Consider the following 844722-nt stretch of genomic DNA (forward strand, 5'->3'; position numbering starts at 1 on the left):
GATCCAATTTCGTAAACACCGAAATGGCCATGAAGCGAGTGGTTCTCATACAATGAAAAAACAGCAATTATTTTCACGTTGTATGATAATTTCAAACCTGTTGGCACGTTACCTGTTGGTTTTTTATTGTTTAAAAACCTTCAACCAGATCCACCGTTATTCTTATTGGAAAAGAACTCCTATTATTGATTCTGCGTGTTTATTTGAACTTTACAAACATCGTAACATGTTTAATTTTCCCTAAATATTTGTACAATTTATATTCTTATTGGTTTCTAAATAAATCGTTAAATAAATACCAGGAATAGAAATGAGGAAGCAAAAAAGCTGTAATTGAAATCGATGACGTGACTCTGATAAGAGAGAATATAGGTCAAAATAGAATAATCAAGATTAAGTAATCAAACATCCGAAGGTCATTCATTGTAAAAGTAAGTTGGTTAAACAGTTGTAATTTAATTAGCGCCGCTTTTAATTGTTGGTCTGTTTATTCAATTCCCACAGGCAATTGAACACAGCCAATGAAATCTCTTTTATTTTTATCTCATTTTCACCCTCCAGATTGATAAATCATCAAGTAGGCGTGCGAAACGCACCACTTCCTCGTATTTCGGCAATTTTGCAATAAGTCACCGGAAGTCGCGTTGCACCGAAGGCCGTCCAGCTCTACCACCACGCCACCTTCGTCGATTCGAGCGCGTTTAGTGCCAGTCTGCGGAGGACACCGACCGGCTTAGCATCGCGAGGTTCAAGGATGTCTCTCCCCGAAAAAAACGAATTAATTGAATCAACAAGATAAGTTATCAATCCATTTTGGCGACCTTTTGAGTCAGTGCGAATGGTAGATTTAGTGAACGATGGGACGTAAATGGCCGGTGCACCATGGCGAGAAGGAGAAAACTGCTCAAAGTGATTTTCGGGATTTTAGTGGGTGTTTTAGTGTCGCAGTTTGCGAAGAAAGAGGCCGAAGTGTGCTGGAGAGAAGCGCGGCGACACGTGGAAGGTAACGGATGCATGCATACTTTGAGTAGATTAACTCGTTTGGGTGTTGCAGGAACGAAGCCGCCTCCTGACCAAAACTTGCTCTTCGTGGGGGTGTTGACCGCCGCCAGATATTTAAACACTCGCGCCGCCGCCGTGCATAACACATGGGCTCGGAAAATCCCCGGAAAAGTCGTCTTCTTCAGCTCCGAGACTTCGCACAGCCGCGATCTACCTCTAGTAGCACTACCAGACGTGGACGACTCTTATCCTCCCCAAAAGAAATCCTTCATGATGCTCAAATACATGCACGACCACTACATCGATCAGTATGAGTGGTTTTTACGCGCTGATGATGACGTCTACGTGCGCCCCGACCGCTTGGAGCTTCTCTTGCGTTCCATCGACAGCAAGAAGCCGTGGTTCATCGGCCAGACCGGCAGAGGCAACAACGAAGAATTCGGGATGTTGTCGTTGGAGAATGACGAGAATTTCTGCATGGGAGGACCTGGAGTGATTTTTAGTCGCGAAACGCTCAAGAGGATGGCGCCGTTTGTCGACGAGTGTCTGGGGAATTTGTACACGACTCATGAAGACGTGGAATTGGGGAGATGCGTGAGGAGGTTTGCCGGGATCTCGTGCACGTGGTCGTACGAGGCGAGTGGATGCGATTGTGAGGCAAGAAAGGTGGTGGTTTGGTGCGGGAGGTGGAGGGTGGCGAGGTTGCAGACCTTAAAATTGGGGCACTTTATGAAAATTTGGCCTCGAAGTATCTATAGACGAGGGTCTGACGTTCCTAACATCAATGGCCACGGAGAAACTAAACAATAATAAACGAAATTTCAATATTAATAGATCGAAGAGTGGGTCGAGGAAATTTGTTAAAAAGAGACTTGCGAAATTGAGTTTTTTTTTCCAATAATTGATGACGCTCACGTCGGTAAATATCTAATTGTTAACTCATAAAAAAAGACAAGAAAGATAGTTATTTGTGTACCAAGGCCAAAAAGTGTTTTTTTTTTAGCCGAGGCTATAAAGAAGGCGAGGGCAAAATAGCACTTTTGAGTCGTGATTCACACACGATTTTTTAGGCGACATCAATAAATTTACAAGTTAATTAATTTTTATTTATGATTCATTGATTTAATCATTTATAACAACTGAATAATTGTAAATATTTATGAATAATTCAGAAAAGTTCGTAATATGCAAAACTATGGATAGATGGTGCCACCATAGATCGGCCAAAAATGTTTGCGGGCAGAAAAGACTTACTCAGTTTAAGTCGCCTAAAAACAACATTTTCTTACGTCAACAGATTTTTGTTTGGGGAATTCCACAACTTATTGACTGAGTAACATAATGATTATCTTATCGGCTGATAAAATTCATTTTCGGCCCCCAAAACAGATTTTTTCGTTTCACGCCACCTTGACACAACTACCATTCGTAATAAAAACCGCCATGTAAACACTCATTTATTTACCATTCCAAAGATAACACTATTTGCAAATACAATTAACCATTTACGCAAATAACTCTGCAACTTCGTCACACAAATTGCAATCTTGTGCCCATGAAAACCTCAATTTCTTTCCCTCCAGCATCGATAAACACCTTTTCATTATTTCACAGGTGATGGTTTATAATTAGAAAGTCTGCGTAATGTAACAATGCAACTTGACACTTGGCCAAAAAAATCATGATTCGAAATTAGCCCAATACAATCCTCGAAAACGCTCGAGCATTTGGTTGAAGTTCAAGGCCGCATCACACATGGACCGGCATCTGTTTCTTATTATTACGCCAGCCACCCTTTCTACGACCATAAAATGCAGACAAATTATTCTAGTTTCAAGTGTGTTGAATTTCTTTTCTTCGCCAGATGCAAGTCATCTTGTACCACAACCAAAGCGGATCGGCGGCGTTCACCGGCGATCTCAAGCAGAAAGAAGTCCATCGTGCCATCACACTACACCCAGTCAAGCAACCTAGCAGCATGCATAGGCTGGACAAATACGTCAAGGTTGGCAGTGTGACGTAACAGTAGTTCTTTGATCTCTTAAAATGGTTCAAGAAGGCGCTTGGTAACTCGAGCACTTGCCGATTCGGCGTTTAATTCACTGCTGTTGTGTAAATACGGCTCTATCGGTTACCTAACAAATACAAACATCTTCTTTGTTTGAACAAGAGATTGATTTCAGAGGCTTGTTTCTCGATTTTTATAACATGTTGATGCAGTCTTTGGTGACTCGAAAACCGGAAGCAAAGTACGGCGCAAAAAACGTGCTTTGCTCCAGAAATTGACTTTCAAAGAGATGATTGATGTTTTATTGCTTCTTTTTGATTGGGTCATAAATCAAATCGACTTGAATTTTGAACGCGTTCTAAAATAGTCAATTTCAGGGTTTGAAGATTCAAGACCATCTTCAAGAAAGCATCGATCTCCACCGTGACATCGCCACTTTTATGTCAGAGTTAGGATTTCGCATCGACCGACTAGAAAATGCGAGTCTGGTGGATCAATTTCCACTTTTCCCGGCAAAAAGAGGCTCGCCGGCTTTCCTAGGAGACACTCGTATATTAGGTGATGCAAATCGTTGCCTTGCAAATCCACTTGCGTCACTCGGCTATTCCACGATTGTTTATCGCTTCAAGTGTTAATACGAAAATGATCATGTTGTAAACAGATGGAAATTGAGTTGGACAATGAAACGCAATTATTTTAGTAAAAGATCACGTTTCGTTGAACGATTAAAAAGTAATTTCATTCTATTTATAGAGTTAAAATTGTAATAAATCAGCATTTGACCCCGCCGCTGAACTTTGCCATCAACATAAAAATAAACGAATTAATTTCAGGTTTTCCGCAAACTCTAACTCGTCACAAATCGAGGAATCTGGACGACGTCCTCGACTGGGAATTTATATCGAAAACCCTCTACACTTCCAAGGATTTGAATCCGCGCAAACGCTACGGAACCTCACTTAAAGAAGGTTTCACCGACATCGTTCGTGACGTAATTGTTTTTTCTGCACTTTTGTTGAGTTTTTTGACCTTGTACTTCCAGATTATGGAGGTAATCAACTCGTATTCCAAGCAACGAGGACGCGTTATTGATTTCAAAGAGATTCTTTATGGTTACTGGAGGGTGGATCCCGTCCTAGGCGTCGACTTAATTTTAGATCTTTTATTGGTGTATCGAAAGTACAGGGGGCATAAGATGACGGTCCAAGTCCGACGCCACGCTTACGTCCAACAGACTTTCACAGGTTCGCATTTTATACCATCAACCAGAGCCTAATTCAATCTTGCAGGCGTGTTTGTTAAAGAAGTGGGAAACTACAACTTTCCTTTGATTTCCCAACGACCTTCCAGTACTTCTGGGGCTCGTGAGTTCGTAAAACATATCATTTCAACGTTTGATCAAATCCCTCCGTTTGTGGCCTCGCATTCGCCGAGACAAGAAGTGATTAATTTCATTCTGCCACTGAGTGGACGCTACGATATATTTCGGCGCTTCCTCAAGATGTACGAAGAGATTTGTTTGCACAATCGCGAAGAAACTCGTCTTTTCGTCGTTCTACACGACTCTGAAGATTCCTCGAGAACCATGACTTTAATTAGAGAGACTCAAATTCGGTACAAACACGCTGAAATCACTGTTTTGCCCTCCAACGACACGTTCTCACGTGCTAAAGCGCTGAACATGGGTGTCCAACACTTGGGAGACGATTCCTTGATGGTCTTCATGGACGTGGACATGGTTTTTCAGCCACAGAGTCTCTTCAGGATTCGGGAAAACACCGTCAAAGACAACAGTGTTTATTTTCCCATCGTCTACTCTCGTTACAACCCCAAACTTCTTGGAAATACAGAGCAGTCGTTGATCGTGGATGAAGACAGCGGATTCTGGCGCCAGTTCGGTTTTGGAATCGTCAGTTTGTACAAAAGCGACTACGTTAGTTTGGGGGGTTTGAATTTACACATATCTGGTTGGGGGTTTGAAGACGTAACATTTTACGACACCGCCGTGAAATCAAAATTGAAGATTGTAAGAGTCGTGGATCCGGATCTCCTCCACGTTTACCACTCCATCGATTGTGATATTAATTTAGACTCCGCTCAGAAAACGATGTGCTTAGGGACGAAAGCAAAAATGTTGGGATCGTTACAAACTTTACAAAAGCTTTACTTGCGATATAACGATTTATTTAGCTAGGAGAAATTTTTAATTGTCTGTGATCAAGATGTATTGTGAAAAGTTCCTGTACCAAGGCGATGAGATTGTGGAAAAGAAATTGCCAAAAACTGCCATAAACATTATTGGAGAGTGATATTTTGTGCCTTTGTGCTTATCAAGTGTGCATTTTGTAGCCCCATTTAACAAATAATTTATATTTTTATTGCCGAATTTCTTTCAACCTGGAAACTCCTTGTGTTATGCAACCAACAATACACCGCGTCAATCACGGTGGCGCACTTTGTCATCTGTCACTGTCAAAAATAGAAAATTTGTTTAATTCCATCAGTGCATTTTCGAGTTTTTTCAGGGAAAATGGCTCAAATTTCATCTTGCGAACAGCCGAACATGAAACAGGTCGATTTAACGACGCTAAATATCCAACAACTTTCAACTCTGAAGCAACAACTCGACCAGGTAATCATAACCTCAAATCCCCACATGATACTAAATTATGTTGAATTTTTAGGAGCTGACTCTCTTTCAGGACTCACTCACGTCTCTGAAGGTGGCCCAGACTAAATTTCAAAATTCCGGCGAAGCTTTGGAGAAAATCGGCCCTGAGAATGAAGAAAAGGACATTTTAGTTCCCTTAACTGGCTCTGTGAGTATTTGGATTATCTGGGGGTTGTTGGTAACAAGGGTTGTTTAGATGTACGTCCCTGGGAAGTTGTACGATACCAACAACGTTCTTATCGACATTGGCACGCGATACTATGCAGAAAAGGTAAAGAGTGTTGAAAAGCCGGCTTTTTTTTTTAAGAGTGTTTTAGGACGTGGGTGCTGCCAAGGACTACTTCAAGCGTAAAATTCAATTCGTGACTGAACAAATGGAGAAGATCCAGTTTTTGGGGTTGGAAAAGAGCAAGATTAGAGACACCATTGTGGAAATAATTGAAATGAAATTGGCGCAGCAACAAAACTGAGGTGTTTCTTAAGTCTTACTTTAGTCGTAAGGTTAATATAAGAAAGGCGTTTATATGAAACTTTATTGTGCACACTAGAATTTCATTTATGTACAAAGGGTCCTCGTCACAGTCTACAATTGAACGTTTCAAAAGAACAAACACAAATTTAATAAGTACATCGTGATTATCGTCGAAAGTGAGCCCTTTTTCACCTCTTTTAGGTAAATTGTTAGAATCTCGTGGGCTTTAGATATGTTAACGTTTTTAAGCTTTGTTTTATTGTCTTGGCGACAACTCTTATTCTATGTCTTTTAAAATTGCTTTATTTAATAACAAACGATAAGAAATTCTGTCTTGTTTGTAGTATACTCTAACAATTCTCAACAAAATCACCAAACGTGAATATTTTAGGTACGTTTTTTTATACAGCCTTTGGTTTTAAAACTTGGTTTTATGTAAAATTTATCCTAAAACCGTATTGCTTCTTAAAAAATTACTCTTGACGACTTTACCACCATGTTCTGATTAGAATTAGCACGAAAATGAACAGAAACATCTCGAGGGATTTACCTGAAAACAGAGACGTTATTTCATATTATTTTTACCTAACAATATTTGAACAGATTTTACCACTACTTCCGCTGGTTTTCTCCGTTCTGACGGTAAAAGTCTCCACTTGGTTTAAAAAGCGAAAAGTTGCATTGAAACCTGTACCATCGAGACGATCGTTGGATCTAAACGTTACTCTGAAGAATTTTCGATCAGATTCGACGTCGAACTCTTTCAACTGACCGCAATGTCTGGAGTATTTTCTATCACGTGTCATAAAGTTGGAGAATTCGACGTAGTCACTAGCGGAAATGGCTTCGCAACTAGAAAATAAAAACATGTTTTTTACAAAGGACGTTATTGTTTTGCTTTGCAGCTGAAGCGCACCGAAAAGCAATAATTGATTATAACGACGTCACAGTCTCGCAAATGTCCATTTGGCGCAGGCTTGGCACTTAAGATTTGTGAAATTTTAATGCATTTAGGCTCATTTGGTCGCAGTTACGACGCTGCTTGTTATGAATTCATATTTTAATTTCAAGCGTTTGCACACTTTGTATATTTTACAAGGACAAGTCGATAAAAAATCCAATAAAATGTTCGGACTGTGATGGGAAAGTGGGCAAATACTCACGGTAAAACTCCCTCAATGTCGAAGTAATTGAAATGCAGGTGTACTTTTTCTTTGTGATTCCCGTGAAAGAAGTAGTGACATTCCGTGTCTCTGGGGTAGAGCCCTGGATAATTGGGGCTGTAGAAAAATCCAGTTCTTGATTCGTTACTATTAAATACGAAGGCACATGGGTATTCCGGTAATTGCGTCCCGGTTCTAATTCCAAAATCTCAAAAAGAAACGTGTAATTTTTAACGACGTGTTTTTTTGTTGGCTTACTTTCTGTAAAACTGTAAGTCGCTTTGAAGCCTCTGGAGTATCGCGACGCGAATAGACTCTGGAATTCCAGTTTAAGTCTTGGACCGTTGGACATGACAGGTTTGGGCATTGTGCTCCCACAAAAACTGTCGATTTTTTCCATTCTACCGTCAATGTGAACGAAGGCCATCAGCGCGTCCTGGTTGTCGCATCTGAAAGAAACATTTTCATAATTCTATCTTGAAAAGTTATTTCCGTGATAATAGAATTCCGCAGGTTAATTCTATTGGAAACTTTCCGCTCGCTTGAACTAGATTGTTTCTCATTTCGTTTCAATTAAAAAGTGTGTTTGAATTTTTCCCCAAACTCACTCGGTAGGGTCGATTGTGGTGGGGTACAAATTGAAGTCTTGGAAAACGATTTGGACCCTTTCTTTTCCACGTCCTTGGAATTCGTATCTGCATGTTGTCCTTGAAGGGTAGGGAGCGGGATATGACGGACTCTGGATTGTGCCGTTTTTTGTCGTATCGCTATTTATCACTACGTCACAACTGGACCCTGCAACAAACAAATCGATCTTAAACCCAACGCTAATTGACCCCAAATGATTTTTTTTTATTCGTCACTTTGTTACAGTCTATAGTTTAGGGACACTTATGCATCCATTAAATATGTACATACAGAGGACCAATTAAATCTTGATCCTCGTCATTTTACCAATCGTTAATTATTGAAAGTAAACGGGGATTGACGTCCAAATTGGCATTGATTCGGGCAAACAAGTCCATTCTTTGAATTTTTCAACATCCTCTGTCAACAAATTGTCGGATTCGATTTCCTCTTAATTCGCAAAATCAACAGTGTGTCTCCAGATTTACGACAGTTGCGCTCCTCATAAATAAGCGAGTTTAAAAAAGGGCGCACTTACATCATCTGCATAAAATTGTTATAAATTCGAGCCGGTCTGAAGTATGGAAAATAATTTATAAAGACAGCGGCGCTTAATATTCATGATGTCCGTGTTTATAATCCTGCGCCCGAAAAATGTCGAAAAAAGCCTCTCGGAAAGAATTGGCCGTTTTGCTGTTTCGTCTTGGTAACGATTTGGTGTTGTTGGCGGAGGCACATCGTAAATCAAAGTTGTTATCAATTACGTTGGTGATTTCAAAGGAGGAGAAACTATTATTTATGTGGGGCATTAATATAATTGTTGTTCCGTTTCATACGCCTTTGTTGCCAGTACATTAGTGCACTTTGTCAAAAAGGTACAGCAAGATCTTCTCCAATTAATTTCGCGCGGAATTCTCCCATAAAAGCTCGAATTTTTGACTAAAAGCAACCAATCAAGTCATCTTTAGCCATTAGCTGTCTTGTAATAAACATTGGCCGTCTGAAACCTTTGATATTGACTGAGAAAGAGACAACGTTGCCAAGAGACGATAATCAAATTGCAGAATCGCCTCAGAGATACTGCGATTTGTGCCAACGCGATTACACCTGAAGCTCCTTAGGACTTTCTGAAAGCAGTCGACTTTCGCAGGTTCATATGCAACACGCGTCAATGAAAAGCTCGCCAATTACGCTCTCATTTTTCAGAAAGATAAATCGGGAAAAAAACACGTGTTTGACTGTGTTCAGTCGCCATAATTTGATGAATGAGCTTCAATTCGATCCTTCTTGGACAGCTCTTGGTTTTCATGTACAGGGTGAACCCGAATAAAGTCTTTTGCAGAAACCGCCGTGCCAAAACCTTTTAACTGTTATAAACGTATACAAGGTGATTTTGAAATAGGAGTGGAAAAAAATATCGTCCTCACGGAAATACGTAGAAGGCGTTTTCGGTGATTTTTATTAATTTTAAGGTAAATGTAAAAATTCCAAAATCCCGACCTTACTCGGCACCACTGATATGCACAAAATAATCTTAACAACAACGCAGCGCGTTTTGTTCCTTTATAATGTACCTATGCATAGTAACCTTAGTAATCATTGGCGTAGCATGAAAATTGGAATCAATTTCTTTTATTTTTATTTCATTCTTGAAAATGAGACAGCAATTTACAAAACGAAACCTGCCAAAATCCTTCATTTACAATAAGCTGTAATGGCGCTTTTTTGGGTCCACCCTGTAATTTGTAAATAAAGTCAATTCGTTTTTCAATAATTTAGCATCCGTTTTGGTGCACAAATTTCGTTATCATGCGAATGTTGCGAAACAAAACGACGAAATGGCTCTCGGTTATCTCCACACAATAAATTATACATCTTAGAGTAGTTGCAGCAGTGCGCACTTTACGTTACTCGGGGAGATATTAATCTTACCTTGAAATTTTCAGACGGTGGAGATGTATGAAACTCGAGATTGATTATTTTGTCTCGCTTAGATGAACCATAAACATTTTTGTGACATTGCTGATCTTATCGGATATTTATAGCCGCGAATGCAACATAATTACAGTTGAAATCTTCATTATCTGAGGAACTTGATTTCGACCAAAGACACTTTGTTTCCCCGGAATACAACTTAATCTCCCGTTAACATTTAAGTGTCTAATTAATTAAACCGTTGTGTTATTTATAATCCCACCTTACTCAAATAAATTGGATTTCCTACCAACTACTCCTATAATTTTCGAAAGATTTTATTGCCGCTTTGCGATCCAAAGTTTAAATCCAGATGTGTTATTATTAACAACATCGAAAAGTGGCGTTTATTTCCATGGACAAATAGTGGGTCATTTAATATTCTGCGACACAATGTAGTTTACATTTCATAAAATTACTGCCGGGTGGATTTTCAGGTTTTTTACGACAGGACGGAGCGACAATATGCCGTCAAAAATTGCCTCTATTATGGTCAAAATATTCAATTTTGATTAAGTTAAAAGTCGAAATGTTAATCTTAAAAACAAAAATAAACAAGTTTTGTTTTGAAAATGCGATTTTATTCATTCCACATTTTAGATAAACCCATCGGAATCTGATTATTGTTTTTGCTTCTATAGATTCAAAAAGCCAGTCGTCGACGATTGGCGCCGGAAATAAAAACATTGCGGAAATTAGAAATGAATCAAATTCGTGACATCCCCGTTTGCAAATCTTTTTTTTCTTTCATCAAAAGCATGCAAAAAATGTAAACATGCTGTAAACCTTTTCCTCTTTCCCTCATTTCGAACGCTTCGTCCTCTGCGAAGACGGCGAACAAAACTCCGATCAAAATCCCGTTAATAATTCTCAACATTGCGTCACTGTTTTCTTGAAAATGTTGAAAAACGCGGTTAAAGGACGACACGCATCCTTCGGAGGATAAGAACAGCGGCGGACTCAAAGAGTGGAGGATTCAGTGGTGCGAAGCATGCGCGCCATGGAGGGTCGTTGGAGGACGCCTTTATCACTTTTATTCTCTACACCAAAAATCGCTGATTGAAGTTATTGGTGATATAGATTGCCAGTTAACTAGATGAAAGGACAATTTGAGAGTGACCGCAGGAAATTGACGGCGACACCATCAGTCAGGCAGGTGCAAAATCGCAGCCTCCTGTAATATTTTCCAATAACTGACCCCGTATTAATTTATAATGGAGAGTAACGGTCCCATTGCGTATAATAAACAGGAGATTTTAAAATACGGTTTGTGCGGCGGGGAAGTAATCATAATTAATGACGGAATTAAATAATGTTTTTCGGTATGAATTTTCGTGCTTCCGTTTTAGTGTAGTCAATTTCGTTTTAATGAAGTCGAGTGTGACGCTGTCGAAATGGTCAAACATTGAACTAGAAGCGTCGGCACTTTTTCGACACGCTTTAATACAGGGTGGCTCATTGTCACGCCGCCGCCACTGCTCTTGAAAGATTAAGACGACAAAAAAACTCCTCGCTTGACGTTTTACAAAATCATACGTCTGTTATTCATAGCAGGTCGCGTTCTGTCATCAGACAAACGACTGCGTTACATCACACCCTTATAAATTAATCTCCGCTTTTACACTGTTCTCTGTAATGTTTTCTGCAATATGCATGACGCCGCCCACTACGTCCGACTCGTTTAGAGTTAGTAAACTCAAATGACTTTCATTGTGGCGCGCTAATCATTTTTTTCACAGAATTCGTTTTCTAAAACAAGTTTTCCGAGTTCAAGTTCTCAGTTTAATATCGTGCGGTGGTATCATCTGGAACAAAGTTTTAAATTAAACTTGTCATAAAGTTGCACTATTTGTCACTTAAGGTACGTTTAGGGTAAAGGCGAAGAGTGGGCTTACTTTGCTAATTACACTTTAATTACGACGACTTGATGTATATATGAAAACTACAACTCGTAAAACGCAACGAAAAAAATTCGCTTTGAAACGGCGGTTTTGCTCCAACTGATGGCTTCATGTATTTATTTCACTTCGTTTTTTTTTTCTGCCAGTGCGACTTTAAAAAAATGTATGTTGGCCCTCTAAGCTTCCGTAGGCGCAGACTTTTTGTCGTCATATTCGTCCGAGTTAAATTCCTCCTAATTTAGTTCTTCGCCAGTTCTAGACGCGACGGGTTGGTCTGAAAAGCTGTGGAACTGAATAATGCACACCGGAGCAGCACGAATGGCATTAAATATGCAAACTTGATTTACACAACCACGGTGCACAAGAGTAATTTACGATACTCGCTGTTACCATCAAGCCAGAAATAATGAAAGACGTATCTGTCAATAATTAACGGTATAATGAAGGGAATATTACAATAATTGAAATTATTACGGCGCACATTTTATGCTCGGAGCTCATTATTTTCGCCAAGTTGAAAATGAAATGAAATAAATATGTACAGAAATTAATTCCGGAACGAATGGGGTAGTCGAGTGTAAAAAATTAAATTATTGTTTCGGCTGATGTCGAGAAAAAATCCTGTAATAAAACTAATTAGATAGAGTTTTAAAAGTTAAAATCAGAAAAATTGCTCAAAATTTGGGTAAGTTTGAAAATTCTGTGCAAATCATTTTCGGTTTCTGTTGAAATTCGATTTATGTCCTTTCGCATCATTATCGTGTGAGATGTGCCGTTCCAGCATAAAAGCTATTAAATAATTAACACTCGATTGCATAAATTGAGTTTCTCAGCGACGATCCGCTTAAATATTCCCTCTTTGAATAGATTTCAGTCTTAATCTAATTATATTTATTAATTAGACTTGTTCTTTGAGTAAATAATTGCCACAAAAACCAAACAAGAGGGAAATAATTTCTCCTCGCATTTTTGAAGAAAACAATAAAAATACTCACGCGTTTCGCTAACATTTGGTTCAATTTCCGTCGGTACGGTCAGAGTCCCCGGACGATTGGATCGATTCGAATCTGCAACACAAGAGCGGTTAATAAATGATATCAACAAAGTGTAGAAACCTGTAGAGTCGGTAAAAGCGGCGCCTCCACCAAAATTCCACGTCGATACTTTTGGCGTTTATTTCTTCGTTAGCGGGGAATTTAAAATGCAATTTCCAAGACAGTAAGCCTTCGACGTTAATGAATTCTGTAATAACTTTTCAAACAATAACGACCCCGCTACATTTTTTATTCGCAATCTTGGCGAGAAATTTCCATAATTGCGAGGAATTAGATTAGTGGCTTGCATTTTCCCGGATTAAAATGCAAAAATTCATGAAAGTGAAATGTCGGATTAAAAAGTGAACGGTGGTGTTCGGCTCCCAGGTAATAGATGGCGCTGCGGCTGGAAAATTCCTGCGAGCCAATTGTTTCCAAAGTCTGGAGAAATATGGATTAGTTTTAATAGAGAGCGTATTTACCTATCGGGTTATCTTCCATTGGTTGAAACTGGAAACTGGCTTTGAAACCTTGTCCCGGCCAATCCGAATTGGCGACAAACTCGATGAAGAGGTCGGATCCTGTGGAAAGGACCTCTAATTCGGTGCCTTCGTTACATAGGACTCGGATGGCGGGATCGGAGGACGTTTTTCCGTCAAAGACGCGTATCAGGTCGGCCCTGTTTAGACAGCTGGGAACAAGACTAGAATTAATATTTCGAATTGCAAGTCGTTTTTATGAAGCTCCGCTACATTTATTTCGAGCTTGTTGAGAAAGTTTTTCCGCTTTTTCCGCTCGGTACAAATTTCGAGTTGATGGCTTCTTTTCAATTTCTTTGCGAATGTCGAGTAATCCGCAGAGTTACTCTACTTTTAAAGAGCAATCTGTCGACGATCGGATTTTTCTCGGATCAATGATGAAATTCCGTTATTTGTCGAAGAAATAAACGAGGATTAAAATGTCTACAGGGAAATTTCTCTTATTCGCTGTTAACGCCAACTCAAACAAATTTTAATCCCCACGGAATTTCAACTGTATAAATATGACTGTTCATGTTGGTAAGAATGTTAAGTTTTCATCATGAAATCATAATTAAACCGAGGAAAATTCATTAGTGAGAGCGAAAAACGAACGGCAACGCGAAAACGCACTTTTAATAAAAAATTTCGAGCACGTTTTATAGTTTCCACTCTTTTATTAATTAACAAATTTTTCTTCATTGTCCCTTCAACAATAAGACTTTTAATGCCTTTAAAGAAAGTCGGTTCTCTGCTTTACTCCTTCACTTTATTTAAAATTGTAATGGCTGTTGTAAATTTCGAGCGAACGGGGGATCTTTGTGAAAGTTTGCCTGCCTTCGTCATCTTTTTGTTAGCAAGCAGGGGGCGAAAGTTTTCGCTGGCTTTGAATAAAAATTAATTGCATTACTACACATGTTAATTTCACCCAATTTACCTGTTTAATAAAACTATCTGCGTAAATTTGAAATTTTCCTTCGTCATCTCTTCGGACGTCTCATTCTCCCGAAGCCAAGCGATTTCACTATAAATTATTATCGTTGAGGATCTGAACGTAATGGATCGCTTCGAATCAATTTACACACCACTTTTTCAAGTCCATTGCCTATCGCAATATTTCTTCCGTGTTTTGTGCGGAAACTGAAATTCGTTTGATGTTTGTTAGCACAAGAGCTTGAAACTGCATAAATAAACACCTGAAATTGGAGCAGACAGTCGTTTTAACCAACTAGACAAAGGCACTTATTGCTGTTGTTGCAAATAACTTTAGGTGGTTGTTACAGCGAACATACCTGTTTTCGCTCAAAGTTTAATTGAGTTGACTTTCTTAATTAATCTAATTAAATCAATCCGCCTAATACATCACTGTACAAAGTAATTTTGTTAGCGCGAGCTTATTACGAAAACTGACAAATTTGATTAGCCGTTAACTTTCGAATATTATGGATACGGCCGAAGAATAATTATGAATTTTGCTTTCCGGCCTTTCGGGGGTCGGATTTTTCACACGAATTTCTTCCTTCTAATGCAAGAAATTGGAAAATTGCCCTCTGTGGTCGTACGGGCTTTCCTTTTTCCCGCCGCAAACCGGACAAATGATGGAATAAAAAACACATCTTTGACTCAAAGCAAAGTGAAAACCAAACTCTGAGGATTTATAAATTTACAGAAAATGGTAAGACGAAGGATAAAGGCGGCGAGGTTAAACGAACTAAATTTAGTGTCTACTTCAAAAGGGTTTTCTTTTTTCGACGTAATGGGGAAATATCACTTGACGTTTTAATAGCCACAGTGGGGAAAAAAGCTTTTAAAGCCGATACTTGTAATGATTGAACTATTACGAAACGGAGTCGTAAAACCATCTATTAAAACGTAAAGATTATTTTATCGAGAATCGACGTGTTCGAGATAACATGCTAGGCATCATTTCGAAGCTAATCGGGATAAAAAAGGTTTCTTTATGGGAAGAATCTTGAAAGAGGAGCGGTTCGGGACGTTAAGATTTGCGATAGAGAATATTTTCGTGTATCGATGTGTGTCTGAATTTCAAAGGCTTTGCAAAGTCTACTAGCGGCGATGATAGATTTGTAGCATGTCATTGTTCGCGTCCAATTCTATTAAACAATTATCATAATCGATATGTGTATTTCAATCCACATCTGCGCATTGTTTGTTCGAAAATTTAGTTCGCAATGGCATTTTAATTCTTGAAATGATTGTAAGACAGCCCCTAAATTTGTTCAAGGAGTTGTGGTCCTCTTACAAAGTTTAATGTTGTCAAAAGACAGAAGATTGGCCTTTGTACAAAGGTCTCTAGACGCCACTAATCACATTGTCCTGTCATTTATCAACTATTGTAACTTGATAAAATGTACAAGTTACACTATGTAACAATAACATTTACAAATCTCAGTATCTGGAGAACTTCAAGATTTCAATTGTATTTTAAATTTTTAACGTAATCGCATTTTATTTTTATAGTTTATTGGTTTTTTGACACTTTTGTTTTATTTTATGAATACATATAATTGTTAATTTTTCAAAGGGAGAAACAAATGAATTTATAATTTTTCTTGAGGACAACTCCCACAAATGGTATTTATATTCTTTAAAAGAAAGCCAAATTGCAAGTATATTAACAAAAAAATTTAGATAAATATGACTTTTGTAAAATTTTGTTACACAGTGTTATTTTTGCGCGACCTTAAAAACGTTTAATTTAGCCCTCCGAGAATGATTAACTTGATGATGTCACATCTGTGCGTGAAAAAGGATAATGTAAAACAATTCGCACAAGCTGGCAGCAGTTTTATTAATCGCAGCAGACACAATCCTCGACGTCCAATCCGGGTCATGTCAAATGTATGTTTGTTCCTGTCATTTGAAATTCGGGCGGAAAGAGAAACAGACCCGAATCGAATTTTTCGTCCTTAATTATTACCAGTAAAATACGTCGCATTTTTCGTTTCGCTGCAAGCGCATAAAACTGCTTGTAAAACGCGTCCATTTGTTCAGCGCGTATCTTCCGTTTACTCATGAGGCCCTATCGCATTTTCCACTCTCGGAAAAGGACGTTCTTCAGTTGGTGCGTGATTTCCCGGACACTTTAAGTGTAGACAAACAGTCGCCGCCGCTTTCACCACCCTCCCCGACTCGGCGGCTAATCAATTATTTTGATCAAGCAAGTGGTCTTAAAAGGACAACGTTAAATCGTTTAATATAGGAGCAAAGTTTTGAAAACCGCAACGAAACATTTTCTAAGGCGTTTTGTCAACATTTGTGACCGTCGCAGATTTGGAAATGTCGAAAGCTCACTCACATTCGCAGCCTTGTCATAAAGCATTTTGTTGTTTATTTTGCGAGACGTGAAAAGCTCGCAGAGATGAAGTCACGGAGGGTTGAATAGAATGTCGGAAGGGCAACAATGCGTGAATTTACAGAAGATACGTGTCGATCCGCAATACCGCGGGCGGAAATTTTCGGCAGCGGCAGTAAAAACGACGTTTATTAACTGCCTCGTCGTAATTACGCAAAGTGGTTATAATCCTTACCTTAAATCTCCTTTCTGCAACGTAACTTCTTCAAACACGACTCGTATCCTCTCTTTATATCTGCAAACAATATAAATCAATTTTAGAGTCCATTAAGGCGTGTTATGAACTTTATAATACACCCAAGTCGATGATAAATCACACACTTGAGCGTAATCTCGGATTAATAATTTCCTATATTTAACGTTCTTCTGAGTAAACTTTCATAGGTGTTGAGCACACACAACAATTTGCTAAAATGCCCCGCCGACTAGAAACGTCTTTGTGTAAACACTTTTGTCTTATTTGTTCACTTTGTTTCGGAAAAACGTGTCTGAACGTCTTGTAATAAGTGTTTTCGTGTTCAAATCATTAACGAACCTCGCTCGGAAGCGGTAAGAGCAACGGATGTTCTTGGGGTACGTCGAGGGGTAGCGAGGTGAGTAAAATTTCCCGTAAGTCTGAGATTGCTCCGAACTCTGAAACTGATAGTCGCACATGCTGTTGGGGAGCTTCAAGCCGCCGGTCTTGAACACACCTACAACAGAAGAAAAGTACAATGAGCGTTCGATCACTTTTCCAGGACACATTATTAGTGACTAAAAAACGACACAAGGAAACAGCGCCGGGTGTTGGAAAGAAAAAACTAGCGCTTTTTTTGTGTTTCCCGAGATTAATAACATGACTAAAACTATGCCAAATTTCTGATATCGATATCTAGCTTATTTTTTGGAGTAAACTTGAGTTATTATACACAGATAAAGACAACAAATAACTGAGTTATGGCCGATCAAAGTTTCGGAATAATATATTAAAGAACGTGTTTTATAATGGCCAATTATAAAACAAGTCCTTTATACTACTTTTTCGAATTTGCACCCTTTTTTTAATAAAAAATTTAAATTTTCCAATTCTAAGAGTTTTCGTGTTACACGATTGGTAATGGTTTTGTAACCACAACTTGCCACTTGATTTTCAAATTCAATATAAAATTTGACATTTATTGAGTTTCACTATCACATAATTTTGACTTAACGTAACTTAACCTCACAGCCAGTATTCACATCTATTATATTTAGGTACATATATTGTTGGGCACAAAGGACAATTCAATTATATTGATACATTTTTTATTCACGCAACAATTTATTAAACACGAATCGTAAAATCCAAATTGACCAAGAACTTGACAGGAAACAGGGGACAGCCAGACTAATTAGTTCTGCCAATTCTTAAAAAACAAAATATCCTACTTTGAGTTTTCTTATAAGATACTCCTCATTTATTTTGAATACCGCATTTCAAGGTCATAATTTGTGAAAATTGTGGAGCTCTACGGCAAATTTGAGAAAATTTATCCATTGAATTGAACATAAACGAGTACTGGAACACCCAAAGACCTGTTCGTGATTGTTTTCAATACATAAATCCTCTTAAATTTGTCGTAAAGCTCCACAACTGTCACAAATTATGACCTTGAAATGCGGTATTCAAAATAAATTGAGGAGTACCTAAAGTCCGTTTTTTTATTAGAAAACCACCAACACCGCACTCTCCCACCACTTTACAACCGGCAACATCGTCGATAGTGACTTTTTGGTGATAAAATCAAATAGGTTAACTTCCTAATTGACAATTTGATTACACAAAACGGCTTTTCAGGCTGTGCCGAGTCTTTTCACTATTATAGTCAGAATTTTATAACTTTGGTTTAACTCCGCCTACCTTTTGAGCCAATTGAATTTTAGCTGGAAGTCTGATTTTCTCTGCAACATTTTGATAGTTCGTTGATATTTGTTAGAAGCCGGGATAGAAATGTCCACACATTTGAAGACGAAACACGATCAAAATCGACAAAGGTTTTAAGATTAATTGAATTCCCGCAAAACTGCAAATCTTTTTGACAAGTGTGACACTAGAGTTGTCAACTTTTTGATTATGCTGTGTAAAGGAGGCTAGCTATTCCCCGATTCGACAAATTCAAATCGTCATTTGTTCATGTGGGCGGAGTTAAACCAAAGTTACAAAATTCCGACTATAAATCATTTGATTTGCAATCTAACAAGCTGTAAAAGAAACATGTTTAACGGAAACACTGCCTACTTTTCAGAAATGTCAAAAATTTTGACAACTATTTTTTTACCAAAAATCTCCCTAAGCAACGTTGCCGGTTGTAATGGAGGGGAAGATTGCGGTGTTGGTGGTTTTTTTTTTAAAAAAAAACGGACTTTATAAACGACTTCAAATTGAGTACTCTAATGGACCTATTAAAGCGGCAAATTCGAAAAAGTTGATTCTCATTTATCCTAATTTTCCTAAAGTTAAATATCTCGGAAACTATTTCAGATATTGAGATGCGGTTTACGCCATCGTTTTTCTCGCGATTTTTTACATAAGAAATAGTTATTAGATTTTCCAAAAGTCGAAAGTTGCAGTTTTTCGCGAAAATTCATGAATAACAAAAATCTCTGAATCGCTTCACAAATTTGTGTTCAAACAAAGTAGATTTGTCCGAGGATCCGATTGTTTGTTGACATTTCGGACTTGTCCGGTTTGCAGACAATGATTAATAGCTTCGATCGGATCGATTTTATATGGGTATCTACAGATATCCATGCGTGCAGAGCTCTTTTACGTTTCTCAAATGAAATCCAAATTGGAAACAATGGCTGAAATGTACGTAAATGAAGAGTGGTTCTTTTGCATTTCGCGAGAAAGCCTCCCACAATAGTTAAACGTTATTAATGATCCTCGAGATTGATGCTACCAGCATGAAATCAAGCTGATTCATCTGCAAACTCCGACATAACAAATATACTTACGATCTTATACAATTTGTATTAATTATCTCCGTCACAATTAGCGCGGATGTGAAAAGGGCTTTATCAATTAATTTCGCAAGGTTGCTCCTTTTTTCATTAAATAAAGATAATCGTGGTCATGTCCCGTCGCTTTCCTTTTTTTCCTTGCCCAAAAAACCCTTTTTTCCTTGTAAACGTTTACGTTATGGAGCGGAAAAAGTAAAGTCCTAGTAATTGTTCGTACACTATGTGAGAGGAATGTAAATGTCAGCGTCCTGCATAAATTTCGCTGTGGGATTAGTTAAAGTGTATTTATCTTTGTAACACCGGCTCAACGTCATATAAGAATTACGAACCCAAAACAAAACATCCACTCCACAATATCACTGATTTATTTTTGTAGAAGCTGCGGTACAATAAAGCTGTCCATTCGGAATGTTCCATCGATGTTTTATGTCTCATTTTGATCACCCCAAAGCTCCACCTCTAAACGGATTTGCGCATAAAAAAATCATTTTTAATTCCACGCCAATAAATAGAAAAGACGTTTTCAACCGAATCTACATTTACATGCGACGTGTGCGAAAAGAAATGCGGAAAAAACAAGCGAGGATTAATTCGTAGCTGATATAAAATCGAGAAAATCGCTCCGAATTTCCATAGAATGACACTTTTCAGACCGAAAATACAAACAGCCACAATTCGGAGTTTGAAAGAGAAGGATAGTTTTCAATATTAAAAATTACTGTTCTGTAATTATCGTACTTTTTTGATCTTGAACGTAAATCCGGAATTACATTTGCCGAGCCCTGTATTCGACTCGTGCTGGAATTACAGGGCAAAAAAACTCATTACAGCTTTGTACGACATTTATCCCTTGAACTTTGGAATAAGCGAGAACCGAACGTGTAATTTATCGTAGCAAAAGTTGCTAATGTGAAATGTGCCGCTGTTGGCCATTTAAACGGTTGCTTTAATTTTTGAAAATAACCCCAAAGTCGCTTCCTGGAAAATCGGTGTATTAGTTTTAGGAAATCAATGGAAATCATTGGGAGATCAGAGGAAATCAATAGGGAAATCAGAGGAAGTTAGACGAAATCACAAGGAAATCAGGGGAAATTACACGAAACCGGAAAAAAATCCGGGGAGGTCAGGTGTATGCCATTTTTGAGAATCAACCCAAAGTGAAGAGAAAACGAAAAATCGACAATTCAAATGGAAGAGGTTTGAAATTTATTTCACTGTAAAAAACTTTTAGAATCAATGAATTGTTGTTTTCGTCATGGAAAAAACATAACTCCTTTCGACATAATTCGAATCTAATTACTTTAATAATTCATGCGCTTCGGGGTGCAGAGTCATTAATACAATTATACTGCGATGTCGACCTATCAGCGGCAATTTAATTTTGCGCTCAGAATGAATTACGCGATAAAGACGAAACAAACGCACAATACATTTATGGATGATCGAATGATAAAAGAGGGCCGTGAAATTTGCAAATTTCTATTTGAGGATATGAAAATGTCAAAACACTCGACCTTCTTGACAAAAAATCGGTTCAAATTAGTTAGCGCGCGAAATCTTGTCGTTTCATTTAATTCGCGTCTAACCCGAGCAAATACAATAATATCTCAAACGTCCACCTGAATTTATGTAGAGGTGCGGGAAACAAATTCACGGGGCTTAATGACAAAGCCCCAGCTCGCAGAATTTTATTATAATTTGTTCGAGTTTCGTCATCGGTTTTCAACGAAATTATGCATTTTTTTTTGTCGAATGCACCTTTCCGACTAGAATTCATAATTTGTTCGTTTCTGTTCGGCCACTCCCAAAATTAGTTCCATTCAATAAATCTTAATAAAAAGGAGGAAAAATCCCTCAAAATGCAGTCGTGCTTCCCAAAACAGTTTTTTCTCCAATCGTTAATCAAAGTGCCGCCGCCGAGAAAGCCGGCAGCCATTCAAACCATTCATCCATTGATGAAAATCCCGTTTTTTATTTGGTTTTTCGCATTTTATTTACGTGCAGTCGTCATAACGATTCTTGGCGAGAAATCGTCGACGCCAAAAACTGACAGTTTCCAGCAGGACATGAATTTACACTCCAGCAGTCACGATCAATCTCGCATGAACTGCCCCCGGAGGCGGCGGCGGCGGCAACGGCCAGAATCGTCTGCGTCCAATTCCTACTTCCGACTGTTGTTTTCTACTTTTTTTCACTCGACAATGAGCGAATATTTCGAAAATTTTCTTCAAACTTGTGCGAGAAATTTATTGTTTGGTATTGATGCAAATTCACACACGCGAATTTTGTTTATTTATAAAGCGTCTCTTTTACATAAAATTTTTATTTTCTTACACGGCATTGGAATTTTCACATCGAATCCTCCGGTGTGGGATTTATTCGCCGCCATTAAAAATTATACCAAGCTTTTCACGTTTATATTTATTTAAACTAAAACGATCATTTATTTTAATTCTAAACGTTCATTACATTATTATAACTAAACTTGTTTAACAAACTGCATTTTATCATCATTCGCTTGTATGAACCTATTCAGAGTGTTTATTTAAAAATGGCCATCATGTCAATTTTTATGGTAGCTTGAGAAATTCCATGCCAACTAAAATTTCATTTCTTTTTACGTATTCGTACATTTTGCATTTAAATCAATATTTAAGCTTAAAACTTTCCAAAGTTCACGCCTTTGGAATAATACCATCTGAAAAGCTCCGCGACGTGGCAAAAATATTACATCATCTTGATATTTTGAGTCATATTTTCAACAATGCGATTTCTTCAAGTTTATTATTTATGTAAATTATTCGTGCATTTGGGCCTCGATCAAGTCGTCCACGGACGAAACAAGGAACTTTTTCGTATTGTATAGACATGTAGAAATCGAATTTTGTTTGGGGTAACTTGGAGACATGATGAATATTTGACGTGTCCGAAATTCTCTTTGATTTCGTGCTGCGACACAGCCGCCTTGTCCGTTTAATTGATGTCTGGAGGCAAACAATGTGTGACATGTACTTGTTACCTCCGACGTGTATTTTACCGAGCTTCCGGCAATTGCGCTTAATGCATGAACGTCTTCTCTTTGCGGAGAGAAGGAGGAAACAGACACTTTATCGCAAGTCATTTATTAAATCGTCTTATGTTTTCGCGCCCTCTTCGTGTGGCTCAACTCTGTCTTAATTATCACATCTTTACATTTTTTGATGTTGTAAAATCAACATCTTCGCTTTGATGTTCATTTTGTTTTCACGTGGGTAAAATATCTAATAGTCTGTTAACATCGTGAAAGTGAACAAAGCTATTAAATCAAGATTTTGCCACTTAATTAATTTCTTAAAATTCACCTCCTCCTGATGTAAATCCTTTTTAATGAAAATCTCCGAGCTTAGAATCGCGCCACCGCCGTCAATAAACTCAAAATGAAAGTTCGAATAGACCTGTAAACAATTTTTGCTTTGTTATTATAAAAGTTGGCCAAGCCGCAGAGAGTTTATGTTTCCAGATTTCATTTAAAGATAAAGACCAAAAATAAATTAGCGTTTAAATGGCGCACAATAAATTTAATTTTTCCCTGAATGCGAGTTTTTGTGTGCGTTCACAGAAAATGCAGAAATTAGTGTTCACATGGATTCTCCACCACGTTTAACATTCATCGGAAGCGGATTAAAAAAAGGACTTTTTTTTTAGCATTTGCAGATAAAAATCAGTGACGCAGATAAATCTTCAGAATTACAAACCCTATCACGTCGTATACTGAAACTAATAAATTTTCACTTCACACCCCTTGCAGTAATAAAAACGGCCTCCAAGGACATGTGGCAAATATGGCAACACGTTCGATATAATATGCACATCACGGCAACGTCAATTTATCCTCGTGTGTTTTTAGCAACGTCGAAATGTGTTTATTTCGGTTTTGAAGAATTCGTTTTGACCCGAAAAAAAAACTCACGTTTGTCGATGAACCTAAAAGTTCCGGAGAATCCGGATGCGTTTGCCGTGTTGGCTCCGGAGTGGAATTCCAGGACGAGTCCAGAGCCGGACGAGTATAAAACAGTCGGAATGTCCGCGAGGCCACCGCACAACAACGTCTCCCAAGGGGTGTACTCGTTTACTTCGCCTTTTTCCAAGTGCAAAAAGACCTTCAAGTAGTCGCCGCGGACGCAACTGCAAAAGAAAAACGAATTAATGGTTGTTTTTTCACTCATAGATCAGGAACAACGATTTCGCGCATAGCAACCATCACCGGTAACTAAGGCTTTCGAGCACTAGTGCGGGAACATGCACGCAAAAATTTTGCTATAGAAGCCATATTAGATATTTAGATAACAAGTACGGAAAGTGATCAATTTCGAACGAGTGTAAAAGTATATGCACGAGGCGCCAGACGAGTGCAAGAAAGACACTTTCCGACGAGTTATGTACACTATTTTTCCTACGACCTTTCATCATCAGGAAGAAACCATAAGTTTCGACAATAGTTCATTTCTTATCTATTCTAAATGCCATTTTTCTACAACCTCATAAAAAAGTGACGTATTCCACATATTTAGATGGTTCATGTTTTTGTACATCCATTTCCGAAAGTAAAAGTCACTAGTGTGATATGAATATATCCGCACAGACCTGTCAAAACTGATTTGTCAAAAACGACCTAACCAATTCATTTTTACCATTATGCATGTTGTTTTACAGTGAATCGTCTAGATATTTGAGACAAAAATTCAGGAGTTACATTTGTATTTGAAAATAACTGTCAATTTTGACAGGTCTGTGCGGATATATTCATATCGCACTAGTGACTTTTACTTTCGGAAATGGATGTACGAAAACATCAACTTTCGGAGTCATTTAACCGTGTGGAAAATGTCACTTTCATATGGGGTCGTAGGAAAATAAAATTAAGCTTTTGTGAAACGTTTTATTTTACAAATACTCAAGTAATCGATGTTGGTCATCAAGTAAGTATTCTGAATACTTTTAATTTTTATTATTATAGATGTTTATGTTGAATGTGCAGTTGCTGCACGAAGCAAACGACACACCAGAAACTCCAGCAGTGTTTTCAGTTCTCACGGCGTTACTAATATTGTACGAATTGTTGGAATTGGATCTTACAGGTTCCGTGTCTGTCAAAGTGTCTGCTACTTCTATTTTATTTTTTAAAGAATCTTGGATATATCCCTCCGCTACTGCGAAAGATTTCCAACCACCATGTCTTCTTTTAACGGCTAGAAAGTCAAGTCCCTTGTTTGCTAATAAAGTAGCACTGCTCCTACGAAAACAATGGCCAGTATATTGATGAGGGTTTGGAAGTTCAAGATATTTGGCGATCAATGATGGAATTTTCTCAATGGTGTTTATACCAATAGGTAAATTTATATATTTTCCTGCACGATAAGTTAGAAATAGTCTCCTGTTGTCAGTCACAACTTGTAGTCTTAATTTCACAAATTGCTTTATTATTTCGATCCATTCCCTTTTGGTTATGGCAAGTTCCCGTTTAACCTTAGTTTTTGTTTCCGGAATAGAAACCAAAATTATGTCATCTTTAAAGATAACATCATAAAGACAAACCACTCACTTTCATCAAAAAATATTCTTTGTTAGGGGCCTCTGTCAAAAATTTTGTAATATGTTCTCCTTCAAGTATTTGGGACTTTTTTGGAATGTAATGTTCCGTTTTCCTTTTAAGAAGGGCAAGCAATTTTGGATATTTCGAGATATCCATACCCTTCTTAATATTCAAGCAAGATCGCATCATGCTATAAATTGACAATGTTTTTTTAGTAGAACCTATTTCTTCAAAATAGGCCACCAAGACGTTTTCAGAGTAATTTTTGATCTTTTTATCTTCGCACCATTTGACAAACTGAGAAAACGTACTCTCATAAGTATCTGGGGCGTGATTTTGTCGGCAATAAATTGTTTATTGCAGCAGTTGGCGCACTTTTCACTTCGGGTGGTGTACACTCGAATTCCAACTCTTCTTCCGAAGACATGGTACAAATCAATACAAATCTTTATTTTTGAACTTTTTGCTTGATAGAATTGACAACTGTCAACTGGAAAAGCAATTACCGACTTCAGCAACTTGATTTTTTATACCAACAAATGCGAACTAGATATGTAGGCGAAAATTTGTTACAAACTTCGTGCATAAAATGTTATACAAGAGACGTGCGGGAATAATTTTGCCTGATTCGTGCGACATTCCTTCACTCGTGCGCGGGGCGCACTCGTGTTGAAAGAGTCGCACTTATCTGCAAAAATTGTATTCCCGCACTAATCATGTAAAATACTCTTACAGACGCGTGCGGTTACTTACATTTTACAGCGCGAAATTTTGCAACTTTCGTCTTTTGGAAAATCTAAGAACGATTTTTTATTTAAAAATATAATTATTTAGGTAAATATCACTTTGGTGATCAATCTTCATTATGGTAGAGAGATTTTTATTTATAAACGGATCTGAAGAGCAGATTCCCGCTTAAAAATCGCTAAAAATTATATTTCTTAGGCGGCGCGACGCTAAACGGACCGTGATAAAAAACAAATTTGTAAACCAATAGCGTATGCACATTTGCATAATTTTTTCTTTCAAATTAAAGACGATTTTGGAGGTGGACACAAGTGTTTCCGAAGATACCATTTGAATGTTAGTTGGACGTTTACAATTCATGAAGCCAAAAAATTAAAACCAGTCTAGAGAAAATCAGTCGGGCGTTAATTCTCCCTCCACACTCTCCCAGTTCCATTTTGGTCGTGACAAAACGAAATTTGAAAAGAGCAACACCGTGCTCATATTTCGTCTCTGGAGATAAACTCGCGTCACCTCTTTAATCCTTGTCCGCATTCAAATCTTATTTCCACTCGAAACGTTTCATGTTTTCTCGGCGTCGTCGAATTAAAAGTCCTAAACGAAACGTTCGCGGGCGATTTTGCTCTCACACGAAGGCAGTACATGCTATATGCCCGACGGAAACGAATTTCAGTGTATTTATCATGATTTATTTCCATATAAGCGACATTTGTCTGAAAGATTGAATACGGAAAGAGCTCTGGGAACGAGGATTGGAGCTTCATTTCCTTTGGGGATGATCGATTTCACACCTGACGCTGAAAAGCTCACAATTCGGATAAAAGACATGTCATGTCGGGAAAAAAGATTTGACCGCGTAGTGTAAATGCAACACTCGGTGTGCTGGTGTTATTTATAGCCGAGATTACCTATTGCGATCGATTGCGTCTAGTTCAACACCAACAGATTAATTTCACGTAAACAAAGTCTTAAGTTGCGTTTGCTCCAAAGGTGAGCGAAATTGTTGTTAAACGTCTTCTCGCCGCAATCTAGATTGAATTTTAGTTGTAAGGCTTCAGTTTGCATTTAATTGAAACGTCGCCATCGAACCTTTGAACAAATACTAAAAATTCTCTGTTGGAAAGACTAATCAAGATCTGTCAATACTGACTTTTACTGACTGAAATTAGAATCACTCCATTTGTTCGAATCGATCCGATCTCACGTCTTCATAGTCGCTTTTAACGTAACATTTAAGAGAGCGAGATAAATTATTCCGTGCATTTAAGAGATCTCTGTAATTAATTTCCAAAGTTGCGTTGTCTTTAGCCGAGGCAACCCTTTGCAAGTGGCGACTTCTTGTTGCCGAAGAAAACTAATTCCACCTTGGAAGAGTTACAGTTTGACTTTTTTTCACAACGGAATGTTCAACGTTAATCGCGAATTAAGGGCTCTTTGGAACTTTGGAAATGTGGCCGAGAAACATAATCAATTTGGCAGCAGTTCATTTGGAATTCATTTACTTCGACGAGTTTTGCAAATTCGCATGTTACAAAGACTCCTGACGTAGTGCATTCATACATATTTACTTTGACTCGCGAAAAGTTAAAATTTAAGAAAAAACAAAAAATAACCCTATAAGAAAATCGAAATTTCGAGCATTCAAAGCAAGTAAATCCAAGTCACGTGATGTCGTGAACATCGCTTTATTATGTTGCTTTTCGAAGGACGATCTTGTGCATACGCGATGAGCGAACGATCTCTTTTAATGCACGTCAAGACGTGAAAATCATTTTTTATAATAACACTGATATCGTCGTAGAACATGAATCAAAAGAAGTGCGCCCCTTTTTATTAGCAATAAAAGTGTGCGGTCTAGTAAAGAGAAAATAGGAGAGTGTACGGTCCACTCGTGCTGATTTTTAGGTCCTGTTACGTGTCATATCGCATTCACGGCGAAATGAGCCCCGGCATAAAATGGTTTGATAGTCGACTATAAATGCACGCTTGCTGGAAATGGCTTCCAAGACGTGATCCAAATGCTTAAATTTGAATATTTTACGGGAGAAAACTGAAAAAATTGTTTTTTCTAATGATCGACGTGGTCAGTCGGAATCGAACTTTCCTTTGCGTCGAAATGAAAAGCGCAAAAAACGTCTCGTTCGTGAATGCAATTTTGCGAGCGAGAAATGTCCTCGAAAGAAAACAATTAATCAGATCAGCTTTCTTTTGAACTGCAAACGAAATAAATGCGAAAAACAAAAAAGTAAAATGAAAGACACGAGTTTTATTTTGAGACGAATAATTTTCACATTGTGTTCCGAGCAAATAAAGCAACTGAAATAAATGAAATTTGAGGTGGAGAGAGAAGACACGATGATAATCAAATTTGAAACGTAGAACATTTTCATTTATTATTTTTCAATTATCGTCGTCGGAAGTGAAGCGGAAATCGCAATTTTTACAACGGAATGGTATTTTATAATAAGGGAAGTTGTTATTTAGATGCTCCGCCTTTTATTGAGAAAATAATTACGCCCCAAGAAATACACCCTTTGAGGCCGTTTTATTAAACATTATAATATGTATGAATGCATATTTCAATTTTCATTTATAAGGGCTCGAGAATAAAACCTCTGCTGATTCGACCAAGAACTCTGACGCTTAAAAGAATTCAAAATTTGAAAATTGAAAATTACTAGTGAAAATTCACTCCTGTTCTACCTACAACTATCCTTCGACTTCTAGTACAAAAATTAATCCAAGGGCGCCACGAATTTAGACATCAGAGGAACCTTTGTCCTTTTGACTTAAATTCGAAAGTTTTAGTGAGTGTATTAAAATGAAATTTAACAAAAAAGGAAATAGAAAAGTGAAAGGTTATATGATTTACACTATTCAAATGCTGGGGTACTTTTCTTAAAAGATTAGTAAAACAAAAAAAAAGCAAAGGTCAAAATCTCTCTACAGATTGTCCCAGCACTTACGCCCCAGAGAAAAAGGGCTTATGGAGGCAACAATTCTGAACCAAAATTTTGAAACTAAAATGAGACGAAAAAACGGTAGCCAATCCTGAAGCTGAACAGAATTTGAAAATCGGTAACTATGGACACATACATTCCCATTGGTCAAATGAACATTACACTATCGTTGCCTAGGAAATTGGGATAAGGGTTAACCCGAATAAGCTTTCGGGATTGGTTGTTAATTTTTTATCCGTTCTCGAATAGGTACTACACTTGGGTGCATAGAAATCGGCCCACCTACCACTTTTGACTTAAACTGATTTTTGTCAGAAACTAGCTTGACAATTTGAAAAAAAAGATGCTGAGAAAGATGATTTAATACTGCTCAACAAAAGCCAGCATTTACTCAAATTATCGCTGTCTTAATTTAAAAACCATGTAATGAAATCAATGAAGCCAGTCACCACTTTATTACCGCAAGAAAAAAGATTTTTTTTTAAATCAAAGTGACATAACAACAATCACAACCTAAACTTATTAATAAGGCGTATGACCCCCTCTTGCCCTTATGACCGCTTGCATACGATTAGGCATAGACCTTATCAAATTTGAAATGGTTTCTGGTGGAATGTTTAGCCACTCTTCTTCTACGGCAATAATGAGCTCTGAAAGCGATGTTGGGACATGAATCCTAGAACGAATGCTTCTTTTCAGCTCATCCCATAGATGTTCTATAGGGTTTAAGTCTGGACTGCAAGCCGGCCACTCCATAACCCGACAATCCACTTCAGAAATGTAATCTTGGACAATTTTAGCAGCATGTGGTCTTGCATTGTCGTGCATAAAGATGAAATTGTTTCCAATAAAATCGACGTACCACATGAACTGCTAGGATCTCTTCAATGTACCTAGTGCTTGTTAAGCCACGGACAGGCCTGGTAATGAAAACAAGGTCTGTCCTTGCTTCTATAGATATGACACCCCAGATCATGCATGAACCACCTCCGTAGGCGACCCTCTCTTCAATGCAGCAGTCTGCAAATCGTTCTCCTGGTCTCCGGTAAATTTTCTTTCTTCGATCGCTGCCAAGAAGACATATCTTGGTCTCATCGGAAAAAAGAACAGACCCCCACTGTTCCAGTGTCCAATTCAGATGCTCCCGTGCAAAACGTAAGCGTGCTTGACGGTGGGCTGGGGTCAGTTTCGGACCAGTGGCATGGCTTTTAGGGGTCAGTTCTTTAGTCTTCGTCTTACTGTCCATCGACTAATATTTACTCCTCGTACCTCACGGAGCTGGTGTTGCAGTTGAACCGCATTAAGTCGACGATTTCTTAATGACGCTGATACAATAAAGCGATCATCGCGTTCTTCTGTACATCGCTTTCTGCCTGTTTCTTGTCGGCGATGAAAGGATCCAGTCTCCTCATATCGTCTGCTAGTCCTTCGAACCGCTCCACGTGTCAAATTCAGTCGTGTAGCAACATCTCGCTGGCTATGTCCCTTTTGGGTTAAAATAACCACTTGGGCGGCTTTTTTGGGTGTAATATATGCATTGATTCGACACAATTCGGAGGTGATCAAACCAAAACAACCAAATTATGTTTAAATTATTGCCGAAAAAACAATTTACCTTAGTCAAAATTTTCACATGACATTTACTAAATAGGCGTGTTTTTTTTGCTTTCGGTTGGCCCGCAACATTAAGAATAAGCACCCTTGATAAATTTATGTTCAACTCCAAGCATATTAAACGTATTTTTAAATACATATCATAAGTTCCTTTTTAAATTTGACTCGCATTTTCTACAAAAATTCAGTTGAACTCAGAACCCAAGTGTATTAAACTTAGACAATTTTAGTTGTGAAATTTACCATCTGTATTGCTGTCGGCACCCTTCCTTGATCTCTGGGGCGCGAATTCTGGGACACCCTGTATGTATGTCTTTTCAACGCAACAAAAATAAGAAGAAGAAGTTGAAGAACCTATACACCTAAAATGAAATTGAAAAGTGGACGCTAAATAAGTAAAGAAATTGTACTAAAGTATTTATTTTAGGAAGAAAATTGATGCAATTGGAGGTTCGGAAAAATGGAAATTCCTCCAGAGATAATTAAGGTAGTCGACCTACAAAAAAACAAAATAAAAAGAAAACACTAGGCACTGAATTTGCCCACATCTTCAGACACTGGTGATGCGAAAAGGAACGGGATGGAAGTGAAAAGCTCCATGAAGACTCGAAACGGATCACAATACGTGAGCCTTGTTGATATCAAACTCAGCTCATCAAGAGGAGGAGGTAAAAACACGACGATTCTGCGATGTTTTGTTCCATCGACGTTGTTATTGTCAGAAATAGAAAACTGTTTTCGATCAAGGACGCGACTTTGATAAATGTATTCAACAAACGAAAAATACCGACTCACAGAAATGAGGAATGAATCTAATTAGATTACGTCTCCAAATAATGAGAATAAAAGATGATACAGTCGAAAACAAAAGTTGCTTCGTTAATTGCCCAGATCTGAAAGAGATGATAAAAGAAAAACTCGCAAATGGGAGTCTTCTTTGAACTCGTTCTTGTTAATTAAACACTTGTTTACTTTCCTGCTGACACACACTCTTTTTAAGCGAAAACGCGATAGTTTTTATTTATTAGAGGAAAGCGATTGTTTGCGTCGCCGTGAGATACCTACTCTGGGTATTTTCGCTTTTATGAAATTATTATCGAGTTTCTTTGTGACACAAACACGAAAATCTCCACATGCGAAGGATTTTACGACATGAAAAAGGAGCGATTTTAAGTGGGAGTTTATGAAAAATAATGCAGATTTGGCGTGTGGGAACTAGTATGGAAATTTGGTGACGTGAACTTGATTATTACAACTTTATGAAGAACGAGTGAGGGACGCGAGAAATTGCTCAATTTTTCATCGACTTGGATTTAAAACATTCTTTCAATCTCATCCGTTTAAAAGCCACCCGTTAATAATAAATAGTAGGCTATTATGCGTGCGTACATTGTTTTATTTCCGGCCGGTGAACGATGGAACTGTGTTCACCCAAGATCAGTCAATTTGTTTCGTTTCCTTTTTTCAAAGATGGATAATCAGTCTGTGTCTTTCGCACCATCAACTTTTTGTGCTTCGTTCTCAACGTTCGACACAATTATAGGTGTTTTAAAATTATTAGCAAGTCTTAATGCCGGCTTAACGGAGTAAATCACATTTAAGTCGTTGTAGGTCGAGATAGTGACTTTCTCTCTTCGGTCGACGTCGAGGGCTTTGCAGTTAGTAATATAGAAGTTACAGGGAGAGCTTTTGTCGGTGAGAATCCGGTCGAAGCGGCTCAGACTCGTTTAGATACGTGGTAGGAGTGCCGTCTCTAATACTCTAACATGTTTAGGTCGAAAGGACTCCTCCGGCACAGTACACAGGAAATTGAATACGCTTCTACGTAAAAGCTTCAGTTTTAGAAGGATATGTTTAATAGAAAGCTCTCGACTTGATGCTGATCTTGGGAGGGGAGGCGTATCTATCGACTTTTCGTAGATTTTGTTTAGAATTTTACGTTTTTAAAAGTATTTTCAGGTCCCGTCAATTCTCGTTAATTACTTTTCAATTCCTCGAGAAAATCTCTACCTCAACTCCTTTTCGTCACGTCCGAACCACACACAACCATTCGATCTCGATATCTTGGCCAAACTTTTTCTTTTATTGACTTAGGAAACAAAGTTTTCACCAGAACAAAGCTACAAGAGTGTACTTTTCGCCCACGGGGGCGCTTTAAACGTTTCGGCTTTGCGTGCACAGCCAAGACCAATTAGTAGTTTCGGGTTGACCGGAGTTACATAGTTTGCGTACTATTTTTTTAAGGAAAACTTACTCGAGAGTGTTTTTGCGCACGTCGAACTCGGAAAAATTGATTTCGACGATTTGATCGATGCTTCCGATGAAGGTGTAGAGAATGCAGTCGATATTGGGCGGGTAAGGCTCTGGAAAATCCGGACTTTTGAAGCTTGCCTTCTCTTTGCCGTAAGTCGCAGAAAAGACGAGGCATTCACAACCTAAAACAAAATCGATATTAATCTTCAAGGGAAAGGCTTGACATGGAAAACTCAAAATTATGTGATCATTTTAACCAAGAAACTCGGATCGAAAAGCAGAGCGATTTCCACAGGGCCGCTATGGGTTAACAATTTTAAGTTTTCCCTTGTTAAAAAAAATGAAATCTTGCTTTTCCATCACACATGTAGACTTTCCGATGATTATCCTCGAGTTCGTAAAATAAACTCTCAAGTCTACATCAAACTTTATCAAGTTGAGTTTTATGACTCAACTTCCATGGTGCTCCGAATTAGTTTAGGCAATCAATTCTAGGCACAGGTGCTATCTATGGACCATGAACTGCTTAGAGTTGAAATTTTATGTTTTTAGTGGACTCTCATGACTTGTTTATTCGAAAGTGACCTTGCCCATTACACGGAAGGTTAAAAAACCAACTGTCATTTCAATGTTTGCAGGAATATGAAATGTGCATCTATTTTATGCCCGTAATTGGATTTTATACTCTGCCGAACATATCAGTTTATGGTTATAGAATTTGCAGGAAATAATAAGCTTTGATACGGGCTGTGAGCATTGAATCTGAAAAATGATACTCGTGTGTCGGCAAAACAATGAGAATTTGCACTCGTTTTTGGGCCACATTAACCAACTTTCCTCGCATATCTAGAGGAGGCGGTTGTGGTGAGAATATTGGCAGATGTATTCAAGCAATGTGTACGTAGATGCTGCGAGGCATGTTTAGGTTCTCAATTGAGGATGACGTTAAGAGACCCTTCAGCGAACAACGAAAAGCCTGTCAACACAATCATAAATGATGGACTTTGAAGGGAGACAGGGATTATGCAAGATCCACCACACTATACGAAGGTATAAACCCCGGAATTGCCATCAATTTGTTGAAAGAAGAATGAAGAGTTTCTTACCTGGGTGCGCTGCTTTGCTGACAATCGTAAACGTTAGCTCTAGCACCAGGACGAAAAACGACACCTGCAATGATAAAAGTGTGATTTAACTGAGTGATGGCCGATCAAAGTTTTGCATAAAGTCCGTTTTTTTATTAAAAAACCACCAACACCGCACTCTCCCAGCACTTTACAACCGGCAACACCGTCGATGGTGACTTTTTGGTGATAAAATCAAATAGGTTAGCTGCCTAATTGACAATTTGATTACACAAAATGGTCTTTCAGGCTGTGCCGAGTCTTTTCACTATTAAATCCTTTGATTTGCAATCCAACAGGCTGTAAAAGAAACGTTTTTAACGGAAACACTGCATAATTTTCAGAAATGTCAAAAATTTGACAACTATTTTCTCACCAAAAATTTCCCTAGGCAACGTTGCCGGTTGTAAGTTGTAATGCAGGGGAAGATTGCGGTGTTGGTGGTTTAAAAAAAAAAACGGACTTTAATTGATTGTCATTTTCCCTAATTTTTCCTAATTTTTAAAGTTAAATATTTCGGAAACTATTAGAGATATTGAGATGCGGTTTACGCCATCTATTTCCTCGGCTCATTCTACGTTAGAAAAAGTTCTCAAAAGCCCAAAATTCTATATTAAATGAAATCGCAGATAAGTTTGGCGGGAATCGCCAACCTGCATGCTATTTCATTCGGCGCCGAAGAGAGGTGAAGAGAAAGTGTAATTTCCTTACCTCCATTACATTATCTCTTCGCATTATTTTGCATCATTATTCGGTGGATGTTTGGTCATGATGCGTCCAAATAATAGTCGGCCATTGTTCGATCTGAAACAATAAGAACAATAATCCTGAATTCTATGGGAATTTGGAGAGTTTGTTGCGAATTAATAAGCAAAATGCACATAAACTGTTACAACAAACAGCGGTATAATCATCGAAACATTTCGCATAATTTGTTAACGTGTCCAGAAATGGACGTTCTTTGCCTTGATCTAATTTCCTTTCCGCGCTGTTTTGAGGATATTCGATCACAAAATTACTAGCATTATTCGACAAGGAAGTGTTATTTTGAATCGATTCTTCAAAGTCAAAGAGCCTTGACTTAGTTGGACAAGGCAAGGTTGAAGATTTGCCCTCTCGTTATGTACAAGGTGTTCCGGCGTTGGTGCTCCTTCTTATAACGCCAAACGTTGCTGCAGAACTCAGTCGTGTCGTTTGTTGAGTGGCAAAAACTCGAAAAGGAACAAAGTGGAAGAACGAGACAAAGTTAAACCAGTGAGTTTTGCATTTCCACAACTGCAAAGTGATTTCTTTGGATTGTTTTTCGTTACCAAAATTTGTCGCTTTTACGTTGTTGACCTTGCGTCTTTTCCTCTCACACTCGTTACAGTTCCTGCTAAAACATTCTTCATCTCTTAAGGCCAAGGTTGAAAGACCACTGATTTACAATGAGCTCCATTTATAACAGCTTGTCGTTTTTAGATCAAAATGCTCTTCGTCTTTGTCCTCGTGTGCCTGTCGGCCCCCTTAATCAACGCCGCCCCCGTTGTTTCTTACAACTTGGTGCCCCCCGTCTTTCACACAGGTGTCAGCCCGAGCATAATTGCCGCCCCGCAACCCGAAACGCCTCCAGCACATCCAGCCGTTGTGGAAAATGCCATCGCCGAGTCGCAACTTCCACAGGAACTGTTGAATCCTTTTTATAAAAATCCTGCGATTGCTGCGGGTTTGGCCAAAGAGTCGTGGTTCACCAATAAGGAATTCCCAGTTCATCATCGCGAAGCTGATAGAATTTCGAGGGAGCAGATATTTAAACTCGTTAACAATATCAGGAGTAGTGGATAAGAAATGTGATGTGTGACTGATGTGTGAATGTAATTTATTTTGTTAATAAAGCGAGAGTTTCTTTCGATTGATTCATGTAAATCATTACAGCTTCTCGGGTTTATGCGACAAAACAAGAACACGTAATTCAACATTACCTGCTACATAATAAATACAATAAATCAACGTGAATGCGCCGAATGGTGTGAGGATGCGTTAGTATTCATGCAATGTATCATGAGTTCCTCGTCGCAGAGTCGCCGAATGTAAAAATTTATGGAAACACCACTCATCATTTTTGTTAATATTAAAGCTGTGAATTGTAGTAACATTATGCCATTTCTCAAAAAAAATCAACAGACGCAATTTCCGAATGTTAGTTTTTAGAATCTGCGCTACTCAATTTTAGTGACAAAATCTCCATTAGTTTGTTATTCAAGCCTTCTTAAAATCCGTTTTCTCTCTTGAAAATTTTTTGATTTTTTTTCAAAAGCCACAAATGATTTCGTCAGATCTTTCAGTAAATGCGCAACTATCTACTTACAAAATCCGATGTCGATTAGGGAAAGACTAAAAGTGGTTTAATCCAGCATGTAAACACAAGCACAAAATTTGCCGGCGTGTTGCACTCGGAAAATAACGGAAGCTTATGGAACAAGCGGCGTCGCGTACATCAGCCAACTGATGTAGGCGTCGCGACGCTTTTACTTGTGGTCGAAACCCCATCCAGTTCATAACCTGCGCACGCTCGACCCTTGAAGAGCAAACAAATGCTTATGCTGTACGTCTTGGGTGGCGGAATCGTCGGGAGTTTGCTGAAATTATACAAAACTAAATTCGATAAGAAACTAGTACTCAATCGGGCGTAATTCTTAGTAATTTTTAATTTACAGTAAAGACATTTCCTTTTTAACATGTGAAAAAGATCAAATTTTAACAATGAAATATGAGACTGATGATTTTTCAAATTCTTAAAGTTAAATATGTCTGAAACTACTACAGATATTAAGAAACTGTCGTTTTTTTGGCAGATTTTCCTTTAGAATTTGCCCTCAAATACCCGATATTTGATGGTCGATTTTTTTGAGAAAAAAAAATTCGATTCAATCGATGAAAATTTTTGAATTTTTTGTTTTTTTTTCCAAAACTCGTAAACTATTTGTCTTAGCGATCTGAGATTTGTCTAGTTAGCTGCTCTTTTGATCGATGTATAACTCAAAGGTACTAAACGTTTTAGTCCCGAAACAGCGTCTTGAAAATGCCCCAAAATCACCTTCTGAAAATGTAATTCGGTCGATATTGAGATGCGGTTTGCGCCATCGTTTTTCTCGTGTTTTTTTACATAAGAATAGTGTTTCGATTTTCCAAAAGTCGAAAGTTTGAGTTTTTCGGGAAAATTCATTACTAAAACTAAGGCAAAGTTCTGCAATCGATGTCTCGATAATTTTCTGGAGTAAACTTGCGTTATTTTAGCTTATTTCGCAGATTTCAAATCAAGGCTCAAACTCAAAAAATTTTTTTTTTACTTTCTAAGCAAAATGTTACTATAGTCGGAATTTTGTAACTTTGGTTTAACCCCGCCCACATGGACAAATGACGATTTGAATTTGTCGAATCAAGGAATGGCTAGCCTCCTTTATCCAACATAATCAAAAATTTGACAACTCTAGTGTCACACTTGTCAAGAAGATTTGTAGTTTAGCGGAAATTCAATTAATCGTTAAATTTTCGTCAATTTAGATCGTATTTCGTTTTCTAATGTGTGGATATTTCTACCCCGGGTTCGGACAGATATCAATGAACTATCAAAATGTTGCAGAGTAAATCAGACTTTCAGCTAAAATTCAATTGGCTCAAAAGGTAGGCGGAGTTAAACCAAAGTTATATTTTTAGTGCTACAGCTATGACATTTTGGGAAGTTGCATTTGGGAAGTTGAGTCGTGTATTAACACCATTGCACTGCATTGCAACTTAATTACTTAAATTAGAATTTAACTCCAGAGCTATGACAGATAGAAAGATGCGGTTTTTACAAAAAAAAAGAAAAAAACGATTGTCCAAACCGAGATACATGTCATAGTTTCGGAGATATCGATTTTTATCCGGAATCCAACTATGACCAACTTCCCTGAATCACGAGAGAAAACGAAAATGAATGTTTCCAGTAAAAATATACTCCAGAGAATCATTTAATCACTCAAATCAACATTAGGCTTTATTTCTGAATTAAAATTGGTACATTTACAACATTAACAATATTTTTTAACATTTGAACTAGGCTACCAACAACATTCGGCTGTGTGCAACGGGCTTGATGGTGGGGGTTTAAGAAGCTGAGTTAGTGCGCTAACTTCACACAAGTCTGTCAAAATGACGTTTCATGACAGATCTGTCAAACTTTGTTTATTATAATTACAAACGTCAGCGACAAGTTTGTTTATAAAATAAAGTTCAGAAACGAGAAAGTGTCTCGTAGTGAGTAAAAATGAACGCAATCTTATAGAAACTAAATGATAAAATAACCACAATGTGGGACTCGACCATGTTTTTGAGTACTCTAACTCCAAAGTTCTACGTTGCATTGACTGGAACTTCGTCCTTAATCTCTGGTTTAATCCTGATTTTTGAATGGTGGTACTTTCGAAAATACGGGACAAGTTTCATCGAGCAAATCTCCCTCAACCACATCAGCCCCTGGATCAGTGGAGTCGAAAATCCAGAGAATGGGACTTCAAATGGTTCGTCGAGTTCCCAGAACAACGTCCCGGAGTGTAAAGTCTGGCGGAATCCTTTGAATTTATACAGAGGGGCAGAGTACCAACGGTTTTATTGGGCTACGAACAAAGAGCCTCTCACTTACTATGATATGAACTTGTCGGCTCAAGACCATCAGACGTTTTTCACCTGCGAGGCGGACGTAGGTAAAGCCGAGTACGAAATCATGCAAACTGCGTGGAGAGAACGCAATCCGTTGGTGCGGATCAAAGCCGCCCACAGCGCGCTGGAGAAAAGCACCGAATGCGCGCCCGCCTACATCCTCTTAGCTGAAGAAGAAGCCACCACCATCACCGAAGCTGAGAAGATCTTGAAAACGGCGCTGAAGGTGGCCGAGGCGAATTACAAAAAGTCACAGACGTTGCAGCACCAGGGGACGTTGAACGAGGCTCAACACCGGCGCGACACCAACGTTCTTATTTACATCAGGCGACGGTTGGCGATGTGTGCTCGGAGACTGGGGAAACTAAAAGAAGCAGTGAAGATGTTCCGCGATTTGACGAAGGAAGTGCCCCCGATTATGAACGTTTTGAACATCCATGAGAACTTAATTGAGGCGTTGTTAGAACTGCAAGCTTATCCAGACGTCCAGGCGGTGTTGGCTCGATACGACGACATCTCCTTACCAAAGTCTGCAACGATTTGCTACACCGCCGCGCTCCTGAAGGCCCGTTTAGTCGCTGATAAGTTCTCTCCAGATATTGCGAGTAAAAGGGGGCTAAACACCGCTGAAATGGCGGCTGTAGAAGCCATCCATAGAGCGGTGGAGTTCAACCCCCACGTCCCGAAATATTTACTAGAAATGAAGCCTCTGATTCTCCCTCCAGAGCACGTTTTGAAGAGAGGCGACTCGGAGGCTATAGCCTACACGTTCTTTCATTTAGCCCACTGGAAAGCCGTCGATGGGGCTCTAAACTTACTCCACTGCACATGGGAAGGAACGTTCCGAATGTTGCCATATCCATTAGAAAGAGGTCATTTATTCTATCCATATCCTACTTGTACCGAATGCGCGGACCGAGAATTATTACCGGCGTTCCACGAAGTTTCTGTTTACCCAAAGAAAGAATTACCGTTCTTCATTATTTTCACAGCGGGCTTGTGCTCTTTTACCGCGCTGTTAACGCTGTTGACTCATCAGTACCCGGAGCCCATGGGAGTCATTGCGAAGGCTGTCTTGAGTTGGCTGTCGACGCCCGTCTATTTTATTTACGATAAAATCGAAAGTATGTTACCAGCGAACCTGTTGCAGCAGCTGTCCAGGATTTAAGTGTTGTATTACATGTTTTGAACTTTTAATTGAATGTTGTCCGAAAATGTGTTGTATCAAGGTTATGATGATGTAATTAAATTACATGCAAACTGTGTGAGGGCGTTTTTGGGGCTCAATTTGACGCGGCGCATCCACCATTTTTCAGAGAATTTTAATTGCGTTTGAACCGCGGAAAAGTTGGGGAAATTTGGTCGGAATTTAAAAATCAACTTTTCCTGTCAATTTAGACCTCAGAACAAGAAGATTTGTTAAAAATTGTTCTTCAACTTTGAATTTTAGTTCAAACTCCAATTTGCAGATGTCGCCACAGACGAAAAAGTGAGGTTAAAAACCGGGGAATTTAACCTTGTTTACACCTCTGATAAACTTCTGATAAGGTACGTCACGGTAAAACTCCTCAAAACTCAAAAGTCCCTTTCCAGCCCGCTATGTCGCGCGTGTTAAACGGCTCCGCAAGCCCCGAAAAGAAGTTGGGCCAAAACTGCATCGTCCAGCCCCTCCTGACCGATTTGTACCAAATAACGATGGCCTACGCCTACTGGAAGTCGGGCAAAACCGAAGATCACGCAGTGTTTGACCTTTTCTTCCGCAAAAACCCGTTCCATGGCGAATTCACAATTTTCGCAGGCTTGGAGGAGTGTGTCAAGTTCGTCGATAAGTTCTCTTATTCAAAGAGCGACATCGACTACATCCGACAGATCCTCCCTGGACACATAGAAGAGGGCTTCTACGAGTACCTGTCGAGCCTCACCGCAACAGGCGTGTCTTTGTACGCTCTGAAAGAGGGCTGCGTCGCCTTTCCGCGCGTCCCAATGCTGCGAATCGAGGGCCCCCTCATCCTGGTGCAGCTCTTAGAAACCACGTTACTAAACCTCGTGAATTACGCGAGTTTGATCGCCACCAACGCCGCGAGGTTTCGCATGGCAGCCAACAAACACAAATTGTACGAATTCGGGCTGAGGAGGGCCCAAGGACCTGATGGGGCGCTCTCGGCTTCTAGATACGCGTACATTGGGGGCTTCGACGGGACTAGCAACGTCCTCGCGGGGAAGTTATTCAACATTCCTGTAAAAGGCACGCATGCTCATTCGTACGTGACTTCATTCTCGTCGTTTGAAGAGATCGTCGTCAGAAACTTGACCTGCAAGACCACAGGACAATCCGTCGATTTTGTTAATTTATGTATAACTTGGCGCAACAAACTCGTTTCTGTCTTCAGCGTGATGCTCTCTGAAGTGAACAACGGGGAGTTGGCAGCGTTTATTTCCTTCGCTGTGGCGTTTCCAGACGGTTTCCTGGCTCTTGTCGACACGTACGACGTCAAAAAAAGTGGTTTGATTAATTTCTGCGCGGTGGCTCTCGCCCTGTTTGAGTTAGGCTACGAACCAGTGGGCATCCGCTTGGATAGTGGGGACTTGGCGTATCTCTCAGTAGTCGCACGTGACTACTTTACTCGAATTAGTAAAGATTTCGACCGACCAGCATTCGCAAAGTTGTTGATTATGGCGTCCAACGACATCAACGAAGAAACTATTCTCAGTCTCAACGAACAAGGGCATGAAATCGACTCCTTCGGCATTGGTACCCACTTGGTGACGTGTCAAAGACAACCGGCCCTAGGAGCTGTCTTCAAAATGGTCGAACTCAATGGAACTGCAAGGATCAAACTAAGTCACGATGTTGGTAAAGTTACCATTCCTGGGAAGAAAGACGTGTATCGTTTATATGGGGAGAATGGCCACGCGTTGGTTGATTTGCTTCAGATTTCTTCAGAGCGAGCGCCGCAGGTTGGGGAGAAAGTCTTGTGTCGCCACCCTTTCCAGGAGTCAAAGAGGGCGTTTGTTACCCCCTCGCGCGTGGAGAATCTCTTAAACTTGTATTTTCATAATGGGAAGATCTGTCAGCCTCTGCCCAACATGCAGGAGATTAAAGAGAGAGTTGTCAGTAGTTTGAAGATACTCAGGTCGGATATCAGGAGGACTTTGAATCCCACGCCGTACAAGGTGGCCGTCAGTGATAATTTGTATCAGTATTTGCACAATTTGTGGCTGCAGAACGCGCCGATTGGGGAGTTATCGTAGTTATTTTTATAGATATTTTTACTTTTGTTGTTACATAGAACTTTTATTAATAAAAAGTAACGGGGGCTAATTAAGCGTCTATTTTATATACGATAAAATCGAGAGTGTTACTAGTTGTCCAGGATTTAAGTGTTGTATTACATGTTTTGAACTTTTAGTTAAATGTTGTTTGATTGGGGGCGTTTTTAGGGCTGAATCTGTCCCGGCGCATCCACCATTTTTGTGAGATTTTAATTATTTTAATCGCGTAATAGTTGGTGAAATTTGGTCTCTTTAAAACCAACTTTTCCCGTCAATTTAGATCTCAGAACAAGAAGATTTGTTGAAAATGTTTCAACTTTGAATTTTAGTTCGAACGTTTGATTGTAGATGTCGCCACAAACGAAAAAGTCGCATCCACCATTTTTGTGAGAAATTTAATTGGATTTATTAAAAGTAACGGGGGCTAATCAAAGCACAAATCAAACAATTTATTCCCCGCACGACCCATTTCACAAACTCTCTTTAAAAGACTGTTAAAGCTAAGGGCACGATTCAAATCTAGAAATCACAAACACTGAAAATATATTTCAAACAAACTACTTAACATTAAAAGGTTTCCTTTCTGTAAAGAAATTTTTCAACACAAAAACTTGCCCCACGGCTATTGTAATAACAGCGACACTCTCCATCACTGACCACCACAAAACTCGCTCATTTAGATCTTCGGCTCTTTTCCTCCCTTGTGCCTCCCTGAGTCTGTGGTGAGTCTGATAATCTAAGATTGTAGTTAACGACTTGTGGATCTCCTGCGCCGAAGTCTCCATCTGAAAATTCCGGTTAAAAGACACCTGGGGGCTGCTGGACGTACCTGAGTCAAAGCAGTGACGTGTTCGCCGAGCCCCGGTAAAGGCTGCTCCTCCCCCACTTGTAAATCCATGTACACTAATTTATGAGAAAAAGTTGAGAATTCGTTACTAAAACAAACGACGTAGACTCCTGTAGCTTCCGAAGTGAAGGTGTGCGAGTCAAACTGCATTTTAATCTGTTTGTATATTGTTTGACCCTTGGGGTCTTCCAGCGACACGTCCACGTCATACTGACCACCAGTCACGACCTACAAAACCAAGAGAATTAACCACAGAGCGAAATCCTCCTCTTACTTGAAACTCCAGCGTGACTGTCGTGTTCTTTTTGATTTCTTGATGAAAACATTCTTTGGCACTATCAGGTAGTTCAAACGTCAGCTCGGTGGCGTAAGCGGTGCAAAGTGTTAAAATTAGAAGAAAGAACTTGTTGAAATCCATGATGCTGACACGTTGACTCGGCGGATTATCAGAATTTATGGCCTTTAATTGCACTCACCATATCAACAGTCAGGATTTTAGACATAACCTAACGTGGCACCGAAAATTTGACGTTTGATTGCAACGCCTCCTACCATCACTGTTAGGGAATTTTCGTTTATTTGGTGGATTTTAGTGGTGGCCACGCCGAACGCTAACTTCATAGCGGTGTGTGAGGAGTGAGTTTCAGTTGTGGTTTGTGGTTTACACACATTATTTTGTAGTTTTTATCAGCGAAATGAACAGTGGGACAAAGTGGTAATAACAAATTGGTGCTGTTTTCCGCCTGTTTTTCACCATGGCGAATGACTCCCAAGCTCGGACCAACAAACGCTCAGCCCCAACCACAGAACCAGGTAAAATTACTTAAATCCGTTGCCGCAGTGTTCTGCAATTACAAATTAAGTTTGCCACTAGTAGGGTAATGTTGTTATTATTAATTACTACGAATTTAGAAGGGTTGAAACGCAATGGACGCCGCTCTAGAGAGCAAAACAATCGCTGCCCCCCTTTCAAATTGCGGTTTTCAATACACAATCACCCGTGATTGGTCGAAATGGTCAAATTACGCGTCACGTGATTAAAACAAACGATAATTTAATTAGACTGCTTGATGAAAATGTACCTAGAGCGTCTCGTCAAATAAAAACTCATCTTAAGTTGGCTTTGAAATTTCACGTCATGTCTTTGATTAAAGGAACAGGGCTGCGTTCATAAAAATCACTCTGTGTAAAGTTTGTGTAAAATGTCACTCGACTTTGAGCGTTCATAAATACCACTCTAAGAACGCACCGAGTGCTTGAGTGCTCCGCATGCGCAATGTCTTGGATTTCAAATGCACTCTAATCAAAGAACTATTTCTTATGTAAAAAATCGCGAGAAAAACGATGGCGTAAACCGCATTTCAATATCTGAAATAGTTTCCGAGATATCGAGCACAAATTGTTTCGAACCTTCAAAAAAAATTGGCTCTCTGGCGAAAACCCAAAAATTCAAACGGCCATAATTCAGTTATTTGTTGACGAAAATTGAGAATTCTCATGTTTTTGGATTCAGCGTGAAATTTTGCGTAAAATGAGACCCAAATTTGTTGAGTTTGCTTAATAAATAAACGAGGTATTGGCCAAAAACTGTTTTGAAAACATCATTTTAGGGTGATTTTCAATCAATGTTTTCAAAATGAAAACGCCGTTTAATAGCTTTGAATTATACGTCAGTCGAAAGAGGAGCTCGAAATCTATCTATTGGCTAAATTTGAGATCGATTGGACAAATAGTTTACAAGCTATGGCCAAAAATAAAAAAAATGAAAAATTTTCATCGTTGAGCCGGATTTTTTTTTCGCGAAAAATCGACTATCGAATTTTGGGCTTTTGAGAACATTTTCTAACGTAAAATGAGCCGAGAAAAGGAATGGCGCAAACAGCATCTCAATATCTCAAATAGTTTCCGAGATATTTAACTTTAAAAATTACGAAAAATGAGGAAAGATGAAAATCAACTTTCCGAAACTTTGATCGGCCATACCTATTTGTTGTCGGATTTGAATTTAAATTTCAGATTTTGAATCTACGGAAAATTCTGCATACACTGATGTATAATAACTTAAGTTTACTCTAAAAAATAAGCGAGATGTCGACATCAGAAGTTTGGTATAGTTTTAATCATGAATTTTCGCGAAAATTGCGTTTTGTATGTAGGTGATGTACCTATTTGTCGAACATTTAATTAACCATGGAAACCGTTCATAAACGCAACAACACTTTGGCGAATCTCAGAGTGTTAATCAGAACACTCTGACGTCACACGCTCCAACAGACGTCTCACTTTATGAACACACCCCAGTTTTTGTTTCTGTCAAGTAATTTGACGTCAAACTGGAAATTTTGTGAAAATTTTAATGAACGATTTAGACGACGCCGTCATGTTTGATTCATATTGCAAAAATTTCTCTTATGAAAAAATAACCATAACACGGACTTTTGCTTTCCATTTTTTGCATTTCAAGACGGTTTTCATCTTATAACCTCAAAATTGGCAGCCGTCAAAGTGATTCCAAAGGTAACTAAGGATGAGTTTTTTTTTATCTCTCATTAATTTGTAATTGAGATAAGCGCAGGAAACATAAACTAAAAAGATAACTGTCCCGGCGCCTCCACCAATTTTGGTGTTTCTATTTTAAGGTGAAGTGACTTCGTCCGAACCGAAAAAACTCAAACTAGACCCATCTGTTCTAAACAATAATAAGAACCCCGTTTCTATACTAAATGAGTTGAGATTCGGTCTCAAATACAATTGTATAGAACAATCGGGGCCTTCCCACGCTCCTATCTTCAAAGTGGCCGTTGAGGTCGACGGTCAAACTTACTATGGCGTTGGAGGTTCTAAAAAACTCGCTAAATGCAAGGCTGCGGAGGAAGCGTTAAAGTCTTTTATCCAGTTACCAAACAACACGAACATGGCGTACGCCACTGGCACGGATGTCACAAACATGGATTTTACCAGCGATGCGTTTGAAGGAATCCAGAAGAAGCAGGGACCAACTAAAAAGACGACTTCAAAGGGGCCGGTGATGCTACTAAACGAATTGTACCCTAATGTGGTTTACGAATGCAGTGAAAACAACGGTTGCGTGTATTCAAGGTTCAAAATCACTGCGGTTGTCGGGGATCAAAGGTTCATCGGGACTGGTAATTGGGGGCGTTGACAGGGAAGTTGTAATGATTAGTAGGTTCTAGCAAGAAATTGGCAAAAAATGCGGCGGCGACCTCAGCTCTAGCCAAGCTAAATATGAGGGAAGGCCATTTCGAAGGGGAGAAACAAAGCGTTTTTGGGAACGATCAGGAGAAGGCGGACTATATTGGAAGGTAAATTCTGTTGTTCACTGGTTGCTTGCATGTTTGTCGTGTTGCTTCAGTTGGTTTCGGTGACGCTAAGTGAATGCAAATGTGAAGTTGCGAATTGTTAAATGTGGCATGAAGATTGTTTTCCGGCCAAAGAAATTGTTTGGTGCACAGATTGAAATTGCCACAAGATCGGGATCCTCTAACCTGCATGTTTCTAAGTAAATCTTGGATTAGTTTGGAAAAAGGGCACTTGGGCGTGAAATTTTTGATCTGCACATTGCAATAAACTTTTTTTTCGCTCGAAACTACTGTCTCCTGTACTTATATTGCTTTCCTCGACTTTGCTTCTCAAGAGTTTTTCCTCATTATGTTGTCCAAACAGGATAGTTCAAGAGAAATTCGCGTCACTGATGGCCCAAGACCCCGTTCACATCAAACGCAAAGTCCTTTCCGGTATTGTGATGACTCGTGGAGCCAACTTATCAGATTCAGAGATAATCTGTGTGACAACTGGTACAAAATGTGTGTCTGGTGAACATATCAGTATGAATGGATGCTCATTAAATGATATGCATGCGGAAATCATGGCCAGAAGATGTCTAATAAACTATTTTTATGACCAGTTGGAGCTTCTTACGTCCAGACAAGAATCGATTTTCACACCTCGTGACGATGGGAGAGGTTACAGGTTGAAACAAGGCTTAGAATTCCATTTGTATATAAACACAGCGCCTTGTGGCGACGCGAGAGTGTTCAGTCCTCATGAAGACTATGAGGCGATTGACAAGCATCCAAACCGCTGCTCCAGAGGACAACTCAGGACGAAAATTGAGTCAGGAGAAGGAACCATCCCTGTGAAAGTCAACACGAGTTTGATCCAGACGTGGGATGGAATTTTACAAGGGGAACGTCTATTGACAATGTCGTGCTCGGATAAAGTGTGTCGCTGGAACATCGTGGGACTCCAAGGAGCGCTTTTATCACACTTCATCGAACCCGTTTACCTCAAATCTATCATTCTAGGGAGTTTAATGCGAGAGTCACACTTATACAGGTAGCGACCATAAATCAATGCGTTTAACCACACTACGTCGTTGCAGAGCTCTTTGCGGACGAATCGAAAACACGATTCAAGGGCTTCCACCCCCGTTTCGGCTGAACCGACCAGCCATGTATCTCTTAACATCGCAGGAAAGTCGACAACCTAGCAAAACTCCAAGCTTCGCCGTGGCGTGGGCTCTTGGGAACTCCCATCCTGAGATCATCAACACCACTATCGGCAAACCGGAAATGGGGATTTCAAAGTTTTGTAAACAGGAATTGATGAAGAGGTTTGTGGGGCTTGTGGGGAAAATCACCAGCATTACGGAAGTCGAGAAGAATCTACCGGCGCTTTACTCGGAGACCAAAGAGGCGGTTTTAGCATACATGGTAAAGATGTCTTGTGGGTGTTTTAAATTGATTCGTTGTTTTAGGGGGCTAAACAAAACCTGTACGAGGCGTTTATTAAAGCGGGACTAGGCAACTGGATTTCCAAACCAATGGAACAGGATATGTTTGATTTGATAGAAGGCAATTAATGCCTTTTAAGTTGATTTTTTTTAATACTTTTGACAATCTTACGATAATCAGTTTTATTTATACAGTAACCAGTTTAAAATGAACGTATTTTAGTTATTTCACTGTGATCTTAGAGTTAATAATCAATCAGAACAGTTAAGAATAAAGTTTCGGTTGGTATGCAACCAGTAATACATAACCGCACTTCCCATGACTTTGACAGTTACATAACCTAACTTTCCGGTGAAAACTACATTGCTATCCTTCCAAGTTCCCTAATAAATAGTCCGAATGTTGGGTTAACACCGCCACCATGCAAGCCCTCCGAAGAAGTCGTACGATTCTAACCACCTCAAGATGTGTGAGACAATTAGCACTTTGCAATTACATTAGAGCCCCCATGATGGTATCAGCCCCCTCAAACCACTGCACGTTAAGGTCTCGTTTCTCGACAAACCCAGACTCTGTGGACGTGTTGACTTTTGAGAAGGCCTGTGACGAAACGCTAGAGTCTCTGACTGAATATTTTGAACAGATTGTGGAGGAAGACGAGAATTTCAAGGCAGGGGACGTGTCTTATAGTGTGAGTTGGGTTGGTATGGGGGTACGTTAAGACGTTTTTTTTTCTAGAGTGGAGTGCTCACTGTTAATTTGGGACCTCAATATGGTACTTACGTGATCAACCGTCAGACTCCAAATAAGCAAATTTGGTTGAGTTCGCCCATTTCAGGGCCAAAGAGGTACGATTTTATACCTGGAGATCAGTGTTGGGTTTATAAACACGACGGGCAAACGCTGCATGGACTGTTGCAGAAAGAGATCTCGAGATTTGGTAGTATGAGTAGTGTGGATTTCGCTCAGTGTACTTACGCGAAGACATAGAAAGGAAATAAAGTTACATTTATATACATTTATTTTGGTATTTGCTTGGTACATTCTAATGATAGACTCGTGTGGGTGTGTTAGTTGACATTTACATTATTTACAACAGCGATATAAACGAGGGGTTGGCCTCCCTAGGAAATCGGGAAATCAGAGGAATTCACTAGAAAATCAAATGAAATCACAAAGACATCAATTACTAACCACAAAATCAAAGAAAATTTCTAAGATGTCACTGAAATTTTTCAGGGTATACAGTGTGTCTCAACAATCTGTGAACAGAGCGTTACTTTAATACTATTAGGAATCTTTCAAATCGAAGCCTGCACTGGTCTTCACAATTTAAACAAAAATTCACAAATTATTAGGTACAGTAGAACCCCGGTTTTCCGACCCTTCGCGTTATCCGAGCAGACTTCTCGAAAGTAGGCGTTGCAAGTAAAAATGTGTTTGCTTAATCCGAGTTTGGCTGTACATTTTTTTTGTTACAGCTTTTTATACGTTTATAAAACAAAGCAAAGTTGATGATTAATTTTTAGCTTAAGAAAATAAAAAGTATAAAATACGAGCTTATAAATTATACATTTATTTTACTTGTTAAGTAATACTCCGTATTATCCGTGTTACCTTTATTCTCGAGCAGCGATGATTAGTTCTACTGTATTACAGTGTAATGGAAAAATATACAATTGTTTAGTAGTGAAAAAACTTACATTTTTTAACGCTTTTTAAATCTGCATTAAAAATGTTTTTGAGAGTGTAAAAAAATGCTTGACTTTGCATTTGGCGACTCTTTATTAAATTAAATGAAATAAAAAACTCGACTTGACTCAGTTTGACTGAGTGTGTTTTATAACTACGATGTGGCGATTTTGTAAACTTGCGCATTTTTTACCATTCTTTTGCGGATAACTTAAAAACATTAAAAAAATTTTTACAAAGCCAATAAATTGTACTTTTTAAAGTTTAAGAAACTTGGTTTAGCACTTTTTTCTATTTTTCGCTAGAGAATTTTATTAATTGTAAAAAATCTAATCTCTAACAATGAAATTGTTATACATTTTTTAACGAAATAGAGTTCGATTGTTTAAAGAAGAAAGCTTCTATCTTATTCAAAAATGCACATGAGTTCTGGGACACCTGTATAAACGTAATTGTTAAAAATGCTGTCTCTATTGAATAGAAATTAGGATCAATTTTAATTTAATTTAAGAAATAATAACTTTAATGTGTGATTTCTATGATTTTACTTATGATTTCACAAACATTTCCAAGGAAATCAAGGGAAATTACTAGGAAATCAGGTGTATACGATTTTTGAGGCATATCAACCCCTCGAATATAAAGGGGGCTGCCCTTGATATTTACATAGAATCACATGTAGTACTAATATGCACTGGGAAAATAAGAGGATTTTGAGTTTTCTTTTATCACATATTTGGTCGCGAAGTGTAGGAACGCGAACGAGGAGATCTCGTCTGCGCAGACCCTGGAGGAAGTTCCCACTGTTTTGGCCACGGAAAAGAAACAGTTACATTAATATGTTTTAATGGCTTAAACTTCAAAGCGCTTGTGTTTTCCCAACAGATGATTAGCCACCTAAAAGGAGTCTTCATTTAAACTACTCTAACAATCTCTCTAAATGTTAAGCTAAGAAGTAGCACAATCAAAAGGATATGTAGTGTCGCTGAATACAAAATAAATACCCTGTCAGAGTGCTAACTTGAGTTTTAGGCCATTTACATTCTCGTTTCTACGCTCTTGTCGACTTCTTCAACGGTTTCCTCGCGTGTCCATGGCAGGCGCCGGCTGGACCGCGAGGTTTGGCACTAGATCCAAGTACGTCTTTGTCGAATGGAAGATTTGTCATTCTTATCTTCGGCTTGGTTGCCCACTTGTTTTTGTCAGGAAACCGAACGCATTTCCTCCGTCTTCCATCGACGAGAATAGCCCATTTCCTCTGGAAGATTTGAATAATAAGTGTTGGTTGAAGATGTGGGGCTGGGGCGAGTCATGTAGTTCATTCGCATTGTTCCTGAAAAGGACATGGGGTCACCATTTAGACTTTGGCAGAGATACAAAGCAAAGACTTTGTCCACTTGTTGGAGTCGCATTGAAGTCACTCAAAACTTTAAACTCGTAAATTTCCCAAATCGTTCGGTTAAACGATCTAAAGTAAGTAATTGCCCAATTTTGGAGTCCATTCCGGCCAACCAATGATTAAGCGAAAGATGCATTCGGAGTTAATTCCAAAGTGAAGTTGAGCGGAAAAGAATTTAAAGAATCCGGCGGCGCATTCACCATTTTTGTCTCTTGGGACTTGCGAGTTTCATAATTCATCCGCACCGGAACTTGTCCTGTTATTATAATTACGACACCGTCAAATTGAAAGACTGTAACGTGCGATTTTCTCCAAGCTTTTGCATATTTAAGGCCCGTAAAAGCAAGGAACCCAATAAAATAAGAAAAGCCAAGGCAGATAAAAAGGAAATAAATTATTTATAACCTGAAATGTCACTTCTTTTGTTGAGTTATACGAGTGACGTCACTGCTTTATATCTATCAATTTTCATCAATGAACCCTGTAGCTGTGGAGGTGAGATCTTAGTTCGTGACTGGAAATGTGGATTTCCCCTCGGTATTTCCCACATTTTTTCCCGATTCCGAACTAGAGTTTATTACTACGGCTATTTTACGGTACATAAATGAGCAAACTCTGCTTTACAGTTAGTAGGAGATAACACTTTTATTTACCTTCCTCAAATAAATCAAAGTTCTTTTTATTAACATTCCTGTAAACTCCTTTGATTTATTTCAGTTTCTTGCTAAATTATACATACAAGTGTTTATGTCCCGTGCTCTCGTCGTCCATCTAGTGCTATGATTAAGAATTTTTCCACCTAGAATTTTGATAGGAATTCGGTACAAGTGGGACTAGAGAATTTTACATCAAGTTACCAACCGTTTCGTATTATCCGGTTGTGGTCTGGAGATCCCGAATAAGAACGACGCCGACTGGTTAAAACCTCTCGTCTGGTCAAGGCTCCCGGACTTAAATGGATGAATGGTAGACAGGAGAAAAACTGTTTAAAGCCGCGACGGAATCTGAAATCAAATAAAACAAAGTGCTAAACTAGTTTAATTAAAGACGGTTTTATCTGCGGTATAAACATTTTACGCGGTTTTGACTTGGGAGGACGTAAAGATGCCATTAAAAGGTATCGATTTGGATTAAAAATGCATAATTGGCATTGAAAGTTTCATTATTGCAGTATTGATCCGAGAAAAGCTCATCGAAAGGACTAGACAAGTCGACAATTAAAACGTTTAAAAAAACAAAATAAACTTCAGGATCGATGGTTGTGTTCAATGTGGCAGAATTCTCCAATTTATTCTTTTTTTAATTTGTTAATGGTCCGTGTTATACAATTTCCTTTAGAATATCTACAGCTTCTGATCTCAGTGATGAGTCACAACAACTCAAAGAACTTGTGAGCGAAGATAATAAATTGGAAACAGTGCGATATAAAACTCGAGATACAAGTGTCGATTTTTTACCCCTTTAAATAACAGAGGTCAGTTTTTATTAATCATCGCATCGTATCAAATTGACCGCGTTTAAACAAAATGCTTCAATTTCCGGTAGTATTTCCACGTGCCTTACACTGTCCTCTAAATGTTCATCAGGTCGATAATTGTACGTTGATTGCGTCTGCAATACAACCGGAAATGAGAAGGGTCGCTTTTAATATTGCCATAATTGAGGTATTCTGAAAATGTGCGAAACCGAACCGTAGATATTAAACATTTCTACTTTTCAATTTGTCGTTGCCGGTAGCAATAACAGTGCAGTGGAATTAGAAAAGGGCAGACCGAGATTTCCGCTGCAATCGTTGTAATTAGTAGTAAATCAACCCAAGTCTAAATCCGTCCACGCGCTAAAATTGCGTTTATATTGAAAGAGTTGAATTAACAAATTAAATAAAATGTTTTCGTACTGAAATTTCGGAGTAAACACGTTTAATTTAAGTGTTTCTTTCACATCGAGATGAGCCCCCAAAGGAGCAAAAGATGGAAAAATAATAACCAGAAAGGGAGCTTCCGAGCTGCACTTTTTATCCCTGAAATTAATCCTCCGAGTTTCATTTTATATCACGCTGTTTCTTGGAAAAAGCGAGAAACTCGGAATCACGTAACTTCGATTGGAAGCTCTCATCTGAGCCCTTAAGTGGTTGTGATGACTTGGAACAACTAATTCTCTCCCTTTTCGAAATAAACTAGCGCCAACTGTTGACACGAATGTAGGCGCAAGTTCTAACTACACACCGGAGCCAAAGATAGTTCTTGACTAAATTACCATCCAAAAATACACAGTTTGTGAGCAAAGAACTCGATACCTTGCGTTCATCCAGCAGTAAATGATGGGGTTGTACATTGAATTGCTCATTGCTAACCAGTAAATTGCTAAATACGTCTCTTGGATGTAAGATGATCTGGTTATGTCGGGGAAGTACGAGATCACGATGAAGTAAAGGTGGTAGGGGAGCCAGCACACGGCGAAAATTATCACCACGACCATCATCATTTTGACCACCTGAAAAAGAAAACACGGTTTTATTCAATTCCCTTTTCATCCCATTTTTTCCATTATTAACAAAACTATTCAGCGTAAAATGCTCGCTCCAATAAAAATAGATTCACGTGATTGAGAGCCCAAATACAGGATAAAAGGATGGATCAACATTGAACATTCAAAAACGAATTTTTAATTTCTGTATTGTAGTAAAAACTGTTGACTGGCAGCGTTTTTTTCTTGTTGAAACAATTAGCTCACAAGTCTGTTGGCTCCAAGTCTCTAAACTTAAACCCTCTTCCTGTGTAGTTTAGCAGACGGGAATTACAGCTTATAGTTGGTCGCAAACTATTATTGACATTTGGTTGTTTCTGAACTTCCCTAATCCGTTACTTACCCTTCTTTTGCTTCTAATATTTTCCATTTGCCTTTGCGTGCACTCTCCTATACTTTGCGATCCCCAGAGTTCGACACCAATTCTTGCGTAGGTATACGTCATTGATCCTATTGGTACAACGTATGTCACGAAAAGGAATCCAACGTTGTACCTGCGATAACATAATACAAATCAATGCAGATATTGCTAACGTGCTTGCGTTTCAAACTATCGCAATTTGCTTGAAGCCATTTTGTTGAGTTTCATAAAACTATCAGATTACAGTCAAGAACATGGAAATTAATTATTCCAACGTGTCGACTGCAATATTTTCTCGTGTAAATAAAGCTGTACATTTTTGAGGTAATTTAATAAAATATGGTAATTTGGGACCCTTGTCACCGCCGCTTTAAACATTCGGCGAGGGGACTCTTTTCCGATTACAAGCACGTATACGTCTCTATCAGTTTGCTTTTATGTTTTTATCGCAGCCCCTAAAATGTTTATTAAAATTTTCAGTTTCTTTTTTACGCGCTCAAAACAAGCTGCTTCCATTTTTTACTTGCTGAAAGATGGAAATCGGAGGATTTGTAGAGAGGGTCTTGGAACATTTGTGTCCACCCAAAATCGTCTTTAATTTCAATGATAAAAATTATGTTTCTTGTTCTAAAATTTTGAAATTCGGTACAATTAATAAGTGAGTTTAAATGAGTAATTTCTTTAAATTTCATTGTTTTATACGAAAAACTGCTCAAGTTGCGTTTTTTTTAAGATACGGTGGAAATTTTTGGTTTGAATAAAGATTAAAATTTCTAAAAATTGTCTTGCTTGTTCTAAAATTTTGAAGTTGAGTAAAGTCAACAAGTGAGCCTAAACTAGCAACTCCCCCAAATTTCACTGTCTTGGAGTTAAAACTGCTCTAATTACGGTACTTTATTTGAACACGGGAAAACATTTGGGTTTGAATGTAGGTAAATGAAAATTTCTAAACAATTTTCTTTTTTGTTATTAATTATAAAATTTAGCATACTCATCAAGCGAGTCTAAAGTCGTAATTTCTCAAAGTTTTACTGTTTTGGAATTAAAATTACCCGAGTTACGGAACGTTATCAGGACACAGTGAAAATTTTGAATTTAAATGCAAAATACACATTTTTAAAAATTCTGTCTCTTGTTCGAAAATTTTAAAATTCAGTACAATTATTAAGTGAGTATAAAGTAGTAACTCTTTCAATTTTTATTCTTATAGACGAAAAACTGCCCAAGTTGCGTTTTTTTTAAGAGACGGTGGAAATTTTTGGTTTGAATAAAAATTAAAATTTCTAAAAATGGTCTTACTTGTTCTAAAATTTTGAAATTTAGTACAGACAACAAGTGGGCTTAAACTACCAACCCCTAAAAATTTTACTGTCTTGGAGTTAAAACTGCTCTAGTTACGGTACTTATTAGAACACGATAAAAATTTTGGGTTTGAATATAATTGAAAATTGCTAAACATTTTCTTTTTTGTTATAAATTTTTGAAATTTAGCATACTCATTCAAGCGAGTCTAAAGTCGTAATTTTTAAAAATTTCACTGTTTTGGAATTAAAATTACCCGATTTACGGAACATTATTAGGACACAGTGAAAATTTTGGATTTAAATGTGAATAAAAATTTTAAAAAATTCAAGTTCTTGTTCTAAAATTTTGAAATTTGGTACAATTATCAAGTGAGTTTAAAGTAGTAACTCCTCCAAATTTTATTGTTTTTGACTAAAAACTGCTCAAGTTGCGTTTTTTAAGACACGGTAAAAATTTTTGGTTTGAATAAAAATCAAAATTTCTAAAAATTGTTCTACTTATTACTAGCAACTCCTCCAAATTCCATTGTTTTGGAGTTAAAACTGCTCTAGTTACGGTACTGATTAGAGCACGCTAAAAATTTAGGGTTTGAATTGAAATGAAAATTTCTAAAAATTTTCTTTTTTGTTATAAATTTTTAATTTAGCATATTTATCGAGTGAGTCTAAAGTGGCAATTTCTCAAAATTTTACTGTTTTGGTATTAAAATTACCCGAGTTACGGAACGTTATTTGGGAACAGTAAAAATTTTGAATTTAAATGTGAAAAAATTTTTTTTAAAAAATCAGGTTCTTGTTCTAAAATTTTGAAATTCGGTACAATTATTAAGTGAGTTTAAAGTAGTAATTCCTCCAAATTTCATTGTTTTTGATTAAAAACTGCTCAAGTTGCGTTTTTTTTAAGACACGGTGAAAATTTTTGGTTTGAATAAAATCAAATTTTTTAAAAATTTTTCAACTTGTTTTAAAATTTTAAAATTTAGTACAGTCAACTAGTGGGCCTAATTTCACTGTCTTGGAATTAAAACTACCCAAGTTACGGTACTTTATTAGAACACGGTAAAAATTTTGGGTTTGAATGTAAATGAAAATTTCTAAACATTTTCTCTTTTGTTATAAATTTTTGAAATTTAGTATACTCAACAAGCGAATCTAAACTCGCAATTTACTGTTACTGAAACTTTAAAGTTACTGAACATTATTAGGACACAGTGAAAATTTTGGATTTATGTAAATATAGATAAAAATTTAAAAAAATTCTGTTTCTTGTTCTAAAATTCTGAAATTCGGTACAATTAATAAGTGAGTTTAAAGTAGTAACTCCTCCAAATTTCATTATTTTATCTTTAAAATTAAAGGCGATTTTGGGGGTGGACACAAGTGTTGCCGGACCCTATAGATATAACAGCTCAAGAACTCCCCTAATTACAATTTTTCCGCCGTTTTACCTCCCAATTCCCGACTATCGGCGAGCCTCTCCTAATCTCACCCAGACAATTACCTCATGTTCTTGCGGAAAAGTTTCCCCATAGCTCGCAGGCATTTTATCCGTCATTGACAGCGAACTTTAGTAAAAGTTTCTAGTGAAAATGCCCCAAGATCCTCTCGAACCGCGGAATTAATACTCTGGCATTAAACGAATTGTTGCAAAAGAACAGCGTTCATAAATTATAGCAAGAGACTTTGATGAGTTTTTCTCATCACAACTTTTAAGTACACTTACACGTATTCCATCATTGATTCGTTAGTAGTGCCATCCGGCCACTCTGGATAGCAAATGATGCGTTCTTCGCCGTCTTTATAAGGAAGAGTGTATGTCCGGAAGAACATTAAAGACGGGCTGCCGATTATAATGCCCAAGAGCCACGTCGTCACTGCGAGGAGTACGGTGACGGTTCGACCCATTCTGGGCTTTAATGGGGTCATTATAGCCATATACCTGTAAGAAAATTTAGTTTCTTTTCATATTAAATCCATCTCAGGCACGAGAAGAATTGATATTCCAGTCAGTTTTCATATCTACGTATCTGTGACTAGAGAACATGTCCGGAAATTTCCAATAAATTTATTCGCTCTTGCTGCAATACGAGATAATTACAATCTATCAAATTAATAATTTTTGTAGGCGTGATAACAGGCGTAATTTTAATGCGATCAGGTTTACTTTGTCTGAAACATGAATAGGTTGACATGACGAGCATATGGGGCTTTTGTGGCCGCCGCCTCTCCATAAGCTCCAACATATTAATTTTCGATACAAATTGTGTCATCATGGCGTTTTTTTATCTGGAGTGTTACTAACCTGTCGATTGAGATGGACATCAAAGAAAACACCGAAGCACATACAGACAATACGGCGATAAATTGCGAGATTTTGCAGTATAATTCCCCGAAGGGCCAGTGAGAGTTCAGCATGTATACGAAGTTGAAGGTGACGTTGAGTGTTGAGACCATAGTATCGGCGACGGAGAGGTTCACTGGAACGGAAAAAAAAATTAATCTCGCAGAGTAGTGAGAGCTAAAGACGTGTAAAAAATCAGTGAATCACAAAATTAAGTTTTCGTACAGTTAAAAATATTCTGTCCGAGTCGGATGAGATTTTTTGTTGTCTTTTCGCCAGGCTCCGAAACTTTCTTTGCCCGCACTGACCGGAATTCATTGAAATTTTGAGCTCGCTAAACACGCATTTGTAATTTAAGCCTAAGGAGTTTTTGTTGGATCAATACATGTATTTTTATAATTACGACGAGAAAGGACATTGCGGCACAATTTAGAGTACAATTTCCTGAATTTAAATAAGGCTACACGAGCCATTATCAGATTACGGTTTTTCTTTTCGGAGCGCGAGAGTATTACATGCAGCCGGCCTAATCTTAAATTATAATTTAGTCCGGGATATCCATAAACCAATTTTGTGGCACGTCGTTGCACTCTTTCGCCAAGATCGATAGCATGCGCATATCATAAACAGTACTCTTGGAATTGAAAAGAATCCTTACGTAGAAAATAATTTGTGACCGTCCGCATTCTTTTATGTGAAAAAACAATCCAGATAACAATCAGATTCCCTCCGGTTGCCACGATTACCATTCCGGCATAAAGAATGCTCCAAAGGACTTGTCGCCAGACGGGAAGAATAAATTGATTGCCATCTGCAACAAGTGAATCAGATCTCGCTGTTGTTTTTTTCTTTCAATCAATGCAATTACCTTCCACAGGTCCGTCTTCGTCGTAACTGACATTACCCAAGGTGCTGAATCCCACCGATGAGTTGTCGAAATACGAATTACTTGTCGTGTAGACGAATTCCTGTGTGAAATTCATTTTTCCACCGGCAGTTTTCCAACGAATTATTTTGCGTTACGGAATGCAGCAATTCCGGGAAAACATCTTGATCTTGGCGGCAGAGTCGGACGGTTGTTGCTGCTGTGATTCTTGAGGGACATCTTCTGGAAATCAGAGGAAAAAACTTAAGAGACACGAAACTTGGAAATTGGCAATTGGGTTTGTTTTTCCTATTCCTTAAACTGATTAAGACTTGGAGAAGGTACTAAAAGACTTTAGAGTTTCACTAGCCAAGTTGAGGCACTCTCGACCAGAGTATACACACCTTTTATGTCAGGAAATGAAAGGTAAACAGTGACCACAACCTACATTCAAGTCTTAACAGACGGAAACAGTCGCACCCTCGCGGTCGTGTTAATGCATTGCTAAACTATCGGGCGATTTTTAAGGAAATTGAGGGGAAACTGACTGAAAAACGCGTTTAATTAAAATTTTGTTGGCTTTGTGTTGTCGGAAAAATTTTCAATTGCGGTACAATTAATAAGTGAGTTTGTGAATGTAGATAAAAATTTCTAAATATTTTCTCTTTTGTTATAAATTTTTGAAATTAAGCGTACTTATCAAGCGAGTCTTAAGTCGCAATTTTTCAAAATTTCATTGTTTTAGAATTAAAAATTACCCGAGTTACGGAACATTATTAGGACACAGTGAAAATTTTGGATTTAAATGTGAATAAAAATTTTTGAAAATTCTGTTTATTGTTCTAAAATTTTGAAATTTGGTACAATTATCAAGTGAGTTTAAAGTAGTAACTTTTCCAAATTTTATTGTTTTTTATTAAAAACTGCTCAAGTTTCGTTTTTTTTAAGACACGGTGGAAATTTTTGGTTTGAATAAAATCAAATTTTCTAAAAATTGTCTTATTTGTTCTAAAATTTTGAAATTTAGTACAGTCAACAAGTGGGCCTAAACTAGCAAGTTCACTGTCTTGGAGTTAAAATTGCTCTAGTTACGGTACCTTATTAGAACACGTGAAAAATTTTGGGTTTGAGTGTAAATAAAAATTTCTAAACATTTTCTTTGTGCGCCTCCGTCATTTTTCATGAGATTTGTGATACTCATTTGCGGCAAGAAAATCACCTTTTGAATGTCTAGGCAGTCAAACGTGACATTTCGAACAGTTGGTTTTATTTTGCAAGTTGGCATCGCTGCATAAATGTCTATTGTGCCAATGACCTTCGAAAATAAAAAAAGTAAAATAATTAAGTAAAAATACCACAAAAATTTGCTGAAACACAATTGGATTTAAATTAATCTGCAATCGTTTGATTTGAATGGGGTGCTACCAACCTATTTTCCAGCTGATGAAATTCCCCTAAATGAGGGAATGACGTTTCAAATTCAAACCAAAAGTCAAAATAAATTTCTCTATTAATAATTGTCGGCGCACAAAATTTCGTGTTTGACACGGCTAGAAAATGTTTTGGAAATGCAAGGAAAGTATTGAAATCCGAGCCCGGAGGAGAGCATTTTCTAGCCTAGTGAAACAAATAACTATTTTTGTTGTAAATTTTTAAAATTTAGCATAATCATCAAGCGACTCTAAAGTCGCAGTTTCTCAAAATTTCACTGTTTTGGAATTAAAATTACCCGAGTTCCGGAACGTTATTAGGACGCAGTGAAAATTTTGGATTTAAATGTAAATAAAAAATTTTAAAAATTCATTTTCTTGTACTAAAATTTTGAAATTCGGTACAATTAATAAGCGAGTTTAAAGCAGTAACTCCTCTAAATTTTATTGTATTAGACTAAAAACTGCTCAAAACCGTTTTTTTTAAGACTCGGTGGAAATTTCTGGTTTGAATAAAAATCAAAATTTTTAAAAATTGTTTTACTTGTTTTAAAATTTTCAAATTCGGTACAATTAAAGTAAATCGCGACTTATTAATTTCACCGATTTAATACCGAATATCGGATAATTATTCCATGATGGACGTGTTAAATCAAGTTAAATTTAGTTACTCCGCAAGTAACGTAATTAGTTTGTAACTACCGTGCAACTCTCTAAAAGCATATCCTTTTACAAATTTCTAAAATTTTAAGCGATCTGCTAACAATATTAACATCACACTTTGAGTTTCAGATTTATGCCAGAAATGTAGTTCTTGGGAGGTATAAACCTAAATTTAATTATTTATTTAAGAAGCTACCAGTAATTTTAGTTCTATTTAGTGTTTAATTCGCTTAGAAAAGAATCCAATAGTCAATGCAAATAAAATTGAGCACATCTTCATATGTTAGCTTCTTCAGTTATTTTTTCCGAACAGAGGAAATCGATAATTGATGGCGATAAATACAATCTCTGTCTAAAATTACGAGCAGTGTGGGAGGCTAAACCAATATCTTTCGATGAATTAACAGTACCCTGTACATTCTTACAGTTAGTCTGTATATCCAGCGCAATGACGCAGTATTACTGATTGCAGATTGTTGTCTCGGATCCATTGAAGGGAAATCGCAGTTCTAATTACAAACAATCGGAAATGCATTTGGCAAATGATACGTATGAGAGCGTGCGATTTTTAATTGTGCTGAAGAAAAGCCTGGAATGTGATCAAAGATTGACCGAAATTGGGCCAATTCATCTTATCGACAGAAAGAGTAATTTAATTCTTTTGTGGTCGTTTCATCCTCCAGCTTTCGTTATTAATTCTCGAAAGAATTTCATATTTTTAGCCGGAATTCTCGTATCGAAAACAGTACGGAAGACGTGTCAACCGAGGCTGCAACTGCAATTAATTAATTAGCTGCTTTGAAACACTTTTTTTTAAACTCAAGTCAACCGTAGGCTCTTGCTAATTAAAGAATCACAAGTTTTTTGCTGTCGGTGTTTTGCCAACTTTACTTGAAACTGAGATCCAATTAGAAGGAAAGGAGATATGAAGTTCAAGTGGCTAATTGGGACGTATGTCATCATGTGACACGTAATTACGTGAAAACGTGAAAACGAAACAAATCGCCGGATAAATTAATAATAAAATTTTATGGTCCTCGAATTTTAAAATAAGAATTGATCACACTTTGAGTAGTTTTATGTGGCGGTCATAAATTTTTCCTTCGAGATCTTAAAAGTTAGTACCTTGTAAAAATAAATAAGTTTGCTCGCTTGAGTCAATAAGGCTTCAGTAATTACTTCAATGTGATCAACAACTTCATTTTAGAGCTAATCGAAAAACGTTTAACTCGAAATAAATTCAACTCTATTATTATCGCGCGAATGAAGGCTAACTATTACATACAATATCAATTAAAACGGCGATTATAACACTATTTTGTGTCGTTCCCTTCCGAAATAAAGTTAAATTGGATTTATTCCATCTATTGGACCCTTGGAGTCCGGATTTATCTAAACACGATAATTAACCCAAATCACGCATCGAAAAGCGCTTAGTTTGTGAAAAACCGCGACAATCGCTCACGTTGCGGTAATCCCGAAGAGTAGTTGGTGCTGATGACAATTTTTCCGTCTCTTAATCTCGATATGACAGCGGAAAGCTCACCACGCCAACACAACGTTGCTCAAGAAGCCGCCGTGACAGCGAAGACAAATCTTGGAAATAATGATCAGGAGGTTGCATTTAATTTATGACACTCTTCTTGTAGAATTTTGAAATTTGCTGCAATTATTAAGTGAGTTTAAAGTAGTAACTCCTCCAAATTTCATTGTTTTAGACTAAAAACTGCTCAAGACACGGTGGATATTTTTGGTTTGAATAAAAATCAAAATTTCTAAAAATTGTCTTACTTGTTCTAAAATTTTGAAATTTAGTACAGTCAACAAGTGTCAATCACTCATGTTGCGGTAATTCCAAAGAGTGTCGCTGATAATTTTTCCGTCTCTTAATCTCGATATGACAGCGGAAAGCTCATCACCTTGGAAATAATAATCGGGCATTCAAATTGTGATAGATACTAATCGATGAAATACCCACATGTGTTCCTTCTCCAATTAAGACCGCCACCCACATGAAAGATAAATTAAATTTAACAAGTTAGCCGATAAGACCTTTGGGTCCAAGATGGGATAAGTCCAACCCCCGTAAATAACCGACGGGTTCCGGTTTTTGTGATTTACTTTCGAGAAAGATTTATTAATCAAACACCATTTTCCGGCAAATATTGACCGGATCACACTGTATTATAGTTTCCATTTGCTCGGTTTCGGTGTTTAGATTGGCTTGAAATGAGGTACAACTCTATAAGTTTTACTTAATAGATTCCGTTTTGCCCGGCGCATCCACCATTTTTCTAATGAGCTTAACGATCCGCGCTTAATTTCTATTTATGTTCGAATGATGACAGTGGGTGTTATTGTGCCTCGGAGGACAAACAAATTCCGTTTTTAAGTCGGAATTTTATAGAGTCATACCTGGAAATAACTCATCCGAGATTTATTATTCGGACAATAAAAATTCACGAGCGAGCACCGCAAACTTTCTGTCATTCTATAAGCCACAAAAAATGAATAATCATATTAATTCCGCACTTAATAATTTCTACTTAATGGATTTTCTCGGTTATGGACGTCTGAAACTTATGATAAAATTTAGAGCTCTTAAAATTTCGACTTTATTGAAAAGTCTCCGTAACTCGAACAAAGACTCGTTAAAGCTAATGCAATTCTATTTGTATCTGCTTATCTCGAATCTAAATAGATTAAGTAGATTCTTGCATTTGGTGGGTTCTCGTTTCCAACGAATATTTCTTGACTTAGAGAATTGCATTCACATTCAAAAAGATGGAATTACTAGCGCAAACAAAGCAATTGGAAATATAATTTGCATTTCTGCACCACCCCGGAGATAAATTCTAGAAATATTTCCTAATTATCCAGTAATTTATCAAACAATGTGTTAAATTTATTACAAAAGGAAATGTCTCACTCTGTATTAAAACAATCGCGTCTCGTGCATTGTCTAACGTGACAAAGACTGGTAACATCATTTTGACGCCATTTATTATTGTAATTTATTCAAGCCAGTTACAATGAACAACTTTTGGATGTTAAGTTTAATTCATTGAATTTTGCGAAATTTGTAATCTGGGAAATACCGAGAAGTAAACTTATTTATAGAATCTAGAAGGATCAGCAGAGTCTCAAGCTTTTCAGAAAACATCTGCATTGTGTAAGGTCTGAATCAAGCTCAGACAATCTAATTGTCATATCGGGCGATCAATGCAAATTTATTCTCAGTTACCTGCTTGTTTTTTGACAACTGTCTATTTTGAGGTTATTACTACCATGTAAACAAATGGAAAGCAAGAGCATACGTGTTGGGATTAATTTTCTATAATTTTTAATTTGTCCAAATTTAATTTGGTCGATATCTCGCTTATTTTTTGAGCAAATTTGAGTTGTTTGGTTTCATTTTACGCAGAATTTCACTCAGATTTCAAAAATATAATATAATCGACGTACGACAAAAAATAATCGAATTATGGCCGTTTAAATATTGGATATTTGACTGTCAGTTTTCAAATGTTTAAAGTCTGATATCTTCGAAACTACAAAAAATAAATTCGCTTAGAAATGTGTCCAATAACCTCATTTTGGACAACTAGCCAATCACTTCCTCACTTATTTTTTTCCGGTTAGGCTATAGGGGAAATCGATAATTCATTTGGTCTGAGACAAGCAATCAAATGAAAATTTCTCAGTTACCTGCTTGTCGTTTGACAGCTGTCAATTTCGAGGTTATTAGATGGGAACTACCTCAAAATGTCAACAAATGGCAAGCAAGAGTACGTGTTGTGATTAATTTTCCATGGCAACACGGCTCTTCTTTTTGACAGAAATAAAAGACAGGTTCTTTAATCAGAGACATGCCTTCAATTTCATAGCCAACTTTCCGAAATCAAGTGCTGAGATCCAATTAAAGTGAACATTTAAATTTGAAGCGAGTCTTCCCGCCAGCTAATTAATCCTCTCTTAATCTCATTATTAGAAGACAATAGAAAGACTTGATGATGGCGTCCCAAATGTCAGATTTGTCAAATAGCGTGTACGTCGTACATGTCATAATTCCAGACTCCAATCACGATTTAAACCAATCCATTACTCTCTCATAAGATGAGGGTGCGAGTGTGGTGACTTATTATCAAAGATTCTCTCATAGAATAATTAATTTAGTTTGCTTAGTTTGGTTGTGACATTACCGTATTAATTAAATTCGAATGTAGGATTCTTGTAATTAATATCATTATGTGATACTGGGAATTAATCGTACAAAGCCCAAACATTAAAAAAAGTTTGAGGTGGAGTTCCGTACGTGCATAATTTAAGAAGCTTTTATTTAGACAAAAGGACTGTGTGATGCGAAATGAAAAGAAAAATAATTTTCAAAGCTCGCACAAATGTTTGCTGTCGTTCCGAGACAGCGCGTTTGGATTAGAAACAAATTTCATAATTTAAGTACATGAGAAACTCATCGAAAGCTTTAGGAAAATATTCAAAAACCGCCATCAAACAGTGAAGAGAGCTTTAATTAACAGCGTCCTATCAAAAGTTCAATCTGATTTTTTCATCAACTCATTCATTGCTCTTCGGATACGTTTAATTATTGGTTTCTTGCTACTACACCGATTTTAAATATCTGATCTGTACATCCGAGAGCCACATTAATTATCTTCTGATTATTATAGATGGTCTCACTTAATTAATGTCCTCATTTATTTAATCAGTGATTAATTAGATTTTATATGTGTTTACCACCAACTACACATTTTTAAATTTAACATGTTTGACTTTTGAATTTAATTTGTTCTAATTCGGTCGATTATCTCGCTTATTTTTAATGCAAACTTGCGTTATTTGGTCTCACTTTAAGCAGAATTTCACGCAGATTCCAAAAATTGGTTTAAAATCGAGACGTACGATAAAAAGTAACCGAGTTATGGTCGTTTATTTTTTGGATATTTGATTTTCACTTTTTTCAAATGTTTAAAGTCCGATATCTTTGAAACTAAAAGAGATGAATTGAAACGGTTTGCGCCATCGTCTTTCTCGCATCTTTAACTAAATAACTTTTTTGACCAATTGTAATATACCTTTGGATTTAATTTGTTCAAATCTAATTCTGTCGATATCTCGCTTATTTTTGGAGCAAATTTGAGCCTCATTTGACGCAGAATTTTACGGAGATTCTACAAAAATTAAATTTGCTTAGAAATGTATCCAATAACCCCCTTTTGGACAACTAGCCAATCACTTCTTCAGTTATTCTGTCCGGGTAGGCTACAGAGCCACATTAATTATCTTCGGATTATTATTGATGGCCTCACTTAATTAATGTTCTCATTTATTTAATCAGTAATTAATTAGATTTTACATGTGTTTACTACCAACACCACACTTTTGAATTTAGTTTGTGGTAAAATCTAAAAAAAAAACAAGGAAATTAACATGTTTGACTCCAGTAAACATCGTCACTTTGCCAATAATAAACGTAAATATTTTATTTCGTTACTTCACATCTGCCGGCTTTATTTGAGCTTCGTAACTTTCAACTTCCGACCCGGCGCGACGATTTTTCTTTCAGATCTAGCGAGAGTTTGTCGTTGATTAAATTGCCTAGGTTGCGATAGTGTCAAATATTTAAGCAAATTTCGCTGCTCGGATTGAATTGAAATCTTCAATTTAGAAGGGCGGGAAATTGGTTGACCACATTTATGTCTTCCGCTCAAAGGAAAATTCTCGGAGAAGAATGCGCGATTACCGGATATGTTAACATTCTTCTAAATTTGCCGGTATTTCTTTATTTTTTCTCGGAATTGTAATAATACGCGGAGCTAATAAAATGAAGAAATGCGTTATAAAAACAGTTCCGCCGGTGTGTTTGTAGTGTCCTAAATGAACGGAATTTATGACTATGCAAATATTGTAGATATTCGTTGTGTCTTCATTTACACCACCAACGCCGAATTTCCATAATCCTTTGAGAGTCGAATAACTATTTGGTCAATACGAAATTTGCCCTCAATTTGCGGTGTTGACACCACAACTTTTGCTCCCAAGACATTCGCTCTGCTTTTAATAAAGTTTCCGTAGTGCGAAAGACGTCAGTCATGGAAATATTGATAATTTCTGGTAGAGTTGCCATTGTCATAAAATACACATTTTGAGCTCTGGAGGATAAACCGCTGCAATCCCACAAGCGCGTTTCGATTATAGTCCTCCAGAGGACGTTGTTTTAAAGTCCGGGACCGCAGATTTTTGGAATGGCGGCATAAACACCACATTGGAGTTTTCACTTACACTGTACACTAATATTAATAAGTCTAATCGACTCCGGATCATCTAACACTTATATCTAATAAAAAGCCACTCCTTTCTTCCGGTGAATCGTTTTCCATGAAAACCAATAGCTAACTATATAAATACAGACGAGTTTTCAAGGGCTGCGCCGAGCTAAAACAGCCAGGAGCTGAAATAATAGAGCTAAATTTCTAATGTACACAGTTAACTACTCATATTAATGTTCTCTTCGTTGCCCGAGCACCACTAAAATTATTTTTAGACGACTTAAACTGAAATATCCATAGTATTGCATATTACATCAAGATACTGACATTACCCCCAATTTTGTAAATATTTGGGTAAAATCAAATCACTCTAAACTGCGGTAAAGTGCAACAAAGACGTGTTGAATTATTGAAAATGAACATGGATAACAGTGCTGCTGCAACAACATCTAAAAGCACATGAAACCTAATTCATACAAATTGTGAAGCTACACATGCCGAAACAAAAGTAAATAAAAAAAATATGAACTTTTCTGAAGGATTCATAAATATTTACAATTATTCAGTTGTTATAAATGATTAAATTAATAAATCATAAATCAAAATTAATTATCTTGTAAATTTAATGCAGTCGCATTAAAAAACTTGTGTGTATCACGGCCAAAAAGTGCCACTCGGCCAAAAAAGAAACACTTTTTGGTCTTAGTGCACAAAAAACTATTCTCGCTTAATTTTTCGGTGCACTTTTCTCTTATTTATTCAGTTCGAGATCCAATTCGGACTTCTCCGCAGTTAACAAGATTTATTTCCCCTGTCTTTGACAGATTGAGCGTCACAGCGCCCGATTGATACTTCTTTCAAGAAGGCAGTTTTCATCTTCATAAAAAACCTCGCCACGGACATCACGTTAATCCTCGCAGGCGTTCATAAAATTTTTCTAGCCTACAACGTGACGAAAATATTTCGTTGCCAAATAACTTAAATCAAAATCGATCTGTATCAATATCCACATTTGCGAGTGCTTCCAGGTTCGTGTTTTTGAAATAATTAGGGACATTCCGGGATTACAAAGACCCGAGATCCCTGAATAGAGCACGTCTGAGAGCGGGGTCCAGGAATTGGAAGGTTCGATTTCCAAGAGATTCTAATTTAATTTGAATGGGGAAAAAGTGGGGTATTTTTACTTTCCTTGATTTACATTGCTCGGCTAATAAGACTAAAATGATTATTTCGTTTAATTGCGAGCTCGGAAGTTTGAAACTTTGATATGAAATTAATGGATTGTCAGATTCACATGCTCCACTGTTCTTGATAGTGCAGTCAATCAATGTGATTTTAGTCTTGAAAGAACTAAACGTGTTATTACAGACAGACTGACATAAGGTCAAGTACGAAATTAAAACGTTGTAAGAGAGAATAGCGAAAATTTGTTCTCCCGGAAACATTATCGCATTTGTCGATCTGGGAGTTTGCTCAAAAAATTAACCATTTGAATTTTCTACTTTTGAGGGCGGATTAAAGTAAAATCTCTTCCAATTCCAATTTTCCAACTCAAAATTAAATATCCGAAACTTGGATCGCGCATAACTCAATTATCCATTTTGATTTGGAATCTGCGCGAAATTCTGCATAAAATGAGCTCCAGTAATGCAAGTTTGCTCCAAAAATAACCAAGAAATGGACTATTATTAAATATTAATTAATTTTCTTTTACTTATTTGTTTCTTTTGACTTGTGACTCTTTTTTATGATGGTGCAGATACGAGCCATTCCGCCCACGACCTCATTTCTTTTGCTCCTGACTGTACAATGGCAGAAAATGTAAAAAGAAAGCGGAATTAGAATATAAACTCGAATAAACTTCGCGGCTTTTATCAATAGTAGTTTCACGTTTGTGCAGCTTTATTTGATATTCCTCTACAAGATGAAAAATGCAGATCCTGTCAGAGCCTCTTCAACTTTGTTACTTAAACATGGTTGCAATCAAGCAAGTCGTACATTAAATTTCACAGTAAGCGGAAACAACATTTTCCGGGCACAATGTCAGCTTTTATGGTTTTACTATAAAAAGTCCACTTTAAAGCCGCTCTGAAAAAACGCTATTGAAAATCAATTTTCTTCGACTGAAATGCATTTGAGTATGTGCGCTTCTTTTGGATACTAAAAGAACTTTTAATTCCGCGCCTCGCGTAGAAAAATTTGCGTTTATCACCCCCGCAAACAGGTTGAAATAGATTGATCGTCATATTTTCACGGCACAATATTGGAGCCAATTTATCAGAAATTTCGCAGGATTTATGACACGCACGCTTGTAAATGTAATATTTGTCACAAAAGTGTCAGTGAGGAGCCTTCTAACATGGATAAAAGGAAAGAAAACGGAGTTTTGTCAGAAAAAATTTACAGTAGTTGGAATTAACTTTTTAAATCAGATTTGAAAACAAATAAGGAGGATTTCGACGAAATTGCCATCGCTTCTTGTCGACATGTGTCTTGGCAGATTATAGTCACCGAGTTGATATAAATTACGTTTCTTCTAAGTATATTTCAAATTCATTCTAAACAAATCGTTTGAGCGGCTCCTCAAAGCACAAAATTACTAAAAGCACGCAGACAAAAGCTCGAAACCTTCACAAGTAATTACATTTTATTACTCCTTCTACGAAACAATACCTCTCAATAGCAAAGATCAATTTAATAAAGGAATATGCCAAATTGTCTTCTTTGTTGGCTAAGAGGAATTGATTGATTTCAGGTATTATATATTCCGCAAATTTCCCGCCTTTCTTTTGATGGCGAGAATTGATTAAAATCAATAATGGCGATGGCGTCTGGTTCATTAACTCTTCAGAAAATTTACCATAAAAATTCTTCCGGAGGAGTGATCGGGAATCAGTCCGCTTAACAAAATTATGGTTTCCAATGAAAAGAAGACGGCTGAATCGGAAATATAAATCGATTGACTATCACATCCAATTTAATAGTTCTTTCGAGTTTATCCAATAGTTCCAAAATTGCATTCTTTTGGCTCGGGGAAACAGAGCGAAATTAATATTCCTACAAAAGCAAAAATGCGCTTTGTGCATTTAAATTGAAGCTAGTAATTAATTGGTTGGGTGTACTTTTATTATTATTGCATCAAAAATCTATTTTCTGAAACTAGATATTTTCCTGTAAGTATATTACATATTTTCCAAAGTTTCTTTAGCCTGACCTGTGTTGTTGTCATGAACTTTTATGAATATAATAGAAAGAGCGCTCTTCCAGGTCTGAGGAGACGCAAATACATCATTCTGTGCACAACTTTTCATGAAACTTCTTTTTAAAATTGAAAGATTTTCCCGGATTTTGTTCTGTTTATTTTTCACTTAATCTGCTAAATTTTTCCGATATCAGCACAGTCGTTAGCACTAATTATTCAAATATTAAAACAAAGCTGAAAATTCACCTCATTTCCGTTTCAATGAATATTACGCTCGTTGCACTAATGGTTTGTACGAAAATGAACTAATTTAGCAAACAATTTTGGTAGACAATAAATATTTTTTAAACTCTCGTAGCGAAAAATGCATGTTCATTTAAATTGCTGGAAAGCCGTCTCGCGTGTGTAGGTAGTTAACATGTTTGCAAACTGTTAGAATATTCAGAGATGTAACACGTTAGACGTGTAATCAAATATTTACAATGACTTAAACTACAAGTTACTAATAAATGAAGGGAGCCCGTGCAACTGAAGTACATAGAAATTCCCCTCAAGTCATGCACTCCCAGATCGACAAATGGGATAATGTTCCCGAGGGAATAAATAACTGGGTTAGAGGCGTTTGAAAATTTGGGTTGTCGACAGAGGGCATTTTCGAAATCGTTTTTCTTGCGATCTCTTAGCTTAGAAATCGATCTTTGATGGTTCGAATTCGAAGTTTTATTTTTAGTTTTCTGCTTTTCGGTCTCTGGGTGCGATTTTGGTTCTCCTAACGATAATTATCGGTACCGAGCATTTCGTTAGGTTACTTTTTCGGTTTTCACCAACCGTAAAAATTGAAGCGCTGTTGCCACATATTATTCGAGATGAGGATAATTTCACACTTGTTTTCCACCGATCCAAAATTTTTAAAAAACATGCAAAATGGTTTGAATTGATGTTGTCTAAGGGCACTACGAAGTAAATGAGTAAGTCCGCGTAGGACATTAACAAGTAGCCAAATGGGGCATCAAGCACTTGTATATACTTGCGAGCGGTTAGATTTCTGATCAAAAACATTGGTAATTTCTATATTACAGCTTGGGAAGGTGAGGCTCATCATAGATTACACCTAAATTGGTAATATGGTATTAAATTTTGTTTTTGAATTGATTTGTGAAAATATCTATAAATATTAATCTAGCCAAAAAATTCTTTAAAATTAGCACAACTATCTGAAGTGCAATTTAATTATTCTCCTATTAGAACGATTTTTAAGTTTATTATTAGAAACAATTTTAAATGTGGGCGATTGGGATTTCCAAATTTCTTTTTTGTGTCGTTCACAATGTATTTTTGACATGCTTCCTGGAATCTTTTTAAAAGCTAGGAGTAACCATTAGTTACCTCTTATGTAGAATACCACATTGGTTATAATTAAACCCATAGAACAGATTAAACCAGATAAAAGTCATCACCCGTCCTGCAGGAGTAGGTAAATTTAATATTACAAAAGATTGTACGACAGTTCGCGTGAATATCGCATGTAAAATGCGTGGTAAACAAATTTTTGCGTCAGCTTCCAGAGCTTTGTCAACTATAAGCGTATGCAAATTTTCAAAATTGTAACTTTAAAATTAAAGACGATTTTAGGGGTGGACACAAGTGTTGCCGGAGTCTGTATAACAAAAGTATAACAATAAATTCAGTATAATTTTAAATTTACCAGATACAAAAGTGGTGAGGCGCAGCCTAATTTGCCTCATATAGCGAGTCGCCACTGGTATGTGCGGAGTCAGGTCAGGTTCTCACATGGCATCAAGTTACTCATTGTGTCTTTAAAAAAATCACTAAACTGAAATAAAAATATTTAAAAATAAAAAAATTAAATGAATAAAATGAAATAAAAATTATGTCTTTTCTAAAATGAGATGTTTTTTTACCATTCGTAGGGAAGATTGAATGCATCAATTATTACAGAGTTGCCTTTTAAACGATTCCTGACTTAACCCTTCTATTCCTCGTTCTTGCGAAAGGAATAAAATCAAGCCAAATTGCACATGCTTTAAAAAGAGTAACACACTTGACCAAACTTGAACCGGAATCGGAAGATTGGCGATAAATCCTTGTTAAAATCAAACCTGAGGAGCGAAGTTTTCGTAAATGTTAAGTAACACCCAAGAGAAGTAACAATTCCGGCATATAACAGTTAAAAAACTATCGGGCCAACTTTTGTAACGGCGGACTTAAGAAATCGAAAAAAATACACTGCTTCGTGCGATTGTTCACAAAAACAAGTATTGTTATCATTATAAAAAGGCTTCTAAAAGGTTTAAACTGCAGGTTTACATGCTCTGCGACACTTGTTAGGTTTTCAAAATACACTTGAAGTTAGCGTTTAACAAAAATATGTGGCAATATGTGATGTGTTAGGGAGAATCAAATTACCAACCTCAATGAGATTTCTGATAAATTACTAACAAACATACATAAAGTGCAATGTGTTAAGGCAGACTTAAGTCATAGAATAGTGTCGCTCTTTTGGCAAAATTTCGTCCACGGGACCGATAAAACAGAGAAATAAAATGGTCACGTGATGTAAACAAACGAAATGCTCGGTACCGATAATTATCGTTAGGAGAACCAAAATCTGAGATTTGGCCAGTTGATAGATCTCGAGCTGTTCTTTTGATCTTCTTTTTACTAATTTTTTTGGTGTTGACTGTGCAAGTCTCTATTAATATCCTTGGAACTGCATCGTGTTATTAAAGTTGCTGATTGCAATACCTCCCGACAATTTAAAAGGAACTTCCTTTATTTCATCACATTACAGCTCCGAACTTGAAGGAGCTTTTGTGCATTGTAAGCTGCAAGTTTCAGATATAATTTAACTCATGTAAATTCCAGCTAACAACGAGGTACGCACAACTCCACGCCCCTGCAAAAATAGGCAGCCTGTTTACATTTTAATTATGGATTCTCTTGTTGGTTCAATTAACCCGTTTGAAATTTATTACCAAATGAAATTTATTCCATTAATGAACAAATAATTACTGGTATTAAATGTTTATAGAAGCGAATCTAAGCGTCTTGGCACTGCCGGTTTAGACTCAAATCAGCTTAGTTCAACGAACAACTTGAGTGAGGATAATGAGGCTTAGAGTCAACCTTGTGATGTATGAGGTTCCTAAGCTTGCAATTTTTTTTTCTGCAGATGCATCAAGTATTTTAAAACCACGCGAGCGAGTGGGATGTTGCTTAAATTATTTAAAATGCAATTAAGGTGTAAACCGCTCTCATGACGCACATGAAATAAAAGACGACAAACTCCTTCAAACTTAACTTCTAAGCTGACACCAAATTAAGAAGGTTGATGAAGTTATCGATAAGTTGAAGTAACTATTAAAGGCGAGGCGACATCGAGAAGTTTTATAATGATTTTGATTCTGTCGGGACTTTGAGATGGATTTAATATCGTGTTAAACGATCCGAATTTAATATTCGATTATGATCAAACTGATGGAATTTCAGACCGCGCTGCGGTTTTAATTTGCAGTAATTTCAGGGTATTGCTAAAAATATAATTTTCACCAATATTCTACAAGTAATTAAAACCGAAATTGAGAACACTTAATCCAGACAGATTACTTTGTTCACATCTAACAAAATGTAGGTAAAGCTTTCCAATCTAAATTTAATGTCCAATAAACGCGACAACTGTAAATCTCCAAAGATTTATTCTCAAGATATAAAACCCGATCAGATTTATATAAAAATAAAGTAGATAGATCAAATTGCGACGCCGAAATGACAGTAATTAAATAGACAGTTTGGGACGATTTCGCCACAGATCTAGTCTTCAACTAGGATAAAACTCCATTATTTTGATGAAACAATGGACAGGGGGACTTCGGAGGGACTTTTCACCATGAAAGCGCGGCCCGATCCGGGTAAATCCAGGACCAATCGAAAGAGCGCGGCGAAATCTATAAGTGTACCTAATTTCATTCCAATCTGTGTCGGATCGAGAGAGAATCTTTTGAGAAAATAATACCGACTCTTAATAATGTTTCTGTCAAAACCTGAAATTGCATGTAAAATTGACTAACGATTTAAAACAGAGTTTGGGACAGATAACAGATTTGTTGTGCTTTTTGCGTCTGTTGAAATTACGGACGTTTTCACTTTGAAAACTAGAGAAATTTGTAAACAGCGATTCGTATCGCGCTTGAATTTCTTTGTCTAGTCGGAAAACAACGCGAAAAATTATTATCGAACGAAGCGTGGAAGCGTAATAAACTGTGGACAATGAAAGATTCAGTATACAAAATATAATAGAAGGAGCTTAAAAATTAATCGGTGATAGATTACTCACTCGATCACTGTACGAGAAGATTCATTCCATTTTAAAGCTTTATTGAATTTTATGATGTGAAGATTACAACAAAATGGATCGTTGTCGTTCAAAATTTCCATTGCTACAAGTGAAACGCCATCAGATTAAATAAGTAATTAAACAATACGTTGTAATTAGATTTCCAACAAAATTCCGATCTTGATTTTCTATAAATTGTTTCGTTACAAATTGCGCGGAAATTAATAAGAGCTGACTTTTCACCAGGTGGATGTAGAACACATCTAATAATTGATAACACGCGCGGATATTAAAGTAGATATCTATAACCACATAAAAATGACCGTATTTCAGCCTCCACAACATGTAAAATTTTAATGTCTTTATGAAATATTGCAATAGCGCGCTGAAACGACGTTGTAACTTTGTAACCAAATATTACAAAATTAAGTGAAACACGCGGAATCTCGGAATGAAGTTTAATGTCCGTCATCTGAATCGTTTATTTTCATTTAAGACAGGTCCTAGTGTGAAGGCTTGTAAAAAGAGTTTTGGTTGTCGGATCCGGTGTAATCGGCAAAATGCAAATTCACGGTGGCTGTCGGGGCGGAAACATGTAATTTTCGGTGTAATTCCCCGTGGATATCAAAAATTGATGGGGTTTTTCCAATAGCATTAAACTATTGGTGGGTACAGTATGGAAATCGAGTGACCACAATATTTACCGACTTGGGCAATTATTGATCTTTTTAATTAACTTCCTCGTCTGAAATTTTTATCTTTATTAATACTTATGGGGCGTGACAGCTCCATCAATAGATTCGACTTCTAAAATAGTTTTAAGCGCCCGTGTTTGGAACAGATTTCACTGCTTATTCTTCTGCGGATTATTTAAAACTGTTTTCTCAAGCGCACATTTCTCAATACCTTTTATAGTGGGAACACAAAATGGAACAAGACAAGAAACAGATGGCAGCTAATGTAAACACACTTAACGAGTCTTTTAATTAAATGCTTCAACACTCAAATAATTAGAAATAAGTTTTTGTATTTATTTGTGCGATTGTCCGGGAATAAAGCAGTCAACTTGTTTTTTGTAATTTTTCAAGAAACATCTTGTCGTGTCGTTACCAACCTCGTTTATATTTCGCATTTGCCGCTGCACTGCGTGTATTGAAATAGTATTCTATTATTTATTTTTATTACAACAAGGCCACCAGAGTATCTAAATGCGGTCCGTTATGATTTACATGATTTTTTACTCTGATATAAAACATGAGAATCGATTTACATGTCACTTTTATGCTGGCTTGAAGGTCTTTTTATTTTAAATGCATACGTGAATTGTAGCGGGTGTTCCGCGGATGAGAGTTTGAATTTTATTTTTTTCCTGCTCTTCCGGAGCTTCGAATTAAATTTGGACAAGAGAATTCTTTTTCTGACAACTATTTTTAGAATTCTGTGTTATTACGACATTAGTAAAAATTTCAATTTAAAAATGCAAATTTTCAAATTTTGAGCGAGAAATTTTGTGTTTCTTTTGAATCTAAACGGTCATAACTCAGTTATTTGTTGTCGTACGTGGATTTTAAGCCCTGTGTGGAATCTGAAGAAAGTTCTGCCTAAAATAAGCCCTAATAACACAAGTTTACTCGAAAAAATAAGCGAGATATCGATATCAGAAGTTTGACATTGTTTTAGTCATGAATTTTTGCGAAAAATTGCAACAATCGACTTTTGGAAAATCTAAGAACAATTTCTTACGTAAAAAATTGCGAGAAAAACGGTGGCGCAAACCGCATCTCAAAGTCTGTAATAGTTTCCGAGATATTGGGCACGAATTTTTTCGAACCTTCAAAAATTTGGCTCTCCGGCGACAACCCAAAAATTCAAACGGCCATAACTCAGTTGTTTGTTGTCGGATTTGAATTTAAATTCCAGATTTGGATTCAGCGTGACATTCTGCGTGAGGGAAAATTTGTTGAGTTTGCCTAAGAACTGAACGAGGCATTGGCCAAAAACTGTTTTGAAGTCGTCATTTTGGGGTGATTTTCAATCACTGTTTTCAATATAAAAACGACGTTTAATGCCTTTGTCTTATAAATCATTCGAAATAGGAGCTCAAGATCTACCTACTCACCAAATTTGAGATCGATCGGACAAGTAGTTTACAAGTTATGGCCAAAAATAAAAAAAATGTAAAATTTTCATCGTTTGAGTCGGATTTTTTTTTCGCGAAAAATCGACTATCGAATTTTGGAGTTTTAAGCATTTTTTCTAACGTAAAATGAGCCGAGAAAAACGATGACGCAAACCGCATCTCAATATCTCAAATAGTTTCTGAGATATTTAACTTTAAAAATTAGAAAAAATGAGAAAAAATGAAAATCAACTTTTCAAAACTTTAATCAGCCATAACTCGGTTATTTGTAGTCGGATCTGAATTTAAACCCCAGATTTTGAATCTGCGTAAAATTCTGCGTTCACTGATGTAAATAACTCAAGTTTACTCTAAAAAATGAGCGAGATATCGGTATGAGAAGTTTGGCCATAGTTTTAGTCATGAATTTTTGCGAAAATTTGCAACTTTCGACTATTGGAAAATCTAAAAACTATTTCTTATGTAAAAATTCGCGAGAAAAACGATGCCGCAAACCGCATTCCAATATCTGAAATGGTTTTCGAGATATCGAGCATGAATTGTTTGGAACCTTCAGAAATTTGGCCTTCTGGTGACAACCCAAAAATTCAAACGGCCATAACTCAGTTATTTGTTGTCGGATCTGAATTTAAATTCCAGATTTGGATTCAACGTGACATTCTGCGTAAAATGAGTCGAAATTTATTGAGTTTACCTACGAAGTAAAGAAAGCTTTGACCAAAAACTGTTTGGAAGTGGTCATTTTGGGGTGATTTTCAATCACTATTTTTAATATAAAAACGACGTTTAATACCTTTGTATTTTATATCATTCGAAAGAGGAACTCGAAATCTATCTACTGGCCCAATTTGAGATCGATCAAACAAACGGTTTACGAGTTATGGTCAAAAATAAAAAAATTGAAAATTTTTCATCGATTGAGTCGGATTTTTTTTTCGCGAAAAATCGACTATCGAATTTTGGAGTTTTAAGCATTTTTTCCAACGTAAAATGAGCCGAGAAAAACGATGGCGCAAACCGCATCTCAATATCGCTAATAGTTTCGGAGATATTTAACTTTAAAAATTACGAAAAATGAGAAAAAATGAAAATCAACTTTCAGAAACTTTGATCGGCCATAACTCAGTTATCTGTTGTCGGATCTGAATTTAAATACCAGATTTGCAATGTGCGGAAAATTCTGCGTATCCTGATGTATAATAACTTAAGTTTACTGGAAAAAATAAGCGATATATCCATATCAGAAGTTTGGCATAGTCATGGAATTTTTTTGCGCGAAAAATCGACCGTCGAATTAGGGTATTTGAGGGCAAATTCTTAAGGAAAATGAGCCGCGAAAAACGATGGCGCAAAGGATTGTTTGAAATCTGCAGTACTTTCGGACATACAGGGTGTTTGGGGTTTTTTCTGCCATATTTAAAACTAGATAGATGTTGATAAACTGAGTCACATTTTTGGTTTTGAGCAATACTTTCAATTTTGGAGCTCACTGTTTGGGAATGACCAGCTTGTCTACATTTATTTATTCATAAATTGGTATTGATAACGAAATTTCACCGCTGCTTACAAAAAAAAGGTTTATTTCTGATAGGTTTTTTGCGCTCTGTTTGTTGAACTCATGCAAAAACACAATATATTCTTTAGTTTATTGTCGTTTTTTGTTCGGGAATATTATTAGAATGATTTTTATTATCGATTATCGCGTTTTCTGTTGCCGAAATGACTAATTTGTCTTGAGCTGTTCATGTGTAGTTTACTAATTTTTAGTGCGCGAAATAAAAATAAAATTAAAGTAAAATAAGTAAAATGAAAGTCGTGTGAGTGGTGTGTTATTTCTCGAGGGGGATGCAGTGGTAGGAGCGCGACGATACTTCTTCGGGATCAATTAATCCTAAAGGGTTAGTTAACTGCTCGCTTGAAATTGTTGGTTCAAATTTCTAATAAAAAAATTCTATTGCAGTTGGTTCATATAGGAAGACGATCGCGACCTTGGATCTAACAAGGTAGATTTTTTTCCTTCTTCTTCTTTCATAGTTGCGTTTATTTACTATATTTGGAGAGCAGGAAAAAAATAAAATTCCTCCAGCAATCCGCGGAACACCCAGTACAAGAATGAGAACCTTTGTTCACACGAGTAATAAAAGTTACGGTGATAATAAAGAATGTAAACGGACAAACTTTACAGCTTCTCATTGACTTATTCACGAGTTTTGGACAATCTAAAACCTGAAAAACACGACAATGTAGTCAAATCCATCGCAATAATATGTGTGCTAAAGGTGTTACTAGAATTAAGGATCCCGTTTGATTCGATTATCCTCTTCACTCTACCAGACTGTTCATTCCAACATGTAACAATTACACATTTAATCGAATCTGACCGGTAATTACACCGTGCATGAGTAGTAACATATAGTCCACCTTTTTTACCCTCTAATTCTGAAACTATCAGTGCTTTTATAATTTAATTAAACTAATAGAGGTGCGTGTTGCGAATTTCGTTGAGCAAACTTGCGACAAATTACAGTAAATAGGATTACAGGGTGACAAGCTATGGACGAAGTTTACGTTCACTTTTCCAATAGAAACGAGACTATTTTCATGATATAACTTCGAGTAAAGCTAATATTGATATTAAAAATTTACTTGAGAAACTCGATCTTGAATTGAATTGGAAATTTTATACATCATTTAGTTATTGTCAAACAATCATTGACGTAGCCACGGGTTTTGTTTCCAGGAGCAGAAATCGATAATTGAATTAAATCCGGTTTGAAAAAAGCGTGGAATTTCATGTGCAATAATTAAAATAGCGCGACGTTTTGCCGGGACGAAATTGAAGAAAAATGATGAAATATTAAATATAAATAGAGTGGAAACGATCCGGAAAAATTATAGTTTAATTTTATTGCTCTCTTCATTCTCTATCGAAGTCGGATGAAACAAGATCAACCAACAGCTCCTATCAATAAACGATTTTATTGATCGCACACATCTGCATAACACGCAAACATAAACGATTCCATTAAATTATAATTCCTCCGATCGAGTTTCTCACGGGGATTTCATAAACCATCTCCACAACTCGTCGTTTTTTCGTGCTGCGTCCCTCGACACCACTTTTAGTTCCTCACCTGCACCAGCATAAGTGCTCTATTTTGACTCCTCGACACTAATTTCGTGCTGAATATTCGTACGTTTTTTAGCTCGTTCGAAGCACATAAAGAACCGTATGAAAGGCACGGTTGGTCAAGCTTGTGACACACGTTCGCATTTATCTGTTTCAGATAAAGAAAAAACCTTTTTCGTGAAACGCAAGCTTAGTTGGGGACGTGGGGTGATCGTACAATAACTGTCGAAACAACGTGCAAGTTCATAGGTGTTGGTTAAACAAAAAAGTGCTTTTCTGGCTAACTTTCAGTAGCACAGCGAACACTGATGGACTTCCATGTCTACTTTGAATTTTGAGCTCAGCTGTTAGATGGATATGAGGGTTTTAGCTGCGCCATAAATCGTTAGCTTGAGTCGTGAAATATTTCAACCAAATTTACTTAGGCAGGCTAAGATGTATGAATATCTAAGGAATTGATGCATTATATTTAGAATAACTGTGCTAGTTGCAAAACTACGGAAAATACACATAAATCAAAGCTTCGACTGTTGCGGAATTTGTACAACAAAATGTTTACTTTGCTGCCGTTAATTAACCAACTGTGGCAAATTGTGGGAATGTGCCGAAATGAATGAAAAATCGTAATTTGGATTTAATTGATGGCGCTTTGTCATTGCGTTAATATGCAGATTTAGTGAAGATTTTTCTCGCGATTTAGACGTTGAATTTCGATTAAAACTGATGGTTTTGTAGATTTTGAACTTTTCTTTGCAAAACAAAGCTAGAAAACGGCGAGAATCTGTTAGAAATCGTCGTTTAGCATCGAAAGAAGCGAATTTATGTATGAATATTGCAGATTTCGTGAAGATTTTTGCTGTTTTTTCGCGATTAATTGGTTGAATCTTGATAAAAACTCGTAGTTTTCTGGATTTCGAGCTCTACTTTGCGAATCCAACGCAGAAAACCGCCATAATGTACCAAAAATCGTCTTTTAGCATCGAAATAAGCGGATTTTTCTATGAATTTTGCAGATTTTGTGAAGATTTTTGCTGTTTTTTCGCGATTAATTCGTTGAATCTGGATAAAAACTCGTTTTTTTTTTTATTTCGAACTTTACTGTGCGAATCTAACCCAGAAAACGGCCAAAATGGACGAAAAATCGTTCTTTAGCATCGAAATAAGCGGATTTTTTTACGAATTTTACAGAATTCGTGAAGATTTTTGCTGTTTTTTTGCGATTTAGTCGTTGAATCTTAATAAAATTCTGATCATCAAAAATTAAAACTTGTTATTAAATTTACGCAGTGCGGCTGCAAATTAGAATCCTGAAACCCAATGCTGACCAAAGTATATTTGCACACAACGCTCAAAACCCCCAAACTTCAAAGTAGATAAAATGAAGAGAAAGGCCATAGAAAATCCATACTCTGGAAAATGTGGTTTAGGAGGTTTAAATATCGGAGATTCAGGTTCGAACGTGTTGTGGGACACCGAATTTTAAAGCACTGACTATTTTGTTCCTTAAAAAATTGATCGATCGCCGCGTGTTCTTAGCCACTCTTTCGCTTGTGGTTCCTTTGGGACTGCAAGTTTTTTATTTTACTTTTCTGTCACCCAATTTTCTATTGCACACGCTTTGGTACTTCCGCCAAATCGTCTGTTTATTTAGTGCATTTGCGAATCAGTAAAACTTTTCGCCATTCTTTTCTAGTGCGAAAATTAAGAATGGTGGATGCGCCGGGCGAATTATTGACTTTGCGGCGACAACTTGCTTTCAAAGGATAAAACGGGTATTTGTCTTTAAGTATCTCTTCTTATTCTCGTCAAATATGTATAACTTAAAGGCCATAAAAAATTCACGATGAACGCTTTTAAAGGCTTAAGAACTTGCAGTAGTAAGAAAGTGTTCTTTTATCTAAACAATGCTTCATCTTTAGATTATTGAAAGTTCAGATCTAAACGTGCTGCATTAGTGTGAATATTTGTACCACATTTCGCTATTAAAACTTGGAGAATCAACGAAAAAATCCATTATTAATAACTTTGAGGAATTAATTTAATAAAATCGGAATGCCGTTTAGGTTCATAAAAATTTATGACCAAATCGAAGCGAGTTAAAGTATAAAAATTTCGATCAAACTCCATAAAATTTTTATTTGATTGAAACAGGTTTTAAATGTTTATGTAGCAAATGAGCCAACTACTTCTCTTTTTATTCAAATTGCGTTGTGTCCGAGTTCCAAACTCTTGATTTATTAATAAACCGAAATGCATTATCTCTGGGAGTTCATTCGGTTGTTTAATAGGAATTTAATTAGAATAGAGAAATTGCATTTCCCGGGAGGAATTTAGAATCTTCTATCTTCGTGTTCAATACTTGTTCGAACACCTAATTGACCATTGGAGGTATTAACTTTGAAAGAAGCGAGGAAATTCCATCTATTAGCTTGATGAAAATAACAAAAGTTTAGACAATTTTTAAAATTTTATCGTGTAATTCGTTCCTGTTGCAAATGCTGCAATGCCGGTGTTGTGTGAGTTGGGTTTTGGGGTACAAAAGACGATCGTCTACAATTTTTACGTTAAAATTGACAAATGTCAGAGTCTGGGGGAACAGTGACGCCAACCTTGGCTTCTTAAAATTTCTAACGTTAGTTCATCAAGATTCCAACTTTAAATAACGAAATTACTGTCAAAGTGGACAATTGTAACCTAAAGTGACTACACAGCAAATTTCATGTTAAATTCTGGGGGACAATAATGCCAACCTTGTCATCTCTAAGTATCCAAACTAATTTATCTAGATTCCAACTTTAAATAAAAAAATTACTGTCAAAGTATACATTTACAAGCTAAATCAACTATCTGGACAACAATTTTCATGTCAAATTCCAGGGGACAATGATGCCAACCTTGTCATCTTTAAATATCCAAACTCATTCATCAAGATTCCAACTTTAAATGAAAAAATAACTGTCAAAGTGGACAATTGCAACCTAAAATGACTACAGACATCAAATCTCATCTCAAATTCTGGAACAATGATGCCAACTTTGTCATCTAAAAAAATCTAAAAGTAATTCATTAAGATTTCAATTTTATATAAAAATATAACTGTCAAACGAGAATTTTTGCAAGCTAAATCGACTGTACGTACAACAATTTTCATGTCAAATTCTGGGGGATAACGTTGCCAACCTTATCATCTTAAAATTTCCAAAACTAATTCATCAAGATTCCAACTTTAAATAACGAAGTACCTGTCAAAATAGACAGTGTTGCAAACAATGTTCGAAATGTCAAAAGCTTCTTTCTGTTAAAGAAGACAGAAGCCGCCAAACACGTGAGCATGATGTGTATTTAAACTTGCTCTAATTATAAATAAGCGAGAATTTCAATTTAAATATTTCACTACTACCTTTCAACATGTTAAAAGCTTCTCAGGTAAAAATAAACCAAAAGTTATTATCTCCTCAATAAAACTCCACTCCGCCTATAAAACTGAGAACTGATGAAATCGCCGCTAAATTATTGCCATTTCCAATCGAACACGCTTTATACCAAATGTTACAAAAACTGACTTTCGGACAAATTAAAGCGAAATGTCACTAGAGTTGCAGGTAGTGCTGCATTCATAACGAACAAAAAAGTCATTTCCTAACTTTTATTATAAATGAACGCACAAAAAAGAGAACGTGCAGTCATTACAGTGAATAAGAAACAATGTGCTTCAACCAAAATATGCCGTCATTGTAGAATCATAAATCATAAGCGAAAAAAACTACAAAGACAAGTAAATGATGTGTTTATTCCCGCTCTTACTCGAGGTTATAATAGACACCTGTGGTGGAGGAAGTTTCTTCTTCATGTGTTTAAAAATTTAGAGGCTCGCGCTTCATCGATTGGTGACGTCATTTGTCTTGAGTTTGAATTTCGATGGATATTTTAAAATGGTAATTTGAAGACTTTCCGTTGAAACCAATATAGTCTTCAGGCAAAACATGTTTGTCGCAACATATGTGTCATTAAACAAATAAACGTTTCTGTTCCTGCTGCGAGCATAATATCACTTTTTCGACAATCTGCAATTAAATTCCAACGTTCCATGTAAGTTGTAATTTTGGAAGCACAGTTGTTTGGTTTCTTTCACAAAATCCGCAAAAGATTTATTTTTAAAAGCAACGATCATCACGATTATAATTAACTTTATAACAATAACGCTCGCGACTTCAAGGACACGAGATAAAATCGAGGAAATTTGAATTGAGAATAGGTAATTTTGACACGTGGAGGTAAAGCTGCGGCTTTGGCCTCCTGTAAATTTGTCATAATTCCACTTTATTGCTCCTGCAGCATCTGTTCAAAGGGAAACGTCAAGCTTTGTGTGAGAGAAAAAATTGAATTACTGGGCATGTCATCACGTTTTATATAAAAACGAAACAAAGAATGGCAGGTTGAGCCGAGAAAGTGGTAAACACATTTTTAGAGTCAAGAAAGTCAGAGAACAGAAATATTTATTTAAAATCTTAACAATTCTGTCGCTTCCGACGGTATTATGCTCGCGGTAAAAGCTTTCTGACCCTTCGTGGTTTATTTTTATTACGTGCATGGTCGAGGATACTACTGCTTTAATGCTGCAGTTTTACACCCCCACCTACATAACTTGCTTTTATAAATTGCTTCTGGTTGGCGATTCCTATCTCATAAACATTATTTACTTTAGAGGTTCCGCCACACGGACGTTTCACCGAATAGTTAACAAAATACTTGGCCAACAATTTTAAACTTGCAGTTTCTTGCCGGAATGGGCTGTTTATGTGCTTTCAAAATAAACGGGTTTACGGGGAATAGAAAAAACTTTTATTGTTGAGAAATGATTCAATCCGACCGTGAACTTGGAATTAGAGTTTCGGAGCACCTTTAAGATTTTAAGATTGCTCCATAAATGCTTCTACATTGAAAAATTTTTGAATTCGAACTATCGAAGATTTTTAGGCGAAAAGATTCCGGGTTTCTTAATATTTAGCTTAATTCCGGAGATATTGAGAAAAATCGTTTTCGAACCTCCAAAATTTTTGGGCTCTCTGGCGACTACCCTAAATTTCAATCGCCTCTAACTCGGTTATTTGTTGACGGACGAGAAAAATAATGGTATTTTTGGATTGAGCGCGAAATTCTGCGTAAAATGAGCTTATGTATCTTAAATTTCCTAAACGAATAAATGAGATATCGACCGAAATAGATTTTCAGAGGGTGATTTTAGGATAATTTTCAAGAGGCTATTTAGGGGTGAAAACTGCGTTTAGTGTTATTGAACTATATATCGATCGAAAGAGGAGGTCGAAATTTATAAGCGGGCCAAATCTCAGATTGATAGGGCAAATAGTTTACGAGGGGGGATCAAAAAACGAAAAATTGGAAAATTTTCATGTGCAAATTTTTTTTGCCCAAAAATTGACTATCGAATTTTTAACTTTTGATTTTGGATTCTAAAGTAAAATGAGCCGAGAAAAACGCTGGTGAAAACTGTTTTAAAAAATCTCTTGTATTTTCGGAGATATCAAGGTTTGAAAAATTTCCGACTCAAAATTCAATATCCGAAATTTTGATCGCGCATAACTCAGTTGTTTCTGGACCGATCTTAACGAATCTTACCTTTTTGGATTCTACGTGAAATTCTGCGTAAAATGAGCGCAAATACTTTAATATTGCTTTGTAAATACGTGAGATAGCGACCGTGTCTGAATTAGAGACCGCCTCTAATTTCCATACTAAAATAAGTAAAATTTTGAATTCGAACTAACGAAGATCGATTTCTAAGCTAAAAAATCGCGGAAAACACGATTCCGAAAAGAGTTTTCCAATATTTGGTTTAATTCCGGAGTTATCGAGAAAAATCGTTTCGAACCTCCAAAATTTTGGCTCTCTGGCGACTACCCTAAATTTCAATCGCCTCTAACTTGGATATTTATTGAACTAGGAGAAAAATAAGGATATGTTTGGATTCAGCGCGAAATTCTGCGTAAAATGAGCCCATGTAGCTCAAATTTCCTTAAGACATAAATGAGATATCGACCTAATTACATTTTAAGAGGGTGATTTTAGGGTCATTTTCAAGACGCTGTCTCAGGACGAAAACTCTAATATTATTGAATTACATATCAACCGAAAGAACAGCTCGAGACCCATCAACTGTCCAAATCGCAGATCGATATAGGGCAAATAGTTTATGAGGGACGATCGAAAAACGAAAATTTGAAAATTTTTCATCGATTGAGTCGCAAAAGTTTTTTGCCCAAAAAATTGACCATCGAATTTTTGACTTTTGAGGGCGGATTCTAAAGTAAAATGAGCCAAGAAAAACGATGGTGAAAACCGTTTCAAAAAATCTCTTGTAGTTTTGGAGATATCGAGCTTTGAAAATTTTCCAACTCAAAATTCTTAACGAATTTTACCTTTTTGGATTCTACGTGAAATTCTGCGTAAAATGAGCACCGATGTTTTAATCAGCTAATTTCCATACTGAAATAAATGAAATTTCGAATTTGAGCTATCAAAGAAAACTGAAAATATCAATTTATCCGAATTATCGCCAGAACTTGAAATTAGAATTACAAGAAAACGAAAACCATTCGAATTGGAACATTGAAACGGATTGCGAAGCCCTCCAACTATCACTACTATCAGCCCGAGAGCAATTTTCCTCGGAAAAATTCCAAATAAGACACTACTCTCTATTGTTTCCCGTCATTTTCCGAACAGTTTTCCTGTAAAACAAATTTAAATGCAGTGGCCGTACATCTCGGCTTTTATATCACTTCGCACTTGTTAATTAAGTCATTGCGGCAGTTTTAATAGGGTATGACACGTGATAAAGTAAGATTACAAACGTTACTCGTTGCGAACATGCATTAAGACAAGTTTGAGAGAAAATTACAATCTGAGCCCAGGTCAACTTAATTTAAACTTACCTATAAGAACTCAATGCGGTTACGCCCGGGCTATAAATAGAGGCGTCCTTAGTTGAAACTTGCAGATTAATTAAAATTGCAATAGAAAGATCCGTTTGGGGCACAAACTAACAAATTCCAGTTGAGGTTCATCGGTTCAACTATTCGGAATGAAATAAAACTGTGCTTTGAATATCGCCACAAAGACGTCAAGTTGATTAAAACCGGGACTTTCATTTTTCATCGTCTGAAAGCGTATTAATATGACATCCGTGTACATCCACAGCTGCATGTACGGTTCATTTTTCACAGACGCGTTTTCTTCTTTAAATAAATAACGAAACTAATGTCGAAATGGACAATACTGGCGTCCAGAGTATATTTTTCGGTTTACGATCTGGAGAGATCGATAAAATCCCCGACGAATATGGTATATTTTAGTCTCAGCACCTTCTCTCGTTATTTACAACATGGAATGTAATTATAAACTTTTTGACATTTATTGCTTGTTTTCGACAGATTTAAAACCGCGAGGATGCTCCAATATTTGCGTTGATTGTCGCGACATTGTCGCTCTGAAGACACTTTAAATATTCAGGAGCTGAATGAAAAGAATGTCTGATGTAATCACGACAGGTTTGGAATAATAGAGCGAGATGTTTCGCCTTTGGAGAGTTTAAGAGATGCAGGGGCTATAAATTTTCCGATGCACGAAAGGGGTAGTTAATATGGATGTTCAACGATAATTTTTTTATTTATTGGTTGGAAAATTTCTCTAGTTTTACGTTCGCAGACATTTTCTTTCTAACCCTCTTGTCCAGGTAGAATAGACACAAAAATTTCAGAAACTCGAAATAATTTCCATTGACGATAAAACTAGCAAAGTTACTGAATTCTATTGAAACTGTTGGAAATTTGGTTCGGTCCCAAAGTAAAAACTTCTAAAATTGCTTTTTTTGCTCTAAAGTTTTGAAACTTGGTGGAGTTGATAAGCGTACTGTATATTTTTAATTTAGATTTGGATTCAGTGTTTAAATTGTCAAAGTTACATAATTTTAGAGAAAATAGTGGCATTTTTTATTCTTTCAAACAACAAAAATTTCTAAAATTGTTCTTTTTGCTCTAATATTTTGGCATTTGGCACAATTAATAAACGTGTCGAAAGTAATAACTGCTCTAATTTTGATTGCTTTGGCGTTCAATTTACCAAATTTACGAAATTTTATAATAAATGGAGGGAAATTTGGTTTATCCTCTTAATAAAAATTTCTAAAATTGCTCCTTCTTGCTCTAAAATTTTGAGATTAGGTAAAGTTAATGAGTGTGTTGTGAGTTATAGTGTCGACAAATTTTATTGTTTTAGCGTTTAAACTGGCAAAGTTGGATAATTTTTTAGAAAAAGCTGATTTTCCTAAAAGTAAAAATTTCTAAATTTGCTCTTTCTTGTTCTAATCTTTTGGCATTTGGCACAGTTAATAAACATATCGAATGTAGTAATTAAACTGCCAAAGTTACAGAATTTAATAGACAAATTGATGGGGACTTTTGACAATTTGTTTCGAACAATAAAATGAAGGTCAACTCAAAAAATCAGCCTTATGCGAATTATTCCGAGATTCATGTTTATTTTGCCTGAACTACTCAGCTTGAAAGTATTCTGCGACGATTTCATACTTTGTCTTCTAAAGTGTTGCTTTATAATCAGCACTGAAGTGAAAGTTTAAGATTGTTGGCAACTTCCTTTTTTGTGATGTCGAGCTTGCAGCCCTAACTTCTCAAACAATTAACTTTCTATCTGAATAGTTCAGATGAAATTCGTCCAAAAAATAGACCACTTCTGGGACTTTGGCGAGAAAAATTCGCATCTCTCGAGAATCGCACAAAGGAAAGAATTGAATTGGAAACGAGTTCCATATAAATTCATCGTGTTTTAATTTCGGCAAACTCCAAGCAACAGCTTCTGTTTTTGAATGTTAATCTGGCGTGGAATTTTTTTTTCTATATAATTAAATGTCTACTGGCTTTCATTACAGCGCACACGAATAATTAATTTCATTAAATTTTCTTTTCTTTGGTCATAATCCGGAATGATTAAACGCCTGACTTCAATTAAAGTAACCGGGAAATTAAGATTTTTAGTTAATTTAACGCGATCCTAACGATAAAAATATCAAGATGGGAGAGATTAAAAGCGGGAAAACTGCCGGGGAAATATTTAGCATTTGCAAGTGGATGAGCATATGCACAATAGACGTCAATCTTTATGCATCAATTCTCCATGCACTGCTTTTGATAGCTTAGAGGTCTTACAATGCATGATTTGCATTATATGAACCGGATGTAGCTCACAAGCGTTCGTTAAATTTCCTCTGTAGGCTCTGGTACACAGTTAACCGGTAAACAGACCCTAAATTTAATTAAAACGTCATTTTGGATAAGATTACCTATGCATCAAAATATTAAAACTTTCGCCAAACTATTCAGCCCGAGCAAATATTTCTATTTTTGTAACAAAGCGACTGAATTAAAATCGTGGGTGTTAATTAAATTTGATTGTTTCACTGAGTTTCATGAGAACTTTAAAATCATTGTGAAAATATGGGATTTAAGAAACTCGGTCGGAGTGGAATGAATCAAACTGAAACAAAGGAGCGAATTTACCTAAAATGAAAAGCGGAATTTGGTCATTACACACTGAATGTTGTCCCCCGATTTACTAAAAATTCTGATGTTGAAGTGGAACTTTGCTGTGCACTAAAAACTTGCTAACAGCGAAACTGAAAAAGACAAATCGAATTATGTTCTACATAAAGACTTTGTACAATTGGCGCCGCCGGCAGAAGAATAATGCTTTGTTTCTTTGATTTGGTCGCGATTTCTTTGCCTGGAAAATTTATGAAAGTACGCAATAGGATATTTAGATCTCACAAGTAGTTTACGAGAGGCGATCAATAAAACTGAAAACTTGAAATTTTTTTTCGTAGTTTTGGAAATTTTGAGCTTTGAAAATTTTTCAACTCAAAATTCAATATCTGAAACTTGGATCGTTCATAACTCAGTTACTTTTTTGGATTCTGCGTGAAATTCTGCATCAAATGAGTACCATTAATTTGTTAAGTTTTCTCGACAAATAAGAGAGATATTGACGAAAAAATGTCTTCAGGCGGTTAAATTCAAAAAAATTTATTATTCGAATTGAAAAAATGTTTTGATTTCATTTCATTTAATTGGCATCGCAGTCAACACACATCACATGCAATTTTAATTTTTTTCTGAACTATTAGTTTGTTAGCTCAACAATACGAAGGCCCTCCCAACTCCGTCTTGTTTAGCGGAAATTAGTTCGCGTCGTCTCAGGACACACTAATTCATTCAAAGCGTAAATCTCGGATAAACTCTAGCATTGTAGGAGTAATAATATTTCCTATTTGCACATCTCGTCTTTTATTTTGACTAATTTCCAGCCCTCCGGACTTTGTAACAATATAATTTACATTTGCATTTTGCGTCCAAAGCAATGAAGAGCTCCCATCTGCTCGGGAATCCGAAACGGACGTATGGTAAACACAATTTCCATATTATATGTAATGAGTGAATTTTTATCAACACTTTGTTCCTCCGACTTTTTGCTTTTACTAAATTTTACTAAATAGAAGCGCGGACTTTGTTTTGTTAATTCTTTTTCCTGCAACGTTTTCTTACAAAGAGATTTGATGCAGCTTTGACATTACAAAAGTAATTGGTATTACTGCGGGACACAGAGGGGCCAATTTTTAATTATTCCAAACGAGCTGCATGCAACAATTTTGATGAAAAACTAATTGAATTAAAACAAGAAGTTTTTATGAATTTGATCCTGCTAGTTTGTTTCGGAAAAATGAAATAGAGTTTTTGCTACAATTTCACGGAATTAATTAAAACAGTAAATGTAATTTCCGTGTTTTCGTGCATTATTTTATTGATAAAACTGCGAATTTATGTCACTCATTCCCGTCCCACATAAAATTCTTAATTTTCTGAAAAATGCTGCGCATCGACCGTGAAAACATCCACTTCTTGAATAAGAACAACTTCACCCAGTTCCATCTGATTATCCAGCAAGAATCAGAAAACAAGAAGCGTCATCTTCAATTATAATTCCCCTAAATTGATTGATGTCACATGTAACTCGCTTAATGCAATAAACATCCATTGAGCAGATCTGCGCAAGGTTATTCTTAACACTTTCCGCTCCGAAATATTATGAAATTCTCGGCTAATCTAATTCTGAAGGAAAATTTAACCGCCTTTGTTGCTAACGAGAAGTTATCTTTGTACAAAATGAAAATTTCTTATTACGGCTCACTTACTAGCAAAACATCGATGGAATTTCCAGGAACTGATTTTTTCACTACACAAGAATTAAGTTTCTTATCTCATTTTTTGTCGTGTTGTCTCGAGAGTGCTAACCAACCGACCGAGTTGGAGCTTTTGCTTCGTGGAGAGCGCGCTTCCGACTGCTTTACTAGTAGCATTTAAACTTCGACTCTTGCTAATACGCACGCTTGTTTAGGGGAATTCTGTTCGAAAGATAACGGTCAAATTGGATACAGCACAAATTTCTGTCATTCAATTGAATCAATTTCTCAGACCTATAAGACCAATATTTGAGTGACAACACGAGAAAAATTTTGGATTCTGCGTGAAATTCTGCGTAAAATGAGCACAAATTTCTAGGATATTTCTCGAATGTTTTGTTTTTGTTGGATTTTTGTTTCTAAATTATTTCGACACTTTGTCGGTTCTGTGGAAACAGTGGTTCTAAATCCACCGGAAATAAAATTAATTGAGCACAATCAATCGATAAAATAATTAGACTTGTCACTCTTGCACCACCGAACTGAATTGTTTTTGATTCTCTAATTGATGTTAAATTCGTTTCCTCTGTTTTTGACAATGTTTTATATTCTATAAAAACACCAATCAATATTCCCAATCATACCATTTCAAAAAAACAACAAACGCTTCTAAATATTTATTACATCATTCCAATGCAAGAGTCCAATAGCATTAAAATTCAAAGTTGCAGTTATAGCCAATTACAGTCAATTAAATTATTAGCACATAATCTCGAAGCTGAATTACTCCAAGCAACGTCAAATGAAAAGAACGGCACGAACAAATACCAGTCTTGCCTCAACTTTATCTCTCCTTTATCCTCATAAAAAACAAATATTAAAAAACCTACAAAACATTATTAAAAGCGCCACGTGTAACATCGCTTACGTGCCAACATAAAAAAACGTCTTTTTTGTTCAAGACCCGTTCAATACAATTTACATTCCATTACGGTCGCAATAAAGACGGATAATGAACAATTCTCTTATTGAATTCCAGATCTCGGCTCTCATTAATAAACTACGATTTTATCTCTTACTCTTAAATTTATGACGGTTCCTCCAGGTCCCCAATCATTCTGAATAACTTAATTCTGCGTTGGAAATCGTCTGTTATGTTCATAACCCGTTTTGACGATAATAATAGACTTGAAATGAAATAGAAAGGGACGTAAATTATCAAAGGTCTTAACAGGATTAAGAATTTGTGCTGCGGGGGCGTGCAAAATATTGACTTTTTAATTAATAAAATCGTTTGATTCGATGGAAATTTATGGACGCGAAAATTTTATACGTTTTGATCTCGTTTTTTTATTTGGGTCGTAATATAGAAATATGTGGAATAATTAAATAAATTTTAGTTTTATCAATAAATCATTTGTAATAGCTTGATACTGTAATTATTAAGGCAATGTAAATGGCACAAGCTCTATTTCACGCGTTGCAGCTGAGAGAAATATGTGGGGATAAACTAATCAAAGTCGAGCGTTATTAATTTGATTGATTCGGGATGTCTGCATCATTCGCATAAAATCGTAAGAGAATTTGTAAGAAACTTGAGATTCAAGCATAACTATTTATTATTATTAATTCAAGAAGCTAGATTTTAAAGACAATAAAAGTGCGTTTTTGTGCTGAAATAAACTCGAAAGTGCAAATTACGCGAACGCGAATTAAGAAAATTCGCCCCGGCGCCTTCACCATTCTACAGCCAGTTGACCGCCACTGACATAATCGAATAGATTCCCTGAACAATCTAAAAGCAAATTTGTTTGATTGAATATTAGTAATTCTCGTCTTACAGCTCGTCCAAGCTCGTAGTTCACCGATTAGTTTTCAGAGAACTGAATTTTCCAAGGTTCCATCATATTCTGTAACATGATGCTAAATGTTGCTTTGTTGGGTTGTTTGAAATTGTACCACTCCACAGTGGTGGTGGATATGTAGGGCACATTTTGGGGTATTTACAAATAATCAGCCGGTAATTTTTATGTGGTACAAAAATTGTGGAATTATTACTTATTATGGGCTATTACACAATTCCTGAATTTATTGGGTTGGTACAATTTATCGATGGGATTTCCAATGTAACGCCGCTAATTAATTGCATTGAATGATGAGTGGTTTACAAACAACAACATGGATGCACCTCTTGCCCAACTGAATAAGATAATTGCTTGTAAAAACTGGACTCAACATTCATGTCAGTAAAGAGCCCGAATTAAAATTTTACAGTTTTTTTTATTTGAGTCGTAATAAAGAAATATGTGGAATAATTAAATAAATTTTAGCTTGCAGCTGCGAGAAATATCTGGTAAAAACTAACCAAAGCCGAGTGTTATTACTTTGATTAATTCGAGATGTCTGCATCATTTCTATCAAATTAGTAAAAAGTCGTTAGAATTAAGGGGCACAATCACTGTGAAAATTGGAAAAAAACGTTGTTTTAACATATTTCGATAGTCTATTCCTTTAAAAATAGCATACAAAAATTTCAAGCCTAAATATTTTAAATAGTTTTAGAGTTATAGTTATTAGTATACAAAACTATGGCAGCTATTAACATAACTACAAGGTGTTTATAAATGTTTCTAGCATCAAAGATGGCTCTGAAATTCCTGTCATGCATTACTTTGCCGCTTTGTTTTCATAGTGAATATAACTATCCTGAAAATGATTTATAATGTCACTTGCGCCAACGACGTTTCAGTTACGGTTTGGGGTCCACGTTTATGATTTTTAGGTTTCAAACCACAACTATAACAGTTTTTTTTTTTTCAAAACTCACTTTGCTCCATGATTAATGTTAACTACAAATGTCAGTTGAAAAATCTAAACCCACATTTGTAATAAGCGGCAAATTTCTTTGACATTTCATAGCCACCCTTGATGCTAGAAACATTTATAAACACCTTGTATGATAAAGTAATCTTTAAACGCGTTTTTTTCGAAACTACATTTTTCAATTTTGCTGCAGTTGTAACTCAAAGACAAAGCATCCGATCGTCTTGAATTTTTTTCATTTTATTGTGTACGATGAACCTCTAGTTTTTCGATCGTATAAAAAATGTAATTTTGGCGACCCAAAATTTATCAAATTTTCAAGCGAAATTTAGTTTTTTTTTCAAAAATTCGCCATTTTGTCAAATTTCAAAATTTTTGCACTATTGAAGTTTATCTCAGGGGAAATATCTTCTAGTTTAATAATCTTTTTGTTTTTTTTTATTTTAACAACAAAGGAGGGCCTTTTTTTCTACTGGCTTGGAAGATACTTAATAACTCGGGCGGAATTAAATATTTTCATTTGAAAATTTCAACTTTTTTTCATTATTTATGCAAAAATGTATCTTTCAAATTTGAAAACATTTCATGCAGTAGTTTTCTTTAAAAAAATTCTCAAAAATCACCTTTTTTTATGGAGTCACAGTGGTTGTGCCTCTTAAATACGTGGCCACCAAAATTGCAATAGTTTCGAAAAGAAATGGGACACAACAAAGACACTTATAAATGCATAATCATTTATTGTTTCGATCACATCCTATAATCTAATTTAACAAACTAGAATTTAAATATAAATAAAAGTGCGTTTCTGTGCTGAAATAAACTCGAAAGTGCAGATTAAGCGAAGGTGAATTAAGAAATGTTGCCCCGGCGCCTCCACCATTCTACAGCCAGTTGACCATCACCGACATAATCGAATAAATTCCCTGAACAATCTAAAAGCAAATCTGTTTGACTGAATTTTATTAATTCTCGTCTTACAGCTCGTCCAAGCTCGTAGTTCACCGAGTAGTTTTCAGAGAACTGAATTTTCCAAGGTTGCATCATATTCTGTAACATGATGCCAAATGTTGCTTTGTTGGGCTGATTAAAATTGTACCACTCCACAGTGTTAACTTTAATATAGACATCATCCGACTAGAAAAGATAATAGAAAACAGTTCGTTTTTTCTGTAGTTTTACCTGACTTTCGATGGACTGTCCCGCATAGATCATGGCATTGAAAGTGGAGCACGCAGTCAGGCAGCTGATGCCAACCCGCGGATAGTAGTCAACGGTGAATTGATCCTAAATTATTTCCTTGAGATTTGGACTAATTTAAGTTGTACTTACTGTTAAAATGTAGAAAACCAAACTAATTCCCAACATGCATCCAGAAATTGAGAAAGCAACGATGAGGTTTTTGAGCAGACTGATTTGAGCGGAGTGCACCTTCAAGAATTCTTGGTGTCTCATGACGCAAAATTTGAGCCGATCTTTGACTGTTTTTTGATAACTCTCATCGTAAAACATGTCGGCTTCTTTCAGGTTCTCCGACTCTGGTCGTGCGATATTTTCGACGTGTTGCCCATACAAAATTATCTGAAATCTCCCATGCTGGGTGGCATAAATGAACTGATAGGCATGGACAGTCATGGCGTACCCCAGAAAAACATAACTCATTCGATACAATACCTCCAAGACAAATTGATAATTCGGACAACGCGTCTTAAAGAAATACAACATGTAAAAGGTCGTTAAGTCTGCAGGAAGAGGCTGCGCGAATAGTCCACATGTCGCCATGGTCAGAATCATATTAAAAACAACAAATGCTTTTATAATTTTTACTTCAAACAGAAGCCTTTCTTTGATTTGAGGTCCTGCCGAGTCCAAACTCCACAAGTCAAGATTGTTACTAAAACTCTCTAATAAGTCGTTCTTGAAAAAAAGCGTCCACAGTCCGATGATTCCCTAAGTTCAAAAATGATTCAAACGTAAAGTTACAACGAAGACTTACTTGGAACGTTCCGAAGAACACAGGCGCGTAGTTTTTGAACTCGTTCAACGTAATTTCGAAGAGAACCGCATAAATTGTGAGAAAGGTAAAAGTAATTTGAGAAACGAGCAACAGTGATAAGACGAATTTTGCCGGTTTTGACTGGAAAATGTCACAACTGATGAATTTCAACATTTTCAGGCAGTCATCTAGAAAAGAATAAATGCAATTGTAAGGATTTTAAAGAACGCACCTCCCATCAGACGCTTTTCCGAGTAGTCCATTTTTTTTAGTTATATTTGTTCAAAAACCAGTGACGCAATGGTAAAAAAGATCTTTAAGGCGGATATGTAGGTCACATTTCGACGTATTTACAAATAATTAGCTTGAAGGTAATCAACCGGTTATTCTTACGTGGAACAAAAATTATGGAATTACTTATTACTGGCTATTACATAATTTACCGAATTTATTGCGTTGGTACAATTTATCGATGGGATTTCCAAAAATTGGACCATTGGTCTCAGCGAAGAGCGCAAATTAAAATTTTACAGTTTTTTTATTGGTGCACTTTATCACGAATAAACTTTATCGACTGCAAGCATAATAATTACACAGGACATTAACTTTTTCAAATTAGCTATAAAGCAAATTGCGTTAACTGAAACTTTGCATCTATCACGGCAATAACTATTTATTAATTATGAATATCGACCCCGTGCCATTGTACTGAAACCTTTATTCCTTTGACACCAAATCTGACGCCCTTGTTTCCAAGTCTAGCTACACCGTTATTAACACATCCGTTTGAACTTTATTTAATAGCAAAATTTCATACTCAAAGGAAAATTAAGTGAAATAATACACGAGATGTCCTTTAGCTGGCTTAAATTGGTTCATTAACTGCGAAGTGAAACTGATAACGCTGGAATTGTCGCGAAAAAAACGAATATATTATTTAACGGAATGATGGAAAAACAAACCACTCGCAGTGCTGACATTTAAATACAAACAAAACTAATTGAAGCATTTATTGTGACGTGAAAAGTCGTTTTTATTTCACCTAATTCGCTCCGGTAAAAGTGACATTTCGAAATGAGATTCCGGCAATTGTAGAACTCTCGTGATACTAATTGAGTTAAAGGCTGTTTTTGAAGAGTTAATAGCAATTATTGCAAGTCGGTAAAACTTGGATAATAACATTTAAAGTGAGTTCTTAGTGTTTTGATCAAATCCAAGTTTCAATTTGTCGCGTCAGTTGGTTTTTCGTTTCGCTTCATCTAATTCGACGATTTTCATGGAAATTGAAAGCAAAGTAGTTAAAAAAGCAAATACAAACGAACCTTTATGCTTTGTCTACAAGGCAATGACCAAAAAAGTATTTTTCTTTGGAAAGTCGTCGTCGAACACGTTATGCAGATTAACAAGATGCAAATACATTCACACAATTTTCCTATGCAAATTCGGGTTATTTTTCGCCTCATTCTTAACACAAACAAATTTGCATCATTACTCCGTGGATCAAAAGAATGCGTCTCTTTGATACTTTGATGACAAAAAATATTGACTAGGTCTCCACTATTGTAGCTCGACGAATTGAGAAATGCTTGAAAGCAAGGCACGTCTACGAAAAGCGGGGCATTATTGAAGGTAATATTCATGAGCCTCTCAAGGAATTCATCAATAAAATTCTCGACGAGTCAAGTGCATATTACATTATTTAAAATTCTCAAAGGAAGCAAAGGATGACAATTATCGTGTTTTTACGTTACTTCATAGCCTGAGGGAATTAAAACTCAAAAATCCAAAGTCATGTTTGTGTATTTTGATCGCTTTGCTCAAATCACCGAAACGTTATTATGCAAGTTATTTGAATTGCTTATTGGACGGTGCTGTCCAACAGAGTATGCATTAACTGGTTTGCTGGATAAAGCTGATGGTGTCGGCAGAATGCAACAGTTAGCCATTGTGGTTGAGAAGATTAGAGCGTTTCCCGGGAGATAAGATGACATTGGAGTATGAATATGGACAAAGGATCCTTTTCCACGCCACTTTAATTTTAAATGAAATGAAACCGAGATGAAAACACTTTTTTAAATCGCTTTAACGCAACAAACAGATCGGGATAAGAAATCAATTTTTCGGGCTCAAAGTGCACGGGCTAAAACTGGAATCAGCTTTAATCTGAATGATTAAAGAACCGAAAATGTTTACAGTTTGATCATTCTTTGAGATTCTTGCTACATGCCAATCTGAAGCCTTTCAGAATGAAAGGAATTTTTATACCGGCGCATCCACCATTTTTAACGAACTATTATGGAATGTTAATACTTTAGGCAAAATAGACATAAAAATTACAAAAGCTCGGAATTTCCATTGACGATAAAAATAGCAAAGTTACGGAATTTTATAGAAACTGGTGGAAATTTAGTTTAGCTCTAAAATAAAAAATTCTAATATGGCTTTTATTTGCTCTAAAATTTTAAAATTTGGTGGAGTTGATAAGCGTACCGTAGACTATAACGTTGATAAATTTCATTGGTTTAGTGTTTAAATTGTCAAAGTTACGTAATTTTAGAGAAAATAGTGGCTTTTTGTATTCTTCCGAAGAACAAAAATTTCTAAAATTGTTCTTTCTTCATCATTAATTGAATATTTTGGCATCTGGCACATTTAATAAACATATCGAATGCAGTGATTAGTCCAATTTTTATTAAATTAGCGTTAAAACTGCCAAAGTTACGGAATTCAATAGAAAAATCGATGGGAACTTTTAACAATTTGTTTAGAACAATAAAATGAAGGTCAACACAAAAAATCAGTATTATACGAATTATTCCGAGATTTATTTTGCTTGGACTATAAATGAATTTCTAAACTTCTAGACTTGAAAAATTAAGTGGTTTCAATGTGAGCACTGCGCCAATTTTCGTAAAATAAAACTCTCGATCCATCTCCATTTTTTATGTCCTTAACTTACACATACCAATTCATTTGACAAGAATTTATACAAACTCCAGCATTGTGTCACATAGTAGTAAAACACTTAACTTAAAATGGCACGTCGAATTAACAAGTTATCACACTAATCTTAAAATCTATCGATAAAATGTTATCCATAGAATCGTGACATAAAATCTAAATCGGCAGTCTATTTTTTATTACAAGTGTTATATAGCAATATACGAACAAGTGTCTATCAAGAATTACGAAGACATTTCACTAAGTACGAACAATTTAATAAATACTATAAACGGTCTAGTACCAAATGAAAATTGAGCAACTCTCATCACTCATCACAAAACATCGCCCTCTGCCTGAGAGTAGTGAAACCGCTCCAGTTGCCAGTTTACATTTCTTCCTCTTCGCTGAAAGAGTCTTCTACTGCTTCATAGACGATACTGAATCCTTTACTGACGAACGTGTCGTCCGAGCGAAAACGAACAAGAAGAGCGTCGAAAGGAGAGTCGATATCAAACGGCTTCTACAACAAACTGAATGAACTTCTTCGTTTCTATCTGACTCTACTTACCGTCGAACCGCAGAAGCGCCCATAAGACGGCCCGCTAGAGTCCATCCCGCTAAACACCTCCACATAGTCATACCCACAATCCTTCTCGTCCTCTAAATCGAACGTCAAAAAGGACAACCGCACGTTATACCCAGGATTCGCCTTAATAGTCCAATCACAATCAGCTTTGTTATCGTAATTCGCCGTCCCAAACCTCGCGTGCGAATAAATGTGCTTCTTCTTTGACGTCGCTTGGAGAATCCCTCCACAGACCGCGGCGTAAGTCGCCCAAAATCCCTTCCTTTGAACCGACGCGTCGGACTTAAAAGTCATGTAAAGCTCGTTTCCTGACGAGACGATAGGATGGGGGACTTTCGACCCGCAGAACTTCCCCAAAGTGTGGGCTTCTGGTGAGGGACCATCGTAAAAGTCCACGTGGTCGTAGTAACACTCTTGATGGGGCTCAACTTCGAAGAATAAGAACGAGATGCGAATTCGATGACCTGGAGTGGTGGTAAACTGCCAGACGCAGTCTTTTCGACTGGGATAATAATCGGGGTAGTTGGGGCTTCCGATGCTTCCGAAAGGCAGAGACATTTCGTACTTGCAATCGCCTTCTTGGCAGTCGCGTCCGTTCTCATGGAGGGTGAAGCCGTTGTGGCAGGAGCACTTGTACGACCCCACTGTGTTAATACACTCATGTTGACAATCGCCGTTGTTGATGGCGCACTCGTCCATGTCTACAAATCACCAATAAAGTCTGCAAGTGATCCTTCGATTTTACCTGTGAAGAAAACTGCAGCGAATCCGGTTTTCTGCACGCTGATATCCGAGCTGAAGATTATCCTCATGACGTTTCCTTCGGAGATGATGGGACCTGGGGGTTTGGAGCCGCAGTAGACGCCCTGTTTCTTCAGTTTGTCGTCGCTCAGTTTACTGTAGATTTCCAATCTGTCGTAGTCACACTGTTGTTGTTGCGACTGGTGCATGTTGTTGCCTTCGAGGTCGAAATGGGTGAAATTAAGAGTGATGCGGTACTGTGGTAACGAGATGATTTCCCAAACGCAGTTCTTGTTTAGGGGGTACAAATCGGGGAACGACGGCGAGGTGATGGTGCCATTCGGGGCGTCCAGGAGGCCCCCGCAAGCATCTACAACGCAAGTTTATTATTATAGTCCGGTCAAAACTGATATTTCAAATAATAAAAATTTTGACAGAGCTGTATGTTGGTAGAGACCTTGGGTACACCTGTGGAAATAAAGTGCCAAAAGTCCCCATAGATGTGCTAAAAAAGTTATTCAATGTCAACAGCCAAAATTTTCGGTTTTTCGGCTTTTTCTTGAAAATGGTAAGTTTTATCAAAAATATAGCTCTGATAAAACTTGTAAATCATAATATTATCTACGGGGTCCGGCAACACTTGTGTCGACCCCCAAAATCGTCTTTAATTTTAAAGACAAAATTTTGAAAATTTGCATACGCTCATAGTTGACAAAGCTCTAGAAGCTAACGCAAAAATTTGTTTTTTTATCACGGTTTGTTTGGCGTCGCGACGCTTAAGAAGTATAATTTTTAGCAATTTTTGAGTTTTTGCGGAAATATTCGCGAATTCAAATTTTTTTCAGCATAACTGTGTGACACAAATATTTGAGTTTTTATTTTAAATCTAATGCAATTTGTGTTTAAAATTTGCGAAAAAAACGTTGTTTTATCAAGTTAGTTTTTAAAATTATGCCAGGGCAGCGGCAAACTACGTTTACACCAACATTTCACAAGTCACTTCATTCACTCTTATAAAGGTTAATTTTGATTAACACAGGCATGTTGCACTTTATGGACACCAGAAATCGTTAATTAACATCGATAAAGCGACAATTTCACCAACTAAGACTTTTGTTACAATCCAAAGCGAGCCAAAGGATAGATGGCATTTGTGACACAAGATGTTGACAGATGGGTGTAAACGTAGTTCCCAATTTTGACGTAATGAAATTGGAAAGTAACTTGATAAAACAGCATTTTTTTCTCAAATTTTAAACACAATTTGCATTGAATCTAAAATAACAACTGGGATATTTTTAACATATTTATATTGAAAAAAAAAATTGGGGTTGATATCACAAACCCTCACAATTACCTAAAAATTAGATTTTTAAGGTGTTGGGACGCCAAAACTGCCAGTGATAAAAACAAATTTTTGCATCAGTTTCTAGAGCTTTGTCAACTTTGAGCGTATGCAAATTTTCAAAATTTTATCTTTAAAATTAAAGACGATATTGGGGGTGGACACAAGTGTTGCCGGACCCTGTACAAAAGGTTTTTATACTTTTTTCCTAAAAATCACCATTCCTAAGATGTCGCCGTTCTAAAAGTTGAAGAATTTACATTCTATTTGATTTCCATAAATAATACCCAGAAGCAGCAAGCAGATTTTGATGAAATCTATAGAAGTTTTTGTTATTTGATCACTATTTTAAGTCTATTTTGACCGGACTATTAAGTCTGTTTGTACGTCCGACATTACCTTCGCAGTTCTTCCCATCGGAATGCAGCTCAAATCCGAGTTTGCACGTGCATTCGTACGTCCCAAGAGTGTTGAGACACTCCTGAGCGCACCCATGGTCGGACATGGCGCACTCATCGTACTCCTTCATGATGGTGGCGGAAAAACCCCCTTTTTGCACAGACCCATCGGATACAAACTTCACTAAAAGATGATTCGAACTGGAGATGATATCCGAGGGTACTTTGTACCCACAATGCACCCCTAAGATGGTACTGTCCGGTGCTAACCCATCTCGGATTTCCACATAGTCGTAAACACACCCATCATGGTTCTCCACCTCAAACGACTGAAATCGCAACGCCACTTGGTAGTTTTCCGGAACGGTGATTTTCCAGAGACACTCCTTATTAGGTTGGTACTCCTCCGGGTAATTGGGGGATTCTAAATGTCCTTCGCTGTCGATGAAGAGTTCGCCACCACAAATCGCTTCGTAACTAGCAGTGAAACCTCGATGGCCATTTGGGTTTTTAGCCACGTAAGTTATTAGCATTCGACTTCCGGTTGAGGTGATTGAATCAACTTTGCCGGTGCCGCAGAATTTTGCCAGAAGAGGAGATTTGTACCAATAACCGTCGCGGATTTCCACGTAGTCTGTGCTGCAGTTGCGGGAGGATTGGTCGATGTCGAGGTCGGTGATGTTGAGGACGATTTTTTCGCCGTGCGTTGCCGTAATGCGCCATTCGCATTTTTCGCCTTCTTCGGGGGCGTTGTGGTTTAAGTAGGAAGGCGAAGAGAAAGTTGCGGAGTTCGCTTGGTACGTCCGACCGCAAGCTAGAAAAAATTGGAATCAATTCTAGAAATTGACGATAAAACTAGCAAGGTTACGGAGTTTTATAGAAACTGGTGGAAATTTGGTTCAGTCCCAAAATAAAAAATTCTAAAATTACTTTTTTTGCTCTTAATTTTGATTGTATTGACGTTCAAGTTACCAAATTTTTTTATTCTCTCAATAAAAATTTGTAAAATTATTCCTTGCTCTAAAATTTTGAAATTTGGTAAAGTTAACAGTGTGTTGTGAATTATAGTGTCGAGAAATTTTATTGTTTTTGTGTTTAAACTGGCAAAGTTACGTAATTTTTTAGAAAATGCTGATTTTTTTTTAATCTTCCTAAGAGCAAAAATTTCTAAATTTGCTCTTTTTTGTTCTATGTAATATTTTAGCACAGTAAATAAATATGCCAAAAATAGTAACTACTCCAATTTTGATTGTCTTAACGTTAAAATTACAGAATTTTATAGTAAATAGAGGGAAATTAATATAAAATTACTAAACATTTTTAAAATTGCTGTTTCTTGCTCAAATATGTTGGCATTTGGCACTGTTAATAAACGTGTTAAAAGTAGTAACTACTTCAATTTTGATTGTCTTGGCGTTAAAACTACCAAAATTACGGAAAAATGATAAATTGGAATAAAACGTTAAATTCTCATAGGTTAATAGTGTTAATAGTCTTACGAAAAATATTATAAAGTTTTTTTGTTGCAAATTTGATAAGCTAGAATTTTTATAATAAGTATTTTTGCCGTTGGAATCATCGCCTGGGGACTTTTGACAATATGTTTAGAACAATAAATTGAAGGTCCGCACAAAAAATCCGACTTATGCGAATGATTCCGGAGTTCATGTTTATTTTGCCTGGACTAGTCGTCAATAAAGCCGTCACGTAATAAACTAGAGCTATAAAAACACGATTATTTGTCTCTTCTAGTTACAACCGAAACAACGTTGCATTTATGCACACGTAACGCTTAATTTAATAGAATTAAATTGATTGTCCCCCTCTGTTCCACTTACTAATACACTTATAAAGAAGGTTCGTCTGTGCTATATCTCCTTCGCTCAAGCGAACTCTTTGTCCGATCTCCGGCCGCTTCCTATTTGGAACATCAATTGGTTGGATGGTATCCAAATACGTCCCTTTCGAAAACGTATTCCTCGCATAATGCATGATTGAATCATAATCATAAATGAGCCCCAGCGAGTTCACTTCTTCGTCATTCAACTTATTAAAATTGTACTCTTGGCCTAAAAACACCTAAGATCTGTTATGTTGCTAAGATCAAATTTCACCAACTTACCGCTCATTATATTCTCCCTGATAATATTGACGTGTTTATCGCGATCAGGCCTGGTGTGCTCGTGCCAGAAACCAACAACATGCCCCAATTCGTGGACCACGATGCCGAATTTATCGCAATTTTTCCCGATGCTGATGGCTTGGCCCCCATTGCCGCGCTTCCCAACAAACGAGCAACATCTGTGGGCAAAACTGTAGAATTGGGCCGAAAAAGTGACAATAGTCCGGTCAAAATAGACAAAAATAGTGATCAAATAACAATTTTGGGCTTTTGAGAACATTTTCTAACGTAAAGTGAGCCAAGAAAAAGCCAAAAAACGAAAAATTTAGACTTTGACATTGATTAACTTTTTTAGCACACATGTGATCTGTGGGGACTTTTGGCACTTTATTTCTACATTGTAATTTTTGTTATTTGATATGTCTATTTTGACCAGGCTACAACTCGTACCCGCAAGGTCTCTCAGTGAAGACGATATAATTCGGATGCTCGTCTCTGTTTCGTTCGACGAATTTAACACAAGTGAAATTCTCCCAATGCCTCATCGCTTGCTTGAACAAAGCTTTATGCCCTCCGCTGAAATTCCCGTCGATTTCGTACGGAATGACACCGTAATCCCACACGCGCTCCTTTCTTGCCGTCGCTGCTCTCGTCACCCTTCGATGGTACTCCTGCTCATTGTCGTTAAAAACAGTCTTTTTCCGTTTCATGTCGAAATTCGGCTCAAAGTCATGGACCGGCGTCTCCTCACTCTGTCTCCTCTTCGGACGTCGTCTTCTCCCATTAACGTGGCGTTTGTTGTGTCTGATTTTCTGTGGTAAATCATCGTTGGTTTTTAAGATCTGGCCGTTTTTCCGGATTGTACTTTCCGACCCTGATATGTTGTCGAAAGGATCATTGTAACTCCGCGGAGTCGGTATTGCCGCAGGTTGTTTCGACTTTTTGCGGAGTAAGTCGGTTAAGCCCTCTTCTTCGATTTGGAGGCCTTCGAGGACTTCTTGTTTGTACTTTTCGACTTCTTCTTGGAAGAGAACATCTTTTGGTTTGGGCTTGATTGGAATGGCGATGTCGCCCATGAAGCCCTCTGAAAATAAAAAAAGTGGTTTCAATATGATCAATGCGATTATAAAAAAAAATTGGAAAGAAAGTGCGGCAGTGATGGCGTCGCAACGCAGTTTCGAGCCAGTCAGTCTGTCTAGTTTTGGCGAATTGGAACGTAGTTCAGGCAAAAGCAACATGAATCTCGGAATAATTCGGTGTGCACCTCTAATATCCCTCTATTTACTATAAGATTCTGTAATTTTAGTAATTTTAACGTCAAGACAATCAAAATTGGGGTTTTTACTATTTTTGACGTGTTTATTTTTTGTGCTAAATGTCAAAATATTAGAGCAACAATTTTGGAAATTTTTATTGACAATACAGGGTCCGGCAACACTTGTGTCCACCCCTAAAATCGTCTTTAATTTTAAAGTTAAAATTTTGAAAATTTGCATACGCTCACAGTTAACAAAGCTCTAGAAGCTGACGCAAAAATTTGTTTTTTATCACGGTTTGGTTGGCGTCGCGACGTCTAAGAAATATAATTTTTAGCGATTTTCGATTTTTTGCGGAAACATTCGCGAATTCAATTTTTTTCCAACATAACTGTGATACAAATATCGGAGTTTTTATTTTAAATCTAATGCAAATTGTGTTTAAAATTTGCGAAAAAAACGCTGTTTTATCAAGTTAGTTTTCAAAATTCTGACAGCGCAGCGGCAAACTACGTTTACACCAAAATTTCACAAGTCACATTATTCACTCTTATAAAGGTTAATTTTGATTATCACGGGTATGTTGCACTTTATGGACACCAGAAATCGTTAATTAACATCGACAAATCGACAATTTCACCAATTAAGACTTTTGTTACAATCTAAAGCGAACCAAGAGATAGATGTCATTTGGACACAAGATGTTGACAGATGGGTGTAAACGTAGTTCCCAATTTTGACGTAATAAAATTGGAAACTAACTTGATAAAACTTTTTTTTTCAAATTTTGAAGACAATTTGCATTGAATCTAAAACGACAACTGAGATATTTTTAACACATTTATATTGAAAAAAAATTAAATTAGAGGTTGATATCACAAACCCTCACAATTAACTAAAAATTACATATTTAAGGCGTCGCGACGCCAAAATTATTAGTGATAAAAAACAAATCTTTGCGTCAGCTTCTAGAGCTTTGTCAACTATGAGCGTATGCAAATTTTCAAAATTTTATTTTTAAAATTAAAGACGATTTTGGGGTTGGACACAAGTGTTGCCGGACCCTGTATAGACCAAAATTTTTCTCTTTTTTTTTTATTGAATTCCGCAATTTTGGTAATTTTAACGTCAAAGCAATCAAAATTGGGGTAGATATAGTTTATCCGGTGAGAGATTGGGAGATTTCGACAGTTGACATATAAGTTGGTAGCAAATTATGCTACAAAATATACTAAAAACACTAAATTCCTACGCGAAAGGGGTTGACAGGGTTGTCAGTAACTGGGATTATTTTGTTATTTTAAATTTCGCGCGTATATTATTTTTATTGCGTAGATTTAGTGACTTTTCTGTCATTCAAACTCTCACTGTACAAACTATACTATTTTTGGCATGTTTATTTACATTTAAAATATTCGAGCAAGAAAGAGCAATTTTAGAAATATTTAATAAAAGGATAAATCAAAATTTCCCTCTCTTTACTATAAAATTCCGTAGTTTTGGTAATTTTAACGTCAAGACAATCAAAACTGGGGTAGATACTATTTTTTTTACTATTAATTTAGGAAGACTAAAAAAGTCAGCTTTTTCTAAAAAATTACGCAACTTTGCCAGTTTAAACGCCAAAATAATAAAATTTGTCGGCACTATAATTTACAACACACTTATTAACTTTACCAAATCTCAAAATTTTAGAGCAAGAGGAGCAATTTCAGAATTTTTTATTGAGAGGATAAACCAAAATTTCCTTCCATTTATTATAAAATTTAGTAAATTTGGTAATTTGAGCGCCAAGACAATCAAAATTAGAGCAGTTATTACTTTCGACACGTTTATTAATTTTGCCAAATGCCAAAATATTAGAGAAAGAAAGAACAATTTTAGAAATTTTTGTTATTAGGAAGAATAAAAAATGCCACTAATGTCTCTAAAATTACGTAATTTTGGCAATTTAAACACTAAATCAATGAAATTTGTCGGCGTTATAATTTACGGTACACTTATCAACTTCACCAAATTTCAAAATTTTAAAGCAAAAAAAAGCAATTTTAGAATTTTTTATTTTAGGACCGAACCAAATTTTCACCAATTTCACCAGTGACGAGATATTTGCCATCGCGAACTTCACTTAACAATAAAATGACGTCCACACCAAAAACAGCCTTATGGGAATTTTATTCCGAGCTTTTGAAATTTTGCTCGAACCAACAATTTCGCTCGACGTTTGAGTGTACATACTACAATTGTTGCATTTTTAATCTCGTTTATTTTTAGACAGATGCCAAGTGCTAATCATAGCTTTATCAGTTCTGAACTTTTGGAAGTTAATGACCCGAATTCTAAGAAGAGCGGGATTTGAAAGAAATTATCGCAATAGAGGACGTACGGTCCAAACTGATCCTTTTGATAGGGTTGACTAAGCATGCAATCCGATTATAGTCAGATGATAATGTCGTTATAATAACGGCGAATTAACGAAATTACACCGTTGTTGGGCGTTATTCTAATAGCATCAAAAGTGACGAGGGTTGAGGGATCAAAAGCTGTAATTTGAGCCATCTTTTTTCATATTCTAATTAGTTTCAGACTCTGGTTATTTCAGAGGTGAGAATCAGCATGTCCGCCCTTGATCTATCCGTTTATCTATATCTAGTGACCCGTAAAAAGTGATGTTCGTGTCAACGTCATAAATGGATAGATAAATGACATGTCAGTAGATAACATTTGTTGTTAAAATGAGACAACTTGTCTGCGCGGAGAGGAGAGTTTGCACATGTTGTTATTACAAATGGTCATAAAAAATATCTATAAAGACGAATGGAAAGTTTTATTTCTGGTCATCAAACTTTTGTGAAGGTTTCCAGACGAGCCCTTGTAATCCCAAAGGCTTCATTAACTATACAATCAATATCTTTAGCATGTAGAGGACAGGGCCGGACTGAAATTATGCAGCAGGTGCAAAAAATCAAGGACGAAAACCAACGAGCCGTTGAATTTGTCATCCACTGTCTGCAATAAACACCGGAGAATTTCTGCATAAAGCTATTAGTATTGTGTGAAGCACAGTAAAACGCCCGTAAAAACTTCCCCGTTTCTGTAATGAATGCCATGTCGTCGGCACGCTATTCGCCGTTGAGCTGCCAACATAAAAGAACTTTGATCATTATATCGACATACACAACTTCTCCGACGTTACCGGAGAATGATTACAGTTTACAGAAGTATGTTTGGCGAGTGTCTACCAACTTGCTTCCCCATTCAAATTTTAGCTTTGTGTTGTAAAACTGGATTGTACATTGTGTTGGATCAAGTTACTATTGTCCTGGAAACGTGTAACGTAGGGAAATCGGGACGGAGATAAACGCTAAAAGCACTAAATTCGATTTTCAGGTGCTATTTTTTACATTTCGGTTTGTTGGTCTTTTCAGCAGAAGAGTCAAATAATCGCGCCCCCACCTCGATCGGATCGCATTATCGAAAGCCATCACTGCTTTTGACAGTTGATGCTCCACTCGAATCAAGTGCACCCTTTTCCATCATCTTATGAATATCATAGCAAATCGAATCGGATGAAATTCACCAATAGTACTAAATCAACGTGAACCTCGGAATAATTCGCAATTTTGAGATTAAAAATTCCTAAAATTTGTCTTTTTGGGTGTATAATTTTGCAATTTAGCACAATTAATAAAATAGTTTTAATTAGTGACCTCCCCAAATTTAGTTAAAAGTTTTTATACATTTTTTGGTAATTTTCTGTTCATCTGCAGATTAAAAATTTTCAAAATTTGTATTGTTTGACCTACAATTTTGCAATTTAAATCAGTTAATAAGCAACTCTGAATGACCAACCTCCCTAAATTTTATTGCTATGGCCCTAAAATTACCAGAGTTACAGCCTTTAACATATTTTTTCAAAAAATTTTGGTTCATCCTAAAAATAAAAAATTCCTAAATTTGTCTTTTCGGTCTAAAATTTTGCAATATAGTACAATTAATAAAAAAATATAAATTAGTAACCTTCCTAAATTTAGTTGACGTGGCGTAAAAATTACTAGTTAGAAATTTTAATGTTTTTTGATAATTTTCTGTTCATCTTCAGATTAAAAATTTTCAAAATTTGTCTTGTTTGTCGTACAATTTTTCAATTTAAGGCAGTTACTAAGCTATTTCAAGTAAGTAACCTCCCCAAATTTGATTGCTGTGACGTTCAAGTTATTACAGTTACAGCCCTTAACAATGTTTTTCAAAAGTTTTTGGTTCTTCCCTAAAGTAAAAAATTCCAAAATTTGTCTTTTTAGGTCTATAATTTTGCAATATAGTACAATTAATAAAAAATTATAAACTAGTAACCTTTCAAAATTTACTTGACGTGGCATAAAAATTACCAGAGTTAGAGATTTTAATATTTGTTTTGATAATTTTCTGTTCATCTTCACATTAAAATTTTTCAAAATTTGTCTTGTTTAACCTACAATTTTGCAATTTAAGACAGTTAATAAGCAACTTTGAATGACTAACCTCCCCAAATTTGATTGCTGTGGCACTAAAATTACCAGTTACAGCCCTTAACATATTTTTTTTAAATTTTTTGGTTCATCCTAAAAAAAATCCAAAACTTGTCTTTTTTGGTTTACAATTTTGCAATTTGGCACAATTAATAAGGCAGTCTGAATTAGTGACCTCCACAAATTTAGTTGACGTGGCGTAGGAACTACCAGAATTGGAAGTTTTATTATTTTTTTTGGTAATTTATTTGTGTTCATTTTGATTTCTAAAATTTCTAAAATTTGTCTTGTTCGACCTACAATGCTGCAATTTAACACAGTTAATAATCAACCCTAAATGAGTAACCCCTCCAAATTTGATCAAAGTGGCGCTAAAATGACCAGAGTTACAGCCCTTAACATATACAACCCAAATAAATCCGAATTAGGAAAGTGTGTGTTGTCGCACATGCATGGCCGATCAAAGGGCCAATTATCGCAAACGTTTCGTTAAACATTGCCGATGCTAATGAGCTACTAATTGGGAATGTTAACGGAGTGGCATGCACGTGTGCTGCATCAATAGATGACCGGGATTAAAACCCGTGACGTCACAGCACACCTCCCGACACCGTTACCTAATCCCTTCTAAACAGGAACTTTCGTTCTTTAAAACTCTTTGTGCAGGGATTTAAAAGCCGAGTCAACTTAGTTCGATTGACTTCATTCCCGCAAAACTGTAATTTGCAAGATGCACAGTTTTACGACTAATGAAGAGTTAATTGAAAGTGGCAACAATTTGTAGGGCTCGGCGTTAATGCCACAAGTTTAATGACATGGGTGCGAGCTTAATTCCCGACGTGCTCCTGTTTAAACCCCCGAACTGCTCCATAAGTCAAGGGCTGAAAGGATTACGGGGCCCTCGTTAAAAAATAACGCGCAGAGTGTTGCCAGACAAGCGGTATGTATAGGGTGCATTATTCACGCGACGTCGGACTGCCCCCATTTGTTTGCTAAAAGGGCCAATCTTACGCTATTCTAAATTATCTCCTAGATAACTCACCGGCTTTACAAGGATCCAAATCCAAGTCGTCCGAAGTCTTCTTCGGGAAAGTCGTACTCAAGAGCTGTTGGATTGTAAAATGATTACTTCTAGTCCTTCGAGCACTATGATCGAGATTCGCGGCACTCAGCACACAAAACAAAGAGATGAAGGCCGTCACACACTGCATCTTCGCGTCTTGGAAGCACAGCACTGAGATAGGAAGAATTTACATCGTTTTTCGAACAGCACTGGTGTGTTTATGGCATTATCAGCGATGTTTGTTCATTTGGACAAAGATCACTTGCGGAGCTCGTGTCTGCATTGCTCTCCTAGTTCCCTACAACTGAATGTTAATGATGGCTGTAATTGATTTTATGGGTTTCATATTTCCACGATTTTCGAATAATTAAGGCGCATTTAGCGAGATTATTTTCTGACATCTTGTCTGCGAGATTAGAGCTTGGAGTTCGCAAGATTACGCCCGTCTTCGAGCAGTAAACAAATTTAAACATTTCAATATTGAAGTTACTTTAACTTCTTTAGAACTTGTTCCAATAGTTTAGTATTGAAAAAAAAAATCTATTTTGGAACTTTGAGTTAAAGGACCACTCGAATATCGCTTGATCTTAAAGAACCCCGAAACAGATCTTTAATTCTGACCTCAGCAACTATGTCAAGTTCACAATGGCGTAAATGGATCAAAGCCCAAAAACAATAAACAAGAGCGAACTTTACGACGATATAAAACAAATAAGAAAGTAAACAGTTATGTCATCCCGCCTTGATTATCAAAATAAATACGAATAAAAGAGTTTTTACCAATCCAAGCTCCCACACATCGAAACTTTCAGCGAAAGCACGATCATGAATCACTTTTTTCGGAAATTTATTATCGCGAGGCGCAGACAAGAAACAATAAAAATAGAGATAATCGCTTCTGTTGAAACCGACTCGTCTTAAAAAGTGTCCAAAACAAAACCAGCTAGTTGTACTTACATAAAAATACGAAAAACTAACCGCCAAGCGCGTGTTGTTGCGCGAAAATAAGAGAAGAAGACGTGTCTCTGACGCGAGTCGGAACAGAACTAATAGTAGCTGTAATGGCAATACAGAATGGAGGGTCTCCTGATACCTCCCTGCAAGAGGGGTGGGTGGTCGATGTCTCAGCCTCTGTTGATGTGGAGGTGAAATGCCAGGTAAGCGATTAGGCGATGCTAATGAAATTACGCTCGTTATCAATTACAACTGGGATTTTATTGTATGATCACATTCGAGCTACTATTTGTTTTTTCTTTCGAGACTAAAACTGGTCCTTTGATTTACATACGCAGGTAGACAGGTAGAAACCTGATTTTAAACTCCCCATTTTTTTTCTTTGACAGGAAGGGAACGGGTGGCGATGACGTGCTGGTAAAATTTCGCTGATAATTTCGGAGTTCTTTGTCTTCTGGGATCCGTGAAGTTGACTTGGAACAGTCCGAATTTCACTCTGAAATTTTTATATTAATGAGAGTTTATAAAAAGGTGAGAGTTACGTGTAGCCGCTCCTCCACTCCATATTATCCATGATGCTCCAAACAGTGTAGCCTTTCACATTGCACCCATCTTCCAGGATTGCCAAGAGGAGAGCCTTCATAAACTCCTAAAATATTAAGTTCTGGGATTTATACCCTGCGTTTAAAAAAATAATGAACCACCCTGAAGGAGTAGACTTAGAACGTTCAAATTTTGTAGAAAGAGTTGATGCATTGAGAAAAACAAATGATTAATTAAAACTGTAAATTTTACCTCTGACCAGGTCTTCTAACCCTCAACGCCAGAAGCAAAAGCTGGATTTGTCACTAAAGACGATATATTACCATTTCAGAGTCTAGTGCTGTCTCTTCGCCTGTTGCTCTTATCGAATTTGTTTACAGGTGGAAATAAAGGTAAAATTTCTTTTAGAGATGACGGATTGCCTTCAAATTTTAATCATTTATATCAACTCTTTGCGCTAAATTTGGACGTTCTATCTTTACTCCTTCAGGGTGGTTCTTTTTTTTAAACGCACTGTATAATCGAGAAAATTAATACGAACATATAAAAACACAACGCGCTCTTTGTCATTCTCGCCGCCCCCATCTCCATACCCGTTCTCAGTCACAATCACCAAAGGATTACCATACTGGTTCTTCACCCAATTCAACAGTTTCTGGAACCCCCAAGGAACAATCTGCGGAGAAGGTTTCCAATGTGGATCCTGCGTTCCCTTCGTCCCTTTATCCCTAACGTAAGAAGGAACATCACCTCCTTCATGGTCACTAATAAGCCACGTGTGGTAATGATTCAAACCAAGAAAATCGTAGCTTCCTTTAACAACCTCCACTTCTTCTCGACTAAACAACGGGAGCCTCGAATTGGTGAAATTCTCCACTTTGCTCTTCTCAGCAACCCGCGTCTTCATAACATCCGGATAGTCCCCTTCCTTGCTAAAAATAGGATGTGCCCACCACCCCAACCCAAACTGCATTTCTCTTTCTGCAGCCTCAATGTCTTCAGAAGAGTTGGTTTGAGGCTCGGCCCAGATCGAATCAATGGTAATTCCAACTTTACCCCCGAATCTAGATCGGTACTGCTCTTCATAAAGTCTGTAGACTTTTGCATGAGCTAGTAAAATCGTTTTTCCGCACAAATAGAGCCCAATTCCGGGACTCTTCACATCGGGGGCTCCGTTTCCGTCTTCGTACGTGCCAACACAGATACTGGAAGGTTCGTTGATCGTAATCCAGTACTTGACACGATCGCCGAAGTGCTCAAAAGCCACTCGGGCGAAATTTTTGAAGTAGTCAGCAGTGTCTGGGTTCGTCCATCCACCGAGGTCCTGCAGAGGTTGGGGGAGGTCCCAGTGGTAAAGAGTGACCATGGGGGCAATCCCTCGGGAGATTAGACCGTTAATTAGGTTGTTATAGTACTGGATTCCGTCAGGATTGACTTGGTTTGTGAAACCCGAAGGTAAAATCCGGGACCAGGATAATGAAAATCGATAATGATCGACTCCCAGTGATTTCAAGTTTTGGATATCGGTGTTCCAGAGGTGGTAGGAATCGCAGGCGACATCGCCAGTGGTGTGGTCAGTGATCAACTCTGGATGAGAGTGGGTTAGTCGGTCCCAGATATTCTCGCCTTTGCCTTGAAACTAGGAACGAAGAGAAATGAAAAAAATGAGGTGGAAGGACGAACCAGTGGCGTTCCATCCTCCCTCCACTTGATACGCCGCTGTTGCCACCCCCAGCTTAAATCCAGGTGGAAATTTCAGTTCTCCGGCTTTAACAACACAGAAACACCAAAACCAGATTATCTTTGACATTGTTTAAGTCGAATTTTATTGCGTTTTGTTAACGCGACAGTTGGAACAGGATAACAGAGGCGTTCTCTTGTATTTATGTGTTTACTGATACAATCCACTATCACACAGCGGCGAATAATTCAGAGATACGAGTTAACTGACCACGTGTGGAACTTTACAGAGCTGATTTATTATGACGATCAACAATCGGATTTATTTATTGAATTACGGGCTGTTATCTTTATGCAATTCGCGTTTGCATTGCGGGAAATTGTGGGTTTACAAAGTCGCGAAAAACGACTGAGGCTGCAAATGAATTGGAATTTTTTATTACTGCTATTACATTGCGGTCGTCGCCCCAAATTACTTCATAGTTTCAACTTATTCTGAAAACACTTTTCTAACTCAATTTTGTCTGATGTTTTAGTCCAATTGCTTCAGATTTAGTCGAATCCAGCCCTGTCCACTCAGCCCACAGGCAAAAAAGAACAATATTTTATTGAAAATTGATCAATCATAGTCAAAGATTTAAAATTCCCGCGTTGCCGGTAAAAGGGCGGGGCCTACCACCTTTTGACAAGTGACAACTTTGACATTTATCATGTTTTTACTTTTTCACACATTCCGGTGTAATTGGGTGTTTTCTAATTCAGTTTAGTCAAATTGGATCAGATTTAGTCGAATCCAGCCCTGTGTAGTGGTGTCCGCTTTGCCCCTGACTAAAAAGAACAATATTTTGTTGAAAATTGATCGATCACAGTCGAAGATTTAAAATTCCCGCATTGTTGGTAAAAGGGTTTTGACAAGTGACAACTTTGACATATGTCATGTTTTTACCTTTTTCATTTTCACACATTCCGCTGTAATTGAGTTTCGGTGAATCATCAGCCTCTTGTTTGTCCTGTGAATCACTTTTAACGGTGTTTTGGTATAAATGAAAGCCGCTGAGCTTCCAACTCTTTGTGTTTAACAGCGAGTTCTCCGCGTCGTCTCAAAAGTTGTTATGGCAGACCCCCGCATCAAAGTCTTGAAGATAAAAACAGGTGTGGTGAAACGCATCGCTAAAGAAAAAGTCACGTACGAGAAAGAAGCCGATCAACAAAGAAACCGAATTGAGAGACTGAAGAAAGAAGGTAAAGATGAGTATGATATTAGGAAGCAAGAGGAGGTTTTGCAGGAGTCTCTGATGATGGTGCCTGATTGCCAACGTCGCCTTGCTACCGCTTTTGAGGAGTTGAAGAAGATTTTGAGTACTGAAGACGATTTGAAGGAGATTGAGGAGTATCACGCGGCATTATCAGTTTTGGAGGAGGCAAAATTGCAGTTGCCGAATTTGGAGGCTTAGTTTTTAGTTCAGTGTAATGATGGATCAAGTTGGGGACAACCCCAGACCTAGTTTTCTTGATCCAAGACTTTATAATGTTATTAATTCACAAGTTACTCAAGTTACTCCCATGAAAATCGATGAAGATAAAGACAGGCAAATCATTGACAAGTGGCTCATTGAGAAAGGAAAATTCCAGTTGAATTCTTACTACCCTATTCGGAAACCTCGCTGCGACCTCACAGTCAGTGGGGCTAAACTAGCCCTAAATAACTGTTTTGAGATCATCACCAAGCTTAACAGCACCCAGGAAGATCTCAAGAACAACGTAGAAACCATGTCTTCACAAGAGTGGAAGCAAAAAACCCTTGAAATCGGGAATCTGAAAGACGAGTTTGATAAAGCAATGATGGCGTTTGAAGACAACACAATTCTGAAGAGTCTCAAAGGCGCCGTGGTCAAACGCTCCAAGAAACGCGCCAACAGAAAGAAGAACCAAACCCTGAAGAAGCAACAAGCTAAAATACACAAAGAGCGCCTGGTAGAGTTGCACAAAACCACCGATGGCTGGTTGGAAAACAAGAAAGAAGAAGTGGAGCGCGTCAAAATGGAAGAAAAAATGAAAAAGGACGCAGACTGCGTCTTGTACGAAGTCACGAAGAAGAAGTCCGAAGCCCGCAAACAACTGTCTTTGATTTCCGCCCTCGTTAAGTTAAGGACAGTCAGAGACAGTATGGCTGTGCAAAGGGGGGAGCAACCCTCGTTGGATGACAGGAAGGCCTTTGGGCTCGTCACCGGTAAATTTATAAGTAGGGTGGGCACCAATTTCATTCTTTATTTTGCAGAGAAATTGATAAGGATGTGGGAGAATTCCTACCAAAATTACTGCAAGGAAGAACAATGTCTTAAGGTGATGCTGGAGCACAACGCCACCGTGGACACGAAGGCGGCGCTCAGCGCCAGACAAACTCGCATCGTCGAAGATTGGGAGAATTTACTTTTTGGTTCAAAAGCTAACATTACTACTAACGCTACTTATTGGGCTCTAACCAGCGCTGATAGGGACTTGGAGTCCTTCATCGCCATTCGGAAGAGTTGGGATACTTTCCTGACAAGTCCTGATAATCCCGCAGGATCTCGAGTTCCTATCAGCTGGGTGATCCCTCCAGACACCCCTAATGAGGATTGGGCGTGTTATTTACACTAGTTTTTGTACTGTTATTTTCTTTAATAAAGTTAACTGGGTATAAAATTCAGAGAGCCTTCCTGTGATATTCAGGGGAAGCGTTTCCATAGTCCTGTAAGCTAAACAACTGTGCACTGTTCTTAACGAGATATTTCAGGAAGTCCTGGATGTTCTGCAACAGGAGTTGGATGCTGCGTTCATCGAGGGGAGTGTAAGCCAGCATGGCCCCCAGCTTGACGAATAAACGGAGGAGGTGAGTGGCGCCGTAGATTTCCGACATTGGTTTATCCACGTGATTTTGGAGAATATCGGCGTATTGGGGCCTCTCAAACTTGTACAATAACTGCGTCCCTAACATCACATTAAAATATTCTCTGATCCCCTTGACTATTTCAATGGTAGCGGATTCTTTACTTGAATTGTTAGATTTGATGGACTTCTTGTAAGTGAGGTAATTGTCTAAAATTTGATCTACAGTGACTTTCGCCGGTAAATTCGCCAACTTCCTTTGCCTTGTTATAATATCCCAGTCATCAACCAACCAGGGCTTCAATTCGTCGGGAATCTTCACTTTTATTTCAACTTTATTCAAAAACTGTTCTTCTGACTCCACTGAGGGATCCAAGCGCCCTCGTTTTTTCCTAGGGACGTCTGAACTTGAATCTTGACCACTTGAAGGAGTGCTAACTTTATTCTTCACTCCTTTCGCCAACTCGTTATTTGGAGTGCTGGACCGCGAGTCGATTTCTTTAGTTGCTTCGGTTTTCTTCTTCGCTTTCTTTGTCTTGCTTGGCTGGCTAGAATGCGCCTTTTGGACTTCTTTCTGCTTTGCTACATTCACTTCATTGTACTTTAAAACGCGACTTTCGGGGACCCACTCATCCCAACTGTTGAAACGCAAAAATTAACTCAAGAGGAGACGGAAAAGAACTCACTTTTTGTTCCAACCAGCATAATGAATGAAATATTTGATTTGTTTATCCTTGGTTATGGTGGACTTTAAGCATTTGGCTTCATAGATCAGGGGACCGTGGAAGCAGAGGACCTTTTCGCCTGAAAGAATCAAACTTAAAGGGGGAGAGTTGTCGTAGCGGCGTTTTACCTTCGCTGAATTTAAACTTAGGAGGCATTTTTACCGAACAAGCTACAGTTTGAGGTTGACGTTTGATCTGGTTAATCAAGTTTCAAACCAAAAGTTTGGTCCTCTGGTGAGAGAACGTGTGAACTAACAACTTCAGCAATATTCCGCTAGGTGGCTTTTATCAAAAAATTCGAATGTGTCAAGTTTTATTTGTAGCTAACTTCTTACATGTCGTAGTTTTGTTGGAGCTTTTGTGCCTTTATAAAGTGTTTAAAACTCGGTGACTTGTTAGATGTAACCAGTCAGTGGGTTTTTAACTCCACAGTCTGGTGTGGTGTGCAGCAAGTTGAAAATTGATCGACATTTGACATAACCTAGAACCTGTAACCTTTACGTGAATGGAAGTGATTTCAAAAATTATATATCGAAAAGAAGGCTAGCGTAAGATGCACAAAGTCGAGTCAGTGCCCTAAAGTGCTAAAGTTGGAAGAAAATGCGAGATGCCAAAGGGTGAGTTTCAAGAATAATTTTAATTGTTTCTATAAATTCCCAATTTCCATGTCCACTAGACATGAAGTTAGCCAAAACATGCTTATTTCTGATTGGTTGAATGAATAGTGCCTACTTGTCATAAACCTAAGTAAACAAAAGTTACTATACTACTATAAAAATTACTGAGATGTATTATTGGTTGCCTATGTGTTGCATGTTCAAGCGTTAAAATTTCGCATTAATTAAAGACTTGTTTTCAGAGTACTAATGATTAAAACCTATGGTGCTTGGACAAACAACCTACAAATTCTTCACTGGCGATTTTCTCATTATTTGAAGCTGTTTCAAGTCGATGTTGGTGATTTGGATTTGCAACAAGTTTATGGATCCTCATTGAAATTTTTTAAGGCAGGTAAGCTGAAAATTGTTTGAATCACAGCTTTAAAATGCTTTGTGGTATTTCAAGTTTAATCTTTATTTACAGAAAATCGGTCTTTTCAATAAGCTTAAGTGGATATTACCACGTTCTGCTTTAACATGAAGTAACTGAACATGTCCCAACAAAAACTAGTTTTTGTCAAATGGCTAGAATGGAATGAACCACCAGCGCAAGTTGCAAGTTAGATTGTACCACTAGCACCTGTTACTTCGTTTGCGGTAAATTTTTATTGAACATTGGAATTTTTGCTTATTTTTACCGTAGTTTCAGATGTTTGAAAAGCGCTTCTCGTCGCTCAACGTTAATAGAGTCTGCAAGTTGTTGTCAAAGTTGAAGAAATCACTTATTTGATGATGCTAGAGTGCAGTAAAGTGATCCAAGGTGCTGTTTTACTGCGACGTAGATGAACTGAAGAAGGTAAAATTCAAACTGGTTGGAGTCATTTTGTTCGATTTCTTTTTTCTCCATTCATGGTCTCATTTTTATCTGTTGTAGATGAAGAAGACAAGCAGGCGAACAATCAGCAACTGTAGAAAAAGACCGAGCTGGTTCTGCATGCAAAACAAGAATTTTTTTTAGGAAGGAGGAAGGAAAGAAGAAGAAGAAGATTGTAAGAATGTGGACGCAGAAACGTGATTTCAACGGCCTTATTGAAACTAAGCAAGACACGCGGTGATACTTTTAGGTACGAAGTTGTGATGGCTCATTGTACCAAGTTGAAGGTACATCTTGCTTTCTTAAAACTAACAAATTTAGCATTGTTTCCCAAGGTTGCTTTTATCCAAAAACTTTTCCCGTTGTTTACCGGTTTCAAATTGATTTGCTAGTTTTCTTGGGTCTCTTATGCGTTTAAAATGTGTCTTTATTAACTCCACGCTCTGGTATTGTGTATAGTAAGTGGAAGTTTTTTTTATGTTTTCTCAAGTCTTCAAAATACGATCGAGGTGATTTGATGTGACCTAATTTATTACGAAAATCTCTTTTTACGTGAAAGATTGTCGTATAACTTTGTTAAGAAAAACACTGCTTATAAACGTTGCGTAATGCTTTTTAGTCTAACTAATTTTCTGCTTTTAGGGACAAGAACAGGTGAATTCAAAAAGTTGTAGAAGTAAAAGGAGTGTAATCTGCCCAAAGTCGAGTCAGTGTCGCAAAGTGCCAAAGCTTGAAGTAAATGCGAGATGCCAATTCTTGTTATTTTGACTGGGTGAGTTTTAAGAATTATTTTAGGTTTCGTTGCCAAATTTGCACTTTAAACTTCCCTGATTTCTGTTCAGTTCCGTTCACATTCAGTTCAGTTGACATCAATTTCACGTTCCGTTCAGTTCAGTTGACATCAATCTAAAAAAAAAAACAGAAGTGACTATACACTGCGAAATCATTAAAGTTGGTACAAAGAGACCAACAGAATACTTGTTGACTTTCTCATTTTCCTGGGAATGGTACGACATAAATTGCACAAGTTAAGAACTTTATTTAAAGCTGTTTTAAATTGGAGTAGTGGAATGGATTTGCAGCAAGTTTCTGGTCCCTCATTCTGGGAGGAAAAGTGTCCAAAAGAGATGTTCCGACTGCCACATGGAGGATTAAGATGTGAATTTCCAAATTGCTTTTGCATTTGAAATTTAAAAATTTTCAACAATTGGAAATATTTTTTGAGAAATTAATCATTTGAACACTTTGGCTGCTGCGATCATGTTACGTTTCTTAAGATAGAAGGTAATTTAAGAACAAAAAGGTACTGTTAAACTATGAGCTCAGATTTCAAGATTGTTTATGTGGTTTTTTGTTCTTCGAGTACTATGGCGCTTGTGTAGTCAAATCTGTTTATAGTCCTGACTCTCTCTGTTCTTCTATACTTAAATATTGAAAGCATATTGTTTCAGCTAGAACATGCCGAGCAGGTGGTGTACAAAGGTATGCTTGTGTTTCTGGATTTGTGTTTTGGTGCTTTGTTGATGCGCTCCTCAGCTCACCAGGAAATTGCGAATTGTGGATGGTGTGCCTCCAAGAGATTTATCATCAAGACGTGTAACACTTCATGTGTATCTCTTCTGTCACAGGTAAAAGTTGTTTCATTGTTAAATGGTTTTATAGTGACTTTTCTCTGTTTAATGAGTTTTTAATTTTTACTTGTTAGTGAAAGTCCTGGTAAACTTCCAAAGGTCGCTTGAAACAAGAAATGGTGTCGAGAGTGCGTCTACAAGCAACAAAGTGCTGATGCAACAGCCAGGTTCTGACTGATGACTACATGCAATACAAGGTTTGTTTTAACCAATCTACTTGACTGTGGATTCATCTCATTTTTCAGATGTTAAAGGACTATGAAGTTGCAAATATGGAGATCTACTCCACCTAGAAATACTTGGCAGAGCGATTTTTACCGCAACGGAGGAGTGAGTGGATTTGAGCGCTAATATGACATTTCCATCAAAATTACCAGGTAAACAGGTCTTGCTATTAATTTTATGGATTCACAACGTCTCTAATAATTAGATAATGTACCATTTTACATCCAATTTCTACGATTGAATATAAATAAAGGATTTTTATTACAGGCAACCAACAATACATGATATTGTTTTTTTTTTCGTGCTTTACATTGGCGCGGCTAACTTCTTTTGCTTCATTTAAATTGCTTGCTTTTGATTGGTAGATTTGAACTTGGTAAATTCTTTGTTGTGATTGGCTGTGTATTGTTGGTTGCCTACATTTAGGCATTGCTCGAAATATTTTTCTTTCATTGGTGAAAATTCCAGACGAAAGTTAGGACAGCGGAGAATATCCAGATTCCCAAAGCCAGCGCCTCCACCATCCCACTATCACCGGCCTCCTGGATGAAGAGTTGCTCAGTTTCACTCTCTCATATGCCCGCCCAACTTCAGTGGATCAGAGGAGTCCAAGTCGGCATCTTCACAGTCACACGGAAACCATCTACAAGGCATCTAAGATGTTTGAAGCCATCCTCGCGAAGGTGGAGAAGCTCCCCAAGAAAGAAGCGGCTGCCTGTGCTACCCCGCCATGTAATAAATTGTTAAATTTGTTGTAGTTTTTTCTTACATGAATAAAAATTTCTTTAAATTATTTAATTTTTTTTATACAATTTTAAGTTATGATTCTGTAAAAATTTAGCAACAATTTGTGAAGTGACGCCATATACACGCGGGTAGCGAAAGTTAAAAATATTTATAGTAAATTGTCATTGACAAAAATTTTAGAATTCTTAAAAATTTTAATTTTTCAAAAATTACATTTCAACTTTTTAAAAATTAAAAACGGTGGCGCCATCTATCAATGAGTAGCAAAAGCTCAAAATTGTTATTAAAGAAAACTGTAAAACGTCAATAATATAATAGACACTTTCGTGTCTATTATATTATTAACATTATAAATAATAGACACTCTCTATTATTATATCTCTCATATTAACATCACAAAGAATAGACACTTTCTTATTGAAGCTTGTCGGATAGTGGAGGTTGGGGTCCGGTCCCCACCACCCTTTCCCCATTTTTTTTAGCACTCTTTTATAGTTTTGGAGGAGTCAAGTGTTCGGGAGAGGTAACAATTAGCGCCATCTATTATCGACTTTATTAATTAACCAGGTACAAAAATTAATTCAAATTTTAACAATTTTCAATAGTTTCTTGCCGCGGTTTTGAAGAAGAACACCAACTGCTGCGAACGACGAACTCCTCTACAGAGTGGCACACTCCAGGTCCAAGTTCTCAAAGCAAAAAACAAGTTTTTGAGACACTGAAACAAAATACATTAATTAGAATTAATTTATGGACTTTTTGGGAACATTTTTCAATTACTTGATTCAGTGGCTCGCGAGAGACAAATTGCGACACTTTTCAGATTAAAAAAATGTGACAAAAACGCGAATTTTGGCAATTTCAAATTGACAAAAGCGAAGTTAGCGATTGAAACTGAAAACAGCAATGGAGCGATGCGAAAAAAAGGGACAAGGGCGCGAATTTGAGGGTTTTAAGTTTAGAAACGCGAAGTTAGCAATTTAGACTAAAAACAGCGATAGAGCGATGCGAAAAAAAGGGACAAGGGCGCGAATTTGAGGTTTTTAAGTTTAGAAACGCAAAGTTAGCGATTTAGACAAAAAACAGCGATAGAGCGATGCGAAAAAAAGGGACAAGGGCGCGAATTCGAGGGTTTTAAGTTTAGAAACGCGAAGTTAGCGATTTAGACTAAAAACAGCGATAGAGCGATGCGAAAAAAAGGGACAAGGGCGCGAATTTGAGGTTTTAAGTTTAGAAACGCGAAGTTAGCGATTTAGACAAAAAACAGCGATAGAGCGATGCGAAAAAAAGGGACAAGGGCGCGAATTTGAGGTTTTTAAGTTTAGAAACGCGAAGTTAGCGATTTAGACTAAAAACAGCGATAGAGCGATGCGAAAAAAAGGGACAAGGGCGCGAATTTGAGGGTTTTAAGTTTAGAAACGCGAAGTTAGCAATTTAGACTAAAAACAGCGATAGAGCGATGCGAAAAAAAGGGACAAGGGCGCGAATTTGAGGTTTTTAAGTTTAGAAACGCGAAGTTAGCGATTTAGACTAAAAACAGCGATAGAGCGATGCGAAAAAAAGGGACAAGGGCGCGAATTTGAGGTTTTTAAGTTTAGAAACGCGAAGTTAGCAATTTAGACAAAAAACAGCGATAGAGCGATGCGAAAAAAAGGGACAAGGGCGCGAATTTGAGGTTTTTAAGTTTAGAAACGCGAAGTTAGCGATTTAGACAAAAAACAGCGATAGAGCGATGCGAAAAAAAGGGACAAGGGCGCGAATTTGAGGTTTTTAAGTTTAGAAACGCGAAGTTAGCGATTTAGACTAAAAACAGCGATAGAGCGATGCGAAAAAAAGGGACAAGGGCGCGAATTTGAGGTTTTTAAGTTTAGAAACGCGAAGTTAGCGATTTAGACTAAAAACAGCGATAGAGCGATGCGAAAAAAAGGGACAAGGGCGCGAATTTGAGGTTTTAAGTTTAGAAACGCGAAGTTAGCGATTTAGACAAAAAACAGCGATAGAGCGATGCGAAAAAAAGGGACAAGGGCGCGAATTTGAGGTTTTTAAGTTTAGAAACGCGAAGTTAGCGATTTAGACTAAAAACAGCGATAGAGCGATGCGAAAAAAAGGGACAAGGGCGCGAATTTGAGGGTTTTAAGTTTAGAAACGCGAAGTTAGCAATTTAGACTAAAAACAGCGATAGAGCGATGCGAAAAAAAGGGACAAGGGCGCGAATTTGAGGGTTTTAAGTTTAGAAACGCGAAGTTAGCAATTTAGACAAAAAACAGCGATAGAGCGATGCGAAAAAAAGGGACAAGGGCGCGAATTTGAGGTTTTTAAGTTTAGAAACGCGAAGTTAGCGATTTAGACTAAAAACAGCGATAGAGCGATGCGAAAAAAAGGGACAAGGGCGCGAATTTGAGGTTTTTAAGTTTAGAAACGCGAAGTTAGCGATTTAGACTAAAAACAGCGATAGAGCGATGCGAAAAAAAGGGACAAGGGCGCGAATTTGAGGTTTTTAAGTTTAGAAACGCGAAGTTAGCAATTTAGACTAAAAACAGCGATAGAGCGATGCGAAAAAAAGGGACAAGGGCGCGAATTTGAGGTTTTTAAGTTTAGAAACGCGAAGTTAGCAATTTAGACAAAAAACAGCGATAGAGCGATGCGAAAAAAAGGGACAAGGGCGCGAATTTGAGGTTTTTAAGTTTAGAAACGCGAAGTTAGCGATTTAGACTAAAAACAGCGATAGAGCGATGCGAAAAAAAGGGACAAGGGCGCGAATTTGAGGTTTTTAAGTTTAGAAACGCGAAGTTAGCGATTTAGACAAAAAACAGCGACAGAGCGATGCGAAAAAAAGGAAAAAGGGCGCGAATTCGAGGGTTTTAAGTTAAGAAACGCGAAGTTAGCGATTTAGACAAAAAACAGCGATAGAGCGATGCGAAAAAAAGGGACAAGGGCGCGAATTTGAGGTTTTTAAGTTTAGAAACGCGAAGTTAGCGATTTAGACTAAAAACAGCGATAGAGCGATGCGAAAAAAAGGGACAAGGGCGCGAATTTGAGGGTTTTAAGTTTGGAAACGCGAAGTTAGCAATTTAGACAAAAAACAGCGATAGAGCGATGCGAAAAAAAGGGACAAGGGCGCGAATTTGAGGTTTTTAAGTTTAGAAACGCGAAGTTAGCGATTTAGACTAAAAACAGCGATAGAGCGATGCGAAAAAAAGGGACAAGGGCGCGAATTTGAGGTTTTTAAGTTTAGAAACGCGAAGTTAGCGATTTAGACTAAAAACAGCGATAGAGCGATGCGAAAAAAAGGGACAAGGGCGCGAATTTGAGGTTTTTAAGTTTAGAAACGCGAAGTTAGCAATTTAGACTAAAAACAGCGATAGAGCGATGCGAAAAAAAGGGACAAGGGCGCGAATTTGAGGTTTTTAAGTTTAGAAACGCGAAGTTAGCAATTTAGACAAAAAACAGCGATAGAGCGATGCGAAAAAAAGGGACAAGGGCGCGAATTCGAGGGTTTTAAGTTTGGAAACGCGAAGTTAGCAATTTAGACAAAAAACAGCGATAAGTTTAGAAACGCGAAGTTAGCGATTTAGACTAAAAACAGCGATAGAGCGATGCGAAAAAAAGGGACAAGGGCGCGAATTTGAGGTTTTTAAGTTTAGAAACGCGAAGTTAGCAATTTAGACAAAAAACAGCGATAGAGCGATGCGAAAAAAAGGGACAAGGGCGCGAATTCGAGGGTTTTAAGTTTAGAAACGCGAAGTTAGCAATTTAGACAAAAAACAGCGATAGAGCGATGCGAAAAAAAGGGACAAGGGCGCGAATTTGAGGTTTTTAAGTTTAGAAACGCGAAGTTAGCGATTTAGACTAAAAACAGCGATAGAGCGATGCGAAAAAAAGGGACAAGGGCGCGAATTTGAGGTTTTTAAGTTTAGAAACGCGAAGTTAGCGATTTAGACTAAAAACAGCGATAGAGCGATGCGAAAAAAAGGGACAAGGGCGCGAATTTGAGGTTTTTAAGTTTAGAAACGCGAAGTTAGCGATTTAGACTAAAAACAGCGATAGAGCGATGCGAAAAAAAGGGACAAGGGCGCGAATTTGAGGTTTGTTTCGAAACGCGAAGTTAGCAATTTAGACAAAAAACAGCGATAGAACGATGCGAAAAAAAGGGACAAGGGCGCGAATTTGAGGTTTTTAAGTTTAGAAACGCGAAGTTAGCAATTTAGACTAAAAACAGCGATAGAGCGATGCGAAAAAAAGGGACAAGGGCGCGAATTCGAGGGTTTTAAGTTTGGAAACGCGAAGTTAGCAATTTAGACAAAAAACAGCGATAGAGCGATGCGAAAAAAAGGGACAAGGGCGCGAATTTGAGGTTTTTAAGTTTAGAAACGCGAAGTTAGCGATTTAGACTAAAAACAGCGATAGAGCGATGCGAAAAAAAGGGACAAGGGCGCGAATTTGAGGTTTTTAAGTTTAGAAACGCGAAGTTAGCGATTTAGACTAAAAACAGCGATAGAGCGATGCGAAAAAAAGGGACAAGGGCGCGAATTTGAGGTTTTTAAGTTTAGAAACGCGAAGTTAGCAATTTAGACTAAAAACAGCGATAGAGCGATGCGAAAAAAAGGGACAAGGGCGCGAATTTGAGGTTTTTAAGTTTAGAAACGCGAAGTTAGCAATTTAGACAAAAAACAGCGATAGAGCGATGCGAAAAAAAGGGACAAGGGCGCGAATTTGAGGTTTTTAAGTTTAGAAACGCGAAGTTAGCGATTTAGACTAAAAACAGCGATAGAGCGATGCGAAAAAAAGGGACAAGGGCGCGAATTTGAGGTTTTTAAGTTTAGAAACGCGAAGTTAGCAATTTAGACAAAAAACAGCGATAGAGCGATGCGAAAAAAAGGGACAAGGGCGCGAATTCGAGGGTTTTAAGTTTAGAAACGCGAAGTTAGCAATTTAGACTAAAAACAGCGATAGAGCGATGCGAAAAAAAGGGACAAGGGCGCGAATTTGAGGTTTTTAAGTTTAGAAACGCGAAGTTAGCAATTTAGACAAAAAACAGCGATAGAGCGATGCGAAAAAAAGGGACAAGGGCGCGAATTTGAGGTTTTTAAGTTTAGAAACGCGAAGTTAGCGATTTAGACTAAAAACAGCGATAGAGCGATGCGAAAAAAAGGGACAAGGGCGCGAATTTGAGGTTTTTAAGTTTAGAAACGCGAAGTTAGCGATTTAGACTAAAAACAGCGATAGAGCGATGCGAAAAAAAGGGACAAGGGCGCGAATTTGAGGTTTTTAAGTTTACAAACGCGAAGTTAGTGATTTAGACCAAAAACGGCAACAGAGCGAAGCAAAAAAAAGGGATGAGAGCGCGAATTTGAGAATTTTAAGTTTACAAACGCGAAGTTAGCAATTTAGACTAAAAACAGCGACAAGACGATACAAAAAAAAGAGACAAGGGCGTGAATTTCGGCAATTCATACAAGATCAAAGAGTTTAGCCAACCGGCTCACCTCAGTTTCACAGCTATCCATCATCCAGGCATTTTCAAGTGTTCGCCAGATCTAAAAAATTAAACTATGAACACACTAAACTTGCAAAAGCGAAACAAACCTTCTACCGACACAATTTCGAGCCTAGGAGTGCCACCGCTTCTTTCTTCTTCTTCTTCTTCTGTCCAAGTCAACTCATGAAGTTTCCAACACGTTGCACGGCATAATGAAGATGGATGAATAGAGAAATTCAATAGAAATGGTGGACAGAATGAATTTTAGTGTATCAAAGTCAACCCCCGCGAACACAAGCACCGTAGGAGATTTTGGTGAACCCAAAATTAACTCGGCCCTCGGTATTCAGACAAAGCCTATCCCGTGGGTGAGCATTTTGACCAAGGTATCCCGTAAAGTGCGTCTACACTCCTAGACAATGCTAACATAATTATTTTATAAATAAAAAGGTTTTAAACTTATACTGACTGCAACTATGTTAGTTTTGTGAAGAAGGGCAGTTGTGTTTCTACCGACAACTAACTTAAACTCCCGCTCCTAGCTCAGTGTCCTAAGCCCCCTACAGATAAAGTTCGAGCCTACTTTCTTAATTGTGTTGGTATAGCTAATACACTGTCTCAAGTTCTCAAGTCTAATTAAAATAAAAAAAAAGGGAAATTCAAAATTTGATAGAGATCTAATTTATAGAAAACATAGTAATTAAAGATTTCTGAAGCAATCTGAATCTGGAATAAAACTTCCGGTTATTGGGATCAGCAAATAGAAAGAAAACGCTTACCATTGTTTAGCATCTTTTATCTCTCCAACAACTGAACCCCTGCTACTTCCATCTTGAAAACAACTTTAGCTGAGGTTATCCACCCACCATCGATTAACTCTTGCCAATTTGTCCATCAATGCAGTTGGTCATTCCCACTCCACTCATCGAAGGTAATCTGAAACAAGACCGTTTGAATTATTAAATAATAAACTATAGTCGAAATTTTGTAATTTTGGTTTATCTCTAGTCACTTTTTTACCAATAGAGTTCTAATTGAAAGTCTAATTCACTTTGCTACATTTTTCTATTCTGTTAATGTTTTTCAGTAGTCAGACCAGAAACGTCCACACAAGTCCAAAGATTTACATTTACAGTTAAAACAAATGTTAATGATTACGTAATTATCCAAAATGAAAAAAAAATGAAATGTGTTCTTACAAATGTGTACTTAGCAATCACTGCTGTTTTATTTCCGAGAAATTGATGCAGAACCAACCATTTTCTAGAGCACTAAAATCACAAATGTCATTTTTTTTAAATGCATCAAAATGCCTAAAAGTCGATAGTAGGCACAATTTCTGGTAGGCACAAAAATACGTAATTCACTGAACCAATCAGAAGCAAGTATTTTTGCCGATTGTACAAGTCCAGTGGAAATTTATTTTGACAATTTGGAGGAAAATTCAAACTTTGTCATAGCAATAACTTGAAATTTCAAAGTTTAATGTCGTCCTTCGAGTTTAAAAACAAAAATTAAAAGAAATGTGCAAATTACCCAATCAAGAACGCTGAATTTTCACGATTTCCATCAACAACAACCAAAACGGCGGAAATCATATTTGTATCTGAAGAAACGCAACACAAAAGTTTCCAAATGATGAATTTCTCATTGCGAAAAAATCCTCCATGTGGCCGTTGAGACGTCTATTCTGTACTCTTCTCTTCCCTGAAAACATTCAAAAATCACAACCAAGAATACAAGAAAATCAGCGACTTCGAAACAACCAATCGGAAGAATAAATTTTTGGCCATATTTAAGTTTAGTAAAATTTGAATAACATGGAGTGGACAGTTTGACAAACAAAAAATCAAAGAAGTGCAAATTACTCTCATAACAAAAGATGAAATTTTCTATCCAAAAACGTTCTTGTATAAGAAGTGATGCTGTGGTCAAAAGGGCCCAACCTTCCGCGTGATTGTTGATCCCAGACTGCATCCAGGAAACGTCTGAACCACGAGACTTCACGAAAACCATAAAAGTTCTCAGATTAAGCTCATCCGCATTGGTAAACTGGAAAAATTAAAAAGTTACCCAAGTCTGCTGAACTCTAAGACCAGACCAGACATCCAAGATTTTGAGAGACGTTTTTATAATTCTTCAGTCCCTTTCTGCGTAGTTAGGGGTGCAATTGCATCTTAATGTTTTATCTTATGTTTTAAACACAGAAAGGGGCTGAAGAATTATAAAAACGTCACTCAAATCTTAGATGCCTGTCGGGTCTAGGCTAGAACACGCAAGTGGAATCGCGGCTTAAGCTTACATAACATGTTTATAATATATTTGGTAATTACCAGAGAGAACAAATAAATAATGTCTCACCCAGCCAGAAGCTGCAACTAGTTCTCATTTTCCTAAAGTTCTATAAATGTAATAAAAATCTATCTCTGTAGTGATGCCAGTTTTAATCAATCAAATCAAATAAGTCAAAAAATGCTCTACTGCAGTGCGATATCCTAAAAAAATTACTCGCTCAAAAATTTCTGCCGTTTGTTAAAAGTCATCTTGGCATTCTAATAGAGCAATGGACTGGTTAAAAGCGAAAATCGACAAACTCCAAAATTTAGATTTATAACAAATTGAACTAATTAAAATATGATTGCGGAAGTAAAAGTTGGCTCATTTCGGTTGGATGTAGCTAGTTTCAATTCTTGTTCATAGTTTGATTGTGTTTGTCTGTAAGACCACATCAAACCATCAATAGAGACAGTACAAGTAGCAACAAACTTTTCATTTTTAAAAACTCACCCTGTCTCTTCACTTTGCAGCTATGATGGTGATTCTTCACTTCTTGATAGAAAGTCAAAATCTCCTTGCTTAGTAAATAAAGAAGTTCGTTCGCTGCATGATTGGTTGCTTGCTGAACCGGTTGTAAAAGCCGGAACTTGTTTTTTTTTACTCCAAATAATTCCACAACTTCTCTTTCCTGAAAGATTTAAAAATTAGTTAAAAACCGTCTGCAATAAACATCAGATTTCCCTATACTTTTACCAATTACTTGTGTTTCATTTCCAGGAAGTTGATACTAGAAGACAACCGCAGCCCCTTTTACTCTCTTTGCTTTTCTCAGCCACTTTCCAGAAAACTAAAATCACAAATGTCAAATGTCATTTTTTTTAATTCATCAAAATGCCTAAAAGTCGACGAGTAGGCACAATTACTGGTAGGCACGAAAACACAAATTCACTCAACCAATCAAATGCAAGTATTTTTGTCCTTTGTACAAGTCCAGTGGAAATTTATTTTGACAACATGGAAAAAAACTCAAACAATTTCGCAGCAATTCTTTAAGTTGACAAATTTAATGTCTTCTTGCCAGTTTGGTAAACAAAAAATTAAGGACGTGCAAATTACCTAATCAAGGAATAGCAAAATCTCTAATAAAAAGATGGTCAAGAAAAGACCTCTACAAACCATAAAATATTTCTGTTGATTTCTTGAGGTGAACTCACAGTGATCGCAGTTATCATCCATCATTAAACGACTTCCAACAACTTCCTCCACAAATTATACTAAATATACGTTTCTGACAAGTATGTTGGCTATACCAAAGTTGTTTTTCGACCTCCACGTCACACGTCTTTGGATTTCTTCATGTCCTTGTAGTTATTCAACATCTCAACGACTATAAAGTCCTTTTGAGTTCAAATTCAAACTGGTGTACTTTAAGTGTTCGTTCTTCTCCTTCGTCTTCTACTTCATGAAATGCTCCTTGATTTGTTGTAAACAAATGCCTCCATGTTCTTCCTGAAACAGAGTTTTTTTCATTAATCACCTAATTCATGTTCAACGAGCAGTTTGAACAATACAAAAGAAAAGTGTTGGGTGCAATTAATCAACTTGACTACACAAGCGCCATAATACGCAAAGAACAAAAAAAAGCACAACAATCTTCAAATCTGAGCTCATAGTTTAACTTTACACTTTCGTTCTTAAATTAATAAACGAGACAAGATCGCAACAGCCAAAGTTTCCAAACGATGAATTTCTCAAAAAATATTTACAATTGTTAATATTTTCAACAGTGCTGTGAGATTTTGTTACAAAAACATGCAAAAGAAAAGATTATAGAATCCTCCACTTACTGACCTAATTTGGGAATTCACATCGTAATCCTTCATGTGGCAGTCAGGACATCTATTTTAGGACATCCTCCCAGAACGAGGAACCGAAAACTTGCTGCAAATCCATTCCACAACACCAACTTAAAACAGCTTCAAATAAAGTTGTTGACTTGCGTAATTTATGTCGTAGCATTCCAAGGAAAACGAGAAACTCAACAAGTATTCTGCTGGTCTCTTCATATTCTGAAAACATGTCTAAATTAATAGAAAATATAACGCTTGAACTGCAGCACATAGGCAACCAATAATACATCTTAGTGATTTCGCCGTGTATAGTAACTTTTGTTTTCTTAGGTTGATGTCAAATTTGCACATTTGTTTAACCAATCAAAAGTAAGCAGTTTTGTCCACTTCAAGTCTAGTGGAAACTGAACAAAGAGGAAAAAGTTGAAAGTGCAAATTTAGTAACAAAACCTAAAATGATTCTTAAAACTCACTCTATCAAAATAAAAAAAATTGGCAACTAGCATTTCCCTCAAACTTTAGCACTTTGCGACACTGACTCGGCTTTTTTGCAGGTTACGCTGGCCTCCTTTTACTTCTACAACTTTTTAAAATCACCTCTGTTCTTGTCCCTAAAAGCAGAAGATTAGTTAGACTGAAAACCATTACGCAACGTTTATAAGTACAAAGTTTTTCTTAACAAAGTCACGCGACAATCTTTCACGTAAAAATAGTTTTTTTGTAATAAATTAGGTCACATCAAATCACCTCAATTGCATTTTGAAGACTTGAGAAAACATGAAAAACTTCCACTTGCTACGCACAACACCAAACCGTGGAGTTAAACACTTTCGAAAAGCATAAAAGACAAAACTAATAACTAAACAACAACAAAACTAATAAATTTGAAACCGGTAAACATCGGGAGAAGTTTTTGGATGAAAGCAACCTTGCAGAAGAATGCTAAACTTGTGGTTTTAAGAAAGCAAAACGAACCTTTAACTTGTTGGTACAATGAGCCATCAGATCAGAACTTCGTACTTAAGAGTACCACCGCGTCTTGCTTAGTTTCAACAAGGCCGTTCAAATCACGTTTCTGCGTCCACATCCTTGCAATCTTCATTGTCCTTCTTTCCTTCCTCCTTCCTAAAAGGATTCCTGTTCTTCATGTAGAAGCAGCTCTGACTTTCTCTGCAGTTGCTAATTATTCACGTTAAGTGAAGCCGTCAATTGTCTTCTTCAACTGCAACCGACATAAAGATAAGACCATGAACAGAGAAAAGAAATTGAATAAACCTCCTATCCTTCCTAAACTAACAGCGATGCATTTTCAGTATTGTAGGATTTCACGGACGAGAATCGCTGTGTTATCTGTGTAGTTGGCTAACAATGTTCTCTAGGTCCTGGGTCCTGGATCTGCGGTGTAAACCAGGTCTGATTACTCCTGGAGAATTTGGTAAATTTCTACCGAAATCTTCAGTTCAGTTAGAGAAATTGAAAAAACTGTATAACTTACCTGAAATAAACAAGAGGTGAAATTTCCTATCAACAAAAGCAGCAGGAAGTGTCATCAAACAAGTTTTCTCGACAATGATGTTGTCAAACGTGTTCCCAATCAAGGATCCAGAATGCATGAACTTCCATTTTCAGAAGGCGATTTCACCACTGACTTCCAATGAAACTTTCAACTTGAATCATTTCTTTCGTACCATTTCCAGAGAATTGAACACGTCGATAGTAAAAATGTTTGTAGCTGTCTTGTTTAAGCAGCAGCATCATCATTAATCGTTTCAACTCTGAAACAAGCCTTAATTAGTAAAAATGTCTACGCCTGAACATGCATCGCATAGGCAACCAATAATACAAGCTAGTGACTTTGTCTAGTTTAGTAAATTTTGTTTTCTAAGGTTAATGACAGATGACCCTTCGTTTAACCAATCAGAAGAAAGCATTTTTGTCCGTTTCAAGTCTAGTGGAAATCGAACAAATGGAGGGAAATTCAAACAGTAACAAAACTTAAAATTATTCTTGAAACTCACCCTGTTAAAATAAATCGAATCTTCCGGAAAAATGCTGAACTTGTTAGTTTTAAGAAAGTAAAACAAACTTTCAATTTGTCGGTACAATGAGCCATCACAACTTTATACCAAAAGTACCACCACGTCTTGCTTAGTTTCAACAAGGCCGTTGAAATCACGTTTCCACGTCCACATCCACATCCTTACAATTTTCATTGTCCTTTTTTTTCTCCTTCCTAAAAAGATTTGTTTTTTCATGTAGAAGCAGCTCTGACTTTCTCTGCAGTTGCTGACTATTCACGTTAACTGAAGCCGTCAATTAATTGCGTCTGCTTGTTTGCTTTAGCCGCAACAGAGATAAAGATGAGACCATGAATGAAGAGAAAAGAAAATAAACAAACCTTCCATCTTTCCTAAACCAAAATCGATGCATTTTTAGCCTGTAGGAACTCGCATTTTCAAGAAACAAGTGAAAATTTTCTTTTTCCATGAGTTTCCATTTCCTGATCTTTTCTTAATTTCAAAAAATAGTTCAAAAGACAGCAGATATCCTCAACAGCCTTTGCAGTAGTTTCTTTCGTGACCACTGGTTCTTAATGACGCTCTGTTTGCGTTGGTCAAGTTCCTTTGGGTCTTTCTCTAGAGAACACTATGGTACTTTCGGGTTTTGGTGCGCGAACGCTTGAAGACTCATCATGTTTGAAACGTTGCAAACTTCGTGCTCTTGCAATGAAATCAGCAACATTTTGAACATCTCCCAGTCACCAAACGACATCAGCAACTAAGAAAAAAAAACATTCACCTTTGACTCCAACCAGTTTGAGTTTTACCTTTTTCAGCTCATCCACGTCGCAGTCAAACAGCACGTTTCCCGTGATGTGTTCTTGGATCACTTTACTGTGCCCAAGCAGCATCAAATGACTGATTTCTTCAGCTTTGACAACTTGCACGTTCTTTTCACGTTGAGCGACGATAAGCGCCTGAAACTACGGTAAAAATAAGCAAAAATTCCAATTTTAAATACAAATTTACCGCAAAGTAACGAAATGCTAGGGGGTAACCGCTAGTGGTACAATCTGATTTGTAGATTGCATTCCATTCTAACCATTTGACCATAACTTGGCTTTTGTTGGGGCATGGTCAGTTACTTCAGGTTAATGCAGAACGTGCTGACATCCACTCGAGCTTATTGGGATTCAACCAGGAGATGGGTGGTATAATCAAGGCTGTGAGGTGTGTGGTCATAAGAAAACCATAATCTTCTATAGACCAAGTTTTTGTAAATAATGTTGAACCTGAAATACCACAAAGCATGTTGAAGCTGTGATTCAAACAATTTTCAGCTTACCTGTGTTACAAAACTTCAGCGAGAATCCATAAACTTGTTGCAAATCAATTTCACCAACACCAACTGAAAACAAGTAGTCTTGATGAAGAAAAATTGACATTTGAATATGTAGCATATAGGCAACCAATAATACACCTTAAAGATTTCGTGGTGAATAGTAACTTTTGTTTCCTTAGGTTGAAAGCAAATAGCATATTCGTTCAACCAATCAAAAATAAGCATCTTTTGTCTAACTTCAAGTCTAATAGAAATTCAAATTGCGAATTTAGAAACATTTAAAATTGTTCTTGAAACTCACCCTTTCGCATCTCGCATTTCTCCTCTCGCATTTTGCGGACTTGACTCAATTTTCTGCAAGTTCCGTTAGCCTCCTTTTACTTCTACAACCATTTTGAAATCACTTCCATTCTTGTCCCTAAAAGCAGAAGATTTAAGAAATCCATGACGCAACGTCCATAAGTAGCACAGTTTATGTTTATTTATGTTTATGTCAACAGCAAATGCAACAATATATCACATAAAAATCATTTTTCGCATCATAAATTAGGTTACATCAAATTACCTCGTCGTATTTTGAAGACTTGGAAAAACATAAAAACGGTAACTTTCACTTACACATAACACCAGACTCGAGACCTGAATACTTTTTAAAGGTACAAAAGCCCTAACAAGACAAATTATCGATTTAAAATCGTAACCTGTTTTGTAAACATCGCGAGAAGTTTTTGCATAAAAGCCATCTAGCGAAATAACGTCAAAGTTGCCTCTCACCAGAGGGCTAAACTTTTGGATTGATTCTTTACTAACCGATTCAGCTGAAATTAGAACCACATTTTTGGTTTTTGAAAAACGAGAAAATAAACACAGTTAATTTTAAATAGGAAATCTTCTACTTGTCTACCAACACAACTTTTTTTCTTTAAGCGTACGTCATTTAATTCCAACCAATCAGACGCGAGCATTTTCGGTGTGATTTTAACTGTTGAAACTATAGGAAAATTTAAAATTAAAATTACTACTTCTGACAACTTCAGCCTGCAGCCATATTTGTCAAGACAGAGAGCGTAAAAAGACTTGAAATATAACAACGACAACAAAGTCAAAAAAGTACCAAAAAAGCAAATCTGAACTTGGTTTTAGTTTTATTTAATATTGTGATGACTGAAGATAGGTCTGGGCTTCGACGTGTGTCTTAGCTTTGCAGTACTAAGCGCGAGCGCAGGACGTTGGAGGTAAAACAAACTTTTCGCACTTTTCATAATAAATTTTGACCGCAAATATCTCCGAAACGGTACGTTTGTCGTATTTTGCATCTATGACGAAAAAGTTGCGCCTTCAAAAGATCTATCGATTCATCTAAAAACATTTACATTTACATGACATTACCCTTCAAAATGAACAATTTTTTTTTCAATCTTTAATAAAATCTAAACTATTGATAAAATACCAAACTATTTATGTAAATTTAGAATCTAAAACTCAATCTGCGACGTTTGATATGCAACATGTTAATTTCTAAAAATCTACTATTTCTTATGTAAAAAATCGCGAGAAAAACGATGCCGCAAACCGCATTCCAATATCTCAAATAGTTTTCGAGATATCGAGCATGAATTGTTTGGAACCTTCAAAAATTTGGCCATCTGGCGACAACCCAAAATTTCAAACGGCCATAACTCGGTTATTTATTGACAAATTTTAAAAAATTATCATATTTTTGGATTCAGCGTGAAATTCTGCGTAAAATGAGACCAAATTTGTTGAGTTTGCTTAATAAATAAACGAGGTATTGGCCAAAAACTGTTTTGAAAACATCATTTTAGGGTGATTTTCAATCAATGTTTTCCAAATGAAAATGACGTTTAATAGCATTGAATTATATATCAGTCGAAAGAGGAGCTTAAAATCTATCTACTGGCCAAATTTGAGATCTATAGGACAAATAGTTTGCGAGTTATGCCAAAAATTAAAAAAAATGAAAAATTTTCATCGTTTGAGTCGCAATTTTTTTTTGCGAAAAATCGACTATCAAATTTTGGGCTTTTAAGCACATTTTCTAACGTAAAATGAGCCGAGAAAAACGATGGCGCCAACCGCATGTCAATATCTCTAATAGTTTCCGAGATATTTAACTTTGAAAATTGGAAAAAATGAGAAAAAATGAAAATCAACTATCCGAAATTTTAATCGGCCATAACTCAGTTATTTGTTGTCGTATCTGAATTTAAATCCCAGATTTGAAATCTGCGTAAAATTCTGCGTTCACTGATGTATAATAACTCAAGTTTACTCAAAAAAATAAGCGAGATATCGGTATGAGAAGTTTGGCCATAGTTTTAGTCATGAATTTATGCGAAAATTTGCAAATTTCGACTTTTGGAAAATCTAAAAACTGTTTCTTATGTAAAAAATCGCGAGAAAAACGATGCCGCAAACCGCATTCCAATATCTCAAATAGTTTTCGAGATATCGAGCATGAATTGTTTGGAACCTTCAAAAATTTGGCCATCTGGCGACAACCCAAAATTTCAAACGGCCATAACTCGGTTATTTATTGACAAATTTTAAAAAATTATCATATTTTTGGATTCAGCGTGAAATTCTGCGTAAAATGAGACCAAATTTGTTGAGTTTGCTTAATAAATAAACGAGGTATTGGCCAAAAACTGTTTTGAAAACATCATTTTAGGGTGATTTTCAATCAATGTTTTCCAAATGAAAATGACGTTTAATAGCATTGAATTATATATCAGTCGAAAGAGGAGCTTAAAATCTATCTACTGGCCAAATTTGAGATCTATAGGACAAATAGTTTGCGAGTTATGCCAAAAATTAAAAAAAATGAAAAATTTTCATCGTTTGAGTCGCAATTTTTTTTTGCGAAAAATCGACTATCAAATTTTGGGCTTTTAAGCACATTTTCTAACGTAAAATGAGCCGAGAAAAACGATGGCGCCAACCGCATGTCAATATCTCTAATAGTTTCCGAGATATTTAACTTTGAAAATTGGAAAAAATGAGAAAAAATGAAAATCAACTATCCGAAATTTTAATCGGCCATAACTCAGTTATTTGTTGTCGTATCTGAATTTAAATCCCAGATTTGAAATCTGCGTAAAATTCTGCGTTCACTGATGTATAATAACTCAAGTTTACTCAAAAAAATAAGCGAGATATCGGTATGAGAAGTTTGGCCATAGTTTTAGTCATGAATTTATGCGAAAATTTGCAAATTTCGACTTTTGGAAAATCTAAAAACTGTTTCTTATGTAAAAAATCGCGAGAAAAACGATGCCGCAAACCGCATTCCAATATCTCAAATAGTTTTCGAGATATCTAGCATGAATTGTTTGGAACCTTCAAAAATTTGGCCATCTGGCGACAACCCAAAATTTCAAACGGCCATAACTCGGTTATTTATTGACAAATTTTAAAAAATTATCATATTTTTGGATTCAGCGTGAAATTCTGCGTAAAATGAGACCAAATTTGTTGAGTTTGCTTAATAAATAAACGAGGTATTGGCCAAAAACTGTTTTGAAAACATCATTTTAGGGTGATTTTCAATCAATGTTTTCCAAATGAAAATGACGTTTAATAGCATTGAATTATATATCAGTCGAAAGAGGAGCTTAAAATCTATCTACTGACCAAATTTGAGATCTATAGGACAAATAGTTTGCGAGTTATGCCAAAAATTAAAAAAAATAAAAAATTTTCATCGTTTGAGTCGCAATTTTTTTTTGCGAAAAATCGACTATCAAATTTTGGGCTTTTAAGCACATTTTCTAACGTAAAATGAGCCGAGAAAAACGATGGCGCAAACCGCATCTCAATATCTCTAATAGTTTCCGAGATATTTAACTTTGAAAATTGGGAAAAATGAGAAAAAATGAAAATCAACTATCCGAAACTTTAATCGGCCATAACTCAGTTATTTGTTGTCGTATCTGAATTTAAATCCCAGATTTGGAATCTGCGTAAAATTCTGCGTACATTGGTGTATAATAACTCAAGTTTACTCTAAAAAATAAGCGAGATATCGGTATGAGAAGTTTGGCCATAGTTTTAGTCATGAATTTTTGCAAAAATTTGCAACTTTCGACTATTGGAAAATCTAAAAACTATTTCTTATGTAAAAAATCGCGAGAAAAACGATGCCGCAAACCGCATTCCAATATCTCAAATAGTTTTCGAGATATCGAGCATGAATTGTTTGGAACCTTCAAAAATTTGGCCATCTGGCGACAACCCAAAATTTCAAACGGCCATAACTCGGTTATTTATTGACAAATTTTAAAAAATTATCATATTTTTGGATTCAGCGTGAAATTCTGCGTAAAATGAGACCAAATTTGTTGAGTTTGCTTAATAAATAAACGAGGTATTGGCCAAAAACTGTTTTGAAAACATCATTTTAGGGTGATTTTCAATCAATGTTTTCCAAATGAAAATGACGTTTAATAGCATTGAATTATATATCAGTCGAAAGAGGAGCTTAAAATCTATCTACTGGCCAAATTTGAGATCTATAGGACAAATAGTTTGCGAGTTATGCCAAAAATTAAAAAAAATGAAAAATTTTCATCGTTTGAGTCGCAATTTTTTTTTGCGAAAAATCGACTATCAAATTTTGGGCTTTTAAGCACATTTTCTAACGTAAAATGAGCCGAGAAAAACGATGGCGCCAACCGCATGTCAATATCTCTAATAGTTTCCGAGATATTTAACTTTGAAAATTGGAAAAAATGAGAAAAAATGAAAATCAACTATCCGAAATTTTAATCGGCCATAACTCAGTTATTTGTTGTCGTATCTGAATTTAAATCCCAGATTTGGAATCTGCGTAAAATTCTGCGTTCACTGATGTATAATAACTCAAGTTTACTCTAAAAAATAAGCGAGATATCGGTATGAGAAGTTTGGCCATAGTTTTAGTCATGAATTTATGCGAAAATTTGCAAATTTCGACTTTTGGAAAATCTAAAAACTGTTTCTTATGTAAAAAATCGCGAGAAAAACGATGCCGCAAACCGCAGTCCAATATCTCAAATAGTTTTCGAGATATCGAGCATGAATTGTTTGGAACCTTCAAAAATTTGGCCATCTGGCGACAACCCAAAATTTCAAACGGCCATAACTCTGTTATTTATTGACAAATTTTAAAAAATTATCATATTTTTGGATTCAGCGTGAAATTCTGCGTAAAATGAGACCAAATTTGTTGAGTTTGCTTAATAAATAAACGAGGTATTGGCCAAAAACTGTTTTGAAAACATCATTTTAGGGTGATTTTCAATCAATGTTTTCCAAATGAAAATGACGTTTAATAGCATTGAATTATATATCAGTCAAAAGAGGAGCTTAAAATCTATCTACTGGCCAAATTTGAGATCTATAGGACAAATAGTTTGCGAGTTATGCCAAAAATTAAAAAAAATGAAAAATTTTCATCGTTTGAGTCGCAATTTTTTTTTGCGAAAAATCGACTATCAAATTTTGGGCTTTTAAGCACATTTTCTAACGTAAAATGAGCCGAGAAAAACGATGGCGCCAACCGCATGTCAATATCTCTAATAGTTTCCGAGATATTTAACTTTGAAAATTGGAAAAAATGAGAAAAAATGAAAATCAACTATCCGAAATTTTAATCGGCCATAACTCAGTTATTTGTTGTCGTATCTGAATTTAAATCCCAGATTTGGAATCTGCGTAAAATTCTGCGTTCACTGATGTATAATAACTCAAGTTTACTCTAAAAAATAAGCGAGATATCGGTATGAGAAGTTTGGCCATAGTTTTAGTCATGAATTTATGCGAAAATTTGCAAATTTCGACTTTTGGAAAATCTAAAAACTGTTTCTTATGTAAAAAATCGCGAGAAAAACGATGCCGCAAACCGCAGTCCAATATCTCAAATAGTTTTCGAGATATCGAGCATGAATTGTTTGGAACCTTCAAAAATTTGGCCATCTGGCGACAACCCAAAATTTCAAACGGCCATAACTCTGTTATTTATTGACAAATTTTAAAAAATTATCATATTTTTGGATTCAGCGTGAAATTCTGCGTAAAATGAGACCAAATTTGTTGAGTTTGCTTAATAAATAAACGAGGTATTGGCCAAAAACTGTTTTGAAAACATCATTTTAGGGTGATTTTCAATCAATGTTTTCCAAATGAAAATGACGTTTAATAGCATTGAATTATATATCAGTCAAAAGAGGAGCTTAAAATCTATCTACTGGCCAAATTTGAGATCTATAGGACAAATAGTTTGCGAGTTATGCCAAAAATTAAAAAAAATGAAAAATTTTCATCGTTTGAGTCGCAATTTTTTTTTGCGAAAAATCGACTATCAAATTTTGGGCTTTTAAGCACATTTTCTAACGTAAAATGAGCCGAGAAAAACGATGGCGCCAACCGCATGTCAATATCTCTAATAGTTTCCGAGATATTTAACTTTGAAAATTGGAAAAAATGAGAAAAAATGAAAATCAACTATCCGAAATTTTAATCGGCCATAACTCAGTTCTTTGTTGTCGTATCTGAATTTAAATCCCAGATTTGGAATCTGCGTAAAATTCTGCGTTCACTGATGTATAATAACTTAAGTTTACTCTAAAAAATAAGCGAGATATCGGTATGAGAAGTTTGGCCATAGTTTTAGTCATGAATTTATGCGAAAATTTGCAAATTTCGACTTTTGGAAAATCTAAAAACTGTTTCTTATGTAAAAAATCGCGAGAAAAACGATGCCGCAAACCGCATTCCAATATCTCAAATAGTTATCGAGATATCGAGCATGAATTGTTTGGAACCTTCAAAAATTTGGCCATCTGGCGACAACCCAAAATTTCAAACGGCCATAACTCGGTTATTTATTGACAAATTTTAAAAAATTATCATATTTTTGGATTCAGCGTGAAATTCTGCGTAAAATGAGACCAAATTTGTTGAGTTTGCTTAATAAATAAACGAGGTATTGGCCAAAAACTGTTTTGAAAACATCATTTTAGGGTGATTTTCAATCAATGTTTTCCAAATGAAAATGACGTTTAATAGCATTGAATTATATATCAGTCGAAAGAGGAGCTTAAAATCTATCTACTGGCCAAATTTGAGATCTATTGGACAAATAGTTTGCGAGTTATGCCAAAAATTAAAAAAAATGAAAAATTTTCATCGTTTGAGTCGCAATTTTTTTTTGCGAAAAATCGACTATCAAATTTTGGGCTTTTAAGCACATTTTCTAACGTAAAATGAGCCGAGAAAAACGATGGCGCCAACCGCATGTCAATATCTCTAATAGTTTCCGAGATATTTAACTTTGAAAATTGGGAAAGATGAGAAAAAATGAAAATCAACTATCCGAAACTTTAATCGGCCATAACTCAGTTATTTGTTGTCGTATCTGAATTTAAATCCCAGATTTGGAATCTGCGTAAAATTCTGCGTTCACTGATGTATAATAACTCAAGTTTACTCTAAAAAATAAGCGAGATATCGGTATGAGAAGTTTGGCCATAGTTTTAGTCATGAATTTATGCGAAAATTTGCAAATTTCGACTTTTGGAAAATCTAAAAACTGTTTCTTATGTAAAAAATCGCGAGAAAAACGATGCCGCAAACCGCATTCCAATATCTCAAATAGTTTTCGAGATATCGAGCATGAATTGTTTGGAACCTTCAAAAATTTGGCCATCTGGCGACAACCCAAAATTTCAAACGGCCATAACTCGGTTATTTATTGACAAATTTTAAAAAATTACCGCAACTCGATTTGTAAACATCGCGAAAACTGGATCGAATTTTGGAAAACCGAAGAGGAAAAAGTTGTTTGTTTTATGGAGATCTACCACCACTTTAATAATGTACTTCTTTCTATTACACCTGTATACGACCTACCCATAATTTTGTTTTCCCATATTCCAAGAAAACGTATTTTTTTTGCCGACGAGGGCGCCACTGCTCGGGCGCTTTTGACCCTTTTGACATTGTTGACAAATTGAATTTTGGGGTTAGTACGTTTTTTGACTTTTGAAAACTACAAAAAACACAAAGGTAGCAGAAAATATACATACATATATATATTATGGAACATGGAAACATGGAAATTATGTACAATTTCAAAATGCCAACATCTCAAGAGTAAAGAAATCTAACCACACTTCTTTGACACATCTCCGGCGAATCTAAACAGAAACAACAGCCAGGAATGGGTTTGTACACATTGTTTACTCGTAGCAGTTTGACCATCATTGCTAATTTTTAGAGCCCCAAGACCCGCGAAAGTCTAAGAAAAATAAATCGAAAAAGCCAAAGCCTCCGGTCCCTGAAGACGACACTTCTGGAGATCTCCTAATAGTAGACGAATCGAGCAAGAACAAATCTCCAGTCAGTAAACTCCCCGTAGTGGCTTCAACGAGCAGCAAGAAACGGAAAAAACGGGACAGTGCCTCCAGCGATGAAGAACGATGGTTAACTGCTATAGAGTCAGGGAAACTTGAAGACGTGGATGATGAACTGAAGAAAATCAAACCTAAAGACCCCGCTTTGATGACGGCGAGACAACGAGCAATGTACGACCGAGGGGTCGATGGAAATGCTTCTGTAGCTACACCAACTCTTATGTCTTTACCAACTGGTTACAAAGTATGTTGCTGTTGCTGTTGCTATTGTTATGTTACCACAGAGGCGTTTTTTAGGAAAAGGTGATGACAGCGGAGGCCATCCAGAAAGCCGCTATTAAGTCACAGAAGCGGAAACAACTAGCTGACGAGAAACGGGAAAAAGACAAGAAGAAGACCATGGAGAGGCTGCTGAAAAAACAGGAATCTAAAGCGGCCAAAGCGGCGAAAATCAAGATCTCAAAGGCCAACACTCCAATGATTTTATATAGACAAAATGTTAATTTGACCACCATGTCTTTTCCACCAGGGATGGAAATTCCATTTGAGGACAAACTGGAAGAAAAAGAATATGTTAAACCCACGCTCTGCGTCATGGGTTGTGGGAATCTAAAGAAGTATTCCTGCTCCCAGACTCTTGTACCTTTGTGTAGTCTGGCGTGTTATAAAAAGAACATAGCAAACAGAATTCTTTGAGAATTTGGAGATTCTAACGTTGAAATAAGACACGAAATAGATCAACATTTGAATATTTATTTCCTAACATGCACATATCAGTAACAAAATTTGGCACGACTTTAAATGCAAACCGTTGTCCTCCAACCACCTCTAAACTCTTCAGACGTCTTTCATACACATGACAACTTTCAGCCACTTCTCGTACCGCCTCACCAACTCCTGCTCATAAAACGCCGCCGATTGATTAAGATTCTTCTTAATAAACTCGCTCTCACTTTTAACTAAATTTTGATAGAACAAAGAAGATTCCACTCTGTTCAGTGTCTTTAAGAGCTTTGGCTGCGTTTCACCGTCGCTAAAACCTGAGTCTACATTTACAATATTTGTACCATATAAGGCGATTTCTTCAGGTTTCCCGTCTGACCTAAACGGCAGTCCGTGGTATTCATAAGAGGTTTTAATTAAATGGTAGAGTAAGTAGCGCCGGTGGTACCAGACTGCTTCGTGATGAGGAAACACGGAGTTTAACGTCTCAACGGTGTTGTACAAATCGAAGAGGAGCAGACAAAGGTAGTTTACAAAGTTGGTGAGTTCCTCCAAAGGCGTGAGTAATTTGTCCTTTCCTAACATAAACGTGAGAATGTCTCTGGGATCGTTTTCATTAACCAATCTGAAGATTTCCAAGACTTGGTTGTAATAAAACTCGTAGATACAAGAGATTTTTTTGTTGTTCCTCACTGCATTTAGTAAGTACTGCCTATAATGAAAACCTGTGTATTCAGAGACGTGCTGAGACACCCACTGCTGGCTAAACTCAAGCTCTTGATAAACCAGACCACTGAAGCCACCAGTTTTGCTGCCGAGAGTCTCCATGCACCAAATTCTATGCGTCCAAGCGTGGTAATTATTTGCACTTTTTCCAGCAGCCACCTCACAGACATTTAGCTCAGTTTCCAGAAGATTCTGGATAAACTGGACATCACTTTGAAGAGGTACCTTGGTGAGAAGACGACCCAGCAACCACCTTCTGTACCCAAACGCCTCATTTGATTTACTTTTGTACGTCAAAACAATCTTTGAAAATAAGAGTTCGTTTGTGGCACTGATTACATCTCTCTCCACTAATTCACGCTTCATGTTCCAAAACGTGGTCACGTCGGGGTTGATGAGCAACACGCCGATCAATAAATGGTTCAGATTTTGCTCCTTATAAAAAGATAGTTTTCTTTTTGCCAAATGGCGTCTTATTTCGAAAAGCTCCAGATAAGCGTAACGGTAGATGTGTTTAACACACCACGATTCTAAACCAATGTTGTGCTCTTCGTATAGCACTGGGGATTTGTTTTTTGTATTCACATCAGCGGGGATTATCACAAATTCTTTTCTGCAAATAAAAGTTTACGAAAAAGTGAGGTTAGGTCGGTGACATACAATTCAGGGTCCCTTGTAAGAATGTTTTCCAATGTGCGTAAAATTCGCTCAGACATGGAGTTATCATCTTCCATTTTTTAAGGTTGCGGGATTAAACAGGAGGAAAATAAATTGTCTTCGGTTTAAACGTCAAAACATTCTGAAATTGACAGATGAATTGACAAATGAGGTAGTGACATCTATACAAATGTCACGCAAGCTTTAAATTTGTAAAATAGGCAACCAACAATACAGTAGGTTATACAAATTACAGTCGAATTTCAACACTACCTTCTCCAAGGGACGTCGCGACGCTTTAAAATAACTTCTGTCTCTTTCAGGGATTTTTAAGAAATTTTTAATGGTTTTTGTGTTTTAGATATTCGCAGAATTCGAAGTGGATGACAGGATTTCCTTCACGAACTGGATGGACACAGTGTGCATAGATCGGCGAGTGCATTGATGGTCTGGCAAGAACCCAATGCCACCTCCCAACTGATTTCTTGATTCTTTTTATTAATTTCTGTTTGTTTTAGATGTGGTCCGGGTCATTTTACAGGTTTCTTTTCACTACTTCACCGACGTACCGGTAGGTACCGCCACTTTGCATCATCCTGTAACAAAATAACGTCAATACCAGCGCCACCTTTCCCTAGAAAAATGTTTGTAGCTTGAGTAACAAGGTCAACAACACTAAAATCAGAAAGTGGCCAAGTTTTCCAAAATTGTGAATTTTCCCAGGAAATAATAATGTGATTGTGAGTGCCCAACACTTTTTCATCTGAAACCGACAATTCCTGGTAAGTTCAACATTACTAAAAGCGTGCAAATGGAAAAATCGAGACCGATCCGTTGGCGATATAAAAAACTTCTTTCACGGCCCCCATCAACTGTCATCAAATTAGAGCTTTGACAAAATTGATTGGTATTGATAAAATACGAGTCGGGTCGATTTAGTGGGCTAAATGTTCAAGAATCGCGATATGTGTTCTCTCCTGTCATTTGTGATTGTTTACGAGCGGACTACATACAAAATTTGCCGCCTCAATTCAAATCGACGGGGCGAAAACCGAGTTTTATCCGTTTTTTCGGCGCTTAATCGGACTTTTGAAGCGGAAATCCCATCCGCAGGGATTAGAGGAGGCTCTGGAATCCACTTGTCACTTGTGACACCTGTCAATAAATCGAATTTACAGGTTAGATAGTTGTCAAAATTTAGTGATTTTTTTTCAGTTTTTCGAGTGCGAAATGTGGTTACCGACTTAGTTCTTGGGGGATAAAAAATGTAACATCGCCATGTCGGGCGCCAATTGTTTTAACGACATGCCAACGGAGATCTTCTCGCCACTTCCAGAAGATGAACCAAGTGGCGACTTGATGGAACTCAATGGAGACGTTTATAACCATTTACCAAACAACAATGTTTGCCCAACGAAGACCTACCCTGATCCCGGCGCCCCCGATGGCCCCGTTCAAGACACCCAACTCGATCTAGGTAACTTGAATTGGTTTGGTTCCAGGGGGTTAATGCTTCTCGAAAATGGCCTACACTTGACTGCCCCTTATTTCCTTATGATTTCGTCCAACTTTTCCCTTATTTCCTTAAACTTTCCCCGAATTCCTTGTGATTTCGTCCAATTACCCCTTATTTCCTTGTGATTTTGCCCAATTTCCCCTTATTTCCTTGTGATTTCGTCCAACTTCCCCCTTATTTGCTTGTTATTTCGTAAAACTTCCCCTACATTCCTTATGATTTTGTGCAACCTCTACTTATTTCCTTGTAATTTCGTCTAAATTCCTCTTATTTCCTTGTGTTTTCGTCCAACTTCCCCTTAATTTCTGTGATTTCGTCCAACTTCCCCCTTATTTCCTTGTTATTTCGTTAAACTTCCCCTGAATTCCTTGTGATTTCGTCCAACCTCTACTTATTTCCTTGTAATTTCGTCTAAATTGCTCTTATTTCCTTGTGTTTTCGTCCAACTTCCCCTTATTTTCTGTGATTTCGTCCAACTTCCCCTTATTTTCTTGTGATATTGTTCAACTTCCCATTATTTCCTAGTGATTTCGTCCAACTTCCCCCTTATTTGCTTGTTATTTCGTAAAACTTCTCCTGAATTCCTTGTCATTTCGTCCAACTTTCCCTTATTTCCTGTGATTTTGTCCAACTTTCCCCTTATTTCCTTGTTATTTCGTAAATCTTCCCCTGAATTCCTTGTGATTTCGTACAACATCTTATTTCCTTGTGATTTCGTCCAAATTTCCAAACTACTTATTTCCTTGTAATTTCGTCTAGTTTTTGTGCAACTTCCCCTTATTTGCTTGTTATTTCGTAAAACTTCCCCTGATTTCCTATTGATCCCCCCTAATGTAATGATTTCCCAGGATTTTCTGTTGATTTCCCTGATTTAAAAACGACTTCCCCTGATTTCCTAAGCCTGCTACACCGATTTCCCAGGGAGGTTTCGTTCAATGACAGTAACTGTGGCTCTTCCAGGTCCTTCGCCCTCCCACACCCCGTCAGCTGCCTTCAAGTCCGACAGTGTCGAGTTAAACTCGTACAACGGCAACATAAAGAACCACAAAGTGTCGAAGAGGAAGAAAATGGGCACCGGCGTAGGGCGAGGCAGGCCTCGTAAAGCGCTGGTTGCCATGTACCACAGTCAAATCAGCGGCGATAAGAATACCATCAAAATCCGAATCAAAAAGAGTAACTTTACAGCACAAGTCCAACTCACACCAAATAAGAAGAAAAGTGGAAGACGGAAAAAGCAGAAAGTCACCTCCGACACTGACGTCAGCGACTACGAGTATCATAATGTTAAGAAGAGTAGAGTGAGCAGCGAGAATGACGTGGTGACGAGTACTCAGGATCAGGAACCTCAGGAACAGAGCGTGTGGGGTGAACATATCCCTGAGACAATTTTGTACAAAATATTTCAAAATGTGTGCGTTCAGGATGGATGTTTACCGAACTTAGTGAGGTAAATACCAACATCTCTTGTAAGATTCACTTCTTGTACGATTTTTCTTTGTCCCCAGATTGTGTAGAGTGTGTAAATTATGGCGCAACGTGGCTCTAACTCCTTCATTGTGGACTAAAGTCGATCTAAACTACGTGAAAGAACCATTCAGGACGGACCTGCAGCTCCACTGGCTCATCTACAACCGGTTGTCGTACTGCCAAGATCTGAATCTCGGCGAATGGAAGGTTCGTGACATTCAAATCGCTATTGAAGCTCTCTGCCAGCATTGTCCCAACTTGCAAGGCATCAATCTGAGTGGCTGGAAAGGACTCAATGCCGACAACTTGAAATACTTGACAAACGAGTGTAAGAAGTTGGAGCGATTAGATTTGTCGTCAATTAACGTAAGTTGGTGTCATTGTCACCACCCATCGCGCTAACGCTCTTTTTTTTAGTCTACTTCAGCAATTAACTCGCAGCCTCTGGTGGCAATGGGACAGACCATGAGCAGCCGGTTGACCCATTTGGTGTTGGCTCACAATAAAATCGCAGGATTCACCCAAATCATGGCGTCGATCGCTGTAAGTTGTCTTTGGCTTCAAAAGATTCCGAAAGGGGTTTCTTAATATTTGGTTAATTCCGGAGATATCGAGCAAAATCGTTTTCGAACCTCCAAAATTTTGGCCTCTGGCGACTATTCGACATTTTAAACGCTTCTAACTCGGTTATTTATTGATCGACAAGAAAAATAAGGATATTTTTAGGTTCAGCGCGAAATTCTGCGTAAAATGAGCTCATGTAGCTCAAATTTCCTTAGAGAATGAACGAGATATCGACCGAAATAGATTTTCAAACGGTGTTTTTATGGTCATTTTCAAGACGCCATTTCGGGGTTAAAAGTGGGTTTAGTATTATTGAATTACATATCGATCGAAAGATGAGCTTGAAATCTATCAACTGGCTAAATGTCAGACCGATTGAGCAAATAGTTTACGAGGGGCGATCGAAAAATGAAAAATTGCCCATCGAATTTTCGACTTTTGAGGGAGTTTTCTAATGTAAAATAAGCCCACTTTGTTGTTTTTTCCAGACACACTGTCCGAATCTCCAACTCTTGGACATTTCAAACATCCGAACGTTTGCTCACAACAGCGCCCTTCTTCATGTGGAGAAACTCCAAATCGGGTGCCCCAAACTGCGAGTGTTGCGCATCACCAACAGCCAGATTTGGTTAGCCTCCGCCAGTGTAACCGACCAGGTTTGGATATCTCGCTTTGTTTCCTTTGTTGTAATTTTTTATTTGAAGATGGCATCTCCTGGTTTTCCTCTTCTGGAAGAACTGTCATTGGCCGGCCTGGAGGAGGATCAAACTACGACTTCTCGGTCTGTGGACGACGACGGGATAGAAAGGATCCTAAAAAATAGTACAAAGCTTCGTTTATTAGACGTTAGAGGATGCATCCGTCTGACCGACTCAGGGCTGGTCAAGGTGCCAGCTTGGGACCTGGAGCATCTTTTTTTGAGTGGTAATACCATCATTACAACATTAGATTGCCCCCCCTGACCGCCCCCTTATTACAGCCTGTTACATAACGCGAACTCAGAACTCTGGCTTGGAACTGATTGTCCAAAAGTGGAGCCACAGCTTGTTGGAAGTAGACTTGGCCTGGTCCACCGCCACATCGTCCCTCGACGCCGCCGTCTTGGCCTTGGCCGAGAAAGGCTTCGAATCTAAACTAAGGTAGAGCTGAGCCCCCGTGTTTTCTTCTCCCCCCTGACTATCGTTGTTCCAGGATTGTGAATTTATGCGGTTCTTCGGTGAGTTTGGAGCCTGTGAAAGCCATTCTGGTGAATTGCCCCAATTTGCATTCCATTAACTTGCAATCGTGTCGAGGTTTACCCCGTGGGATAAAACGATTATATACAGGTGCAGCTGTTCAGGAACTGAAACAAAGTTTGCAAAACAGGCCAAAGAATGATGTCAGCGAGTCGGAGAATGAACAGTCACCAGCTCATCCTATTGCAGCTGTCGAATAGTTTGTTACATGCTTCTTGAGAGTTGTGAGACGAGTGTGATCAAAGAACCGGAAGCTGTCAATTAGTGGACATCGATTTATTTAATGGGACCAATAGTTTCCATTGCCAGGACCGTTTTCTTCACTCTTAATGATAAAAGAAACCAAACTAACAATAAACGTGGACGCTGTTCTTAAAGCAATAATGATTTGACGGCAGTTTTGTGAGACAAAGCCTATTGTAACGGGGATTTGATCACACTCGACTCTATAGATATAATATAAAATTTATAAATATTTATTATATACATTGTATAAAAATGTATAATATTTGTCTGAATATTTTAAAGTTGAATATCTTATTTTGAATAATTTAGATATGATGAATACTTTACTAATTTAATACAGGTTATCAAGTGTACAAAGTATTTTATTAAAATTCCTTGTTAGGTCTAAATTATTGTCTATGTAAAGGATTTAAAAAATTATTAGAGGAGAATCACGTGTTTGTTTACTGTTTTCCCCCACGAATTGACTGGTGAGTATCTCTGCCATTACATTAGTAAAGTATTTCACTCTCAGTTTTCCCCTCTCTATACGTAAAGTCAACTGAACACCAATCAAAGTGTACAACACCGATTTTAATGCACCATTGTATTTTTTGTTTTTCGGAATAATGCGCACATTGCGTGTGTTGGTAGGCGAAAAATGATTTTTTTTAGAGAGCTGTATTTTATTATAGTAGATTGTGTACCTAATGTGTAATTGTCTACGTTAGATCGAAACTTATATTGTAATTCTAATTATGTTAACTGTTTTATAACAATAAAAAGGTTTCTTTATTTTTACAATATTATTATGCAATGCTGTGCAAAACACGAGTAAACAACACTTGTTTTATTAAATATACATTAAAGATAACAAATTTATCTTATAGTTGTAGAATAAAATATATTTAACAATAAAACAGATACTTTTCATAGAAAACGGGGAGTTCCAGTACTGAATTCGTTGCTTGTCTAAATTGATAATTGACACATCAAAGTGTTCAGTCTACAAATCTGTTAAGAGAGCTTTGTCTATAAATTACGTAATAAGACACTAATGGGACGCTGAACTGGATGTGCTAGAAATTCAAATAATTTTGATTTAGCAGCTACTCCCCCAACGGAATGCTAAGACGAGCCGCTCCTGCTCCCCTTTGACACAGAGTAATACTAGAAGCGCCTCTACTAAACCGGCGCTCGATGATAAAATGGCACATAATACACTTGCCATACATCCATAAAAAAAAAACAGACTAATAAATGCAGGCCTTGAAAGCAACGTGGAATTAACACCGGCAAGTAACGCATCACTAAAGTAACTTAAATTACTGCGCGAAATGCCGACTAGGATTGAACCTGACTTCACCTTCAACTTGTACGTAACCACTCGGAAAAAACCCAACTTCGTTGTTTTCGCTACGCCCTTTCCACCACCCATCTCTGTATCCTTCCTTCCCGACGATGGTAATCTGTTGGCCTTCTTTCAACGCCAAGTGTTCGTGTTCGCCGGGGTCGAAATTCCTAATGGCTTTGGCGCGGAGTTGCCGGTACGGCCACAACAACTTCGTGTTCTCCTCCAATCTGCAAAACCAAACTAGACGAGTTCAACACTCTCGCGTCCTTACCGCTCGAAGTTTTCCCTCAAACTATTAATTTGATAGTTGCGCACCAATTCATCGACGTTACTAAAAAATTTCGTCAAGGATAAGTAGTACTTGCGCTCTTGTTCTTCGGTGTTGCAGATTTTCATGTGTTTAACAGTGTTGTTGGTCCTGCAACAAAACAGTTAAGTTGGAGTTGTCACTTCTTGTCACTCACTTGAGCGTGAGGGCGTATTTATCCTTCTCCTCGCTTTGCGGTCTTATTCTGACTAGAAACGTGCCGTTTTCGCGGTACTCCAACTCTGTTTGCGCCCTGTTTCTGTCCATCTCCCCCACGAACCACAACTTGTCTTTCAGAGTGGCATCAGCGCCGTTTTGCACCGACTCTAAAGACGACGTGGAGTGATGATGGCTGTTGGTACCACACCTCCCCGATTGCGCGATGCACTGCTTGTGCACCCCAATATTACAAGTCGTGCATTTATACCCTTGATAAATCAACCCTCTCAGATATTTTGAGCAATGGAAACACTGAACTGGCCCGTCGAACGTGGTCAATTCAAACGTGTGATTCGTGCGTTTGATCGCCTGCGGATGGATGTTGTCCCTAAAAAAACGAGTTAATACAACGAGGCGGAGAATGAAGACTTACAAGGCGTCGTTGATCGCTTTGATCATTTGTTGTTTCAACTCGATGGTTCGTACAAAAATTGTATAAACCATCACGTTGTCATTTTTGACTAAATGAAAACTGTAACAGAACCGCGCGTCTCGGCTTAAGACGGCCCTGTTGTGCGTCTCATCCACGTGGTACTCGCTGATGTTGATTATAGTCCGAAAGGCGAATTGTTGCCCCTTGAGCTGTTTGCATATGAAAATACATTTATCAAAAATAAAAACGTAACGATTGCGGATTTTTTGATCATCATGAGCTTTGATTTTCAATTCCCCGTCTTTGATGAGTCTTCCATAACTCGCTAATCGCAGATAAGGCGATCGTTCCCATTCAACAATATTCTCCTGCAGGTTGTTGATAACGGCAAGATGTTCACTGTCGCGCGCCGCTTCATTGATGAAACTCGCCACGTCTAGCATCGCTTCTTTTGCTCTTCTGAGATCGTTGCACTCTTCGTGGTTCTGCCAAAAGAGATGGTGAGGTTTGGAGGAGTACCTGGATAACTTACAGGATCCGTGTTTTCGATGAGCTTGTCCAGGAGGAGGTGGTACTTTAGGATTCTTTGCATTGGTACCGAGAGGACATCTCTTAGTTTGAATCGACCGTTATTGTCCTCTTTTTCGTAGGCCACCACAGTCGAGTTGAATGCCTCGTCATTGTCGCACAACTCTTGGAGCAGATTCGTGGCTTTGGTGAGATTGGCGCAGTAGCCACCATAGACCAGGAAGCGCTCCCGCCACTTCATGAAAGTTTGACTGAGTTTCAACTCGCGAAACTTCTTCAGTTCTTGGTAAAACAAAGAGTGGATATCATGCAGTTCCTACAAGAATCAGATAAAGTAATGATAGTGACAAGGAGGAGGAAGTACGTTAATTTTGTAGAAGACGATCTCATGGTCCTGTTGCTTCATCTGGTTCGCCAGCGGCTTAATAAAGTTCCTCCTGAGCTTAGAAAGAACTTCAACGTAGTTCTTTTCCGTATCCAACAGCTCCTTAATCACGAAATCGCGTTTTTCCAAAGTCGGTTGGAGCTAGAAATGTAAAGTGAGAATCTCCTCGGGAATTGGGAGGGTTTTTGCAAAAAGAAGCGAGTGGAAGCAACGTAAATACCTCAAAAGAAGTGTGAACCACGCACAAATCTTGATAGATCTCTTCGCTAGCGGTGTCATAAATCGGATCAGTTATTCCTCGAGTGTGGATTTTCAATTCGCTAAAGAAACGAACAAAAAAACAAAGCCATGCATTCAACTAACTTAAAGTGAGCGAAAATAAACAGTAAATCCACGCTTTTGGGTACTAAAATGCGAACCTCTGGCAGACAAGTCGAGAAGGTCACGTAACACAAATCGTCATAAACCTCCTCTTCTTTGTCTTCAGGGCGTGGGCAGGGGATCGTGAATTGCAACCAACTCGGCTCGCACACGTTAGAGCGGGCGTCTCTTTTTATGAAATAATTTAAACACAACCATTTGTAGTACCAACGAGGATTAAAGTTGCGTTTTCAAATTTCGCGCCGAGCTTGCTCGGCGCGAAATTTGAACACTGTTGCGGTTTTACTCAATTAATCTTTGTTTATGGAAGGATCAAAAGATAACGAGTGCACTTACACAGATTTAAGGCTCTGATAAGTGGCTTCCTCTTCCTTTGTTTTGACTTTATGAGCAGTAAATCCCCTAAAACAAACAAAGAAATTTCGTGGTTTTAATAGAGTCACTTCTATTTACACTATATTTCCTTGTTGAGCTTTGGGACATAAAGACAGTTTGGACAACGTACACAACACCTTGTGAAAATTTGTCAGCTCAAAAAGAACCAAAGGATCAAACAGGTCGCCCTCTTTCAGTCCAAATGAGATGATGCAAGTCCTCCGAAACAGTTCAATGTTGTGTAAGCTCAAGAACTAAAACGCGACTCATTACAAGCCCTCAGGGGGGTAAACCCAAGTACCTGAGCCATGGCAGGTTTCAAATTCACGTCCTTCATGTCGATACAGCCCGGATCCATTTTGTTGAGCAATTTACATATGAGGACCCCATCTCTGAGCATGTTGGCCAAGTCGGCAATACCAGCTTCAGCACAGTTGGTTTTGTGATCTGGTCGCAACAGACCGTGTCGCGTGAGCCATTTCGCACATTCTTTCCATAATTCGTCGGAGGTGTCCAGAGCTGTGGCCATCTACAACAAAAACAATGAGGAAAAACGACGGGAAAATTCGTACGAACTTTGTAAAAAAGCGACGTTGGGATTTTGGCTCATTGAAAAACTTGCACGTCTTGATCTGGGGTTTTATTCCTAAAAAGACCGATAATTTCGATTGTTAAATAAAGCAAATTTACTTTGATGTCAAAATGACATCTCAGAGTTGTCGGTTGCTATGGCGGAGTTGTAAATAACAACAGTGCTGCCATCTGAACAATTCGTCACTAAAATTCGTTGCAAGTCGCAGTTTCGGGTTCAATTCGGATTATTCGAAACGTATTCGCCGGTGATAGTGTCGTACGGCGTGTTCAAACAATTCCCTTAATAAAATTCTCCGTTTTTGTCGATTTTTTTCAAATAGTGTCACCAACCGCCAGTGACTTGCCCGCGAAATGTTCCTAGATTCCACTTGTCATTGCACAGTGAGTTACAAATGGCAGACACAATGGCCGCTAGCAGTGGCGGAGTAGAGTGGTCTTCGGTGTTAAAACCATTTTTATCGTTACATTATGATACCATAAACCGTACGGAATTAGTCGAATTGTGTTCTACGATTAATAAATGGTGAGTCTCACAGGGCTGCTTTGCTTGCTTTCACCCGGTCACCTGAGGTGGTAATACGCAATTTTGAGCAGCTTCCGACCGCATGAAGGTGATAATTGGCACGTTTCTCTCTGTTTCAGCGAGGGTGAAATACTACGCCACAAAGAACACAACAAGAAGTTCTATGACAATTTTGTTGTCTTGTCAGCAGATTGTCTCAGCTCTTGTATTAACAAATGTAAGTGGCGCTTTTGTTTAAGGGGGCTCTTTCATTTTTGCCTTTGTCCTTGTGATGGTTGGGTTTTTTCTACGCCTAAAAAGGGACCAAGGCAAAAAGAGATGTTTGTGCCCCCCAAACTAATTCTCGTTTTTCTGTTCAGTGCCTGTGAGCCAAATAGACGCTGTGAGTGCCGCATGCCGGGTTTTGCTCAAGTATTTAATAAATTGCCTTCAATCATTCGCCAGTGATTCTAACCAGAACAGTGCTCAAATCGAGATCTACCTAAATGCAGTGAAAGTGTTGTGCATAGGAACCAGCAGATTGTCCACAGCTGAAGTCTCTATCCTCGTCAACACCATGAAGGGGGAGAATTTACCACCAAACACCATCACGACGCCCCCAGGTGAGAGTTACCACTTTGGTAATCACTGATTGATTCTAACGGTTTTTACAGGCTCTGAGAAAGATGTTCCCAACAAACAAGAATCTCCCAAAACCCGCAGCGACATCTCCGCCGACATCTTCGAGCAACTAACTTTGCCAGTGAGAGACGGCGAGGCTTCTTTGGAGCACAACACTTCCACTCTATCAAATATCAATGAAGTTCCTTCAGGCAGTGATCCCTCTTCTGAAATTCACGTAATACTCCCCAGTTCCCTCAAACTATCTTATTTACTTTTCTTTCTAATAGAAATTGTTTTTAAAATCAAACACTGAAAACCTCCAAGCTTTAAGAGCCGGTGATACTCTCGTCGATTTATGTTTGAGCCTCCAGTCAATTAAAAAAGCGCGTACCAAAGTAGAAGAAGCTTTAGCCGGGAAATCGTTCAGTATCCCCGTGAACCAGTCAGAAGCGACTGTTTTAAAAAACAGGTACTGTCGCCCTCCAGCTTCTTCGTTTTATTCGCTTCTGTTTTAGTGTTGCAGCGAACATCTCTGAGATGAAATTGGCTCTCGCGGCGATCAATCTTCCCGTTCTTGAACCACTAACTTCTAGTAAATTAGATAAGTTGTCAACGCTGAGCATGGCTGTGTTACATTGTGCTGTGAGTCAAGCGGCGGCGTGTGCTATCTTATCGACGGCGGCCGCCATCTCTCCGAAGTGTTCAGCTCAGCAGTCCCAGACAGGCATCAAAGAGGATGATTTTGAGTCCCAAGCCGTCATCCTCGTAGAGGAGGCGTTAAACATGTACTCTTACATTGGTGGTGTTATTAAAAACTCGACACGCGCTGGAGGACACGTGTACCAAAACCATCTTCTCGCTGGTGCTTGGGTGTTGGTTTCTGGATTACAAGCGCATTTAACAGCCAGTACGGTCACTGATAAGAGTACGCATGTGAGAGACCGAGAAGAGAAAGGGCGAAGTCCATGCAAGTCGCGCGATTGCAGTTCGGCGAGATCTGGGCTGCAAAAGTTCCAGCAGACTTTTGGGGTGCTTTCAGTGGCGATCGCCACAAAAACATTGTCGCTATTGACTGAACTGTTCGAGGATTTACATCTGGAGGCGTGTGGGGGCTCCGGCAGCATCGGACAGGTAAAAAACACTTTGGTACGACTGTTGTTAACTTGGAGTTGTAGATCGAACCGGCGCCTTTGGCGATAATGGGGCAGTTCACCGCGCTGCAGCGAGTCGCGAGAGTGTTGAGCGCCGCTCCCTTGAACAACTTCCTCTTTTATCTCGCCATTGTGAGCTACGGGAAAGCCTGCACTTTAAAACGCTTGGATCCACCGGAAGGAGACACTTTCAGTCAGTCAGATTCCACCACTTATTACGAAGACATGATTCTAGTTTCGGATGAGAGCTCCATTGATGATGGTACTGAAGAAACGCTCTAAACTATTAATACTCAATTTTTTTGTTTTAGATGATGACAGCGAGCCGATTCTTGGCCAGTGGTTCGAGGAGACTCTCGCCCCTCCTGAGACCACCGAATCGAAGACACCCTCAACTTCAGATAACTTGGAAACGAAGTCTGCTCCAGCTGAGGGCTCCTCGATCGTACCAGAGAAAGGCGAAGCCCATGGATACATCATGTTGGCGACGAACATCTTCGTTTTTCTTAACAAGCACTTTCTGTGCACAAAGAGTGCCTACGTTGCGCGTTACGTCAAAAACGGCTTAACTGAGCAACAGATGATTATTTTAGCTGCCATTATTAGAGATTTAGATCGGGAGACTTCGCGGACGGAAGTTGGGGCCATTTCTGCGTACTTTGGGGCGACGCTGGGACAGTTGTACTCTGATTTTTCGGGGGCTTTGTCCAAGTTTACTCACAATTTGGTCACGAATAATAATTTGAATTCGTTGCAAGCGTGCTTGTTGAACCATCTGGGAGTGTCGCCGTGGAATACCGACGTTCCGCACGGGTGGCCTCTGCAAGTTTACCCGAGAACTCTCTCCGTGTTGGCGCAAGTCTTACTATTGCGCCCCCAAAACGAGAAGGAGGCTTCTGTTATTAGTATCTGGCACCGACTGGTGAATACCCTCATCGAAAACGTCTTGAACGCCTCCCAGAATACCGATCAGTACAACGAAGATTTGAACGTGGAGCACGCGCAAGTTCTTCTCTACCTCTTCCATTCCTTGAATTTGATGCAGAAAAAGTCAGTTCTTCTCCTGCTAGCCGGAGGGTTGTTGCGCACTTCGGAAGTAGCCCGAGGCGCTCTGAAAGACTCCCAATTATTACACCTTTCACGACTCCTCCTCTTATTCGATTACATCATGAAACATCTCTACGACGCCCCTGCGTGTCTCCTGGAGCAAATCCAATGGAACTTGTTCTACGCCACCAACCTCAATTCGGATAAAGACAAAGACAACATCAACCGGAAGTACACCGCTTGGCAAGACATTGAAGACAACTACCGAAAGGTGTCCACGATGAGCGAGTTCGCAATGAAGCCGCGTTTCTACGTCCTCACCTCTGTTGAAGTCACCACTTTAGACTCTCCGAAACTCGACGGTTTAGCGTGTAACTTCATCCTAGGAACTCCGGATAAACTCCGCTATCCTCTCCTTCTTGATGCCTTAATTGAGATTTTACACGTGACTCATTTCAACTCGGGGTCGAAGATGACGTTTCTCGGACTGTGCTCGATGCAGTATTGCTTCACGATTTGTTGGAAGCTCCTCCAGCTCTTACCCCCAGCTGCCACTTTCGTTGAAAGAATTGCAACAATCGAGCACTTGACGCCGGGGCCACTTATGCTCTACTCGCTGATTTGGGGCCCTCGAGTCGGCCACAAGAACTACAACCGGTGGCTAAAAGACGCTGTCGGTAAACAAGGCCTGTACCCACAGAACGCCGACAAATGCATAAAGTCGATTCAAGACAATTTCAACTGTTTAAAGTACGATGTGAGCAACGCCAAGAGCTGCATCCTAGCGCTGACTCCTGAAGTTAAAAAAGGAGTTGTGTTGAAAGAGAATCTGCCGCCGCTATGGCATCTGTGTCTTCTTGACTGTCTCCTGGCGAAGATACAGATTGGAGTTGAAGAGTCCGAGGGGACGGACGAGTCGGTTTCCACGCTCATCCAAGACTTGTTTCCGCACGTTCTTAAGCTGACGCAAGCAATCCTCCAGTGTGCTAGGTGGTCACTTTTACACACGGTGATGGAACAGTGCGAAGCCGGAAAAAACCATCAAAGCCACGAAGGGCTCCAAGACGTCCTCTCCATTGCTTCCAGTCGCAATTCTTTAACAAGCACGTTGTCTTCGGAGCTGATTTCTCTGTTACCACCTGCGGTTACCACCGTGCAGCAACAGTGGAATAACTCGACTCTGGACGAGTCTTCACCGGTGAGTTATTGTAACTTTAAGAGCAACATTGTGATGATGTTTTTCAGACTTTGAACCTCAACGATATGATTCCCTCCGAGAATTATCTCTACAAGATCATAGAGATCCACATGTCGACCCTCTCGATGAGTAGTCCTTTTACCATCAACCTCTCTCTGCGCAAATTCCTCCAAAGCTACGTGAAATTCATCTGTGATCACGCTCCCAAAATCGAAAACACCGACACGAAGAACAAGGCGATTGAAATGTTGGTTAGCATCACCTTAGATGTTCGCACCGAGTACCTCCACGACGCCGTCTCCAAAACTATTGATAAAATGATTGGGGATGCGGAGACCGACGAGCACCAGAAGCGCGTCTACCTGCAAGTCCTTCACCACACGTACAACCTCATTATTAACTACACCTCAGACACCGATTCCAGTTTAAACGAGCAAGTCCTCCACAACTGTTTAAAGTTCTACGAGAAGATCATCGAGAAATCTTCAGGGAGACAAGCCCTCGAGAGCTTCTTCACCAGTGATAAAGACCTGGTGAAAGTCCTCATGTCCGTGTCGAGTCCGCAGATGTCGCAACAGTACAGTACCCGTGTCCTGCAGTTTTTCAATAAACTCTTCTTGGCGGCGGAGAAGAGCTCCACTGATCCCAGTCTGAATTACCTCTGCAGCAGTATGAACAAGTTGGTTAATGTCGAGTCGAGCAAACTCCAAACGTGGCTAAGACAGATTATAATAGGCCCCAACAAAACCCCGCAGGCGACCACAGTGACGATTACAAAAGCTCAGAGCTCGAAAGACACCAAATGGAAGATTACCCAAGTCGAAGGGGAGGAGCAGCGGTGTCTGGTGCAGGAAAACAGTCAACTACTCCAAGCTCTCACTTCTTTCATTGTTAAACAGAACAGCAACGTCTCCGAGGAGGTTGCGTTGACGATCCTCAAAGCGTTGATTCCGCTAGGGTCTCAGATCTTGTCTACGTTAGAAGGGGCGGGTTTCAAAGACTTGATGGTGGTGATGACGATGTTGGCGGATGCCGGAAGTGGGAAAGGTCACACGTGTCTTTTTCCTGCGACCTCCGAGTGGGTGGAACTCTGCAATAAATACGTTTCACAAAAAGAAGTCGTTGAAAATACGAAGAACAACGTGATGTTGCAGGCGGCGTGTTGCATCCTCGACTATATCAGCGACGTGGTTAATGGTATCGTCAATCACAACTCTGCAAGTAGTTTCCGACCCTTGAGTCCTCCATGGGAGGGTGAAACCCCCTTGGATCTAGACTCAGAGTGGCAGGATGATAACAACGACGACGACGACAGCGGCGAGGATTCTGATGAGGACTCCTTAAGCAACAAGTTGTGTACTTTCACCGTCACCCAGAAGGAGTTCATGAACCAACATTGGTACCACTGCCACACTTGCCGCATGCTGGATGGCGTGGGCGTCTGCTCCGTCTGCGCCCGAGTCTGCCATAAAGGCCACGACCTCAGTTACGCCAAATATGGAAACTTCTTCTGCGACTGCGGCGCGAAAGAAGACAGTTCTTGTTTGGCTCTCGTGAAAAGATCCCAAACGAGCGACACCCAACCACCAGCCCAAGAAACGAACAACTTTAGCGAATTGACGAGTTCTTTGCGAAGACGCACCTCGAGTCCTGTTGTCGACAAGGTGAAATACCGCGAGCGCAAACACGTCAACGTGAAGCAACTCCAAGGGAGTAAAGACTGGTTGGTGACTTACATCAGCACCAGCAGTGTGACGAAAAATCTGATTGATTTGATCAACTCGCTGATGGGGTCAGTGGAAGTAACGTGCGGACAGAGTTCTCCTGTTGGTTGCTACTCCCGCGCCATTCAAGCACTTCAACTTTTGCATTCCGGCGACAAGAAGTATTTGCACACTGATCAAATCATGATGGCCAATAGTCAGATTCAAGAAGCGGCGTTCGAAAATGTTAGAATGAGCTACGCGGGGGAACAAGGGCAAACAATTCGGCAACTTCTTTCCGCTCATATTATTAGAAGAGTCGCGATGTGTTACATGACGTCCACTCATGGGCGAAGACAACACCTCGCAGTCTCGCACGAGAAGGGGAAGATTAGCATCCTTCAATTGAACTCGTTGTTGAAACAAAGCGAATCGGCGAAGAAGCTCCAGGTGTCGAAGTTGGGATCTGCACCTATTCCTTTCACGGTGCTCTCACTCGCCAGTAACTTGTGCAACGAAGACTTTTTAGCAGTTTGTGGGTTGAAGGATTGTCACGTGTTGACTTTCACTTCAGGGGGCTCAGTCGCCGAGCATTTAGTACTGCACCCGCAGCTGGAAACTGGGAATTTCATCATCAAAGCCGTGTGGTTACCAGGCTCTCAAACTCAATTGGCTCTTGTAACGGCGGATTTTGTTAAAATCTACGATTTGAGCAAAGACGCGCTGAGTCCTCAATACTACTTCTTGGTACCAAGCGGGAAAATCCGCGACTGTACTTTTATGTACGACGACGCCACTTACCACATTTTGTTAATGTCCTCACCCGGCCACATCTACACCGAGGTGCTCAACGAAGACAGCTCCGCCAAGCATGGGACTTTCTACGTCACCAACACGTTGGAGGTGTTTCATTTGGACGTCACCGACGTCAACGGACAGGTTGCTGGAGGAGGTGTCAGCATCTACTATTCGCACACTCTGGGGCTCCTCTTCTACAGCTACGTGCAAGGGCGCAGCTTTATCTCTCCCATCACCCCCAAAAATAACTGCCTCACTGTCGTCTTTCCCATTAACCTACCGACGACGACCACAAGCACTAAGAGCAATGGTTCAAGAAGCACCGCCGCGCAACCTTTGTGTCAATGGGCCGAGGTGCCGAACCATCCCGGCCTAATCTGTTGCGCACTTCAGTCGAGTAACATGCCGGTGATGTTGATGATCAAACCGGACACGATCCTCATACAAGAAGTGAAGAATATCCCGCCAAAAACGAAGATCATGGATATGGTAACAGTGAGGAACTACTCTGGAAGCGAGCCGAAGACCACTCTGATGATACTGTGTGAAGACGGGAGCTTGCGCTTGAACGCGGTGAACATGGAACAGACTTCTTTCTGGATGTCGCCGAGCATCCAACCGACCATCACCAACACGGTTTTGAAGACAAAGAAGAAGAAGATTGTAAAGTCGGGGAAAAGCTCGAGTTCCGTTACCTTCCCGGTGGACTTCTTCGAACACTGCCAAGTTATGAACGATGTGGAAGTCGGTGGGAACGACTTGCTGCAGATTTACAACGTGGCGCAGTTGAAACACCGTTTGAACGCCACGGGGCTCTACGTCGCTTGTAACAAACCTCTGGGATTCACTGTTGAAGTCACCAATCCTGACTCCAACATGGTCATGGTGGGCATCCGGGTCTTGGTCGGAAGTCAAGATGTTCAAAAAGCCCCATCTTTCGTGGAAGTCTTCGGGAGGATCATCTCTTTGTCCGTTACGAGGAGTCGATGGTACGACATTCCGTTCTCGCGGGACGAAAGTCTGCAGTCGGATAAGAAACTTACCATTATGTTTGGGCCTTCGCAAGACCCAGAGACGCTGACGATGGTGGATAGCATTAAAGTGTAAGTCTTGGAGGTGTACCACTAAAATGACCTCATTAGAGGTGTTGTAGGTACGGAAAATCAAAAGACGCTTTTGGTTGGCCGGAAGAAAGCGAAGAATCAGTTACTGCAGGAAGTAGCAGTGCGGCTCCCACTTTAAACACGGTGGCCAACGATCCAGAGACTCAACACGCCAACACTGTTCCTCTCACCAAACTAGAAAAGTAAGTCGAAGTTCTTAAGACATGATAACATCCTCGTTTCTTTCAGAGTGGTGGTTGGCATCTTGGAGGCTCTCGATGGCTCGTTCTCTTTATACCCCGTGGAAGACAAGTACAAACAACCAACTTTGAAGATTTCAACACAATTATTAACCCTCCCGACTCCTCCGTTGATCCAAATCCACTCAAAAGCGTTATTGTCGTCTCTTCATTCTTCTCGACAACTTTACCACAACTACAAAGACCAGGCGCTTCTTCAGCACGTGTTGGTCACTCTGAACTCGATGACCGACTCCGACGCCAAAGAAATCGACGCTGAGAGCTTCTACCGTTTGATTTTGATAGTTCGAGGGATTGCAGTGTCGCGTCCTCAGAATCTGGTGAAGTTCTCCGACTCACACACTGGAATCCAGGATGTGGTTCTTGATGACCCTCTAGACCCAAAACCCACGACGTCTAAACCCCAGAAATCCCAACATCTCCTGTTGAAACTAATGGACGTTCTTTGGATTCTCCATTCTTTGAACCCTGAGAACCCGAATCTCGCCCCCGTGGTGGTTCCTGGATTGAAACACACGGAGCAAGTCATCCATGCTTTGGTCGAGATTGTGCACGCCTTCAATAGTTGCGACACTTACAGTAACATTACCATGGCGGTTTATCTTCAGTTGTTGCTGTGTAAAGATCCAGCGATAGCCTTCAGTGCGAAACAAGCCCTCAGTAAAGTGTTAAAGCCGAAGATAAGGCGACGACGCGTCTTCATACCGAGCCCTCCGCATTGCTCCACGCCTCCGGCGACTAAAAGCGACAGCATGGAGAAGCCCCACGAGGACCCGCGCCAGTTTGAAGTAGGAGCGGCGGAAGCAATCGCGCTGCTCCAACAACCGATTCAAGGAAACGATAATCACAACGTAAACGCCTTGGAGGCACTGCTTGGAGGAGCTGGTGGTTACCAACCTCTGTTAGACATCCCACCAGACGCCGACGACGAAACCATGGTGGAGTTGGCCATCGCGTTGAGTTTACAAGAGCACGACATCGGCGGAGGCCTGCAGGTATTGAGCAACGAGGAGCTCGTGCAGGTGGCGCAGGTGGGACAAGCCGCCCAAGCCCAAGAAGCGGGTCACTTCAGCGACACCACCGCCAGCGCCGCTGGATCGGACGATGAAGGCAGTACTGCAGCAACGGACGGTTCCACGCTAAGAACATCGCCAGCGGAGCAAGGAGGAAGCGCCGCCGGCTCTGAAAGTGGAGGTAGTGGCGTGGAGAGCATCACCGGAGAGCACAACGTTTCGGGGCGCAGCTCTGCTTATGGTGACAACATTCCAGAGGCTCTTCCGATGGTGTCTCGCTCCGACACGAGCTCGGTGGCGATTCCTAACTTTCATGGGGGCGAAACTGAGAATTTACCACAAGAAGTTGATGGAGAAACAGATTCTGAGAATAGTAGTCGCTTGCATGTGCTGCGCTTGCAGCTGTTGGAGCGGTTGACTGAGTACTTGCCGAAGTTGAGGAATGTCGATGGAGTCCGCGCAATTCCCTTCCTCCAAGTGGTGCTGCAATTGACTAGTGATCTTGATGGACACTCTGAAAGAGACCGAGCTTGTTTTAATTCATTACTCGCGGCTATTATCATCGAGTTGCAGTTGGGGCGCCCCGTTGAAGAAGTCTGCAAAAGATCAAATCAGAAAGAAGTACAATTGGTGCTCATGAAACTGTTGAGTATCTTCATGAGTCGCTGCAAACCGTCGGGGATTTCCAGTGGGCCTTCCACCAGCAAAAGTGTGGGTGTTGACAACTCCTCCTTCGTGTCTCGGACGACAGCCACAGTCCTCCACAAAGCCAACATCATTGGTTACTGTAACATTATCGTGGAGTCATTGGTACCATATTGGGTCGCCTCGAAACCTGAGGAAGGCAAAACTGAACCTCCTAGCAACCTCCTGAAGGAACACTCGACGAGATCACCTCCAGACATGACTCCCTTCTTCATGAAACAGTTTGTTAAAGAAAACGGACCAGATTTCTTCAACACTTATCCGGAAATCCTCACAGAAATCATCTTGAAGTTGCCGTACCAAGTCCACAAGTACTCTGAGTTCGCAGAGCCCATCAGCGTCTCCTTCAACGAGTCTTGGTTTGAGTACTTGTGCGAATACATGATGATAACACAAGGGCCATCGGTCAGGCGCCAAGTCCGGAAGTTGCTGTTGTTTATTTGCGGAACCAAAGAGAAGTACCGGTATCATCGCGATCTTCATGCTCTCAACAAGCATCTGAAAGGAGTCACCGATTGTTGCATCAAAGGCGGCTACGAATCCGTCCAGGAGATCCAGCATTCGTTGTCTTTATCCTACGATGTTTTGGTTAGTTTGATGGAAAGTTTGAAGGGGTGTGTGGAGGTCGCTGTTGGTCGCACCGGAAATTGGCAGCGATTCTGCATGCAACAGGAAACAGTTATTCCGTTTTTGATCCAAATGAGCTGCTTTTTGGATGAAGGGGTCGCTCCTACCATCCTCCACTTGTTACAATGTGCGATAGCCAATGGCCCCAATAAGAAATCCGATTCCACCAAACAAATCACCTCAAGAAAAGACCGCGAGAAATCCGACGACAGCGCCGCGGAGGCGCTATTTGAAGAAGCCAACTGTTACGTGTTGGTGGAGCAAATCAACAAACAAGTCTCCAGAGAGGTGTTTGCACGCTTCATTAAGACCTTCATGTTGGAAACTAACATCACCAGCGTTCGCTGGCAAGCCCACACGTTAATTCTCGCGATTTACAAGAACTCGAAGGCATCCGAACAAGAATCGCTGATCGAGTTGCTGTGGCAATTGTGGCCTTTGATCCCCAATTTCGGCCGGAAAGCCTCACAGTTTGTCGATTTATTGGGATATTTTTCTTTGAAATTCTTCCAAACGAATTACGTGGTGCCTCAAGCGACCGATTATGTCGAAAAGGCGGTTAGTATCCTCACCGCGCAGAACGAACTCCTCGCGCATCATCCCAACGCGAATTTATACGCTCACATGAGCCAGTTTGTCGAGTTAGATGGGTACTACCTCGAATCGGAACCTTGCCTAGTCTGTAATAACCCAGAAGTGTCTTTTTCTACCATCAAGTTGAGTTCATTGAAAGTCGACTCCAAGTTCACCACTACCACGCAGATCGTCAAGCTCTTGAGTAGTCACGTCATTAGTAAAATCACAGTGCGCATCGGCGACTTGAAACGTAGCAAAATGGTGAGAACAATCAACATCTACTATAACAACCGCAGCGTTCAAGCTGTTGTTGAACTGAAAAACAAACCGGCGCTGTGGCACAAAGCGAAGAAAGTCTCCGTGCAATCCGGCCAAACCGAAGTGAAAATCGAGTTTCCTCTTCCTATAGTCGCTTGTAACTTGATGATTGAGTACGCGGACTTCTTCGAGAACATCCAGGCGTCGAGTGAGACGTTGCAGTGTCCTCGATGCAGCGCCGCTGTTCCTGCAAATCCGGGAGTCTGCGCGAATTGCGGAGAAAACGTCTTTCAGTGCCACAAATGCCGCGCGATTAACTACGACGAGAAGGATCCGTTCCTCTGCCACGCCTGTGGCTTCTGCAAGTACGCCAAATTCGACTTTACTCTTTTGGCCAAGCCATGTTGCGCCATCGAGCCTATTGAAAACGACGACGATAGGAAGAAGACTGTGGTTAACATCAACTCGCTTTTGGAGAAGGCCGATCGGGTCTACAAGCAGTTGATTGCGAATAAACCGAACTTGGAGGCTCTGGTGGTGAAGATCACCGAACACCGCACTGATAGGAAACAAGAGGATGGGGTTACCACCAGTGGGAATAGTGCAGCGGCTTCGGTACCTGCAGGGTCGCAAGTCAAAGTCAACAAGACCATTCAGATGTTGGCTCAACAGTACTGTAACGAATGTAAGACGTCGTTTGAGGAGCTCAGTAAGATAATCCAACGGGTTTTGGTGTCGCGAAAGGAGCTGGTGGCGTACGATCGAAAACACCGCGATATGGACTACCCTAAAACCACCCCTTTATTATTGGAACCCGGCGAAACGACTTCTTGCGTCAACACTCGCTGCTATGGGTGCTCGACCGCGGCAACCGAGCACTGTTTGACCCTCCTGAGGGCGCTAGCATCCAATCCAACCACTCGCGAGATCCTGTGTTCCAAAGGTTTGATCCAGGAGTTGGTCTGGAATAACTTGCGCAAAGGCAGCATCCAAATCCAGGAAGAAGTCAAACAGTTATTGTGTGTTTTGACGAGGGACAACCCGCGCGCCACCGAAGAACTCTGCAACTTGCTAATGAACCGCATCACGTTAAGTTTAAACGGCCACGTCAACAGCTGTGATCTTGGGACGAGCGTCCGCCATGAAATCTCTTTGTTGGCGGCGATGGTCCAGAAAGAAGACGAGTGCTGGGAGTTGAAACTTCGCTGCATGATGAGACTGTTCTTAAAAGCATGCGAGGACTCCAGAAGTCCTCTGGTGATGGAATCAATCATCTTACCCTGTCTTAAGATCCTCCAAAGCTTGATGAAGGTGCAAGAAGCCGGTGTTAAGAAGAAAGAGAAAACAAACGCGAAGGACTTGTCGGGCACCACCATCGACGTGTTCAAGTTCTTGGACAGGCAACCAGGTCACACTTTCGCGGATTGGAAAGCTCGCTTCCCGCAGAAGTCCGAAACGGCGAAGGAGCTCCCGACGAACCGCCAAGAGGTTAAAGCGTATTATTTAGCAGAGAAGTACGCGAGGAGGTGGAGGCGCAACATGAAGCAAAACTGTGGTCTCAGTCATTTGGATCTTGGAGATTCGACGTGGTTGAAATCGGTTCTTTTTAACACAAGCTCGCGGTTGGCGCGACAGGTCGCTTGCAGCATCGTGGAGTTGATGTGCAACAGTTCTGAGCGCAAGAAAGAGATTCTTATTCTTCTCACGTGCTTCTTGGAGGAGTTGGGGACGGCGGGTGAAAACTCCGCGGAGTTTCTTCACTTATATCAGAGTCTGATTCAGGAGGCGCCGTGGAAACAGTTCTTGACAATTCAAGGGGTGTTGGTCATTCTAGCTAGTTTGATTACGATGGAAATCGAACAACTGCATTATCTGGAGACAACCACATTGACTTCGGATTTGGCTCAGGGCTACGCCCTCAATCAATTGACTGAGCTTCTGGCGTCGTTCTTGGACGATACGGCGATCAGGAGACAATACAAGGGTCGATTAGTGGGGGCCGTCCTCAACGGATACCTGTCTCTAAGACGGCTGGTGGTGCAGCGCACGCGACTCATCGACGACACGCAGGAGAAGCTCTTAGAATTACTCGAAGAAATGACCACTGGAACTGAAGAAGAAACAAAATCGTTCATGGCCGTGTGCATTCAAACAGTCGAAACTCACAACATGCAGGATATCCTAACACCAGTCTTCATCTTTGAGAGATTGTGTTCGATCATCTACCCTGAAGAGAACGACGTGGACGAGTTCTTCTTAACACTGGAGAAAGACCCGCAACAGGAAGACTTCCTCCAAGGGCGAATGTTGGGAAATCCGTACTCCAGCTCTGAACCAGGTCTAGGCCCGTTGATGCGCGATGTGAAGAACAAAATCTGTCAAGACTGCGAGTTGGTGGCCCTGCTGGAAGACGACAACGGCATGGAACTCCTCGTCAACAACAAAATTATCAGTCTGGATCTCCCGGTGAAAGACGTCTTCAAAAAGGTACGATCCTCCTCTAGTGTATCATATTTTAATGAAATTTCTTCAGGTTTGGGTGGCTGAAGGTGGCGACCACGATGCCATGAGAGTCGTGTACCGGATGCGCGGCCTCCTCGGTGATGCCACGGAAGAGTTCATCGAAACCCTCAACAACAAATCGCAGAGTACTGTTGATAACGAAGAAGTGTACAAGATGGCGAACGTCCTGGCTGATTGTGGCGGCTTAGAAGTTATGGTGAAGAGACTGGGGGCGATTCAGAGTGTTTGGAGGGCGAAGCCGCTCCTCCAGGTTATCCTGAAGTTGTTTAGGTTGAGCATCAAGGTGAATAAGTGCCAGGAGGTGTTAATACAGCCAAAGTTGGGGGCTATGGAGGTGTTCCTGCGGACTCTGCAGTTGTGTTTGGAGAGCGAGCCGGATCCTAGTCAGGCGGCGGTTACCGAACAACTACTAGATGTAAGTTCTTAGGGGGGGTAATTGGTGGTTCTAATAAGAGTTTTGTTAGATTATGGAGACTGTCTTATCGAAAGCCACCAGCGAGTCCTTAGAAAATTTTACGAAGTTTAGTCAGACGTTTGGAGGGCCTGAATACGTCCAGTCTTTGCTTACCTGCACCACTCATCCTAGTGTTAGAAACAATCAAGGAGTTTTGATCCATTTAACAAGAGTTTTAGCGGCTTTAGTCTACGGCAATAACGATAAAATGCACATTTTAATGGATTATTTTAAGCCAGTTTTGGATTTGAATAAGTACGACTACGAACACACCACTGAAGACCAGCAGAAGTTGGAAATGCTGTGTGTTTTGACCAACGGAATCGAGCGCAACTCTATTGGTAACACCCTGAAAGACTACATTATCGGACTAGGAATCGCGAAAGACTACTTGGAGTACATAACAATGCACGCCCCCTGTGTTAAGCCAACGCTGCTCCGAACCGACAGCGACGAACTCAAAGACTTCATCTCGAAACCAGCCCTCAAGTACTGTCTTAGGTTCTTAACAGGACTCGCCCACAGTCATGAGAACACCCAGTTAGCTGTGGCGGCTGCAGAAACAATTCCCATCATTCATCGCCTAGAACAAGTCTCATCAGACGAGCACGTCGGTTCTTTGGCTGAAAACCTCCTGGAGGCCCTCTGCACCAATCCCAGCGTAGCCAAACAAATCGAACAAGTCCGCGAGTTCACTCGCAGCGAAAAGAAGCGCCTCGCGATGGCAATGAGAGAAAAACAGCTAGGGCAGTTGGGAATGCGCACCAACGACAAAGGCCAAGTGACCGCGAAGTCCGCCATCCTCCAACAAATGGAAGAACTCGGCGAAGAGACCGGATTAGTCTGTTGTATCTGCAGAGAAGGCTACAAGTACCAACCGACAAAAGTCTTGGGAATTTACACTTTCACCAAGCGTTGTAATGTTGATGACTTCGAAGCTAAACCAAGAAGAACCGCCGGTTACGCCACTGTGAGTCATTTTAACATCGTCCACATCGACTGCCACATGAGCGCGGTGAGATTAGCGCGCGCCAGAGACGAATGGGAGTCGGCGGCGTTACAAAACGCCAACACGAAGTGCAACGGGCTCTTGCCCCTCTGGGGGCCCCAAGTTCCAGAATCTGCATTCGCGAGTTGCCTGGCGAGACACAACACGTATTTGCAAGAAAGTACCAATCATAGAGACATCGGGCATAATTCCACCATCCACGACCTGAAGTTGTTGCTGTGGAGGTTCGCGCAAGAAAAGTCGTTCCATGAAGACACGGGAGGCGGGGGGCCGCAGAGCAACATGCATATGGTGCCGTACATTGTGCACATCGCTCTATATGTGATAAACACGTGAGTTTCATCGACTCTAAGAGGAGTTGTCTACAATGTTTTTTCTAGCACTCGCGTGAGTAAACGAGAGGAAAGCAGTCTGATGGGATACTTGAAGTGTTCCAACTCCGAGAAATGGGTAGAGTGCGCTTACGAAGCCGAAGGCCCGTTATTCTGGGCGACGATGTCAATCCTCCTTCATTCGCTCCAACAGTGGAATGCTAACAAAATGAGTCATTTGAAGAGGTTGATTGTCGTGGCGCAGACGAGGCAGTGTCATCCGTCCGGTCCTAATAAACTCTTGACTGATAAAACAGTCAAAGAGTACGCGGTGTATAAACCATATTTGGTCTTCTTCGGATTGATAGACGGCATCTACAACTATTTCTTTAAAGTAAGTTCGTTCGATGCGTTCGTTCGGTTCTTATGGGGTTTTTGTAGAACGTAGCGGGATCAGAAGAGCAGTGGTCGACGAACTTGGCTGATTATATCCGACACAACGACGAGGCTCTGATTAAGGCGTCGGAAAAACTGTTGGCTGCGTACACTGAAGAGCTCTTACCTTGCACTTCCTTTTCAGAATTCTGTGATGTAACAGGTGCGTTGTAAAGCAGGTCGTTACGAGTAGCGCTGATTGTTTTTTTTTGCAGGTTTATTGGATGTTATAACGAATCCTGACACCTATATAAGTGATCTTCTAAAGGAATTATCTTAATAATATAAAATAAAATAACGAGTTTTTAAAATATAAAAAGGCTGTATTTATTTGAGCTGTATGCTTACGATTAGTGTTAATTTGTGAGACCTTTAATTATTGCTTGAATGGAATTTTAGATTAACTAAATTATTGTACCTATTTCATTTAAATATAATAAAATAAATAGTAAACGTTTGTGTTGTTTTCATTCTCAAATCACAGTGTTGTCTTCAAATAGACTTGGATTGGTTTGGGTCCACAAATTCTTTGAAAATCAATTTTTTCGTCAAGTTGGACCTCAGAAATAAGAATCTGAAATCGGTTTTTCGATTTGACGCTCCGTTAATTTTTAATAATTTTTTTGACAAAAATGAAAGCAGATAAACACTTTCTCTATGAATTCGGATCTGAGAAACAAGAATCCGAGCTCTAATTTAACATTCTCGGCTTGGTTTATTCGTTTATTTAATATTTAAAGTTGTGTCAAAAGATCTAAAGATAGGACGGCTTCTCGACGTATGTCTTAGCTTGTCACAATTACTTGACGCGCTAAATGTCAAAGATTCAAATGTTGTTAATCTTTAATTTCGATTTTCGCGGAAAATATTGCAACTAGTGGGGAACTGATACCGGAAACGGATAGAGGAGGGCCAAATAATGCGGCGAGTAAAGTTTTGTGTTGATCTGAAAACTTTTATGTTTTTCGCCAAAAAAACATCAAAGGGGTTAGTTCATGGATTTTGAAATTAGGTCAAAAAATAAAATCTTTTTAAAACCAACGTTTTTCATCAATTTGGACCTCAGGAGCAAGAATCTGTTGAAGATTTTTAGCTCTGACGCTCCGTTAATTTTTTATTAATTTTTTAAAATTGACAATTGACGTACATTTTTTTCCAAAAATATAAGCGTAAAAATGCTCTGTTTATCAATTTGGGTCTCAGAAAAAGGAATCTGAGCTCTAATTCAACATTCTCGACTTCGTTATGGTTTTATTTAATCGTTATTTGACATTGCGTCTAAAGGTAGGACAGATCTTTAACGTATGTCCTAACTTAACAGCACGCACATTTTCTTGGAAATTTTAAAGTCAATTTTCTCGGAAAATCTAACAGATAGCAAAAAACTGACAACAGAAATGAATTTAGGAGTGCCAAAGGATGCTCTGAGCATAGTTTCATAATTAACCCTGGGAATTGGAGCCGGTTTCACACGAAAGAAATAAATACCTTTTTTAATCTTTTAAATAAAATTTAAAATGCCACGAGTTCAAATTTTAGTTAATTAATAACGCTGCATGTTGCTATTTTGTTCAAATGTAGCAAAATAAAAATTTGTTAAAAATTTTAGATAGGCAACCAATAATACACCATGAGATATTGTCTATAATTTTCATAATACGTTTTTATATTGACAGTTGAATAAAATTAAACAAGATGATTTTAACTGATTGTTTAAATAAATTCAAACTTAAGAAACAAGATTCTTTGCAGAAATTGCAAGTTTCAAGCTTTGTTATTTTTTTTTATTAATTTTTAAAAAGTTTATGTCATATGACGCACGTCACTTCCATCGCTCGTCACGTGCCTGTCAATTGAGATTTTCAAAATTAATTTTCTCAAAAACTGTTGCAGATAGCGAGGAACGAACGTTAGATATGGATTTAGAAGTGCCAAATTAAGCTGCTTAGAAAGTTTTGTGTTGATCTGAAAACTTTCATGTTTTTCGCCCAAGAAACATTAAAGGGGTTTTAATATTAATGGAATTTGAAATTGGGTCAAATTTTAAAATCTCTTTAAAACTGTTTTTTTTTTATCAATTTAGACCTCAGGAAGAAGAATCTGTCAACAATTTTTTGATTAGGCGTTTCGTTAATTTTTTATGGAATTTTAAAGTTTTTATTTCTTATGACGCACGACGCTTCTATCTCCTGACACGTGGTTGTCATTTGCGAGTTTAAAATTGTTTTTTCTCGTAAGGTATTGCAGATTGAGAGGAACTAAACTGCAGAAATGAATTTTGGAATGCCAAATTAAGTTGGAAACCAAGATTCGCGGCAATCTGAGTCTTACCCATTAATTTTGTGGTTTGAAACTTGGCTAAACAATTTAGCTTTTGAAAATTAACAAAGTAACGTTTTTTGGATTATCTGCATTACTTTATCAATTCGGCCAACAGGAACAAGAATCGAAACTCCAAGTCGGATTCAACACGTAATTATTTACGAATTTTCTTGAAAAACGAAGATAACAAAGAAACTGCCTTCAAATGGACTCAGGAGTGCCAAATTCAAATAACCTTCACTTTATTTTTTATTATGTGCAAACTACCTCATAAATCTTTGTAATCCGCGGAGTTAAATGCACAGCACGCGAACACAACGAACGCGAAATCTTTTTTACATTTTCTTTTCATGCTTGATATTTTCCCACTTGAAATCTTCTTTTGTGTTCTTTGTGCGTCTCCTCGTTAAAACAGTGTCGATGCCGTCATTTCATTAAGCACAAAAAGTAGGAAATTCAAAGAATTCGAGTCCGAAAAAATGGTGGATGCGCCGATATGTAAATTCATTGTTTTTTTTTTCCACAAAGTTTCGTTTTTTTTTTCTTTTACCAACATAATCCTATTGTTTTACCTTCCATTGTTCCGAAATTTTATTTCTTTTAGACGTCCGATCCGATCGTTTCAACGTAAACGGCAAAAGCATTGTCTACAAATTGAATTTATCAAGGACTTGTAATTCAGTGACAACGTGTCCATTGTCCATAAAATTACCAACGACCTTTTATGCAACATCTTTGGTGCTTGTCGTGCCCAACAATTTTAAGTGATTGCAAGTAAATCTTACCCAACTGATTGATTTACATAATCCAATACATTACCGATTTGAGTCCACCAAATTCCCCAAGTACTTATTCATATTAAAATTTGGATAATATAAGTGAAAAGCAGTTTTCCAGATCAATGCGAAGCAAGTGGTGGGGGCGAATTTTCAGAATCCCAACAGGTTACATTTTCAGCATTCAGTCAGTGAAGTTCGGGCGCGCATGACGTTGGTCTTCAGCGGTTCCGCCAAAGCACGACTCTTTCCTTCTTTTGGAAAAAAAACACTCAAAATTTATTTTATTTCTTACAAGACCAAAAATTACTAAATTCGCATCACCGCTCAGTGCTAGTGATATTAGTTACAAATTTTAAAATGTTTAGACAGTCGGAAAGGTTGGTACTTTGTCTAAAGAAAACTTGCGATTTGTGTTTATTTAGAAATTCAGGAGTTTGTTTTGGTGTTTAAACTAGCGATCGCAAGTTCATGCCGAGGTTTTAATTACGGGGCTGTAAATAAACAAACTGGGAAAATATCACCGATCGTTATTACTCATTAAATCAGTTTTTTTGCCGTTTAAACTCAGCTCAAAATAAACTAAATAAATATTTTACAATGTTTCGGTTGAATTCACATTTAATTTTATTAAAATGCGGTGTAACATTCTAGTCGTAAATTAATTATTAAGGGATTTTTATCTTTTTATCTCATTAGGTAAAGCGCAATCTTGCTCCGTAAATAAACGAGATATTGTACGAATTAGATTTAGAGTCTTTAAAATCATAAGATAGCTCAAATATTAAAAGTTTGAAAAATAAAAATTAACTTTCCGAAACTTTAATCGGCCATAACTCGGTTATTTGTTGTCGGATCTGAATTTAAATTTCAGATTTGGAATCTGCAGAAAATTCTGCGTACATTGATGTATAATAACTTAAGTTTACTTTAACAAATAAGCGAGATATCAATATGAGAAATTGGCATAGTTTCAATCATGAATTTTCGCAAAAAACTGCAACTTTCGACTATTGGAAAATCTAAAACTATTTCTTATATAAAAAATCGCGAGAAAAACGTTGCCGCAAACCGCATTAAAATATCTAGAATAGTTTCCAAGATATTGAGCAGGAATTGTTTGGAATCATTAAAAATTAGGCCCTCTGGCGACAACCCAAAACTTCAAACGGCCATAACTCAGTTATTTGTTGTCGGATCTGAATTTAAATTTTAGATTTGGATTCAACGTGACATTCTGCGTACAGTGAGTCAAAATTTGTTGAGTTTGCCTAAGAAATAAACAAAGCATTGGCCAAAAACTGTTTGGAAGTGGTCATTTTGAGGTGATTTTCAATCACTGTTTTCAATGTAAAAAACACGTTTAATACCTTTGTATTATATATCATTCGAAAGAGGAGCTCGAGATCTATCTACTGGTCTAATTTGAAAACGATCAGACAAACAGTTTACGAGTTATGGTCAAAAATAAAAAAATTGAAAAATTTTCATCGTTTGAGTCAGATTTTTTTCTTGCGAAAAATCGACTATCGAATTTTGGGCTTTTAAGCACATTTTCTAACGTAAAATGAGCCGAGAAAAACGATGGCGCAAACCGCATCTCAATATCTCTAATAATTTCCGAGATATTTAACATTGAAAATTGGGAAAAATGAGAAAAAATGAAAATCAACTATCCGAAACTTTGATCGGCCATAACTCAGTTATTTGTTGTCGGATCTAAAATTAAATCCCAGATTTAAAATCTGCGTAAAATTTTGCGTTACACTAATGTAAATAACTTAAGTTTACTCTAAAAAATAAGCGAGATATTAATATCAGAAATTTGGCATAGTTTTAGTCGTGAATTTTTGTGAAAAACTTCAACTTTTGACTTTTGGAAAATCTGAAAACGATTTCTAGGCTAAAAAATTGCGGGAAAAGCGATTTCGCAAAGAGTTTTTTAATATTTGACTTAATTCCGAAGATATCGAGCAAAATCGTTTTCGAACCTCCAAAATTTTGGCCCTCTGGCGACTACTCGAAATTTTAAACGCTTTTTCGCTCGGTTATTAATTAACCGACAAAAAAATAAAGACATTTTTGGATTCAACGCGAAATTCTGCGTAAAATGAGCCCATGTAGCTCAAATTTCCTTAACTAATAAACGAGATATCCACCGAAATAGTTTTTAAGGTAATTTTTAAGACGCTGTTTTAGGGTAAAAACTGCGTTTAGTATTTTTGAATTATATATAGATCGAAAGAGAAGCTCGAGATCTATCAACTGGCCAAATCTTAAATCGATAGGGCAAATAGCTTACGACGGGCGACCGAGAAACGAAAAATTAAAAAAAAAATTTTATTCATTGAGCCGCAACATTTTTTTACCCAAAAAATTGACCATTGAATTTTCGTTTTTTGAGGGCGAATTCTAAAGTGAAATGAGCAGAGAAAAACGGTGGTAAAAACCGTTTCAAAAAATCTTTCGTATTTTCGGAGATATAGAGCTTTGAAAATTTTCCAACCCAAAATTTAATTTTCAAAACTTTGATCGCTCATAACTCAGTTATTTTTGGACCGATCTTAACAAATCCTTTTTTTTAGTAAATTTCACGTAAAATTCTGCGCAAAATGAGCACCAACACTTTAATATTGCTTCATAACTAAGCGAGTAATCGAGCTTCACACCTTTTGAACACTAAGTTCATCACCCGCAACTTTAAACGCTTCTAATTCGGTTATTTATTGACGATTCTGCTTAAAATTTTGTCTAAAATGAGCACCAGTTATGATTCATAACGTTGATTTACGACAGCCGATGTGTTCCTAAAAAAAACTTCTAATTCAACGTTGAAATTACAGCGGAATCGAAACAATTTAACTATAAAAAGACAAACACGGTCATCACAAAATTTTCTCTGCCAAACTCAGAAATCCTATTGTCAGCTCTGCGGTATTGAAGTCTCTAATAAAGTGTTGGATATTACATTTTCCAGCTCATGTTTTCAAGTTTATGAAATTTTTTGTATTTTGATATTAAATGAAAGTTTAATAACAATATTTCACTAGATTCTCGCGTTCGTACAACGTCAAATCATCGTCAGCACCCGTTGAAAAACAGAAAACGAATTCCTTTGTGGCTTCACCCACTTCTCTTTGTTTCTTAAAATTAAATTCAAAGTTTAACAGCGCGTAATTAAAGTTTCGCGCTGCATTTAACATTGGACCAATTCAACTGAATCAACGTGTTTACTGGATGTGAGAAAATTATAAACTACTTTCCCGTTTATAGATTTGTGCAATTAGTCCAACTAATTAAAATCGTGTCGAGAAATCGGCAACTTGCAGCTTAATTCATTAGTTGGATGAAACAACTAGAATTAACTACGATCTAATTAAGATAGCTAAGTTGCTACAAGAAACCCAAACTGAGAGGTATGTTGATGTATCACCGATTTTATACCTGTCGCGGGGAATCAACAACCAATTTTTGCGCATTTCAGGAAAATTTGATGAATTTCGCAAATAGGGATGATGGAAATGGAAATCACCCCAGGCGGGCAAATAAAATCGCATTTTTTTATTAATCACAGAACTAAAGAGGGATTAGTTTATCGGTGTGGATATTTTCGTGGTTTCACAATGTTTGGAGTAATTAATTTCCGGGTGGCTACTTTTAGAAGTCTGTTCAAACCTGCAGAGTTTCACAATAGTGTAAACTGACATTGTCGTGGCTATTTTAGCTTGCTTTGTGATTAGTTTTTGGATGCAGGCAACCGCAGAAAACTTAAATATAGCGATAGTTTGCAATGAGTTCGAGATTCTAAAATCAGTCTGAGTTATACGAAGAAGCCTATCAATAAATTGTAAAAAAAGTCTTGTCTCTCTAGTCCAGGCAAAATAAACATGAGCCTCGGAATTATTCGCATAAGGCTGATTTTTTGTGTGGACGTTTATTTTATTATCAAACAAAATGTCAAATGTCCCTATATGTATATAGGTGTGCTGCTAAAAAAGTTACGCGGCGGTAAATGTCAATGAAAACAATTCTTTTGCCATTTTTCCGTAATTTTAGTAGTTTTAACGCCAAGACAATCAAAATTGAAATAGTTACTACTTTTGACACGTTTATTAACAGTGCCAAATGCCAAAATATTTGAGCAAGAAGGAGCAATTAAAAAAATATATATTAAGAGGAAAAGCCAAAATTTTCCTCTATTTACTATAAAATTTCGTAATTTTTGTAATTTTAACGTCAAGGCAATCATAATTGAAGTTGTTACTATTTTTGACATGTTTATTTACTGGGCGAAATGCTAAAATATTGGAGCAACAAAGAAAAATTTTAGAAATTTTTATTGATGATACACCAAATTTTTTCTTTATTTTTTCTGTTGAATTCCGTAACTTTGGCAGTTTTAACGCCAACTCAATAAAAATTGGACTAAATGCTACATTCGACATGTTTATTAACTGTGGTAAATGCCAAAATATTAAAGCAAGAAAGAGCAACATTAGAATTTTTTTTAAGAAAGTAAACCAAAATTTCCCTCTGTTTATTCTAAAATTCCGTAATTGTAATTGGTAATTTTAACGTCACAATAATCAAAATTGAGGTAGATATTCTTTTTGGCATGTTTATTTACTGTGCCAAATGTAAAAATATTAAAGCCAGAAAGAACAATTTTAGAATTTTTTTTGACATGATTTTTGAAAATTTTCCTTTTTTTGAATTTTTTGGTAGTTTTAACGCCAATACAATAAAAATTGGACTATTAACTACTTTTAACATGTTTATTAACTGTGTCAAATGCCAAAGTATTAGAACAAGAAAGAGCAAATTTAGAAAGTTTTACTCTTAGGAAGATTAAAAAAATGTCATCATTTTCGAAAAAATTATGTAACTTTGCCAGTTTAAACGCTAAAACAATAAAATTTCTCGACACTGTAATTTACAACACACTTATTAACTTTACTAAATGTCAAAATTTTAGAGCAAGAAAGAACAATTTTAGAATTTCTTTTGAGATGATAAAAACGAATTTTTTTTTTCTATTGAATTCCGTATTTTTGGAAGTTTTAACACCAATTCAATAAAAATTGGGCAAATTGCTACATTCGACATGTTTATTAAGTGTGCCAAATTTTAAAATATTGGAACAAGATAAAGCAATTTTTATTTTTTTTTAAAGAATAAACCAAATTCTCCCTCTATTTACTCTAAAATTCCGTAATTTTGGTAATTTTAATTTTAAGACAATCAAAATTAGGGTAGTTACTATTTTTGGTATTTTTATTTACTGTGTCACATGTCAAATTGTTAGAGCAAGACAAAGCAATTTTAGAATTTTTTTTAAAGAAAATTTTCTTCTTTATTCTATTGAATTTCGTATCTTTGTTAGTTTTAACGCTAATACAATAAAAATTAGACCATTTACTACTTTTAACATGTTTATTAACTGTGCCAAATGCCAAAATATTAAAACAAGAAACAGCAAATTTAGAAATTTTTACTATAAGGAAGATTAAAAAAGTCAGCATTTTCTAAAAAATTACGTAACATTGCCAGTTTAAAAGCTAAAACAATAAAATTTGTCGACACTATAATTTACAACACACTTATTAACTTTACTTAATGTCAAAATTTTAGAGCAAGAAGGAGCAATTTTAGAAATTTTTATGAGAGAATAAACCAAAATTTCCTTCCATTTATTATAAAATTTTGTAAATTTAGTAATTTGAAGCCAAGACAATCAAAGTTAGAGCAGTTATTACTTTTGACACGTTTATTAATTGTGCTAAATGCCAAAATATTAGAGAAAGAAAAACCAATTTTAGAAATTTTTGTTTTTCGGAACAATAAAAAACGCCACTATTTTCTTTAAAATTACGTAACTTTGACAATTTAAACACTAAATTAATAAAATTTGTCGATGTTATAATTTACTGTACGCTTATCAACTCCATAAAATTTCAAAATTTTAGAGCAAAAAAAAAGCAATTTTAAAATTTTTTATTTTGGGACCGAACTAAATTTCCACCAGTTTCTATAAAATTCCGTAACTTTGCTAGTTTTATCGTCAGTGGTCGAAAACCATTTTTGCTTTTAAGAACTCTAAAGGATTTTACAGTGACAAAATGGTTAAAAATGTTGTGCATTACCAATTTTAAATATTGGTAATGACCAACTTTATTATTGCTGATTGTTGCTGAAGACAGGCATAAATACTAAAATAAAGTTTTGAAGACAATTAAAACTGTGTCTTTATTTATTTCAAATAAACTAGTGAAAAGTAATTGTTTTAACAGGGAAAAGAGTTATAGTTTTAATTTTGAGTGAAAAAGTTAAGTTTTATTTCTCAACAGTATGTGGTAATTGCCGCGATTCATCTTACCTGAATCTTAGGTAAATGAGTCTAAATTGTGCGATTTCAACAAAGATACACATAAAATTTTTCTTGTTCTTTTGAGGAGTTTCAAAAACTAGAAGAAGTTCTTGAAGAAAATAAGTACCAAGCAAAAGAATTTGCAGAAGTTCACTCAATGCTTCCTCAATTTGCAAATATTTGTTTTCTTTGACATTTACCAGCGCGTAATTTTTTTAACAGCACACCTATAGGTAGGGACTTTTGTTATTTTGTTGGAAACAATAAAATGATCGTCCACACAAAAAAATCAGCCTTCTGAATTTTTTGTCTTACTCGAGAATTTGCAGTGGAATCCGAGATTTTAAATCAGCCTGAGTTATTCAAAGAAGCCTCTAAATAAATTGTAAAAGGAACCTCGTCTCTCCGCCATATTTTCTAAATAAAGATTATTAATTCCGGAGAGGCTTTTACACCAGCGTGCATAAATGAGCAACAATTCCCTCACCAAGCAAACTTTTTAATGTCCAAATCACATATGCACACCGTGGAACGCATTAATACCCGCATTGAAAATGTAAAAGTTAGATTAAAATTTCCAATTTTCATTCGAAAATTATTCAGTCTGCGATATTAAAAAGCTCGTTTCATCATTCCGCAATAAATCATCTGAAATTGACATGGCGTAACGTTTTAAAGCCGCCTTCTGTTAACGGGGTCGTTTTTCCGCAAATAATAAAAAATTAAGTGATTAAGTCCGCGGAGAGTACAAATTCGTTTACATTTTTTTCAATAAGTGCAAGCACTCCAAATGAAATTTAATTTCGTTTTTCCAGGTTCTGTGGCTACGCTCAAGGAATTTCATCGTCCTGAGAACAATTTCTGTTATTAAGTGAAGAAAACGGTGCTTTTTCTGCGGTTTTACTACGATGACTAACGAAGATTCGGCCGAAACGCCCGCCGCCACTGAGAGGTAATTAAAAACTAAAATCCACGTCTATAAGTAACGATGTTTCATTAAATGGAGGAGGTGCAAACACAATTTTTCAGACCCGGCGCCTCCACCATTTTCGTCATCAAAATTAAAAATAATGCGAGCGAATTTTTCTGGGAAATTCCGGCGAAATCAAGCGTCGCATTTCCGTCGTTCCGGAGATAAAATTAGGCCAAGAAATTCCATTGTAGCCATCTCTGGGATGATTTAGAATATTCCCGGCAACTTTCCATTGTCGTCTATTGCGTCTTCGATCGCTCCGAACGCAAATATTGTTGATGTCGCTGTCTTTTATTGCAATATCGGTCGTAAAGCACCCTCACCAGGGAATCATTCAATGTCCCCAAAGCAATATGATCGATCTAGTGCTTTTTTTCTGATGAGAAATACGCATGTTTACGACATGACCTCCTCTATTTATTCAGTCTTTAATATTGAGAGTAAAACTTAAATCTCTATGTGCGAAAATTGAATTTCCCAATCGTTTGATGTGTGTTTTTCTCTTTCGCAGTGGGAATCGAGCGGAACAAAGCGGAGACTCTCTGAGTTCACAAAGGTGAGATTTTTCTGTTTTTACCTCTTATTTATCGCCATATTTGTCTTATTGGGCTTTTAACTACAATAATAGCATATTACTGCTCTAAAAGCGTTATCACAACCATTTGCTGGAACAATTTTCTCGTTAACGTCGAACAAAAGGTTCAAACTTGGAACTAACATTACGAACTTTGCGTTTATTTGTGAAACTACACTTAGGCAAATTCGATAAATTCCCTTGAAACGTACCGGATTTTAACCCACAAGTTTTGTTGAGCCAACATTTTTTTAATAATCTCAATAAAGTTGTCATAAATTGTTTTATTATTATTCCGAAAGCGGTTAAAGCAACAATTTCTACAACTGTTCGGTTTAACTGGAATTTTAAGTCTTTGTTTTTGTTTTCTGAACAACTAGGTCACATGAATACATAGAAATTTTTATATTTAGATTGCAATCTTTGAATCTCTTTTTCTATTTTGTTTGTCGGCGAGTTTAGAGCGGCAATTTGTTTTGCGGATGATTTAAGGGATGTCATTAAGGGGAGCCATGTTAGAGCGGTTAGTCACTAAGCAAAAAAGGTCTTTTTTTCGCAAATAGTTTTGTAGGCGCCAAATTTCAAATAAAGATTTCATTTCTAGAGCCATCTATTAATCAAAATTGACATGTACCTTTTATAGGTATTTACCTTATCTGATTTAAATCCTATTGATACTTCATCGTAAATTGGTAAATTCGCTCCATGCAAAATAAAGTACACAGTTGGTTATTGTCGCAACTGTCCACTTTTATAGTTATTTCTTTGTTTAAGGTAGAATTCTTGATAAATTAACTTTGGAAATTTTAAGATGACAAGGTTGGCACCGTTTAATCCCCCAGAGCCCAGAGTTTGACATTTGCGAATTTTTATTTGCGTAATTTTATGTGCGTGTCCTTAAAAATGTTCCAAGTGAAGTGAAATTCCTCCCAAATGCGACTCCTGCTTAAAATGGTAACAAACACATTACATTGAAAATTTACAACAAAAATTTTAGAATTTGTGATTTTGGGTAAACATTGCAATCTAAACCACCTGTTTTTATCGGCTGAATCGCAAGAAAACAGCAGATCTGCAGCAAAATTCATAGAAAAATCCGCTTATTTCGATGTTAAACGACGATTTCTAGCAGATTCTCGACGTTTTCTTGCTCGGATTCGCAAAAAAGAGCTCGAAATCTACAAAATCACTAGTTTTTAAAGATTCAACGGCTGAATCGCGAGAAAACACCTGAAATCTGCAAAATTCTTAGAAAAATTTGCTTATTTCGATGCTAAATGATTATTTCTGGCAGATTCTTGCCGTTCTCTGGCTTGAATTTGCAAAGAAGAGCTCGAAATCTACAAAATCACCAATTTTTATCAAGATTCAACGGCTGAATGGCAATAAAACAGCAGAAATCTGAACGAAATCAGCAAAATTCTTAGAAAAATTCGCTTATTTCGATGCTAAACGACAAATTTTCGCAAATTCTCGCCGTTTTCTGGCTTAGATTCGCAAAGAACAGCTTGAAATCTACAAAAACACCAGTTTTATCAAGAGTCAACAGCTGAATGGCGAGAAAACAGCAGAAATCTGCACGAAATTAGCTAAATTTTTAGAGAAATTCGTTTATTTTAATGTAACTTATCTATGTAACAAATTGCAGCTTTGAAGAATCCTGAAATATCTGGAGAATGCTGCAAAATTGTAAGAAAATTCAAATAATCATGAAAAAAACTCTAAAGATCAAAGAATTTAAACTGGGACCTTAAGAAGTCGAAGAACTTTGCTCTGGTGTGGTTACGAATGCAACGATTTGATCCCAGCCCATAAAATCTTCCATTAAATGATAAACCCAATTTCGAAAACTGCACACATAATACAAGGTGTCACGATTTAACTCAAGTGTCCTACATTACCTTGAGTGCTTCTTAGAGTGATACAAGCGGATCGATGCTCACTCCACTTGTAATGAAAAGTCAACATATACATTTCCATCGAGTTTAACAGCACCAACTCAATTTATTCAACAAAACGCATTTTTCCCCCCTCATTTGCTTATATTTTTTTCAGGACCTAGTGTCATTAATTAAATATGCTCTTTAGCTCTTTGTGCTTCCCCAGAGATGTAACTTGGTTAAGTATAGAAAACAAGGCGCATAAAAGCTGGTTTTGTACAAAGTACGCTTCGACGTAAACACAATTTATAAAATGGAATTGCTTTTATCCCATGGCGGAATCGTTTAGTGGGAACATGTACGTTTAATTTTTGTTGATTTGCAAGGAAAGGAATCAGTCGTTTTTGGGAGAAAAAATAGACTCTTGGCTGACAGGGTGAAATTACACGAGAAAGCTTTGAGCGCTGGTTTAATTAATATTCAAATTATACAGAGGGGCATTAAATGTTATGTTTCAGCTTATCGGAAATGGTCTCATGTTTATTACGTTAGTTTACTTACAATTTAATATCCACTAAAGATGTAGAGCAACTCGTAAAACCAAACGATTTCTATTATTATTATTAAAAAATAAACTACTAATCTTCTCGTTGTCACTATTAATCTTTCAGTCTTTGTGTATTGTTAAACCTGATATATTGATCGGGTGCTCCCCATTTCAAAGTGCGTCTTTGTACGTTTATGTAACCACGAAGACTCGACTTGCTGATTACATGGTCTTTGCATATCTAATGAAATTTGGGCATATATAGGCGATCTATCAAATTTTATGAGTGACATAACGAGGCGGCGCATCCACCACTTTTAACTCTTGCAAAATTCGGCGCTACCACACACAAAAATGTTTTATAGATAAAGAAACTTGTAACAAACTGAAGCCCCAAGGAGCAAACTTTTCCGCCTTCGATGTTTAAAGCCAAACTTTCCTCCAAGGAGTTTTAAAATCCAACCCTCTTTAAACATTGAGATTATCAGACTGTAACTATTATCTTGGAAAGTGGAGGAACCGATAGAAACGATGTTGGTAAAAGTGAAGACATGACGTTACCTTGAAGGTAAAAATAAAGCAAATCCCAGCGCTATAAAAACCGCTATATTGTTCGCCCGTACAAGTCCAAATGAAAATTTAATGAAACCTCGATTCTAAATCATCTGGAGCTTCACATCATATCTCTGAAGTGGCATAAAATCATTTCTTTTTACCTTTATTTGCGCAACCATGGAAGCACTTAACTCGTCGTCATCTCACAACAAAAGTTTCTCGAGCGAGAAAATCCAATGTTAGGACACTCCGTTAATTAAGCGTAAAAAAATGTGATTAAATAACTCGCCTTCCGATTTAAGCAGCCTTGAATATTTCAAATTATTCGCTAATGTTTTATTCATAAATTATCTGATTCTATTCAAGCGCGCTCTTAAGTCTTAATTAAGTACGTCAGGAAATATTTCCAAAGAAAGCTAACAATCTCAATTAGAGGCAATTTTCCAGTTGACATGCCGCGGGGTAAATAATCGTAATTTCGCGGAAATTATTCGGGGCAGGCACTAGTTTTTTCGAAAGTAATTAGGCTTAGTTTCTAGGCCAGGCAAAACAGGATGGATTTTATGTATATCTTTGTTGAAATCGTACAATTTAGACTCATTTACCTATAATTCAGGTAAGATTAAAAGTACCAAAGATACAGAATTTAATAGAAAAAAAAGGAAAATTTTCGTTTATGTCAAAAAAAATTCTAAAATTGTTCGTTCAATTTTATAGTAAAGAGAGGGAAATTTTAGTTCTTAAATATTTCTAAATTTGCTCTTTTTTGCTCAAATATTTTGGCATTTGGCACTGCTAACAAACGTGTCAAAAGTACTAACTACTTCAATTTTAATTGTTTTGGTGTTAAAACTACCAAAATTACGGAAAAATTGTAAATTGGAATAAAATATTAAATTCTCATGGGTCTATTTCAGATAAACTACTCAATTTTATATTTTAAAATGGTAGTTAGATCTATATTTTTATTTAAACACATTGGATTCGTTGCTTGGTGGCTCTCATTACAAAAGAAAATGGTGGATGCGCCGGAATAAATTCTTTTTGTACACAAAGTATTAAGTCTTAATATTTATGTTGTTTCAAACTTTCAAACTTATTAAACTGGCTATTAAACTAACAATACTGACCATAAACCGCTTTCAAGACTGACAGCAGCAATTTTCCAGCAAAACCTGTTAAATTTAAGCTGTTGTTAAGATGAAATGCTCTGAAATTTTAGAGCTTGTTTCATTTTAATACGGCGCTTAGAGAATTAGGTGTCTACACGTGCTGCGAGCTTTCTATTAAATATTTATTTAGTAATCTACAAACTGCGCATGAAATCTGTAGTTATTGAAAGTAGCTGATATCTATTTATTTATTTACCAAAACCAGTGAATAAATCTAAATAAAGTCGAGCCAATGTCCAGTCTAGATCGATCCCGGCCTTGTTTTATTCACGACCTCAATTCCCCCTCAAAATTCTTTTGTTAAAGCCTTCCATAACTCCAAAACATAGCAGATTACTGCTAGATTACCTGTCACTCTAGGTCTGTTCAGTTGTAAGACCTTGTAATCCGGGACGAAAGAATAAAGATTAACAAATTTATAGAAGTGGGCTTAATCAGATAAAGCGAGCTCACGCAACACAACTAAACTGATTATTTTCTTCAGCTTCAAAGGTCCATTAGGAGAGCCTTTGTCATGATTAACTGAAATTTGTTTGCTTGTTGCAGAGTCTTCAAAAAGTCTTCCCCTAATAACAAGCTAACTATGTATTTGAGCTCCCGTGATTTGGTGGTGTCTGCTGGAAAGATCGATAGACTCCAAGGAGTCCTGCTGGTTGACCCAGAGTTTGTGGAGAACCGGAAAGTTTACGGGCAGGTCACACTCACGTTCAGGTAAAAATGATATTGATTTTACCACCTGTATTGATTTCTTACCATATGTAAAAACAAACTGTTATCTTAGTAAAGTTAATTGTTTGGTTATCATTTAACGTTGTAATACAAGACTTGTTCTAATCGATAGTGTTACAATGTTTACATGAGGCGATTATACAAGCGTTAAATATACCAAACTATTCACTGGAGATTTATCGGATTTCTGGAATGAATAATTCAGATTTGTTTAAGAGGATGTGGGAATAACAATCAAGCACAGTTTTAATTAAACTCTGATATTAATCAGAAGAAGGAACTAATTGAGAATTAGAGATTAATTAAGAGAGTCATTGGACGCTGCTTCAGCGAATTCGATTCTTTACGTTTTTTAAAACTTTGTATTTAGTTCAGGCAAAAAAAACATGAATCTCGGAATAATTATAATTATTTTATTGTTCTGAATAAAATGTAAAATTTTTCCGTAATTTTGGTAGTTTTAACGCCAAGACAATCAAAATTGAATTAGTTCCTACTTTTGACACGTTTACTAACAGTGCCGAATACTAAAATATTTGAGCAAGAAGGAGCAATTTAAAAAAAAATTATTAAGAAGATAAACCAAATTTTCCCTTTCTTTACTATAAAATTCCGTAATTTTGGTAATTTTAACGTCAATACAATCAAAATTAAAGCAGTTATTACTTTCGACACGTTTATTAATTGGCTAAAAGCCAAAATATTAGAGCAAGAAAGAACAATTTTAGAAATTTCTGTTTTTCGGAAGAATAAAAAAAGCCACTATTTTCTCTAAAATTACGTAACTTTAACAATTTAAACATTAAATGAATGAAATTTGTCGACGTTATAATTAACGGTATCATTTCACCAAATTTCAAAATTTTAGAGCAAGAAAAAGCAATTTTAGAATTTTTTATTTTAGGACCGAACCAAATTTCCACCAGATTCTATAAAATTCCATAACTTTCCTAGTTTGATTTGCAAATATTTGTTTTCTTTGACATTTACCACCGCGTAACTTTTTTAGTTAAATAAAAATAAAATGAATGTCCACATAAAAAATCAGCCTTATGCAAATAATTTCCAGCTTTTGAAATTTTTGTGTCTATTTTGCCTGGACTTGGAATTATTTATTTAAGTATTAATTTAACAAGGAAAACAAAATGTAATTCAATCAATGTATCACTGTCATCCGCAGTAGCTTTCTGTGGTTACTAATTGGAGTAAATAGGGTAGAAATTGATTAATTTTGATCAGTTGAAGGGATCTATGTTATCCTCGTCAAACTGGCATAATTTCCAAGGGTTTCGGAATGCTGTTAATAAGAACAAATCAATAAACATTTAGAAAATAACTTTACAAAAAGATTCCACTTCGTTCGGAACAATTTAACGAAATTCCTGTAATTTTCCTGAGTAAAGTCAATGAAATTTCCAAGAATCAAACTTTGTTCCATGTTTTATTCCGAGTATGTCCTCTGGGGGAAATTGCTGCCGTCACACCGAGAGTAATGGAGATGGAATCTTGTCTAAGTAGATAACATCATAATTAAACCAATTACAAGAGTAACAAAATTCAAAAAATTTGTCGACAATAGCCCGAGATCAATTTCTCATCCGCTGATCCCATTGTATCCAAAAATCGTGCTCGCCTCTATGAATCGAGGGTGAATTCTTATCCCTTTCTCGCATGAAATCAATGCGGAATTTCCGGTTGACGTTTCAATTTTTCTGCTTATCATTGAGGTCACGTTCTCGAGTGTCATCCACATTAAGAACAATTCAAAGAAAATCGTTATTTTTCCCTTGAATTTTCCAGATATGGTCGAGAAGATGAAGAAGTGATGGGTTTGAAATTCTGCAATGAAGCCATCATGTGTCTGGCACAGTTGTATCCCCCACATCCCGCGTCGCAAACTCCCGAAGGTAACACGCCATTACAGGTAAATTTTTCAAGCTTGATGTTTTCGTAAGTGCATTATATTCGCAAATCGGGCGGAATTATCGTCAGGAAAAGGGGACGATGGGTTTAGCGCCTGCGGCGTTGTTTTAATGGCTTTTAGCGGAACCATATTTTTCAATGAGGCGGCGGAATTAATTGTAATTCATAACGGATTTTATTGGAGGCGGAAACGAGCAAAATGGAACGAATTGAATTGAAAATGGTACGGAATCTCTTCGAAATTTCGGAAATTTCTATTGATTTTATCGTTGCTTTAGATTTCTTAGATCTGTCGAAGCCTCTTCGTTCTTAGAATTCGAAATGAGGTGCCAAGAGACTTCAAATTGAGTTAAAACAAAAAGGACTCGATGGACTAGACAGAGGGAGTTGTTAATTAATTAAATCAATTCTACTAATCTACTTAATCATTAGACTTTGATTCGTAAATTAACCGGGCGCAACTGGACCAATTACTTCATTCATGAGTCGTTTCAACCACCGCTTTTTCTTTCAACCACTCCCAAACGTAACAAACAAACGAATGACCTATCAGTTTGGGCTCAAAATCGACAAAATTGCATAGTAGGCCGAAAAAAGTTGATTTTTATATTAGAATTACCCGGTTATGAAGGCATAAAGTCTCTGTTATCTCATTTACAATTATAGAAAGTTTGTTTGTTTATGGAGATTGGCTTTTGTTTTGGTTAAACGTGTAGGTATATAGCCTTATACCCACAGAAATTTTATAATTATACAGAATAAAACAAATAGCAATACAAACCAACGGAATAGAAAATAAATATTATTTCTGCCACGCGAGCATTGAAACTGAACGCTTTAATTGTACAATGTATATTTATGTGTCAGATAATTTTACTCCAAAAAATGAGAGAATTACAATCACGAAAGACAATCGGATCATTTAAAAGCTTCAAATCAAACACGAAAAACAAACAAATAAATCCATCAATCGTATCTTCCGGGCGTTTTTATAGTCTCCGAACGATCTATTATTTGTTGCTTGTAGTCCTGTTATTTCCAGAACGCTTTAGTCCTTTAATCTGCTCAAAATAACCAGAATAACAGCTGTCAGATTATTTGAGAAATATCACAACTGGCGGAGCTAAATCTAGCAAATCAACTGAAAGTTAAGCTGGTAGAAAATTTGAAAATCCTCAACAAAAACAAGTCTCCAATCACGGCGTCGAAACCTCCTTCCATATTTAATTATAATAAATTTAGCAACGCTGAAAGCCTCAGTTTTCTTTCGCGGTGACAAAGTTGACAGTCTTTCAAGACAAATACGCAGATTTCTTAATTAAAACTTTTTGTTGGGAGAAGTTTCAGACTTGTCATCGCTTTTTATACGTGAAACAATAAAAATGTTAAGACCTGACAAAACTTTCGCGAATAATTTGTTTTCATACCGACTGAAGTTATTACCGTTTTTAGGGATAATGAAAATAGATTTTTATATAATAAACAGAGCACGTGCACAAGTCTGGAGGCAAAAAATATTAATAATTATGAGATGTGTTTTCGACATGTGCAGAGAATAGAATTTCTTGTTGAGTATCAATGTTGTATGATACGCAGAACGGGGGATTTTTCTTCGCTGATTGGTAAACAACTTTGGGATGTTATTTCAGGTAATGTAATTTTGAAACAACATTGTCTATTTCCGCGTCCGTATTAAAAATGAAACAACCAGTTGCTCGAAATTCCTTTTTTGATCCCAGATTGTGTTTCCTGGCGTCGCTTTTAATTACCCCCGTCAGTATTGACGCGTCGTCTGGTCTAAAACCGCCTTTTTTGGCCCTGCGAATTCACTTTCGGTTTCTGCGGCTCTGTTTGTATTCCATTAAATCCAAGCGGTAATAATCCACCGTTCTATTGTGTTTCTCTCAGTTTCTTCGTTAGTGAACTGGCCATAATTGAGTTGTCGGCATTCCTCGAATATTCGTATTCATGACGCCGAGAGTATCGAAGCCAAGAAGAGGAAACTTTCTCAATTATTTTATTCAAAAAGCGCCACCATCTGCTGCAGCTCATAATTCACCTTTCCGGTTTCAACAATTTGCTAAAAGTCGAGTTGTGTCTTTTAGTGATTAGACGCGAGCGGGAACTAAAACGTAAATCAAACTTTTCCGGTTTATCTCCGGGCATGGAGAGAATATCGATTTTTTTTAAATAAACATGGCCAGGACTGGGGTCTCGGTTAGTTCTCAACGAGGTTTATATTTTCTTTCCTATTCCAATCAGCTTTGTCTCCGGGGACAAGTAAACGGCTCGAAAATATAAATTACTGAGACAGTTTTCTTGCATGTTGAATAGGCGAGCCCGCCGTCTCAAGAGAGTGGAGGAAATCTTCAGTTAAGGCCATGTTAAACGTTTCGCCCAACTCAGTTTTCAGATCTTGTCATATACCTGTCAAGAAGTGCGGGACTCGGAGATTTTATAACAGTCTCTTTATCTGTTTGGGTAGACACAATAGTTGAGGGATAGAACGGTTTTGGGCGTAAAAATTTACAACGGGGTAATTTCGAAGCACATTTTTCTTGTGATCCGAAAGTGTGGTATTAAGGGCCCCACAAACCTCGTTCTTGCACGACGTGTTTGAACGACGGTTTCGACGGTTGGAACGAAACGGTCGGAAAAACCGAGGTCTGTGGGCAAAAACCGTCGTGTTGAACCGACAGTTTTACCCACAGACCTCGGTTTTTCCGACCGTTTCGTTCCAACCGTCGAAACCGTCGTTCAAACACGTCGTGCAAGAACGAGGTTTGTGGGGCCCTTTAGAAAAGCTAATAACCCCCACAATACCCCTCATAAATTGCGATTTCGACCGTCCAGAAAGGTTTTAACAGGACCGGATGCATAAAAATATTGCATCGACAAATTCTGTTTAATTCTGTTGCAGACCAAACAGTAATAATATGCAACAAATTTATTTTTGATTTTCCGATTAATTTTTTTTGTGATTCATTTTGCGGGCGATGATATGATAATTAAATAGACACATATATGATTGATTTATACCTGCATTTACACTTTTGATTCTTACTAAGTAGTAAATTAAAGATTTGGATGTTTCAAAAAAATTTTAAAATGACGAATGGGCAAAGGAACAAAGCCACATAGTGCTTCGACTGCCTCCTTATTACTGTGTTCTGAACCCCATCGAATTAATTTGGAGCTCTTTGAAGAGATCGATTCGGAAGATGAGCAAGTTTCTACATTTAAGCTCGAACGTGGTGGACATTATTCGAACAGAAGCCGCCAAAATTGGACCCGATTTGTGGAGAAACTGTTTTAAACATGTTTAACAAGTTGAGGACAGTTATGTGTCGCCTAATTTTCCCAAATTTGTGATTAATTTGGAAGAAAGCGGCGGCAATGAAAATCTCACTAAAAGCGACAGCGATTGATTTCAATCTAATTAATTAAAAAGAACAAACATTTAATTGCGTTTACTTTAATTCCGATTTAATTCTTATTCTAAACCCGGCCTTGTCCCAAATTCGTTCTTGACCACTTTCGGGTACCTGAAAATGATTTACAATGGGGTTGCTTGCACTTTTGAGAACCCTCATAATCTTTGCGGTAATGAGGACTGTGTGCCATAAAAACGTTAGAAGAATTGGAACAGTATAAAGTAACCCAGAAGGTATAAGGCTATACCGCAGCGCTTACTTTGGTCACTTCGACCAGTCCCGGCTTAATAATATTTAAAAATTATGGAAACATGTGCATGAATTACATCAAACTTGGACAAAGAGATTATTATTAATTCTAGATTACCCACATTTTTATTGTTTTTCTTAAAGAATGTAATAAATGGTAAATTAAGCACCGCAGATAAATCCTAATTTTATGATTAGTAAAATATTTTAAGCCGGTTCTGGTTAGTTCAGGCAAACCATGATTTATTGTTGGGCCCCCGCGCTTGCCGATAAGGGTACAAAAGAGATGATAATTGACGGTCAAAATTTTTATTAGTGCAATATAGCCTTATATAGTTCAGCCAAGTTGGTCTGAGCCACCATAAAAGCATAAAAATTTCCGGGCTACCGCAACGGGACAGCTTCAAAAGATTCTCAAGTGCACATAATGAGGGTTTATTTGCTCAAGTTTGCACCCTGCGATAAGAACAGCATCCCTAAACAGGCCAGATGCTTGTCATAAATGACAAAATACCGCAAACTGTCCGGGTGCGGTTGTCGTCTAATTTTTATGATTTTATGGTGGCTCAGGCCAACTTGGCTGAACTATACCTTCTGGGTTACTTTATAATGGGTATAAATTTGTGAATTTTATGTATGATTCAAGGTTTAGGGATTACAGTCATTTTGTGGTCACCCCCAAAATCGTCTTTAATTTAAAAGAAAAAATTTTGAAATAAAAAATTAAAGAAAAATGTTATTTTATTAAGTTAATTTTCAAATTCATAACGTCAAGGTTTGAAACTATGGGTGCGATTTTGTTTCTCAAAACGATAAATAAATCGGCAGTGCTAAAATATAGCCGTCTTTGTCTTTTGCATTTGAAATTTGTCTTTTCTTTCTTGTCACTTATCACTTCGTCTAGCAATACGTTCGCGTCAAAATTGACCTTCATACAAATGAATCAAGTGACTTGTGAAAATTTGGTGTAAACGTAGTTTCTCACTCACTGCCCGTCATTATTTTAAAAAGTAACTTGATAAACCAGCGTTATTATTAAATCGCTAAAAAGTACACTTCATAGGCGTCGCGACGCCAATCGAACCGTGGTAAAAACAAATTTTTGCGTTAGGTTGTGGAACTTGATCAACCGTAAGCGTATGCAATATTGCAAATTTTTATCTTTTAAGTTAAGGGAGTGACCGTAATTTGCGCATCCTATATTTATAAAATATAAAATTTCTGAACTCGATTCAAACAGCTTGTCTGTGCTATGGTCAGATGGTCGGATCCCCAAATAATGTAATCTGTGGTACAGTCGTAAATCTACCCTTAAGACGTAAGTCGTAAATCTACCCTTAAGACGTAAGTCGTAAATCATATTTCGATACGAGATTCAAAAACGTGTAATCGTTCTGGGAAGATAACTAAATCATTTTTTACGTAATTTAAGAATTTTTTTTATCAATGTCATCACAAGTTTATTCTCTACAATTTGGTCGAAGAAAAAACTTGATATTTTGAACAGGTTCTATTTTATGGAATTTATGGAAAATTCCGAATTATTAAACTATTATAACTTGCCGAATTTTTTTTAAATTATTTTTTTGTTTCGGCCAATCGTTACAGAATTGTAATTGTATTACAAACAGATGAGTTTTTGAACGAAATTGATACCTATGAAACTAAGTCTGAAAACTTCCCAGAACTTTACATGGCATTCCCCATAAGAGAACATGGCCTTAACACCAATTTTAACATAACGAAGATCTTGATTTGACTGTAATCATGCGTGCGGCTAATCCAGGATGTGCAGTGGATTTACAAACTTTCCAAGTGACCTACTAACTTGTCCAACAAAGGACAATTCAACACCCGAAGTGGGTGATCAATAACCTATAATTGACGCCTATTGGCTCGCTATACTTAACGCACTGATTAAAATCTAGAGTTTTGTTGATTAATTGCGGATATAAAGCAACTTGACGGGAAAATAAAGATTTTCTTTATTTCTGTCTCGAACTATTAATCTCGTTTATTTGTGTCTCAGACTTGAAATTTAACACATTTAATTACACAGTTTCGTTCGAGTTTTTACTTCTTTATTCGCGTTTTTCTGTGCAAACTTGTACTGGTTGATTCGAAAGCAGGGCGGAACCGCTTTCTGGCCAGAACGGAATTTTAGAAATTACGAAATGACAGGGTTGTACTTAATTTATTTTCCTCGAAAGGGCACTTCTAGAGGTCTAATATTTCTTGTTCCAAAATTTTGCATTTTGGCACAGTTAATGGACACTTTAGAAATAGTAGCTTCCCCAAATTTTATTGTAATATCTTAGAAATTAACAAAGTACGAATTTTAATAAAAAAAGTTAAAAATTTTTGGTTCGTCCTTTGACGAATAAAACTCGCAAGAATGGTGTTCCTTCTCCTTTAAATTAGACAGATAAAATCTAGGAGAACCGTGCACCACTACCAATTTTTTCAAACTAAAATAAAATTACTTCAACGAGAGTTTTTAATTAACTCTTCAATAGTAATAATTAACAGTTGTATGATTTTTTGCTCCCACGTTTCAGTTAATGAAAATGTAGCTCTTCCGTCACGCAAACGCCCCGTGTGAAATTTTAATTTACCCAGTAAATAGTTTCAGCGATGCAATTTAATACATTTTCAGTCGGAAAACTCTTAATTACACCACGATTTTCTTGTTTCAGGACGCGTTGCTGAAACGCTTAGGAAGCAACGCTTACCCGTTCAGTATGGAGATAACTCCTTTAGCACCACCCAGTGTTCAGTTAGTACCAGCGAAAGAGTACAATGGGGCGCCCATCGGTACCAGTTATGACATCAGAGCGTACGTGGGTAAGTGAAAAAAGACGCTGTCAATAACCATTCAACAGTTGAATCGATTGTGGAAGTAGGTCACTACTGTATTACGATAAAACGACTTTAACGTCAAAATGGGGTTTGGGTGAGTGTGTCTCTGTTATTGTTCCATGAACTTTGATGCATGTAATGGAAATTTTAATGGAGTTAGGTGCATCGAATACCTGAAGACCGGGGGAATGTTGATGGAGAGATTTCTGAGATTCGTTTGAATTGTTGGAGGGTTTTTCTTAGTGCAAGTCACCTTTGAGGGAAAACTATATAGCGGCATCCAATACAACGAGAATAAAGTTGGCGAACTCCTGAACCAACTGTGTTATACACACATTTGACTGATAATTGATAAAGTTTGCGTCGTTACTTGATTTTCAAACCGCAAACTAGAACTATGACACCAAAATTCAAGTTAAATTATTAAAACACATGCGCAAAGTTCCCAACAGTTTTATTTAATAAAATCACATTTTCGACATCCTCCGGGAACTACCTACATGGAATAAACCAGTTACTTCAATTAATAGAAATTGCAAACGATGTTAAGTGAAATGTCAAAGCAATCGATCGACCCTTTAGCTAAATATAGAGAGCAGGGAAATGGAAGGTTCTCCATGAAAAAGGTATTTAATGCATGCAAGACATAATGATCTTAAGAGGTTTTATTTTAGCGGATTCCTTTTATTTCGACATCAAAAGGGTTAATAAAACGGACTAAATTCACTAAAATTAAACAAAAGGAACTGTTAGAAAAACCCGTTAGTTATTTAATTAACTCGCGATTTCATAGCGGCGCGCTTATCCCGCTTTATAAATACCAATTTTTCCGGCGAAATTTCCATTGAAAAGAATATTAAATCGGTAATAAAATATAAAGCTGTTGCTTTAAAAGGGTTTCCGGAAGAATATGATACCGGTGATGAAAATTTCAGACAGAAAAGAAAGATTTCGGGAACGGTGCAATTTAATTAACTTTTATTGGATCTTTAACGCATTTTTGGCTCGTGTTTTTGCCTTTGCATCATTCGTTCTTGCATTTGTAACAGTCTGTTTAATACTGCGATAAATGGGTTAATTATTGTGGTTGTAACAATGAAATATTGACTGAACTTGTCAGGTATTAATTAATTTCATGTTTAACAACATTAGTTTGGTTTGTTATTGATCGAGTTTTATTCTTTATAAGGACCGGAATGGATTTAAACTATATGGAAAATCCATAAGAGAAACTGGCCATAAATTTCGATCTCTCCGCCCGGATCCGGCTATTCTGCTTACAAAATGATATAGTGGTCCTTTAATGGCGAAACACTGGAATGACATACGAGGAATTAATAGCAATGTTGGTGTAGGCTAATTCTATCTTCCGCGTATCGCCATTTTAGTCCAGGCGGAATAATTCGCATAAGGCTGATTTTTTGGTTGGACCTTCATTTTATTGTTCTAAACAAATTGTTAAAAGTCCCCATCGATAACGTGTGATCCACAAAATTTTTATTTAGGGTAGGCTTTGACAAAATTTACGTAAGTCGAGAAAAAATTTGACAGTAGTTTGACATTTGTCATTTGATTTAATTTCAATTAGTTTTCAATACACTATTGAGTCTGGAAAGACACACGATACATTTTCCCTTATTTGCACCTCGTAATGTTACATATTTCATCAAAAAATTGAAGTTATATCAAAAACAAAATTTCACTCCGACATGACTTCTATGTTTGTCTCTCTCTTTCATGGCCTACCCTAAACAAAAATTTTGTGGCTCACATGATAGGTGTTGCAAATTTCATAATAAGAATTTTTGCCATTGGAATCACCAGTGACATTTATCACATTTATCATTTTTAGAAACAATAAAATAAACGTCCACACAAAAAATCAGCTTATAAAAATTATTCCTCGCTTTTGAAATTGTTGTGTCTATTTTGCCTGGACTATTTCCTGGCTTCCAAATTCTCGAAAAAGTCCATTATCCACCGCAACCGGAATAATAACGTTAAATCTGCGTGGCCCCAACGTGGAAGAAAATCTATTTCGTCGTTATGAATAATGCATCACTCTCCGATTCTATTAAAATGATCTTGTATTGAATACAATATGTCGGGGTCTCGCTTTCCGTTAATCAAACTCTTCACATTTCCGTTATTCCATTCAATTACCAGATGGGAAATCAAAGCTGGTAAAGCAGGAGATGGGCTGTGGCGAACAATCTAATTTAGAACACGTCGGCGGTATATGACGGCCTCATCCCCATCACGAGACAAAATTAATAATTACTCTTCGTTAAGATGTCAACAGTTTATGGTCCGTTGAACCGGAATTAATTCCGAACAAGTTTGCAGCTTGTTTGTGTCAAATTATTTCAATCAATTGCGAAAAAACTTTGATGAAGTTGCCCGAATAAAATTTCATCTCCAATTCCAGCTGATCGTGCCGACGAGAAATTTCATCGCAAGACAACAGTTCGCATGGGAATTAGAGTGGTGCAACGAGCTTATGCGCCTCCATCGCCTCACCTCTATAACTCCGGTAATTTTCTCAGGACCAAGAAGACGTTGTTTGGATGCAAAAGCGCTCCTCTGGAGGCCAAATTTCCCAAGGAGCAACAAAGCAAGGCGAGGTCAATGGAGATTGGGTTGGAGCAGCACGAGACGCCCTCGCACACACCTGCCAAGAGTCGCTACCTCCAAGTGGAGTATCAAAATGAAAAGAACGAAAGTATGTGATTGGTAATTGGTGGCGGTTGTGTAATCGGCGAATCTCTTTAGGCGAAAACCGAGAGACAACACACGTTTCCTTTGGGGAAACCATCACAAATGGGATGGATGTGGAAGAGAGAGCGGATAAGCCCACTGACGATAACATGGATGAAGGGGATGAAAACTCACCTAAATTTCAGGATTCACCGAGCCGAAACCCGCAAAGCAACGACTCAATGGAGGCCGATAATGAGGTAACTTTGAACATGTTTTTTGGTCAAATTGGGGCGGATAACAATTACAACTAGTAGCGAATTCTTCCCTCAAATTTCGAATTTCCACCGGTTGTGATTTTCCGTGGAAACTACGCGAAATGTATTCATATAAATAACTAATGAGAAAAGATGTAGGTGGTGCAGGAGAGCACGGTTCCTTTCATTTCGTCGTTTTGCTAGCTCTGTAATAATACAACAACTGACGTGGAAATCACCGAGTTTCCGGGTCTCGAATAAGTAAAAATGAGAGAAGAAATCTTCGTTGAAGTGATCTGGATTGTTATTAAAACGTTTTAATTAGTTAAAGGCGACAGATCTCAGGTTACAAGCAATCAAAAACCTAAACAAATATTCGCGTCAAAGTGTTTTGAAACTTGGCAGAGTCAACAGTGCAAAGCTATACAGTTACACCGTTAAACGCGATTGTTTACAAAGCTTTCTAAGCGCTCCGCCCCATTATTCACTTTCGAATTTTTGATTTCATTTCAATGTTAAGCCACTTAAATCACGTTTTTTTTATCTCAACTTGGTCCTTCCACTCAAGATATGATAAACAAAACAGTAAAAAGAAAATGTGGTCGACGCCCTAAGTAAGTCGCATGAATGACGTTAAACCTTCATAAAATTCTTGCTTTTCGACCTTTCAAGACGATGACTTTCAACATAAAATATAAAGTTCTCGGGGTAGTTTTATTTCCCTTTTCGTCAATTCTAGTTATAAAGACGGTAAAAAGGGCCCTAATAACCGAAACATGAAAGAGAAACTTGAGTATCAAAGTCCGCGAGTCTATAGAATTGTTAATGGATCTTCGGATCGGCGCAAAGTTTTTGATTGATGAGTTTCACACCTACCAATAAGCAAACAAGCAAAAGTGATGCAGAATCTGCGCGAATTAAAAATTAATCGAATCGTCTTTATAGTTCGTGCGAGAAAAGTTTGCTCTCCAAACATGAACAGTGTCAAGCCTTGTTCAAATAATCGTTTTAAATTTTCCGTTTTACGTTTTGAGCTTCCTTTTGGTGTTTAAAAGGGATTTAATCGGATCGTCCGTTTTAAGAACCTCATCTTGTGACTCATGACTTCAAGTGTAGGTGGATTTTAATTAATTTTAAAATTGTAATTTACAAGTGGGAGTTTTACATCGTTGCTCTGTGTTTTAATCTTGCATTTAATATGCAAAAGTGAGCAGGATAGCGGGATAATCCCGTTGGATGATCTGAATAAATTAAAAGAATGGGGATAAACCATCACTGGCATGTACTATCGGTTTAGCGAACAATTTATTCAAATATGGTGGATGCGCCGGGCCAATTCGTAAGCGGATTACATGCTTGTTAAATTTACAAATCTGAGTTTTAAGAAAATAAAACTGAAAGAAACTTGGCGTTGCATTAATTACGAGCGCTACATTCTCCTCTCTAATCTCTACTAAAGTCGTTTAAATTCAATCGAATGCAGCCAAGTCAATTTCCTCGAAAGAGTGGAGAATTCTGTTATATTAATGGATTCACTTTTTATGCAGGCAAATCAATCGTCCACTTGTACGAAAGAAAAAATAATGAGATAAACTCAGATATTTAAATGAAATGATCAAACGTAAATTAAGGAGTCACAAAGAAAAAAATGATTTAATTTCTTTCCACCTTGTCAGTTCCGATTCTCTTTCAATTTGATTTCAGGAACATATTCAGGACCATTTCCGCTCCCTGTGCGGCGGCAAACGTCCCAGTTTGGCGGCGTATCTCGCCGGCGTCCCGCCGCCCAGCGCACAAGTTGAAAAACCTTTTCTTTTAAGTGAAGGCAAAGTGCATTTGCTTGCATCGTTGGACAAGGCGATTTATTCCCATGGCGAAGAGATGCACGTTCATGTTCACATAAAAAATCACAGCAACAAAACAATCAGACGGATTAAGGTAATGTGCTGCTTGTCGTTAAATGAGAACACTGACTCCCTTAAGTAGCTAGTATAAACGCAAAGACACGAATTGGGGAAATTTTAATTTATTTAATGCCTCCAGACAATGAGATGGGTCAATTGGCACGTCTGGGAGATAAAATCGCTGTGGGGCAAGTCGCTAATTTTAAAACGCGAAGATTGTATTGATTTTCATTTCGGTGGGTGGCGGCAATTGAAATTATCCACAATTGTTTGTATTTCCGTTCAGTTCAATGATTCTAACGTTTGTTGCTTGTAGGTTTTCGTGGTCCAACACGTCGACGTCTGCATGTTTTCTAACGGCAAATTCAAGAACGTCGTCGCCATGATCAACTCCAAAGACAACTGTCCAATAACAGCCAACACCACTTACGACCACACCTTTACTCTCCTCCCGGTGAAGAGCTCCACCAAGAACTGGATCGCTCTTGAGGACTCGTACACCAAACAAGGCACCAGTTTAGCGTCCACAGTCACCGCCACGACGAATAACCCAGACGAGCGCAACGTCTTCGCTATTTACGTCTCGTATTACGTCAAGATTAAGTTGTTAGTTAGCGTAATGGGTGGAGAGGTTTCTCTGAAGCTTCCTTTCACTCTTATGCACACTTGCACGGATTTCGAGCACGCTGAGACTCTTCCAAGAGTTGTTAAGAGACAGGAACTTAGCGATGCGGTGGAGAGTGTGAAAGATGGGACGTGAGATCAAGCTGAAGTTGTGGTCGAAATTAACAAGGATAGTGATGTGAAAGTGGCGGCCAAGGAGGATGTTGTGGTGAAGAAGACATCAAGTATTCGGAATCAGATCGATTATGATAAGATTGTCGCGGTGAAAAGTGATGAGGGAGATGGGGGTGGAATCGTGAAAGTCATTGATGTGAAATGCAAGGATAAAGCGTTTAGTTTGCATAGAGCTTTGTGTTGTTTGAGAACTAGAAGAACGTCTTAGGTTGGTGTCGGTGATGCGAATATGTCTGTAACACTTATGGGTCCTTATAACTTAGCACTATGTATATATGTAAACAGAGATGTTCTACTTTTGACACTTTTTCTATACAATTTGGTTCCTCTTCTTTTTTGTTGAAACTCCTATCTGGTTATACTTATTTTACTTACCTGTACTTTATGTAAAATGCATTAAAAGAAGAGCACTTGCTGCGTTTTTTTATACCATCACCCAAACCCAGTTTTCCCAGGGACAGTAAAATATTCGAATAGTTTGAATTTCGCGCGATTTTGTTAAACTGATGAAAGCGCCAATTTGAGTGAACTTGCAGCCGGTTCACACAAGAACACAAGAAAAAGCAAAATTCTTTGTTTATAATAGATTTAAAAACAATTTTGAAGTTTTATGGGCTCTAGTTTTTGTAAATAACCCTGTAATTTTAATTTTTTCGTACATACAATTTCATTCTCTCAGATTACATTCACTGAGTGTTGGAAAATGTAAAAATAAAAAAATGAAGCAAATACCCCAATGGACCATTTCGGTGACACAATCCGAGCCTGGCGAACCTGATTGACTAACATTGGCCCTTGTATCTAAACCGGTAAGTGGAGCGACCGGCCCTTTAGGCCGGCTTTCTAACCCCCCGCCCTAAGGTTGATCCACCCCCTTAAAGATAAATTCGTGGGGACCAAGTACCTTGACAAACTAATGTGCAGACGCACGCAAAATGTACCTAACTTCCTACATGTACCTACGTGGATGAACCTGATTTCCCTTGGTAGTGTGTGTAGCAAAGAAACTTTCCCGTTTTTCGAGTCTTACCAATGAAAGGGTGGAATTTTCAGAAATTGATGAAGATTGTGATAAAATATTAAGTAAAGGAAGATTTTGCAAAGGGGCAAAAGAGAGAATGGCAGATAATGTAGAAAACTTCAACAGAAGTGTGGCAGAAGTAGTGTAAGAAGAAGGATAATTCAAGAAATTTCAGTAGACATGGGGAAAGAAGAAACAAACCTCTGGTAAAACAGTGGTATAAAAGAAAAATCCAATAGAATGACGAATGTAGAACAGAGGGGACAGCAATGGTATATTAAAACCCAGAATTCAGATCCTACCTTTGATGGCTTATTCAGCGTGGCCTCATCTTCCTCGAAAACGCTCTCACTGCATCGTCCACTGACTAATTGTTAATAACATATATAGTTTATGACTGATTTTACGTGAAAATTGTTCCAGAACTTTGTTAAGAAAAACATACTACTTAAGACGTGTTTTCAGAGTACGAAGAGACCAACAGAAGTCTTGTTGACTTTCCATTTTTCTTGGGAATGCTACGACATAAATAACGCAAGGTAAGATATTCATTTGAAGCTGTTTTAAGTTGATGTTGTGGAATCGATTTGCAGCAAGTTTCTGGTTCCTCGTTCTGGGAGGAAAAGTGTCCAAAAGAGATGTTCTGACTGCCACATGGAGGATTAAGATGTGAATTTCCAAATTAGGTCAGGAAATGGAGGATTCTGTAATCTTTGCTTTTGCATGTTTTTGCAACAATATCTCACAGCACTGTTGAAATTTTTAACAATTGGAAATGTTTTTTGAGAAATTCATCATTTGAAAACGTTGACTGTTGCGATCATGTTACGTTTCTTAAGATAGAAGGTAATTTAAGAACAAAACGGTACTGTTAATGAGCTCAGATTTGAAGATTGTTTGTTATGCTTTTTTTGTTCGTTGAGTATTATGGCGCTTGTGTAGTCAAAATCTGTTTATAGTATGATTGGTTATTCTCATAGTTGATTACTTGCATCCAATATTTTTTTTCTATATTTTTCAAACTGATCGTTGAACATGAATTAGGTGAATAATGAAAAATTCTGTTTTAGGAAGAACATGGAGGCATTTGTTTAAAACAAATCAAGGAGCATTTCATGAAGTAGAAGACGAAAATCGCGACGAAGACGAAGGAGGAGAAGAACGAACACTTGAAGTACACCATTCCGAATTTGAACTCAAAAGGACTTTACAAACGTTGGATAACTGCAAGGGCTCCTGATCATATTTTCATTGGAAATTTTGCCATTCTTTGATTAGGTAACTTGCACATGGCTTTAATGTTTGTTCCAAACTGGTAAGAAGACATTAAATTTGGTCTCATTTTACGCAGAATTTCACGCTGAATCCAAAAATATGATAATTTTTTAAAATTTGTCAATAAATAACCGAGTTATGGCCGTTTGAAATTTTGGGTTGTCGCCAGATGGCCAAATTTTTGAAGGTTCCAAACAATTCATGCTCGATATCTCGAAAACTATTTGAGATATTGGAATGCGGTTTGCGGCATCGTTTTTCTCGCGATTTTTTACATAAGAAATAGTTTTTAGATTTTCCAATAGTCGAAAGTTGCAAATTTTCGCAAAAATTCATGACTACAACTATGGCCAAACTTCTCATATCGATATCTCGCTTATTTTTTAGAGTAAACTTGAGTTATTATACATCAGTGAACGCAGAATTTTACGCAGATTTCAAATCTGGGATTTAAATTCAGATACGACAACAAATAACTGAGTTATGGCCGATTAAAGTTTCGGATAGTTGATTTTCATTTTTTCTCATTTTTCCCAATTTTCAAAGTTAAATATCTCGGAAACTATTAGAGATATTGAGATGCGGTTTGCGCCATCGTTTTTCTCGGCTCATTTTACGTTAGAAAAAGTGCTTAAAAGCCCAAAATTCGATAGTCGATTTTTCGCAAAAAAAATTGCGACTCAAACGATGAAAATTTTTCATTTTTTTTAATTTTTGGCATAACTCGCAAACTATTTGTCCTATAGATCTCAAATTTGGCCAGTAGATAGATTTTAAGCTCCTCTTTCGACTGATATATAATTCAATGCTATTAAACGTCATTTTCATTTGGAAAACATTGATTGAAAATCACCCTAAAATGATGTTTTACGCAGATTTTAAATCTGGGATTTAAATTCAGATACGACTGCAAATAATTGAATTATTCGATTGTTGTCCCACTTGTTTACAGGGTGGTCGTTGGGTGGTCGTTTTTCATATTTTTTTCCAAGTCCTGACTTTGGAATTTAAACCTACCACCTAGTGCGTTTAATTAAGGAGAAAAAAAGATGCTTAACTTCAGTTTTTGGTCGGGCGGAAATTCAATTTTTTTTGTGACCTTGAACATTTTAAAATCAACAATTTTATTAAAATCATGTACTCTTTGGTTAGAGAAAAAAAAACTTGTTACATTTCGATAATTTTTTTAAATAAAATTTTATCCTTTATGCATCCATGTTGCATTTTACCTCAAACCATATTGAAAAAAAAATTTTTTTTTGCTGTTTTAATTGTCCTCACCAACTTTCAAGTTTCTATATCAAAAAATAAAAAAAGGGTAGATTTTTAGAAATTAACATGTTGCATATCAAACGTCGCAGATTGAGTTTTAGATTCTAAATTTACATAAATAGTTTGGTATTTTATCAATAGTTTAGATTTTATTAAAGATTGAAAAAAAAATTGTTCATTTTGAAGGGTAATGTCATGTAAATGTAAATGTTTTTAGATGAATCGATAGATCTTTTGAAGGCGCAACTTTTTCGTCATAGATGCAAAATACGACAAACGTACCGTTTCGGAGATATTTGCGGTCAAAATTTATTATGAAAAGTGCGAAAAGTTTGTTTTACCTCCAACGTCCTGTGCTCGCGCTTAGTACTGCAAAGCTAAGACACACGTCGAAGCCCAGACCTATCTTCAGTCATCACAATATTAAATAAAACTAAAACCAAGTTCAGATTTGCTTTTTTGGTACTTTTTTGACTTTGTTGTCGTTGTTATATTTCAAGTCTTTTTACGCTCTCTGTCTTGACAAATATGGCTGCAGGTTGAAGTTGTCAGAAGTAGTAATTTTAATTTTAAATTTTCCTATAGTTTCAACAGTTAAAATCACACCGAAAATGCTCGCGTCTGATTGGTTGGAATTAAATGACGTACGCTTAAAGAAAAAAAGTTGTGTTGGTAGACAAGTAGAAGATTTCCTTTTTAAAATTAACTGTGTTTATTTTCTCGTTTTTCAAAAACCAAAAATGTGGTTCTAATTTCAGCTGAATCGGTTAGTAAAGAATCAATCCAAAAGTTTAGCCCTCTGGTGAGAGGACACGTGAACTAGCAACTTTGACGTTATTTCGCTAGATGGCTTTTATGCAAAAACTTCTCGCGATGTTTACAAAACAGGTTACGATTTTAAATCGATAATTTGTCTTGTTAGGGCTTTTGTACCTTTAAAAAGTATTCAGGTCTCGAGTCTGGTGTTATGTGTAAGTGAAAGTTACCGTTTTTATGTTTTTCCAAGTCTTCAAAATACGACGAGGTAATTTGATGTAACCTAATTTATGATGCGAAAAATGATTTTTATGTGATATATTGTTGCATTAGCTGTTGACAGAAACATAAATAAACATAAACTGTGCTACTTATGGACGTTGCGTCATGGATTTCTTAAATCTTCTGCTTTTAGGGACAAGAATGGAAGTGATTTCAAAATGGTTGTAGAAGTAAAAGGAGGCTAACGGAACTTGCAGAAAATTGAGTCAAGTCCGCAAAATGCTAGAGGAGAAATGCGAGATGCGAAAGGGTGAGTTTCAAAAACAATTTTAAATGTTTCTAAATTCGCAATTTGAATTTCTATTAGACTTGAAGTTAGACAAAAGATGCTTATTTTTGATTGGTTGAACGAATATGCTATTTGCTTTCAACCTAAGGAAACAAAAGTTACTATTCACCACGAAATCTTTAAGGTGTATTATTGGTTGCCTATATGCTACATATTCAAATGTCAATTTTTCTTCATCAAGACTACTTGTTTTCAGTTGGTGGTGGTGAAATTGATTTGCAACAAGTTTATGGATTCTCGCTGAAGTTTTGTAACACAGGTAAGCTGAAAATTGTTTGAATCACAGCTTCAACATGCTTTGTGGTATTTCAGGTTCAACATTATTTACAAAAACTTGGTCTATAGAAGATTATGGTTTTCTTATGACAGCCTTGATTATACCACCCATCTCCTGGTTGAATCCCAATAAGCTCGAGTGGATGTCAGCACGTTCTGCATTAACCTGAAGTAACTGACCATGCCCCAACAAAAGCCAAGTTATGGTCAAATGGTTAGAATGGAATGCAATCTACAAATCAGATTGTACCACTAGCGGTTACCCCCTAGCATTTCGTTACTTTGCGGTAAATTTGTATTTAAAATTGGAATTTTTGCTTATTTTTACCGTAGTTTCAGGCGCTTATCGTCGCTCAACGTGAAAAGAACGTGCAAGTTGTTGTCAAAGCTGAAGAAATCAGTCATTTGATGCTGCTTGGGCACAGTAAAGTGATCCAAGAACACATCACGGGAAAGGTGCTGTTTGACTGCGACGTGGATGAGCTGAAAAAGGTAAAACTCAAACTGGTTGGAGTCAAAGGTGAATGTTTTTTTTTCTTAGTTGCTGATGTCGTTTGGTGACTGGGAGATGTTCAAAATGTTGCTGATTTCATTGCAAGAGCACGAAGTTTGCAACGTTTCAAACATGATGAGTCTTCAAGCGTTCGCGCACCAAAACCCGAAAGTACCATAGTGTTCTCTAGAGAAAGACCCAAAGGAACTTGACCAACGCAAACAGAGCGTCATTGAGAACCAGTGGTCACGAAAGAAACTACTGCAAAGGCTGTTGAGGATATCTGCTGTCTTTTGAACTATTTTATGAAGTTAAGAAAAGATCAGGAAATGGAAACTCATGGAAAAAGAAAATTTTCACTTGTTTCTTGAAAATGCGAGTTCCTACAGGTTAAAAATGCATCGATTTTGGTTTAGGAAAGATGGAAGGTTTGTTTATTTTCTTTTCTCTCCATTCATGGTCTCATCTTTATATCTCTGTTGCGGCTGAAGCAAACAAGCAGACGCAATTAATTGACGGCTTCAGTTAACGTGAATAGTCAGCAACTGCAGAGAAAGTCAGAGCTGCTTCTACATGAAAAAACAAATCTTTTTAGGAAGGAGAAAAAAAAGGACAATGAAAATTGTAAGGATGTGGATGTGGACGTGGAAACGTGATTTCAACGGCCTTGTTGAAACTAAGCAGGACGTGGTGGTACTTTAAGTTTTGTTACTGTTTGAATTTCCCTCCATTTGTTCGATTTCCACTAGACTTGAAACGGACAAAAATGCTTTCTTCTGATTGGTTAAACGAAGTGTCATCTGTCATTAACCTTAGAAAACAAAATTTACTAAACTAGACAAAGTCACTAGCTTGTATTATTGGTTGCCTATGCGATGCATGTTCAGGCGTAGACATTTTTACTAATTAAGGCTTGTTTCAGAGTTGAAACGATTAATGATGATGCTGCTGCTTAAACAAGACAGCTACAAACATTTTTACTATCGACGTGTTCAATTCTCTGGAAATAGTACGAAAGAAATGATTCAAGTTGAAAGTTTCATTGGAAGTCTGTGGTGAAATCGCCTTCTGAAAATGGAAGTTCATGCATTCTGGATCCTTGTTTGGGAACACGTTTGACAACATCATTGTCGAGAAAACTTGTTTGATGACACTTCCTGCTGCTTTTGTTGATAGGAAATTTCACCTCTTGTTTATTTCAGGTAAGTTATACAGTTTTTCCAATTTTTAATTTCTCTAACTGAACTGAGATTTCAGTAGAAATTTACCAAATTCTCCAGGAGTAATCAGACCTGGTTTACACCGCAGATCCAGGACCTAGAGAACATTGTTAGCCAACTACACAGATAACACAGCGATTCTCGTCCGTGAAATCCTACAATACTGAAAATGCATCGCTGTTAGTTTAGGAAGGATAGGAGGTTTATTCAATTTCTTTTCTCTGTTCATGGTCTTATCTTTATGTCGGTTGCAGTTGAAGAAGACAATTGACGGCTTCACTTAACGTGAATAATTAGCAACTGCAGAGAAAGTCAGAGCTGCTTCTACATGAAGAACAGGAATCCTTTTAGGAAGGAGGAAGGAAAGAAGGACAATGAAGATTGCAAGGATGTGGACGCAGAAACGTGATTTCAACGACCTTGTTGAAACTAAGCAAGACGCGGTGGTACTCTTAAGTACGAAGTTGTGATGGCTCATTGTACCAACAAGTTAAAGGTTCGTTTTGCTTTCTTAAAACCACAAGTTCAGCATTCTTCTGCAAGGTTGCTTTCATCCAAAAACTTCTCCCGATGTTTACCGGTTTCAAATTTATTAGTTTTGTTGTTGTTTAGTTGTTAGTTTTGTCTTTTATGCTTTTCGAAAGTGTTTAACTCCACGGTTTGGTGTTGTGCGTAGCAAGTGGAAGTTTTTCATGTTTTCTGCGATCGAGGTAATTGGATGTGACCTAATTTATTACAAAAAACGATTTTTACGTGAAAGATTGTTCCAGAACTTTGTTTAGAAAAACATACTACTTAAGACGTGTTTTCAGAGTACGAAGAGAACAACAGAATTCTTGTTGACTTTCTAGTTTTCCTGGGAATGCTACGACATAAATTACGCAAGTCAACAACTTTATTTGAAGCTGTTTTAAGTTGGTGTTGTGGAATGGATTTGCAGCAAGTTTTCGGTTCCTCGTTCTGGGAGGATGTCCTAAAATAGATGTCCCGACTGCCACATGAAGGATTACGATGTGAATTCCCAAATTAGGTCAGGAAGTGGAGGATTCTATAATCTTTTCTTTTGCATGTTTTTGTAACAAAATCTCACAGCACTGTTGAAAATATTAACAATTGTAAATATTTTTTGAGAAATTCATCGTTTGGAAACTTTGGCTGTTGCGATCTTGTCTCGTTTATTAATTTAAGAACGAAAGTGTACAGTTAAACTATGAGCTCAGATTTGAAGATTGTTGTGCTTTTTTTTGTTCTTTGCGTATTATGGCGCTTGTGTAGTCAAGTTGATTAATTGCACCCAACACTTTTCTTTTGTATTGTTCAAACCGCTCGTTGAACATGAATTAGGTGATTAATGAAAAAAACTGTTTCAGGAAGAACATGGAGGCATTTGTTTACAACAAATCAAGGAGCATTTCATGAAGTAGAAGACGAAGGAGAAGAACGAACACTTAAAGTACACCAGTTTGCATTTGAACTCAAAAGGACTTTATAGTCGTTGAGATGTTGAATAACTACAAGGACATGAAGAAATCCAAAGACGTGTGACGTGGAGGTCGAAAATCAACTTTGGTATAGCCAACATACTTGTCAGAAACGTATATTTAGTATAATTTGTGGAGGAAGTTGTTGGAAGTCGTTTAATGATGGATGATAACTGCGATCACTGTGAGTTCACCTCAAGAAATCAACAGAAATATTTTATGGTTTGTAGAGGTCTTTTCTTGACCATCTTTTTATTAGAGATTTTGCTATTCCTTGATTAGGTAATTTGCACATGTCCTTAATTTTTGTTTACCAAACTGGCAAGAAGACATTAAATTTGTCAACTTAAAGAATTGCTGCGAAATTGTTTGAGTTTTTTTCCATGTTGTCAAAATAAATTTCCACTGGACTTGTACAAAGGGCAAAAATACTTGCATTTGATTGGTTGAGTGAATTTGTGTTTTCGTGCCTACCAGTAATTGTGCCTACTCGTCGACTTTTAGGCATTTTGATGAATTAAAAAAAAAATGACATTTGACATTTGTGATTTTAGTTTTCTGGAAAGTGGCTGAGAAAAGCAAAGAGAGTAAAAGGGGCTGCGGTTGTCTTCTAGTATCAACTTCCTGGAAATGAAACACAAGTAATTGGTAAAAGTAGGAATCCATTTTTTTCTTTTTGCAATCAGAATTACAAAAAAAATTTTTTTCATCAATTGTGATAATGGAATTTGTGTTGTGTTCTTGAAACTGTACACACAAGACGTTTTGTTCGCTTGTCTTTGCACAAGTTCTTTGCGATGTGTTTATTAAAGTTACTCAACTGCACAAGATGTAATTTAGTTAATTTCCGTTTTTTGTCTAATATTGAATAATGGATTATCAGGGTTTTGTTGTTGTTTCAAAATCGTTTCATTACTTGGCGTTTTCTTGTGGATTTGAGTTGTTACAATAATTTCTTTTGTTTGTTGTAAAAAAACGGGAAATCTGATGTTTATTGCAGACGGTTTTTAACTAATTTTTAAATCTTTCAGGAAAGAGAAGTTGTGGAATTATTTGGAGTAAAAGAAACCAATTTCCGGCTTTTACAACCGGTTCAGCAAGCAACCAATCATGCAGCGAACGAACTTCTTTATTTAGTAAGCAAGGAGATTTTGACTTTCTATCAAGAAGTGAAGAATCACCATCATAGCTGCAAAGTGAAGAGACAGGGTGAGTTTTTAAAAATGAAAAGTTTGTTGCTACTTGTACTGTCTCTGTTGATGGTTTGATGTGGTCTTACAGACAAACACAATCAAACTATGAACAAGAATTGAAACTAGCTACAACCAACCGAAATGAGCCAACTTTTACTTCCGCAATCATATTTTAATTAGTTCAATTTGTTATAAATCTAAATTTTGGAGTTTGTCGATTTTCGCTTTTAACCAGTCCATTGCTCTATTAGAATGCCAAGATGACTTAACAAACGGCAGAAATTTTTGAGCGAGTAATTTTTTTAGGATATCGCACTGCAGTAGAGCATTTTTTGACTTATTTGATTTGATTGATTAAAACTGGCATCACTGCAAAGATAGATTTTTATTATGTTTATAGAACTTTAGGAAAATGAGAACTAGTTGCAGCTTCTGGCTGGGTGAGACATTATTTATTTGTTCTCTCTGGTAATTACCAAATATATTATAAACATGTTATGTAAGCTTAAGCCGCGATTCCACTTGCTTGTTCTAGCCTAGACCAGACAGGCATCTAAGATTTGAGTGACGTTTTTATAATTCTTCAGCCCCTTTCTGTGTTTAAAACATAAGATAAAACATTAAGATGCAATTGCACCCCTAACTACGCAGAAAGGGACTGAAGAATTATAAAAACGTCTCTCAAAATCTTGGATGTCTGGTCTGGTCTTAGAGTTCAGCAGACTTGGGTAACTTTTCAATTTTTCCAGTTTACCAATGCGGATGAGCTTAATCTGAGAACTTTTATGGTTTTCGTGAAGTCTCGTGGTTCAGACGTTTCCTGGATGCAGTCTGGGATCAACAATCACGCGAAAGGTTGGGCCCTTTCGACTACAGCATCACTTCTTATGCAAAAACGTTTTTGGATAGGAAATTTCATCTTTTGTTATGAGAGTAATTTGCACTTCTTTGATTTTTTGTTTGTCAAACTGTCCACTCCATGTTATTCAAATTTTACTAAACTTAAATATGGCCAAAAATTTATTCTTCCGATTGGTTGTTTCGAAGTCGCTGATTTTCTTGTATTCTTGGTTGTGATTTTTGAATGTTTTCAGGGAAGAGAAGAGTACAGAATAGACGTCTCAACGGCCACATGGAGGATTTTTTGGCAATGAGAAATTCATCATTTGGAAACTTTTGATACAAATATGATTTCCGTCGTTTTGGTTGTTGTTGATGGAAATCGTGAAAATTCAGCGTTTTTGATTGGGTAAGCTGCACATTTCTTTTAATTTTTGTTTTTAAACTTGAAGGAAGACATTAAACTTGCGAATTTCAAGTAATTGCTGTGAAAAAAGTTAGAATTTTCCTCTAAATTGTCAAAATAAATTTCCACTGGACTTGTACAATGGGCAAAAATACTTGCTTCTGATTGGTTCAGTGAATTACGTATTTTTGTGCCTACCAGAAATTGTCCCTACTATCGACTTTTAGGCATTTTGATGCATTTAAAAAAAATGACATTTGTGATTTTAGTGCTCTAGAAAATGGTTGGTTCTGCATCAATTTCTCGGAAATAAAACAGCAGTGATTGCTAAGTACACATTTGTAAGAACACATTTCATTTTTTTTTCATTTTGGATAATTACGTAATCATTAACATTTGTTTTAACTGTAAATGTAAATCTTTGGACTTGTGTGGACGTTTCTGGTCTGACTACTGAAAAACATTAACAGAATAGAAAAATGTAGCAAAGTGAATTAGACTTTCAATTAGAACTCTATTGGTAAAAAAGTGACTAGAGATAAACCAAAATTACAAAATTTCGACTATAGTTTATTATTTAATAATTCAAACGGTCTTGTTTCAGATTACCTTCGATGAGTGGAGTGGGAATGACCAACTGCATTGATGGACAAATTGGCAAGAGTTAATCGATGGTGGGTGGATAGCCTCAGCTAAAGTTGTTTTCAAGATGGAAGTAGCAGGGGTTCAGTTGTTGGAGAGAAAAAAGATGCTAAACAATGGTAAGCGTTTTTTTTCTATTTGCTGATCCCAATAACCGGAAGTTTTATTCCAGATTCAGATTGCTTCAGAAATCTTTAATTACTATGTTTTCTATAAATTAGATCTCTATCAAATTTTGAATTTCCCTTTTTTTTTATTTTGATTAGACTTGAGAACTTGAGACAGTGTATTAGCTATACCAACACAATTAAGAAAGTAGGCTCGAACTTTATCTGTAGGGGGCTTAGGACACTGAGCTAGGAGCGGGAGTTTAAGTTAGTTGTCGGTAGAAACACAACTGCCCTTCTTCACAAAACTAACATAGTTGCAGTCAGTATAGGTTTAAAACTTTTTTTATTTATAAAATGATTATGTTAGCATTGTCTAGGAGTGTAGACGCACTTTACGGGATACCTTGGTCAAAATGCTCACCCACGGGATAGGCTTTGTCTGAATACCGACGGCCGAGTTAATTTTGGGTTCACCAAAATCTCCTACGGTGCTTGTGTTCGCGGGGGTTGACTTTGATACACTAAAATTCATTCTGTCCACCATTTCTATTGAATTTCTCTATTCATCCATCTTCATTATGCCGTGCAACGTGTTGGAAACTTCATGAGTTGATTTGGACAGAAGAAGAAGAAGAAAGAAGCGGTGGCACTCCTAGGCTCGAAATTGTGTCGGTAGAAGGTTTGTTTCGCTTTTGCAAGTTTAGTGTGTTCATAGTTTAATTTTTTAGATCTGGCGAACACTTGAAAATGCCTGGATGATGGATAGCTGTGAAACTGAGGTGAGCCGGTTGGCTAAACTCTTTGATCTTGTATGAATTGCCGAAATTCACGCCCTTGTCTCTTTTTTTTGTATCGTCTTGTCGCTGTTTTGAATCTAAATCGCCAACTTCGCGTTTCTAAACTTAAAAACCTCAAATTCGGGCTCTCATCCCTTCTTTTGCTTCGCTCTGTCGCCGTTTTTAGTCTAAATCACTAACTTCGCGTTTGTAAACTTAAAATCATCGAATTCACGCCCTTGTCCCTTTTTTTTGCTTTGTTCTGTCGCTGTTTTTAGTCTAAATTGCTAACTTTGCGTTTCTAAACTTAAAATCCTCGAATTCGCATCGCTCTATCGCTGTTTTCAGTCTAAATTGCTAACTTTGCGTTTGTAAACTTAAAAACCTCGAATTCGCGCACTTGTCCCTTTTTTTCGCATCGCTCTGTCGCTGTTTTTAGTCTAAATCGCTAATTTCGCGTTTCTAAACTTAAAAACCTCAAATTCGCGCCCTTGTCCCTTTTTTTCGCATCGCTCTGTCGCTGTTTTTTGTCTAAATCGCTAACTTCGCGTTTCTAAACTTAAAACCCTCAAATTCGCGCCCTTTTCCCTTTTTTTCGCATCGCTCTGTCGCTGTTTTTTGTCTAAATTGCTAACTTCGCGTTTCTAAACTTAAAACCCTCGAATTCGCGCCCTTTTCCCTTTTTTTCGCATCGCTCTGTCGCTGTTTTTTGTCTAAATCGCTAACTTCGCGTTTCTAAACTTAAAACCCTCGAATTCGCGCCCTTGTCCCTTTTTTTCGCATCGCTCTATCGCTGTTTTTTGTCTAAATTGCTAACTTCGCGTTTCTAAACTTAAAACCCTCGAATTCGCGCCCTTGTCCCTTTTTTTCGCATCGCTCTATCGCTGTTTTTAGTATAAATCGCTAACTTCGCGTTTCTAAACTTAAAAACCTCAAATTCGCGCCCTTGTCCCTTTTTTTCGCATCGCTCTATCGCTGTTTTTAGTCTAAATCGCTAACTTCGCGTTTCTAAACTTAAAAACCTCAAATTCGCGCCCTTGTCCCTTTTTTTCGCATCGCTCTATCGCTGTTTTTAGTCTAAATCGCTAACTTCGCGTTTCTAAACTTAAAACCCTCAAATTCGCGCCCTTGTCCCTTTTTTTCGCATCGCTCTATCGCTGTTTTTAGTCTAAATCGCTAACTTCGCGTTTCTAAACTTAAAAACCTCAAATTCGCGCCCTTGTCCCTTTTTTTCGCATCGCTCTATCGCTGTTTTTAGTCTAAATTGCTAACTTCGCGTTTCTAAACTTAAAACCCTCGAATTCGCGCCCTTGTCCCTTTTTTTCGCATCGCTCTATCGCTGTTTTTAGTCTAAATTGCTAACTTCGCGTTTCTAAACTTAAAACCCTCGAATTCGCGCCCTTGTCCCTTTTTTTCGCATCGCTCTATCGCTGTTTTTTGTCTAAATTGCTAACTTCGCGTTTCTAAACTTAAAAACCTCAAATTCGCGCCCTTGTCCCTTTTTTTCGCATCGTTCTATCGCTGTTTTTTGTCTAAATTGCTAACTTCGCGTTTCTAAACAAACCTCAAATTCGCGCCCTTGTCCCTTTTTTTCGCATCGCTCTATCGCTGTTTTTAGTCTAAATCGCTAACTTCGCGTTTCTAAACTTAAAAACCTCAAATTCGCGCCCTTGTCCCTTTTTTTCGCATCGCTCTATCGCTGTTTTTAGTCTAAATTGCTAACTTCGCGTTTCTAAACTTAAAACCCTCGAATTCGCGCCCTTGTCCCTTTTTTTCGCATCGCTCTATCGCTGTTTTTAGTCTAAATTGCTAACTTCGCGTTTCTAAACTTAAAACCCTCGAATTCGCGCCCTTGTCCCTTTTTTTCGCATCGCTCTATCGCTGTTTTTTGTCTAAATTGCTAACTTCGCGTTTCTAAACTTAAAAACCTCAAATTCGCGCCCTTGTCCCTTTTTTTCGCATCGCTCTATCGCTGTTTTTAGTCTAAATTGCTAACTTCGCGTTTCTAAACTTAAAACCCTCAAATTCGCGCCCTTGTCCCTTTTTTTCGCATCGCTCTATCGCTGTTTTTAGTCTAAATCGCTAACTTCGCGTTTCTAAACTTAAAAACCTCAAATTCGCGCCCTTGTCCCTTTTTTTCGCATCGCTCTATCGCTGTTTTTTGTCTAAATCGCTAACTTCGCGTTTCTAAACTTAAAACCTCAAATTCGCGCCCTTGTCCCTTTTTTTCGCATCGCTCTATCGCTGTTTTTAGTCTAAATCGCTAACTTCGCGTTTCTAAACTTAAAACCCTCGAATTCGCGCCCTTGTCCCTTTTTTTCGCATCGCTCTATCGCTGTTTTTTGTCTAAATCGCTAACTTTGCGTTTCTAAACTTAAAAACCTCAAATTCGCGCCCTTGTCCCTTTTTTTCGCATCGCTCTATCGCTGTTTTTAGTCTAAATTGCTAACTTCGCGTTTCTAAACTTAAAACCCTCAAATTCGCGCCCTTGTCCCTTTTTTTCGCATCGCTCCATTGCTGTTTTCAGTTTCAATCGCTAACTTCGCTTTTGTCAATTTGAAATTGCCAAAATTCGCGTTTTTGTCACATTTTTTTAATCTGAAAAGTGTCGCAATTTGTCTCTCGCGAGCCACTGAATCAAGTAATTGAAAAATGTTCCCAAAAAGTCCATAAATTAATTCTAATTAATGTATTTTGTTTCAGTGTCTCAAAAACTTGTTTTTTGCTTTGAGAACTTGGACCTGGAGTGTGCCACTCTGTAGAGGAGTTCGTCGTTCGCAGCAGTTGGTGTTCTTCTTCAAAACCGCGGCAAGAAACTATTGAAAATTGTTAAAATTTGAATTAATTTTTGTACCTGGTTAATTAATAAAGTCGATAATAGATGGCGCTAATTGTTACCTCTCCCGAACACTTGACTCCTCCAAAACTATAAAAGAGTGCTTAAAAAAATGGGGAAAGGGAGGTGGGGACCGGACCCCAACCTCCACTATCCGACAAGCTTCAATAAGAAAGTGTCTATTCTTTGTGATGTTAATATGAGAGATATAATAATAGACAGTGTCTATTATTTATAATGTTAATAATATAATAGACACGAAAGTGTCTATTATATTATTCACGTTTTACAGTTTTCTTTAATGACAATTTTGAGCTTTTGCTACTCATTGATAGATGGCGCCACCGTTTTTAATTTTTAGAAAGGTGAAATATAATTTTTGAAAAGTTAAAATTTTTAAGAATTCTAAAATTTTTGTCAATGACAATTTACTATAAATATTCTTAACTTTCGCTACCCGCGTGTAGATGGCGTCACTTCACAAATTTTTGCTAAATATTTACAGAATTATAACTTAAAATTGTGTAAAAAAAATTAAATAATTTAAATAAATTTTTATTCATGTAAGAAAAAACTACAACAAATTTTACAATTTATTACATGGCGAGGTAGCACAGGCAGCCGCTTCTTTCTTGGGGAGCTTCTCCACCTTCGCGAGGATGGCTTCAAACATCCTAGATGCCTTGTAGATGGTTTCCGTGTGACTGTGAAGATGCCGACTTGGACTCCTCTGATCCACTGAAGTTGGGCGGGCATATGAGAGAGTGAAACTGAGCAACTCTTCATCCAGGAGGCGTTGGCTTTGGGAATCTGGATTCTCCGCTGTCCTCACTTTCATCTGGAATTTTCACCAATGAAAGAAAAATATTTCGAGCAATGCCTAAATGTAGGCAACCAACAATTCACAGCCAATCACAACAAAGAATTTACCAAGTTCAAATCCACCAATCAAAAGTAAGCAATTTAAGCAAAGAAGTTAGCCGCGCCAATGTAAAGCACCACAAAAACGTGTATTGTTGGTTGCCTATAATAAAAATCCTTTAATAAATGTTCATTTGTAGAAATAGGCTACCGGACACCAGAAAAATAGATGCATTTTATTATGTTTATGAGTTACGTATACGCATGAATCAATTACCAAACAGATTTTTTGTTCTCCAAAGGTCGGAATTATTAGCTAAATATTCGTTTGAAATCCAGCTTCGCGCTGTTAGTTTAAATAAGTCTTCAGTGACTACGTCATAACTCCTTTCTATGCATATGAATTGAGAAAACGCATACGTCAACGGAATGTTGCATTGGTGAGAGTGAGATAGAGTAATCGTAATAATTCCTAACTGGTTTCCGATTTATAGCACACTTGTGTCAACCAATCAGAAGTTTTGTTTTCATAAGTCAGGTCAGGAATCATCTGCACCGAACGTCATCTGTCCATTTTCGCTTTTCGATTATTGCAGCCCTAAAGTAAGAAAGATACAAAAACTGCAGCAATTCACGTTCTGCACACACATTTTATGCATTCATAACCTCAATTCAAACTCAACTTCATCGTTTTCAACAATGACCTCGGCATTACCTGTACAGCCAATAGGCGTCGACTAAGAAGTTGTTACGTCACCAAGGCGCGTGTTTGAAACTATCCATTTTTTAAATAATTTTTTTTGGTATAAATAAAGTGCGCAAAAAAAATGGACACTGATTTTTAATGTTTTCAGACTGGACAGATTTATTTTTTGAAATAAAAAAAAAACAGTCCGGTAGCCTATTGGTTGTAAAATGGTACAGTATCTAATTATTAGAGACGTTGTGATTCCACAAAATTGATATTAAGACTTGTTTACCTGGTAATTTTGATGGAAATGTCATATTAGCGCTCAAATCCACTCACTCCTCCGTTGCGGTAAAAATCGCTCTGCCAAGTATTTCTAGGTGGAGTGGATCTCCATATTTGCAACTTCATAGTCCTTCAACATCTGAAAAATGAGATGAATCCACAGTCAAGTAGATTGGTTAAAACAAACCTTGTATTGCATGTTGTCATCAGCGTGAACTCGACTGTAGCATCAGCACTCTGTTGCTTGTAGACGCACTCTCGACATCATTTCTTGTTTCAAGCGACCTTTGGAAGTTAACCAGAACTTTCCCTAACAAAAAAAAATAAAAAACTCATTAAACAGAAAAAAGTCGCTATAAAACCATTTAACAATGAAACAACTTTTACCGGTGACAGAAGAGATACATATGAAGTGTTTCACGCCATGATGATAAATCTCTTGGAGACCACATCTTCTCCAATTCGCCATTTCCTAGTGAGCCGAGGGGCGCATCAACAAAGCAGCAAAACACGAATCCAAAAAGGAAACACTAGCTTTGTAAGCTCGCAGTGTGGCTACAACAAACTTGTTTAACTTTCATAACCCCTTGAAGTTTCATCCTACCTTTGTACTCCTCTTGCGCTTCCAACAAACACCACCTGCTCGGCATGTTCTAGCTAAAACAATATGCTTTCAATATTCAAGTATAGAAAAAAAAGAAGAGAGTCAGGACGATGAACAGATTTGACTACACAAGTGCCGTTATATTTACAAACAAAACAGTAGTCAATTCTAAACTCGTAGTTAAACTGTACACGTTCGTTCTTAAATAACTTTATATCTAAAAGACGAAGCAAGATCGCGGCTACAAAAATTCCAAATCGTACTTCAAATTGTTAAAAATACCAACAGTGTTGTGAGATCTTGTTACAAAAACATGCAAATGCAAAAATTACAGAATACTCCGCTTTCTGACCTATTTTGGAAATTCACATCATATCCTCCATGTGTTAGTAGATCCATCTCTTCTGTACACTTTTCCTCTCAGAATGAACATTGAGAAACTTGTTGCAAATGCACTTCACCAACACCAACTTCAAATGAAGTTCTTAACTTGCATAATTTATGTCGTAGCATTCCAAGGAAAACTAGAAAGTCAACAAGTATTCTCCTGGTCTCTTCATATTCTGAAAACATGTCTAAATTAGTAGAAATTATAACGCTTGAACTGCAGCATATAGGCAACCAATAATACATCTTAATGATGTCGCTGTGTAGTAACTTTTGTTTTCTTAGGTTGATGTCAAGTTTGCACATTTGTTTAACCAATCAAAAGTAAGCAGTTTTGTCCACTTCAAGTCTAGTGGAAACTGAACAAAAAGGAGGGAAGTTCAAAGTGCAAATTTAGCAACTAAACCTAAAATAATTCTTAAAACTCACCCTGTCAAAATAAAAAGATTTGGCATCTAGTATTTCCCTCAAACTTTAGCACTTTGCGACAATAACTCGACTTTGTGCAGGTTACGCTGGCCTCCTTTTACTTCTACAACTTTTTAAAATCACCTCTGTTCTTGTCCCTAAAAGCAGAAGATTAGTTAGACTGAAAACCATGACGCAACGTTTATAAGTAGAAAGTTTTTCTTAACAAAGTCACGCGACAATCTTTCACGTAAAAATAGTTTTTTTGTAATAAATTAGGTCACATCAAATCACCTCAATTGCATTTTGAAGACTTGAGAAAACATGAAAAACTTCCACTTGCTACGCACAACACCAAACCGTGGAGTTAAACACTTTCGAAAAGCATAAAAGACAAAACTAACAACTAAACAACAACAAAACTAATAAATTTGAAACCGGTAAACATCGGGAGAAGTTTTTGGATGAAAGCAACCTTGCAGAAGAATGCTGAACTTGTGGTTTTAAGAAAGCAAAACGAACCTTTAACTTGTTGGTACAATGAGCCATCAGATCAGAACTTCGTACTTAAGAGTACCACCGCGTCTTGCTTAGTTTCAACAAGGCCGTTCAAATCACGTTTCTGCGTCCACATCCTTGCAATCTTCATTGTCCTTCTTTCCTTCCTCCTTTCTAAAAGGATTCTTGTTCTTCATGTAGAAGCAGCTCTGACTTTCTCTGCAGTTGCTAATTATTCACGTTAAGTGAAGCCGTCAATTGTCTTCTTCAGCTGCAACCGACATAAAGATAAGACCATGAACAGAGAAAAGAAATTGAATAAACCTCCTATCCTTCCTAAACTAACAGCGATGCATTTTCAGTATTGTAGGATTTCACGGACGAGAATCGCTGTGTTATCTGTGTAGTTGGCTAACAATGTTCTCTAGGTCCTGGGTCCTGGATCTGCGGTGTAAACCAGGTCTGATTACTCCTGGAGAATTTGGTAAATTTCTACTGAAATCTTCAGTTCAGTTAGAGAAATTGGAAAAACTGTATAACTTACCTGAAATAAACAAGAGGTGAAATTTCCTATCAACAAAAGCAGCAGGAAGTGTCATCAAACAAGTTTTCTCGACAATGATGTTGTCAAACGTGTTCCCAATCAAGGATCCAGAATGCATGAACTTCCATTTTCAGAAGGCGATTTCACCACTGACTTCCAATGAAACTTTCAACTTGAATCATTTCTTTCGTACCATTTCCAGAGAATTGAACACGTCGATAGTAAAAATGTTTGTAGCTGTCTTGTTTAAGCAGCAGCATCATCATTAATCGTTTCAACTCTGAAACAAGCCTTAATTAGTAAAAATGTCTACGCCTGAACATGCATCGCATAGGCAACCAATAATACAAGCTAGTGACTTTGTCTAGTTTAGTAAATTTTGTTTTCTAAGGTTAATGACAGATGACACTTCGTTTAACCAATCAGAAGAAAGCATTTTTGTCCGTTTCAAGTCTAGTGGAAATCGAACAAATGGAGGGAAATTCAAACAGTAACAAAACTTAAAATTATTCTTGAAACTCACCCTGTTAAAATAAATCGAATCTTCCGGAAAAATGCTGAACTTGTTAGTTTTAAGAAAGTAAAACAAACTTTCAATTTGTCGGTACAATGAGCCATCACAACTTTATACCAAAAGTACCACCACGTCTTGCTTAGTTTCAACAAGGCCGTTGAAATCACGTTTCCACGTCCACATCCACATCCTTACAATTTTCATTGTCCTTTTTTTTCTCCTTCCTAAAAAGATTTGTTTTTTCATGTAGAAGCAGCTCTGACTTTCTCTGCAGTTGCTGACTATTCACGTTAACTGAAGCCGTCAATTAATTGCGTCTGCTTGTTTGCTTTAGCCGCAACAGAGATAAAGATGAGACCATGAATGAAGAGAAAAGAAAATAAACAAACCTTCCATCTTTCCTAAACCAAAATCGATGCATTTTTAGCCTGTAGGAACTCGCATTTTCAAGAAACAAGTGAAAATTTTCTTTTTCCATGAGTTTCCATTTCCTGATCTTTTCTTAATTTCAAAAAATAGTTCAAAAGACAGCAGATATCCTCAACAGCCTTTGCAGTAGTTTCTTTCGTGACCACTGGTTCTTAATGACGCTCTGTTTGCGTTGGTCAAGTTCCTTTGGGTCTTTCTCTAGAGAACACTATGGTACTTTCGGGTTTTGGTGCGCGAACGCTTGAAGACTCATCATGTTTGAAACGTTGCAAACTTCGTGCTCTTGCAATGAAATCAGCAACATTTTGAACATCTCCCAGTCACCAAACGACATCAGCAACTAAGAAAAAAAAACATTCACCTTTGACTCCAACCAGTTTGAGTTTTACCTTTTTCAGCTCATCCACGTCGCAGTCAAACAGCACCTTTCCCGTGATGTGTTCTTGGATCACTTTACTGTGCCCAAGCAGCATCAAATGACTGATTTCTTCAGCTTTGACAACTTGCACGTTCTTTTCACGTTGAGCGACGATAAGCGCCTGAAACTACGGTAAAAATAAGCAAAAATTCCAATTTTAAATACAAATTTACCGCAAAGTAACGAAATGCTAGGGGGTAACCGCTAGTGGTACAATCTGATTTGTAGATTGCATTCCATTCTAACCATTTGACCATAACTTGGCTTTTGTTGGGGCATGGTCAGTTACTTCAGGTTAATGCAGAACGTGCTGACATCCACTCGAGCTTATTGGGATTCAACCAGGAGATGGGTGGTATAATCAAGGCTGTCATAAGAAAACCATAATCTTCTATAGACCAAGTTTTTGTAAATAATGTTGAACCTGAAATACCACAAAGCATGTTGAAGCTGTGATTCAAACAATTTTCAGCTTACCTGTGTTACAAAACTTCAGCGAGAATCCATAAACTTGTTGCAAATCAATTTCACCACCACCAACTGAAAACAAGTAGTCTTGATGAAGAAAAATTGACATTTGAATATGTAGCATATAGGCAACCAATAATACACCTTAAAGATTTCGTGGTGAATAGTAACTTTTGTTTCCTTAGGTTGAAAGCAAATAGCATATTCGTTCAACCAATCAAAAATAAGCATCTTTTGTCTAACTTCAAGTCTAATAGAAATTCAAATTGCGAATTTAGAAACATTTAAAATTGTTTTTGAAACTCACCCTTTCGCATCTCGCATTTCTCCTCTAGCATTTTGCGGACTTGACTCAATTTTCTGCAAGTTCCGTTAGCCTCCTTTTACTTCTACAACCATTTTGAAATCACTTCCATTCTTGTCCCTAAAAGCAGAAGATTTAAGAAATCCATGACGCAACGTCCATAAGTAGCACAGTTTATGTTTATTTATGTTTCTGTCAACAGCTAATGCAACAATATATCACATAAAAATCATTTTTCGCATCATAAATTAGGTTACATCAAATTACCTCGTCGTATTTTGAAGACTTGGAAAAACATAAAAACGGTAACTTTCACTTACACATAACACCAGACTCGAGACCTGAATACTTTTTAAAGGTACAAAAGCCCTAACAAGACAAATTATCGATTTAAAATCGTAACCTGTTTTGTAAACATCGCGAGAAGTTTTTGCATAAAAGCCATCTAGCGAAATAACGTCAAAGTTGCTAGTTCACGTGTCCTCTCACCAGAGGGCTAAACTTTTGGATTGATTCTTTACTAACCGATTCAGCTGAAATTAGAACCACATTTTTGGTTTTTGAAAAACGAGAAAATAAACACAGTTAATTTTAAAAAGGAAATCTTCTACTTGTCTACCAACACAACTTTTTTTCTTTAAGCGTACGTCATTTAATTCCAACCAATCAGACGCGAGCATTTTCGGTGTGATTTTAACTGTTGAAACTATAGGAAAATTTAAAATTAAAATTACTACTTCTGACAACTTCAACCTGCAGCCATATTTGTCAAGACAGAGAGCGTAAAAAGACTTGAAATATAACAACGACAACAAAGTCAAAAAAGTACCAAAAAAGCAAATCTGAACTTGGTTTTAGTTTTATTTAATATTGTGATGACTGAAGATAGGTCTGGGCTTCGACGTGTGTCTTAGCTTTGCAGTACTAAGCGCGAGCGCAGGACGTTGGAGGTAAAACAAACTTTTCGCACTTTTCATAATAAATTTTGACCGCAAATATCTCCGAAACGGTACGTTTGTCGTATTTTGCATCTATGACGAAAAAGTTGCGCCTTCAAAAGATCTATCGATTCATCTAAAAACATTTACATTTACATGACATTACCCTTCAAAATGAACAATTTTTTTTTCAATCTTTAATAAAATCTAAACTATTGATAAAATACCAAACTATTTATGTAAATTTAGAATCTAAAACTCAATCTGCGACGTTTGATATGCAACATGTTAATTTCTAAAAAACTACCCTTTTTTTATTTTTTGAGATAGAAACTTGAAAGTTGGTGAGGACAAAAGACTGAACAAATTTCAATTAAAACAGCAAAAAAAATTTTTTTTTTCATTACGGTTTGAGGTAAAATGCAACATGGATGCATAAAGGATAAAATTTTATTAAAAAAAAATTATCGAAATGTAACGAGTTTTTTTTTCTCTAACCAAAGAGTACATGATTTTAATAAAATTGTTGATTTTAAAATGTTCAAGGTCACAAAAAAAATTGAATTTCCGCCCGACCAAAAACTGAAGTTAAGCTTCTTTTTTTCTCCTTAATTAAACGCACTAGGTGGTAGGTTCAAATTCCAAAGTCAGGACTTAGAAAAAAATATGAAAAACGACCACCCAACGACCACCCTGTAAACAAGTGAGACAACAATCGAATAATTCAATTTCAAGTCGTATCTGAATTTAAATCCCAGATTTGGAATCTGCGTAAAATTCTGCGTACACTGGTGTATAATAACTCAAGTTTACTCTAAAAAATAAGCGAGATATCGGTATGAGAAGTTTGGCCATAGTTTTAGTCATGAATTTTTGCAAAAATTTGCAACTTTCGACTATTGGAAAATCTAAAAACTATTTCTTATGTAAAAAATCGCGAGAAAAACGATGCCGCAAACCGCATTCCAATATCTCAAATAGTTTTCGAGATATCGAGCATGAATTGTTTGGAACCTTCAAAAATTTGGCCATCTGGCGACAACCCAAAATTTCAAACGGCCATAACTCGGTTATTTATTGACAAATTTTAAAAAATTATCATATTTTTGGATTCAGCGTGAAATTCTGCGTAAAATGAGACCAAATTTGTTGAGTTTGCTTAATAAATAAACGAGGTATTGGCCAAAAACTGTTTTGAAAACATCATTTTAGGGTGATTTTCAATCAATGTTTTCCAAATGAAAATGACTTTTAATAGCATTGAATTATATATCAGTCGAAAGAGGAGCTTAAAATCTATCTACTGGCCAAATTTGAGATCTATAGAACAAATAGTTTGCGAATTATGCCAAAAATTAAAAAAAATGAAAAATTTTCATCGTTTGAGTCGCAATTTTTTTTTGCGAAAAATCGACTATCAAATTTTGGGCTTTTAAGCACATTTTCTAACGTAAAATGAGCCGAGAAAAACGATGGCGCAAACCGCATCTCAATATCTCTAATAGTTTCCGAGATATTTAACTTTGAAAATTGGGAAAAATGAGAAAAAATGAAAATCAACTATCCGAAACTTTAATCGGCCATAACTCAGTTATTTGTTGTCGTATCTGAATTTAAATCCCAGATTTGGAATCTGCGTAAAATTCTGCGTACATTGGTGTATAATAACTCAAGTTTACTCTAAAAAATAAGCGAGATATCGGTATGAGAAGTTTGGCCATAGTTTTAGTCATGAATTTTTGCAAAAATTTGCAACTTTCGACTATTGGAAAATCTAAAAACTATTTCTTATGTAAAAAATCGCGAGAAAAACGATGCCGCAAACCGCATTCCAATATCTCAAATAGTTTTCGAGATATCGAGCATGAATTGTTTGGAACCTTCAAAAATTTGGCCATCTGGCGACAACCCAAAATTTCAAACGGCCATAACTCGGTTATTTATTGACAAATTTTAAAAAATTATCATATTTTTGGATTCAGCGTGAAATTCTGCGTAAAATGAGACCAAATTTGTTGAGTTTGCTTAATAAATAAACGAGGTATTGGCCAAAAACTGTTTTGAAAACATCATTTTAGGGTGATTTTCAATCAATGTTTTCCAAATGAAAATGACTTTTAATAGCATTGAATTATATATCAGTCGAAAGAGGAGCTTAAAATCTATCTACTGGCCAAATTTGAGATCTATAGAACAAATAGTTTGCGAATTATGCCAAAAATTAAAAAAAATGAAAAATTTTCATCGTTTGAGTCGCAATTTTTTTTTGCGAAAAATCGACTATCAAATTTTGGGCTTTTAAGCACATTTTCTAACGTAAAATGAGCCGAGAAAAACGATGGCGCAAACCGCATCTCAATATCTCTAATAGTTTCCGAGATATTTAACTTTGAAAATTGGGAAAAATGAGAAAAAATGAAAATCAACTATCCGAAACTTTAATCGGCCATAACTCAGTTATTTGTTGTCGTATCTGAATTTAAATCCCAGATTTGGAATCTGCGTAAAATTCTGCGTACATTGGTGTATAATAACTCAAGTTTACTCTAAAAAATAAGCGAGATATCGGTATGAGAAGTTTGGCCATAGTTTTAGTCATGAATTTTTGCAAAAATTTGCAACTTTCGACTATTGGAAAATCTAAAAACTATTTCTTATGTAAAAAATCGCGAGAAAAACGATGCCGCAAACCGCATTCCAATATCTCAAATAGTTTTCGAGATATCGAGCATGAATTGTTTGGAACCTTCAAAAATTTGGCCATCTGGCGACAACCCAAAATTTCAAACGGCCATAACTCGGTTATTTATTGACAAATTTTAAAAAATTATCATATTTTTGGATTCAGCGTGAAATTCTGCGTAAAATGAGACCAAATTTGTTGAGTTTGCTTAATAAATAAACGAGGTATTGGCCAAAAACTGTTTTGAAAACATCATTTTAGGGTGATTTTCAATCAATGTTTTCCAAATGAAAATGACTTTTAATAGCATTGAATTATATATCAGTCGAAAGAGGAGCTTAAAATCTATCTACTGGCCAAATTTGAGATCTATAGAACAAATAGTTTGCGAATTATGCCAAAAATTAAAAAAAATGAAAAATTTTCATCGTTTGAGTCGCAATTTTTTTTTGCGAAAAATCGACTATCAAATTTTGGGCTTTTAAGCACATTTTCTAACGTAAAATGAGCCGAGAAAAACGATGGCGCAAACCGCATCTCAATATCTCTAATAGTTTCCGAGATATTTAACTTTGAAAATTGGGAAAAATGAGAAAAAATGAAAATCAACTATCCGAAACTTTAATCGGCCATAACTCAGTTATTTGTTGTCGTATCTGAATTTAAATCCCAGATTTGGAATCTGCGTAAAATTCTGCGTACATTGGTGTATAATAACTCAAGTTTACTCTAAAAAATAAGCGAGATATCGGTATGAGAAGTTTGGCCATAGTTTTAGTCATGAATTTTTGCAAAAATTTGCAACTTTCGACTATTGGAAAATCTAAAAACTATTTCTTATGTAAAAAATCGCGAGAAAAACGATGCCGCAAACCGCATTCCAATATCTCAAATAGTTTTCGAGATATCGAGCATGAATTGTTTGGAACCTTCAAAAATTTGGCCATCTGGCGACAACCCAAAATTTCAAACGGCCATAACTCGGTTATTTATTGACAAATTTTAAAAAATTATCATATTTTTGGATTCAGCGTGAAATTCTGCGTAAAATGAGACCAAATTTGTTGAGTTTGCTTAATAAATAAACGAGGTATTGGCCAAAAACTGTTTTGAAAACATCATTTTAGGGTGATTTTCAATCAATGTTTTCCAAATGAAAATGACTTTTAATAGCATTGAATTATATATCAGTCGAAAGAGGAGCTTAAAATCTATCTACTGGCCAAATTTGAGATCTATAGAACAAATAGTTTGCGAATTATGCCAAAAATTAAAAAAAATGAAAAATTTTCATCGTTTGAGTCGCAATTTTTTTTTGCGAAAAATCGACTATCAAATTTTGGGCTTTTAAGCACATTTTCTAACGTAAAATGAGCCGAGAAAAACGATGGCGCAAACCGCATCTCAATATCTCTAATAGTTTCCGAGATATTTAACTTTGAAAATTGGGAAAAATGAGAAAAAATGAAAATCAACTATCCGAAACTTTAATCGGCCATAACTCAGTTATTTGTTGTCGTATCTGAATTTAAATCCCAGATTTGGAATCTGCGTAAAATTCTGCGTACATTGGTGTATAATAACTCAAGTTTACTCTAAAAAATAAGCGAGATATCGGTATGAGAAGTTTGGCCATAGTTTTAGTCATGAATTTTTGCAAAAATTTGCAACTTTCGACTATTGGAAAATCTAAAAACTATTTCTTATGTAAAAAATCGCGAGAAAAACGATGCCGCAAACCGCATTCCAATATCTCAAATAGTTTTCGAGATATCGAGCATGAATTGTTTGGAACCTTCAAAAATTTGGCCATCTGGCGACAACCCAAAATTTCAAACGGCCATAACTCGGTTATTTATTGACAAATTTTAAAAAATTATCATATTTTTGGATTCAGCGTGAAATTCTGCGTAAAATGAGACCAAATTTGTTGAGTTTGCTTAATAAATAAACGAGGTATTGGCCAAAAACTGTTTTGAAAACATCATTTTAGGGTGATTTTCAATCAATGTTTTCCAAATGAAAATGACTTTTAATAGCATTGAATTATATATCAGTCGAAAGAGGAGCTTAAAATCTATCTACTGGCCAAATTTGAGATCTATAGAACAAATAGTTTGCGAGTTATGCCAAAAATTAAAAAAAATGAAAAATTTTCATCGTTTGAGTCGCAATTTTTTTTTGCGAAAAATCGACTATCAAATTTTGGGCTTTTAAGCACATTTTCTAACGTAAAATGAGCCGAGAAAAACGATGGCGCAAACCGCATCTCAATATCTCTAATAGTTTCCGAGATATTTAACTTTGAAAATTGGGAAAAATGAGAAAAAATGAAAATCAACTATCCGAAACTTTAATCGGCCATAACTCAGTTATTTGTTGTCGTATCTGAATTTAAATCCCAGATTTGGAATCTGCGTAAAATTCTGCGTACATTGGTGTATAATAACTCAAGTTTACTCTAAAAAATAAGCGAGATATCGATATGAGAAGTTTGGCATAGTTTTAATCATGAATTTTTGCAAAAAACTGCCACTTTCGACTATTGGAAAATTGCGAGAAAAACGATGCAGCAAACCGCATTCCAATATCTGGAATAGTTTTTGAGATATTGAGCACGATTTGTTTGGAACCTTCAAAAATGTGGCCTTCTGGCGAGTTATTTTTGAACCGAAATTTGCGTTAAATGAGCAACAAGTTTTGTACAAGCGATGTCTAGACATGTGTTGTTTTATGAAAAATTAAGTGACTAATTTAGAACAGGAAATAAGAAAAAAAAATTAAATTTGACTAAGAAAAACAAAAAATCCTACCTTTCGCGTGTTGATAAAACTTCACTAGTCCAAGAATGAAATGAAAGAACGTCTCCAAAGTGACCACCATTATTGTCACAACAACACTGTGCACATTTCAAAAGTTTTTCTATGTAAAGTCTTTGAGCCCGAGCAGCACTTTGACCTCCCGTAAATCAACACCATGTCGGTTAACACGACGTATCAAAATTTACCTATTTTTTGTGATTCAAGCACTTTCACTCTCCGTAAAACAATAATCTGCTTCCGAAACCGACAAAATTACAATCAAAAGAATTCGTGAAATCAAGTCGACAAAAAACAGTTGTTTTTTTTATACGTGGCTGCGGCGCGCTGACTAGATACCAATATTTACATTTTTTGTGCATCAATCGAAGGTCAGTCTTCCAAAATAATTAATATCTCGAAACTGAGCTTGAATTTTGGATAAACGCAAAGGAAAAATTTGCTTGTTTTAAGAGGATCTACCACTACTTTAATTTAGTTCATTTAAATATTGTTAGGCGCAAACATTTAAATAAATGTTTGCAACCGTAGCTAGATTATACACATCTGTATTGTTGGTTGCCTGCTTCATACATTTGACATTTTATCTTTATAACCTCAATTTGCTAACCTCATTTGATTTGAACAAAATGTTAATAAAGGACGCCCCCTTGGTCTGGGACAGTCTCAGATCCATCATATGCGTGTACAAGCCCCCCAATGAGACATGCACCCGTGTCCGCAACACAATCGTTTCGGCAATCTGTCGAGGTTAGGTCGCTTCCAAACCCCAAAACAACTCACTTGTTTACTTTAAGGCCTCAACGAGATGAGCGTGCGCCCCCCGATCGCCCACGTCTCCATCGAAGGCAACCCCTCTAAACAACTTTCAGTGAAAATCAAACCGAACCTGGCTGACCACCCTCTGGTGGTGGGGCCCCGTTATCAGGACGACGATTTGAAGTGCTCTTGGTCGAACTACCTGGGATTTAACACCAGTGGAGTTCTTTGTACGTCTCCACGTCCCTCTGATCAGTTTTTATTAGTTTTTTTAGTGCTCGGGGTGAGAATGGGGACCAAAACAGCGAAACTGATAAGAGAGAACAGACCGACGCGGAGCTACAGAATCAGGGGGCGTCTGGGCGAAGCCACCGATAACACCTTCAAGGATGGAAAAGTCGTGGAACGGTCAAGGTGGTCACATGTGAAACTCTCCAATATTAATAATTTATTAGCGGCGATGCAGGCCTCCCACCAGAAGGAGATGTTCAAGTAAGGCGCGCACTTGTCCCCCTACGTTCTTTGAATGTCTTTCCAGATCCTGCGGCGTGGATCTCCAGTCACAAACCGCCTACGATTTAGCGAGTGAAGGCCCCATTCGCCCCGCCAATTCTAAACTTCCTGTGATTTACGGCATTAAATGCGTGGAGTTTGAGCCCCCCAATTTCGTCATTGAAATACAGTGTGTTAACGAGTATGAGACTTATCTGAAAACTTTGATTCATGAGATTGGGGTGAAGCTCCACTCTACAGCGCATTGTACCGGGATTCAGTGTATAAGACACAGTTATTTCACGTTGGAAAATGCGCTGCTGAAGAAGCATTGGACGCTGCAGGAGATTATCACCAACATGGAGGAGTGTCTTCAGGTCATGGACCACCACGAAAATATTCTCAGGCAGAAAAAGGCGATTTTATGCTAGTTTTGTTTTTATTAAACACACTTTACAGTTGTTCTTCTTCTACTATCTCATTAGATTTGTTGATTTCGCGGGGGCGCAGTCCACCTGCAAGAAAAATTGACAATCACTTAATTGATAGAGATAATTGAGTAAATAGTTTCGCCTCTCCGGTAAACAAATCCCGTTTTTCCAGTCCTCGCAACGCAACAAAATCCTTTAATCCTGTTATCCTGTTGATCTGCAAGATACGCCTGATTGTTTTTGTTTGTTATTGGCTCTGACAGAGGTGGGGCATCAATAGCCGTTCGTTAGAAATCCACGATCAGTGCTAATTGTTCAGTTTTATCACTCACATCCCGACATGCACTTCTTCAAACTAAACATTCTCCTCTACTTCTTTTATCCAAGTTTCGTGGATTCGAACGAGCTAGTGGTGCGGATTGTTGGAGGAGCAGAAGAAGCGAAAGTTTTAGCGCGAGAAACGGGGCACAGGTTCAAAGGACCGGTGAGTTTTTCTTTGAGAAAGAAGAGATTGCGGTGGTGTTAGGTATGTTGGTGATGACGGTAAAAGACATGCGAGTGGATTATGGCACCATATGGAGTGCTAACAAATTTAGTGGTTTGTAAATAAGCGCGTGTTTAATAATGCGGTTCGGTTTATTGGATTGATAATGAAGAGATAGGCGTTGAAAGCAGGTGCTTGTTCGATGGAAAAGCGTCACGTTTTATCTAAATGTTGTTAATTAAATTCGGATGTTTTAATTAATGAAGTGATGAAGCTTTTCGCTGCTGTTTGTTTCCACTTAAAATTTTCTAAATTTTCCGAAATTTTTGCACATTGCAGGAATTCCTGAGACCTTCAGTGTTTTTGAATCCTACAACTTTATCAGGATACTTTGAGATGTCCTGAGTTTTTCCGCATTTTACGGTACTTTCTAGGATCCTAAGACACCTCAGGTTTCTCTAAGAATCCACAGAAAACGTCTATAATTTGTTCAAACCTAATTCGGTCGATTTCTCGTTGATTTTTGGAACAAACTTGCATTATTTGGTCTCATTTTACGCAGCATTTCACGCAGATTCCAAAAATTGGTGTAAAATCGGCGTACGACAAAAAATAACCGAGTTATGTCCGTTTAAATTTGGATATTTTCAGTTTGCAAATGTTTAAAGCTCGATATCTTCAAAACTATACAAGATAAAAAGAAATGGTTCCGGTTTTATATCTATTTTAAAAAAATTGAAAAAAATCGCTTTTTCAGCCAAAGATTTAATTTGTCCAAATCTAATTCGATCGATTTCTTGCTTATCTTTGGAACAAACTTGCATTATTTGGTCTCATTTCACGCAAATTCCAAAATTAGATTTAAAATTGACGTACGACATAAAATAACCGAGTTATGGCAGTTTAAAATTTTTGATATAGCTACCTTTGCATTTAATTTATCCAAAAATAATTCGATCGATATCTCGCGTATTTTAGTAGCAAACTTGCAATAATTGGTCTCATTTTACGCAGAATTTCACACAAATTCCAGAAACAGCTTTAAAATCGACGTACGGCAAAAAGTAATCGAGTTTTAGCAATTTAAAATTTTGGATATTTGATTTTCAGTTCGAAGAAAATCACTTTTTCGACCAAAGGTGGATTTAATTCTCTTCATGATCTCTGTTAATTAGGTGCGAATAACCGGCTCCTCGTTTCACTTTCTCCCGCTTTTGTCCGCCTGTTACGCTCCGCACGCGAGCTCCTATTGTGTCTCTCCCCCACTCGTCCGCATGTGGAGCGTCGCGACGCCGACAACAAGCAATCGATTTCCCGCGAACGTCATCAGCGTCGACTGAACTACCGCGCGAATATAGACGCCCGATATCAGGCTCACAGAAACAGAGAAATGCGGGGAATCAAAACGGGCACGTGCCACCCCTAAAAATAGATCACCAAACGATATAGCACCCCCCACCTGAAACGCCACTCGAATTATAAATAGAGAAGCACTCATTATCCAATTTACATGCGAGGGGACATGGGTGCCACCTGCCGTAAGCTGCGAGGGGAGATTAGTAGGCCCATGTGCGGCGCAGTTGGGGAAATTGAATTGAAGTTGGTAGACCTGTATGTCCAGAATTCGAATTCCGAGCCTCCTATTGTTAGACTCGGAAAAATATCGCTAATCCGCGGTGGTGGTTGGGTGACACGTTCGCGGCTAGTTTTAGCTCACCTGGGGGTTCCATTAGAACGAGGACGTGGGGGCTCTTGGGCCCCCTAGTCAGCCCCAACAGGATCAATAGAGTAAACACGACGATCACAGATTCGAAAGCACATGCGAGAAACACCTGCCCAAAAGTAATCATTTTAATTACAAAAATTTTGACACTGACATCTCACTGTTGAATAAAACAAGTCAACACTTTTCGCAGGTTGTGGGTTTCCAGGATACGTACGTTTTTGTCCCGAGGGAAAATGTGGCGAATTACCGGAAACGCGGGATGGACTTACATAAGCGCTTGTCTGAGGATGATCGGGTGATTTGGGCCGAAACGCAGACGAACAAGGCGAGGCAAAAACGAGATTTTTTAGATTTCGTGGTGGGACAGCATCCCCAGAAGGTTTACAAGAAGCCGCTGCGGCCGAACGGGAAGCCGTTCAATGACGAGTTGTGGACGCAAGAGTGGTACTTAGTACGTCTTTTATCACACCTCTTAACCTCCTTGGTGATGTTAAATTACTCGTAGCAAGACACGCGGTCTCAGTACGATCTTCCAAAGCTAGATCTGAACGTTCTTCCGCTTTACAAGAGAGGAATAACCGGAAAAGGAGTGCGGATTTCCATCTTAGATGACGGCCTCGAGCACACCCACGACGACCTGAAGACCAACTACGTAAGAATCCCGTTCGATTTCCTTGTTTTCTTTGAGTTGTTCCTCCAGGACCCGGAGATTAGCTACGACTGCAACGAGGAAGACTTCGATCCTCTCCCCCGTTACGATCGCTCCAAATTCAACAGTCACGGCACAAGATGCGCCGGGGAAGTCGCCATGGCCGCCAACAACGGCAAGTGCGGCGTTGGAGTGGCTTACAACGCCAAAATCGGTGGTGTTAAACTCCTCGACGGCGCTGTTAACGACCGAATCGAAGGAACAGCGCTCGGTTACGCTCACCATCTCGTCGACATCTACAGCGCGTCGTGGGGGCCCAACGACGACGGGAAAACCGTCGATGGACCTGGACGCCTCGCGCAAGAAGCGCTGGAAAGAGGAGTGACGCAAGGGCGAGGTGGCAGAGGGAGCATCTTCGTCTGGGCGTCCGGCAATGGGGGTAGCAAGTTCGATAATTGTAATTGTGACGGGTACTTGGCGAGTCCTTTCACTGTGTCCATCGGGAGCGCCTCCCAGAAGGGGGAGTTTCCGTGGTATGGAGAAGAGTGCGCTTCGACTTTAGCAGTGACGTACTCTTCGGGAGCGTACAAGGATCAGATGATTGCAACGACGGATTTGTACAATGAGTGCACGATCAAGCACACGGGGACGTCGGCGTCGGCGCCGCTAGCCGCCGGAATCATCGCTCTAGCCCTAGAAGCCAAGTAAGTCGCACCCTAGCCCCCTCTGCAGATTTCGATTTCGGAAGTGATCAGGCCAGTGCTTGAGTTGAAAACAATTTTAATCAAATATGAAATGAACTGAGATATGTTCAACACATTTATATGTATTAAAAAATAATAATTAGCGTTTCTGCAATTCCGTACACTTAAAAAGCGCCTTTTAGGCAACAAGTTCACCAAATTTAAGAACATTAGCGTTAAAATTGTTGAATTTACAGATTTCTTTAAATGTGAACTTCGAGTTCTTCTTAGTCTAGAAATAAAAAATTCTAGAATTTCCAATTCGTGATCTAAAATTTTGTAATTTAACGCCTCTAAATTAACAAGTCCACCAAATTTGACAGCATTAGCGTTAATGTTGTTTAATTTACAGAACTTTTTAAAAAAAATTGAATTTCGAGCTTTACCTAGTCGAAATAAAAAATTCTCAAATCGTGAACATTTCAATTCTTAATTTATGGTTTGTAGCCCTGAATTGACGTGGCGCGACGTCCAACACCTCATCATCTTCACCTCGGAAATCGCGCCTCTGACCGACGACCTCGGATGGCAACAAAACGCCGCAGGTTTCTACTTCAACACGCGCTTCGGGTTCGGTTTGATGAACGCCTTCAGCTTGGTCAAAGCAGCCCTCAACTGGACCACCGTCCCTGAGAAGAGAATCTGCACAGTGACACCCTCTAGTTCTAGAATCAACGAAACGATCCGCTACGGCACTCCGACAATCATTGAAGTTAACACCACCGGATGTAAAAAGACACGGAATGAAGTTCGTTTCCTCGAGCACGTCGAGTTGAGGGTTTCCATCGACTATCCAGTCAGAGGCGCGCTTGATGTTCACTTGACCAGTCCTTCAGGGAGTAAAGTTCAGATGTTGGCTCCGAGGAAGCTCGACGAGTCGCGGAACGGTTTCAAGAGTTGGAGTTTTATGTCGGTGATGACGTGGCAAGAGACGAGTGAGGGGACGTGGAGGATTTCCGTTGGGGACGACGTGGGACCTGAAGGAAACATCGGCGCCATCACCGAGGCTGTTTTAATTTTGCACGGAACGAAAGAAGTTCCTGGTTATATGAAAGACGGGCCGCGGACGTACGACTTGGAGTACAACAGTGTCCACAACACGGCGAATAAAATCTTCGGGACGTACGATGAGTATTTGGGTCAGGACTTGTATTCAGTTGTTTGAGGGTAAATAAAGCATCTAAAAAATTAGTTGTTTATTTTTTTGTTTACACTCAGAATTGAATTGGGTGTGCGTTAGAATGAAAAAAGTGTCATTAGGATGAAAGACAGTTAAGTACCGTAAATCTGGACGGTCATTGTGGGATTAAAAAAACACCAATGAAGTGATTGTAGCAAAAATACAAAAACACACCAAAAGTGCAGAAACGGAAATCTGTTGTACCACACTGACACACTCCACTTGTACAACAATGGACAACAAGACACCTCCAGACGATACAACTTGATTGGTCCAGTACGAATTTTGGCACAATTGTTGACTTCTGATTGTTATCTAGGTTTATCACAGTTCATTTTCTAGTTTCGTCTGTTCTTGTTGTCCACGTTTAGACAAGAGTTCCTTCCGATATGTCAGTTTCATAAGAAGTGTTGCTAGTCTAAGATATGCTACAGCAGTTTTTTTGATTGCCTTTTCTCCTTAGTTCGTTTTCTTGGTCGATTTTCCTCCGGAGAGCGTCTGGAAAAAGAGAATTACTTCTAGTTCTTGGAGTGGTAACCTCACCAGCCAACGCCTTTTTCCCCACTGCTGTTAAACTCTCGTACAACTCCCTCATGGGGTTGACATCCGTTCCGAGCCCGTGGCTCCAAATCAACATCATTCTGAATCCATGCTCCTTGAAACTCGACGGACCTGTTATAGTTTCTCGTTTTATTTGAAAAGATTTCCAGGTACAAACCGTTGTATTGATGTTCAATCGCTTTGATTTGCTCTTCTGTGAAGGCCCAATGATGCGCTAACAATTTCCATTCGCCGGGCCCCAACTGTTTGTAAGCCACCTTATAAAGAATTTCTCTGAGCCTTTCATTATCTCGTCCTCGAGTGTCGTCTTTGGTCGATCTCCATTTACTCCTCGCCGTACTTAAAGAAGGCTTCCGCTTGTGGTCTTTTCTATTAGTCCCGTTTGTTTGATCCTCCTAAAAGATCAAGAATTTCATCAAAATTCGAGCCATGAAAGTCGCCGCGGTTCCTACATCTTTGATGATGACGCGAGACTTTTTCACTTAATAAATTACGCGCCGGAAATGGAAAAACCTCTGGAGAAATGCATAAGACGCCTAACATATTCATGACTTAAAAAAAATTCAATTAATTGGTACTTACGTGCGCAGGGTAGTCCAGCCTTGCCGTTTTTATAATCATATCAACAATCGCAGTGAAACTCCCTCGGGCTGCGATATAAAGAGGCGTTCTTCCCCCTTGTTCTCTCTGTTCGATATCAGCACCTGCTGCTAAGAGCAATTTGCAAATTTCGGTGTGCCCCATTTCTGCAGCGATGTGAATTGGAGATTGCAATCTCTGGAAGAATTTGCGTCACTGGTGCAACTCAAAACAGGCAACTTACCGTGTTGAGACTATTCAAATCAGCTCCTTTGCTTATAAGAATTTCAACAGTCTCAAAGACGTTGGCCTGGCAAGCGAGGTGTAGAGATGTGTTCCCGTTCTGTTGGAGAAAAAAGAACATTTCAATTAAAGTTAGAACACGAGGACGTCTCTGTCGATCGCATTAATATTAATGGAGGAACTGTGTTGTTTACTACGGGGAGGATCTGCGAGCGTAAACAGGCTTAGAGGGGTTTAATTAGCTATGAAGGGGTAAAATGTCGCGGGATCACCACTAATTTCGTCGTTTTTGTGATTCCCAAAAATTTTTTTTTGTATTGTTATGGGTGGAATTATCAGATTAGTCCCAAAAGTCCGAGCACTATTCGATCTCATTAATACTAATACTAATGATTCATCGCCGTTGTTTACAGACACGATGCTTTTTTAGCGGAATGTTTTCAACCAAAAAGGTAAACAGGTTTTGCTCTAATTATTAAGCATTTTCAGCCGGAAAATATCTTTTCAAAGGAAACATTTTTGCGGGCTTTTATATTTGAACGTATCTGTGTTGTAGTTTCGAAGATATCGAGCTTTAAAAATTTGTGAAACGAAAATTCAATATCCGAAATGTTGATCGCTCATAACTCAGTTATTCGTTGACCGATCTTAACAAGTTTTAGATTTTTGGATTCTACGTGAAATTCTGCGTAAAATGAGCACAAATAATAATAATATTACTTCATAAATAAGCGAGATAGCGACCGTGTATGAAAATTTCGAACTCAAACTATCATCGATCGATTTCTACGCTAAAAAATCGCGGGAAAAACGAGTCCAAAAAAAGTTTCTTAATATTTGGCTTAATTCCGAAGATATCGAAAAAAAAACCGTTTTCGAACCTCCAAAATTTTGACCCTCTGGCGACTACCTGAAATTTCAAACGCCTTTAACTCGCTTATTTATTGACCGACGAGAAAAATAAGGGTATTTTTGGATTCAGCGCTAAATTCTGCGAAAAATGAGTCCATGTAGCTCACATTTTCTTAACAAATAAACGAGGTATCGACCGAAATATATTTTCAAGGGGTGTTTTTATGGTCATTTTCAAGACGCTATTTCGGGGTGAAAACGGCGTTTAGTATTATTGAATTATATATCGGTCGAAAGAGGAGCTCGAGATCTATCAACTGACCTAATCTCAGATCAATAGGACAAAGAGTTTACGAGGGGCGATCGAAAAACCAAAAATTAAAAAAAAATTATCGATTGAGTCGCAAACTTTTTTTGCCCAAAAAATTGACCATCGAATTTTCGACTTTTGATGGCGGATTCTAAAGTAAAATGAACCGAGAAAAACGCTGATAAAAACTGTTGCAAAAAATCTCTTGTAGTTTCGGAGATTTCGAGCTTTGAAAAATTTCCAACTCAAAATTCAATATTCGAAACTTTGATCGCTCATAACTCAGTTATCTTTGGACCGATTTGAACGAATCTTACTATTTTGAATGCTACGTAAAATTCTGCGTAAAATGAGCACAAATACTTTAATAATGCTCCAAAAATAAGCGACATATCGACCGAGTCTGAATGAGAGGCCAAAAGGCAGCTGACTTATACATTAAAAAAATGAAAATTTCGAATTCGAACTATCGAAGATCGATTTCTAAGCTAAAAAATCGCAAAAACAACGATTCCGAAAAGAGTTTCTTAATATATGGCTTAACTCCGGAGATATCGGGCAAAATCGTTTTCGAACCTCCAAAATTTTGTCCCTCTGGCGACTACCCGAAATTTTAAACGCCTCTAACTCTGTTATTTATTGACCGACGAGAAAAATAAGGATATTTTTTAATTTAGCGCAAAATTTTGTGTAAAAAGAGCTAATGTAGCCAAAATTTCCGTAACCAATAAACGAGATATTGACCGAAATAGATTTTCAGAGGGTGTTTTTAGGGTCATTTTCAAGACGCTGTTTCGGGGTGAAAAGTGCGTTTAGAATTATTGAATTATATATCGATCGAAAGAGGAGCTCGAGATCTATCAACTGTCCAAATCTCAGATCAATAGGGCAAATATTTTAGAAAGGGCAATCAAAAACAAAAAATTGAAAATTTTTCATCGATTGAGGAGTCGCAAAATTTTTTTGCTTAAAAATTTGACCATCAAATTTTCGACTTTTGAGGGTTTTTCTAAAGTAAAATGGGGCGAAAAAAACGTTGGTAAAAGCCGTTTCAAAAAACCTTTGATAGTTTCGGAGATATCGAGCATTGAAAATTTTCCAACTCAAAATTATTGAATTTAATAATTTGAATAATTTAATTATTGAAACTATTAAAATAACTGAGTTATAAGCGATCAAAGTTTTGGATATTGTCCAAAACTTTGATCGCTTATAACTCAGTTATTTTCAAAACAATCTTAACGAATCTGACTTTTTTGGATTCTACGTAAAATTCTGCGTAAAATGAGCACAAATACTTTAATATTACTCCAAAAATAAGCGAGATATCGATTTCAGAACTTTGACATAGTTTTAGTCAAGAATTTTCCCGAAAAACTCCAACTTTCGACTGGAAAATCTAAGAACAATTTCTCAGCTAAAAAATCACGAGAAAAACGATAGTGCAACCCGTTTCTTTTTATCTGTTGTAGTTTTAAACTTATCGAGCATCAAAGACTTGAAAAATAAAAATCAACCATCCGAAACTTCAAACGCCCATAACTCCCATAAGCCGTACGTGTGAATTCAGAGCCCACTTTTAGAATCTGCGCGAAATGCTGCGCAAAATGAGTACCAGAAGTTCAAGATCGTTCCATAAATAAGCGAGATATCGACTAAAATTCGTAAAAACTAACGCTAATTCAAGTATTGTTTCATTTTCAAGCGAAATCAATACAATGAAAGTGCCCGGCAAGCTATTTGCAGCAATTTAATAATAAAAGGTGCACCAAACATATCCGTCGGGGAAAAAATCGCGTTTAAATAAACTCAGAGAGTGGAAAAATATACAGGCAATAAAACGCTTTGAGAGGTTTAAACAGTTTTATAATTGCGCGAGACGCACTAATAACTCGCAAATCCGTTTAGGCAGATTTCGCGTTTTTGCGCGGAGATGTCACCTCGTTTCTTATGAAATTGGCGCTGATGGGCCATTCTTCGATTTTTTAAGTGCTACAAAGACAGTGAGTGTTTTTCTCACCTTATTTTGCTTGTTAAGCGAAGCTCCGTGCTGCAACAAAGCTTCCAAAATCCCTCGACTTCCCAAACTACTCGCTACGTGTAACGGGGTGAATCCTTTCTACCAGGAAAAGATAGAATTACTCGCACTCAGTGGATTACCAACAATTAACTCTCAACTTACCAAATTTTCATTATCCGGGTCAGCTCCCGCCTCTAAAAGTACCTGAACTAATCCAGTTTGTTGATGTTGGGACGCCACATGCAGAGGCGTGCTGCCGGAAACGTCCTTCGCCTCCATGTCGGTCTCATGAGCCAACAGCAATTCGGCGACCTCGCAATGACCCCTTTCGCAGGCTATGTGGAGGGCAGTCCTGCATTCCTTCAAAGTCAATTACTCGTTGAAAATCCCTCGGGAAATCTCCCCAGTTACCTTATTTCTTTTGTCTAAATTCGCGCCCAAGTCAATTAAACGTTTCACGACGGAGACGTGGCCGCCCATGGCGGCGTGGAAAATCGCAGTTTGGCCGTCTATATCAACAGCGTCCACGCGGGTGTCTTCTAAGGTTTCGATGAGGAAGTCGACGACTTCGATGCGGTTGTTTCTGGCGGCGCACATGAGGAGGGTGTAGTGTTTCTGCGAATGACAAAGACATTGTGACGAGCGCTCAAAGCAGAAGAAGCGGATTGTGTTATTGGCATATGCTAAACTTAAAGGGGATCGATTCTGGTCGTGGGAACATTCTTGTTTCTAGGTGAGGACGTCGCAGCTTCGATTTCTCGTTTAATTGTAGCAATAAACAAACATTTCTTGGGAGAGATTTAAGAAGCTTCTTTGATGTCGCTGCACAGAGATTTTATTCGTTGTGCTTTTGAAGTTTTCTCCATTATTCCAAACAAAATAGACACAAAAATTTCAAAAGCTCAGAATCATTCCCAAAAGTCTTCATGTATAGAACTGCTGCTAAAAAAGTTACGCGGTGATAAATGTCAAAGAAAACAAATTTTTGCAAATATATTGTCACTGGTGATTCCAACATAAAAAGTACTTATCATGAAAATTGTGCCTTATCAAATTTCACACAAAAAAGATCTCGTAATATTTTTCGTAGGAGTGAAAATATTTTTCGAAATTTCAAGAATTTTATTCTTTTGTGCACCACAGTCGAAACATAGAACTTAGTGCCTTTTGTTCGACTGAGGAAGCATTGAGTAAACTTGACCCACGAAATTTTCCAACAACTTATTTTTGAAAAGTTTTTTGAAAGTCCTCAAAAGAACAAGATGAAATTTGCCTAAGTTTCAGGTAAGATGAACCGCGGCAATTACCACATACTGTTTCACGCAAAATCAAAACTATAACTCTTACCACCATTAAAATAATTACTTTTCACTAGTTTATTTGAAATAAATGAAGACAGAGTTTTAATTGCCTTCTAAACTTTATTTTAGTTTTCATGTCAGCAATAATAAAGTTGGTCATTACCAATATTTCAAATTGATTGATTTTTAACCATTTTGTGGTTTTCAACCATTGACGATAAAACTAGAAAAGTTACGGAATTTTATCAAAACTGGTGAAAATCTAATATTGATTCTATAATTTATTTTTATAATAGCTGTTCAATTATAATTTATTATACTGGGTCCGCAAAAATTCGTTTTTTATCACCGATAGTTTTGGCTTCGCGACGCCTTAAAAATGTAATTTTTAGTTAATTGTAAGGGTTTGTGATATCAACCTCTAATTTAATTTTTCTACTTTGCGTTAACAATACTTTCATTGTGAAACGCAAACGCAAAAATTATTTTTATTATAGCACGCAAAACAGTAATTTTTTTTTTAATGTTGGCTATGTTATTATGCCGACACTTAAACGTTGAATCAAAACCTGAATGATGATCATCATCATGATCACGAAAATGTGAATTTAGGAATAATGAATCACAAGTAAAGCAAACGTTGTAATACCTAATTTTGCAAAATTAAACAGAAAACGTCAGTAATTATTTGAATTAAAATTTTGTTAGACAAATGTCATTACCTCTTTTGTCACCAACTTAACTTGTCAAAAATCCCTAATTGAAAATAATTTCTTTCAAATGCAATTTTTAAATTTATTTATCGAAACATGAACATTAAGATGTACCTAATACCATTGTATGCTTACGTGTACAGTACATCATAATAGTGATAATACAAATAATTCATAATAACATAGTTACTGTTTCATAATAGCATAGTTACCGTCTCATAATAGCACAGTTGCCATTAATCCATAATATTCAACGTTTTTAAGCAAACGAAAGCAACTAGAAAGACCAAAATTAAAAACATTCTGAAGATCTGCATTTATTTATATTAATTCTAACATAAAATATCTTGGAAAATGCTTTTCTCGCTGTTTCATCGCGTTCAAAACTTCCGTCAAAAATTGGAATTTTGCAGAACTGTTGAGTGGTAACATTGCCACCCTCGTCCATGTTTCGATAAAGCTTTGTATTTACTACGGATATTAAGTAATTCATAAAAAACTCGGACGTTAACAAGTAACGTCCTCGTTCATTATGAATTACTTAATATCCTTCTCAAATAAATAGCTATTACAATGCAAAGTAGAAAAAATAGTATAATACACTCATTTCATAAGACGACTTGTAGCACTCATTCTATTTGACCACTCTTCGCTGCGCTCGTAGTGGTCAAAACTCATTCGTGCTACAATACTCGCCTTATGAAATACGTGTAAACTTCATTTAGGTCCCAATTTTAGTGGCGGAACGTGTATATGAGAGCCGAGTGTATCTAGCAAGTTTGGGGTTTTTATCAAAGTTGGTACTAAATTAGCGTGGGGGGTGTCAAAATAATAAGTTTGTTTACATTATGATTGACACTTTTGGTTGAGTCAGGAATTTATTGAAAATGCAAAGAGATTTAAGTCTTATTTTATGAAAAGTGGATAATAAAAGATTTCTACTTCGTGATGTGGATGTTTTTTTGACTAGTAAACATGTTTGTAAACAAATAGCCTATTTTTTCAAATTGAAACTTTTGGGCGAACATTTTATTTTTCTTTTTTTTTGTGGAACAATCGAATAATTTTAATGACGGGTCTCAAAGTGAGGGTTTTAATTTGACGAACTGAACATGTTGAGCCATGAACTAAACATTACTTGCACCCACTGCACCCTCTCTTGTTAATTACAGTTAAAAACTAGCACGATAGGTTATGTTCAATTACAACTCTTATTTTTTATTCTCATTGTGAGTTTTTGAGATCCATCTTTTAATTAAAAGGAGCTCTACACATAACGAACAAAAACATTGACGAATTTTCTCTAAATTTTAAGAAAATCAAATAATTTTTCAACATTGCTATTGTTTCTGTCATTTCGGTTAATTGTTAATTGTCAACAAGACAATCCATGCGACCTAATAAACCAAAAAATATCACTAGGCGGTACAACCCAATACACAATTTTGCGTACAGTCCCAAAATTTGAACACATGTTGGACTTTGGACCTCACGTTCAAAATAAATAGCGTTTAATAATGTACTATTTTTTTAATATAAATGTGTTAATAATATCTCAGTTGTTGTTTTAGATTCAATACAAATTGTCTTCAAAATTTGAGAAAAAAATGCTGTTTTATCAAGTTAGTGTCCAATTTAATTACGTCAAAATTGGGAACTACGTTTACACCCATCTGTCAAGATCTTGCGTCACTAATGACATCTATCCTTTCGCTCGCTTTAGATTGTAACAAAAGTCTCACTTGGTGAAATAGTCGCTTTGTCGATGTTAATTAACGATTTCTGGCGTCCATAAAGTGCAACATGCCCGTGTTAATCAAAATTAACCTTTATAAGAGTGAATGAAGTGACTTGTGAAATTTTGGTGTAAACGTTGTTTGCCGCTGCGCTGTCATAATTTTGAAAACTAACTTGATAAAACTACGTTTTTTTCGCCAATTTTAAACACAATTTGCATTAGATTTAAAATAAAAACTCAGACATTTCTATCACAGTTATGCTGAAAAAAAATTCGCGAATATTTCCGCAAAAACTCAAAAATCGCTAAAAATTATACTTCTTAGGCGTCGCGACGCCTACCAAACCATGATAAAAAAGAAATTTTCGCGTCAGTTTCTAGAGCTTTGTCAACTATGAGCGTACGCAAATTTTCAAAATTGTAACTTGATTTTTATTCTTTTTTATAACAGGTGTTTTTGCCGTTAGAATCATCCGAGACAACGAATAGTTTTCTTTGACATTTACTACCGCGTAACTTTTTCAGCAGCACACCTATCGATGGGGACTTTTGCCAACTTTTAAAAAACAATAAAATGAAGATCCACACAAAAATCCAGCCTTATGCGAGTTACCTTATTGGTCGCATTAGAACACGCTCCTGTATTGATGAGCAACTGCACAGCGTCGCGATGCCCATGCCAACATGCCATTAATAAAGGCCTCATCCCATACTACAAGTGTTAGCACAAAATCACAGTCAAATTCGATAACGTCAAGCTTTTTACCTTATCTCGAGCTTCGATGTCACAGTTTGCGGCGATTAACATTTCCATTATGTCGATGTTGCCTCGTGAGGACGCCCAGTGAATAGGAGCCCTTCCATACTACAAAAGAAAACATTTCTAAACATACTTTCGTGTGTTATCTGGCTTCACATCGGAATACATTTTCATTTAATCACTCTGTATGGACTTTGACCCGAAATTAAAAACGCGATATTGGATTATGATGGCGACTAATGAAATTTTCGGTATCCGAGGATGAAACATGTTAATATACACGGATAAAGGATTCGTATTAAATTTTAATCAATCATGGGTGAAATGAGCAAAGGATAAGTTCGGCTGACACTGAATTACATCCGAAACTAAAAGAGCAAAGTTGGGAGTTGCAACAACTTTCCCAGTTTGACGTTTTAATAAAATATTGAATAAAAATAAAGACGGGCAAAAAAATTGTATATAGAAATGGTGGATGCGCCGGGCGAATTCACTTTCACCAACTTTTTATTACTCCCAGAAGTTAAAAAAACGATTTATAAAACTTTGCGATTAATAATTCCCCGTGGCAAAACTTCTTATCCTACAAACTCACATTATTCCTCGAGTTCACATCCACGGGCTCCCTCAGTATCCTCCTTACACCCTCAGTATCGTTCTTAATAACAGCTTCATGTAACAATAAATCATTTCTTTGTATCAACGCCCTTCGCTCCAACTCCTCAGGAGTGCTTGTCGGGGATGGACATCCAGGTCTGAGAGAACAGCCTTGTTCAACTTCGGCACTTATACAAGACATCATCTTGTCATTGCAGGCTAACTTCGCACATAATGTTTGTTTTGTCCACACCTACGCTTCCGTCGGCACGTCGAGTCCCATTTCTGCGGAAGAGTTTTTAATTGGTTGGATCTGTTTTAACAGACAGTGGAAACAAGAATTGATGTGACTAGGAAAATCGATAACTAATCTGTTGGACAGGTCAACCTTGGAGTGTTAAACAGTCGATGATATTTTATTTATTCGTAAAACTCTAGTTAGGAATTCATTATGCAAATACTAATTGCGATAAGAACAATAAATTAGACACGAGAGCGGAATTCGGTTATAAAAAAAACTCGTTTATTAATAATTTTCCACTCAAATTCCGCTTTGCAATTGTGGAAATTTACGTCCAAACACCCGCCGCGGTGTTTATTCTTTTCAGCAATAATATTTTTTAATTTATGTCTTAAACCGCGCTTTGTTTATTTGGCTTGTTTTATGGACCATTACCCGTCAATCAATCGGCTTATTTAATTAAATTTGGAATCAGACAAGTTCGAGATAATAGCTTTTATCGTGTCCACCAAGGACGTAAAGTTCATCTATTTTGAATAGATCGATAGAAATTACATACAATGGACGGTTTTTATTTGTTGGGCAACCGCCTGAAGAAATTGTGGAAATGATGAGCTTTTCGAATGTCAACACAACTGTTACACAACGGAATTGAAAGAGTTTTTTTCCTCACTCTGTATATTACTGGAAATGGAAATTTCGAATTCGAATTATGTAAGACCGATTTCTAAGCTAAAAAGTCGCGAGAAAAACGATTTCAAAAACGGTTTCTTAATATTTGGTTTAATTCCGGAGATATCGAGCAAAATCGTTTTCAAACCTCTAAATTTTCAAACGCCTCTAACTTGGTTATTTATTGACCGACGAGAAAAATAAGGGTATTTTTGGATTCAGCGCTAAATTCTGCGTAAAATGAGCTTATGCAGCTCAAATTTTCATAACAAATAAACGAGATATCGACCGAAATAGATTTTCAGATGGTGTCTGAATTAGAAACCGAAAAGAGCAGTTCAAGATTTGTCAACTGGCCTAATCTCAATCAAAAATTAAAAATTTAAGTTTCAAGACCGGTGAAAATGTGTGAAACGGATAATTTCGTACTTAAAATTGGCAGCCTCTCAGACACAACAGTTGATTCACGTGTTTTTTATTTGTAAAGCCACCCACAATCCCACGGAAATAGCAATTATCGAGGTGGAATTAATTAAAATTCGTTTTTGTATTTTAGGGTTTTTGTATGCGTCGATTGCCTGCAATCCAAAAAACGATCAATTAATAACCGCTTTGTTTAAATAATGCTCAGTTAATTATCTTTTCCATTATTTCGTCAATAGTTTATTGGACGTCACTGCCACACAAACTGTTCATTTGAATTCAAATTCAGTTTTATTTAGTAATAAAAATAATTCTCACCCTTCGGCTTGGCAGACCGCAACAAACTCCGACACTGAACTTAAAATTTTTATTTTTGATCGCATTGTGCAGACTCTAAATACTTTTGGCATTTATGACCTTTTGTTTATGCTAGTGTATGCAGGGAAACAAAAACAAATTCGTCCCACGCCGCACTGTTGATTTAAAAAATTGAATTCGATTTTGTTTTATAAATGAGCGAATGTTAATCCCAGTTGCGTTTCTCCACTTATCCGATCGATCAAACGAAGTTTGATAGTGTTACTTCCACTCGAAATAAAAATAAACGATCGTTTGGACTCGCATCAAGACGACAAGAGCGATTTTTCACAATTTCCACCAAGCACGAAAGTCGATGCATAATTCCTCGAGTGATTTATTGTGAGTTGATATAAGTTGGCACGGCGGCTGTAAACAGCCACAATGTGTTGAAAATACCTGAAAGCTAAGAATTCTGTGAAGACGATATTAATATGGTTGCTGACGTAGATGAAAGATCGCGGAAATGTGACATCAAAGTGTCAAAAGAAGAGTGGAGAATTTTTATTGGCGAGGTCTTGGAAATGCTAAATCGATAGTTTCCCAGTAACTCTAACAAGATGTTGCTGCGGTTAAAAAATAAATAACAAGAATCGCAGAGGTAATTCTCCCACGTGCTACATAAATACGCGTCTGATAAAAAATTCAAATGGGAGGAAATTCGGTGCTACTACAACATGTTTTTTTGTTGTGGTTGTATTTAATTGACTTGAAATGAATTATTTATCGATTTGGAGCAAAAACAACTCTTTTGTGGGTTCATTTGCACATTTTCAATTGGGAAAAACACGTCAAGAGAATTTTTGTTGGCGCCAAATTTAAAATGCCGCTCTGTGATTGGCCGTTCAGACACGATGCTGTTTTTTTAAACTGCAATTCCTGTCAATTGTCAAACCAAAACTGTCACAAGTGTCAGATTGTCATCAAAAAGTGAATAAACTTGTTTCCGTTAGATTTAGGGCAGATTGGCAGGTATTTAATTATACAGTTACGGCCAAAATAAAGAGGTACAGCTTTTGAACGACATTGGAATCGAGGCCAAAATTTAAACTTTTTAACTACTAATCGAACGTTATTGTAACTACCTGAATAATAATAATTATTAATCTACAAGGGGTAATCGGTGCCTACGATATAAAAGTCTTTTGAAGCTTGCATGATGTCATTTTATTCTTTTGTTTTATTAACGTCATTGTTAAGCCTACAAAATTATTATTATGCCTACTTTGAAAGCGTGTTTTACACAGCTCAATTTTTGAAAAAATGTGGTCCAAGACTTGACCCATTTTATTGGACCGGGACTGTAACGTTGTTTTTTATCATTATACAGTGACGGCCAAAATGAAGTGGGACAACTTTTGAGCAACATTGTAATTCAGGTCATAAATTAAATTATTGAACTACTAATAGATAGAACGTTAATACAACTACCTGAATAATAATAAATTATTAATCTACAAGGAGTAATCTGTGTCTACGATGTAAAGGTCTTTTGAAGCTTGCATGAATGTCATTATTTTCTTTGTTTTATTAATCTCGTTTTACACAGCTCAAATTAAAAAAAAATGTGGCGCAAGACTTGTCCCACTTCTTTTTGGCCGCCACTGACAGTATTTTGCGATTATAATTGTCAGAATTTTGTAACTTTAGTATAACTTCACCTGCCTTTTGGACCAAAAGAATTCACATTAGAAGACGAAAACTTCCTTGATTGGTCAAATTCAAATCGCTTTTGTTCATGTGGGCGAAGTTAAACCAAAATTCCGCCAATAACAAACTTGACATTCAGTTGTGGAGACATCTATTAATCAAAATTGACACCTATCCATTACAGGTACCGAATTTATCCATTTGAAATCCTGCTGATGTAAAATTACCCCTTTGTAAATAGGTGAATTCTCTGCAGGAAAAATAACATATAATCATTGCAACTGTGCATTTGATCGATCCCAAATAAATATGCAAACAACTGCATTATGTAATTACGGTGTTTCGCCATGTTGCGACATGTAAAATCCGTCAAAATAAATCCGATTACTAAAATATCGATCATGCTACTTCAACATAATGCGATTTTAATGCTTGTCTGAAGAGCACGTTTTATTATCTCCACGATATTAAAACGCAAAAAGTCCAATTCTGCGCTGTCGCTACAATCGTATCTTCGTCGAAATTTCTCCAGCACGTCGTGATTCCGTGTAATGTTACCTGGACTAGGTGTGTTGTTATGGTAACCGTCCATTTTAAAGACATCTTCATTGCACCACCGTGTAAGTTTCTAAGTTGATAATGAATTAGCAATTTTCCTCAAATGGAACTAATTCGAACCAATTCACAAGCCCAGCAAGGAATCAATTATGCAAAGAGTTGAAAAGAGGGGCGATCAAACGGGTAAAGTTGTAGCTAACGGATGTTTTTGTCAATTTACACTTGAATTATTGAAGACGTCAGAACGAGTTTGTTTAAAATCCAATTGGTAAACATTTTGTTCTGCGCAATCACGAAATTTTAAAGAGGAGCTGTTATTGATAAATTTTATCTCTGACGGCGGCGTCTTCGCGATTTTCATACCTCTGCATGGGCACAAGAAATTTGAGCACTTCCGGATGGATGAATTATTTATTTTAACGAGATTAATTCGAGTCATTGTTAAAATGTCACAGGTAATCTTCTTATTAAGTGTTAAATTTTTAATGCTACCTTTGCCTCAGTATTTGACTTGTACTCCCATGTCACTCCTATTTTCCGGGAATACGGAAAACGACCTTTCAAAGCGGAGGACGAAAGGCATCGAAAGAAAACAAGGATATTCAAAAGAGGGTGCACTAAATACAAAGCCGTCGTATTTTATTAACACAAAAAGTCTGAAACCTAGAAAAAATTTGTCATCAGAATCAAAGAGGCTGAACAAAATTGCCCTCGGCGAATCGAATGTAGAGCACTCGAGCCCTCAAGAGACCTTTTATGACACTGTCCAAAGTACCAAACCCGATAAATTTACCTCTGAAGAGCTCAATAATTCTGAACCACATTCGCCGTCGCCGGTGAATTGACTGATAGTCCAGGCAAAATAAACATCAACCTCGAAATAATTTAAAAAAAAATGACAAAAGTCCCCATCGATAGGTGTGATACTAAAAAAGTTACGCGGTGGTAAATGTCAAAGAAAAACATTTGCAACTATCTCGTCAGAGATGAACACTGCCAAATGCCAAAATATTTAAGCAAGAAAGAGCAATTTAAAAAAAAAATATTAAGAGGGTAAGCTAAATTTCCCTCTATTTAATATAAAATTCCGTAATTTTGGTAATTTTAATGTCAAGACAATCAAAATTGGGGTAGTTACCATTTTTAACATGTTTATTAACTGTGCCAAATGCCAACTTATTAGAACAAGAAAGAACAAATTTACGAGTTTTTACTCTTAGGAAAAATAAAAAAAAGTCAGCATTTTCTAAAAAATTACGTAACTTTGCCAGTTTAAACGCTAAAACACTAAAATTTGTCGACGTTATAATTTATAACACATTTATTAACTATACTATAATATAAATCTCAAAATTTTAGAGCAAGGAGCAAATTTAGAAATTTTTATTGAGAGGATAAACCAAAATTTCCTTCCATTTATTATAAAATTTCGTAAATTCAAAATTATAGCAGTTATTATTTTCGACGCGTTTATTAACTGTGCTAAATGCCAAAATATTAGATCAAGAAAAAACAATTTTAGAAATTTATTCTTCGGAAGAATAAAAAATGCCACTATTTTTTCTAAAATTACGTAACTTTGACAATTTAAACACTAAATCAATGAAATTTGTCGACGTTATAATTTACGGTACGCTTATCAACTCCACCAAATTTCAAAATTTTAGACCAAAAAAAAAAGCAATTTTAGAATTTTTTATTTTGGGACCGAACCAAATTTCCACCAGTTTCGATGACTTTGCTAGTTCTATCGTCAATGCTCGAAAACCATTTTTGCTTTGAAGAACTTTTGACATTTTGATAAAATGAACGCCCACACAAAAAATCAGCCTTATGGGAATAATTCCGAGCTTTTGAAATTTTTGTGTCTATTTTGCCTGGACTATGAATAATTAAAAGTCGGTCGGAAAAGAGGCAACTGAACAAACATTCATTACTAAATTGCACACTTCACTCCACGCCGTGGTTACAAGTATTCAAGTCACTCCTTTCAAAAGATCGCTTATTAACACCAAACTCGACTATTTGTTACGGTCTTTTGAAAATTTAAATTTAACCGAATTGTCCGAGTAGAAAACATTTTAAATTCTCGGTATTCTGTTAACTTCCCCCGTAGAATTTATTACCCTATTGATTACACATTTGGCCTAATGAAGTTCTCGTTATTAAAATCGATGAGGCAATCGAAAAAAAGTGCGGAATCGAGACTACCGAAAAACCCGTTTCGCATTTCCATACCTGTGCTCTTGGCAAAGTTTAATTAAACTTTTAATAAAACTTTAAACAAGATTCCCTCTCAAAGGAAAACTTGAGACTATCATATTCAAGCACGGACTGAATGACTCCAATCAATATTTTGATTCCTAGTGGTCAGAAAGGTGTTTCGTTCATTAAATTGAGTGGTATTAATAAAGACTTTTACCTGTTGACCGCGTATTGAACAGCACAGTCACGCACTCACGCAATTTGGCGGTATCGAGTTAACTGAGAGCGTCGCGACGTCTCTATATGCACCTCGTGTTCCTTCAAGGGCTACGCATGCGTAAATTTTACAGTATGGAGTTGAGAATATGTACAATGTGCTTTTGTTGAACGAATAATAACGGATTCGGGCAACAAAAGGGAGAAAATAACAGAATTACCTAGTAAAAAAGGGTCAAGATTTTTTACCAAAGTGGAGGGTTTCAAATAGGGCGTGGGATTTCAGGATTAGACGACAACTGTTGCCCTAATTGTGCCGATCTTGGGCAAAAATATTTGTTTAACAGCTCCGTTATTGTTGGGATATTGATTTTGCACTCGTGGTCGAGTGCCTGATATTGGAAGATTCGAATCGATTTGTGAAGTCAACTTTTAAAAAATAACAAAAAAAAAGATGAAAAAAACTCCCAGAAATACAAAGAAAACAAGAATTTTGGAATAATAAAAACCGGAAAATTTGAGGACTACTGCAGGAAATGCTTAGGCAGCCCTCTATTTACTATAAACTTCCGTAATTTTGGTAATTTGAACGCAAAGACAATCAAAATTAGAGCAGTTATTACTTTCGACACGTTTATTAACTGTGCTAAATGCTAAAATATTAGAGCAAGAAAGAACAATTTTAGAAATTTTTGTCCTTCGGAAGAATAAAAAATGCCACTATTTTCTCTAAAATTACGGAACTTTGACAATTTAAACACTAAATCAATGCAATTTGTCAACGTTATAATTTACGGTACGCTTATCAACTCCTCCAAATTTCAAAATTTTAGAGCAAAAAAAAGCAATTTTAGAATTTTTTATTTTTATAAAATTCCGTATATTTGCTAGTTTTATCGTCAATAATCGAAAATAACAAAAACAAGCTGAAAGAACTCTCAAAAATACAAAGAAAACAAAAATTTTTGGAATAAAAACCGGGAAATTTGAGGACTATTGCAGGAGATACTTAGGCAGCCCACATTACGCCACTAAAATCGATTAGAAAGTCGTCATGCCGTTCGCCGTTGCGTGATCAAAGACCACAGGGACACAGCCAAACAAAAAGGGGTTACAGAACCAGAAACGAAAAAAGAACCAAAGAATAAACGAACAAAACGGAAAAACAGCGAAGAAAACACGCCATCAAAAAGACCAATTTATTAGTAAAAATATTTCCGTCTAGCAACTGCCTGATGAAGAACAAGCGAAATTGGAACTCCAAGCCTAAGTGCACCGGACAAACTACAAAAGCGCTGCAAATTTCGAACACCGAAGACATTTGAGCACGCTGACGTCCTCTTAGGCAGTTTAGTTTCACCGGAGAAAAATTAATAACCGGCCAAATCGGCAACAGTCTGGTCCATCTCGGCGGCAATCGCTTTGAATCTCGCCTTCTCATCGACGAGTTCATCTGAAATGTTAGTATTGTTAGTACAAGGTGTGGGCATTGAAAAAGTGATTCAATTGATATATTTGTTTACTGTGGTATATACAACACGCAACACATTACCAAAATAAAAATCGACCGACAACAGCAACTAAAGAGAAACGAGTCGCGGGTACAACAAGTTGCTGTTGTTTGAGACATTCGGACATTTTTACAAGATGAGTTCGACGAAGGCGGTATCCAAATCGTCGCCGATTTCCTTGTAGCGTTCCTTCTCAGCAACAAGTTCATCTGTAAGTTGAAATTGAAAGTGATTGAAGTGGTAAGGCGGAAGTGACACTCATTTAGTAATCTGACGCAGCGGTTAGGGTCATGCGAGGGTAAAACAAAAAAAAAATAAAAAAAAAACATTTCATATACTTCATTATTAGCGTACACGCAGTTAGAAATAAACAGACTTTAATATAAATTGCTTTATGCTATAATACTACAAATCAACATTACCGTAAAAAATTGTTTAGCATCTGTAAATGAAAGGACCTGAAATGAAACCTGCTGAACCCAAAAACCACGTCTGTCTTATATTAATTATATTACATAAATAAAAACGTAAAGCCCGTGGTCCTTTCATTTACAAATTTCCGAATGTACAAAACAAAGGCATGATTTGATGACATTAACGAAGTCTATGGTCTCATATGGCAGTGAACCAACTATTGCATCGTAACACTTCGTTAAAACCAAAACAAAAATGCCTGCTACTAAGTGTGCTCATTGTGCCATCACACAAGAATTGATTTGCAATAAGCACCGGCTTCATTATTGTTGGAGAGGGAATGCAAGGCAGGAATGTTGACGGTACGAATGGTTTACATATTTTGGATATCATGCAAAGTAGCTTCCATCTCGTCAGATAAAAGTTTGTTCTTTTCCTTTTCTGCCAAGAGATCGTCTGCAAGTTAAGGCGTTAATACCACACAAACAACAACAAAAGAGTCAGTGGCAGCGGCAAGTACGCACCTTCTAATCTATCGACCTCCTTCTGAAGTTTCTGAACCGAACGTTCGGCGAATTCAGCACGAGCTTCAGCCTAGATAGAGAAAAAAAAATTAATTGAGAGAATACCGAGCGTCTTGGAGGAACTCCAAGCAGTGACTGGAAGGTTAGAAGGAGAAAAGAAGCGTTAACTCAACCACAACAAGTACTTACTGTTGAGAAGACCCTCAAACTTAAAGCACCTGAAGCTACCTGAACATGCAAAGCCCCCCTTTACTAAACTACAACTAAAAATTGAGACCAATTTTCGTTCAGTTCAGTAAAAAAAAGAAGAATTTTTATTTTAGACCGCGAACTGAACTTACTTCACGGAGTTTATCTGAGATGGAACGGATTTTATCCTCGCTATGTTCTCTGGTAACAGCCGCCTGCACACAATAAACTTACTATATACACATGCTTGAACAAATTAACAATACAAAAGAGACAAATCTGCGACGAGCCCCAGAATCACCAAAGAGCTATGTACAACAAAACTGCGCTAATGCGGAAGGGATCCAACCCCCACTTTACCTCTTGCAGACGATGGTCCACCTGTTTCAGAGCTACTGAATACTCTTCCTCTTTTAATGTCGCCTGTGTTAATAAGTCATTAGTTAAAAAAAAAACACAACACAAATGCGCACAAAAGCAAACGCCCACACAGAATGGAGAACATTCTGCGCAGTTTGCGTTTGTGTTAAACATGCCGCCAACAAAATAAAAGAGGTTAGACAGGAGGAACACTCCACACATGTCGGTACCTCCTTTAGACGGGTGGTCAAGTTCTTAATCTGATTTTTGTACTCTTCCTCGCGTTGGTTGGCCTATTGATTTGATCATAAATTAATCCACGAACGAACAAGTTCATACGAACTAAATATTTACCTTTTCTTCAGAGACTTCAAGAGATTTCAAGTTGTTGCCGACGACGCGGAGCTCCTCCTCAAGTTCTACGATTTTGCTGCAAAAACAACAATATTTAGTGCGCGTTCTAACAAAGGATCTTCGTTATCGCATCAGTGACACGATAAGGAAGAGTGGTGAGAGAAAGACTTGTACCTTTCGCTTTGCTCGGCTCTTTCTTCGGCTCGTTCCAAATCTTGCTCCATAAGGACCAACTTTCTGGCAACCTAGCAAACCACACACACATGCAGAAGGTTAACAAAACGTAAAAAAAAAAACAATTTGTGTCATTTTAGTTGTAAAAGCTAGCTAAACTGACGTTAGTGAGTATAAAATCAAACAAAAGAAACACATCGATTTCACGCCTGGGCTGTAAATTAGCATCGTGCCACACTTATAAAACGACAACTATCTAGAAACCTACGATTCTCCTGCTTCGGCGCGTTCTTCAGCTCTCTCCAAGTCGGCTTCCACCATGGCCAATTTACGAGCTACCTATATATGAATTTTCATGAGTTTGGTAATTAAGAGTGTTGGGACATGGTTATTCACAAAGTTGGTATTGGTGTTAAGTTGTAAAACGAGATGGCGAGCAGATCAGTGAATTGAATCCAAGGTTGTAATGCGAGAACTGTTTCCATGGTTGTTACCGTAGAAACAGTGCCTTCAAAATGGCGTTTCACTGGTTTTGCCCCAGCCATCTCTGTTAATACCAAACGTTCACTGTTAGGAGATGTTCCAAACCAATTGGAAAATCCTCTAATGAAACATGCATGTGATCACCATGGAACATACTCATCTAACTGTAGCCACGTATTAATGAAGGCCTCCTGATTCAGTCCGTAAAGTAACAGTTCGTAGCGTTAACATTCCTAATTAAAGCAGTTGACAATGGTGTTTGTTGATTTGAACGTTAGTTTGGCATTACAATGACTTAAATTAGTACTAAATACAGATACATTAAACCAATTCGTTTTTAAATATACAATATTGAAATATACAACTAAGCACTAAGCCCCCCTTTTCAAAAATCCCCATTGCTTGGACGGATCGTGTTCACCAAACTACAACAAATTTCCACTGACACAAACACAAAATTCACTCTCAAGGGCACTTTGAAATTTCACAATAAGAAAAAAAACGCCCATTTTTGGTAAATTTTAACCCCCCACGTGGATGTGTAGTTCCATGGTGTCGATTCAAATATCTAGTTTAGTCATAACCACACAATTTGGATTGATAGCACTGATTAGTAATAGCCTCGATGCAAAAGAAAAACACTGTAAAACGCTAAGTCAAGTTATTATACACCTCATCGTATTTTTTATCGGCTTCTTCAGCCAAGAAGCGGGCTTCTTTCAGTTGGTTCTCTAGGGCGTCCATTCGCTCTTCATCGGCGAGTGACCGGTTCTCGAGAACCTTGCGTTGCCTAACGAATAAACAGTCGGTAAAAATAAAAACAATCGGAGATGGACACCTGCAGGTGCTAACACTGCAGATAACCATAGAAAAACTTAAGACTAAGTCATGGGTGCTTCGGGAACTGCCACCTAGAAGGAACCCTGTCGGAAATGAAAACCTAACAGTCCCTAATGCCCTAACGGCCCCCGACGAGCCCACGAGGGCCTTTACACTCGTGAACCCTTCAAGGGCAATGTTAATTCTCTTAAAATGGATGGAGGTGGTACCTCTTCGTATTTTTTGTCGGCCTCTTCTGCTATAAGTTTCGCTTGGGACAGCTGGGTTTCCAAGATGGCGACTCTATCGTCTTCCATGTTGGTCCTGTTTTCTAAGGCTTTGCGTATCCTAGCGTGACGGGCGGCATGTTATTAGTGAACGACTTCTCGACGAAGTCAGTTGCGAAAATATGCCCATAAAACAAAACAAACTCATAGCATGTTACGGAAGGACTAGCCCTTTCATGACACGCTAGATTACGCGTATTTTCGCAACCGACTCTCATCGTGACGTGGTTAGTTAGAGTCACGTTACGTCGCCGCTGAGTTGAAACAAACCTTTCGCTCTCATCGGCAGCAGCTGAAGCTTCGGCCAATTTGGCAGTAGCAGTAGATAAACGTTCTTCTGAACGTTCCAAATCTTCCTCCAACAGTTGGATGCGGCGATTCAGAGCTGCCACTTCCGACTCAGCCTGGAAGAAGCGAAAATTGATTAGTCAAGATCCCCACATCCGAGAATTGAAGTTCTCAAGCGAATGTTTGCGGTGAATTAGTTAGAAAACAATGTAAACAATGGGCGTTTGTTGGGACAAAAAAAGAACAGGAAGGAAACACGTCATCGCCGCTTTGTTGGAACCTGAACACCCTTCGATTTGGGAAGTTTTGCCCAAGTTCGATGACACAATTAGAGACGATATTCTGATTATGGAAACTTGACTGGTTAAGATGGTCATTGAAACGCGCATATTTAGAGCGTTTAATTGGTGAAATGTTGGAATGGAATGTGCGCTCGTGGTGATTAATTCGATTTTCTAAAGGGAAATTCACCTGTTGCGCCGCGCCGTTTTTAAACGAAGCAAGTAAAGCATGAAATAGTATTACGCATTTTTCGCTCGCGATTGTAATGCGGAAAAACTAATTAAATTTCCAAACTAATTTATTTTTTAAAACATTAAAATTTATGAGTTATATGGCGATAAAAGCCAATTGTTTATTTGGCGTGGGCTAGCTTTGCAAAAAAAATTGCGTTGTAAAATCGTCTTTTTACGTCATGAAACAAAAACGACTCGCACCACCAATACTAGATTATATAAGACTGTCCCTTTGAACTTTTCAACGAGACGCCACTGGTTATTACATAAATGGTAGATCCAATTTTAGCAGTGCGTATTTGACTCACCCCGTATATGTAAAGGATGACTAACATCCTTTTCGGCGCGTTTCTTAAAACACCGACCGCAGTATCTAATCATTACAAGTGAGGTCATTTATTTGTTAGAAACGTCAATCTCAGTATCAATATTTCAAGTGTCAAATTTTAGGTTAATTTGCCAAAGGTCATCAATTTTGTGAAGGAATTTTTGAATTTAACGACCATTTTTAGGGATTTTAACCGAAACAGTGACTAATTTGGTCTGAATGGTGTCTTGATTTTTTCGCCGTGGATTCGTCATCGTGAAAATCGATGAGGCCATTGAACGCCTGCCCCAACCCACCTCCGCCACTGGTTTTGTCACGAAATCCCAATAAATTTCCGAAAATCGTCAGAATGGCGAATTTACCGAAAAAGTGACCGTTATGCTTACTTCCTCTCGCCGCATGCATTCAGCATGAAGTCGTTTATTATATTCTTCGCATTCGTCCTTGTAACGTTCCATCTCTTCCTTGGTCTGCCTCATTTTTTTCTTGAGAACATCCAAAAGAGAGCCTTGCTGTATATTCGTCGTCATTTTCCTCAGATTTTTCGTTTATGCTAACAAAAACACGAAAATTTCACGACAAAAGACACCACGCACCAACCCAACACCCGACAACTTGCAACTGGGCGAGCCGGCAAGATGGCGACTCACGACTGCCAACCACCTGTCACGAAATACACTGGCGCCGGGATTCGAATTAGAGGAAACGGAAATCAATTGTTAATTGTTCCAATTTACTCTTTTTACGATGGGGATTCACATGGGCGGTTTCAAGTGGAGGAAATGGGTGCGTTTCATGGGTTATTCGCGCGATTTGGAGCATGTGGTCACGACTTTTGACCTCGTTGTCGACCAAAGTACTGCTGATACAAATAAGGTCAAAATGTAATGAATTATGTAAATAAAGTTGCGATACAAGAATGCACAAATGTGAAAAGAACCGAGACGCGATTTTCAGGGGGACGGGCGTGTGGGTGTGGCCTCTACTGAATCATCGCTTACTTTGATAACTTATCGAGAGTTTGTTTATTTATTGTTACTTTTCCGCTCACGTTTTACCCTCTAGTAGACTTGCATTTTTTGAGTGATGGCAGCACTGTCTTACCAGACGCGCCATTTCAAAAACCAATTTTCAAAACAAAAATTTTAATTAAATAAAAAAAATTCAAAAAAAAACCAGAACATTCTGGGATACGCGGTGATGATCGCAAAATTAATTGAAGTTTTCTTTTTGAAAAAAATAAAAATGCCGAACTTGGAAAAAATAACGGTTCTTCACAAAAATGAAAAAAAAAATCATCAATTATGAGATTTTAATTTTTTTTTCTATTTTTTTTCTGAAAAGTACATTTCAAAACAAAAATTTTGAAAAAAAGTCCAAATAAGTTAATTGTTGAAAAAGTTATAGCTATTTGAAAGTATAAAAACCATTTTTTGGAAAAATTCATAACTTTTTTTGGGTTGGGAACAAAAATTTGAAAAAATTCTGAGAACCGTTTTTCATAGAGTAGGAAATAATGAAAAACTTTCAGCCAAATCGAAAAAGGAACACCCCATATACAACTGTCGCCATTGGCAACGTGACACAAATCTCAGTTAATAAAGCGGTAGTCTGTCAAACAACGCTTCGCTTTTGTTTACTTGTTGATAGCAACGTCGTTTTACAAGTCAAGAATGACGTCAGTGGGTCTAGTGGGCCTTGGTTGTTGAACATGCAGGGCTACCAACCCACTCTCGGAATTCAAAGCTATTTTTGGCTGTGCGCTCTCCGTTTAATTTAGACACTAATTAACCAAAAAGCGGTGACCACCCGTGAAGTCTGTGCTTTATGATCCATTGTGCGTTAAGTAGTTCATTCTTCCCAATTGAAGCCGCTTACTGTTATAAACACTTCTAAAAGGTTTATGGCTTTTGGAAATGTTTGGCACCAGTAAACACTTCTTGTTTACTTATAAATTGAAATGACGCATTTTCTGGAGCGTATCTCTTGTAGTTTGAACCTACCCTCTTTAATTGGGTGTTCATGATATTGTGTAGCTCGTTCCGGATGATGGAGAACTTGATGAGGGTGTCCGAGCTGAAGATGGAACTGAAGGCCAATCCAGGGTAGTCCGCGCATCTTCTTCCTCTTCTTCTCGTTTCTCTTTCGGCGACAACTTCCGTTCGTTCCGAGGTGCATCTTAACTTTGACAACTCTTCGATTTCGGGGTCTTCGACTTCTTCTTGGTCGCTTTGACTGGACCCTTCAGCCGCGGGTCTGTACACCATCGACATGTCTTGCGTTTTTGGTTTTCGTATTCTCTCATTGCATTCATCTTTGAGACTTTTCTTACTAATTTCTACTTCGTCATCACAATTGGTCAAATCTATCACTTCAGTGGTATCACAATTGGGGGCTTTCGAGGCACTTTGCATCACATTTTGTTGTTGTTCAGTTGCAACACTTGCAACACTGTAAGGGCTCAGTGGCGGGTTAACGGGGGTTTGATCAAGGGCGGCCCTCCTTCTGTTGCTATCATTTCGAGGATGATGTTGGTGCCCCCTTTTCCTCGGATTACCCGGGCCGGCCCTTTGAGACATTCTTACTTCGACGAGAACTTAACTAGATCACATTTTAACGCAGCCATTTTGGTTGCACTACGACTACTGATTTTCACATTGGAACCAGTCAACAGTGGCGCCACCGTCCGTAACCAGGCAACCAACAATACACTCGAGATCAATCCAATGATGAATGAGCGCAACATGGCGGATTTATGACGTCACGGGATGGGTCAGCGGCGTGCGCGCCTTATTTGGAGACGGATCGGGTTCCATAGTTATTTTTGGACCCCAGATGGGGGTTACAACGTTACGACGGAAAGTTTCCTAAACTAGCGCTAATAAGACGCAAGTTGAGACGCAAATAGCGTAAAAATTGACAGCGAACTCGTATATTTAGACAGAAAAGTGCGATTTTGTTTCAGGAAGTCGGCGAGACGAACATGAAAAGCGTTTTAATTGTTTTTAGCGTTGCGCAATGTGTACAAAATGGCGGTGTTTGTTTGACCTTCAAAATAACAAATGCACCCACAAATAGAAAAAAGTTGCAGCATTATTCTGACAAATTTTAGTTTTTTTACAGTTTGTAAAACTCCCCCAGAGTAGCCAACGTCAAGAACCAAAACTCTCAATATCGCATTACAAATAGAGCACGTTACAGATTCTGTAGCCTTTTTTAATAATAATAATAAAATTAATTAAAATTTAATAATAAAAAAGCAGAGCCCACCGTATGCCGATTTTAAGCGAAATAAGCAGGCGTTGGAACGGGTGACTCGATATCGTTTGTTGAATTGTCAACAATGACATAATAGTTTAACCTCAACTGTCAACCAGTCAGGGCTGCCAACAGGTTTCGAATTCCAAAGCCTCCCAAACCGGAGGTAAAATTCCGCGAGCGCATGTAAACACTTTTGTCTATTTTCGAGCGATTCATCAAAATTCCATTATTATAAACATTCTATTTGCGTCACCGCACCGCCAGTTTACACAATCGAGTCCAACGCAAAATACAATTTAATTTTAGCCGAAATGAACTCACAGTTTGAAGAGCCTTCTCTTTCTCCTCCAATTTTCCATTAACTTGCGTAAGTTGTTCACCGGTCTGGTCAAGTTCGTTCTCAATGGTCTGGATCTTCTTTTGCATGGTACGGGCCTCTTCTTCAAGCTACGGGAAGAACAAGGGTTACAGGGAGTTTAGGGGGTTGGAAAAAATACTTTTTCTGCGCGGAGATTGGCATCTTTGGCTTGTTGCTCGTTGAAGACAGCGCGATCTAAAGCGTTGTCTTTTTCAAGCTTCATCGCTTGCATCTTCTTCTTGATCGCGTCCATGGCTGTGGTTGTGTTTTATCTTTCGCGCTGGAAAAGAAAAGACCAGGTCAAGTCTGCACGACCATATGGTAAAGATGACTAAGCGCGTGTCCATGCAGAGACACTGATAAGATCAAGAAGTAGAAATTCTTTCGAGTTTGTTTTGATTCGTGGTGACAACAATGTTGCGTAAAAAAAAACAAATTCTTCATTGTTGACGATTTTTCGAACTTGGGCGCTCCAGTTAACAAATCAAAGCGATGCGATGACTTCAACAGCGACCTTGTAATACATGCCCAAATAAGGTACAAAACGAACCGATGGATTCAGATTTTTAATTCGTACGCGCGCGAAATTTTATAATTTTTTTTTATTGGAAATTATTGAGGGCTTGTTGGAGTATTTTCGGTGAAGATATTGAGGATTTGAAGAACTTACCGAAGATGTTAACTAGGAGTTCTCTGTACCGGCAGACACGACACAAGGTATCAGAGCGACTAACGAAAGAGCTACGGAGGTGCTATCAGTTTACGTGGTCTCCTTACTGGGTTAGGCCCCACCACCTCCAAGAATAGCCCTGCTACCACACCGTCTTGCTAAAATCAGAATGTAGGAAGGTTTCCAGGGGTGGTCAAAATGTGGCAGATGGGAGAAAACGTCGGAATTTTGATAAGTGGGAATAACGAATGACAGAAGCTTTTAATTTAAATGAGCTCATTGTTTGTCCAAAATTCCTAAATAAATAGAAATAATATGAGAAAATAAAATAAAAATTTACGTCGAGTAATGTTTAATCTCTGAAGTATATTTAGAAGCTCCATTTTTTTATCTAATTTACCGGAAAAATGGTACAAAATTGCATTGAAATGCTCAAAAAATGACAACTGAATGAATTTTAGGATATTCCTCAAGAATGGAATAATAATTTTAATTAGACAGTCGGGAAAGATGCCAGCATATTCTAGAAAATTCCAGAATCCTAGAAACTCCCTGAAAATTCAAGAACTGTGAGAGAAAAAAATTAAGTACTCAAGAAATACCACAATTATTAGATAGTCCTGTGGGCTCCTGCAAAATTCCATCAAATCCTGGAGCAAATGTGTAGATCCAGAAATGTCCAGAATTTCAGAGAGTCCCTTAAGTATCCTGAAGAATAGTAACAACAAATTTTAATTAGACAATCGGGAAAAATTCCAGCATATTATAGAGAATTCCAGAATCCTAGATAATCCTTAAAAATTCAAAAAATACAAAAATTATTAGATAGTCCTGTGCGTGGGATTCTGAAAAATTCCATCAAATCCTGGAAAAAATATGTAGATCCAGAAATCTCCAGAATGTCAGAGTCCCTCAAGTTATCCCGAAGAATACTAAAATAGTTGTTTTAATTAGACAATGGGAAAAATCCCAGCTCATTTTAGAAAATTCCAGAATCCTAGAAACTTCTTAAAAATGTCAAGAATTGCGAGGAAAAAAAATAAAAAAACTCAGAAAGTACAAAAATTGTTTGATAGTCCTGAGAGATCCTGTAAAATTCCATGAAATCATGTAAAAATATGTAGATCCAGAAATCTTCAGAATTTCAAAGAGTCTCTCAAGTATCATGAAAAATCCTAACAAAATAATTCTCTCAAATATTCTGACGAATATAAAAAAATGGTTTTAATTAGATAATCGGGAAAGATCCCAACAGATTCTAGAGAATTCCAGAATCCTAGAAAATCCCTGAAAATTTAAAAGTTGTGAGGAAAAAAATAATAAATAACTCAAGAAATATAAAAATTATTAGACCTGTGAGATCCTAAAAAATTTCATCAAATCCGGAAAAAAATATGTAGTTCCAGAAATTTTCAGAATTTCAGAAAGTCCCTCAAATATCCTGAAGAATACTAACAAAATAATTTTAATTAAACTATCGAAAAAAATTCCAGGATATTCTAGAACATTCCAGAATTCTAGAAAGTCCTTGAAAATTCAAGAAATGCCAAGGAATAAAACAAAAAACTCAAGAAATACAAAAATTACTAGATAGTCCGGTGGTATCCTCAAAATTATAAGTGGATCCAGAAATTTAATCCAAAGAACCTTTGACAATCCTAAAAAAAATCGATAAATCCAGAGAATCGTTCAAAATCGGTGAAACTTATCGAGTTGCATAAAAACTCGTCTGGAATCCAGGATCCGGAAATTATAAACACCAAAAAATAAAAAATAATTAAAATGTATAAAATATTTTGGCATGTCAAACATAAAAACCCAAAAAAATCCTCAGCCGCCGCCGCCGCCGCAAGTCGTCTTGTAGCAGCGCCTGTGAGATAATTGACTTTAAAAGCCAATAAATCGAGTAATGAAATCAGTCATCAATCACTTTCTCCCAACAAAACCTCCCGCGTTATTAATACCTTCCGAATTTTTCCCTCTAGTTATTTTCGTCAAAACCTATTTTTCTCTCCGGTCAAAGAATTTCAGAGCAGATTGCGTTTCAAATACAAATCGCTACAAATCCCACTTACCAAATACATACATTACTGAAAATAACTGTACGCATCGAACGTTTCTTCAATGTTAAACGTGTCCTTGTCCAAGACATTTATTCCATATTCGTGTGGGTCTTAAAACCGCGCGTAACTACCAAATTAGCGACTCCTATCGACTCGGAATTACCGAAATGGATTTTTCGCGTTATTATCTTCGTGATGGCAAAAATTCAGGGCGATTCTCTCATAAAATTGGGGTGAAATTATCCACGAGCCGAGCATTTGCGTTGGTGTTACAATGGATGGCTTAGTCACATATCGGTTACTGGGTCGACGAGATATAGACCAATGTCGGCACTTTCGATTTTACTTTGGCGATTCTGGTCCTAAAATGGAAGCTGGTGGCGCTATAAAAAAGCGTTTTCCTTCAGGCGGTTTTAATAAAAACTGATTCGGAATTATTAATAACGAAACTGAGGAAATTGCAGCGAACATCTGGCGCGATTTCGCACGAAGAATTTTCTGGGTTTCCAAAAACTGCTTCTCTGTCGAACTTTAGGGCTTCATAGAAATTAGATTTTTAGGCGAATATTTGAGAATTCTATTAATTGGAGTTTCGTTTAGCATCCTCCAGCGCTTAGAATTGAGCCAAAAACGCACATTTTCGGGACCCCTGGCTTTAACACCGCATCCTACTCAGTAACTCTTGGTGGGGCATTAGGGGAAGCGACTTAGAGGGGGACGTGTGGGAGACGCCATCGTCGGTTTCGTAGCCGTCGCGATGCCTGTAGCTTCTAGGACAGCGTCAACCTCTGAACGCCTTCAGGCTCACTACAGGTAGGTAACAAGTGTTGTGTTTCCGTACAACTAATCCATTAAAAAGAACAAAAAGAATTAAAAATTCTGCACGCTTAATCGAACTTGAAGCTAATTTTTAGCCGCTAATTTCGTAGTATTGAACGAAGAGAATTTTTCCTGGCTTATTTTTAAAATTGGGGTCATGTGAGACGATATTTTTGTGTTTTCGCGTTTCGTATTCAACAGTTAACACCTTCAAGCGTGGCTATGACATAAACTGTTCATTCTGGCTATACTAGGAGCGGGCTAATTATAGAACCCGGGTTCCATTCCAACGGGATATTCTGGATAAACGGGATTCGCGGTGGAGATTTGAAAGTTCCTTTCGAATTGAATTGAATTTATTTCTTTTGCAGCACTTGTCTCTTGTTCTTGGGAAAGCGTAAGAACCAACAACCGCCGCCATGGACGCGATCAAGAAGAAGATGCAAGCGATGAAGCTTGAGAAGGACAATGCTCAAGACAAGGCCGATGCGATGGAAGGCCAATCCAAGGATGCCAACCTCCGCGTGGAAAAACTCAACGAAGAGTTGAGAGAACTCCAGAAGAAACTGGTTCAAGTTGAAGGCGATCTCACCTCCACCAAGAACAATTTGGAACAAGCAAACAAAGATCTGGAAGACAAGGAAAAGACCCTCACCAATGTACCTCCTCAAATCCTCTTCTTCTTAAAGTGACTGGTTTTATTACAGGCCGAGTCCGAGATGGCTTCTCTTAACCGTAAAGTCCAGCTCATTGAAGAGGACTTGGAACGTTCTGAGGAACGTCTGGCCACAGCTACCACCAAACTCGTTGAAGCTTCGCAAGCAGCTGATGAGAACAGCCGGTAGGTTGGCGCGATTCTTCCTGAATTCAACTAATTGGTTGACAGTATGTGTAAGGTATTGGAGAACCGCTCCCAGCAAGACGAAGAACGCATGGACCAACTCACCAACCAGTTGAAAGAAGCGCGTTTGTTGGCTGAAGACGCCGACAACAAATCCGATGAAGTTTCCCGCAAGCTAGCCTTCGTTGAAGACGAGCTCGAAGTAGCCGAAGACCGTGTCAAAGGCGGAGATGCCAAGATCATGGAGTTGGAAGAAGAGTTGAAGGTCGTCGGTAACTCGTTGAAATCTCTCGAAGTCTCAGAGGAGAAGGCCAACCAGAGAGTCGAGGAATTCAAGAAACAGCTCAAGACTTTGACTGTTAAATTGAAGGAAGCCGAAGCGCGCGCTGAATACGCCGAAAAGACTGTTAAGAAGCTCCAGAAGGAAGTCGACAGGCTTGAAGGTACCGCTCCGGGCGCTTTGACCTCGGATTGCTTTAATGCTTCTTGCTCTTGCAGATTTTGTGCTTCGCGAAAAAGCGAAATATCACAACATTGTCACAGACATCGACAAGACTTTTGTCGAGATGTCTGCGCTCAGCTCGAAAAAATAATCTCTTGCTTTAGCTTTAGTTTAGTAGCGTCCTTTCCACTAACTCCTGATGACTCTTTGCTTGAGGTAGGGCTGCTGCTTTCGCTTCCAGGTTTCACACTTTGTGCTTATTTTTACAATTGTGTTAATTTTAGATGAGCTTGGTATCAACAAGGATAGATACAAGTCGCTCGCCGACGAAATGGACTCCACTTTCGCCGAACTCGCTGGTTATTAAAGAGTCTTGCGGCTGCCCAACACCAACCAGTGGTGGCTCCAATTTCTTCGTTTGCTATTATAACTTTTGGCGTTCTTAATTTAACATCTTTTACATTGTTGTTTGGTTCATAGTGTAATTTAAGCTGCTCTATGTTTGACTTAGGAAACCCATCATGTAAATGGTTAAATAAACTGTAATATATTATTATAAGCAGTACACTTAATAAAAACATCACTTTCACATTCTTACAAACATTCAATGTAACACTGAGGACTCAAGTGGAAAGATTTGTATTTTTGGACTCGTTTTCAATAAAATCTTTTTACTTTTTCCGTTGAAAATATTGTGATGGATTTTATTCTCATTATTGATTCAATAAAATTCGCATTTATTGCACAAATTCGCGCTATTTAAGACTGTTTAAGATCCACCCCTTCTTCATAACAAAATGGAGAATGTAATTGAAATCGGATTAGAGTCAAAAAAAGGTTTAATTCTATTGGCTCGCATTATCTTTATCGCTGTAGTTTTTATAACAAAAAATGTACCCAAACCACCCACTCGATCGTAACTTCTCAATCATTGGCCAGGTGTCTAAAACTGTTGTTCATTGGTCAATTTTTAAGCTAATTAACCCTATTACTGTTGTAAACGTATACAGGTGATTTTAAAATAAAAGCGAGAAAAAAAAATCACGGCTTTTTCGGTGATTTTTATTAATTTTAAGGTAAAGGTAAAAATTCCAAAATCCTGACCTACCTCGGCGCCACTGATATGCATAAAATAACGTTAACAAGTAACCTTAGTAATCATTGGCGTAGCATGAAAATTTAAATCAATTTCTTTTATTTTTTTCTTAAAATTGAGACAGCAATTTTAAAAAACGAAACCTGCCAACTTTCTTCATTTACAATAAGCTGTAATGGATTTTTTTCCGCCTTTATTTCAAAATCACCCTGTATACACGTTTTGCCAGTTTTCTCAGAAAATGCAAATAATAAGAATTTGAAATTTTGGGGGCAAAAGTAAGCGGATAAGACGAATCGAATAAATAGGTTCATATTTACGTGAAACTTCCGGTATAACCAACCCACTTGCTTATTTTAAATAGAACACCCTATATTTTATTTTTGAATTCTACATGCAATATGAAGATCACCGTGTTTTTTAGCTCAAAAAATAATCGAGTTAAGACAGAAAAACGGCAGCCAATCCCGAAGCAGAACAGTATTTGAAAATCGGTAACTATAGACACATACTCTCACTCATTGGTCAGATGAACATTACATTCTCGTTACCTAGGATATTTGACTCCATCTCTAGAATAAGCTTCCGGAATTGGTTGTTAATTTTTTATCTTTTCTCAATTAATAATATTAAACTTAATCAATTTTGTTTTGAAATTTACCATCGGTATTGCTCTATGAGTCATAAGTTCTGGGACACCTGTATACGTTTACAACAGTTGAAGGGTTAAGTCATACACAAAAAAACAAATAATTTTATTGGACGCACAAAACAACTGAAACGAAGTCAGCATTTATTGCGTAATTGTCTCATTGGCTTTTGATTATTGTCAAAATGACAAAACGCCGCTTTGATGAGGTCCTATAAAATTTCCTAATTTGGAGTCGCAAGAGAAGTAACTCCGCGTCGTTTTTACTTCGGAAAATTATTGCGTCTAAACTTTACTACAGTTTTTCCAGGAAATGACTTGTCACTCAAATCGCCATTAAATTTTAACAGTTTCAATAAATCCGCTGCTCCAACTGATTAAAATTAAATTAGTTTTCGCCCCTTTGACATTTGAAAGACTCAGTAGCGCACCTAAATTAACAATTTTTTTTTTCCAAAACGCACAGAAATCCCCCATCCGCGCTGTTGTTTACCAACACAAACAAAACTAAACAAAACCAATTAGCCGCGGCATCAACGCATCTCCTGAAGACATCACCCCCACAATACCATGACGTCATGAAGCGTCGCGGCGCTTGCGCCACAATTCGTATTGATTCCATCGTATCCATGACTAAAGCGAAATACCCATTTGCTATCGGAACGGCATTAAATTTTCTCCCACAAGTAAAAATCGCGAGTTAATCAGAGACTGAGGGTGCAAACCCGCTCCAACACTCTCCTCTCCTAACATTCCAACAAAAGTGCGTCAAAATGGTTGAAGAAGAACCGAAAATCAAAGCCATTGAAGGAGGTGAGAATCTTCGTCGCAGTAGTGACAGACTCAAACACTTCTTGTTGCAGTGACCTCACCGACCATCATTGGATTATGTTTGGGCGGTGCAGTCTTCGTCTTCTGCATGGCGGCTTTGACGTGCTTCTGCTACCGTCAACGGAGAAGCCAGAACGCGAAACGCCACGGTCCGGATCAACCGCTAGCTTTCCACACCCATCGAAGACCGACAGCTGTGAAGAGTCCAGCTGGGGCCACAACGCACTATTTGAAGAAGAGTCCGAGTCCTACAGGACCATCCAAAACACCACCTGGAGTAAGTTCAAGGTTGGGGTTTCAAAGGTCATTCATGAAAGTTTTTAAAGATGTCGGCGCCGCACACTCCTAGTCCAACAGGTAGTTCTTCAGGTAGCTTGGCTGGACCTCTGGAGAGTGGCGTGTCGAATGGGAGCGACAAACTCGAACAACCCACCATGAAGGACGTGTATTCGACGGAAAACGAGGTTCACACCCCCACGAAGGAAGAAATCGAGACCAACGAGAAGAACCTCCAGCAGAGCGCGTCGTATTTGGGCCAACTGGTCTTCAAGCTCAGGTTTGACCATCCCTTACCATTCCATCTTCACTTTTTATTGAAATTTAGATACAAGCATGATAAGAACGCCCTCATCGTCTCGGTGGTGCGCTGCAGAGACCTCCCGGCCAAAGACCCCAATTTGGGCTCCAGCGATCCGTACGTGAAACTCCAACTTTTACCAGACAAGCAACACAAAGTGAAGACTCGCGTCTTGAGGAAGACTCGCAATCCTGTCTACGATGAAGATTTCACGTTTTACGGCATCAACTTCAATCAACTGCCTAACATAACTCTTCACTTTGTGGTCTTAAGCTTTGATCGGTACAGCCGGGACGACATCATCGGGGAGGTTTTCTGCGCCCTTACCACGGTGGATGTGACTCAGATCGAAAACCAGCAGATGGCGTTGTGCAGGGAGATTCAGCCGAGGAGCCTTAAAGTGAGTTAGTCGCCCTCTAAACGCAACCCAAAATATTGTAGTGTTCGCAGATTCGCTCGCAGGGCCGCGGCGAGATTCTGGTGTCTCTCTGTTGGCAGCCGGCTGCAAACCGCTTAACCGTGGTGGTGCTGAAGGCTCGCAACCTCCCGAAGATGGATGTGACCGGTCTGGCCGATCCATACGTCAAAATCTACTTACTTTACAACGGCCAACGCATCGCCAAGAAGAAGACTCACGTGAAGAAGAGGACACTGAGTCCGGTGTTCAATGAGAGCTTCGTGTTTGATATTCCTGCAGGCGGCGAAGGCCTCGACCAAGTCAGTTTAGAGTTCTTACTTTTGGATTGGGACCGAGTCACCAAGAACGAGGTAATTTGGAGGTTTTGAGTTCGGTTGGTACTATTGTGTTTTAGGTGATTGGTCGCCTGGAAATGGGGGGGACTAAGTGCACCGGAACGGCTCTCCACCACTGGAAAGAAGTGTGCAATTCAGCTCGGCGACAGATAGCCGACTGGCACAAACTTAGAGAATAAGGAGTTGGGTTTAAGGGACTGAAAATTGATAGTTTTATGAGCTAGAGGACTAGTTCTTATATATTTGTGTACTCATAATAAATTTCAGATTTGTTAGGATAGCTTTCCCTCTGTTCCCGCGTTTAGGTTGTGTACATACACAGTAAGTGTTTATTAGACTAGGCTTCAAAAACCTAAATTCTGTTCTTCTTCTACCAGAGTAATCGGCAATCGGGCAGGGTCGCGCTTAACAAGACTTAGCTTTGTTAAAAAGGGTTTGTGATATAGACTTAAGCTGAATATACAAAGTACCAAAATGTAATCTAAATGTACTATAATATGCACTTTAGGGCAAGTTGCACGCTTGCATTGTAGTTCCTAATTTGCAACAACTCCAATGATATTTTCAAGATATTGATTCCTTTCTCTCGATGTTCCCTTTAGACTTACAACGAAAGAACGCACACCCCCAAGACAGCACACCCACCAACATAGCTCTAGTCAATTCGCCTATTTTCATCTTAGTTCCTTCACTCTGTATATATCAAACACCGTTCCTTTCCAACATTTGTATGTTTATTTCGCATTGACTCTGTTTTTCAATATAAATGTATATAATTAATAAATGTTTCAATGGTTTTTAACCACTTTTTTCTATTTCGCACCGCCGTACTGTAACCGGCACCAACCACCGCAAATAATAAAATCGCGAAAAAAATTGACCATCAAATATAAAAGCAGCTTCATGTAAAAAAACTACGTTTTGTTTTAAAATAAACCTAAAAAGTTTGTTTAAAATTTGCTCAAAAACAATTTATTTGAAGATGGAATGACAAAGAACAGAAACAATAACAAACAGCCATAACAATTAATAAACAATAAAAAAAATGAACAAAAATTACAAATGTAATACATTAAAAAAATGTCACGGCGGCGAAAAATTTACTAGCGAGTTTGGGATGAAATTCAACAATTTTGTACTTCACGTATTTATATCTTCGTAACATCAAAATGAACCAACCCTGACGTCTGCTCACTAAAAGACCCTAAACTCATTTTTTTAATGGATAAAACTAAAATTTTGAGCGCTATTTTAATTTCAAATTTTAAAAATTGTTTACGAAAAGTATTTATTTTTTTCATATAGTTAGAGTCAAGAGTGTTGCCGAAGCAGAGAGAAACAATATTTTTATTGGCTTCAAACATTTAATATAACACAAATAAACACAACTGAACTAATTTTTGGCCAGTTTTTGCAAACTTCCGGAAAATTTTTCTGCATATTATTAAAAACTGCCTAACAATAGGTGAAGTGAACATTTTTACCTATTGCCACATGATATAAAATGTTTTTTACGGTAGAATTATTCCATTTGTTAAACTTGTAAATTCGTTTTATATATAGGGTGTTTTTGAGAGGCATGTACAAAAAAAGTGTGTCACAAATTGAGTCTATTAAGAAAATTTTTTTTAGTTAAAGCCTTTTAGCATTTTAAATTAAATTACACAAAAATTTAAATGAATTTACTTGGCCGCCACTGATTTAAAAGAGAATACAAAATCGAGTTGCTTTTTGCTTTGGAAACAAGTTATTCCAGTGTGTTTTTTGACAGTGGTGTAGAAAGTACATGGAGTAGGGTTAATTTTACCTTGTCAGTTTTTGATTTAAAAATTGGTTTTTCACACTTCACCCCTTCTGGAATAACGCAAAACTTTTCTCTACATCCATTTCAAAAACACCCTGTATAGTTACATACATTTTGAAAAATCTTTCTCCTCCCTCAATCCCAATTTTAAGATGACAAAATTGTTTATTTATTTATTAAATTTCGTTCTTCGCATATAAATTTTTTTAGATTACCGACTAAAAATACTGACTTTTAAATAGAACACTCTATATTTTATTAAATTTTTGAATTTTACATGAAAATTGAAGATCACTTTTTATATACCGTGCTATACCTTATTTGATATATCTCGATTTTTCAAAAAAAAAAAATTAAATTAAAAAAAAATTACAAAAACAATTTTTGAGAATTTTTTATTTCTATTAGAGCACCTAATTTGTTTATAGAAAATCCACACAAAATTAAATTGTTGCCATTCCAAAGCATGTTTAAAAAAATTGAAAAAAAAAGAGTAAAAACACTTCTTTTTTGCGTATTTTTAGTAGGAAATAGATGTCCAATACATAAAGTTAATGCAAAAATTCATTGTTCGTTTGTATTGTGCTTATTTTCCAATAAACGCAGCAATTTTGAAATAGATTATAGGCTACATCCCGGAAAGAAAATTACACTTTTGTTGTGCAATTTTTTTACAAAAATCATTATATCTCTGAAATGGTTCAATTTAAGTATAGCACATTATACATAAAGTCACCCTTAACTTGGATGTAGAATCTGAAAATGCAACAATATATGGGGGTAGTACTGGCGTAGTTTCGCCCCTTTGTGCAGTTAGCACCCCAATTAAGTCATAAACACGATATTTGGTGCCGGTTACAGCACCTCCATCAGCTGTGCGTTATCAATTCTTTGTACTTTCGTTAATTGCTCACTCCTTATCTTGACATTGATAAGTTAAAGTCTCGTAACAAAACAATCAGTTACGTGGGTTTATCACACACCTCGTGTTACAATGTGATCTCGTTTACTCATCGAATCGGAAATGTGAAATGGATGAGTCCGAACCCAAAAGACCCACCATGGAGGTGGACGGTGAGACCGTCGAACTGAGGCGGAAGAACAGCGACCCGCCGGAAAACAACAAGAAGAGGAGCTTCAGACGCTCCATTAGGGAAAGTTTCAGGAATGGGCCCTGGAGGAGGAGTGTTATCAGAAGGGCGAAGAGTTTAGAACCCAAGAAACAAGGTTTGGGGGAGAGTTGTGCGAACAACTTAATTTTCTTGGGGTTTTAGATCAGCCCAGGATGAAACCGAAGAGGTCGAATACGATGAGGTTTTTTATTTCGACTATGCCCAGGTCGCTGTTGAGCCCTTTTGTCATTCGAATGTAAGTAAAGTGACTTAAAAGGGTCAAGGTTAAGCGCTTGCGACAACGTTTTTATTTGGGATTTGCTCTGTTTTGGGAGAAGCAGATAACAGTGTTTATGTAACTTTTTTAGATTCGTTGTTTTGATTCTGCAGATTAACTTAAAATTCCTTCAGGATTTAGAGTTTTCTAGGAAGTTCTTTCAGTGTTAAAACGACCAAATCAAAGCTCCATCGTCCGCCAGCTGTTCATCTGCAGAATAAAGTCCCTCCCTCTCCCAAAGCACGTGTTAAAACCGCCTCGCCAAAGACACACCTCCTCGAACTGGCAGCTTTGTTCTTGATCAATAATTATGAGTCGTCGCAAACCAAAAACCCAGTGCCGTTCGTCCCACCAACATTTTACATTCGCACACTTAAAAACACCCCGCAACAACTCCGATTCTTGCAGCTAAACCTCCTCGGAAGTTCGAATCGTATCGACAAAACAACTTAAAATATTCATTTCGATACTAATGAGACTTTTCGCCAGTTTGGTTGATTGAAAGTTCCGCTTTGATTTCGTGCTCGCAGAAACGTTCGATTTTTGCGAATTGAACGTGTGCCGACACTGGTTGGTACCACGAAACGTCCGGGGATAGAGTCCGGGATCTGGATCGCATCGGTACACACGCAATTCAATTCTTGTTAACAGTGTCTTAGCATGCGCTATTGCAAAAAATCAAAAATTAAGAGTTTTAGTTAATAATCGAAGGTTAGAAGGATTGCAAGTCGGGGGTGGCGAGAGTGGCAGCCTATCACGAGATGCTGAGCGTTTCTTAAGCGAGTGCTGCAACTTTTAGAACTGTGGAAGGTAAGAGAATTGCTGCTTTTTACAGTGAATTTAGAAGAGTTTTGGGGGGTTTGTTGGGTTGAAATCGCGGTGTTATCGACTTGGGGGGCGAAATGCGAAGATGGGGATGCTGCTGATGAATGAGATTGCGGTGTTTTAAGGTTTTTTGGGTTTAACCTTGATTACTGACCTTGTCAATACGTTCGCATGGGCGTATCCTTGGAAGAATTGAAAATGCAGCACTCGCTAGTCTAAAGATTTTAGAATCTTATTTAGTTTTTGCTCGTTTTTCATTTAGTCTCATTTTGAAAAAGTAAATCTTGTACCTACGGGCGAAATACGGGAAATTTCACCTGGCGCATCCACCATTTTTAAGTCATTGTTAGATTTTCGCGAATTCCTGCTGAAAAAATCCGAATTGCTTCTTAAAGGCTCAAACATTAATTTCCACACAAAAGAGTTTCTCGGACTCTTTAAATTGATTAATTCAGTAAATGGGTAAATATAATAGGTTAAAGTCTCAAACAGCTTCTAGGAATCTTGAGATCCTGAGGTAGCTGCAGATCGTATAAAATCCAGAAAATATTAATATTTGGCTTATTCCGGAGATATCGAGAAAAATCGTTTCCGGAGCTTCAAATCGCTCATAACTCTAAACGAATCTTACATTTTGGATTTTACGTAAAATTCTGCGTAAAATGAGCACCAATACTTTAATATTGATTTTTAAATAAGCGAGATCTCGACCGAAAAGCAGCTAACTTCCATACTGAAATAAATAAAATTTCGAATCCGAACTACCGAAGATTGATTTCTAAACTAAAAAATCGCGGGAAAAACGATTCCGAAAAGAGTTTCTTAATATTTGGCTTAATTCCGGAAATATCGAGCAAAATCAGTTTCGAACCTCTAAAATTTTGGCCCTCTGACGACTACTCGAAATTTCAAACGCTTCTAACTCAGTTATTTATTGACCTACAAGAAAATTAAGGATATTTTTGGATTCAGCGCAAAATTTGCTCAAATTTCTTCAACTAATAAACGAGATAGCGACCGAAATAGATTTTCAAAGAGTGTTTTTATGGTCAATTTCAAGACGCGATTTCGGGGTGAAAACTACATTTAGTATTATTAAATTATATATCTATCAAAAGAAGAGCTCGAGTTCTATCAACTGGCCAAATCTCAGATCGATAAGGCAAATAGTTTACGAGGGGCAATCAAAAAACGAAAAATTGAAAAATTTTCATCGATTAAGCCGCAAAATTTTTTTGCCCAAAAAATTGACCTTCGAATTTTCGACTTTTGAGGGCGTTTTCTAAAGTAATATAAGCCGATAAAAACGCTGGAAAAAACCGTTTCAAAAAATTTCTTGTAGTTTCGGAGATATCAAGCTTTGAAAATTTTCCAACCCAGAATTCAGTATCCGAAACTTCAATCGCTCATAACTCAGTTATTTTTTAAACCGATCTTAACGAATCTTACTTTTTGGATTCCACGTAAAATTCTGCGTAAAATGAGCACAAATACTTTAATATTGCTCCAAAAATAAGCGAGATATCGACCGTGACTGAATTAGAGAGGAAAAGCATCTAACTTTCAAACTCAAATAAATAAAATTTCGAAATTCTGCGTAAAATGAACCCTAAAAACGTAAATTTACTTCCAAACTAAGCGAGATATCGACCTAAAATTTTTGTGATTGCTAAAATCTAGAGTTCTTCGGACTCTCTAAATTGATAAAATCCAAAGTCTCTAACTTCTTCTTCTGCTTCTAGGCTTCTGGAAATTTTGAGATTCTGAGGAAGCTGCAGAACGTTTAAAATCCAGAAAATGTTAGAAATCTGCGCAATTTACTAAGAAAAAGATTGAATATATTGTAAAGAGGACAAAATATTGAATGTAAACACCCGTGACCCCAAAGATAACGCGAGTCATGGCCAAACAAAAAATTATCTGAATAAAAACTAGTCCCCCTCTGCTGCATTTATTAGTAGCGATGGGAAAAAATCAATCATTTGTTGACACTGTAAATTGCCCTTGATTACCTCTGACCGCATTTTCTGTTTTAATTCAATTAGTCCCTCAAGAAACGGGCGCCGAACAGCTCCAAACTTTTGTACTTCAAAATCGATAAACACAATTTTATGAACAAAATAACGTGTTTATAAGCTTGTTTATTATTCAATTGGAAAGTTTTGTACAAGTAGCATTTCCTTTATTGGTACAAGTTTGTATTGATTCCCAATGTTAATAAATATAAAAGCCGCATTGAATACAAAAACATCATTTTATGATCATGTATAGATAACCAGTAATACATCGAAAATGTTTATGGCAATTGTTATTACCTGTAACATTATTTAATTATCATTTCGACGAAAAACAACAATGAAACGTGACTTTCAATAAATATTTCGCACTCCTCGGTTTTAATTGTTATAAACTGGACGCACCTAAATTAACTTTAATCGAGCCCGCCTCGTTTTTAATTATCTAAATTAATATTCCGGATCATTTAATAACTGATTATTTCGTATTGCCTCCAAACCTTTAATATAATTCAAAGTAAAATGGTGTGTTGGTGATCTAATTAAAACGAACATGCGCTATTCATCACAGTATTAACAGTGTCACTCATTCGAACAGTTTATTTAAATAACCTTTAGACTCTTTCTTGGTATTTCCTATTTATCCACAGAATGAAAAGAATGAAGTATAAAACGCAGTGATCTGCTTAACCTCTTTTTTACGTAACACACGACAGTGTTCGATATGATAGCTGAAATGAAAGAGAGTCATGTTTGTGAGCTGATTAGAGATGATGAGGAAATGAGGTAAGCCAAGAAAAATTAAAAAATTGCGGACTTTTCACGCCTAATTGATTGGGGGCATTGTTAATTGACCACCAGATCCGGCTTCAGAGCACTCCTACAATAAAACAGATCCTGAAATTCAAATGTTGTTTGTGTAGCTGCGAAATCTCAATGTTGAAGTACAAACTCTACGATTTCCGCGGATTCTAACTCCGAATCTTAAGTTAGTATCGTGCGCTTTTTGTAATTGGCTCTTTTTTTCAGATTAAAAGATGGCCAAAGAGTAGAGGGAAATGCCGTTCAGGTATCACATTAATGTGATGTGATGCGAACAAGTAATTGTAGGACTTGAAAACCCCCAAGTAAAATTCTCGTTTTTTAATTCCTACAATGAAGCACCGTATTATTGATTGACACTCCTACACCACTCTGCACTCTATTTCTTGTTGTATTAGCACTGTTTCTTATTCACATTCAATAACAAACAGTGTATAGTACTTGACCCTGCACACAGAATAATAATAATACAATTACAAACGAAAGAATGGCATGCAAAATTTAGTGTTAAAAAAGTGCTAGAAACTTGGTACTTTTCCCCGTTTTATTGTGGATTTTCTTTTAGGCAGCCACCAGCTCCGTTATTAGTCGAGGATCCCCCAAGCACTGAAGATGGATCGGATCTGGAAGACGTAAAATTGTCCACTGACCCCGCGCTCCTTAATGGGTGAGTCTTAAAAATCCTTGATTCCACGATAACCTTTTGCTCGACTTTTCTAGTATCGCGTTTGATAACTATTTTCATGTTTGCAAGGTTTACAACGAAAATAATTGCGGGTCAGTATCAGAGATTAACGCAAAACAATGTGCTTTTACAAAAATATTTGAACAACTTATAAAGACTTATTACGTTTTCTAATCAAAGTTCAAATAAGTGTTATGTGTAACTGCAGTCAAAACCAACACTTTCATTCGTTGCAAACGTTCGATAATGAGTGGTAAAGTGAGGGACGAGGGTAGAAGGAGGAGTTTACCAGTGCATAAAGTTATTATATTGACTGGGAAAAAGTACACGAGATCTTTGAGTGTCGCTTGGTAAGTTCAACAGTTTTTCTCCGCCTTCACCTGATTTGAAATGACATTGAAAGCTTTGTTATTTATCTTTCAATTTTTTCTAAATTTGTTGTTTTGTTGATACACTTCAGTTTAAAGTTGGAACTTGTCCGACAATTAACTCGAGTAGTTATTGTGGGAAAATACTTCAGGGACTGTTTAATTAATGCCGACAGGTGTTGGGTGTCAGGTGCCACATTTTCCTAACTAGAAACGAGCAGAAACTATTGAAAGTGACAATTAGCACTCTTATCTAAACTCCAGAACTTGCCAAAACTCGATCCTCAAAGACGTTTTCCCACACGCGATTAATAAGGTGAAGGCAGCTCAGACATTCGTAACCGGTTATTGCAAATTCGACCTACCAATTTTATCCCTTCTCTGAGGCGGGTCAACACTATTTTCTTTCAGTAGATCGAACTCGATACAGCTGGCTCAGTGTCAGTAACATTCTCTCGAATTTTCGGGTTCTTGGAAGCATTTTGACAGATTTTAAGCCAGGCGAAATGGATACAAAAATTTTAAAATTTAAAAATGTCAAAAGTCCCCATTTGTAGGTGTGCTGCTATTTAAAATCGGTAATGCACAACATTTTTAACCATTTTGTCACTGTAAAATCCTTAAGAGTTCTTAAAAGCAAAAATAATTTTCGACCACTGACGATAAAACTAGCAAAGTTACGGAATTTTATAGAAACTGGTGGAAATTTGGTTCGGTCCCAAAACAAAAAATTCTAAAATTGCTTTTTTTTGCTCTAATATTTTGAAATTTGGTGGAGTTGAGAAGCGTACCGTAAATTATAACCTCGACAAATTTCATTGATTTAGTGTTTAAATTGTCAAAGTTACGTGATTTTAGAGAAAATAGTAGCATTTTTTTATTCTTCCGAAGAACAAAAATTTCTAAAATTGTTCTTTTTTGCTCTAATATTTTGGCATTTGGCACAATTAATAAAAATGTTGAAAGTAATAACTGCTCTAATTTTGATTGTCTTGGCGTTCAAATTACTAAATTTACGAAATTTTATAATAAATGGATGGAAATTTTGGTTTATTCTCTCAATAAAAATTTCTAAAAGTGCTCCTTCTTGCTCTAAAATTTGGTAAAGTTAATAAGTATGTTGTGAATTATAGTGTCCACAAATTTTATTGTTTTAGCGTTTAAACTGGCAAAGTTACCTAATTTTTTTGCTGACTTTTTTAATCTTCCTAAGAGTAGAAATTTCTAAATTTGCTCTTTCTTGTTCTAATATTTTGGCATTTGGCACAGTTAATAAACATGTTAAAAATAGTAAATAGTCCAATTTTTATTGTATTTGCGTTAAAACTACCAAAAATACGGAATTCAATAGAATAAAAAAGAAAATTTTCGTTTATCTTGTCAAAAAAAATCTAAAATTGCTCTTTCTTGCTTTAATATTTTGTAAATAAACAGTAAATAAACATGTCAAAAATAGTAACAACCCTAATTTTGATTGTATTGACTTTAAAATTACCAAAATTACGGAATTTTATTGTAAAAAGAGGGAAATTTTGGCTTTTCCTCTTAATAAAATTTTTCAAAATTGCTCTCTTTGCTCAAATATTTTGTTTAGAACAATAAAATGAAGGCCTGGACTATTTTGAGACCAAATTATATATACTATAAATAAAAAAAAATTGGATAGAATAACACGCAGTTTTGTGTAAAAGTTTCACTTTAATTAAAGAAACTCATTCATTAAACACTTATAAAAGTTTTATTTCATTAGAACCAACAATACGATTCCCACGAAGCTCAAAATTGATTTTCTCCCATAAATTATTAATTAGCGATAAGCAAATGGTTTTTAATGACAACATTTCAACATGTGCGCTTCAATCATCGTCTTAATCATAACAAACCCCACGAGTAAAAACCGCAATTTCCACACGAAAAATCCGCAGCTCTGTTGCTTCAAGCAGCAGACAGTAATCGATAAAATCATCTGCATAAACATGAGGAAGACGCGTCAGACCCTCGAACCAACGGAAAGAACCCGAGAATTAACTTAGTCCGGCCCTGATAATTATGCAATCGAATTAATTTATGCGTTTTCCGTTTAGTCTCACCTTTCATTGAGCGTTGTTACTTTTGCAGCTCCACAATTTTCGTTGCCATGAGCTACGTAGACGAGGCAGTGCCGTATTGACGTAATTTCGCGCTGGAAATCGATAAAAGGCGAGATATGAAACTGCTAGTCTGGGAACAAATTTTCCTAAATAAGCAATGATAGCTTATCTTGTCATAATAAGTAATTAGAAAACAAAACTTTGAGTAATTTGAATGAATGAAAAGAATAGTGAAAAGTAATTGGTGTCCATTGTTGCTCATTCCGGTACTGGAAAGTCCGGTTAGCGACGTGTACCGTTCGGTCGACTTAAAGTCAGTCAGTCAGTGTTCATGGTTCGTTCAACATCTGCCATGTGTCAGCAGTACAGTTTTTGCTGTCGACACATCAATAACAACACCGCCACCATGCCACTGGCAACAATTTCCAATTAAACTCTTTATCATTAAATATGATCCATCAATTAGTTAATTGTGCTCTTAAAAATTTGTGATGTTGTGTTTCGTGCAAGGATTCGAAGATCGCGAAAATGCCTCCAAAGAACGGAAACTGCAAATTGTTAAGAACAGATTTTTGAAAAAGTCGCGGTAGGTTTTTTCGTGTATTTGCAATTTAGATGTGTCCTAATTTTCGGTTGCCTCGTTTGAGAGTTGTGAATTATTAAGTTTGGTGTGGACATAGTAGAAAGTCGAGAGATTGCTTTCTTGTGGGAAATTTGCTAGAGTTGTATAAGAGACAAGTTGAAATTGCTGGCATAATCATCTTTAGCCGCATTTCGAGCAGATGACCCCACTGGAATTAGACGGCGAGCTGCGTGCAAAAGCGAAAAATTTGAGTTTGAAATATCAATGCCAAATTTTGGAATTCGAGCAGTTTATTTAATTATCAAAAATTCTGGATGCTCTAGATTTTTGGGATATTTACTTGTTTTTTATTCTTCCTTGAATAATACAGGAAAGTCTTCTAAAATTTGAATTTTTTCGAAAAACTGCAACTTTCGACTTTTTGAAAATCTAAGAACGATTTCTTAGCTAAAAAATCGCGAAAAAAACGATTCCGAAAAGGTTTTCTCAATATTTGGCTTAATTCCGGAGATATCGAGAAAAATCGTTTTCGATCTGCAAAAATTTGACCCTCTGGCGACTACCCGAAATTTCAAACGCCTCTAACTCGGTTATTTACTGACCGAGGAGAAAAAGCAAGGGCATTTTTGGATCCAGTACAAAATTCTGCATAAAACGAGCCCACGTAGCTCAAATTTCCTCAGCTAATAAACGAGATATCAACCGAAATAGATTTTCAAAGGGTGTTTTTAGGGTCATTTTCAAGACGCAATTTCCGGGTGAAAACTGCGTTTAATATTATTAAATTATATATCTATCAAAAGAAGAGCTCCAGTTCTATCAACTGACCAAATCTCAGATCGATAAGGCAAATAGTTTACGAGAGGCGATCAAAAAAGAAAAATTTGAAAAATTTTCATCGATTGAGCCGCAAAAAAAAAGCCCATAGAATTTTCGACGAATTTTTGAAGTAAAATGAGCCGAGAAAAACGCTGGTGGAAACCGTTTCAAATATCTCTTGTAGTTCCGGCGATATAGAGCTTTGAAAATTTTCCAATCCAAAAGTCGATTTCTAAGCTAAAAAAATCTTAAAAATACACGAAATAAAGAACTAAAGACTTTGTCCAAGGAAAAAAGTCCTCATAAATCGCTGTGACCTGCCGATTTTCAGATCTTACTGCCAAAACTCGAATATTTTTAGCAAACAATGACAGAAGCGTCCCCATTCCGAATTTTATAATAAAACGTAAAAATAGAAAGTAACTTCTTTTATCGCCCAGCAATTAACTCTTTAAGTTCGTCCTCCGCTTTATAGAACAATTATAAAACTTTGTGTTTCATCTACTTCGCACACACGCAAAAGAAAACGCGGCTAATTAGACTGCGACCAGTTTCTTTCCCAATTTTCCAAGTTTTCGTTTAAACTGAACCGCGTAGGTGTTTCTAATCACATTCATCCATTAGCATCAAAAGTTCGCGGTAACGACTAATCGATAGATACATCATTTCGATAAAACAAAGTATGCCGAAGTAACGATCCGACCTATCTAGTTCTATTTATAATTGTTTATTTACATTTCGTCTTTTACACGTGTTTTCAAACTGGCGCAATAGCACCAACGTGCGGTGATCACAAAAAATCAATGCTTCGGACTGGGCGCAAGTAATGAGAAGTGAATAACCGTGGAATAAAGCGAGGCGATTTACGATTTACTACAAATGAGATCTTATTTCTTGTTGCTTCGTATTGATTGATTTTTGTATCAATTATTCGGGCTCTGGCGTTTAAATAATGGATTTATGAGTCTGCTGATTGTTTTTGTCGTTGCGAGTTCATGTTTTAAATATTAGAGATAAGCACATGGCCTAAACCTTGAAGTGGCTAATTCAAGGAATACATAGTAATAGATAAGCAAATATCGTACATTTTACGTCGAAAGTTTAGAAACATTAGCACCAATATACGAAGCGTTTTTGGCGTTCACTCTGTATTTTCTTTTTTAATAATAGCAGGATAAAAATTGGAAAGCACGCAAGTATTTCGAAGGTTTGAACTTTGTCACTAAACAATTTTTTAGAGCTTTACGTGGGTTAATAAATATTGGTTCCAAAGCACATTTTAGATTTTTGGAGACTCGGCAGAACAATAAAAATATCAAATTTGCGTAATTTTTTTTTCAGTCTGAAAATGCAATATTTAATTTCCTTGTGTTTTCGCCCAACCTCCCCTAATTTTCTTGTTATTTCGTAAAACTTCCCCTGAATTCTTTGTGATTTCTTCCAACTTCCCCTTATTTCCTTGTTTTTTCGTAGAACTTCCCCTGATTTCCTATTAATTGCCCTTGATGTCTAAATGATTTAATTTCCTGCGATTTCCTTGTGATTTTCTGTTAATTTCCCTGATTTCCCCTGAATTCCTTGTGATTTCGTCCTACTTCCCCTTATTTCCTTGTTATTTCGTAAAACCTCCCCTGATTTTCTATTGATTGTTTTTAATGTTTTAATTATTTCCCCTGATTTCCTTGTGATTTTCTATTAATTTATTTCCCTGATTATTTTCCCTGATTTTCTTGTGATTTCGTTCAGCTTCCCCTTATTTGCTTGTTATTTCGTAAAACTTCTCCTGAGATTTTCTTGTAATTTCGTCTAAATTCCGCCGATTTCCTTGTAATTTCGTCTAAATTTCCCTGATTTCCTTGCTATTTCGTCCAACTTCCCCTTATTTGCTTGTTATTTCGTAAAACTTCCCCTGATTATCTGATTTTTTGTCTAAAATTTCCTGATTTTCATGTAATTTCCTTGATTTCCTTGTGTTTTCGTCCAACTTCCCCTTATTTGCTTGTTATTTCGTAAAACCTCTCTTTATTTCCTTGTAATTTCGTCTAAATATTTTTGATTTTTTTGTAATTTCGTCCAAATTCCCTGATTTTCTTGTGTTTTCGTCCAACTTCCCCTTATTTCTTCCCCTGATTTCCTATTGATTGCCCTTCATGTCTTAATGATTTCCCCTGATTTCCTTGTAATTTTCTATTAATTTATTTTCGTGATTTCCAACGATTTCCCCCTCAATTTGTTGTGTTTTCGCCCAACTTCTCCTTATTTGCTTGTTATTTCGTCAAACTTCTCCTAAATTTCTTGTAATTTCGTCTAAATTCCGCTGATTTCCTTGTGTTTTCGTCCAACTTCCCCTTATTTCCTTGTTATTTCGTAAAACTTTCCCTGATTTTTTTTTGTTTTTGTCTATATTCTCCTTATTTGCTTGTTATTACGTAAAACTTTCCTTGAATGTTTTGTATTTTCATCTAAATTCCCCTGAATTCCTTCTAATTTCGTCCAACTTCCCCTTATTTGCTTGTTATTTCGTAAAACTTCTCCTGAATTTCTTGTGATTTCGTCTTGATTCCCCTGATTTCCTTGTGATTTCGTCCAACTTCCCCTGATTTCCTTGTCATTTTATAAAACTTCTCCTGATTTCCTTGTGATTTCGTCCAACTTCTCCTTATTTGCTTGTTATTTCGTAAAGCTTCCCCTGATTTCCTATTAATTGTAGACTAGGCAGAACAATAAAAATATCAAATTCGCGAACTGTTTTCAGTCAGAAAATGCCGATGGAGCAGATTTTCGTCTGAAAATCCGCTGTCGTGACTAGCGAAAAAGCTTAGAATTCCGCGAAATAAATCCGATCTAAACAGGACAGTGTAGGAACAAACTCCTAAATATATCTGCTTACATTCAAAAAATTATGACGGAAGCACTCGTCTCGTGTAGATCCGTTGGCTAAAATTCAAATATTCCACTGACGAGTTCAGTCGCGACTAAAAAGCCAAATTGTCACTTTCAAACTGGAGCTAATAAAAGTGCTTGTTCATAAACACCGCAACAAACGAAAAACTACAAAATCCAAGTGAGTTGAATGAATCGCATGTCTCGGAATGAATGAAGCGTGCGTGACAACGAAATAAATTTCACTAATTGAAGTGTTGGCTATAACCGATTTTACGATCTAGTTCAATTGTATTTATTTTAACGGGAAGGAGGCGTGGGTGTTCCGTTCTTTTTATCGGTTCTTAATCGATCGTAATCGCGCGAAATTATACAAAAGTAAAAATAATTCCACTTCCTTCGAGATACAAGTGACGCAAACTGACCGGAGGTTCTCCGACCTTTCGTTACAGTTATCTAATCAAAGAATTAACATGAAGTGACTCAAAACTTCAGGTGTTTCGACAACAATGCCGGTATTATCAGGGCAAAGTTTCGTGGCATCCTGGCTCTTCTAACCCCTCGAATCAGTTCTAGATTGCTCACTTCAATCTCTTAAATCTGTTTACTTTGCAAATTTGATTGTCTTTGTAATGTGTGATGAACTGATGAATCATCTTTATCGATTTCGCGTGTATTCATTTTTAATTTAAGCGAGAACTCTCGCAGATGTTCACTTCGCTCCAAGGTGACTTAACTTATCGCCTTATCAAATCTTAGATAATCGAATGAAACACCTGTTTTTCTGTTTCTAGGTCCTCTGGAAATTTCGGGAGCGCGGGGGCCCGTTCGGCTCCCGGAACGCCACAAGGAACCCTCGGTATTTCCCCTAGTGGACTTTCGGAACCTGTTTCGCAACCGTGCAGTCCTGGATGCACCTCTCCATCGATACATCGGAGTCCAAGCCACTCTCTCTTCACCAAATGCGATAAGTAAGTCGTAATTGATAAAACGCGAAAAATTCGTAAAAATTCTGATAACGGTCTAGAGGAAACAGGTGCACAAAGTTAGATAAGCCGATAAGAGTAAAATTTCGATTCTTGGCCAAGCACAATTGGTATCGCTTATCACCCACTGAAACCCATCAATACCGCGATCAGTTGTTATCAAACTCCGACGTCGCTCGGTCATTTGATTGTTAAATAAGAGTTCTAAACGGTCCATCTTCCAAAATGTCCAGCGAGGATACGTCGAGTATCGGTAGTAGCACCTCCGGTAGCTACGCCACCGACTCGGACACGTAAGTCTTTTCACTTCTAACCTTGTTCTATTTCCTTTATTCTTTGTACGATTTTGTAATGTGTGAACGTCGGAAATGCCGGAAACTAACATTCTAATTTCGTCGTAATCTTTATTACTGTTTACTCTTACAGCTTCTAACGGGTTTATGATCGGACGAATATCAATATGCATTTTTATGGCGTTTTTATATTATCATTTTCATGGATATGAATTGTTTTCATCTTTTACTGCAGTCAGGTGTTTGGATTGACGCGATATTAGCAATAAAATCGCCTGTTTGTTGAGTTTTTGGGAACTGGACAGTACAAGGCAACGATTGACGTTGTACGAATGTAATTACGAGGAAATTAATATAATTGACGACAAAAACCACTCTGAAATTATATAAAATTATGTAGGTTGGATTGGACTTTACAATTTTGTTTGCCAGGGGTAAATACTTCTCATAAATGCCTTCACTTAACATCCCCTGATTTCGGTGCGATTTCCGTTTTATTTGGCAAAACTTCCGTTAAATTCCTTGTGATTTCGTCACATCTCTACTTATTTCCTTGTAATTTCGTTTAAATTCCCCTGGTTTCTGTGTGATTTCGTCCAAATTCCCCTTACTTGCTTATTATTTCGTAAAACTTCTCCTGAATTTCTTATAATTTCGTCTAATTTCCCCTGATTTCCTTGTGGTTTCGTCCAACTTTCCCTTATTTGCTTGTTATTTGGAAAAACTTCTGTTGAATTTCTTATGATTTCGTCTAAATTCCCGTGATTTTCTTGTCATTTTATAAAACTTCTCCTGATTTCCTTGTGTTTTCGTCTAACTTCCCCTTATTTCCTTGTTATTTCGTAAAACTTCCCCTGAGTTTATTGTGATTTCGTCTAAATTCCCCTGATTTCGTTGTGTTTTCGTCCAGCTTCTCCTTATTTCCTTGTTATTTCGTAAAAATTCTCCTGAATTACTTATAATTTCGTCTAAATTCCCCTGAATTCCTTGTGATTTCGTCCAACTTCTACCTATTTGCTTGTTATTTCGTAAAACTTCCCCTGATTTCCTATTGATTGCTCTTAATGTCCAAATGATTTTATTTCCCCCTATTTCCTTATGATTTTCTATTAATTTCCTTGATTTCCAAACGATTTCTCCTGATTTTCTTGTATTTTCGTTCAAGTTCCCCCGAATTTCTTGTGATTTCGTCTAAATTCTCCTGATTTCGTTGTTTTTGGTCAACTTCCCCTTATTTCCTTGTTATTTTTTAAAACTTTCCCTTAATATTTTGTGATTTTGTCTAAATTCCCCCTGATTTCATTGTGTTTTCGTCCAATTTCCCCTTATTTCCTTGTTATTTCGTAAAAGTTCCCCTGAATTTCTTATAACTTGGTCTAAATCCTGCTGATTTCCTTGTGATTTTGTCCAACTTCTCCCTATTTAATTGTTATTTCGTAAAACTTCCCCTGATTTTATATTGATTGCTCTTAATGTCTAAAGGATTTCATTTCCCCTGATTTCCTTGTGATTTTCTATTAATTTCCCTGATTTGTTGTCCAAGTTCCCATTATTTCCTTGTTATTTCGTAAAACTTCCCCTTATTTCCTTGTTACTTCATAAAACTTCGCCTGATTTTTTTGTAATTCCGTCAAAATTCCCCTGATTTTCTTGTGATTTAAAAAAACTTCCCCTCATTTCCTTGGAATTTCGTCTAAATACCCCTTATTTGCTTGTTATTTCGTAAAGCTTCCCCTGATCTTCTATTGATTTCCCTGATTTCCCCTGATTTCCCTGGAAGGTTAAACCGAGTTAAATCAACTGACCAAACCAGAGGATTAACATGAACCTTGAACGACTGAAACTCCATTTACAAAAATTTGCACTATTCCAATGTGAGTGTATTGTTTTTGTTGTTGTATTCACCTTTATCTTTATTTGTGACGAAATGTGTATTGTTTGTTTATCAAAACCCATTTTCGTATTTATACATCGCACAAGCTTTGTCTCGACTCGTTTAACTGCAAAATTAATGAAATTGTATTTAATGTAGTCCAAGCGCTGTGACATTAATTAAAACGTCTGACCTCACTTCTTGAAACTTCATTAACCCAATTACCCCCGAATCCGGTAAAAACCGCCCCACGATCTCATATAAATAGAAATTTTTCCTGCGACAAATCACGTTTTCGGAATTGAGTATTCGTGATGCCAAGAATTATGCCTATCTATTCTCGTCGTCATCAGCCGCTGGTGCTATTTCCACAGACTTATTCTTTGGCCGTGTCGTCATGAGGTCTAGCTCGATTATCTGAATTGATGTCGTTAAGTTCGTATCGGAAGTCGTTAATTTCGCCATCTGACTCGTAAAGTGAACATCCTGTTTGGAATTTTTAAATTTGCACAGTTTGTGAAAAATCCAGATCGATCCGGAACTAATTGTTGTCAATTGGCTTGAAGGGCTTCTTTAAAACATCTGTCCACGTCGACACCCACGATGACGGCTCAAGCTCAGCTCACCGAACCACCAAGTCCGAAAACAGCAAAAGAAACCAAAGTGCCTACGACGTCTAAAGCTCGGCAGAAGAAGTTCAACAGGCACTTTCCAGCAGTGGATGAAGACGAAAAAGTGCTTAACCGTAAGTTGTTTTTCCTGAAGACACTCCGGAAGGTTTTAACAGTTGAGTTTTCAGACTATTCTTGTGCTCTCATCGGTGATATCCTCCTACAAGGTCATTTGTACATTACCAAGAACTATTTCGCGTTCTACTCAAATGTGTTCGGCTACGTTACAAAGGTAAAAAGCGTTGGAGTCAACGACCAAATTAACGTATTTTCGTAGCTTCTCATTCCAATGTTGTCCGTGGAGAAAATAACGAAAGAAAAAACCGCTAGAATCATACCAAACGCGGTGGGAATCGCCACCAGTGAAGACAAACACGTCTTTGGCAGTCTAATGTCGCGCGATAACACGTTCCGTTACATGATTAAAGTTTGGGAACTCGCTCAAAACGCGTCACTTCTTGTAGTCGAACCTGACATTGTGGTAAGTCCGTTCGTACAATGCGTCCAAAAATAATGCACCATGCTATGAACAAAATATGCACCTAACAATACATTTTACCCCTAGAACTTTTGGGTTGGTCGGCTTGAGATCTGACAGACAATCAAATTTTATTTACAACTCACGCGACAACTCACGAAGATTAAGTCGACTAAACAACATGGTTTGAAAGCAATGTTTGTACTCTTAATCAATGACCCCGTTCCCACTATAAGTTTTGATTGCTGAAATTTTTTATTTTGAGGACGGTCCAAAATTTTTGAGTCTTTTATGTCAAAGGCCGTAATTTTAGTAATTGTAATACTACAGCAAAGAAATTTGGGGAAATTACTTCTTTTAGTTCCTTTATTGACAGTGCACAATTACAAAATTTTGGAGCCGACCAAACAATTTTTGGGATTTTTCATTTTGTGGATGCACCAAATTTTTCAGTGTTTTACGTTAACGGCCGTCATTTTAATAATTTTAATTCTACAGCAATGAAATTTGAGAAAATTACTTCTTTTTAGTTCCTTTATTGACAGTGCAAAATAACAAAATTTTGGAGACGACCAAACAATTTTTGGGATTTTTTATTTTTAGGACGGTCCAAAATTTTTCAGGCTTTTATGTTAAAGGCCGTAATTTTAGTAATTGTAATTCTACAGCAAAGACATTTGGGGAAATTACTTCTTTTAGTTCCTTTATTGACAGTGCAAAATTACAAAATTGTAGAGCTGACCAAACAATTTTTGGGATTTTTCATTTTTAGGTCGCACCAAAATTTTTCAGTGTTTTACGTTAACGGCCGTCATTTTAATAATTTTAATTTTACAGCAATGAAATTTATCGAAATTACTTCTTTTACTTCCTTTATTAACTGTACAAAATTACAAAATTGTAGAGCCGACCAAACAATTTTTGGAATTTTTTATTTTTAGAACAGACATTTTTTAGTCTTTTATGTTAAAGGCCGTAATTTTAGTAATTGTAATTCTACAGCAAAGAAATTTGGGAAAATTACTTATTTTAGTTCCTTTTTTACCAAATTTTACAATGTTTTATGTAAGAAGCCGTAATTTTAGTAATTTTAATGCCTACTATAAAATTGAGAATTAAATTTTTATTTAATTTAAGCGAAATTTTAAAAAATTCATAGTGCACTTTAAAGATAATCTAAATTTTAATCATTCGTCAACTTTATTATTACAGTTTGGAAATAAGCAATAGTGCATTATTTTTGGACCACCTCCACGCCTCTTCAACTTGTTTTGATTCCAGGAACCTGTCCCAGTGTCCGACAGCGACACTTCAGAAACCCGCGAGGGTGAGAGTGGTCGCGAGTCTCCACTCATCACCCCTCGATTAGCTCAAAGGGTTCTGCCAAGCGCCGACGGTATTCTCAAAGACGGTCCTAAAATTGAGGAGCGCACCGTGCAAGTGGTGTACAGCTTGAAAGACAGCATCTCCAAGTTCAGGAGCCTACCAAGACAGAGCCTAATCTTGTTCGCTACAACGTTACTTTTAATACTACTTTTTCTATCGGCAGCTGTGTTATTATATCGAATTAGTAAGATTCAAAATAGGTTTACGCATAATTTGCAAGAGACCATGGTAGCTGCTGGCAGCGAAGAAATCTACAGCAACCTCCTCCACTACCAGACGCATCTGCATTCGAAGTCGGCGGGGGCGGTGCATAATTTTTTAGATACGAATCTAGATCAAATTGCGAAGGTGAGTGAGGGTGGTGATGAAAGGGGGCTCTGACTCTTGGAGTGTTTGCAGGTGAGGCAATCGTTGGAAGCGCTGTCGACTTTGTTGTTGCCCAATAACAAGCAAGACGCCGCCAATTCCAGAGACAGCAGTTAGCCGCCCAATATCATCTAGAAGAATGTGATCAGTATTCAATCTTTTATAGATTTTAGGGATTTCCACTTATTGTTGCCCACCATCCCAGTATATAGATTGTAAAATACGGGTTGCTTCCTCGATCACCTTAGAAGAAGCGCTATTTGATATTTGCCAAATTGCCATACGTACTGCTAGTAGGTACTTGTATAGTCAGCACTTATTGAGCTCAATTATCCTATTGCAGTAGAATGTTTGGCATAAGGAATTTGAAACTTTCCTTTATTCCAATAGGTCATATTCCAGACGATTTTTGTTGAGATTTGATAAGATATCAGATAGCAATAAGAAAATACGCATTTTAACCGTGTGGGAACTAAAGCTGTGAGTTGGTACTGAAGGGTTTTAGATAATGGCATTGTGTTTCATAAAATTATGATCCTTAGTCAAATTGTTGATATGAAAACATGTTTAATCTTTTATTTATATGTAAATAGTTAAGAAATTTGTACATTCTTTGTTTTAATTTATGACCTCTGAGGACTACATGTTAGGTGTTAATTTATTGCAGTTAGTGTTTATTGTTTTTTGTGAATATCTCTGTTTCATTTTTTAAACATATTTAACATATAGAAGAAACCTGTGATATCTTATTTGTTTTGCTTTGATCAATAAAATAGTGTTACAATTTATAGTTTTTTCTTTTAAACCTCATCACGTAACAACTGATGTTGGTGGGACTGAAAATCCGCACAGTTGGTACACTGCGCAACGTGTTTTTTATTTGAACACAATTATGGTCATGATTAACCCAATTCAAGAGGCTCCGAGCACATTTTAAACATTTTCATCGGATTTCGAAAATTTGGAGTCGTTTCTAACCTAATTTTTTCAAAAACTTGCACTTACCAATATCCATCCAAAAAAATGTCGGCGACACCAGAATTACCTCTCAGATTGAAGAATGACTATTGAGAAACACTTGCTGCGCACAAAAACTGCACAATTTCACATTTTTTGCTCATTTTAGACGATTTAAAAAAAAGTTGAGCGCATCATGTCTGAAGACGCGCCGCTAGTGCTACCAACCTTATAATGGACCAATTGGGAGCGGGCACATTGCGGGAAATTCAAACTTTTGCTGTAAACACGTAGTTTTCGTGTGTAAGAAATAAAGGAAGCTTATAAAAAGACTCTAAGATGTAATTTTACCTAGAAACTCTCTGTATTGTTGGTATTACTTAATTTTATTTTTTTGTACTTGTCACGTCTCCATCTCTCGGCCACTACCTGTAATTAAACATTGATCTATGTTTCTTCATTTTAATGAAGGTACAGTTTGAGCACAACCACAAAAAACAAAGCCAATCGTGCATAAACTAAATTGTACCAAGTTTTTCGCTTTCAACTATCCTTTTCGTTGTTATTTTGGGCGAGAAACTTAACTTTTCGTATATTTTAGTGTTGTCAAATTTGAATTTCGCGCGTTTTTTCGACTTGTACGCCACCTACGAATACAAAGGAGTAGTATTGCACCTCCAATATGTTTATGCGTCTGTAGAGATGGAGCTAATATTTTCAATATAAGGAAAAGGTCAGTAAATTTGAATTAAAAACATTACAAATCCGAAAATGCTAATCATGTTGGTGTAAAAACCGGCCTAAATAACCCGACAGCCCCCATGATTGGACCTTTCAAAACAGGTCGTGTTACGGCAATGTGAGCAGCGGATTCGCTTTTTTTATTTTGGAAAAGTCGACAGGGATTACTAATTGTTGTTTTTAGATCAGCCCCAGACGCGTCTTCGTGCTGTTTGCCCCAAAGTGGAAGTGAGGAGATTATGAGGTTATATGCAAACATGGGTGACAACACAAAACAAGTTCGAGTGGACAATTGGGGGATTTTTTTTCTTCAGCGTCTTCAGATGTTCTTTAGCAAGACAGACTACTGCGACATGACTCTACAGTTTGAAGGAAACGTCCAATTGAAAGTTCATAGACTTGTTATGAATGCTTGTACTGAATACTTTCAGTTTCTTGAACAGACTTGTACTTTAGAAGAGAATGTTATCATGATGCCCTCAGATCTGCAGGCGGATGTTATAGTGCCCATTGTTAACTTCATGTATACTGGAATGTTGGAGTTTCATTTGTCTATTTTTGATAGATTGTACAAAACTGCACAGATTATGAACATTACCATACTTACTAAACTGCTGGACGCTCAGAAACAACCCATGGGGGCTGCTAAGAGTATTAAGAAGAAACATATCGACAGCCCTTTCGTGCACAGCACGCCAGGTAAGTCTACAAGTTAAGATAGCTTAACCTGACTTCACTCACTTGTTTTTTAGCAAAAAAGCAGCCCCCGAAGCCCAGCCACCACTCAGACTTGCCCGCGCCCCTTCCTGGCCGAAAACTCCCCGTCTGGAAGCGCAAAAGTATTCCAACTCCGCCATCCCACCCCCATTCCGTCTCCCAAATGAGTTACTCAGAACCTAAATGGAACTCCGCCGTTGATCCTCTCTCAGTTCCTGACAACACTCCGAAACCGACGAGATTCGAATGGCCTGAAGACGATCTCCCTCCTTTGAACCCGATGGACACCAACTTCGAAGGAATTTCGTACACGAGCAAACCTCTCCTGACCCAAGAAGAAGAGCAGAGAGCCACAACTTCCTTCGACGATCTTAGACACATACCAAACGCGAATCGCACTCCTGCACCTTCCAAAAAACGCGCGAGTCCCACTTTGGACATGGAGGAAATGAAGAACTACGTTAAAGAGCAGAAGATAAGATCCGGGTTGAGTCAAGACGTGGAGATCGAGGAGTTGGAATTGGAAAGCGGCTCCAAACGAAAAGCGGAGCAGAAAACCAAAGGCATGGCGAAGAAGCTGCGGTTTGAAGAACCGGAGAGTAAGACTACCATCAGCATTGCCACGGATGGGAAAACAGGCGGGGAACTCAACCACGAGAAGATCGTCACGGAAATCCTGAAAAAATATCCTCAGCTCGTGAAGAAGAACAAGAATATCCGACTGAAGATCATGGCGAAGAACAAAACGGAGGCGAAGGCTGATAAAACCCCCAGGTTGAAAGTGACGGAGATCCAGAAGGTGGAGGCTTCGAAAGTCGGGAAGGCTCCGTGGAGTTGCGATCGCTGCAGCACTGAAGACGAACCGGTGGAGTTTATCTTGTATTATTTGTACCGGAAACACATGACGGATGTTCATAATGAGAAATTCGATCCTAAACTGTGTAAATACTGCGGGCATCGATGCAACAAGCACAATCTGTTGATGTACCACTTGTATACGAAACACGGAATGAAGCCCCCACCTAATTACAATTTTCCGAAGTGCGATAAATGCCCCTTTATCGCACTGTCTGCCAATATTCTCGCGAGGCATAAACTCCGCCACGATAAGAATGAGACTCAGTGCGTGGAGTGCAAATTGGCCTTCACCTCTCAAGCCACTCTCACCAGTCATGTACAGATCACAGGACACACCGGGAAGTCCACCAAGAGCAACTACGACTGCCAGTACTGCACCAAGAGGTTCCAATCGGGTGTCAACTTGTTCTCTCATGTTAGAAGTCAACATAAAAACGAAGGCTTGAGGGATGGAATCGTGAGTATCGACGAAGTGGACGACTTGGAAGAGTTCGAAGATGACGACGGTTGCAAGGACGAGTACATTCTTCCGGAGATCATCGCGGACTCGGATTCTCACCCCTCCAAGAAGGTAATTTGCAAGGGGTTGGCCCTTCTAGGAAATCGGTGTATTTGTATATTGAAGGAAATTAGACTAAATTACTAGGAAATCAGGGGAAATCAAAAGGAAATCAGTAAATTACTCGGAAATCAGGAGAAATTACTGGGAAATCAGGGGAAATTAGAGGCAATCAGGGGAAATCACTAGTAAATCTGAGTAAATCCGGGGAAAGCCGAGGAAATCAGAGTAAATCAGGTGAAATCACCAGGAAATCGCAATAAATCATTAGGAAATCACGAGAAAATCAGAGGCAATCAGGGGAAATTACTAGGAAATCAGAGTAAATCACTAGGAAATCAGGTTAAATCACTAGGAAATCAGAGTAAATCACAAGGAAATTAGAGTAAATCACTAGGAAATCACGAGGAAATTAGAGGCAATCAGGGGAAATCACGAGGAAATGAGAATAAATCACTAGGAAATCATGGGAAATTACAGGAAAATCATTATTAAATCGGGAAATCAGGTGAAATCACGAGGGAATCAGAGGCAGTCAGTGGAAATCACTAGTAAATCAGGGGAAATCAGAGTAAATCACTAGGAAATCAGGGGAAATCATTAGGGAATCAGAGGAAATTAGAATAAATTACTTGAAAATCAGGGGAAATCAGAGCACATCAGGGGAAATCACGAGAAAATCAGAGGCAATCAGGGGAAATCACGAGGAAATCAGACTAAATCACTAGGAAATTAGGGGAAATCACTAGGAAATCAGTAAATTACTAGGAAATCAAGGGAAATTACTAGGAAATCGGGGGAAATTAGAGACAATCAGGGGAAATCACTAGGAAATCAGAGTAAATCACTAGTAATTCAGAGTAAATAAGGGGAAATCACGAGAAAATCAGAGTAAATCAGGTTAAATCACTAGGAAATTAGAGTAAATCACTAAGAAATCAGGGGAAATCACGAGGAAGTTAGAGGCAATCAGGGGAAATCACGAGGAAATGAGAATAAATCACTAGGAAATCATGGGAAATTACAAGAAAATTATTATTAAATCGGGAAATCAGGTGAAATCACGAGGGAATCAGAGGCAGTCAGTGAAAATCACTAGTAAATCAGGGGAAATCAGAGTAAATCACTAGGAAATCATGGGAAATCATTAGGGAATCATAGGAAATTAGAATAAATTACTTGAAAATCAGGGGAAATCAGAGCACATCAGGGGAAATCACGAGAAAATCAGAGGCAATCAGGGGAAATCACGAGGAAATCAGAGTAAATCACTAGGAAATTAGGGGAAATCACTAGGAAATCAGGGGAAATTACTAGGAAATCGGGGGAAATTAGAGACAATCAGGGGAAATCACTAGGAAATCAGAGTAAATCACTAGTAATTCAGAGTAAATAAGGGGAAATCACGAGAAAATCAGAGTAAATCAGGTTAAATCACTAGGAAATTAGAGTAAATCATTAGGAAATCAGGGGAAATCACGAGGAAATTAGAGGCAATCAGGGGAAATCACTAGGAAATGAGAATAAATCACTAGGAAATCATGGGAAATTACAGGAAAATTATTATTAAATCGGGAAATCAGAGTAAATCACTAGGAAATCAGGGGAAATCATTAGGGAATCAGAGGAAATCAGAATAAATTACTAGAAAATCAGGGGAAATCACTAGGAAATCAGAGTAAATCACTAGGAAATTAGGGGAAATCACTAGGAAATCAGTAAATTACTAGGAAATTAGGGGAAATTACTAGGAAATCGGGGGAAATTAGAGACAATCAGGGGAAATCACTAGGAAATCAGAGTAAATCACTAGTAATTCAGAGTAAATCAGGGGAAATCACGAGAAAATCAGAGTAAATCAGGTAAAATCACTAGGAAATCAGAGTAAATCGTTAGGAAATCAGGGGAAATCACGAGGAAATCAGAGGCAGTCAGGGGAAATCACTAGGAAATCAGGGGAAATTACTAGTAAATCGGGGGAAATCACGAGGAAATCAGAAGAAATCACTAGGAAATCATACAAAATCAGGTGAAATCAGTTATTTTTAAAATCTGGTGTATGCTATTTTGGAGGCATATTAACCCCTGGCAATTCGTTATAAGAGTCGCCGTCACTTCTAACTTTGCGTTGCAGGTGAACATCCTCTCCAACGTGAAAGTCCAAGACCGCCAAGAGCAGCACCCGCGCCACCAACAACTGAGTCTAGAGCCAAGTTCTGAAGCCGAAGCGTTGAATAACGTCGCCACAGGCATCGCGACGAGTCTCGGATTGGTGGATATTGTCGTTTTGAACGACAACCAACAGATCTTTTTGCAGTCAAACCAGTCAAACTTCAGCAACGATCAAAACGAGCAACCGGAATTCATCCTCCCTGAGCTAACAGGGCGAGAATCTTTCGCACAAAACCAGAACGAAGTCATCAGCAGCGATGGGGTTATCACCCAATCAATGCTTTCTTCTGGTGATATTGGATCAACAGACGAGTTGGTGATGGTGTTGACTGATCACGACTATGGAGATAATCAAGAAGAGATCAATAATGACAACTCGAATATTGTCGTCTTGTATAGTCACCCAGTTGATGGTCAACAGGATCAGTTTATCACGTCTCAGGTGAGGTGAATGGGAAGGTGTGCAGGTAATAACCCCAAGTTTCAGGGTAACATCATGGTCAATTCCCAGGGGCTGCTAGAGATAAGAAATGGTGCTACGATAACGTCGACGGCGAACCAAGTGGTGGTGAACCCGCAGGAAACTCACATTGAATCGATTGAGATGATCCAGAGGGAGATTGAAAGTCACCAGGAGCTCAAACAGGAGACGTTGTATGAAGAGGAGAACAAGCCGGTCCTCCCGATTGAAAAGGAGCAGAATCAGGAACAAGAGAAGGAGAGTGAATCGGTGGTAATGCGCAACGAATCTTTGATCGAAAGTTTAACACAAGGGGAGCAACTCGAGTTTACTTCGCCTTTGGTGCCACCAACTCCACAGGAAGTTCCGGTGGAAGAAACACCGCAGGAAGAATTGCCGATTGTTTCTGTTGAACACAAAGAAGAAGAAGAGGCGGAAAGAGAACCGGAACAAGAGATGGGGAAGGACCCCGTCGAGGAAACTCCTCCAGATGAGGTAGTAAAAGCAGCTTTGTGACTTTTTTAACGCGACTTTTAGGTGATGCCGCCCCCAGAAGAGCCCGAGAAACAAGAAGAGAAAATTGAATTAGAGAAGGAGTCTGAGGCGATGGTGGTCGAAGAGCCTGAGCCAGAACCGCTTCCTGAAGCTCCCATTGAAACTCCCATTGAACCTGAACAACCTCCTGAGGACGTTCAACCACCATCGCCCCCAGCACCCCCAACACCCCCAACAACCGCCGAGATTAAAGAAGAGGAACCGCCGGCTCCTCTGTCTTACGAAGAGAAGCACTCCGAGGATCCGCCAAAGGCTGAGTTGATAGAAATAGGCGAGGAGTTGGTCGACGAATGTACTGAAGATGACAAAACCCCTGAAGAGACAAGCGGCGAACAAGAGTTACTGCAGAGTGATACTTCAACTAGTCAGTTTAACGATGAGAATTCGCAGTCATCGCAGGACAGTAAAGAGCAGCCGCAAGAAGCGAGTTCGACGAAGATTTCGATACTTGATGATTGGGAGGACACGGATTCGCAACAGTCGGATCAGAAGGAGAAGGAGAAGGTTGCGGGGGAAACAGTGCACAAACTTATGGATGACTGGGAAGAAGAGGAGGAGGATGAGAATAGAAAGGACGCGGAAGGGTGAAGATTTGTGACTTTGTATGTATATACAGATTATTTTAGCATCTGATAACGTAGGTCTCAATTATGTAATTGTCTACTTTGTGTATTATGCATTTTAGGTTCCGATAAATTTGATTATATTTATAGTTTTATTTACATTAATTATATGGTTTAATTTGAGGATTGTTTCTTTTTCCTTGGAATAAAAGTTACATGAATTTCAATTTTGAATTCTCTAAGTTGTCAAAATAAATTTCCACTGGACTTGTACAATGGACAAAAATGCTTGCATCTGATTGGTTGAGTGAATTTGTGTTTTCGTGCCTACCAGTAATTGTGCCTACTCAACGACATTTAGACATTTTGATGAATTTAAAAAAATGACATTTGACATTTGTGATTTCATAGTTCTTTCTGGAAAGTGGCTGGAAAAAGGCAAAGAGAGTAAAAGAGGCTGCGGTTGTCTTTTAGTATCAACTTCTTGGAAATGGAACACAAGTTATTGGTAAAAGTAAAAACCCATTTTTTCTTTTTGTAATCAGAATTAAACAATAATAATTCTTACTTCAATAGAGATAATGGAAGTTGTGTTGTGTTCTTGAAATTGTACACACGGGGTCTTTGCGACGTGTTTATTAAAGTTACGCAACTGCACAAGATGTAATTTAGTTAATTTCCGTTTTTTGTCTAATATTGAATAATGGATTATCACGGTTTTGTTGTTGTTTCAAAATCGTTTTATTACTTGGCGTTTTCTTGTGGATTTGAGTTGTTACAATAATTTCTTTTGTTTGTTGTATAAAAACGGGAAATCTGATGTTTATTGCAGACGGTTTTTAACTAATTTTTAAATCTTTCAGGAAAGAGAAGTTGTGGAACTATTTGGAGTAAAAAAAAACAAGTTCCGGCTTTTACAACCGGTTCAGCAAGCCACCAATCATGCAGCGAACGAACTTCTTTTTTTACTAAGCAAGGAGATTTTGACTTTCTATCAAGAAGTGAAGAATCATCATCATAGCTGCAAAGTGAAGAGACAGGGTGAGTTTTTAAAAATGAAAAGTTTGTTGCTACTTGTACTGTACTGTCTCTGTTGATGGTTTGATGTTGTCTTACAGACAAACACAATCAAACTATGAACAAGAATTGAAACTAGCTACAACCAACCGAAATGAGCCAACTTTTACTTCCGCAATCATATTTTAATTAGTTCAATTTGTTATAAATCTAAATTTTGGAGTTTGTCGATTTTCGCTTTTAACCAGTCCATTGCTCTATTAGAATGCCAAGATGACTTTTAACAAACGGCAGAAATTTTTGAGCGAGTAATTTTTTTAGGATATCGCACTGCAGTAGAGCATTTTTTGACTTATTTGATTTGATTGATTAAAACTGGCATCACTGCAAAGATAGATTTTTATTATGTTTATAGAACTTTAGGAAAATGAGAACTAGTTGCTGCTTCTGGCTGGGTGAGACATTATTTATTTGTTCTCTCTGGTAATTACCAAATATATTATAAACATGTTATGTAAGCAAGCCGCGATTCCACTTGTTTGTTCTAGCCTAGACCAGACAGGCATCTAAGATTTGAGTGACGTTTTTATAATTCTTCAGCCCCTTTCTGTGTTTAAAACATAAGATAAAACATTTAGATGCAATTGCACCCTTAACTACGCAGAAAGGAACTGAAGAATTATAAAAACGTCTCTCAAAATCTTGGATGTCTGGTCTGGTCTTAGAGTTCAGCAGACTTGGGTAACTTTTCAATTTTTCCAGTTTACCAATGCGGATGAGCTTAATCTGAGAACTTTTATGGTTTTCGTGAAGTCTCGTGGTTCAGACGTTTCCTGGATGCAGTCTGGATCAACAATCACGCGGAAGGTTGGGCCGTTTTGACCACAGTATCACTTCTTATACAAGAACGTTTTTGGATAGAAAATTTCATCTTTTGTTATGAGAGTAATTTGCACTTCTTTGATTTTTTGTTTGTCAAACTGTCCACTCCATGTTATTCAAATTTTACTAAACTTAAATATGGCCAAAAATTTATTCTTTTGATTGGTTGTTTTAAAGTCGCAGATTTTTTTGTATTCTTGCTAGTGATTTTTGAATGTTTTCAGGGAAGAGAAGAGTACAGAATAGACGTCTCAACGGCCACATGGAGGATTTTTTCGCAATGAGAAATTCATCATTTGGAAACTTTTGTGTTGCGTTTCTTCAGATACAAATATGATTTCCGCCGTTTTGGTTGTTGTTGATGGAAATCGTGAAAATTCAGCGTTCTTGATTGGGTAATTTGCACATTTCTTTTAATTTTTGTTTTTAAACTCGAAGGACGACATTAAACTTTCAAATTTCAAGTTATTGCTATGACAAAGTTTGAATTTTCCTCCAAATTGTCAAAATAAATTTCCACTGGACTTGTACAATCGGCAAAAATACTTGCTTCTGATTGGTTCAGTGAATTACGTATTTTTGTGCCTACCAGAAATTGTGCCTACTATCGACTTTGACTTTTAGGCATTTTGATGCATTTAAAAAAAATGACATTTGTGATTTTAGTGCTCTAGAAAATGGTTGGTTCTGCATCAATTTCTCGGAAATAAAACAGCAGTGATTGCTAAGTACACATTTGTAAGAACACATTTCATTTTTTTTCATTTTGGATAATTACGTAATCATTAACATTTGTTTTAACTGTAAATGTAAATCTTTGGACTTGTGTGGACGTTTCTGGTCTGACTACTGAAAAACATTAACAGAATAGAATAATGTAGCAAAGTGAATTAGACTTTCAATTAGAACTCTATTGGTAAAATAGTGACTAGAGATAAACCAAAATTACAAAATTTCGACTATAGTTTATTATTTAATAATTCAAACGGTCTTGTTTCAGATTACCTTCGATGAGTGGAGTGGGAATGACCAACTGCATTGATGGACAAATTGGCAAGAGTTAATCGATGGTGGGTGGATAGCCTCAGCTAAAGTTGTTTTCAAGATGGAAGTAGCAGGGGTTCAGTTGTTGGAGAGAAAAAAGATGCTAAACAATGGTAAGCGTTTTTTTTCTATTTGCTGATCCCAATAACCGGAAGTTTTATTCCAGATTCAGATTGCTTCAGAAATCTTTAATTACTATGTTTTCTATAAATTAGATCTCTATCAAATTTTGAATTTCCCTTTTTTTTTATTTTGATTAGACTTGAGAACTTGAGACAGTGTATTAGCTATACCAACACAATTAAGAAATCAGGCTCGAACTTTATCTGTAGGCGGCTTAGGACACTGAGCTAGGAGCGGGAGTTTAAGTTAGTTGTCGGTAGAAACACAACTGCCCTTCTTCACAAAACTAACATAGTTGCAGTCAGTATAGGTTTAAAACTTTTTTTATTTATAAAATGATTATGTTAGCATTGTCTAGGAGTGTAGACGCACTTTACGGGATACCTTGGTCAAAATGCTCACCCACGGGATAGGCTTTGTCTGAAACCGAGGGCCGAGTTAATTTTGGGTTCACCAAAATCTCCTACGGTGCTTGTGTTCGCGGGGGTTGACTTTGATACACTAAAATTCATTCTGTCCACCATTTCTATTGAATTTCTCTATTCATCCATCTTCATTATGCCGTGCAACGTGTTGGAAACTTCATGAGTTGATTTGGACAGAAGAAGAAGAAGAAGAAAGAAGCGGTGGCACTCCTAGGCTCGAAATTGTGTCGGTAGAAGGTTTGTTTCGCTTTTGAAAGTTTAGTGTGTTCATAGTTTTATTTTTTAGATCTGGCGAACTCTTGAAAATGCCTGGATGATGGATAGCTGTGAAACTGAGGTGAGCCGGTTGGCTAAACTCTTTGATCTTGTATGAATTGCCGAAATTCACGCCCTAGTCTCTTTTTTTTGTATCGTCTTGTCGCTGTTTTTAGTCTAAATTGCTAACTTCGCGTTTGTAAACTTAAAATTCTCAAATTCGCGCTCTCATCCCTTTTTTTTGCTTCGCTCTGTCGCCGTTTTTGGTCTAAATCACTAAGTTCGCGTTTGTAAACTTAAAAACCTCAAATTCGCGCCCTTGTCCCTTTTTTTCGCATCGCTCTATCGCTGTTTTTAGTCTAAATCGCTAACTTCGCGTTTCTAAACTTAAAACCCTCGAATTCGCGCCCTTGTCCCTTTTTTTCGCATCGCTCTATCGCTGTTTTTAGTCTAAATCGCTAACTTCGCGTTTCTAAACTTAAAAACCTCAAATTCGCGCCCTTGTCCCTTTTTTTCGCATCGCTCTATCGCTGTTTTTAGTCTAAATCGCTAACTTCGCGTTTGTAAATTTAAAAACCTCAAATTCGCGCCCTTGTTCCTTTTTTTCGCATCGCTCTGTCGCTGTTTTTAGTCTAATTCGCTAACTTCGCGTTTCTAAACTTAAAACCCTCGAATTCGCGCTCTTGTCCCTTTTTTTCGCATCGCTCTATCGCTGTTTTTAGTCTAAATCGCTAACTTCGCGTTTGTAAATTTAAAAACCTCAAATTCGCGCCCTTGTTCCTTTTTTTCGCATCGCTCTATCGCTGTTTTTAGTCTAAATCGCTAACTTCGCGTTTCTAAACTTAAAACCCTCGAATTCGCGCCCTTGTCCCTTTTTTTCGCATCGCTCTATCGCTGTTTTTAGTCTAAATCGCTAACTTCGCGTTTCTAAACTTAAAAACCTCAAATTCGCGCCCTTGTTCCTTTTTTTCGCATCGCTCTGTCGCTGTTTTTAGTCTAAATCGCTAACTTCGCGTTTCTAAACTTAAAACCCTCGAATTCGCGCCCTTGTCCCTTTTTTTCGCATCGCTCTATCGCTGTTTTTAGTCTAAATTGCTAACTTCGCGTTTCTAAACTTAAAAACCTCAAATTCGCGCCCTTGTCCGTTTTTTTTCGCATCGTTCTGTCGCTGTTTTTAGTCTAAATCGCTAACTTCGCGTTTGTAAATTTAAAAACCTCAAATTCGCGCCCTTGTCCCTTTTTTTCGCATCGCTCTGTCGCTGTTTTTAGTATAAATCGCTAACTTCGCGTTGCTAAACTTAAAACCCTCTAATTTGCGCCCTTGTCCCTTTTTTTCGCATCGCTCTATCGCTGTTTTTAGTCTAAATTGCTAACTTCGCGTTTCTAAACTTAAAACCCTCGAATTCGCGCCGTTGTCCCTTTTTTTCGCATCGCTCTATCGCTGTTTTTAGTCTAAATTGCTAACTTCGCGTTTCTAGACTTAAAAACCTCAAATTCGCGCCGTTGTCCCTTTTTTTCGCATCGCTCTGTCGCTGTTTTTAGTCTAAATCGCTAACTTCGCGTTGCTAAACTTAAAACCCTCTAATTTGCGCCCTTGTCCCTTTTTTTCGCATCGCTCTATCGCTGTTTTTAGTTTCAATCGCTAACTTCGCTTTTGTCAATTTGAAATTGCCAAAATTCGCGTTTTTGTCACATTTTTTTAATCTGAAATGAGTCGCAATTTGTCTCTCGCGAGCCACTGAATCAAGTAATTGAAAAATGTTCCCAAAAAGTCCATAAATTAATTCTAATTCATGTATTTTGTTTCAGTGTCTCAAAAACTTGTTTTTTGCTTTGAGAACTTGGACCTGGAGTGTGCCACTCTGTAGAGGAGTTCGTCGTTCGCAGCAGTTGGTGTTCTTCGTCAAAACCGCGGCAAGAAACTATTGAAAATTGTTAAAATTTGAATTAATTTTTGTACCTGGTTAATTAATAAAGTCGATAATAGATGGCGCTAATTGTTACCTCTCCCGAACACTTGACTCCTCCAAAACTATAAAAGAGTGCTTAAAAAAATGGGGAAAGGGTGGTGGGGACCGGACCCCAACCTCCACTATCCGACAAGCTTCAATAAGAAAGTGTCTATTCTTTGTGATGTTAATATGAGAGATATAATAATAATAGACAGTGTCTATTATTTATAATGTTAATAATATAATAGACACTTTCGTGTCTATTATATTATTGACGTTTTACAGTTTTCTTTAATGACAATTTTGAGCTTTTGCTACTCATTGATAGATGGCGCCACCATTTTTAATTTTTTAAAAGTTGAAATATAATTTTTGAAAAATTAAAATTTTTAAGAATTCTAAAATTTTTGTCAATGACAATTTACTATAAATATTTTTAACTTTCGCCACCCGCGTGTAGATAGCGTCACTTCATAAATTTTTGCTTAATTTTTACAGAATCTCATAACTTAAAATTGTGTAAAAAAAATTAAATAATTTAAAATTTTTTTTATTCATGTAAAAAAAAACTACAACAAATTTTACAATTTATTACATGGTGAGGTAGCACGGGCAGCCGCTTCTTTCTTGGGGAGCTTCTCCACCTTCGCGAGGATGGCTTCAAACATCCTAGATGCCTTGTAGATGGTTTCCGTGTGACTGTGAAGATGCCGACTTGGACTCCTCTGATCCACTGAAGTTGGGCGGGCATATGAGAGAGTGAAACTGAGCAACTCTTCATCCAGGAGGCGTTGGCTTTGGGAATCTGGATTCTCCGCTGCCCTCACTTTCATCTGGAATTTTCACCAATGAAAGAAAAATATTTCGAGCAATGCCTAAATGTAGGCAACCAACAATTCACAGCCAATCACAACAAAGAATTTACCAAGTTCAAATCCACCAATCAAAAGCAAGCAATTTAAGCAAGAGAAGTTAGCCGCGCCAATGTAAAGCACCACAAAAAACGTGTATTGTTGGTTGCCTATAATAAAAATCCTTTAATAAATGTTCAATTGCGTAAAATGGTACATCATCTAATTATTAGAGACGTTGTGACTCCACAAAATGAATATTAAGACTTGTTTACCTGGTAATTTTGATGGAAATGTCATATTAGCGCTCAAATCCACTCACTCCTTTGTTGCGGTAAAAATGGTATTTCTAGGTGGGGTAGATTTCCATATTTGCAGCTTCATAGTCCTTCAACATCTGAAAAATGAGATAAATCCACAGTCAAGTGATTGGTTAAGACAAACCTTGTATTGCATGTTGTCATCAGCGTGAACTCGACTGTATCATCAGCACTTTGTTGCTTGTAGACGCACTCTCGACATCATTTCTTGTTTCAAGCGACCTTTGGAAGTTAACCAGAACTTTCCCTAACAAAAAAAAATAAAAAACTCATTAAACAGAGAAAAGTCACTATAAAAACCACTTAACAATGGAACAACTTTTACCTGTGACACTGAGATACATATGAAGGGTTTCACGCCATGATGATAAATCTCTTGGAGGCTACATCTTCTCCAATTCGCCATTTCCTAGTGACCTGAAGGGCGCATCAACAAAGCGGCAAAACACAAATTCAGAAAAGAAACACTAGTTCTGTAAGCTTGCACTGTACCTACAACAAACTTGTTTAACTTTCATAAGCCCCCAAAGTTTCATGCTACCTTTATACTTCACTTGCGCTTCCAACAAACACCACCTGTTTGGCATGTTCTAGCTGAAACAATATGCTTTCAATATACAAGTATAGAAGAAAAGGAGGGAGTCAGACTATGAACAGATTTGACTACACAAGCGCCATAATACTCAAAGAACATAAACAATCTTCAAATTTGAGCTCATAGTTAAACTGAACCATTTTGTCTACAACAGATAAAGATAAAGATGAGAACCATGAATGGAGAGAAAAGAAAATGAACAAAATGACTCCTACCAGTTTTAATTTTACCTTTTTCAGCTCATCCACGTCGTAGTAAAACAGCACCTTGTATCACTTTACTGTACTCTAGCAGCATCAAATGAGAGATCTCTTCAGCTTTGACAACAACTTGCAGACTCTTTTAACGTTGAGCGATGACAAGCGCTTTTCGAACATCTGAAACTACGGTAAATAAATAAAGCAAAAATTCCTATTTTCGATAAAAATTTACCGTAAGCGAAGTAACAGGTGCTACTGGTACAATCTGATTTGCAACTTGCACTGGTGGTTCATTCCATTCTAGCCATTTGATCATAACTAGGCTGCTGTTGGAACATGTTCAGTTACTTCATGTTGAAGTAGGACGTGGTGACATCCACTCGAGCTTATTGGGATTCTGCCAGAACCATCATCATCCATAGACCGAGTTTCTTAGTAATAATCTCTGGAAATAAAGCATTTTAAAGCCGTAATTTAAACAATTTTCAGTTTACCAGCGTAAAAAAAATCCAACGAGATTCCATAAATTTGTTGCTAATTCATTTCACCAACACCAAACAGCATCAAATGAAGTTCTTAACTTCTCAACTTCCTCTGGTGACGCAACGGAGGCCAAAGACCACCAAAGACTAAAAAAATCAGAAAAATATCAATTTACGTTTCCATGACATTTAATGATAGGCAACCAATAATACACGCTCCTACAGTTAAGTCTAGTGGAAAATTAAACCAATAAAAACGAAAAAACACAACTGGAGTAGAATCCGAAATGTCACTTGTCAAAAAATGTGACGTTGCAAACCCTAACCTCAAACATGATCCACAGTTTGTTTATTATTAATTCCTCGGGGTGAGTATCCGTTTCGATTAATTGAAAGTCACTACTTCTCATTTCAGGGATGTTTTCCTCGAAAAGCACTGGCGCAGCGTCATTTCTCGCTCGGTATGTGACTATTATCTCGAGGCTCAGAGAGCCAACCCCAATGATATAGCCCCCGTGATTGCAACACCTCATCATTACTTAATCTCAGTGCAAAGAGGAGGTGTTAGCTTCGTGGCAGTCTGCATGGAGGAAATCCCACCTCTGTTTGTTATTGAATTTTTGCATCGAGTTGTTGACACATTCCAAGTAAGCCCCAATGTAATGCAATAATAGCCCCCGAGTTGATTGTTGCTTTTAGGACTACTTCTCCGATTGTACCGAGTCGATCATAAAAGAGAACTACGTCGTTATTTATGAGGTAGGAAGGTGAGAGTTGAGGGAAAAATCACAAAGAAGTGTTTTAGCTCTTAGATGAGATGTTAGACAATGGTTTTCCTCTAGCCACTGAAAGTAACATCTTGAAAGAACTAATCAAACCACCTAACATTCTTAGGACGATAGCCAACACAGTTACTGGAAAAACAAAGTGGGTACGACGGAATTTGGACGAATTTAACACTTCTTTTACAGTGTGAGTGAAGTCTTACCCACTGGTCAACTCTCTAATATTCCCTGGAGGCGCACCGGTGTTAAATACACGAATAACGAAGCATATTTCGATGTAATTGAGGAAGTAGACGCAATTATTGATAAATCCGGAGCGACAGTATTTGCAGAGATCCAAGGCTACGTAAGAACGCACCCTAACACAGTTCAACGGAAGAGAATTTTATTCGAAAAAAATTGCTCATGAAAACGAAAAGCAGCAATGTATTCTAGATCTCCTCCTTTTTCAAAAAAATTCAAATTTTCAATCATTGTAGGTTGAATTACATTCATTTTGAAAAATTATGAAAATTTATGTATCGATATTTCAATTTTGCTTATTTTTTTAAACTTTTGATGGCTTAGCCGTTTAAAATTCTATAATCGACAACATGTTTGCTGTAAAAAGCATTTATGCCATACAAGTCTAAAATCAAGACAGATAAATAAGAAATTGCAATAACGTGGTTATCAAAATGTCATAACTAGTTTTATAATAATTTTAGTAATTTTAGTGTCATAACATTGGGGGAAACACAACTTTTGAGCCGTCAGTTGACTCTACCAAATTGCAAAACTATAGAGCAAAAGACCCAATTTTAGAAATTGTTAAGGCGGAGCAAAAAATTTAGACACCTTTGGTTTAAATTCGGAATGTTTTGCTTCAGCATGAACTTTGGGAAAACTACTACTTTTGAGCCGTGTATTAATTCTACCAAATTGCAAAATTGTAGAGCAAAAAACACAATATTTGCAAATTTTAATTTTTAAGAGGAAGCAAAATGTTCTAAAATTCGTAATTTTTGTAATTTTTGTGTTACAGCTATGAAAATTGTAGAATTTTCTATTTTTCACTTCTACAGGGTGATTTTTTTAAAACGGCAGGCGTTGTAGAATTTTTATTTATGAACCGATTTCAAAAATTTAAAAAACAAATTAAATGGTTTTTAATTTAGTATAATCTGATTATTTTAAAATTTTTCTAAATGTTTTAGTATCTTTTGGGCGATACTCAACTTTCTTATTTTAAATTGGCACCCATTTTTTTTTTCATAATTTGGAAGATATTAATTTTCTTGAATCAAAAATGTGTAATATGTTCTACTTTTACAAAAAATATTAAAAAAAAAAATATCAAAAATGAAAAAATTTAGGCAATAAAAGTTAATAAAATCTAGGTGTCAAATAACGCAATATCGTTATTGTAATGTCAAAAAGCAGCAAATAACAGAAAGAACAAGTTTTCTTTCAACAAGATGGAGCTACACCCTACAATGCTCAATGCATTTCTCGTAGATGTCAATTGTGCAATGAAAAAAACGGGATGGCGTTTCAACAGTATTTTATTTAAATTAGGTGGTTGTTTTTTTTTATTTGTAATTATTATTGTCTTTTGTTATTAATAATTTCAAAAAAATTGCCAATCCTTTCTGTTATTTACTGCTTTTTGACATTACAATAACGGCATTCTTTTATTTGACACCATGCACCTAGATTTTATTAACTTTTATTGCTTATTTTTTTCAATTTTGAAAATTTTTAAAAAAATATTTTTTGTAAAAGTAGAACATATTACACATTTCTGAATCAAGAAAATTAATATCTTCCAAATTATGAAAAAAAATATATGGGTTTCAATTTAAAATAAAAAAGTTGAGTATCGCCCAAAAGATAATAAGGCATTTAGAAAATTTTTAAAATCATCAGTTTATAAAAAATTTAAAACCATTTAATTTGTTTTTTAAATTATTGAAATCGGTTCATAAATAAAAATTCTACAACGCCTGCCGTTTAAAAAAAAATCACCCTGTATATTAACTTTAGTAAACTGGAAAATTGTTGAGAAAAAGGCGCACATTCTAGAGATTTTAACTATGTAAACTACCCAGTAAAATTAACGCAAAATCGGCTTATTAATTTTACCAGTGGCTTTAAAAAAATTATTGACGATTCACACCAACTTACAATTACTTCAATTTGATAGAACATTGATAGGACAATCTAAAATTGCATATTAAACTTTTGCAATACATTCAGAACTAAACAGTTTCATTAACTGATTTCACACAAATGTGACGAAAAATCGTTAAGTAAGAAGTCAGAAATGCTATAAGCCACGAAGAATACTGATCTAGTTATCATGAAGTAAAACACTCTGTCGAGGCCAACTGTAAAAACTCGAGGTAAAAATCACAGCGATTCCCACTTTTGTTTTTTGCAACTATTTTGCAACAAGTGTTAATTTTGTGGAAAAAATTGCCAAAATTGCTTAAAAATGCATCTTAAAAAAATAAATTTTTAACGTTTGCGTTAATTTTGGGGCGCAGTATTATAATATTTTGCTAACTACGTTAGTGGAATTTTTACCCAGTTGTCTTGGTTTTAGAGTTGTATGACATAAGTGCCGTTCTCAGCAAATATTCTGTTGTCGATTACACTATGTAACAACAAAAATAACAATAAAATAAGTGAAACACAAAATAATTTCCGCGACGAAATTTTGGAAAGCGTATAAAGTCTATTTCGGCATTAAAATCTCCAAATGTCAAGGGTTCAAATTTTTTTCTGTGGAAATTACCTATCGAGTCTAATTTTCCAAAGCGAGAAACAATTAAATTTATTATTTTTCTTGGGGACAACTCACACAAATGGTATTTATATTCTTTAAAAGAAGCCAAATTGCAACTATATTAACAAAAAAAATCAGATAAATATGACTTTTGTAAAATTTTGTTACACAGTGTTATCAAGTTTCAACCAGATAAACCATCAAAAATTTAAAAAATAAAAAAAAATGCAATTATTCAAACATAAATTTAAATGTAAGTAATTCAACCTACGATGATATAAAATTTGACACATTAATGGTTTTCGTTTTCATGAGCAATTTCCTTCGAATAAAATTTTCTTCTGGCGAACCGTGCCAACCCTTCAAAAATGCCCATTCCTCCTAGATCGACTGTTGCATCAAACTGAGCGGAATGCCCGACTTGACCCTCTCGTTTATGAACCCTCGCCTTTTCGACGACGTCAGTTTCCACCCCTGCGTCAGGTTCAAACGCTGGGAGGTGCGTATCGAAAAAGTGGTTTCAATGTGATCATTGCGTCCTTCCAGGCCGAGCGAGTGTTGTCTTTCATCCCTCCTGATGGTAATTTTCGTTTGATTTCGTACCACATTAGCAGTCAAAGTGTGGTGGCGATTCCTATTTACGTCCGTCACAACCTGTCGATCAAGACAGGGGAACAGGGACGTTTAGATCTGACAGTTGGTCCGAAACAGACGCTCGGACGCAGCGTTGAAGGCGTGAAAATCGAAGTGTTGATGCCGAAATGTATTCTGAATTGTGTCCTGACGGCGAATCAAGGGAAGTATAATTTTGATCCGGTTTCGAAGATTTTGCATTGGGATATTGGGAGGATCGACGTGACCAAGTTGCCCAACATCAGAGGCAGCGTATGTTCATTATCCACGTCTGGTTTGTTTTATAAATGGAGTCATTACAGGTTTCTATAGCCAGTGGATCAAATACTGCAGAAATAAATCCTTCCATAAATGTACATTTTACCATAAATCAACTGGCAGTAAGTGGTTTAAAAGTCAACAGACTCGACATGTATGGAGAGAAATATAAACCGTTTAAAGGAGTTAAGTACATAACGAAAGCCGGACGATTCCAAATCAGAATGTAATTCACTGCAATTTGTATTTAGCGGCGTGGAGAAATAAAATATCGCGCGGACAAAGCGTTAGAAATATAGAGTTACTTTCTGAGGAAATATCTGCACCTGCTCTCTTGATAAAATACTTTATAATGATCCTTTTCTCGAATATGATACCTGAAAGCGCGTGCAAGCATTGCAATAACACGTTCTTTGTTACAAAAAGTAATTGCTGAATCAGAATCAGCACTTTTAATTTTAGAACATTTCTTTTGTTGCACGGAAAGTAGGTGATTGGTGATGATGCAATTGTTTTATCAAATTCTCGTTTAGAAAGTTTAGTTCGGGGAAATTAGGTTTCAAATCCAAACAAATTATTAAAGTTGACAGGAAGAATCCTTACGGCTTCAGGAATTAAACAACAAAAAAGTTCGCTCACCTAATGTGGGTGCTTCAACCCTTAAAATTAGGGTGATTTTTTATTGCGACACCAAAAATCGCCATTCTTTTTGAGACTTCTGAACCCAAAATTAACATAGAATAAAGTCGTTCTAGTGCCCTAATATAGAAATTTCTGTTGTATTACTGGTTGCATTAAAGTTTGTTTTTTCTGACAGTGCGACTTTAAAAAAAAGTATTTTGGCCTCTCTATGCTTCCGAAGTTTAGCAGATAAATGAGGAAAACAATTTTTAGGGGTGTTTACCCCAATTTTAAGGGATGAAGCTCCCATGTTAAGTGAGAGAATTTTTTTATATTTAATTCCTGATGCCTTTGGTAATTTTTTCTGGCAAGTTTCAAAACTTAAATAATTTGTTTTTTACGGTCAGTTTCGATCTAATTTCCCTTGACTAGTTCGAAAGGAATGTCACAAATCCTTGAAAAAATGTCACCTTTATCTCCCCAACCCTGCCGTCAAGGCAACGTCTTCATTGTTAAAAGCTGTAAAAGTCCCATCTGCAATATTTCACCGCCAACGGACCTACCTGTATCGAGTTACCATGATACAAGTGCCATAAAGAAGATTCCGGTTTTTCGACCACCTTTTTTTGATTTATTTTGGTACACTCGCCTTGCCAACAATCTCTAGTGTGCGTTTTAACGACGCATTGTTTCTCAATGAGGAATTTTTTGTTGACAGACCAGTTTGCCGCTTCTTAGGTAATGGTCACAGGTACGTGTTAAATTTTTGTTGTGGTGTTGGACCTATTGGGAAATTAATTTTAGTGGCTTCTAGACGTTGGGAACGTGTTTCGAGTGATTCACCCATCGACTGATCATGGAACGAGCGACAATTCTACAATTTGGTACTCGTCGTGCCCACATTTACATCGTTTTTGCATATGCTGGTAGCGAGTCACCGGGGATTATCTATCATTCCTAATCGCCTTAATAATCCTAATAATATTAATCAGCATTTTCTAAACTCTCCAGATGTGGAATTTTTAAATTTTTATTCTGCTACTTAATTTGTATGTTTTGACACCCGTTTTGAATTTAGTTTAGTTGATACAGCAACTGTATGAATTTGTTCTCAATAAAATCAAAATCCACTGGAAACGATCTTAGAAGTGTTGATATGTTGCTTATGTGTTGAGACTACACAACTTTTTTCGAAATCGGTGTTGGATAGTTCGAATTTGAAATTTTTAATTTTTCAATGTTTCGGTCTCTAATTCAGATACGGTCGATATCGCGTTGATTTATGAAGCAATATTAAAGTTTTGCTACTCATTTTACGCAGAATTTCACGTAGAATTCAAAAAATAAGTAAGTAAATTTGTGTTTGTCTTTTGTTGTTGTTCTTTTTACCACAAATAAAGATTTATTATTATTATTATTATTATTATTATTATTATTATTATACAGGGTGTTATGGAAATGAGTACACAAAATTAAACTGGTAAGAGAACTCACCATATGCAACAACTTTTCTTAATAAAAAAAATTCCAAAATGCGCTCGTTTTCGAATTAATAATTAATGAAAATTTGCTGTGAAAAGCGTTACCCGCCTATGCATTAAGGATACTAACCTTCGTCTATGCGACAAAAACCATTGCTTCATAAAAACGAGTGGTTACATCAGGTTGATACCTTGTCGCTCATTTGTTTGTAGGAAAAAAACAGCAATAAAATCACGAAAACCCAATTGAACAAGTTGTTTATAAAAATTGTTCAAAATGCCGTTCTTCACTGTTAATGCATGCCTGACTTCTCCGGGCCATTGATGTTGGTATTCTCACAATTATCGCTGGGTTTTAGGGAATTGTTTCATCCCCAGCATTCACACGTTCACTTAATTTTTCCACTGAATTCACGGGGTTCGCGTACACCAACTCTTTCATATGTAACCACAAGAAAAAATCGCAGGGATTTAAGTCTGGCGAACGAGGAGGCCACAACACTGGTTCATTTCTACTTATCCACTTGTTTTCAAAGTGCACATTTAGCCATTGGGACACGAGTAGTGTACAGACGCTTTACCCCGACCTTCGCCATAGAGAAGCATCATATCCGTGTATTCCATGTTGGTATAAACCATTTTGTACCACCTTTTGCACTTTAAAAACGATCTGATAACTTTGACACTGTGAAAATTCACAACAAACTGAGCGTTTTTAATTAATTTACAGCTGATCAGTCGTTTTTATGACAAAAAATTGTGATAAGGTTCAAGTCAAAAAACCTCCTCGTTGCAGAAATAAAAGTGAATTTGTTTAGAGATATCGAACGGTTGGCCAAATTAAGGGCGGAAAAAAGCGAAAATTAAAATGCGTTTACGGAAAAAATTATCTAGAAAAGTTGTAGATCTTGATACGTTCTAACCGGTTAAATTTTGTATATTTAATTTCATAACCTGTTATGATTTTTTTGAATACAATTTTTGTAAATGCCCAAAATGTTTTACTTTATGTTAAACTTAATAGTTCTAAACACCACCGCAAATTAATTTAGAATGGTCATTAATAAAGTGTTTTACAAGTGAACTGATATGAATTCAATGGTAGGTGGGCGACTCGTCAAAATGTAGGGGGGAAAAATTAGTTTAAAAACATGCGATTTCAAAAAAAATTATTAAGAAAAGTTGTTGCAAATGGTGAGTTCTTTTACCAGTTTAATTTTGTGAACTTATTTCCATAACACCATGTATATAAGGTTTTAATAATGTTATCAAAAGAGGCGTAGGAAGACTTCCATTGTTCGTTCAGCTGTGTAAATTTGTCCTGCATTCGTTGTTTTCCAATGGTGACGTGAACAAAAAGTGATAACTCTCATCCTTCCACAAAGAAGCAAAGATTCAATTCCTCAGCCATCTCGTTTAGATCGTTCAATGGACCCTGCAGACCGCTGGCGGCTGTTAGGCATCAGAACTTATTTTCACGGTCGCTTCAGCAGCGGAGGAGTGAAGAGGAAATGGGTAACACGGTGAATAAAGTGGGTGGGAACCAGCCGTCTGTCCGATTGTGAGAAATGGATAAGTCGTTAAGACATTTCATAGGTGTCCAATGTAATGACCGCTAATCTATGACGTAGCCGTCGGTATTACAAAAGAATGCTAGTTCGAAGGCCCCATGCCGATGAAATTTCGAAAAATTCTTCTGCAGACTCGTCTTGCAGAGGTTGTTGCCTTTGCTGGATACTGCAGGTGCGGTTATTGCTGGCTGGAGTTTGGCCCCACATGGCCTCGACTACTGACGGCTTCTGTTCACCTTCTACTCTATTCAGCGCTATTTTTATGGGCCAAAGCGGGGCTCCGTTACTCTTGTTCGGATGCTGTAATTATTTTATCAATCACCAGTTGAGAGATAGTTCGAATTTTTAACAACCAAAACAATAAAGGCGTCATTCCGATAACATTGTCAAACGAAGATTACAAATAATTCAACAATGAAGAGCAAAGTCTGACAGGTTGATCATGGAATTTTTAAGACTCTTTACCATCGACGTCAAACTTGTTATTATAACTCTTCATTATTTCAATAATCAGGGTCGAAGACCATTTTATCTTATCATGACCTGGATAGTTGGACTACCGAATTCCTCCTAAAATTTCCTCTTTAAAGAGAGACATTGCGCACCTGCCTCACTGCCGGATCTTAAAATACACCCTCGCGGTCTATTTATAGAAGTTGGGGTGGAAATTACCTCTGGAAGCTTCCAGAAGGAAAAATTGCGCGCTGCGCTCAGGAAACGCGTTGACCACATTGCCGATAAACAATTTTCTGCTCTTGACATTCTGCTCTCTTGTACTGATATTTATTAACCAACCACGTTATTCTTTGAGTCGGCTTTACCGGCAAAAAAATTCTTCGGCTCTGTAAACTTGAACAGAGCGATCATGTAAATAAACAGGAAATGCGCAATCTATTGTGCATTGTCAAAAACTTCTTATGTAATATTGACAATGAGCAGCGAAAGGTTGGATCGATTTTTCCCTTTCGTCATTTCCTCGCGAAAAAAACGAAGAAAGTCGTCACATTTCCACGTATCATTGGATTTCTTCATTTCCAGACCACGGATTAAGTAGAATAAGCCACAAAGATAAAAAATTGTGGGACAATAGCGTCGGAAACGGCCACACCTGGTAAATATATTTATAATGCTTAACAAATATCGTAAAGTTTTAACATTCTGAAAGTACAGTTGGCGGTTACAGATTCTTGGAATGGGAACTGTTGCTGGGTGTCAATGTTTTTACAGCGTGGGATAATTGTTTAATTTGTTGATAAGAGGGTTGGAAATGGGGCGGAAATTTATACAGAGATTCTAAAAAATCTCAAGAGGGAATATAAAAAAAAATGAAAATATTTAGAAACTGGATCTAAAAAAGCCGAAATGGGAATCTGGAGAAGCTGAATAGAGAATTTTAAAAACCTGAGGTGATAATATGAAAAAATTTACACAATTTGAGAAGAATGCAACTAAACTCAACACCCTTAAAATCGTCTTTAATTCATGAGAAAAAATTCTGAAAATTTGCATACTTTCATTGTCGACAAACGTCTAGAATCTGTTTCAAAAATTTGTTGTTTATCGCCAATAATTTTAGCGTCGCGACGACTTAAAAAAGTGATTTCAACATAAATACAGGGTGTCCCAGAACTCACGACCCATAGAAAAAGGGAAGCTGTTCATCTTCCGGATTGGCTACCGTTTTTTTGTCTTAACTCGATTTATTTTTGAGCTAGAAAATTTTTGTTTCGAATTTTTGGTTCAGAATTGTTGCCTCCATAAGCCTTTTTCTCTGGGTCACGAGTTCTGGGACACCCTGTCTATTAATTTTTTACAAAAATTACAATTTTTCCAAATCGCTCTGATGATGATAGCATTGCTATCGAAACGCGCGTCAGCATTTTTTGTAAAAATTTGGTGTTTGGAGAAAATTGTAATTTTAATAATTTGTCAACACCAAGAATTGATCCAATAAAATTTTCATACACTTTCCGAAAATAAAAAATTTGATTTTTTGGATAAAATACACGACTAAACCTAATGTATGTCAGTTCTGAAATCGCTATTTCGCTTATTTTTGGAGTAAACTTGCTTTTTTATAGCTCATTTTACGCAGAATTTCACGTAGAATCCAAAAAAAAATCGGTCCAAAAATAACTGAGTTATGAGCGATCAAAGTTTCGGATATTGAATTTTGAGTTGGAAATTTTTCAAAGCTCGATATCTTCGAAACTACAAGAGATTTTTTGAAACGATTTTCACCAGTGTTCTTCTTGGCCCATTTTACTTTAGAAAACGCTCTCAAAAGTCGAAAATGCGATGGTCAATTTTTTGAGCAAAAATTCAATTTTTCGTTTTTCGATCGCCCCTTGAAAACTATTTGCCCTATCGATCTAAGATTTGGCCAGTTGATAGATCTCGAGCTCCTCTTTCGACCGATGTATAACTCAAAAGTCTAAAACGTCGTTTCGCCTCAAAAAATATTGAAAATCACCCCAAAATGACCTCTCGAAAACAGATTTTGGTCAATATCTCGTTTATTTATGAAGCAAACTCAACTTATTTAGGCTCATTTTACGCAAAATGTCACCCTGAATGCAAAATTTGAATTTTTGGGTTATCGCCTGAGGGCCAAATTTTTGAAGGTTCGAAAACATCTTTGCCCAATATCTCGTAAACTACGCCAGATATTAAGAAACGGTTTTCGCCATCGCCTTTCTCACAATTTTTTAGTTAAGAATTCGATCTCACATTTTCCGAAACTCGAAAATTGAAGTTTCGGCGAAAAAAAGTCTTTGAAATCCTTTTGTATTGTTCAATCAAAATTATTCCGCATGAATAAGGATTAAATTCAACGACACGAGTTCAAGTAAAATCATAAATTCAACCTTCTAATCGTAATTTTCCAATCCGCCAACAAACAAAACGTTTTTATCGCAACATTGCAACGCATTGAATTGCAATATTTGAAAAATGCACATTCAAAGTTATCAGCAAACCAGAATCTTATCTCCTCCACATTGTGCAACTCCCACATTCACTTCTTACATAACACCACATGACCATGTGCGATTGTTAAAAATTCTAAATTGGGTTAAAGAGTGGAACGAAGGGTCAAGTCAATAATAATAATTGATTATAATGACCGAAGAATGTCCACTAAATGCGTCCAGATTAGACCAGTAGTTTAATTACGCGGAAAAATTCGAAAATAAATGCAACCATTTATTAATAGGTGATCATAGAAGCGACTTTCTCCCACAACTTGTGTAGAGACAGGTAAAGTTGTCTGAAGAATTCCTCTGCGGGGTCACGGCCACGGATTTTTAAGTGTGGAGTAGAAGAATGACGGCCGATGAAGTCCTTATGTTCACAATGAATCAGTTACGGAAATGGTCGGGGGTTTACTAATTTGAGAGGAATTCGCCACGACTACGAAGTTCTTCAACAAACAAAGATTGATTGTTTTTCGTGTTATCGGATTGTGAAATTCTAACGCGCATGACACTTATGTAACAGTTTCTTTAGGTTTATCGGATCACGAGCATGGAGAGAATATGATATTTAGTAAACCAGCGCGTTCTATTTCCAAAAGACAGACCATATAATAATCCTATGCTTATCTTACTAGTAGGATAAAAGGATTAAATAACCCTCAAGTTGGGATTACAAGACTCGTTATGATAAACCAGATTTTTTTCGATTAGTGTAATTCTAATTAACAAATAAAGAACAATGTTGTTTACTATGTTTTTTCGGGTAAAATAATTACCGTTTGTTACGCTTGTTGTGGTTTTGAAGAGACGATAATGAAACAACAAAACCCGCAGAAAGTCACTAATGAAGCAACGGTACAACTTCCTATTTACGCATAACATGTTTGTATTGTGCATAAATAGCAGTAATCTTTCATTTTAGTACTCTTTCAACCTTCAAGGTGAAGCTAATAATTTTCCAATTCCAAACTATTGCATGGTTGGCAGAGCTCTCAATGAATTCCAACAAACTAAATATTCAAAAATCTTCTCGAGATAATTTTATTAGTGTCTAGACTCAGGTAAAAATACCAGTTTTTCGCTTCGTCACGATGCAATAGTACCTTTAATTTCTATGATTGGAGTCAGTTAGACCGTATTGTTGGCTTGTAACAATTTGTCGCCATTTTCCCATTAGTATCGTGTTAATGTCTGCATAATATACCTGTCCTGCGTGGGTTTCATGATGTTTGTGACATTATCTAAAGGTTGATGGCTTGAGAGACAAAGCAGGAACTTTTCGTTTCTCCAAGAATGTTGCTAGTGACTAATTTTTCGTGGAAATTACATCGCGCTTACTCGAAGGGCGGAAACGGAAGTTTCGTGAATCATAATAATCAAAACTTCCCGACCTCGTCAATTACCAATTTTTGACTCTCTTTATCTCAAGGAGGTAATTTGAGATAAAACTCATTCGAATAATTTCATTGTTCATTGAAAGTGGTGACGCCACTGACTCGTCTAATTTTAATTACTAATTTGATACGTGGAACTGGGAAATCTTCATTCAAAAATGAAATCCTGCAAGTCATGGAAGGAAATTTATTTATTGGACTTTTAATTATAATTATTATCAATGCTTGGGGCTTAATTGAGAAGAAAAAATAATTAATTGAACAAAAATTAAGAAAATTGAGTTATGAAGGTCCAAATTCCTGAATCCCAAGTTGCTAATTCATTGAAAATTGAGCTCCAGGAGTCTAATTAATTAGTGGAAATAACGCCCGATACTAATTTCTTAATTTTAAACTAAATTCAAAGTCTAACTTAGCTCAATTGCGTGTTTATTACAAAATTCTTTCAGCGAGCGCCGTCACTGTACTTTCGTATTTTGTACAGTTTCATTCAATTGTTTCTAGTTGGCTGTGTTTGTCAATTATTTGATGTTTTTCCGTCATGTTAAGACACATGTTCATAAAGTGCCAACTGGATGAAAACAACACTTCACTACTCTAAAACAATAGAAATTTCTTACATTCTTCAGGACACGCTAGATTATGATTAGTTTGACACATGTAATAGGAACAATAAAATAATTTAACTATGATAGTTAAGACAAAATATCGCGAGAATTTTTCCGGATTTTCGGTGCTCCATATTTCGGGAACTGCGACGCTTTTCGCCATTGTTTTTCTCGCACTTTTGTTGCTACGACCAAAAAGTGCGTTTTACCGTTCTTGCGTGCTTTAGATAAGTAGTTTCCTTTGAACTGTCCGCTTAATTCGCAAGGATAATTGTGATAAAATCGCGATAAATTGCCACTCTACAGATCGATGACCCACGTCGCTTATGACAATGACAATGCTGGTAGTAACACAGAGTGCTTATTTCTAATATTAATTAAAGGTGGCTTGGCCTTTTAGCAAATTTTCACACTGATTGAAGACATGAGCGTAGCATCAACTGGGGTCAGAGGGCATACGGAAACAATGAACGACTGCTATTTGCTTTTGCGTCATAAATTAATACTCCAAATTTGTTTAATGGCGAAATGTTGCTACATGTTACGCCAATGCTCCAAGGGAACTGTCATAAATCTGTCATTTGTCAAATTTAATTTTCGCCATTATGCATGTTGTTTTACTGTGAATCGTCTAGATATAGAGACAAAAATTCAACAGTTACATTCAGTCAATTTTAACAGGTCTGTGCGGATATATTTATATCACCCTAGTGACTTTTACTTTCGTAAATGGATGTACGAAAACATCACCCATCTAACTATGTGGAATACGTAACTTTTATATGAGGTCGAAGACAAAATGACATTTAGAATAGAAAAGAAATGAACTATTGTCGAGACTTATGATTTCTTTCTTGTGATGGAAGGTCGTGGGAAAAATAGTGTACATAACTCGTCGGAAAGTGCCTCGGCTGGCGCCTCGTGCATCTACATTCACACTCGTGCGAAATTGGTCACTTTCCGCCCTTGTTATGTAAATATCTACATATATTATTCAAAAGATTTTTTTTCCAAATTGTGGAACGCCGCCTTTGATTAAAAAAATCGCCGCATTACAACTCCCCGAAATAGAACGAGTTCTCGCAGAGTTGTGTTAATTTTAGAGAATCAACAAGTGGCGTAACATGTGGTTTGAAGAAGGAGATTCCAATAATTTAAAATAGCTAATTTATTTCGTCAATAATTCCATACAAAAAACATAGGCACTCTCGGTGTATATCATACAATGATTTGAACACATTTTTACACAAATTTTCGCTCTCGTTTGATGGAAATAGTGTGTGTATGGAACTTAAAGTCTAGCCTAAATCCTAAATCACATGATTTAAATTATTCGATTAATAATAACTACACTCTAAGGGATATAAAACAGAGCATATAATCAGATATATCACAGAGAATGCGATTTCGCCCGCTGCACTGCTGTTTGTTGAGGAGTGTACAAGATACAGCCAGCGGCGAAAACGTCTCTGCTGGCTTGTTCATTTATTGCTGAGGACGCGAGATATGGAAGAGTATATTCTTGGGAATGATATTGAGCTAGAAATCTAAGCGAAAAATGCTAATATCACAGCCTATGCGGCCGTATTTTGCACAGTCTTTTTCTGTCATCACAGAATTGGTCCTTGGAATTGTTCAAGGAATGTACGAATCACCTTCATGTGCAGCAGGTAAATCGACCATCAAATAATAAAATTTTGTTGAAAGGCACACGTACGCATGCCACAAGTCCAAAGGCACACACTTAGACAGTCTCTTTTCCTTCGAGTTTCTTCGAAAGGTCCGATATGATCTCCCTGAAGATGAGGGGATCGATGTTTTTACCCATCTGGTACAGAACATACCAATCACCGATCTCGCATCTACTATTGATGGTCTCTACTTCTTTCTGTGGGGCGATTTTGCACTTGCCTCTGAGCAAGTATAACCGCACTTTTGGCATGAAGATGACCACCAGTCTGTACAAGAGGGATAATCCAGACAAAACGGACAAGAACACGAACCAGAACCATAGGAACACGTAGATTTTCTCGTTGACGATGTTGAGCGGCAGAACGCACAACCCGTCGAACTTCTGCACCGATCCTGAAGGACCGTATTTGTGGAAGGTGCATTTCGTGACTTTCGGAAACACCCGAGACATGGGATCTTCGCGTTCCTCCGGTTCCATCTCGGTGAAGCTGAGGACGTCGCGGCCGTAAGTGCTAAATTCGCCGTCTAGGAAATAATCCATGAAGAAGATCTGTCCGACGACGTTGACAAAGTTGAGGACTTCACAGATGAAGAAGCGGAACGCGTAAAAGTTTTGCATATGAAGATTGGTGATGAAGTAGTCCACCAGGAGTCGCTTGCGGTCGGTTTTGCAGTCTTCGCTCACAATGGGGTAGTTGAGGTCGAGGACCAGCATCTTGATGCGTCCGCCTTCCCATGTTTTCCATAGGTATCGCGGGACGTAGAAGAGCATGGCTTGGAAGAAGAGTGCAAAGCAAACCCATTGGTAGTATTTGTGGTACTTGACCTCGTCGGTTCCGTCGGTGTGACTCGCCACCCCTGGTTGGACGATATCCAACCCCACGCGTCCTGTTAACCTGTTGGGAATCGTAAACGTGGAATAGATCCAGCAATACGTGTCCATCACATTCAAAGGAATTTCGTCCACAATACAGTCAATAGGATCTCCTATGTATTGTCTGCTGGTTACCAGCAGCGAGAACGCTATAAGGATGATAACGGTCGCTTTGTAGTGCAGCCGGAACACATTGTTGTCGATGCACACCACATCGATCTTCAGCAGCCCCTTGACGGAGCCGAACACGTCGAACATGTTTGCAGTTTATTGCCCGCACTAGACACCCAAACTCTTTCACTGCTGCTTTAATTAACAGGTTAATTGTTGCTGGCACTTTCTACTGTGTATTTATCTGTACGCTGCGAGCTACTACAGCAACACTAGAATTCTGTCGGCTGCACTTGGGGGGGCACAACAGCCTAGGAGGGATGGCGTGATGTGATTGGTGCGCTGAGTAGCCTCGTTTCGGGACGACAAGACGGAAAAAAGTTTTGAGAGGGAGAGAGACTCTCTCTTTGTTCGAAAGAGTCGAAAGTGCACACAGAGTTGGATCATGGACGCTCGTGGGAGATGCAACAATTAGCACGGAACCATCGATTTTACCACGAAATTTATCGATCATATCGAAATTGATTGCCTATTGTTATTGCCTTTCTTACTATCAAACTTGGAAAAACCGCTGATGCAAGTATTTGTCACTTTTGTCATCACTTTTGTTGGCTCATTTCAGGAAAGAACACGTGAAAACAAGTAAAAAAGAAGAAGAAACTATACGAAAGATCGAAAAGTACAAAAAATTTCACAGAATACTAATCAAAAGAACCCAAAATGCTAGAAAACGAGGATAAAGAGCAATTCAAAGACTCCAATTCTTCCAAAAAGGCTATAAAAACGTTATATATATATATTATATTTTATATAAAATATAACGGAGAAGAAATACTGCAGCAGTTTCAAAGTTCTTTGCACAAATATTCCACAAACAAAAAGAGGAACATATTTTTGAAAAGAAATGATGTCTTTTTAAATAAAAGTTTTGCCTACATAATAAGGAAAATGAGTTTCAGGTGTGTGATCGAGAGGAATTTGGAAATAGTAATAAAACTGATGAAAAAGAAATAAATACTGCGGCAGAAAATTAACAAATTAACTAAATTCCTCCTGATCTGGTCTCTAATATTTGATTGTTTATTAAAGCAATTATCACAATTTAAAATTAAAACTTTTTCAAAAAAAACACGCTTGATCCAAAAATGCATAAAACAAAAGTGGGGATTGCTGTGAGTTTTACTTCCACTTTGACAGTTGGCCTTGACACAGTGTTTTATCTCTTGGAATGTTGATAACAATCAATATTTTTCGTGGCTAACAGCCAATTAAATTTTTAATTTCTTCCTTAGCGATTTTTTCCACATCTGTGTTAAATCAGTAAAATAAAACTATTTAGTTCTGAAAGGATTGCAGAATGCTGCTGCATCAGTTAGTTTTGCATTTTCGGATTGTCCTAGAAAATGGCTCTTTGAAACTAAAGTTCCGTCAAGTTGGTGTGAATCGCCAATAATTTTGTTAAAGCCATTTTTAAAATGAGTAAGTCAATTTTGTGTGTATAATGAAAAAAAAATGCAAGGAAAAAAGATATACAAAACAAAAAAATACAGAAAAAAAAACATAAAAAGTTTACTAAATAAATGACTTTATGTCTTTCAGTTTTATTAATATCGGATCACAAAATTCTTTATCTTTGAAAAAACTAGTTACTAGTTTTGAGTCGAGAATTAACTTAGAACTTTAGAACAGAAATTTTTAGTTTTGAGACGAAGCCAAAAGTTTCCAGATCCTTATTAATTTCTTAATTTTAATATTAATTAATTTTAGTAATTTTGGTGCTACTGCTATCCAATTTGAACAAGTTACTATTTTTTAGTCCTGTTTTGACTCTACCAAATTACAAAATTGTGGAGCAAAAGACACAAAAGTTAAATTTTTATTTTTGAGACCAAGCAAAAAGTTCCCATAATCTCCAAAAAAATTCGAAATTTTGGTAATCTTAGTGTTACAGCTATGAAAATTAGGAAAGTTACTATTTTTGAATTGTGTTTTAACTCTGTCAAATTGCAAAATTGTAGAGCAAAAGACACAGATTTTAGGAATTTTTAGTTTTGAGACCAAGCAAAAAGTTCCCACATCCTTCACTAAAATTCGAAACTTTGGTAATTTTAGTGCTACAACTATGGAATTTAGAGTTACTAATTTGGAGTTGTATATTAACTCCACCAAATTGTAAAATTTTAAAGCAATAGACACAGATTTTAGGAATTTTTAGTTTTGAGACAAGCAAAAAATTCCCAGATCCTCTAAAATTCGTAATTTTGGTAATTTTAGTGCTATGAAATTTTTAAAATGAGGAAGTCAATTTTGCATTAATTTTGGAGAGCAGTGAATAATGAAAAAAAAATGCAAGAAAAAATAAAGACATACAAAACAAAAAAAAAAACAAAAAGTTTACTAAAACAAAAAACCCCACTAAAGCCATTTCTTCACCATTTCGGGTAATATAAATGGGTCGTCTTTGCCTGAGGCGAAAGAAAAACAAATCGCCAAAATTTTAAAAGTTTAAACAAAATTACAGCCGTGCTAATTAATAAATTGAATTTTTTCTTGCGCCAATCGGTTTGTTTTGTAGCGTCGTTACTAAGTCAAATTTTCATAACGAAAAATAAGATTTTCGAAAATCGAACAAAAATATTTATAAAACCAAGATATAAATTTCTTAGGGTAGCGCATGTAAATAGCTCTTTTCGTTTTCGTGCTATTTTACATCTTAAAATTTGGATAGTTTAAATTGAAGACTTTGCAATCTTCCTCGAATCCCACAACTCATTTTTATAAGAATGAAATCAGTCCGTAGATTTTGATTTCAAAGATTAATTGCGTGGAATGATGACAATCTCCTTTCTCTTACGCACTTGTATTTTTAATTAGATCTTATTATTTGTATTGTGTGTTGTGATAAGAAGAAATAATACGATGGAAACCAAATTAAATTTGTTCCCTCAAACAAGACTTTGGCTACCTGCTTTTCGCTGTATGACTAAACAAGAAACACTCCTCTTTTCAGCTGATTCATTTTCTTTGTATTAAAAGAAATCCCAAATGTGCAGTGCCTACCTGAAAAGTGCCGCGAGGTTTTTCTGGAAATTGTAAAAACAATTGTTGTGCACAATCACTTAGGTACTAATAAATAACATAGATATTGTGTTTGATTAGAGTGAGTGAAGATAATTAGATTTTGCTAGAACGTGTGACAAATTTTCTAAATGATTGTTAAAATCTCGTCTGATTCACGCGAACGCGTCAAGTTTTTTGAATGAAAATGACCTAGATAATGAACCTATCATCTATTACACAACGTGAAGAATAACTGTGAAAACCTGCCAGTAACAGGCGTGAACGCACAGCCAACTAACCCAATCAAGTGAAATAAGTCGTAACCACCATGTAATTTTCAATAAGGCCGCGAAAAAATCGGCAATTTCGTTCGATTCCATCTTGTAGAATCCAATCCGGTCGGTACCACAATATCAGATGACTCAACAGAACATCGGACAAAGCTGGAGCTACCCGGATTGATCGAACTGCATTCCAAAGGGGTTACTTACAATACTGAGTAGAGACAAGCCATTTCAAGGTCCAAGTTTTCTCGCAAGATTCTCACCTCGACATGCTGCGAATGCTTGAGATTATCGAAAGAATTTATGCTGTGTCCGTTCGGGCTACTGTTTAGATGGACACCCGGAGGTTCCGAACGATAACATCAATTAAAAGTCTGTAATAAAATCAGACAGTGGTTGTTCGTCTTTTTCAAATTTTAGATTCAGTGGCTTTGGAGAATTTAACGACAGTTCAGCGAACGGTAGGCTGGAATGTCACCTCTGTTAGCGGTCAACAGTGCCTCGTCCGCCGCCCCTGACCTCCCGAAGAAACCTGGCCTCTTTGCAGACACCGCCGCTCGCACTACCAGGAATTGTAGACGTCTTCACAAAGAAGAGAACATGCGGTTCCGATTAGAAGAATCTCAACAGTAGGAGTCGACACTGCTATTGGTGCTGAGAGCTTTTAAACGAGCTTTGAACACTTTTTCATTGGATTAGGGTCACGGAACACTTTTTACATACAAACGAGTTACACGCCAGACAGAACCGGATTCCAAAATATTCGTTACACTCATTTTCAGGATTTTCGGTTTTCAGTGGCTGCAACGTGACCAATGCTTCCTCACAAATATTTTACGGAATTTACGACGTGGCAGTGTTCCAGAATTAATTTACGACACTCACAAATCATCAAATCAAATATTTGCCTTTATTAACTAAAAACGTCATCGACCTGTGACATCAATTCGTTATCATCTTATTGTAGTCGTTCGGACGCGGTCAAAGGCGAAGGGAAAGCAGGTCGAATTAATTCAATCAAAATCGTTCGCCTCCAGTAATCTAGTTTGAACCCACCAAACCGCCTGTGTTTTCTCGGAAAATTTTTGTGTACCCGGAAGATTTTACGAACGATGCATTTTTGATGCACGATTGATAGTGCTGCAATGTTTGGCTACCACTTTATTCATGATAAGAAAATGTGTCAATATTTCCTCAAGAAAAAACGCTGAATTTCATTACGATTTCCTTGCGTTGCACTGTGAACCAATAATTGTTGAAAACTATTGTTCATATCTTATCAAACTCATTAAACCAACTTCATTGTGAACACACAGCGCAGGCTTAAGGTGACATAAATTTATCTGAACTTTATAATTGAGGGTCCAACTCAATGAGCGAGCAAGACCATTTATTAAAGGATCTTTAAGAGAACTCGTGTGGCTGCTTTGACAATTAACTTAAATATGTTAATTTGTGTTAAGTAATTATTCTTTGGAAGTATTTATCGTGTCGGATTACTGACTGGAAGATCGTAAGTTATAGTTTATTGTTTTCTCTACCTTCTAATTCATCTTTTGTCATTTTAAACTAACAGTAGCTGTCATAAATAAAATTTCTTTTATTGGCCGAGATAAGATAATCGCAATTAAGTACAATTCAATTCATAAATAAATTAAACGGAATTTAGAGGTGCATACAGTGAGACAAGTTGAAAATAGCTTTTATCGCTTAAATACATATTCCTATCACGAAAACAAATACTGGAAATTGTTTTGACTTTCTTCGGGTTTAAGATTACGAAGATATAAAGATTTGTAAACATTTGTGCCTGTCAAACTTGAAGAAATGTTCGTAACTGTTAACATCTTCTAGGAAGCTTCTGGAATTTGATCGAATTCAGCTTGAAAATGTTGGGCACCTTCCAAACCATCGCCAAGAACTTCAAAATCAAACCGCAAGCATACCTCATCGACAACTGGATCTTCCGCATGCACTATCGCCTCACAACGCTTATATTCCTCGTCGCCACCATCTTGGTAACCTCAAGACAATACATCGGAGAACACATCAAATGTATCAACGACAAAGGTGTCCCTGAACACGTCATGAACACCTTTTGCTTCTTCACCTCAACATTTACCGTTGTAAAACACTACGAAGACGACATGGTGGTGAAAGAACACGTGGCTCATCCTGGTGTGGGTCCGTACGGGTTTAATTCAACTGAACCCATTCAAAGACACGCGTATTACCAATGGGTTCCTTTCGTGTTGTTCGGACAAGCGATCATGTTTCATTTGACTCATCTCTTGTGGAAGAAGTACGAAGGTGGTCGAATTCGACGTTTGATTGAGGGGTTACAACTGGGAGCTTTCGCCTTGCTCGAGAAAGAAGTCGAGGTGAAGAACAACAAAATACCATCGAAAGAGAAAAAGGACGAGATCATGACTAGAGTCAAAGACGCGTTCGTCCAACGAATCTACATCAACAAGTCGTGGTCGAAATGGTTAATCTTCTTCGAAATTCTCAACGTTCTCAACGTGGTTCTGCAAATTTACATAACGGATGAGTTCTTAAGTAACCAATTCCTCCACTTGGGGGTGGACGTGGTAAATCAAGGACTGGAAGAACCAGTGACCGCTCTTGATGAAGTCTTCCCCAAGGTAACGAAATGCATCTTTTACAAGTACGGTCCCTCGGGTTCCATCCAACTCCACGACGGGATGTGCGTCATGGCCCTCAACATCATCAACGAAAAAATCTACATCTTTCTGTGGTTCTGGTTCATCATTCTCTTCGCCGCCTCTTGTCTCGCTGTGCTCTGGAGACTGTTAACAGTCACCCTCCACGCAAGAAGCAAGAGATTCAACCAGATGGTCTTCGCGACGTCTTGCCCCGGGAAACTAAACCCTTGGAATCTCCTCACTGTTACCAAACATTGCGATTTCACCGACTGGTTGTTCTTAAAATATTTGGCGAAGAACATGGACGGGTTGGTTTTCAGAGAGTTGTTTTTGGGGCTCGCCGAAGACCTCGAGGAGAACAAGAAGCCGCTGTTGAATTTCGCAGACGAAGAAACGGGGACTCTCGAAAAGACACGCAAGTTTGATTAATGTGATAATCTGATATTTTACTCGTATTCTAGTCTTTTAGTCACCGTACGTTTTGTACTTGCTTGCCTTTTAATAAAATTTGATGTACGCGAAAGTGTTTGTTTTACCTAATTTTTATCACAACAGGTGAGAATGTTATCGCTTCGGAGGTAAAGCAATAATTTATTTTTAACAGACCATAAACCAGTTTCTTATCACGCGGGTGTACTAAATAGAAGTCATTGTTGCAGCTAAAATAATAAAAAAGTGATGCAATTTTTTTTAGTCTTAAAATTTTATTTTTAATTGGAAATTACTATTTTTGAGTCGTGTAATAACAATGTAATAACTTAAGTTTACTCTAAAAAATAAGCGAGATATCGATATCAGAAGTTTGGCCATAGTTTTAGTCATGAATTTTTGCGAAAATTTGCAAATTTCGACTGCAGAAAAATCAAAGAACTTTTTCTTATGTAAAAAAACGCGAGAAAAACGATGGCGCAAACCGCATTCCAATATCTGAAATAGTTTCCGAGATATCGAGCAAGAATTGTTTTGAACCTTCAAAAATTTGGCCCTCTGGCGACAACCCAAAATTTCAAACGGCCATAACTCGGTTATTTGTTGACAAAAATTAATGTTTTTGAATTCAGCGTAAAATTCTGCGTAAAATAAGACCCAAATTTGTTGAGTTTGCTTAATAAATAAACGAAATATTGGCCAAAAACTGTTTTGGAAACATCATTTATGGTGATTTTCAATCAATGTTTTCAAAATGAAAATGACGTTTAATAGCATTAAATTACACATCAGTCGAAAGAGGAGCTCAAAATCTATCTAGTGGACAAATTTGAGATCTATCGGACAAATAGTTTACGAGTTATGGTCAAAAATAAAAAAAAAATGAAAAATTTTCATCGTTTGAGTCGGATTTTTTTTTTCGCGAAAAATCTACTGTTGAATTTTGGGGTTTTAAGCACTTTTTCTAACGAAAAATGAGCCGAGAAAAACGATAGCGCAAACCGCATCTCAATATCTCTAATAGTTTCCGAGATATTTAACTTTAAAAATTAGGAAAAATGAGAAAAAATAAAAATCAACTTTTCAAAACTTTAATCTGCCATAACTCGGTTATTTGTAGTCGGATCTGAATTTAAATCCCAGATTTGGAATCTGCGAAAAATTCTGCGTACGCTGATGTATAATAACTAATAACTCTACCAGATTGCAGCATTGTAGAGCAAAAAACGCAAATTTTAGGAATTTTTATTATTAAGACGAAGCAAAAATTTATGATTTCCGTCACTAAAATTTGTAGTTTTGGTAATTTTAATGCCACAGCAATCAAATTTGGGGAGGTTACTAATTTGGAGTTATTTATTAACTGTCTTAAATTGCAAAATTGTAAGTCAAACAAAACAATTTTTTTTTATTCTGAAGACGAAGCAAAAATTTTTGTTTTTTTTTATTAAAATTCGTAAATTTCGTATTTTAACGCCACAGCAATCAAATTTGGGGAGATTACTAATTTGGAATTGCTTTTTAACTCTGCCTTGAATTACAAATGGGTAAGTTAAGCGAGACAAGTTTTAGAAATTTTTATTTTAAAGACCAAGCAAAAATTTCCGATTTTCTTCACAAAACTTCGTAATTTTGGTAATTTTGACGCCACAACAATCAAATTTAGGAAAGGTGCTAATTTTGGTCTGCTTATTAACTGTGCTAGATTGCAAGATTTTAGTTCGTAAGAGACAAATTTTGATTTTTTTATTTTCAAAATGATGGAAAGCTTTTGAAAAAATATGTTAAGGGTTGTACTCTCGTAATTTTAACGCCACAGCTTTCAAATTATTTTAGAAAAACTGATGATTCTTTTGAAAAACGAACGGATACAAAAACTTTTTGCCAGTTTCTTGCAAAGAACTCCTAAATTAGTTATGTTGGCAAAATTTAATTCGATTTATAAAAATTTTCGAGTTACAGAAATCACATGTGAAATTTAAGGAAAACACAAGGAAATAAAATAAATTTTGAGTTGTAGAAAAATTCGAATTGTGGAAGTTCGACTGTATATCGAATCTTTGGGAAATCCGGCGCTCCTGTAAATTCAGAAACCTTTGAAACTCTCCCAATTACATAAACAAAATTCCTGCGTTATCAGCAATTTCCTGGCAATTTCAACGCAAATTGGTCTCTTGGAAGTCCCGGAAATCCCCGGAGTTTTGAAAATTCCCTTTTTTCATACAGCTTCTCACATTTGTTATCACCCAGTTGCACAAAAATGAGCGCAGCAAAACACATTTTCTTATCATCTTAACATATGCAAGCTTCATGTACGTCAGCTCTTTTTTTTCTTCCAACACAAGCAGCGTCTGTTTGCTAGAATTACGTATTTGGTTTTTTATCTTGAGCGACAGGAAAAGAAATTCTCGACAATGTGTCATCCGGGCTTATCGCATTTCCAGGAGAATACCACTGATAACTTTACATATGGAAAGAAATTTCCACAATAGTTGTACGTGTTAACACAGTGCTCTCTTCTTCTTTGTGTACAGGTACTGTCTTTTATCTAACTTCCATAAACAAATTTTATCTTTATTTGATCATAATATGCGTAGTGATATCAATGTCGTTAGTCTCGGATGAAGTAATTTAGGTTGGGTTTCAATCTCCATACACAGGGTGAGTCGTTTTGCTGCTTCTCCTTTGACTAACTCTTCAGTTTTAGATCAAAATGTTGTCACTGTTTGATGCGGTAAAAGACCATTTTAAACCAAAATTCGACGCTGTCTGCATTGATAATTGGGTGTTTAAACTGCACTACCGAGCCACATGGGCGATTCTCCTCATATCAACGATTTTAGTGACAGCGCGGGAATTTATAGGCGAGCATATCAAATGTATCAATGATATGAAGGATCCAGGATTCGAACGCGTTATTGAAACGTTTTGCTTCTTCACCACAACATTCAGTGTGGTAAGAAAATGACGCAACTAAGTAAATAGTGTTGAAAGCCTCCTTTAAGATCGACGAAACCGCTCCGTCTTTCCACTACGCCCATGTGTACCATCCTGGGATCCTCCCATATGGAATCGGCTCCAAACAACCCATCCGAAGACACACGTACTACCAATGGGTGCCGTTCTTCCTCTTCGGACAAGCCACTATGTTCTACCTGACCCACATCTTCTGGAAGAAATTGGAGAACAACTGCATGTATAAGTTAGTCGCGGGTTTACACAACTCCCGATTCGCCCTTCTGGAGAAGGAAATAGAAGGGGATTCTCACCCCATCCCGACCAAAGCGAAACGAGAGGCGTGTATCAGAAGGATAAAAAACGTGTTCTTGGAACAAATCAAAGTCCACAAATCCTGGACGCGGTGGTTCATCTTCTGCGAAATCCTCAACGTGGTTCATGTGGTCTTCCAGTTCTACGTCACGAACAAGTTCTTAGGGAACCAGTTTTTGACGCTCGGGCCGAAGCTGTGGGTGAACGGATCGCAAGTTTTGAACGACGTCTTCCCCAAGGTAACACTAATGAAACCCTCATTGTGGTTACAGCTCTTCTTTTAATAGTTGACGAAGTGCACCTTCCACAAGTACGGTCCTTCGGGTTCCATCCAAGTCCACGACGCTCTCTGTGTCATGGCTCTGAACATCATCAACGAGAAGATCTTCACGTTTATTTGGTTCTGGTTCGTTCTTCTGTTGATGGCATCATGTCTTATTCTACTGTGGCGGCTTCTAAGCTTGCTCTTGTACGCCCACTGTCTACCACTCAACCAGTTGGTTTTCGGACATTTGCTGGGGGGGCGGTTGTACCCGTGGCATCTTAAGATGGTCATCAAGCACTGTACTTACTCGGACTGGTTGTTTTTGAGGTACTTATCCAAGAACGTGGATGGTATGACTTTCAAGGCGATCTTCATGAACATCACGGAGGATTTGGAGGAGCGAAAACCACTTTTTTGACTGCGAGGAGCCGAACATGACTTTGTACTTAACACTTGTAACTAAATAGAGTATTTTTGTAAAAACATCCGTGTTTTGACAGCCGAAATGACAACGCAGAAAGTCAGAATCATCCTCTCTCCAACCTGCGAGGAAGCGAGGAAAAACACTGTGAAATTGTACAAAGCGTGGTACCGACAGCTCCCTTACATCCGTTGATACTCCTGGTGGGTTCGTTCCGTTTTTATTCTTGTTTTCAGTGAAAGAGTACGACATTCCCAAAACAGTTTGTGATCTGAGATTGAAGCTGCGCGAGGAGTTTCGCAAACACGATCCAGTTGATGATATTCGTGTGATCGACATGCTTATTCTAAAGGGTCAAATGGAGTTGAGAGAAACTGTCAATAAATGGAAGCAGAAGAACACGTTGATGGACTACTATAAGGACTCCGTGGAGGTGAAGCCGAAGGGTTTTCTTTCAAAGTTCCTAGAAGGTCACGAGTAAACTGTCGCAATGTTTTTTAACCAAAAGGTTTATTATACACCTCTCAACCCGTGAAGAATTCCGAGTGTAGTAATTAATGTTATTAGTTTAAATGAGATGCCCGATCTAGATACTCGAAGCTATCAATCGAAGAGGTTCGACCTATCAATTACAATCAAGAAAGGCGATTTGATTAAAAGCCGAGTTTAGGATCGTTTTTAATTCCTCCGTGGGAAACACCTCAGGAAATTGAAATAAATGATGGCCTCTGGTGGTTGACACAAGAATACATTAGAAGGTAAAACTGGTAGGCAGAAAAATTTGTATAAATCACCACCAACGATGGCGAACATTATTCAGTGTCTATTTTACGGCCAATAAAAAAGTAGATTTTCTACTGGGTATTCTAAACAGGTTTTTTCTCACCTCCGATTTGCATTAATCAGTAAACATGAGGACGAAAAAAGTGCAGTAGATTGAGCACTAATTAAAAAATATGGTAATCATGCTAATTAATGGACTTCAGAGCGGCGGCTAATGAATCTGTCAGGTCAAGATTGCGCAAGATCTTAATCCACCCAAATTAGAGCTTTCGTTCTTTCAGCATCCAAAAGTTGAAAGCATCGCTCGCAATTTTCCATTTTCTCCCATCGCCACAGGTCGTGTTCGGAATCGGCATCCGCAATGTTAGTATCCAGTTAGCAACAGCGAACAGACGTTCTTATCTTCCGTAGTTTCTTCGGATCTGCATTCCTCAAGCCTTTTTGGCTTTTAAATTTCCAAAGGTAACACCAGCGCTCTCTCAGATGGCGCATCCGAACTACTAGTTGAAGATGGACCTCTAGTGGTCGCCACTTTACAGAATTGCGAGATGAACGAGCGTGGGTGGGTGTTGGAACAAAGAGATTCTTGTTTTCATTTGGTGGTTGCTTTTGATTATTATTGAAAGACGATAAGCAACAGTTGTTGTTCGTTTTAATTAGTAATAAACGACGCGTGGAATTTATTGCTGGCGGTTTATTGCAAAAAACGTCATTTCTATTAATACAATGCGATTTGCATTACTGGTTTGGATGTTTTATTATATAGTTTGACGGATTAAAGTGATGAGGATTCTGTGAATTGCAATAAAGGAGCAATGAAAATAAAAGAAATAAACATTTGCGCAAGATATTAAGACAGTTATCAAATCCTAAAAAACTGCGAAGAAAATGTTAGATTCCGCCCAAAAAATGGCGCATCCACCATTTTTCTGTGAATCCCAAATATGGAAACACAGAAGCTGATTTAAAAATTTTAACAATACAAAGCTATTAATCTGTCAAATTTAAATGGACGAATTTCCTGCATCGCACAAAAACCTGTCACGCCAATTTGCGGCTGAATTCATAGAAAGGTAAATAAACCCGCTGTTACAATTTTTAATTTTTATCGAATTGACCTTGCGCGTAATGACTGGCTTTCACTATAGCCCTGTTAACGATCTCGTAATGAATTAGCTACAGGCTTCCTGTAATTAGCCCATGAAGGTAATTCTGGGAAAACTTTCGTTGCTTGGACATAACGGAGCAAAATGCAAATGCCTAAATTTCTCGTTGCATTTTAGCCACAGGCGATCACGTAGACAGTTCTCGGAATTTGATTTTTACTGTTATTTATGTCGTTTTGGTAATAATTAAATTAGGCACGGTTAGTCCAGAAGAAAAAAAATGTCCAAAATTTCTAATATGCGGAAAAGTTGGGTAACTTAATGTGTAAAATAATGACATAAAGTATAAAAAAAAAACGTTTTGTTTCTATGCAAAACCAGATCTTGTGTATTACATTACTTTACCGATCCTTATAAAATTTATATGCGAAGAACGAAATTTAAATAAACAATTTTGTCATCTTAAAATTGGGATTGATGGAGGAAAAGAATTTTTAATAATACAGGCTGTTCAAAAAATAGCGGACCAACTGATAAGAACGTCAAACTCTAAGACGCTGTGAATTGGAAATGCTGTTTAAAATTTTTGTTTGAAGCTTTGTAAGGGAGCAAAATAACGTTAAATATTGCGAAAAACGGCAACAGTGTTCAATTCTTTCGGTAATTATTAGGACTATAATTTTGAGACCAGAGCAACACTTTGGTAGTTACAATTATTAATAAATCATGTAATTGGTTACTATTGGTTACTATTGCAATTAATTTTGATAACACCTGACCAGTAAAAGTCACAAAGTAGATCAGGAACCATTTGTTCTCTTCTTGGTATGCGAATAGTCCTGGGTCCTCCATGATCCTGATAAATTTGGTTCCAATCGGCCCGTCTCACGTACCTGTTGATAAACTCGTTGAAAAGTATTCTTGGAGGGAATTTGCCAGTTAGGAAATTCACAAGCCTTACTGCCTCTTAATTACTGCTTCTCGACTGTTTCCATCACGTGTCGGTATGATTAGAGAAATAAACTCCTCTAGTTTGTGACACCTAAAAAATGTTTAACTTTTCTAAAAAAAATGGTCATTGTCAGGCACTAGGCAACAATTAATTACTGAATTCTTGAAGTGAAATGTTGCCAGATTAATTTGGCGCTTTTGAGCTTAATTTTAAAAGTGCAAAATAACGTTTTGCATCAACATTTAAGGCATTTAAGGCATTTAGGTATGTAAATATCACCCAAAACATGAACTCTAGTAGAATTTTGTAAACCTTGAGTTCATTATAAGGAAAAATTTGTGCCATAATTAGCGCCCCTTTAAGTGGCTGTAGATTTCCAACGAAGCACTCAATAATTGAAAAACTTAATTTAGCTACTAGTTATTATCTGAAGATTCACGTAGTGAATAGTTGGTCCGCCATTTTTTGAACACCCTGTATATGTAAGTATACAGCGTGTTCTTGAAAAAAAAGTTTTGCGCTTTTCCAGAAGAAGTATGAAGTATGAAAAACCAATTTTTTAATCAAACTGATAAGATAAAATTAACCCCAATCTATGTATTTTCTACACCACTGGCAAAAAACGCATCTGGAATGCCTTGTTTCCAAAGCAACCAGCAACTCGATTTATTATTCACTTTTAAATCAGTAGCGCCCAAGTAAATTCATTTAAATTTTTGTGTAATTTTATCTCGAAAACAAAAAGACTTTAACTAATTTTTTTTTCTGTTTTTTGAGTTTATTTTAAAACAAAACGTATTTTTTTTACTTAAAGCTATTTTTGTATTTGTAGAAATGAGTTTTATCATGCAAAATTGTTAAAAAAGATGAACAATTTTTTTCGCAATTTCATTATTTGCATTAACCGTGTAAGGAGAGAAACTTAAAAATAGATTTTAGCACAATTGTTGGAAACCGTAATGACAGGTGCGGACGCTAATTACAGTTCTTAAAAACCGTTTTGAGGTTTTTGCACTAAAATAAGTGAGTATTGAGCCACCATGGTTCAATGTCCAATTTGCGGCGGTACCGTTGGCTAAATATTTCGCAATGTTGCGTTGCCTGGACAAAGGTTATTGAAGGTAAAAGAACCCAAGCGTTACACTTAGTGACAACAGAGATGATTCCGCGATTCATTATCATCATTAACAAAAATAGAACCCGCGCCGGTGTTGCAATAAACAAAAAACACGTAAAAATAGCACAAAGTTGCGACAAGCAATTATGGCTAATAAGTGCTAAACCATAACCGTAAAAACCACACTTGTCTGCATTATTAGGTCACACCGACATTTGAAGTCAGCAATATAAACTTGTGTTTGTTTAAAAAAATGTTAGTGGCCGTAAAACTGGAATATACAAGGTGTTCTTTGTGTTGGACATTGCACATTTCTTCACGTCATCGACAGTCTGATACAGAATTTAAAGTAAAAGGTCGTTGTTCTCAGTTGACCGGTAAAGTAGAGAGGATTGCATAGTCCTCCGTCCTGCTGGAAGTCTTCGCTTCTTAAACTACAGTACAACGATCTCGTTCTTCAGACTTCAGGACGAGAAATGCAAGAGATTGTTGATAAGCGAGGCGCGACAGCACGTGATTTGGCTGGATAATGAAGAAAGTCTTCTAAAATTGGTTACCTTCGAAGGGATTAAAGGATTTTTCGACGAAAATCCAACACTTAGCTTTAATCCTATTTTCACTAAACCTGTCTTATCAGTGATTTACACAGCGCTCAATTACAGGCAGTAAAAATCATAGCATCAAATTAGGCGCTCCGATATGGCGGCTGTGACTAATTAAATTCGTTCTTTAAACCGGTCCTCGGTCTCTTTTTCCCAATTAATTATCAAAAACCTCGAATTTTATTACAGGTATTAAGATACTCAGAATTTTAAAGTCATTGGAGTCAAAACCCCCCACAGATCAGCGTTTTCCATCATATCCTGAAATACCATCAGGCCGGCAGATGTGAAGCCATGCACGTATTGTCTAGACCCCAAGCTCCAAGCATACTTTCCCATAAAAACCGCCTTTTACCTTCCAAACCCATGACGCCCCATCTGGCCCACTGCACCCATTACCTACCCTTATCCTTCAAGGTCCACATCTGCCGTGTTTGGCCCGACATGTCTCGACTATTTTATCGTGGTGCACCGCATAGTTTGAAGCACTAATTGTAAAGGTCAATTTTACAATTTATTTTGATGAGGATAAATGAAGGCTTTGGGTCCTCTTCGTTAAGAGACGGATATACACATTAAGACCACAGAACGGATCTTTCCAGAAATTCCACGGTTTTACCGATTGCATAACGGATCTCTCTTATTGTTTTTCAATCATCTGTTGCATTGATATTAACATGACCATGGACTTTCGACGCTTGACGTCTAGTTTTGGTTTTTTTATCACCAGGAACGTGCCGAAAGAAATTTGTTTAGTTAAATAAGCAAAAAAAGCAATTGCGGTTTGTAGGTTTAACGACACAATTATCGTAATAACACGTTTGTGATAAAAAAATTGACGGAAAGTGACTCGAAACTACCTTCCCAAAGTGTTAAAGTTTCTTGTACCCTGGGAGCGAGGCTACAACTGCACATGCTCAGTCTTCTGGATGCCACATTTTTGATAAAACAAAGAAGAAAATGAAGATGTAACAAGCATTGTTGTCCAAGCAACGAAAAGGTTTTTGGTAACTGTACTGTTACATTACGCAATGACAATGCAGCGAGGTCGTTCATTTGAATTTTCACGGGTTTATGGAGATTGTAAAAAGTTAGGAAATGCGGTCATGAAAGAGTGGTTTTTCTGGAGCGGCCCCATTGAATTCAAAGAGATTTTAAGACAAACCTGTTTCTCAGAAGATTGCTCAACTCTCCGCAATCGATCTTCGTGGATGTATGTCACAAACCGACTTGACCATATTTAGAATGTCGTAATTTAAAGGAATTCGAGTTCCTATTTGGTCATTACTCCTGCAAGGCTATTGGCATGATTTAGTCCAATTACATTAATGCAGCATGTGTTATTTAACTGACCTATTTGGACGGCAATTTTTTCTTAGTTGGTGCTCAGTCAACAGTGAAAATTGAATTTTTAGCAAAATTATTGTTATGTAATGATTATACCATCATTAGCATAGCATCCGCACGTAACCATTTCAAGGCTCTCGACTAACATGTCTACCAACTGATTTTCTGGGCAAATAAACAGGGCGAAGGCACTCCTTTCATTTGTGAAGACCTAGTTGAGTTAATTTGCTATTGTTTTTGTCATTCGTGATTTCATGTGTCATATGAATGAGTCAGATTTGGTTAGAGCGAATCTAATCAGATTGTTGGAACCGTTTGTCATTGGGTGGTTTATAGTCTCTATCAAATGATTCATTTAATTTCTCGAGATCTCCTAAATTGTACAAAATTTCAATCAAGTACTTTAAAAAGTCTTAGGGCCGGTTCACAGAAGCTATGTTAAACTTTCGATTAAATACGTAACATCAGCACTTTAAAAAAAGTATATCGAATCTTCATGAATTAACTTTTCTACGGTTTATACTTCTTCTTTATATTTTTTTAAATTTTCTTTTTCATGCCTTTTCATATTATTTTTTTGTTATTATTAAGAAATTTGTATTCTTTATTATGTTATAGGGTCAGAACCTTGATCAGTTTTACTGCCTTTTGGCCCTTTTCGTGGCAAAAGTTTTTTCGGAATACTATTTTATTTTTATTTTGTCTAGTAAATAAATTTGTGTTCGTTTTTTGTTGTTGTTCTTTCTACCACAAATAAAGATTTATTATTATTATTATTATGTTAAAGTAACATGTGAGGGTTTTTCTGCTAATCAAAAGTCAGCACTCGTTTAATTAGTTGCGAGTTTAACTTAATTAAATTATTGTGTGAACCCGCCTTTATTGGTATTTGGGAGCTGAAGCATAAAACTGAAAGAATCAAGTAAATACTGCAACAACTCCAAAAAATTGTTTTGAATTTACCAGAGCCTTGATTCGACAACATGTCTGCAATTACTTGATAAATACTCATAAACAAAGTCGAAACTCTTGTTCTATTGTTAATTGTAATCAAACCTGTTGAAATAAAAGCACTCGCACTTGTTTTCCACAACTTATACCTTCTGCAAAATGAGCCCAAATAGTTTCAATTTCAACGACATTGTAAGTACGAATCAAAACTCCACCAACTCATCACCACTTCTAGGAGGAAATAATCCTCAAGTATGTGGACCACTGTGAAACCCACCACACTCAAACAGAAGATGGCTACATCCTGAAATTCTTCCGAATCCCTCAAAAAAACCCCAAAGAAGTCATCTTGTTGCAACACTCGATTTTCTTTGATGCTAAACTCTGGGTGAGCCAATTTAACGATTCTGTAGCTTTCGTCTTCTGGAGGGCGGGTTATGATGTTTGGTTGGGCAATACAAGAGGAAATCGGTACTGTCGGAAACACCAAACTCTCGACTCTTCAGATCCGAAGTTTTGGGATTTTAGTTTTCATGAAATGGGACACTATGATAATCACGCGATTATTGAGTACATCAAGCGTGAAACTAAGAAGAGCCAGATTATTTATATGGGATTGTCGCTGGGTAGTACCACTGGGCTCGTGTACGCTGCCACTAGAGCAACGTGTGCAAAGTCTGTGAAAATGATGGTACTTTTGGCACCGGTCACCCACATGAACAAAGGGAGTACCTGGGCGAAGTATTTTGTTCCTCCATGTGTTGCTCTTGTGGTATTTATTTCAACATTATTTACCAAGCTAACTGCCGTTTTTAGCATTTCTTTAAAATTGATCAGCGGCGCACCATCTTCCAACCAGACGCGTGGTACGTCAAAGGTTTCAAGTTTTTCTCAATGAGGTGCCCCAAATTGGCGAACTTCTGTATTAGTCTCTGTTCTGGATTCAGTGATAAAGAACTGGATTTTGTAACATCCCCACTTTTAAGTACCACAATTAATCGGCAGTTTCAGGATTTATTTACGGCCGCTATTAAAGTTTGTGGATCAGAACAACCCTTGAAACTGTGGTTGCACTCCAATCAAATCTATGAAAGTGGTGGAAAATTTCGTTTTTTCGATTACAGAGAAAAAAATGTAAAAGTGTATGGTAGGGAGCAACCACCTTCTTATCCTTTGTCCAAAATTGAGATTCCTGTCCTTCAAGTTTGTGGAGAGAAAGACGTTCTTCAATGTCTTGAAGTACGCCATTGGGAATCATTGCAATTGTTAAAAATCTTCGTTTTAGGATCAAAACAAACTGTTCCAGGTTTTGTGTGAAAAATCGAGCTTGAATAAGAAGATGATGGTGATTCCCGGATTTTCCCACATTGATTTTACCGTCCATTTCGAGCGAAACGAGCGAGTCTACGACGAAATCCTCCGGGTAATTGAAAAGTTCAATTCTACAGGTTTTTTGTGATTATTTCTATTGTTTTGGTATCTTGTCTTTAGTTGCGTGTACAAAAAAATTTGCACAGTAAAGTAATCACGCACAGCCAACTCTAAAACAAGAGTTTCGACTTCGTTTATGATCACCAACTCGATTACCAATTCCAAGGTTCCATTAGAAGTTACTACAAAATTTTTGCAATTGGTTATTCACTCTGCCATGTAACCAATCGTAATCTCCTATCAATCTCCATTGAACCTAATTGCTTACATATCTCCGCCCATCGAGAAGATCATAGCCTGACCTACCGTACAAATCACCGACACCGGCGATAAAAAAATTGTTGAAATTCTTAAAAATCAGCTCTTTGCTCGTGACGTGCCCGTAGGGAAGGGGCTTAGAATTAGAAACCACAGTAGACCAGTTGTGTATTGGCCATCCCGTACAAATGAACTTGGTTCGGCAACTCCACTTGGTGGGGGAAGCACAAATCGAGGGGGCAGCACTCAGTAGCAAGTTACTCTACAGAGTGTATCCGTCGACTGGTTCTTTACTACAAACAAAACACGCACAAAATCGTAAACAGTTCCATGTGGCGTTGAAGATGCATCGGGTCAAGCGACGAAACTGGGGAGTAAAGTGATCGACCTTGTTTAGTGACAGTGGACTATAGACAACCAAAATGTACAAGCTCCTGGGAGGGTTAAAGGACTATCTCAAGTTCCAGGACATCGTAGTGGACAGTGCCGTCTTTCGGATGCACAATCTCTTCACCACCGCGTTGTTGATGGCCTGTAGTTTGATCATCACAGCCACTCAATATGTCGGAAATCCTATTCAATGCATAGTCGATGGTTTGCCAGGGCATGTTGTCAATACCTTTTGCTGGATTTCTTCGACCTTCACGATGCCGGACGCTTTTAAAAGACAGGTAACTGATGAACTTTGAACTCAAGAGTGGGCGCAACGCGCGTGACACTTGAAGAGCACGCCAATTCTAAAGACAGATGGGCTAAATTGCTGGTAGCGGATATGCACGTGTGCTTTGGCGTTATTGATCCGGGGGAGATCGCGGCCAAAAGGCCGCACTTTCTACAACTGAAGAGGAGATCTGTGCGACCCCTTTCACCATCTTCAATTGAATTTACATCACAATGGGCATTGTTAGGTGTTTACTTGTAAATGTATAAATTTAGCATTGCTCATGGACAGATTAGAATCCAGATGACGAAATTCCAATGCACTGTGAATAATTTATGGATCTACAATTTAACAGTTTATTTAAGCGTGTTTATCACTGCAGGTCATAAATTGTTAAAATTTCATAATTCAGCGTGGTGTCATCGCAAAGGTCAAGGAAAAACTTCATTTGAACAAAAAACGAGCCAGATGGAACGTCTGCAATCTGTTCCGAATCATAACATCCGAGGCTTATTTTTTATCATTTTCGTAACTCCTCAAGGTTTTTTTTTGTGCTTTATTGCACTGAAAAGCTTTGAACCGGATCAAAGAGAGGAAGAAACAGGTCAGCAACTGTCCTCGCCGATTTTTGAGTCATTTGAAACCGCACTTTCACATAATTTTGAATGAACTGAAAATAAAACCTCCTCATTTACAATTCAAATAATTTCATTCAAAAACCGCGAAATCCACGCCGGCACCAACAGAAATTCTCAACACATCCTTGTTGTTTTTTTTCGGCCCACGCTTCGTATATTTTAGCCCCAGACACAAGTCCTCGGGCTAAACATCTGTAATTTCAGTTCGCGTATAATGACAGCCCACATTTTCTTTCCCTGTAATAATTACAGCGTTCTCTTTTTTTAAGGTTGGCCGAGAAGTTGCTCATCCTGGTATAGCCAATGATTTCGGTGCTGAAGACGCCAAGAAGTATTACACTTATTACCAGTGGGTTTGCTTCGTTTTGTTCTTTCAGGTGAGTTTGACGAGGCGCGTTATTTTTCACTTTTTGGATTTTTTCAACAGGCGATTGCTTGCTATGTACCGAAAGTCTTGTGGGATGGGTTCGAAGGGGGGCTCATGAAGACGCTCAGTATGAGGCTCAAGTTCGGGATTTGCGCCGAAGAGGAAAAGAACAAGAAGAAGGAGGTCATTCTTGATTATCTTCTGACGCACGTCGGTGTAAGTTGAGGGGAAATTCGTAGGTTTAAAAGTCGACCTTGTTACCTATCGTTGTAATTAACTACTCGTTCGTTATCTTTTAATAACACGGTGAATGTTTACGCCTAAGAATCGCAGTTGAATCTGGACAAAAGAGCTAATTTACATTACATTGCGACAAGTGATGACGTCAACTCGTAACTGACTCACTTTGATTCATTATGGATGCAACAAGGTACAAATTGAATGAATAAGAATTGAAAATTTATAAGTAATTTCGATTATTACTTAGAACATGACGGAGCAACTTGTGGAGCCCGGAGGCGGTCAAAGATCATAATTATGATTAGAACTTTGTTCTAGGACTGTTAATCTAATTATAGATTTGTCATTGTCAAGTTTTTAAAATTCTGTGTTTTCCACTCTACAAATTTGCAATTTAATGGAGTTAATATATGAAGCAATAGCTGCAACACTAAAACTAAAAAAGTTACGAATTTTTGACCAAAATATCCGAGATTTTTGCTTCTTTTTAAAAATAAAAATTTCTTACTTTTATGTCTTTTGCTCCACAATTTTGAAATTTCGTGGAGTTAATACACGAGTAAAAAATAGTAACTGCTCCAAATTTCATAGCTACACCCCTAAAATTAAGAAAATTACGAATTTTTGCCCAAGAAATTCGAGATTTTGGTTTTTTTTAAAAATAAAAATTCCTAAATTTTGCGTCATTTGCTCCACAATTTTGAAATTTGGTGGAGTTAATACACGACAAAAAATAGTAACTGCTCCAAATTTCATAGCTACACCCCTACAATTAACAAAATTACGAATTTTTGCCCAAAATATCCAAGAGTTTTGCTTCTTTTCAAAAATAAAAATTTCTAACTTTTGTGTCTTTTGCTCCATAATTTTGAAATTTAGTGGAGTTAATACATGACTCAAAAATAGTAACTGCTCCAAATTTCATAGCTGCAGCACCAAAATTAACAAAATTACGAATTTTTGCCCAAGATATTTGAGATTTTTAGTTCTTTTTAACAATGAAGATTTCTAACTTTTGTGCCACTATTTTGAAAGTTGGTGGAGTTAATACACAAGAATTGAAAATTTATTAATAATGTCGATCATTACTTAGAACATGACGAAGCAACTTGTGGAGCTCGCAGGCGGCCAAAGATCATAATTATGATTAGAACTTTGTTCTAGGACTGTTAATCTAATTATAGAATTGTCATTTCTGGAAAATTTAAAAGTGTTAAGTACACAATTTTACAGTTGAAGTGTGACGACTTTTTGCTCCACCAGCTTTCGAAACCTGACGAAATTCAGTAAAAGTTGAACTAATCTTTTGTTCTCTTGAACTGATATGGTTACGTGACATACAACTGCATTTACGTTTCACCTTGAAAGTGCTCGATTCGCGTTTTTACAGCGAAAGTGGAGTTTGCAATTCTGCAATTACATCATTGCCAATTATGTCATTGCAGGCGCAAGCGAAAAAAGGGTCTAAATCTAAACTAGCCGGTCAGGACGAGGTGAAAAGACAATAATTTTTTTATTTTGTAGCGCCACAATCTCTACGCCCTCCGCTACTTCGCGTGTGAGTGCCTCTGCCTGATCAACGTCTTGCTCCAGTTGTACCTAATGAACAAGTTCTTCGACGGAGAGTTCCTTTCGTACGGTTGGAGAGTGATGAACTTCTCCGAACAAGCTCAAGAAGACCGCATGGATCCCATGGTGTACGTGTTTCCCCGCGTCACCAAGTGCATTTTCCACAAGTACGGTGCGTCCGGTTCCATCCAGAAGCACGACAGTCTGTGTGTTCTTCCTCTGAATATCGTCAATGAAAAAACGTACATTTTCATCTGGTTCTGGTTTATGATTCTAGCAACCATGTTGACTGTCCTAGTAGTGTATAGAATTCTCATTGTGGGGTTGCCCAAACTGAGACCGAGATTGCTCAATGCGCGCCACAGGGCGATTCCGATCGAGGTGTGCAGGTCGCTGTGTAGAAAAATCGAGTTGGGAGATTGGTGGGTGTTGATGTTGTTGGGGCGAAACATGGATCCCATGATTTATAGGGAGGTTATTTGCGAATTGACGAAGAGGATAGAGACAAACGCGAGTAGGCAACACTGAAACATTCCGGTTTTTGGTTCTTTTTATGTTTGTCTGATTTTTTATTTATTCTGACTCGATAAATCTCGAAAATTTTATTCTGTGATCAAGCTTGAACTGACTGGCAGGTAAAAGTGACACATATCATGCGCGAACTTTTGTAAATGTATACAATTTTTGGTAATGTTAAGCGTTAGATTAAGGTACTTTTAGATGATTTTACATTTAGACGACTTTTGTCTCAATATATTGTATAAAAAACAGTAAATTGTGGAATAAACGAAAACACTAAAACCGTTTTTTATTTGTCATTATCAACAGTTTTTGAATACAAGTACAGTTGCTGGCGTCATTTCCTTCACAATTTGTTGTTTGTAAAGTCAGTGACCCAAAATGGGTCAACGATAATGTAATACGTAAGCAGCGAGCGGTGTACTCAAGCAGTTCCGTTTTTACTTTTACTACAGTTTTTACATTTCAGAATAATTACATTTTTGCATTAATTAAAAAAACGGGAGACTAGTTTGGAGGTTTCGAATTTTTGCTTGATAAAAAGTTTGCGGTTTTTATAGGAGGTGCTGTCATCTGACGGCGCAATATCGCAAGTTTTACATGAGCAGGAAACTCGATCATCACAGCCATCAATTTTGTTATTGCACAGAAGGAGGGAGCTGTAAGCTACGAAATTACAGGAAACTGGACGAATTTCCGGGAAAAATTAAAAGGAAGTTTACTCTTTACTTTATTCAATTTTCGGAAAAATCCGCGCCCAATGTGCAAAAATCTGGTCGCTATTCATCAAATCTAAGAGGAAACCCACGATTTGCAGAATGTTCTTAGTTCTATAAATAGTTATGAAACCTACCAGAAAATAATTGTATTTCATTAAATTAAGATTTGAAATACAAATCAATAATAAATTGACAATAATTGGCATATTTTGCCTGGCGCATCCACCATTTTTGTAAAAAAAATCTAAATTTTGTGTTTTCCGATCTACAAATTTGCAATTTGGTGGAGTTAATACATGACTCAAAAATAGTAACCACCTCAAATTTCATAGCTGTATTACTTAAATTAACAAAATTACGAATTTTTGTTCAAGAAATGCGAGATTTTTGGTTCTTTCTAAAAATAATTTTTTTTAACTTTTGTGTCTTTTGCTCCACAATTTTGAAATTTGCTGGAGTTAATACACAACTCAAAAATAGTAACTTTCCCAAATGTCATAGCTGTAGCACTACAGTTAACAAAATTACAAATTTTACCTAAGAAATCCGAGATTTTTCGTTCTTTTTAAAAATAAAAAATTCTAACTTTTGTATCTTTCGTTCCACGATTTTGAATTTTCGTGGAGTCAATTCACGACTTAAAAATAGTCACTGCTCCAAATTTCATAGCCGCAGCACTAAAATTAACAAAATTGCGAATTTTTGCCCAAGATATTCGAGATTTTAGGTTCTGTTTAGAAATAAAAATTTCTAACTTTTGTGTCTTTTGCTCCACAATTTTGAAATTTGGTGGAGTTAATACACGACTCAAAAATAGTAACTGCTCCAAATTTTATAGATGTAGCACTAAAATTAATAAAATTACGAATTTTTGTCCAAGATATCCGAGATCTTTGCTTCTTCTTAAAAATAAAATTTCTAACTTTTGCATCTTTTGCTCCACAGATTTGAAATTTGGTGGAGTTAATGCACGACTCAAAATTAGTAATTTTCCCAAATTTCATAGCAGCAACACTAAAACTATAATAATTACAAATTTTAATAGCTGAAAATCTAGCGCATCCACCATTTTTGCTTATTTTTTTTCTTAAGCTACCAACAGTTAAAAAGTTTTTTTAATATTTTAGTAGCTAAAATCTAGAAAAAAGGCAAATTTCAAAATACTGCGGCTTGTTAAGATTAGGAGATTAGAAATTTCAAATGAAAATCGTGAGAAATAGTGATGGTATCATTGTTTATTATTATAAAACAATAATTTTATCAATTTTATAATTCCACGGTTGTTTTAGATTAAAATCTAACTCAGCGTGCATGGCATAACGCCTCCTCATCCCACCCACAACGTCAATAAATTGATTCTTTTTTTTTCCACGACTTAATTTGCTTGGAAATCAAACCAATGACAAGTTGCGCAAGCAATCAGCTCTCGAGTTGGTCGATTTGTGCGTTTTTTGTCATAAAAACTACTTTGATAAAGACAACGCCAGCCAATTAAGAGCGAGAGGAAGGTTCTAAGGTGGTTACCAATTAATTATTACAGCAACGCCTCAATTTTCTTCAGTTTTAATTTTCTTTTTAAATTTATGCATGAAAGATTATCAAAAAATTGCGGAGATAATAACTGGAGACTCCATTAACGTATTTTATAATAGTCTTTAACGTGGCAAAGTCAGTGAACGAAAAATTAAATGTTTATTTAGCAATCATCTAAACTGTGAAGTCGTTTCAATAAATAGTTTCTTCGAAAAAAACGCTACTTTGTCTCGGTCGAAATCTCGAGAATGTGGTGCAAAGGAAGCTCCCGAAGAATTTATTTTAAAACAAGAGACATAATTACGAAAATTAATGTAGTGTGAAGTGCTTTCATTCCAAAACTGATTTACGGTTTTATTTTGCAAGAATGATTCCGTTCGAGTCTTAGGATTGTTCGCCGACACCGATTACCCAATTTCCTCGATTTGTTGCAATTTGCACATCCACATTGTGAGCCTTGTCGAAAGCTTTAAATATTCTTGCCTCTCTCAATGTTTACCATCTATAAAATTAGCCCAAACTCGTTAAACAGTGTTTACTCGACCGACAGCTTAATGACAAATCTCTTGAAAGCCGCAATTCATGAATTCCCTTCTCGGCGCATCCGAAAATATCCTCCCTTTTTCTCTATTGTGTATATTTTCGTAGTGGTAATTTATGGAAATGGTGCGCGTTCCGCATCCCATTGATCCTGGAGCAGTTTAGTCTATCTATTTTATGTTGTAAAAATAAAAATAAGCTCATTTTGCATCATAGTAAGCTAGGTGGTTGGTTGGACCTGCTTCAGTTGTTCGCCAGTGTCGTCGTGTCACGTTTGGTCATGTGCTGTCATGCGAGCAGAAAACGTGACTTCTGTATGACAGATTGGAAACATCGCAACAGTCAAACTGCAGACGGTGAGTCATTTACAATAAACAATCGAACGTTGATGGCTGCCAACTACAATTTTTTTTTAAAACAAAATAGTCGCTTTGGGGGTGGTCCTTGTGATAAATCATAACGTTATTGGGTTAACAGTGCTGTATTGCGGTGCTTTATTTTATTTATTCGAGTAGGCAATTCACTTAAGTTTAGTTTTCGGATTGTACAGGGTGTACGAGCGAATATTTTTGATTTACCTCACATTTATTTATTTTAACAGTGAAATTTATATATAGAAATACCGCTGGTAAGTGTAAAATCGAGCAAACTTTGGCGAAATTAAAAATAAGACGCAATGTTACCATTTGTCATCTGATAATTTACATAAAACAGTTGGTAGCCTTTTAACAAAACAATGAAACTGATTGAGACGAATATTGTTCCCCTTAACTTCTTGGCAGAACAACAACCACTTCAAAGAACTCTAATTTAAAAATACACTCCGATTTATTAAAAACTGAACAAAGGACTGTCCTAGTTGTCACTTCTGAAATTACAGAACTAAAATCGCCTCGTTTGATCCATAAATAACTGTCTAATTTTTACCTTTCGATTTGTCCGTTTCGTAATACTATAAACACAATTTTCTATATTTGTTTGGTTTGTAGTAAACGGAAGACGTTCATTGATTTCATTTTCGTTATCTTTGTTTTGGTCACAGCTCAATTCTCGAGGCATATTTTATGACTATTATCGATTGTTAAAGCTTTGCCGATGTTTATTGTACGGAGGGTGAAGAGTCAAAGCAATTCTAGGCGCTAAAAAGAGTGTAAAGAGAAGAGGGCAAAATTCGGCTGCAATTGTAAGATAGTTACCAACTACAATGTGTGCTTTTCGTTTTATTGCACCATGAAAGTTCGTAATATTTCCTCATTGTTTATGTAGTAATGTTTCTTTTACTTGAAATTAAAGAAAACGCTTGTAAATTTCAATAAACACTTGAAGGAGTTTTGATCAATACTCCGGCAAGTTCTTCTTAATACATCACTGGAATGAGGCGTAATTTTTGCCGTTAAAGCGACAATTTCCAAATTTGACTTACAAGTTATGACTATGAAATTTGGCGAAATAACTATTTCTAAAGTATCCATTAACTGTGCTAAAGTACAAAATTTTAGAACAAAAAATAGAGATTTTAGAAAATTTTATTTTACTTCAAACCAACAATTTTTAACTTTTTTTCATTAAAATTCGTATCTTTGTCAGTTTTTAAGCTCTGACTATGAAATTTGGCGAAGTGACTATTCCTAAAGTGTTCATTAGCTATGCTAAAGTACTAAATCTAAAAAAAATAGTGATTTTAGAAATTTTTATTTTACAACGAACTAACAATTTTTAACTTTTTTTTTACTAAAATTCGTATTTTTGTTAGTTTGCAATTTATGACTATAAAATTTAAGGAAGTTACTATCTGTAAAGTAGAGATTTGAGAGAATTTTATTTTAGGACGAACCAACAATTTTTAACTTTTTTTCATTAAAATTCGTATCTTTGTTGGTTTTTAAGTTAAGACTATGAAATTTGGCAAGATAACTATTTCTAAAGTGTTAATTAACTCATTGATTTCGTCTTAGTTATCTTTGTTTTGGTCACAGCTGAATTCTTGAAGCATATGTTATGACTATTATCGATTGTTAAAGCTTTGCCGATGTTTATTGTACGGAGGGTGAAGAGTCAAAGCAATTCTAGGCTAAAGATAGTGTAGAGCAGAGACTGCAAAGTTCGACTGCAAGTGTAAGAAGACAGTTAACAACTACAATGTGTGTTTTTCGTTTTATTGCACCATTAAAATCCGTAATATTCCCTCATTGTTTATGTGATAATGTTTCTTTTACTTGAAATTAAAGAAAACGCTTGTAAATTTCAATAAACACTTTGGGGAGTTTTGATCAATACTCCGGCAAGTTCTCCTTAATACATCACTGGAATGAGGCGTAATTTTTGCCGTTAAAGCGGCGATTTCCAAGTTCGTATTTGCCAAGCGAGCATTTATTAAACGATCTGTAAAATTTTCAGTTTGATTTAATCGGTCGATCCATTATTCCGTTTCTTTAATGGAGGCATTAACGTTCGATTTTGAAGCTTGATCAGCTTTACCATTAACCCAATTACTAATATAAACGAAAATAATTCCCCCGCCGAAGTCTTATCAGTCTAAGGAGGATCGATCTTTCCATCAAGCTTTGCGATCCTCACTTTGTTCTAGCATTTGTTGGTTGTTTTCATATCATTCGAGCTTTTTTCAGATTACATTTCACGACTGATGATTTTTTCAAGTGTTTGTTTGTGACTCTAATCAAAAACCAAAGCTAAACAGAGTGTTGTTACCATGAAGAGGAAGTTGAGTTTGTGAACTGGCGGTGCTTGCGGCAAATGCACGCTTTTTATGCAGTGAGTAATGGACCTTTGGCGATTCTGCTATCCCAGATGGGAAGGGTTAGGAGTGAACGATTTCATAAAGGGAGATTTTATTATCGGACACAGGCTCCAGTGAGGACTCGTGTCTCCCGGAAGAACGACGACCGGGGGGAACCGACGAGGAAGAGGCGAGTACACGACGACGGCTTCAACAGCATGGACCTCCTTAGAGGGGTGTACATGCTCACGCAGGTAATTCGCATTTAGGTAGAATTGGTTTTTATTACGCAAACTTTCACCGCATTTTTACTATATTTACGTTGTTTTGAGAAAGTGGCTTCAATGTGGGCAATACGAATCTATAGTTTATAATTTAATATTTTCTTTTTTTAGACAGTTTTTTTGAAATTTAGGACATGAAGTAAAAAAAAGGTTAAATTTGGCACATTCTCATTTAATTAGGTCAGATTTACTGCATTGTCCAAGTTTTAGTGCGGTTTCAAAAAAAAAAACGAAAAGGGCTTCAATGTGATTAATGCGATTCGCTAATTCAGATTTTAACATTATTTTTCTCAGACAGGTTTTTTTCAGAACATAAAGTAAAAAAAGTATGAAATTGACACATTCTCAATTACACAGTAACGTTCAAAAGTCTTGCAGCCTCTACCAAAATCCAAATATTTTCAAGTCTTTTTCATTAAAATTTGTATCTTTGTTAGTTTTCAAGTTATGACTATGAAATTTGGCGAAATAACTATTTCTAAACTGCTCAATAAATGTGCTAAAGTACAAAATTTTAGAACAAAAAATAGAGATTTTAGAACGAAAAATAGAGATTTAAGAAAATTTTATTTTAGGACGAACCAACAATTTTGAACTTTTTTTTATTAAAATTCGTATTTTTGTTAGCTTATAACTATGAAATAACGAGATAACTATTTTTAAAGTGTTCATTAACTGTGCCAAAGTACAAAATTTTAAAACAAAAAATAGAGATTTTAGAAATTTTTATTTTAGAATAAAAAGTAGAAAATTTAGAAAATTTGGTTTTAGAACGAACCAGATATTTTCAAGGTTTTTTTTTATTCAAATTCGTAACATATCAAAATTGTAGTTTAGAAAATTAAAGACTTTCCAAAAAGTTTTGTAAACGTTCCTTTTATTGAATGAAGTTTAAAGTGCAGTTATGCCCATATTCAAATTTTAATATTTATCATAGTCTTATAAGGGGATGCAAGATTTTTGAACGTAAGTGTATTTGGTCACTTTTTTTAATTTTTAGACATGAAATAAAAAATGCAAGAATTTGACATATTATCATTAATATTTGGTCACTTTTACTGCATTTTCCAAGTTTTAGTGCAATTAAAAAAAAACAAAAGTGGCTTCAATGTGACCAATACGATCAATATTATTTTCAATTTCACAAACTAATGGAATCAAAACTTGAAATGAACGAAACGCCTGCTCATATTTGCCCTCTTGATATTCTGGTGAATTTGGTTCTTTTTTTTAATGTTTTAAAAAGTCTCTAAACTGAAAATTGAAAATTACGATATCCGCTTGAGCTAATATGTATCGGTTATATTTTTCCATAAATTTCGAGATTAAGCTCTTCAATGGCTATCAATTCTATTTTAATATAGCACCATTATAGTTAAAGACCGAAACTTATTGATCCATTAAGTATTATTCAGCACGAAATGTTTGACCTAGAAAACGACATAATAGAAAAATAAATGTAAGTTCACATTGAACTGGTCTTATCTGGGCGGAATATCAGAGCACAGTGCACATTAATCGATTCTAACTACATAATTCGAAAAATATCGAAAAAAAAACGGTGGAAATGTCGGGGTCAAGTTTTCTTGAGTCATCTTTCATTCCGTTTTTTATGTAATACGATATTAAGTTGGCTTGGAACGAAAAAGATCTCCATATGCAAATTCTCCGGAGAAAGCCCTCAAAAAACAAGAATAATTTATCCGTAGAATTGTTTTAACTCGTTTTCGATGTATTTTATTGCAGAATTAGGCGATAATTAATTATATACAAGTTTGATTTGCACTCAATAATTCCCCATTTTGTTTAGAATGTAGCATAATTTCAACACTAAGAAATATGACCACGTGTGTTTACACGTGTTTCAAGGGGGCTTCATATTGTTGAAACTGTAAACATTCTTTGTGCCAAAATATCTATAGACCTAGCCCACTCACGTAAAAAATCGATGATCAATAAACACGAAAATGAAAGGTTAGTGTATTACACCGAGCTGTATTTATTTGATGAGATCGCGGCTGTTACTTGCAGTCAAAGAAAAATAATTTACATTTCAATCAAAAGAGTTGTAAACGAGCGTTCTTAAAAGTATAAGCTATCCCACTTAAATCTGAAAACTCGGTCAGAAAGACAATAGAGGACGTAAATCCTGAAAATTGGGCCACTTTGCCGCTTGTTTTACATAACGGACCAGATTCCAATTTTCAGATAAGCCACTTATTTAGTATTGCGTAAAAGGGGAGATACAATATTTGAATACGATGATTCTCTTTTCAGATTTTGATAACGCTCGTTTCAGGTTAACCACATCACGATCGACAGTTTGATTTTCCGGCTTCACAGTAACGCCACTGTTATACTTCTTGTTACGTTTTCCATTGCGGTGACGACGAGACAATATGTTGGAAATCCCATTGACTGCGTCCACACGAGGTATTGGCCCATTACCCTTCTATTATTGTCCCAGAAATAATTTAATGTCCACACATGCGACCGTTTCACAATTTGTTTTCAGAGACATACCGGAAGAGGTGCTGAATACTTATTGCTGGATCCACAGCACCTACACCGTCATCGACGCGTTTAAAAAGATTCCGGGAAATCACCAGGCGTCGTATCCCGGAGTCCAGAACTCCGGGAAGTCGCCGATTCGGCAAGTCAAGTATTACCAGTGGGTGGCGTTTACGCTGTTTTTCCAGGTGAGTGAAATTTTTCCATTTTTATGGTGTCATGTGTTCACAGTTTACACTTCAATAATATTTTTATACTTGTAATAAAACGACTTTGTATATTCAACGATTAGAATTCGTCAGTTCAAATTTGTGTGATGATTGACGGGTGAAAATATTGGAAGTGGACTTTGCGTGGAGCGCCATCGCTTGGCTAGCGGCGAAAAGATGGCGCCACCGCCACCAAACCGCCGCAATTCCACCTAATCACATAAAAAAAAAACCACACAAAACATAACGAAATAAAAACTGCCCTCTTCCATTCGTCGTGCATGTCTGTGGAATTTTTACAACCCCAATCTGTACGTAGTAATCGTCTTTTTATGTTTCGTCGCATGTCTCCGCCTTTATTTCTTTATTTCTCTCGTAATTCCGTACGGAAGCATTTCGAAACTAGGACCAACAGGAAATTCCCGGATTTATACCAATTTATTCAACATCAATTTTCTCTCTTTCCGCCACGCTTCCGTTTATTTTCTCTCACAGAAATCTGTTTATGATTTAAACACGTTTATACGGAGAACTGAAGAAAGCTCGTGTTTATACACCTGGCCAGCCTTGGCCGAATCGGCGTAAATAACAAAAAAGAAGTACATGAAAAAATTGTGGGAGGGAAAACAGATTTGAGGAAAACTAATGTGAAGGACAAAGAAGTGGAATTTAGAAGTTGGACGCTTTATGGCGCTTTCAGAGTTTGAATAAGAGCCGACTGAAACAGTGGAAAATATTTTATGAGTTTTCCTTTTGTTCCACTTCCGGTATTATAAAGTTTCTAAATGCGCTGGTTTGTTTCTTGTTATACTTGGGTTGGATGAAGTATTTTCAACTTCAATGCGAGAAAATGGGGGCAAGTTTAAGAAAATTTGTGAAAATATGATTGGGAAAATATGCAACAGATGGAAAATGATTCGATTTCTCCGATCGCTTTAAGGGGTTTTCGTGTTTATCGTTTAAATGCTTCGGAGCCTTTTTATTAAAGTGCTTCGCACCTATTGAATAATTCTTTGAATTTTCTTGGACTTGTTGGAATCTTGTTTATTGTTTTCTTTCCTTTACTTCATTTAGGACAATCTTAGAAGAAAATTTGCAAAACATTCTCTAGCAATGCATTGAAAGTTGAAAATGTAATTGAAAATGGAGGAATTGGCGCATCCACCATTTTTGCAGATTTTCTTAGGCTAAAGCTATTTTCAATTTTTTTATTTTTTTTAAAATAGTTAAATTTTACAAGAAAATAGCCTACATTTCAATATATTACAGCTTGTCGCAAAGATTATAAAAAATTCAATTTTTCAAACCTACGAATGAAATTTTTGCTTCGTCTTAAAAATAAAAATTTCTAAAATGTCTCTTTTGCTCCACAATTTTGAAATTTCGTGGAGTTAATACACGACTCAAAAGTAGTAACTGCTCCAAATTTAATAGCTGCAGCACTAAAATTAACAAAATTACGAATTTTTACCCAAGATATTCGAGATTTTTGGTTGTTTCTAAAAATAAAAATTTCCAACTTTTGTGTTTTTAGCTCCACAATTTTGAAATTTCGTGGAGTTAATACAAGCCCCAATAGTAGTAACTGCTTCAAATTTCATAGCTGCGGCACTAAAATTAACAAAATTGCGAATTTTTGACCAAAATATCGAAGATTTTAGATTCTTTCTAAAAATATTTTTTTTTAACTTTTGTGTCTTTTTCTCCACAATTTTTAAATTTGGTGGAGTTAATAGACGTCTCAAAAATAGTAACTGCTCCAAATTTCATAGCTGCAGCACTAAAATTAACAAAATTACGAATTTTTGCCCAAGATATTCGAGATTTTGTTTCATTTTAAAAATAAAAATTTCTAATTTTTGTGTTTTCTGCTTCACCATTTTGAAATTTGGTGGAGTTAATACACGACTTAAAAATAGTAACTACTCCAAATTTCAAAACTGCAGCACTAAAATTAACAAAATTACGAATTTTTGTCCAAAATATAAACAATTTTTAAGAAAGAATCCTAAGAATAAAAATTCTAAAACTTGTGTTTTTCGCTTTACAATTTCGCAATTTGGTAGAGCAATTACCGACTCAAAAATTCGTCACATTTCATACCTGCAGCACTTAAATTATCAAAATTACGAATGTTAAGACTGTCGTAAAATTTTCTTCGGTCTTAAAAATAAAAATTTCTAAAATTTGTGTCTTCCGCTCGACAATTTTGAAATTTGGCGGAGCTATTACACGGCTTAAAACTAGTAGAGCCTTCAAATTTCATACCTGCAACACTAAATTTCTCGAAATTACAAATTTTAGTATCTGAAAATATGGCGCATCCACCATTTTTACTTTATTGTTTCTTCAAGCTCCCGACAGTGAAAAACTTCTTCGTTTGTTTAAAAAACTAGCTTTTGCTAGTGTTTCAATACGTTTTCGACAAAAATTTGCAAGTTAACAATACTATTCATGATTTTGAATTTAAAAAAAAAACATTAATTTTTGTTGTTAAATTTGAGTGTAAATTAAAAAATTACGCACAGGAAATCGCAAATATTTTTATGACATGGACTAGTTAAATGCTAATTAATTACTTAACAGCTAATTTCGCGTAGACTGGAATGAAAAAGTTTAGTGAGTTTTAACAGTTATGGGAAATTTTGTGAAATGTTTTCATTAAAAAGGGACCCGTAGAAATTGTCCTTTATGTGCCAAGAGCAATTTTTCCCGGTAATTGGTACTAAACGAACTAGTAAATTTGGTTTTAAGGACATATTAAAATAGTAATTTAAACTAACCATGGAAATATTTAGTTCAGCGTGTACAATGCCGTCATTTTCCTCAGTGGTTAAAACGTGATCATTATTATGGAAATGTAAGATTTATAGTAACAATGCGCTCGTTGTCTATTTTTACGTCAGATCCCAAGGTTCCCCATTCCATGTTCCGCCACTGTCCGAAACAAGTCCATTTAGTTCGGTCTCGTATTTATAACTCCCTCAAGAAAGATAATCGTATGACGCGCTCCCAGCAGCACATGGCTGGCTATTCCGTTGGGCAAGTTAGTGTTAAAATAAGCGTCTCGGCGCTAGGAAGCCGTCGCGGAAAGTCGAACCTGTGCAAACGCGAGTGTCCCAACCATGGACTCCCCTCCTCGCAAACGTCGCCCAACCTAACCTAAAGACTCGGTCCATGGAACCGACCCGAAGCGAATGGTAAAATGTTGGATATCTTCCGTGGACTCAAGTCCTTGATTAGAGTCAACCATATCCATACCGATTCTCCCGTTTTCCGGCTTCATTACTCCATCACGGTGCTGATCTTGGTGGCGTTTAGTCTTATCGTCACGACGAGACAGTACGTGGGAAATCCCATTGATTGTATCCATACGAAGGATATTCCAGAGGATGTGCTTAATACGTACTGTTGGATCCATTCCACTTTTACTATCAAGCAGGATAAGAAGCAACCGAGGGCTGAACCCTTCATGAGTTATCCAGGTGTTAAGACTACTATCGACGAGAAAGACAAGAAGTTGGTCAAGTACTACCAATGGGTCTGTTTTTGTCTCTTTTTTCAAGTGAGTAGCGACAAGGGCTATAAAACGCGATTTTCTAGAGGACACCGCTCCGGTTTTATCGCCGCTCTTTAAAACCCCATAAAAACTGTTTAGATTACGCAAATATAGAAAAGATGGCCGACATTAATCATTGAAGAAACACAAACTTTTGCATTGTTTTGAGTTTAATTATTACAGCCTCCTCAGATTAGTCAACTTCTAATTTAGATACCAACAGGTGTTTCTCTCCAATTCGCGACCTCTGTCTTGCTCTATTTTCCGAGTTTTTTGGAGCATGATTGTTTGACTTTGAATTCAGAGGAACGGAAATAATTGCAGCATAAAAGATAAAGGATTGAGGCTTAAAAGATGTACTTGGCAGCAGGATTTTCTAAGGACTTTTATCCTACAACGGAAACGACGACTTTTATTAAACCTCATTTGGAAGTCCAAGCCAATATTAGATCGAACAAAGTGCATCGTCAATGATAACAACCCTACAATCTAATTAGTCATGTTCCAACGAAAAGATTTCATGGAGGTTTTTATGTTTCCTGGTGTAAAAATATAACGGAAATGCTTTTCCCATTACACCAAGAGTCCCAGAATTTCAATTAGATCTGTTTTACGATTTTTCGAAATACGACACAGTTATTTATGGAGCGGCCCCGAAATACAGGTGGCTGTAACGCGATCGAAATTATTAACTTTTTATTAGTCATAGTACATAATCTAAACAGATTTTGAGTGGGATGAGCAGAAAATAGTTTTATTGGTGTTGAAACAACAAAATTGATCGACCATCGCAAATTGTGTTTTGGTCAAATTAGACTGATTGCGGATATTCGTCTTGATTATTTCATTCAATCAATTTGTTGCTAACTTCATGATGTGTTTTCGTGATTGCATATTATAAAAGTCATAAATTGCATTGCCTTCAAAACATTTGTTAAAGTTATTATTAGATCAAATTTTATAGCGTCATAATTTAACTTTTTCGATTGGAGGAAATTTAATTGATCTATTATGTTTTAAATGAGGAAATTATTTATTTTCAGGTTCATAAATCACGGAATTATTTTTATAAAAATAAATTTCGTTGCAACTATAAATCGTTTTTAAATTCCAGTAATTAAAAGTATTAGAATAAATAAAGCAATTTCGAAATCTATAAATTCGGAAGAATCACTGGAGGATCTTTAGAATTTTTATACAATCTCAAATTTTTATACAATCATTATCTGTACCAAATTTCAAAATTCTGAAGCAACAGGCGCAGACTTTAGAAATTTTCATTTTTAGGCCGAAATCAAAAACCTAAAAATTCTATAAAAAAATGGTATCTTTGCTTCTGTTGAGGCGCCACAGCAATAAAATTCTTGACCCATTTATTAACTGTACCAAGTTTCAAAATTTAAGACAATCTCAAAAACCTAAAAATTCTATAAAAAATGTATATTTTGATCTCTTGGTGCGACAGCGATGTAATTTGCACAGGTTACTACTCTTGACTCATTTATTAACTGTACTAAATTTCAAAATTTTAGAGCAACAGGCGCAGATTTTAGAAATTTTTATTTTTAGGACAAACTCAAAAACCTAAAATACCTATAAAAAAATGAATCTTTGGTTCTATTGGTGCCACATCGATAAAATTTGCAGAGATCGCTATTCTTAATCCACTTAATAACCATATTAAATTTCAAAATTTTAGAGCAAAAGACGCAGATTTTAGAAATTTTTATTTTTAGGACGAACAAAAAAAACTAAAAATTCAATAAAAAAATTGTATCTTTGTTTCTGTTGCTGTAACAAATTACAAACTTTTAGAGCAAAAGTGTTAAAAATGTTGGAGTCTTTAGAGAAGTCGAAGAAACTTGAATTACCATTGGAAATGCTCACAGCCTCCACCCTGTATGAAAACTCCATAAATCCAGTTCGAGCCGGCATCTATTTCTGTTCCGAGCCGAATAAAAGAGTATTAACAAAACTGCAGCAATTTTAAATAACCGCAAAAATAGTACCTGAATCATCTGGTATCACAAAATCATAAAAATAGCCAGCAGGAGATTCACTAAAGATTTCATAATTTCCATCATCCCAGAATTGATGAATGGATGTTTATTTGAGAATTTAAGTTTCCTTGAAGTAGGATCCTCCAGTTTCTGATGGATCGCACAGATCAAGCGGAAACTGTTCAACACCAATGTTACGCCAAAATAAACAACGAGGTTATTATTGTTATCATTTCGGAGGTAACCTTAATGTCAACCAACGACTTTTTGTTTATTTTCAAGTCGAATCTTCAAGGTAATGGAAGCTCTAGCATCTCGACAATTTACTTAAGAGGGATGCTTTTAATATCGGAGTAATGAACTGAATTTTAGAGGAATGCGAAACGGGAGACAAAGCGGGAATTTCGGGAATAAAGATAATGAAAAGCTTTTAACGGCTTCTGTTTACATTCATGGAGGCTCTGATTGCGCACCTCCATCGCTGGTGCAACGAGCAATTTTGTGTTTAGAATTTTAGGTTGGCAGTAAAACATAAATAGTGTGAGGCTTAGAGTTCAAGAATCATAATAAAATCTATTTAGAGTTGAAAAAAGACCGGATTTGCACGAATCAAGTAAACGTTGCCGCTGCATTCCATGCGGCATATTAATATCTGCAAGTCTAATTGCAGGTCAATGTAATTAATCACCAATTGCAATTGAGCAAATAACGCGAAGCCAGTAGAGCATTAAAAATGTAAATCCCCCGTGAAGGGAAACGTCGAAATGAATAAAGCTCCTTTTGAGAGAGAACAAATTCGGTCAAGACGGATATACATTCGTAAGTGTAACGTAAATATTTTAAGAATTAATTATTCTTTTTCCCCGGTAAATATTTTCGGCAATTCCGCGAAAAAAATCGGTAAATTGACACCAATAATCGAGCCTAATTGAAATTGCAGATGTTGAAGCCCATCTTCATTGTTTATACACAAATCTTTTACAGATTATTAAACAGGCATCTATGGCACGGTCATTGCTCTAACTATTTTGGCTTCGTGCCATAGGGTGCACAGATTGCGCGCCCAAGAATGATTCGGAAGACGCCAAATTGTGTTAAAAAAAATCACCGAGATTACCTGTGCATGTTTAGTGTAGCCAAACAATTTTATTTCTCTCGCTCGGAAAAAGAAACACGGAACTGATGTGTAATGGTATAATAAACAAATTATCTAGCCCACTATTTATACTCTTTGCAAAGTATTTATAATTTACCTTAGTCCCTAGAACGTGACAGCTCATTTCAGTTTAAATAAAACTGTTTTTAGTAAAAAATACTTCCTAAATATAAAACTGGAACAGTATACATAAATATATTGTACTACGCAAACGTTGCTCCTATTTACAGATGGTAATGACAGCCTACAAAACTTACAACATCAATTCGCAATAACTGCACACTAAAATTTCATTATTTCAACAAACACGACTTGAATCCAACAATACTGGCCTTGCAAAAAATAGATTCATAAAAAGATTAAGTGATTTCCTCGATTACTTTTAAGAGCTTTTGCTAGTCAAATTTTTCATTAAAAGTAGTTTTCAATCGAGAAACTAAAAATAGAGAAATCTTCAATTTTAGTTTGTAATTTCGGTCGTCATTGAAACGTGCAAGATGCAAGTTGTAATCTATTTTTATGATTGATGAAATGTAATGTTTCTCGTCGCCTGACTTGTTACAGGGAAGGAAATCATTTTTTTTAATTGCAAATTATGTTAATGGAGTGATTATTTAAGGACAGTCAAACGAATCAATCAGAGGAATTATTAAATATTTATGACAGACTGTTTGATGTGAGTGATTTGTTAGGTATATCAGTAATGTTGTATCTAAAATAAACTCCGTGTCTTAATAGATCAAACTTTACTTATTTTCCGAAACCTTGACATTGTTAAGACACGAAATATTGGTAAATAATTTCGCAAAATTCCACCCACACTAGTCCCAGTAATAAAATAATGAGGCGATTTGTACTGTACCTTTTTGGCAATGGATCAACAATAAAACAGTTATAAATCCGAAGCAATAAATCTCCAACTTTTTAGTGGACTGTTTAAATGAAAATAAACGAGTTTATCGTTTCAGGCGATTCTTTTTTACACCCCGAGATGGTTGTGGAAGTCTTGGGAAGGAGGGAAGATCCATGCTTTGATGATGGACTTGGACGTGGGCGTCTGTTCAGAAATCGAAAAGAAGCAGAAGAAGAAGCTCATGATTGATTACTTATGGGAGAATCTGCGGTACCACAACTGGTGGGCTTACAAGTACTATTTCTGCGAACTTCTCTCCCTGATTAACGTTATCGGTAAGTTTGTGATTCCCCACTGTTGGCTTTGAAATGATTTCATAACAGCCACGTCTTTGCGGTGGAGGGTAATAATAGACTAGACATACTCACGTGTGGATAATATTTCATTTTAGCAATACAAATGGGTCCAAGTCGCCGGTAAAAAGGCGAAACAATAATTTTTAGAAATAATTATTACCAACAGTAAAACTAATTTTGCGGTGACTGCTTTATGGAGGTTTATTTTAGGCTATCAATATTATTAACACTAATACCTTCGCTTTTGTTTATTAATTCTATAGCGTGTTAGTCATGGTTTACAGCGTCACTAATTTTAGAATGGTAATTAATAAAATTTGTCTTATTTATTTATCACTCCGGAGATGAACTATTGCCAATTTTTTCCACAAAGCAATTTTATTTAACTTAACTGTTGTAGACGTATACAGGTGTCCCAGAACTCATGACCCATACTAAATTGTATCATTTCTGAAATATCTCAATTTTTCAAAAAAAAAAAATTAAATTTGCATTACAAAAAAAATATTTCCACAAACATTTTTTAGAATTTTTTATTTCTATTAAACCACCAAATTTGTTTATAAAAGATCCGCATAAAACTGAATTGGCGCCATTCCAAAGCATGCTTAAAAATGGAAACAAAAGAGTAAAAAAACTTTTTTTTCCATATTTTTAGTGTCACAAATATGTGAATATTGTCATTCGATTTGTTTTATTCGTTAATTTTTGTTCCCAAAATTTGGAATGCTCATCTTTAGTAGTTTATGAGAAAAATGTCAAAACGTATATACAGGTGTCCCGTTTTTTCATCTTATCTCGATTATTTTTGAGCTAAAACATTTTAGTTTCAAAATTTTGGTTTAGAATTACGCGAGCTCTGGGACACTCTGTATACGTTTACAACAGTTAAAGAGTTAACAGTTGGAAATTACAAATAATCCAATCAAAAGTTCAAAGCAAAGCGAAATTTCAAAAAAGAAGAGCATCGTCACAACTGCAGCACATTAAATAAATATTTTCAAACCACACGCTCAGCTATTTTAACAAATTTCAATCAATGAATCTTTGGTTCAAAATACACCAAAGACGTGTTTTTCAACATCAAAGAACGCATCTTCATCATCATTAGTTCGAGCATGTTCACAACGTCACCATTTTGTTTCAGGGCAAATGTTTCTAATGAACCGCTTTTTCGACGGTGCCTTCCTCATGTTTGGCTTCGACGTCATCGCATTTATTAACAGCGATCAAGAAGACCGAATCGATCCAATGATTGAGATTTTTCCTCGAATGACAAAGTGCACTTTCTATAAATTTGGTGTTTCCGGCGATATGGAGAAGCATGACGCAATGTGTATCCTCCCCTTGAACGTGGTGAATGAAAAAATCTACATTTTTCTGTGGTTCTGGTTCATTATTCTCTCCATTTTGACCTTCTTCACGTTGATCTACAGAATTGTGATTATCTTCTCGCCTCGCATGAGAGTGTATTTGTTAAGAATGAGGTGAGAGGGGTGGTAAGAGAGGCGTAGTTTAATCGAATTTTGCAGGTATCGCTTGGTTCGCAAAGACGCCATCGATCTCATCGTTCGTCGGAGTAAGATGGGCGACTGGTTCCTTTTTTACATGCTAGGTGAAAATGTAGACTCTGTTATTTTTCGCGACGTTTTGCAAGAACTGGCCAATAAGTTAGCCAGACACAATTTTCATCACATCCCCGGTTTCAAGGGTGAAATTCAAGAAGCGTAGATGTTGGTGCCTTAGCTGCCTCACTGCCTCTATACAGAAGATGTACGAAGTCCTAGTCACTTCTAGTCTATAGTTGTTAGTCGAATCGTCTTGCAAAGACACTCAGTATTGTCGTGGTGGACTCCTGCCAATGTCAAAGAAAACATTCCGAAGTTTCGCAAGGAAAATGAAGACAATATTACCGGTGGCTATGAGCCGGATGTATTGAACTATTCGTGCATCTCTGTATTCAAAAATAGTCAATCTCGTTACGAAATGGTTATTTTTTATCCGTTCTGTGGACAATAAACTTGTGTAATTGTTATTGTTATAAGTTATCGTATCTTTTGTATTTTTTAGAAAATAATAAACGGATTTCAAGCGATTCTATTGTCTGTTTTTTTAACACTTTGAGCTGTTTTTTTATTTTGATGAAACCCGAGCTCCAACGCTATCGCTGGAGATGATCTCATCTTAAGATATTGTTAAACACGTGGCACTTTGTATGAAAATACTTCCTTTGCATTCTTGGCAACGGTTATTAACAGCCTGACATGACATAAAATCATTCCCTTATTCACCAGGAGATGAATTAGAAACATGGACAACTAATTGGGTTAAATTTAGAAGTTTCTTTCACGGGGGATTCAGCTGGAAGCTTCAATCATTTCTGACCCAAAACTGTCTCGAAATCTTAGAGCTTCTGAAGCCCCAAAATAAACAGTAGAAAAAAGAAGAGAAAATGGGGAAAAGTAACAATGAAAATTCAGGAATATCATAAAGAAAAATTGTTATACGGTCCTGTGGAAAGTCCTAACTTCTGAGTGCCTGCAAATTATGCAATGAAATGATTCCCTTATTCACCTGGAGATGAATTAGAAACATGGACAACTAATTGGAATATATTTAGAAGCTTCTTCTAAGGGGGACTCAGCTGCAAGCTTCGATCATTTCTAACCCAAAACAGGCCCGAAATCTTAGAGCTTTTGAAGATGTTGAGTAAAAAAAAGAAGAAAAAACAGAGAAATGTAACAATGAAAATACAAAAATATTACAAATAAAAATTATTGTACGGTCCTGTGGAAAATTCTTAACTTTAGAGCGCCTATAAGCTATGCAACCAGCATAACATATGAGCGTAATTTGTGCATAATTAAGCATATTTGGCAAAAATTTGTCGGGATCAAAACCGCAAAACCGTCGCATTTCCCCAATTTTCCGTCATTATCTCCAATAAAATCTGAATAAATTTACCTTAAAGTCAGCTCAGCTTGGGGTCTCTCAGGGTGGCCACCATCCCTTCCTGTTCTATCAGCCCACAAAAATCACTCTAATCCTCACAAAACTCACTCTAGTCCTCACAAAACCGTGGAAACTCACTTCTGGTTCAAACTGCTAATTTTCGATCTGAAATGGCCGCTCCAAAGCCGCCTCAGCGCACTTTTCCCGTTTTACCTGTACTGAGAAAATTTCGGAATGAGGTGCGATAAAAATCGGCACAAACACTAAGAAACCGTTTCCGGACGGTGGAAAATCACTTTGAAGACACGAAATGAACACATTTTCCATGAAAACCGAGAAGATGAAACACTAAATAAAGTTCAAAGCGAAACTTACCAGTTCGAAAACAATCGAGTGTGTTGACAGCCAGAGCTGCCAACCCATGTAAATGATTTAAAAAAATTAATAATGCCTTTATTATCAGTTATCGTGTTTATTATCTGTCGGTTTCGGTTTTGTCGCCTTCTTTTTTATCTAATTCTTATTTTTTCAACGCGTTTATCCCAATTTTTCCAATTTTTCCCTAGTTCCAAAAAAAAAACTAGAACGGGACCAACCGATGGTCTCCGAAGTTGCGCGTCTCTTCAAATTTCGGAGTTGTGAATTTGTGTAATAAAAGTGTTTTTGAAGGGTTTTACTGTGTTTGTGCTCAGACAATGTGTAGTTATGTGCAGTGCTCAGTGTTCTCCAGGTGATGGGTTCAGAAAAGACACTCAGGAAATAAGGTGAGCTTACCCTACTTTGAGGTTATGTTTGTAGCCCTTTACATGTTCTGCAATTCTTGTTACGACTTGCAATTGTCTTGCTAAAGCACCTGTCGTGTTGTTCTTCAAGTTTTTCAAACGAATCAATGAGCAAATGCGAGTAAATAAAAAAATTTAAGCGATTGAACTCGGTTGTTTGTGGTGTAAATTGAAGTCAAGGGATGGCGCCACCAGCGTTAATTTTTTGATTGAATTGAATTTTATTTTCCATTAGAGCGAATTTTTGGAATCCAAAACTAGGTCCTTCTAGTACTAAAAAGGCCTAATGGGCTTGAATTATCGATGGCTCTTTCTTCTTCAGGTTTTTTTTAATTGACTTAGGAACAGGTGACAACAAACAAAGTTTTTATTATAATGTATTTATTATTTAAATTTTGAAATAACTAGCGTCGAGTTCCCTCTCGCTCATTTCGTCTTCTATCCAGTCCAAATAAAGGGGAACGTTCACATAAACCCCCGGAATTCCTTCGTTCCCACAACCAATTCCCCACGAAACAATGCCAACTTGAACAAATCGCCCCTTATCCTCCAAGAGTGGACAAATCAAAGGACTCCCTCCATCACCTTTGCAGGAGTCTTCATCCTTCCTCCCCCCGGCGCAAATGAAACTCTTGTGCAACTGATACCGGGGCCCCAAGCGTGTTTTTCTTAGACTTTGCAAGCAGAATTCTCGATCGATAAGTGGCAGTTGAACTTTTTTCAAAGTCGAGGAGTATCTCCCCTTGTTGTGGGCATTCTTGCCCCAGCCACTGGCCACACAAGCCCCTTCAACGATGTCCTGATAAGGAGTGGACAGACAAAGAATCCCGACGTTATCCTTGAGGACGAAACTGTCCGAGAGGATCAATATCGCGATGTCGTTTTTTAACGACGCCGGGCTGTAGTCGTGGTAAATAAGAATCTCTTCAACTGAATTGTCTTGAAATGGAGATGGCTCGTCTTGACTGTCCACGTTCCATTCGCCTGCTCGCACGAGGAGTTTCTCGGGTTCGTCGGAGTAAGGGCTGACGCAATGCGCCGCGGTTATGGCTACTTTGGGGTGAATCAGAGAGGCGCCACATTTGTACAAATGCGAGCCTTTATCACCCCCGTTTTCTTGAATGATGAGATTCCAAGGTAACTCTCCGAACGCCGTGACGGTTCCTGAGGTGATCCTCGAGTTTCCACGGTTAGCTGGAAAGCCACATCGCGGCTTTGGCTCACTTTCCGGGAGTTCCTGGGGGCTGTTGCAACAGATTTCGTTTGATTTTGCGCAGATTTCGTTGCTTATTCTGAAACGAAATTGAAAAGTTTCCGTGGTAACTATAGATTCCACCTCACTTACCTAGGGTCCAATAATCCGTGGCCATTCACTGTTACGTCGTCGTCGGCGTCGGGACAAAGATGTGAGGGGACACAATGGCACTGTATATTTCTCGGGTTATATTGGAAACGATGATATCGAGAGAATGTCAGCAAAGGCAGAGTAAATACGAGGGTGAGAAACAACATTGTTGGAAGTGACGATTTGATTTTCACTGGGCGATAGCGAAGGGGATGGATCTTTAAACAAGCCCCTCTACTTTAAGGGTGTTTTTCGGGGAAGGATTAGGGTAATTTGTGGGTTTAATGGGAAAAGAAGTGGGAATACGTAATGCGGGATCTCATTAAGCACAAATGCTAGGGCAATAAAGTTTGGAGAAATTAGTACTTTTTTTGGTGACTGTTTTTCCAAAATCCCAATTTTTTTAAATCACAGGGACGGATTCTAGAAATTTTTAATTTCAAGGCAAGCTAAAAATTTTCAAAATTTTCTAGTCGGATCTGTAATTTTGGTAATTTTGACACTAGAGCAATGAAATTTTGAGAAATTACTATTTTTGATATGTTGATTAGCTGTTCCAAATCTCAAATTTTTTGAGCCACAGGGACGGATTTAAAAGATTTTATTTTCAAGACGAGCAACAAATTTCCAATACTTTCTATTCGGACCTATAATTTTGACAGTTTTGACGCTAAAGCAATGAAATTTGGAGGGATTACTACTTATGAGTTGTTGATTGTTTATCCTAAATTCCAATTTTTTTTATCAACAGGGGCGAATTTTAGAAATTTTTATTTTCAAGATATGACTTGAAAAGGGTGTTTTTAATAGGAAAAGAAGTGCCTCATTAAAGCGCCACTTCTCGGAAAACTGAAATAATTACTACAATGCAGTGCCGGCGGATAAAAGCGCTCCACAATACACCTAAGTATTCCAAACTAGAATCAAATAAGAGAATAATTCAAGAGTTATGCACTACGCAAGACAACCGAAGAATGAAAGGTGCATAATTGTAAATTTTTCTTATACCATTTAAAAAAGATTTTCTCCATCCGCACAAGAACCGAAGATGTAAAAAGGTGCGAGCTATTTAGCTTTTTGTTCTCTTACAAAAACGATTTTGAAGCCGGCTCAAACCATAAAACTCTAATGATTTAACTTGAGTTTAATTTTCCAGCGGCTTTACGTTAATTGGAAAATAATTTGACTTTACGAAGCGATAGAAACGATTTCGAAACTGATCACTATTAAAGTGTGATTATTAGATGTTGTGTCGTTTCCTGTTTTTTATGATGTTGTTCGAATGCTCGAAGCACTTGTCAATGAAAAGGAATTAATTTGTATTGTCCTTATGCAACAATGTTTTTCTTCAAACCACACACAACTGACACATGCTCTTGTCATTCGAATTATGTCGCTTTAACTCGGATTTGTGTAATATTCAACATCACGTTACTGTACTAATTGGATATTAACTCTAACTAAATCTGCATACTAATTTAATGATTGATTCGAAAGTGAATAAGAGATGATAATCGCATTTTTCTCTTCTTTGTTCCGGTAAAGAAACACCTCTCACCTGTTACACTTTCTTTGAAACTCTTTTTCCGTCAAGAAAATTTGCATGTTAACGGAATCCACTGATTGCTCTAATAGCAGTCGCAATTTCAATAATAGAGAAAAGTTCGTTCGGCCTAGGGCCCAACCTACGCTCCGTTACCGCTATTTTCGCAACAAAAAAATCTTGAAAATTGAACCACGTCTCGTCCACCTCCATAAATACCATAGCAGGTAAGTGATCGTGTGGGGTGTAGTGGGCATCGCGGACTACCACGTGTTACCATATTTGGTGGGCAAGGCTGCGACCCAACACATGGTTCTTTTTTATTTGGAGCTACCGCTGGCTCTCTTCGAAAATAACAAACGAGTATTGTTAGGCCGGGGTACTGTACAAATTGCACGTTCTTGAAGGCGCGTGGAATGGATTAAGGTAATTGAGGCCATGCGAAATTGGGGGGACGGGCGATTGAAAAATCGGACTTTTACTTTTGGAGTAATAGTTCAGGCAAAATAAACATAAACCTCGGAATAATTAGCTCCAAAATGTTACATTTTAGTCTTAATTACACAGGCAAGTTTGACACTTATCAATATTAAGATCTGCCGTTTATAGTGTGATAACATAGTGATTTAGTTATCTAGAACGATAGTTTGAAAAATTTGAGCAATTCTTTGTACACAAAATGACAGAATTGTGTTTCACATGTACGACAACGTTGACTCATGGTAAAATTTATAATTGTATATTTTAAATACCTATCTTAGAATTGCTCTTAGAATTCACAGAGCCATGAGAATTTAACATTTTATTGACAAATTTGATAAGGTACAATTTGGAATTTGGAATCACCAGTGTCAAGATATTTGCAAATATTTGTTTTCTTTAACATTTACCACCGGTAAACATGGGGACTTTTGACATTTTTTTTGAAACAATAAAACGAACGTCCACACAAAAATCAGTTTTATGGGAATCATTTCGATCTTTAGAAATTTTTGTGTCTATTTTGCCTGTACTATAATAACACAGTCTGGAATAACAAGCCGTTACACAGTTCCATTCAAATTCATAATTTCATCCACTCAAACATGACCCGAAGGCAATTTTTGTGAAAACGCCGATACAACCAGCAATCTCTTCGATTACCCACAAACGTACCCTAACAACCATAAAAGAAGAAACGCTTCTACCCACCTTATGCATCTAGACCATCTAACAAGCCATTTATCTTTTTAGATTACATTGGTCTAGACGCGCTGCATTCTTTCAAATTTCAGGACTTCGACCCTGGAAAAATGAGCAGAAATCCATTTGAATAGAAATTTATAGCTGCAATGTTCTGCTGCGTGTATTTATTAATAAGTGAATTTTTAATCGAAACCGGATTCGTGTAATTCAACAATGAAATTTTTGCACGGCGCTCAGGGGCGTACTCGCAATAATTCACATTCGCGTGATTGACTTTTGATAATGGCGAGTTATGTGTGGGAGGAGTTTTCGTTTTCTAAGAAATTACCTGCGAGGTTTTTACAGGTAATTGAAAGAGATGTCGTTGGACGTCCGTCATCTCACTTTAATTAAGTTCTTAAATCTTTCAGGATCGAGCCTAATGGAGAAGTAGATGATTAAAATTTCTGATAAGATCTCACTTATGATATGCAGTAATTGGGAATTAATGTGGGAAGCCTGAGCGGATTATGCAGACACGCATTAACTTGACAATTCTCACTTTGGAAAGTATTGTCTGAAGAAGCTGAAATTCAAATGGAGACTTGTCATGTTTTAGAGATAAAAAATATTGTTATTAAGAACGTGCCTGGGATACAAGACTGTCACGAGCTCTTCTTGTGTTGTCTCCACAAACGCTCACTGAATTGTTAAAGATGTGCTGGGAGCCAAAACCGATTCTCTGGAATTTTACAAAATCCCTCCACTGTCATGCAAATATTCCTGGCATCTTTCCTCGAGGAAACGATTTGTTAAACAAACACTTTGAAGGAAGTATTCTAATTATTCTTAATGAGTTTGTACACTGCGTTTTCTTAGCAATACCTCCAAGTACCGTTGCGAATTTTGCAAATATGCAGAAATATGGAAACTTAATTATGAGTTTAATTAATTTTCAGTGTGGTTGTTAATGGGAATTTTAAGTTCATTTTGCGTCGATGAAGGACGACTTTCGCAAATCTAAAACTTAATACAACCTTTGCTCTTTGATTTAAAAGTTAATACTGCTCCACCAGCCGGATGCACTTTAGCATTTTTTCGCCCAGCCCGCTCACATTTATAATTCCCTGGGCCTCTACGCACTGCACATTTATTAACTTTTCTCCCTTGACTCATCATTAAAGTCTCTCATTGCGTCCTTTCACATTTCTGTAACTGTTTATCTCAAATTTGAATGTTTTTGAGCAACAGGGACGGATTTTTAGAAATTTCCAATTTCAAGGCAAGCAAAAATTTAAATCTGTAATTTTAGTAATTTAGCCACTAGAGCAGTGGAATTTAGAGAAATTACTATTTTTGAACTGTTGATTGCCTGTTCAAAATTCCAAATATTTTGAGCCACAGGGACGGATTTTAGAATTTTTTATTTTCAAGACGTCCCTTGACCCACCATTAAAGTCTCCCATTGCGTCCCTTTGCATTCCGCTCCTCGTGCAGGTGATGATGTTGTCACCCACGCACGTTTTTCCACGGTTGTCTAAACAGCTCCGACCCCTCCTGGGTACCACTGTGACGTAGCTGTATTCGCGGTGTTCGCGGCCGATGCACGCGGCCAACCAACAAGTTGGTGTGAGACCGTCGTTACCGTCGTTTACCTCCAAGTTGCGGTGTGTTGTGTGTTTGCTTGGGCGCCAGCCTGACATTGTGAACAGTGCGCTTTAATTTGGATAACTCCGGGACCGCGGATCCGGTGGTAAGTCGCTTCCGGGACAAGGCGGGATCCGAACTCTGACTCAGTACGTGATTCATGAGAGTTTTCTTTGAAGTGCTTGCGCAACAATTTGCATTCATTAACTCTGTCAAGGGGGTCTGTTGTAATTTTGGGTAAACAGTTTCGCTTTTTGCTTGTTGGTTCCGGGCACACTGGAGGCAATTATCCGGGGCAAATAAACGATTTTCCCGCCCCGAGAGGCTATAAATCGACCTTCCATTTCCGTCATCTCCAACACAGCCTATACTTTATATTGATTTAAAATGGAGATTATATAAGAGCAACATGTCCATGGCTGCTGAAGCATGAAGTAGCGTGAGTTCGATGGAGAAAAATTGCTCGAAAAGTCCAGAGATCAATTAGCACTTTTTGAGGACAATTAGTCCTTGAGCATTACACAATCTTGAAATGTCAAGCTGGAGAAAAACAACATTTTATTAACAGTTCTTCGGAAATCGTTAGAGCGAATTACCGCCATAAAATCAAACGCGAAGTTAACATAATGAAATATGAAACGAATGGATTTTATATTCCATTGTTCCATAGATATAAATAAATAGACTTGAACCTCGCATTTTTTGTTTTTGTAATGAAGTTGTACTAATTAACACCTTTTAACCTGTTGGTAGAACTGATCAACTGGAAGAATGGATAAAAATCCGGAGTAATTTAGTTAGTTTAATTAGTTTAGATAATACCAGTAAGTGATTGTGCGAAAACTCTCCAGTAGAACTCGATTAAGTTTGAACAACGCAATTATCCTTATCAGATTTAATTCCGATTATGCGCGAATTTATAGATTTTAGATATCTCGAGTCTATTTAAATTAAAAAAATCCGGAATTGAAATCCGGTTTTTCGCTCTTTCTTGTTCAAATTTCAAACACAGTGCGATGATGCAATTATTTTCTTTTAGCATATGACATGTTTGCTTAACGGTCTCAGTCTCTAGTTATCCTCCGGTGAATTTTCCAGCTGCCGTCTTCCACGGTCCGGTGCTCATATTAGTTCCGACATAACTAAATACGCTCGAATATAATATAAATCAAAATAATGCCCCGACATTCCTTATTTACTGTTACTAATTATTACTTACGATATTCGTACCGCTTGCAACAATTCCAGGAGGCATCGTAATAACCATTTTATTATTATCGTGCGCTTCTGAAGATATAGCATTCCACGGAGACTTTGATGGGCTCCATAATGGAGCTTTGTTTGTTCTCGCACAAAGAAACAGTGGAAGGTTTCTTCGAATTTCACCACTTTGACCTTTTCTAGCCTAGAATTGAAATCTCCAGTTTCCGGTCGATCGGATGAAATAACGCGGCGTTTCCGCTTCATGGCATGAATGAATTTTTTATGAAAAGAATCATTGGGGAAAAGTTGGGATGGAAAATTTAGGATTTCTCATTTTTTTTGGGCCACAGGGACGGATTTTAGAATTTTTCATTTTCAAGACGAGCAACAAATTTCCAATGTTTTTCATTCGGACTTGTAATTTTGGTAGTTTTGATGCTGAAACAATGAAATTTAGAGGAATTACTACTTTTGAGTAGGTTCCTGTTTATTTTTAATTTGAATGGTTTTGAGCAACAGGGATGGATTTTAGAAATTTTCAATTTCAATGAAATTTGTAAAAATTACTAGTTTTGATATTTTGATTATCTGTTCCAAATTCCAAATTTTTTGGGGTACAGGGACGGATTTTAGAATTTTTCATTTTCAAGGCGAGCAACTAATTTCTATTATTTTCTATTCGGATCTGTAATTTTGGTAATAGTTTTGATGCTAAGACAATGAAATTTAGAGGAATTATTACCTTTAAGTTGGTAACTGTTTATCCGAAATTTGAATGTTTTTGAGCAACAGGGACGGATTTTAGAAATTTTCAATTTGAAGGCAAGCAAACCATTTTCAATATTTTCCAGTCAGATCTGTAATTTTGCTAATTTAGCCACTAGAGCCCTGAAATTTGGAGAAATCATTATTTTTGATATGTTAATTAGATGTTTTAAATCCCAAATTTTTTGGGCCACAGGGACGGATTTTAGAATTTTTCATTTTTAAGACGAGCATCTAATTTCCAATATTTTCCATTCAGACCTGTAATTTTGGTAGTTTTGATGACAATGAAATTTAGAGCAATTACTACTTTTGAGTTGATAACTGTTTATCCGAAATTTGAATGGTTTTGAGCAACAGGGACGGATTTTAAAAATTTTCAATTTCAAGGCAAGCAAACAATTTTCAATATTTTCCAGTCGGATCTGTAATTTTGCTAATTTGGCCACTAGAGCAATGAAATTTGGAGAAATTATTATTTTTGATATGTTGATTAGTTGTTTTAAATCCCAAATTTTTTGGGCCACAGGGATGGATTTTAGAATTTTTCATTTTCAAGACGAGCATCTAATTTCCAATATTTTCCATTCAGACCTGTAATTTTGGTAGTTTTGATGCTAAGACAATGAAATTTAGAGGAATTACTACTTTTAAGTTGGCAACTGTTTATCCTAAATTAGAATGTTTTGGAGCAACAGGGACGGATTTTAGAAATTTTCAATTTCAAGGCAAGCAAAAAATGTTCAATATTTTCCAGTCAAATCTGTAATTTTACTAATTTAGCCAATAGAGCAATAAAATTTGGAGATATTTTTCGTCCGCACAAGACTGAAGATGTAAAAAGGTGCGAGCTATTTATCGTTTTGTTCCCTCACAAAGAAACAGTGGAAGGTTTCTTCGAATTTCACCAATTTGACCTTTTCTAGTCTAGAATTTAAATCTCCAGTTTCCGGTCGATCGATGTAATGAATAACACGGCATTTCCGCTTCGTGTCATGAATGAATTTTTAGTGAAAAGAATCATCGGGGAAAAGTTGGGACGGAAAATTCAGGACTTAATAATTGCTTTATAATGTCTATTTGGGTCATTGTACAAGACTAGATGAGTCATTGTTATTTTTCAAACTGATATAAACGGACGCTTATCAGCAATTTTATAGTGCATGTAATAGTTTTGCGGGTTTTTCGCGTGTCCGTGGAGGATTTCCAAGCCCCTCGCCGTGTTATCTCCCGTTTTTATCTGAGAGCAGCTATTGTTTCTTTGCCCCGTTGTAAATTCCATTAAAAATGTGTCCCACCTGTTATGCTAAATGGAAACGAGCATAACAACAATATTGTTTGGCAAGTCGTCTCCGAAAGGTCTCTGTAATCGAAAAGAAATTCAATTCTCACGTGTTCCTTTCCTCGTACTTTTACCATTGTATAACAGGCCATTAAGTGTTTAATTATCGTAGCTTCACAGAGAGAAGGAAGTGGAAAGCAAGCAAGAGGCTCGTGCATAACATTATCTGCACGGATCTCTATTTGCATAACTATTACGAGCCGTGACGTCATGACATGTTGAAATTTAATCATTTCAAGAAGAACTCGGAAAGAATTTCCATCGGTTTTATTATTAAACTAGGTTTAAACTCGGTGCAGAGTTATGCCGCATAGCTAGCACGACAAAAAAGAAGCAAGGTTATACTCGAAGGACAATGTGGTCGCGGATTTAATGCATGTGCACTTGTTTAAAATGTCCTGCGACAAACTCACCTTGAGGAACAAAGACACGGCGAATATGGACACGTCAAAATCACTGGGAAATCGAAGATTTAAGTTCAACGGTCGATCAGAAGAAGCCAGTCCTCATTACGCAATTACGCAGATGCGTTCACTTTTCTATCGGTTTATAGCGCCTGGACAAAGAAAATCGACGATACGGAGGATTTATCTCGAATGACATCGGCGTTATTTATCACCGTCAGGTGCGTCTAGAATTTTACCATAAAGAGCGACCTTGCACTTTTTTGTGCGATCAAACCACACCTCGCTCGGTGTAATAATTTCATTATTACTTAATTAACGCCGGAGTGAAATTAATGAGAACACATTCGCTGGAAAAAAAGTGGAGAAATATTGCGGCTTGTCTGAGAAATAATTGGTTGGAGCTTTATTGTTCACAGAGCGAAGAACAATATGCATTAGAGCAAAGCGATCGATTCTTGCGCGAGCATTAACATCTCTTCGATGCAGATCATCGGACATAGCGGTTCATGGTGAGATCACTGGTAAATATACGATTAAAGCGAAATTTATTATTCAGTGCGTAGGACACCAGTTTCGAAAGCTGACATTCAAGTGTGGAGATTTAAATACAAGATTTTGTTCTTCAAGTACGTTTACCTCTTCTCTCGCGGCATAAAGACGCATTTTCCGCTCCACGTGGTGGAAAATCCGAGATAATCGAATTTTATAACAATTGGGGAAAAGCGCAAATCACCAGTGCTCCGATAATTCCTCATGAATGTTGATATTTCAACTTTCTAATTAGCCATTTGCCTTGAAACCAAGGAATGGTGTTGTATTTTAGTTACCAGTGGGTTTGAAACTGAAAGTAAAGGTCACGATTGAATAATTGTAATATAAAATAACTTATTGTTGCGGATATCAAGTTATGTAAATAAGAGTTGACACCAAGTCAAAAGTAGCAGGAAAAAAATCAGAGTAAAGTCCAGGCAAAATAAACAAGAACCTCTGAATAATTAGTTCCAAAGTGTACGAAAACGTTGACTAATGGTGAAATTCTTAATGTATAACAGAGTATTTTAAAGACCTGAGAACTGCTCTTTGAATTTACATGCAGAATCATGAGAATTTAACATTTTATTCCAATTGAAGTAGTTACTACTTTTGACACGTTTATTAACAGTGCCAAATGCCAAAATATTTGAGCAAGGAAGAGCAATATTAAAAAAAATATATTAAGAGGGTAAGCCAAAATTTCGATCTACTATAAAATTCCGTAATTTTGGTAATTTTAACGTCAATACAATTAAAATTGGGGTTTGACATGTTTATTTAATGTGCCAAATGCCAAAATATAGAGCATAAAAGAACAATTTTAGAATTTTTTATTGACAATATACAGTATGTCCCCGGATTGAGTTCACAAGAGGAAAAAAAACGTTATTTTTCATTTTACAAAAAAATGACAAAGAAATAATATTTTTTGCTTAATTTAAAATAAATAAATCTTTAATTAAAACTTTAATATTATCAAGCTGTGTTCTTAAAATCGGAAAAAACAAAAAGAGAAATTTTTTATTTTTAATTTTGCAAAAAATGTCAAAGGAATGAAATTTGTTCCTTAACTCAAGCAATTTCCACTATGTGATTGACCCATTACCTGTTTTAGCACATAGTTCAATTCTAACTCGTAATTCTTTAAGACTGTTTCGAATTTTCTCAATTATTGTGAAGGATGCAATTACATTTTTTTTCGAATTTTTTAATGCTTACACATTATTGGGTAAATTTTTCTTTAATCTTTAACGCATTATTTGATATTGTAAATCCACAGCCTGCTATTATTTAAATACGATTACAAAATTTAATAAATAAAAATAATGAAAAAATTAATTTTAAGAGAAGAAACTAATAATTTTGAAATTTTAATTGCAGATTTATCTGTTTTGAAATAAGCAAAAAATGTTATTCCTTTGTCATTTTTTTGTAAAATGAAAAATAAACTTTTGTTCCCTCTTGTGAACTCAATCCGGGGACACACTGTAGACCAAAATTTTTCTCTTTTTTCGATTAAATTCCGTTTTATCGTCAATGGTCGAAAACCATTTTTGCTTTTAAGAACTCTTAAAGGATTTTACATTGACTAAATGGTTAAAAGTGTTGTGCATTAACAATTTTAAATATTGGTAATGACCAACTTTATTATTGCTTATTGTTGCTAAAGACAGACATGAAGACTAAAATGAAGTTTACAAGGCAATTAAAACTGTGTCTTTATTTACTTCAAATAAACTGGTGAAAAGTATATGTTTTAATGGTGGTAAGAGTTATAGTTTTAATTTTGCGTGAAAAAGTTAAGTTTTATTTTTCAACAGTATGTGTTAATTGCCGCGGTTTCATCTTACCTGAATCTTAGTCTAAATGAATGAGTCTAAATTGTAAGATTTCAACAAAGATATACATAAGATCCATCCTGTTCTTTAGAGGACTCTCAAAAACTAGAAAAAGTTCTTGATATTTTGTTTGGAACAATAAAAAAATCAGCCGTATGAGAATTATTACAAGCTTTTGAAATTTTTGTGTCTATTTTACCTGGACTATTAAGCAGGAAACGTTGAATCAAACAGCACCGTTAGAAAAATCCCAATAAATTAGCGAATTTCTCGTTGGTAATCTCTCGGATCGAGCACGTCTCAGAAAAGAGCCAAGTTTACGAGAAACGCATAATATATCCCGTAAATTACATATAATTATGTGCAAGTGGTTTCTGATATCTCATCAGAATCTTAAAAATGCCTTCCTGTTATCTGTGGATGCCGAGGTTTCTCTAGCGCTGTGAACAAAGCATCATCAGTGGTATTGACGTTATGGAAAATGATGAGCGCAATTAATCATATTTCGCTGCATAAGAATGCGTTAGTTGAATTCCGAAGAGAGAAATCGTAATGTCGATATGTAATAAAAGTTCTGTGCGTTTGCTCAATAACGAGCTGAGCACAGCAGGATGGCAGAGCGTTTGGATTTTTTTCACAGAGACACGAAAAGGAATTACTCGGATCATTTGTCACAATCCTGTAGTGGGGAGAAATATGAATTCGCATTGAGGTTTGGTGATTTGAATGCCAGCGCAGAGCATGAAATTAGATGTTTGGTACAAAGAAATGTTTTTTCGCTCGCTACTGTACTGTGGTGAAATATCGGAATAACGGCCGATGATGGATGAGTGTAGTCCTGAGGATGTCCGATAGTTATTCTAATTATTCAGATAAATCATGGTATTGCTCAAGGGTCTGTCGCGGAACCTTTCTTATTCCGTTCGATGACCTGGGATGTGTGGTAGGTAAACTCTTTGAATTAGCTCTGGAGGTGAAATGTAACCTTCACGAATAGATTTGACGTTTGGATTAAAACGGACGCTTTATCATATTTCTCCTTTTCGGAATCCAACAACCAATTACACTCGCTAATAAACAAATCCACCGTTGCATAACTTGACCAATTTACGACTTCTTTCTCTGAATTTTACGATCGTGTAGCTCCATGGAAATGAGAAAGACTCTTTTCGGTGGAAATGTTCACACAAACCTGTTATTTTCACACTTTGAGAAAGACAAAGAGATTACATCACTACATTCCGGGCGTGACTTTCGTCCGTCATTATTATGACATAAGAGTTGAAACTACCATATGCCGGGCGCACCATGAGAATCTTCAACCATTTCCGGTCAAGACCTTTCAAAGGTCGACGATTTTATTGGTTGCTTTGAAAGGAAAAGTGCTTTCACCGTTTAATTAGTCCTGTAGAATCGTTTTAGAATTCGACCCGAAATGGGATTTGAAGCTTCTTTCGTAATAAGAGTTGACCACATTTCTGTCGCTTAATTTAATCAGGGAAAGTTCAATCTTTTGGTTGTATTGTAAGATTATGGGAAGTTCACACTTTCGAGAGAAAGTCGGGAAACAATGCGATTGAGGTTTTATGTTTAATTGCGGGGTGCGATTCTCAAGTTTCTCGATTCTTCGTGTCGGAAGAAATTCTTATCAGAAAAGTCTCAGTTTTTCAGACCCATTTTGTGAATGAATACACGATTTTTTAGCTTAGAAATTGGTTTTGGATAGTTCGAATTCGAAATTTTCATGTTTTCAATGTAGAAGTTAGCTGCTTTTCATCTCACTTATTTATGGAGCAATATTAAAGTATTTGTGCTCATTTTACGCAGAATTTCACGTGGAACCCAAAAAAGTAAAAAGTAAAAATCATAATTTTGTGCCATTGAAATCGGTATTTTGGGTTGCCTTCTATTCCCTGTTTTTTGAAATAACTCGAAAACGAAATTAGGCATTGCAGGACAAATTAGCGCAAAACTTCTTTTGTGATGCTCAATCTTGCCGCGCCTGAAAAATGGTCTCCCCATTTGGTAAAGAAATCGATACCACTCCGATACAATCAAGGAAGTATGACAACCACACGCATATCCATTTCTACCATCAGACAGTCATACAAACCCATAACATTAGTTGAATACACTGTAGCATTACTTATCCTACGCCGTTTAACGCAAATTCTTATTTATTACCCATCAACGCAGGAAAATTGATGCTTCATTCACAATTATCCTAGTATAAATTTCCTCGAGCTGAACAATGATATCCCGTATATCCATTACCAAGCAGATTTTACCTGCATCGGGACTTTTTCGATGGCTATAATTAGGCGAAATGCAATTAATGGCCTATCGTGTATGTTTAATTAAATTTATTATGCGATGATTACTATCCGGTTTATGGCCGTCATAAATTAATTGTGTTTTAAGAGATTTACGCTTTCCAGTCCGTGCAGTGTTGTGGTTTTGTTTGGGAAAATTAACGTTTTTATTTCTGAGAAACTGTTACGGTCGTAAACGGTCTTGATTGTGGAGTTTTTCAGCGGCAGCCCCCATGACTTGAATAAAAATTCACTGCCACAACAAATTCAAATTCACGGTGCATTCCAACGACACCCATGCATATGACAAACAATTATATTTCAGTCAGAGTAATTTAAAAGTGTACTTTACATTCGCTCCGGAGCTTTGGCTGGTAATACACCACCAACTTGTTTGAAATTCTTGGAGTTGACTGAATGAATCACGTATTGACTAGGTGCAGTTTCCAATTTTTTGAATCATTTCCTGCGCGTTTGACTCATCTAATAATAGTCTAGGCAAAACTAACATGAAACTCGGAAAAATTCGCATAAGGCTAATTCATTTTATTATTCTAAACAAATTGTATGAAATTAATCTTCTTTAGATTGAATTTCTTTGTGTATATTTTCTCCAAGAACTTGATATAGTTTCTGAAGATCCTGATAGAAATAAAATGGATAATTGGTAACTCCTACGAACAATATTAAGACATCTTTTTGTGGTAAATTTGATAAAGTATAATTTTCATAATAAGTATTTTTGATATTTGCAAATATTTGTTTCTTTGACATTTACCACCGCGTAACTTTTTTAGCAGCAATGAGGAGTTTTGACATTTTAAATGAACGTTCTCACAAAAAATCGCTCTTATGGGAATTTTTCCGAGCTTTTGAAATTTTTGTATCTAGTTTGTCCGAACTATACTAATAATTGTTTTCTTTTTAGGTTAAACCATGCAACATTTTCAACAATATTGAAGCACTGAGCAGATTTTAAAGGTGAGTTTTACCATTGTGGTTTCTGAGCGGCCTTGGCACGGATTTGCTTCAAACTCGCCGGTTTAGAGGCATTTTTGATAGTAAATTTGATGAGCGGCTCTCCGAAGAAAAGTCTTTCTTTGTGGTTCTCGTGACAGCTCCGGGCACTGATTAAACATAAAGTAATTAATTAAGTAGGTACTCGGGCAATTACAGCCACTTACTTTCATGTGTGCCGATCAAAAAACGATGTACAGTTAAGTGGAGCAAATAAATACAGAGCTGGCAGGATGCAAGTACTGTTACGTTACGTAATAAAGGAGAGTTTATGTATCGACTAGGATAGAATCAATTCATCGTAATTTAAGAAATTAAGTCGTTTTTTGATTCGACATCAATCATTCAAGTTCCGTTATTTTCGGCGGCTCATTGTGTTGAGATTTTATAGCTACAGGTTTTCTCTTATCTTATTGCCTATAAATCAGAGGACAAAAGTGGAAGGGTCGATGGCATGTATGAGAGGATATAATTGAAGCGTTTAATACGACCAAGAATAAATTCCAGTCGTGTTACCTTTTATCTACTCTCGAAAACTTCTGTGACTCGCTTGTAAGCAGATTTCCCTTAGGATAAGCGCTTTGGCTGTAGATATTGACACGTAACGGCGAAAGAAATTGCTTCATTTCCATGGGGATTATTTACCAAACGCTTCGCTTTGTGGCGACTATATTAACGGGGGTGTGGGGGGATTCGCCCATCTCCTCCATATTTTCTTCAACTCGTTTAATCCCCCAGTAATTGTCAGTTTCTCGTCTGCATTTCGACTAATTAGCAGCAAAGCCGTCACGGTCGTCTAAAATTAATTATCTACATTTAAATCTGCACTTGCTGGAGGTCTCCTCTTCTCCCCATGTGACGTAATGTCCATAAAATATTACCTGGGATTATGCGCGCTGGCCGATCTTTGATGTCGATGAGAATGACTTGAAAAACGATCCTGCACTTGAAGCTTTTATTATCTTAAACTTGGTCTTTGTTCTTGGAGACGTTTCGCTTTCGGCAGTACGAGTCCAGCCGCTTCCATCAAATTAATTACGTTAAATGCGACGTTTAACTTGTCGTGTTTCTACAGGGAAAATTGTACACTTTGTGGTGGTTTATGAGGGTGTCTTTCTGGTAAATGTCTGTGCTGGCTGTTGACAAATGTGGCAAATTGGAAGATGATAGCGATCATAATTCTAAGCAAGAAGCCGTGAGACGGGCGTTTTACGTAATTAATTATGAGGTCATTATCTTGTTATTAATTATAAGAGCCTGTTTTGGTTTTTCTGGCCTCATTAATCAAAGGGGTTTTAATGCCCAATCATTGTTCTCGTACGATTAAAATGGAGCGTTGACTTTACTCGAACCGATTTCATAACGCGCGTTATATCATCGAGCATATGCAAACATCGCTCGTATGCGAATGTGCATAAGACACCTCGGAAAATGAAAGTTGCTATTAGTGGAACAAGATGGTTGGCCTCAATTCGGGTCGTTATAAGTCGAACTAAGCGGCTTTCGATTTCACTTGACAAAGATCGGTATTTTTAGTTGCTTAATATGTGGACGATATGGTTTGATTTACATAATGATAATGAAGGCCGATATGCACTTGAATGGTTTATGGTTTCGGCCCGAAATTTATGAAATTGGTTCATGGAAGGTTGTTAAACTAGAAAATTATAGTTTTTGGGGTTTACGGTGGTTATGCTAACCTAAATTTCGCAGGTCGAACTAGACGATATTATTAAACGTACTATTTCGCGCTAAATTTGGAATGGAAAGTCATTTCGAAAGTAGAATTGTCTCCTTCTAAATTCGAAGCTCATTTTACGCAGAATTTCGCACAGATTTCAAATCTGGGCTTGAAATTTGCGTACGGCAACAAACAACTGAGTTATGGTCGTTCAAAGTTTCGGATTTTCAGTTCCAAATTTTTAATTCTTCTAGTGGTTTGCGCCATCGATTTTCTTGCGTTTTTTATATTAGAAATTTAACTTAGATATATTGAATTTTGGGTTGTAAAATTTTCAAAGCTCGATATTTTCGAAACTATAATATACTATTTTCGAATTTGCCGCTTTAATAGGTCCATTAGAGTATTCAATTTGGAGTCGTTTATAGGTATCTATTTATAAAAGAACTCAAAGTAGGAAAAGTTTGCGACTCAATCGATGAAAAATGTTCAATTTCCAGCGCCCGTCGTAAACTATTTGCCCTATTGATTTGAAATTTGGCCAGTTGATAGATTTCAATCGATATATAATTCAATAATATTAATTTATTATTAATTAATATTATTAATAATATTAATCGCCCCGAAACAGCGTCTTGAAAATGACCCTAAAAACCCTCTGACAATCTAATTTGGTCAATATCTCGTTTATTTCTTGAGGGAATTTGAACTACACTTTACGCAGATTTTTGCGCTGAATCTAAAAATACCTTAATTTTTCTCGTCCGTCAATAAATAACTGAATTAGGGGCGTTTGAAATTTCGGGTAGTCGCCAGAGGGCAAAAATTTTGGAGGTTCGAAAATGATTTTGTTCGATATCTCTGGAATTAAGCCAAATATTAAGAAACGCTTTTCGGAATCGTTTTTTTGCGATATTTTAGATAAAAAATCCTTTTTATATTTTCCAAAAGTAAAAAATTTGAGTTTTTCGGAAAAAATGCACGACTAAATCTATATCAAAGAATGAATAACTTCTCCACTTTAAGTTTTTTTTTAATTTATAAATTTATAGTGATCTAACTGTACAATTTAACGTAAATAGACGAGGACCTTGGAACTTTGTTCAGATGTTACAACATGCAAATTACACTTTGAGGTTAAAGACATGAAACATCTCCAACAAATTTACGTCTTCCAAATTATCATCATCGCCAAGCAAATCAGAAATTTTTCTCTAAATCTCCTTTCGCCATCACCGCATTGTTCTGGAATTCAATAACGGCGCTCGGTAAAGAAGAAAAATATGACAAGTGATAACGGGAAACTCTAAAGTGCATTCAATGTTTACAAGGCGAAACAAAAAAGCACAAAGCATATTCCGTTGTTCTTTAACACGGTGGCGCAACCACAAAATGGCGCCCGTTTAAGTTTATTTAGCTGTGGGTTTCGTCTAACAATCCTCGACTTTTTGCCGTAACCTCGTGCTAACTAACGTCCGTTTTCGCCGATCGTACGGTGTACTAAAACAAAACCGCAACCTACTTCCATTGGTACAAACCCGGAACAAAAGAGTCGTGATGCTGCCAGTACGATTATTTATTTCATCGATTTTTATTTGTGCAGCGGTGCTCGTGTTTGTCTTTCAATATTTTAACATATTAACGATGTTGTACGAATAAATTCATGTTTCATATTCCTAGATATGTACAAGCTGTCACTGGTTTAAGTGCCAGTGTTCATTAGCTCCTAATTTGCATATTACATTGTAGATATAGAAAAATATTAAGCGATTTACGAGTGACGCGAGTTTACAGTTGGTTTAAGCTCGTAAGAAATACCTACGGACTACCCACGAGTCGATAAAAATGTCGTAACAACTACATTTCGTAGCCAAGGATAACGACTGTTACTTTCTATGCTTTTTATTATTAATTTCGTGTTAAACTCTCTTGGTTTGGTGGCTCAATGTCGACAAACTCTTGAAAAACAAATTTGATTTGTTGCCGTTCTTTCGATGGAACTTGTATAAATTTACATTAATTCGTGTCTTTGTTGGCTGGAATTTCTTTGTGGTTTTAGAGGTGAAATGACTCAGGAGCGACTTGTGTGGAAACGAGGAAATTTGCTCCTATAAGGAAAAAGCGGAAAATTTTTTGCTCTTCTATTAAAATTCTAGCTAAAGTGAATGCGTTCCTTAATTATACAGATTACTATGGCACGTTTCATTACCTTCCTTTCCAAACCCTTCACCAGTTCCGAAACAGTTACGAATGAGTCCCAGATTAGAAAAAAGGATTCGTGACTGAGACCGCCATAAATTCTCTTATTAGGCAGAGATGTTACATTTCGTCTCTAATTTATTACTCGCAATTATTTAAACATCGTATGATTATTTTTCCTCTATGATTTAGCCAATCACGACCTCATAAATTGATAAGTAATAACCGTCCTAAATACACACAGATAAGGCACGAATAGTTAAAATAAAAAACTCTCTTGTCTAGGGATTTCTGCGTTTCCACCAGCGAACTTAAACAAAGATTTCAATTAAATCAGATCAGTTCGTTCATTTGCATAATTGAAAAGTGTAAATTTGTTTGCCTAATTCAGGGTTAATTGCCTTTAGCAACCCGGGGGTGAATTTTTATTCCAACTTCCAGTGCGATATTAATGCGATTTTTCCTCAAGTAGTTCGTGCAGAGAATCTTATCGTTGCAGTCATAAATCGCATCGAGCCTTCCTCGGTTACCACTGGTGTTATCTCTTCTTCTTTACGACTGTGGAATCGGCAGACTCCCATTTTCTCATTCCCACCCAAAATGTCGCCCACAGAAAAACCATCTGGAAGTCAATGGACGCTGAACCAGTTTCAAATAGTCACTGATTATTTCGACAAAACCTATCGAAAAATCTTGAAAAATTCTTTATTTATTGCCGATGCGGTATGCAGTGCTGTTGTTGTTTTTTGAAGCGCGGAGCGGCGATCCGATTTCAAAGACATAGTTGAAGATGGAAAGAACTCGTCGGGCAACTGCAGAAGTTTTAAATTATATTGGCAATTATGTGGGCGGCGACGACCTTTATGCGTCATTGCGTTGAAAAATAACTCACTTAGCGGACGTGCATGGTAATTTACGAGGGGAAAGGGGTGGGCAGAAGAAAATTCGAATCTTCCGGGAGTTGTCCAGGCAAAATAGATACAAAAATTTCAAAAGCTTGGAATTATTTCCATAAGGCTGATTTTTTGAGTGGACGTTCATTTTATTGTTCCTAACAGTTCTTAAAAGCAAAAATGGTTAAAAAAAATAGTTAAAACTACCAAAATTACGGAAAAATGGGCTTGTGAATACTAAGAGCAGTTTTAAGGTTTTTAAAATACAGTCTTATGCGAATTATTCCGAGATCCATGTTTATTTTTCCTGGACTGAAGGCAAAACAAAATAAACGGAGGATGCATTTTTTCGACTGACAGCTCCAGCGAAAAATGCAATAAACTTCCGTGCACATTTTTTTGTTTCTCCCTAAAAGGAAATTTCCTTTTTAATTATTTCCGCTATTCATCACTATTAAACACGTTTATACTGAAGAAAACAAATATCTCCGAGAGCTCTCTGCAGTGAAAATGAAGAGAAAATATGTACAAATTATTAATGAGCTTAATTTGTTAGGAGATTATTGAATGCATGCTTTTCTCTCCTCTCTGGATTATTAAATATTTCGAATTCCATTAACGCTTCAATGGAATTTCTGTGTCTCGGACACTAAACTTCACCTTTTTTTGTTGAATTAAATTAGAACTTCAGAGTTAATAATTAGAGTTCATTCTCACTTTCTACCATTTAGTTATAATCGCCATAACTGTAGACCTGAAAATTTGAAATTCAAATTTGAGAAAACAATGCGAGAAGTGGGTCCGATTACACACTCAAACAATTAGCGCTGGAAAGTACAGTAAATTAATACAGACGTGGAATTATTTTGGGTCAGGAGGTGAGAAAATTCGGCGCGAAATTAACCTACCTGGGGCAGGTATTGATTATTTTTTCTTTGCAGATGTCTCAGTTTCTAGTCGTTTTCTCCGCACTGTTCCTCCTGGACTTGGCGGCGTCCCAATCCAACTATGCCGACCAGGCCAACAACATCGAGTATCAAGGCAAAGGTCTTCCTGACCAGGCCACCCTCGACGGCAAAGTCACCAAACTAGACGATCTCAGCCCTGTAATCTTCCTCAACCGTACGAAAGCCGCTCTAAATTGCGCCGCCGGCTCTATGCAAGTCGAACTGAAATTCAACGATAAGTTCTACGGGATCGCTTACGCGGATTTTGATAGGAATTCGGCTTGCCAGGTGTACGGGAAAGGGGGTTACAGCTACAAACTCGAGCTGCCTTTGAAGGGATGCGGGACGAAGCAAGTATGTACTTTCAGGGGATGTTGCGTGGAGTTCACGTGTTGTTTTAGAATCCTCAGCGTGTTTTCACTAATAACATCGTCGTGAGGTTCCATCCAGGTCTGGAGATTGATGGGGATGAAATCATCACTATCGTGTGCAGGTATCCACCGCCGGTGGCGCCGCTCCCCGATCCGCTCGTCGATTTCAGGTGAAAATCTCCGATTGTATCGAGGGTGATTACATGTTAACTTTGCAGTAAGAGTCCCATCGCTCCGGCGGCGGTCCTCGAACCAGCACTGCGCCCTTTCCAGATCCTCCTCATCTTCTGCGGAATTCTCTTCCTGTCCTTACTCCTTCTAGGTCTGGGATGCTCTTACTATTGTCTCAGACGAAGAAACATGACTGTCATCCGAAAACCCTTCCCGTCCATTGCCGATTCCGAAATAACGAAATTCTCTGGAAGCTCCCTGGGCAACCTCTCCATGTTCGAGGGTTTGAAGATCCCCCGCGTCAACGCCCCCGTGGTGGCGGCGGCTGACAGCAGCTCCGGCAGTGAAGGGCTTCTCATCCCTTCAGATTACCCATCAGAATCGCACTCGGAAGCCGAAGAAGGTTCCTTACCACCGTCTTCAGGTGGTAGCTACGAAAACCAAGCGTACCTCCCCGACACCAGCAGCTTCTACAGCGAGGGCTACGGTCAGACGCAAGAACAACACATCCAGAACGCGACGGCTGTCGTGACCACAGTCCCGAGACTTCCTCTGGCTGTGCCGAAGGAACAGCCGAAGTTCGATGTCCAGGTGAGGGTGAAGAGAGCTCCGCCGTCGCCCCCAAGTTTGAGCATTTCCGACACTGAGAGTTCTATCGCGAGAACCGAAAGGAACTTGTCTACCATTCTTGAGCAGCGAGAGGATAGCGTGAGATCAATTGATTCGCCGCCTCCGGCGGAAAGAACGCAGTTTACGTACGTGCCGGAGTTGCATCCGCCACCGAGACATATTCAACCGGCGCCGACTTACAACAGGATTTTGAGGAGGCAACAGGAGTTGCATGAGGAGCCGCCGAGGATGGCGCCGGCGAGGTCCATAGCGTCCTTGAACACTGAGATGACGGACACTCACTCCATGACGGAGATTATGGATGATCATAGTAAGCCAGCACCGCCGCCACCGCCACCAATTGTCCCCCGACAAGAATACGTTGTTGATATGAGACCGCCGCAGCCACTAGAGCCGCCAATTGCTGTCGTGCACAAACCGGAAGTCACCTCGCACGTGGTGGACGACGTCTTCTTGAGAACCATCACCGAGAAGAAGACAATCGAAGACATCGAGCGCCATAAGAGATTGATCACCGAGTATCACACTCGTGCTAAAGCTGTCCCGGAGCAGCACTGGGATGTCACGATTAAGAACTACCCGGTGGAGATGCCGGAGCCTCCGGAATGGGAAAACTTCTCCGATATTTCTTCGGCTTCTGGAATGACTTTAACACCGAAGTTGGAACGTGCGGCGATGAGCCTCCCTCCGCAGAACACCATCGATGATAATAAACTTCCTTTGAACTCCCCGGAGCTCGTCGGAAGCATCGCTCAACAAGCCGTTCCTCCAGGTCCCCAAGAGAGTTTTCTCTCGACTTTCAACATCCCGTTGGAGAATCCGGCGGTTTCCAACTGGAACGTGTTGATCCGCGTCCTGCAACCAACCGAACAAGAAGAAGGTCCAGTCATTGAAAGCGCAGAGATGTTCAACTCGCAGCTGACGCTGTCCGATAAGATGAAATGGAGACAGATCATCACCACCGAATCCACTCTTCGCACGCTCCTCACTGAAGCAGTGGTCCGCGAAGACTTCGAACGAATCCGACAAGACACTCGATACGAGAAACTCTTCGAGCCCCCGAAATGGGACGTGATTATTCGAATTCTCACCCCGATCGACAAACCGAAGAGTCAAAGCCGCTTCCGCAAGAAGAACGACTGGGATACGAGGAGTCGCCGCAGCAGCTTGCCGACGTTGTACGAGTACGACTCTGATGGAGGTAGTTCCGTTCGTACTCTCACCCAAGACCCCATCGTCCACGCGCTTCTTCCCCTGCGTTCCCGAAGAACCTCGCGCTCGAGCTACCGCAGCGAGGTGGATCTGAGATCCATGTCGGAGGTAACGGTGGATTTCGGCCGCCCTGAAGACAGCCACTCGGAGAGTTCGAGTTATTATCCCGCGAGGTATTACGAAGACGAGGACTCCTCGCACCATCCTTCGTTGGCCAGGTCTTTGAGTCAGCCGAGTTTGGCGCGCTCCGCCAGCGAGTTCACCGAGCGATGGGTGGCGCCTTCGCGGTACGACACCGCTAGTGAGTTCACTAGTCCTGAGGCGACTCCCAAGTCTCAGAGAAGCAGCAGGATACAGCCGCTGCATGTTCCTAGAGGATCCGGCGAGCACTCGTCGGTGTGGCAAGCTAGTGCCAGCAGCCAAGTCACTCAAAGACCTGGAATGACCTCGCAAGTCGTCACCAAGGAGTTCCGAAGTGAAGCGTCGACCAGTTTCATGGGAAGTGGCCGAAAAGACTGGTTTGGAGATAACGACAGTGAAGCTAGTTTTAAATAACTCCCTAACTATCTAACGGTATTAATACTGCCCTGTTAATAGTAGAATTTCAACGTAATTTTAGTAACTAGAATGCTGTGATAACGTTTGTACGATTCGGATGGTTTTATGGATTTTGACAAGGGCTGAACCCGTTTGTTCACTTTTCCACGGGAACGTGTGGGGGACTGAAGAAGTGGGTGCTTTACTAAACTAGTTGTAATTATTTTTTTTCTTTTGTATGCTCAATTCTGGTGGAGGGGTAAGTGGGCTTCTTGCAATCTTATTAACCTCGCTCTCGTAAGTAGCTAATTTAATTTATAGAAGTTTTATTTAACACCATTGTAACCGAGGTGCTCACAAGTACCAATAATCAATATTTAATAAACGCTTACTGTACTAAGTTTGTATTTTAATAAATAAATCATTTTCTACCCAAAATCGTTTCATTTCGTCCGAAAATGTGAATAAAAACAAACCGACCGATGTACAAATACCCAGATGAAACAACAAATAAAAACGTCTATTAAAACGTTCAGCGCAAATATTTTCCAAAAAAACATTTTCATTTCATGCTTTGCTTGATCCGAGGCTCTTTAAAGAGGATGTTGCAACATCGGTAATGAATTTCTTGTGGCAGCGATGAACAAATATTTCTGTTTGTCGAGTAAATTGCCTGACAATACAAAAATGGTGGATGCGCCACTCTTCAACTTGTTTTAACGTTGCAATTTGCGGAAAATTCGTCGCAAAGTTTTGTTGGCGCCGGATAACTTTGCAAGTTTTGAGAACTGAGAGGTTTCCTCTGTACATTCGTTTTAGTTGTAGTTTATAAATCATGTATGAATAATACAGGCTTTGTACATGCGCCCAACTTTCACGTCTTTAGAAATGAACTAAAAGGTTACTTGGAAAGTTTTTATTCTGCGTGTCTCAAGTAAAAAATGAAGTTGATTAAGAATGGAAAAATTATTCATGAGTTATGTTTCTTGGAACTTAACCGGGGAGAAATGAGCTTTGACAGGAAATCGAAGGAAATGCGAATCGCTGTTTTAAAGTTTCGCAATCAATACGAGTGTTTCGGCGTTATTTCTTAATTTAAAACGATAAAACATTGGACGTGCTCTCATTACAACAAATTTTGGAATTTCTTATTAAATGGGTGGATCCATTCTTCGAAACAAAATGGACAATGTGATTGAAATCGCATTAAAACGCAAAAAAGAATCGATTCTATTGGCTGGCATTGTCTTTATCAAAGGAGTTTTTATGATAAAAAACGAACCGAAACAACCAACTCGGTCGCAACCTTTCATTCATTGGCTAAAGGTCTAATAGAACTGTTGTTTATTGGCTAAATTTCTATGCTAATTAGATTGTGCCCGCAAAAGAATTAATTCATTGGAAGTTGATAACAAAAACGCACAAAACAAACGAAATGCATTTGTTGCATAAGGTTTTCATTGATTTGTTTATTAGATGGAAAAGACAGAAGATGTTTGTTTAATAATAGCACTCTAGAGTTAAATAGACAAATTTAATCAAATAATTTTTTTTCAACGAAATAATATAAATTTAATTCGGTCGATATCTCGCTTATTTAAAGAGCGATCTTAAAGTAATTCGTGCTCATTTTACGCAGAATTTTACGTAGAATTCAAAAAAGTAAGATTTGTTAAGATCGGTCGAAAAATAATCAAAGTTTCGGATATTGAATTTTGGGTTGAAAAATTTTCAAAGTTCGATTTCACGGAAACTACAAGAGATTTTTTGAAACGGTTTTTATCAGCGTTTTTCTCGGCTCATTTTACTTTAGAAAACTTCCTCAAAAGTCGAAAATTCAATGGTCAATTTTTTGGGCAAAAAAATTTTGGGACTCAATCGATAAAAAAATTTCAAGTTTTCGTTTTTTGATCACTCCTCGTAAACTATTTGCCCGATCGATCTGAGATTTGGGCAGTTGATAGATCTCGAACTGCTCTTTCGATTGATATTAAATTTAATAAGATTAAATGTAGTTTTCGCCCCGAAATGGCGTCTTGAAAATGAGTCTAAAATTACCCTCTAAAAGCGTAATTTGTTCGATATCTCGTTTAATGTTAGGTAAATTTATGCAATATGAGCTCATTTAACGTAGAATTTTGCGCTGAATTCAAAAATGTTTTTATTTTTCTTGTCGGTTAAAAAATAACCGAGTTAGAATCGTTTGAAATTTCGGGTAGTCGCCAGAGGGCCAAAATTTTGGAGGTTCGAAATCGATTTTTCTCGATATTCGCGGAATTAAGCTAAATATTAAGAAACCTTTTTTGGAATCGTTTTTTTCGCGATTTTTTAGCTTAAAAATTGCTCTTAGATAGTTGGAATTCGAAATTTTAATTTTTTAGTAGGTTCACAAATAACATTGATGGCGTTGATGGCGTAGTTGCAATTTTGATGCTCTGGTCGAAATTGCTGCAATTTTAATTCTACCATTAAATATGTTTTATATGTATATAATATTATTTATCGAATCGCCGCATTTCCATGAAATTTGTTCGATTTTTATTCGCATTCTGTTCTCTATTAACAATGATTTCACTAAACCGAAAATCAATTGGCATATCTACGTGCACCCACCTAATTAATTCCAACCCCCAATCATCGAATTTCTGATGAAATCCGCGCTTTTCCAATAATGCAATTACAAATTCCCCAAATGACAGCAACAGTTTCATTAATTAAGACAAAACCAAAGAGCCAACAGCTCGTGTAATTCATCAGAGCGTTTTCCCACAACACTGCCAAAACTAGGTTACCAAAACCAAAACTTCCCCCGTTCGTAATTTTATCTACAATATCCAAATCAAAGAACAAAGTTTATATTGTGCTCCTTCGTATTTCACTGTACCTATTGTAACCATCGACTAAATGCGTATCGACGCACATTGCCGTCGCGACGCCACCAACAGAGCTACAGGTTATTCGGCTTTCAGTTCTCGGCGGGCATCGTTATGTGACGTCACGCAGAGTAAGTGATCAGCAGGGTGAGTGTTTCAAAAGAGTTGTGTTGTTTGTGTTAAGTGCAAGCTTTTCTAATCGAGTTTTCTTGTTTATTTGCCAATTTAGAAAAAAAAAAAATACTACTGTTAACATTCATGAGTTCTTGAGGGTGAAAAAGTAGGAATTAGCACCGAAGAAAGATTGTGTTAATAACCACTTGGGTGCTCAACAGATTTGAATTTTGTCTAGTTCTATGTTCGGGCTTCCGCAGAAATGAGATCTCACTATTTGCCAAAGACAGTCTCGACGCTGCAATAGCTTCACAATTACAAAGTAAACACATGCAACTATTGATCTTTCTAACAGGTGGTGCTCTGTTCTTTGCGGTCATCTATCTTAACACTTTCCAGAGATTCTCAATTTTGCATGTTGATTTTCTTGATTAACTTCCCTTGACTGTGGTTGTCTGTTTCCGACAGTTTCTATTTAGTTGGCCAAGTCGAATTTATCGAACGTAATTTCGTCAGGTTTTTTCGTGTCGTTAAAACACACTGAACGAATTTTTTATAGGTTTGAATATTTAAAACCAGAGAACCCTTCTCCAGTTATACGACACATTTAAATAATAAAATCTGACCCGACTTTGGTGTCGACGAATTTTTAACGAACGAATAAAATTTCATTGTTGTGCTGGAAAATTTCAGTATAGAATTTTCCGGGAATTTATTCGCCGAACTGCGAAATTGTGTTTCAAATGAACGAATTTAACGACTTTTGGATGTTTCTGACTGTTTGGACGTTTCTGAGTTTTATTTGGAAAAAGGACAAATTTTGATTTCAACGAATAAAAAAACGGATTTCTCGCCTCGCAATTTCCGGCCAGACTTTTTAAAAAGCAACCGTTTTCCAAACCCAATTTCCCCAAAGATGGAAACTGCGATTTCGTCCATATTTGCGTGCACTTGCAAAATATTCGTACATTATAACAGCTCCCTAAGCACGCAACTTTTACATAATAAACTGTTGTTTTCTTATCCTATGCAAAGCAAACATTTTTCGAAATTCGACCCAAAGAATCGGTGGAATTGCTCCAGATCTGAGCTCAAAACTGAGCTTTTCCGCGTTTTATCGCTCCTCTTTTGCCAGAATTTATTGTAACATTCTGCTCACGTCAATCGAAACATGGCATTTCAGTCTCATTCTGGGAAAATGCAAACATATCTGTCATTTTTCCTCTCGAATATCCGCCTCATCTTAATGGATATTGACGAAGCAGCAGGTTGAAAGGAATTTCGGTATTCAGTGTTCGTTTATGAATTATGAGAGACTCGCACAATTCTGCTTTTATATAAATTGAAAATAATATCCACTCTAGATGGTGTGTTTACGACTTGGAGCGGTTCTTGACAGGAACAATTAATTCGGGAGATTCCAGATTATCCCGGCGCATTCACCAAAATGGGATCACTGAAATATTGCTGACGTATTTATCGGGTTGCATGTGAGGTTGTTTTCCTTAGCAATTGACACGTTATCTGGTAAACATGCAATGAATAAAAATGCTTTTTGCTTTTCGATCGCTGCCAGGCATTGAAATAGTCAATTGCTTGCCACGCCACGTTTCACTTTATTGTTTCAGGTGGTAAACGGCATTCTTCTTATCAAGATGTTTTATATCGGCGACTAAAGTAAATTTAGTCGATGGTAAGTTAATTAGATGCACTGTTAGTTTGCAGAGTAGTGCCGCTTTTAGTACAAAAGTACCTCGCAGAACTCTATGTTTTTAATTTCTTTCAATTATCTATATTCTCGGAGATTAGAAACTTTCGCCGGTTTTTTTCAGAAATAAAATCAATTAATCAGTTAAAACTTTATCAGACCCTCCGACTTTGGCCCCGAATCTGCGAAAAACAGATTTTCTTAGAAAATTTTAGTTTTCTCTGGTTAATTTAAACTTTGTAAAACTTAATTGCGCTTATTACAAAGTTGTAGCAATTAGTTAAAGTAGACTTTCGACGAAATGTGGCAAGATAAAAGTAGTTTTAATAAAAATAAAGCTACTGATGGTCACATTGAAGCCACTGGAGCAAATGTAGCTCAAAGCGATTTCTTCTGGGCGTTCCAGTGGCTAAATTTCAGCAAACTAGATGAAAATTTTTTGTTAATTTGCCCCAAAACGGCAAATTTATCTATCAACTTACCCAGGAACGTCGAATCTTCTTGTCAACTTACTATAAAACGTCAAATTTTCTCCGAAACTTTAAAAATTTTTATCAACTTTCCTCAAAACGTCAAAAATCTCTATTAACTTACACCGGATTGTCAAATTTTGCAATCAACTTTGATCCAACTGTCAACATTTCCCGTTAATTTTGCCCGAAACGACTCAACTTCCTGTCAATTTTGTTCAAAAGGTCAAAATTCCCAACTTGCTTTCACTGAAACGTCAAAATTTCCCGTCGACTGCCTCCGAAAAATAAATATTTCTTATCAATTTACCCCGAAACGTCAAATTTCCTCATCAACTTTTTCCAAAAAGGTCAAAATTTTCTGTCATTTTTTACGGAAACGCCAATTTTCCCATCAACTCACCCTGAAACATCCAATCTCCTTATCAATCCACATTAAAGTGTCAAATTTTCTTCACAACGCTAAAATTCGACATCAAATTACTCTGGAAACGTCAAGTCTTTTTGTCAACCTACTCCAAAATGTCAAATTTCCTCTAAACGTCAAATTTACTCGTCCAATTTTCCCAAAAACGCCAAGATTCTCTGTTAATTTTCCTTGAAACATCAAAGTTCTCCATCAACTTACTCCGAAATGTCAAATTTTGCTATCAACTTTGATCCAACTGTCAACATTTTTCGTCAATTTTACCCGAAACGACTAAATTTCCTGTCAACTTTTTTCGAAATGTTAAAATTTCCAGTCATACTTTCACCGAAACGTCAAAAATCCTAGTCAACTGCCTCCGAAAAATCAAAATTTGTCAATTTACCCCGATGTGTCTAATTTTCTCTTCAACTTACACCAAAACGTCAATTTTTTTCGTCAACTTCTTCCGAAACGTCAAAACTTTTCAATAATTTGCCCCGAAACATCAAAAATTGCCATCAACTTACCCGGGAACATCAAATCTTCTCATCTACTCCAAAATGTCAGATTTTTTTTAAAACGTCAAATTTTTCCGTTAAAATTTCCCAAAAACGTCAACAATTTTTGTTAATTTTCCCCGAAGCGTCAAAATTTCCTCATCACCTTCCCCCGAAACGTCAAATTATCCAACAACTTCTCCAGAAACGTCACATTTGGCATTAACTTTCCCACAGATTGCTCCTCAACTTCATAATTAGTTTGCAGAGTAGTTCGCAGAACTCAGAGTTTTGTGTTTCTTAGAATTATCTATATTCTCGGACTTTCGCGTTTTTTCTTAAAAATAAAAATCAATTAATCAATTAAAACTTTGTTAGACACGCGACCTTGGCCCAAATCCCCGAAAAACCGCTTTTCCAAGAAAATTTTAGATTTCTCCGTTTAATTAAAACTTTGTAAAACTTAATATCGCTCATTACAAACTTGTAGCAATTAGTTAAAGTACACTGTAGTAAGATAAAAGTAGTTTTAATAAAAATAAAGCTACTGATGGCCACATTGAAGCTACTGGAGCAAATGTAGCTCAAAGCGATAATTTCTCCTGGGCGTTCCAGTGCTAAATTTCACCAAAACCAGACGTCAGCTTCAACATACTTTCCCGTCTCTCCCGCAAACAATGTTCTTGTATTTTCACGATCGATGCCCTAAATTTCAAGCTCTAAAAACCCTCTGGAGATGTTTTCCGGCCATTTCTTTAAATCCTGTGAAAAATTTACAGGAGCTACATTAAAATTCAAGTTGATTTATGGCGCGCTGTACAAATTAGTCAAGCTCGCTTGTTTTTCTTTCAGGATGAACGTCCCTATTCCTTGCATTACAGTGATGACGGAAGGTAAATCAAGAACCGTCAGACCACGTCTCCAAAGATCCGAAAGGGTCTTCAGCGAGTCGCATCTAACATCATGGGAATTGTTCGTTAGAGACTCGTTGCTTACGCTAGCGTGGCCGGATCTTCTCAGTAATGTTTCCAGGTGAGTTGACATTTTAAGTGAAATCCAAACGGTTAAGAAGACTCCTCTCTTTGGTTGTTTACGATTAGGAGTCTGTGGGGAATTCATCCCTAGACTTTCCACTCAATTAATTTCTTGTGGGAAATTTAACTCGCGAAATTGGTTCGAAAATCGAAAGTAAATTTGCATATCGATGGTATAATTGAAATAATTAGAAGCCCTGAAATTAATTACACGCATAGCTAAATTATTTCTTTTGTCGGAAATCTCATTACCTTACGCAATCAAGACGTGAATAATTCCTTCGTTTCAAGAGCTTAAATGTTTAAAACGACAATGAGGGCTTGGCAAGTTCAAATGAACTTAACTTGCGTCTTTATATTTTTATGGAATCCCGCACAAGTATAAACAGAAGCTGTAAAATTTATCCTGGAACTTGTAAGTGGATCAATACTGACCCAAATTCCTGTCGTCTTCCTGTAGAATTAACGGGATTAAAGCTTGCAGTTTCAATTGCTGGTCCGCGACATTCTCTGCATTTTTGTACTAATTTACACCTCGCCGGGTTCGTTCTTTTTATAATTACGATATTAATTAAAATTTGAGCTTTAATTACATGTTAAATTCGCTTCAATTAACTTTTTTTGAGTTTGATGTCCTTATTTATGTCAATTAACTAATTAAAACGAAGAGGTAATTACCTGGAGAAACCATCAAACTTACTTGAACTTGAGAGGAAAAAGTGAGCTTGTTGACAATATTGGGACTATCGTCTTCAAGGAAATGATGAAGTAAAATCCAATTGTGGTTGTGGATGGAAGGGAAAGGCCGTGTTTTCTTCATTGATTAGGACAGCACTCAACCGGCTCGAATAAGAGAAATTTAACTCGATTGGCATGATGGGATAAATCGAGTAAAGTGAGCTGTATTTTTCTTAAAATCTGCCAATTCGATTAGGCTTGCAGCTTAATTGATCGGATATTTCCAAAACGTCAAATTTCCTCGGCAATTTTCCCTCGATACGTCAAAATTCCCCTCAATACATGAAGCCTTTCTCTCAACTTTTCCTGTTTATTCTTTATTTTTTACAACTTTAAACTTTCTTCATCAACTTCCCCTGAAACGTCAAAAATTCCAGTCAACTTGCCCCAAATTGTTAAAATTATCTATCAATTTACCCTGTCACATTTTCTCATCAACTTGCTTCAAAGAGTCTAAATTTTTCTTTAAACTTCCCCCGAAGTGTCAAAATTCTTCATCAATTTTACCAGAAATGTTCAAATTTCCTATAAACTTACACTGGAACGTCAAATTTTCTTCTTAACTACTCGCAAAATGTCTAATTTTTTATCAACTTTTCCCGAAATGTCAAAATTTCTTGTCAACTTCCGACAAAACGTCAAATTTCCTGGCAACTTTCCTCGAAAAGTTATATTTCTTTAGCAATATACTCCGAAATGTCAAATTTTCCGGCAATTTTCCCCGAAAAGTCATTTTTCTCCAGCAATTTACCCTGAAACGTGAAATTTTTTCATCAACTTACTCCAAAACGTCAAATTTTCTTGTCAACTTCTTCCGAATTGTGAAATTTTTTTGTTAATTTGCCCCGAAACGTCAAATTTTGCTATCAACTTACCCCGGAGCGTCAAAACTGCTCACAAACTTACTAAAAAAAAATCAAATTTTTTCTAAAACTTTAACACTTTTTGTCAATTTTTATCAAAATGTCAAAATTCTTCATCAACTTACCACGGATTGTCAAATAAATTTTTTCATCAATTTTTTCTGAAACGGCAAATTTTGCTATCAATTTCCCTCGAAGCGTCAAAATTCTCCGACGTCAAAATTTTCTCATCAACTTTCCCCGAAACGTCAATTTAATCAACAATTTTTCTCAAAACGTCACATTTCGCCATCAACTTTCCCACAGGTTTTTTTCTAAAAACAGGACAGTTTTTACTTTTGACTTTTGACTTTTTCTAAACGCGTAAAGGGTAATTGGTCCATGTTCTTGTTTACCTCACACAGAACTAAGCAATTACAATTGACGCCTCATTTAAATAAAATCTGTGACGTTGTAAAATTTTATTGCAATTGTTTGAACAGCTTGTTATTATTGTTCACTGGCACATATAAAAATTTGACATTTGATTATGAAGGGATCAAAACTGAACAAAACTAAAAATAAAGTAGAAATTCCCTCGAGTCGCAAGCACAATTTAAACGAACCGTCTGAAAGAGCGTTTATAAATATTTAAAATCTGTGTAAAAATTAAAATGAATCTTTGCCCGTTCTCTTGAATCAATATTTCAAATTCAATTAAAACTTGTTTATTGTTTTCCAACAAAGCCCATTCTGAAATCTCATCACTATCCAATGCATGCCTCTATTTTCGCTAACCGGTGCGCATGCACATAATTAATAAACTCCAAAGCTTTGATGATACCAAATACTCCTCTTTGAAAGTGAAGCTTGTAAATAAAAGACATGCGCAAATTTCAAATTCTAAATCCAACAAGGTGTCAATTGATCTAGATCAGTAACAAGTGTGAAATATGACGGGTCTCTGTCGTGGCATCATTAAATAGAGTGTTTGTGGAAAATGAGTATGAAATGCCCTTTGAGAGGCCGCGGAGGGATGCTGGATAGAGGCCGAACTGGGAGAAGGATGGCAATTGTGGCTCATCATAAATTAGACATTCGCAGTACGAGCTTGGAGACTTGGGGCAGCACTACTTTCAGGTAATTACAGAGCAATTCTGGTGAGTGCTAAAAGGGTCGCTCGTTCCGCACGAAAATTGACCACTGATTGAGACAGCTCAGCCATTTTCCGCTGAAAATCCTCTTCCGCATCCGTTATTTATAAATACTTTCATTGCGGTAATAATCTTCAAACTTGCCGTAAACAAGATGGAATGTTTGTGTTCTCATAAATTTTGCAACATTTCGCCTCAGTTTTCACCTGACCTACTTCCGGAAATGGGTCATCGCGAAAAACTACTCCTGTATCCTGTGCGGTGGGCTATTTTTAGCACGAATATTATTTAAAAAATTACGTTTCCCCAGACGGTGATCAATAACTGAAAATCCCATGATTTGTGGATTACTGTCACAATTGAGCCCCAACGAATTTCCATAAAAAACAATTTCGGTTTGCGAAGTTAGCAACTTAAGTAATCAGTGTCCAAATGCCACCCTTTGCCAGTTAAACCCTCGAGTGATAATTAAAGTTCCACCTCTCATGATGTGAACAAAGTACAAAGGGAATGCATTAAACTCACTTTACAACACCAATTTACCGTAAAACTCCAATTAAAGTTACGTGCATACTAAAGCAGATATTGATGGGGACATTTCAGACGAGATTTGATTAGGGGCTCTAACAACATGTTGCTCCAAAGATACGGCCCTGAATTACACCTGAATTGAGCACTAAAACACTTATCTTGGGACTATAAAATTAGAATATCGCGGTGATAAAAATTGGGTCAAAGTTCAAATATTACGCGTAAACATGTTATAGAATGATCTGATTTGTTATGTAATCAAAAATATGATTTTGCTGAGTTTCTTATTATTTTTGTCATGATGACACCGCAGAAATCGCCGCATAAATGTTTTCTTGTGGGTTTTATCAGTGTGAAACGCGACCATTTTGTGTTTAATTTTATCTAATTTAATTATAAATGGAAAATCTACCAAAAATGTCATGAATTTCGGCTATTTTTCGATATAAATCGACCACTTTTGTCTTCGACTCTTTTTTTAGATTCAGCTGAAAGTTTTTCATGTTTTTTTACCCCATGAAAAACAGTTTTTAGAATTTTGTCAAATTTTTTTACCCAAACCAAAAAAAGTTATGAATTTTTCCAGAAATTGGCTTTTTTATTTTCAAATAGCTACAACTTCAAAAATTAACTTATTAAGACGTTTTTATTTTAAAAATTTTTGATTTAAAATCTACTTTTCAGAAAAAAAATTAAGATGAAAAACTCAATGAATTTTTCGTCTTTTTCTTTTTCTTCTCTCAAAGTTTTGCCATTTTTTATTGTTTATTTTCTCAAAAAAAAAACTTCAATTGATTCTACGATTATTTCCGCATATCCGAAAGAGGGCCGATTTTTTTTCTATTTTTTTTATTAAATTGGAAAAAATAATTTAATGTTATAAATTTTATTTCTAACAGCTTTGTTTATACAATAATTATAAATTGAGTATATGATTCGGTAAAATTGTTTAATTGCATTTATTCATTTATTTTATTTTATAACTTAAAAAAATTAATAAAAATTTTAAAAATAGAAAAAAAATTAAATAAAAAAAAATCAGCCCACTTTGGAATATGCTCGAATGATTGCATAGTTAATTAAGTTAATTAGTTAATTTTTTAACTTTTAAGTTTTTTAGTTAAGTTTTTTTATATATTATTATTATTATATATTATATTATATTATTATATATTATTTATAACTTTTTTTGGGTTGGAAACAAAAATTTGAAAAATTTTTGAGAACCGTTTTTTATAGTGTAGAAAAAGGAACTTTCAGCCAAATCGAAAAGGGGTAAATTCTAGAGCTTGACAACCATTAGCGTATACAAATTTGTAAATTTTTATCTTTGAAATTAAAGACGATTTATTTAATTTAATCTTATTTAATTCAAAATAAGAAATCTTACAAAGATGTTATGAATTTCGGCAATTTTCTTGTGAATCTATTAGCCACGAGTTGCATAATATATTATTTTTTTAGAATCTGTCGCAAAAATTTGTTTTTTATCACTGATAGTTTCGGCGTCGCGACGCGACGTCTTAAGAATGGAATTTTTAGCGATTTGTGAGTTTGTAATACCAATCGCTGTTTTTTTTTTTAATATAAATGTGTTAAAAATATCTCAGTTGTTTTTAGATTGTACGCAAATTGTTTTTAAAATTCCAGAAAAAAATGATGCACCTTCTTAGGCGTCGCGACGTCAAGCTAACGGCGATAAAAACAAATTTTTGCGTCAAATTCTATAGCTTGATCAACCATTTAACGTATACAAATTTGCAAATTTTTATCTGTTTTGGGGGACCCTGTAAATCGACGATTTTCTTAAAAATTTTGTTTAAACCGACAAATCGGGCCAAATTAAAAAAAAACAATATTTTCCACTGCTTTATTAAACTGCAAACCAAAAACAACAACACTTTTTAGTGCGCCTTGGCCTCCTCCCTGGCCTCATGAACACACTTGAAGAAATGCGCGGCGGTATCTTGAGGAGTGGTCTTCTGCACGGCACACTTCTTGATAACCTTCTCCACAGCATCAGCATTATGACTGGCATCAGTGAATTTCGTCCTGATGGTCTCAATCTGAAGAACTCCCTCAGTATTGATAAAACCGGCCTTCTTCAAAATGCAGAGACCATGTTCTTTCAATTTTGGGTCATCAACTTCTTCGTGGTTGCGAACTTTGTTGAGCGACTCCTCCGAGACTCCAGATTCGGTTTTGCACGCATCACTGTACTGGCGGAGCTTGTCTTTGGGAGAATCGGCCTGCAAGGAGATGGTGAAAGGGCAAAAGAGGATGAGGATGACTTACCAGAGCGGCGACGAGAAGAGCGACGAAGACGATGAAGGTTTTCATTTTGAGAGCTGGTGCAAACTGTGATAATTCGGACGTGCTTCGACACTTATAAAGAGGAATTATCTTTGTTTACGGTTATTCCTGGAAAATTTGATTCCAGGCGCTTAACAACAAAGAGTTTGGTCAAGGCTGCGGATTTTTAGCCAATCATTGATATTAATTTATCGCGTTTGATAACTTTTTGATTTGTTTAATCTTCAATCTTCAGTAAACATATTTTGCTTTTAATAAATATTTAGGTGTCACCACTTCCTCGAAATTTTGTTGTACCAACACATGATAGTTCGAGAGTCTGCAAATGGGGTAATCCCGGATTACTCCGGTTCACGATTTGCTCTACCACCATAAACCTGCAAGATTACCGTTACCCGGAATTTCGAGCTTATTATATGATCCACCACGATTCCCACCTGACCTTTTCCAAACAGTGCGGTTAATACAGAGGGTTGAAATTGCTACTTTGTGTACACCCAAAAATTATAATCGATTCGAAATATCCGAGCACAGAACCTCCTCGCGTTGGTAAAATCAAACTCGAGTGCACGGACTACAGAGCTCTGGAGCTCCCGGAATCGTGCGCCCTCAGCGGCGCTTTTCCACACTACGGTTTTCACGTAATGACGTCACAACTGACGTCATGTTGTAGTAACGTGGTCTAGAAAAGCGGATCAATATTTAAGAAGCACGATACATTAGCATTTTATGAGTGCTGCCGGATTTTGCCGGGCGAAAGTCCGGAAAAATGGGTCCAGGCGCGATAGTTTGGAATGGAATTGCACGATTTAAAGTGTTTATCGCTCGACGTTTATGTTTTTCGTGTTATCGGTTTCTTTGAACTCGTTTTGTTTGCGATTACAGGAATTTTAAAACGGAAATTTAGTGTGAGTGGAAAATTATTAAAACAACGTAAACACGGCAATTTCTGTCGTCTTAACTTCTTGTTAGGTCCATGAAAAGAAATTCTGGCCATTTAGAAGATAAATCGACTATAAAAATACTTTGCTCTGCTATAAATATAATCCAATTCGAGCATGTGGGCGTTAGATACCTGATAATTTGTTAAGAAGAAAATTCTGTAGGTTTTTTCGGAGATTCTGGGACAATAGAACTAATGTCCACATGGTGGAGATTAATTCTCGAATCGACCTATTAAATAAAATATCAAATTAAATATAAAATTAGAACTTTATGTCGCTACAAAGCTCTGCCTAATACTGTTTGTTATTGAAGTTCGTATTTTTGTTAGTTTTCAAATTATGACAATGAAATTTTAGGAGGTTACTATTTCTAAAGATTTGATTAACTGTGCCAAAAAGGGAAATTTTGAAACAAAAAATAAAAATTTTAGAAAATTTTATTTTGGAACAAACTAAATACATATTTCAATTTTTTTAATAAAACTAGTATCTTTGGTAGTTTTTAAGTTATAACAATGAAATTTGGGGACGCTATTACTTCTAAAGTGATCATTAACTGTACCAAAGTGTTAAATTTTAGAACAAAATGGAGATTTTAGAAAATTTTATTTTGGAATAGATCAAATATTTTCGATTTTTTGATATTAAAATTTTTATTTTTGTTGGTTTTTAAGTTATAAGATAAAATTTGGGGAGGTTATTATTTCTAAAATGTCCATTAATTGTACAAAAGTGCAAAATTTTACAACAAAAAATAGAGATTTTAGAAAATTTTATTTTAGAGCGAACTAAATATTTTCAACTTTTTGATACTAAAATTCGTATTTTTGTTAGTTTTTAAATTGTGACAATGAAATTTGGAGGAGTGACTATGTCTAAACTGTGTATTAAGTCTGTCAAAGTGCAAAATTTTACAAGATATAGCCATTTTAGAAATTTTTTATTTTGGAACGAACCAAATATTTTCAATTTTTTTTATTAAATTTTGTATCTTTGGTAGTTTTTAATTTATAGCAATGAAATTTGGGTAGTTTACTACTTTGAAAGTGTTCATTAACTGTACTAAAGTTCAAAATTTTAGAACAAAAAATGGAGGTTTTAGAAAATTTTATTTTGGGATGGATCAAATATTTTCGACTTTTTGATATGAAATTTTGAGAAGTTACTATTTCTAAAGTTTTTATTAACTGTGTCAAAATGCAAAATTTTAGGACAAAAAATAGAGATTTTAGAAATTTTGTTTTGGAACGAACTAAATATTTTTAACTTTTTGTTACTAAAATTCGTATTTTTGTTAGTTTTAAAGGTATGACAATGAAACTTGGGGAGATTATTATCTCTAAAGAGTTAATTGACTGTGCCAAAGTGCAAAATTTTAAAACAAAACAAAGCAATTTTAGAAAATTATTTTTTGGACCAAACTAAATATTTCTAACTTTAATAATTGTCGTTTTCTTGTCTAGTTTAAAATCGATTAATTTTTCACGAGGTTAATCCAGCGGGTGTTGGTCATGCACGAGCAGAATCCATTAATTTTCCATTTCCTGTCGTTTTGAATTTTCTCTGTCGAAGCTCCTATTTTTGTCGAAATTTTGTTTTCATTCGTGATGGTAAAGAGGAGACGGCATCAAAAGAATAAAACATGAGTTGTCGCCTTTGTGGTTTTGGGTCACTCTGGGAAAATCAGGAATAAAAGGTGCAAAATAAAAATTATTAAATCTATTTTGGACTTTTCTGAAAATTAGTAACCACCTGATGCGCTCCCCTCTCCTCCGCATGCGCCGTCACCAATCACATTCTCAAAGACATATGAAAGCACCCGCGAAAGCTTCTCGAAACTCAGTTGAAGCTCAGCTTTACGGGTTAAAGGTCGATAACCTTCGCGTGTAATTTCAACGCGATGCTACTACCATTTAACCCAACTGTGTTTAAACGAAGCTGTAATTAACGAGGGTGAGTTATAGCGTCCGGATTATTGAAAAGTTAAGCTGCACGAAAGCTCTCTTATTCTGAGATTCGGAAAGAAATGGTGCAAACTTATGGGGCCCAACTTTTCATTGATTTTCTTCTAGTTGGACTTTATTATTATCGATTTGTTTTGAAAAGTACGAGCTTGTTAACATTTTCCGGGTCGGGCGATAAATGTAAACATTATCAGAATGCACCGGCAGCTCGCCCTCGTGATAACGTTTAATTTTGTAATTTATTATTTAATCCGGTGTAATCTATAGATCGGAATTATTTCACTGCATATGGGGCGCATATTGAATGGTCTAATAATAGCGTGACTATAAATACTTTAATGAAATGTTGAAAAATATTCGCTTTATCACTTTTATCTGGCAGCAAAATAATGAGATTAGTGCGAACGAGAGTGTTGATAAAAAATCGTGTTTTGCCAGATGACCGTATTATGGCGGAATGTTCAAGGGATTTGTGAGCCTAATCTCAAAAATTTCAACAAAATCTTCAACAACACAAATTTTCGGTGTCAAAGAAAAATTTCTAAATAATTTCATAACTAGGGGGATAAAATAAATTGTATTAATAGCAGCGACCTGCTTCTCGTCTAATTTTCATCGTTTTGCCTCCGGTGCAATTTCCTTTGATAAAACAGAAAGAGAGAAGACTATCCAATAATAGACAAAATTATTAAAATTCTAGAATAATGGGGAAAAAAATAACTTCAATTTTAACTGCATTTGCAATCAATACAAAGGCTATTTTTCCTGCAGAGAATTTTTAAATCTCCTGCAATTTCTGCGGAACGACAAACAAGAAGTGTCGTGGTCGGAGATACAGGGTTCGGAAACACTTGTGTCCACCCCAAAATCATCTTTAATTTTAAAAATAAAACTTTCAAAATTTGCATACGCTCACAGTTAACAAAGCTCTAGAAGCTGACGCAAAAATTTGTTTTTTATCACTGATAGCTTTGGCGTCGCGGGGCTTTGAAAATGTAATTTTTAGGTAATTGTGAGGGTTTGTGATATCAACCCCTAATTTAATTTTTTTTCAATATAAATATGTTTAAAATATCTCAATTGTTATTTTAGATTCAATGCAAATTGTCTTCAAAATTTGAGAAAAAAATGCTGTTTTATCAAGTTAGTTTCCAATTTCATTACGTCAAAATTGGGAACTACGTTTACACCCATCTGTCAACATCTTGTGTCGCAAATGACATCTATTCTTTGGCTCGCTTTAGATTGTAACAAAAGTCTTACTTGGTGAAATTGTCGCTTTGTCGATGTTAATTAACGATTTGTGGTGTCCATAAAGTGCAACATGCCCGTGTTAATCAAAATTAGCCTTTATAAAAGTGAATGAAGTGACTTGTGAAATTTTGGTGTAAACGTAGTTTGCCACCGCGCCGTCATAATTTTGAAAACTAACTTGATAAAGCAGCGTTTTTTTCGCAAATTCTAAACACAATTTGTATTTGATTTAAAACAAAAATTCAAATATTTGTGTTACAGTTATGTCGTAAAAAATTTGAATTCGCGAATATTTCCGCAAAAGCTCAAAAATCGCTAAAAATTAAACTTCAATTTTTTTGTCAGCTTCTAGAGCTTCGTCAACTGTGAGCGTATGCAAATTTTCAAAATTTTGTCTTTAAAATTAAAGACGATTTTGGGGGTGGACACAAGGGTTGCCGGACCCTGTATAGAGGGCCCATATTTTCGAACCTTTAAAATTTTGGCCCTTTGACGTTCCGGAATTTTGGGCTCGAATTTGGAATCAGCGTGCAATTCTGGGTAAAATGAGCTATAATAACTCAAATTTACTCCAAAAATGAGCGAAATATCGATCTCAAAATTTTGACATAATTTTAGTCATCAAAAATACAATTTATTCCTTAAATACCGAAATTGACGAAATTTGGTGTTTGGGAAAAAATGTATTTTTGATAATTTTTGTCAACACCAAAATTTGATCCAATAAATTTCATTCAGGATAATTTTAGTCATAATTTTTTTGACTTTTGGAAAACTTTTGAACTATTTCTTAGCTAAAAAATCGCGAAAAAAACGATCGCAAAATCCGTTTTATATATCTATTGTTGTTTTCGTGATATTTAGCCCGGAACTTTCGAATTTGGTTCTCTGGCGACTATACAAAAATTCAGACAGTCAAAACTCAATTATTTGTTTGTTGACGTACATTCAAGATTTTTCCAGGTTTAAATTTGGCGTAATTTTTTTTCGTTAATTGAGCACTAATAACTTAAGTTTGCTTCACAAATAAACAAAACATTGATCAAAATTTGTTTTCGTTGGTTGATTTTGGTGTGATTTTTAATAATTTTTTTCAAGACAAAAACGGCGTGTAATGCCTTTGAGTTTACATCAATCGAAAGAGGAGCTCAAAATCTATTCAAATTCGAGATCGATTGGACAAATAGTTTACGAGTTTTGGCTAAAAAAACAAAAAACTGAACAATTTTTGTCGATTGAGTTGAATTTTTTTTGCGAAAGAATCGACTATTGATTTTTGGGTCTTCAAGAACTTTTTCTAAAGTAACATGAGCCGAGGATAACGGTGGCGCAATCGGTTGCTCAATATTTTTAATAGTTTCCGAGATATTTAACTTTAAAAATTACAAAAATGAAAATCAACTATCCGCAACTTTTGGCCATAACTCAGTTATTTGTTGTCGGATCTTAATTTTAATCCCAGATTTGATCAGCTTGATATGCGTAAGATGAGCCCAAATAAGTTGAGTTTGTTTGTTTCATAAATTATTGATTGATTGACCAAAAACTGTTTTGAAGAGGTCTTTATGGGGTGGTTTTCAATTCCTGTTTTTAAGGTGAAAAAGTGAAAGAGCAGCTCAAAATTAATTATTTGGTCTAATTACAGATCAGTAGACCCAATAGCTTAGGAGAGGCGGTCAAAGAACAAAAATTCAATTTTTTTTGTCGTCTCAAACATCAAAAAATTAACTTATTTCTGTTATTTTCAATGCAAATTTCCAAGTATTTTATCATAACTTTAAGTCTGTTGTTTCTTTGTAAATGGGGAAATATTCTCTGCAGGAAAATTTGGGCCTGAAATCTGAGGACTGCAACCTCCAAAAAAATCCAAGAAATATTAGCCTCACATGGAACTAATTCTTTTGCTTGTTTTAAAGAAACTGCATCTCGTACCTTGATATTAAACCGTTTTATCAACGTCAGAGAAAATTTGCAATATGTATTGCATCCTGCGCCAGTTTCCACAATTTATGTAAAACAGATGCGATGTTCCTCCAGTTTCCAGCAATTATTAATAATTTCAGAAACATCTCGTGTGACAATGTAGCAATAAAATTTTGAAACTTTCCATTTTTATGTTCTAACAATCCGTGTGTTCACTTCGAAATGACTTGTTTTCTCGTCACCGCAACACAAATTTATTTCCAAACTTTGCACATGTTCATTAGCGAGATATCAAGAATGTCAGTTAGAAACTGGAGCGATTTCTCAATTTAACATTTAACAAAGTTTCAAGCACACATCTGCTATTTTCAATGGTCTCGTTATCGACTGGAAACTCTGGGCGAATTTTCTTAGAATTAGCGGCGGTGAAAAAACTAGATGAATTGTTACTGTCTCAACTGTCCGGATGTGGTACGCCTTGGGAGAAAACATGATAAATTGATGTCAGGAGCAAAGATTTTTTGCTGGAAACTAAGCGAGTTGCTATTAATACAAACTGGGGTTTTAATTTGGAATCGGAGAATAGGAGAAAATCTGCTGTGGAAATAATGAATAGATACTCGTGGAAACAGACAGATGCAACAGTTTAATAATTATTTTTCTGCTTGTGCAAGTCCAGGTTTAATTAATTCGAAATCGCACGAACACGGGGGGCCATTGTCCGCGATTTCTTTCTGTTTTTGCACAAATTTTTAGATCTAAAAGTCCGACACGTGTCCAGTTAATAATTTGTCCCCAAGAACGTCACCACGAACAAACCGTATTTAATCACAAAGTTCGCTAATTGGGTGGCTGAACCATTATTCATAGGAAATTAATTTGCTTGAGATTGGACGTCATCGTCATTGTGGACGAAGATTGGAATTTCACTTTATGCGCACGTTAATTACTTAGCGAATTTAAAACTAAAACATCCCCAAATAGGTCGTTTCCTTATCAGTTTTGCACCATTTCTAAACCGCCGACTAAAATAAATCGAGCCGGGTCAGTGTTTTGTTAACACGGACGAAGAGAAATAGAGTGTAACAGTGATTGATGGTTTTCTTTGCGAACTAGGAATGCTGTGCTTAGACATGAGGCTTGTTCAAAGATTAAGAGGTGAAAGGACAGAGGATGCCGCTGCCAGAGACCGATCCAAAAGTGTTTGTGTTACGAGCTTCAGGAACAAGTCGCCGAGGGATGTTAGTGCTTTTAAACTCTTCCATCGACGGGCCAGCAGTGCTATGTAAGAATTAATTCACACAAAAAATCAACCTTATGGAAATTATTCCGAGCTTTTGAAATTTCTGTGTCTATTTTGCCTGGCCTAACTGTCGATAATGCAAACTCGATAAAAACCGACGTAAATCGTATTAACTTCTTCGGGAAAATCGGTACAACGTACGGGCTGTTATCTCAAACATGACTTTGATCGGCCATAACTTAGTTATCTGTTGTCGGATCTAAATTTAAATTCCAGATTTGGAATTTGCGTAAAATTTTGCGTAAACTGATGTATAATAACTCGAGTTTACTCTAAAAAATAAGCGAGATATCGATATAAAAAATTTGCCATAGTTTTAGTCATGAATTTTTGCGAAAATTTGCAAATTTCTACTCTAGAAAAATCAAAGCACTATTTCTTAGGTAAAAAATCGCGAGAAAAACGATGGCGCAAACCGCATTTCAATATCTGAAATAGTTTTTAAGATATCGAGCACGAATTATTTTGAACCTTCAAAAATTTGGCCCTCTGGCGACAACCCAAAAATTCAAACGGCCATAACTCAATTATTTGTTGTCGGATCTGAATTTAAATTCTAGATTTGGATTCAACGTGAGATTCTGCGTAAAATGAGTCAAAATTTATTGAGTTTACCTACGAAATAAAGAAAGCATTGACAAAAAAACTGTTTGGAAGTGGTCATTTTGGGGTGATTTTCAATCACTATTTTTAATGTAAAAACGACGTTTAATACCTTTGTATTATATATCATTCGAAAGAGGAGCTCGAAATCTATCTACTGGCCCAATGCGAGATCGATCAAACAAACGGTTTACGAGTTATGGTCAAAAATAAAAAAAATGAAAATTTTTTATCGATTGAGTCGGATTTTTTTTTTCGCAAAAAATCGACTATCGAATTTTGGGCTTTTAACCACTTTTTCTAACGTAAAATGAGCCGAGAAAAACGATGGCGCAAACCGCATCTCAATATCTCTAATAGTTTCCGAGATATTTAACTTTGAAAATTGGGAAAAATGAGAAAAAATGAAAATCAACTATCCGAAACTTTAATCGGCCATAACTCAGTTATTTGTTGTCGGATCTAAATTTAAATCTCAGATTTGGAATCTGCGTAAAATTCTGCGTACAATGATGTGTAATAACTCAAGTTTACTCTAAAAAATAAGCGAGATATCGATATGAGAAGTTTGGCCATAGTTTTAGTCATGAATTTTTGCGAAAATTTGCAAATTTCGACTTTTGGAAAATCTAAAAACGATTTCTTATGTAAAAAATTGCGAGAAAAACGATGCCGCAAACCGCATTCCAATATCTGAAATAGTTTTCGAGATATCGAGCATGAATTGTTTGGAACCTTCAAAAATTTGGCCATCTGGCGACAACCCAAAAATTCAAACGGCCATAACTCAGACATTTGTTGTCGGATCTGAATTCAAATTTTAGATTTGGATTCAGCGTGAGATTCTGCGTAAAATGAGTCGAAATTTATTGAGTTTACCTACGAAATAAAGAAAGCATTGACCAAAAACTGTTTGGAAGTGGTCATTTTGGGGTGATTTTCAATCACTATTTTTAATGTAAAAACGACGTTTAATACCTTTGTATTATATATCATTCGAACGAGGAGCTCGAAATCTATCTACTGGCCCAATGCGAGATCGATCAAACAAACGGTTTACGAGTTATGGTCAAAAATAAAAAAAATGAAAATTTTTTATCGATTGAGTCGGATTTTTTTTTCGCAAAAAATCGACTATTGAATTTTGGGCTTTTAACCACTTTTTCTAACGTAAAATGAGCCGAAAAAAACGATGGCGCAAACCGCATCGCAATATCTCTAATAGTTTCCGAGATATTTAACTTTAAAAATAAGGAAAAATGAGAAAAAATAAAAATCAACATTTCAAAATTTTAATCACCCATAACTCGGTTATTTGCAGTAGTATCTGAATTTAAATCCCAGATTTGGAATCTGCGTAAAATTCTGCGTTCACTGATGTATAATAACTCAAGTTTACTCTAAAAAATAAGCGAGATATCGATATGAGAAATTTGGTATAGTTATATAATCATGAATTTTCGCGAAAATTTGTAAATTTCTACTATTGGAAAATCTAAAAACGATTTCTTATGTAAAAAATCGCGAGAAAAACAATGCCGCAAACCGCATTCCAATATCTGTAATAGTTTCCGAGATATCGAGCATGAATTGTTTCGAACCTTCGAAAATTTGACCCTCTGGCGACAACCCAAAATTTCAAACGGCCATAACTCGGTTATTTATTGACAAATATTACAAAATTATCATATTTTTGGATTCAGCGTGAAATTCTGCGTAAAATGAGACCCATATTTGTTGAGTTTACTTAATAAATAAACGAGGTATTGGCCAAAAACTGTTTTAAAAACATCATTTTAGGGCGATTTTCAATCAATGTTTTCAAAATGAAAATGACGTTGAATAGCATTGAATTATACATCAGTCGAAAGAGGAGCTTAAAATCTATCTACTGGCCAAATTTGAGATCTATAGGACAAATAGTTTGCGAGTTATGCCAAAAATTAAAAAAAATGAAAAATTTTCATCGTTTGAGTCGCAATTTTTTTTTGCGAAAAATCGACTATCAAATTTTGGGCTTTTAAGCACATTTTCTAACGTAAAATGAGCCGAGAAAAACGATGGCGCAAACCGCATCTCAATATCTCTAATAGTTTCCGAGATATTTAACTTTGAAAATTGGGAAAAATGAGAAAAAATGAAAATCAACTATCCGAAACTTTGATCGGCCATAACTCAGTTATTTGTTGTCGGATCTGAATTTAAATCCCAGATTTGGAATCTGCGTAAAATTCTGCGTTCACTGATGTATAATAACTCAAGTTTACTCTGAAAAATAGGCGAGATATTGATATGAGAAGTTTGGGTATAGTTTTAATCATGAATTTTCGCGAAAATTTGCAAATTTCGACTATTGGAAAATTTAAAAACGATTTCTTATGTAAAAAATCGCGAGAAAAACGATGCCGCAAACCGCATTCTAATATCTGGAATAGTTTTCAAGATATTGAGCACGAATTGTTTGGAACCTTCAAAAATTTGGCCATCTGGCGACAACCCAAAATTTCAAACGGCCATAACTCGGTTATTTATTGACAAATTTTAAAAAATTATCATATTTTTGGGTTCAGCGTGAAATTCTGCGTAAAATGAGACCAAATTTGTTGAGTTTGCTTAATAAATAAACGAGGTATTGGCCAAAAACTGTTTTGATAACATCATTTTGGGGTGATTTTCAATCAATGTTTTCCAAATGAAAATGACGTTTAATAGCATTGAATTATATATCAGTCGAAAGAGGAGCTTAAAATCTATCTACTGGCCAAATTTGAGATCTATAGCACAAATAGTTTGCGAGTTATGCCAAAAATTAAAAAAAATGAAAAATTTTCATCGTTTGAGTCGCAATTTTTTTTTGCGAAAAATCGACTATCGAATTTTGGGCTTTTAAGCACATTTTCTAACGTAAAATGAGCCGAGAAAAACGATGGCGCAAACCGCATCTCAATATCTCTAATAGTTTCCGAGATATTTAACTTTGAAAATTGGGAAAAATGAGAAAAAATGAAAATCAACTATCCGAAACTTTAATCGGCCATAACTCAGTTATTTGTTGTCGTATCTGAATTTAAATCCCAGATTTGAAATCTGCCTAAAATTCTGCGTTCACTGATGTATAATAACTCAAGTTTACTCTGCAAAATAAGCGAGATATTGATATGAGAAGTTTGGCTATAGTTTTAATTATGAATTTTCGCGAAAATTTGCAAATTTTGACTATTGGAAAATTTAAAAACGATTTCTTATGTAAAAAATCGCGAGAAAAACGATGCCGCAAACCGCATTCCAATATCTGGAATAGTTTTCTAGATATTGAGCACGACTTGTTTGGAACCTTGTATTATGTCATTCGAAAGAGGAGCTCGAAATCTATTTACTGGCCCAATTTGAGATCGATCAAACAAACGGTTTACGAGTTATGGCAAAAAAAAAATGAAAAATTTTCATCGTTTGAGTTGTAATTTTTTTTCGCGAAAAAACGACTATCGAATTTTGGACTTTTGAGAACATTTTCTAACGTAAAATGAGCCGAGAAAAAGAATGGCGCAAACCGCATCTCAGTATCTCAAATAGTTTCCGAGATATTTAACATTAAAAATTACGAAAAATGAGAAAAAATGAAAATCAACTTTCCGAAACTTTCATCGGCTATAACTCAGTTATTTGTTGTCGGATCTGAATTTAAATGTCAGATTTGGAATCTGTGGAAAATTCTGCGTACACTGATGTATAATAACAGAAGCTGGCAACGTCCTTCTAATTAAACCGACAGGAGAATAATGGTCACTTTACACCTCTCCGGGCGAAATAAATTCCAGAGATAAAAATAAGTGTGGAAATCAATCTCGACAAGAGCAATATTCGACATTTTTCTCTTCGATTTCTTCCCCGGGCACAACGCTGCGAGTTGATTTAGACCGTCAATATCTGCAGATTTAATATCCATTCTTTTGAAGTGACTTGCAACATGTAAGAGCTTTCGGCGACTGCAAATTTAAAGAAAGTTTTCTATTGTGTCGCCCAATTTGTTTCTGGAGAAGTTCGCGACAAACTAAACTGGTAATTACCGCTGAAACTTTTGATGACTCCGCTTCCTTTATTACCATTTTTCCTTCCGTCGTTAAATTGTCGCACGCATCAATAACTTGAAAACCGATTTGATTTAATAACCAACAAAGAGCTGTGTTATCTCTGAATTACAGAGCATAACACCTTTACTGACTTTCCGACAGTTCGATATGTCGCGGCGTAAAATTTTCATGGCGCGGATCCGAATAAAAGTGCAGACTTCGGCGAGGATTATCTTTAAATTAAATAGTGGATTAATTAACTTGTGCTTTTAAAGAGTAATGTAGCGATGTAAGCTCGCTGAGATAATATCACGTTCATGTAGGTTTTAGCGTTGCACGATTAATTCCATCGAGACGTGTCAAAGCTTTCTGTTGTAATGCGATGCTAACACCTGCTTTAACTAGGATTATTATACTTCTTTTTCTACTCTCGGGTTTTAAATGACGTTTTAAGTTGGCATCTTAGTGATGCTAACTGACATTTTAAACGCATTGCCTCATCTATAACTAAAATTTGTTTTGAATTTGAGGTCGTACAAAAAGTATTGTACATAACACGTTTGTCAACTGCATTAAACACGAGCGGAGCGAATTTCTTAATAAACTCGTGACTAAAGATGTCCTAGATCAGTTTTCTACTTTTTTTTGAAAAACACAAACAAATATTTTATCTTTGTAAAGCGGAAAATTATAAGCGACTAGACGACAATCTTTTTGAAACACAGAGTATTATACTCTTTATGAAGAAATCCGGGTCCTTGAAGAACACATTTTTTTAAGTTCCTTCCACCCGAGGGAGTATAAAAATGAGATGATATTTGCTTGTTTAACTCCATATTTTATTTACGTTCAAAATCCATGATCCGGGCGACGTAACAAAAAAATTAAAACTTTGTAAAAATGGTGGATGCGCCGGGCCACCTTGATTCTCTTCAGAAGGTGTAATGACCGCCTTTCAAGAAAACTCGCTTCTGCAGCTAAATGGCGATTTATATCTCTCGAGTAAAATTCAATTCTATAAATTGTATGACATTTAACCTCCCTTTGACTTCTGTTTTTCTATCCGCTTGAATGGGAATCCGCCCCCAATTCTGTCTCGCGCTCCCTGAAATAGGTCGATACCGCCGTAACACCCAACATTTCGTGTCAAGTAACAATGTCTTGTTGCTGGTCTTTACCATTGGGTTGGTTTACCACAACACATTTTTTCTATGAAAGGCAATTTCAGCGCAGTGCAGGTGCTATCTCTCGTTTCCGCAGCGAATAAATCACGATCGATTGGATATTGTTCTCAAGTTTTAATTGCTTCGATTTTCTGGATGATGCTATTTTTGGACACGTGTAGAATATTTTCTTGTTTGCTTAACCACGAGGTTGATTTGTTTGCTCGCTCGGAGTGAAAGTGGAAGAATTTAAAGACGGTAAACTGAATTGTCTGTCGGTGTAAATTATTGAGCATGCAAACACCAGTGGAAAGGTAAATGACCAAATGTGGGGAGCACTTAGGGGGCTGTCGCAAAGTGTTAAAGGAGCTTCCGGGATTGGGGAAAAATCCCCCATCATCTGCAACTGTTTGCAACTTCAAAGAAAGACAGCTCGACTTAATTAGCAAACTGTGTTCAATTTCCAACAGGATTTGACGGGTGTAGTTTGCTTTTACAATAGTAATTAACGTTCGATCTCTAGTTAAACTGTAAAGGCAAGAGGCAGTTTCTCCGAAAATCATCAAACTGATAAGTAAACTTTCTCTCTAACTCAATTGTCATATTCTCTCGCATGAAAACCAATTAAAAACTTGTCCATAACTGTAGCAACAACAGTTTTGGAGTTGGAAATTAGGATCCAGACTATAAACGCATTAAATGGAATACCTGATGAGCAGAATTAGATCTAAACTTCCCGAACGAAATTAGAAGAGATAAGTTTGCCTACCTAAAATTCAGCGTCGCGAAAGAGTTTAATTAATTAATGTTGCCGCAAAGTTTCCTAAAAACTGATTGGGGCCGATATAATGAGGTTACTATAGAAAGCGGTTTGTAACTTTATCGATCCAAACTGTAATGTTAATGCAAATTCAGCGCTTATGCGGGTGTTTTTACGTTTTAGGAAGTCTCATTAATTACTTTATGCCGGTTATAAAAAAGTAGGTTAGTCACTTATTTACATAGAGATAACAGTAACAAATCTAATAAAAGAAGCTTAAATTTAGCCATATTTCAAATTCCATTACTCTCTGGTGAATTTTTTATCTGTACAGATGCATGTTTGTTACAGTTGATTTGATGACGCAATTAATTCGGTCTAATTCCCGGAACACCAATAAAATTTCCAATCTGGGAATGTGTAATCACCGAAAGGATAAACGCTGCTATTAGTCTCAACTCGCAACATTGATACTTCTCTTTAAATATTTAACGAATCAATATACGTTTGTATAAACAGGTAATCCTGTTTATTCCTGCCAACTCGTGCGATTTCTAATCTTATTACGAGATAAAAATAACCGCCGCGAAAAAAGAAATTTCGTGCATTTGTTGCAGTTGGAATAAACAGACTTGTTGTATTTTCCTCTGAAATAGGTCAGATAAACCAACTAAAGTAATTAGGAAAATTTGGACACGATTTTAGACGGAGCAGTTTCCCGGTTTTAATTCCCACGAAAATCCAAGGTGTAATTGCAAATTGCTTGTTTACAACTCAACAAACGCCGGAATTTTCCGACACTCCTCCACAACGCGAAGAAAATTTATGTAGAATGTTACTTTCGCAAACTTTGAATGATCACCACTTCTTTTTCTTTATTTCAGCTCAACAGCCAGTGATCTCATATCTCGTCGCGGAGTTTTCTCTAGACGCTATTACGGCTCCGTTGAGCAGGTAAGATAAATTATGATCTATTCAGGTAAAGTTGGTGAGATCTATCACTTTAAAATTATCAAGGGATGATGAATGTGGAAAAAGATTGTTTACACAACACGGCGAAATTAACTCGGGAGAAAATACGGCAAAAACGAAGCCCAGCTTGGAATTTCATAAATTGTACAGCGGGTAATTCTAGTTTTAATGCGGTTTCCGCTCAAGTTGGCAGAACATGGTCCGATAAATACAACAAATTCGCGAACGAACGGAATTATTTAAGCAAGGGCGAGTTTTAGAGCTGTTATTGCGCACTTAGATTTGAAGAAAAATGGTGGAGGCGCTGGGGAAAACTTACCGTTTTTCAGCAGCAGTCGCCTCTGAATTTTACTTCACTTGGGACATTTTTAAAGACTCGCGCTAACTAAATACGCACTATATTTCTTGTCAAAATCCACAACTGTCAAATTTAGGGAAATTATTTCTACCAACCTTGTCATCTTAAAATTTCCAAAGTAAACCTTAAATAAAGAAATAACTGCGATAATGAACATTTGCGAGCTAAATCGACTGTTTTTACTTTTCTTTAAACTGGCTACAGTCGGTTTAGGGTGCAAATGCCCACTTTCACAGTTATTTTTGATTTAAGGTTGGTCTTTCTTTAGAAATTTTAAAATGACAAGGTTGGTAGCGATAATAAGTTGGAATTTTGATGAGTTACCTTTGGAAATTTTAAGGTGACAGGGTTGGCAACATTATCCTCCAGATTTTGACATTTGACAATTTTGACATAAAAAATTGTCCATCAAAATTACGTAATTAATTAGTGCAAGCTCTTAAACTGCTTTAAAAACGGTAAGAAACGAATTGAACTTCGACTCGTTACATTGGCAGAACTGCAGCGATCACTTTTGTACCCCAAAACCTAATTCACAAGACACCGCGACTGCAACTTTTCTAAAAAGAACGAATTACACGATAAAAAATCTATAAAATTCCTTTTTTTCTGTTAAATTAAAATGACTAAACAAAGATTTGGCCGTGAACTCTATGAATATACGAAAACAAAATTAAATTCCAATTCATTTTTCTTGACTGATTTTAATTTGATTGGCTTCCCTTCAACATTGTCTCTGAATGCTTGTAAAAAAGTACAACAGCCCCCACAATAAAAGTGAGGATCGATATTTGATTCCCTAAAACACACATTTAGCAATAATTAATTTATTCCGTTAAACGCAAACATCACGCGACGCTTTATTTCCCACAAAAACAGATTTCCAATCACCTCCAATACTTGAGCATTTACTCTGATTCCTCTTTAATGAGCTTTCGAGTTAAGCACTGAATCTATTTTAACTCTTTCAGTTGCAGCAGCCTGAAAACGACGGCCAGGAGCATTGCAGGAGATTCCGAATAGAAAACGGAGACTCTCCCGGAGAGAAAGATGAGGTCAGTGAATCTTGTTGATTCAGGGTGTGTTTACAGTGACCGCTCTGTTTTACATTCTTTTGAATTTCCTTTGATTATCAAGCACAAACTCGACTTTTTTCCAGATGTTCGGGTCACCGCGCACACCAGTCCTTGAAAATCCCGAGTATCAAACGAGATGGTACTTTAAATATTTCCTCGGAAAACGTAAGTTGAGATAATTTCGTTTGATCGAACGGCGCAATTTTCTTTTTAGTGCATCAAAACTACGTCGGGCTCGATAACGACAAAGTTCCGTTCTTCCTGAGCATTGTTTTGAATGAAGACAACAGCACCTGCACCCTTCTCTATAGAGCGATTTTATTCAAGAAAACGGGGGCGCAAAAAATCTCCATACCCATCGCCCAAAATAAAGTCCTCACTGTGAAGCAAATCCTCTCGAATTTCCCCAACATGGACCGAGTTGATAAAGGACCAAAAGAGATCTTCTCGCCTGATATCCAAAAAGACTTATTACTATTAGAGGAGCAGGAAGGCTCGGTGAACTTCAAGTTTGGCGTCATCTTCATGAAGAGCGGCCAGAGCAGCGACGACGACATCCTCAGCAATGGTAAGACCTGGACAATCACCTCCTTTCTTCATTGTTAAATTTCAGAGAACGGGAGCATGAAATTCGAGAAATTTCTCTCACTGCTGGGGGACAAAATCAAGTTGAAAGGGTGGGATAAGTACCGAGGAGGCCTCGATAATAAGGGCGACATGACCGGAAAATTCTCCGTGTACACGATTTACCAAGGCCATGAAATTATGTTTCATGTTTCCACGTTGTTGCCGTATTCTAGAGACAATCGGCAGCAGGTGGAACGGAAGAGACACATCGGAAACGATATAGTGAACATTGTGTTCGTCGATGCGGACAATCCCACCGATTCGGAAACTGCACATGCACTTTTCAACCCCACGTGCATCAAGTCGCAGTTTACACGTATCCTTTATGGGGTTAAATCCTTGGAATTTTCTAGTTCACGCGTTGGCGGGTTTTACAAAATTAGCGGCATCGATCAGGACTATAAATAAGTAAAGTAGTAAGACAATGGGAATTATTTAAGACTCGGTTTCATTGATACTTGGAATCGACATTGATTGATCTTTCGTCTTTAGACATTCAAATCCGTACGATCATCATCATCATCATCATTAGAACTTGCCAAACTTCCAACCTCTTTGTCTCACAAATCTCGCATCCCTCCAATTACATATTTAATAGCTCCATCCACCTTTTCGTCAAACTTTCGCCCTAAAAACGTTGCACCCTTAACACAATCCAGACGTGTTCGCAGTGGTAAGTGTGGACCGGGAGAATCAATATCGTTTGTCTGTGTTTTCGGACGAAGCTGTTCCCTTATTTGGCCCAAGTCTACCTTGTCCGCCAGTGTTTCGAGAGCCGCATCTCTTCCGAGATTTTTTGCTGGTGAAATTAATTAACGGGGAAAAGGCGACGTTTGAAACCCCAACGTTTGCGAGGAAACGGGAGAGGACGCTGGATATGCTCATCAAGGATTTGTATTCGGAACACATGCCGGACGCCAGGATGGTGAGTTTTCTGGGGGTTTTTCACGGATAATTCTGGGGGTTGGTACAAAAAAAATATTGTCGGCAAAAATTTAATAAAATAAAATAAAACGGGAATTAAAAAAAGTCTTGAAGATGAATAAAACTCAAGTTAAAGGAAACAAACAAAAAATTAAACTTTATTGTAAGCAAAAATCGAATAAAACAAATTAAAAAAGGCTTAAATATAAATAAAAAACTCTGAAAACAAGCAAAAAAAATAACAAAAAAATAATTAAACAGATTTCATTACTTTCACTGTAGAAATGTTGTACTTACATAATTTTCAAAAAAAATTGAATTTTGAATTCGTCCATAAAATAAAAATTCCTAAAATTCTTTTTCCTTGTTTGGAAATTCTGAAATATGGAACAGTTAATTGACTTATTTGAGCGTATCAGCCTTAAAATATCACGACACTAACTTAAAAATTGATTGATATACCAAATTAAATCGAAAATTTTGAATTTTTGCGTCTACAAAAAATTCCAAAACTTTTCAGTTTTGCTCTAAAAATCGATAATTTAAGACAAATAATAAACAAATCTAAAGTGATAAGTCCACCAAATTTTATTACTTTAACTGTAAAAATGTTGGACTTTGATTTTGAATTTTGGGTTCATCCGTAAAATAAAAATTCCTAAAATTGTTGCACCCTGTTCTATAACTTTCTAGTTTGGTGCAATGAATAAAGGAATTTGAAGTATAGGTGCACCAATTTTCATATCTCTAACTTAGAAATTAATGGATTTACATAGCCATCGGTGCCAAACAATCCGTGCAATTAAAATGAAATTAGAAACTTTTCCGTTTTGTCAGGCTCTTTGTTTTTTCCTACAAGACAAACAAAATTAGACGAGCTGAGAAGTCGCCGTAAATTTTCCTTTTGCTTTATTCTCCAAAGAAGCCTGCAGACGTCTACACTTATAAAATTTCATTTGAATAACAAATTGCTGTGTATACAAGACGAAGCCATTCGTTTTCCTTTTAAACAGTTAAGTTATTTGTGCATCGAGAATTGTTTCATACGATAAAAATACCACACCTTCCACCTCGCCGCTTCTAATCTTCGGGTTCGGGGAAATCCATCAAGCATGATCGCCTCCCACGCGTTTTTTTTTCCTTTTTTTTCTAGACCATGCTAAACCGCCGCGCGTTTTCCGACGTGTTGGCGGAAACCCCCCGACATTCCCGTCTGAAGGAGGATTCCAGACAAATCGAGTTTGTCCGGATCGGACAAGCCTTGAAATTGGAAGCTATCGTTCGAGGAGACGCTCCGACAAGCCTCGCCTCCACGGGAACCTCCGGGACTGTCTTCAAAAGGTCGCCGTGGGAGGCCAGTTGCTTCTATCCCGTGTTCCCGGATCATCCCATTGTCTGCGCGGATTCGTGGGGGGATGGGAAGTTGGTGATCGGCACCGAGGAAGGAGTCTTCGTTGTTGAGGGTTCGTCCACCTGTTTAACATTTTCCGAAATAATAATAAATTTGCAGATGGGAGTTCGCATCGATTGGTCTTTGATCGCTCGCTGCAAGTCAAACAACTGAGCGTTATTGAGCCCCACGGCATTATGCTTCTGCGAGCAGGTCAATCGAACAAAGAGGGGAAAATCTACGTCTTTAGATTGTCGCAGATTGACACTCTGAACCAGGCGAGGTGTCGATTGGACATCAAGGAGCATCGATTGGAAAGAACCAGAGGCACTCATCTTTACGCGCTTTCTAGAGCGGGTGCGTCGGTGATTTTAAAAGCGTTTTTAACACAAAAGAAATTTCATTAGGAAGTTTAATTGGCATTTTTCAGGAGGCGCTAGACTTCGGATGTGCGTCGCGATCGGCAGAAAGTTAATCATGTTCCAATGGAAGCACTCGGCGGCGTGGACCGCTTGGTGTCCTTCCAGCGACACGGACACGGTGGAAGGTTTCACATTTCTCTGGGTAAGTGATTACTGATTAAAAATTAGACGTGTAAATATTGATTTTACTCGTCGAGCTCTAATTTCGACGGCGACCTTTTTTCGGCATTTTCATCTCTATTTCAATAACGGCGATGAAATTGAAAATTTTCTATGAGCTATAAAGCGAACGAGTCCTTGCCCTTCTTCCATAAATTGATACAACGCGCCGGGATTTCGACGCAAAAAATCGATTTTAAAATTACGTTTTGTTAATAAATCTGATAATGACATGGTAAAAGCGTTGATATTTTTTCAAGGAGCTGAATTTAAACGAAACCCCGACGTTGATGACAATACTGGACAACGGCTGGAGTCCCAATTCTCCCTCTCCAGGCGATATTTTAGTTTGTGTGGGCTATAAAAATCACTGGGACATCGTAAACGGCCGCTCCGGCTACGCACAACATCTCCACACTGTCGAAGGCACAAAAGCCCACTTAGTGACAGCCCTCGATTTATACGAAGACCAAGAAATCCAGCTATTACTCTGTTACAATCGTACGGCCGTCCTCTTAAGGAAAAAGCAATTTAACTTGTCGCTTGTTGCAGATACATGCCACTTTCAGAAAATAAACGAAGAGAATTCGTCCACGACAGAGTTCGATTTTCATTGGAACTCAGTGCCTACAGATATTGGTGAGGCGGCAGACGAAAGGTGGCCAAATCCTAAATGTCTGTTGTAATTTCAGTGTGCGCTTTTCCTTATGTTGTGGCATTCACGAGCAATTCCATGGAGATTCGACTTATTGTGAATGGAAATCTCGTTCACACGATGTCGATGCCAAAGCTGCAATTTGTTGCGGGGAAAAACGACATTTTTTTTGCCACTACAGCACCGGAATTTTTTCCCAATAAACCGGATAGATTAGTTGTTGATCGACAACAAGATCTGCAAAAACTGTCGCCTCCATCAAGTCCTAATGGTAAGCAATGGGCGCTGGGAGATTTCAAAAAAACTCAGCGCACTTAAAAAGATGATGCTTTCACCTGGTGATCGATAAAATTTTATTTGTTTAGCGTTGGATTTCTAGACGTCCATTAGCTTTTAATTCATGAACTTAATTAGGTAATATTATAGTCGCAAAAAAGTTTTACGTTTCAGTTTATTAAATTGCCCAATAAACAAGCAGATGCTCTTCAATTAATTAAAAGGAAAAATGTTTAAAACGTGAAATTAGATTTTAGATTTTTAAAACGTATCGGGCGTTCCGCAGAACATTGGGCGATTGAATTTTATTTTTTTTCCTGCTATGCCTAACATTCTAACTAAATTTGGTGAATAGCGGATTGTACTTTAGAAAATGAATTCTTGTCATGGGAGCTATTTTTAAAAGTCTGTATTATTACGATATAAGTGAAAAAATAGAAAATTTTAAATTTCCCGCTCGAAAAAGATTGTGTAAGTGCGCAATAAAAATTGGTGCTCAGTATCTTGGGTTATAATTATTGTTTTTCTCGCGATTTTTACATAAAAAATCGTTTTAGATTTTTCAAAAGTCGAAAGTTGCATTTTTTTGCGAAAATTTATGACTAAAACTTTACCAAACTTTTGATATCGATATCTCGCTTATGTTTAGCTCATTTTTCGCAGAATTTTGCGCAAATTTCAAATCACCTTGAAAACAGTGATTGAAAATTATCTACGTACCAATAAATTTAAAAAGTAAGGTTACCTTAGACAATGTTGTTTTTTCAGTAAAATTGGGAGCAGTAAATTTGAAATCTCACGTCTTTAATACGATTTTTTTACATAATCCCACTACAACATCTGATCTTAAAAAAAAACTCTCGTATTAAGAACCTCTTGAAGCACAATCCACCACTGACCAAATTTAATTGGAAGGCTTGAGAACGCAGAAAAATAATAAAATTCAAATTTCTATGTTACTTTTCTCTCCATGTTAGCTCTTTTAAATCAAAATTGTGCCATTAAATCAATTGAATTGAACGAATGTTTCCTGCTTAAACTCTTTTAGATTTACGACAGTAGAGAGGACATTGCAGATTTCGTACTTAAACCTCAATTAGTCATTAAAACAGCAAATTTGCGAAATGGTGGATGCGCCGGGTCAACCTCCCCTCTCTAAAAGTGTAGAAAGAGTGACAAAAGAGGCAGCCGAGTGTGAAATTTCCCCTATTTAAATTCAAATCGTCTCTTGCAGTGTCACCGGAAGTTCGTCCTCTGCGACTGTACCGCATCCCGATTCATGCGTTGAGCCGAAGTGGGAATCCGGACCACAGTTGTGCCTCGACAGAATCTCCAGCGACCTGGAAATCTGCAGACTCTAAACTAACAGTTCCGGATCAACCCCGCGTGTCGAGGAGTGCGACGAGTTCCCCCGTGCCGCCGCCCAAAGCAAAAATGTCATCATCAATCAAATGATAATTACAATTCCGCACTGAGAAACTTTGCAGAGATGGTCGCGAATCTGCGAATAAAAGATTTTGTTTGTGGCACACTGCTTTAATTTAGTGTCTTTTGGGCCTCAGCATGTGCCATTGTTAAATGTCCCCGACATACCATTGCATCAATATAGTCTTTGATGTTCTACTAGATAGCCACAAATTGGTTGAAATTGCATTTCCGTATCCGCTTGGAAGCACTCTGTAACCATATCAACGTAATCAGTGTTTTAATTAAGTTCATTGTTTGTACTTCCTTCTATCAAGAACGTGGTAAGTTCGGAAAAACGGGTTGGTCACTTTACACTTTTGCGTCTATCGATGTTCTCGGCCATCTCTCTTTCTTTAATATCTTCATTCGGTTTCATCCAATTTGCACTTGTAACATCCGAATGGAACTTGGCAGAATTTCTTGTGCAAAGCTGTTTTTGCAAATTGGATTTATTCTGTGATACCACTGTACGTATATTCTTTAAACATTTTCAAATGGGTGTAAACTAATAAAAAATTAACATTACTTTCGCACTGTTTTTTATTCATTTCCACCTCTCACGATTCGCCGGAAGAGAATTTTTTTCGAATAAAATTCTCTTCCGCCGAACTGTGCTCTCTTTGTGCAGACTTTTACGAAATTAGCAAAGAGTTCCAAATGACCCCAACAAATAAAAACGATAACAGTTATCTGAGACTGTAAACAAACACCAAAGACCTTGTAAATAACCCGATTATGCAAGTTGTAAGGTTTCCGTGCGCACAAAATGAACGACCTGGACATCCTGTGCTCCCCCAGCTACTGGTCCAAGAGACTACCACCCGAAGAAGTGATCAAACGCCACATCCAACTCATCCACGAAGGTATTTAACCGAAATTTCGTACTTCCTCCAGTTGGTTCTTCCTCAGCTAGCACCGCCGCCATTAAAAAACTACCCTCCGAGTTAAACATCCCCTACGGAGCTACCGAGAGACAGAAACTGGATATTGTCGGCACCGACCTTCCTGACGACGCCCCCATCTTAGTGTTCCTCCACGGTGGCTACTGGCAAGCCCCCGAAATCTCGCGAGCGAGTTATCATTTCATCGCTACCAACCTCCATCGCAACGGAATTAAGACGATCTTCGTTGGATATGATTTGTGCCCTGGAGTCACTCTCCCGGAAATCGTCCAGGAGGTGGAGGAAGCCACTCGAAAGTGCTTACAATACGCGAGGAAATCAAAGTAGTTGGAGTGGTCGTTCTAACAAGCACTTAACACCCGATTTTTAGGGGGTTGTATTTTATGGGGCACTCCGCTGGAGCACATCTTGTCGCTTTCCTTTTTACCAATTTCTTCAAGACTTGTGAAGAGAACCGGTTTATTGTAAAAGGAGCGATCTTGACGTCTGGAGTGTTCGATTTGTCGCTTCTCCAAAAAACTGTAATTAACGAATCGCTGAAATTGGACGAAGAAGTGGCCGTGGAAATGAGTCCTTTAAAACAAAGAATTGTTGGTGGAGGGACGACGTTCCATTTGATTGTTGGTGAAAATGAAAGCCCCGATTTTATCAGACAGTCAGAGGAGTTTTCCCAGAAGCTCAAGCACCTGGGGGTTTCTGCTGACTTCGCACTCATTCCAGAAGTGGATCATTTTGATATAATTGAACGTCTCCTTGACGAAAAGTACGAACTTAACCAGTTCATTGTCAAACTAATAAACGGATGAAGCTAGTTGATTTTAATTTAATCCAAATTGATTGCGCAATCTCCTGCTAGTAACAAATTCCTTTCACTTAACACCGCGACACAGCCGCAACATGTCCGACTCGGAGAGTTTAGAAAAGTTGCTGCTACCCAGCAGGTGGTCCAAGCGGTACCCGCCTGATCAAATCCTAGAAAAGCACCTGGAGTTTGTCTCTGCAGGTACGACACCTTTTTCTAAACTCTAAGTCCAAAGACTTCTTGCAGCGAGCGACAAAGCCCGCCAGAGCATCCCCTCGACCTTGAACGTGAGCTACGGACCCCTCCAACGTGAAAAACTCGACATCTTCGGAACGGATCTGAGCCCCGACGCCCCAATCGCCGTCTTCATCCACGGCGGTTACTGGCAGGAGGAGTCCTTGACTCGCTGCACTTACCACTTCATCGCCTCCACGTTGCACAAAAACGGAATAAAATCGATTTTTCTGGGGTACGAATTGTGCCCCAACGTCACTCTCGCGCAGATCATTGACGAAATTCGCGTTGCGACGAAGAAGTGTCTTGACCACGCCAAAGACTCCAGGTAAAACCACTCTTAAGAACCCCCCTCATGTCTTTAGAGGTGTGTTCTTGCTAGGTTACTCCGCAGGGGCTCATTTGGCCATCACCACCTTACCCGACGCCCCGAAGAACGTAAAAGGGGCGATTCTCCTCGCCGGAATCTACGACTTGACGCAACTCCCTCGTACGACCATCAACACCGCGCTGGGGCTCTCTGAAGAAGACGCGGTGAAATTAAGTCCGTTGAAACAAGATCTTTCGGGAGTTGGAGCCCCGGTTTTGACGATTGCGGCCGAGAACGACTCGCCGGAGTTTGTAAAACAGGCGCGGTTACTCCACGAGAAGCTCACGGGGGCTGGAAAAAACTCCACGCTGGTGGTGGCTTCCAACGTGGACCATTTCGACGTGAGCGAGCTGCTGGCGAAGGAGGATTTCGAGATAACAAAGCGGATAATCGATTTTATTAATAAAAATGTATAAATAATTAGTAGGGCTTCTTCAAAGTGGTGATTTCCTGGCACAAATCGGCAATTCTGCGAATCATTAGCAGGTTCCTGTTGGGATCAACGCGGGTTTTGGCGGTGTTGTCTTGGAAATTTGTCACCACGCTCGCGCTTTGTAGGTACTAAAACAGACTGTAAAATTGAGTAAATAAAGAGAAGTTTCACCTCTAGGACTGTCTTTATATTCCTGTTTAAAGCGGCGAGAGCCTCTTCGAATCCCTCGCCAAAACCCCCCCCATCTGTCTCTTCACAGTTATAATTATTCATGAAATCCAACACTTGGTGCTTAAACTCCGGTAAACGATCCTCGAAGTTCTTCATACTCCCCACCAACTCCGACTTTACACCCAAATTCGGCGTAGAAGCACCCTTGATAGTCGCTAGATATCTCTCAATCTCTTCAGTTTCTTGGAGGACGTGTTCAGCTTGTTTTTTTCGCTCTTCGGGGCTCAGAGTTTGCTTCAGACCGAGCGAGGGAAATAGATTCGTGTCCAAATTAACTAGTTTATCTATGTCTTCAAGTTGGAGAGGCGCAGTTTCTTCGGATTTTGATGCGGATTTCATAAAGTTGCACATCCGGTAGAGGATCATTAACTGGGAAGAAGTTTTTAGAGTTGCATGTAAGACAGTGGTTATTACCTGAAGGGAATTCCCGCAAATTCCACTCAAGAAGTCGTTTTTGCCTGAAGGTGAGCAAAACCCATAACTGCAGATAACTTCAGCAATGTCTTCGTCTTTGGTGTGGTGGCCGAGGCGCTCTAAAATCCAAGAGACTAAGAACTGTCTGTTCGCAGCGGAGAAGATGTCGAGTATCTCGGACTCATCCATGCTCTGTATGTGGGGATAATTGAACTCTTTGAGGGAGTCTACCATAAAAGAGAACTGCGACTGCTCCATTTCCTGAAATCAAAACTCGCGGGTAAAAGAATGTGGCGCCCTCTAAGAGCAGTTTTTTCGTTCTTTGTCCCACTCGCACCTCTGTCTCTACATCGGAGAGAGACAGCGAACCCCAGATTACAGCTCGCTCTGCTAGAAAATGGCGAAGCTTTTGCTAGTGTTTTAAATAAAATCCAGTGTTTTTGCACTGACGGAAGTTATTTAAGGTGCTCAATTAAGATGTGGTTAAAGTGAACTGTTTGTGGCACAAGGAAGTTTGTATAAAGGTACGTTTTTTCGAGAAGGAACAGCACCGGATACGTGGGACTATAAGGGGTCATTCCATTAGAGAACTATGGATCAATTACTTGCTCTCTGGAGAGTTCTTACCGTTTTGTCGAAATGTGGCGGTTTTTGAGCTGGAAACTTCTGGAGACGCGAGATTAGAAAGGTGGCTACCGGCTCTAATTCAGAAAGAATGCAAGTAACCTTCAACGCGTCGGTAAAACGGCGGTTTAAATGACGAGGAACGGGCCAATCGCGCAGTAGCGAAGAAGTGGAGATTAAAACCTGGAAAAGAACGAAGCGGTTGGAAATTTAAGAAATTAACTGCGGAAATGAGGTTTTCTTACCGAAAAACAACCTCTGGACAACTTTTTTTTATATACCTAAGCTGTGACGTAATAGAGCGTTGGACTTTTTTGTCTTTTGACCACTTAATTCCCATTAAAACAGTTGACAAAATCAAAAGTGTGACCTGTCAAAATTTTGATTTTTTTCATAGAGATTTTTGTTTTTTTTTTACATTTTGTAATGGCGGTTTTTCAAAATATTTTTTACCTCAGAGAAGTGGTGAAAGTGATCCCGCGTTTATCACTTGCGAAAGACTTTTTCACTTATGCGAGCCGCTAAATGTTTTTGCAAGACTTAACTAACACCTTGTGAAGAAAACATTAATTTTCTGATAAAAAGAATGTTTATTCAAAGTCGCAATTCTACAGGTTTTGGTGTGTCAAATGCACGTCACGTGTCTACAAAAAACGATTTAATTGCAAAAATAAAAAAACTCGCCACCAACAACTCTGTTCCACCTAATTGATTATTTTATTGTTATTAGATTTACAATGTAAACTTTTCCAGATAAATCATGGCGAGCCCGTCGCCGCAGAGTAGTCCGATGCCGCCTCCGCAGGCCCCGAGCCCTATGGGCCCCCCGATCCAAAGCCCGGCGCCTCCTCCCTCCCCGCATAGTCCGTACCAAGGTCCTCCTCCCATGGGAGGTCACGTGAATGGGCCTCCACCACATTCCATGCCTCCAAATCCTAATATGGTACCTATGCAACCTCAACATCCTCCAGGTCCGCATATGCCCCCTCAACATCCCATGCCTCCACATGCCGGTATGCCGCAGCCTCCACAAAACCATCCTAATGCTCCTCCGCCACAGGGACACCCGGGGCCTCCACCGGGTCACCACATGGGGGCTCCGCCGCCGCAACCACCGATGCAGATGCAACCAGGCGGGCCGCCTCCCCCGCAGGGACATCCTTCGCATCCGCCACCGCCACAAGGGCATCCGGGGATGCAGCCGGGGGCACCGCCTCATCCCATGGGGATGCAGCAAGGGCAACCGTACCCCGGGCACCCCATGCCCATGGGAGGGCACCCGCAGCAAGGACAGGTTTGTGAAAAGGCACCATGAATGATTCAGTAGGCAATTAATTACACGTCTAATTATATTTGAAAAAAACTATTTGCGATTCTTTAAACAATAAATTAGTTTGAATCTCCTTGACAAAGTTTCAAGGTAATTCTTCCGCTTTTATTTGCAGCAGAGCGGTGATGCTGAAACAAATCGCTAATTTCGTATTAAGTAATTGTGCATTGAGTAATTTAACATTGTTACTAATTTATTTACATCCAACATTGGCCTTCTTAACAAGCAGTGCAGCCAATCTTTCTTCATCGGCTTGCTTCTCGACAGCCAAAAGTTGATCCAGCAACGGCTTCGAAGCGGCTGCTATGAAGTTCGGGTTCATTAAATCAAACTCTTTCCCGGCTGCAAAATAACATTACCAAACGCCCCAACAATGAATAAAATTACCAGTTGAGTCACTGACAGCACCACCCGCTTCTCTCACTATTAACACTCCAGCGGCTGCATCCCACGGGTACAACCCATCGCACTGGTACGCATCCATGGTACCTCTTGCGACGTAGCACAGCCCCATCGCAGCGGAGCCCATCGAGCGGATTCTACAACCCCCAATTTACCCTTAGAAACGCGCGGTTTTCAACTCACCCCATAATCTCCGAGATTAAGTGTGTGAATCTGTAGAGGTACATCTCGCGGAGCTTCTCCGACCTCGCCAGCGACAACTCGTAGTTGAGAACACACCTTTGGATGTCTGTTTGTTTGCTCGTTTGGAGTCTCTGGCCGTTCATGTAAGCCCCCTGGCCTCGGATGGCTGTGTACAGTTCCTCCATGAACGGATTGTAGATAATCCCCATGACTTGCTCCTTCTTGATTGTGAGCCCGATGGAGATGCAGGTCACGGGGAAGTTTCGCACGAAATTCGCCGTACCATCGATGGGGTCTATAATCCAAGTCGGGGCGTCGGTGAGCTCGGAAATAAAGTTCTTCGCTGACGATTCCTCCTCTCCGATGAACCTAAAACGACCATCAAAGACTGGCAAGGTTTGGGGGTTCTTACTTGTGATCGGGGTATTTTCGTTTGATTTCTTTTATTAGGATGTCTTCGACCTTGCGGTCGTACACTGTGACGATGTCGTAGATTTCGTGTTTGGTTTCAATTTCGATGTTTTTTGCCTCCAGAATCACCTAAATTGGGGGGTTAAGGGTGGTTTTGTAAGGAAGGCACTCACCTTTCCGGATTTCTGCACCAGAGGCAAGACGAAGTCAAAATACGATTGGATTTCCTGGTCACTCATTTTGATCCGACCGCCACAATGTCAGAGTTAAAACTGATCCGAATGTAATATACAAATCAAGCAAAAGTCCTTGAATACCACGAAACTTTCAGTTTTTACGTGTTCTTTCGTATTTATACACCTGGAGATGGAAATACCCATTAAATGAACTTGCAGTGCCAGCCGAGATTTGCATGTTTTTTTCAAGTAAATAAAAAGAAGAGATAATAAGAGTAAAATTAATTGTCTCTTGTTTAAACAGTCTGAAGGACGAAAATATTTTGTAATCTGTGAACTGAGATTAACTCAAATCACCTGAACACGCACATTTCCAAAACCACAATCACACTGTCTTAATTAATGGAAATTCCGGAAGCTTAATAGGTTTTTCCCCAGAATCCCTCGTCATCGCCGGGCCCGCAGGGCCCCCCTCCAGGTCCACCAGGACCTGGAGGTCCACCCGGCCAGCCCCCGCAAGGTCAGGAAAACTTGAATGCCCTTCAACGCGCTATTGATTCCATGGAAGAAAAGGGACTTCAAGAGGACCCTAGATACTCACAGTTGTTGGCTCTAAGAGCGCGCACCAATGGAAGCAACACTATTTTTAGCCCCATGCAGATGAGTCAATTGAGGTGGGTATGGAGTGGCGACTCCACGAGACTATTTCTTGAATTTTAGGGCACAGATTATGGCCTATCGGTTGTTGGCGAGAAACCAACCTTTGAGCCAACAGATGGTGAATGCCGTTCAGGGAAAACGAGCTGATGGAACTCCGCAGTGTCCTACGCCACCATCAAGTCCTTTTCAGCCGCAGGGACCCCAACCGCAACCGGTAAGGTTTGGAGCTTGAGGTCAAAGTGACCGAGCATGGTTAGAGTAGTCGCTGTGCGGAATTAATGTGACGCGGTTGAATAGATAATCGAGTAATTTGGTACTTAAAAAAAGTAGTAAAAGTAGGTAGGAGTGTCAACTTGTAGTCATTCTAAAGAAGATATTTAAAATTCGCGGGGTTTGAGTGAGGTAAATTAGATTCCTGTAGTGGGGGCATGTCAAAATTGCACGCAATGGCCAATCACAGATCTGCATTTTTTTAAAAGTTGCGGGAAAGATGAATTGGAAAGCACGGTTGATCTCAATAATAAAATTGGAAAAAAAAATTGACCATCATTTTTAACAATTTTTAACACAAGATCTGGTATTACATAGAAACAAAACGTATTTTTTTTATACTTTATGTCATTCTTTTACACGTCTAGGCATCCAACTTTTCCGCACATTAGAAATTATGGACAATTTTTTCAACCGTGAAAGGAAATGTTGACGAAAAATAATAAAAATTATTCCACCACAGATAAAGGAATCGTTTTAGTACCTGGAAATAGGCTAGTCTAAGATAACAAAAGCAATTAAACAACAGACATTTTTATTTAGTAACTCCCACTTGTTTGTGAGTGATAATTAATGTATCGTTGACTTAATCACAAACGACCTGGAAAGTCCAATTTGGTGTGAGTTTTCACCTCACATTTCGCCGAATGGAATTTAGTTGTTTCCAGAGTTGAACGAACTGTTTAAGTTAGTTTAAGACTTAAGAAAAGCCGCGGATTTACAGTAACATGCAAACACCGCCTGCCTTTGAATTTTGGCCGTTTGCACTTTTCTCCACATCACTATTATTGCCTTTCCTTCTATGCTATGTTTAGTTTTGCTTGCCGATACGCACTCGCATGCTGTTATTAAAGTAGACCTTATCAATTTGAGCAAAAGTCGCTATTATAATTTTAATTGTCCGTTTCAAACAAAATAACGAGTTTTTTATGTTATGCAGCCTAGTAGAATTTTGTAGTAGTATTGTGCATGTTTGAACCTGAATCAAGCTGCAATAACGAAATTTATAGGGTGGTCCACCCGCTAACGAAGGTAACGAACCACTTCCTCCTGAAAGTGGCGTCTCACAACAATCTATGCGACCTCCAGGTCCGCCCTTGTCACAAGTGGGACCCCCGACTGGTCCCCCAGGTCCCATACCACCCCAGGTAACAATTCTGCATGGCATTCAAGCAATGGCAATATTAGAAACGAATCGTCTAGTTTCAATGACAAATTAAATTGCGTAGAATTAATTTTTCCGATTCCTGACCTTGTAGAAGAGTGTTATTATTATTACGATACGCAGGAAACACGTTAAAGATCACGTTCTTCCAGGCGCAGCTTCAAGGCGTGAAACCGGGGCCCCCTAGCGGCCCCCAACAAAACGCTACGGGGGTGCGGCCAGGGGGTCCAGGCCAACCGACCCAAGGTACCAACCAACAGACTTCCACCAAACAAAACCGCATTACCACAGTCCCCAAACCCGCAGGAATCGATCCTGTCGTCATCCTCCAAGAACGAGAGAACAGGTAACTCGTCCATTCTCCACCTCTTCATCTAACTTTTTTATTTTTAACAGATTGGCGTCACGCATCGCCGCAAGGATGGACCAACTGAGTAACCTCCCCACAAACATGTCTGAAGACTTGCGCGTTCAAGCCCAAATCGAGCTGCGGGCTTTGCGTTGTCTCAACTTCCAGAGACAGCTGAGGAGCGAAATCATCGCCTGCACGCGCAGAGATACGACTCTGGAGACTGCGGTTAATGTTAAAGCGTACAAGAGGACAAAGCGACAAGGTTTGCGCGAAGCTCGAGCTACTGAGAAGTTGGAGAAGCAGCAGAAATTGGAAGCCGAGCGCAAACGGAGACAGAAGCACCAGGAGTTCTTGACTTCGGTCCTCCAACACGGCAAAGATTTTAAGGAGTTTCATCGCAACAACCAGGCCAAGTTGGCGCGTTTGAACAAAGCCGTCATGAATTACCACGCGAATGCCGAACGCGAACAGAAGAAGGAACAAGAACGCATCGAGAAAGAACGAATGAGGAGACTCATGGCGGAGGACGAAGAAGGTTACCGAAAACTTATCGATCAGAAGAAAGACAAACGTCTCGCTTTCTTGTTGTCGCAAACTGATGAGTACATCGGTAATCTCACGGAGATGGTCAAACAGCACAAGTTGGAGCAAAAGCGGAAACAACAAGAAGAAGAGAAGCGTAAAAAGGTAACAGAAAAGGTAAATTTCACCAGTAAATCGCCTGTTTTTCACTGTGGAATTATAGAAAAAAAAGAGACGCGAAGGGTTAGGTTTGGACGACGATGGATCCCAAGGTTCCGATCGTCCAATAACTGTAGTTGAAATGGCCACGGGTAAAAGACTAATGGGAGAAGAAGCGCCCATGTTGAGTCAGTTGCAAGAATGGTTGCTGCAACATCCGGGGTGGGAAGCTATAGACTCGGACGACGAAGATTCCGATGAGGACGAAGAAGAACGTGAGTTTTTTCACAGTGGTAAAGTGGTGTTACCTCTTAAGTTACAGTCCGGAGGAGAGAAAATGAAGCCAGAACCGAAGAAGACAAAGCGAAGGATGTTATCAACAAGGCCAAAGTCGAGGATGATGAGTACCATAAAAACGCAAACGAAGAACAAACGTATTATAGTATCGCTCACACAGTCCATGAGATTGTCACCGAACAAGCTTCCATCATGGTAAATGGTCAATTGAAAGAGTACCAAACTAAAGGACTTGAATGGTTGGTCTCGTTGTACAACAACAACCTCAATGGGATTCTTGCGGATGAGATGGGTTTGGGCAAAACCATCCAAACCATCGCTCTAATTACTTATTTGATGGAAAAGAAGAAGGTTAACGGTCCTTATTTGATCATCGTCCCGTTATCGTAAGTCGCCACTGAAAACTCGACTCTTCTTTAGTGTTATTTTGCAGAACTTTGTCAAATTGGGTCCTCGAGTTCGAAAAGTGGTCTCCTTCAGTCGTCGTGGTCTCTTACAAAGGCTCCCCAGCTGGACGAAGAGCCATCCAGAGCCAAATGCGCTCAACCAAATTCAACGTTCTGTTGACCACCTACGAATACGTCATCAAGGATAAAGGAGTCTTGGCGAAACTCCCATGGAAATATATGATAATAGATGAAGGTCACCGAATGAAGAATCATCATTGCAAACTGACCCAAGTGCTGAACACGCACTATTTGGCTCCACACCGTTTGCTTCTTACTGGTACTCCTTTGCAGAACAAACTCCCGGAGTTGTGGGCTCTCCTCAACTTCTTACTCCCATCGATTTTCAAAAGCTGCTCCACTTTTGAGCAGTGGTTCAACGCTCCTTTCGCCACCACTGGTGAGAAGGTCGAGTTGAACGAAGAAGAGACGATTTTGATCATTCGGCGTTTGCATAAAGTGTTGCGACCCTTTTTACTAAGAAGATTGAAGAAGGAAGTCGAGTCGCAACTCCCTGATAAAGTCGAGTATATCATCAAATGTGACATGTCTGGACTCCAGAAGGTTCTTTACAAGTACGAGCGCGAGTGTTTTGTTTCCGAATACTTATTGTTTTTTCCAGACACATGCAAAGCAAAGGTGTTCTTTTGACCGATGGCTCCGAAAAAGGTAACAAAGGAAAAGGCGGAGCGAAGGCTCTGATGAACACCATCGTGCAATTGCGGAAGCTCTGCAACCACCCGTTCATGTTCCAGAACATTGAAGAGAAATATTGCGACCATGTGGGCATTTCCGGTGGTGTCATCTCAGGGTAAGTCGCACCTCTTTACTCCCGTTTTTTTAGTTTTTGTTTCAGTCCGGACCTGTTTCGTGCGTCTGGAAAGTTCGAGCTCTTGGACCGCATCCTCCCGAAACTTAAAGCCACAGGACATCGCGTCCTCCTCTTCTGTCAAATGACCCAACTGATGACCATCATGGAAGACTATTTGACTTGGCGAGGGTTTGGCTACCTCCGACTCGACGGCACCACGAAAGCGGAGGACCGTGGGGAACTCCTGAGGAAATTCAACGCTAAAAACAGCGATTACTTCTTGTTTTTGTTGTCGACGCGCGCTGGAGGCTTAGGTTTGAACTTGCAGAGTGCCGATACTGTCATCATCTTTGATTCTGATTGGAATCCGCATCAGGTAACTTCTGGTTGGTGGTAACTCAACACTTATCGTTCTTTTAAGGACCTGCAAGCTCAAGATCGCGCTCATCGAATCGGCCAACAGAACGAAGTGCGCGTATTGAGATTGATGACTGTCAATTCAGTAGAAGAGCGGATTCTTGCCGCTGCGAGGTACAAACTCAACATGGACGAGAAGGTCATCCAAGCCGGTATGTTCGATCAGAAGAGTACGGGGTCCGAACGGCAGCAATTCCTGCAGAGTATCCTCCACCAGGACGGCGATGAAGAAGAGGTAATTTCGACTTGGAGTTCGCATTTTTCTTACATTTCTTTGGTAGGAAGAGAACGAGGTTCCGGACGACGAGACAGTGAACCAGATGGTCGCGCGCTCCGAAGCCGAGTTCGAATTGTTCCAGAAAATGGACCTAGAGAGAAGACGGGAAGAGGCGAAATTGGGTCCTAATCGCAAAGCGCGGATGATGGAAATCAGCGAACTCCCCCATTGGCTGGTTAAGGAAGACGATGAAGTTGATCCGTGGGCTTATGAAGATGCCGAATCGGCTCTAGGAAGAGGCACCAGGCAAAGGAAGGAGGTGGACTACACCGATAGTCTTACCGAGAAGGAGTGGCTGAAGGCCATCGATGACGGTGGTGATTACGACGACGAAGACGAAGAAGAAGAAAAGGTAAAGAAGCGGAGAGGCCGGAAACGGAAGAAGAGAGGAGACGACTCCGACAGTGAAGTGGGAACAAGTAAGAGACGGCGAGCGCAAAACAGCGCCGATATGAAACTCAAGAAACAAATGAGGAAGTTGATGAGCATCGTCACGAGTTACACTGACAGGTGAGACTCTTTTACCCTCTTCAGTTGTTTTACCACGTGCTTACAGTGACGGCAGACTGTTGAGTGAGCCGTTCATGAAGTTACCACCCAGGAAGGACTATCCGGACTATTACGAGATCATTAAGAAGCCCATCGACATCAATCGAATTCTTGGGAAGATCGAAGACGGGAAATATAACGATTTTATTGATTTAGAGCGTGACTTTATGCTCTTGTGTCAGAACGCGCAAATTTACAATGAAGAAGCGTCGTTGATCCACGAAGACAGTATTGTTCTGCAGAGTGTCTTCACCAACGCCAAACAACGGATTGAGAGTGGCGGTCCAGATTCCGATGATGATAAAGATGACAAGTCGGATTCAGAGTCGGTGAAGATGAAGATCAAGTTAAAAAATAAGAAAACCAGTGGTAGGCGTAAGCGATCGGCTAAGAGGTATGTTTCGGACGATGACGATGACGACGATGATTAAGTTTCAGATTCTGCTTTATTTTGTTTGGAAATAGATTAGCCACGTGTGTAATATTTTAGTATAGTTTTATACTGATTAATTGGAGGTGTTTTTCTTATTCTTATTCAGTCAAGATTTATTTATTTGAAGATTATCTACTTCTATAGATACTGGATACTTGTGCTGTAATAAACTATTAATCATCCCAGAGTTGAGGATACTTATTTATTATCTGGATCACTTGGGGATTCTAATTTCGGCGAATTCTTTAATTATTTAATGGAAAAATAAAAGTCAAACAAGTCGATGTTTAAAACGCGAAATTAGATTTTAGATTTTTAAAACTTACCGGGTGTTCGGCAGAATATTGGGGGTTTGAATTTTATTTTTTTTTTCCTGCTCTGTCTAACCTTCAAACTAAATTTGGTTAATATCAGATTGTACTCTAGAGAATTCTTGATCTGGAAGCTACTTTTATAAGTCTATATTATTACATTAGTAAAAAATGGAATTTAAACATACAAATATTTTAAATTTCCCGCTCGAAATTTCAAAGATTGTGTAAGTGCGCAATAAAAACATGTGCTCAATATCTCGGATTATCATTATCATCGTTTTTCTCGCGATTTTTTAAATAAAAAATTGTTTTTAGATTTTCCAAAAGTCGAAATATTTTAGTATAGTTTTATACTGATTAATTGGAGGTGTTTTTCTTATTCTTATTCAGTCAAGATTTATTTATTTCGAAGATTATCTACTTCTATAGATACTGGATACTTGTGCTGTAATAAACTTTATTAATCATCCCAGAGTTGAGGATGCTTATTTATTATCTGGATCACTTGGGTATTCGAATCTCGGCGAATTCCTCCGGGAACTCCTCTTTGGAACTCGTCCGGAACGGCTCCTCGTCGTAATAGTCAAAGTTGCTAGTATCTCCAGCATCCCGGACTTTTGGTTTGAACGACGGTTTGACTCTTCTTCGCAAGAGTTGGTCAAAGTCGACACTTTTAAACCAGTCGTGCCCTTTCACATCTCTGCTCCCATTTTTCAGAATTCCGTATCTGAAAACGTAAAAATAATTTTTGCGCGGTGCTTGGAACTTATTTATAGCCATTGGACATATGTCAAGTCATACAGGTACTTCCTGAAGTGTTTTATTTATAGCAATGCGTTCGATTTTGCGTTGTTTAATGGCATTGAAAGATGTAGCCTAAATTTGTTCGGAAAGATAAACTGTATATTTAGGACATCCGTTCCATGGCCAATCGCACAAAGAAACGCGAAGGAAATGTTTTATCGTATAAATGAAGATGTAAACACTGACTTGCAGGTATTTCGGGTGTCTTAGAAAGTCGCATAAATCACGTGTGGATAAATTAATAATTCACACGTGTGAAAAGCGAACGGGCGGAACCACTTCCGGGTGAAGTTTCAGAAAGCGGAAATATTCAACGCTCATCAAACTTTCCAGCTTGGGAGTCTATTTCAGGCGCTGGCACAATTCCTCGGACACGTGCTCGTGTTTACCTCTTGGTCCGATCGACTTGGATTATGTTCTGCACGAGATCTCTGAGCGCCTTCGAGAAGTGTTGAGGACAAGTGAACTTCCCAGACACGATCTTCTCGTAGATTTTCATGGGGTCTTTGGCGTAGAAGGGTGGATACCCCGCCGCCATCTCGTAGATTAGCACTCCGATCGCCCACCAGTCTACGGATTTGTTGTACCCTTGGCTGAGGATGATCTCAGGGGCTAAATATTCAGGGGTCCCTGTGGAGATAATGTTATCAGTTGGTAATTACCATGGCCAGACTGCTTGGCGACAAGAACATTCACCTTTCGGAATTCATTAAGCTATTTTTATCGACTTAGCACGGTTAGTCCAGTTTCAAAAATAAGAAAAAAAATTATATGCGAAGAACGAGATTTAAATAAACAATTTTTTCTCCAAACGTCACAAAAAGTCTCTATCTTTTAGTCGTTTTTAGACAGTAAAGTTGGCAATTTTGTTATAAGTAATGAAAAGCGTTTGTTGACATGGAAACACTTTGTCTGCCTAGGCAGAAAAAGTACTTTTTGTGACGGTTACTACATATTTGAGACTCACATTTTGCACCTGCACTTGCGCGATCTTTGAAACTCTTTGAAACCAATATTTTTCACAGTAAATGTCATCAATGACAACTACATGCATGGCCATCCATGTTTATAGTTCAATTTGCGTTCACTCATTGTCAGTCGTGAAACTAAATCTAACGTTTGGAGAAAAAGTAGTATTTGTCATTTGGCCGAAAAGTGGCTTTGCTGTCTCGCAGTTTTGCATACGCTCGGCTACGCTACGCTTCGCCTCGCTACTGCAATTTAATTTCTCGACGAAAAGTACCACTTTTCTGGCGCATAACAAAATCTACTATTGTCATCTTAAAATAGGGGTTGATGGAGGAGAAGAATTTTTTTATTATATATGTACAGGGGTGTTCTTAAAATGCATGTACCAAAAAGTTCTGCGCTATTCCAGAAGGAGTATGAAGTCAACTTTGTAACTTTTACAAGAGAAGGAAAATAAAGAAAGTTTTTACTTTCTGTAAGCTTTCTGATTCCACCGGTAAGAGATGGTGCTTTACTTACCAATCACCCTGTATATTCAGTTTATCATTTTACGACAAAAAAATTAAATACGGTGAAGTGACAAATGCTCTGAACTTTTTTTTGCTAAAAACTGAAACAACCATTTGCTTAAAAAAAATGTTAATGGAAAGTCAAACGACAGTAGTTTATGGTAAAAATTAAAACATACAGAAAAAACAATTCTAAAGTACTTAAAAAAATCTGGGCGATAATGGATACATTTTTCATTTGACACTCACCGCACAGAGTGTAGGTTCGCTGGTCGTCGATCTTCTTGGCAAACCCCAAGTCCGTCACTTTAATGTACCCATCTCGATCAACCAGAATGTTTTCCGGTTTCAAATCCCGATAGACCATCCCCAGGAAGTGCATGTACTCGAAGGCGAGGATCACCTGCGCCGCGTAGAATTTCGCCAAAGTCTCATCGAACTTCTTGAGATTTCGCAGATGCGAGAACATTTCGCCCCCATTGACGAACGGCATGACGAGGAACAAGTACACGTTGTCTTTGAAAAAAAAGTCCAAATTGATGATAAAGTCGAATCTGATCGCGTCCAACACGCGGATTTCGTACATCGTGTGCGCGATTTGTTTGCTTTTCACGATGTGCTGTTTATCCATGCATTTCATCGCGTATAATTTGTCGTTTTTGATTTTGTGTTTTACCAGCACCACGCGTCCGAAGGACCCCGCGCCCAGAGTCTTTATCATTTGGAAGTCTTCGAGGTCGCCGTTGGGTTTGAGCTCGTCGACGCGGTAGCGGTTTTCGAAATCTCTTTTTGTGCGTTTGAGGAAGATGTCGTACTCCATGTAGTGTTTGTTGAGCTTTTCTTGCTCCATTGGGGACAGTTTGGGGGATTAACGTGACAAAAAAAGGCGGATTTGACAGATTAGCATTGACTTTTTGCAAATTAAAGTCCAAATTTGGGTTGCAGTCCAGGCAAAATAGGGTAAATGTCAAAGAAAACAATTATTTGCAAATATTTCATCACGGATGATTCCAACGGCAAAAACACCTATTATAAAAATTGTACCTTATCAAATTTGCAACAAAAAAAACTGTATAATATTTTTCGTAGGACTAAGCGTTTTCAAGATATAGCAATTTTTTTTAATTTTCTAGAAATTGTCTCTTTTTCACAGCATTTTTAAAATAGAGTAGTTAGAGCGCTTTGTTTTATAACAGAATACATCGAAAAAGTCTTAATCCACCAGATTTTCTAACATTGTATGAAATTAATCTTCAGATTGAATTTCTTTGTGTATATTTTCTCCCATAAACTTGATATAGTTTCTAAAGTCAAGTTCACTCAATGCTTCCTCAATCTAAAAAAGGCACCAAGTTCTATGTTAAAAGAATAAAGGAGCTTTTAAAATTTTTGTGTCTATTTTCCCTGGACCATTGGGAAAGCTCCAAACCGCTCGATTTTACTACTTCCGGCAACCAGAAGGTCAATGTTTCGTTGATACCTGACAAAGAGTCGAAATATCGTTCAAGACGGATATCTTTAAATAAGTAAATGACGTTCGAAAATTTGGCAAAATTGGAGTTTACGCAAGTCGGTTTATAGCCTAGATCGAAGGAAAAATCAGCGTCCTTTGTTTATATTCCTGGTATAAAAATATTTCGGAAACTTTCCACCAAGGTTCAAAACCGATGAAAACACCAACGGAGTTGGCAAATGACAAAGAACAAAACCAGGGAAATTCCGCTGCCAAATTGCGCATTTATTCTAAAGGTGGAAGGCGTTTGTCCGACCCCAAATGAAAGATTTTTCGCGGAATACTTTGGCTCTCATCCAAACACCTTCTAAAAATACCAGTTTACGTCTGCACATGGTCTAAACTGCCAAAGCGAAACGCAGAAAGTTGGAAAAAGTGTTTCTTTGGCTTGATGCAAAGGGGTCGTTGTCTGATCAGCTGGCAAGACAAAGACGATTTGGGATGAACGTGGTACTTTTAACCTTGCGGGATCCAAAATAGAACCATTAAAACCAACTGCGTCTCTACTTAACTCCTTAAATTCTGTAGGTATTTTTCATATCCGTGGGATAAATTTAGACGCCGCTGAAGGCTCACTTCAGGAAAATGAAACGCAGTTTTCAGGGTTTTAAAGAACCACAAAAGAGACTTAAACTGGATTAAATTAAAGATAAGATTGTGCGATTTTATGGAAACTAAACCGGAAGAATTGCACAACCAAAGTTTCTCGTCAAAACGAAATTCATGTAATTAGTTAATGAGTGATTAAAACTTTATAAAAACATTAGCGATGCGCACACATCGCCAAGCATCATTGTCTTAAGCGTCGCGTGCGCAGCATCTGCTCCTGGAAGTGGGGAGTAAACAAATGCCGTATAAAAAGAACCCAGCGCGCAAAATAACAAACATTTGATAGTCGCGCTCAAAAGTGATACCAAAGGTGCATCAGAAGAACTTTGTTCGTTGGATCAGTTTGAGTGCAATGCGTCCTCCGACACAATACGGTGACAACATCGCCGCCGAGGCGGAGAACGAGCCCGACCCGAGGATGATGTCCATGATGATCTGCACCAGGTTGGCTGGAAGGGCCGTCATAAGGGTGGTAGGAAGGTGCAACGAGGCCAAAGGAAATAACAATCTCGGTGAGTACCGGTCAGCCTTAGATGGACTTAAATGGACTGAAAAGGACGCGATTATAATTCAATACTATTTATGGGTTAGATTCAAGATCATTACCTTGGTGGGTTCATTGTTGCGCTTCGGGAAATGAAAGTGCGGCGTGAAAGCGAGGAAATTCGAGCGGAAGGAAAACTGCGGCGCATTTTCCTTTGAAATTAGAGGCGAAATTTTCGGAAAAACTCGCGGAATTAAAAATAGATAACAGCCGCGCCGCGCTTTCCAACTCGGTCATTTGCTCAACACTTTCCAATGGCTTCGGCGGTCACCAGAGTCGTGCACAGATGCTCGGATGCTCAGCAAACGCAAAATTTAGGTATAATTTCCCTCGCGACTCGCTTTCTAACGTAATTACAACTTTAACTGCCTAATTAAAGATGTTTGCTTTTGATCCGACGATCGAATCCCTCCATTGCGTAACTTGAAAGTTAATTTAAAACGTAGCGCAACAATGCTTTATATAAGTGCGTTTCTTAAGTGTGAGAGTCTTTGCAGATCTCTCCAACTGCCAGCTCATGCAAGTCCCAGACGCTGTCTACCACCTGATGAGGCACACCGAACTGAAAACCTGTGATTTAAGTGATAATGTGATTACAAAAATACCTCCGAAATTCGCTGTGAAATTCAGTTCGATAACAGACTTGAATCTGTCGCACAATCAAATGTCGAAACTTCCGGAGGAAATCGCGGATCTGGGCGCGTTGGAACGACTGGATATTTCGCACAACACCTTCATCTCCTTGCCGAATTGTATTTTCAAAATCTCGAAGCTCCAGCAGTTGAACGCCGCCAGCAACCACATAATTGGTAAGATAAAGAAAATTCTTTTTTTATTAGCGGGTGATTTAAACCTGTCTTGCAGACGTGGACGTTGAGTGCGTTGAAGAAGCGCCTTCCCTGGAGAGTGTTGATCTTAGTAAGAATCCTTTATCTCCGCGGTGCCACGACCAACTTTCCGCAATCTCAAGAATCAGGATAACGTTAACACCGAGAGAGAAAGAGGACTGGGAAGATCTTACCATTTAGTAAAACCATCTCAAATCACTGCCATTTGAGGGTGCTGATCAAGGCCTGTGCAGTTTAGTCTAATTTAAACGTTAAAGTATTTGTATTTTTTATAATTGATCTATTGTAGTTGATTGAGGATACTAATGACGAGGCCGTGACGCGGCCTCGAGGTGTTCAAACGAACACTGAATGTGTGTATTATTTTGTACTGACACTGTGTTGTTTATATTGTATATTTATATAATATTTCAATGAAATTATATTTTGTACTTATTTGACATGGCATTTGGCTCTTTCATCTAGTCATGTTGTGATCGGGATGCATAATGTCCTTTGTAGTGTCTAGATGCCCCCCAATTGAAAAAATGTCAAATAAAAAATCAACGACATGCTTTTTCTTTATTTAACGGAGAAACTGACGCGTCAATGCTTGGAAAATAGGAAATGGATATTAATAAAGCACCATGACATGCTAAATCTGCGTCAGCGAAGCCAGGATAAAGGGGCAACCGAAATCTATGCTCTTTAATTTGGGGGTTCTGTTTTGAATGATTGCTGTTTTCTGGGGTACAATAAATGAATATCTCGTCTATTTATGAAGCAAACTTGAGTTGTTGGTAACGAGTTTTTACGCCGAAGAAAAGGTGATTCTTCAGCTGATTTAAATTTTCCTCCAGTTTGGTTTGTGGCGCCATCTAGCAACCAAACTCATAACTAAAATCTAAAGTAGTGCAGAAAATTGTAGTTATTTTTATTTACAGAATAAGATAATTTGGTAATTAACTAGGGGTTAAAGCTTCAAATTTCCACAAGGGGTGTCTCAATTTGGCCGAATTAAATGTCACCGACACTTTTCCTTAGGGATGTCAGATGCGGTTGGTGGCCCTGCGCGTCAAATGTCACCTGTCAATCGATGTCAGATGACGAAGGTCACATAAACATTTTTTTTATAAATTGCGGAATTATAATGAAAATACAGTAGTGTCGCGGCATTGGTGGTATTGCGGCGTTCCTTCCCCCGATTTTTACTTGGGGGTTGAAAGGTCCCCCCTTTCCCAACATATGGAGTGATCAGGACCATGTTTTCGGCAATTAAACGTTTTACCAGCAAAGGGGATGTTTCCCCCAACTCCATGGTGGTGTCAAGACCCCCCAGCCACCAGGCGATGTCGTCGTCATTGCAGAGAAAGTTTGCCAAAGGGGTGCAATACAACAGTAAGTTTCTTTATTGGTGGGACTGTTAAAAACCGACTTTTTGTAGTGAAAATCGTCATCAAAGGCGACAGGAACGTGGGGAAGACGTGTTTGTTCCACCGCCTCCAGGGGAAGAAATTCATAGAAGAGTACATTCCAACTGAGGAAATCCAAGTGACTTCGATTCAGTGGAACTATAAGGCCACTGATGACGTAGTGAAAGTCGAAGTGTGGGACGTGGTGGACCGCGGCAAGAAGAAAAAGAGATTCGAGGGGTTGAAGCTGGAAAACGCGCAGATTGAAATGCCGGAAGAACCAGCTCTTGACGCCGAGTTTTTGGACGTTTATAAAGGGACCAATGGGGTCATTATGATGATGGATTTGACCAAAACCTGGACCTTTGACTACGTCCAAAGAGAACTTCCTAAGATCCCTAGTCACATTCCCGTCATTATCTTGGCGAATCATTGCGATATGGCGCATCACAGAACTGTAACCAGCGATCACGTCATGTTTTACATAGAGTCAATCGCCAGGTGAGCAGAATTCGGAAGTTTCAATGTAAAATTTCGGTTTAGTTCCAGATCTGCCCAAGTCCGCTACTCGGAGTCCTCAATGCGCAACGGTTTTGGGTTGAAACTCCTCCATAAGTTCTTCAACTTGCCGTTCCTCCAGCTCCAGAAGGAGACGCTCTTGAAGCAGCTCGAGCGCAACGAAATCGAAATCAAAGCAACAGTCCAAGAACTGGACATGTTTTGCGACTCCGACGAGGCAAACTACGGGAAATTCCTCGAAAACCTCGTGAAAAAGCGCCGCGAAGTCGCCGATTCCAACGCCAACATTCCTCCGCCTGCACAAATCAAACAGTCCGCTTCTAGTCAACAAGTCTCCACCCCCATTCCGTGCGAAGTGAAGAGGTCTCAAAGTGGCCCCATTGTTATAGGGGCCGGGAAACCCATCCCTTATGGAAACCTCGCGGCGAAGAAGCTCATGACTCAAGCCTCCAAGAGTTCCAGTCAGAGCTCCGGGTTTATTAGCAAGGTTGGCGTGGACCAGATCGTCGAAGGGGGCATTCCTGACTTGCGACGGCTGGAAATCAGTCCGATCACTTCCGTGGAGGAGTTTTGCCCGGATGGGGGGCAACTCGACAGGAGTTTTCTCGATGATGTTCAATACAATGTTCAGAATAACGCGAAGATGGACGACAACGAATCTGACTCGTGAGTGTCTTCTTCGAGGGGTTAATATGCCTCAAAAATGATGCTTAATTTCCAAACTAACTGATTTCCTAGTGATTTCTCTTGATTTCCTAGTGATTTCCTTTTATTTCCTGTGTTTTCCCTTGATTTCCTAATGATTTCTCTTTTTTTTTTTTCTGATTTTTTTTTTATTTCCTAGTGATTTCTCCTGATTTGCTTTGATTTTCCCTGATTTTCTAGTGATTTTCTCTGATTTTCTGGTGATTTTTCATAATTTCCTGTGATTTCCCCTGATTTCCTAGTGATTTTCTCTGATTTTTTAGTGATTTCCTCTGATTTTCTAGTGATTTCCTCTGATTTCCTGTGATTTCTTTTGATTTTCTAGTGATTTTCCATATTTTCCTCTGATTTCCTGTGACTTCATCTAATTTTCTGTGATTTTCCCTGATTTCCCCTTATTTCTTATAATTTGCTAGTGATTTCCCTAATGTTTTTCCTAATGTCGGTATGTTGATGTAATATGCAAAACTATGGCTAGATGGCGCCACCATAGATCGGCCAAAAATGTTTGCGGCCAGAAAAGACTTACTTTTAGGCCGCTTTTGAGGCCTAAAAATTCCACTTTTAGTGTAAGTCGCCTAAAAACATATTTTGTAGGGACACCGACACTGGGAATCCTCTGGTGTCGGAGCTCCAAGAAGACTTCGAGCCGGAGGAGCTGGGCTCGTCGTCAAAAAAAATCAACTTGAAGTTGGATCTCAAGGCTCCTGTGGAGAGCAGCGAACTGGACGTGGACAAAACCGCCCCGGAAGACTACGACATGAAGCAGACAAACGACGAGTTCGATTCCACCATAAACTCGGAAATCTCAGAACTGACTTCAGACGCGTACGACGGTTGGATGGGCACCGATACCAAATGGCGGCGGTCCCCAGAAGGGGGCGAAGACGTCTCCGTGGTGAGCCAGACCCTCGACTACAGCAACAGCACGGCGTATGATGACAGCACCAGTGTGACGTCCTCGAATGTTCATATGGAGCTTCTCAGTTCGAAACAGAGCCCCGAGTCGCCTAATGGAAGCGGCCACAGTGATAGCGATGAAAATCAAACTTCTAGTTCGATCAAAAAGGAAAAGAAGAAGAAGGAGAAAGACAAGAAGCACAAACACAAGAAATTGAAAGAAAAGACGAGGGAGAAGGAGCGGAAGGATTCGAGCAAAGGCGAACGCCGCAGTAAGAGACGCTCTCGCGATGAAACTTCTTCGCGGCGGGACGAGTTGGAGGAGTTTCTCAATGGGAGCGCCAGTCCGCCCATCGATGCGGCGTATGAAGCGATTTAGCTGTTGCTTGTTGGTACAAATTTATTGTTATGACATGCTAATATGCTTTGCAATGTGGTCTTTTAACATCTTAACAATACCTAATTAGGAACGCGTTTAAATCGATGGTAACGATAGGCAAAGAAGTGAAAACCTTTCAAATTACCTGTCCAGTAAAGTAGGCAAGTCAATAATTACAGTATCTAAGTCAAGAATGTTTTTGTTGTTGTTTAAAATTGTAATTTGCAAACAGGATGTGTGCCTAAAGTTTTTTACAGACGTATTTTTGTATACTTCCGGTAGTCTGTTGCATCTTAAATCATATCCAGTGCAATCGTCATTATACTAAGATTTTATATTTGCTTGTGGGCCCCTTGTTTTGTTTCTCTACGCGACTCTTGTTAATATATACAATTTTAAACATTTAATGTTGTTTTGTTTACTTAAATAAAGAAATATTAGAATTTAAACGAAAACAAAGATGTTTTTTTCTGTTTGGCCGTCCCTTTGAACTGCTTGACTACTAATCTAACTAAAAGACAAATTTTTCATTAATAAGATAAAAATACAAATAATTGGTAAAAACCTGAGCTAATTTATCCAAGTTTCAAACTAAAAGTTTAGCCCTCTGATGAGAGAACGTGTGAACTAACAACTTTGGCATAATTCCACTAGGTGGCTTTTTCTAAAAAATAACAAATTTTCTATCTAGTGACCTTCAGCTTCTCGCGATGTTGCGATTTCAGGCTTTTGAGTCATTAAAAAGTGTTCAGCCTTAGAGTCTGGTGTTATGTGTGAGTGGAAGTTACCGTTTTTATGTTTTTCCAAGTCTTCAAAATATGTTCGAGGTAATTTGATGTAACCTAATTTATAATGTGAAAAACGATTTTATGTCAAACGTTGTTGCGTTAGCTGTGAAGAAAAACATAATTAAACATAAACTCTGCGAGTTCTAAACCTTTTGTTATGTTTTTTTTAAATTTAACTAATTTTTTGCTTTCAGAGTCTAAAATAGAAGTGATTCAAAATGGTTGTAGAAGTAAAAGGAGGCCAGCGAAACTTGCACAAAGTCGAGTTTATGTCGAAAAATGCGAGATACGAAAGGGTGAGTTTCAAGAATGATTTTAAATGTTTCTAAATTCGCAATTTGCATTTCCATTAGACTTGAAGTTAGCCAAAGCATGCTTATTTCTGATTGGTTGAATGGATAGTGCTTCTTGCCATAAACCTAAGGAAACAAAAATTACTATACATTCCGAAATCACTAATCACATTGGTTGCCTATATGCTGCATATCGTTCATCTAAGTGCTGCATGTTCAAACGTCATAATGTGGTCATAATTAATTAATCAAGACTTGTTTTTCAGTTAGTGTTGGTGAAATGGATTCGTAACAATTTTATGGATTCTCGTTGAAGTTTTGTAACACAGTAAGCTGAAAATTGTTTGAATCACAGCTTTAGCATGCTTTGTGGCATTTCAAGTTCAACTTTATTTACAGAAACTTGGTCTATAGAAGATTATGGTTTTCTCATGACCACACACCTCACAGCATCAATTGTACCACCCATCTCTTGGCTGCATCCCAATAAGCTCGAGTGAATGTCACCACGTTCCGCTTTAACATGAAGTAACTGAACATGCCCCAACAAAAGCCTAGTTATGGTCAAATTGTTAGAATGGATTAAGCCACCAGTGCAAGTTACAAATCAGATTGTACCACTAATACCTGTTACTTCGTTCACGGTAAATTTGCATTTAAAATTGTTTTTTTTGCGTATTTTTACCGTAATTTCAGATGTTTGAAAGACGCTTATCGTCGCTCAACGTCAAAAGAACCTGCAAGTTGTTGTCCAAGCTGAAGAAATCAGTGATTTGATGCTGCTTGAGCATACTAAAGTGATACAAGAACACACCTTTCCAGTGATGTGTTCTTGGATCACTGTTATTTCATTGCGACGTAGATGAGCTGAAAAAGGTAAAATTCAAACTGGTTGGAGTCAAAGATGAATGTTTTTTTTCTTAGTTGTTGACGTCGTTTGATAACTGGGATGTTCAAAGTGCTGATTTTCAAACATGCTGAGTCTTCAAGCGTTCGCACACCAAAACCCGAGTGGAAAGCGAGTACCATAGTGTTCTCTAGAGAAAGACCCAAAGGAACTCGACCAACAACACTACAAACAACAACTACTACAAGGGCTGTGGAGGATATCTGCTGTCTTTTGAACTATTTGATGAAGTTAAGAAAAGATCAGGAAATGGAAGCTTGTAGAGAAAGACGCCATTGGTTTCTTAAAAACGCGAAATCCTACAATACTGAAAATGCATCGCTGTTTGTTTAGGAAGGATGGAAGGTTTGTTCAATTTCTTTTTTTTCCATTCATGGTCTCATCTTTGTCTGTTGCAGCCGAAGACAAGCAGGCGCAATGAATTAACGGCTTCACTTAACGTGAACAGTCAGAGCTGCTTCTGCATGAAGAATAAGAATCTTTTTAGGAAGTAGCAAGGAAAATAAGGACAATGAAGATTGTAAGGATGTGGACGCAGAAACGTGATTTCAACGGCCTTGTTAAAACTAAGCAAGACGCGGTGGTACGAAGTTGTGATGGCTCATTGTACCAACAAGTTGAAGGTTCGTTTTGCTTTCTTAAAACTAACAAATTCAGCATTCTTCCTCAAGGTTGCTTTTATCCAAAAACTTGTCCTGATGTTTTCCGGTTTCAAATAGATTTATTAGTTTTGTTGGGTCTTTTATGCTTTTAAAAAGCGTTTAACTCTATGGTCTGGTATTGTGTGTAGCAAGTGGAAGTTTTACATGTTTTTTCAAGTCTTCAAAATGCAATCGAGGTGATTTGATGTGACCTAATTTATTACAAAAAAACGATTTTTACGTGAAAGATTGTCGCGTGACTTTGTTAAGAAAAACATTGTACTTACAATCGTTGCGTCATGGTTTTCAGTCTAACTAATCTTCTGCTTTTAGGGACAAGAACAGAGGTGATTTTAAAAAGTTGTAGAAGTAAAAGGAGGCCAGCGTAACCTGCACAAAGTCGAGTTATTGTCGCAAAGTGCTAAAGTTTGAGGGAAATACTAGATGCCAAATCTTTTTATTTTGACAGGGTGAGTTTTAAGAATCATTTTAGGTTTGGTTGCTAAATTTGCACTTTGAACTTCCCTCCTTTTTGTTCAGTTTCCACTAGACTTGAAGTGGACAAAACTGCTTACTTTTGATTGGTTAAACAAATGTGCAAACTTGACATCAACCTAAGAAAACAAAAGTTACTACATAGCGACATCATTAAGATGTATTATTGGTTGCCTATATGCTGAAGTTCAAGCGTTATAATTTCTACTAATTTAGACATGTTTTCAGAATATGAAGAGACCAGGAGAATACTTGTTGACTTTCTAGTTTTCCTTGGAATGCTACGACATAAATTATGCAAGTTAAGAACTTCATTTGAAGTTGGTGTTGGTGAAATGGATTTGCAACAAGTTTCTCAATGTTCATTCTGAGAGGAAAAGTGTACAGAAGAGAATGGATCTACTAACACATGGAGGATATGATGTGAATTTCCAAAATAGGTCAGAAAGCGGAGTATTCTGTAATTTTTGCATTTGCATGTTTTTGTAACAAGATCTCACAACACTGTTGGTATTTTTAACAATTTGAAGTACGATTTGGAATTTTTGTAGCCGCGATCTTGCTTCGTCTTTTAGATATAAAGTAATTTAAGAACGAACGTGTACAGTTTAACTACGAGTTTAGAATTGACTACTGTTTTGTTTGTAAATATAACGGCACTTGTGTAGTCAAATCTGTTCATCGTCCTGACTCTTTTTTTTCTTCTATACTTGAATATTGAAAGCATATTGTTTTAGCTAGAACATGCCAAGCAGGTGGTGTTTGTTGGAAGCGCAAGAGGAGTACAAAGGTAAGATGAAACTTCAAAGATTTATGAAAGTTACACATGTTTGTTGTAGGTACAGTGCAAGCTTACAGAACTAGTGTTTCCTTTCCGGATTTGTGTTTTGCTGCTTTGTTGATGCGCCCTTCAGGTCACTAGGAAATGGTGAATTGGAGAAGATGTAGCCTCCAAGAGATTTATCATCATGGCGTGAAACCCTTCATATGTATCTCAGTGTCACAGGTAAAAGTTGTTCCATTGTTAAGTGGTTTTTATAGTGACTTTTCTCTGTTTAATGAGTTTTTTATTTTTTTTTGTTAGGGAAAGTTCTGGTTAACTTCCAAAGGTCGCTTGAAACAAGAAATGATGTCGAGAGTGCGTCTACAAGCAACAGAGTGCTGATGCTACAGTCGAGTTCACGCTGATGACAACATGCAATACAAGGTTTGTCTTAACCAATCACTTGACTGTGGATTTATCTCATTTTTCAGATGTTGAAGGACTATGAAGCTGCAAATATGGAAATCTACCCCACCTAGAAATACCATTTTTACCGCAACAAAGGAGTGAGTGGATTTGAGCGCTAATATGACATTTCCATCAAAATTACCAGTAAACAAGTCTTAATATCAATTTTGTGGAATCACAACGTCTCTAATAATTAGATAATGTACCATTTTACAACCAATTTCTGCAATTGAACATTTATTAAAAGATTTTTATTATAGGCAACCAACAATACACGTTTTTTGTGGTGCTTTACATTGGCGCGGCTAACTTCTCTTGCTTAAATTGCTTGCTTTTGATTGGTGGATTTGAACTTGATAAATTCTTTGTTGTGATTGGCTGTGAATTGTTGGTTGCCTACATTTGGACATTGCTCGAAATATTTCTCTTCCATTGGTGAAAATTCCAGATTCCCAAAGCCAGCGCCTCCACCATCCCACTATCACCCGTCTCCTGGATGAAGAGTTGCTCAGTTTCACTCTCTCATATGCCCGCCCAACTTCAGTGGATCAGAGGAGTCCAAGTCGGCATCTTCACAGTCACACGGAAACCATCTACAAGGCATCTAGGAAATTTGAAGCGGTGGAGAAGCTCCCCAAGAAAGAAGCGGCTGCCCGTGCAACCTCGCCATGTAATAAATTGTTAAATTTGTTGTAGTTTTTTTTACATGAATAAAAAATTTTTTAAATTATTTAATTTTTTTTACACAATTTTAAGTTATGATTCTGTAAAAAATTAGCAAAAATTTAGAAGTGACGTCATCTACACGCGGGTAGCGAAAGTTAAAAATATTTATAGTAAATTGTCATTGACAAAAATTTTAGAATTCTTAACAATTTTAATTTTTCAAAAATTACATTCAACTTCTTAAAAATTAAAAATGGTGGCGCCATCTATCAATGAGTAGCAAAAGCTCAAAATTGTCATTAAAGAAAACTGTAAAACGTCAATAATATAATAGACACTTTCGTGTCTATTATATTATTAACATTATAAATAATAGACACTCTCTATTATTATATCTCATATTAACATCACAAAGAATGGACACTTTCTTATTGAAGCTTGTCGGATAGTGGAGGTTGGGGTCCGGTCCCCACCACCCTTTCCCCATTTTTTTTAGCACTCTTTTATAGTTTTGGAGGAGTCAAGTGTTCGGGAGAGGTAACAATTAGCGCCATCTATTATCGACTTTATTAATTAACCAGGTACAAAAATTAATTAATTTTTAAGAATTTTCAATAGTTTCTTGCCGCGGTTTTGACGAAGAACACCAACTGCTGCGAACGACGAACTCCTCTACAGAGTGGCACACTCCAGGTCCAAGTTCTCAAAGCAAAAAACAAGTTTTTGAGACACTGAAACAAAATACATGAATTAGAATTAATTTATGGACTTTTTGGGAACATTTTTCAATTACTTGATTCAGTGGCTCGCGAGAGACAAATTGCGACACTTTTCAGATTAAAAAAATGTGACAAAAACGCGAATTTTGGCAATTTCAAATTGACAAAAGCGAAGTTAGCGATTGAAACTAAAAACAGCGATAGAGCGATGCGAAAAAAAGGGACAAGGGCGCGAATTTGAGGGTTTTAAGTTTAGCAACGCGAAGTTAGCGATTTATACTAAAAACAGCGACAGAGCGATGCGAAAAAAAGGGACAAGGGCGCGAATTTGAGGTTTTTAAATTTACAAACGCGAAGTTAGCGATTTAGACTAAAAACAGCGACAGAACGATGCAAAAAAAAACGGACAAGGGCGCGAATTTGAGGTTTTTAAGTTTAGAAACGCGAAGTTAGCAATTTAGACTAAAAACAGCGATAGAGCGATGCGAAAAAAAGGGACAAGGGCGCGAATTTGAGGTTTTTAAGTTTAGAAACGCGAAGTTAGCAATTTAGACTAAAAACAGCGATAGAGCGATGCGAAAAAAAGGGACAAGGGCGCGAATTCGAGGGTTTTAAGTTTAGAAACGCGAAGTTAGCAATTTAGACTAAAAACAGCGACAGAGCGATGCGAAAAAAAGGGACAAGGGCGCGAATTCGAAGGTTTTAAGTTTAGAAACGCGAAGTTAGCAATTTAGACTAAAAACAGCGACAGAGCGATGCGAAAAAAAGGGACAAGGGCGCGAATTTGAGGTTTTAAAATTTACAAACGCGAAGTTAGCAATTTAGACTAAAAACAGCGACAGAGCGATGCGAAAAAAAGGGACAAGGGCGCGAATTTGAGGTTTTAAAATTTACAAACGCGAAGTTAGCGAATTAGACTAAAAACAGCGACAGAGCGATGCGAAAAAAGGGACAAGGGCGCGAATTTGAGGTTTTTAAGTTTAGAAACGCGAAGTTAGCAATTTAGACTAAAAACAGCGACAGAGCGATGCGAAAAAAAGGGACAAGGGCGCGAATTTGAGGTTTTAAAATTTACAAACGCGAAGTTAGCGAATTAGACTAAAAACAGCGACAGAGCGATGCGAAAAAAAGGGACAAGGGCGCGAATTCGAGGGTTTTAAGTTTAGAAACGCGAAGTTAGCAATTTAGACTAAAAACAGCGACAGAGCGATGCGAAAAAAAGGGACAAGGGCGCGAATTTGAGGTTTTAAAATTTACAAACGCGAAGTTAGCAATTTAGACTAAAAACAGCGACAGAGCGATGCGAAAAAAAGGGACAAGGGCGCGAATTCGAGGGTTTTAAGTTTAGAAACGCGAAGTTAGCAATTTAGACTAAAAACAGCGACAGAGCGATGCGAAAAAAAGGGACAAGGGCGCGAATTTGAGGTTTTAAAATTTACAAACGCGAAGTTAGCGAATTAGACTAAAAACAGCGACAGAGCGATGCGAAAAAAAGGGACAAGGGCGCGAATTTGAGGTTTTTAAGTTTAGAAACGCGAAGTTAGCGATTTAGACTAAAAACAGCGACAGAGCGATCCGAAAAAAAGGGACAAGGGCGCGAATTCGAGGGTTTTAAGTTTAGAAACGCGAAGTTAGCGATTTAGACAAAAAACAGCGACAGAGCGATGCGAAAAAAGGGACAAGGGCGCGAATTTGAGGTTTTTAAGTTTAGAAACGCGAAGTTAGCAATTTAGACTAAAAACAGCGATAGAGCGATGCGAAAAAAAGGGACAAGGGCGCGAATTTGAGGTTTTAAAATTTACAAACGCGAAGTTAGCGAATTAGACTAAAAACAGCGACAAGACAACACAAAAAAAAAAAAATAGCGCGAATTCTACGATTTTCAATTTACAAACGCGAAGTTAGCGATTTAGACTAAAAACAGCGACAGAGCGATGCGAAAAAAAGGGACAAGGGCGCGAATTCGAGGGTTTTAAGTTTAGAAACGCGAAGTTAGCAATTTAGACTAAAAACAGCGATAGAGCGATGCGAAAAAAAGGGACAAGGGCGCGAATTTGAGGTTTTTAAATTTACAAACGCGAAGTTAGCGAATTAGACTAAAAACAGCGACAAGACAACACAAAAAAAAAAATAGCGCGAATTCTACGATTTTCAATTTACAAACGCGAAATTAGCGATTTAGACTAAAAACGGCGACAGAGCGAAGCAAAAAAAAAGGGATGAGAGCGCGAATTTGAGGATTTTAAGTTTACAAACGCGAAGTTGGCGATTTAGACAAAAAACAGCGACAAGACGATACAAAAAAAAAGAGACTAGGGCGGGAATTTCGGCAATTTATACAAGATCAAAGAGTTTAGCCAACCGGCTCACCTCAGTTTCACAGCTATCCATCATCCAGGCATTTTCAAGTGTTCGCCAGATCTAAAAAATAAAACTATGAACACACTAAACTTGCAAAAGCGAAACAAACCTTCTACCGACACAATTTCGAGCCTAGGAGTGCCACCGCTTCTTTCTTCTTCTTCTTCTTCTGTCCAAATCAACTCATGAAGTTTCCAACACGTTGCACGGCATAATGAAGATGGATGAATAGAGAAATTCAATAGAAATGGTGGACAGAATGAATTTTAGTGTATCAAAGTCAACCCCCGCGAACACAAGCACCGTAGGAGATTTTGGTGAACCCAAAATTAACTCGGCCCCCGGTTTCAGACAAAGCCTATCCCGTGGGTGAGCATTTTGACCAAGGTATCCCGTAAAGTGCGTCTACACTCCTAGACAATGCTAACATAATCATTTTATAAATAAAAAAAGTTTTAAACCTATACTGACTGCAACTATGTTAGTTTTGTGAAGAAGGGCAGTTGTGTTTCTACCGACAACTAACTTAAACTCCCGCTCCTAGCTCAGTGTCCTAAGCCCCCTACAGATAAAGTTCGAGCACTGATTTCTTAATTGAGTTGGTATAGCTAATACACTGTCTCAAGTTCTCAAGTCTAATCAAAATAAAAAAAAAGGGAAATTCAAAATTTGATAGAGATCTAATTTATAGAAAACATAGTAATTAAAGATTTCTGAAGCAATCTGAATCTGGAATAAAACTTCCGGTTATTGGGATCAGCAAATAGAAAGAAAACGCTTACCATTGTTTAGCATCTTTTTGTCTCTCCAACAACTGGACCCCTGCTACTTCCATCTTGAAAACAACTTTAGCTGAGGCTATCCACCCACCATCGATTAACTCTTGCCAATTTGTCCATCAATGCAGTTGGTCATTCCCACTCCACTCATCGAAGGTAATCTGAAACAAGACCGTTTGAATTATTAAATAATAAACTATAGTCCAAATTTTGTAATTTTGGTTTATCTCTAGTCACTTTTTTACCAATAGAGTTCTAATTGAAAGTCTACACGTCCACACAAGTCCAAAGATTTACATTTGCAGTTAAAACAAATGTTAATGATTACGTAATTATCCAAAATGAAAAAAAATGAAATGTGTTCTTACAAATGTGTACTTAGCAATCACTGCTGTTTTATTTCCGAGAAATTGATGCAGAATCAACCATTTTCTAGAGCACTAAAATCACCAATGTCATTTTTTTTAAATGCATCAAAGTGCCTAAAAGTCGATAGTAGGCACAATTTCTGGTAGGCACAAAAATACGTAATTCACTGAACCAATCAGAAGCAAGTATTTTTGCCGATTGTACAAGTCCAGTGGAAATTTATTTTGACAATTTGGAGGAAAATTCAAACTTTGTCATAGCAATAACTTGAAATTTCAAAGTTTAATGTCGTCCTTCGAGTTTAAAAACAAAAATTAAAAGAAATGTGCAAATTACCCAATCAAGAACGCTGAATTTTCACGATTTCCATCAACAACAACCAAAACGGCGGAAATCATATTTGTATCTGAAGAAACGCAACACAAAAGTTTCCAAATGATGAATTTCTCATTGCGAAAAAATCCTCCATGTGGCCGTTGAGACGTCTATTCTGTACTCTTCTCTTCCCTGAAAACATTCAAAAATCACAACCAAGAATACAAGAAAATCAGCGACTTTAAAACAACCAATCAAAAGAAGGAATTTTTGGCCGTATTTAAATTTAAAATTTGAATAACATGGAGTGGACAGTTTAACAAACAAAAAATGAAACAAGTGCAAATGACTGTCATAACAAAAGATGAAATTTCCTATCCAAAAACGTTTTTGCATAAGAAGTGATGCTGTGGTCAAAAGGGCCCAACCTTCTGCGTGATTGTCGATCAGACTGCATCCAGGAAACGTCTGAACCACGAGACTTCAAGAAAACCATAAAAGTTCTCGGATTAAGCTCATCCGCATTAGTAAACTGGAAAAATTGAAAAGTTACCCAAGTCTGTTGAACTCTAAACTTACATAACTTTACACATATTTATAATATATTTGGTAATTACCAAAGACAACAAATAATGTCTCACCCAGCCAGAAGCTGCAACTAGTTCTCATTTTCCTAAAGTTCTATAAAGATAATAGAAAACTATCTCTGTAGTGATGCTAGTTTTGATCATTCAAATCAAATAAGTCAAAAAATTGCTCTACTGCAGTGCGTTATCCTAAAAAATAACTCCCTCAAAATTTTTTGCCGTTTGTTAAAAGTCATCTTGGCATTCCAATAGAGCAATGAACTGGTTAAAAGCGAAAATCGACAAACTCCAAAATTTAGATTTATAACAAATTAAACAACTAATTAAAATATGAAGTTGGCTCATTTCCATTCCATTCTGCAAGTAGTTCTCATTTTCCTAAAGTTCTATAAATATAATAGAAAACTATCTCTGTAGTGATGCCAGTTTTGATCAATCAAATCAAATAAGTCGAAAAATGCTCTACTGCAGTGCGATATCCTAAAAAAATTACTCGCTCAAAATTTGCTGCCGTTTGTTAAAAGTCATCTTGGCATTCTAATAGAGCAATCTCCAAAACTCTAAAATTTAGATTTATAACAAATTGAACTAATTAAAATATGATTGCGGAAGTAAAAGTTGGCTCATTTCGGTTGGATGTAGCTAGTTTCAATTCTTGTTCATAGTCTGACTGTGCTTGTCTGTAAGACCACATCAAACCATCAACAGAGACAGTACAAGTAGCAACAAACTTTTCATTTTAAAAAACTTACCCTGTCTCTTCACTTTGCAGCTATGATGGTGATTCTTCACTTCTTGATAGAAAGTCAAAATCTCCTTGCTTAGTAAATAAAGAAGTTCGTTCGCTGCATGATTGGTTGCTTGCTGAACCGGTTGAAAAACCTGGAAATTGGTTTCTTTTACTCCAAATAATTCCATAACTTCTCTTTCCTGAAAGATTTAAAAATTAGTTAAAAACCGTCTGCAATAAACATCAGATTTCCCCTTTTTTTACAACAAACAAAAGAAATTATTGTAACAACTCAAATCCACAAGAAAACGCCAAGTAATAAAACGATTTTGAAACAACAACAAAACCGTGATAATCCATTATTCAATATTAGACAAAAAACGGAATTAACTAAATTACATCTTGTGCAGTTGCGTAACTTTAATAAACACATCGCAAAGAACTTGTGTAAAGAGAAGCGACAAAACGTCTTGTGTGTACAGTTTCAAGAACACAACACAAATTCTATTATCACAATTGATGTAAAAAAAAATTTTCTGTAATTCTGATGGCAAAAAGAAAAAAATTGATTCCTACCTTTACCAATTACTTGTGTTTCATTTCCAGGAAGTTGATACTAGAAGACAACCGCAGCCCCTTTTACTCTTTTTTCTCAGCCATTTTCCAAAGAACTAAAATCACAAATGTCAAATGTCATTTTTTTTTAAATTCATCAAAATGCCTAAAAGTCCATTAGTAGGCACAATTACCGGTAGGCACAAAAACACAAATTCACTCAACCAATCAGATGCAAGTATTTTTGCCCATTGAACAAGTCCAGTGGAAATTTATTTTGACAATTTGGAAAACATTTCAAACATTTTCGCAGCAATTACTTTAAGTTGACAAATTTAATGTTTTCTTACCAGTTTGGGAAACAAAAATTAAATTACCTAACCAAAGAATGGCAAAATTTCCAATGAAAAGATGGTCAAGCGAAGACATCTACAAACCATGAAATATTTGTGTTGAATTTCTTGGGGTGAACTCGCAGTAATCGCAATTATCATCCATCATTAAACGACTTCCAACAACTTCCTCCGCAAATTATACTAAATATACGTTTCTGACAAGTATGTTAGCTGTACCAAAGTTGATTTTCGACCTCCACGTCACACGTCTTTGAATTTCTTCATGCCCTTGTAGATACCCAACGTCTGTAAAGTCCTTTTGAGTTCAAATTCAAACTGGTGTACTTCAAGTGTTCGTTCTTCTCCTCCATCGCAATTTTCGTCTTCTACTCCACGAAATATTTCTTGATTTGTTGTAAACAAATGCCTCCATGTTCTTCCTAGAACAGAGGCATAGTTACTTATTTATGTTTTTCTTAACAAAGTTATGCAAGAACCGTTTTTCATAGTCTAATCAGATTACGTCAAATTATTCCGGTCATATTTTAAACATTTGGGAAAACATGAAAAACTTCCACTTGGTACACATAAAAAGATATGACAGCCTGAACAAAAATAATAATCGATTTGAAACCGAAACTCAGCACTGGGAGAAATTAGCTGCAAACCCAAACTTGACACTTGACTAACTAATTCAACTTAAATTTTAAACACATTTTTGAATAAAAGCCACCTAGCAGTGAAAATTGAACAGGGAAATTCGAAATTGCAAATTTAGTAACAAACCTAAGCTTGTCCACATACTTGGTTAATATAGGTTTGGCAATAATCTTGAAATTTTCAACTTCAAAATTCTGTTATTGCTGCAGTGGCGGCACTTTGTGGTATTTGTAAATATTGTTGGCCTCCATTAACCTCAGTGTCTTCTTGATACTGCTTCAGTTCTTTTTTCTAAAAGCAAAACATTAATTACAATCAAATCCACAAAAAGCGTTGAAGCAACATTTACAAATGTTGCATTTACCTGCTTTTCTTAACAAAGTTACGCGAAAAACTCAAACCAATTGTTTTCCGCAATTTAATTAAGATTTTAGTAGTTACCTTGTCTTGGCTCTTGAGACTTGATCAAATCACCAAAAACTTCTCCTATTGGTGAGATCGTGGTAATTTTATATTTGTTAGGTTGGTGATCTGACTATCTTGCAACCAATCAGAAAAAAGGAATTTTTTGATTGCCGCAACCAATCAGATCTTAGGATTTTTTTCCAAATTTTTGCTTAGAAAGAAATTGAATTAAACCTCACCTATTTAGACATCGCAATTAGAACACGACTTCATCAAGGGCCTAAATTCACGAGGTTAAAACCGCATTGCTTCAATGTTTTTAGTCTTCGAAGTTTACAACTACTTTCTTCAATTTCCTTCAAATTACGACTTCTGATAGTAATTTGAAGTGTCCACATCCCCATTTTCAACAAATTAATCAAAACTTGGCTCTTAGACTTGAAAAAAACAAGAAAATCTTCCACTTTCTGCACAAGACCTAAAATTGCACAAAACATCAGAAAACTGCGGTTGAAAGACTTTTTCCCTCACCTGAGTTTTCCAAAAGTGCCCAAACGTCGCAACAACATCATAATTAATCAATTTGAAACAGTTTTTCCGTTACCAAACTCAAACACACCAAGCGAAGTTAGCTGCAAATTTTTTCTCCATTACAGGAACCGCACGTACCGACAGAGCACCGTTCAAGAAGCTAGTCAGCGATGGTGGACTGCAATTAAACCAAATTTGTTTGCGCAGTTCCTCCGGTGACCAGCAAGTAGCGAAAAACTCCACAAAACCCGTGAAATTGTACTTTTTCTTCCACATGTAGTAAATCTGCACTGATTAACGGTACGTCTTGTCTTCAGCACCCCCAAAATGTCGACCAATCCATCCCTTTAAACCCCAATATTTCTGCATTTTCAACGCCTCTTCTTTTGCAGATGGAAGAACAACCAAAAGGACAAGTTCGCTGTTTCTTTGACGTTTCAATCGGCGGTCTGCAAACCGGGAGAATCGTTTTTGAGCTGTTTACAGATGTTGTGCCCAAAACATGTGAGAATTTCAGGTGTCTTTGCACAGGGGAGAAGGGCGTGGGGGTTAATACCAAAAAGGAGCTCCATTTTAAGGTTTGAGTGGTGTTCAGACCAAGGGGAGAAGTCTGACGGGGTTTTTTTTCCAGGGAGTAATTTTCCATAGAGTGGTGAAGGATTTTATTATTCAAGGGGGCGACTTTTCCAACGGGAATGGGACAGGTGGGGAGAGCATCTACGGGGGCACGTTTGAAGGTGAGTCAAGACTTCTAAATTCACCCCCATTATCAAAATTACCTGTTTTTAGATGAAAACTTTGACCTGAAGCATGATCAGCCTTTCCTACTCTCCATGGCTAATAGGGGGAAGGATACCAACGGGTCGCAGTTTTTCATGTGAGTTGGGGGGAAGTTGTGAATTGTCTTCAAACAGAGTTGGCCCCAAACACCCAGCTAAGGTCAAAGGGCCGCCTCTGTTTAATTTGACTTTCTGTAGCAATTTAACACGTTCTCACCTTACAAGCTGTGTTACAGAACAGTTACTTTTGTTGTTCTGTAGCAGTACGTCTGTTCCATCTAGCCTGGCCTTCGCTGATCATATGTTGTCATGTTTTGTGTTATAGTACTACACAACCGGCCCCTCACCTCGACAAGTAAGCAGAATAAAACTTATCGAATCCTTTAGACTTAACAGTTATTTTCAGTGTTCATGTCGTCTTTGGTCGTGTCGTTGGAGGAGTTCACGTTGTTCGTCAGATTGAGTCATTACCGGTTGACACTAATAGTCGTCCTTTACAAGATGCCAAAATTGTTAAATGTGGAGAACTAGTGAAGCAAGTCAAAAGTAATTCTCTTAATTCGTTCTGTGACTTAAACTAACGCCTCTAATTAAAGGTAAGAAAGACAAGAAGAAGAAAAAGGAGGATAACGAGGAGGAGGAGCAGTCCGGGGACGAGAAAAAGAAGAAGAAGCACAAAAAAGACAAGAAAAAGGAGAAGAAGAAGAAGAACGAGTTGGTACCAATAAGTATCGTCCTCTCATCTAATCTCTTTAATTGTAGGAAACCGGATGGAGACTCCGAGGAAGAAGGCGAACTCAAAGACCTACACCCTTTGGCCACGGTGACTGACATCAATCCCGAGGACATCCCCGACGTCCCCTTTAACAAGTTCCTCATGCGAGGACCCCAAGAGAAGGAAAAGGACAAGAAGTTCAACAAAAAACGAAAAGACGATTTCAGAAGAGACCGAAATCGAAGAGACTGGGACCACAGTTTTAACCGACGCCCCGTCACCACCAAAAGCGGACGGATAATCAAAGGCCGCGGAAAATTCGTAAGTTCCCCCATCACCCCCAAAACTCCCCTGACAACTTCTTTCAGAGATACCGAACTCCTTCGAGAAGCCGCTCCAGGAGCGGCACTCCTCTCCATTGGCGCAAAGAAGAATCCCGCGTAATCAAACTCTCCGAGTTCGAGAAACTCGAAGCTGAGCGCAAGAAGCGCGAAGAGCGCAGAAAAGCGGAGATGACGAAGGAAGACGATCGTCACACCTCAGATGGGGAGGATAAGAGCGACAAACACAAAGAGAACGATTACAATGCGCTGGATTACGAGGAGAATCAATCAGAAGAGGAGGAAGTGAAGAAACAGGTTCCTAGTCTGGTTCAGTATCCGCTCCCGGGAACGTTCAACCCCCAAGCCGAGTCGAAGGACCCCCACGATGGGGAGATTCCAAACAACGCGAAAAGCGACGTCATGGCGATGGCTTTGGGGGTGCAAGTGAAGACTGGTGAAGACTCCCCACCGGAGACCACCAAGAAGGATAATCAAAACGATCATCACGTCCAAATCGACAAGAAACGGGATAAAGAGGAGTTGCGCGGAGGGCGTAATAAGTTTGAAACGGAGAAACCAAACAATGATGAGAATCGCGTGTATAAAAATGGGGGCTATCGCGACATGAACCGGCGAAGACCCGATCGATCCTTTGAGGATCGGCGACCGGTGAGAAGACAGTTTGTTCGGAGGGATAAAGGCAGGTACCCCCCTTATCCGTCCAGAGACCGACGTCGAAGATCCCGGTCGAAACACAGGCAGAGGTCGCGCTCCCGACGACATTCCCGCAGAAGGTCCTCTTCGCCGAAGGAGGAGCGCTACAGGAACCGCTCCAAATCCAACAGCGACCAAGAGAAGAAAGTTGAAAAAGAAGAAAAGAAACCGAACGACGCTGAGGAAAAGTACAAGCGACTTCTTATCCTTAGAAAACAAGTCGAGTTGCTGGAAATGAAGAAGAAGAAGGAAGTGGAACAGGTGAGATCGAACCATTAGCTTCTTTAACCTTCCCTTAGAAATTACAGGCGGAGAAGTACAGGAAAGTCAAAGAGGAGGCGGACATGTTGGAGAAGGCGAAGAAGGCTAAACGGGAAGCGATCGAAAAAGAGAAGTTGTTGAAGACGTACAAGGTGCTGCAAGAACTGGATAAGAACAGCGCGGGGAAGTCGAAGAGGGCGCGGAGTTACAGTTCGAGCTCCAGCAGTTACAGCGACAGTTCTAGTGATTCTTCAAGGTCTGTATGGTTTTCAGTGGCGAGTTTTTCATGTTAACACTCCTCAAGGCGTAGCAGATCCCGTTCAAAAGGACGCAGGAAGGGGAAGAGGCGAAGCAGTTCCAGCAGGAGCAGGTCTGGTGGTCGGCGCGGCTACACACCCAAGAAGAAGAGATAATTGTTACCTTCTAGACTTAAGTTCCATTTTCCACATTTCAAGATTCTATTTTTTTGGGAGAGATAGTGTAAGTTTGAGTTGATTGACGTTCCAATGAAGTTTGGTTTCGATTTGATTGTTTTTTTTATTACCCGCCGGAGAAAAAGTCGTTTTGAAAATATCAAACACTTTTATTTATCATATTGCTGTCTGCAATATAAAATCTAATATTATTAACAATTCAACACTTCCTACGTGATTTTAATTCCAAGGGACAGTGCCTGACAACATGTAAATTAGGTACCGAAAGTCAAAATAAAAAAGTTTGTTCTTCATAAAACGTAATAGTTATATTATTAAAAAATAATACGAAGTGTCAAAAAAATTAGCAAGTATAAAATGTTGATATTCAAGCCACTGCTTCCACTTCCATAGGTTGGTCCACTTCACCTTCCGTCTTCTTTTTTTTCTTTTTGGCAGCTTTAGGGTTAGCAGAGCTCTTGAGTATCGACTGAACTTGTGGATCGCTTATGGAGTGTTCTGACTTGTACAATTCCGGATCGAAGGGCAAACCCGTGATCTTATGTGGTCCATTGGGCATAAGTAATACCGTGAATTTAAAATGGGCTACGAATTCACCTAAAACAAGTCAATTGAAGTTGTGACACTACCAACCCCCAATAACTTACCCGATTTTTCATAAAGCACTTGGAACGGTTCGATTAATTTATTCTTGACACATTCGACAACCCCCATCTTTGCCTTAGTCTCATCTTGAAACCCCCGTAAATTGAACGGCATACTTCCATGCTTCGAACGCACTTCCGTATAAAACATCCGCGACGCCTTCAATTTCAACTGGTAAGTCTCTTCAGTTTTCTTATAAATTGAAACTCTACTCTCCCCCTCTTTCCCCACACCTTCCCCCGTGCTTATAAGCACGTCCATCGCGTACACTTCGTGCTTATCAAGCTCAAACTTCTCATGCTCCTTCTTTTGAGCTTCATTAGGATTTTGAATGATTGTTTTTTCACCATCAATCTTAAACTGCTTCAGTTGATGACTCAACATTCCTTCCACTGGCTTGCAGTTGAACGAATCAGCGACACGCTGCACAGCATCTGTGATTGTGTACGTTTCATTGCCGGGTTTCAACAACCTCAACGCTGCTTCAGAAGCGTAATGAGCTGCCAAGATCACGTCGGCTTTTCTTCCGACGATTTTGTTGGCACTACTGGAGCCCAAGATTATAGTGTGGGCCACCACTGCGATGAAACCATCAATATGGGCGCCTAGATCGCTGCAAGAAGAGGTGGTGTTAGCCAAAATTGGAGTAAACTCCTTGGGAAAGCTACAGAAGCGGTTTCAGAGCAAAGGAATAATCACTGTGATCAGTGGGATCAATTGGAGTTACAGAAAATCATCATTTGCGAAACAAAAGCCCGAGTTTAAAGCTGGTGAATACTCACACTTTGACCACATCTCCATCCTTTAAAATGCAGTCAGGTTCACTGGCTATGGGTGAAAAATGGCAAATACAGTTGTTGACGGAAACACAAGTTGGAAACGCAATTCCCTTCTTCAGTTCCTTTTCCTTCTTGAAGACCTTGCTGGTTTCTTCAGTGAGAAGTTGATCACCGAATTCGCAGATTTCCCTAACTGAACTACCGACGACACACTTCTCAAGGACTTGTTTGAGAATTCCTACAAAGAAACCTCGCAATAAAACCCAATTCGAGTCATTAAAAGATAGAAAAACATAATTAAGAAGGTAAAGTCTCTCCAGAGCACATGGTTTCTTCCAGGGAGCCTCGTCCATATGGCCACAGCCGGATTTCGGCGATTGTGCTCGTACCAAAGCGAATTTTGGAGTTATAAAATAGGGAAATAATAGAGCAAGGGGGCACTTACGATTGACTATTTCTCCTGCCATTTTATACTTGGTAACAACCAAGTCTTCGGAGATAGTTTTCTCCACATTTTTGTCGTCCGCCATTTCTAATGCAAACCACAACGCCACAAAACGCGAGTGAAGTTAGTGAACATCGCCAAGAGCTCCGCCGGTAAAACAGAGCGCATCGCAGAGGGAAATTCAAACTATATACTTTAGATTCTCATCATAGACTTTATTATTCAGAGTTACTCATTCCGCTGCTTTTGAAAGCGATTGTACTCCTTCAGACGGATCGCCTGGATGTTAATAAACCCAGTGGCGTCGCTCGGGGTGAAATCCGAATGCTTGTCCATGGAGACCAAGTCTTCGTTGTACAAAGAAACAGGCGACCAACGTCCCAAAACCGTGACTAAAATCCCAAACAATCAATTAAAAGACTAATTAGTGTTTTAATTTCACCATTTCCTTTGTAGATTTCGATGTTGACTTTCCCGCTCACTGTCTCTTCGGCTAAAGCGATGCAGCGAGAGACGTACTCTCCCTCTGGAGCGAACCAAAACCCGTTGTAAACATAATCAGATAAGCGCTCCCGCAGACTTTCCTTAACTCTCAACATTTCTTTATCCAAACAAAAAACCTCAAGATCTGTATGAGCAACGTGGAGGATGAACCCCCCGGGAGTCTCGTAAACCCCCCGCGACTTCAACCCAATGAATCTGTTCTCCACAATGTCGATTCTCCCAACCCCGTGTTGCCCCCCGATCGAGTTCAAAAAAGTGAAGATCTCCAGAGGGTTTTCAAACACCTCCGCGTTCTGCGTGATGACTTTGACCGGTACTCCTTTCGAGAACTCAATTGAGAGTTTAAAAGGGTCACTGGGGGCTTTTTTAGGGTCTGTGGTCATCAAGAACAGATCATGCGGAGCCTCATTATTCGGATTTTCGAGAATCCCGGACTCGTAACTAATGTGCATTAAATTCGCATCCATGCTCCAGGGGCTTTTCGGTGTAGCGGAAACAGCGATGTTGTGCGAAGAGGCGTACTTGATAAGATCCTTCCTGCCTTGGAAGCGTTCGGTGAAGGCGCTGATCCTCCACGGGGCGATGATCTGCACAAATCCCCGTCATTACAACCCTGTCTTAAAGACAACTTACTTTGACTTCCGGCCACAGAGAGTAGCAGGAGAGTTCAAAGCGCACTTGGTCGTTTCCTTTTCCGGTCGCTCCATGGGAGATGTACTCAGCGTGGTTCTCTCGCGCTGCTTTGACGAGACCTACGGAGATGCAGGGCCGGGCTAGAGATGTTCCCAGGAGGTATCGGCGTTCGTAGATGAGTCCGGCTCTGATTGCCGGCCAGACGTACTCTTTGACGAAAGTGTCTCTGACGTCTTCTATTATGACCTAGAAGTTTTGACAATCGTATTGACCTGTGATAAGAGGGGTTTACCTTGGAGGCTCCGATTTTGGTGGCTTTGGCTCGCGCGGCTTCAAAGTCTTCGTCTTGGCCGATGTTGGCCAAGTAGCAGATGACTTCGTAGTTTTGATCCAAGAGCCAGCGGAGGATGCAGCTAGTGTCTAAACCGCCAGAGTAGGCTAATACGACTTTTCCGCGGCTCATTTTAGTAAAGACTGAAGTTTATGAGGGGAAAAGAGATAATGAAAGGTCGCGACCAGTGATAATTAAAAATGTTCAAATTGCTACTGTTTATTTAAATTGACATTAGATTTTTTAGTGTAGGTATTATTACAAGAAATTGGGTTTAATAAACCTTTAATTACGTACAAGAAAACACAATATTGTCTAATTTTAACAATGCTATTTTAGTCTAAGTAAAATAAAGTATTGCTTCATTTAGTTTCCTAGTACACCTTCACTTCTGGAAGCGAGAAAAAAATGAGTTAAGCCGTTAACAGTCTGACTGTTAATAACTATTACAGCCTTTTGTTTCAGTAAGTGGAATTCTCTCAGTTCTAGCTAATTACACTCACATCAAGATAAAACAACTTTCAATCACAAAATCGTTTCAGACTCAGAAACAGAAACGATCTGAGATCAACATGCATAGATATTTGAACACCACCACGAACGATTTAAACTTTTCATATTTCAACTGTATAATCGTGCAATAAATACTTCATAATCCTAACGTAAACGCAACAAGCACTTGATAATTCTACCTCTATCGCTAACAGTTATAAAAAAATCAACTAAAAAACATCGAACACGACGAGACAAAAGCGATCAGATATCTGGTATGTTAAAGGTAACTTTTTTGGCGGAATTCTAGCCGGATAACGTAGCTAAATCACTCAGGAATCCTTCAGGAGTCAATATATGCGAAGACCCGATTATAACTTCCCAGTTTTTGGCATTGTTGGTAACTTCGTACGCGCAACGAATCTCTGAAAACGACATTCCTCCAACGATAAACACAAGAAGTCGAGGGACGTTCTTCACCGTTTGCTGGGTCTTGTCTTTGTGCCAGTGACCATAACGAGCACTAAAACCCATCGTTAGCAGTGAACATAAAAGAACACAATTTTACCTCGTTGGTGCGTGGTAAGCGCTGGTCTGAGCCCGTCCCGCCAAAAACGGAAAGTGTTTCTGATCTAATTTATCTTCAATACAGTCTTCCATGATGTCTTTAATAACCGGCGTCCATCGCGACATTTGGTACGTTTGTTCAGTTATGCGCTCCTTACGAGGGACGGTGTAAGGTTTCTTACGATTACCACCCTGCGAATAAAATGTGATTATGATAGTACGGGAAAAAGGAGCGACTTACGTCGCTGATTACGTTCACGCCCAACAGTTGTAGATTCGCGATGGTCTGTTTGTCTTTGATCTGTGCGTGCGTCGCCAACTTTGAGAGATTTTCGTCGGTGATTCCATTCTTGATCATGGCGTACAAGGCGATAATGCGCATTTTATCGTACTCGTTTGTGATTTTCGGGTCTAATAAAATAGGGACGATGTTCCTCATGTGGTCTTTGATTTTTTCGCCTTCTGCGTCGGTCCCCATCGCCAGGTCCTGTTCAACTCTGCAGAGTTTGTCGACGTAGCCCTGGTAGGCTTTCATACAGTCTTCAGCCAGGTGAAGATGCGTGGCGTATTTCGACAACTCCTTTTGGTACTGTGGCATCTTCTTGATCATCTGCGAGAGATCCTTCATCGACTGTTTATCGCTCTGTGTCATTCTTTTCGAATCAGTGAATTTCTTCAAGTTTTTGGTTACACTCTGGGAGACTACGGCGATGTGTTGGTGGCGCAACTCCAACCAGAGTTCGTCGTTTTCGTCCAAAAGCACCTCTTTGACCACACCGGCGGACGCCTCGTATTTGTACACGTCGTTTTCGATTGGAAGCAAATCGTACGCCATCGCTTGGAATGTAAGTTCGTGTAGTAATGGCGAGACGCAGTCAAAACCGCGATCTAGGATGACCAGTTGAGAGCGCGCCTTCTCTGGTCCTTCGCCCATCGTGGGCTCGTCGGCTTTATACGCGTCCAGTTTTTGTTGGATGAGCTGGGCGAGCTCGACGTTGCGGTCCCAATCACTACAACAACGTGAGAGACAAAGTGGTGATAATAGACCAAAAATAGTAGTATGATGAAACCCGTTGAAAATGGAAGAAAATGTTGTAAATGAAAGGAAAAATAAATTACGGGCGATCTGAGTTCGGGAAGCGGAAGGGGGTGAGTTTTAAGGGTAAAAAATGGTTTAAAAAAGGCTTCAACCCTGGCCTATAACTCAAGACAGTACCTTCGATACCGCACCGACGGGTACTCTCCAAGAGTGGCACAAAGAGTGGCGATCTGCTCGGCCATTCTCTCCATGTTTGCGTTGCGAGCGGCGGCGAAACTCGGGTCGTAACTACACTGGAATGTGTCGGGGGAGTCCAAAGAGAACACCTTAAAACAAACGCGTTAGAAGCGTGAAGTTAGGCGGATAAGCTAAGCTACAGTAAAAGCACACAGCTACCCTCATGCAAACACGAAACACACCTGTGACTCATAGGGTAAGAAGGCAATGTTGATCTCTTTTAGAGTTTTTATTTTCTTAGCTGCACAAGACTTGCACAGTTCATTGAACAGTTCTTCTGGGCAGACTATCACAGAAGAAACATTTCAATTAGAAGCTGTATGAAAGAGAGAGAAGTCGGGGAGTTTGTTCGCCCGGCGCCTCCACCAATTTTGCGAAGAAACTCCCCGACTTCCTTGCAGACAAACATGTTATTAGAAACGCCCCACAACCGTTAGAAGCTCAAAGCTGTAATAACATCAAAACGAAGTACCTGTTGTTCGAATGGGATAAAAGCCACGTTAATCTCTTTTAAAGTTTTAATAAATTTGGCAACCCGACTCTTGCACAACTCGCTAAATAATGTATGTGGACATGCTGTTGACAATCAATAAATAATCAATAATCTAAATCAACAGTCGGAGGATCAAAGGACACGTACCTTCGGTGAAAAACACGTGGGCAGCCCTATACATGGCCCGCGGCCCCTCAAAATCATTCATCAAACAATGGACTGATTTCTCTGATGGTGTTATAAGGTAAACGGCCTCCATGGTCGCCAGAGGTTCCCGTTTTTTGTGGATGTCTTCAACGACTACAAAACTTCGTTAAACAGAGCAGAGTGTGTTCAGTAACGTACGAGTTATTCCTTCGGCGGATATGTCGTGCATTTTACAACACGCAGAAACCATTCGCATGGCGAGTTGGTCCACCACTAGGACGCGCCATTCGAGGCCGTGGGCGGCTGCGGCGGCTCCTGGACCGTTCTTCTTCAACGCTTTTAGCTTCACGACCTCGTTCATGATCTCTGGAAAAAAATAAATTTGAATGTCGCGCGGAATTTTGGGGTTTTAACGAAAAGTTACTAAAATTTGACGTTTATTGGACGGACCAGAGGCGGAAAATTTGAAATCTGCTAGTTTAAAAAGCAGGAATTTTTGAGTTTTTGGGACAAAATAACAAAACCCGGGAGCGTCTAATCAAACTACTCGATCTTGTGTAATAATAACAAAAATCTAGGGGGTTAGCTTTGTAAATGTGCACACTGGACAATATTGACATTCGTGACGTCACTGACACCCCACTCATGTATTGCAGCATTAGATCGATAAATTGGAAAATCGAGGGAAAATCGACGCTGAAATAGCAACAAGAAATAAAAAGCCGTTGAAATTTGATGACAAACATGAATGACAAACGCGAAAATTGCTAATTTGGGGTCCCATCAAGTCATCAGTCATCTGTCAAACTTAACCAAAGACTTTAATTCACTTACTTATTCCTACTTGGGCTTTCAGGGCCATTTTGCTGTTTTTTGGGGTTACAACACTAGTCGACGAGTTAGAAAAACGTGGAAATTTGGTATTTTTTGGAAAGCACCACTTGACACCCGCAAACTATGACTCACAACTACGAGGGGAGGCGAAAGTGGAGGTGGGAAACCAGACTAAAAGTGCGAAGATGATCCGAGAGATGACGCTAAAAAAACTCAATAAAACTTGTCATAACAACTCAACCAAACATTGAGAATCTTAAAAAACCATTCATATCGTGAAAACCGCAACAGAAAACCTCCCACAGATTTAATTTCAATTAAAAAATCGAAAATAAGCGTACAGGAACCTGTATCCCGACACTAATTTGACATTTGACAATACCGGCATAGTGACAGTTGTGACGTTTAAATTTCCAAAACCGTCTCCACAGTTCTGCCCCATGGGAGACCCACAGGAATCAGCCCAGAAGCGCTGGGCCCACCTCCGTAAAGTCTTGGAGAGGCCGGGCCCCTTTTGCCACCCTGAATTCGAGCCGTCACCCGAAATAATGGACTTTGTGGTAACCTCCTGTAAAATCCTAGTTATAGGTGCTGGAGGCCTCGGCTGTGAACTCCTGAAGAATCTCGCTCTGATGGGGTTCAAACAGATCCACGTTATCGATATGGATACTATCGAACTATCGAATTTGAACCGCCAGTTCTTGTTCAGACAGAAGGACATTGGGCAGTCAAAGGCCAAAGTTGCCGCTGCTTTCGTCAATAAGAAGGTTCCAGGGTGTCAAGTGACGCCGCATTTTTGTAAAATCCAGGATTACGATGAAGCCTTCTATAGAAGTTTTCATATAATCGTCTGTGGTTTGGATTCTATAGTTGCCAGGAGGTGGATAAACGGGATGATAATGTCGCTCCTGTGCTACGAAGACGGGGTCCTGGATAACACCAGCATCATCCCGATAGTTGATGGGGGCACAGAAGGATTCAAAGGCAACGCCAGAGTGATTGTCCCAGGAAACAGCGCCTGTGTGGAGTGCACCCTGGACTTGTACCCTCCTCAAGTCACCTACCCTCTGTGCACGATCGCTAACACACCTCGTCTCCCCGAACACTGTATAGAATACGTCAAAGTAGCTCTCTGGCCGAAAGAAAACCCCTTCAATGCAGCCCTCGACGGCGATGACGCCCAACACATCACCTGGGTTTATGAAAAATCCTTGGAACGATCCTCCCAGTTCAACATCCCTGGAGTAACCTACCGGCTCGTCCAAGGGGTCGTTAAAAACATAATCCCGGCAGTGGCCTCCACCAATGCTGTCATCGCCGGGGTTTGCGCGACTGAAGTGAGTTCAACCCCTTAATAATCACCCCTCACTGTTTGTTTTTAGGTGTTTAAAATCGCCACGAGCTGCTGCCTCCCCCTTAACAACTACATGGTGTTTAATGACGTCGATGGGATTTACACGTACACTTACACGGCGGAGCAAAAAGACAATTGTGTGGTCTGTTCTCAAGTACCCCAAACCTTGCTTGTCTCAGATCCTAGTAAAATGAAGTTGAAGGATTTGATTCAGATGTTATGCGAGGACGAACAGTATCAGATGAAGAATCCAGGGCTGACAACTGTCGTGGATGGGAAAAATAAAACTCTGTACATTTCCACCATAAAAAGCATAGAAGAGAAGACTAGGGACAATTTAAATAAGACTCTGATGGAACTGGGGCTTAAGGAAGGCAGCGATGTTATGGTTGCCGACTCTACAACCCCCATGACTCTCGTTTTTACCCTCAAATTTTCAGTGGAGGACGTTGAAATGAAGTAGTGTTGTATAAATAATAGATTCCCACTTTTAATCTCCTAAAACGTGATTCTGTAAAATAAATTAAATTGATTGATATTTCTGCACGCACCCCTCGCGTAGTCGAACGCACCCTTTACATTACCCAAGAAACAGATTCCTGTAATTTGGTTCGCGTCCCGACTAGAGCAGGCTTGTCTTTGGTAATGTTTGTGTTGACACTCCAATTCCCGTCGAATTCGCTTAAATTTCCAGTAACATATCAGTGATACAATGTGAAAACGGCCGTTTTCCTCTCCGTTCGCGTTCACAGCAGCGTAAAATTCACTCCTAGTGTTTTAAAACAGGATGAACTCTGGTGACAGCGAATCCGGAGAATCCAACGGCCAAGGTGAGGATAAGAATATCATAGATAAAATTCTAGGCGAAATGAAGAGCGAATTCAACAAGACTGACAAACCAACGTGTGACGACAAGCAGATCACCGAAACCTCGATGGATTCTAGTCTTTCAAGCAGCATTGCAGAAGAAGTGAACGTCAAGACTGAAGAAAGTACAAACGACAGCGAAGACAAGCCTCGAATCATTCTATCGTTCAAAAAACCGACGGCGGAGTCGCCTGTTCGAGGTTTGAAAGACGTGGCGAAGCGGCCGTTGAGAAAAAGTGGCGGCGTGGAGGACGAAGCCGTGTTGAAGAGGTCGGCGAGGAGGCGCAGTAAAGACTGCAACGAGTCGGTGCTGCAGAGCGCCATCGCGCGGAAGGAGAAGTCGTACAACGAAGCCAGTAAGCCCCAGAGGCTTACCAGACAGTTGAAACCCACGCAGAAGATTCTGGAGAATTTGGCTCTGGCGAAACAGGAAAAGAGCAAATCGGAGAAGATCAAGACGAAGAGGAATGATAGCGACGGGGCGGAAGTCGAGGAGAACGACAGGAACCACAGGAAGCACAAACACAAGCACCACCACAGCAGAAACAACAAGAAGATGAAGAGGATGAGGAGCAACAGCAAAGAATCCGACTCTGATCAGAGCGTCTTGGAGGAGAACGGGACTAGAAGATCGCGACGACTTTCCACAGGGTAATCTAACAGTCTTACCTTTCCCATACTTAAATTAGCTTCCAGGAAGTTCAAAGACGACTCCACTGATAATGATGAGCACAGTTTACAAGATCTGATCAGCGAGGAAAAACCTGAGATTAAAACCGACGTGGTCAGACTCTGTTTATGCACCCAGAAAACTCAATTTTACATGGCTTGTGGCGAGGGTGAGGCCCCCATCTCCAAGATAACTTTACCAAAGTTTGGTTTTAGAACCGACGTACTGTGCCGCTGTCGACAACATCGGCGAGAAGATAGTGGGGTGTAGCCGCCCCATTTCTGCAGAAGAAGCGATGCTGTTGAGGCCTTCAACCAGAGTCCCTTATGCAATATTGTGCGAAGCTCACAGGAACCGGTTGCTGCGCCACAATTGTTGTCCGACGTGTGGCCTCTTCTGTACACAAGTACGATGGTTTGAAATTCAATCCTTGATGGTAAATTGTGTTTTTTGCAGGGTCGGTTTGTGGAATGCGCCTTCAAGCACCATTTCCATCGGGATTGTCAAATTTCTCTTAATAACGTGGAGTGTTGTCCCCACTGTGGGGTTTCCACACCTTCGTATGAAGTTGACATCACCATGCACTCGGCAAAGAGGCCCGTTTTCCTCCCGGAACAAAGAGCCCATTGGTGAGTATCCATACAATACGTGCTTCTTTGGAGATTTTAATTTTTGTATCATCTAAATTCTAGCAGGAAATTTTATTTTTGATATCTTGTCTCATCAGAAGTCAGGTATCGTGACATTGTGGGCGTCTTTTCACTAAAGCAAAAGTACACATTTACATTTTGTTGTGTTTGCGTTAATAACATCAGTTCTTTTCTCTTGTATCAATTTGCAGAATGAAGCCACACGTAATTTTAATCTGTAGTTTGCAATTTCTGTGGTACTAAATTAACAGTGTTGGGGTTGTTCGTTCTTTTGATTTTGGTACGTTTTAGTGTTTCTGCTAGAATGGCTTTTCCCACTAACTGTAAAAATGAAGACGAAATCAAATGTGTTACACCTCCACTGCTTCCACTTGGTGCACTAGACATGCAAAACTCTTTACAATACGGCGACGAGGAGTACGAAATCGCCGACCTAATCACCTCGATTAAAACTGGTGCTACTGAGAAAGTCGCCGTGATCTTAGGTACTTTTAACTAGGAGAGTCTTCGTCTTATAACCAGTGTTCCAGGTTCTAAAACTGTTGATCTTAACACAAAAATCCCCGAATGTAACGAAGGAACCATCCTCCACCTCGCCGCTCAAAAGAGCCAAGTCTCCATCGTCCACATGCTGATAGTCTCTGGGGTCCAACCAGACTCGTTCGACAAAGACCAAAACACCCCCATAATGACCGCCATTGTGGCCAACAACAACGAAATCGTCCAATATCTCATAAAAATCGGCGCCAGCATTGATCTTAAAGTAAGTCTCCCAACTCCACACTTCTCCTCATCAACCTCCTCTTTCCAGGGAACGGACGGCATGACCGCCTTGCACCTCGCCGCAAAAAGCGGCAATTTCAAAGCCTGTGAGTTACTCATCAGGGCTGCCACAACAATTAAAAATTTTGTTAATAGTCAAGATGACGGTGGGTGGACGCCACTGGTGTGGGCGTGCGAACACGGATATGCAGAAATCGCGAATTTTCTTATTAATAAAGGCGCGGATGCCTCACTCAGGGACGTGGAGCACAACGTTGCTTTACACTGGGCGGCGTTCAGTGGCAGTGCGCATATCGCCGAACTACTCTTGAAAAAAGGGTGCGATGTCAACGCTGCCAACGCCCATGGAGATACGCCACTGTAAGTATCGTCACGACAAAGTCATATTGAGATTTTTTTTAAATATAGACACATTGGGGCTCGGCAAGACATGTACGACTGCAATGTCGTGTTGTTGGCAAGGGGGGCTGATGTTACTCTTCTTAATAAAAACAGTGAATCTCCTCTGGACTGTGTGCCCCCTGGTGGAGACTCGTATAGTCCCATCGCGCTGAATATCACTCTGCAGGCGTCGGTCGACTACGGCTCCTGCAGTGTCATCCTATCAAAGTAAGACCATGAAAGTGGACTTCGCGTTTTAATACGATTCTTTGCAGCGATGTTTCCAAAGGGAAGGAAACCAACCCCATCCAGTGTTATAATAACATCGACCAGGAGCCCCAACCCACTGATTTTCACTACATCACAAAGAACTGTGTCACATCCGATGATATCAAAGTAGACACTAAAATAAGCTCGCTGCAGTTTTGCAAGTGCGTGGAGAGATGCGTGGATGATGAGTGTCTCTGCGGGAAGTTATCGGTGCGTTGTTGGTACGACGAAGAAGGGAAGTTGGTACCGGAATTCAGCTACACCGGTAAAGTTCCTTTCGCCCTAACTCCAACTAATTTTTGTCCACACCAAGATTTCTTTTCAACTAATTCAAATTTTCACAGATATTCCCATGATCTTCGAGTGCAATGATCGTTGCTCCTGCAACGTCATCACGTGCAATAATCGCGTAGTACAAAAAGGCCTAACCCAAAGATTCGAGTTGTTCAAATCGCCAGATAAAGGCTGGGGAATCCGTACACTGCGCCTAATCCCCAAAGGCAGTTTCGTGTGCGAGTACGTCGGCGAAATCATCACAGATGTGGAAGCGGAGCGACGCGAAGACGACAGTTTCTTGTTCGATTTGGAGAACAGAGTTTGCAAGAGTGCTAGTGTAAGTCCGTTTTACACCCCAAAAAATCCTTTTATTGTATTTTTTTAGGATATTGATACGTACTGCATCGACGCCAAGTTCTACGGGAACTTCGCTCGGTTCATTAATCATTCCTGCAGCCCCAATCTCACGTCGGTTAAAGTCTTCGTGGAGCACCAAGACTTGAGGTTTCCAAGGATCGCGTTTTTTGCAAACAGAGACATTTGTGGGGATGAAGAGTTGAGTTTTGATTATGGGGAAAAGTTTTGGGTTGCCAAGTACAAATCGTTGTTCTGTCTTTGTGGAAGTTCAGAATGTAGGTATTCAGAGGACACTATTGAATTAACAGTGCAAAATCACCAAAGAAGGTTAGAAGAGTGCGGTTGAGTGTTATGTTGAGTTTTTATTAAGTTGCTAGTGGTTATTGTTTTTTATTTAATTTATTGGTGTTGTTAGGATCTTGCCTTCCTTGTATACTTAAGTAGTTATTCCATTGTGACTTGGACCAGAAGGTTGTTGACTGATTGGAAAGCAATTCTATTTATTTGTAATTTTATGATCGTGTCCACTTCATTTTGTAAACCGTTTCGCACAGTTTTGTAAATATATGTTTCAGACTAGGAGGTGTTTTAATGGAGGAGGAATAATAAGCGCACGCTTTGTAAATAAAAAATTCAAATTATGTGAATATATAACATGTGAAATATTGTACTGTAGCCGCCACCAAATACCGTGTTTATGACTTAACGGGGTCCTAAACTGCACAAAAGGACTAACCACCACAGTACTTGGTTCTTAAATTTTATTGTCATAAATTACAAGATTTAAGAATCAACTACTGTAGTGGTCTTGTCCTTTTGTGCAGTTAAGACCCCAGTAAGTGGAGCTACAGTAAGTGGATTCAACCATTTAGGCCACCTCAGTATACAATCCTCTTTATCAAAATATAAAATCCAGGCTAAAACAACAAAATGGGATTAAACCTAATAAATACAATAAAATCACAAGACAACAGATATGAACCTAAACCTGTTAACAATCTTAGGCGACTAACCTAAACTTTCAAATGCTCAAGCAAGATGAAAGAAATGTTAAACCAGTGCCTAGTACCCCCAGCACTAGCTCCTGGTCACGAGACTACATTTGGAAGCCCAAAACGTGATTGTGGCGTGTTTATTTCTAATGCTTAGGCTCATACTGGTGAAATTCTATAAAATCCCCGTCGTTTCAAAATCATAGTCATTGTGCGCCGCTGTGCTTCGTGAACTTAAAGGCACAATCCTATGATTAGTGTTTTTAAAATTTGTAAGATATGCTTCTACATGATATAAAACGCGAAAAGGCGTTCAATGAGTTGCACCCCCTAGGTACTTACATAAACAATTGACTATAATAGGGAGATAAAAAAACCCACAGAGCTCATAAATCAAATCGAGCTCCATTAAAATTACAAGTGCATGAAGTACTAAAACAATCTGAATGCAGTGGTTAGTTGAGCAAATTTTAAGGACGTTTTGCAGCTGCAATGGAAAGAGATCAAGTAGTGTCTGATCCGAATAGTGACAGACAGCGCTACCAACTGATTTGGGATTTTAACGCCGCTTCGACCATCGGAGAAAGCGGGAGAACTAACTAGTGTCTTAAATTAATTAAACTACGTAATATCAAAGAAATGTCACTAAATTCACGGATGCAGGCAACGCCTTTCTTACCAGCGAAGTTTTTTGTGCGCTTGTTTTACTTCGCTGGCGACCAAAGCGGCACCTGCATCAATAATTGTCAAAATTCGCTGCTTTTGATTTCCGCCAGAGGTAGGAACTGCGATTTTCGTTGTCGGTGGTTCGTCCTCCACAGCATTAAATAAAAATAAATAAACTTAACTACCCCTTAAAGCTAATGTATCGTGTAATTCGTCAGCGGGTGAAATTCCCGAAGGTGTGACTCATTACTCGCCTTAACATATCCCCAAAGTTTCATCGCTTGATCACAGTTTTCTTCAATGTACTGAACTTCCGAAAAGTTCAGATCGTTTCTCCAGTGAAACGGAGCGCTTTTTGTGTCGCGTGTGGTGCTGGAAACTCCACCCACGTCTCTTTTCGTGTGCGAATCGAGAAACTCTCGAACCGCTCGATGGAAGTAGAGGCCGAAGAATTTGAAGAGGTCTTTGATGTGGGTGTAGGGATCCATGCACAGGTCTTCATAGCGGATCGCTCTGAAACAAAGGAAACAATGAGTTTGTTTATTCAACTATTTAATTGATTGCACCCACTGCAACGCCTGCAAGTGAAAGCTTCTTCATGCAAATCCTTGGAAATGTCATGCCGTACCGTTACCTTTCATAAATTCCATCGCTAGTTTTGTTTAATTTGAGTGAAATTTTTTTCGCGATATTGGAAAGTGGGATCTTAAGTTTACTAATGTTCAATGAAAGTTAAGAAAGCATTAGACACCGAAACTCACTTAAGTACGTTTTTGCGCCCATTTCTAAATTACAGTCGACCTTCCATAACTCGAAGTCTGAAAAAAAATTGTATTGAAGTACATAATCCGTTATTAAATTTTAGGGTATACGTTTGTTCTTACAATTTTTTTCATAACATTGTTTTTTAGAGAATTATAAATGTACTCAGTAGCACACACAGTCTTTCATTGTAAAAAAAGAGTTTCAATATTTCAAACGCATTTTTCGCTTATAAATGTGAATCTTCACATCACATATAAATTTCAAGGAAAACACAAGGAAATAAAATAAATTTCGACTAGTAGAAAAATTCGAGTTGTGAAAGTTCGACTGTAATTAGCGCAAAACAAATTGTTTTTAGTCTGAAGAAACTACTAACGGAACTTTATTCCGCTGGGTCACCAGATTTCTAGATTGTTTTGACAGGCTAGCCAAACCCTTTTTCCTCTCAAGCCTCCCGATACAGTTCTTATCTTATCTTATCTCACCTAAACCTGTCAGGGTACAACTTTTTCAGCTGAATGGCGGCACTGTAATCCGCCACCATGTCTGCACAAACTAGATTTGGTTTATCACAATCGGGTTGTCCCGGGCACCAATCCCTGTGCTTCCTGGATTGTAAGTTTCCTCTGGGATCCCTCATCAACAACAGGACTTTGACGTTCAAGCTAAGAACAAGTAATAAAATTGGGGATTGAGTTCCTGCGACTTACTCTTTGTCTTTTAGTAGTTCTTCGGCTAGTCGTAGTCTTATCCTGACTGTCTTCATCGATTGAAAAGGAAAAACTTTGCAGACACTGCTGAGGAAAGTAGCGTTCCAGCAGTACTGAGGAAAAGCCTCGCATAGAGCCCATAGTCGAGTGTTATGCATAAATAAGTACGTGTGCGTTTTGCCATACTCTAAATAATTTTGTAGACGAGTATAATCACAGTTTAGCAGGTTCTTTAAGTTAACAATAGCCGAATCGGCATAGGGAGGTCCCCTGATTTGGATGATCCCATAATCAAGTAATGGTTCATAATGGTAGAAGTTTCCAGGCACCGAATTTATCACATCCCCTAGAAAAGTGGATCCTGACCGCCAAGTGGTTACTATAACAGTCCTAATGGGACGCCCACCAGTAGTCATAGTATAGTCACTAAGTTTCTGGTTTGGTGGAAATGGGTAGTCCTTCAAGCCAGCTCTCACAGCACTATACTCCATCCCAACAATGTCTTTAATCGTGATCGCCGAAGAATTCGAGTGTGCATCCCCTAAAGTCTCCTCGTACAAATCTTCATACTTAAAACGAGCATATCTGGGGGCGTCCTTTTGATTATAAACAACAAAAAAAAGACACACGGCGGCTAGTAACAATACGAAAAACAACTCATTTCTGCGGACCATTATGTCACCATTACAATTCCAAGGGGGCTATAATGGGGGCTGTTTTCCACTGATCAGTTAAAGCAGGAATCTGTAACACCATCACTGGGTAACTTGAGTTTCACTTAGATTTCAGAGTAATGAACGATGAGAGGTAATTTTCGGTATTTTATAACATTTTGGTGTTTTTTATTGCACTGACACACTTTGCGCACCTTTCTGAAGCAATGACAAGTAATTTTCAGGTTTCAGAATGGCGCCCCCACCAATTTCATGGCCAGTTTTCTGTTTTCTGCAAGCTCTTCATCTCTTTCTGGTGCGTTGTGCTTGAGCGCACTCTCTTTGTCCAAAGCTGAGGTCGGACAGGGGCGGATCCAGCATGATTTGCATAGCTCCCACGGTTTAATCAGTCCAATTGCCTTCATTTTTAATTTATTGCCACCGAGACTACGTAGTTTTATCAAAACAGCGGAAATTTCCTCACTAGTGTCAACAGGAGGATCCGAACATTCTTCGGCACCTCCGCTCCTTCAGCGGCGCCAGCCCGGTTCTGTCCTCCACTTCTTATTGGATCGACTGGTGAACGTTGCCAGAGACAGACGGTATTTTAACTTTGCGTTGTGTGGTCGTTGTGGGTTAGTCTTCACGTTCAATACAAGAATGTTGACATTTGTTATTAAAAAAATCGTTAGTGTTAAAGACATTATCGGAATTACATCCAAATGAACAGTTCTTGGTGATGCAGTGATAATAATCTTCGAGTTTAGTTCGCATTCACTTCAAATTTCTGTTTAAACTAAGATGCCATCAAGATTTAGGCTGAAGGCATAAGAGGTGGGTTTTCTCTAAACATGTGTGGTAACCATTGGAATAGCCGGCATTTGAATCAATGATGAAATCTTATCGATTCTTAATTTTTATGGTTTATTGATGCGATTATTTGTTTGGTTTATGGCCCAATTTCCGAGTGTTCATTATTAATCTATTCTCACTAATTCGTATCAATAGATTATGAAACAATCAGATGTTAATAAAATATTACTCAGCTCGCCGCTGAAAGAAACCAAAAATAAACGCTCTATTTTGGTCCCAGGGAGTTTTATTAAGACGTTTGGTTCCACTGCCAGGCGGCTGTAAAAAACCCGCGATTGTTGGCAGCACTGGAAAATTTCAAAAGGGGCTAAATGTCAACGATCATTGTTTTCCTGAGGTTAACGTCACAGAAACCTTGAACTTTTTATTATTAACATTGCAAAAATTCCCAGATCGCGAAATTTGTCACCGCAGTCCGGAAGATTCTTCGCCGTTTTTAACGATGTGAAATTATCGCTGCGGTGAAAATTTGATATTAATTAAAATTCTCTTTGAAAGGGAAGTGACGCGGTCTAATTCACTTTTGTTGTGTGTTTATTCGATGAGAGTGAAAACAAGATGTAATTGCAAGCTTGGATTTCTATTATCTTTCAGTACTTTTTTTTTAAGTCGGTTCCTGAAAATTACTAAGTTACTTCCACGAGGCGTGTAATTACGTTTTCACGGATCCAACAGGAAAACTCAAATTATTCGATAATTGGCGCGAAATTTTAAGATGCCAAATTCGTCCTTGAATAAAAATTGATAACGGGTACTGGGAAGTTTTTTTAATACCAACCTAATTGAAGTTTCCCATTAGTAACGCCATAAACGTCATGGTTCGCGGCCTGGGTCAAACAAAAATGGTTGGTAAGATGGTAGAATTTGAAAAAATGGTGGTAGCTCTGTCTGTCACCTTGACAGTTCGAGGTTAGAATATAAATGTCATTTTGACAAGGCCTACTGGATTTATTGTTCGGATCGACCCATTTCATCAAAAATTCCCAATAAATTGGGTCACTCCGACAATGCAGTACAATTTCAATATTTAATAAAGAAAGAAAATAACAGAAGTGAATACAAACACGAGAAAATCGACATTCTTGTGGTCATTACCATTAATGTAATTATAGAATCTTCTTTCAGGAGGAAGCAGGTTTTTAAATTATATGCCACCAGGTTATATCTAGATCTTTTGATTAACAAGATTGCACCACACCTAGAATTAATGAAACTAGAGGTCGGTGTCAAGCAATAACCTTCCCGTTTCGATTAAACTAACTTTGAATGCATAATTTCAAAATTAGTAAACACTTGTAAAAGTATAAAGCTAAAATAAGAACAATACTTATTTTATGCTCTATCGACCGGCTAATCTGATGTTGTTATCGTTAATATTTTATGGTTGTTTTGAAGCACGCCACTGCTGTATCTACGTCAGTGTCTTTTTCCGTGGTCGGAAACAAAAAAAAACGGATTTCCATACAATACGAAAGATGTTAATCTGAGATGAGCGCCAAAATTTTTTCTTGAGAGAAGGAGGCGTTGCATTTTGAAACGGGTCAAAATGACAGGTTGCATATAAATGAGTGTTTAACCTCAAAGTGTCGACTTGACAGACAGGGCTGCCAACGCAATCCAACTTGCTAGGCCGCTTGAATTAAAAATCTCAACTCGATTCGAAATAAATTAGAGGATACTTAAAAAAATATTTAAAAAATACTTGCTTTTAAATTGAATTAATGAAATTATTATTTATATTGAGTTTGAAATGTTTACTTTATGATCTATTCGTTTAAATTACAAAAAAATACACGATTTTTATTTTATCGGCAAATATGTATGTATATTGTCATAAATTTGATGCTCCAAAAAAAGGCTTCCTAATACTGGAAATCTAATAATGAGTATCAAAGATCCGAATATGGGATATTCAATAATAGGAGCCGAAAATTAACTTAAAATATTGTTTTCATTTATTTATTTCAAAGGTTTAATTGTATTTTAATGAACAAGTAGTTGAAAAATAGTCGTAATAATTAATAAAAATCTAGTCAACGACGTCCTCCAATACAAGATGTTTATAAATGTTTTTAGCATCAAGGGTGGCTATGGAATTCCTGTCGTGCACTACTTGGCCGTTTTGTTTTTAAATATTCAAATTAGCACAAAAGACTTTTAGCTCGCTTTTCCAAACTGAGTTAGGGTGGTATCCAATATTAGGCAACCATCCAATATTCGGGGCTCTTCCTCTATGTAGGAGTATTAATTAAAAAGCCAATTAAAAAAAAATTGCGTAACGAAAACAAAAAAAATTCATTGGTACACATGGATGATTCGAAAGGGGGACCTTGCTCAATTTAATTCCGATTGCAAATCAATCGAAACGGACCTTTGAAGGACAGGCTTTTAGCACATTGCGCGAATATTTTTGAGGTGTTTACGACAGTAATTTTTATTTTTCTCTCCAGTGACATAAAACTGATTTATGACTGTATAGATGGGAGCATCGACTTTCTAGGCATAGTTAAACGGCTTGTACCATTTAATTTTACGGGTTATTTGATCATAAAGTTCCCGGGAGTTCTACGAAAGCACAGCCTTCGGCTGTGCTTGCATCTTTGCCTTATTTTATTGTACTCCCATGCGTGCGGATTAGTAATAATTAACATCTCCCTTCGATACAAGAAGCTAATTCGTTACAAACATGCACAGCCGCAATCCCATTAAAAATTCAATAAAACGTCATGGTTAAGCCCTAGTTTTGGTATCAGGGCACGTTAAAAACCAAAATTTCTTGCATTTAATGTCAAGGTAAGTACTGGAAAAAGTCCGGAGTATTTAGCGCGGATTTGCATATCATAACATGCAAGGAATGAGTGCATGGATCTCTGATTTATTAACACGATTGTGTTGTTAACCTCTTGTAACATTTTCATAAATTAATTGAACATGTTGGGACGCTAATTCAATCAGTGTTTAATGATAATCGCCGCTAAATGATCACAAATCTTCAAACAAAGAAGAGCATTATGATGGACAAAGCGGCAAGGATATCAGTCATTAATAATTCCAACAATAATTTAATTTTCGTTGATAATGAACAGTTGTCATAAACATAATTTATGAGTACCTAGTTACAGTCGTATTATGCATTATTTATTGTTGGCATTTTTGAGCTTTACCGGCAATTAAAAATGGGAATGGCGAAAAATTACTTTTTTACAATTACTCATAAATATTCGAGGGCAATGAATCTTGGATTGAAAACAAAACTTTCGTAGAAATTGACTTTGTGACGTAACCAGGTCGACGATGGGTTCTCTGGCGCAATTTTAACCGTAACTAATACGGACGAAATTGGTGGTATTTCAGTTTGCGCAATGCATGTTGGAAGCGGTTTTGTTTGATTACTAGAATTAGCATGGGATGTAAAATAAAAAAGAAACTAGAAATTCCGAGTACAAAGCTCTGCATAAACAGGTAGATGACGATTTAAAGAGGCAGTCGGTAAAAATCATAAAAAGGAAGCAAGAAAAAGTTGTAACGTTATTAACGGTCATCTTGCAAAAAATCCATCCAAGTGATCCATCATCTATTTTCTGTCTTAGCAGAGATAAGAAACGATGATTAATCAATGGAGTGAAAATAATAATTTAAATTACTGTTAGACTCGCATTCTTTCAAGGGAGAAACTTTCACCTGGACAACCCTGAATGTGGTTTTGGTGGCTATGAATGAATGATGAATGAGGCAATAGATGAGCTGTCGTTAAAGCTGTCATAATAACGACGTCTAGTAATTGTCTTCGGCCGACTTTTCCCGACTTAATTACAAGAAAATTGTTATTGAATCTAAATTATAACGTGTCCAAAAGACCGCTTCTTTCGACGTACATGTATATAAAGCAATTACACGCCAACCTAAGATGAATAAAATCACAATTTCATACATAAATTTCCATTACAATGATGTAATTAGCGGGACAATGTTGGCAAAAAATGTAATTTTACTTTCAATACGTGACACCCTGGTCGGATCAAGATTTTTCACTCAAGATCCGATAAAAAATACGCCAGTTTGCGACCTTCACCTTTACTTGTTTCCTGGGGAAAAAATACAGACAAAGCACGAATTAAATGACACCGTTAGAAATTCTAGTTTCGATTTGTAATACAAGAGTATTGTAGAAAGTGACGTTTCTTTTTTACCGGCGATCTTTATTCTCTGAAATGGCAACGAAAATCTAAATGTCAGGTCATAATAACAGTAATGAAGCGCTAGGTCGTGTTGACTAATTCAATTGCCTAGAGTGACATTTTCTCAGTCATAACTGGACAACGAAGAAAAAACACTACTTCACTTTGCGAGGTAGATAAAAGGTCAAAATTTACCAATCAATATTTTGTCTTTCATCATACGCCGACGCTCGCTTTACTTTTCACCAGAATTAATTTTTTGTGTAGACCTTTATTTTGTTGTTCTAAACAAATTGTCAAAAGACCCCATAAAAAAGTTACGCGGTGGGTTTTTTGAAATTTACAAGAAATTGTCTCTTTTCACAGCTTCTTAAAAAATACAGTACAGTCTAATCCACCAGATTTTCTAACATCGTATGAAATTAATCTTCTTCAGATTGAATTTTTTGTGTATATTTTCTCCAAGAACTTGTTTCTGAAGATCTTGAAAGAAGTAAAATGGATAATTGTATATCTTCGTTGACATCTCACATTTAAGCGTTATTTTCATCGGATTTGGGCTAAATGAATCCGAGCAATTACTACATAGTGTTCAAAAAATTAAACTTTTAAAATTAAGATTTTTGGGTCTATTTTGCCTGGACTACTAGAATAAACAGTAAAATCTGGAGGACTCGCAAAATAAATCGCCAAGTACATCTGATCGAATATTAATGAGAATTTTATCGAAAGGATTGATTTGTTTGAATGGGAATGTCCGAATCAGACACGCAATGTCGTGGAGTCGTGCCAAAAGCATTGTTTGCAGGGTACAGAATGTGAAAATTACCAAAAATATCCCAACATTCTTAAACTCGGTGACACTCTACATTTATGCATGCGATAATATCGTTGTGATACATTTCCGTTTCCGTCTTAATCTAAATAAATTATCGGCCCAGCAAGTCGTGTCTCAATTTGAATAGCACCTATTAACATGAGAAAATCACCCTTTGTTTGGTCGATAAGCAAACACCCTCATGTGATTAAGAATTTCAATCAGTGATCAATACTTTCCAATTACACGTAGAAACTGGAAACTTTTACTTTTCCGGCAATTTCATCGCTAATTTCTTTCCAGACTTTTGCCCGGAACTGTGTACAGGTATGTGAGCAATTTCTTGTTAACAGTAGCTAAATAAACATCTCCATAGATGGTCTTCGTTCAACAAGCAGCATTGGGTGTAACACTTTTTTTTTTTCGTCTAAATATGGACGTTCGCAGTTACTTTTTCATCGGATAATTAAGTCAAAGTTTTTGGCCGGGATCAGTTTTTGTTACAGTTATCCACAAAGGTATTTTTTATGAGTAATTATCTTACATTATTTGCGATAATCGTGGCTTAATTGCAAATTTATAACCGTTTCGGTTCACCGTTAGTAGGATTACGATGTGGGTTAGGTCTTATTTTATGTTATTTTCGAATTAGTTGGGGGATTTGTTGCAGTTATCCTGTTTACATCATTCTAATTTAGAATTCAAGAGAAATCTTGAGCGTAATTAATTAGAATAGAAATGTGCGCTCGTTCAAGGTAAAGTCGAGATAAAACTGTAGCAATTAGTCCCACACTTTTGCAGAGTTGTGACAGAGGCAGTTTTTTAACCCTCGGGTGGAAAGGAAACAATGAAGTTAGCTATAACTATAATAAGAGAAATTTTATTATTTCTCGGACTGGCGGAAGTTAGACAATTGGTTATTGAATGCTTTCTTGCTACGGTCATATCTATTGTTGAAGTTTTGTTTTATCGGAAAATGAAAAACATTTTAATTAGAAATAGAATAAAATAATAAGAGTTTATCACGGGCAAACACACGTATCCCCCAAGGACTCTCATTAGAGTTCTGTTTCGTGTTGACACATTATACAGAAATAAAAACACCACATGTTCACTTGAGCGAGATGAATATTTCAATTGCAGATTACTGCATTATAGTACAGGCAAAATAGACACAAACATTTCAAAAGCTTGGAATAATTCCCATAAGGATGATTTTTTTGTGTAGACTTTTGAAAAAATATGTTAAGGGTTGTAACTCTTGTAATTTTAGTGCCACTTTGATCAAACTTGGAGAGGTTACTCATTTAGGGTTGCTTATTAACTGTTTTTAATTTGCAGAATTGTAGGCCGAACAAGAAATTTATAATATCAAAATGAACAGAAAATTACCAATAAAAATATTAAAACTTTCAATTCTGGTAATTTTTACGCCACGTCAACTAAATTTAAGGACGTCACTAATTCAGATTATCTTATTAATTGTGTCAAATTGCAAAATTGTAAACCAAAAAAAACAAGTTTTGGAATTTTTTATTTTGGTGATGAACCAAAAATTTTTGAAAAAATATGTTAAGGGCTGTAATTCTGGTAATTTTAGCGCCACATCAATCAAATTTGGGGAGATTAATCATTCGGAGTTGCTTCGTAACTGTCTTAAATTGCAAAATTGTGGGTCAAATAAGACAAATTTTAGAAATTTTTAATCTGATGATGAAGCGCTCAAAGTACTCTATTTGGAGGTGCTGTGAAAAAGAGAAAATTTCTTGTGAATTTCAAAAAAATTGCTGTCTTGAAAACAATTAGTCCTACGAAAAATATTATATAGTTTTTTTTTTGTTGCAAATTTAATAAGATACAATTTTTATTATAGGTGGTTTTGCCATTGGAATCATTCGTGACGAGATATTTGCAGAATTGTTTTCTTTGACATTTACCACCGCGTAACTTTTTTAGCACCACATCTATCGATGGAGACTTTTGACCATTTGATTAGAACAATAAAATGAAGGTCCACACAAAAAATCAGCCTTATGCGAATTATTCCAAGGTTCATGTTAATTTTACCTAGACTATAATTTCAACTAGCAGGTTGTTTACTGTTTACGAGGAAAATAAATTTCTTAACGGTGCATGCTATTAGAACACAGTCAATATTTTCAAAAACAATATTTGAGAACGAATTAAGGAAGAGACCTCGGAGTTTTTTTCTGATCACCGCAGGGTCTTCTGCGAACTCAATCGTATAATTATTAGGGTGAATCTGCAGGTAGAATTTTTGTGTCGTCGTCGGATGCGAAAAATTACAGAGTAGACGGGATAATCGCCGGGCTACAAACTCGAATTGTTTTCACACACACGCAATTACCGCGGAAAAATAAAATGACGAAAATTCTGATCGATTCAGCGTGGGTTTCATATTTTCCGGGAAAACGCAACTTTTAGACCATTTCTCAGGACTTTTTAAACAATGAACCTGTGCGAATTTTCCGCCAAATCTCCTATCCTAGCGCGAAATTGGCTTAATTTCCCCAAAATGATCCCACCTCTCGAAAATCCGAAAACACTGAACCGGAATCTGTACTAATGGATTCGTGCAATGAGTGAACTTAATGTAGAATCGATGCCAACATTCCATTGTAGGCGAAAAGAGTTTCATTAATTAAGTCCCTAATTAATTCGTACGACCAATCATACAAAGTAAAACCAAACATGACTACAATTAGCTAATGACAATATCCAATTACGTGGACAGGGAAAAATGGAGCACCTCAAGGAAGACATCAAAGTTCCTAACGAACTTCTTTACACGTACTTAATAATTATTTTATTAAAATCTCGCTTCCTGCAATAATTGGATGAGACGCCTGCATAATTTTGTAATTAGCAGGATGCGTGTACGTTTAGTATTTTCGCTTTTAAAGTGCGAAGAAATGAGTTTCTGGGAAGACTGCTGGAGGTGCTAAAACAACGATCCGATATAAAACGAAAAAGCGCCAGTTTTCCTCACCCAGCGTGACATAACATCTCATTACTGTTCAATGAAAGTACAAGGAAAAGTCTTACACAAATGAAATTATTGTTATTTCCATTATATAACCACATTTTCGAAATTTCCTCGAAAATCGCTCGGCCGCTCTCTAATTACAGTCTGTGCCAACTGTGGGGTTACAAGAAAGACACTTTTTTGACAAATTTGCGTGCGTTGACTTGTCGTTTTATTAGTTTTGTTTAAACGAGCATTTTCTCACATTCTCGCAGTACTTTTAACGAACAAATCCAATGAACAAATATTAACTTTTGGTTAACGCAAGGTTCTCTAGTTTATGTCTCCTGGAATGTACGAAAGTGTTTACGAACAGTTTATGGGCGAACTTTTCATTCTGACAACTATTTGGAGACATCTGCGGTGTCCTTCGGCGACAGGTGTCGAAAAAAATCTTTTCTTATCTCATCCAGATTGTGCAATAATTCGGTTTATTTTTTTTTATCAAGTCGATTGATATCACAGCGTCGAGGTTTAAAATCAGGTTTTGTTCAAACAAACTTCAAATAAACACTTTTTTATTCCACTTTTCTTACAGTTCAATTGGTAAATATTTATTTTGTGCAATCAGTTTTTATTTTATGTTATTACTCGTTTATTACAGTTTTCAAAGTTATTGCGGCACAAGTACAAAAATATTATTTTTACGGATAGTTCGTCCCCGACAGTTTGCCCCCGGACAAACCTTTTCGTCCTTGGTTAATTCGTCCCCTGCAAGTTTGTCCCTGAAAGCTTTGTTTCCATGCGCTGTTTTTGTAATTTTTTACTTTAGCGGACACGGGCACAGTTATAGAAGTTACAGAAGTTTACACATCGTATGTTGTCAAAATTTAATTCGATTGATAGAAATTTTCGAGTTATAGAGAAGAAATCACAAGTAAATTTTAAGGAAAACGCAAGGGATTAAAATAAATTTCGAGTTGTAGAAAAATTCGATGAATAGAAGTTCGACTGTATTTGATTTTATTAATTAAATAAAACGAATTGCATGGCTGCCTTGTGTTACAGATATTAGGGACGAATTGTCGGGTACGAACTGGTCGTATTCCCAAGAACGTAGCACGACATTACTTTTAGAGCAGAAGAGGCGAATTTTAGCCGGTGATTTGAATGCCCCAGTTTAAAAAACCTCCGCTCGTGTTTAGTGCTAAAATCCGGGGCGTTGTTATTCCCTTTTAATTTAATCCTCGCTTGATCAATTAAAACCACTTTTGGTCACGTCTATTCATAACATGCAACTCTGCCCATTCACGCAAAAATCTGTTTGTCGAACTCGGCATTTAGCAGCGAACAAACGATTTTTCGGCGGATTTGTTGCATTTCCAGAAGGGTGAATTTAAGCCATTGATTCGATTGAACACAAGTCTTCAGCAATCTAGCGAAAATCCTCCAGGTGGCGCGGTTCACTCGTGCTTTTAGTTTCCAGATAATGTCAAGTTCGCAGTAGTCGCTTTAGGAGCAGCGGAGTGCTCAGTGTCGTGAAACTTGTTCTTTTTTACGGAATTTTTAACGATGTAAGTCAGTTTAAATCAGCAACTATTTTTCTTGAGATGAGACTTGTTGCTCGCGAGCAATAATCACGGGGAAAAAGAAACACTCGCCTGGAGGTTCGCGATTTTTTGAGAATTTTTGCGCTGTAAAATTTTGTTATTATCTGCTTTTAATGCGCTTTTTATTCAACGGCCATTTTCCGCCGTAAAAATTGATCGGGTTCTGTAATTACGGCGCCACAAGACTGAAGCGAGCGCAGTTTTATGGGCTCGAATTATTGTGAAGATTTAATAGTCGCCGTCATCATGAATCCTAATTTTTCTAGGGCTCAAAGATCGCTCATTTGCATTTTTGGTGGTTTTACCTTCGGATGAGATATCTTATCAGATATCCATTGGCATTATTTTGGTGAAAAACACTTCTTCGAATCGTGACGAAATTTGTCAGCAGATAATAAAATTGGTCGATTCGTTCATTGAACCGGTAAATCTCATCCGATTTTATGAAGACGTCCCAGAAATGTTCACCACCTGTCTAAAGATTAATTAATTTCAAGCATCAAGCGGACAATGCAATCTAATTGAGAATTGCAATGGCATTAATATGTATGGCACGATCGGCATAAATCATGCCATTATTACATAATTTGATACTAATATTATATTAAAAATAATAGAGAAAATATGCGTCGGCACGAAGGAAAGTCGGAATTGCTTCTTGTCCCAACTTCCGAAAGAGTTTCTATTTATCAATAGGAAAATATGTAAGAATCTATCAATTGATTGAGTCATAATATCGATCTCGCAGCGGATATTAAATTTTCACTTTCATATAGCACGAAACGTCAATTTCGATGCACTCTTAATTGGTTAGAACGCTTTCAGGTTATTGGATCAACGAAAGGAAATATTGATTCCCGTGGCCAAGATTGAAAAAGTTGGAGTTATTAGCTTTTAATTTCCTCGGTTAAATTTAATGTGTGCAGGTCGTACATTATAACTGTAAAGCTTAATAGCGAAAAACAAAGCGCGCAAAATAAATGATCGCGTAAATTATCTACCTACGTCTTCAGATGATGCTATTACAGTGAAAACTAGTTGATTCGGGTCAAACCTTCCATGGACGCCAAGGAAGGATGTCCGATACTGGATTTTGATAACCGCCCTCACATTGGCGTAATTAGCAACGCAGCTGAATGTTTAATTGGTTTTTTGCGTTCCGCCATTTCGTATTGATCCCACATTTCGATGAAGGCGCCGGTTAATAACCAGATTTCCTTATTCTCAGGGTTAGCCTTCACTCTCAGCATTCACAACACACCCAACTTGTCATATTGTCGAACCAAACGGGCGATTTTGTGGGTAAATTCCCTTCCAAACCCATAAAACTTGTTACGATTAAAACACCCATAAAATCCGACAAATATTTAAACCGTCCATCTAACCCATGACTTTTTGAGCTTAAATCAGACGTGACTAAAAATCAATAGTGGGGTTGTTGCGTGCTAACTATAAAGAGCAAAAAGTCCGAAGTGAAAGCTTTTCTTGCGTTTTCTTAATCAGACTAAACAGTGGATTCTTCAACAATAGTTTTGCGTCATCTTTATCAACTTAATTAACTCCGCAAGGTAAACAAAAGTTTATAATTCGGGCCACAAAAAAGTGCTAATTTGTTTAACACCTTTATGACCTCTACAAAATTGTTTAAACAATAAAACGTGTGTCTATTGTCTTTTAATTCGAGAGAATTGTTTGGAAGATTAGGATGGCAGAAAAATCCAAGAACACCTGTTGAATTGCTCGAATCTGGGCTACGTATCGTCATTTGAATTCATAAAGACAAATCTTGCAATTCCGACAAATTTAATGTATTGACAGATTAGAGTTTTCTCTCGGAGATAACTAATAACTAGATAAATAATAACGCACGTCCTGCTCCATTCCGAAATTGAAAATCGCTTTATTCGTAGAAAAGCCGGTGCTTCAAAACGGTTTCCTTATCTTGACACCTCACTGTTTAGGAAATCTGGTCGTAATAATTTAGATTCCTTTTAATCTTTATTTCGGCAATAAATAAATTCTGTCAAGTGGACGATTTAATCCTCATCCTCTCAGGATTGGAGCGTCGTGGTTGGCAACATTTTTCACTAAAAATAAAAACCACCAGAATCCCTACATTTTCATTCCGTCCATGTTAAAATGCGCTCCTTCATTAAAACAGTACTTGATGTCTTCAACCGCACTTCATGCTTGAAAGGTTTAAGTGATTTTGGTCACTGAACTTCCTAAACTTCTTGGCAAAAAAAACCTCAAGGACGCATCTAACATAACATCAATCTCTTCGTATTGTCGACATTGTGTTTAAGAGATTGGATGTTTTTACCGGATGCTGTGTCATTATGTTCTTTTTCCAACACTGATGCGTGATTTTAATTGGGAAGATAGGAAATGGTAGTGTTAAATGGACGAAATGGTGGTCTGATGATTTACCATGGTGGAGAGTTGATGAAATTTCAGCCCAAGAAGAGTAAAAAAAACCAGTTAACAAGTGTCACGTTCGCTAATAACTCCTACTAACCGCTCCTCTTCTTTTATTTTATTATAACTGTCGTGCTAAATGTTGACATTATTCATTACCATAAACTGTTGTAAAAATGACCGGGAACTAGTTTAACACCAGACTCGCTAATTGTACACGTAACCGTGACCCAAAACATAAAAATTATAATATCATCTGCTGGAGAAAGTCATTCTAATAACTAAAATACCTCAAATTCTGTTCTAATTACAGTTTTGATCGGAATTCGGATATTGACGCGGCTCGAGGGAGATTTTCCATTCGTATTCTTGGCTCGTTTTTCCAAAAACCATCCTTGTGCTACAATCGGCTCGTTTGAAGCCTCTATTGATTAAGCATCACCTTGAATTCCATCATTAAAGTCGTCTTAAACTCCTCAATCCGTGTAATCAACAAAACGAAAATTATCACCTCACCATTAACGATCATTGATCACCCAATCGAAGGTTACAATGAAATCAGCAACCTTCAAAGAACTCGTGTCTTCGAATACCAAAACCGCGCTGGCCTAAAAAAATAAATTTCCTTTGCTTTGTTGCAGATAGCACGCCTCATTTTTCCCATTTTTGAACCACCGCAGAATTTCCACGAATGTCACAGGTACAATCTCAAGGTGAGTGTTTTTTTCGGCTCTTCGAATTTTGCCTTCGAGACTTGTTAGGAATTTGTGGTTATTTATTTTTTGTCAGTTTCTGGGCTTCCGAACATTCTTCCGATACAATTAAGCGATAAAATGATTTGTTGCGTAATTCGATTCGGGTTCTTCGAGTTTAATTTATTTTCGGAGAAGACTTCACAGGCCCGGACTTGATTTGTTTCTAATCAGCTTGTAGAAAGTAGTCCATTGACGATTCGTGATTCCCAATAACAATAAGAAATTGGGAAAGACATGAGCACGAGCGTTGACGGTCGTTACGTTTCGCCACATAAATTATCATCTTCCAATTGCGATTGTCTCGAATTTAAAGATGTCATAACTCAAAGCACAAAAGCTCGATTCGTCACTGTTTCACCAACTTTTGATTGATTCAAGCAGAGTGTCCACGTTTACACAATTTTTATCTCAGTCACACCCACGTTCCGTCCTCAATCTCCTTGTCACAATAAAATCCTCTTTTATTGTCCATACGTTTCCCGAATGCTGGATCGATGCAAAAAGGCCTGCAAATCGCAGTTCTTTCACCTTTGATGGGCGTCTCCGACTAATAGCTTCTAATTGAATCACTCAGTATACATGTGCAGGCAAATTGATTTCAAATAATCCTCATCTGTGGCGAATCGGAGCAATTTTCTCGTCGTAAAATGCGGATAATTTGCCGTACACGGGGAAAAAGTTAATCCCTTAATTGCCCACATTCTTATCGTTGGAGAAATGTTAAGCTCTCGGTTGGGGGGCGCCTACTGGCGCCGTCTGCGGCCATGAAGATAATTGTGGCTTTAGTCGATTTTGGCGTCTCCCTTAATTGTTGTTGTTCCCACTAACATTTACAAGCTTTCCACGTACGATCGGTCAAAGAATGCAAAGCATGCAGAAAACGAACGTCCATCGACAAAAACATTTTGATAAAGTAAAAGGTAATTTAGCGCCGGTCCAACGGTTTTCTAACAGTTTTAAGCGCGCGCTCCAGGCACTGCGAGGATGTTCCTAAATTAGAGGAATGCGAATTTTAGGACGGACAATTAGTTCGACTTTGAGAGTAATTGGATAATTCAAGGACAGCTGGAAATTCGTGCTTTTCGCCGGGAGTGTATTAAAAAACGTTTATTATTCCATTTCCAAGTCGGTCATGTCCTGATAGCAAGGGAGCTTTGTTCGTGTGACAAATCATGTTGTAAATTACGGCGAAGCTTATCTGAGAGTTTCAGGAGACGCCAACGACAAAGTCTGTGCTGCTTTCACTCAATAAGAGGAATTGTAAATGCACGAAATTACAAAAATTCTTTAGATTGTACGTTTTGAAAATTCCACCCCCAAGGCCAGTGCATTATCGATCTACCCCTCGTCAGCGAACTGGACACATGCCAAACCAACTCTGCCTTTCGGTGGAAACGTTTTCTTTCATAATTAAAACATTGAGGCTAGCAGAGAAAGCACGTACTTTTACTGCAACTCTTTCCTAAGAATTTTCCCTCGTAGTCCAGGCAAAATAAACAGTTTATGTGAAATAGGTGAAGGCACAATTAGGATTATTTCCAAAATGTTACATTTTAGTCTCCATCACTTGACACTGAACAATTAATTACCAGAGTTAGAAGTTTAAATATTTTTTTGGGTAATTTTTTTGTTCATTTTAAATTAAAAATTCCTAAAATTTGTCTTGTTTGCCCTACAATTTTGCAATTGAAGACAGTTAATACGCAATTGCAAGTAAAATAAAAAATTACAAATCGTTTTTTTTTGTCTATAATTTTGCAATGTACAATGGTTTATCCCCAAAATAAAAAATTCCAAAACTTGTCTTTTTTTGGCAATTTGCAATTTGGCACAATTAATAAGATAATCTGAATTAGTGACCTTCCCAAATTTAGTTGACGTGCCGTAGAAATTACCAGAATTGGATTTTTTTTTACGTACTTTTCTCTTCAGTTTGATATTAAAAATTTCTAAAATTTGCCTGTTTCGATCTACAATTCTGCAATTTAGCACAGTTAATAAGCAACCTTAAATGAGTTACCTCTCCAAATTTGATCAAAGTGGCAGTAAAATTACCAAAATTACAGCTCTTAACATTGTTTTTAAAAAGTTTTTAGTTCATCTCTAAAATAAAAAAAATCAAAATTTGTCTTTTTTTGTCTATAATTTTGAAATATAGTACAATTAATAAGAAATTATGAATTAGTAACCTCCCTAAATTTAGTTGACGTGGCGTAAAAATTACCAAAGTTAGAATTTTTTTTTTTTGATAATTTTCTGTTCATCTTAGGATTAAAAAATTTCAAAATTTGTCTTTTTTGGTTTACAATTTTGCAATTTGGCACAATTAATAAGATAGTCTGAATTAGTCACCTCCCCAAATTTAGTTGACGCGACGTAAAAATTACCAGAGTTAGAAGTTTTTATATATTTTTTAGTAATTTTCTGTTCATCTTTAGATTAAAAATTTCTAAAATTTGTTTTGTTTGACCTAAAATCTTGCAATTTAAGCCAGTTAATAAGCAACTCCGAGTGACTAACCTCCCCAAATTTGATTGCTGTGGCGTAAAAATTACCAGAATTAGAAGTTTTTATATATTTTTTGCTAATTTTCTATTCATATTCAGATTAAAAATTTCTAAAATTTGTCTTGTTTCACCTAAAATTCTGCAATTTAACACAGTTAATAAGCAACCCTAAATGAGTAACCTCTCAAATTTGATCAAAGTGGCGCTAAAATTACCAGAGTTACAGCCCTTAACAGATTTATTCAAAAGTTTTTTAATATTAAGATCTGCCGTCTATAGTGTAATAACATAGTGATTTAATAATCTAGAACGATAGTTTTAACTAATTCTTTGTACACAAAATCACAGAATTGGGAATTTTTCCTCGCTTTTGAAATTTTTGTGTCTATTTTGCCTGGACTTATCAATCGTCCTCTAAAATCAACAAACAAATAATAAATCAAAAGAACGGCCTTCAAAACGACCTTGCTTACGCAGAATAATTCTTGATGATGACCGTAATTAAATTCAAAAGAAAGATAACGTCACGTTTGCCTGAAGGCATGAAGATTTCAACGGAAAAGTCTCGGGTTTCGGTGATGATTGCGAATCCCCAGAGGATAAATTTGTTTAAACTTGTCTTTGTAATTAAACAGGTTGTCCTATTTGGTTAGTTTCGCTTGAATTTTTAACGAGAGACGTACATTGGAGTCGTGTAAGTAAACTTTTTGATTGTTTTCTTGAAACTTTCCTTCTGAAAACTGTAAATTATGTAACAGGAAGCGCGTCATTAACGCAACAAAATCGCTAAATAATTATTACATACTACAAGAAATAGATCCAACGGAAATGTTGACATAATTGAGCATCTTCGATCGAAACTAGTTTTAGGGTTAGCGGCCTTAATTCTTAATTTAGAGCGTTTCGAGCGATTTATATGCTCGGACACATTCTCGCGAATTAATGATTGCGGTTTTTCTAAAAGTGTTAATTAAGTGGAATCAGGTCTATAAATAATTAACGAAACATTCGGAGCACTATTCTCGCAGTTCCCGGAGGATTTACGATCCACTGGATTAAGAAAAAACCGAAATGTGTATAAACCCATAATTAATACTCGGCGGTCCTTTGCTTGTCAAGTCTGTAATTAAATTTCGTAACGAAAAAATTCATTAGCCGAAAGGAAATTAATTTCCTTCGAGATGAAACGTTTTTATCGCTTGACATCTAATTATTTCGCGATTGCTCTGAAAATCCCTCTTAATTTTATTTTTGTTCCGCGCGCGTCTTTTACTAAATAAAACTTGTAATTGCGGTTCACCGGATATTATTTCTATTATTAGCCTCTGGATTGACGTCTTCGTGGAAATTCGCAAGAGATGACTTATCTAACGCTACGTACGCAAGTGTGGAATAATAGAAATCCATGAATGAGACGTGATGAATACTAATGGATTTTTTGCTACTTCCATTTCAATTCTGGACTGGTCGAGAGTGCGTTTTTAGAGCGGAGAAGCGGCGCCAAGAAAAATCGCTCGTTTTTCACGTTTCAATCCTTCGATGCCCGTTAATTAACTAATACAAACTCCATCGAAGCAAGCTAATTGATGTTCGTTCTGTCATTCTAATCATGTTCTTGTTTCCAGTTTCACCTCTGGACCATGGACATCTGGCGTAACACTAAATGACCAGTGGGCATGTTGAACTCTCGTTCCTACCATAACGTGCGACCTCCAGGCCGGAAAAAGTAACCACCTCCGAAATGCATTCAAAAGCCAAATCCTTCGCCATCAAGTGCGCCATTGGTGCCCTCGTTATGTATCTTTGCGTCCACATCTTGACAACCACTCGAGCATCGGAAGCCATCCGCGAGTTGCAACAGTCCGGAAGAAATCTCGCCGCTTTGGATCCTCAAACGGATCCGTTGTTGGGTGAACCGATCAAAGAAGCGTTTCCGATTGTTGAGCCGACGAAGATGGTGTCCACGACGGAAAAAGCTCAAGATAGCGTGACTGAAAGGGTCCGGAAGGTCACCAAGTGCTTGGATAGACCCATGACGCCTAAAGTGCAACAGAGGGGTGATTATTGGGTGTTGTATAATTACGTTATGGCGGAGAAGACGTTCAAGTGTCATGAGAGTATTACGTATACGACTCACGCTGATTATTCTTTTATGGATAACTTGTTGCCATTGTTGGAGAGGTGGCGAGGGCCTATTAGTTTGGCTTTGCATGCTCCGGGGACCGATTTCAAGAACACAGTGGATTCCATTGCGTATTTGAGGGACTGCACTGACAGCCTCGTCAAAGAGTACGTCACGTTTCATGTGTACTTCAGCACCAAGCATGTCCCCAAAGAGGTCAGTATTTAGTTATCCTAAAACCGGTCATAAATCAAATTCGGTTCACCCTAGAACGCACTGTGGAAACGAGGCTTTAGTTTTCACTTTCCCTTGTCGGTTTCCTTTAGAAAACGAGAAATTTTGTAGACTTTTTACGGACTCTCCTTCACTCTGCGATGACGTCTTCCACTGATATCGGCGCCTATTTTCGTCGTTCATCCCATCATCACCTTGATCAGTACAATAAAATGAGTAATTTATTTATTTAAACGAAACAAATAGGATCTTTTACGCGAATTCCTCACGTTTTTTTCGCCGATAAGCTCGCGGTGAGTCAACATCGTTTTGAAGAATCTCAGCTAATCGTTTACATCATCAAAACTGTTTTTGTGCTTGATTAACTTTTCGAGGACGTCGTCGTAATGACTGTCGTTATTTTCGTTAGATAAACTATTTCCTAGTACAGTACACTCTCGATAATTTGAAGTTTTTTCCCGGTCCCCTCGATTTCTTTCGACAAATTGAAAAATTTCAATGTATTTTGGTTCCCTCGCTAATTTGAAGTAAAATCGAGATCTTTTTTCCCGCCAACACTTTATAATTTGAATTTTTCACTCTAGAATTTTTGTTAATTTGAAGTCCCTCGCGTGGGCGTACAAGAAATAAAGAAAACTTCTGAACAAGCCATTCTTAAAAATTCCATTGCAGTTTCAAAATCAGATTTTAGATTTTTTTGACTCTTTTAACAAAGGGCTCTTGGAAGTTTCGTCGTAACATAAATCTGTTTCACCAGAAAAATTCATAACTTACAAGGGATAAAATTGTCCATCATTTTTAGCAATTGTGCATAATAAAACACATTTCTACAAATACAAAAACAGCTTTATGTAAAAAAAACTACGTTTAGTTTTAAAATAAACTTAAAAAGTGAGTAAAAATAAGCTCAAAAAAGTCACACAATTTTTCCGCATCGAGTCGAACTTCCATAGTTTAGTTTAACTTGAGTGAAATTTTTTGGACAATATTGGAAAGTGTGATCCATCAGTTTACTTATATTCAATGAAAGTAAAGAAAGCATTAGACACTGAAACTCACTTAAGTACGTATGTTGCGCCCGTTTCTAAATTACAGTCGAAATTCCATAACTCGAAGTCTGAAGGGAAATCACAATTTGTTCGAGTTAAAGTAAAACTAAACAAAAAATTATAATTTTATTGAAGTACATAATTCGTTATTAAATTTTAGGGCATAATATGTCTGTTGTTACATTTTTTTTCATAAAATTGTTTTTAAAGAATTATAAATGTACTCAGTAGCACAGTCTTTCATTATAAAAAAAAGAGTTTCAATATTGCAAACGCATTCTTCACTTCGAGAAATTTTCGTCAAAAATCTGATTTTGATCCGAATTTTTGGTAAATTCTTCTTCTTGCACTTAAACATTTGTTTTATGGCTCAATTCTTCTAGTGGAATATCGTTGTCAGAATCAGTTACCCCTCAAAACCAGATTTTCGAAATATAATTCAGAATAGATAAAATTCTAAATTTATGGTGGCATTTAAAGCTTTAAAGTATCAACTTTTCGAGTTATAGAAGTTATAGAAGTTTATGTTGGTACAATTTAATTCGATTTATAGACATTTTCGAGTTATAGACAAGAAATCACATGTTAATTTTAAGGAAAACGCAAGGGAATAAAATAAATTTCGAGTTGTAAAAAAATTCGATTGGTGGAAGTTCGACTGTATTACAAATTATGGACAATATTTTTTCTCATTTTTTGAACATTTTGCCAGGTTCCTTGAATTTCAAATTATCGAAAGTCCACTGTACAGCGAAATGAAAGAATTCCGAGTTCATTAGGAATTGTCACGAAAGCGGCATAGACAAGAAACTGCTAATTGGAAAAATTTCGCTCGTTTGGGGTTCACCACAATTTTTATTGTGCGGCATTGCATGAAAAGTAGTCGTTTTTCTAATTTGATAAGTGTCAATAACGTCGTCGGGAATATTCACGCGCGATTTTAATAAGATAATTAGTTGTCGGCCGACTTTAAAAGAGTCCCAGGAGGGAAATAACGTTGGAAAAGTTTCCAAAGTTTGTTTAAAACGGATGTTGATTTAGAACTCCGCGAGGAACCTGGAGATGCTTTCTTTACATTTCCATTTCGAGACTAAATAGTTCGCTTTTGCAGGTCCCCCGCCACAACCACGTCTTGACCGAACCGTACAACTGCTCGCTGTCTCCGCCATTCCTCAACGTGACTTCCGACCAAATGTATAAATCGCAAAAGAAGTTGTTGTATCCAGTGAACGTCGGTCGCAACGTGGCCCGCGAAACGGCTCAAACCCACTACATCCTCCCATCAGACATCGAACTCTATCCTAGTCCAAATATAATACCACAGTTCCTAGAAATGATAGCCGATAATAGTGGCCCTCTTCTCAGCAAAAACCCCAAAGTTTTTCCTCTGCATTTGTTCGAAGTCAGTGCCAATCAGCAAGTTCCGGACAGTAAGACGAAACTGAAAGAGATGTTAGCTAATGGGACTGCGCTACCGTTCCATAAGAAACTCTGTCCAGGCTGTCACAGCGTTCCTAAAGCGAAAGAGTGGCAGAACGCGAAAGAAACGAGCAAGTTGAGGGTGTTCCACGTGGGGAAACGAAACGGGAAGTTTATTCACTGGGAGCCGATTTTTATAGGAACACATGCGGATCCGTTGTACGACGAGAGGTTGAGTTGGGAGGGAAAGAGTGACAAGATGACTCAGGTAGTGTTGCTCGGGTACAAAAAAGAAGTGTTTCTCATTTGAATTTTTCAGGGATACGCGCTGTGCGTCCTCGACTACGACTTCTTAATACTCGACAACGCTTTCTTGGTGCATCGGCCAGGGATCAAAGTCTACAAGAAAGACTCGAAGAGAGCGATGTTAGCTGCAAAGACGAATCAGCTCATCAAAAAAATCATTTTCCCCGAACTTAAAGTCTTATATGGCATTAAAAAAGGCTGTGCTGTGTAAAATAGTGGTGTTAAAATATTAGCCATATTTAGTGTATTGATGTAAGTCCTCAAGAACATACTGGAAACTGTTTGAAATGACATGTTGTTAATTTATTGTTGCTTTATTTTAAATTTCTTTAGAAAGAGTTTTATTTTTGTGTGTTAGATGTCTGTTTGATTTTTCGACTGATGGACAAAGTCTGACTATTTATTTTCACTGGCGTCCCAGTGGCGTTCATTTTTCATTTTGTGTATATAATTTTATTGCTCATGTTTCTTAAGTATTGCGATTATTATAAGTTGTACTTAAACTAAGTAAATTATTATGATGTAATTTTATTTTTGCTGTATTAGCGGTTAATGTGCCTTATCAATTGATGTGGTGATGACAAAACATATTACTTTTGTACTATTAAAGATTGTGTATACTGCTGTATACTCAAATATAAATATTACCGACTTATTGGTTTGTTTCTTTGACAAAGCTTTAACCCTTTAACTGTTGCAAATGTATGCAGGTGTCCCAGAGAACAAAAGAAGGTGCCGGCAGCAATACAGATGGTAAATTTCAAAACAAAAATTGGTTAAGTTTAAAAGTAATTGAGAAAGAAATAAAAATTAACAACCAATCCCAGAAGCTTATTCTAGAGATGGAGTAAAATATTCTAGGTAACGAGAGTCTAATATCTATCTGACCAATGAATGAGAGTCTAATATCTATCTGACAATGAATGATAGTATGTCCATAGTTACCGATTTTCAAATCCTGTTCTGCATCGGGATTGGCTACCGTTTTTTCGTCTTAATTCGATTATTTTTTGAGATAAAAGAATTTGTTTTGAATTTTTGGTTCAGAATTGTTGCCTTTTTTCTCTAGGTCACGAGTTCTGGAACAGTCTGTATACGTTTACAACAGTTGAAGAGAGTTGGTAGCACGTTTTTTGAGTTTGACCAATTGTCAAAAAAAGTCTGAATATTTAGTCCTCTCTCTAAATCATTATTATCGGAGCCCTATAAAAGAAGACAATTCTGGAAGGTAAAATAGACAACCAGTTAATCTCTCAGGTTCTCCAGGTCCTCTAAAAGTCAACCCCAATCAGGGATTTTCCTTTTAAAAATCGTCAGATCCATTATTTCCAGGATCTGTATCCTCAAAGCTTTTGGGATCCTTCCCCCTTTTTTAGACTTTCCAAATATTTAGTGGAATACTTTGCGAGACCCTAGGATTTTTCAGGACTCTTTGCTCTAAATAAAAAATTCTTCCCCATTTTTGATTTTTGCAACGTCCCCAAATTTCCCTCCGACGAAATAAAAAAATCCTTCAACTGCATTCGAACCGGCAAGGTCGTCTAAATAAATCATTAAACGGTAATTCCAGCCACAGACACACGAGAAAATGTATTATGCAACAACTCGTTTAACATTTTCATGATTAAAGATGAATCCGAATAGAAAGAAACCTTGAAAAACATCGTTGTGACACAAGAGAGAACATCTTCATTCTGGTCGCAGATCGTGAAGCAGCATGAAGTCTTTCTCAGTGCTTCTGGTCGTTGCAGTTTTAATCGTACAAGGTAAAATGTTTTTATACTGCGCGTTTAAATTTTCATCCGAATTCTAGTCACGCTTCTCATATTCTCTTGTGAAACAATTATAAGGGATTTATACAAAAAAGTCGTTATTACACACCTCTTGCAATTTTTTGTTTGTTGGAACTATCAAAAAGGCAGAGGTACCAACGAATTTTAAATTCCATGACCCCCTCATTAAAATTAATGTTTGGTTTGTCACTGACATTTGGAATTCTTGGTGAAGAAGCAGCATTTTAAAATTGAAAACACGCTCCCAGAATTCAGCATGTGAGCGTAATGTCAAGGCGAACCAATTAAAAGATCCCGACTCTCCAACCATTTTAATTAAATTATGCAGAGAGGTGCTAAAAATTTTCAATTATTACCCAAACTTCCTGCGAGTGAAAGTGATTATGCGCGCTCCCAAAACAACAATGTCGCAACTCACTTATTTGTTCAATTCGATTATTGTTTCCAGGTTTTGGAGTTGATTTGTACCGACGACGAGAAAGTCGCCAGAGTCCCGGAAGTTGTCCCGAACCCAACGGCCGCTATCCTACAGGAACGTGCGATGGCTACATTGAATGTAAAGACGGCGTCCCTGAAGAGAAACTCTGTCCGGACGGATTACTGTTTAATCCAGCGACTGGCCCTCAGGCGTTCCCGTGCCAGTATCCCCTAGACGTTGATTGCACGGGACGGGAACAGACTCGTAAGTTATAATGGTGGATGCGCCGGTTTCACCTTTTCTTTTTTTTTTCATTAGAACCGCCGCAAGCCACCGACGAGTGCCCCCACCAATTCGGTTACTACCGCATGGGCGACGCCACTAACTGCGGCCAATTCAAAAACTGCGCTTCTGGACGCGGTTTCATCTTTGATTGTCCAGAAGGTCTCGCTTACAACGAAGCGACGTACCGATGCGACTGGCCTGATCAAGTGCCGAGTTGTGATGCTGAAGGGTTTCTTGGATTCACGTGTCCACCAGATGCTCGAGCTTTTGGGTTGGGACAAGAAGAGTTTAGATTCTTTCGCTCGCCTAACGATTGCCAGAGATATTTCGTTTGTGTGGAGAATAGGCCGAGGTTGTACAATTGCGGCGAAGGGAAGGCCTTCAATGATGTCACTAATACTTGCGATGGGGTCGAAAATGTCACGGGGTGCGCCTCGGCGCAGTTTAGCAACGATATCGGGAGAGGGGTCCCGCAGGATCAGCGCAATGCCTACAGGAATTACAGGATCTGATTCGGGGGATGAAATAAAAGTTAAGACGTACACTGGCGATTTTATTTCTCTAAAGTTTTTTATATGTTGGTAGCTCTAAGTTTGCTGTTTCTTCACTTTTTATCTTATCCTTGTCCCTTACACCTTATAAAAACCACAAAAATAGAAACAAAATAGTAAAAAAGGTAAGTAAACACCGAGGGGTGGGAAATCAAAGTATCAGTCTTAAGAAATCAGGGGAAATCGTTCGAAAATCAATAAGAAATCACTAGAAAATGAGGGGAAATCATTAGGACATCAGGGGCGATCGATAGGAAATTTAGGAAAATCAGACGAAATCACAAGTAAATAGGGGGAGGTTGGACAAAATCACAAAAATATTAGAGGAAGTTAGACGAAATCACAAGTAAATAAGGGGAGGTTGGACAAAATCACAAAGAAATTAGAGGAAGTTAGACGAAATTACAAGAAAATAAAGAGAGATTGGAAGAAATGACAATGAGATCAGGAAAAGTTTTACGAAATCACAAGGAAATGAGAAGTTGGACGAAATTACACGGAAATCAGGGGAATTTAGACAAAATCACTAACAAATAAGGAGAGGTTGGACGAAATCACAATGAAATCTGGGGAAATTTTACGAAATCACAAGTAAATAAGGGGAAGTTGGACGAAATCATGCGGAAATCAGGAGATTTTAGAAAAAATCTGAAAAAAATCAAGGGAAGTTAGACGAGATAACAAGAAACTAAGGGGAGGTTGGACGAAATTACAAGGAAATTAGGGGAATTTAGACAAAATCACAAGAAAATCAAGGGAAGTTAGATGAGATCACAAGAAAATTAGGGGAATTTAGCATAGACAAAATCACAAGGAAATAAGGAGAAGTTGGATGAAATCACAAGGAAATAAGGAGAGGTTGGACCAAATCACAAGGAAATTAGGGGAAGTGAGACGAAATCACCAGGAAATAAGGAGAAGTTCGACAAAATCACAAGGAATTCATTTGGAAATTAGGGGAAGTCAAATGTACGCCATTTTTGAGGAGTAATAACCCCTGGGCAAACACACTTACAGTCGGTTTACACAATAATTTAATTGAAATTAAGTTAATTTTGCAACTAATTTGACGATTGCTGGCATTTAATTGTCGGAAAAACGATCACATGTCACTTTAACATGATGTTAAGTATTTAGTCGAAATAAAAGATTTAATTTCGCTTCTGTAAACCGGCCCTTAATGTCACTAGTTACTTTTGATTGGTCAAGTTTTTTTTAACAAACAATGTATTTGATATTTGGATTACTGCAAAATCAAAACAATTTTAAAGAAATCTCGTAAAAATTAATTGGTATTTATTATTGATTGGTTAAAAATCGAAGGAACGCAGTGCTACCAACATGGTGTAAAAAATTAAGGCCTCCTAATTATCGTTGTTTTTTTACCGATCCAATTTCAAGTTAGCAAAAATTTTTAATTAGATTTTTATCATCTGTGAATTTAATTAAATATAGTTAATTTTTTATTGATAATAATCGAATTTGGGCAAATGAGAATTGGAAACCGCGCGAATTATAAATTCCACCGATTGCCGGACCTTTAAAATTTTCCGATTGAATAAAAACTGTCGATTTTCCTCTTAATAATCTTTTTGCCGCCCAGCGGCGTCTTTCCGGTGGCCCTCCCTCCCCACGGTCGCGATTCGAACCTGGCGCCAAATGGCAGATGTGTCCGGGAGCTCCAATCGAGGGGGCCACGCGCAAGTCTGCGATAACCGCCCTTCGCACGGCCTCAGTCCTAGTCGAGCCAAGGCGGTGCCCCACATAACCACATCACAAAACATTTCGTTGCCAGGTGTACACGTTTTCTAAACTAAATAAACTGTGTCTTCCATAGTGCACTGTTCACCTCCAACGATGGAAACCTATGAAACCTGGAGGAGTTACGCAACCATCTGCAGATTGTGTCTGCAGAAGGACGGATACATGTTGGGCATCTTCAACCACATCCAGGGCAAGGAAAAGAGTATTTACAAGAAAATCATCGATTGCACAGCACTACAAGTAAGTGTTGACGTTTGGCGACGCGTGGGTTAGGTTATGTCGCGGAAAATGCGGAAAAGACGCGAGTTTTCCCTAGGAAAGTGCACGAGGGGGGAAGTACACCCCTCGGGAAACACATCGAACGGCTTTCCATTGATCGGAGTGTCAAAAATCGACCATTTTTCTGCATTTTTCGAAAATCAGGCAGTGTTGCCACGTTGCCCCAAAGTGAAAGTTTGCATCAATCACACGACTTAGAGCCCCCATAGTTCGAAACATCACCACCTCGCCGTGTCCACTTTCCGGTGAAATCCACCTCTGCCTAATGAGCCCCCCGGGATTCCAAGGTTTTCCATTGTGCTTGGCCCAGTTTGTGACAGATGTGGCAACGGAGCAAATAATCGTTACCGGTTGATACTGCAGCCAATGAAGACCCGCGCGCGTGGAGGCAAATTCAAATATTTTTTTCCTTATAAAGCCTCATTTAATTTTAATTGAGGGCGTGACTCAAAAGTAGTACTGATTCTATTATTTTTTGCAGATTTCCCACGGCGACGGCCTCCCGAACGTGATCTGCCACCGCTGCCTCTACAAAATCGAGTTCTGTCTGGAATTCCGCAAATTGTGCTTCATGTCCGACGCGACTCTCCGCCAGATTAACGCCGCGATGGTCACAGAAAACGGTCTCAGTGAGGCTTGTCCCCCTCAGCTGCCTCTGTTCGAGCAACTGGCGAACGGCACCGAAGAAGACGTGGTGATGGTGGTGGATCCCACGGCTTTGGACTACGAATCGGACTATGAAAGCGAAAACGAACGACCCAGTGATAACGAGAATGTAGAAACGACTGATACCTACGGAGGGAAAAACGTGTCGATGTGCACTTATTGCGACCACGCATTCACTGACAAAACCGTCTGCGTGGAGCACGAGAACACTGCACATAATAACGAAATTCCATACACTTGCAGTTTGTGCGATATGGGGTTTGCTGACCGGTTGCAGTACTCGGCGCATTTGAAGGGGGTGCATCAGAACGACAAGCCCTATAGTTGTCCGCAGTGCGACCGGACGTTCGCCAGGAGGTCAGATCTGAGGAAGCACACAGTCGTACATACTGGGATCAAACCCTACACTTGCATGGTCTGCTCAAAATCTTTCTCAAGGAACACGAATTTATCAAAACACATGAGGATACATTCCGGGCAGAAGCCGTTCGTTTGTCCAAAGTGCCCCAAGACGTTCTTCTCCAAAGGAGACTTGACCAGACATGCCATCATCCATTCGGGACAGAAACCGTTCAGTTGCAACTTCTGTCACTTGAGCTTCGGAAGGAAAGACAAGTTGCTCCGCCACGAAAAGCGGCATTTTCCTCAAGAAAACAGCGAAGATAAGTCCCAGGAGTTGCAAATGATGAGGGAGAACTTAGGGGAGTACTACCCCAAACAGGATGAAACAAGAGACAGTGAAGATAAACAAGAAAGTTGGGCCGACTCGGAGAACATGGTCATCAGCTTAGATCCCTTCAATCACAACAATTTCGACGGCTCGATCAAGACAGAGAACCAATCAGAGACTGACTTGACCGCCGACTTAAGTAAAACATCGGAGACAACCAATGAGAGAGATCTGCCTCAGATACCGGCACATATCACTGGTGATAGTTTCGACGACACGAAGAGGTACTCTTGTGATTCTTGTCCTAAGACTTTTTCGAATCCTGAGAACATGAGGTACCATCATGCTACTCATTCAGGGATTAGACCACACGCTTGCACCATCTGCAAGAAGACTTTTATTAGAAAACGAGAGCTGGATCGGCATTTCGCCACGCACACGGGCATGAAACCGTTCAAGTGCGTCAAATGCAGCAAGAGCTTCGGGAGGAAGGACAAGCTAGTTCGACACATGAGGATCCATGATGTTAATAAAGAGCATTCGTGCATGTTATGTCCGGCTACTTTTAACAGGAGAGACGGTTTATTGCAGCATATTAAGACTCATGTTAAAAACGAACAAAGTAATTAAGTTCAATATTATTTATTTCTCATGTTGTCATCACACATGTTTTATCGATTTTATTATTAGCCTTCTTTTAGATTCATCATATTTGTTTATGTAGATTTAATCGTCTTTGTTACAATTTTAGTGAGACCTATATTTTGCACTGAAATGAATAAACCACTATTTTTGCACGTTGTTTCTCTTTTAATTCGATCCTTACCCAAAACCAGAAAATTTAAACTTCCCGGGGCGAAAGCCCGATTTTCATTGGCCTATTTACTGCGCTTCTATGGTAATTAATCAAAATCACGAACTGTGGTGATGACAGTGTGCTTGAGATGCAACGTCACTTTGCCACAAATTTGAGGTTAAAGTGAGAGGCTATAAAATAAATCGTAATAAAGCCTCCCTCCTAGCTTTATAAATAATTACCCGATAGCACGAATGAGCTAGAATAACCATAACAATAAAAATGATTCAAGAAGGAACAAGACTGGAATTTAGCTCTCCTCCTTAAAATTAGATTATTTTAGATTTCTCCTTTTCATCCCTCAAAGCCTCTTCCAACTCCATAGATTAACAGCAATTGAAAGCGTCCGTGACTTGTATAATCATCCCCTCGAACACAATCACAATTCACGCACGACTCACCCCCAAGCTCCTGACCGACTAAACGCTAAAACATTAATTGCACTGAATTTATCTCGCATGGATTGAAAACACGCGATGAAACCCAGAAACGGTGTTTCTTTTTGAGATGTGGCGGCGACTTGGAGTGTACGCTTGCGTGGTCAGGGCGGCGGCAGGAGCGCATCCCTTTCGACGCTCGTCCAGGGTGCTAGTGGGTGCCGTGCTCGCTCCAGAGACAGAATTGCCTTCGTTGCGAACGTTTTGCACCTGCCAAGTCCGTTTTTCAATGGTGGGATTGTGACTTCGACACCTCACAGACGGAGAGTTCAATGAGAGAGCAGATCATGGCCATCGGCGGCGGATTCTGGTGAGTTCGCGGAAACGCTGGCTTTTGGGGGTGGTTTTGTGAGGTTATTTGGCCGTTTTTTACGCTAATTAAACAATTATTAAATTTGCACTTAATTCATTTTTATTTGGTAATTTAACAGTCTAATTTGGAAGGTACAAAAACGGTGGATGCCACTTTTTGAGCCGATTTTTCTGGCTAAAAAAAGGATAAAAACTCAAAAAATGGTGGAGGAGCTTCCCAATTAGACCCCCAAAAGTTTTCTGAATTACCAAATGGTTTAGTTGTAAGGACCCCATTATCTGGAGGATAGTTGTGACTGTTTCGGCCGTACAAAGAGCTTTACCTCCAGTCAGTGTCCTTTGAAACAGAATAGTTAACGGAACCAATTTAATAATTCCGCTTGATTACGAGTTTGATGAGAAAATCCCATTTTTTCGTCCAAAAGCACGTTTCCGCTCAAATAATCCAAATTTCGATTTTCCGTCACTTTTGAAATACGACATATTTTATTCATGACAGGAGTAAAGTCGAGGATTCCCGCGACACCTGAACCCCCCATTATCGAAAACAGTTAAAGAAAAACACGCTTGTTTTCATTAAAAGTTTGTCAATAACACCAGCGAGCGTGATAACAGCAGAAATCGATCTTTGGGAATTTCTGTTCTTTTACTTTTATTAGAGATAAGGACTCGTTGAGACCGCGGAGACGTCGTTAGGACGAAAAACATGATAATGAAAAAGAGTTGGGGATTATAGACGGTGAGAAACATGTGGTTGGAACTTTAATTTCTTAAGCGAGGGATGTTTATTTTTCAGGAATAAATCATTTTAACGTGAAAAGTTTTAAGGCCGTGGAATGACCTATTTTTAATGCACCAAACAATATCGACTGAAAGTGTGCACTTTTCGAGGTGGTGTTGTGCCTAACGTGAGTTTAACGACCGATTCATCCAAGAAATCACGCAGTTCCACCCATTGTGATTAATTCTATTGCGCCAAATCACGACACACTTTTCATTGAGTTCATTGAGGATTTCGAAGGAGAAAAACTTTTGCAATTAGCTGCGATAGTTTCTAGTCCAGGCAAAATAAACATGAAATTCGGAATAATTCGCATAAGGCTGAATTTTTGTGTGGACCTTCATTTTATTGTTCTAAAAAAACTGTCAAAAGTCCCCATCGATAGATGTGCTGCTAAAAAAGATTTTTAGTTTTATTTTTTTCTTTGAGTTTTTGTTCATTTTGAGATTAAAAATTTCAAAAATTTGTCTTGCTCGACCTACAGTTCTGCAATTTAACACAGTTAATAAGCAACCCTAAATAAGTAACCTCTCCAAATTTGATCAAAGTGGCGCTAAAATTACCAGAGTTTAACATATTTAATATATTTTTTCGAAGGAAAAAACTTTTGCAATTAGCTGCGATAGTTTCCGCCATTATTTAGGTAATACAGTTTAGATACAAGTTTTATCGCCGTTGATGATGCGTTGTCTCATTAAATTTCCATGTTGGTGTCGTGTAATGTAATTATGTATAATGAAAATCCAATCAAACGGCGTTTACGAGCTTTTAGTGACGTGACGGAAATTTCAACAAACCCGAAAGACACTTTTCTACAATTCAAAAACACGGAAATTTCGCATTCTCGAGAGCAACCCATGTTTGGTTTCATAACAGCTCCCATTTTAATCTAAAGTGGCCATTAAAATTAATTGACCATTGTACTAAATACAACATAAAATAAACCTCAACAGCTCACTTTTGAATTGCGCTAATTTCACTTTTAAAAGAGTCTTCCTCCACCACTCTATTTTCTAACGCGTTTTATCTTAATTAGAAATGACTGATGGCTCAAAATTGCTTGTTCTCTTTCGAGTGAAAACAAATTGTTCTGGCAGTGCAAAGACAGACGGAATATCAAATAATGAGCACAATACACCCGCATAACGATATTTTTGCTCGACGAAACTCACTAATTTATGGTAACTTTATGATACTTTTGTTTTTGTATTGATTGTGAAAGTCAGCAAAAAACATCATGAAAATAAAGTTTCCTCGTTTATGAACATTTCAAGGTTCAGACGACAAATAACACAAGGGTGCGCCTTTAATGAATTCGAAAAACGCAACATTTTTCGTTTTCAACGTGTTTTATTTACTAATTTCGCCCTCGAGCGGTTTTATGACACCAATAGAAATTTGTGTCTTTCGAGTATAAAACATCTCAATCCAATTTCTCGTATCGTGATTTCACCCCGTTTGGCACCACCCTTATGCCATAAACCACTCTCTCCAAGTGTTCTCAATTACAAAGGGCCCAAGCTGGTATTTATCCGTAAATTCTTTTCGATGACGTCGGATTAAATTTGAAAACTCCCCTAAACAAGGTGATCGTTCAACCCCGATATCGACACTGCTTGTGTTTACCGGAGGACGGCGAGCTTTTATTTGATAAATTACACTGAATCCTCCCTGGTTTTGCTACTAAGGGAATATTCGTTCGAGTGTTTATACAGATTGGTTCTCTTCCTTCCGTCACGGATTTTGAATTATGATCGATCTTCGGATTTGACGGATTATTCGGTGGTCAGATCGAGCTTGAACAACGTCGTTGTTGTTATTATCAATGTAGGAATGATGAGGGTCGAGTGAAAGGTGCTGAAACCTTCTGGGGATTAAATTAAAATGAACCCGCTTTCACCTTCATGCTTTTTTAAGCGACTCTTTTCCTGTAGCAATCGGCGCAAATAATTTTTAAGATAAACACCTCTTCTGTTTGAGATATGTTGTAATTTCGTTATCTCCAAGTCACTATCACTTGTGAGATCTGACGTTTAAAGCTTCCAGCTAACAGCTTTTGCTGTTTCAGAGAAGTAATGCATCGATTGGCCCCAACGTTGCTAAGATACTCTACCTATATTCTCCTTCTTCCACTTTCTCACAAAAGCACTTATCCGTTCTTCCTCTTTCATCTCAGTGGACGCTTGTTTAAAACGCTTTCCAAGTTCGGAGCACTCCAGGTGCTTGCATTACTTTTTAATGCCATCATATAACTCATGTTTGGTCCACGGGTTCCATTATTTTTTTATGTTGTGACACATGTGGTCTATTATCGGGGGAAAAACAGCCGTGTCAATGACTCTGGTAATTCACCACGACGCAATTTTCTTCATCTTTAACTACAATGTTTTACATAAATTCTTTTGGAATACGTGAGGCTAATTGCGAGGAACTTATAGTGCCTGAAATATAAATCCCGGGACGAAAGTTATGTGTTCTGCACTAGAGAATCCTGTAACTCGTGACTTCATCATAAAATAGTTCTTTTATCGTTGAAATAAAATGATGCAGACGGATAAAATAGGCGCCAGGAAACCACTTTTTAATCGTTATTTCATGTGGATCTTACTTTTTCGCAAAGTTCTAATTGCTTGCAGAACTGAATTTTTCAAGTGGAAGAAGCTAAACTTTCAATTTAATTTTTTATACAAATCTGCAAAACGAAAGAAAATAATATCTCTCGTGGATTAACCGGAGCGACGTAAAGCTCCTTGTTGAGAAATATAGGGCACAATATTAGAAGAAACTTTTGGTCTCAAACTCCAGCAGTACTCTCTTGCATAAATTTTTAAAAATTCTTGGGTGTAAATAAGGCTTTCAATTAGGAAAAAATTGAATGTCGCGAATTTGAGGTTAATCAAGATTTAAAATTAATTACCAGTTAATTAAAGATTTATTCCAAAAGAGAGATTTAAATTAGTAATTTGGATCACAAGGCTGTAGAAAAAAAATCTGATCTAGTGACTTTTACTCTTTAAGGTTGCTTTCCTAGAAACTATTTTGGAAATAAAACATTCTAACCTCTTTTAAAATACTTCAGCAGCACACTCTTGTGTCAATTGATGACAGGGCGATACCAACCAGTAAACGAAAAAAAATCAAGTTTTTTTTGGAGGCCTAGGCTGCAAAAATACCATTTTCCGGTCTATTTATATGTCTCCAAAAACGTTAAAAATGGACGGCGGCCTAAAAATAAGAATTTAACGAACGATTAGCTTCTACGCATGTCACAAAGGCGTCAAGGTCAAACTCTTTTTTTGCCAACTGTTACCGATAAAAATTGCAAGAACTGCTGCCAACTTTACGTTTTAAAGAGTGTATTTTTCAAATACGATAGCAATTAAGGGGACGCCCGGAGAATTTAAGAAAAACTTCACAGAATCTCAACCAAAACCGAACAAATCCAAAGATTTTTTTTGAGCTTCACTCGTTTTTTGTATTAATAATGGCAACAATGTCAGTTTTATTCGCAATTCCTATCCAATTTCACGAAAAAACCTGACGATCCCGGGATCCTCAAAGTTGGTACTCTTGGCACAACTTTATTCCGCCTTTTGCGACCCATAACCTCACTTTTCGGCGCAAAGATTCGAAAATTGCACTGACCTTACGTGAAGAAGAAAATAGCGGAATTTTGTCTCAAACTGAAGAATGACCATTGAACAACACTTTCACGATGCACAAACAGCACAACTTCACACTTTTCATTCACTTTTCTTTACTTTGAAACGGGGAAATGCGAGGTTAAAGTTGCGCCGGCCCCCACTGCTCAGCTAGAAAATGAACCAATGAGGAGCGGGCGCTCGTGCGGGAACTTCGAATTAAACAAACTCGTCTTTATCCTAACCTTAAAAACTAAATATGGATATAACTGGGGTAATTTAACCGCCACAGCAATGAAATTTGGGAGTGTCGGTACTTGACAATTGGTTGTTAACTGTGTCAAATTTCAAAATGATTACAATAAAAATTTTGAGAGAATTTGATAAATCGTTATCAGACTCCGCATCGTAGATTTTGAGTCGTTTTTCGCCTGGTTTTCATACAACAGGTCCTAAATTCGATTCGCAAGTCCTAAAATCACAAGCCTCGCCTGAAACTTTAGTTACAAGACGCGTAGCGGCAGGTATTTTAATATTATGAATTTCAGTTTCGTGAGAATGTAGCCCGAAATGTTAATGCGTAGTTTGTTCTTAACCCTCAGCTCAACATTAATTTGATTTATTCAGTGTTCTAAAATTTAATTAAGTCGGAGTTTATTTACAGAAAACACCTTTTAGAAATAAGCTTTTGTGACAGATCAGAAAATCACTTATTATGAATGCGCCCGGGTTCCATTTCAATCTGAAAATTCATTTCAGCTGAAATTTTCTACCTTAATTATGTTCAATCTCTCAGAAACAATTAATTAAAATAATAATGACAGCGCTTTTATAAAAGTAACAAACCGAGATTTTTCCTTTCAGTTAATTAAAGGAATTGACATTCTTTGAATCGTCTTTTTCCGATGAGTTTGTTTAGCAATCACCGCCGAAAGTGGCTGTAATACAAAAGGTCATAAAATCTCAACGTTTAGAGATATACCTGAACATTGCTCGACATAAAACTTCCATTTATGACTTTTTCAACGATTGCGTTGAAAGGTTTTATCTCGGGGATTTGGAGTGGACAGACGTGCGAAATAATAACAAGAGCAAACTTTAATTAAAGGATTTTGTTTCAGAAAACTGGAAGGGCCACCATGTGGACATGATTCGGCCATCGCAGAATGAAGAGTTTGGTGGGGATTATGTGGATAGTTTTAGTGCTTATATCAGGTAAAGTACAATCCTTTGATTTTATAAAATTATGAGGATAAGAGCCGTTTATCAACCACTCTGCCATTATCGCTTTCTGGCGGTTTATTGTGGTACTTCCTTTGATTTTTATATTTGCAAGAATGGGGTTTTGAGGGCCATAACGGGGGAATTTATCGCTCGATATAGAGAGCGGTTTTTTAATATTTAGTTAAAAACGTGGAGTTGAACGAAATATTCAAATATTTTCCCTGAAAACTTCATAAGATTGGGTTTGTGTCGTTGCCTGCCTAGAAAACCATAAATAAAACACAACTGGAGCGCCCCGCTATTTCATTATACACCTGTCTATAAAACCCTATTTGTCCGCGTTATTTAATTTAGCGACTCCTGTAAATATTTTATGTATAATGACAAGGCTATGTCGTCCAAGACACAAATAAAACCTCGTAATAAAATCCCTGGATTTATCGACAAAAAAAGGCCGTCAATAACACATCTCTTTATTCTACAACCCTTTGTAGTCAAATCCACGTACGCCGATTTTTTTTATTGTAATTAATTGTTATTTAGGGGCAAATAATGGATTCTGGAAACTACAATATTGGCTTTGCGAGATTTCGTCTGTATTTGATCAATATTAATTTAACTTGGATATTAGTAAATAGATAGTTAAGCGCACGATGATGGTAGTTGCGGGTTGTTAAAAGCTTCGGTGGAATCGGAAGTGTTAAGGGTATCGGGAAAGGAAGTGGGGAAACTTCGTTACGTACAGTTGCCAAACTTGATATGTATGTTATCTTCGACATCACATTTGAGTTAGTTAGGTAAAAGGAAGTTTGGGGGAAAATTTTTCACTCTGATTTGGGGGATTAGCGAAACGGCGAAAGTTGCTAAGTAAAGCGGGAATTAGGTTAACTTTACTCAACAACAACAAGGACGATTGGCGATTTTTCGACGGGGTTTGGGGATTGCATGCACATTTCTGTCAATTTCTCCATAACTAACCATTGGATTTTAATAAAAAAATTACTATTTGATGTATTTATACCTTCATTTTGTAAAATGTTAAATATTTTGTAAATTTCGCTTTAAATTTAGGTGATTTTTCGACGAATTTTGTGGATTTCAAGCACATTTTAGACTTCTTTAATATTAACTGTTAAGTTTTGACAAAATTTTATAACTTTATGCATTTTGAGCTTTAATTTGTAGATACAGCTTTAAAAACTATTTTTTTATGGAGAAAAATAATATTTAGTTTCAAATTAAGTTGAGTTTTCGACGATTTATTTAGTTTTTATGCCCATTTCTACCGATTTCTCCGTAATTAATTGTCGCATCTTGGTAAAAATTCGCTATCCCATCCGGGGACTAATTTGCCGGAAACCAATAGTCCGGGGATGAATTGTCCGGATCCCGGGTCACTGTTAAACGGATATTAATGGGCGAAAAGCGACGCAATAAATTTAAAGTAATATGCAAAGGTACAAACATACAACTGTTCGATTTAACGATTTCAAGGATTGGAATGCTCCGGAATTCTTCCGGTTCTTTAGATTTCAGGCACTTTGGAATTTGTAAACTCTCGGGATTGCTCAAACAATTAAATTTTTAAATATTTTAAAAATTGACCCGGCGCATCCACCATTTTTCAAATATTTTTTGTAAATATCTCTGTTATTCTTCAGACGATTTTAACAAAACTTTGTACACTTTCTAATGTTTAAACGAGCTACACTTTTACAAATTTTGACAGATGTGACAAGCTGCTTAAAAATTTCCATCACAATTTTCCTTTCGCAAAGATATACATAAACAACCGTTCGATTTAACGATTTCAAGGATAAGAATGCTCTGAAATTCCTCCGGTTCTTTAGAGTTCAAGAACTCTGAAATCTGTTTCGTTAGTTTTTGTATTTTTCGAAGTGCTCTGTTTATTGAATTTTTAAATATTTAAAATTTGACCCGGCGCATCCACCATTTTTCAAATTATTATTTTTAAATATCTGCATTATTCTTCAGACGATTCTAACGAAACTTTGTACACTTTTTAATGCTTGAACGAGCTCCACTTTTACAAATTTTGACAGTTGTGACAGTCCCCCTTAAAAATTTCCATTACAATCTTCCTTTTCCAGTTCCACTCTTTTTTCATTGTCAACCGCGCACACAAAGTAATATTTTTCCGAATGTCTTGTTTCCTTTTACTCTCGTAGTAAATTATCATTTTTATATTGCTCCGAGACACACGATATCATCCCATGTCAGATGTCGTTTGTCGGGGTCAACATTTTTCCCACGTTTTCCTCTCTGATATAATTTTCTGTTTTAATATAACGAAAGCTCTATTCATTGCGTTTGTAAACATTTTTCTTTACGGCGAAACGAAACTTTTAAGTAAATTGAATAAGCTGTGACTGGAAGGTGCAAAATTATACGTATAAGCAGAATCTATAAAGCTGAAGTGTCAAGGTGTAGCTTCACCTGAAAGCGCTCGGAGGTATTGGATAAAAATTGCGATCTTTACTTTAAAAGATTGGCTTTCCTGTGCATACAAAGATTTTAGAGTTATGGCCGAACGTAAATTCTTTTTGCATTGCTCTAATTTCGTAATTGTCGGCGGAAATATGGGGGAAACGCGTTAATCAAACAATAAAAAACGCAAAAATGAAAGGAAATTAGAGTCGAGGGAACTTCGTCGGTTTTTTGGGTTCAAAGGTGGACAAACAGTGCGCATTTCTGCCTCATTATCCGGGTAAAAAGTCGTAAGAAGCTTTGCGGAATGCTCCCATTTTCTCATTAAATTTTTACTTGCAAAGTTTGCTTAGACCGCAGCACAACCAATGGTGTAAATAAATCTAGTTTTTTTTTTCGTTTCGAACTTAGAAATTAGCTCGTTTAATTAGAGTTTTTTATGAAAACACGGACCGTTGATGCTCCCAATTATAATTCATTAGAAGAACACTCCAGAGCAACATTATTCCCAATTAGTCGCATCCCGGCAACAATTCCTTCAATGCCCGCATCGGTAAATAAATTATAACTGCAATCAACCTAAATACCAGTCAAGATTAACTCGAGCTCAAAGGATTAGATTTAATAAGAGCTTCAAAATATGATGCCCGGATTTGAAATATTTTATTTATTTAAGCATGAGCGCGTTTTCCGCATCAATTAATTCGAAAAAAATCACGTTCGAAGCATTGCCGACCGGGCTTTGTTGACGTTGTTCAAACATTAATCATTTCCAAAATCTTTATCTAGCTCGCCCTTCGTACTGATTTATTTCAACGAGGATTTTCTAATGAAACTGACACTAAATTAGAGCAATTCAGCCATTTGTCTTATTTTTTTCAGGATGTTCCGGTAATCCAGACGCTAAACGCCTTTACGATGATCTTCTGTCAAATTATAACAAGTTGGTGCGACCTGTGGTGAACGTCTCCGACGCTCTCACGGTCAAAATCAAGCTGAAACTCTCCCAGCTCATCGATGTCGTAAGTGAAAATTGGTTTAGCGCGGTTTTGTCTCCTTCCTTTTTCATTTAGCTGCAGAAATTGCATTTCCAGAACTAATTAATTTTTCTCGCCACTTTGTTCGACGAAATTGTTTGTATCTCGTTACTCTGGCAGTAAGTAAACATGTGCCGACATCAAAATTACACTTCAAAGTTGGAGCGACGTTTGAGGTAAATCTGTTTAAAGAGCGCACGGATCGTTTATGCATGCACAATGCGATGATCACTAATTTTGCTAATGACTTTCTCACGTCCGGGGGCATTTTTAGCGCGGTTTGTGAGGAAAAACTGTGATAAGACCGGCGTCATTAATCATGCTTTTCATTAATTTTGGGATAAAATAGCACGGGCGGAATTATTGTCTCGACTCGATAGTAACACTAGTTGAGAAATTTTGGACGTAATGAAAAGTCTTTTCTTAAGTTGAATTGTCTTCTGATTATAATTGTATCTTTGGTTCTGTTGGTGCTATAACGACGAAATTTACAGAGGTTACTGCCCTTATCTTATTTATTCATTGTACCAAATTTCAAAATTTTAAAGAAACAGACGGAGATTCAAAAAAAATTATTTTTAAGACGAACCAAAAGACCCAAAACTTCTATAAAAAAAATTGTATTTTTCGTTCTGCTGGTGCCACAGCGATAAAATTTGCATAGGTTGCTAGTCCAAGCTAGTTTATTAATTTTGGCAAATTTCAAAATTCTGGACCGACAGATTTTAGAAATTTTTATTTTTGGAACGAAACTAAAAGTGAAAAAGTTTAGAAAATTCGGAAATATGGAGCTTGAATAAATAAGTTTCTAATGTTTTTTTGATTTTCTAAAAATCTTGAGAAATCTCCAAGAATCCTTCTGAATTTTTTAGTACATAGAAAATGTAAAACTCTAAGAAACTTCAAAAATAAGGAAAAATGAAAATCAACTTTCCGAAACTTTGATCGGCCATAACTCAGTTATTTGTTGTCCGATCTGAATTTAAATCCTAGATTTGGAATCTGATGTATAATAACTCAAGTTTACTCTAAAAAATAAGCGAGATATCGATATGAGAAATTTGGTATAGTTATATAATCATGAATTTTCGCGAAAATTTGCAAATTTCGATTATTGGAAAATCTAAAAACGATTTCTTATGTAAAAAATCGCGAGAAAAACGATGCCGCAAACCGCATTCCAATATCTCAAATAGTTTTCGAGATATCGAGCATGAATTGTTTGGAACTTTCAAAAATTTGGCCATCTGGCGACAACCCAAAAATTCAAACGGCCATAACTCAGTTATTTGTTGTCGGATCTGAATTTAAATTCCAGATTTGGATTCAGCGTGAGATTCTGCGTAAAATGAGTGAAAGCTTTGAACAAAAACTGTTTCGAAGTGGTCATTTTGGGGTGATTTTCAATCACTATTTTTAATGTAAAAACGACGTTTAATACCTTTGTATTATATATCATTGGAAAGAGGAGCTCAAAATCTATCTACTGGCCCAATTTGAGATCGATCAAACAAACGGTTTACGAGTTATGGTCAAAAGTAAAAAAATTGAAATTTTTTTTATCGATTGAGTCGGATTTTTTTTTCGCAAAAAGTCGACTATTGAATTTTGGGCTTTTAAGCACTTTTTCAAATGTAAAATGAGCCGAGAAAAACGATGGCGCAAACCGCATCGCAATATCTCTAATAGTTTCCGAAATATTTAACTTTAAAAATAAGGAAAAATGAGAAAAAATGAAAATCAACATTTCAATACTTTAATCAGCCGTAACTCGGTTATTTGCAGTCGTATATGAATTTAAATTCCAGATTTGGAATCTGCGTAAAATTCTGCGTTCACTGATGTATGATAACTCAAGTTTACTCTAAAGAATAAGCGAGATATCGATATGAGAAGTTTGGCATAGTTTTTTTAATCATGAATTTTCGCGAAAATATGTAAATTTCGACTATTGGAAAATCTAAAAACTATTTCTTATGTAAAAAATAGCGACAAAAACGATGCCGCAAACCGCATTCCAATATCTGAAATAGTTTTCGAGATATCGAGCATGAATAGTTTGGAACCTTCAAAAATTTGGCCATCTGGCGACAATCCAAAAATTCAAACGGCCATAACTCAGTTATTTATTGTCGGATCTGAATTTAAATTCCAGATTTGGATTCAGCGGGAGATTCTGCGTAACATGAGTCAAAATTTATTAAGTTTACCTACGAAATAAAGAAAGCATTGACCAAAAACTGTTTGGAAGTGGTCATTTTGGGGTGATTTTCAATCACTATTTTTAATGTAAAAACGACGTTTAATACCTTTGTATTATATATCATTCGAAAGAGGAGCTTGAAATCTATCTACTGGCTCAATTTGAGATCGATCAAACAAACGGATTACGAGTTATGGTCAAAAATAAAAAAATTAAAATTTTTTTATCGATTAAGTCGGATTTTTTTTTCGCAAAAAATCGACTATCGAATTTTGGGCTTTTAAGCATTTTTTCTGACGTAAAATGAGCCGAGAAAAACGATGGCGCAAACCGCATCTCAATATCTCTAATAGTTTCCGAGATATTTAACTTTGAAAATTGGGAAAAATGAGAAAAAATGAAAATCAACTATCCGAAATTTTGATCGGCCATAACTCAGTTATTTGTTGTCGGATCTGAATTTAAATCTTAGATTTGGAATCTGCGTAAAATTCTGCGTTCACTGATGTATAATAACTCAAGTTTACTCTAAACAATAAGCGAGATATCGATATGAGAAGTTGGGCCATAGTTTTGGTCATACATTTTTGCGAAACTTTGCAAATTTCGACTATTGGAAAATCTAAAAACTATTTCTTATGTAAAAAATCGCGAGAAAAACGATGCCGCAAACCGCATTCCAATATCTCAAATAGTTTTCGAGATATCGAGCATGAATAGTTTGGAACCTTCAAAAATTTGGCCATCTGGCGACAATCCAAAATTTCAAACGGCCATAACTCAGTTATTTATTGTCGGATCTGAATTTAAATTCCAGATTTGGATTCAGCGGGAGATTCTGCGTAACATGAGTCAAAATTTATTAAGTTTACCTACGAAATAAAGAAGGCATTGACCAAAAACTGTTTGGAAGTGGTCATTTTGGGGTGATTTTCAATCACTATTTTTAATGTAAAAACAACGTTTAATACCTTTGTATTATATATCATTCGAAAGAGGAGCTTGAAATCTATCTACTGGCCCAATTTGAGATCGATCAAACAAACGGTTTACGAGTTATGGTCAAAAATAAAAAAATTGAAATTTTTTTATCGATTGAGTCGGATTTTTTTTTCGCAAAAAATAGACTATCGAATTTTGGGTTTTTAAGCACTTTTTCTAAAGTAAAATGAGCCGAGAAAAACGATGGCGCAAACCGCATCGCAATATCTCTAATAGTTTCCGAGATATTTAACTTTAAAAATAAGGAAAAATGAGAAAAAATGAAAATCAACATTTCAATACTTTAATCAGCCATAACTCGGTTATTTGCAGTCGTGTCTGAATATAAATCCCAGATTTGGAATCTGCGTAAAATTCTGCGTTCACTGATGTATAATAACTCAAGTTTACACTAAAAAATAAGCGAGATATCGATATGAGAAGTTTGGCATAGTTTTTTTAATCATGAATTTTCGCGAAAATATGTAAATTTCCACTATTGGAAAATCTAAAAACTATTTCTTATGTAAAAAATTGCGAGAAAAACGATGCCGCAAACCGCATTCCAATATCTGAAATAGTTTTCGAGATATCGAGCATGAATTTTTTGGAACCTTCAAAAATTTGGCCATCTGGCGACAATCCAAAAATTCAAACAGCCATAACTCAGTTATTTGTTGTCGGATCTGAATTTAAATTCCAGATTTGGATTCAGCGTGAGATTCTGCGTAAAATGAGTCGAAATTTATTAAGTTTACCTACGAAATATAGAAAGCATTGAACAAAAACTGTTTGGAAGTGGTCATTTTGGGGTGATTTTCAATCACTATTTTTAATGTAAAAACGACGTTTAATAACTTTGTATTATATATCATTCGAAAGAGGAGCTCGAAATCTATCTACTGGCTCAATTTGAGATCGATCAAACAAACGGATTACGAGTTATGGTCAAAAATAAAAAAATTAAAATTTTTTTATCGATTGAGTCGGATTTTTTTTTCGCAAAAAATCGACTATCGAATTTTGGGCTTTTAAGCATTTTTTCTGACGTAAAATGAGCCGAGAAAAACGATGGCGCAAACCGCATCTCAATATCTCTAATAGTTTCCGAGATATTTAACTTTGAAAATTGGGAAAAATGAGAAAAAATGAAAATCAACTATCCGAAATTTTGATCGGCCATAACTCAGTTATTTGTTGTCGGATCTGAATTTAAATCCTAGATTTGGAATCTGCGTAAAATTCTGCGTTCACTGATGTATAATAACTCAAGTTTACTCTAAACAATAAGCGAGATATCGATATGAGAAGTTGGGCCATAGTTTTGGTCATACATTTTTGCGAAACTTTGCAAATTTCGACTATTGCAAAATCTAAAAACTATTTCTTATGTAAAAAATCGCGAGAAAAACGATGCCGCAAACCGCATGCCAATATCTGGAATAGTTTCCGAGATATCGAGCATGAATTGTTTCGAACCTTCAAAAATTTGGCCATCTGGCGACAACCCAAAATTTCAAACGGCCATAACTCGGTTATTTATTGACAAATTTTAAAAAATTATTATATTTTTGGATTCAGCGTGAAATTCTGCGTAAAAGGAGACCAAATTTGTTGAGTTTGCTTAATAAATAAACGAGGTATTGGCCAAAAACTGTTTTGAAAACATCATTTTAGGGTGATTTTCAATCAATGTTTTCCAAATGAAAATGACGTTTAATAGCATTGAATTATATATCAGTCGAAAGAGGAGCTTAAAATCTATCTACTGGCCAAATTTGAGATCTATAGGACAAACAGTTTGCGAGTTATGCCAAAAATTAAAAAAAATGAAAAATTTTCATCGTTTGAGTCGCAATTTTTTTTTGCGAAAAATCGACTATCAAATTTTGGGCTTTTAAGCACATTTTCTAACGTAAAATGAGCTGAGAAAAACGATGGCGCAAACCGCATCTCAATATCTCTAATAGTTTCCGAGATATTTAACTTTGAAAATTGGGAAAAATGAGAAAAAATGAAAATCAACTATCCGAAATTTTAATCGGCCATAACTCAGTTATTTGTTGTCGTATCTGAATTTAAATCCCAGATTTGAAATCTGCGTAAAATTCTGCGTACACTGGTGTATAATAACTCAAGTTTACTCTAAAAAATAAGCGAGATATCGGTATGAGAAGTTTGGCCATAGTTTTAGTCATGAATTTTTGCAAAAATTTGCAACTTTCGACTATTGGAAAATCTAAAAACTATTTCTTATGTAAAAAATCGCGGCAAAAACGATGCCGCAAACCGCATTCCAATATCTCAAATAGTTTTCGAGATATCGAGCATAAATTTTTTGGAACCTTCAAAAATTTGGCCACCTGGCGACAATCCAAAAATTCAAACAGCCATAACTCAGTTATTTGTTGTCGGATCTGAATTTAAATTCCAGATTTGGATTCAGCGTGAGATTCTGCGTAAAATGAGTCGAAATTTATAAAGTTTACCTACGAAATAAAGAAAGCATTAAACAAAAACTGTTTGGAAGTGGTCATTTTGGGGTGATATTCAATCACTATTTTTCATGTAAAAACGACGTTTAATACCTTTGTATTATATATCGTTCGAAAGAGGAGCTTGAAATCTATCTACTGGCCCAATTTGAGATCGATCAAACAAACGGTTTACGAGTTATGGTCAAAAATAAAAAAATTGAATTTTTTTTATCGATTGAGTCGGATTTTTTTTTCGCAAAAAATCGACTTTCGAATTTTGGGATTTTAAGCACTTTTTCTAACGTAAAATGAGCCGAGAAAAACGATGGCGCAAACCGCATCTCAATATCTCTAATAGTTTCCGAGATTTTTAACTTTGAAAATTGGGAAAAATGAGAAAAAATGAAAATCAACTATCCGAAATTTTGATCGGCCATAACTCAGTTATTTGTAGTCGGATCTGAATTTAAATCTTAGATTTGGAATCTGCGTAAAATTCTGCGTTCACTGATGTATAATAACTCGAGTTTACTCTAAAAAATAAGCGAGAAATCGATGTGAGAAATTTGGTATAGTTATATAATCATGAATTTTCGCGAAAATATGCAAATTTCGACTATTGGAAAATCTAAAAACTATTTCTTATGTAAAAAATCGCGAGAAAAACGATGGCGCAAACCGCATCTCAATACCTCTAATAGTTTCCGAGATATTTAACTTTAAAAATTAGGAAAAATGAAAAAAAATGAAAATCAACTTCCCGAGACTTTGATCGGCCATACCTCAGTTATTTGTTGTCGGATCTGAATTTAAATCTTCGATTTGGAATCTGCGTACAATTCTGCATACACTGATGTATAATAACTTAAGTTTACTCTAAAATATAAGCGAGATGTCGATATATACAGGGTCCGGCAACACTTGTGTCCACCCCCAAAATCGTCTTTAATAATAAAGTTACAATTTTGAAAATTTGCATACACTCATAGTTGATAAAGCTCTAGAACCTGACGCAAAAATTTATTTTTTATCACGGTTTGGTTGGCGTCGCGACGCCTAAGAAGTATAATTTTTAGCGATTTTTGAGTTTTTGCGGAAATATTCGCGAATTCAATTTTTTTTCAACATAACTGAGATACAAATATCTAAGTTTTTATTTTAAATCTAATGCAAATTGTGTTTAAAATTTGCGAAAAAAACGCTGTTTTATCAAGTTAGTTTTCAAAATTATGACAACGCAACGGCAAACTACGTTTACAGCAAGATTTCACAAGTCACTTCATTCCTCTTATAAAGGTTAATTTTGATTAACACGGGCATGTTGCATTTTATAGACACCAGAAATCGTTAATTAACATCGACAAAGCGACAATTTCACCAAGTAAGACTTTTGTCACAATCTAAAGCGACCCAAAGGATAGATGTCATTTGTGACATAAGATGTTGACAGATGGGTGTAAACGTAGTTCCCAATTTTGACGTAATGAAGTTGGAAACTAACTTGATAAAACAGCATTTTTTTCTCAAATTTTAAAGACAATTTGCATTGAATCTAAAATAACAACTGAGATATGTTTAACACATTTATATTGAAAAAAAATAAATTAGGGGTTGGTATTACAAACCTTCTCAATTAACTAAAAATTACATTTTTTAGGAGTCGCGACGCCAAAACTATCAGTGATAAAAAACAAATTTTTCCATCAGCTTCTAGAGCTTTGTCAACTGTGAGCGTATGCAAAATTTCAAAATTTTATCTTTAAAATTAAAGGCGATTTTGGGGGTGGACACAAGTGTTGCCGGACCCTGTATATTGTGAATAAAATAATAAATTTGCGTGTTTTATCGCCTCTACGAGAGTAATTGAAATTTGGTACGTTTTATTATAAGGTCAGAGCGGTTTTTCATTGACTGTGAAAACAAATTAAATTTGTATTTGCTTTATCGATGTTAAATTCAACCAACGCGGAAGTTGTTTTTTAAGGGTATGAATTATTCACCCTTTCTAATTGCGCCGAATGAAGAAATCTGAAAAAGCCTGAAAGCTGCCGATAAGAAGTTTCATATTGACACAGTTCCTTTCCATCTAACTTTTATTTGCAATAATTGTTCAGTTTACTCGCGAAATTGCCGGAGAAGTTTCATTGAAGTTTGTTTGATTTTTTTTCCAGAACCTGAAGAACCAGATCATGACAACAAACTTATGGGTTGAACAGGTGAGAATTGAATAAGCGTAAAAGCGTCCATTTCGTGATTAAATGTTTACAGTCCTGGTACGATTATAAGTTGAAATGGGACCCAAAGGAATACGGAGGCGTAGAAATGCTCCACGTTCCTTCTGATCATATTTGGCGGCCAGACATCGTCCTTTACAATAAGTGAGAATGATGATGATTAGAACCTGAAGACGCGGTGTTAATGAAGTTATTTATAGTGCCGATGGTAACTTTGAGGTGACGTTGGCAACCAAAGCGACTCTCAATTACACTGGAAGGGTGGAATGGAAACCACCTGCTATTTACAAGTCTTCCTGTGAGATTGATGTTGAATACTTCCCTTTCGATGAACAGACGTGTGTTATGAAGTTTGGGTCGTGGACTTATGACGGATTTCAGGTTGTTTTCCGGTTATTTTCCACTCGGTGTCGATACCTCCAACACGGGGAATATTAAAATCAGGCTGATCGGAAATTCACCAGATAAACCAAACTGTTGAATTTTTCATGATGCTGAACGGATTAACCGCGATTGCATTTTGACGTACGATTCAATCAAGCGTTACGTTTGCGCGTTTTTTCGAAAATAAACGAAATATTTTGCTCTAGGTCGATTTGAGGCACGTGGATGAAATGAAAGGATCTAATGTTGTAGACATAGGAATCGATTTAACTGAATTCTATACTTCAGTGGAATGGGACATCCTGGAAGTTCCCGCTGTCAGGTAAAGTGTGTCTTTGATTTATCGATTTTGGAAGTTGCTTTCAGAACAAATAATTTATTTTGATTAAAAAGTTTGCCAGTGAAAAGCGAGCACTTCTTGCTGCTACCTTCGGCAAAGAAGGTTTTTTATGGACTTGGAGAAAAATTGCCGTTTAAATGATTCAAACTCAATTGCAAGAAAATTCACAGAGAATAAACTGTCTCATTAAATGATTTATAATTTACATAGTAAAGTTTCAAATATTGAAAATGTTAAAATCCACTTCTTTTCTCAATGTAAAATGGAGGATTGGATTAAAACCTAAAAAAAAAATAACTTATTGGTTTGCGTTATTAATTTTTTAGTTTAGCAAAATACATTTTTTTAAATTTTTTCGTTTATCAAAAAAATGTACATTTTATAATATCAACCAGCTTCTCCCGCACCAATGATTTTGGTCAAATTCCTAAATCGAAAAAGAAGCTCGAGATCTATCTACTGGTCAAATTTGAGATCGATCGGACAAATTAGGAAAAATGAGAAAAAATGAAAATCAACTTTCCGAGACTTTGATCGGCCATAACTCAATTTTTGTTGTCGAATTTAAATTTAAATCTCAGATTTAGAATCTACGGAAAATTCTGCGTACACTGATGGATAATAACTTAAGTTTACTCTAAAACATAAGCGAGATATCGATATGAGAAGTTTGGCATAGTTTTAGTCATGAATTTTTGCGAAAATTTGTAAATTTTGACTGTAGAAAAATCAAAGAACTTTTTCTTATGTAAAAAATAGCGAGAAAAACAATGGCGTAAACCGCATCTCAATATCTGAAATAGTTTCCGAGATATCGAGCACGAATTGTTTGGAACCTTAAAAAATTTGGCTCTCTGACAACAACTCAAAAATTCAAACGGCCATAACTCAGTTACTTGTTGTCGGATCTGAATTTAAATTCCAGATTTGGATTCAGCGTGACATTCTGCGTAAAATGAGTCAAAATTTATTAAGTTTACCTACGAAATAAAGAAAGCTTTGAACAAAAACTGTTTCGAAGTGGTCATTTTGGGGTGATTTTCAATCACTATTTTTAATGTAAAAACGACGTTTAATACCTTTGTATTATACATCATTCGAAAGAGGAGCTCGAAATCTATCTACTGGCCTAATTTGAGATCGATGAAACAAACGGTTTACGAGTTATGGCCAAAAATAAAAAAAATGAATTTTTTTTATCGATTGAGTCGGATTTTTTTTTCGCAAAAAATCGACTATCGAATTTTGGGCTTTTAAGCATTTTTTCTAACGTAAAATGAGCCGAGAAAAACGATGGCGCAAACCGCATCGCAATATCTCTAATAGTTTCCGAAATATTTAACTTTAAAAATAAGGAAAAATGAGAAAAAATAAAAATCAACATTTCAATACTTTAATCAGCCATAACTCGGTTATTTGCAGTCGAATCTGAATTTAAATCCCAGATTTGGAATCTGCGTAAAATTCTGCGTTCACTGATGTATAATAACTCAAGTTTACTCTAAAAAATAAGCGAGATATCGATATGAGAAGTTTGGCATAGTTTTTTTAATCATGAATTTTCGCGAAAATATGCAAATTTCGACTATTGGAAAATCTAAAAACTATTTCTTATGTAAAAAATCGCGACAAAAACGATGCCGCAAACCGCATTCCAATATCTCAAATAGTTTTCGAGATATCGAGCATGAATTTTTTGGAACCTTCAAAAATTTGGCCATCTGGCGACAATCCAAAAATTCAAACGGCCATAACTCAGTTATTTGTTGTCGGATCTGAATTTAAATTCCAGATTTGGATTCAGCGTGAGATTCTGCGTAAAATGAGTAAAATTTATTAAGTTTACCTACGAAATAAAGAAAGCATTGACCAAAAACTGTTTGAAAGTGGTCATTTTGGGGTGATTTTCAATCACTATTTTTAATGTAAAAACGACGTTTAATACCTTTGTATTATATATCATTCGAAAGAGGAGCTCGAAATCTATTTACTGGCCCAATTTGAGATCGATCAAACAAACGGTCTACGAGTTATGGTCAACAATAAAAAAATTGAAATTTTTTTATCGATTGAGTCGGATTTTTTTTTCGCAAAAAATCGACTATCGAATTTTGGGCTTTTAAGCACTTTTTCTAACGTAAAATGAGCCGAGAAAAACGATGGCGCAAACCGCATCGCAATATCTCTAATAGTTTCCGAAATATTTAACTTTAAAAATAAGAAAAAATGAGAAAAAATGAAAATTAACATTTCAATACTTTAATCAGCCGTAACTCGGTTATTTGCAGTCGTCTCTGAATTTAAATCCCAGATTTGGAATCTGCGTAAAATTCTGCGTACACTGGTGTATAATAACTCAAGTTTACTCTAAAAAATAAGCGAGATATCAATATGAGAAGTTTGGCATAGTTTTAATCATAAATTTTTGCAAAAAACTGCAACTTTCGACTATTGAAAAATCTAAAAACGATTTCTAATGTAAAAAATCGCGAGAAAAACGATGCCGCAAACCGCATTCTATTATCGGGAATAGTTTTCGAGATATCGAGCACGAGTTGTTTCGAACCTTCAAAAATTTGGCCCTCTGGTGACAACCCAAAAATTCAAACGACCATAAATCAGTTATTTGTTGAAGAAAATTGAAAATTCTCATGTTTTAAAATCTTTGGTTCTGCTGATGCTACAGCGATGAAATTTGAAGAGGGTAGACGCAGATTTTAGAAATTTTTCTAATTAGGTGGATAATAGAACTTTTAAAATTCTACCATAAAATCTGCATTGTTGGTTGTATAATGATGACTGAAATTGCGACTTTTAATAAAATCAGTTATTATTTCTTTCAAATTATAAATTATTCCGGATCAAAAGACACAGAATTCTTAAGACTAAAAAAACGTTATCTTTCCACTGAATATCTTTAATAGACTTCAAATCATGCAAAATTGTTCCAGGAACGAAAAATTCTACACTTGTTGTGATGAGCCGTACCTTGACATAACATTCAACATCACGATGAGACGTAAAACTTTATTTTATACCGTAAATCTCATCATCCCATGCATGGGCATTTCCTTTCTCACCGTACTTGTGTTCTATTTGCCTTCAGACAGTGGGGAAAAAGTAAGATTCGACCTCTCAATTCTCAATAAATTACTAATTTTTCTTTCAGGTCAGTTTATCCATCTCCATCCTTCTATCACTGACGGTGTTCTTCCTCCTCTTGGCAGAAATTATCCCGCCAACATCCCTGGTGGTGCCTCTTTTGGGCAAGTTTGTACTCTTTACCATGATCTTAGACACGTTCAGTATATGTGTAACTGTCGTCGTACTAAACGTTCATTTCCGTTCTCCACAAACCCACACCATGGCACCATGGGTTCGACGAGTTTTCATTCATATTCTTCCAAGGTTATTAGTGATGCGACGTCCACATTACCAGTTAGATAGAAAAAAGTGAGTTGGGCGCTTAAACTCGCTCGAATCTCTCAATCTCTTCTTTTAGTATGTCATCGAGCCATCGCGTCATGGTCCGCACTTGCAACGGCTTGGAGCTGCGAGATCCGGGGGTGTTTACAGACACTGAAGACTTAGTGGACGATCCCCAGAACTTCTTCCCCAGTGCTAGTTCAAGGGATGAATTGACACCCAGGGAGTTGGAGGCTGGGGCATTAAACGCGTGTCGTGTTCACGGCACTACGCCTCCCCCAGGTCTCACTTTACCACTCCCTGGGGAATTGGGCGCTGGGGGTCTCGAAGAGGCTCTTTGTCACGAGTCCAACGCTTGGTATCTTTGTCCGGAAGTCCACAAAGCCATCGATGGGGTGCGATTCATCGCCGATCACACTAGAAGAGAAGAGGATTCTACTAAGGTAGTACCACTAGTTTGATCTCTTCATTAAATGAAGTTTCTAGGTGAAAGAAGATTGGAAATATGTGGCAATGGTGCTGGACCGTCTCTTCCTGTGGATCTTCACCTTGGCTGTCTTGGTGGGTACGGCAGGAATTATCCTCCAAGCTCCAACTTTGTACGATGATCGGAGACCCATCGATGTCCGACTTTCAGAGATCGCCTCGACTACCGCCAAACCACATATTGCCAGTTCTCTCTAAATTAGTTTTTGAGCGGTTACTAGGAACCAATAATTAGTTACCTGAACCATAAAGGAATTGACTTTAACCGATCCGGTTCTAAAGCTATGCTAATACCGAATTTTCTAAACCCCTTGGCTCAAATTATCCGACTTTTTGTATTAGCTGCTTTCATTTCCTGATCGGACAATAAACTTTTATGGATATTCTAAGGTAAAAACGAAATTAGGCTGTTCTTAGGGGTCAAACTACAGTAGATAAAGTTTTCAAAGGTAGACACGACGATTGAAGTTTTGTTCGAGTCTACTTAACTAAAGCAAACATATGAACGGCAGAAGTTTGCTCAACTTGAAAATTAGAATTGCCGTCATCATTGTATGGTCTATGCAAGCAACGAAATTATTTTGTCAGGACTTGTATAGATTCTAGATGCCTCTCATTGTCAGCACACTAATATCAATAGTAACTTTGTTATTGCACGTTTTCGTTAAATTTATTTATTGTTAAGTTTTTAAATCCTTCATATGTTAAAGCTGCCGAATGGTTATATAATATATATTATTAACGCATCAAAAATTTTAAAGAATATGTAACAATGTAAACAATTTCTATACATATTTATGCTGTAACTAACGATTTTAATAAATTAAATTTTTATATAAAAACACTAATTTTAATAAAAGAACCTTAAACTTTCTCTTCGTCGTTTCTATGTCTAGTATAAATTATAAATGCACGTTACATAACTACATACTCGAATTATATCTTTGTATTAGGGTCTGTGTGTAACACCAAGTTTTATAGTCCCTTCAGGTATGTATGTCAATAAATAACATTGTTACTTGTGTTGGATTTTACTGCTAGAAAAAAATTAACACAAAAGAAAATGGCTTTAAGTTCAACTCAATTTAAAAGAAAAGGTGCAAACTTCGCCTATCAATATAAATATAGGATTGAAATATAATTATGTTTCTTATTGGAATAAGCGAGATATCTACCAAGTAGGCGGCCGCTAAACAAATCATTTTTTAAGAACTCTGTGTTAAACCTGGCGCCACTTTTCTCATCTTTGATTGGCCAAGACCGGCGGGAATTTTGAAATACAACTCGGACGTACTAGGAAGTGGGTATATTTAGATATAATACATAATCTAAAAGTTAGCACAACGAATTGAAGATAAACGATAATAAAAATAGAAATAAAGTAAATTTCTGTTTGGTCCTCAACCTAACAGTAAGACGCTTCTTACCAAGCATAAATGCAGTATTTACAAAAGTAAACTTAAAACTATCGTTATCACATAATTTGTACATTTTAATATACAATATTAAGTATCCATTACTTAAGTAACTAGTATTGCTTTAGCGTTACTTTCCAGACCATTCGCTAACTTTTCCGTTGTCAAAAACCAAGTTGTATCGTGGTAGAGGAACGAGGCGGCCTCTCTTCATAATTTCCATGCTTTCCCCGGCATAATACTACAAAAAAAGACTTAACTTCCAGCAGATTTTCCCCGCAGCGACTTACTTGGCACTGAGAGATAAAGTCGAGCAAGGCGGACCCAAGTTTCCGGCTCGATTCTATCAGATTCTCCAGACTGAAACACAACGAGCACTCATCTAAAGTTTCGAAGCGCTACAAACCTATTCGCGTGTGCTAAGCCTCCGGTCACAATAGTGTCACAGATTTTAGTATTGGCGTTAACATCAAACAAAGGAATTCCAAAATGGCAATCTAACAGGGTCCACACCTAGTTTCAATTGTTAGTGAGACAGACATAGGAAAACGAGACTCACCTCGCCGTAGTTTTCGTCTTTATCAAATTTTTCTTCGAGTTCTGTCCGGGAAAACATGCTGATGTTCTCATCCGTTGGCGACATTAACGCTTCTATGGAGTCGGTGGAGTGGAGTTCGTTGGGTTTCTTTTCTTTCTCCTCCAGTTCGTCGAGTTCTTGTTGGAGGAGCTCCGAGCACTCTTTACTCGTAAAACCGTTGGCGGGGGATGAACACTGACTGTTAGAAATTGGTGTTAAGGCAAAGTGAGACTCATCCGGGGACTGCAACTCTTCTCGTTCTTTCTTCGATTTGAAGGTGAAGTTTTCATTGGTAATTGACAGTGGTTCGGTTTTGGTTTGTCGCGCCGCCATGGAGGTGATATGTCTTTGATTCTTCCCCAATCTGACGGTGAGGTCTTTGTTGAGACACCCGAAATCGAGCACTCCTATGTTAGCGAACGTCAAGAACCCGCAATTGTGCTCCAAATCGACGAAATCAATGAGAAGTCGAACACTCGGATGGTTCCGAAACTGGAGATCTCTTTGGGCTTCACAGAAAGCCTTCGAAGGAGTGTCTGGACGGAACGGAAACGGAATGATGTGGGTGTCGGCGGGTTGATGAACCCCATAAGCTTGGATAAGTACCGGTGAATACTGTGCGGCTGCATTAACATGCAAAATATTCGAGACTGGAATGATGGCGGGTTCGTGGAGCCAGGTAGTCACCAGAAGACGCGAATAACCAAGAAACATTCGAGGTAATTGTTTGAGTTCGGTGCCTTTCACCAGAAGAAGCGAAGGCGGTCCGTACCCAGTGATGTGGTACAAGAAGAGTTTGAACCACAACGAATTAACCTCCGGAACTGCCGGACCTAAATGCGGAGGATTCAAACTGACCACCGGTCGGACCTCCCGACTCAACGGCGCCATCGACACTAGAAGACTACAAGACACGAATGGTACTAAATCCCCTCAGCACTCACTTGTATTTCTTCTGTAATAACCGAAGACACGTCGCCTCGTCGAGCGAATGAAGACTTTCCAGCCGTATCAAATCCAACCCGGCTCCTGGTAGCTTCCTCAAGGCTAAAATCGTGGATCTCAGGATGACGGCGTGGTCGAAGAAGCGGCGAGCTTCACCTTCACCCTCCGCGTCTAATACTGAAACTTTTTCCAATTCGGTGAGAAAGCTATCGAGGCTTTCATCGCAGAGTTTCCCAACTTCGAACATTGTGACGGCGTGCTTTTTCAACCCCTGAAACAAAGGGGTTGTATTGGGGAGTTGTAAGGGGGTGGATACTCACAGGAGAGAGATTTCCCATCATCAAGAACGCGGTTAAGGTCGAGTCGAAGAGAAAGGCGACGCGGTGCCCCCTTCTGGTGAGGGTGGAGTTCGCGGGGCTCTCCGGGAGATCACTCTGCGGCGAGTTGAGGTTCTCCTTGCTCATACTGAGGGTCAAGGGGGTCACTTCCACGTTCCTTCTAAAAGTAAACAACGCGCGCTTATGAATGCAATTCCAAAGTTCGTTTTATTATCGCTGCAACCTTCGCATACCTCAATTCCAGCGCAGGCAACATGTTCCATGATGGGTGCCTCCTCGTCTTGTCTTTTTCAGTCTCTGGGTCTAATTTACGCGCAAATTGTAGTCTGCAGTACAACGAAACCGCTTGCTTCACTAATTCGGTGTCGACTTGTAGAACTCCGGCGAGCTAAAACCCCCTTTTAAGACAATATGGGGGCTCTGAGACATTTTTACCTCTCCCACGGCCGTGTGCTCGTCAATCGACACGAAAATCTTGTAAAGCAACGTCTCGAAGTAGTCCCCCAGTATCCTATTCATCACAAAACCTTGCAAAGGGGGCACTTGAATGCAGTCCACCGCCGTGATGGGGACGTCCAAGTAGATCAGCCCCTTCCTAGAATTTGAATAAAATTCCAGTCGACATCAAGAGCAATATTACTTGTAAAGACTGAGGACGATGTGGTAGTTGAGTTCTCCAGCTGCTTGCGACCCGTAATCGATCAAACGATCGATGATTATCAATTCCTCGTCGGTGACCAACTAAAAGAAGTCATTTTAAGGGGGTACAAAGAAGACTGCGGCTTACTTTAACGTCGTCTTCGAGAACTAGGCCGACTTCAACGCGCCACCAGGGCTCAATATGAATATCACACGGAACTCTCGGGAGGAGCCCCCTCACGTTCTTCTTCCCAAACAAGCGCCCCCTGTTTGACCTCGATTTATTCATAAGTTCAATATACTCGTTTCTCCCGATTCCTAAGAGTCTCAGACCTGAAACTCACCCTGAAGCTACAGAATTAAGGGTGGAACCTTACAATCAGCTGCTGTAAAGTTTGGAAGAGTGTCATAGCTTTTTTCGGCCTGCATCAGTTTCTCCACCACCGAAATGTAGTAGTTGAAAGGGGTGATTCTCAAGCCTTTTACAATCATGTCGGCTAAGTGATAGGGGAAGAGCATGAGGCGCTCTTTGCTATAAGCCACCACGCGCTCATAGTAGCGCTTCTCGTCACGTACAATGTGGCGAACTGAAAGAGACTGTTAGGACAACCCTGGAGAAGTTTTAACGTACCTAAATTCCCGCGGTATCGCAGTTGGTTTTTAATACTAAAAGAGACGACGTACCGCTCGTAATCCTTTAAGGAGTTATTTAAAATCTGAAAATAATAGGTCAGGTGTGTAAACAACCGAGAAGTTGTACCTGTTTGATATGTGCGGGGAGCTGAGACCATGGCACGTTTTTCCGAATATTCTCTTCAATTTCAAGATTCATTTTGATTAATTCACCTTAAAATTGATTAAAAAATGTGTTTTGGAAAACTTCATGCCACTGACACTGACATTTGATTTGACAAGTGACACTAATGACAATGACAAACGTCACCTGTCACTTCGACACGTGTGTGAGAGTGAGGTTAGATTTCGAAAAACATGGAAAGTAAAGATGAAGAAAAACGGCTTTTGTGTCGTTTTAAATCAGAATCCGGCGAGGAAGTGCACGATATGATCGATGTACCCCTTGACTGCACCGTTGAGCAACTAAACTTGATTTGCAATGCGATTCTGCAGCAAGACGAATCCGTTTCGTACCTCTTCTACGTGAATGATAACGAAATCACGCACAGTCTTGGTAAGGCCGTGAACATCGACGATCTGAACACCGAACATGTCGTCGAAATTATCTACCAGCAACAGGCGGTGTTCAGAGTGCGTCCCGTTACGCGATGCACGAGTTCCATGCCAGGCCACGCAGAAGCCGTCATTTCGGTTAGTTTCAGCCCTGATGGGAAGCACCTGGCTAGTGGGTCAGGGGATACAACCGTGCGCTTTTGGGACGTGAGCACACAAACCCCTTACCACACTTGCAAAGGCCACAAAAATTGGGTTCTATGCATCGCGTGGTCGCCCGACAATCAAAAACTCGCCTCGGCTTGTAAAGACGGGAGGATCATCATCTGGGACCCCGAGAATGGGAAACAACAGGGGAAGATCATGCTGGGGCACAAACAGTGGATCACGTCTTTGAGTTGGGAGCCGTACCATCAAAACATCGATTGCAGACTCCTGGCGAGTTCTTCAAAAGACGGCGATGTGCGAATTTGGGACACTATTTTATGCAGTTGCGTTCTTACAATCTCTGGACACACTAAAAGTGTCACTGTGGTGAAGTGGGGGGGCTCGGGCCTCATCTACAGTGCGTCCCAAGACAGGACTGTGAAAGTGTGGCGGGCGAAAGACGGCGTCTTGTGTCGGACGTTGGAGGGCCACGCACACTGGGTGAACACCCTCGCGCTCAACACCGATTACATCCTCAAAATCGGGGCTTTTGACCCAGTCGCCGACTCCAATCTCACCACGAACAAGAAGAAGTCGCAGGAATTCGCCCTCAAACGCTACCGCGATGTTGTCACCCCCATAGGAGAGCGTCTAGTGTCGGGTTCCGACGACTTTACCCTCTTCCTGTGGGATCCCGAAAAGGACAAGAAGCCCATCGCACGGTTAACAGGTCACCAACAGCTTGTTAACGACGTGAAGTTCGCTCCTGATGGACGGATCTTCGCGTCGGCGTCTTTCGACAAGAGTATTAAATTGTGGGAGGCGAAGAGCGGGAAGTTTATTACGACACTGCGAGGACACGTGCAGGCGGTTTACATGGTAGCGTTCTCAGCCGACTCTCGCTTGATGGTGAGTGGGAGCGCCGACTCGACTTTGAAGGTTTGGAACTTAAAGACGAAGAAATTAGAGGGTGATTTACCAGGGCACGGGGATGAGGTTTATGCAGTGGATTGGTCCACTGACGGGCTGAAAGTCGCATCTGGTGGAAAGGATAAAGTCTTGAAGCTGTGGCAGAACTAGAAGTGGAACCCGGCGCATCCACCATTAAAATACGTTTCTATTTTGAGTGTTTATTTACCTAATTAAATGTATTTTCTGTAAAAATCGAGTTGAACCTGTTTAATAATGCTAAGTACTGTCTGACTTAAAATCGACTTAACTGAAACCACATAGAGACATTCAAATTACAGCCAATAGCATCAGCTTTGATGAACACAAACCAAAATACATGTGGTAACAAACCCGTGGAATCTACGTCTTCCAGAAGTTGGGGTTCTGCCGTAACCTCCGCTCAAAGTTCGTGTACCAATTCTGCACAGTAACTAAAGGAACGTAAGTAACTGTAGGATCAGGCACCATCTGAGGTTGTGTGGTAGTAAAACTTAAAACATAATTCATAAAGTTTTCCAACATCTTATGAGCGAAGCTAACATGACTGGTGGGGTTGTTTTGAGACTCAATCTCCTGAATATTACTTATAGGCTCAACAGAAATCCCAATTTGTGCGTTATGGACAATGTGACTCTGCCCAAAAAGAATGTTCATCGAGTCCCCCATCTCCTCCAACTTCTTCAATGACGAGATCTTAAAAATTGCGGAAGGTTTAGTGTTGGAAATGTGCCCCAAAACTTGCCAATTAGGGGGCGCGGAGGGGTCAGGCCAGCTGAAAAACACTACACCAACTCATGATCGCTCCAGAAACGCGACGAACCTTGTCCTGCCGTTCCCTCAGGAAACGGGATAATCCCAGTGAGAAAAACAACAATGTGGTTGATATTATCAGCATCTGGAATCGTCGTAACGAACTGTGTCTCGGAAATAGGTTGGAATTCCGTTTGAACCTGCAAAAAACATAAAATTGCAATCAAAATTCAAAAATACGAACCATGCGCCCCGACACTATCACCCCAAACATCGCCATTTCGAAAGAATTTAAAGTACCGGTGTCGACTCTTCTAGAACTGTTCCATCAGAAGAGTGAGGTTAGATTCTAACTCAATCACCCCCAACCTGGGATGAAGAAATTCCCCCAGACAGAAGTACCAACCCAACGGCGACCAAATGTCACCCCCGTCGAGCGTAGGTGTGTTTAATTAGTGTTCCTGTTTTTTTTCGTTTTCGGTGACTGTGAAAGACCTCAATTACCTAATTTTTGTGATTAAACATGGTAAGTTTAATCCTGGGACTCTCCGGTCCGTGTGAAATTAAACGGAGTTGGCGGAATTGTGATGTTGTTTTGTTCATAATGACAGAACGTCAATCATCTGACATTTTCGATAGTTACGAATGGGTGAATGAAAAGGGAGATGATAAAGCGCCGGAGGGAGATAAAACGATGATAAATCAGTCACGCTGGGTTTTGGGGCGATTTTTGATGATTTATGATCACAAGGCTCATCTCGGCCAAAAATCAATAGTTTCAGACCTGTCTTCTTTAATTTGCGAATTGTGGAGAAAACGGGTACATCTTGCAATGGGGGCTTCTTTGAACAATAGAGATAACACACTCTTTGTTCCAGAGACGTTTTGTTTGAGATATCGGAAGCGAAAAACGATAATAATATCGATTTCAAATTTTGCGCCTTTCGGACCGTGGGTTGGTAGCCTTGCCGGCGCGAAATTCATTTGAAATTCGAAATTAATTTCGTGATTTTTTTCAGATGATAGTGCGTGATGTCGTTACCGGTGTCGCAGTATGAGGCTCTGCTAGCAGAAGTGCGTGGCTTGAGGAGGAAAGCTCAACGCGTTCAACAGTTAGCGACACCTCTTCTTACCCAGTTTTCCTCCGATGTGAGTTCAGGAAGTCAAGTAAGAAACAATACCCGTCATGCTCTTATTGCGTATTTGATTACCAACGGAATTAGTCGAACTAATTAAGATTAAGGAAGTTGCTGTACTATGAAGTTTCCCCATTAATTACTCGAGTTCTTAGATGAGGTAAAAATGTCAGGAATTCTCGTCTTGGCACCTCCGCGCGTGGTAATTAATAAGACGAGACAAGCGTCTGCAGGAAGTGTTAAGTCGTAAAAATGCAGCTGTTGTTAATTTTACCGAGCCGCCAAAAAACGGTTTCAATGTGATCACCGCGCCCTCATGGTCAATGAAGCATTGAGAAATCGCGCCTTTTATGGATGAACGGTTCGCTGCGACATTGACCGGGTTAATATTAAACTTCCTCGAGGGCGATGGGAACACATGGAGCGTATTTTTAGCCTCAGTTGATCCGAAGTAAACATATTGTCCCCTATTCTATTTACCGAAAAAATCTCATATAATTGAAGGGAACTTTCCACCTTGACACTCTCCTCTAATCCTCCAAATCTTAGTGAACGGACTAACCTAGTAATACCAACTTTCATATCCTCGATAGCCACAGCTTCTTATCGATCTGTTTCTTCCGGATGCATTTTCCTCGACTCTCCCGTAGGAGTTTTGTCGACGTGAAGCGGCGCGACAGGCGCAGTCTCATTCCGTTCCTGCATTGCACCACCACGTCCCGAACAAAAACGTCGGAAATCCTGCGAGTGGCTTCGAAAAGTGCACTTTTCCTATAAATGTGATGATAAACGTTTAGTGCAATCATCCTAATATACAGTGTGTTTAAAATAAAGGCAATCGAATGGTAGGTACTCGTGTTTTTTTTATCATGATCACATTGAAGCCACTGAAAAGGTAACGTGCGAATTTCGCGCCGTGCGTCGGATTGTTGGTGGTAAAATTAAAATTCCTAACATTTGAGTCAGTGTGACGTTAAATTCAATGCGAATTGTCGTACAGAAAAAAGGCGCGATTTTTGAATTTTTTTGACCTAGACACCGGTTCATTGTTAATAATAATCAATCAATAATTGTCAAGGCGCGACCGTGTCATTCTAAAATGAAATTACTGCTCCAGCTAAATCTAGATCTCAACCAACATATGCAGTGACGCAACCTTCTACAGGTCAAAAATAATGAAATTTGAAAGGCCGAACTGCAAGAAAAAGTAGCTTCAATCTTCACCTTTTGTCAGTCTTAATTACGTCCGTCATTTCATGCGGAACTTTAGGCGTTATTAACTGAACCGAAGCAGGTGCGTCCGATTTATTAGAAATATTTTCGTCGCGCTAAAGTCGCGTTCTTACGAAATTCCTGAAAATGGTAACCGCAAATTGTCGGTGGGTTTGTTGGAAGATTGACCTTTGGTGAGTAAAGTTGGATTTATTTGCGGATGTGTTAGTCATCTAATGGTCAATTAACATTGGCGGAGTGCGTTGACTATTGTTGCGTGTAGTTTTTACCAAAGGATTGAAGAAGAGATGCGTACGAAATTAGCTTTGTTATTTAAAGGCTCGGGAGAAACTTTGTCTATTTTTCATTTTTTGTCAGTTTCGATTACAATGGGCTAGTTTGGGAACAATGGGATTAGACACGACTATTGTTCATTTACGGGCTATTCAATTAAAGTAATTAAACTCTGATGTATAACTCAAAGGTTTTAAACGTTATTGTTTTTCTTCGAAATCGAAAGTTTTTCGGAAAAATTTATGACCTAAACTATGTCAAAGTTCTGAAATTAATATTTCGCTTATTTTTGGAGTGAACTTGAGTCATTGTAGCTCATTTTACGCAGAATTTTACGTAGAATCCAAAACTGTAAGGTTCGTTAAGATCGGTCCAAAAAATAACTGAGTTATGAGCGATCAAAGTTTCGGATATTGAATTTTGGGTTGGAAAATTTTCAAAGCTCGATATTTCCGAAACTAAAACAGATTTTTTGAAACGGTTTGCGCCATCGTTTTTTTCGGCTCATTCTACTTTGGAATAAGCTCTTAAAAGTCGAAAATTCGATGGTCAATTTTTTGGGCAAAAAAATTTTGCGACTCAATCGATGAAAAATTTTCAATTTTTCGTTTTTCGATCTCCTTGCGTAAACCATTTGCCCGATCGATCTGAGATTTGACCAGTTGATAGATCTCGAGCTCCTCTTTGGATCGATATATAATTCAATAATACTTAACGCAGTCTTCACCCCAAAATAGAAAATGACCCTAAAAACACCCTCTGAAAATCTATTTCGGTCGATATATTGGTTATTTTTTTAAGGAAATTTGTGCTACATGGGCTCATTGTACGCAGAATTTTGCGCAGATTTCAATGGCAATGTTTATCTCGACAATTCTGAATTATTTTGAGAGCGGGCCCGAATGCGACTTTAAAAATTAGTCGAATTCCCGTGAAACTTTTTATAAATTCATACCTGAAGCGACACGGTTTCCCTTCCATTAAACTTTTAGTTATACACCGCCAGAACTTTCATCTATTATCTCGTTCCTAAACCAGCTTTAATATTTTGTTTGACTGCATCATTTGGGAGTAATAACCGTTCTATTGCCATCATTCGAGTGCTTTCTATTCTTTAAAACACGTCTGAGACTGTACAGAACTCGCCACAATTTCGAACTTCATTGCGATATTTTTTTATGATAAAAATTCACTGTTATGCCCTTACTTCACGTAACTAGCTTTGACCTTCACCTCTAGTTTAAATCAATACAGTGGGGGCAACTTTATTTTTATTAAGAGGCACGTGGCACGTGGTTCCACGTCTTGGTCGCCGAGGGAATATAAAGACGCGGAGGTGCTCTTGTTTATGGTTTTCATAAAAATCGATTTTAGGTTCCTGTCCGGTTGTATGAAAAGTGGAATGGTAAAGTAACCGTTCATGTTTTCCGGTAAAACGGAAAGAGCTTAATTTGCCTAATTACCGTTTCCATCTGTTTTTCTCATTTTAAAGCGTCTCGTTTATTTTCGTTCGCAATAACACAAGAGAAACAATTTAGTCATATTTTAAATGGCACTTTAAATCTAAACAACCTTCTAAAATAGCACTTCCATCTGTTGGTGTCTTATTTATGTTATTCGCTGCTTGTATCGCATGTTAAGTGCGATTTTTATGTGGTTTTGTTTGGTTGGAACGTGGTTAACACAACAAATCTCGTTTATTTATAGGCAGTTTGTGTTTCCATCAATATCTCTCTTAATTCGAGGAGCTAAATTAAAGTATTTTCGCTCATTTCACGCAGAATTTCATGCTGAATCCAAAACTGTCTTCAAAACTCCCGTACATCCACAAATAATCGAAGTAGAAGCGATTGAAGTGTGGTCTAAATCGAGATTTCTTTCCAGAATGACGACGTGAATATCACCTCTTGCCACCAAATGGAATCTCTGCTGACGAGGAGACACGGCTCCGCAACCAACGTGAGTTTTTATTTTGAAATTGTTGCGTGTCTTTTGAACTCTTCGTGCGGTTAATGATTAGATTCTACCTCGTTTTTGCGGTGTTTTTTGTGGATCTAAACCCAATCATATCTTTTCATCACGCAGAATTTTACTAATAAAAATGAGTTATGACCTTTTGGTTCTTTTAGGGTGAGAGCCCTCGCCCCACCACCAGCGCAGATGGTGACACCACCTGCAGCGAAGACGAGTACCCTCCAAGTCGCCACAGTACCACCCACATGTCCATCAGCAGCGACCCAGTGCCACCAAGAGACCAAGTGGGTTTGTTGTACCATGGCACCTGGCCTGTTGAAGGAACCATGTGGAACTCTGATCCGATCCCGCGGTCTTCCGCCCCATCTCAAACCACGATGGTAAGATCAATTGATGTCACCACCACCTCCCAACAGTTTGTTTCAGGACGTTACCAGCGTCATGAGTTTCGCTTCCAGCTCCGGAGGCGCTCTTCTAGGAAGTCCGAGCTTGTCCAGAAGGTCCTCCCAGCAGCTGGAAGCTAAAGTTGATATGGTGTATAGTTTATTGGCGATGTTGAGTGGACAAGAACACGCAGACATGGGGGAGACGCTGTTAGCATTGAGCACTAACCCAGAGAGCTGTCTGGCGATGAGGCAATCGGGGTGCATTCCTCTTCTTGTACAAATGGTGCAGTCAGACAAAGATCCAGACGCTAGGAAGAAGGCGTCGCAGGCGTTACACAACCTGGTGCATTCTCAACCGGACGAGAAGCTAAGAAAGAGGGAAGTGCGCGTCTTCAAACTGTTGGAGCACAGTCGAGGCTACACGGAGGCATTGAGGAACCACAAAGAATACGACTTGGAAATCACATCATCGGGATCAGAAGGTAAAACCCTCTTACCTCTTCTCTTCATCTAACATTACATTCCAGATGGTGATAAGCATCCAGTCCAAACAGTGGCTCATCTAATGAAGCTCTCTTTCGACGAGCTCCACAGACAAGCGATTTGCACCCTCGGAGGAATCCACACCATTGCGAATCTAGTCGAGGCCGAACACGTCAACCACGGAAGCATCGCCGAAGAGCACCACTGCGTCATCATGCGGAGGTACGCATGCATGGCGCTCACCAACCTCACCTTCGGCGACGGCGGCAACAAAGCCCTCCTGTGCTCCTTCAGAGAGTTCATGCGGGCTTTAGTCATCCAGTTGCAAAGCTCCAGTGATGAACTCCGCCAGGTGACTGCGAGCGTCCTCCGAAACCTGTCGTGGCGCGCTGACTCCTCAAGCAAAGAAATTCTTCGGGAGGTCGGCAGCGTCACTGGTTTAATGAAAGCGGCGATGTTGGACAACAAAGAAAACACTCTGAAGTCGATTCTTTCGGCGCTGTGGAACCTATCGGCGCACTGCACGGAAAACAAGTCGGAGATTTGTTCAGTGGAAGGCGCTTTGGGGTTCTTGGTGGACATGCTGACGTACAAAACCGCGTCGAAGTCGCTGGCCATCATTGAAAACTCCGGTGGGATCTTGAGGAACATTTCCAGTCAGATCGCCGTCAGAGATGATTACCGAGAGGTGTTGCGCCAGCACAATTGTCTTCAGATTCTGTTGGATCAGTTGAAGTCGCCTAGTTTGACCATCGTGAGTAACGCGTGTGGGACTCTTTGGAATCTCTCCGCGAAGTGCACGATGGATCAAGAGGCGTTGTGGCAAATGGGGGCTCCTGGGATGTTGCGGAGTTTGAATCACTCCAAGCACAAAATGATTGCGATGGGATCAAGCGCCGCGTTGAAGAATCTTCTTAGTGCGAGGCCCTCTCAGAGTGTTCCGATGGTGATGGACTCCACGGCTCTAGCTATGGATCTTCCACTTCTTCCGACTTTAGGAGCGCGGAAACAAAAGGCGCTGTTGCAAGACCTGGACCAGACTCTCTCGGAAACTTACGAAAACATCGAGAAGGACTCTCCGGTTAAAACCAAAGACGATAAGCTCATTCAGAAGAAGAGTTTAGACTACGACACCGACTTCTGTAGTTTAACGGAAGCCTCCACCAGCTATGATACCAAACAGAACATAAGTTTGCCTTACTTGGATAACTCAGTTAGTAGTAACGATCTCAATAAGAACTCCTTCGTGAAGAACAAGCGAAGAAACGACAACCGCTCCTTTAATGTTTACGCAGATTCGGGCTTACAGTCGCTGGATTCGCCCCTGAAGTTCGATTTAGCCTCCTCCAGCATGGATAACGATAAATTCAAAACACGCAAAGACGATGAGAAGGACCACTGCTCCCTCGAAGACGTCTCCGACTCCGACAATCAATCCCAAGACTCCAGGTGAGTTCAGCAACAATCCGCTCGCAGTTAACTTCTTGTTTTAGTCTTCTGGGAATGAAAATTCGCCGGGAGGTCTTCACTCCCTCGTTCGCGCTCTCCACTCCTCCGTTACCACACCCGAAGACGTCACCGAATGTTACGATGTTCGAAGGCGACATCGATGAGATTGACATGGACGACATCTCCATACACTTTGCGGGGGAGTTTGACGGCGAGGACAACACCGAAAAGCGCGACGTGGAGAAGGAGAAGAACAACAAAAAGTGAGTTTTCCCGCTGTTTTTAGGTGTTCTTGAGATGTACCTGCAGGTCTCTTTCGAGGGGTAGTGGGATTCCGCTCCCTCGCAGCTTGCCTCGCCCGATTCCCATCGATCAGGGGGATGGAAAGAAGGACAAATCGAAGTCATCGGACTTGTTGCGCCGGACTCTCCAAACGAGCACTCCGTTCAGAATCGGTAACACGAGCAGGATTAGAGGATTAAGTGAAACCTCTAAAGCTGATAGCAGTGATGACATTTCGCCGATAGTCCAAGAGCAACTAGCCTCCACCGACGTTGAGTGAGTTGGAAATCATTCTAAGATCCTCTCTGATGTGGTGTTGCAGGTGTAGCTTGCCCCAAGTGGACTCGTCTCATTTCCCGGACGTCTTCGACTTGGAGCCCATGGAAGAACCTCTAGAAACCATCCACAAGGAGTTTTCCTTCCTGGACCCCGAATCCTGCAAAGATCGCCTTCTTGAGCGCAGCTGCGAAGAGAGTAATCTTGTTGACAACCGGATGCTGGATCCAGACGCTATGATCGAGTCTCTGGACCGCTTCACCGCCGAGTTGGTCTCACAAGCGTCTCACCTCGAGGATAAATACAAAGATAACACTTGGAATGAAGACACGTCGCCCAACGAAGTCACTTTTCCGAGCATCTCTGGGAGTGCGCCCAATGTTATCACTTTTGGAAGCAACGAGTCTTCGTCGCCGCCGGAGATAAGCGCCGAAAAAGAAGAGAAAGAAACAGAACAACAATCGAATGATTTCTCTTCGGTGAACACGAGCACGATGACGCAGTCCACGTTGATAGCCATCGAAGCTAAGAAAGTCGCCTCGGTAAGTCTACTCTTGTAACCACCAGGAGTTAAGTTTCGCTTCCAGGCCTTCAAGAATGACGTGGAGGAGTTGTCACACAGTATCTCTAGCGTGGCGTCGTTGGAACTCGACAAAGTGCAACCGCCGTCGCTGTTAGAATCTATAAGTTTAGATGTGACGAGGAGTCCGAAATTGACCACGCGCAAGAAGTCGCTGCCGCGGTGTTTGATGGTCCGGAGGGCCCTCAGCAACTCGCTAAACGCATCTAGTATTGAAAGTTTAGAGAACCATAGTCTATCAAACTTGGATCAAGTGAACCCTCCGTCGGCGATGGGGGATGTCTTGGACATGGAAGGTAGCTTCACAAGCGTGGCTAGTTTACCTAGTGAACACACCGAGATGAAGATCGACTTTGTTATCAACGGCGCCGTTAACAAGAACACGCTGAGAGTTACCACCGTCACTGACCTGGAGAATATAAATCCTCCATCGTTGTTCAACGAGATCACGGATCTTTGTAACTCTTTGGCTGACATCCCCACTGATGCTATTGGGAGTGAAACTGAGTTGTTTGAGGATTGTCAAACTCACGTTCCACCGACTGAAGACGATGTCACCGAGTTCTCCGATGCTAACAGCGCGACGCCGATACAGTCGGACGTGAGCAGTCCTGAAGTTTCCCCGAAGAAGACTTCGAGGATTGCTAAACCGATGACTTCCAAGCAACGGAGGAACTTGGCGAGCGACCGGTATAAAACGTACACGATCGGGGCGGAGATGCTCTTGCGCGAGGAAGACAAACAGTCGACTTCGGAGGAGTTTAAGACGGTGAACTCTTCAGCTGAAGTTTATCACTCGATTATCGACACTCAGACGTACAGTGTTAAAAGTGATAAGATGACGCCGAAGGAACGGAGGCAGAGCGATCGATCGAGATTTGAGACGCAAGTTGTTGAGGAGGCCGTCATTGATCTGTCCCAACAGCCGGTGATTGAGAGCCCCAAAAGAAGCAAACTGAGCATCAGAAGGAACTTTATGCAGAAGAGGCTGGAGAACCGCGACCGGTTCAAAACGCAAACTCTAGACGAGTCGAGCTTCTCACCAGAGCCCTCAGGTTCTCCGGAGTTGGATTTACATGCTTTAGTACAGAGAGAGGCTAATCTAGTGCTGAAGAACCTGAGAGGGAGCACCGATGAGCTCTTAGACTGCGAGACTCTTAGTCTTGTCTCGAATGACGACGAATCCGAACAGATTCCAGGTGAGTTTTCTTCGATTTCGTGTGGTTTTTTCAATGAAGTTTTTCTCCAGGGAGTCCTATTAACTACCGGACGTACCACAAGAGCTGGGGGCTTGCGAAGAACATCCCCGTGATCGACCAACCCGAAGAAAAACCCACCAAACCAAAGATAGTCAAGCCTTCGGAAAATCCCCCCGAGGAGCCGCCACCTGAGCCCAAAGCAATTCGAGGCAAACGAAAACCTCTTTACTCCAAATCCGCGCCGCTCCGACCAATTAAAACCATGACCTCAAATCTAGTCAAGAACGTTACCTCCTCGTTCAAACCTCCACTTAAAAAACCCCAAAGTCGCGCTTCCAGTGGCTACGGCGCCAGATCCAACTCCCCCAAAGGCGTGAAACCGAAAATTGAACGTCAAGGGACGTTCACGAAAGATGAGACTCCAAAGAGCCGAATTCCTACACCTGGAGTGTCTAGAATTCCCGCGAAAACTCGCCCGGTGTCTTCAGCGAGCGCCGATAGGTTGAATAAGACACCCAGGATGAGTTACACGAGGTCTACCAGCGCTGATAGTACAAACAGGAAGCCTCAAGCGGCGAGTTCGGTGAAGAGGGCTTCAATACCGACGTCGACGCAGAGTACCAATACAAAGAAACAAGTTACCAGCAAAATCGCTAGTTTATGGAAGAAGATTGAAGAAACTAAAAACAAACAACCGGCGAAGAAAGACACTAGAGTGTGGATCCAACCGGGGAACTCCACTTTAACGAGAAGCAATACGTTTGATAACAAGAATGAAGTAACACTCAGAGGGAAGAAGAAAGATGACGATCCGGGGAAAAGAGTATCGCGATTGGGGTCGTTTATCGTCATGGATGATCCTGAAGAAGCGCTGCAGATCAACACTGAGTAAGTGTGTCGTGACTTAAGCCATACGTTTCTAGTCTGACTTTGTAATAAGCATTTATATTTATGTAAAGACTGTATATTTATTTTTTTTGTGATATTACTAGCGTTTTTAGCCAAATATATGTAAATAAAATCATGTTGTTACTCTAAATTATATCCACAGGTAGTTTTTTAATATTTGTAATACTCTGACACAAGTGAAGGCATTTTTAAATACTTTGATAGTGTAGACTTATCAAATTGTTTTAAAAATCGTTCTTTCGTCTCGTCATTACAATGTAACAATCTATAATTTCCGAAAATATATTGCTTTCATGTTTAACGAGTTTTTAACAAATCCAAGACCTAAAGTGACGGTAAGTGGAGCAACATCCCGGTCGCGGCACCTTAGCCACAACCAGTTTTTTCTGTTAAAATCTAGCGACTTTTCGTTTTTCCCCCAAATGACAGTTGACACAATTAAAATGTCCTTGTAATAATTCCAAAACTTTAATTGTGCAATGTGTGCTTATTAAGATGTCCACAGCAAGTAAAGACTCTCTTGTAAGTATTCAACACTCATTAAACTTCTCTAAGTGTGGTTTCAAGCAGAAGAGCATCAACAACGAGGCGGTACAAGTCATAGTCCGCTGCAGGCCTTTGAGTCCGCAAGAAAAACAAGCTGGTGCTAACACTGTAGTGAATGTCTATTCAAATCGTGGAGTTATTGAAACAGCGAACCCTAAAGCCCGTAGTGAGAATGAGAGAAATAAGATTTTTACGTACGATGCCGTCTACGATTGGAAGTAAGTTGTTGGTTTGGTAGATTGGTGGTAACTAAGGATTTTAGTGCCTCTCAGCAGTGTATTTATGACGAAATGGTACGACCGTTGGTGTCTTCAGTTCTGGAAGGTTACAATGGATGTGTTTTTGCCTATGGACAGACAGGGACTGGGAAGACTTTCACTATGGAAGGAGTCGATGATGACTATGGCGTCATTCCAAGAGCTTTCCAGCAGATCTGGACTCACATTAACAGGACCACTGGGTTAGAGTTTCTAGTAACAGTGCGATACCTCGAGATCTACATGGAAGACATCAGGTGAAGGTTTATTACTTTTAAGTTACAATAGAGTTCTGCCAGGCGCTTGGTAACATCTTGTTAAGAAACGGGATGAAACTCCCGACGTGCGCAAGTCGGTTGACCCACGCCGGGATGCTTTTCTTGCACAAAATTTTAGTAAAAGCCCCCGAAAAATGATTACAGTTGTTATGAATGAGATTGTACCGATTCCCCTTGTACTTTCTCGCGAGTCTGTTCTTAATAATCTCAACTTCTTCCGGCGTGAAAGTGGTATTTCCAATGTGAATAGTCTGTCGGAATCTCAATTGGTCTCTCATGTTGAAAAACTCGCTCAAAATTCGATCGTTCCGTGGCTCCATCTCGAAAATTCCACTAACGTCGAATTGGTGCCCCCCATAGCCGTACTCAACCCCATAAATTTCGACGCCGGAGTGAAAAACCCCAAACCCCATATTACTCATGTAGTCATTAATCTTGTACATGTCGTAAACGTTCAAATAAACAGGCGCGTGGCACTTCTTCGTGGTAATAATCTCATCAGAGTTGCGATGTCGATGGATGCCCATGCAGGGGTGGCAGATAAGAGTGTTGGGTAACATTGAAGGGATGAAAACTGATGATTTTAAGCATGTCAAATGACCCCGGTTACTATGCAACGCGTTTTTGCAGAGATCTCCTGAAAATCAAAAACTCGAAGGCTCTTGAGCTCCGGGAGATCACAGGGAAAGGTGTCTGCGTCACCCATTTGCACTCCCAGACGTGTCAAAGCGCCGAAGATATGCTTCGCGCGATGCGAGCAGGCAATAAGAATCGCACGAGTGGCGCTACTAACATGAACGAGCACAGTTCGAGGTCGCACGCAATCTTCCAGATCGTCATCGAAATGGCCGAACACCAGTCCAAGTCCGTCAAAGTGGGAAAGTTGAATTTAGTCGATTTAGCAGGGAGCGAAAGACAGTCAAAGACCGGAGCCACTGGGGACAGATTCAAAGAAGCGACGAAGATCAACAAAGCTCTTTCGAGTTTAGGCAACGTCATCTACGCCCTGGCGGAAAACTCGGCACATATTCCATACAGAGACTCCAAACTCACGCGGCTCCTGCAGGACTCTTTGGGTGGGAACAGTAAAACCATCATGATTGCGAATATCGGACCGGCGAGTTCGAATTACGAAGAAACCATCATCACTTTGAGGTACGCGTATCGGGCGAAATCAATCAAGAATCAACCGATCAAGAACGAGGATATTAAAGACGCGAAGTTGTTGGCTCTCCAGGAGGAGATCTCCCGGTTGAAGCTGCTAATCGAGAAGAAAGCGAATGGGATTGAGTGCAGCTCGGAGATCGTCTTGGAGGAGAGCGACAGCTCAGACGACGAAACCGATAAGAAGGATGAGAGTAAGAAGAAACTGGAGCTGGGGAAGATGGAAGTGGACGAGTTGGCGCAAAAACTGGAGGTGTTGGAGAAGCAGATGGTCCATGGAGGGAAGAACATCGTCGACAGTGTCAACGAGAACGAAGTCCGATTAGAACAACAGAAAAATGAGATTGCGGCGAGAAAGGTACAAGCAATGAAGCCCCACGAACTTGTCTCACTTTTCTTTCACAGAAACGAGAGATTGAAATGCAGCAGAAGATCGAGTTGGAGGAGGAGACGTGTACGGAACTCAAACAAGTCTTTGCTAGTCTGCAACAACAGGTGGATTTCAAGAAGGAGAAGCTGAAGAGGTTGTATGCGAAGCTCCAGTCAGTGCGCCAGGAAGTCAAAGATAATCATAAGATTTATATTAACGACCGGAAGGAGATCGAGGAAGCTAATGATGAAGCCTCGATGCAACTCCGCAAGCACTTTCTTATTATTGATAATTTCGTACCACCGGAAGAGCGATCACGGTTGATCAACCTCTCGCAGTTCGATGAAGATAAGGATAATTGGGTTTTGAAGAAGGAGAGGGTTAATGCGATTTCGACGGAGCGTCCTTTAGGGCATTGCTATAGGAGGCCGATCTCTGAGTACGCCATCACTTCCGGACAGTCGCTACCGAAATATCGAGTAATTTGCTGCTCAATCATCCATTTAGCTCATGTTTTGTTTGTAGGGCGAGAACGTTTTAGACTTAAAGCTCGACATGCCTCTTAAAATCACTCAGGATTACGTCTGTCCAATAATCTGTCCACAAATCAAAGCGACTGTCACTAACATGATTCTCCATGACGCTGAGAATAATTGTATAGTGGTGAAAGCGTTACCCCATACCGTGGGGGGTAGAAATACTTCAAAGTTAGAGCACGAGGGGAAATACCGACAGGCTACTAAATTTGTAATAGACATGCAAAACTGCAGGTGGTTTGAATAAATGTTTTGAGTTTGTGATTAATTTTCGTTTTCTAGGACTAAACTCAACAATAAAACGGAACCAGTCCATTGATCAGCCTAGTCATTTTAAAGCTTTTAGATTAGGGTAAATAGCCGACTTCCTTAGTATTGATGCCTTCGTGAATCTCACGTTGAGAATTTTATTTTCGTACTAGTCATATAAGAGTCACCGTCACGTTTTTAATGGGCTTGAGGCGAGCGAGGCCCCATTTTTTGACAAGTTTTAGCAATTGAAAACTGCTAGGATGGCAAGTGGGGCATTGTCGGGGCTTGACCAGCTCAATCCAGTTAAGCAGGCCCAACATTTATTGTTGTTTATTATTTTTTATCAGTATTATTTGTGATTTGTGATATTTACAACTAATAAATTATTTATTGGCTTCTAACAAAAGCAAAGTTTCAATATCGATCCTGAAAGTCTTTCTCCTGTCCTCTTTGGTGCTTTCAGGGTATAATTTGGCAGTCCTGCATCCATTTCTTTTACAAAATCTATATAATTGGTTGCATATCTCTAGGCGCAATTTAGGTGGTAACAATTTTTTTTTAATTCTTTGGAGGCTTAATCTTAAAGATATGAAGGATTTCTATGATCTAGAGGACCTTTAAGACAATAAACGAATCTCTTTTAACAAAACCCAAGGTACAAATATATTTCATTAAATAAATTAAGTGCACAATCACACGATATCAAACCAAATACTGTTCTGTTTACTTCTTCATCAGGGCAGTGACGCGTGGATTCAGCTTCCTCACTCTTCCCCTGCTACTCACGCTCGTAAGAAACTTGTCCTCATCGGACTCACTCTCCGAAGTCACTTTATTCCGACTCCCCGCATAACAAACTCGTTTATTCGCCCTCCCACTAGTTCTCTGCATACTCAAAGGTCTATCATCACTGTTATCACTCGACCCCTCTTCTGAAGACATCACAAACCTCTTCCTCGTCTTCCTCGTCGTCGGTTTATAACTATCCTCCGAATCATCAGACTCGTCACTCTCCTCCTGAACTTTCTCGCTATGACTCGACGAAGAACTCTCGCCGCTTTCTTCAGGTTCCACTTTGGGTATCCTCGTCTGGAGTTTCTTCAAGGGCATGTTGTCGTCTTCACTGTCGCTATCACTCTCCGGTTGTTCGTTGACGTGGATTTCTTCAATGTCGCTGAGGTCCGAGGAAGACGTGCAGGAGGTGGTGGCGCTCTCTTCTTTCGTTTCTTTGTTGTTGCGCGTTGCGTAGCCTCGGCGCTTCGCCATCTTCCAGTTTCTGATGAGTTTGTTTATGTGTTCTTCGAAGATTGCGGCGAGGCGGACGGTCATTACATAAATCTGCAAATTGGGGGTGTTATCACCGATCGACACCCAAGGAGACTTACTCTAGAGCGCTTATTGGTGTTATACGTGCGCGAGTTCGTAAAGATGAGCCGCATGTCGTTGTAGAACTCATTGGGGGTTTCGTACTTGTCGGTGAAGAGCTTCTCCTTAACGGTGCTGAGATCCATTGGTACCTCAATCACGTCGTGGTAATCTAAGAAGCAATGAAGAATCAAATGAAAGGGGGAGGTGGTACCAACCTGTGTACTTCAAGTGGTTTACTGGGGTTCGAAACGGGACTGAGTCCTCACAGTCCCAGATCGCCTGGAAGAGTATTTTCGCTTCAGACTTCCAATCGTTGGCGTCTCGTAAGTATCGTGTTGGCAGCGAACGTAGCATCCTACTACTAGACGGCAGTATTTCGACATCTACTTCTGTATCAGTAGAGTCGTAAGTGTCCACCAGTTGGTGGTAAACGGCAGTGACATCAAGATGAGTCGTGCATTGTTTGACGATCCGAAGACACAGCTCAGTTAGAATCCGCGCGTGCTTCACTATGATGCTGTGTCTTTCATTGAACTTTTCGGCGTTCCCAGCGAGGTGGCGGATGTCAAACTGTGCCGCCGTCACCCTCCGGTAAAATCGATTATCAAATCGAGCTTTGATCGTGGATAAATCGATGGGATATCCAACAATCACCGCGTAGGTTGGATAAGTGTTGAGGTCCACGGGGACTAAGAAGGGTTCGGCGATGGCCAACTCCATAACTTTGGCGAGGCCTGTTAAAACGTAACTTGTGACCGCCTCGCGGTCATTATTAGGCCAGTCGTCTGGTGTGGGTTGGTAGAGAATGCTCTCGAGTTCCTCGTCCAGGACCGGGAGAGCTTCCCCGAAGTTCTCCGGAGTTCCTGCAGGAATGACGTTATTCACGGCGTGAGAAAGTGGAGACTCACTGTTTTCATCCAAGGGCTCCATGTCCCAGGGACTCATCCGCTCCATTTCGCCGTTGTCCCATTTGATCTCGTAGCACAGGAACGGGGAGTTTTGAAAGTCCTCGCTGGCGGTGCTCTTGGTCACGACCTCCCCAATCCACCACCCGTCGTCGATGTTGCACCGGAATCTTAAACAAATTGTTGAAACTGTTGTGTAATTGAAAGACACTCACTTGTCGCCTTCCTTCCAATTCCTCGACATGGCGGTGTCGAAGTTCTGCTTCAAAACGAAGAAGTCGAGGACGTCGGGCATGTCGTGGTACTTCACCGAGAAGATCTTCCCATTAAGACGCCCATCGTCGTCCAAAAGCGCCAACCGCAGGTTGCACAGCCGCGCTGGCTTCACATCGTATTGGATCCCCACAACTTTAACGTATTCGTGGCTCTAAAATCGCCATTAATTTCGAGTTTTCACTCCCTAAAAACGTACCCTCAGGTGCAGTTTGGTCCACGGCAGTGTTTTACTGTTAATCTCGTAAATCTTCTTACTTCTTACAGCGTCTAGGTACAAGTGGTGTCCCTGGGGAAAGTACACAAGCTCGTCGCCCATCTGCGGAAAATACGGTGTTTTCCTGGGTCTAACTTCCGTCAACCACTCGCTCATCCGACACGCATCTAACGCCGCTTTATTCACGTGGTTCACTTTAGGGGTTGGTTCCTACAAAGAGGGTGAAATGGTGATCATCGACTCAACCGACTTACTTTGGGGAGCTTCTCCGGAGTTGGTTCCCGCGACTCGCTCTTCTCCCCTTCCGACTCTGAATTGGAATTGTAGTTGACTTGTCTTCGTCTCGTTCGTTTTGGGGACTCCGCGTTCACCACCTCGTTGACATCTTCTTCGGCCACCCAATCCGAGTACCCCGTCGAGTCCGAACCTTCACTCTCCGAAGAACACTCGCTGGACAACACCACAATCGGTTTAACAATTCTGGTTTTGCGCGTCTGGTACGACGTGGTGTTCTTCTTCTTCTCGTTGAACTTCGAGGACTCGCTGTTGATGCTAGTGTTGATCATGTGAGGGCGTTGACAGAGCTGGCGGCGGTACTCTTGCATCTCCTGGTTTTCCAACACTTCCCTGAGGGGGCGAAGTTAAAACGGTTTTGACCACCTCCGGTACTTACACGTGCTCTTTTATTTTTCTGATCTCGATGTCCTTCAAAGGGGGGACCAAAACGTGTTTCTTCCACTTCATGTTGGGGTCGCTCTGCCAGTCCCCCGTGCTCTGACGGATCCCTTCTCTGTCTCTACAAGAAGGGGGTTATTGGGGCTAGTAGAACAAGAGAGGTACCTTCGACTGGTCGATCTCGCCAAGAAAGCGTTGCCTCTGGTTTCCTCCAACTCGTCGCCTCTGTGGTTGTCTTCCGGTACGACCTGAATCACTTCCTGCGTCCCTTCGTTTCCTATGACGATGCTTGGTACCAACTGCTCGGTGTTGCAGTGCTCTCTCCCTGGAACGAGCCTCTGCAGCATTGGCGGGTACGGATTCCCATCCATATCCACCAGAAACGGCGGTGGCATCAAATGCGGCGGGATCTGCGTCTGTTCGTCCAAGACGAAGTTGTTCGCGTCCCTCACCAACGGCCGGTAGTCAGTATGAAAGAACAACTCCTTCGGTAGCTGCAACACCGCATTAGTTTCATTTAGACTCTTCGCAACTCCTTACTTTCTCGAGGAGTTTATTCCCGTTCCCGAACCCGAAAATCAACAAATGCCCGTGGGAATCCGACGCCGCGACGACGTTCCCATCCGGCGCCCATTTCACGTCGAAAATCGCCCCAAATCCCTGGTTCTCAATCGTGTTGGTGAAACGGGTGATAATCTCCCCCTTGCTCAAATCCCAGATGAATAACTGGCCATCGTGACCGGCGGAGAGGATGACGTGGCGATCATGAGGGTGACTTTCCAGGACGTAGATTTCGTCGGTGTGACCGGTGAGGACTTTGTCGAGTTGGCCGGTTCGCGCGTTCCAGATCTTCAGAGTGTGGTCGCTGACGGCGGTGATGGCCCAGTTGTCCGAGCGGTCCCACGTTACCATTGTCACTTTGAGCTTCCGCGCGTCTTCGGCGAGTTTCTTCGTGCTAAAAAAAAACGTTTCAAGACTATATGGGGCAGTTTCTTTGTTTTTACCTGGTGGGTTTGGAGGTCCCCGCCACCGTGGTCATGTGTAGATACATCGTCTTCCACTGCTGCGACTCGAAGCCCCAGATGATCGCCGTCCCGTCTTTGCTCCCCGACATGAATCTCAGCCCTTCATGCGCCCACTGTATCGAATCCACCCTATCATTATGCGCTTCAGTCTCGAGGATCCTATGGGGGCCCTCGTCCCCCTTCATGTAATAAACTCTAACGTGGTGATCAGCGGAGCCCGTCGCTAAAAACGTCCCACCTGGACTAAACGACGAGCAGATCATCTGTGCTTGTCCGGGGCGCATCTTCTCCTGATAAACAGTCGGTTTTGACCGGAAATTCACTTTGCCTCCGGTGTCGTAGCTGTACGCCCAGAAAGCGACAGAGCCGTCGGTGCTAGTCGTTATCAAATACTGGAAATTCCATGAAGACGACGGACAGAAATTCACCGAAGTTATCATTCCGGTGTGACCGGGGAGGACAGCGACTGGAATGCCGGTTTGGAGGTCCCAAATGCGGAGAATTCGGTCGATTGACCCCGCAGCTAGAAGCGAGTTCTCGAGGTTGATGGCGATGTCGGTGATTTCCGAAGAAGCACCGCGGAATGTGGCGATGAGGCGGCCGGTGCGCGACGACCAGAGTTTGATGAGGAGGTCGTCAGCGCCCTAGGAAACCAAAAGAGTTAAAATTCAATTACCAACTACCCCCCCTTACAGTGACGATGTATTGGCCTGAGTGGTCAAACAGGATACAATAAACCGCGGATAAGTGTCCAAGAGTCCGACGCTGGAAATGTAAGGAACTGTACATTTTGGGGGAGACGATCCACCGGCGGCTGACTGGTCCCGAGATTTCACGTCCTTTCAGAATGTTTACTACAAAAAAAACTGCCATTTTAGTAAATAGAAACGTGGGGGCTCCTCACCGATGTTGTTAGAGGCGTTCAAGTAGTTACAAACTGGAACAAGGTGGCGCCTTCGCACGTAATTGCAGAGTTGTCTGAAGTTGTATTCAACATTCTTTCCATTTAGAGAGTTCTTTTTTAACCGAAACAAAGTGTCCACTTTCTGTAGATCCTTGACCGACGACGCCCCCGCCCGGCAACACAATTGCAACAAATAATCAGGCCTAACACTAGGAAACTGATGATCCATATCTTCAACAGTCCTCTCATACTCGTCCCCCAACCAATCCGTCCGTTTTGGCAACAAATTATGCTCCACCAATTCATCGTGAAACGACTTAAAAACCACAATTATTCGTGTTCACCCCCAAAGACAACGTTACCTGTAATGTTTTCTTGAGGGGCCCTCCTGATAAAAACTTGTGCATAAGAAAATAAAGATCTGAAACAGACAAACGACGTGGTTTTATTGTCAACGTGCTTTTATCGTACCTGAAATCACGGGGGCTGTCACTGGGGGGTCCATTTTTACGGGAGTTGGACCAAAACTTTGTTTTATTTAGATCAGCTGCGTCAACATAACCTCAAAGTTTGTTCGTTAATTTGACATGTCAAATGAAGTAAACAAGGCGAGACAGTGGCGGCGCCTTGCGGACGGTCCGAAGCTAGGGGGCGAGGTCAAGGTTAGGATCAGGCCCGGACTCAGGGACTTTCTCGCACTTGGATTATCCCTCCATCTGCAAGCGTTTTACACTCCACAATACCCACATTTGACCAAATTTATTAATGGCTAATAACGTAGTTGCCATGGTAACCATATCGTAACCATAGCAACACGTCACGTAACCATGGTGATAGAGTCACGTGTGAGCCATCTTTCCACTCGTTGGAATATGAATGTCATTATACTTCTACGAACGCATATTGCACATATTATTTTGACCTCTTCAGCAATCAATTAATAAAAAAATAATTTCCGATCCCTAAATTGCTCAAATGAGTAGGTAGCAAATTACACAGCGCTCGGCGAAATTACCAGTTCGCTTCGAATGCACAAATCCATATCAGAGCTCATTCCAGCCATGGTCACGTTCCCCAAAGACCCCAATTACCCCATAAAACGTATCTACTAGTTTAGCTCGACTAGTTTTAACAGTTTTGCTTTTAGTAGACCCTTTCTGGCAGCTCCGCTACACCCTGCAAATGTGGTGTCAAAGAGACGACCTCATGGCGCTGTGTCGCATAATTCTCGCCCTCAAGCTCTTTGGTTTCGTCACAAGAACAATTTTTCTTCTTCGCACCCTCAACAACTTCGAAATGTTGCTGGAGGTGACGGTAACCTACTCAATCCCCTTGCTGGCGGTGAGTAAGATGATCCTCCTCCTTCACCAGCGGAAGAACGTCGCGTTTTTGTACAAAGCCGTACAGTGCGACTTCTGGGATTTCACAGTAGGAGGGCCCCAACTGGAGGCTTACTTACAGAAGCGCTACAAACTGATTAACTACTTGCTTCTGGGTCACGCGTCAATGAGCGCGTTTTATGTCTGTTTGCATTTGGTTTTTGCTGAAGTCCCCATTCCGGAAGGCAGGACTAGATGGTTACCAACTCTTATTTATCTGGGGCCTCTGAACCCTGATAAGAGTCCTTTGTATGAGATTCTTTACCTCGTTTTAAGTTTCAACATGTTCATGTCAGTTGGTGGGAACGGATTCTTGGACTTGTTCTTTGTTTACGCGTGCCAACATCTCTGTGGGCAGTTCATGCTCCTCGAGAGGCTGTTGAGGAACCTGGACTATGGTTTGGGAAGCTCCAAGGATGTTGATAAGTTCAAGTCTGGGAGCTTTCAGAGGATAATCGGAAAAAGACTCGCGATTTGTGTCCGACACCACAATTTTCTTCTGAGGTGAGGAGGAATTACCACCAAGAGTTTATCTAACTCTTTTTTAAGGTACGGCGATGAGTTGAGAAACTTAACATCGATGATTTTCGGTCTCCAATTACTAACAACTCTCCTGACTCTTGTTTTGACAGGGTACACGTTATCGACGAATTTAGAAGAACTAGCAAAGTCCACCATGTTGCTCAGTTTTGTCTTTTCCTCAACCATGCAGTTTGTTATTTTTGCGGTGCAGAGCGCCGACGTGTTGCATCAGGTACTGTGGGTACCACCTGAAGATTCTTTTTAAAAATTAACAGTTTTAACAGAGCACATCCGTCGCCATTGCAGCGTACCAAAGCAACTGGTCCCTCTTCAACGCGCAAACCAAACGCGCTTTAACTCTTCTTATCATGAATTCCCAGAAGGGTTTAAGCATGACTGGAGCTGGCCTCGTGGAAATAAACAGAGAAGTGATAGTCACCGTATGTTACCATGGGCCTCTTCCGCGTTTAATAGTTGTGTTGTAGATGGGCCACAAAATCTTCTCTTTTATCACACTCCTTCGCTCTTTAAGTGAATAGATTGTGTTATGAACAGGGCCGTATTCCCCCGATTCCGGTCCTGCAACAGGTAGTACGCACCGTTACCTCTCCCCTCGAAGGTAGCAGTACCTGCAGGCACCCATCAACTTTTCCCCAGTCCCATTGGTCGTGCACGTCACGTGGTACATTTATATTACTCAGCCACCTCTGCAACTTGCTATTGTACACCTTTCGCTCGAAAAACACGCCGAAACCTCCGGTAGTTCCGACCGCCAGTCGTTTGTTCTTGCCTGCATAACAATGCAACCAGTGCGTACGTGTTGGCATTCGCTGCAAGTTCGATGTTTCCGGATCGCGACTCCGGTGATGTTCCGGTAGTTTGTTGAACCGATTGTTGGTACCGTTGAGCGAGCGCGTCAGTGACTTGAAAATGGAAGAAGTGGCGTTTAATGACTGGCCTGATGGCTCTGGAGGAAATTCCTGGTTACCAGCGTATGGGTTCCAGACGCCCAGCGCGTTGTTGGAACGAGATGATTTTCTGGGGAATCCAGGTGGGTGCTTTGAAAGGAACAGGAAATGTACTTCTTTTAAGTTCTAAGTTGAGAGGAATGGAATCGTTTTATTTTTATTACGGTTGGCGAGTTTATTTTCGATAAGAGAACCGAAACAATAGAGAAAACCTTGCAGCTCCAGTGGTACTGTACGAACAAGGAAGCCAACGAAGGTTAATTGGACCGAAATTCAATGCATTTCTTTAAAAGTTCGATTGTCGCGGAATTCGTGGGTGTTTTCTCATTACAATTTGTGTCAACAAGGCACATCCACACGTCATTTACTCGAAAAAGATTTGCGGATTTGATCTGCAACGTTATTACTTGTAGGTGTAAGAAAAGGCGAGATAATAAACTTATGAATATTAATGGCGCTTTTAATTGTTTACAACGGTACTTATTACATAAAGAGCTACAGTTTACCAGTTGTTATTAGACAGACTTATAATTAGATAGAATTTGGAAAGCAAATATGCTTACAACTGGCAATAAAATAAACTAACCGCGAAGTTAAATCGTACTTTGCATGCATTCCGTGCTAATAAGACAAGTTAATATGAATCAACATGGAAATGACAAAATATAAACATCGTTTGTGGACAAAATTTTCCTAATCCGCGTCTGGAATCCTAATGACAATTACGTTGTTTTGAAGCTGAAGATTTGGAAGATTTTTATCTTCAGTGGTTTCTAACTTTATTCGTTCAGTTTTTTAGCTTAGTTTAGTTTACTTTCGCTGAACGCTATTTGAATAACGGAAGTTACTAGTTTTGACTAGCTTAGTAACTCAGTTAAATTGCAAAATTCTGGAGCAAAAGGGGCAGATTGAGAATTTTTAATTTTTTAGAACGAGCCAAAATTAATCAAGTTCTGTTTTGAAGTATCTAACTCTGTCAATTTTAGCACAATTTGAATGAAATTTACAGAAGATACTAGTTTTGGCTAGCTAAGTAACTCCGCCAAATAGCAAAAAACTAGAGCAAAAGAGACAGATTTGAGAAAATTTGATTTTTTAGAATGAGCCAAAATTAGTCAAGTTCTGTTTTGAGGCACGTAACTTAGTCAATTTTAGAACTATTTGAATGAAATTAACAAAGGATACTAGTTTTAACTAGCTCAGTAACTCAGCCAAATTGCAAAATTCTAGAGCAAAAGGAACAAATTTGAGAAATTTTGTTTTTTTGGAATGAGCCAAAATTAATCAAGCTCCGTTTTGAGGCATGTAACTCCGTTAATTTTAGCACAATTTGAATGAAATTTGCAAAAGATACTAGTTTTGACTAGCTAAGTAACTCAGCCAAATGGCAAAAAACGAGAGCAAAAGAGACAAATTTGAGAAATTTTTACTTTTTAGAATAAGCCAAAATTAGTCAAGTTTTGTTTCGATGCATCTAACTCCGTCAATTTTAGCATTATTCGAATTAAATTTACGGTGGATACTAGTTTTGACTAACATAGAAACTCATTCAATTTTCAAAGTTCTAGAACTAAAGAGACAGATTTAAGAAATTTTTATTTTTTAAGTCGAATCAAAATCAGTCAAGTTCTGTTTTGAGGCACGTACCTTTGTCAATTTTAGCACAATGTGAATGAAATTTACAGAAAATACTAGATTTGACTAGCTAAGTAACTCAGCCAAATTTCAAAATTCTAGAGCAGAAGAGACAGATTTGAGAAAATTTGATTTTTTAGAATGAACCAAAATTAGTCAAGTTCTGTTTTGAGGCACGTAACTTTGTCAATTTTAGCACTATTTGAATGAAATTTATTGTGGATCCTAGCTTTGACTAGCTTAGTAACTCATCTAAATTTCAAAATTTTACAGCAAAAGAAACAGATTTTAGAAATTTTTCTTTTTTAAAAAGACCCAAAATCGATCAAGTTCTGTTTTGAGCGACGTAACTCTCGTGTTTTGAGTACTATCACAACGAAATTTACGGTGGATATTAGTTTTGACTAACTTAGTAACTCGTTCAAATTTCAAAAATCTAGAGCTAAAGTGACAGATTTTAGAAATTTTAGTTTTTTTAATCGAACCAAAATTATTCAAGTTTTGCTGTGAGCGTCGTAGCTCTCGTGTTTTTAGCACTATTGAAATGAAATTTACGGTATATACTAGTTTTGACTAGCTTAGAAACTCATCCAAATTTCTAAATTCTAGGGCAAAAGAAACAGATTTAAGAAATTTTTATTTTTTAAGTCGAATCAAAATCAGTCAAGTTCTGTTTTGAGGCACGTACCTTTGTCAATTTTAGCACAATTTGAATGAAATTTACAAAAAATACTAGATTTGACTAGCTAAGTCACTCAGCCAAATTTCAAAATTCTAGAGCAGAAGAGACAGATTTGAGAAAATTTGATTTTTTAGAATGAGCCAAAATTAGTCAAGTTCTGTTTTGAGGCACGTAACTTTGTCAATTTTAACACTATTTGAATGAAATTTATTGTGGATCCTAGCTTTGACTAGCTTAGTAACTCATCTAAATTTCAAAATTTTACAGCAAAAGAGACAGATTTTAGAAATTTTTCTTTTTTAAAAAGAACCAAAATCGATCAAGTTCTGTTTTGAGCGACGTAACTCTCGTGTTTTGAGTACTATCACAACGAAATTTACGGTGGATATTAGTTTTGACTAACTTAGTAACTCGTTCAAATTTCAAAAATCTAGAGCTAAAGTGACAGATTTTAGAAATTTTATTTTTTTTATCGAACCAAAATTATTCAAGTTTTGCTGTGACCGACGTAGCTCTCGTGTTTTTAGCACTATTGAAATGAAATTTACGGTATATACTAGTTTTGACTAGCTTAGAAACTCATCCAAATTTCGAAATTCTAGGGCAAAAGAAACAGATTTTAGAAAATTGTATTCTTTAAAACGAAGCAAAATCAGTCAAGTTCTGTTTTGAGGCACGTACCTTTGTCAATTTTAGCACAATTTGAATGGAATTTACAGAAAATACTAGATTTGACTAGCTAAGTAACTCAGCCAAATTTCAAAATTCTAGAGCAGAAGAGACAGATTTGAGAAAATTTGATTTTTTAGAATGAGCCAAAATTAGTCAAGTTCTGTTTTGAGGCACGTAACTTTGTCAATTTTAGCACTATTTGAATGAAATTTATTGTGGATACTAGTTTTGACTAGCTTAGTAACTCATCCAAATTTCAAAATTTTACAGCAAAAGAAACATATTTTAGAAATTTTTCTTTTTTAAAAAGACCCAAAATCGATCAACTAGTTAGAAACTCATCCAAATTTCTAAATTCTAGGGCAAAAGAAACAGATTTTAGAAAATTTTATTCTTTAAAACGAAGCAAAATCAGTCAAGTTTTGTCACAACGTAACTCTGTTGTTTTTAGTACTATCACAACGAAATTTACGGTAGATACTAGTTTTGACTAGCTTAGTAACTCAGCCAAATTACCAAAGTAAAGAGCGAAAGAGACAAATTTGAGAATTTTTTTCACGTCGCTGTAACGTGTTAGTTTTGCATGCCACAATGAGATTTGATACGACTCTTTAGTTTGAACTTCTTTATCAGTCTTACCCAACCAAAAAGGCAAATTCTTAAAGAAACCAATCGGGAAGTGCCGTTTCCTCAAAACCTCTCTTACAGCTATTTACCTTAATAATTGCTCGCAACATTCATCTGAAATCCCGGATATTATAACATCCAACTAGCTCGTTATCTCTCTTATTATCTCCCATAATAGTAATATCTGCCTTTAACTGTAATTAAATTAGTCTCCACCCAGTGACCTGTTACACTTGAATAATCAAATCAATAGCATAATGGCAAATTCCCCCGCGGAATGCAAGTCGTTGGCAAGGTTTCCGTATTCTTCTTGTCGTTGACCGTTGACCATTGAAGTAACGAGCATTCCTCGACACCTGTTGCATAACAGAAATATCGGTCGCTCCTTTCCAAGTAACGTTATCTTTGCTATTTGTCCAAACGTCTTTCAATTGAGGTCATTGTGAATATCCGACGTGTCAGTGTACAGGAAACAGAGAACAATCGAATCTGGAAATCTTCACGAGAGGTAAAACTGTGTTAGCAGTTAGCAGAGACCCACGCAAGATTCATGTGGGACGGTTCTATAATTATATGGTAATGACAAGAGGCTGTTGCGACAAATTTTTGGAATCTAGGTGATCAAAATGGAAAAATAACACACGTGAAGAGAAAGGAGAAAGGATCTAGCACAGGATGAACATTTTTCTTAATTACAATGCCACTTATTCAAGGCTGCTGGTAAAAGATATTGGGAAAAGAACAAAAGGTTTGTAGTGACGTGGACACCCAACCTCGCTCCGACATTAAGAACTGCTAACTAAATAAATCAATAAGAAAAAGGGAAATTCCGTTGGAAGAAAATTCCAAGATGCTCATTTTCGATCAATTACGTTTAGAAAACAATAATTTTTATTAACTGTGAAATGATCAAAATACAATGTCGTGTGAAATTCTTACTTTCATTTCCAAGTGGAACGAAAACGTTTTATTTCGTATTAAAGCTCCGCAAAAATGTTAATGATAAATGAAAGGTTTCTTTTCTTCCAGACGCCGAGTACTTCCTCCATGGAACCTCGAATTCTTGCCTCTATTTGGAGACAATCCACGAAGAAACCTCCGATGATCTCCGCTCCGATAGCGACATCTCCGACGTGCGAGCGTCTCCTTTGGGGTGGCTGGCAACCGACTCAGAGACAGACTCTGTGATTTGCATGGACGCCACAAGTAAGTTCAAGATTAGTCGAATTCTGTTTTGAGACACTGTAATTTTTAGCACTATGAGAATGACATTTACGTTTTGACAAGCTTAGTAACTCCACAAATAACTTCTTCGTGTAAAATAAGAAATAACAATTATGCAATGCAAGTAAAAGTTTCCTTGCTCAACTGTACGATACGAATGAACTCAATCTCTTCCAAGTGCCGCGAATAATTGAATTTCGCGCTGCTTTTTACCGTGAGTGCTCGAGGCGAAATTTCTTTTTCTTTGTTGGAAGATGGGGGTCATGAGCGGATTTTACGACAACCGAAACTCTTGATGGGAAATGGGCAAAGACAAAAACGATTCATTAGTATTATGAGCAAACCGCTCGGAATTCCTGCTGGTAATTTCCATTCGCAGGAGTAGGTGGCAGCACGAATTTAGAGATTAGGATTTTTATTTTTGGGCAGTTATCTCCAAACAATTAAGCCATTCATGAGAGGTCATTCTATGTGTGTCATCTTTATCAGTTTCTTTTTTCGGGGAAAAAATTATTTCTCCATTAATAACGTGAATTGTTGCTTATGCTACTAATTAACTTTAATTTGAATAGTAATTCCCCATGGGAAGTTTTCCCAGGCGCTTGTGTAACATCCTTTGCAACATTTATCTATTTACTTCATTTTTTATTATTTTAGGAGATTTAAATTGATAAATTACAGTTGCGAGAAGCAACGAAGGACGGAAAAAAACGTAATTTCCCTTGTGAATGTCCCAAATTGCGGGTTTCAATATGCACTTTTCTAATAGCTCCATAATTTCGATTGAAAGTTTTTTGTATTAAAATTTTATTGGGTAATCCATAAAATTTTATTTCCGTCGTTATCCACTTTAATAAATCGACTGCCGTCTTAATTTAGAAATGGTAAACGCGAATTCACTCACAAGTCTGCAGTAATAAAATTCATTAATTTCTTACAAGTGGCGGCATTGATCTGAAGAAGTGGTAATATAGAGAGTAGCCGTGCATAACTTTGTGATTATCTTTCAGGAGATTATTGTCTTTGGAGTTATTAAAGAAGTTGAGGTGCTTGTTTTTGTGAAATTGGTTTTTGGCTCGTTCTAATAAAGAAAAGGTTACAGTTTTAACAGAATCTGCAAAATTTTTGTTGCAAAATAAAAATTTTGTCAAGTTTGTTTCTTTTACTAGTATTTTGTAATTTGGCTGAGCTAATAAGTTAGCCAAAATTAGTATCCACGGGAAATTTCGTTTTTTTGGCGCTAATGACGACAAAGTTACAAAGCTCAAATCAGAACTTGACTAATTTTGGTTCGATTTAAAAAATAAAAAATTCTCAAATTTGTCTTTTTTGCTCTAGAATTTTACAATTTGGGTGAGTTACTTAGCTAGTCAAAGCTAGTATTCTCCGTAAATTTCATACATATAGTGCTAATATTGACGAAGTTGCGTGTCTCAAAATAGAGCTTGACTAATTTTGGCTCATTCAATAAAGTAGAAATTTCTTAAATCTGTTTTTTATGCTGTAGAAATTTGAAATTTGGGTTACTGGGCTAGTCAAAACTAGTATCTACCGTAAATTTCATTTTGAATGTGCTAAAAATACGAGAATTAAGTGACTCAAAAGAGAACTTGACTGATTTTGGTTCGTTTTAAAAAATACAAATTTTTAAAATCTGTTTCTTTAGCTCTAAAATTTTGAAACTTGAATGAGTTACTAAGCTAGTTAAAACTAGTATCCTCTGTAAATTGCATATTAATAGTGCTAAAATTGATGAAGTTATGTGCCTCATAACAGAACTTCACTAATTTTAGCTTTATCTAAAAAGAAAAAAATTGTCAAATTTGTTTCTTTTGCTCTAGATTTTTACAGTTTGGCTGAGTTACTTAGCTAGCATAAACTAGTATTCTCCGTAAATTTTATAGTTATAGTGCTAAAATTGATCTGATAAACAGAGCTGGACTAATTTTGTCTCATTCTAAAGAGTAAAAATTTCTCAAATCTGTTGTTTTTGCTCTAAAATTTTGCAATTTGGCTGAGTTACTGAGCTAGTCAAAACCAGGATTCTCTATAAATTTCATTCAAATAAACCTAAAATTGACGGAGATACGTGGCTCAAACAAACCTTAACTAATTTCGGTTCGTTTTAAAAATTAAAAATTTTTAAAATTTGTCTCTTTTGCTCTAGAATTTTTCAATTTGGTTGATTTAGTTAGCTAGTCAAAACTAGTATCCTCTGTAAATTTTATTCTTATAGAGCTGAAATTGACGAAGTTACATGTCTCAAAACAGAACTTGATTAATTTTGGCTCGTTCTAAAAAACAAAAAAAATGTTAAATCTGTCTCCTTTGCTCTAGAGTTTTGCAATTTTGGTGAGTTACTGATCTAGTCGAAACTAGTAATCTCCGTAAATTTCCTTTAAATAGAGCTAAAAACAACAGAGTTACATTTCTCAAAACAAACCTTGACTAAATTTGGTTTATTTTAACAAATAAAAATTTCTTAAAACTGTCTCGTTTGCTCTAAAACTCTGCAATTTTCCTAAGTTAACAGGGAAGTGTAAATTAGTAATCTTCATAAATTTCATTTTCATAGCTTCAAATCTAACAAAGTTACGCCTCTCTAAGCTCTGAATTAACCAATTGTCCCCGAACTTTTGGCCGCCACTCCACATCCAATGTATTTTTATCTCTCAAATTATAAATCTCTAAATAAAAAACTTTGTTCCAGACGACACCGACTGTGAATCCGACCGGGAACTCGCCTGTCCTGTAAAACGGCGTCGCCACGACTTCCCCTCTTACCCTCACGACGAAGATCCTTACCAATCCCTAAGCCGTTCAAGCAGTCTCCTCCAATTCGAAACGTTAGAAAAACAATGCCAGGAAACGTCCAGCAGTTCACCTAGCATCTACTCCCAGTTCAGTCTCGACTCGTTGGAGCGCTCCAAGCCTCCCCCCAACACCGACAGTGATAGTGGTGGCAGTGAAAGCACTTTGGCACCCTCGAAGTCTTGCAACAATTTAAGAACGTGGAGGAGCTTCGACAGTCTCTCCCGAGGTGGTCCGAAGAAAGAGAAGATTTCCGCGGAGAATCTGAGTGAAGATAGCGGTTTTGGGGAGCAGATGAGGGAGAAGAAGACGTCGAAGGCTCCCGGGTTCAATGCGTATGATTATTGTGAAAGGTTTGGGAAGATCGGGGGCAAGTTCGGAGCGAGTTGTCAAAATCTTAGTGTGGTGGGTAGCGAGTGGGTAATTATAGAAAAGACGGAATGCAAAGCTAAATTTAACACCACGTCTGCAAGTGAACCTAACCTGGCTCGAGAGGGACAGAGCGGTGACAACGAACACAGTGTTAGTGTGTGCAGTGTCCCCAAAAACTTGGATTTAATCGCCAAAGAAGATGAGCCCAGGAAGAATTCTATAGCTGCGAAGAACTGGGATTTAGGAGACTTCAAGAAGATTGAAATGGGCTCGTTCAAAAGAGAAGGCAGTTACGCTGAGGCGATGAGGAATCGAGTGGATTTAAGTGACGACGAAACTAGTTTAGTCTACAAGAGAAAACTCCCCAAAACTACCATCGTCGACTTCGACAAGAAGGTCCTCCAGGCCATCTCTGAGAGTATTCACAGCATCAACTCAGTCAGCATTGCTGATGCTCATCTTAGCAACATCTACGGGGCTCCTGCAGGATTGCCAAGCAAAAGAAGTGTTGTTAGTACTCCGAATTTAGTGATGAACCCACTGGAACAAGAGAGATTCGTTGACCTCATGTTGGAGGAAGAACGAAGAAGATCGGTGCAAGATCTTCCGCGGAAAAGTTCGTTAGTTAATCATAGCACTAGTACTAGTTGTGTGTCGGATATGGAAGACAAAACTTTGAATTGTGAATCAGGTGAGTTCGAAAGCAGTTTTTCCCGATTACGATCAGATACTTCTGGTATAGTCTGGAGCTAACCAGAATCACGCTTTTATTTTTTGCTCCCAGACAACCAGATCGATGCTTTTTCAATAAAATTACGATAATTGCTAAATTTAACAACTGATTTTTATCACAAGACAATATTACTCAATTTCCTGTGTTAAAAGAAATACATATAACACCGAGAGGAAAGATGCGTTCGGTTCATACAAACAAATAAAACTTGGCATAAATAAACGTTTTATTTTAAATTTTACTTCGGCGATTTTATTGATTGAGCTGGAGTTTAATAAAAAGTAAACACAACATGCATTGTAATTAAAATTTCTGTTTTTTTTTTGCGGAGCAAAAAATTTCAGTTCGGGCAAAGGCTGCCGACCTAAATCGTACTTTCACTTTTCGAAAATAGATGTCGAGGTTCGAGTCAAACGTGGATTTCTAAAATCACGTTTTTTGTAGAAATTGCGGTAGTAGCGACATGTTTTGAAGTGGAGACAGAACCGGACTTGGAAAATTTACGTTGCAGGGTTCAGTGAGGTCAAACTTGTCTCGGTTATGCCATAATGTTTTTTGTTTAGGTGGGTTCAAATTTGTGTCTTTTACTCTAGAGTATTGAAATTTGGTTGAGTTACTAAGCTAGTAAAAACTAGTAATCTCCACAAATTTCAACTTTACAGCTTCAAAAACAATAAAGTTACAAGTCACAAAACAGGACTTGATGGATTTTGGTTTCTTTTAAAAATTAAAATTTTTCCAATTTGTCTCTTTTACTATGAGTTAATTAACTAGCAAAAATTCCTAATCTCTGCAAATTTCAACTATATAGCTTTAAAAGCAACAAAGTTACAAGTCAGAAAACAGGACTTGATGGATTTTCGTTCCTTTTAAAAATTAAAATTTCTTAAAATTGCTTCTTTTACTCTAGAATTTTGAAATTTGGTTGAGTTACTAAGCTTAGCAAAAACTAGTAATATCCGCAAATTTCAACTTTTTAGCTTCAAAAAGAATAAAGTTACAAGACACAAAATTGCTCTTGATGGATTTTGGTTCGTTTTAAGAATGAAAAATTTCTGAAAATCGCCCCTTGTACTCTAGAATTTTGCAATTTGGCTGAGTTATTAAGCTAGTAAAAATTAGTATTGTCCGCAAATTTCAACATTATAGCTTTAAAAACAACAAAGTTACAGGAATCAAAATCGAGCTTGATGGATTTTCATTTTTTTTTTTAAATTGAATTTTTTTCAAATTTGTCCGTTTTACTCTAAAATTTTGTAATTTGCCTGAGTTAATTAACTAGCAAAAATTAGTAATCATTGCAAATTTCAACTTTATAGGTTCAAAGGCAACAAAGTTATAAGACACAATACTGAACTTGATGGATTTTGGTTCCCCTTAAAAACGAAAAATTTCTCAAAATTGCACCTTTTACTCTAGAATTTTGAAATTTGGCTGAGTTACTAAGCTGGTAAAAATTAGTAATGTCCGGAAATTTCAACTTTATAGCTGCAAAAACAACAGAGTTACAAGACACAACTCCGAACGTAATAAATTTTGGTTCATTCTAAAAATTAAAAATTTCGCAAAATTGTGCCTTTACTCAAAAATTTTGAAATTTGGCTGAGCTAATAAGCTAGTAAAAGTTAGAAGCGTCCGCAAATTTCAACTTCATCGCTTCAAAGACAAAAAAGTTACAAGACAGAAAACCGAACGTGATAGACTTTGGTTCGTTCTAAAAATAAAAAAATTCTCAAAATTGTCCCTTTTACTCTAGAGTTTTGAAATTTTGTTGGCTTAATAAGCTGGTCAAAACTAGTTATTTCTGTAAATTTCACTCTTCTAGCTTCGAAAACGGGAAAGTTACAAGCCTAAGAACTTGAGGGATGTTAAAAAAATTACTATATTTCCTCCAGGTTTCATTGCACAATTTTATGCCTGAAAATTTTGCAATTGAATTTATTTCTCTAATGAAAGGCGTCCTGGAGATAACGTGGGCTAACCTGTTAATTACAGACACTTGTAATGAATTCTAATTTCATACACTGGAGGCGGTAAAAGCAATGAATTCTTGGCCTCATGTTCATAAGTGCACAGTTTAGATGTTATTATTGTGGCATTAAGGCGTTAGAATTTTATCGATTTAATGAGGAAATGGGAAAAAAAGCTCGAGAAAAATGTAACCACTTTAATTTAAATACAAGTTAAATTACCTCCGGTCTCTTATCGCCGTAGTAAAATAAATCCTCGAGCAAATAAAAGTGTGAGAAATGAAACGGAATCCAGCTCATAAGTTACTTCTTTGTTTACAAACTCACTGTTTGCATGACTCAGAAGAAAAGAATGAGAAATAACACGAGGTGAAACAGTTGCAGGTAGCACCAAAGAAGTGCACTTCAGCCCCGTGGTCTCGGAGGTGAACTGGCCTGAAGATCACGAGTCCACCCCCAGCACCGCCGAGCGCGAATCAAGCTACAGCCTCTCCAGCACCCCCGAGCGCGACGCCGTCGACGCCCTCGCAAAAGCCCTCCTCAACTACAACCGCCCCACACCACCACCACCACCACCTCCATCTCGCCCACTCCCCCAAAGCCGCCGCTCCTTCCGTCCTCTCGGCGAAGCTTTTCCTTCTTACGACGAACCCGAGCACTCATTACCATCTTACCGTCCTTTGAGCGAGAGTCAGCCGGATCTCCGGCGGACCCCCATGCGCTCCAGTTTCACACAATCGCAACCAGATGTGCGGCTCAAGCGGAGGGGCAGTCAGCTCATCAAAAAAGACGCTGATGGGTGCATAATCAAAGCGTACATCGATGGAGATGGCATCCAATACAAGCACACCCATTTGGACCTTGACGAGCCGGTCCCCCCTACGAGTCACGTGGTCGTGGGTCGTGTTGATGCTCAAGTTAAACGAAGCAATGCAGTTGCGGGAATGGAAGCGGTAGAGGTGCCACGAAAAGAAGTGAAAGAGCAACAAACGAAGAAGAAGTTGGGGGGATTTTTTTCGCGCTTGGCCAGTTTTCGATTCTCGGCGAGGAAAGATGACAAGAACAAGAAGAAGAAACAGGATGGTGGAAACAGAACAGGTAAGCTAACTTTCACTAGCCAGCGCGATCACCTGATTTCAGTACACGAAAAATTCAGTGGGTGGATAGCCGGAAGTGGCTTCTTTCTTTCCTTTCGATTAGAGATGGGCAAAGTTACGTAAGCGGAACTTTTAGACAAAACCTGCAGACACTTAACGATTGGTGTTAATGAACAGGAAAGTGGAATTAATTGATGAACATGGCACCCGCATCGTTTCATCTAAAAAGAGCCTTTAAAATCATGTCAAATGATCTAAACCTTCCACTTGTATTGTTAATTATTCATTGTGAATATCATCACATTAGCATTTAATGCCGATTCAAACGTAGCCACACTCATCTTCGTGCTAAACTGGCTATTATCCTGCATATTTGTTTATTTTATTTGCATATTTTCTATTCTCCACACAGTTAATTTAAAGAAAGCGTGTTAACATTGCGGCTCCAAAACCAGCCACTGCTCTAAAAATACAATTTGTGTGTTTACAACGAAGTAAAAAGGAATTGTTTTATCGTTTGACTTTAAATTTTGTCGTATTTTGCGACGTTATCACCTTGAATTTTTATTAGCCTTTAATTTTGATAACAATTAATTTATAGGGACGCGTACAAATAATTATGTGTAATTTATAATTGAACAATAGTTAATTTAAGGATATGCATGATTAATAATGACTGCATGACGTAATAATTTAATCCGTTCATCAGTCACTGTCATCGTTAAACTTGGGCTTTGACATGAGATAACTCCAGAAGCTGAAGTCGAACAGTGGCCGAATTCAGAAATAATTTTAAATAAATCGCCAAAATTTGACTAATTTTGAAAATTCAAACTGAGGGATGTAAATAAGCGCTGTGGGCTTATGGGTAGTTTGCCAAATGACAAAATCTGAAATGAGATTTTTTTTGGAAATTTGAATTTAAGACGAGCTTTCAAGTTTTTAAAAATGTTGTAATTTTTGAATTTTTAGGAATTTAAGGCTGAAATTTATGAGGGTTGTAAATTCACCCTTCTTTTTTAAATTTACCAAATAGCAAAGTCCTATTCAAAACGAGAAAAGTTTTACAGTTTTTATAAGCTTAGGGGGATCGAACAACTTCGATTTTCGTCTTTTGTTTTTTAAAATTTGTAACTCTGCTCATTGTGGAACTGTAAGGTCGAAATTTACGCAGGACGTACCTTAAGGCTTTCTCCTTAGGTTTACCGAACAGTAAAACCATAGGTCAAACAAGTTGTTTTTTTTTTAATTTTGAATGTTTATAAGGGCTTTGGGTGATTTAAAACTTGCTCTAGCGTTCTTTAAAATTGTGTAACTTTGTAATTTTTGGGACTATAAGGTTGAAATTTATGCGGGTTGTAACCTTGGGCTTTTTTTTTAAATTGGCAAAGGTCTATCTGAAACGAGTGAATTTTTAGAATTTCTTTATGTTTAGAATACAGTACTTTTAAATTTCGTCTCGCATTTTTAAAATTTGGAACTTCAGTTTGGAACTGCAAGATTTAATTTTAAGCAGGACGTACCTTCAGGCTTCTTCTTTAGGGTTACTGAACCAAAAAGCCATATCTCAAACGAGATTTTTTTTTAGAAATTTTGAATGTCTGGAAAGGCTGGATGATTTGAAACTTGATCTAGTGTTCTTTAAAATTTTGTAACTTTGCAATTTTTGGGACTACAAGGTTGAAAATTATGGGGGCTGTAACCTTGGGCTTCTTTTTTAAATTTACAAAGTGGCAAACTGCTATCTAAAACGAGAGATTTTTTAGAATTTTTTAAGTTTATGATTAATAATTTGAAGTTGTTCCTGCGGTTTTCAAAATTTGCAATTTTTTTACTGTAAGGTCGAAATTTACGCAGGACGTACCTTTAGGTTTCTTCTTTGAGTTTACTGAACGGTAAAGCCATATCTTGAACGAGAATTTTTTTAGAAATTTTTAATGTCTGGAGGGGCTCTGGGTGATCTGAAACTTGCCCTAGCGTGTTTTAAAATTTCCTAACTTTCCAATTTTTGGGACTATGAGGTTGAAATTTATAGGAGTTGTAACCTTGGGTTTCTTTTTCAAGTTTACCAAATGGCGAAGGTCTATCTAGAACGAGACAATTTTTAGATTTTTTTTATGTTTAAGATACAGTAATTTTGTCTTACGTTTTTAAACTTTGTAACTCGTTGAATTTTGGGGCTATAAGGTTGAAATTTACACAGGACGTGCCTTTCGGCTTCTTTTTCAAATTGACCAAAGGGCAAACTCAAATTTCAATCGAGATAATTTTTGGAAATTTTTAATGTCTGGTGGGTAAACAAGCTGTAACCTTAATTGGAATCCGCCAAATAATTTTCCGATTTTCATTTAATTTTAGCCAGAGTGGCTGGAAACTACATGCTCAGCTCTAAAAATAGCTTTATGGAGGTTGTCGGTGTGGATTTAACCACGAAATTTGGTTATTTTTAGAGTAAAATGATAATTATTTCACCAGATGTGGAACCTGAAATTTGCGACTCTGTTTTCATTTTACCTCGAAAAGAAATTAGTTATGTTTGCAGTAAAAATATGAAGTTAACGGATCTCTCCACTCCCAAATTCTTCAATTGTTGGATCACCTAAAACAGTTCCAATGTATCTTTTTCATAAAAACATTTTTCTTCTAGTTAACACCAATCCTCAGCGCGTGGCCACCAAAGACGACTACATCTACATCCCTCTCAAAGACCCCACGTCGGCACAAACCGCTTCGAAGACAACATCGAAGCCGCCCCTTCCAAGAGCGCCCCCTCGAGTTGTTGGCGCAAGCGTGAAGGGTGCGCAACACCGAAGTCACGATCAGGAACATCGCCGTCGCCGGACTATTGATTCCGGAGATTGTCCCCGGCCGATGGAGCCCATGGGGCTTATCGAAACAGACCTAGATACTCAAGTGACGGTCATCACCAGCGGTGCGAATAATGTGAAAACTAGAAGTTTGCTCAACTTGGGGGCCGAGCCCAGACTCGGCCACCTTCTTGACGAAAACGGAGACGCTGATCAGAGTGCCAGGCCGCATAAATCGATGGAATTCCTGCTGGACAAGCAGAATCTCAGAGTTGTTGAGGTAATTTTTTCATTTTTTATTGTTTTGTTGCGGGGCGCAGCACCGTACAGGTGTCCGGAAAGTGGCTTTACTGCGGTTTCTATCGATTTTTGGTTTATCGTGCTCTTAAGGTAAAACGGTGATGCTATCAAACTCACCTATTGGAATCAATAGAGGTATTCCTGTTTAAATGTGCAGAATTCATCTCATTTCCTACTCGGAATGTTCTATATTGCATTCTGGTGGAGGAATGCGCGCGAAATACTAACAAAGAACTTTACATTAAACTGGAATTTCATAAGTGTAGTGTATTGGCTTCATTAGTGACTACTTCTTTCAGTGATAAAAAATTGCTTTTGGTGCTTTCACAAGAAAAAATTGTGTGCGGCTAGTGTTGTCAAAGACTATTTTTAGCCTTATCCTTGACCGTTTCAAAGGACTAGGGTGAGTCAATATTCTTTACTGTTGCTTCTTAAGGTCTTACAAAAAAGATTGTGTTTTCAATGCGAGCTAATCCTGCTTTATCCTGACCACCAATGCCTTTCTCGCTGAGGTTAGGTGGGGCAAATTAAGACTTGAAGAACGACCTCGTTGTGTTCAAAATTTTACAATACAGTTTTGGGGCTGTCACGTTGAAATTTATAGGGGTTGTTTCTTTGGACTTCTTCCCTAATTCTACCGAACAGTACAGTCATAGCTTGAAGGAGACAATTTGTGGACATTTTTTATGATTGGGAGGTCTAAGCGAATTGGAATTTGCTCCTGCGTCTTGTTAAATTATGTAACTTGCTGACTTTTGGGGTTATAAGGTTTAAATTTATGGAATTTGCAGGTTTTGGCTTATTTTTTAGATTTACCAAGATTCCAAGTTTTATCTGGAACGAGACAATTTTTACAAATTTTTAATTCGAGGTACGATCGAGAGATTACAAAACTAACACTTGCGTCTTTAAAATGTCGCAACTTTGTTAATTTTGTGGTTACATGATTGAAATTTGGGGACTTTTTGTCTTCTTTTTTAAGTTTACCAAACGACAATGTCGCACCTTGAACGAGACAATTTTTAGAATTTTTTAATATTTAGTTGGTTTGAATTGATGGAAAGTTTTTTGCATTTCATCAAATTTCGTAATTCTGTTATCTTTAAGGTTATATCACCGAAATTTAGTGAGATTGTACTCTTTGTTGTATTTTTTAAGTTTACCAAACGACAATGTCGCACCTCGAACGAGATAATTTTTAGAAATTTTTAATTTTTAGGGGCTTAAAACTTGCTCTTGTGTTCTTTAAAATTTTGTAACTTTGTTATTTTCTGGATTACATTACTGAAGTTTGGGGAAGTTGTACTTTTAGTGGTCTTTTTTAAGTTTGCCAAACGGCGCAATCATACCTCGACCGAGACATTTTTTTTTAATTTTTTAAATTTTTTCTGGGATTCACTTGATTGAAACTTCCATTTGCGTTCACTAAAATTTGATAATTCTGTTGATTTTCGAGTTACATGCTCGATATTTGGGGAAGTTGTAGTCTTTGTCGTTTTTTTGAAGTTAATAAGGCGGCAATGTCATAGCTCGAACGAGCCAATTTTTATAATTTTTTATAGGGTTTGAATGAATGGAGACTTGCTCTAAAATTTCGTAACTTTGTTATTTTTAAGGTGACATCACTGAAATTTGGGGAAGTTATGCTTTTAGTTGTCTTTTTTACGCTTGTCAAACGGCAAAATGATACCTCGAACGAGACAAATTTTAGAAATTTTTAATTTTTAATTCGTTTGAGTTGATTGAAAGTTTTTTTGCGCTCTATTAAATTTCGTGACTCTGTTATTTTTTGGGTTAGGTTATTGAAATTTGGGGGGATTATTCTTTTTGCCATTTATTTTAAGTTTACCAAACGGCAAAGTTATATCTTAAACGAGACAATTTTTAGAAATTTTTTAAGGGATTAGAGTATATTGAAACTTTTTTTTACGTTCTATCAAATTTCGTAGCTCCTGACATTTGGAGAAATTGTTCATTAAGTCGTCTTTTTTAAGTTTGCCAAACGGCAATGTCATACCTCGAACGGGACATTTTTTAAATTTAAAAAAAAATATTTTTTGGTTTCAGTCGATTAAAACTTGCTCTTGCGTTCTCTAAAATTTCGTATCTTTGTTATTTTTGGGGTGACATCACTGAAATTTGTGGAAATTATGCTTTTCGTCGTCTTTTTTAGGTTTGCCAAACGACAAAATTATACCTCGAACCAAACAATTTAACAAAAAATAGTTTTTTGGGGAGTTTGAGAGGATTGATATTTTTTCTTGCGTTCTCTAAAATGTTGTAACTTTTTTGTTTTTGAAGTTACATCACTGAAATTTGGGGAAATTGTACATTTAGTTGTCTTTTTTAAGTTTACCAAACGGCAATGTCATACTTCAAATAAGACAATTGTTAGAAAATTTTAAGTTTCATGAAAATTAAATGAATTGAAACTGTCTCTGGCGTTATCTAAAATTTCATAACTCCGTTACTTTTGGTGTTACAATATTGAAATTTAAACCGGTTGTGACTTTTAGTTTCTTTTTTAAGTTTACCGAACGACAATATCATACCTAGAAAGAGAACAGAATGCTGCTGCAAATTCCGGGGAATATAAATACGTAGCTGGAATAATAAAATAGGAGAGGCTTCAGGAACTGAAAGGACAATTTTCAGGTTGGCGTTTTACGCCCCATAAATCATTTCTCATCGCGTAAAGGAACAGAAAAGACTTCGCTCTCAACAACTAATTTAAAAATTCTCAAATCGTAATTACTAATTACAGAACTAACTTTGAAAGTACTAATTTTTCTTACCGTCATTATGAGAATATGGATCAAGATCATCATAATAAAAGAGCTAATGTTAGGAGATAAAAATAAATTTTTAGTACACAATATCAGCGGAATTACACGACAAATTATTTATTTATAATAATGACGGAATTAATGTTTCGCTGTGAGAAAACAAGATAAGCAGACATTGTATGAAAATGATCAATACACTCTTTGTTTCTTCACCAAGTTTACAAACTTCCGTCAAAAAAAGACGCAGTTATAAATTTTAAATATCTTCAGAAATTATTTAACCGTTCAACTTTGAATTATAGAACGCACACGCGAAGCTTGTTGAGAATTTGCTATGCACATTCCATAATGTAATTGCGTGATACTCGTAATACAAAGTAGATACACAGAATTCACATTACTCAGCCTGACCTTTAATATCAGAAGCTACAAAACTCGGACACCATTTTGTGATCTGTAACATTTCTTCAGTTTTTCTGCCGCAGATGCGTGCGTGCGAACATCTGCAATATCCCATCGGCATGAATGCGCCCATATGTTTCTGTGCATCCCGAATGGCTAAATTGTGTACATTGGCGTTTTATTTAGCCATAAAAATCTTATGGCCGAAGAACGTGACTTGACGGAAACGGTAAACAGATTTTTGCAGGACAATCTCTTTTGTGCCATCCGCAGTTACAACCACGCCTGGCCATGTCTTGTGAAGCGTCGTCCGGACACTAATTGAAATGGTACCCTCGGTGGACGTCATCACCCTTTTTCCATTGTTTTCGTTGACGCAAGGTGCAATGACTGCCGCGTCCGCTCTCCAGTAAATAATCGTTCATTTAAAAATACTTCGTGCAGAAACACTGGAATTTCATCGAAAGCGAGATGATAAAACGCAGATCCTCTTACACCGCCGTGGCCTATTTGTCTATTCAAAGTGTTCGATTAAACGCACTGTAAATAAATAAATCAGATTTTAACGCTAACGGTACTAAATCGCGCGAAGTTAATGCGTTTTTTAAACCTGTTTGGTACAGATGGAGGACAAGAGGTGAACACGACAACCCCTTCTTGTATCGATTATGCAATCAGTTGATCGTTTTATGAAACAATTGCGCTTGGACATCCGCATTAGCGTTTCCGTTTCCGTTAGGGGACAAATTTAACGCGTACTCGATTTTCAAAACGCGAGTATTTTTAGACGTGCAGATTTATGAAAGAGTTTTTTCGGCTTCCTGTTTGACGAGCTGAAGAGGCAGCACCAGCGTAAACAGCAGAGGCGAGTAAATGTTTACACAATTCCCCATTGTGCTTGAGTTGATTGAATTTCGTGACTATGTTAAATGTCGGAGCGCCAACACAATATTGTCTGTGTGGAGATTATTTCGTCACATGTTACATAACTAATTAGTTCAGTTAACATGATCCGGAGAGCATCAGTTCGATGTCAAAATCTCACTTCTTTTACGTCTTGGATAAATTAGATTAACTCGACCAGTATTTATTGAACTTGGAACTGTTACAGGATGACCCAATAAAATTCCCATCATCCTGTTGCAGCCGTTCTAACTAACTGACTAATATTCTTTATTTTTATAGTATTTCGTATAATGAAGAGCCACACAAACAGAATTCGAGGTAAGATTTGGTGTGTTTTAAGCTTGCTTCACACTGTTTTGTGGCGCGTTATAGAAACTAGATAACATATTTTTGATTTTGTTTAACGTAGTGCACTTACACTTTCTGGGACGCTCTGTACATGCACACGCCCCTTCGGAGGTTAATTACCAATTGCCATTGCCCCCAATTATATCATTAGCGAAAAAACTGAACTTCAGTTATCAAAAACGCGTTCATCATGGCAGATATCGCGAGTGATAGTGCGAATGAAATGCCTGGTCACCTTGATAGTGACTTGTACTGCCAACAATGGGTCCGTTTGAGTATGCTATGGGAACATCTTGTAAGCAATTTTCTCATTATTACTAAGCCAGTCATAGTGACACAAGGGTGCTGCTTCAATGGCCATTGTCTGTTGGCTTTGTCGCGGTTTCATTCAGAAGAAATTGAAACCAAAAGTAATAAAGTGTTGGGAAACCAACTAAGTTAGAAAAAACTCGATTAAAACAGAATAATAATTCATAAAAAACGCTGGACACGAGAGCGATTTATGATCTTTCCGACGTAGGAAGTTGGGAAATGTGCGGTTGCGACCTCCAATATGGTAGATTAAAAGTCACCGTGCCGTAATTAACGTCCGACCCACGTTATCTATCACTCGTTCCATAACGGACTAGTATTTCTAAAATTCTGGAAAATGTTCGAGTTCGAAATCTATGAAATGGAGCTCGTTTGATAGAGGATTGTTCAGGGAATCCAGAACTGTCTTTGGATTTTATGTACGACCTTTGTTACGGGAGATATTGAACGGCAAAGTTAAAAATTAATTGAAATTTACGTCGCCGCGTGACATTTGATCTCGAAATTTTCCATGATTTGAAAATGTCGCGGATTTTACACGATTCTGAAAGATTTCGAATGAAAGTTTGTACACTTGTGGATTTTTGTCTTTTTTTCGATTTTCTTAAGAGACAAACGAGAAGAACAGTTGGAAATAATTGAAATTTCCACCGCACTGTGGAATTTGATTTTCCAAATTTCTGTGGTCGATATCTCGCTTATTTTTGGGACAAAACTTGAGTTATTGGGCTCATTTAACGCAGAATTTCACGCTAAATCCAAAAAGGTAAGATTCGTTTAGATCGGCCTACAAATAACTGAGTTATGGGCGATCAAAGTTTCCGATATTGAATTTTTGGTTCGAAACTACAAGAGATTTTTTGAAACGGTTTTTACCATCGTTTTTTTCGGTTCATTCTACTGTAGAATATGCTCTCAAAAGTTGAAAATTCAATGGTCGATTTTTTGGGCAAAAAACTTTGCACTTAATCGATGAAAAATTTTCAGTTTTTTGTTTTTTTGTCGCCCCTCGTAAACTATTTGCGCTATCGATTTGAGGTTTGGCCAGTTCATAGATCTCAAGCTCCTCTTTCGATCGATATATAATTCAATAATACTAAACGCAGTTTTCACCCCGAAACAGAGGCTTAAAAATTACCCTAAAACACCCTCTGAAAGTCTATTTCGGTTATTTGTTAAGGAAATTGGAGCTACATGAGCTCATTTTATGCAGAATTTTGCGCTGAATTCAAAAATGCTCTTATTTTTCTTGTCCGTCAACAAATAACTGAGTTAGAGCCGTTTGAAATTTCGGGTAGTCGCTAGAGGGCCAAAATTTTGGAGGTTCGAAAACGATTTTTCTCCACATCTCCGGAATTAAGCCAAATATTAAGAAACCCTTTTTGGAATCGTTTTTCTCGCGATTTTTTAGTTAAGAATTCGTTTTTAGATTTTCCGAAACTCAAAAATTTGATTTTTTAGAAATAAGAAATAGAACTGTAAAACTTCTGCGATCGATATGTCGCTTAATTTTGGAGCAAAGTTGCGTTATTGGCTCTCATTTCACGCAGATTCCAATTCCGGGCTCAAAATGTACGTACGAGAACAAAAAACTGGCCGTTTAAAATTTTAAATACTCAAACTTTTGATACCTAGAAAAAGTCTTGTATTTTACACAATTAAAAAAAAAGTGAATAAATCATTGTGCACCAGGAGATTAGGAAGTGTTCTTTTGATTTCCGTCGAGAAAAACTCGCTTCTTTTACAAGACACCGGAGAAAAAACTAACTTTTGGCGACTCTACGATATTGATTGATACGAATCTGTAATTTGGGACGTTCCATTCAAACTGGGCAGCCTGTATCGATATCGATTTCCTCGAACATGACACGAGAGACTTCAAATCAAATTTATTGAATACGTGATCAGATTGTATTGTGTGTTGCATACTTATCAGATCCAGCTCCATTAACAAAGTCTCTTAAACTAATAGACAAGACAAGGCTTTTATCAGCTATCAGGAGCATGTAATAATTATAAATACACATCTGATAACAGTGTTGGTATCAACACCACGTATCTAAATTTGCAGAAAATGTATCGATAAGTTAACACCATTAACTGAAGATTAGATCTAGTGCAAAAACGTGTGATTCTAATGGAGTTCTATTTTTTCCAGCCCCCAGAGAATGAGCTGCAAAAAGGCGAACGTGTAATGTCTGAACACCAACTCCGCGTCCAGCGCTCCCTTCAAAAACTCACAGTCCCGGAATGGTACAAACAGAACCAAGTCCCTCGAGAGGGTTTCATCCTGAAGAAGCCCTCATCAAGTCGCGAGACTCGATGGACCGGCACCGGCAGCAAAACCACGTCTTTGAGTAGCTTGGGCTCCAGCAACCCGTCCCCTATAATTCTCAGCCCGACTTCTTGCGCCCAACCTTTCGTGCGATGGTCCACTTCCAAGCTGAATTCCACGGCCTCATCCCCTTGCGCGTCGACCAGGAGTAGCTTCAATACGCGCCAGCCGAACGGCTCAATCTCGCCGTCTTCAGTTCGCAGCAGTTTTAGCTATCGGCAACCTTACATGGGATGGAGGTCGCAGGAGAGACTCAACAAGCCACGCACTCCTGCGGAGCGGCTTGCAAACACGCTGTTATCTCACCCGCAGAATGTCCAAGAAAGTCCGGAGATACAGACGTCGATAAAAGAAGTGACGTCGGCGATTGTCCACTACGTCAGCGGATTGAAACCGGAGAGTGGCGACGACACCAGCCAACGAAGCAGATCGACGAGTCCTAGAGGTAGTCAGAAACTGTGCTGGTTAGAAAGTAGTTTTGTTGGTATTAGGCCTTTGGATTCTCCTCAAACTCCTGTGACTCTGACGGAAAGTCAACAGACACCGCCCACAAATCTTCGGTTAGATCTGCAAACACACAATGGTGAGTCTATACACGCTTAAGACTAGATTTTGTGGCGATGCTCTCTATGTGGTGCTATGTTATCGAAATGTCACCTCCCAGTTTACGGAATGGGTAAATTGTGATGGTTTTTGACGCTTGTTCCCAACGAGGGTCACTTTTTGTTTAACTCTCAAACCGACGCAATATTAGCACTAATTTATGTACATAATGTTTATATTTACTTAACACGTGCCTTGGATTTTTCAGTCACAAGTTTGTTATGGTTATCAGGCTGAAAAATCTCTCGTTTTTATTCATTTTAATTGTTTTGTTTTCTTTATGTACTTTAATTTAGATTCTTTTTAGTATTGTATAGATGTAATTTTATTTTTTCGATTTTATTATGTGTACCACTTTATTTAGGTACGTTTTATCACATATATTCTGTGTATTGTGTTGTATTCTTGAAACATCTTTAAATAAATTATTTTATTTTCAATATTCATTTTGGGTTTTCTTTTTTTTTTATTGTTTGTCTATTGTTCGGTAAGTAAATGTGCTTTTTTGTTGTTTTTCTGTGCTTTTTAACACTCGTATTAGAACTAACATCTGTTGTACTTGTCCTTTGTCCATTCTAACAAAAACTAGACTTTTTTATAGAAAATTGTGCATTTTTTTGCAATATTAGAATAGTCCAGCCAAAATAAACATGAATAATTTTATTGTTCTAAACTAATTATCAAAAGTTTCCGTTGCTAAAAAAGTTAAAGTGGTGGTGAATGTCAAAGAAAACAATTCTTTGCAAATATCTCGTCACAAATGATTCCAACGGCAAAAACATGTATTATAAAAATTATACCTTATCAAATTTGCAACAAAAAAACTGTATAATATTTTTGTAGGACTTATCGTTTTCAAGATATAGTGATTTTTTTGAAATTTCCAAGAAATTATTGTTTTTTTTATAACAATTTCTTTTTATTATAATACTCAATTTTAATTGTAATTTTGATAATTTTGATTGTCTTGACGTCAAGACAATCAAAATTGGGGTAGTTACTATTTTTGACATGTTTATTTATTGTGCTAAATGCCAAAATATTAGAGCAAGAAAGAACAATTTTAGATTTTTTTTTTGACAAGATAAACGAAAATTTTCCTCTTAATTCTATTGAATTCCATATCTTTGATAGTTTTAACGCCAATACAATAAGAGTTGGACCAATTACTGCTTTTAACATGTTTATTAACTGTGCCAAATGTCAAAATATTAGAACTAGAAAGGGCAAATTTAGAAATTTTTACTTCTAGGAAGATTAAAAAAAGTTAGCATTTTCTAAAAAATTACGTAACTTTGCTAGTTTAAACGCTAAAACAATAAAATTTGTTGACACTATAATTTACAACACACTTATTAATTTTATCAAATGTCAAAATTTTAGAGCAAGAAGGAGAAATTTTTATTGAGAGGATAAACCAAAATTTCCTTCCATTTATTATAAAATTTTGTAAATTTGGTAATTTGAACGCCAAGACAATCAAAATTAGAGCAGTTATTACTGTTGACACGTTTATTAATTGTGCCAAATGCAAAAATATTAGAGCAAGAAAGAAAAATTTTAGAAATTTTTGTTCTTCAGAAGAATAAAAATGCCACTATTTTCTCTAAAATTACATAACTTTGACAATTTAAACACCAAATCAATGAAATTTGTCGACGTTATAATTTACTGTACTCTTATTAATTCCACCAAATTTCAAAATTTTAGAGCAAAAAAAAGCAATTTTAGAATTTTTGATTATGGGACCGAACTACATTTCTACCAGTTTCTATAAAATTCCGTAACTTTGCTAGTTTTATCGTCAATGGTCGAAAACCATTTTTGCTTTTAAGAACTCTAAAGGATTTTACAGTGAAAAAATGTTGTGCTTTACCAATTTTAATATTGGTAATAACCAACTTTATTATTGCTGATTGTTGCTGAAGACAGACATGAAAACTAAAATAAAGTTTAGAAGGCAATTAAAACTGTGTCTTCATTTAGTAATTGTTTTAATGGTGGTAAGAGTTATAGTTTGAATTTTGCATGAAAAAGTGAAGTTTTATTTTTCAACAGTATGTGGTAATTGCATCGGTATTTTTGCCGTTGGAATCACCAGTGACAAGGTGTTTGTAAATATTTGTTTTCTTTGACATTTTTGTGCCTATTTTGCCTGGACGAACTGAACAAACTACGACTAATGTTGTTTCTTGCATGCATTTCTTGACCGAGGACTGTTTGACCCGCCCGCTTTCCCCATTTTCCGTTGGCTGCATGCTAGCAAAAAATTCGAATGTCAGGGCTGAAATTAAGACAAATCTGTGTATTAGATGTGACTCTGCTGAATACATCCAGCGGTCCAAAGCCTTCCCCCAGCTCGACGACTCTCGAAGACGTGTTAGATTCTCTCTTGGGCCTTCCATCATCAGATCGAGCCCCTAGCCCCAGTCTCCAAGGTAGGAGACATGTGTAAGTTTCATTCCAGGTCATTTCTACGAATGCACTTCTTTGTAAAATTCTTCCATTGAACATTTGCTCGTTGTAATTTTCTGATTGCGTCTTTTTTGTAGTGACGGTGTCAGCTAATACCAGTCCAAATCACAGCTCGGAATTTAGAAGACGCTCTGAGGGCAGCGAGCCAACATCTTTCGCCAGTAGCTCAAGAAGAGTGAGCTTCCAATCCTCGCCTGTCCTCCAGTGTCGTTATTCAAGATGCGCTCGCATCGTTTCGGCGTCCAGTGCCGAAGCTGCCAACTTCAAAAACTGTCATAACTGCTCGTATACCTACTGCTCAAGAACCTGTCGGAGGTCCCATTGGGAAAAACACCGCAAGACTTGTCTGTTTTCAAGAATTGGCTCGTTGTGTCGACAAGTCATCGCGGCTATTAAAGAACAGAAAGACTCTCTTTACCACCTCTCGCTTATTGCAAGACGTGGTTACCTCTCCCACGGCTCTGGTGCAGTCAAATGCTTCTTCCCATGTCCTGAAAGCGCCGAGAAGTTCCTCAGCGGCGGCCTCAGCGACCTGGGGGAGCTCACCTACATACGTTGGCCTGACTTACTCCCATCAGAAATGGGCCCTCAGTTGTACTCCGAACTCGTACAAATGTGCAAGAACTACAACCCCGACTCCAGACTAGTGCTGTACGTCTCAGTCTGCGTCGTCTCCGAGACTCCAGCCAGCGGCGCCGTGAAATGGGAGCGCCAATTGGTGTCACGTTGTGCCAAAATGAGGCTAAGTAAAGACATTTGCGTGCCGGAAAAAGATCCAGACAATCCAGAAACGCTCATCTTGACCTGCAACTCAATCGACGGTTTGAGCGAAGATCGGATCAAGCAATTGAAGGAAATTGGTGTTAATAATGTTCAGAAGCAGCTGAGACAACGCGGAGTGTCTTTACGGCGCCAACATCCGGTTATTTTCAAACAGTTGTGTGCTTATGCGAACGGGAGTAGCGAGAAGTTCACTCCAATCACGGTCTACCCTAAAGACATCGCGACGGGGAAGAGCTTCATGTGTATCATTATGCTTGAGGCGGATCCTGACAGTTTAAGACAAGTGGAGTCTGCAGGAGTCAGAGTTAGGACTGTGGATGTGCTGTGTGCTGATTGAGACTCGTGTTACCCTATCCTGTGATTTATCGTAGCTTGTTGTTATTCTGCAAATTTTAACATCCATGTTGATATCTATAATGTTGCTTTTAATCTGTTTTTATTGAGAAATCGTGCTCCAGTCGAGGAAATTTTTACTGTTATTTTAGGGTACGTGCCTTCGAAAGCCTACTTTATTAAATTTTGCACTGATGGACACATATCGATCGGGTGCTGGGACGTACCTGCTGGAATGATATTCAATTACCTTTCTTTCTTTTACTCGTTGCGTTACACACCAATTTGAAGCAATAAAAAAGGGGAAACAGTATTTTTATTCATCTTTCTGTCTTATCCATTCTTATTAGGCATCTCATAAATTGTAAGAAATTGTTAAATTAAATTACATTCAAAAGTCGCGACTTTGTTTTTTACCTTCGTCCCATCATAGAGATAAGGTTTTTTATTGCCTTTTTTACGCTGAGTGTTTACAAATTAGTTGTGTTTTTGTGGGCAAACTAACATATTGTGGTTTCTTCTGAAGGAGGTCCACCGATACAAAGTAAGTTATCCACTTCTTAGTTAAAAAACCGTTACGCAATTTTTTTTGCCTCTCTTTGGATTTAATTTGTTCACATGTAATTCGGTCGCTATCGCGCTTATTTTTGGAGCAATATTAAAGTATTTGCGCTCATTTTACGCAGAATTGTAAAATGGTGGGAGGGTGCGGTGTTTGTGGTTTTTAAAAAAAAAAAACGACTTTACCTGAATTTCGTAATTTTGGAATAATAAACTGGCAGCAGAAATAATGTTGTTGGAATGTAGAAGTACCAACACCGATACTTGATTCTTATACATATAATTAAAATACAACGTAGTAAAGACGTACATACAAAGTTTATAAAATGTAATTTATTTTGTTTTTGTGTTTTACATTACTCGTTATTCTGTTACGTCAGTAAAATTGTTTTTTGTCACTTTCAAGAAAAATTGCTTTCATTCAAATTGTGGGATTTAAATTTAAATGGTGGAGGCGCCAGGTCATGGTCAGATTTGTATTACTGTTTTGTGTCGTCCTAATTCATCGCTACATTAAATTTAAGTTATTTTTTTCTTTAAATTAATTAAAATTTTTAATTTTTTACCTAGTTATGCAACTGATAATACATGCACAAGTAAAGTTCTATAATTTTCTTACCCTCTTTCCATGTCGACACATCCTCTAAGATCGCGTCCTTAGATTAGTTAGAGTCTATTTATTTATTTATTTATTTGGTGGGCGGCTGTGGATTCAAAACTTGTGTTTTAGAAAAATGTTATTGTTGTCTTGTAAAACTGTTTTAATCTTTAAAAGAAGTGCTTTTGTGGCCCTTTTTGTGTGCTTTTTCACTTTTGGTGAGTTTGGTACGTTTGTTTAAAACAAATTTTATACATTTCTGAATGTTAGGTTATGATTCTGGTTTGTTTGATTTCTGAGAAAAAATTGGCTTCTCTACAAAGACAGAGGGCTTTTCGTGTCTTTGAGATCATTTTTAAGCGTAAAGGTACATCAGGCTATGGTTACAGTGATAGAATTTCTGGAAAAACAATTTGGAGATTCTGGTTTTATATAAGAAGCAATTTTTTCACTCTTTGACTGTTAACAAGTAAAGTTGATAAAAACGTAATCAATTAACTTTATTATCATGTTTGATATTGTGTAAGCTTCGAATTCAGTTAATTACTTTGTTTTTGTGCAGTTACGGTTGTCGTTGGTGGAAATTTTCATCTTGTAATCCAATGCCGTGCTATTTCTCGACTCAATGATGGATGGTCAATTTAAGTTGCTGTCACGGCTAGTTCAAGAAATCAAGAGAAGTCAACTTTATAGTTCATAGATGTTTGCTTCTGACCATCTTTTCATTGGAATTGTCTTCATCCTTAATGAGGTAATCTGCAAATTTTCTTTAATTTGCGTTTGTCAAACTGGAAGGGAGACATCAAATTTGTGAATTTTAAATAATTTTTACGTAAAAGTTTGAATTTTCCTCCAGTTGTACAAATTTCAAATTCCACTGGACTTGAAGAATACTCAAAAATAGTACTTGCATCTGATTGGTTTAGTGAATAATGTGGTTTTTTGCCTACTAATAATTGTGCCTACTCATTGACTTTTAGGCATTTTGATGAATTTAATAATTTTGACAGTTGTGATTTTAGTATTCTGGAAAATGGGGCTGCCGTTGACTTCTGTATCAATTTGTTGCCAATGGAACACAGGTAATTGGTAAAAACTAATAAGAATACATTCTGAGATTTTGTAACGTCACAAATTGGTTGCATGTAAATGTTTCAACTTGTTTTGTTTTGTCTTTATTAAGAAAATTATACTTTCAATTAATTTTTAAATCTTTCAGAAAAAGGAAGTCATCAAGTTCCTATCTGGAGTAAAAGAAATCAAGTCTAGGCGATGCCTTTGAAGCCAAGAAAAACAGGAGAGAGAATTGGATCTTTAATTAGATGATCACTCAGCAACTTTTGAGAGAAATAAAAAATTCTGCTTCACAGACTTTGGACTGGCATCTAAGAATGAACTTTTCCATCGTAATTGTAAGCTGGAGACTTGGTTAGTTTTCGAAATTTATAAGTTTGTTGCTACGCTAGTTTTTATGCTGTCTCTGTTGATAGTTTGATGTGGCTAATATTCCCGAATTTGCTTGACTTATCAATGATCTCGTGTTGAGTATAAACATCTATGACGTTATGTAAGCTCAGAATTCAGTACAGACTCACGTAACTTTCCAATTTATGCAGTGTATGAATGTCAATGAGGGTAACACCAGAATTTCTATCGTTTTTGTGAAATCCCAACGTCTTGACATTCCCAGGATGCTGTCTTTTTATTGATTTTTGTGTTTTCAGGGAGGAGAAGTGTACAAAAGAGATGTCTCGACTGCCACCTTGACGATTACAAAGCAGATTTCCAAATTTGGTCAGTGAAGTGGAGGATTCTGCAATTTTTACTTTTTGTCTGTTTTTGTAACAAGATCTTACAGCGCTGTTGGAATTTTTAGCAATTAGAAATCTTTTTTGACAAACTCATCACTTGGAAACTTTTGCTGTTGCGATCTTGTCACGTTTCTTAAAATAGAAAGTAATTTAAGAACATAAGTGTACAGTGTTAAACTATAAGGCAAGATTTGACTACTGTTTAATGTGTTCTTTTGTTCTTTGAACGTAATTGCGCTTGTGTAGTCGAATCCGTTCATAGTTTGATTGGTTAGACTCATAGTCAATTGTTTCTTTTATAGTCTGTTAAATGTGAATTTGAATTATTTACGAAAACATTTTGTTTCTAGGAAGAACATGGATGCATTTGTTTACATGAAATCAAGGAGCATCTTGCGGTTTGGGAGACGAAAATTGCGACGGAGGAGAAGAACGAACACTTGTAGTGCATCTGTCTGAATGTGAAATCAAGTGGACATTGCAGATGTTGGATAACCACAAGGGCCTGAAGAAATCTAAAGACTTGGGACGTGAAGGTCGAAAATCAATTTTAGGAATAGTGGTATGGCCAACATTCTTGTCAAAAGTGTATATTTGGTATAATCTGTCGAAAATCGTTTGGGAGGGCTTGAAGTAGCTGTATGAACGGGCCATTTGAAAGCAATTAGAGAATGTTGAAGTTGAAATTTTCAAGATTGTTTTCAGACATACATATGTTGGAGCAAGTGTGTGGGCAAGTTGTGAATTTTTTATTTTAAATTTCCCTCGGTTTTTCAATTTGCACTGCTCTTCAGATGGCCAAAAAATGCTTGCTATTGATTGGCTAAACGAAATTTTCCCAAATCACCAACTTAATATAACAAAAATTACCAGGGTCTCACCGGTGTGTATTATTGGTTGCCTAAATTCAAGGCGATTTATTATTGTTACTAATTTGAACACTTTTCAGACAAGAAATTATTGGACCCAGGCGCTGTCGGGGCAACAAACCAAAGAGTCAAAAGTTTTAGATGTCTTCTTCTGCCATCTCTTTATTGGAAATTTTGCATTCTTCTCTTAAGGTAATTTACAAATTTTCTTTAATTTTTGTTTGTCAAACTGGAAGGAAGACATTAAAATTGCGAATTGCAAGTACTATCGCGGAAACAAAATTTCGAACATCAAATTGATTGATGTTTAAAAATTGTAAACTGTCCTTTGTCTTTATAACCTTAAAATTTATAAAAGACTCAGCAAGTGTCAGAAATTTGCTTTGTGTGTCAGTCACAATGACAATAAAGCTTGATTTACATTGCCATGTCAAAAAGTGATGTTCGAAATTTTGATTCCGCGATAGTAATTGCTAGAAAAAGTTTGAATTTTCTTTCTTCCATGTTGCACAAATAAATTCCACTGGACTTGTATAATAGGTAAAAATACTTGCTTCTGATTGGTTGAGTGAATTTGTGTTTTTGTGCCTACCAGTAATTGTGCCTACTCAACGACATTTAGGCATTTTGATGAATTTAAAAAAATGACATTTGACATTTGTGATTTCAGAGTTCTTTCTGGAAAGTGGCTGGAAAAAGGCAAAGAGAGTAAAAGAGGCTGCGGTTGTCTTCTAGTATCAACTTCTTGGAAATGGAACACAAGTTATTGGTAAAAGTAAAAACCTATTTTTTCTTTTTGTAATCAGAATTAAACAATAATAATTCTTACTTCAATAGAGATAATGGAAGTTGTGTTGTGTTCTTGAAATTGTACACACGGGGTCTTTGCGACGTGTTTTTTTTAAAGTTACGCAACTGCACAAGATGTAATTTAGTTAATTTCCGTTTTTTGTCGGATATTGAATAATAGATTATCACGGTTTTGTTGTTTCAAAATCGTTTTATTACTTCGCGTTTTCTTGTGGATTTGAGTTGTTCAATAATTTCTTTTGTTTGTTGTAAAAAAAACGGGAAATCTGATGTTTATTGCAGACGGTTTTTAACTAATTTTTAAATCTTTCAGGAAAAAGAAGTTGTGGAGTTATTTGGAGTAAAAAAAAACAAGTTCCCGGCTTTATAACCAGTTCAGCAAGCAATGAGTCATGCAGCGAACGAACTTCTTTATTTGTTAAGCAAGGAGATTTTGACTTTCTATCAAGAAGTGAAGAATCACCATCATAGCTGCAAACTGAAGAGATAGGGTGAGTTTTTAAAATTGAAAAGTTTGTTGCTACTTGTACTGTCTCTGTTGATGGTTTGATGTGGTCTGACAGACAAGCACAGTCAGACTATGAACAAGAATTCAAACTAGCTACATGCAAACGAAATGAGCCAACTTCATATTTTAATTAGTTGTTTAATTTGTTATAAATCTAAATTTTGGAGTTTGTCGATTTTCGCTTTTAACCAGTTCATTGCTCTATTGGAATGCCAAGATGACTTTTAACAAACGGCAAAAAATTTTGAGGGAGTTATTTTTTAGGATAACGCACTGCAGTAGAGCAATTTTTTGACTTATTTGATTTGAATGATCAAAACTAGCATCACTACAGAGATAGTTTTCTATTATCTTTATAGAACTTTAGGAAAATGAGAACTAGTTGCAGCTTCTGGCTGGGTGAGACATTATTTGTTGTCTTTGGTAATTACCAAATATATTATAAATATGTGTAAAGTTATGTAAGTTTAGAGTTCAGCAGACTTGGGTAACTTCTCAATTTTTCCAGTTTAACGGATGAGCTTAATCCAAGAACTTTTATGGTTTTCGTGAAGTCTCGTGGTTCAGACGTTTCCTGGATGCAGTCTGGGATCAACAATCACGCGGAAGGTTGGGCCCTTTTGACCACAGCAACACTTCTTATACAAGAACGTTTTTGGATAGAAAATTTCATCTTTTGTTATGAGAGTCATTTGCACTTGTTTCATTTTTTGTTTGGTAAACTGTCCACTCCATGTTATTCAAATTTACTAAATTTAAATACGGCCAAAAATTCCTTCTTTTGATTGGTTGTTTTAAAGTCGCTGATTTTCTTGTATTCTTGGTTGTGATTTTTGAATGTTTTCAGGGAAGAGAAGAGTACAGAATAGACGTTTCAACGGCCACATGGAGGATTTTTTGGCAATGAGAAATTCATCATTTGGAAACTTTTGTGTTGCGTTTTTTAAGATACAAATATGATTTCCGTCGTTTTGGTTGTTGTTGATGGAAATCGTGAAAATTCAGCGTTCTTGATTGGGTAAGTTGCACATTTCTTTTAATTTTTGTTTTTAAACTCGAAGGAAGACATTAAACTTGCGAATTTCAAGTAATTGCTGTGAAAAAAGTTAGAATTTTCCTCTAAATTGCCAAAATAAATTTCCACTGGACTTGTACAATAGGCAAAAATACTTGCTTCTGATTGGTTCAGTAAATTAGGTATTTTTGTGCCTACCAGAAATTCTGCCTACTTTCGACTTTTAGGCATTTTAATGCATTTAAAAAAAATGACACATGTGATTTTAGTGCTCTAGAAAATCGTTAGTTCTGCATCAATTTCTCGGAAATAAAACAGCAGTGATTGCTAAATGTAAGAACACATTTCACTTTTTCCATTTTGGATAATTACGTGATCATTAACATTTTGTTTAAACTGTAAATGTAAATCTTTGGACTTGTGTGGACATTTCTGGTCTGACTCCTCAAAAACATTAACAGAATAGAAAAATGTAGGAAAGTGAATCAGACTTTCAATTAGAACTCTATTGGTAAAAAAGTGACTAGAGATAAACAACAAAATTTCGACTATAGTTTATTATTTAATAATTCAAACGGTCTTGTTTCAGATTACCTTCGATGAGTGGAGTGGGAATGACCAACTGCATTGATGGACAAATTGGCAAGAGTTAATCGATGGTGGGTGGATAGCCTCAGCTAAAGTTGTTTTCAAGATGGAAGTAGCAGGGGTCCAGTTGTTGGAGAGACAAAAAGATGCTAAACAATGGTAAGCGTTTTCTTTCTATTTGCTGATCTCAATAACCGGAAGTTTTATTCCAGATTCAGATTGCTTCAGAAATCTTTAATTACTATGTTTTCTATAAATTAGATCTCTATCAAATTTTGAATTTCCCTTTTTTTTTATTTTGATTAGATTTGAGAACTTGAGACAGTGTATTAGCTATACCAACACAATTAAGAAAGTAGGCTCGAACTTTATCTGTAGGGGGCTTAGGACACTGAGCTAGGAGCGGGAGTTTAAGTTAGTTGTCGGTAGAAACACAACTGCCCTTCTTCACAAAACTAACATAATTGCAGTCAGTATAGGTTTAAAACTTTTTTTATTTATAAAATGATTATGTTAGCATTGTCTAGGAGTGTAGACGCACTTTACGGGATACCTTGGTCAAAATGCTCACCCACGGGATAGGCTTTGTCTGAATACCGAGGGCCGAGTTCATTTTGGGTTCACCAAAATCTCCTACGGTGCTTGTGTTCGCGGGGGTTGACTTTGATACACTAAAATTCATTCTGTCTACCATTTCTATTGAATTTCTCTATTCATCCATCTTCATTATGCCGTGCAACGTGTTGGAAACTTCATGAGTTGATTTGAACAGAAGAAGAAGAAGAAGAAAGAAGCGGTGGCACTCCTAGGCTCGAAATTGTGTCGGTAGAAGGTTTGTTTCGCTTTTGCAAGTTTAGTGTGTTCATAGTTTTATTTTTTAGATCTGGCGAACACTTGAAAATGCCTGGATGATGGATAGCTGTGAAACTGAGGTGAGCCGGTTGGCTAAACTCTTTGATCTTGTATGAATTGCCGAAATTCACGCCCTTGTCTCTTTTTTTTGTATCGTCTTGTCGCTGTTTTTAGTCTAAATTGCTAACTTCGCGTTTCTAAACTTAAAACCCTCGAATTCGCGCCGTTGTCCCTTTTTTTCGCATCGCTCTATCGCTGTTTTTAGTCTAATTCGCTAACTTCGCGTTTCTAAACTTAAAAACCTCAAATTCGCGCCCTTGTCCCTTTTTTTCGCATCGCTCTATCGCTGTTTTTAGTCTAAATCGCTAACTTCGCGTTTCTAAACTTAAAAACCTCAAATTCGCGCCGTTGTCCCTTTTTTTCGCATCGCTCTATCGCTGTTTTTAGTCTAATTCGCTAACTTTGCGTTTCTAAACTTAAAAACCTCAAATTCGGGCCCTTGTCCCTTTTTTTCGCATCGCTCTGTCGCTGTTTTTAGTCTAAATCGCTAACTTCGCGTTTCTAAACTTAAAACCCTCAAATTTGCGCCCTTGTCCCTTTTTTTCGCATCGCTCTATCGCTGTTTTTTGTCAAAATCGCTAACTTCGCGTTTCTAAACTTAAAAACCTCAAATTCGCGCCCTTGTCCCTTTTTTTCGCATCGCTCTGTCGCTGTTTTTAGTCTAAATCGCTAACTTCGCGTTTCTAAACTTAAAACCCTCGAATTCGCGCCCTTGTCCCTTTTTTTCGCATCGCTCTATCGCTGTTTTTTGTCTAAATTGCTAACTTCGCGTTTCTAAACTTAAAAACCTCAAATTCGCGCCCTTGTCCCTTTTTTTCGCATCGCTCTATCGCTGTTTTTAGTCTAAATCGTTAACTTCGCGTTTCTAAACTTAAAAACCTCAAATTCGCGCCGTTGTCCCTTTTTTTCGCATCGCTCTATCGCTGTTTTTAGTCTAATTCGCTAACTTTGCGTTTCTAAACTTAAAAACCTCAAATTCGCGCCCTTGTCCCTTTTTTTCGCATCGCTCTGTCGCTGTTTTTAGTCTAAATCGCTAACTTCGCGTTTCTAAACTTAAAACCCTCGAATTCGCGCCCTTGTCCCTTTTTTTCGCATCGCTCTATCGCTGTTTTTTGTCTAAATTGCTAACTTCGCGTTTCTAAACTTAAAAACCTCAAATTCGCGCCCTTGTCCCTTTTTTTCGCATCGCTCTATCGCTGTTTTTAGTCTAAATCGCTAACTTCGCGTTTCTAAACTTAAAACCCTCGAATTCGCGCCCTTGTCCCTTTTTTTCGCATCGCTCTATCGCTGTTTTTTGTCTAAATTGCTAACTTCGCGTTTCTAAACTTAAAAACCTCAAATTCGCGCCCTTGTCCCTTTTTTTCGCATCGCTCTATCGCTGTTTTTAGTCTAAATCGCTAACTTCGCGTTTCTAAACTTAAAAACCTCAAATTCGCGCCGTTGTCCCTTTTTTTCGCATCGCTCTATCGCTGTTTTTAGTCTAAATTGCTAACTTCGCGTTTCTAAACTTAAAAACCTCAAATTCGCGCCGTTGTCCCTTTTTTTCGCATCGCTCTATCGCTGTTTTTAGTCTAAATCGCTAACTTCGCGTTTCTAAACTTAAAAACCTCAAATTCGCGCCGTTGTCCCTTTTTTTCGCATCGCTCTATCGCTGTTTTTAGTCTAAATCGCTAACTTCGCGTTTCTAAACTTAAAAACCTCAAATTCGCGCCGTTGTCCCTTTTTTTCGCATCGCTCTATCGCTGTTTTTAGTCTAAATCGCTAACTTCGCGTTTCTAAACTTAAAAACCTCAAATTCGCGCCGTTGTCCCTTTTTTTCGCATCGCTCTATCGCTGTTTTTAGTCTAAATCGCTAACTTCGCGTTTCTAAACTTAAAACCCTCGAATTCGCGCCCTTGTCCCTTTTTTCGCATCGCTCTGTCGCTGTTTTTGTCTAAATCGCTAACTTCGCGTTTCTACACTTAAAAACCTCAAATTCGCGCCCTTGTCCCTTTTTTTCGCATCGCTCTATCGCTGTTTTTAGTCTAAATCGCTAACTTCGCGTTTCTAAACTTAAAAACCTCAAATTCGCGCCGTTGTCCCTTTTTTTCGCATCGCTCTATCGCTGTTTTTAGTCTAAATCGCTAACTTCGCGTTTCTAAACTTAAAAACCTCAAATTCGCGCCGTTGTCCCTTTTTTTCGCATCGCTCTATCGCTGTTTTTAGTCTAAATCGCTAACTTCGCGTTTCTAAACTTAAAACCCTCGAATTCGCGCCCTTGTCCCTTTTTTCGCATCGCTCTGTCGCTGTTTTTGTCTAAATCGCTAACTTCGCGTTTCTACACTTAAAAACCTCAAATTCGCGCCCTTGTCCCTTTTTTTCGCATCGCTCTATCGCTGTTTTTAGTCTAAATCGCTAACTTCGCGTTTCTAAACTTAAAAACCTCAAATTCGCGCCGTTGTCCCTTTTTTTCGCATCGCTCTATCGCTGTTTTTAGTCTAAATCGCTAACTTCGCGTTTCTAAACTTAAAAACCTCAAATTCGCGCCGTTGTCCCTTTTTTTCGCATCGCTCTATCGCTGTTTTTAGTCTAAATCGCTAACTTCGCGTTTCTAAACTTAAAACCCTCGAATTCGCGCCCTTGTCCCTTTTTTCGCATCGCTCTGTCGCTGTTTTTGTCTAAATCGCTAACTTCGCGTTTCTAAACTTAAAAACCTCAAATTCGCGCCCTTGTCCCTTTTTTTCGCATCGCTCTATCGCTGTTTTTAGTCTAAATCGCTAACTTCGCGTTTCTAAACTTAAAAACCTCAAATTCGCGCCGTTGTCCCTTTTTTTCGCATCGCTCTATCGCTGTTTTTAGTCTAAATCGCTAACTTCGCGTTTCTAAACTTAAAACCCTCGAATTCGCGCCCTTGTCCCTTTTTTCGCATCGCTCTGTCGCTGTTTTTGTCTAAATCGCTAACTTCGCGTTTCTAAACTTAAAAACCTCGAATTCGCGCCCTTGTCCCTTTTTTTCGCATCGCTCTATCGCTGTTTTTAGTCTAAATCGCTAACTTCGCGTTTCTAAACTTAAAAACCTCAAATTCGCGCCGTTGTCCCTTTTTTTCGCATCGCTCTATCGCTGTTTTTAGTCTAAATCGCTAACTTCGCGTTTCTAAACTTAAAACCCTCGAATTCGCGCCCTTGTCCCTTTTTTCGCATCGCTCTGTCGCTGTTTTTGTCTAAATCGCTAACTTCGCGTTTCTAAACTTAAAAACCTCAAATTCGCGCCCTTGTCCCTTTTTTTCGCATCGCTCTATCGCTGTTTTTAGTCTAAATCGCTAACTTCGCGTTTCTAAACTTAAAAACCTCAAATTCGCGCCGTTGTCCCTTTTTTTCGCATCGCTCTATCGCTGTTTTTAGTCTAAATCGCTAACTTCGCGTTTCTAAACTTAAAACCCTCGAATTCGCGCCCTTGTCCCTTTTTTTCGCATCGCTCTATCGCTGTTTTTAGTCTAAATCGCTAACTTCGCGTTTCTAAACTTAAAACCCTCGAATTCGCGCCCTTGTCCCTTTTTTCGCATCGCTCTGTCGCTGTTTTTGTCTAAATCGCTAACTTCGCGTTTCTAAACTTAAAAACCTCAAATTCGCGCCCTTGTCCCTTTTTTTCGCATCGCTCTATCGCTGTTTTTAGTCTAAATCGCTAACTTCGCGTTTCTAAACTTAAAAACCTCAAATTCGCGCCGTTGTCCCTTTTTTTCGCATCGCTCTATCGCTGTTTTTAGTCTAAATCGCTAACTTCGCGTTTCTAAACTTAAAAACCTCAAATTCGCGCCGTTGTCCCTTTTTTTCGCATCGCTCTATCGCTGTTTTTAGTCTAAATCGCTAACTTCGCGTTTCTAAACTTAAAACCCTCGAATTCGCGCCCTTGTCCCTTTTTTTCGCATCGCTCTATCGCTGTTTTTAGTCTAAATCGCTAACTTTGCGTTTCTAAACTTAAAAACCTCAAATTCGCGCCCTTGTCTCTTTTTTTCGCATCGCTCTGTCGCTGTTTTTGTCTAAATCGCTAACTTCGCGTTTCTAAACTTAAAACCCTCGAATTCGTGCCCTTGTCCCTTTTTTTCGCATCGCTCTATCGCTGTTTTTAGTCTAAATTGCTAACTTCGCGTTTCTAAACTTAAAAACCTCAAATTCGCGCCCTTGTCCCTTTTTTCGCATCGCTCTGTCGCTGTTTTTAGTCTAAATCGCTAACTTCGCGTTTCTAAACTTAAAAACCTCAAATTCGCGCCGTTGTCCCTTTTTTTCGCATCGCTCTATCGCTGTTTTTAGTCTAAATCGCTAACTTCGCGTTTCTAAACTTAAAACCCTCGAATTCGCGCCCTTGTCCCTTTTTTTCGCATCGCTCTATCGCTGTTTTTAGTCTAAATCGCTAACTTTGCGTTTCTAAACTTAAAAACCTCAAATTCGCGCCCTTGTCTCTTTTTTTCGCATCGCTCTGTCGCTGTTTTTGTCTAAATCGCTAACTTCGCGTTTCTAAACTTAAAACCCTCGAATTCGTGCCCTTGTCCCTTTTTTTCGCATCGCTCTATCGCTGTTTTTAGTTTCAATTGCTAACTTCGCTTTTGTCAATTTGAAATTGCCAAAATTCGCGTTTTTGTCACATTTTTTTAATCTGAAAAGTGTCGCAATTTGTCTCTCGCGAGCCACTGAATCAAGTAATTGAAAAATGTTCCCAAAAAGTCCATAAATTAATTCTAATTAATGTATTTTGTTTCAGTGTCTCAAAAACTTGTTTTTTGCTTTGAGAACTTGGACCTGGAGTGTGCCACTCTGTAGAGGAGTTCGTCGTTCGCAGCAGTTGGTGTTCTTCTTCAAAACCGCGGCAAGAAACTATTGAAAATTGTTAAAATTTGAATTAATTTTTGTACCTGGTTAATTAATAAAGTCGATAATAGATGGCGCTAATTGTTACCTCTCCCGAACACTTGACTCCTCCAAAACTATAAAAGAGTGCTTAAAAAAATGGGGAAAGGGTGGTGGGGACCGGACCCCAACCTCCACTATCCGACAAGCTTCAATAAGAAAGTGTCTATTCTTTGTGATGTTAATATGAGAGATATAATAATAGACAGTGTCTATTATTTATAATGTTAATAATATAATAGACACGAAAGTGTCTATTATATTATTGACGTTTTACAGTTTTCTTTAATGAAAAATTTGAGCTTTTGCTACCCGTTGATAGATGGCGCCACATTCGACTTTTTATTAAAAAAAAATTTGAAATTTAGTTTTTGAAAACTTAACATTTTACAAACAGTCGAATTTTTGTTTGGGTGATAATTTACTGTAATGATTTTTAACTTTCGCTACCCGCTGATAGATGGCGCCACTATAGGTTTTACTCTTTTTTTTTGCTTCAAAGAAAATAGCTTCAATAATTTGTCCATGTTGCAGTTTTCTGAAGTTAGATGCTGTTAACACCCGTTGTTGGATCTAATTTTAAATTTAAAATTAAAGTCACGAAAATGTATAAAACTTGTTCAAAATAATCCTAATTGTATAAATAAAAAAAAAAACGAAACCAAAATTTTGATTTGAAAGTTATTTTTATTCATAAAATTTGAAAATTTGAAGGATTAAAAAAAAGTATAAATTTTACAATTAATTGTATGAGAATGACAAATTATACCTTACAATTTACAATTCATAAACATTTTGCAACCAAAACAGCGAATTTTGGTCGTTAAAAACTTAATTTTATTTATCACAAAAAGCGATTCTCCAATCGTAAATGTTTCTGGCTTCGTGGCTGTTAAATTTGGTAGTAGAAGAATGCTCGGCAACGGTAAGCCTGTGGAGAAAAAGAAATTACTGTTAATATGTGCATTTGATCACATTCTAGATCGTTTTCCCTGTTACCTTTGTTTAATTTAAATTTAAGTTGTTAATTGGTTTTCTAACGAAAGTGAACAAGTAAATTCAATTCAAGATCGCATTGCAATATGTTGACAAAAACATGTTTAAAATAATGAGTAAATGTAGGCAACCAATAACAAACAAGTATTTCAAAAATTTAAAACGACCAATCAAAAGGAAGCAATCTTAGCAAGAGAAGTTAGCCACACCAATGTGGTAAAAAAAAACAGTAATGTGTATTGTTGGTTGCCTATGAAATGCACCCGCGCCATCTATCGAGAGTGAGACATCGAAGTAAAACTTAAAATCAAATCGAATATCAATTCTTATCGACGTTCACTCGCAAAAACTAATTATAAAATGATTCATTATCTCATTAGAAGCGTTGTGATTCCATTGAGGCCTGTTTACCTAAAGATTTTGATTGGAATGTCATCAAGGATTCAAATCCATTTCTCTTGTGTTAAAAATTAGATAACTTGTTGAATGCCAACTTTGCGAAGTATTTCCATCGGTAGACCTCCATGTATACAGCTTCATGGTCCTCCAACATCTGAAATATGAGATAAATTCATTGTCAAGCAGATTAGTTAGAAACAAACCGTGTATTATATAGTCAATTCAAACTTGACTGTATGCAGTTGTATCAGCACTTTGTTCCTTGTAAACGGAGTTTCGACATCATTGCTTGTTAACCAGAACCTTCCCTGACAAGTGAGAATCTTAAAAATCTTCATTATAAAACTAGTTCCATAATTGAAGAACTTTTACCTGTGACAGAGATGTAAATCAAGTGCTTCACACCATGACGATGATCTCTGTAGAACGACACCTTCACCAGCTCGTCATTTCCTAGTGAGCTGAGAGACGCATCAACAGCAAAAACCAACCCCAAGTTTGAAAAGAAAGTGATGTTATCCTACAACAAACAAATTTAACTTTCATGAGCCTTCAAAGTTTCATTCTTACGTTTTTAGGTTATCAACATTCCACTTGCGCTTCCAACAGACACCCTGGGGGCCCCACATCCACCTGCTCGACATCTTCCAGCTAAAACAACACGATTAAACACAGAGAGGTTATGATATGACAGTTCTCACCTTTCATGGAAGTCGCGCTACCAACCTGATGGATGCAAAGTTACTAATTGGAAGTGGTTACAATGCCGCCGGCTAGTTCGTAGCAAACTTCACGCGATGGTTGGGGGTGCGTGGTTTGAATTCAATAATAAAACTCCTTCTAGATATGCATTATATTTAACTTTATTAATTTATAATTCTTTTATAAAGTTTCATATGAACTGGATAGCTTTCCGAAATAAATCCAAATCAATGCAAAAACGAATTTACTGCAGTAAAATTCATATATTCATGTAAATGTCGTAAACCATTTTCAGTTGAGTTGGATTTATTTGGCAAAAGTTAGTAATATAATAATAATAATGAATAATAATAAGAAAAAGAGACATGACTGTTGAAAGGATCTTTACAATAGATTATGTAATGTTTGAGCATTTGAATAGTCGCTCCGTCATGTCTGATACATTTTTTTAATAAATGGACTGTAATCCTTATTTCAAAATATGAAATTACATATTACTGTATAATACATATTATCCTGATATATTAAAAGTTACATTGTAAAAGTAATAATTTCCATAAACTGTAAGAAAGACCAGCAAAATCGACAGTGTAAAAATAACAAAATATGATAAATTTCATACATGGATAGAAAGTTCACGCATTCATTGTCTAATTTACTCATATGTTTTTACATTATCGTATTACAAGTTTAGCAGGTTATAAATATTAATTCAATTATCTACTATATATAATATAATAATATAATATTATGTAATAATTTTATTTTATAATAATTTTGTGTAAAATGTAATAAAACTGACATGCAACAGAGTATGGCGTGGATTATCTTATATAATTGATGGAGATTCGTCCGAATATGATAACTGGGTACTCGCACCCTTCTCCTGCATATATCGTCTACAGCAGACCGAATAATACTGTATACAAGCGTAGATCAGACATCTTTCCTTCCTCAGAAGAGACGTCATCATGAAAGCTTAAGTAAATAATAGACTTATGACTAGAAATAAATAAATAAATAAATAAATAAATAAACAACGTAGTAACAAAGCAAACAACTTAATAATTTCATCACCAACACGTTTTCATTGACTAGATCATGTCGAAACTTGGGCAAAAGCTAAAACGAAAAATAAACAGTTTGGTCCCAGCATAGTAATGTTGGGTGAAATAAAAACCAATAAATTGGCAAGATCTCAGACTATGTTCAAACTTGTTTCTAAGATTAATGAGTATGAGTACCGCTTTGGTTCCATATGCTCAACCTTAATTTTGTAATAAATGCCATACACGTTATAAATTATGACTAGAACCTACTCCCTACTCTACTCGTAGCTAAAATATATGATGATGAGTGGATGTGTCGTAAGTGGGCTAAATTAAACGATTCCATGATATTAAGCGCCTGTTGACTTTTTTTTAGCATCTAAAATATAAAAAATGGACCACCAGATCCCGACAATCACATTTTCTGTTGCGTTTTCCATAATAATGGGGATAGGCGAGTTGGAGAAATGCTCAAATTTAAAGAGTCGAGACTCCCGAAACGAACAACGAATCTGTTTCACACACGTCACGTCGTCATTACACAGATATTCTTGTATCACAGAATCAAATGGGACATGGTCTTAAGTCGAGCATCATAAAAGCAATGCTCGGTGCACGAAATATGATCTAAACAGTCGTTTTTGCCGCTATCCTATCAAAGCAGCCCTAGAATTCTTATTAATTACGTCTTAGAAACAACACTCTGTGAATACAGATTTAGCGTAGTTAGATTAGGTACAAATGATTAAGCACGGGACACGAATAATTATTTACACTTTTTTTTTTAATAATTATTATCAATCGTCAAACGTGTCTGACCCATTTGACCAATTCGGCTTTTGTCGCTTTTATTATGTACACAACATCGAAAAGAACAAATTTTGGCAAAGAGATATGCGTACCCGGCGCTCGGGCGCGCGGGCTCAATTTTGTTTAAAAATTTATACTATAAATTGCATTAAAGTAGAAAAATATATGTTTTATCCATTAGTAAATTGTTATTTACACTCTATAATAACAAACAATCAACGTCGTCTTTTTGCTTCTTTTTTTTTTATCTAATTTACACAAATCGGCGACTTGGCGAATGGATCGTACAGTTTTGAGACACTCTCGTCTTGTCTTTGAAATGTTTAAATTTGACACTTCCTGTGGGTCGTTTTGCGTGCGATAACAGTTGATGTGATTGTCCGAATCAATTTTGAATCGACAGGTACGTTTCTTGTCAGCGACAGGAAAGGACCAACATTTTGTATAAAATGGTGCAATCGAATGGACCCCAATATATATACAGCATGGGATGAAAATGTCTTGATAGCGCGGAACTATGAATACATATACTAATAGAAACACGATGACCGCCCTCTCACGATGAGAAACAGTTAGACAAATAATTGCAAAAACATACCCTGTATCCTAGAATCACTTCGCTGCGTTTAGAGATTGATTATTATCCGCTCTTGCCTGATTGGGGAGACCATATTATATTTTTAATGAATTAGACTAGACAGATGAGACCCACCAGTACCAAAAGGCCTCCGCAAGTCTAATGTGTGTGTGTCGTCGTCGTCGTAGTAGTAATCACCGCCGCTTATCTACATTTTATATGTAAAAACGCTTAAGATGCTGATTTTGCTACCAACAATTAAAACTAGCAAAAAGGCATCATGCAGAAAGGAGAACTTGAGAGATTCTAGTTCCTGAGAACGCGCCGCCCACCACTCGCCAAACCAACAACTTTCCAAGTTCCAGAAAATTTTTGGCACACCAACATCCCGTTCGTTCTCTGGATGAGTTGGTGGCTTTGGCGGGCGGGCGGGCGAGCGAGCGAGCGAATTTGTGCCATTTGTGGAGGAAGCAGAGTGTGGGGGGTTGATTTTTGGTAGGGGTAAGTCTCGAGTTAGTTCCGGGAGCTGCCACCCTCCCTGGTTAGCAAGTATAGAGGTACTAAAAGTATATTTACTTCCAGCGCAGAAGGAATGTCATTAGCAAGCGTGGAATGCACTAACTACTAAAAAACAATAAGAAAATATATAACTTTTGCGATATTAATTAGCTTGTAATAATAAGTTGAAACAAGATTTAACTAAATAAAAAAGTACGTTTCACATTAGGTGTATCAGTCGTTCTGTTAATATTGCACAATAGTATCTCAGCCGAAAAAGAAATGAAAAAATAAATCATTTGTATAATCTAAATACATTAGATTCAATAAATATTATATATGTTTACTAAATATAGTCTTAGGGCTAAATTAATCCTAATTATATTATCTAGAATCCGCAGCCGCAGTGGCTGGATAATTTGACTAGAGTGGCCCAGCCGAGTGCTTCTCCACTCTTTTCCCGGGTTTTGCCCCTGGAGCCCCGGAGAGCCCCGCAAAGCGTCAACTAACTTCTCAACAACTATTTGGCGAAAACGCACATTTGCATTTTGATATATAAACTTATACATTAGATAAAATTCATAAATTGCGAACGTATTGTTCTAAAATCGATAATGACTATACCTTGATGGTATCACGACCACTCTTTGGCTATCCTAATCGCTACCCCTAATATGTTACAGATTAATATATAGTTGGTACTTTGTAAGGATTATGTTACTTAACTTTAGTAGAAATATTCTATTTTTTTTTTGTATAGGTATTGTTAAATATAAATGTCATGGCTCCTTTCTTTTTGGGAGACCCGACATGGTACCGTGTGCCCCCATAAGTGCGACTCCGAGCCCGCGATCTGTGACTAGCATATCTGATCACAGGAAACATGCCTGGAGAAAATTTGGCAACTGAGCAGGCGGCAGCGCCACCCGCCCTGAGTTTCTTATTCATTTACGGGTAAACACACATCAAGTACTTACAACAAATAATTAAAGAGTAGACGTCTCAAAATAGTAATACATTTCACGAACGAGAAGACAAAACGGCCTGTACAATCAAACACTGATTTGTTATTTAATCACAGCCCATTTGGAATTTCTCGAAAAAACGGGCGAGGGGGCGCCACCGAACTGCGTGTGCTCGGAGTGTGTTACCAGGCATGTCTTATACAGTTTGGGGAATTGATACCCGATGAATGGGAACAATTTTAATAAGAAGTGGGAGAGGAGTAGTGTCGGTGGGTGGTATTACTCCCCTCAACGCATCTTAGTGACAAAGTTCTCGAAATTTATAACTCAAATTCATTGAGAAAGACAATGCCTATCATTACTCATAAAAAAATAAAATTGTTGCATTTTGCATTTGAACAACCAAATCTCTGTAACAGCGAAGAATTACCAAAGGAGCAATCATGTTAACACCTCGTCTTACCAAAAATCATAAAACAATGCCACGACGCATGCATTCGCGCTGATGGGGGTAAATTATTTTTATCTTCCTCGCTCCAATAGCAATTATTGTTTTCTTTGTTGCGCTCATCTATTTGTCCATTAATCGGTCTTGGACTCACCAAAAATTCATGTTTCTTAATGTGTGTGAGAATGAAAGAATGCAAGAATCTCTTTCTCGCTCGGTGTCCCCCACTTTCTATTAAATTTAATTCCATGCATCGGGTGGCAATTCCCCAAACTGTATAGTACATAATTATAGTTATAATATACTATGTGTTTGTTTTTTTTTTATATAAAGTGTTGTCTAGTATACTAATGGCTGAGGAGCGCTTCGAGCGCTACGAGATCTGAGGGCCAAGGTTAGTAGGGCCTGTTGGCGTCCTTGGGCCTCTTCAGCTGCACCTTGAGTCTCTTCATGCCTATCTGGAAGCCGTTCATAGCTTGGATGGCGGCCTGAGCGCTCGCCGGGTTGTCGAACGAAACGAACCCTATTAAAAAAATTTCACCCTCTGAATCCTGCCCTGGAAAACGCGCCCTTCCCTTCCCCGAACGTGGCGCAAACTTACCGAAGCACTTGCTCTGGTTAGTGGCACGGTCAATGAACACTTTCGAACTGATGACATTTCCAAAAGGCAGGAACATTTGCATCAGCTCAGCGTCACCAAATTCTTGAGGTAAGTGGTAGATAAACAGATTGCAGCCTTCAGGTCCGGAAATGGAGCAACCTGAGGCAAACGAGGTGAAATTAGAAAACGGCAATAAAATATCCGCCGTGAACCGATTTTTGAATGTATTGGGTCTTTATATACGTGATATTGCTTGCAATACTACCTACGAATTTCGGTGTGTTTACAAAGAACGGGAACCAATTTCGTCTAAAATTTGCTCACACCACACAACATCGAGTACAGAGAGAGGCTGAGATGTAGCCGATATGCCAACATTCAGTGCAGTATAATAAGGGAAACATCAAACATAAATTAATGGGAGGAATGCAACGTTGTTTTTAACATTAGGGGTTGATTGTTAGCTCTGCTAGTGGGATTTTAGGAGTACATACTAAGATTAAGTTAATTATGTTAACGTGTGCTTTTGATAGCTTACCTTCCCTCTGTGCAGGAGCAACTGCTGACATAGGTTGGGGAATGGCCTGTGGGAATTGGCCATAAACCGCGGGGTAAGCTGCCGACAAATATAAACAAATCACACCCAAACTTTACCATCGATGCAACCAAACATGCTCTAATCCGTATCTTTAAGCAACCTCTGTGCGGGTTACTCAAACATAGGAGAGTGTCTCTCATTTATTAGTCTCTAATCCTATTTATTTGTCATCTCGTTAGTGATTCTTTTAACGATAGTCCAAGCAAAATAGACACAGAAATTTCAAAGGCGAGGAATAGTTCCCATCAGGCTGATTTTGTGTGTGGACGTGCATTTTGTTGTTGATTCCAATGGTAAAAATACAAGAATTATATTCTTTTGTGCATCACAGTCGAAACATAGAACTTTGTGCCTTTTTTAGATTGAAGAAGCATTGAGTGAACTTAACCCACGAAATTTTCCAGCAACTTATGAAATTAACCTTCTGCAAATTCTTTTTAATGGTAATTATTTTCTTCAAGAACTTCTTCTAGTTTTTGAAAGTCCTCAAAAAACAGGATGGCTTTTATGAATATCTTCGTTGAAATCGTACAATTTAGACTCATTTACCTAAGATTCAGGTAAGATGAACAGCGGCAATTACCACATACTGTTGAAAAATAAAACTTAACTTTTTCACGCAACATTAAAACTCTGTAACTTTTACCACCATTAAAACAACACTAGTTTATTTGACATAAATAAAAACAGTTTTAATTGTCTTCTAAACTTCATTTTAGTCTTCATGTCTGTCTTCAGCAACAATCAGAAATAACAAAGTTGGTCGTAATCATTATTTAAAATTGGTAATGCAATATAATAAAATGTTAAATTCTCATGGGTCTGTGAATTCTAATAAGAGCAGTTCTAAAGACTTTAAAATACTCTGTTATACACTTTTTTCCATCAGTCAACGTTTTCGTACACATGAAACACATTTCTGTCATTTTGTGTACAAAGAATTGCTCAAATATTTGAAACTATCGTTCTAGATAACTAAATCACTATGTTATTACACTATAGATGGCAGATCTTAATAATGTTAAGTGTCAAACTTGTCTCTAAAAACGGTGATGGAGGCTAAAATGTAACATTTTGGGGATAATCATACCTGTGCCTTCACCTATTTCAGATAAACTACTCAATTTTATATTTTAAATTGGTAGTTAGAACTATATTTGTATTTAAACACATTGGAGTTAAGTTTAATTTTAATTACACTATGTGGTAATTGCCGAGATTCATTTAGTCCAAATCCAATAAAAATAACGCTTAAGTGTGAGATGGGAACTTTCGACAATTTGTTTATAACAATAAAATGAAGGTCAACACAAAAAATCAGCCTTATGCGAATTATTCCAAGATTCATGTTTATTATTTTGCCCGGCCTACAATTCCAGTTTAGTCTTTGTTAAAGCGACAACACCAAACATTTCTCCGTGTAACATCAAACAGTTATAGGTGATATCAAGCTACACCGATAGATACACATCTAGAATGTACACTGTACACATCCATACATCCTATCAGTTCGTACGGGAAGAGATCGGCATCCGAGGACTTACCGACTCCTGGATATGGTTGCATTCCTGGATACGCTGCATGTTGAAGTGCCGCCTCACCATTAGGCAATCCTTGCGCTGGAATGGACAGATGTAGCGCATCTACATTTCAGTTAACTGAGTTCTTATCTTATGGCGATGGAAAAGTGGGCAGATTGTCCACGCCGAAGGGCCGAAGGCGTGGACAATCTGCCACTTGAAGTAAAGAGCGACTTACGAGCTGGATACGTCTGCGGAATTCCGTTCGTATAGACGGCTTCCGTGCCTCCAGGTTGTCCGTTTGGCGTTTGTGCTGCCATGTTGAAAGTCGGCATCGTCGGCGAAGGTAAGCTGGGTATGGCGCCGTTCACCGGTTGACCGGATCCAGCACCTACACCGACATCTAAATTCAATCAATTAAAAGTAAATAAGAGCCAAGATCAGTACCTGAAGTGGGTGGTACCACCGAGTTCGCCATACCGTTGAGTGTCGCATGAGGGATTTGTGTGGCAAGAGCCGCCATCGGGTTTATATACGTTCCTTGTGCTGTGGCGGCTGCCATTAAAGCCGCCTGTTGCTGAAAGTCCAAAGAATGCTATAAGCAAAAGGCACACAAGATATAAGCATTCCTTTGATTGGTGAAATTTACCTGTGCGTAAGCTCCATAAGCTCCGAACTGGTTGAACACGAAGGGGTTGAGAAGACTCATATTTCCGGCCATCTGCTGCATGCGTCTGAGTTGTCGTTCCTTTTCAGTATCGGCAAATTTCACTACTAAGCTGGAAGAGGCTCCCTGGAATCAAAGAACTTGCTTTACAGAAATATGAATCTTTGATTCGACGAAACTTTTAAATGCTCGCAAACTGCCAACGGACTTTTTTCTTTTAATTTCGACGCGGCTCAACCGAATGGAAATTATTTCTGTAAAGCTGCAGATTTCGTGGGTGAGTAATTTTCAAGCCCCACCACCAACCAACCACAAACAGACAACATATCTACTGTGCGACATTTCTACCAAAATCAGAGCTTGTGCAACAAAAAAATGTGTCTCGAGAGTAAATCCGTCCGTTGATCCTTTGAAGCAAATCAATTGGCATAGCCTGAGGAAAGGACGAACTAGATGGTCACAATCCACCCTTGACAAGAGTTTTCCCTCTCTCGCTCTGCCGCTCTCACAAATCTATTAGAAATCGTTAAATCCCAGCTCGGTTGAAGGGCGCCATCCAATTCCGCATGTCTCCTCATCGGATCACACTTGTGCCGAAGAGACATTCTGTTATTGAATGCCGTCGGAGGTCGCCCGAGAACTAGCCAGAAATGCCAACCAATAAAATGTAAAGGCCCGCCTACACTAAATTAACGGCAATCACGCAGACGCAAAAAATACATAATTTTCGGTTCGAGTTTCGAGCTTGACACGTTTCGAATTAACCGAAAGGCAAACAAGCAGTTTTGCGAGCGCGAAATCCTTGAATAGTTTTTAATTAAATCCGAAGAGCGGAACTCGGTTAAGAAATAGGATTCTAGTTCAACGGGAGATGTTTAGAATTTTAATGAAGGTTTCGGATTGCCATTTCTATTTTCATTGCTCTCTTTTCACGACTGCCGGCTCAAACGTCACTCATTCTTTGCAAAAGGCGCTGCACTGTGACCAATCGCCAAAACACTTAAATCTATTTATAATACCCCGCCGTGGTTGATAAATTCACTGTGTAAAAACAAAAATAATTATGTTATTTTTTTTATATTTATCGTTAGAGACTGACGTACTTTTTGACATGTCATCATTGGTTTTGCCGAAATGTCGTTATATTAAGAGGAAAAAAATATTTTCAAAAAATTTCTTTTTTTTCCCTGCGAATTAAAAAGATGACTGTAAATTCTTTGCGGATCTATTTATCTACGTAGGGGGGGTGTTATATAACATTTAAATAAGTGAAACTAAAAATAACTAAAAAAACTAAAAAAGCGTATAAAGTTTATTTCGGCATTAAAATCTCCAAAGCGGCTATGTCAAGGGTTCAATTTTTTTGCGGAAATTGCCGCTGGAGTCTAAAGACATGGTATCCGTGAGTCTTTAAAGTCAATAACATTTACAAATCCCAGTATCTGGAGAACTTCAAGATCACTTCACTAACTGCTGTTTTGGGTTGCTGTTATTTACCATTTGTTAACAAAAAGGAAAAGAACAAAAATTGTATTTTGAATTTTTAACGTAAAATCGCATTTTAATTTCATAGTTTATTTATTATAATACAGGGTGATAAAAAAAAGGCGCCCATGTTACCTATCATGTTGCACCTAAGTCTTTCCTGAGCCCAAAATTGAAAACTAAAACGAAATTTGTGCTTTTTTAACAAAGATAGAAGCTTTCTTTTAGAAACGATCTAATTCTATTTGGATAAACTTTTTATAACAATTTCATTGTTAGACATTACATTTTTACAGTTAATGAAATTTAGGGAGGTTACTAGTTTTAACTCATTAATTGTAGCAAATTATAAAATTTTAGCGCAAGAGATGCAGATTTTAGAAATTTTTATTTTTAGGACAAACCAAAAAGTTTCAAAATTAAAAAAAAAATTGTATCTTTGGTTGTATTGAAGCTAAAACGATAAAATTTAGGGAGGTTTATATTTTGAACTCATTTATTAATTGTAGCAAATTATAAAATTTTAGAGCAAAAACGCAGATTTTAGAAATTTTTATTTTTAGGACGAACCAAAAAGATTTAAACTTCTATTAAAAAAACAACAAAAAGTGCTTTAAATCAAGTTTTTAAACTTTTAAAACTACCATTTCTTGGCTTTGCAGAAAAATTTTCAATGTTGCAACATTGTAAAGCTCTTAGTATCTATTAGTTGCTTAGTTACGAAAACTGCCGATTTTATTAGAAAATGTTAAACAGCATTGTCAAGTTTTTCCTTTGAGAGAAAATTATATTGTAAAGAAGAATAGTTTTAGATTAATTTTGCTTTAATTTCGGAGATGGTTTAACTGAAAAAGACATGGCACTTCCACTCATAGGCGCCTTTTCTTCATCACCCTGTATAATTGTTAGTTTTTCAAAGCGAGAAAGAAATAAATTTATTATTCTCCTAGAAGACAACTCACACAAATGGTATTATTAAAAAACGGACTATCTCACTATCGCGAATTTAATTAACGTGTTTTTAGGCTCATGTAAGTTACCGAACGTCGTCTCCGGTGTCGTTTTTCCCCATAAAAAACCGCTCTTTGTTAACTTTGTTGACAAATGACGACGCTATTACCGTGTTATCTATAGATGCTTTTAGATATATTACTTTCCTATCGATTTTTATAATAAACCACCAACTGCTTTTCCATGTTTATCTCTCATAGAGGGACGATATGAATAATAAAAAGTATAAAATCGGAAAGAGACCTTTAGGAAAAACTCTCAAGTGTTTTCAAGCGTGAGTTAATTCTCATACAAATTGAATAAGGCGTCCCATTAAGTACGCAAGAATGAAGTGACCCTGTGGGTACAATATTAAACATGCATGAAGCTGCCTGCTCTCAGCTCTTTCTACAGGCTAATGTAAATTACGTAGATTACGAATTTCCCTAAATTTCCCATCTAATGAGTGTTTTATTTTTTCAGATAAAATTGTTTGGGCAAAGTGGCTCGAATCGAATTCACAAATATTTACGTTTCATTTTCCAAAAGTTTTGGATATCAATTTGGGTTATCACAAAATCGATACAATCGAAGCCATTACCATTTCCCCCCAGATCCATTGTTGATAAAAGACACGGCGGTGGTGACAGTCCAGCAATTAGAGCACTGTTAATTGGAAAAAAACGCAAAGCGGAGATGTCAAAAGTTAAATTGTATCCCGTCAAATGGGGGATCCAGATAATAAAACGCATGTTTACTCGTCAGATTGCGTCCGCTAAAACCGTTGTTTATCTTGTCGAAAACTGCAATGTTTTTTCAATTTCCAGCGACAATGGCGCGCTGGGAAAATAGAAATTTCACAGCGCGATGCTGAATTATTTAGATTCGGTGGAGGAGCGGTGTAATTGTCATGTTTGACTTCCACTTTCCCCACGAAGTAACTGACCACCTGTTGAAGACGGCAATGCTAACAGTTTTTCGTTGCGGTTTCCAAATCCCCACATCTGTTTCCCGAGTTGGTCGTTTCCACGTGTGAGAATCCCAGAGCGTGTTCGGAATATTGGGATGGACCTTTCTTGGGTTCTTGCGCGAGATTTCGGCCGGCCAAGACGGGATTATGCGACCAACAGGTGAGGAGGAGATTTCCGCAAATTGCTTCTTACTCGAGAGAAATTCGATTCGATTTACAGCGAAAACTCAATTTTTCATTAAATTATCCCGATGTTTATTTATTCAAATATTTAAAATGATTTCGCAGTTCGGCGTGAGTAATCAATCATGTAAATTTGTAAATTACGAAATTTAGACATCTGCCAACCAAACAAAACATAATTGTAAAAATAGAGCTGGAATTAAATAATTTTTAATACCGTTTGACATTGGATCAGTTATTATCGGCGAGTTTGTTTGATGATAATATTAAAACATGCAAAATGCATCTTCCACGTTAATTTCCATTTAAATTTGTTTGGTTAAAAAACTGATGAACCGCTTCACGCATTGATGAATGTTTTACTAAAGTCATTAGTTCCGCATACACGGCCACCGAAATTTCCCCATAATAAAAATATCGGGCGGCTCTTCACCACAGTGTGTAGGTTGGCAGCAATGCGCGTTGAATGCATAACACGAAAATGCACGTTTCAAAACGAAAACACCCCCAGATCAGGCTTGAAACAGGTTGATCCGGTCAACTAATGAACTGTAATCCTTCAATAATGAGCACGAGTCGATGGGCTTTATTTTGGCGTCACTTCCTCTTCCGTCTCCGGAACGACACTCCACTAGTTGTAATTAGACGTAATGACTTTCTTTTCAACCGCAATGTTAACGGAATGAAATAATAAATTGTTGTATATTTAATAGCTTCAGCAGGAAATTAATTACTAAGTATCAAAGAAAATTACAGCGATAGCATCTTGTGACAAGACGATGTTCCACCCCGAAGGGTTTAACTTGTGAATAATAAATTAGCGAGACCCACGTAACTAATTTTCCTCAAAATAAACACAAGTTTTCCGGGGAAATTGTGTCAATTTAAATTCATTTTTGGCGTGTTTATTTTTGTTGTCCAAACAGAGTTTTCTCTGCGAAACATGGTAATAAGGCGAGAGATGATCGCCGTTGAAATTACTGAATTAATTTGATCCTTTGGCTATTTTCATTTGAATGTGATCAGGAATTGTGGCGTTGTCAGTTGTCTGGAGCTACTTTCTCATTCCTTCACTTTCCGCACTTAATGCATTTAAGAGGAAAATTATGTCAGTTAACAGAAACAAGGGAACAGCTAACTAGAACTAAAAGCTCAAGTTGGAGTTTATAAATGGCTTATGCGACGCGACCACACTGCCTTCTCCTTCTGGGAAGGCCGATCATGTTAAGTGATGATGATCCTGCTAAGTATTCTCGACAGAGTCACGAGTGCTTTAGGATTAAGTGCGCAACTCAACAAATTAACTTGTTTTCTCTCTAAATATTATCGAAGAAGTTTGATGGGGTTGACTTGGGTGAACATGCTAGTAAAATCGAGCCCTCGGGCGCATTTCCAGGATAGATCATGGCTCGTGTTTGATCGAAAATCTGTTAAGCAGAAGAGCTCTTGTTCCGGGCGAAATCTCCCCTAATTAATTTCGTACAAGGGAAACTATACGAGCTCTTGAATATGCCGACTAGCTCGTATAGCGAAAGAAATATTTGCAGCTTATGACGTGGATTAGAACATGCTCTCTGGAAAATCCAATGGAATTACAGGCGCTGAAGGAAGCCGGCGAGTTAATCCGTAAAAACGAAACTCTCGGCTAGAAACCATATTAGTCATCCAAGGTAGAAATTAATTAAACTAAGAATGTAGTCGATGCCATCAGTTTATTATCAGGAAAGTAAAGTGCTGATACAGTTCGTTTAAAAGCCCGTGCTTGCGAATTTATAGCTCAAGTTCGTAACGAACCAAAGTAAGGTAAAATGAAATCGTAACGTTTGAAAGTTTGTAAAATTTTTATTAGACGAGGCTATAACTCTCAACTGGCGCAATTATCCCGAGTTTAAGTAATGAGAACATAATTAGAAACCCGTGAAATCCTCGAGACAATCGCGTCCTTCTAAACATCCATAAAAGCGAGTGTATATAGTCGTTAGTCGGTTTCTATTTTGCAGTTGATCTGTTTTATGGAAAGTCAATTTGAACATACAACACCGCCATTAATAATGTAGCAGGTTGTTTGTCGAAGCGTTTAATGGAAACGCTGGATGGCGCCGTTCGTGTCGATTGTCGTTGAAGGTGAGTGCCTAGCAAGGGATTAAAGGTAAAATGTTTACACGGCAAGAAGGGCCGTTTCTCTATGGGAAAATTTAATTATAATGTAGGCGTTGTCGGAGTGCTCGGTACATTTGGGTATTGAATGTGGCTCTCCGCACTAAACAGCGTCGGTTCTGGAATTGCTATGCAAGTGTTCTTCGCTCGTATCACACTAGGTGTTGTAATTGCTTCATTAAGTTTCACCACAACGACGTCACACGATTCGAGTGAAACATGTGCATTAGACTTGAGAGTGTGGTGTGATATTGTTCCGGAGCTGCAGAGTGCCACTGGCAGCTGTCCTGTTGTACACAATACCACTTCAACGGAGGTGGCCGCAGACAACGCCGTCAAACCTCGAGTTGACACGTTAATGCCGACACTGGACGCGAAAGCCGAAAGATACACTTAAAGTGACGCAAACATCTGATGTATCAACACTTTTTACACGTGTCGAATGGGAGTGCCCAATTCACGGTTTTTATTTCGGAATTTGCTTTTCCCTTCATTCAATGCCATTTTTTACCAACTTCCACATTTGAACACAGTACGTAATCATAAAATATACTTAGAAGTACTCAAAAATAGTAACTACCCTAAATTTCATTCATAGAATTACCAAAGTTACGAATTTTAGTTTGAAGCACGTCTGCAATTTTCGATTGATCTTAAAAAGAAATCTAAAATTTGTGTCGTTCGATCTACATTTTTGCAATTTGGCAGAGTTAACATAAGATTCAGAAGAAGTCAATTCCTCAATTTTCATAGTTGTAGCACTAAAATTACGAAAATTACGAATTTTTGTGAAAGATGTCGTAAATTTTAATAGTTAAAAAATTTCTAAAAATTGCGTCTATGATTTTAAAATTTTGAAATTTGGCAGACTTAACAGATAAGTCATAAATAAAATATTCCCAAAATTTCATCGTTGTAGCACTAAAATTCGCGAAATTACGAATTTTAGTGAAGGATGTCCCAATTTTTACTCGATCTAAAAAATAAAAAAATTCTAAAAATTGTGTCTTTTGTTCTAAAATTTTGAAATTTGACAGAGTTAACACACAAGTCAGAAATAGTAACTTCTCCAAACTTTATAGCTGTAGCACTAAAATTACCAAAATTATAATTTTACTGAGGCATATCCGTAATTTCTGCTTGAATAAAGAATAAAAATTTCTAAAATTTGTGACTTTTATTTTAAAATTTTGAAATTTGGCAGAATTAACACACAAACCAGATATAGTATCTTTTCAAAATTTCATAATTGTAGCACTAAAATTAGCAAAATAACGAATTTTAGTATAGCATGGCGACACATTTTGCTTAATCTTAAAATTAAAATTTTTTAAAATTTGTGTCTCTTGTTCTAAAATTTTGAAATTTGGCAGAGTTAATACACGAGTCAAAGCTAGTAATTTCCCGAAATTTCATAGTTGTAGCACTAAAATTACCAAAATTGCAAATTTTAGCGAAGGATGTCAAATACATACATCGTTTTTACAGAATTCAAAGTGCTGATTTTTTGTATTTAAGGGCCCGATTTCATGTTGACTTGCGACATTCCAAATCAGAGTTGCGCCTTAGCAACCCCAATCAAAGTGATGCTACCTTAGCAACTGCGTCAACACAATTTTGTGTCACTGACTTGAAATCGAACTCTTAGTCATTTCTGAACTTGTTTTTTGCCTCATCAATTTTTTTTCAGGTTCTCAGCGTATTTACCAAATAATTTGCAAGATTTCTAGATATTTAGCATTTGGCAGCAGATTTAAATTCCCATGTCCTTGAAATACTGCGGTTGTGTGCAATCTATGGCATTTTGTGAATATGAAAAATTCCGCAAAAACAATTTTAATATGTAAATGCAATATTTCATCAACGTCCAGTTTCCACATATGAACATTAATATATTTCAGTACGTAATAATTTTGCAATTAATTTTATTAAATGTAAATTGTGATCGAATACTAAGTAAACAAATTATTGTCTGGTGCAATTAAACGATGATTTACAATATAAGGCCAAAACAATAACTGATAACGTTCGAATTTGATTATTTATTCGGATTCCATTAAAAAATTTAATTAGATATTATCAGCGGACAAAAATTGAACATGACTTTCGTTATCAAGATTGTGTCACGAAGGCCGATATTTAACACTTTTTGTAGACTTGCACTTGTAATTCGAACGTGCCGTTCGCAAGAACAGTGAAAACGTAATGAAATCATGTTACGAAAGGCGTAATTGACGTGAAAAAACGGCGCAAACCAATTCATGTTTTTATACACCTAACGAACGTCGAAAACGTGAAATGAAGGAAAAGGAAACTGAAATAATGAGGGATATGATGAGCTGTTTCCTTCCAATGTCAAATTATTACCCTCCCTATAGCCATAATTTAAGGTAACGTGGCTCAGTAATGGAATAAATTGGTGTCATTTTAGATACTTGGATCGTGAAAAAACTGAGATAATAGAGAGGCTATAATGTTTGACGTGTAAGGCTCTATTTTGATTTAATGGCCTTGGTGATGGTACAAGACCTAATATCCATCCAACTATCGAGGATTAGGGTTTATGCGATCTGCTCGCGTTATCGGATTGAACACCTGTGGTACGAAGATCAATACCGATTGTCATGTTACGAGGCAATTCCAGCACAATATAACCGCACTTGCAAAGTAATTAAAATAATAGCGATAATTCGCGTTTCATGCCGAGAAGGTGTGTGCTCATAATTCATAACACGGACAAAAAAAAAACAATTATGAAATCATCCATTTTCCCGAAATCAAATTTCCATTATTTGGTCGGAATGTTTGAATTTAGTCGAATCGGGGAGCACTTGGATTACTTTTTATATTCTTCGCTCCGCAACTGACAGCTTGATAAAGTGCTTGCCATATTTTATAATACACGAGAAAGTTTCGCTTATCTTCAGCATCATGACAAAGTCGAGACTCGTGTGTGTGCGTATAATAAATACAATTATGAAGTTAGAAGCCGAATAATGCGATTTATATACGCCCTCTAAATTATAAACATCACACTCAAACTTTCGCCGCGCGGGAAAACACTGATCACATTCAAGCCACTGAAAAAAAACATTCATTTTTAAATTGATGAAAAATTCACGTCACTCTTCTGGTTTATTTCTGGCCACTCCAATTACGCGCAAGGTCGTTCTTATTTCTCACTGTTTGTTCCTCAATCGATTTGTTCGTTCGAATATTAAATCGAATCGTTCAATTAGCGCATACCGATTGGTTTGTTTGTACAAAATGACAACAGGATCTTGACTAATTAATCGCCTCGAGCAGAATAAGCGAATAAATAAGAAAAAATTATCCTGCTAATTAGCGCCGCGACGCTAAATGGTACACTCGTCCATCGACGTTCTCGTCCCTCGCACGGGCGAAACAAAGAGCCATAATATTCCGTGAGACGAAATTATGAGCGTTTCATAACAGGGAGAGCGATTAACGCAAGCTTAAATAATGTCATATTATGCATGAATACACAATTATGAGACGTTTAGATGACATTAGTGAACTGTACCGTTTTATATGGATTAAAACACGGCCATGATGCTCCGTGCATCGTTTAAGAAATTATGAGCGCTCCGGTGTTTAATTATAATTTAATTAAATGTGCTAATATTTGCACGGACCCTTTGAATTTTGTTAAAACGTCGTTGGAACGACTCAAAAATTTACAGAGCATATCACTGATTTTAGAGCGAACGACAATATTTATACAGATCGGACTTGAAGCTTTCAATTTTAAAGCCTTGAAAAATTCAAGTGGCCGAATCACACTAACTATTTTAGTTTTTGGAATTCAGCTCTTCCTGTGCTATTTACAAATTCTATTACTATAAAACGATGACCGGTTTTCACCGCAAATCGTAGAAATACGTCGAAATTTAATATTAAAAAAAAAAATAAAAAATGCATATTTGGCGTTGGATAAAAATTAAATTTTTTCTTTATTGAATTGTGTTTTCTGTAGTATTATTGTAACACTAAAATTAGCAAAATTACGAATTTTAATAAAGAACGTCGACATTTTTACTCCATCTAAAAAATAAAAAATTCTAAAATTGAGTCTTTTGTTATAAAATTTTAAAATTAGGCAGAATTAACAGACGAGTCATAAATAGTATTTTCCTAAAATTTCATCCTTCTAGCTCTAAAATTAGCGAATTTACGAATTTTAGTGAAGGATGTCAAAATTTTTACTCCATCTAAAAATGAAAAATTTCTAAAAAATGAGTCTTTTGTTCTAAAATTTTTAAATTTCGCAGAGTTAACACACGAGTCATAAATAGTATTTTTCCCAAATTTCATTGTTGTAACATTTAAATTAGCGAAATTACGAGTTTTCGTTAAAGATGTAATATTTAGTTGATCTAAAAAATAAAAAAATTCTAAAAATTGTGCCGTTTGTTCTAAAATTTTGAAATTTGGCACAGTTAACAGACGAGTCATAAATAGTATCTTCCCTAAATTTCATAGTGGTACAACTGAAATGACTATAATTACGACTTTTAGAGCGAGCGACAATATTTCTGCAGATAGGACTTGAAGCCTTGAAAAAATCAAGTGGTCGAATCAGACAAACTATTTTAGTTATCGGAATTTAGCTCTTCCTGCGCCACTTACAAATTCTATTTCTATAAAAGGATGACCGGTTTTTGACCGCAAATCGTCGAAATCCGTCGAAATTTAATATTTTCCGCCCCGGAAAATTAAAAAATAAAAAATGCATATTTAGCGTCGAACGTAAATTAAATTTCCTCTTTATTGAATTGTTGTTTTTGAAAATTAAAAATAAACGCAGAACGGGCTCATTACGAATAGTTAATTGATTTCGTTTTTTTTATTCGTGAAATATTAACTCGGTAAATGATACAAAAATATTCGTCTATTTGTGGATCTCTGTCAGCAGTTTTATAAATTATCGGGAGATGCGATCAATGAATGTTTTTTATCCTGGCGCATCCACCAAATTCCCCTAGCGTATCCCCGAGTAAGAGGTTAAGCGTGACTAATTATTCCGGTATCGGGACACATTGTATTGATAAATCTCTAGAAGAGGTGAATTAGGGCATTTCGAGCTATTATCCAGCAGGAGCATTTCCCTCAGGATCGTTCCATCCCCACACGTGACGCATCCCGGAATTATTATTTAAATTTATTAATGAATTTAGCCTTAGAATATAATAGAAATTCAAATTAAATTTGTGTGTTATGTCGGTTATGTAGTCCATAAACGGAAATTTTCAATATCGCAAAGCTAGAAATCGTGTAAAATTCGTAGTATTCCCCCGATGAGGTTCGGAATTTGGGGAGTTCCACGTTTTTAATTTTTAACGGCGGAGGAATTTTTTCGCCGAGTATTTTCCCTAACACAGAAAAGCTCTACTTAGAACAAACAGAACGCTCAAGTGGCCATAATGACTGAGTACACATAATCTGCATAGTTCGACATACGCCTCCGACGACGAAACGGGGCATATGCTCTCCGCTATTGCCTCATTTGCAACCTGCAGGTCGAGGCTCATTTCCATAGAATAACAACCGTTGGCGGTTTGTCGGCGAACGCAGCCACTGCTTTCGGTGGTGCTTCATTAATATTGCATGTTATGTATTTGTTGGCTGTGATGGGCCTAGCGCGTTCACACTCGTAAATAAAGTACATTTCGAGTGTGGACACCCCTTTAGCAACGAACAACGGACACACCCATCATGCATATTCCGGATTTTATAAAGCCGAATTTACAAATTCACGAGCGCTTATGGGGCATTGCAGATACAGAGTGATTGACGAAAAAGTCAACGTGGCCCGGCGCATCCACCAAATTTCTCGTTTTTCTCCCAATCACTCTGCGCTGCTCAGAACTGTGAAAAAAACTTACCGGCATAGTTTGGCTCCCGTGTAAGCTATTAATGGCCGCCTGCGCTTCCTGATGCGAACTGTATTTCACGAAAGCGCAACCTATAAACATAGAAAATGACACCATAAATTAAATCATGTCGCGAAAAAACTTGCTCGCTCAATTATTAAAACTACATGTAGGTACTAAAGTAACAAGCGTCGCGACGCGACGCCCCGCGACAATTCTCCATCGCTATCGCTCTACCTAATTAATTATTGATTTCAATTATTTATCGGCTTTGGATGAGAGACTTTTCAGTGTTTGATGAGGAAATTACAAGTTGCTCGCTGTGAAAATTTTCGAGTCAACTTTATTTACATGAAAACAAGTTGTTTGGTTAAACTCATCGCGGAAGGCAACTCCCCTTTTATGTAGGGTCGAGAGGTTGCTTTGACTTTGGCTAAAAAGTCTGTGATGTGTGTGCATTGGAAAGATACACAACCGAAGTAGTTGTTTCGGAAGTGGAATGTGAAGTTAATTAATAGAGATTTTCAAGAATGCTGGATGTTAGAAGTGGAGTTCTCCTGCTCTTTTTAACGAGTTTTTTTCCAACAGAAAAGAAATTTCGCAATTCTCGAAATTATATGGGTAGACAATTTTTTTTTTCTGGGTTTCTGTTCTAATCATCGAAAAACACTAAAATATCCAATCTTAGCTTCTAAAGTTTGCTTTTGTGTGTTTTACATCGATAAACAAGTTTTGAAAATTTTCATTGATTTTACGAGCAGAAAGTGGTAGTCTAACATTGTTGTAAAAACCGTTTTTGGGTATAACTAAATTAGAAAATGGCGTCAAAATTGTGTAAATAAGATATTGATACATTCTGTTTAATTTGCGATGAATTAATTAAAGTATAAAGCAAAAAAATTTCTTTGGCAACAAATTTAAAGCATTGTGAAGCTTATGAAGCCTTTTTTAACTTCCTAATCCGGAATCAATATAAACATTGGGTATCTTATTTTGCCTGTGTTTACTTCAAAAATACTTAAGAACATATTAATATTAATGTAACTTGAATATTCAATAACTGTTTTTATTATACGGATAATTCATCTAAATTCCCATACAAGCAAAAGAAAATCACTAAATATTCATTTTTGGCTTTGATTTTTTATTATTTTAAATTTGTATGCTATTATTCTTGAATTAGAAATACTCCAATGTTCAGCAAAAAAAGATTGTACTGATTGTACTTTATGATAAATTTATGAAAATTCAATCATGTTTCTTAAAAATTCGAAAAATTGCTCTGGTTTTTACAAAAGCAAACTCATTAAAAAATATTTTTCCCTTTGTTGGTAACGTAGAAGAAACCAAAATCGGTGGAAATTCGACGAATTTGGAGGGAATAAAGAAAAATGTAATCTTTGAACAAGCCTCCTACTACTGTTCCAAACAACTAATTAAACTTTTGCCAATTAATTTAGAACATGTCACTCAGCTAGACAATCAATTCTATTATCAAGTGGAGGAAAAGTGAGCATATTTACGATTTCAATTCTCTCTATCGAATTGTGTCTTTTTTTCTAGAATTGTGAAATTTAGCAGAGTTACCAGATAATAAATAGAATCTTCCCTAAATTTCATTGTTGTAACACTAAAATTAGCGAAATTACGAATTTTAATGAAGAATGGCGTAATTATATATTATTATACGGATAATTCATCTAAATTCTCATACAAGCAAAAGAAAATCGCTAAATATTAATTTTTGGCCTTGATTTTTTATTATTTTAAATTTGTACGCTATTATTCTTGAATTAAAAAAACTCCGATGTTCAGCAAAAAAATCTGAATGTACTTTATAATAAATTTATGTAAATTAAATCATGTTTCTTAAAAATTCGAAAAATTGCTCTGGTTTGTTGGTAACGCAAAAGAAACTAAAAAATCTATCGGTGGAAATTCGAATAATTTGAAGCGAATAAAGAAAAATGTAATCCTCGAACAAGCCACCTATCTGTTCCAAACAACTAATTAAACTTTTGACTATTAATTTAGAACATGTCACTCAGCTAGATAATCGATTCTATTATCAAGCGGAGGGAAAGTGAGCAGCAGGCAGCAGCAAAGTTTCTCTCCCGTTGTAGCGGCAAATTATGAGTAAATCAAATCCGTGAAATATCGGTACTGCTATCATCTTTTCGTTGTGTAATAGCATCAAAGCGCGCGATGTGTTTCACGCTCCAAGAACCGAACCTTTGCAATATACAAATTCTTATTTAACACGCTCCAAGTTTCCACCCGAGCTGCGGCCGCATACAAGTCGAAATTAAAAACAGAGCGGGTTCACCACAGCGTACATTAATTTCTAAAATGAGATCAAGTCTTTGTTTCGTGAAAATCGCCAATTAATTGCAGCTCCGGGGATCGGATCTTGTAAATACACTCTGTGGAATTCCAATATAGTGAGAGGATAACGCGCTCATAAAATACCTAGCTCGGTCTGATCCCGTGAAAAATACAAGAGCAATAAAAAGGTTTGCGTTTAACTGCTGAGAGAGCTCGGTAAATACACCGCGATCATGTGTCAAATATTCAAAATTGTAGATGAATTTCCCAGTTTTAATAAACTCGGACTATTGCGCAAACGTGCGAACTAAAACAAACCAAAAATTTAATATAAGCACCCCACCGAATGCCGAAAACGGGCTAATTTGCATTTCGGAATGCGCTAACAAGACCTTAGCCTCGAGCAAGAGGGCTGCACGCTGTTAAACCACCCTTTCGACGGGGGCGGCAATGTCGCCGCTTCCAATGATGCCCTCAGCTCACACTTTGTTCTCAAATCCTAATTACTAGAGGGCGAAAGCTGTAACACGCTATTTAGGTTTCATATCGCGTTCTCAGTAATTTCCAACTTGTTATTTGTTCACATAATAACTAACCGAAAGTCTGATACAGAGTGTCCGAAGAAAAACGCCTCGATGGTTTGTAATTCACTTCCGAAACTGGGTTACGGAGGTAACAAGTTATGGGGAAAATTCCTAATTAAACTTTTATTAAACTCTTGCTTGCATTTTATGATATCAACTTGGAAGCGATATCTGAAACGGAGACCTACGCTAATCTTAATGAATCCAGACGTTCTATACGACTTATATTAACTCGTTTGTCAATTTAAAAGCGTCTTTCATTGCGGAAAAACCACAATTTTTATCTTAATATTTAAGGATTTTGTTAGACCATACAGTATATTACAACCGAGGATTATCTCTCGCTAGCTAATGGAAAACGGATTAATTTTTTGTTCTATAAACGCAATGAAAACTTTCCATTATGTGGGCGTTAAATATTTATGTAAAAGTTCGAAATTCATTGTTGCTTCGGGAAAATGTCAGAACTCCCACGTTTTATCTCTGCTGCGTCAACCTACACGAACGACTCTTTTTAAATTAGATTTTATTTCGCGATCAACATCGTTTTCAATATTCAACCGTTTCAACAATTCCAGTTATCAATTCATTATGTTAATTTCAATCGTTTTCAATGGGATTTTCACAAATACATGGTGTTTGGACTTACAGAAAAAGCATTGTCGGCGTCCATCTAGCTAAAGTTCCCACAACGTCACTAAATTTCACAAAACAAAACGCGCGTTTTATTCCCGATAATCCGCCGCGAATATCTGCCAATGATTCCCTCACGAATGATGGCGTTTGACTGAATAATCTAGTGCTCTCAGACGCAAAAAACTATCCAAACAATAAAACCTTTTTTTGCTTCTTATCACCACTCATTAATATGTAAAGGTAATCCGTCTGATTTCTTTAAAAAATTTTTTTTTGTAACTATGCAATTATACAAATGCAAAAAAAGTCGTCGTAGTCTCTAGTTCATGGAGACTTTATAAGTAGCATTTAGACGTTAAAAAGTGACTATAAAATCCCCATAAATAAAAAATATCTCTCTTAATGTAAATCTCCAAATTTCTGAATAAAACAATGCGCATCATTACCGCTCCGTTTCGATCAAAAATGACGTCCCCGGGCTATAATATTCCAATTATAATTTAATATGAAATCTTGTATTGTGCTCGAATGAGATTTTCTATTGATTGTAATGACTGCCAGATAACAGACCACATTGTTGTAGTAATCACGAATCAAATAGCCGATTATTTATTACAATAAAGCCGCTCGATTTGCATCGATTTAATTAGCGGGCAATTTGAAATATGCGTGGTTATAAAACGAAAAAAAGCCATTTTACATGTCTCGAGTTTCGTACCGAAAGTTAATAACAGCCCAAGTAGGATTTCTTTTCCGCCTCGTGAACTCTACAAAGAGCCTAATGTCAGCAAAGGTGCGCTACTTGTGTCGACACTACGAGCCAGAAACAGATTTGTGTGTTTCTTTGTGTTGGCTTTCCTTCATCTTTTCCATTTAGTCGACGAGTGGCTTCCATCGTTTGGAAAATAAAGAATTACCGCGTGTGGAATAAACAAAAGTTTGAGTCTGTCGTCCGCTTTAAAGGAATTTCCCTTTGGGAAGCAAGTTTTTTTTTTTGAATTCGGACAGGTGGCGTCCCGAAGGAAAGGGGGTAATAGTGATGCGGGAAAAATTGAGTTTTTCGCGTTATCGCGCTTTGTTAATTTATTTCCGGTCCGGTCGGCATGTGCAGTTGCTTTCGGTTTAATTAAACTATATCATAGATCGGGCGAAAATGTTGTTTTTATTCGTAGATGGGTTTTGGTGGCGCTTCTAGTCGAATGAAATTTAATTAGAGTTTTCATTAATTACTTTAGTAAATCCCGTTAGAGCATCGATCCGTAATTGGTCGCGGATTTTCATTAGCTGTTCCTTTTTTTTTTCGTTCTGCATGCGAGTATCCGCCTAATGGATTTTTTTATTACAAAAAGGTAGCTAAATCGCTTCATTAATGACGGAATTTCATTTCGGTCACAAGCGAGTTTCTTAAAGATGCAAAAATTTTAATTTCGAGATTAAAAAGTCTGAAATCAAAGCGTTTAATCTGTGCTTGAAATTGAAAAGTAAGTAGTGACACGACCGCATTTACATTGAGGGCAGTCTTATTGCATTTCAGAGCGAGATTAGTTCCTGCGTGAAAAGTGTATCAAAGAGTAATTTCATGCGAATTGGATAGGGCTGTTAGGAATGCAATTATGTCAGCTGTCATCCGACAAGTATTCGCGCATAGATCTAAATTAAAGTTGACAGTAATCATGAGAAATACGCATTCCAATTTTCCGAGAAACGTGCTCGTACAACATTGAGAAATTACAAAGAAAAAGAAGATGATGATTACCTTTGCTAGCTCCGTCGGGTCCCCGAAGAATCGTACACTCTTCTATTGTTCCAAAGGGTGCGAATAATTGTCTGACATCTTCTTCAGTTTGTTGCTTACTGAGCATACCCACGAACAGCTTTCGATCTGTGGCAGCAGCAAAAAGAGAAAATTACCAACAAACTCAACATCTGTACAACACATAAACATAACTAACGCAGGTGCAAGACCATATAAAATTCCGCTAATATTGACACTCAAGGTACGAGCTTAGGAGCTAGCGATCGATTTTACTGGAGCTATTCATCGGAAAGGATTTCGGGATTAGAAAGAGTGGTCGAGCGTAATTGGATCAAAGTCGCTTCTAAATCAGGACGACCCATAATCAAAGGACCTACGCAGCAACCCTATTTGAAATTTTCAATACGAGTGCGTCATTTCTGTAACTATCGGAAAAGTTCGCCACCTAATCGTTTATCGAGCTCTCGGAGGCGGCGATTTATCGCATTCCACCCCCGAAGTTTTCCCGTTTTTTCGGCCACCAAAACAATCTCTAGGCTTTTTCTTGTTTGAATTTATAACTGCTATTAGGGAGCACCAGTCAAAGTGGAACAGTAGATTATTCTAGTAGCAGGTGAAAATCTACAAACTTGAGGATTTTCTTTCGGATTTTAGATTGAGATTTATGAGCTCCCACTCTCATCTGACTTTGAAATTCGTATACAACTTTGATTTTTCTGCGAGGGTGTCATATTAACATAATTGGAAAAAGAATGTTGCCAACATTTCCAACGGTTTGTCTTTCATTACCGACTCAAATCCACGAAAAATGAAAGTCGACTATTTAATATTCATCGCAATAGTTGCTGAACTTTTGTACTTGGAATGTTCAACGTTAACTGCTTTTTTGATTTCGTTTTATTGAGTGAACACGATCGACGCTTTGGGACTGACTGAAATATTCCCGCACACATATTGGGCCACACCGTTCAATTCCCGAAAGGTTTCCTGTCACCCTTCCACCATCGTGAGAGGGTATCTATTTCGGCGACATTTGACTGAACTGACAAATTTAAATTCCATTGCGTCGGAGGGTCATATTTAAATGAACTGTTCTCGCTCGAGTTTTGCAACTTTAACGAGATTGATTGGGGTATTTGTCTGCGACAAGATTGGAAAATGGACCTTCGTCATTTCGCTTCAACATCTTTAATTACTATTTTTATCTAACTACTGCTAGCTGTACGCCACACAATCGAAACATTTCAGTTCGTTAATTTTGTGGAGAATTTCGTTTCGTTTACATTATTTTCAAAAGCGCAGCAATTGTACAAATAGTTTGCATTATTTAAAAAAAGAACGAAAATGCGATGATTGAACCCACAAATTTTATAACGAACATTTCAGCTGCTGCGTTGCCAATTTATATTTTTGCTTGATTCATGATCTGTTTTTTTGCGAAAAATTTTAGTCATTGTCCAGTTTATCTGACTGTTTTTTGCTTCAAATTCCCGTGATTCTCCAGTATTCTGCTTGATTCCGGTGCATTTCAAGTTTGTCTAACTGGTTTTTGCTTCAAATTCCGGTGTTTCTTAAGTTTTTTTGACTGTCTTCTGCTTCAAATTCCGGAGCTTCTTAAGTTTGGTTGATTGTCTTTTGTATTCAATTCCGGTGCACCTCAAGATTATATGACTGTCTTCTGCCCAAATTCTAGCGGTTCTCAAGCTTATCTAACTGTCTTTTGTTTCAAATTCTGGCGTTTTTTAAGCTTATCTGACTGTCTTCTGCTTCAAATTCCGAGGATTCCAAGTTTATCTGACTGTCTTTTGCCTCAAATTCCGGCGTTTCTAAAGTTTACTTGTCTGTCTTCTGCTTGAAATTTTGACACTTTCGCCACTCTCCAGTTTATCTCAAAGTCTTCTGCTTCAAATTTCGACGCTTTTTAAGTTTATCTGACTAACTTCTCCTCCAAACTTCGGAGCATCCAAGTTTACCTAACTGTCTTTTGCTTCAAATTCTGGCGTTTCTTAAGTTTATCTAACTGTCTTCTGCTTCGAACTCCGGAGCTTCCAAGATTATCTAACTGTCTTTTGCTTCAAATTCTGGCGCATCTCAAGTTTATCTGAATGTCTTCTGTTCAAATTTCGACGCTTCTCAAGTTTATTTAACTGTTTTTTACTTCAAACTCTGGAGCTTCCAAGTTTATCTGACTGTCTTTTGCTTCAAATTCCGATACTTTTCAATCTTATCTGACTGTTCTTTTCTTCAAATTTCCGCGACTTTAAATTTCGAGGCCGTTAACTAAAACTTTTGGACCTTTTAAACCATTCGGAATTTATTTTTTTTGTACTCTTTTGGCCACTTGAACACTTTGGATATTTTGAATGCCTTTGTTACATCTTTCTGGTTCTTTAATGATTAAATAATTTTAGAAGATGAGTTTGTAGAACGTCTAGGCAACGCAGCGCCTGAAATATAAAAAAATCCGCAAATTTCTTAAAAGAGATTGGACCAAGGGATCGGGAGAATAAAAGGGGGAGCTAATATAAAATTGAAAGTTCGTTTCGTCTTTGTTCGAATAATTGAGACTAGGACAAAAATAACACAAAAGGCAGCTGGCACGCTGGTGCCCCTCGATCTAACATCTAACCTGCGACATAAAACAGAGGTGGAGCTTGAGGAAGAGGTGCGGGTGAGGGTACATGACAGTGCTCTGGTAGTTGCGTTGTAACATTCGCGGCGTACATTTACGATACTTACTCGTGGTGCACCTATAGTGCACAGGTCTGGTGCAGCCCCTTCTTGACCACAAATCAACTCTTCGGCAACGGAAGCGGCTGCACCTTTATATGTAAAAATGACGGAAGACATGGAAGTTTGCACTATACATTCAGAGGTAATACACAACGTCTAGACATACATCGAACGAACGAGCTGACCATTGCTGCACAGGAACAACGCACTACAACAGTCTAATACGCACGACACTGTCACAACGCCACAACAAGGACAGGACGTGGTCTTACTTGACCGGGTCCGGGCGGGTCGGGAGCTAGCTATCTCCTCGTTACCTTGCCCCTACTTCCAGCAGACGCCGCCGCAGCTGATGTCGGCCGCCATCGCGAGCTCTGTAATCAGAATAGATCTAGCAGCGGCGTCCTGGTGCTCTTTCGCCGAGTCTCGCAAGACTCTCAGCTAATCTGCAAGTTGATGGTACTGAAGGCCACAGAACAGAGGTGGGTGGGACGCGTCGCGTCGGGTTGGAGCGCCATTTTTTAATCAGAACAAATACGTGTAGTTCAGGGAAATTTGGTTCAAATCCTAACAAATTATTAAAGTTTTCAAACTTGACAAAATTTAACAAAACAAAGTTCTCTCACCTAACCCTTAAAATTAGGGAAAACACCCCTAAACAATGTTTTCCTCATTTGTCTTCCCAACCAATTGTTTTAGAGCAAAAATCAATGTGATAAAAAATGTTTAAAATTAAATTTTTTAACAAAAATGTTCTATTAATTGCAATTTGCGCAAATTGCACGCATTGTATTCACTAGTCAACACATTTTAGAAAAAATGCACTAGAAAAGTGAAAAATCATTTCTAAACTAGAATTGCCTCCTGATTCCGAATCTACAATCTATTTTATTCCATTAGGTCAGGACTAAGATTTACTTTAAAAATAGCTATTTGTATACCAAGGCCAAAAAGTGTTTCTTTTTTAGCCGAGCCTTTTTTTAACGGCCGAGGCGCTAGCCGAGGCCAGAAAGAAGGCGAGGGCAAAATGGCACTTTTTGGTCGTGATACACACAAGATTTTTTAGACGACATCATTAAATTTACAAGTTAATTAATTTTTATTTATGATTTATTGATTTAATCAATTATAACAAGTGAATATTTGTAAATATTTATGAATCCTTCAGAAAAGTTCATATTTTTTTTATTTACATTTGCAGTTTCGGCATGTGTAGCTTCACAATTTGTATGAATTAGGTTTGATGTGCTTTTTAATGTTGTTGCAGCAGCACTGCTAAACATCTTCATTTTCAATAATTCAACACGTCTTTGTTGCATTTTACAGCAGTTTGTCGATTTGATTTTACCCAAATAATTATAAAATTGAGGGTAATATCGGTAATATGAAAAACTATGGATAGATGGCGCCACCATAGATGGGCCAAAAATGTTTGCCGCCAGAAAAGACTCACTTTTAGGCAGCTTTTAAGGCCTAAAAATTTCATTTTTAGAAATTTAGAAATCGTCGATTTTGCTAAGATATCTCAGAAAAACAGATTTTCCAGAAAATTTTCAGAAACCCACTAATTCACTTTAAAAAAAAATTTGATTTATCATTTGTAGAATCTCATTTGTTTCCACATTGATTTTGGCTTTTTGAATTATCATTAATCAATATTTTATTGCTATACACTAACAAATGTTAGAGCTACATTAAGAAATCACTAATTTCTAAAACGATAAATCAATAAAATTATTTCTACAGTATGTTTTAGGAATATGCTCAACAAGCTTCCCATGTTAACTATCCCTCTTGTAGGTAATATCTAAAATAACTTGGTTGAGCCGTAAATAACTAATAAATTTTGAGGCCAAAACAACCTTTATGTTAACATTTTAATTAAATTTACAGAAATACTATTCAAAGACCTAATATCGATGCTCTAAAATTATAAATCGATCTATCGTACAGTTTTTGGGAAAATGTTAAATGTGAAAAAAGTGCTATTAAAAAGTTTGATTTTTTGTTATAATATTATTAATTTCAATGGAAATCATACATTAAGAATGTCAAAAAATCATGAATAATGGGTGTAAATTTGTTGACTAGAGACTCCTCATATTATAGTACCCTGCACCTACTCACCCTCATCTTCGAGCCGCATTTGGAGAAGTAACATTCGCTGTACGCGAAAAGAGAATAAGACAATTTTTGTAGAAAATTTTTTGTTCCCTCTATAATTGCTCTAAAGTATTCACTTTTAGTTTAGAACATAAATGAGGAAAACAATTTTTGGAGATGTATACCCCAATTTTAAGGGATAAAGCTCCCACGTTAGGTGAGAGAACTTTCAGTTATTTAATTCTTGATGCCTTTGGTATTTTTTCTGCCAAGTAATTTGTTTTTTTTAACAGTCATTTTCGATCTAATTTCCCTGGACTAGTGACTGGAGGCTGCGACTGATAACAGACTTTCGGTTTTCTACTTGGAAATAATAAATGCGGATCGAGTGCGTTTTCGCGAAATTAAGCAACGAGTCGAGAAGCGACCGGAGCCGCTCTTATCTCAATGAAAAATGACAATTGTGATGCAAAGAAGTGTTTGCAGCGACACAATTCCGGTCTAAATAATGCCGTTCCTGAGATCGAAACAAATAATTAATCCTATCTCTTCGTAAAATCGGAGACAGCTATTTCCTCGCATAATTTAATTACATCTTTGAAAGGCTTGAGATAATCTCGTTTTACTGTTTTTGATGAGGGACTTTTATTTCGATAAAATTAGAGAACGAGCGAGAAGGGGACGAACTGTGCGCCAAGTTTAATCAAAATCATTTACATTGTAACCAAAATTTATTGATTTACTCTTTACCTTCGGGCTCGGCTTACAATAACAAAAACTAATTGGTTATTCAATCCAGAATCTCGACGCTTGATCGATCTTTGCTTTGATAAAATACTTTTTCTCGGGCGAAGCTTAAGTTTTCAACAAAAATAACGCCGAGAACATGTTTCAGACTCGATTAATTATAAGGATTCTGTTTAAATTTGTGATTTGCAAGGGGTGCTCTAATTACCAATGGAAATCAAAGATGTACACAGAACGACGTGGCTTCTCCACAGACACCCTACAAGCCAACTCCAATTAAGCTCAATTCGTGGAGGGAAATAATTGGTATAATGTGCAACTTAATTGGAATTGAGATGAAATCGAACTCGTTTACTAAATGCACGTGCCGCCGATCCCAAGAATGCATAATTGTTCAAGTTTCGATTTTAATCAACACCACTTTTCTCGAGTTTGTTATTAAATTCGCTGTCAGTTTGCTGGAAGTAATTATTTATTGATTGACGGAAGGGTAGTGCACCCTTTTCATCCTTGATTAACGAACACACTGCATTTTTTCATGCTAGTTTGTATAACACACAAAACATTTCACACTTGAATTGGCAGGGCGGAAATTTCTATATTTAAACGAGCTGTTATTTCTGATCCAAAACAACCACCAACCGACGTGCATCCCTACTTTCTCCTTAGGGAAACGAAAAATTTTGAAACTGACAATAGGATCCTTCAAAATCTTGAAATTTTGAAAACGTGCGGTGGATAAATAAAATAATTCAGTGAGCCCTTTGACTTTCGGCGCGACTTGTGATGGCACGACTATCCACAATGAGGCCGTCGAAACAAAACTGTTGGCTGTAAATTACTGAACCATAGTTTCTCGTTTGATGTCTGCACCACATTGTTCAAGAACCGTGGAGAAAAGTCAAACTTCTGGATACTTTCCGGTGGATGCTTCAGGGATGGGAAATGCAATTACTTAATTAAAAGCTTTGGAAACGCTCGAAAATTAAGTTAATGATAGTCGTATAACGTAGAAACCGTCACTCGTTTTTCTATCAATAAATAATTTCGTCTTATTGGAAATAGAACCCTAAAGTCGCTTAAAACGAATTGAGTATCTCGGAGAGAGAGTTCATTTCTTGAATTGCCACATTTACTTAAACTTTACGTTCTTGGGCGACTGTTGCTGACTGATGTTTCTCTTTGTCTTCGGGAGTTCTGGTTTATGAACTTTCTATGTCTTCCACTCCTTTGAATTGATAACCGATGTCTCCTGACTGGGCTATAAAAGTACTCTTTTCTTTTAACTTCCCATTCACCTTATCTGCTTTCCGCGTTGTGAGCTTTCTATTACGTCTTTCTTGAATGCTTAATTATGGGATCCTGCATTCGATTATCGTCAAACATTTAAGGACGCGCTTCGACAAATCGATAGGCGAAGGGGATTCGTGACAAGGGTCACGATGGAAATCGAATTACCACAATTAGGGACCCGAGGGACAAAAAACAGGAAAATATTTCTCTAGTCGTAAGAAATATTATTTGTTTACTTTAAAGAAAAAACAATGCAGACACTCACCTTCAGGTACGAGTTTTTGTGTTTTTTACGATCGGCACGCCATAACCTGTTGATTTTTACCGCACACGCCAAGAGTTCTTTTTCGACTGATGCGAGCTGTTATTTCAAGTTCCTTGCGACGTCACAATCAAAATTATTTATTGCCAATGTCGTAAATAATTCAGTCATTATTGACGTCCCATTGAGGAAGTTTCCACCCCTTTCATAGTAAGCGTGAAGCGCGTGCACATACTTAGCACAAGAACCTCCCTGATTTATGTAAATACCTGCATTCAGACATTGTCGTCTGCATCCCTTTCATCTTAAATCGCACGTTTAATGCTCATCGCTCATAACTTTCCCGTTTAATTCTTCGAGTGTGTTCAATTATAGAGGCAAAAAAACAAACGCGAAACGAAAAACAAATCTTGTTCGCGCACTCAGTCAAGCCAATCCGTTTACATTAGTGCTTAAACAAATATTTTAAAATTTAGCTGAACACCAACCGGATTTTCAAAGTGAATACCAAAATTTAGTCGGGAATTAATTTCGGCTTTTTCGAGCCAGAGAAGCGGTTAATGCGATGGGGCTCGCTGGATTAAAATAGAACGGATATACACAGTGTGTGGTATCGATCAGTTAAAACCTGAAGAGTGTAATGAGTATTTAACGCTAAAGCTAAAGAAAAATTCGCCACTTTTCAACGATAAAATTGTTATCTATTAATAATTACGGTAATAAAGACCACGTTCGACATGCATGATTGCTGATAAAATTTGTAATTACCTGCCATTATTTAACGAATTATATTTAGTTAATTCCACCCAACTAGTTCGTACTTGATTGAATATTAAATTATGAACACCATAATGTACAAATCTGATAAGACGAAATTAGCCTAAACGTCGATAAGAGAAATGATTGATTCGTTCCAACCCAACGTCGATTGTACCCTTGATGGTATTGTTCTGGGCTCGCCATCTATACGCATTTTTGCGACCACACTGAACCGTTCAAACAAAACCCATTAGTCTTGAGAATGAATAATGTAATTCGGCTGCAACACCTATATATATAGCATATTGTACTGAAAGTTGCGAAGAAAAATATCTTGAGAATCCATTTAAGTTAATTAATGCTGCGCAGTGGTAGCATAAACTGGTAGGTTCTAATTGAATAATGAATTATGCATATCTTGGAAAGAAAACAAGAACTTACCTCCGCGGTTTTCACTGTCCGCTGGTTTCACTTGGATGGGGCGGTTCATCTGGAAAAATATTCTTGTCAGTATAGTTTAAGATAATATTTTCACGAGAATTTATCACTCGATAGAATATTTTAAGTGTGATAAATAATAAATATCCTGCGTGGACTAAGTAACAATGAGTTTTTGTCTTTCTTCGTTCCGTGCAACATGGAAGAAGAAGTTTATCATGAATATTTCATAAACATTAGTCTACTAGCTATGGTAAACTAATGGAAAAATCATTAAATTGAGCTTGTGCAAGTGAATTTTTAACGAGAGGAAGACCCGACATTCTACAAAGAAAGAAAATGAATTCTTGTAGCGAAAAGCTTTATGGCCGTTTTTACTGTTAGACTTGAAATTTCATTTTAAAAGCTGAGCTTTGTTAAGTGATTATAAAGACTATTTTCTCAGTCGTTTTATATACAATCTTTTTTGTATTAATGGAAAATCATTGGCGCCCATCCTGTAGAGCCCGAAATGGATTCAGTTAAAAGTTTTACGAGCAGCGCTCGATTAATTTGGCGTAACTTTATTAGAAAGATGCAGCATCTATTGATTATCCATTGCTGCACTAATACTTTTATTAGTTTGCCTGTCTCCAGAAATATCGCGAGGGTTTTTGCTTAGCAAGATGGATCTTTAAAGCTTTTAGCAGCATGCCCTTAGAGACTCCTCGTCCCCTAAAACTGAGTTTATTGTTTAGAAGTTGGCGTTCGCCCCCCTCTCTATCGATCGTTCTCTCAATCACTCGAGTTAATACCGAAATTTGCCTTAACAAAGCACCCAAAATCGTGGATACTCCTTAAGTAGGCTTCAATCCGCGTCCATCATTAAACTAACCGACAGCCACTGACATATTATCAATATCCATGTTTCTGAAAACAAGTCAATAACACCCTTGGAAAATAATAAATTATTGGCAGTGTTGGATTTCTTCCCCGATTTTCTGACATTTATGGCGTGATAAATACGGATCATTTTGCATATCCGCTGCATTCAACATATTTGACAGTGTGTCATGATAATGGCTTTTGAAAGCTCGCTGCTGCAATACAGGCACATTGGAATGTGTTGTGTCAAAAGCTTGGGCCAGCTGTAACTATGGAGATAGGCGATAACAACATTCCTCTCATAATGGACAGAAGCTCGACTTTAATTTCCTGTCATCAGAGTAAATTAGAGGAGGATTCTGCCTGAAACTGGTGTATGGGAGATATGGATTGGATGTGTTCCCTCAAATTGGATCAAAAACTTAATTGTTTTGCACTTCAAGAAAAAAATTTCGATTTTATTTGTGCATCGGAACCGGCGCATCCACCATTTTCGAAATTCCGAAACCGCTCGGATTTATTTTTATTTGAAATCTGCCTGAAATGGACCATTATAATTACTTTGTGTTCAGCAGCAATGACATTAATTTCAGCGTTGTATTAAATGTGCGTCGCCACATTCTGCATGCATGCAAGTCTGTGGAAAATATTCACAAATACCGCACAATTCCAATAATTTAATTCAGTTATTCGATTCCACTACAGTTATTTTCGAAATTCCGCGGAATAATAATAATCCAAATAAATTTCCATCGAAAAGGTGAAAGATGTAATTAGACTAAAAGTGACGCGAATGTCACGTTAACAGGAAAAAGCAAAAAGCCGAAATGGTCATAACAGTTCCCAAACTCTAAGAAACGTCATGGTAAATCCCAGCCTAAGTAAAATTTAAGAGGGCTTTCCAGCGTCTGGATAGAGTTCCTCCATATATCATTTTCTCCCGGAAAATATGGAAAATTCCGGCAGTTGTTATTGAATGCGGTTTGATATGTTGGCTGTAATAATAGGAGCAATCTGCATAATTTTTAGTAATGCCATGTTGAATGCGTAATTTCGGATGCAACAAATGTTTTCTTCCCATTCGTTTCAGTCGGTTATTTATTACAGTGAAGAAGGATGCTCATAAAAGCTCCCCGAGATGTCTTGATTATTGAATTTAGCAACAGTTGGGAAAAGAAAACGGACTATTTATCGTCGCTATAAAGACCCAAATTCTATTTCAGACTCTTCTTTTAATTTTCGATTTTCGAAAAAAAACTGTAACACGTGTCGCAATAAAGTTGCAAGGGTCCTGCAAAACTGTAACAATTTATTTTAGCTTTTTATGTTGTTTAAAGTTGAAAGGGTCACCCCCGGATTAATAATGGACGGACGCTCAGATTTAATGGGGTAATATTTTTTTATTAAACCAAATGTATCCTCAACCCTGTCTGAAAGTAAAAGGCACGTAAAAATGTTTCATTGTTTTCGCACAGCAACCCCCTTGGCAAATAAGGGAGAAACCCTCTGATCAACGATCACGTACTGACGTGCACGTTTTCATTAGGATTTCTTGGATTTGTGCTTGAAAGGACGTGTCATGGTCTCATATTGTTGTATTTCGGGTTTTTATTGATTTCATGTTTTGGAAAAAGGCTTTGGGCCTCACAAAAATGCGAGAAGTGTTGACTGATCTCGCACATTAATAATGTAGGCGACGATTCGTGTTTCAAATTTACGCTGCATGGAAATTTATACTCTGATGCAAGATAAAATAAAACATGGAAAGAGATATGTGGAAGAATGTGCAGAGTGCATATTGGAAAACAAGATTTGAAGGCGAAATTTTATATCGGAGCTTTTTAAAAATTCAGATTCGAATGCAATAAAATATTAAAATAAGGGGGTTAAGAATATCATCGAAAGTAATTATACAAATTGCTTCATCGATATTTCTGGGAAAAAAATCGGTGAGAAATAAATAATGTCAAACGTACAAGTTACTAACAAATTAAAGAGATTTTTTCATAGAAATGCTTTGTAAATAAATTGCAAAACACACAAAAATGTGGAACTGGGTCAGGTCAAATCACTCTTGAAATATTTTGTTTAAATTGAACAAACTAAATATTACTGTATATAACTGTGACACAATTCTCTAGGTCCTCCGGTTGTCAAATTTTCTGAAGAAAAAACCCACGAAAAAAAATCTGGAAAGTCTAGTGTTAAAAAGAATATAAATTACGTCTTCCACAATACTTCTGGAGGAGTGACTGTTCCTAGAAGTTCCCTTAAATGAATAATTGTTATCATTAAATCACCCAATAAGTCCCATCAACATCTAAACAAGCTACAAATCTTGAAAATAATTCGAATGGCAACAATCAATTTGAATTTCAATCTCCCTCATGAATACCGCGAATTAGAATAAGATCGATTTTATTCGACTGAGTAAAATCGTATAAATTCATTACTCTTTTGGTGCACTTTCCTGGAATGAAAAACCTCCACGATTGTACTTACAGAACTGGACAAGTCGAAGGTGTTCGACCTGACCACCTCGAGTACCTGCACCATATGGACTCGTTGAAGAAGATCGCACTCTTAGTATGAACGCCGGCACAGACACGCTGACGAGGGATGTTAAAACGACGTACGCACCCTACAAAGGTTGGCCGCGATCTGCGCCCAGAGGAGCGGCGTGTGCGAGGTGTATCGACACCACGCAGCCAATCGCAAGAGGGTCTAGCACGCACTCCTTATGGCCATTACGCTTCCACATCGATCGCGTTGTCGTGCAATGAGATGTGCAGTTAGATGGAGTGTTTAGCGACCTGGAGGATTGTGTCATACGAACGAACGAATTGGATACCGTCGGCTTTGGTTACATGGAACGTAAACACGAGGATGGAGTACAAAGGGAGGACGACTTTGACGCTGGAGATAATGATCTCGCTACATGGAGAGGATGCGAGAATCTCGAGGTTTTTCGGAGAAAGTGATTTCGTTTGCTATTTGAGACAACCGGGGAGTTTGGGTCCATTCTTTGCACCCCTTTTTGGTTTTGTGTTATTGAAATGCGCGCATTTGGCCAAAGCGAACAAAGAAATAACCGAAAAAAGACAATTAGAGGTGTTATCTCCCGGCTGAGTGGTGATAGCCCAGAAAATCAATGACGGCTACAACTAATTGTCTGCTTTATCCTTGAATAAACACTGCTGTGGCCCCCACAGAAAAACGATTTTTTATTCGAGCAGATAAGAGGGGCTCGAATTGATACGAAACATGGCGCGATTTCGATAAGTTTCTCCGCCAAATATAAACATTAATTTCTTGCTAATGTTGATTTAAATTCCGCCCCCTGAAAAAGCACACTGATTGATTCTGTTATAAAAATGGAAAAAAAAAAGTTTCAGTTTGTTGTGTTTATATTTTCGTGAAGAAGCTGAAACTCCAAATTAAAATTTTGTTTACGTTCTTGAAATCCGTTACATTCAAAAGATTAAAACTTATCTCGCGGCAACATTGGCAAGTATGTACGCCTCAAAAGTAAGCAGTTGAACTTTCCGAGCTGAAAATTGATACTAGTCGAGTTTAAAACGTGTGCTCTGGTCACCCTCGTTACCAAACGAGGGTGAATCAAAAGGGGTAGTTTCGAAGGGTGGCTGACCACGCGCGTTTTCAGCGAAGAAAACAGGTTTCTATTAGTGATGCAAATGATACGTTGGGAAAGTAACTAGAACTGTTTTCGCCAGTTACATAAAAATTGTAAATTCAAATGTGTCAACATTGTCCCTCGAACTAGAAAACAATCTCGGATTTATGTCGGTGATCAGAAATATTCAAATTAGTCAATATCGTAAAGGAAGTTATTGTGATAAACCTGGGGAAAACACTTTGGCAGCGGTTCAAAATCGATGACACTCTAGATTGTGAAACATTATAACCTAGTGGAAACAACAAGGTTTTTATTTTTTTTTTATCTTGCAGACTTTCAGACAAAGTTGGATAATGATGGCGGTTTATTGTTAGTGTAGTTTTATTTTTACTACCAATCGCGGAAATTTACATGGGGCTAATGTGTTTCGCTTCCCGATTAAGACGATATTTTATTTGAACGAGCACAGTAAATTTCAAAGATGTACGAAAAATTTGGGATTTATGGCTGCGGCTCTGCAAAACACAGTTTTATTCCTAGACCGGGAATTTCTAATTAGACTGAAAAATCAGACTAAACAATCCATAGAAAAATTCTCAATCATTTTTAAGAATCCTGCAGGTTACTGAGATCTAAAAGAATTAAGAATCCTGAAGGATCTACAGTTCGCTCAACGATCTAGTGCGATTATGGCTTTGACTTTTAAATCGTATACCAGAAGGGCAGTTTATTTCAAGCACTAGATCGTTGGGCGAACTGTACACATCCTCCAGAACGGCAAAGAAGTGGCGAAAAAAATTCGTCGCTCTAATTACGAAATAAAAAATAGTCTGCTGCAAGGGAGGCATTAGCCCAAATTCGCGCCCTCCAAAAAGCCCATTTACAGATTCAATATCGCACCTGTCCACTAAAAGCTGTTAAATAAGTCCGAAAAGCCCCCCGAATGTCCCCCAAGAGACCAGCACACCTTCATAAAGCAGCTCTTTCAGCAACTCGCCCCCAAGTCTACATCAGTATCGAGGGTAGTTTTCCAATGGTCGTCTTAATTATTTTCGATGGGGCTCGCAATCGTAAAGGTATTTAGTTAAATTGGTCGTCGTATCCTCAAAGATAAAACAGTGATCGTGTGGCTGCAATGACATCACGTATAGCGCAATCGCCACGGGACGTGCGGTCGTTCGGACAGGGATCGTCGTCGTGCTGTGGTTGGGGGGCACGTTTCACTTTAATTCAGCCACCCGACCAGGCCATCTATTTATCTCACTTATATGCGCCCCCAGGTACGCGCCACTGCATTAAAAATAAAGGTGCCGTCTGGGAATAACCGTAATGTTATATAAAAAGATATTTTATATATCACGTTTTCAACTGGTCGTGGAGACTTTCTTTTACTGCCGTATGGAAATGGGGCGGTCTTTCATTAAAAATATCAAAGCAAATAACAGTTTTTCATAGTTGGAGACCATTCATAATCCGACTAAAAATTCTCCCGTGAAATACGTTCCCCTAATGGAGGTCGTCAATAAAAGAAAGCGCTTCGCCGATGTTGAAATATGTGGCGAGGTCCAAGTACGTAATTCATATTTTTGGCGGTAGTAACCCCGGATTGGCTTATCTCCGCCGCCCAGCTTTGCCGCCGCCACCGGATCACGGACCACCTACTGAAAAATAACGACCCTAATAATGCTATCAGGGCGTAACTCGCGCACATTACGAAAACCTAAGAAATTGTCGACTTTAACTAAAAATATACACTAAGTGTGAAATATCGCTCTGGATTAGTACAGCCTGATTCGACTCCAAGGCACGGATATTTGTGTACGCTCTCTCGGAACAACATTTGTTAAGACCGGCAATATCTGCGAGTTTGCCCAAGCTCCGTCCCTGAGGCTCTGAGCTTAATTGGTTTCATTTCGTGTTCAGCAGGTCTGGGATGCGCGAAGGACGCACGAAAGGAGACTGATTGACGGCGCGTTTAGGCCCACCGGAGAAGCCTTGATTAAATCCGATTTAAATAAAGCGGCTCGTTATTGTGAAAAATCGACCCATAAAGGGGCGGGGCGGGGCGAAAAAACAGAAAAGGCTCCCCATCCAACGAAAATGTGGTCAAAAAAAAAACAGAAATCCTGAAGGATACGAAGAATATATGTAAGAAACAGTCGAAATAGAGTCCTGAGAATATTAAAGACACTACAGAATCCTCAAAATCTTGGGAAAACCCCAAAGAATCCCGAGGGAGCCGAAAGAAGGATTCCAAAAGGACGAAGAATGAAACAAAGTTGTTATTAATATCGCAAAGATGAAATATAATACCTCTTAAAGGAGTTACCTAATGAATTGCTGTAATTTCTGTGTACTTAATCTTCTTAAAATATATGTATTGCAACCTACATTACGTTATTAAGTTGTTGTTTGCTTACCAAACAAAGGAAGTAACGACAAGCGGAAAACACTCACCTGAAACAGAAAAATCGACTTTAGATGAAGAAAAATGGAAATTCGATTAGTTTGTGTCGATAAATCTTGGTCAAGGTTCAAGGTCGTGTCTATTTGAAGGGTCAACAAATAGTGTGAGAAGTTTTCCCCATAAAATGAGTCGTTGATCATCCATCAGTGTCGCCACTGCACCCCCCAACTTGGAAATAGCATCATCAAGATTTATCATGAAAGTATTGTCGTTTTCGGTGGTTTATCAGTATTTTTTCCTCGAAAGTTGCCAACTTCTGCACCTCTTGTACTTTCTTTATATACACAGTGTAGCGAAACGTGACCGATCTCTCATCTCGCGGGATTGCTTCCGAGATTTCCCCCGATAAAACTATACACTTTTGTTGTAAACTTTAGTAATTCTTTCTCAAATCATCCATCATGAGATCAACAGCACACGTTCTCAATTTCACCGCGAATGTGTTTCCTGAACTTTGGGTGTATTGTGAGGGAGGTTTAACGCAATTTCCGAAATGAAATGGAAGATTTGACCGACGGGGACAAAATAATACGCGCAGACGCGAAAAAACGTTTCTCGAAAAACCAAATTCATCAAAATCCTCGAGGGCTTCTCTTGAGAGCACTTCAAACAAGCCGAAATTACAGAAACATGTGTAATGGAAATATATGTTTTACAAAGTTTGAGCGCGTTTGGGGTTCGGATGAGCGTAACATAAACCACAAATGAAATTAAAAAAACACACGTGAAGGGGAGGCGAATCGACTTTTGGAAAAAATTTGCAAATCGACTGGTAAAATTCCATTTTGTGCGTCTTGAGGGCTTTCTTAATTACCAATCGCTTTAGTTATCGCACGCAGCTGTTCCCATTCGATTATTGATGGCGGCTTTAAATGTCATTTAGACGGTGGTTGTAATCATCCCTCTTGTCTTACTGGACACGGCAAAGGCGCTCAGTTCCGTCGAAATCGATTGTATTCTGTTTAAACTTGGGTGTTATAGAAACTGGGGTAAAATACACTTTGCTTGTTTGAGTCTTATCTTTGAGACGCCGTACAATACATTCGAGTGATAACACGTAGTCACGAGACAGCTATGAGCCCACGTAGAAAACTTTGGTATTATTCGACAACTGATTTGAATTTTTCTTTGGAAAACTTTTCCAAAGTCGAACTCGATCTGACCGAATTGACAGAGATTTTCACTTTTATTAATGTCGCCGCACGGAGCCCATGGTCGTTTCTTTCGCTAAATGGAAGGAATTCGTTCGATTTCGCTTATGCAAACAAACACATGTTTACTCAGTTCGCTGAACAACTTGGAAGACGTATAAAATCGGCAAATCTATATTCGGACGCGCACATGAATGTTTGTTATTTGTGCCGAAGATGCGCTGAATTCCCTCAGCGTTAGGACGGGCACGTTTCTCGTTATTGTAACTCGATGGCCTGTCCTCCTTCCTCTCAATCACCGACAAACTCCTCCGCGTCTCGTCTCTTGGCAATTATCACCACCAGTACTGTTAATTGCAGACGAGTCGCTTGAAATGAGGGGCACCCAGATTTCGCCCAAAAACTCACATGAGTTAACTGGGGGACCTCATCAAGTGGGTCGTAAAGTTTACAATATAATAACAATAATAATAAATTACGGTTTACGGTTCAGTCTTTGAAATCTAGATAAAGAGCAATTGCAGCAAGTACACAACTTTGTTGACGATTTAGAACGCGTTTTTATGGCGGGTATAAAGGAGAGACCGGAGATGCTGAATCTGCAGATTTTAAGCTCATGTTAATTGAATTGCAGACTTTGTTTTACTAGTTGAAACTTTTGACGTTCCTCTAGGATCCTAGAGTTGGATAGAGAATAAACCCGTAAAATTCAACTCCTTTGAAGACAATTCAGTAGTAAAGTCCCCTATAATAACGCACGGTTAGTCCAGATTCAAAAATGATAAAAAAATTGTCCACAACTTCTAATATGCGGAACAGTTGGGTGATTTAACGTGTAAAACAATGACATAAAGTATAAAAAAAATACGTTTTGTTTCTATGTAATACCAGATCTTGTGTATTTTAACAATTTACCGACCCTTATAAAATGTATATGCGAAGAACGAAATTAAAATAAACAATTTTGTCATCTTAAAATTGGGATTGATAGAGGAGAAGGATTTAATATATGTAAATATACAGAGTGTTCTTGAAATGTATGTACAAAAAAGTTCTGCGCTATTCCAGAAGGAGTATGAAGTATGAAAAACCAATTTTAAATTAAAAACTGACAAGGTTAAATTAACCCCAATTCATGTACTTTCTACACCACTGGTAAAAAACGCAACTGGAATGACTTGTTTCCAAAGCAACCAGCAACTTGATTTATTATTTACTTTTAAATCAGTGGCGCCCAAGTGAATTAATTTAAATTTTTGTGTAATTTTATTGCGAAAACAAAAAGACTTTGTGACAAGGAATTACCACACTCTTTTTGTACATGCCTGTCGAAAACACCCTGTATATAAAACGAATCTACAAGTTTAACAAATAGAATAACTCTACCGTAAAAAACAGCTAAAAATGGTGTTCACTTCACCCATTGTTAGGCACAGTTTTTAATAATATGCCGAAAAAATTCCGGTAGTTTGCGAAAACTGGCCAAAAATTAGTTCAGTTGTATTCATTTGTGTTATGTTAAATGTTTGAAGCCATTAAAAATATTGTTTCTGCGATTTCTTCATTTCGTAAACAATTTATAAAACTTGAAATTAAAGTAGAGCTCAAAATGTTAGTTTTATTAATTAAAAAAAAAATAGTTTAGGGCCTTTTAGCGAGCAGACGTCAAAATTAGATCATTCTGATTATACGAAAATACATATAGGTGAAATACAAAATTGTTAAATTTCATCCAAAACTCGCTAGTAAATTTTCTGACGCCGTGACATTTGTAATTCTTTTTCATTTTTTTATTGTTTTGTATTGTTTTTTAATCGTTATAGCTGTTTGTTATTTGTTTTAAAATGAAGCTGTTTTTGTATTTGTAGAAATGAGTTTTATCATGCACAATTGTTAAAAATGATGGACAATATTTTCCTCGATTGGATTAACCGTGAACGTGGAAAAATCGTCCTGGGAAATTTTTGTAAAATTTCAATATCTCGGAAAATTTGATAGGTTTTTCGGCGCCCCCTCCGTTTTCATTTTAGATATCGATCAAAGTTTCTTTTCTCGTGAAACTTACATATTTAAAGCGTGAGATTAGATAGAGTCAGGTAATCGAAACGACGCGGGTTAAAGCGTAGCGAGGTCCTTTGATCACGTTGATGTGTACTCGGTACAGATGATGGGATTGAGTTGATAATTTGGTGTTGGGCCAAACTCGAACCGCTGCCTTACTGTGTTTACAATGTTCGAGATCACTGGTTTCAACGAAATTTACATTAAATTCCCGTCTCTTGTCGGAGCGATTTTTACCGCCAAGAATCGAATTCTCTCTTCCAATTAAAAACGAGTGCGTGCTGGATAAATACCAAATAATAAACGCACCCTAATTGCTTCTGGCGGAGGGAGAGTCACGTGATCTACTACTAAACTTAATTATTACTCGGCGGAGTGCTTAGGCTGAGAACTTGCCGCCGTAATGGCGTTTCAAAATTTGTTACCAACTTGAGGTCATTCGGTGCGGAAAAGTGTCCGTTTTCAACTTTAGCGTGCTCTATTTGTTTGAGGCGGGATTCAGGTTGAAATGTACACACATTAAACAGACCGAATGCCATTGTCGGGGGATGTTTTGGAAATATGTAAATAATGTTGTTCTGTTTAATATTCTCCCGTTATTATTATACGTAGGTCGTATCTCCCTCGGACTATTTAGTTTGGCCTCGGGAGTCGCGAGTTTGATTATATTTGTTTGTCGGAAATAAATCCCCGTTCTGATCATTCGACGCGACGCGTTTTTTTCCTAGAACATGCAAATTTCCCACCGAATTCGGTCCGGTAATCTGATGACAGAATGCGGGTTATTTGAGAAGATACTCTGACAAAATTGCTTAAAAGAGATTTTAATCTGTATTACAGGTTCTTTGACGATTCTCATCCGTTGACAAATTGGGTTACGTCGTGCACGCTCCCCCGTAATTCCATCACAAGTATCTCTTTGTATTATTGGTAATTGTGGGAAATAGTTGAAAATTGAACGTCTCGATGTCATTTCATCATCAAAAACGACTTATATCGACGAATAAAAAATTTGTTCAGGGAAATCCGGTCGGTCCCTCGGGAAATCCGTGCACCGACGTCCGAACTTCTTTCGTGACACTTTACTGCTCTGGCACCAACAGGGAGTTGTCTCTTTTTCCTCCAAGCAATACACTGTGAAACTTTGCATCGCTGATTGACAGAGTCTCTGTCATAAATAACTTAATCAGGGAGTATTGGATCGAGTTTAACGGAGAATCGCGAATTGAAAAAAGCTCCCGATAAATCTTTTTTATGAACGCTGAGAAAGGAGTTTTATGGGCCGATGCGTGATACGTGCGCTGGAAGAAAAAAAAAATCAAAATTGCGTCCTTTGTCGTGATTCGCCAATAATTACTCTCCGCTCATAATACCATCAGCAGTGACGACTTGTGAAGACCGTTACCCAGGGAAACCACTTAATGAGACCGAGGGTTGAAGCCGCTTTCCTGAGATTGCATCAGAACAGTCGATGATGAAAAGGACGAAGCGCCTTATAAAATACATGACTTTGAGCAATAATTTCAGGAAAAACGTCTTATCATGTACATATCAACGAATCCTTATTCTTTAATGGCCGAACGAAAAACATGTTTTCCACTCTTGAGAGAGCTTTAGCGAGCTTTCCTAGCGACTCACGTCAAGGAAATCTTGACGTTTCATATTTCTTTGTATTTATTCTTTATAAAATAAAGCATAAATCCTCTTACCAACGTCTCATACATATTTTGAAGGGTTGCAATTCTTTGCTTTTAGGACACTTTCATGAGATTCCAAACCGGACAGATAAACACAATATTACATCTTCGAATGCATGTTTCTCTCGAGGAAAAGTATGTCGGAATTAAATCCGCTACAAATATTTGATCAGTCATAATAAAGGGTCGAGGAGGATGTCAGAGGCTTATATTACAATCCTTGTTAACTTTAGACAAGTTTTAATGGAATCTTTATATAAAAATTTAATAATCGGCATCAGAAATGTGAGCCCGGAGTTTCTGGAAAATAACACGGCTTTGATTAAAAACTGTCTAGCTTCTTCATTAAACACTTTCGCATTCTTGTCTGTCGCTGAGCATCTAATTACGCAACGCGAAACTTAAACAAAGCGACGTCAAGGTGAAAAAAAGTAATAAATTTCAAGAGCCAAAACGAAATTAATACCGAAATTGCCAATCGGTGCGAAAAACTCCTCCGATTGATAACAGCTTTTTTGTTTCTCTTTGGTGACGAAAAGCCGCACAAATTGTCGTCTATTCACCGATTATCAATAATAAAACGTTAACTTGGTGTCTGTCCGCTTTTCCAACAATCCCATTATCCGTTCCCTTCACAAAGAAACTATTTAAAGGATAACTGAAAATCGATTTGAGACGGCAAAAAATCGTGAATGGTGCGTCAGCTGGGTGCAGTTACGAAGGAGAACAACAAGTGAGATGGGAACACACTTCACTACATCGTAGAGAAATAGGTCACAGCACAGGGGACAAGATAAATGAAGTGCGAACGGGAGAAAATAAGAAGCTCCGGACGTTACAATGGCATTCACGCTGTCTGTGGTGGTGCAATGACAATTTTTAAAAAGAGTCGTCGCCGGAGCTCCGGATAATTCCGGGCGATATTGATAACGAAAACCGAAAAAATAAAAGTGTAAAAAAAGAAAAAACAGATATGAAAACTGGTAACCAATTTCGATTTGAGAGTGTGCACTTTTCTCATTGAGTTATTTCCGAGCTCGCTTTTAAAAGCGTCTTTGCATTTAAAGCGAGAGCTTTATGAGATGTCACATCTCATAAACAAGTTTTTCTTATTTCAAGACAAAAAGCTTTCGAATGCGGAATGAACTTTCTGCACTTTTCCCCCGATCGCTCAACACCGAGTTGGAGAGAAATTTTCATTCCAGCCGTCGCAGTTCGTGTCCGAGCGTGACATTTACAATGTTTCCATTCGATCCATAAAAAATCCAAGATCATAAAAATTTCATATAGTCACATTACATTCCTCCTGGATATTTTTATGTGGTGTGACACCTCATATTATTTGCGCTGGTGGTTCAGATCGTACACATGTCGCCATTATTTGCAGCTCGCCCAAGCATGCTTCTGACAGCTGTCGTATCACTGAATGTTGAAACTGCCGCCATTCTCACCGCCGCGCCGCCGTCTCCACCTCCAGATCAATAAAAGGACGCGTGTTGCTTCTGATGGCAACCTTCCGATCATCGAGTGATGACCAGATTCACGCAGCTTCTATTTTATCAAGTGTGACAAAGAAAAATATTTGTGTGCCGGCGAAATGTATTATGCATTTCTGGGCTGGCGAGATTGCGTAACGCCTAGCAAATTTGCACAGGATTCCCACAGGAATATTTCACATTTTACGTATTGAACTCGTCTAAGGAAAGGAATTGGAGTTTTGGTAAATACACAGACGTTGCCATTATTCGGAAGAGTCGTTGTTTATCATGGCGGAAAATAAATGGATCGCCCAAGGGGAGAGCTGACCTTTTCTATTCCACGAAACTAATAAATAATGACGGGGAATCACAGATCCGTCATTACGACACGTTTTGTTATTGTTGCAGTTTTTTTCGTTTCACCTGAAAGCTTTCGATTAAATCTAAATGCAGCTCTTCTATTTCGGAGAATTCGGCCTAATTCCACTAATTTCAATTCGAGATATTATTTACAATTTCTGCTCGACTTGATTTGCAGAGGTCAGCTCGACACATTAATTCTTCATTGTTTCATCTGCATCTATTTATACAGTCTCCGATGGCTTTTTCCGGTTTTTCCGTCAATTTAAGCCGCTATTTTATAACCACCTGCGTCAATGTTCTCTTGAATGTTTTCGGAGATTGCTGTAGGTGCGTATAATTAATTCCTTTAAGACTGGAATTATTTCGTCGGTGAAATTTATTCATTTATTCATCATTTTCCTTCATAATAAACGGATGGGTTTAAAGCGCGACGCGTAATACACCCAACAAAAAATGTATATTTTTATATTATCAATTACGAAATGCAAATCGCCCCGCGCACCATTAAATCGATGAAATCTGCTTGTAAATCACCAAGAAATAGTTTTTGGGAAGCAACAGGCTCTAAAGCAGGAAATGGTCGAGCAACTGGTGGTCGCAGTCGGCCGAGGAAAATATTACACATGCAACAGCGTAATTGGCAGGTGTCCAGCCTTCCCCGGAAAATTATATAGCGCGCTTTCCCGGAAAATGCCTACTTATTAGCCTCCGCCTTTCCAACTTTTAATTTGAATGTTTTTCTAACAAAGTTTTGAGCCGAACTTTACTTAATTGAGCTTCATCAATATTAATTTGTTTTAAATACTTTTATATTTTGATTAATTTTAGCAATGAAACTATCTTAATTATGGGGAAAATTCCGAAGACACCTCTACTCTATGGTCTTTTCTTAAAAAAAAATGGTGGATGCGCCGGGCCAATTGGCGTAATTCGCCGATCTAACGACTGAAATATTTATGGCGGTTTAAAGTTTATGGCATATATTATGTCGCAGAGCGCCGCTACGTTAACTGAATATTTTTATAAGTTGTCACTACATTCTTTCCTCATCTTTTCGTGCCTTATTGTAAATTCGCGTCATGTCGGCGGAGCAAAAAGGGTAGAGGGTTGGGTTAGCCTTCGGTGACAGATGCTGAGGAAGCAAACAAGTGGTCCAAGTTATTTATGGCATCCATTTTGGTCGCATCTCCCACAATTAACTGTGAAATTTGGAAAAAATCGTTTTGTTTTTTTTTGCATATTTCGATATTATATCCCTTTAAAAATAACATTCAAAAATTTCAAATAAATATTTTAAATAGTTTTTGAGTTATAGCTATTAGTATAATAAACTATTACAACTATTAACTATAATAAAGTTATCTTTAAACGCATTTTTTTTGTTTTATTTTGTATAACTTGCTCTTGTACGATAAACCTCGGAGATACTTAATAACTTGAGCAGAATTAAATATTTTTATCTGAAAATTTCAACTTTTCTTCATTATTTATGTAAAAATGTATCCTCCAAATTTGAAAACATTTCATTCAGTAGTTTTCTTTGAAAAAATCCCGAAAATCACTTTTATTTTAGGGGGTCACAGTGGTTGTGCCCCTTAAAAACATATTTGCGTCTGAAAAATAAACTAATCAAGTCCGTGCAAGTCAAGTCCAATTTGATTCAGTGTTTACGCAGTTTCAATTTTCTTGAAACGTCTTGCTAATATAATACTTCTTCTACATTTACATATTATTCAGCTTTACCTTTGTCGTTTCTTTTTACGGCGTTCCTTTTCCAACAAAATTACACTGTCAAAATCTATTTGAGATTAAATTTGTTTCCGATTAATGTTGACGTTTTTCTTCGCTTCTGAAGTAATTGCATAACTTGGAGGAAAAAATTGGTAATTGTTGCTTTAGTGGGCGTTTGAAAAGATGTATTATTTTAGTCGAGCAAAACGGGGGCGGATTTCTTCACGTTACGTGTCTGATTTGAAAAATAGAGTTTGTGGGGCACAATTTCGAATGGATATTTAGTATATTTTATCGGAGTATTCGACACAATAAAGTCCATTAGAGAGCGCGCCCCGTTGAAAGCAGCCTATTAACTAAAAGTGTACAGTCCTAATGCAGTTAGTGCAGTGTCGCTCGTTGGTCGTCCCTTTTTTCCAACAAAACTCAGTTACATTATCTGTTCAACACACGGTCCAACATTATCCATTGTCCTTTGAGATACCGGACTTGCAACCGAGTTAATTAAATGGGTACGGCATTAGTCGGAGTGAAAAATTCAGCAGGTCTGTGCATCGCATCCTTAATGTATCCTGCAGGAAGCAATCTCGCGACTGTGTTATCGTAACTCCGTCTCTGGAGGAACATCTGTAAATGTTTTTTATTGCTGTAGACCATTACCGGATCTTTGTTTTAATTAAACGATTTTCCGGCTCGTTTTTGAATCCGAGTTTGACTTATAACGTCTGTAGAAAAATTAATTAAGCCCATAAATCTGCGCGTTATGAATGAGATTCATTCACTACTCCCGGAAATGAGTGTTTCATGTTTGATACGCAAACATAATAAAAACGTTTGAATCTTTACTACCATCCAACATCGAAATTAATCAAACAGTCTTTTACAGCGCGTTATCGATCACACCATCAAATATTAAGCTTATTTGCAGTTCCTATAAACGTCAAACGTCCGAATTGTAGCCATAAATCAACCGAGGAAAGAAATGATACAAACGTGGACATAAAACGCTACGTTTATCGCGTTACTGAAATGTTGATGAGAACTGTTTTTAGCAAGTGTATAAGGCCATCCTGGGACACGGACCTTACCTTAGACTCGTGAACATTACAACCGTGTCATCACTTATGCATTACGAAACCCGTCTGCAAAACGATCTCGAGGGGTTTGCCATTGACTTCACCTGTTGAATGAGGAACAAAGCCACGCCACACATAAAAGTGACAAGACCGATATTTAAGTAATACAGACGTGAAAAATGACTGCCTTGATCAATTTGAGGGCGAGCTTAAAGGTGGATCATCTGAGAGAGAATAAAGTATTCATTTCACCGCCGAGCCCCGTTTCACTGTTTTTCTTTTATCTAGGAGATGAGCCGAGACTTTGCATATTTTTCACACGGCATGATGCAATAACAAAAGGTTTTTCCGGAGTTTTAATACGACACGAATCGAAAGAGCGGTTTTAACGAAAAAAAAACGATTGCTATCTAACATCTCACGGTTAGTCCAGTTTAAAAAATGAGAAAAAAAATTGTCTATAATTTCTAATATGCGGAAAAGATGGGTGACTTAATGTGTAAAACAATGACACAAAGTATAAAAAAATACGTTTTGTTCCTTTGTAATACCAAATCTTGTGTATTTCACTAATTTACCGAACCTTACAAAATTTATATGCGAAGAACGAAATTTAAATAAACAATGTTGTCATCTTAAAATTGCGGTTAATGGAGGAGAAGGATTTTTAATAATATATGTAAATATACAGGTGTTCTTGAAATGCATGTACAAAAAAGTTCTGCGCTATTCCAGGAGTATGAAGTATGAAAAACCAATTTTTAAATCAAAAACTGAAAAGGTTTTTTTTTTATTATTTTGTATTGTTTATTAATTGTTATGACTGTTTGTTATTGTTTTTGTTCTTTGTCATTCCACATTTATAGAAACTGTTTTTGATCTTATTTTAAAAAAACTTATTAACTTTATTTTAAAACAAAACGTAGTTTTTTTACATGAAGCTGGTTTTGAATTTGTAGAAATGACAATTTTGTTCGCGATTATATTATTTGGATTAACCGTGATCTCCTTTGAGCCTCTTGGAACGTTTCTTATGTTAATGAATGCCCTGCAATTGACATGACCTTGAGCGCAAAATTCGACATCAAAGGTAAAGGGTTCCACAAAGAAAAAGCTCAGCATTGAGTGGAAAGGAGAAATTCCGAGCGAGACAACACATGCGTAAAATCTGACGTTTGGGGTTAACAAATTTTCGCTTCCCCAATTAGTAATTCCCTCAACAAACTGATTTAACAACGGTTATAATAAAGTTAGGGACCTTAGAATTTAGGGTACATGCTTTTATATGGTCGAAACGAATCACTTATGGGTATTGTGCGTAATGGAGCGCGTATAGCCCAGAGCGACGACGTTGTTTGGTCAAAGTCCAGCTCAGTTAGTGAATAAACATAGCATCATTACGGTCCAAACAAACATCGCCATTAGCATACAGATGAAGATGTTGCAGGTCGATGGTATCCGTCAGCCGAGATGGGCTGCAGATAACTTTGTCCCTACAGACATCGGCAGTTCGTGTGGAAGCGCTAAACGATACCGGAGCGAATATCGTTGGATCTATGGCTTCCTGAACGCACAATACGGTCCTAACCTAGATAACCGACTTGTCTTTACAGGAGATTCCATCTTTTTTATGCACTTGAGGAAAGGGGGATTCACCGGAATTGAGCACGTTCTTGGTCGCGGAGGTTTCTTCGTAACGAAATATGCTTTTGCTGGATTGAATTAAATTGAAAATGCACAAGATGAGCTTTTATCAAGGTCTCAAAGCGAATTTCTAGAGCAAACAAAGCCGGATAGAAAATCAAACCGAGGAAAGGAGGATGTAAATTAAATTGTTCGTTACAGGATAATATTGTGGTTGACAGGATACCGGAAATTTAATAGCGCTTGTACATTTTTCGCGTGACCTAATGCTTCGCAATCGGGCTCCAATTTTATTACCGAAATGCGCCTAAAAGATGGATCGAAGAGCGAAGGGCGACAGTCCGGGAAGGATAATACGCTTCCTTGAGATTAGCTTAGAATTGCATATCGATTGCTTATTCACAAAATATAAATTCGTTCATCGCCATAAAATAAAAAGATTAAAAAAAGCAGTGCAAGAATGGAGTAATAATCCCGCGCCCCCAATTTTCGCTAATATCAACTTTGAAAGCGGCGATAATTCCCTGCAAAGGCCATTTCTGTTCCCGACAGGAAGAAATCAGTGCACCGTCCGCCGCGTTATTAATGTTTGATCAAATCGAGTTGAGCCGTCGTCACCCCAGCGTGCATACCATAAGTGGGGCCCGCTTTGAAGCAGGACTTTGAAGTTACTTCGTTATAATTTGGTTCCGTTTGAAAAGTTTCCGGACGATATTACGAATCGAATTTTGTAACCCGGAGCTTCTAGGTGAAACAATTGTTCCGAACGACGTCATCGCTAATCACGTTACACCTCATTATAAACTTGCAAGAGTGTGTTAAGAGCAGTCGCACCATAGCCCGCTCTGCAGATTTCGGTTTTGGCAGTGAGCTGGCACAAAAATGCCTAATTTATATTTTTTAAATTAAAAAAAATCCAAAATTAGTTGGAAAATAAATATGCGCCTTTTGTTCAAATGCTAACGGCTTATGATTGATTAAGTTCCAGAATGTAACGCGTTTTTATTACTGGAAGCTTGACGTCGCGACGCCCAAGATGTGAAATTTAGAGTTTTAGTGAAAACACTCGCTAACTCTTTTTTTTAACATAACTGTGATAAAAAAGTCTCCGTTTTCAGTCTAAATTTTTTGCAAATTCTGTTTTAAATTTGAGAAAAATCGCCAGTTTTCAATATCATGACGAAACACTTGCAAACTACATTTATTCCAAATTTCACAAATCACTTCATTTATTTGTCTAAAGGCACTTGAGATCGTAACGCTTTTGTTACAATTTAAAGCAAACTAAAGAACCGTTTGGTGTATGCGTAGTTTCCAATTTTGACTAATTTGATAAGAACGCATTTTCTTAAATTTTAAATACAATTTGAATCAAATCTGAAATGAGAACTGAGATATGTTTAACACATTTAATACATTTATATGTATTAAAAAAAATTTCCCTATGTTTCACTATGCCTCAAAAATCGCTAAAACTTACACATTACATTTTTAAAGCGTCGCGACGACAAAATTATTGGTAATAAAATAGTATATTAAAGAACGTGTTTTATAATGGCCAATTTGGTGCACCAATGCCATTATAAAACAAGTCCTTTATACTATTTTTTCGAATTTGCACCCTTTTTTTAATAAAAAATTTAAATTTTCCAATTCTAAGAGTTTTCGTGTTACACGATTGGTAATGGTTTTGTAACCCCGACTTGCCACTTGATTTTCAAATTTAATTTAAAATTTGACATTTATTGAGTTTCACTGTCACTGAATTTTGACATAACGTAACCTATAACCTTACAGCCAGTATTCATATCTATTATATTTAGGTACAATTATTGTTGGCCGCAAAGGACAATTCAATTATATTGATACATTTGTTATTCACGCAGCAATTTATTAAACACGAATCGTAAAAACCAAATTATCCAAGAACTTGACAGGAAACAAGTGACAGCCAGACTAATTAGTTCTGCCAATTCTTAAAAAATTAAATTTCCTACTTTGAGTTCTTTTATAGATACCTATAAACGACTCCAATTGAGTACTCTAATGGACCTATTAAAGCGGCAAATTCGAAAAAACAAATTTTTGCTTCCGATTCTGTATATAGTAAACCCAGTTGACATATACCTAGTAAACATTTTATGGCTTAAGTCAAACCACCTTTAGAAATAAAACTGAGTGTTGTAAACTGCAGCCGACAAATATCTAGATAGAAGATTAACCGATGGTTGAATTGGCGTGCGTCTATTTTTATGGTCCCCAACCTCAAGGATTAGACTGCCCGGTCTTCTCATAATGTGGCCATAAAATTTACTAGGTGTATGTCAACTGGGTTTACAATAACAGATGCATAAAAACGTGAAATAGGTAGTTAGTTGTTCCTAGTACAGAAATCCTTATTCATATAAGAGGTTTTTTTTAACATTTTTTCTGTTGTCCATGGCCTTGTCTCATAATGCAGTGCAATGATTAAAATACAGTTCTATTATTTTCCTATTGTTATTTCCAAGAGCTATTATTTCACAAACAGCTGAACCTCTTAGTTTCGTCAAACTACCTGACCTCACCATAAATTTTGTACTTGTGGAGAAGCACTAATTTCAGTGGTTTGCCGGCAATTGCTGGTTGTTGTAAATTAAAAAATTTCAGTTTCGATTTAAAATAAAAAAAATTGCGCTACGATTATTCGCTTAATTATTGAAATATTTTTTAAAACTTGGTACCGTTGTATTCAGAACAACTTGCTTGACAATTCAACTGTATAAATTTTTATTATATACTTGTAAAACTAATGCAGTGTAATTGTCGTTCCAGGGGTGATATAAAAAAAAGGGGAAATTTGTAGATAACTGCAAAGACAGTATTCTAAATTTCAGTTGTGAAACTGCAGGAGGTTTTTCTTATGTCGAAGGTAGAATAATATAGGATGTTGAAGTACGTATCGATTTTATTATTAACTCCAATTACGGTAACTGGGGACTTTTTTGAAAGGCTATTTTTGTAGCAACGCCGCGCCGCGCCGTTCATTCAGGCCCAATTCACTTATTATTAACGTTTTCATGCATTTCTCATGAGTCAATATATTGATACTGGTTTCTCAAAGCTACCACGTTTCCCGGACTCCCTACGCGAGCTATCGGAAAACTGACCGCTCTCATTAAAGATTTACCTCAATCTCCCCTGCTCGAACCGAACATGGAACAAAAGATATAAAATTTTATTTCGTTAAAGGAGGGCACGCATTAAAGGTAATACCGGATCTGAACGATAAAAACTCCACGGGACTTTATTTTACCGCACGACGCTAAATCGGATAGAAAGCATAAAAGTGCTGCTAGGAGCTGTTGGAATTAGGTCTGGCGCGAAGGATCAGAGGTCAATTTTACTCCAATTACTGTCATCGACAATTACCATAATTGAATTTATGCACTAACGGAAATGCCAGATTTCACCTTTCCAATATATGCAAGCCGAGTAGCCTATTCATTGCTTGACTACACAGAGAATTTCCAACACCAAGAGACAGAACTGCCGTCATCAATGCAAAGCGCTCCAACGAACTTAGACTTCGCCTTTAACTCCACAAACTGTCGTTACAATGGATGTATATTATAATTAACCTTAATGGCTGCATGATTTTATATGAAATTGAATGCGCAAACTTCAACGTCAAAGTTTCTATTGTTGGGTGCCATATCACGGATTTCACGAATCACATGCTGGAAATATTAATTGCCAAACTATCAAAAGGCTGAACTTGCCGGTGCGCGAACGCTCGCATAAAATTGGGAAAAACGTGCATTTTTATGCGAGAAGCCATAACTGCTTTTGTTACATTTTACGAGAAAACATCATCTCAGTGTTACAACGTCATACGTTTCAACTTTGTTCGAAAGTCGGAATCCAATTAATGCCTCCATTGTCCATGATAACTCCGCGGTTGTTGCTAACATTATTTATTCATCGTCCGCTTTTAATTGCAACAAGGACGAAGGAAAACAATCTACAAGAAAATTACTCCGGGTAAAAGTCGTTGTAAGTAAAAGTGCTTTTAAACTGAAATTTGGCCAAGACGAATATGCAGAGGTAAAATGAGAAAAACAATTGAAGCAATTAATCCAAGAAAAACTAATCAAGCAAGATAAATTGCCGAAAGGGAGCCGGGGCGAAATTACTTTATAGTCGTGATAAAATATCTACCTATTTTAATTGAGACTACGATTTATAAAACTACTTCGTATGTTATAATGGCGATTTTTCACTCGGAGAGTTCGTGCCGCCAGAGTCATTTTATCCAATCTGACGTTTATTTGGTTTGTTTGCTGCAGTTTGTCACTTGAATTTTACTTGAAACGCCAAATGAACGATCTAATTGGTCTTGAATCATTTTAAAAATTCATTTCGATTATCCTTGACATAAATCACCGCCGATGCCGATGGCGGGAAATGCCAAGAGCTCAATTTGTAAATAATTGAAGAGCACAGATTATGAAAAATGCCAAATGAAACGCAAGGATTTCTAGAAAGTATTAGGAAGACCTAAATCTAAATCAAACAACAAAAAAGATCGAAAACAGACAAGAGTTCGAGGGTTGAAACCATCTAAAATTTTGGATTGGAAAATTTTCAAAACTCGATATCTCCAAAACTACAAAAGATTTTTTAAAACAATTTTTACCAGCATTTTTCTCGGCTCATTCTACTTTAAAATACGCCCTTAAAAGTCGAAAATTCGATGGACAATTTTTTAGGCTCAATTGACTCAATTGATGAAAAATTTTCGAAATAGCCTATTGAAAATGACCTTAAAAACACCCTCTGAAAATCTATTTCGTTCGATATCTCATTTCCTCGTTAAGAAAATTTAAATTACATAGGCTCATTTTACGCAGAATTTTGGGCTGATACCAAAATTACTTTAATTAACCGAGTTAGAGGCGTTTGAAATTTCGGGTAGTCGCCAGAGGGTCAAAATTTTGAAGGTTCGATTTTTCTCAATATTTCCGGATTTAAGCTAAATATTAAGAAAGCCTTTTCGGAATCGTTTTTCCTGCAATCTTTGATAGTTCGAATTCAAAATTTTATTTTTTTCAGTATGGAAGTTAGCGGCAGTTTCACGTTTGCGTTTCTATTTCGGTCTAAACTTAAGGATTAGGGTACTTTTTGTACGTAAAATTAACGCATTATTTGCCGCACATTTGTTGCTTAGACTCGGATCTCAAAAAATTCAATTTGCACGATTAATATTTTCAAGCCTCTGAATTTAATTAACACGAAATTTCGAGATTTCTTGTTTTATGATGGTCAGGTATTTGCGCTTCCGGCCAGGTAAGTTAATTCCATTCCATGTTTAATTAATTAAAAGCCGCGTATAATTAAATGCAGTCTGCAGTACCAAAAGTTGATTTCGAAGCTAATGGATTGCAATTGATTGCAATATGGAAAATATTTCAAGTACCTCCAAGATGATGATCGCAAAAGCTCGCAGTCGTAATGAAATGATGCGATATTCATTGGTAGTGTCACATTTAAATGAGACAAGTCTGACAATTTCATTTGAAGCGAACATAAAAACACACTCAGAGTCCTCGATGCTATCTCCCCCGTTTGGGCATCCATCCTTTCGCTCGGCCCATTTTCATTAATGTCTATAATGGGCAGCCTAAGCCCCGCGTGTACTTGAATAGCCGCCGACGTCACTACAAAGTCACATCTCGCAAATATCGCAGATTGAACGGCCAGGATTTCACAAAAGACCTGTTCTCGCCGAACTACAGCCCCCTTATTCTCTCTAAACTTGCCCTTTTACAAAACGCGACCGATTGTGAGAGGGTGCTGCGTTTAATACTCGCCAGCAGAGTGGAGCAAACGGAAATGGAAAACTTCTTAACGAAAAATGTGGAGTGCAAAAAAGGGAAATGGGAAATTTCATAAAATATTTATGTTGTAGAGAGTGGGACTCTTCAGACCAAGCTGAGAAATATGGAAACAACTAATTATCTTTGCTCTCGTAAAAATAAACGATGCTAAATTATTCACGGCATTTTTAGCGTCTCGGCGTTTTTACGACGACTTTGAGAAAAAGTGGAAGGCTATTAACGCATTCTTACATATTTGCTTTCGAATGAGACCATCAAGTGAAAGATGCAATACCTCTAATGGCACCATCTATAAATGTTTCATCGAACTCGCTCGCGATATAAATCAAGAATTCGAACCAGCAAACTCAAACTCAATTTAAACGTTGTTTGCTAAACGTCCTTTTTTGGAATTTGCGTGCAGCGCTGCATCATCTTTGACATAATCGTATTAAACAGTTCAGTGGGAGAAAGAGGAGAAGATGGATCACACTTTGATATGATGAGGTCGGTCGCTTAATATAAATGCACTCAAGTAGACGAGCCAGAATGTGAGTGTGTGTACAAGGGATGATTGATAACATACCTCCGATTCCACTGGCTTTCGGCCAACATCCAGAAAACATTTCCACGTTTTTCCTTCGACATGATTAATGTAAAAAAGATATAATTTATTTCACTTAACTAATATGATATTGATAGAATTCTCCGAGCGATCTTATTGCCCAAATAAGAAAGCTCATTTCTGGTGCGGTCTTTAATCAAACTTGTCCCTGGCAAATTTATGTGTGGTGTTAAGCCTCGATAGATGACCAATTCGACGTTCCAACTTAAATGAAGTTTTAATTAGTTTGACGGTATTGAAGTGCGAAGCTGATTTTAGAGGTTAAACTAACATTGTCCAATGACATAATGTAATTACAGTTTGCCGGAGAGCTCGGTGTGGTTTATGTGCTTTCATTCGAAAATTATTGGCGGCTATAATATATGATTAGTCTACAATTTGGATTTGACTGTTGGCAGCAGATCGCGTGTATTTTACCATTTTAATTAGAAGAAAAACTAAAATTGCAGGCAATCGTCCGAGACACCACTCGATTCGGCCAATTCCCCTGTTTATCTCTTGGCTAGCGAAAGGCAAAGTTTGCACAAGTCCGCACCACCTCATCTACCTTAGCTCCCCAAAGTCTACGTAGTTTGCAGGATTACCGGCGCCTCCACCAATTGTGGTCGATAGCGACTCCTTTCAGAAAACCAACTAAAATATTTATGCCTACGCCGACATCGATTATCCTCCCCAACATAAACAAAGAACGACATTCTTGATATAATTGAACGGGAAGGTCGTGCACCTCCGAAATCCACCGCCTAAACTGATTGAACCGTTTTGAATTTCAAATAGAAGAGACAAGTTTTATTTGCATCATCCTGTCTCATCGACTTTGGTCTACTTCATTGAGTTAGCCAGACTCGAGAGGAGCGATCGCTGGCGGATATGTAAGAATTCCCCGACAAGGCGAGTTAATTCAGCGACGAGATTTTTGCACGAGTCATTGCGGTGCATCGTGTTGATTTTCACAGCTGTACCTCCTACGTGCGCGAGCCTATGTAAATTTCATTTCCCAGTAATCCACTCGCCGAGATTGGTCTCGATTGATGGACGCAAATTGGAAAGTAGAGAGGGTAGAATGCGGTGTTGCCTCGTCACACACGGGCTTTGTAACCATCGCCCATACCATAGGCCTGTTTGCTAGATCAACCCATATTACATTAGCCGGCAAATGCAACGTGGCGGATTAATGTAATGCTCTCCATTTGCAGTTTGATTCCTAGAGTAGCAACCTTGGAAAAATGTTGCCGGAGATTGCGTCTTGAGCAACTCAATTTAAAGACACGCGTGTTCTCCAAGTCTTTCGATCTCATAATTTCGTCCTTTATCTGCTTCAAAGTGCTCTCCGGGAGTCTAAAATTAATGCTCTGTCTGGCTACGTTCGTCGATGCTATTTAATTCTATTTCCTTCTTTGGAGTCGAATCCGATTTTTATACTGCACGCGGCGCGATTCTTCACTCTTCGTCTTAAGAAAAGTGCCGAGAAAACGTTGGACGAATACGAATCGGTAACAAATGTCGCCATCTATCGAATTCGGCTTTTGTCTATCACATTTTTCTTGTTGGAGCCACTCTATAAAATGACGTGACATCTTTCTGTTTTAATTATAACCGCTCGTAAATATGTAATTCTCCATAATAAACTAGCAAAGTGCATAATGCTATAAATTCGCTGATGAGATATTTTATCGGAACGCAGGTGATCAACATGTAGGGTAAAGGGCGAGGGTGGTAAATTTTTATTATCGCTCTTTTGCGCTCGTAAAATTATTAACATAAACTGTAGTGTAATGGCCGTTATAGGACCCCCGCAGATGCAGGTTGGCAAACCTGTAACGGGTCATCAATATCGGGTACATCCATCACGCGGTGACACGTCTATAACGACAGTATTACCAACCGCACCTGACAATGTCATCGGATCAAACCGGCACTACCACAGTCTGATAACTAGATTGAATTTTTAATATGATATCGATCTTTTGACAGGACGATGCCTCATCATGATATTACGTGAAATGCGTAAATAAATTAATAATTTAGAGCTCTGTCGATTCATCAAATATGCAACCGTTTCGTGTACTTTGTTGCTTCTTTCGGGACCCTCTCGGCAATTTCCAGAGCGCGGATCTGCATATGACAGTTTTTTTTCTCTTCATTTTCAAATTAAATCCATTGAAAATTGTAATTTCATTCGGAGCGGAATTTTGTTCGGAGATTGAAGCCTCAAATATGAAGCAATATTGAAGTTGTTCATTTTACGCAGAATTTCACGTGAAATCCAAACACGTTAGGATCGTTAAGATCGGTCCAGAAACAACTGAGTTATGAGCGATCAAAGTTTCAAATATTAAATTTTGAGTTGGGAAATTTTCAAAGCTAGAAGAGAAACTACAAGAGATTTTTTGAAACAGTTTTTATCAGCGTTTTTCTCGACTTATTCTACTTTAGAATCCGCCCTCAAAAGTCAAAAATTTGATGCTCAATTGACCCTAAAAACACCCTCTGACAATCTATTTCAGTCGATATCTCGTTTATTTCATAAATAAATTTGAGCTACGTGGGCTCATTTGACGCAAAATTTTGTGCTGAAGCCAAAACTATCCTTATTTTATTTTTTTATTTTATCAACAAATAACTGAGTTAGAGACGTTTGAAATTTCAGGTAGTCGCTAAAGGACCAAAATTTTGGAGGTTCGAAAACAATTTTGATCGATACCTCCAAAATTAAGCCTAATATTGAGAAACCTTTTCGATTTTCTGACAGAACGATGCCTCATCAGGATATTACGTGAAATGCGAAAATTAATTAGTTAATAATTTAGAGGTCTGTCAATTCATCAAATATGCAACCATTTCGTGTACTTTGTTGCTTTTTTCGGGACCCTCTCAGCAATTTCCAGAGCGCGGATCTGCATATGACAGTTTTTGTAAAGACGTTCTCTTCATTTTCAAATTAAATCCATTGAAAATTGTAATTTCATTCGGAGCGGAACGAGCGGACTTTTGTTCGAGGATCGAAGCCTGAAATATGACTTCCTTTTTATCTAGGCGTGCAGGAATAGAGTCCATAACATAAAGTTTAACAATTAAATAAACAGCTCCCGTTTCGTCCCAATAACTTTTAATTAATACCGAATAATTACGCGCCGAAAAAATCCGGTTTCATCAAAATCCGAAAGCAACCAGATAATTAATTAAATGGATGTATCAAATTAGAGTTGATTTACAGAATTCTGTTTATCATTTGTGTAAATTAAACCGCAGAGTGGCTAAAATTAGCCCGGCGCATCCACCAATTTTTACGCGGCCATCACTAGTTGCGCGGAGATAATTGGAAAGCATCCAACCCCCAGAGGGTGCGCGGCTCGAAGAAGAGCTCCGCGTGAGGTGGAGCGGAACTAACATGTACAAGTTCGCCACACGCGTGGTCTCACGAACACAAACAATACCGACATTTGAACGCGATTTAAAATCTCCTTCTGGTTGAATAAGAAGCGAAGAGAAACCATATTTTCGATAAGCTACTTTAAAAGAATTACGTCGAAGGAGTTCCACAAAGAAAAGTTGTGTGTGCAATTCTGTCGAGGCGCGTCAGTCGAAAAGAATAGTTGGCGTAATGAACAGCGCGCTAGAGTTCACTCAGAAGGGAATATAAAGAAAACTTTAGTGCTGAAAGGGGGAATACGTGTGGGAGAGAAGCGAGCAAGATGGAGCCGGCATCGACTCGACACTAAATTTCATTTTCTTGTTGGCCAAAGTTGCTTATGCGGCGTTTGTACGATATATACCTTGGTCCCGCTCTACGTGTGCTTCTGGTAAAAGGAAGGAAATCCGCCTTGACATGTCGCCACGTCGAATTATTTTTTTACAATCTACAAACACACGTCGCGTTTGTTTGGTTGTTTGTCGATTGCGTTAATTCGCATGGCTTCTCATCAGATTAAACCGGCGGTTGTGCAAACGCGCCGCGACGTCCGTACATTTAAAATTTCAGTGGAGCGGAATAAAATTGTCAGTGGCCGAAAAAGCTTTTTCGACGAGCTTTTTCTAATCGGAATAAGACTCCAACTCTTCAACTTTTTATCAGCAATGATCGTTAGATCGGATTTCTTTTCAGTAGCTGCCAGTCAATTACAATTCGATAAAGTGCACGGAAATTGAGAGGCACACGAGAAAAATAAGTGTCTGCAAATACGCTCTAAAGCTTTTACTATATAATATCAGATTCGGATTCGGAGGCGGTTGAATGCGATTATGGCGGAAATCTAAACGATTTGTGGTATAGCAACGGTCGACTGATGACGATGTCTTTCAGTCTGGCTCTTGGCCAAAAAGCGGTTGCTCTCTTTCATTACGAGAAAAACCTGTCATTATCCGGACGCCCACTGAAATTGAACTTTTCAAAAGCGCATTTGTTCTTCGATTCCATGCTAAGCCGAAAGACAACTTGTCAGTGTCGGGGAGTTAATCTAAAGCTCGCATTTTTCTGCTTGCAAATTTACATTAACGACAAAACGCCCTGCTACATCTCACTTCTTTATTAAAAACGTGGACGGGTTACTTATTCGCTTTGGTCAGACGATAAGAATTGTGCTTCCATTAGCGCGGATTACGCAGACATTTTGTTGAATTATCTCCAATCAACAGGTGCGCGGATTGGAATTTTGTTTCGATTGCTTTTACCAAAATTGTGCCTCATGATTTATGCATGCTCGTCGAAGGAACTCAACATTCGCGCGGTTACGACCGGCTCGACTTTTTCAGATTTATCTCTCTTACATTCACCTACCGAGTCTAAAAGTTTTTGTAATTAATATGACGGCAAAATCTGTCTGGCTCGAGGCTATAAAATAAGTTTGCCGAGCAAAGCGAAGACAAGCTAGCCAAGAGGGAGCAGAAATGAGTGCAAATGTAATTTCGAGATTAATTTTCAAAGTGTGTTTGCCCGAGGATAAAAAATAACATCCGCACAAAGAACCGCCAAGTATTACGCTTTCGGGGTCGCGATATCTGCTCTAGATAACGATTTTTGCTAATTTCTGTTGCTTGTTTTTAATTTCTAGTTGGGCTTCTCTTGGTGCGGTTTCCTTAATGCAAACCTTTGGCCAGCTCGAGGTTGTGATTCACGGTCCAAGTCCCCTCTAAACCCGATTACAGACAGGTCTCTAGGCCTTACATAATGCAAGTGGGGTAAAAGGGTCCGAATTTGACAAATGCCGCTGGCATCTCCCAGGTCATAATATCCAATCAACGCCGGAGGAAGGATGTGGCATAGATAGCTGCTGCTGACAATATATTCGGTGTTAATTATGGCAATGTACGAATTGCGGCCGGATGCCCCTAAATGAATATAGCTGATTGAACTTGGGCTTTGTGATGTACTAGCTGAGATTACGATTATTAGTTCCGTAGGGATAGTCCAGATTCCATTTTGGGGGTTAACGGTTCTATGAACTTGATCGATATGTGTGTTCTAGGAAAATTAATTTCAAATGCGAATGGGTTGGAATGCGGTTTTTGGTATTGACCAATGCTCTTTATTACCATTTCAGAGTTGGACTGTTTCATATTACCTGTTTTAATTAACATCTTTAACTAGATAAATACTTGTATGCATAACCTAATCCGAGTTTCGCTATTGACGTTATTTCATCTTTGTTTGCTCATTCACCTAGTAGATCAAAGAAACATTTACACTGCTTACTTACACACGCCGAGTCCACATGTAAACTATTTGGATTTGCCCGCTTTCATTCGCAACACACAATCCCGCAAGAGACGAGCACAAACATCATAAATTTTCCCTCTTTGATTCTTCTACTACTGCGGATTTTTCGTAATTCTGATAGGGTAAAACTACCAATAATCGGCACCACTAGCAGATTTCTCAACTTAAAAACGCTGTATAAAATTGAATTTTTGTTCTACGCCTGTATAATTGTTGTAATTTTTCGAAGATAAGCTTTAATTTGTTGTAAACCTCCAGATAATGTTAAAAACTCGTAAATCTTCAAAGTTCTTCAACTTTTTTGCCAATAATGGCCACCGCTCTCGGTGTACCAAAATTGTAAACCTGTAAATTGGTATAATAATAGTTATTATTCTAACAAAAATTATTTATTGTAAAAGTCTTTTGTCTTAGTTTTTTCTTTTTGGCTCAGAATAGCGCATTTGCTTTCTGCTTCTTTTCTGTCTCAATTTCCATTGTCTTTTTCGACTCTTAGACAATTTTCTTTTTCCCTTTCTTTTCCAAATGGATTTTTTTATATTCTGTGGTAGTAACTTTACTTTGGTATGAAATATGAAGACACTGAGAAGAAACAGATTTTGACAGGATTACTTATCATTTTATCATTCTTTTTTTAAGAAGCAAACTTCACCACTTCAAATTAGATACAAATAGTGTTAAATAAATGTTAAATGTTTATTTTTATTGGGGAATTTTATCATAAGTATGCATGCTAGTTATTCAATAATCGACATTGCCCATTATTTGTTATGTGGTGTGCCAAAATGTTGAAGAACACATAGGAAAACAAATTAGATTTTGCAAGTGATTTAGCAAACAAAAGTTAACTAAAAAAAAACCTAAAAATTTCAATACGAATCGAAAAAGATCGTCTTCCAGTGGTCACACCAAATACAAACACTATTATTTTATAAATTGAATTAAAAAGTATCTGAATAGAAAGCTAAAACCTAGGATAACACGTTGTCACAAAAAACCCAAAGAAAATACGCATTGCAGGTCAAAAAAAAATAGCAAGCAATTCTTAGCAAACAATTAAAGACAAATCACTTTTGGAAACGTGATAACTATTGAGTAAATTTTTTTTTTCGGAAAAAACGTATGGCGGGTGCCGACTGTTAGTAGTTTCACCCTACTTCAAACCATTCAAATCCTTCAGGTTTGACTTCAGAATTTTTCCGCGGTCTCGGAGGCGAACCAAAAAAACTTGTTGTGTTCAGCGCTCCGTCCAACTCCTTGTCAAAGAATTAATAAGATTTGGTGTTATCCGCCATAAGATTAAAGTCAGGAAATCTCATTCAATTTATTAAAGCAGTGAAAGAAATCCAGCATTGATTAAATATGCAAATCAAGTCTGTTTACAATTCCGGAGCATTTGTAGAATGCCAAGCGCGAATAACTAGATTGTTATCAGAGTGTTGAAGATCATGCCAGATTTTATTAGCTCGTCTGTACAAAGAAGTCCGCCTTACACGAAACTCGAATCGATTTTCGATATTTTTTAACGGCCACCGGTGAAAACACATGATGCTTACAAATCTGCATTCACGTCGGTAAATCCCTCGCGAGGCGTATTTTCATCGAACACGTAATAAATAAATAAGGACATATTAAATTTAAAGCGTGTTTTTGAGCTACTTTGTCGGTTTGTACCGGGTTTAACGGAGGGTTGCAGGTTTTCTCTGGAGGCGGCCGGGAATGTAATGTAAAATGACAGATCCCATTATTTACCGAAAAACAACAACGCGAAAGTAGCAAACCCTGTAAGAAAAGAAAAGGAAAGTGATGTTTTCTGGTCCCTTAAAATGCATCGTGGACTTATGACGCTATTTATCACCTGTGGGCAGGTGGGGGCGCCGCTCCCGCGGTCTAATAACAAAAAATCTAATTTAACAATGAAGAGACACGACATGGATTTTTCCTACCCAATCAATTCCTAATAATTTATTTAGAAAGTTTGTATTTTCCGGAAGAATCCGAAGAACCTGGAAGCAATCATGCCTCCCCTCTTCACTCTGTTATTAAGCTCCTGCAGCTAAAACAATCTCGACAACTACTCCCAATAACAACACATTGGCGAAAGTAGTTATTAGCAGGTATTAGAGCATATCATTATCCAAGTTCTCGACCAGACGCTACCATCTCTCCAAACTTTGTTTCATTACACTTCCGTGTAATTATTGCTGAAATCTCTCACATCGTTGTAACATGGCTAATCTCTTGTAATAATTGAAACGGTTTGGATCAATGTTGAAATTTTCCAACTACACACTTTATTTCCTTAAATAAAATATGGCAGTACGTGATTCGTTCTTTCTCATCCTCCGAGTAATTATCTTAATTGCTCTAGTGCTTGGAGTTAATTTTGACGCGAGCAATAAAGAATACATAAAGTTTCATCTCATTCAGCGGCGGTTCTTGGTGACAGCCATAAAGCTAATTCAACACAAAGCTTTACATTCGGCGCGCTTTTTACGAAAAGTCTAAACTATAAAATGGTGGATAATTAAATCACATTTCCATTTTGTAAGTGTGACAGAGAATAATGATAAAATAATTTTATTTTCTTCTTTGAAACTCTTTCAAGGTTGGAACACCCTTTCTGATTCCGTCGGGATACGCAACTTCGTCAATGCAATTTAATTTGCGCGTCAAAAGTAGAAATCCATTTAATTTTTTTTCACAGCAGAGTCTTAATTGGGATATTCATGAGGTAATTTTTGATTGTTCTCCTTCGAATCTATGCGAAAGTTGGAGGGATTTTCCGGGAGATTTATCCACAATTATTATGATAAACTTTGTCAGGTTTCAAAGTGGACAAGACGGCATGATTAGACAAACTTTGATAAGGTGAAATCCTCGCAGATCCGAAGCAAACATAACAACATCATGCAGCGTACACCGAGTTGTTTATGTTATTAGTACATATGTGTACTTTCCCATTTGATAAACCGGATTAAGTACACACCTCCAGTGAGTCGATTTTCCGCCGACATAACCACTTACGTGCATTAGATTAGGAACATGCCCCACGGCGGTTTCCGATTAATATTGCTCCCTTTAGGTCACAGTTAAGGCAAGTTGCTGTTTCATTGATGTGTTTATATGGAACGTTACCCATCACCAGATTAAGCTCGCGTTGATAAATGCCGACGAAAGGAAATGGACCAAAGAGCCGAAATGAAGATGATCTACGCAATGTGTCTGCCAAGAGTAATTGTTCATGGTAATAGCAAAACTGAGTCCGAAATTATCGCGAGAATCTCAGCCGGATATTAATTCTAGAGGATCAACCGAATTCCACCACCAAACGGAAGCGGAAAGAGACGAAAAGAGTTTAGTGAAAGCGAATATTGCTACACTTTGATGAGAATTTATGCTGTCGTCAGAATTCCACACAAATTAAACGGAGGAGATTGGACGGGTCATAAGATTGCGTTCCGAACGAGTTGGAATATTACAAAAGTTCATTTCCATTACGACTAGTGCACTTTTACAACAGCGAAATTCTATTTATTCAATGAAAATTATTTATTTCAATCAATTGATTGGCGATGACTTTTTAGTTCAGGGAAATTAGGTTTTAAATCCTGACAAGTTTTGAAACTTGGCAGAAAAAATCTTTAAGGCATCAGGAATTAAAAAAAAATGTCTTCTCACCTAACGTGGAAGCTTCAACCCTTAAAATTAGGATAAATACACCTAAAAAATGTTTTCCTTATATACAGTGAAATCTCCCCTTACGGACACCTCCCTTAAGCGGACACCTCTCTTAAACGGACACTTTTTCCAAGTCCGGATGCGTAATACTAAAAATTCATTGTTCCGAACCTCCTTTGATATTCTCTCTCTCTTGGGCGGACGCGGACACAATGTTTTTGCTAAAATTCTACACTAAATCTCTCTTACGCGGACATCATGAAAGAGTCACAAACCCTTCCACGAATTGTTTATAATCTAAATATCGATTTCAACATTTCTTTAAAATGCATATCTAACGAGACGTGGGTTAATAAAAGTGTGTTTGGTTCGTATATCAGTATTAAAAATGACTTCGAAACTTCGATTGTTACAAAACACCAAGCAGACCTCACTAATCTTTCAGACGAGTCAGATGATGTGAGCAAGATGGTGGTGCAGGTGAAATGAAAGATCGCTATGATAACAGATTTACAAGAATTTGCTAAATAGAAGGAGACTCAACTGCAATGGAAATAATATCTCAGTTGCAACTACATTTTAAAAACGTCATTTTTACAAACAATACCCGTCAAACCACGTTGCTGGAATATTTTAATGTTGAATAATCGTTGTTTAATCTAATTTTTGTAAAAGTGTTTTAGTTACTTTTTAATTTAATTTTACTATATTCGAAAAAGCGTATTATGAAGTTTAATATAAATAAAATTCATATAAATTGTAAGTCATTTTTTTCTCTTAAGCGGACACTCCCCTTAAGCGGACAGATTGTCACAGTCCCAGCGGTGTCCGCTCAACAGAGATTTCACTGTATCTTTCAAACCAATTATTTTAGAGCAAAAATAAATGTAATAAAAATGTTTAAAATTAAATTTTCTAACAAAAATGTTCTATTAATTTTTAGCGTACAGCAAATGCAACTTGCGCAAATATTAATTTGCCTTCACTAGTCAACAAATTTTAGAAAAAATGCACTGGAAAAGTGAAAAATCATTTCTAAACTAGAATTGCCTCATGATTCCAAATCTACAATCTATTTTATTCCATTAGGTCAGAACTAAAATTTACTTCTGAGTACACCTCGTTTATATTTATTTTTTTCAGATTTTCTTAAAAATTTTTGTAGAAAATTTAATTATCAACATTTTTTGTTCCTTATATAATTGCTCGAACGTGAATGATTTAGAAGATAAATAAAGAAACCCATTTTTGGGTGTGTTTACCCGAATTTGAAGGGATGAAGCTCCCACGTTAGGTAAACTTTTTTTATTTAATTCCTGATGCCTTAAATAATTTGTTTATTTTTAACAGTTCTTTTCGATCAAAATTCCCTCGACTATTTGTGTCGCATTTGATATCAACAGACTTTTTGAATGTAAATTGCAGTAAAACATCGTAAAAACAAATATGTATCTTAAAAAGAAATCTCAATGTTTCGTTTCCTCCAATTTCCTGTTTACAAAAATGAAAAGTGCTCGCGAGCCGCGTTTCGATTTGCATTAATGAAAAAGTGTGCGTATTTCGAGACAATGCCTTAAAGTGGACTCGCTCTTCGACCGGCTTCTCTTCTGTAAACATAGAGAGCAGCTAATTAAGTCCAATCAGGCTCGGTCCATCAGATCCATTAGCCACCCCTTCGTGTTTGTGCACAAACTCCGATGCTAATTGAGCACCGTCCACGCTGAAATATCCATTTGTAAACGGCACAACCGCCATACCAAAATATTCCCTTTTCTCTCTAAAATCGCAAATAAAGTACACCGGAGTACATTGTTTCAGCGTTAAAAGCTTTGCTCGAGTCCGCTGTATTTAATTACGAAATATCTAATTGTGTAACCTCGCAAGATGATTTTACGACGGGGGAATGCATAGACGCTATTTTGGGGACGGTCTAGCGAGTCCGGAATCGGCGTCGTTCCAGAGAGCGGAGATAATAAGTTTTACAAGTTAATATGGGACAGCAAGGGTTGCACACAACATCTCGTAATATGACTTGACTGCTACACATGTTGCTGGTACCTTGTGGGAGTTGGAACTTGCAACTCCCGTCCCCCATCAAACAAGTCTCATCTAATCCGGGACAAGCAAAAGCTTTAGGGATTTTCCGAAATTCTTCGGCATAAAGCTCTCGCACGGCTCTTCTTTAATAGGACCGGCTCTGTCGCGACTGGATATAAAACCCGTTTAAATTACGATCAGTTGTTGTAAAAACCTAAATACTACAGTTATGGCCGTCATAAACTCTCATTTTACTATTTAAATTACTACATTGACGCCGTGTTCTAATTGATGGACTTGCATTAATTGGTCAGAATAATAAGCGAGTTAACATTTCCCTTCGCACTTAATTCGATTACGGCTCGTCGTAAATCTGGCGGATCCTATTTGAGCGGGCGCAAAATTCACTTTACTTGACTCGTAAACAGCGTTGTAGTCTTAAATTGAAATTGAAAGCGGCCGTAAGTATGGTGGATGCGCCAGGCGAAAAATTTTCGAAATGCAACGATAAAATCACAACGGGTAATAAATCCCACCCAAGTGCTACTGGAAATAAATTCACTAATAGCTACGTGCAAAATATGATTTGTAACAATCTCACCCCGTTGCCATGTAAACGGTATTATTTTCCCGTTTCTCTTTCATGTTCAACTAATGAACATTTCCAATATCAAAAATTGCATTTAATTAACGAGTTTTCAATTAAAACTGCGTTTGCAGGAGTAAATGTGAAAACACGCCAACGCACGCGTCGTAAATTCAGATCGCCCGGATGCAGGAGCTCAATCTTGGAAACAATTACTCACTCTGCCGAAGGAATTTAAATGTTATTAAACGGAAGACATGTATTGTAGTAAAGCCACTTGTTTCAATAAAAAAGGGATGTGAATGAAAGTCGTCGGTTGGGAAAAATGCGAATTCGATATCGGAAAACAATTTTTCTTAAAGCCGCTCTCGGAAAATTGGCGAGTCTTTGTATGATTCCTCCTAGTTAAACCGCATCTTAGCAATAATGAATTTACGTTTGTAGCGCGTAATCTTTCAACGCTCGTAAATTACGATCTTAGAGTCGGCGGACATAAATAACACTTTGGAGGAGTTGTCGTGGTATTAGCCACAATGATGACACAGCTAATTAAAATATCGCGATTCAAGAATTCGGAACGCATGCGTCCATTGTGTTGGCTTATTCTAATAGACCTCATTATTTCGTCCTTGATATTCCAGGACTCTTGACGCTCTCATTTGCATTTATATTTAATAGGATACTCTAATTCTTTTATTGCGTTCGCTTTTTAATATTCTGGCCGGGCGTTCGGCTTAAAACGTCAATTTCCACTCTCTGGATACTTTTATCGGCAACCTCAGGTAATTGATTTTATTGTTTTATTGACATAATCGGAGAAATTACGATGATTTACGAAGCGAGCGTGTGACTTGGAAAAAACAAATCTAAAATTGGAAAATGCTCGTGTCTATTTGTCTTTAATTTCGTCTTAGTGCAGAAATTGTGCATGGCATCCGAATTTCTTGTTTGTCCAGTCCATCGATCGCCGGTTCCTAATAGAATGTAAATATAGGATGCGATAAGTTTCTTGTCCTAGAGCTCCGAACTCGATTCGCAAATACCGTCAGCTCTTTAATCACCTCGTTCGCTTAAACATTATACCCGGAACTGAAAGTTTTTCAAAGATACCTCCACCATCATTAAAAACTTTTTCAGGTCAGAAAAGTTTCAAATAACACTGATTAACCAAACATAGAAGATGTTTATGACCCTGTTAAAAGTTGATTATTTTCGTATCGAAAAAGTGTCGTGTTTGCTTCGAGGAAGTTTTGATGGACTTTGCTCCAAATAGAAATGGCATAGTTTTTCGGTTGTGTGTCCAATTTCGAGTTTAAAGTCTCGTATCAATCTTATTTTGCGCCCTCGCTGGAAACTTAGCATGATTCTGTAAAAAATCGGTGGAAAAAGCGCAGTTTTTTAGGTCAGAATCACTTTGGAAGTTTGCCGGGAAAAAATAAATTTTTCTTATCTCTTGGCCAACTCCATTCCGATCGATAAGGGTATGCGAAAGGGCTTTCGGATCATATTATTCGGTTCGTCTTATTGCTTGTCACCCTAACATCATCAATATGACCACCGTTAAACCATATTGCGTTTCACAAACATGAAAAGGGCTTTTGATTGCGGCTCATGGCCTTCATCCGGTGACTTGTCCATTTTATTGCAAGTTTTCTATCAAGTTTTCGTTTGACCGTAATTGAAATTGACGTTGCGACATGAACACAATTAACAGACGGTCCATGAAATTTGGATTGTGGTGAATGGGAACTGCCTTTGACGAGCACCAAGTGGAAATTTTGCTTCATCTAATTGTATTGTGGGAAAAGAACCAAAAATCGCTACACAATTCCATTTGCTTTAATATCGTAAAACGAACAATGACCGAGCTCCATCAAAATCTGAATATGAAGCATTGTAAAATGTAAACATCAACTAAATACTCAGAGTATAAAAGCGTCACGCCTGAAAAACGCCAAGGTGCAGTAACAAGGTTTTAGTAGAAATGTAAAAGTACTTTTACTGTTCTTTCATAACGGTAACAAAAGTAAATATTTTCACAAGGGAAAATAGAATTACACACTGAATGGGTGCTACACGACTCAATTAAAATCTCTGCAGTTTACATTTTCTAACAAAGTACAAGAACCATAAATTCTGTCATCCCCTAATTAGATTGAACACGAGAAAGGGAACGATTTTTGATGATGATGTCTCATTTAACACAATCAAAGCTCAGCTTTCAAACTCTTTGACGGGCTTATTTCAACACCTAATTATGCTCTAAGCTGACTAAGATACAAGAAAATTCCAATTAGAACCCAATTTTGCGAGAAAATAAATTGCGTTTGGCGCAAAGCGAAAAAACTCGAAATTTTGCAAAATGCTATTGTTTAGAACTGGCAACAAGCTCATAACAAATATATTGAAATCGAATGAGCCGCTTCGAAATTTAATATTCGAGAAATATCGGTTCGTAGCCCGGCGCATCCACCATTTTTAGAAAGCCTTTGAACTATTAAAAATGTAATAAAGTAGTTGCTCCCGCAGTAATAATCCAATAAAATTAGGCCGCGTGCTCTTTGACAAATGGTCCAAAAAGTATCTTAATTTGAATCTTGCATGGTGAAAGGAAGCCGACGTTTTGCAACCATGTAAAATACAGGAATAGTCAATTTTGTTCCATTGAAATCGCTATCCCGCTGGCGTATCCGAACAAATTGAATCCGCAGGAGCGTAACGACATTGAGAGAGCTACATTTGTTCTTTCCGATGAATGGAGTTAATTAATTAGCCAGTCTGAGCTTGTGACGTTCTCATTTCATTGCAGTCATGTTGCATGTAATCCATAGAGAGTAAATCAAAATGGTTGTAGTCATGTCGCCGGAAAAGCAAACAACTAAGCTCTTTACCTGTTCTCATCTGTTGGGCCATAATGACTGTAAAGTTGAGTATTTTCGGAGATAACGATCGCGAGTGGCTTGTTTTGTTGACAATGTCAATGATTATTTGTGTATCTAAGAGAAAAGCATGTTGCCAATAACTACAAATGTCCTCGAGATGTTCTCCAGAGAGTCGGCGAATTGAAAAAAAAAAACTTGTTCAGAGACCATTAGCAAACTGTAAGAGGAAATAAAGCTGTCCAAGATTTTATACTCGCGGAACTTAAACTTGATATCTCCTGGTGTAATGATGCTTTTATTATGATTTGTTCTCGCAGAAAGATATGAAAGAAAAATATAATTCGATTCGCGTTTTTTATTGCATCTCGTGCGACTTAATAAGGCATAAAAGAGTAGTTACTCACATTTGTGGCACCGTTTTTTAAGAGTCAGCTTTCCCGTCAGAACAATTCCCCGCGGAAAAGAAATTTTACAATTTCGACCTCGTTTTTTCCCTCGTGCGACGCTTTGATTTATGTTATTATGTCTATCGTAATGTCTCCATCCAAGTGATTTGCATCTGGTGCGAATAAATTACCTTCACTTATGGAAATTGCAATCAGTCGCTATTTTATGCCTCAATTGTCTACGCAGCGGTTGCATATTTATGATTTAGACACCGCAGTATTGTTGTTCGAATGCAAAATCGGGGCGTCGCGTCGCGACGCTTACACACACTCTCTCTCTCGACGGTTCAATTAAGTATGCCCGTCGTCGTGTCAAACAAGATCCAGAATGACATGCAATCAATGGCCACGACAGGTTGTCGTTGGAATTATGGATTTTTCTTGACATCGGCTTGTAATTAAATCTCGACAGGCATTCGAAAGGCAATTTGTACAAGTAGCGGAATCACAAAGCAAGCGCCGCCCGTCGACAAGCGACCGCCGCCGGAGGCGGCGGATTTTTACACGGGAAATACGTCAAAAACTAATGAAAATAATAGAGGAAGAAATAATTAGCAAACTGGATTTAATGCACTATCAGTGTTCCACAAACGGCACAAAGTGCAAATCAGCAAACTTGATCTTGTTAGAAACTTTCACTGATGCATACATTCGAAATTAACCTGACAGAGAGTCATCATCCCCCAATCCTGCAACAACTAACAATTTGTTCCCGGTCCTCGCTCGGCAAATCCAATTTGATTTATAAACAGCAGAAAAAGCAGAACCTCGCCGAGGTTGTTTGCGGATTGTAGAAATTATTCCGACCAGGTTTGATACATTGGCGCCATAAATACATACATCAGCGGAACAGTATTAAAGGATAAAGGTAATCGAACTGGTGTGCTGCGCCCTTTCGACAAATATTTAAAGCCGAATGTTTCTCTGTCTACATAAAAATACCGCGTGAGTTATATGCTCTCCCGATTCGGGAATTCCTGCTGTTACCCCATCGTTTCCAAGATCGATTTGTTTTTCTCATCGACAACAGCGTCCATGAAATATTAAACCGCGGCGCGGCGGCCCTGTGACCTGTTTGCTCATCATTAGTAAACATACTCGACCCTGTGATGCATTGTTTACATTTCTGATAAAACGGGGCGATAAAAATTACGAAAAATTGCGTGTACAGTACGAGCAAACAAAGCCTAATCGCTGAAAGATGCGTCTGCATAAAAATAACAATGATAACTGTTGAGCGCTTCCAAGTTGATACATCTTTTAAATCAATTCAGCTTTCGGTGCGCTCAAGCGGGCCAAACAGCCTACAACTGCTGGGAGTGTTAAACTCCAATTACTCCTCGGGGACGGCACGATGTTGCCGGCACCGAAGCTTTTGAGATAAACGCCACTTTGAAGTACGTTACCGAACTTTAACTAACACTTCTAAACCTATTAAACTAACTGTAACACTTGATAAAAAATGTAATTTCATGTCTGAAACCAGAGAAACTTTCTCAAGGACTGTTATAATTACCGGTCGTAGCAAAGTTGCGCAACTAATGACAGGAATTATATTTTCTGCTTTTTCTTCAAACGTGCAATAAATTCGCTCAAGGGAAGATGGTTTAATTTAGAGCAACTACAATGCGGGAGAACTGCCTCATTGCTTGCTTTGTAACTCGGAATATTGTATCTAATACAATGCTATTCAAGAAATCTAACTGTAAATGCGCACAATGTAATGATAGCGATAAGGGTAATCCCCCGGAAAAGTACAAACAGCACTCCAAACAAACTGTTTAGACTATTTAACCGCTCGTTAAAGTAGATGGCTGTATTTTACCGAAACGATGAATTGTCCCTACTGACCACGCTAAAAGCAGTTGGAAAGTTACTTGTGCCAAAGAACGAGAACACATAGTAAATGGGTCATTATTAAAATTAACTCTACCACGATACTATTGCACTTAAGATAATTTCTCTGCCTCTGGAGAAGGGAAAATGCAGAACAGCACTAAGTTTTAAATTAAATTGCGGAAAAGCTTACTCGAGATTTTCTTCTGCTGAAAGGAAACGCCACTGACCAGGCTGGGATAATCGATTTTCGAGAAAATTATTCACCTCAATGCATAGAAGGGACGCATCGCCTTCATGTTTTATTAATAATTGCAAGAGTCTGCACATCGGGGATTAAATCGGCACAGCCAATTAAAAAACTTGGAAATACAAGAGAAAATTTCGTGATTTTTCTTTCTTTAATTTCACTGTTTAAATTATAAAAAAAAACACTACAGAAACTGCAAATCGAAGAAAAGCCTAGAAATTTAGTTGGTATACAGGGTGATTTTGAAATGGAAGCGGAAAAAAATCCATTACAGCTTACTGTAAATAAATGAAGTTGGCAAATTTCGTTTTTAAATTGCTGTGTCAGTTTTAAGAAAAAAAGTAAATGAAATTGATTCAAATTTTCATGCTACGCCAATGATTACTACGGTTACTAAGGTTACTATGCACAGGTCCATTATTCACGAACAAAATGCTCTGCGTTGTTGTTGAGGTTGTTTTGTGCATACCAGTGGCGCCGAGTATGGTCAGGATTTTGGAATTTTTATCTTTACCTTTAAATTAATAAAAATCACCAAAAACGGTAGCCAATCCCGAAGCAAAACAGGATTCAGTAACTGTGGACACATACTATCACTCATTCCATTAAACATTGGAACATGAGTTTTGAGACATCCTGTATTTCAAAATCACCCAGTAGTATATCCGGTGAGAAATTGGGAGTTTTTGAGAGTTGATACCTATACAGTATGTCCCCGGATTGAATAACGAAGAACTTTTTTATTTTAATTTTGCAAAAAACGTCAAAGAAATGAAATTTGTTCCTTAACTCAAACCAATTTCCACTATTTGATTGACCCATTACCTGTTTTAGGACATAGTTCAATTCTAACTCGTAATTCTTTAAGACTGTTTCGAATTTTCTCAATTATTGTTAAAGATGCAATTGCACTTTTTTTCCAATTTTTTAATACTTAGACATTATTTGGTAAAATCTCCTTCAATCTTTAACGCACTATTTGATATTGTGAATCCACAGCCTGCTATTATTTAAATACGATTACAAAATTTAATAAAAAAAAATTGAAAAAATTAATTTTAAGAGTTCAAACTAATAATTTTGAAATTTTAATTGCAGATTTATCTGTTTTGAAATAAGCAAATAATGTTATTTCTTTGTCATTTTTTTGTAAAATGGAAAATAAACTTTTTTCCCTCTTGTGAACTCAATCCAGGGACATACTGTATGTCAAATTATGCTACAAAATACACTAAAACACTAAATTCCTACGCGAGCTGGGTTGCCAGGGTTGACAGTAAGTGGGCTTATTTTGTTATTTTAAATTTCGCGCGTTTGGTACACGTTTTATCGCGTAGTGCCTTTTTTGTCATTCGATCTCTCACTGTACGAACTATAACATAAATGAAACAAGAAAAAAAGAAAACATTCTAAAAACTACTTTTCCTGCGGAGAATTTTTTGTAGGCGCCAAATGCGGCTCTGTGAGCCTAGCAATTCCTACAGAATGTAAAACAAGAACTGTCACATTTATCAGATTGTCACCAAATTGCAGATCAGCAGGTATTTCATTACTAAACTTGTCAGTTTCTTGTAAAGCCATCTATTAATCAAAATTGACGTGTAGACCTTCTCTGCAGGAAAAATGACGTCTAGAAAGAATTCTCGAAAAGTTTGAAAAATGGGAAGAAATTCGATAATTCTGGAGGACCGGGATGATCACAAACACAAGAAACCTGCAAACTTTTCGGCTAAATACCGAATATTTCTGTTATTGTTCCCCGAGTCCTCTCTTACTTGAAATTCTGCAAACGAACGTATTCAAACAAGTTCATAAACATCACAAAAGGAAAGAGTCTTGATGGTACACCGACAAGACTTCTCAAATGTAAAAGCGTCATTAGAATAGAAATTGGATACTATTACAGCCAACACTCGAAACCGAACCAGCACTGTATAATAAGATCCTATCGAATATATTTTAGTCCAAACGAACAAGTTTAAGTTGGGAGTGCGTCGGTAGATTACACGATTCCGGCATAAAATCAAAGTCGCTTGCACTACAAAGTAAAACTACAATAAAGAACCGGTGATAGATAGTCGTCAGAATTTTATTGGGTTTCTTCGACTTAAAATTTATTACGAAATACATCCGCGGAAACTCGAGTATCTTTTATAGGTATATCTTATTTATCTTTATATTCGCCACATCTCCAACTCTTTTTTATGGATACTTTGCTCGACAACAAAAGCGACAGGCGCATCTGTGCCGACATTATTGCTTTATCAACGGAGGTCGCAAAGGAATAATTTATAAGCGAGCAGGTAATGGAAAAGCAATAAATGAATGCGAATCTCTCGAGGCTTAGGTGACGCGATTGCTTTCTTTACTTTCTTCGTCTTTAGATAATCCGCGAGATTGTAAGGAGTTCTTTAATTAATTAACGGATTAATGGAATTTCTCGGGACGAGACGTGCGGTTGAATTTCGATTTTGTCGAGATGGTGACATGTTCACTTTTTGTTTTTTCATTTTCGTGATGAAATGCCGGATTTAGCTGCTGCAAAACACATTTGGATATTACATTTTTCATAAAATTAATTACCAACTCGTCAAAACAAATTCTACAAACACCCGGTACGATATAATAAACTGAGTGGATAAAAGCTAGTGCGAGGCACAACACAATGGGATCTGCGAAATCCGGCAACACACTATTTCCGATTGAATTCCTCAAGAGATAAGAAAAATGTGCGTTGTTTCCACTTCTTTTCTCGCCTCTGAATTTGTTACTTATAGAGTGTGCACCACAAAGAGTCTATACATAATTAAATTTACAATTAACTGCAGAATTGACACATGCAAGTGACCTCACATGTTTCCTGAATAAATTTTAATTGAAACTGCAACATTCCGAAATTAGCTCGAGCTTTGAAACCGAACTAATTACAAGCTAAATACAAAACAGCGCCAACTTATCGGTCTGTACCTTCATTTAATTACGTTACAAATTAATTATAAGAAAAAGTTGCAATTAGGTAATTAAAATGACGTGAGAATGAAGATTAATGTCGGCACCGACGGATTAAAAATTCAGACTGGTGTCATACGAAGTTGTAGCGTCGTCGGAAATTGATGTTGCTCACTTCCGGACGTAATTGATTAGGGAAAGGCAAGTTTTAATATAATTTATGTCATAATTAGCGAGTGGTCGACGAACTAAGTTCACACACCACCTGCTCCCGACACTTGACTGTTATACTCTTGTAATAAACCTCCGATACTCTGAGTCTGGACTTTCATTACAAACCGCATAAATCCTGCTTTATGGCTTTGTTGCGAAAAATAATGACGTTTAACGGGAAACAAGGGCCGTAGCTATCTCATTGGTAAACATGCAGTGGGTTTATTATTACTGCACCGAATGGGGGTAATCCATTGTTTACCGGATTACCAGCGTTTAAGGAAGGGAAGGCGGGATCCAGACGGGGATTTGTAAATATGTGGTCGACAGTGATAAGTGGCGGAGGTGCTACTAAGTCGATTTTCTTAACCAGCACGTGCACACGGCAGAATGGAAATTGCGGTTTTATTTATTTTTAAAATCTTTAAATTTCTCGAGATACGTTAAGCTCCAAGGGCCACAGATCTGCGTGATAATTCAGAATGGCTCCAATTCTGAAGAAATATCTAAATTCACATCTAAATTGATTCTGATCTTCTGTTTAGATGCAAGGGTTTAAATTGCTTAGATTTAAATTTACTGAAATTTCTGTCTAGCTCGAGAAAAATCTGTCCTAAAAGTCCGATACGAAATTTTTAAATTGGACCCTTTATTTGCCCTTTTTCGACACCAGAAGAATGAAAAACCGAATAGAACAACAGCCCGTGGAAAATATTCCCAACAGCCACAATACATTTTTCATTCTCTACAGTAAATAAAAGACAAATGTTCAGTTTTGGGACCGGAAATTAATAATGTCGAATGCACATCTGCTGTAATTATAAATCCAATTTAAATTCTGTTTGTTTTAAAACCTGACAATAATGAATTTGTTATAGTTATAGTAAAAACCGAAACTGTTTAATATAAAATTCACACTTTGTAACGTTCGCAATGTCATTCAATATTAATTGTCCCAAGGCGGTGGCACTTAAATCCGGTAAAAATACAGACATGTATGTAACCGTGGAACGACGTTTTAGGAAGATTAGTTGGTAAAAACACGTATAATATAGCGCACTATTATAGCTCCATAAATAACGAACGAAAGCGCCATCCTTGAACCGGCCATTATTCAGGAAATATTACCACATAAGCCACCGTTACTGATAATAACACTTTGTGTATAAAATGATCGGCAGAGAATGGCTGGTCTTATTAAAACTTATAAGTGCATATAACGTATAAAAATCGCTACTCTTGTGGAAATTGGTGAACGATCGGCAGCCGCAAGGGAAATTTGCCCGTATGGTGCAAGCACGCAGCTCTTAAGATGACGAAAGAAGTAGCCAATAAACGTCAGAGCAGTGCACAGTTGTGTCCTGGCTCTATAATTAAAACTAAGTATCTCCTCGGTTCCCCGAGGCTCCTCTTAATGGAGAAATTGATTGAAAAATGGCCGAGAGCGCATCATCTCTTGTATGCAAATTTTACTAGTTTCTTCGCTTTTACAGTCGCGTAAAATCTGTCCAACAATCCGACTATAAAATAAAGAATTAATTCGTGCACATTTTGCAGTTTGCGCTTCTGGGCGAAAGCCCTTTTTACTGCATTTAAAATGACAACTCTCCTCTTATTGTTCCTCGGCGTTCTTTCCAATTTTATTTTTACAAGTGAATGTGATTTGGTATGTGCGACGTGGCATTAAAATCCCCCTTTATGTGTGTATGTGCGCTCTTCGTCCACTGAAAGGTTTACATTGGAACGGTGCTTTTATGGGACATTTCTATCTATTCTGAAGACGTGAGAACGTGCTCTCCCCCTCTCGCCACAATTGCGCGAATAAGCCACAACATCTCTCAATGATTAATTCATGAGTTCTGAGTGGTTTAGGCAGCTGAAACGCCGCAAATCTAGAATTAGGATAGAAATGGTCTCCATTGTTCTGGTTAAGGTGGAAATCGAGAAGGGAGAGAGGCGCGATCTAATTATGCACAATTTTTACCCGTTTCAATCGTGCATTATTAACTTACATTGCGCTCGTTTGCCTGGAAATAATACTCTAAATTATCGCCCATTTGTTGGCCAGTTTATAACCATATCGATCTGTAATAAATCTTAGAACGACCTAGATAATCATTTACATACAATGTGATGCTTTCAAGTAGTAGCAAAAAAACATTAAAAATTGTTTTGTGCACCAATATTTTATTAACATTCTCATTAGTGTCAATCAATAGCTCTAAATGTTTTAAAACTGTAAATTATTCACGCGGTTTATAGTAGAGCTTTTTCGAGTTTTTTAGCAATTCCAAAGCTGCAACTTTTAGTAAAAAAATGTTTAGTAGCGATTGTAACAAAATTTACGAGTGCACGGTGCAATTTTAATTTTTTCAATGTAGAAATTAGCTGCCTTTCGGGCTCTAATTCACACACGGTCAATATCTCGCTTATTTGTGAAGCAATATTAAAGTATTAGTGCTCATTAACCCAAATATTAAGAAACTGTTTTCGAAATCGTTTTTCTCGCGATTTTTTAGTTGAAAATTCGTTTTTAAATTTTCCGAAATTTCAAAATTTGATTTTTTCCAAATAAAATTTCATTCAAACTTCTGCGATTAAGGCTCATTTACGCAAAATTTCAGGTATTGATGGAAAGATGCGGTTTTCGACATCGTTTTTCTTGTTGGTGAAAATCCGGTCTTTTATATCCCGAAAATGAAATGTTTAGATTCAGAAATTGCACTTTGTGAAGTTAATGAATGTTAAACGCATCTCTTGAAATTCGAGTGGACCGCTGCACAGAAGCGCCGTTTTAATTACCGGCCGTCGGTAATTGAAACTTTTAATTTCAGTGGTCAGCACCGTTCAATTTAGTGCTTAAATTCACGTAGGAAATGAAGTTTTTATTTTTGTGCAATTCGTGCTTAAAAACGATTAATAGAAGGATAATATAATTACAATTGAAAAACGTTCCTGCAGCATCGCACACCGAACACTAGTAGATTATCGCTAATGAAACCGTCGAGTAGCCCCAAATTCAGCAGTAAAAAGGGTCGCTCTGTCGAATTCAGCTCGCAATTTAAACTTAATTGTCGTTGGAGTTTTTTATTAAACAATTTCACGTCGCTATTAATATTCCACGCTGTTCATGAATAAAATACGTTGTGTTCAACATTTTATGGCGTGGCACAGAGGCCTCCCTAATTTCGAATGTAAATAAAGTGTGAGCTGGTACAATTTAAGTTTTAGGTTTATCCCAAGTTGCGTCATTTCAGCTTAACTTAATCTCGAATCCGGCTAAGTACGTGACGTCACAGAGTTGGATTTTTAATTATTATCAACCTTTCGGTGTTTTTTTTTCAGTGTCGTCAAGTAGAAAATCATTACGACGGAGAAGCCGCCTTCATAAAGCACACTGACTACCTAAAACGTCAGATTAAATTTCGGGTTACTGGTTAAGAGGGTTGTTTGCGTGAAATTGTCTAATATTTCGCTAGAATATTCTGACAGCGTCGCGACACAAAGATTGTTACACGCAGGAAATTATCTGAAATCTGCGCCCGCAAATGGTTGCGGCTGCTTACCACCACCAGGCTTGGGAATTGGGAACTCACCTGCAACAGAAAACGACGGCGTTAGATAAAAAGTCTAACCACACAACAAGTGGTTTCAATGTGATCAATGCGCACAAAACTAAGACTTTGGTAAAAAGCGTGTCCGGACACGTAGCGGCGGCGTTTCGCGCCGCCACTGATGTTAATCAATGTCATAATACGTGCGAGGAAATGAGACCTTCGTAACAAGACAGAGACTAATGGTGTTGTCTGGTGAGGATTGTGGATTTTAGACCTGCCGCCCTTCGCATGATAGCACTTTAATGTTAATTATGTTTAAGTTTTCCATTGTGCGAAGCGGTTTAAGTGAATAATGGACCAACGTCACGGCCGGGACAATTAAAAAGGCTTTAAAATTCGCGTCTGATAATCCTTTTCTTTATTTAACGTCATTGTTTAGGTACAACAAAACATGGATACATGTCCACGCGCTGTTGGAGATGATTAATGCTTGTCGCCATCTGTAGGACTTAATGTAGATTATGTTGCAGTATCATCGCACAACATGATATATTGTCCCTGGAATTGTGTGAACTGACGATGTGGACAATTATTTCTTGCGGACAACCGGACTGAGAGGTGCTTTTTGTTGGGGTGCACTCGTTATTAATTGTTCTTCTGGTTTGTGTCGTCCATTTCGGCGCTTTCAGATACGAGAGACACAAAATAATTTTTCGGCCGGCAAACCGAAATCTGTTAATTGGGTTTTAAGTCTCTTGAGCTTGTGAATTCAGGGATTAGCTCTGTGGCTTAGTGCAAGAAAGGCCAATCTCAAAATTTTGAGATTTTCTGTTTTATGGCGGAAATAAACTGTCATTACAATGCTGTAATTAAAAACTAAAAAATTTCATATTTTTTGAGGGCCAATCTCATAACATCAGATATGCAGTTTTGAAAGTGCCAATTTAGCAATTATTAATTATAGCAAATATTTTATAAACAAAAAGGGCCAATCTAATTGTTATTTTTTGGAGTTTATTGGTTCAATATGTAGTATAAATAAAAATATATAATATATAATAATTATTATTATCTCAATACCATGTTTTTCGAGATGGGCCTTTCTTGCACTAAGCCACAGAGCTAATCTTAAAAAGAACCCAAAACCGAAAACCTGATCATCCAAGAATGTTAAGAAAGTGTGAAATCTAAAATCAGAGATTTAAGATTTTAATATGAAAAGCAGCGGTAAAAAATTCCCGGAATCGAATTCCTTAAGGAAAGTGAGTTGCGGCTCGTCATTTCCATTTCCCGTTAACATTGTAATCTCTTTTTGACAACTTTGATCGTTAAATTACTGTTTGTAGGATATTCGGCGAAACTGTGGGAAAAGCAAGAATAAATACCGTGCGATAAGCTCAAACCCATTCGAGCCGTAAGCTCTCAGTATAAATAAATAATACATCAGCGTTCTATACAGCAAATATAAATGGGATTTCGTGGAGATCAAACGATTTTTTCAAGTTCAAAGAATGAAATCACTAAAATATAACACATCTTTTTTGTTCCGTACGAATTCAAATCACCTGAACCCGCAAACTCAGTCAAGCGCGAGGTTTGATACATGTATAAATCAGAGCACATTCTTGGTCGATTTGAGTCGTTTCTTGAAACAAACGCGCGTTTTAAGTGGAGCGGGAGTGTATACAAAATGTTCATTACGTTGCAATAACTGCGCCGAGTTGATAGAGATTTATTACTGGTTTTATGTTGGTACTAAACAGTTTTGTGCTTGCAATATGCATCTATTGCCTTACTAAACACAGCCTGAACTTGCATTATAAATGGGATTAATTCCGTGTATACAGCTAGAGTATTATAATTCGGATGGAGCGACTAGCCTGTGCTATTCAAGGAGCCGTTACAAGGACGCAGTCCCATAATTTATCTTTGTTTATACCTCGTAAAGATAAAATTGAGACCTATTGCTCCTGTCTTGCATCCACAGACGTCTCCTATTTCACCACCACGAAAATTGCATCCGAGCTTAATGCTTTTACACAAGGACACGTATACACAAAAAGACTCTTAAAATGTTGCCGAGATATAAGAAAAAGCTTTTAATAATGGATGCCCAACATGGAGGAAACGGCCAACGTGAAACGATACATTCTGAGTTAAGTGTATGACCCACCATTCATCTCGTCTGCGCCATCATTGCTCAGATCATCTCCTCAACCGCCGACTGAATAATGTAGAGAAATCTGATCTTCCTTTCTGCACACACACATGACTGGAGCGGAAAGGGATGCCGGAAATTTAATTACAGATCGAATATTTAAAGCGACCAAAACAATTTCGCATGGGCGATCAATACGATTCTTTTTAAAACGACTTGAGCACGTACGCGGCTTAAAATTTTATTCGAAAAAATTGCTCATGTGTTCTAGGACACCTCCTTTTTCAAAAGTCAAATTTTAAATCATCGTATTTTATTTAACACAAATGAGACAAAAAATCGTTAAGTAAGAAGTCAGAAATGACTGCATACCACGAAGAATACTGACTGTTATGTCGAGGCCAACTGTAAAACTTTTGTTTTTTGCAACTATTTTGCAACAAGTGTTAATTTTGTAGAAAAATTTGATATCAAATTGTCAAAACAGCTTTAAAATGCATGTACCAACATATTAAAAAAAATAACTTTTTAAAGTTTGCGTTGATTTTGCGGCGTAGTGTAGGTAGTCATAATATTTTGCCAACTACGTTAGGAATTACCCAGTTGTCTTGGTTTTAGAGTTGTATGACATACAGTCTATTTCACCAACTTATCCCGATCTCTCATAAAAATTTAAGAGTACGGTTCAAGTACCGACATCCCGCTCTGTCTGTATTTGACAGAATACGCTGTCAAATATTTATTTTAAAAAATTTAAATTCTCATTATTTTGTTACAAGTCAGGTTCAGTGAGTCACGGGTACTAATCCCTCAGGTACTCAAGTGAACTTACATGGAGTTAAATTTTTTAATGTTTTCTTAGAGTAAATTTTGTGCAATTCTTTAGTGATTTTCGTGTTTTATTGTTGTCGGTGTTCGCATTCCTAGTTGCACCCTGAGAGCTGATCTAACACTCGGCATATTTGAGAGCTTCTGTCTCTAAATTGGAAAAGAACAGAGAGAAACATAATCTTAATGCTATACGTTCTTGGTTTGCTTTAGCTTCAGTTATCGAATAGAAAGAGATAAAACCATAAACGTACTTCATTTCTTGCTCTGAACGATGATTTAAAATTTGACTTCTTTTGAAAGAGGGGGTGTTCTAAAATACATTCTTGGTTTTTGTTTTTATGAGCAATTTTGTTCGAATAAAATTCTCTTCCGGCGAACCGCGTCCACTTAAGTGACGCTAATTAATTTCGTTTAGATAAAACATGTCGAAACGGAGCGAGTCCCTTTTTCTGCGGATGTGTTAAGATTATTGAAAGAATCCAGTTTAAAATCTGTCAATGTCTGATACTCGTCGAAAGTTGTCGGAAAAGGAAGTGGCACCCGAGGTGGGAACATTTGCATGTAAATTGAATAAAGAGGAGTGAGGTGGATTCAGTGAGACAAACGAGACGAACGCCAGATTTCCAGACAGAAATATGATGAATCGAAATCCAAACGTACACTCATATCTATGTTAATAAATCCAGACATGGATTAGTTCTTCCACTATAATTCCGCGAGCTCCCTCAAGACTTGTCGCGCTACGTGACGGCCAATGAGCTAATGAAACTCGAGGACGCTTTTCCGCAGAAAAATTCACCAACTTTGCTGCATTCGATGCGGGGGCGGCGTCAACCTTTCGCAAAGTGAATTTTAAATGGCAATACGGTCCACTAAACATTTGGAACAATGATCAAGCAACGGTTGGGACGTGTTAACACGGTCTCCATATATGCGTTAAACACGGGACAGACACAATGTGCGATAAAAGCGAGGTGCGTATGTCGTTTTTGGACCGAGAGTTTGAACTAATCGACCGTAAACCGTGAGAGGAAATCAATACTCTACAAAGTGATTACATATAATGTTGCACCACAAAGAGATAAATCACTACGTCGAGGTTGTGCAAAAAAACTCTTCTTGCTGGAAGCTCGCCGTGTCTTTTTACATGCAAAGCTCCACTGCTTTTATTAGCTGCAATTGCAACAACTCGGACTTGTTTTTGCACCTTTTTGCGTGCGCTTTTAAAAATAACTCCGCAAACACAAGATCTGTTTAATGTTGCGAATTTTTGTTCTATTACTGCTGGGTTCTACATGCGAATGGAAAAAATAATCGAGTCTGCGAAGCTTCAGAGAAAGAAACCGATAAAAGTACAAAACAGCGGACTAAAAATTAAGTCGGGAATTTAACTTTTCAGGAAGAATGGGAGTTTTCTTTGATTTTCTAGATGCTAAAAGTCCAAGCCGTTCAATTTTTCCATTCACGATGAAAACTTTGTGTCAAACGTTAAGTTAAATGAGAAATTTTAGGACGCTTTATTTCCCACTTTTATCAAGATTTTTAGGCTTCCTCTGATCCTTAATATTCATTCCCTCAGAGGTTCTTCAAGTTTCTTAGAATTCATGGAATTTCTGTTTTGTCGATTCTTCTCGTTCTTAAAATTTTTGTATTTTTAGTCCTTTACACTCTTTCCTTTCGTCCAGATTTTATAAGGATTATTGCTAGGGTTTTCTAACTTTCTTTTTTTTTAATCCTATGGATTTATAAAGATTTTTGAAACCAAAATTTGCATTTGCATTAAAATTTCGCTTACAACCGCACATTATTGAGCCTCATATTCAAGACATTTTCCGCGATCAAAACCTAGTCGAGTGAACTTGATTCTAGCTCAAATGAAAGAGGGCATCCAACTGTGAGAATATCAAACTCCATATCAATCGATTCGATGTTTCAGACAAACTTGGTGACAATTTTTGAAGATTTAAGCCCCGCACCCATGAAAAAACCCAAGACCTTGGAAACTCATCCGAATCGATACGCCTGAAATTTTCTGAAAGTGAACCAAGAACCTCTGAAACTGTAAATTTCAAGAATTTCAATATTACAGCCACTCTGTTCCTCATTCCTTTCATTTCCTTGAACAATGAGCTCATAATTACGCTTAAATTAAAATTTTTTGCATTTATTTCACCGGTCTAGCTACATTTTATTGTGTCATAAAACATAAAATTAATATAATGTTGAATCTATTTGGATAATAAATTGTTTAAGTTTCTGATTGGACACTTTTTGCTTGTTAAATGAAAAATCCACGGCACTGCACATTGCGTAATGCACAATTGAAACCACAAGGTGCTCTGATGCACTGCATGCATTTCCAATAAAATCGCATTAGCACGATCCCCTCGAATTAATAAAAGTTTTCAACGCGACAATCCAAAACTGTGCATTATGCACCGGCAAAACGCTTTTGATGCTTACATGTATGTATAAAAAAACTCAGCGACTATTGTTTGCATCCAACGCCATTTCGGTGAGAACCCCGGAAAAGTGCATTTCATGCATTAACACGCCAACTCCAAATCGAAATTAACCGGACATGAAAGGAAATATGCGCTTTGGAATGAGTTTTCTAATTGCTTTGCCGTTTTCCATTTGTAAACTAAATCTAGAGGGCAATTACAGTACAAAAGGTTACAATTTTTGACGCAAGACTTGTCATGTTTTGGGATTGGGTCTCCAGACACCAGAAGCACATCGTCTTTGCTCTTTATGGAGTGTTGATGGTGAGTTTCTCGAACGTGATCGCTCGTGTTACCCTTTCCAGGTCTATGGTCTCTCGTTATTACTATGGGGGTTGACAGACACGTCATCTCAGAAAACCACCGTCACGATATGGATCACCGTCGGGACGCTCTCGGCCTTGAATTCCGCTCTGGGTATCTACGGAACCGCTCTCGACGACGCCTGTCTAGTCTACGCAGTAACCCTCACTCAACTCTCACCCATCACAGATTAACTCCCGATTTCCAGTCAATCGTGTTGTTGTTCTTCACTTGCGTCGCTCAAATCCTTGTGATCGTCGTCCGACTATCAATGCCGGCAAAGCCCTCAGAGGCCGAGAAAGAAGAACTCTTCGCGATGTTCCACGCGGAGAACGAAGAACCGTTCTACCAGCTAGAGTACGATAAAAAGTGTTGTGGAGTCACCGACTTCAATGACTATGAGGAGAAATTCGACCCGTTCCTCCTTGGTTACCCTCCGAGCTGCTGCGGGCGCAAATCAGGCGATTGTTACGCGCCGTACGAAATTGGATGTCACGAAGTGATCATGAGTGCTCGATATCGCGACGAGGTTCTCCGTGCGATCATCTTCTTGAGCTCGAGCTTTCTGAAAGTGAGTAATCGAGACTTGGCCGGAAGTTTGATGAGACTTTGTAGTTCGCCAGCGCTATTGTGATAGCGATTTTGACCATCTGGGGCGACGATCTCGTGTCTTGATTCCACAATTTTTAAGTTTAATTTATACTGTTCTTTTAATTAAATTCCTTCCGATTTGAGCGTTGTCGGCGTTTTTCTCCGAGTCATATTTTTTGTCGATGAGAACTGTATCAGCAGCAATAATACAACAATACGATCGTGTTTACTTTAATTAAAATTCAATAAAAGCGGCGCTGAGAAATCACGATGGCGCTCCGTTGTTCCGTTCAATTAAAAGTCGTGGAAGGTTTCATCGCGACACACTGTACATTTTTTGTTTTTAATGAGCCGTACAAATTTGATTTAATGAACGTCGACGTGTTTTTTCCGGTTGCGATAATTGAAGAAAAATATTTATTATTTCGACGAGCAAAAATAGCGGAGTAATATTCGCGAAATATGAATTTTATTTAAGTCTGCTCGATATTGCGGTGAATCCCCAAACAATTAAACTCATATAAATGCAAATCCCTCTAATGAAATGAAGCCCTGGAGAACTTTCCGCGTTTTTCTCTCGAGCCCTTAACGGAAAAACGCAAACAAGAAAACTATGAAGTGGATTTTTTCAGTCTCGTTATTCGATTTCGCTTACATCATCGGTCTTTGGGAAAAGTTGGTTAAAACAACGTCGTTACTCGGATCGATTCGTTTAAATTGGCGCTCGAAAAACAAACGCTCAGGTTGGAAATACGCGTGAATAGAGCGTGATTACGTCACGACACGTTAGGTTATGTGTTATGGAAACGGGAGTGGTTCGGGAACAAACACACTTAATGAACGTCACAAAATATCATTAAGTTGCCACCGGAATACGACCGTAAACATTATACTTCTAGATGGGGATTTATTAAGTTAAGGACAATATTGTCTTAAGGGCGGCTAATGAGGGTATAGGCAAAATACGACGCTATCACATTAACGACCGCCAATAATTCAAAATGCGACCTTGGAAGAAAAACGGGAGCCGAGGATAATGTGCTGTTATTGACACGGAATTGCACAACTGAACAAACTTTGATACAAACTTTTATTAACCGAAAAATTTTCTCCAAGACCGAGTGAACTGATACGAGTTTTACAAACAACGGATAATCTAAAGAGCTCTGTTGGAATTAAAAACACGAAAGCTTTTAATAGTGGCATTTGAAGCTTTCGACAAAAAATGGTATGATTTAAACCAAACTCGTTAACATAGTAAAGCGAACGATAAGAGGCTTTCTAGCTATTTATAGTAATCCAACCAACTGCCATAACATTAAAAGCTTTCATTGTACAATTCTGTAAACAAATCGGCCCTGAAAAGCTCAAAATTTACCACAACAAAGCTCATTTATATCAATTTTGAGCCCGAAATAATCAATCTGTTGATCAGAGCAGGCAACAAGTCGGTACGGCGCCGATTCAAAGATGTCGAAAGGGGAAGCATAGAATAGTGCGCACTTGAAGCCTATACAACCCCATCTCAGTTGATAAAGTAAGCGTCATTAATCCGAGCATTCTTTATTATTTCTGTGTCGTTGGCTTTTTTACTGTCATATTATCTTTTATGTTCTAATTGCGACGGTTGCTTCAAAGGCCTCCTCGGCTAGTTTACATTCAGTTCTCGTTCGCTAATTGCTGCTATGGTAATGACTGAACCCTAACTTATGCAAACTTTAAAGGGGGTGGCGAAAGTTCTAGCACGTTTAAAATAAAGCTGTGAATGAGTTGAAGAGGTGGATTTTCGTGTAAAGGTTATTAGAGAGCCAATTCAAGTCTCACGTGATTAGGAAAGTTGGAACGTTTTAAAATATCCACTGATATGTTTTCCAGGGGAGGAAAAATATGATTCTCGCGCTTTCAAGCTCTGATTTAATTAGTTACCACCAAGCAGAGTGTGAATGCGAAAAACGGGCTAATTAGAGCAGGTAAGCTCCGAGTAATTGGCAAAAATTCAATTTAAAGAACTCGTGCAAACAGAATTTTCGTAAATTCTCACTTCTTATTAGCAAAGCGGTCAAACTTGGAGGAATTACGAGCTTTATTGTTGAAATTTCGTTGCAATTGCTCCGCGCGTAACGAGCAATTAGCGTAATGAGGTTTGATCCGATTTCCGAAAAACTTTCGATGATACAGACTGTTGGTGCACTTGGAGAAGACAAGAAACTAATCTGAAACTCTATTGTTCCAATTTGTATCAATTTCTAAGTGGTTAAATTCCCATTAATCAATCCGCATTTCCTCTCAAAACAATCGCGTCTTTTTTCGCCGAGTAAATACAGTGTCGTCTCAGCAAAAACGCCCTGCGAACGCAAGCTTCCCATCCAATGATTAATTCGTTTCTCTCTAATAAATTGTTTAGAAAGTGGCAAACGGTGTGTTGTCTAAAGATGCCGATTCGAGTGTACTGTAATAAGTTACGGCAACGGTATAATCTAATAAATTTTCCTATAAATCACTTGAAAGTGAAATATCCAAGAGATTTAGAGTAACACTCATAACCCCAAAACAAATTTGCAACACAATGTACAGACGATAAATTTGTCCGACTGACGAGGAGTTTGCCAGCAGACATTTTAATTACAGTCGCCCCCTCTGGCGAAGCAGTTCCTGCAACTTACACCTGGTTCCTGCAGAGAAGAACGCCGCCGAGCTCGTTTGTCACTACTTTATTTCTACTAACCTCACAAACAATGCTTGCGTAATTGCTTCATTTTACTAAATTACTCCCGTTTTTACAGGGTGTTGCAGGTAGAGAGAAATCGCGCGCGGTTATTGCTAATAACAAATGAGATTTGAAGGGGTGTAAGTGGAGTTGATAGCGAATTTGAAGTTCTTATTGGTTTTGGAACTGTAATCCCGGCTTAATTCCTTTCGAATGCGCGGCTTAGGCAACTCGCCAAGTTATAACTTTAATTAAAGTCCAGATTGATAGTGGGAAAAAATTTACAGCCACATTAAAATGATCCCTTTTGATACCGTGAGCGTCTCTGGCTCGAAAAACGCCAAGAAATCCATCAAACTCGAATTCATACACAAGTTGCTGGATATTAATATCGATACGCCGAAATTATATTAGATAGGGACTTGAGCTCTAATACATCATCGTTCTCTTGACCGACTTGAGGTTCGACATCAAAATCTATCTAATCCTAGATCAAGGGAATGGTTTAATCCTCAGAGCAAGTTTCCCTTCTGGATGGGTTAATTCGGTTTCTGTAATACCGAGCGAACCAAGCACGGTCACAATGGCCGTAATCCCTGTGGATCTGGCGAAACAAACTAAAAACCGTCATTTTGTCGAACAAGTTCGTTCAGAAAACTTTTGTTGGGTCAAATCGTGACAAATATCGCTAACATGTTACATTTCCAAATCCACTCTGCTAAATTAACTTAGTTTACGTTGAGAAAACATTGGAAAATTATTCACGCGCATACATCGCCAAGTTTTTAATGAAACTACATCAAATTCGCATTACAAGCGCGGTACCAATTTGTAGAGACCCCAAATATAATACCGACAGATTGAATTTTTATTGCGAAAAAATTCAAATTTCAACCGTGTGGATGCGTACCGTCATTTAAATTCACTCATCTAATATTTGCTGTAATCCAGGTTTAGAACGGGTTAATGTCATGAAATTTCAATTTGTAATTAAAATTGCATTAGCATGTGAATCGGGTAAATCGCTCGCGAAATTTTCTGTGTCACTACGAAAATTATTGTGACCAAAATACACCGCATTACAATAACTCGCAGAATTTTGATTTACATGCGCGTTCGCTCCCTCTCTGAATTTTAATTACTACTTATTATTAATACAGGGCGAGAACCGAACTCGTCGAAGCACCAACTTGGTGGTGGTAGTAAATTGGCTGGTGCGGCAAAACGGAGGATTTATGATGGCGACGCACCCTCAACACCACACACATGTTTCGCCAAGAACTTGAGCCAATTGTGCGGAGAAAGTTTGTGCCGATTAATCACGACGAGTCGCACCGCAGATAATTTATTATAATTTGGGAGTAATCGCGCCATACGCGACAAACCAAGACTTTGTCCCAAGAAATGTTTTCTGATTAGCGCAGCACATTATGCCAGTTTATGTTAATATTTGTCTCTGAAAAGAAGATTATGACAAGATTACAAAATCCAAAGTACTTAGCAATATCCTACTCTTGAAGAAACGAACATTTCACATTAATTTTATTCGTTTTGGAGCTCGGAACGGGCTGAAAATTGGATTCTAAATATACACTCAAGTAATACTGAAAAAGAAATGAGTTTCGTTTCTAGTTCAGCAAATTTAAATTTTTAACGTACTTTAAAGAGTCCGCGAGCTCCAGGGACCCGATGAGTCATTTTCTGTCTGTTTTGCCTCTCCTTCGGAAAAATCCCCAGAGAGTGACTTTCCTTGTCTGGTAAGAATTTGAGGCTTTTACATTTTATCGTTGGTTAATTTCGCGTTTGTCATTTTCACCTCGGCAAATAAAGAGATGAAAAATTAAATTGTTTCAACGCAAACACATCGAGTAATTGAATTAAGAGGCGAGCGTGCATAATATTTTCCTTTTCCTCGAGAGTTCCTTTGAAAGCAAGCAGCACATGTTTTGCGAGCGGAAAACGAATGAGATTCCGGAATCCGAAATGTGAAAAGACGGAAGAGAACTTCCGATGTCTGCTTCGACATTTGCAATCCAAATTGGTGCTTTAAATTTCAAATTTCTTGAGGAATCCGCTAATTGTGAATCGCAACAGATCAAGGATTCTGTGGCCATCCACTGAAAACAGCAAGTACCTGACTTTCCCAAGCACATAGAAGACACGAGACCTCGGTGATGGAGACAGCGAAACGGCGCGATCAAGCGCTCCGGTTTCCGGAATCGTTCCGGAGGACGCAATGGAACACGCGTGGAGCAGCTGAAGGACTAGCAACAGGCGGTATCGTGGCAGACGTCCTCACAGGGAGGAGTCGTGCAAAGCTGACGTCACTGAAATTGAAGGCGGTGCACATCGGCGCAGTTGGGAACGCTTGATGCCGTCGTCATAGAAACGACGCCCGCCCGCGCCACGACGCCGAGCGTGGACTGCGTCGTCAGTGGTAACCTGTGAGAGAGCGTCCCGACGCGGTGGCCTTGGAACGCACAGGTGGGAAAAAGGCCGGTTGGAGCGCCCACACGATATTCGGGGCAAATCAACAAGAAACCAGAAGGGTCGCTGGGTGGCTGCGACGGGGTCACCGAGGGACCGGAATGGAAATAACTGCAAGTCTTTATAGAGACATGACAAAGAATGTCGCAGAGTCTGGAAGGTAATGATGGAGTAGACCTTGGGGGAGGTTTTCGCGAAGACGAGTTCAAATGTGATGCACATTGCTCGCAAATTACAATAACCGGATTTCTCGCCAATGGAACAAGTCCACTCATTTCCGAGTAAAAAATATCCGGCGGAGAATTTAATAACCGACTGGAATATTAAATGTAGCAGATAATAAAGTTTGTCCTTCTCCGATCAACGATACGTTGTAAAGGATGAACTGTGACAACCGTTTGGTAAAATTAAATGCGAGTTTCCTTGTTAGCTTCTAATTAGAGAGAGATTCATTATAACGGTTGTCATGGTATCGTCGACAGAAGTTTTCCACATGACTGCCATTTTCAGCGTATTGGAACCATCAATAGAGAATGCTCAAGTCTCAGTAACGAGGCAGTTATCCTGCAGGTTCGTTTCCACGGTGACCGTTCCCGAGATGTTTCCCAGGTGTTTTCATCCTGCTGCATTATGAAAATGTACCAACAATTAAGTTTACAATTAAGCTCCAGAAGCTGTTGAGATCGAGATCCAAACGGTTCTTTGTGTAATTAGCTTAAGACGACTTGACACGAAATTATCACAGTCGTGATTTTGGCTCTGCTCGTTTTTTCCCAACTTGACTAATCCAATCAACCAACTTTGCTACAGTAAAAAAACTGTTTGCTTTACCGGAGTTGTCTTCATTTTCTATTCATGTGGTTGGAATAAACAAATTTATCGAGTTCAATCAACAGAATGTGGCGACATCCACAAATTATAATTATTTAGTTTAGATAACACATATTTACGAAAGTTTATCAATTATTCACTTTGTCGTTGGAACGATGGCACAGAAAACGACAGAGTTTGAATTATTTTACAAGAAAATTTAAAATTAATGGGAAATCTGTAGCTTGGGGGAATCAGTCGTTCACAATAACCTAAATATTAAATGAAATAAAAGATGCAAATATTTTAAAAATGGATCCGGCGCATCCACCATTTTCGTTGCACTCTTTGGGCTCCAAATATTGCAAGTATAAAATGACATATTCATTGTGTGTCTAAAGAATCAAAAATTTGAATCAATTTTGAAAGAATGAAAGCTTTATGTCGATGGGCTTTTACCAACAACATTAAAGCCTAACAAATCACCATGTACGCCGTCTCCCATCATTTTTTCCTATTTATAAAGGTAATGTCTGTCTAAATATTTACCTTCCTGAAATAAACTGACATTTTCTTGTTAAAACGAGTAAAGTGACTATAATTATAATAATATTTGCTTTCCAAGTTGTACGTCAAAGCTTTAAAAAGTCAATTTACGGTGGATGGACAGAACGTCTAATTAAAATATCTTTTCCGGATTTTTGTTATCAAAACTGATTTATTATCCAGCGGCGAACAAAAGCCGCTGTAAAACCATGTAAATAAAGTTTGATAATTATGCTTTTTAATAAAGATTTGTAAACACGGATTGGTATTTATACAATTCAATATTCATGTGCTGTATCAGTGTGTCTACATCAAAGCTCCTCTTTGTTTACGCTCTGCGTATTTATTCAATAACGATGATTTCCACATAATTCCTATCGCTTTAATTAATATTCGCGATAAGAGGATTAGGTGATTAAGATTAAGGCCACTTTGGCGATATTCTTCCAATCTCTAAGCGCCAAATTATGATAATGACATCAATTACGAGTTTATTAGAGGTGAAATTGACGTCGCCATCATTTTTAATTAGTCCCCGAGTCGGCGTACGTGTTAGGTTTTTACTAAAATAACAAAGAGCTTCCCAGTGCTGAAACTGGATATTCGAGTTGATAACATGGATATACTTTAAATCTACCTGCATTAAATCCAGAGACTACGTAAGATGATTACGAAAGTTTGCTCGTTCGTCACTATCGAGCCCTGTACCAATCCAATAGTCTTTATAGGTTTGTTTACTCGACTCCCGTATGCAACTTTATAAAACACTCCAATAACTTTACTTTCCGAAGAATTAAATCCCCGCAAAGTCTATGCTAAAATATTATAATAAAGCAACAGATGGCTCCCACATACTTAAAAAGCGGCGCCAAGTACTTTCCGAAAGAATGCCCAGACCGGTAACAATGACACAAAATTAGATTCTAATTAATACTACTCTACAACGGGTTGAAGAACATTGCGGAGACGTAATGAAACTTAACGAGAATTTTAAGTGGCAATAAAGTCGCTGAAATTAAACGAAACATCTAAACTAAATTGCAAAATAATTGGTTACTTGTGTTCGCTCTGCTTACCCGGACCTATTTGTTGATCTTTGAATAAATCCATGCTTACCTGGAACAAGCAAAACAAGAGATGAGTATCAGGTTAATATCAAGTTTATTTGTTGAGGTGGAACGAATTTATTGCACTAATATTCGACGATAATTGTCTCCTTCAGACGGTTTATTACGCACAAAAGAATTTTCCGCGGAAAATTCCAAAATCAATACAAAAATATCGGAAAATGGATCTAAATGATTCGAGACTGAAAAGATCCACAGAAAGGATATGGTTGAAAATTCGCCTAGAAAAATTAGGCTAAAAATAATGAAGTTAATTCCTAACTAGTTCAAAAAAACTGAACTAATTCCTTAAATTTTAGACAATTGAAACAAATCCTAAAAAAGCCAAGAAATAATTCCTAAACTATTTCAAGGCATTCTGAAAAGTCCTATATAAAATCTAAAATTCCAGAAGCGGCTCTAAAATTCTAGGAGAAATCTAAAAAGTCAACTATGCTTCATGTTCCCAAGTTCTGAAATCCTAAAGGACTGAAAAATTACAGCAAATCTGTTATGGTTTGTACAAAATAGTGGGGCATCCCAAATAAAACTAAGAGATATTGGCGATAATTTTGGAGAGCCCTACTTATAACCTAAGTATAATTTCAAAAGATTCTAAAATATCTCGGAAAATCTTGAAAAAAGCTAGAAAATTTTGCCAAACTTTAAAAAAGCTAGAAAGTGTCGCAAAACCAAACACTAAACTAGAAAATCCATTTTTTTAGACGCTGTAACTTTGTTATACGCAATGTTATATCAATAAGACTTAAGGAGATTTCTATTTTTATCTGCTTTATTAACTGCGTCAAATGAAAAAATTATAACACCAGCACGTCCATTTTCGTAAATATTGGCTTCTAAGTTGAGCTAAAAAATTTCAAAATTTTGTTGTAAATCCTGCAGTTTTGTTACATGTAGTGCTATAGCAACACGATTTAGAGAGAATACTGTACTGATCAGCTTTATTAGTTGTGCTAAATTAAAAAGTTATAGCACTTGCACGTGGATTTTTAAAAATTTTTGTTTGCATGTTGAGCTAAAAAGTTTCCAATTTTTTATTATATACTGTAACTTTGTTATACGCAGTGCTACAACAATGAGATTTAAGAAGGTTAGTACTTTGATCTGCTTTATAAACTGTGCCAAACTACAAGATTATAGCACCAGCAAGCCAATTTTTAGAAATTGTTGTTTCTAGTCGAGCAAAATAATTTCAAAATTTTCTTTAAAATGCTGTAACTTTGTTATACGCAGTGCTGCAACAGTGAGATTTGAGGAGGTTACTACCTTGATCTGCTTTATAAACTGTGCCAAACTACCAAATTATAACACTAGCAAGTCAGTTTTTAGAAATTTTTGTTTCCAGTCGACCAAAAAAATTTTAAAATTTTCTTTTGAATGCTGTAACTTTTTATTGCGCAATGCTATAATAATAAGATTTGGAGAGGTGACTATTTTGATCTGCTCCAGAATACAGACTCTAAGGGTCGGTTGCAGAAACACAGTTCAAAATTTGAACCGGTTCAAATCTGACTTAACCCAGGATTAACTGATTTTTACGTTGCACAAACATTTTTGAGCGGTTCAAATATAAGCACGGTGTTAAACTAAGCCAGGTTCAGAGGTGGAATAAGCCGATGTTCAAAGTGACAGCTGGATTTGTGAATTTTTAAATTACAAAAAATACACAAATTCAAATTCAAAATTCAAATGAATTTAAATCCCAGATTTGAAATCTACGGAAATTTGAGTTTACTCTAAAAAATAAGCGAGATGTCGATATCAGAAGTTTTAGTCATTAATTTTTGCAAAAATTTGCAAATTTCGACTGTAGAAAAATCAAAGAACTATTTCTTATGTAAAAAATCGCGAGAAAAACGATGCCGCAAACCGCATTCCAATATCTGTAATAGTTTCCGAGATATCGAGCATAAATTGTTTCGAACCTTCGAAAATTTGACCCTCTGGCGACAACCCAAAATTTCAAACGGCCATAACTCGGTTATTTATTGACAAATATTAAAAAATTATCATATTTTTGGATTCAGCGTGAAATTCTGCGTAAAATAAGACCCATATTTGTTGAGTTTACTTAATAAATAAACGAGATATTGGCCAAAAACTGTTTTAAAAACATCATTTTAGGGCGATTTTCAATCAATGTTTTCAAAATGAAAATGACGTTGAATAGCATTGAATTATACATCAGTCGAAAGAGGAGCTCAAAATCTATCTACTGGCCAAATTTGAGATCTATAGGACAAATAGTTTGCGAGTTATGGCCAAAAATTTAAAAAAATGAAAAATTTTCATCGTTTGAGTCGCAATTTTTTTTTGCGAAAAATCGACTATCGAATTTTGGGCTTTTAAGCACATTTTCTAACGTAAAATGAGCCGAGAAAAACGATGGCGCAAACCGCATCTCAATATCTCTAATAGTTTCCGAGATATTTAACTTTGAAAATTGGGAAAAATGAGAAAAAATGAAAATCAAGTATCCGAAACTTTGATCGGCCATAACTCAGTTATTTGTTGTCGGATCTGAATTTAAATCCCAGATTTGGAATCTGCGTAAAATTCTGCGTTCACTGATGTATAATAACTCAAGTTTACTCTAAAAAATAAGCGAGATATCGATATGAGAAATTTGGTATAGTTTTAATCATGAATTTTCGCGAAAATTTGCAAATTTCGACTATTGGAAAATCTAAAAACTATTTCTTATGTAAAAAATCGCGAGAAAAACAATGGCGCAAACCGCATTTCAATATCTGTAATAGTTTCCGAGTTATCGAGCACGAATTGTTTCGTACCTTCAAAAAGTTGGCTCTCTGGCGACAACCCAAAATTTCAAACGGCCATAACTCGGTTATTTATTGACAAATATTGAAAAATTATCATGTTTTTGGATTCAGCGTGAAATTCTGCGTAAAATGAGACCCAAATTTGTTAAGTTTACTTAATAAATAAACGAGGTATTGACCAAAAACTGTTTTAAAAACATCATTTTAGGGCGATTTTCAATCAATGTTTTCAAAATGAAAATGACGTTGAATAACATTGAATTATACATCAGTCGAAAGAGGAGCTCAAAATCTATCTACTGGCCGAATTTGAGATCTATAGGACAAATAGTTTGCGAGTTATGGCCAAAAATTAAAAAAAATGAAAAATTTTCATCGTTTGAGTCGCAATTTTTTTTTGCGAAAAATCGACTATCGAATTTTGGGCTTTTAAGCACATTTTCTAACGTAAAATGAGCCGAGAAAAACGATGGCGCAAACCGCATCTCAATATCTCTAATAGTTTCCGAGATATTTAACTTTGAAAATTAGGGAAAATGAGAAAAAAATGAAAATCATCTTTTCAAAATTTTAATCAGCCATAACTCGGTTATTTGTAGTTGGATCTAAATTTAAATTCCAGATTTGGAATCTGCGTAAAATTCTGCGTACACTGATGCATAATAACTTAAGTTTACTCTAAAAAATAAGCGAGATATCGATATTAGAAGTTTGGCATAATTTAAGTCATGAATTGTAGGTGATGTACCTATTTGTCGAACATTTAAATAACCACAGAAACCGTTCATAAACGCAACAACCCTTTGGCGAATCTCAAAGTGTTAATCACATCACTCTGACGTCACACGCTCCAACAGACGTCTCACTTTGTGAACACACCCCTGCTCTACACAAGAGATAACATCTCTAAACGTCACTTTTAAGCGCAAAACCCAGAAATTGACAGAGTTACAGCGTAGGCAACAATACAATAAATACAATAAATCGACGTATAAAACAAGGTCGATCTCCCGCTGTAATATTTTGAATCGGTTCATTTAATCCTCACGTGAATTTTGTTTGCGCAACGCGACGGTAGGTTAACCCTGGTTCAAAATTTGAACTAGCTCAAATCGAAATTTGAACCGTGTTTCTGCAACCGGCCCTAAATCTTCTAAAAAATTTTGACAAAAATTTCAACAAAATATTCAAATCAGCAAATCGACGATCTAAAATTGCCATCACAATGTAAAAAATCAAGCAAAAGTACAAACTATGGAGAAAGAGAATACAAATATTCTAAATAATTGTTGGTAAGCATGTCTGCCACGTCGCCTCTTTGACAGTTTGAGCTTAAATTCGATTGACACGTAAGAACAACACATTGATAAAGTCCCTAGGAACCAGTGCTACCAATCTCTACCGTAATTTAAAAACTTTACATTAATTTCCAATCCATTTTGAGATTTGTTTATGAAAACTTAGAGACCATAAAACAACATTGTACTTCCCAATTAATAACGAAATTGTGTACAATTCGAACGCGAGTCAATTTTCATGATTGAAATCGAACAATTGTGTACCATCCATGTTTAATAAACCAATGCTCGTTATAAATTAGTTTAGCCCCGTTCCAAGTCCGCACTTGAAATGAAAAGAAGCATGTCCATCTCCCCCTAAACAATTTAATTAAGAATATAATTTTTTCGCTGATCAGTCCTGTCGTCAAAATGATGAAATGTTAGGCAGTGAAAGGGAATGGAATGTATTGATTTCGGTACGAAGAGGGTGCGAATTCGGGGTCAGGTGAGACATTCTTGTTCCCTTGTAACACTGTCGCTCACGTCTCCGTCGACAACAGTGGGGTATGAACCACCCCCAACTGCCATTGTCACCCTATCCCGACAGGTATGTAACACCTCGCAAAGCCTCCTAATGAGGCGTCGACTCCAAATAAGAACATAATGCGGCATTAGTTATACTTTAATGTTGCGTGTATCGGGTTTGCTCTGTAACACAATGTGTGTGCTGGTTTTTCGCCGTTCTTTCTCAATCCTTCATTAGCTAATCCGATGCTTTTAAAAGATCAACTAGAAATAGTGTTAAAACTTTGTTTAATCAGAAGCTTACGAATTTCGGTAATATTAGTGAAAAAAAGCTGCAAAGTTCTCCGGGCTTTCTTGTCGAAACTCGCAAGAATGGAAGTAATCCCAAAAATGTGTATGTAATTACTTTACTTGAGGGAATTCGGTGGTGGTGCCGTGCGAAATTGAATAAAAAATCCTCGCTAATTTTCCGCTCCAATTAAAAAATAATGACCTGCATCTTGTAACATCCTAATTTTCTGCAACAGTGCCATCGCGATATCAAAGACGAATTACTCCCCCATCAGAAACCCGGCGATAACTTCTGCACGATTTCACATCCTTCTTTTTTACGATCGCATTTATTATATTAACGACGTCGATATTTGGGCCCAATTCGTCGTGAGTCTGGCGCTACTTTTAAGTACACACATCGTTATCTTAGTCGAGTTAACGTTTGGATCGTAAAGTTTTATCGAAAAAAGTTAAATGAACTGGCAGAAACAGACGAGTCCGTCGAGTGCCGGCCGCTTTAAAAGGGGATGGGGGCGAACATATTCGGGAGTAGAATTGTTCCATTGTTGACTGAATTCGGGTTGCTTTGGGGGCGCACATTCGCATTGAATAAAAGAGTCGGGATATTCTCAGTTTTAGCCTGAGGTCGCATGTTTTGCCTCTTTTGCGGCTTGTGTGACCCAGCTGGATCGCCGGAGGGACAAGCGGTACACGGGTAACTGACGAGTTTGTGGGATTCAAATGGGGGCTGTAATTAGACGATTCGGATCATTGGAAATGGGAGTTTTTGACAGGGACACTGCATGTTTGATCTTACGGGTTATTGACGCATTTCATGTCCTTTGATTCTTGATTAACCATGCGGTGCAGTTGCAATGGAATGCAATAGTCCGGGCTTTGGCCAACATGTTGTAAACAATTCCGGCGAGCGGATAATCAACTAAACTTGTAACTAAATATTCCGCCTTCTGATTTTCTAGTAATGGGCAAAATGAAAAAAGCGTTGTCGCTTCTCAAGTCTTCTATTTAGCCCGAGAGCAATTCCAAGAGCCACTCATCCGTCAATAATAAGTTGTTTTACAAATAAGTGCGTCCACTAATTGGGTACCTTTTCCTCTAAGCATCGAAAATGTCTGATATACCTTGTTATGAGAGCAAAGAGCTTCTGCATGAGCAACAAAATTTTATCGCAAATGATCGGGACGAGTCGCGCAAACAACTTTACCCACGCTCGATATAGCATTATATTCATACTTGACATACCTTGCAATGTCTGTCAACGATGCTCATTAGGAAGGAAACACAACAAAACTTTACAAACGAATGGGCAAAATTGCTACAATTTTTAAGACACGGACAACTTCTCATTTATAAACATGACAAGTCGCCTTTGATAGTCATAAACTTTTAAGGGCAAAAGTACCACTTTAACAATTCGTAAGTTTCATGAAGATGATTTTACGTATTCATAGCTTCTCTTCTATTGGTTTTCACTGACCCTTTCTGTATTTTTATGGACGGTCAATGAAACTTTACGAGCGATATTTTTTATTCCTGTCATTATCACATAGATGGCTACTTTGCGGTGAATTTGAACAGTTGGTCAGAGGGCGGAATTTGAGCCAACGATAATTGACAGAATATCACGTTTTTATACGCCGCATTACAACCGTTAATTTAATTTCGATGCACTAAACATTGCGATTTGAATTTCATCGATTTCGACGGCAACTTTTGACCGCACGACGTTTTTATTCGAGAAAAAACAACAATCGTTGCATTGTTTATTGCCTGTTTGAGTGGTATTACTCTATGACATTTCCCCGATGGAATTTAATTATTGGTTATTGCAAATATCAGTTGAATGTTTAATTAAGTAAATAAGCGCACTCGTAGAAATAATATCTTTAGTGACGAAAATAATTACTTGATGGCATTTCCCTTGGAATAAAATGTTTTTAAGGAACGGAATACATCGAAGACCGGTTCTCTAATGAAATTTCTGTCAATCAAATTGTTCCGGAACGAAATGACGTCGGTGAATTTATGTTTGCAACCGCGAGCACGTTAATATAAGAAAAATTCGGTTTCGTTTGTAATTTATTTGTCGTGGATATTAACAATTTCGAGTAGATTTGGATAGGCGCATTGAAAATTTCCCTTGAATTTAATTTCGACTTGCGCTCCTTCATCTCTCCGTGCAGAATTAAATTTTGCAAGTCCGATGACGAGTTTGTATGAATCGGATCGTATTTCGAGCGTTGAAGCGCACGAACGTCGGCAGCCGGGAAAAAGAATTATCCGTCCATAAATTCCGCAGGCAAAACCTTTTTCTATACTAAATAAAAATGCGGGACGTACCCAACATAAAAGGGTAAAAAGGGTGGAACAGCAGCGAATCGGGAGAGTGGTCACTAACAATATGGGCACCTTTCAAATTCACGTACTGTAAAAACGAAATTTAATTATAGTCTATAATTGTTGCTAAATTAAAAAATCCAGCTCGCAACGATGCAGCTTTCCTTATTTATACGTTTTGGGGTTCCGTTTGTCGTTTCAAATGAATGGCAGCCCAATTATGTGGCGGTTTATTCACAAAGAACGCCAACTGTGAATGCTCGGGATTTTTCATTAGGGATAAGCTTGGATTAGAAAAAGTTAGATCAAACCCGTACGAGTGCAACGGAAAAGGAAGACCCGTTTTAATTATATTTCATGAAACTTGTGCGCAAATCAATCATTTCAAGCCTCTTAAGTCATCTTCTCTCTTGTGTTTCAGAAACAAACAACGCGTGGTCGAATCCGCCACCATCTGCTCCATGTCAGTGTATGAATGCAATTTTGATTTGTGTTTCGACGAAAAGCGCCGCCACCGTCGCCGCAATTTGTCGACTCGCATCTATTTTAATCTCAAAGAGATCTTACACATAAAAGATGAATCCATTCCTTAGACGGCACAATTCAGACAACGTAACGAAATAAAAACGGGCGAGATACGTAAAATGATTATTATTTGCATCCGAGAGCGGATATATTGTGTGCGAGATAAAAGAAAATTGGGATGAAAACACTGACATGCTTGTAATAAGACATAGGGAACAAATCGACTTGTCGAACGAAGATGGAGGAGCTGGACGAACGGCAATAAAAGGAAGTGATTTAAAGTTATGTTCGGTTAGCGGGATTTCCACTGGACGCTGCAACTTTATGGAAATATGATCAAATTATGATTATTCTTCTTCTCGGAACGCCTCCTTTGAGGATTCTTCTGATTTGTTACATTTTTTCTCAATAAAGTCTTTTCTCATATTTCTCAGAGTCTTTATTCTTCACCTTTGACATAATTAAGAATAAATGCATCCATAAACTAATCAAACTACATACAAATATTGCGATTTATTTAGAAGCAGTTTGATATTACCTTCATTCAAATTTTCCGCTTTAGGAAGATGCAATATGTTCCTTTCGATGCACTTTTGCATATAATTGGCCCGTCTGAGTGTAAAATGTCAATTTGTCAATGATTCTCGCAACAATGTGCGCCGCTCGGCCAATTGGTTCCATAACGAAGAATCAATTGAATCATAAAATATTCTAGCCCATAAACGGTATAATAAAACGTCAATAATTTTTCGCTCAAGCGAGTGGAACGGGAAGTCTGCAGTCTCCTCGGTAAAAATATGATTTATGTTAGCATTTAAGAGCCATCGGGAAGAACGCTACAGCATTTCCTCCAATAAAATGTCGAGAGAAACTTATAAACAAAATATTTGATTCGTTTATCGAAATTATCGAAACATCGTAGTGAACTGAGATGAAATGAACTGGATCTAATAATTTCAAGCAGAGGAAACTCAACAATTGGATTACAAGCGGTTTTAGAAAGCAATATCCGTTTCCTGCAGGAATCAATTCCTCCTCTTGTTACACGATAGAGGACTTTCAAATAAAAGTGTAGTTCCAAATAAAATTGCAAATTGCATAATGCTTTTGAATTTTGCGGAATCACGTTTCAAACTTCATATCCTGTTATACACCTGTATTACATGCAGCCTAAATGTTTCACATAAATGCATTAAATCGCATTGAGGTAAAATGCAATATGCAACATGACTGATCCGGTTTGTTTGATTGTCGCATATTATTCCCTTTGAACACCTGACATTGCAGAAACTTGAATTTAGTCGCAAAACAATGACGTTCAAACAAATTCTGTGCGTCTTTCACAACAAAAACACTGCAAGTAACTGCGAGTTAATTAAAATTGACACACGTGAAGCGTGATGCACTTCTACGAACCTCCTTTTCGGTAAGTTGGCGCCAATTTCCCTGATTAAATCCAATAAAATACAATTATAATTATCTCCAAATTGCTTGTTTTAATGCAATTAATAGCACATTGACAAACTCTAAGTAAACTTACGCGATTCTAGCGAAACAATCACAGTTTGTATTGACTACCACTTCTTTGTTTACTACACGGTCGAAATGGAATTAACAAACTATTATTTTAATTAAATCACGACAGTCTCTCCGAATTAACGAACAACTCGATTAACGTCTCCGCACTGATAGCTTTTAATGACAGACTTTTTATATTTTTTGTTTCCTCCTCCGCCGAGAATTAAGTTCGTTAAAGTGTGCAGTAAATTACGACACGAATAAAAATTATATCGGTAATTGTCAGAGCAGTCTTTAAACTTAAATATTTAACGGCAAGTAGTAAACTCGATCATGTTTTGATTTTATCGCGTTTTTACACTTTACATACTAACACGTAGGCGTAATTACGCAGGCACGAATCAAGATTATCAATTAACACGGAGCTATTATCTTCGGAGCGCTGGTTTATTCGGCGTAATCGTTTTCATTACATTTGCATTGGTCAATAGCAGAATCGTGTATGATATAATCCATCGGGATTACAGCAGCATTCGAGATCAGGGGCAGTTTATGAACATTTGCTCATTTGAACCATTTTTAATAAAGTTCTTAATTTTGTAAGTGTCTGTTTCTTATTAGGCCTATAGAACACAAAAAAAAACAGTAGACAAATACAATACAAAATTTTATCCGTAACTGTCAAATATGTGTCAAATATGACAGATATATTGTTGAAGGACACATATGAAAAAAAGTTTAACAATTCAAGAACTTAAAAATACGATCATTAGTAACAAATAATGTTGTAAAAATAAGTTATGTCGTAAGAAAACACGATATAACACACTAGTGAGTTATTAACCCCATAAGCCGTCTCAAAACAGTAGCATTATGGGCTCATAATGTATCGGTTGTAGATAAAAAAACTAAAAAGAATTGTCAAACACTCAATATTTAGGAATTGAAAAATGAGAAATCAAAATAAAGAACTTTTGGCCCGGCGCATCCACCATTTTTCAAATCTTTAGTTTTTCAAATTAAAACCCAAAACTTTTATCTGATTTTTCCGCGAGTGTTTGTTTCCGGAACAAACAATCTAAATCTGAAACTTACGAGAAATTTTTCCCGTTTCCTTCCCACATTGATCGATAAAAGTGTAATCTTCAATCACAACTTGTGAAAATAGCAATATTTTATGAGCAGTTAGAGATTTTTATATTTTAAAAACGCCAAGATTTTACTTACAATGTAGCGAGGTTTTATGAAGATTTGCCAACAGAGCTTTATTGCAGTTCCTTAGTATTTAGAGAAATTGCTTTTTTTGACAAGGTAAATGTTACAAATAGCGGTAAGATGTCGCTTTCTCCCGACATGTCTCCACGTGAGCCATAAAGATAATATTTCATTTCTGGTGCCCAAATGAACTAATAAGAAATCGTAAAAATGTTCCCAAGCAAAATATTTTTCATAAAATGTGCGCCGGTGGAGTCGCATAAAGTGGATGAATTTCAGTAATGAAAAATGGAATGAAACGAACAAAACCTCGCCTTGCATTTTTCCATCGTTGAATAACACACACACACATAAAAGTACATTCGGCTTTGACGAGCTGTTGAGGAAACAATCCGAGTTGACCGAAGAAGAATTTCTATTAAGGATGATTGCAATGCCAACCAAAATGCCATGCATGGCGGTTTCCTGTATCGAACTATAAAGCTTCCAAGTGTAAATTGTCTGAAAGCGAGGGGTTTGATTGCTTGTGACCGCACAATCATGCTAGTGTTGTTAAACGCCACCATCCGGATATTCGCTTCTCGAACAATCTGAACCGATTACTCCTCTCAACTGTCATTACCAGATGTCGAAAGCGGCGCCTCCGCAATTCCCACACAACGACCCCTTCGTCGATCTGTTTTACTACGTTTTATTATAGTCGTGGCACTGCTTTCATACCACTTTTCTTCCATCTGGGGACTCATGCAAATAGACGTCTAGCGCCGGCGGGGATGTACCAATGCACCAGTCAACAATTAAAAGAAAACACGCGTGTTGTTTCTGATCGATCATCCGTCAAAGAACCAGCGAGAGTTGGCCGTGTTTAGATATCATTTCCCGGTGGAAAATCCCATTAGAAACTAGACATGTGCAGAAGCAGCTCTGCTACACCCTCGCCCCAAGTCAAATGACCACAACGCCATTTGCTTACTTTAAAGCGCAGATAGCCGGAGGTCAAGCAGGGTTTCGGACATATCAGTGTTTTACTTTCGTTCAAGTCATCGGACGCGACGACTCTTCCACGACCTGCTCTGAATGTTGATGTAAAGAACGATTTAGTCAAGTCACGAAGAAAACATTACATTCGAATTCCGCCGACGAACGTTCAACTGTTGCAGAAATACATCACAAAACTATATCAATCGAGACGTTATTATATTGAAATTGTTCAGGTAGCTCCGTGCAAATTCTGTTTGACATAATCTCGTTGATGCGAGATTGATAAGACATTGTTTGGAGGGCGATTGTAAATCATCGAGCGAGGGGGCTATAAATTCGGCGATCGTTGGAGTGGAGCCGGTGAGCGTTCAAACTGGTTGTAAATCTGTCAGTTTTATTATTTAAGGTTATGGCCAAATAATGACGAGACCACCTGAGCAGACCGTGAAACAACTCGAGCACTTATTTGGCGACGCCCACGCGCTTCTTGTTTATACGTGTTTATCGTTGAAAATATCATTTCGACACATACAAAGCGGGATCATTATGAAAATCGGCGTTGAATATGCGAACAACCGTCCTCGATCGTGCACGTGCGCCTCAACGATGGATTTCCGTAAAGACGATGTACGTGCGATAACAAACGTCTGACGGCGGCGGCGACGGCGGCGGACTCGTTTACCGCCAACACACGTTGTCACTTTCCCGAGATGTGAACAAAGCATCTTTGCTTTTTACTCAGGAGGCTAAAGTGGAAGGTACACAAAAGTATTTGCTTTACACCAATAAGAAAAATATTTGACGCTTGCTGAGATTTGCACGGGTTTGGCGCGCCGAATTGGAATATTAGAGGTTTAGACCCGGCGCATCCACCATTTGTTGGCGCACAAAAATCTAATTTGTTTTTTCGAATAACTCAAAAACGAAGCACAGAATTTAGAAATTGCACCTCTAGTCAGCACAGGATTATCGCAAAATTATAGGACTAGTGATTTGATTATTTTTTATGCGCAAAGTTTGAGCATCATTGTTTTAGCATTAAAAGTTCAAAAATTAAAAAAAAAAATCTAAAATCTGTGTTTTTTGCTCTATAATTCTGTAGTTTGGCGTAGTTGGAAAATAGGTCGAGAGTAGCAATCTTCCCAAATCGAGAAAATGACGAGCCTAAGAATTAAAATTTTCAAAATTTTTTATTCTCCCAAGAATAAAAATTTTCAAAATTTGTAATTTTTGTGCAATAATTTTGTACTTTGGCATAGGTGAAAAACACGTTAAAAGTAGTAACTGCCATAAATTTCATTTTTCTTACCATTGAAAGTACAAAAATTACAGATTTGTGGTAAAATTTTAGCTCGTCCATAAAATAAAAAATTCTAAAATCTGTGTTTTTTGATCTATAATTCTGTAGTTTGGCATAGTTGAAAAATAGGTCGAGAGTAGCAATCTCCCCAAACATTCATTTTTGTTTCTCAAATAACTCGAAAATGAAAAGAGCACAGAATGTAAGAATTGCAGCACAAATTAGCACAAAATTCTTATACAGGTGTCCGGAAAGTGCCGCACTCCTTGAAAGGGGTGGTCCTCCAGAGTACCAAAAAAATGTAAAAAAAAATTCTAGACTCCTTGTTTTCGCAAGAAGGCCAAAAGAAAATTAGGAAAATGGCAACATTGCTGAACTTTTCCTCCAATAATTTAAATTTCTAGTATACAAAGCTATAGTAACGTTGCTGTTGTATTGTTGGCGTTAGTCAGGTCGGCACATGAACGAGTAATGTAACTATGGTTTCAAGTGAACGATGCCACACTGATGGAGATGGTTGATTCAAAAATCTTTTTAACAGTTTTCAGGCATTTCTTGCAAGATTTTTCCGATTTTCTTTGCACCATGCCTTTGCGCAAAATGTCCTTTAGGTAACAAATTCATTTAAACGTAAAATTATTGCACAGAAATCGTTAATTTTCGCATCAAACTTTGCCTCTTTAATCCATCATATCTCGAAAAATTGAAGACATGGATTTTTTTTAACATTTTTCGGTGACCTATGGCATTGTCCGATGATACAGTTTCACGGAGGTGCGCGACTTTCCGGACACTCTGTATATTTAAAAAGTTTTTGCGACGTATCATGTTCAAACTTGACGCACCTAAAAAGTGTCGAACCGGTGCATGGATGGAATTTTGGATAATCCCAAGTTGCTACATTTCTCAGTAAACCTTTATCTTAAATCCGTAAGCTACTGACGTGCTAGGGGCGTTAGAAGGCGGAGTTAAAACCTGTCCAACAAGTTAACTCGTAAATTGTTCGTAACATTGTTAAAATGCTTGAATTTTTACGGAAATAATTGCTTCTTTGTTTTAATATATTAAACGTTCACCCTTTCGTTATCAAGGGGAAAATTCAATTTACCAAACAAAATAAGATTCCTTCCAAGATGACTGCATTGTTGTACCTGCAGCGGAATTAATTCCCGCGTTTTCGTTAAAAATACTCGTCTGTAACAAAGCGTTTGTTTATCTAACGTCTGGTCCGTCATAATTAAGAGTAAATTTGCCCAAGTTGGCACAGGTATGTGTGTAAATTTCGTGCACTTGTCTGCTAATTGCACTCGTGAAAATTAGCATTGCATCAAGCGCATTCATTTCCAAGTTTGAAATTGTACGTGTACGCAATAAATTCAAAGTATTAGCGAGTTGTATCCAAGTTCGCGCAACAAGTAATGTAATTACGTTTCAACTGTGCCACATAATGGGCGCCACTTTGTCAAAAAGTTTGGTACCTAACCGAGTGTACCTGAAAATTGTTCTTCAAGACGTTACTTTCGTTTGACGCCGGGAAATATAGCGGCTCGTCCGTGAAATATTAAGGGATGCTGCTCAAGTCGTTTTGGATGACAGGCGGCAACATTTTCCTTGTAATTATGGAAAGGGGCGACTCCACCAGTATGGCAGTTGTATGATTAAAATCGAGTATTCGTAAGGAACGAGAATTAACTGTTGTGTTCTGAGTCGGAGCGGTTAGTCTCGCGCGATGATGAATGTTTCCAAAGTTATGTGTAAAAGTCGTTAATAATGCTCAAAACTTGCGCTCACCTAGGTTATAATAATTCTCGGCATCTTCGGGGAGTTCAAAGTTCTCCGTGTAACGAGATAGCGAGAAATAGATATGAGGGGAAATTTGTCTTCGCCGGCAGTCTACGAAATGTTTGAAAAATGGTCTCTTGCATCCACGGTCTTACTCATTAACCTTTTATTCTTTGATACTCTGAAGACCTCGTTCCACGAAATACATTCATAAAAGCACTCAAAACGAATGGATGCAAATCTGTGGGCGGCGATTGCATTGCCTTTGACAACTATTTTTCCGGGAATTCCACGCATTCAATGTTATTCTAAATGCTCAAAGCGCATAACTAATTCCACGTATTTTATTTCAATTCGCGGTTTCCACCCACGCTCATTACTTACAAATTCGCAACAAACTGCGTGGCGCAAGGTTTCACCTCCGGAACAAAAATCTGTGGTTTCAACACAAAATTTTGAATAACTAGTAACTTCAAAGAAAATTGTTCATTATTACATTTTTGTTTCTAAATATTTCTAGACTTTCGTAAATGTCTAGAAATTTATAATTGTTTACATTTTTAATCAAATTTTCTGCGAAATAGAGAAAGACGAAAAGCTTCCATTTTTAGACACAATTGTAATAAAAAATAAGAACAGATTAGAGTTTCATGTTTATAGGTAAGAAACCAGTACTCTTCGCTACATCACTGCAGACTCCCATCATTGTCCTCAACATAAGATGGCGAGTCTGAATCGTCTTGTTTACAGGCTTTTGAATTTCCTATCAAACAAATTTGAATTCACAAAAGAACTAAAAACAATTAAAGATGCTGCCAGGTGTAACGGTTTCAATCCCAACATTGTTGATAAAATACTTATAGAAAATATAGATTTAAAAAATTTCTAGTCATTTACGAAATCCCCTCCTCTTCCCTCTACTCTCTTTTACCTGCGCCAATGGGAAAAGGTCGACTCGCTTTTAGTTTACAGGGTCCGGCAACACTTGTGTCCACCCCTAAAATCGTCTTTAATTTTAAAGATAAAATTTTGAAAATTTGCATACGCTTATAGTTGACAAAGCTCTAGAAGCTGACACAAAAATTTGTTTTGATATCACGGTTTGTTTGACGTCGCGACGCCTAAAAAGTATAATTTTTAGCGATTTTTGAGTTTTTGCGGTAATATTAGCGAATTCAATTTTTTTTCAACATAACTGTAATACAAATATTTGAGTTTTTTTTTTAAATCTACTGCAAATGGTGTTTAAAATTTGCGAAAAAAACGCTGTTTTATCAAGTTAGTTTTCAACATTTTGACGGTGCAGTGACAAACTACGTTTACACCAAAATTTCACAAGTCACTTCATTCATTTATGGACACCAGAAATCGTTAATTAACATCGACAAAACGACAGTTTCACCAAGTAAGACTTTTGTTACCATCTAAAACGAACCAAAGGATAGATGTCATTTGTGACACAAGATGTTGACAGACCGGTGTAAACGAAGTTCCCAATTTTGACGTAATGAAATTGGAAACTAACTTGATAAAACAGTATTTTTTTCTTACAATTTGAATAGAATTCTCATTAAATCTAAAACATCAACTGAGATATTTTTAACACTTTTAATAAAAAAAAATTAAATTAGGGGTTGATTTCACAAACCTTCACAATTAGCTAAAAAATACATTTTAAGGCGTCGCGACGCCAAAACTATAAGTAATAAAAAATAAATTTTTGGGTCGGCTTCTAGAGCTTTGTCAACTATGAGCGTATGCAAATTTTCAAAATTTTGTTTTTAAAATTAAAGACGATTTTGGGAGTGGACACAAGTGTTGCCGGACCCTGTATAAGCACAAATTCTTTGTTAGTTTTTAGTTTAAACATCGCTCTGATGATGGTAGCATTGCTATCGAAACGAAAAAAAATGGCGTTTGAAAATAAATTGTATTTTTGATAACTAGTAACTCGGCTTGCTCGTAAATTTTAATCATCGAGCACATCCGCACAAAGCTGAAAGGAGTCAGTTGCAAGATATCGTCAAAAATGCAATTTCTGCATAAAGCTTTGACATAACAGGATGAATTTACCACGCGCTTGTCATTTTTTTCTTTCGCTTGATGGAAGAGTCTGAAAATCCCCATTTTCCCCCCGGCATCTTTGCAAAGTTTGGGAAAATGGTGTACACGCTGGATGCTTTATTCACCTTCCGCCATCACCGACATAGTCCTCTTGACAAACGACCGCTTCCTAACAGCGCATTTGTTATACCTGTTGTAATATAGGAGTGTATCAGAAATTGCACGAATAGAGATTTGTCTCCACCCGACACTGTCGAATTTGCCAACATGGCAAATCATTTGTAACTTTGAACTTTGAGTTAACCAAGAGATACCCTAATTCAACACTGTAAACTGACCTTCTGGTTAAAAGCAGATTTATGTCTAAGGAAATTGCAGCGCGGAGAGAAATGTTTACATGTTTAGACAACTTTTTGTATTTTTCACGATTATCGCGTTTTCCACTGATTAAACTTAATTGCGTGGGGATTTCATTGAAGCGTATAAAGCCGCTTATCTCTGCATATTTTAAGTGCGGTTTAAAATTATTTGTCGAGAGCTCTAACAAACTACTTTACAAATTCAATAGCACCGCTAATAGGAATTACCGAAACGTACAGAGCTTTACAAAATAATGTAACCGTTGATGGAATATTTAGGAAAGTCGACGCGAGAAAAACCTCGTTTTGTTTATAAAATTTAATGGGAGTGTAGTTTGCAACATTGTACTCAAAGCGACACTTTTCGTGTGTTTATCTCGTAATGAAACAATAATTTTGTACTCGCGAGCGAGAGCTTCAAAGCAGACAAGTTTAATTATGAAAAAAGTACAGTGAAACAGAAATTGGCGCATCCACCATTTTTACCGTGTACAAAATATCATAATAAAAAACGTATTTTCGTCAAATAGAATTCAAATTTTAAACATGTAAAAGGGGAAGAGAAATAAACAAACAAAACCTGACACGGCCCGAACCAAACGCTTTTCCAAACATAAAATTTGTAATACAATTTTTGAATGTGGCCTGTGACCTAAAAACGCCATTATTCAGTGAAAATCTCTGGAGCATCCAATTAATTTGTGTATCAGCAGAAGCGTTTCCTGATTGATGTATTGCAGTGCGACATAAAACTACGATGTGATGTACCGAAACCAGTTCATTATTATGAAATATTGCTTATTTTGCATCAGTTTTGATCATTCAGCTCACGCGCCATCCGAATATCATCACATTGATGTTACTAATTTGGCCATAGATCGATCATGTGCTGTGAATTCGGATATGCGTGTGCACATCCAGTTTAATTAAAACGTAATTCGATATGTGAATTTAAATTCTCTGTCGTACATAATTCATGACTGCATTATTATATTTCGTGTTGACAAAGCTTTCATCCGACATTTGTAACTATTAGACTCTTTCAGGGAATCACGACCAGCGAACCCCAATTAAATTTAACACAAAATAAAGCCAACACAAATACGAAATATGGAAGCGCGAAAGTAATTAAAATTCCCAAGAACGATGTTAAACAGAGCCGGATGAAATTAAAGCTCTCCGGAGAAATAAACACGAAATCTGGAATGGAGCAGGTAAGTGTATCAACGTATCAAATTTTCTAATCAAACTTGCATTTCCGGTTTATTGGATGCGGAGCTTTGTGGAAACGCAACAAATTTCTTCCACATACGAAAGTAATTAAATGGAATTCGAGGAAATGTTTGCTGTCGCTCCGTTTCATCTCCAAAGTGGTGGTGCTTCCACGCACCTGCAGCCTCTATTTTCATTCGAATTAGAATGACGGTTTTAATTTAAGACGTTTTTTGTAAATAGTGGCGGAATCTGGAAGAAATTGAGATTTACGAGCGACACTGATTAAACCTGTGTGGTGGAGCTTCTGTGGGCTTAACACATCGTCTAATCCCATCGCGGCTTGCGTACTCTACCACTCTTCAGCCGCAGTGCAAAAGCTTGGAAATTTTCTACACGTTTGTTTACATTGGATGGAGAAAGACACGAGCTTTTGGGTTAGTCCATTAATTCGTTTTAAAGCCTATTGCTTTAGCAAGATTAAGAAGTGGATCTAAATCTCGGAACGGTGGCTGATGGCTGTTAAATTCACAATCGGTAGTTATAGAAACGGAATTTATAATCTTATACAACATCCTATAACAATAAAGAGAAATCCAATTATCTCAAGTAACGACTGCGAGTCTGGATCCGATTAACTGAATGACCGATTAACCTAAACAGAGCGATAAAAATACTGACGAGCTGAAATCGAGAATTGCCGTTAAAAACGGATGTTTAGGGCCGTTGTACTGAGATAATAAAAATCTAATGGGAAATGTCCCTTTTGGATTGTTAAGACGACATTTGCACGAGTGCTTTGCTCAATAACATGACGCGTCCAATCGATACAAACCGCCGCACTTTTTCTAATAAATAAATGCAATTTGGAGCCGTTCGTGGCTATTTGGCTATTTAATGAAACATTTCCGATTTCCTACTTAATTAGATCCTCTGTATATTGTGAACGATCGTTGAAATTTTGCAAGTACCCCTCGACTGCCATAGTTGTTTGAAACTAGAACTTAATGCACTCGAACTAAATCAGCGGAACGTTATGCAACAAAATATTTGCAAATTAATTATCAAGTTCCATTTGGTACAACATTTTTAGCAGAGAGAGAAATCAATAATCGAGTTGCGCGCATTTCGTGTTCTTTCTACCTCGACAAATAAATATGACTGTCATACAAAGGGTATCATATTCATTCCTGAATGGAGAACGATTCAAAATTGACGTTTATTTGACTGGTAGAGAGTGAAGAAGCGTTTTCTAAATGGATGCGCGCTGAAACAAGCTTCCTTGCCTAATAATGCGAGGGAGTGAAACTCCCTCAAACTCCCACTAGCCTGTCGGTTTATATCAAAAACTCGCAAATTCGTATATTGCCATTCGCTCGACTGGGATTCAATTTCATTTACCTGACGATGCCACTTGAGGAACGAAACCCGGCAATGAATAGGGGCATCGACGCCGCTTGGAAACATTCTACACTTGAAACACAGATTTAGGACAATGGGATGTTTACGATGAAGAGAACGCTCAAAAGATTGATGCTATTAATTAGAGTTTTAATTGGAATCTGAATTCCCAATTAATTTTAATAATATTATAATTATTATCGTTTTTGTTTAATGGAACGCGATAATTATGCGAAATGTATATTTATTGCTCCTCCGCGAGTCGTTATTCCTAATCTCTTTGAACTTTAAATGCTTTGCGTCTATTAGGACTAATTCACCGGAATTTATCTGTTCTACGAACGGGGCCCCCGTTTAACTCTGCTTAACACTTATTTACAAGCACGTGACATGTTGTGTGCTTAATTTCACCACCACCTCCACCACCACTACACGAAATTTCATCTTTGTGCAGTTTTCATTTTGGTCTCTTTCATAACTCGGGCATGCAAAATCATGTGGTCTATCAGAGTTTCATTTTGCAAGGAATTTTCCAGGATAAAGGAATTTTCCTATCTTGTGCGTTCACGATAACATTCGATTAGCGAAAAATGCAGCTTGATTGACGGCACAATTATTATGATCCAAAACATAAAACGCCCTTGCACTTGTGTAATTGAATTTAATTTCGGTTGAAGGATTTAACGTGTTATCGCGCGCTGGTTGATTGATCCAAATCATCTCATAACGCCCACGTCTTATAACCTGTGGCATGTAAAACAAAATCTGGGAGCTTAGACGGCACGTAATCATCTATTTAACAATTGATAGGATAGACTTTGATACACGTACGAGAAGCTCGAATTAATCACAAGGTCGATTATTGTGTGATTAGTTGATTAGTTGATTAGAATTCAAAACTCACCGGTTTATCAAGGCTGAATTGATTAGAGAATGCTCCTCCCACGCAATGAAACTTATCGTTACAACACAAAAAAGTCAGTTCATACGACTTTCGGCATTATATAAAACACAACGCGAACGCTACGAAAATTAAAATAAATAGTAAGCAGATTGTTGTTGTAGCAACGATAGCGTCTTGCAAAAAAAACTGATAAGATTTTAATGCGCACTTTCTTCACCTGTTTGTTTAAGATAGACAGATTGTCGGTGGCGAAGTATAATTAATTTATTCTGATTCTTACCTAGAATAAAAATTTTAATCTCGTCAAATTTTAATGCAACGGTTGTTCAATTGTCTGTTTAGTTATTTATTACATCAAATTAAGAAAAGAAACAGCAAAAATTGATCTCAAAAATTACAAATCAGTATCTTGTAAACATTTGGAAAAAACAAACAAACCACAAGAAATTCTACATCTGTTTTCTTAATTTTCTAAAAATTTGAAAAGTTCGCCGTTTCTACATTCAGACAGATAAAAACCACAAGAAAATAAACACTTTTTCTGAAATTAACGTTGTGCAAATTAATTAAAAATTTTAATTTGAGATGGCAGCTCCTCCACCACAATATCTAAAAATTAGCAGTTTTCTTAATTCTCTAAATAGGTATTTGGAAAACTTATTATTATGAAAAGCACAAGAAAATAGACACTTTTTTTAAAGTCAACGTTCTCCAAATTAATTAGAAATTTTAATTTGAGATGGCAGGCAGCTCCTCCACCATATTTAAAAATTAAATGTTCTCTTAATTCTATAAATATTTGAAAAAATTATTATTTCTATATTAAAACAGATAAAAACTTCAGGAAATTAAATAGTTTTCCACGAATCAACGTTCTCCAAATAAATTAGAAATTAATGATGGCTAAAAATTACTCCTAGCTGTTTTTTTAATTTTACAAATATTTAGAAAATTCGTCGTTTCTACATTCAGACAGATTAAAAACACAGGCAAATAGACACTTTTTCTAAAATTAACGCTCCCAGAATTAATTAGAAATTTAAATTTGTGCTGAAAGATAGCTCCTCCACCATATTTCAAAATTAGATGTTTTCTTAATTCTATAAATATCTGGAAAATGTATTATTTCTATATTCAAACAGATGAAAACCACAGAACAATGGATAATTTTCCTTGAATCAACGTTCTCCAAATTAATTAGAAATTTTAATTTGAGATGGCAGCTCGTCTACCAAATCTAAAAATTAGCTGTTTTCTTCATTTTCTAAATATGTGGAAAATTCGTCATTTCTACATTCAGACAGATAAAAAACCAAGAAAATTGCCACTTCTCCTCGAATCAACGTTCTGCTAATTAATTAGAAATTCCCATTTGTGACGTAGTTCTTCCAAAATATCTAAAATTTGATTGTTTTCTTTATTCTCTAAATATTTGAGAAATTCGTCGTTTTTACATTCAGACAGATGAGAAACGCAGGAAAATAGCCACTTTTTCTGAAACCAACATTCTCCGAATTAATTAAAAATTTTAAATTGAATTGGCAATTGGCTCCTCCACCATATTTAAAATTTAAATGTTTTCTCAATGCGTTAGGTAAATAATTAAAAAATTTATCATTTCAACATTTAAACAGATAAAAAGTACAAGAAAATGAACACTTTTCTTCAAATCGACGTTATTCAAATTAATAAGAACTTTTAATCTGAGATGGCAGCTCCTCTACCATATCTAAAAATTAACTGTTTTCCTAATTCTGTAAATATTTGGGAAATTTATCATTTCTGTAATCAAAGAGTCAAAAACAACAAAAAAATGGTCACTTTACAAAAAATCAACGGCCTGCGAATTAACTAGAAATTTTAATTTGCGATGGCAAGCAGCTTCTTCACCATATTTACACTTTAGATGTTTTCTTAATTCTCTTAACATTTGGAAAAGGCGTCAGACAGATGAAACCTCGAGAAAATAGGTATTTTCATAATAACTAAATGAAGAAAGTATAGTTTCTTTGCTATCAAGGTTAAAAATTCGCCTTTTCCTTAGTTTTGTAAAAATCGTAGAAATTTGGTGAAAATGCAAAAGTAAAAAGATCTAAAAATGTAAGACAATAAATTGCAAAAAACCGAACTGGAAAAGTTGACGAAGGCTAAGAACACCCCTAAAAATTTCTTGTTTTGGCCCCACCCACATGTAATTTCCCATCCGAAAATTACCTCTTCCCATTATTCTTTCATGCATAGAGAACCATCTCGCGGAATGCCGAAGACGCAAATGTTGACAGAACTCGATCCGTGTTGAATTTATTAAACATGCATATAAAGCTAACACACTCTCTCTTTCAAGCTCAACAGATAAAGCCTCTAGGTGGTACACATCAGATGAGCTAACCGATATCAAGTTAACTGTGCTTACTGCAAATTACAAGCCTCGTCGAAGTTTAGGGTAAAATTAGAAAAAAAACATTTTTGTTTGAAAAGTTACAAATTTGAATGGTCAGGATAACGGGAAATATCTATTCCGGTTTTTATTACTAAATGTTGCTTTCATAAATATTTCATGAAGATTTTATAGTCATGAATAAATTTCAGGTTTCGAATTCCGGGTATTAAAAAATAATATCCTGCGTGGAAAACTACAACAGATTTGGCCGTAAAACAGGCAAGTTTGTTGTTAAAAAAGTCATTTTGAAAGGTGAATTTCTCAGCATCAGAAATGAGAGTGCAAAGTGTACGTTATAGGGTTTATAACATGTAATATGAGATCTGTCGTGAACAGGTTTCCCCTTGCTGTGAAGCTGTGCGTACCAAACAGACTATAAGACCTCATTTCAATCCCCTTCTCCTTACTTTCGAGACACGCAATTTCCTCAGCACTCCATGTTTGCAGACATAAACAACCATTAGAGTTCAATTATCCTTGAAATTACGAAACTTATTTACCCCATAGAAAAAGCTAATGGCGGAGAAATGAAGTGAATACACTTTAAAAAAGAGCTTACATTTATGCTAAACGGAATGACGAAAATCGGACGTCTTGGATAAAAACTCAACATCTCTCTAATAAAGTTGCTACATAAATTTCCTCCCATGTCTGCCACCTGCTCGAACTAGACAACTTTCCAAGTAAAAATATGTTAAAGCTATGAACACAACATGCTTCATTGATCTTTCAGACGGGATCTCAAAGTTAATTACATGGAAATTTCTGAGTTTATTAGATGCAAGTATGTGAGCGAGAATTTCCAATTCAAACTAAGTAATGCGCGTAGCTCAAGAGGCACAGCGAACGCATTCCTTGATCGCTCCCCTTATTTCCCAGTTTCAATATTCGAACCCCAAGCCAAATTCATTATTAAGAAACAAGTTATTCAATATCCTCCACTTCTTTGATGTTTAACGTCGGCCAATACAGCCTCCAGCTTTTGTTTGCTCTCTGAACGTCCACCGGAACGTCTAGATTACGAAATATTTGGGAGGAAAAAACAATGCGCTGGAGGAGGCGAAAGGAGAAAATATTATATCTACCTACTTACTGCTAACGGAACTGGATGAACAAAGGACACTTACCTGAAAAAAAAAACTAAATTAGACATGTATAAAAGCAACAGAATTAGAAAAGGACGAACAACAATTTATCTAAAGATGTGTCGGGATTAAATTTAAACCAAGTACAGATCCGGCTTTAAAACTAGATTACTCCATAATCACCAAGTGGGTGCAATCAGGAAGTTGATAAAAAAACACCTGAAAAGCCTCCACCCGTAATCCGATACTTTTATAGATGCAAACTGAGTTCGGCTCTGACTAATGCAATTTCAAATAGACGGCATTGAAATTAGATTACTGCGTCTATTTATATACAACTTATTAAAGTAACTTATTTCTATAATCAAAGGCTGGAAACTGCCTTGAACATAATCACGTTGCCATATTTCTCGTTAAAATTAAAACTAAGAACGTGGGAGTAAAATCCGTTGCCTTTCAATATTTAATAAATAATTCCAACGACTTTTAAATGAACGATTCTAATGGTCGCTCTCTCCATCATAAATGCACTCGTTCGATCAATTTTTTGTCGAGCCAAGCCTGAAATATACAGCGTGTCCACTTGAAACCCTTTTGTGGTTTTGGAGACAATATGTGGCGACCACGTGACCTCGAAGCGTGCATTATATTGGACCATGCAATCAGGCTGAGTGGTGGTCAGCGCCGGGGTCGCCGCGGTCCAGCCGGACACCACAAAGAAGTGGATTCTATGCGATCTGGCTTTGTTTACTCGCCACACTGAACACATACAACTCCGTGTGTGCGCCGAGACTTACATCCCTCTTTGTTTAACTTTTATCTAGCTTTAGTGCGAGAAATTAATTAGAGATCGTCCCGGGAGAAAGGAGCCTTCGACGGTTTTTTCCAGAGGATGTTAATACAATTTGCGTGCATGTTTAGAGCCATTAGAGTAATGTTGTCTAATAGTTGACTTTGATAATTAGATAAAAGCTTCAATAGCAACCTGATAATGGTATCGAAGTGTGTTTGGGTTAGTTGGAGTTGTTTTATTTATAGAAGCGGAAGAATCGAGCTTAGACAATAGCAACTGGGAGTGAAAAGAATTCGAGATGAAATAATAAGTTCTCACCTTGCGATAAAATCTTACGGCTTCCTGGGAATCACGACGCAAAATTGGAGGTGTTTACGTAAACAAATCGATATTCAATCATACAAATGCATTTCTACTTGATCAAATTGGTGAAGTGTACAAACGTCGCGGCGGAAATCTTGAGACTTGTTTGTTCTAAATGCTGTTTCAAAGTGATTCTGATTTTATATTGCATTTTTAGACTCAGATTGTTTTATTTTCAAAAACGACAAGTGGCTTCAATGTGACCATAATGAACAAAATGTTGAAGAGACATATGTTTTGGAGTTTGGAGTTAACACACATTGTTTATGTGCGCGTTTCGTTCAATCAATCGGAAAATAATCACTAAACAATATTCGTTTGAAAATATTCAAAGCACTGTCGGGATTAATCAAAGGATTACCATAAAATGGTTTTATTTAATCAGTAGGTAATATGCGAATGGCTTTATTATAGCTGTCTCTCATTGTCTCTACTTTGAAATGCCTAGTCCGGTAATAAATATCATCAAACACAACGTTAATAGTCCCATAAAAAATAGCAAGTATTGTAATTACTTTTACGCGAGAAACCATTACCCATAAAACAGCTCCTTAATCTGATTACAGCACTCCAACTTGGCTAAAACTTTCTAATAACCACTCACTCGTGTAATACGAGTGCAAAAATTCCCGACAAAAACTCTCTTTCATCCAAATAAAACGCTTCGAAAAATTCATATTATAATGCAACTTTTGTGCTGTTGTTCGCACAATAAATGACAGATTCCAATCAGTAAAATTTGTGCAGTACAGCGCACACTACCTAGTTGGTTTGGCGTCTCTTTGTGCGGCTGTTACCATGGACGCGGTCACCACAGAGCTTTTCATTTGGGAGTAAAATGGGGGCTTTACCTGCTCTGTCGGTAGCAGATACCACGGTGCAGTCACAGCACGACAAGTGACATTTTACACCTAAAACGTTTGGCGTTTGACAGAAAGCGGATTGCTCAATTTTCCAAAAATTCGGTCTTTATTTTCGGCGAAAAACTTGTTAATCGAGACGTACACGCAACGCAATTTGTCCTCCTCCACCTCCCATTTCCTCAAATAAATAAACCACACAAAAATCGCCTAAAACGAAACGACAATTTCCGTGTCAAAATCAACTTGTAGTAATTACGTTTTCAGCGTCGACGACAAAACGATTTGTAGATGTTGATTTTGGGCGTTGATAGGCTCGCATATGGCGCTTTCCCTCTTTAAAGAGGGTCACGCAATATTATGTGCTCAGGTTGGCGGCAGTTATTGCTTGTAAAGCCGAAGCTATTTGTTATATGTTTCGTACGTGTATATGTGCTCGGAAACTCTAATTGTACAACAATAACTTTTCACTCGTCTCTAATTAGAATACACATCCCGTCTTAATGCGAATAAGTTCGTTTTGTTCATATCATAAATCCAATTAAACTCGGCCTTTATTGTCTGGATGGTGCTAATCCAGCGGAAGACTTTGCTCGTGCTTTCGCAGGTCGCAATCGCTCAATTATTTCAATCAGAAAGAATACAAAGACAAGATGTTAAATAAATTAAGCGGCTTTACAGGGTGACTGTCTGAATCCGCATGTAAAGCCGAAATTGATGCAATAAATTTCTTAAACGACAAGTGCAACAACATTAAGTTGCTTCTGAGACACAAAGCTCCGCCTAGTAATGCCAACAGGTCAATAACTAACTAGGTCACCGACGAACATTCGCCAGAAGGAAAAGTTTCCGCCCGACGCCATCGGTCATTGGATATTATGTACCCAATCACCAAAATTATAATACTGAATAGACTCAGCTTTCTTTCAAAAGAGATTACCAAGAGAAATTCCATGGAAAAATGGGGATTTATGGTAATACGCCGAGCCCAAAGGATTCATTTCATTAGCAGTCAAAGAGCCACCGGATCAAAACTGACAGACGTAATTATTCAGCTTCACGAGTTGAAATGCAACACTGAGATTGAGCCAATACACCAAATTACCTATTTTACACTTGTATGAATCTGATCCGGGGATAATCAGGTCGAGGTTACGCCCGGATTCAATGCTAACCGAAAAAACTAGGCGCAATCATAAAAGATACTAATCGACACCTGATCCCAATTATTTACTGCCAACCAGTAAAATTTAAAACTTGCAATTAATCAACCGGCGTGTGACATAATTACAAAACCGTAAAATGCTCGTTAATCTCGGAGGTTTTAAGCGCCCATTTTTGTTGCAATAAAAGTCAATAATAATACGGGACACCACGCAACTTGCTGGAATTTGAATCGATACGACATTATAATAAACGAATTGTAAAATGGGCTCACTCGGTTAAAAAATGCCGCTGTGGACGAGAATGTTTAAAAAAATTGTCAAAGAGGGAACAGAACGATAAAAGCCTTTGGCAAAAGAACAGAAAGAAGAACTAAAACACAAATTCATGACCATTTATCCTTCCGTGGCAGGAAAGAACCCACGCCTACAGTTCGGCGGAAGAAAATTTTATACAAAAAAAAAGCATCAAAAATTAAAAAAATAAAATAAATGCAATTATTGAAACATAAATTTTCAAAATGTACCTATGTACAGTGAACATTTGATATACTCACCTTTGATATAAGAAACATTTGATATAAGCAACTTTTGATATTGTCAACTAATTTAGTTTCTGTCATTCGTTATAATCACATCAACTGTTAGTCGCTAAAATAACCATGCTAAAGATGCAAAAACAGAAGAAACAATGTTTATCGTTCTGAAAGATGTTTCTGCTATTTTCTTCTTAATTTTTTTCCATGTTCTTTCCTTTTATTGATTTATCTTACTGTTTGGTATTCTTCGTAGTTTTTTACATATATTTGCAAGGTATTTTTTTAATTTTTGTTTCTTGCATTTTATTGTTAATTTTTCGATGTTTGTCTACTAACACTAATAATAATGTTTAACTATTTTTCCCCTCTTTGTTTGATTGATTCTGATTGAAGTACCGTCAGAAATTCTATTTAATTTGTGATTCGGCTTGTACCTCTTTCGTTATTGTTTATCCTCTTTATCTTGTCCCACATTTCTGAATTATTTTGTATATTCGGTGTATAAAGTGGCTATTTTTTTATCTTTAGGTCATTGCTTAGGCAAGCTCTTTTGTCCTTTCTGTGTCTGCATATACATAGAGATATAAAGTAAACCCAGTTGACATATACCTAGTAAATTTTATGGCCACATTATGAGAGGGCCTGGCAGTACTAATCCTTGCGATTGGGGACCATAAATGAGCACGAAATGAGTCCGGGCCTATTCAACCATCGGTCAACCCTCTACCTAGAAATTTGTCGGCTGCAGTTTACAAGACCCAGCTTTATTTCTATGGGTGGTTTGACTTAAGCCATAAAATGTTTACTAGGTATATGTCAACTGAGGTTACTATAGCAGCCTTCAAGATAATATAGCGCTGACCTGCTCAGATGACTTGACTTTTAAGGGTTTTTACGACGGTGCGGTTGGGGGCCCATAAATTTAGGTATTTATTTCTACTGGTTTAAGCTGTCAAACACACATTAAATTGTTAGGATCGCATTTGTTAAATTCAAAATTAAGAAGATTCATATCAGATTAATTTTATTTTTTGTACCAATAAAAAATATGTACAAATCAACAACAAATTACGAGATAATTTATTAACTAATTAAATATATTCAATTTATTAACTAACAAACAGACAAATTAATCAAATTCCATTTCACTGGAATCGTTGTCGTCATTTAAACTAATTGTTAATTCTTGATAATGATTTTTTCTATAACTATCTTCAATCTTTATTACATGCGCAGCACTGTTTTTCCAGCTAGAAACGCTGATTTTGTGCACTTCTCGATAAATTAAATCAATCGCTTCTTTGCTAAATTTGGGCGCTGTATTATTTTGCCGGATGTGTGCCTTCAACTCCGACCAAATCAGTTCAATAGGATTGAACACCCAATGATATGGAGGCAGCCTTAAAACGGTGTGTCCATGTCTCTTTGCAAGCTCGTCAATATGGTATGATTTGCTATATGTTTTGGTGCGAAGAACTTCGATTAATTCCGACTTTCTGTAATTTTCTTCGAAGTAAACGTCGTTTTCATGTAAAAAATCCTGGATTGTAGGATTAAGATTAAGTCTATGTGTATTATACAAAAGACGGTATTAGCTATAATAATTCCGACGTCGAACGTATATTTTCCAGTAATTTTTGTAATACAACGGAACAAAATACTTCTTAAAACGTAACCGAAAATTATTACTCCTAATTGCGAACCCAGAGCCGAAATTTATGCGCCCCCAACCGCACCGTTGTAAAAACCCTTAAAAGTCAAGTCATCTGAACAGGTCAGCGCTACATTATCTTGGAGGCTGCTATACCATAATATTATTTTTAAAATATTGTCTACCCATTTCGATATAATCAACATTTTTGATAAAAGCAACTTTTTAAAAAAATTGTTTCCAGACAGGGTGACTATATCGAATGTTACTGTAATTCAAACCTATGATGATTTAAAATTTGGCTTCTTTTGAAAGAGGGGGTGTTCTAGAACACATTGTTGGTTTTCGTTTTCATGAGCAATTTTCTTCGAATAAAATCTCTTCCGGCGAACCGTGCCTCCTTTTAAGAAATGAATTTGTCCTCCCGTGGTAACATTCCCTAGATGACGTCAGAAAGTTGGTTATTCCAAGCATCACATTAACCGCTTCCTGTGGTGTTACGTCGCGATAGGAAGACAACTAATGACCCTCTCGGTTGCGTGTGAAGCGTCAACTGTCACATCGTAAGACATTCCTTGTCACAGACGTTGTTTGGGTGTTTAGGTAACAAAACCCAGCGTGTTCAACATGAAGTTAAGATCATTAATCAGATGGTGGTGACGTCACCTTAACCTGGCCCGCTCCCGTTCGCAGACAAGGGGAGTATACTGTTGCTGAGAAGACCCTCATTTATTACCACCTTGTGACACTCAATTATCACAGTGCATTTAAGATTCGAGCACATCATCTCGTTATTACAACAATGGGTGGGACTAAGAGACGAAGCACGGTTTGTTTTAAACTCACTTGATGTACGACGCTGTTTAATTTATGGAAATTTATTTATAAAGCTAAAACGTGATGACAAGATTTTCAGGTTTTCTCTCGAGGAAAGGTGAGGGAAGTTGGACGCCATAAAGGAAATCGATAAGAGTTGGCTTTTTGCGTCACCATTTCCAGCCCCAAATAAATCTCAAAGCTCATCTTCCTGAGACAATGTTATCTCAATCCGGACGTGTCATGTGTGGTTTCAGTTCGGAATATAACCGCAATGTGGCGTAATTAACGCTTGCACGCACACCGCACGCGCCGCAAACACCGGCTGTGTTCTTCCGCTTGCTGACCACCCTAAATGGCCTAAATCCGAGGGTGTCCAATGACTGGTTTTACTCACACCCGCGCAAAAACAACAGAGCAGTAGATGGAAGAAGCTGGAAATGGAGTTGATGGCTTTTTTGTATGCATAAATAACGGTCAAGTGAATCTTGAGCTCCCGCAGTTTTCGAGCATTCCTCAAATAATAAACGTCGCGTTTTTGCCTTGGCCAAACAAAATAATCATTAATAAAGTTCTGTATTGGGAAACATCTGTTTTTGAGCCGCTCCCACATGTTCCGGACGCCCAAAGGGTGGCCAGCCACGTTATTCGAGATTTTAATAATTAATCACCGAACTAAAACAAATTATTATGAATTTCGCATGCGTTCGTGTTTAATTACGCCGAAAATGGAGCGTTGAGCAGTGGCGCCGCGCCGTAATGAATTTAAGCGACAAATAAATTCGAAACATTAATTACGTGTTATCGCGGCCCCATACAAGACGCCACTGCTAACAAAGTCATAATGTTTGAGTAATCAGAGCGGCCCATGGGAGTCGCCTCACATATCTTCGGCTCTGCTTCCGCCGTAGAGTCCCCTTTTCCGTAATTAAAAACCCCATTCAACGACCCTTGCCGCAAATACAAAACTCGAGCTTTCACACGCAGAGCTTTCAATAAAGGCTCGACAAACGTTAATATATTGTCGGGCTTTGTGTATGGGCTTTTTGCAACTTTGCACGAATTTGCTGATGTAGACATTTAGAAATTAGTTTTTATCGTCGACATCCCCCACGCCTTTCCAGTTTAGCGGAGATCTTCATTAGCAGGCAAACGAGCCGTAATTAACTTGTTTTATTAAATCCGTTAAATATGTACAGGCGCGAGGCGAATATGCTGAAAAAAGCTAAAGCGGCCTCTTTTATTCCAAACATGCGACCGAGAGACGACAAAAAGCTCGCACGAGCTTTTAGAGCACCTGTGTATACCGTCGAGTGGAAGTCGTAATTAAATCGAGTTCATTTTTTGTTCGGTGGCAAATACAGATCCAATTTTGATCCTTTTATCTCTCTGATGAACTTTCGCGAATATCCCGAGCAAGACGTTTGATCCTCACTTCCAATATCTCCAGATACAATTGTCGAGATCCTGCAAATGTGCGGCATTCCCGACAAAAATGCCGACCATGAATACAAATATCCTCCCTCGAAACAAGGATCGATTATTATTATAGACCTAGACTGTATAAACTCGATATCGCATTTCGCTCGCTTTTTTCTCGCTTAACTTGTTGCACTATAAATCCGTTCGAAAGCAGCCTCGGGCTGATTATGCGCGAAATTAGCTCGAATCCGGGCCCGGAATCGGCCATCTATTATCTAGTTCGCGGTCTAGAAATTAACCGGAATAAATCAAGCACGAGATCTGAAAAGCTATTGGCGTCTTAGCGAGAGGATTTGGCACGACATCCTGGAATACTAACGGCTAGAGTTCACGACTGTGCCCGGAGTGAAATGGCGGGACCCGGCATCCGGAGTTGCTCCGGATGGCGGGCGCCCTTCGGCCGGATTAATCAAGAGACCACAAATCTGAAACGCCCACATAAAAGGGACCCGCTGCAAGGGCCGGAAGACTGGCCCTGCATTAAACCGAGAGCTCTAGCTAAAAATATCATCCCGTTCTGGACCAATAATTCAATCAGGCGCGAAAACTTGGTAATTACGCCGTGTACGTACGTGGAAGCGGCTAATCAAAACTAATCTTTCGACGACAAAGCTCGTGCGGTGGATTCCCCTGCTGTCCTTTGCGGACAAAGTAGAGCTTTTCTGCCCGCAACTCTAATTCGACCAAAATCCGCTTATGCCGGAAGACACGCTTTAAATTTCTGCATTCATTTTTCCGACATTTTATTAATGAGGTTCGTCGTCTCACCAAATCCGACCGAAGCTGAGCGCTCACCTGCACCAACAGTTACAACTTTGTCAACAAAAATGATGGCGAATTTAAATTTTATGACGATACAATGTCTGCAGTCGTTGCCGGTGCAGTAAAACGGGGCAAATAAAACTTGAGCAAATAATAAAACTTTTTAATTATGAATCTACCGAAATAAAATCGGACAGTAACCATTCCGGAAATTAATTAGCATAGAGTTCATTTGACTTGTTGGCGAGTCCTTTTTATAAACAGTAAAAGAGTTGGGGCCGAATGAGTGGAGCCTGGAGGGATTTCGTGCCGGATGTTCCTCTAGTTTTTAATTACAAAAAGAGCTAATGAGTTGAATTTCATCAGGACGGCGAAAAAAGACTGAAAAATGTGCAGTGCATGCTTCAGTGAAGAGACTTCAATAACAAGCATCGGTATTGCTTAATTAGTTCAGCTTTTTGATTCCAATGCCAAAAAGAAGTCGAATATTATTGCTTTTATTCGCGGAAATCCTTCAAGGCCCAACTTTAATTAGCCTAGAAAAATTCGCGCCGCCCAGAGAATATTAAAAAAATGATTAACCCCCTCCCCGAAACGTTTATCGCAAAAGTAAATCTGTCTCCAGAGAGACGCACATTCACTTATTATTTAAATAAAGTCGTTAATGTCGATATAAAATATCCTGCCCCTCATAAAAAACCTGTTGTTCCTGACAGAATCCCTGGCGCCACATCTGACCGAGATGCTGAACTACGAACGACGCCGGCGTCGCGGCGTCTACCACGTGTACATCGACAGAGGGCAGCTCTATAATATTTCACGCCAACGATCGATACACCTGGTCACGCCTATTCAAATCATGTGATTAATTGAAATGCACATGGCTTCGCTTCGATAAACATGTCTGGGAAATATTTTTTGCGCCGATTATTGCTTTGTTCGGAGGAGGAGCCAATTTTCGGTAATTAGGTGGCTCGTAAAAAGTCATTATTCAAATTTTATTGGTAGTAAAATAGGAGTCGGCGATACGGTAAACGCCACAGTTGGTCAAGAAAGCAAGATGATGGAGAAAAAAGAAACGTCCGAGCAACCTCATTTTCGCTGAAAGCAATTTATGGTTGACGCACTTGATGCAAATGTGATAGCCGAAAATAATTTTTATTTTCATTCCACGCCCTTCCAGCTGCGCTAAACAAGGCTCATCCATATGCAAATGTCTAAATTTCTGGAATCCCTTCTATGGATGCATGTAAACCGACGTCCGCACTAATCCCCCCATTTCAGACGACATAAATACCGACGTTTCGTTTGAACTTATCTAGAGGCATATATCAAAATTTAATAACCCAGTTTTGGAGCGAAAACTCGGCCGAAAGGAAATAAGAGTGGGCAGGTCGGTGCAATTTCATTTAAGTTAGCCTCGGGACACGAACCATGCGTCTTCTTTAGTAAAACACCGGAAAATGATAACCTTATTGCTTCTTCCAGCGCAAGTTCCCAAGACTGCAGTGCACGCCTGATTTATTCCACCACTAGAATGGACATTACATCAGGCCGAGCTGTCCACGCGATCAATTTATGGGGGCCATTCTTACACCAAATGGTTATAAAGGAGAGGAAGTTGAGGTGAGAGGAAGCAACACTTGTTATCAATATGGCGGCACATGGATCATCGCGTCCGAAATACACGCAACAGACCAAGCAGGGACGCAATATAACGACCATAAAAAGAAAATAATAAACACCGCCATCGGAAGCGCTTCTTCTCGCACGGCCACAAAAAATGTCCTTTTTAGGCGACTCAAACTGAAAATGTAAGTCTTTTCTTGCCGCAAACATTTTTGGCCGATCTTTGGTGGCGCCATCTATTCATAGTTTTGCATATTACATCAAGATACCGATATTACCCCCAATTTCATAATTACTTGGGTAAAATCAAATCGACAAACTGCTGTAATGTACAACAAAGACGTGTTGAATTATTGAAAATGAACCTGGATAGCAGTGCTGCTGCAACAACATCAAAAAGCACATCAAACGTAACTCATACAAATTGTGAAGCTACACATACCAAAACTGCAAATGTAAATAAAGAAAATATAAACTTTTCTGAAGGTTTTATCAATACTTACAATTATTCAGTTGTTATAAATGATTAAATCAATAAATCATAAGTAAAAATTAATTAACTCGTAAATTTAATGTCGTCTAAAAATTCTTGTGTGTATCACGGCCAAAAAAGAAACACTTTTTGGCCTTGGTACACAAACAACTATTTTGTAAAATTTGCAGCTTGATCCTCGGCTGCTCCTTAAAATCTCTTTCGCTTGAGCTCGCAGCGTCAAGAATTCTCCAAGGAGTTCCAGGAACGCTCAAGCGCAAGCATCGCTGTCCGTGGTTGAGGATAATTTAAGCACAACATAAGCCGGGAATGTTCTCCATGTAAAATAGCGCGTTTAAGCAAGGTGCAACATAACAATAACGGAGTGGAAATCAAGGCACATAAAAGAGCAAGCGCTTCTCCGCAGAAGACTACAAAGGTGTCTACCGCTTAAGGTATAATTCCAAAGGTCGTTACAGTCAACCCAATGTCTATAATGATGAAACTCGTGAAGCGGCAAAGTTTAATGTGCTAAACTTTGTACGCATGAACAACAAAATCATTAAAACACCGCCGGTGGAAATTAGAAGAAGGTTTTTCGTTTTAATTGGAGGCGTCGAAGGTGTGTTAATAAAATTTCTTCAAGAGACGCGCAGTAAAATTTTACGGTTTGTCTCGTTCGCGCGCTGCTCTGCTTGTTTATAAAAACATTAGTACGTCGTAATTTCTTTTGCAATTCCTCGGGGCGTGCTGAAATAATCAGTTTGTTTTTTGTTGCAGAAGCTCGCTCATAACGCTAAAAAATACGCAGCTTCTAATGACGTGGTGTTCGGTTAACGCTGAGACGGGAGTGATTCCGACTGTTGATAGCTCCTGTAGGAGTCGTCCTGGAGCGCACTGTTCTGTAAACTGTACTATAAAGCCAATTCTGCCTTTGGTAATAGCCGCTACCTTCTGTTTTCCTATAGATTACCAAACCAACATGATATTAGCAATAACGTAAGGGCGCTGTAAATTCAAAGAGCACATCCGGAAATCAATTCTCTCCGACATTTATAACTTTTTCATCAGACCAAGTTAGTACACCGAAAAGAACAAAACATTTTAAAAAGTAATTCAATCCCTAATCTTCAAAGTCCATAATCCCTAATAACCTTTACACGAAAAAATAAAAGCACGTTCTCGAAGCGCTCTCGTATAATCCGCCATTACCCTTTCTATTACCATCAAAAAGGTTTCAGAAACAAAAGGATGATAATCCGGCGGCGGCAGCGTCGGCCGATAACAGTAATCAGTGGCAGCGATGGCAGGAACAGCAGGAAGCGGATCCTGCGAGAGCAGTCCTGCATCGCGAGCGCTGATTATAATGGCCCAGTATTTATCAAGTGTAATGTGTAATCATCCTTGCGGTTTACTGATTAGGTTATTCCGGTGCCTTGAATCATGGGCCCGGTTATTTATTATGCCATTCTAATCTAATTTAACGTGCGGTCTTGCCTTGCACTGTATTTAAATGGCTTTCTACATACACGTCCCGAAGAACTGAGATGATGCTTTCACCAACAAACGCTTATCTAAATCTGAATCGGATGTAAAGTTGCCTAATAAAAAATTAAAGCTCGTTTGGGTGTTGCCACAACTATTAATAAAATTATCCATCGAATGTCTTCTTTAATGTTAAAAATTTATTGCCAGCAATGTTTACAACGTACTAGAAAAACTCTTACCACTAATGGACTCAATCACGTAAATAATAAAACATGTCCACTTACTTTGTGGCTGCCCACTCTTATTACAGTCATTTCCAATTTTATGCGATGTGACAGTGTTTTATGATAAATGAAGAAATGTAACCGCTGCGTACTTTCGGGGTCCTAAACCAACAAACCCCGTCCACGTCAATGCAGACGATGTGTGAATGTATGTGTACAGTGAAGAGCGTGCAGAGGGCGTCCACGTCCATGTTTAATTAAGGGATAGGACGAGGCTAAGCGGGACTATGTAAAATCGATTGCTTTCATCCCAGAGGATCGCCAGACGAGCAATTACGCAATCTGTGCTTAGGTAATTGATAATCAAGCACTCAGCCATCGTGTATTGCAACATCTGCGACGTCTTTAATAATTGTTCAGGGAGGGGATTTCGTGGCGCAAATGGTTTTCTTGCGGAGGAGCGAAAAACGATTTCTTTAACATTCAGAACACTGACCGGATTAATTGTAATAGAATTGACCCAATTTCGACAGTTGCCTTATCCGCCGAGACAACATCCGGATGCTCACAATGGAAGTAATTTAATATCGAATATGATATTCTGATTGTTCCGGCCGGGTCTAAAGAAGCTCCAAGCTCCTTGAATAACCATTTTAATTAATATTCAATGCAGTACTCTGAACTTTTAATTAAATGTATCTTCTCCGGTAATGAGTTACAAAAAGCACAAGAAAGCAACGCTTTATCAAACGTCCTGCAAGTTTTAATAAACGATCCCGGCTTCATTTGAATCGTCAGCTCTTTGTCGAATGCCGCAAATCACACGAAACTTTAACAGTTTGGATCGTGAACATCTGCGTATTGCTCGTGCTTAATTGGAAGAGCCTTTCTATTATTCATCAGTCCGTGTTCGTGTGTGGCGCATTTTCAAATGAATTAATAATGGATTTGTTCGGGAATGACTTGTGATAAATGGTAGGTGCGTTCCCTCTGATGAAATAACAAAAAGTGCGTTCGAATTTGTCATGTTTTATTGCTCTATTATTACACGCTTGAAAAACAATTAATACGCTTTTCCAAATCGAAAATCAATTTTTTTCCTCGCACACTTGAGTGCATACAGCGACTGCTTGAAACGCAAAGGCTTTGTCGGTTTAGACCAATTCAGGTAAAGCTCGTTAGTGCAAGTCCTGGGAGCCTTCCCTCAGGAGGAGCGTTAACAGAATTGTTGATAAGTAAATTATTGTGTTGATTGGTTTAATTGAAGGGTGTATTTCACAGAGGCTGCACACGGAATTGTCGCAGTTTCGGGCAAAATATTCTAGCAAGGCTTCTCAAGAATGTGAAAGCTTGACACGCGTTTATAATTCTCTGTCAATAACGCCGGTAAACATAAAACCACAAGTACATTGTTAGCATTTTACCTCATCATCAAAAACGTCAATCTCTCCCAACATTTGCGTGTTTACATCGTTCCATGTCGTATCATATTGACATATCAGTGTGTGGATTTTAATTAAAATTAACAGAGTCTTGTGTCATTAACTGTGCGAAAACAATATTAAACTTTAGAGCCGGAGTGATGATAACTGCAGAAAACTTTTATGGCAGTGATATCCGTTAACCTTAATTTTAAACTGCATGCCGAACAAGGCCGCGAAATTAAGGGTGTATTTACGAGAATTGTTTTTCTCTCCCTTCTGCAATAAAATATATAGAGCATGTTGGAAATATTATACACAGCTACATTTTATTAGGTATATTGCATTAAACCACCGCAAGCACAATGAACAGGAACAATGACGAGCGTCGCGACGCCGACTCAGACGCCAGACGTGAGTTTATAGCGAGCATTAAACTCGTGCCCCTTCTTCTGACGACTGACTTACTTTTCTTTGTCGTACAAAAATCATTCGCCAAGTATTCCGGTAATGTTAATTACAATAAAACTTACTTCTATATCTATTTTCCCTTATCATCTTCCGCGTTATAACCACATCAAAGTTCTTCACACGTCGACGTGGTCGCGTCCGTTTTCTCCACCGTGAATAACAACGAGTTTCCTTTCTCTAGAATAGAGATGACTACGTGGATATATCGAACTTAACTTCGCCACCAGAACTTTATGTTTATACAAGGTGCAAGGAAAACTTTGTACTGAAACTAATTTTCCACGAAATGGGAATAAAATAACACGAGGGATTCGCAAGGTATAGGATTTCATTTCGTAACAAAGCTCATTTTTGTAAAATGACTTTTAATGCGCACATTCTGGGAACTTGCTCAGAGCTTTACATTTGTCAGGGTAATGGAGATGGGGAGTTTCAAAGCGCCATTTTTGCTCGAGGATCGGAAAGAGCTTTCGGGACCAAAGAACAGGCAAATTGTTTAAATTACCACTTGATAAGAGTCGGCAATACATCAACACCGTGAAACCCGACATTGATAACCTGATAACTGTATCAAAACAAAACCACCTTGTCACCGCTAGAAACATAATTTGACACGCCACCGCCCGAAAGAACAACTCTATTCGATAAACGCACCGTCATCTCTTCGAGCATTGTTTGAAATCGTCAGAATAAGTTAATTTATAGACGGCTTTCGTGCCTATTCCTTCCTCGTAGGGGGTCAAACCCGTGATGAATAATTGTCAGTCGGGTGGTGTTGGTCAATGCTTCGAGTGAGCAGCAGCTGAGCTTCCATTCGAAAACTCTCGTTCGTACATGAATGTCCGCTTCGATGATCCAGATTCATTTGGGCAGACATGTCTAAACCCTCGTTTTGAATGTAAGCCGCATTCGGTAATTCCGATTTATAATGTGTAATTGCCCGGAGGCTTGATTTACAATGCAACGAGAAAAGTGTCGAGTATTGATTCTGCGCAATTTTTCCGGCTTATTTATACACCCTTCAACGGGTTAGCACTGACGGTGATCAAATTTTAGCTCTTTCGAGTATTTCTTTGTAATTCTGACAACCGCTGATTGATTGTGTTCTCTCGTCTTTGTGAGAAATTGCAGCATAACCTCGTTTCACAGACATCCGTTTATTCTCAGCCATCAAAGGAAGAAAACATGTACAATTTTTAAATTATTTCGGTCTGTTTTTAAACTTTGTTACGCGGAATTACATCACATTTAGGAAACGGGAGCTGTCGGTGGCAGCGCTTTGTCTTATTCCATTCTTTGTTATTACGAATGGGAGTCGCTAACAAATTCATTTTCGGAAAATCTGACCTGCAGCTGCCGTTTTAGCATGGACGGCCACAGCCCTGGAAGCTTTAATAATAAAAAAAAATACATAAAACGGACCGTTTTGGAGACAAGTGTATTAATTCGGCGAGGAACGCACCGCTTATTATTCCTTTTGCATCTTCGTTCTCTTTATTTCCTGTTTCTAATCGAATTTATTCGTATATTTTCCTCGTAATAAAGGGAGTTAACGGCGTTTTAAATTGCTCAAGTTGGTTCAAGAATTAGAGCCGCCGGATGGAGCAACTGGTTTAGAATTGGGTCAATTTAGAGAAAAAAGCTCTCGAGCTGTCGTAACTTTTAATCACATAGTTTCGCGGGATATCTTGCAATAATAGCAATCAGAATATGGAATAGCTGGCGCGGTGGCGTTCCTCATTCTTCCAAGCCGTCGCTTTGACGGCTTTGAAAACGTAATCTCGACAGCAAATAACCCTCTAGCAAATGTGGTTTCGAAACAAGGACGGCAAGGGTATAGTGGTTAAATATAATATTAAGAACTGTCAGTCGCAAACCGAACTCTGAGAACGGTCTCGAGCAATTCTAAAATGCTTTTAAAGAAAAGCCCGAAGCAGAGTGCATGAAAAAGAATTTCGTTATCGTCAGTTTCCAGGAAAGTTTGGAACGCACCCTCGAAGCCGAGGTGTGTTGACTGAGAAAATGTAGGGATAATTTGCTCTTCCTTTGAAATTTAACAAGAACTCTGCCAAAGTCTCGTTTGTTTTCTCTTTCATACATTCCGACCTGTCACCGCACTCGGGGGATTTGATAACGTCACGAAACCGACATCCAGGTCCACCGAATCGGTATTATGAAATTTACACCAGTAAGGCGCTGCGAGTGAATTTCGATCTAATATGTTTGCAATTGCAATTTGCATTTGCCAAGCCCGAGCTGTCACAGCGGCAATCGTAACGTCAGCACAGTTGAGCTTCTGGGAATCTGCAGCCACATCCATCATATGCAAGTGCTGTCCGCTGCTTATTGAGCAAATTCGTCGCTCTGAAAGAAAGAGACCTGACAATAAAGCTAAAACAATAACATCTTGTTATTTCGAGTCACAAGAAGCCATATTTCAGCAGATAATTACGCCCGTCTTCCTGCGCTGTTTACGAAGCTCAAGTAGAAAACACATTGTGTAGAAAGGCAATAAACTTGGCGTTGTTGAACGCTGATGCAATGACTGTTACATTCTCACTTTTTTCCGTTAGGATATAACTCGAAAGTCAATAGCACTGTTTTACGGCGGTAAACCCTAAAGTGAAAGATTCTCAATGTGTACAGAGAGCTAATTTTCAAAGCAATCCCGCAAGAGTGGCTATAAAGATTTTTCGAGGTTTATTTTCGGATGGCAACAGCTCATTAATTTTATTGCGGACGAATTTTAGGCGCTATTACAAGTTTGAATTGTTTGGGAGGAAAATGTGCACTTGATGGCGCTGAGCTTGCAGGCCGGAATTTGTCACAAAATTTTCGCGGGGCGAGCTTTTGTTGACGCGGCTAATAAATTGCGGTTTATTTGACAACGTGATGAATTAGTGTTTCGGTTTTCATACAAAATTAATGTTTTTTGATCAAACTTCGCGTCTTCGGGGCGTCTTTTATTCATTTTTGGAAACAAATCAAAAATCCTGTCAAAATTTGGTTGCGCTTTTGCAGAAATCCCATAAAGCCCCATTGCGGGGCCTCAAGCATTGACAGCGCGGATTTGTGTATGACACAACACGATGATTTACACTCTCCAAATGTGAGTTTTTGTAGGCAAGCTTGATTAACTTCAGCTGACCTCACAAATCGAACAAAGAGAACTACGCGAACATTCTGTCGAACGAATATTCCACCAAATGCTGACCACTGGCAATTTAAATTCCTCCCCAGTGAATGAAAATTCGGGATGTATATTGGATTGGATGAGTAAAACGGGACAGACGCGCCATCAACAGAACATTAAGAACCTCTCAACGAGTTGACCCTATTCCTATTTTACGCCAACAAAACGTTTAGTGGCGATTTTATGTCGTCGTCACGATTTTGATTTCAATTATTTTTTCCACGCTTCTTTCATGTCGTAAAATTATGATGGAGGTCGCCTTGCACTAAATGAACTCGGAGCGCCTGAAGGGTCGTTAAGGGTATGCTAATAGGTCCGGCTCGGAATTATGCATGAGATTGTTGTGATTGCTTTTTGGGCTCATCACAATAAATTTTGCAATATGGCGTTTCGAGTCTTGATTAACATTCACTCTGACGACGGTTGCAAAGTCTTGAGATTCGCAACTCGCCACCGCCTCGAAAACGATGTCATTCGGGTTCATAGTCATCCGTCTCTGACACCTACAACCGCCCCTATGAATCGGCAAAGCACGAATACGTATAACCTTTCATTCGTTCGTGACGACTCGACTGATAAATTTCTTTCGCGATTTAATGGAAAAGTTCGGCGACAACCAGAAACAAAGAAGAATTCACCGGTAATCAAATCGAGCTCATGTAGGGTAAAACTAACAATAATCGCCACCATTAGCAGACTTAAAATTTTATTCTACGCCTGTATGACTGTTGTAATTTTCCTTAGAAAAACTTTAATTTGTTGTAAAAATAGTTGTAAACCTCCAGATAATGTTAAAAACTCGAAAATTCTTCAACTTTTTTGCCAGTAGTGGGCACCGCTCTCGACTAATAGTGAGCACCATTTCAAAACACTCAAAATTGCAAAATTGTAAATTGGTATAATAATAGTTATTTCTATAACAATAAATATTTATTGAAAAGTCTTTTGTCTTAGGTTTTTCTTTTTGGCTCAGAATAGCACATTTGCTTTCTGCTTCTTTTCCCTCTCAATTTCCTTTCTTTTTTGACTCTTAGACAATTTTCTATTTCGTTTTTTCTTCCAAATCTATTTTTTTATAGTTGGTGGTAGTAACCTTACCTTGGTATGAAATATAAAGACATTACTGAGGAGAAATGGATTTTGACAGAATGTTACTTATTTTTTTATCATTCTTTTCTTGAGAAGTACACTTTACCATTTTAAATTAGATACAAACAGTGTTAAATAAATGTTAAATGTTAATTTTTATTTGGTAATTTTATCATAAGTAGGCATGCTGGTTATTCAGTTATCGACACTGCCAATTATTAGTTATGTGGTGTGCCGAAATGTAGAAAAACACTTGGAAAAATAAAATAGACTTTGCAAAAGATTAAGTCAACAAAAATTAACTAAACGAAAACTAAAAACTTCAAAACGAATCGAAAAATATCGTCATCCAATAGTGGGCACTCCTATGCCGTATATAGAAAAATGAGTTGGATTTTATCTAATACTAGGCATACCAAATACTAACACTATTGCTTTATAAATTTAGTTAAGAAGTATCTGAATAGAAAGTTAAAACCTAGGATAACACGTTGTCACAAAAGGCCTAACAAAAATACGCATTGTATGTCAAAAAAAAATGAAATTTTAGCTGTCGTCATATTTTTTAGAGGTGTATTAAAGTACCAATGGGCTTCCAAAAAAGTAGTATTTCTGTTTAGAATGTTTGGCAGGCTTTTTTACAATACATCCAACTCTACACTATTAGTAGTTTTACTCAATGTTCTCTCCTTGTGGATTTGTGCAGTGTAAAGCACGTGTAAGCAGCGCACAATTCTGCACAACTAGTCATCGAGTTGATGTTCCGCTGCAAAGGATTCGAATTTACAAACCGTAACAAATCCGATGGTGACGTTGGAGAGGAGCTGTGGTCCTCCCATGAGAAATTTCAACTTGCATAATCTACAGACGAACCGGGAGATGATGGATACAGAAGAGTGCATACATACAATCCCGTAGGCGAGACGCACGCCGCCGCCACCGCCGCCGCCGCCGTCTCGCATAAACCAGGATTATGATGAAAAACATGGACGCGCGGGGATATAACCGTGAAATTACGTATAATAAACCAATACACACGAGGCGTTATGGAAATGTGAAATCTATAAGCAGCGACATTGTGACTCTGGCACTGCATTGCGGCTCGGGTTATACTTGTGTCCTTTTTATTAAACTATCGGGAATATTGGGATAATGCAAATAAAATACAGAGTATACACATGGCGGCGCTCCTGCGGAAAGCATAACATTTTTGTACATTGTTTTGGAGCTCAGAAGAGCAAAATTGGCAATTCTGTCTTGAGACTGGAAATGCAACATAATTTCAGTGTCGTGAAAAAAGGATCGTGACTCGTGAACTTGGAACTTAACGTCAATCATCCGGAATGTGTGCCGCCGCGGAAATTTTTCTTCTTGATTGAGATGTGTCAACTATTGGAACATCTCGGAATTCCCGCATGCACGTCACAACTTTGCAAAGTTGCAAACTTGTTCGCCATCCATTTTTTATCCTTCAGCACTTTTCAGACAAACATAAAATTAGCTCCTTAAATATTCAGGACAATGTAAGAGCGAAGAAAAAGTGTCCCAAGTGTTCCCTACTGAATATTATTAAATCCAATTTCCATAAACCTAATATTTGTACCCGAAAATAGCTATATGCAGTTAAATGGTTCGATAGGGCGATATACAAATTGGAAATGTTCCAAACAAAACAGCGGCGTTGTCTTGAACAGAAATAGATAACTAAACCGTCATTGGAAAGCCATAGAATGACAAATGCTTCACGTTTATTCCACTATTATACGCCCAAGCACTATTTTCAAATAAACTACAGACAACGAGCACGAGACCGGGGAAAAGCTCACACAAAAACAATTCCGAACTCAATAAGCTCAGTTTCGAGCGACAGACAAAAACAAGACGATTGTCTTTAACTTCAATTAATTTAACTCGGCAGATGTGAGGATATGATTGATCACGGTCGCGCAAAAAAAGACGACTTTTATTAACATGGTCCTCTCCAAATGTCCGGATTAATTGAAAGAAATCCGGTCTTTACGACCTTTGTACCATTTTCGTGCCGTACTGGAAAAAATTTATAAGTTTCATTATGTGTTAAATGAGTCTGCGGGTTATGAGGATTTTAAGTACACTAAAGAGATCCTCCGCCTGTGTAAGAAGTAAAATCTCTTATTCACAGGCGTAATAAAGCCGCAAGAAGTTTTAAAAGTCACGAATTACGGTGATAAAACAAACTTATCGTTAATAAATACGTTCACATGTGCGGAAGACATTTAACGAGCAGAAAATCTAAAAATGAATACAAAACGTTGGCGGAACACGTGAGATCAATATCCGAAGCTTAACCAAAAAATGTTCTTGGCTCGGTTACAAGAGCTGATTGAACCTCATCCCTCATTCGGTAAAAATCTCGGTCGGTAATATATCGGACTAATTTCAAAATCTCTTTTATATAACTCGAGACGGTAGTTCAGGTAGCCAACTTAATAAACCACAATGTAAGAATGTGAATTACAGCAACTGAAGGAACCTTGCCAACTTTCAGCATTCACCTCTAACTCGATCGGAAACGAAACGGATAAAGATGTACCTTAGTGTTTTGTGTACGTATTCTTGAATGGAGCCGCCTCGTTTCTTAAAGCGACCCACTAAAAATTTACAGTCATTGTTATGACTTCTCTTTTGGTATTTTTCTACAGCAAAACTTGGATTATTATTGCGACGTCTCGCTTGTACTGCGCATAATGGCTTCATCTTTAAGCAAACAAAATGACATTTGCATGCAGGTTTTGCGTCGCGAATATACATAAATTTGTGTTTTTCTACCGTTCCAGATTAAGGCAACGTGAAAACTTTGCCCTTGTATTGTTTGGATGTGACTTGGCGGCGACGACTCCATGTCTGATGGCAAATTACTAATTTCCCGAAATATGTAAAACATTCCGTCCGTCAGGCTTTGACACGAAACAGCCGATGCTTTGGCATCCATTGTCGCTGATCTTCCCATCATCAGTCTTCATTACGTCCACAATGGAAGGTTTAGCAGTTGTCTGTTTTCGTAGATGAAGCTGCCACCTCCACTTTCCTCGCTCTCTTTGTTCTAAAGCGATGGATCGCATAAAACGTAGATCGTCCTATTGTTCTCCTCTCGACAAAACTAATTCGCCTTGTTATTACTTGAACTTGCATGTACGGCTCCTCTACAAATCCATACTTCCATTCATACCGATTCCAAGAAGATGGGTACTAAAATGACCCGGCGCATCCACCATTTTTAGCACTTTTTTCGTCCAAAGGTTACTCAGAGAGCGAATGTCACCGAGGGTGACTTAAGACTCCGAATCGACGGAAAGGTCACCAGTTACCGATTTAAACACCATCACAGCTCGTTTCTTTAATAGGTCAAATTGGCATGATGAAATAATCATGGCTCATTAGCAGAGAAAAGCGCGAATGCTTTTCAAGCCTCTTGGAAGAGTGCTACGCAGGACTTTTTATTAGCAGAGAGCGGAAAATATGGAGTCATTAGCATTATCCAGGTCCTTCGAGAATTTTTTTTAGGCTCTTTACGCAATTTACAGGGTTCTGTTGGATCCTGTAGGACTTTTCCATCCGCTAGAATACTGTCGGACTAATTGGTTTTTAGGGTTCTAAGTAGTCTGCGGATCTTAAGTTTTTGAATAGTTCGAAAAATCGATGTCTCGCTTGTTTTCGGAGCAAACTGTTAATGCTCATTTTACGCAGAATTACACGCATAATCCAAAATTAGGCGAATCGTTTTTGTACGTCAATAAATAACCGAGTAAAATTGTTTAAGTGAGTATGGAAACATTCTCTAGGACCCATTTAAAGAAAATACAACTCCAATGATATCCTTTCCTCAATTTAAGGATTTTCTTGGATTTTTAAATGATTTATCTAGATTCTGCGTTTTCAAGGATTACACAAAATTTTGAAATTTTCTTCGATTTTCTCTGCGATCCTCTAAGCACCACAACTATAATGCATTTTTTTTCTTTTTGTTGGCTACAATGACTGACAGAAGCAGTTTTTTACTGTCACATCTGACATGTGTCTTTCATGCATGCAAGTTTGCCACTTTTCTGATACTGGAAAAATCGTGTGTTTCCTTTTAATCGTGGAAGTAACAGTTTAAACGCATTATCTTCAAAATATTGCAATAAAATGATTAAAGTGATTTCGTTTTCGAACAAAATTTGCCTTTAAAATGTGCTTCTTGCAGTTTCGAAAAGATCGGCCTGATTTAAGACTTTAACAAATAATCTGAGGTGTTACAAATATAATCTTTGTAAGGTACAAAGTCCCGTAAACGTTTGTTTTCAAAATATTTTTAGGCGCGGCGTGCAACCGTTTCCAAAGTTCTGGACACCAAAGATGAAAACTTTTGGCTGATGAGCGACAACAATTAGAATTTTATGCCGAAAGAACAACACTTTTCAAAATTATTAAGTCTATGAGTTACAAACACAGAGAAGTGAACGATTACGAGACTTTATGTAAACAAAAACAATTCAAATTCTAAATTGCTGCACTTTTTAGTTAACGAAATTTGCCAAAGTTTGCTTTTAGTGTGAGATTCCATAACATAAAACCCTGGGTCAAATGCAAATTCAATCAAATAAACTTTTTTAAGGTTTTATGACGAGAATCAAGACCTGGCAGAAGTGCTTCTTGAAAATGGTAAACTTTTTGCCAGTGGGATTTTAGATAAAAATTCAATAAAATTATCAAATTCTGAATGTTCGGTTCAAACTGGCAACAGAGGAAAGGTTTCAGACACAATTCATAACCAAAAAAAGGTGACAACTCCAATCGACAAAACGAATGTCAACATTTTCAGGAAACTTTAACTCACAAAGGTTGACTACCAACCAAGTTACTAGATTTCCATGGCTTGCCGCGGTCTAAAAAGATCGTGAATGCATTATACAGGGTGTCCGGAAAGTGGCGCACCACCTTGAAAGGGGGTAATTGGGTGGTAACCCAGGGTACCAAAAAAATGTTAAAAAAAATTTCTGACTCTCTGTTTTTGCAAGAAGACCAAAAAAAAATTAAGAAAATGGCAACATTGCTGAACTTTTCCTCCAATAATTTAAATTTCTAGTATTCAAAGCCATAGTAACGTTGCTGTTGTATTGTTGGCGTTAGTCAGGTCGGCACATGAACGAGTAATGTAACTATGGTTTTAAGTGAACGATGCCACGCTGATGGAGATTGTTGATTCAAAAACCTTGTTAACAGTTTTCAGGCATTTCTTGCAAGATTTTTCCGATTTTCTTTGCACCATGCCTTTGCGCAAAATGTCCTTTAACAAATTCATTTAAACGTAAAATTATTGCACAGAAATCGCTAATTTTCGCATCAAACTTTGCCTCTTTAATCCATCACATCTCGAAAAATTAAAGACAAGGATTTTTTTTAACATTTTTCCGGTGATCTATGGCATTGTCCGATGATACAGTTTCAGAGTGGTGCGCGACTTTCCGGACACCCCGTATGTTAAAATTATCTCAAATTCTCTGGAATTTTGTGGAATCATCTGAAATTGTTTGAGCATTCCAAGGACTTTCCAGTTTTCTTCAGAATTATTCAGGAGTTTTCTGACAGAATTAAAAGTAGATTTTTTTTTTTTTTTTAATTTTTAGTGTTATCTGTTGCTCCATTGCGCCATTAATTTTAATAATTTCAACTATTTTTAGATGCGCAAAATGCATTTTTCATATAATCCGCAAGGTAACAATTAAGAAAAATGTTAATTCGTTATCAGAGTTCCATGATTAATGGCTTTATGCAAATCCTTGCAGTAGCAAACTAGACGAAATTTTCCTCGTCCTGATTGGCGAAACTTTTCAAAAATCGTTCTTTTTGTTGTTGGCGACATTTTATTGCTCTTTGTTAGCCAGATTGGTACAGTCTTCCGGAGATAAAAATGTATTGCCTTCAGAAAATATAGTAATATGTATGGCGGTAATATTTCCTTATTGCTGCACGTACTGAATTTATAGACCAAAGTTGGAACTCTGATTTAGCCCGGTATTGTCACAGTCTTAACTGGTTTATTAAACTTTAAAGATACATGATCCACAAAGTCGACGATAGCATGTGCGCTCTCTTCTAACGTCATCGATCATGCAATTTCGAAATTAATCTTCACTAGAGAGCTATTATAAGTGTTGAAACTCGTCGTGTTTTTATATGAGACAGTCGGTCAGATAAAGACGATATTTTCGAACCGACGTGTAATTAACATGCAAATGTTTGGCGCGCGTCGCGATGCCAGCGTCGCCGTCTCGTGTACACGGTACATGCAACCGAGCGTTAATTATTACAACAATCTTAATTTTCGTTTAGAGCCTGCCGAATTGACCTTTTGTCCGCATTAAGTTTTACTTAGGTCGGTGAAAATTTCTCTTCCAGCCTTGATTGTGTTGTTTACGTCGAGAATACTGCGATGGTTCCTTGGGGGTTGCAAATGCCTGCATAACGCATTAAAATAAAGAACCGGCAACTCGCGACGTTTTATTGCCACTATATGGAGTTTATTTTAACTGTAAAATGGCCGCTTGCTCTGGGGACCGTTATAAGACGGTCTTCTTTAATTCGGTCGAAACCAAAAAGAAAACTACGCGGGACAGTGTGCTGCATTTCATAAATTCACAGTCATTTACATTTTAAATGTGAGAGACACATGACGAATGAATAGGAAGCTTAATTAAAAATAGTCAAGTTTTGCACGATCTCGCACCCTCCTCTGTATCAATTTGCAAATGTTGGCGGTGATATATTCCCTATGTCGCGTTATCTGGCCGTTTTATCTCTGAATTTTCGCATTTTGAATTCATTTATATAACCTTTTATCCGGTTCTCTTTCACTCCATTTTTCACAACGGCGATTATCTTATGTTATGTACCACTCTGGCTGACAACCGACGGAATATAATCAAGCAAAAACGCACCAATTTATCTCCGAGCATCATATTGTCGTCGCCGTTACATACCATTTTGTCAACGTTTTCGAATTTTGACGAGATCGCGCCAGCTTTTGACTTGTTGCTGTTTTTTATACATCAAACTCGGCTTTATGAAAATCACGAGAGGCTTGTTGGGACGCCTAGATCCCGGCTTATATAGGGCAAGTATATAGCAGCACTTGAATTTTAAATATGATAAAATATTCAGTTGCAAAGTCAGCCATAAATATACAGATAAAACTATAATGAATGGTAAAAGGGTCGTTAAATTGTGTGCAAGGTCTGAGTACTTGCAAAATTACTTAAAAATATGAGAGGTTTAGAAGCGATGAAGTGCCCTGATCACACGAGGACTCTATTACCGATTTTGCCTTCGTCAGGCGACACATAAAGTAAAATGCACCAACAGACATGTTTTAATTTATTCGGTTTTTTTTTTCCCGGCGCATCCACCATTTCTCTCGCGTCTCAAATTGAAAAAATTCAGTTTTCTCTTTTTGAAAAAGTCGGTTCTGTTATTTGATTGGAAGCGATTACTGAGCTCGCAGCCGTCGATTCTAAAGCGAGTTTAAATTTACGACTCAACGAAAGCTCCCGGAAACATGTTGAATTTCGTCCTTGACTCGAAGAAAGCGCCAATCGAGGCGCCAATTGATTCGCCGTCCCTGCAGCATCCAAAGTAGCCCTCCATGTCCGAATCACGCGAATGTAGTATTTATGAGTACAAGTGTTGTTTTGTCGAAAAAAACGCGTCAAAACTGGTCGGAAGCTAGCAGCACATTGCCGATTTATAGAAGCCCGTTTTTGGTATTCCGCCATCGCGCAAACCTACAAAATTTATATTATCAATAAATAACGAGCGAACAAAAACAGAAATTGATTTTGGAGAGCCGACGGTCGGTGTTGCTGGCGGCGGCGGCGGTGGCGGCTGCGGCGGACGATACTTTACAATTTTATTATAAGCGAACGGCCGCTCGAATATTGACAAGACGGGGTCGGTTCGAGGGCGCCCTTTTGACGAGAAATGGGGACTCGCGACAAGACGTGCCGTGAATCTAGCACCAGATATTAAGGTCGGGGGCAGTGGCGGCGGATGGGGCATGGGACGCTCATATTCGGATCAATAATGACTGCAACAAGACGAATTTCGCGTTAAAAAATTTAAACGCCTCATGAGGCGTCTAAATTGCAAATGCGTTTAGCGTGGACCATTTTTAACCCTCTTGGACATTAATAGTAAAAGCTCCCATCACCGCAAATAAATTTTGATTGAATTTAAGCGAACTGTAATTACACTAAATTACTTTACAGCTATAGTGTTTTTATTTCAGCAAATAAAATGTCCACTGGGAGCATCCCTGTCAATTAATTTACCTCCAACGGTAAAACACCGACTCTCCAACCCAATTTACCGGCACCAAAAAGAATGCACTGCAATGTTTCGACCCGTTTTGTTGTACTCACCTGGAACAAAGAAAAAATCTCATTAGAAACACGACAAATTAATTATGGGCATGCAGTAAAACAGAGCAACAATTAGAGCGGAAAAAACACGAAATGAAATATTAGAGAAATGGTTTTATGGAAGCGAAGACATCTGCGGAATACTTAATGAACTTATGTCTATAGTTGGAGCGTTTTCAGTTCTTTTCATTCCTCTATAACGCCGCCAATTTACTCAGACCGCCTCTTAATTAAGGACGGCAACTAGAAAAGTTTTTCTAAAGCTGGATGAGGGAAAAGACAGTTTTCAAAGACTGAGGTTGCTTCAGGAGCACAATTTTTAGATAGTTGATTTGCATTTTACAACAAATTGAAATCCATTCATTACTTATATATTTTGATGCACGTCGAGCCCACCGGAAATTTAGTGACATTGTATTCAGGTCTAACTTGACATCCCACTCCAGGAGACATCCGTCTTCCTTTTAGAGCTCCGATTTAACAGCGAGTGTCATTTCTTATTTCCTCCAGGTCGATGGCTCGTCTCTGTTTGAAATTCATTTTGCATCGCTGGCATAAAAAATTCTTTTTTCCATTAATATTTACCGCAAGTTGCTCCTTTCGTGCGATACTCCTTAATTGATGATTAAACCCTGTTGGATGTTGTAATTTGCTCCGGATTTTTTGCGGAGAGATCAAAGCGCATGCAAAATATATTCGGATGTTATCATGCTTCCAAATGATGTAAACATAACAGCTCTTTGATCTCTGGCAACCCCATCGCTACAAAACGTCAAGAGATATTTGCCTTCTCTATTTGATATGTTTATATTTTCGCTTTGTTCGTGCTGTTCTAATTTATCCATTCTGAAAACACAATTCTGTAATTCGAGGAGATCGGATGGGTTTCATCGAAATGGTGCATTATTGAATCACTCACAATGTGGATTTTAATTATAAATTCTATTATCGCGCTCGGTTTAATTAGGAGGGAAACAAACAACAGCCTAAATTGTTATTCTTCTTTTAGAGCTTTTAATAGTGTTTGTTTGCTTAGTTGCAATAACAACGTGGGCGTCCGACTTTGATAATGAATTGTTCACTTTGCATCAAACACGTCTCCCCCAGGTGTCTATGCAAACCCACTCGAACCGATGTTTCCTTTCTGCCAGCACGTCACATCGTAAATAATAAATGCGAACGACGTTAGTAGCATAGTCTCCAGTTTATTTCCCTTCCAGCGAGTGGAAAGTCTGATCTGCGGCATTACCGAAATTGCGTCGTCGTGGCCAGGGAGTTGGGTCTCCGACGGTGTTCTTAACACATCCTTACATTATACGTATAAATGTTATGCTAGTTGCAGGAGTCCCATGCGGCGGATGTAAGCCTGTTAGAGACAGCCTGCGGGAGCAGCTTAGACAACAGACCTGCTGCCCGTATTTGATTAGAGACTTTGCTCGTCCGAGATCCCCAATCCCTCACGTCGTTAGGTCCTGCGGACTGTCCCTTTGGGGGCTCGGATAAGCTCCTCGGAACTAAACCCTAATGCCCAGAGCTACGCACTTCTTTCCCTTCGCTTGGGTGCATCGAGATACGCTAAAACCACGTCAATATAAAAACGGATAATGGGAGGATCTACTACAGGTGGGGAGTGAATTAGAAACCGCAACCTGAAGAATTAAAAAAAAAAACGACAAGTAGAAGGATTTGGAAGAGTCACACGTCAATAAAAATGATTGCCTTGTTTACCATCGCGTTTTACGCGCGCTCCTAATTCTCACCTTTTCCGTTTTTGTCCCCACGGGCATTTTTCAGTCTTAATGCCCCCGTTATGTATTTTATTTGCCACCGTTTTTTTCTTACATTTTCCACACTCATGCATCTTCGCCTTTTTATGGTCATGTTGTACGTCAACGTTTCGTATATTTTTTATTTTATATGCGTCGATAGGACCTTTTTTGTGTTGATGTCAGTTCCAGCTTTCATTTTTATTACGGCCCTTGTACCTTTTTAATGTCTGCAAGTTAACAACCGGAATTTGATTTGATCTGTTTCGGTGAAAACTTACCTTTACTCGCAAGTGGAAAAATTGGGCGATAACAAAAAGGAACAAGGGAGAAACATTAGAAGCAGAATAAGAACAAAAGACACGACACTGTTAATATCCTAAAAAACTCAAGATGCATGCAAAAACTGAGTGGCTGTTAACTTCACGTCGCAAATTTTCGAATCGCAATTCAGAAATTTACGTCGGGGATGTGAAAATTACGCCTCTAGCGGCATTAACTTTCACATAAAACCGGTAACAGTTGTTAAGAGACTCCTGTCGGGGAAAAGGGCGTAGAACTGTATCATATTGAACGATAATAATAATAAAAAGGCTGTGCTGTGATGCAGACAACATTAAGGGGTGACAACATCAACGTGACCAGTGAACGACAACAACAGTGACTAGTAAACATTAAGAAATAAAACACAAAGTGAGTTGCGGAGTGGCATCAGGCCAACGTACCACAAAACCACCATTTGTGAAGGGCAGAGTTGGGACAGAACCGGCCCGAGTCGCCAGCGAGATGGCGCTGCGGTCAGTCCCTGGAACAGATAAAACCAGTCAGTCGATGCAATCAAATTTTTAAACCAATTACAACAAACTCGGAGACTTGTCCATGGTGGCGATGTTGATGCTGCGTGTAATTACTCGATCGGTAGATAAAATTGTATTGCTGTGATGCATAAAAAAGTGTAATCGTTGCTCCACACTGGCGGATTTTTACAATAGACTGGATCCATAACGCAACATTGTATTTGTTATCTCTCTTTGTGCCTCTCTCCACATGCCCCATTAATTTATTTTCAACTACATACATGAAACATCATCACATTCCTCTAGTATTCATGTTATGCACGCAAAAACTGCAATACCCGGTAGCACAGTTTCATTATAAATAAATTACCATAATAAATACTATAGTTTTTGATAACTAAACCATCAAGACAGATTTATTTTATCGTACCTAAGGGTAATAACAAACAAACATAATTCATTCGGAAATTATAATTTATGACTCCCCCGACGATTAAAATGCAGGTAACAAGTTAATTTGAATTTTCTCACTTTCCGGTTCACCTTTGCTTCCATTAGGATATGAAAGTTGGCTCCCTAGATAATTTTTAATTAATTTTCAAACATCGTCTGCTGCACTGAAATCATTTCGTGTGCTTGCTAGTTTTCGAAGCACAAAATGATGGGTGTGGCGGACTATTTCTCTAATTTAGTGTCGTTATATGCTACATTGCTGACGGTTATTCCGAACACTCCCCGGAAAATAAATAACAATAGTTGCTGTTTTCAAACTGATATATGGTGGTGTACAGGTGCCGCAGATATGTGCAGCGGCTTCCTAAACGATGTGTAAATTAAAATGGAATATCCGACGGGGAATTTCAGACTGGAGACGTTTCAATGGCTGGTAGTAATAAAAACTAGTAAATGCTTATAAGTAAATAGCAAGTTGTATAAGCAATTACTTAAATCCGTATTAATAATATTTTTGTAAGTGCTTAGCCATAGGTATAAGTGTTTACGAAATTAATCTGTAGTATATTTCAAAAATATTGTTTCTTTCTATGAGTTGTAAATTGAAATATTAATTAGTAAATTATTAAATCAGTAAATATAATGGATTATAAATTATTTATAACCAATAGGAAGTAGTTGACTAGCAGCCAATTATTTATTTTTCGAATTTGCCGCTTTAATAGGTATTAGAGTACTCAATTTGGAGTCTCTATAAAAGAACTCAAAGTAGGAAATTTTGTTTTTTAAGAATTGGCAGAACTAATTAGTCTGACTGTCACCTGCTTCCTGTCAAGTTCTTGGTCAATTTGGATTTTACGATTCGTGTTTAATAAATTGCTGCGTGAATAAAAAATGTATCAATATAATTGAATTGTCCTTTGCGGCCAACAATATATGTACAGTTGCGGCGGATGAAAAGTAAGACAAAATGACAAGTTCCAAATTTTGTCTTTCTAAAACCATTTATAATTGAAGTTTTTGAAATGTCAGTTCGATTGTCATTGAGACAGGACGATTCAGTGTCGTAGAAAAAAGAACTTTAGTTCAAACTTCAAATATTTAATAAAATTAAATGTTGTTAACAAAAATCAATATTTTATTGCAGCATCACCGGGATGAATAACACTTTCAAGTCTCCGTGGCATCGACATAATAGCATGTTGAACGAAATGTTCAGGTATCATTTGCCAGCTATCCGAAATGCTCTGGATCAATTTTTCGCGATTATTGGACATTATTGTTCATTTATGTTTTTGGTCATGATACCCCGAATGTTCTCAATAGGATTCAGGTCGAGACTCTTTGCCGGCCAAGGTAATGTTTGCGCTCTATTGTCCTGTAAAAAATTGCTGACTGGGCTCGGACTGCAGTTGAAAAGGGGTTTTTGCGAAAAAAATTTGCACGTCTTCGTCCGGGGTTGATATTTTTCTTTTACCAGTTCCATGCTTCTTCGAATGGTTCCCGTCTCTCGAAACTAACGTTTTGCACGTAAAATCGTATTCTTATTGACACCAACTTTATTTGCAATATCTATCAACATCTATCAAACGAGCTAAGAATTAGAGCTTTTTGCAATTCTGTGAGTTGGGGCATTTTAAAGATGTTTGGGACAAATCTGGTTTATTTTCTGTTGACAGTGACATTGTGATCCTTGATTAAAACCTAATTTACACCTTATAATTTTTGATATTTTCTAATACAGGGTGAAAAGTCGATATCTTACTTTTCGTCCGCCGCAACTGTACCTAAATATAATAGATGTGAATAAAGATTGTGAGGTTAGGTTAAAATTCAGAAACTCAATAGATGTCAAATTTTAAATGGATTTTGAAAATCAAGTGGCAAGTCGTGGTTACAAAACCATTACCAATCGTGTTACACGAAAACTCTTAGAATTGCAAAATTAAAATTTTTTATAAAAAAGGGTGCAATTCGAAAAAATTGTATAAAGAACTTGCTTTATAATGGCATTGGTGCACTCGTCCCATACAAAACTCGCCTACAGCTCGTTTTGTTTACCGGGAACTCGTGCACCAAATTGGCCATTATAAAACACGTTCTTTAATATACTATTTTTAGTGATTTCAGAACTTTTAAACGTTAACGTTTGTACAAATTAATCATAATGAAATTGAATGCGTATTTATTAAATCCCGACACCTATTCTAGAATTCTAAGAAATATTTACAATATTTTGAAACCCTAGGTTAGCTAATTCCAACATCTTCCTCGACACCTAATTGAAAACCTGAAAACTCGTTTCGGCTTAAAAAGTGTCAAAGAATTTTACCAATTATGGTTTCCCTTCAGACTTCGAGTTATGGAAGTTCGACTGTATTTACTTATAAAATAAAATGCTAGTTTTTATTAGACCACCCAATATTAAAAACTGTAAAACCACAGACGTACACTTCCTTCCGTACACGCGTAATAATAAGACCAAAGTTAATGCAACCGCAATAAAAAGGGGAGCTAATTTGGCGCACCCCGCTAGTAAAAATGCGTTTACGTTCGCGAAACAAATCAAAAGAGAAGCAGGAAATCACGCGCGACTAGGTTCAAAATAGAAGCTAATTTTTCAAATAAACATGTTGTACGATCCCTTCCTGTAGACCTATAATTAACCTAGTGGGGCGTTTTCCCACTTTGAATCCTTTGTATATTGATCAGATTCACACGCCAAGGCCCAGCACGCATCTAATCCAAGGGTGAGTCTAATTAAAAGTCACCCTTTATATTTGTTTATGTACAATAAAGTTGTTATTCGAGTGAATATCCAATAAATACTGCTTAAGTTTATTAGGCCGACCTTCACTTTTACAACTCTATTAAACGTGAACTTATACGGATGATGTTTTACGATCTAGATTCTAGAGTGTAGTTAACCTGCTTTTCTGTCTTAAAGCTCGTCGCTTTGCTACAAATAAAATTACTTCCACGTCCTGTTTTGTCATAACTATGAAACAAAGCTTCTACAGCTATTGGACTTTGAGGATTAGAATCAACACTATCGCTTTTTCTGACGTCGTACGTTTACGAAAATGGAGCTTGATTATGCCTCGTAAAAGCACACTGAATATCTGCTCTGACACAAATTCCGGAAAGTAGCTACCTTATCCTCGACATTAATACATTTTATTGTGCGAATGTTACTCACAATGGGACTCTGTCATAAATTGTGGCTTGCGAAGGGATTGTATGACTTGACCCTCATTACCGGATGAGTAAGTGTTAAGTGGCCACAGTTGACTATGCTCCTTCCCTTTTGTTTATGGGCGCAACTTGGGTGCTATAATTGACTTATGACCAGGCCCACTACATTACATTACTTAAAATTACTGCAAAACTTTGAAATCTTGGAAATGGTGGAAGCGCCCCACGTTTTGATAATAATTCCACTCCCAGCGAATGCGGAGCAAATTCAATAAACAAACATGTCGATTGATTAAAGTGTAGATAATTTCCGCCACAACAAATCAATCGCAATCAAGCTGATTAAGTAATTATTTAAAACTACAGCAAGTGGTGCATCACTTTATATTTGCGTCCGAAATGGTGATAAATAAGGCCATCACAAACCATTGGTCACTATCGGTCACGTACAAATAAGAGGTGTGGTTCGTTATGGTAATTGTGAGTAATGTAGCGCTATTCCCATAAATCACCGACTAATTATGGTCACAAACATGCAGGCACACCAACAATATCAATGTTCATTACCGAATACTGCATCACATTTCCATAATTCGACAGCCGTCTTGGCTTCCCCATCAAAACAACAAAGTTTGTGTCAAAGCGTGTAAAAATGATTCCACATAATCTCTCAAAGAAATAAAATTACGACGAGAGAAATATTTCACAGGTCTTCATTTCGGGGTAATTAGCAACAGCAAAGTGTTGAAGTTTTTAAGTTCGGCCTTGAATTTTAAAGCAGCCGCAAGGTAAGAGAGCTTCTGTAAACTTGGTTCCTCGAGGGAACTCGCCAAGCATTAGGTCGTTCAAATATTCATGTTAAGAAATTTTAGTTGTGAGGCCTGTATATAATAATTCAGTTCAACTCCTTTTTACCAGTAAACTGCTTCCATTAACTTTCGTTAAAAATTCATTTCCGTGCATTTCCCGAAAAAGGCGTATCGAACTTGAATATAGCTTCTCCCGAGTTGTCATGTCCCAAGATTAGACTCTCTTCACCCTTCATCCCTACTTTCAACGTCATCGACCGACTTTCTCTCCACGATCTGCTAATAGTGTTCTTGTCATGCCTTCGGCAGTCTAGAAATCCGGATGTACCTCCCTGCATGCACGCCTCTAATCTCTTTTCAACTTTAATCACGAATGCAACAATATTTTCATTACCGGTAGTACGTAGGTACACTAAATTAATCAAAAATTTAAAATTGATACCGGCCGAAATCCAATAAAACGAAACGCTAAAATGGGATGTGCTGCAATATGTAATTGACGTATCTGCGGATTAAATTTTGAAATCAAAGTGATGCTTTTCGGTTGGTATAGTTTTTACAATGTGCACTAATCAATAGTTGAATGGAGGTGATTTTAATTGCAACGAGAATATAATTACAGGGAAAATGAATGGAATATTTGAGCGCGAATAAGGTAAAACCGACGCGGTTTAAAATAATTTCAGCAGCGGCACTAACGAAAAAACGACATAAAAAGTAATGAGATTTGTTAGCAATTCAAGTAGACGAGATGCCAGACGAACTAAAGGCTAGGAGTTCATTTAAAAAATCAAGTAATGATCACATTGAAACCACTACATTGATCGAAATTTCTCTCATGTTAATTGCTGAGAAATGGTGGATGCGCCTATTGAAATCGCTGGCAATGATCCGATAAAAATTACGACGCCCCGTCTAAAAACATAAATTTCCCCCCTCTTATCTCGCGCCAGTCTCTTCAAAATCCATAATAAACTTTCCATAAATAGGTTAAAGAGATAAGTGACGTAAAGTTGCAAATAAATATTTGAAGTAGGTGGAAACGTTTCCATCCCCCGGAAAATTCAATCGAAACTCATTCAATTTGCAAGCGATAAATTTTTCCTTGCTTCACGTTTTCCGCTATCCAAAATTCATATCAAAATGTCTCCAAGCGACCGTTGCAACGTCCACCTGCTGCTGTCTTCACATGGCTCAACTCGCAACCAGGGGATTTTCTCATATTAGCACGGTTCTAAACCCGCTCTAAGCTGGAAAATGTATGCGAACACGGCGAAGAATCCTTTATAATTTCGGCGTCTAATCGCGCCCGGATTAAGATTTAATTCTGTTTTGATGCCCTGTCGGAAAAACGATATGCTGAAGAATTAGTTTGCATGTCCATTTATTTCGCCAGTAATGCGCGTCTGGCACGTAAAGTTGTTTCGGTTAATCAAAAGTGATTTACTGCAAATCAGCGCCAAGTGCGCGAATATTTTCTTTTTTTAATTGGGTACGATAAGCTCGATGGTTTAAGGGTTGCATTTTTATTTAAATTTAAAGTTTGCAATTTTTCCGTCGGTGTTTTATATGTAAATGTATTCTATTTTAACATCGCTAACCTTTTTTCAGACAGTCGGAGTAAGGTTCCTACTTCGTTTCTAATTAGTTTGTTAAATTGCACGAAACTTTTCCAACAAAAGCAAAAATAAAGCGGCATAGTTTAAAGTTGGATCGTTTAAATTTTCACGGGCTTATTTATGAAAATAATATCTCTGGAGTTTGTACAACACCTTACGGAATTTACGGTGTGGAAGAGTAAAAACCATTTAGTTTTTATATCCGGGAAAGCAGCTTTCTTATCAAGCTTTGAGAGAAACATAAAAAGTTAACATCATAAATTTCTGGCTAATGTAGCACCTTAATTCTAGAGATAATAGAAAAAAGTTTCTCATAGTTTCGTTCGTGGTAAATCTTCGGGTTTATGAATTTACTGCCCGTCTCTGTCCATTATATTAATTAGTATAGAGTTTAATTGTAAGTTTGGGCTCAAGCTCTTTGTGTAATGAACCGTGTAGATAATAATTCACTAAAAGCACCAGTCGATACTCCGGATAAGGTTTTTACTGCGTTGTGGGATTTAACAACGGCAATATACGTTAATTGCTTGTAAGAAACAAAACATGTGAATTTATGGCAGACATTGTCGCTCTTTGACTCTCCTAAACGGAATACATTGTCTCTAATCTTGACTAATGCCAGAAAGAACAAGAATCATTTACACTTATTGTACTGCTTCAATGTTCGTGTTTATAAATTGTTAGCATTCCGTATGGCACAGTATTATTTATTCAAACACGTCAATACCACCCTTAATTACATGACTAACAAGTGTTGGCATTCCGGCACAAATTCAAACGATAACATCATAAAACCATTACGCTGGATAACCAAATAATTCAATGTTTAACTCCTAATGTTCGACAGGTTCGAGATCAAAAAGATCTAGGGCATGCACCATTATTCCTACTTTCTCAATTACACACATTGTAGATCATTGTCGGAATTTTGTAACTTTGGTTCAACTCCACCTACTTTTTAAGCCAATAGAGTTTTAGTTGAAAGTTTCATTCATTTTTCTGTTCTGTTAATGTCCACACAACAATATACGTTTTTTTTATAAACTGACTAAACAATCCACTTCAAAATAAAAATTTCTAAAATTTGTGTCTTTGACTGTACAACTTTGCAATTTGGTGGAGTTAATATGCGACTAAAAATAATAATTTTCCAAAATTTCATAGCTGTAGCACAAAAATTACCAAAATTACAAATTTTTAGTAAAGAATGTCGGATATTTTTGCTCTACTTCAAAATAAAAATTTCTAAAAGTTGTGTCTTTGGCTGTTTGCAATTTGGTGGAGTTAATACGCGACTCAAAAATAGTAATTTCCTCAAATTTCATTACTATAGTATTAAAATTACCAAAATTACGAATTTTCAGTAAAGAATGTCGGATGTTTTTAGCTTCCACTTCAAAATAAAAATTTCTAAAATTTGTGTCTTTGGCTGTACAATTTTGCAATTTGATGACGTTAATACGCGACTCTAGAATAGTAAATTCCCCAAATTTCATTACTGTGGCACTAAAATTACCAAAATTCCGATTTTTGTGCATGATGCCGGTAATTTTTGCTTCCACTTCAAAATGAAAATTTCTAAAATATGTATCTTTGGCTCTAAAAATTTGTAATTTAGTGAAGTTAAAACTCGACTCAAAAATGGTAACTTCCGAAAGAATCTTTGATGCAGATTGCAGAATTATTAAGAAATATCCGTTTTATCTCGAATTCTGACCTGGCGCATCCACCATTTTTCAACAAAAAAAAACTACAAGTTTTAAGCGCAAAAAATGTTATTAGATGCTATTTAGACCCAAAAATGTTGTGCAGAATTTGAAATTTTATATATAGGGATTAAGAAATGGTGAATTTAAACTCTTGGGATTAAGACGAAAAAAAGTGTCCAATAAAATTTCGAGCAGGGCGTGTATAAAGCTAAATTGCTTCGTCGAATTTTTATTCCATCCAATGGATTAAGAGAGTCTCTCTAAATGTGCAATTCTGCTGCATTTCCCAGTGTTGTAATTGTAAGCCATTCAGTAAGATTGACGATAAAAACAGTATCTATTTAAATTGAAATAGCTCTGGTTCATTAGCCGGAACGGTCGTGTTTGTTAGAATTTGTTTAAATTTGGTCGTGTCTAAGCCGAACTGAAAAATAGACCCATTAAGCTATCACAAATATTCCTCGAAAGCATTGCGAAATTATTCAAAATGTGGATAATCGTCTCACTCCGTGCAGCTGCATAACACACATAAACCATCCATTTTCATTGTGGCGCGACTGCAATCTTGTATTAGCATTCCACACGTTTTGCCCTGTAATATTTAAATTTAGATACTAAACTACTTGGCCGCCCATGTGTACCAACTTTGACATTGCTCGCACTGTTCGATCGTGCAATTATTCCCACAAATGCCGAGGGCATAAATAACGGGGCGAAGGCGATTATTCAGATTTGGGTGAAAATCGTGGGAGATCTTCATTATAGTATCCGGAATAATGTGTCGGTCTTAGGTGAGAATGCATTACTATGAAAACGTAGTTCCTTGATGTGAAGATATATGTCAAGCGGAAGTGAATTTGTAGGCACGCATCGCCTGATTCCATCTCCATCTATCAAGTCGCGAATAAAGGCGAACAACATTAACAACCAAAATACGTTCGTTAATCAGATTAACGCTAACGCCGACTGTAATTTGTAGAAGGGAGTTTCGGGGAATAATAGCAAATGGGAGAATGCATTTTCGGCGGATTTGCATGAGAATTGTGTCCGGCTGGAATATTAAACAGGCGGGCGATCGACACCGCACCGATTTTTCCTCAGAGATCTGCATCCGACAAGACAATCATTAGAGGAGCATTGGTCAGAGCGAGAAAAGCAAAGACAGCTGGTTTGTTTTTCTGGTTGTCAGTGCCGATAACACGCCGCAGTCCAAATAGTGCAAGAAGCAAAATATGCTCCCTTTTTTGTCCCTGCGGTCGACCGTATTTATCTCCAGCCGTCGAAAACATCGTCTGAAAGAAGCTTTGCTAATCTTCCTTTCTAGTCATTAAACCTCACTTTCCACTTTTGGGAAACTTATGTGGCGTAATTTGGCGTTCCGGAAAATCGACCACAACTATCCAAATGAGTCAGTCGCGCTGGATTTTTCACGAAATCTGCACCCATAAATACCACTGAAATATACGAGAACCGGGTCCTGATGAGGGTCTGATTAATACCGAGTTTCCAGGTGCTTAATGCTGCGGAACTATGGCCGTTATTCGCAACACACTGATAACTATGCGTACAGGTACAGACCCTTGGAACCGTGGATTGCGGTCGTTAGTCTAGTCATGTTGCTAAAGTGCACGTCGTCATTCTCGACAGCGCTGATGAGCCAATTAAAGAAAATTATACTACCTAAGCACAAAAACTTTCCAGAGTTGCGTTTGACAACCATTACCAAGTTTCGAATGGACTTTTAACTTCATACATAATTAATAAACTTGCACAAGGAATTGTCACCAAAGTACTTGCTCAACTAATTCCGGTGAGTTATAGTTTCACAACACGTTTCGACTAATGTGATTAACATTTCGAAACACCTTCGGAACTGTTACTTCACCTAAACTTTCAACTATTCCAAGCCTTTATTTAGGCAGATGTCTAATTTATCGCCTTTGTGTCTTATGCTAAAAATTTCCAAAATTTTTCTTTTTGCCTGTACAATTTTGCACAATTTGGTGGAGTTAATACGCGACCCAAAAATAGTAACTTCCCCAAATTTCATTACTTTAGCACTAAAATTACTAAAATTACGAATTTTTAGTTAAGAATGTCGGATATTATTGGTCCAGTTCAAAATAAATTTTACAACGGCATTGTTACGATGGTCACATTGAAACCACTAAATATAGGAAATTTCGTTTTTAGAAATATCAATGTTTATAACTTTAAAACTAACTTTGCTTTATGATTGAGATCTAAACACACCTAAAAATAGTGATGACACCCAAAGAATCCAAGAAAATTCTCCAAAGCCTGGAAAATCTTGACGTATTCTGAGCAATTCGGAAATATCCTAAACAAATCCAAGTGTACATTTCCTAAACCAATTTATGAGAGAAAACAGTGTCCTATTTCAGGAGACAATTTAGGTTAGTATAATAAGTACGCGACGTTGCGTGTCGTTCTGATTTCGTGGAAACATGGAAGAAGAAGTGACAATAATTATTTATCCGAAATAATTAATGATATTACATTGTTTCGTAGTTGAAATGATAACATCGATTCGTCCTTAGTCTAACTGCAAATTATCCTCACTCGAGTGACGTTTTCGTCCAACTAATCTAAGAAATCCCCAAGAGAGGTCACACTGAAGCACTTTATGGTGTATGCAAATTAAAACAGGACGAAGCGACTTTGACCAAGTTATGTTGGCAGGACGTTGATTACGTGCAGTGAATTCATCCATATCAGCGTCGAACAAAGAACCCTCAATTATTTTCATTTCTATTCTTCCGTTTTAAGAAAATCCAAAAGAAATCGTCCTAATGATGGCAAATAAAGAATCCCAATTCACAAAAGATACCACAGCGAAAATTCATTACGAAGCTCGTCTTGTACAATTTATTTTCACCGTCCCCAAATTACTGAAAGATATTTGCTAATTACCATTAATTTACTCCAGTCTAGACTAATTCAGAAGAGGAAGCGACAATAAAAAGCTGGTAAATCGGGGTTGCGTATCTCGTAATTGAACCGAGTTGGTCCAAGTTTCACGGATTTGATCAAACAATTGTAAATACGTAATGTAATGAAAAATATTTAAAAGGAGAGATTTAGTGGCATTTTCGCCCTTAATAAAACTAAGTTTGCGTTCAGCACGATCATGTTTATCTCACTCATCAGCTATCCAAACAAAGTCCTTTCTACGTGTTTTGTTTAATTTATTTACAATTCATTTTTCATATTTCGTGCAAGCATTTTGATGGCACTTCTCGCGTGTCAGAGCCTAATGAATGTGATGAATAATCTTTAATCTCACGATCGCTCCTAATACGCAATCCATTTACGGTGGGAGCCTCTTGCGATTTTAGTGAAATTGAGCAGTATGCAACCGCATGCAAATAGTTGGTACGTGCGATACAATCTCCTGTGTTGGCAAGCCTGAGCATAATATATGTGCACGGTACAAATGTACACGCCTACATCAATCACAAATCTCGTACATGTGTACCAATCCGACAAAGCAAAATGCTCTGATTGCATGATTCATGAATTACTAGACGAGTGAGAGTTTTGACCCGTATTATGATAATGAGCCAAGTGGAATCTTTTAAGTTCAAGGATGTGTAAGCGAGTTTCCTTTCAGACCAGACAATATGCCATCCATTATTCTCGATTAAAAATCGTTTCCTCCTTGTTGGGAGCTTTTTTTATCGCTTCAATGAACTTAAATTTGTTTCATAGAGCAGCAATTTCGTTACTACTCGCCGAATAAAAAGAAAAGACGAATGAGGTTTCGTTTGAGGGGGTGCATTTAGAAATTTGATTTCGTCGAAATCAAATATGAGAGATTCTCGTGCCACACAAACTTTGAAAGTCAATAAAAGAGTGGAGGTAATTTAAAGCATCAAAAAAGTCAAAGAAAAAAATTCGGCTTTCTAAACACCCTAGGAAATCCTAGTAAAAACGTATCCTGAATATTCCTAAAGAAGGTCAAAGAATCCTAGGAAATCCCCAGAGAATTCTTAAGGCCTAATTAGTTCCTAAAAAGATGAAATAAGTCTCAAACTACCACAAAATTTAGGAAACCCGAAATACAAAAAAAGGCAAAATAGTGGTTTCAATGTGATCAATGCGCTTTGATAAAAACGAATTTTTCGTAAAGAATGGCGGATATTTTTGCTCTACTTAAAAATAACATTTTCTGAAATTTGTGTCTTTGGCTGTACATCTTTGCAATTTGGTGGTGTTAATGTGCGACTCTAAAATAGTAAATTCCACAAATTTTATACTTGTAGCACAAAAATTACCAAAATTACGAATTTTCATTAAAGAATGTCGGATGCTTTAGCTTCCATTTCACAACGAAAATTTCTAAAATTTGTGTCTTTGACTGTACAACTTTTGCAATTTGGTGGAGTTAATACGCGACTCAAAAAGAGTGCCTTCCGAAAGAATCTTTGATGCAGAATGCAAAATTATTAAGAAATAAATATCAATTTTATCTCGAATTCTGACCTGGCGCATCCACCATTTTTCAACGAAAAAAAAAAAAAACGTTTTAAGCGCAAAAAATGTTATCGGATGTTATTTAGATCCAAAAATGTTGTTCAGAATTTGAAATTTTGAATATATGGATTAAGAATTGGTGAATTCAAACTTTGAAGATTAAGACGAAAAAAAGTGTTCAATAAAATTTCTAAGCTAAATTGCTTCGTCGAATTTTCTGTCTAAGAAAAAATTAGGCTTTCTAAAAACCCTAAGAAATCCTAGTAAAATCGTATCTTGAATATTCCTAGAAAATTCCCCGGAGATTCCTTAAGGCCTAAAGAGTTCCCAAAAAAGATGGAATAAATGTCAGACTATCATAAAATTTAGGAAAACCGCAATACAAAAAATAGCAAAATAGTGGCTTCAATGTGTTTGATGAAAACGGTGTTAAATTTCCACCCTATTGATAAAAAATCATTGGCAATCTACGCGCTCGTATAAAACCGAATAGCCAAAGCAAACATTGTACCTCGCCGTTTTCCGTGACAGATAAAGAATTTTGGTAACATCATAAAAAATCTCGGAAATTTTCGCTTATTTATAGTTTCCCGTTCGAATGTTTCGTTGACATGCTACTTAAATTTAACAACCCATTCCGTCCCTGGTAGACTTGAAAATGAACATTTGGAAGAGTGTCTCGTCGTCACAATAATAGTTTCTAAATTAAAATACGTGATTGTTTATCACTGTAACTTATTTTAATATTTCCCGCTTGTCTCTTTAAACATTTTTACGAGGTAGTAAATTGGGGTGTGAGACAACAATGTGGAACATTCTTTCACGCATTGATCAACAAGTTCTATGGATTATACGGAGTTGTGAGTTTCATTTCTAATGTAATATAAAAGAAATGCGAGTCGACCACCAAACGCGACTTCAATTTGGGCGACTGGGAGCCTGTGGAGCTAAAGTGATGATAAATTATAAAAGCGCCATAAATTTTATATTGTGATAGATAAAAATTGCACCGAGACGCAACAGGGTGATATTGCTATCTTGAAAATCCAAAGATAATGGCAGGAGAAGGGAAAAATCAAAAATGCAGCAAAAACCAGAAAGCTCGAAACACATAATTGTTGCGATAAGCTGGAAAGCCAAGCCGAGTCTGGAAAAAGGAGCATGTTTTATCTGCCATTTGATCATTGATTGGTTATAAAGGGTGCGCCAGATAACGTGGCAGTTGGCGGAATGTTTACGAGGGCGCTGTAAAATCCGGCGTCATCGCGCCTCCGCGGTGTAACTGACCGTTAAAATTCCAAGTAATAAAACTTGTCACTTTTATCTATACCATTCTAACTCTTTCCACGAACGCCCTCGTAAATATCGACCTATTCGTCGCGATAAATATACCGTCGGAAAAATCTCGCAGTCGAGACGTCGAACTTCCAGTTGTAAAATTTTATGATCAATTATGACTTTTCAGGAATGCAAAAAAGAGTGTTTTCCAAAGGGATCGCTTATTTATTGCAGGCAACGCGTCCTGTTTGCTTTTAGTTGGAATGAAATTGAAAGTTTCTGTCTCTTGAATGAAAAGTAAACAAAAACACGGGACGTGCTTTCCAAGCAAATCCCATTTGTAACCAGATAATCCCGTTTTTCTTATTGGGACTTTAACGACGCGACTTTTTACTTATCGACGATTATGACTGATTTTTCACAAGAGGACTGGAATGAGAGTTTCCGCCGAGTTAATGTGACTGGGAGGGGTGAAAATACCCTTTTCGCTTTGTTTCCTTTCGCGTCCAGTAATTTTCTAAACGCAGCCAAAGATGTTTTATCCCGAAATATGAAAAATATGTAAATGTATTTCGTGGAAAGCGCAGTGCTGCGCCCCCGTGATTAATACAATCATCATTACATTTTATAAACGTATAATTTTCCTCGCCGGTTTTTATCCTACCGAATTCAATCCCCCGAATTGAATTAGCTTCTCCGCTTTAATTGGACGTGAGCTTTCGAATCGACGGACTTTGATTTATCGTCCGAGCGCAAGTTACGGTTGGAAAAACGACCGTTGTTTTATTACCATGCAGGAAAACTGATACGTGTGTGACTTGAGAGATATGTGTGATGCTCTCGGGCTTCGTTTCACTTCCGTGCTCTGCCTTGTTTACCAGTTTTGACCCGAATCTCTCACCATAAAGCCCGAGGATAAAGAGTTTCATGATGAAAATTTCCCCATTATATTATTCGGAAGCACAGTTTTAATCTTACGTAATAAGCGCTTTTGTTGGCGGATCACTGGTGGACCCCCTTATTTAAGTTTACATCCGCGTCATTATAAAAAGTCGAGAGTTGGCGGCGGCGGAGGCGGCGAAGCAATTAATGCCCAAAATGGGGACGCAATTCGCAGGTCGGACGGACGCAATTATGGAGTTCGATATTAAAACACCGAAAGGGAAGAAAAGAGAAATTAGCAAACATTTAAGACACAAGTCGAAAAGCGATTTTTTCCTTCCAGGTCGCGCTTTGAGCACGCTCCAGTTTTATTGAGCTCGTTGTTCGATTCTCTTCGAAATTTAGACCGCGGTCGTTTTTTTCTTTAATAAATAATGCCATATTTGACATTATATACGCAAACTGCGGTACTATATACCGCTTAAAAGTTCTCCGTTGCGGCGGATAAGCGCGCTCCAGACAGATATATGAGTTAAGTCCGTGCGAGGGACTCCATATCGCATATTCAGGCTGAAAATTCGCCTGAAAATACGGCTATAGAGTAATAAGCTGTACGCGACACTGTCACATACTTTAAATTTATGCCTTCCTTGCTAGATTTACTATGTGCCAGAACTGGCACACTTCCTGACCTCTACTCTAAACATCTTTGCACCGCCATAATCCAATTAGGGGGGCCAAAATCTCAATAAATTCGCGGTTTTATTGGGTTATTAGGGAAGTTTTCTTATAAATTCGGGACTTTACCTTCGGTGCTTAGTTATTCTCCGGTCGTCTAACCCTTAAAATTGTTTTTAGCCATTTGTATTCATCCGGCGTTTTTATTTTTTTCTGCTATCGTTATTCGACAAGGCCAATAAAGTTCCATTTTCTTTTATTTGGTCCTTCTTAATTATGAGGACAGAGATGGGACAAATTTAGAAGTATGCTGATCGCCATTTGTGTTTCCTTTAGTCTCTTCTTTCAGATGCGAATTTCACCACCAATTTTGTTGTATATTTAATAAACCTGAAGTATGCAGTTGTGCCAAAACTCGCGCGTGGAAGGGCTTATGGAGGCAACAATTTTGAACCAAAATTTTAAAACTTGAATTTTTCATCAAAATAATTGAGATTAGACGAAAAAACGTAGCCAATTCCGAAGCTAAACAGAAGTTCTAAACATGTCATAATTATATTAAAATATGGTTCGCATTCGTTTTTCTTCAAAAAGTCCAAAATTCTATGACCAAAGTACCACAGTAAATTTAACACAATTTGAAAATCGGCATTTATCGACCCATACTTATCATCCATTGGTCAGATCAACATTAGACTCTCGTTGCCTTTGAAATTCAGATGGCCTTTTCTCCACTTCTCGAATAAGCTTTTGGGATTGGTTGTTAACTTTTTATCAGTTCTCGAATAAATTAAACTATGTCAATTTTTGTTTTGAAATTTACCATTTTTACACCCTGCCTTGCTCTCTGGGGGGCGAGTTCTGAGATACCCTGTATCTACATACTTATTTAAAATAGCGAAATTCTACCAACAAATCCTTGAAATCTGTGAAAAATTGCAAGTTTTTTACGGCCTGAGGGCTTTTTATGCCACCGTGCAGATTTCAATTTTCAATTTCAGCGTTATCTTTCAACCAGAATCTTCATAAATCAATTATAACAAACGCGACTTGACAAGCTAAAACTGAGTGTTAAGAAGGTCAGCGTTTTATGATCCATACATCAGCAGCCTTATCGTACGATTATGTTGAATGCCCTGTGAATTTTAATCATTCACCATTTAATTAATGTAATATTCCCATGATCATGTTGTACCAACATGCAAGTTTAAATATAAAGCTTATAACGGTGTTTTAAAAAAACACAACATTTTATTGCCCGCTTATTACCCCGGCAGGAAAAATGCATAAAATTATTTCATTCAAGTCGTAAAAATGTAAATATTGTACCGTTTTCGACATCAAAGCTCAGTTTTAACATCACAATTAGTGCGTTTTAGCAAGTCGAAAATCTTTTTTCGCAAGGTGTGTGCGCCCCAAACCGAGCATAATACAGAAAGTAATTTATGAAAGTGTTTCTGTGAACTGGAAAGTTGATATCCCGAGAGAGTAGATAACGCCGGAAAACAAAACACATCGTAATCCAAACCACTCTAGTCGAAAAGTAAATGTTCGATTAAAAGTTTTCTCCTTTTGCGAACAAAAAAAAACTAAAGCTCTTTGAAAGTCCTTCGTCATTTCCTTGATGCCATCGTTCGAGCGACGTCTGTATTCCGAAAAATTGAAAGACCACGACGGGATTGGGAGTAATCGAATTTGGGGTTCCTTCGAATATTTTTTATCCTCGTGTTGTGGAAATTTTTAAGGGTGCAGTTGCTGCGAGAATTTGATATTATTAATGACCTTAATACGCGCTCATCCAGGCAACAGCTTTCCAGTCTGCTAGTCGCTCAACATGTGAAAATTCCCAAAGGAACCGACACAATCCCTTCGTGTCGCTGCTCGGCCCACACCCTGATAGGGAGATCCTCCATTACGATGTCAATTATTTAAAATGCTCACAAAGTCTTGACAAAACCGAGACTAAATCTTAATTAATATCGATTGAGCATGGAGCGGGACGCGAAGGAAACGCCAGATAACGATCAAAAATACAGCCCCCATTTGCATTCCTAATACAACTACTTAGCTAGGTGCTCGTGCGTGTGCATGGACTTAATGAGCCTTTTAGCTAAGCACCGCTCATTGAAACTATGTAATCACTTCCACCAATTAAAACTACTTTTTCCAGGTCCGTCCCAATTTAGAAAACTCCTTGAAACAAGTACGAGCGAGCAAAGTTTCCAAGAGTAATTTAACGCTACAAAAATATTGATTAAATATGAATTTTGATAGAGTCCTCCACTCCGGCGATCGACGAAATTGGATAGAATACTTTGTACTTGCCGAGATATAGAGAAGTAATCTAGTTTGCGAAAGCAACTTTCAAAACAATTTATAAGTTTAATGATCGTAAGAGTTGTTGAGAATTTCCTGGCTACCCTCCAATTACCTTAACATTAACCTACAAGCAATTTACGTACGATTCTGACGCGGAAAGGTAAGACTTAGTACATCTGGAACTAATTGCAAAGTTGGTAATATGCAGCCTACGATAAACTTTTAACGAGAATCAGATACTGGAATATTGAACGGACGAACGAGTCTATTATGAAAGCCGACTCTATTAGGGCTAACAAACTTTGTAATTATTTTATAAAAAGGTTACTCTCCATTATAGTCTATGAAAAAAGGCGAACTTTACTGAAACTTTAGACGCTTATTAAAACTTGGGCACCGATCTTTAATTATTTTCGTCTTTAATTTTAAATGGTAAATATTTGCCCACTCAACCACTTTAGTGACTTGAATGTGATCAATACAAAATAAATACAAAATAAATTAATCAAACTCATTTTGCAAATTTGTAATCAACATCAGGTTTACAGCATTTATTGTAATTATATTATAAAATTAATAATATTACCAATCATTGAAACGGACGAAGCATTAATTTTAAAACAGATCTAATGTAATTATGATTTATGTTAATAATGTTTAATTAATCAAAACTGTACTTAATAAAGCTACATTTTAAGAATTTTTACTTTTAATAAAAGGGCTCAAAAAATCTTAATGCTATGAGAAATAAAACCTGAGAAATTGGAGGAAATCCAAAAGAATTTCCTATCTAGCTCCCACTAGAAAACTTTACAAATAACACCAAAATTACAACCGGAAATACAATTTTTGCGAACTAGTCCTTGCTGTTTAAATAGCCGTCCGTAAAAACTTTTTAGAGACGTGTTACAAAAAACATTTTTTAGTTAAAGCTTCCAAAAGCACATTCAAACCTCTTACTATAATTAATTATTTTTCAAAAATATTTTGCTACGGTTTATATACAGGTGTCCTAGAACTCGCGCCCCAGAAAGCAAGATAGGGTGCCGACTGCAATACAGATGGTAAATTTCACAACAAAAAATAATTATGTTTAATAGTATTCGAGAAAAGATAAAAAATTAACAACCAATCCCGGAAGCTTATTCTAGAGATGGAGTAAAAGGCCATCCCAATTTCCCAGGTAACGAGAGTGTAATGTTCATCTGACCAATGGGTGGTAGTATGTGTCCATAATTGCCGATTTGCAAATTCTGTTCAGCTTCGGGATTGGCTACCGTTTTTTCGTCTTCACTAGATTATTTTTTGAGCTAAAAAATGTTGGTTATAAAATTTTGGTCCATAAGCCCTTTCCTTCTAGGGCGCGAGTTTGGGACAGCCTGTATGTAGTTACCACATGAAAAATTGATATTTTTAATGTAGAATCCTGAAAAATTTACTAAAAACGCGAAAAAAATTGTGTTAAAGTTATTAAAATTTGGTCATGGAATTTTGGGCAAAACTTTTTTAAGAAAAACGAATGGAAACCATATTTTAATATAATTATGACATGTTTAGAACTGCAGAATTGACTTTTCATGAGGAATATAAAGATCATTTTACATTTTTCATTTTTATTTTGGAAAATGGATAACTTTTTGGGAATAAATCTGAAAAGGACTCATTTTAGAGACTTAAATAAATTCATAAAATTATTTGTGGGAGCGAATACTAAAAAATTATAAAGATCATTCTGAGCTATCCTGATAATTTCTGGAGAAGCCTAGAAAGTCACAGATAAATCCTGGAAAAATGTGGAGACTCACAAACAAATATTAGAAAAAAACTTAAAAATTCGAGCTACATACATAAACCCAGCAATTTAAACGAATGAAAGAATTGAATTAGTAGGAGAGATGTGAAGTGTCAAAAGAATGTGAAAAATGTCATTAAAACTGAAAAGTTTCAAGAATTTGACACACTTCCAGTTGCCCCAATTTTTTTCCACTGCGATCTTCTAGAAGCAAAAATCGTAACTTCCCGCTTACGTGTACAGAACACGCCTTCCGATTATCCATAAAAATCTCGGAATTATAAAAATGCAGTTGTGTAGGGTCAACCACAGACATGCAACAAGACAAACGGCAACAGAAACACTGATATTCAAATTGGAAAGAAATTAAATAACGCATTATCGCCTCAAGGTTAGCTAGCACGCCTCCCCAGCAAAAGCTCCCCATATGCAAAGTATTAATTTCCCGGGTATCCATTGATCAAACGATAATGCAGGGTTTGTCTCCTGGGAATGACGCAAGTCTCGTGGTAGCTATTGAACAGTTTGATCCTGCCGGACTAAGGATATAAAGCGACTAGGGCACGGAAGCAGAGAAACTTAAGTATGCAGGACCTCCGCCTCCTAAAGGGCTCTAATGGATCCAAGTATAGAAGCACCTGCCTGTTATAAATGGTCCACCACCTGCTTCCAACCACCGGATACACTAACTCTTTCATAATGACGTTACTTTATACTCTGAAAACTGTAAAAATAGAAGAGATTTATAAGATACGATAATTTGCAAGTGACAGCTTGTTCCTCTAGTTTTTTGCAAAAATAATACATTACGTAATTGCTAAAGTTTCAGACTTGGCGATAAATAGTTGGCTGTCGCGAACAGAAAATGTTGCCACGACGTAGAACCTGATTCCTCTGACAATGACTGACAGATTTTGTATAACCATTTGTTTCTGAAGAGTGCACGCGAATCGACGTCTTTTTATTCGCGTCTGGACGTCCGTCCGTCCGGTTGACGTTGAATTTATGAACGATTTATAATAAATAACGAAAGGCTGTAAAAGTGTCCGGCATAAAACGCAATAAAAGCACGGCCCTGATTGGATTTGATTGGTTTTATATAAAGTTATAAAGCAAAATCGTGGCAGGAAAAATATTGATGGAACTTTTCCTGTATAAAAATACATCCAATATGTTAGCGAATGGTGGTGTTTATAGCCAAAGAAGATTGAATTCTTGTCAACAATACACCGAGCGAGATTTCTAGGGCAAATCCGTCAATAAAATACCATTGAACGCGGTCATTAATCTTTATTATGGTCATTTTATAATGACACTTTTTTCAAAGAGGCCCCCGTAATTTGACGTCTAAACGGATCGAACAGTGGAAAGAATCGCCTTTAGAGTTATTAATGTTTCATGGAAATGAGCCATTGAGCGTCCTTAAATGGCGAAAACTATTAAATCGAAAAAAAGTGGTTTCAATGTGATCATTACTATTCGTGCAAGCTCGTCAATAATTCCCGACTGCGAAAATGAGTAAAATATTTTTGGAACGCCCCTAAAAATTCTTTATACCTCGTTCGTGTAGCAGCACAGCTCTGGGAATACCGAAATAAATGTAGATATAAAAGAGTTGGGCATAGAAAATTATTTAACTTTATAGGAAGCACCTCGGAAAGATATTTTTGTGAAAAGTTTGGTAATAAACGTGGACGTAATTCCCCACCTGGGTGTAGACCCATGCGATTCAAGGGTAATGGAAGAGAACAACCAATGTTTGCAAGCATAATAGATCGGCCTTCTAAATTTAAACGAAGCACAAGTTTGCATGCCGTAAAGATATATGTGAAAGGAAATTCAATTCGTTGCATGCTCTATTAAACAATGTTTACAAAGTTCACACCCTTAAAATAACGTAAATAAGTGCTTTTTCCCCCTCGGTCGATAGTCAATTTAGCTCGGAAAAAACCCGAGAAACTATCCCCTCATTTGCTAAGAAAGAAAACTTACAATTAAATAATGCACTTTCCGTTAAAGCAACTCAAGGATGTAATTTATTAAATGGCACAACCCCTAAATCAAATCCAGCGCCAACTGTGGATGGGTAAATTATACGACCACCACAAGAAAAATGTAAATGCCCTTATAAATGTTTCCTTTTATGCCAGAACGGCTAGAAATTTATGTCCTTTTTTACTTCACTCTAGCTTCATAAAACTCTATTTCAGAAATTTATTTTAAATAACGTTGGCCATGTGCGCGCGATTTTCAATTTTCCACAAGAAAATGGAATATTTTCAACACGAAACAACGACCTCTTTTTTTTTCAATTTGTTACTTTCCGTCTCATCGCGTCGATTTTGCTGCTAGAAATTTTCCAGTTGCGATCTATTAATCTCCAACGGCGTATTTTCTTGATGCGCTTTCACTTTTCGCACACGCTGATTGCATTTTCCGGTATATTGGATTTGCACATGGAAGGAAAAAGCAATTATTGGTAGCAATTAATTTTCCGATAAAAGCGGTTATGACGGCATTGAATTGTGGCTACTCGCCAAATTTCCTTTCAAAAACAAGAGCCGCGGCAAAATCTGAAAAATGCGCGAGACGACCACAAAGAACAGCGAATTTATTAAAAAACGTGAAAATGAGCGGAAATCCCGTCCCATAGACCCAGTTCCTGGCACCCAAACATCAAAATATATCACCGCCCTTTATCCTGTTGGTTCGAGATTAAGACAGGACGCCTTGAAAAGTTCTTAAAAGTCTTTAAACTAAGATAGAGGAAAGCAAGTCTTCAACTCCTGATTTATGGTCCTACTTCCAAACTTAAAATTTTAACTCGGCTTCACTCAATTTATAAACTGCATAGTTGCAACAGCCGCAATTATACACCAACAATGCGCGCTCGATTATCCATAAAAAACGCGTTCGTTACATGAAACAGCATCAATTGTCAGGTCGTGATATTTATGGAAATTGCAACATTTTCACGGCGTTTTTTGCGGCTCTGAATTAAACATGTTGCTATATTTTTAATAAGGGAAACAAAGCGAGAGGAGAAAAAAGTCTTGGAATTTGTTAAATACCGTTAGTGGAGCGCCCCTGAGGAGTTCTCGCGAATGTAATTTCGCCTTTTACGGAATTTTATAAAAACCGACTGGAAAATTCTTGATGGCGTGCCAAGTTCTCACTCCAGAGGTACATGAATGGCGTTCATCTTTATTGGCTTATTTTGTATAGTGAAAGTAATGGCGGCCAGTAAAAAAAAGGGTAGACGACATCGTAAAAAACTTTATGCCAACGTCTTGCTTGTAACATTTTGAAAAAGCCAATAAATTTTCGAAAATTGTATCGACGCCATAAAATATTAAAGCCACAATACGTGTAAAGCGTAAAACAGCCCTTAAATATTTGAGTGTCGGTTAAGATATCTTGACCGGTCCGACATGTGTTTCCAGTCGACGAAACATAAATAATAAAGGCACGTTACGTATTGGTAGTAAATATAAATCATGCTTCTTAAACGTGCAGAGAAATATCGAATGTGATATATGAGCATGTTTAATCGAGTCAATGAATCATTTAAATCTGCTATATAATAGTTATAAATAAAGCGAGCTGGCCATGTGACAGCCAGCAGGAATAGCAGCAGGATCGAAAAGCGTGCATATTATGCACCTGCGATAACTTGAATTCGACATGTACCGACCGAGCTGTTTTTAGACTCGTCGATTGTATTGTTTGGCGATAATCACGTTCGCAGACGAGGGAGCGACTAATGAAATTACAACGAAAAAAACCAAATCAATCGGCAGACGATGTATGTAAATTCCTGATTGTCAACAAAAGCGTCAATAAGATTGTCGGCTTTGGAGTTCTCACCGAAAAGTAATAAGCTTCGAAATAAAACAGAACGTGGCTCGTGAGCTTTGTGCGAGCAGCGAACACACGACCTATCTAATTTAAAACAAACCTGATACAATCCCCCAGAATTTCTCTGACAAGATGAACAGTATAATTTGATTCAAACCACATTTCCTCTGATGCCTCCACTGGAATACCTAACCAAAGCGTTGGTGTAAATCCAACTTTAATTCGGGCCGGGGGCTTTAGAACTTGTCCAATTTATATATCAGAGAAATAGCGAAATATAGAAAGCGTACTAAGGAGGATCAGGATTCTGACTTTGCTGAAATTCAATCGACGAATTCCCGGCACCGTTCGAGCGTGACTGGAGACGAACGGGGATTCTTGAGAATTCTTTATTCATCGGCAAAGATGGGATTTCGACGATGTTCAAAGACTTTCTTACGAACTCACTTCACTTACCTGAAAAAGAAAGAACGTTATTAGTTTGGTCATCAACGGCGCTTTCAAGGGACTAAAACTCTCAGGACAATCCGCAAATTTCAAAAATAGGTTCCAAAAACTGACAGAATAGCAGAACAGCGTGGCGACTTTTCAGAAAGTTCGGCTTATGTCTGTCCAAAACCATAAATTCCTGCAAACGGCCTGATTGAATTATCTATAATGATATCTCGCGGAGGAATTCAGGTGGCACAAAACTCCTGCCCGAGATTTATATTTCTAGTTTAGAAGCAAACACATAAATTGTTCTTGTTGACAAAAAATGTTTTTATTCTAAAAGTTGCTCCCCCTAATTCATATTCGTAAACAAACTGGTGAAAAAGTCGCCTAGTCGAGAGCGTCCCTTAATTGCGCGAAATGAAACAGGGCGTTTATTGTTGGGAATATTTAACAATTTGAACAAGTTTTTCGTCCATTATGTCGAAATGGGGGCTGAAATTCCGGCGTGATGAATCGTAGAATTATGTAAAGAAACCTGTCAAGAATTCATTGGGGTGATGAAAAACCACATTAACTCTGACATAATTACATATTACTAGCCTTTTTACTATGCTGTTTATTTCGAATGTAATTTTTCATGGTGCTTTTGTTCGCAATTTAAGACGCAATGAATATTCACTCATTTAAATGACTTCTTTTGTTTGGAAAAAGATCAAAGGTTACGTCGGAAACAGAGGCTAGCCCAAATAATGTAAACTTTATATTTGCAATTTGTTGTTTTCCAGAGATCGTAAAATCGCCTGGAAGTTGAAAACTTTTCCCTGAATAACTAAATAATGATTATGTAAATGTTTTGTTTTCGTTGAGAGTAAACACAAATTTCAAGAATGTGTTGGCGGAAAAAATTCCCGCCCCCTGGGCCTTGCAATATTAATAAAACTTTTCTTTTAAAAAATCCCCAACTTTCCGGATAATGAGATGTAAAAAGTTCCAGGGAACTGCCGAATCCCGAACAAGTGGACTCGGTTTAGCATGTGTGCAATCGATAGGATATCTCCAGAGAGAACGACACGTGCTCCACAACTTACTTCTCTTTTACTCAATTTTCTACTCTTTATTGATACGTTTTATTATAGAGGTTATTTGTTTTTCAGCTTGGCTTCCACTATTCTCTTTTGAATCGAGGAATTACACATTTTATGTCATGTCGGATGCGAACCGAAAACGGCAAGTCTCCTTTTACAGCATCTCGAGTAAAATAAGCACCGTAATAATGATCCTTGAATGGGATGGATCGAGACGAAAATTGAAATACGTGAAATCCATCGACGCATTTTCGGGCTGTCAGCCGCGTTTTGTGAGGGTTTAAAATGGAAATTTCTATCGTTTTTATGGGTCTTTGATCTGCTCCGAAAACTGACACGCAACTTGAGAAATTACCCACTAAATCGGTTATTGCAGCCGTTTTGAATTATAAACTCCACAACTTTGTTTCTTCTCCCTCTGCTTCTTTGCGATAAATCCAAAGAAACGTATTACAACGTTTTACATGTTTCTTTCGTTTTTGCTCCACTGGTGAAGAGCCGAGTCGAGGGTCCTTTGGAAACTCGATAACAAAGGACCAAATTAGCTCATGTTTTCTAACATAGTTTTCTACTTTAACGTAAACGTAGTTTGCCAAGTCCAACTACTCGACGCGATCCTCCGGGCGCTGCGCACACTTTCAAATTTCTAACATATTAGGGTAAAACTACCAATAATCGCCACCATTAGCAAATTTCTTAACTTCAAAACGCTGTATAAAATAAAATTTGATTGTCGTCATTTACAATAATTCAAACGTTTTTGTCGCATTTTACAGCAGTTTGTCGATTTGATTTTACCCAAATAATTATAAAATTGGGGGTAATATCGGTATCTTGATGTAATATGCAAAACTATGGATAGATGGCGCCACCATAGATCGGCCAAAAATGTTTGAGGCCTAAAAATTCCGTTTTACCCTCTCTATTCCAAAGTGAAAGTAACAGCCTCCAGTTTGTTAAACGAACCACAATTTGGCATAAAATGTAATTTTATTTCCGCCGCGTCTTTGTATGGTTTTGCTTTGTCTTCGTTCGCCCCATTCGATGATCCGCTACCGTTATTTTTGTTTATACCGAGCCATTCGAATTTTATGGTCCCCTAACACACTAGCATGCGCTCGCGAGTACTTCTTCCGCCCTAACGTGATATCCCCTTGTGTAAATTAAATTTATTAAGAGGGGTGCAGGCAGTGGGTACATTAAAATGCACACTCTTTAAACTCAAAAAAATTACAAGCTTTTGAACTCTGAGGGTGAAACTATTTAATTCGTCCTTTAAAGCTCTCATGTTTAATTACGCCGCCATCTTAATGACATCTTTGCAAGTACCGGTTTTATCAGTTTACAGCAGTTTCGTGTCGGCCAGCAGACGATATTATGAAAGTGTATCATGAAGTATTTACGACCTTTGTAATGCAACTAATGTGCTCGGTGGTGGAACAGAGATACAGACATTTAGACAAATATACTCGAATGGTGGAGTAGATTTCAGCTCATCCGGCAGCTCCGTCTCCGCCTAAGAATAATGAGAATGTTATGGTGATGAGGCTCGGGTTTACATCCCGATATTAAGCTCGGATATTAGCGCTCTAGCACAAACGAAGCCGATAATCCTCCAGGTGGTACTAGTGATCAAGGTATTGTCTCTCTACAAGGAAATTAATTTTTCTCGATTTTATTCGCATCTCCAGAGGGTCGTGGATGCTAACACTAAAAACTTTTGAGAGGGTACGAGTAGTAAAAGGCCATCATTAGTGTTTCCTAAAGTTAAATTGAGAAATTTTACGAGCAGACGGTTAAAGTCTGCATTCTGACCACCGAGGAACTAGTCACCCAAGTCTGTTTCTTCGATTTTACAAATGACGCAAGCTGTGGGCGTGCTTTTAGTATTTTTAGTCTCAATTTTCATTTGGTTTAAGTACCTATAAAACACGAACAATGTCATTCGTTTCTTTTCCAAAAGTTTTAAATAAACTGTATGATTGAAACGCTCTATTCCTCTGTGCACTCTCATTGCCGAGTTTGATGGCATCACTAATCAAGCCAATCGAGTTTGAGTGCCGAACCATAACACCAAACTTGCTCTATATCCCAAACTGAAAACTTCCTAGGATTAATGAATGTACTGGGAACAAGTATATTAAGAGTTGGCGAACGTAATTTTGAAAAGATGCCATCATAGGTGGAAGCTCTCTACAATTATGCAGAGCTGCACTCAATTTGTGCTGGCTTCCACTTCCAGCATCGATTCGTGGGGGAAGTTTAAAGGGGGTTTAGAGTCGAGCGAGAAATATACTGTAGGATTTGATTAACACATTTAAAGTTTCGAGAATATTCATAAGAAAGGGGTCAAGTTTGTCTGCGTTGACACCTCGCTAAAGCATAAATAAAAACCTCCAAGATATACAGAACAATTAAGATAAGCCGTCTGTAATTACGCTTAAATATGCCTTTTTCAACGCGGTAATGAGCCTCATGAATGCAAATAGAGAAAAGTTGAATCTCTCCTCGTATTTTGTCCATCGACGAATATTTCATCAGCGCTCTCGCTTAACCGCGATAATTAACTCGAAAATGCCGTAACAACATTATTTTGATTTGAATTTGTACAATGAAGAGCAACCGTAAGTAACATAATTACCTTAATGAAAATACAACTGTTGAATATGATGATCTCGCCGCCGTGCCGCACTATTAAAAGTTTAACCAACCGCATTTGCAACAAGAGCGATGTGGTTTCCGCATTTGACATTTCACCTATCTAGAACAACAAAGTCCGAATGAACGCATCTGATCCATATAAATTGCAACGATATAATATGATAATGCTCAGCGTGGTGTACTGTAATGTCATTACATGCACTATTGCCCATCCAATATCGCTCAGGCAGAGTGCGGGTCGGTGATGCATTGCCCTAGCTGTCTAGGTGACACCTCAGATGTATCGAGCGACCCGTCATCCCTCCCGCTCCCGAACTCCCATGCAATAACACTGTCGAAACACAGAGGTGATTGATGCATACAAGAAACATGCAACCCACACCGCCGACCTCCGCCTCTTCAGGCCGACGCAATGGGTTTTATGGCGAAAGAGCCAATGCCACGCAGAAGAAGAAAAGCAAAATTAAAAATCCAGAAGCAAATTCAAAATAATTCATAGTACGGTCCTGTTGTTTAATCGTACATGTTAATACAGTCGAACTTCCACAACTCGAACTTCTATTACTCGAATTTTTCTACAACTCGAAATTCATTTACTTCTAGAAAATTTTCATTTTTTCTTTAACTCGAACCAATTGTTGTTTCCCAACAGGTTTCGAGTTATGGAAGTTCGACTGTATAAAATTTTCAATCGCATCCCTTTTGTTTTCGGTTTTAAAATCTATCTCAAATGTCTTGTAGCGTAGTTGCACGTCAACACGTCAGCATGATAGAACAGCAGAAAACTCAAACTGAATAGACACGTCTCCCACGAGAAAGCCAAAAGTCCGAAAAGAGTGAAACTCTTAAAGACTTTTAAACGAAGCTGTATGTTTGAAAGAGCAAGTCAAAAAGACCAGAAAAGAGTCGAAAAGGAGGCAAACTGTACCGAAATTAAACAGTTTGATGTTAATAAAAAAATGTCTTTGATTCAAAAGTTGCAAATAAATCCTTCCATCCCTTAAAGAGTCAAAAAATGCGCTGCCTCCACCACCCCTTTCGCCTGTTAATAGAAAAAAAATTGCTAGAATCTAAAAAGAAATGCTGAAGGGTTAAATCTAGAGCATAGAAGATCAATCTCATCGTCAATATTATAAAAAAAAACATTCGTCGATTTTCGACACGGATTTATGTTGATGTCAGCCGTCCATTTTGTTTTTGCAAAACCGCCCAACACCTATCACTGTTCCCAAATGGAATTAACTCAAAGCGCGTTTTTGCCTGATTATCATTTTTTGCTCTTATCGATAACGCCGACTCCGCCTCCAAACTGCATAAAAATGTTCGTGTCGATCTCGTTGACATTAATTCCGCATGTTCTCATTCGTCTCGGCTCCATTCAACATCTAAATTTCTCAAATGATTATTCTCATTACAGCAGCGCGAACACTTATGATTAATTAACCTCTAACGCTCTAAATCACAACCGACTCATTACAGCATTTACCACGAATTACTTATTTATGAAAGCAAAATGCACGTAATTCTCCTGCAAGTCGGCAAGAATGCATTTTGTGTCGGAATAAAAACTAGAAAGAAACCATCATTAACAGGAAGAATGGCATTAGGAAAACTCGCACAAGACACGACAGGAACTCACGCCATACCCGGAGTCAAAGTCATGGGGCACGCACACGTCACTTCCGGAACTCATCTACGCGATCCGGAGCCATCTAAACGTGATAAATACACGCCGCGAAAATACAAACGCGCCACCGTCGACGAATAGATGACCCGCTTTCCGTGCATTTCATCAATATCAATTCCAACAATTTACTATTTTTGAAAAAAGTGCACGTATTGATTTCGCTGACAAGGAAGGGTGTAGGCGAGGGGTCGGAGGCTTCAGGTTTGATTAGGAGATAATGGTTCTAATCAAGGCCCAACCGAGGGAGAATTAGGGGCTGGAAAAATGTCGGCGACATCGAGCGCTCCTGCTTCTCGAAATAAATGGTTTAATATACACTTCAATAAGTGGAATTTATTAGGAGTGACGTCTGTAAACACAACGCACACATTCGGTGCCAAATTTTCAAACGGCTCATAAAATTTTCAATTCAAGAAGCACACTTCCATCATCGTTATGCCAAGTTATAAATAAAAATCGTAAACAAAGGGAAACGCTGCATTTGTAATGATTCGATTCCCAAGATTTTTTCTTAAAATAACTCGGGGGGGCCAGATGTGGCTCAGATTGTGTGGCTCGTTTTTGAAATTAGGCGAAACGATGCGGTTATAGCGAGAATGTGTGTTATTTATTTTAGTTGTACTGATTGTTTGTACTGCGCTTTAAATAGTACAAGTTAAGTGGAACCTGTGCTAATAAATCTTCCAATTAGGAATTTGCTCATTTGTACGTGTTGACGGACGGAGGAAAAGTTTTGCATGAAGAAGCAAGCATTGATGTCTTGATTGTTTATTGTCGAAATGCGCTGAAACGGGCAACATGTTGCAACATGAATCACGTAAATCACGAGCTTTCAGTTTCCTTTTTGTCGATTGCAAGCTTCTATATTTCATAAGTTGCAACGCTATTGACCATGTATGGGAGTAATGTTTGTTTCTGGGGAGGAGAAAGAGTCAGCCATTTTTCAGTTAAGGAGGCGATTGTGGCTTCCTGAGAAAACAGAAAAAAGGTCGATTTATTGGTCTATTAGCTCCACTGATAAAAATTGATATTTCTTTCACAGACCAGTGCCATTCGAGGGTAACTATAGTAATTTTCCCCGAAGAAATTAGAGAGTTAATCTCTCGCGCGATAGGGCTTCTTATTGACCATCCCGAGCGCAAATTACTCCTCCAACCCGTGCGCATCTCCCCCTTTAATAAATAGCGCGCTTAATCAAACTTTATAACGACAATCAATTCTCGCTGATATATCGAAACACATGTACAAACAGAATGTATTCATGTTGGAAAAGACAAGCACAATAATTTATGCATGACAGAATCGAAGCGTGTCATCAAATGAAGCGTATCAGAAATATTTCGACGTGTACCGACTGACACGTCATACCAACATAAAAGACGTCAGAAACATTTATACCCTTCCAACCGAGCTCTCGATGTCAGATGCAATTCTAAAGCTGCCTGACGTAGCTTTACGAACAAATAAAGGAATTTTTAATTTTAGAAACGATCGCAACTTTTCAGAAGGTTAATGTTCAACAACGCGCCATGGATACAGATGCTTTACCAAGACTTGAAATATGTAATATCAATAAACACAAGCGGCTATTTTCGGACGTGTTAGTTCAAATATTTTTAATTGGCCAAACATACCAGAAATAAAATAACAAATAGCCGCGCAGAATGAAGAGGTACAACGGCAAGGTGTTTAAGCCTTCAAAATGGGGCTGTGTAAATAAGCAGGTTACCGGAACTCGTGTAACATTCTTCAATTATTAAAGATGTATAGATCAAACGAAAATAAATCGAACGGCTGTAAACTGATTAAATTCATTGCGGTATGGAAAAATCTACATTGGGCTTTGGATGGATCTCTACTTCTCCGCATATTTATTTTTGGAATCTTCAAAATATTCTTCAGCATTCCACAGAAGTACGAAATGTATCGAAATTCCTTGGAATTATTAAAGATTCATTGGCTATCATTGGAGGAGATCGCTAAAGACTTCCGCGAGTTAGATGTGTTAGGATCCTTCAGGATTATTAAAGATTCTTCAAAAGGTCCTTTAAAATGCTTAAGCAATCTTCGAGATTTCTTGAAAATAATTAAGTATTCCTGAGTTTTTGTGTCTCGTTAAATGCTTCAAGATTCTTTAAGATCCAGCAGAATTTTTTTCAAAATAATTCAAAATTCTTTGACATTCCTGAGAATTTAATATTTGTCGGAATTGTTTAAGGATTCATCAAAACAGTTCCGGTTTTCCACCAGATCTTTCAAATATCTTCAAATTCTTTAATTTCGTCAGTTTGAAAATTTTATGAATTTTAAGAAGAATAAGAGAAACCTGAGATTGCAAAGAACTCCAAAGAAAACTGCTTTAAATACAAGACTGAGGATTCAAAAACCGAAGAATTTAATAATTCAAAGAACAGAAAAGATCAATTTAGAAACATGACAAATACAAAAAGTTAAAAAACGGCAATACAAAGCACAGAGAAGTACGATTACAAAAAACAGAGAATGAAGCACACAAATTGCATTGCACATTTGAGACTCCTGGAAAACTAGGATAAAAATTCCCATCTTTCCCGAAATTCGCATTCCCAATTACCCGAGTGATCCCGCAATTGTTCCAAATCGAAAACCTCAATCGTTTCTCTCCCCAAAAATATGCGGAGATATTGAATTTCCCGACGTCCGCGCTCCCAAAATATCGGTTTGTGAAGATATCAGGAAAAGGCGAATTGAGTAATTTCGGTGGAAATAATACAGTAGGTTGATGGCTGACAGCTCGTCTATTGAATATTTTATCCGACGTCGACCTAGCTTGCCAACGTATTTGGTCATGAACAGTTTGACAAATAGAAGAGGAACATATTATGTTCCAAGAAAATTCATGGGTTCTACGTGCAAATGTGATGGTCTTTAACTCGTCAAGTTTTAGTGCTGTGCATTTTTTATTCGAGTCGTTGCGTGTTGAGAGTCTGCGTCAGCAGACAATTTAAAGGGTGCTGAAACATCACTGATGCAGTTTTCGGCGATAAATCAGCGGAATTTTTAATGCGGCTAATAAAAAAGAGCGCAATCTTTTCTTAATAGTGAGTAAATCATAATCTTGCGGTCTGAAATCCGGCGCTCCAGCCTCTCGCAATTGTGTTCTTTGTATGATAATGTCCTTTATCCGGTCGATCTGCGCCTAAAATAAACAGAAAATCCGCCGTCCACGCATGTTTTTTATGAAGCCCATTATCGATCATTTGCAGCGACGCCTCGCCTTTATTTTTTAGGATCTCAGTAATAGAGATTTGATGTTTTTTATTTTCATCCCTTGTCCCCATGTTGCTTCTGGCGCTTTCTATTTGTGATGTGAAGCTCGACACACGATATCATCCACGGATTATCTCAGAACTGTACCACATTTCGTCAAATGCTGACATGACCAGAAAGAGGGAAAATAATGAAATATGTAGGACGTCACTGTCGAGTGACGGACCCTTCCTATCATCCCGTTCAGGGCCAACCCGCATGCAATATTCACCACTTTGAATTCGTTTGTTTTGATTTTTATCTCTTTGTTTCTTCGGCGGGATTGATTTAAGATAACGCGTTTTGAGGAATGCCACCTTTGTCATGTTTCAATTAGTGACAAGAGTTATTTGTTCCGTCGCGACGCCGCTCGCATCTAAATCCATTTTTTGCACCAGCGAACAAAGACCAATTCTCTAGCCAGCCATATTGAATTAAGTGATACATCTTGTCTGTATATAAAGTTAAGAAAAAAGCACGCCGCCTGCATATTAATCCAATTGGATTTGCGCAAAAGTTATCTGGACATGCTATCTCCCAGACGCCGCGCTATTACACTCCGTCACCAAATTAATGATTTCTGTCTTGTCGACCATTCAGACGGCTTCCACTAATTTTCTCATCCTCGAGCAATCTGCCGGCTTCCACTCGGCGTCATCTCCGTAGTTCCATCAGCGGCTGCCTCCGATGAGCAATTATGTTTTCCCGACAGCTTTTAATTTCGTGCCCTCCTACAACTTCTCAGAGTGTTCTAAATAAATAATTGATGAAATCCCTGGCCGCATTCGCAGTCACGATGATATAAGATTTAATTTAAAAACAATTTCCCCAGATGGTGCGCCGACCAAAACAAACAGGAGGCGTTTCTCCAACGCCTCGATTTTAATTACCACCGCAACCATGCACAAGCGTCAAACACGATCGTTCTGATTAAATACAAACAAAAAATTTTAATTGGAAATTAAGTTGAATAAGGACCACATTGACTTGCCGGAAGCACCAGAATTATGGGGAATTTCAAACACAAATTGATTTCACCCAACTTGAAATATCCAAAAATTCAAATTTTATGGAAATTGCACTACAAAATCTGATCTGAAACGCGAAATTAATAAATGCCTCGATTTTCGTGCCATTTTGGGGTGTGCACATAAATAACAATATGCCAAGCATTTCACGAGGAGTTTCCAGAAGAAATAAATTCGGTTTTCATCGAGGAGAGGCACTTTTTCGCTTATGATAATTGCTTGTTGTATAAACAACGATGGATGTTCGTGTCTGAGCTGTGGTAAATCTCCCCGACGCGATATTCATCATAAATCATCGTTTTAGTATCGATATAAAAGCGGAGATTTTTGGCTGAAAGAAATGGCATTTTGTTTTTTAATTCGTCAATGGTGAAGTTTGATGCGGAACAAAGACTGATTTAGTGGCAATTAGATCAAGTGCTTTTCCTCCCTGCTCCAATAATAAAAAAGCAGATTAAAACAGTTCATTCCGGAGAAATAAAAAGCAACAAAAGTCCAGGTAGCTTTTATTAAATAAATAATAAATAAAGCTCGCCCGAACTTTTATAATAATAAAACCGAAAACGCGCGAGCGGAATAATAAAAAAGGCATAACGCGGTTCGGTTTTGTTTTTTAAGCCCGTTATTCCACAATGAAAGCAAATAAATTTTTGTTACATTTTAATTACGCCGCGGTCTTAAATTTTCCAAATTGTTGGCACAAGAGAGGCGGAAATAAAGAGTACACATGTATCCGCTAATCGCATAATCCCTTTAGTTACTTTTTGTATCTTTTGCAGTCACGTACCGAATTACTGCTATGGTTTTACAATGGTCCGCCTTCTAATCCATTTTTAAACTGGCGGACCTAACCAAAGGCTGATGCATATTTATTTCTCTTTTGCGGCTTTAATTTCAGTCTTTTTATCGCTCCGGAGGCGTCCATCGCGAACAGAATGTTGATCATTGCCGGAAAGCGAGGGAATTTTTCCACGCCCGCCATAATTATGCGAAAAACAAAGATGGAAGAGGAAAAAAAAGGCATTAAGCTCTCTCGAATTCGATCTTCTCATCGCAGTTTCATTATCCTGTACCACTGGAATTGAATTCGGACATTAATTTTATTTTATCCGTGCTTTTTGATAAATGACGTAATCCACATGAGCACTCCTCCAAGTGAAACGTTTCGAGATGTCGGCCATAGCTCATCCGAGCGCAATAATGGCCATCTGCTGTGTTATCATAATACAAGTACAATATTATCTGAATTTATTCCGGTAATGCAGACGCGTCGAGTTATTTTCGACAGGCTATAACTTTCCCCGGGTCATAAATAAGACCACTGGAAAGAAAGAATTGTGGCTTCGGCTTTTACGAATCATTTTACATCGGATTTAATGGTTTTAAGAGAGTCTCCGCTCCTGAATTTAATTTCCACGATTTTCTCGTTTCATTGGCTGCACTTGCTATGGATGCGTTTTAACTAGAACTTCCTGAAACAACAATAACCGTTGCAACTTTGCCGAAAGCAAAGTTTCAACTATAAAGTGAAACGTTAACTTCACAGACACTTGGAGAGAACTTTGGCGTGGGGTTAAGAGGCTCCCATGAAAGCTTAATATTCTGTGAGATATAAATAAGAATCCATAACTGCATCCGAGTGACAAAAATGGATGAGATTAGACCGACTCATTTTATCTTTGAGTTGAATGAGCGGTGAAACAAGTTTTCGTGAACGCTCAAATTGCTCGAGATATACTGGTCTGAAGAACTTTGCGACTTGGGCGATGGATGCCCGGAAAACTTGACTAATGCTTAAAGGTTTAGAACTTGCGAGCAGACGAAAACTGATGGCCTCTCGCCGTTTTATAACATTCTCAGAGGTGGCGACAACTAATTCGCCAAAAAACTCCAAATGAAGACCAACATTTTTACATGAAGCACTCGATTTACACGTGCTGTTAATAAGCTGTCGGATTATGACAGGTTACACCTTGTTTTATACACGAAGGTGTTTTATTCGTGGATATTAATTCAAACTGTCACTGTGGGTTGGAGTCTACATGTTTCTTAGTGTGAATTGTAAACACAAAAGTCAAACCAACAATGACGAATTGGAGCCGTTTTTAATTGTGCATTGCCTGAGACGGCCATCAATCAGGGCTTGTTGGAATTAATTTATAATTAGCTACAAAACTAAATTTACAAGATTTTTGAATCACAGCCCAACAAAATTGAATTCTTCTTTTTTTCCGAAATAATTTAGACCTTATTGAGTTAAACTAGAGTTTTAAAGTTTGTTTCAAGATAGTTCAGTCTGGAACTAGTTCTAGTTTATTTAAGAACCATTAAAAATTACGCACTCAAATAACCTGAACCATATGCAACCAAATACAGGCAGTTGCAATGAAAAAAGCTCATATCATGGTTAATTTGTGATTTTTTCAAAATTTCCAATAAAAATCAACGTGAATGATAAAAATTCAGTTGGAGAGGTATGGAACCACATAAAAATAAAAGAATCATCCACAACAAAAGTAAACAATTCAATAATGTAACTGCTGATCGAATTTAAAATTTTAAAAAGGAAAAAAAAGCTACATGTGAATTTTGGACTAAAATTTGGTCTAAAAATTTAAAACATTATTCAAAACAACTTTTCTTTTTAATATCTATTGACATTTTCAACGTAAAGCGAAATATTGGAAAACGGTCCCATTAAAAAAATCGCAGTAATCTCCAAAAATTGACGAAATTTTGTTTGTTGAGTAATGATTTTTGCCTGTGCGGTGTTTAGTCTTACCTAAATCATAAAATTTTACATGTTTCTTTAGACCAATTCTTGCGATTTCAATTTTAAATGAATTTGAGGACTTTTTCAAAATAAACTTCTAAAATACAGAATTTTTTACAGCTAGTTTTGCCTGAAATTTGACATTAAAGTAGCTATTTTTTGGAAAACTAGAGTTGATCTTGAAAAATCAGGACGCCCTGTATATCTAGAAACTTCTTTTACATCTTTGGAAAAAAACTACTGTTGCGCAGTGAATATTTTATTATAAGTTTTCAAAATTAAGAAAATTATTTTGTCTCAAAAGTACAGATTTAAAGTGATTTTGAGCACGGGAAAATTGGGATTACTGAAACTGAAAGCTGCGGTATTCGGGAGCGGTTTATTAAGTGTGCAAAAATTGCGAAATTCAGTCGTAGAATAACAGATTTTATGGTCATGAGCTGAATAAAAACCCGCCGCTATTTGCGCTAGATTTAGAACTGGTCGCCACTAATTGAAGATGTTCCCACAGTTGCATGTAATTGCAATTTTGCGGTCGTCAATATGCATTTAAATTTACATCTATCCCATCACGTTTCCAATTAATACAAATTGCGTTCAGTCAACACTAGTTTACACAAGGACGCATCGTATCAAAGCCTCTAAAAAATAAATCGTTGGGATTCGACAAATTCGAAAACAATCCGCTGCGGTCTCTTCCGTTTGGCCATTACCGACAATTTGGCCCTAAGCAAATATTATTGTAAACCGCTCAGAATATAATCAGCTTACACTAACACAACTAGACCCATCTAAACAAACTTTAATTATTCGAATTCCTAACAAAATTGACGAAGAGTGCAAAACCCACAACCCAACAATGCAAAACCTGTCCAGTTCGCAATTATCAGCGCACTAAATTACATAGCTACTGACCAGACTCGTGTCATAATAGGCCAAAAGTTCGGGAAAAACGAGCATGTCGTAATCCATATTGTGAGATTCACTGCACTGGGGGAACAACACCCCGAAATTTTTCCACGAAATTACGCCGAAACTGCTTCCTTGAACGGCCACGGAACACACATGAACTAAAGTCGGTGAGTTTTTTGGTTTAAAGCGGACATGTTTGTTTATGTTACCGCGTCTGAAGTAAAGCATAACCCAACTTCAGACCACGCCGCGATTTTCATGTGCGCACAACCTGAAATACGCTGAAAGGTCGCTCGCTTGCTACGGATACGCTGAAAACGAGATATTTATTAGCGGAACGGGCGGAGAACAGTAGCTCAAAAATTTTATTGTCAAGCATGCGGCCGAGCAAAGGAATTCCACTCAACCGGTCAATCATTTTTCATTTCGGACGTCTTTCACAGTTTTATTTACTGTTTTATGATCACTTTTGGAGAAAAAACGTTTTCTTAATGAAATCGTCCCAACCCAACCCTCGGAATTGAATTATTTCCCAAAAAGGCGCTCTCGTCGCAAAAATACCATCGTCATTCCCAAAGTCATTATTATCGCGGCAATAAAAACATTCTCTGGGTGTCCTCACCACTAATTCCCTAAATATTCGGGACACAAAGAAATTTAATGCGCCAAGAAGTGTCCGTGGAGATATAAATTACAACAAGTGTGCCAATCGCTCGTGCTTCCTCTTTGTCGAAGATCTGTTTTGCGGTTTCAATTCGCTAGTACAGCAATTTAAGCGCGACTTCCGGGCGTGGATTATTCAACTACTGCTGGCCTGTTTTATTGTCATAAATTTGATTTATATCCAACGAAAATAATTGAGTTTTCTCCAGGAGCTTAACCAACTTTGCTTGTTTATTTAAGGACTTATTTCTGGAGAGACACGTGCCTTCAAATTGTGACATATGGATGGAAAAGCGTTCGGCCTGCACGCACATTTTTGATAGCATTTTAGGAAATGCTCTTCAAAATTGGGGCCTAAATTATAGAAATTTCACCCCAAAAAATTACACGTGATAAATTACCCGGTAGTGTAATTCGAGCACTTGAATGACAAAAGCGCTTTTTTAACAAGTAAATACAAGCAGATCTACTTGCACACGCATAATATACAGATAGCGTGCGGTAACATTATTACTATTTCGATATTACCTACCTTTAACAATTACTTAGAAATTACCTAATAAAATGACAGAGGCGGGTTCAAGGCTATTTATTTAGGCATTAAACGCGATCGATGAAAGTAATTTTCGCGCAATCATTGAAACGCCGATAAATAAATTTTTAAAATCTCAGAGCGGAGCAATTCGTATCCATTGTAGCAGAAATAATTAAGCTCGTGAAGTTTTAGCAATTTCGAGCCAAAAACTCGCTAAAGACTAGGTAAAGTTCAATTACTAAAAAAACGGGAGTGTGGTCAGAATAGATCCCATAAGCTCGCAATTGTATTTACGAGGAAAATTCCAAAGAAAAACGATCCCATCCCGCGTTAAAATAATGTTTTTTTACGGACCATTTTAAAAAGAAAAGACAAATTTCTGGGTCGTTAAGCCTAACATGGAACGAAAGAAACACATGTATAAACCGTCTAATAAAATAGAAAGGCTTTGCCGAGTAGTTTCCCCATCCATCTTCCCCCATAAAGTCGAAGAGGGAGCCGTTGGGGTAAAAAGTGAGGGGAATAAAGCGGCGCAGGTGGGTAATGAGCATGGATAACTTACCCCTGGCAACGTGTGTTTCTCATGCAGAGCGTTCTGGGCGTTGAGGGCACTTTCCGGGCTGAAGTACGTCAGGAATGCGCAACCTGCAATCACAACGGACCTTTTCATGCACGTGCTCGCTAATAACACACAAATATGCATAGAATTCCAACTGGAAGTTTTTAAATTAATTTCAAACGGGCCACTAGGAGGTCATAATTTCATTTAATTGCGGTCGGATTGTTTTTTTGCGAGAGTAAATTCTTTTGTTGGCTCGCTCGCATGCTGCTAGGACGTGGAGTGGTCGCTCCAAAAATTAAGAAATTCTGATGCAAAAAGCTTGACCCACTACCTAGCGCGGAAGAACTTTACAGCTTTAGAGTTCCTTGGACTCTCGCGGTATAATTATATGATCAATGAAGTAGTAAAACCATGTCTGTACTTATGGAATGAAAGTTTAATGAGTCTGGGAATAATAACACTATTGCGGACGGAATCCTTTTTATTTGCGGCGAATGTACACACCCTGACAGGGAAGTACGACGGTGTAGTGAATTTTTTATGAGGCGTGTCGGTAACATTGATTCTCGTTTTTAAGGGGAAATTTGTACCAATCGTCTCAAAAATTTTGCAACCCTATAAAAATCCTTTCTTTTTAAAGACGATACAAAATCCTGAAATCGATAAGAGACAGTTTACTTATTCATCACTGCTTTGAAAACTAGCCTATTAGCATTAATTCGTAATGCTTAGGGTTAATACCTGCAATGGCACATAACCGCCAATTTAGTAGTCATAAGTGGGCCGGCAATACAGGGGCCCTTTTACCAGCAATTTAGTAATTAACAAACCATAGCAAACATTAGGTCCCCGCCACCAAATTGCTACAATTTGCATAATACCAATGGAGAAGGCTAAAGCTGAGACACTGCGTAAGATCAACAAATCAATTGTCGTCGTTTGGAGTAAAAAATTCATCGTCCATCGATTCTTTGTACTGGGAGGCAAGACAGGTATGTCGTCCTCCGCTTTCAGTGTCTTGAAATATTTCAGCTCGTTGATGACAGATTACACAATCTTTTAGATTGCCCCCATCTCACAAAACCCGTAAAAAGTCCCCATCGCTCGTTTTAGCATTTCGGAAGAGGTTAAAGTTCGCGACGCTAAAATCTGCAATTTATGTCTACAAATATTTAGACATGATGCCATTAAAACCCTCGGCGGAGGAAAATTAAGTGAGTTTCTCCCCGCGTTGAAAAATAGGAGAAGCTTTTGTATACACCGTCGAATTTTCCTAATCTGGATGGCGCCGATCTGAATACAGTGGTTTGTATAGCTGATAATGATATCCTTCCGGAGCACCATCTCACGGTAAACTGATAATAGGCACGATAAGCAGAGCCCGGTCTCTGCTCCCGGCTATGTACAGCTTTATCTGCTCAGGTTGCATTAATGTGCTAATGGATACGGGATAACTTCACCTGCGTCGTACAAGAGAAAATGAGATCGATTTTCCGACACGTCTTGGATCGCTCCAAGACGAAATCAGCGGATTGGGCTCGAGTTCAAAGGAGTGAAATTTCAGACGCGAATTAGTTTAACTGCTAGTCTAGTGCACGCTAGCTCTGGTTATATCACACTGAGAAGTGGAAATTTGGAAATTTAGAAGCCGAGCACCCAAGAGAAACTAAAGGCACGATTGCAGAATCGCGGATTAAATTTTTAGTTCAAGACTAAAGCTTTAATCTACGATTATTATACGTCAAATTCGATTGCAGAAAACCATTTTTTGTTTGGGGTTAATAATAATTTTAAATTAAATAAATTTTTAGATTTATCCTGAGTTACGTAATCTCATCTATAAACAACGTTTCTGCCATAGGATCAAAATATAGTTCAGGACTAAATTGAATCCAAGATTTTATAATCCGTTGTTTAATAAACGTTTCTGCAATCGGCCCTAAAAGAATTAGTTTTTAGAAAATAGTGGTTTGAAAGTGATCATTTGAAAAACTGAATTTCCAAAATTCGTCCGTCACGTAAGAAATTCCGACCTTCTCCGAAATTTTATGAAACATTAAGTTTGGCAATAAAACGGCCAGTTTAAAGCATCCTCTCCTAAAATTGATGCTTCTGTGTCACTGAACGATACGTTCTTTTAAAACCCCATCCAATATTAACGAAACATGTGACGGGTCATGAGTTCCATGCCAAAACAGTCCCTTTACACTCGACGCTGTTATTTTTTCTCGGCTTGTATTCCTTTCGTGTAAAGGAGGAAATCGATAAATTGCATTAAAGGATATAGTTCAAGTAGAGCTCGGCTCTGCAAGAAACTTTACGTCTCTCCATCTCGCAAACACAATATTTTTCCACTGACAAATTTTCGAGCTCACCTTTACATCTTAGTTACGTTGTGTAACACATTAAGCTCAATTGTTTTACAACCCGAAAACGACATAATCCCCACGTTCTCCGGGCTTAATATCGTAACGTTCATTGTTAATGTGACACGGAAAAGCTTCTCCTGATCACCGGAATTAAACTTTTACATGACAATTAGAGCTCATGAATTAGTTTTATTTTTGCAAATCTTGAGATGACTACTTTCGACTTTCAAGTGGCATTCTCTCCGGCTTCAGCGTCACTTATCGCACATAATAATTCTTAAACTTGGAGGGCTTGGAAGGGCTCTATAATGAGAGATTAACATCGGACGCGAGTCAAAAAATTCACGACCTATAAATATACCAAAAATTCCACCCAACACTAAATTACTGTGACTCATATAAATTAACGTCACGCTAGGTTCTCCCATACTTGACAGAGGCGTCACCTCAGTACGATAGTTTTCACTAAAACCACTAATTAAAAATCACCCTTCGTGCCACTGTATCAATCATCCCTCTATCTTTCATCCTGCATGTGACTAGTTCAAGATATCGTGCTGGCCGTGCTCTATTTAAGTGTAAGATAATGATATTATAGATATGTGATAATGCCAGTTCTTGTCTTTTATTCAACACGCAACAACTGCGAATTACCCAGAGAAAGTCACGAAAGTGTCATTCGTTTGTGTCGCCAAGTGTGGCGCAAAGAACAGGAAATTAAATTTACAATTTGTTTCGCTGTCAATGTTTTCGTAGCGACCGACCAAATTAACGCATCCCCACTGTTTTTGTTACAAGATCCTACTTTGATTACACGACGAAATCTGAAGACCTAGATAAACACATATAGGGAGTTGACCCTTTTAATGAGGCATTTAACTGGGTTTTAATATGTAACCATTTGGTTAAAACCCCGGGATTTTATTAGGGATTACGGTTTCAGAAGCTTCCGGCGCTTTCACTAGTTTTGCGGTATGAAGACATTACATTTTTTCAATTAACAACGCCTGGCGTGCTTTAACTTCATTGTTACATGGGAAAAATTGTTGATGGTTGCTGCGATAACGAAAGCTCGTGTGAAACAAATAGTTACTTTCATGGGGATTATTGGCTGTTTTGTACAGCAAAATGTATTAGCCTGTAATTAATAACACACGAGTTTTTCGTTCGGTGTATTGCGGAATTAATCAAATTTCTAGCACGCTGTACAGAGGATTTTAAATTCGCAACTGGGTCGGGCAATTAGTTTAATTAAAATTTAAATCAAATCATGGGGGTACAAAGACTAAAACCAATTTTAACAACAACGGGACAAAAGAATCTAAAAATGCAACTGATGAATCTTAAAGGTATCAAGCTTTAACCGGAAGCAAATATTCAGCAGAATCTAAGCGATCTCCTGCATATATTCCAGCCTTTGGCGTATCCTTGGCGAATCTGCCATCCATCATGCAATAAACCCGAGGATTTGAACTTATCGCGTCCCCGATCCACTTGCTAATTATCGATTAATCAGCTATTGATACATGCATCTCTTAACTAATGCAATATTGCAATATTAGCATGATTATGACCTATTAGCATGGAAATTAATACCCTTAATGGACATTGGACCGAATGATCTGTATCATTCAAAGCTACATCAATCAGCGCAGTGAAAGCAGACGAATGAATTCAACTAGAAATGGAGATAACAGCCACTATGAGAAACGGACCGTCATTATTTGGTGTAATTTCAAAACGTTATCACATCCTCGTTATCTCCTAAGACCAATCGACGACATTCATCTCGAGGCTAAAAAGAAGAGTGTGAACCGCAAATTGCTGGAACTAATCTATTAGCTTGATTGCGATCTCCAACGCACCTGAGACACATTTTCTCTAATGTAGTTAATCAAGTGGGTTTCTTAAAACGTGTTTTTGCACACGCTGGTTACAATTTATCGTCTTAAGGAAGCCACTTCATGAATATTCGAGCATACATTAAACACGGGAGAGCATACAGTGGTGGATAAATTTGTGTGAAGATGCTCGTGAGAAATGTAAACCGAAAGAGGATTAATAAATAAAATTAACGATTTTCGAGTAAAACACGTGTGAAATAAATAGAACAGTTTCAAGTGAAGCAAGAGTTTGTTTTCGAACAATGACGCCGGACCACGAGGGAATACACACTTATTTTTAATAGAATAACCTTCGCCAACGCGATCTTGTTCTTTCCAGCTCCGGAAGATGACGTCAACATGCATTTTTAAAGGGTGGCGCACAAGGGGCAATTCGTAATATTCTATTTCGGTTGCTTTTCATAATCCAGCATCCAGCATCTGTTATTGCAAAGTTTTGAAATTTTAGCTCCGGTATTTATTCAGTTTCTGAACCTCATCGTCGGAAAGTTAAACAGTTGGCACCACTGCGAAATTTTGTTGTAAAGCATGGCACGTCGCTGCCAAACGGCGACTATATGGCTCGAACACGACGGTCCGAAGACGGCCAACACTGATTGCTTCCATGGAACAATAAGACTTTTGTGTCCTGCCAAGAATGTTATCATTAATGCCGCCAAGTACTATATCTTAGATCGTGAGCGATAAAGCGGAAAATGTTCTAGGAAAAGAGCTGATGGCTTGTGATAATATTTTTACTGCTGGTCTCTACTTGTTGACTTTCTTCACACAAACTGTAAGAGTCGACCAAAATGATTATAATTGCTGGCCATGCACGGTCTCAACTAAAATCAAAAAGTTTCGATGTCAAGCCACACTAAATATGCAAATGTTGCTTTTAATAACCGTCAGATGGCATTAAACCGCCACTCTTCATTTAAACGCCTCATAATGAAAGAAGCAATTGAGTTTTTATAATCTGCAAGAAATCTAATTAAAGAGAGAAGCTGACAGTGAGTGACAAGTGTAACCTAACCATACATCCTCAGGTTTTCCGGATTGAAAATGATCAAGTGGAACGCAAAATTTTCTGCATTCAACTTTTATGAATACATTTCCATCTGTTTGACTTCAAGCCACGGGCAGCAGATAAGCATCAACCAGTTTTGGCTACATAATTAAATCCAATAGTGGTCAGATTGTGGCAAAAAAATTAAGTAGAAAACTTTGGTTCTACTTCTTTGTTTAGCAGCGTCCCGAATGGCCGTGTTTGTTGACCCTTGCGGTTGTTTTTGCCCATCTCCCTCTAGATTAACAGAACAGGACCGGAATCAATAATACTTATTCGAAGCTCCCGTTTTTGTTTAACTATCGTCTTAAAAACTTTTTAATCTTAACTTATGGAAAAATTTTCCCGCTCGGCGCCTCGTCTGTGTTTACTTAATAATCCAGATTTACAGTCATAAATCTTCTCCATTGGCATGTTTTCAATTTTTTCCCCCCCGTGAAACGTGTGAATTATCCGAACCGTCGATGAGTTTTGTAAAAAATGTCAATGGGAGATTAAGGATTTGCGTGCGCACGAATCCTCTTAGAACTTTGTCCGAAATTTATTATTCCCTCTAATATCTCTACTTAGCCCAAGTTTGCCAACTCGAACATATCGGAGTCAGTTTTAATATTAACAAAAAATGACGGGCCACCATGTCGGCCTTGGGTAGAACCGCTAACAACTAAATCGCATTACAGAAACACGATAGCTAAGTTATAAAGTCGATATAACATAGTTTGGAGGCCTCAAGCGTCGGCTCACGTGCTTACTCTTGAGATACAAAACGAGGATGGCGTCGTCTTAAGTTGCATCGGTCTGAAAGAGGCAATCAAAATGTTGACCCGTTGAGGAATTCCTCTTTTTTGATCAATACTGGAAGCATTGTTTTGTCGGTTTACGGTCACACTTCGGTGCTTTGATGAATTCGGAGATGCGCAGGGGCAAAAGAGAAGCACCGGGAGGCTGCTTTGATAAAAAAGAAAATTGTCCAACAAAGCGACGCAACAAAAAGTTGGAGTAAATAGGAGAAATGCAAGGAAATTAAATTCCTGGACAGGGGAGATTTCTGTGCTCCATTTTGCTCGAGGGTATAAACATGAGTCATCCAAAGAAGAAGAATCCACATGTCAAAATCAACGTTTCAACTCCCCTATCGTTGACTCTGCACAATTATTAATGAGTTACGACGCTATCAAAAATGATTTGCCTGTGCTTTCATTTACAAAAAGCCCGAATACGTCACGCACGAAATTTCGTAGATTTCTCGATACGAGAACAAAAGGTGTAATGTTTAGAATTCGAAAACTAGAATTGATTGAATTCGACACATTTTCCGTCACTTAACTGAAAATATGGTCACAATGTCGCCTTGTTTTGTGCAGACGAATCAATAGAAAGTTTTCAATGGAAAACACACAATACCTGACGCACTATTTGGTTCCATTGAATAACCAAAGCTTGGGAAAGAGCAAGCAGGTTCGATGAATATTTATGATACTAGTGCGTTATCTGATACAAATTCTGTAGAATTCTTGAATAATTTGTAACATTTACATAGAGACCGTGAATGAAGATGTCGAACAGGGGACAAACATGACATTTGGTGATCTGGTAATGCAAGATAATGGTGAAAAAAATGTGGGCTGATGGTATTAAGTACGGCCCTGATAACATCCCTTTTTATATCGATTTGTGACTTCCCACGCACTTATGCACTTAGTTTTTACCCCTTCCTCTGATGTTGCAAATTGTTTAGCCAAAGGCATTGTGGATAAATCAGGACCTTTGTTCCATTATTATTACTACGACGCATGTGTACTTTATTACATCCTGATAAGAGGCTACATCCGGGGAAGCAAATTTCAAATTCTAACATAAATTGAAGTCATGCTTCATTCGGTACCATTCTGGTGTACAGCCGATGCATAAATGCGGTATTTATCTCATTCAAATTCACTCGGTTATGCTAACGACAATGCGTACATGCACGTGAAGTTCCATATGTACATGTATTATCGCTTTGATTCCGTTCCGCATATGTGGAACGGGCACATAATTTTTGAAAGAACGACGGCGATATGGTAATATGCGGAAAACTTAGAGGGCTGCATATACAGTTTGGGGAATTGATACCCGATGAATGGGAACAATTTTAATAAGAAGTGGGAGAGGAGTAGTGTCAGTGGGTGGCATTACTCCCCTCAATGCATCCTAGCGACAAAGTTCTCGAAAATTGTAACTCAAATTCATTGAGAAATACAATGCCTATCATTACTCATAAAAAAATAAAATTGTTGCATTTTGCATTCGAAGGACCAAATCCCTCTAATAGCGAAGAATTACTAAAGGAGCAATCATGTTAACACCTCGTCTTGCCAAAAATGATAAAACAATGCCACGACGCATGCATTCGCGCTGATGGGGGTAAATTATTTTTATCTTCCTCGCTCCAATGGCAATTATGGTTTTCTTTGTTGCGCTCATCTATTTGTCCATTAATCGGTCTTGGACTCACCGAAAATTCATGTTTCTTGATGTGTGTGAGAATGAAAGAATGCAAGAATCTCTTTCTCGCTCGGTGTCCCCCACTTTCTATTAAATTTAATTCCATGCATCGGGTGTCAATTCCCCAAACTGTAGACGATTTACAACGCGTTCCACTTTCAAGTCGAAAAAAAAAGTTTTTTCTCCAAACGTCACAAAAAGTCACTATTTTTTAGTCATTTTTAGGCAGAAAAGTAGGCAATTTTGTTCTAAGTAATGAAAAGCGCTCCTTGACATAAAAACACTTTTTCTGTCTAGGCAGAAAAAGTTCTTTTTGTGACGGTTACTATTTTGTATTTTGTAAATGTCATCAATGAGAACTACATGCATAGCCATCCATGTTTATATGAGTCTAACGTTTGGAGAAAAAGTAGTATTTGTTATTTGGCCGAAAAGTGGCTTTGTTATCTCGCAATTTTGCATACGCTACGCTTCGTCTTGCTACTGCGATTTAATTGCTCGACAAAAACTACCACTTTTCTGCCGTATAACAAAATCTACTATATACGACCAATTAGCTCACGTGAGTACCTTCAAAGCTAACAAAAACTAGGTTTTAATTATGTGATTTTTGTATCTGATAACGCCCGACAGCTGCTAAAGTAAGTGTTGGGGGCGTGTTATGATGTGTCATGACTCTTAATGACGCAGCAAATGGGAAAAACATAAAAAAAAACATTCTCCACGAGCACCACCAAACTATTGAAAAGGAAAAGCAAAGGGGCTGATGATTGACTCTGGGGTAGCGATTGAAGGAGATCGATTTCGAAGAGTAAAAACGGGAGAAATTTTAAAACGCTTTTTGGTGGAGCAAACGACAACGAATTCTAACTATTTTCATCCTCGCTCTGTTTTTGCCACATTTCCGCTATTAAAAGCTTTCAAGCCATTCGTAGTTCAATCTGCCCCAACACAATGCCCCTCTAAATTGGTAAATTAGAATGCAGGGTTGAAGTTGTCCTCTCCCGTTATAAATCTGGGAATTAACATGGGAAATGACCGCTGATTGCCCCGAGTGGCAACGCTAAAACGAACTTTGGGGAAACGGGTTGAGCTCGATATGCTTCGATGCTTGGTTTCGCGCTACCTTTTATGGGATAATACAAAATTATTTTTTAAGTGCTTTCCATTAAGTTGTTCGACAATTACTATCGGAGTTTGAGCAGACCACAAAGAGAATCGATAATTTGCTGCTGAGAGGATGTGCACAGGTGCAGTGGTTGTTAGTCATGGACCAACACGAAGAGATTTACTTGCAAATATTGATTTTGCACGAAATATCAACAGCTTCCTCTTTGCCGATTGCGACTGTTAATAAACGGGGCGACGAGTGCATCTCGTTTTTTTGCGATTCAAAAGTGGGGATTGTCCACGGTCTATGACCTAGTTTAAGAGAGGCTCCTGCACCATTAGGCAAGATTAAAACCTCTTGTATTCGCTAAGTATGCTCTAAGTTTACTGTTGAAGGAGCTGGGGTGGCCCTTATACATTGTACAATTCTCTTGGTAAAGGAAAAGCTTCTTAATTTGGAACGTGGAGGAAAACCGAAGCGTCGTCCACATATAAAAAAATTGGGATAATGTGTAAGAACCAAACACCCCTCCAGAGACATGGTGGTATTATAGCAGCTTTGCCGTAATAACTGAGAAACCATTAAAGCTAATAATACTTTAGCGAAAATAAAAGCTACATATGCGGAACACATTAGCTTGTTCTGCAGCGGGAGATTAAAGCAAAAGCAGGAACAAAAATGTTTGTACAGACAACAATGTAAAATATTGCAACAAGACCGCTTTAGAACGACATTAATGTTTGTGTGTTTTTCCAGAGAATGCCGCTTCCTCTCTGATATTTTTTTAATCTTTATGAACGATCCACTGGTTATCCAGCACGACCGGTTGGACAAGTTTATACCTGAAATTCTTCCGGGAAAACAAATTTCGAATTCCGTCTGCTCGCTAAACTTTTCAATTTGACCGCTGCCAAGCTCACTTAATTTACCGTTGGCACCGACTTCATACTTTGACTACTTTATTCCGGAATTCTATGAGAGGAGACACTCGAGAATGTATCGATCTGCACTCGTGTGTTCGTGTCAGATTAATTTCGGGAACATAAGGAACATGAAAATTTAAATTTGTGCACGGTCACTCGACGGAAGTAGGGTAGCTTGATCGTCTGAAAATTTAATGAGGAAAATATCGCACTCAAATAAAGGATTTATTTGCACCTGTTCATGAGCGCGGAGGTCACTAATCGCATTATTTAATTATAGTTTTTACGAGCCATTTAGATCCCATATTTATATTTCATTTTGACAATGATTTATGTTGTACAAATTTTATTATAGTTGTTATCTACTTAATAATTCCACGCGTTGCTGTGACATTTGTAACAACTTTGTGTTGCTTTCTATCGATTATTCATTTAATGCTAGATTGCCATTACAGTTAAAAATTAAGAGTTAATGACTGCTTTTGTTGCGAGAAATTTTAATGCACGCTCAATTTTAGTTGATAATTTCCAAGAGTTCATTTCAATAACATAAAAACCTCGAGCTTAAACAATCTCGGGATTATCCCTAAACCCTTTTCCAGTTAACGACCTCTGTGTTTCCCCGACGATACCTTGCTGAACCTAATTCAGTAAAGCAGAGTTAATATCACTCGAAATTTTCTGGCAATTGTGCGACATTAATGCAACATTAACGCTAGTTTCTTTGTCGTCGCACTCGAGCTAGATTAGTGCCCTAATCCTTAAACTATTTAGCGTTTCGTGAGGCATGAAACGAATCGGGAAACGCCGGCAATATTTTAGTTGCGGACTGTATGTGGGTACACCATGGATATTCCTTGCGACATTTAACGCCGACCTCCTCCAGACTGAGCCATAAAACCTCCAACACCACTAATCCTGCAACTTTGTCCATATAACCTGTAATATTATTCCAACGTTTCGATTCCATTCGACTGTTATTATCGTTTTAAGCACGAGCGAAAAGTTCCAACCACCTATTTTCGTAAACACGGGCGTTATTCATCGAGCAACTAGTTTTATAGATAGGCCAATTCGATTCCACGATAATTAGTTTCCATACAAAGTTAACGATCACTTGAAGCTCGAAAATTTGAGCAAAAACTCGTCTAGCGCCAAGTTGCAAGTCATTTATTCCGGTGTCGTCTGTCACAAAGCAGACGAACGACTCCGGTTTTGTCTGAATCATACGATATTACATTCCTCATGCACATAAACGCCCTCTTCAGGCAACTACACACTCACTCGCCTAAAGCGTTCTGCTGTTTGTCTTATTGTCGCTGTAAATTCGACTCTTTTATACTGTTAACCTTTTACATTGTGTAATTGAAGATTTACCAGATAATTTATTTTGTATTCCAGTTTACTTTTGTTCCAGCAAACGGAAATGTGTTTGGATTACGCTAAAGCAGTGACAGTTTTATGAAGCTAAAATGTGTTACACCGACGTGAATTATCATTACTTCCCCGATCTTATCCTCTTTTATTAAGTGCGTCGCTTCCAATACAGTCCGAGCTAAGCCGATTAATTTTCGATATGGATTGCGTTTGGCGAAATTAAATTTGAATTATTGATATTGTTAATGAAACGACATTTGGCGCTTCCACCATTTTTCGCTAAATTAAAAACGGAGGAATGCAAGTTTTACCGCCCCATTTTGCTGTCCTTTTTATGAAAACATGACAAATAAAGTATCATTAAAATGTGACCGTACCTTATGCAAACGACATAAGGGACAAAGACCTAACAAATTCCTGCTCACAATGGCCGCTTACACCGAGTCGCAGGTAACAGCTGACTCGAATATCTTCCATTCCTCTAAAGGCTTTACATCAAAACTGCGCTGAAAGCCCTTCTATGAAACGAAACGTTAATCCTTCTGAAAACAGCCATAACTTGTTTCAGTACTTCAAAACTAACTGAAAGAGGGCTTGTTCAAAAGCTGCAATCTCTTTATTGTACGAATAACAAAAGATTTAATTCCTCCAAATTTACTCAGCTCTTATTTATCCTTATCAACGGAATTGCTTTATGGCCCATTTTATTGACTTGCATGTTCCTTAATTACGTATGTCTACAAAATTCCCGTTAACGAGCTTACGTAATTAATCATTAAAGAAACAGGACCGGTTGAAATGAATTGGGTGGTAATTCTGTGAAACATTTTTGAGGGCAACCCGGCCACATCATTAAAATTATGTAAATTTAGAAATTATGATAATGAAATGAAGTACACGTGTATTTGCACATGAACAGTTCTAAAATTATAAACGAAAATTTACGATGTGAGATACGGTTGAGTGATTAACGAGTGATAAGCCTGACCTTGAAACACATAAATAAGAGTGTCTACCGTTTTAATTTATTGTGGAAATAAAACATTACAATTCTAGTGAGTGTAGTCTGATTTTCTCCCGGCGCATACACCAAATATCACAATTTTTACCAATTTTTTTATGTAATGCGAAACTCAATCCACCAGAGCTAGATGGATGGGCTTCTTTATTGACTCTGAGAAAAAGATGGATTTGTAAAGAGATCATTGTCCTTGGATATATGCGGGAATCGGAGAAATAAAATCGGTGTCCTTAAAAAGGTGGTGTGGTGAAAGCTCGATTATAATTAAAAATGAAACAGGGGCAAAACTTTCAAATTTTCCTCTTATTAAAAATGCAACGTCTGGGCTAATTGATTTGGGTAAAAATTCGAGAGACTTTCTAAGGAATATTTGGGGTGGAACTAAATGCATAATTAATTTTGCGGTCACGTTCTTGGAGTGTTTTCTAAAAATTTCAGGATTTAGATAGTTTATATTAAATAGATTCGTTTTATGTGTCACACTGTTGAAAATTGATGAGATAAGAACCGAAAATGACTTTGACGGAGTACTTTTTGACTGTGGCAAATGTTCCTGCACTCACGTTTTTATGCAAGTTGACCTATGCCACGTTATTTTTCATGTTGAAAAATTTCCATAGCTCATGCACCTACGTTTAGCAATAAAAACGATAAAATCTCCAAGTTTGAGTCCATCTCCTTTAAAACTATTTGTGTACACAGTGCGCAAAATGCCTTTATTAAACCACAAGCATGAATCGAAAGAAGAAACACACAGTCAGTGAGATGTGTTGAAAAAAAGCTCCCACTTCCGCTTCCGCTCGCTTTTTACATAATGTACAATCTCAGCTGTTAATTTCGCGAAAAGCGACGCTGTGCGCCGTTGATGGCGCCATAAATACCAAAGCAGCGTGTTTACATACGTTGCGTCTACGTCTATACTTAAGTGAGTCAGACGTTCCATTCCAGTGATCGATATTGAGCGAGCTCGTTGGTGAATTACGAGAGCCGGTAAGGTCGGTGGGCTGTATATCGGCTGTGCACGGACAATGTGCCTCTCGGGAGAGTCAAACTAAAGCACCGTCTAGTTCATTGTCTTCTCCACATTCCTTCCAGCTCAAGTCTGTACAAATCCTACTTTAATTAAAATATGACGTAAAATATGCGACTGTTTCAGGTCTCGCCGGGGATGCCGAGCGAAATACTAACAAGTTCCGTAATAAAAACTCAAACTGTTTTTCATAGAGCCCAAGTAATGTGTACGCAATAAAGACTTTAATTTTTTACAATTTTCAAGTTTTATAGCTCGGTGCGAGGCTCTCACCGATGGCTTTTTTAAAAAGAATAATAAATTGATATGTTCACAGAGACGAGGAATACGATCGTTACTTTTCTTTGTGGGGTTGCCTTTGTTACAATTTGACAACAATGGAATTAGTCACACTTTTAATTACAGTTTATATTAAGACCTTTATCATTCTGTCGTGCCATCAGATGACCCATTAAGAAGCGACAAATAATGGTCACGAAACTTAGTCGATGCACATTATAAATCACTTGTATCGTTCGTGCATCTATTGTCTGGGTCTAGGAAAATTCTTTCTGTCCAAATGACACTCTACACGCATCGTGATATTACGTTCCAAGGAAATTTATGGGCATTGTTAAGACCCAAAACGGCATTGTTGGAAGAAAACCAAAGTTTGGACGAAATTTTCCCGGCGCATCCACCATTTTAACTAGATTTCCATTGGCTATAAATGTGCCAAATTACAGGTATAACATTGTAATCAGCTATATATCCCACAGTGACAAACGCAATATTTCAAAAATTATCTCGGTCTCGTGACAGTTAATTTATTTCGACGTTAATTACAATATAAAGTTTGTACTGGTAAATAACTAGTGTTGTTAATGTCTGCTGGCTCACATAAAATAAAAAGACAAGGAGTGTCTTTAACAACTTAAAAGTTCAGAATACGCTGTAATTAAATAGTATGAAATTCTGAAAATCAGAGAGACGGCTAAAAAGTATGAAATGTACGGCCCAAAAATTTTAGAAAAAATTTAAATTGAAAAAGTACAAACATTTTTTTAAAGTGGAATGACCTCCTGAGTCTAAATCTATCCGTTTTGCTCCATTTGGTTAGGATTCTTAAAAAATAACTTCTTTTGATTTTTCGCTTTTTTTTAAACTTGCAAAGTCAATTTAATAAACTTTCCATCAATTTATAAAACTTCATACTTTTCATACTTTTTATGACATGTTTAAGAAACTGATTTCATATCCCAAAAAAAATGTTGTTTTTAATGATTTTCATATGCAATTTTCGGCAATTTTCCATATAACTAACTCACAAATTATTATATCGATTTTTCATTGCAATGCATCCATAAATATGCCTTATTGCATTGTCCGAATAAAAAATATTAGAAATTTTTAAAAATTAAAAGTTTTTAAAATTTGTCCCTGTTATTTAAAAAATTTGAAATTTGGGGCAGACAGTCAACAGTTAGAGATAGCAACCTCTCTAAATTTCATTGCGCTAGTGTAAAAACTACTAAAGTTACAGGTACAAATTGAAAATATTAGAAATTGTAAATGCAAACAAAAGGAAACAAAAAATTCAGGTCTTTTGTGTTATTGTCCGTTTCCCAATTATCAAAATAATCTTATCAACAGATAAATATACCTAAAGAGTAAATCTTAGCGAAACGTGGCAACGTCAAATCGAATTTATCCCTTTTTTTATTACAAAATAACACTAAACAAATTAATGGATAGTTAATTAACATAAATAATTAATCAAGCTTCCGGAACTTGACTCTTGAAAAAGCAAAAAGTCACAGTTAAGAATATTAAAAACAAACATCAATTAACAAATAGACGCATCTGTTTTACAACCTGTCATTTTCGGCATTAGTCATTTTAATTAATAATATCTAAGATTTCCTAGAAGAAGCTTTAATATGTATTATCGTGGTGTGTAATGGTAGTTTACATTTCTGAGATATTTTCCAAGTTTAGAAGTTGCAGGAACAAAACCATTGAGAAGTTTGTCAAAAAATTAAAACTTTTTGATATATTTTAGAGATTTCATAAAAAAATCATAGACACATATTGAGTTTTAAAATAACTTGAATGCTACTGCAGCTCAAAATAACACATGAGTTTTTAGTTTGCTTATGAACCAAAAAAATTAGAGAGTGCAAATTTTTTGAAAGAAATCAATTTTACGAAAATTTTATCTGAGGCAAAAAAAAATATCTAGACTACTACGAAAACCGCCTTGAAATTTATTTAAATTATAAAAAAAGTCTTCCTAAGAAAAATCTTATTATAAAAGAAAATTATTGGACTTAAAAAATGTCCAATCGCAAACGGTTGAGATTTCCACCGCCGGTATATTCATTACCCTCATTTTAAGATCTCCAAACAGCCCTTATCGAGTCATTAGCCTGATTACTTTATCATTTTGCAAGGAAGCACTCCAAGTCCCACAACGTGTGAATTTATTCGCCATTAAAATTTTAATTAAAATTGTTTATAGAGCCATAAACCGTGTAAAGTTTTATTATGACAGCGCTCGCACCTTTTAATCACGCGTCTTCTTAGTTTCAATGTTTAAAAGCGCGGACATTCCATGAATTAATTGATGATTCCCCGTCGACGCTCTATACACATATAGAGTTAAAAAAACGCGCTCATGCTTGTGGAACGGTAGATGTATAAAAAGCGGAACGCCTCCTCTGGGATTTTTGCAGGTCCCTACATTTGGGACCCAGCCTGTGGGACGTCGCCCTCGGATTGTGTATGCAAATAAATCATCGTCGGTTGTAAATCACTTTTGAAATATACTTGTTTCTTTCCATAACTCCAGAGTTGTTTAGTCACGGTAATAGTGGATTAGAAAAATTTGCGGTGAGGCAAAAAATCAAAAAGTAGCGATTTTTCAAAAGAGCTCATCGTTCCGCTCCGGCGGAGCCACATCTCTTCTTAATGTAAAAAGCAAAAAGTCGTAGTGCTACTTAATATTTTTCGTTATTTATCAACAAGTGCCGCTTACACTACATAAAAGATTTCCTCTTTCTAGTTCGCTGCAAGCACGGCGTGTTTAAAAACCAGCAACCGCAACGTTATAATCTACAACAGCATTGTGGTAAGTTTTGAGGCATCACACCACACAAACACTGTCCTCGAAAGGTTAGCGTCAGAACAAAGATAAACAAATTTAATTAAAATATCTTGTTGGCGCAGTGCTCGAGAATCGATTATATCCCAAGATATCTCCCAAAATGCTGAGATTTTAAATCGTGCTTACGGTTTTGGCCGATTGCCTAATTAATATGGGGAAAAATGGTGCTGCCAAAGCGATTGTGGCAACGACGATGAGAGAATGCATCAAAAACTTATTACCATTTATTGGAAAGTGTCGTTCCGCAAATTGGATTAAACTCCGTTGGTTGGTTTCATTCGCTCCACTATTAAAATTTAATTGTAAAAAGGAGACTTTTTCCACGTTCTAATTGCGTGCGGTATTAGCGAACTTTAATATACTGATTGTGATGACAAATTAATTAAAAATTAAAAAGAGATTATATTCAGGAGCTCCGTTTAAATTGTTCAAGTTTCCCCAGTCTGACACTAAATCATATAAAACTGCCTTGCAGTGGCTGCAATTAAAACTGCATTATTAAAATTGTCAAGATTACCAGAAGCATTAATTACAACTGTTTTTGCGTTTAATTTCGTTGTAATGCCTTATAATTACAAAAAGAAAATGTGCGGCTTTGGGAGACCGCTTTCATATTAGCGCCCGTTTTATCCAAATGATGAGAGGATTATTGCTAGTTCGCAAAAACAAAAAAGCGAATCAACGGCCGTTCTGCTACACGTGGTCACTTTCAAATCATCCGTTTTTGCCTGTAGAACTAACTTTCCATAGCTTTTTTCTTTCTGTTTTTACAAAGCGGCTGGGAATATCGACGATTAAAATCGGAATTTATTTTGTGCGCCACCGTCATTTTTCATGAGATTTGTGATACTCATTTGCAGCAAGAAAATCACCTTTTTAATGACTAGGCAGTCAAACGTGACATTTCGAATAGTTGGTTTTATTTTGCAAGTTGGCATCGCTGCAGAAATGCTGGATTGAAACCAGTTCTGGTTGAAATTTTGTCAGATTTTCGGAAAAAACCGAATAGACAATAAAAAAAAGGATATTGATTGAACTAAACGACAGTTTTAACCGAAATAACATTCGGGCCCGGAATCAAAAATAGTTGGTATCACTTACAGACTTGGCATGAAACTCTTTTCGCCAGAAGCAGCATATTTCGCGGAAAGGTCAACGGGTGATTTCCACATTGAAATGCAAATACACAAAACGACAAAAACGTTTTGCGCAAAAAGTTAAGTGAACTGCAGGAGATGAGCATAAAGTGTTTTACTGATTAGACAAAGAAACTAGTTTGCAAGAGCAGAGAGTTAGCAACCCGCAGGTGCTCAGTAATTAGTAATTTGAAGAGTACAGATCGTACGTCGACCATTTTAGTTTCAAGTGTCGTTTAAATATTTAATCCAACTAACTTTTCCCCTTTAATCTAACAACTTGCACTTTCGTGGCACGCACTGCACGCAATCCAACTTTACTCCAGTACAGACGTCATTTGCTAATTGTTTCTGCACGAATATAATGAAACTCAAAGAGATGATGTAACCGCTAAACACGAGACGTTCAGTGCACTTTGTATTAATTATTCAAACTGGCCTTCCTGCGTGAACGTTTAATTAAACGAGTCAAAACCATGTGGTGGTGAAACTCTCGTCTTTTGTATTCGGAACGTTGCGCCGCGAATATTCGAGGGTGGCCTCTACCTGTGCACCCTGTGACCTCTTGAATGCCAAACGATCCTGTAATTGCGTATTGATTCGTCGACGATCCGACTAGTGTCCTGGGCGAGTCTGGAAATGCACAAACCTCCATTGAGGTAATAACGAGCACCATTCCGTCGGCAACCAATCTAGCGCGTGGTGGTGAGATCATCATCGCTCTCCTCGCTCCGTCCGCTTTAATAAGACGCCAGAGGGTTCCTCCGCCAGCACGTATTGATCAGAGCACAAGCTCAGCTTCACCCTCGCAAACGGACAAAGTTTCACTCAGACTCTTTTGCCGCGTCTCCGAAATGCACTGCACTTTCTTGGCGGAAAGTTGGAAATTTGACCAGCAGGTACTTTTGTCGTTTTGAGCTGTAATCGCGCACGACATTAGTGTTCCGGCTCTAAATCCGGGAGCCATCAGGCGAAAATCGCGGTCGCCGGGCACATCCGAAAGGAGGGATTACCACACATAAAAAGGCAACGTGACGACTAGGCTGGATGTTTAATATGCCTACCTGCATGAAAATGACTGCCATCCGAGGTGAAAAATCAATGAGGGGCTTTGTGAGATTATCCTTGTTGAAAGGGAAAAATTGAATCAGGCGAGCGTGTGTGGAAAAACTTTCAATAGTCGATACCTGCTGTAGAGACGGGAATTCTTCCGCGGGTTTAATTAAATCGCTATCTGAAGAAGGAATTAAATCTCATCATAAGTGATAAAGTGTGCGGTTAGTACTCTTATTTTACTGCAGAAGAAGCGTTCTACTACCTACATCAAATTTAATTAAAACGGTTAACGTCCTTAACAGCTGTTTGAGGCCGAAATGCCATCAATATCAGCTTGCGTCTGCAACGTACCACCTTGGAAATATTGACTTGGTTTAACCCCATCGGATTTGATGACTCTGTTACCTCCTTTACAAAGTAATTGCCTTTTATACAATATTGACAGGCTAATTTGTAGCCTAGAGACAAACACAATTTCATAATTATTGTGTGTGTCTAACCTACATTTATTTCTGCACTTTGGGTGTGCTCGACAAAGCCTTCGGTTTGTAATTTCGATCGATAATTAATTAAGAGATCAATCATAAACAGGCACATGACGTATAAAATACCCCCCAACGTTTACATATGGGTAATTAATCTAGAAAGGCTTGCACATGGCCATCGAGACGCGAAAAACCCATTCAGTTTATTAATTTAGTCGCTAAATGAATATAAACCGGTCTATAACATTCACGTTTCAGCTCAAAGGCAAATGAGTTTGGTGCGCAGAAATAACGAGACTATGTATAATTTTTTCTTGCGAGTTGTAATGGAAGATCATTGCCCCACTTACCCTGAATAAAGTAAAACAAAGCACCACTTGCCCGCCCGTTTTGGGACTTTTTGGAATTTTATATCTCGTTCTAAGTGTCGTAACTTCCTTAATTTCTCCTCTCAAGCCCTAAAACTCATCCACGCCCTTCTCTAATTCTCATCTAAACTCAACAAAACCGATTGAGTGTTGCAAATTCGTTTCAATGGACAATTAACGAAATTAGTCCAACCGGATTATTCTGCAGACCGGAAATCCCCTCGGGAATGCAACAACTTATGCAACTCTATCTAGAAGTAAGAGCTAAGCTTCGTACATGGAAACATAATACGGAATTAACCAAGACATTGCTCAGCAGCCACACATTAAGACGTGTGCAACTTTCTAGCTTTGCGAGATTGAAATTTGAATAAAACGCGAATTCGACGTAACAATACGGGCTTAAGCATCGGAGCGTTATTTCCATACATTCCATTAAAAGAGAGGGTCCGATGTTATTGGCATTGTGTTCATATCAGGAGTGTGTTTCAGTCCAGGCTGGTCGAAACACGCCTGCAACTGATGGCTGGATAATACTCGCCCCGGGTTTTATTATTTTTTACTAGCCATTGTTTTCCATTTTCAGCACTTTTATTTACCGCCCAGACTCTTCAACGAGGACTAATTACGAAATATAGAGGGGGATATACCTCAGGAACTAGAAAATTTGTTTTTCCAACGCCCGACTAGTTTAAATATAGAGCGTTATTAAATTCGGAGTCTATTTAATGCAAGTTGGCAGCGAGACAAAAAGCCTCGGATGACAAAAGCTAGAGCTGATATTGATTGACTGTAATACAATACTACGTCTGTGGAATACAGATAGTAGAGTGCACAGACATAGGTGGAGTGTTTAAAAGGCACCGAAGCGGCTAACTGAGCTTCAGATGTAAACAAAGACTTTATCGGTCTCAGGTAGTCACGTTACCATCGATTTTATTGGGTCTCGCCCAAATTTTACACCCCCCAAAGCTCGAAATTGTTTTAGTTTTTCCTCCTCCAAATTACAATTCCTCCCGACAATTGTGATTAATCCGAGCGTCTAATTTCGCTCCAAGGATTCCAAAATTGAAATTTTTCTGTAAAATATCTCCGCCATTTTTTCTGAAACTCTATTTGTAAGCGTCGAAAGCACGTGCTAATTAATGGATTCCGGTGAAATTGAGAAATGACCGCAGAATCTTTCGGATGCTACAATATGGACCGCTTTTGTGGGGAAAATCTGTCAGTTTCAAGATGAAACGCCTCCGGGTCCGCGTCTCTTCGATTAAAACGAGGGTCCCTATCTCCTTTGAAATCGTGAATTGCGAACAACCATTGTATCCTCCACTCTAATGAATAACAATAACGAATTGCGTGATCCGCTAAACGGTAAGAAGCTCAAAAATCTGAGTGCTGCACCTCAAGGGAGAGCCCGACAAAATATTTGGCAACTCTTATCAAAACGTCGTATATAATTACATTTTACTGTCGCACTACAATTTATTTCGGACCGCTTTGTCTGCGTATAAATGATGACTTTTGGTATTAATGTTTCCACCCTCTTGGGCATCTGCGTGCCCAAACCAAAATAATTTTAAGATTGTAAATTATAATAAGCGGAAGCGTTTTATCAAGTGGAATGCGAAAATTTGCAGCTCCGTCTTACCACAAACTTATTATTGTAAACTATAATTTACACTAAAAGTGTTCGTGTTGTTCTCGCTACTTCATGGAAATAAGAAATAATCCTCAATTATACACTTTGTATAAAAGAATTCAAGTGCCGGTAACAGATTTTTCCTCGCATATAAATAATTCAAAATTCACTTCCAGGGAATTCCAGAGACGTCCGTTTTGATTTCGTTTATATTATTAATAAGAACCGGACGTTTTCCATTTGCAAAATCTGTTCGAAAAACTGTGACAATATTCAGAGTCACGCGAGCGGAATGTCGAAATAATTTATATTTTTTCTTCCTAGATATTTTGTGCCGTATAAATTGAAATTATTAATAACAAACAGCGCTTTCCGTTGACTGAATCCTTTTCAATATCATCTGTCTACACGCAACCTGCTTATAAAGAATCTATAATTAACCAACCTAGACACCACAAAATTACTTTCCACACAACTAACTATATCACCAATCTCCAATAAATGGTACGTATAAAATTTATCTACCACGATTTACACCGTTTTCCAATGCATTGGCCGCCAAACGTGATGAATGCGCCCGAGGAATGACATTGAAAAGAACATATAAAAGGCAAATAAATTGGAAATTAAACTAAAAAACATAAAATGCGCTAGAATTATCAAGATCTTGATAGCAATAAATATGAAAGAATGTATGCCAGTTTGTGGACATGCAGCTAGGTTGCCAACAGTAATTTAGAAGCTATAAAATATCGTTCGAATGAAATGGGCATTGCTAGATTTATAAATTGCGAGGCGCCAAATTTAGTTTCACATTTGTTTCCAGTTACTCAAAGTGTTATTACAAAAAAAAAAAAAAAAATTTTTGGCCCGGCGCATCCACCATTTTTGCCCGAAATTAAAAATTTAAACTGGGATAAAAATGGCTTTTTTCCAGTTTTAAACCTGTAAATGTTAAAAAATGCGCTTTTTCATTCAGATTAATGCAACTCTAATCCACCGATCGATCGTTTTAATGGAAAAACGTTAAATATTTATTTTAGTTTAAATTATGCATTTTGTCGATTTATGGTAACAAAATGGGGGCAATGTGGTGAGTAAAATTGCAATTTTTTTTGGATTTGTCCTGGCACTATCATGCTAACTAAAAGCTAGTTATTATGAACAAAGCATAAATTTTTGACGTATCCACGTGGATCCTCGACACTGACCTACACCAATTGCGTACGTACATTCGAAAGCAAAGCTCTAGTTCAGCAAATCGCACTGTTACTTTCACTGTCGACTCTCTCTCGTTTGATAAATGAAAAGCGCCGATGAAAGATGACCTGTCTGAAGAAAACAAACGATTTGACGTCGAAACAGGAGGATGAGATGAGATGGTGCTACCGGCTTTCGGATGATCTCGCACCAATATGCAGATGAATGAAATGTAAAGCACTACAAGCGCATCACTGGCACTATCACAGTCCATCGGCGGCTGGTCTTACCTGTTGTTCGTGTGTCGGCCTTTCAGCCTTCGGGCTTGCGGCCAAACTAGTGACTCGCTTCCTGCTCCAGCCGACTCAGACAGCATCGATCGAGCCTACAAGTACAAGCCGTCCTGGTTGACTTGCGACACACATGGATCTTGCACCATCAGGTGGTCACCCGGAGGTTATGTCCGGATCACGTGTCCAGAGTCCGCTGGTTCTTAGGCACTGTTAGTGTGACGTGCGCGCGTGCGGTTCGCGGGTCAGTTAGGTCACTCTTCACCGCTTCATGCCAACACACTGAACTGAACGTAGCTGACGTCAGATGTGAGCGGCGTCTACTATCGAGCACGGGCGGCGATCTTCGGCCACGAGGGTGCTCACCACCGGGACGCAAGCGCCGGATGGGGCGCAGGCGCCAAAAAGGGATGCACATACGTAGCTACACCTGGATAAGGAGACTTCATCAATCTCGGAATCCTACGACGCGAATTATACATTGTTACGGTCGCCGACGGGGGCGATATATGCGAGTGACCGATGAGGGTGGAGCACCAAAGCAGACTATCTTACCAGACGACGAACTTTTGCCAAAAAAAATTTTTGCCAAATTCAAAAGAAGAACAAAGCTAAGAATTGAATATTCGATACCATAAAGATACATATAATAGAAGACTCAAAAGAAGAAAGATGAGAATGAGACCAAAATATTCTGTTGTGCAGCACGAACTTATTAACCCAAAGTTGGTAAAGTCCATAATTTTCAATTTTATCAGAAAAATTGTTATTATAGAATTAAACATTTATAAACATCCGGTTGACATTTATATCGGAATTTATACAGTAGTGCAGCTGGATCACGTAGTGGAACAGCAGTAAATATAAAATAGTGGCGGATATTTTATGATAAACGCCTTTTTAAATTTTTTGATAACATGACCGCATCACATCGATTTTTAAACCTACAAATGGTAGAACACAGAGTTATTGTTATTAACAAAACATTTTCTGACATAATAGACATTTTTGTTTAAAATTTCGAAATAGTTTTATTTACCATTTTTCTCGAAATATCCCAACAATGAGTATTGTTTTGAAAACGGATATAAACATTGCTACATGAAATGGCTTTTCAAATTTAATATAACATGGTTGTATAGGTAAATATTCCGTGGAAATAATAATATTCCGCGAAATTCCGTTCCCGTAACACTCCATGTATCCCACAGTAGCCGTCATGCATCACTTCCCGAATTTAAAGCAAAGCAATAAATTTATCATAAACACAAAACAGCACAATTTCAGTGATAAATTAGCTAAACATCGTCCAGTAAGTAATAACTCGCTAACATAACCGGGATAAAATTCCCAGCAGTGGCTGTTATTCATCCAAGTCCGATTAAATTGTTTAAGGGAGGCATCTTCTTAATTGCATCGGAGGGGATGCGTCGAAAATCCACCCCTTCTTTTGAACTCACCCTCCAACGCTAAAGCCAACGCTGCGTCATTTGCATAACCCGTTTCTAAATAGCACATGTGATTTTAATATGCCAGTTCCCAACATCAAAAGCTATTATCTTAAATGCTTTATGCCTTTTATAACGAATTCGCACAGTTTTCGCTCGACAATAAACATCCCGGCATAAACAAACACGAATTATTAAGATAAGGAATTATCCGCAGATTAACCTTCTTCTTGCAACTGCGAGCTACATTACCTCTAAAAAACGGTTTCAGAGTCGGTGTAATTACCACGCAGGTACCGTCATAAAACCCGACCAACATCGCACATAAATTCGAGATCAAACATTCACCGAATTGAGAGCTACCGATATTATTTTGGCAGTTATAGCACCGAAGCTGAGGCATTTTATCGGTTTAAAGGGTGCCAGAATGGCTTGTTTAAATCGAATGATAACAGTTGTTACGTTCGTTTTGAAAAAGAAAATAGTACGCCGGGTTTTAATTTGCAATAATTCTTCCCAAACTCGCCAATAACTCGCCGGTTTTTATGTAGCCAGTTCAGAGCGTACCAGTTTGTAGGCTTGTGGAGATAAATTTACACGCAAATTCAAAGTTCCACAATGGGGGCTCCGAGCAACTTATCTACCGCTTGAAATTATGTACTCTTTGCAGTTTGTACCTTTGTGCATCCCCGTGTACTTATCCTTGAGGACGGTGAACTCGTAGATCTTTCCAAACTCCTCGAACATCGGCCTAAGATCATCCTCTTCCAAATGTCTCGGTATCTGTCCCACAAAGAGTTTGATAACATCTCTGTTTCCAGCGAGTTGTCCGTTGGCGGAGTGCATTGTCGGCGAGGTCGGGATCAGCATTCTACACCCTTCAACCCTCACACGCACTAGTATCGATCAGTCGAAAGCAGACAAATACGCAGACTGTATTTTTCTCTCGGTCCACTAAATTCCTCTCGAAAAAATACACCCGCAACAGTTTTATAGCTAATAACTTATCGAAATCACTTACAAACTACATAAACTGTCACTACGACGCGGTTATAAGAAAAGTCCGAAGAATTGAACACAATCGATTGGTGGCGGACAGTCTTTACGTTTCTTTAACATTAATGAAGCGGGAGGGTATTGCACAAAGTCTTAACCTAACGACCACAAGAGGACTTCACCTTCACAACACTAAACCAACACTGTCCGTTCGTAGCGTGTCCCCTAGGTCTTTGTGCAGTTGCATCGTAGGCATAGCCAATCTGAATCCACCCTTACCCAATAAAGAGGTGTAGGGTAGGACCCCTTGTACAGCTGACTCATACTCTACGCGTAATTCCCGCTAGCGCTGCTTGATGGAAAAGCCGGCTTCCACCACCACGGGGATTGGGGTTTATTACGTCAAGGGATGATGAAAAGTGCTCAATGTCGGCGGTTCAAGGTAAAGGACGCCACCTGCAGCACTGATGACCTACACACCAAAACTGTCTTGAGCCGTTTCGGAGATTTTATTCAGAATTTTTGATGCTGTTAAACATGGAATGAGTCACTGATGAGGGGGAGATATAACTTGTGGAAGAAACTAAAGCAGGAGATCTGAGCACCAGTTATTGATCTAAGAATCTCAAGACACATCTAGAGTTCTGAGAATGATTCTAAAAAGAACTGAAATGATAGCAAAATCAGCAACTAAAAGTGTTTTTCCTACGACCCCATATGAAAGTGACATTTTCCACACGGTTAAATGACTCCGAAAGTTGATGTTTTCGTACATCCATTTCCGAAAATAAAAGTCACTAGTGTGATATGAATATATCCGCACAGACCTGTCAAAATTGACAGTTATTTTCAAATACAAATGTAACTCCTGAATTTTTGGCTCAAATATCTTCACTGTAAAACAACAAGCATAATGATAAAAATGAATTGGTTAGGTCGTTTTTGACAAATCAGTTTTGACAGGTCTGTGCGGATTAGTTATTTACAGTCCCGTGTGGTAACTTACATTTTACAGCGCGAAATCAGTTTGAAGCACGACGGCGAGCGCTGTAAAATGGTTAACGCATAAGAGTTGTATTAAACTTTTTGGCCGAAAAATTTTAATTTAAATAATTGGGTTTTTCAAAATACATGAGAACTGTCACATCTGACATTTGTAAATTTCATCATCTGTCAATTCTGTCAATTTTGTAGTTGGTGCACAATAAAAACAATTGTTTTTATTATAGCACGCATAACAGTAATTTTTTTTTGTTATGTTGGCTATGTTATTATGCCGACACTTGAACGTTGTATCAAAATCTCAATGATGATCATCATCATGGTCACGAAAAATGAATTTAGGAATAATGAATCAGAAGAAAAGCAAACGTTGTAATACCTAATTTTGCAAAATTAAACAGAAAACGTCAGTAATTATTTGAATTGAAATTTTGTTAGACAAATGTCATTACCTCTTTTGACACCAACCTAACTTGTCAAAAATCCCTAATCAAAAATAATTTCTTTCAAAAGCAATTTTTAAATTTATTAACAATGCAAAGTAGAAAAAATAGTATAATTACACTCATTTCATAAGACGACTTGTAGCACTCATTCTATTTGACCACTCCTCGCTGCGCTCGTCGTGGTCAAAACTCATTCGTGCTACAATACTCGCCTTATGAAATACGTGTAATAATGTACTATTTTCGAATTTGCCGCTTTAATAGGTCCATTAGAGTACTCAATTTGGAGTCGTTTATAGGTATCTACAAAAGAACTCAAAGTAGAAAATTTTGTTTTTTAAGAATTGGCAGAACTAATTAGTGTGGCTGTCACCTGTTTCCTGTCAAGTTCTTGGTCAATTTGGTATTTACGATTTGTGTTTAATAAATTGCTGCGTGAATAAAAATGTATGAATATAATTGAACTGTCCTTTGCGGCCAACAATAATTGTACCTAAATATAGTAGATATGAATACTGGCTGTGAGGTTAGGTTACGTTATGTCAAAATTCAGTGACAGTGAAACTCAATAAATGCCAAATTTTAAATTAAATTTCAAAATCAAGTGGCAAGTCGTGTTACAAATGGTTACAAAACCATTACCAATCGTGTAACACGAAAACTCTTAGAATTCTAAAATTTAATTTTATTATAGTATAGTATATTAACGCCTACGGCTCGTTTTGTACACCGGGACCTCGTGCACCAAATTGGCCATTATAAAACACGTTCTTTAATATACTATTAAAAATAGAAATATTGTCTTAATTGAGATAATAATTTAGGTAGATTCCACTTTGGTGATCAATCTTTATTATGGTAAAGTGATTTTAATTTATAAACGCATCTGAAGAGCAGACGATTTGGGCAATTTTTACCGCACGGCGTGTGTAATCGTCTAGGGCGCTTGTAAATCTAGTGTTTCCGAAGATGTCAATTGAATGTTAATTTGACGTTTACAATTCATGAGGCCAAAAATATCTATATTAATCTAAACCAACCCCAAACAAACGAAATAAAATATTTACACGATTGCACAATAAATGTTAGTTACACAACAAATTATTGTTGTCGACCGAGTTAAATTTGTTCTATTCCCAATTAAATTGTCAGATCATCAACGTGTCTGCAGCAGTCCCAGTTCGATAAAATTTAATTTATCCGAAAATTATTTCCTATTGATAACCATTTGCCCCAACGTGCGATTAATTAAATCCAACCCTTTCAATCCCAATCAATAAAATTGTCTGAATTAGCTAAATAAGCACTCGACCGAGAAGAAAAAAAAACTCTCCTCGGCGCGGAAAGTTCCCTCTTTAAAAATTAATTAAGGTTTTGATTGAAGGCTTCTCCAACCTCTAGCAGATCGTTAACTTCTGGACGGAGAATGACCGCACTGTCCTTGTTAGTTTGTCCAGGAATCGGGAGAGTTTCCAGTTGTTAACTTGGTTAACTTTCTCAGCTTCTGCTCCTACAATAATTTAGAAGAGGTCCTCATTAAGAGCTCAGCGCACTTCTTTACTTTACAACTCAAGTTACACAACCATCTAAAGTTTCAACGCACACTTTTCGACAATGACGGCGTTTAACACTGTGCCGATAGCTATGTTAAGCTTGCAAGCAGGATCGTAACTAAATACGACGCCATTTTCAGACTTGCTTCATGCGTTTTTCTTAGTTTAGGCATTGAGGAGAGGTTTAAAGGGAATGGAGCGGATTTTCGGTGCCTGGAGAACGACCAACTTGTCTTCAAGCACCTCAACTTGTCCGCGATTTTCTAGGGCACCTTGTAATGGAAACCATGTATAGAACTGTGACATTTATGGTTTATTGGAGCGTTGAAACCTTATTTGCATTCCGACTTTTTCCCAAGAATTTTCCGCATTTTCTATGCATATTCCCTGAATAGAAACTTTCCTCTTTAAATTTGAACAAAGTATATAATACCAATAGGAATTCATATGGAACTTGGATTCTATTTTGCATTTGATAGTTGACGTATCTAGTCTTCCAACTTTTCGTTTTATTTATTTCATTTTCTTGCGAATGTGGGTCAGGTTAAAGGCTAAGGAAACACACCCACATTTTCAAAAATCGCTTGTAATGGAATCAAACCAGAATGTTAGCATTTTAAAGCACCTCCGTTGTAAAATAAGATAATAAAGAGCATCGTGCAGAACACCGAACCTGGAAATTAATGCAAATATCTTTCGGGCGCTTTCCGGAAATACGACGTGAATACGGTTTGGTGTAAAAGCGAACAGCTCCACCATAAAGCATGAAATCCTCGGTCAGCGACCATCTTGAACTCGGTCGTCTAAAACAGACACTCGAGGGACGTCGTTTTCGCTCTGACAACCATGTCGGCTAAAAATTTCGAGTAGATCCTAGCGCAAAATAGTTAAAACACGATCAATTACATCAACAGAGGGTGAAAGAGTGTTCAGCATCTCACCCTCTTCGCTCTCAATGCAAGTTGATCTTGACGTAGGAAGGGTGCACTTTCTGCGGTCGCTGAACTTCCATCGATGACGTCATTTCAAATGCGTGCCATCCACGTGCAATAGAACTGTCATGCGCTACAGAAACTGTTTAGGGTTGCAGGTTGTGAAAAGAGGACGAGAGCCTGTCAATGGATAATCTTCTTGATTTGATGGGTCATGGACCTCGTGATTTATGTGGAGGAGTTGTTGGCTTGACTTTGGGGTTGACTTTGCATTATGGAGAAAAATCCGAGGGCGATAATTTGATGAACAGCGGACACGAACAAACCACTAAAAAGGACTCTTCATCTTTCCATTGTCTTAAAATCGGAGCTTTTTATCATGATTAAAGCTTGTTTAATGGACAGAATAGTCAATCAGCTGGTGTTGGGGAGATTGATTGGCTTTCGAAAATTTCACTTCTTTGCTTAGTCACTCTTAATTATTCTTGTTTACTAACAAAGAATGAATGATCCTCCTCTTTAATCTACTTTTATTGCAAACTTGCTTGTACTTTAGAAATATGCCAGATTAAAAACGAAAGGCAAATTTACGACTGCATGAAACGTTATCTAATTTTTCAGCTTACTCGAGCTTAATGTGTTTTATAGCAGCATAAAATATCTATAGATTATGCTGAAACTGAGCTCTGCAACAAAGTAGACATTGTTAAAAAATTACCATGAATCGCAAAAAAAAACGGGCAACATTGTAAATTCCCTAACAACAAAGTAAATATTGCGTATTTATTCTACGTCCTCTCGTCCAACCGATTTTATTTATTCAATATAAAAACACAAATTGGTTTATGTTCACGTTTTGTCTGGTACACAACCAATCAAAATAAAATTACCATGCGTTGGCAGATTTTTTAAATTTCCATGCAGGCGCCGGTTTGTTGCATCATCAAAAAATGTCGATATATTTGTGCAATATTCAGATTTAATTTCCATGTTTTGTTAACTGGCCATGTGTGATTTGGTGGAAATTTCGAATAAACAAAGCGTTGCCTGAGCGCATTTTTCCTCTTCTTCTTTCGAGCAATTTCGCGCCGCCGAGATTTCTTTAAAGTCTCTCGCAACCCTCCGCAAAACTATTATCAACCGTCTTTACATCCGTGTCGGTCCCAGCTGTGCGAATTTATGTGGGCTAAACAATAATATCAATGTTGTCAAACAGTGTCTTCACACTCCGTGATAGGGTAAATAGGCCATTTTCTTATCTATCGAGTTATCAGAAGCAATATGAGGAAGCTACTTTGCAGGGTGCGTGTATTAGTTCCAGCTGACGTCCTTTCCGAAGGAAACGAAAGAGTTGTCTATATGGTGTCAAATATTTGAAAAGGAAATGGAGATGTCGGGGTAAAAACATGATTGGAGACGTGAACTTAAAATTAATTTGTGGAGGAAAGCTATTATTTCCGTAACTCGATGTAATGGGAGGGTGGCTCTAATAAGAGGGAATTAGAAGCATGTTCGTGTAAAGCATGCATTTGGTAATTAGCTGATGCGAGGATTCCAAACTTTTGCTAACGATATTAGTGAAAATTGTCTCTGTTCTAATAACAAAATTCATGCATAAAACTTTTATAGATGAAAAGCGACAAAGTTAATGGTTATGTTAGTTGCAAACTCCGTTTACTTATGCAAAGTCGTCAAAGTCCCTCCTTCCCATAAATTTGCAATATTTCGTTTTGACCGCTGCTTATCATCAGTCATCGCTAATGGCGTACTTTACGACATTCTATATCCCGTCTTCTTCAGACGATTTATATTTACGACGTTTACATCTCTTCCATTATGTTTGGTACTGTTATATTTGACCATCACCAACTCGAAATTCGTGAATTTGTATTCTCACTTATCCGACAACGATCCACATATTTCACGACGAAATCGAATATTTTGATAAAAAACTCGTATTTGTTTGCTTACCGAAGACAAATTTATTGTTAACCATAAAGGCCGGACGAAATGGTTAGCGTAATATCGTACAAATCATCATAAACATTTTCCAGATAACCGCAAATGTGCAGCAATAAAACGACCAGAATTATTCCAAGATAAAGTCGAAATGCAATGGATAGCACTGCACGAGCTTAATCAATTTTCGATAGTTTTGCTAACATTTCAAAACGGAAAAATAAAATAAAAAACTGCAATTGTACCAAAACAAACTCCTAGATATTAGCCAAGAAATTGACATTTTATTTCGACTTTTTTCAGATGACAAATTTTCAAAAAATTTAAATGCTTTGCTTTTATTGTAAATTTTGAAGATTTAAAAAACTAGTAAATTCTGTTACTTTGAAGGCTACAGTAACGAAATTTGTCATGATTACTATTTTAAACATGCTTATTAATCGCGTAGAACTTCAAACTTCTAGAGCAAAAAAGACACATTTTAGAAATTTATATTTAAAGATTTCCTCCTAACAAAATGAAGAATGTGATTGCAATCGGATTAAAACCAAAAAAAAAATTCGTGCGATTGGCTGGCATTCTCTTTATCAAAGAAGTTTTTATAACAAAAAACGCACCCGAGCAACTAATTCGAACGTAACTTATCATATCATCAATACTCGATGTCCAAAACTGTTGTTTATTGGATCGATTTCTTAGCTAATTAAATCATGCACAAAAAAGTGTCATTTATTCAAAATTTCTAAAATTTGTGTCTTTGGCTGTACAATTTTGCAATTTGGTGGAGTTAATACGCGACTCAAAACTAGTAACTCCCGCAAATTTCATTACTGTAGCACTAAAATTAGCAAAATTACGATTTTTTCTTAAAAAATTTGAAGAAATCTACAACATTTAAGAAAAAATCGAACAAATCTAAAAAGAATCCAGAAGATTTGCAAAATTTTTAATTCAGAAGCCAATCTAAGATAAATCTAAATAGAAATTATAAAAAATATTAATCAAAAAATGATTGATCACATTGAAACCACCTTTTGAGTCTACAGAGACGTTGGGTGAAGTTATAACCGATTTTTGTCGTTTTGACTGACCCCAAATTAAGCTAAATCGCATTTTTGGAAATCAAGATAATCCGGGAAATCCCGAAGAGCGCCTTAGAGAAATTAGGATGTTTGAAAAGACGTGGTTTTTGTTGAAATTGTGTGACGGCTGTTTCGTGGAAGACAATTTTAACGACAATATATCATTTTAAAGTGGTCGCTTGACGTGAAAGACGAATACGATGCAAAATGCATTTAAGCACGGGAATAATTCACGATAAAGAAGCCGTGGCGTCACAATTTATGGTCTGTATTACCAAAAGGTCAATCCGACGAGCGCAAAAACGTAGAAATAATAACCTGTATAATGTAAAAGCTGCGGCGAGCGATTTAACAATCCCCGGCAATAGTGTCATGTCATTACAGCTCCAATTCCCAATCGTCGTGTTGTTTCCTTTATAAACAGCTCTGCATGAGTGATCGAAACAATTCTGGTTAAAGACAGCAACATTCGATAAGCCATCGAAAGAAATTTTTCACAGTGACAACTTCATATTGTTCCGGAAAACATAATTTTCCCACTAATACGTCAACATTCCCCACCTTGATCGCAAACCCATTTTGAGAATCGTATATCATTTTAATGCCAGCATCTATTTTTATAGCGAACATCGCTTCCGTGATGGGCTGTTTATTACTCCTGAAGCCTGCCCTGTCGACTAAAGCGCACCGCCAGCGCTGAATCTGATTCATTTCGTGAATTTCATATTCCGCGAACAAACCTTGTAAAGAGATGCAAATAAAATGTAATAAGAATTCGCTCGATACAAAGGAGAACAATTTAAACATCAATTTGGAAAAGTATGTGGAGCAGCGTGAATTTCCGCCAAGGGGAAGGAAGAATCTAGGTTGGGGTGCAATCTGGAGTCGGAATTTTTATGAGAATTTCTCATTTTTGTCATAACGCCTCCAAGTTTCTACATGCATTGTCGTTACCTTAGATTGGGGGTTCGATGGGTTATAGCCCTTAATTGTCACCCAAAAATGTTAACGACAGCGTTAAATGAGCGCGTGGTCCGTCGGGAATTCCTTAACGAGTTTCATTCGTTAACGCGCTTCCCCGGCGCAAAGTCCAATTTTTGGCAAACCCCGTCGCAATTAAACATTATTTATTTGCGCGATTTTTTAGAGCAATAATTTCATCTCGGTAAGTGTAGCTCAAATTTCGCATAATTACTCAACCGAGAGCCGCCGGCATTCTTTCGAAATATGATTCTGGCAATTTTAATATTGCCATTTCTAGCGGTTATGTTGTCGTCTTTGACTGTACAATTTTGAAGTTTAGTGGAGTTAACTTTAAAATAGTAAATTCCCAAAATTTCATACCTGTAGCACTAAAATTACTAAATTTACGAATTTTCAGTAAAGGATGTCGGATACTCTAGCTTCCACTCCAAAATGAAAAGTTCTAAAATTTGTGTCATTACTGTAGTGCTAAAATTACTAAAATTACAAATTTTTAGTAAAAAATGTCTGATATTTTTGCTTCCACTTCAAAACAAAAATTTCTAAAATTTATGTCTTTGGCTGTACAATTCTGCAATTTGGTGAAGTTAATACGCGACTTAAAGATAATAATTAATGCAAATTTCATTAATGTAGTGTTAAAAGTACTAAAATTACGAATTTTTAGTAAAGAATGTCTGATATTTTTGCTTCCACTTCAAAACAAAAATTTCTAAAATTTGTGTCTTTGGCTGTACAATTCTGCAATTTGGTGAAGTTAATACGCGACTCAAAAATAGTAATTTTACCAAATTTCATTACTGTAACACTAAAATTATTAAAATTACGAATTTTTAGTAAAGGCTGTCGAATATTTTTACTTTCACTTCAAAATAAAAATTTCTAAAATTTGAGTCTTTGGCCTTACAATTCTGCAATTTGGTAAAGTTAATACGCGACTTAAAGATAATAATTACTGCAAATTTCATTACGGTAGTGCTAAAATTACTAAAATTACGAATTTTTAGTAAAGAATGTCAGATATTTTTGCTTCCACTTCAAAATAAAAATTTCTAAAATTTGTGTCTTTGGCTGAACAATTTTGCAATTTGGAGAAGTTAATACGCGATTCAAAAGTAGTAATTTTACCAAATTTCATTACTGTAACACTAAAATTATTAAAATTACGAATTTTTAGTAAAGAATGTCAGATATTTTTGCTTCCACTTCAAAATAAAAATTTCTAAAATTTGTGTCTTTGGCTGAACAATTTTGCGATTTGGAGAAGTTAATACGCGACTCAAAAATAGTAATTTTACCAAATTTCATTACTGTAACACTAAAATTATTAAAATTACGAATTTTTAGTAAAGGCTGTCGAATATTTTTGCTTTCACTTCAAAATAAAAATTTCTAAAATTTGAGTCTTTGGCCTTACAATTCTGCAATTTGGTAAAGTTAATACGCGACTTAAAGATAATAATTACTGCAAATTTCATTACTGTAGTGCTAAAATTACTAAAATTACGAATTTTTAGTAAAGAATGTCAGATATTTTTGCTCCACTTCAAAATAAAAATTTCTAAAATTTGTGTCTTTGACTGTACAATTTTGCAATTAGGAGAAGTTAATACGCGACTCAAAAGTAGTAATTTTACCAAATTTCATTACTGTAACACTAAAATTATTAAAATTACGAATTTTTAGTAAAGGCTGTCGAATATTTTTGCTTTCACTTCAAAATAAAAATTTCTAAAATTTGTGTCTTTGGCCTTACAATTCTGCAATTTAGTAAAGTTAATACGCGACTTAAAGATAATAATTACTGCAAATTTCATTACTGTAGCACTAAAATTACCAAAATTACGAATTTTTAGTAAAGAATGTCGGATATTTTTGCTCCACTTCAAAGTAAAAATTTCTAAAATTTGTGTCTTTGGCTGTACAATTTTGCAATTTGGAGAAGTTAATACGCGACTCAAAAATAGTAATTTTACCAAATTTCATTACTGTAACACTAAAATTATTAAAATTACGAATTTTTAGTAAAGAATGTCGGATATTTTTGCTCCACTTCAAAGTGAAAATTTCTAAAATTTGTGTCTTTGGCTGTACAATTTTGCAAGTTGGTGGAGTTAATACGCGACTCAAAAATAGTAATTTCCCCAAATTTCATTACTCTAGCACTAAAATTACCAACATTAGAATGTAAGATAAATCTAAACAGAAATTATAGAAAATATGAATAATAAAATAATTGATTACATTGAAACCACTTTTTAAAACCCCGTCGCAACTAAACATTATTTATTTGCGCGATTTTTTAGAGCAATAATTTCATCTCGGTAAGTGTAGCTCAAATTTCGCATAATTACTCAACCGAGAGCCGCCGGCATTCTTTCGAAATATGATTCTGGCAATTTTAATATTGCCATTTCTAGCGGTTATGTTGTCGTCTTTGACTGTACAATTTTGAAGTTTGGTGGAGTTAACTTTAAAATAGTAAATTCCCAAAATTTCATACCTGTAGCACTAAAATTACTAAATTTACGAATTTTCAGTAAAGGATGTCGGATACTCTAGCTTCCACTCCAAAATGAAAAGTTCTAAAATTTGTGTCATTACTGTAGTGCTAAAATTACTAAAATTACAAATTTTTAGTAAAAAATGTCAGATATTTTTGATTCCACTTCAAAATAAAAATTTCTAAAATTTATGTCTTTGGCTGTACAATTCTGCAATTTGGTGAAGTTAATACGCGACTTAAAGATAATAATTAATGCAAATTTCATTAATGTAGTGTTAAAAGTACTAAAATTACGAATTTTTAGTAAAGAATGTCTGATATTTTTGCTTCCACTTCAAAACAAAAATGTCTAAAATGTGTATCTTTGGCTGTACAATTCTGCAATTTAATGCAATTAATACGCGACTCAAAAATAGTAATTTTACCAAATTTCATTACTGTAACACTAAAATTATTAAAATTACGAATTTTTAGTAAAGGCTGTCGATTTATTTTTGCTTTCACTTCAAAATAAAAATTTCTAAAATTTGTGTCTTTGGCTGTACAATTCTGCAATTTGGTGAAGTTAATACGCGACTCAAAAATAGTAATTTTACCAAATTTCATTACTGTAACACTAAAATTATTAAAATTACGAATTTTTAGTAAAGAATGTCGGATATTTTTGCTCCACTTCAAAGTGAAAATTTCTAAAATTTGTGTCTTTGGCTGTACAATTTTGCAAGTTGGTGGAGTTAATACGCGACTCAAAAATAGTAATTTCCCCAAATTTCATTACTCTAGCACTAAAATTACCAACATTAGAATGTAAGATAAATCTAAACAGAAATTATAGAAAATATGAATAATAAAATAATTGATTACATTGAAACCACTTTTTAAAACCCCGTCGCAACTAAACATTATTTATTTGCGCGATTTTTTAGAGCAATAATTTCATCTCGGTAAGTGTAGCTCAAATTTCGCATAATTACTCAACCGAGAGCCGCCGGCATTCTTTCGAAATATGATTCTGGCAATTTTAATATTGCCTTTTCTGGCGGTTATGTTGTCGTTTGGCCCGAGGTCTTATGATTTATGGCAGAGCTGAAGCAATAAGTTGGCTGGAGAGTAATGGTTCTCTTAATAAATGACCAAGTTTTTACATCATGACATCAACAACTTTAAATTGGAGACGTAATCCACAATTGCTCGACGACGTCGCCTCCTCAAAACTCAAATACTAACTGCTGGGATCTTGTACTTTTTATTATTTTTCTTCACCGCTAGTCTATTCCACTTCTACTCGAGAACTTTTATCATCCACTCATATAAGAAAGATCAGATCCTTGTTTTTCATGGCGTCTGATCTTTGGATTTTCTGGCCGCTGCGTGATCTCTCAAGAATTAAAACGCCATTTGGCACAACTGCCTTTATTGGATATTTTTTACGCCGAAAAAGAAATCCACGCCAACTCGGCACATTTATAGCGAAATTTCACCATTTTTTATTCAAAGCAAATTTTTGACTTTTACTTCGCCGTGCTTTAAAACTTGAGTGAAGTGTACCGGAATTCGGAAACATATAAGAAACTTAGTTTAACTTTAAGCATATCTCTCATCACTTGAAGTTATCGTACAAGTTTGATAGCATTCACGAAAACTTAAAATTAAATGAATTCAGAACATGAAATTAATGCATATTCATGAATATGTAACGGGATGAATGCACACGGAAATTTTAAACAGCGGATTTGGGAGTTGAACTTAATTCGTTAATACATTTTTATCATGCTTACGAGTGTATGAAATGAAAGTTTAAACAAGCAAATGCTGCGTTTTTAAATCGTACAATATTTCGTTACCTATCGATTCAATTTCGTGCCGTCCCTCGAAACCTTGAAAGATTTTTTTGTGCGTCTTCTTGGGAGTAAGAAATTTATGCTTGGCACGGTGCCATTTTCATAAGATATTTTCCCAACTTGTTATAGATAATCTCTTGCTTACCTTCGCCATCATTCTAGGTAACCCCGCCGTTATGAGTACCCGCAACACGTCCCACAATTAATATTTTTAGAAATGATGATGGTAATAAAGGGGCACGTGAGAAATCCATAATTACAAAATGGTATCTCATTTTTAGTACCATTTCACACGCGATCGTTTGCTACACGTTTTCTCACAGCTCCTATTTGAATTCAAGCATTCGATCAATATCATCCCAAGAACAAAGATGGCATTAACACGTTCAAGATTTAATTAGGCCACAAACGGTAGCATCTGGGCAAGTACCTCCGCGAGCATTTACGATGTGAAAAAGTATCGTATTTTATAGACAGGAAATTTTACGAGGCAAACTTTTAAAGTGATGGTAACGATTCAGCGTGTTCAGTGAGAGAGGTATGATGGGGTTGGGGTCGAATGGGGATTGCTTTTTATCCACTTGATGTGTTTTTCTGCGCCAGACTGCGATAAGGGTCATCCAGGCAAACACAACTCGCACAGAGTAATCTAACATCGCCAACGAACTTAACCCAATTCGAGAGGTACCCGTAAATTTTTTATTCCATTTTTTACCCTTCCAAACAATACTCGTGCCTTATTGAACACAATTTTCAAGAGACACTTTCCACCTCTAATTGTTGTCAAATCTGAATCGCATTCATGGAAATTCGAACGTGGCTGGCTTGTGCTTATCACTCAAGTTCAGCTCCCCCTTTTTATTTAGCGCAGGGTTGGAGAAAAACATTAAGTGTCAAGTTTAAATTTACACCCTTAACACCAACGATTTTAATAAAGGGAAGTAGGTGAAACGTATTTCTTATCTGTGGCACCCAGTGAACGATAAAAAACTTACGAAATATCAAACGTGTTTATTATTCAACTTGAGAAACACTTAAAGTTCTTTAAATTGTTCTGATGACGTCTCAACGATGTTTTGTTAACCACTTTGTTCAAAACGTGAAATTTTCAGCCTCAACTAAAGGGTGTTATTTCTTGGTTCAAGAAACAGGAGCAATTTAAATTAACCTGTCACAAAGTTCGGGCGAGATGGGGGTTCTGGAGCACACATCCACAAAGTGGTTGTTTTTTTGCTCCAAAAGGCGTTAAAAATTAAAAAATAGTGCGTTTTGTTCAGAATCTACCGCAACAGGTCAAAAAACCCAGAAATTTAACAACAATCTAAAAATGGTGGATGCGCCGGGTCGCTCTCTTTATTAAACCATCACGTTCCTGTATTACACAGTGTAACAAAAATTTAAAAAAAATTGGTTTTGTTTCTGATAAATTAGGCTTACCTGATTAAAAAAATACCAACTATTTCATTGAGACATCGATTTTAACATGAGAACATTAACTTTACTTTTTTCTGTTTTACCTATTCTGGTGTAAAAGATAATAATATAAATACAGGGTGATTTTTAAAAAACGGCAAACGTAAAATTTTTATTTGTAAACCGATTTTAAAAATTTTAAAAACAAATTAAATGGCATTTAATTTACTATAAGCTGATGATTTTAGAATGTTTCTAAATGTCTTAGTATATTTTGGGCAATATTCAATTTTCTTATTTAAAATTGAGATTTTTTTTATAATTTGGAAGATATTAATTTTCTTGACTCAGAAATGTGTAAAATATTCAACTTTTGCAAAATTTTTTTTTGCAAAATTGATATTTTTGATGAATGAACGCTTAAAACATGTTTTTCTATTTCGCGTTCATAATGAAGATATTTCGATACGCGTTTGAGCGTATTTCGGTATCGTAATGAACCAATCCCGTGCCAATAATTCCAGGAACTTATATTTTTCTTAGGTTTGCAGCAGACAAACCGTCACCCTGCCGTCAACGTTGACAATTTAGATTTTGGTTTTGAAAAACCATGATAAATCGATCAATACACTATTATTTCTTGTTGTACTTGGCTTAATAATTCATCAGAAAAAAACCCTTGGATGCAAGAGAACTCTCTTGGCTCTCTTGCGCTCCGGTAACCTCAAAACGTCACACCTGTCAAACTGACTGAAATTAGATTTGGCTACTTCGATTTTTTTTCCTGAACATTTTGCAAATATCAACTACCCTAAAATTCCCTAGATTTCGAAATCAAGTTTTTTCGTTTAAAATAAGGCGAAATATAAAAAATAGCGTATGATACTTGTTCATAATGCATTTTGCCACACTTACTACTTTATGACACTCCTCCCTGCGCTCGTCCTGTCCTAAAAACGCGTTTCATAATATACTATTAAAGTAATGTATTTAATCGGAAAATAAAATCAAATAAAGAGGAACAAATTTCTGTTGCACTGTGTTATTTCTCCATAAGAATTAATTCTGACCTAACGCAATTCTCGTCGGTTTTAATGAGTCGTCGTTTTTTCTCCAGCACATGTAGACAGCGTATTATTCGAAATTAGTCGTTCTCCACTGAAATAATACAACCTATGAAAACAAGAAAAGCCGGAACTACAAAACCCGGTACGTAATTAAATTTATACATTGCTGAATGTAATTTGATTAAATTAACGAACGAGTGAACACGTAAAGACCTTGTGTTGGGAACAAAATATAACTCCTAGTTTATTATTAATAATGTCAGTGCTGGGGAAATATCGATGATTTTTCCACTGAAAACGACGAATATTTTAATAATAAATTAGACTGTAGTGTCTGGTTTGAAAGGTATTGTTTGATATTTGTTTTTGTAAAGTTATGGCGAGCGATTTTAATTTTCAGCTGCGGTAAATTTATCTTGGGAGAGCCATTGTTATTTTAATTTATAAATGAATGCGACATTTTTGATAGATCTGAATTCATATAATTGATTGATTTACCTATATTTTACGCAAATGGAATAAAGAATCATCAATTTAAAACTTTATTACCATTAGAGAAATGAAAGCTGGAGCGTAACTGAGTGATTGATAACCGCAGATTGTGATGGCTGTAAATAATATTAAATTTTACGATATAAAAATTTATTTCTCGGAATAATAAGCGGCATAAAACAATGTGACTTTGACAGGACAATTGGAAAAAATATCGACTAGTCGACACGCACATTCGTCTTGAATCTGTTAGCGAGTCGCTTAGTTCTAACAACTCGGTTATTTTATAGCAATAATTTTAGAACAAAGCCGTTGGAGTGCATCTCTAGATCTACATCAGAGCTCGGTCGTTATCTTTCGGCACAGATGCTCCGATCGTAAAACGTTGTGCATTCTGCACCAATGTTTTGCTTCCATATTTCCACTTCTCCACATATTATGACCGTGGAGAAGAACAGAATGTTTCCTGCTTTACGGCCTTCGAACATAACGTGTGAATTATGTAAAAATCGTCTTTTTACGGAAACTTCAGCATTCATAACAGTCTGCTCCGGCTCACTACGAGTTTAAATCAAAACAAGGCGAACTCCGCCCGATCTCTGTGGTCTTTCGTCATTTTGTTAAACGCATCATTTTCGGGGGATCGTGTCGCTGGTAATTGCGCAAAAGTGCCCTCAGAGACGCTCCTGTATAGCGACAATGTGACATGGAAAAGCGACGTCGAGGAGGGGCACATCAGTTGAGATGAATTATGCAGACCATCAGTCGGATGCACGATGTTGCAATGTATGGATGACGTCGCCATGTGATATTCATCTGGTTCGGCCTCTCCGAGCTGTGAATTACTTGAATATTTAGTACCGCGACATATTGCCGTCGTCGTCAACACATCATCTCTGGAAGCGACACTAAAATTTCTAATATGGACAGACTGCTCGTAAATTTCACGGCAAGCGCCAGACTCTCCTGATAAGATGAGGATTGGAAGAGTACAGGGTGGCGCAATTGTAAAGTCGCTCCAGACTTTCAAATTATTTCGGCGACTTTGCGAAAAATCATCGGTTTTGTTGCACACTAATCGATAAACAACAAATTTAATATTCATGTAGTGCTCCATTAATCTGGATACGTTGAATAAAGTGAAATGCGAAACAATTACATGTATAGACAGAATGCATCAGCTGCATTTTGGATAGTGGAGTCTGAACCATCAATTAAACTAAGTGGAATTCTGTGTTTAATCAAGATTGATTTAATCACTGCATAAATGTTTTAAATTTGTTTAACACTCTACTTCTTCTGCAATATTCATGCGTATTATCTACCTATTCTAAAACGCAATTAAACAATGCACTAAGAACACTGCAACACCGGCGCTGCATTATTCATCAATGGTGCAACTGATTCGACATTTACAATGGAAATGTACCAGGATATTGGTCCCTCCAAGATAAGATAACAAGAAGGGAGTGCTGGGCGATTTTCAACGAGAATCCAGGGAGCTGTACGACTGGACTAAGAGCCCAGAAGACGTGGCCCTTAATCCTCCAATCCGACTTTTTCAAGGACGCCCACGACGGCCATATACCACTCAAGGATTCAAATGGAAGGACAAGATCGATTAATGTCGCACCTCCAACAGGAGATTTAGATCAAGAAAAAGGTCTTGACAGCGATTTTAATTAAACCGGCGCATCCGCCATTTTTCAATTGACCACTTGAAAGAATGAGCGACCTGATCTGAATTCGTCTTTGATTGAATAAATTCCTCCCTTAATAAATATTTATTGCTTGCGTCGTAAAACCGGCAACACAAACTTATAAACCGACCCCATTTTCCCAAATTTAAAATATCGAAGATCGCTTTTGAAACAGAAAATTATCATAAAACTCGCGAGCGCTCTATTATTTGTTATTTCCGATAACAAAAGTAAGACCTTCTCAAAAGCGTCGTATAATAGTGAAAGAATGGAGAAACTTTGCCTCAACTCTTCGCTCTTTCATAACTACTTCCGGTACGAAGCCACGCGTGAATACAACATCCGGTACCTAGAGGGTCGCTGAAATATTAGTCCTTACATTTACATTAATTACAGAGACGACTGAATTATTCTATCAGGAGGGTTGTTATAAAATAATGAATGGAGTAGTGGTTGGAAATAAAACTAAAAATTAAAGCGCAAGGAAATGTTGAGCTCATGTTTATACAAACGTTGTCGAGAGACGAATATGAAATTTAAATTATTCCAACGAGGCTCTCACCTGCTGGGGCAATTCTAACAAAAACGTTTTCTTTCGCTTTCAATTAACCAACAGACGACCCAGAGAATTTATCGAAAAGGTACAAGGCAAATTTATTTCTATTACTGCACAGAAGAAGATCGTATTTCGTCAAAAATCGATCATGTTAATGCGGTCTGCGTATACTGCTTATACGGCGAAATAAATTCAACTGTCTCGATTTTTGCTTTTAGATTCGTCCCCGTTTTATTATAGCAGCGATAAGATAGAAGAGATACTGAAACAAACTTTTCATTTTTTCAGGCAAAAAAAGGCGACCCGAGACATGAGCGTGTATTAACCCCTTTAACCCCCGTTTATAAAAAAACGAAAATAAATATCCAGCCGCCTCCGCCCTAATCGATCACCCCCAAACCGCTCTAATTACCCTCCAGCGTCTTTCACTGTCTTTTTTCCCCCAAATAAATTGATCGAAACGTAACTCGACACTGATAAATACATTTACATTTTTCAGGATGCAGTGTATTCCAGCAGTGTCCTGCTCGAAACAAGAGCTGGTGTCGGTGTCCCATCGCGTATTCAAGCCTCGCATCTGCAAGAGACAGGAATTGATGGCTCTCGGGTTGACACGTGATCAGTGCTACGCCATAATCAGGTGCTGACGTCAGCTTTTATCAAACGTTACGCACCAATACAAATTCGCCTGGTTGGGGGCAACAAACCACTGACTAATCATCTTCATGCGTTTATCTGGACAAGGCAGATAAATTCGGATGAATTTATTATAACATGACTCTAATGGATTAACACGGAGACTCTTTGTTTACTACGAAATAATAATAAGTATGACATAAATCAAGGCGAAATTTGAAACGTTAAGTTCGTACTAAAAATTATAATTTCTAAAATCTGAAAATTAATAAACAAGGTAAGAATAGCAATCGCTTCAAATTTTATTACAATGGTACTAACACAACCAAAGATACATTATTTTTATGAAATTTTAAAACTTCTAAGTTCTAAAAATCAAAATTTCTAAAATTTGAGTCTATTGCTCTAAAATTTTGAAATTTGATAGAAATAATAAACAAAGTTAAAATAGCAACCTCGCCTAATTTCATAGCCATCGCACCAACACAACGAAATATACATTTTTTTTTAATTTTGAAACTTTTTGGTGTGTCCTAAACATTAAAATTTCTAAAATCCGAATCTATAGTTCTAAAATTTTGAAATTTTGTACAGTCATTAAATGAGTTGAGGTAGAACCCTCTCCAAATTTCATCGCTGTAGCACTGACACAAACAAAGATACACATTGTTTTATAAAATTTTGAAACTTTTAGGTTAATCTTAAAAATAAAAATTTCTCAAATCCGAGCCTGTCACCCTATAATATTGAAATTTAGCACAGTTAATAAATGAGTTAAAACTAACATTCTCCCTAAATTTCAATGCTGTGGCTCTAATACAAGCAAAAATACAATTTTTTATAGCAGTTTGAAATTTTAAGTTCGCCCTAAAAATAAAAATTTCTAAAATCGGAGTCTTTTGCTCTAAAATTTTGAAATTTGGTACACTGAATAAATGACATAATAGTAGAAAAACTTAAAGCCTTCTGCGCCGAGCGTTTGCGAAAAACGGACTACTGTCAAAATTTGCACAAAACTTTCAAGTTTTTGATAAAATACACATTAAAAAAAAATTAAAACGAAGAAAATATGTTAAAAAATGAAATAAGAAGAGCTAGCCAACAGAATAAATTAATTCCGCCAAACGCATTCAACGAGGTGTTTTTTCTATAGAAATTATTCAAATCAGGCGACGCCTTTGAACCCGAAACCCGTAATAAAACAATGTATATAATGCATAAATGTGTAAATCATAGCCCAACATAAAACGATCATAAAATAAACGGAGAAAACTTATTAATTTGTTATAGCAGTTTTACGACAGAAAATGGCTTTTTTACAGATTGTAATTAAGATAAAACATTACAGCTGGGGTTATAATTAAAATTTATTCAGGCCTACACGTTCGTAGTTTGATTATTCCATGAAAATATTTTACACGTTCTAGTTGAGTCTAAATGCTAATTCGGGGGTAGTTTAAGCAACTAAATAAAATAGAAGCAATGTTTTTAATTACCATGTACCGCTAAAATTTCGCAAGTTTCATTTGAAAGAAGCATGTTAGTTTATGCACGTTAAGCCACAGCTTTGAACTTGATAATCTCTTTCCACCATGGCGATATTAATTAACTCGAATTCTCTGTGGGAACTTGAGTGAAAGTGAAGTGCGCTTTTTCCCTTCTGGGGCACGTATTCCATTCCTAGAGTTGAATGTTTGATAATTCCATTGTATTATTTAAGTCTCACGTTTGCTACCCTATTCTGTCTTATAAAATGTTCCGAAACTTTTGTTCGAAAAATAAGTTTCATAACAACGAAAATGGCCAAGTTGCAATATCGAAGCACCTCGACGTTAATAATTTAAGCACGGCAAACATTGCCTTTCTTTTTGAACAAAAGAAAAACTAAATCTCTTTAGATCTGACCGTACAATTTCTACAAAGTTAACAAAACAACAAAAGAGAAATAAACTAGATCTCAACAGCCTTTCTTACATTTTAATTTTACATCGCGATAATTTCGTGCTTAAAGCGCTTCCGCTTGCAACTTTATCGATCTGATGATATAAATAAGTGTGCAAAAAAGGGATTTTTTAAATGTTTAAAATAGAATGGCGATGGCTAGATCAAGTGCACGCCAGTGAAAAATGGTTTCCTGGGTCTTGCGTGGCCACGGAGAATTTTTGCGTAGTGCCACACTAATTAAAATCGAACGTCACTTTGCATGAAAACTTCTCTCCTTTGAGGTTAATATGAGCCGCTTTCTGGCATCCCCTTGTTCTCGTCTGTTTGTTCCTGTCAATGTCATCTCTGACGGCGGATTTCACCTTTAAGCAGATTTTCCCTGTCCAAACGCAAAGAAGAGGGTATAATGAGAAACTAGTAAAATCAATAATAAAACTTGGGACGAATACATTTCGAGCGAAATTTTTTCCACTCCCTGGCCAATACACGGCAACCCACTTTCCATATTTTCAGAAATAAGGTAAATCATTCATTGTAGAGCGCCGATGCATGAGGCCGAACTTGTTCGTGCATTGTTCGAACCGGATTGTGCTTTATTGTTCATTTGTGCACCGCTGTATTAGATATGGAGCCTCCAGAGAATCCACATTTTGATTTATTCGCTGTTGGCTACATGCAGCAAAAATCCTAAAGATAAAAAATCAGAGTTTTGCCAATATTGCTGCGACAACTGCCAAACGATAAAGCGGATGCTGGCATCGGACCGGTTATTGAAAAAATGCCCGACGAAGAATTATACACCCGAAATCGGCCACGTATTTATACGTGTGCAATTCACCTCGCACGTCACATTTTATTCAGTGCTCAGCGAATCACAAATCGAGAGGCATTCACCATATCCACCTCTACACATCGAGCGTTCAACCAACCCTTATAGATACTAGCACGATATTCAACTTCTATCGGTGTTATTTTCGAACACAATGGAAACACTCGTGTGATTTGAATAAAAACCACCGCTTGATTTATCTAGCGCTTTGTGTGACCACAGTCGCTACTCTCACAGAAAGTTTCGCCCAACACACTTTTAGCACACGATTGATTCGAATTAAGCAAAAACGCCTAATTAATTTAAGTAATTTCCTCGAGAAACTGCAACTGTTCCAACAAAGAACGCCACGTGTTCGAACAATGCAACGCAATTCCAGCGTTCTTTCAATTTGTAGAAAAATAGGATAGAGTTACTCGAAAGTGGATGGTATTTTTGTGAAAGCCACGTCTGAAAATCAATAGCGAGATAATTGTGGTTTTAAAACATTCCGTTGTTTAAATTCATGAGCGGAAACCTGTTTGCAAAATTAATTCAACTTATAATTTAATTACGTTTGTCTAAAACAAATAGTTTGAAAATAAATCCTCTCTATTCTTGGTAAATGGTGAAATCCGGCCGCACCGGAAACATAATTAGCATAAATCAATAAAACGAAATAGTTAATTAGTCCGGGGCTCACTAACGCTGCCCCTGTCGTTATTTTCGTCTAAACACCAGAGATTAGCTGGTGAAGATTAAAATTGGCAGTTCTAGTCAACGCTTTATTAGTCATAAAAGCGGAATTCGTTGACCCGGTCGGACTTTTTCGAAAGTTAATTGCGGTTGAAACATGGCGGAGAATGTATTTTGCTCCCGTAAAGAGACGTTTCTGATTAATACCAAAGGGAAGCGGAACAGAAGCTTTTTAAAGTCATGTATTGTTTCCGATGGAGGTTCTTTCTGTACACGTCCGCTCCAGCATAACGATCAAAGCAAGCATCGCAATATTTTGTTGTTTTACTGGCTTTGTAATTTTTGCGTCCTTTGAAAGCAACTAAACGATATAAAAAAAAATAAACCGACGATGGCAAAGGTAAAGTAGTGCAGGATTTCATGACTCGCGGGCAGAAAAAGTACGGCAATAAAGTATCATTAGAGTCGAGTAAAGTGAGCGTAAGCGGCTGTAAAGTAACCTTTGACAGATTTCTGATTATCCGCAAAATTCCTGGCTTTCCAATTTGACTCTGGACGAGCCGAAATAGTGAGGATACAAGCGGCGTGGGGCGCGTAACTCTATCGGGGATATGAAAGCCATTTGTATTACTTAGCCCAACGATAAAGCTGCGGCTCGGGATAGCTTCACAATTTTCACCAGTATTAAACATGATTTGTGACAACGCTCTGCAGTTACAGAGGCCTTACTACTCATCCGGCGGCCAGAAATGATTTTGTTTCATGATTATCAAGTCTCCTTTCGACTACATCAACCCCCATCAAATCACCGTTATGACTCATGATTTGCATATCAATGTGGAACGTCAATTTTATCGGCGAAATAAGTTTTTCATCCCGGCGCATCCGCCAATTTCGTTAAAAAGTTCATGCAAGTCAAGAAAGTGCAGCGGCGTAGTTCTAAGCTTTGTAAGATATTCCGGTGGCAGTATATCTAATTTATTGCATGTGTTCTGTAATGGAGACAGCAGTTTCACAAGAACGTGTGGACAGTCGCCAGAAGAGCTTTACTCTTGGTAATTACAATGAATGTGCAGCGACATAAATACAGCCCAAGTTTTTCAGACCGCGTATATTCGAGTTTAAAACATTAAGCTTAGCTGATTCTGTCGTCTTAAAGGGAGTAATAAACAACGCCCCAGTTGCATTAAATAACCGAAAATATTATTCCACGAAAATACATTGTGCGGTTTTATTGTCATTTTATACAATAAAACAAACAATGTTGAAACATAAAAATACGATACTCGAACGTAATGAAAACAAACGACGGGACGATTTAGATTATGAAAGAAACAATGTAGCCATCTATGGAAACATATTGTTATTGGTTATTCCAGCCGTATTTCACCAAAATCAATTTTTTATTATTGCACTTTACTTTTGATTCAAATTAATTTTTTTTAAGTCGCTCGTAAATAGTTTACTTACAATAAAAGAAAATTAGTTTTCGGCTTTATAGCACAATAAAATTGTTTTCACATTTTTATATTTATAGCCGTTGGTAAAAACAATTTTTATTTTTGATTGTATCAACAAAACGAGTCAACCATTTGGGTCATTAAAATTCCTCCTCCTCCCCTATCGCAATTTCATTGTTAAGTTGTGTAACACTGTTTTGTAATTGAAATTAACTAGCCTGTATGTTCTGTCACAAACAACTGTGTTAACAACATATCCAGACTCGTTCTTCAACGCACAATCATTTTAATAATGAGGCGGTGTCTGATCGAGAACGAACTTGGTTAGAATTCTTCGGTAGCGATATCATAATCCGAAGTCTGTAATAAATTGCAAACTTTATATTCTGGAAATGGTCTAGAAGGGAGTACATTTCATTAATGAAACTTTCCGATCGTGTCCGCAACTGTTATCCTAGAATCTCTTGGCCAATTGAGCTGCGCAATGCATCCGCGTCCCACCAACAGTTAATTGGATTTCAAATTGTATGAGGACTTCCGACGAAGAACGCGAATTTACTCTATTAGGTCTTTAAGGACAAACACCGGCACTGTGGTGGTCCTTTCATTTAATTTATTTCAATGATGATTAGGGTTTTGTCGGGAAAAATTTAAGGGACTCGATTCCTATTTTTACCGTTTTCGATTTGCGAGATGGGGCTAACATTTCTGCATTTTAGCACTTGTGTTGTAATTAGGACTATTTTCCTACGACCCTATGTAAGAGTGACACGTCAAAATATAAATATATCCTCAGAGACCTGTCAAAATTGACATATCTTCGTCTTAAGTTAAATCCTTTTTTAAACAAAATGCGCTTTCAATTATATAAAAAGGTAAATCATTAGAATCTTTTATGTGTTATGATTTCAAAATTCTATTTTTATTTCCTAAATTTTCAAATAAAAAATCTTGACAAAAAAACAAAATGGACGTAGCAACAAAAACAAATTAACTACAGTGAGTCATCCATTAGTAGTCCGGTCAAATTAGACATTCGAGGTTGCATAAATTCGCAACAAGCTGAATATTGGTACAATTGTTAAAAATACAATTATAAACAAACCCTGAAAGTTCCCATCATTCCCGTGTATGGAATTTTTTTTATTTAAGGTCAACGGTCAAAAAAATGAGTTTTCAGGATTTTCAGCAAAACGGTAAGTTTTATCATAAAAATACCTTAAACTAAATTGTAGATCATAAAATTATCTATAAAAAATATATTTTTTCAACACTTTTTTCCTACAAGCTACGGTTTCAGAGATATAGCGATTCAAAAAGTTGTAACAGTTGTAATCGTCATAACATGTATGAGTACGCCACGTATATTCATCTCTAGAGTTGTAATATTGTATAGTATAGGTTAAAATATTTTCTATCGGTCATAGTAACTTTCACTTAAAATAAATAATATAATATATTAATATTATATAAATAATAAAATATCAGGTATAAAATGAAACCGAGTCCCTTTATTTAATGAATAAAATACCGTGAGTTTAGTCTGAAGCACTGCGCTATAGTGAAAAGCTTGTCTTCCTCCAACCTCGGCTGCTGCTCACCAACATCAAGTGTGGCTTGGTTTTCAGAAAGACCCAACAGACTGGGGTTGGAAGTTAGTAAACAATGAAATGGAACCAGTTCCAACTTTGCTTCCACCTCTACTTTTTTTTATCAATATCGCTTTTTTTTGCTAATATCCATTATTTACAATAGTTTCAATTAAACAGGATCGTTACTGACTTGTGGAGTAGGCCTACTGGGGAACAACTGTTACAACTTTTTGAACCGCTGTATCTCTGAAACGGTAGCTTGTAGGAAAAAAAGTGTTAATATATTTTTTATAGATAATTTTATGATCTACAATTTTAGTTTGAAGTATTTTTACGTTAAAACTTACCCTTTTGCTGAAAATAGCGAAAAACTAATTTTTATGACGTTTGACCGTGAATAAAAAATTTTCCATACACGGGAATGATGGGTTTGTTTATAATTGTATTTTGAACAATTGTACCGATATTCAACTTGTTGCAAATTTATGTAACTTCCACCCTAACTTTTTGGTCTAATTTGACCGGACTATAGGTATTTGGACCTAAAATTCAAGCGTTCTTCGGTAAGAGATTTTATAAAATGCCATCTAGAATAGTTAAAAAATGAACCATTTTGATGTCTCATTTAGATGGAAAGTCGTAGAAAAAATAGTGTGCATAACTCGTCGGGAAGCGTTTTTTGTACTCTGGCACCTCGTTTCAACACTTGTTATGTAAATATCTATTCTAATTTCTTTAATTGAAATAGTGTTGCTATAATGTTGCGAGCGTTTCTAGAATTTCTGTATTCACAGATTCCGGTTCATTCTAAGGTTTTCTGATTCTTGGACTTTCTAATTTATGGTATTTATGGTTTTTACATTTAACTTTCATATTGTTAGACTTTTCCCTGTCTCTTCGGTTGCCTTGAATTCAACTTTTTAAAATTTCCTCTTAAGAATATTTCTTTTAGATTGTCTTAAATTCTCTTGGAGCTTCTTTGTGGATCTGCTCTTAGACAGTTCTTAAAGTCAATTTCGTAGATTTTTTGGGTTCTCAAATTAGTAAGTTTTCTTTGTGTTTCTTCCACGACGCTTGGATAACTGATTGAAAATCCGAAATAAAACTGACAAATCCGAGACATAAGGCCAACAGAAATAGGCGGAAAATGTCGGGGCACTGATTGCATAAACAGTTTCCAATCGGTATCCATAACAAAACTTCAGCACGTAAAGCGTCCAACTTGGGTCATTCTAACCGGTCGAGCGCAACCAAAGTCCATTCGGGGATCAGATATTGCTACAATAAATTGCTAGCGCTAAACCTCCGGTTGCATTACTTTCACAGGCTTATAGTGGAATAATGGCTGAAAACAATACCGGCTTCAAACTATTAAACGCTTTAGATGCTTATTGTGTCCATCAGCGGCGATTGGGATTTGCAAGAACGTTGTCTAGTCTCAAATTTTAATTAGAGAAATGCCGTTTTTGGACTGCATCGTGTAAAAAGCTTGATCGATCTCTGACGTGGTGCCGCAGGTCTGAAAAAGCTCGCTTCCGTAAACACACATGAAGATGTCAAAGCAATCGTTTATCCAACGTCGTGCCAACCATTTTTTGACGTGGCCGTCATTAATTTTCAAGAATAAGACGCAGCATCCGGCTGATCACGGACAAACTCGCTAATGTCGGTGGTAAAAGATGTGTCGCAAGTTCCGTCCCTTACACTCTTTCGCAAAGATCTATAGACAGTCCGCAACGGAACGGCAGCTTTGTGTTGTGCTTCCACTTGTTGACCTAATTTGTGGCTCTGGTCAGGTTTTTGCAGAGCTTCTAATTTATGGCCGCGAATTAACTGCATATTCACGATGAGACGAAAACTGCTCTTTCTTTAAAGTTTGATTTTCTGCTTGCAGCACGTTATCTTTAAATGCACCTCGCGTAAATGTTTTTACGATTGAAATATAAATTTAGTGGCTAATCCAAACGGCCTGGAGGCTCCCAATGGAGATATAGTTTCCAGCATGCGCTTCGAATCTGTGATGACATAGTCTAAAAAACTGCAAAGGAGAGACCGACAGGAAACTTTACCGAACTGAATTGGGAAAACGAACCGGAGAAGTGAGCTGGAAATTGCTGGCGACTGCACTTCTTTACCCTCCTCTCTCGGTTCGATCAGCATATCTCGAGATCATTAGCAAATACGCCAAGAACAAAAAACGGAAGGTCGATTGATGGGGCAAAGTTCATTTGAGCCAAGTTCAGATCAATATTATCACAATGTTAATTAGATCGGCCCACGCACTTGCACGTGGAAAAATTACATTTTTAATTAAGACCACCTCTATAAAGAGTTTTGTTAGTTTCCCGGAAGAGCCCGGTTTTTCCGCAAATCCGCTAGTATTTATAATCCCAGAGAAAATGGAAGGACTGTTCATTAGGCATTAATTTAATTTTAATCTCGGAATGTGCAAATTGAAAATTATTCAGGTGGAATGGAGAAGCCGACCGGAAACCATAATGGGTGGTCGGAGTTGGCACTGAGCACACTGGTATGCAACCGCCAGTCTAATTGAAAACTCTGCTCAGCGTCATATTATGTAATATCTTGGGTGTAAATAACAGGAACCGACAGCTAAATGCTGAACCCAGCCAAATGTAGGCTTTTCATTAATTTTTGACACCAGTCGTCGTAATTACAAAATTACCACTAAATCTGCAGGTTAATAACGTAGAACAAAGTATCGGAGCTATCGCTGCTGGGCAAGTTCGAGGCTATGCATTAGAATTAGCTATTTAACAGCAAATATCTTCCCACCACAGAGAAAAATCAAATTTATCATCGCCATTAATTCCTCCCTAGAATTCTCAGTTTATTTAAAATCCCAACCGATCGTTAAATTTTTACGAACCCCACCAAAACCCAATATTAATGACAAACTATTAAAAAAATTTCGCATCTACATAAAATGTCACAGAAGTGTGGAAAAGTCCCACTTCTCTGACAGTTTCGGCTAATTCAATGTGGACATTTGCTCGAAAATAATTTATGCAGATATAATCAGCCGCTGTGGATTGCTGCATCCTGCATCCATTTTCAAATAAAACCATCAAAATTATTTATGTTGCGTTATGGCGATAACAGTAATGAGTTTTATCGTTTGTGCTGAATGCTGATATTTGAACGTGAAGCAGAAGTGACGTTTATTGTTGTTGATTTTGTGTCGGAGGAATTTATTTTGTTGGTGTCGCCTAGGGAGGCGCATCCACCATTTTTATTTCTCGCAATTTTGACTCCCGAGGACCTGCCAAAGGACTGGAAACAGAAAAAAGAGAGCAAATTTGTTGCTAAAAACCCCGAATTCAAAAGTTGATTTAATAGTTATTTGAATCACAAGGCCGGAAAATGCTATTTTGGAAGTCTGAATAAAATTGCGAAGACGAGGCTCCAAATTCATTTTCGGACGTGTGATCCACACTATTTTTTAGGTCAACAAAATTTAATAAATAAAAAAAACTAATATAGTGACTTTTACTCTTCTAGGTTGCTCCCCTAGAGACTATGTTGAAAATAAAACAATATATTTCTCTTCAGCAGACTCCTGTCTATTGATAACAGTGCAATAACAACCGTTAAACAATAAAATAATAAAACAAACGCCGTTTTTCGGCCTGTTTACCTACATGTCTCCAAAAACGTTAAAAAAGGACGCCGGCCAAAAATAGTAATTTAGATCACAAGCCGGAAAATGCTCTTTTGGAAGTCCGAATAAAACTGCGAAGACAAGGCGGACCCGACGTGTGATCTACACTATTTTTAAGTCAACAAAATATAAAGAATCAAAAAAGAATTATGACCTTGTGAGTTTTACTCTTTAAGGTTGTTTTCCCAGTAGCTATTTTGTCAAATCGACTAACTGCTGTAAAGTGCAACAAAGACGTAAATAAAAATTAATTAACTTGTAATTTTAACGAGGTCGCCTAAAAAATCTTGTGTGTATCACGGCTCATCACCCATTAAAAACAGGCAAAAAAAAAACCACTTTTTGGCCTTGGCATACAAATAACGATTTTTCGAAGAAACTCAATCGAAGTAATTTTTGTTTAATTTTTTGAGCCACCCCTCATAAACTATTCGACCCACCGATCTGAGATTTCGCCAGCTGATAAGTCTCGCGCTGCTCTTTCGATTGATGTATAACCCAAAGACCTCATCTTAAAAAAGACCACCGAACGCCCCCAGAAAACCGCGTTACTCTACAACGCAAATTTTTGTCTATATGAAAGAAAAATACCCTTTCGCACTTTCGCAGGGGCGCATTTTGTATTTCCGGCATATTCCTGCAATGCGGTTGGTTTTTTCCCTTGGATGCATTGTCCGGGCCATCAGGATTTAAAGATTAATGTCTGGTGAAAAAACAAGACCATAAGAAGGATGAATAGACACTTAGACACCCTAGTTAGGAATAATGGACAGAAAGGACGATGCAGAGAACGGTGGGAACATCCTGCTGACGTCTGGCTGGCCAGACACAGGCTCGGATTGCGTCATTAACGAAACGTATCAAATTGCAGGAGACCCTCCTTCCACCGTCTGGCAATCATTAACCGAACAATGCTTAACTAACTTACGCTTTACTCTCCGGTCTTCACTAGCTTTGTTTGATGCTATTAATAAGTTGCAGCTTTCGACTCCTCTTTAATAACGCTTGCTCAACTTCCCTTATGAGTTTGTAGGGTATTAACAAAACTGAGTATTCAATAAAGTACGGTCCAAATTTACCAGATTATGTAATTATCAAGGGAAGCTCTTACTTTGCCAAGACGCTTATAGTTCTTGCGTGTGTTGTAAGAAACTACAATGTCAGACATGAAATATTAATTTCATAATTACATTCACCGCGTGAAAAACATCTTGTGCAAAATTCAACAAGCAAAAACGACGGCTTTCCAAATTGCTTTCGGGGATCGAAAAAGAAGTACTCTTGCAACTAACTCGCGGATTTTTCCGGGGAGCTTAAAAAAGCTATAAACTCCGCTTGTTTACTTTTGCCGAAATCACACCGGAAACCCCACTGACAAAGGAAACCGAATATGTGCAGTGATGTTTAAAGTTTAAAACACCTGCAGAAGCGCTTTCATTTGTGTTACCTTGTTCTCGGCTCACGTTTCTGTCGGGTAAATCCTTAGATTTAAGGAGCATACAAAGCCATTGGCCGGGAACACGACGTGAAGATTTGGTTAATATGGTAGGGTAGTCGAGCCTAAGCACCCAACTCATTACGAAAACACCCCCATCGACTTTGGTACACACTCAATCGCGTTCTTTTGGTGAAACAATCATAACTCCCCTTATTGTTTCATTTTATTAAAGTTGCGAAATAAAACCTTAAGCCCGAATCAATACAACACGGTCCCCTTGGGGCAGTTTCAATCAAAACAGTTGTAAGGGAGGAGCACGTCTAGCATTTTCCCTCTTTTTAGGCTTCTTTATGACTGTTTTAACCGATTGCCACTTAAAAGTTGACAATGACGGATAAGACAAAAGTAATTTTCCGGAGAAGCAATAAGAGAGTGCGTTCGTGCAAAAATTTAAGATTGACAAATTTTCAAGGGCCGGTCTCCACATGAAATTAAAGCCCGCCTAATATTCTAATTGCGGTCGAGAAAAAGGGAATTTAATTGAGAGAGAAAATTGCAGAAAAAAGCCGCCTTTTTTTGCTCCCTTGTGAATTCAATCATTAAATTCGCGGACCCACATTACATTCACTTACCGGAGCATTTTGTAAAACTATGAAATAGATCCCTTGGCAAGATTTTAGAATTCGTTATGTTGGTGCATCTTTGCCAAGAAGCTTAATTTTTAAACGTGGACTGTTGCTTCCGGAACGTTAGTAATCACTTGTTTACTTTCAGTTAAGGAGAAAAATACTATTATTACAAATGTGCAGACGGATACGCTTTACTGTCGACATTCTGGAAAGAATAATTACACAAAACTGGAGAGGATTTTATTTCCAGATCTTAAATTTTTCATGACCCCAAGTAATTAAACATTTTAATTCAATTATTAAACTTTGAGACGGATTTCCGGTCGAATGGTACGCGGGACAATAATAAATGCATCGATGTTGTTGAAAACAATAATTATGGAGATTAAATGTAAATAAATTCAGTTCACAACTCGGTTATCACATTAAGTAAATATAATCGAAAGATCAATAATTAATTTCTAGGGTTTCACTGCATGACATGAAACGACAGACAAAATAATAAAACAAATGAGGAAATCGGTGCATGGAGCTGGAAATTGACCCAAATTTGAAAAAAAACCGTCAATTTAAAGGAGCTTATGCAACAAAGAATTCCTGATATGATGCACCCTTTCCGCTACAAACCAGTTTGATCACCTGTTCTGCACGCACTTCTGGCATTCGACCTTGTAAGCGCCACCAGGTTCCAAACGGCCTTCACCACAAAAAAGCGTGAGAAGTAGGTCACTACCTTTATCTTATAAATAGATATTTACATAACAAGTGCGGAAAGTGAACAATTTCGCACGAGTGTGAATGTAAATGCTCGAAGCGCCAGCCGACAGGAGTGCAAGAAAGACACTTTCTTTCCGACGAGTTAAGTACACTATTTTTCCTACGACTTTCCATTATTACAAAGAAACCATAAGTCTTGAGCATAATTCATTTCATATCTATTCTAAATGTCATTTTTCCACGACCTCATATAAAAGTGACGTATTCCACATAGTTAGATGGTTGATGTTTTTGTACTTTTACAAAAGTAAAAATCACTAGTGTGATATGAATATATCCGCACAGACCTGTCAAAAATAACTTGTCAGAAACGACATAACCTATTCATTTATACCATTATGCATGTTGTTTTACAGTGAATCGTCTAGATATTTGAGACAAAAATTCAAGAGTTACATTTGTATTTTAAAATAAACGTCAATTTTGACAGGTCTGTGCGGATATATTCATATTACACTCGTGACTTTTGTACATGGATGTACGAAATCATCAACTTTCATATGGGGTTGTAGAAAAGCTTGTATTAGAAAAAACTGGTGACGTCACGAATAGAAATAGCCTATTTCTGAGACACCCGCTATATGCGTGTGTT

At 37.6% G+C, this 844722-nt stretch overlaps 76 protein-coding genes, 21 long non-coding RNA genes and 2 pseudogenes across 219 annotated transcripts; 60 read left to right on the forward strand and 39 right to left on the reverse strand.

Moving 5' to 3' along the window:
* Nucleotides 1-780: 780 nt before the first annotated feature.
* Nucleotides 781-5308, forward strand: Chsy (Chondroitin sulfate synthase). Of its 3 annotated transcripts, XM_088034764.1 has the most exons (7): nucleotides 781-1003; nucleotides 1055-1659; nucleotides 2867-3007; nucleotides 3388-3568; nucleotides 3844-4001; nucleotides 4053-4254; nucleotides 4300-5308. In XM_088034764.1, exons 1-7 carry the CDS (start codon nucleotides 883-885, stop codon nucleotides 5202-5204), a joined length of 2313 nt encoding a protein of 770 aa, XP_087890890.1. In that variant the 5' UTR covers nucleotides 781-882; the 3' UTR covers nucleotides 5205-5308. The 3 variants fall into 3 exon arrangements, with proteins under 3 accessions (XP_087890890.1, XP_087890888.1, XP_087890889.1); XM_088034762.1 differs by having other exon boundaries at nucleotides 781-1659; XM_088034763.1 differs by having other exon boundaries at nucleotides 781-1638.
* A 155-nt stretch (nucleotides 5309-5463) lies between these two features.
* Nucleotides 5464-6483, forward strand: Pfdn5 (prefoldin 5). Its single transcript, XM_088034767.1, has 4 exons — nucleotides 5464-5642; nucleotides 5695-5829; nucleotides 5878-5952; nucleotides 5999-6483. The coding sequence occupies exons 1-4, from the start codon at nucleotides 5541-5543 to the stop codon at nucleotides 6149-6151; spliced, it is 465 nt and encodes a 154-aa protein (XP_087890893.1). The 5' UTR covers nucleotides 5464-5540; the 3' UTR covers nucleotides 6152-6483.
* An 81-nt stretch (nucleotides 6484-6564) lies between these two features.
* Sol1 (CUB domain-containing protein Sol1) lies at nucleotides 6565-36504 on the reverse strand. Its single transcript, XM_088034766.1, has 14 exons — nucleotides 36346-36504; nucleotides 34710-34802; nucleotides 33981-34044; nucleotides 32876-33056; nucleotides 23678-23892; nucleotides 17282-17438; nucleotides 16922-16981; nucleotides 13335-13543; nucleotides 12814-12885; nucleotides 7925-8111; nucleotides 7575-7765; nucleotides 7317-7524; nucleotides 6764-7005; nucleotides 6565-6703 (listed from the first exon to the last, which is right to left on the reverse strand). Exons 2-14 carry the CDS (start codon nucleotides 34731-34733, stop codon nucleotides 6642-6644), a joined length of 1872 nt encoding a protein of 623 aa, XP_087890892.1. The 5' UTR covers nucleotides 34734-34802; nucleotides 36346-36504; the 3' UTR covers nucleotides 6565-6641.
* LOC148175639 (uncharacterized) lies at nucleotides 24097-25074 on the forward strand. The gene is made up of 3 exons (XM_088034476.1): nucleotides 24097-24116; nucleotides 24617-24686; nucleotides 24725-25074. The coding sequence occupies exons 1-3, from the start codon at nucleotides 24097-24099 to the stop codon at nucleotides 25025-25027; spliced, it is 393 nt and encodes a 130-aa protein (XP_087890602.1). The 3' UTR covers nucleotides 25028-25074.
* Nucleotides 34949-35893, forward strand: LOC148175640 (uncharacterized). Its single transcript, XM_088034536.1, has 4 exons — nucleotides 34949-34954; nucleotides 35065-35194; nucleotides 35258-35403; nucleotides 35460-35893. The coding sequence occupies exons 1-4, from the start codon at nucleotides 34949-34951 to the stop codon at nucleotides 35820-35822; spliced, it is 645 nt and encodes a 214-aa protein (XP_087890662.1). The 3' UTR covers nucleotides 35823-35893.
* Nucleotides 36505-38132: 1628 nt separating the features above from the next.
* Nucleotides 38133-39943, forward strand: LOC148175641 (protein ST7 homolog). The gene has a single exon (XM_088034724.1). It carries the CDS (start codon nucleotides 38329-38331, stop codon nucleotides 39844-39846), a length of 1518 nt encoding a protein of 505 aa, XP_087890850.1. The 5' UTR covers nucleotides 38133-38328; the 3' UTR covers nucleotides 39847-39943.
* Nucleotides 39944-40081: 138 nt separating this feature from the next.
* On the forward strand, nucleotides 40082-42000 carry LOC148175642 (nicotinate phosphoribosyltransferase pseudogene; annotated as a pseudogene). The gene is made up of 2 exons (XR_015770055.1): nucleotides 40082-40226; nucleotides 40272-42000. The product of XR_015770055.1 is annotated as a nicotinate phosphoribosyltransferase pseudogene (transcript).
* Nucleotides 42001-42477: 477 nt separating this feature from the next.
* On the reverse strand, nucleotides 42478-43363 carry p24-1 (transmembrane emp24 domain-containing protein). The gene is made up of 3 exons (XM_088034727.1): nucleotides 43073-43363; nucleotides 42781-43026; nucleotides 42478-42736 (listed from the first exon to the last, which is right to left on the reverse strand). Exons 1-3 carry the CDS (start codon nucleotides 43214-43216, stop codon nucleotides 42509-42511), a joined length of 618 nt encoding a protein of 205 aa, XP_087890853.1. The 5' UTR covers nucleotides 43217-43363; the 3' UTR covers nucleotides 42478-42508.
* Adar (Adenosine deaminase acting on RNA) lies at nucleotides 43357-47864 on the forward strand. 2 transcript variants are annotated; one of them, XM_088034723.1, is made up of 7 exons: nucleotides 43357-43423; nucleotides 43480-43611; nucleotides 45438-45944; nucleotides 45986-46121; nucleotides 46483-47154; nucleotides 47201-47531; nucleotides 47576-47864. In XM_088034723.1, exons 2-7 carry the CDS (start codon nucleotides 43554-43556, stop codon nucleotides 47678-47680), a joined length of 1809 nt encoding a protein of 602 aa, XP_087890849.1. In that variant the 5' UTR covers nucleotides 43357-43423; nucleotides 43480-43553; the 3' UTR covers nucleotides 47681-47864. The 2 variants fall into 2 exon arrangements, with proteins under 2 accessions (XP_087890849.1, XP_087890848.1); XM_088034722.1 differs by lacking the exon at nucleotides 43357-43423 and having other exon boundaries at nucleotides 43456-43611.
* Nucleotides 47865-47950: 86 nt separating this feature from the next.
* fh (frataxin) lies at nucleotides 47951-48574 on the forward strand. Its single transcript, XM_088034729.1, has 2 exons — nucleotides 47951-48243; nucleotides 48291-48574. The coding sequence occupies exons 1-2, from the start codon at nucleotides 47974-47976 to the stop codon at nucleotides 48540-48542; spliced, it is 522 nt and encodes a 173-aa protein (XP_087890855.1). The 5' UTR covers nucleotides 47951-47973; the 3' UTR covers nucleotides 48543-48574.
* Nucleotides 48556-90695, reverse strand: TkR99D (Tachykinin-like receptor at 99D). Of its 2 annotated transcripts, XM_088034726.1 has the most exons (10): nucleotides 90528-90695; nucleotides 58044-58283; nucleotides 57834-57986; nucleotides 57137-57311; nucleotides 56558-56773; nucleotides 53513-53663; nucleotides 52940-53136; nucleotides 51505-51647; nucleotides 51383-51442; nucleotides 50492-50577 (listed from the first exon to the last, which is right to left on the reverse strand). In XM_088034726.1, coding segments are annotated over exons 2-10 (1212 nt in total). In that variant the 5' UTR covers nucleotides 58159-58283; nucleotides 90528-90695; the 3' UTR covers nucleotides 50492-50575. The 2 variants fall into 2 exon arrangements, with proteins under 2 accessions (XP_087890851.1, XP_087890852.1); XM_088034725.1 differs by lacking the exon at nucleotides 51383-51442 and having other exon boundaries at nucleotides 48556-50577.
* Nucleotides 90696-94141: 3446 nt separating this feature from the next.
* LOC148175647 (uncharacterized) lies at nucleotides 94142-95594 on the reverse strand. The gene is made up of 6 exons (XM_088034553.1): nucleotides 95564-95594; nucleotides 95332-95519; nucleotides 94668-95285; nucleotides 94518-94622; nucleotides 94317-94472; nucleotides 94142-94270 (listed from the first exon to the last, which is right to left on the reverse strand). Exons 1-6 carry the CDS (start codon nucleotides 95592-95594, stop codon nucleotides 94220-94222), a joined length of 1149 nt encoding a protein of 382 aa, XP_087890679.1. The 3' UTR covers nucleotides 94142-94219.
* Nucleotides 95595-98259: 2665 nt separating this feature from the next.
* On the reverse strand, nucleotides 98260-111338 carry LOC148175648 (protein tolkin-like). 2 transcript variants are annotated; one of them, XM_088034716.1, is made up of 9 exons: nucleotides 111251-111338; nucleotides 110273-110597; nucleotides 103917-104550; nucleotides 103467-103645; nucleotides 103183-103413; nucleotides 101346-102158; nucleotides 99606-99971; nucleotides 98843-99561; nucleotides 98260-98791 (listed from the first exon to the last, which is right to left on the reverse strand). In XM_088034716.1, exons 2-9 carry the CDS (start codon nucleotides 110439-110441, stop codon nucleotides 98660-98662), a joined length of 3243 nt encoding a protein of 1080 aa, XP_087890842.1. In that variant the 5' UTR covers nucleotides 110442-110597; nucleotides 111251-111338; the 3' UTR covers nucleotides 98260-98659. The 2 variants fall into 2 exon arrangements, with proteins under 2 accessions (XP_087890842.1, XP_087890841.1); XM_088034715.1 differs by having other exon boundaries at nucleotides 98260-98794.
* Nucleotides 111339-111486: 148 nt separating this feature from the next.
* On the reverse strand, nucleotides 111487-113600 carry LOC148175649 (myrosinase 1-like). The gene is made up of 4 exons (XM_088034717.1): nucleotides 113474-113600; nucleotides 112332-113422; nucleotides 111790-111896; nucleotides 111487-111743 (listed from the first exon to the last, which is right to left on the reverse strand). The coding sequence occupies exons 1-4, from the start codon at nucleotides 113598-113600 to the stop codon at nucleotides 111608-111610; spliced, it is 1461 nt and encodes a 486-aa protein (XP_087890843.1). The 3' UTR covers nucleotides 111487-111607.
* A 782-nt stretch (nucleotides 113601-114382) lies between these two features.
* Nucleotides 114383-114924, forward strand: Tbca (Tubulin binding cofactor A). The gene has a single exon (XM_088034720.1). The coding sequence runs from the start codon at nucleotides 114583-114585 to the stop codon at nucleotides 114922-114924; it is 342 nt and encodes a 113-aa protein (XP_087890846.1). The 5' UTR covers nucleotides 114383-114582.
* Nucleotides 114925-114940: 16 nt separating this feature from the next.
* Nucleotides 114941-116159, forward strand: LOC148175651 (programmed cell death protein 7-like). The gene is made up of 2 exons (XM_088034718.1): nucleotides 114941-115700; nucleotides 115749-116159. Exons 1-2 carry the CDS (start codon nucleotides 114941-114943, stop codon nucleotides 116108-116110), a joined length of 1122 nt encoding a protein of 373 aa, XP_087890844.1. The 3' UTR covers nucleotides 116111-116159.
* Nucleotides 116111-117304, reverse strand: MRG15 (mortality factor 4-like). Its single transcript, XM_088034719.1, has 3 exons — nucleotides 117192-117304; nucleotides 117025-117142; nucleotides 116111-116976 (listed from the first exon to the last, which is right to left on the reverse strand). The coding sequence occupies exons 1-3, from the start codon at nucleotides 117217-117219 to the stop codon at nucleotides 116157-116159; spliced, it is 966 nt and encodes a 321-aa protein (XP_087890845.1). The 5' UTR covers nucleotides 117220-117304; the 3' UTR covers nucleotides 116111-116156.
* LOC148175653 (uncharacterized) lies at nucleotides 117298-120949 on the forward strand. Of its 5 annotated transcripts, none has more exons than XR_015770052.1 (8): nucleotides 117298-117680; nucleotides 117923-118074; nucleotides 118129-118319; nucleotides 118366-118518; nucleotides 118597-118786; nucleotides 119179-119308; nucleotides 119603-119820; nucleotides 119988-120067. It is a non-coding gene; the product is annotated as an uncharacterized LOC148175653 (long non-coding RNA). The 5 variants fall into 5 exon arrangements; XR_015770051.1 differs by having other exon boundaries at nucleotides 118147-118319; XR_015770050.1 differs by lacking the exons at nucleotides 117298-117680; nucleotides 117923-118074; nucleotides 119603-119820 and adding exons at nucleotides 120242-120364; nucleotides 120413-120544; nucleotides 120861-120949 and having other exon boundaries at nucleotides 118170-118319; nucleotides 118597-118823; nucleotides 119988-120164.
* A 725-nt stretch (nucleotides 120950-121674) lies between these two features.
* On the reverse strand, nucleotides 121675-131963 carry LOC148175654 (uncharacterized). 7 transcript variants are annotated; one of them, XR_015769929.1, is made up of 12 exons: nucleotides 131721-131963; nucleotides 131219-131356; nucleotides 130747-130964; nucleotides 130110-130404; nucleotides 129643-129742; nucleotides 129406-129583; nucleotides 128487-128670; nucleotides 128155-128325; nucleotides 127398-127554; nucleotides 126726-127344; nucleotides 126626-126676; nucleotides 121675-121857 (listed from the first exon to the last, which is right to left on the reverse strand). It is a non-coding gene; the product is annotated as an uncharacterized LOC148175654 (long non-coding RNA). The 7 variants fall into 7 exon arrangements; XR_015769932.1 differs by having other exon boundaries at nucleotides 129656-129742; nucleotides 130072-130404; XR_015769930.1 differs by having other exon boundaries at nucleotides 129649-129742; nucleotides 130072-130404.
* A 398-nt stretch (nucleotides 131964-132361) lies between these two features.
* Nucleotides 132362-133860, reverse strand: LOC148175655 (uncharacterized). 5 transcript variants are annotated; one of them, XR_015769926.1, is made up of 5 exons: nucleotides 133775-133860; nucleotides 133573-133728; nucleotides 133144-133523; nucleotides 132764-132978; nucleotides 132362-132520 (listed from the first exon to the last, which is right to left on the reverse strand). XR_015769926.1 is itself a non-coding variant. In XM_088034054.1 (3 exons), the coding sequence occupies exons 1-3, from the start codon at nucleotides 133856-133858 to the stop codon at nucleotides 133392-133394; spliced, it is 372 nt and encodes a 123-aa protein (XP_087890180.1). In that variant the 5' UTR covers nucleotides 133859-133860; the 3' UTR covers nucleotides 132661-133391. The 5 variants fall into 5 exon arrangements, 1 of the variants encoding a protein (XP_087890180.1); XR_015769925.1 differs by having other exon boundaries at nucleotides 132764-133082; XR_015769927.1 differs by lacking the exon at nucleotides 132764-132978.
* A 31-nt stretch (nucleotides 133861-133891) lies between these two features.
* LOC148175656 (uncharacterized) lies at nucleotides 133892-134290 on the reverse strand. The gene is made up of 2 exons (XR_015769935.1): nucleotides 134091-134290; nucleotides 133892-134037 (listed from the first exon to the last, which is right to left on the reverse strand). It is a non-coding gene; the product is annotated as an uncharacterized LOC148175656 (long non-coding RNA).
* Nucleotides 134291-142048: 7758 nt separating this feature from the next.
* Nucleotides 142049-143242, forward strand: LOC148175657 (INO80 complex subunit B). The gene is made up of 3 exons (XM_088034514.1): nucleotides 142049-142312; nucleotides 142366-142745; nucleotides 142799-143242. Exons 1-3 carry the CDS (start codon nucleotides 142309-142311, stop codon nucleotides 143195-143197), a joined length of 783 nt encoding a protein of 260 aa, XP_087890640.1. The 5' UTR covers nucleotides 142049-142308; the 3' UTR covers nucleotides 143198-143242.
* temp (protein prenyltransferase alpha subunit repeat-containing protein tempura) lies at nucleotides 143235-144778 on the reverse strand. The gene is made up of 2 exons (XM_088034512.1): nucleotides 144611-144778; nucleotides 143235-144563 (listed from the first exon to the last, which is right to left on the reverse strand). The coding sequence occupies exons 1-2, from the start codon at nucleotides 144682-144684 to the stop codon at nucleotides 143339-143341; spliced, it is 1299 nt and encodes a 432-aa protein (XP_087890638.1). The 5' UTR covers nucleotides 144685-144778; the 3' UTR covers nucleotides 143235-143338.
* A 434-nt stretch (nucleotides 144779-145212) lies between these two features.
* Fbl6 (F-box and leucine-rich repeat protein 6) lies at nucleotides 145213-150418 on the forward strand. The gene is made up of 9 exons (XM_088034148.1): nucleotides 145213-145389; nucleotides 145823-146084; nucleotides 147084-147570; nucleotides 147629-147956; nucleotides 148008-148133; nucleotides 148643-148810; nucleotides 148859-149078; nucleotides 149134-149293; nucleotides 149346-150418. The coding sequence occupies exons 2-9, from the start codon at nucleotides 145886-145888 to the stop codon at nucleotides 149587-149589; spliced, it is 1932 nt and encodes a 643-aa protein (XP_087890274.1). The 5' UTR covers nucleotides 145213-145389; nucleotides 145823-145885; the 3' UTR covers nucleotides 149590-150418.
* A 421-nt stretch (nucleotides 150419-150839) lies between these two features.
* Vav (Vav guanine nucleotide exchange factor) lies at nucleotides 150840-154329 on the reverse strand. 2 transcript variants are annotated; one of them, XM_088034147.1, is made up of 11 exons: nucleotides 154113-154329; nucleotides 153838-154065; nucleotides 153615-153790; nucleotides 153498-153563; nucleotides 153001-153100; nucleotides 152760-152921; nucleotides 152400-152711; nucleotides 151868-152352; nucleotides 151433-151822; nucleotides 151240-151386; nucleotides 150840-151195 (listed from the first exon to the last, which is right to left on the reverse strand). In XM_088034147.1, exons 2-11 carry the CDS (start codon nucleotides 154063-154065, stop codon nucleotides 150940-150942), a joined length of 2322 nt encoding a protein of 773 aa, XP_087890273.1. In that variant the 5' UTR covers nucleotides 154113-154329; the 3' UTR covers nucleotides 150840-150939. The 2 variants fall into 2 exon arrangements, with proteins under 2 accessions (XP_087890273.1, XP_087890272.1); XM_088034146.1 differs by lacking the exon at nucleotides 153001-153100 and adding an exon at nucleotides 153200-153329.
* A 60-nt stretch (nucleotides 154330-154389) lies between these two features.
* On the forward strand, nucleotides 154390-170884 carry poe (E3 ubiquitin-protein ligase-like protein poe). The gene is made up of 16 exons (XM_088034145.1): nucleotides 154390-154653; nucleotides 154773-154870; nucleotides 155013-155255; nucleotides 155307-155491; nucleotides 155544-155725; nucleotides 155772-156387; nucleotides 156432-156669; nucleotides 156719-158652; nucleotides 158700-162256; nucleotides 162307-162459; nucleotides 162506-168182; nucleotides 168229-168633; nucleotides 168683-170013; nucleotides 170062-170386; nucleotides 170434-170590; nucleotides 170643-170884. The coding sequence occupies exons 1-16, from the start codon at nucleotides 154523-154525 to the stop codon at nucleotides 170705-170707; spliced, it is 15297 nt and encodes a 5098-aa protein (XP_087890271.1). The 5' UTR covers nucleotides 154390-154522; the 3' UTR covers nucleotides 170708-170884.
* Nucleotides 170885-173713: 2829 nt separating this feature from the next.
* On the forward strand, nucleotides 173714-200406 carry LOC148175662 (arrestin homolog). Of its 3 annotated transcripts, XM_088034369.1 has the most exons (10): nucleotides 173714-173905; nucleotides 180708-180844; nucleotides 181377-181421; nucleotides 186140-186304; nucleotides 188123-188246; nucleotides 194625-194772; nucleotides 197216-197509; nucleotides 197560-197744; nucleotides 199446-199679; nucleotides 199962-200406. In XM_088034369.1, exons 2-10 carry the CDS (start codon nucleotides 180801-180803, stop codon nucleotides 200403-200405), a joined length of 1683 nt encoding a protein of 560 aa, XP_087890495.1. In that variant the 5' UTR covers nucleotides 173714-173905; nucleotides 180708-180800; the 3' UTR covers nucleotide 200406. The 3 variants fall into 3 exon arrangements, with proteins under 3 accessions (XP_087890495.1, XP_087890496.1, XP_087890497.1); XM_088034370.1 differs by lacking the exons at nucleotides 173714-173905; nucleotides 180708-180844; nucleotides 181377-181421 and adding an exon at nucleotides 182259-182393; XM_088034371.1 differs by lacking the exons at nucleotides 173714-173905; nucleotides 180708-180844; nucleotides 181377-181421 and having other exon boundaries at nucleotides 186212-186304; nucleotides 188123-188229.
* A 4800-nt stretch (nucleotides 200407-205206) lies between these two features.
* Nucleotides 205207-205784, forward strand: LOC148175663 (uncharacterized). The gene is made up of 3 exons (XR_015769898.1): nucleotides 205207-205299; nucleotides 205535-205597; nucleotides 205651-205784. It is a non-coding gene; the product is annotated as an uncharacterized LOC148175663 (long non-coding RNA).
* Nucleotides 205785-205815: 31 nt separating this feature from the next.
* On the forward strand, nucleotides 205816-206772 carry LOC148175664 (uncharacterized). The gene is made up of 4 exons (XM_088033873.1): nucleotides 205816-205901; nucleotides 205948-206106; nucleotides 206156-206535; nucleotides 206599-206772. The coding sequence occupies exons 1-3, from the start codon at nucleotides 205818-205820 to the stop codon at nucleotides 206285-206287; spliced, it is 375 nt and encodes a 124-aa protein (XP_087889999.1). The 5' UTR covers nucleotides 205816-205817; the 3' UTR covers nucleotides 206288-206535; nucleotides 206599-206772.
* A 3023-nt stretch (nucleotides 206773-209795) lies between these two features.
* On the forward strand, nucleotides 209796-211185 carry LOC148175665 (uncharacterized). Its single transcript, XR_015769999.1, has 4 exons — nucleotides 209796-209804; nucleotides 209840-210017; nucleotides 210751-210856; nucleotides 211096-211185. It is a non-coding gene; the product is annotated as an uncharacterized LOC148175665 (long non-coding RNA).
* A 260-nt stretch (nucleotides 211186-211445) lies between these two features.
* Nucleotides 211446-215661, forward strand: LOC148175666 (uncharacterized). The gene is made up of 5 exons (XR_015769899.1): nucleotides 211446-211588; nucleotides 211852-212008; nucleotides 212062-212678; nucleotides 212728-212778; nucleotides 215479-215661. It is a non-coding gene; the product is annotated as an uncharacterized LOC148175666 (long non-coding RNA).
* Nucleotides 215662-216153: 492 nt separating this feature from the next.
* On the reverse strand, nucleotides 216154-217543 carry LOC148175667 (uncharacterized). Its single transcript, XR_015769983.1, has 2 exons — nucleotides 217453-217543; nucleotides 216154-216449 (listed from the first exon to the last, which is right to left on the reverse strand). It is a non-coding gene; the product is annotated as an uncharacterized LOC148175667 (long non-coding RNA).
* Nucleotides 217495-219609, reverse strand: LOC148175668 (uncharacterized). Its single transcript, XR_015769986.1, has 7 exons — nucleotides 219367-219609; nucleotides 218866-219002; nucleotides 218402-218612; nucleotides 218050-218102; nucleotides 217833-218000; nucleotides 217633-217755; nucleotides 217495-217584 (listed from the first exon to the last, which is right to left on the reverse strand). It is a non-coding gene; the product is annotated as an uncharacterized LOC148175668 (long non-coding RNA).
* Nucleotides 219610-220009: 400 nt separating this feature from the next.
* LOC148175669 (uncharacterized) lies at nucleotides 220010-221506 on the reverse strand. 5 transcript variants are annotated; one of them, XM_088034376.1, is made up of 5 exons: nucleotides 221421-221506; nucleotides 221219-221374; nucleotides 220790-221169; nucleotides 220410-220624; nucleotides 220010-220166 (listed from the first exon to the last, which is right to left on the reverse strand). In XM_088034376.1, exons 1-3 carry the CDS (start codon nucleotides 221502-221504, stop codon nucleotides 221038-221040), a joined length of 372 nt encoding a protein of 123 aa, XP_087890502.1. In that variant the 5' UTR covers nucleotides 221505-221506; the 3' UTR covers nucleotides 220010-220166; nucleotides 220410-220624; nucleotides 220790-221037. The 5 variants fall into 5 exon arrangements, with proteins under 5 accessions (XP_087890502.1, XP_087890501.1, XP_087890504.1 ...); XM_088034375.1 differs by having other exon boundaries at nucleotides 220410-220728; XM_088034378.1 differs by lacking the exon at nucleotides 220410-220624.
* A 31-nt stretch (nucleotides 221507-221537) lies between these two features.
* Nucleotides 221538-228530, reverse strand: LOC148175670 (uncharacterized). 2 transcript variants are annotated; one of them, XR_015769985.1, is made up of 4 exons: nucleotides 228454-228530; nucleotides 222023-222139; nucleotides 221725-221787; nucleotides 221538-221671 (listed from the first exon to the last, which is right to left on the reverse strand). It is a non-coding gene; the product is annotated as an uncharacterized LOC148175670 (long non-coding RNA). The 2 variants fall into 2 exon arrangements; XR_015769984.1 differs by lacking the exon at nucleotides 228454-228530 and adding an exon at nucleotides 222287-222687.
* Nucleotides 228531-229005: 475 nt separating this feature from the next.
* LOC148175671 (pseudouridylate synthase TRUB2, mitochondrial) lies at nucleotides 229006-230171 on the forward strand. The gene is made up of 4 exons (XM_088034225.1): nucleotides 229006-229209; nucleotides 229257-229448; nucleotides 229494-229710; nucleotides 229757-230171. The coding sequence occupies exons 1-4, from the start codon at nucleotides 229089-229091 to the stop codon at nucleotides 230139-230141; spliced, it is 915 nt and encodes a 304-aa protein (XP_087890351.1). The 5' UTR covers nucleotides 229006-229088; the 3' UTR covers nucleotides 230142-230171.
* An 80-nt stretch (nucleotides 230172-230251) lies between these two features.
* LOC148175672 (neuroendocrine convertase 1-like) lies at nucleotides 230252-234934 on the forward strand. Its single transcript, XM_088034199.1, has 5 exons — nucleotides 230252-230625; nucleotides 232542-232802; nucleotides 232857-233003; nucleotides 233052-233704; nucleotides 234191-234934. The coding sequence occupies exons 1-5, from the start codon at nucleotides 230482-230484 to the stop codon at nucleotides 234906-234908; spliced, it is 1923 nt and encodes a 640-aa protein (XP_087890325.1). The 5' UTR covers nucleotides 230252-230481; the 3' UTR covers nucleotides 234909-234934.
* Nucleotides 234935-235152: 218 nt separating this feature from the next.
* Nucleotides 235153-251325, reverse strand: LOC148175673 (uncharacterized). Of its 3 annotated transcripts, none has more exons than XM_088034200.1 (12): nucleotides 250921-251325; nucleotides 244596-244882; nucleotides 244007-244105; nucleotides 243854-243952; nucleotides 239900-240103; nucleotides 239651-239848; nucleotides 239489-239587; nucleotides 236308-236406; nucleotides 236067-236261; nucleotides 235642-235879; nucleotides 235467-235595; nucleotides 235153-235421 (listed from the first exon to the last, which is right to left on the reverse strand). In XM_088034200.1, exons 2-12 carry the CDS (start codon nucleotides 244800-244802, stop codon nucleotides 235342-235344), a joined length of 1647 nt encoding a protein of 548 aa, XP_087890326.1. In that variant the 5' UTR covers nucleotides 244803-244882; nucleotides 250921-251325; the 3' UTR covers nucleotides 235153-235341. The 3 variants fall into 3 exon arrangements, with proteins under 3 accessions (XP_087890326.1, XP_087890327.1, XP_087890328.1); XM_088034201.1 differs by lacking the exon at nucleotides 250921-251325 and adding an exon at nucleotides 246252-246530; XM_088034202.1 differs by lacking the exon at nucleotides 243854-243952 and having other exon boundaries at nucleotides 250921-251284.
* Nucleotides 251326-252104: 779 nt separating this feature from the next.
* Tm1 (tropomyosin 1) lies at nucleotides 252105-261566 on the reverse strand. 23 transcript variants are annotated; one of them, XM_088034217.1, is made up of 10 exons: nucleotides 261455-261566; nucleotides 260924-261064; nucleotides 260748-260873; nucleotides 256305-256438; nucleotides 255601-255718; nucleotides 254714-254784; nucleotides 254272-254347; nucleotides 254148-254210; nucleotides 253369-253438; nucleotides 252105-252372 (listed from the first exon to the last, which is right to left on the reverse strand). In XM_088034217.1, the coding sequence occupies exons 2-10, from the start codon at nucleotides 261035-261037 to the stop codon at nucleotides 252290-252292; spliced, it is 855 nt and encodes a 284-aa protein (XP_087890343.1). In that variant the 5' UTR covers nucleotides 261038-261064; nucleotides 261455-261566; the 3' UTR covers nucleotides 252105-252289. The 23 variants fall into 23 exon arrangements, 21 of the variants coding, with proteins under 21 accessions (XP_087890343.1, XP_087890334.1, XP_087890335.1 ...); XM_088034221.1 differs by lacking the exon at nucleotides 252105-252372 and adding an exon at nucleotides 252421-252639; XM_088034222.1 differs by lacking the exons at nucleotides 252105-252372; nucleotides 255601-255718 and adding exons at nucleotides 252421-252639; nucleotides 255978-256095.
* Nucleotides 261567-264221: 2655 nt separating this feature from the next.
* On the forward strand, nucleotides 264222-266208 carry Tm2 (tropomyosin 2). Its single transcript, XM_088034273.1, has 5 exons — nucleotides 264222-264330; nucleotides 264708-264995; nucleotides 265044-265177; nucleotides 265223-265620; nucleotides 265904-266208. Exons 2-5 carry the CDS (start codon nucleotides 264756-264758, stop codon nucleotides 265984-265986), a joined length of 855 nt encoding a protein of 284 aa, XP_087890399.1. The 5' UTR covers nucleotides 264222-264330; nucleotides 264708-264755; the 3' UTR covers nucleotides 265987-266208.
* A 1736-nt stretch (nucleotides 266209-267944) lies between these two features.
* On the forward strand, nucleotides 267945-270327 carry Syt4 (Synaptotagmin 4). The gene is made up of 6 exons (XM_088034620.1): nucleotides 267945-268177; nucleotides 268228-268472; nucleotides 268522-268751; nucleotides 268800-269172; nucleotides 269223-269540; nucleotides 269585-270327. Exons 1-6 carry the CDS (start codon nucleotides 268138-268140, stop codon nucleotides 269702-269704), a joined length of 1326 nt encoding a protein of 441 aa, XP_087890746.1. The 5' UTR covers nucleotides 267945-268137; the 3' UTR covers nucleotides 269705-270327.
* Nucleotides 270328-272091: 1764 nt separating this feature from the next.
* LOC148175677 (uncharacterized) lies at nucleotides 272092-290647 on the forward strand. Its single transcript, XM_088034575.1, has 11 exons — nucleotides 272092-272109; nucleotides 272143-272208; nucleotides 272292-272556; nucleotides 272604-272697; nucleotides 276946-277047; nucleotides 284603-284779; nucleotides 287527-287705; nucleotides 287760-287863; nucleotides 287909-288112; nucleotides 289391-289843; nucleotides 289895-290647. The coding sequence occupies exons 1-11, from the start codon at nucleotides 272092-272094 to the stop codon at nucleotides 289976-289978; spliced, it is 1746 nt and encodes a 581-aa protein (XP_087890701.1). The 3' UTR covers nucleotides 289979-290647.
* An 819-nt stretch (nucleotides 290648-291466) lies between these two features.
* LOC148175678 (uncharacterized) lies at nucleotides 291467-297626 on the forward strand. Of its 2 annotated transcripts, none has more exons than XM_088034163.1 (6): nucleotides 291467-291551; nucleotides 291744-292258; nucleotides 292312-293705; nucleotides 295828-296307; nucleotides 296353-296820; nucleotides 296863-297626. In XM_088034163.1, the coding sequence occupies exons 2-6, from the start codon at nucleotides 291799-291801 to the stop codon at nucleotides 297466-297468; spliced, it is 3408 nt and encodes a 1135-aa protein (XP_087890289.1). In that variant the 5' UTR covers nucleotides 291467-291551; nucleotides 291744-291798; the 3' UTR covers nucleotides 297469-297626. The 2 variants fall into 2 exon arrangements, with proteins under 2 accessions (XP_087890289.1, XP_087890288.1); XM_088034162.1 differs by lacking the exon at nucleotides 291467-291551 and adding an exon at nucleotides 291580-291677.
* A 175-nt stretch (nucleotides 297627-297801) lies between these two features.
* Nucleotides 297802-303181, forward strand: LOC148175679 (uncharacterized). 6 transcript variants are annotated; one of them, XM_088034610.1, is made up of 8 exons: nucleotides 297802-297957; nucleotides 298307-298484; nucleotides 299567-299737; nucleotides 300009-300080; nucleotides 300343-300499; nucleotides 300553-301171; nucleotides 301221-301271; nucleotides 302999-303181. In XM_088034610.1, exons 1-3 carry the CDS (start codon nucleotides 297934-297936, stop codon nucleotides 299677-299679), a joined length of 315 nt encoding a protein of 104 aa, XP_087890736.1. In that variant the 5' UTR covers nucleotides 297802-297933; the 3' UTR covers nucleotides 299680-299737; nucleotides 300009-300080; nucleotides 300343-300499; nucleotides 300553-301171; nucleotides 301221-301271; nucleotides 302999-303181. The 6 variants fall into 6 exon arrangements, 5 of the variants coding, with proteins under 5 accessions (XP_087890736.1, XP_087890735.1, XP_087890737.1 ...); XM_088034609.1 differs by lacking the exon at nucleotides 300009-300080; XM_088034611.1 differs by lacking the exon at nucleotides 300009-300080 and having other exon boundaries at nucleotides 300553-301164.
* A 494-nt stretch (nucleotides 303182-303675) lies between these two features.
* Nucleotides 303676-305794, reverse strand: LOC148175680 (uncharacterized). 4 transcript variants are annotated; one of them, XR_015769945.1, is made up of 7 exons: nucleotides 305602-305794; nucleotides 305340-305552; nucleotides 305138-305284; nucleotides 304854-304906; nucleotides 304638-304804; nucleotides 304437-304559; nucleotides 304269-304389 (listed from the first exon to the last, which is right to left on the reverse strand). It is a non-coding gene; the product is annotated as an uncharacterized LOC148175680 (long non-coding RNA). The 4 variants fall into 4 exon arrangements; XR_015769943.1 differs by having other exon boundaries at nucleotides 305138-305290; XR_015769944.1 differs by having other exon boundaries at nucleotides 304854-305052; nucleotides 305138-305290.
* A 65-nt stretch (nucleotides 305795-305859) lies between these two features.
* Nucleotides 305860-310331, forward strand: cm (AP-3 complex subunit carmine). The gene is made up of 8 exons (XM_088034332.1): nucleotides 305860-305957; nucleotides 306005-306236; nucleotides 306289-306348; nucleotides 306395-306516; nucleotides 306561-306720; nucleotides 309530-309643; nucleotides 309691-310029; nucleotides 310080-310331. Exons 1-8 carry the CDS (start codon nucleotides 305923-305925, stop codon nucleotides 310263-310265), a joined length of 1248 nt encoding a protein of 415 aa, XP_087890458.1. The 5' UTR covers nucleotides 305860-305922; the 3' UTR covers nucleotides 310266-310331.
* Nucleotides 310332-310476: 145 nt separating this feature from the next.
* Nucleotides 310477-312058, forward strand: LOC148175682 (uncharacterized). 2 transcript variants are annotated; one of them, XR_015769972.1, is made up of 2 exons: nucleotides 310477-311407; nucleotides 311461-312058. It is a non-coding gene; the product is annotated as an uncharacterized LOC148175682 (long non-coding RNA). The 2 variants fall into 2 exon arrangements; XR_015769973.1 differs by having other exon boundaries at nucleotides 311471-312058.
* Nucleotides 312059-320333: 8275 nt separating this feature from the next.
* Nucleotides 320334-321509, reverse strand: Inx2 (innexin 2). Its single transcript, XM_088034309.1, has one exon. It carries the CDS (start codon nucleotides 321507-321509, stop codon nucleotides 320430-320432), a length of 1080 nt encoding a protein of 359 aa, XP_087890435.1. The 3' UTR covers nucleotides 320334-320429.
* A 3615-nt stretch (nucleotides 321510-325124) lies between these two features.
* LOC148175684 (innexin inx7-like) lies at nucleotides 325125-327895 on the forward strand. Its single transcript, XM_088034629.1, has 2 exons — nucleotides 325125-326219; nucleotides 326561-327895. Exon 2 carries the CDS (start codon nucleotides 326596-326598, stop codon nucleotides 327799-327801), a length of 1206 nt encoding a protein of 401 aa, XP_087890755.1. The 5' UTR covers nucleotides 325125-326219; nucleotides 326561-326595; the 3' UTR covers nucleotides 327802-327895.
* Nucleotides 327896-330235: 2340 nt separating this feature from the next.
* LOC148175685 (innexin inx7-like) lies at nucleotides 330236-331907 on the forward strand. Of its 3 annotated transcripts, none has more exons than XM_088033899.1 (5): nucleotides 330236-330462; nucleotides 330509-330757; nucleotides 330807-331310; nucleotides 331359-331778; nucleotides 331837-331907. In XM_088033899.1, exons 2-4 carry the CDS (start codon nucleotides 330515-330517, stop codon nucleotides 331752-331754), a joined length of 1143 nt encoding a protein of 380 aa, XP_087890025.1. In that variant the 5' UTR covers nucleotides 330236-330462; nucleotides 330509-330514; the 3' UTR covers nucleotides 331755-331778; nucleotides 331837-331907. The 3 variants fall into 3 exon arrangements, with proteins under 3 accessions (XP_087890025.1, XP_087890026.1, XP_087890024.1); XM_088033900.1 differs by lacking the exon at nucleotides 331837-331907 and having other exon boundaries at nucleotides 330236-330335; nucleotides 330399-330462; nucleotides 331359-331819; XM_088033898.1 differs by lacking the exon at nucleotides 331837-331907 and having other exon boundaries at nucleotides 331359-331819.
* LOC148175686 (NADH dehydrogenase [ubiquinone] 1 alpha subcomplex subunit 6-like) lies at nucleotides 331842-332669 on the forward strand. Its single transcript, XM_088033901.1, has 2 exons — nucleotides 331842-331947; nucleotides 331994-332669. The coding sequence occupies exons 1-2, from the start codon at nucleotides 331842-331844 to the stop codon at nucleotides 332236-332238; spliced, it is 351 nt and encodes a 116-aa protein (XP_087890027.1). The 3' UTR covers nucleotides 332239-332669.
* Nucleotides 332670-338735: 6066 nt separating this feature from the next.
* On the forward strand, nucleotides 338736-340165 carry LOC148175687 (lysosomal acid lipase/cholesteryl ester hydrolase-like). The gene is made up of 5 exons (XM_088034084.1): nucleotides 338736-338807; nucleotides 338851-339387; nucleotides 339432-339581; nucleotides 339627-339854; nucleotides 339901-340165. Exons 1-5 carry the CDS (start codon nucleotides 338775-338777, stop codon nucleotides 340072-340074), a joined length of 1122 nt encoding a protein of 373 aa, XP_087890210.1. The 5' UTR covers nucleotides 338736-338774; the 3' UTR covers nucleotides 340075-340165.
* A 357-nt stretch (nucleotides 340166-340522) lies between these two features.
* Nucleotides 340523-344580, forward strand: ogre (optic ganglion reduced). Its single transcript, XM_088034085.1, has 4 exons — nucleotides 340523-340975; nucleotides 341873-341980; nucleotides 342031-342186; nucleotides 343735-344580. Exons 1-4 carry the CDS (start codon nucleotides 340727-340729, stop codon nucleotides 344305-344307), a joined length of 1086 nt encoding a protein of 361 aa, XP_087890211.1. The 5' UTR covers nucleotides 340523-340726; the 3' UTR covers nucleotides 344308-344580.
* A 2776-nt stretch (nucleotides 344581-347356) lies between these two features.
* shakB (Innexin family member shaking B) lies at nucleotides 347357-362851 on the forward strand. 3 transcript variants are annotated; one of them, XM_088034306.1, is made up of 8 exons: nucleotides 347357-347446; nucleotides 349718-349862; nucleotides 349956-350081; nucleotides 352411-352544; nucleotides 352627-352810; nucleotides 360515-360734; nucleotides 361903-362242; nucleotides 362288-362851. In XM_088034306.1, exons 2-8 carry the CDS (start codon nucleotides 349845-349847, stop codon nucleotides 362484-362486), a joined length of 1221 nt encoding a protein of 406 aa, XP_087890432.1. In that variant the 5' UTR covers nucleotides 347357-347446; nucleotides 349718-349844; the 3' UTR covers nucleotides 362487-362851. The 3 variants fall into 3 exon arrangements, with proteins under 3 accessions (XP_087890432.1, XP_087890429.1, XP_087890433.1); XM_088034303.1 differs by having other exon boundaries at nucleotides 349718-350081; XM_088034307.1 differs by lacking the exons at nucleotides 347357-347446; nucleotides 349718-349862; nucleotides 349956-350081; nucleotides 352411-352544; nucleotides 352627-352810 and adding an exon at nucleotides 355945-356396.
* Nucleotides 362852-364448: 1597 nt separating this feature from the next.
* On the forward strand, nucleotides 364449-388685 carry pot (zona pellucida domain protein papillote). Of its 3 annotated transcripts, none has more exons than XM_088034151.1 (5): nucleotides 364449-364471; nucleotides 379518-379570; nucleotides 385321-385680; nucleotides 385728-385867; nucleotides 385916-388685. In XM_088034151.1, exons 3-5 carry the CDS (start codon nucleotides 385321-385323, stop codon nucleotides 388263-388265), a joined length of 2850 nt encoding a protein of 949 aa, XP_087890277.1. In that variant the 5' UTR covers nucleotides 364449-364471; nucleotides 379518-379570; the 3' UTR covers nucleotides 388266-388685. The 3 variants fall into 3 exon arrangements, with proteins under 3 accessions (XP_087890277.1, XP_087890276.1, XP_087890275.1); XM_088034150.1 differs by lacking the exon at nucleotides 364449-364471 and adding an exon at nucleotides 370113-370337; XM_088034149.1 differs by lacking the exon at nucleotides 364449-364471 and adding an exon at nucleotides 370113-370294.
* Nucleotides 364878-366009, reverse strand: LOC148175691 (phenoloxidase-activating factor 2-like). Its single transcript, XM_088034657.1, has 2 exons — nucleotides 365835-366009; nucleotides 364878-365781 (listed from the first exon to the last, which is right to left on the reverse strand). Exons 1-2 carry the CDS (start codon nucleotides 365999-366001, stop codon nucleotides 364878-364880), a joined length of 1071 nt encoding a protein of 356 aa, XP_087890783.1. The 5' UTR covers nucleotides 366002-366009.
* A 2510-nt stretch (nucleotides 388686-391195) lies between the features above and the next one.
* Nucleotides 391196-423506, forward strand: LOC148175692 (GTPase-activating Rap/Ran-GAP domain-like protein 3). Of its 9 annotated transcripts, XM_088034064.1 has the most exons (16): nucleotides 391248-391267; nucleotides 392863-392927; nucleotides 395171-395350; nucleotides 415799-415868; nucleotides 417216-417299; nucleotides 417404-417485; nucleotides 417535-417888; nucleotides 417934-418263; nucleotides 418607-418872; nucleotides 420025-420334; nucleotides 420382-420618; nucleotides 420692-420825; nucleotides 421103-421343; nucleotides 421395-421481; nucleotides 421535-421768; nucleotides 423008-423506. In XM_088034064.1, the coding sequence occupies exons 3-16, from the start codon at nucleotides 395172-395174 to the stop codon at nucleotides 423226-423228; spliced, it is 2829 nt and encodes a 942-aa protein (XP_087890190.1). In that variant the 5' UTR covers nucleotides 391248-391267; nucleotides 392863-392927; nucleotide 395171; the 3' UTR covers nucleotides 423229-423506. The 9 variants fall into 9 exon arrangements, with proteins under 9 accessions (XP_087890189.1, XP_087890193.1, XP_087890190.1 ...); XM_088034063.1 differs by lacking the exon at nucleotides 392863-392927 and having other exon boundaries at nucleotides 391196-391267; XM_088034067.1 differs by lacking the exon at nucleotides 392863-392927 and having other exon boundaries at nucleotides 391196-391267; nucleotides 417222-417299.
* Nucleotides 400474-401023, reverse strand: LOC148175693 (B1 protein-like). The gene is made up of 2 exons (XM_088034080.1): nucleotides 400913-401023; nucleotides 400474-400866 (listed from the first exon to the last, which is right to left on the reverse strand). The coding sequence occupies exons 1-2, from the start codon at nucleotides 400955-400957 to the stop codon at nucleotides 400522-400524; spliced, it is 390 nt and encodes a 129-aa protein (XP_087890206.1). The 5' UTR covers nucleotides 400958-401023; the 3' UTR covers nucleotides 400474-400521.
* A 434-nt stretch (nucleotides 423507-423940) lies between the features above and the next one.
* Nucleotides 423941-424954, forward strand: LOC148175694 (kynurenine formamidase-like). The gene is made up of 3 exons (XM_088034074.1): nucleotides 423941-424103; nucleotides 424150-424465; nucleotides 424513-424954. The coding sequence occupies exons 1-3, from the start codon at nucleotides 424007-424009 to the stop codon at nucleotides 424946-424948; spliced, it is 849 nt and encodes a 282-aa protein (XP_087890200.1). The 5' UTR covers nucleotides 423941-424006; the 3' UTR covers nucleotides 424949-424954.
* Nucleotides 424955-424986: 32 nt separating this feature from the next.
* Nucleotides 424987-426157, forward strand: LOC148175695 (kynurenine formamidase-like). Its single transcript, XM_088034075.1, has 3 exons — nucleotides 424987-425145; nucleotides 425191-425506; nucleotides 425544-426157. Exons 1-3 carry the CDS (start codon nucleotides 425040-425042, stop codon nucleotides 425962-425964), a joined length of 843 nt encoding a protein of 280 aa, XP_087890201.1. The 5' UTR covers nucleotides 424987-425039; the 3' UTR covers nucleotides 425965-426157.
* Nucleotides 425924-427780, reverse strand: LOC148175696 (uncharacterized). 3 transcript variants are annotated; one of them, XM_088034077.1, is made up of 5 exons: nucleotides 427704-427780; nucleotides 427254-427433; nucleotides 426627-426887; nucleotides 426153-426581; nucleotides 425924-426109 (listed from the first exon to the last, which is right to left on the reverse strand). In XM_088034077.1, exons 3-5 carry the CDS (start codon nucleotides 426882-426884, stop codon nucleotides 425969-425971), a joined length of 828 nt encoding a protein of 275 aa, XP_087890203.1. In that variant the 5' UTR covers nucleotides 426885-426887; nucleotides 427254-427433; nucleotides 427704-427780; the 3' UTR covers nucleotides 425924-425968. The 3 variants fall into 3 exon arrangements, with proteins under 3 accessions (XP_087890203.1, XP_087890202.1, XP_087890205.1); XM_088034076.1 differs by lacking the exon at nucleotides 427704-427780 and adding an exon at nucleotides 427496-427589; XM_088034079.1 differs by lacking the exon at nucleotides 427704-427780 and having other exon boundaries at nucleotides 427254-427435.
* brm (ATP-dependent helicase brm) lies at nucleotides 426976-436297 on the forward strand. Of its 5 annotated transcripts, none has more exons than XM_088034057.1 (15): nucleotides 426976-427150; nucleotides 428004-428544; nucleotides 430179-430426; nucleotides 430473-430626; nucleotides 431693-431830; nucleotides 432000-432193; nucleotides 432244-432898; nucleotides 432945-433155; nucleotides 433203-433563; nucleotides 433611-434198; nucleotides 434246-434434; nucleotides 434480-434810; nucleotides 434856-435086; nucleotides 435133-435638; nucleotides 435685-436297. In XM_088034057.1, the coding sequence occupies exons 2-15, from the start codon at nucleotides 428011-428013 to the stop codon at nucleotides 436106-436108; spliced, it is 4764 nt and encodes a 1587-aa protein (XP_087890183.1). In that variant the 5' UTR covers nucleotides 426976-427150; nucleotides 428004-428010; the 3' UTR covers nucleotides 436109-436297. The 5 variants fall into 5 exon arrangements, with proteins under 5 accessions (XP_087890183.1, XP_087890186.1, XP_087890185.1 ...); XM_088034060.1 differs by having other exon boundaries at nucleotides 432244-432886; XM_088034059.1 differs by having other exon boundaries at nucleotides 430191-430426.
* On the reverse strand, nucleotides 428582-429855 carry LOC148175698 (uncharacterized). Its single transcript, XM_088034073.1, has 5 exons — nucleotides 429750-429855; nucleotides 429578-429705; nucleotides 429166-429534; nucleotides 428968-429119; nucleotides 428582-428922 (listed from the first exon to the last, which is right to left on the reverse strand). Exons 1-5 carry the CDS (start codon nucleotides 429813-429815, stop codon nucleotides 428774-428776), a joined length of 864 nt encoding a protein of 287 aa, XP_087890199.1. The 5' UTR covers nucleotides 429816-429855; the 3' UTR covers nucleotides 428582-428773.
* A 567-nt stretch (nucleotides 436298-436864) lies between the features above and the next one.
* LOC148175699 (cAMP-dependent protein kinase catalytic subunit beta-like) lies at nucleotides 436865-439717 on the reverse strand. Its single transcript, XM_088033582.1, has 3 exons — nucleotides 438956-439717; nucleotides 437618-437858; nucleotides 436865-437151 (listed from the first exon to the last, which is right to left on the reverse strand). Exons 1-3 carry the CDS (start codon nucleotides 439554-439556, stop codon nucleotides 436926-436928), a joined length of 1068 nt encoding a protein of 355 aa, XP_087889708.1. The 5' UTR covers nucleotides 439557-439717; the 3' UTR covers nucleotides 436865-436925.
* Nucleotides 439718-441070: 1353 nt separating this feature from the next.
* Nucleotides 441071-442771, forward strand: LOC148175700 (leucine-rich repeat-containing protein 20-like). The gene is made up of 3 exons (XM_088033584.1): nucleotides 441071-441340; nucleotides 441870-442181; nucleotides 442237-442771. Exons 1-3 carry the CDS (start codon nucleotides 441181-441183, stop codon nucleotides 442398-442400), a joined length of 636 nt encoding a protein of 211 aa, XP_087889710.1. The 5' UTR covers nucleotides 441071-441180; the 3' UTR covers nucleotides 442401-442771.
* Nucleotides 441107-441872, reverse strand: LOC148175701 (uncharacterized). Its single transcript, XR_015769886.1, has 2 exons — nucleotides 441435-441872; nucleotides 441107-441376 (listed from the first exon to the last, which is right to left on the reverse strand). It is a non-coding gene; the product is annotated as an uncharacterized LOC148175701 (long non-coding RNA).
* A 452-nt stretch (nucleotides 442772-443223) lies between the features above and the next one.
* On the forward strand, nucleotides 443224-446573 carry LOC148175702 (rab-like protein 6). Its single transcript, XM_088034574.1, has 4 exons — nucleotides 443224-443597; nucleotides 443644-444112; nucleotides 444155-444796; nucleotides 445433-446573. The coding sequence occupies exons 1-4, from the start codon at nucleotides 443462-443464 to the stop codon at nucleotides 446112-446114; spliced, it is 1929 nt and encodes a 642-aa protein (XP_087890700.1). The 5' UTR covers nucleotides 443224-443461; the 3' UTR covers nucleotides 446115-446573.
* A 196-nt stretch (nucleotides 446574-446769) lies between these two features.
* LOC148175703 (uncharacterized) lies at nucleotides 446770-447982 on the forward strand. Of its 3 annotated transcripts, none has more exons than XR_015770039.1 (4): nucleotides 446770-446941; nucleotides 447097-447198; nucleotides 447462-447523; nucleotides 447578-447755. It is a non-coding gene; the product is annotated as an uncharacterized LOC148175703 (long non-coding RNA). The 3 variants fall into 3 exon arrangements; XR_015770038.1 differs by having other exon boundaries at nucleotides 447595-447755; XR_015770040.1 differs by lacking the exons at nucleotides 446770-446941; nucleotides 447097-447198 and adding an exon at nucleotides 447892-447982 and having other exon boundaries at nucleotides 447332-447523; nucleotides 447595-447839.
* Nucleotides 447981-448591, forward strand: LOC148175704 (uncharacterized). Its single transcript, XR_015770035.1, has 3 exons — nucleotides 447981-448071; nucleotides 448120-448447; nucleotides 448501-448591. It is a non-coding gene; the product is annotated as an uncharacterized LOC148175704 (long non-coding RNA).
* An 11-nt stretch (nucleotides 448592-448602) lies between these two features.
* Nucleotides 448603-451199, forward strand: LOC148175705 (uncharacterized). Of its 2 annotated transcripts, XR_015770037.1 has the most exons (8): nucleotides 448603-448725; nucleotides 449077-449213; nucleotides 449467-449678; nucleotides 449976-450028; nucleotides 450078-450244; nucleotides 450323-450445; nucleotides 450493-450567; nucleotides 450918-450941. It is a non-coding gene; the product is annotated as an uncharacterized LOC148175705 (long non-coding RNA). The 2 variants fall into 2 exon arrangements; XR_015770036.1 differs by lacking the exon at nucleotides 448603-448725 and having other exon boundaries at nucleotides 449122-449213; nucleotides 450918-451199.
* A 485-nt stretch (nucleotides 451200-451684) lies between these two features.
* On the reverse strand, nucleotides 451685-458141 carry LOC148175706 (uncharacterized). Of its 6 annotated transcripts, none has more exons than XR_015770070.1 (8): nucleotides 457988-458141; nucleotides 457572-457666; nucleotides 457018-457195; nucleotides 455700-455870; nucleotides 454998-455155; nucleotides 454325-454944; nucleotides 454225-454275; nucleotides 451685-451866 (listed from the first exon to the last, which is right to left on the reverse strand). It is a non-coding gene; the product is annotated as an uncharacterized LOC148175706 (long non-coding RNA). The 6 variants fall into 6 exon arrangements; XR_015770072.1 differs by having other exon boundaries at nucleotides 454332-454944; nucleotides 457928-458141; XR_015770069.1 differs by having other exon boundaries at nucleotides 457928-458141.
* Nucleotides 458142-459689: 1548 nt separating this feature from the next.
* On the forward strand, nucleotides 459690-462796 carry LOC148175707 (uncharacterized). Of its 5 annotated transcripts, none has more exons than XM_088034930.1 (10): nucleotides 459690-459781; nucleotides 459874-460059; nucleotides 460113-460218; nucleotides 460271-460358; nucleotides 460586-460615; nucleotides 460667-460806; nucleotides 460857-461296; nucleotides 461344-462273; nucleotides 462312-462529; nucleotides 462578-462796. In XM_088034930.1, the coding sequence occupies exons 2-10, from the start codon at nucleotides 459874-459876 to the stop codon at nucleotides 462684-462686; spliced, it is 2247 nt and encodes a 748-aa protein (XP_087891056.1). In that variant the 5' UTR covers nucleotides 459690-459781; the 3' UTR covers nucleotides 462687-462796. The 5 variants fall into 5 exon arrangements, with proteins under 5 accessions (XP_087891056.1, XP_087891057.1, XP_087891058.1 ...); XM_088034931.1 differs by having other exon boundaries at nucleotides 462587-462796; XM_088034932.1 differs by having other exon boundaries at nucleotides 462321-462529.
* A 39-nt stretch (nucleotides 462797-462835) lies between these two features.
* On the reverse strand, nucleotides 462836-464731 carry LOC148175708 (proliferation-associated protein 2G4). The gene is made up of 4 exons (XM_088034944.1): nucleotides 464577-464731; nucleotides 464135-464369; nucleotides 463355-463965; nucleotides 462836-463304 (listed from the first exon to the last, which is right to left on the reverse strand). Exons 1-4 carry the CDS (start codon nucleotides 464659-464661, stop codon nucleotides 463075-463077), a joined length of 1161 nt encoding a protein of 386 aa, XP_087891070.1. The 5' UTR covers nucleotides 464662-464731; the 3' UTR covers nucleotides 462836-463074.
* A 39-nt stretch (nucleotides 464732-464770) lies between these two features.
* Ass (argininosuccinate synthase) lies at nucleotides 464771-466206 on the reverse strand. The gene is made up of 4 exons (XM_088034942.1): nucleotides 466006-466206; nucleotides 465714-465959; nucleotides 465019-465667; nucleotides 464771-464968 (listed from the first exon to the last, which is right to left on the reverse strand). Exons 1-4 carry the CDS (start codon nucleotides 466174-466176, stop codon nucleotides 464805-464807), a joined length of 1230 nt encoding a protein of 409 aa, XP_087891068.1. The 5' UTR covers nucleotides 466177-466206; the 3' UTR covers nucleotides 464771-464804.
* A 41-nt stretch (nucleotides 466207-466247) lies between these two features.
* On the reverse strand, nucleotides 466248-470024 carry Rop (Syntaxin-binding protein Rop). Of its 2 annotated transcripts, none has more exons than XM_088034936.1 (8): nucleotides 469854-470024; nucleotides 469218-469385; nucleotides 469020-469172; nucleotides 468852-468955; nucleotides 468320-468468; nucleotides 467345-468113; nucleotides 467105-467295; nucleotides 466248-467059 (listed from the first exon to the last, which is right to left on the reverse strand). In XM_088034936.1, the coding sequence occupies exons 1-8, from the start codon at nucleotides 469879-469881 to the stop codon at nucleotides 466843-466845; spliced, it is 1779 nt and encodes a 592-aa protein (XP_087891062.1). In that variant the 5' UTR covers nucleotides 469882-470024; the 3' UTR covers nucleotides 466248-466842. The 2 variants fall into 2 exon arrangements, with proteins under 2 accessions (XP_087891062.1, XP_087891061.1); XM_088034935.1 differs by lacking the exon at nucleotides 468852-468955 and adding an exon at nucleotides 468562-468665 and having other exon boundaries at nucleotides 469854-470023.
* Nucleotides 470025-470215: 191 nt separating this feature from the next.
* On the forward strand, nucleotides 470216-471745 carry Uba3 (Ubiquitin-like activating enzyme 3). Its single transcript, XM_088034941.1, has 2 exons — nucleotides 470216-471190; nucleotides 471236-471745. Exons 1-2 carry the CDS (start codon nucleotides 470294-470296, stop codon nucleotides 471668-471670), a joined length of 1332 nt encoding a protein of 443 aa, XP_087891067.1. The 5' UTR covers nucleotides 470216-470293; the 3' UTR covers nucleotides 471671-471745.
* A 66-nt stretch (nucleotides 471746-471811) lies between these two features.
* On the forward strand, nucleotides 471812-476040 carry G9a (histone-lysine N-methyltransferase G9a). 3 transcript variants are annotated; one of them, XM_088034928.1, is made up of 12 exons: nucleotides 471812-471900; nucleotides 472071-472725; nucleotides 472771-472913; nucleotides 472960-473150; nucleotides 473201-473373; nucleotides 473686-473879; nucleotides 473925-474157; nucleotides 474206-474537; nucleotides 474586-474786; nucleotides 474834-475093; nucleotides 475173-475441; nucleotides 475490-476040. In XM_088034928.1, the coding sequence occupies exons 2-12, from the start codon at nucleotides 472076-472078 to the stop codon at nucleotides 475805-475807; spliced, it is 2964 nt and encodes a 987-aa protein (XP_087891054.1). In that variant the 5' UTR covers nucleotides 471812-471900; nucleotides 472071-472075; the 3' UTR covers nucleotides 475808-476040. The 3 variants fall into 3 exon arrangements, with proteins under 3 accessions (XP_087891054.1, XP_087891055.1, XP_087891053.1); XM_088034929.1 differs by having other exon boundaries at nucleotides 471817-471849; XM_088034927.1 differs by lacking the exon at nucleotides 471812-471900 and having other exon boundaries at nucleotides 471907-472725.
* A 952-nt stretch (nucleotides 476041-476992) lies between these two features.
* LOC148175713 (carbohydrate sulfotransferase 5-like) lies at nucleotides 476993-479537 on the reverse strand. The gene is made up of 3 exons (XM_088034943.1): nucleotides 478595-479537; nucleotides 478370-478549; nucleotides 476993-477632 (listed from the first exon to the last, which is right to left on the reverse strand). The coding sequence occupies exons 1-3, from the start codon at nucleotides 479266-479268 to the stop codon at nucleotides 477314-477316; spliced, it is 1173 nt and encodes a 390-aa protein (XP_087891069.1). The 5' UTR covers nucleotides 479269-479537; the 3' UTR covers nucleotides 476993-477313.
* A 432-nt stretch (nucleotides 479538-479969) lies between these two features.
* LOC148175714 (beta-1,4-glucuronyltransferase 1-like) lies at nucleotides 479970-501176 on the forward strand. 2 transcript variants are annotated; one of them, XM_088034939.1, is made up of 4 exons: nucleotides 479970-480081; nucleotides 497017-497729; nucleotides 499908-500483; nucleotides 500535-501176. In XM_088034939.1, the coding sequence occupies exons 2-4, from the start codon at nucleotides 497133-497135 to the stop codon at nucleotides 500730-500732; spliced, it is 1371 nt and encodes a 456-aa protein (XP_087891065.1). In that variant the 5' UTR covers nucleotides 479970-480081; nucleotides 497017-497132; the 3' UTR covers nucleotides 500733-501176. The 2 variants fall into 2 exon arrangements, with proteins under 2 accessions (XP_087891065.1, XP_087891066.1); XM_088034940.1 differs by lacking the exon at nucleotides 479970-480081 and adding an exon at nucleotides 489574-489675.
* Nucleotides 501177-502128: 952 nt separating this feature from the next.
* LOC148175715 (protein obstructor-E-like) lies at nucleotides 502129-503559 on the forward strand. Its single transcript, XM_088034157.1, has 3 exons — nucleotides 502129-502287; nucleotides 502763-502996; nucleotides 503051-503559. Exons 1-3 carry the CDS (start codon nucleotides 502239-502241, stop codon nucleotides 503527-503529), a joined length of 762 nt encoding a protein of 253 aa, XP_087890283.1. The 5' UTR covers nucleotides 502129-502238; the 3' UTR covers nucleotides 503530-503559.
* Nucleotides 503560-505219: 1660 nt separating this feature from the next.
* Nucleotides 505220-507748, forward strand: LOC148175716 (uncharacterized). Its single transcript, XM_088034155.1, has 2 exons — nucleotides 505220-505572; nucleotides 506093-507748. The coding sequence occupies exons 1-2, from the start codon at nucleotides 505426-505428 to the stop codon at nucleotides 507575-507577; spliced, it is 1632 nt and encodes a 543-aa protein (XP_087890281.1). The 5' UTR covers nucleotides 505220-505425; the 3' UTR covers nucleotides 507578-507748.
* Nucleotides 507749-508365: 617 nt separating this feature from the next.
* Nucleotides 508366-531056, forward strand: LOC148175717 (acetylcholine receptor subunit alpha-like). The gene is made up of 11 exons (XM_088033876.1): nucleotides 508366-508550; nucleotides 514096-514189; nucleotides 517529-517668; nucleotides 525516-525560; nucleotides 525613-525722; nucleotides 525779-525959; nucleotides 526169-526284; nucleotides 529254-529422; nucleotides 529472-529755; nucleotides 529805-530171; nucleotides 530215-531056. Exons 2-11 carry the CDS (start codon nucleotides 514141-514143, stop codon nucleotides 530410-530412), a joined length of 1659 nt encoding a protein of 552 aa, XP_087890002.1. The 5' UTR covers nucleotides 508366-508550; nucleotides 514096-514140; the 3' UTR covers nucleotides 530413-531056.
* Nucleotides 531057-531505: 449 nt separating this feature from the next.
* LOC148175718 (protein FAM91A1) lies at nucleotides 531506-535067 on the reverse strand. Of its 2 annotated transcripts, none has more exons than XM_088034106.1 (13): nucleotides 534889-535067; nucleotides 534760-534823; nucleotides 534506-534715; nucleotides 534277-534461; nucleotides 534130-534230; nucleotides 533925-534084; nucleotides 533723-533877; nucleotides 533472-533649; nucleotides 533151-533422; nucleotides 532189-533110; nucleotides 532036-532142; nucleotides 531920-531989; nucleotides 531506-531870 (listed from the first exon to the last, which is right to left on the reverse strand). In XM_088034106.1, the coding sequence occupies exons 1-13, from the start codon at nucleotides 534958-534960 to the stop codon at nucleotides 531760-531762; spliced, it is 2607 nt and encodes an 868-aa protein (XP_087890232.1). In that variant the 5' UTR covers nucleotides 534961-535067; the 3' UTR covers nucleotides 531506-531759. The 2 variants fall into 2 exon arrangements, with proteins under 2 accessions (XP_087890232.1, XP_087890230.1); XM_088034104.1 differs by having other exon boundaries at nucleotides 534760-534844.
* A 51-nt stretch (nucleotides 535068-535118) lies between these two features.
* Nle (notchless protein homolog 1) lies at nucleotides 535119-536627 on the forward strand. Its single transcript, XM_088034132.1, has one exon. It carries the CDS (start codon nucleotides 535119-535121, stop codon nucleotides 536541-536543), a length of 1425 nt encoding a protein of 474 aa, XP_087890258.1. The 3' UTR covers nucleotides 536544-536627.
* On the reverse strand, nucleotides 536578-537547 carry LOC148175720 (protein OPI10 homolog). The gene is made up of 3 exons (XM_088034138.1): nucleotides 537409-537547; nucleotides 537235-537364; nucleotides 536578-537196 (listed from the first exon to the last, which is right to left on the reverse strand). Exons 1-3 carry the CDS (start codon nucleotides 537442-537444, stop codon nucleotides 536775-536777), a joined length of 588 nt encoding a protein of 195 aa, XP_087890264.1. The 5' UTR covers nucleotides 537445-537547; the 3' UTR covers nucleotides 536578-536774.
* A 21-nt stretch (nucleotides 537548-537568) lies between these two features.
* On the forward strand, nucleotides 537569-547459 carry LOC148175721 (uncharacterized). 3 transcript variants are annotated; one of them, XM_088034096.1, is made up of 11 exons: nucleotides 537569-537690; nucleotides 538184-538313; nucleotides 541691-541765; nucleotides 541936-542160; nucleotides 542207-542648; nucleotides 542694-544098; nucleotides 544143-544361; nucleotides 544408-544656; nucleotides 544703-545198; nucleotides 545244-546435; nucleotides 546486-547459. In XM_088034096.1, the coding sequence occupies exons 2-11, from the start codon at nucleotides 538197-538199 to the stop codon at nucleotides 547325-547327; spliced, it is 5262 nt and encodes a 1753-aa protein (XP_087890222.1). In that variant the 5' UTR covers nucleotides 537569-537690; nucleotides 538184-538196; the 3' UTR covers nucleotides 547328-547459. The 3 variants fall into 3 exon arrangements, with proteins under 3 accessions (XP_087890222.1, XP_087890221.1, XP_087890223.1); XM_088034095.1 differs by having other exon boundaries at nucleotides 537570-537690; nucleotides 538184-538331; XM_088034097.1 differs by lacking the exons at nucleotides 537569-537690; nucleotides 538184-538313 and adding an exon at nucleotides 538966-539145.
* A 292-nt stretch (nucleotides 547460-547751) lies between these two features.
* On the forward strand, nucleotides 547752-551139 carry LOC148175722 (kinesin-like protein Klp68D). Of its 2 annotated transcripts, none has more exons than XM_088034108.1 (7): nucleotides 547752-547866; nucleotides 547915-548108; nucleotides 548153-548404; nucleotides 549056-549947; nucleotides 549995-550438; nucleotides 550485-550732; nucleotides 550778-551139. In XM_088034108.1, exons 1-7 carry the CDS (start codon nucleotides 547840-547842, stop codon nucleotides 550812-550814), a joined length of 2094 nt encoding a protein of 697 aa, XP_087890234.1. In that variant the 5' UTR covers nucleotides 547752-547839; the 3' UTR covers nucleotides 550815-551139. The 2 variants fall into 2 exon arrangements, with proteins under 2 accessions (XP_087890234.1, XP_087890235.1); XM_088034109.1 differs by having other exon boundaries at nucleotides 550485-550729; nucleotides 550778-551138.
* On the reverse strand, nucleotides 548422-548964 carry LOC148175723 (deubiquitinase DESI2 pseudogene; annotated as a pseudogene).
* Nucleotides 551140-551396: 257 nt separating the features above from the next.
* BRWD3 (bromodomain and WD repeat-containing protein) lies at nucleotides 551397-556729 on the reverse strand. The gene is made up of 15 exons (XM_088034100.1): nucleotides 556586-556729; nucleotides 556477-556535; nucleotides 556115-556430; nucleotides 555904-556064; nucleotides 555190-555854; nucleotides 554726-555140; nucleotides 554351-554679; nucleotides 554184-554306; nucleotides 553765-554137; nucleotides 553493-553720; nucleotides 553236-553447; nucleotides 553024-553190; nucleotides 552331-552978; nucleotides 552133-552284; nucleotides 551397-552085 (listed from the first exon to the last, which is right to left on the reverse strand). Exons 1-15 carry the CDS (start codon nucleotides 556617-556619, stop codon nucleotides 551471-551473), a joined length of 4497 nt encoding a protein of 1498 aa, XP_087890226.1. The 5' UTR covers nucleotides 556620-556729; the 3' UTR covers nucleotides 551397-551470.
* Nucleotides 556730-556941: 212 nt separating this feature from the next.
* Nucleotides 556942-558628, forward strand: LOC148175725 (4-vinylanisole receptor-like). The gene is made up of 6 exons (XM_088034987.1): nucleotides 556942-557043; nucleotides 557098-557215; nucleotides 557262-557997; nucleotides 558043-558247; nucleotides 558300-558455; nucleotides 558501-558628. The coding sequence occupies exons 1-6, from the start codon at nucleotides 556942-556944 to the stop codon at nucleotides 558552-558554; spliced, it is 1371 nt and encodes a 456-aa protein (XP_087891113.1). The 3' UTR covers nucleotides 558555-558628.
* A 223-nt stretch (nucleotides 558629-558851) lies between these two features.
* LOC148175726 (uncharacterized) lies at nucleotides 558852-585596 on the forward strand. Of its 2 annotated transcripts, none has more exons than XM_088034098.1 (8): nucleotides 558852-559066; nucleotides 563629-563805; nucleotides 566534-567697; nucleotides 570088-570807; nucleotides 573454-573893; nucleotides 580826-581585; nucleotides 583918-584043; nucleotides 584158-585596. In XM_088034098.1, exons 1-8 carry the CDS (start codon nucleotides 558946-558948, stop codon nucleotides 585198-585200), a joined length of 4551 nt encoding a protein of 1516 aa, XP_087890224.1. In that variant the 5' UTR covers nucleotides 558852-558945; the 3' UTR covers nucleotides 585201-585596. The 2 variants fall into 2 exon arrangements, with proteins under 2 accessions (XP_087890224.1, XP_087890225.1); XM_088034099.1 differs by lacking the exon at nucleotides 558852-559066 and adding an exon at nucleotides 563201-563347.
* Nucleotides 572504-573186, reverse strand: LOC148175727 (uncharacterized). Its single transcript, XR_015769993.1, has 4 exons — nucleotides 573182-573186; nucleotides 573107-573109; nucleotides 572953-573052; nucleotides 572504-572893 (listed from the first exon to the last, which is right to left on the reverse strand). It is a non-coding gene; the product is annotated as an uncharacterized LOC148175727 (long non-coding RNA).
* A 1407-nt stretch (nucleotides 585597-587003) lies between the features above and the next one.
* On the forward strand, nucleotides 587004-588625 carry LOC148175728 (uncharacterized). 3 transcript variants are annotated; one of them, XM_088034143.1, is made up of 4 exons: nucleotides 587004-587106; nucleotides 587366-587437; nucleotides 588080-588149; nucleotides 588517-588625. In XM_088034143.1, the coding sequence occupies exons 2-4, from the start codon at nucleotides 587389-587391 to the stop codon at nucleotides 588623-588625; spliced, it is 228 nt and encodes a 75-aa protein (XP_087890269.1). In that variant the 5' UTR covers nucleotides 587004-587106; nucleotides 587366-587388. The 3 variants fall into 3 exon arrangements, with proteins under 3 accessions (XP_087890269.1, XP_087890268.1, XP_087890267.1); XM_088034142.1 differs by lacking the exon at nucleotides 587004-587106 and adding an exon at nucleotides 587575-587783; XM_088034141.1 differs by lacking the exon at nucleotides 587004-587106 and adding an exon at nucleotides 587575-587783 and having other exon boundaries at nucleotides 588080-588186; nucleotides 588517-588612.
* Nucleotides 588557-590331, forward strand: LOC148175729 (uncharacterized). The gene is made up of 4 exons (XR_015769937.1): nucleotides 588557-588728; nucleotides 589116-589227; nucleotides 589706-589810; nucleotides 590159-590331. It is a non-coding gene; the product is annotated as an uncharacterized LOC148175729 (long non-coding RNA).
* Nucleotides 590332-591599: 1268 nt separating this feature from the next.
* Nucleotides 591600-597785, forward strand: LOC148175730 (uncharacterized). The gene is made up of 5 exons (XR_015769939.1): nucleotides 591600-591701; nucleotides 591958-592115; nucleotides 592169-592788; nucleotides 592838-592888; nucleotides 597603-597785. It is a non-coding gene; the product is annotated as an uncharacterized LOC148175730 (long non-coding RNA).
* Nucleotides 597786-598415: 630 nt separating this feature from the next.
* Nucleotides 598416-599247, reverse strand: LOC148175731 (uncharacterized). The gene is made up of 2 exons (XR_015769938.1): nucleotides 599156-599247; nucleotides 598416-598679 (listed from the first exon to the last, which is right to left on the reverse strand). It is a non-coding gene; the product is annotated as an uncharacterized LOC148175731 (long non-coding RNA).
* Nucleotides 599207-599851, reverse strand: LOC148175732 (uncharacterized). The gene is made up of 5 exons (XR_015770081.1): nucleotides 599845-599851; nucleotides 599742-599794; nucleotides 599516-599663; nucleotides 599347-599466; nucleotides 599207-599297 (listed from the first exon to the last, which is right to left on the reverse strand). It is a non-coding gene; the product is annotated as an uncharacterized LOC148175732 (long non-coding RNA).
* A 4624-nt stretch (nucleotides 599852-604475) lies between these two features.
* bru3 (CUGBP Elav-like family member bruno 3) lies at nucleotides 604476-812890 on the reverse strand. Of its 18 annotated transcripts, none has more exons than XM_088034115.1 (12): nucleotides 812617-812883; nucleotides 787903-787985; nucleotides 632897-632945; nucleotides 624559-624684; nucleotides 619270-619349; nucleotides 607561-607704; nucleotides 607359-607488; nucleotides 607150-607314; nucleotides 606936-607034; nucleotides 605332-605409; nucleotides 604794-604952; nucleotides 604481-604715 (listed from the first exon to the last, which is right to left on the reverse strand). In XM_088034115.1, exons 1-12 carry the CDS (start codon nucleotides 812807-812809, stop codon nucleotides 604588-604590), a joined length of 1434 nt encoding a protein of 477 aa, XP_087890241.1. In that variant the 5' UTR covers nucleotides 812810-812883; the 3' UTR covers nucleotides 604481-604587. The 18 variants fall into 18 exon arrangements, with proteins under 18 accessions (XP_087890245.1, XP_087890247.1, XP_087890241.1 ...); XM_088034113.1 differs by having other exon boundaries at nucleotides 604483-604715; nucleotides 607150-607302; nucleotides 607359-607506; nucleotides 812617-812880; XM_088034116.1 differs by having other exon boundaries at nucleotides 604483-604715; nucleotides 606936-607010; nucleotides 607359-607506; nucleotides 812617-812880.
* Nucleotides 687390-688169, forward strand: LOC148175734 (uncharacterized). Its single transcript, XM_088034477.1, has 4 exons — nucleotides 687390-687455; nucleotides 687497-687652; nucleotides 687703-688065; nucleotides 688110-688169. The coding sequence occupies exons 1-4, from the start codon at nucleotides 687390-687392 to the stop codon at nucleotides 688167-688169; spliced, it is 645 nt and encodes a 214-aa protein (XP_087890603.1).
* Nucleotides 812891-844722: the final 31832 nt, after the last annotated feature.

The sequence above is a fragment of the Gnatocerus cornutus genome, chromosome 4 (genome assembly GCF_029298725.1).
Source record: "Gnatocerus cornutus isolate USDA-ARS CGAHR chromosome 4, icGnaCorn1.1, whole genome shotgun sequence".
Lineage (NCBI taxonomy): Eukaryota > Metazoa > Arthropoda > Insecta > Coleoptera > Tenebrionidae > Gnatocerus > Gnatocerus cornutus.

Excerpts from the sequence above, each read along its gene's own strand:
- Chsy (XM_088034762.1), top strand. The coding sequence starts at position 883 with ATGGCGAGAAGGAGAAAACTGCTCAAAGTGATTTTCGGGATTTTAGTG. Across the intron at positions 1,660-2,866 it reads CGAGTGGATGCGATTGTGAG|ATGCAAGTCATCTTGTACCA; the intron begins GCAAGAAAGGTG and ends TTTCTTCGCCAG. Across the intron at positions 3,008-3,387 it reads GGCTGGACAAATACGTCAAG|GGTTTGAAGATTCAAGACCA; the intron begins GTTGGCAGTGTG and ends AGTCAATTTCAG.
- Pfdn5 (XM_088034767.1), top strand. The coding sequence starts at position 5,541 with ATGGCTCAAATTTCATCTTGCGAACAGCCGAACATGAAACAGGTCGAT. Across the intron at positions 5,643-5,694 it reads TGAAGCAACAACTCGACCAG|GAGCTGACTCTCTTTCAGGA; the intron begins GTAATCATAACC and ends TTGAATTTTTAG. Across the intron at positions 5,953-5,998 it reads CGCGATACTATGCAGAAAAG|GACGTGGGTGCTGCCAAGGA; the intron begins GTAAAGAGTGTT and ends AGAGTGTTTTAG.
- LOC148175639 (XM_088034476.1), top strand. The coding sequence starts at position 24,097 with ATGCACGAGGCGCCAGACGA. Across the intron at positions 24,117-24,616 it reads ATGCACGAGGCGCCAGACGA|GAAAATAAAATTAAGCTTTT; the intron begins GTGCAAGAAAGA and ends ATGGGGTCGTAG. Across the intron at positions 24,687-24,724 it reads TAATCGATGTTGGTCATCAA|ATGTTTATGTTGAATGTGCA; the intron begins GTAAGTATTCTG and ends TTATTATTATAG.
- Sol1 (XM_088034766.1), bottom strand. The coding sequence starts at position 34,733 with ATGCGAAGAGATAATGTAATGGAG. Across the intron at positions 33,057-33,980 it reads CAGCAAAGCAGCGCACCCAG|GTTGTGAATGCCTCGTCTTT; the intron begins GTAAGAAACTCT and ends ATTTTGTTTTAG. Across the intron at positions 12,886-13,334 it reads AATGGAAGATAACCCGATAG|ATTCGAATCGATCCAATCGT; the intron begins GTAAATACGCTC and ends CTTGTGTTGCAG.
- LOC148175640 (XM_088034536.1), top strand. Across the intron at positions 35,195-35,257 it reads AGAACTCAGTCGTGTCGTTT|TTTTGCATTTCCACAACTGC; the intron begins GTTGAGTGGCAA and ends TAAACCAGTGAG. Across the intron at positions 35,404-35,459 it reads CTTCATCTCTTAAGGCCAAG|ATCAAAATGCTCTTCGTCTT; the intron begins GTTGAAAGACCA and ends TGTCGTTTTTAG.
- LOC148175641 (XM_088034724.1), top strand. The coding sequence starts at position 38,329 with ATGTGGGACTCGACCATGTTTTTGAGTACTCTAACTCCAAAGTTCTAC.
- p24-1 (XM_088034727.1), bottom strand. The coding sequence starts at position 43,216 with ATGGATTTCAACAAGTTCTTTCTTCTAATTTTAACACTTTGCACCGCT. Across the intron at positions 43,027-43,072 it reads CAGTCACGCTGGAGTTTCAA|GTCGTGACTGGTGGTCAGTA; the intron begins GTAAGAGGAGGA and ends TTGGTTTTGTAG. Across the intron at positions 42,737-42,780 it reads ACGTCACTGCTTTGACTCAG|ATGGAGACTTCGGCGCAGGA; the intron begins GTACGTCCAGCA and ends CGGAATTTTCAG.
- Adar (XM_088034723.1), top strand. The coding sequence starts at position 43,554 with ATGGCGAATGACTCCCAAGCTCGGACCAACAAACGCTCAGCCCCAACC. Across the intron at positions 45,945-45,985 it reads TCAAAGGTTCATCGGGACTG|GTTCTAGCAAGAAATTGGCA; the intron begins GTAATTGGGGGC and ends AATGATTAGTAG. Across the intron at positions 46,122-46,482 it reads AAGGCGGACTATATTGGAAG|GATAGTTCAAGAGAAATTCG; the intron begins GTAAATTCTGTT and ends TTGTCCAAACAG.
- fh (XM_088034729.1), top strand. The coding sequence starts at position 47,974 with ATGCAAGCCCTCCGAAGAAGTCGTACGATTCTAACCACCTCAAGATGT. Across the intron at positions 48,244-48,290 it reads CAGGGGACGTGTCTTATAGT|AGTGGAGTGCTCACTGTTAA; the intron begins GTGAGTTGGGTT and ends TTTTTTTTCTAG.
- TkR99D (XM_088034725.1), bottom strand. The coding sequence starts at position 58,158 with ATGAATTTCACACAGGAATTCGTCTACACGACAAGTAATTCGTATTTC. Across the intron at positions 57,987-58,043 it reads CGAAGACGGACCTGTGGAAG|ATGGCAATCAATTTATTCTT; the intron begins GTAATTGCATTG and ends CACTTGTTGCAG. Across the intron at positions 57,312-57,833 it reads GGTCACAAATTATTTTCTAC|TGAACCTCTCCGTCGCCGAT; the intron begins GTAAGGATTCTT and ends TTTCCGTTCCAG.
- LOC148175647 (XM_088034553.1), bottom strand. The coding sequence starts at position 95,594 with ATGGACTACTCGGAAAAGCGTCTGATGGGAG. Across the intron at positions 95,520-95,563 it reads GGAAAAGCGTCTGATGGGAG|ATGACTGCCTGAAAATGTTG; the intron begins GTGCGTTCTTTA and ends ATTCTTTTCTAG. Across the intron at positions 94,473-94,517 it reads GACAGTCCATCGAAAGTCAG|TCGGATGATGTCTATATTAA; the intron begins GTAAAACTACAG and ends TATCTTTTCTAG.
- LOC148175648 (XM_088034715.1), bottom strand. The coding sequence starts at position 110,441 with ATGCAGTGTGTGACGGCCTTCATCTCTTTGTTTTGTGTGCTGAGTGCC. Across the intron at positions 103,646-103,916 it reads TTCACTGAGAGACCTTGCGG|ATGTTGCTCGTTTGTTGGGA; the intron begins GTACGAGTTGTA and ends TTTTGCCCACAG. Across the intron at positions 98,795-98,842 it reads GGCGCTTCTGCGGTTCGACG|AAGCCGTTTGATATCGACTC; the intron begins GTAAGTAGAGTC and ends AGTTTGTTGTAG.
- LOC148175649 (XM_088034717.1), bottom strand. The coding sequence starts at position 113,600 with ATGTCAAAGATAATCTGGTTTTGGTGTTTCTGTGTTGTTAAAGCCGGA. Across the intron at positions 111,897-112,331 it reads AGCGCGTTGTGTTTTTATAT|GAGTTTATGAAGGCTCTCCT; the intron begins GTTCGTATTAAT and ends TTAATATTTTAG. Across the intron at positions 111,744-111,789 it reads GAGTGGAGGAGCGGCTACAC|AGTGAAATTCGGACTGTTCC; the intron begins GTAACTCTCACC and ends TAAAAATTTCAG.
- Tbca (XM_088034720.1), top strand. The coding sequence starts at position 114,583 with ATGGCAGACCCCCGCATCAAAGTCTTGAAGATAAAAACAGGTGTGGTG.
- LOC148175651 (XM_088034718.1), top strand. The coding sequence starts at position 114,941 with ATGATGGATCAAGTTGGGGACAACCCCAGACCTAGTTTTCTTGATCCA. Across the intron at positions 115,701-115,748 it reads GGCCTTTGGGCTCGTCACCG|AGAAATTGATAAGGATGTGG; the intron begins GTAAATTTATAA and ends TTTATTTTGCAG.
- MRG15 (XM_088034719.1), bottom strand. The coding sequence starts at position 117,219 with ATGCCTCCTAAGTTTAAATTCAGCGAAG. Across the intron at positions 117,143-117,191 it reads TAAGTTTAAATTCAGCGAAG|GCGAAAAGGTCCTCTGCTTC; the intron begins GTAAAACGCCGC and ends TGATTCTTTCAG. Across the intron at positions 116,977-117,024 it reads TATGCTGGTTGGAACAAAAA|TTGGGATGAGTGGGTCCCCG; the intron begins GTGAGTTCTTTT and ends GCGTTTCAACAG.
- LOC148175655 (XM_088034054.1), bottom strand. The coding sequence starts at position 133,858 with ATGGTCAAATGGTTAGAATGGAATGCAATCTACAAATCAGATTGTACC. Across the intron at positions 133,729-133,774 it reads TAGCATTTCGTTACTTTGCG|TTTCAGGCGCTTATCGTCGC; the intron begins GTAAATTTGTAT and ends TTTTTACCGTAG. Across the intron at positions 133,524-133,572 it reads ACGTGGATGAGCTGAAAAAG|TTGCTGATGTCGTTTGGTGA; the intron begins GTAAAACTCAAA and ends TTTTTTTCTTAG.
- LOC148175657 (XM_088034514.1), top strand. Across the intron at positions 142,746-142,798 it reads CTTTACCAACTGGTTACAAA|GAAAAGGTGATGACAGCGGA; the intron begins GTATGTTGCTGT and ends GGCGTTTTTTAG.
- temp (XM_088034512.1), bottom strand. The coding sequence starts at position 144,684 with ATGGAAGATGATAACTCCATGTCTGAGCGAATTTTACGCACATTGGAA. Across the intron at positions 144,564-144,610 it reads CTTACAAGGGACCCTGAATT|AAAAGAATTTGTGATAATCC; the intron begins GTATGTCACCGA and ends TTTTATTTGCAG.
- Fbl6 (XM_088034148.1), top strand. The coding sequence starts at position 145,886 with ATGTCGGGCGCCAATTGTTTTAACGACATGCCAACGGAGATCTTCTCG. Across the intron at positions 147,957-148,007 it reads TAGATTTGTCGTCAATTAAC|TCTACTTCAGCAATTAACTC; the intron begins GTAAGTTGGTGT and ends TCTTTTTTTTAG. Across the intron at positions 148,811-148,858 it reads CCGCCAGTGTAACCGACCAG|ATGGCATCTCCTGGTTTTCC; the intron begins GTTTGGATATCT and ends TTTTATTTGAAG.
- Vav (XM_088034146.1), bottom strand. The coding sequence starts at position 154,065 with ATGGCCACAGCTCTGGACACCTCCGACGAATTATGGAAAGAATGTGCG. Across the intron at positions 153,330-153,497 it reads TATCAGAGCCTTAAATCTGT|AGACGCCCGCTCTAACGTGT; the intron begins GTAAGTGCACTC and ends TTTCATAAAAAG. Across the intron at positions 151,196-151,239 it reads TTGAGGGAAAACTTCGAGCG|ATTGGAGGAGAACACGAAGT; the intron begins GTAAGGACGCGA and ends TTGGTTTTGCAG.
- poe (XM_088034145.1), top strand. The coding sequence starts at position 154,523 with ATGGCAGACACAATGGCCGCTAGCAGTGGCGGAGTAGAGTGGTCTTCG. Across the intron at positions 155,492-155,543 it reads ATCCCTCTTCTGAAATTCAC|AAATTGTTTTTAAAATCAAA; the intron begins GTAATACTCCCC and ends TCTTTCTAATAG. Across the intron at positions 170,014-170,061 it reads GCTCTATATGTGATAAACAC|CACTCGCGTGAGTAAACGAG; the intron begins GTGAGTTTCATC and ends TGTTTTTTCTAG.
- LOC148175662 (XM_088034369.1), top strand. The coding sequence starts at position 180,801 with ATGACTAACGAAGATTCGGCCGAAACGCCCGCCGCCACTGAGAG. Across the intron at positions 181,422-186,139 it reads GACTCTCTGAGTTCACAAAG|AGTCTTCAAAAAGTCTTCCC; the intron begins GTGAGATTTTTC and ends TGCTTGTTGCAG. Across the intron at positions 186,305-188,122 it reads CAGGTCACACTCACGTTCAG|ATATGGTCGAGAAGATGAAG; the intron begins GTAAAAATGATA and ends TGAATTTTCCAG.
- LOC148175664 (XM_088033873.1), top strand. The coding sequence starts at position 205,818 with ATGGTCAAATGGTTAGAATGGAATGCAATCTACAAATCAGATTGTACC. Across the intron at positions 205,902-205,947 it reads TAGCATTTCGTTACTTTGCG|TTTCAGGCGCTTATCGTCGC; the intron begins GTAAATTTGTAT and ends TTTTTACCGTAG. Across the intron at positions 206,107-206,155 it reads ACGTGGATGAGCTGAAAAAG|TTGCTGATGTCGTTTGGTGA; the intron begins GTAAAACTCAAA and ends TTTTTTTCTTAG.
- LOC148175669 (XM_088034378.1), bottom strand. The coding sequence starts at position 221,504 with ATGGTCAAATGGTTAGAATGGAATGCAATCTACAAATCAGATTGTACC. Across the intron at positions 221,375-221,420 it reads TAGCATTTCGTTACTTTGCG|TTTCAGGCGCTTATCGTCGC; the intron begins GTAAATTTGTAT and ends TTTTTACCGTAG. Across the intron at positions 221,170-221,218 it reads ACGTGGATGAGCTGAAAAAG|TTGCTGATGTCGTTTGGTGA; the intron begins GTAAAACTCAAA and ends TTTTTTTCTTAG.
- LOC148175671 (XM_088034225.1), top strand. The coding sequence starts at position 229,089 with ATGTTAATAAAGGACGCCCCCTTGGTCTGGGACAGTCTCAGATCCATC. Across the intron at positions 229,210-229,256 it reads CGTTTCGGCAATCTGTCGAG|GCCTCAACGAGATGAGCGTG; the intron begins GTTAGGTCGCTT and ends GTTTACTTTAAG. Across the intron at positions 229,711-229,756 it reads CACCAGAAGGAGATGTTCAA|ATCCTGCGGCGTGGATCTCC; the intron begins GTAAGGCGCGCA and ends ATGTCTTTCCAG.
- LOC148175672 (XM_088034199.1), top strand. The coding sequence starts at position 230,482 with ATGCACTTCTTCAAACTAAACATTCTCCTCTACTTCTTTTATCCAAGT. Across the intron at positions 233,004-233,051 it reads ACGACCTGAAGACCAACTAC|GACCCGGAGATTAGCTACGA; the intron begins GTAAGAATCCCG and ends TTGTTCCTCCAG. Across the intron at positions 233,705-234,190 it reads GCTCTAGCCCTAGAAGCCAA|CCCTGAATTGACGTGGCGCG; the intron begins GTAAGTCGCACC and ends TATGGTTTGTAG.
- LOC148175673 (XM_088034200.1), bottom strand. The coding sequence starts at position 244,802 with ATGATGTCTTGTATAAGTGCCGAAGTTGAACAAGGCTGTTCTCTCAGA. Across the intron at positions 236,407-239,488 it reads CGCTTAACAAGCAAAATAAG|AACGGGAACACATCTCTACA; the intron begins GTGAGAAAAACA and ends TTTCTCCAACAG. Across the intron at positions 235,596-235,641 it reads GATTGAACATCAATACAACG|GTCCGTCGAGTTTCAAGGAG; the intron begins GTTTGTACCTGG and ends AAACTATAACAG.
- Tm1 (XM_088034208.1), bottom strand. The coding sequence starts at position 259,744 with ATGTCTCAAAGGGCCGGCCCGGGTAATCCGAGGAAAAGGGGGCACCAA. Across the intron at positions 256,439-259,168 it reads TGAACACCCAATTAAAGAGG|GCTGAGTCGGAAGTGGCAGC; the intron begins GTAGGTTCAAAC and ends CGCTTCTTCCAG. Across the intron at positions 253,439-253,709 it reads TCTCAGATAAACTCCGTGAA|GCTGAAGCTCGTGCTGAATT; the intron begins GTAAGTTCAGTT and ends TTCTCTATCTAG.
- Tm2 (XM_088034273.1), top strand. The coding sequence starts at position 264,756 with ATGGACGCGATCAAGAAGAAGATGCAAGCGATGAAGCTTGAGAAGGAC. Across the intron at positions 264,996-265,043 it reads AGGAAAAGACCCTCACCAAT|GCCGAGTCCGAGATGGCTTC; the intron begins GTACCTCCTCAA and ends GTTTTATTACAG. Across the intron at positions 265,178-265,222 it reads GCAGCTGATGAGAACAGCCG|TATGTGTAAGGTATTGGAGA; the intron begins GTAGGTTGGCGC and ends ATTGGTTGACAG.
- Syt4 (XM_088034620.1), top strand. The coding sequence starts at position 268,138 with ATGGTTGAAGAAGAACCGAAAATCAAAGCCATTGAAGGAG. Across the intron at positions 268,473-268,521 it reads CATCCAAAACACCACCTGGA|ATGTCGGCGCCGCACACTCC; the intron begins GTAAGTTCAAGG and ends AAGTTTTTAAAG. Across the intron at positions 269,541-269,584 it reads ACCGAGTCACCAAGAACGAG|GTGATTGGTCGCCTGGAAAT; the intron begins GTAATTTGGAGG and ends ATTGTGTTTTAG.
- LOC148175677 (XM_088034575.1), top strand. Across the intron at positions 287,706-287,759 it reads AGACGAAAAAGTGCTTAACC|ACTATTCTTGTGCTCTCATC; the intron begins GTAAGTTGTTTT and ends TTGAGTTTTCAG. Across the intron at positions 287,864-287,908 it reads TGTTCGGCTACGTTACAAAG|CTTCTCATTCCAATGTTGTC; the intron begins GTAAAAAGCGTT and ends GTATTTTCGTAG.
- LOC148175678 (XM_088034162.1), top strand. The coding sequence starts at position 291,640 with ATGATTGGACCTTTCAAAACAGGTCGTGTTACGGCAAT. Across the intron at positions 292,259-292,311 it reads TTTCGTGCACAGCACGCCAG|CAAAAAAGCAGCCCCCGAAG; the intron begins GTAAGTCTACAA and ends CTTGTTTTTTAG. Across the intron at positions 293,706-295,827 it reads ATTCTCACCCCTCCAAGAAG|GTGAACATCCTCTCCAACGT; the intron begins GTAATTTGCAAG and ends TTTGCGTTGCAG.
- LOC148175679 (XM_088034610.1), top strand. The coding sequence starts at position 297,934 with ATGGAACACAAGTTATTGGTAAAA. Across the intron at positions 297,958-298,306 it reads AACACAAGTTATTGGTAAAA|GAAAGAGAAGTTGTGGAACT; the intron begins GTAAAAACCCAT and ends TAAATCTTTCAG. Across the intron at positions 298,485-299,566 it reads CTGCAAAGTGAAGAGACAGG|GGAAGAGAAGAGTACAGAAT; the intron begins GTGAGTTTTTAA and ends GAATGTTTTCAG.
- cm (XM_088034332.1), top strand. The coding sequence starts at position 305,923 with ATGATCCACAGTTTGTTTATTATTAATTCCTCGGG. Across the intron at positions 305,958-306,004 it reads TTTATTATTAATTCCTCGGG|GGATGTTTTCCTCGAAAAGC; the intron begins GTGAGTATCCGT and ends TTCTCATTTCAG. Across the intron at positions 310,030-310,079 it reads TGCCCAACATCAGAGGCAGC|GTTTCTATAGCCAGTGGATC; the intron begins GTATGTTCATTA and ends GAGTCATTACAG.
- Inx2 (XM_088034309.1), bottom strand. The coding sequence starts at position 321,509 with ATGTTCGACGTGTTCGGCTCCGTCAAGGGGCTGCTGAAGATCGATGTG.
- LOC148175684 (XM_088034629.1), top strand. The coding sequence starts at position 326,596 with ATGTTGGGCACCTTCCAAACCATCGCCAAGAACTTCAAAATCAAACCG.
- LOC148175685 (XM_088033899.1), top strand. The coding sequence starts at position 330,515 with ATGTTGTCACTGTTTGATGCGGTAAAAGACCATTTTAAACCAAAATTC. Across the intron at positions 330,758-330,806 it reads TCACCACAACATTCAGTGTG|ATCGACGAAACCGCTCCGTC; the intron begins GTAAGAAAATGA and ends GCCTCCTTTAAG. Across the intron at positions 331,311-331,358 it reads TGAACGACGTCTTCCCCAAG|TTGACGAAGTGCACCTTCCA; the intron begins GTAACACTAATG and ends TTCTTTTAATAG.
- LOC148175686 (XM_088033901.1), top strand. The coding sequence starts at position 331,842 with ATGACAACGCAGAAAGTCAGAATCATCCTCTCTCCAACCTGCGAGGAA. Across the intron at positions 331,948-331,993 it reads CCGACAGCTCCCTTACATCC|TGAAAGAGTACGACATTCCC; the intron begins GTTGATACTCCT and ends TCTTGTTTTCAG.
- LOC148175687 (XM_088034084.1), top strand. The coding sequence starts at position 338,775 with ATGAGCCCAAATAGTTTCAATTTCAACGACATT. Across the intron at positions 339,582-339,626 it reads GTGATAAAGAACTGGATTTT|GATTTATTTACGGCCGCTAT; the intron begins GTAACATCCCCA and ends CGGCAGTTTCAG. Across the intron at positions 339,855-339,900 it reads ACGTTCTTCAATGTCTTGAA|GATCAAAACAAACTGTTCCA; the intron begins GTACGCCATTGG and ends TCTTCGTTTTAG.
- ogre (XM_088034085.1), top strand. The coding sequence starts at position 340,727 with ATGTACAAGCTCCTGGGAGGGTTAAAGGACTATCTCAAGTTCCAGGAC. Across the intron at positions 341,981-342,030 it reads GCTTCGTTTTGTTCTTTCAG|GCGATTGCTTGCTATGTACC; the intron begins GTGAGTTTGACG and ends TTTTTTCAACAG. Across the intron at positions 342,187-343,734 it reads ATCTTCTGACGCACGTCGGT|CGCCACAATCTCTACGCCCT; the intron begins GTAAGTTGAGGG and ends TTTATTTTGTAG.
- shakB (XM_088034303.1), top strand. The coding sequence starts at position 349,845 with ATGCACGCTTTTTATGCAGTGAGTAATGGACCTTTGGCGATTCTGCTA. Across the intron at positions 360,735-361,902 it reads CTCCCTGATTAACGTTATCG|GGCAAATGTTTCTAATGAAC; the intron begins GTAAGTTTGTGA and ends ATTTTGTTTCAG. Across the intron at positions 362,243-362,287 it reads GTGTATTTGTTAAGAATGAG|GTATCGCTTGGTTCGCAAAG; the intron begins GTGAGAGGGGTG and ends CGAATTTTGCAG.
- LOC148175691 (XM_088034657.1), bottom strand. The coding sequence starts at position 366,001 with ATGTTGTTTCTCACCCTCGTATTTACTCTGCCTTTGCTGACATTCTCT. Across the intron at positions 365,782-365,834 it reads CACGGATTATTGGACCCTAG|AATAAGCAACGAAATCTGCG; the intron begins GTAAGTGAGGTG and ends ATTTCGTTTCAG.
- pot (XM_088034151.1), top strand. The coding sequence starts at position 385,321 with ATGTCTCAGTTTCTAGTCGTTTTCTCCGCACTGTTCCTCCTGGACTTG. Across the intron at positions 385,681-385,727 it reads AGGGATGCGGGACGAAGCAA|AATCCTCAGCGTGTTTTCAC; the intron begins GTATGTACTTTC and ends GTGTTGTTTTAG. Across the intron at positions 385,868-385,915 it reads GATCCGCTCGTCGATTTCAG|TAAGAGTCCCATCGCTCCGG; the intron begins GTGAAAATCTCC and ends TTAACTTTGCAG.
- LOC148175692 (XM_088034063.1), top strand. The coding sequence starts at position 395,172 with ATGAACGTCCCTATTCCTTGCATTACAGTGATGACGGAAGGTAAATCA. Across the intron at positions 417,889-417,933 it reads CGACGACATCCTCAGCAATG|AGAACGGGAGCATGAAATTC; the intron begins GTAAGACCTGGA and ends GTTAAATTTCAG. Across the intron at positions 420,335-420,381 it reads AGGAGTCTTCGTTGTTGAGG|ATGGGAGTTCGCATCGATTG; the intron begins GTTCGTCCACCT and ends ATAAATTTGCAG.
- LOC148175693 (XM_088034080.1), bottom strand. The coding sequence starts at position 400,957 with ATGAAAACCTTCATCGTCTTCGTCGCTCTTCTCGTCGCCGCTCTG. Across the intron at positions 400,867-400,912 it reads CTCTTCTCGTCGCCGCTCTG|GCCGATTCTCCCAAAGACAA; the intron begins GTAAGTCATCCT and ends ATCTCCTTGCAG.
- LOC148175694 (XM_088034074.1), top strand. The coding sequence starts at position 424,007 with ATGAACGACCTGGACATCCTGTGCTCCCCCAGCTACTGGTCCAAGAGA. Across the intron at positions 424,104-424,149 it reads CATCCAACTCATCCACGAAG|CTAGCACCGCCGCCATTAAA; the intron begins GTATTTAACCGA and ends GTTCTTCCTCAG. Across the intron at positions 424,466-424,512 it reads CAATACGCGAGGAAATCAAA|GGGGTTGTATTTTATGGGGC; the intron begins GTAGTTGGAGTG and ends CCCGATTTTTAG.
- LOC148175695 (XM_088034075.1), top strand. The coding sequence starts at position 425,040 with ATGTCCGACTCGGAGAGTTTAGAAAAGTTGCTGCTACCCAGCAGGTGG. Across the intron at positions 425,146-425,190 it reads CCTGGAGTTTGTCTCTGCAG|CGAGCGACAAAGCCCGCCAG; the intron begins GTACGACACCTT and ends GACTTCTTGCAG. Across the intron at positions 425,507-425,543 it reads GACCACGCCAAAGACTCCAG|AGGTGTGTTCTTGCTAGGTT; the intron begins GTAAAACCACTC and ends TCATGTCTTTAG.
- LOC148175696 (XM_088034077.1), bottom strand. The coding sequence starts at position 426,884 with ATGGAGCAGTCGCAGTTCTCTTTTATGGTAGACTCCCTCAAAGAGTTC. Across the intron at positions 426,582-426,626 it reads TTTGCGGGAATTCCCTTCAG|TTAATGATCCTCTACCGGAT; the intron begins GTAATAACCACT and ends ACTTCTTCCCAG. Across the intron at positions 426,110-426,152 it reads ATATAAAGACAGTCCTAGAG|TACCTACAAAGCGCGAGCGT; the intron begins GTGAAACTTCTC and ends AGTCTGTTTTAG.
- brm (XM_088034057.1), top strand. The coding sequence starts at position 428,011 with ATGGCGAGCCCGTCGCCGCAGAGTAGTCCGATGCCGCCTCCGCAGGCC. Across the intron at positions 430,427-430,472 it reads ATGCAGATGAGTCAATTGAG|GGCACAGATTATGGCCTATC; the intron begins GTGGGTATGGAG and ends CTTGAATTTTAG. Across the intron at positions 432,899-432,944 it reads GTAAAAAGGTAACAGAAAAG|AAAAAAAAGAGACGCGAAGG; the intron begins GTAAATTTCACC and ends GTGGAATTATAG.
- LOC148175698 (XM_088034073.1), bottom strand. The coding sequence starts at position 429,815 with ATGAGTGACCAGGAAATCCAATCGTATTTTGACTTCGTCTTGCCTCTG. Across the intron at positions 429,706-429,749 it reads TGGTGCAGAAATCCGGAAAG|GTGATTCTGGAGGCAAAAAA; the intron begins GTGAGTGCCTTC and ends CCCCCAATTTAG. Across the intron at positions 428,923-428,967 it reads TGCTGTCAGTGACTCAACTG|CCGGGAAAGAGTTTGATTTA; the intron begins GTAATTTTATTC and ends GTTATTTTGCAG.
- LOC148175699 (XM_088033582.1), bottom strand. The coding sequence starts at position 439,556 with ATGGAGCAAGAAAAGCTCAACAAACACTACATGGAGTACGACATCTTC. Across the intron at positions 437,859-438,955 it reads GCGAACCTACACTCTGTGCG|GGACCCCTGAATATTTAGCC; the intron begins GTGAGTGTCAAA and ends TTATCTCCACAG. Across the intron at positions 437,152-437,617 it reads CAAGTCGATCGGACCAAGAG|ATACGGAATTCTGAAAAATG; the intron begins GTAAACACGAGC and ends TTACGTTTTCAG.
- LOC148175700 (XM_088033584.1), top strand. The coding sequence starts at position 441,181 with ATGCGTCCTCCGACACAATACGGTGACAACATCGCCGCCGAGGCGGAG. Across the intron at positions 441,341-441,869 it reads CAAAGGAAATAACAATCTCG|ATCTCTCCAACTGCCAGCTC; the intron begins GTGAGTACCGGT and ends GAGTCTTTGCAG. Across the intron at positions 442,182-442,236 it reads CGCCAGCAACCACATAATTG|ACGTGGACGTTGAGTGCGTT; the intron begins GTAAGATAAAGA and ends CCTGTCTTGCAG.
- LOC148175702 (XM_088034574.1), top strand. The coding sequence starts at position 443,462 with ATGTTTTCGGCAATTAAACGTTTTACCAGCAAAGGGGATGTTTCCCCC. Across the intron at positions 444,113-444,154 it reads TACATAGAGTCAATCGCCAG|TTCCAGATCTGCCCAAGTCC; the intron begins GTGAGCAGAATT and ends ATTTCGGTTTAG. Across the intron at positions 444,797-445,432 it reads GACGACAACGAATCTGACTC|GGACACCGACACTGGGAATC; the intron begins GTGAGTGTCTTC and ends CATATTTTGTAG.
- LOC148175707 (XM_088034930.1), top strand. The coding sequence starts at position 459,874 with ATGGAAGAACAACCAAAAGGACAAGTTCGCTGTTTCTTTGACGTTTCA. Across the intron at positions 460,616-460,666 it reads CCGGCCCCTCACCTCGACAA|TGTTCATGTCGTCTTTGGTC; the intron begins GTAAGCAGAATA and ends AGTTATTTTCAG. Across the intron at positions 462,274-462,311 it reads AGAAGAAGGAAGTGGAACAG|AAATTACAGGCGGAGAAGTA; the intron begins GTGAGATCGAAC and ends ACCTTCCCTTAG.
- LOC148175708 (XM_088034944.1), bottom strand. The coding sequence starts at position 464,661 with ATGGCGGACGACAAAAATGTGGAGAAAACTATCTCCGAAGACTTGGTT. Across the intron at positions 464,370-464,576 it reads GGCAGGAGAAATAGTCAATC|GAATTCTCAAACAAGTCCTT; the intron begins GTAAGTGCCCCC and ends GTTTCTTTGTAG. Across the intron at positions 463,966-464,134 it reads GATGGAGATGTGGTCAAAGT|CGATCTAGGCGCCCATATTG; the intron begins GTGAGTATTCAC and ends CTCTTCTTGCAG.
- Ass (XM_088034942.1), bottom strand. The coding sequence starts at position 466,176 with ATGAGCCGCGGAAAAGTCGTATTAGCCTACTCTGGCGGTTTAGACACT. Across the intron at positions 465,960-466,005 it reads CCAAAATCGGAGCCTCCAAG|GTCATAATAGAAGACGTCAG; the intron begins GTAAACCCCTCT and ends CAAAACTTCTAG. Across the intron at positions 465,668-465,713 it reads CTCTGTGGCCGGAAGTCAAA|ATCATCGCCCCGTGGAGGAT; the intron begins GTAAGTTGTCTT and ends GGATTTGTGCAG.
- Rop (XM_088034936.1), bottom strand. The coding sequence starts at position 469,881 with ATGGCCCTGAAAGCCCAAGTAGGAATAA. Across the intron at positions 469,386-469,853 it reads GAAAGCCCAAGTAGGAATAA|AGATCATGAACGAGGTCGTG; the intron begins GTAAGTGAATTA and ends ATTTTTTTCCAG. Across the intron at positions 468,956-469,019 it reads CCACGTGTTTTTCACCGAAG|CATGTCCACATACATTATTT; the intron begins GTACGTGTCCTT and ends GATTGTCAACAG.
- Uba3 (XM_088034941.1), top strand. The coding sequence starts at position 470,294 with ATGGGAGACCCACAGGAATCAGCCCAGAAGCGCTGGGCCCACCTCCGT. Across the intron at positions 471,191-471,235 it reads CCGGGGTTTGCGCGACTGAA|GTGTTTAAAATCGCCACGAG; the intron begins GTGAGTTCAACC and ends GTTTGTTTTTAG.
- G9a (XM_088034927.1), top strand. The coding sequence starts at position 471,995 with ATGAACTCTGGTGACAGCGAATCCGGAGAATCCAACGGCCAAGGTGAG. Across the intron at positions 472,726-472,770 it reads TCGCGACGACTTTCCACAGG|GAAGTTCAAAGACGACTCCA; the intron begins GTAATCTAACAG and ends ATTAGCTTCCAG. Across the intron at positions 474,158-474,205 it reads GCGCCAGCATTGATCTTAAA|GGAACGGACGGCATGACCGC; the intron begins GTAAGTCTCCCA and ends TCCTCTTTCCAG.
- LOC148175713 (XM_088034943.1), bottom strand. The coding sequence starts at position 479,268 with ATGGTCCGCAGAAATGAGTTGTTTTTCGTATTGTTACTAGCCGCCGTG. Across the intron at positions 478,550-478,594 it reads GAACTACTAAAAGACAAAGA|CTTGAACGTCAAAGTCCTGT; the intron begins GTAAGTCGCAGG and ends ACTTGTTCTTAG. Across the intron at positions 477,633-478,369 it reads TTGTACCCTGACAGGTTTAG|AGCGATCCGCTATGAAGACC; the intron begins GTGAGATAAGAT and ends CCTTTGTTTCAG.
- LOC148175714 (XM_088034939.1), top strand. The coding sequence starts at position 497,133 with ATGCATTCAAAAGCCAAATCCTTCGCCATCAAGTGCGCCATTGGTGCC. Across the intron at positions 497,730-499,907 it reads CCAAGCATGTCCCCAAAGAG|GTCCCCCGCCACAACCACGT; the intron begins GTCAGTATTTAG and ends TCGCTTTTGCAG. Across the intron at positions 500,484-500,534 it reads AGAGTGACAAGATGACTCAG|GGATACGCGCTGTGCGTCCT; the intron begins GTAGTGTTGCTC and ends TGAATTTTTCAG.
- LOC148175715 (XM_088034157.1), top strand. The coding sequence starts at position 502,239 with ATGAAGTCTTTCTCAGTGCTTCTGGTCGTTGCAGTTTTAATCGTACAA. Across the intron at positions 502,288-502,762 it reads TGCAGTTTTAATCGTACAAG|GTTTTGGAGTTGATTTGTAC; the intron begins GTAAAATGTTTT and ends TATTGTTTCCAG. Across the intron at positions 502,997-503,050 it reads CACGGGACGGGAACAGACTC|AACCGCCGCAAGCCACCGAC; the intron begins GTAAGTTATAAT and ends TTTTTTCATTAG.
- LOC148175716 (XM_088034155.1), top strand. The coding sequence starts at position 505,426 with ATGGAAACCTATGAAACCTGGAGGAGTTACGCAACCATCTGCAGATTG. Across the intron at positions 505,573-506,092 it reads TCGATTGCACAGCACTACAA|ATTTCCCACGGCGACGGCCT; the intron begins GTAAGTGTTGAC and ends TATTTTTTGCAG.
- LOC148175717 (XM_088033876.1), top strand. The coding sequence starts at position 514,141 with ATGAAGAGTTTGGTGGGGATTATGTGGATAGTTTTAGTGCTTATATCA. Across the intron at positions 525,723-525,778 it reads GACATCGTCCTTTACAATAA|TGCCGATGGTAACTTTGAGG; the intron begins GTGAGAATGATG and ends AGTTATTTATAG. Across the intron at positions 526,285-529,253 it reads CTGGAAGTTCCCGCTGTCAG|GAACGAAAAATTCTACACTT; the intron begins GTAAAGTGTGTC and ends AAATTGTTCCAG.
- LOC148175718 (XM_088034104.1), bottom strand. The coding sequence starts at position 534,960 with ATGAATCTTGAAATTGAAGAGAATATTCGGAAAAACGTGCCATGGTCT. Across the intron at positions 534,716-534,759 it reads GCGATACCGCGGGAATTTAG|TTCGCCACATTGTACGTGAC; the intron begins GTACGTTAAAAC and ends AGTCTCTTTCAG. Across the intron at positions 534,085-534,129 it reads ATCGTCCTCAGTCTTTACAA|GAAGGGGCTGATCTACTTGG; the intron begins GTAATATTGCTC and ends TTCAAATTCTAG.
- Nle (XM_088034132.1), top strand. The coding sequence starts at position 535,119 with ATGGAAAGTAAAGATGAAGAAAAACGGCTTTTGTGTCGTTTTAAATCA.
- LOC148175720 (XM_088034138.1), bottom strand. The coding sequence starts at position 537,444 with ATGGCGATGTTTGGGGTGATAGTGTCGGGGCGCATG. Across the intron at positions 537,365-537,408 it reads TGATAGTGTCGGGGCGCATG|GTTCAAACGGAATTCCAACC; the intron begins GTTCGTATTTTT and ends TGTTTTTTGCAG. Across the intron at positions 537,197-537,234 it reads TGAGGGAACGGCAGGACAAG|TGTTTTTCAGCTGGCCTGAC; the intron begins GTTCGTCGCGTT and ends GAGTTGGTGTAG.
- LOC148175721 (XM_088034095.1), top strand. The coding sequence starts at position 538,197 with ATGTCGTTACCGGTGTCGCAGTATGAGGCTCTGCTAGCAGAAGTGCGT. Across the intron at positions 542,649-542,693 it reads CACATCATCGGGATCAGAAG|ATGGTGATAAGCATCCAGTC; the intron begins GTAAAACCCTCT and ends ATTACATTCCAG. Across the intron at positions 544,657-544,702 it reads CTAGCCTCCACCGACGTTGA|GTGTAGCTTGCCCCAAGTGG; the intron begins GTGAGTTGGAAA and ends GTGGTGTTGCAG.
- LOC148175722 (XM_088034108.1), top strand. The coding sequence starts at position 547,840 with ATGTCCACAGCAAGTAAAGACTCTCTT. Across the intron at positions 549,948-549,994 it reads ATGAGATTGCGGCGAGAAAG|AAACGAGAGATTGAAATGCA; the intron begins GTACAAGCAATG and ends TTTCTTTCACAG. Across the intron at positions 550,439-550,484 it reads AGTCGCTACCGAAATATCGA|GGCGAGAACGTTTTAGACTT; the intron begins GTAATTTGCTGC and ends TTTTGTTTGTAG.
- BRWD3 (XM_088034100.1), bottom strand. The coding sequence starts at position 556,619 with ATGGACCCCCCAGTGACAGCCCCCGTGATTTCAG. Across the intron at positions 554,138-554,183 it reads AGAAAAATAAAAGAGCACGT|GGAAGTGTTGGAAAACCAGG; the intron begins GTAAGTACCGGA and ends TCGCCCCCTCAG. Across the intron at positions 552,086-552,132 it reads ACACCAATAAGCGCTCTAGA|ATTTATGTAATGACCGTCCG; the intron begins GTAAGTCTCCTT and ends CCCAATTTGCAG.
- LOC148175725 (XM_088034987.1), top strand. The coding sequence starts at position 556,942 with ATGGTGATAGAGTCACGTGTGAGCCATCTTTCCACTCGTTGGAATATG. Across the intron at positions 557,216-557,261 it reads CCCCAATTACCCCATAAAAC|TAGACCCTTTCTGGCAGCTC; the intron begins GTATCTACTAGT and ends TTTTGCTTTTAG. Across the intron at positions 557,998-558,042 it reads CACCACAATTTTCTTCTGAG|GTACGGCGATGAGTTGAGAA; the intron begins GTGAGGAGGAAT and ends CTCTTTTTTAAG.
- LOC148175726 (XM_088034098.1), top strand. The coding sequence starts at position 558,946 with ATGGAAGAAGTGGCGTTTAATGACTGGCCTGATGGCTCTGGAGGAAAT. Across the intron at positions 563,806-566,533 it reads GATTTGCATGGACGCCACAA|ACGACACCGACTGTGAATCC; the intron begins GTAAGTTCAAGA and ends ACTTTGTTCCAG. Across the intron at positions 581,586-583,917 it reads AGATCTGCAAACACACAATG|ATGTGACTCTGCTGAATACA; the intron begins GTGAGTCTATAC and ends TCTGTGTATTAG.
- LOC148175728 (XM_088034141.1), top strand. The coding sequence starts at position 587,678 with ATGATCACTCAGCAACTTTTGAGAGAAATAAAAAATTCTGCTTCACAG. Across the intron at positions 587,784-588,079 it reads AATTGTAAGCTGGAGACTTG|GGAGGAGAAGTGTACAAAAG; the intron begins GTTAGTTTTCGA and ends TTGTGTTTTCAG. Across the intron at positions 588,187-588,516 it reads TTCTGCAATTTTTACTTTTT|GAAGAACATGGATGCATTTG; the intron begins GTCTGTTTTTGT and ends TTTTGTTTCTAG.
- LOC148175734 (XM_088034477.1), top strand. The coding sequence starts at position 687,390 with ATGTTTTGGGATTGGGTCTCCAGACACCAGAAGCACATCGTCTTTGCT. Across the intron at positions 687,653-687,702 it reads ACGCCTGTCTAGTCTACGCA|TCAATCGTGTTGTTGTTCTT; the intron begins GTAACCCTCACT and ends CCCGATTTCCAG. Across the intron at positions 688,066-688,109 it reads TGAGCTCGAGCTTTCTGAAA|TTCGCCAGCGCTATTGTGAT; the intron begins GTGAGTAATCGA and ends GAGACTTTGTAG.
- bru3 (XM_088034112.1), bottom strand. The coding sequence starts at position 812,809 with ATGCTGATCCCGACCTCGCCGACAATGCACTCCGCCAACGGACAACTC. Across the intron at positions 607,035-607,149 it reads TCCGCAGACGTATCCAGCTC|ATGCGCTACATCTGTCCATT; the intron begins GTAAGTCGCTCT and ends ACTGAAATGTAG. Across the intron at positions 605,410-606,935 it reads GCAACCATATCCAGGAGTCG|CTTACCCCGCGGTTTATGGC; the intron begins GTAAGTCCTCGG and ends ATTTGTCGGCAG.